The sequence below is a fragment of the Ursus arctos genome, unplaced genomic scaffold (assembly GCF_023065955.2).
Source record: "Ursus arctos isolate Adak ecotype North America unplaced genomic scaffold, UrsArc2.0 scaffold_34, whole genome shotgun sequence".
In the NCBI taxonomy this organism is placed as follows: domain Eukaryota; kingdom Metazoa; phylum Chordata; class Mammalia; order Carnivora; family Ursidae; genus Ursus; species Ursus arctos.
In genome coordinates, this window is record NW_026623030.1 from 23,028,538 (window position 1) to 24,004,127 (window position 975,590).

At 43.8% G+C, this 975,590-nt stretch overlaps 20 protein-coding genes, 4 long non-coding RNA genes, 2 other non-coding genes and 2 pseudogenes across 84 annotated transcripts; 18 read left to right on the forward strand and 10 right to left on the reverse strand.

Moving 5' to 3' along the window:
* The first annotated feature begins 8,372 nt into the window (after positions 1-8,372).
* Positions 8,373-33,093, forward strand: LOC123001932 (uncharacterized). Its single transcript, XR_006411250.3, has 3 exons — positions 8,373-8,525; positions 29,265-29,412; positions 32,754-33,093. It is a non-coding gene; the product is annotated as an uncharacterized LOC123001932 (long non-coding RNA).
* A 9,490-nt stretch (positions 33,094-42,583) lies between these two features.
* Positions 42,584-62,309, forward strand: PPP1CC (protein phosphatase 1 catalytic subunit gamma). Its single transcript, XM_026514878.4, has 8 exons — positions 42,584-42,831; positions 52,977-53,108; positions 54,071-54,301; positions 58,100-58,204; positions 59,391-59,614; positions 59,823-59,957; positions 60,962-61,022; positions 61,916-62,309. Exons 1-8 carry the CDS (start codon positions 42,777-42,779, stop codon positions 61,984-61,986), a joined length of 1,014 nt encoding a protein of 337 aa, XP_026370663.1. The 5' UTR covers positions 42,584-42,776; the 3' UTR covers positions 61,987-62,309.
* Positions 62,310-86,962: 24,653 nt separating this feature from the next.
* On the forward strand, positions 86,963-121,765 carry HVCN1 (hydrogen voltage gated channel 1). Of its 14 annotated transcripts, XM_057305721.1 has the most exons (9): positions 87,094-87,189; positions 87,775-87,854; positions 92,094-92,133; positions 109,845-109,893; positions 110,217-110,495; positions 114,886-114,990; positions 117,319-117,550; positions 119,575-119,687; positions 119,979-121,765. In XM_057305721.1, exons 4-9 carry the CDS (start codon positions 109,864-109,866, stop codon positions 120,042-120,044), a joined length of 825 nt encoding a protein of 274 aa, XP_057161704.1. In that variant the 5' UTR covers positions 87,094-87,189; positions 87,775-87,854; positions 92,094-92,133; positions 109,845-109,863; the 3' UTR covers positions 120,045-121,765. The 14 variants fall into 14 exon arrangements, with proteins under 14 accessions (XP_048077302.1, XP_048077301.1, XP_057161705.1 ...); XM_048221345.2 differs by lacking the exons at positions 87,094-87,189; positions 109,845-109,893 and adding an exon at positions 86,963-87,064; XM_048221344.2 differs by lacking the exon at positions 109,845-109,893 and having other exon boundaries at positions 86,975-87,159.
* TCTN1 (tectonic family member 1) lies at positions 120,352-148,102 on the reverse strand. Of its 2 annotated transcripts, XM_057305713.1 has the most exons (15): positions 147,808-148,102; positions 144,037-144,157; positions 138,835-138,965; positions 136,904-137,055; positions 134,506-134,593; positions 132,873-132,982; positions 131,325-131,351; positions 127,216-127,350; positions 126,570-126,695; positions 126,100-126,187; positions 125,416-125,554; positions 124,171-124,333; positions 121,820-121,945; positions 121,271-121,415; positions 120,352-120,433 (listed from the first exon to the last, which is right to left on the reverse strand). In XM_057305713.1, exons 1-14 carry the CDS (start codon positions 148,100-148,102, stop codon positions 121,272-121,274), a joined length of 1,845 nt encoding a protein of 614 aa, XP_057161696.1. In that variant the 3' UTR covers positions 120,352-120,433; position 121,271. The 2 variants fall into 2 exon arrangements, with proteins under 2 accessions (XP_057161696.1, XP_057161697.1); XM_057305714.1 differs by having other exon boundaries at positions 120,352-121,415.
* Positions 148,103-163,527: 15,425 nt separating this feature from the next.
* Positions 163,528-166,664, forward strand: LOC123001922 (uncharacterized). The gene is made up of 3 exons (XR_006411235.3): positions 163,528-163,683; positions 165,295-165,864; positions 166,489-166,664. It is a non-coding gene; the product is annotated as an uncharacterized LOC123001922 (long non-coding RNA).
* Positions 166,665-168,237: 1,573 nt separating this feature from the next.
* On the forward strand, positions 168,238-207,583 carry PPTC7 (protein phosphatase targeting COQ7). Its single transcript, XM_026514867.4, has 6 exons — positions 168,238-168,758; positions 191,393-191,572; positions 197,424-197,622; positions 200,737-200,860; positions 202,465-202,594; positions 203,692-207,583. Exons 1-6 carry the CDS (start codon positions 168,536-168,538, stop codon positions 203,748-203,750), a joined length of 915 nt encoding a protein of 304 aa, XP_026370652.1. The 5' UTR covers positions 168,238-168,535; the 3' UTR covers positions 203,751-207,583.
* Positions 169,915-170,056, reverse strand: LOC113267132 (U2 spliceosomal RNA; annotated as a pseudogene).
* Positions 207,584-209,467: 1,884 nt separating the features above from the next.
* On the reverse strand, positions 209,468-245,696 carry RAD9B (RAD9 checkpoint clamp component B). Its single transcript, XM_026514864.4, has 11 exons — positions 245,571-245,696; positions 243,399-243,469; positions 242,448-242,600; positions 241,242-241,356; positions 233,349-233,448; positions 230,003-230,109; positions 226,588-226,694; positions 226,441-226,505; positions 225,718-225,840; positions 222,860-223,109; positions 209,468-209,662 (listed from the first exon to the last, which is right to left on the reverse strand). Exons 1-11 carry the CDS (start codon positions 245,605-245,607, stop codon positions 209,534-209,536), a joined length of 1,257 nt encoding a protein of 418 aa, XP_026370649.1. The 5' UTR covers positions 245,608-245,696; the 3' UTR covers positions 209,468-209,533.
* A 125-nt stretch (positions 245,697-245,821) lies between these two features.
* Positions 245,822-254,497, forward strand: VPS29 (VPS29 retromer complex component). 2 transcript variants are annotated; one of them, XM_026514871.4, is made up of 5 exons: positions 245,845-245,908; positions 247,974-247,985; positions 250,221-250,412; positions 252,475-252,710; positions 252,951-254,497. In XM_026514871.4, the coding sequence occupies exons 1-5, from the start codon at positions 245,906-245,908 to the stop codon at positions 253,066-253,068; spliced, it is 561 nt and encodes a 186-aa protein (XP_026370656.1). In that variant the 5' UTR covers positions 245,845-245,905; the 3' UTR covers positions 253,069-254,497. The 2 variants fall into 2 exon arrangements, with proteins under 2 accessions (XP_026370658.1, XP_026370656.1); XM_026514873.4 differs by lacking the exon at positions 247,974-247,985 and having other exon boundaries at positions 245,822-245,908.
* Positions 251,618-263,216, reverse strand: FAM216A (family with sequence similarity 216 member A). 2 transcript variants are annotated; one of them, XM_057305985.1, is made up of 7 exons: positions 262,661-263,216; positions 260,899-260,933; positions 257,613-257,734; positions 256,488-256,614; positions 256,225-256,408; positions 255,606-255,688; positions 251,618-254,452 (listed from the first exon to the last, which is right to left on the reverse strand). In XM_057305985.1, exons 1-7 carry the CDS (start codon positions 262,750-262,752, stop codon positions 254,340-254,342), a joined length of 756 nt encoding a protein of 251 aa, XP_057161968.1. In that variant the 5' UTR covers positions 262,753-263,216; the 3' UTR covers positions 251,618-254,339. The 2 variants fall into 2 exon arrangements, with proteins under 2 accessions (XP_057161968.1, XP_026370653.1); XM_026514868.4 differs by having other exon boundaries at positions 260,893-260,933; positions 262,661-263,214.
* Positions 263,217-263,403: 187 nt separating this feature from the next.
* GPN3 (GPN-loop GTPase 3) lies at positions 263,404-275,552 on the forward strand. Of its 2 annotated transcripts, XM_026514865.4 has the most exons (9): positions 263,448-263,589; positions 264,229-264,301; positions 265,815-265,923; positions 270,960-271,127; positions 272,434-272,558; positions 273,420-273,535; positions 273,662-273,758; positions 274,264-274,392; positions 274,949-275,552. In XM_026514865.4, the coding sequence occupies exons 1-9, from the start codon at positions 263,552-263,554 to the stop codon at positions 275,009-275,011; spliced, it is 918 nt and encodes a 305-aa protein (XP_026370650.1). In that variant the 5' UTR covers positions 263,448-263,551; the 3' UTR covers positions 275,012-275,552. The 2 variants fall into 2 exon arrangements, with proteins under 2 accessions (XP_026370651.1, XP_026370650.1); XM_026514866.4 differs by lacking the exon at positions 264,229-264,301 and having other exon boundaries at positions 263,404-263,589.
* Positions 275,553-278,592: 3,040 nt separating this feature from the next.
* Positions 278,593-288,400, forward strand: ARPC3 (actin related protein 2/3 complex subunit 3). 2 transcript variants are annotated; one of them, XM_026514874.4, is made up of 7 exons: positions 278,593-278,695; positions 281,411-281,510; positions 284,034-284,110; positions 285,695-285,763; positions 287,022-287,148; positions 287,499-287,593; positions 288,075-288,400. In XM_026514874.4, exons 1-7 carry the CDS (start codon positions 278,690-278,692, stop codon positions 288,135-288,137), a joined length of 537 nt encoding a protein of 178 aa, XP_026370659.1. In that variant the 5' UTR covers positions 278,593-278,689; the 3' UTR covers positions 288,138-288,400. The 2 variants fall into 2 exon arrangements, with proteins under 2 accessions (XP_026370659.1, XP_057162040.1); XM_057306057.1 differs by lacking the exon at positions 285,695-285,763.
* Positions 288,401-301,476: 13,076 nt separating this feature from the next.
* Positions 301,477-322,965, forward strand: ANAPC7 (anaphase promoting complex subunit 7). Of its 5 annotated transcripts, none has more exons than XM_026514862.4 (11): positions 301,477-301,686; positions 305,697-305,883; positions 308,923-309,042; positions 312,259-312,370; positions 312,795-312,948; positions 313,679-313,821; positions 315,722-315,839; positions 316,387-316,583; positions 319,414-319,638; positions 320,320-320,470; positions 322,098-322,965. In XM_026514862.4, exons 1-11 carry the CDS (start codon positions 301,586-301,588, stop codon positions 322,285-322,287), a joined length of 1,698 nt encoding a protein of 565 aa, XP_026370647.1. In that variant the 5' UTR covers positions 301,477-301,585; the 3' UTR covers positions 322,288-322,965. The 5 variants fall into 5 exon arrangements, with proteins under 5 accessions (XP_026370647.1, XP_057161807.1, XP_044245792.2 ...); XM_057305824.1 differs by having other exon boundaries at positions 301,620-301,686; positions 305,672-305,883; XM_044389857.3 differs by lacking the exon at positions 301,477-301,686 and adding an exon at positions 308,620-308,750 and having other exon boundaries at positions 305,816-305,883.
* A 3,250-nt stretch (positions 322,966-326,215) lies between these two features.
* Positions 326,216-342,858, forward strand: LOC125283047 (uncharacterized). Of its 3 annotated transcripts, none has more exons than XR_008956994.1 (5): positions 331,120-331,280; positions 332,884-332,990; positions 333,534-333,723; positions 334,666-335,086; positions 336,848-342,858. It is a non-coding gene; the product is annotated as an uncharacterized LOC125283047 (long non-coding RNA). The 3 variants fall into 3 exon arrangements; XR_008956992.1 differs by having other exon boundaries at positions 331,120-332,793; positions 334,877-335,086; positions 336,848-341,014; XR_008956993.1 differs by lacking the exon at positions 331,120-331,280 and adding an exon at positions 326,216-331,095 and having other exon boundaries at positions 333,534-335,086; positions 336,848-341,014.
* On the reverse strand, positions 338,396-395,726 carry ATP2A2 (ATPase sarcoplasmic/endoplasmic reticulum Ca2+ transporting 2). Of its 3 annotated transcripts, XM_044389855.3 has the most exons (21): positions 394,357-395,058; positions 393,636-393,653; positions 393,467-393,549; positions 386,614-386,718; positions 382,478-382,616; positions 362,396-362,476; positions 360,458-360,543; positions 358,840-359,304; positions 354,399-354,487; positions 353,823-353,925; positions 352,895-353,026; positions 349,840-349,962; positions 349,521-349,739; positions 348,181-348,516; positions 346,709-346,929; positions 346,069-346,271; positions 344,521-344,606; positions 344,120-344,253; positions 343,380-343,497; positions 343,172-343,292; positions 338,396-339,196 (listed from the first exon to the last, which is right to left on the reverse strand). In XM_044389855.3, exons 1-21 carry the CDS (start codon positions 394,472-394,474, stop codon positions 339,183-339,185), a joined length of 2,994 nt encoding a protein of 997 aa, XP_044245790.1. In that variant the 5' UTR covers positions 394,475-395,058; the 3' UTR covers positions 338,396-339,182. The 3 variants fall into 3 exon arrangements, with proteins under 3 accessions (XP_044245790.1, XP_044245791.1, XP_026370644.1); XM_044389856.3 differs by lacking the exon at positions 394,357-395,058 and adding an exon at positions 395,307-395,726 and having other exon boundaries at positions 338,396-343,292; XM_026514859.4 differs by having other exon boundaries at positions 338,396-343,292; positions 394,357-395,060.
* A 17,787-nt stretch (positions 395,727-413,513) lies between these two features.
* On the reverse strand, positions 413,514-619,356 carry IFT81 (intraflagellar transport 81). 9 transcript variants are annotated; one of them, XM_057305813.1, is made up of 24 exons: positions 619,139-619,242; positions 618,429-618,517; positions 578,624-578,729; positions 526,500-526,776; positions 523,777-523,935; positions 523,169-523,272; positions 522,412-522,592; positions 519,500-519,589; positions 516,400-516,465; positions 515,976-516,086; positions 514,498-514,582; positions 502,514-502,677; positions 501,074-501,169; positions 493,777-493,923; positions 473,426-473,575; positions 462,906-463,034; positions 461,047-461,136; positions 451,201-451,287; positions 450,122-450,193; positions 449,952-450,037; positions 444,922-444,967; positions 439,323-439,466; positions 425,105-425,163; positions 413,514-422,623 (listed from the first exon to the last, which is right to left on the reverse strand). In XM_057305813.1, exons 5-24 carry the CDS (start codon positions 523,918-523,920, stop codon positions 422,620-422,622), a joined length of 2,055 nt encoding a protein of 684 aa, XP_057161796.1. In that variant the 5' UTR covers positions 523,921-523,935; positions 526,500-526,776; positions 578,624-578,729; positions 618,429-618,517; positions 619,139-619,242; the 3' UTR covers positions 413,514-422,619. The 9 variants fall into 9 exon arrangements, with proteins under 9 accessions (XP_057161796.1, XP_057161795.1, XP_057161801.1 ...); XM_057305818.1 differs by lacking the exons at positions 413,514-422,623; positions 425,105-425,163 and adding an exon at positions 429,165-436,372 and having other exon boundaries at positions 619,004-619,169; XM_057305814.1 differs by lacking the exons at positions 413,514-422,623; positions 425,105-425,163 and adding an exon at positions 438,745-438,924.
* On the forward strand, positions 421,612-421,716 carry LOC113267124 (U6 spliceosomal RNA). Its single transcript, XR_003320601.1, has one exon. It is a non-coding gene; the product is annotated as a U6 spliceosomal RNA (small nuclear RNA).
* Positions 451,442-453,012, forward strand: LOC113267104 (60S ribosomal protein L37a-like; annotated as a pseudogene).
* On the forward strand, positions 452,586-452,687 carry LOC113267120 (U6 spliceosomal RNA). Its single transcript, XR_003320598.1, has one exon. It is a non-coding gene; the product is annotated as a U6 spliceosomal RNA (small nuclear RNA).
* P2RX7 (purinergic receptor P2X 7) lies at positions 558,710-597,138 on the forward strand. Its single transcript, XM_026514848.3, has 13 exons — positions 558,710-558,953; positions 569,368-569,536; positions 570,893-570,961; positions 571,923-571,995; positions 573,186-573,282; positions 576,647-576,727; positions 577,365-577,494; positions 579,511-579,647; positions 587,359-587,449; positions 588,753-588,818; positions 588,906-589,055; positions 590,762-590,863; positions 593,740-597,138. The coding sequence occupies exons 1-13, from the start codon at positions 558,829-558,831 to the stop codon at positions 594,250-594,252; spliced, it is 1,803 nt and encodes a 600-aa protein (XP_026370633.1). The 5' UTR covers positions 558,710-558,828; the 3' UTR covers positions 594,253-597,138.
* P2RX4 (purinergic receptor P2X 4) lies at positions 619,260-635,416 on the forward strand. The gene is made up of 12 exons (XM_026514857.4): positions 619,260-619,455; positions 622,902-623,049; positions 626,123-626,194; positions 626,295-626,367; positions 626,812-626,908; positions 630,638-630,718; positions 630,821-630,962; positions 631,064-631,200; positions 633,465-633,558; positions 633,700-633,765; positions 634,104-634,199; positions 634,888-635,416. Exons 1-12 carry the CDS (start codon positions 619,322-619,324, stop codon positions 634,912-634,914), a joined length of 1,167 nt encoding a protein of 388 aa, XP_026370642.1. The 5' UTR covers positions 619,260-619,321; the 3' UTR covers positions 634,915-635,416.
* A 2,071-nt stretch (positions 635,417-637,487) lies between these two features.
* Positions 637,488-683,407, reverse strand: CAMKK2 (calcium/calmodulin dependent protein kinase kinase 2). 12 transcript variants are annotated; one of them, XM_057305823.1, is made up of 18 exons: positions 668,430-668,516; positions 666,289-666,353; positions 665,985-666,104; positions 664,681-664,728; positions 663,945-663,998; positions 663,155-663,206; positions 662,662-662,795; positions 659,522-659,558; positions 654,430-654,451; positions 654,192-654,280; positions 652,874-653,073; positions 652,187-652,240; positions 649,863-649,936; positions 649,680-649,767; positions 648,390-648,518; positions 643,909-644,009; positions 643,353-643,395; positions 637,488-640,592 (listed from the first exon to the last, which is right to left on the reverse strand). In XM_057305823.1, exons 2-18 carry the CDS (start codon positions 666,307-666,309, stop codon positions 640,428-640,430), a joined length of 1,431 nt encoding a protein of 476 aa, XP_057161806.1. In that variant the 5' UTR covers positions 666,310-666,353; positions 668,430-668,516; the 3' UTR covers positions 637,488-640,427. The 12 variants fall into 12 exon arrangements, with proteins under 12 accessions (XP_057161806.1, XP_026370635.1, XP_044245789.1 ...); XM_048221615.2 differs by lacking the exons at positions 665,985-666,104; positions 666,289-666,353 and adding exons at positions 642,896-642,942; positions 683,303-683,407 and having other exon boundaries at positions 640,571-640,592; positions 668,430-668,923; XM_026514850.4 differs by lacking the exons at positions 665,985-666,104; positions 666,289-666,353 and adding an exon at positions 683,303-683,407 and having other exon boundaries at positions 668,430-668,923.
* Positions 683,408-690,514: 7,107 nt separating this feature from the next.
* ANAPC5 (anaphase promoting complex subunit 5) lies at positions 690,515-729,945 on the reverse strand. Of its 3 annotated transcripts, XM_026514842.4 has the most exons (17): positions 729,607-729,945; positions 726,275-726,354; positions 725,704-725,813; positions 724,618-724,810; positions 717,122-717,188; positions 713,925-714,026; positions 712,761-712,951; positions 709,483-709,564; positions 708,750-708,839; positions 706,145-706,326; positions 704,958-705,093; positions 701,657-701,731; positions 698,995-699,116; positions 698,444-698,551; positions 698,213-698,360; positions 691,243-691,405; positions 690,515-690,846 (listed from the first exon to the last, which is right to left on the reverse strand). In XM_026514842.4, the coding sequence occupies exons 1-17, from the start codon at positions 729,811-729,813 to the stop codon at positions 690,635-690,637; spliced, it is 2,268 nt and encodes a 755-aa protein (XP_026370627.1). In that variant the 5' UTR covers positions 729,814-729,945; the 3' UTR covers positions 690,515-690,634. The 3 variants fall into 3 exon arrangements, with proteins under 3 accessions (XP_026370627.1, XP_026370628.1, XP_044245787.1); XM_026514843.4 differs by lacking the exon at positions 691,243-691,405 and having other exon boundaries at positions 729,607-729,935; XM_044389852.3 differs by lacking the exons at positions 725,704-725,813; positions 729,607-729,945 and having other exon boundaries at positions 726,275-726,357.
* Positions 729,946-758,286: 28,341 nt separating this feature from the next.
* On the forward strand, positions 758,287-777,408 carry RNF34 (ring finger protein 34). Its single transcript, XM_026514840.4, has 6 exons — positions 758,287-758,428; positions 769,927-770,145; positions 771,759-772,166; positions 773,623-773,727; positions 774,002-774,203; positions 776,444-777,408. Exons 1-6 carry the CDS (start codon positions 758,423-758,425, stop codon positions 776,632-776,634), a joined length of 1,131 nt encoding a protein of 376 aa, XP_026370625.1. The 5' UTR covers positions 758,287-758,422; the 3' UTR covers positions 776,635-777,408.
* Positions 777,409-781,317: 3,909 nt separating this feature from the next.
* Positions 781,318-901,692, reverse strand: KDM2B (lysine demethylase 2B). 4 transcript variants are annotated; one of them, XM_048221406.2, is made up of 23 exons: positions 896,474-901,692; positions 895,088-895,232; positions 892,061-892,139; positions 890,739-890,785; positions 870,287-870,465; positions 869,954-870,060; positions 858,604-858,697; positions 857,458-857,611; positions 849,686-849,801; positions 843,853-843,979; positions 841,291-841,781; positions 826,636-826,722; positions 800,422-800,646; positions 794,863-795,006; positions 793,601-793,687; positions 793,169-793,429; positions 792,846-792,959; positions 792,144-792,182; positions 791,319-791,998; positions 790,438-790,601; positions 790,195-790,356; positions 789,272-789,490; positions 781,318-782,436 (listed from the first exon to the last, which is right to left on the reverse strand). In XM_048221406.2, exons 1-23 carry the CDS (start codon positions 896,822-896,824, stop codon positions 782,255-782,257), a joined length of 4,254 nt encoding a protein of 1,417 aa, XP_048077363.2. In that variant the 5' UTR covers positions 896,825-901,692; the 3' UTR covers positions 781,318-782,254. The 4 variants fall into 4 exon arrangements, with proteins under 4 accessions (XP_048077363.2, XP_026370621.3, XP_057161793.1 ...); XM_026514836.4 differs by having other exon boundaries at positions 896,292-896,618; XM_057305810.1 differs by lacking the exon at positions 896,474-901,692 and adding an exon at positions 895,898-895,968.
* A 19,830-nt stretch (positions 901,693-921,522) lies between these two features.
* On the forward strand, positions 921,523-940,809 carry ORAI1 (ORAI calcium release-activated calcium modulator 1). Its single transcript, XM_026514835.4, has 2 exons — positions 921,523-922,066; positions 933,666-940,809. Exons 1-2 carry the CDS (start codon positions 921,761-921,763, stop codon positions 934,275-934,277), a joined length of 918 nt encoding a protein of 305 aa, XP_026370620.1. The 5' UTR covers positions 921,523-921,760; the 3' UTR covers positions 934,278-940,809.
* MORN3 (MORN repeat containing 3) lies at positions 937,178-950,701 on the reverse strand. 8 transcript variants are annotated; one of them, XM_057305994.1, is made up of 6 exons: positions 950,567-950,701; positions 949,198-949,353; positions 944,450-944,607; positions 942,798-942,957; positions 939,691-939,875; positions 937,178-939,435 (listed from the first exon to the last, which is right to left on the reverse strand). In XM_057305994.1, exons 2-6 carry the CDS (start codon positions 949,340-949,342, stop codon positions 939,358-939,360), a joined length of 726 nt encoding a protein of 241 aa, XP_057161977.1. In that variant the 5' UTR covers positions 949,343-949,353; positions 950,567-950,701; the 3' UTR covers positions 937,178-939,357. The 8 variants fall into 8 exon arrangements, with proteins under 8 accessions (XP_057161977.1, XP_057161976.1, XP_057161975.1 ...); XM_057305993.1 differs by having other exon boundaries at positions 949,198-949,371; XM_057305992.1 differs by having other exon boundaries at positions 937,178-939,875.
* An 8,602-nt stretch (positions 950,702-959,303) lies between these two features.
* LOC130542479 (uncharacterized) lies at positions 959,304-970,216 on the forward strand. 2 transcript variants are annotated; one of them, XR_008957053.1, is made up of 3 exons: positions 959,304-959,749; positions 964,824-964,980; positions 968,661-970,216. It is a non-coding gene; the product is annotated as an uncharacterized LOC130542479 (long non-coding RNA). The 2 variants fall into 2 exon arrangements; XR_008957052.1 differs by lacking the exon at positions 968,661-970,216 and having other exon boundaries at positions 964,824-967,109.
* The last annotated feature ends 5,374 nt before the right edge of the window (positions 970,217-975,590 follow it).

A 975,590-nucleotide genomic window follows, 5' to 3' on the forward strand; every position in this document is an offset into this window, starting at 1 on the left:
ATAAGTAAACAAACAAACAAAATAACAGGCTAATAATCCTAGATTTCAATATCTGATAAGCAATGTAAAGAGATGTATCACGCTTCATGCCTTTCAAACCTAGATCTACATATGTTCAAACCAAAGGGTAACATGAATCATTTAATATTTCAAAATGATCTTCCATTGCTGTGTTAGTTATATGCTGTTGTATAACAAATTACCATAAATTTAGCAATTTAAAGCAAGCCAGATTTCCTCTCTCACAGTTTCTGTGGTCAAGAATCCAGACATGGTTTAGCTGAACCCTCTGCTTCAGAGTCTCTTGTAGGGCTGCAGTCAAGACGCGGGCCACAGGGACGCCTGGGTGGCTCGGTCAATTAAGCATCTGCCTTCAGCTCAGGTCATGATCCCAGGGTCCTGGGATCGAGCCCCACGGCGGGCTTCTTCCTCAGTGGGGAGCCTGCTTCTCCCTCTGCCTGCTGCTCCCCCTGCTTATGCACAAGTGTGCATGCTCTCTCTCTCATAAATAAATAAAAATCTTAAAAAAAAAAAAAAGATGTGGGCCAAGGCTGGGCTCTCATCAGACATTCAATAGCTCAGGAAGGACCTGCTTCCAGGTAGTAGGCTAGGATTCAATTCTTCATGGGCTGGCTGACTCCAGAGCCTCAGCTCCTTGCTGGCTATTGACTGGAGGCTGCCCTCAGCATCCTCCCCCCACCACGTGGGGCTCTCCATATTGCGGCTTACTTCATCAAAGCTAGCAAAGGGGAGCACCACTGCGGGAGAATCTGCTAGCAAGGCAGTAGTTACATCTGATGCAAGGTAATTACAGACGTCAATCCCGTCACTGGTGGTGTATTTTCTTGGTTAAAAGCAAGTCACAGGCCCTATCCACACTCCAGGGGAGAAGACGACATAGGAGTATGAATTCCAGAAGGTGAGAATTATGTGGGACATTTGAGAATCTGCTCTCTACAGATGCTGTGTGCAGTTTTTACAAAAATCTCACTAATGTGTGTACACCTCCAGAACCACAAAATGGAATGCAAACCACAGCCTGCGTTCCTTCTGCCTTTCTGCTGGCAGAGAGGAGGGATCTTGCAAGTCCATTCATTTGTCTTTGCTCTTATCTAAGTGCTTGCAACTCTCAATTATCCCTGCACTAGAGCCAGCACTAGAATGCACGTCTCCAGTTTGGCAGCCACACAACCCACGACACCGCGCTCAGACACAACTGTTATTTTGAGCTCATGACCTAAGAGATGTGGAGAAGTTTTTCCCCGGGACCCAAATGGCATCCATCGGGAGAGTGGATGTTTAGGATGACAAAGTGGTTCTGTGAGAGCTCTGCATGCCAGAGTTTGAGTGACGGAAGCCCCACGTGTTTTTGATAAACTCTTCCTTTGTGTGCGTAGGTGTGTGATGCTCAGGGCTGCTTGAGCACCCTCATGCCATGGTGGCTATATTCCCCCAGAAGAGGTCATCCGAGAGAGAGCGTGAACGGGAAGCCACAGTGTCTTCTATGAACTAGTCTTGGAGCTCACACACCATCGTGTCTGTGATATCATTCTGGTCACGACACAGGTCAATCCTATTCAAGTGGGAGCATCCCGCACAAAGGTATTGTAGCAGCAGAGTTCTAGAATAGCCCCCAAGCCTCCTGCCCCCTGGCATACGTGCACGCTGTGGGATCTCCTCCCCTTGAGTGTGAGTGGGACCTGTGAATACAATGGATGTCACTCGTGATTATATTGGGTTATAGGGCAGAAGAGATTTTTGCAGATGTAATTAAGGTCCCTAATCAGTGGGTTTTGAGTTAATCAAAGGGGAAATACCCTGGGGGAGGTGCTGACCTAATCAGGTGAGGTCTTCAAAGAGATCAGACTAATTCTTGGAGAAGCAAATAGCTATGTTTGAACTGCCTATGAAGGAGGCCATGGGGCCAGGCTCCAAGAAGAGCCTCTGGGAGCTGAGACTGTTGCCTTGTGGATAACTAGCCAGAAAACAGGGCCCTCCATCCCACAGCCAGAGGGAAAGGAACACTGCCAACCACCCAGGTTCTTTGAAGAGATCTCTGAGACTCAGAGGAGATCACAATCCCCACTGACACCTTGATTTCGGCCATGGGAGACCCTGAGAATAAACAAGTGTTATTTTAAGCTGCTCAATTTATGGCAATTTGTTACACAGCAGTAGAAAACTGTATCAGTGTGACTATCAGGAGGTGAGAATTATTGGGGGCTGTCCTGAGAACGGAATACCAAAGCTCGATATTGTCAGACCTTTGAATTTTTGCCTGTCTTGTTGGTGTCCATCCACTTTTCTTCCCTCTCTTTCCTATGTACGACCTTCTTTACACTGCACTCAGTCACTCAACCACTCTTGTCTTGATTCATTCATTCCACAAACAACTCCGGGTCCCCTACTCTGTTCACACCCAGTACGGGTTGATGGGGACACAGAATTGAGTTGTGCATGTTCCCTGACCTCCAGGAGATCCAGTCTGGAGCAGGAAGCATTCCGTGGTCTTCCTCGGCCCCCTTAAGACTCCTCCCAACATAACTCACATGTGGTTCAGACCCCAGGGCCTTTCAGAGACCCGTTTCAGCACATTGTTGCACCCCCAAACCATAAATTCAGCACTATGTACAACAGATTTTGCTCAAATTCGAAGGCGAGACCAAAAACAATATTATATTACATGTTAGAAACCAAATGTTACCAAACTTCTATATTAAACTTCTCTCTCCTCAAGCTCTATTATTCGGGAAGTCTTCTCCCACTCCACCGCAGCTAAACATCTTAATTATTCTTGGAAGTTCTATTTTATTTTCATATCCCCCTTGGCAAAGGAGAAGCCCTGTGAGAAACCAAACCAAGGTGGAGGAGGGTGGATAAGGGGGTTTGCCTCCATGGTTCTGCAGGCAGCTCCACCCCTGTGACCTTGAATGAGGTACTTGCTGTCCCAGTTTCCTGGCCTGCATTTTGCCAAAAGCCCTAAAGGAAGAACAGCAACTCTCTGGGGACCCCAGCCAGGCTTTTGAAGTTTTTGGAAGAAGGCGTTAGGTAAACAGCAAATCCGGGTAATGCCGTCTGAGGGACTTCAGAATGAGGGCTTTGGAGCATAAGGTCAAAGGCCCTGTGGACGGCATCTGACCTCTACTTCCGGAACACCACTGCAGCCACCCCAGCCAGAGCCCCTCAGGGCCCCTCTGGGTTTGAGGCTGAACTGCTTACTGTGTGTCCCACCACCATTCTAGAAGAAGCTGGTCCATCTTCTGCCCTCCCCCCACCCCGGCTTCCTCCCCCTGTGATGTGCATCATCACCCTCTTGTCTCTTGAAGAGGGATCTGTCTTCACTCACTCCCACACAATCTCATCCAGTCTTGTGGCTTTTAATACCATCAACGTGATGACTCATCAGTCTCCTGCCCTGCCTTCCCCCCTGAGTCCCAGACTCATTATCCAGCTGCTAACCAATATGTCCACTGGGATGTCTAATGGTCAGAGCACACTTCCTGGGTCCAAAGTGGAATTCCATTTCCTCCTCCTCTCTCCCCAACCACCCCCACCGAAACCTACTTATCCCCATCCTCCCATCTCAATAAATGGCTCCAGTCACCATCACCAAGCTGCTGGATTCATAAACCAAGGAGTCATCCTTGATTCTTCTTTTTCTCTCATCACCCACCTATAATTCATCAGGAAGCTTTGTCAGTTCTCCTTTCAAAATGCATCCCCATTCTGTTTGTTTCCAGGTCACCACCCTCTCAGGACTCCTCGATATGCCACCTGCTTCCTCTCTTGCCACCGCATGGTCTAGTCTCCACATAGCAACCTGAGAAAATATTATTCCCCTACTTAAACCCTCCAAGACTTTACGTGGTTGGCAAGACCCAGTGCGATCTGGCCCCTGTCTGCATGTTGAATTTCACCTCTGACCACTATCCTTGTATTCTGCTCTAGCCACACAGTGTTCCCTAAACACACCAAGCTTGACCAAACCTCTGGGCCTTTGCATATACTGTTCTTTCTGCCTGGAATCCTCTCCTCCCTACCACGTATTTGTGTACCTCACTCCTTCTTGCTATTCAGATTTAGTCCAAAGGTCACTTCCTTACAGACCCTGTCTCTATCTAAAGTTGACCCGCCCACCTTCACTTGCACCCCCACAGCCACCGCCTAGTATCTCATATTTCTTCCACAATTCCTATTACTATCTAATTATCTTATCGTTGGTTGTTTGCCTGCTTATTTGTTTAGATTGTCTTCCCCACTAGAATTTCAGCTCCGAGAAGGCTGTCTGGTTCACTGCTCAATCCTTAGCCCCTAGACCAATGCCTGACATATAGGACCTGCTCAGGAAACATCTCTCAAATTCACTCATTCATTCAGTCAGCACAGATACACCAAGTGCTTAATGTGTCACCAAAGATAACCAAGGATAACCAAGATGTCTGGCATCAGTGCATTCAAATTCAGGCTGCACCATTACCCGGCTCTGGTCTTCCCTATCAGAGACTCTGTTTCCTCATCCATAAAATGGGAATGACAGTGCCTATTTGGCATGATTGCTATGAGAATAAACGTGTAAAAGGCTACCAGACAGACTGGCATATAGTAGGTGCTCATTAAATGAGTACTTTCATCCATGACCAAGGGTGATCTTGTCTGCCAGAATATGTGGGTATAGGCCAGGGGGCTCCGAGACACCCAAAGAACAGCTGGATGCTCACGTGGGAAGGAGACCAACGTGGGCAAGGGGACATAAAGGTCAAGTGGTGCCCCACTTAGACACAGGAACAAGGGGGAAAGGACTATAAATGAGCCAGGGAAGCTTCCTGAAATAACAGAGAGTGGGAACAGCCTCTGGGCCAGTGAATGTCTCCCAGGGGCCTTCTGGCCTCAGCCTCCTTGACTCCCCAGTCAGGCCAAGGAATATTTCCAGTTCTCAGAGCCCTGCTTCCCACCCAGCCCACCTAGGTGTGTGTCAGCTGGGGGCAGAGAGACGTCTGGCAAGGAGTAAAAGATACCAGGCTTCTGGGCAAGGTTTGAAAATAGAAGTTGTCCTTCCACTCAATAGAAAATTGTGCAGCCATCAAAAGCATGAGGATGTTTTGTAGGTTTTTTTTAAGCTTTTTTTTTTTAAGATTTATTTATTTATTTGGCAGAGATAGAGACAGCCAATGAGAGAGGGAACACAAGCAGGGGGAGTGGAGAGGGAGAAGCAGGCTTCCAGCAGAGCAGGGAGCCCGACGCAGGGCTCGATCCCATGACTCTGGGATCACGCCCTGAGCCGAAGGCAGACGCTTAACAGCTGAGCCACCCAGGCGCCCCTTTTAAGCTTTATTTTTTTAAAGTAATCTCGACACCCAACGTAGGGTTTGAACTCAGAACCCCGAGATCAAAAGTCAGATACTCTACCAACTGAGCCAGCTTGGCACCCTAGGGGGATACTCTTTATGCGCTGATATGAGTGATCTCAAAGAGGCGTTGTCTAATAGGAAAAGACAAATTTTAAAAGGACTACAAAATATAACATATACATATGTTTGCTTATGTACTCCTTCACTATCTCTGCAAGAACGCATAAGAAAGTTAGTGATGGCAGCTGTCTGTTGGAGCAGAAATGAGTGGTCGGGGCATAGGACGGAAGGAAGACTTTGCACTAAATGCCCCTTCATGTCTTTTGAATGTTGAATCCCCTGAATGTAACACTTATTCAAAAATACTTAAAATTTGAAAAGAAAAATGCAGTTGCCACCCACGCTGGGGAGTTGCTTTATCCCTCCTCTCTCACTCATGGGATTGAGGGAGAGCATAGTTCCAGAATGATCTATCTAAAAAGGAAAACTGGTTCTATCATTCCTCTTTATGTCGCTCCTCTGGTTAAAGTCCTTTAATGACACACAGCTGGGTATATTGTATAATGAGTAAATAAATGAACCAATCACCTTTCATCTCTTAATTTTTATGTATTGACATGGAAAAAAATCCATGTTAAGTGAAAAAAGAATATTGCAGAATATTGTCAAGGATGATTCCATTTTTGAAAAATAAGATAATTACATATACATAAAATTATATTGCATATTAGTATACTCATGTATATACTAACATATATTAGCATATACGTGTACATGATTATTGGTCTAGAAAAAGAAAAAAATCTAGAAAGAACCGAAACTTGCTGGTTCTCTGTCTTGATCTTAGTGATAATTACATGAGTATAAATGTGGGTAAAAATTAATCCATCTGTACTTAACAATCGGATATCTTCCTATATATATAGTTATAGCTCAATTTTTAAAAAGAAAAAAAAGATATACCCCCAAATATTATTAGATGCCATCTTCTGGGCCAGTTGGGGTGATGAAATTTTGATTTCCAATGTACAGCTGAATATTTTACAACAAGCACATAAATACGAATCCTTTCAAAATATATACCTTTTAACTCATGTTTTATTTCAGATTCTTTAGCTTAGTATGCAAAGCCTTCTACTGCCTCCACTACCTCCATCCTTCATTCCAACCACATCAAACTATTCACCTTTCCAAATGTGTCAATGTGTTTCTTACCTCCAGGTCTTTACCTATGCCACTCTCTTTTCCTGAGACATCCTCTCCCACTTCCTTGACTCCTCCCACCTACCTAACCTTTTCTAGTCACTTGAGTCTCAACTGAAATGTCACCTCCTTCAGGAAGCCTCCCTTTACCCCACCACACTAGGTCAAATGCTCTAGAAACACCTCAGAGTTGACTCTGTCACAACACCTGACTCACTTGTCCACCTCACCATCCAACCGTGAGCCTCTTCAGGCAGAGATTAGAGTGATGGGGCCACAAGCCACAAACCGTCTGGAGCCACCAGAAGCTGGAAGAGGTAGGGAAGGATCCTGCCCTAGAGCCTCCAGAGGGACTGCACTCCCCCTCATACCTCGATTTCAGCCTGATGACGCTGATGTGAGACTTCTGGCTCCCAGAATAAAAGAATAAATTTCTGTTATTTTAAGCCACCAAGATTGTGGAAATTTGTTACAACAGCCTTAGGAAACAAACATAATTGATACCTCCTTTCTAGAAAACAGTTTGGCAAAACCAAATTATAAACTTGGTTATGTGCATAACGATGAGCCAGCAACTTTACTCGGGATAAACTCTGAAGAAACATTTGTCCACATCCCCCAGAAGACTTATGTAAGAACATTCCTTGCAGCATTGTTTATACGGACAAAACCTGGAGACAAGTTACATGCTCCTCCACAGGAGAATGAATCAACTGTGGCATATCCACATCACGGAATAGTATGCAGCAGGAAAATGAACACGCTGCAGCCATTTGCAACAACAAGCAAAAATTTCACATACCCAAAGCTAAGTGGAAGAAACAAGTCACACAAAAAAATATGAACAGTATGATTCTGTTTACGCAAAGCTCAAAAACAGGTAAAACTAAACAATACATTGTTTTGGTGTTTAAACTATAAAGAAAAGAGGGGAATCATTAAAGCAAATTTCCAGACAGTGTTATTGGAGGGAAGGAAGGGTCTGCGGTGGGGGAACACACAGGAGGCTTCTGGGTAAGGTGACCATGTATTTTGTTGATTAACTGGCATACTTTGGGGGATGAAAATGAAGGTGCTAGTCATAATTATGGCAGAAAACAGGTACAGGGGCGCCTCCGTGGCTCAGTTGGTTAAGTGTCTGCCTTGGGCTCAGGTTATGATCCCAGGGTCCTCGGATCCAGCCCTCCATGGGGCTCCCTGCTCAGCGGAGAGCCTGCTTGTCCCTCTCCCTCTGCCTGCCGCTCCCCCTGCGTGTGCTCACTCTCTCTCTCTCTCTCTGGCAAATAAATAAATAAAATCTTAAAAAATAAAACAAAACAAAAAGCAGGTACAAACCCAACTGTCCCAAACAAACCAGAACGTAAGATCATCCTACTTCTGAGACATAGATTTTCTTTTAGGGCCTTGTTGGTGTAGATATGGGTATTTGTTTTTACTAGTGCTTTTCAGACTGGACAAATACATTTTCTATATACAACTTATTCCAGAATCATTTCTTTTTTCAACCAAATAAATGAATAAGGTGGGTTCCAGAATCAGTTCAGTTTTTAGTAGCAATTCGAAATACAGAAACAGTCTCTTGACTAAATTCAGCAGAAAGGGAATTTACTACAGGGAGAGCACTGAGCTCACACAATTGCCAGAAAGGCTGGAGAAAGAGGTCAGAAAACGCACAAACAGAAGGCAGGCGCACAGCAGGGCCCACGGCCAGAAGCTGGCCCGGACCAGACTGCTGAGGACACGCAGCTCCGCCCACTGCGGCTGGCGCTGCCCACCCAGCCAGGCCGGGCCAAGGAACGCTCCTGCCAGCCTCCCTGCTACTGCCATCCCTGGAGCCCAGATGGTGTTGCCGCTTCCACACCACCCGCAGTCCCCTAAATTTTTCCTCGTCCCTGCTGCTTTGCCGACTCCATGGTCGAAGCCCTCAGTGGGTGCATCAGACTGGTCGAGCCAGCTGCCAGGGACGCTAAGAAAGTGAGTACTGGCCCACTTCCGCTTCTTTGGGAGCGGGCGCTGACGAGAACCATTACCTGAGGAAGTCCCAAATTCAGGGTGAGGGTGCAAAGGCCCAGCGGCTGAAAAATGGAAAGCCCACGACGTTTGCGAGGTGCGTCAGAGACCAGGAACAACGCCAAAATGGATCCAAAAGGATCTAGGGGATCTTAAAGGTGGCCGAGTTCTAGAATTTTAGAATTCCCCTCACTAGCTGGGCTCTGGTTAAGACTTCGAGTGAGGTTTCTATAGTTAACACCTAGGTCGGTGTTAGGGTTATGGTTAAGAGAAGCGGCCACATGTATGGAAAACAAACAGCGCTTGGCCAAACTGCCCCCCGCCCCTACCCTGGACCCTGGTTCTAGACCAACTGGATCACTGATTGGATCAGCAAGGCCACCTGATCCAAAGCTAGTCAACCCATTGGCTAGACAGTAACCAATTAGATATTGTGTCTCCGGCAGGTGCTCCCAAGCTTCCTCAGTGGGCGCTGTGGCTCTTGTTTCTGTCCTGTTTTTGTTTTTGTTTTTCATAACAGCCCTAGGCGAAAAGAAAAACGTAACAGTTCCGTTTATTAAGTAGCTAGCTCCAAACAACTTAGTCAGTCATTATGGCCTAATAACTTAGACTTTGAAAAGATGAAAGAAAAATTTTTTATTTCATTCTTAAATAACCACAATTGCTGTCTAATGGGATGGGTGTGCCTGTTGAGGCGCTGCACGAATTCTCAAACCTTGGAAACAGATTGGGCTACACCTTCTTTCCTGTTCCAGGTTGATTTTCAGGTAGTAATTGCTTTTTATTACGACATCCACGGAAAATCCACCTTGCAAAGATATGACATCATGGAAAGGAATGTCATGGAATCTAATGCTGAAACTAGCTTGAGCTACCCTGAACTAGTAGTTCAAGATGCATCGGGGAGATGTCAACTATCATAGTATGTGCCTTGAAAATGTAAAATACGACGTGGTGCCCCTGTAAGTTTGCTGCAGAGCCTCTGGGTGCCTTGGCACACAATTTGAAAATTGCTGCTCTAAAGCATAAACTAAGAAAGGCAGGAGCTGGTCAAATCAGGGTAGGGTCAGATGTTTTCATGCTGACAAATAATCAGAGAAAACTTATTTGCAAAGAGAAGAGGAAGAATCAAAATATAGACAAGCCAATAGGCCACAGAAGGAGCAAAAAAGAAAGGGCAGTCATCTGATGCACTACTACCTGCGAGATCATAGATTGCATGATCTCACCCCAGCATCCATGTCTGACCTTGAGCTCCTGATCTGTTGCCGTAAACTAGCTCCTCCCACCATCTTTCTAAGACTCACAGAGTGGTGGCAGCTCCATCCTTTCAATGGCTCAAGCCAAAATTTTGAATCATCCTGACTCTCTTGTCCTCTTTGGACCATCCTTAATTCTCTTATTTTCTCACATCCTACACCCAATCCAATCCGTTAGCAAATCCCATCTTCACTTGCCTTCAACATAAATCCAGAATCTGACCACTTCTCCCCATCTCTGTGCTGTTGACTCAGCCACCATCACCTCTCATCTGGAAAGGCTGTGACCTCCTCACTGCTTCTACCTGGTCTACTCTCAGCCCAACAGCCAGAGGGATCCTCTTTTTTTTTTTATTACAAAATTTTTTAAATTTCCTGTTTCATCATAATCATATAGGTTAATTTTACATTCTATTTCATAATATATATGCCTTTATTTTACTATTAAAGTAATACTTTTTAAAAGTTAACAATAGAAAATTTATATGTATAAGTATATATATATAAACAGAAAATTCATATATATTACTTACAATCAATATTGCTTACTTGATATTTGGGGGGTTTTTAGTTTTTTTACAATTTAAATTCAATTAATTAATTAATTAATATATTATTAGTTTCAGAGGTAGAGTTCAGTGACTCATCAGTCTTATATAATACCCAGTGCTCATTACATCACATGCCCTCCCTAATGCCCATCACAGAGTGATGATCCCCCCAACCCCTCCCCTCCAGCAACTCTCAGTTTGTTTCCTATGATTGAGTCTCTTATGGTTTGACTCCCTCTCTGATTTCGTTTTATTTTTCCCTCTGTTCCCCTATGATCCTCTGCCTTGTTTCTTAAATTCCACATACAAGTGAGATCATATGATAATTGTCTTTCTCTGTCTGACTTATTTCGCTTAGCATAATACCCTCTAGTTCCATCCATGTCATTGCAAATGGCAAGATTTCATTTTTCTTTTGATGGCTGAGTAGTATTCCATTGTATATATATACCACATCTTTATCCATTCATCTGTCAATGGATACCTGGGCTCTTTCCATAGTTTGGCTATTGTGGACATTGCTGCTATAAACATTGGGGTACAGGTACCCCTTCAGATCACTACATTTGTATCTTTGGGGTAAATTCCTAGTAGCGCAATTGCTGGGTTGTATGGTAGCTCTATTTTCAACTTTTTGAGGAACCTCCATAATGGTTTCCAGAGTGGCTGCACCAGTCTGCATTCCCACCAGCAGCATAAGAGGATTCCCCTTTCTCCGCATCCTCACCAACATCTATTGTTTCCTGACTTGTTAATTTTAACCATTCTGACTGATGTGAGGTGGTATATCATTGTGGTTTTGATTTGTATTTCCCTGATGCCAAGTGATGTGGAGCATTTTTTCAAGTCTGTTGGCCATTTGTATTTCTTCTTTGGAGAAATGTCCGTTCGTGTCTTCTGCCCATTTCTTAATTGGATTATTTGTTCCTTGGGTGTTGGATTTGATAAATTCTTTATAGATTTTGGATGCTAGTCCTTTATCTTTTGTAAATATCTTCTTCCATTCTGTTGGTTGTCTTTTGGTTTTGTCAGCTGTTTCCTTTGCTGTGCAAAAACTTTTTATCTTGATGAAGTTCCAGTAGTTCATTTTTTGCCTTTGTTTCCCTTGCCTTTGGAGACATGTCTGGCAAGAAGTTGCTGTGGCCGAGGTCACAGAAGTTGCTCCCTGTGTTCTCCTCTAGGATTTTGATGGATTCCTGTTTCATATTTGGTCTTTTCCATTTTGAGTCTATTTTTGTGTATGGTGTAAGAAAATTATCCAATTTCATTCTTCTGCATGTGGCTGTCCAATTTTCCCAACACTATTTGTTGAAGAGACTATCTTTTTTCCATTGGATATTCTTTCCTGCTTTGTTGAAGATTAGTTGCCCATAGAGTTGAGGGTCCATTTCTGGGTTCTCTATTCTGTTCCATTGAACTATGTGTCTGTTTTTGTGCCAGTACCATGCTGTCTTGATGATTACAGCTTTGTAATAGAGCTTGAAGTCCAGAATTGTGATTCTACCACTTTGGTTTTCTTTTACAACATTCCTTTGGCAAACTGGGGTCTTTTCTGTTTCCATACAAATTTTTAGTATTACTCATTCCAGCTCTGTGAAAAAAGTTGCTGGTATTTTGATAGGGATTGCAATGAATGTATGGATTGCTCTAGGGAGCATCAACATTTTAACAATATTTGTTCTTCCAATCCATGGGCATGGAATGTTTTTCCATTTCTTTGTGTCTTCCTCAATTTCTTTCATGAGCATTCTATAGTTTTCTGAGTACAGATCCTTTGCCCCTTTGGTTAAGTTTATTCCCTGGTATCTTACGGGTTTGGGTGCAATTGTAAATGGGATCAACTCCTTAATTTCTCTTTTTTTCTCTCTCATTGTTAGTGTACAGAAATGCAACTGATTTCTGTGCATTGATTATATCCTGCCACTTAGTAAATTCTTATGTGAGTTCTACAATTTTGGGGTGGAGTCTTTTGGGTTTTCCACATAGAATATCATGTCATCTGTGAAGAGTAAGTTTAACTTCTTCTTTGCTGATTCGAATGCCTTTTATTTCTTTTTGTTGTCTGATTGCTGAAGCTAGGATTTTCTAGTACTATGTTGAACAATAGTGGTGATAGTGGACATCTCTGTCATGTTCCTGACCTTAGGGGACAAACTCTGTTTTTCCCCATTGAGAATGATATTCACTGTGGGCTTCTTGTATATGGCTTTTATGATACTGAAGTATGTTCCCTCTATCCCTACACTGTGAAGAGTTTTAACCAAGAAAGGATGTTGTACTTTGTCAAATACTTTTACTGCATCTACTGAGAGGATCATATGGTTCTTGTCCTTTCTTTTATTTATGTAGTGTATCACATTGATTGATTTGCAGATGTTGAACCACCCTTGCAGTCCAGGAATAAATCCCACTTGGTCTTGGTGAATAATCCTTTTAATGGACTGTTGGACCCTATTGGCTAGTATCTTGGTGAGTATTTTGGCATCCATGTTCATCAGAAATATTGGTCTATAATTCTCCTTTTTGATGGGGTCTTTTCTGGTTTGGGGATCAAGGTAATGCTGGCTTCATAGAAAGCGTTTAGAAGTTTTCCTTTCATTTCAATTTTTTGAAACAGCTTCAGAAGACTAGGTATTTATTCTTTAAATGTGTGGTAAAATTCCCCTGGGAAGTCATCCGGCCCTCTTCTTTGTTGGGAGATTTTTGATTACTGCTTCAATTGCCTTGCTGGTTATGGGTCTGTTCAGGTTTTCCATTTCTTCCTGTTTCAGTTTTGGTAGTTTATACGTCTCTAGGAATGAATCCATTTCTTCCAGCTTGCCTAATTTGTTGGCATATAGTTGCTCATAATATGCTCTCATAATTGCTTGTCTTTCTTCGGTGTTGGTTGTGATCTCTTTTCTTTCATTCATGATTTTATTTATTTGGGTCCTTTCTCTTTTCTTTTTGATAAGTCTGGCCAGGGGTTTATCGATCTTATTAATTCTTTCAGAGAACAAGCTCCTAGTTTCATTGATCTGTTCTACTGTTCTTTTGGTTTCTATTTCATTGATTTCTGCTCTAATCTTTATTAATTCTCTTCACCTGCTGGGTTTAGGCTTTATTTGCTGTTGTTTCTCCAGCTCCTTTAGGTGTAAGGTTAGGTTGTATTTTTGAGAACTTTCTCGTTTCTTGAGAAAGGCTTGTATTACTATATACTTCCCTTTTAGGGCTGCCTTTGTTGTATCCCAAAGGTGAACAGTTGTGTTTTCATTTTCATTTGTTTCCATGAATTTTTAAAATTCTGCTTTAATTTCCTGGTTGACCCATTCATTCTTTAGTAGGATGCCCTTTAGCCACCATGTATTTGAGTTCTTTCCAAATTTCCTCTTGTGATTGAGTTCCAGTTGCAAAGCATTGTGGTCTGAAAATATGCAGGGAATGATCTCAATCTTTTGGTACCAGTTGAGACCTGATTTGTGACCCAGTATGTGATCTATTCTGGAGAATGTTCCATGTGTACTTGAGAAGAATGTGTATTCTGTTGCTTTAGGATGGAATGTTCTGAATATATCTGTGAAGTCCATCTGGTCCAGTGTGTCATTCAAAGCCCTTGTTTCATTATTGATCTTCTGCTTTGATGATCCATCCATTGCAGTGAATGTGGTATTAAAGTCCCGTACTATTATTGTATTATTATCAATGTGTTTCTTTAATTTTGTTATTAATTGGTTTATATAATTGACTGCTCCTATGTTAGGGGCATGAATATTTATAGTTGTTAGATCTTCTTGTTGGATAGACCCTTTAATTATGATATAGTGTTCTTCTTCATCTTTTATTACAGCCTTTGGTTTAAAATCTAATTTGTCAGGGTGCCTGGGTGGCGCAGTCGTTAAGCATCTGCCTTCGGCTCAGGGCGTGATCCTGGCGTTATGGAATCGAGCCCCGCATCAGGCTCCTCCGCTGGGAGCCTGCTTCTTCCTCTCCTACTCCCCCTGCTTGTGTTCCCTCTCTCCCTGGCTGTCTCTCTCTCTGTGTCAAATAAATAAATAAATAAATAAATAAATAAATAAATAAATATTTTTAAAAAAAATAAAATCTAATTTGTCTGATATAAGGATTGCTACCCTAGCTTTCTTTTGATGTCCATTAGCATGATAAATGATTTTGCACCCCTCACTTTCAATCTGGAGGTGTCTTTGAATCTAAAATAAGTCTCTTGCAGACAGTATATTGATGGGTCTCACTTTTTTATACAATCTGATACTCTGTGTCTTTTAATTGGGGCATTTAGCCCACTTACATTCAGAGTAACTATCGAAAGATATGAATTTAATGCCATTGTATTACCTGTAAAGTCACCGTTTCTGTATATTGTCTCTGTTCCTTTCTGGTCTAAGTTACTCTTGGGCTCTCTCTTCACTTAAAGGATCCCCTTTAATATTTCTTGCAGGGCTGGTTTGGTGATGACAAATTCTTATTTTCTGTTTGTCTGGGAAGCTTTTTATCTCTCCTTCTACTTTGAATGACAACCTAGCTGGATAAAATATTCTTTGCTGCGTATTTTTCTCATTTAGCACCATGAGTATATTATGCCAGTCCTTTCTGGCCTTCCTGGTCTCTGTGGAAAGGTCTGTTGCCTGTCCAATGTTTCTACCCTTGTAGGTTACAGACCTCTTGTCCCGAGCTGCTTTCAGGATTTTCTCTTTGTCTCTGAGATTTGCAAGTTTCTCATTATTATATGTCAGGGTGTTGACCTATTTTTATTGATTTGGTGGGGGGGGGGGTTCTCTGTGCCTCCTGGACTTGAAATCCTCTTTCCTTCCCTAGATTAAGGAAATTCTCTGCTAGAATTTGTGCCAATATACCTTCTGACAGAGGGATCCTCTTAAGATGGAAGTCAATTCTAGGCTCTGAACCCTTTGATGGCCCCCATCTTGCTCAGAGTCAAAGCCAAAGCCCTTAACGTGGCCATGCAGCCCTACAGGAGTTAGTCTCAGGCACCTCTCACAATAGCATCTGCTGCTCTGGCTCTCAGTTCATTCCAGCCATCCCAGCCTCCTTGCCATTCTTCAAACATGTCGGGCACAGTCCTCCTCAGGGCCTTTGCACTGGCTGTTTTCACTGCCTGGAACATCATTTCCCAGATACCCTCACGGCTTACTCCCTCACTTCCCTTAGTCTTGGCTCAAATGTCACTTTGCCAGTGAGTCCTCTGCTGACCTTGTGTATGAAACAAAAAGAACACCTCCCCCTCCTCACAGCACTCCCTGGCCACTCAATTTTAGGAGGGATCACTTGAGTTGTAGGAACTGACAGACTCAAATGAACTCATGTACAAAGAAGTATATTTAAATAATTCATTTTTTTTAAAACAAATACATATTGTGCAATCTATGTGCCAGACATTAAGCCAGGCATTGAGGGTAAATTGGCTGCTTCAGTTCAAAGGTGGCCGTCTCAAATTGTGGCCAACACAATCAGTGTCTTGGACCATGTTCCCCAGATAACTATCCTCCCCTATTCAGAAAATACACTAGGAGGTGCTTAGAACTGCCTGGGAAGTCTGAGTTGGATTGTCTGGGTGAAGCCCCATTCCAATCACCATTCTAGGCCTAGAAACTGCATTCATCCTGCCCTGCCCTGCATGTCCAGCTGCCATTCAGGACTGTGGTAGTGAGGCTGGCCCAGGGAAGTGCTCAACTCCTTTAGTCTGTGGGCTGGCAGGGAAATCCCAGGGGTGAGCCGCCACGGACATGAGTAAGAACACAGTCCAGGCCATGGGTGCAACTTGATTTTAACTTGTAATATATTTAGACATATGGTATGTGGGTCTCCATTTGTACTCTTATTCGAATAGGATCTAGATTCTGGTACAGGAATGGCAAATTATGGCCACCATGACTGTCCCCTCCCAGACCATGGCAGACATCAATAATGGATCACAGCATTCCTTCTCCTTGAGATGTGGTCTCAGAATTCCTTCGCACATAGCACTCTGGGAAGCCACTACTAATCATCCATCAGTATGAGAGTTGCAAGGGGAGTTCATTCCCTGTTCTAGCACATTCTACATGGCAGTCTGCTCCGTGCCCCCACAGTCTGTATCAAGAAGTCTCATTCTTGTCCAGAAACTTTTTTTCTCCTGAGAAAAAGAAACCGCTGATGCTAGATGTTTGTGGAAAGTAGATAAACACTCAAATGCTGTCTTTGGTTGCTCCTCAGACGGTCCTGATATTCTACGGAGAAAAGAAAAAAAATGAATAAAATAATTTCCCATTTGGGGAGCAATTACTTACATCAAAACCATTTTTTAAAGCCCACTCTTTCCTCTGGAGAGACTAATGTTTTGCATTAAGGCCTAACACAACACATTCTGACTCCCAAGATTTTTTGGCAGAAATGAAAATCCTGATGGCTCTTTTTGTTTGGTTTATTTGCTTCTCCTTGTGGATCTGTTTCTTTGCCTTTTTTCTCTGTTTGTCTCATTCTCTCTTTCTAGTCTCTGCTCTTCATGTGTATTTGTCTCTCCCCATCTCAATCTCTCTGTCCCTCTCCACCTCTGTCCCTCTCTTCCTTGGTGGACGGGCAGCCAATCTCTCAATGTGAATCTGTCACTTGAAGTATGTATGTGTGTCTGTGTTTCTTTGTTTCGGTCTCTGCACGTGGGTCTCTCCGCTCCCAATCTTTGTCTCTTTCTCTCTCTCTGTCCAGTCGTGTCTGACTTTCTCTGCATTAGTCTCTCCATCTCATTTTTCTGTCTCTTCCTGTGTTTATATCTCTGTCTCTATGTGAATTTCTCTATCTCTTTCAGTGTTTATCTCTCTCCATCGTGCTGCTTGTGTCTCCTCTCCCTCATTCTTTTTCTCCCTCTTCCCCCCACCTCCCATCTGCTTCCCTCCCTTTGTCTTTCTATCCATCTCTGTATGCTTGTGTCTGTCTCTCTCTCTGAGTATCTCCATCTGTCAGTCTTTCTCTCTCTGCCTTTTAATCTCTTTCTCTCTGCTTTTCCTCCTCCCCCTTGCCTCCAATCTACCCATGTTTCTCTTTTTATATTTCCCTTTTTTATCCACTAGAGCACTAAGGTTGAGTCCAGATAGCAAAACAGTGACTGTAAAGTGAAAAGTCACCCAGAGGTTTCCAGGCCACCAGATGTGCAGCATATTTAGACTGAACAGCTGGATAATTAAACAACTTCCTTGTCCCCCCACCCCCACCGGAATGTCAGCCGCCAGGGCGTCTCAGACAGCCTGTCTATGTGAGGACATACGCGTGTATGTGCCGGAGTGTTCCCTCCTGAGATTCTGTGCAAAAGTCACCGTTCTCTCGAAAACCCCATGCGTATTCTTTAATGTGATCAGATTCATATTTCCTTTCCCACAACCTCCTTCTTTTTCCTCCTCCTGGATAGTCTGGCTTAGAAGCCTGGTGCTGTTTGTTGAAGCATCTCAAAGACCTTCCACCTATGTCCTGTGATCTTCATCGTGATCTCATGAGTGAGGTGTTGGGGACGATAAAATAAAAAGAGGTAACAAAGGTCTAAAGGAAGCCGTAGAGAAAGCTGGCAAGAAAACCCTTAAAGGCAGGGCACTGCCTTATTCTTGGCACTCTTTTACTGATGGCGAAACTGACAGGCAAACTCTGGGGTCCAGAATCTCAACAGAATTAGTGCACAAAACCAGAACGCTCAGCTCCCAGCATGCAACTCACCTCCCAGCACCACAGACCAGCAAAACTGGGTAAGACCTGCAGATGGGACATTGTGGGACAGCGGGCATCACCTCAGCCTCTTGCATCCAGCAGATGGCCCTGAGCTCAAATCCCCCCTCTGGGACTTAGAAGCTCTGTGGTCTTGGGCAAGCCTCTGTTTCCTCACTTGTAGAAGGGAGATGATAATAGCATCTGCCTCGGAGGGATGTTGTGAGGATCCAGTGAAACAAAACGTGGGAAGTTTCTGGATGATAGCAAATACTCAAATATGTATGTTGCTATTGTTAATATTAGAATTCGCATTCGTATAAAACTAATGCCCAAGTTCACACAGACCAGTTAACCGCAGATCCAGACTCAGCATCGAGATCCCCGAGCTCTGACATCAGTGTATCTGCATCAAGAGAGTTTCCTGCCACCTTCTCCGAACAAAGAAGCACAAAAACATTTTTTGAGCACTTTCTCTGTCCCAGACACGATCACAACACCATACACATGTTCACTTCATTTAATCCTCAAAACAACCCAGTGACATACGTCCCCTTATCGTCCCCACTTTATTAAGAAACTGAGGCCCAGAGAGCATAAGAAACTTGTCCCAGAACACACAGCTGGTAGGTGGCAGGGCTGGCTGGCACCAGAGTCTGCCTTGTACTCCCCACACCTGCCCTGTTTTCTGCTCAAATTCTTAGAGATTTACCCCAAATTATGGTTACGTTCCTTTAGCTTTCTCTTTCTCGCTCACCTTTTGCTTATATAAGTAACACGTGAATACGTTCTCAATGGAAAAAATTGGGGGCATTACTGCAAAGTGTGCTTTGATGTTACCCCTAAGTTCCACTCTTTAACAACTTGGTAAGAATCCCTCCAGACTCTCTCCTGTACATTTGCATACGCACTTACTGCCGTTTGTCAGGCCCTTTTTGCTGGGCCTCTAGAAAACAGTAGTTGAGGTAGCGACCCTGTGATTGAAGGAAGGTGGTGGGGCCTGAAGATAGTCTCACTTTCTGTTTCCTAGAAATCGGTTACCTATAAATATTCTGAAAGCTTCCGGCAGGTTGACTTGGCCAAGGTCCCAGTGATTTGGATGCATAATAACTTTTCTTGGCTCTACACAGAGACAGAACCAGAGAAGGATGCATTTATCTTGGTCATACAGCAGCCACTCCCCACATACGGTTCTGAGCCCTCGAATGTGGCTGGTCCAAACAGACGTGCTGTCAGTGTAACATACACTTCAGATTTTGAAGCCTCGTGTGTTAAAAAAGAGGATAAAATATTTCATGAATACTTTTCTTTAGACTGATGACATGTTGAAATATTTTGGATATATTGGGTTAAATAAAATATAATAGTAAAACTAATTTACTTGTTCTTGGGGCACCTGCCTGGCTCAGTCAGAAGAGGATGGGACTCTTGATCTCGGGGTTGTGAGTTTGAGCCCCACATTGGGTGTGCAGATTACTTAAATGAATAAATAAATAAAAACTTAAAAAAATAATTTAAAAATTAATTTCACTTGTTCTTTTCACCTTTTTAGTGTAGCTACTGGAAAACTTCATATTCCACATATGCTTCACATTCTATTTCTAATGGGTGGTACTGTTCTAAACAGTTGCTCAAGGAGACACTCTATCTTTTTTAAAGATTTATTTATTTATTCCGGGGTGGGGGGGGGGAGGCAGAGGGAGAGGGAGCAAGAGTCTCACGACCCTGAGATCATAACCCGATCTGAAACCAAGAGTGAGCTGCTTGACCCACTGCACCACCCAGGTGCCCCCAGATACTCTATTTAAAAAAAAATCACTGAAAAAAGTAATAATAGTTAAATTGTGTTGAGTGCTCAGGGCCAAATAGCAGGCTAAACACTTCCCATCGGTCATCTCATCCATCCCCTCACATAGCTGTATGAGGTAAGCACTATTGTGAGCTTCATTTTACAGGGGGAAAAACTGAAGCTCAGAGAAGTGAAGTTATTTGCCCAAAGTCACACAGCCAGCAAGCAGTAGAGCAGCAATTTGAACACATCACTCATGGGATTAACTCTGCACAGCGACAGATCAAGAAAGCCGTTCATGGGGACTCACCTCAGAGTCAAGTGTGGCCAGAGGAGGCCTTTGAAAAGTTTGCTGGCATTGGGTAAAAGGCAGAAGTCCCAAGAGAAATGCAAGCCCATCTCACTGACAGGCTTGGTGAGATCTTCCTTAGAAAGTTTTCTCTAATATTTGTGCTTCCTTCTTCCTTTAGTAATAAAACCACACAAGGCCATCCAGATTAGAGATTACACTTCATCATAGCTCCACTGCAGCAAGATATAACCACATGATTACCTTCCAGCCAATGGGATGTAAATAAATGTATGTATAAGTTCTAGAAAGTATCCTTAAAAGTAGGAGACACACCCTTCATTTCCCCCTTTACAAGCTCTCCATGGTTGGAATGCAGATGTGATGGCAGGTGCTATAGCAGCCATATTCTATCACAAGAGGGGAGGTACATACTGGGAATAGACGAAAAACAAGATGGAAGTAGCCTGGGTACCTGTTGATTATAGAGCTGCTGTTTAGCCCAAGGCTGCCTAGTTGTACCTTTACATGAAAGAGAAATACGTTTCTGTATTATTTCAGTAACTACTAGTTGGATCTCATTATTAAAGCAACTGAACTTGTATTAAAACTAATACAGAGCCACTGCTCAGAGTGACAAGTTGTAGACTGAATGGAGTGGAGAAGAAAAGATCAGTGGAGAGCTTGGTGGGAGTGTTAGACTGCTTCAGATGGCACTGAAGGCATTAGAAGGGAGATGGCGGCTATAGAAATTAAAGGGTTAATGTCTCAGGACCGTAAAGCACCATGCAGAATAAGCAGGAAGGAGTTATCCAAATGGTCAAGTGAGTGATTCTGTAAATTGGGGTTAAGCTCTCTAAGCCTCAGTCTTCATATCTGTAAAATAAGTTGATAATGCTAATGCATTGGATAAAATCATAAAAAAGTATTGTTGTGGGGATAAAATAAGACACAGTTCTTAACATGATGCCTGGCCCATAGGAAGTGTACAATATATGGTGGTGGTGGTGGTGGTGGTGGTGGTGGTGGTGGTTGGTACTTCTTTCTATAACTGGGCTGGCTGGTCTTCTAGCTCTCCTGCTACTGAAATGCCTTTCTACTGGTTGCCCAACAGGAGGCTGAAATGGTGACAGCCTATTCGTTCCTTGGGGAGGGGGTTAGGGTGGTATTTTAAGTGCTGATGGGAAAGAGCTTAATATTTGTGACCAAAAGGGCAGACGTAGTAGACTGTATTATTGTTCTCAATTTTTCACTCCTTCCTCCTTTCCCTATAAAAGGATTGTATGTCACCACCCCCACTTGGCCATATGACATGCTTTGGTCAATAGGATTTGAGGGGGAGTGAGGCACATCACATCCAAGAGAGAGTTTTAAGGGGGTTTAAGGGGAAGTCTTCTGCCACAAGAATGGGCATGTTCCTCAGGCACAGAATGAGAAGGTACACTGAGCAGAGCCCAGCAGAAGCACAGACATCAACGAGAGCAAGAAATGTGTGTGTGTTGTAAACCATTGAAATCTTAGGGTTCTTTGTTATGCAGCAAAGCTGATTGACACATTCACCCCCAGATTCTGAGAAGGTTTGAGTGCTTTGGAGAAAGGCAGACCTTGGTTCAAATTCCAGCTCTGCCAAGTATCCAGTGTTGGGTGCCATTGAGCAAATAAGTCACTTCACTTCTTGGGGCTGCATTGTCCTCATCCGTGATATGGAAATGATAAGAGTGCTCCTACATCATAGGTTACGGTGAGGATTAGATCATGTACACAAGGGGCGTGGTGTTGAGAAAGGGCTCTGTTCAGAGGAAAGAGAAAAGTCTGAGGCACGGTCTTTTCTCTTAGGTGGAAGGACCAGTTCAGCTGACATTTCCGATCCCAGGCCTGACCGACGCCTGATCCTGGGCCTCAAACTGGGATTCTCTGAGTCAGGCTCTGGCAAAGCACCCCTAAATAATCTGGAAAAAATAATTTAGGACAAGAACCCCACAACAGCGTCTAGTTTAAGCTACATCGGCTTCCTTCCTCCACCTTCCTCTTCCCAGCCTTGGGTCTCTGAAAGAAACCCTCCCCCTCAAAACCCACAAGAACAGAAAACCCACAGCTGGAGGTTGCCTGGCTTGAACTCTGAAAACTCATAACAAATGGCAATTCGTTTGTGCTGATCTTATCAATAGATGTCCTTCCTGTTAGGCTGTTTGAAAAGAGAAATTGGTCCCTAGTCAAAGTTTGCCTGCTCTTGGCTGGACTGGATGACCTTGAAGTTTCAGGCAAGTTTTTATGACGTGGAAGTGGCCCATCTAAGAGGTCTGTGAAGACACGTTACACTCGTGTGCACATTCACACACGTATACATGACAACATATACACTCGCACTTGAGAACTTTCCTTGGCAACCTGCAGATAACACATTTCTCTCCCCACATCATGCCCAGAGCATAAAAAATAATTTAAAAAAATACAAAGCAGGATGTATACCATATATTGATTTTGATTCAGCCAGTTCCCTGCTTAGGTGACCTCTAGGTTTTTTTCTAAGTTGCTTGTTTTGTTTGCACTTACAAACAACGTTGATCTGTATAGGCAGTTAGTGGTTAGGACTTTGGACTCTTAGTTTGAGTTTCCCCTAAAGAGACTCAGAGACAAGGATTCTACTGCAAATTACTTGAGAGGTGATTCCAGGAAATATCAAGAAGGGAGTAGGAAAGGAAGGAAGTTAGTAAGAGTACACTTCACCAAACAAATTACCACTATGGGCAGCTGGGACTCATTCCTGCTGGGGAGCACTGGGAACCATAGAACATGCCTCAGAGTTATCCCAGAGGCGAGGGGGCTGGGGTATTTATCCTCCAGAGCAAGAACTCCTGTCAGTCATTGGCTGAGGGATGCTCCCACGCTAACTCCCTGGCACTTCTCATTGGCCCCCACACTTGCTGAGCCAGCCCTGGTGGACAGAGTCAAGTCCAAGTGCTGGCAGTTAGGAGGTCTGAGACCTGAGGGAGCCAGGTGAGGTGCCTGGGTTGCAAAATCTAAGGAGGTACTCACTTTTGGGTTGTGCAAGCGTGGGGCGGGAGGTTTGAAGCATCAGATGGGCTTGCACGGAAAGGTGATTACTGGAAGGAGGTCAGGGAGGCGCTGACGGTGTCTGCTCCAGGCTCTGCAGCCAGGCAACCTGGGTTTGAATCCTAGCTCAGCCACTCAAGGGCTACTTACTTAACTCCCCTGTGACTCAGCTTCCACATCTGTAAACTGGGATAATCATAGTCCTTACCTCATAAGACTGTTTGGGAGGGTTATACAGGATAGTTCACATAAAACACTTAGAACAGAGCTGGGCACAAAATAAGTCTCCCGTAAGTGTTAGCTCTGATAACATTGCCATGAATATTACAGCACACATTTCCTGACACAGATTTTGAGAATTAAGGAAGCAAGATCACCTAATAGTTAAGAAAAGGACCTTTTGAGTCAAGCAAATGAGAGTTCAAGTTCCTGATCCACCACTTACTGTGTGACCCTAGACTAGTCACTTAACCTCTCTGGGCCTCAGATCCCTGATGTTTAAAATCATTACTAAATAATAACACACTTTACCACAACTAAAAATTTTTTTTCTAGTAAATAAAAAGGTGCACGCAAGGTGCTTCTGTAAGCATTGTGCCTGACTTGAAGTAAAGTGTGCAATAAATCTTAGCTGTGACTATTGCGTGTTCAATTTTCCATCCAAGCAGGAAGTTGCTGCTGTGTTGGAGGAGGCAGGAAGATATAATTCACTCAGCAATATTTACTGCACACCTGCAAGTTGCAAGATGCTAAGATGGAAAGTGAGGGCTATTAGAAAGAAGTGTTAACACTCCATCTTGGCCCTTGTAGTGCACTGGAGTATTTTTGTTCCTACTTTAATAAAATCACACATTCAGCCCTTTGCTTTGCTCCTCCCTGGAGTGGGCAGAGTAAACTTTCCAGCAGCCCTGAGATCCAAAGCCAATTCAAAAGAAGGCAGAAAAAAAAGCTAGAAAAGCTTGGTCTCTGATGACTTTGCGGATCCCCCACGCAAACCGTGAGCTGCCCACCCATGAACCTGTTTTCATATGAGAGAAAAACAGAGTAACATGTGCTTGAGTGTCTGTTATATGCAGCCGAAATTAATCCTACGGTATACATCTCTGTCTTTTATTTTCTTATTTTTTATGCTCTGGGTATGGCATGGGGGGAGAACAGTGTTACCTGGAGGTTACCAGGGAAAGTTCTCAAGCCTGGCAAGGAGGAAACAGTTTCTAGGCTGACTCCGGCAGAGTTTTGCTGCCCTGCCTGGCCTCTGGAGTCCAGCCCTCCTCTTAATCTCTTATTCCGGTCAGAGGCCTCCAACCCCTCTTCTGCCATAACCCCGGGTGCCTCCTGCTTTCTCTAAAGACATGCAGCAAACACATCCATCTTTTCAGATCACGCCTGAGGCTGGAGAGGATGAAGAGCGGTTGGAGCTGCCCCCCACCAGCTCAGCCTTCTTCCCTCTCCTCTCTTTCCTGTCCTCACCGGGCACCGGTTCTACTCACAACACACCTGTCCATCTTCCTGCCAGGCCCATTAATAGAGCAGCTGGGCCTTTATATCCTGACTGATACATTTTTTTTTCTTGTGTCAGGAGATGTCAGAACTGCTGGACAATTTTCTGGCTCAGCCTAGGACAGCAGGGTTAGAAATTTGGAGAAAGGAGGCCAACCACTATCTTCAAATTCAGCAGCCATTTACTGATCACCTATTCTGTTTCTCTACCCACCCACCCCCATCTTCTTACCTTCTTCAAGGAAAAACACCTTGATTTTCCTCAGGGCACCCCCCTCCCCCACAACCAATGGTTCACTTTTTCTGCCTGAAGGCAACTCCACTTCCAGTGCCCAGGATGATCATGTGACCTGGCCCTGGCCAATCAGAGTCTCACATGCCCCTGGCCTCAGATTGCCAATCCACTTTGGACCACTGAAGAGTCAGATCAGGACTTCTGTTCCGTCTGTTAGCCACGAGTTGGCTCCCTTCTCATCTGGTCTTGGAGTTGTGAGAATAGGGAGCTGCTAGCATCCATCTTTCTACCCACAGGGCAGCATCTAATGAGGAGAGTGGAGTTAGCACAAAAGGAAGCTAAACTGAGTGGAGAAATGAGAGACATAGAGTGAGGCCAGCCCTGTTAGCATCATTTGAGCTCCTGGATCAAGCTACACCTGAATGTTTCTTAAATTATGCATGCATTCTTCATTCATATAAGCAATTAACTTCTTCACTTAAGCCACCTGGACTTCAGTTTTCTGATTCTTGCAATTAAAATTCCCAATTTTCTATCTCCTTTCCCTCATTACATCACCCTACAACATTCTATATAGTTCACTTATTTATCCTGTCTATTGTCCCCAACATTCCCCCAAGTGCTGCGTAAGGTCAGTAATTTTTATCTTTTTGGAATGGAGGAGAGGGATTCTGTTTTGCTTACTGCCATAGTCCTAGAACACAAAATAGTGCTTGGCACCTAGGAGATGCTCAATAAATATTTTTTAATAGAAAAATGGAGTCCTGAATAGTCCTGATAGGAGAGATAGATAGATAGATAGATAGAAAACCTCATTTGGACTTTGTTCCCATTTTGCAGATAAGGAAAACTAAGGCTGAGAAGTTTAATGTGTCCAGAGTGACTGGCCTAATTAATGGGCAATCTGACATTTACACCAAATCTTTCTGGCTCAAAGTCCGCTGGTTTTACATTACATTGCACTAAGGTTCCCTTTATCATTCTGAAACAACATAGTCACAATGTCACCATGACAACTACCATTTACTGAACTCTTGCGGCTGCCAGGAAGACTCTCAGCCCTCTGCATGAATTGCCTTATTGAATCTTAACTCTCTGCTCCGCACCAAAGTAGATGCCACGAATTATCCCAGTTTACAGAGAAAGACATCGAGGTTCATAAATGGGATCAGTGCTCTTATAAGAGAGCCCACAGAGCTCTGTCAACCCTTCTGCTATGTGAGGACACAGCAAGGAAACAGCTCTCTATGAACCAGGAAGCAAGCTCTCACCAGAGACCCATTCTGTTGACACCTTGCTCTTGGACTTCTGGACTCCAGATCTGTGTGAAATACATATTTGTTGTCTCTAAGTCACTCAGTCTATGATAGGTTTGTTATAGCAGCCCAAAGGGACTAAGACATATGTATTACTTAGTCAGAAAAGTAAAGCAAAAGACAGAAACTTAAAGGTAAAAAATAAAATAAAAGTACCAGGTATTCCAAAGGCCAGTGTTTTTCAAATTTCTTCACAACATTTGCCATATCTTTATGCCCTCTGTATTATTACATATTGAACATACTTAATCAACTTATAATTCTTGTACTTAAAATCTATTTAAAAAAGAAAATTTTCATAAGTGGAAATTCAGTGTCACTTGCCATAAATAGAAGACAACTGTACCTACATAAACTTTGAAGACAAAACAATGTCCTTAAATTCTAACTGGATGTTTTCTCACCTAAAGACTGGACCTGAGGTCTAATCTCGCTTTATTAAAAAGAGGTTATCAGGGTTAGGACACTGTTAAAGACTTAGCAGCACCAACTGAGACTTTCTTCTTAAGAGCATCTTTTCTAATTAAAATATTAAATTAAAATTTAAAAGTAACTCACTGCTCCAAACATGGGGTTGTCAGTGGAGACCCATGGGTCTGGCACATGTTTTTGTAAATAAAGTTTTATTGGCTCACAGCCACACTTATCCATTTACATATCGCCTGAGACTGCTTTTGTTACAGTGGCAGGGTTGAGTAATTGCAACAGAGACTGGCCCAGAAAGTCAAAAATATTTACTATCTAGCCGTTTATTGAGAAAGTTTGACAACCCCTACTCTAAATCAGGTAATTCAAATTCTGTGGTGTGGATTTTTTTTTTTTAAAGATTTTATTTATTTATTTGACAGAGATAGAGACAGCTAGCGAGAGAGGGAACACAAGCAGGGGGAGTGGGAGAGGAAGAAGCAGGCTCATAGTGGAGGAGCCTGATGTGGGGCTCGATCCCAGAACGCCAGGATCACGCCCTGAGCCGAAGGCAGACGCTTAACCGCTGTGCCACCCAGGCGCCCCTGTGGTGTGGATTTTTATCACCTTCTAGGAGAAGTGTCTCCTTTTAACCAAAAACTCATTGCAGTCTGAAAATGTCAAATGCCAACATCAAATGCCATCCAGTTTGTGTTGAAAGAGGCTCTTTATTTATTTATTTATTTTTAGATTTTTAGATTTTACTTATTTATTTGAGAGAGAGTGAGAGAGAGAGAGCGTGTGTGTGTGTTTACTTGCAGGGTGAGTGGCAGAAGGACAGGGAGAAGTAGACTCCCCGCTGAGCAGAGAGCCTGATGAGGGGCCTGATTCCAGGACCCTGGATCAGGACCTGAGCCAAGGCAGCACTGAGCCATCCAGGCACCCTGCCCTGAAAGAGGCTCTTTAAATGCAAAATTCCTCCCAACTTTCTGAAGGCAACAGGCCAGAAATGCCTCCCCCATCCTGAGTGAGGAGGTAAGAAGAGTGGTCAGAGCCCCTTGTTTCCCGTGGGTAGGTTTGCTAGGGGTAGAATTGTGTGCGACTTTATTCTTTCCATTTCTCTATATTTTCCAAATATTTAACATATTGAATTACTTTGCTTAGGCTACCTTAACAAAGTACCACGGACTGGGTGGCTTAAACAACAAACGTTCACTTTCTCACAGTTCTGAGGCCAGAAGACCAAGATCAAGGTGTCAGTGGGGTTGGTGTCTTCTGAGATTTCTCTCCTTGGCTTGTAGATGGCTGTCTTCTCCCTATGTCTTCCTTCTCTACCCATCTGTATCCAAATCTCCTCTTTTTATTAGGACCCCAGTCATGTTAGTTTAGGGTTTGCCCTAATTACATCATTTTTACTTTAAGTACCTCTTTAAAGACCCTATTTCCAAATGCAGCCACATTGCAGTACTTGGGATTGGGACTTCAATATATGAGTTTTAGAGAGACATAATTCAGCCTGTAGCACACGTATTATTTGCATTCTTTAAAAATGGACAGTAAATTGCTAAGTATTTTTAAAATGTACACTAACAATTGTAGCAAACATTTTAACCTGAAATTTTTGTTATGTGAGTAATGTGGGTCTAATACTTTAAAAACTCAAAATAGTGCAGAAGGGTGACAAGAGGAATATAGACACCTACCTACACTCAATCCCACTCCTCCCTGTTGACAGTTTCTTGATATTTTCCAGGAATTTTCTCTACTGAACAAGGATATACAATATCTTCATAATTTTATTTTACAAACGTGGGATTATGTTTTATATATATGCTCTACAATTTGCCTTTTTACACTGAACAATAAATAAATTATTGTGTATTTTCCAAGCAGTACGTACATCTTGCACCCCAAACTCCACCTCAACACTTGCTTTGAGAAAACCCAACTTGCAAAGGGGTTACTTGGAAACAAATCCCAGACATCATGTCATTTCACCTATAAACATTTCAGTAGTTATCACTAAAAGATCAGTAAAAGATTTTATTTTTAAGTGTAACTACAAAATAAAACCAGAGGAAGAATATGGGTGGTGGTTTGGGGAAAGGAGGATGATGATTCTTTTAATTTCTATTTCTGTTACTGATATTGCAACACTGATTCGGGGCTTTGGAATATAAAATCAGTAAGGAGCCATTTGTTCCCTACTTCCATTCCCACCACCAAAATAGACAAAGTTTCATAAGCCCCAAATATCGTTCTGGTTTTCAACCTTCCTTAACCTGTAAAGCAGCGAGGCCAAAGAGAGTATCCCAGGCCCCAGGGGCTGCTTTCTTACCTTGCAGTGATGGACATTCCATGGGAAGGCAGAGGCCTGCTTTGCCCCATGGGATGCCCCACAGATGGCCACTGCTCCCCACTGTCCCCACATGCTGTCCTGTAGGCCTCAGCCAGACCTGTGACAAGAGGTTAAGTAGCAACCTTACAATGCATGCCTCCCCAGAGCCGAGTGCTCTGTTAAGCATTACCTAGATCATTGACTCCTGCCCCCAACTATTATTGTCCCCATTTTGCAACTATACTATTAATAGCTTCCATTCATTCGTTTATTCAACATATTTTTAGTGAGCATCTTGTATGTGCCAGCCACTGGGAAAACAGCCGTGAACCAAGCAGACAAAACCCCTGCCCACACAGTACAGAAAATGGGCACACAAAGACATCATACAATGGCAGAGGATGAAGAGTGACCTGGAGAGACAAATAGAGTAAGGTAAGGGGAGAGAGCATGATGGAAGGGCTGGGGAAGGAGGCTATTTTAGGCAGAGTGATCAGTGAAGTCCTCTCTGACAGCTGAGGGTGATGGCTGAGTAGAGACTCAAATGGAGCAATGGAACAATTATCTAGAGGAAAAAGCATTTCTGTCTAAGGCATGCTCTAGGACGGGAATATAGTTGAGATGTTTAAGGCATAGCAAGGAGGCCAGGGTGTCTGCCAGTGGCAAGCAAGGGAGAAGGTGGTGGGGACCTAGGCTGGAGACGTGATGCAGAGCCTGTCCAAAGCAGTTCATACCAACTCCCAAGAGCTGGGGGACATTGCATTGGTAGCTTGAAATTGACCATGGTGAGAATATTTACACCACGAAAGTTGGCCAACAGTGTATGTAAATCAGGGCTTTTTTTTTTTTCTTGGAGAGGGACTTACCAGCACACCACTGTTTGTAGGCCACAATTTGGAGTTTAGATTTCACTCCAAGTTTGAGAGGAATCCATGAGAGTCTTTGGAAGCAGAGAAGGCCATGATCATATTTCCGTTTCTAAGACCTGGTTCCTGCCTGCCAGGTGGAGAAGAGGCGGCAGGAAGGCAAGAGTAGAAATAGTTGACTTGGAAACGTATTCCCAGAGCACAGTGCAGTGGAAAGATCAGTGTGTCGCACTGGAGACCTACGGCCTTCCCGCCTCCGCAGACGGCTAGCCGTGTAGTCTTCACCAGTTTGAACGGTTCACATCCACAAAGTGATGACGGGACCCTTCTAAGAGCTGTAACTACATCAAAGTAAAGTTCGGTGAGGCATATGGAAGCCACAGGAGTTAATATATACAATGATGAAAAGTTAGTTTATGTGTTTTGCTGAGATTGGAAGTGTATCCTCATCTCCTTTACAATGGGGACTTCTGTTTCTGTCGTTCAACCAGTAATGCTCTTGCTGAGGTTCCCCCTCCCCACCCCCCAAAAAAGAAATTGTTACCTTTGGTCCTGCAGGCAAGAGATGACAGTGGCTTGGACTTGAAGGGGCTGAGTCTGGGATGCGTTGCATTTGCTGATGGATGGGCAGTGTGAAGTGTGAGCAAGAGAGCAGTGAGGTTTATTGTGACTGTTTGTGTGTTCTGGTTATCTATTGCTGCATAACAAAACACCCTGAAACATAGTGGCTCAAAACAATCACCATCATTTATCCAGCTCGCAAATCCGCAATTTGGGCAGGGCTCCGTGGGGACCCCTCATCTCTGCTCTACTTGGCATCAGCCGGGCCGGGTGGGGGTGGGGGGCTCAGGGGACTCCATGGATGCTGGACTCATCTGAAAACCCTTCACTCTCATTGTGATGGTTGGTGCCGGCTGTTAACTGGGCCCTCACCTGCAGCCAGAACATCCACATGGGCCTTCTGCACGTGGCCTGGCTTCCTCACAGCACAGTGGCAGTTTTCCCAGAGCGAGTGGCCCGAGAAAAAGAGAGAGTCAGGGGAAGCTGTGCTACCTTTCTTTCCCCCAGCTTGACTGACATATTATTGATATTTAACATACATAAGTTGGGGTGCCTGGGTGGCTCAGTCGTTAAGTGTCTGCCTTTGGCCCAGGGCGTGATCCCAAGGTCTGAGAATCGAGCCCCGCATCGGGCTCCCTGCTCTGCTGGGAGCCTGCTTCTTCCTCTCCCACTCCCCCTGCTTGTGTTCCCTCTCTCTCTGGCTGTCTCTCTCTCTGTCAAATAAATAAATAAAAACTTTAAAAAAAATACATAAGTTTAACATGTAGAAGTGATGATTCAGTACATGTATATATTGCAAAATGATGACCACAATTAGGTTAGTTACCACCTCTGTCAAATAATTATGAATGTAGGGGTGTGTGTGTGTGTGTGTAGTGATAATATTTAAGACCCACTCTCTTAACAACTTTCAAGGATACAATACAGCACCATTAACTATACTCACCATGCTGTGTGTTCGATGCCCAGATCCGATTTATCTTACAGCTGGGAGTTTGTACCCTTTGACCAACATTTCCCCATTTCCCCCACTTCCCCCAGACCTTGGTAATCACCATTTTACTCTCTCTGAGTTCAGCATTTTTAGATACAGCATATAAATGAGAACATAACGTCTTTGTCTTTCTCTGTCTGACTTATCTCAGGCTAGGAGAGAATGGGATGGCCTATCCTACTTCTGAGACACAGCCTCGGAAGCCATGTAGTGACTTCTGAGCTAGGCATGGTCCCACCCAGTCTCAAGGGTCAGGAACCTGGATTCCACCTCTTGGTAGGGGCGTGGTACGGTTCTAAAAGAGCAAGTGGAACTGGAAATATTGTCATGGCCAATTTTGGAAATGCCGTCCATTATGTTGTGTTTTAGGTACCCTGTGAAGCAGCCCATATACGTGGTCTCATTCAATCTTGCACTATTTTCACCTCATAGATGATACAACTGAGACTCGGAGATGTCACCTGCCTGAGGCCACCCAGCTACTAAGGGGACAGACAGGGGGTTAGGTCCAGGTAATAGGCAAGCACCAGCCAAGCTGACTTGGAAGTGGCAGAGAATGGCCTTTGGAGGGGAAGTCAGAGACAGGGTAGCCAATATTGGGGAACTGGCTGCTCCCACTCCCTCACAGCCCCTCTGGCCTGCCCGGGGTTAGCCTTTGTTTCCCAAATGGCTCTGAGACCACAGTGTTCCACTAACTACCAGGCTGTGAAGAGGAGATAAGCTTTGAACATCCATAGGCAGAAAAGACAATTTGCCCTGGGGCAGGCCCTGGGAGCCTGCTCTGGCTTAGCTCTGGAGGGCCCCGAGATCTGGACAGAACTTCCTGGCCAGGCTGGGTGTGGGCCAGTGTGTGGGCAGATGGAAAGGCTAGTGGAAAGCACTTACTCCAGAAATCATCAATATGTGGCTCCGCTTCTCAGCAGGGGTGCTGGAGGGCCAGGCATTCCAGGCCGCACAAATTCGAGATCCACAGAAGGCTTTCTAAGCTAAGCCAGCAGCCCCTTCACTGCAGTCGATACTTCCTAGGAGAAGAGGCCAGGTCAGTACAGAAACCAAGGTGGTCTCTAGGGAGCACTGGTTTCTCTGCCCCTTTGCCCCATCATCAGCTTCCGCAGTGGGCAGCACTCAGTGGTTTTCCAGCATGCTGGCAAGGAAACATTGGCTTGTTGCTGGCAAGGAGGCACTGGCTTGGGGTTTGACACCAGAAAAAATTGCCAGAATAATATGGGGAGAGGGGATGTCACAGAGTTTATTTTTATTTTTGTTCTTTGTGTTTCCTTTTTTCTTTTTATTTTTGTAAAGCTATCTCAAACTGTATATTAGTTAATTAATTATTCTTTTATTTTTTTATTTAGTAGGCTCCGCATCCAGCGTGGAGCCCAACACAAGGCTTGAACTCACGACCCTGAGACTGAGACCCGAGCTGAGATCAAGAATCGGTTGCTCAACCAACTGAGCCACCCACGTGCCCCTGAATAATTATTTTTTAATAAACCATCTCAGGTATTTACAAAATGATATCAAGTCCCCAAACTGGAAACAACCCACGTGCCTCCCAATAGGTGAATGGATAAACATATTCTTATCTATCCATTCTATGAATACTTGACAGAAATAAAAAGATATGTTCTATCGACACACATAACGTGTATAATCTTAAGACCCTTGGTGCTGAGTGAAGGAAACCAGCCATAGAAAGAGCTCACGCTGTGTGATCCCATTTATCTGAAACGCTAAAAAAGATAAATCTAATCTGTCATGGTAAAAAGCAAATCAGCTGTTGCCAGGAAATGGGTGGAGGCAGACTGACTACAAAGGGCATGGAGAAAATTTTGTGGGCGACGGAAATATTCTGTATCTTACTGGGTGGTGGTTCCATGGTTGTATTCACTGGTCAAAATTCATTGAACTGTACAACTAAAATGGGTGCATTTTATCATACCTAAGTTGTACCTAAATGAAGTTGATTTTTTAAAAGATTTTATTTATTTGACACGCACACACAGAGAGAGAGAGAGAGCATACGCAGGGGGAGCAGCAGGCAAAGGGAGAAGCAGGCTCCCCACCAAGCTGAGAGCCTGACGCAGGGCTCGATCCCAGGACTCCAGGGATCATGACCTAAGGCGAAGGCAGATGCTTAACTGACTGAGCCACCCAGGTGCCCCAATAAAGTTGATTTTAAACACAGTAATATAACAGGCTCCCACATAACCCACCTTCCCATTTAGAAAATAAAACATTAGAAAGGAAATTGCACTCAGTGTGTACCCATCCCCAATTCCTTCCTTTCTCCTTTCTTTCTAAATATGTTGTGGTCTTTATATTTTTATTGCAGGGAAGCACTTTCCTGAATATGATATGTATTTTTCTCATGTGTCTTTGTGCCTTTACTGCATCGGGTATATTCCTAAACCAGTATTTTTCAAACCACAGATTGCAACCCTTTAGTAGATTGTAAAATCAGTTTAGAGGGTCACACCAGCGTTTTATTTCATTTGGTAAAGATTCATTTATTTATTTGAGAGAGAGAGAGAGAGAATGGGGAGAGGGGCAGAGGGAGAGGGAGAGAGAGAAACCCAAGCAGAATCCCTCCTGAGCGTGGAGCCTGACACACGGGACTGGATGCAGGGCTTGATCTCACAATACTGAGATCATGATCTGAGATGAAACCAAGAGTTGGAAGCTCAACCATCTGAACCACCCAGGCACCCCACACAACCATCATTTTAAAAATTAGAGGGGTGCCTGGGTGGCTGTCCATTAAGCATCTGCCTTTGGCTCAGGTCATGATTCCAGGATCCTGGGATCCAGCCCTGCTCAGTGGGAAGTCTGCTTCTCCCTCTCCCCCTGCCTGGCACTCCCCTTGCTGTGCACTCTCTCCCTCTCTCTCTCTCTCTTTCTATCAAGTAAATAAATAAATAAACTCTTTTAAAAAATTAGGATAGACTAGGGTAAGATAGGACTAAAAAATAAGAAGAGTGTATCCCATGTAGTAGGGTCAGTATTGTCTTCTGAAACTTTTGCCCCAGTTTTACGTCTGTGTGTATGTGTACTGGATTGGGACATACGATATCTTTCTTACAGCACCACGTGCCCCCCCCCAAAAGTTTGAAAAACTCTGTCCTAAATATACAGTACTGTTGTGTCATTTATGTAAATAGTCTCCTGCAGAGCTAATCCTTCCCCAACTGGGTTTTGCAGACTTGACATTAGCTTACAGATATATCCATATTGCTCCATGCAGCTTGCTTTCATTCGTTTCCACCACTGCAAAAACATGCCTGAGTTATTTCTCCACCCTCCCATTATTGGATTTTTTTCTTTTGCCAAATGGGGCATTCGGAAAAAAAAATAGCTGTCACTAACGCCACCATTTCATACTGGGAAGGCCATTTTAATATAAATAAAGCTGGAAAGCCTTTACCCTCAGAATCAAAGGCAATCTTTTAAATGGAATAAATCTGGCTTTATAAAAATGCATTCCATTTGCCCCTGGGAGTTAAGATTGTTGTTTTTCTTCCTTGTTGATCGTTAGCTTGTTTGCATGTTGTTGTAAACTGGGAAAAAACATAGTCACCCACATACACAACAATCTTGGGCTACCTACTTCTGGGGAAGGGAGAAGAACTGAGTAGAATAGAGCAAGGGTTCCAAAGGAGTCTCAGCTATAATGTTTCATTTCTTTTGTTACCTAAAAACAAGTCTAAGTCAAACGTGACCAAATGTTAACATTTGTTAATTCTGGAGCATGAACAGGGTCATCCAAGCTTTGATCTAAGCTTTGAATAGTTCACCAAAAAAAAATGTTTTTAATAAAAAATTAAGAAATAGAAAAAAATAAATCAACAAATTGTACTCGCTCTAAGTTTTAAATAATTAATTAAAAATATTTCATCATCAGGGTGCCTGGTTGGCTTAGTCAGTTAAGTATCTGACTCTTGATTTTGGCTCAGGTCATGATTTCTGGGTCATGGGATCAGTCCCACGGTGGGCTCCGCACTGGGCATGTAGCCTGCTGCTTCTGCAGTTTGGGATTCTCTCTCTCCCTCTCCCTTTACCCCTACCCCCAACCCCCTGCTCATGCTCTCTTTCAAAAAAAAAAAAAAAAAACCACAAAACAACTTGTCACCAACCAGAGTTAGGAAATGTCCATTACAAGTAAAACAGGTAAAAGAGAGTTCGGTCTTCATAATTTAAAATCCAGACCTGCCAGCTTGTCTGTTTACTCTGTGATCTTGGGAAAGTCATTTAACATTCCTGGGCCTCGTGTCCCTCATCTGACAACCCAAATGTCCATCCACAGATGCATGGATAAACAAAAGGTGGCATATCCATACAATGGAATATTATTCAGTCAGAAAAAGGAATGAAGTACTGTCACCTGCTAATGTCAATGAACCCCAGAAACATCCTGCTCAGTGAAAGAAGTCAGACACGAAAGGTCACATAGTACTGAATTCCACTTAGATGAAATGTCCATGATAGGCAAATACAGGGAGATAGGAAAAAGACTGGTGGGGGCCAGGAGTTGGGAGGAAGGAGGACTAAGGAGTGACTGCTAATAGGTATGGGGTTTCTTTTGGGGGTGATGGAAATGTTTTGGAACTAGATAGAGGTGATGATTGTACAAAAAGCCACTGAATTGTACATTTTATTTTTTTAAAGATTTTGTTTATTTATTTTGAGAAAGAGAGGGGGAACACCTGCAAGAGCACAGTGGGGAGGGACAGAGGCAGAGAGAGAGGGAGAGAGAGAATCTCCAGCAGACTCCGAGCTGAGTGTGGAGCCTGATGCGGGGCTCGATCTCATGACCCTGAGATCAAGACCTGAACTGAAATCAAGAGTTGGTTGTTTAACCAACTGAGCCACCCAGGTGCCCCTGAATTACACACTTTAAAATGGTTCATTTTATGCGAACTTCGTCTCAATTTTAAAAAGGGGGAGGGCTGTGCCTTCTAGTGTTACTGAGGATGAAAGCAAACATGAATCCATATGCAAGGTCCCAGCACTGTCTGGCTGGGAGGCACCATTATTGCTCAAAGGGCCATCTCTCCCATGTGGGGGAAGGTGGGGCTGGGCTTATGTTTCACCTACGAAGTCAAGCTAGTGACTTGCCCAAAGCCACCCAGTGAATCCCCTGTGGACTTTGCACTAGAATTTGGCTTTTCCAGTCTGAGTCCAGAACAAGTTTGCTCCATTCTCCTTCTCCGACTTGATACCAGAATGGCATTTTACTGCTTATAAAATACTTTTCCCCTGGTGATTTTCTAACAGTTTGTCTTCAGAGGCTCAGCATGCCAGAATGGTGAGAGATTACGACCCTGAAGTCAGACAAATCTGGGTTCAAATCCAGGCTCTGTCACTTCTTAGCTGTGTGTCTTTGGGTGAGTCATTGAACCTCCCTGACCCTTGATTTCTCCATGTATAAAATGGAAATAATGACTTATTCTATGTATTAAGTGGGACTGAAACCAGAAGATATATATAAAGCAAGAGTTAGGTCAATGCCTAACACATTGTAAATTATCAAGAAATGATGGCTGTTAGTAGTCAAAGAAGCTACACGGGCAACGCACTTAACACATAGGGTTAAAAGTGACCGAAGAACAAAACAATTTCAAAGCCACTTTGTCACAGGCCCCAGATGCTTGAAAGCAGTGGTCTGCAACAGGGGGCATGGGAGAGGGAGTGATTTTGACTTTGCCGGGGACATACAGTGGTACTTGGAGACATCACTGAATGTCACTATTGGGGAGGGGGCATAGTTATGGCATCTAACAGGTAAAGGTCAGGGATGCTGCTAAACGTCCTACAGTACACAGGGCAGCGCCCCCCCCCCCCCGCCAGCAGACAATGATCTGGCCCAAAATGTCAACAGTGCCCAGCTTGTGAGACTCTGCACTAAAGTGAGCCTCCCATTGCTGGACTTAGTTCCAAATGACAGCGCGAGCCACTCTCCAGCTACTGGGAGAGCTTGCACAGTGAGTCACTTTGGGAAGCCAAGCAACTTTTAGCAAGGTGATAATCATCCTCATTTCTCTGTTGAGTAAGTCCAGATGGAAGTACATTTGAGGCCTTCTCAAAGGGACACACCCAACATCAACATAAACTCCATGAGGGCCGATGATGGTTCAAGAGATTTTGAAAGACCCATGGAAATCCTCCTCGTCAGACGCTTGCGGGAGCATCCCAAAGATTCTGCTCTCCCTAATCATGCCTGGAAGGCCGTGAGGACAGAGACTGGCACACAGTAAGCGCTCAATAAATGCTAGCTATTATTATCATTGTCTTCATTGCCACCTTGTTACTATTATCTCCCCAAGTACATTGGAAGTTATGTTCTCACAACCACCTTCGGAGATATGTGATATCGTCCCCATTTTGCAGATGAGGAAACAGAGACTCAGAGTAGTGATGCTGCATTTTTCATCAGCCCCCTCCCTGATCTCTAGCTGCCACTCTTACCCACAAGTCCCTTATCCCGACAGACACCAAAGGGATCTTCTTCTTTTTCTTTTCTTTTTTTTTTTTAAGATTTATTTTTTTATTTTAGAGGAAGAGAGAGTATGGGGTGGGGAGGCAGAGAGGGAGAGAGCGAATGCCAAGCAGACTCCCTGTTGAGCAAGGAGCCCAATGCCAGGGCTTGACCTCATAACCCCAAGAACGTGACCCGAACTGAAATCAAGAGTCAGATGTTCAACCGACTGAGCCACCCAGGCCAAAAGGGATCTTTTTCAAATGAAATCAGATCTTGGTTTTTTTTTTAAGATTTTAGTTATTTATTTGACAGAGAGAGAGGGGGGGCACAAGCAGGGCGAGCGGCAGGCAGAGGGAGAAGCAGACTCCCTGCTGAGCAGAGAGCCCGATGCAGGATCAATTCCAGGCCCCTGGGGTCATGACCTGAGCTGATGCTTAACTGACTGAGCTACCCAGGCATCCTGAAATCAGCTCTTATTTGGGAGAAAATGCTCTCTGGGTAATAATGTACCTACTTTTTTAAAATTTTTATTTTTAAATAATCTCTATACCCAATGTGGGGCTTGAACTTACAGCCCCAAGATCAAAAGTCATATACCAACTGAGCCAGGCCAGGCAGCCCTGTTTGTAATATTTTCTGATCCAGTGTTTCTTTATGATTCAGGTGTCTTAAAAAATGAGGAGCAATGCCATGTTAGATGTTAACATTAAAGGGAAACTGAGTGAACATTATACAGGAACTCTTTGTACCATCTTTGCAACTCTCAGTAAATCCCAAATTATTTAAAAATTAAAGGCTTGTTTTAAAAAAAGAATCAGATCATGTTACTTCTCTGACTAAAACAATACAGTGATTTCCCACTAGTCTTAGAATAAAATCTGAATGTCTTCTCATGGCTTCCTAGGCCCTAGTGGTCTGGCCTTTGGCCGTTTCTTTATCCTCCCCTCCCAACACTTGCCCCTCACACTATCCTCCAGACACTTTGGCCTTCTTTCAATCTACCAACACTGGAAGATTGCTCCTGCCTCAGGGCCTTTGCACCTGCTCTTCCCTCTGTTAAGAAAGCTCTTCCTCTATGTAGTTCTTCCCATGACTCTCTTTCTTATCCTTCAGATCTTGATTCAAATGTTAAATCCTCAGAGTCCCTCTCCCATGTAGTCATGTGACCCCTTCTAATTCTCTCACAAAATTCACCACTCTCTGAAATTACCTTCTTTGACTGGCTTCTCTGTTCCTGTCTGTCTCCTCCAATAGACTGGGAGTTCCATGAGGGCAGAGGCTATGTTGGTTTGCTTACTGCTGTGTCCCCAGCTTCTTACATGGGGCCCGACACAGAGTAAGGCCTCAATGAACATTTGCCAGAAAGAATACCAGTGTCTGCTAGTAATACTACAGGACATTGAAACAAAGCTGTGGACCTTGTCAAAGGCTTTCACCCATATTTTTTCCTATGGTTCTCTACTTTGTACAAAACCTCCAGAATACTCAGGCACGTCCAGATTTGCTGGCAAACCTCATCAACATCATTTCTTTTATCATTTAACAATAATCCTAATGCTCATTAAATTGAGATAAGGGAGAGAGAAGAGTTCACCCCCAACTTTCCAGAACAGAGTTCCAAATTATTGGTTAAGGGCCAGATGTAGCCCAGATATGTCTTGTCAGTCTCTATAGCATTTTAGAAGAATTTGAGTTCATGACCAGCCAGTTTAAAAATTGGAACTTTTAACATAAAAACCCACATGTCCAAGTTCTACTGAAAACTCGGAGGATCTGGCCACACTGCGCCTATTTCTCACATGCCCTCAATGGATTGGAACCGGAAGTGGCTAGCTCCTTAGGCGGATGGGGTGTGGGCTCTCCAGCTCACCGCAGTCTCTATCCACTTGGCTTAATTCTTTCCTGGTGACTGAATCCTCCTCAAAGCTGAAGTACCCCTAGAAATACTACTGAGTTTCCAAATATTTTGGCCACAGCCCCTCTTACATGGAAGCTCACCATATAAAACAGATCACAGTAGTGGTAGTTAATATTAAGTGCCCACTGTGTACCATGGCACTGCTCTGGTTGACGCAAGGGATGGGGGACCAGAACCAAATCCGTTCCCCGTCATCTCCAGCAGCCCCCTAAGAAAGCTCTGTGGATCCAAGGAAGAGCATTCCAAAAGCACATTTTAATCCACTGTCCTCATTATCTAAATAGGCAAAGTGAGGCGTAGAGAAGGGAACGGACACGCCACCTATTAGGCAATAGCCTTTCAGGAAAATACTTGTCTGCTATTCCTTAGGGAGGCCATTAGTATTGATAATGGGGGAAAAAGGCCGATAGGGGACCAGTTCTCTCTTCCAAGAGCTGTTTGCTGGTTTCTGGGAGCCATTCAGGCCTACTCTGTGAGTCCAAGCCATGCTCAGGCTCTCAGCCAGCTAATTCATGTAGTCATATGCCAGCAAAACTGGACTCAAGGGGAGTTGTCCAAGGAAGAACTGTTTGTGGATAGAGGCCCTCCCTATCCCCAGTCCAGTCTGAAGTCCTCCTCCAGCCCTGATGATGTCAACGGATATTTCCTGCCATATTGTGTGTGGGAAATCATGGCACTCTTTGCGGTAGAGACGTGTTTAGATCACCCCATTGGGTTCCACATTTATGTATCAGGGTTGTGCTAGGTGTAGGGGATTCACAATGGTGGTTTGTTAAATATGAACAAGGGGTTGGTTTCCAGCTGTTCTATGCATCAGCCCTGGCTCTGCAACTTCCTAGGTGTGTGACCTTCAGAAGACAACCTAGCCTCTCTCTATCTCACTTTCTTCATCTGTAAAATGGGGATAATAGGAATAGCACATAATTCCTAGGATTGTCTTAGGGATTTGATGAGATAATTTTTGGCACATACTAAGAAAACAATTTTAGTGTTTCTTTGTTTTTTCTCCACTGCACTTATCAGAAGCTGATATTTTTATTTGCATCTTTGTTTATTGTCTGGCTTACTAGATGACTCTCCATGAGAAGGGCCTTGTCTGTCTTACTCACCCCTGCTTTCCAGTCTAGAACAATGCCTGGCACAGAGTAGGTGCTCCATAAATATTTGTCTGCTGAATGAATCGCTGTCTTTCATATTCCTGCTCTAATTGCCATTGCGATGATGCACCGTGCCCTGGAGGAGCCCAAAGTCTCATGGAAACCAGCGAGAGCCACCCTGACCTCAACAGCCAGCTGTTCACAAGTGCTGGGCATCGACTCTGAATGTCACCAACTGGGCCCTGTGCCCTAGGCTGACAAACGACACTTGTGTATCTTCTGGTGGACAGAGCTACAGCACGGGAGAATGAATTTAAAAGGGGAAAGTGGAGTTAGAAGCTCAGCCAAGGCGGGGGGAGCCCTGAACCTCAACACTCCACCCCAACTCCCCCTGCCAGCAGCAAGGGAAGCAAGTCCGAGCAAGGAGCCGCCCGGGGAAAGCACCCTGCGGAGGATGGATGCCTGGGTGGTACAATCACCTCGGTGGCATTTGGGGATGGAACATGCATCCTGCGTGCCTTGAGAAACAAAATTAATTTCTCAGCGGTTGGGAAAGGGTTTTGCAAACTAAAACGCTGCAGGAGAAAACAGGCAAATGTAAAGGTCAGGAAAGAGAGCATTTGCTGAATGCGGGTCGCACTTCCAAACCCAGCTAAAGGCAACGCGCAGTAACACCCCCACCCCCGCCGCCGGAGGTGGCATATTTTGGGGGCTTCTTGGAGAGAGGTGCACTTGGAGTGACAGGGAAGCCAAGGGGAACGGGCCAAAGTCTCCTAGACAATGTCTACAGAAGCCAGGGCCGCCTGCACTACCCGCACTGCCCGCCCCTACAAACTCGCTCCTCTCTTCCGGCCTCGAGCTCCGACGCGCGAAATCTGCAAATTTTCCCTTTATCTGCTTGCACACGCTTGTTCTGTTCACCTTCGTCCTGGCTGGAATCAGGGTAATCGTTCCGGTGATTATATAACTTGCCGAGTTCAAGAAAGATAATCCAAAGATAGGAATGATGAAAAATTTCTGAGCGGATTAAAAAAAATTTCCCCCAAATGTAAAAGTTTCAGAAGGCACACACACACACACACACACACACACACAAATATACAAATACGCATAATCCCACCACTCAGAATGATAACTGTTAACCTCTTGATTTATCTGGGAGACGACTTTTTAAATTAGTGACCAAATAAACCTTTCCCTTCCCCCGACTCCAAGCAAATTTGATTCCAAAATAAGTCAACCTACTTCTCTTTCATACTCTGTCTCCACCTCTACCCCAGATTTATCTTAGGGGGTAAATTACAGGACCCCCGAATTCCCCCGGTGGGCTTTCACATGGCCAAGTCTGCAAACGCCTGGCCTAACGAACAGAATCTGGCGGAGGCTGCAATCCTAAGAGCGCACAGCTGCATCCTCCCCTTCATCTCCAACTCCCGCGTGCAACTTTGCAGCTCCCGCTCCCGCCAGGGGGCCTATTTGCTCGGCCCGTTTGGCGGAGGGATCCCGCGCGCGATCGCAATTTTGCTCAACCGTCTCCCTCTAATTCCCGCGCTCTGGCCCCGCCCCCTCCCCTCGCTCTGGTCCCGCCCCCTCCCGCGCGCCCTACGGCCCATAAAGAAGTCCCGGCCGGGCCGCTGCACTCCCCCGCGCGCATCCGTGCGCCGACCGAGACTGGCTAAGGAGTCGGCGGCCATTTTGTTCTTCTCGTGGTTCCAGTGGGGAGAGAAGGAGGAAGCAGGGAGCGGGGCGGTTGGGGGGGACCCGCCGCGGCTGCTGCCACCGCCGCCACCACCGCCTCTGTGCTCGTGGCGTGGGAAAGGAGGTGTGAGTCCCGGGCGCAAGCCGGCGGCGGCGCCGCTGCGGGAGGGTCGGCGGTGGGAAGGCGATGGCGGATATAGATAAACTCAACATCGACAGCATCATCCAACGGCTGCTGGAAGGTGAAGGGGTCGGCGGACGGGCTGAGGGGAGGTGGGCGGCCCCGGGGGCTCGCGGGGGAGGAGGGAGTTGGGAGGCCGGTTGGGCTTGCAGCGCGGAGGGGAGTGAGCCCCGGGAGTTGGTTCGTGGGGCCAAGGGCTGCAGCTGGAGGGAGGCCGGCTGGGGTCCCGCACTTGGCCCAACCCGCGGACCCTACCGGCTCCGCTCATTCATTGCTCGGAGGTGCAGCTTTCCTCCCGGAGATTTGAAAACTCCGCTCCCCACCCCCACGTTTCCGGTCCGTACCCCCTTGCGCCCCGCCAGCGGGATCAGCCTTTGGAGGAGAGAGGGCTGGGGGCCCCGGTTCGCCCTACAGGGCGGCGTGTTCCTTACTTTCTGGTACTCGTCTTCTCGGAAAGCAATTTGATGGGGCTGTGGATTCCACCGGCTTTGGGGGGCTTTCCTGTCTTATTTTTTGTGTGTGGGGCTGGGGTCGGACTGCCCATTTCTTGTTACTTGGTGACGAACATTCATACCTTCTGAGGATGTCGGAACCCATTCCCTCCTGCCTTCCCAAATACTCTTAAGTTATCCTTATCTTGAAGAGGTCTCCGCGCTCTTTTCTGAACGTGCCACTGAACATGAAACCAGCGATGGTGACAGTTTCGTTATCTTTCCAGTGTGCCAGGTTCTGTATTAAGCGCTTTGCGTTCATCTCATAATTACATTCATAGCAATACACAGCGTTTCTAAAGCGCTTACTATGTGTCAGACATTATTAGAGCAGTTTACACACATTTCATTATTTCTCCCAGCAATCTTAAGAGGTGGGTGCTATTTTTTTTTTTAAACCTGTTTTTCAGAAGAAACTAAGACCCGGAGAGGTTAAGTCACTTGACCAAGGTCGCACATTAGTGACAGGTTTCAAAGCCATCGGGAGCTAGAACTTCCTACATTCAACCCACCTTATGTTTGAAGGAAGGAGGTTAAGCAGAGGTTAAAAGAAAGCTTTAATTTTGGCTGACCTAAGACTCCGGAGGTGCCTGACAATTGATTCATATTGATGTGGGAGACAGATGAAGTTTGGATTTTAGAGAAGGTCGTTGAAGTGAGCTTTCCCCCACCCGAATTCCCAAGCCTGTCAACTAATGCTAATGTCTTTTTCTGAGACTTCGGAAGAATTCAAATCTCTTGATTTGGGCGCTAGTTAATGAGGATTTGGCTGAGTTTTAGCTGCTTTTTGCCTTTACACTGTCCTCCTAAAATACTGTATTGTAAGTGCTTGAGAGATGGAGTCCAGAGCAAGAACAGTTGGGGCAGCTCTGGTACTAGAATTTGCAGATCTTTTAAATTAAGTCATTAAAATGAAATTTCTGAAAATATCGTAATCCATCCTGGGTTTTTTTCACTTTTATATTTTCTTAAAATAAATGTGTCTGTAAAGTGCCCTGAAATGCTCTTGAGATGTCAGTGGTATTTGTGGGTGAGACCCTTGTCACTCATTCAGTACTTGGCATTTATTGTAAGAACTATGTTTTTCATCTGTTTTCATGCTAGTTAATACAGTCCTTTGATTTCTCTGAGGCCACAGTCAACCAGAAACCAGTTAAAACAGTTTTTTCTGTTTAAATACTTTCATTTTAGATCTTTAACTTTTGGATATCTGTGCAGGGTTATGTTTGGGTAGATAGGATGGGCTGTATTTCACTGAGGAAACAAAAAATTGGAATCTATGTTGATTAGAATCATCAGAACTTTAAAACCATTTAAGTCTTGTTAACTTAAGACCTATGTTGCTTATAACTCTATTCACATAACAGATTTGTTCATTTTAGTCTTGTTTTTAAAATCATGCTAAAAAATTTATGATAAACTTGGATCATCTAAAATGAGATCAATCATTTCTTAATAGTTCCTCTTTACATGCTATGGTGCACTTGAAAACCAGATTTTTTTTAATAGATCATTTTTCATTGAAATTAATAAAGCATTGCATTTTAATGTCTCTGAATGGGCACCGTATACTTCAGATTTGCTTTTTTCTTATCAGTGTTAATTTAGCAGAGAAATAGTTGAAGATGATCCATTGAGGATACAGATATACGTACACGCACACACACCCATGTTAGAAGATGTTGATAATAAATTTTGTGATTTTTTTTTTCTAATGTCCCCGAAACCTTTTTCCGTAAGATTTTTAATTAAGATGTAAGTATATCTGAAAACGGCATGAGTTTTGTGATCTTTTTTATATGTTCAGAATTGTCTTTTAAGACTGTGCAAGCTGAGTTGAGAGGTGGCTCAGTAATAGTACTAAAAAGGCAACTCAAAGTGAGGTCGTCTTTAAGAAAACCAGCATGTTGATTTGGACTACAGCTTTGCAATTCTTTTCTAGTCTAAACTTGAAGTAGTTTTTCCTTAAGTGAGGCAACACTTAGGTGACCCACCTTGGAAGCTTTGTCCAAGCTCTGCCTTGCTGATAATAAAACTTGAGACTAAAATTTGAAACTCCTTAGCTTAACTTATGTTTAGTTGTTTAAATAAGTGTACAGTAAAACTTGGGAGATTTAGAGAGAAAATAAGCCAGCTGTTGGTTTGGTCTGGTATTCCTACCATGTTGGAGAAAAGTGAGAGGGCAGAGTTTTTCTTTGTAAGTGACTTGGTTTGGGGAGCAGAGATGGCTAGTACTTTTCTTACATAGCAAGCCATGTAACTTATTTCTCATCCTGATTTGCAAAATGCATCTTTGCTCCGAAGATGACCATTGTCAAACTGCAAGACCTTGTCCGGCTGTGCATAATTGTCCTACTTACTTTAGTGATTTAAATACGACTTCTGCCCTGGCCCTCAGAAAGCATCTATTACTTTAATCCTCTGATGTGTAGGAGTTCATCTGAAAGTAGGGAGTGCTCAGATACTCTGAAACTATAAAATTAAGTCACCCATGTATTTAGCTTTTTGATGTAATATGAAACATGTTTATATTCTTTTTTTTTAAGATTTTATTTATTTATTCGACAGAGATAGAGACAGCCAGTGAGAGAGGGAACACAAGTAGGGGGAGTGGGAGAGGAAGAAGCAGGCTCATAGCGGAGGAGCCTGATGTGGGGCTCGATCCCATAACGCCGGGATCACGCCCTGAGCCGAAGGCAGACACTTAACCGCTGTGCCACCCAGGCGCCCCGAAACATGTTTATATTCTAATGTTAAAAAGGCAGCAGTGCTTGGTCTTCAAGATCATACAAAGGACAAAAAAAAGTTCTTAAAATTCTGATCAAAGAAAACAAAAGTAATCTTTTCTAATGAAACCTCTGCAATTATTATTTTTAATAGGTCAGATAATTTTAACAATTAAGAGGCTTTTCTTGGAAGCAGTTTTCATAGGGCACTTTGTTGATAAAGACGGTAATATCAAAGCTTGTGTTGCTAATTCCCTAATTTACATTTACAAGAAGTCTGTGTTTTGAGGCCCCCTGCCCTTCCCTCCCCTTGCAGCATGTTAGTAGTAGGCCTCATCCTCTCCCATGAGGTAGGAGAGGAAGGATCTCTTGGAGACCTGATCTGCAGCTTGCAGCAGTCCTAAACCACAACATGGAGAGGATTACTCTCCCTATGCCTGAAGTGTCCGCATGTTTGTCAGTAGTAGGGGGCATCAGTGAAATCTAACAGGATGGTGTGTGTCATGATGTGCTTGAGGGAATGTCAGCCACAAGAGCAGAGGCCAGGGTTTCCTTCTCCCCAGCTGGTGAAATGGAGGCGGTGCTGGGCCACCCATTAGTAATTCGTTGTCAAAGGTAGAGGTTGGTTGGTGAGATTGTTTTATGTCTTTGATACTGTAGTCCTGTAATCTTTGATCTGTTCTGCAAATTATGTGCCTGTGCCAGTCAGTTTACTTGAGGTAGGTGAGGATTACTGATCCTGAAGCAGGGCAGTGATTGATAATGATTTTGTACCAGCTTGACCGTTTCACTTCATTTACAATCAGGGCAATTAGAAGACCTTAAAGATTGAAATATGAAGGGGACAATATTCTGATGTGAATTGCTTTAAAACTGGGTCTTATTCAAGACGAATGAGGAAAGATTTCATATTTTTGGAGTTTATGGAATTCTGGGACAAATTATTAAGGTTTAGCATCAGACCCCTGTATCCAAGCATGTAAGAACAGATACTTACTTACAGGTCTTGATTTTTTTACCTGAAACCTCCAGTGTCTCCACTATTCTAGGGTTTGCTGGCACCCAGAGTGGGTGTCACTGATACTAAGCCTTACGAAAATTACTCATAAATTGTAGGGTCAGACCTCAAGTCTAATTAGTGGTATTTTATCAAAATGGGTTGTTAGACTGAAAAGGTAAACATTTTTCAGTAAACCGGTTTCACAGTAGTAGTAGAAAACTCAAGATACTTTGAGACCAGTAGTGTTTTCCAGCTATATCCTGAGTATTTGTCTTGAGAAAATTGATATCACCTCTAAATGTCCAAAGTATATACTGTGGTAGCATTGTGTGTCACCTGTACCTCAATAAAAAAAATTAATGCACAAAGTATAACAGCAGCAGTTAGGAAAGTCAAGAATGAGGGTGTGTGTGGTGCAGAAACAATTCAGGGAGTCCGAAAGTGGGAAGTCTTCCTGCTGGTGACTGCAATGAAACCAAATGATTCTTGATAACATTTTCGTGGTTTATGTTTTTTGCAGGAAAGAAATCAGTTGTTGGTGGGAAAGTTTTAATGTTGCAGATGTTCACGGTTGTTTGTCTTGGTTTGAGGTCTTCCTTTCCTAAATCTGTCATATTGTGTGAGGTTACTGATTCTGTCACCGAAATGAATATGATGTGCAGTAGTCTTAAGATTACCACCTACTTTAATAAGATTATCTTAAAACAGCAAAATCTGCCTCAGCTTATTTTTATGCTGGTTGTGCCATTCTTAGATTCTAAATCTTCATTATAATTCATCTGGAGCTTTTCTTTTTGTGCATGCTGTTCCTTTTAATAAGACTTACTCTTAACAAGGGACGTTTAATTAAAGAGCAAGAAGAATACTTTTTTATTATTCATAAATAATCCTAAAGTAGTCGTAAATTTCCTTGCATAGTTTTCATCTCTCCTTTGCTTGTAGCCAGGCTGTCAGAAAAGTTAGTGTTGCTTGTGAGAAAAAGCTGGCATTGCAGATAATCTCCGATAACATTCTTTTATTATTTCAAGTTTTTGTCAGTTTGTTTTTGATAAGATTGCATGGAAGTTTTTATCATACGCACGTGTTAGTGATTTGCCAGATAAATAGATAAGTTTCTTCAAACAGCTTTTGCTGTTGACAGCCATAATGCATTTTTCTGACTCTAGCCAGATGAAGAAAGGTTTTTACTCAAAAGTCATAGGTTTAAGGTCTAAATTGGTATATTAATGTATTGATCACTAACCTACACGTTTACAATGCCTACTGATTTCCATGCAATGCCTAGCATCTGGATTTATGAGAAACAGTCCCATCTGGAAAATGTAATTCTTATTTGTTGGAATATTTTGGATTCCTTTGGCAATTGTTGAAATAACTTGATATTTACTATTTGAACTACTTAGGAAGGTAACATGGGACACTCTTGAATTTCCTACCAAGGGTCTCCTTTTTGTGCATGTTTCTCCCATTGCACACAGACCACAGGGAGGCTTTAAACCTCAAGGTAAGTATTGGCTGATGTTTATTAAGTAGAGCTGCACTGTTTGTAATTAGAGATGTTTCTGTTTAAAATAGAGATGTTTTTATTTAAAAAGCCTTTTTTTAAATGGTATTGAAGATACTATCCTTAAGGTGAACTTTTAGTTTTATCTTTATGAAGGGATAGTTCTAGTCATAGCATTTATAACAAGCTGCAGTTACCTAGTCTTATTTTCTGTGTCCTCCACAAGAGAAAGGACGAGGTTCTTGTCCATCCTATTTACCAGAGTATCCCCAGCATCCATCAGAGGGTCTGGCACATAGTAGATACTCTGCAACTATTCTGTTGAATGTTTGAAGCGTGGTTAATAAATATTGATAGTCTTAACAAACAGTTTGCCTAATTTAGTTCTGATTTAATGCTTCTCATTTGTAAGAATGCTTTATGATTTTATATCCTGTCTCAGAATTTTCTTAGGAAGCAATGACCATATATTAGGGTTTGGGTAGTTTGTCCTATAAAAACTCCTTGGTTTGGAAGTTAAAGAACAAATCCTTAGTGGGGAGGGTAGTAGTGTGGTGGCAGCACCACTAGACCTAGAGTTCATAGGGGCCTGGTGTCCTTATAAGCTCTGTGACCTTGGACCAAGTCACTGAAGCTCTCCCAGACTGTAACAGAAGTAACAGAGTTAACTTCATAGGATTGTTGTGAGGATTAAGTGGCAACGTAAAGCCCTCTAGGGCATTGCCCAGCACATGATGAGTGCTCGGTAAATGTTAGCTGCAACTAGTAAGTAATTGTTATTTGGTGGATCTTGAAAATAGTGAAGGAGATTTATGCACTATTGGCCGATATTGCCATTTTTAAGAAATACCTGGTGTTTATTTGGACTGCTAAAACCCATTTTGAAATCTTTATCATCTAATTGTTAGACAAATCATCTTCAACATGAAATTTAAGAGTAATTCTAAATTTTTGAAACTAGAAAAAGATTCTATTAAAGGCTGATAGGAAAATGACACTATTGCTTTTTAAATTTTAAAACACAGACACAGGTTTTTTGCTAATCAAAAGTATGTAGTCTGGAATGCATGTTTACTTCTAATATCCCATGTCATCAGTACTTAGAGATTTATCCAGATTTCGTTCACACAACAGATTTTGAGCGCCTGCCACATCTGGCCGTGGGCATGTACACTGCAGAGCCAATCGTGTGGTCTTGGGGTTTACAGTCTACCAGAGGGTCCAGATGAATAGGTGGAAGCAAAATGGCATTTACGGTACAAAGTGTGATGTGTGCTGAGTGGTATCCAAGTGTTGTGAGAGCGTTTCAGAAAGTGTAAACTAGGCTTCGGAGAGGAGAGGAGGTGGATATGAGAGGCTCTCCGGGGCAAGGTAATATATAAGCAGTCTTGAAGGATGAGCAGTTATTTGCCAATTGGTAGATGATGGTTTTGGCAGAGTTTCTATTTTCATAATTTTATTGCTTGAGCTAATTGTAGGGAATTTAAGAAGCTTTGGGACCATGTTGTTTTTAATGAGCACTGTTCTTCAGATATAAAATCTTGATTTGTTCTGGAAAAACTGCATTTAATCCTTATTGCACATTAAGAATAAATTTTAAATTGTTAGCAATATTGCTTTTTACTTATCTGTACCCTCCACTCAGAGGACAAACAGGAAAACAGAATAAGAAAACTATCATAAACTATGTCTAAAGGTGGTAGTGGGAAGCCTCCATAACCAGTAAAATTTATATTAGCAACATTGGCTTAATCTGGTGGCATTGACTTAATGATAGCATTCATATTAAAAGTACAGCCTTCTTCCATATAGGTGTAGATTAATTATTGCACACTCTCTTGAAAGACTTAAAGTAGACCATTCATTCACAAGTGTGGGGCTCTGCTGAAAAAGATTGAGGTTGAAAACCAGAAGCTTCTAGGAGTCCCCTCCTAGCCAACAATAAAAGTTTCCTGCTGGGCAGTGTGCCCAAGCTTCTGGCTGACTTGTGGTATAATTGCTAATGATTGGGGTTTTCTGGCCAGTGAAGCAGGAATCCCACCGTCTTTCCATCAGGAGTGTTGCTTGAGTTCTTTACTGTGTGTGTCAGGAGAGAAAACTACTGTGGCTCTGGAAAAACCATTTTTTATTGCTCAGTTGCTATAGTATTATAAATATGTCTGTTTCATATCTTCCCTTGAAAATTATCATTACTGCGCTTTCCTCTTCGTTGCTTCTCGTTTCATAGTATTTTTATCAGAAGGAGACTGGCAGTAGTTTACTTCAGTTACATATTTTGGGGTGCAAACTAGTGATTTGCTCAAGGCTGTAGAACCAATACAGAAACTTGGGGCTGGCTCCCAGTGACTGCTCTCTCAGCATTTTCTTTTCATTGTGTGCTTCAAGAGTTTGGCCCTTCCCTCTTGTCATCTTTTCTTGTGTACTGTCTTTCATTGAAAAAGTAAAACCCCTTGACACAGTTTTGGGTTTCTGCTCAAAACTTTTTTCTTCAGAGAACTCAGGGTTTCAGTGGCTATTCAGGCTGAAGAATGGCTTTGCCTAGGACAGTATTTCTCAAACTTGGACCCAGCCATTTTTGATGGAAAAAAATTCTCAACAGACATCAGGTTTTTTACCTGTAGTTTTTATCACTTTGTGACATTAGGTATTTACAGAACAAAGCTAGATACAAACCAGTTAAACTTACTGCTTTTATTCACTTATTAGGCTGAACTGCTTTTATTCACTTATTAGGCTGAATGATTTTGTAAGTTGAATATAAAGTCTCCAAAACTGATAAAATTTAAATTAGCAACAATAATCTGATGGATTTTGTGGTTTTGCTAAAACTAAATCACTTTATATTGGGTTTAATGGTGGAAGGATGTAACCTAGCATTCGATATTTAATCTTTTCCTGTGATTTTGGTTCAGTTCTAATTCATAGAAAGCCTGCTTTCATAAATTTTTTGTACGAAACAAGTATTAAGACTGATTGCAAGTTGAGAATAATCAGTCCCTGTATTTAACTGTACCCTACCAGCAAGCAGGCCACTTTATAACTGTAAGGTTAAGGTAAAATTAGCAATTCAGTGCTATTTAATCTGTATTTAGTGACGGTCTAATTTGCTATAACCGGAATCAAAACAGAAAATTTCATTTCCTGCCTACCTGCTGATAAATCAACTGTTAAAGGGCTGGAGTGCTTTACTTTGATAGTGAGTAGAACTCGAGGGTGCTCGGATGTGGCACCACGCAGTGTCGTACCAATAGTTCTTTCTCCCTTTTCTTGTTTTGTATCTGTTCATATTACTAGGAAACCTTCCTTACGGCACTCACTGACATCCTTTGCCCTGTAAGGGCATAATTGTATTCACAGATGCAGTCCCAGAGATTGCACAGCAAAATATGTACAATAAGCCTAAAGTCTGTTTCAATGAAACGCAGACTGACACTTAAATTTTTTCAGAGAACTCTTAAGGAAATACCAATCATCCTCTGAAAAACACTGATGGGAGGAGGGTTCTGAGCATTTCCAGTCTCACCTTTTTTTAATTTTTTACTTATTTCTGAAAAATATTTAGAGAGAGGGGTGCCTGGGTGGCTCAGTCATTAAGCTTCTGCCTTCAGCTCATGGCGTGTTTCCAGGGTCCTGGCATCAAGCCCCACATCAGGCTCCTCCGCTGGGAGCCTGCTTCTTCCTCTCCCACTCCCCCTGCTTGTGTTCCCTCTCTCGCTGGCTGTCTCTCTCTCAGTCAAATAAATAAATAAAATCTTCACACACACACACACACAAATTTAGAGAGAGCATGTGCATGCAAAGGGGTGTGGGGGGGGCAGAGGGAGAGGAAGAGAATCTCAAGCAGACTCTCCGACACAGGACTCGATCTCATGACCCCGAGATAACAACCTGAGTCAAAATGAAGAGTTGGACGCTTAACCAATTGAGCCACCCAGGTGCCCCTCCAGTCTCACATTTTAAAACAAGATCCTTAGAACCAACTCAGTAACATGACTGTCTCTGAAATCTTCTGCTATACAAATACTAATTCATGTATAAGGCTGGAGAAGAGAAGACAAGACTGGAGGCAGAAAGAGATGGCCTGGTGGGCAGGCTGTAGGTGAACAAGGCCATTTTGTGGCTTGGATGCAAAACTGAGGCCTTGGGCTATGCCACAGCAAGTCTGATTTCAGCAAGTAGCAAAAGGAATACTTTTCTAACAATATTCATACAAAGAGTGTGGCCCCTTGTTCAGGATACTGTAACAAAGCCTTCGTATAGAAGATGCAACTAAATACTGAATGAAATCCTCAGATTTTACAGTTATAATTATGCATTAAAACCATGTTCTTTAGAAGTGTTATGAAAATAAAGTCAGCCAGAAAGCCAGTTAAACTGTTTTCGCCTCCTCCTTATTAAAACTTCTGCGTTTTCAAATATTTTTAATTTGTATGTTAAATTGTATTTTGATTTCATTTGACTAACTGGAGTTTTTCTCCCCTATAGTGAGAGGGTCCAAGCCTGGTAAGAATGTCCAGCTACAGGAGAATGAAATCCGAGGACTGTGCTTAAAGTCCCGAGAGATTTTTCTCAGTCAGCCTATCCTACTAGAACTTGAAGCACCACTCAAAATATGTGGTAGGTTTGGGCACATGAACAGTTGCCTTTAATTATGCTATTGATTAAGTGACTCGAGGATATATAGATGCCCTTGTATTAGCCAGCAGAATCGTTTGCTATTTATGAATAACCTGGAACTACTTAAAATTAAATAATTTTAGCTTTAGAATTAATACCTTTAATGGACTCAGTTTACTTAGGTGTGCTTCAGATTTTCTAAAAATTATTTCACTAAAGGAATATAAACATTGGAGCAGAAAGGAAAGAAATGATACCAAATGGAGATCTAAGAAAAGGTCTGAACTATATGAATATATAGGAATTACATTTAAGCTTAAAGCAAGACTGGTTATGCTTAAAAATAGACTTTTCTTGATGCCATTTTGTAATCTCTTTCTACATGAAAGATGCAGATAATCTGTATCAAAACTGAAGTTTATCTGAGTAATGCTAAATATTCTATCATATATATTTGACTACATTGGTAAAGCTTATATGTATGTTTTTAAAGTAAAATGCTCTTTGGCATTAACTAGCAGGGAGAAATTGAGAGCTGAATGAATTGGTGGGGGTGGCGTGTGTGTACCTTCATTTGCGCAGGTCTGGGGCTCTCTAGCAGCCCAGCAGTTCTGCGGACACAGTAACCCGCAGGCCGAGCTGCCGGAGATCTGATAGTGGTCTGCCGACCTGAAAGGAAAGCCATGTTACTTAACAAGAAGGCCTGCCTGGTCGTTAATAATCCTTTCCACAAAATTAATTCTTAATTAGTTGAGTTTCGTGTGAGATTCTGGACATAAACATATGCTTAAACTAAAATATGATACAAGATTGGAAATTAGTGTTAGCTGTCAAATTTAACTCTAATTTTTAGAGGTCAATCCTATTATGCAATGCATGTTTAAAGAATGTCTCTCCAAAACTTTGTTAGTGGATTGAACAATAAGTATGAGGGCACTGTATAACAAAATTCTTACTTCTAGGTGATATCCATGGGCAATACTATGATTTGCTTCGACTTTTCGAGTATGGTGGTTTCCCGCCAGAAAGCAACTACCTGTTTCTTGGGGACTATGTGGACAGGGGGAAGCAGTCATTGGAGACTATCTGCCTCTTACTGGCTTACAAAATCAAATATCCCGAGAATTTTTTTCTTCTCAGAGGAAACCATGAATGTGCCAGCATCAATAGAATTTATGGATTTTATGATGAATGTAAGTACTTTGTACATCTGAGGAAGACTTACTTAAACTGAGATACTTGGTCATAAACTGCATGTATTTCTGTTAGGATTTGTGAGCATTTAAATGAAATGTTCTAATCTCTCATTTTCTATTTCATGAGCTTGTTCTTTCTTAGTTTTTTCTTAAGGTAAAAAAGTAACACTGCCACTGCAGTATAATAATGCCTTTGATTCTATTATGTTGTGACTATTAGATTAAGAAGTAATGGTTGCAGTGGTGGCTTCTTTAAGATCATTGTTGAACTTAATTCTTAGTACAACTCTGAAAACCTGTCCAAATAGATAGTTTTGTTTTTAACAACTTTATTGAGATACAATTTATTTCCATAAAATCTGTCTGTTGTTAAGTATACAGTTCAGTGATTTTTAGTAAATTTATGGGATTGTGTAACTATTACCACCGCCCCAGGCAAAGCACTAATCTGCTTTCTTTCTGTGTAGATTTGCCTTTTCTAGTTATTTCACATCAGTGGTATCTTGAAATGTGCAAATAATTGCTTTTTGAATTTTGTGATGTTGTATTTTTTTTTTTCTTCTGGCACATATGCAGCCAGGACAAACAGCCATTATCCTAAAATGTGCTGGAAGGAGAAAGGGAAGTTAAAAACAAACAAAAAAAAAATTATTTGAATAACATTTTATACATATTATGACCCATTTTGGATTGTTCAGTTGAAGGTACACTTTGAGTTGGTTATTGACAAAAAAGATTCTTAAAGCCTTAAAAATTGCCAGTTTGGTGGAATTTTTGTTGTAGCGTTGTTTAATAAGTATAAAATGTTAAGGCGGGGGTTGAGTCCTTACCCCCATCCTCCTTTTGTGCTTATCATTTCTGCTAGGAGAGGCTTCAGGCAGGGAGGAGAGAAGTAGTTAAGGTATTTGAGTTACTACATTTGCCAGTGATAATAACAAGACCAGTAAAGAATTGTCCCTGTGGCCCTCCCCTAGACTATAGTCCTAACCTGTAATGTGGTGTTTTTCCATGTCAGTTCCACATAGATATGTTCAGCTAGCTCATTTGTTAAAAGTGCATTGCTAGAAAGATGGTATTTCTAGACTTAGCTTTCCTACTCTCATCCTTTCCCATAATTGTATGTTTGCCTGGTCTGAGGCCCTGCAACCCAGCTGGTAAGATGAGGTGGGGAGGGATCACCAAAGAAAAATCTTATGGGTTCTGAACTAAGTAGGGCAACTGAGTCTGTGGCCAGAAAGGTGGTGGTGGTGGTGGTGGTTTTTAAGTTATCTCTACACACAACATGGGGCTTGAACGCACCACTCCAAGATCAAGAGTCAGATGTTCTATCAACTGAGCCAGCCAGATGCCCCAAGAAAGATACTTGATTTTGACAGTGGGTCTATTAGAGAAGTACTAGTTAAAGCAGTTATTACTCCTAAGGTAGTGAGATGAGAGGCAGCAAATTTTATAAATTGTGTTTCAGATATTTGTTACAGGTGCTACTTTTTAGAACAGGTTAAGGAAAGATTCCTTTTATACACTGTTCAGCAAGTACTTTGATGTTTTCATGGATGAAGTTCAAATCCAGATAATCTCTTTGTTGTGATACATATCCAAGTGTGAGGATATTGCGACATCGTTTTCAGTTTCTGTTTAATGCAGAAGACTTTAAACATTATTTTAGATGGTCAGCATTGGTTGATTGTTGTTTGGTCATCAAGATTTATTAACCTTGTGCTCAAGCTCCCCTCACACCCCCCATCAGGCAGGTATAACTTGCCATCCAATCTACTTGTGGGCAGAAAAGTGTCCTTGACATAGGTGGCTTTCGATTGATGGTTTGCAGACTTTTAAAAAACTGTTGACAATTTTATTAAAATTTTAAAGTTGTAATGAAAAGTTTTATTGAAATGTAGATTTTCATGGAACAATTTAAAACCACTGCTTTAAGTGATAGGCTTATTTCACAAGTATAACAAGCACTCTTGTGTACTACCATTTCCCCCTCTGACCCCCACCCCAACTTTTTTATAAAGAGTGTAGTCCTGGAAAAGCTGGCATATCTGTTGTCAGATAAAATGTGAATGTGTGGTTATCCTTTTCTGATACCAGAGCTGTCTGATCTGTAGTAATAGGAAGCTGCATTAGGGGTTCTGGCTCATATTCCGTGGATTTGGAAGCTTGAAGAGACCTTGGCAGTTATCCAGGCTAAACCTTTCTGGAGACAGATGTTCTGAAGTGGCCTTAGGGAGGAAATGTAGAGAGAACAGAAAGCAGGGTCCTCGGACTTAGTTAAGATGCTCAGAGGCAGCAGGAGGAAGAATCTTAATTTTTGTTGAAGGAGCCAGCAAAGATAGCAAAGGAATCTGCAAGACAAGCTGGAGTGTATTGCATGAATAAAGAATCGGGGAGCAAAGCAGACTTCAATAAGAAAGAGGATTCGTCGGCACTGGCAAATGCAGCATGTGGGCAAAGGAGAAATCCAAGCGAACCATTGGATGCTCTTTCAGAGATAGGCTTCAGTGGAAAATAGGAGACAGAACCAAATCACTTTTATGAATAGAGGTTAGGACCAGCCCAGCCTTGTTCTTCTGTTATTTTATCATTATTAGAAGTTAGAGGTGGTGATTGGGACAGGTTCCCTTTCAGCCTTTTGTAGAGTGGAATTCTGTTTGGCTTCCAGAACTCTTCAGTGAAGGAAGATAAGGGATAGGGAATTAGTGACCTCCAAAGAAATGCAGAACAGGGTGAACCATGGTGAGAATTATACCCAGTCATAGAAAAACATAAACTCTTAGGAGGAAAGGCGACAGTTGTGTGTGGGGGGAGAAGTCAAGTATTTGTTGAATTTCCATTACATTCCAAGCCCTGTGCTAAATTCCATACCTGACTTGATTTGCAGTAGAGTGGAAGGTGTGGTTCAGGAACCTGCTGCTTGGGCCAGTCTAACTTTCCAAAAAGGTTCAGCTTTAAACCTGTAAATGTCCCTAGAATAAGAAAGGAGAGGAGAAGAAAGACAAGCCTGGCTTTAGGAATGAAGATTGTGCTTTGATCTTTGGGTTTTCTGGTATAGAGGTACAGGAGACAAGGTATCCCACAATTGGGCCATTCTCAACCCAGTTCAGACAGATTTGTGCTTCCAGAATTTGTGAGTAGGTTTTTAACTCAGAACATAATTTGCTTGCAGGAGCAGTGCCTTAAAGTCATGCTTATGTCCAAATCACACTTGACTCCAGAATGCAGGGGATACAGGGGCTGGTGAGGGGAATATAACCACCCTGTAACTTCATTTCTGTGGGGAACGTTCTGAGCATTTGTGGCAATGTCAGGAACAGTTATCCTGGAGTGCCTGCAGTAAGCAATCTATATTCCCCTGTACTTGTTTGTGCCTGCTACTAGAGTATGTAGGGCTGGGAGTTATCTGGTACCAGTAAGCTCTTGGTGATAGTAGGAGATGGGATGGGTGTTAACTCTCAGAAGCATCCTCAGAAGGAAGATGGTAATGGCACATGTGTAAGCAGTTCATAATTGCCTGTGGGTTGAGATTGGACAAAACAGACTAGATTCCAAACAATTATTGGGGATTAATGAAAATCCTTAATCATTACATCTGGGATTCTGATTTCAAACTTTCATGGGATTTTAAAGTATCTCTAGTTCCGCTAAACCTATCCTCCAGGGAATTTTTAATAAAAGCATAGTTCTTGTTTACTTAAAAAGTAATTACCACCTTACTTTGGGAGAAATTGTCCTGAGAGAATGAACCTACAGAACATTAGTCTCTTTTTAACCTAGATCCTAAAATTTTCACAGGCAAAAGAAGATATAACATTAAACTATGGAAAACTTTCACAGACTGCTTTAACTGTTTACCGATAGCAGCCATCGTGGATGAGAAGATATTCTGCTGTCATGGAGGTATGTGGGCTAATTTTAGTTGCAAATAGATTTTGTTCCCTTCTGAAGGGGGTACACTTTGATATTTGAGTTGTCGTTGGGATGACTTCTCTGTCAGGTGACTCTGTTTATTGATGTGTTACACCATGGGTCCACTCTGGCACATCCAGGATCATTTGGATAGAAATCTAAAGTAAGAAATTGATTTGTTACAGGGAATTCTAGGCTCTGTAACAGTTTGACTTGAAAATAGAGCAGAAAGTGTTTTTAGATATAAAATGAAGAGTGATTAATATGCTGTATCATAGGTCCTCCAGAATACTGAAAATGTGAGTAGACTTTCCTTGGTCTGTTTTTGATCCTCTCCTTTTAGAAATTTTTCTGACTTGGATTTTAAAAGCAATTTTATTTTTCTCCGTGGTTGTGCTTTGTATAACATAATTAAAATAGTAATTGCAAAAAGGATTTCTTTTCACCCGTGGTCAGAAATTAAACAACTGTCAAAGAGCCAACACAATGTATTTTAATAAAGCCATTATCCCTGCCCTCCTGTACTTAAACTGGTTTTGGTAGAGCTGGGCGTGTGATTTTTAAAGTTTTTTTTTATTTTATTTTTTTAAGTAAACTCTACCCCTAGCATGGGGCTTGAACTCACAATCCCGAGATCAGGAGTTGGATGCTCCACCCACCAGCCAGGTGCCCCTGGGCATGTGATTTTAAACTCAGATGAAAGTCAACTACATCTGAGCTGGTCTGATAGATTAGATAGTCCTTGGACAGCACAGATTTCCTGGAAGGCTACATCATACTTGAGTGTCTGCATCCTCCACACCCAGGCATTACAAATGGTCAGTAATAAAATCTAGAATGTGCATGGTTCATTATTATCAAAGGAGTTGAGTGGTTGTCTATAAATCACTGGATTTTAGTTTTATAGGGCTCTGTATGTTGAGGTAACTGATTCCATATACCATTTAGACATACTGTGTCTCGCAGATAAGTGCATATAATAAATTCTAGTGTTTTTTCAGTTGAGTTGTTTTTTTCTTTTTTGACCAAAGCTAAATAAAAAACATAGCCATAAAAATAAATCATAGCCATTGCTTTAATTTAAGCCTTCCATGTTAGAGTCATTGAGTCTCTCTGTAAGCACATGGAACTGTTAAAGAGAAGTTCTATTTTCTTCAAATTTTTTTTCATTTACTAGGTTTATCACCAGATCTTCAATCTATGGAGCAGATTCGGCGAATTATGCGACCAACTGATGTACCAGATCAAGGTCTTCTTTGTGATCTTTTGTGGTCTGACCCCGATAAAGATGTCTTAGGCTGGGGTGAAAATGACAGAGGAGTGTCCTTCACATTTGGTGCAGAAGTGGTTGCAAAATTTCTCCATAAGCATGATTTGGATCTTATATGTAGAGCCCACCAGGTATTGATTTTGAATTTTACATGTACACTTACGAGCATGTGTGTGAGCACAGATTCTCCTTGTTGATTTTAGTGGGTAGGTATTGCTTATTCATACAAAATGTCTCTGCAAATGACCTGTAGGATATCAGGCTCAATGGGAAACTGAAAAGTGGTTTTACTCATCTGCAATTTACAACTACTTATACTAAAAACATTTTCTCTCCAAGGTGGTTGAAGATGGATATGAATTTTTTGCAAAGAGGCAGTTGGTCACTCTGTTTTCTGCACCCAATTATTGTGGAGAGTTTGACAATGCAGGTGCCATGATGAGTGTGGACGAAACTCTAATGTGTTCTTTTCAGGTAGAGGATGTTTTCAACATTGTTTCCTACTGTTATGTCTGAATTTTACCGATTTTTTAAAAAATTGCTATTTTTTGCCTGCTGTTCATTTATGTTGAGTAGACTAAATTTTTATTTTCCCATACAAGTATTTGTCCTAATTCAGTATCGGTGGACCCCTTTGAAGGGGAAAAAATTGTCAGAGAACCTTTCCTGCCTTGTTGAATTTAGCTGTTTTTACATTATAAATGAGGTAAAAAACCAATTTATTGGCTCCTTATGCTTATTCCTTTACTGTAAATCTAAAACTTATGTCAGTGTAATGTTCAGCTAAAATTAAATCCCTGCTTGTATGTGAGAGTAGAACTAACTGCCATGTGCCAGATGTGCTCTGTGATTACTCCCTTCTCCCACCACTTTTCTCTAATTTCCACAAGACTGATTCACCATGACATCATTTGGCCTTTGCTTGGCAAAAAAGTATCATTTACATGTAAAGTCTGAGTCTTTTTCTTGTTCTCTTATTACGATTAAACTTGTACAGTTTCAAGCTAGCCCAGTCACAGTCATAAATAAAGCCACTTAAGTCAAGTGGCAGTCATCAGTTAAATGTTGTTTTAGCAACTGTCTGGGGGAACTTGCAGCTCCCAGTGATGACGAGAGGGCCCCCTGTGGGTTTGAGAAACACTGCTCTAGAGAACTCTCCACTCCACCCCACCCCCCTGTCAGGGGATAGCCTGGAGATACTACAAGATCTGACTTGAGAATATTGTCATTTTATCCAGAGGCAAAATAATTTGTCCCTGTATTTCATCTGTTCATCATAGCATTTATTACCAAAATGCTCACATGTTAACATATTAACATGGTTTATGTTAATGTGTTAGTGGGACTTTCAGAGTTGTTGGGTCAGTTTTAAATGGTCAGAAACCTTTCTGAACAAAAGATTTGAGTGAGATTTAAGAAATCTTAAGATTTGGAATTGAAAATATTTCCTAAAATGCGCTGCCTTTGAATCTTTGCAGATTTTAAAGCCTGCAGAGAAAAAGAAGCCGAATGCCACGAGACCTGTAACACCTCCAAGGGGTATGATCACAAAGCAAGCAAAGAAATAGATGTCATTTTGACACTGCCTAGTTGGGACTTGTAACATAGAGTATATAACCTTCATTTTTAAAACTGTAATGTGTATTGGTCAGCTTGCTCAAATAGTGTGTTTGTGGGGCCCCCCTTCCATTTTTTGAGTTAATGAATGGCATTTGCTGGTTATAACAGCAAATGAAAGATTCTCCTCTCCCAAGAAAAAATGTTTTGTTTTTTTAATTCTGTACTCCTTTTGCAAACAACTTTAATGATGGTGTTAAAGCTGTATACCCCAGAACAGTTTATCCTGTCTGGGTAAGTGTACAATTGATCTTTTTAAAATTCATTTCAACCATGAATAATGTAAATGCTCGTTTTCTTTAGGATATAAAGAGAGCCCTAGGGTGCTCAATCTGTACATGTTATTGTCATAAAATGCATACTGTTGATAACAGACCACTGTGAACATATTTTTTTTTTAATTTTGTTTCAAAGGGATTGCTTTTTTCTCTCATTGTCTTGTCATGTACAAACTAGTTTTTATAGCTATCAACATTAGGATTAACTCAACCTTGCCAGCATCACTGGTATGGTGTATATTTAATTAAAGCACACTTTCCCCTACCGTATACTCAAGATGACGATTAAAGCCATTATTTTAAATGTTTGTGACTCTTTCCTAAAGCCAAAGTTTCTGTTGAAATATGTATTGACACACCCCTAAGCACAAGGTGGCATGGTTGTGTACGCGTGCCACCTTCGTGGGGATTCAAAAACAGGTTTTTGGTTTTGAATAGCAATTAGTAACATAGTGCTGTTTAAGCTATTAATGATTAAAGTTAATAACATTTTGTATAATTTCCATATAGTCTATTCATTAAGTAATCTTTTTACAGTTACATCAGGCCTGAACTCGTCCATTCAGAAAGCTTCAAATTATAGAAACAATACTGTTCTATACGAGTGACCGATTATGCTTTCTTTGGCCTACATTCTTTATTCTGCGGTGAAGTTGAGGCTTATAAGTCAAAACAAAGGAACTAACTTAATATCCACCAGTTTATACAGAACTCACAGTATCTATGACTTTTTTTAAACTAAGATCTGTTAAAAAGAAATCTGTTTCAACAGATGACCGTGTACAATACCATGTGGTGAAAATGAATTCAGACTTATTAAACGACGAACTTGTTAAATCCTCTCAGTGTCTATTTATCAGCACAATACACACAGGAGAACTGTTGATGGCATATTGAATAGATTTTAATGAATAAATTGCTCTGGAAACCACACAGTTTCAATTTGGATTTGTTTTCCTTCAAATAGTCTGTTTTCCAAAGATAGATTATAATATGGATGCTCATGTTTGTGGAGTTCTAACCCGGATGTAACTACGTTTCTGAAGTAGGGTGATGCGATTGAGCTCTCCTCCCCTGCTGTTTGGGAGGTGTGGGGCTTGATGAGCTGCGATGTCACCTGCGGCCATAGTTGTTTCTTGGTCTGGGTTCAGTTGAACAACTGCTTTCTTTTTTTGGACTCAACTACCAGTGTTTGCATTCATAGTTCTTTGCTTGCTTCTCACTTCCCTGATTCGTGTGGAACGCAGTGTTGTGTCATATTACATGTGTCACAAGTGTGTCAAGTAGATATCCATTTCTGAAAGTACATTAAAAGTGAGTGGAGAGCATGTCTTTTGCAAAGCACTTTCTTCTCTCAAAAATTGGCTTCCCTCAGGGAGTTGGAGGAGAGCCTCCTAGTAAGCGACTGTTTGAGCCAGTGATGGCCTGTGGAGGGAAAAGCACAGGGCTGCTGGGGTCCATTGTCCTGTCCGCAGTAACAGTCTCTGGTCCTAAGGCATTGGCCACGTCGTCCCCCCTTCACATGCTCCCCTGTCAGGGAGGGAGGTTGGACCTCCTGACCTCTTGTGCCTTCTTATTCCAAATTCTTTGACAAATCCAAACTTGTATTATTTTACTTTCTTGTCATATTCTCCCAGACCTCTTCAACTATAGGAAGAAAGATGAGCAGTAATTGATTATGTCAAAGGCAAACTTCATGTGTCATTAATCTGTGCCCTGGACATTATCAATTGTGTCACTTTTAGGATTTCAAAATTCTGTAGTTATAAAATTGGGCTACTCTCCTCAGGTGATACAGCAGGGAGTATGGTAGCTTGATTAAAATTCTTTCAGAACACATAGCACCAGGTAAGTAGGGAACAAAATCAGTCTTTGTTTTAGGACATGAGATCTTAGGAGAGGCTCATAATTTGAAACTAGTATGTGACAATAGAACTTGAGGCCTTGCCTTAAAAATCCCAGTCTGCACCAACCTTACTTTCTCATTTGTTATTTCTCTAAATGCGCATCTGAATCACATCTGCCTTTGTAAACCATTGGTTACATTCCCGTCCAGGTCCTGGCTTGTTTCCTACCTGTGTGATTTGAGTGAGCGACTTAAATGCTGAGCCATAGTGTCTCTTATAAAACAGGGACCATACCTGCTTCATTGTCATTGTGAATCTTGAATGAAATGATGTGATATGCTTAGAGTAATGCTTGACTCATAATAGTATTATTCACTATTTTTTGCTTTATAATTAAACTCAGTTGTTTGATGTGGTTGAAAACTCAGCTGGCCGGGTTCTAAATAGCACCTGCCTATTCTATATAGCCCTATAATGACCTGGTACTAAGCCATGGACAACCAAGCAGTTGTGAGCTCTGACTGCACATAAAATACCTATATTTTCAGCAAATACAAAAGAAACAACCAGGAAACGTGAAGTTGTTGCAATTATTAGTGTAATATTTTAAATTCTGGTTTTCTTAGGTGTGATTTTTTTGAAGTATTCTTGCTCTGCAAGATGAAAGATGACTGCAACAGTACACCATTCAGAAAGGTGATGGCTATCCTTATGTAGCTAAATAGTCTGTATAATATCGTCGAAACCCATCTTTTGAAATCACTGGTTTGTACCTGCTTGACTAGGCCTGCCCATGTCTAGCTGCAGTGAACACAGCTGCTGACATGGCATACTTTTCAAGTCACGGATACGTAAATGGAATATGGGACATGGGAACTAGGAACAAACGATTGAGTGTTGAGTCATGAAGAAGGCACAGAATTCAGAGTGAGGGAAGGAAGAGAAATCACCTGAGTTCTCTTTGGGACCATGATGGGAGGTTGAAAGGAAACTGCTGGGAAGTGAAGATAAAATAATAGCTGGCAAACGGAGGCAGAGTGGGCAAGAGCTCTTTCAAAAAAGTAGGTTAAAAGGTTTGAAGTTCTACATGCCCATTTCCCCACCTCCTACGAAAAGATAGACCCAAAGTTCATTCAGCTTTGCAAACCAGCCAGCTGGAATCTGCACGAATCATGATTCGCTTCTTGCAGCTCTATAAATCAGATGTACACCTCAGCCTAGAGCAGAAGAATAGGACACCCCAGGTTTTCCTTTCCTCATATGTAAGATAACCAGAATGCTGAGGGGTTGTGAAGATTGAAAACCCACAAAAAGTGCCTAGTACTTTGCTTACACATAATGAGCATTCAGTAAGCAGCTATAAGACACCAAAGAATGTTTCTAAGATTTACATGAACGGCAAAAAAAAAAAAAACTTGGGAAAACTTGTCCAGGCATAGGCAAAAATCAATTTTCATTCATCCATGCTGGATTGTGTATGTGAGCTTCAGATGAAGAGTAAAAATCAAGACCTGCTATCAATGCTTTCAACCTCATCCCAAGACCAATGGAATGAATACTCAAGAGTTCCTGGCATCCCCGAATTAGTGCATGAATAACCATTGTGATCACGGAGAAGACTGCTGTCTATCTGATCAGCACAATAGCTTCAGTAGCTCGAACAGGCATGGCATTTGGATTTATTGCATATATCAGTAATTTCAAATACAGGTAAGCATTTTAGTTGTGCAGATTATGTCATTTTTTGTCATTTATGTTATAGGATGAAAGCACTTGAGTTAATTTTGAATACTCCTGTAATAAAACTAAGAAGGAGTAAATAGGAAAATAGATGTTACCTAACTAAGTTTAGGAAGATCTTCATATTTAAGCTAACAAAATTTTTTCAGAATTTTTAAATGAGGCATGCAAGCAATTGGAAATTGATCAGTATGGCAAAAATCCTAAGTGCTTCTGAAGGTACTCAGAAAGCATCTTGCCGTGCACGAAGCTTGAGATGGAGGGATTGTGTACAATTAAATCATTGTCATCAACCAGATTTTTTAAGTCCGGGAACTGAGGAAGACACGTAAGTCATTATCTTACAATTATTAGGACACAACACTCAGTTTGGTGGTAGGGCCAGCCACAAGACAACTTGCTCTTCCACCAACCTCAGGTAAAAGTGAGCATGTACTAAGTGTTACAAATGTACAGATAACTACAGGAGCAATAAAGCAACTAACTGATGATGCTAAGAAAGTTTTGTTCCTGCCTAATGTCAAACTTGGGAAAATTCTGACTGTTCAAATAAAATACTTTTTCTGGCTAGATTTCATGTTCATTCTTGTGTCCCAAACAATCCCTAATAGTGATATTTTGCTGTGACCAAATTCGGAATTTATTTAATAATCATTCAGCCAAGATGTATATATGGTGCAGCTGTAGGAAAAATCCTAAGGAGCCATTTTAAAATGTATTCTTTTTTTCTTCTAGCCACCCAATTAGCACAGTATCAAATACCATGTCTCCCAGTGAGGACCAGCCCACACACCAGTTGCTCAGGGCTGGTGTACGAGAGAACAGTAACCAGTCATTATGTTCTGGGACAGACTGGCTGCTTGACCTTTCCAGCAAAACCCTGGCAAGTTAGGTAGGTGTGGCAGGAGAGCGGGTGGGATAAAGATGTTTCTGCTGAGCTTGGCAGTTCATTTGCTATCTGCTGGAGATTCGCTCCATCCACCGACTCCAGGAGCCTTTAGAGGAGTCAAATTCAATACCTGTTAGTTACCAAAATGAAATCACATCTTTCCAAGTTTTGATGACCCACCCACAAACACCAATGTCTTCCTTTTCTTGCTTAGCGTTAACCCTAATGATTGAGGGATAGCTGGAGTTGACTCAATCTCTTAGTTGTGAGGCCGTGCAATGTAAATGGTAAGATGCATGGGTCAGTGTGGATCGGGGGTTGGCTGGATTTTCTTCACCAACTGGGCTCAGATTGATTTCAAGTCTGCCTCCCGTGTCTGCTGTTCTTCTAGGGCCATGAGGTGTTTCTCAAGACAGTGGAATAAGGACAAAAGAGGAAAGAAAGCCAACTATCTTTTAAGATTTGCTGCAGTGCAAATTGCTTATTGGGTGCACATTTTGGTCACCTCTGCTTTTACATTTATACAGAGTTGAGAAAGGTGATCTGCATTCTTTTCCCAATCTCAGAAAGCTAGGATTCCTCTAAGACAATGCTGTCCGTACTCTCTTGACAGGTGGAACCCTTTACACAAAATCAGATCAAAGTCATCTGTAAAGTGAATAAAATCAGAATGGCTCTAAAAGCAGAGGCTGGGGGCTCGTTTTCCCCACCAGCTTGAGTCCCCAAGGCTTGAAACCACTACTTTAAGAGAATTGCTTACAGGCCTGAGTTTGTAGACCAGCTTCGGTAAGATGCCAGTACAACCTTAAACTGTTAGAGCTTTCTCAGCTTTGTGATGCCTTGTCCAATAGCTAACTAGCTAAGAAATTTAATCCACGTACTCTCCCGATAGAAAAACAGGTAATCACTTCTGGGTTATTTAGCTGGCTTTCCCTTCTTAGCATTTCATCATGGGACACATCGGGAAAGCATTCTGTAGATCTGAACCCGACATCCATAGGAGGCCAGGGTTTTTCATTGAGGGGGTTCCAGGGCCACTTCCTTTGTTTCTTGATTGTGTGTGTGTATAATTTCATTAAATGTATTTCACTGTGTGTATATCAAGATACATTATCATTTTATGTGTTAACGTATTTCATATGCTGTATTTTTTTTAGCATCTATTTTTTTGTGAAGTATCTGAATATAAAAATATATGTATGTGTAAAACACCCACGTACCCACTACCTGGGTTAAGAAATAGAATGTTACCCATATCTGAGGAGCCCCCTGGGTGTACCTCCCCAATTACACATACTCCCTCCAGAATTAACCACGATCTTGAATTTAAGATTAGTCATTTCCTTGCTTTTTATTGTGTGTGTCCCTAAACAATATACTGTTAAATTTTGCCAATTTTTGAATGTTTTATATGCTGTATTTTGTGAATGGCTTCTTTCAACATTTTCTTTAAATTTAAATTTCTTCTAATTTTAATGTTTTATTTTAAGTAATCTCTATACCCAACCTGAGGCTCAAACTCACAACCCCAAAATCAAGAGTCGCATGCTCTTCTGACTGAGCCAGCCAATTGCCCCTCAGTATTTTTTTAGAGATTGATCCATGTTGACATGCTCAATTCCCATTTTATGTTTTTTGGGGTATGGTGGGGGGTTCCCCTCTTTTCTTGTCCTTTTTTTCCTCTACTTTTTTCTATTTGTTTGAAGTTACATTTTTTATGACTGTTCTTTTAGTGGTTACTCTAGTAGTTTTAATACACATTATTAGCTTTAGATGTTACTATCTTTGCAATTCACCCTCTCTGTCCTTCGGGACTGATGATAAGACACGTGTTAGACCCCATTCTTCCGTTTCCCTGTAACCTTGCTCTGTCTTCCATCTCTGTCCCTGTGAGCTACATTCTCAATAATATCTTCAGCTATAGCTTCTAGTTTACTAATTTTCTCCTCACTTGTGCCTAATCTAATCCAGCCACTGAATTTTTTTATTTTAATTACTGTATTTTATTTCAAGTTCTGTTTCGGTTTTTTGTTTTTCAAAAACCTGCTTGGTCATTCTTTGTTGTCATTTTTTCCCTGCTAATCTTTTTAAACTTCTATTCCTCTAAGTATAATAACCATGGTTATTTTATATTCCATGTGATTATTCCAATATCTGAAGTCTCTGGGGGTCTGTTTCTCTCATTTGTTACTCCTACTGGCTTTTCATTGTTTCCATGTGTTTTGTGACCTCTGAGTGGGAGTTGTCCATTTTTCCTTGCATCTTTGCCCGTGGGCAGTCGCTGTGGCCTGGATGGAGGTTGAATTTTGTCAGTCAAGATTGAGTTTACCTCCATAGGTAGACTGGCACAGTGATAATACAGAAACTGTAAATTCCTCACTTGAAGTTTTTCAGATCATACAGGTATCATGAAATTAGGCCTCAAACCTATACGTCCTAGTTGTGAATTCTCAGGAGAAAGCTTTTTATTTCCCTCCACTGAGTGCCAGGGTCAAGACGCAAGTTTCTTTACTATCTCCTTATGTGTGGCAGGGTTATTCTTTATCTTATGCCATATTCCCAACTGTATTCAGGGTCCTCCATAATTAGGTTGAACCATGTGATGCCTACAAAATTCAGCAGTGTCCTAAAGTTTGGGGCAAAAAAAAAAATGGCAACTTTCTAATAGACCTTGAGTAGGTCCTGGCCTTCATCCTCTTCCCCAGGAGCCCTAGAAAGCCATAAAAACTGAAGCAGAAGGTCTCTGGGGTTTTATAGAAGCCTTGAAGATAGAATTCATTTTGGTGCTCCCCTGCCTCAAAAAGCTCAAGGTTCCCATTTCCGCTTTGTTTAGGGATCAGTCTGTTAATCCCTTTAATGCCAGCCCTGTAGTTTATTTTTTAAATACAGACTTCTTATGGGGCACTTGGGTGGCTCAGTCGGTTAAGCGCCTGCCTTCATCTCCGGTCATGATCCCAGGGTTGTGGGATCGAGTCCCACATCGGGCTCCCTTCTCAGTGGGGAGCCTGCTTCTCTGTTTCTCTCTCTCAAATAAATAAAATCTTTTTTTTTTTTAAATACATTTTATATTTGATTTAACATTTTAGTGGTTTTAATCAGGAGGGTCTCTCAGGGTCTTTCTCCACACTTTGGTCTCTCCAAGTCTCTTAGCTCATTTCTATTTCAATAGTTGATCTCATTAAGTTGAATCTTTGGCATTGTTTTTATTGCTGTTCTACGTATTCAAACGGACCACCACATAAACCCAGAGACTTAGAATCCAGGTGCCTCTCAGATTTCTCTTTAATAGTTTCATCCTTTGATCCAGGATCTCACTTCAAATGGGAATTATTTTTTACCTTATACTTAAATTGTTTGAAGTTGCCACCTGCAAATCCTTTTAAAGTCAGAGTGTGATATAGAAAACAGTTTACTGGGCAGGTGTATTGCTACCGTTATTTTAAAAACTGTTGATTTGCCATGCAGTTTTCCTCCTTAAGAATTTATTAGACCACTTGACTTCCACATCAGGAAGTGAAGCTGCTGTCGTGGAGAGATTAATTAGCAGGACTGATGGACGCCAGACAGGCCAGACGGCGGAGGCTCTTCACCCCACAGTTCCACAGGTCAGCTCCGGGGTTACTGGCGTGGGCCCGTGAGCTCCCTGAAATTGTATGCAGTGTATTACCTGTGAGTGCATATGTGAATCTTTCTAAGGAAAGGATTTCTAGTTTCATCAAGTTTGCATAATTAGAGAGCGTAAGTGGTGGTTTAAAATGAGTGAGTGGGCTGGGGTCCTACCTCAAACTTCATTTGACTTGAAAGTGGCTATTCTCATAATTACTATAATTCTAGAGTTTCTAAAATAGAAGAATAAATTCTCAGGCCTAGAATTTAATTCTCTCTCTCCCCCCCCCCTTTGGTCTCATGTTTTAAAATGATATTTATGCACTCTTCATAATTATCGCACTCGTGGTTCCTTTGCCAAGAGTAACGGAGATCCCATCGGCAATAACTAGTAGTTACATTGTGCACGTTTGTGTTCATTTTGATGAATAAATAGTAGAAGCATCCACCTTCCAGCCATGAAGGAACTTTCTGAGTTGTTAATAGTTTCTCAACGATGTAGACGGCTGAGATTCAGTTTAAGCTTTCTATTCCTTTAGGAATCATTTGTTAGAAGTAGGAACACAAATTCCGTATTATAAGGTTTTCTGCAAAGTATGCTGCTTGAGCTAGTTCCTACATAAACAGAGAGGTACCCGTTTCTGTAGTGAGTTTATGGATCCATGTGGCTTGGGGCTGGCTACACTAGCTCCCGAGTCTACGGAAGCCCACGTGGGCAGCAGTCCCTCCTTCGGAGGGCCATGCTGGGCAGTGGTTAGAACACCAGTTCTGTAGCCTTGGGCCTGGGTGGGGATCATCACTGCCACTTCTGGTTGTGTGGTCTTGGGTGAGTCATTTAGCCCCCGAGTGCTTCCCTTGGATAAAACAGGGATGATAACATCTACGTCAGTGAATGCTGTGAGATTAAACGTAGAAGCTGATACATGGAAAGAGCTGAGACCCAGACCCATTACAGCTGTGCAATGAATATGAGTCATTATTATTGTGCCCATTTCCTGCCACCAAATCTAGGTAGCATTAAATGAACGACAGTGTAAAACAGTTACAAGTGAAAACAAAAAAACCAGGGGCGCCTGGGTGGTTCAGTCAGTTAAGCATCTGACTTGATTTCAGCTCAGGTCGTGATCTCGGGGTCGTGGGATCAAGCCCCACATTGGGCTCTGCGCTCAGCACGGACCCTGCTTGTCCCTCTCCTTCTGCTCCTCCCCTTGCTTTCGGGTGTTTGCATTCTCTTTCTCTCAAATAAATAAGTGAAATCTTTAAGGAAAAGGCTTTAGATAGATTTTAAAAATACATACACACACACATACACACGTGTACACACACCACTAAGCTGCTTTCATACTTGAAGGAGAATTGTTTTAAAATCATGAAAATAAAAATTTAAAGAACTTCATTTCCTTACCATCAAGTACTTGATAACGAAAAGTAGAATTTGTGAAAAGCACTTTTACAAAATCCTACTCAATGAAGATCCACAGGCTTTCTGTAAGGAACACCAAGCTAACCAGGAAACTGAAAGAAAAGTCATTTTATACAGTCTCAACAAAGAGTTATAAATTAATATTAATATCTTCAGCATTTTTTTTTAAGATTTTATTTATTTATTTGACAGCGAGAGAGGGAACACAAGCAGGGGGAGTGGGAGAGGAAGAAGCAGGCTCCCAGTGGAGGAGCCTGATGTGGGGCTCGATCCCAGAACACTGGGATCACGCCCTGAGCCGAAGGCAGACGCTTAACCACTGCGCTACCCAGGCACCCCTATCTTTAGCATTTTTAATCTTCTAAATGAATTTATTTTGGGGGGTATAATATATGTAAATGATTTTCCAGAGCTGCAGACAGTGTTAAAGTAAATCTTCCCTTCACCGCAACCCCCCAGATGAAGCTGTGCCCCCACATGACTCCCCAGATGAGGCTGTTCCTGTTTTTCTGTGCACCTTTCAGGGACATGCCGTGCATGCACCAGCATGTGTGAGTATGCGTCCTACTTCAGCTTTTTTTTTTTTAACATAAAAGGTACTGAAACATTGTTTTCACTCCTTAACTATATATTGCAGACATCCCATATTAGCATATTACAGAACTAACTCATTCATCTCCACCCCTGATTCTAATTTTTCAAAAAGCTTATTTAAAAAACATTCTTCCTTTGTTGAAAGTAGGGAATTGTGAAGTCAGAAGTACAATAGAAAAAGGGGGGGGCTTATCATGATCCAACACAGGGACCCGCTCTGCGCCAGCAGAACTGTCAGTATTTACCTAGAAACGTTTGTTCTCAGAATAAGCCATGTTCCCAGCCCTGGTTCCTCAAGTGCAGATTGAGGAGTACCTGCTGAATTGTTGCCAAAAGAGGGAAATGAGCTCAGTGGGCCCTCACACAGCTTTATGATTGTGCCAGAAGGAAGCGGCAGGGGCCACAGCCCCGAAATGAAGCAAGGGCTGGACCTCAAGGGGCCTAGTGGACCTACCAGGGCCAGCTGCTCGCTCAGAGTAGCTTTAGCTGCTCTGGTGTTCATGGAATCTGGGCGCTAGGGCTAGGGCGGGTGTTTATCACTGTTTCTCTATAGTAGCTAGTGGTCATGCATGTGATTATAAAGTTGTTTTCAAGGGTAAGAAAGGAAAGGCAGTGGGAGGTCTCCTGAGCCTCAGTTTTCTTCCTCAGAGACAAGCAATCCCTAATTCTGTACATTTATAAGGATACATTGATCCTTTTTTCCTTGCTAATTTTTTGCACACTTGTACATCTTGCTTTACGTAAGTCTACTAACCTACACTACAAATCTTGGGGATCCTCCTATATTATGCGTACATACTCATGCCTTATTCTTTTCAGAGCTGCCCAGTATTCCTTTACATAGCTTTTCTGTTACGTATTAGCTGCGTATGGATGGATTTTCAGGTTACTTGCTGCTGTAAATCATGCTGGAAATAAGATTGTTGCCCATACTGAGGTGTGCGCGTGTTCAGTACAGGTGCTAGGTGTTGAATGAATTCCATGAAGTCAAGTTGTGAATCAAAAGGGAGGTCGATTTTTTTTTTTTAACTCTGGAAAAATGTCAAATCTACACGCCAGTAGACATAAGAGTCCAGAAGCCCCCTGCAGTGCCACTCAGCCTCGGCCATCACCAGCTCGGGGCCAAGCGTGTGTCCTCTCCATCCCCCTGCAACACGATCGTCGTGGAAAATGCCCGAGCTAGCACTGTACCTATAGATACTTGAGTTTGTACTTCTAAAAAATGATTTTTAAAACCGTAAGTGTAATATCATTATCATACCCGATATCCACTCAGCAAAATACTGAAATCCATGAGTTCATGACGCGAAAATACTAGGGATTGCACCATGTCCATCCCCTGAGTCCGTCCCGCCCTCTTCATTCGTTCCCTAGAATATGTCTCTGCAGAGAAATTTCCCTTGTCCTGCTACTTGACCACCCTGAATTATATAATATTGGTAGTCATATTGTTAATATTCATATTATTGGGGCGCCTGGGTGGTTCATTTGGCGGAGTGTTCATGCATGATCTTGGAGTCCTGGAATCAAGCCCCGTGTGCCTGAGTGTCTGACTCTGGCTTAGTGGGTTATCTGCTTCCCTGCTCCCTCCCCTCCTTGTGCACTCTCTCTCTCTAAAATAAATAAATAAATCTTTTAAAAACCACAAAATAGGGGCACCCGGATGGCTCATTTGGTTAAGCACCTGCGTTTGGCTCAGGTCATGATCCCAGAGACCTGGGATTGAGCCCCACATCCGGCTCCCTGCGCAGCAGGAAGCCTGCTTCTCTCTGCCTCTGCCTGCTGCTCATCCTGCTTGTGCTTTCTCTGTCCGTGTCAAAAAAATAAAGTCTTAAAAAAAAAAAAAGAAAGAAAAATCTTTAAAAAAACCACAAAATAATATTCATATTATTATTCTGAAACCATTATATATACTATAGGATGAAGCAAATAATTATGTTACTATTGCTAGGACCTAAGATTTTCGCTAAGAGAAGAGATATAACTGTAATATCAAAGAAGTAAAAATTGTATAGTCCTAAATCTGGACTGGAAATAATCAGCATAATTTATTTAAAAAATTTTGAGGGGGGAGGGGCAGAGGGAGAGGGGAAGCAGACTCCGTGCTGAGTGAGGAGCCAGACACACCACACTCACACCGGGGCTTGATCCCAGGACCCCGAGATCATGACCTGAGCTGAAATCAAGAGTTGAACACTCAACCAACTGAGCCACCCACGTGCCCCAATAATATGAATATTATTAACAATATGACTACTAGTTTTTCTTTTTACAGTTCTTTTTGTCCTTAGATTCATTTCTAGTCCTTCTGGGATGCACCAGTTACTGTTTTAAAGTCACCTGAGACGATTCTTTTTAAGTTATGTTTATTTAATTTGGCTTTTGTCCTTAAGGATAAAATAATTACATGGTCCCAAAGTCAAGTACACAAAGCAGGATATGTTCAAAGAAGTCTAGCTTCTCCCCCCGCCCTCTCTACCCTGTCCTTACCTCACCTTGTTCATCCTCCTAAGTGTGCGTGCACGTGTGTGTGCACATGTGCGTGTTTAATAGAAGTAAATACATCTGTGTATTCCTCGGCCCCCCGTTTCTTGGAGAATGGAAGGATATCACGCACTTGATTGCACCTTGCATTTTTCCTTAACAGTTTCTCTTGGAGCCCATCTCATGGCAGTATTTGAGCTCCTCTTGCCCTTTTCCAGTTCCGTGATCTTCCAGGGTGAGATGTACATACTTTATTCAACTAGTTCTCTGCCAGTGGACACGGGCAGTTCCCAGCCTGTGCTCTCACGGTGGTGCAGTGGTAAGCCACGGGCACATTCATCTTTCCAAGTTGCTGGCCCAGTGTCTTTGAGATAGGTCCACAGAAGTGGTATTGCTGGCTCCAAGGGTAAATCTATGTGCTTTTTGTTAAGTTTGATACATCAATTTGCCAACCTGCCTTCCAGCAACAGTGTTTGAGAGTAGATTGGTTCATTCGAGATGCGCATTTGCAAGACTGGCACCCAATTTGGTGTCCCTGTGTGTTACAGATGTCTTTGCTTGACCCTTGGGCCCCTGGTTAGTAGCTGATCATAGGAGCCTGACCTCACTGACCAGGCACAGACAAGGAAGGAAGCGATGGAACTATGCTGAGTCAGAACCAGGAACCGGGACCATTTTGATGCCAGGTCTCCCTTGGTCTTTCATTTCTTCTGTATTCTTCTAGGTCATTTCTTTGAATTTATGAGCACGTATCTGTATTTGTGAGTGTGTACATGTCTAGACGTGTCAGACATTAAGTTGCAATAACCTATCAGTAACCTATCTGATTACAGGTCAACATACCCTCCGTTCCTTCCTTCAAAGACAAATATTTATTGAGTGGCTGATATGTCCTAAGTGGACATTAGAGGTGTCAGAACAGTCTCTTCACCCTTCTGGGCTTCAGGGTTATTTCTACGAGGGTGAAACTCAGTACTGAGTGTGGAACTCAACGTGGGGCTCCATCTCACGACCCTGAGATCATGACCTGAGCCAAAATCAAGAGTTGGACATTTAACCGACGGAGGCACCCAAGTGCCCTGATATTCCCCAACTGTTTAGACAGTACGGTTGCCTCTCTAACTTGCTCCCCATCCTCTCCTGGTATATAGAAGCAAAAGTTGGGTGGATTTAAGTCACTACTCCTTGGCAGAGACAGTGGTTTAGGAATGGTCAGCCCAGCCTGAGCCACCTAGCACACAGTGTTCCCCTGGTCAGAGTGTGTTCAGAGGTGGAAAGACAATCCAGATTGGTCTAATCAAAACAGAAGGAAGCCCAGGACCATCCTTTGATTGGGGAGTGGGGGCAGCACCAAGAAGTCCCCTCTTCTCTAGAAGTTATGATACGCCAGTGTGAACCTTAGAACTGCTACATTTTGCAGCAAGGGAGGAAACTAGTCTGAGGAGAAAACCAGCCCAAGGAAAGTAGCAGGGTCAAGAGAACAGCAGAGGAACAGCCAGTCTTGATCAGATCATACCTGACACCTATCCTACTACTGGACTAGTTCAGTAAAGAGACAAATTTCCCTTATTATATAGGTCAGTTTGAATGACTTTTCTGTTAGTTGTAGCCAAAATGGGCTTCTTATGTTTTCCATCGACTTACTGAGTGAGTGATAGGAAAAAAAGCAGCTTCTCAATAAAATGGTTTAAAATTACTATCAAATATCAACTGTTATATTATTCAAGTACCTATATCTTTGTGTTTCCCAGGAAAAATCTTCACAGATCACCTTTGTGGTCCAGCCCAGTCCACACCTTCTGGTGGCCAATGGGGTGGAATTGTACGAGAGGTTGTTTCAGTGTGCTCCTTTCCCCCCCGCTTCCTTCTCTGACAGCAGAGGAGTGAATTTCCCCACGTAGATAGGAAGGCATTGAGCACCTTCCAGTGCTTCTGTAATCCCTCTGAATGAGCAGTCATAGCCTAAAGTTGGAGGGTAGGAGGAAACGGGGCCGCCAGCACAAACTGGTGTGGCTCAAGAAACTGGACATTGCTGGCCAGAGCCCAAGAAAAGACCCAGCATGAGATGGGTGATGCGTGCAAAACCCGCTGCCTGTTGGCCGCCATCCCTCCCGCCTCACTGTGAGTGCCCGGCTCTGTGCTGAGCCCTAGCACAAGGTAGGTACTCCGATCCCCGCTTTACTGAATAATGAGGAAACTGAGGCAGATCATTATTACTAAGGCAAACGATACATTTTTAAAATGAAATGTTAGCCCAGCACAGTAGGCACTCCATAAATGTGCACCAAGTGAATGAATGTTGCCTATTATACTGGGGTTGCGAAAGCTGGAAACTCGTTAATACCTTTCTTCATTCAGGGACTATTTATAGCAGCTACTCTGCACCAGGCCTGGGGAGACAGAGGTCCTGCCCTCATGCAATTCAGTCTGGTGGGAGACATGGGCAGTGAGCCAAGAACTGAGTGTTGTGGGTAGGTGTGCATGGGGCAGGCACCTGAAGCGGCCTGGTCTGGGGGTGTTGGGAGACCATCCTAAAGGAAAAGCCATTGTGACAGAGCCAAGCATGAGAAGGAACAGCTGGACCCAGCTGGCGTGCACAGCATTTCAGAAGGAGGAACAGCAGGTGCGCCAGCCCTGAAGGAGGAACCTGTGGTATGAGAGAACATCAAGGCCGGCAGAGCAGGAGCGGAGTAAAGGGCTGTGAGCAGGGTGTAGAGAAGCAGGGGCCAGATAGGCAGGGCCTCCTGCGCTTTAATCCCAAGAGCAAGGGGAAGCCAGGGAAGGTTCCTGAGCTTTGTGATTCAAGAAATAAGCACTTTATTCCTTAACCTGGTGGTAAAGACATGTTTTTATAGTATTCTGCATAATTATTTGAATGTCTGTGATATTTCCTAACAAAGAGATGAGATTGTGTCAAAATTACTCTCATACAGTGTGGAGAGCAGGTCTGAGGAAGACTAGAGTGAACACAGACTATTACAAGCAAGAGACAGTGGTGACATAGCATGGGGTAGTTGCAGTGAAGACAGGAGAGGATGTACCCCAGCGACATCGGGAGGCAGAATTGTTAAGTCTTCACGTGAGTCATGGGGGGTGGGTAGGGAAGAATCAAGATCCTTTTTTTTTTTTTTAAAGATTTTATTTATTTATTTGACAGAGAGAGAGGACGCGAGCACAACAAGCAGGGGGAGCTGCAGGCAGAGGGAGAGGGAGAAGCAGGCTCCCCGCTAAGCAGGGAGCCCAGCGCAGGGCTCAGTCCCAGAACCTGGGGATCACAACCTGAGCTGAAGGCAGACGCTTAACTGCTTAGCTGCTTAACCGATGGAGCCACCCAGGGCCCCCTCAAGATCCTTTTCTAAGATGAAAAGCCTTGTGCCTAACAAGAAGTTCTATTTCCATTGGAAAGACAATAGGCACTAAAGCGCCGTGCTGACTAGTGGCGACTCTGGGACAGACAGAACTGGTTTCAGGTTCACCAGCAGTGACATGAGGCAAGTCAGGCAGCCTCTCAGAGCCTCCATTTCTTTCCTTAAAGATGTTCAGTTGTTGCGGGATTGCATAAGGGCGTGCACATAAAGCGTTTCCTCACACACACAGTGCCAGGCACACGGGGAACAACCAGTCAGTGGAAGGGCTCTGTTCTCTTGTTACTGAAAATCTAGAGAGACTTTTTAACATCCAAGTTGGCGGCAGGATTTGGGTTGGATCCCAGGTCACCCAGTTCAGCCACTGGTTCTCAGATTGGGTGCCATGAGACTCCCCTGCAGTGCTTGACAGAAATACAGAGTTCCAGCCTTGTCTCCGGAGGGTCTGATTTGGAAGTTGGGGCCCAGGAATGTGTGCTTTATCGAGTTCAGTCCCAGAGTGATGCAGGTACTGGAGTCTGCAGGGCCCTACTATAATAAAACACACAATACTCTCCCACCCTCCCCCACGACCACCCCTGCCCGGGTGGTGGTAAAAAGAGGCCCGACGTCTCTACCTCTGTTAGTTACTCTTCTGGTGGCAGTGACAGGAACACCCATCAAACTGGCTGCAGCAGAAAGGGAATTTATTGGCTTGTGCAGCTCACCTGTGCAGGGCAGCTCTGAGCACAGCAGGATGCAGCCTCCCTTTCGCCATGAGATGCCTCTGCTCCTGCCTGTGTTGGCCTGACCCCCACGCACGCCTTCTCCACATGCTGCCCCCTAGGCCCAGGCTCACCCATCCTTGCAAGTGGCAGTCCCAGCCGAGGAATTGTCCGCAAAGGGTCCCAGCCAGAGGCTCCCATGGAGCCTGGTTGGGTCAGCCACTCTCGAACCACTGGGGCTGAAATTAGGGGCAGCTGACCTCCCCAGAAGAAGGGGGACAAGTGTTGAGCAGGAAAAACCTGAAGATGGCCACCCCACTCCAAAGGAGCTCCGATGAGAAATAGCCTTATAAACAGTGAGTTCTCCCAGGCGTGAGCCCCCAGTGGCCAGAGAGCACTTGGTAAGTCTCTGCCCCCAGAAAGGAAGCTTTCTTCCAAATGGTTCTCAAGCCTCCAGACCTCAGCTCCTAGAATGTCCTTCTTCTGCCTTTTCCTAACCCAGGAGACCCAGCGGCACTCTCACTTTCCCCGAGAAGCCTCCTGCCCCAGCTGCCCTGTGGCTTTGCCGCCTTCTGTGTGACTGTAACCATAGCTCCCGGGGGCAGCGTGGGGTCGGGTCCTGCCCTACCCCTTCATAGCTGGGCGACCTTGGACAAAGGACTTCATTCTCTGAGCCCTGTTTCTCTCATCTGTCTAGTACCTGGCCACTTCCCGAAGCACTCTCTGCACTTCCTCAACCATCATAGACTTTTAGCTGGGCACACAATGCCCTGAACAGAAGGCACATTTCTCATGTTCCCTTGCAGCTAGGTGTCCCGGGACCGAGGGCTCCCCATGGGGTGGGAGCAGCAGAGTCAGAGGTTGGCCTGAGGGGATGGCTGGTGTGCATCCGTTGTCTCTTGCTGGCTCACGCCCTCTGCCCTGCTGCCCGAGATGCACACGCTGCCACCTTTGGCCAGCAGGAAGGCCCCAGGAGCAGCAGAGCCGTGACCCGGAAGCTGCTCTGTAGAACGGAGCTGCCTTACCCACCCTGCAAGCCAGGCCTCCAGCCTTTGGCATGAGAAGTAACTTCTGGTGTGTTTAAGCCATGATAATTTGGGGCCCTCTTTTACAGCAGAACGTCACCCGAACTCAGAGTCCCTACCTCCCGTGGGTGGTTGTGGAGATAAATGAGAGGATGTGGTCAAGATGCCCGGCGCAGGGCCTGATGCACAGTAGGCACTCCCCCCAGCAGGTGACTGTTCTCTCCTCCCAGTTCCTATTCTAACTGTCCTTGTCATTGTGCCTCACGTACGGAGCGGGTTGTTGGCCTCCTGCGCGGGCGTGCGCCTTCACACCAGGGGCTTTGTCTTCTTTCTCTCTCTCCCTCAGCTCTGGCCTGGGTTCCTTGGATGCCAACGATGGAAACCAGCTCTGGCTGATTATTGGAAGACTGCAAGGCACCCACGGGATGGCAGGGGAGGCCGAGACCCAGGCTCGGCACCGACGGGCACCACCAGCCACAGCTGCTGCGCTGCAGATCCTGCCCTGATGTGAGCGGATGCCAACCGTTGGCTGTCTCCCCTCGTCGCTCCCCCGGCCCCGTGTGGGTCCCATGCCCACCTCTCGGAAGAGCGGACACCTTGGTGAACACTTCCACCGGACCAGACCCAACAGGGGTAAGTTCGTTCCCCAAACGCAAAGTGAAATGTCCCAAGTATGGACCGGGCCTGGGTGCTCCTGGAAGTGAGTAACAAAGACCCTGACCCAAACAAGAGTGAAATGTAGCACCTCTCAAAAACGCACGTCGGCATGTGGCTGCTCAGGTGAGTGGATCAGTAAATCGGCAGCAGCAACATCACCGGGGCCCAGGTACTTCCCACCCCTGGCTCCGCCCTCAGGCTGTGAGCAGGAGCTCCAGACCTGAGGAGGAAGAAGAGAGGAAGGCCCCTCCTGCGCCACTCCTGGGAAGAGGACACTTCTCAGTGGCCCCAGCAGACATTTCCCCAGGTCTCACTGGCCAGAGCACTGCGTCACATGCCGTTTCTGGAAACATAATGGCAAGGACGGATGGAATCACCAAAATGGGTTTGGACTAATCTCCTGAGATTAGTTGGGGGGTCAGTCCTGGGTCTGCTTCTGGGCAGAGGTGGGACCCATCTGGTTGGACCTTCTCCAGCTGGCCAGGAAGGCTGAACCACATTGTTGGGTATTTTCCATGAGTAACCAGCAGGTGGAACAAGGCAGTGCTGCTCAATCCTTTAGTTTGAGGTTCTGATCACCAACATGAGAGTCAGAAAATACTCCCAGGGTCCTCTGCCCCATCTTCCCAATGTTAAGCCTCACCCACATCAATAGGCAGGAAAGATTCCAGAGAACTGAAGAACTCGGCTCACAAACATTAGCACCCACTGCTCCTGCCACAGGCAAGTGAGGAGTCCACTGAGAACCCCGCCTTGGAGCAGACTTCCTGCTCCAGCTCTGCCGCTCACCAGCTGTGTGACCTTGTACTTAACTTTCAGAGTCTCCGTCTTCTCCATGAAGCGGGGACAAGATGCTCAGTACAGCTTAGCCCGACATTCTTCTGTTCTAGGAACCACCTAGCCTGGGGGGCTCTGTGTAGGCCCTGCCAGTCCTCCCGCTGTTGTCCCCTCTCTCGGCTCCCTTCGGTGAGCCCCCATTGTTCCCACTGGTTCCTGTGTCTCTTCTCCATGTCCCTCCTTCTCTGCACTGTCCCTCCCTGGCAGCCCACTCCCCTCAGCTTCTGACATGCTCACATTTCTGTCCTCCCGGACCACTGGGCCTCCTGGCCTCCAGGACCCACACACCTTTGGCTCTTCCTTCTACCTCCGGTTACTCTTTGTGGTCCCTCTGCAGGCTCGTCCCTACCTGCTCAACTTCTAGCTCAGCGCTGGGCCCTTTGTCCACACCCCTGGAGGGGGCCTCTCAGCCTGGTTCAGGGTTTTCAATACCAGCTCTGTGCTGATGACCCCCTCAAAGAAAAGCTTCATGTGTTTCTCCACGTTCCATACTTTTGCTTCAACAAATGTGTGGGTTTTCCACACCCAGGAGTTCCAATGCTAACTGCCTGGAGTTAGTGCAGACCCCACAGGTTAAGTGCTGTCCCACAAGACCCTGCACCCCCCCCCCACCTGCCACTTCAGACACCATTTGAAAGTCCAGGTTGTCACCTGTGCCTCTTTTATAAATCAGACATTCCCCTGACCCTCCTCAGTTTCGATAACTTGCTAGGATGGCTCACAGGAAACTCAGGAAAACTGTTGACCTATAATCAAGGATTTATTCTAGGACACAACCCTCAAACAGCCAGATGGAAGGGGTGCACAGGGCAAGGTCTTGCGGGGCGGCATGCAGAGCTTCCAGGCCCTCTCCAGCCGTGTCACCTTGCCAGCACTTCCACCTATTCGCCAGCCAGGAAACCCTCTCAACTCTTCCACTCAGAGTTTTGAATGGAGACCCCATTGTGCACTCACAGTTGATTCAATCACTGGCCACCGATGACTCCCACAGCCTCCAGCCCCTCTCCCCCTCCCCCAGAGCCTGGGTGGGGGTGGGAAGAAGGCCGGGTAGAGATGGGACTGAAAGTTCCAGCCCCTGGCAACCAGCCCCCCATCCTTGGGAGGCTTTCCAAAAGTCACCTCATTCACACACACTCAGGTGTGTTGGAAAGGGGCTTGTTACAAATAACAACGGATGCTCCTTTCATCTTTATGACCCTGGAGATTTTTCAGGAGCTGGGGACAAGATATTATAAGATGCTGCTTGTGCTCTTATCACTTAGGAAATTACAAGGGCTTTAAGCGCTCTGGTCAGGAGCCATGGGCGAAGACCAAAATACCTATTTCTTCTGTCACAACATCACACCCCGAACCCTTCTGCCAAGTTCCAGCCTCAAATCCTACTGCCCACATGACCCCCTCCACTTCAGCAATTCAAATGTGATCACAAACACCTGGGATGTCCCCCCCTCCCCCACCAGGCTTTTCCGTCCCAGCGATGGCTCCACTGCACACTCGGGCGCCCCTGCCCCCCACCCCCCTTTATGTCCAGTCCCCACGTGGTCCCGGTCCCATATCTGTTCTGCCTCCTGAATCCACGCTCATTTCTCTGTTCCTACTCCCAGCACACTAGTCCCAGCCATCGTCTGTCCTGCACTCCCACTTCGGCCTTCCCTGAGATCTACTCCCTAGCCAGCCACCAGAGATACCTCAGGAAAAGCCAGCTGTATCAATGGAGGAGAGAATGTATGAACTATGGCACAGCCACACAATGGAACATTCAGCCAGGGCAGGAATGAAGTACTGATCCACGCCACCACATGCAGGAACCTCAAAAACACACTGAGTGAAAGAAGCCAGTCACAAAAGGCCTCGTAGTGTATGACTCTGTGTAGAAATGTCCAGAACGGGCAGATCCATAAAGACAGAAAGCAGGTCGGTGGGTGCTTTGGCCTGGAGGGGAGTGGGAAAGGAGACCGACGATTTAATGGGTACCAGGTGGCCTTTTGAGATAACAGAAAAGTTCTGGAACTGAGTAGTGGTGAGTGTTGTCCAACACTGTGAATGTACCGAATGCCACTGACTGTATACTTTATAATGGTTAAAGTGGTAAAGTTTATGTTATGTGTATTTTACCACAATAATTAAAAAATCAAACTGTGTCCCTCCCCTGCTTAAAATTCCCATGGAGTCTTGCACTTCACGTGAACTCCAGTGCTTCCTGTTGGCCTCTGCTCTCCTCTCTGATCTACTTCTCGCCACTCTCTGCCCCTCCTACCATGTTGGGATAATTCTGGCCTCCTTTTGGTTTCCACCAAGCCAGGCTCTTTCCCACCTCAGGCCCTTTGCACATACTGTTCCCTCTGCTTAGAGAGCTTTCCTCTCCCTTCATGACTGGCTCTACCTCAGTTTTCAGTGTTAATTTAAATGACACAGAGAGGCCTTCCCCAACCATCCTCCCTCAGTGGGACCTCCTCTCTCCCCACCACTGTAATTCTCCACCATAACCCCCTGGTCATTTCTTCCATAATACCACCATTGGGTCTTTGTGTGCCTCCCTACAGAGAGTGAGTTCCATGAGAGGAGGTGGGCTCTGTCTGTCTCATTCACCTCTAACACATAGTTGGCGCGCAGACACTATTTGCTCAATTAAGGAACGGTCACCCAGCTAGCAAGGGAAGGGATGGAAGCAGGATTTAAAGCCGAGTCTTTTTGATGCCAACTCTTCTGTTCTTTCTATTCCTCCATGTGATTCTGAACTATGTATGAAGGAGAAGCTTGAACCAAGTATCAGAGAAGGGGGTCAGAGTTAGCCATGACCTTTTTTTTTTTTAAAGATTTTATTTATTTATTTGACACAGAGACAGCCAGTGAGAGAGAGACAAGCAGGGGGAGTGGGAGAGGAAGAAGCAGGCTCCCAGCGGAGGAGCCCGATGTGGGGCTCGATCCCAGAGTGCCGGGATCACGCCCCGAGCCGAAGGCAGACACCTAACGACTGAGCCACCCAGGCGCCCCAGCCATGACCTTTTAATGTAGCTACATCATCACGTACAGGTACGCCAGCCTTGTGTGGCTGTCACCTGCTCTAGATGAATCACGTCTGCTGGCAAAGCAGCCTCTGGACCCAGACGGCAGACGTAACTCTGGGAAATCCAAACAGGGCCTCAGCTGACATCTCATGGACTTCTCTCTCCTTTCTGTTTCCTCGCTTTCTCCTAGAGCCAGGACCAGGGTTGTGCCCTAGAAAGGGAAGTAGTCAACTGCAGCAGCTGAAAACACTGGCCTGGAGGAACCAAAACCAGCAAAGGCAGCCCTCTCTCTTCCATTGGGTCAAGCCAGAATGGGCCCATGTCCTGGCCCGGTGGCAGCTCTCCTGGGGTACAAGTGGCCGTGCTCTGCCCTTCTCAGAATGCTCCATGACCATCACAAGGTGGGCATCTAGAAAGCTCCTGGGACAGTGACGGACTCATCCTCGAGCAAGCTGGGCTTACTGCTTGATAAGAAATGTGCAGTGAGGGGCAGGGACTCCCTTGTGCAAGAGAACTGTGTTGGCATTGCTCAAACCAGAGAACAAGTCCTTCCTCTAAAGCAGGAGTTCCTAGTCCTTTTTTGTAACATGAGTCCTCTTCTCTGGAGTAATGTTTTTAAATGCATAATATAGAATGCCTTGCATTACAAAAGACCCATTATCTTGAAATGCAGTTATTGAATTATTTTTTAAATTATGATAAATATGAGAATAACAGCTGGTTTAGTAACTACAGTAGTTTTGAAGCAGTGGTGAGTATAAGCTATATTTTAAGATATCTGCAATAACTGTCTTGTGATCTGTAGACATCTGTGATCTCGACTGATGACAAAGCCGTGGGTACTGCTGACACAAGTGGGGGCTGTTACCTGCATTCATCATGGAAGGAAATGCTCAATTTCAGTTAATGAAAATAATTTTTTCTCATCCTAAATGACTAGCCTCTTAGACTCTCTGGCCCGTAGAGGAACGTGCCTGAGCCTCGCTTCCCCAACTCACATGGGCGCTCTCTGAGGACGGACATGCTCCTTCATCTTATATTAAGTGTCTGGAAAGAGCCTGCCTACCACACGGCAGGCATCCAACACGACTCTGTTGAGTCTCTTGGATCGTCTAGGCAAATAATCACATAGATTGCAGACGAGAGATTTTCTCTTTTCAGTCCTTGTCCTTCTCACTTCCTTTCTTGTCTCACTGCATTAGTTGGGGTGTTCCGTACAATGTTGAACAGAAGCAGTGTCGGTGGGCACCCTTATCTTATGCTCCATATTCACTTATTAATTTATGCAGTAGAGATGTGCCAGATGTGACAAAATTGAGATCTTTTCCTGTCCAACTGAGAAGACTGAGCAGTAGAGGCTTTCTGCGGACAGAAATATTGAGACCATTACTAAATTCTCCCCATTTGGTAACCTGCTCTCTTAGGATCCTGATTCCTTAAAAGTATGGAAATAGGTTGCTGCTGGTGGTCCCAGTCTCCAGGGCAAGGTTGGCATCTGTGGCCTCCCCAGGACCACGGCAGGGCGGGGCAAGGAGGCAGCACACGGGAAGGATGATGAGAGCTGCCTCTGGCAGGGGTCAGCCCGTAGATCAAGCCAGGGGCACTGTCTGAGCCTTGCTTTCTCAGGCCTGTTGATGCCACCACCTGTCTGCACTAAGCTTGTAACTGCCGGCAGACGCAATTGTTAAAGTCCACAGAAAGGGGGTTGCAGCTGTGGGGTGGGCAATTAGGTGAGGAGATATCTGATACCTGTTCTCTCCACCTGTTCCCATTCCTGAGGGAGTGAATGCAGAGACCAGACCAGTGCACACATCCTCTCCACTCTGTCCAGCCAGCACTGGTAGGGGAGGGATGTTTTTGATTAAACATAAGGTTGACATTTAAACTGGACCAGACTAGGTGCGCCTGGGTGGCGAAGTCGGATAAGCGTCCAACTCTTGGTTTAGGCTCAGGTCTTGATCTCAGGGTTGTGAGATTGAGAGTCTGCTCGAGACTCCCTCTCCTTCTGCCTTTCTGCCCCCCCCCCAATAAATAAATATTTAAAACAATAAAATGGACCAGACTGTGGCTTAAGGACTGGAATAGGAATGTTGCAATAACAAAATGTGACTGAGAAGTCAGATGAGACTGAGATGTTATTTTTTTTTTAAAGAGTGGGAGAGAGAGCCTGGGGGATGGGGGGAGGCAGAGGGAGAGAGAGAATCCTCAAGCAGACGCCCCACTGAGTGCAGAGCCTGACTCAGGGCTTGATCCCAGGACCCTGAGATCATGACCTGAGCCAAAATCGAGAGTCCAATGCACAACCGAGCCACCCAGGCTCCCCCAGAATGAGATGTTTTTAAGAAAGCCTACTGCCCTGCAGGAGGTAGGGAGGCAGGACTGGGAAAAGCAGACTCTGTGGAAACCAATGGAAACAATACTGCTGTGATAGGCAGACCACAGACCCCCCAGAGATGTCCCCATCCTACCCCCCAAGACCTGTGAATATGCTACCATACCTGGCTGAAAGGACTTTGCAGGTGTGATTAAGTCAAGGATGTAGAGAGGGGGAGAGGAGCCTGGATTATCCCGGTGGGCCCAATGTCATCACAAGGGTCTTTGCAGGAGGGACGGACAAGGGTCAGATCTAGAGGAGCTGGGCTGATGAAAGCAGAGGTCAGAGGGAAGCCACCAGCAGCGGAGGAAGGCAGGCCACCTCTAGCAGCTCCAAAAGGCAAGGACCCCCTAGAGCCTCCAGAAGGAACACAGCCCTGCCAACACCTTGATTTTAGTCCTGTAAGACCATTTGCCCAGTTGACCTCTGGAGCCCTAAGATCACAAATTTGTGTTGTTTTAAGCCACTGGGTTTGTGGTAACCTGTAACCAGGTTACCTCTCCAAGGATTTAGACTCCTCCGGCCCCCAACTAAAACAGAAGCAGGGAGGTGTGTAGGAGAGGGCCTCCACCCTGAGGTTTGGGACAAATGGTCTTTTTAGGAAGACGGAGTCGAAGGGAAACTGATCCCAGGACAGTGCCAGAAATGAAGTGTGAGCACAGTGCTGGGGAAGCCGTGGGAGGAGAGGGACATGGAAGCTGGGCTTGGAAGATAAGGAGGAGTCAGCCTGAGCAAGGGGGCTCAGCCTCCAGGCAGGAAGGCTCCTTCCTCCTGCGGACAGACCTCGCATTCAGGGGAGGCCTGCCGGCTTCAACGCTGGCCATCCCTTTAGGACACTCTGCCCACTCTCCAACCTCTGCATGGCAGATACAGCGCAGGGGACAAGCAAAGCCACTCAGAGCCACCCCTAAGTAAACAGGACAGGGGTGCCGCCAGGCGTCAGGCCCAGCTTCCCCGAGTGTGTGTGGTGGGGAGGGGACTGGATCCGCCCCCACTGCATCCCGCAGGAGGAAGGAAGTGGTTCCCTCCTCCCACCCCTTCCCTCAGGCTAGCCTGGGACAGGATTCTCGTGATTCGCGATTGGCTCCCACCGGCGGGACCTTTGTCCGTCTGCGGGAGCGCAGGAGGCCCAGGCCAGGCCCGGGCCTGCGGAGCGGGAGGGGTCGGGGGAGGGGGCCAGCCCGAGACCAACGGGGAGACAGGCCAGGGCAAGGGGACTGAGACCCAGGCAAGAGCCAGGGACCACGGCCCGAGCCGGGTTAGAAGCGGGCGGGGGAGGGGAGGGGGCCGAGAGGAGGGGCGGGGAGGAAGGGGCGGGGCGGGGTAGCCGGGAGAGTGCTGAGCTCGCAGTTGCTGCGGTAGCCGCGGGCGGGAGGGGCGCAGGGTAAGTGCTCCCAGGCTGGGACGGGGGCGCGCCGGCTGTTGGCGCGCAGCCCCTATCCCAAGCCCTCCCAGCCAGGGCCCTCCGAGGCGCCGACCCTCACCCCCGCCTCGGCCCCCCCCCCCAATCCCCCGCTGGCGTACCTGGGACCCCCGCCCCCAGTTGCCCTCTGTTCTGCGTTTAACAGCGCCGGCCAACGCGGGCGGACTGGGACTTCCCCGGAGACCCCCTGCCCTGCCCAGGGCGTACCAGAGTCAGGTGGAGGGGCAGGACAGGAGACCGCGTGCCACAGGACCTGGGAGAGAAGCCCCCCTCTTGGCATCGGTTACCTCCCCCTTGAAAACGGGAGCATTGATAAGCATTGACAAGCATTTGCAGGTTAAGCCTAGAGACAGGTGCCTTCATCACCCGCTGAGCGCCGCAAGAGGTAAGGTAAGTACCATCCTTGTCTTCCCCTTACAGGTGAAGAAACCGAACCTCGGGCCAAGCCACTTGCCTTGGGTCACCTAGCCAGAGGAGGCAGAGCCAGAACTTACACCCAGGTCTGTGTGAACCCCTAAATCCTTTTATTCATCATCCCTGCCCCTCCCTGCCCGCCCCCCCCCTCCCCTCCGTGGGGAGACTGCAGGGAGAGAAGTAAGGATAAAGGTAGTACTGGGTATCCCAGGTGGAGGCTGAAATGAGCGAATCTCCAGGGCAGCAAATCCTTCACCTGGGAGTACTTTTAAACACTCACCTCTTGGGACAAGGTGTGCTGAGGATTAGAATGGTGGGTTGGGGACAGGTTAAACTCCAGGACACAGAGGTGCAGCCGTCCCCCCTCCCCCCGGAACTTACAGACCTCTACCCAGCACCTCTGCTGGGTGCAGGGCTTTTGCAGGCTTAGCCATGGGACTTCACCTCTCCATACCTCCGTTCCCTTGACTGTCCCATGGGGTTAAGCATGGTACTTACAGCATTGCCGAGATGAAGTGAGATGCTTGGTATAACGGCTTAGCCCAGCAGCTGGCCCAAGGTTACTATGGAGCTGTGCCCCCCCCCACCCCCAGCTCCATCCCCATCCCTCTGAAAACACTCCTCTGTCCCAGGACACCTTTAACCACAGGTCAGTCAGGACTATCTGAGATCTGCAGTATTTCCGGACAGCCCCACCAGCAGCTGGAAGCTTCTTGAGTAAGACCAAGGTTGGCAGCTGCAACTTCTCACACTCTTGAGTCCCTGGGGGAAAGACTAGTAGGTGCAGCATTTTGAAAATCTTTGGGCTGAGGCTTGCACAATTCCAGAACCACTCTGAGGTCTCCAAGCCCTCCGCAATCACTGGTTTAGCAAGAAAGAGGAAGCCCAGACTCTTATTGCCCCAAAACCTGCTCATCTCACCACCCACATCTAAGCCTCCAGCAGGTTCTACTCCTCAGCATGTTCTGAATCTGGCCATTCCTCTGCATCCCCATCATCTTTTGCCTCCTCTTGGCCTCCAGCCACCGCCCTTGACCCCCCAGATCATCAGCATTGCCTCCCAAGCCCTCTGCAAGATCAGACTCTTGTCTCCTGCTATCGTTCTCTCACTGCATGCTCCCTGCAGACACACTGACCTCCTCTTTCTTCCTTGGACTTGCTGAGGTTTGGGGAGGGGGGAGGGCCCCTTCTCCTTCTCCAGGGAATGGTCTTCCCGGCCATCTTCTTGTGACTTACCTCTTTGCAATTCAGGGACCTCTGTCCGTGTCGCCTCCTCAAGTCTTGCCTGACCACTACACCAGCAGGAGCCACACTCGCCTACTCTCTTACTGCATTGCTGTCTTTCTTCCCATGCCTAGCCTCGGGGAATGTTACCTTGCTTATGTGTTTCCCTGGTTCCTTGTCTGTCTACCCAGTTAAAGTATCCATCTGCCGGGGCCCTGACCTTTTCCTTCGCCACTTTGGGTTCCCCCAGAACCCAGCACAGTGCCTGGCACATAGTAAGTGTTCCAGTTATGTTGTACTTGCCAGTGGTGTGCACAACCGTCAGGGTTCTACTTGTCATTGCTTAACAGCGTTCTTTCTGTATTTCTACATAGACCTCGAACTGTCATTCCTTCTAACGGCCCACTGCTTTCCTCAGCTGTTCTCTAAAGTGGGGCTCGTGGGGTCTTTCCAGGTTCTAGCCATCGTATCCAAATTAGCTTGTCCACATTTCACCTGTGTTTTGCTACCAAATGATTTGAGATGATGGCTCCCAAACTGATGTGTTCAAGTCCAGAGTACGATTATTTTGAAGGCACTTGCCACTTAGCAGCAGAAGGCTGCTGAGGAAAAACTATGCCTGGCAGTGTGTGCAACTTTCCCTACAGCCCCACAAGCACTGAGTTTTATTACTTTTGTGTTGTCTAGTTTAATGGAAAAGTCACGTATGTATCTTTAAATTTTCTTTTGCTTGAATTAGTGAAGCTGGGTGTTTTTCTATAAATGTGCTTGTTCTATTTCCTGTCTTGTGAAGGAAGGAAATCTCCAGGGCACCTTAATTGCTCCCTTCACCTTTGCTTGTGCTAAAGGTTCCACTTGAGCCTGTCTCATGAGAGCAGGGTGAGGGCCCCCAGGGGTTAGAACAGGAACACACCGAGCTGAACTCTGCTGGTTGCAGAAGCTGTTCTGCCAGTCAACCAGCAAGAAACCCTTTGAGAGTCCCTTGTGCCCGCAGCATGGTACTGAGGAGAGAAAGAACTTTTTTTTTATGTCTTTATGAATAGTTTTTTCAAAATGGTAATTTTTTCTTAAATTATAAAAGCACACAGTGTGCAGGGTTATTCATTGGAACACTGGGGCAGCAGAAGATTGGGAAATAATCTAAATTCTGATCACTAGCGGGACTACACACCTTCCTTCAGGGAACTCTTGTGGAATCGTTCCAAGGAGAGCACTTGGTCTAGCACGCTCTGGTCTAGAACAGTCGGAAATACTAGGTTTCTAATGGCTGCTGTAACAATCTACCACAAATTGGATGGCTTGAAACAACATAGACTTACTACCTTACAGTGCTGGGGGTCAGACAGGCAAAATCAGTCTCGGTGGGCCAACATCAGGGTGTTGACAGGGCTTCATTCCTTTTGGAGGTTGTAGGGGAGAATCGTTTCCTTTCCACCTTTCAGAGGCTGTCCACATTCCTTGGATTGTAATCCTTTCCCTCCATCTTCAACACCAGTAACATAACATCTTCAAATCTAGGACTCCAACTTCCGCTTCTGTGCTCACATGTCCTTCTGTCTCTGATTCTCCTGCTCTACTCATAAAGCCCCTTCTGATTACACTGGGCCCACCTGGATAATCCCCATCTTGGGATACTTAATTGAATCACATCTACAAAGTCCCTTTTGCCATGGAAACTGACATATTCACAGGTTCTGGGGATTAGGACAGGTGCACCTTTGTGGGAGGGGGCGGTCATTAAGGAGCCTACCAGCACCCTAAAGGGAAGTAAGCAAGGTTCAGAGCAGAATGTGTGGGCTCACATTTGTTGAACTTTAAAAAAAAGAGAGAAAGAGTCAATATGGATGTGCTTGTGAAGGCATAGAATACCCCTGAAGGCCACATAGGAAACCAGTAAGAGTGGCTACTTCTGGGAAGAATGGGTAGAAAGGAATCTTTCTAGTCATAGTATATCTTTTTGAATTGTTTCAGTTTTTTAGTACATGCCTATGTCACCCACATTAAAAATAAATTTTAAGAAGTAACACATACTCATTGTAAAAGTTCAGACCTTCCAGAAGTGAAGAAAAATACCTACAAAAGTCAGTCCCCCAGATCACTCCCTTTTGTCCAGCAATAATCACTGTAAATCCTTACAGACTTATTTTTAAAAATGCATATGTAATTTTTCACGTAGTTGGGGTCATACTGTATATATTATTCTATAATGTGAATTTTTCTTTGTTTTACTATATCGTTCACCTCTTTCCTCACCCACATATGAAGAAGATTTAGCAACACTAGAGTTTCTCACTGCTCAGATGCACCTAAACTGACTTAACCAGACCCTCGTTGGTGGACATACAGATACTTTGCTATTTTCCAGAGCATTCCCGTCACTGTAACGTAGGTCTGTGTGTCTTTTTCTTTTTAAGTTTAAACTGGAGTGAAATTCACATAACATGAGATTAACCATTTTACAACTCCGTGAACATTTAGTGAATAGTTCAGTGGCATTTACTGCCTTCCCAACGTCACGTAACCACCACCTATATCCAGCTCCAGAACATTTTTATCAAACCAAAAGGAAACCCTGCAACCATTAAGCAGTCTCTCCCCTGCCCCCACCTCCCAGTCCCTGCAACCGCCAATCCGCATTCTGTCTCTGGATTTGCATATTCTGGGTATTACATATCAGTGGAATCACGTAATATGTGAAGTTTTGTGTGTGGCTTCTTCGATTTAGTGTCATGTTCTAGGGGCTCATTCATGCTGTAGCATGGATCAGGACTTTGTTTCTTTTTATGGCTGGATAACATTCCATTGTATGGATAGAACATCTTTTATTTATCCATTCATCCGCTAATGGACACTTGGGTTATTTCCGCCTTTTGGCTATGAGTAGTTGTGTATATGTATTTGTCTTGAGTGCCTGTTTTAATTCTTTTGGATATATACCAAGGGTGTGCCTCCTTCCTCATACACTTCAAGCTTTATGCTATTTTCAGACACTGTTAATGTAAGCAAGTTAAAAATAATTTGTAACAAAGTGTTGCAGAGCACATACTAAGCTAAATGATAGCAGGATGTCAGATCTCGACAAATGTTTTCTTATTTTCCAGATCCAGAGAGCACAGGAAAATGGCCACCTGGGATGAAAAGGTAAATTAATTCTGGTGGACCAGCAGCGTTAAAGGACTTCCCCAGGCTTGAAGACAATTCTGTCTGGTGTTTCAAACAGGATAAAGGGAAAACACCTGTTTGGGATGTTTCTGCCATACCCAAGTGTTTAGTCACAAAGGTGAAAACTGTAGCAGGAATTCACAAACCTCAGGATAGCCTAATAATCTGAATCAGATCCTTCAAATCCCACCTCTGCATTTTAATAACCATGTGTCATGAGGCCCAGACCTTCACCTCCCTGAGACCTCTGTCTCCTTATCTGGAAAAGGGAGAGAAAATTACCTTTGTTCCTGAAGGCTTGTTAGGAAGAGTTGAGGAGACCATGATCTCAGAATGCTAGGCTGATACTGAGGCCATAAGTGGTTTTTCCCTACTGCCCGTTTTACAGATGAAGACACTTGCTCAAGATTACACAGGTAGAAGTGGCAGAAACAGGAGTTCACCCTGGCCTGACTCCAGAGCAAATTCTTTGCCTCCTGTATCATGCGATCATCCCAAGCAGAACTATTAAACTCTGTCCTTGGTATCTGGGGTGCAGGTTTGTTGGGTTTGGGGGGACATCCGTCGTGAAGGGTGAGGGCAAGGTAGAAAGGAAATGCTAGCTTCCATTTCTGCTGTTCCCTGGGAGGTTCTGTGGGGCCTGGCAGGTAGAGCTGGGGCTCAGGTAGCAGCAGGGCGATCAGGGACGGTTCAGAAAGCCGAATCATGGGATGATAATGATGACCCCTTTAACTGTAAGAGTCATTTGGATTTTACGGCTTTTTACAGTGTGGCAGGGGAAAATGGCCCATGCTAGATGCTACCAATTCTGATTTCAGAAATGTCAGAATCTGGGGAAAATGCTCGTCTTTGAATTAAATGAAATATTGTAGCAGAAGCAGTAGCAATAATAACGTGAACGACATCTACTGAGCACTCTCTCCGTGCCAGGCACGTGCTCAGGGCTTTCTATATATTTGGTTTTTTAATCCTCACAACAACCCTGTGCATTTGGTACTATTATTTCCTTCCCCAGTTTTACAGCTAGGGAAATTGAAGCACACAGCAAGGCTTAGCAGTTTGCCCAAGGCCACACAGCTGGCGAGAGGTTCAGACCCATGCTGCCTGGCTTCCATGCCCTAATTACTGACTAGTGGTTGTGCCCTGTATGCTTCTGAAACACAATCTTTCCCAAAGATAGGAAAGTTCTCCAGGGTGAAGGGCTCACCCCTGGCAGGAAGGGAGCAGGGAATGGGGATCACAGAGGCAGCAAGGGCTCGCTGGAGAGGATTCCCTCCCTCGGTCATTTGTTCACCTAACAAATGTTTATCAGCACCAGCTGTGTTCTGGCACCAACCACACCTGTCAGGCTGTAGCAGCAAAGCGGCAGACGCTGGTCCCTGCCTGCACGTGGCTTCCTCTCTGGCTGAGCGACACAGCCCTGTCAAGTCACGAAACGGAATATGTGAAGGTGCACATGGGCAGAGCCGTAAAGGAGAGGCCTTGGTTCATGTGGGCCCCTCACGGGAGCCACTGAGATCAGAAGGGACTCCAGACCTTCTGATCAGATCAGAGGCCTCTCTGACCTGACACCTGGAAGGCCAGAGCAGGTAACCAGGTACAGGGGGAAGACAGAGACCGTGTCTTGGCAGAGGAAGCAGCCTATGCAGAGGCCAGAAGGCAGATGGAAGGAGGCCTGAAGGAGGCCAGGGTAGGGCAACGTGGTGGGGGGCCAGAAGGTGCTGAGTCTGGAGAGGCAAGGCCAGGCAGAGCCCAGGGGACACAGAAGGTTCTGGGGGTAGTGCTAAGAACAGTGGGCAGGCAGGGCAGCGACCAGTCAGGCCTGAACTTGGAAAAGTTTCTCTCGTGTCCTGTGGAAGTGGGTGGAAATGCCAGCGAGGACAGGGAGGGCCTGCAAGGCAGGTCGGGAGCAGGGGCACGGCACCGGCACTGGGGAGAAGGAGTGCATTGGGAGGGATTTGTGAATGAAGTGCCCAGACTCTGGGGCGACAATGGCAATGGCGCAGAATGTGGGGCTGATGTTCAGAGGTTGTCCCCTTTCCTTCAGAGGGTCATGGACAGTTCTGCAGAAGAGGCAGCCTTTGAGCTGGGCCTTGGGATTTGGACTCATGGGGTCCAAGGAAAGGGCGTTTCCGGCGGCAGTGGGAATAGCATGGACAAAGGCCTGACAGCAGGCTTGGGGAGAGTTCCACAGAGCAGAGGGGGGTCGGTGGGGGCAGTGATGGAGGAGGTCCCCCAGTGGCCAGCTGAGGAGCCTGCTCTTTCCTCACGGAGAATCCTAGTCCTGGGGCAGACTTCCTGCCAATCTGGGAGACGCTGGCATCCTACCTGTTGCTCTGTGGCTCCAGGGGGTGAGCCGCAGTGAGAGCAGCTTGGAGCCAGACGGCCTGGGTTCAAATCCTGCCTCTGCCCCTGGTGGGCTGTGCGACCTCAGATCAGTTTCCGAACCTCCCTGAGCCTCCGTGTCCGAGGTCGACAGTCCTCGCCATGTACTTGTGACCGTTCCTGGTAAGGCATTGGACACACAGTGGCTGCCACTCAGAGCGAGGAGCTCCGGGAGTTCCAGCGATTGTTCTTAATCAAAGGCAAATGGAAACAATTCCTACTTTGTAGTTGTAGTTCCCTATGAAATCAGACAAACCCAAAAAGCCAAAATGCTCGATGCTGGTTATTCTGTGGTGAAACCAGCTTATACCTAGTGAGGGGCTGGATCAACCCAAAAATTCAATAGTGTGTATCCAGAATCATGAAAATGTTCATAATCAAACCTGGTCATCTCCCTTAAAAGGAAATAACCCATAAAAAGGAAACTAATTGCTAGCACCGTATTTCATAGCCCATTGGGCACCACTGATAGTAGATGTGCCATTATTTTCTCCGTAGAAGAAATGTACTGCCATTTACTGTGACATGATGTGACCTAAGGCTGAAACTGGTCAATTGTGAGACATGCAGATTTCGGGAACGATAAACCATGAGAAGATGTGGTCTTCGAATTGGTGATAAAGGTGCTAAAAATGAGGTGCAATCAGTAGATGCAGTCGTGAGAGCATTAACTTCTTGGTGAAGTTTCTCGGCCGTTAAAAAGGCATAAATCTGATCGCATAACTAGTGGGAAAAATAAGATACAAAGTTGCCTGCCGTCTTTGATTATAATTAGAGACCTTAGGTGGACAAGAAGTCTGGTGTTTTGGGATTATCGTGAATTTCTTTTCTTTTGCTGGTGTTTTCACAATGCTAGAAGAGATAGATGTAGGGTAAAAGTCTGCTTATTGGGGTGAATGACAGCAGGTAAAGCTGAGGATGGGGGCTGGGCAGGGGTTCTGAATGAAGCCAGGGTGCTGGTGGGGTGGGGGAGGGGTTGAAGGCACAGAAGGAGCAGAAGCACAGAATGGGGATGTAGAACCAAGGAGGGCCTCCCCCCACACAATTGCGGGGAGGCGCACAGGAGCCTTTTTGTCCTGACACAGACGTCAGAACAAGGAGCTGGCAAGAGCTGGGGAATACTGGGCCAGAACCACCTGTAGCAACTGCGCCTCTATTGATTCAAAGGACAAGTTCTTTTAGTAATTTACCCTTATGGAGTTAATTGTGTTTTTAAAAAATTGTTTTAACTGAATTGCTTTTAGGAGCTTTTGAATTGTCTGGCGGCCCTAGTGTTTGAGGGGAAAATAATGGTGTCATAGGAGAAACTGGCGGGGTTTTTCAGACCTGTCTTGTGCGTAGCCAGCTCTGCGGAGCCCATATCCCTGCGCCTCAGAGTTCCTCTTCTGTGAAATGGGAACAATGATACTCCCTCTAGGGTTGTAGGGATCAAAGCAGCTCAGCTCGTGCTTGGGAAGCCCTCACTGAGACAGGGCCAGGCCGCAGCAAAGACAGCCTGTTTGCTGGGTCATGAGGACGGGCTGGGTTCTTAGCCATCAGCTGACCTCTTCCTCCTCTTGGGTGATCGCGTGTCACCAGTCACATCTGGGGAACTTGGGAGCCAGTGTGCTTAGAAATCGCGGTAGCCCTTTGCTCATTGCTCATGAGGCATGCTGAGGCTTCAGGTTTATTTAGAGTGCTGGTACTCAACTTTGGCTGCACATGGGAGATCCCAACACCCAGGCTACCCCCAGACCAACTGAATCACAATCTTGGGGCCTGGGACCCAGGCCTTGGGTTTTTTAAAAGCTTACAGGTGGTTCCAAAGTGCAGCCAGGGCTGAGAGGCACTGGTTAGACTGTGGTTGGGTAGGGCCGCTCTCCGTGGGCTGCTTCACAGTGAGGCAGGCGAGAGGGGTGTCCTGAATTCTGCTCGTCCCATCTTTCCCCGGCCAAAGCATTGCTAAAGACACTGGGGCTGGGAGTTGCCTGGATGATTCAGTCACACTGGTGATAGGTCTTAATTTCTGGCCAAATAACTGTTATTTTTTCTTGCTATTTTTTCCTTTTCTTTATGCTTTCATAATAAAATAACATGATTATGCTTCCCAGTTAACATGGCTGATGTCATACTTTGGACACGGCCGTCTCCTCTCTGACGATCGCTTCCCATTTCCCAGGGAAATAGGCTGGGCACATCCTCCCCATCCCTGTGTCTTTCAAACTCAACTCATTGGTGACTCCTGAAATCCATTAATGGGCTGCTATCAGTCATTTAAGCAATGAAACAGAATGAAGTGGATACCACAAGAGTGCTCGCACTTAGAAACTTAAGTGTTGGTTGTAGAGCACACGTACGTCAGTGTGTATTAAAAGGCAGGATTAAAATGTGTTTTTCTCATGGAGTTAACACTGGGCTGAGCTCCCTGCACAGCGCTGAGCTCCTCACAGCTGGTAGCCAGTTCCCTCCAGGGTGGTGTTCAGAGCGGTCCTTGCAAGAGGGAGGGGGCTTGGGGCCAGGCAGCCTGCCTCTGAATTCTCACTGGCTGTGTGCCCTGGGGCCCGTTGTTTGGCCTCTCCGTTGGAAATGTTTCAGTCTCCTCCCAGTGAGGTTGTTGTGCTGTGTTATCAGAGGGCTTTGTACGAGCTCAGAAATGACAGGTGCTGGGGTGGGGGGAGTTAATGCTACGGCTCCTGCTCCTGGATATTCCTTCCCCCATTATCTCCACCCAGCCTCGCCATCGTCTTGCCAGGTTGGCAGACGACTCTATCAAGACAGGAGGGATCCTGACCCCACAGGAAAAGGAGAGGAATGTTGCAGCATCTCTAGGGGTACCTGGACCGCTGGTTGGGCTCAGCCCGTAAGCAGCAGCCCCCACAAGCTGGTCAGCCACCAGCCGTGGTTGTTTGTGTCAGCCTCAGACTTCCTCCCCACCCTAGAGAAGGAAAAGCTGCCACGCTTATTTAAAGACTTCCCTGATTTTAAAAATAGGCATTCCTCAGAACACAAATCCCCTGGGGGCTGGGCCCCCCACCCCTACCCCCGCACTGGGGTAGGTCACCTTGCTGCTGGAAGTCTTCCTGCCTCCCCACAGAGGAGAGGTTTGCTCAGGGGGATTCGTTCCACCATCCACGTTACGTTCAGCAGGAAACTGCAGGCTGCCAGGCATGAAGGGCCCTGATGGTGGGTGACAGTCTCAAACACAGGACTCACCCAGTTCCTCCAGGAGCGAGTGGTGACTGTGTGGGTCAAGCGTCCACTGTGAAGCCTGCGAGAGACGCAGTGCCCGCAGTTTCTGCTGGGGGCTGGTCACAGGGGTACCTTCTGTCCAGCACTTGCAAAATTCCAGACTCCCCGAAGGAAAGCCAGTGCTCAACATAAGCCCCATTGTGTACACATTCTAGGCCCTGTGAGCTGTTCATATCAGTGAATGGTGGAAACCCCCCCCTCCCCCCGCTGCCAGCCAAGGGCCAAGCAGGCCTTTCGAAGGACAGCAGCCTCAAGCCTGTTCTGCACAGAGAGTGACAGGATTATGTTTTGAGAAGTGCTCGCTGGTGTGAGAGGTGGAGGTGACCCTGGGGTGGTGGCAGAGGATGGGAGAAGTAGGCAGCTCCAGGCTTTGTGATGAGTAGGCCCAGGGTGGGGGAGGGAGAGGGAAAATGTCTCGGAGTATGTTTTAAGTGCCCTGGACTGGAAGACAGGAGACCCAGGCACATGTCCAGGACTGTCTGCTGACTGGAGGCATTTACCTTGTTGTAGGGCCTCAGTTTCCCCATCTGCTCAGGGAGGGAAGATTGCTCCTCAGAACCTTGATTCTACCTCTCGCAAAACCTTCTGTTGCTTCAAAAGATCAGCTTTTCTGCCATATCTCCGCCTCATTCGCAGAGCGTTTTAGAAAGAACAAAGCTGGTAGATGTGCGTTCATACGCTGGCTTTACCGCTTACGTTTCTTTGTATTTAGGTGTTTGTTCTGTACCCTTGTTTTGGTTTTCTTATCCAGGGATTCCAGTAATGTATATATTGGTTCATTCTCCTTCCTGCCTGACCCCCAAATACTTCATTCACCATTCAATTCTCTGTAGGCAGGATCTCCCTCCAAAAATGGCTATTTCTCATGCTTAAATCTAATAGAATAAAATTTGAAAGTTTCTCTTCACCTTCCAACCCCACTCCCTTCCCAGAGGGAACCGTTTGCTTTGGGTTGTTGATTTTGTCTGTGTGTGTGGTTTTTTAAAAATATTTTATTTATTTTAGAGAGAGGACGGGGGAGGAGCAGAGGAGAGGGAGAGAGAAAGAGAATCTCCAGCAGATTCCGAGCCGATCGCAGCGCCTGACATGGGGCTCGATCCCAGGCGCCCCGATTTTGCCTGTTGTTAACAAAGATGTCATGATATGACGCAATCTGGTCCGTGCAGTGCTGGTTTTCACATAGAGTTCGTACAGATCAAGGACACCTTTCTCTGTCCGTCCCTCCAGGTACACCGGCTGACTGCCTCTGAACAGTGCCTGTATTCTCTAGTGTGGGGCTGCCACAGTGTATTTAATGATGGGCTTTGAGGTCAATTCCAGGTCTGGGCTGTTGTACCAGCCCTCTAGGGAGCACCCATGTGCTTATGTGTGAGTCCCTTGTCAGGTCAAATGATAGGAACATTTTACATTTTGATAGAAACTGGTTAAGGCTGATCCCCTTCTTCGCTCCCATGCCTGGCACATTGGAGGAACTCAAACATTTTTCTTCTTCTTTTTTTTTTTTTAATATTTTGTTTATTTATTTGACAGAGCATGTGCACAAGCGGGGGGGGGGGAGTGGCAGGGAGAGGGAGAAGCAGGCTCCCCACTGAGCAGGGAGCCCAATGCAGGACTCCATCCCAGGACCCCAGGAGCATGACCTGAGCCCCGAAGGCAGATGCTTAACTGACTGAGCCACCCAAGCACCCCCAAACATTTTTTCTTTCTTTTTTTAAAAGATTTTATTTATTTATTGGACAGAGAGAGATACAGCGAGAGACGGAACACCAGCAGGGGGAGTGGGAGAGGGAGAAGCAGGCTTCCCGCCAATCAGGGAGCTCGATGTGGGGCTCCATCCCAGGACCCTGGGATCATGACCCGAGCCGAAGGCAGATGCTTAACAACTCAGCCACCCTGGCGGCCCCCCCCCGCCCAAACATTTTTTTCTAAAGATGAGAGAAACTGTCCCATTGCCTTCCTAAGAGGAATATACCCATTTACCTACCCCCTTCCCTAGCCTCTCTCATCCTGCCACACCATGTGACTTTGGGCAGTTGGTCTCCCCTCCCTGCACCTCAGTTTCCCCTTCTGTGGAGCGGAGATCCTGCCCTGCCTACCTCTCTGGATTGTTACAAGCATCAGGCGAGAGCAGAAGTGGGTGGTGGTGGTCTGTAAGCTGTGAGCAGAAGGAAGCAGTTGCTGCCAGGATTGGTGGCAGAAACGGGCTTCTTCCAATGGTTTTGTGACCTCTGAAGGAGCCTGCTTTCTCCTCGGAGCTGGGATGGATGTGTGGCCTGAGAAGACAAAGGGCGGGAGCACGGCGCCCATGGCCACCCGTCACAGGCTGGCTCGGGTGCATACTCTCTGCCTTAGCTTCCTGGAGCTTCTATCATAAATAACCACAAACCAGGTGGGTTAAAACAACAGAAATGAATTCTGTCAGCTCTGAAGGCTCGAAGTCTCCAGTCAAGGTTTTGGCAGGGTTAGTTCCTTCTGGAAGCTTTGGGGGAGCTTCTGCTCTGTGCGTTTCTCCCCGCCTGTGGTCATTGCTGGCAATCTTTGGCATCCCATGGCTTCTGGATGCAGCACTCCAGTCTCTGCCTGCATCCGCACATGGTCCCCTCCTCTTCTTAGAAGGACATCAGTCATTGGATTTAGGGCCCACCCTAAATGATTTCATCTCAAGACCTTTTAACTAGTGACACCTGCAAAGACCCATATTCCATGTAAGGTCGTATTCCGGACAGGAATTTGGGGGCAGCCACAGTTCAACCAGCCCACAATACTGCCCTGGAAGGCGGATCTCCAGTCCCCGGCTGTGTGGCTTTTTCTCAGCCCTGTGTTCTGAAGCATGAGCTCCAAGTCCTAGCAGCCCAGGAGCAGATCTTGGCTCCGCCATTTTCCAAGTGCATGACTTGGGACATGCCACCTGCCTCACCAAGACCCAAAATGATGGCCTCAACCTCAGGGGGTTGTTAGGAATAAAATTAAATCATGCGTTTAAGGGACTTTAGTGGTATGGTAATACAATAAAACAAAGAACCGAATAAATAATTAGTAATAATAGATGTCACTACTACTGTGTCCTACTGGAGTTTTGAGGCAGGAGATGTTGAATGATAAGCAAATCAGGTCCCCAGAAGGAGGCTCTGGGCGGGAGCAGGGAAACAGGGACTTAAGGGACATCAGGAGTCTGCCGAATTTCTTTAAAAGTACTGTTTTCTGTGATTGTTGGATGACCACAAAATAGGGACATTTCCCCTCCTACAGATGGCAGCTTCTAACCGAGCCTGTAAAAATAGACGTGCATAAGAACATTTTTCCTCTCTCTTCTAGGTCTGTTTTTCTCTCCCAGGTAGTAATCTTTCTGGTATGATACTTGTCACGTGTAAAAGAGAAATAGGCGATCCATTTACCTTTGAGGGGTAGCTCTTGCAGTTTGCTGTGAATTCGCTTATTAAATAGTTACCGAACCCCTCCATGTGACTGAGGGAGGAAGAGTCCCTGCCCTCCTGGGGTTCACAGACCAGGGCAGGAGACAGACAGTACTGAGACGCCACAGCAGTCCTTAGTAAGTGGCAGGACAGGGAAATAGAGGAAGGAGGCTCACCCAGCAGGTGGCGGCTAAGGAAGGCCTCCCCGGGGAGGCAGAATCTAGATGTCTGTAAGATCTGGAAGAGCAATAGCGTGCAAAAGGCAAAAGATCTATCAGCCAGTGGGCACAGGTGTGCGGAGTCCTAGAGCAAGAGGGAGTGAGGTTTATTCTAGAACCATGAGGCACTGGGTGTGGCTGGGGTGTGGCAGAAGCAGAGGGGGCCTGGGGAGGAGACCAGGGCCTGGGGAGACCAAGAGAGCTTTGCCTTTGTCCTGAAGGCAGCAGTTGGCAGGGGCCGGGGTGGGAGGCTAAAGGTCCTGGGGGAAGGGGCAGGTGAGAGCAGGGACACAGCCCTGTTGTCACTGCAGAAAGGGGACCCTGGCCCCTGCTGTGTGGAGAAAGGACCAGGAAGGAGGCCAGTGCAGGCATCCAGGCAAGAGGTGCTGGCCGTAGGAGAGGGTAAGAGAGAGAAGAGAAGGGGAAGTGGGAGCAGCCGTGTTTAGGAGGTTAAACTGACAAGCCTTGAGGGAGAGAGAGGAGCCCAAGATGATCTTTGGCTCTTGGCTTGGGTGGCAGGGTGCACGTGATGATGTGCCCTAGGGAAACACGGAAGGAAGAGTGGATATGGGGAGGGATGCGTGGGTGGCTCAGTCGGTTAAGCATCTGCCTTCGGCTTGGGTCATGATCCCAGGCTCCTGAGATCAAGTCCCACACCAGGCTCCTTGCTCAGCAGGGAGCCTGCTTCTCTCTCACACACATAAATAAATAAAATCTTAAAAAAAAAAAGAGTGGATATGGGGAAGAGATAAGAAATTGATTCAGTTTGGGTCCTAGACAAACTAATGACCTGGCAGGATACCAGACATCAGGCTGGAGACTGATTTGCACATGAGACTGATTTGCACATGTTCTCAGTGTTGAGAACACAGGTGTGCTGAGACCACCAAAGTGGGGGAGTTGCCCTGCATGAGCACAGGGTCAGGATTGGGGTCCAGGGGACTTCCAGTGGCGTGGGGGCAGGGACACGGAGGCCCAGGAGGGTGGCTGGAGATGGGAGAGAAATGAAGAGGCGAGATGGTCAAACAGAACCAAGCCAACAGTGAGAGGAAGCAGGACAGTCAGGGTGGGAACCCCATTATGGGCTTTGATACAGAAAGGTGATCCTGGAGAGAGTGGTGTTGGGATGTAATGTGACAGCGAAGGTTAATGCAGGGGACATGGAGATGGGGGCTGTCCAGTCCAAGGGACTCTACTGGTCTCTATTCTTGGGGTTGCAAGTGACAGAAACAACTCCTCAATCTAGTTTGAGCCACAAAGGGACTCTATCAGTTTGTGTGACTGAAGAGTTGGGAGGTTGCAGGGGCAGGCAGCGGGCGGTAAGCAGAGTGAAACGTCCACGGACGGTGATGAAGTCGGAGGAGTGGAAATGAGAGTTTGTGTCGCTGAAGAACAGCGGGCCCTTATGGGGGGGCACCAGGTCAGGCTCCAAAGCTGGTGCTCCGTGTAGCTCCGTGTAGCTCCCTGAGTCAGTCCTTCCACCGCCCAGGCAGGGTGGGAGGAACCCGAGAGCCCAAGGTGGGTGGTGAGGTTGCCGAGGCCCACAACATTTTCATGATCAGCTATATCTTTGACCTTTTCTGAAACTTCTCTGCTCTTGGTATGTCATATTCTTGACTTAAAACCAGAGTTGTTTTCTGCTCTGCTGGGTGCCATAAATATTTTCATCCCAGATTACTGAAAGTTGCTTTTTACTGGTCGCACGGTTTCAGAAAGAAAAATTTCCTCTCCTGTAAAATATAAATGTGGTTTTTGCAAAGCACCCCAAGGCTCCCACCGTGCTGAGAACTAGCACCGGAAGTTTCCATCTGCCAGATAAAGGGTTTTAAGGGGAAAATTATGGCCAGGAGAAGCCAGAGGGCTTCAGGATAGCTGCACACCTGGCCCTTGGTCAACCTGGGAGCCTAGCAGTGGAGGGTCCAGCCTGAGACAAGCTGCTGCCCAGCGTGGGAGACAGGGTACCACTGCCCTCAGCCAACGGATGCTTGATGGGCTCCTGCTCTCGGGTGTCCCATGAGACTCTGGGGACACAGGCCTTGCTTTCATGGAGCTTGCTAGTGTGGAAAGAGGACTAATAAATAAATGGCTACACACACAAATTCTGATTAGAAACTAAAAAAATACAAAGAGAGGTTATAAAATTGAGAAGGGGACTGATTTAGATTTTAGGGGTCAAGGAGGGCCTCTCTGAGGAAGGGCCATGTCAGCTGAGGCTTCAATCATGAGTAAGAGTGAGCCAAGCTCAGAGTTGGAAGAAGAGTAGTCCAGGTGGAGGGAAGAGCTTGTGTGAATACTGGGCCTGGGGAGAATGCAGAGCTTGGAGGGACAGAAGAGCAAGCAGTGTGGCTGGAGTGTGGTGAGCAGGTCATGGGGAAGGAGATAAGGCCAAATCCCACAGGGCCATGTACATCATAGGAAGGATCTTGGATTCTTTTTTTTAAAGATTTTATTTATTTAAGAGAGAGAGAGAGAACCAGCAGTGGGGAGGGGCAGAGGCAGAAGGAGAAGCAGACTCCCCGCTGAGCAAGGAACCTGATGCAGGGCTCGATCCCAGGACCCTGGGATCATGACCCGAGCCAAAGTCAGACACTTAACCAACCGACTGAGCCACCAGGATCTTGGATTTTTATCCAAAAATCAGGGGGCCGTGATATGATCAGGTGCTGAGATCAGGGGTGAGGGTTTATTAGGCCTGCTTGGGCTACTGGTTGGAGAATGCACTGGAAGAACTGGGTCCAGGGAGAGAAGTCCACAAGAAGGCTGTTGCAGTCTTTTTTTTTTTTTTAATAAAGATTTTATTTATTTACTTGGGAGAGAGAGAGCACACAAAGAGGGGGAGCGGGAGAGGGTGAAGCAGTCTCCCCACTGAGCAGGAAGCCCGGTGTGGGGCTCGACCCCAGGACCCTGGGATTGTGACCTGAGCCAAAGGCAGCCACTTAACTAACCGAGCCACCCAGGTGCCCCAAGGCTATTGCAGGCTTTGGGGTGATAGGATGAAGGCTTGGACTGGGGTGGTAGAAGAGGAAGAATGAATAACATATATGGGGAGAGGAAAGCCAGACAGGCTCCAGGATCATGGATGTGGAAAGAACCAGAAGGTTCACTCTCAGGAGGTTATGCAGTGGTCATAAGGTCTCCTTGGACCTCTTAGTATCTGAGGGAGCCTCGAATTGGGACCATACAGAAAGCCAGACAGAGGAGGCCGTCTGGAATCCAAACCATGGGATTCCTGGATGGAGCCTTTGAAGCACCACCCTCTCTGCACTCATCACCCCCAACCTCACCCAGCAGTCTTTGGAGCAGGGACTTCCCCAGGGCACTTAGCAAGAACACGTTGGGGTTCTGGGAGGCTTCTGAAAGAGCTGATGTCCCTTGTCCAAATTGGGAGCTTGGAAATGTACAAGGCATCATAGACGAAAGGACAGTGGACTGAGGGCAAAAGAGCTTGAGTTCTCTACTCCTAAGTGCACTGAGACCTTGAGCAAGCCCTGGCTGCCCATGTCTGAAGTGCTCCCATCTCTGAAAGAGTGGGGAGATCAGACCAGGTAATCTCTTTGGACTCTAACCTTTCCTGAGCTCACGAAACCTATTATGGAAAAAAAAAACCTGAGTATGCATCAAAGGTGTATTGTTGGAGAGAGATCATTTTGTTTTACTTTGAAAAGTGTAAAAATATAAAAGAATACAAATACTGGGGCGCCTGGGTGGCTCTGTCAGTTGAGCATCTGCCTTTGGCTCGGGTCATGATCTCGGGGTCCTGGGATTGAGCCCCATGTTGGGCTCCTTGCTCAGCAGCGAGTCTGCTTCTCCCTCCCTTTTCTCTCCCTCTGCCCCTACCTTCTTGTGCTCTCTCTCTCTAAAATAAATAGAATCTTTAAAAAAAGAATATAAATATTATCAACTACTTATATAATCATCATCCTAAATTGACAGCTATTAACATTTTGTCCTATTTTCCTCAAATTTTTTCAGATAGCATTCAAGTGCTTTTTGGCTCCTTCTGCTTTTAGCCCTTGCCCCTCCCTAAGGGCAACCAGCATCATGAATTTGGTGTCTCCTTCCAGTACATTCTTCTCTACGTTTGTCCTCCCTGGTGTTCATTGAGCTTCTTGGATCTACATGCTTACATTTTTCCATCAAATTTTGAAATTTTTTCAGCCTGTTATTTCTCCAAATTTTTTCCTGTCCCAATTTCTCTTCTATCTTTTGATGTACCCTAGGTACACGTATATTAGATTGTTTGCTATTGTCCCTAAGGCTCTGGGTTTTTTCCCCTGCCTTTTTTCTCACCAGGTTTCAACTTGGTATTTTCTATTGCTCTATCTTTAAGTTCACTGTTTTTTGTTTTTTTGTTTTTTTTTTTTTTTTAGATTTTATTTATTTATTTGACAGAGAGAGAGGGAACACAGGCAGGGGGAGTGGGAGAGGAAGAAACAGGCTCCCAGCGGAGGAGCCTGATGTGGGACTTGATCCCAGGACCCTGGGATCACGCCCTGAGCCGAAGGCAGACACTTAACGACTGAGCTACCCAGGCGCCCCTAAGTTCACTGATTTTTTGTCCTACTGTATCTAATCAGCTTTGAGCCCATTTGGATTTTTTTTTTTACAGTTTCTGTTTCTATATCAAGATTCTCTATTTGTTCCCTCATTAAGCTCATATTTTCTTTGAAATACTTGAACGTATTTATAATACCTATTTACAAGTCTTTGTTGGCCAATTCTATTATCTCTGTCCATTTTGGTAAGCTAGTGTTTCTATAGGTTATAGGCCATGTTTTTCTGCTTTATCTGTCTAGTAATTTTTTATTGTATGCTGTGCATTTCTAAATGCTATGACTGTTGAGTGATTTTGTTGTCCTCCCTAGTGGAATATGAGTTTTGTTCCAACAGGCAATGAATTCACCTGGGGATCTGCTTGATCTTTTCAAGGTTTCTTTTTACGTGTATTTGGGACAGGTGTAAGGTAGTTCCTACTATAGGGCTAGGTTATGCCTACTAATAAGGTATGACTTTTCCGGAATTTCTACTGAATGCTCAGGGTATTCAACAAGATATCTCTACTCTGGATGTTTGGAACTCACACATCTCCCAACCCAGCCTTGTGTCGTCTCTGGCAGTGTCTCAGCTGTTCAGAGTTCAGCCAAAGTTGGATTTTTGGAGCTCCTTCTCTGTAGAGCTTCCTTTCTCCGGTACTTTGCCTCGCAAATTCTTGAGAGAGGGAGGGAGGCTCAGTAGCCTTGCTGCCATAGTCCAGAAAGTACCTCTAGGTAGAAAGCCAGGGTCAGTGTGGGGGCTCACCTCATCTGTTCCTCTTCTCTCAGGGACCACAGTAAATTTCATCCATTTTATCCAGTTTTATAGTTTTTTACGGCAAGAGGCCTAATCTGCTACCAGTTACTCTATCATGACCAGAAGCAGAAATCCCCTTCTTTTGTATGTTTACATTTCCATTTTACACATTCCCAGAACCACATATAGTAATATTCTGCATGTATTTTTAAATTTTTACTTACATGGTATTATATTCATAGTCTTCTATATCTTCCTTTTAAACTCAACATATATATTTTTTTGAGAGAGAGAGAGAGGGTGGGATAGGGGCAGAGGGAGAGAGAGAGAATATTAAGCAGGCTCCACGCCCTGCAAAGACCCCGAGGTGGGGCTCAGTCTCACAACCCTAAGATCACGACCTGAGCCAAAATCAAGAGTCGGACGCTCAACCGACTGAACCACCCAGGTGCCCCCCAATATATTTGTAAAGACCTATCCACATTTATGTATTCATTCAGTCACTTAAATATTTGGGTGTTTTTGAGTGTGTATGAAGTGCAAGACACTGGTAGGCCATTTGCACAAGATGGAGAAAGTTCCACTCTCATGGACCTTAGAGTCTGGGTGGGGGGAGTGTAGGCAGATAATAAACAGATAAACAATTCATATATAATGTCACCAATAAGTGCAATAAAGAAAAATGAGGGGCCCCCGGCTGGCTCAGTCAGTAGGGTATGAGCCTCTTAATCTCAGGGTTGTGAGTTCGAGCCTCATATTGGGTGTAGAGAGTACTTACAATCTTAGAAAAGAAAAGAAAAATGAAGCAGGGTAAGTGGATGCAGTGTGACTGGGGAAGGGTGACTAGACCAGGTCTCAGCAGAGGCAATGTTTGAGCAGAAGGCTGACCCAAGTGAAGGTGTGAACCATGCAGATGTCTGAGGGAAGACATTTCCAGGAAGAAGACCTGAGTGTGCTGGAAAGAAAAAAAAAAAAAAACCACATGTGAAAGTTTTAAGGAAGGGCATGACGTGATCTTATTTATATTTGAGAAAGTTCTTTCGAGTTGCTGGATGGAGAACAGATACTGGGAGGAGGTGGGAGGCTGCTCTTGTAATCTAGCCAAGAGATAGCGAGAAATAATGGGGAGAAGTGGTCTTACTTGGAAAGTAATTTACGGGCAGGGCCAACAAAATTTACTGTTAGGTCAGTATTGAATGAGGAGAAAGACATTTAAAGAATGATGCCAAAGTTATTGGCCCAAGGAACTAGACAAACGAAATGCCCTAAACTGAGATAGAGATATTTTGGGTGGCAAATGAATAATTCTGCTTTGAACATGCTAGGTATTAGATAACCTTTAGATAACTAAGGTGAGATTGGGATTGGACATAGTGTTTCTGTATAATCCATGTACAGATGGCTTTTAAAGCTATGTTGCTGAATGAGAACCCCTAGGAACTGAGTATGGAGAAGAGACACCTGAGCCCTGGGCATGTCAATACTTAAATGTAAGGTCTTCCTCTTATGGAATACAGGGAAAGAGACTGGTAAGAAGTAACCATCGAGGTGGGAGGAAAACCAGGAGAGTATGGAATCCCAGAAGCCAGTGAGGGCAGGAGTGACCTACTGTATTCAGTGCTGCCACGTGGGTACTTGGGGTGTCATCAGTGACATATAGTAATGCAGTTCATTCATTTTAACTGCTGTAGAGCATTCCGTCATATGAAGAGAGAAGGCTTATTCCTCTATCTCCCACCACTTAGGTGAACATTTGCAGTGCTCATTCTTTTTTTCTTTTTTTAAGATTTTATTTATTTATTTGGCAAAGAGATAGCACAAGCAGGCAGAGGGAGAGGGAGAAGCAGGCTCTCCACTGAGCAGGGAGCCTGATGCGGGGCTTGATCCCAGGATCCTGGGATCATGACGTGAGCCAAAGGCAGCCGCTTAACTGACTGAGCCACCCAGGCGCCCCTGCAGTGATCATTCTTGAACAAACCACTGATTTGAGCACATGTGGGGGTGTTTCTCTTTGGAGCCTTTCTAGGGATGGAATCACTAGATTATTAAGAAAGATATACACAACTTCTACTTGACAAAACAGTGCCAGATTGTTTCCCAAAATGGTGGTGCCAGTGTCAATTCCTATGTTCAGTGTTCAAGAGTCCCCGTTGCTTCACATCTTTGCCAACATTTGCTATTGCAGACTTTAGAATTCTTGCCATTCACATTTTCCTGAGCCCTAGTGAGGTTGTGTCTCTGCCATTTGGGTTTCCTTTTAGGTGACCTACTTATTAATATCCATTGCCCAGTCTTCAATGGCGTTGTCTTCTTTTTTTTAATTTGTATGATTTCTTTATGTATTCTGGACACTAAACTAAACAATGTCTATTAAGTACATTGCAAGTATGTCTGTGTCACACCCAGTCTGTGGTGTATCTTTCTAGGGTTGTGTGGGGTGTGTGTGTGTGTGTGTGTGTGTGTGTGTGTGAGAGAGAGAGAGAGAGAGAGAGAGAGAGAGAAATATAAAAGCTTTTAGTTTTGATGAATCAAGTCTATCCATTTGTTTTGTGTTTTATTTAAGCAAACTTTCCCTATTTGAAGGGCATGAAGATACTTATGTTTTATTTTAATTTAAAATTTTTTTAATTTATAAATGTTAAGGTTAATGCATCTGAAATTTATTCTGTGTAGAGTGTGAGGTAGGGATCTTTTATGGTTTTTGTTTGTTTCCTTTCGTGAAAGCCAGGCGTCCTGATCTCTCCAGCCTTTTCCCATTGATCTGTACTGCCACCACCATCACATCCAGTTCCCTACTGGGGTATGGGTCTGGTTGGGCTCATTTTTCCGGTTCCACTGATCATATTGCCCATTCTTGGACCCATACCCCAAAGTTTTCACTATTGAACTTTATAGGAAATTTAATATCTGGTAGGGTCAGTTGGGCAAAGGGAGGATTATTTGCTTTTTGCTTTGAAGTCCTTGTCTGTAAACAACTGCCCATCATGTACTTAAAATAACACTGGCTGAACCTAGGAAAATCTATTTGCCACTCACATTTCAAGAGCTGATCTGTGGCACGAAGGGGGTGACCCTCACTTTTCTGTGAAACTGTGGGTACTTTTACTTTTGGCTTTCCACACCCCTGCCCTGCCAACTCTCACCTCCGGTTTTTCAGGTTGTGATGTCTCTGAACCATGGGGCCACTCTTCCGGTATTTACACGTGGTGGGTATTTTGTGACTGGGCTGTGGTACCAATTTCATTGGTTATTGCCAACCAGACCATAGTGACAGGCCTGATGGGTTCTGGGGTTTCCTGTTGCCTCGCCGGCACTGAGACCCTGGATTCCAAAAATAAAAGCACAAGAAACCACCGTGACCTCACGGTTTTGCTTGCATGGTGCTCTGAGGGCCAGGACTGTTTTCACCCCTGCGGCCTGGCCCAGCCTGGGCCCTGCTCCCCGCCAGAGCAACGTGAGGTCCGAGTGGTCTGGACGGGCTCCAGGGGCCTCCCTGCCTGAGCACGGGCTCTCTCTCCCCTCCCTTCAGGCCAGCTCCCGCAGGGCCAAAGTGGCTCCAGCCAAGAGGATGAGCAAGTTCTTGAAGCACTTCACTGTCGTTGGGGACGATTACCATGCCTGGAACATCAACTACAAGAAATGGGAGAATGAGGAGGACGACGAGGAGGAGGAGCAGACACCACAAGCACCTGCCTCTGGCGAGGAGGGCAGAGGCCCCGACCCAGTGGCGGACCCTGTCCCCGTGCCCCGGCCCCCCCTTGACTTCAGGGCCACATTGAGGAAGCTCTTCAGCTCCCACAGGTTTCAGGTAGGTGGGCAGAGGCCCAGGATGCCTGGGGTGGGGCAGCGCCGTCACCAAGAGTCACGAGGCCGGGGTGGGGGCCTATCTCTGCCAACGCCCTGTTTGTTCGATGTCTGTCTACTGATACTAACCCTGTGTCAGGTGCCCTGTACAGCGCTGGGCACAACCTATGCTGTCAGGGATAAAATACGTCAGTCCGAAGTCAGTGCAAGGTCTGTCACCTGACGAGTGAATAAACCACGTGTATGTAGGCTGTCCATACTCGGCCATGAAGGGGAATGAAGCAGTGACACCTGCTATGAGTGGATGAACGTTGACAAGGTGACGCTCAGTGAGAGAAGCCAGACATGAAAGACCACATGTTGTCTGAGTCCATTTATGCGAAATGTGCACTGTAGGCAAGTCCATAGACACAGACAGCAGACTGGTGGTTCCAAGCTGGAGGGAGGGCAGAATGGCAGGGGACTGCTTAATGGATACAGGTTTCCATGTGGGGTCATCAGGACGTTCCAGAACTATGTAGTGGTGATGCTTGCACCACCTTGTGAAGGTGCTTGATGCCCCTGAACCACATGCCAACTTCAAAATGGTTCACATTTTGTTATGGTAGATTTTACGTTCTGTGGATTTTACTATCCCTACACAATAAGTAAACGGAAGGGTAGACACTGGAGGCAGAGAAAACGTTCCTGCATTCATTCAGCAAACACTGAGTGCCTGTCCTGAGCTGAACAAGGCCAAGAGGGTCCTGTGTCTCCCAGACTTATCACCATGGGGGCTTCAGTCTCTCACTCTGTGGAGCGATCCTTCTCTGGTAGCCCACCACTGACCTCTGGGTGCGCTTGGGGGAGAACATGAGAGGGACACGCGGACTTCAAAGAACAGTGAAGGGTTCAGTGCCTGTCTGCATCTTCTGACTTGGAAGGACAAATGCAGGTTGAGTCTGGAGGGCCCTGTCTCAGCCCCTAGCCCTGAAGTGTGCAGGCAGGTGTCTGGAAACCTGTTTTGAGGAGAATGCAGGAGGCCCAGGACATTAGGGGAGCATGCAGCCCCTCGTCAGCCCAGGTCCCATAATGGAGCCATTCTGGGGACCCTGTGGCAAGTGTCCTCCTAAACTGAAATAAACCAGTGCCTCCCTAGAGCTGACTTCCCTTCTGGAAGCAGAAACAGCCCTTGCCTCTCCCATCACTGACTTTGTTCCAGGGTAAGATAGAAAAAAAAATTATTTTGGTCTTTTTCTCGCTTTCGTGTAGCTTAGAGAAATGAAACAGGCCAAACAGCCCAGCAGGCCTCGCAGCTCCGTGCGTTTCTCTGCGGCTGTGACAGGAAAGGAAACGTGGTATTAAGTTGTTGGGGTTGAAATCCCAAACCCTCAATTTCAGAAGCAGAAGGAGGGAGCCAGTTTCCCTCCAGCTGCAAGGGGAACCCTGGGCCTCCCTGCTCCGGGAGGCCCTTCACCTCCCAACTGGGCCACAGGGCTGCCCGCTGAGCCCAGACCTCTAAGGACACTCCTACTGAGAAGCAGCAGCCTGACCCTTGAAACGTAAGCAGAGATGCTTAGTCATTCACTGGACAGTCACTTCTTGAGCAGTGACTTCTGTGTGCGGGGGACAGAGCAGCAAGTGTGGCAGGTACCCCCCATCCTTACTCTCAGAGGACCGATGGTCTGTGGAGAGGCAGGCACTCCAGGAACCATCACCCTGACTGATGCTGGTTGCAAGTGAAGAGAAGCCCTCTGTAGGGAGACAGAAGGGGGCTCTGACAGATCCTGGGGGTAGGAAGACACCTGACCCTAGGATTGGGTGTCAGAGGACGTGTGGTGGCAGAGGCAACATTTCATCTGACACCTGAAGGTTGGGCAGGGGTGAGCTCTGTGAATGGGGAGGGGAGGAACCTTCCAGAGAGAGAGACTGTGTTTGCAAAGGGCCCAAGATAGGAAAGGATCTGCCGCATTCCTGGAATTGAGAAGGGTCCATATGGCTTACGTGCAGCAAGTAGAGGGATAACTTGGCGAGAGAGGAGGTGCTAGAAGGTCATTTGTGGGCAGTGGGCGGCCACAGAAAATCTAAATGTATGGGTGGGAGGTAGTGACACGACGAGATTTGTAGAGGGGCTTAGGGAGACCAGCATGGAGTGGGGATACCAGTTCAGGGGTTTGATCTCAGTCAGTAGAATCAGCATGTAAGAGGATTCTGGAATCCCTTTCTCGGATGTATTATCTACCTGTTCCCATGGTTTGAAGCAGTCTAGATGACCTGATACATAGTTAATTGCCATCACTTCTCCCACAGGATGATACAAGCCAGGGAGAGAACACAGGAGGTGTTGGGCCTCTGTGGAATCCATGCGTGGACAGGGGAGCTGAGCCAGGGGAGGATAGTCATGAAGGTCAAGGAGCTTCGCTTCATTACCTGCTCACTGTGGCGGGGCTCTGTACTAAGCACCCTTCATGCGTTACCTCATGTCATGCTCCCACTGTCAATCTAGGGTGGAAAATGTGGTCAACCCCATTTTCTCCAAGAGGACGCTGAAGCTTAGAGTTAACACCGGAGGCTCATCGGTCTTGAGAGACGTGCCCAGGGTCGAGGCTAATGTGGGGCTGGCCCAGGGCTGGCGGCCCCGTAGCCGGCGCTCACACCACTGCATCCTCCTGCTGGGCCTGGCCCTGTTTGCCCCGTCTGGATGTGGAATTAACCAGCTTCCCTCAATTCTCGGCATTTCTCTTTGTGACATGACTCCCCGCAGAAATAGCACTGCCTTGGGAAGTGGCAAATTCAGGGTCTGGGGATTAGTTAACAGAGGCCAGGAGTGGGACCCAGGCATTGTAGTTTTGTGACCTTGGGTTGGTCTGTCTTGGTCTTAATTGAGGAGGAATTCACGTGAAGTTGATCATTGTCAAGTGAGTAATTCAGTGGCACTTATGTAGCATTTTCACATGCTGAGCAACCACCACCGTCTCGTTCGAAACTGCTTCCGTCACCCCAAAAGGAGCTCCGGTACCCATCACACAATAGGTCCCCAGCCCCTGATAACCGCTGATCCGCTGTGTGTGTGGATTCGCCTGCTCCAGACTCTTCATACAAGTGGAATCAGGCGACGGGCGGTCTCTCCGCGTGTGGCTGCTCTTCGCAGCATCGTGGCTTCTCCGGGCGTTCCCGTGTGGCGTGTGTCAGGGCTTCATAGTCACTCTGTTTCTAATGTCTCTGTGCCTTGGTTTTAGACCAGATGAGCTCTCATGTCCCCTTAGCTCTAAAATAAAACCAAGGATGAAGAAAGCAAAAGGAAAAATCACCCGCCAGAGGCTTGAATCTCTATTGAGCTACTGAACTCGGATATGTGTGAAAAGTTCATTACAAAGCACTTTGCCGTGCAATCTTCACAGTAAACCAAGTCTTCAAACGCTTTAATTACTGAAGTATTAGCTACGGCCTGAAACGGTCAGAAGGTTTACTAGTCCATTTTTACCCAGGCCTGCTCAGTTTCAGCCTCAAAGTGCTGGCACTGCGAGAAAATGGCACATGGACTTGCAGAATCTCCCTGAGCGTGTCAGACGTAGGAAGCAGGGCCTGAGCGAGGCAGTGGGGGGTCCAGAATTCCCAAGGGAAGACAGGGGTCACACAGTGTCTGTTGGGGTTCCTCCCATTGCTGCCGTTTCCACCACCGAACACCATCACCCCCACCCTGCCATTGGAGCCCCACCAGCGTCTCCACCACCTCTGTCACCGTGGGCCCCCCATCGTCGGCGGGAGCCCACACGCCTGGCACCCTGGTCCCCACCGTCCTCCTCCACCAGCAGGTCACAGAGCCGCCGAGATGGTCTTTCTCACACGTCTCCTCAGTCCCCAGGAAACCTTGGACTCCATCTGCCCGTCACCCCGACGAGCCTGCCTGAGCTGGGCCGCTATTGACGGCCCCAGCCAGAAGCTACGCTATGCGTACGGTGGACATCACTTAATCCGGTTGCCTCAAGGAAGGCAGTCCCTGGAGGGACTTCCGTGACTCAGATCTCTGAGGCGGATCTTTTTAATTATCTATTGAGCATCTGTTCTGGGTATACCCTGGCAAGAAAGTCTCCAGAAATAGAAAAATTAAAATTTCAGAAAAAATTTTTTTTGCCATCTAGGAATTAGCAGTTTGGCTTGAGAGATGCTGAGAAACAGCGAATGAACACAGACCAGTGGTGACTGTCACTCAGTGAGCCAGGCAGAGCAGCTCTAGCAGAACAGGCACTGCCTGGGGGTCTGACAGTTCTGGAAGGTGTGTGGCTGTGGGCAGTGGCCTCCCATCCTTGGCATCTTCACCCAGTGGTTTCCCCTAGATGTTTCTGGCCCTTAAAGATGGAAGGAGGGTCAATTTTCAGGTCTCATGGTTTCTCGATCCTTCCCTTGGTCTGCAGGTTATCATCATTTGCTTGGTCATTCTGGATGCCCTCCTGGTGCTTGCCGAGCTCATTCTGGACCTGAAGATCATCGAGCTTGACAAGAACGACTATGCCGCCATGGTAGGGTGCCGGCAGCCCTTTAATACCCTTCATTTCTGTCCTTCCTGAGGTGGGCAGAGGGGGGCAGATGGCACCCTCCTGGGAGTAGCAAGTCCTTAACAGACTAAGTTGACTGGGTGCTTTTAACCAAAGAGCAGGGGAAATGTCTTCTTTCCAAATTATAGACAGGCATTTACTATAAGCAGGAAACCTCATTTCACTTGATGGCTTGAATTTCGAATAGTGCTAGACCGCTGAGCTGAGGCATGTCACTGCTTCTAGAGGAAGGATCTGACCAAGAGAGTGATACTGTCCCATCTATAGTAGCAGACGAGCTATGTCTTGGCCTGTCAACATTCTGACATGGTCCCTATGTTTGTTCCCCAATTCCCAGCTGCTGCCTGAGCCCATCCCAGACATTTGTCTAGCCTTCCCAAGGCAGCTGCTAGCTTTTCTTCTGTGGCCAGTCCAGGTCCTTCCACAGATGGATGAGTATTTTTCCTCTCCCTCTACTTTTAACACGATCAGTGACATACCTGCTGTACCGTCTAAGATACTTTTTTTATTAGAGCTTGCGCATGTGCGTGTGCACAAGAAGGGGGAGGGGCAGAGGGAGAAGCAGACTCCCCACTGAGCAGGGAGCCCCATGCGGGGCTTGATCCCAGGACCCTGAGATCATGACCTGAGCCGAAGGCAGATGCTTAACTGACTGAGCCACCCAGGCGCCCGTCACTGTCTTGTGCTTTTTTCCTCAACTTTTTACTATGAAAAATGGCAAATATACTTTTGCTACATTTGCTTTATCTCAATATATATCCATGAACACATCCATGTATTTTCGACCATTTGAAAGTAAGTTAGACATCAGGACACAAATACTTCACTATGCCTAAGAATGAGATCTTTTTCCTACAAAACTGTAATCACGTTATCACACCTAAAAAATTGTAATTCCATAATAACCAGTTTATATTCAAATTTCCTCATTTGTCCCAAGAATATCTGTTATAATGCCCTCCCTTTTATTTCCCCCAAACTAGGATCCAGACTTCTAATATGATACTTGGTTATAGCTCCTCAGGCTCTTCTGATCTGGAAGAGTTCTCCCGCCCACTCCCAAGTCCAGCCAGTCATCTTGTAGGATGTCCCATGTTCTGGATTTGTCTGTTTCCCCAGAGGTCATTCAACTTGTTCTCTTATTCCCTGCACACCAGAGGTTAGGTCCAGAGGCTCAATTAGCGAGAGTGCTTGGCTGGTGGGCTGTTTTCTTTATAGCATGGCACATCGCTATCAGGGATACTCACTGGGATCACTACAGGTAGTAAATGCCGAGCTGTTCCACTGTCCAGGGGCAGTTATAAATAATCTGCACAGTGACACTGTGCAAAGACTACCATGCAAAGATCCTCTTCCCCACTTAGCACCCACCTGATGGCCACTGCCCGAGTCGGTGAATACACTGGGGGATGCAAACTGAGATTTCTATCATTCATTTTACATCTGGTAGGTGGTTTTTTTGTTGGTTTTTATAGAGAGAGAAAGAGAAGAGCTTTCCTTTTTTCCCCAAATGTGGATGTATCACTAAGGACTCATGGATTTTTTTTTTTTTAATTCAGTGTATTACAATCAGTCATTCTGTTCAGGGTCCAAATTGTCCTACTAAATTTGGTCACCATCTCTTCAGGCTGACTGCTATATGCTTTTAACACGACTCCACAGTCTTTGAGCATTTCCTTGCTTTCTGGCCCAAGATAATGTCCCAGCTCACTTTGTACTTTCCCTGTCCTAGGATGGCAGTGGTTACTTTAATGAAAACTGGTATTTACAAATCAAGATCTGGCAACCCTCTTCAATTACCATCTACCTTGGTGACCATTTTTAGTCAATACATAGGAGCCAGCCCTGGTCTTTAACAATTGCACAGTGCTCCGTATGGAGGTACCGTGATGCATTTGACAAGTGCCCTCCACTAGATATTTCTATTCTACAACGTAGAAAATCTCTTGTCTGCAAATGATGCTGCAGCAAATATCCCTGCAACATGCCTGTGTGCACGTGTGAGCATAGCCGTGGGATAAAATCCTAGCGTTGGGATTACTGGGCCAAAGGGCATGGGGGAGATTTTCAATCCTGCCATTGCCCAACTGCCCTTCAGAGGGCAGAGCAGAGCCCTCCTCTGTGGTGTCCCCGGCCGTAGCCCTGCCGGCGGAGTTTGGGAGGGGTCAAATGAACGCATTCACTCTCCGGCGCCCAGGCAGGTGCACTCCAGGCCAGCTCGTGTGTGTCCCCTGCCCCAGCCTGTGGCCAGCCCTGGATCTGTTCTCACTGCGCCTTCTCTGTCCTCTCCAGGTGTTCCACTACATGAGCTTTGCCATCTTGACCTTTTTTATGATGGAGATTTTTTTTAAATTATTTGTCTTCCGCATGGAGTTCTTTCACCACAAGTTTGAAATCCTGGACGCCATTGTGGTGGTGGTATCCTTCATCCTTGACTTTGTCCTCCTGTTCCGAAAGCACCAGTTTGAGGCTCTCGGCCTGCTGATTCTGCTCCGGCTGTGGCGGGTGGCCCGGATCATCAACGGTATGTCCCCGGTACTCCCAGGCTGCAGGGGGATAGCTGGGGGCCACAGCCTGGGAGTGGACGCAGAGGTCGTGGTTCCTCCTCCTCCTAGCTAGTGTTTTGTAGAGAAAAATGTAGTGGTCTGATTTGGTGTCCCACCAATGCCTCTGTGGCTACAGATTGACACCAAGTTACATATGTTCTAAGAGGAACCACCTTTCTCCGTTAGGCCTTATTTTCATGATTATTAGAAGGTATTTATAGAAAGGGTCAGACTAATCTTTAAGTCCCTCCAGCTGGGTTCCCAGAGCTCCTTTGTTTTTAATTTGGTGTTTCCTGAAGAATGTTCTACCCTGGGAGGGGCACCATCCAGAAGGGGTGTGAGTAAGCTGAGAAATGTTCTACACTAGATTCTGCCCCTTCAAGGAAGTCACAGCACTTGTTGGCATGAGGCGGACTGAGAACTCGGGAGTTCCCCAAATTGACCAAGTGGACACTTTTGGGGAAATAACACCCGTTAACATGTCGTAGACTTTGGCTCTAGAGAACACACTTGGGGAAATAATGTCTACCGTACTTGAGGTAAAGATCCTATTCCTCACACACACCCTAGTGATGCAGGGAGGCTCCGTTTCTGAGAAGCCATGTTTCTGCTGTTAACTGTTCGGCTGTCAGTGAACTCTAGTCACTGGATCTGTGAACCCACCACATCAGAATCACCTCCAGTGCTTCTGGAAGTCTGAGGTAGACCCTCACAGGGTGTCTGTTTTTGAAGCACTACCAGGTGATTTGGGTGTCTAGCCAGGTTTGGGAATCCCTAGACGAGGGCCCAGCACGAGGCTCTCAGTCACTGCCAGGGGAGTGAGTGACGCAGGCCTGTCCTCTGACATGGAGCTCCTTCGCTCGGCAGCACAGTGAGTCCTATCCCAGCCTCCCCTGCTGGCAGGTAAAGTGTCACGTGTCTGATGCAGGGCTGTGTGAGGGGGTTCTGCCTGTGGGCACTGTGGGCTCCCCCTGGCTTTAGGAGCCAGTTTAGATCTACTGATGAAAGCCCATTAAAAATATTCATTTGGGCTCTGTCAAAGGAAATAAGGAAGCTTTTCACTTACTATTGAATATGCTAATTGATTATTCATCGAACAGGAAAATACTCTGCAAAGGTTATGTACCACGGAGGTAGATGAACCATTCCATTGAATGACTCATGAACATGGTTACTGCCGTTTACTCTCGTATCACACCATGGTGAGATTTGCTTTTGCAGATAAAACCAAATGCCTGAGATTTGTTCATTTTCTTTGTCTGAATGGTAGCAGGCCACAGGACTGCCTAATGCCCACTGCTGCGCTGCTATCGATTTAGTGGCCGGACATGAGAAGTCTGAAAAAGCAACACACGCTTCAACTGGACTGACAGCCAAGAATGCCGGGGACAAGGGGCCAGTGCTCCTGGGCCTCGCGGCCACCAAGTCCAGACATGGTCACTCTTGGAAGGCACAGAGCATCCCCAGTTGCTGCACAGTCTTTTGAGGCCATGTCCCCGCTGTGGTGTAGACATTTGGGAACCATCAGATGAGGCTGATGACCCCTCTGTCGGCCAAGACTTAGTTGATCGCCTGTCAGCTGAACTGGCCGTAGGTGTGGGAGGCAGAAAACTGGGAAACTGACAATCCCAAGGCTAAGTGTAAGCATTTCCAGTCTCGCACTTTTGTGTCTTTTATGTACAGTGCACCGTGGTGAACAAGCTCTGTATGGAGGAGCGATAACACTCATCTGGTCACGTGACTATAAAGGATTTCTTAGCCCACACGAGCTGAAGGGAAATAGTTCACAACTGGTTAGTCAGTAGCTCAGAAATTTAAAAAAAAAAAAAAAAAAAAATCTGACCTTCCTGGTTCCAATGCCTTTAAGCGATGGACTGTTTTGTCTGCCACCATTCTTTTTTTTGTCTGCCACCAACTGTTTACACTTAGAAGGAATACAGAGTTTTTCTTCCAAGGGGTTAAATAGCAACCTGTATCACTAAGACCCTCAATTATTTTACAGGAATAATCATCTCAGTTAAGACACGTTCAGAACGGCAACTGCTGAGGTTAAAACAGATGAATATACAGTTGGCCGCCAAGATCCAACACCTTGAATTCAGCTGCTCTGAGAAGGTAAGAAGACACTTTAGGAAATGCCATCTGTCTGCCTTCAGTCCGGTGCTTCTCCCCGCCAGGCCCTCACTTGGACACTGCCCTTGGCTCGGCTTTCCTTGTCCTTTCAGATTAGGCATCGCCTCCTTCCCCAGAGCTATGCCAGGTCCCTCCACAGGCTACGTTGGCAGACTCCACCAGGAGCGTTGTGTTCATTCAGCTTTGCGTTCTTGGGGCCTACTGAATAATTGCCACATCCCTGGTGAGGCACAGAAGGTAAACTGAGTTATCTGTCTGCTTTTGTAATGACAGGAACGAGAAATTGAAAGACTGAACAAGCTATTGAGACAGCACGGACTTCTCGCTGAGGTCAACTAGACACGTGCCTGCTCCATCCCAAAGAGAAGACCCTTGCCTCACAGGCTTGTGCCTCTGATGAGAAAGCCAGCTGCCCGCCCTGGGGCCGTTTGGGGGAGAGGTTTGGTTTGATGCCTTTGCCTCAGCCCCACCCAACTTGGATTCGGGGGGCTGGGGGGAAAGTCTATGGGAAGGCTCGCTCTCTCTTGGCGTGACCAAGAGCTTCCCATCCCATACTCACCCCATATCACAATGTATCACAAACTATATTTTCTCATGTTGACCACTCGACTCTTGCTTGAAAATGAAGGCAAAGCTGGACTACTAGTTGTATATAAAATTTAATCTCATCAAATATACTTCTCACATTTCGCATGTATGAGAAACCAGTGTACCCTTTCATGAGCATTCTGAAAGACAAAAGAAAAAAGGAAGCGACCTTAGTTACCAGCCCATTCTAGAAAAGTCTTGTCTTCTCAAGCTGTTTTAAACAGTTCCTCTTCACGCATGTTCCCCCAGAGGTGGTTCTTAGCTCCTCTGCAGCCTCCAGCTTCTAACTGGCTCTACCTTGTTCTGCCACCTGACAACGTTTTTCTCAATTACTGTACGATTAACGTATAAAAGAAACTCCTTCCCTCGGGCCCTCCTACTCTATTCTTTCCAGCATCAACTGTGTGGAACTGCTCTGTGGCATCCCAAACAGCCCACCAGATGGAGAGCTCCAGTGCCTGCCACCGAAACAGCAGTTAGACCCAAGACTGTGTGGAAGGAAGATGACACTGGGGGAAAGATCCCCTCATGTGGCCGAGTACTCTACTCGCATGATTTTATATACAATATTTTGCTATTTTTGTATTCCTCTCCATGGGACCTGAAAAGGAAAGAAAACCTGAACTATAAATAATGAGTATTTTAAAAATAACTCACATTGAAGCAGAGGATGCGTAAACTGGATAAACCCTCAACACCTGCACTACTTCCGGGTCTGTCCCCTTTACCATCTTCCCAAAGATGCAGTTTGGTTTCCGCACATGACCTACGTGCTGACTGGAAATCACCAAGACCAGATGGTGCCCCATTCTAAGGTCAAACCAAGGAGAATAAAATTTCCAAAAGGAGGGGAGTGAGTGGAGAGGGGAAGTGTGTGGTCTGAGGGCAACCCCACAGGTCAGAGGGAGAATACCGGGATGTCTCCCAGGGAGCCCAGGCCCCACAGCACTCGCTTCTAGAGGCGATGAACAACTTACGTCAAACAAACGGAAAGAAGAAATTAAACGGCAGCTTGGCATTGATGGTTGGCCGAGCTCTGAAGCCTGCCTCCGCAGGTGCAGACGCGTCCACGAAAGCAACCGCAGTGGAAATGAGAACCGTCCGCTCATTTCCTGAGTTGGTCTGTAACACAGAGAGAGTTGCAAGCCCTGCCTTCCAGGGTGCGCGCGTGTGCTCGGGATAACAAAGCTGGGACAGGTGTGTTCCCTTCCTCTCGCGACCACGGTCAGTGCACGTCCTGCGCATGAGGAGGGCTCCTCAGCCACTCAACCGGGAGAGTTTCTACCTAGGTTGTCCTAACCCACCAATGTCAGTCCCAACCCCATTTTCAAAGAATTTTAAAGATCAAATCTAAACAAGAATGCTAGTGTCAATTCAACTGTTGTCAGTGAAAATGCTGAACTGTTTTAAGAACTCAGATTAAATTTCAATAATAATCTTTTTCACAAAATAAATTTCACTATCACACTTGAGTTTTGTCTGGACTTACGTCTTAACCCACACCTTGAAACCCAAGTTAGACCTACCTCAGGAAAGGAGGATGAAAGGAGACTTGCAGTTACGTTTACTATCTTAGCCTGTGGGTTCAGTAAGGACCCGTATTTAGTCCACTTCACTTCTATAACCAAAGCCACCGGGAGCTGGCAAGAATCCTGCACAATGAAATGCCATTAATCAGTCCAAACATTACACAACCTCATGTCAAACTTACTCTGCAGTTCAGAGTTTTAATTATAAAATGTTTCACATATTACAAAATGTTCTGAACAAGAGAGTGAAGAGACTCTAGAAGTTCAGATAAAGACAGCTGAGAGCACATATTTTAAAGTACTCGATGCTCCAAAAATATTTTAACACCTAAAGTATCATTTTTCCATCCGCTCCTGTTTCTAAAGAGGCCAGCATTACTTGGAAGCTGTGGAGATTCCCAACACCGAACCATGGGACCTTGGGCCTTAACTGCCCCAACTCCATCCAACTCAGAGATTCTTGAGGGGAGAAGCTGGCATTGGGTGGGGAGGAGAGAGAGCATGGCATTAGTCATAGAAATTAAGCCTAATGGCGTCTTCATGTTAAAATGCACCTAGAGGAAATGTAAATGCTTTCTTTTATTTAATTTCATCACTTGACAAGTTGTTACACGGCGGGGGGCGGGGGGGATACAGTTAAGTCTGTAAGTTGTCAAAGATACTAACTCTTGGGGCACCTGGGTGGCGCAGTCGTTAAGCGTCTGCCTTCGGCTCAGGGCGTGATCCCGGCATTCTGGGATCGAGCCCCACATCAGGCTCCTCCACTAAGAGCCTGCTTCTTCCTCTCCCACTCCCCCTGCTTGTGTTCCCTCTCTCGCTGGCTGTCTCTATCTCTGTCGAATAAATAAATAAAATCTTTAAAAAAAAAGATACTAACTCTCCATGTGAACCGAGAGCAGCGCTGCCACAAGCCAGAGTGCAGGCCAGAGACCTGGGAGCGGGCCTGAGGCCTCTGCCCCAGGGAAGAGTGGCCAAGTGGGCCTTCCCAATCCTTTTCCTGCCTTTACACCATGTTTGTTGGCAAATGTGATAACCGCTGAAACTGCATGACAGGTAGAAGGAATTCCATTGTAATAGTCGACTTCTGTGTATGTTTGAAGTTTTCCCACAATAACAAGTTTTTAAAAATATGCCTCTTCAGGGCATGAAAGGCTAGCAAGCCTGCTAAATTTGGTGCCTGCCAAAAAGGCACTGGTGGAACTCCTTAGCTGGGAACTGCCTCTTAGGAAGGTCACAGGCTGAAAAAGCCTGTGAGTATCTGTTATTAGGAGAAGAGGCAACACGCAGCCAGTCGAAGCTGGGCCTGGCACATGCGCTCGGGTCTGCTGCCAACTGAGTTTCCTGCAAGGTGGATACAAAACCCGCTCCAGGACCTCTGAGCTCCCTGCACCAGCACAGACCCCGAAAATGCGAATGTCTGCACTGCCTCTCCTCCCAACCTGTCTTCCCTTCTGAGGGGGTAGTAACAATGTCTTAACCCACCTCTGAGAAGCCAGAAGCAACGTGCCTGGTTCACCGAGGCGGCAGAGCTGAGCCCAGACTGAGCAGCTGAAGAGCAGGGACTGAGTAATCATGGGTCTCTGCTGGGGACTCAGGAGGAGGGCCAGATCAGAGCTGGAGAACTAGTGCTCACCCCCACTGGCCCCCTGCTATTAATATGCTAAGCAGATAATGAGAGGCCTGAGAAGCTGCGACAAGCAAAAGCTGGGCGATTAAAGGATAAGATGGAAAGCACGCCTCCAGTGACGGGACCAGCCCACACTCTGACGGCTGAGACAAAAGAAAAAGGTGGGCAGAGGAGTCACGTGTGATCAGGAACGTCTTCGTGGGATGTCAACTTCCATAAACTCTTTCAGGAACTTTGGAATTGAAAGCTCTCACAGGTGGGCTGCCTTTATAGACCAGGGGACAATGGCTGGGACGGTGACGTGGACAGGAGGAGTCTCACTTTTTGCCACAGTCCTCACACTCCTCGGCCCTATCACGATGCCTCACGCCACACCACAATGATCGTAGGAATAGTCTCCTACATCCTTGGTGATGTGCGGAGTGACCACCAGGCCCCACAAATGTTACCTCATTTACCTCAACAGGCCCAGGAGGCTGATACTATAGCCCACTCCGTATTCACAGGTGAGAAGACAGGCTCAAACCCTCAAAGGCAAGCGGGGTAACAAAAGGCAAAATCCGTTTTCAAGACCCAGGCCCGTCGGATAAAAAAGCCCAAGTTCCTACCCAGGCCGTCCCTCTGCCTCAACAGGTGCCCCCCGCCCCCTCTACCTCCCCACAGGGCGGAGCAGTGCGAGTGGGAGAGAGCACTCGCACGTGGCCTTCAACTTCCCCTTTACCTTCATGGGGGATGCCTGGGTGATGAAGTGGATGGGTACCCAGTCCAGCACATCCTGGGCCTGGGAATCTCCAAAAGGCGCCACATAGTCTGGGAAGCCTTGGCCCTTCAGGAGGCTCTTCACTTTCTGCACTGCGAGCTGACATGTGATGGCTTTGGGCAGTCTTTTGGGAAGGAAAAAGAGGTCAACGGAATGGGGTTGTTGTTCATTCCAACAGTTCTCACAGGCCTCAACAACACGCAAGCCATCTCCGGTTGCTTTATTTTCTCTCTCTCCAAACGGATTATTTGACAGAAGCCCAAGTGTCTCTAACTCTGAGAAATCTTGGTTGGCCAGGGAGAAACGAAACTGCATCCCACTGAGATACTCTGTACAAGAAGAGTTCTGTAGCCAAAAGTTTGGGAAATATCGCATGCCCATGTCCCTCCTGGAGCACACTGGCATATTAAAGGCTCTGAGAAGTCCTTACAGCAAGGAAGCATGTTTTTAATTTGGTTTTCCTCAAACATTAATTGGACCACAGACATACCCCTACTGACTCCTTGGAAATGTAATCCAAGGAACACCCTCTGAGAAATACTGGTCTAAAGGGATCAGAACCAATAATGTAAATGGTGTGTGTTGGTCTAAAAACCACAATAAAACCAAAGTATCAGAAATAGTATTACTCATACGTTATTGACAGATTTGGGAGTAAATTTCCAAACAATCAGCTACAGGAGCTGCAAGTGACCGTGTGCAGTGTGGGGGAAATGAAGTACGAGCTGGCGTCTTTATAATAAAGCCACGCAGGGCTCTTTGACATTTTCCACTATATATACACGTTTGATGCTAAAAAGATAAAAACAGAGATCACATTCAGGCTTCTTCTCACTGGGGCTGCTGCACTATGTATATTAAAATTCAGAAATACAGGAAGGACTTTCAAGCAAAGTATTTTTACTGTGAACTTTAAGTGCTGTGCAACCTTCAAACCCACAGAAGCCTTGGGATTTTTACCCTGCCACATCTGATAAGAAAAGTGATTGCAACAGTTTTCCTCTGAATCACGACAAATGGTTTACGGTTGTGAAAATTAAAATTAGAAAACCAAAGTACTGTCACTAGTGCTAACCGGTCACACCGTGGCTCTCCCATGCGCTCACTGGCTGATGCAGAGGTTCGATTAGAACGGGGAAGAACAGGAATGCTTTGTTTTCTGATCAACACAGACAAGGTTCCAAGAGAAGCAAGTTCCTCTCTTACCTTAGTTTACAGCCAGACTGCATATCATAACCAAACAATACTGGGGTCCGGATCCCCTCAACTGCTAAGCAGTCTTGCTCAGCTGTGCTACGAAGAACAGTAAGTTGTCCGAACCTGTTCATGGTCTGAATAATCCCAGATATTCATAGAAAGTTAAGGGACAATCACTCAGTACTGCTTAGCAGTCTGATTCTCAGGACACGGTGACACGTGTGACATGAAACATGACTGAAACCCAAATATCCCTTCTCCAGGCCGCTGTGATCTTGACAGTTATTTCCCAGGGCAGAGCAAAATATAGCTCTATTTTCCTTGAGTAGTAGATTCTCAGAAGAAAAATCCTCAGAAACTGTTCCTCCAAAATCATTCCAAATTTTCAAAATTACTAAATTTAAGAGTTTCTGCTTGAATATGTAATTAAATATATCTAAAAGTCTGTCAACTTTTCTGTCCTAAGATTTTCGTCATAAAACCCATGTTCCTGGGCCCTGCTATTCCACCCCCAACCACCGATGTCCACACAGCCCCATTTGCTGTGTAGCAGACCCACCACCCACCAGAGCCACCCAGGCGAAGTCCGGGCCAAAACTAACCTCCAGCCCACAGGACCCTGAGCAATAAAGAGAAGAGCAACACACACACGTAGACAGGGAAATCAGCCTTCTCCACAGAATCAAAAAGGATATCCCTTCTGAGGCTGAAATCCAGCAGCTAATGGGAGCCCCACAACATAACCAGGGTTTCCACTGAGAGGAACGGGCTTTGTATTTTGCTGAAAGACAATGCAGAAATGCCCCCAAATAATTCTCATTTTAATAAGGAAATAGGGTGAAAATAAAACACTTTTCACAGTAAAAATCAGGGATTTCCAACCAATAAAAGAATTTCTCCCCCTACTCAGAACTATAAATATATCTGCTGAGTGTAGGAGTACATCATTCTATAAAAGAACAAGCTCGCGTGGAAGAGAATCTTATTCCGGGAAAGGAAAAAGATACAAGGACTCTGCCTGATTTCGTAGCGAACAAATGCTACATAAAGCCCTTTGTTTCATACAAGTGGATTGACAGTAAGACTTCTAAAATGAGACTTTTTTCCACTAAGAAGCTGTATTACTTGCAATTAAATACGTGAACAGAATTCATCCAGCTTACCTGAATGAAATGAATTTCGAACTTCTGCTCGAGTGGAACCACTGCCCTGCTCACCGTCCCCAGAAGGAGAGCGAGGCCGGCCTGCGTTATCTCACCTGCATCCGTGTACGTGACGCTGTACTTCGCCTGAAAACAAAACGGTACTCCACACACACCTGTGCCCGCGGCACTCGGCAGCTGCATCAAGGACTCAAAATACACACAGGAGGCAAATCCCTCCCCATTGCTCCACTTGTAGAGGCTTCTCTCTCCTGTCCCATCAGATTTCAGGAGGTAAGGCCTCAGCACCACCCCCAGCTGACAGGGTCACCTGCGCCTCTCCGTACCTAGTTACCTGAGTTCCAAATCAGCAGGTTTGAGCCAATGGGATTGATCTCTGCAGAGGCAATGTGTTAAAATAATAGCAACAAAACCAAATTCTGACATATTCTTGAAAGTCACTAGGTTTGTGGAGAAAAATCACACGTGATTATTCCAGAGACCTTACTTAAAGCAGCACCCTCCGAAGACACAGCGTACCCGCAAGCAGGAGAGCAAGCCAAGAACGCCGACACCTTGGGGCGGGCGTCCGGCTACCCCCTCAGGACCATGCAGCTTGAGTCCGCCACACACAGACTCAGCTTTCCAAGCCAAATCGGGTACCCACCTCAAGAACGACGTTAGTGCAGATTTTAAAGTCCCCAGCCTCAACAAGAGTCTGGTTCAATACGGCCACGTCCTCCAGTCGGGTTAGTGTTTTATTCAGAGACTGAATGAAGATGGACAGAACAGTGATGGGGATCTGCAAAGTAAAGGAGACCTGGCTCACTAAGGACACTGTCCAACAGAGATGAACGGGTCCCAGTGACGAGAACCTGGAGACAAACCTCTGCGGATACACTGCCAAGCAGGGAAAAGCACTCACCAGAACAACAGGCGTACTCTAACTGCACACCCGCAAAAATGCAGATATTTATACGTACATGGCTTTACATAGAAAATACTAGAGAATATAACCAAAACTTTAAAAGTGGTTCTCTCTGAAAACCTACGTTCACACAAAAACTGTACACAAATGTTCACAGCAGCATTCATAACAGCCAGAAACTGAAAACAACACAAATGTCCATCAACTGATAAACGGAAAAATATAGTATATCCATATAAAAGAATATTATTCTTCCATAAAATGGAATAAAGTGCTGATTCATTCCACCACATAGATGACTCTAGAAAACATGCTAAGTGAAAGAAGCCAGACACAAAAGGTCACATATTACATGATCCCATTTATAGGAAAGGTCTAGAACAGGCAAATCCACAGAGACAGAAAGTAGACTCGTGGTTGCCCGGGGCTGAGGGAGAGGATTGGAGAAGAATGAGGAGTGCCTGCTGATGAGCACAGGCGTTCTTTCTGAGGTGACGGAAAATATTCTGGAATTAGGTAGTGGTGATGGTTGCACAACCTTGTGAATACACTAGAAACCACCGAAATGTACACTTAAAAATGGTTTTCTGGTATGTGAACTATATCTCATTCACATGCACTCACCACTCCATCACGCCACCCAACGTGTATACACTCCCCTCCACAGCACAGCTACCGACCAATGCGCTCGCTCTGCACACACAGGTGCCCGTGCTCCATAGTCCTAGGGCACATCCCCTCATCCCCACACCCTCCCTGAACATATGCTCGACCCGATTCATGCACAACTTCTACACACACCCTTACACATGCACACTAGGTGGTGGGATCGTGGGAAGAGAAAACAGAGACAAATCTTTAAGCAGAATCAGGAAGCCCTGAATAACCCAATGCTATTAGAGGACATATTTCATTTATGGCCACTGGCAGCACAGTGACAAGCAGCAAGCAATCCTTTAAATGGCTCAACCCTCTAGGGAGTTGGGCCTCTTCATACTGTGTGACAAATCTGACGTTTGCGCTAAAGGTCAGCACTTAGAAACCACTGTTTAGGAAGGAATCTACCTTGTATCTAGTTGTTTATATTGCTTTGAACTTTACCCTCAATTGTGTACCATGCTGTTTATAATTCAAAATTACTAAGTATTTAAGCTGTCATTTTATAAACAGTTCTTACTATTCATGACCAAGAAGACCTGTGACTGTCCTTGTAAGTCAAACCTCTAAGGACGTGACATGGTTCAGAGGCAAAGACAAGCCGTCATGTGACAAGAGTGGCAGAAGGGCAGTACCAACCACCACGACACCCTCTGCGTAACAAGCCCTCCGGCTCGGTGTAAGCGTTACAGAGGGAGTCCCTTGCTATGAGTCCGTGAGCTCTTCAGTGTACGTCCTCAAAGACAACGCTGGATTATCTGGACCTACTGATCCCTGATTCAGCAATAATACGGGGTTCCAAGAAAATGCACACCCTTCCACACCAGCCTCTGACAGAGCTGTTCCAGTGGGATGTGGGCGTGGTTGGCAGAAACCAAAGGTCCAGGTTAGACAAGCTTTGGAAAGACGGATGGATGAATGTAGGTGGCAAGAGCTGCACTGGTCTATCAACAGCCACTGGAATGGTCACAGAATGAAAATGGTAGGGCTACTATGGTTTCCTGAATGTCCTATTCGGTCATATCCCATTCCCATACTACCTGTGGCAAAGAACTAAAGGATACTTAACAATGAAATTATAGGAGCCATAACTTCCTCTTTCCTAGATGGTTCAATAGATATTGATTCCAGGCAATCCTAACAGGCTGCACTTAATGGGGAGCCTGGATCCAATTTTTATATTCATCTTCTAACAAATCTTGGAAGTTCTTTTTAAAAAAACTTTAAGCAACTCTCTGATATGAGTTGACATGTTTGTCCATTAGAGCACACGCTCTGGCGTCACACAGATCTGAGTTAAAAGCCCCGGTCCACCACTTCCTGACTGCATGGCCACAGGGTGCAAAGAAAGAATATGTATGAAGCTTGTAACCCGGGGCCTGGCACACAGCACCACTCGTCCAGTGTCGTGGTTGAGAGTAAGGTGTTTGGGGATTCCTGTCCCAACTCTACCACTTCCCCACTGGGTAGCCTTGAGCAAGCTAATTCATTGCTCTGTAATTCATGTGCCAGCGAGTGACAACAACAGGACCTACCTCCTAGGCTTCCTGAGACAACTAACGGACTTCAAACATGCACAGGACTTACAGTGTATGGCACACAGTACATGCCTTTCCATAACATCCCATCGTCCTCACGATAGGTCTTCCCTGCTTGATTGAACCGATCCCCTAGGCATTCACTCAATCAACACATCACCCACTGAGTGCCCAATACATACTAGGCACCCCCTTAGCACTACGTATGTATCACGAACAAGGCAGATAGGGGTTGCTGCCCCCACAGAGAGTTCAAGTTTTGAATGGTAGAATCAAAGCACTTTCTAGAGGTTGGAGGTATCTGAGAGCTAGTCTATTATATGGTTTTCAAACTGGGTTCCCGGGAGCCATAAGACTCCTCAGAAGGACCAAAAAGGAGAGAGATGGGAAAGCCGGGCAAGTGGAGGGCTCTGGGCCAGCTCTAACCAGGGGCTTTGGATTCAATCCAAGTTACACACTAGGGCGAGTTCTGCTTGAGATCACATTTGAAAAAACTCTCTAACTAAAACAAGTTTGAAAACATCTTCACAGATGAGGAAATCCAGGCCCACACACAGAAGTGTGTCATATGACTGTTTCCTTCCAAGTGTCCACCCCAAACACATGTTTGTGTCTCGAGACTTAATGAAACCAGTTACAGCAGGTATCACGGTCCCAAGTGCTGCCTGGGTGCCAGACGCTGCAGCGCACGTCATGTGCGTTCTCCCACCCGAACTTCACGTCGGCCTCTGGGGCGGACACTTACCATCTGCTGGACAACTGGGGGGCGTGAAGCACATGTCACATGAGAAAATAATGGCAAAGCTGAATTTTGAACCAAGGCCAGCCAATCCCATGAGCTCTGGGAGACCGTGACAAGGCCAACGCCTTGGGCCTCCTTGGGGACTGTATTCACAGACCCAAAAATAAGGGTTAGTAGATCCATGTTCCTTTGCTCTGACATATCCACAGAAGGACTTGGCCCCCCTGAGCTGGGGTCCAGCAGAACCTACACCCACACCTCAAGCCCTGAAGCTACACCAGGAGCGTTCCGGCCCTACACAGCTGTAGGCATTCACGGGGCAAGATGTTTCTATCTTCCACCAGACAGACAGCATCTTGGAGGCTCGCCAGCTCTCTGGACAACAGACCAAGAAGATCTCAAGGGATGCTGGGAAAGCGCAGAAGCCAACCACACCCACTGTCCGTTAACACAGCTATGCCATTTAAATATGAAAAAGTGCTAACTGGGGCGCCTGGGTGGCTCAGTCGTTAAGCGTCTGCCTTCGGCTCAGGGCCTGATCCCAGGGTTCTGGGATCGAGGCTCACATCGGGCTCCATGCTCTTCTGGGAGCCTGCTTCTTCCTCTCCCACTCCCCCTGCTTGTGCTCCCTCTCTCGCTGGCTGTCTCTCTCTCTGTCAAATAAAAAAATAAAATCTTTTAAAAAAAAAAGGTGCTAACTGTGAAAACAGGGAATTTGAAAATCTGCTCCTTTTGTAATTACAAAAGGGTCGGCTACAGAGCCTCCCTATTTCATCAGTGCTTGCCTTTTGGCAAATGTTGTTACTGGCAGTAAGGTATCCTTGTAATCCTAAGTGTATTCATTTCAAAAGCCTTCGAAATAAGACCACTTACTATAAACTATCTTACTTTCCATCAAGAAATACTCTTACCTCTCCCTTTGTTCCTAAACCAGGCACCTAAACAAAAAGAAACAAAAAAATTTGTTAAGTACAATGGAAAGAAACATTTTTATTGCTTTTTCAGACCACAGGTTAAAGGGCATAATTATCTTATTAAAGACTTCATAAAGAGAAAAACAGAATTTCCTTAATCAAGACTTGCCACCTACATATTTTCATATCTATGTCATAATCAAAGAGGTAACTTTGTCTTCCTTCTATTTCATTTCCTTCAGATTAGAAGCTTAATAGAATAGAGCAGGCCCACGGAGCTGGTCTCAGGAAGCCTCCATGCTTCAGTGTAATCATTCAGTACTTTCCACATGGTCACCAGTGACACAGTGCTGTGGGGGAAGACGTGGCTCCTGGCTGCCTGGTCACCCTCCAGTGCCTGTCCACACTGGAAGGCCACTATCGCTGGCCCAGGTGATTTCCAATGCCTCCTATCTGCTTTTCCCGCCTCTGCCCAAACCCCTCAATGGTGAGCTCCTGCCTCCCCAACACAGCCAAGCACTCCTTCCGAAGGCCTCGACCTCCCTTCACTTCTCATCCCCGTCTCCCCCAGCCTCACTTCTCATCACAAGACACCCTACAGGGCCAAAGGGAGCTTTGGCGAGGGGGCTAAGTAGACATGTTTGGGGAGGCCTGTACAGACAGAGTTGCACCTGCACACCTGACAGGCTACTTCCAGGACCACCATGAGAAGTCAAACAACTAGAAGAATTCACAGGCTTACGTAGCTGACTTACGAGAAGAGGGGAAGAGGGAATGGGAAGGGAGAGGAAAATCTTCAACTAGATTCTGAAGACTACAGTCTGGATGAATACTGATGTCATGGACCACCCTACTCCCTTCCTGTTCCCCCCAAAATAAGGAAATCAGATGGTGAGGGTTCACAATAATCATATGGTTTTTCATCATTGAAAAAAATCTTCACATCTTGCAACCCTTCAAGCCATCCACCAAACGGGCCAGTGGCCTCTCTTATCCCTTCAGGCTTCAGTCACTGCAACCAGACAGAAGGGCCCTCTATACTGCCATGACCTCCCGTGACCTCTTCTCCTTCTCCAGCAATCCTATTTCCTGCCTGTTCTTTCCTGCTGATTTCATCTGCCAACCACAAAGTGGATTTTCTATTCTTTTCGGGCCTGCCTCTCAGAGAAGTATCTTTTTGGTGCTAATGTGATCATTTCTGTCACAGACATTAAGATGTTTTTATAATTTCTAAAGTTTTCAATTCTTAAAGTCTTTTTTTTTTTATTCAGGAGAAAGACATTATTGGTTACCATCAAAATGAATGAAAGCCAAAAAACAAAACAATGAATAAAAGCAAAATATGAACTATATAAAAATAAAAATTATTTTAAGTGATTTTTTCAATATCTTTGGTATCAGTACACCAAAGAACTAGAGAAGAAAAATTTAAACTTGAGTTGTCAATCACGTACTGAAATTATTCTATACTTGTCATACTTCAAAAGGGTGCAAAGAATAAAAAACAAACCTGACAAATAAGTTTCACTTCAAAATAATTCTTACCCTCAAAATTTTAGGGCTGCTGTAATAAGCCATGCTCAGGGCTTCAAGTTCTTCACACTGTTCCAAATTTATCCTTCTGGTGCACTTGACAGCTTGGTTCACCAGAAATGCTGGAAATCATAACATTCCCAAGGGAAAAAAAAAAAAAAGAGAAGAAAATTTTCAACTGTCCAATGGTAACTAAAAAACTGTAGTCTAAGTAAAACCATAAAATAGTTACAACACAGATACACAACATGCTTAAAATGGGGCTTAAAAAGTATAGTTTTAATAGGTAATACACTCACATGACTCAAAATTCAAAATGCACAGAAAGATACTGAGAGAGTCTCCCTCCAACACTTGTCCCCTCTCACTCATCCTCCCAGCCACCACCAGAGACAACTGCTTGTCCCTAGGGAGAATCAGCATCAAGTTTGTTGTGTATCTTTCTGGAAATATTCTATGCAAATAAAAGCATATGTGTACATATATTTTTAGTATTTCTTTCCCCTCTTGGAAACAAACACATGCTATATATTCTACCCTTCGCTTTTTTTTACTGAACAACGTATCTTGGAGTTCAGGCTATCTTAGAACATGAAGAGCTTCCTCCTCCTCCTCTTTTTTTTTTTTTTAAGGGATAATTAGTATTCTATTATAGATATGCCATAATTTATTCAAGTTCCACATTAACAGACACTTGAGTTGTCTCTAGCTTTGCCATCACAATGCTGCAATCTACTGTTTTGCAAGCCGGCCAGATTCTGTAGGACCAACTCCTAGAGGCAGAACAATGGATCAAAGGGCATATTCATCTGCAATGTTAACACCTATTGCTAAATTGCTCTTCACAGAGGTTGTACCAATTTGTAGTCCCACCAGAAATGCAGAGGAGTGCCTACTTCTCCAGAGCCTGAAATTTCTTCAGCTTTGCCAATCCATTAGATGGAAATGGGATCTCAGTTTGGTTTTTAATTTACACTGTTCCTATTGTGAGCAAGGTGGAGTCTTTTCAACAGAATCCACTTCTGTTCCTATACGAAATGTTTCATTAGGCCACATGGCACCACACACCACTTAGCTAGCTTCTTCCAGTGGTGCTGCCTTAAGGACTGGAGAGCCAGGCCTGCCGCCCCTCACAGTAACTCCACAGATTCTATGACGCTCTTGAAAGAAGCAGGTCCCATGGGAGGCGGCTGTGTGGGCTGCATCCCAGCTCCACCACTGCCTGAGTGAGCCTGAGCAAGAGACAATGTTTCTCAGTTTCATCATCTAAAAAATGAATAACCTGGCCTTCAGGGATTACTGTGACAACCAAATGGAAAAACACATTCAAGCACACACTGAGTGCTTAATAAATACTAGTTACTGACAAACTTTAGCCCCAGTAGAGAAAGAACTTTCCAAAAAGGGTTAAACAACTGAGCAGGCTGGTTTCAGGTAGTGAGTTCCCCATCACTACAAGTGCTCAAGCAGTGACTGCATACGGCAGCAAAGATGTGGTTGGGAATCTGACCTGCATAACCTTTGAGGCCTCCTTCAGCTCTAAGACTGTTTGCAGTTGTGAAGCCTGTTTAATTATGACTACTATAAATTTAAACTAAGAGCAAACTCTGTTTATAGAGAGAAAGAAAAATACCCACAGTCTTACCTGCGGGGTTATCATCAGTGCACAGAGATGATGTAAGGGGAGAGGGAAATCTCAAGAATGAATCTGAAGTCTGCAGACGAGCCCCATACTGCAAAGAGACCAACCAACAGCTATTACGGTGCTATGAAAGCACCCATGCAACACACACCGGACACCTACCATGTGCCAGGCAGCATTACGGGCATCAGAAACACAGCGATGAGCAAAAAAAAACAGAGGTGGTCCTTGCCTGCGTGGAGCTTACACCCAGCTGCCCTACCCCTTTCTTTCAAGGATATGTGTTTCTGTATGTGCATGGTTTTTATTTGCAGGATTTTTTTTTTTTTTAAGATTCATTTATTTATTCGAGAGAGAGAGAGAGACTGTGTGTGTGCGAGTGCACGCATGCCAGCAGGGAGAGGGGCAGAGGGAGACAGAATCTCGAGCAGACTCCCGGCGGAGTGTGGAACCCTACATGGGGCTCAATCTCACAACCCTGAGATCATGACCTGAGCTGAAATCAAGAGTCGGATCCTTAAAGGACTGAGCCACCCAGGTGCCCCTGCAGGCTTTTTTATACCGGAAAGGTATATAAGAAGCTGACATAGTGTCTGCCTCTGCAGACAGGGACTGGGTGGCCAGGAACAGGGGTGAGAGAGGTAATTATTTTTAAAAAGATTTTATTTATTTATTTGACAGAGAGAGCACACACAAGCAGGGGGATCGGCAGAGGCAGAGGGAGAAGCAGGCTCCCTGCTGAGCAGCGAGCCCATGGGGCTCGATCCCAGGCCCCCAGGATCATGACCTGAGCAGAAGGCAGATGGCCAACCAACTGAGCCACCCAGGTGCCCTACGGTAATTATTTTTTACTAGCAGTAATTATTTAAATAACAGATACAGTACACATTAAAATCATAACACTGATGGGCCTTCGTTCCCAAAACCAAACCACATGAAACCTTTCCCCAATATTCGAAACAAAATTTACAGCTATTGTGCATATAACCAATTTTCTTGAATTTAAAAGTATCCAAATGCTTTGGTGCCAACAAGGATATGGGGAAATAAATCCTCTCCTTCACTGGACCTGCGAGTTTAAACTCCTGTAATCTTTCTAGAGGGCAATCTGATATGGATATTTTAAGTTTCCATTCATTTTGACCAAGTTAATCCAGTTACAGGAAGGTATCCTAAGAATTTAATTACAGATATAAGGATCTATAAGAATGTGCACTGTGGATTATTTATAATAGCAAAAACTGGAAACAAATGTCTGTTAATAGTGGAATGGCTCAATAATGAAAACTGATACATCCACAGAAGGGATACTTTGTATCACTAAAATGTAGCTCCAACAGTAGCTCTTGACAAGTTACCTGCCTATATGGAAGTTGTTCTTATCAGTTAAATGGGGACAATGATGTATCCCTTTTAGGATCATATGAAGTAATGTCTGGAAAGCTCTGCAAGAAATGGTAACTTTTATACTGATACGGGAAGATGTGTAAGATTTATCACTGAATAAGGAAGCTTACAGAACAATGTAGATAACTATATCCTGCTTCTGTACAATATTATATGTATATTTTTATAGATACATTTTAAAAATCAGGAATATAAACCAATGTGTTAACAGTGATTTGCAATATGCATTTTAGTGGACACAGAGCCCTTCCGATCCTATGTACTTCTATACTTCTAACTTTTAGAATTAGCACAGGATGCTTTTGTACTTCTCTTTAAAGATGCTTCCAAAAAAATCTGAAGCTTATTCAAAGTTAATGCACATGACATTTACAGGTTTACTAATGAACAGACATAAAACAGCACACATCCTCCTAAAGTCTGTAAAACTAAATACAGCTTTGAGAAGAGGACCAGGCGCCCCACCAGTCCACTCCGTGTCCCCAGCAGCATGACTCAAGCACTCCGCTGCATCTTTTGAGGTGGAGAAGCACAAAGAATTCTGCAGACAAACGCAGGCTTACTAATGAATAAAAAACTTTACACCCTATGTTAGAACTACTCATTTTTAGGGGCGCCTGGGTGGCTCAGTCGTTAAGCGTCTGCCTTCGGCTCAGGGCGTGATCCCGGAGTTCTGGGATCGAGCCCCACATCAGGCTTCTCCGCTGGGAGCCTGCTTCTTCCTCTCCCACTCCCCCTGCTTGTGTTCCCTCTCTCGCTGGCTGTCTCTATCTCTGTCAAATAAATAAATAAAATCTTAAAAAAAAAAAAAAGAACTACTCATTTTTAATATTTGTGATCTTTGATTTCTAGGCACAGACATGAAGTTTTTCCCTCTATAATGTGAATTCTGTCCCAGGGAAGCCAGTTTTGCTGAGAACATACTGAAAAATTAACTTACAAGGATAGGATACTTGCAACAAGATGAGTGGACTTAATGAAGTTCTTGGCTCACCTTGTATTTACCAGTATCTGGAGAGTCCGACTGGGTTGTGAAAGAAATCTCTGATTCTGAATGCAAGGAAAAACCATCAGATGTTTTCATCAATTTATCAAAATTATTTTCATCAGGCACTTCTGGATTAATAAAGAATAACGCGGGTTCATCTGTTTTAAAAAAAAGTATTTTAAATCAGCATACAATATGTACATTATACATATAACATATTTTGGAAATAGTTTTTAGTAGCATTAAGGCTGATGTGAAAAAAAATAGTGTCTCTTTCCGTATTTACTTTACCCAAAATTTCTTGAGTCTTATTAAATAAACAGTATCCGCAGACTCGGCCTGCTTCTCTAACAGTGTGGAAGTAATAGTTTCTAAAGTAATGGTTCCTGCAGGCAAACAGCACAACAGAAGCCACTAACAACCAATCTTTCTCCAGCCCATGGACTGAGGAGCCTGCTGCATTAACCTCTAAGGCAAAGCTTTCTGCAGATGGCCACAGGGACAAAGATTTTTTTTCTACCCTCACACAGCCACCTCCAAACCAAAGCCCATGAGAATAATGTGCTGCATATAGAACAGCTCAGGAAAGAAGGAAATGGGCTGGTATGTTCACTTGCCTGGTGTTATGTCATAGAACTTGACAATGAATGACCAGTCATCACTTTAGATTACAAATCCCAGAGCACTGGGCCACCTGGGTGGCTCAGTCAGTTAAGTGTCTGACTCTTGATTTATCTCCGGTCATGATCTCAGGATTATGAAACTGAGCTCCGTGTCCATCCTGGGTGTGGAACCTGCTTAAGATTCTCTCTTTCTCTTGGGGTGCCTGGGTGGCACAGTGGTTAAGCGTCTGCCTTCGGCTCAGGGCGTGATCCCGGCGTTATGGGATCGAGCCCCACATCAGGCTCCTCCGCTATGAGCCTGCTTCCTCCTCTCCCACTCCCCCTGCTTGTGTTCCCTCTCTCGCTGGCTGTCTCTGTCTCTGTCGAATAAATAAATAAAATCTTAAAAAAAAAAAAAAAAAGATTCTCTCTTTCTCCTTCTGCCCCTCCCCGCTCCTCTCTCCCCCATCTAAAAAAAAAAAAAAAATCACAGAGCTTTTGCCTAGTTTTCAACTGCAAGGGAACAAATTCAAAATACAAAAATATTCTGAAAAGATGATGAAACTTAATTGATAGAACCATAAATACATCTCTGATCCTAGGTATGTTGTTAACATTTTACACTTACATGTACTTTGGATCTAGACACCTATTTGAGCTAAATGCTCAGATAAAAATAAAGATCCTGTTTTCATGCAAATATTCTTAGTAAAAATAAAAGAGAAAAAAGAAAACTGAAACCAAAGCTGAACCTGATTTTCAACCATTAAACCAGTATGAAATTAAAACACACACACACACACACACACACACACACGTAACCTAAATAAACCGAGATTCCTACGTGTGTCTACATATTATAAACACCAGTGAAATAGGTATGAGATTTCAAAAGACAACTACATGAGCACATTAGTTTTAAAGAAAATGCTCATGCCCACAGGTCTATAAATTTACTTGCAGTGGCCTGGGAAACGGCCGCAGAAGATGCACCTTAGCCAAACCAAAGTAAAATTATTGCTTTAAATCTATCTGAATGAGACATTTTTCCATAAAAGAACTTTTTATTTTTTAATCTTTTTTAAAAAGATTTTATTTATTTGACAGTGAGATAGAGAGAGAACACAAGCAGGCAGAGTGGCAGGCAGAGGGAGAGGGAGAAGCAGGCCCTCTGCTGAGCAGGGAGCCCAACACGGGGCATGATCCCCGGGATCATAACCTGAGCTGAAGGCAGACGCTTAACTGACTGAGCCACCCAGGCGCCCCTCCATAAAAGAACTTTTTAGAGAAAAAATTTCCAGGGCTTCTCAAAGCATATCGCCATCCAATACTTACAGTTTGTAATATGAATGCAGAAAATAGATGGATTAGTCTGGTCGACAAGTTTAAATATCCTTTGAGGTGGATTTGCTGTAAAATTCAATGAGTAGATGGCTGCTTTTTGACTACAAAACTGACTATCTCCCCTGAAAATTAAAAAATACAAAATTTTAAGGCATAGGCGCACAATCTTAGCTAGATTATTTTAAAACTGTCAGATGCCTGTACCGTACTACGTTAACAACGGCATGGAAGATACTTACGAAAGCGTGATGTTAGAACCCAATCCATTTTTACTTAGTTTATTCAGTGTTAAAGTGTTTGGCATTTGAAACTCTTTCCTCTAACAGGGAAAATATTAAGACAAGTAGAATAACCTTTAAGGAAACCTTGTCAAGTATGGAATACAGATCAGGGTATAATTTTGATGTAAATGAACCCTGTAAACTCTGACACAATCATAGAGAATTTTGCAGAACTTCAGATTGTTTGTAAGTACCCAAAATGGATCCAAAATTCTTTGTCTTTAGAATAAAGCGGTCTTCAAAGGTCTGTGAAAATCAGAAAATGTGAAGTCATCTGGAAGTTTGGGGGCTTAGAAGTTAGGGTACACTTAAGACTTCAACCACTCCCAGACTTGACAAACTCTAATCAATCGGATACAGATATGGTGCGGAGACAGAGATGTAACAAAACAGGGGCCATAATCTACCTGCTGCTTTAAAGCCTTTTCTCAATACGCACTGCCCCCCAATATTTCCCATGTCATCAATATGTTTGCAATATTATACGAAATGGCTTCATTGTATACCAACTTACTAAGATACCCCAATTTTTTTTTTTTGCCAGTTCTCTGCTGTTGGTTTGGACTATTTCTAGTTTTCCCCAATTACATATAATGCTATAACATCATCCTTGCACATATATATTTATGAAGGTCTCCAGCTATTTTCTTGGGCTATGTTCCCTGAAGCGGAATTGCGGGGTCAAAAGGTAGGTGTGTTGTTCAAGGCTTCTGAGACATACTGCCACATCTCCCTCCAGAAAGGACAATGCATGTTCACCAATACTACAGTAAGAGCGCCTAGGTCCCTGTACTCGTGCCAAGAATAGACACTATCCAGTTTCCACCCTTTGCCAATTTCATAGGGAAAAATCTGTTATATCGTTTTAATTTGAATTTTCTCATTTACTAGGGAGCGTAAACATTTTTCCATATGGTTATTGCTCATTGGTATTTCTTCTTCAGTAAGGCGCTTCTTCATATCTATTGACCATTTTTTATTAAATTGTTTGTCTTCTCAAAAAAAAAATAGAATGTCTTCTCGTTGGTTTGTGAGAATCATATCTTTAAGAATCTCCTTTGAGTATCTTGTGTTGTAAATATTTTTTCCGTTTTGCTACCTTTCAATTTTACAGTGTTTTTTGTCATACAGAATCATTTTGACACATTATCCATCCCCTATCTGACTGGAATTACACTTATAAATTAGGTTTTTATAAGTTAGTCTACATGTTTACATGATTCTTCCTATCCCACTACATAAACTACTTCTTCATTTATTCAAATGTTCTGTCTCTCACAATATTTCAGGTTTTCTTCACATAAATTCTGAGTACTTAAGTTTTTTTCTTTTTAACGATTTTATTTATTTATTTGTCAGAGAGAGAGAGCACAAACAGGGGGAGCAGCAGGCAGAGGGAGAAGCAGGCTCCCCACTGAGCAAGGAGCCTGATGCGGGACTCGATCCCAGGACCCTGGGATCACGACCTGATCTGAAGGCAGGCGCTTAACTAACTAAGCGACCCAGGCATCCCTTAAGTTTTTTCTTATGTGACATTTCTATTAGGTTTTATGAATAGGATCCATTTCCATTATATTTTTTGATGGTTACTGCTGAAGTATAAGGAAGCTATCAATTTATTTTATAAGGCCACTTTTCCAAAAGCGCTATATAGTTCTAATGGTATATCAGTCATTACTGTGGGCATAAGGAATATTTTTGAAAAAATATAAATAGTATTTATGAGAAAACATCTAGCACTGAAAAATTTACGAGGCCTACTGGGTCTTAAAGGATGATCAGGGGTCAGACAGAGAAAGAATGGCTAATCCAAGTGCTAGAATGGCAATGGCCAAGGATGGGTAATGTACTGGTGAGGTCTAGAAAACTCTGCGTACCAAAGTTAGGCTGCATGGAGGATTCAAGATGGGGGTTAGTAGGAAATAGGATCTGAAAGAGTTTGGCGATGGATGTGAATCCAGACTAAGGAGTCTGTAGGTAGTGAGAGCTTCTGAAAGCTTTTTGGCAAGTGAGCGACAAGACGAGGCGTGAGCTTATACAGAGGGGGGAGGAACGGACAGACACAAGGGCTAGCATGAAGGAACGCAGCAGAATGGGACTCCTTACTCTTCCCTTCCAGTCTGTCCACTCTCAAATCCCGCACAGCGGATCAGCATCAGTTCTACATACTTCTCTAGTCGTGACCTTCAGCGTGGGGAGGAGGGGACCTACTCATCTGTATCCGCAGCAGCTTCTTACTCAGTTCCCTGCCACCAGCCTTAGCCCTTGGGACCCATCATCCATGTTGCCAGAGAACTGCTTAAGATGGGAATCTAATCCCCTCACTCCCTGGTGCCCTGCAGAATTCAGGACAAAATCCAAACCCCTCAGCATACAAATAAGGTCCCTCAAGATCGGACCCCTGTCACTGCGGCACACTCTTCTCAGCCCCTTCCTCCAGCCACACTGAGCTACCAGCAGTTAAGGCAACAGCCATACTCCTTCACCTCCAAGACTCCGCCATCCGGCTCCCTCGACCTAGAATGCCTTCCACTGATTCCATGCTGGCCAATGTCCACCTGTCCTTCAGAACCCAGCTCAGGTCGTCTTTTCTAGAAAGCCTTCCCTAGTCCAACTGCATAGGTTAGATTGCTACTCCTCTGAGTTGTCCCAGCGCCTGGGGCAGAACTGCCACCCCCTCCTCTATCTCCCTTACTCAGTGAGCTCCTTGAGGGCAGGGCCGCATCCAGCTCACCTTACATCCCTGGCGCTCATGAAAAGTAAGGTGTGGTGTGAAAAAGGGCTAGATGTGAGAAGGCAGAGGGGAGGCGGGATGTCAGGGTAGCCTCCAGGTTCTGGCCTAGGTCTGCCTGAGAGAACAATGGTAGAGAAGTCAAGAGAATACTAGAGGGTTGGTTAGGGGTGGAGGGAAGAAATTCATTCATTGATTCAACTCACTTCTAATGAGGACCAACTATGTGGCAGGAGTTGTGCTAGGCACTAGTGGCATAAGGGATATTATTCTTGCTCTCATAAAGTTTACATCTAGTGAGGAAAACACATTAATCCAATAATCTTAATCATGAATTTATAAATCATTAGATGATAGGATTAGCTGTTGACAGTTTAGCAGATGTGAACAAACCTTTGTTGAATTAGAACCTACATAATGAGAATAAGCAATTGGTATTACCAATTTTGATTTCATTATTTCTACACTTCTTATTTAGGAGAAAGTCATAAGCAAAACTAACTCAAAAAAATTCTGAAGTCCTTACCGGAGGGCACTACGGATTCAGCTCTAACTTCTATACCAGGGGTCCACAAACCACACCTAATTTTGTCAATGAAAATTTACTGAAACGTAGTCATGCCCATTTACTTACATGGCTGCTTTTGCTCATCAGCAGTAGAGGTGAGGAAGTTGCAACAGAGACCACTGGCCTCTGAGCTTAAATATTTACCATATGGCCTTTTACAGAAAAACTTGCTAACCACACTCTTTTTTTTTTTTTTTAAAGATTTTATTTATTTATTTGACACAGAGAGAGACAGCCAGCGAGAGAGGGAACACAAGCAGGGGGAGCGGGAGAGGAAGAAGCAGGCTTCCAGCAGAGGAGCCTGATATGGGGCTCGATCCCAGGACCCCGGGATCACGCCCTGAGCAGAAGGCAGATGCTTAACGACTGGGCCACCCATGCGCCCCTGCTGACCACATTCTAAATAGTCTACATCTAAAATTCAGTATTGAGTAATAAAAGAAAAAATGACATTCTAAATTATGATCTCGAATAGAGCCAAAATCTCACTCTCAGGCTTTTGATACTTATTAAGACAGAAAAGCAGAATGATTTCTAATGACGACTGAACCATGCTGAAGTCTAGATACCCAGAAAAATAATCTGACTACAACATATCATTCTCCAAACATTTTTACAATATTACAAGCAGATTCAATTTCCCATTGGTCAGTAATATAGTTTCTCATGAGGGGCACCTGGGTGGCTCAGTCAGTTAAGTGTCTGACCCTTGATTTCAGCTCAGCTCATGATCTCATGGGTCGTGAGATGGAGCCCCACGGCTGGCATGGAGTCCGCTTGAGATTCTCTCTTCCTCTGCCCTCCCCACCCCCTTGTGCTGTGTGTGCACTCTCTCTCAAATTAATTAAAATCTTAAAAAAAGAAAAAAAAGGAAAGATAGTTTCTCGTGGGAAAAACACACTGTATTTCTAAAAAGCATTCAATCTATCAAGTATCAATTGCTACAATTTGCTACAAGACTGAATTTAAGTTAGCTATCTCTGAATAATAATTGATCTCATCCCGAATAAATCAACCTCTTTTAAGTGCTGTATTTTTCAAAGACCTTTGAAGTCTGAACTAGGAGAAACAAATCATTCACAAGAGATTGTTTCTTTACCTTGTAATCGACTGGGAATATCATTTTCCATTGTTCTCCTATACAATGTGAACTGTGAGAATTCCTGGTAGAGTTATATATCAGAACAGTATAAACAAAGCTTTCCTGTCTAATTTTTTGTTACAAGTACTATGTCCACAACAAAAGCTCTAAAATCCAACTGCACTTTCCACCCTAGACTATATACATGAGACTATTTCACTTATACAAAAATATGCACATTATCTGTTTACGAATGAGAGTAAAATGTAATTCAACCTCTGAATACAAAGATTTCCTTATACTCTTAACAAAGTACACTCTCTCTTGTCTTTTGCCTGCACTATCATCCGGTGGGATGCAAATAAGGGAGAGATACTCTTCTACATATTGGTTTGGACAGCATGGCTTCTGAATGATGCAAAATTCAGAAACCCAGGTTTGGGTTTTTCAGCCTGGAAGATTTTTCACTTTCTGTACCTAGATTTTATAATCTTGGTCCAATTTCACCAAAACTGCACGTGTCACAACTTACATGACAACTGGAACTGAGCAGGCAGAAAAGACACTGAAATCCATGGAGCTGCAATCAGGATCACAACAGCAGTTGACGTCACACTGTGCTGGAGTCAGGTCACAGACACACAGAGCAGCAACTACAGAAACAAAAGAGGCAGGATGCAGAACTTCACCAACAGCAGGGTGTGACTGCCCCCTGCACTGCAAAGTACCAAAAGTCCATTTCATACAAAAGGTCCATTCTATTTTTCCTATTGCACTTTTGGGGTGATCTGTGAAGTGAAAATTAGTCAGTTTGAATACTTCTCAACCAAAGGTTTCCCCAAAGTAGCTAATCATCTGACTCACTTGGAAAGTTCTGTTTGTGCTCTACCTACAAAGACTCTGATTTGGTAAGCTATGAAACCCAGGCATTTGTGTTTTTCAAAAATTATCCAGGTGATGCTGATAATTAAAACAGGTTTAACAACCAGCAAGCTAAACCACTTCTCTGCCCATTAGAACCACCAGTTGGTAAGCTAGATGTCTGACTCTCAAAAACTTCCCAGGTGATGCTGATAATCGGAGAACCAGACTGCTGAATCACTTGCCGGACCATAAGCAGCACTGGTGTAAAGTACAGGTTCCCAAACCCCTCCTCTGGAGATTCTGACTCAGAGGGAGAGCCCAATGATGGCCACCAGGAATCAGGGTTCTCAAACTTGTTTCTCTCTTCAGATGTCACCTGTGGCTTTGAAGCTGAGCCCATATTCACAAACTATTGACCAAGAATCAAACTGGCTCAGGTGCTTCATACTTGGGGTTCTAGAAATATCTTTGGCAATTTTTAAGATTTTATTTATTTGAGAGAGAGCACAAGTGAGGTGAGGGGCAGAGGGAGAAGCAGATTCCCGCTGAGCAGGGAGCCTTGATCTTGGGACTCCGGGACCATGACCTGAGCCGAAGGGAGACGCTTAACTGACTGAGCCACCCAGGTGCCCCTATCTTTGGTAATTTACACAATAAAGCATGAGGGGAATAGAAATCCCCCCACTTTGCAACATTTAATTTTTCTTTTAGAGAGCGAGCACGTGAGGAGGGACAGGGAGGAAGGGGCCGAGGGCGAGAAAGAATCTTAAGCAGACTCCACGCCCAGCAAGGAGTCTCCTGGTGGGGCTCGATCTTACAACCCTGAGATCATGACCTGAGCCCAAACCAAGAGTTGGAAGGTTAACATACTGAACCACCCAGGTACCCCAACAACATTTGATTTTTAACAATAACGACTCTCTGGACTTTTAATTACGTATTTTATTCTGTCAAACAGAGGAGGCAGAAGATGGCAGAGCCCAAGAATGATAAACACTGAATTCATGGTAGTAATTATTGCTGGGCAGGGGAGAATAAGATCACACTTGTCTTGCCTATAATGTTTCCTTTTTCAAAAAAAATCTCATGCAAAACAAACAAGGATCTCAAGCAAATGGTGGTAGAGTCCCTACAACATTCTGATTTGCATGTATGAACTAGTTCACAACAAAAATGAGCTCTAGAAAAATACAGCTCAAAAAAGGTAAAACAACATACTCTGGAAAGAAGTGTATGAATAAGAGGAAGATTTCGCCAATAAATACACAATCCTTTCTTAATCTGAGACACAGAAGTCTTCCTCCGTAAGCTTACATACTTCCCTCTAGCCAAGAACTCTTCCATGTGCTTAGTAAAATGAAAATGCAACTCGTGCATGTTAATATTTTTTTAAGATTTTATTTATTTATTTGACAGAAAGAGACAGCCAGCGAGAGAGGGAACACAAGCAGGGGAAGCGGGAGAGGAAGAAGCAGGCTCTCAGCAGAGGAGCCTGACGTAAGGCTCGATCCCAAGACCCTGGGATCATGCCCTGAGCCGAAGGCAGACGCTTAACGACTGAGCCACCCAGGCGCCCCTCGTGCATGTTAATATTAAAAAATAAGTGTTCAGACTCCCTGCCTTATGTGTTTAAAATTACAAACTTGATTTTTTTTCAGAACTCAAAATCCTTGTCAGTAGCTATAAGACTAGTAAGGACAAAGCAATAGTGTTTAATAACTCCGCTGGGGGGTGGGGGAAGGTCTCCATCCAGGATGTGAGTGTACTTAATCAGCCAACGAGTATCTGCTGAGCACTCCCACGGTCCGAGTAGCTCTCAGCTGCTCTTCTACACCTCTTAACATCGACATGCCTGGCTCTAAAGCAAGACACTAAGGAACGGAACTCAGATCAAGATGAAAGTTACCACTTTCGTCTTCTACCTGTAACTCATCCTGAACATGGTGTCCAGTCTCCACTCAGAGTCAGCCCCTGCTCCAACACTTGCCATGGGTGTGACCTCAAATCAGACAAGTAATTCACCTACCTGAAAAACGGGGATAACCCACATCATAGGGGATTAAATGAGATACATCACTCACAAAAATCTTAGCACAGGGCCTGCTACACAGTAAGCAGGGAATAAATGCCAGCTGTCATCTATTATCATTAAAGTGTGCCCTTCAAGCAGATGAAGTGCAAACTCATCCCCCCATGCTGGAAAAACAGCCCTAAACACATGCCCTAATAATGATAGTTCAAGAATAGCTTCATTTAGGGGAGAAATCACATAAACAGATGGAATACTTAGATGGACAAAAGACAACAATCTGGATATTGAATACTATGCTGTAGCCTGTCCCCATTTATCACTTATTTACCTCCCCTACTAATTCATTAAATCAACAGTTTCAATATAAAAGCTTTATACTAAAATAGAAAATGTATTTCTCTGTACTTTTCCTTACTCGTTTATACTTTTATTTATACGTTTATACTGATTCCTTACTAATTTATAAAGGAGGCCCTTTGGAGAAATGATGATTCAGGAACTGAAGTCCTGCAGTACAAGATAGCACCCAAGGATGAGTTTTCTATTTACTAATACTGAGCCTTACTCAAGATCTTTTTCTCTTACGAAGGGGGGGGGGGGGGGGATACTGCATATATATTGGGGTTACAGTCAGAGGACTTAAAGAGGTGTTTTTTTTTTTTTTGAGATCACAAACCCCTTTCAGAAACTGCTCACTGCTAAGAACCCTCACCAAGAAAAATGCATATTCAGAAATATGCATTCACAAAGCATCTCAGGGTCACATCCCCTTAAATCCATATCAAATCAGATTATAAAATATTCAATAATGTTTAAGTCCAGAATTAGACCACTTTCTGAGAAATATGTTAATTATCCCTAATGATGAATCCTAAGAAGTGGGTATAACCTTTCACCCCGTAGCTTCCCACCTCCAACTCAACACGGGAGGAATTCTGGGGTTTCATAATTCAAGTCAACAGACAAGGGCCTAGTCATATTTAGTAAACTGGACTTCTGGCGTTTCTTTTTGATAAATGAAAAGTTCAACACATCCTATGCCTTCAGTTTCCACAACTGCCCAGCAACTTTGGATTTACGAAATGTCATCGCTGGCTGCAAAAGAGCAACGACTCGTTCATTATTACATTCAGCGTGAGTATTGTCCAGGACCACTGCAAGTACTTTCAAAGATTTTATACTGTCCCACTTACGCTCCCTGAGCCTGGGTTTTCTCTTCTGTCGGAGAGGGACAGTAAGGTCTGCCCTTCGGGCTGCTGAGACAATTAACGCCTATGAAATACTCAGCAATGCCTGCACACAGGAAGTGTTCAATAAACCTTTGCTATCATGATGACAGCCTCACCCGGGCTACCCGCTCCAGGCTGGATCACTCTGGATCCCCAGGAACTGCCACTTGGTACCCACCGTCCGTGACCGGGGTGGGCCTGGGGCCAGAGGTGGGCACGGGGGCCTTGGGGGTTCCATGGGGCCTAGGAGACAAGGCGGGTCGGAGAGTCGTCCGGACTGCCTCCGTAGAGTTGAGGCCCTCGGTCGTCACAGGCGGAGTGGCCCTAGTCTGGGCGCTCACGGAGGCCCAGCAATCCAGGAGCATAAGCAGGAGCGGCGGGAGGCCCTCCGGCCCCATGGCCGCGCGGAACCCCACGCGCCGGCTGCGGGACCGCGCGTTACCTGGCAACCCCGGCGGCTCCGCGCGGGGCATTACGGGAAGGGTCCCGCGAGGCCGCACGAGACCGCGGGGGCGGAGGGCGGGGCCTGGGCAAGGCGGGCCACGGTGTGTGGAGGCGGGACGAGGGACGCGGATTTAGGGCTGTGTGAGGCTAGCGGGAGCAAGGAGCTTGTGAATCCCGGCGGTGGTTTCCAAGCGGATTGCGGTGCTTGTTTAAAAAAATGCGTATTTCCAAGTTCTGTCCCGAGATTCAGACTCAGTAGGTCTAGGGCAGTGTCCAGGAATCAGTATTTTTAACAAATGTCTTGACGTAACCAGGGAGGGAACGGAAATTTGGGATCCTATCTCCTAAAGCTACTAAACATCGAAGGAGCACAGAGACCACTTCATCGTCCTTGAACTTTTTGTGTCACACGCCCTGTCAACACTAGCTTTGTCTTTTTTGTTTTAGATGGCCGGATCTAAGGAGGTGGGCCAGATAATTTATATTCACCCCGCTGTAATAAGGGGGACAAATGAACACTTCACTTTTTTACAAACAAAAAAATTTGACAAAAATTAAATAGGAAGATGTGTAAGTTTTAAATGAAAAACAAAAAAACAATAAAAACAAATCTGTATATAACTCTACCAAATGACATGGAGATCACAAGACTTACTTAGGAAAGCCCCTCCAACCTAAACTGGCTTATTTATAAAGATACCCAAGCCCAGTGATGTGGGCTATATCGTTAACACTTAATTTCCCTACAATTCAGAAGTAAATGTCAAATTAAAATGTCATGGTATTTACTCAAGAAACACATTTACCAATCAGGAAAAAATTCCAGAACAGTACATATACCTAGTTTATTAAATTAATATAGCAAAGCTAAATCATCAAAGTGGCACCTTGAGCACCTTTCTCGACATACCAGAGAAAGTGTAGAAAAATATAATTAGATCAAAGGTGTACTACAGATATTTTCCTTCTTTCTTTCTTTCTTTCTTTCTTTCTTTCTTTCTCTTTTTTCTACAAAGGATTGCTTTAACATCTGACTGAAATTCTGGACCATTTTTAACAACTGATGTAATGCTTCCCTTTAAAAAAAACGAAACTGTGTTTTCCAAACCTTTATTTCATAACTTCGAAATCCAGGACTTGTTTTTTTAAACCTTCTCTTAACTTCCAGGTACTACTTTCTTTTCTATTCCTTAATATCTGTGAATCACTTTGTCTTGTTTTCTGTTTTGAAATTTTAGGCTGCTGGGTTAAACTTGGATGAAGAGTCCTTTGGCTATAACATTTTCATTTAATGGTTTGGGAAATCATCTCACCACCCCTTTTTGTCCAATCTCAAATACTTGGTACGTTGCCCAAAGGTAACTTTATGACATCGTGCAAAGTTGAAATGAGGGCTACATCAACTCAGATCCATTTTGCAAATCTTGGGAACATTGAAACTTCATTTCAGAGGTGACCCATTTCTGCCAGGCTTTTTTCATCCTTCCCCTTCCTTCTCCCCTGCCCCTGGCAGGTTCCCTCATTAGGATGGAAGGACACAATGAAGGCCAAGATCAATTTCTGTATTTTATCCAAAACTGCATCATTTGGGTTGTGCATAAACGTTTGTGATTTAAAATGTCCATCTGTTTCTCTAGGATTATTGGCGTTCTCGGTTCCTTATAGTCTGTGCCAACATTGGGAGGAATCAAGACAATTCAGCTTTTTGGAATTCTGCATTTGGAAGCTGCCTTATATGAGGAGCCTGAAAAGCCAAAGACAGGCGTGGCTAGGTGGAAAAACACTGTGTCTCGGTCTTTGGCGTAGTTTGGGGTGAACTGGTTTCTAACCTAAAATTAGGTATCCGGTTTTTCCTATCTTTATTCAACTTAGCCAAATATCTTACAGATAGGGAGGCAGAACCATCAAGTTTTATAAAGGAATTGCTTAGCACTACAAGGAGATCAAGGCTGTGTGAGGACAAAGGAGTGACCCTACTACTTTGAAGTGAGCAGTCTCGTTGATTTCTAAATCAACACCCAGAAGAAAATAACCCTCAACTTCTCTCCTCCTCCCATTCTTCACATGCCCAGTCAACCACCAGGCATTATTCTTGTTCTGAAACATTATGGGGACTGGACTATTCGAGCAGACTTCACATCCTTGGAAATTCCCAATTTTATAAGTATGACTTTTTCTGAAAATGAAGTAATAAATATGGTCACAGACATACACTCACAGGAATGAAATACGAATTCCCTGTTTACCAAACAACTTTTTTTCTTTTTTTTTTTTTTTTAAGATTTTTATTTATTTGACAGAGAGACAGCAAGAGAGAGAACAAAAGCAGGGGGAGTGGGAGAGGAGAAGCAGGCTTCCCACTGAGCAGGGAGCCCAATGTGGGGCTCCCAGGACCCTGGGATCATGACCTGAGCTGAAGGCAGACGCTTAACGACTGAGCCACCCAGGCGCCCCTACCAAACAACTTTAAACTTGCATCCTATCAATGGACCATACTGCAGTTCGAATAAACTAGTTGGGTTTTTAAGAATCATTTTGGGGGGCGCCTGGGTGGCTCAGTCATTAAGCGTCTGCCTTCTGCCCAGGGTGTGATCCCAGGGTTCTGGGATTGAGCCCCGCATCAGGCTCCCTGCTCCGCTGGGAGCCTGCTTCTTCCTCACCCGCTCCCCTTTCTTGTGTTCCCTCTCTCGCTGTCTGTCTCTCTCTCTGTCAAATAAATAAAATCTTAAAAAAATAAGAAGAATCATTTTTGGTTTTATTATTTGCATACTGAAACACTTCAGTCACAATGAAAGTCACAAAAAGAACACCACTGCACTGTGATCAGATTTGACATTTTGCCATATTTACTCCATATTTGTGTTTAGTCATTTTCATGAGGGGTAATTTATATACAGTATAAATTTCTTTGTGTACAGTTTTTCCTGTAGAGGTTTTTCTCGTGTTGATGTACAGGGTTTTTTGGGTATAGTTTTATGAGTTTTAACAAACACATACAGCCATGTAACCACAATTACAGTCAAGATATAGAACAATTTTACCACCCCAGACCCCTCCCACTGGCCCAGCTCTTTAGGACAGTGATCTATTTTCTGTCCCTAAGGTTTTCCCTTCTCCAGAATGTCACATCAATGGAATCATACAGTATGCAGCCATTTGAGCCTGGCTTTTCACTTAGCTTAATGCCTTTGAGATTTGTCCATGTTGTTTCTGTCAACAATCCGTTCCTTTTATTATAATAATAACAAAATCGAGTAAAAAACACATGACATTAAACTTACCATCATAATAATTTTTAAGTGTACAGTTCAGTAGTGTTGAGTGTTTTCACACTGTTGTGCAATAGATCTCTAGAACTTTTTCATCTGAACAACACTGAAACTCTCCCCACTAAATACTAATTCCCCTGCCCCTCCCGCGGCTCTTCATGACCACCTTTCTATTTTCTGTTGTTGTGATTCTACTTTAGATGCTTCGTATCAGTGGAACCATCCAGTGGTTCCTTTTGTGACTGGCTTATTACACTCAGCATAATATCCTTGAGGCTCTTTTTAAGGCTGCATAATATTTCACTGTATATGTATGTATACCACATTTCTTTTTTTAAAAAAATGTATCTGACTGTAGTTGACACCCAATGTTACATTAGTTTCAGGTGTACAACATAGTGTTTCGATAAGTTTATATATGATGCTACGCTCCCCACAGATGTGGCTACCATCTGTCACTATGTAACACTATTATAATATCATTGTGTAGCCTTGGCACCCTTGTTGAAAATCATTTAGCCATATATTCAAGGGTTTATTTCAGTCCACTCGTTTTTATTGCTGACAAGTATTCCATGATGGATATACCGCAATTTCTTCATTCACCAGTTGAAGTTATTTGGGTTTTTCCAGTTTTGGGAAATTACAAATAAAGTCACTATAAACATTCATATACAGATTTTATATGAACATATATTTTCATTTCTCTTGGGAGTATATACCTAGGAGTAAGATTTCTGTGTTGTATGGTGAGTGTCTGTTTAATTTTACAAGAAACTGCCCAACCTTTTTTCCAAAGTGACTGTACACTTTGGATTCCCACCAACAAGGTAAGAGATTTCTAGTTGCTCTTCGTGCTCATAAAAACTTGGTATGGTCAGTTTTGTTTTCATTTTCATTTTTAGCTACTCTAATTAGCATCTCATTGTGGCTTTATTAGTTGGCTTTTAATAAATGCGGTCATCTTGTGACGGCACACTTATACTGCGTTTTAATCTTGGGGTGCCAAAAGCATTTGTTAAATATCAAATGAAGAAATGAATTCTTCGTTTTTCTGTAGACAAAGAGCCTCGAAAAAATGGAAGTGAGTTGGCCTCCGGGTGCCACTGAGGGGCACTGCTCTCCCCTCCCCCGCTGCTATTTCTATTTCTCTGTGGTAAACATGTTTTCATCATTGTCCTCAGGACGTGCAGGTAGTTCTGCTTTTATTCACCCCTTACTGGAAGCCTGTTAGTGAATTCTTCTTGAGGCCTGAACCTGCTTCATTTTGCCCTGTCATGGAGCCAGTCAGTTCTATTACAGCTTGTTTCAAAGCATATATCTAACCTAAATCTGTTGGAAAGAACGTGGAGACCAAAGAAGAGCAAACACAAGATTGGGGAAGCCTGTGTCAAAAGCCTCAGCCTCACACTGTTGAAACATGTTTTCCTTACCCCAAATCAGGACCCATGATCTGACAAGTCTTCGTGTCGTTATGAAGACGGTGAAAAAAATTGGAATGTCCTGGAAACTTCAGAGTTATCGTGGCCATGGTTATGGAAAATCTGGATGGAATCAATGCTAATTCCAAACTCCAGAATCCCCATCTCCACATCATTGTCAATCTATGGGGGGGGGAGGGAGGGATGGCCTGATGAGAAAAGATTTATTTTATCTAGGTCTGTTTGGACAAAGACACAAACTGATATCTCTTTTTTATTGAGATATTTGTGAATTCCTTTAAAGAAAGAATGTCCTTCTGATCTGAATCCAGCTACAAATTCTCCCTCAAAGGCAGCTTCTTACTATATGGGATAATAAAATATCAGTTATATTTTAACTTCTAGCCCCTCCAACACGAATCATGAACAGGCCTAAAAGTTTCCTTTAAAAATACTCTCTTCAAGGTATAAGAAGCTGGTAATGGTAACGGTTTCTGGGGAGGAGGAAGGAAAGCGAGTCACTCTTCCATCTATTGTGCCTGTATTACTTTTCAGTTAAAATCAAATTGGTTTTTCTTGAGGTTTTTCTTGAGGTGCCTGGCTGGCTCAGTCCATGGAGCATGTGACTCCTGATCTCAGGGTTGAGTTTGAGCCCCATGTTGGACATAGAACTTACTTAAAAAATAAAATAAAATTGACTTTTAAATCAAACGAACACAAAAACAAAATAAACTTTTAAGACATATGTTCCTCATCTTTTTTTTTAAAGATTTTATTTATTTATTTGAGAGATGAGGCAGGGGGAGGGGGAAGGGAGAAGCAGACTCCCTACTCAGTGGGGAGCCCAACTTGGGGCTTGATCCCAGGACCCCAGGATCATGACCTGAGCCGAAGGCAGATGCTTAACTGACTGAGCCACCCAGTCACCCCTATGTTTCCCCTCTTAATCATCATCCTTATATTCCATTAGAGAGAACAATTGGAAAATAAGGCAAAAATCCTTCCTTCCTCCCAGCTTTGCTCAATCTCTACTGCTTACACTAGACTTGAAAGCAAATTTTAAAGATTGTGAACATTTTCAAGTCTAAAAAAAATTAGACTCAAGCAAATACTGTAGGCTTCTATGATTGTACCATAAGAGGTGTTTACTTTCAGGGATTATCAAAAATATATGTCACTCTTAAACATTTGTTTGAGGGATGGCACGGAGGGAGACCATTTTGCTGCCTGGGTGGGTAACTTCTGTTGGTCACTGGTCACCAGGATTTGCAGGCTGGCTCTCCATTTTGACATTTCAGAAACAAAATCTTTCCAGATCATCCAGCATTACTGGGTCATGATAAGCGATCTTCCAGAGATCAGGAGAAGAGATGTCCATTTATTGCTCCTACTTAGCCTTCTGATTTCACCTCCTCCAGGAGGCCCTCTAGCCCTGACCCACCAAGGAGGCAGACTCTCACAAATTTCATAGCAAGACCAGTCTGGGTTAATCTAGTTCCATCTCTTATTAACTGGGTACTTAGCTTTTCTGATAAAATCTACCATACTGATGGTTCCAATTAAAATCAAGACTATGGGGCACCCAGTTGGCTCAGTCAGTGGCGCCTGCAACTCTCGATCTCAGGGTTGTGAGTTCAAGCCCCATGTTGAGTAACGAGATTACTTAAAAATAAAATCTTTAAAAATAAATAAATAAAAATAAATAAAATCAAGGCCAGAGTTTTTTTTTTTTTAAGATTTTATTTATTTGATATAGAGAGAGAGCACAAGTGGGGAGGAGGGTCAGAGGGAGAGGGAGAAACAGACTCCCTGCAGAGCAAGCAGCCCGATGCAGGGCTCCATCCCAGGATCCTGAGATCATGACTCGGAGATCATGACCTGAGCAGGGAGCCCGATGCGGGGCTCCATCCCCAGGACCCTGAGATCATGACCCGAGCTCAAGGCAGACACTTAACTGACTGGGCCAACCAGGCGTCCCAAGACTAGCAGAGGTTTTATTTAAACATATTGATCTTGCATATGTATTTCTTTTCTCCCACACCATAAACGTTGGTTTCGGTAATTCCAACATAATTTATTACTTGATTTACCCCAAAATACACACTTAGCACAGGGCTAAGTCTCAGAATTATGATGCCAATACTATCACCAAATACATGGGTATTTAAAAAACAGGAGATTTCTTTTCAGCTGCACACTTTCATTTAATCCCTCTGTTTTTATCCCATTGCCTCCACTCTTTTCTCTGAATGCTGTCTCTGAACTTAGAGCTGTTCTGGTTGATGTTCTCTAAAGAATAAACACCTAATCTTCTGAAGGATCAAGGCAAGGCGTCACAGGAGGGGAATCTGAGGTTATGTTATTGGAATCCTAGTATATGTTACTGGTACAATTAATGGTCTGCTTTGACTACCACCTCCTCCCACCCCACCCCCAGATACCTGGGACATTCAACCCCTGAGCCCTTCTGGGGCTCCGCAGCTGCAACAGGCTTGCTCCTTGCTGGCAACTCCTGCAAGACCTAGGGCTTCTCCACTCAGCTAAATCATCCATCCGCTTTCTAGCCTCCGAAAAGGATTTGACATCGCTCAGGAGCGGTCATCATCTCTTGAGTTCTGTATGGGTTTAGACCTTCTTGCTTCCTCTTCCATCATGTTAGAAGTGTTTCAGGAAAGCGCAGAGATAAGCACACGGGTCCTTTCCACCATGTTTCTCTATGTTTCATGTAAATGTTTTCCTTATCAGGAGTACAGAGGTAGTGGAGTGAATGATGGAAAGTACACCCACGGTGTTTGGGTCCAGGTCCCTGCTTCTGCTACTTGCGAGCTGTGTAATCTTGGACATGCTTTCTGTGCTCACATTCCTCTTTTATAAAATGGGGATAATAGTGGGACCGGTCACAAAATTGTGTGAGTGTGTGGCGTGGTACTGGACACTTATTAAGCACTCCGAAGGTTTAAAAATGTTATTAAACAAAGGGTACAGGGTTCCTTAACTGGAAAGGACGAAATGGAGTCCCTGGTGGGCTCAGTCAGTAAAGCATGCTGATGCAGGAAACAAAGGCAGAAGAAAAATTATTAAATTTCCTTACTACCTAGAGCCCACTGACAAGTGGGCTTGAAACAGACAGAGTGACAGACCTCTAGGGACTCAATTGCCTCGATGTTGACACTTTGCTAAGGGCAAAAGGCAATCCTAGCCTGGCCAACCCCCCTCCCGCCCAGGATCCTGTAAATCTATTTTAACATATAAAAATTCCTTTAGAAATTTCCTTTATCTCTAAACCCCCAAGATACGTGTTGGCAATCATCCCCCAAGCATATGGCCCACGGATATATATCTGAAAGGTCTCATGACTCAGGTTTTATTAGCCGGTAATAAATGACCTTTTCTCAGTAATAGCTAGCCCCCTCAACGTCCTGGAAACCTTGCTTCCAAAATTCCTTAGAGACTTACGCTATCTCTAACCCCCTCCTAACTTGAGAGTATATAATGTGCCACTCCTCAGGACCCCACTGCAGCTCTTTCTGCTCACAGTTCCTGCCCCTGTGCTTTAATAAGACCACCTTTTTGCACCAAAGACATCTCAAAAATTCTTTCTTGGCCGTAGTCTTCGACCCCTAATGTTCTTTCCTACCTCACATGCGACTCCTGATCTCTGGATCATGAGTTCAAGCCCCATGTTTGGCATAGAGCTTACTTTAAAAAACAAAAAAGGAAAGGACAAAGTGATGTTGATTAATTCTGCCAAAAGCTAAGGGTAAACTGTTGATTCTCTGATCATCTTGTCCTGAAGTTGACTGTATTCTCAAGGCTTTAGCAGCTTTGAACCTTGCAGTTTCGTATTTGTCCTGCAGGTGGCAACCTTTGTCACCAAAACTTTGTTCCTCAGCCGGAGCTCATCCTGAGGGGAAAACATACCCTCTATCTCTAGTCTTCCATTGGTTTAATCATTTACTCAGTATTTACTGAGTACCTACTGTGTGCCAGGAACCATGGAAACAACAGTGGTCAAGTACACACCGCCACTGCCTTCTCAGAACTTAAGAGTTCACAACAGCTCTGGAATTTAATTCAAAGAGGCCGAGAGGACCCTTTTTGCCCCCACATTCTTCCTCCAGAAAAACCTTCCACATGACTGTGCAGGTATGAGGCACAAACCCTAACTGGAGTCCTACTAAGAAATAGAATTTCCTCTTGAGCGAAAATGATGCTATAAAGGACATTACTTATCTCCAATAATTTTTCAGGCCTACTTGTACTTAAAGATTTTCGTTTAAGTTCCACCCTCCAAGGACAGGGTTGGGAGGCTAACGGGCATCGAGATAGTCACCAATGCAGAAAGGGGTCTTGGGGTGTTGGAGTGGGTGAATGGGAGGATTTAGGAATTATAGACCAGAGATGACAACTCTCAAATGTCCCCCCAATTTTTAAGCCATACATCTCCTTTTGAAGAAAAATTATCCAGAATTTGAAAATAAGACCAAGACAGGGCAGCATAGTTCCTTGACATTGTTGAACAAGCCCACCCAAGGAGGAATTCTCTAGCAGGGGTCTGGAAACTTTTCCTGTAAAGGTCCGTGTAGTAAAATATTTCAGGCTTTCAGGCTATATGCTCAACTGTTCAACTCTGTTGTCTTAGCACTCTCTCTTGCTGCAGAGCAAAGGCAGCCATAGACAATGTGTAAACAAATGGCCGTGACTGTGTTCCAATAAAACTTTATTACAAATGTAAGCAGCAGGGCCAGATTTGGCCCCCAGCCAAGGAATGTACTTTTATTTGCCTAGCTATTTACTATTGGTTAAAAACTCAGGTTTTTTGTCTGGGAGAGTTTCAAATCATTTCTATCCAGTACAAAAAAAAAAAAGAAGAAGAAGAAGAAGAACCCTGAAACATATAGCTTTTATTACCTTGTGGAGATTAATCAGTTTTGTATTTAAGTTTCCTACTTCTCAAAACACTCTCTGACCCAGCTGTTTCCTCTTTAACAAGTGGAATAAATTTTTCACATGTGTTTATCCTCTTTGAATGAGTCATGTTGTAACTTTTGACATTGTTGTTTGTTATACTTTTGTTGTTCCCCAGTAATTAGTAAAATCCATTACCTTAGAGCTCTGTGTTATCATGGAGGGTACTAAAGAAAGAACTTAGGAATTGCATTCTAATCTGTTGTCAAACTCAGAGGAGAGAAACCCTCTGGTAGGGACAGAGATTTTATGACTTTGGCAAGGAATTTTTTTTAAAGCCCGTATCATTCCTCCCCCCGATTCCCCTTGGCACGAATAAGGTACAATTCTTTATATTTCCAAACAATAGATTATGGGAGGATTCATTCTATCTTACCCAGTCTCAAGCAATCTCTAGGATCTCACTTCCACATTTTAGTCCTGAAATCCTGGCCTCCTCAAATCCATTTTTTTAAAAACAAGTTCCTCACCAAGCTGTTATGAACTGAATGATGACATCCCTCAAAATTCATATGTTAAAGCCCTAATCCCCAATGTGACTGTAATTAGAGATAGGGTTTTTAAGAGATAATTAAAGTTAAATGAGGTCATAAGGATGGGGATTATGGATGAGGTCATAGGCAAGCCAGAAAGAGAGGCCTCAGAAGAACCCAACCACCCTAGCACCCTGATCTCAGACTTCCAGAACTGTGAGAAAATAATTGTCTGTTGTTTAAGCTACCCACTTTATGGTATTTTGTTATGACAGCCCAAGCTAAGACCTGGCCAAACCTATTCCCACCCCAGGACATTTGCACTGGCTCTTCCCTGTGCCTGGAATGCCCTTCCTCCAGAACTATGAATGGTTGGCTGTTTTTTCTCAACTTTTTATTTAGATTTCAGATCAAATGACACCTTTCAGAGTGGCCTTCTCTGCCCACCCTAATGGAGCCTCCCCACTGGAGTCATTTACCTGATCACTAGTGAGATCAGTTATCTCTTCACATGTCTATTGGACAATTGGGTTTTGTCTTCAGAAATGCCCTTGTTAAAAGATAAACTGAGGCATGTCAAAAATTTTAGGAGTTTACTTAAGCACAAATCCATCTGAGGGAGTGCCAAATCAGAAGTGGCTAGGAGTATTCTACCAATAGGAGCTAGGAGCAGGACTTCCAGAGAAGACCAGGAAGCAAAGGAAGGAAATAACTTGACTGGCTGTACCTTAAGTGATTGCCTTATGTGAGAGAGCCCAGTTGACTGTTTGTGACAGGTTGTCCTCAGGTTTGAATTTCTTAACCTTGAGGCATTTACAGGCTTAGCTTTGGGTTTGCTTATGTAGGCTGTTAGGGCACTAAGCCACCTCACTCCAACAGCCTCTATGTTTCATTAATTTAACACCCTGTTGGTCATTTTTCATATTTTTCTACTTTTCTATTGAGTTCCTTTTCTTTATCAGTGTGAAGAAGTTCTTTATTCTGGATACTAATCCTTTTTGACTTTATGCATTGCAAATATCTTCTCTCAGTCTGTGGCTTATCTTTTTTCAAAAAAATATTTTAGGGGCGCCTGGGTGGCACAGCGGTTAAGCGTCTGCCTTCTGCTCAGGGCGTGATCCTGGCGTTCTGGGATTGAGCCCCACATCAGGCTCCTCTGCTGGGAGCCTGCTTCTTCCTCTCCCACTCCCCCTGCCTGTGTTCCCTCTCTCGCTGTTCCCTCTGTCTCTGTCAAATAAATAAATAAAAAATCTTTTAAAAAAATATTTTAATGATGCCTTTTGTTGTGCAGAAGCTTTTTAAAATGTTATCTGTGGTAAAATACGCATAACATAAATTTTAAGATGCCCTTTTTAAGAGTAAGGTCAGTGGTGTTGACTACAATCAAATTGTTCTATTGCCATCACCACCGTCCATCTCTAGAACTCATTTCATCTTGCAAAACTGAAACTCCATATACATGAAAAGATAACTCTCCATTCCCTCTACGCTTCAGTCCACAGCAACCACCATTCTACCTTCTGTCTCCATAAATGTGACTATTCTACGTATCTAAGTGGGATCCTATTATATTTACCTTTTTGTGTCTGGCTTATTCCACTTAGCATAATGTCTTCAAAATTCATCCATGTTTGAGGAGACATCAGAATATCCTTCCTTTCTAAGGCTGACTAATATTTCATTGCATGGCTAGACCACACTTTGTGTATCTGTTCATCCGTGGCTGAACACTTGGGTTGTTCCTCCTTTTGGCTATTATGAATAATACAGCGATGAACATGGATGTACAGATAACTGTTCAAGTTCCAGCTTTCAGTTCTTTGGGGTATATGCCCAGAAGTGGAATTGCGGGACCATATGGTAATTCTGTGTTTAATTTCCGAGGAACCGTCATACTGATTTCCACAGCAGGTACACCAGTTTACATTCCCACCAACAGTGCACAAGGGTTCCAAATTCTCCACCTCCTTGGTAACATTTGTTATTTTCTGATTTATATTATTATTACTATAATAAAAACTTATTATTATTTTATAGTAACCATCCTAATGTGTGTGAGGTGCTGTCTCTGTGGTTTGGATTTTCATATCCCTCATGATTAGTGATGTTGAGCATCTTTGCCTGTGCTTATTGGCCATTTGTGTATCTTCTTTGAAATTTCTATTCAAGTCCTTTGCCCATTTTTTATCCTCTTTTTTTTTTTCTGTTGTTGTTGAGTTGTGAGAGGTTTTTTTTTTTATATATTCTGGATACTAACTCCTTATCAGATCTATCACTTGCATATATTTTCTCCCATTCTATGATTGCCTTTTCACTCTGTTGATTACGATCTTTGATGAACAGAAGTTTTAAATTTTGATTTAGTCTGATTTATCTATTTTTTCTTCTGTTGCCTGTGCTTTTGGAGTCATAGCCAAAAATCACTGCCAAATCCAATGTCATGAAGCTTCTCCTCTATATTTTCTTCTAAGGGTTTTATAGTTTTAGTTCTCGTGTATAGGCCTTTGATTCATTTTGAGGAACTTTTAACATTTAACACAATCAAACTGATCAAAATTTTTCTTAACAATGTGTACATTTTTATTACTATTGAAGCCATCATTTCTTATCCCACTATTCTGTATTTCTTTCTAAAAGCTTTAAAGATTTGCTTTTGACCCCTGGAATTTACTCTTGTATATTGTGTGAGTTAGGGGTCCAGTTAAGTTTTTCCTCCCCAGAGGGATAACCAATGTCCTCACACCATTTAAAAATATTTTTATTTTTTATATAAATAAATAAATAAATAAATAAATAAATAAATAAATAACTTTCCCCCCAGGGCTCCTGGCTGGCTAGGTCAGTGGAGTGTGTGACTCTTGATCTCAGGGTTGTGGGTTCAAGTCCCATGTTGGGTGTAGAGATTACTTAAAAATAAAATCTTTTAAGATAATAATAATAGAGGCACATGGATGTCTCAGTCGGTTGAGCAGCGAACTCTTGGTTTCAGCTTGGGTCGCGGTCTTGGGGTCATTGGATGGAGCCCTGCATGGGGCTCTGCACTCAGTTCGGAGTCTCTGCTCCTCTCCTGCTTACACTCTCCCTCTCTCTATTTCTTTCTCTACAATGAATGAATAAATCTTTAAAAAATCATCATCATCATCATAATTTTTCACATTAATCTGTAATATTACCTTGGCTTCCTCTCAAGTTTCCATAGATACGTGAGTCTCTTCTCCCTCTTAATATCTGCCTAGCTGAGCCTTCAAAAACTCATTTTCCTTTCATATCTGTCTGGTCGGTCTACTAAGATCATGGTTCTAGCCTTAAAAAAAAAAATCCCAGACTTCCCCCACCCGGTTTAGTGAGCCAATCCCTTATGTGTCTTTCATTCTTCCCCTATTTCCGTTCTGCAGCACGACAGAAGCATATTTAAAAACAACAACAACAACAACCTCACCCCTCCCTGATTTCCTCAGCAAACCTGTTTCCCAGAGACAAAGTCTTCTGGGCATAAGCTTCATTAACTGCCTTCTTAGCTGTTAGGTTTTCGTTAGCTTTCTTTACCTCAACCCATAAAGAAACATTATCTCCTGTTTAATAAGGGTCCTATTCTTTTCATTTGTTTTCATTAATAAAATACACCCCCATTCTGTGGGTAAAGTCAGAGTCTGAGCTCTCTAAAACCAAGGCCATTATCAAGGTTTATGCAATTAACAAATCGAAGCCATCCTGGGATCACAGTGGTGAAATAAGCCTTTCCAGCGTGTGACAAACCAAATGTTAAGAAGTCAGCCCCTCCATGGGTCTGGCTCATGGCCCCAAAGGAAGCTCACAATAACTTACAGAAGAACGGATTTGAGGTTGTTGACTTTGTGGCATCCACCTACACCCTGTGTTTGTGCTGCAGGGAGGCTACAATCTCACAAAGAGCTCTGCGGACCCTGTATAATTTGGCTGCCTTTGCTATTTTAAAGTCTAGCCTAAAGTTTTGCTGAAAGATGTACTACGAGAAGCAAAAACCTGTCCACCAGAGCCAACAGTTTGGAGGCTAAAGTTCTGCCTTCTTTAAGGTAAGCCTTTCCCAGGACAAAAAGATTTTTTTCCCCAGTGACCTAATCCCTGTCCCTGCCACCTGCTGAGGTCAAAGCTGTGCTCACACGGCTTAGGTCAAGGCCTGCCCAAGAAGCCCTTGTACTTAGGCCCCTGCCAAACAACTGTAGCTGTCACAAAATACCCAGGTCAAAACCCACTTGACCCACAATTACCTTTGAGCCTAGAGCCCTGACTGCATCAGAAACTTGATCTCCGTGTGCTATTTTAGCCCCCAAATGTCAGTCCTCATGCCTGCCTCTCAAAGCTTTCTGAAGAGAAAATGAACACGTTGGCAGTAAATGTATAGGGTGATCATTAATTAGACCCTTCTCAGCCTTTCCAAATTCTAAACCCACTGAGAAGTAGATGTATGAATCAGGCAGCCCGGGCTCAAAAGTATCAGCTTTATGGATAAGACTGATTGGAGATCATGGCTTCTGTGTGCACTCAGTTCCCCCTCTGGATTACATTGATTCACCTGATTACCGGCTGGATTACTGCAAGCCTCCTCCATAGGGACAAGCCTTCCAAGTTGGAGGAGGAAACATGAGTTCCCCAAGGTCAGACCACAGAAAGAAAGAAAAAAGAGAAAGGGACTGGGCCGCACGCTCAGCATCTTCCCCCAAACCCACTAATCAGACAAAGCACTCCTCATCTCCTCATCCCACGGAGGTTCAGAAGGAAGAGCTCAGAAGTTTGCCTTCACTAGTTTTTCTAATGAGGACTGGGAACGCCTCCTCCTCTATGTGAATAAGCAGAGGATAAGTTCCCTTCTCACAGCTGCCTTTGGTTTGGGGACTTATTCTTGGTTCAATAAATGTAACCATGGTACCTGGGTCACATGATGTGCTTGTCAGGATTCACAGTATTGCAAGCCAAACTCAAGACTGAAGCAAAACAGGGAAATAATAGGAGCTCAGGGACTATTACTTTTTCAAGTAAAGCTGGATTCAGGGGGGTGCTCAATGTCACCAGGCCTCTGTTTCTTACCATCTGTAGGCTCTGCATCTCTTTGCTTTGCCTTTCTTCTCAGGCTAGCTCCTCCTAAGTAGTGGCAAAATGGCCATCAGCAGCTCCAGGCTTGCGTTCCACCAGCTTACAAACTAATCCTGGTGAGAATTTCTCCTTCGTAACACTTCCCCAAAATTGCATAGTGGAATTTCATTGGCCTATCTTGGGTCATGTGCCTTCATGCTGGACCAATCACTGTGACCAAGAGAATGCAGTGCTCTGATTGGTCAGACCTGGGTCATGTGTCCTCCTCTGGTCCAGTTCCACCCCGTCTACCTAAACCAAGGGGTGCTGGATTATACCTCCAAGGAAAATCAAAATACTATTATCAGAGAATGGGGGGAATGGATTCTAGATGGGAAAAACATGACCATCACACACGAGGCAAAGCAAGGTAAGTTCAATGAAAAGAACAGCCTATGGCTAATTCTATCAAAAGGGCTTTACAGGGCAGTCACCAAGAGTTTCCTGAATGCCTCTCTAGTTCAGCCCAGCTCCATCCATTAGCTTCATGTGGGATGAACATGTTACTTGCTCCCTTTCTTCAGCTGTAGAATAAGTTGTGTGTTCTATGTGATCTCTAAAGTTCTTTTATTCAACAACATCCCCTTACTAGATTTATTTAGGACCTGTACTTCCCTGGCACTGTTCTGGAGACTTGAGATAAAGTAGTGAATAAAATGGACAAAATGCCCTGCTCTGGGAGAACTTACATTTTAGTCAGGGAGGAGCCAAACAGTTAACAAAATAAGTCCTACATGCTATGGAAGAAACAGCAGGTGAGACTGTTGGGTAGTCACATGATGCGGTAGTCAGAGCAGATGATACAGGTAAAGCACATGGCAAGAACTCAGCCTATGGTGTCTCTTGCTCTCACTCTCATTCATCATCTTCTCATCACTGTTGTTTATTATTTTATTATAATTGTATTATTTATTACTTTATTATTGTCACTGGCATATTAAAAGCATTTGGTGACCCCTTGGTATTTCCAGCTTAATGCATGCAAGCTTAGCATATAAGGCCCTCTGCAATAGTTCCTAAACTGTTTTTTAATTTGAGATGTAATTCGCATACTATAATTTTTGCCCTTTCAAGTGTACGGTTCAATGCTTTTTGTATATTTATAAGGTTGTGCAACCATCACTGCTATCTAATTCCAGAACATTTTCATTACCCCAAAAAGAAACTCCACACCCATTAACAGTCGCTTCCCATTCCCCCAGCCTCTGGCAACCACTAATCCACTTTCTGTCTCCATGGGTTTGCCTATTCCAGACATTTCATCTAAATAGAAGCGCACAACATGCGGTCTTGGGGGGACTGGTTTCCTTAATCGGGCGTCGTGTTTTCAGGCGTAATCCATGTTGAGGCCTGTGTCACTGCTTCACTCCCTTTTATGGCCGAATAGTTCCTAGACTACTTTCCAACCCTGTTTCTCATTATTCTTCATTCAAATTCTAAGGTGGGGCTACGCTGGACTCCTTATTCCTCTCCAATCACACTCTGCATTTGTTTAGTTTCTATTCCTTCCTCTCGGACTGGCCATCCCCCTGTCCCCTCTCCTCAGACCTCTCTTTGTGCATTCAGGCCTTTCACAAATGTCACGCCTCTCACAAATGTCACATCTTCATGAAGTGCCCTGAGTGTTCTCCCACCCCAACAGGTCCCATTTCTCCTCCCTATGCTCCTTTTTTATTTCAACAGATGATGCCTGTTTTATATATATATATATTCCTACAGTCCTAACTAGGGGGTGAGGTGTGCTATGGGCATCTAGTAGGCAGAGCCCAAGGATGCTGCGAAGCCCCCTCCAATGCACAGGACAGCCCCTCACGATAAAAAATTATCTGGCCTCGAATGTCAGTAGTGCCAAGGTTGAGGAACATCGCTGTAAACTAATTAGTGCTCCTTTTGAATAGGTTAGCAAAAAGAAATTAGGAGAGATCAGTGCACCACTCTGGCAGAAAATCATATTAGGGAATTTTTTTTTTTCTTTTTTTAGGAGCTGGGGGTGACTCCAGCGCAAAACTCTTTCCTAATGCCACAGAGGTGCCCTGGGAGCACAGAGGGTATTTTCACCACTTGTTCGCCTTTGAGAGTGACAGCTGACCTCCCAGGAATCTTTGAAGTGCTAGGAATGTAATTCTGTTAAGGAAGAAAACTCTTAGGGCTTTTAAAATCTATCAAAATGTCAAAACGGAATTGTGTTTCTGGGGGAGGGCAGGGAAAGGTGTTTTTTTGAAAGTACCCTCTTCTGACTTCCCCACGATGGCAAAACTTTTCAGATCTGTCTCTGGAATAAATGATTCAAGGGAACCTGAGGCCCTGTTTTTCCTCTCCTTTCCAAAAACTGCAAAGGAGCTTTAAGAAAGGGTTCTGTTCACATTGTGCTCCGGTGAACAACTCGTTTGCGGGAAACTCAAGGCACCGGTATCATTTAACTGAAAACAGCAGCCCCATCAGAGCAGAGGTTACCAGCTTCAGAGTCACATCTTATGTTCCTGTTCATCTCATCCGACCGGTTCTTGTGAGTGACACGAAAATTAGATAATATATGCCCTGAAAATGAAAGGTAAGAGCAGTCTGACGAAGTTTGATGAGGCAAGGAATAGGGGTTGACATGCTATTTTAAAAAGTTTGTCCTTGGGGTAGAATTACCTGACAGCCTGGCTGGGATTTGGTAGTGGTGTGTGTGCTTGAAAGAACAACCTTTAGCACAACTGGCATAGACATAAATGCCAAGCGGAGGATCCGCAAGGCTCCACCCCCTCTTCTGGGCACTTGCCAATTCTTGTGGGTCATAAAAAACAGCAAGGTGTGACTGCGATCTTGGAATCGCCTTATCTTTTATCCAGTAAATGAACTTTTTCTTAGTCTACATATTTGACAAAATGCCACTCACTATGCAAAGTGATTTATTCAGTCCAATTTTTATGAAAACCTTTAAGGATAGAAACATGTAGAGCACTTGGCGCACGGTCGAACACAGAAGTGTTTAATGATGGTGGTAATTAGGATAAGGGAACAATGCACTTCGACTGAATGTTTGGCAGGACTTTAGATATGTCAAGAAAGGTATAAAAAAGAATCATTTAAAGAATGAAATGGGAATCCCCAGAGTAACTACACTTCTGTGAAAAGTGAACTGGAGGGCGCCTGGGTGGCTCAGTTGGTTAAGCAACTGCCTTTGGCTCAGGTCATGATCCTGGAGTCCTGGAATCCCGCATCGCATCTGGCTCCCTGCTCAGCGGAAAGTCTGCTTCTCCCTCTGACCCTCCCCCCTCTCGTGCTCTTTCTCTCTCTCTCTCTCAAATAAATAAATAAAATCTTTTTTTTTAATAAAGTGAACTGGAAAAGGACCAATACATCTGGGTTATAAATATTTGTTTTAATAAAACTAAAGATTATTCTAAATTGGATTACTTGTCTCAAATCTCAGTTTTCTTTTATTTGTAGCTAGTCTTCATTCACTCATTCTTTTATTCAACAAATATGACTTTTTATATTATTTATGGTTCCTATTCAGTTATTCCTTCTTTTATTCAACATGCATTTACAAACTGCCTTACTATGTGCTAGGCAGTACACTGGATTCTAAAAATACAATGGCAAATGATTCTTGCTCTTGGAGAGTTTAGGATCTAGTGAACTATTCATTCATTCTTTCATTCATTTACTAAAGTATCTACTGTGTGCCATATGTTCTGGGCATACAGCAACAAAAGACATAGGACCCTGAGATAACAAAATTACATTCTAGTGAGTAGAAGGAAGAGCAAGAGCATAGGCCCTGAAGCATCTGTGAGCATGGCTAGAGCCCACTTAGTGAACGGGACATGGCACCAAATGAGATGGAGAGGTATGCAGGGGCTAGATTATGTATAGACCCAGAGGCATGGTATGTAATCTGTACATTCATACATGCATACAAACAAATTACACATATTTGGTGAGCTAATCTTTCCATTAGATTACAAACTCCCTGTTAAATTTAGTTATTTAACCTAAATAATTTCAGAGAAAGTGTGTTAATAATCATACTCAAAATCTGGAGAAGGCTACTGTGATGTCTTTGTTAGGGATGGGCTGAGTGCTTAACACAAAAAAGTAGAGGAACTGCCTTGCTTGCCAGGGGCTGTCCTTCTGAAGAGAAGAGGTGTCAGTGTGGAAGGAGAGAGCAAGGGGCCTCGTCTTTGGCACTGCGTGACCTGTCTGGGCACCCAAGCCACAGGTCAGAAAACCTGCTTAGACAGGTGGACCCTCAAGAAATTTAAGATTTGGGGCAAAGAAATTTGGGGCCTGGAATTGTTTATCCCTAAATTGGCAGAACCATTTGCAAAGTCTGAAACACTTCCATATGGTATATCTATAATGGCCATTTCTGTATCTCCATCACTATCCCCCTGTTCACCCCACCCCCGCCATCTAATAGAGACAGTAATATCTCCTCGAATTTTCCTAAATATGTAAAACGGCTCTTCTTTCCAGATTGCTGCCTCGTAGCCCTTCCAGTATATAAATTCTGGAGATGTCACTCGAGTTCTGTACTTCATTTTCTTAATGTATGTACTGCAGAGTAATACTACATGACCTGACCCTAGTTTCTTTTGAGTTTTTCTTTGAAGGGATGGTGGCGTTATTTAAAACAATAGCCTTTAAAATATATGGTTAAAACAGGGAGGAAACTTTCAAGCCGCCCATCTGTAATTTTCGATAACTTAATTCAGGTCCCGCATGTGGGGGATATCCTCCTAGGTCCTAGAAGCTAAACCGTGAAGTAAACAGAGACTACAGCTCCCAGGAGACATTGCGTCCACACCCTCTGCGCACGCTCGACCTCGGAGACTGCAGAAGGCAAGGAGCCCGAGGGGGCGTGGCTTGGGCCTGAGCTGCGAGCTGTGGGCGGGGCTACAGGCGGGGCCATGGGGGGGGCGGCGCTGCCGGCGCGGCCCGGAACACGCTAGTGGAGCGGAAGATGGCGGCGGCAGCGGTGGCTGCCGCCGGGACCCCACTTGGGCTGAGGCGGAGGAGCCGCCGGCTCTGACCTCGCTCTGGCTCCGGTCCGCGCAGTGGAGCGTGTGCGAGGCCCCGCGCGTCGGGCAGGGGCGGCGGCGGCGATTGTGCGCCGCCCTGAGGAGCGCCCCGGCGGCGGCGCTGCTGCGGCTGAGGAGAGAGCCGGCTCCGGGCCTCCGCGTCCTCCTGCTCCCCGGGCCCCCCGCCTCCTCGGGGGGGCGGCGGCGGCAATGTTCTCGGTCCTCTCGTACGGGCGGCTGGTGGCCCGCGCCGTTCTCGGCGGCCTCTCGCAGACCGACCCCAGGGCCGGTGGCGGCGGCGGCGGTGACTACGGGCTGGTGACGGCCGGCTGCGGCTTCGGCAAAGACTTCCGTAAGGGCCTTCTCAAGAAGGGCGCGTGCTACGGGGACGACGCGTGCTTCGTGGCCCGGCACCGTTCGGCAGACGTGCTCGGTGAGTCCCCGGCCTGGGTCCCCCGCCCCAGCCCCGGATCCGCCTCCTGGTGACTCCGCTGGTTGGGGCTTCCCCAGTTCTTCCCCCAGTTCCTCCGGGCGGTGAGAGGAGCCCGAGAGCCAGTAGTAGCTGTAGGGAGGGAGCACTTACTATGTGCCAGGCGCCGTGCCAAGCGCTCCAAGGTGCGTTTTCCATTGAAACAACCCCCATTTTAGAGATGAGGAAACTGAGCCGCAGAGCGGTCTAGCTCTGTGCTCAAGGTCACACAGCCTGACAATGTGACCAGTTTGTCCGAGTCCAAAACCGCACTGTTAGTCACTTGGCTGTGCCAGTCCCGACGACCTCGTCCCTTCCCCCGAGACACCTGCAGACTCCTAACCTCGCTCTTGTTCCCTCCCCGCCTCCTCCCTCTGCGTGCCCCGGAGATCTCTGATTCTTCGCGTGCTCCTGACACCACAGCCTGGTCACAGGCTGCGGGATCCAGAGCGGACTGACCGTAGTGAGCCCCAGACAGCCCAGCCGCATTCTTTCGCCGCCTCGATGGTGACCAGATCTCCATCCTTTTCGGAGTCTCGCAGGCGGTGGCGCTGGCCTGGTGAAAAAACCCTCGCAGTGCATTCTCCCAAACTGCTCTTGCCCACTTGAGGTCACTTGGGGTGGAAGAGAGTCTCCTTGACCCAAAATAGAATGGTTGAACCTTCTTCAAACTGCAGCGAAGAAAGCCTTGAGAATTGGTGAAAGCATTTTCAGGCCACAGGTGCTTCCAAAGGCCTATTCCAGTAACACCTTTGGGGCTGAGAGACTAGCGTAAGAGCTTATAGAAAAGACTAAATATAATTCACAAGCAATCAGAAAGTTTACCATAATGTACCTCTTTGGAGATAATGTGTATGCCATAGAATCATATGCCATTAAATCTCCTTTAATGAGTAAAGCACTTCCTTTGAAATTGAAGGACATGCTGTCATTGAACTTGGGTTCAAATGTCACTTTGGTTTCACTTCTCAGGTGAGGTAGAGTTTTTGACTACTTTAAATTTCATATGCTGAGGCACAGTTTGGCATTGGAACAAATGGTCCTGTAACTTTTTATGACAATAATTATTTTTTAATTTGATCTCAGAATAACTGCCTATTATCTTTGTTTCTACTACATGTAGTGTTTGTGAACATGGTTACTGGAAAGGTTGTTCTCAGTTTAATTTATGAATAACCCCATTACCTGTGTTGAAAAAATCATTTAGTGTTTAGGCAACACTCTTACTACACTTGATCTTAGCCAAAAGGCCAAGAAGTGATTTTAGGCAACACTCTTGATGTTAACTTTAAGAGGGTCCGGGAGGATTTGGTAGTTGAAGGAACTTGTAGACAGAAATCCTACAAATTCACTTTGAAGTCAGCTTGACCCTGACTCAGTATCTTTTTTAAAGGGCTATCAGTAGCTGTCTTTTCCCATTACATTTAGAAGCTTCATTTAATGAGCTTCTGATCTGTGCTGCTTTTTCAAATTGGAGTCAGTGCAACAGGATAGGTGATAATGAGCCACTAACGTTCCCCCTTACAAATCTGCGTGCTGGCTTTTGTGAAAGGTTTGCAATTTGATTAATGATTTGGGGACATTTTAATGAGTCAAGTCCCTATGCTTAAGCTTGATTTAAAAATTTTTGAAGGCGGGGCGCCTGGGTGGCACAGTGGTTAAGCGCCTGCCTTCGGCTCAGGGCGTGATCTCGGCGTTATGGGATCGAGCCCCACATCAGGCTCTTCAGCTATGAGCCTGCTTCTTCTCTCCCACTCCCCCTGCTTGTGTTCCCTCTCTCGCTGGCTGTCTCTATCTCTGTCAAATAAATAAATAAAATCTTTAAAAAAAAAATAAAAGTTCCCCCTTACAAATCTGCGGCTGGCTTTTGGGAAAGGTTTGCAATTTGATTAATGATTTGGAGACATTTTAATGAGTCAAGTCCCTATGCTTAAGCTTGATTTAAAAATTTTTGAAGGCGGGGCGCCTGGGTGGCACAGTGGTTAAGCGTCTACCTTCGGCTCAGGGCGTGATCCTGGCGTTATGGGATCGAGCCCCACATCAGGCTCCTCCGCTATGAGCCTGCTTCTTCCTCTCCCACTCCCCCTGCTTGTGTTCCCTCTCTCGCTGGCTGTCTCTATCTCTGTCAAATAAATAAATAAAATCTTTAAAAAATAAAAATAAAAATAAAAATTTTTGAAGGCTACCTTCTTAATGAAGTGGGGTATTTATAAGGATATGGGGCATTTTGGTCAAATCCATTTTGAAAAAAGTATAAACCTACCATCTTGGCAGAAACCCTGCCAGATTTGGTGCTCAGCTTTGCCAGCCTGGCTCTGTGATATGTGGTTTTGGGCAAGAGCCTCTCAGCTAATTTTCCTCATCTAGACAGAGGATGAAGGGAATGGACTACCTGTCCTTAGGGACTTCTGACCATCAGATCATTTTTTCTTTTTGTTTTGAAAAAACCTCATCCTTTGTTATTTTGCATCTCAAGTAACAGCCATTACTTCCTATCGTATTCACATGGGTACCTTCAGTATATTTCTCCTGTTTTATATATGGCGCTAAACCAGTGGTTCTTTTCTTTCCTTGGTTCATGGCCTCAGGACTTCTGACTGCCCAAGGGCTCTCTCCCTGGAAAAATGTGCATGAAGACAAAATTTTTCATAGACATTCAGGCACTTCACTGACCTCACGAAGTCCATCTGTGTACCAGTTAAAGGTCCATCCACAGGGACTAGATTAAGAACCACAGCTCTGTAACCCCTCCAAAGGGAATGCTGCCAGGCATAACCATACAGGTGTTGCTTATGTGACCTAGGGGTGGTCTTTGGCCATATTTGACAAAGAGCCGTTTTGAAAGAGAAGGAATAAGAATGTGTGTGTGTTTGGTGTACAAATCAGGGTAGACAGGTTCTCTAGGACTGTCCTATTTGGAGGAGCTCTTCCAGAAAGCCATCTTGGGGGCCACCTCAAACAACTTCTGAGTGGGCCTCATTTGATCTTTGGCTTCCACAAACCAGTTTGTGTGATGGTGACTTCTATTTTATTGACACTATCCCATCACAGGCAGGTCTGATTATTTCTTGCTGTGAAAGAGGTGAGGCATCTCAGCAGGTCCTTAGTAATGCTTTTTCTCTGGAAGTTGGAATTGTAAACTGAAAAGCATTAAAGGACTATGTTGAATAATGTTATGTTGAAACTCAATGCTTTGAACCTTCTAGTTCTACAGATAATTCATTTTCTTTGGGTTGACACTGTGTTGCTAAATATATATACAACTCCCTGTGCTCATCTACAACTCCTTGACTCTTTGGAATTAAAGCTGTTTATTTCTTTTTGTATTAGAGAAAACTGTTTTATTTCTTTAATTTAGAATTGAGCTGTTCTGTTAGTAGGCAGTGACTAAAAGTACTTGGTGCTTTACAGCATTTTTGTGGAATCCCCACTGGATTTCTTTTAGGAAAAACCAACTATGGTGGGTGTGGTGAGACATAGGAACCACTCCTATCCCCTGGAAAATTGGCAAAGGTGCTTTCTCTTTATTAGGTCCAACAGGAGTAAACCAATACCAGCAGGAGCTAGGTACACTTTTTTCTTCTTCATTGTGGCTAATCCTGAGTTCTCTCATTACTCTATATGGCATGGATGTCTAAGTACACAAAAATATGAGAGCTGCCTAGTGTGTAATTGCTAGGCCTCCCACAGCTCTAAGCTGCTTAACAATAGAATCAAAGACTGTGAGAGTTTTAAGACTTAGAAACCTTGGCGTCCAGTGAGAAAATGGAGGCCTACAGAGGGTCAAGTGATTTCGCTAATGTTATTCCACTAGTTAATGGCAGAACTAGGACAAGCACCAAGACTGCCCATTACAATCCACTTTCCGTTGCATCACTAGTTAAGTTTTCTTGATAACACGGGTGAATTCAAAACCAGCCTCTTCAAGTACTGTTTGTCCTTATAATGCTTTTCCTGCTTAAGGGTGTGTATGTGAATATTTACAACTTCTGTATTCACACTATGACTCATAACTAAAATGCAACAAAAGCTCTGCATACTAAACCACAGTTTACTGAAACCACTTCTTTGAGAAATGGCAGCATGATCTATCCCATGTAAAATCTGACCTCTCAATAGAGTTGAAAAGTAATTCTTATAAAACTGCCAGATGTTTATTGAAGCTTGATTTAACTTAAAACCTTAAAGAGAAATGAAAATTTCATATTCTAGCCTTTGGGTATGATTTTGTTTGTGGCCAGGATTTTTGAAGTGTTTTTCTGAGTAATGAAATCTTAAAAGTAGTTGTCTTAAGGTATAAGGATTATGTGAACAATATAAGGATCAAAAGTATATTTAGGAAGTAAATAGATTAAGTAGAATTTTTTGTTTTCCAACAGTCTTGATAATTTTAATGTATTTGGTAGAACCTCGGTATCTGAGGGGCACCTGGGTAGCGCAGTCGTTAGGCATCTGCCTTCGGCTCAGGGCGTGATCCCGGCGCTCCGGGATCGAGTCCCACATCGGGCTCCTCGGCTGGGAGCCTGCTTCTTCCTCTCCCACTCCCCCTGCTTGTGTTCTCTCTCTCGCTGGCTGTCTATCTCTGTCAAATAAATAAAAAAATAAAAAATCTTAAAAAAAAAAAGAACCTCGGTATCTGAAAGTGAGTTATCCTTTTAATAACAAAGTAGTCACATTTTGAGAGGGTGCATGTGTTTAGCATGTTTAGCCTTTGAAGAAGTCATCTTTGGAATTTCCCTCAGTAGATTTTAAGCTGTGTCAGGAAACTAGTCTCATTATTATATAGTCATAATTTTCTGAAAGTCAGATTTTAGCCTGATCTACCTCTTGATAGCAGACATGACCCTGGTTGAATTTTTAAAAATCGAGATATAGAATTCATCTGTCATAACATTTACCTTTTATTTTATTTATTTATTTTTTTTTTTAAGATTTTTTTTTTTTTTATTATTTATTTATTCGACAGAGATAGAGACAGCCAGCGAGAGAGGGAACACAAGCAGGGGGAGTGAGAGAGGAGGAAGCAGGCTCATAGCGGAAGAGCCTGATGTGGGGCTCGATCCCGTAACGCCGGGATCATGCCCTGAGCCGAAGGCAGACGCCCAACCGCTGTGCCACCCAGGCGTCCCAACATTTACCTTTTAAAGTAAAAAAAAAAAAAAAAAAAAAATTTGGTGGCATTTAGTACATCCACAGGGTTGTGCAACCACCACCACTGACTAGTTCCAGAGCATATTCATCACCACAAAAGAAACCCCTATGCATTAGCATTCAACCCCTGCAAAAAAGTATATACTGACTATAGATTTGCCTGTTTTTGGACATTTCATATAAATGGAATCATACAAACTGCAGCCTTTTGTATCTGGCTTTTTTCACTTAGTATATTTTAAGGTCCACCCACATTGTAGTTTGTATCAGTGCTTTTTTCCTTTTTAGGGCCGAATAATATTCCATTGTATGGATATACCATATTTTGTTTATCCATTCATCTATTAATGGACATTGGGTTGTTTCCACTTTTTAGCTTTTGTGAATAGTGCTGCTGTGACACATCCATGTACAGGCTTTTGTGTGAACATATATTTTTCATTCCCTTGGGTATATATCTAAAAATGGAATTGTTGGGTTTTATTATAACTATAACTTTATGAGGAATAGTTTTTTATATAATTATTTTTATATACTTATAATTATTTTATCCAAGTAAAAATATTTTTTAAAAGGCAACAATCAAATGTAAGTTCTAAGATTAATCAGTACTTTATTTATTTTTACTTTTTAAAGATTTTATTTATTTGTCAGAAAACAAGAGAGCGAGCAAGCGAGCACAAGCAAGGGGAGCGGTGGGCAGAGTGAGAAGCAGGCTCCCTGCTGAGCAAGGAGCCGTGTGCTTGACTTGATCCCAGAACCCTGGGATCATGACCGGAGCCGAAGGCAGATGCTTAACTGACTGAGCCATCCAGGTCCCTAGTCAGTACTTTAACTATGCCTGATTTCATAATCTACATGCTTTCAAGAGAAAATTGTGGAATATTAAGGAAATGGAGAGTTGTGGGTTCAGTAAAAGAGCTTTCTAGGACTCATAGAAACAGCCAGGCTTAAGAAGCCGCTGACCAAAAAAAAAAGAATGAGAAAAAAGCCACAGATTTGACTAGTTGCTGTCTGACTTTTCTGAGTGTTCTGTCTTGTGTAATAAATAAGATTACAAGGTTGATGGATAGAGGAATTTTGTCGTTTTTTAAACTCTTGCTCCCTGATATTTTTCTCATTTTGCTCTACAGATATATTGTACTTTTCATAAGGTTCTTATAAGGCACATTATTTTTAAGTCATTTCCTCATTTGTTATACTGTCAGAACTACTTTTCCTTTGTTCAGTCTTTAGAGATTCACAAGCTTAGATTTAAACTTTCCTAACTTTCACCTTCTCTCAATGTGTTAATCTTTTTAAAGGATTTTGGATGAATCTTTTTTATAGAGCAAGTAACTGAATTTTGAAAGCTTGACTGTTTATACTTTTTCAAAAATACATCTTTGTTAAAAGGTTTTAAATTGTAGCAGAAGGTAAGATGCATGTGTTAGTTGGTTGTGGTGGGGTTTTTTGGGGGGGAAGGGGCTGGATCAGAGGAGACTGTTCCCTGAACTTTAGCACTGCTTTATGAAACTGGGCAACTTGAATAGTTGCAACAGTATCCAAATGGAGTTTGTACTCATGTGTGACTCAAGAAGCACTATACCCAGGCCACAGTATTTGACTTACAGCCATGTCCTTTGAGTAAACGCTTATGTCAAGTTCAAGCTAAGTGTCAAATGCATTTTATGTAGATTCCCCATGCCTTTTAGAGAGGGCTTACATGAGCCTTTAGGTTCAGAATTTCCAGGAAGATACTTTAGAAAAGTAAGTTAACAGTTATTTCCTTCCTGAAGAAATTTGACTTTTCAAACAAGAAGTTCTAGTTAGTTGAAAACAGTGTGCCTTGTGAGTTTGCCTTTCAAAATTAGTTTTAACTTTTGGTCTCATTTTAAGAAGTGGTGGCCTGGATCCTAATTTTTGTCAGTACTAATAAAATTTAGTGATCTGTCTTGTTTGGGAGTTGTCAGATATTTTAAATATATAATAGTTTATCTCCTTGGGAGCTAAAATCATTTGTTTCCTATTATTAAACAATACACACAATTTATAGAATTGCATCATAAATCAAGACTTTTTGCAAAAGCTGACTCACTGCAGAGAGCATTGGGCTGTAACACATACTTAATCATTTAAACTTGATTTGGCAAGTAGCATAGCTCTTTCAGTTTAAAATTTTGAGGAAAAAAAGATGCTCAGTTCTTTTGAATAAGATCCCAAATAAGATTTTGGGTGAATTAAGGGGTAGGGGTACAAAGCTTTTCCTTGAAGAGTCAAAGTACTTCACTCTATTTTTCCTAAGCATTTATTCAGTATCTTTATCTTGACACAAAATATGATTCATCTTATTAGTGCTTTATATATAGTGATTTAGATGTAACAGTGTGTTTTACGTTAATCTTTCAACTATGAATAGCCGCTCTCATCTCCACTTAATCTGTATCTGTTTCCTTATCTATAAAGTTGACTCATCAATAAGGTCAACAGTACAGCTAGCATCAGAGCTGGGACTTGGACCTAAGTTTCCTGCTTCTGTGTCTAATGCTTTTAAATAAATGCTTTTGTTTCGTGCTTATAAAAATAACACATGTTCAGAAAAGCACAATATAAAACACCTGTAACTCATAACTGAGCTATAGTCAGTGTGGTTTCCTCCAGCTTTTGTGTATATACAATTGTATGTATACATACTATTAAGTAAAATTGAGTTAATATATATATATCCTCCTTTGTAATGTTATTTTTATGTGATGTGAACTGCGTGTATTTCCATGCGTAACTGCATCATATTTTTCTGCACATATAGCCCATAATTTAATAACCAGTCCTCTATTTTTAGTTAGATTATTTCCAGTTTTCTTTTTTTTTAAGATTTTAGTTTAAGTCTTACTTATTTATATCTACACCCAACGTGGAGCTCACACTCACAACCCCAAGATCAAGAATCTCATGCTTTACTGGCTGAGCCAGCCAGGTGCCCCAATTTCCAGTTTTCTGTTTTGAGTAACTATTAGAGTGAATGAGTATCTCTGCATCTGAACAGTTCCTTAGAATAAATTCCTTGAAGAGTTCTTGAGTGAAAGGCTATGAACATTTGCAAGGCCTCTGATATGAATATTAGCATGGGTGCCTCCAGAAAGGTTATGCTAATTTATATGTATCCAATTGTTATGAAATTACTCTCATCAATAAGCTTATTGTTATCTTGAGTCTGTCACATTTAATAATTTATAAATTTACTAGGTTCTTAAATAGTTATTTTTGTGGTGAATAAGTTTGGTGAATAGTTCTAGAATTGATTTGATTGTTGGTATGAATCCCACGGACTACAAAATGACTGCAAAAACTTTGCCAGAGACTACAAAAGTGACTTACTACAAAGAGTGCTTTCTCATGAAAGACCCAGTATTATTTTGACTCAGGCCAATTCCAACACATTTTTGTACCGATTTTTCTTTTACTCATTAACAGACTATTTTGAAAAGAAAGGGAATTTCTTTGTGTGTGTGTATGTATGCTGCTTTGACTGTACATTTTGATCTTTCAAGAATGCTATCATCCAGGAAGTTTTTTTGACTTATCAGAATTAGTCTATGCTGTCATTTGATGTAGATGAAAAAGATTAGCTGTGCTCAATGAAACAAAAAGTGCTTCTGTTTTCACATCAATGTTTGGATAGCAGTTTGGGATAAGAAAATAGATGTGAGCTATTTGCATAAGAGCTAGAAAACTGTTCATGGCCTCTAAGTTAACCACTAATTGGTAATATGGTCATCAATGTTTCTATGAAATGAAGTGTAAACAAGGATGTCTTATGCATACATTTTTAAAAAAGATTTCATTTATTTGACAGAGCACAAGCAGGGAGAGTGGCAGGCAGAGGAAGAGGGGAGCCTGATGTGGAGCTTGATCCCAGGACCCTGGAGGTCCCTGGGATCATGACCTGAGCTGAAGGCAGATGCTTAACCGACTAAGCCACCCCGGAGCCCCTGCATACATTGTTTTTAAGAATTCACTTCTCTTGGTTCTTGAGCAGCAACTTGGATCTTATCATTGCTTTTCTTGTTCATATACGATAAATTCACTGAACAGTCAATGGTCTTTGGATAACAAAGTGTGTTTTGTGAATATGTTCCGCATACACATATTTATTTACAGATCATCTGAATTCAGTGAATTAATACTAATCCACAACTATCATTTATTCTTTTATCAGAATTTCAAATTGAAAAATGGCTGGACTTTGTGTTAGTTAGGCTTAGTTTAATTAGACTTTTGTTAGTTGGGCTTAAAGAAGAAGCATATTCTCCAACATTTTAGGTGGTTAAAACCAAAGTAAAAGGACATGGGGCAGTTATTTTTACTCTCTGAATCATTATTGAAACTTCTCTGAAAACATACATGAAAACATGTAATAAGGAGAAAGGAAAATTTGGGAAGGCTAAAATGGAGCCTTTGCTTCAACTAGTTCATGTAATAATTGTAATGTTGTATGTGAAAAATAAAGTATAGCTGTATATTAAGCTTTATTTTATAGTTTCTAAAACAGGTTCCCTTTTCTTGCAGTAAGACTTAGAATCCCAGAATCTTAGATCTTAGAAAAAGGAACTCTTGAGAGAATTTGTCCTCCTGACCCTTATTTCACAGATGAGAAAACTAAAGCTAAGAGAAGTGATTTGGCCAGTGTCCTACAACCAGTTAGTGGCAAAGTAAGCTGGGAGTGGTGTTATCCCCTGACTTCTTTTCAGGGTTCTTTCCATCAAACTTTCTTACAACGGTCTGTGAGAGGAGCATCTTGTAGCTAGCGTCACAACATCTTGTGCAACTCTAGGATGAAATCTTGGGTTCATTCTCTTTTTGGAATTCTCAGATGAAAGTTTGTACACCAGAGTGTTGGTATTCTAACTTTTCAGTACAGTCAACTGAATTCATTGTTTACTGGTTGTTTCCCAATCCCCGACAGGTGCTGTGAAGAAGACAAAGAACAAGAGAGACTTCAGCTCTGAAGTCTGGCAGGGAGGGCCACAGGAACAGTATAAAGAATACACACAAATGAGGTGTTGTGGAATCAAGCAGTCAGGTCTTGATAGATGAGTTTTTCAGTAATTGAGGCAAGTGAGAAGAATGGTAAATCTCTCCAGATTGTGGGATCAGCAGACACAGAAGATTCTTCAAACTATGGCAGTTTTGTGGCAAGAGAGTAGTTTGGGCTGGCCGAGCGGGGTTGGGAGGGTGGTTGAGAATTGTTAGGAAACAGGTTGAAACCAAACTGTTGAAGGTCACAATGGTCATGTAAATAACTGGGTTTCATTTTTTGCTTTTTTTGTTAGGAAGCTATAGAAGATGTTTCTTGCCTTTGTTTTGCGTTTGGTTTGGTGGTTTTTGAAGAGGCACCACATTCAAATGGTATAAAATTCAAAAGGTGTTCTAAGTTTAAAAGGGTGCTGAGTGAAAAGTCTCTTTCACTCTAGTCCTCTAGCTGCAAAGTTCCTCTCCCAGAATGAACTAATGTTATCAGTTTCTTGTGTATCCTTCCAGAGGATTTTTTTTTAAGATTGTGTTTATTTATTTGACAGAGCACAGGCAGGGGGAGCAGCAGGCAGAGGGAGAAAGAGAAGCAGGCTCCCTGCTGAGCAGAGAGCCTGATATGGGGCTTGATCCCAGGACCCCAGGGTCATGACTTCAGCTGAAGGCAGACATTTAACCAACTGAGACGCTCACATGCCCCCCCAGACAATGTTTTTACATATACAAGTAGAAAGTTGTATATACGTGGAAGATATTTGACCAGAAGAGTAACATGGACATAGCAATCTTAGAAAAAGCAAAAAAGAAAGAAAAGAAAATGATACAGAGTGTAATGGGAAGATAGGAAAGCAAAAGACCAGTTAAGAAGCTTCTGAAATAGTCTGAGCTAGAAAAGGCTTTAACTAGGGCAGTTCAAAGTAGTCAGGCTTCAGAAACATTGCAGACATAGAATCAATAGGACGTAGTGATAATTGGACGAAGAGGATGAAGGAGAAAAGAGATATTGAAGTTGATGTTGAGGTTTTGCATCTGGAAGCCTCCTAAAGTTTCTGGCCTGCAAGTGTGGGTTGGTTGGGCTGCCATTAATCAAGTTAGGATATACAAGAGAAGGATCACATTTGGGAATGGAAAACAGGATTTCTTGGTGGGAGAGGCGCTTCAGAGGTGGAATCATCTGGCTCCTGAAATAGTGAGTGCTTCAGTCCAGTTGGCCTTTACTGAGTTCTGAGTGTTCCAGCAGTGATTCTCCTTAGAATCACCTGTGCAGTTTGGTTTTCATACTTTACTTAGGAGGCCCAGGCCCACCCTGGACAAACTGACTCAGGAGGTGGGGCTTGGGTAATCTCAATGTGCAGCAAGAATTGAGAACTTTTGTGCCAGGTACTAGGCCAGCACCCAGAGATGAAAGAGATGGTTGGTTAGCAATGTGAAAGAGACTCGGCCCTGAAGGGGAGTCACAGTATAGAGAGGAAGAAAGGAGATGGGAAAGTTGTGATAGAGGTGCTGCAATTATTATAATTACCTAAGGAAATGGTTTAGGCCAATTTATGTATCACTAGTGTTATAAGATTTTCCATTTAAAATAAGGAATATCTAAGTCTGAACCCTGGCACATAGTAGGCAGCAGGCACTTAAGAGATATTTGTTAAATAAGGTTATTTCAGAGTCACTTCTGGAAAAAGAGAACTGATTTCTTCAAAGTGTAGGTGGATCTATTTTTCCTTATGTATTTTTTAGAGATATAAGTTTGTTTCTTAGTTACTGTTAAATGTTTAATGAGATATTGAATGGTAGTGGATGTGTGATGGGAAAAGCTGAATGGATCAACTCATCTCTTATACATTATTTGTGAGTAGGAATTGTCTTTTGGTTGTGACCACAGAACAGTGTTTGTAGACTACAAACACTAATCAAAGATTGTTTTTTCTGGTTGCTACAGACTAGACTGTTCTATATGCTGTTATTTAGTCTTTCTTAAAGAGAGGCATAACTGTTTTATTGCATGTTGACTGGGAGCTGAGCATTGTGGCAAGTACTCTTTAACACATTATCCCCGTTCTCACATCAGCCCTGTGATATCCATTATTATACCCATTTACAGGTGAAAATACTAAGGCTCAGAGAGCTACCCAAGGGCACTCTTGCTACACTTAACTCTAGTCCTGGACCTGCAGTTTGAACCCAGATCTGACTCCAAAGCCTATGCTCTTGGCTAGTGTGTACACACTGCTTTTCAAGTCAAATGATCTTTTAAAACTTTGTTTTTACTGAAGTGATCTTTGCTGAGTCTGAATAGTACTTTGATATTAGCTATTCATAGGCTAACAGTTGAGCAAAGCCCCTTCATTAAAGCAAATAAAGGCCTCAGTTGAACTAGTTCGGTGGGCCACAGGGACTTGGGTGGCTTCAGGCCAGCCCTTTCCTTCTGGGGCCGCCTTTATGCTGCAGTGCATTGTTTGGGCTGATTGCTGGTCAGAGGTTCCTGGCAGGAATGTAATAGACATTTATTTACCTGGAGGTCAGGTTTCTCTGCTGTTAGAGCTCTAAGCTTACCTTTATTACTGCGCTTTATCCATATTAGTCAGAATCTTAAGGAAATGCCCAAATTGCTTTGCTCTATCCTCAACCTCCTCCCTATGACTCACATTCTCATCCTTCAAGGCTCGTATCAGGCACTTCTTTTCTCCATGAATACTTTTCCTGATTCCTTTAGCTAGATGTAATCTGATCTTCTTGCTTTAGTTTTTATTGGTGCATATTTATTTTGTTAGAGCCATTTATCATAAACCTCTCCAAACCCCTCTCCCCTGCCATAGTCACTACTACTTGATTTTAAGCTTCGTGGGCAGGAAATCTTTTATTATATGTAAATCCCTTTAGCTGCTTTTCACTACAGTGTCATGTATATAGAAAAGGTTCAATAAACTGTATTGAATAACTTTAATATTGAGTGTAAGTGTAAAATATAGCTCTGACTGGATTTATATAGTTTTTGTAATCCCTCCCATAATATATATACTCATTATTGGAAAATGTGGAAAATTAAAAGTAGAAAAAACAATTACTGGTCCTACCACCCAAAGATCATTACTTAATTAAACAGCATGTAGGAAAAAATATAATTATTGTTTAGAAATTAAGGGACAGTTCTCTACTTGGCAGGCTTATTCAGAGGAATTATGTTCTCAAAAAGAGTGTTTGTGCCAGGGCTACGTAACTCTTGACCTCTCCCAGAGGGTGGTATTTCAGTAAAGGCCAGCTCTTATTTTTATAGAGGGGTGAGAAAACCAAGGAGGTAAATAGTAACCTCTTTGGGGTTAGGTCAAGGATATATAGGTAAATTTGTCATAAATATTAGGTTAACCTTTAAGACCAGAATTCTAGATCTAATCTTATAAATTATAAATAGAAGGAAAAATTCTCCCTTAGCCTAAAGGGCCAGTACAGGTAGGCACACATCAGATAGCTAGACTTTAATTGCTGTTATTTTCTTACTAAAACATTAAGTTGTTGGGTGTTATATAATATTTTCTAATATCTAGAAACTAACAGGAGTCTCAGCTTTAATAGAAGTCCTTAATTCTGTAACACACTAAGGGCCCTGCCCATACTGTCCATAGTTCACAATAAGTGTGAGCCTGTGATTTGCCTGTTACTTTCTTCTGTTCAGAAAGCATTGCTAACAGCATTTAGCATTTGGGGAAGATACTGTTGCAGCTCAGAAAGGAGTGAAGTGACCTTTTCTGTGACTTCACCTTCAACTCTTCAGTTTGTGTGGTGAGAAGGTAGTGATTCCTACCCAAGTCTATAAGATAGCCAAGGTCCCCAGGCCACATTGAGCCAAATGTTCCACATTAAGCGTTTCGTATTTAAACAGAAGAGCTGAAGTTAGAGGAAGAACATTTTATTTTTAAAAGGTTGGCTTTGGGGACACCTGGGTGGCTCAGTTGGTTAAGTGTCTGACTCTTGGTTTTGGCTCAGGTCAAGACCTTGGGGTCATGAGATTGAGCCCCGCATTGGGCTCCGTGCTTAGCACAGAGTCTGCTTGGGATTCCTTACCCCTTCCCTCTCTTCTCCTTTCCCTGCTCATTCTTGCTCACTCTCTCTCTCTATCTCTCTAAAATAAAATAAAATCTTAAAAAAAGAAAAGTTGACTTTTTTTTTTTAAGATTTTATTTATTTATGTGACAGAGAGACAGCCAGTGAGAGAGGGAACACAAGCAGGGGGAGTGGGAGAGGAAGAAGCAGGCTCCCAGCCGAGGAGCTCGATGTGGGACTCGATGCTGGAACGCCAGGATCACGCCCTGAGCCGAAGGCAGACGCTTAACGACTGCGCTACCCAGGCGCCCCAGAAAAGTTGACTTTGAGTTTCTTTGCCTTCACACTATCATTTCCTTAACCTCTTTTCAGCATTTTTCACAGGTTTTTTAAGGCTAAAGCAATTGCCCAGAATAGTCTGGAGTTACCATCTCTAGATAATGAAGTATTCTGGGCAGTAGGTATATGTGTATGTATGTGTGTACATTTTAATTTGATTAAGTATGAAGTAACTTTGTGTTCACTAAATAGGAAGGAATAGCTATCTTGTTTGGAATTCTAAAACATAAAATAGACCATTTATTCCTGCGTTGGATCCTTATTTGAGTTTTGCTTATAGGTTCCACTTTCGCACATTACGGGGTTGAACCTTTCTTCCTTTGCATTCTTTCAGCTTCGTTGCCTCAGCTTTTGAGTTAGCTGTTCTGCTTAGAGATCTTGAGTTCTTGACGTAGACTTGGTCTCTGGAGAATCAGAAGAAGCAGGTTTCATTGTGATTAATGCAGAGTGGTTGCTTTGGGGAAACTTTTTGCAAAGGGAATATATCACTTGCTTGTTAAACAGGAAGAACATCATAATCTATATAATTTCACCTCTAGAGAACTGAAAGGACTGTTAGTCAAAGCAAATTGTACTTTTCTGAATAACTCAACTGTTGAACTTTTTTTCCCAGTAATCCTGCTTTTTGTTCCCTTTGGGATAATTATTTGCAGATACAACATTTCACAGTCCTGAATCACAGGGGAGTGTTCTTAATGCCCAAATAGTTGAGGCTTCAGCAATGTTGATACAAACATGATCTGTTCTATTTGATAGATATTGAATTTATACCCTGATCTCATTTTTCTTTAGTTATAATGCTTCATGTTGTGATGTCTCTAGACAAATAAGGTTGGCTCTGAGAACACTAGATTATAGTATTTGAAGAAGAACCTCTTCATCTGAAAAGAAGCTGGCTGTAGCACTGCAATAAATACCGCCTAGCCAGGGCCTCATTAGATGAATACTTGCTGCAGAAAGTGTAAAACCAAATAGCTTTATCCCTCCTTATTCAACTCTTGTGACCCAGCCAGATTCTTACTCAGTTTCTCTTCTGGAATTTCAGTTCACTATCAAGTACCCATCCTGGTAGATAGGAGATAGGAGATGTTTCACTGATGGAAAAACAATCCCTGTAAAACTGTCTTGCTTCATTAGAGTGTGAGGCTCAATGTAAAATGCCTCAAGATCATCAAAGATGCAAGGAATAAAGCTATTACCTTTGGGTACTATTTAATATTTGAAATTTTGGTAGTCTATTTTTGGATAAAATAAAATTGCCAGGTTTTTTTTTCACTGATACTTATATTAAAATTGAAATTTAGTATTTATACTCTAGGCATCACTATCTTCTGGTAAATGTTTGCTTTGTAACTAATTGCATGTCAGTCTGAAGATGGTTGTAGTAGAAGGGCTTTAGAATGGCAGCCGCATGGCTCATTAAGGTTAATGGAGGAAAATGCTAGAGAGACACAGCTTAGTTCAAAGTCTTTTTCAGGGTGAGCCTTTTGCAGCTACACAGTTAAGGTGACCATAAGTAATTGGAAAGATGGGATTTTTAAGCTTCCACAATTTCAGCTTACCAGATCTTTTTTCCTTCACCTTTTGGCATAGAACAAAGCTATTAAGTAAAATTCTGAGTTTAATGAAAAGCTAAATGATTTTTAAAGTACAGCAAAATTTTGTTTCTGGGTGAGTATAACTAAAGCAAAACCAAAAATGTGTTAATTAGAAAAGTGAAAACTGGTTGTTACTTTAAAATTTTTCTTTTTATAAAAAGATAGATTTAAATGATGGGAAACACACCAGAATTACCCTTTCTCTTTTTCTTTTAACTCTTCACTTTAGAAAAACAGTCTCTGGGAAACTTAACCAAAATATTATGTGAAAAATTGTAATTATATATTTTTTTGATTATCTCCCACTTCACAAAACTGATATTTCCATGCAAATAGTACAACTAAAGGAATTACCTGTACTCTATAGTCTCTTCTCAGCTTTTTGCTTGGCTATTTCAGATATGTAACCATTATCTTAATCTAATAATGGTTTTAACTGGATTTTTGGGTCAAGGGAAACACTTAAGCTAGACATATGCTGACAGTGTTATTAGTGGAGACATAAGATGATTACAATGAATTAAAGGAAATAGCTTCTATATTCAGTGTAAACTCTCTCTTGGCATTCAAAGCCTTCCCAGTTATTAATTCAGCCTACTTTTCAGCTTCACCTTTTTTCACCTCTAAAAAAATTATATCATTCTGCCAAACTGGATACTTCCTTAAACTTAATCAGCTATCATATCTGTGATTGTCATTTGATGCCTAGAGTAAGATGCAATTCACAAATGAGCTATTTGGCCAGGACTTCTCATTCTTAATAAGATCCCCACTTGAATTTATTACGCTCTGTGCTCTCTCTGAGCATGTCATCCACCGCTAATGGTGTCAATTCCCGATCTTTGTTAAAGATCTGGCTCTGATGGCCTTCCCAGCTGCAGACTCATAGTTCCTGACTTCATACAGAACATTTCCCTAAAAATGTCCTCCTGGCACCTAAAACTGCACATACCTCTGAGAAAGAGTTCAATATCTTCTAAAGGCATTTCCACTCCTTTCCCAACTGGGGAATCATCTAATCAGTACTCATTCCTGAAGTCTGGAAATCTTTTGAGATAAAATACATTGATATCAAGTCTAGGTGTCTTTCTGTATTCGTTCCTTTTTATTTCCAGTGATTATTTTACTTTTCTCGTTACCTCTAACCTAAAATCTTGCAGCTGATGCTTGACCTCCAACCTCTTCCCAACCCATTCTCTCCCATCACTATCAGGATTATTTTTCTAAAGTAGAGATTGGAGGGGCGCCTGGGTGGCTCAGTTGGTTGAGTGTCGGACTCTTGATTTCTGCTCAAGTCATGATCTCATGACATGGGGCTCTGCTGGGTGGGGAGTCTGCTTGGGGATTCTGTCCCTCTGCCCCTTGCTCCCCCCCCCCACACGATGTCTCTGTCTCCCTCTAAAATAAATAAATAAATCTTTTTAACAATAAAAAAAATTAAGAAATAGATTGGATTGTATCACTTCCACCCAGAAACCTTGATGACTTTTTGTCTATAGCAGGTGCTGTCCAGTAGAAATATACTGTAAACTACATATGTAATCTTAAATTTTCTGGTAGCCATATTTAAAAGCGTAAAATGAAATAGATTCAGTTAATTTCAATTAATATATGTATTTAACCCACTATATATAAAATATATCAATCTAGTCAGTATAAAACTATCACTAAAATATTTTACCATTTTTTTGTACTACAATTTTGGAATCCAGTGCGTTATTTTACAGTTTTACATATTAACGTACTTTACATAATTACATACAGCACATCTCAATCCAAACTAGCCACATTTCAAACAGTAGCCACATGTGTCTATTGACTCCCATATCAGACAGCACAGGCCTATAGCATAAAGTTTAAAGTTCTTGGATCACAGGGAGCCTGGGTGGCTCAGTTGGTTAAGTGCCTGACTCTTGATTTTGGTTCAGTTCATGATCCCAGGGCCTGGGATTGAGCCCCAGAGTTGGGCTCACGTGCTCAGCGGGGAGTCTGCTTGAGGATTTCCCTCTCCCTCTGCTCCTCCCTCTTTTCATGCTCTCTTTCTCTAAAATAAGTAAATCTTTTTTTAAAAAAAAAATTAAGTTCTGGGGCGCCTGGGTGGCACAGCGGTTAAGCGTCTGCCTTCGGCTCAGGGCGTGATCCTGGCGTTATGGGATCGAGCCCCACATCAGGCTCCTCCGGTATGAGCCTGCTTCTTCCTCTCCCACTCCCCCTGCTTGTGTTCCCTCTCTCGCTGACTGTCTCTATCTCTGTCGAATAAATAATTAAAAAAAAAAAATCTTAAAAAAAAAAAAAAAAAAAAGATTTAAAAAAAAAAAAAAAATTAAGTTCTTAGATAACAGTTCTTGGCCCTCCACAACTTCAGCTCCTCCTGTCCTGCATTTTTCAACTTCTCAGCACTTACCCAAACCCCAGCCACACCTAATTGCCCTCCGTTCTTTTCCTGTTACTACTGTCCCTTGCCTGTGGAAATCTGACTTACCTTCCAGGGCCTAATGTGAATACTGTTTCCTAAGCAGAGGATTGCGCCATTCCCACAGTGCCCCATGAGCATTAACCATTTGCTCTTAACCCCCCTATAGCAGCATTTATGGGAGCTGTTTGTCTAGTTCCTGTGTGAGTGAGTAGTCACTGCACACTAAAAGGTGAGCTGCTCATAGGCAGGATGTGTCTCCCTCAGTTCTCTACTTCCTAGTATTTACTATGGCCTCCATTTGCTCTTAGAGATGTTCTTATTCTTTGCTCTTTCATGTCTTTGGTATATTAAGCAATCTCTCCTTTAACAGTTGTTTTCTTTACCTTTGAAATGTATTCTGAGTGGAATTTCTCTTCATATCTGGATTAATTCCACTGTTTAAAAGGTGTTCTGCCTTTGTGGATGGAAGGTTTTGCTTGTGCATGCGAGGAAATGCTCATTTCCTTGTAGAAATAACTGCCTGATATTAATTAAACTAGGTTTCAAATGTACCTGTGGTAGGTTATTCTGGTTTTAGCCTGATTCTAATCCCAGATATGACTCTTCCTCTTTTATAACTTGTTCTTTGTAAGTAAATTATTTATGTGTACTAAGGCCTTTTTTCCCACAGCTTTATTGAACAATTTGTATGCTTTTTGAATCTCTTTTTTCCCCTAAAGAGATTTCACCAGTGGAGCTTTGCCTGGTATCTTTTTCCCATAGAAAAGCAAACAGGTGCTTGAAAGGTTACACTCTATTCTGGGCGAAATCTGATTAATGTTGAAGGGCTGTGTCAGGTCAGACTCTATAACCTGCTGACAGATTATTTAGTGAGTGCCAGGATCAACTCTCAACGTTATCTCAGATTTTAATGGTTTTCTTGTGAAGGGTATTTGTAGATGAAACCACTTTGTATTTAAAATTAATTGTGGCTCTTAGATCAGAGACTGGTTAAAGAGAAATTCTTTCCTCAAGCAGGCAGTAATTTGAAAAGAATGAATGATTGATTCATCAGATGGAATTGCAAGGATTATAATTGCATTCTATATTTTAACACAAATTGTTGCATTTAAAATAATGATGAGGGCAAGTTGCTTGGCTGGCTCAGTTGGTGGAGCATGTGGCTCTTGGTTGTGAGTTCAAGCCCCACGGTGAGTATAGAAATTACTTAAAAATTAAATCTTCAGGGGCGCCTGGGGGACGAAGTTGTTAAGCATCTGCCTTTGGCTCAGGGCGTGATCCCAGCGTTCTGGGATCAAGCCCCACATCAGGCTTCTCTGCTAGGAGACTGCTTCTTCCTTTCCCACTCCCCCTGTTTGTGTTCCCTCTCTCGCTGGCTGTCTCTCTCTGTCAAATAAATAAATAAATTTTTTTAAAAAAATATTAAATCTTTAAAAAATAAAATAAGTAAAATAATGATGAAATCTTACCCCTAATAAAATTTTTCAAAAGAAGTTCCTATTTAATTATCTTAAATTCTCTTAAGAATTTCCAGATACCCTCGGGGCACTGGGTGGCTCAGATCGTTAAGCGTCCGCCTTCGACTCAGGTCATGGTCTCTGGGTCTTGGGATTGAGCCCCACATCGGTCTCCCAGCTCGGCAGGGAGTCTACTTCTTCCTCTGCCACTACCCCTGCTTGTGCTCTCTCTCTCTCAAATGAATAAATCTTAAAAAAAAGAGAATTTCCATATATCCTCAAAACTGTTTGAGAAACAGAGAAAAGTAATTACTTCTTCCTGGTAGAGTAGACCTCAGTCATCCTTTATACTTCTCTCTCCCCACCACTGCTATACCCCTATCCAGTATACTGGTAAATCCTTCTGTTTCACTGGATCTCAAATCCCTGCATTCTGACAGCACTGCCACCATTTCATGACCAAGCTACTAAGATAGACTCCTGACTCATCCCCTTTTCCTGCTCTTGCTTTCCACACAGCCAGCAGAAGAATCTTTTTTCTTTCTTATTAATTATCATTAGTTCTGTTTAAACTTTGTGTAATGGAAAATTTCAAGTATGTATCAAAGCAGAGAGGTGAGAGTACTTCTCATTCTACTTCAATTATCCATTCATGGCCACTCTTGTTTCATCCATTCCTCCATCACTTCTCCCCCCTATTATTTTGAAATAAATCCCAGACATCATATCATTTTTTAAAAAGATTTATTTATTTTAGAGCGAGAGCGCAAGTGCACAGTGGCGGGGGGCGAGGCGGTGGAGTGTTGCAGAGGGAGAGGGAGAAAAATCTTAAGCAGATTCCATGCTGCACACAGAGCTCCACTCAGGGCCCAGTTTCACGACCCTGAGATGATGACCTGAGCTGAAACCAAGAGCGGGGTGCTTAACCGACTGTGCCACCCAGGCGCCACCAGACATCATATCATTTAATCAACTGATTTGGGACTGCCCCATAGTGAAATTTTGCTTACTGGTTGGTCTCAAAAGTTAGGGAAGTTGCTGCCCCAATACTGATGTTGTTTGTCACCTTCTTTATACTCTCTTCCAATTATGTTTCCTCTCATGTTTTTCAGGACATATTGCATTTCTGTTGAGAAATGCCATCACCAGAAAAGTTTCATGTGTTCATTTCATGTTAAGCCAGTTTTTTTCTGGGATGCGTTATATAGGCACTCTCCTACTTTCGTACCAAACAGGTTCTTTAAAATGTGTGAAAAAAGTTTTTAAAAATAAAATGTGTTGTGAAAGTTGAACGTATGAAAAAGGTAAATATGTATGTGGGGAGGATGTCTAATGCTCAGCAAGCCATAAAAATGATAAAATTCCTAAATATTTTTTGTTATGAAATCAATACATGATCATTATAAAATTGATTTCAAACAATACAGAACAGTATGAGGTAAAAAAGCTATAAAATCTCCCCCATTTGTTCACTGGTCACTTGCAGTCTCTTATTTCCAAAACTATTAATACTTCTTATAGATCCTTCCAGAAAGGTTCATATATAGTTACTTAAATCCTTTATAATGTAATACCTGATCTTTTAGTTCCCTCAGTTTGTTTGAATTTAGTAGACAGAAATTGATTTTAATGTTGAACAATTAGCTTAGTGTTTTGCAAGGGGTTGAATAGGCAATAGTATGATGTAGACTTTGATGTCTTATTGACTTTCTTGAACACTGGTTTCCTCTTGATAAAGGAGTCTTGTGCAAACTCTGAACTCAGCAGCAGCTCTAGGAACCCATGAAAATCTCTATACCATTGCTGTCCAATAGAAATAAAATATGAACCACACATGTCATTTTAAATTTCCTAGTATTTGCATTAGTTAAAAATAGAAGTAGTTGAAATTAACTTTAATCTTTAGCATATTATATCCAATATATTTTTTACCAAGTTTTCAAAATCCAGTGTGTGTTTTATACTTTGAGGACTTCTTAATTTGAATCAATACCATTTCAAAGCCTCAGTAGTCACGTTTGGTTGTGGCTATTGTATTAGACAATGCAGGCTTGTACAGAAAGGATAGTGGTTGTCTCTGAGGGAGGAGGAAAGAGGATGAGGTATGTTGTTAATTTTTTTTCTTTATTTCACAGTTACTGACCAAAATTTGAAGTTGAAGTTTGCTGTGGTTGATATTCTGAATGATTGCCAGCTCTGACTCAGTTGTATTATCACTAGTTTCAGCACATTTTTAAAAAATGAATTTTCATTCTTATAAGATAGAACAAAGATGAATAACATAAATACTTCCATACAAAGATGATAATCCTGCTGAAATTGAACTCTTGGCTAGTACGCAATGCCACCCTGTGGTAGCTCACATATTTAGTCATCAATATATGAAAGATCAGATTCTAAGTAGAAAATGTGGATTAAGAGTACTAGTGTATAATGCATTAAATTTGAGTACTTTTCATTCTGAATTTCAGGGTAAATGTATGTACTAGTATGTAGTAAAATTAACTGTTAAGAGGAGACGGGGATAAGAATTTGAGAAGTCAGTAAATACATCCTTTCAATGTAATTTTTGTTCTGTTTTGCTTTTAGGGGTTGCAGATGGGGTAGGAGGATGGAGAGACTATGGAGTTGATCCATCCCAGTTCTCAGGGACTTTAATGCGGACGTGTGAACGGTTAGTAAAAGAAGGACGGTTTGTCCCAAGTAATCCCATTGGAATCCTCACCACAAGCTACTGTGAGTTGCTGCAAAACAAAGTACCTTTGCTTGGTAAGTAGATATACTATGTTTTCCTCTGTAAAGCAGCTCAGGAGATGGTTAATAACAAAACCAAGAAAATCACTTAGCAGCCCAGCTTTTTTTTTGAAGCTCTTTATTAAGCAGAGTTTGATAGAGAAGATATGAGCTCACCAGAATACATACTACTTCTTAGAAAGAATGTAAATAGATATGGCCACTTTGAAAAACCATTTGGATTTATGGAATAAAGTTAAATGTAAACAGATAGTATGCCCTAGCAATTTCACTTCTAAGTCTATACCTTAGGTTAGAGAAACTCTTAAGCATCTGTGTATTAAGAGATAGGTAAAAGAGGGGCGCCTGGGTGGCACAGCGGTTATGCGTCTGCCTTCGGCTCAGGGTGTGATCCCGGTGTTATGGGATCGAGCCCCACATCAGGCTCTTCCGCTATGAGCCTGCTTCTTCCTCTCCCACTCCCCCTGCTTGTATTCCCTCTCTCGCTGGCTGTCTCTATCTCTGTCAAATAAATAAATAAAATCTTAAAGAAAAAAAAAAAAAGAGATAGGTAAAAGAATGTTCATAGTAACATTGCTTATAAGAGCAGAAAACCGGGAACAACCTAAAAAGTCCATTTATTGTAGAAAAACGCATTTTGAAAAGGAACAACTTGGGGTGCCTTGTGGCTCAGTCAAGTGTCTGTCTTCTGGTCAGGTCATGATCTCAGGGTCCTGGGATTGAGCCCCCCAAGGCGGGCTCCCTGCTCAGTGTGGAATCTGCTTCTCTTTCTCCCTCTGCTCCTCCCCCCCCCAGCTCGTGTTCTCTCTCTCTCTCTCAAATTTAATACAGAAAGAAAAGGGATAACTTAAAGCTGCATGCAATACTCAGGAACATGTTGTTGAGGGAGAATAGAACATTGCAGAATACCACCTAACAGTCTGATTCCATATTTCAAATTCAAAAACATAAAAAAGTAAAACCATATTGTTCAGAGACTCCAAAATAGGATAAAAGAAGAAAGAAAAGTGAGTGGTTTTATAATTCAGGATAGTGGTTCTCTCCAGGGGAGGAAGAAAGGGAATGGGATCTGGTATGTAAAATTAAGCTGGGAAGTTCAAGTTGCAGATAGACACCCCACACTGCTAGCAGGTAGCTGATTAGTCTGTGAAATAGCGTGGTACAAAATAGATCCCCGTTAATCTTGTATTAGAAAACTTCCAAATATCTAGTGTGTGTTTATGTGGTATGCTCATGGAGCATCTTTTGGCCAAACTTCTACATTTGTTCTGAGCAAGCTCTCAGAGGGTGTTATTAAGTTTCTGCTAGTTGCCAGCATCTTTCTGGTTACTAGAAGTAGCCTCCCCCCAAGTCACCATCCATATTAAAAATCAGCCTCTGTTCAGTGTTAATGGAGTTCTCCACATTGTACAATTTTGCCTTCAATTTAAATCTTTTATAAGAAGGGGTTCTTTTTGTCACGGTGCCATCTTTTTTGTGCTGTGACTAATCAGCTTGTTTTCCTTCTAACTGAAGAGAAACCTTGTCTTGAGGTTTCAATATACCGCTTTGTCTTAATCCGCTATTTTGGACATGCAATCTGGAGCTTGCCTGGCACAGTGAAACATCCTAGATTCTATTCTAGCACCTCTCTGTCAACTTGTCCTATGACTTTGGGCAAACTACTTGACCTCTGACCCGCCTTGCTTCATTTGTTAAATGGAGAGATCTTTTTTTGTGAAAAGGAACGACTCAAAGCTTCATGTAACACTCAGAAACATGTTGAGGGAAAGAGGACATTGCAGAATACTATCTAATAGTCTGACATCTAACAAAGAGCCTATACATACTGATTCCAGGTCCCAACTCCTGCATGTTCCCTTGAGTCCTCTGCTGACACCCTCCTATCCATTTACTGTGACTTGGAATAAGCACTTGCAAAACACCTATCCTGATTTTGCAATTTGAAGATTCGTTTTTTTGCTGTTTTTCTTCCTTATCCCTCCTACTTTCCTATTTACCCTCATGTAGTTCAGAATCTTAAAATAAATTTAAGGACATATTAGAAGTTTTCTTAACACTGAATGTTATAATCACTTTTTTTCTCCTAAAGGACATGTTGAAATAATCCTTCATTACTATGTTTGACATGTAGACACTTCTCTCACCTAATCTACACACATACCTCTAAGCTCTTTGTAACTAAATGCAAGCATTTCTTGGCAAAGACGGCCTACTCAGTATTACTGAACCTCAGATATAATTGCAAATAATGATAACTTTACAAGACTAGGTAATCCTGGGGCACCTGGTGGCTCAGTCGTTAAGTGTCTGCCTTCAGCTCAGGGCGTGATCCCAGAGTCCTGGGATCGAGCCCCACATCAGGCTCCTCTGCTGGGAGCCTGCTTCTTCCTCTCCCACTCCCCCTGCCTGTGTTCCCTCTCTCGCTGGCTGGCTCTCTCTCTGTCAAAAAAAAAAAAAAAAAAAAAGATTAGGTAATCCTTTTTTTCTTTTTAATCTTTTTTTTAAGATTTTATTTATTTATTTGACAGAGAGACAGGGAAGAGAGGGAACACAAGCAGGGGGAATGGGAAAGGAAGAAGCAGGCTTCCTGCTGATTAGGGAGCCCAATGCAGGGATCCATCCCAGGACTCTGAGCCGAAGGCAGACATTTAACAACTGAGCCACCCAGGCGCCCCAGTCCTTTTTTTTTTTTAATCCAATTGCTAAAAAGTCTATAACACAATTCCAATATAAAGGTCAACTACGTATTTTTTGAGAATTTCTAGCTGCTTTTAGATCTGGGTTGGCATCACAGGCTAATTGTTAATATACATTTCCTCAGAAATTCTTAAGTGGAGTTAAGTCTTATGGAGCCAATGTATCTTAAGAATTTGAGGTGTAGGGGCGCCTGGGTGGCACAGTCGTTAAGCGTCTGCCTTCGGCTCAGGGCGTGATCCTAGTGTTCTGGGATCAAGCCCCACATCAGGCTCCTCCGCTAGGAGCCTGCTTCTTCCTCTCCCACACCCCCTGCTTGTGTTCCCTCTCTGGCTCTCTCTGTCAAATAAATAAATAAAATCTTAAAAAAAAAAAAGAATTTGAGGTGTCGATACTAATACAGTTTGTTCTTTCCTTGCTGCACAGAAGGTTTCATAGTAGTTTACAAAATTAGGGGCCAGTGATTAAAAAAAAAAAAAATTCCATTTTAGTGTGAGTGGTTTGCTTGGGTGCCTGTCTTGATTTGTCAGTGGTCTGAACATCTGATGCTCTTGTTCTCAGCACTTCTTTTCTTCTTTTCTTGCTTGTTCCTATGTAAGAATAATGAGCTCTTCTCCCAGTATTAGGCTCTTAGGGCCTGAGGCATGTTCACGCATCAGTTATATGAAGAGGCAGAGGAGGAGTATACACTCTAAGCTTACATGATTCTGTGAGGCTGGACTTGCCTTCATTGTGCTGCTTTGCATATTAAAACCGGCATTCTCAGGATTGTTTTGACTCTAACTCAGCGAGGGGGTGATGGTGACAGCCACTGGGGTGGCAAAATGATAGCCTGGGTTTGTCAGTGAGTAATAATGAGTCAACACAAGTCCTTCCTGCCCCAGGATTTTCAAGGCTGTGCTACTCATCTGTCATTTTTCCTCCTCAGATTAATCCCATCAGCTTTCAGAAGATCTTTTGTGTGGGGATTCTATTAATGAAAAATGATTGGAGTTTTTGTGCATTGAGTTAAGAAGGAAGGGTAATTGGTGATCTTAACTCTAACATAAGCTAAGCAGTAGGTTATCTGGCAGCACTGTCAGTTAGTTACAGTACTGTGTTTTTCTCTGATGTTTGGTGGGTAGAGACTAGATAGCTTAGCATTAGGGTGTCAGGTTAGATAACAAAGAAATGGAATTTCTGAACATTATGAGATAAATGCTTAAATTTAAGTGTTTTTATATTTAGTTATACATTTTCATCATACATCCTTCATCAAGGAAAAATAACAGAAATTAAATGATCCATAATCCCACCAAGAAAACTATTAATATTTTAGTGATTATGCTCCCTGATTTTTCTTTTGTGTATGTTTGTGCACAGAAAAATGGTAATAGGAATTGTGAATATACTGTGTGCTTACAGCAGCCCCATGAGGTAGGTTCTTTTGCTTTTATTTCCTGTTTTGTTAGGAAAAAACTGTGGCCTAGAGAGAATAAGTGACTTGCCCACAGTCATACAGCTAGATAACAATGGAGCCGTGGGACTTAACACAGCTGGTTCCACAGCCTGCTTCTTTTATTTTGCTTTTAACAGTCATCTTAACAGTTTAGCTTTTGCCTACTGTTGGTTTATTTTTTTTAATTACATTAAATTTTACTTTTTTTGATATACAATATAAGTTTGATAACACTTTTTATTTAAGGAAACTTTAATATTAGCTTGAAATTACTTGTTTCACTTATCTTTCATTTTCAAATGGAATTTGAAACAATTTTAGTGGCTTCCAAATAGCTTAACACTTATTATGTGTTATAAGTGTTTGGTATGATTTAACTGATTTTATCCCAACAACACTAAGAGGTAGTTATGGTCTCTCCCTATTTTGTAAATGAGGAAAGAGGGTAAGTAATTTGCCCTGGGTCACAGAGCTAGTAAGTAACATAGCCAGCATTCAGATGCAGGCAGGCTGACTCCACAGTCTGTACTCCTAAGTATTATGTGACAGTGGGTAGCCTTCTACTGTATGGATGTACTGTAATTTATTTCACCAATCCCTTAATTTTAGACGTTGAGGTTGTTTCCAGTTCTTCTTGATCTTAAGCAGTGATTTTGTACTTGTTTTGTTTACATCTCTAGTTGTTTCTTAGGAATGGCTAAATCAAAGGATATGCACATTTTTCAAGGTTATGCTGCCCTTTAGAAAGGTGGAGTAGCTTTACTCTCTTGCCATCAGGGAGTAAGAGTGACCATGTTCCCTGCACTCTTGCCATTACCATGCAGTATCTTTCTTTTTTTTTTTTTTTTTTAACTCTTGTTAAACTAATAGGCAAATGGCTACTAGTGTGATGATGATTTTTTCATATATTTACAGACCATTTACATTTACTTCTTGGTGAACTGTTTATTTTTCTATTTTGCCTTTTTTTTTTTTTTTCTGTAGGTATAGGTTTAAATTTTAGTACTTGAAAGCAGTCTTACTGGTTGTACATCAGCTTTTCAATCTGGGGAAAGTCATGTGAGCTGTGGGCTGCAAAGGTACACAGAAGCTTTTTGCGCTCTGCTTGGAATGTGGTCTCTTTCCTCTGAACATTAGTAGTCTCTGTAAAGTGAACAGGATGATTCCACAGGCTACCTGGAAAAATTGGTCTTGTCAGTTCATAGTGAGTCACTCCAGTGAAGGTTCTTCATGACCTCAACAGATGGAAATCTGGTTAAAAATTGTAGTTATGTGCCCTGTCTTAAATTTTAGTGAATTTCATGGAGAAGGCTTCCTGCCAATGACTAATGAGAAATGTCAGGAAAATATAACATTCTTATTCTGGCATTTAAGTATTAAAACTTAGTATCTCAACAACATGCTTTTGAGCATTTGGCATGGATTATAGTACTACTGAAATGAAATAGTGTGATTAAGTACCAGCCATTTTTGTTGTTTCTTATCTCTGCAAATGGGAGAATTCAGATTTCAGGGGCCTGCTTACTGTATATAATATAAATCCCTTTTTCTTTCCCCATCATGTTGACCCTGATCAGGTTATTGTTGCTATTTGTTGGAGCTAGGAGCACGACTAAGATAGGCAAAGGAGGTTCCAATGTGGTATGTTGCTTTTTGGGGTGATGGGATTAAAATACGGATGCAAAGATAGCCCAGGAAGAGAAAATAAATGGAGATCATTTTTGTTTCTAGGTAGCAGTACTGCCTGCATCGTGGTGCTGGACAGAACTAGCCACCGCTTACACACAGCAAACCTGGGTGATTCGGGCTTTCTGGTTGTCAGGGGTGGGGAAGTTGTGCACCGATCAGATGAGCAGCAGCATTACTTCAACACTCCATTCCAGCTCTCAATTGCACCACCTGAAGCCGAAGGAGTCGTCCTGAGTGACAGGTAATCTCTCCCTTTGGTCATTAAGAGTGAGCAGGGCATGGCTGCTCCTCCTCCTGTCCTCCTTAACTACAATGGAGATAGGCATTTTCAGTTGTCACGTGCGATAAGAAGGTACAACGAGAATATTCTCATCAAAGGGACCTTTTAGTTTGACTTCAAAAGATATTTTGCTGGCTACTGCAGCCAAGTTGAATTCAAATAAAAACCCAATAATTTGACAAGACTGAAAATACTCTTCAAGCTTATAGAATATCAGTTTTTCATACCGAGACCGACATGGTACATACGGTTATATTTGTTAAATTGTGCTGGAGAAATGAGTCATTGTCCATGCCACTGCCTGTACAAGATTTTGCATATGTTGTTAGGGAAGAGTTCAAACAGACATCTGCTTTATTTATCAGAATAACTTCCTGATTCTCAGGGCCTTCTATTATTTGCATCAAATAGAACTTTTAAATTGTCAAGATCTTTCCAAGACAATAACTACTTTTTTGAATCAACTTTTACAGTTTATCTTTTCTAAGATGAGAATACAGAGTGAGGCTATGACAGTCTCAGATTCTTCTGCCTTTAACAACTTTATAGGACCTGGCACAGACTTTGCTGGTGATTCATAAATGTTGTTAAATGGGTAATGAACCTTTTGTAAAAATAGAAATAGTCTTGCAAGTGTCTATTATCTCTACTTAATAGTTCTGATTAAGCCAGATCTTGAGTACAAACTAAGATAAAATGATTATTGCTGCCATTTTAAAAACTGAAGTAAGTATATTATATAATTAGGTATTGAGGATTGTCCATCTGAAGTCTATTGCTGACTCTTAGAGGGGAAAGCATTTTTTACTGTCAGATTAAGGTACGTTACCATAATTGGAACAATATTTCATTATACGCCCTTCTTCAGTTGGCTGTAATATGTATATTCCTATTAGCCATATTGGAGTGGGGAGAAAGCAGAACCCCAACGGCTTGGTAGATACCAAGCTCAGCTAACAGTTACAGAGAGCAGTGTTTTAATTTTCCTTTATTTGGTTCTTGTTTTGGCTTCTGAGTGCTAGAGCTGCCCTGCCATATCTCACACCCTCTCTTTGGGACTGTGTGGTTAGGGCAGCACTCTGCCTGGTCTGCCAGCGAGGTGGAGGTTGCTTCCCCTGGAGCCCACGGACAGTTTGCTAGCATGTGACTTCAGCTCGTGTTTCAGTGCAGTCAAAAGTTTCCAGCGGCACAGTATGTTCAATCGAAATGGGCAAAACTGCAGCTGGCAGAACACCAAGCTCATGGGTGGGAGTGTTGGGAGAAGAGGACGAACCGTCCAATGGTAGCAAGTCTCGCACAGGCAGGATAGCAAAGGACACTCCTGGGGAAGAAAAACCTCAGCATAAAATAGAGCTTCGCTGCCAACCTGGTCATTAATCTAAACTTCTAGAATCTGATTTGTTTCCAAAGCCTGAGCAACTGTGAAGTGTCTTGTATTGTTTTTCTTTATTCCACAGAGGGAATCGACCCGGTTTCTACCAGTTTTAGTCTTTTTTCCCCTGCTGCATGAAAGCATTTACTTCCTTTTTTACTTAGTTCCTCTTATCTATACAATATAATTTTAACCTTAATTTGCAGGTTTTCCTTTAGTAGCTGTTTGTTTACAAAGTGTTCGTGGTATAAATGTGTAAGTGAAAGTTCCTTGCCAAAGCCCATCACAGAACTTTAAACGTGCCCCTTCTTTCTCCTCAGTCAAGAGAGGATGTACCTGAAATTTTCTCAGTGTACTTTGTGTAAATCCCCAGCAGGCATTGGTGGGTCGTTTTTATGTTTTTTCTTCACATATTTTACATATTTTATAACATGTCAGTTACACAGTTTTGGGGTCTGTCAAGCTTAGTGTGCTTTGATTCTGGCTCTTCCTTTCTGGGTCAGTGTGTAAATTTTTTCTTTGCACTTGTTTCCTAATTACAGGTTAAGGCAGACTATTAGATATTTCACCTTTCCCTCACCTTGGAGGCTTGGATTCAGTGAAGCTGGCCTCTGGAAATGGCTGAGAACCAGCCTTTGAGAGGGCCACTAACACTTTGAATATATGATCTTTTCTCTTCTCCCCACTGGGTGTCCCTCCCCCACCCCCAATTCTTTTATGTTTTCATCAGGTGTTATCAGAGAAAAAAAAACCCTTCTATCTTTTTTTAAAGTTTTATACAAAAAGATGTAGAGAAAAATCTACCTCCTATGCCATCCCCAGCCACACATTTTCTCTGCTCAGAGGCAGCCACAATTACCTGTTTCTTTGCGCCCTTCCAGATTTATTCTCTGCATATAGGAGCATCTGTATCTATGGATCTTCCCCCTGCCACACACACATACACACACATACTGTCTGTATGTTCCTCTCTTCATTAACAATATATTAAGGAGTTTCCCCCCCCTCAGTTTGGAGGGTTAGTTACTTTATTTCTTCATTTATTAGATATTTCTTGAAGACCTACTATGTGCTGGGCACACTAATAATTAATTACTTATCCGTGGTGAGCACTCTTTAAGCCCTGGGAGACACGCAGTCCTTACTCTGCCTTACTAGTCCATACTAGTAATAATAATACTAATGATAATATTAATAAATACCATTGTAGGTATATCATGTGAATTAATTCTTATGGGATTTGCATGTTCTTTTCCATAGTGCTCTGTTGTTCCACTATACTGCAGCCTCCTGAGAGCCAGAGTCAAGCCTGCAGGGAAACCGATGAATAGAAAATGAGTAAGAGAGGATGGAATTTGGCTTTAAAGAATTAGGAAATAAAGACTCATTTCTACCAGGATTTTAGAGGCATGTTAGTTCTGACTCAGAAAAGAACTCTTCTTCCTTTTAAGCCATATGTGACTAATCATCAAACTCAGTTCTACTTGGTAGTTTCACTTAAGCTTTTGAAATATTTATATCAGATTTTACAATTAATTTTTTTCAAGGTTAGGAATTTCAAAATGACTGGCTTTTATTATTAATTCTGTTATTATATTTTTTCTTAAAATCTCATTCCATTGTAACATAGTGCCTGTTGAAAACTTTGAACCTTATCTCTGAAGGCCTCTCATAACTTTGCCCCTACCCTGTCCTTGTCACAGCCCGGATGCTGCTGATAGCACATCTTTTGATGTCCAGTTAGGAGACATTATCCTGACGGCAACAGATGGACTTTTTGACAACATGCCTGATTATATGATCCTTCAGGAGCTAAAAAAATTAAAGGTAATTGACTCAAAGGTTGGTTGATGGAAACCATGGCCCTCTCTGGGCAGCTAAGTTTTATCGGTCCAATTGTATTATCTCTTTTTGTAGTTTTGGAAAAGGCTGTTTAGTGAATTTAGGAAAATAATGGTTCTGGTCTTTCAAGCAATTGTAAATGGAAATATTCACAATTGGAGAACTTGAGGGAAAAAGAGATTTCTTACCCACCCCATTAGTAAAGTGGTAAAGATAGGAAAGCCCAGATGAGAATTTCTTATATTTTTAATGGTGTTAGCTCCTGGTTGTCTTTTTCTCCTCTTATTCTTTTAACAAACCCAGCAGGTGTTGAGGTTGAGAAAGACAGGAAATCGCCATACCAGAGCCAGCCAAGGGCAGCAGGCAGCTAGGGGCCTTGACGTGATCTGAGCTGTCACCAGTAATGAAACAGTTCAGACTTGGCCCATACAGAAAGTGGAAGGAAGTGAAAACCAGTTTTTCCATATTTTCCTGGCTTTGTAAAAGTACTAACTCTGGGGGAAATTAGTCTTTTCCTATGTTCTTAACACTAAGCAGTATGCCTATGAGTAAGTTTCCAAACTTTTTAAGCAGTATTTTCCTCACCTTTAAAATGGGAGTACCAGAGGTCCTATTTTATAGAATTGTGGTGAAGATTAACTAAGACCATGTGTACAGAATCCTTAGTGCCATGCCCCATCTGTGGGATGCAGTAAAGGTCAGAGGCTTTCATGATGCTGGCACTGTGCTCTCTGTGGTGACGGGGTGGTAAGGAGAAACGTCACATTCTCTTCCCAAATGGAGCTTATATTTCTAGTGGAGGAAGACAGACAATACAGAAAAAGAAATACATGATAAATGTTGGTGGTAAATAAGAAGAAAAATAAAGCAGGATAAAGGAATAGAGAATAAAGAGGGCTGCTGTTTTAGAAAGATTGGTCAGAGAAGGCCTCTTTGAGGAGGTGACATTGAAGCAGAGACCTTTCGTTATTTATCCTGAAACTATTCTGAATCTTAGAATGGGAGAGCTAAAATGGACCTTGTTTCCCATCCCCATTTTACAGATGAGGAAGTTGAAGCAGCAAGGATAAGGGTATGACTCAAGATTACACAGCTAAACAAGAATCTTTCATCATGATATAAAATTCTAAAGGTATTTTCAGTAGGACAACTGGCAGCTCTTACTTAGAGAGCAAACTGTGGTTGGCCAGGGTTGCATTCCTAAGCAAGGAAACTTTTGAGGTCATCCCTGAAGTGCTATCAAAATCTGCCTTTTCAGTCCCATCCAGTTTTAGCAAGAATGCCTTAAGAATTCCAAATGGGAAAAAAAGCAAAAATGAAAATCCAGACTTTAGGACCCAAGGCCACCCTAGCAAAGGGCGACATCTGATTGACATCTTGTGCAGGCAGCACTCACTGGTGGTCTTGTTCATTTTACTGAAGATGTAATGTTGTCATGTCTTCTCTTACTGTAATAAAACTTAAGTGGTGTAAACTGTGGTTAGATAAATGTTTCTTCTCAAAAAGTGATATTTGCAAGAAGTATACTTGAATGCAGAAATCATGTGAGGCATTACAGTAAAAATAACTCCCTCATCCTTTCATCTTAGAATTCAAATTATGAAAGTATACAACAGACGGCAAGAAGTATTGCTGAGCAAGCCCATGAGCTGGCCTATGACCCAAATTATATGTCACCTTTTGCACAGTTTGCATGTGACAACGGATTGAATGTGAGAGGTAAGCATTCTTTAGGAAGGTCATAGGGACTAACTGGGGACATAGTGGGATGCGAGCATTCTTGGCTGTGGAGTGAGGTAAACTAGAGCAGTGGGGTGAGACTGGTGAGGTGTCCTCTTCCAGCTGTGAGCCCGTGGCTTTGAGCAAGGTCAGCGGGCCCTAATACTGGGGCACAAGAGCAAGTGCATGTCATCATGTCTTCCCCACAGAGGATGCCCTCCAAAACTGAAGTTCATTGGCTGTAGAGGCAGGCAGAACCTGAAGCCCTTTATTGCCACCACTCCACTGCTTGGACCTGAGCCCAAAAGGCCTCCAAGTCTGCCTGGAGGCCCTGGACATTCCTAACAGTTTAACATTCTGCCCTTCACGGGTCTGACATTTCACTTCTCCCTTTGCTCTGGCTTTGTGGGACTCGTTGACAATATTTGCCTGCCAAATTACCACAGCAGATTTTGAAGAGGGAAGCAATGTTAAACTGTCCTTGCCTAAAGAGTCCTTCTATCTACTGAACGATATGTAACTTTGGGAGCAGGCCAGTAGCTCAGTCTTAGAGCTGGGATGACATGTTGGTGCTATCATATCAGAACTCACAGAGTTGGTCAGTTTTTTGCTGATACAATATTATGACATGTAAAGCGTTTCTTAGCCCTCCAGGAAGTATTAAAATAGAAAAAAGCACATGCCATAGCTGTTTGGCAGATTAGAATACAAGACTATTCCTAGTTTCAAAACATTAGATATGTTTATCCAAATTAGGATTGCGAGTAGAAGCATGTAACTTTCTCGTCAGGCAGAATTTATCTTAACCAGATTTTGTCTTTGCTGTGATTGCTATAAACAGAGGATGTGGTGGCCATTTTAATAGAGCGCCTGTTATAAAGAAGCAATGAAGGTTTAAAAAAAAATTTAAAAAAAAACTTGTTAAGTTACATGTAATTTTAAAAACTATTTCTCTTTATCAAATATTTTCTTTTTTCTACTAGAGCACAAACCAAACCTGCCTGAATTGCAAGCATTTGTCTTTTAGTACTTTCTTAGGCTTACATTTTTAATTGAGTTTTCATTTGAAGACATTTTCATTTTCATTTTCATTTTAGGTGGAAAGCCAGATGACATCACTGTCCTTCTTTCAATAGTGGCTGAGTATACAGACTGACTCGCCTAGGTGTCAACTCCAGCCTTTCCTTCCATCTTCCCAAATTCTCCCTTGTCATGTGTGCTGATCCTGCTGGCAGGACTGTGTTTCTTTGCCACTGATCTCAATGGCCAGTGATGTAAGCCTTTGCCTGTCTTTTTGAGACCTGGTTGAGATCTTTGTGGAGAACCACTACTGTCATTTACTAGCTCATATCTGCCAGCAACTTGGAAGAGAATCAAGATTTGAAGATTGACCTTCACTTCTTACTGTCCTTTCTGTGATAGAATGGAGGTTTTCAATGCCAAAATGGCTATTATGTTTCAAAAAATGGTTTAAGTATTGAAAATGAGTGGTGTTGGTAAAGTGAATTCAAAATTACAATGTGTAAAAGGGATTTTAAAAGTCTAACACAAATTGTATGTTATGGTACATCTACTAGAAACATACATTATCATCAAAAGAAATGTTACATGTGTACTATACAGTCTTTGTTATGATGATTGGTGTGGCTTTATGTTTTCATTATAAACTCCTATTTTTCAGGGGCTTATAATTCTGCTCTAAAACATTGCTCTGGATTATGAAATCTTCATCCCAGGAGCTTTTTTGTTACAAATTGGAAGAAAAATTTAGTTCTATGGATGCACATGTTTTTTGGTTTTTAAAAGATGCTTAATTGTGCTCCTGTGAGGAAAGTTCCAGCAGTTTATTGATTAGTCCAAATTATAGGCTGGTGGCCTGATTGGCAGGAGGCATTGGGGAGACTCCCTACCAAATTTTTTCAATGGAAAAATTACTCAAGATTATAAAACACCTCAAAGCCTAGAAATTTAATGTTATGGCTGAAATTCCTCCCAGCTTTCTGATACGATATCCCTGTGTGGGAGCTCTAGGCCCACAGGCCAAATGGGTTGAGAACGGACAGCTGTAACTTTGAATTTTGTTGGGTTTTGATGGTCATGCTACTCCTAGTCTCCCTCTCAGAACTTTCATTACTAGCCTTGCTTTCCGTAGAGCATGCACCAAATTCAGGGAGTCCGTGTGAAAAGAGCACCGTGGGCAGTGGCAACAGCACAAGAGTCCACGAGGAAAACTCCTGGTGATGATCTGACATTTGCATTTGCCCTACACAGAAATTTAGGGGTTTCTGAATCAAGCTTAATGTTTACAGTTTCTGAATAGCCATCTTGCAGTGTATAGTTTCCTTATAAAACTACCCCGCATTCAGTTTTCCCTTTATCTGCAAGCTCAAACTTATTTTTAAGGTTTGTGTACAAGTTGACTGCTGTAAAGATATATATTTTTGGGTCAGTTTTTTTTCCTTCATTAACTTGGTGGTAGAAAAATATATATACTTAGAAATCCTTAAATTAAAGCCATGTTTTATATATAAGTCAGGTAACATTGGTGTATAGATGAGGATGCAATTAAACCTGATGAGGATCTACTGGAGGAGAATACAGAAAGTGTCTTTCTCTAAAGGAGATACTTATTCCCTGGTTTATTGCATTAAAACTTATGTTTGAGGTTACCTCAACTTGTTTTAAAAGATTTTGTTTTGTGAAATTGTACTGTATATTTGAGTAACTGTCAAGCTTTTGTTTTATTTAAAATTGTTTAACATGTACCATGTACATGTCATTACTATATTTCAATGCATCATGCTTGTAACAGGCATTTCATTTATAATAAGAATGAGTTATTCATTTGTAAGCCGTTCAGTAATTTATCTACTATTCCTAAATTGGCATAATGTTAGATATCTATTTTGAATCACCTTTAATTACTTGTCAGAATGCCTTAACTACCCTAACTTGACAAAACAGAATTCTTTGGTAGAGGAGATAGGGGACAGGGCCGGGAGGGGTGGGTGGAGGAATATTCTGTTTAAATAATGAGTACCCATCGTGCTATGATAAAACATGGCAGCGTGAGTGGCAAGTGGCAGGGTATTTATTTTGCACAAACTGTTTGCAGTCTCTGTGTATTTAAAAAGTAAAGAAAGTTGCATCCAGAAGGGTTTTGTTAGAAGGAATACATTTATATTTGGACTGACAATTTTAGTTCTTTTGTTTGGGTTTTTAATTATTTCTGGTCAGAGGTATGTAGCCTTATGATCTGGATATATTTTGCATTAATTTTCCAATGCCTACATTTAATTTCTTGTAAGAGCGGTGCTGGTCAAATCACTGGCTTTTTTCTCTGCTCTCATTTAACCCATCAGACACAATCTTTATAAGGCTAGATTGGTGGTGTTTTACACGACTCATTTAATCAACTTGGTCTTTTTTGAGAAATGACTGTTAGAATCAACAATGTGTTTGTGTCCGTGATATTGAAAATAGTGGGACAAGAATTTGAGTTTCACAATGGAACTGACTTTGGACCTGGCCTGTGGATTAGTGACACAGAATATTTTTTCTATTTTCTTTTTGCCCTGTCCTTTGCGTGTTACACAATTAATTTTATGACTGCCAGGGGCGGGGAGGGGGTGGTGGTGATCAGTTGGAGTGCTGCTTAACAAGTAACTCTCCTTCCATTCCCAGTAGTCACTAGCGGCTCTGCTGGACCCATACTGGAATTTTCCAGGTCACAGAACCCAAGTCTCTGTGGGGTGTGACTGAGATATACCACTTGGTGGGTCTGATTCTGAACTTGATGTGTGTTAATTGTATTTTAAATCAAGCAGTATAAAACACACACACATTTGCCTCATGTAATGGACTTTTATAACAAAAGAGAATTTGGATTTCTAATTTACAAATGGCAAATTATTTATCCCTCTCTGGATGCACCAAAGACCAGTAAAGTTTATAGCTTTTCCATCTATATTTATAAAGCAATACTGTATTATAAAAATCAATATTTTTATCACATGCTTGAAATTTTTATTTTATTCTGTTTTAAAATGTGCACTCTAAACATATCAGAACCTTATTTCTTCCTGTGAACTTAAGCTGCCTGCGCACAAAAAAAATTTTACTGAATGGATAATGCAGTAGAGTCCATAGGCTCTTAAAAACTGAAAGAAGAAATGGGGGTGGGGGAAACAAGTTATTTGTCCTGAATTACTGTACTGGCTTAACATGGTTGATAGGTACTAAATCACAAAAGAATCCATTCCAGGTATGCATGTCTGGGGGGTGGGCTATGTCTAGAGTAGAAACTAGATTTCAAGCTTTGCATGATAGGAGAGTGTCCTCTTCTATCAGCTGAATTTGTTCTGCATAGAACAGTAGCCTTCAGTACCACCTTCAGTACCACCAACCTACCACATCAAGTAACAAGGCAGGAATTGTGGGAATTCACTGAGTCAGTTTTGAGCATTTTGGAGATTGTAAACAAGATTGGCTAGAACTGTAAATGTTTGTACTTTTGAATAAGTTCATAGTTCCTTGTCACCTTATACCAGCTATCTTTGTTAGAAGCTACAGCATCCAATTTCCCTGGAAACTGTCACATTTTTGCAGTTAACAAATTTTACAGTATGAAAAAAAATCCCCAAAATCTGCTTATAAAATTAAAAATATGAAGCAGAAAGCATTTGGATCCTATCTGTTAAAAAAAAATTCTTTGCAAAATTGAACTTCTCAACTAAAAAGCAACTGTGTCCATGTCAAAATTTTAAATGTTAGCAGGTAGTTTGTGGCAAAGATGGCTAAATACTGAAGCAAATTTGAATTTGTGTATACTAATGAGCTGCTTTTTTCTGTTGAGACTATCATTATTTGTCTTACCCAAGAGGCAATGACCTGAATTGGATGTCTGAAATATAACTTATGCAGGAATAGTTCTGTAAATACATTTAAATAAACTGTAAAGATATTTAATAAATATAGTATTTATACTAATCTGTGTAACTCCTCTTAATTTGAACTGTAACTGAGTAAGACACCAGCTCTTGGCATTTTGTTGGTCTCTATATCAAGCCCTCATTTCCAAGCCTCTTACTCATTCTAGCAGGGACTCCTTACTTTGTAGCTGTCATTTTCTGTCTTTTACTAGTTTATCTCCCTTAGCTCTTTTTCACCAGCTGGTTTAATATATCAGTTGAGCTGCCTCAGAAATTCCATCAAAATGGACTGATAATTGAATGTAAAATATAGATGTTTTCCCAACTAAGAAGGCTTTTGCATCTTCCAAATGGTATGGAATGAAGCCACAAAAAAATCTGGTGTCCTTTAAACTTAACATTCTGTATACAAATTCGAAAACCTAAATTATATATAATTTAATAGTGTAACTATCTTTTCCAGGCTGGTGCTGTATCCAGGCAATTACTGATGATGGTGTCTTCACAACCTACACCCCTCTGCCTGTTTCAGTGAGTGAACCAGAAACTTCACCCTCTGCAAGGAGACCTACAGTTACTCGGGTATAAATGCTCTCTTTGTCGTCATCTGCCTCTGTCAGAAATATGTGAAATTCAGTGTTAATCATCAGTGTAAGCATAAGATATGTAAATCTTTAGCCTACAGTATGAAAGGACTTGAAATTATGTGGGCATTGCCAGTTTCCACAAAAAGCTTGGTGAAGGCCCATTTTCATTCATTGAGGAATATTTTGGGACGAACTTGAGTTTTTATTAGGTAATTGTGGGTAGCTCTGACTCATTACTAAGCTACAAGAGCCAAATTCATTCTGGTTTTAGTTAGAACTCTGTTCACAGTTCTAAAGTTTACTAATTCTACTGTATGGTGACTAACATAATATAATAAAAAATCATTAAAAAAAATAATAAAGTTTACTAATTCACTCAGCCACCTTTATGTATGAATTCCTCATAAAATGTAATGTACAACTGCTTGCCAGTTAACATTTCCTTGTGATTTGTTGGTTTCACAAAGACTTCACAGTAAGATCTTACAGAAGTCTAGAGTTTGTCAGGTTATAATTGACTATAAACAGTTTTGAGGGAGGGAGAGGCATGCATCATATTATGTAATAATGGTTTTGTGCCAGATTTTTTAGTCTGTTCAGGTAAGAAGCTAATTCTTAAAGGGGCAAAGAACAGAAACATTCATCATCTACCTCATTTTACTCCAAACCTAGGCTCTTGCAGTGGAGGTTACTGCTCTATGTCATAATACAGAAATAATTTTTTGGCACCAGTTCCATTAAATTCTGTTCTGCATCCCACTGCAAAATGTAAAAATCACATCTGAAAATCAGAACAATTTAAGGCTATGAAATAAAATTTTACAATATATAAAAAGACTCCAAAGTGAGGAGGGTAGCTATCTATTATTATTCTTGACCTTTTTTTCAGGGATTATTTTTACTTAAAATCTTAACAAAACATAAAAAGCAATGGACAAAAAAGTCATGGCATTACATGGGAAAAGACTGCATAGCTTTTTACTATGTCTGAAAGCACCAAAACTCAAATGTCTGCAATCAAATACAAAAGCTACCTACTAGTCACAGAACGACAAGCCGTATTGATGCACTCCAAATGGCTGCTGAAAAAAGTCTAAATACCTTTATAAAACTGGCAAAGAAAATGCTAAAAGCTCTAGTGTGAACGTGCATTGAAGAAATCTAATGAGCTTTTTCCCTGCACAGAAGACTCCTCTGCCTCCAAGTAGCATAATGGATTTAAAGCAAATATGTACACTTAACAAGCAGCTATTTCTAGATATGGCTGTCATACAAGATGATGATGTTTAGCAAAGCAGAAGCCCATCCTCCCATTTCAAGGAAGTCCAAGAAGGTATCTTTATAGACTAAACGTGAAAACATATTTGAGGTGCAAGTGAGCTAGCAAATGGGCTGGGGGCCAATTCAGCCAACATTAAGTGTTAGAATGTGGAAGAACTGCCATTATTCATGTCCTCTTCACTGTCACTTGCTATTGCCAGACTGTCAAATGGGTGGTCGAAGTGTTCTTGCTGGTCAGAAGAAACTGCTCCAAAGAACATGCAAGAAAACTGGAGGGAAAAAAGTAACTCCACTGTTTATTTGAGCGGAAGTTACTGCTCAGTAGATGTTCCAGGTAACAGCCCCTTTTCAGAAACTTGGCCCACATGGTCTCCCTAGCTTTGATGGTGATGGTTCATGGAACACCCAAACCTTCATGACTGGTACAGCACATCCCCAAACAAAACCCTTCCCTGACTGAAAGGAACAGTTTGGGATCAGTGATCTTCGGACTCCTCTGCCATTAAAACTCACACCAAGGAACGAGAGACAGACTGAGGGACCCTCTGCAGGCAATCCTGCTTGACTAATCCATCTTCTCCCCTTTCCCTCCTGCTGCAGCTGAAGCTACCACTCCCAGCTGAAGCCAGTCGTTCCCTCCCTGTCACTGCCTCCCAGGCCCTCCCATGCCACTTCTCTTTTGAATAGGAATATCAGCACTTTAATCAAATGTCTCTCATTTTTAAAATACAAAATAGCCTTATCCCATCCCACCCCCTGCGTCAACTATTGCCTCACCTCTGCTGTCAAGCTGTCTACATTCACTGTCTCCATGTTCTCATTCTCCTATTCCTCAGTCCATTCTGAAAAAGCTGCTGACCCCCCCCCCCCCACTTTACAAACTGTTCTTATGGTCACCAAAAATCACCACATCCTTAAGCCAGTGGCCATTTTCAGTCTTCATCCCACTTGATACTCACTCTGACACTTTCTTCTTGTACCTTCCTCATGCCACACTCTCCTGGTTGCCTTAGACTTTTTCAGCTGGCTGGCCCTCTTCTACCCACCCTTTGAATTAGGGTTTTTCTATGCCAGCACTACTGCCATTTTGGGTCTGATGAGTTTTCATCATGGGGGCTGTGCTGTGCCGCAGAGGATGCTGCAGCATCCCTGGCTTCTGCCCACTAGATGTCAGTAGCAGCTCCCTTACCAAACAGCAACATCCAAAAATGTCCCCAGACATTGCTCCATGTCCCCTGGGGAGCATAATTGCCCCAGGTTAAGAACCATTGCTTTCTATGATGGCAGTCCTCTCCTCTGTGTCCTCTGCAGGAGATTTCGTTCACATCCCTGGCTGAAATGACCACCTGTATATGCCAGGGAGTCTCAGTTAAAATTTGAACTTCAGTCCATACATCCTACTACCTACTTGATTTCTGCAACTTAACATATCCAAAACTGACTTTGTGATCTTAGTGAGCAGTGAACCTGTTTCTCCAAACCTAAGTCTTTCTGAAACCTCCTTTTCCTTTAACCTCCATAACCAATCCATTACCAAATCCTGTTATTTTTACCTCCTCAGTTAGTTGTCATCTTTGACCACGTCCCTTCCTCTCTAAGGAATCACCATCTCAGATGCTACAGCTGAGCTTCCATCCTTGCCTCACGGTACCCCATTCTTCACACAGTAGCTGCTTTGGCTGCTCTGCAGTTAACTTTTAAAAATTAAGCTCTGTATAATGCACCCAAAATAATGAGATACCTAGGAATAAACCTAACCAAAGAGGTGAAAGACCTGTTCTCTGAAAACTATAAAAAAACTAATGAAAGAAATTGAAGATGACACAAAGAAATGGAAAGACATTCCATGCTCATGGATTAGAAGAACAAATATTGTTAAAATATCTTTACTACCCAAAGCAATCTACTCATTTAATGCAATCCTTATCAAAATACCAATGGCATTTTTACGGAACTACAACAAACAATCCTAAAATCTGTATGGAAAAACAAAAGACCCCAAATAGCCAAAGCAATCTTGAAAAAGAAAAGCAAAGGCTGGAGACATCACAATTCCAGACTTGACGTTATATTACAAAGCTGTAGTCATCAAAACAGTATCGTACCAGCACAAAAATAGACACATAGATCAATGGAACAGAGTAGAAAATCCAGAAATAAACCCATAATTATATGGTCAGTTAATCTTTAACAAAGCAAGAAAGAATATCCGATGGGAAAAAGAATGTCTCATCAACAAATGGAGTTGGGAAAACTGGACAACAACATGCAAAGAATGAAACGACCACGTTTTACACCATACACAAAAATAGATTAAAAATGGATTAAAGACCTAAATGTGAGACCTGAAACCATAAAAATCCTAGAAAAAAGCACAGGCAGTAACTTCTTAGACATTGGCTGTAGCAACTTCTTTCTAGGTATATCTCCGGAGGCAAGGGAAACAAAAGCAAAAATAAACTACTGGGACTACATCAAAATAAAAAGCTGCTGCACAGCGAAGAAAACAATCAACAAACTGAAAGGCAACCTACAGAATGGGAGAAGATATTTGCAAAAGACATAGCCAATAAAGGGTTAGTATCCAAAATATATAAAGAACTTATAAAAACCCAACACCCATAAAACAAACAATCCAATTTAAAAAATGGACAGAAGGGGCGCCTGGTGGCTCAAGTTGGTTAAGCATCCAATTCATGATTTCAGCTCAGGTCATGATCTCAGGGTCATGAGAGCAAGCCCCATGTCAGGCTCCGCACAGAGTCTGCTTGTCCCTCTCCCTCTGCTCCTCCCCCCATGCACTGTGCTCTCTCTTTCTCAAAAATAAAATCTTAAAAAAAAAATGGACAGAAGACATGAACAGATATTTCTCCAAAGAGGACTTACAGATGGCCAACAGACACATGAAGATGCTCATCATCACTTGGAAGTGCAAATCAAAACTATAGTATCACCTCACACCTGTCAGAATGGCTAAAATCAACATAAGAAATAGGTGTTGACGAGGATGTGGAGAAAAAGGAACCCTTGTGCACTGTTGGTGGGAATGCAGACTGGTGCAGCCACTGTAGAAGATAGTATGGAGGTTCCTCAAAAAGTTAAAATAGAACTACCTTATGATCCAGCAATGGCACTACTGGGTATTTACCCAAAGAATATAAGAATGCTAATTCAAAGTGATACAAGCACCTCTATGTTTATAGCAGCATTATTTGCAATAGCCAAAATATGGAAGCAGCCCAAGTGTCTATCAATTGATGAATGGATAAAGAAGATGTATTATATATACAACAGAGTATTACTCGGCCATAACAATGAAATCTTGCTATTTGCAACAACATGGATAGATCTAGAGAGTATAGCTTATTAGCGAAGTAAGTCAGAGAAAGACAAATACCATATGATTTCACTCATGTGGAATTTAAGAAAACAAAGGAGAAAAATAAGGGAGAGAAACAAATAAAAAACAGACTCAGGGCATCTGAGTGGCTCAGTTGGTTAAGAGTCCGCCTTTGGCTGAGGTCATGATCCCAGGGTCCTGGGATCAAGCACCACATTGGGCTCCCTGCTCAGTCTGCTTCTCCCTCTCCCTCTGCTTCTCTCTGCCCAACTCATTCTCTCCCTCTCAAATAAAATCTGTAAAAACAAAAAAACAAAAAAACAAAAACAAAAACCAGACTCTTAACTACAGAGAACAAACTGATGGTTACCAGAAGGGAGGGGGACAGGGATTAAGGAGCATACTTGTCAGTGATGAGCACAGTGATGATGTATGAAATGTTGAATCATTACATTGTATACCTAAAACTAATACAACACTGTAAACAAATGAATTAAAACCAAAAAAAAAAGAGGTAGAAGGCAAAGCCTCACTGCAAAACTAAAACTAAGTAAGGGTAAAAAATATTAAAACATTTAACAAACACTAAAAAAATTAAAATTTTAATAAAATAGGGCATCTGGGTGACTCAGTCAGTTAAGCATCTGCCTTCAGCTCAGGTCATGATCCCAGGGTCCTGGGATCAAGGTCCACATCCCTCTTGCTCAGTGGGGAGTCTGCTTCTCCCTCTCCCTCTGCCTGCCTGTCCCCCTGCTTGTGCCCTCTCTCTCTCTGTCAAATAAATAAAATCTTTTTTAAAAATTTTTTTATTAAAATAAAAATTCAACTTTGTCAGCCCTCCCTGTTAAAATTCTTCAAAAACTTTAAATGCCAAGGTACTTAAATGGCCATTTACATGGTTTCCAGGACTCTCGAGGCATGATCTGGTACTCAACAACTGCTCTAACTTCACCCCATGCCACTGTTTCCCCTTGGCTATCTGCTCTCTGACCACACTGGCCAGCCTTCACTTCCTTAAAACCACCACACTCCCTCCAACACAGGGCCTTTGCACATGCCATATATTCACCCAGCTCTACTACCTTAACCTTTCTAGCTCAGCCCAATCACCAGTTTCAAGGAGAAGGTTTGCTTGCTTTTTTTTTTTTTTTAAGATTTTATTTATTTATTTGACAGAGAAAGAGACAGCCAGTGAGAGAGGGAATACAAGCAGGGGGAGTGGGAGAGAAAGAAGCAGGCTCCCAGGGGAGCAGGGAGCCTGATGAGGGGCTCGATCCCAGAACCCTGGGATCATGCCCTGAGCCAAAGGCAGACGCTTAACGACTGAGCCACCCAGGCACCCCCAAGGAGAAGGCTTTCTGACCTACATTAGGCCAGTCACATCTTAAATCCTCTCAAAGCATCTTGAACTTTTCTTTTATTGAACTTATCATGGTTTTTTAAAATTGGCATATATTTAGTCATGTGACTATTTGTTTAATGTGTATCTCCCCCCAGTCAATAATCAAGTTTAAGAATCTTTCTTGTTTATTCTGCTCTTCATTGTATTCCCTACATCTAAAACACATGACCCTTTTTTTTTTTAATGTTTTTTTTATTATATTATGTTAGTCACCACACAGTACATCCCTGGTTTCTGATGTAAAGTTCGATGATTCATTAGTTGCGTATAACACCCAGTGCACCATGCAATACGTGCCCTCCTTACTACCCATCACCAGTCTATCCCATTCCCCCACCCCCCCTCCCCTCTGAAGCCCTCAGTTTTAAAACACATGACCCTTAACCGATACTTGTGGGAATTGCATGGTAGTTGCATGAACGAATAAATGAATGAGCCCTGTTCTTGGCTCATCCTCACACATCAGAAGGAGAAGATGCCCTCTGCATAGTGGCAGTCTGACAGCAGCTATGGAATTCTTGCTTCAGATGGAACACCCCAAATTAGCTGTGATAGAATGCCCCCCCAAAGATGTACACATCTTAATCCCAAGAACCTGTGAATAGGTTACATCATGTGGAAGAGGGAAATTAAGTTGCTAATCAGCTGATTTGGACCATCTAGGTGGGTCCAATGGAATTACAAGAATCCTTAAATGTGAAGGAGAGAGAGGAAGAATTAAGGTCATAGTAAAGTGATGTGAAAAAGACTTGACCAGCCATTGCTGTTTTTCTTTTTAATTTTATGAATATATTTCATAATTTTATTAAACTTTTTTAAAAAGATTTTATTTATTTGAGCATGAGCAGGGGAGAGGGGCAGAGGGAGAAAGAGAAGCAGGCTCCCTGCTGAGCAGGAAGCCTGATGTGGGGCTCCGTCCCAGGACGCCAGGATCATGACCTGAGCCAAAGGCAGACGCTTAACCAACTGAGCCACCCAGGTGCCCCCACTGCTGGTTTTGAAGATGGAAGAGAACTACAAACCAAAGAATGCAGTTAACCTCAAGAAACTAGGAAAGGCAAGAAAACAGATTGTTCCCTAGAGTCTCCAGAAAGGAACACACCCCTGCTGACACCTAGATTTTAGCCCAGTAAGACCTATTTTGGACTTCTGACTTCCAGAACCATAAGACAATAAACTGGTGGTGTTTTAAGGCTCTAGATTTGTGGTTATTTGTTATAGCCATAATAGGAAATTAATACAGTACTGAGAGGCATAGTCTCAGTTGCCTCTGAAGAATCTAGTTTTGACCAAGGTCAAGATCCTAAAGCTGGAAATGACCTAAAGAGAGCACCTGTGTTTGTACAATGTATAATATCAAATGCACACAACTCTTCATAATGTTTATGGTGCTATACAATAGACTAGAAACTTAGATTTACTTTGGTTTTTGAAAATTGCCCTAAATTTGTTATTAGGGTAAATGCTCTTTGCTACCCTCTCTGTTCCCACCTACTCTTCAGCCTTTAAATCTTGAATGAGTGAATGAGTGAGCCCTTTCCTGATGTCTAACAGTCTTCTAATGGAAAATGCTTGTGAACAGCCATGCAACTGGGAATTAACCTCAAGTCCAATATGAACTGGGTAAAAAGATAGGTTATTATAAAATCTTCTTTTAATAATCTACGTATTTCCCCCATTTTGGTGCTCTGAGAACTGTGGAAAACTTGTTTAAACTTATTGAAAATCCACAATGGAAAAAAAACACTTGCCATTGTTTAGAACATAGAAATACTCTGTCATAATTTAATTTTGAAAATCCCCTTTCCCAAAGTAATATACTATCATATATTATTTTAAAGTGAACTGAAATTGATTTCATTTTGGAATTTTGTGATGCTACTTGAAAGGATTTTAAAAACTTTCCTAGGCTATCCCAAACCAGTACTGAAGGTTTGCCAACCACTGGCAGTGCACTAGGATACAGATAAGTAAGACTCAGGCTTGTTCTTGATAAACTGACAGTCTACCCAATGGATTAACAAACATGTATGTTAAATTATTATGTGACTGTGACAGTGAATAGGATGCACAAGTGCTTTGAGCAGAATGAGAAGACTTCAAAATGAGAAGTATCGTTTGAGCTGGGCCTTGAAGGATGGGTAGGAGTTTGAAAGGTGGAAAAGAAAGAACTGCTATCATCCTAGGCTGTAGGAACAATAGCATGAGCAAAAGTAGAAGACAAACCTTACCACTAAGATTAGGAACTAAGCAAGGATGCCCACTCTCCACTGCTACTCAACATTGTGCTAGAGATTATAAGCTAATGCAGCTGAACAAAAAGATCAGTTTGGAGGCATTAAAGAGGAAGTAAAACTATCTATAAAGATGATAGTATGTCTGGAAAACCTGAGAGAATCAATGATAAAACTAATGTTAACAAAATAATTCAGCAAGGTAATAGGATATAAAATTAACACAAGAAGACAATTGCCTTCATATACATATAATAAGCAGTTGGAGAATATAATGGCAGAGGGAACTCCATTTGCAATAGCATCATAAAAGGTTAATTGCTTAGGAATAAATGTAATAAATGTATAGAACCTATATGAGGAAAATTTTAAAACACCCCTGAAAGACACAAAAGTAGACCTGTACAAGTGGAAATATATTGCCTGTTTTGGGACAGAATGACTCAACATGATAAATATGTCAGTTTTCCTCAACTTAATAGAAATTTAAGGAAATCCCAATAAAAAATGACAACAGACTTTTATGGATCTAGATAAGTTGATATTAAAGTTCAACATTCAGGAATAGCCAGGAAAAACTGACAAAATCTACAAAGGGATACAGACTATTGAACATTCAGACATACTCTGAAGCCTCTATGATGAAAAACGTGGTTCTGACAAATGAACAGATCAGCAGAATAGAAAAGGAAGTCTAGAAATAGATCCCAAAACATACATAAATGTAGTATATGACAAAGGGAGCACCTCAAATCAGTAGGGCAAATGTAGACCTTAAAAGAAGGGGTTCTGGAATGGCTGGGTAGCCCTTTTGAAAAAATAAATTGGACCCCTACCTCAAACCATACACAAGATGAGAAACTCCCAGTGGTTCAGGATGTAAATCTAAAAAGATGAGATCAGGGGCATCTGGGTGGTGCTGTCGGTTAAGTGTCCAAATCTTGATTTCAGCTCAGGGTTGTGAGATGGAGCTCTGTGTTGGGTTCTGTGCTGGGCGTGGAAACTGCTTGGGATTCTCTCTCCTACTTTCTCTGCCCTGCCCCTCCCCAAATCCCCCACTTGATCCCTCCCTCCCTGCTCATGCACTCTTTCTCTAAAAGAGAAAAAGAAAAAAAAAAGATGAAACCATACAAGTTCTAGAAGGAAACGTGGGTGAGTTTCTCTTTTAACTTCCACACGAGGAAAGGCTTTCTTTCTAATTAATGACTCAAAATCCAATGACAATTTTTTAAAAAATAAGTTTGACTACATAAAATGAAAAAATTTTGCATGGAAAAAAAAAAACCTTAAAAATTTGACAGCTGATAAACTGAGAGAAAATATTTGCACCATGTATCACAGATAAATAAATGGCTAATATCCATATATATATATATATCTTAAAAATTGAAGGACAAAGAAATAGAAAAATGAGAAGAGATAATAAAGTCACAAAAGTTTTAAAAGTTTTTAAAGATTTGTTTATTTGAGAGAGAGCACGAGAGTGGGGAGGGGCAGAGAGAGAGAATATCCAAGCAGACTTCCGCTGAGTGTGGCGTTCAAGTCAGTGTGCAATCCCACGACCCATGAGATCAGAACCTGAGCTGAAACCAAGAGTCAGATGCCTAACCAACTGAGCCACCAGGCGCCCCAATATTACAAATGTTTTTAAACACATGAAATGATGTTCAACCTCACAATCAGAGAAATGCAAATTACAACTACACTGAGATACCGTTTCTCAACTATCAGTATGACATACATGCTCTTTGGCAAGCTGGAGAAAACGGGCCCTCCCCTCTACTGCAGGAGGGACTGCAAACTGGTACAACCTTTCGGAGAAGAATCTGGCAGCACCTAACAACTACATACGTTTTTGTTTTTGTTTTTTTAACATATGCACTTTTAAACCAACACACTTTCAGGAATTTGCCTTGAAGATACATTTCAGACAATATGAAAACCTTTACATGTGTAAAAGGTTTCACTGCAGCTTTGTAATTGTAAAATATAAGAGGGGATCTAAATGCCCACATATAAGAGAATGGTTGAATTAGCTATATGGTACATCACACGTGAAATACTATGCAGTTATTGAGGGGAAAAATAAAAGTGATATGGAGTGATTTCCAGTACTGCTAGGTGCAAAAAGCAAAGTGGAAAAGAGCATTTATAAAAAAGAAGAAGAAATAAGATATATATGTATCTGTTCATTTGTGCAAAAAGAAACATAAATGACAAATGAAAAACTAATGAGATTTATTTTCTACAAAGGGTGCGAAGAAGGGAATGAGTGACACTGCTCTGCTACACCCTTTGTATAGTTCTGAGTTCTGGTGCTGTTCATAGGTCAGCACTCAAAAACCCAAATCAACAAGGATTTCGGAGAACCAAAATGGAAGACAAGCAAACAAAGCTACCTGCATTAAAGATGATTTATATAATCATACTGAAATATGAAGGAGGGAAGAAAACTAACCTGAGTAACTTTGAAGAACAGTATTCTTTTAAAGATTTTTTTATTCATTTCAGAGAGAGAGCACAATCAGGAGGGGCAGAGGGAGTAAGAACCTCAAGCATACTCTGTGCCAAGCATGGAGTCTGATGTGGGGGCTCGATCTCCCGACCATGAGATCATGACCCAAGCCAAAACCAAGAGTTGGATGCTTAACCGACTGTACCACCCAGGTGCCCTGAGAAACAGTATTTTGAATATATACTTAATAGCTGAAGACAAAATAATATTCACAAATATTGTACCTCTGTTAGCAGATTCATTTTTTCCAGGGGTGTGGATTAGCAATTCTGAAATTATTTGCTCTTAGATTGAACAATAAGTAAACAGGCTGTGAGGAAAAACAGCCAAGTTTTTCACTGTCAGACAAAGGAGTTATAAAGAAACAGGGGAGGGGCGCCCAGGTGGCTCAGTCCATTAAGCGTCTGCCTTTTTGGCTCAGGTCATGATCTCAGGGTCCTGCAATCGAGTCCCACACTGGACTCCCTGCTCAGCAGGAAGCTTGTTTCTCCCTCTCCCTCTGACCCTCCCCCTGCTCATGTTCTCTCTTTCTCTCTCTCAAATAAATAAATGAAATATTTAAAATAATAATAATAATAAAATAAAGAAATGGGGGAGGCCAGTATGAACCCTGTGGTGTTGGACTGGAACTGGAGGTATCAGTATGATTTCATGGGTTTTAATGTACATATATATGTATGTATACAAATAGATATAAAAATTGATCAGTGTGTGTGTGTGTGTGTGTGTGTGTGTGTGTGTGAATAAATGCATACGTTTCCTAGCTTTGAGGTCTGCTGAGGGCCTAGAAGCAAGGAAATCCCAGTACAAAAGAGCACACCTACCACCTAGAAGTTGTTTCTGTCTACCATCTCTGATCAAAGGAACCAGGAATCTTGGGAGAAATGGCTGATCCCATTTGGGTTGGAGTTGGGAAATACAAGTTAAGCCTAGAATACTATTAAGTTTCCAAAAAGTAAGGAAGTGCTCAAAAAACACTGGAGATATGTCAAAGAGACAGAGGCTCCCAGTATAAATGATAGTAATGGATTATAACCCCCCAAATAAAATTAATATCCAAGAGTATTTTATGACATAAATAATTGAATAACATAAATGGAGAGAAGGAAAGTTGTTAAAGTGGAGTTGCATCTGAAGATAGAAAAATTACTATTTGTCAAGCATTACAGTAATAACTATTTTAGACAAAAAAACATCAGTGGATGCTAAAATTAGTGGGCAAAAAGTATGAAGAGAAACAGGATATTTACAGAGTTTCAAAGTATCACCCACCAAGCCACTTTCAATTACTAACAGAAAACAGTAGGATCACCAAAAATTAGGATCACCAAGAAGACGACAAATCTCCATCATGTGCTTCCAGATAAGATGTATGAGAAGAACACAGCATCGTTCTGTTGCACTCTTACTAAAAATGCACAGCTGAAATTTAATCACGAATAAATCAGAAAAATTCAAATTCAGGGACATTCTACTAAAGTGTCAAGGTAAAGAAAGACAAAACATGATTTAGAAAATGTTCCTGACTAAAGGAGACCCTGTTAATATTTCGGGAATCTGGGCGAACAGTATATGGGAATTCTTTATACTACTTCTGCAAGTGAGTCTGAATTTATTTCAAATATTTAAAAAAATGTGATGTGTATGTGTGCAAGCATGTGTGTGTATATGTGCATGGAAAAAGTCCTAACAGTAATAATAGAAGTGTTTGTAGTGATTATCTCAGATAATCTCTTATTTGTATTTTCTGATTTTTCTCTGGTGAAATGATAATTGTACTATTATAAATGTTAACATTTGGAGAGTCTGGGAGAAGGGTATGTAGGAATTCTTTGTATTATTTTTGCAACTTTTTTTTTAAAGGTTTTATTTATTTATTTGAAAGAGAGAGAGAGAGCGAGCACACTCGCGAGCACCAGCAAGGAGAGAGAGAAGCACCTGACACAGGCCTCAATCCCAGGACCCTGGAATCATGACTTGAGCTGAAGGAAGACACTTAACCAACTGAGCCATCCAGGTGCCCCAGTTTTTGCAACTTTTTAAAAGTGAAATTATCTTAAAATGAAAAATTAAAAACAAACAAGCAAACAAATAGGATGGGCCATATTATTATCAGATTCTTACTAGCACCATAATGGCTATAGCTCGGGTCTGGTTCGCAGGTGGTGGCCCTCCTGTGTGCATGGCAAACACTGCTCATCAACTACAGATAGAGCTTTAGTCACGCTCAGTTCAGTCTGCCCAACCAGTGACTGGTGGTGTCACTAAAGAGGAAACCTATCTGTCATTCCCGGCATAGACTATGTTTTGTATGGAAGCAGGAAGGAGGAAAGGGGGAGGCCTAGTGAAGGGCATAATAAATACCCTAGGGATAGTCCCTGAATGCCATTCCAAGGAGTTTAGTTGTAATCCTATGGGACAAGGGAAATGATCCAAGAGAGTGATGTATAACAATAACTAACATTTAATGAGCATTAGCCATGTTCCATATATTAGTTCAATTAATTTCCACAGTTCTATTTAATGGGTAGTACTATTATTATCCCCATTTTACTGATAATAAAACCAAGGCAAAGAGGAGTAACTTGTCCAAGTCACACAACTAATAAGTGGCAAACAGGGATGTGAACCTAGGAATTCTAAATCTGGAGCCAGCACTCTAAACCTCTGTACTTCACCATAAATGTAAGGTTTGGACAAAATCTTCTATACATTGGAGGAGAACCAGAGTAGAGGGGAACAGAGTCATGGAGGCCAATGGGAAGGCTCACAATAGTTTGGGTGGAAGATGATAAGGATCTAAATAACAACCATATTGTAATTTCAGTTTTGCAGGAGTTTGCCACATTAAGGCAAATAATACCCTTTAAAATAGAACTTTGTTTTTAGAATTCAAGTGACATGATGGGAAATTTGAAGAAGAGTCCTGTAATGGTGCTCATGGAGCTTATAGTTCTTTATAAATGTCACTTTCCCTAGTGAGGAAATGGGCAATCTTAATGTGAATTTCAGGGAAGTGAAGTGGCCAGAAAATGTTTTTGTGTTGTTACCTTTGAAAAAGTAAGCACAATATGTGTGACAAAAAAAAAAAAAAAAACAGTAAGGGAAAATGTTTCTGTATAATGAAAGACAAATTTCAGTTTTCACCTTATGCCAAGCTAGTAATACACAAGAGAAAATTGCTGTAACTGCTAGGCATATAATAGGTATTCAATAAGCAGCATCAGACTGAATAATGAATGGAGTTTACTACCCAATTTTACTGCCCTTAGTCTTTTATACAGCATAAGATAGTGACTTTTAGAAATACTATTTCTCCCTTCAAATTTCTAAGAAACTCATATTTCCAAACCAATAATAATAGCAACAGTAAATCAAGCTTGAATAAAACATTAATGTAAAGATGTTAAATTGGGACTTATTATTTGAGATACTTCAGTTTCTAATAAATCATATTTATCTTCAGTTCAATAGATATCTAAGGTTTAACACAATACCATTCTGTAAAGCTTATCATCCAGCTAGTAAAACGTGGTTATACAATAGGTTATTAACAGGGACTCCACAAAAAATAACTGGTGATATTTGTTGGGATGAAATTCATATTTGTACTACAATGAGTAAAGGATTTCCCAACCCAATTTGAAAAATAAAATGAGGACACTTATCTTAGAAAGTAAATTATATGATGTCAGCATACTATTTGTATTCAAAGATTATCCTGTAAGCAATCATAATTTATTCTTTAATACAAGTGACCCAAATATCTACTTGAATATACTTTATTGCTCAATGAGCAATTTAAACTCTTTTGTACTGACAGTATATAAGTCAGTCTTTGCTCCATCTCAGACTGATTTCACCTCTCCCCTATCAAAAAGTAAGGAAACTATTTTCAGGACACTGGGGTGGGCTTGGGCAGGAAGACTGTGAAAGGAGACAGACGATGAGAATTCTTCAACATTTTCCCTTTACCTTCCTCAGATGTGAAGACCCTGGCACCTCCTCCGTGTTGCTGACACTGCTTTCTGGCACTGCGCTAATGTCTCCATTCACTCTTTTCATTATAGGGCTGCCACAGTTTTCCAATGTAGGGATGTCTGTTTGAGTCTCATTAGGATAAAGCCTTTTGGGTGCTGCTTTTCTCAAGATACATCCGGGGGCCTTGCTGGTTACATTTTTACCAGTCTTTGAATTGTTGTTTGTTGAACACATCAGATCTGACCTGAGGTATTAAAGGATTAAATGAATGAACTGTTTGCCTGGAAATGTATATTTTTATATACCTAATGAAGCAATATGGGATGACAATGATAACACTAGTTTAGAGAATATATTGAAACAACATAGAACTGATTGTTGAAAGTTTAAAATTTACCTCAGAAAGTTAAAAATAGAACTACCCTATGATCCAGCAATTGCACTACTAGGTATTAACCCAAGGATACAAAAATATTTGTATTTGAAGGGGCACATGCACCCCTATGTTTACAGCAGCATTAGCAACAATAGCCAAACTATGAAAAGAGCTCAAATGCCCACCGACTGATGCATGGATAAAGATGTGAGATTAGGATGGATAGATAGATAGATAGATAGATAGATCGATCGATCATGGAATATTACTCAGCCATCAAAAAGAATGAAATCCTGCCATTTGCAGCAATGTGGATAGAACTAGAGTGTATTATGCTAAGCAAAATAAGACAAATGCCATATGATTTCACTCTTCTGTGGAATTTAAGAAACAAAACAGAAGATCATATGGGAGGGGGAGAAAACAGAGAGAGAGAGAGGGAAACAAACCATAAGAAACTTCACCATTGTTAACATATAATGTAGTATTTGTTTCAGGGATACAGGTCTGTGATTCATCAGTCTTACACAACACACAGCACTCACAACATAGAACCTCCCCAATGTCCATCACCAAGCCTCCCTATCCCCCCAACCCCCTCTCCTCCAGCAACCCTCAGTTAGTTTCCTGAGATTAAGAGTCTCTTATAGGTTGTCTCCCTCTCTGGTTTCATCTTGTTTCATTTTTTCCTCTCCTCCCCTATGATCCTCTGCCTTGTTTCTTAAATTCCACATATCAGTGAGATCATATGATAACTGTCTTTCTCTGATTGACTTATTTTGCTTAGCATAATGCCCTCTAGTTCCATCCACATTGTTGCAAATGGCAAGATTTCATTTTTTGATGGCTGCATAATATTCCATTGTGTCTATATACATATGTATGTATGTACATGGATAAAGAAGATGTGATATGTGTATATATATATATATATATATATATTCATCTGTTGATGGACATCTGGGCTCTTTCCATAGTTTGGCTATTGTGGACATTGCTGCTATAAACATTGGGGTGCAGGTGCCCCTTCAGATCACTACATTTGTATCTTTGGGGTAAATACCCAATAGTGCAATTGCTGGGTCATAGGGTAGCTCTATTTTCAACTTTTTGAGGAACCTCCATACTGTTTTCCACAGTGGCTGCACCAGCTTCCATTTCCAACAACAGTGTGGGAGGGTTCCCTTTTCTCTTCATCCTCACCAATATCTGTTGTTTCCTGAGTTGTTAATTTTAGCCATTCTGACTGGTGTGAGGTGGTATCTCATTGTGGTTTTGATTTGTATTTCCCTGAGGGCTAGTGATGTTGAGCACTTTTTCATGTGTCTGTTGGCCATCTGGATGTCTTCTTTGCAGAAATGTCTGTTCAAGTCTTCTGCCCAAACCATAAGAGACTTAATGACAGAGAACAAACTGAGGCTTGATGGAGAGAGGTGTGTGGGGGATGGGCAGATGGGTGGTGGGCATTAAGAAGAGCACTTGTTATGATGAGCACTGGGTATTGTATGTAAGTGATGAATCACTGAATTCTACTCCTAAAACCAATATTGCACTGTATGTTACCTAACTAGAATTTAAATAATTTTTTTAAAAGAAAGCTAAAATTTACATATATGATTAATTAGAATTCTCTCTACACATTCAAATTCTTCAGTAAAGCAACCCAATGTGCATGAGACAAACTTGTGATATAGCAACAGGGCCTGAGTTAGGAAAAAAATTCAAATTCTTATACATCTGTATGAAAAAATTCCACACAGTCATTAAAAATCATGTTTCTAAGTCATAATCAGTGATATTGGAACACGTTCACAATATATTTTGGGGGGGGACAAACAGGATAGAAAACTACATATCCTATATGATCCTGATCTTATTTTAAAACATCTTATGCAAAATAAAAAGTTTGAAAGAAAAGTCAGTGAGCCAGATGTTAACCGTGGCTATCTCCAGGTGGTGCAATTTATCTTCTTTGTACTTTTCTCTATTTTCCAAATTTCCCACAGTACCTTAAAGTTACTTTTACAGTGAAGTACCCTGCACCAAAAAAAAAAAAAAAAAAAAAAAAAAAAAAGTTACTGAGACAAAAGAAGAAAAGAAAAACAAAAGCTATCCCTATGTCCAAGAAAGGGAGTTCTAGGCAGTGAACAGAAACTTACCTATGAACCTTAACATACACCCTCCTAAAAAATGACTGCCAAAACTGAAAATAAGGGGCTTGGGTAATAACAAAGATAAACCAGACAGTCCTGTCAAATTCTGATTAGAAGAGAAAAAGCAAATGTCTAGTGCATGATTGGTGATATTTCTATGCTAGTTAGGTCCTACTGTAGCTCTTACTGATTCAGTCAATATTTCTGATCTTCCAATGTCTTACTCCTTGATTGTTTCCTAAATGAATGCCAATGAATTATTTCAGAATAAGATTGCAATGGCTTTTTCCCAACCAATAAAGATGTTAAAACGTTGGTCTTACCTTTTTTGTTTTTGTGAAAGACACTGTGATTGTGGAGAAGATGCTCTACTTGGCTCATCAGCTAATGTAGCCAAAATAAAGTTAGCTTCCAATAACATATCATCGATACTTAAAGCCATAGGTCTAAAAAAAGGCAAAGTCAGAGCAAGCATCATACACATTTTCTGATGGGCATTAGGAAAATTAGAAAATGACACTTCAGAAGTAAAAAGAGACAGTAAAAGTAGAAGTCCTATTTGTCTTTTCACAAATTAACAGTCCTAAGAGCTGAAAAGGTCCTTAGACATCATCAGATCCAATTTCAAAAAGCACATCTATCTTAACCCAATCTCTGAAAATTTAGTTCTGAAATACCATATGAAATACCATCGTTTCATAGAAATTAGACTTGTTTAAGCCATGTATAATTTTCTATTTAGGCAATTAATTTAGCACCATGCCAAATTTATAATGTTTCACTCTGTAGAATATATCTTTTTCAATTACCAATTTAAAAATGCCATATATGGCATCCTTCAAAATTTTAGTTTGGTAAGTATTGCTAGTAAAGTTAAGGAATTCTTGAGGTATGAATTAATTTCAAAGTGATCCAAAGGGTTTTATTATTGATATACAACAAAAGGAAGGAAGGAAGGAAGGAAGGAAGGAAGGAAGGAAGGAAGGAAGGAAGGAAGGAAAGGGAAGGAGGGAGGGAGGGAGAGAGAAAAGTTCCCAAGGACTTACTTCCCAGGAAAATCAAAATGAATGGCTATAGGAGCATGTGTAGCTTCTGAAAATGTCAGCATTCCCTGAAAGAGAAAAAGAAGAAAAATAGTTGAAATCTTTATTTAAAAAACTACCAGTGAAATTTTGATACAAATTTTTGTTTACCTTCAATTCTTTGAAGCAGAATGTTATTTCAGTATCAACTCCAATTTGAAAGAAGTCAAACTCATCTGGGCCAACAAACATTTCACTGTACACAGAATTGGTCAAATCTGTTCAATATTATAGGAAAAGAAAAAATAGAATTAGTTCCAGGGGTACTTGTTAAATTTTAATATGAAAATATAACTGTAAGTGGTAGATTAAAAATAGCCACAAATCCTTTGACACTCCTTCACTGAGAGATGGGGTGTATGTCTATGTCCCCTCCCCTCAAATTTGGGTAGTTGGGCTCTCTGACTGCTAAGACCAATAGGATATGGTGCTCTAGATGAAATGACCTGGTGCTGGTTTCTGAGCCCAGACCTTAAGAGACTGGCAACTTTCACTTCCTCTATCCTCCATCCACTTCCTCTATCCTAAAACAATTACTCTTGGAACTTGGCCACCATGCCGAGTTCATGCTATATGAAGGCCAAGTTAATGGAGAGGCCATATGTGTGCAGTCACTCTGGTTAACAGTCCAGCTGTTCTTCCAGCATCAATCACCAGCCATGTCAGTGTGCCATCTTGGATGGATTTAGATGATTCTAGACCCAGCCACCATCTAACTACAATTGCATAAGACCCCAAGTACAAGCTGTCTAGCTGAGCCCATCAACCCACAGAAACATAAAAAAATAAATTATTCTTTTTCACTACAAAAACGTTTGATATACATGCTCAGAAAATCATACACACACGCACACACACACACACGAGTACCTTTTCTTTTTCTTTTCTTTTTTTTCTAATTGAATTGTAGCTAACATACAGTGTTATATTATTTTCAGTTATACAATATAAAAATTCAACAGTTCTATATATTTCTCAGTATTCCTCAAGATAAATTGCTCTTAATCCCCTTTATCGATTTCTCTCATCCCCCTTCTGCCAACCAGTAGTTTGTTCTCTGTATTTTTGTCTTTTTCTTTCATTTGTTTCTTCAATTTCACATGAGTGAAATCATATGGTATCTGTTTTTCTCTGATTGACTTATTGCATTTAGCATTATATTCTTTTAAAAGATTTTATTTATTTATTTGAGAGAGAAAGAGAGGGCACGCATGCACGAGCAGGGGGAGGGGCAGAGGAAGATGGACAAGCTGACTCCCCATTGATCAAGGAGACTGACACAGGCTCTATCCCAGGACCCTGAGATCATGACCTGAGCCAAAGTCAGATACTTAACTGACTGAGTCACCCAGTCACCCCTAGCATTATATTCTTTAGGTCCATCCATGTTGTTGCAAATGGCAAGATTTCATTCTTTTTTATGACTGAGTAATACTACATTATGTATACACCACATCTTCTTTATCTACCTTTGTCTATGATAGATTTGGGTCACTTCCATATCCTGGCTATTGTAAATAATACTGCAGTGAGCACAGAGGTGCATATATCTTTTCAAATCAGTGTTTTCATTTTCTCTGGGTAAACACCATATTGGATCATATGATATTTCTAAGTTTTTGAGGAACCCCTATACTGACACTACAGTGGCTGCACCAATTTACATTCCCACCAACAGTGCACAAGGGTTCCTTTTTCCCCACATCCTCGCCAACATTTATTTCTTGTGTTTTTGATTTTAGCCACTCTGACAGGTATCAGATATCTCATTGTGGTGTTTTTTTTCTCTTTAAGGAAAGGCAGACTGCCACATGCAGTGCCTCATTTGGATGTGTCTGGAGTCTTGGGAGCTTGACTACCCTACATTCTCCTGCAAATGGACCTTGAGAGCTTGTTTGAAGGCTCTAGCAGGGAAGCACAGCTATTCGTATACCCTTGACCAAAGAACAGTCCTCGTCTATTGGGAAGGTTGTCCTCTTTGAGCACGCAGCTTTGGGAGGGACACACATGGAGCGGTAAGGGAGGACAGGACACCCGCCCAGCAGCCAGATCAGCTGAATCAATCCTGTCGATCAATGGGGTGACAGATGTTTCAGCCACATTTCCCTCACATCTTCATTGTGGTTTAGATTTGCATTTCCCTGCTGATGAGTGATGTTGAGCATCTTTTCATGTGTCTGTGGCCACCTGTATACATTCTTTGGAAAAATGAGTGTTCAGGTACTCTGCCCATTTTTTAAAAAAGATTTATTTTTTTATTTGAGAGAGAGAGAGAGTGCAGGAGGCAGGGGGAGAGAGAATCTTAAGCGGACTCCACACTGAGGGCCTGACATGGATTCGATCCCACGGCCCTGAGATCACAACCTGAGCCAAAATCAAGAGTAGATGCTTAACTGACTGCGCCACCCAGGTGTCCCAATCTGCCCATTTTTTACTGGATTACTTTTCATAGCTTCACAGTATTTCATAATCTTTACTCAACCAATCTTCTGATATTAGATCTGAAGTATAGAAGGAGATGTATCAAACTATTTAAAGTGGTTATCTCTGGGTAGTGGAATTTCAGGTGACTTTTTTTAGTAGTGCTTATTTTGTGCTTTTTCTTTTCTTCAATGAACATGAATTAATCTATGTGTAAGAACAAAGGATAAATAGTATATATTTTTTAAAAGGACCAAACACTACCCTGGAAATAATTCCTATCAAACAAGAAGGCTCATGTCACTTTCCAGTGTACTAGCATAGAGTAAGTTCAATAATAAACAACTGGATCCCCAGTCAACCATAACTATAACTACTCATTAGAAAGCTGCTCACAAGGGACAATGTCTCCTGGTTACTAAATGCCCATCTTTATTCAGAGATGGCATTATGGAATACAAACAGACCCTTTCACTAGTGAAGCATATATTTCCCAGAACATGAGCTTCTGAGTGTCAAAAAACAATGCTAGATAAGACTAAAAAGAAGCAATAACACATTTTCTGCCACGTGTATTTGCCATCTGGACTCTCATATCTCTCGTTCAAAGCTACTTTTTCTTCTTATGTCATTAAAGATAATCTCAATTGAATTGCTGGCCTCTTAATTTTCCTTAATGCTAACCACAAGGGTGATAAAAGATGAAAAACAGGGGTGCCTGGCTGGCTCAGTTGGAACAGCATGCATCTCTTGATCTTGGGGTCATGAGTTCGAGCCCCATGGTGGGTGTATAGATTACTTAAAATAAATAAAAAACTTTAAAAAAAAAGATGGAAACCAGACCTTAAAAATCTTAACTGAAAATATACTTTTCTCAGTAACCATTCTCCTAATTTTAAAACAACCTGAATTTCAAAGCCAAATATTTTAATTATTGATCGTGTTCCATTTCCTGGATCTCTTAAAATTTTAATGATCTTTCTACATCTTACTGCTCTTTAGACAAGAATAAATGTTATGCCACCAATGTTTACTGTATGGTCGGTCATCAAGAAACCCAGGAAGTGACATTCCATCCAACCACCACGACAGATGTGGTCCTTACCCATTGGTTCGTCACTGGAACTCTTCAGGCAAACACTGAGTGGGGTAACAGCAAGAGTAACTTCTTCCTGACTTGATGTAAAAAGAACTACTGCCTCAGCAAGCACTCTACAAAATGTGATAAAAAGTATTATGTTACATGAAAAAGAAGAAGAAAGAATCTTATTAAATGGGACTCAAATCTTTAATCTGGAAATAAACAGTCAGCCTAGATTTTTAAAAACTTACCAAAAAACCTATCTTCTTTTTTCTATGTGAGCTGAATATTCTTAGTATATTTTAAAATTCATTGTTAGGCCAAGAGAAGAGTAAAATATATTCTTAGTAAGACATGTGAAAGGGGCAGAATAAATGAGACACTGGAAGAAATGTCTTTAATTCTATAGTTTTATATACCCAATATATGTTTTTAATGGCCTGCAATCATACTCCTCAGGGAGGTACTAGAAAACATAGCTATTCAGATAGAACCTGGCAGAACTATGCTGGAGATCTGGGTGAGTCGTAGAGGTTTACGAGGAGACTGCTACTTATATTCTCTTTCCCTTTGTTACTTGTCCTAGATTATTACCTATTACTTTCAAGGTTGTCTTGACAACCCAAATGCCCTTTTATCCTGGGATCCCTTTTTAAAAATAGCTTTATTGATACAGAATTCACATACTGTATAATTCACAGATTTAAAGTTTTTTAATTTGTATTTCCCTAACTACTAATGATGTTGAGGACCTTTTCATGTGCTTTTCAACCATTTGTATATCTTCTTTGGCAAAATATCTATTCAAATCCTTTGCCCATTTTTAATTATTTTTTTATTATTGGATTACAAGATCTGACTGCTTTTGAAATCAAGGTGCTGTCAGATAGAAATGAGATTCTTAGAATGTATGTAATGTTGATGTTAACCCAATGTTAGATGTTAGCTCAGCAGTGTTTCTTGATGCCAAAATGTGAGGAACCCCTTCCAAATTCATCTAGGAAATTCTCCAGTGTTACAAGGGAGGTGTTCTATAAGATATCAAATAACTCAATACAAAAAAATGACAACATAGGGGCGCCTGGGTGGCACAGTCCTTAAGCGTCTGCCTTCGGCTCAGGGCGTGATCCCAGTGTTCTGGGATTGAGCCCCACATCAGGCTTCTCCGCTGGGAGCCTGCTTCTTCCTCTCCCACTTCCCCTGCTTGTGTTCCCTCTCTCGCTGGCTGTCTCTCTCTCTGTCAGGTAAATAAATGAAATCTTTTTTTAAAAAAATGACAACATAAACGTGCAATTCAAAAAGAAAGAAAAATACAACTGCTAATAAATATATGAAAAGATGTCCAAACTCCCAAGCAATCGACACAACAAAAAAGAACATCTAATAATACAATTTTCTACCTATCCGGTTGGCAAAATTTTTAAAGATTGATCATATCTGTTACTTGAAAGAATTCCCCTACACTTCTGGTGGGAATATAAATTGCCACACTGTTTAAGACAGCAATCTGATAGTCAGTATATGCATGCAAATTTAAAATTTGGTGAGCCTTTGACCCAGCAATTTCATTTCTAGGACTCTGTCTGTGTTAAGCAGCCTATAAGACGACCACCATCTACCCCTACTTCCTGGTATTCATGCCCTCATATAATCCCCTGACCCTGAGTGTGGGCTTAATTTACAGTCACTTCTAACAAAGAAAATGGCAGAAGTGATGAAATGTGAGTCTGAGATTAGGTTATAAAAATACTTTGGCTTCCGTTTGTGAATTCTCGCTCTCAATCAGTCATCTCAATCAACTCTCTCTCTTTCTGATTACCAGTGGCCATGTTGTGAGGACAATCAGATAGTCCACAGAGAGGCCTGTGTGGTGAGGAACTGAGGCCTACCAGCAACCAGACGAGTGAGTTTGGAAGTCGATCTTCTGAGTCCTCCCCACAGCCATGTCCGTGAGCTTGGGAGTGAATCCCCCCCAAGTCCAGCCTTCAGATGCGACTGCAGCCCTGGCTGACAGCTTGACTCCAACTTCATGAGACACCTTGAGCCAGATGCACCCAGGTAAGCCACACTTATAACTATGAAGTAATCAGTGTCTGGTTTCTTAAAGCTCTGAGTTTGTTCCACAGAAATAGGCAACCAATACAATTTTTGAGTATGGCAAAAAGCTGGAAACAACCTACTTTTTCACTAATAGGATAATGGGTAACTAAATTATGGTTCAATCATACAGTGAAAAATTATGTAATCATTAAAAACAGTAAGATTGATTTAAGTGAACTGACACAGAAACTTTAAAAGGCAAGTTGCCAAACAATAATTGTAGGACATTTTCTTTGAAAAAAATATTTATAAGTATGTGTCTAGTAAGTAATATAAATGTGAGAGGGGGGAAGAAGGAAGAGAGAGAAAGAAAGTATCCATAGCTATAGGGAGAGGGTGAGTTACAGAGAGATTGGCTATATAGAGAAGAAGATCTACAAGGATATACACCGAATTGTTGATTGATGTTATCTCTGCCAAGTGGGATAGAGGGACAGGTAGAGGAGAAAAACTTTTCATTTTTTATCTTTGCACTCCTCTATAAATTATAGATGTATTACAAGGAATGTGTATTGCTTGCATAATTTAAAAAACAATAAGGATAAAATATCTTTTGGCTCACAAAGTAATTAATGTTTAATGTTTAGTGCTACAGCTTAACCAAAAAATTGGGTGCACTTTTACTGACAAATGCATCTAACTCATTCTCTAAAGAAAAAATGCAAGCACTTGGGATAAAATCAGTTTACATAAAAAATGTTAATGTTTCCTTGTGTGTTTTAAGACTCAGACAGAAGGCAATATATAAATGCAAAGTATTATTAAGTGATATATTTTTCTCTTGATATCACTTGATATAGAAAGCCACTAATGGATAGGGCGCCTGGGTGGCTCAGTTGTTAAGTGTCTGCCTTTGACTCAGGATGTGATCCCAGGGTCCTGGGATCGAGCCCCACATCAGGCTCCTCCACTGGGAGCCTGCTTCTTCCTCTCCCACTCCCCCTGCCTGTGTTCCCTCTCTCGCTGGCTGTCTCTCTCTCTCTCTGTCAAATAAATAAATAAAATCTTTAAAAAAAAAAAAGCCACTAATGGGATATTTCCAGAACTTTCTTGCCACTAAATTATTATTGCCACCATTAAGCAATTTTATTATCTACTATTATCTTTCTCATGGTTTCCTCTTGACCTTGTAAGGGGATTTCTCCAAGTCAAATGTTAGCTTTTTAAAAAAATGTAACTGGTTTCAAATTTTAATTAAGGGCATTAATTCTTTACTCTGTGCCCACATTATATTCAGAAAAAGAAAAATAAACACCAGCGAACTCATTACCTTGGCTGAATAATTAGTGTATTAGAACACATATTCTTTTCAAAAATAACTTGCAAGGGCTGACTTTCTTGAAAACACACATTATGAGTTCTTCTAATACCTTAAAAAGAATAAAGCAATCTGTTAATAATTTTATTGCAACATGAACTATTTAAAAAGTCTAAGTTTCACAGCCACGTTAAAATAATAAAATTAAAGAAACATTTCCTATCTGGCAGGTGCATGTAGCTTGAAGGAGCACTACTCCTTTATGAAATGTGTTTATCGCCTCCTAGTGGACTCCATGCAACATGCCGTATCCTCGGACCAATCAGGCAGTACAGCTCCCAAGTTCTTTTGAAATGCAGGTTATTTCTTAAATTGTGTGTAAAATAGTGATTGCCCACTATAGTTCATGTACCCATCATTCCCTCTCACTACCTTTCACAAGTATGATATTTCTGGATTTCTGGGAATTTTGGACGTCAGATATGAACATCTGGCCTGTAAATTCTTTTTCTCTGAGAGGAAGAAGAGGGGAAGGGTGTGTAGCCATAACTGCTATGGCTCTATGTGCCAGCAACTATAGTGCACATTTTACATACATTACCTATGATCTTCACAATATCCCTATGAGGTAGGCACTTAGTCTCAGAACAGGAACCTGTAGCTCGGTGACTTTTCAAGGTGATGCTATTTTAACAAGTATAGGTAGAATTTGAATCTAAGTTTGAACATAGAGCCCATGTAATAAAATCCAAGTGGACTATAACTTCCCACAGCATAATAATGTTGTGGTGAGAATCAAAAGGAGTCACTAGATTATTGGGGCGCCTGGGTGGCTCAGTCGTTAAGCGTCTGCCTTCGGCTCAGGGCATGATCCCGGCGTTCTGGGATCGAGCCCCACATCAGGCTCTTCTGCTGGGAGCCTGCTTCTTCCTCTCCCACTCCCCCTGCTTGTGTTCCCTCTCTCACTGGCTATCTCTATCTCTGTCAAATAAATAAATAAAATCTTTAAAAAAAAAAAAAAGGAGTCACTAGAAACAACATTTCTCATCTAACTTGGATTTTTTTTCTTTTGGGGAGGAGGGGGAGAAGAAGAGAGAGAATCCCAAGCAGGCTCCATGCCCAGTGCATGAGCCCGACACAAGGAGCGATTCCACGACCCCAAGATCATGACCTGAGCTGAAATCAAGAGTCAGACACCTAACCAACTGAGCCACCCAGGTGCCGCTGGATTTTTTTTATACAAAATTAGTAATGGCAACATTTATTAATTTCATAAGTATTTACTGACCACCTACTATGCACAAAGCTGCATTAGTTAGCTTTTGCTGGAAAACAAGCCACTTCAAACCTCAGTGGCTCAAAATAACAAACATTTGTTATTTCTCACAATTCAGCTGAGTAGTTCTGGTTTAAGCTGGCTTAGCTGTGGCTGGACATGTTGGATGGCTTCACTTTCACGTCTAGGGCCTCCGTGGGACAACTGGCACAGCTGAGACTGCTGGGATGGCTGAGGCCTCCCACCACATGGTCTTAATCCTCCAAAGTCTACCTTGCAGCACTTGCTCTCATTCAGAGGGAAAGGTTCCTGCTTTAACAGAGGAAGCTCCCAGGCCTCTTAAGGCCTGGGCTTGGAACTCACACAATATCACTTCTATTTAATTGATAAAGCAAGCCCAAGGCTAGCCAAGATTCCAGCTGGTGAAACAGACTCCAGCTTTCGAAGGGTGGGGAGCAGCAAATAAGTTGTGAGCACTTTTTTGGTAATCTACTACACAGGAACAATTTAAGGAGCTAGAGATTAGCAAAGCACAAATTAGACGAAAATCTCTATCCTCACAGAGCTTACCTTCTAGGGAGGGGAGACAGACAATAATAAAATAAATAAGTAAAATAATTGATAGGTCACATCGTGGTAAGGGCCACAGGAAAAAGGCAAAGCAGAAAGGGCATTAGGGGGTGCCAGTCATGGTAGATAGCAATTTTAAATAGGGAAGTCAAGGAAGAGCTCATAGGAAACGAAGCCATCTGAGTAAAGACTTGGAGGAGGAGAAAGAGCAAACAACATGCTAGCTGGAGAAGGAGCTTGCTAGGCAGAGGGCTTCCAACCCACGTAGCACCTTACTGGCCATTGTAAGATCTCTGGCTTTCACCCTGGGTAAATGGGGGAGGGTTTGGGGGGAGGCGCTGAGAGAATTTTGAGCACTGGAGTGACATATTCAACCTATTTCATCTTTGCATTCATCCATACATCTTAGATGTACTACAAAGAGCATGGCACTGCGAGGAATTACTGTGATGTCTATTTCAGGAAGACACAAAGCTCAAAAGTTGGCATAATTTACCCTATTTTAAACACTATTTCCAAGTTGCTTTTGGAGCAACAGGTATTAGACGCTTATGGTCTAAAGTTCAAAAGATACCAAAAAATAGACAGTGAAAAGTAAGTCAACCCCAACCCCTGGCTCCTGCCACCCCCATACCCTCCACAGAGGGAACCGCTTTTACCAGTTTCTTACGTATTCTTCAGAAACAGCCTTGGCATATACAGCACGATCGTACCTCTAGAACATACCTCTAAATATTTCACTCAAGTAAATACTGGCATTGCCAAAGACATCCAAGCAGAGAAATGTCTAATTTCTTTGTCATTCCTGATGCTCCTTTTCTTGCCACTTGCTTCCTTCTCCTTTTTCCTTATCTACAAGTGCTAAACTTTCAACCTATACCTTTGCTCACACTGTTCCCTCCTGCTCCCTCCTCACAGAATGCCTTCCCATTTCCACCTACTGGAAACTCACCTAGTTACTCACCTAGCCACTTACCACAAAGCCTTTCCTCTTCACCTTTCTCTCCTTTGAATCTCTGACCCAAACAGCATCCACTGTACCCTTGTTATTTTATCTTTTTAGGTAGGCTCCACGCTGGGCATGGAGCTCACATGAGGCTTAAACTCACAATCCTGAGATCAAGACCTGAGCTCAGATCAACGGTCAGACACTTAACCGACTGAGCCACCCAGGTGCCCCCCACTGTACTTTATTTCAAGCATGTACCTCTTCACTGCGGTTTTTCTAGTCTTCTGGTTTAATAACAATTTTCCTTGATAGGATACAAATGGGATAAACATTTAGAAGTCCTGTTTTCTCCCTGGGTCATTTATTAACTTTATCTTGTGCTGCACAAAGTAATGGACTGTAATGAGATAAGGAGTTTTGCATTAAAATGGACTTCCTTCATTGAGAAAATCTTACTATTAACAACTGGGGCTTTTCGGTGGCTCAGTCGGTTAAGCATCCAACTAGATCTCAGCTCCCATCTTGATCTCAAGGTTGTGAGTTCAAACCCCGCCCTGGGCTCCACGCTAGGAGTGGAGCCTACTTAAGAAGAAAAATAAAGGGGCACCTGGGTGGCTCAGTCACTAAGCATCTGCCTTCGGCTCAGGGCGTGATCCCAGGGTCCTGGGATCGAGTCTGGCATCGGGCTCCCTCCTCTGCTAGGAGCCTGCTTCTTCCTCTCCACTCCCCCTGCTTGTGTTCCCTCTCTCGCTAGCTGTCTCTCTCTGTCAAATAAATAAATAAAATCTTTAAAAAAAAAAGATAGGGGCGCCTGGGTGGCATAGCGGTTAGGCGTCTGCCTTCGGCTCAGGGCGTGATCCTGGCGTTATGGGATCGAGCCCCACATCAGGCTCCTCTGCTATGAGCCTGCTTCTTCCTCTCCCACTCCCCCTGCTTGTGTTCCCTCTCTCGCTGGCTGTCTCTATCTCTGTCAAATAAATAAATAAAATCTTTAAAAAAAATAAAAAATAAAAAAATAAAAATAAAAAAAAAAGATAAAGACAACAACAACAGCTGAACTAAAGCAAATGCTTAGTCATATGTTTGACTTAAATTCTGGCATAAGCTCCTTATTGTCTCACAGACTGGTAACCACAGTGTGGGGCCCAGCAGCCAGGACAAGGATCATTCTGAGTAGTAGTGTTTCATAAGATCTGCTCCTGGCCATGGGATTCCTGATGCTAGGAGAGAATTCTACTTGCCATTTCATAAGCTCAATTTGGAACTCCCCTCAGTGGGTCCAGAGAACTCTTTCAAACCTGAAGGGGTACAGCTAAGGAACAACCATTAGTTTGGAGATGTTACATTTGTAAAGTTTAGAATTTCAGAGGTGAGTGATACTTCAAAAATCTTTTAAGTTATTCAAATAAGACCCGATAACTATACGCTCACTGTTAATTGAGTTTAAAGTCATTAGCACATCTGTAGAACGCCCTTTGACAAAAACTCAAAACTTGAAGTGGGAGGCCAGCATTTCTTGACATCACTTCATTAATACACGAGTATGTATCAAAGTTTTATTTTCACTCGGTATCCCAGTGCACTCCTCTTCTCTTATGGAAACCCTTCTCTGCTGGAGTCCTGTCTCCTTGAGCCAGGACAGAATACATTAGCATGTGATGTATATCAGAGAGTGTTCCTCAGGAATTCAGGGACTCATTTTTAGCAACTCTAGGGCCGCTGCAAAGAAAGTATGGAGAATTGGTGGAATTATTAATAAGATAAATATTTCAGATAAATCTTGGTTCTCGATGATACAAATCCTTGTTTCCTATTAGCAGATGCTAAATAATTAAAGAAATCACTTTCTGGAAACTTTTCATGGTTAGATTTAGAGAAGTTAGTCTTTTTTAGTAGCTCATGTTTTTCGATTGTTTGCTATCAGTGAAGAGAGCCAAATTTACATCACTGTCCTTAATTCCTTCCCAAATCCCAACATGTATTTCTAGAAGCTTATGGGCTATCTCCACCCAGGTCATTTTTTCTCAACTAAATTTGAACAGTGTTTCCCCACCGGATTATAGATATAAAATTGCAAGCATAATTTTCTGTGTGCATACAGTTTTGGAAACTATAACTACTCCAATTACATAGTAGCATCCATGTCCTCCAGTCCCCTTCCTTCCTGAGCTGGCCCTTCCCCATTTCACAGCCATGAGTTTCGAGGGATGGGGGAGACTGACTCTACTTCCTGCATCACTGATAGGCCCTCACTGGTACAAATCAATTGGTGTAATCTTATCCCCCCTGCAATTAAATTTGGACCAGATATGGCACTTATAGATGGGAATGCCCTGGCCACTAGGATTAATTTACGTTGGTCCAGTTAGAGCAAAGTCAAGCACTTTTGTTCACTGGATACGTGAGGTAAGGCTTTCACTCCCACTGATGTGAAAGAGGAAACATGTAGCCCTGGCTGCTGCTGCAAGCCACCTGGTCATTGAAAATTTGTAAGAGAAGCTGGCCTTAGGATAAATCACATGGAGGAAAGTAGAGCTGAGTGAATTTAAAAAAGAAAAGGAAAGGGGCGCCTCAGTGGCTCAGTCAGTTAAGCATCTCCCTTTGGCTCAGGTCATGATCCCAGGGTCCTGGGATTGAGTCCCGTATCAGGCTCCCCACTCAGTGGGGAGTCTGCTTCTCCCTCTGCCCCTCTGCCTACTTGTGTTCTCTCTCTCTCTCTCTCTCAAATAAATAAGATATTTTAAAAAAAGAAAAGAAAAGGAAGGAGGAAAAGAAGCAGCAGCTGCTGCAGCCTGGACCAAACCACGCCTATGACCTAATTTTGAACTTTTCGTTTACAAGAGCCAATATTCCTCCTTATTATTAAAGGCTTTTTTCTATTACTTGCAACTTAAAGCATCCTAACTCATACAGCTTTCCTACAAAAGCTATTAAAAATCAACCAATAACAAATATGTATTAAACATTACTCTAATCAAACTACTTGAGAGACTTTTAAGAAACTGAAGGGGCGCCTGGGTGGCTGAGTTGGTTAAGCAGCTGCCTTCGGCTCGGGTCATGATCCCAGGGTCCTGGGATTGAGCCCCACATCAGGCTCTCTGCTCAGCGAGGAGCCTGCTTCTCCCTCTCCCTCTGCCTGCGGCTCCCCCTACTTGTGCTCTCTCTCTCTGTCAAATAATTAAATTTTTTTAAAAAAGAAACTGAAAAGTTGGTTGTTTAAAGTCCAGCTGGAAATAAGGGATGAGGGCAATTGTAATAATAGCAATCATCGACTACGTCAGACACCACACTATATGCTTCACACTGGTGATCCTGCTTCACACTCACAACTCTGGAATGTGAGGGTAGGTAAGATTATCCCTATTTACGGAAAAGAAAATGACAGTTCAGAGAACTGACGAGAGAAAAACTCTAAAGGCCTGATATACAAGGTAGGCCATCTTAGATTTCTTTCTAAGTTCACATGATGTACGTAAACTTTGTTCAGACCAAAAGCCTGATTTTTGGCCTGCCACACATGCAATGTACATCTGCTTTGTGAATGAGTAGCATAAAGGAAAACCATCTTGTCCTTGAGGCATCTCAATCAATGCTCCTGCTCCCTGCATTCCTTCACAATGAAACTCATGATGCCTGCCTACATGCTAATCTATAATCTTTTCAGCTTTTACATGATGTAAAAATGTATATAACCCTGCAAAAACTGTTCATTCTCTGGAGCACTTTCTTCCCTGGGAAAAGTGTGTTTCCTGGGCAGTTGTCCTAACTTGGGCTCGAATAAAACTCTCTTTCTTACTTTCTAAGATTCTAAAAAGTTTGTTCAATTTGCATTGACAAAGCTTAAGTACTTTCACAAAGCTAATAAGAAGTATAGAAGAATCCACACCCAAGTCTGTGATGTCAAGGCCTGCTGTGCTTTTAATCATGCTCTTTACGTGATTCTGCTATTATGTGAACTGAAATTCAAAGAATGGGGAAAATCATGTTAAATCATGGATATTTTGCAGGGAAAAAATTTAAAAATATAACACGAATATGAGTTTAAGATATTAAGATAAATCTCAGGCAAAGTAACAGATATAAGATAATTGTAATACTATCATAACCTTCCAGAAGACCATTCCACTACAAAACAAGATTTGGACTAATATCACAAGCATGAGTTTTTTAAAGCATGCAATTCTACCTGCTAACTTCAAATAAAATAGCAGCAATCATAAAAATTATAACTAGAGCTAACACTTAGAGAATGTACCAGGCATTCTTTTAAACACTGTAGAACCATAACTTCCTATAACTCATTGAAGCCTCACAAAAACCCAAGAATGCTAGGACTAACATGATCCCCATTTTATATTTGGGGCAAATGAGGCACACAGATGTAAAATAATTTGCCCAAAGTATCAGCAAGGAAAGTGCAGAGCAGGATTCCGTCCCAGACCTTGTGGCCTCCACAATCCATGCTCTGAATCACTGTGTTAGACATACTTAAGCATGTAAATGTCCTGTGAGTAAAACATTTGAATATCTACCATGCAAGGCTGTGAGGCAGGAAATCTGTTTTATAGCTTGGTGTGACAGAGAGAATGTATGGTTTCAGCTCCTACTACTGTGAGGCTTGACTCAAAGCCAGGCTCTGCGACTTACTGGTTTTGTGACCTTGGGCCCATTACCACACTTCTTTCGGTCCCAGATACAGTACTATCTGCCACCCAGAGGACTTTCAATACAGGTTGGCATTATTCCTTTCTGTTCTTACCAAAGAACACTGTTACCAAGGCACTCTTACAGAATATCATCAGGCAGACAGTTAATTTTAGAACCACCTATTGTTTGACTTCAAGTGGACATTTAAAAAAAATGGTTTGTATGCAAGCAAAGCTTGTGCTGCTGACAAGTTGAAAAAGGAAAAATTTAATACCAATCACTTCATAATACTTCTACAGAGACAAGATAATACTTTTCAAGTACTTACAACAGCTCTACCATAAAACCAAATTCTAAGCAGTAATGCAATGAGAAGTCTTAATATGCAGTTTGAATATTCTAAACATAAAAAATATTAACAAAAAAACACACAATACTTTAAACTAGTTTTAATGATACGTACCATGTCTGCAGAAGAACTGAATGACAACTTTGCACTGATCAGATCTGGTGAATATTTTGCACTTCTCTACATTTCTTTCGAGGGAACTCAGACATCTAAAGATGGGCAGAATTGACTGTAACACAAATACATTATCAAATAGCACATACTTAATATGGTTGTTTGATTAGTTTAAATGAACTAACAAAAGAAGAGTATGTATATTCACAAATGAATAGATTTGGCTTGCATGCCTTTTTTAAAAGTATTTTTAAATTTTTATTTCTGTTTTGAGCTATGTAACTATGTAATGTCAACCTTAAAAATAAAATAGCCAATATTCATTTTTTTTCTGGGTTGAAAATGTATTTTCCCCTCCTTTTAACACTTTTTTTCTCTTTTTAAAATTTAAATTCAATTAATTAACATGTAGTGTAATATTAGTCTCAGAGATAGAGTTTAGTGATTCATCAGTTGCATATAACACTCAGTGCTCATTACATCAAGTGACCTCCTTAATGTCCATCACCCAGTTACCCCATCCCCCCAGCCACCTCCCCTCCAGCAACCTTCAGTTTGTTTCCTATATTAAGAGTCTCCTGGGGTGCCTAGGTGGCTCAGTCGGTTGAGTGTCTGCCTTCGGCTCAGGTCATGATCCCGGAGTCCTGGGATAGAGCCCCATGTTGGGCTCCCCGCTCAGCGGTAAGTCTGCTTCTCCCTCTGCCCCTTACCCCACTTGTGCTCTCTCTCTCTCTCTCAAATAAATAAAATCTTAAAAAAAAGAGTCCCTTATGGTTTGTCTCCCTCTCTGTTTCATCTTCTTTTATTTTTCCCTCCCTTCCCCTGTGATCCTCTTTTGTTAAGTTCTTAACAATTTAAGAATTTAAATTCCACATATGAGTGAAATCAAATGATAATTGTCTTTCTCTGACTTATTTCATGTAGCATAATACCTTCTAGTTCCATCCATGTCATTGCAAAAAGATTTCATTTTTGACGGCTGAGTAATATTCCATTGTATATATACATCACATCTTCTTTACCCATTCATCTGTCAGTGGACATCTGGGCTCTTTCCATAGTTCAGCTATTGTGGACACTGCTGCTATAAACATGGGGATGTTCTGCATGCCTTTTAAACCATGTATTAAATGCAGAATAGATGTCATGTTCTATGTAATAAATATTTCTACAATACAAGAGAAAACCAGGGCCACTTATATTTACCTTCATTCCCAATTTGCAATTTAAATTTGATGTTGTCGAATCATTCTCATTTACTTTCACTGAAGTTGACCACTGATAATGTTGAAAAAACACAGGAGAGAAGAGGACATATCCATATGCTGACCGACAAGAATTCACAGATCTTAAAGCAAGCTGAAAAATAAGAGGTATTAAGGAAAAAATCAACTTTCTCTAAACGATTAATTCAAAAAATTCTATTATATTTAACACTGCAATTAGTTCAAATAAGGCTATGGGATGGTAACTGCATTATATGGACATTATACATATTAATTATTATAGATATTAAATGGGTTGCGTCATAAACTGTATATTGAATTTGCACACATATACATAAATGGATACACATCTGTAATGAATACATATAGGTTTAACTCTAAAATCTTGCATGCTGAAATTGTAAAGTTGCAAATGCCTTTAACTTTAATGCACGAAGTGGCAGAAGGCAATGTAAATGGGGGTAAAAAGATGGCAGCAAAATGGCAATCTCTTGCCTCATCTAAAGTGAGAAACTGTCGGTCAGTGCCAGCCAACTACTTCCACCTGGTAATGCTGGCCCCAAACTGTCAGACCATCTAAGTTTTTAAGAGAAGCAAGAAACTCACATCTTTGTGTAGACTCTCCCAATTTTTAAGTTTAGAAAATTATTTCATTAAAAAAAAAAACGAACAGTTCGGTCCCAGAAAATACCTCTGCAAGCCATACCTAGCCTCTTGACCACCAGTTCACAATTTCTAATTTAAATCTCTTGTGTTTTTCTGCATGATTTTTATAATATGCTCTCAATGTATTCACATATATAAAATAAAGATGAACAGTGAAAGGGATAATTACAATTTCTGGGTTTCCTAGTTAACATTCAATCTGGACTGGGATGTTTAAACATCTTTTGCCTTAATCGATGGTATATTGGTTAATTTTCTTACTTACACCTTTTTCAGATGGGTCTAGCCACAGCTCGTCACTGATTCGTGATAGAGCTTGAATTGCTTTCCCAAATACTACAGAGAAAAAGAAAGGTACTGCTTACATTCTTTCCTCAAACAATAAATACAAATCATAGGACTACTTCAGCATTCACAGGACTCAAGTTTTAATGCATAAAGAACAGTGTTTTATACACTAATGCTAAAAATTGCTTTAAATATATAATAGTACTCATGACAAAATGAGAGGCACATAGTAAGAGCTCAATAAATTTACAGAATGTGCAAAATGATAAAATGCACCCTCTTCCTTTATGTTTGCATGGAGCTACTGTGGCAAGTCAATTTCCATACTACTGTATCTTTAGACTTGGTTTAAATAAATATATTACCTGCCCCCTCCCCCCCCAAAAAAACAAGAGTGAAAACAGAGCATGGAGGGATTTGAAGGGGTTTAATAACTTCAAAACAAGTCATGAGAGAGAAATTAGAGGCATTCAAGATGCATCTCTGATATTTGAGGGAAGCATGCAAGATGCGAGATCTTCCCACCAAATACACTCAGTGCCCTGTAAGGAAGAGAGGCTAGGCTGGGTGACATATTTGTCTAATCTGATATGAGACTGTTAATATTCTTAAGAATTATGAATAAGTACAAAATGCAGCAGAGAATACTATGTGAGCTCCACATTGGGCTACATGTTCAGCCTGACCTCTGCCTCTCTCTCTCTCTCCCTTCCCCGACTCGTACTCTCTCTCTCAAATAAGTAAATAAAATGGATGGCCAAATTAATCCTCAGAACAGTAGAAAAAAAAGAAGAAGAAAAAATTCCAGAACATAAAATCAGCTTATAATAATGCTTAAGAATCAGAAGTTTGTGAATTGGGGGTACCAGCGTGAACCCGAGATGGGATGACCAGGGGGGTAATAAAAAAGGATAGAGGCGGGGCGCCTGGGTGGCACAGCGGTTAAGCGTATGCCTTTGGCTCAGGGCGTGATCCTGGTGTTATGGGATCGAGCCCCACATCAGGCTCTTCTGCTATGAGCCTGCTTCTTCCTCTCCCACTCCCCCTGCTTGTGTTCCCTCTCTTGCTGGCTGTCTCTATCTCTGTCAAAAGAATAAATAAAATCTTTAAAAAAAAAAAAAAGGATAGAGGCATTTCTCCCTTTTTACCACTTCACATTCAACACTTTTTCCTGGAGTTGCCTGATGCAGACCTTTCACTCATCCAATGAATGGTTTTGGAACACCCACTATGTTCCGAGTACAGCCCACTCCGATGGGGTAGAACAATGAACAGGACAGGAACGGTTCCTGCCCTCACAGCGCATGGCGTACAGTACAGGAGGAAAAGCAAAACAATCATACAAATAGTTGTTTATTGAGAACTGAGCTATAAACTGCAAGAGAACTTCTAGAACTCTAAGAACCTGGAACAGCTGGGAGTTTGGGCTTCCCTTTCCTGTTCATTACTACCGTTCCATGGATGGCCTCAACCCAGGGGAAGCTAACCATGACACAAGACGCCATTCTAGGATCACTTCCAGGTTACAATCTGTAGGAAACCGTTCTTCTCTTAAATAGAGATTTTCTGGAGTAACTTACATTTAAGTACTATTTATAACATATTCATCTACATTCCCATCTATCATTGAGCTCTTTACCTGCATCTGTTTCATTCCTACAACAAGCCCTGTGACGAATATGCTCTTATTCTTCTTTTACCGATGAGGAAACTGAGCCCCACAGTGATTCAGTGGTTTGCCCCAGGTCATACATCAAAAAGTGGTAGAATCTGGGGTAAAAACCAGGTTGATGCTTTCCTCATGGCACTAAAATACTTTAACGGCCTAAGCATCATTTTTCCCCCAACTCCTCCTCACGCAGTCCTTATTCCGAGTTTGATGCCCGCATTCCCAATCTCTGTTCCAATGGTTTAGTTCCATATCATGGACACTGAAGACAATAAATACTATGCATAAATAAAAGCAGATGGGCCCTCTTCCTCCCCTCGAAAGCTACTAGGAGCCTGGGTGGGTGGCGGCTGTTCGTGGCCAGGCCTTGTGTCGCCAGCCCCTGAACATAAAGGACAAAGGGGAAATCGCCCCCCATGAAGCTTACTCTCTCTCTAACTTTCCCTTTTCTACATAGGAAAGCAAGAAAAGTCGCTCCACCTTTCACCTGACTGCCGCTCATCCCGCACTTCAGCATGGCCGCGAGCCCTAACAAGCCGCGCTCCAAGGAGCGCCTCTGCTCGACGGCCCCAGGTGCCCGGATGTCGCCCGCTCTTTTCGAAGCTTCGAGATCTTACCCCTCCCGCCCCCACGCCACAATGTCCCAAAGTGCAGCTGTGTTTCACGGCGGGGAAGGGCCTCTGCGGGCCTCCGTAGGCCGTCTCCTGCCGACATCATCTGTCATTGGCTGAGAGCGAGGTGGGCGGGTCACCGAGCAGCCCGAGGAAGAAGGCGGCGGTGGTGGTGGTGGTGACTGAGCGGAGCCCAGTGACAGGATGGTGAGGACGGCAGATGCGGCGACCGAGGCCTAGCTCTCGGCCGCGGTGCTGCGTCGTTGGGAGCAGCCGGGAGTCTCTAGACGAGGGCATGGACCATTCCGGGGGCCGTGGAGGGTGCAGCCCAGGGCCAGGCCTGGAGAAGGCCCGGGGGAGGGCAGGGGAGGATAAGGAGCAGCCACCTCTGGGTGCGGCAGGCTCTGGCCTCGCACCCCCGCCCCAGGGGCCAGAGGACGTCCGAGGGGGAAAGGGCCCTTTTCAGCGGCTCGTCCTGTCACGAGAGCCGCACGCCCGAGCCGGGAAAGGCCTTTGAGCTTGTGCCTCCAGCGTCCCCGAGAAAGGGGCATGGTCCCCTCCGTTTCCAGACGTTTCCCTACACCTTTCCCTTAAAAGGCACCTCCCGCTGGTTGGGGCATACCGTTTGCCAACCGCCTGTGTTGAAAGCTGGCTTTTCGAATGCAAAACGGGAAGTAACGAGCAGAATCCCCTATCCATTTTAGTTTGCCATCAGGGGAAAAGGGGTACAAACTATCCCCTTCTCCCCTGAAATAAAGTGCAGCTGCCATTGAAATGTGGTAGTGAGTCCTCAAGGGACTGGATTTGGCTCTTAGAATGGCTGGAACTATTGTTTCCTAAATGGTTTATGAGCTCCTCGAAATTGGAAAATTTTGTGAATATGTATGTTTTTCCAGGTAAGGAGCCAGTGTTGGCTCCAAGGGATACTTTGGGGAGTTTCAACTCAGTCGTTCACCAGATTGCCCAGCCAGCTTCAAGCCCGGCCCCCCACCCACTGGCCTCCAGTAGGTTTCTGCCCTTAAGACCGTCCTACGTAAAAACTCAGGAGCTGCTACTGGAGAGGGCTCGTAGCTGTAATCAGACTTTAAGAGGTGCCCTTCACCCCCTAAGAAGTTAAGAACGTGTTCAAAAGGAGCTCTTATTATCTTGCTATTTGTGTTGATGAGGGTAACTGTAAAGGGACTTCTCTTTCTGATGAGCATCCATTGCATTTTTAAGATTATCAGGGTTCGGTGACAAGCATAGCCGTTGAGGTAGTTTATAGATGTGACAGCCAGAGATTTGTGGTATGTGCTTCTTTAGTGTCTCTGTATATGTGAAAGGCTTTAATCCCATTTTTGATTTTTGCTCCTAAGTAGACTCCAATTTAGAGTGATCCGGTTTACAGTAATTTTGAGACAGCTTTGAGAAGATGACATATGATTCCATACTCATGTTTCTAAAGTTTTGTTTTTTGTTTTTTTTTTTTTGAAAGATGAACACTTTTTTAGGGTAGTTATACTGGAACATAGCTTGTTACCTGAGATAGAACTGGGTAAAATTTAGGATTAGCTGATTCTTTCATGATTAAAAATCTTTCATCTGGCAGAGTAGACTAGAAATGTTCAACACTCAGTAGTGTAGAGTCTATGGGCAGCAAATTCCAGGTGTGGAGAAGGTCCAGTTTTAGCTGGAGGAATGTGTTTGGTTTTTTATCTTTAGTTGGTGACTTCACCATCTGATAATGTATTCAGAGTGCTGTGTTAGATCTTCTATACAAAATAATGATCTAGCTGCAGCATAAATTTCCAGCTACTAGAACTTTGAGCATAAGAGAATTAAAATCAGTATACTTGAGGAATAATTAGTCCTTAATTTTATATACATTGTTACTGATAAATTTTCCAAATTGTCTTATAAAATTCTAAACAGAACAGGAAACAAAAGGGAAGGGAGTTTATATAGAGAATAAGACTAGAAGTAGAAAATATTGACAAGGCAAAAAAAATTTTTTTTTTTTTTTTTTTTTTTTGCTGTGTGTGTGTGTGTGTGTGTCATGTTTGAAAATACAGCAAGTGGTTCTTTTGGTATTGTTTTGAGCAAAGCCAGTTTTTAACATTTTCTTTCATAACACTCAGAAATCATTAACAATTGTTTGCATATTCATTTGATATGAGTTTTTTGTTGCTCTATTTTCGGTTTGTTTCTTTTCGTTGCTTTCTTTTAACATTGGTCATGTTTCACCCTTTTTTTTCATTCCCCTGTCTGCAATCAACTTCTTCATTCCACTAAGGCTGGGCACAGAGTAAGTTTCTTCTCTTAGCTCGTACTAACAATGGTGGTTGGGTGGCTGATTACTGGGATTTTCACCCTTTTACAGTCTATCCAGTAGGAAGTGGCCAAATGCCTATGCTTTGATTGGTTTGGTTCTTTATTTGAATTTAACAAGACTGCCATTTCCAGGATCTTTTGCTGTCTCAAAAGACTATAAACTTTGTCTAACCTGAACTGTCAAAAGTGTGGAATTTGGGCAAGTACACTCCTCAAAGTATGACATTTGTTATGTGACATTATTTCCCAATAACTTAGTCATCTACATGAAACAAGAGTCTTAGTAAGAATCTTTACTAATTTGAAATAATTTTTGTTTGCTCATTTATATAGTTATATTTTTAAGCTGCTAATAATCTGGGTACACTTGGGCGTAATCCATAATACATGATAGAATTGAGGTCATCGATCATTATAAAGTATCATGTCATACTAATATTCTTTGTAGCACATTTAGATTGAACAGCCCATTCATTATCAGTCTCAAAGATTTTCATCCTGCAATACACATATACCGTTTATGAGTTTCAGGTTCTTTTTTTTTTTTTTTTAATAGAAATCTATGTTTTACCTTTTTCTCAAATGCCAGCTTCCCACATTAATTATGTACTTCAATCCATATCTGAAGGGATCCCCCTCTAAAGATGAAGATTGTTCTCTCTCCAGGTACTTTTGCATTGATTACCGATGAGGATGGAAACTTCATAGTGGTTTTTAGTTTTACAGTAAGATGTTTTATCCACTAAGATCTGGATTGAAACAATTAAGTCATTGAACAAATACCAGCTGAAACTACTCTTTAAAAAGAAGAAACTTATTTAACAATTTCTTTTTAAAGTGTGCTAATTTTTTAACCTTGTGTTACTTCAGTTACTCTGTGTCCTGAGTTCTTTTCCTTTGTAATCATGTTGATATTTGTTGCAAAATGAATTGTTTGTTTTAGTAATAATTTTAGTTTCACACATTTTGTTTTGATTAATTTCAGTTTACAAAGTCTGTGGTGGCAAAACTATTTTCTGTTTTTATTCTACTTTAGATATGTTTTCTTGGATGATATTAAGGAATAGTCATGCCTTCTTTAAAAGCAGTTAAAGGGCATGTACATTTATGGATGGGATGTCTGTATGGGAAGACATCCTGTTACAGAATGGTGTTTATACTAATCAACATGAAGAAATTGATTGTTGTTCAAAATGACGTTTTGACAATATTCCATTAAATGACTGAATTAAGTAATGTTTATATGTCAATTTTTGAAATTATAAAATTAAAATTTTACAGGATTGAGGTTTTTTATTCTGTTATACTTAAGTGAAAAAATTATTTTTGTCATCTGAGACTGTATTGCAACTCTAAACTACCTCCTGCTAAATTCATCACTTATTTAGCTGACCTCTTTCTCTCTCTCTCTCTCTTTTTTTTTTTTTTTTTAATGCTCTAATGCACATGAAAGACCGTGATAATGTTATTTTAAGTTTGGGAACCAAACTGAGGGTACATAGGCCATTTAATCCAGACAGTAGAAGTATGACAGGATTTCTAATAAGGAAAGAGGAGAGAACAGAGATCATAATTCAAAAGCACGTGTTTGTCCTATTGAGACTCTTTGAAACGTAGGCTGTTTTTCTTCCTTTGTACTATATGGCTAATAGTTTTTGGTAACAAATATTGTAAATTTTGTTTACTTTTCTCCAAATTATTTAGTAAACATAAGTTATAGAATTAAGTTTTTTTTCTATCACTACATTTTTAACAATTGTCTTTATTAATGTTCCTGGAACATAGGAACCTGTACATTATGTTTTACATTATAGCTGCAGAAATAGGAATTACCATATCACTCAAAAATGCCAAACTCCATAGGACCCCATAGTATATTTCATTTTGCAGTTTTTAAAACTCAGTGTCATTTATAGGTCTCTAAATGAATTGCTTTAGAAAGCCTGATTTTATTCTTGGTAAATAGAATGATGCCCTGTATTGTGTATGCACACTGTTATGACCAAAATAAAATAAGGCTGATTAGAACAGAATATGTTACCGTATGTGTCTTTGTTTAAATGGTCATAAGAACAGTATGGATAACTTCTGCTCCTTTGGGTTCTGGAATCTCTGCTTAGTTAGTTTAAAAGGGGAGTTAAGAGAGGAGAACATCTTGTTTTGACGTCATGTTTGACATTACACCTTGTCTCACCTTGACACTTTAAAGTTGGTGTTGGTATTAGGAGACCTGCACATCCCACACCGGTGCAACAGTTTGCCAGCTAAATTCAAAAAACTGCTGGTGCCAGGAAAGATTCAGCATATTCTCTGTACTGGAAACCTTTGCACCAAAGAGAGTTATGACTATCTCAAGACTCTGGCCGGTGATGTTCATATTGTGAGAGGAGACTTCGATGAGGTGATGTATTATTTCTTTCCATTCACAAATATTTCTTTTCTTGATTCTTACATATATAAGCTTTATCCTTTACACCTGAGTTTCTCAGCTGTCGCGGTCTTTTTCTTGTGGTTGTTAACTTCCCAAATACAAATTTACTACACATACTTGTCCCTGACTACTCAGTAAACATATTAAATACTTGTTCTAAACTAAATTGATATGGAATAAAAGTGATTTTGTCACTATTTTTGTAGTACTGTCATTTAGTTTATAAAATTTTTATTACAGACTTCTCACCACCACCTCTACTGCCCTGTTCCAAGCCACCATATCACTTTCCTGTATTCCAACTTCCTCGTTCTACCCTTCCTCCATAACTTTGTTCTCCAGGTGGCAACCAGTGTGATCCTTTTTAGGTGAAGTAAGATCACATCACCATTATGCTGAAAGCCCTGCTGTGGCTCTCTAACTCCAGGGTTAACTACAAAGGGGCATGAGGAAGTGGGAGGATGTGATAAAACTGTTCTGGGTCTTGATTGTGGCAGAGCTTACATAACTGTATGCGTTTGTCAAAACCCCTTGAATTAAAAAGAGTAATTTTACTCTGTGTGAATTATACCTCAATAAATCTGACTTTAAAGAACAAAGTTAGAAGTTCTGGGATTGCAGCTTTGCCCACTAGTTAATAATGAGATTTTAGGCAAATTGCATCCTCTTTCTGGCCTCAGTTTCCTCTATGTAAATATGATTGGAATAGATGATTTTTAAGACCCCAACCCATACTAATGTTATATGATTTAGCATGATAAATCTGATGTGTGAAGAATTCCCTTTGTGTTTCTGGGAATATAAGCTTTGTCAAAATCATTTAACTTCATTGGTGATGTTTACTGGTTCTCCTTTATATGAAACTGAATAAGCATCATGTCTTTTTTTTTTTTTTTTTTTTTTTTAGTGGATTTTAAAAAAGAATTCAGATAACCTTTCACCTGGGGGCAAAAGACAGGGAGATGAGAAGGGAAGGGGCAGATTTCTTGTCAATAAATACAATATAGGTTTGGTTTGTTAAAAACATATTTGGGGTTCTGTTTGTGTTGTACTAAAGACAGTTTCAACATCAAGAATTAAATTTTTTTGCTTCTGATTTGCTAAATTCACAGACCCTGGAACCATACTACCAGGGTTTGGATCTTGGCTCAACCACTTACTAACGTGTGGGCAAGTTATTTTAACCTCTCTCTGCTTTGGTTTCCTCATCCATAAAATGGGGGTCATAAGAGAAGCTACCTCATAGGATTGTATTAAATAGGTTGATATTTAGAAAGCCCTTAGAGCCTGCTTCATACTAAGTGCTATATGAGTATTAACTATCATTATTAATTGAAGCCATCTATATAATTATTAAAGTCTGGGATATAATTTGAACACACCTAACTTATAGGTCATATCCCTAGGATTCTTAGGTAGAAGAAACTCACAAATTTGAGAATAATTATTCTCTACAGCATTCCCCAAAGAACCGATAGTCTGTTAAAAAAAAAAAAAAAAAAGATAAACACGAGGCAGGGATTGCATGATAAATTCCAGTTTACCTGGAATAAGTTTTTTTTTTTTTTTTCCTAGAAACAAGTTAACCTTCACGATGGGGGAAGTTTGTCGTATAACTCCACAGCAACATGCCATAAAGGCAGCTGTTTCTTTTTTTTTTTTTAAGATTTTATTTATATATTTGACAGAGATAGAGACAGCCAGCGAGAGAGGGAACACAAGCAGGGGGAGTGGGAGAGGCAGAAGCAGGCTCATAGTGGAGGAGCCTGATGTGGGGCTCGATCCCAGAATGCCGGGATCACGCCCTGAGCCCAAGGCAGACGCTTAACAACTACATCATCCAGGCACCCCAAGTTATGTTTTGAACATAGTTGTAGCCTTAGAGACTGAGGAAAAATCAAATATTTAATAAATGTGTTGGTTGTGGAGCACTGTATCAAAATATCCACAGGGGATTAAATATTGAACCAGGTTGTTTTTAAACATCAATATCTCTAAAAATATATATATTTATGTCTGTTTCTTATTTTAGAATCTGAATTATCCAGAACAGAAAGTTGTGACTGTTGGGCAGTTCAAAATTGGTTTGATCCATGGGCATCAAGTTATTCCATGGGGAGATATGGCCAGCTTAGCCCTGTTGCAGAGGCAGTTTGATGTAGACATTCTTATCTCGGGACACACACACAAATTTGAAGCATTTGAGCATGAAAATAAATTCTACATTAACCCAGGTTCTGCCACCGGAGCATATAATGCCTTGGAAACGTGAGTAGTAATTTGGGGATTTGGGGATTTTTAAAAATTATTAGTTGCATGTGTGTCATTTCATAAAGGAGAAATGCAACCATTTCAATAATTATAGCCTTTTGGGCAATCTTCTTTTGGTGATTATTTTCAATATATAACAACTAGAATTCTCTGTGAATCCAAATTGTTGTAAATTGAAATTTTTAGTGCTGGTGCTTTTTAGTACAAAACACTGACATTATTTATATTTTCTTCCAGAAACATTATTCCTTCATTTGTGTTGATGGACATCCAGGCTTCTACAGTTGTCACTTACGTGTATCAACTAATTGGAGATGATGTGAAAGTAGAACGAATTGAATACAAAAAATCTTAAAAGCCAGGCCTGTCTTGCTGGGTGGTTGTTTTTTTTCATTCCCCTGTTCAAATCAAGTAATTAAACATTTATGAGGCACAAAATTGTATCACTTTTATAATATTTTGCAGTAAAATATATCGTCTAGTGTTAATACAATGTTCTAAGCTTCTTGTAAACTATAAGAATATATTCCGTTTCCATATATGATTTCTATGAAAAAAAGTCCATCACACAGTAAATGGTCATGTGTTAAGAAAAATTTATCCTTGTAAATATCTTCAAAGTTGATATCTGGAACTTTATTACAGAAGTAGTGCATGAGGAAGAAAAATCTAGACTTTCTTGTATACACTTTTCTCTCCAGTAATAAACAGTTACCTTTCATTTATACTTTCTTGATAAACTGTGTTTTAATTTTTAAAAATCATAAAAATGAGAGACCGTATGAAACTGCACCAGAGCATTAAAGTGATGAGGTAGATGGGTTGACCTTTCAGGGCTCTCTCATTTCTTAAAATGTTCTGGGTCAAAATGTTGGACTCAGATTTTATTTTCTAAAGAATATACTACACTCACATATTAGCAATAATTTCTCAAAAACTGTTGGTTTAAATTGCCCTGTTCCTATATTTCAAGTTTTAACTGTGTGTGTGTGTATGTATTTTTTATTTTTAATTGTTTAGAAAGGAAGCATGGTAGAGTGAATATATAACGTAAAGAATCTTCTCGGTACAGTTACTCCCAACTTACTCTAGTTTGACAGCCCAAGTGTTTGGCAATTTTCATAAAGTAGGGCAAATTGATACTTCCACTTTTAAGTTGTATTCAAGGAGTAAATATTTATTAAGCACCTTTTTTGCAAGTCTATCAAATGCTATTCTGTATCAGACTATTTCAGAGTTTTCCTTAGCCCAATCAAGAAAATACTTGTAGGGGATTCTCATATTTTTGTTTTAGGACTTAATGTAAGCAGAAAAAGAATTATACAAATATTTGACAGATATAAAGAAAAATAATTCAATTTTAAGCGACAAGAAAAATTTTAATTGTGTCTAGCTAGAAACACAAGCATATATTGCACGTAACTTTTATTACACAGATATCATTAGTACATGGAACTACATCAAACCAGTTAATTACACTGTTGTAAATGTTTCTGAACAAACTAAAATTACCTAATGACTTCATGGTGAATAACAATACTATCCTTAATGTAGAAAGAGGACACAATTCACAACCCTTCCCCCCCCTTTGGCACCTCATCAATTCACAAGACAAGACTGTCAAGTTCACATCAGATGTTCTCCTTGTTCTTCAATTGACATCGACTGCATACACTTATTTAGTAAATCTTCTTCCTTTTTTTCTTCATTCATGTATGATTCAGAATCATTTGTAGAAACTGAAAGAAAAATAAAGAGTTTATAATGTCTGTTTTGGAAACAAAGGTGTATTTCGTCCTGAGTATTGAGATTTGTATTTAAGAACAACCTTCAAAATGACTACCTTAGTAATAAGCCTTTCACAAAAACAAATGGCCTGCAATTATCAAAACTTAACCACTTCCCGCTTCCTCCAAATCTCTTACTTTTTAAAATAAGATACCCAGTAAGTATTCAAGCCATGTTATTGTATAGCAAATTTTCTGTTACTAAGTCCTATTTTGTCTTCACTTGTCAAAATCTTTTGGTTATAGCTTCAGCTTTCTCCTCTCATAGTTTCAGCATTGTCCTCTCCTTAAGCATTAAGTTCCGACTCCACTCTTCTCTCAGGGACCACAGGGACTTCCCCCCTACCTGGGGTTCCTCCAACTATTATCTTTGAACCCAGACTTACTTTTTCCCCTGCTGTTTCCCTCATTTCTTGAACTGTCACCCAGCAATGGGATAGGAGTTCAGAAGGCCTAACTTCCCTACTTCCTGTTTACTTCCCTACTCATTATAGGAACAACTATGAAATTGTTTAACTTCCACTTAATCCTCTCCACTTTATCAATTCTGAGGCATACTTCTGAGCATTCTGTCTTCCCCTTTTGCCCTTTTCATTTTGTAGTATTCTGCACTTGTAGGATCCTTTATACTGATAACTTACCAACTCTGGATTTATCTGAGTTGCTCCGCAAAATTTTGATACAACTTGGTTGGCTTGCTTCCACTGGTTTGTTGAATATTAAAATTATATAGGTGATACAGCCCTTCATAAACTATGATGCCATACAAAATATGTTGTTCATCCAAAAATGGCACTATCTCATAAAAGTGCTATGGCTTGAAAAAGTCACGTTTGTGGTTCTGGGTTCTAACAAATTCATTCTGTTAAAGTCTCTGACCTTGATATTATACCTTTGCTTAGAACGACCTTGAATTTTACTCCCCTGAGCAGTATGTTCTCTTAAATGAAAGCAGAAACTATATTTCATACTCATTTGGAGAATTAAAGGCAAATTACATTCTAAATTTTTAATATCTTCTGTGATAGAAATGAAATTATTGGGTTTAATATTTTTTAAGCATAAGATCTTACAAAAATGCGTATTTTTAAAATTCCACATTTACCTGATTGCATGAACAGTTTGCTTGGTTTTCTAAAAATCTTCAGTGACTTACATCTTGTTTTAGATGCATATCCAGTTTTTAAACTGTAAGAAAGAGAAGCATCTTCTCAACAGCTGTCTAATGCATGTGGAGGACCATACGAATTCTTTTTATTAAGCTGCCAGCATCACCAAAAAGACTCTCAGTCTCCTATGACTTAATAACCCTGAAATGCAAAGCTAAATATTGTAGTGCAGGTTGAATAATCAGGCCTCTTATTCTTTTCCTTAATTCCTTTTTTTGTTTATAGTAATCTCCTGTGCAGAAGCAACCATATGCTCCTTTTGGAAGTGTTTGTGTTATTTCGAATTTGAGTGGTAATTACTGAAAAGGGCAGTCTTGCAGATCTCTAGCTGTTCAAGAAATTTTTACAATTCCACAAGATGTGTTCTAAAACGAGTGGCATATCCCAGTCAGATCAGTAAAGAGACCATAAGATAAGATCCTTTAGTGCTTTTTGTCTAACAAATTCTGAATTTAGCCCAATGAACATATCAGGAAACAAGCTTTAATCTCATTTAGCTACCCTTCAAATAAAATTGGGGTATATTTTCCTCCTTTTAAACAATAAGAAACAGACCCTTCTTTGTTTCTCACTGGTCGCCAAAGGGAATGCTGTAGGATCATTTCAGGTGCGGGTGCAGCTGCCATGTTAGGAGGCCCTGAGTCCACTCTCTCCAGTTGGTGTCGCCATGTGGTGCAGGGGTAATGCTGCTTCTGTGAGTAACGAGAACTGAGGCGGCTCCTGTGATGAGTGAGGATACCTGTCATACAGATCACCTCAGTTAGAAAACCCTCTGCTTTCTTGTGAGAACTAGTGAGAAACTAACGAGGTGCACCTGCCTGGCTTTTGCGTGTGCTGGATCACGTGCATGTACTGCCTCTTCATTAGCGTCCGCAGGTAGTTGGCATTGTAGATCTTAGCAATGCCGCACAGATAACGCTTCTGGCCTGTGGTGAGGTCCGGATGCTAAAAGACAAACAAGATTTATAGGCACTGTAGAACAAGAGGTTGGCAGTATTCCTTATCTGAAAAGATGAATGTTCAGGAGAGCTGTACCATCTTACATTTTGCTTATTCAAATTCAGTTATGCTAATAGGGCCACGAAGAGAAAGAAATGGCCATTTAAACAGCACAAGTGACTCCGCCTGCTGTTTCCACTCAAGTGATTCAGATGCGTCTGCGGTGTGAGAACCACTGCCCTAGAAGAATAAGGAGAGTAGGGATATGCTGTTCTGTCAGTGAGTCTTAGTTCCTGGGTGCCTCTCAGTGAGCGTAGGCATCTTGCCTTCTAAATACAATTTTTGAGGTATCCTGTGGTATCTAAAAGCAACTCAACCACTCTACTTAGTCTTAACTAAAGAAACAGTCTTTTCTAGCACCAGAAGAATAACTGTGTTGTACAGACTAAGGGATAGTCTATTGGTCTTTGGTAAAGTAATTTTAACTAAGATTTTTACTTGCTGATTTTAGAAGGTAACACTCATTTGAAATGCAAGACTCCACTGTACATGTATGTGGGTATACACACACAGGATTTACTGTGACATCCAGAGAAAACTCAAACATTTTGGTCAAAAAATTGACCAATTTACACAGATCTGTTATAACCTTCATTTGCATTGCTCTCACAAGGATACTTCTGGCAGTTATGACCCTTAATGGGTAATAGAGGTTCAAGAGTTGTAAAATGCTTACTGCCATTTTCTTTACTTTCTTGCTTCTAATTTTGCAGACCTTCAGTGGAATCTATGAGTTTGAGTTTCTGTCTCTAGAATGTAACTTTCCTTAGGGGTGTTGAGCTTCCGGAGTAAAGGTACATTAGATCTCAAGTATCATAAAGCCCTGAAAGGGCTTGTCTTCTGAAGTGCCTTACCCTCTAAGTAGCTTATCTTCAATAAAAAGTTCATCTCTGAATACAAAGAATTTGGTACTTACACAAAGTATTGGTATTTAGTTAGCATACCTTTAGAAAGGACGCATCTGTCATTGATTTAGGGATGTGAATTGCTTGAATTTGAGGAGTTTTCCACAACTCTTGCAGCTTGGCTATGTGTGTGTTCACTTTGTGTCCATCTTTGATTCTGTCTGTAGGCAAGGACATTATTTGAATTTCATGAGCAAACATCAGCTCAACAAATTGAGTATTAATATCTATATATTTATTGTGTCTAATTATCCTGGAGTAGTAGTATGAGTCATTCTGTTAAATTTGAAGAGACTGATATGGCCATTTGGTTTTAGAGCATAAAAAACTCTAAGTTATTTATAAATATTTACTATATATATATATCATTATATATATAGACTACATTATTTGGAACTCAGCTGAGATGCAAACTGTTGATGGTAGTTTATTTTTGTTAGCTAATTGTATGTCAGACCACATTAAACAGGAATATACAGTATTACAAGATTTACAACAATATTTTATCATTCATTTGCCTTTAGCATATAGTATTAAACAAGATAGAATAACACAAATTTTATATCTTTAATGAGGCAGTGTTAAAAGGAAGGGCTTTACAGAATTTTACTAAAACTTATTTTTACACAATTTCAGTTATTTTAATGTTTTTAATATTGATGTGGGTAGATTAAAAGAACAGTCATTTAATAAAGATAAAAGTTGACATATATCTAGAAGAATGAAATTGGTTTTCAGTTTCAGACATTATTGAAATCAGTAACTTAATTTAGGGTATAAACTTCAGTAGCAGTTTGGGGAAAAACATCTGGGAAAATTTAACCAGTATATAACTCTTTGTAACACTACCCTTCTTCCCACACACTCCCTCCCTCCAGACAACTTTCCATCACTACCGTTAGTATCACTGTAGATCAGTTTGCATTTTCTTGAGTCTGATATAAATGGAAACATACATATATTCTGTTTGTGTCTGGCTTCTTTCACTCAACATAATTATACTGAAATCCATCAGTGTGTGATGTGTAACAATAGTTCATTCCTTTTTATTGTTGGGTTACATTCCAGTATATGTATATACACACACACACATACACACACACACACATATACATATATGTGATATATATAGATATATATCACAATTTGATTATCCATCCACCTGTTGATGGACATCTGGGTTGTTTCCAGTTTTAGGCTAGCACAAATAAAGCTGGAAGAACAGATTTTTAAGTTAAAAGTTTATATATTTAGTAAGTTGAATTAAATAAGCACAATTTTGTTTCAGTATTGACAACAAAGGCCACTAAGATTTTACATATTAAACTTTAGTTATTTATTTCTTCAAGATTTTGACAAATTGGAGAGTTAATTCAGATAAGTAAGTGTTATATTTGCCTTGCTGAAAGACTAACTGGTTTGCCAACAAATGGAAAATCATCTGGAAATTATGTTATTACGACCCTTAAAATATAATCTGGAATCTGTAATAATAAAAGTTTATTTTTTAAAAAATCCTTCAAGTCATAAATGTGGGCTAATTATGTAAGAATATATTTTTTGTGTCCCTGCTAATCAGTATTTCTGAAATGCGTATTATAGCCTGGACTAAAATTTAACTTCTCAAAACTTGATAGTATTTCTTTACAGAAAATGAAACATTTAGGGGCGCCTGGGTGGCACAGCGGTTGAGCGTCTGCCTTCGGCTCAGGGCGTGATCCTGGGGTTCTGGGATCGAGCCCCACATCAGGCTCTTCCGCTAGGAGCCTGCTTCTTCCTCTCCCACTCCCCCTGCTTGTGTTCCCTCTCTCACTGGCTGTCTCTATCTCTGTCGAATAAATAAATAAAATCTTTAAAAAAAAAGAAAATGAAACATTTAAAAATAATAGTTAGGGGTTCCTGGGTGGCTCAGTCAGTTAAGCAGCTGACTCTGGCTCCATGCTCAGTGGGGAGCCTGCTTGAGATTTCTCTCCCTCTGCCCCACCCCCGCTCAAATAAATAAATCTTTTTTAAAAATAATAGTTCAACTCAAAAAGAAACACCCAACTGAAAAATGGGCAAAGGACTTGACTAAACTTTGGATGGCTCCAAGGAAGATATATAAATGGCCAATAAACACATGAAAAGATGCTCACTATCACTACTCATTAGGGAAATAGAAATAAAAATAACAATGAAGTACCATTCCATACTCCTAAGGATAACTATCATTTAAAAAAATGAAAACAGGGGCGCCTGGGTGGCACAGCGGTTAAGCGTCTGCCTTCGGCTCAGGGCGTGATCCCGGCGTTATGGGATCGAGCCCCACATCAGGCTCCTCTGCTGTGAGCCTGCTTCTTCCTCTCCCACTCCCCCTGCTTGTGTTCCCTCTCTCGCTGGCTGTCTCTATCCTGTCGAATAAATAAATAAAATCTTTAAAAAAAAAATGAAAACAAGTGTTAGCTAGCATGTGGAGAAACTCGGACTGTGTCCGTTGCTGGTGAGAATGTAAAATGGTGCAGCTGCTGGGGAAACAGTGTGGTGGTTCCTCAAAATATTAAACAGAATAATCACCATATGATCCAGCAATTCCATTTAAAAACAACCACATTATTTATATGTATATATGCATTTTTATGCATGTATATACAAATAGGTATGTGTCTTTGTATTTTTCTCAAGTAACTGTAAGGACTATACATTTTCCAAGGAAAAGTAAAGTGAATCCAGGTTTATGTATCATTGAATTGAAATTGCTCCCCCCCCCACAAAAAAAATTTAGTGAGATGCCTTTGGGGGTTTGTCTTACTCTCTCAATTCCAGCAGCTTTATCCTTTATTTCAAGTGAGAGGAAAAATAGCAGCATTGAGAAATATTTTATGTTCTTTAAAGTTGTTCAAGTTAGAATTTTTCCCTTCAATTTATGTATAAACCCAAGGCCATACTCTGTGCTTTTCAAACATCAGTTATAAACACAGTTCTTTTCAGACTTGTTGCTATTTTGAAGTACTCTTTTTAAAATGCTTGATGTGAAGTATCTTAATAAGAGAAAAAGAACCTGCTGGATTGTTCTTTGAAAATCTTAAAGACTAAGTTCACCAGGATGCTAATAATGTCTATTTTAAAAACTCCATTATATTTGTAGTTATAGCAATATTAGCATCTCTGAACCATGTTATTTATAGGTTATTTATAACCATGTAGTTATAGCAATATTAGCATCTCTGAACCATGTTATATTTATATTTATAAAACTCCATTATATTTGTAGTTATAGCAATATTAGCATCTCTGAACCATGTTATTTATAGGTGTTATCTACTTTATATGCTCTACTTACCAATACCTTTGGAATTCTGATAATAAGAATGTCCAGCTGATCTGTTGGGGGAAAAAAAGGATTTAAATAATATGCAATAATTGAGAGTTTTATAAGCATTAAAGAAAGTATTTTAAATGAAAAAAGGACAGTACTGCATATGCTTCTTACTTTTCATGTTTCCATCAGATGGAATATTCTGCAATTTTTCTACTGTAATCCTGGTTATATCCTAATGGCTCCAGGCTTTTTCAAAGTGAGTTATCTGAGGTTTTTACCATACTAGAAAGGATTTACCTTAAGCCAGATTTGGTCTTACTTTTAAGGCCTCTTAATCTAATTCCTACATTGAGCTCAATAAAGTAGTTTGCGCTTCTGTGTTATCTGTGGTATTTCTTTGCTCTCTTTATTTTTAATAAAGTAACTTTGATATGGAAAAGACTATCTTGTTCTTTACTGTATGTAATTAAAGTATACTGGAACTGATAAACTGGTCTGGAATGTTTCTTTTTTCTTTTTTTTAAGATTTTATTTATTTACTTGTCAGAGAGAGAGAGAGAGAGAGCACACAAGCAGGGGTAATGGCCGGCAGAAGCAGGCTCCCTCCAGAAGAAGCCCCATATGGGACTCGATCCCAGGACCCTGCAGATGCTTAACCAGCTGAGCCACCCAGACATCCCAGGTCCAGAATGTTTCTATTTTTGTGCAAGTTCTTTTTTCTTTTTCAAATTAAGACAAAACACCCTTCCTTCCTGCTTCCTTCAATTTATTCAATGACCAAGTGTTCATCGATCTCCTGATATATTAGGATCCAGCACTTAGTCAAGCACTATAATGAACAGAAAAGAAAGACAAGACTCCATCTTTAACAGTCTTCCAGGGGCGCCTGGGTGCCTCAGTTGGTTAAGCAGCTCACTCTTGATTTGGGATGATCTTGGGCGTCCTCACTCCGTGGAAAGTCGGCTTGAGGATTTGCTCTCTCCCTCCGACCCTCCCCGTCCCGCGCGCGTCCGCTCTCTCTCAAATAAATAAATCTTTTTAAGAAAGTCTTCGATCCACTATATATATATATACGTATATATATACGTATATATATAGTCATGGGTGCAGCAGGAGCCATGACTGTGTGCTTTTGGAGAGGAACACCCTTGCAGCTCTCACTTTTAGGGAACAAACTGATGGAAGGGATGAGAAGGTACTAAATACTAATTGTCTTCAGCATCCAGGGCATAATAGTAAAAAACCTGCTCAAAATAAAATGGATTTATGAAGAAAAATTTCAGTAGGAAGAAAATGTCAAGATCAAGGTGCCTCTAATATTCATAATTATCTGTCTCATTGGCATTTATGAATCCCCTGGACATAAAGGTGGCTAATGTCGCACATACGGAATGATTTATTGACTTGGAAACCCTCCTTTGAGCCTCTGTTTCTGCTGGGCCCTCAACCCCCTCTTTTTGCAGAGATCCTGAGGGGGAGACGGCGTATTTTCCAGCAGGTTTCGCAGCGCCCCCTCGGGGCAGAAAAATGCACCCAGGCAATTGTCGCAGTCACCGCGTTTAGTCACTGCACCAACACTCAACCTTACCTCACAAGCCCTTCCCCTAAACAGTGAGTCGGCTTCCATCTGTCCCACCCCAATCACAACAAAGGTTCTCCCCTCCTCCCACTTCAGTCCACCCCAGACCAGTCCATTGGAGCAGCCAGCTCCCACCCCCTCCTCCACAGGGGATCACGACCCGGAGCCGGTCGTCGTCCTCCCTAACCCCTCAGGGCCCCTCAGCCTCACCCGCCGCCGCCACCCTCGGTCCTGGCCACTGCGGGAGGCTCTGCGGAAGAGCTGCATTCTGTCCAGTCGGACACCGGACCCTGGCCGGGCATCTCCTCCCCGGTGCCCGGACCTCGAGCGGTGTGCGGAAGCGGCTTTGCCCTCTCCCCTCCCCCGTCAGCACGCGTGCGTCAGGCCGGACGATATTGGGGGTGAAGAGGCGGACGCCGTATTCTAGCCCCCTCCGATGCGCTCCGGACACTGCCCGAATAGCTTCGGGAGAGCGGGGAGGGCAGATGCACGACACTGGAATTAAATTGGGGGAGGGGCAGGAGTTCTTTAGCTGATTGAGCGTTTGCACGGTTTGTGGAAGGGATTAGTCACGGGAAGGAAATATACATGCCCTCTAAAACAGGAGATGCCTTCCCCCTTAGTATTCCAGACCCTTTACAAATTTGCAAATCTTGAGTGTCACCATATAGGTCAAACATCAGGACGCAAACCAAGGACCAAAGTCCCCGGCGCAGGGATGCAGGGTTAGCCGTTATCCGTTATCACCAAGGCAACCAGGCGTCTCTACTATCCCAACCGCCAATTTCCGCCAACTACTTCTGCGCACACGCAAACCGCCCTCCCTCCCCACTCTGCTCCACGCCCCGCCTCTCTCCCGTCCTCCCACCTCCGTCGAAGTTTCCTGAGAACGCGTTTCACACGAAATTTGACCTGCGGGACGCTCCGTAGTCTGGGATGTACTAGAACAGAAGGCACAAAAGGATTTTGGATTGCGATTGGTTCGCACGTGGTGTTCCCGGAACTCAGTGAGCGCCGCGCGAAGGCTGAAGGGAGCGGGGCGGTCGGATTCCGCCGTGCCGCGGGCAGCACCCGCTACCGGGAGCGCCGACATGCCTCGGTATGCGCAGCTGGTCATGGGCCCGGCAGGCAGCGGGAAGGTGAGGATTTGGCGGGAGAAGAGGAGAAAAGTCGGAGCTCGTGGGAGGCAGAGACGTGCTGGTCTTGATGGGGGGACCGGCGGGTGCGTGCACTGGGGACCCTTGGGCAGCTCGCTTCTGCAGTCTGGGCTTCAGTGCTCTTTGTTGGGGTTTTGAAAGTGGAGTAACTAACGATGGTGCTAACGTTTATATTATACTTATGCTCCAGATATTGCGTTTGAACTCCTAATTTATTTCCAGAACAACGCTGTGAGATAAGTCCTGTTTTTCTCATTTTTGCAGATGGGAATTTTACAGAAAATGAGACACAGAAAGGTTAAGTTCTTTGCCCAGGATCCCACAGCTGCTAAGTGAAGGCTGGAATTTGAATCCACTTTTGTGTAATTCCAGAATCCGGCCCTGTCTCGCTCGTAGAAAGTTCAAATGAGGTCTCATTAAATCACTGTTTCTTAGACCTTGAAACGTGGACTTCTGGTACATAGAGGCGATTTTAGGAGGTACATTAGGAGGGCCTAACCTTAATGAACATTGAATCATATATTGAGAAAGTTACTCCCTTTTCAATCCTCTTTCGGTTTGCATTGAAGTGAAATTGTCAGTTTGATGCTTGTATATCTTTAATACTTTTTTAATCCCCAGATCTCTTCAGAGATCAGATCTTAGAGCTTTTGACAGACATTTATCTTTCGCTGGAACAAAAAGAGCTTTAAGGGTATTTAATTTTATAATTACCTTCACGTTATGATAAATATAACTGGTTTTCTATTTACAATAGAGGTATAATTTTTTTCTTGTAAATAAGTATGCGCGGAATAATAGGAGAGGCATTCAAATACAGAAATGGGTGAAGGTATTAGTCAAATAACAGGAGCGTGAGAAGCACTGGAGTCTGTGGAGGTGTTGTCTGGCTTCAGTCTTGAGCACATTGTTCTAAAGCTTGACCTATTCTGGGTGTAGGAGATCAGCATGTGACTGTAATCCAGCCCTTGCCTACCCAGAGTCTATAGTCTATTTGGGAAGACTGATAGATGCCTTGCCAATTAAAATACAGTGTGATGCACGGAGAGGGCCTCCTCTTTGGCAGAGATAATAGTATGTGAAAAGTCACTGAGCATGATAGAAGTTATTTTCTATATTCCAGATGAATTTTCAGACTGATTGTGTTAGACAAGTACCTTCCTACAGATTTTTGATGCCTACTGTTTGAAGTACTCACTGAGTGTGTTCTCTGTGCTAGGCACTGTTCTGGGCCCTGGAGATTGTGTAATGAACAAAACACATACACACATGCACACAAATCTCTGCTCTTGTAGAGTTTATATCAAACATATTAAGTGAATTAGAAATAATTATCAAGCATTTATTATGTACTAGGTACTGTGCTAGTCCCTAGGCTTATAAAACTGAGTAAAAGGCATCCCTGCCTTTAAATAGAAAGTGGAAAAGACAGACAAGTAGCCTAGAGACTTTAACATAGTATGTTAAGGACTACATGGGGGATAAGGAATTCTCTAAACTAAAGTGCAAACTGATAGCCCATCTCTAGACTATTTATTGACCTTTGTGTGCTCTCATTTTGAAATTCTCTCCCTGGCTCAGCAAGCACATTCATATTCCTTGGCTCAAACATACCTCCACCCCACCCGAAACATCCATGACTACCCTACTTAAAGCTTTGTTTGGACTGTAATCATCTTGGTGGAGACATAGGGTGTTAGGTGCCGCATGGTATGATCAGAAGTCTTCCCTTTAAATTCCGCTTGCCGCATGTTAGAGCAGCAAGGAGCCTTAGTGATCGTGGAGGCCATCCCAATTAGAGACAAGAAAACTTGGTGGGGTGCCTGGCTGGTTCATTTGGTGGCACATGCAACTCTTGATCTTGGGGTTAAGCTTGAGACCCACATTGGGTGTAGAGATTACTTAAAAATAAAATCTTTAAACAAAAAAAAGAAAGAAAGAGGAAACTGAGGGGCAAAGTAGAGAAGCACTTTCGCTAAAGTTACCCACGAATCCCAGCCAGGTCTAGACCTGCATGCAGCCCAGTCAGATGTCCTGACTCCCAGTCCGGTAACTTTCCTGTTTTCATTCAGCTTCTTGGTCAGTGAAGGCATGGTTTTGGCCTTAGTGGATACTGACCAAGTGATATAGGGTGTCCTTCTGGGGGTGCAGGGGGTAGCACTACACTGCCTGTTGCTTTGACCCCCTTGTGCCTTGTGACATTACAGAGCACCTACTGTGCCACCATGGTCCAGCACTGTGAAGCCCTCAATCGGTCTGTCCAAGTTGTGAACCTGGATCCTGCAGCAGAACACTTCAACTACTCCGTGATGGCTGGTGAGTCCTGAGCAGAGCTTTCCCTCTCCTTCAGGAAAAATAAGGGGGTGGAGAGGCCATGAGTGCTGGCTGCTTGGCACAGAAGCTGAAAACTCAATTATTACAGTCTGCGCCCCTATTTCATGGTGAACAACATGAGGCTGAATGTCATTTGGTGACATCCACTCATAGTGACATGTATCTTTCTTGGTCTTTAGTTTAGGTATTAAGTGAGTAGTCTCCTCCATCACACTTCCCTTCTGTCCCCTTCATGCTTAGTTCTGCTGTGGTGAATCGGGTTTACTGCAGATCATGGTATAAGTGAGCAGTGTAACTGTTTTGTTTTTTAAAATTCTTTTAGGGGCTCCTCCTGCTCTCTCTCTCTAAAAAAATATATTTATTTATTTATTTATTTATTTATTTATTTATAATTTTTTTAGAGGGGGAGAGAGGCAGGGGAGGGGCTGAGGGAGAGGGAGAGAAAAAATCTTAAGCAGACTCCCACACCCAGTGTGGAGCCCAGGCCGTTCTTGGTCTCACAGTCATGTCCTGAGCCAAATTCAAGAGTTAGATGCTTAACCAACTGAGCACCCCGGTGCCCCCAAATAAAATTCATTTAATTTATTCATTCAGATGTCTTTTGAACACCCACTTTATGCCATACACCAGGGTTCTAGCAGAGAACAAGGCTGACGTCCTTGCCTTCATGAACCTTTTAGCAGGGAGATGAGCAAAATGATAAACATTGCAGATTGTGATAAGAACTTTGCAAATAGGCTGATGAGAAGGAATAACTTGCTTTAGGAAGGGTGGTTCGGAAGAAGTCTCAGGAGGGGAGATTTGGGCCCAGACCCAAAGATAATTCTGTTCTCACCAAGCTGGGGAGAGGCCTTCCAAGATGAGGGAACATCAGGTCAATAAATAGCCTAGAGATAGGAAGGGGTTTGGTATATTTCAGAAAAAACAAAGATGTCGATGAGCTGGAGCATAAGGAGTGAAGGAAAGAAGTTGTAGGTGCTAGTAGGACATGAGAAGTTGGGTTCTATCCTGTTTTCTTGGTCCATTTGAGCTTCCTTAACAAAATACCACAGACAGGGCAGCTTATAAACAGAAATGTATTTTTCATGGTTCTGGGGGTTGGAAGCCCAAGATCGGGGTGCCAGCATCGTCGGGTTCTGGTGAAGGTCCTCTTCTAGGTGGCAGACTGCCAACTCCCCACTGTGTCCACACATGAGGGGAGGGGCAGGGGATATCTCTGGGGCCTCTTTTGTTAAAGCACTAATCCCATTCATGAGGTACCACTCTCATGATCTCATTGCCTCCCAAAGGCCCCACCTCCTAATATTATCACCTTGGGCATTAGGTTTTCAACATAGGAATTTTGAGGAGACACATTCAATCTGCAGCATCTGTCAGCAGTGGAATGCCATTGGAAGGTTTAAAGCAGGGGAGAGGATTGATATCTGATATACATTTTTAAAGATAACTGGCTCTCAGATGAAAAATGGACTCAAGGGGGTCAAGAGTAGAAGCAGGGACGAGTAGGATGGCTATTACAGATGTCTAAGCGGCTTGGACTAGGTGGTCATGGTGGAGATATAAAGAAGCAGATGGATTCAGTATCTACTTTGCAAGTAGAATTAGCAGCACTTTGTGGGAGAGTGAACCAGAAGGGTATACGAAAGGGAGGACTCATCAAGGGTGACTCTTAGATATCTGACTTGAACTGCTTGAATTGCTGAAGAGAGCATGTGATACCATTTATTGGGAAGGAAGGCAAATCCGTTTAGGTTTGGGGCAGTTCTCTTTGCACTTAACCAAGCTTGAAATACCTGATAGATATCTAAGAAGTGATATCAAGGAACCAACTGGATACAATAGTCTGGGACTCAGGGACAAGGTCTGGTTTGGAGGTATAAATTTGCGAGTCAGCGTATAGACCATAAAGTTCCAGGACTGGATGAGATCATTGGGGTGGGGGGGGGGGGAAGTGTGGTGAGAGAAGAGAACCCAAGACCAAGCCTTGAAGTTGTCTAATCTTCAGAGGCCTAGAGGTGGCGTCAGTAAGATCGGAGGAAAGCCAGGAAAATGTACCATCACAGAAGCCAGGAGAGACTGTTTGAAGAATACGCTTGTGTGCATGGTGTGTCAGGTACGGCTGTGAAGTTGTATGAGGACGGAGAAGTGGCTGTGAGATGGGGGGACGTGGAGATGGAGGTGACTGTGCCCAGCAGTTTCAGTGGAGTGATTGGAAGAGTGGCCTGAAGGTGATGCAGTGTCAGCAGAGGAGACGAGGAAGTTTCACTATGAAAGGAGCAGAAAAGTGGAGTGAGAACTGGAGAGGGTAGGAGGGCCAAGGGAGGTTGTGTTTTAACATTGGAGATGCTAACCGGAATGGACTTGATTGCTGAACAGAAAGATCCGGTAGACTGCGGCGCCTGGGTGGCGCAGTCGTTAAGCGTCTGCCTTCGGCTCAGGGCGTGATCCTGGTGCTCTGGGATCGAGCCCCACATCAGGCTCCTCCGCTAGGAGCCTGCTTCTTCCTCTCCCACTCCCCCTGCTTGTGTTCCCTCTCTCGCTGGCTGTCTCTATCTCTGTCGAATAAATAAATAAAATCTTTAAAAAAAAAAAAAAAAAAGAAAGAAAGATCCGGTAGACAAAGAGAAACTGAAAATGCCAGACAATGGGAATAACTTCAAGAGCAAGAAGGGGGAGGGGGATCCCAAACACGTGGGGAGTTTTGCCTTCACTAGGAGCGGGGTGCTTTTTTCTTTTTGCTTTAAGATTTTATTTTTAAGTAATCTCTATACCCAGCATGGGGCTTGAACTCACAACCTGAAGATCAAGAGTCACATGCTCCACCATCTGAGCCGCCAGGTGCCCCAGGAGTGGGATGCTTCTTCTGTTGTAACCAAAGGGAAGGCAGGGTGGAAGACACCATGCAATACTGGTAGTGGGAATATGGGAAATTCTCTTTTGTTGGCTTCTGATTTCTGTTAATGACACGTGTGCCGTCAGATACTACACTTGATCTTAGCCAAAAGCCCGAGAAGCGATGACATGTGTGCCATCAGGACATGAGAGTGGCTGGAAGTGGGTAAAAATGGGGTTGGGAGGCAGGGGTTGAATGAAGAGGCGGAGGTATGAAATAGTCATCCTCCATAGGAAAAGGGATTGCAGGAGCGCCTGGGTGGCTCAGTCAGTTAATCATCCAACTGGATTTTGGGTCAGGTCATGATCTTAGGGCTGTGAGATCGAGCCTCGTGCTGGGCTCCGCACCAGGTGTAGAGCCTGCTTAAGATTTCTCTCTCTTCCTTTTCCTCTGCCCCTCAAGAAACAAAACAAAACAAAATAAAAAGGCTTTGCATATCTTTGGGATCATTTGGTTGCACCCAGCAGAAATCACTGAAGCCATCTTATGTAAAAGGAGGATTTGTTTTTTAGAAGGAATCAGGGGATCTCTCACAAAACCCAAGAGCAAGGCTTAATGAGAGACTAGAACCCAAAACAAAAACTAACAGACCGAAGCTGGCTTTCTTTCTGTCTCTGCCTTTTTCCCCCTCTTACAGACCAGCTTTCTCAGCTTCAGGGGGCCCAGCAACGTGCCACCAACTTCAGCTTCTCATCACTTTCTGGTCCAGATGTCTTAATGACTGACTTGTGTCCTTGAGTCATCCTTTTAGAAGACCCAGTTTCATTGACCCAACTTAGTCAGGTGTTTACCCCTTGGATAGAGAGAGGAAGTGCATAGGAAGGTATTATCCACATAAACGTGGCTATGAGTGAGTCAGTGCTCTGTGGACAGATTGTAGGTTTGTGCACAAACATAAAAAAACCTATGGGAGAAGGTTATAAATACATACAGATTTCCAAAATTGGTAGTAGAGGAGAACTATGAATATGCTAGAATTTTTAAGCCCCTGCTGTAGGTGATTTAGCTACATTACCTCATAGAATCTTCATCCTTGTACCCCAGGAATATGATTTGTCCCCCATTTTATAAATAAGGTGTGGAGAGATTAAGTAGCTTCCCCAAGGTCATGTTATGAAACACCAGGGGACGCCTGGGTGGCTCAGTCGGTTAAGCGTCTGCCTTCAGCTCAGGTCATGATCCCGGGGTCCTGAGATCGAGCCCAGGACCTGGCACAGGCTCCCTGCTCAGTGGGAAGTCTGCTACTCCCTCTGCCTCTTCCACTCTCCCTGCTTGTGCACGCGTGTGTTCTGCCTCTCTGACAAATAAATAAAATCTTTAAAAAAAAACAAAAAACAGCAATTGGTTTTTTTGGTTTGATTTTGTTTTAATCATTTTAGAATAGGTAGTATATATTGACTTCGGTTTAAAATGCAAAAGGTACAGAAGAGTAAGTATACAGTAAAATGTCTCCCTCCCAGGTCTGTGTCCCAGTAATTGGTTCCCCTCCCTGGAGGCAGGCAGTGTTGCCAGTTTCTAGGGTGTCTTTCCATAGAGAGGCTATGGATATAAAATCAGATATATGTATTATTATATATGTGTAGTGCATTTTTGTCTTGTTGTTGTTGTTGTTAACACAATGATGGCATTTTTACACAGAGTTTTGCACCTCGCATTTTTCACTTAAAAGTGTACCTGGGATGGGGTACCTGGGTGGCTCAGTCAGTTAAGCATCTGACTCTTGGCTTTAGCTCAGGTCATGATCTCAGGGTCGTGAGCTCGAATCCTGGGTCGGGCTCCATGCTCAGTGCGGAGTCTGCTTTAGATTCGCTGCCTCTCCTGCTGCCCTTCCCGCATGTGTGTGCACGCACACGCTCTTTCTCAGTTAATTAATTAATTTTAAAAAGTATACTTGGCGGATTATATCACATCCATATTTAAAGAACTTCTCCTTTTAATGGCTATGTAGGATTCTGTTGTCTGGCTGTACGGTAATTTAACTGGTTCCCACGAACACTGCTATAGTGAATAATCATGTACAGAAATAGCTTTACGCATGTGAGTTTTTATATAACTGTTAACTGTTGCTAACAAGGATTACAATTTTTGAATGGACATTCTTATATTCTGAGCCCTATCTTTGCAGACATCCGGGAACTGATTGAGGTGGATGATGTCATGGAGGATGACTCTCTGCGGTTTGGTCCCAATGGAGGATTGGTGTTTTGCATGGAGTACTTCGCCAATAATTTTGACTGGCTAGAGAACTGTCTTGGCCACGTGGAGGACGACTATATCCTTTTTGACTGTCCAGGTAAGTCAACAATTTGAATGTGACATTTTCCTGGAAATTGTGCTAATTCTGTCCCCAGTGAGAGAAAGTGGACTGAGCCTTCCTGGCTTTTAGCTATAGTGCAGTGAGGCACAAAGCTCTTGTTTATTGGCTCTAACTCGTTCATTGAATTTACTGAGTGCTTAGTTTGTATGGTGGGAATACCATAGAGACCCCGGCAGCCATAGTCTTTGCCCTCATGGAGCTCACAGTCAAGTGGGAGTGCTAGACAGAATGAACAGAGTCACCTGGATTATCATTTAACATTAATTTGTGACAGGTGCTCCGCAGGAGTCGCACAGACCATCGCATAGCAATAAGATTGGGAGGCTTCTGATCAAGTGGTCCGTAAGCTGGGCTGGGGGGTGAAGGTGAGGGAGGCTATGGTCCAGGCAGAGGCACAGCATTCCAGAAACCTTGAGGCAGGAAGGAGTGAGGTGGATTTGGGGTACCAAGAAGGGTAGGGGGGCTGGAGTACTGAAAACCCAGGGAAATGTCATAAGGTGAGGCTGGCGGGGAATAGATAGCACAACTTCTTAAGCCAGATCATGGGTTTTGGACTTGAGGCTAACCTAGCTCTGATCATTTGTGGCTCTCACTTTATTTTCCCTTGCTTTTATTTTATTTTATTTTATTTTATTTTATTTTATTTTATTTTACTTTATTTTTTTAAAGATTTTATTTATTTGACAGAGAGAGAGACAGTCAGCAAGAGAGAGAACACAAGCAGGGGGAGTGAGAGAGGAAGAAGCAGGCTCCCAGCAGAGGAGCCTGATGTGGGGCTCGATCCCAGGACCCTGGGATCACGCCCTGAGCCAAAGGCAGACGCTTAACGACTGAGCCACCCAGGCGCCCCTTTACTTTATTTTTTATTTTTGTATTTTTAGGGAGAGAGCATGTGTGCACAAGGATTGGGGGGGGGAGAGAGAGAATCTTCAGCAGGCTCCATTCCTAGTGTGGAGCCCAACGTGGGGCTCGATCTCACAACCCTGAGATCAAGACCTGAGCCAAAATCAAGAGTTGAACACTTAACCGACTTAACCACCCAGGCGCCCCCTGCCCTTTTTTTAGAAAGAGAGAGGGTATTTCCCCTTGTTTTTAATTGAACCCACAGAAAAGCACGTACATCCGAACCATGCAGCTTGATGAGTATTCCCAAAAACACACACCGTTGTGGCACTTGCTTTTCACTCCCTTTTTAACCATCTTATGGGAAATTTTTTTTTCCGTGTAGTTTGATGACTACATATTTCCTGTTTGTATTAGTCTTGTCATGTTCTTCGTGTAGGTCAGATTGAGTTGTATACGCACCTGCCCGTGATGAAACAGCTGGTCCAACAGCTGGAACAGTGGGAGTTCCGAGTCTGTGGAGTTTTTCTCGTTGATTCCCAGTTCATGGTGGAGTCGTTCAAGGTTTGAAGATCAGTCTTTCGATTTTTTTAGTTGGGGGTACAAGCAGATGACAGTCTCCTTTAAGGAATCTGTGATTTCAGCACTCTGGATATTTCAGAAACTATATTCCAGAATAATTTAGTATCCTTTCTTACTCATTTATTGTAATGACATATTTTTAACTCAAAAATGATGTTATGATATCATATAGATTTGGGGAAACTACTTACCAAGAAAAATGAGGCAGATGCATATTTTATAAGTATTTTTAATTCTCTGAGAGCCTTTTGTCTAGTTTATGAACTATATTTCCCATTAATCGCCCTTAAGGAATATTCAGTGGGAAAAGATACCATCTAAATTGAGATTTGTGATCACTAATTTTTTTTTTTTTCGAGTGAGGGGAGAGGCAGAGGGAAGGGGAGAGAGAGAATCTTAAGCCCAGCGTGGAGCCCAATGTGGGGCTCCATCCCACAACTCTGAGATCATGACCTGAGCTGAAATCAAGAGTTGGACACTTAACCAACTGAACCAGCCAGGCGCTTCTCCCACCCCCCATTAAAAGATTTTATTTTTAGTAATTTCTACACCCAGCATGGGGCTCAAACTTACAACCCAGAGATCAAGAGTCACATGCTCTGCCAACTGAGCCAGTCCGGTGCCCCATGATCACTGCAAATTAAATCTACCTCTTCCCTCCTTATTCTCACCTTTGGAAGCCAAGGGTCAACTGTCTGATTAGTGGACTGTCTTTTCGTTAGGAACATTTCTTTTACTTGGGCCAGTTTTGTTCCTGTAAGGAGCAAAAGCTTCTCTTTTCTGTGGAGACAGCGATTTTTGTTGGCAACAGTTCCATCTTCTCTTTTCTGTTCCCTCCTTCAGTTTATTTCTGGCATCTTGGCAGCTCTGAGTGCTATGATCTCTCTAGAAATTCCACAAGTTAACATCATGACAAAAATGGATCTGCTGAGCAAGAAAGCTAAAAAGGAAATTGAAAAGTGAGTTCACTTCTTCCATTATCATCAGATCTTAATTGCAGAGATGTGAGGTTTTATTAGTCTACAAGTCTGGTTTCCTGATTTATTCTTCCTTTCATTCATCAGTCTTCTTTTTCACTTTCGAAGGTTTCTAGACCCAGACATGTATTCTTTATTAGATGATTCTGCAAGTGACTTAAGAAGCAAAAAATTCAAAAAATTGACTAAAGCTATATGTGGACTGGTAAGTTTTTCATGTTTTTTAAATGACCTGGTCATCTGTTTACCTGTAGCCAGGCAGTGGCCACCGTTACGGAAAGCACACTCCAATCCTATTACCTTGGAAAGGGGAGGCGGGTGGGGCAGGCTGTGGGCTGGCCAGTCAGTAGTTTAATTTAGAAGTAGTTATTGGTGGTAGCTGATAAGGTAACTGACTTGTCTATTATTCCAAACCATTTGGGGAGTTCAGAACTGTACCCTTCTGAAATTTCTGATGGTTGTTGAATTCAGATAAATATCTATGAAACAGTAAGTGTCTAGTTAAGTAATAAGTTAATGAGTGTTCTGGGAGGTCAGAGGTCAGAAAAATCGATGATTTGCTTTTGTTCAGGCTCCCTCCTCCCCGCTCCTTCCACACATCGAATGTTTTTAATCAGAAGTATAACTGGTTATAAACTTAAAATGTAAATTGAAAATTAAGTATTTTGTACAGCTTCAGAATGACCCTTTATGAAATTCTCAACTTGTAGATTGATGACTACAGCATGGTTCGATTTTTGCCTTACGATCAGTCAGATGAAGAAAGCATGAACATTGTGTTACAGCATATTGATTTTGCCATTCAGTATGGAGAAGACTTAGAATTCAAAGAACCAAAGGTAATTTTTGATCACTGGCTTTTGGTAACCATGTTTGCCAGCACTCACTGGCCCTTCCATAAGCCCAGCAACTCCTCAGATTGTCTTAGCAGCAGCAGTAAACTGGGCTTGTCAAGGGGACATCTGAAATTGACATCTGTGCTCAACAAGGTGTATCAGTTTTACTCTCCCTGTTATTGAGGCACTGTTACCAGGTTTCTTTGTCCTCAGGGCTTGGGGGGGTGTGCAAAGAGGAGATAAAATTCAGTTGAACTTGGGCCGCCCTCACATTTGTCAGTAGGAAGCCTGATGGTAGTTGTCGTAGGCCACTATCTCAGCAAATGAGCCGAGAGTCAGCAACCGTAAACTCAAGTAAAAAATGCTTCCAGTGAGATATAAGTACTTTAATTTAGCTGGAAAAATCCTATCAGTCATGCCTTTTGCTGCTATAAAAGACACCTAAAATGCAGCTGGGCATCATCTCCTGGTAGAGCATGGCCTGAAAAATAGGTAAGCACATACTAGGTCTCACTTGGGGGAAATGAATATTTTCTGTTTTGTGTTTCCTTTGTGTCAGGAACATGAAGATGAATCTTCTTCTATGTTTGATGAATATTTTCAAGGACACCAGAGTGAGTGAAGAATTTATCAGAGTAACTATATATGCCAAAGCAGCAAGACATTCTTCTCTTCAAAGGATGCAACAATACTAGAAGGCTACTTATTTTAATGAAAAATGCAATACTTGGCTCTTTATCAGCAGCATGCCTGAATCAAGTTCTAGTTATTCTGAAATGGCTGGCATTTCAAGTGGAATCTTTTAGTATTATTTTAACAGCATCAATTTAAGATTTTAAATGTTGAAATTGACATCAGTGCACAGACTTGTATATAGTATAAATGAGCATCTGTGGTACAGTTAGGACCCAGTCTACCTTTATTTTTACTATTTGATTTTTATTATTTAAGAAGGTTTTTTGAAGAGGCAGGAATTATTGTAACAAAACATACACATCTGTGTCCAAAGGAAAAAAATCTGGAAGGATATAGTTAAGACTATTGCTTATCTGTATGTCTGAGTTTTCTTAACACTGAAAATGTATCATCTGTGTAATTAAAAAATGAAAAGTGTTTTAAAAAATATATATATGTATGTATATAAATAAAAGAAATAGAAAGTGCTAACCTTTCATTACTCTCCTGTTTTCCAGTCAGAATTTGAAATATTCAGCCAGGGCAAATTTTTGAATGAATAAATTTGCCCAACTGTCAAAATATAGTCCATGATTTCTTAAAAAATGCAGTTTGTAGTCGCTGAGCATTTAAAAATTTATACTTTCCTGGAATAATAACAGATGCACACAAAAATGCAAAAGACATGATTTTTTCCTTTTTAATGTACACATTGAATTATTTTCAGTGTTTTTAAGTTCAGTAGCGTTGGGTGTAAAAGCTTACAAAGTGGCTAGTCAGTCAACAGATATTTCTCTAGCATCTACCATGGGCCAGGCCCTGCTAAAGCAAAACAGAATCAAACTTAATGAGTTCTGCCAGACCTTATGCTAAGAAACATTTTATGTAATCTCTTTCATTTAGTCCTCATAACGGACCAAGCTTCATTGGCCATTTGGCCCTGGATCATCCAGCTGATACAAATTAAGCACTTACAGAAACCACAGTTCAGGTTGAATTTTTAATCATTCTTGGGCTAGATAGCAGGAGTACACCTGCAGTGTCACGTTTGATCCATTTTAACTAAAGACGTGCCAAGTGTGAGGAACCATAGCTATCTATGATTAGCTATCAGTGGTAACTTGTGTCTGGGGGCCTAGGCTAGGGGCAAAAGTCAGGTATTTGCATCATGGTCCATTGGTGTGAGCTATTGGGGGGGGGGGCAATCAGGAGAGAACGTGAATGGGCATCATGGGAATGTGCTGTCCCACTTGGGTCTCTCCCTATGGCCCTGAGTATGAGCGGGTAAAAACACCCTGATCTCCCAGTGTTGCTAATTCTTAAAAATTTTATTGTTATGGAAGAAAGGAGAGGCAATTTCATTTGCCCTCTTTGCTCCTTGAGCATTTCTTCCCTGGTTCAGCTTCTGGAGAGTCCAGTATGTGCCTTGGAGCAAGAAGTGAAGGGCCAGATTGAATTTCCTTCCCCTCTGGACACAGGTTTCAAAGATGAGTATGTCCATTCCAGTCCTCAAGGATTTCATTATCTTGGTAGAGAGCCTGACATGATTCTTTGGAAAAATTTACTGGTGGGTGCCAGGCACTGAGGATAAAATGGGAGCACTCAGAGCAGACAAGGCCTTACTCTCATGGAGCCGACATGCAGGGCCCTTGAGACCATAAACAAGAAAGACTTGATAAGGAATAGGAAGAAACGAAAACAGTAACGAAACGGAGAGTGACTAACGGACTCCTTTGGGCTCATAAGGCTCCTGAATGGTACTATTTGGCCAGAAACCTGAATGAGAAATCATTTGTGGGAACATGGAGCAGAGTATTCCAGTCTGAGGGACGGACGGGAGAAATAGTCTGAGGCAGCAATGAACTTAGCACTGAAGGAAGGTGATGTTGGAGAAGATAATCAAGAGGATGTGACCACTGGTTGACCCTTGAACTGGGCCCAGGCAATGGGAGGTTCTTCACCCCTCTCACCCTTCACTGTGGGAGATGTTCCAAGGACACAGTCTGGAGAGAATAAGGTGTTGAGACCATTGGATGTGACTGAACCCAGTTAAGGCCTCCATATAAACTTAGAAGATTCTGTCAGGTAGGTGGGTGCCTCGCCAGAGATAATGTTAGGAGTTAGTTGGACAGTTAGGTAGTCAGGGCCAGGGTCCCCAACAAGAAAATATCAGGTCAGGACAACTAAAATAAAACAAGACTGGCATCCTCTTTGCAGCTTAGACGGGACTGCACCAACATTCTGCTTTGCAGCCTTTGCAGAAATGACTTCTGCAAAACGTCCTAAAATAAGACAATCACAAAGCATTTGTCAATATCACAGGCAAGAGGCAAGTAAGACATAAGCCCCAGATGTCAGCAAAAAAAAAAAAAAAAAAAAGACCTGTCAGCACGTGGACACTAACCTAATAGGTGGATAGACACAAAAGAGCTCATAAAATCCCCTAAACTTAGAAACTCTGAGGGCAACCCACTCGCGTCCCCCTCCCTCTCCAGGAGCTTTGTACTCCTGCTCAAGAAACTTTGCTTTGCTGCCCACCACTCTTCGTCTGGTCTACCTCTTCATTCTTCAAAGTAGCATGACCAAGAACTGCAGGCACTAAGGGGACACAAAAGCCTTTAACGATAAGCCTCACAAGTAAGTTCCCTCGCTTATTAAAACCATCACCTGTATACATCCGGATTTGTCTGCCTCTTCAGTCTGTCCTTACACTGTGTACAAGGGCCAGTTTACAAACTAACACATGAAGTGCTTTCCAGTAATAGGTACAAAAACTGCACTTTCAGGATGTTCCAGGCATGTGAGTTTTAAGCATTTTACATGTAATTCATTTCACCCTCAGGAAACAATGAGGTAAGTACTATTATCTCCATTTTCAGGAAACAGAGGCATAGAGAGGTTAATTAACTTGCTCAGAATTACACTGCTAGTAAATATCGGAGCTGGGATTCAAATCCAGAGTCCACTTTCTCAATTTTTACACACAAAAATTGAACTACAGTGTAATACATAAAGCCCTTTGCAGAGCACTCCCCTTTACCCATTGTTAAATCCAGAACGAACCAGTTGGGTTCATTCATTCACTCATCAGATCTTTATTGATGCTTACTACGTACATCACCATTACAGGCGCTGGGGATGCAGTAGTGTCCCAAACGGACAAAATGCCAGCCTTTTTGACGTTCACATAGATAAAGAAACAAATACCAAAAGCTAAATAATAAGAGTCCTAACTAAGGAAAAAAGAGGGAAAAAAGGATGACGCAGGGGAGTGGAGTGGGGTTGAATTTAAAATAGTGTGATCCAGGGAATGCTTCACTGAAAAGATGAACTCTGAGGAAAAACCAATGATTCTGTAACCCAAGATGTAGCCCCAGTTCGCGCACACTTTACGCATGCGCAGCACTCACAGCCCCTGCCTAGTGCTCGGGCGCCCTCTGGTGTCCCTTCGACCGTGCGCAGCCGCAGCAGCCTGCGGCGGGACAGCAAGACCGGAAGTGCCGCGTCTTCCCCTCACCCTCCCCTTCCGTCTAACTTCCGCCTACCCCGCCCGGGCCGCCGGACCGGAAGCGCCGCGCTCGAGCCCCAACCTCCTCGTCTAGCTTGAAACCCGGGGCCCGCCAGGATGCCGGTAGGGGGGCCAATTCGCGGTGTGGGGGGATGACGAGAGCTAGAGGGGTAGCGGCGAGAAATCGTGCGTGAACTGAGAGAAGCGGGCCGAGGAGGGCAGAGAAGAAGCGGAGCCTGAGAAGGCGAGAAGCGAGGAAAGGGGGCCGGTAGCTGTAGGATTGGGTCGGCCCGGGGGTGTCGGCCAGGAGGGGACGGGGCCGCGGCAGAGTGGGCCAGAGACCCTGAGCGTGCAGAGGAGGCTGCCGGCCCCTCTCGCCCCCTTAGCTCCAGTGCCGACCCCATCTCTCGCTCTTTCTGTACTCCTCGACTCCGTCAGGATCCCCAAAGATTCACTAGAGCCGAGAAGCCAAGGGCTGTGCTTTTTATTTTTCATTTCTCAAGTCTAGGGTCCGGCTTCTCCCCCCCCCCCCCCCCCGCCCGCAGGCCCACTTCCTCCTCAGCCCCAGGGCCCTCCCGCTGCTTGTCACTGTCAGACTCCACTTCCCGGACTCCTCCTCTGTCGCCCGGGCACTGGTGGCCACCCTTATGTGCTGGGCGTAGGGCCGCCAGAGCAGACGCAAATGTCTGTTTCTGTTTTCATATGCATCAGAGTAGGAGTAAAATTGATTGTAGTCTGGTTGTCCTTTATTTCTGACAGCCAGTCTGGTGGGGTGAATTTATCGCCATCATGGTCTCCATTTTGCAGATGAGCAAAAGGAGGTTCAATAATGCTATTACTCACACAAAAAACATTACCGAGCACCTGCTGCATGCCAAGAACTGTTACAGCAGCGAATAAGGCTAACAAATCCCTACACTCAAGGAGTTTACCTTCTAAAGGGGAGAGAGACAAACATGTAAATGTAAATAAAGAAAAAAAAAGATAGTTTTAAAGATTTTTTTTGAGAGAGAGAAAGTGCGAGCAGGCTGGGGGGGGGGAGCAGAGGGAGAGGGACAAGCAGACTCTGACGCTGAGTGCAGAGCCTGGAGCCCCCTGAGGGGCTCTATCCCGCCACCCTGAGATCGTGACCTGAGCCTAAATCAAGAGTCTGTGGCTTAACCGACTGAGCCACCCGGGCACCCCTAAGATAGTTTTAGGTAGTGACAAATGCCATGAAGTTTTGTGACAAAAAGGAGCAAGCCATAGTTAGAAATACTTAATGCATCCCGTTGGTACCATTCCACTCCTGACGTGTGCCAGACAGGCCCTGAGCTACACACTGTGTGTATATTATCCCATTTAATCCTCACAGTGACCCTGGAAAGTAGATACTTACTGTTCCCATTTTGCAGAGGAGGAAATTGAGGCTCAGAATAGTATAGTAACTTACCCAAGGTTGAAGTACTAGAGGTAAAGCCAGATTTTAAGCTAGGACTTTAAAGTCCTGTGCTCATTCCTGGACTTCCCTATGATTACTTATTTAATATCTGCCTCTTCCATTAAGCTTGAAGTTTCTTCAAGGGCAGAGAGCGTGCTGGCCTTGCATACCATTTTATCACCATGTCTTGCACAGAGAAAGTGCTTGATAATCATTTGGTGGGTGAATGAATATGTGAATATATGCGTACGAATATATGAATGAAACACAGGTATGCTTCTTGTGTTACTAAAAGCCAAACATCTTGTAAAAAGCAGAACTAGGAATCAGCATACAAATTGCTCTCATAATAAGTGTGATTTCCTCTGCTCCTTTAACTCACACCTACCCACTGAGGACAGTAGATAACTCTTCATTTTATAAATTTGGAAACAGGCTAAGAGAAGAAAAGTGATGTCTTGGTCAAACACACCAGGAAGTGGCAGAACTGAAAAGCCAGTGCTTGGGTTCTGGTTTAATTATAGCTGGGGGGGGGGGGGGTCCACCCCTGATTTGTATAATGTCTGCCTATTTTTATAGCATAAATACTCCCACCGGTTACCAATGTGATGTCGTTGAACATGGAATTGGAAGATGTGCAGTAGCACACACATTACATAGTATTTCTGCCACAAAGATACAAAAGCTATAAATAACCTTAAGATCATAGGCAATAGTAAAATAATTTTTTAAAATAAGAGTAATGAATTTTGAGTATTTATTACCTTTGTTTTTTATATAATTTTTTTAGTTGCAAATTTATGTAATTTAATTTTTAGTAATGGCTGTGTTTAACAACAGCTTGCCTCAAAATTTGTAAAAATTCCTCAAAATTCAGGCGTGCCTGGCTGGCTCAGTCAGAAAAGCATGCAACTCTTGATCTCAGGGTTGTGAGTTCAAGCCCCACGTGGGGTGTAGAGATTACTTAAATAAATAAAAATTTTTAAAATTGCTCAAGGGGTGCCTGGGTGGCTCAGTCGATTAGGTGTCTGCCTTCAGCTCCAGTCATGATTTCGGGGTCCTGGGATCGAGCCCCACATTGGGCTCCCTGTTTGGTGAAGATCCTGCTTCACAGTCTCCCTCTGCTGCTCCCCCACCTGCTTGTGCTCTCTCACTCTCACTCTCTCTCAAATAAATAAAGTCTTAAAAAAAATTAAAATAAAATACATAAAAATTCAAAAATTGCTCAAAATTTAACATTCAATTTTCATGAGCAGGTAAGAGCGAGCTTCAGCATATCGCTGCTACCATCCCTTTTCCTCCTCTCCTAGTTAGTCTTGGGTGGGTTCCTCTTTTATCCTCTGGAGAAATGTTACTTGTCTTCCCTGCTGACATTTGCTCTCTTTATCTCCATATTCGTACCTGGCTTGCCACTACAGGCTTACCACTCTTCTCTCATGGACCCTGACACCAAACTCATTGGAAACATGGCACTGTTGCCCATCAGAAGTCAGTTCAAAGGACCTGCCCCTAGAGAGAGTAAGTTGAAACTTCTTTCCATTATTTTCAGATTTTAGTAGGAAACATCTAGCAACTCTCTGACATTATCAAATCAGCAAATTCTTAGCTCAGTCCTTTGTCTCAGACTGCTCTTGTATTTTCTGTTTGCTTGGTAGATAGCATTCTAGACCTTTCAAGATCATGAGCATATGTTATATCTAGTAAGAAAGTGTATTATTGCTGCTGAGTTATGGATATTTTGTTGAGAGGGAAGAGGAAATATGCTTAATTCTTGACACTGTTCTGTCGTCACTCTCAGATCTTACAAAGGGATCTAATGCTGTTACTTCTATAGAATACCGTGTCCCCATCCTTTTTCTGTCGTAAGACTGGTGGAAAAAAACAAAACATTTTGACCCCTTCCCTCATCTGTATCTACTTCCTTTATTCATTCTTCAAGATCTTCATTTTCAGCAGTACCCCTATCTTAAATCTTAAGTGTCCTATATAACATTATACATTCTTTCTCTTGCTTTTCTTTTCCTTTTTTTTTTTTAAGATTTTATTTTATTTATTTGACAGAGATAGAGACAGGCAGCGAGAGAGGGAACATAAGCAGGGGGAGTGGGAGAGGAAGAAGCAGGCTCACAGCAGAGGAGCCTGATGTGGGGCTCGATCCCAGAACACCGGGATCACGCCCTGAGCCGAAGGCAGACGCTTAACGACTGCGCCACCCAGGCGCCCCTCTCTTGCTTAATTTTGTATCTTTGCTTTCTTTTTTGATACTCACTTTCTCTTTTTTCGAACCATTTCTTACTGTTTAGAAAGCCCCATTCTTTTTAGTCTCTTCTGACACATTCTGAGATGTTCTGCCAGCAGTATAATTTGTATTAAATTAGACATCATTTCCCTGCACCCAGAAAGCATTTGCACTGAGTTCCATTCAAGGTTTTTAAGACTGTGGTTTTTATTGCCAATTTTGTACTGACCCCATCTTCATTCCTTTACCAGACTATTTGACGTGACCTCTTTTTAATTTTGTTTTTAACATCAGTTGAAAGCTCAGTAAATTAAATAAATTTGGTGAGTCACCACAGTTTTTGCTTGATTCCAAGATGAAGGAAAAGGAACAGATGGGGACCAAAAAAAAAAAAAAGACCAAAGAAGAAAAATAATCTAAAAGAATTACAGTGCAAAAAAATAAAAAATCAATGTTGGCCCAGATTTTTTGAGAAGAACCTTTCTCAGATCTTTACAGAATACCATGTAGCATATCGGAAGATACAGTTGACCAAGGATGGAGTCTATCTAATTACCACCTTTGCAACAATTCATGGGCCCTTGAGGGAGAACAGGACCCTAAGAAACCAGATCTTCATGGTTTCTGTAGACAGGGAATGACCTGTTACTCTTTCCCAGGGAACAGGATTAGAACTAAACTGGAATCATAAAGGAGTACAAGCCTATGCTGTGAGCTAAATAACTGTTAGCATTAATCAAATTCATTTATTTACATTCACAGACACCTTTTTAACACCTTTATGTGCCAAACACCCTTCTAGGTTCCAAAGATTATAGCCTACCCCTCACCCCGACAATGTTACATTTAGAAGAACTAGCTGGGTTTGTAGACATTGAATCCTCTGAGGACACTTCCTTTCTGCAGATAAGAAAATTGCAAGAACAGGAGTCTAGAGTTAGAATTCTGTTGAAATTCTTTAGCAGGGGAACAAGCAGGGTTAAAGACAGCTGAATCACAGAGTACTAAACCTCCAGGATTACTTTGCATTTCTGCTGTGTGAGAGGAATAGCAGTCATGGACAAGAAATATAAATAACTCGGGGGAGGGGGGGGGGACTGTCTCTGCGTTGCTGCAACCGCCTGCCGGATATCAAGACCCTGGGATTTTGACCTTTTTAAAATAAGAAAAGGGAAACAAAAAACTCCCGAAGAAATTGTATAATAAGATCTGTCTTTGTCACAGCAGTATTTCTGGCTTTTCTCAGTCTCTAGCCACCTAGAACAGCTTGTACCAAGTATATTTTAAGTCACAGTTTTCATAAAAAGAGACGTATGTGTGAACCCAGTGTGTTCCTAAATGACAATTGAGATCTTTTCCCCCGAAATTGCAGTATGGTAATTCATATAAAATTACATTGAATACTTTTTATTTTTAAACAGCATTTTATCAAAGTTAGTCTGTCTCAGTCTATTTTTATAAATGTGTTGAGAGATGTCTGAAATGATGTTCACCAAATGTTAATAGTAGTTATTTTTAGGTAGTGAGATTTAAGGTGAGAATAAAATATTTTTCTGTACTGATTAATTTGTTTCTAATGAGTATATTTTTTTATAAAAACAATATAGCTATCAGACTAAACCATGTGCTTATTTTTCTAGAAATTGTTTCTAAAGACCTTACGTTTCAGTGGCCTCATTTTATTTTACTCAACTCCAAGACTTTTGACCATGGAACTGGCGTTTTTTCTCTATAGCTTCGTTAAATATTATTTTTACATTTAGCTAATGTTCTCTGCCTTTCCCCCCTTGTGTCCTGTTTAGCAAAAGATACAGATATTGTGGATGAAGCCATCTATTACTTCAAGGCCAATGTCTTCTTCAAAAACTATGAAATTAAGGTAAAGTATAGAGCTTTTAATATTTAATTTAGTTTTCTGATGGGGATAATAATCTACCTGGCGATCAGGGTTGTTCTGAGAAGTAAATAAAATTGAATGAGTTTGTATAACCTTAAAAACTCAGAATAGGGCTTAATATTAGATGCTGTATCAATATTAGTTTCTTACTTTTCCTCCAAAGTCTGTACCAGAGGTCAGCAAACTATAGCCTGAGGGCCAAATCTGGCCCACTGCCTCTTTTTCTAAATAAAGTTTTATTGGAACACAGCCACATTCATTTTTTAATATATTCTCTATAGCTGCTTTCATGCCACAGCAGCTGGGTTGAACAGTTGTGACAAAGACTATTTGGCCCACAAAACCTAAAATATTTAATGTTTGGTCTTTTATAGAGGAAGTTTGCCAACCCATGATCTAGACATTTTTTATTCATTCAACATTAATAAAGCACCTACTATGCACCAGTCCAAAACCAAAAATTCTACATTGTAGCTGTGTTATTTTTATATACTTTTGTGTCCTGGACCTGAGATGGAGAAATAAAGTTCAGTGATCCTGACCCTTCCCTCAACTACCCTTTTTTCTTTTCTGCTCTTAGTTCTTGTGAGGAATGAGGTCAAAAGGAAGTTTAGAAAGTGTGTGGCAGAAAAGGAGAGGGGAAGTGGAAAAAAGAACTTTTCTGAGTTCTTCCTATGAGCAAGGTACAAGAATGTCAACAACTTTTCTTGATAATATTCTAGAATATGGAACTTCATCCTCTCCTTGCCAAACTTTGACCTTGTGGAGTCAAACAGGGTGTGAAATTTTTGTTTGCAGGCTCTTGGTCTACAAGTTGTAGTCTAAACATCCTATGATATTCACAGTGTTTTTTGTATTTAATGCTTGGTCTAAGTGTGATGTTTGTAGTAGGTGTAAATAAATATAATTCTGCCACATTTCGTTCTCTTCTGAATGTCATATGCTCTTAAAAATAGGGGCAGGTGTAGTTTGTTTGTTTTTTTAACTGTAAATCTGTGTAAAATCTGACCTGAAGTACATGCCACTTCTGCTCAACATCCAGTCTTCACATTTTCCTTTTGGTTAGATCAAGAGGTGGGCTCTTAGAGCTCTTCAAGAACAAGACACACGTGAAATAGTTGTTTCCTGCTTTAGAGTCGGGAATGCTTTTGTTCTCGGCAGAGATCCTGAAGTGAAAGGGTTTTAACAGTTAGCCGGCCATATGGTGCACCTCAGGTTCTCCGGGCGGCTCTGTTGAACTCTCCTTCCTACACGGAGAGGGGGGCTGTTGGCACAGCTCCCTGGGACCCAGAGGCAGGGTAGCCGAGGTGAACAGGAGCAGCCCCACAGCTCAGGATGGCAGGAGGTGGCTCCCTCCCCCAGAGCGGACAGAAGTTGGCTGGGGAGGACTGCATGTGGTGAGTGGGAACTGTTGATGCTGTAGGAACTATGCCTGAGCAGTTTTCAGGTGATACTCAAGAGACAAAGCTTGAATTCATTTATTGCATGTGATAGTTATGTTTTGATCAGGACTGTTTTTAACTTCTGTTCCTCCCTCCCTGACCCCCCCACCCCACGCCCCTGCAGAATGAAGCTGATAGAACCTTGATATATATAACTCTCTACATTTCTGAGTGTCTAAAGAAACTCCAGAAGGTAATTAAACTGGGATGATTGTCTCTCAGAAAAACACAGTACTAATACATGTTCACTCTCCTAGCTGTTTGGACTCGTTGAGACTTTAAGGACAAGTAGACAATACTTCCTCCCACTTAGAGCATGGACCTAAGAGAAAAATCTGAATGTGGATTCTAAACTTGTAGTTTAGTCGACTAATGAGAAGATATGGGGCTGGCGTTTTAAGGCTTTGCATGTATTTTCCCAAGACAGAAATCTTAACCCCAGGTTAAGAACCTCTGAGCCAAGGATATAACTCAAGGGTTCGTGAGCTTGAGTGGGAAAAGACTACGTCTCTCTTTTCACTACCTTGTAACTGAGATTTAGCATTTACTTTAGTTATTAATGTAGGCAACAACCCACAGTAGCATTAGCCATACCTGTGACTTTTTCTCCATTAGAAATCACAGCATTTTCCTTTTTTTTTTTTTTTAAGATTTTATTTATTCATTTGACAGAGAGAGAGAGAGAGAAAGAGTGGGAGCACAAGCAGGGGGAGTGGGAGAGGGAGAAGCAGCCTCGCTGCTTGCAGGGAACCCGATCTGCGGCTGGATCCCAGGACCCTGGGTCACGACCTAAGCCGAAGGCAGACGCTTAATTTACTGAGCTACCCAGGTTCCCCCACAGCATTTTCATATTACATTTAGAGTTGAAGATATTTGAAAATTTTATTTTCATGCCTTACTACTTCAAATTTTGGTTCTTAGGCCCATTGCCTGGATCTTGTCATTTTGTGCATTAATAAAGAAGCACATGTATGAGTGTGTCATAAATATGGCTTTTTAATATTGTAATTATTGTGTTTGATTATAATTGATTTCTTTTGTAATTTTGTGTATTTTATTGTATTCATTTAAAACATTATTCTGGGGATGCCTGGGTGGCTCAGTCAGTTAAGCATCTGCCTTCGGCTCAGATCATGATCCCAGCGTCCTGGGATCGAGCCCCACATCAGGCTCCTTGGCAGGGAGCCTGCTTCTCCCTCTGTCTGCCGCTCCCTCTGCTTACACTCGCTTACTCTCTCTGACAAATAAATGAATAAAATTTTTAAAATAAATAAATAAAACAAATAAATGAATAAAACATTATTCTGAGGCGTCCACAGCCTTCCCTGGATTGCAGAAGGGTACCCAAAAACATTAGTAATCCCAAGCATATCTACTTAGACTAAAAAAATTACAAATTGGATGTTGTTATCCTTTTCTCTGTAAAGTGCGTGTGTGTAATTTTTTTTTAGTGCAATTCCAAAAGCCAAGGCGAAAAAGAAATGTACACGCTGGGAATCACTAATTTTCCCATTCCTGGAGAGCCTGGTTTTCCACTTAATGCAATTTATGCCAAACCTGCAAACAAACAGGAAGATGGTAAGAACAGGGTTTCTACCTCCCTCTCTATGGCACAAGATTTCCTCCATTTGGCTTTTTACCCCCGTCCTTTCCTTGTCTTGATTGGTGTACAGGTTGAGAGTGGAATTATTAGCATGGATGTTATCTTACCAGTCACTCTCACAAAAGATTCTTGGCAACAAATATAACACATAGAGAATCTTTTGAACCAAAATAGTTATAAAACCATTGGGGCTGTCATTTCTGTTGCTTCCTCCTGTTTGAATGTGCAGAAGTGTATCACCCACATCATTGTACAGACCAGCGACCAGCACAGGAGGGAGGTGTTCTCAGGGTTCTTTTATTGTTCTGCCTGCTCCTTATTTTAGAGGTGATGAGGGCCTACTTACAGCAGCTGAGACAAGAGACTGGACTGAGACTTTGTGAGAAAGTTTTTGACCCTCAGAATGATAAACCTAGCAAGGTAAGATCCTCTTCTTTACCTATTTAGTTCATAAATAACCTTTTATCATGTAGCTACCATTAAACAAACTAAGGTTTTCTATGGCGAGAATACTTCCAGTTTCTGCATTGCAGTGTTGCTTAACTCCGAGTATGTGCCTAGTACACAGTAGGGATTCAGTGAGTCACGCTGCATAATGAATTGCAGGTAATAAACAGTTTTATTTGCATGCTCTTATGTTAGGGCATTGTAAACCCATAGGGGAGATTTTTTGTGTGAGATATCTTGACCGTATTACATTTTTTTTGGTCATAATTTTGACTGATGTGATAAAAACAAACAAACACCACTTTTTACATGTGTTTTCAAGAAGTTTATAACATAAGGGATGACAGGCCAAAATTAAATTTTGTTGTTATATAAATTCCTACCCTGACCTTACCTTGAACTTGCATTGTGATTTGACCACCACTGTTCATTCTGTTTTATCCCCTCTTGTTAGTGGTGGACTTGCTTTGTGAAGAGACAGTTCATGAACAAGAGTCTTTCAGGACCTGGACAGTGAAAGGAGCCTGGGCAGACACTTTCTAAGCTGTGGGCAGCATTTTACAGCAAGATGTACACAGTTCTTTGCCTTTATTTGATAAAGTTTTATACAGAAGAGAGAAGAGATCATGTCTTCACTTGAAGAGCTCTTTATCAAGAATTTGGGTGGGGGAGGGAAGAATGGGTTGTCAGAGGGTGATTTGAAATTTTCTGCAGTATTAAGCTGGTGCTTAATAAGAATAAGTAAGAATAAAGAAATTTCTAACATTCCATGTCAAAAAACTTTATTGCTTATCTTTGACATTCACTTAAAGTTTTTAGAGATAATATTCACCCTTTTAAAGTGTACAATACTGGGGTACCTGGGTGGCTCAGTCGGTCGAGCATCTGACTTTTTTTCTTTTTTCTTTTTTAAAGATTTTATTTATTTATTTGGCAGAGAGAGAGACAGCCAGCGAGAGTGGGAACACAAGCAGGGGGAGTGGGAGAGGAAGAAGCAGGCTCCCAGCAGAGCAAGGAGCCTGATGTGGGGCTCGACCCCAGGACCCTGGGATCACGCCCTGAGCTGAAGGCAGATGCTTAGCGACTGAGCCACCTAGGTGCCCTCTGACTCTTGATCTCAACTCAGGTCTTGATCTCAGGATCGTGAGTTCAAGCCCCTCATTGGGCTCCATGCTGGGTGTGGAGCCTACCTAAATAAATAAATAAAGAACAAAGTATACAATTCAGTGGCAATCACCACCCCATTCTTTTCCTCTCCCGACCACCCCCACCTCCATCAGCCCCAGCGACCTCTGATCTACTTTCTGTCTCTATGGATTTGCCTCTTGTGGACATTTCCCATAATGGGATCATATAACATGTGGCCTTTTGTGTCTGGTCTCTTTCACTTAGAATAATGTTTTCAAGGTTCATCCATGTTACTGACATTAATAGTTCTCCATTCCTTTCCTTTTTTCTTTTTCTTTATTGTGGTTAAAACATACATAACATTACCATTTTAACCATTTTTAAGTGTGTAGTTCGCTGGTATTAATTACATTCACAGTGCTGTGCAGCCATCAGCACTATGCATTTCCAAAACTTTCTCAGTACCCCAAACAGAAACTAACCATTCAACACTGGTGACTATAACCCCCAGCCCCTGGTAATCTCTACTTTCAATCTCTGAATTTGCCTATTATGACACCTCATATAAATGCAATCCAACATTTGTCCGTTCATATCTGGCTTCTTTTACTTAGCATAATGTCTTCAGGATTCATCCATGTTTCAGCCTGTACCAATACTTCATTCCTTTCTGTGGCTGAATAATATTCCATTGTATAACCAGTGTGTATATGTGTGTGTGTGTGCATATATATGTATCCCGTACATGTATATATCCCATTTTGTTTATCCATGCATCAGTTTATGGACATCTGGGTGGTTTCTACTTTTGGGCTGTTATGAACAATGTTGCCAGGGACATTGCTGTACAAATTTTTGTGTGTACATATGTGTTTCCATTTCTCTTGGTTCTGTACCTACCAGTGGAATCCCTGAATCATACCGTAACACTTAACTTTTTTCTTTCCCCAAAGATTTTATTTGTTTATTAGAGAGAAAGAGCACAGCAAGGGGAGGGGCAGAGGGAGAGGGAGAAGCGGACTCCTCACTGAGCAGGCAGCCCAATGAAGGGCTCCATCCCAGGAGACCTGAGGCGAAGGCAGATGCTTAACCGTCTGAGCCACCCAGGCGCCCCTGTGTTTAACTTTCTGAAGAACTGGCAAATTTTTCCCACAGTGGCTGCACCATCTTACATTTCTTCTTTTTTTTTTTTTTTTTAAAGATTTTATTTATTTGACAGAGACAGCCAGCGAGAGAGGGAACACAAGCAGGGGTAGTGGGAGAGGAAGAAGCAAGCTCCCAGCGGAGGAGCCCGATGTGGGGCTCGATCCCAGAACGCCGGGATCACGCCCTGAGCTGAAGGCAGACGCTTAACGACTGTGCCACCCAGGCGCCCCATTTTACATTTCTAACAGCAAGCAATACGGGTTCTAATTTCTCCATGTCCTCACCAACAGTTGTAACTTAGAGCTATCTGGGTGGGCACAAAGCAGTATCTCATTGTGGTTTTGATTTGTACTCCTCTAACTATGTTGAGTATCTTTTCATGTGGATATTGGCCATTTGTATATTTTCTTTGGGGAAATGTTTATTCAAATTATTTGACCTTTTTTTTACTTGAATTATTTATCTTTTGTTGAGTTGTGGGAGTTCTTTATATGTCTTCTGAATACTAGGCCCTTATCAGATACACGAATTGCAGAAATTTTCCCCCATTTATGTAAGGTTTTTTCACTTTCTTCTGTCCTTTAAAACACAGAGGTTTTTTGTTTGTTTTTAAAGATTTCATTTATTTATTTGAGAGAGAGAGCACAGGCGGAGAGGAGGGGCAGAGAGAGAAGGAAAAGGAGAACCAGACTCCACCATGAGCAGGGAACCTGAGGCGGGGCCTGATCCCAGGACGCCAAGATCATGATGGGAGCTGAAGGCAGATGCCCAACTGACTGAGCCACCCAGGTGCCCCAGCACAGAGGTTTTTAATTTTGGTGAATTATCATTTGTCTCCTTTTAATTTGGTCACTTGTGCTTTTGGTGTTATGTTTAAAAAACCATCGTGTGGGCATCTTGGGGCCCTGGGATCGAGCCCCACATCAGGCTCCCTGCTCAGGGGGAGACTGCTTCTCCCTCTCCCACTCCCCTTGCTTGTGTTCCCTCTCTTGCTATCAAATGAATAGATGAAATCTTTTTAAAAAATTAATTAAAAAAATAAAAAACCATCATGTATCCAAAGCATCAATTGACACCTAAGTATTTATTTCCTAAGTGTTTTATACTTTCACCTCTTACATTTGGGTTTTTTGATCCATTTTGAGTTACCTTTTATATATGATGTGAGGTAGAGGTCCAGCTTTATTCTTTTGGGCACAGCTATCCATTCTTTGCAGTACCATTTGTTGAAAAGACTATCCTTTCTCTTTTGAATTGAATCGGCTCCCTTGTCAAAATCCAGGTGACCATAAATGTGTGGGTTTCTTTCTGGACTCTATTGTCTGTCCTTATGTGACATTCACTTTTATATTTGGCCAGTTCTTAGCATTTAAGAGGTTTTCATTATTTGACTGACAGAGTAGCTATTATGTAAGTTGTTCCAAATACTTACGGGACCATGTTTCCTGGTATGTTAAGGTTATAAATTAGATAATTCAGAAAGTGCCTTGAGTCCTTTAGATACAAAGTTACTGCACTGTCATCTCTGTCAAACCTATATGTGTTTGGCTTTTATTTTAAGAGGCAGTTGTTTCTGTATCTACATTGGGATTATATTTGGCCCCAAGCACAATTTGCAGTGCGTTGGGGGTCTTGTTTTTCTTTTGTTTCTGGAAATAGTCCCTGAATGGGGCAGCCATTTAAAGATGTCATGGGAGGGGCGCCTGGGCGGCTCAGTCAGTTAAGCGTCTGCCTTTGGCTCAGGTCATGTTCCCAGGGTCCTGGTTTGAGCCCCATATGGGGCTCCCTGCTCAGTGGGAAGTCTGCTTCTCCCTCTCGCTCTGCCCTGCTCCTGCTCTCTCTTGCTGGCTCTCTCTCAAATAAATAAATAAAATCTTTAAAAAAATAAATAAAAACTTAAAAAAAAAATAAAGATGTCATTGGAGATCCAGGCTCCTCCAATTAATCTCCTTGCTCTACCTTCCTTAACATGCCGCATGTCGAGCGTCTCTGGATGCTCCGGCTCCTCTGGGCTCGGCAGGAGGACATGGGGAGAGTGCGAGGACTGAAGGGCACACCAGCTGAGTGCCACCTTAACCATCCTTCCCAGAAAACCTGTTCAGCAACTTGCACTGTGTCTCCTTTTCCTCTAGCTACAAAGGAGTCTGGAAAGAAGAAAATTTTAGCAGAGCGCATTGCTACCCTTATTATTTGTGTTGTGCTACTAAGGACAAAGGGAAGGTCATACAGAAGCAGAACTAAGTTTCAGATCGTATTAAAACTGGAGCTTGATGGTGTTACTTGATGTAGAATAGAGTTGACCCTAAACAACATGGGTTTGAACTCCTTGGGGCCACTTACATGCAGATTTTTTACAAGTACAATACGGTAAATGTTATTTTCTCTTCCTTGTGATTTTCTTTAAAACATTTTATTTTCTCTAGCTTACTTTATTACAAGAATATAGTATAAAAGACATACACAAAATACATCTTAATTGACTGTTTATGGTATCGGTAAGGTTTCCAGTCCACAGTAGGCTATGAGTAGTTCAGTTTTTCGGGAGTCAAAAGTTATACAGATTTTTGACTGGGGAGTAGGGGTCAGTGCCCCTAACCCCCATGTTGTTCAAGGGTCAACTGTATTTCCATTTTGGTTTTATGGCTTACTATATAATTGTAATGCATGAGTTAAATCTACTTGAACCATCTTGTTCACTGAAGAACTGAGTTACGGACTAAGTACCAATTTCACATACCCAGGACTATGGGTATGTAAAAACATACTCCACAGACGCATGAAAGCTCAGTCTTAAAGCCAAAAGAGTGTTTTTATTGCGTCGTGTTTTTGTTTTATAATTAAAATTGTTATCTAAAGTCAGATTCTAGGGGCACCTGCATGGCTCAGTGGTTAAGCATCTGCCTTCGGCTCAGGTCATGATTCCAAGGTCCTGGGATCAAGCCCCACATTGGGCTCCCCTGCTCAGCAGGGGAGTCTGCTTCTCCCTCTCCCTCTGTCCCTGCTCTTGTTCTCACTCTCTCGCTCACTCTCTCTCTCTCAAATAAATAAAATCTTAAATAAGATCAGATTCTGTGTGTTTGGGTTTAAACTTCTATTACAAACTCAGACACATGTCAGAAAGAAAAGAAAGAAAGCCACAGTGATTCATATCAAGATTATTCATATCAAGGTTTATTTATAACAGATGAGTTTTTGTTTGTTTGGGTTTTTTGGTTTTTTTGTTTTTTTATTGTGGAAGGCTTGTGATAGCAACTGCTCACTCTGATGCCTGTTCCATTAGTGTTGGCAGGGGAATTGCAGACAATAAGAGCTAAAACCTGGCTTCTAAAGCCTTTCCATTGGTGCTATATTGTAGTAGGAGTTGTTGTTGTTGTTGTTTTTTTTTAATGCACCTGAGAGAATAGTCTCCAAAGAATCCAGAATAAATTATACATGAAGTGTAGCATGGTGAGTTATAAAATACAGCTTTCATCAAAAGGCAAAGCCAGCATGAAAAGAAGTTTGTTACACAGTATGCATGGCTCTTTAGGGAAGGCAATTTTGTAATAATTATATTTTTTTGTTTCTTTTTAAAATTGTATCAGAGTTTTAGATTCTTTGTGATCCAGCAACTCAACTTCGAGCATTGTTGAATGCTGAAACACACACACACACACACACACACACACACCTGGAGTCATCTTTTCATAGAGAATTGGTTAAATTGTGGTACCTCCATAAAATGAAATATGCAGCCATTAAAAATAATAAAAGATTCTATCTATCCTGTCATGGGAAGATATCTTGGTATACTTCGTTGAGTCAAAAAAAAAAAAAGAGGAAAGTATTATAATGTGATTCCATCTTTATTGATTTAATTGTATGTACTCCAGGAAATGCTATGGGAAAACATACACCAAACCGTTAACAGTGATTATCTTGGGGCAGAAGCAAAATTACAAAGACCTGCCCCTTCCAAGTCATACATACTATAATTCAGTCACATATGTGTCACCTTAATAACCAGGGTGGGGACTACTTTTTAAAAAAAGATTGATAAAAAATGAAATATTAGAAAAAATTAACAGCCAAAAACAGGCTAAGGACAACAGTCACCTTGTCTTTTCTTAAGCATCCGGTTTACATTTATCATTTTAGTATGCTACTAATTACTATCATGAGTAGAAAGATTACATGAGAATACTTGAACAAGATTTATGAGAATTATTTTTTTTTTGCATTTTCCTTTTCTCCAAAATTATCAGTGCTGAAGACCTTAATGAGTTCAGGGCTATGTCCAGAAAGGGATGTGATACTATTACACCAAAAGCCATTTGGTTTGTTTCTCCCTTCACTTTGTTTATAGAAATTTGGAAGAGCATTCCATTAGCAGAGTATAATTTTAGGGCTACATCTGTTCTGTGTTGATTTTGAGGTAAATCATCAGTCATGATTTCCCTCTTTGCTTTTTACACTGCAGCTTCAATTTACAGGTAATCTGGCAGTGTGTTAAACACTTTACATTTTAAAATCCTGTTTAACCCTTGCAAGAACCGTTGTGGCAGATACAAGTACTCTCCCCTTTTCCAGGTGAAGAAGCTGAAGTGTACAGAAATTCAATTACTTGACCAAACTCACACACCTGAAAGTTGGCAATAATGGCCATTAAACCCAAGTCCTTTTGAACCCAGGGCTGTCCCTCTTGGCCATTATAAGGTGGTTACTATGCTACACTGCAACTTTTAGTAATGCATTCTGGCAACAAGATCGGGAGACTGCTGTATCCCTTCGGCTGTGCCCGCTACTGAAAGTATGTACAAGAAATGTAAATATGAACTCTCCTCTCCAAGACCTTAACCATCTGATGAGAAATGTGTATAACAAGATGGAACCAAGAAACACAGAGATTGGCAAGACTGCCTAGCCCTAGAGGCTCAGAGAAAGAACAGGCTGTTATTGCTAAGGTCAGTTGGAGAAGATTTCATGTAGACGCAAGCCTCCTGTGAAGGAAACCTTCGGGTGAAGAATATGGTAGGGAAGCAGCTGTCTCGCATTTTTGAGAGCCAGGGTCAAGCTTAGACCTTTAACCTTTATTCTATTAGCAAGACAACAGGACAGATTCTCCACACCAGGGCACCATTTTGCTTTTATCTACCACCATGAGAACCATTTGCCTGAGCAACCATCACTTTTCCTACTCTTGTTTCCTTTCCAAACCATTCCACGGTTTCTGCACTTGACTCTCAGGTGCTCTTATTTTTTTATTTTATTTTATTTTATTTATTTATTTATTTATTTATTTATTTATTTATTTATTTATTTTTGAGGGAGAATGTTGATCTATTTTTCAACTCTCAGCCCCTCTCAAGCGCTTTTTTAAAAAGATTGATTGATTTGACAGAGAGAGAGAGAGCGCGAGCTCGGGTGGGGGCAGGGGGGCAAAGGGAGAGGGAGAGAAGAGAGTCCCAAGCCTGGAACTCGACGCAGGGCTCGATCTCATGACCCTGAGATCATGATCAGAGTGGAAAACAAAAGACTTGGAGGCTTAACTGACTGTACTACCCAGGTGCCCCTCAAGTGCTTTTTCAAAAACAGTTTTATTGAAATATAATTTAAATTTCATATAATTCACCCACTTGAAATACACAATTCAATGGTTTTTACCATGTTACATTAATTTTTATATATAACATAAAATCTTCCATTTTAGCCATTGTTAGAGAGTCATTTGGGGGCACCTGGGTGGCTCAGACGCTTAAGTGTCTGCCTTTGGCTCAGGTCATGATCCCAGAGTCCTGGGATCGAGCCCCAGGTCGGGCTCCCTGCTCCTCAGAGAGCCTGCTTCTCCCTCTCCCTCCACCTGCCACTCCCCCTGCTTGTGCTCCCTCTCCCTGTGAAATAAATAAAAATCTTAAAAAAAAAAAAGAGTGTAGTTTGGTGGCATTAATTACACTAATAATGTACAACCATCCCCACTATTTCCAAAACCCTGTACCCATTAAACAATAACTCCCTGTTCCCCTTCCTCTCAACCCCTGGTAACCTCTTATCTACTTTCTGTCTCTGAATTTGGTTATTGTAGATATTTCATACAAGGGGAATCATACAATATTTGTCCTTTTATGTCTGGGTTCTTTTACTTATCTTGATGATTTAGGGGTTCATCTGTATTGTAACATGTATCAGAACTCAATCTCTTTATGGCTGAATAATAATTCATTGTATGGATGGACCACATTTTGTTTACCCATTCATCTGTTGGTGAGTTGTCTCTACCTTTTCGCCATTATGAATAAAGCTGTAATGAACATCAGTGTGTAGGTTTCTCTTCAAGTTCCTGTTTCTTAGGGTGCTTTAAAAAAAAAACACCCGTTTGCCATTTCATCACATGTCCCCTTAAAACTTCTCTCTAAGCCATTATCTGACTGTCTTATATTGCTATTGAAGCTCTTTTACATGGCCATGGGCCATGCCTATCATCACTATGCTCCAATGCCTACAAAGGTGAGGTGCATACAGTAGGCACTCAAATATATATTGAATGAATGAAGCTTTTTGAGAGCCAATACTGACTGCTTCTCACATAGTAAATACCATAAATATTCATTGAATTGTTACGTTTAGATTTTCAAGCAGAGTGGCGAGAGGATAAAATCAGGATTTTTATAAGATTGAGTTAGTTACATTATACTAGATGGATTGGAGGGTGGGAATATGGGAGAGAGAGAGATACCAGGGAGTAAGAAGCTTTATTAATGGTTCCGATGTAAGGTTTTAGCGGGTGTTACTGGGAATGCAAGAATAAGGGGAGATTTGAGGGACATTCTAAAAGAGGATTTGACTACCTTGAATTTAGCAGCTAAAGGTTAGGTTGAAGTTTTGAGTCTAGTTGACTTGAAGAATAGCAGTGCCTTTCATGAAAATAGGTTGAGTGACAATATAATTTGTCATCCAAACTCTTGGGTGTAAAAGAGCACGCTATGGTTAATTCTTTTGGGAAAGGGGACATAAACTGGGATTGTCCCGAGGACTTGGGCTTGGAGTCCTTTGGAAGGGACGTGGGAGATGAGTTTAATACTGAGCACACTGAGTTTGAGGGGGCAGCTGATGGCCTGGGTGAAATCCAGCAGCAAGTGCAAATATATGTGAAAGATCAGGAATAGAAACAAAGACTTCTAGTGGAATTGGGAAATAGAATCTGATCCCTGAGACAAATCAGCAGTTATGAATCAGGAAGATGGAAGGAATTAGCAGAGAATCAGTCTAAGGTTAGTCAGAATGAAACGTTGATCAATAAAGCATAGGAGTCATAGGTGTTTCTTGGAGGGGGTTGCTAATAGTATTAAAATCTACAGAAAACTTTATTTTATGGCAGTTGAACACTGACTGGGGCAAGCTTTCTTGAGTTTGCATTTGTGTTTGAATGAGTTAGTTGTTCTAGCCTTACTTATCTGACCATTTTGTAAATAAAATGGACACCTTAGAACCTCAGAATATTCCCTTGCCAGCCACTTTTACTGAAAAGGGGAGGGGCGCCTGGGTGGCACAGTGGTTAAGCGTCTGCCTTCGGCTCAGGGCATGATCCCGGCGTGATGGGCGGCGTTATGGGATCGAGTCCCACATCAGGCTCCTCCACTGGGAGCCTGCTTCTTCCTCTCCCACTCCCCCTGCTTGTGTTCCCTCTCTCGCTGGCTGTCTCTATCTCTGTCGAATAAATGAATAAAATCCTTAAAAAAAAAAATCCAAAAAAAAAAAAAAAAAAGAAAGAAAGAAAAGGGGAAAACGTCCTTTGGAAAGATGGCCCTAAGTATTCCCTCCAAATTCTTTGACCTGAAGTTACTTTTCCACTTGAAAGGAAGGCTGTCACTGCCAGGAGACACTTTAAGGGATGTTAAGTAATGTTTCCCTTAGAGCAATTTACAAGTGTTGTGTTTTTCCCCTTGTACAAAAGACAGATCTAAGAAAAATGTCTAATGCAGCTGGGAAAGATTTTCATTCTTAGGAGGCTGCTGAACATTTGGAAATGAACTTAAGCGGAGCAGAACATTTGCATTTATAAATTGTCCCTCTAATGTATTTGATTCAACACTCCACAGTATCCGTGGTATCCACATCATTCAGTATGTAAGTGGCTTATTTAAATGTTCAGGGCCAGCTGTATAACTGTTCACATCAACCCACCCCAGAGCCTCAGTTTCCTCACCAATAAAATGGAGGTTAAAAGTGAGATGACTTCTAAAGTCCCCTCCAGTTCCAAAATTATCATTTTAGAAGATGATTCCATAAGAGGAGGCCTGGTCCCCTTGGGTATATCTCCCGAGTGTCCCAAGTGAGTTTAACATTGTACATGTCCTTTAGATAATATTAAAATCAGTACGATCTAACTCTTTTTTTAAAAAGAGCGCACACAAGGGGGGGGGGCAGAAGGAGAGGGAGAGACTGCACCATTCAGGTGCCCCAGTATGATCTGACTTTTCTTAGGTTGATGGAACTTGATCATGAATCTATCTTACTTTGGGTTGATTTTATTTTATTTTTATTTTTTTTTTAAAGATTTTATTTATTTATTCGACAGAGATAGACAGCCAGCGAGAGAGGGAACACAAGCAGGGGGAGTGGGAGAGGAAGAAGCAGGCTCATAGCAGAGGAGCCTGATGTGGGGCTCGATCCCAGAACGCCGGGATCACTCCCTGAGCCGAAGGCAAACGCTTAACGACAGCCACCCAAGCGCCCCTGAAGCCAGTTATGTTTTAAGAAATTGTTGTGTTTAAGGAATTGTACCAGATTGTTAGACCATTGGCATCTTACAATTGGCCATAGTAAAAAAGTATCTACACCATGAAAATTGGCAAAAGCTACAAGTTATGGCTTCCACCTCACCGGTTACTAAACGTTTACCTGTTTATCAACAGCTCAGTCTTCAAACCTCTTTTCTAACTGCACTCATCCTCTTAATGATCTTATCCAGTTTCATGGGTTTAAACACCAGCTTCATTCTTCAAGAAATAAAATGCAAGGGGGAAAAAGAAAGAGAGGAGGAGGGCTGCCTGGGTGGCTCAGTCGGTTATACGTCTGCCTTCAGCTCAAGTCATGATTTCAGGGTCCTGGGATTGAGCCCCACATCAGGCTCCCTGCTCAGCAGGGAGTCTGCTTCTCCCTCTGCCTGCCACTCCCCCAACTCGTGCTCTCTTTCTCTCTCTAGAATAAATGACTAATATCTTTAAAAAAGAGAGAGAGGAGGAACTTAGAATTTAAGAGACACACAACCACTTGCAAGAATTGATCTTTCTTAGATCCAGATAGGAAAAAACCAACAGTAAAACAATTAACCAACCTAAAATGGAGGCAGAAATTATGTAATTTTTTCTGTCTGTCTTCTTTCATCTTGCATGATTTTATTTTTAGCATAATATTTTTGAGATTCATCCATGTTGTTACTAGTAGTTTGTTCTTTTTATTTTTAATATTTTTCTGAATAGGATCACACTGTACGGATATACCACATTTAGTTTACATAGTCATCAGTTGGTGAACATCTGAATTTTCTCCACTTCTTAGCAATTATTAGATGTGGTTTTAATTATGAAATATTTCGAGTGTAGAGAAGAGTATAACAGCAGGCATTTATATAGTGCTTGCTGTGTGCTAGCCATTGTTCTAAGCATGTTAGACACAGTGGTGTACCTAGCTTGTTTGACACCCAGAACAGGTCAATTTTTACATCCTCTCCACTTCTTTCTTCTTTTGTTTGGTAAACTTTTTTTTTTTTTAGAGCAGTTTTAGTTTCAGAGCAAAATTGAATGGGATATACAGAGTTCTCATATACCCTCTATCCCCCATGGGCATAGCCTCCCACACTATCTACATCCCACAGCAGCATGGTACATTATTACAACTGATGTACCTACATTGACACATCATTATGACCTGAAGTCCATAGTTTACTGTTAGGTTTCTCTGACTATTGTACATTCTGAGTTTTGACATATGTGTAATGACATATCTGCCATTATAGTATCATATGGAAGTTTCACCACCCTAAAAATTCCCTGTGCTCCACCTATTCCTCCCCACCCTCCCAACCTCTGGCAACCAATGATCTTTTCATCATCCCCAGTCTCATCTTTTCCAGAATGTCATGTAGTTGGAATCATAGTATGTAGCTTTTTCAGATTGGCTTTTTTCACTTAATAGTATGAATTTATATTTTCTCCATGTTTTTTCATGGTTGTGTTCCAGCAATTGACAAATCTGTTTATACTGCTTATGGAAAACAAATATGCAAGATGATCAGTTTTGACAGCCATTGGGAAATTTGCAGAAACTGTATCATTCATTTCTTTGCTAATCCAATATGTAGGATAGAAGCTTTTAAAATACATTTTTGTAATTTAAAAAGTATTAATCTTTCACCCTTTGTACTGTAATAGTGGCTTTATTTTTAATTTAAAAATTTACTGTCATCTTTGTTTTTTTCAATGGACCACAAACTAGCATCATATTTAGATAAAGTTTAAAGTTTAATAAGATAATATTTTCATTGTTTCCTTTCTGGCCATTACTAGTCATTTCATTTCAGGATTATTAGTGAAAGTAATTTTTTCCTAATGGAGAGGGGGTGGTCAAGAGAATGAGAAGACAAATCACAGACTGGGAGAAAATATTTATAAAAGATGTATCTGATAAAGGATTATTATCCAAGATATACAAAGACCCTTAAAACTCAAGGATAAGAAAACAAACAACCCAGGGGCACCTGGCTGACTTAGAAGAGCATGGGGCTCTCGACTCTCAGTAGGGGTTGTGAGTTTGAGCCCCACGTGGGATATACAGATTACGTGAATAAAACTTTTTTAAAATAGGAAACAACAACAACAACCCATGAAGAACCCAAACTTAAAAAATGGGCTAAAGGTTTGAACAGATATCTCACCAAAGAAGATCTACAGATAGCAAATACGATGCTCAACGTCATATATCATTAGGGAACTGCAAATTAAAACAGCAAGTTACCACTACACAGATATTAGGATGGCTAAAATTCAACCTAGCCTTTATTCACTCTGAGCTAGTGAGTCATTTTAAAGGGTAAAAATATACCCTTTTGCACTCAAGGATGCTATCCAAATGGTGAAGACTGATTCCTACAGAACACATAATACCTGAGAGAAGGGGGCGTGGTGCCTTCAGCCTAGTGCGCAAGCCCGACTGCGCAAGCAGTTAGGACTGCCCCTAGCGCCTGATTAAAATATTTAACTCCAGCTGTTGGAGATTCCTCCAACTCTACTGTATTAACCTATTTATGGTAAGTCACCATACATTTTTATTAATTTTTGAGACACAAATTTCTCTCCGAGTCATCTTATTTCAATTGAGCATGTATTCATACTGAAGTGCCGTTTGTCACTAGAGCATTGAAAGACCTCAATTAAGTTTGCAGCTTAGAATGACGTAACTTTTGCTAAAACAAAACTAAATAAAACAAAAACAACCCAAAAACCGAATCATCCCACTTCATAGAGTGCCTGAGGAAGGAACAGAGGTTTTTTTTTTTCCCCTCAGGCACTTCAGTAGTTGCCTATTTTCCTGGGGGCGGTGCCGCTTGTGGACCCCACGGACCCCGGCGAGGCCGCCATTTTGGAGTCTTCCCTAAGGAGCGTCTACCGGCTTTTCGCGCTGCTGCCGCCGCTGCCCGCGGCCTTGCCGGGCAGGATGAATGTGATAGACCACGTGCGAGACATGGCGGCCGCGGGGCTGCACTCTAACGTGCGGCTCCTCAGCAGCTTGTTACTTACAATGAGTAATAACAACCCGTGAGTTGAGGCGGGGAGCGGCCTGGGGCTGAGGAGAAAGCGGCGCCGGTTTGGGAACGGGGGTTGGGGGGGCCTGGGAACTGGCGGGAAGGAGCGACCGCGGGCCTCAGCTGAGGCTTCGGGGTCAGCGACGGCATCGTCGGGCCGAGCCGATCTAGGAACGCGAGTTCAGTTAACTCGGTCTCTGCGCTGTCCCGGACGCTGGGATGAGCTCCCTGAGGGAAGAGGTGGCGAGCGGCGGCTTCGAGAAATGGAAGGCGGAGGCCCTGAGGGCGAGCCTGGCTAGGGTTTCTCGAAAGTTGTGAGCGGAGGGTTTCCTGAGGCACCTGTCGCCATGCACAGCGACTGTCACTTCGCTAGGCCGACTCCTCTCTTCCCGGCTCTTTCCCGAAGAATGTTTTCTCGCTCGCCGCTGCTCCAACAGGCCCACCCAGTCTTACGCCTTCGTCCCTCATCTAAGATTGATTTTTCCCCTAGAGTGTGTCAGAAGGGTCCACGTTCTGGCCTCCAAAACCCCTGAAAACGGGAAACTCCTTTTATGGGTGGGAGTGGCGCCCTATTAAGGACACGCGGTGCCCCTTTCTTGTTTTCTGAGCCGCCGTTTGTTAAGTCTAATGACGGATGCAGCACAGGGCTGTTTCCAGCCTTGAGTGCGCGTTGCTCCCCTGCTTATTATATTCCTCCATTGTACTTAAATTAAAATTCTTTCCCATGGCCTCGGAGGCCAAACATTTTTCTCCCTGACCTCATTTCATGCCCTCGGCTTACTGTACTTCAGCCTTGCAGGCAGTTCCTTCTGTTACTTGAACCCACCAGCCTCGCTCTTAACTCAGGGCTTTGCGTTTGCTGTTTAGCTCGGAGTCCTCACGTCGGCGATCTGTATCCTGAGTCAGGTTTCAGCTCAGATAGCCCCTCGTAGGGAACAGCTTCTGTAACTGTCAGAATTACCCCTTACCCTCACTATTCCATCCCTTTGCCCTGGTCCATATTCTGCATCACTCTTTTTAAATTGAGATATAATTGACATATTTCAGGTGTGCAACGTAATGACTTAATTGTATTGGTATGCTGTGAAATGATCACCACAGTAAGTCTAGTTAACATCCATCCATCACCACATGGTTAAATTTCTTTTTTTCTTGTGAGAACTTCTAAAGATTTTATTTTCGTTTATTTGAGAGAGTGTAGGGAGGAGTGAAGGGAGAGGGACAGGCAGACTCCACACTGAGTGGAGAGTACAACTCGGCTGATTTCACAATCCTGAGATATGACCAAGGTGGAAATCCAGAGTCTGATGCCCAACCAGTTTAGCCACCCAGGTGGCTGAGAACTTTTTTAAGCTCTGTGTTCTGCTTCATTCTTAACACCTAAGGAGGTCAGCACAATGCCTTTGTGCAGTGAGCACTCACATGTTTTATTGAATGTGCTAAGGAAGTATGTACAAACTTAGGTAAAACTGTCCAAATTGACACATTTAGTAAGTGGAGGAGCCACGATGTCTGGGCTTTGGTCCTTCTGATTCTGAAATCTTAGACTGATCCACCACAGTCTGCTACTTCTAAGTGGCATAATTGAATTTTCTACTCAGGGTGGATCCATTTGCATTTGGTCTGCTCTAGAAGCTGTCTAGGTCAGAAAGGAAAAACCCCTTAAGTGCCTGTAATGCAGCTGCTGCTATTTTATTTCCATTAGTGTGCTTCTAGATCTCGCTATGTGAGACCCATCATTTCACCACCATCCACTTAGTGTTGACAGTGAGGAGCCCTGGTCTCTTTCAGCCTTCTGTGTTTATTCTGGAGCGTTTCAGTTGGTTTTGAGTGATTGGTCAAGGCACACTTTCCATCACTGGGAATTTGTGCACCAGTTAGTCATTTTTCTTGGTTCTTGAAGATGTTACAGGATAAAAGCCGTTTAATCCTCTGACTTGGCTTAGCCCGTATTTCTTTCTGTTAGGTTAAACTGGCAGTTTCCTAGATTCAGGGAGGTCAATTTAAATTCCGACCTTTACCATGTATTATTAAATGTCCTTATTGAATTGACACTATACACAGTAAGAAAAATTGAAACAGTACAGAAGAGGTATGCAGATAAGTGTCTGTCCCTGAGTCTTGAACCTCACCCCACCATTTTTCTCCAGAGGCAACAACCAGTAACAGTTTCCCCTGTATCACTCCAAAGATAATTTATGGGTGAATAAGTAGGCATGTGTTAAAATACATAAATATCTGAATTCTTTCTCTGAGTGTAGTAATATTTTCTGTCAAATCTTCCCAGTAAATATGTAGAATCTCAGAGTTGGAAGAGATCTTAAGTATTTTGAACTATACCTTTAGTCCTTAAATTTCCTTTATGATTTTATATCCAGTGTTCAGCCTAGCTATCCTTTTTTTTTTTTTTTAAGATTAAAAAAAATCAGGATAAAATGACAAACGTACCATTAGATTTCGTCCTTTTAAAGAACACATTTCTCTGGTTTGGGGTATATTCACAGAGTTGTACAACCATCACCACTATCTATTACAAACATTTTCATTATCCCCAAAAGAAACCCCATATCTGTTACTAAGCATCCCTAATCTCACTTCCTCTAGCCCCTGGCAGCCACTAACTCTGGTACTTATTCTTGAGTATCCTTCATTTGTTGACAGATTAATTATTTACAGAATTGATTGTGACAGTTCTTTCCTTTTAAGTGACTATAGCTTTTACCTGTCAAAGAAAAATGTATAAATTCCTCCTAATTTGGCAGGAGTTAGGGCGGTGGGGGGTGGGGTGGAATTAAATAAAAAATGTATGCCTTTCCCATTAAGAATGGTGGTCAGCCTGGAGGCAGTTATAATGCTTGTGAGCAATGTTCAACATTAATGAAAAAGTTTTGAAACATTGTTTTACACTTAAACCCCTAAGACTCAGGGAGATAACAATTCTTTTAGTGTTAATAAAGTTTACTTTTGGGGTGCCTGGGTGGCTCAGCTGGTTGGGCATTTGCCTTTGGCTTGGGTCATGATCTTGGGGTCCTGGGATCGGGCCCCCTGTTGGGCTCCCTGCTCAGCAGGGAGTCTGCTTCTCCCTCTCACTCTCCCTCTCCCTCTGTGGTCTCACTCTCAAATAAATAAATAAGAAATCTTTTAAAAGTTTAAAAAAATGGTTTACTTTTGTATGTAAAATTAAAAAAAAACTTTCATCAAATAAGGCTAATCCTCTTTCTATCCCACTCTATCCCATTGGCTTATCCTGTTCTATTCCCATCTTCAGTATTTGAAGAATTTTCAGTTCCTTTGAAACCTCTTTTTGTTTAGCACTTTACTTAAAAAGTTTCAAAGCAGTGAGGTTTCACTTTTCCAGATTCTTCAACCCTTTGGTAGTATTAGTTAAATCATTGTGATTTCTCTCCTTTGTCTACATTAAGCTAAAAATTCATGCTAATATAAGAAAGTATGGATATATGTCATACTATTAAATTAAGAGGCCATTGGGGGGGCACCTGGGTGGCTCAGTTGATTAAGTGTCCAACTCTGTATTTCGGGTCATGTCATGATCTCATGGTTGTGAGATTGAGCCCTGAAGCAGGCTCCATGCTCTAAGATTCTCTCCCTCTCTTTCTCCTTACCCACTCCACTTGTGCATGCTCTCGTGCTATCTCTCTCTTTAAAAAAAAAAAATAAAGAGGATTTGGGCTAAAGAAGGGGAGGAGAAGATGTATAACGTTTCTCTTTGTATATCTGTGTATTACTGAATTTGATTTAGAGGTATCATTACTTTTATAGTAAATAAAGGAGAAAAGCATATTAAAACAGTAATTTAAAGCAGTTGCCTGTATGTGTTGACCATATTAGCATAGAGTACAACTCTCATGCCTCTCATTTTAGGGACTAGCACTTAAGGTACAATGACTTTTGTGGACTGTCATTACACAAGGCTTTTTATGCTAGACTTATGTGGGTACTAAGGAGGATGTTCTAACATTGCAAAATAACCCATGTAGGGGGTATATTTTCTTTGTTTTCTAGTGAGTTATTCTCCCCATCTCAGAAGTACCAGCTTTTGGTGTATCATGCAGATTCTCTCTTTCATGATAAGGAATATCGGAATGCTGTGAGTAAGTATACCATGGCGTTACAGCAGAAGAAAGCCCTAAGTAAAACTTCAAAGGTGAGACCGTCAACTGGTAATTCTGCATCTACTCCACAAAGTCAGGTAAATGGAGATTGATGTGTGATTTTTTTTTTTTTTTTGAGAGTGAGAGAGACTGAAGGAATTTACAAGACTGCTGATTAGATGTAGAAGATGGAAAAATAAGTAATTTTAAAGGGGAGCTGACTGAACAAACAAAGATGAAAAATCACTTAGATGCAAGAATGCAGAATTCACTCTGGATGAATCTAAAAATGGAGTTAAACCTGAATTATGTGGGTTCACTGAAGTTCTGCATTGTTCCTCCCTTTTATACCAACAATTCAAAATCTAAAGTGTTTTTATAATTTTAATTAAAGTACAACTTTTAAAATGTAACTCAATTATTAGGGTTGTTAGTGCCTAGGGAAATTTATGGGAAATATTCTAAGAGTTTCTGCAGTTTCAGTAGCTTGATAATTAAATGAAGGGGAAATTGTAATTTCACAGAGTCTTCCAATTTGACAGAGTCATCCAGTTGCTAGAAATTAACCCTAATAGACTCATGGAAGGTTTACAGGGTGTATGATAGAACCAAGGCTGCTTATTGCAGTGGTTTGAAATGGTAAGAAACTAGAAGCAAAAGTTATCATCAGTAGGGTCTAGTTAAATTAGAGCATAGCCATAAGATGGAATGTGATGGAACTGTTACTTAAATGAAAAATGAGATAGAGGTGCACATGCTGATTTGGAAAGAACTATATGTATTAGTAAGGAAAATGAGGTTTGAAGAAATGTTTCAATGCTTTTTGTTTAAAGGGGATAGTTTATAGATATATAAATATATCCTGGTATATACCATATATATATATATATGCCATATAGAGAGAGAGAGAGAGAGAGAGAGACATACACACACGGGTAATATGCATGAAAGATTTTGTGTGTTTGAAGGAAAGGAATTTAACTGTGGGAAAGCTTTAGGGAGAGGGAAACTACCTTGCAATTTGACCCTGTCTTTGTTTAAATTATATGTGCAACTTGTATTTAAAAGGAATGTCAGTAAAAATACATACATACTTACATACATTAGAAGGAATGTCAGTAGAATGACCTGGGAGTGAAATTATAAGTTATGTTTTTTTCTACTTTGTATTTTTCCATATTTTGAAAAAAGACAAATTAATGTAGTTGCTCTATTTTTAAAGCCTCTAGATTTTCATCTTCTTGTTTCTTTATGTAAAACCTTTGTTTTTTGTTATTAAAGAGCTGATTACCAGGATCTTCTCTGTTTTCTTTCCCTTTTTTAAAAAAAATTTATTTTATTTTTGTTTATAAGATTTATTTATTTGGGAAAGAAAGAAAGAGAGTGGGGGGAGGGACAGAGGGAGACAAGCAGACTCCCTGCTGAGCAGCAGGCTTGGTGCTGGGCTCTCTCCCAGGACCCTGAGGTCATGACCAGAGTCAAAATCAAGAGTCAGACCCTTAGCCGACTGAGCCACCCAGGCGCCCCTATTTTATTTTTTTAAAGTAATCTCTATTCCCAGTGTGGGGCTCAGACTCAACCCCAAGATCAAGAGTTGGATGCTCCACTGACTGAGCCAGCCAGGCACCCCAGGATTTTCTGTTTTCTGGCACTGAGTGGAAGTCATGTATCTTATCCACATAGGGTCATTCCTAGAAGTAGCTAACTTTTTGAGTATTGAGTATGCCAAGCACCATGCTAAGCCTTTCATGTTAATTAAATACATTTAATCTTTAAAAAGTTCTTTTGACCTCACATTTTTAATTTTTTTTTAAGTTTTTGTTTTAATTCCAGTTAGTTACCATTACAGTGTCATATTAGTTTCAGGTATACAATGTAGTAATTCAACACTTGCATACATCACCCTGTGCTCATCACAACTAGTGCACTCCTTAATGCTCATTGCTTATTTAACCCATCCCCTCACCTCCTCCCCTCTGGTAACTGTCAGTTCTCTATAATTAAGCTCTAAGGAATTTTTTTTTTAATTAAGATATAATGTCATAAAATTAACAATTCAGTAGGTTTTAGTATGTTCATAAAATTGCACAACTGTCACCACTGTTTAATTCCAGAACATTTTTATCACCCTAGAAAATTCCCATGCCTGTTACCTCCTCAGGCTCTGGGAATCACTAACCCCTCTGTCTCTGGATTTGCCTCTTCTGGGTATTTCATGTGAATGGAATCATACAATATGTGACCTTTTGTGTCTGGCTTTTACTTTAGCATAATGTTTTCAAGTTTGATCTATGTTATAGCATGAATCAGTTCTTCGTTCTTTTTATCGCTAAATAATATTCCATTGTATGGGGGCACCTGGGTGGCTCAGTCAGATAAGCATCCACCTTTGGCGCAGGTCATGATCTCAGGGTCCTGGGATGGAGCCTCGAGTTGGACTTCCTACTCAGTGGGGCGTCTGCTTCTCCCTTTCCTTCTGCCCCTCCCCCCATTTGTGCTCACTCTCTTGCTCTCTCAAATAAATCTTAAAAAAAATATTCCAGGGGCTCCTGGGTGGCTCAGTCAGTTGAGTGTCTGCCTTTGGCTCAGGTCACGATCTCAGGGTCCTGGGATCGAGCCCCATGTCGGGTTGCCCACTCACTAGGAAGCCTGTTTCTCCTTCTGCCTGCCACTCCCCCTACTTGTGCTCTCTCTCTCTGACAGATAAATAAAATCTTAAAAAATATATATTCCGTTGTATGGATGTGCCATATTTTATGTATTCATTAGTTGATGGACATTACTTCTACTTTTTGTCTATCATTAATAATGTTGGTATGGACATTTGTCTGCAGGTTTTTTGTTTTGTTTTCAAGTAGGCTCCATGCTGTGGATGGAGCCCAACGTGGGGCTTGAGCTCATGACCCTGAGATCAAGACCTGAGCGGAAATCAAGAGTTGGACACTTAACTGACTCAGCCACCCAGGTGCCCCAACATTTGTGTGTAGGTTTTTGTGCAGACATAGGTTTTCAGTTCTCTTGGCTGTATGTGCAGGAGCATAATGCTGTGTCATATGGTAACTCTATGTATAAACATTTTAAAGAACTGCCATTCTGTTGAAGTAGTGTTTTGAAGAGATGTTTTCATTACCTCTTAGTGTCTTCCATCTGAAATTGAAGTGAAATACAAAATGGCTGAATGTTATACGATGCTAAAACAAGATAAAGATGCCATTGCTATACTTGATGGGATCCCTTCAAGACAAAGGACTCCCAAAGTAAGTTGAATTAACAATTTGTTACATAATATTCTCCTACCCGGTCCTTCCAACCCACTTCCTCCATGTTTTCTCCATGCCTTAGGGAGTCCATCCGAACATTTTACTCTTCAGTTACTTTGTTCCCCTGTTAATGGAGTGGATGAGGTTCAGAGAGATTGAAGAATTACTTTCTTATGAAACGCTGAAAATTCAGCTGATGAAAATGATAGCTGGAGAATACTACAAGTGCTCATTCTTTGGTATTTCTTACCATAGGAAATAATAATTTGCAAATTCTTCCAGGTGGCAGTGGTACTTTTTTTAGAACCTCATGTTTTGCATGCTGTAGGTGCCCCCATTTGATAATGTAAGTGAGCTTATTAGTCCCTTTGTTTTAAAAATCCAAGATTACAAGATCTTTATGTACTTATTTGTATGTGGGATATATATATTTGTGTTTGATGTGGCAACATATTGTATAATCAATAGAACACCTTCAGCTGAAATCAAGAGATCTCGTATCTTGTCTGAGTTTAGGGCATACAAGCTATGAACTGTGTAGTTGAACTTGGGCAAGTTACCAATCTGAACTTTACTTTTTTTTTTAATTTATAAAATGAGGTTAATAAAACTTTTCTCTGCTGACCTTTGGAAAAATAAATAAGTTCATATGTGAAAGAATACTTTTTTAAAATACTATTTTGTAAGGAGTATTATATTGGGTATCTTTGATTATAGTTTGAGTCCAGTTTAGAAGAACAATGAGAATCCTTGCTCTTAGGGTTGAATTCACATCAGTAGTTAATATTCTAACATATGCTCTCATGTCACCTGCCTTCCTCACTTCATTGAAGAACCGTTCGGTGCAACTTGTGCTTAACAGTGAGGAATTTTATATGTAAGATGTCTGTGTACATCCTCCTGCCCTTAAAAGAAGAGGAATCTAAGCAGTGGTATATTTAGTGTTTTTTCACTTAAGTGTTGCTGAGTTTTAAAAGTAACCGATCCAACTTGATGACAATGTGTTTAAGCATCTCCTTATATGGAGGATCTATTTACTATTTTCTGCGTATTTTAAAAGCTAAGCTATTTCCTCAGTTTATTTTATGCTATTAACATTCGGAAGCATATTACAGACTAACCTGTCTCAATAAGCTTGGATGCTATGTACTGTTTTCTGATACACTATGAAAGACTTATCCCAAGTATAGTTTTTTTGCATATGTGAAGAGTGTCTTCCTTTTGGAAGATGCCATTTTGATTATAAACTTGAATGATGCCTTTTCCTTATCTTATTGGAAATGTACCACAATTTCCTCAATGACTTGAGGGTGGGGACATTTTTTTGAAAATGAGTAATGGCAAATATGCTCAGTTTGTGGTATCCAACGCTTTGGTGTTTAAAGCCATCACTTTAAGAGGGACTAGAGGAGTCCACATTTGTTAGGCGTACATATCCTTCATTCTGTAGAGCTGTTGTAGCCAGGAACAAACAAAGATGTGTGCCTCAAACATAAACCTTATAATATTTACAGTTTTTCTTTCTTGTCCGTTAGGGAGTTAACTGGCTTCTCAGTCTGTGTAAAGGACAAGGAAGTGAGTCAAAATACGTCTAAATGAACGTCTGTTAATGTATGGTAAACACCACCACACATTTCTTCACATTTTAAAGGAAAATTCCAGTGTGAGATTATTATATCTTGGTAAATCTTCAACTTTTAAGAGTAAACCTATCAACATACAATTTCTCACTCAGTTTTAAGAAAAAGATGACTGCTTGTGTTTATAACTGGTGGAATGTGACTTTGTGATGTTCCCAAGTAAGGATCTGTTTTATAAAGAATTGACTTTCTCATAGGTAGTACTCAAAACTCATTCTTTTGACGTGATAGGTAGTTTAAAGGGAATTTTAATATTTGTTGAGACAGATGGTCTGTCGGTCATAGTTTGTTAATAACAAGCAGTCAAGAAAGGATCTTAAATTTAATCTTTTATTCTTTTCAAGTATTGACACTAATACTGGAGTTTTCCTTTAAGTATTTTCTTTTGCATTTTCAACATAGCCTAAAATGGAAAAGGTGAGGCCAAATAAAGTTTTATTTCTGATATTTCATTATTTCATTATTTGAATCATCAGTATGGATTAATGCCATACTAGATTGTTTTATATACTGTAAGTCATAATTGGAGCAGATGTTCTTCATCCTCAGAGCCACTCTTTTGAGTAAATATCTGGTGTACCAGGCTACAGATAACCGAAGAGATTGGGGATTGGCTTTTTTTGTGTGTCCTCATGTTGACTGCTTCCTTAGGTTAGTGATCTGGCAAACACTAGTGCTATGTTTAAGATCTTAATTTTAAATTGGAATGTTCTTTTCTCTCTCTCTCTCTCTGTACTATTAAGATCACTTACTTTTCCCTGTAACTTCTACGTTCTTTGGAACTTGTAGGTTTTCTCAAATTTTCCTTGTTGTGTTTTTAGAAAGGGTTATTTTAAAAGAGCTCTACTGAGTTACAAATTTGAATTGTGCTAAAAGTGCATTTACTGGATTTAAGTGATGTAGCTACTCTCTGGATCATTGTACCTCCAGAGGTCAGTCACAGTTTGATTTTTGTAGCATCACTTGATGAGTCAGGTAGTACTTGTGGGTCCATGCTGTCAGTGTTAGAAAGGCTAGAGTCTAGCTGCTAGAATAATTGTCAGAGAGAAGCCAAGTATTTAACTCTGTATCTTGTCATTTTCTTTTTGGGGAAAATTCATTTGATCTTTCTTAACAAGCTATGTTAAGAATTCCTCATTTTCCTATGTCTTGATATTAATTGCATTTAAAATATGTAAACTTGAGCACTCTAGGGTAGTTCATCTTCTGTCTTAAGATCAAGAAAGAATCAAGGTAATTAGAATTCTGTAACATTTCTCAAATAAATATTACTCCCATTTCCAGAGGCAGCATCTTTGGTCCAGATAGTACGGGGCCTTTTGGTTGGGTAAGTGAGAGGAATTTGACTTCCGTCTTAGAAATGGGAGGACATAGGAAAAGCGAAGGTAGTAATTTCCTCTTTGGTTTGAAAAATGGGATTGGTCTTTATTAATTTCCACAGGGCTGTGGGTAGGTTTTCCAGTAAAAAGTAGAATAGTAGCTGGTAATAAAAAATGAGGACTTAATTGGTGGTGAGATATTTTCTTTGCAATATATGCTTATCTTACTGTCTTTTTGTTTTTGTTTATTACAGATAAACATGATGCTGGCAAACCTGTACAAGAAGGCTGGTCAGGAGCGCCCTTCAGTCACCAGCTACAAGGAAGTGCTGAGGCAGTGCCCGTTAGCCCTTGATGCCATACTAGGTACAGATCATTCTCAGCCTATTTCTCTGGATTGTTTACTCTCTGAGATGGTAGTTCTTACTCATAGCTGTACATTAGAATCTGTACACGGGGCACATGGCTGGCTCAGTTGGAAGAGCTTGCGACTCTTGATCTTGAGGCATAAGTTCAAACCCCATGTTGGGTTTAGAGATTACTGAAAGAGTAAATTAAAAAAAAATTTGCCCATGCCTAACTTCCAGAGAGTGATTCAGTAGATTACTGTTGTCATGTATTTTTCACAGATCAAGAAATGTTAAATTATGGTTGTTTTGTCATCTGCATCTCGCTTAGAATAGGGAAAGGGTTACCTTGTAGCCAATGGAAAGAGTAGCCTAATGCTTCTTTGATTGTGGAAGAGGAATGCTATGCTTCACCTTATTTCTCCTGTTTTCTGTTGGATTAGGTTTGCTTTCCCTTTCTGTAAAAGGCGCAGAGGTGGCATCGATGACAATGAACGTGATCCAGACTGTGCCTAACTTGGATTGGCTGTCTGTGTGGATCAAAGCATATGCTTTTGTGCACACTGGTGACAACTCGAGGGCAATCAATACTATCTGGTGAGAGCCACAAAGTTAATTCAGTGTTCTTGAGGCCCTTTCCTTTATGGAGGTCTGGTGTAAAATAGAAATTAGCAAAATAGAAATATGAGATGCTTATTTCTTGGTGTTGCAGCCTGTTGTCCTCAGGCTTGCTTTAGTCTCTTAATGTACTTAATAGTCCTAAGGGTAATAATCTCTGCCTTGAGGACCTGTTAAATGTAAACTTTGACTGAGTTCAGCTCTGTTATTTGTAAAAGTGGTAACCCTTCCACAGCTGGCTGTCATAGTTGTCATGCTTGAACTTGGAAGAACATCTTTTTGGATGTCCCAGAGCATAGATTGCAGCATCTGACTTGGGTTGCCTCTTTCAGACTGTGATTTTCTTTCTAGTCAGGTAAAGTCCAAGGATAAGAAACTGGGTTTTGTGTTATGCGAAGTCACTTTTGAATGACATTGCATTTAGCTCCATGTTGTCCTCTGAAAACCTGCAATCAGAAAGTTCTTTCTAGGTAATGAGAGAGATTTCTGCTTCATTCTGTATATTGGCTTTCTTATCATGTATAACTTTCTTTAAATCATAAGCTCAGAGTAAGAAAATCTAGTGTATATGATTTGTTTGAAAAGCTTTTTATTATGAAAAATGTTATATATACACAAAAGAAAATAGTGCTTATGTGCCTGTCACCCAGATTCAGAAACTAAGAGGATTCATAATAAATGTTAAGGGTCAATGTTTAATATTTTGAAGTTCACTAGAGAAAAAGTCCTTATTGCGAGATAACGTGGACCTGCTGGGAAGCTTAGCAGATCTGTACTTCAGAGCTGGAGACAATAAAAACTCTGTCCTCAAGTTTGAACAGGCACAGATGTTGGATCCTTATTTGATAAAAGGTAGGTTATTCTTGAGCCCTGGTGGAAGTGGCTGCAGAGGGAGGGATCAGAAAAGAAAGGGAGACAATGTAGCATAATATTCTGATGCCATTTTTCATAGAAATATTTTGTGAAACTTATTCTAGTAGTGTTTCACTTTTTTTTTTTTTTTTCCAGGTCTGATACATGTTTCTAACACTTGAGTAATTCCATCTTGAGCATTTGTTTTTGCTCGAATTCAAGTGTCATCTCCAGGCAGATCATTATTTGGCTCTTTTTCTTTTGGGAGGGGTGGTAGCCCTTCCTTATGATTTATAAATTTATGGTGTGCCTTACTAAGAATTTGGATGGCATCCCCCAAACCATAATATCCTTTTAGGGGATACTTAGTATACTTAAAAGGGAGTAAGTGAACAGGCATTAAGAAAGGAATGAGATGATTAAAGGAAGTAATTAGGAATGAACAATAACAAAAAATCATTGATCTCAAAGATTATAGCTGAAGGGGTGAGCCATAGGGACTTCCAGAGGATGAATGTGCATTGACTGGCAGTGAGTGATGGGCAGTGGGAAATAAGTCTGATAGATAGGCTGAAATTTGCTTATGAAGTCCCAAAAGAGGCCATCAGAAAAATATGGCCTTGTGACAGTAGTTAGTCCTGTAGACTCTTAAGCCATGAGAACTACAGAGCAGGGAGATGAGGGAACAGATCCAGAAAGATGAAATTGTTTGCCCAAGGTCTCCCTCCTGCCCAGTGCTTATTTCTCTTCTCTGAGTTGCTTGTGCCCATGATGAAAATGGTGTGTTAGAAATACTAGTCTGGCAGTAGTTGGCAGCTTGAAGTTGGAAGCTCAGGCCCAAGTTTGGGGGCCAGCAGGGAGTATTGCAGTGATCTTGGCAAGAGAGACATTTTGCTGGGCGTCTGAAGGGATAACAAGGAATGAAGGGGATGGTGGTAAGAGATGGGTGACAGCAAGCATGGGACCCTTTTAATAGAATACGAGTGAGAATAAGCAGGGAGTGGGTGATCTTAAATCAGCTGGACTCCAAAAAGAACTAGATGCTTTATCTGGAATAGGCTACTTTTTCTGAGACTAACCAGCATATTTAAGTGTATACTCTGGACTGTGCCTAGGCTTCTTGAAGAAAAGAAATTACTTGATGCCTTTTTGGGCCTTTTCTGGTTATGAGTTAGGATAACTGTATATCATGTCACAGATTGTAGGGACGAACAGTTCCCAAAAATAATTGGCTTTCAAATTGTGAGTTGTAGATCTTTCTACTCCTTTGCTTTTTAAACTTTTTGGATGTGTTTTGTCTTTTTAATAGTCATTTTTTTGGGACATCTGGGTGGCTCAGTCAGTTAAGTGTCTGCCTTCGGCTCAGATCATGATCCCAGCCTCCTGGAATCAAGTCCCACATCAGGCTTCTTGCTAGTGAGGAGTCTGCTTCTCCCTCTGCCTGCCGCTCTCCCTGCTTGTGTGCGCTCTCTCTGATAAATAAATAAAATCTTTAAAAAAAATTTTTTTTTAATTTAAGATTTATCTATTTATTTTAAAGAGAGAGGGAGAGAGAGCTCACAAGCCATAGTGAGGGGAAGGGCGGAGGGAAAATCTCAGGCAGACTCCCTGCTGAGCACAGAGCCTCAAGTGGGGCTTAATCTCACGGTCCTGAGATCGTGACCGGAGCTGAAATCAACAGTCAGACTCCCACCTGATTCCCACCTGATTGAGTCAATCAGGTGCCCCTTATTAAGTCATATTGTAGGAAAGTGGGAATGCTGGTGGGAGGAGCTCATGATGGTGGAAAGGGCTCAGACCATGCTGGAGCTGGGGCTTGAGTGGGGGCTCTGATGAAGGCTGTTGCTCTTTAATAAAGGACACCTGCTGCTGCTTTTTAAAAAAGCCTCTTCCTTTCCAGGAATGGATGTATATGGCTACCTCCTGGCAAGAGAAGGGCGGCTAGAGGATGTGGAGAATCTTGGCTGCCGCCTTTTCAATATTTCTGATCAGCATGCAGAACCCTGGGTGGTCTCTGGGTATGTTTATCTATTCCCTTCTCTCCAGATTTCAGTACATTCTTTGGCAAATTGTGGTTCCTCCCAAATAGCATATAGGTTGGAGACGTAGGTTTAAGAGATAATCAGACTTAGATTCAGATCAAGGTCTTTGACTTTGGACACATTAGTTACCTCACTGAGTCTTTTCTCAGACTTTCTTGGGGTAGGTATCCGCTGAGCTAGTACATCGTGCTCAGCACTGGAGGCCATCGGTGAATAGGCCAGAAGGTGCTGCTTTGTTATTTACCATGGCTTTACAGATTATCTGAATATCTCTCACTTGATAATATATTCAGATATCAGGTTCTTTCCCATAATTTTTCCCTTCCATATCAGTATTTCCCTTTAAAAATATTTAGTTTTTTTTTGTTTTTGTCTCCCCCCGCCCTCTAACATCTCAGGTTAAAGCTGTAAGTGTGCTTTGTAATAAGGCTCATGTAGAGGACCTTCTGTTTGGTTTTGAATGAAGTTTCTTTACCATTTTCTTTCTGGTAATGTTGCATTATTATTTTTTTTTTTTCTCCAGGTGTCATAGCTTTTATAGCAAACGCTACTCTCGGGCCCTCTATTTAGGAGCCAAGGCCATTCAGCTGAACAGTAATAGTGTTCAAGCTTTGCTACTTAAGGGAGCAGCACTTAGAAACATGGGCAGAGTCCAAGAAGCAATAATCCACTTTCGGGAGGCTATACGGCTTGCACCTTGTCGCTTAGATTGTTATGAAGGTAAGATGAAAAATAGAGATGAATAGTGTGAATCTGTAGGTAATGTAGCATTAGCACTCTTAATTTTTGTTTTTTTGAGAGAGAGAGCACATGTGCTCACGACTTGGGGGTGGGGGAGAGGCAGAGGGAGATAGAGAATTGTAAGCAGGCCTCACACCCAGCATGGGGACTTGATCTCACGACACTGAGATTATGACCTGAGCTGATATCAAGAGTTGGGATGCTTAACTGACTGAGCCACCCAGGCACCCCCAGATGGAAGGTTTTGTTAGGCCAGTAGTTCCCAGACTCTCTTGCATGTTAGAGTACTCTGGGGGTACTTTTAAAAATCCTTATGCCAGGTCACTCCAATACTATCGAAATCAGAATATTGCTGTTGGGAGATGGGCACCAGTATTTTTTTGAAGACCCCAGGTAATGTCAGTGTGTGGACAAGTTTGGGAATCACTGCATTAGGCATTTAAAAAATCATTTTGGGGTGCCCGGGTGGCACAGCGGTTGGGCGTCTGCCTTCGGCTCGGGGCGTGATCCCGGCGTTATGGGATCGAGCCCTACATCAGGCTCCTCCGCTAGGAGCCTGCTTCTTCCTCTCCCACTCCCCCTGCTTGTGTTCCCTCTCTCCTGGCTGTCTCTATCTCTGTCGAATAAATAAATAAAATCTTAAAAAAAAAAAAAATCATTTTGGGCTTTCACTGGACCTTCAGAATATATTTTTTTCATTCTCTTTTCCTGGTTTTTGGTGGGGGAGTAGCTGGGGATGGTTTTTTGTCCTATTTTTATTTCTCAAACATGGCTCACTCCTTAATGTGAATCTGTGCTGGCACTGTGCTGGAACGCGGCATCGCTTGGTTATGTCTTTATTTATTTTTTTTAAGATTTATTTATTTATTTATTAGAGAGAGACAGCCAGCGAGAGAGGGAACACAAGCAGGGGGAGTGGGAGAGGAAGAAGCAGGCTCCTAGTGGAGAAGCCTGATGTGGGGCTCGATCCCGGAACGCCATGATCACGCCCTGAGCCGAAGGCAGACGCTTAGCGACTGAGCCACCCAGGCGCCCCTGGTTATGTCTTTATTTTTTAAAAGTTGTTTTACCTTGGGGCAGAAATATTACTCATAGGGTAACTTCATACCCATATGACAGTGTTGGTTGTGGGAACTAGTCATTTCATTGTGACCTCCTGAGTGGGCACGATCAGGGTCAAACTTTGTTTTGTTACATCCTATTTTAAGTTCATGTGAACTGACCCTAGGAGTTCAAAGGAGTGTGCCAGCTTCAGCAACATTTGGTGACTCAGTCACAGATGTTAAAATAGATCTTATAAGATGCAGTTCCTCCAAAGCATATTTTTATAAGAATTTAAAAATAAACCCAGGAGTCTAGGAGTGGCTTGCTCTTAACAGGAAGATGAGTTCAGATTTGAGAAAATTTGGAAGTTGGGGTAAAGAACAAATCTGCTTAGATAGAGAACTCTGTGTATTGTGGATTTGTTCTTAAAGTATCCCCAGCACACCAAGTTTTTGGTTCTGGATTAAATTTTTAATCCTGAAACTAACTTCCTAGCCTCTCAGCTGCTTTTATCACGCTAGTTCCTTTCTGCTGCGTGCCTGTTTCACAAGAGCCCAGGAATGCAGTTGAATAATGAACCCCCCACAGTGCTTGGAAAGAGGATGGTTAGAGTCATTGGGGGCAGAGGACCTTCTCCAGGCCAGTGAGGCTTCATGGGTTGCTGGCACTCAAACCACCATTTGAAGTTTTGAAGCAGGGTAACTGATTATGCTCTCTGGTACTTCTTGCAACCTCCAGCCGAGCTTCCTTTATGGGTGGAGGCAAAGGAGTAGTGAAGAGCATTCTTTCCATTTCCTTCTGAAGTTCCAGGAGGGGCTTTAGCAGGGAAATAAAACTGCTCAATAAGTAGTTACAAACAGCCATATTCTGAATCCAGCACATTGCCCTGAAGAGTTAGGTAATTTCTGATTAAGTAACCATAGTGTGTGGTAGAATGTGCACAAATATTATAAATGCTGCTAGGGTGGAGGAGTACGCAGAGAAAATCTGCCAGGGATGCGTGGGTTTGGGGTTTAAGCTGTTTTTCTGTTTTGATGAGAGCTTTGTGTCAAAAAGTACTTCCTCTGTTCTCAAGTTCTTGGCAAGAAGAGTTGAGAGTTGTCTCTGCTTGAAGAGTCCCCATAGGGCATCTTGTTGTGGGTGTGGTAAGACGCAGGAGCTGCCAATCTTGGTGTATTTAGTCCATCTGCTAAGCATTTTCTATCTAGGTTAGGGAAACCCTCAGCAAATGTCTTTTGAGATAACTTTTATGTTTCAAATGAAAAGTTGTCCTTCTTCTTAGGTTGCTCCTTAGGTCCATTAGTAGAAATTACACAACTAGTTTTATAGAACTGGACATTCACTTGGAACTGTAAAGCTCTCCCACGTGAGCCTAGGACTAAAGATGACCGAATTAATAGCTTGTTAAGAGGCAGTGGAACCTTGCGCTTTGTTGTCAACATCATCTCTATTTCAAGTAATGATTAGGGTCGTGTTTGTTCCTCTTAACATTCAGCTGGGCTGCCTACCTGCTTCATTTTACTTATGCCTGTTTCCTTTGCTCACTAAAGGTGCCTTTGCAGTGCATCAGCCTTTTTCTACATCCCTGAAGTGCTTTGGGGAAGAGCACTTCTTATTCCATCAACATACTCTCTAATGTCATCAGAGTTTTCCCCTGGCCTGCCCTTTGTCTGAAGCTTTGAAGGTTTGCAGTTTGGAAGGGTGTCAGGGTGAAAGCATTGCTTAGAATGATAATGTGGTTGAACTTTCTGTTTTATTTTTTCAGGTCTCATTGAATGTTACTTGGCTTCCAACAGTATTCGTGAGGCAATGGTAATGGCTAACAATGTTTACAAAACTCTAGGAGCAAATGCACAGACCCTTACCCTTTTAGCCACTGTTTGTCTTGAAGACCCAGTAACACAGGAGAAAGCCAAAACTTTATTAGATAAAGCTCTGACCCAAAGGCCGGATTACATTAAGGCTGTGGTGAAAAAAGCAGAACTACTTAGTAAGTGTATCTTATTTACTTCCCTTTTGTTGTTAATTGTATAAAACCTGATCTCATTTGGATTTCCTGGTCCCAGCTGGTTACAGATGACCAGACAGGTGTGTGCCTTTTGTAGTAGGTTTGAGCGCATGTGAATTGGTTTATATTTAGCACAACCAAATGTAGATGGCTTAGACTAGTTTGGATTGGCAGTGACTGACTTTTTGAGTGGCTCAAACCAGCTATACTTGGTTGGTACCTGTTCAGCTCACTTTGATTTGGTTTGGGTTGTCCTGAACTACTTTGGGCTGAATAGAACTGGTCTTAGCCAGCTTGAACTATTTCGACCCATCTGGGTTTGCTTATGACTTTCCTTTTAGCTTTGGTTTTTTTAGTCCTGATTGATGATGAATCCTGGGTTTGGGCTGGTTTGGTAAATAAAATGCATTTTGGCTTTTATTTGAACTCAGGTTTAAGAGTAAAATTTAAAAAATCAGAACTCAAGCTCCCCATTTCTTAACGGAATAGGAATTCGTATGAGCTTGTTCTTATTTCTTGCCATACCACTCTTCTCTTAAAGATATCTACAAAGAGATTATTGAATTGTGATCACTGTTGTGATTTTGTATATATGATTTGAGAGGGGAGTATATTTTCAAAATGTTGTGTAAAGTAGGAAAATGAGGATCTTTTTCTTTTCAGGCAGAGAACAGAAATACGAAGATGGAATTGCTTTGCTGAGGAATGCACTAGCTAATCAGAGTGACTGTGTCCTGCATCGGATCCTAGGAGATTTCCTTGTAGCTGTCAATGAGTATCAGGAGGCAATGGACCAATATAGTATAGCACTAAGGTAGGCACTTAGCCTCCCATGGGGGGAAGGTCAATGAGGGGAAGAGGAGGCAGGGAACTATGTAATAGGAGTTCCGGAAACCCACACGCTTTTGTGCCCATGGTTGAAAACAGAGTAATAATAGTAATGGTAGAAGAGGTATTTGTGAGTTCATAACTTCTAAAAAAAATATTCGTAAAGTATATCACAAGCAACATTAAAGAACTGTTTCACTCATAAGCAGCCCATATCACTATATCACCTGTTTTCATTTGTATAGATCATCTTCTTGGCCTTGCCCACACATAAACATATTTTTATAGGGTATATGTAGTATATATTTTATATTCTGCTTTTTCAAATCAAAGTATTGTAAGTACTTTCTCATGTTTCTACCTACTGTAGTAAAGAACTTAAGCTCTGAAGTTTGAATATTACCTTCACCTGTTATCTTGGGCAAGTTACTAATAGATTTGTCTATATCTACCTTATTAGGTATTAAGTGATTAAATGAGGATTAAATTATTATTCCATGTAAAGCTCTTAGTGCTGTGCCTGGTACATAGTAAATACTAAATAAATAGTGGTATTCTTACTGTTTAATACAGAAGTGATTTATTTGAGGGTTGTCTGTGTGTCTGTAAGGTTATGGTGAAGGCCTGTCTTTAATCGAGTCTGATCACATCCATTTATTTGTTCAGCAGTTGGATACCTGGCATCTCAGTAACCACTGGGTATGCTGTGATTCTGGGAGCTCTCAGTCTCAGGCATAGACTGATCGATGCCACGTGCTAAGTGCTTTCATAGCAATCTCTAGAAGGCAAGGTGGGAGTCCCAAGGGTGGGGAGCCCTGGGTGGTGTGGGTGAGAGCTGTATGGAGGGTTTCAGAGAAGAGGTTAAAAATCAATCTACAGTTATAGAATTAGAGGTGGAATTTGCTAGAGATTGGACACCTCCTGGCCTTGGTGATAATCACAAAGGTTAGAGGAAGAATTGCTTAGAAGCCAAGTAAATAAATGTTCTGAAGCCTCTGAACTTTGGGGATTTTGGCATGTGTAATGATTTTTAGCCGCTAAACTTGTGTGCCCGGGTAGAGGTAGATTTGGGTCCTGGAGTCTAACCTAGGAGTTGACAAATGTGTTCCATGGTAAGCATGATAATTTTGGTTGACTACTGAAATGCCGAAATGGTTAATCACATCATAAGAACATGAAACAACTTCACTCACAGAAAAATAAGGTGGTTTTGTTTTTTTTTTTTTTTTTGTAATTTTGTAGCTTAAAATCTGATACTGTTAAGAAATTACATTTGAAATTTTCTGTTAATGGTTGTTTGCTGCTTTTTCATTTGTGTTATCTAGTATCTTCCTCTAGCAGAATGCTGGGTAATAAGTGTGAAAATGTAAGAAATACGTGGAGAAAAACTCAAATTGAGAATTCTAAAAATTAGGAGAAGACATCTTTTTTCACTTCTAGTGGTGGACTCCCTCGATCTCGCCTGTGGAACCAGAGTTGTTTGGAGAGGCCAGGCGTTAGCAGTTTCTCTGTGACTGGGTGGTCATTTCACTGCCGTGCCAGGGAGATGACACATCAGCCAGCAAGAAGCAAGGCAGAGATTCAGGCCTCTCCTTTGTTTTGTTGTCCCCTAGTTTGGACCCCAATGACCAGAAGTCTCTAGAGGGGATGCAGAAGATGGAGAAGGAGGAGAGTCCCACGGATGCCACTCAGGAGGAGGATGTGGACGACATGGAAGGGAGTGGGGAAGAAGGGGACCTGGAGGGCAGCGACAGTGAGGCGGCCCAGTGGGCTGACCAGGAGCAGTGGTTCGGCATGCAGTGAGGCAGGCGTCAGCTCTGTGGCCACACTGGCCTGCCCTGCTCTGAGCACTTCCGTGGACTGAAGGAGCCCGGAGGAGCCCGCTCTCTGGGAGGACAATGATTCCGCATGTAATTGCAGCAGGGGTCTCTACCCCTTGCTCCATATTTCTAGTAGTGAATTCATTTTTAAAAACTGAGCCTGACTGACCTTCCATATATCTCTATCCTCCCCTGCTCCAGTCAGGGAGGATCGAGTGAGCTCTCTGGGAGGCTGCAGATGTGCCAGGGCTTCTGGGACAGAGTGCTTTTTATATAACTAATTTCTAAATCTGAAAGCTTGAGGAGTAGACAGTGTTTTGTCTGTGACATTGTGGGTGAGTTTAAAGGAGTGACCTATCACCCAGAGCAAGAGTGTCCTCTCCCATGTCAGACACCAGCATGGGCTGGCCCTTTCAGAGAGGGTTTCCTGTTCCGGAAATCATCTTGAGCTGTCCAAACGTCCCTAGTAATCTTGCTTCTTTCTGCAATGTTAGTAATGCCTTAAGCTGACAGTTGCTATTTTGCAGAACAGTTTTCCTATTTGCTAATCTGGTAACTTGCCTATGAGCCTGGGCCGGATCTGAGAAACGGGTGTGACCTAAAGCATGAACAGAGGCACACCTGCGGTAATTAACTAATAAAACTGTTTTTTGTACAGTAATGGTCTTGGGTTGATCAGAATGGAAGCCCTTTATAGATTCTTTTTTTTATTTTGGGTCTCTGATTTTACAGTGCATTGATTCAACCCCAGAATTATTTGCCATAAATACACTCCCTTTCTTCCCAGACTGTTGGGAGCCAGGAAGATTGGGGCTTTGGGTAACACTGAGCTGGTTCATTTATTTGTATTTTTGATTGGTTAAATTCCCCTGGGGGAGAGAGTCTTTGGCCTGATTGTAGCTGTTTCTGCCCAGTTCTGTCCAGGGTACTAACCAAGTAGGTGTCTAATTACAGCATTCTGTCACAGGGTCAGCAGGGGGCGCATTCCCTGGGCTTGGTGCTGGGAGATTTCACCTACCCTCTTGTTTCTTAAGATGCCACGCTTTTCACTGTATCCTTAACTTGGAGGTGAAGGTCGGGAGAATGGCACAGTTAACCTCAAATTCTCACTAAAACAAAATTAGAGGTGGTACAAAATGTGATTTTGATATAAATGGAAAGTTCTGTTCTAAAGTGTAAAAACAGTGGAAGTGTGCAGTAGTTTAGGAGCTCAGAACATGGTAACTGCAACTTCAAATGGGCAAAAATGTTATTGTTCGAGTATCTTTCAGTATGAGACTCAAAGCCTGGGCAGCACCATTTGATCAAGCAGTTTTTAAAGAGACCAGCTGGCAGTTGGTTTCGTTCCAGGTGAGCATGCTGCCGGGAGAAGACACTGCTCATTGGCCTCGGTGCTTGCTCTGGATGTAGCTTCATGACCTCCAGCTTCCTCTTAGTAGCCGTCACCAGTCAGTGCATTGGGGAAAAAAGGTGAAACCTCTGCCATTTCCCTGGCTTGGGGAAGAAGCCCAGCCACACCCAGCCTACGTGTTGCCGCATGCTAGGCTTGTCACTATTACCTCTGAGATTCCTATGGGGTCAGGATGTGCCCTGGAGCCCAGGCCCTGTGTATTATTACCTTCCTTCAGCACCAGCATGTTCCTCCCCTTCCCTGGGCTGGCCCTTAGCTCTGCTGCTAGCCCCTGGATCATCCCAGCCCTCTCCATCCCAGCAACACCCTCGGCTGGATCTCTCTGACCCCTCCCACCCACAGGTCCAGCATTTCTATCCTGACCAACATTTTAGGGTCAAAGCCGGGTTGGAAGAGGAAGCTGAAGCTACATTTTTAGCACACCTGATGTAGGATTGAAGACATTCTTGGTCCACATCAAAGAATTGTAGGAGTGTGACTTGAAGGGTGCTGAAGATCTCACCTGGCATTGCTGCTATCACTTGGTCTCACAAAAAAAACCTCATGAGAGCAGGGAGCCCCAGGAAGCAGGGACAGAATCAGGCTGCCAGCTCTGTGGCTGTCTCATTGAGCCACCTTCCAGGAGACGAAGCATCTTGACAAGGAATGGGCTCTCAAGTGCCTGTAGTCACCACAGGTACCCTCTGGTGTCTGGAGTTCCACACACCATTAAGGAAGGGGATATTTTAACTAATCCTGTCCTTTCCCGCCAGTCGCTTCCAGCTTGTTCATAGCACCAATTTGGAATCAGGCTAGGTTCTTGAAGTCCCTGCTCTCCCACTGTCAGAGCTGTGGGTCAGGGGCTGGGTAGTTTGCTTCCGTGGCCTGAGCTCCCACAGCTTCTGGGCTGAGGACGGAATAAGCCCACAAGGAGGTCAGTATGGTGCCCATTGTGTATCTCATTACCATGACCAGGGTAAATGCCAGGCTGCCAGTCTTTCCCTCAGGAATTGAGGATTGGTGGTGTCACTGAAGCCTTGTCTTTTTTCCTCCTGAAGGTCCCTCAGCTAAGCAGGGAGGCAGGGTCCTAAGGAAGGGTGCTCCCTGCCCCCGTCTTGGGCATTCACACTCTGAACCCTTGCTGTGTGCCAGGGACCTGGCAGATACGGCCCCTACAGGGTTGATGTCAGGAGAGCTCTCCTTCCCAGCCTTAGTTTGGGAGCCATGCTCCTGCCAATGAGTTCTTCCTCAGAGAGTGAGACCAGCTTTTGCCAAAGTCTGTAATTCTCAAATTGATGAGGCAGACTGTCAGGTACAGCATCAAACCTGAGTCCAGATCTAGGACCCAGGCCCCGGAGTCTGCATCTTCAGTCACTCCCACCTGGATTTCCTATTCTGAGGCAGGCATTTTCTGGTCCAAATATTGAGAAACCTGGGGGAGGGGATTTGAGGGTCCCAGAAGCTGTAGGCTTGACCTCAGAAGGCCCGTGGGGGCCTCACTGTACAACTGTCTGACCAGGTCTTTGGAGGCCATGCCCAGACCTGCTTGGCCAGCCCTGAGGCCACAGGCACTGCCTGCTGCATGGTGACTGCATTCTCTGTTGGCTACAGGCAGTGAGGCCTGACTCGACAAGCACTTCACCGTGGCCTCCGGGGACCATGGCCTTAGCCAGGCCAGCCAGGAATCCCTGGCACTGGGAAGGCCCATTGAGGTAAGTGCCTCACTAAGGCTTTCCACTTCTCTCTGGAGCCTCTCCACCCTGGGGCAGTGGATGGGTGGGTGGTGCACCAGCTCCCACTTTCCCTCTTGGGGCACAAAATGGCAGGCTTCTGTTGTCTAGGAGCTTCTGAGCTGCTCGGGCTGCACCGCTAGACGGGGCCAGGGTGTGTGGGGTTTTTCCAGATTACTGTGGAGGATGTCGGGTGTTGGCAACACAGAACATGTCACTTCACAAATCACACAGTATCAGCAACACCAGGAACAAGCCAGAAGCCAAGTCGGTCTCCTTAGCAGCCATTAAAACAGTTTAAAAATAAGAGTACCCTCATGCATTGTTGGTGGGAAAGTAAAATGATAGAGCCATTGTGGGGAAAACAGTCTGGCAGTTATTCAAAAGTTGAAACAATTACAGTATGATCCAGCAATTTCACTTCTGGGTACATAGCCAAAAGAATTGAAGCAGGATCTTCAACAGATACTTGCACACCCTTGTTCATAGCAACATTATTCACAACACTGAAAAGGTGGAAATAACCCAAGTGTTATATTGTTGCATGAATGGATGAACAAAATGCAGCATATACACACACACAATGGAATACAGTCCAGCCTTAAAAAGGAAGTCCTATCACATGGCACAACATGGATGAACCTTGAGGACATGCTAAGTGTAACAAGCCAGTCACAAAAGAAGAAATACTGTATGCTTCCACTTAAATGATCCCTGGAAAAGCCAAAATTTATAGAGACAAAGTAGAATGTGGGCGGGGGGGGGGGGGCAGGGAGCAGGGATGGGGAATTAGTGTTTAACAGGGAAAGGTTTCCATTTAGAATGTTGAAAAGGTTCTGGAGATGGATGGTGGTGATGGTTGTACAACATGAATGTACTTAATCCCCTGAACTGAAAAATGGTCAAGATGGTAAGTTTTGTTTATATATATATATATATATATATATATAGAGAGAGAGAGAGAGAGAGAGAGAGAGAGAGAGAGAGAGAGTTATATACACAGGCACACACATGCATATATATGCAATTATGTATATATACAAACTATATATACACTTTATAACTAAAACCAGTAAAGAAATAACCTATAGTTCTGTCATCCAGACAGCCCCATTAACACATGTATTTGTAATTATGTGTTATATAAATGTACACATAATTTAAAAAATTCGAAGAAAGGTATATAATTAAAAATCTACCCGCTTCCCAATCTCTACTGAATCCCAGTGTCTCTCTACAAAATAAATGTTCTGGTTCTAGCTTTAGAAAGATAGTTTTGAGTTTTTACTTAATGATCTGTATATGAAAGTTACACTAAAGCAGTCATGCTGTCACTCAGAAATTCCTGCCAGATGCTGTCTGTGTGCTCTTCCTTGTTTGACAGTTCCACAGAATTCCATTCTGTGGATGGAACAGTTTCTGTAATCCTTCTGCTGTTGGTGGACACTTGTTTCCAGTTTTGTATATAATTATTACAGTCTGCACTGTCGTGAACATATTTTGGCATTATCTAAAGACACACAGGTCAAGTTCTTCGTAGTGTAATTTCTGGGTCTCAGACTATGTCCATTTAAGGCTTTGATGGATGCTCTCCGATTGCTCTCCAATAGCTTGTTCCCTGCGGTCTCATCGATAACCAGTGTCAAGGGTTGGGGTGTTTTTTCTTACCAGTTTTAGATGTGATAAATATTCCATCATTTTTATTTGCTTGAGCTACTATTTGAGCGATCATCTGGGCCAGGCCACAAGGCAAGCCCTTTGCTTATGTTATCACATCTTAACATACCCCTGAGGCATAAAGAGAAAATGAGGACTAAGGTCCTCAGCCCTGCCTTATTTACACATCGCCGGCCAGACTGTCAAGGGCGACATCAGCACGAGGCAGCTCTCATTTGTCACTTAAATCTTCCAGTGTCTGTCTATAAACAACCCTCTGGTGACCTCTTGTGCTCACAGCTTTTTCCTTCTTTGGGCAAATTCCCAGGAGGGGGATTTCAGAGTGATAGTGCCATAATCTTTTTTGGAATGTTTAAGGGGTCTGGTTGGCTGGTCCTCTGTTCAGTGAATCTGTAAGCCAAGGCTGGCCCTGTGGCCTCCCCTTCTGTCGATGTGGCTTCCCCTGGCCATCCCAGTCTATCCAGGGAGTAAGTCCATTTATTGGCTTCAGGTTAGGGGTGAACCAGGAGCTCCCTAGTCTCTGAAACTCCCACTTGCTTCCCTCAGTGGAGTTGAGAGCTTCTGGTGGACTCTAGGGATGTCTGCCAAGGCATCTGCCTTTGCTTTCTTGGGTCTTTGAGGTTTGGGGCCCCTTTTCCCATAGGACAACCCTTCCTGGCTCTAGGTTGGGGAATGTTTTCTGGATCGAGATCAGACCTCGTTTATTCTAGGGTGGAGGAAGACTATGCTTGAGGTTTATGGTGTGTGGGGGTGTTTGCTGGCTACTTGTGTTCTGAGTCCCTATCTTCTTTCAATGCCCCATTGAAGGAATCCCACTCTCCCCAACAGGAGGGCTGAGCCTGTCAAGGGGAGGGCCTCTCCATCACAAGGTGGAAGCCAGAGGTCCATGGCCTGTCACTGGCTGTGTGGTCATGGGTAACTCTCAGCCTCTCTGTGCCTCCATGTTCCTTTGGAAGAGAACTCAAGAGAGTCTGGTTCTGTCTCCCTGTTGTTGGGTGTGGGGGACTTTGTGGCAGGGATGTCAGTGTTCAACACTTGGGTGGAACGTGTGGGAGGGAAGCAGCCTCCCAGGGCTAAACTGGGGATCAGTGACCTACGGGCTGGACCCCTTTTGCCACTGGATCCACAGATTTGCCCTGACCCCATTCAGTGACAGATTTAGTTTTGCACGCTCTGTGGCCCAGAGATCATCTTTCATCCATGACCTCAGCCTACTCTGCCCCCTGGCCCCTCTCTCTTATCAGTCCCCTGGGGCAGTGGGAATTTTTGTCCCGCAATTGAGTGGGAGTGGCAGCAAGCAGCCATCTGTCCTGAGAGAGGCCTGTGCCCTCCAGCCTGGGTGGTGCCCAGACTGAAGCCTCATCTTGGACTGGCTGAAAAAGGTGACCCCCGATATCCAACAGGCCCAGCTGCTTCCCACTCCTGTGCTGTTGCTTTGCTGAGCCTGGTGGTATATGACAGGAAGGGACAGAGATGACCCCCTAAGCACAGCCCCCATCTGGAGCTTTTTCTGGAATGGTGAGCATATACTCAAGCCAGGCATGCACTGACAAGGAAGACAGCTTCCCTCAGCTTAGGGGAATCCAAGGGGAGCTACCTTGGAGGTCAGGGCCATGTGGAGACCCTAAGGAGGTCCAGGAGAGCAGCCTCCTATATAAAATAATTCTGCCAGTGCATCAGGGCCCATAGCCTGCCCAGGGGCCAGACAAGTACTTCTTTTCTTTTTAAATAAAAACGTAAATCTGTGAAGTATAGCACACATACAGAAGTATATGAAAACATGTAGTGTTTAAAGAACCACAGATAGAACACACATGTACACTCTGCCCGGGACAAGAAATGGAATGCTTTACAATCCCAGAAGCCCCCCTCCCCCGGGTGCTTAGACCTGATCACAGCCCTTTCCCTCCCTCCTTTCACCGTCCACCCCTCTCCCCTTGCCAGAGGCAACCACTATTCTCAATTTTGTTTTTACACTACCTTTATTTTCTGACCCTGGAAGATCTTATGAACCTTGGGCAAGTGGTGAGCTAATTTTCCTCACTTGTACCGTAATACTGTTACTCAGCTGTTGTAGTTTCACTGTGTCTTACCCTAACCAACACATTCACTTGTTCTTGAACTTAATGTAAGTGGAGTCATGTCTGTTTTTTCCAAGGTGTCTTTTGCTTAATGTTATTTTTAAAATTGACCCATGTTACTGCTGCTATAACTCATTCATGTTTTAATTAATAGACATTTAAGATTTTATTTGAGAGAGAGCATGAGTGGGAGTGGGGGCTAGAGGGTAAGGGAAAGAGAGGACCCCAAGCAGACTCCTTGCTGAGTATGGAGTCCCACACGGGGCTTAATCTCACAACCCTGAGATCATGACCTGATCCAAAACCAAGAGTTGGATACCCAACCGCCTGAGCCACCCAGGTACCCTAATTAATAGACATTTTTAGAACAGTTTTAGATTTACAGAAAAATTGAGTAGTACATAGAGTTTCCAATTACCTCGCACAGTCTCCTTATATCAATATGGTACATTGATTACCATTAATGAACCAAGATTGATACATTATTATTTTTTAAGATTTTATTAGAGAGCAAGAGAGTGAGTGAGAGAGAGCATGAGTGTGTGGGGAGAGGGTGGATGGGGCAGAGGAAGAGGGAGAAGCAGACTCTCCAATGAGCAGGGAGCCCAACCCTGGGCTTGATCCCAGAACCCGGGACGATAACCTGAGCCGAAGGCAGATGCTTAACCAATTGAGCCACCCTGGCCTCCCGATACATTATTGTTAATAAAAGCCCATCGTTTATTTACATGTTCTTAGTTTTTACCTGATGTCCTTTTTCTGTTTCAGGACCCCCACGATCGTACATCACATGTAGTTATCACGTCTCCTTAGGCTCCTCTTGGCTGTGAAAGTTTCTCAGACTTGATTTGCTTTCGATGACCTTGACGATTTTGAGGAGGACTGGTCAGAGATTTTGTAGGATACCTCATTCATTTTTTATTGCAATGTGATGTAATTTCATTGCTATATAATAATGTATAATATTCTAGTGTATAATGTATGGTTTTAACACTCACACCTTACTAATTCTTCCATCAGTGGACATTTCAGTTCCTGATTTTTTATTTCAAACAGTGCTGCTGTATATACTTTTGTATGTGTCTTTTAGTGCACATAAGCACACCTTTCTATAGAGTTATACCCAGAGGTGGAATTGGTGGGTACAGGGCATGGGTATGTTCAGTTTTACCAGTTGTTGTCAAACTGTTTTCCAAAGAAGTTGTATAAATTTACAGGTACAACTGCAGTCCTTTGGGGCGCCTGGGTGGCTCAGTTGGTTAAGTGTCTACCTTCGGCTCAGGTCATGATTTCAGGGTCCTCAGTTTGGGCTCCCTGCTCAGTGAGGAGTCTGCTTCTCCCTCTCCCTCTGATCCTCATCCCCACTTGTGCTCTCTCTGTCTCAAATAAATAAATCTTAAAAAAAAAAAGACAACTGCAGTTCTTTGTCTCACTTCCTCACTAGAATTTGATATTATCAATCCTTAATTGTTTGCAACAGAGTAGATGTGAGATGATACAGTGATTTTAATTTACATTTTCTGTTATATAACAAGATCAAATATCATTTCATATGTTTAGGAACTGTGTTTCCTCTTCTGTAAAATCGCCCCCCCATTCTTCTGTTGGGTCGTTTATTTTTCTCTTTTTCATTCACAGAAGTTCTTTATATATTCTAGATATAATTCAGAATGGGAGTGGCAAAAATCTTCCAGTTTATGGCTTGACTTTTCATTCTCTTTATAATAGCTTTTTTTTTTTTTAAGAGTTTTATTTATTTATTTGTCAGAGAGCACAAGCAGGGGGAGAGGCAGGCAGAGGGAAAAGCAGGCTCCCCGCCGAGAAGGGAGCCCGATGCGGGGCTCAACCCCAGGACCCCAGGATCATGACCTGAGCCAAAGGCAGACTCTTTACCGACTGAGCCACCCAGGCAGGTAGGGATCCAATTTTATTCTTTTTTTTTTTTTTTTAAGATTTAGTTGTTTATCAGAAAGAAAGCACAAGCAGAGAGAGAAGCAGGCTTCCTGCTGAGCAAGGAGCCCGATGTGGGACTTGATCCCAGGACCCTGAGATTATGACCTGAGCTGAAGGCAGATGCTTAACCGACTGAGCCACCCAGGTGTCCCTTTATTGATTTTTTTTCATTTATATTTAAACATGCATCACCACCAATTATTGCAAAACTGCTTCTCTCACTGACCTATGAAGCCAGCTGTGTCCTAAGTCAGGTGTTCCCAGATAAGCGCATCTGTCTCTGCACACTCCCTTCCCTACTGTCAGTCCATTTTCTGTCCTAGCACCTGCACTGTGCTGTCTTAATTACTACCACTTTATAAAAATTGTCGGTATTTGGAAAAGCAAGACCCTCTGACATCATTCTTAGCAGTGCTTTGGGTATTTTTAGCTGTCTTACCATAAAATTGTTAGTTTCAGAGGGTCAAATATATATATATATATATATTTTAAAGATTTTATTTATTTATTCGACAGAGATAGAGACAGCCAGCGAGAGAGGGAACACAAGCAGGTGGAGTGGGAGAGGAAGAAGCAGGCTTATAGCGGAGGAGCCTGATGTGGGGCTCGATCCCATAACGCCGGGATCATGCCCTGAGCCGAAGGCAGACGCTTAACCGCTGTGCCACCCAGGCGCCCCCAAATATATTTTTTAATTTAGATTCACAATTTTCGAAAGGGCATATGGTAAAATTTCCTTAGTGTGCCTTTCTTCTCCCAGTTCCCTCCTCTAGAAGTGACTATAGTTAGTTTTCTGTGTATTTCTCTAGAACTAATCTGAAGTTGCCCAAGTTTGTGTGTGCATACCACCCCACTTCTTGCAGCTGCAGAGTTCACCAGCAGTTTATTTAAAAAGCAAACTCTTAATTTTTTTTTAAGACTTTGTTTATTTGAGAGAGAGAGAGAGAGCACGCACAAGTAGGGGGAGGGCAAAGGGAGAGGGAGAAGCAGCTCCCAGCTGAGCAAGGAGCCAACATGCAGCTTGATCCCAGGACCCCAAGATCATGACCTGAGCTGAAGGCAGACCCTTAACTGAGCTACCCAGGTACCCCCGAACTCTTAATTTTCAATGAAAACTGTTTCTTAGCAAATCCTGATTTATACATATTGAAGAGATATAAATGTTAAACTTTATATATACTTAGTCCTAAATCAAGTCATTTTGAGTAGTTTCTGAAATTACAAAATATACTTTATAATTTCTACTCATTTTGTTGGAAAAGCAATCAGTATTGCTTCCCCAACAGTTCGTAGCGGACTGCTGGACACATTTGTGTCTCTTCCTGCTTCAGGGAATCACATTAGTGGCATGGATTGTTTTTCAGAACAGGAACGTCTGGGTCATGCTGAAATCTTTCAGAGATAGCGCAACGGGAATAACAAATTTAGTATGTTCTTAGAGTGTTACTATTAATTATATTTGGGGTTGCCTGTCAGCTTCTGTTATCCTATTTGCTCTTTCATTTTTTCTGTTGATTTGATAGTGTTGCCCGTCTGTCTTCTGCTTGCAGTGTGTCTGCATCTGTGGCCGACCGGTAGCTTTACTGTGCTTCTGGACGACACAGGCCCCAGGCCACTTAGAGCAGTGACCTCTGTGCCCATCTAGAGTTTCCCTTAGTGTGAGTCTGTTGGTGAAGAACTCTGTTCTTGTTTGTCTGAAAATATCTTTATTTTACCTTGATTCTTCAAATACTGTATGTTTTTTCCAGGTTTAGAATTCTAGGTTGCCAGTAATTCCTTTCAGCCCATGAAGCCACCATTCTGGTTTTCCAGCCTCCACTGATCCTGTGAAGCCAGCAGTGTCACTCCCGTAGAGGTAAAGGGAATGGCATTTTTACTTTTTCCCCATCTGCTGCTTTTAAGATTTTCTCTTTGCCTTTGGTTTTCTGCAGTTCACTGTACCTTGTCTACTGCAGGATTTCTTTTTATTTATCCTGTTTGGGGTTTGTTGGGATTCGTGCATCTGTGGATTGCTGTCTTCTCTCACTCCTAGGAAATTCTCAGTCATTATCTCTTCAAATAATACCCTTCTCATACTCTTGTCATCTGAAACCACGATGAGATGTATGTTTGTCACCTTTCTCAGTCTGTCTTCCAGGTATTTTCATCTTTCTTCCATATTTTCCAGCTTTCTTTCTCCGCTGCTTTCTGGTTAACTTCTTAACTGTCTTCCACTTCATTTGTTATTTTGCTGTGTCCACTCTGATGCCACATCAGTCTACCCAGTTTTTAATTTTGGTGATTGGGCTTTTTATTTCTAGGATTCTATTTGATTTTCCTATCTGCTCTATATGTTCACTTATAATTTCCTGTCTCCTGCAGATTTTCAAGTATGTTTCTTTCTTTTTTTTTTTTTAAGATTTTTATTTATTTGAGATAGAGCGAGAGAGAGAGTGAGAGAGCACCAGCAAGGGGAGCGGCAGGCAGAGGGAGAAGCAGGCTCCCCACTGAGCGGGGAGTCCAATGCTGGGCTTGATCCCAGGACCCGGGATCATGACCTGATCCAATGGCAGACATCTAACCAACTGAGCCACCCAGGCATCCCTCAAGTATGTTTGTTTTTCTTTCTTTATTTTTTTAAGATTTTATTTATTTAGTTGAGAGAGAGAACGGGTAGTGGGGACAGGCAGAGACGGGGGGTGGGGGTGGGAGAGAGAGAGAGAGAGAGAGGCAGGCAGACTCCCTGCTGAGCAGGAAGCCTGATGTGGGGCTGGATCCCAGGACCTGGAGATCATGACCTGGGCTGAAGGCTGATGCTCAACTGACTGAGCCCCCCAGGCGCCCTGTTTATTTTTCTTTAAACAAAGTAAGCCAGGGTGTTTTTTGATATATATCTCATACTTCTAATATGTGAAGTCTAGATGGATCTGTAATGTTTATTTCTGCTGCGTCTCACTCATGGTGCCTTATTTTCTTGTGTACTTGTTTAGCTTTTACTGTAGGCTGTTTTGTAAAATAATTGTGTAGATCTCCTAAGACATAAAATGGAGGTGCCTTCCTCTAGGGAGGACTGGCATTTATTTCTGCCTGGGGCTTAGGAGTGCTGCCTGTGACTTTAAATTCATAGACTACCCCTAAGATACAGTTTGGGCTGCATATCCTCGAGAGCCAGTGCTGCCTACAGCCCTTTGAGTTTTTGGGAAGGAGGGCAGCTTCATTTCTGGTTTGCCTTTATCCTGAGGTGTTAGCCCTTTGGGATCACAGCTTAATGTCCTATGAGGCTTCTAACTTTTGGTGGGCCCTGGATTTGACTTTGCCTTTTTCACTCCGTGAGCTCCCCAAACCCCTGCTCATGTTTTCAGAGCTTAGCTTATTTGGAGAGGTAGATGCCACAAGGGGAAAAGCAACCTTGGAGATTCTGATGATCTCTCCTTGCCGCTTCTTAGATTTTGGCCTGGAAGTTCTGTACTGTCTTGTGGTTTTTCGATGCTTCTATGCGGATTAAAAAAAAATATTTATCCCAGCATTTTAAAATAAACTTTTTATTTTAGAATATTTATAAACATATGGAAAAATGAGCACATGGCGTGGAAGGTTCTTATGTTCCACAGACCCAACTTCCCCTAACTTTAACATTTCACAATAATATGGTACGTTCGTCACAGTACTTACACATTATTATAAACCAGTATTTATATGTTGTTAACAATTAAAGTTCATAGTTCATTCAGACTTCTTTGGTTTTGCCTCTTTCTGTTCCAGGATCCCATCCAGGATCCCATATTACGTTTCGTTGTCATGCATCCTTAGGCTCCTTGTGGCTGTGATAGTTTCTCAGATTTTCCTTGTTTTCGATGACCTCTGCAGTTTTAAGGAGGACCAGTCACGTATTTGGAGAATGTCTTAGGGATTTGTCAGATGTTTCCTCTTCGATTAGACTGACGTTATGTGCTTTGGGGAGGAAGACCACAGGTAAAATGCTACTCTCATCACTTCATATCAAGGGTACATGCTCTCAAAATGACCTCATTTGGCTGAGGTAGTGTCTGCAGGTTTCTCCACTGTGGGTAACTTTCCCCAACCACACTGCCATGTACTCTAGGGGAGGTCACTGGGCACCACTGCTACTTACGGAACGGGAGTTATGGTTCACGTCCATGAGGACAGAGTTATCTACAGAAAATTCTTCTGCATGGGAGATTTCTAATCTCTCCTATTTATATCAGGATAGACTCATGGATATTTATTTTAAACTTTGGATTATAAGCCAGTACACCATTATTTTGTGCTTAAATTTAGTTTTGGCCATTCAGAGCTTTTTCGTTTGGCTCCTCTGTCCCTTTGACATAACCCCATCTTTGATCATTGGCTTTTTGTTTGTTAAGTACTTCTGTACTTCATGACACTACAGTGTTCTCCAGGCGTGTGTTGTACATTTTCTGCCCTGGCCCTGGAATCTGCCATTTCTCTAAGATTTGATTCCTTTCATTGGAGAATGGTTATGAGAAACCTGAAACTAAGTATGCTCATTGCTACTGCAGTGCCCTTGCTTCCTGGCCCCTCAGTTGATGGTGCAAGGAAGTGCACAGACACATACACCTAACTAGAAATATTTCTCTTTTTTTTTAATATTTTATTTATATTTTGACAGCGCAAGCAGGGGGAGCGGCAGAGGGAGAGGGAGAAGCAGACTCCCAGCTGAGCAGGGAGCCTGATATGGGGCTCGATCCCAGGACCCTGGGATCATGATCTGAGCTGAAGGCAGCCACTTAACCGAGCCCCCCAGGCGCCCCTAGAAATATTTCTATATAGGATCATCTATATCAGTATTAAATGAAATATTAATTTATGCTGGTATCTCCAACCGTAATTCATTACGTGAGTCATTCTAGCCTTCTCCCCTTGCTTATCTGTAACCTCCCGCTCCAACAGTGAGAACACTGGCTCCCACCATCCGCCATCTGTATCACAGTATCATCAGTTACTCTGTGACCATCATTATCGGGAAACTTAACTTCCTCCTGTTTTTAAAAAATGAATGATAGAATATTGTACACACTGTCCTGCACTTGAATGTTTCACTGGCAGCCATCATCGACTGGGTATCATTCCTTGCTGGTTCACACAGATCGACCTTGTATTTTTGAAGGTTGCATAACGTCCATGGTATTAATGTCCTTAGTTTATTCAACATCTTTCCTATCGATGGGCATCTGGACTATTTCGTTTTTTGTACATAATCCTACCGCAGGATTACGTTGCTTCTGTGAACATGTGGGAGGTTTTCACTAAAGGGAAGTGCTTGATCAAAGGGTGTGGATGTTTAAAAACCTCAGTGATTTGTGCAGTTGCCCTCCAAAGCCTGGGCCAGTTGATACGCTCACCATCAGCATGAATACAGTTTTCTGATGCCAGCTGCAAGGCAGAGATCAGTACCCGTCAACCTGTGGTTTTTGCCAATCACGTGAAGGGAATTTGCTCGTTGTCATAGGCACAGCAAATGCCTATGACAAACTAACTCTAACTCTAGATAGGTGTATTTTGGTCCAAATTTTTAACTTTTTACAGTCAATTTATCCCTTTTCTCCTGGGATTTTGCATCCTGCTTGGAAAGCCTTGTCATCTTCCATGATCTTAGTACTTTTATGGTTTTCTTAAAAAACCCCAGATATGTAAATAGGCATAACGAACACCCGCATATCTAACACGTGTGTTTTTTTTTTTTTTTTTCAGATTTTGAACTTTGTATACACCACACTTGGTTTCCACTGTGCCGAGGGATTTCTGTCGATATCTGCAGTTCTAGTTTACTCATTTTCACTGCTGCCGAGTCCTCTAAACCCGTCTCAAAGGCACGTACCTGTTTCCCTGCTGCTGTTGGTCACTTCGGTGGTTCTGATGCTTTTATACACATGCTGGTGTGACTCTTCCAGGACGCGTGAGGACTCTCTAAGGTGGTGCAGGAGTGGGCCCGCCAGGCTGTATGGTGAGGGCGTACAGAGAGCTGCCAGAGCACTTGTTCTGCGGCGTAGAGGGTGGTTCTCCACCTCCTTGGTGTCACACGGCCCGTTTGTCAGCTGCTGGGCACGAATGCTGTCTCACAGGGAATTGGCTGGTAGGGCTGTACATCTCTTATTTAGAAGCCATTCACATACTCTTTCGTCTGGGTCATTTAGCGCTTTTTTCCTTTTAGGGGTATAGTTTCATTTTTCAAAAATTTTTTTTGATGCATTTGCAATTGATTCGGTATAAGGGGGATACAGCTGTTTTTTTCAAGATGACCAACAACATAGCCAATATTCCGACTTTCACCTACTAAAATGAAATGCCACCTTTCTCACACTGTGCATTTAACCTGGAGCCTTATATCTGAGGGGTTTGCTACACTTCCTTGCTATTCTTTTTCTTTGTTCTTGTTTGACTAAAATGTCTGCTGGTATTTTCATTTATCATTAATATATGAATTACATATTACCTCAAGATGTCAATTCCCCCTGAATTATTAAACTTCCCTAAGAACAAGATATTATCGATCTTAATAAGACTCCTGGGGCTTTTTGTTCCCTTGTAGGCATTGTCCCATCTGTTGCCTGACTGCAGACTGTCGACAGTGCTGAGTAGTGGGCTCTAGTGTACGGTGAGTGGAATTCTGGTTGTATCAATACTTGTGGTTTTTCAGTAGGTTATAAAATGGGAATTATGGATACTGCTTTTTTCATGTCAAGAATGGATGTTAGTTTATCAAATATTTTTCCATCTCGTAGTCGCTAGGACTTGTGTTTTTTGTTATTAGGTTTATAGAATCATTTATCCTTGCCTTTTTTTTTTTAAATGATACAACAGTCAGTGTATTTGGAAAATAGGGAAATCCCTCACCCCAAACCCATGCCTGGTAAATAAGCACTAAATAACCATCAAACGGCTGAATTCTGCTACCTGCTGCAGCCGCTCCAGTTCGCTCTTATCTATTCACAGTAGGAGTGTAGAATTTTACATTTTCTGTCTGAATAGTATGAGAAGCATCTCTCCATTGGTACAATCTCCAAGCTACTGACAACTTATAAAATCATCTGATTATCTCTGAAAACCCAATGACAAGACACTCAGCTTTCCCCGTACTTGAGTCATGTGACACACGAACAGACCTCCTCCCCAGAAAGTCAAGTCTAAGACCTTCCCCACCAGAAGGTAAAAACCCTTCGGGGTGCAAGGCTGGAGGCCCTCAGTGCCCATCACCCAGCCCTCCCACTGGAGAACAGTCAGCACCACACTGTGAACTTATCTTAGAATAGATTTATTTACCTGAAACCATGTCTGTGCAATGCTTGTTACCAGCACAGAAATAGACAACTGATCTCTATTTACAGTCTAAAGTCAAACATGCGTTGTGATAAATTGACATTTAGCATTTTATTAAGATAAATGCATCACAATATTCGTATTGCACCAACATCTGTCTACTGCTTCTGATTTCATTAAATAAGTTACATTTAATACAGTGCAAAATAGCTGCACACTCAAAAAAATAACTGAAGCTATGAACTGGAGGCCTACATTCTAACCTTTCCACGCCTGTAGTGTTTTCAATAAATTTATAAATAAGCAAACTGTACAGGGCCAATTAAAAAGTAGCACGTTTAAATGACACCATAGAGAAAATCTGGCTACTTACAACTGAAGGCATGCATTACAATTGAATATTGTACATTTATATAAGCCATGACATTTTGCACAGAGAAACATGGAGCCTTGGCTGATGGCTTCTAAGTTCTTAGATAAGGTTTCAGAACCTCATTCTTCTTGCAGCAAAGAAACCAAAGTTCTCTGGAGAGGCTTTCTGATTCATTAAGCTAAATTGTACATTTGTAATTATTATTTTGATTTAAAAGCTAAACCCCGTTGGTAATACACATTTCCTCCACATAACACACAATGAGTTGGGGACTTTTTTCTACTTTTCTTTTTCCCCCAACATCAATCATGCAGAGGGCTGGTAGATGTGTTGCTAAAAACGCACATGCACGCAACCGAACACCCTTATATTTCTGCAAAATGGTTTAGGAAGCGGTTACTCCAGTATTGCTGAAAAGGAAAGAGAGAGGAAATCAGCTTTAGAAATATGGGGAAGAAATGTTAGACTAACTACTTAAGATTAATAAGTGACAAGGAATAGTGAGAAGGAATATTCAGTTTGACCTTTTAAGATTTCAAGACTGGCATTTCTGATTAACTGTCCCTTAGGGGCTGCCTACACAGGGTAGCAGCTAGAAGCACCGGCTTGACAACACGGGCCCTTCATGTCGTTTGGCTAAAGAGCAAAGGCCACCCTGGCTCACAGAAGAACCCCACCAGGCAGACATATAGTCGCTTCAGATGTAACGGAAGGGAGATGGGCAAGAGGAGGGAAAGTTCTCGGTTAGCAATGCAAATGGTAAGGAAGGTGAAGCAGAGGTGAGCAGGGTGGCAGTGTGTGAAGCCTCTGGCTCCTCCCTTTCCTTTCCCTTCCTCCCAGGGTAGCCCTGCCCAGTCCTAGAAGGGGAGCTGCGGTCCTCACCCTCTCTTTGAAGAAGGCAGGCTGGGGATGCTGCACGGTGGTGGCTTTGACAAAATTGGTGGTTACGTTAAAAAGGCTGCCTTAGCTCATGGGCACTGCAGACTGCTCCGGTGGTGGGTCGCTGCTTTACAGACACCGAGCTAATGCTTGTGGGTCTCCTATTCCTGAGGTCTGCCACCTCAAAGACACTCGGGGCCGAGGCCCAGTTTGAGGGTGGCGTGGTAGCAGCTGCTCGTGGGGGAGGCTGGCACTGGCCCTGCTTGTCTGGGAGCTCGTGCAGCTCGCTCTGCACAATGTGTCACTTGCACTGTGCAGATGAAGAATGAGCCGCTGGAGTGGGATCCCAGCTGGGGGACATGTGAGATGGCCATCTTTTAGGCAAAGCCCTAGCAAAGAAGCTGTGCAAGGCCTACCTGCCCATCGGTGAGAACATGGACACATTTTGGTGAGTCTGAAAATGACACTGCCCTGTCTAGTCCTGATGGTGGCAAAAGCAGAGGCCGCCTGTGCCTTCCTGCGGGTGCTGGGTGAGGCTGGGTCTGCGCACCTGCCCCTCAGTGTAGGAGGCCTGAGGCCAGGGATGCGCCCACGACAGTACAGTGGCTGAAGAGAGGGGCTCACGTGGGCCTGTTTCTCAGCAGCAAAGCCTGAAGCAGAGCTGATAAGGGGATGCTCCCAGCGGCCCGGGCTGAGGGAAGTGGGTCCCTTAACCACCTCTGTGGCTGGACAGGCCTGAAGCTGAGAAACCACAAGACGAGCCGGGCCCAGGCCCATCTGGGGTGTGCAGGTCTCCGACAGAAGCAAACCACATCCAACTTCTTTTGTAAAGGCCGCTACATCAAGGAACCAGATCAGGAAAAGCTGACTGGTAAGTCTGGTTTCCACTGAATAGCACACCACCAAGCTCAGACATCCTGTCTTGGTTTGCAGCCAAGGTGCACTCATTGCATTTCGTCACTCAGCCGGCTTCTTTTTACGCCAAAATCGGCAAAACCTACCCTATGTCCTCTGTCATACAAACCAATCTCCCTTCCTCAGAGGCCTCAGTGAGTCAGGCCGGGACTTCCATCCCCTTATACTTGGACCTGGGAAGTTGGCAGCACCTTGCCCTGCTTAATAATATCCATTAGGGGCGCCTGGGTGGCACAGCGGTTAAGCGTCTGCCTTCGGCTCAGGGCGTGATCCTGGCGTTATGGGATCAAGCCCCACATCAAGCTCCTCTGCTATGAGCCTGCTTCTTCCTCTCCCACTCCCCCTGCTTGTGTGTGTTCCCTCTCTCACTGGCTGTCTCTATCTCTGTCGAATAAATAAATAAATAAAATCTTAAAAAAAAAAAAATCCATTAACTTTTCCCCAAACACTGAGCCTTCATATCACATCTTGGGGCTGGCCCCAGTACCTTCACTAGAACAGTCAGGGCCCCACAGGGAGGGAGCTGCTGCCTAGGCCTCCTTCACCCCGGCTCATGGTTGGTTGCTAGCAGAGCCGTGCCCTAATAACTGTGCTTTCTCGTACCCTGGAGAAAGAGAAGACAAATCTCAGCTGCAAAGGATATGACCCAGAAGGTGAAAAAAGGTGGCCACCTATTTGAGACAAACCTACGGATATGTGAATTCACTGGTTCAATTATTTCCTTTCACTAGGTTTTTACTTGTTAATGAACAAGTAGCAAGACCCTGGGATGAGTCCTTGCAGCTAGCAGACACCAGAGAACCATGAGTTTTTGAGAATCCTCATCTTGGCATTAACAAAGGCAGCGTTCCCTCAGCCTGTCCCTTGGACCAAAGCAAAACGAGTTTCTCTCCCACCAGGCCCTCCTCAAACATCCGGCTGAGCCACTGTCCAAGGCCGTGCATGGAGTCTACATCACACCTCGGGTCGGCTAACCCACCCCACGTGTGCACAGGTCCCACGCACCGTTCACTTGCTACTCTTGGAGACATAGAGCACAGCAGTACATGACACAAGGGATATTTTCGTTAGTGTCACAGCTAGCTCACTCGGTGGCAGTCACCTTTAGGCTAAAGCATCAGGATTCCAGGGAATACTCACGTTAGTTGATGGATGTTGGAAGGCATTGGAGGAAAACACCATAGTTAGGACAGTTAATGACCTACACACGGTTGGTAAGACTGATCTCGAACATGCGCAAACATTTATCCTAGTAACCATGGTGCTGGTTAGTGCCACGTTCAAATAAAAATAGTTCTATACAATATGTTCATTTGGTCATGTGCTATTTACAGATTTTTACAAAAACACACACACATATACACACATACACACACTCCCCCTTATGTTCTCTACACCAGGCTAAAACAGGCCAGCAGAAACTTGCAAACAAGTATCATGGGTGACAACCGGTGCCTGTGTATTAATTCCTACAGCTACCTATGCAGCAGAACACGATCCTTCTCCTCGAACACAGTACAACTCAAGTTCTGAGCTAAGAACTTCAGAGAAAATTGGACACCTCTGTTAGTTCAAGCTAAGCCACTTAAAAGTTAAAAACAAGACAGTTATTTTTCTGTCCATTTAAAATGTTTTATTTTCCTTTTTAAACTAGATTGTGAAGTGCCACTGAAATAGGCAATGTTGGCAGAACAATGTCTGTTACAATAAAATACATTAGACATTTAAATAAATAACCTTAAAAACTACGTGGGGGGACATGAACCCAGTCAATTGAATCTGGAACAATGTTTTCTGCACAAGCGAGAACAGGCATACCTCTTGTTAAGACTGATGTAAACAGAACCATCGGAACCCTACAGGAGAAGCAGCCGAGCGGGGCCGGGAGTGGGGGTGGGAGTGAACGGGGGCTGGGGGGTGAGGGGAGTGGCAAACCAAAAAATACTGACTGAGGTAGCAGTACTCTGCTCAGTGCAGAAAAATTGGCTTATGAATAATAATTAGACTGTGATCTCAGATTAAATCCAGATGATCATGCAAAAGACAATACATGCTATTTAGTTTTAGAAAAAAACCACACACATTCATTTCCTAAAATCTGCTGCCAATTAATTTGCTGACAATGTCTGCTGGCTCAACTATTTTTTTTATACAAGGATGAGTATTAAACAGAACACTGTACATGCTTTTTCATCTACAAAAAAATATTTGCATAAAATAGTGTTAGTTCTCTGTACATGTCAATGGACACTTTAATTATGTGTATAAAAAAGGAAAATCTTGCCCCACTGGAGTCAGAAAAGCAAAACAAAATCTAGAGTATGAAATCTCCTTCACCAGCCAATATGTTCATGTGAAAATTCATCAGAAATAGACAGTTGCTTTAAACAATAAAAAAATTAATTGATTAAGTTAAACATCTTCTTTATGTAAAACTGTCAGTCAAGACCAAAACATATCACTAAAGTTAGTGTCTGTGCTATAGACCCAGATCACCAGGGGCATTATGAGCAGCACAAACGGCCAGGAAATCCCATCGGTGCATGCCGAGAACGAGCAGGATTTGGTGGCAGGCTGCACACACTCTTTACCAGGTTCCAGGTAGTTGCGGGCCACAAACTTGAGTGTCTCGTCCATTAGAATCACAGGCAAGGAGATTTTCAGCACCATCAGCCACTGGGTCAAATTCAGCGGTGTGATCTGGAAAATAAGCTGAAACACAAAGAAACTGTCAAGCTCCCAGACCTGTGGGACAGGCAGCAAGGTCCCAGCCTCGGTCCTGGTCCCACCAGCGCTTACTGGCAACGGTTCCACGTAGAGGATGAGGAAGTGGAGCGACATGGACAGGCAGATGGAGCCCACGAGCCAGATGTTCTCCCAGGGGGGCATCCTCAGCAGGGACTGGTTTTCAGACAAGCTGCAGAACAATGAGAGGTACGTGAACTATGCCCGCCCAAAAGGCAAAAAAGGCCTTTGTAACAACCAGTGCCCAAGGCCGTTCGGAGCTATGCTTCAGTAAGGCAGCAGCTAACCTGGCCTTGCCCACTGACCTAATTCTACTGAGTGAAGTTTCTACTGTGGCAAAGTTAAAGGAAGAATGTTCAGATGTAGGACAAACTTCCAATTTTAAATCTAGGCTTCGGCACAGCAGACTCCCTTTCAATGGACTCAAAGCCGCTCTCAATTACTCTTGATATTGACGCTATTTCGAAATTTCCTTTTTTGTCACTGGCTTAATTGGATGATACCATTTGTCTCGCTGCTAAAGGGCAAGAGTGCCTTCCCTGTGGGCACGGGCAAACAGGGGTACGGAGGGCCCTATTTTTGGCCCCCACTGTCTCCTAAGGAACATGTGGTTAAGCACTCCCACTACTTCCTGGAGGTGATGACGACTGAAGCTTTTAAAACCGGTGCTGCTTGTTCTCCTTTCTTTCTGGGAGGGTGGAGCTTTCCTGCAATCCTCTAGCAACCACGACACCCAGGTCCCCGCTGCGCTGGCTGGCGGGGCTCTTGCCCCAGCTTGTCGAGGACTCACTGACCTGTTGAGGGCGTTACACATCTCTATGGTTACAAGAACAGACAGCGCCATTGTCATCGGGTACGGGGACTCGAAGATTGCACAATCCACTCCTTCAAAATCCGGGTTGTCATCTTTACACTGTAGGAAGTGGCTCTGCAACAAATGCCCAATCAAGTTCCTGATCAGCCAAGTACATTTCCAAGGTCCATGGCCCTGCTCCACAGGAAGCCCAGTGCACAGACCCACACAGGATCTCACCCCATCTCCCAGAGAAGCCCTGGGTCCTCAAAATCATCTTAGATGCAACTGCTTATTTTTTGAATGTTAAAATGATCTGATAGGCACCCAAACCACAAAACGCTCAAGTACAACCTTATAACGCTTTGCCTCTAAGGCAGAGGAAAAAAGGCAGATACGTACCAGCTGGTAGAAGGACACTCTTGGACCTCCATCGGCAGCAATGAACCACCAGGCAGCAGCACCCACCGTAGCAGCGCCAACGTAACCTGGGAACAGACACAGGCGGGGTTTGCAGCCCACGGCTCTCACTGCATGTCCTGCCTCGTGGGCCAGTGTCCAGCAGAGAGGAGACAGGGTATGACGATGGTACAGGAGAACCTGTGCAGCCACTAGCAACTGCTCACTCCCATCAGCCAAAGCATCTAGACGGAGGGTTTCTGCAAGGAGAGGGGGTCTGCGGTACAGAAAAACTAGGCAACTTTTCTTCCAGAGTTTGTGAGGAGGAGTACCTACTGGAATTGGCTGGACCTTTACGCTAGCCATGCCCCTCTCTCACTGGAGGCTAATGCTTTACGGCTGCAGGTGCATCATCTCCACACAGTGCCTCACTTCTGCTGGAGGACCAGATCACACGCCCCTTGACTTTCAGGGAAACTGATGCTCCCAGTTAAGACACTTACTTGCTCCATCAAAGGCCTGGCAGAACTGCTACAGGGAAATGCCGCCAGAGCACTTAGTGCAGAACCAAGCAACATGGCAAAGCCCAAAGCCGATTTTGAGACCACCTCCCCTACCCCCCATCCCCAAGCAAATAGTTTTGAACTGAGCAAACTGATTACAAAGCAACGGGGTAGTAGAGAACACGGGGACACCATGAAGATGGTCCCAGTGCAGCAGCATCTACCAGAAGATACAAGCTCACACTCCCTCTAACCCGGCAATTATGGAACAGGAGGCAGCTGGTGGACAGGGCAGCCATACCCGTAATGACGTGGCAATTCCCAACAAATAGGGAGAAATACAGGGTTCAGCACACGTGTGTACAGGACACCAACCCTCAGGAAAATATATGCACAGGATAGATCTATCTGCTAGAATATTTCTGGAGGGCACAAGAGAAAATCACTATTGGAGGGGAACTGACTGGCTGAGAACCTTCTCACTTTATGCCACAGTGTGCTTTTTGAATTTTAAATCATGTGAACATACTAAAAACAAAAAACCACCTTCCTATAGAACCCCAGGGCAGTTATTATTTTAACTCTCTGGGCCTCACTTTCCGAAGCTCTAAAGTGAGGATAAGAACCAGCAGCCGGGCAGGGGCAGGAGGGCCATAGAGACAACGTATGAGGATCCTGACCTGTGGCCGGGGCTCCTGTGTTTCCCAAGTGCTGCAAATGAATGCACAGCTCCGTTCTCTAAAACGTAGGGGGTGGGGCTTCGTTTCATAGCTTGGTGACGAAAGGCCTGACCCTAACTCACCCCTGTATCCTTTTGGCCTTAGGTTAAATCTGAAAACTTCATTCACAAAGGCCTAAGGAATGACGGGATAACTAAAACAAGGGACTAACTTTCCTGTGAACTGGGTATACAGTTTATTAAACTCCATTTTTTGTTATACCCTAATACAAGGATAGAAAAAAAATGTGCTTTTAAGGGATGGATTTACAAAAATTTTGGCTCATGAACATTTTGTTTAAAAGTCAACGATATAAAAACTGTACTCACAGCCAATGGCCAGGTAACGGAAAAAGAGCCATCCGCTGATCAGGGGTTCCTTCGGGTTCCGGGGTGGTTTATTCATGATGTCCAGATCAGGAGGGTTAAACCCCAGGGCGGTGGCAGGCAGGCCGTCTGTCACCAGATTGACCCAGAGGAGCTGGACAGGAATTAAAGCCTCAGGAAATCCAAGAGCTGCCGTCAGGAAGATACTGTTTCCACCCGAAGAAAGAGAAAGACCCCAAATTATTTTGGCCACTACTTTACATACCATCAGTACCCTCTCCTCCTCCATGAAATCAATGGACAGTAACAATGACTGCTTGAAATAACTTTTTGGCCACCATAAAACATTTGTTATACCTAGCGTCGATTTAAAGTACAATGTTAGAAGGCCAAGAATTTTGTGTTACTTTATATAGTTAAACTCATTTCTATGTTCAAGGGCATCCTTTACACATGAGGGCAGCCGCAGGACAGCCCTGCCGAGAACCGGAAGAACCTCTAGCTTCCTCCTCTTGCCTGGCCCTCCCTCCTGACTCATGCACGAGGACCAAAGCTGCTGCCATATGAACAAATCTGGAAAGCTGGTCATCCCAGGCCCTGATTTTAGACAAAGGACTACAAGTGATCTTTCACAGGGACCCACCAGACAACTTCCCCCACATTTGATGAGATGAGGTAGCGGATGAACTGCTTCATATTGTTGTAGATTGCCCGCCCCTCCTCGACAGCGGCCACGATGGTGGAGAAGTTGTCATCGGCCAGGACCATCTCAGAGGCGGTTTTAGCCACTGCCGTGCCGGAGCCCATGGCGATGCCGATCTCCGATTTCTTCAGGGCAGGAGCGTCATTCACGCCATCCCCAGTCTGAAAGGGAACGCGATGGCTGGTTTGTGCACACCTGCCACCACCTCACACACACATCCCTGACAACACTCAGCCACCCTGAAGCAAGGGGGACGAATGGAGCCGTGGGCCTCTGGGCACAGACATAGGGAATTTTTCATTTTTACAAGGTGGCATCACAAAACACACTTCACCTGTGAAACGCAAAATTGTCAAATGAGTCGAAGAGACTTCAGAGGGAAGTGGAACAAAGAGGACTTCAAAATTCATCTGTATTATTATTATTATTTTTTTTACCAAACCAAACAAAACCAAAACCACCCACATGGCAGTTAAGATGTAGTACTTGTATCCACACAGAGAAATCTCAAGTAGAACAGGTGCAGACTGCAAAAAGATGGAAACCGTAATATGCCACTTACAAAGGTCACAAACGTGCAAAAAGACTAAATATTGTCTACAGATACAAAGCTATCACTCCCATGGGAGTTTTTTAAATTTCTACTGAACACCCAACATTGAATTCAGAACAGTGGTTCCCTCTGGGAGAGGAGGAGAGGAAGGAAGGAGGAAGGGAGTATACCTATAATATCTGCTTTCAAATAACACTTTTTCTTAAAGTTTTACAGACAAGCAACAGAAAGCAAATATTACACAATGTGAATGTGTCTGGGTGAAGATTCACACTAGGGGAAGAATACTGGAAATGCCTCGCACACGGGCAGCTCTTAATGCTTGACCAGTACATCTAATTTCAGGTAGGGTTATATAATACAAAGAAGTTACATCCTGAACAAATTTTTAGAAAACCTGAGATAGAAACATGTACACTTCTGGGGCACCTGGGTGGCTCAGTTAAGTGTCTGTCTTCGGCTCAGGTCATGATCCCAGGGTCCTGGAATCGAGCCGCTCCCTGCTCAGTGGGGAGCCTGCTTCTCCCTCTCCCTCTCCCTCTCCCCCTCCTCCTGGCTCATTTTCTCTCTCTCAAATAAATAAAACCTTAAAACAGAAGAAACATGTACCCTTTAACCAAGATAAAGACTAGATGTCACCAGGTATTTCCCCACAACTGATTCAGAAGGTATTCTTCTACTTCTTAAGCTGCTCTAGAATCCTCCCTGCAGGTAACATACAACATGCCAACTATGGGCCAACAGAACCCTACAGAAACAGCCCTGATCTGGATATGCTAAATTTGGGAACTATTATTAAACATTTAATAGTCAAAATTACAACCTGCTGTATGCGCAGTATGAGTCCAAAGGTACTCACCATAGCTGTAATCTCATCAAAAGACTGAAGAAATTCTACAATTTTTGACTTGTGGGAAGGTTCAACTCGAGCAAAACAGCGGGCATTCAAACAGGCATCTCTCTGGGCTGAAGGATTGAGCTCATCAAACTCCCGACCCGTAAAAGCCTTTGATGTCACATCCTCGTCCTGCCCGAAGATTCCAATGCGCCGACAGATGGCCACAGCAGTGCCCTTGTTGTCCCCTGTGATCATGATGACCCGGATGCCTGCTTGCCGGCATAGCTTCACAGAAGAGGCCACTTCAATTCTTGGAGGGTCCAGCATGCCCACGCAGCCAACAAAAGTCAGATTGGTCTACAGCAAAAGAATCACCTTACGTTCAAACAGGAAATTCTAGTTTCTCCCCTGGTGTAGACAAGGGCCAGTTATACATTAAGAGCAAAGGTTTCTGGGGCGCCTGGGTGGCACAGCGGTTAAGCGTCTGCCTTTGGCTCAGGGCGTGATCCCGGTGCTCTGGGATTGAGCCCCACATCAGGCTCCTCTGCTATGAGCCTGCTTCTTCCTCTCCCACTCCCCCTGCTTGTGTTTCCTCTCTCGCTGGCTGTCTCTATCTCTGTCGGATAAATAAATAAAATCTTTAAAAAAAAAAAAAAAAAAAGAGCAAAGGTTTCTGCATTTTCCTATAATAAATTCTGTAACTGTGACTCTTATCTAAGATAAATATACATAGAGCTATAAATCCATTGAGGAATAGTACTAATTACAATTAACTGGAAAGGATGAAAAATAGCACTACATTCTTAATAACTAAATCATCCTTTAACTTTCATGATGATAATCCTTTGAAATGAGGAAAAACACATACCAAGGAAGAAGAGCATTTTGATACTGGCCACTCTTGTGGCCCATAGTACCAAAGTTATTCCTTATTCCTTTCAGGCAGTGCTTCGGGAAGTCACATACCTGGTAAGAAGGAATTCTATAAGCAGACAAGTGGAAGGAATCCCTCAACTTGGATATTTTGACCTTTAATAACTCATGAATGTTTAAGAAACATTCCCAATTTTTAAAAAATCTTAATTTACAGAGGAGTTGCAAAATAGGCTTTACAAGTGTATTTAGCTCAAGTCTATTAACTATTCTACCTTGAAAGTAACAGACTTGCATTAAACTGTTAACTACATAGGTTGGAAGCAGCAAGCTAAATTGGAATGGTGATGCATTTGGCCTAGAGAAAAACAAATAACCACACCCCTTTCTTGGCAAAAGCAAGACTCATTTGACCTTTTACTGAAGGAGTACTGTTTGAACACAATGAATGTGCAGGGTGTGGGGGAAGAAACTTTTCATTAGCTAACCTCATATTTAATAAAGTTGGCAGAGTCCTCAAGGTTCATTTCTTCTCTTCTCAGTGGGTTGTCGTGAGTGGCCAGAGCCAGGCACCGCAGTGTGTCGCTGCCGCTACCCCATTCCCGAATGACAGACATGACCTTCTGTTTGACTCCCGGGGTCATAGGCACTTTAGTACTTCCAACTCGAATGTGGGTGCACCTGTCAATGACACCTTCAGGAGCACCCTGGAAATGTTACAGATTTAGATCAACAATTTTATTTACTGGGAGCACCCAGGATGCTAATCCCGGTAAGAACGTCTCAACTGCAATGTGCCGTACTTGCCTTCACAAACATTTTGCTCATTGATGTCCGGCTAGGTTTGTTTGGTGTACAATAAACTGACATCGATTTTCTATCACGTGAAAACTCCAGAGTGAATTCCTTTTTCATCAACTGCTTAATGACCTATAGGAGAACACACATAGAATATTATTGGATGACAATTTTGGTTTATTTTTCACTTGTTCAACAAACACTCACTAAGCACCTATTATGTGACAGGCACTGGGCATTTAGCAATGGACGATGAACAAAACAAGTAAGTTCTCCCCCTCATGAAGCTTAAACTTGCCCTCTGGTTTGGGAAAGACACACTGGAATGTAAACAAAGTGCTATGGAGAAAAAAATTTTAGGTAAGGCAGGGAAGGGGGATGGAGAATTTGTGTACGTTCAGATCGTAACTTTACATAAAACGGTCAGAAGGCAACATTTGAGTAAAAATGTGAAGGATGTGTGAGCTGGGAGTGCAGAAGCTCAGGCTAGCATGACATGGCACGTTTAAGGGGCAGCTGGAAAATCTTGCAAGAGAAAGAGATGAGAAACAGGTTGTAGGATGTTAAAAATGACTTTAAGGCATTTATAACAAGTGAAAATGGATGACAAGGGAGGGTTTCAAAGTCTGGCAGTTGTGTTAAGAATGAGCTGAAGGGGAACAAGGAACACCAGTTAGTATAAATAATCCAAGAGACCATGGCAACTGTGGGCAGAAATAGGTGGTCCAGAACACTGCTGCCTCACAGAAGCTCCTACTGTGGTGGGAATGTTCTAGCAGAGCTGCTCATGTAGCTGTCCAGTGTGGCTACTAAGCACCCGAAGAACCACTGTTTTTATTCTAAAGAGCTTCTGAGAGCCAGTGGCCACTGTATTACACTCCAGCACAGTGACCAGGAGACCCCATGGGGGTAACTGCAAACAGGAAAGGTTGAGGATTGGGCCCTCGGGGCTCCCCGCCTGGTGGGAGGTGGAAGATCCACCAAAGGTGTTGGCAGAGGGCCAGGAGCGAGGAGAACAAGTGAAGGAATGTTTCAAGGAGGGAGAGACTAACAGCTCAGGTGAATGAGGACTGAAAATTACCCTTCAGATTTATAAGCTGTTGAATCTGGATCGTATATACAACCCAATTACCTACAATGTATACTGTGTCCTTTTTGATTTTTCTTGCTGTATTGCATGGACTGGGGCTGCCAGTACCACCCTGAATAGAAACGTGGAAGGCAGAACTTCTGTTGCTAGGAATAGGACATTACTACAGGCTCTGTGTAAACGCACCGTTAGCTTGGAGGTAAAGTTTGCTGAGTTTTTATCACGAACAAATTTTATCAGATGCCTTTTCTGTATCCACTTAAATAATCTTATGGTTTCTGCCTTGATTTGGATTACCCTGATCCTCCCCTACCCCCTACTCAGACACAAAGCTAATGATAATTACAGAAATCCCCAAGAAGCTCAATGTCCAATGTGGGCAGTGATGAGTAGACTGGTGCCTGTGGGTTCTCCTCCAGGCTGGGTGGTCTACAGCCACCCTCCTAGCCAGAGCTGCCACAAGCAGAAAAAAGACCATCACTGAATTCTGCATTCCCTGACTCATTTCTTATGTGTTTAGTTTCCATCAAGCACTGGTAACCAAATGCTCTAGAAGACTGACAGAACGTGTGGTGATTCTGACTAAGGTGTGGACCTAGGCACCAGATACAGCCGGGGGTGAGTGGTAGTTATTTCCAAATCCACTCGGCATTAAAAAGCTGGGTCCTGCCCACTTCACCTCCAAACTACAACAGGTTCCTCCTTTCTGGGTGCTGGGGATTGGCATGAGTTTGGATCTGAGAATTTTCAGTGAAGGAGCCCCATGACAGTCATTTCTGACCCCCCTCAGCTGCGGACAAAAAAATGAGGCAAAGGCAGCCACGGAGCAAGAAAATGCTTAGTCTGCAGAGGAGAGAACAGATGGCTGTGCCCTTTATTGTGGTCATCGTGAGAGTTAACACACCACTTTTAAGCTCCATGATACTACTTGTTTCCCTTCATCAACTAATTATAGGTCTAGAATCACACAATTCTAACCCTCAGTCTCCGTGAAGCTATGTCTTCAGGTTGCCTCTGAGGGGCTTAGTCACACCAACTAATGTGTTGTGGCTTTGCAAGGACCAGCACCACCCCCTACCCTTGCCGCCAGTCAGGGAGTGAGCTCTCTACAATGGAGACAAGGGGCCTGGACTTCTCCCATTTTATGGAAGCCACATATGTCGGGGTAGGATGCCATAGGATGTGCCCAAGACCCTCGGGACGAGGAGACTGCTCGCTGTGAGGTATGAGTCGGTACACTTCAGCGGAGATCTATATCCTTAAATTGTACTGTGAGTTTTGCTTCCTCAAATGATGCAAAGAAAGGGTGCAGGAGCAGGAGTCCAGTTCTGCCTCACCCTATGAAACTATGCTAAGTCACCAAAGGCCTCAGTTTCCCTGCCTGTAAGTGCCAGACTGGACTGGATGGCCTTGAAGCCCCTTTCACAGCCTGAGATTTGGTGCGCTCACCAAAATGCTTAACTAGCTCGTGTGGAGTGGATTTGAGAAAACAGGAAAAGTGAAACAAGAGAAAACAGTAAAACGGCTGCTTTGAGGAATTTTACTAGAAAAGAAGCAGGGCGCTAAAGGGGGAAATAAAGTCCAAAGAAAGTTTTAAGATAAAAACCATACTATTTGTCCTATGTTGATAAAGATCTGGTGGAGACGAGATGGAAAAGTGATAATGCTGGAGAGCAGGTGGGGCTTGCGACCGCGAGGAGCAGCTGAGCAGCTGGGCTCTGCCGGGAGCTAGGACAGTGCACTCACGGTGCCAGGGGCTCTAAGAAGATAGACCTTGGGGGCACAATGACTGTGTGTGGAAAGTATCTAGTGATACCTATGTTCTTGGTCAGATAGCCGTATCATTTGACCTAAGAGCAAATGTGGGGAAGGAGATGCCGCAAGTTTGAGAAGATAAGGTACATATACCTTAGCTGTCTACGAGCGGAGGGAGCAAAGGGTAGCATGGACAATACACCAAGCTCAAATACTGACCGAGTTGCAGGCATTTGCTCGCTCTATTTTAGAAAGACCCTTCAATTCGGTATCAAATACATTCATCTTCTCTACTAGGCAAGTGAGAGCAGTCTCTGTAGCTTCTCCAACTTTTTCATATACACCCTTCGCCTGTATTGGTTAAAAGCACAGAAAGTGCAAAAGTAGTAAATAAGTTTTTCATTAATAAAGACTTTCCATCGGAGGACAACTTCTTCACATCATTCTTCTAGAGGCCATTTTTACCTGACTCTGGAGCACATGACGCAGATAATTAAAAATATACTCAAATCATGTTATCTTATTCTATTAACTACGTTTTTTATTTCCTTTAACTATGAGAACCCACTAGTCACAGTATTAATTCAAACAGAGCTTGCAAAAAGCATAAGTCACTGTGTGGTGTTATCATTCTACAGAGTTCACACATTGGGGACTGGCTTATCTAATTTTAGATAGAAACTAGAGGATTACTATGTAAGTAAAAAGGGAAGGAAAAAAGGATTTTTGTTGGTTAAATTTTGTATCATCATCATCATCAAAACAACCCTCTAACCCTGAGCCTGTCGAGGATGTAACAGTCCCCATCTTTAAAAAAAAAAAAAAAAAAAAAAAAATCAATACCCTATACTTTCAGGAAAACATGCCCTGTTCTAGGTTGTCCTCAGTATAACAGCTGCACCACAGCAGAGGAGCACGCCACATACACTCTGACTCTTAGCGAAGTGACTGCAGTGCTCAGGGGACATAGGAAAGGCTCTCCGCTTTCCTGGCTAGGTCACGCTGACTCGGATAAAATGGAAAGAGGAAATAAAATCAGGAACCCTTACTTTCCAAAGGGAGGAAGGAAGGCTGGATTTTCATTCCACCCACCCCACCCTTGAACTAGAACAGCCAGGTCTACTTTCTCATTTATGAGGAGCCTTACCTCATTGTAATCCAATGCGGAATCATTACAAAGAGCACAAATTGTTGCCAATTCCACAAGACCATCATATTGATGACATTTCACTGGTTTATCATCTTTATGCCTATCAAAAGAAAACACTTTTAGAGCACAGTGTGGTCATTTCTATTGATTTTTACTTAATTATACAATATAATTTTGTGGACAAAGTCTGGCAAGTATTCAAAAGAATTTGAGTGATGGCTCTTAGAAATCTGATGCTGGAGACAATAAAAAAGAATGTGACTTTGATATCAGGAATCAATCAGTAAAGACCAGATGTTCTTAGTTAATGAAATTCGTCCACCACAGGTATCAATACAGAACAGAAACCCCACTTGAAAAATAGGGATCCAAAGAGGAGCTAAATAAAGATGAAAAAAGTCTGACTTATCACCTGTGTTTTCTCTTTCAAAGTGTGCATCAGAAGAAAAAAAAAATTACTACTCCAGTAACTAGTATGAGCCACATTCAGAAAACTTTTTAGATACATTGCAAATCTATCCAAGTACGAAATTGCCCAATGGATCCTTTAAATAATAAGGCAGGTTTACTCACACTTCTCCAATAGGTGCGTATGTTGATCCAGTAATGGTAAACTCATGAAGGGAACAACTATCACCTTCAACTCTGTCCAGAATGAACATCTACAGAAAAGAGGCACCAATTTTAAAAGGTATAAAAATATGCCGGAAAAAATAATCTTTGCTAAGACAAAAAGCACTTCTCATTTAAGAAAACAATTTTAGGGGCGCCTGGGTGGCTCATTCGTTAAGCGTCTGCCTTCGGCTCAGGGCGAGATCCCAGGGTTCTGGGATCGAGGCCTGCACCGGACTCCCTACTCCGCTGGGAGTCTGCTTCTTCCTCTCCCACTCCCCCTGCTTGTGTTCCCTCTCTCACTGGCTGTCTCCTTCTGTGTCAAATAAATAAATAAAATCTTGAAAACAAAAAACAATTTTAATTAAACTTATAAACTGAAGCACAGCATCAGAAGTTCTGTCCCTTGGGGCGCCTGGGTGGCTCAGTCACTGGGCATCTGCCTTTGGCTCGGGTCATGATCCCAGCGTTCTGGGATCGAGTCCCGCATCGGGCTCCCTGCTCAGCGGGAAGCCTGCTTCTCCTCTCCCACTCCCCCTGCTTGTGTTTCCTCTCTTGCTGCCTCTCTGTCAAATGAATAAATAAAATCTTAAAAAAAAAAAAAAAAAGTTCTGTCCTTTATTCCAACCAGACGCTATTTAATATCACCTCCCCCATCCATCCAAGAGTCTGAGAAACAGCATCACTGAGGTGCTGAGTAAATAAGCAGCAGCAGGGGCACCAAAGACACAGGAGACAACCCACATGACACAAGAGTTATGAGGACTCCCGGTCAGTCAATCCCACAGACACAACAGTACTCTTCAGAGTGCTCAGAATTCCAAATTTCAAATGGCTGGCTGAGAAAGTAATATTAGGTAGTCCTGCCTCAGAGCTAATAGTAAAAGCCTGGGAAGAATAAACTCACATTCAGAGCTGCATAAACACTCCCTGAGTAAAATAAGACAAATTACTTCTCTCCTCCTTCCCACTTATTTTTATTGTGGCAATAGCTCACTTTCTATGAAGCTCCATAACGCCATGTATACAGTATGGAGGCTGCAGAGCTGAATGAACTCATGTTACCAAGACAATACACACAGAAGCACATTTAGGAAAGGACTCTTCAATTTATACAATAAAGTGACATGAGCTAGTTTCTTAAAACGAGGGGTTTTTTTTTCCTCTTGGTTTTCTTTTCAATCATAATTCAGGCCAGTTTAGAAGACTCAGATTTAAATGTGTGTTTTCATGCAAACTGAAACTATAAAACCTTATCATAAAACACAAAAACCCAAAGTGCTATTTCAACTATACTTTTGTCACACCAAAATCCCTCTCAAATATGAACAAGAATATGATCAAACCATTCTATAATTTTAAAAATATTAAATTCAAGTTATAAAAAGCCATGTAATGTTTTAAAAATTTAAAACATCTTTTCAAAGCATCCCAACTCCTATTCAGTAAAAAAAAATTAGTTCATCTTAATTTTTTTTTTTTTTTTGCTTCACAAGATTTGCTTGTTATATAGCACTAACTTTTAAATTCCAAAAGCTTCATTTACTTTTTTTAAGAGGCAGGCGCGAGGGTAGGGTGGGCTGAGGTGGGGGGGAGGGGAAGAGGGGCAGAGTGGAGCCTGACATGGAGTTTGGATCTCACAATCCTGAGATCATGACCAGAACCCAAATCAAGAGTCGGGAGCTTAACTGACTGAGCCACCCAGATGCCCCCAAAAGCCTCAATTTCGTTTTTTTTTTTTTTTTTAAGTAATATCTGTGGGACACCAGGGTGGCGCAGCCAGTTAAGTGTCTACCTTTGGCTCAGGTCATGATCCCAGGGTTTTGGGGTTGAGCCCCACATGGAGCTCCCTGCTCTCGGGGAGCCTGCTTCTCCCTCTCCTTCCCACTCGTGCTCTTTCTCTAATAAATAAATCTTTAAAAAAAAAAAAAGTAATCTCTGCACCCTACGTGGGGCTTGAACTCACAGCCCTTGTCAAGAGTTGCATGCTCTGAGCCAGCCAGTTGCCCAAAAAGCTTCATTTCAGAAGTATACTTATATATAAATCAACCTTGGAACGCAACTAAAGCCATGAGCAAGATATACAAAATGTCTTTTAAAAAAAGTATATAATGGGATTTAAAACTGACTCCTGATAAAAAAGGTTCCAGTTCAAACATAACACAACCAGTGTCAAATGAGGAAAAGATTCACGTCCAAGGTCACACGCAGCAAGATCAGAGACACTTACATTTTTTTCTAACAGATACAACACCTAAAAAAGGAAGCTTGTCAAATGGCTCCTTCCAAAGATGTTTGACGTTTTACAGAAGAGGAACAAAGGACCAGAGAGGTTAAAGCACGTGATCAAGGTTATATAATTATTAAGTGGAAGAGAGAGGGCTGGGTTTAACTACCAATCTCTCCTATAAGAAAATCCAACTTCACCCTTTTATTAGAAGTTGTGTGACCCTCAGATGTTACTTAACTTCTCAGGGCCTTAGTTTTTAAACCTCTTGAGCAGGATTACCATATGATTCAAGTAAGTCACATGTGAGAAAACAAGTTAACTGCACTAAGCAATATCAAAGCAAGTTAGCATTATTACTACGCACCATGTCATTTCTTTAATGATACGGTTTATAAAAAGTGAAACTCTCTGGGTTTCTACCGAAATCCAAAATATTCTAAGATATTCAGAATTCTAATCCACAGTACATAAATCTGAACGCACGGGGTCATTTTAGATTGCAAGAAGTAAACCATTTAGGAACTGCATGATGAAAGTATCCCTAAGTCAAGGGCAGTTACGCAAGCCACTGCAAGAAACCTCCTGGAGAACACTGATTAGCATCAGCTTTCTGTCATAGAGGGAGAACAGAACAAAGAGGCAGGCAAGGCTGTTTCTTTAACAGAAGAAAATATCTTAAACCAGGTAAGGAAAAATATTAAAATAAAAATTTTTTACTATGGACTCTGTTTTACTCTATGTTTGAAATTTGATTTGCTGCCCCAATTTGAAATTAGTTGCTAACTAGCTATTAGCTAATTTATGCAACCTTTTCTGATTCCAAGGAATGAAAACTTAGGTAGCCGAGTCAAACCCTGCACTTCTGGTGAAACCCAGGACAGACTAGGAGCTTACCACTTAAGAGACAAAACACCTGTCTGTTCATTCTAAGTCGGGATCTGGACTACGCAGAGTTTGGCTGGGCTGGACGGGGAGGCACGGGGGACGGGACAGGGACAGATGATGACTGTGTATCTAAAAATCATCATGAGTTTAAATTTGGCAAGATAAAGATTCAGAGGGTTTAACTGTATTAAAAACAATTTCTAATGTGAAAAAATATTATCTAATTTAAAAAAATATTATCCAAAACCTGGAGCTAAGGCCAAGAGGATGTCCACATGTCCCTTCAATGTCATTCAGAAGCGTTCCTTTAACAGGCGCACTCAAAGATGTAGTATTCTAGAAAAATGTAACACTATTCCACTGTGCTACTTATTATTAAGAGCTCATGTTATATGAAGTTGTGGATTTGTGTCCTGTAGGAAAGATAACCTGTAGCTTTACTGCCCTAATGGATATTAACCAGTTTTTACAATCTAACATATAGCAATTCTATGCTATTATTGAATACTTCCTCAAATGCTCTTGTAACCCATTTTACTGATTCCCTCATTATTTAACAAGCTAAACAGAATTTTTGACCGGTGTCCACTCACTATTTTTATGAGTTGTGTACCTTCTGGAAAATTATACTTTGAAAAGGCTTGTACAAAGTTGTTTAAATAAAACCTAGGAAAGAAGTCATTTAGCTGTATCAGTGTTTCTATAGTTACTACTTTTCTAAGGGCAAGTTTAAACAGTTTCTTATTTTACCCCCCCCCCCCCCCGCCGTGATGGTCAAAACAATCTAAGAAACAAAGGATGAACACATATAACAAAGCAAGCTGAAGGCAATTATTTACCTTTCAAGAAAGCATGCCTCATTCAATGTGTTATGGAAATACCAGTTAGAAGTTTAGGCAGATAGGGAGGGAATTAACTGCTTTATAGAATTCTCTTCCTTTAAGGCTGGTCCAGTAACACACATGCATTCAGAGACAGAGGAGTAGGAATACAAACAGAACACAGGCACCTAACACATTTACAGACTGCCTATAGTCATCTTCCCCAGTACAAGAATATCAACCATGCAGATACCCTTTATTTCATGAATTAATTTTAGGAATTAGATGACTAATTCCTCTAGGCCATCAGATTACCTTGGGCTCTGGCTACACACACAACCCATTTGTTTAAAGCACTGAGAAGGTATCAAATTACAAATGTAAGGTTTTGATGGCATGAGGGCATATTCCTAGGATGAACCAATAACCACCAACCAGCAAAGAGTCTTAAATCACTCCCACTTACCCTGCACACAGACATCTGGTTTGTTGTCAGTGTACCAGTCTTGTCTGAGCAGATAACAGAAGTACAACCAAGGGTTTCCACAGAAGGGAGGCTTCGAACAATAGCATTTTTCTTTGCCATTCTGCGAGTTCCAAGAGCCAGGCAGGTGGTGATGACAGCAGGCAGACCTTCAGGAATGGCTGCCACAGCCAGAGCCACTGCAATTTTGAAGTAGTAAATAGCGCCCCTGATCCAGGAGCCTCCATGAACTGGGTCATTGAAGTGCCCAATGTTTATGATCCAGACTGCAATGCAAATCAGGGAGATGACTTTCGAAAGCTGTTCACCAAACTCGTCTAGTTTCTGCTGGAGGGGGGTTCTCTCCTGCTCTGTTGCCACCATTTCATCCCGGATCTTGCCAATTTCTGTGTTCACTCCAGTTGCCACCACCACTCCCATGGCTTTGCCAGCAGCAATGTTTGTACCCTATGACAGAAACAGAGGAAACTGGTTGTAAGATTAACACCGCACCCAATTTAAACACTGACTAGCAAACTCAGACTGGTGTGGGTTTTGACTAGCGCACCCAGACTCTTTCATATTCTACTGGGCCTTCTAGGGGCTGCTCTTCAGAGAACCAGCCATCCAACCTTGATAACGCAGGTGGTGTGGTACAGCTCTCCTTGATTCTCATTTCATGTGGTCCCCACTCGCCCAGAACAGCTCCACCCTGACCCCCCTGGAATCTCTCTTCACCATACCAAACCTGGCTTGCAGACTAGCTTTGGGCTTGAACGGTGCTCTAACCCCTCTGCGTTCCCAATTTTTCGAACTCCATACAGCCCTCAACCCTAAGCATTCTCCACTGCTGGCTCTAATAGTCCAACCTCCCCTACGATAAGCAGGGCAACCGGCACCATGAGCTACCTCGAGGATCTCCACTCAAGACTGGCATTCAAAAAGAATCAATGAAATCAAGTACAGCACTCTGTCCCCACCCCACTTTAATCCCTAGTGCTGACATGATACAACTTCATTATTTCCATTGTAATTCTACCGCACTTTACTTACTGTGAGTGGTTAGGCTCCCATCCTAACCCACAAAAACCTACCACTTGAAATAGCTCTTAAAATACCAAACAAGCACAATCTACACATTTCTCAACTTTTTATTTCAAAATAATTCAACAGAAAAACTGTAGTACAATGAACATCCATTTTACTTTTCATCCAGACACACCAATTATTAATGGTTTGCCACATTTGCTCTCTCTCTAAACACACACCTTTTTATTGTGAACTACATACAGGAATCATCCACATCATTTAAAAAATATGTTTTATAGACTAATAAGCCTTTCTAACACAAATCTACTTCTCTAGGTTTACAGATAAAGAATTTAAAGATGTCTGACCTGATCTTTTACTCACCCCTCAAAAACTAGCTAACTAAAACAGACGACATTGGAAAGCCTGGCTGGCTTAGTCAGAACAGCATGCGCCTCTTGATCTTGGGGTCTTGAGTTCAAGCCCCACACTGAGCGTAAGAGTTTACTTAAAAATTAGCAAACTTAAAACCCTGCAGATTTTAAACTCTGAGAATGTCTCCAAATAAAAATGTGTTTAATAAAGTACTTACAGAAAAGAGCATGTTCTTTTTATCTTGATTGACAGCCCGTGGGTCCGGGACAGGGTCAGTGTGCTTGATGACAGACACAGACTCACCTAAGCACGTTGCAAGAAGGGATAGTTAGGTCTGTGCAATTTATACCTAGAACGTGGGCCCTCATCCACTCATGCTACTACCACTCTCAGGAAAGGAGAGAAAAGACCCAATTTGCTTGAAGGAGGAAAACTAGTAAAATTTAGAAATAGAATCCCAGTCAATTGCCTGTATTTCCTGGAGAAACTATTCAAATCTAGTTTATTTTCAGGTATCAACTTTATACTCTAATACTGTGAATATGTATTTATATTTGTTGTAAACTTACGTATACACACTAATACTTCATAAAAAGGTCAAAGTACATTTATTCTTAACACAATGAATATACTAGATACATTATACGTATAATGAGGAGCATCTACTGGGAAGCCTGTTATTGTTCATTAAGTCAGACATGAGAAATAAAAACATTGTTTCAGAAATATCTGCATTAGTAATGAGTGATCAAATCAGCACTAAAAACATCACATGGTATATAAAGGACTACTTCGTAGAACTTTTACAATGTCTTGTTGAATTTGGTTTCAACCTTACTTAACATCACTTATGAAATATGTAACGGGTTGGTCTGAGTAATGTGAAATATGGCTCCAGTTTTTCATTTAAATTTCAGGTAACCAACTTCACTCTTGATATCTGAACAAACCTGGTTCCTCAATCTAGCCTGAAACTACACTATTTTTGTTTTTTTTTTTTTAAAGATTTTTAAAACTTATTTGACAGAGAGACAACACAAGCAGGGGGAGTGGGAGAGGAAGAAGCAGGCTCCCAGGGAGGAGCCCGATGCGGGGCTTGATCCCAGAACGCTGGTATAACGCCCTGAGCCGGCCCTGAGCCAAAGGCAGACGCTTAATGACTGAGCCACCCAGGCACCCTGAAACTACAGTATGATTAACAAAAAACACTGAAGCAATTTTATGAGAAGTTTTAAAAGGTAATTATTTCTGTAGGCATACTATGAAAATCTTATATGCATCACCTAATCAGTTTTCCAACATTTTATGGCTCAATCGGCTTTCAGTTTGTTGCTGCTAATGGGAGTTTTAGTAACTAAGCTATTCATAGAGAAACAATAAAAGAGCCCAGGTTACTCACAGCACTACCTCCTAGGACTTCAGCTGCTTTTCAAAACTGATAATCAGATAAATCTTGATTACCTTCGGATTTTCTATTTACTCTACTAAATTGAGGTTAGCATTGTGCTTAAGTTAATCTTCTGACCACCTTACTTCCAGTTAATAAGAACCCTCCACCCTAGACTGTGCCTTCGTCAAACAAAAATGGAAAAATGTTCTAAACAATCTCAAATCCAAGCGTGCAAACTTTAGGCAGTAAAACAGTCACCATTTTTGGGGGGTGCTAACTTTTGTTAATTGTACATCTGATCTTTGCAAAGTATGTTAGATGCAAGATTAGCATTACTCCAATGAAAAAAATTACAGCTCTGGAACCTTTCTCTCCTGCCTGGGAAAAGAACACTAAGTAATTCATTTTCCATAAAACAGAGAGACAACACTTCAACCTTAAGATTATTACCTCTGCTAATGTAGGAATTTGTAACTTCTTTTTTTAGAAAGTAAAAACAAAAGATTTTTGGTGAAAGCTAATTTTTGATAAAATTAAAAGACAAATAGAGGTCTTATGAGATGAAAGCCAAATTTCTTTTTAAATACCTTTAAACTCGATACATTGGCAAAAAAGCCTGATTTCTAAAGCATTAAGAAGTAAGTATCTTGGAGAGGATTAATATGAAACCCCAAAAAGGGACAGGAGGGGCAGGAGCCAACTCATTCAGTATGGGGTCTGAGCAGGACTTCAACATTCAGCGACCTTCCAACGTGTAATGCTTACCTGTGAGAATGGACTGGTCAACCCTTAGAGTAGTAGATTTGATGGAAGTTAATCTTATATCTGCAGGAACTTTGTCACCAACTAATTGGAGAGAAAAAAGGCAGCTAAAATAAGCAATTTTGCAATTTATGTTTCATAGAGATCAATCTGTCTCCAAATAAAATACATCTTAAAGAAAATACATAGCCCATATACAGCACAAATACATAAAAATCTGTTAAATTAAGCAAGATAATTAACTTCTCCTTAGGGTATAAAAACCCTTGCTAGATCCTGGATTTGAATTACACAGGAAGAGAATAATGCTTGGGGAAACCTCTAAAGACACATTATTTACACACTTACATACACACATGGCATGGTGAGGGGGATCAAGCTGTACATGCCATGGTTTAACCCATCAGAAGAGATAAAATGTGAGTACGTATCAAACAGCTAAAAGATGCTCAGTAAATCTCACTCATAAGAGGAATGCAAAATAAAACTACAGAGACATCAATTTAAAACAAACTGACAAACAAGAGTTGAGAAAACGCTCCAAGTTTACAAAGACGTATAGAAATAGGGATTCTTATTACAGGGGGACTATAAAATCTGGAAATTCTAGTGTAAATAGGGGGAAAATAATCAGAGTCCTAAATCACTTAGAGGCAAGTGCCTGAGCAGAGATCAATGCAATTCTGTGTTAGTGCACGGTTAATAAGGACAAATTACATGCAATAGATTACATGTTCTATGTAAAAGTAACAGTTCATTCAGTGTTTATAATTCAACTCTGCTTCCAGACTTTATGACCACCCTTACTCACATGCCACTGAGTACTAAGAAAAAAATGTTACAAAATCTCTGGAGGGCAGTTTGACAATATATATCAAAACTACAAAGCACAATCTTTTTACCCCACATAATCCACTACAAGGAATTTACTCTTGCTCAGCAGAATATGTTTAGTCACAGCACAGTTTCTTATTAACAGAAGAAAGATGAAACAACTCCATTCATACTAAAGTGAAAATCTCCTCTAAGATATACTATATATTAAGGGTGAAAATACAAGTGTGAAGCATCACCTATATGGACTACGATTCATACAAGGAAATACCTCTGGGAAGGTATTACAAAATCTTAATGCTGGATAACTGGGTATGGAGCAGAGGGAGACTTTTCACTTTGTACCCTTTGGTACCTTTTTAAATTTGATTTATCAACTAAATGAATAAACCTCTTGAATCACCTCATCAAGAGGATCTGTAAGTCAACTAAGTCTTCTTCCCTGTGCCAAAGAGCTCCTTGAACAGCTCTTAAAAAGGTCCATATCTCGAGTTTGAAAAGAGCAAATGCCACAGTGCAGATGCAGGAACAGATAAAACCGATTTTTTTAAAAGATTTTATTTATTTATATGACAGAGAGAGAGCCAGCCAGCGAGAGAGGGAACACAGCAGGGGGAGTGGGAGAGGAAGAAGCAGGCTCCCAGGGGAGGAGCCCGATGAGGGGCTCGATCCCAGGACTCTGGGATCATATCCTGAGCCGAAGGCAGACGCTTAATGACTGAGCCACCCAGGTGCCCCTAAGCCAATGTTTTAAATGGTCTTGAGAACAGCATCCAGCACACTGTAGGCATTCAAATATTGTTGAACACATACATATCAGTACCAAACCAAGTGGACATTAAAATAAGTGCACAACAGCTTTCCCTGACTTTCTGAAAGGTAACTATGATAGTTTTGCAAGTCTGATACAAGGGAGAGCTAAAAATTAGAACAAGTACAGTCTCCTCTAGAATTACACAGTTTTGGGGTGCCTGGGTGGCGCAGTCGTTAAGCGTCTGCCTTCGGCTCAGGGCGTGATCCCAGCGTTCTGGGATCGAGCCCCACATCGGGCTCCTCCGTTGGGAGCCTGCCTCTTCCTCTCCCACTCCCCCTTGCTTGTGTTCCCTCTCTCGCTGGCTGTCTCTATCTCTGTCAAATAAATAAATAAAATCTTAAAAAAAAAAAAAAAGAATTACACAGTTTTGTTTTTGTTTTTTTTAAAGAGGGAGTGGGGGGGGTGGGAGAGGGAGAGAGAGAAACTTAAGCAGGCTCCATGCCCAGCATGGAGTCCAATGCGGGGCTCAATGTCCCAACCCTGAGATTATGACCTCAGCCGAAATCAAGAGTCAGATGCTTAAACAACTGAGCCACCCATGCACCTCTACATATAGTATTTTTAAGTCAAATGTTCATTTTCCATAATTACTCTACATACTGAAATTTTAACTGCCACTGGTTATATATAAATTGGCAAAATAGCCATTCTGTCCAAGTAGATTCAGTTCATTTGTTAAGCCTTCAATTTAGCTCTGATTCTTCTGCATTCCGGAGCTTTGAAGTTCAGGAAGAGTATGATTTGCTTTTTGAGCTCCAGTTCATTAAATAGCCCTATAGCCTAACCAGGAAATGTGGTCACAAAGCAGCCCAGAAACAGACTGTCAGTATATAATCTCAAGAGGCAAAGATCATCCTTGCATTTGACTGCAGGGACACATTAGGTTAAGGTGAAATTCCTGCTGGAAATGCTTATGCAACGAACAGCAATACTCCCTGACTAAATAAACGAGAACCTTTCACTTTAATTCTGCTCCTACTACCATAAACCATATACGAAACTTCAGTGACCTACAAGCAGCTAAAATGTCCTATCAAGATGAAAATTTGAAACCATTTAATTTTTTTTACTGTATTATTTCTGGATGTCATAATTAATTTGATTGCGCATGATCTGGAAGATGAAAAGAATATAAGGTTCAACAATGAACCTATGACCCTAAATGGAAAATTTACTTGAGAATGTTTCTTGCTGTCACAGGTAATTTATGCCACAGGAGCAAAAAACTTCTAACATGGCACAGAGGTCCCCACAATCTTTAAGTACTATGACATTTCTGCACTCCAACAGCTTGCTCATATCCCAGCAATTTAAAAGCAAACATTTGGGATGCCTGGGTGGTTTAGTCGGTTAAGCGTCTCCCTTCAGCTCAGGTCATGATTGCAGGGTCCTGGGATTGAGCCCCACATTGGGCTCTCTGCTCCAGCAGGAGCCTGCCTCTCCCTCTCTCTGCTGCTCCCCCTGCTTGTGCTGTCTGACAAATAAATAAAATCTTAAAAAAAAAAAAAAGTGGAACATTTCATTATAAAAAATTTTATTTGCGAGAGAGAGAGAGAGAGAGCAAGAGCATGCTCACACATGAGCAGGGGGAGGAGGCAGAGGCAGAGGGAGAAGCAGACTCCCCATTGAGCAGGAAGCTCGATGTGGGGCTCGATCCCGGGACCCTGAGATCATGACCTGAGCTGAAGGCAGACGCTTAACTGACTGAGCCACCCAGGTGCCCAGAACATTTCATTCTATATATTGAAAGTTGAATCCTGTTTTTCTAGTTCAACAATTTTATATTTAAGCCCTAGCTTGTACTCTCATACACCTATCACATCTAAAGCCAGTTAATCTAATACTCAAATTGAGGATAAACTACAAGAAGTTCAAAAGAAGTATCTTGGCATTTATTCTGCTGTGTTTCACTGGAAGCTCAGAGGATTTAAAATAGGTGGAACATATCTTTGAGGCAGTAAGTACCAAGGTTAAATTTCTTTCCTGGGTAACACAGTCAACATATTAGCTATTAATTTAAGGCAGTATCAATTACTATATATATACATACACATACACACACACGTTTATCTATCTATATATGCAGCATTAAAAATTATCCTGGTGTTATAAAAAAACCAGCTACTTTCCCCCTAAAGGTGTTGTGGTTTTTTTAAGATTTTATTTTTTTAAAAGATTTTATTTATTAATTTGACAGAGAGAGACAGCCAGAGAGGGAACACAAGCAGGGGGAGTGGGAGAGGAAGTAGCAGGCTCCCAGCGGAGAAGCCCGATGTGGGGCTCGATCCCAGAACGCTCAGGATCACGCCCTGAGCCGAAGGCAGACGCTTAACGACTGCGCCACCCAGGCACCCCTAAGATTTTATTTTTAAGCAATATCTATGCCCAACGTGGGGCTTGAACTCACAACCCTGACATCAAGAGTTGCATGCTCTACTGATTGAGCCAGCCAGGCCCCAAAGGTCTGTTTTAAATATATGAAATATTTTAAATAATTTCTTTGCTGTACAGAAATGGTATGGATACACATTTAATTGTTGGCCAAATATTTAGGAATGACTCAAATGTCAAATGCTAGCAGAACAAATGACCTGGGAAGCCCTTGAAAATTGACCTCAAGCTTTTACCAACTTTCCGTCCATCTGATGACAGCCATTCTAACTGGGAGGCAAAGAAATATGTAGGAGTTAAAAGAAAAAAATCACCTGAGAGGTGCTTATAAACTGTACAATCTCAGGACCTGCTCTTTAAGAATCTGGTTCAATGCATTTCGGGGGGGGGGGGGGCAGGAATCCATCTTTTAAAAAGTTCTCCAAACACAAAAAATAATACAACCACCACCAAGCATAATAACAGGTTATAGATCCCATCCATGAAGGGCTTGTTCAGAACAGCCCGTTTACTTTGTGCTGTTTCTCATGTGCGAAGTATGCCAGCTCTAGGCCAAGAAGACCTTAAGTCCTCCAACGCCCGAGAAATTTATTATCTTAAAGTTTTACATTGGGGGGCACGTGGGTGGCTCAGTTGATTAAGCATCCTGACTCTTGATTTCAGCTCAGGTCGTGATCTCAGGGTCGTCGGATTGAGCCCCATGTCGGGCTCTGCGCTCAGCACGGTATTGGCCTGAGATTCTCTCCCGTTCTCTTGCTTACTTGCAAAGGTGCGAGCCCTCTCTCAACGTTTTACGTTTAATCTGTTTCCATTTGAAACGGATCTCTGTGGGAAAGTAGCATAAATCCATAAAGCAGCATCAATCCAAACTGGTCTTAAAAAACCTGCTATGTTTTAGTATTCTCTTAGCTAGAAAAACCCTCACCTCATCCTGATCAACCCATGTCCTCATTTTAGTTAGGAAACTAAAGCTCGAAGTAAAAGGGGTCTTGACTAAGGAACTTCAGTTAAGTAAAGACTTCTTTTAACCTGCTGTGTGACTCTGTTTTGTGCTTTTTGTTTCTAAGAGTCAATTTAGGATTGAATGTACTAGGAGGCACACTCTAAGGAAGCAAAAGATTTGTAAGATTCAATGGATACTTTTCAAGCTAAGACATAATTTTCCTTTGTCTGCAGGCTTCTATGAATTTCAGACAGAGGATTTTGGGAGTGAGGAGCAGGCAGTGCTGTTCCTGATGATCACACCCAGTAGTATTTCCCTGATGGGGCATGTCAGTGCCCTCCAGGCAAGTGGTAGTGGAAAATTCTTACTCTAGCCAAGGGGATGCTCTGCAATTTTTTCCTCTGAAATTTTTTCCCCCTGTCTCTTGGGTTCTGGTGGTGTAATAAAAGAATAAACTATTATAAATATCTTTCATTTGTTTAACATCTGACACTTTCCAAATTCAGCTCTTGGCTTCATAAGTCCATAAGCTCTTTAACCTGCTACCACAACAGGGATTTCCACTCTGAACAAAATCCTCAACATATACCTCATGCTAGGTCACCAAAAATGCAAGTAAAAGTCGAAGGAAATTACTCTGCCACATTTTAGAAATGAACACAAGCTTTATCTTAAAATCTGGGAAAGAATGTTTGTAAGCCATGGTACTTAAACGATGTTACATCTTTATGTCAAAAATAAATACTGATTGGGGCACCTGGCTGGCTTAGTCGGTACAGAGTATGGTTCTTGATCTCGGGGTTGTGAGTTCAAACCCCTGCTGGGGGTAGAGATTACTAACAACAACAACAACAAAATTAATAAACTTAAAAATAAACGAACGAATGAATGAATACTGATGCTTAAAATCAGCATTACTCAGAAAAGGCCTTAAAAAATATTTATTTTAGAGAGCACACATGCATGCAGGGAGTGGGGGAGGGAAGAAGGGGCAGAGGAAGAAAGAATCTTAAGCAGACTTCACGCTAAGCTCAGAGCCTGACCCAGGACTCGATCTCACAACCCTGAGATCAAGACCTGAAATGAAACCAAGAGCCGGATGCTTACCCAACTCCGCTACCCTGGTGCCCCACAGAAAAGGCCCTTCTATGAACTCGTTATATGTAGGGGGGAAAAAATCTTTATTGTGACAAATTCTACCAGCTATTCAAGGCTTTTCTAAGGAAAAACTATATATAAGATCAGAAATTACCTCCTTAAATATCACTATTGTTTTTGAGTTTAAATGGCTCCTAGAAAAGCAAGTTGTAATAGAATTAACCTAAATTACTTAAACATTTAACTATGACTCAAACATTTTCATTATGGTTCCGATTTGAGTCATAGATTTTTATAGTCAGGCAGAGTGAATGAAATTCCTCACTTGAGAAGCCCACTTGCCTGCTTTCTCCAGGCCTCAGAGGGAGCAGAGAAGGAACATCACAAATCGCCATACTACACTGAGTTTCCTTCCAGTCCATGTTTTGGGAGTATTACCCATGAGAAGACTCATCTTTCAAAAATGCAAATGTTAAAAAAAAAAAAAAAGCAAATATAATACTCTTATTTAAAATGTTTCAATAGCTTCTTCCTCCCAGAATTGAGATCAAGTTAGTATCTTCATCGTGGTTTATATGACCTCCCAGGACCCAGCTGCTGCTTGCTTCTTACCACAATCCCCTTCCTCTAACACAACACAACGGTTTCCAATTCCTCAAAGTTCTGAGTCTTCACACACCCTCTTTTCCTTTACCCCACTAGCAAGGCTTTCTGCGAAGTCCCACTTTAGGTTGCTATCCCTTTTGACGTGCCCGTAGAGAGCTGTCCTTTCCTTTCCCAAGGCTCTCACACCACGTGCTCGGTAAGTCTTCCCACTCAGTCACCTCTTATTTCCTAGCCCCGAGCACTACGCGAGTGCACAGTGGGCACCAGATAAAATACCTGTCAAGGAACGAAGTACTTGCACACATTACTTCCTTTAATAAACAAGCATCAGAGACTTATGATTATCAAGCTGAAGAACGTCACAAAGCGAAGAACAATGAAGAGAGTCAGGACCAAAGAGATCTCAGACTTGGTTGAGCTGAATGAGGCAACAGTGATCATTACTTAAATTCTGCATTTAGATTATCAACAACAACAAAAACCCACATCTGCTAGCAGAGACTGGAGGTGTAGCGGAAAGAGCACATGTGAGAGCAGGGCTTTAGCTGCTAAGGCAATGAAGGCTGACAAAGAAGTGTCCTTAGACTGTAAAAGCAGAAGAGTGTCTAGAATATCAACCAAACTCCATTTACATAATGGCGTTTAAGTCTGGGCACCAAAGAAAACCATCAAGATGGTAAAGCATTTGAAAATAATTACATGAAAATAATTACATGAACAGCTGAAAGAGCTAAAACTAACTTGGAAATTAAAATTTTAGCATACGCCACACTGTTAGCACTCAAACCACCCCGCCCCCTTCCACCCCAACTGCCTGTGCGACTGGACACGCAACAGCAGCTCTGAGTTCTAGTCATTTTAAGTTCCCTTCCGGTTCTAAAAGGGCCATGAATTAACCTTCACCTACCTAACAGGCTATCGTGGGAGGAGGAATTAAACTTCTGTGTGACTAAAAAGTAAAAAACTAACGTACAGAACAGATGATTGTATTTTAGCTCGTAATAAGGAATATTTTATAATAAAACAGACTAAAAATGGCATAGCTGGTCCTAAAGAGCCAACTTTCCAGTGACTGGAGGTGTAAGGTAACGGCTCATGAGACGCTGAAGGAGCAGCCCATCACTAAGCAAGCTTACAGTACACACAGTATCCGGCATACTCACCAACAGTTTTCTCCTTATTACAAGAGTAAAGCCTGCTTTTAAAAGGTGAAAACCCAGGATGCCTGGGTGGCTCAGTCAGTTAAGCATCTGCCTTCGGCTCAGGTCATGATCCCAGGGTCCTGAGATCAAGTCGTGTGTTGGGCTCCCTGCTCAGCAGGGAGCCTGCTCTGCCTACAGCCCCCCTCCCCCCGCTTGTGCTCTTGTGCTCTGACAAATAAATAAATCTTAAAAAAAAAAAAAGGTGAAAACCTGTTCCTCAGTCTCCTCATCCAAATAGATACCAGCTGTATCTATTTTCTCTCCTAGGCATTTCTCTATGGATAACTTATTAAAACTTTATTAAAATAGAAATCACAAACCTTTTACATTAATATATACTTATCTGTCTCATGCTTTTTTAATGGCTTCATAGTGATAACACCCACTAAAATTTGGGGAATGCTTGCTTATTGCATACCAAGCACTGCCATAAGGGCTTTATGGGTTACTAACAACCTTCACAATTCTAAGGAATGTGTGATTATCTTCATTCCCAGTTTACAGATGAGGAAAATGAGGCACACAAAGCGAACTTGCTCAATGTCACACAGCATTTATAGCCATACTACGTACTAAATCAGTCACCAGTTTCATGGCCATCTAGGCATTTCTTATTTTTCCTGTTACACTGTTATATGCTGAACATCTCTGTGCATGGAGATTACTTCTGGAGGACAGATTCATAGAAGCAGAATTTTCCCACAAACATATACTCCCACCAAATTTAATTCCTGTCATTTCTTCATTCTCAATCTTGTATTTTTCTGAGCACTGGTAACACTATACAACATGGTTTCTTTTAATTTTTCCAAAATCTTAATCAGAGTGACATGGATGGAGATGGTACTTACTGGTACTGTGACTACCTCTGAGTCATGGGGAATGGGGAGGAGGTAATTACAGGAAATCAGGAAATGCCAGCTCCAAGAGATTTAGATGAGGCTTCAAGATCAACTAGTCCATCGTGATCTGATGGTCAGGGGAGATCTTCCTGAGTTCCTTGTTTCCTTAAAGTCTTAGCTACCCTGACTGATGAATGAAGGGCCCTAGGTCTCAAAACTCTCTGCTTCTAATACACCTGGACTGATTTCTGTAAGACTATTTGTTCTGCTTCCATACAAGTTCTTAAGATTAAGAACTTAACATCTCCGATTGTGAAACAGGACTTACAGGAACAACTAGGATAATGATTTTTACACTATCTGGATGCAGAGGCTCAAACCTACACCTCTAGCTAGCCCCGTTCTCCTATCCTTCTCACTGCAAAACAACTCCATATGGGGGAAAAGGGAAGAGAGCAAACCTGCTCCCCACCTTATTTGGTCATACATTTTTGCTTCCACTTCTCTGACCCATGTTTATCATTTTAGAGCATTTGGGTTTGTTTTTTTGTTTTTTTTTTTTGTAAGTAATCTCTACTCCCAACATGGGGCTTAAACTCATTATCTCAAGATCAAGAGTCTCATGCTCTATTGAATGAGCCAGTCAGGCACCCCATATTTACCATTTTAGAAACAGGTGAAAGCTATTTAACGATGTCCCAGCAATACTATGTATATTGCTTAACAATATTTTACTTAACTATACCACTTAATTGTACTTCTCCCCGCCCCCAGTTTTACTGAGATCAACATATAACACTGTATAAGCTTAAGGTATACAACATAATGATTTGATATGTGTAAATTGCAAAATGATTACTAGAATTACTTAACATCCATCAGTTCATAGTTGCAATTTTTTCCTTGTGATAAGAGCTTTTAGCAACTTTCAAATATACAATATAGTACTGTTAACTGTAGTCACCATGCTTGACATTACATCCCCTGAACATCTGTCTTATAACTGGAGTTTTGTACCTTTTGGCCACCTTCACCCAATTCCCTAACCTGGATGTCCCTGGCAAACACCAATGTGATCTCTGTTTCTAGGAGTTTTGGGCTTTTTGTTTTTTTTTAAATTCTACATATAAGTGAGATCACTCAATATGTGCCTTTCTCTGCCTTATTTCACTTAGCATAACACCCTCAAGGTCCACCTGTGTTGTTGCAAATGGTATGATTTCCTTCTTTTTTATGGCTGAGTGAAATTCCACTGCACACATATAATACACTTCTTATCCACTCATCCATCCGAAGACGGTTAGGTTGTTTCCATGTCCTGCCTATTGTAAACAGCACTACAAGTAACATGGGGGTAGAGATATTTCCTTGGGATAGTTATTTCTTTTCCTTCAGATATATGCCCAGAAATGGAATTGCTGGGATCATATGAAGTATGTACTTTTAAAAACCAAACAGCCAGATCCTGAGGTAGACTTCTAAGAAGAAGGACAAATGAACCCCCCTGAAATTGCATGCAAGATTCTGAATGTGTCTTCGGGGAGGGAGATTTCATCAATTCTCAAAGGGACTGTGATCTAGAAATGATTAAGAACCACTGCACTAGAGCTCTGTTTCTCAAAGTGTGGTCCACCTGGGAGTCTGGTGGAGGCGCTGAACAATCAGACCCCATTTCAGACCTACAGAATTTAATCTGGACTGTAACAAAATCCTCATGCACGTGAAATTAGAGAAACATTGCTCTAAGCAGCTAGTCAAATCTGAAGGCCTGTTTTTGTCTGTTTTAAAAAGAGCCCTCAATGGAGCACCTGGGTGGCTCAGCCAGTTAAGCGTCTGACTGTTGATTTTGACTCAGGTCATGATCTCAGGGTGGTGAGATGGAGCCCCAAGTCACGCTCTGCAATCAGCATGGAGTCTGCTTGAGATTCTCTCCCTCTCCCAGCCCCCCTGCTCAAGTGGGTGCACACACATGCGCGCGTTCTCTCAAATAAATAAATAAAATCTTCAAAAGAGCCCACAAGAATTATTTTTACACTGGGAAAGGCTTAATTTAAAAAATATATGCTTTTCTATGACTGTCTGGGGCCCACACAGCCCCAAATATTTACTAAAAGTCTCTGTACCCCCACCCCCCAAAAAGCTTGCAAACCGCTCTGCTCTACAGCACTGAATTGATGTCTTGGGTAGTGTTAGGGGTTAGGGAGCTTGGCAGTTATGGACTGAAGTGTTTGCTGATGGTTCAGACTGCTCCAATCCTTTTTTTCCTAAAAGCAAAAGTACACCTGGACTCATGGCCCCAGTTAACAAAAAAGGCCACATTATCAGAATCAAGTATCTTTTTTTTTTTTTCCAAGATTTTATTTATTTATGTGACAGCCAGCCAGCGAGAGAGGGAATACAGCAGGGCAGTGGGAGAGGAAGAAGCAGGCTCCCAGCGGAGGAGCCTGATGTGGGACTCGATACCGGAACACCGGGATCACGCCCTGAGCCGAAGGCAGACGCGTAATGACTGCGCTACCCAGGTGCCCCAAAAGAATCAAGTATCTTTTAGAACCCGAAAGCTCCTGGGGCGCCTGGGTGGCTCAGTTGTTAAGCGTCTGCCTTAGGCTCAGGGCGTGATCCCGGCATTCTGGGATGGAGCCCCACATCGGGCTCCTCCGCTGGGAGCCTGCCTCTTCCTCTCCCACTCCCCCTGCTTGTGTTCCCTCTCTCGCTGTCTCTCTCTCTCTGTCAAATAAATAAATAAATCTAAAAAAAGAACCAGAAAGCTCCTTTAAAAAGTCTACTCCAATTACCCAATTCTGTGGAGGTTAATCTGTCCAGTGTCATGCAGAATTAGAATAATAATCCGGGTTCTTCTGTCAATCAGTCATCTTTGTATTTTACAACTTTGTCTTTCCTTTCCCTCAACTGCTTGGAAACACTGCTTCACAGGTTACTAATTTCCATTACTGCAAGATGACTATCCAAAGTGAAACTTTTCTTCCCTTAAAGAGTTACCAAGTTTAAGAATTCATTTTTTTATTGACTAAGTTCCAAAACTGCTGGCACTACTTATTGAACATTTACTTTTCATTTTAGGAAATAAAAAAAAATCAATCTCTTTAGAAGCTAAAGCAAATGCAATTTTATGTTAAGACTCATTTCTGTCACTTACGTAATCTTAAGATATGATTTGCTCTAAAGCATACTTCCTATAGGACAGAAATCATTTAAGGATACTTATATCTTTGTATTATTCACCAACTCCAGGTTACTAACACACATAAAGTTTGTTTTAAACAATCCTGAAAACAATGGCCTTGAGAGTAAATAAATAACCCCCCAGGCATACAACGGAACCCCCAATTCTGAAGTGAAGACTTTTATGCCTACCATAGCTTGACTCACTTTGATAAAATTAGCAGATAATCTAGAAAGCTTAAAAATATGTTCATTTCTCACAAAATTATACCCGATTTTACTAATTTTGGTTTCCATCCATCCAACTATTTTCCTGGAATTAAGATAATACAAAACTACTGCAGCTTCAGAAGATGAAAATGTAGGTAACTATTTCCGTATTTTTACTTGCCAAAGCAATTTTATTTGGCTCCTATATTCTAGATACTTCTAAGGTTTACATAGCATTTGCTATGCATGCTTACACAATGTCTCCTTGGAAAGGTCATTAGCTGGTATAACAAGATCTGAAATTTAACTTCCTCAATCCCTACATCTCCCCCCCAAAAACCCTCCTGGTCCAGCCTAGCCTTCCAAAAGTTCAGCAAAACTACTCTACAGTCATCCAAAAGCTAGCAAGAAGAACTTTATCACCTGAATTTAGGAGATGAACCCTATATCCAAAAAAAATGGCTACAAAAAGATCTCTCTTTCTGCAAGCATCAAAATAGTAACTCCATACTTGCTGTCATTTCCAAAATAGTTCACAATATTCTCCAGTTTTCAATTCAAAGAAACCCTCAAACTTAATTTCATAATTTAAATGAAAATATAAAAGTTACCATGTCTAAAAGGACAGATCGTGCCATTTATCCCTTCATGCTATGTAGGGTAAGACTGACTGCCAAGAAATAATTTAGATCTACACTTAAAATTTAAGTTCATTTCTATCATTCACAGAACCGAATTATTGGGCTAAATGCCAAATGACAGAGTCAACCAGATTACTAATCCTAATAAAAGCAGAAGTTAAAAAGCCTCAACATGTATAGTTTTAATGTTTTAATAAATAAACACTTATTTATCTGGCTCAGGTTAAGCAGTCACAGAATGTTTTTCCTATATGTTCCATATATCATTGTATGTGTTTTAGGATTACGTGTTACCCAATTCGATGACCCACTGGTTCTAGTAATTCAGCAAAACTATCATTTCTAATTTGGATAGAAATATACAACCACCATGAGAAGTCACCAAACAGACCAAACAACAATAGACTGACAACTTAAAAATTAAATTGTGACCTGGCTTCAACATGATAAGGGCCATTTACAAAAGTCACAGCTAACATCAGACTTCATGACAGAAGACTATGCTTACCCTCTATGATCAGGAACAAGACAAGGATGTCTGCTCTTGCCACTTCCATTCAATATTCTATACTGGGGTTCTATCTAGGGCAATTAAACAAGAAAAAGGAACAAAAGGCACCCAGATGGGAAAGACACAGAAATATTTGCTTGCAGATGACATGATCTTATATATATAGAAAATCTTAAGGACTCTTGAAAAACTAATAAGATTCCAGCAAGACTGCAAGGTTTAAGATCAACAGACAAAATTCAACTGTATTTCTATACACTAGCAAAGAATAATATAAAAATGAAATAGAGAAAACAATCCCAATTACACACAGCTTCCAAATAAAAAAAACATAAAATACTTACAGATAAACAAGAGAAGTACAAGACTTGTACACTGTAAACAACAGAATGCTAAATAAAAGACCTAAATAAATGGAAAAGACACACTACATCCTCACCCAAGTGGCATCTGATGTTCTTGCACTGAAGATTTAATGTTATTCCCCAAAATGATCTATACAATCAACATTAACTCATCAAGATTCCAGGTTTCTGTTTTGTTTTTGGAGAAATTAGCAAGCTGATCTTAAAACTTTTATGGAAATGCAAGGGACCCAGTATACTCCAAACCATAAAGAAAAAAAAAGTAGTGAGGACACAAACTCAATGATGTCAAAACTTACTACACAAAGCTACAGTAACCAAGACAGTGTGGTGCTGGCATAAGGATAGACACACAGATCAATGGAATAATAGTCCATTTGTAGTGGAAAATGTGGTCAACTGATTTTTCACAAGGGTGCCAGACAATTTAATGAATAAGTCCTTTCGGTGCTCAGACAACTGGATATCCAAATGCCAAAGAAGGAAGCTGGACCCCTACACACCTCACACCATATATTAAACCTCTGTGACCTTAGATTAGGCAACAGTACCTTAGGACACCAAAAGTACAAGCAACAAAAGAAAAAAACTAACAAAATGCAACTTTATCAAAACTGAAATGTTTATGCTACAAAGGACACCAAGAAAGTAAAAAGAAAACCTACAGAATGGGAAAAATTCTTGTAAACCATATCTGGTAAGACAGGATTTTTAAAAACAAAAACACAACACCTTACAGATCACTAAAAAGACAAATAACCCAATTTAAATGGATAAGGATTTGAAAAGACATTTCTCCAAAGACAACATACTAACAGAAAATAAACACAGGACAAGATGCTCAACATCATTAGGAAATTAGGGAAGATACCACTTCATAGCTAAAATTAAAAAATAAATAAATGAAAGACAGTAACAAGTGTTGGTGGAGAATGTGGAGAGACCGGAACTTAAAAGTTGTTGGTGGGGAATGGAAAATAATACAACCACTTCAGGTAACTGAAGTGGAAAATAAGACAACCACTTCAGTTTGGAAGCTGCTCACAATGTTAAACATAGAGTAGTCAGTCATATGCCCCAGCAATTCCATGGCTAAGGGTGTACCTAAGAGAGTGAAAGCATACGTTCACACACGTACACGAATATTCACAGTAGCATTATTCATAAAAGCCAAAAAGGGGAAACAACCCAAATGTCGGTGAACTGATGAATGGATAAATAAAATGTAGTACACCCAAACAATGGGATATTCAGCCATAAAAAGCAATGAGATACATTATACACATGAATGAAAAATGTGACCCATGCTACATGGATGAATTCTCAAAAACAATATGCCAGGTGAAAGAGGCAGTCTCAAAAGGCCATATCTTGTATGGTCCCATTTATACTCAATATCCAGAGTAAACTGTGGCTGCTGGGTTCTAGGGGCAAGGGGCAGAAGTGACTGCTAATGCATATGGGCTTTCTTTTTTAGGGGATGAAAATGTTCTGAAATTAGATAGTGATAATGACCACCCAACTCTGAATATACTAAAAACCACTCAAATGTACACTTCAAAAGAGTGACTGTTAAGATGTGTGAATTGTATCTCAATAAACCAGCTTAAAAAGAATTGTGACCTAGGCCTCTAACAAATCAAAATATGACTGATATACCTGTTGTGTGTACACTAAGTATACAGTATATTCTCTAGCACATGAGCTACAGTTGAAGACAGAAGCAAGAAATCACGAAAAGATTCAGTTTCCTCACCTGTAGAGTGTGAACAACTGTACGTATCTACAGAGTGTACTCTGGTGAAGAGCCAAACACTTGCAACCAAGTTGCACACTCGAAGTTTAGCTACTACTGAATGTGTGCATACAGACTTCCAATTATCTGCTCGGTACAGAAGCTGCACAATAACCATGTTTCTATTAGCTGAACCTACCACATACTTCTTTCATTTATTATTCACTGAGACTGTCACATGCTCAGCAAGAAGATTACGATGGTCAGTGTGACAGTTCTGCCCTCACTGCCTCGTGATATGACAACAGCACTTAATAAAATGTTTGCACCTATCTAAAACTAGATACCATCTCTGTTCTGCATCCTTAGAATGGCCAAAATTCAAGAAGAGTAGCATACAAGAGCCCAATGTTCAAGCACTGCACATGCTTTTTAGCAATTCATGTACAGTGGGGAAAAGAGTAGGAAGGAAAAAGTGTAAAACTATCAGAACTGCTTGCACTCCTCACAAAGGTTTCAGAAAGGTGAAAGCAGAATGGATTTAAATGTGTGTATTATTTAGAATAATTACTAGTAAGTCTATTCACCTAAGATGAGGAATTTAAACTCATCTTTTAATATTAAATGGACTGTTTTTTGAATATTAAGAGAAAGGGAGTAGTTGCCAGAAGCTGGAGAAGGGGGTAAAGGGAAGTAACTGTTCAACGAGAACAGAGGGTCAGTTTGAGAAAATGAAAAAGTTCTGAAGATGGATGGATGATGGTCTGGAGATGGTTGCACAACAATGTGAATGTGCTTAATGCCACAGAACTGTGCATTTACAGACAGTTAAAATGGTAAACTTTACATTATGTGTATTTTACCACAACATATGCAAATAAGGGTACTCCAGGCAGACTGGAAATCTTAGGTCACACACACTGAGTCAATCACTATTTGTCCTTCCTAAACCATCAAACACAGCATACAAACCACTACATTTTAGGAAACAGAATTTCACAGTGGACAAGGAAAGTCAGGTAGATTGGGGCTATAACCAAAGTTTTGTCACTATGAGATCTGTGCACTGGGCAAATTAATAAGTTATATAAAGTTTGCTTAACTTCCCAAAAAAGGCCAGGAAAGTTCAGTGGTACTGAAAACTGAAAATAGAGGCCTATATGGCTAGAGCATAGGGAGAGGCATGAGATGAAATCACAGAAGCAAGCAGGAGCCATACAATGCAAGGTCTTTTAGGTGAAAAAGCATTTTATATTTCAGGTCCAATCGGGAAGCCACTGAAGGATTTTAGCAGGTGATCTTTAGGAAACTGCTCTGGCTGCTACATGGAGTAAGGACTGGAAGAAGGTGACAAAGGAAGCCAGAGCCCAGTAAGGACACAAGGAAAGTCCCAGTGCGAGTTAGTGAATGAGGAAACAAATTCACAAATTTGGGTTTGTTTTAGAGAGAATCAAATGGTCTTAAAGACAGATAATGAGAAGGAAGGACCAAGATGACTTCCAAGCTTCTCTCAGCTAATTAGTCGGTCAGAATGACGTACTGAGACTGGGAAGCCTGGAGAGCAACCAGACTGAGAAGAAAAGTCAAAAGAGTAGCTGGCCTTTATCTCTTCAAAAGGAAAGATGCCTTGAGGGTCAAGGTTACAGCTCCCTCTGACGCTATTTACCATTGCCATCTACTGATGCAAACTCAGGATAAACGCTTTGGTGGTAATTTCTCTAACTTTTCATATAGACTCAATATACTGAAATAGCCTAACTAGCATAAAAAATTCTTAAAATATTTTTAATGTGAGAGGCTGAAGAGTATATGAGTATATTATCAGATTAAGCTGGAGAAATGGAAAACACACAAAGCCAAGCGGAATCTCATACACAAATTTAGGTGACATTATCAGCAACTGCACCTTGCACGAAGGTACTTCTGGAAAGACAAACCATCTTCCTCTGAGGTCTCCTTCCTCAATTACCAGCACCACCACCACCCAGTCACCTAAACCAGAAATCCTGCCAGTGCCACTGATTCTACATCCCAAGCCCAGTCAGTTCCATACACCCATCTGGTTATTAAAACCTGTCATTTTGCATTGAAATCTGAGACTCACTTGTCAAACTACAGTGGACGTAATTTCATGCCCAAGGGAGATTGAGTTATTTTGGGACGGGACCTGGTAAAACTTTACAGAGCACCCCCAGATGATTCTCATGCGCACCTCTGCCAAGAACCACTATTCATAAACTCAAAATCTTTCCTCGTTATTTTTTTTTTTTTAAGATTTTTTTTTTAAAGATTTTATTTTATTTATTTGACACAGAGAGAGACAGCCAGTGAGAGAGGGAACACAAGCAGGGGGAGTGGGAGAGGAAGAAGCAGGTTCCCAGCGGAGGAGCCTGATGTGGGGCTCGATCCCAGGACTCTGGGATCACGCCCTGAGCCGAAGGCAGACGCTCAACGACTAAGCCACCCAGGCGCCCCCATTTTTTTTTTTAAAGATTTTATTTGTCAGAGAGAGACAGCCAGCGAGAGAGGGAACACAAGCAGGGGGAGTGGGAGAGGAAGAAGCAGGCTCCCAGCGGAGGAGCCCGATGTGGGGCTTGATCCCAGAACGTCAGGATCACGCCCTGAGCCGAAGGCAGACACCCAACCAGTGAGCCACCCAGGTGCCCCTTTTCCTCGTTATTCTTAATGCTACTGCTCTCATCATCTCTTGCCTCATCACCTCTGGCCTAGACTATCAAATAGCCTATCTCCAGCCTTCCCCATTCTGACCTATTTTCTATATCACAGCCAGAATTCCCTCTCCAATTCTTATTTTTGTTATAAAATCCACTGTGACAAATGGTAAAAACTGAATGAGGTTTGTCAATCAGACAAGTTTTGTATCGATTTCCTGGTTTTGATAATTGTACTGAACTTATACTAAGAGAATGCCCTTGGTTTTATAAACACTCAAGTATTTAGGATTAAGGAGGCATCATGCCTGCGATGTACTCTCAAACAGTTCAGACAAAAATGTGTGAATGTACAGATATCGACTGAAAGAGGATAATGCACATGTGATAAAACGTTAACACTTGGAGAATATGGGTAAAGGATATGTGGGAACTGTTACTATTCTTAAAATATTCTATGTCAAAATAAGTTTAAAAAATGATTTAAAAAAGATACAATCCTGTAAATGTATTTTTTAAAGATTTTATTTATTTGACAGAGAGAAAAAGCACAAGCAGGAGGAGAGGGAGGAGCAGGCTCCCCACGGAGCCGGGACCCCAAGAGGGGCTCAATCCCAGGACCCTGCGATCATGACCTGAGCTGAAGGCAGATACTTAACCCACTGAGCCACCCAGGCACCCCTGTATTTTCCCTTATGATTTTCTTAGTAACATTTTCTTTTCTCTAGCTTACTTTAAGAATACAGTATATAAAACATAAAAACATACAGAAAACAATGTTCTGTATAAGGCCAACAATAGTCTACTAGTAGTAAGTTTTTGGGAAGTCAAAAGTTATACACGGATTCCTGAGTGCCCCAACTCCTACGCTGTTCGAGGGTCAACTGGTAAAAAGTATTCAGAGCTCAGCAGGGTGTGAAAAACCATGACAGGGGCGCCTGGGTGGCACAGTTGTTAAGCGTCTGCTTTCGGCTCAGGGCGTGATCCCGGCGTTCTGGGATCAAGCCCCACATCAGGCTCCTCTGCTGGGAGCCTGCTTCTTCCTCTCCCTCTCCCCCTGCCTGTGTTCCCTCTCTCGCTGGCTGTCTCTCTCTGTCAAATAAATAAAATCTTAAAAAAAAAAAAAAACCATGAAAATGTGAATAATCCAATATGATAACTCTCCAGCAAAAAGACTAGACTGTTCTGATTGGTTCTGGGCATTCAGGGCTGCCTAAAAACATGGCACTGATCTTGAGCAATGACGGTAACAAACTCCTTTAAGATCTGTGGAGAGCTCTGGCCTTGCACTGGATTCACAAACTGTTTAAAGGTCTTTGAAGCTGAGACATGCCCCCCCCCCCCGTGTTATGTAGAAGTATTTTAAAGCAGAGCTTTTTTAGAGCCAGGAAATTACCCTTAACCATCTACTTAGTTTGATAGTTACAAGTATGACAAAACATTTGTGTCAGGAATCAAAGCAGGAAAAGCTAATGTAGCCCTAAGCTAGTATTCTAAATTGCTCAGTACAATAACTGTCAAATCGAGATTAAGTTCATTATTTCACTAGTGCTAGTGTTCTACCATGGACCAAAAGTAGTAAGTACAACAGTTCAAAACACTTTGTTTAAAACAAACACATTTTAGGGGCGCCTGGGTGGCATAGCGGTTAAGCGTCTGCCTTCGGCTCAGGGCGTGATCCCGGCGTTATGGGATCGAGCCCCACATCAGGCTCCTCTGCTATGAGCCTGCTTCTTCCTCTCCCGCTCCCCCTGCTTGTGTTCCCTCTCTCCCTGGCTGTCTCTATCTCTGTCAAATAAATAAATAAAATCTTTAAAAAAAAAAAAAAAAAAACACATTTTATCAACACGAGGGGAGGTGCCAAACACCTAGAAATAAATATACAGAAAACTTGATTTGTTTGGAAGACACCAAAACCTGTTGATATAATTGATACATAGGAGCATAATTTTTAAAACACATAATTATGAGCCTTGAGAAAAGGACTGCATTCAGATACATAATCTAGAATAAATCAAAAATGACAAACTCAACTCACCAGCAATTTCTACAATATCACCAGGAACTATGTCTTTAGCTTTAATCCGCTGGACACTCTTTCTGTCCTGTCGATATACTTTGCCCATTTCAGGCTCATATTCCTTAAGGGCTTCGATTGCATTCTCAGCATTTCTTTCCTATAAAAAAGATAAAAGTAGTAAAGACATACTTGCCATTGCAAATTAGTATTTTAGCCCAAGGAATCAAATTTTAGATTTCTAAACTTTAGAAAAAAGATACAAGAGATGCACATTAATGATACTTGTAAACAATTCACATAAGATGATAAACACTAGGCTCTTATAATTTTGTGCTAAAAAATGAAGAATTAAGTACCATAACAGGCCTAAACAGGGAATAAAATCCTAAAAAGGGAAAAGCAGTTACAGAATCTGTTGTCCCCAAGACCACTGTACTGTGTAACATGGCCCTAACCTCCAGCCACAGCCACACCAATGAAACTGATCCCATCTCACATGAAAGGTGATGGTCTGGGGCTGGACTGCCTAGGTTCACTCCAGGCTTTTCCCCCTAACAGCTATGTGACTGTGCACGAGTCACACAACACACAGGTGTGGTGCCTACAAAATCTGGACACCAATGCTACTACCTCAAGGGCTGTGAGGATTTACAAACTATTTAGACTTTTGGCACACAGTACATGCTATGAGTGATGAATTAAGAAAATCAAGTTACATCTCACAAATTCTAGGAAATCTCTCTGCAGTAGTCAAGACCAATAAATGGCTGGAATCTCATCACAGAACTGTCAGTCCTGGGATACCTGGGTGGCTCAGTCGTTTGTGTCCAACTTTTTTTTTTTTGAGAGTGAGCGAGGGAGCGAGCATGACCGTGCATGGGTGGCAGAGGCAGACAGAGAGGGAGAGAGAATCTTAAGCAGACTCCACGCGGAGTGCAGAGCCCGAGGTGGGGCTCAAACTCATGACCCTGAGATCACAACCTGAGCCGAAGCCAAGAGTCAAGACAGTTAACTGAGCCACCCAGGCTCCCCAAGAAGCTGACCCTTGATTTTGGCTCAGGTCATGATCTCAGGGTTGTGAAATCAGGCCCTGTTGGGCTCCGAGCTGGGCATGGAGCCTGATTAGGTTTTCCTCTACCCCTCCCGCCTCCCCCTAAAAAACCCCAAACTGCCAGTCCCATAAATATATACCATATTTACTGTAATACTGTATATAAACATATCAAACCTTAGCCACACACAGCTTTTCTTTCCAAATTTTGAGATGCAGAAATCAAAATATGTATTAAAAAAAAAAAAACTATAGGAAAGTTTTAAGGAGGGGAAAAAAAAAGAGAGAAAAACACATGTGTCAAATTTGTTTTCTCTCCTTTTGGAGAGTAAGCAATTAGAAATCAAGGAGCAAATCTACACAGTGCATGCCCAGGTGAGGCTACTCAATGCACAAAGGAAAGGATTCATTTCTCTCACTTTTTGCCTTCTGATATAAAGCTCAATTTAATCTTTACCTGGTAGAATTTATGCACAATACTATGTGATTTCAATTTTTAAAGAAGATTTTATTTATTTGAGATAGAGCAAGAGAGAGAGCACAAGTGGGGCAGAGGGGCAGAGGGAGAAGCAGACTCCCCGCTGAGTAGGGAGTCTAGCTCAAGGCTCCATCCTAGGTCCTGGAGATCACGACCTGAGCCGAAGGCAGACGCTTAACTGACTGAGCCACCTAAGTGCCCCTGTGGTCTCATTTTTTTACCTTAATGTAAGAAGTATGGTCTGCTGCAAAAAAAAAAATCCCAAAACTTGCTTAAAGTGAATTTAGAGGACTCAAAACTGAAAGCTAATGGCATGAGTCTCACTTTAAATATTTAGATCCCTGAAAAAGTATAGAATATGTTAAATCTGGGAACCCCATGACAAAAATAATTTCAACCCCATATCAGATCTGCTTAGATAATATTATCTGCATCACCTCATAATTAACAGAAATACCTGATTGTTTAATTCTAATTGTCATTGCTATAAGGTCCTTAAGTTCAAATGCTACTGACATTGTAAAAGAATAAATTCTCAGCACCGTTGCTATTCAATTAGTCAAATTTGAAATCACTTTTTTTCACAGTACTACCTCTCCCATTTGTAAACTGTGGCAGTTTTAATTCCTTTTCTCTGTCTTCAAGGTCATGTCAGATAAGAGTTTAACTAGATTCCTCAAGGTTAAGAAATGTCCCAGGAGCACTGTATTTTACTTCTACTCAAAATTAGCAAAGTGCATTTAAATTAGAAGCATGAAAGATAAATTATCTCAGACCCCAAGGACAAAAATGCCAATTAAAATTACTTTAAAAGCCTTCCCTTCAACTCAAATGACCAAAAGGAGTATTTACAATGTAGGGGTGGGAAAGGGAAACGATCACAGATTCAAATAGGTTATACCAAGTGCTCAATTCGGCGGCAGCAGCACATACACTAAAATTGGAACAAATCTCGGTTTCTCTGTAGTTCCCAATCACTTGTCACCTTCTTTAAAAAAAGCCTTCTGAGAACACTGGTCAGCATAATGTGCCCCCCACCCTGCAACCTCCCAATACTACCTTACACTACACTTATAATTTCCCTTACTTCCAGAAGGTAAGAACTCTTCAGTATTGCTCATACCATTCTGTATACTATGTAAATGAGATGAAGACCTAAGAATGTTATTTTTTAAACTAAGATAAATAGAAAAGTCCTACGTAAACTGCTGCAAAATTTTACTTCAGAATTTGGATCAGCCTGGGCTTGGATTCAAATCCCAGATACTCTGTACTACCTGTATGGCCTTTAAGAAGTCACTTAAGCACTCTGAACCTCAATGTCACATCTGTCAAATGCGAGTATCATTTGCCTTTTAAGATCACTGCAACAATGACATGGGAATGTATGTGAAGTATCTACCTTGTAACTGGCATAAATTATTTAATAGGAAAATATATATTACTAGCTTGAGAAGGACAATCTAATGCTGTATATTGTTTCTTTTGCTTATATTGTTTACAAGGGGATCATTTTCACTTAAATATAAACAATTTTAGAAAAAATTAAAATAAGAGAAATATAGCACAATAAAATTTTCTTTTAAGTAGACCATCTTTCTATACGAGCCCACTACATAAAGGCCTTCTTCATGTTTATTAATAAGATCAGAAGTTTACAATTTTTTAAAACAGATTTACTTATTTTAGAGAGGATAAGTGTGTGTGGGGTGGGGAGGGGCAGAGGAGAGGGAGAACCTTAAGCAGATTCCCTGCTGAGCGGGGAGCCTGACATGGGGATGGATCTTACAACCCTGAGATCATGACCTAGGCCAAGATCAAGAGTTGGCTGCTCAAGCGACTGAGCCACTCAGGAGCCCCAGAAGTTTACAATTCTAATAGGACTAATTATGCTTATAAAAGGTTTCCACTGTATGAATGTAGATGCACTCTACCTGAGTTCCTCAAAGGGGTGATTATACTCATATTTAAATATCAATACTCAAAATGAATTTGAAGTATTAGTCTCAGTCAGTTAAAATATATTAAGAAAAAAAAAAATCAAACAGATCAACAGTCCTAGGAAAGTTAAAGTCCTCTAAATTAGATATATACAGAACAGCAATTACACGAAGGGGGGGTGGGCAGGAATCCCATTATGTTTCTGTAAACTGGCTTCCATTCTGTGAGTCAGAAAGGCCTGAGCAACTGAGGGAAAAGAGCCAGGACTATGCTCTGAAGGGAAAATCATTTTTATAGCTAAATACAAAAAAAAACCAAAAAACAAACAAACAAAAACCAAGGAGAATAAAAAGGACATTGAATTTATGAAACTTTTCATAGGAAGCAGCTAGGAAATATAAAGACAGATATTGATTCTCAAATTTCCTGGTTTTCCTCAAATAGCTTCTCTCACCCATTATTCTTAACTCCATGCTACCATGAAGGATGAGCAATTTTAACAGTACATTCACATGCAGGAGAGGTCTAAAATGTTGTCATTAAATAAACAGACAAAAGAAAAAACACAATGTAGATTTTCCAGAGATATCTTTAAGCAATACATCAGGGGGAAAAAACAGATTCATACAGTTTAAATCACTTATATAAACTGTTAAACTCTAGCACTGCAGAATTTTTGCTTACCTGCCATACACCCACAATTGCATTGGCTACTAATATAAGTAAAATTACAAAGGGTTCTACAAAGGCTGTAATTGTTTCTTCACCTTCTTCAAACCAAGCCAAAACCTAAAAGAGAAATGGCATGTGTTAGAACTGTAATGTGTTTTTTAGGCTTAGTGCCGCTTGACAACAAACGTGGCTGGTACTAAAGGAACTGCAATATACAAAATCTCTCTTCTTACGGTCCCTAGAAATAAATGGTGGCAAAATGTAATGACAGCAACAACCAGTTTATGTCCCCTGCTCAGAGTAATTCTTGAGAATCAAAACCACAACTTCTTAATATTCTTCAAAAGCTGATTTAATTTTTCACATAATAATTGTTTTAAAATCCAAATAAAATACTTTCTGGGAAATAAATCCCATTCATTTTACATTGATATATTCAGAAAAAATAAAACCTGAATTCTCCATTTTGTTAACATAAAAGGCAATCACCTACAACTTTGCTGATTTGCTTAATACTCCTACCAAATAACATCGATAGACATAAATTCATTGTAAAAATCACTTGCTCATGGACTCAAAATCATAGAGTACTGAGAGCATCCTGGTTATTTTCAATGGTATCACCCACTATAGGTCATCTCAGGATTACTCAAGGTTGTTCTGCGATCAGGAATCTATTTTGAAGGTCAACTTCCATATGACATCTACTACAGCAACACAGCACTTCAGAGAGGACAGAAGTCCACACGTGTTATTTATAATGGTACAGAACACTGCCCCCAAGGAAAACGAGCAGAAAATTAATTTCGAGCTCACACAACCATAACCTTTGTCAGGACGTAAAAGCTACGAGTTAAGAGAGCCACTTCATAATTCAGCAAACTTAAGGTGCTAAGAGAACCCAAGATATGAATCTTAAGAATGATAAAGAACATGGTAAAAGAGACATCTAAATAGTTAAAAACTAATTTTTGTGAAAAACTGCCAATCCAGAAAGGATGTCAAACATATCTAATGATTCAATCTGGGAGTAAGATTTGCCTTTATTTTTTAGCATTGCTTAAAATGTCTGCATATTTCACAAAAAAATCTTTTCTTTAAAAGACCTATTTAGTAAACAACAAAAGCACTGGTTTTGATACTTTTTAATACAGTCAGATATGACTCATGGCAAGAATGAAACCATCTATGTTTATAACTCAGTGGAACAGTATAAAGTGAGCTTTTACACAAATACTAAACAACCAGAGAGGTGAATAAGACAAAGCCTAACATGAATTCTGCAAGTAAGATAAGGGAATGATGAACAAGAAATTTCAACCTGAGCAGGGAAAAAACCGGGAGACACCAGGACCGGGTCCTGATAGGTACCAATGACCACTGACAGCTAGTGAACTAGGGCAGGCAGAAAACCAGAATGAATATAAATGTTGCCGCAAGCTTTCAACAGGGCATTCCTGGTGTTAAGGCCAGGCCTAGTGCCAAAATGAAAACTTCTCTAGGAAGTTATAAATTTTGATAGATGCAATATCACAGCTGCTTTCATACTAGCCTTTCATGCATTTGCCAAGGAGAGCATATCAGAAATAAGAAACTTAATTAGCTCTTGGGGGAGAAAAATCACTCAACTTGATGCATAACTAGGACCTTTCCAAAAGGTCAGTGAGGCATTAGCAACTGCAAGATAAGCTTCACACCTTGTTAAAAGAGGGTATGAACTTCCCTCTTGGCAGCTGGGCCTAAGGAACAAACTTAAAGTAATATCCCCTAACAGCTGGAGCAAAGGAAGACTACAGCAAATAGTGACACGACTATCAGAGCAAATTTCTACTTTTCAAAATATGTGTGGTTCCTCTGCAGAAGTAGAATTTATCAGTCATGTAAAAATCCTAATCTGTACAATACAGTAACCTTTTCTTCCACTATAGGATTTCAAATGTTTATGTGTAAGAAACCCAAGCATTCATAATTATTTGAAGGTTCCACAAGTATATTAATCACTGCTTGATGAGAAACTAGTGGGCAAATCTCTCAGGGTGGAAGGCTGGTGCTGAATCTATTTAAAATCAACAACCATCAATTTCCTGAATACTTCTTAAAATGTCTATTTTGAAACCACAAATTGCTCAAATAATTAAATGCCACAGCCCAAAGTGAAGATCAACCCATATTTCATTACTGGTAAGAACCAAACCAACTGATCACGTTCAGATCATATTATGCAGTCCTTCATGGTTCCTATTGAAAGGAAACCTAGTTTACGTAGGATGATGATGGCTGACAAATGAAAAATCCCAGGAGATGAGAGAGTGAAGAGGAGTGTGTGACACATTATTACCAAAATGAACAATGCCTTATTAACATTATAGTATAGTCAGTTCATAATTATGACTTATCAAGTTATACAAAATATATTCACATGGGGATAAATGTTCTAAAAATCTTCACTAAAATACGTTGAACATAAATGATTACCTATTTGTATTGCCTTTTGTTCACTACTGTATCCCCAGGGGCCTAGAAGTGTCTCTGGTACACAGATGATGCTCACTATTTATTGTACAGTGGCATGAATGAATGATAACTTATAAGGTACAAGACCGTGAGGGCGGTATTTGAACTTAAACATCTAGAACAAGAAGTAACCAACTTCATCAACACCATCAAAGGAAAGTGGAAGAAAAAGCTACTGCAGTTAATTTTAGGCACAGTGTTTCTTCTTTGCTTTGAACTATTAATACAGTAACAATACTTGTCTTCTGGGGTTTATATAATCCAGCAAAGTTTCAAATTTGCCAAACCTATTCAAGGTAACCACTTACTAATGAGTACTCAACTATAACTTAGACTGCTTCAATAGGGTGGGACAGGCTATCTTCTAATTATCCGTAATACTGATCTCTGCACAACACAGTAACATCTGACGGGACAATCAGAAGATGCTGGAGAGCAGAGTTTAATAAATAAAAGCACACTTTAATCCAAGGTAAAAAAGTGTGTTTCAGTGGAAGACAGTTATGTTTCTATAACTCTATTATCTTAGCTACATGTTGGGATAATGTATGAGCTCTCAATGAGATCCAAAAAAAGAACATGAGAGAGATCATAAGCACATTTTTAAGACTGAGGGCACCTGTCTATATTCCTCTTTGTATCCTTAGAAACTTGCAAGGACACTGGGTACTCAAATACTTGTTCAATGAATGAAGAAATTTACATTAAAAAAAGTTTTAATAAAGAGGAAACCAAACACTTCACAAGAAAGAAAATGTATCCCCAGTAAATGTTATGACAATTTTCTGGGGGTGGGAAACAAAAATTCTTTTAGTCATTAACAAAAAAGAAAAAAGAAAAAGGTATGAACTAGACTACATTCTCTTCTGATCCACATATAAAACTTATTTAAAAATACTGGCTTTAGATTTGAGAATACAATCTTCTTAAACATACACACACATTCACCTTTCAAAACATTTTAAAGAAAGGCTCTAAATAAATTAGTTAAACCAATCAGTGAACTACCCATTTTATCTTTTCTTGAAAAAAATAAAACACAGAAGAGTAAAATCATTACATAATATAAACTACTTCTTGACTATATTGTTTTAAGAAAACCAAAGAAACCAGACCTCATTTATTTTGAAAATACTACTAACACACGCTCACTCAGATATCCGTTTTATCAAAATCACTAACCCAGGCTCTAAAAGAAATGAAGAATCCCCTTTAAAGGGTCCAGTAAGAAGGAAAGACACTATTCAAATACAAGTGACAAGCTAAGAAGTGCCCTGGTCTAAGCAAGTTTTAGCAGCATTTTAGGGTCACTCCAAGTAGCTGTGGTGGGGAAATGGGGATAGAGGGTAGAGCAACTTTTGCAAACTATGTTACCACAGAGGACTTCATGGATTCTGACGATGCAAATATGGCCCTCCCGCTCATCTCCTTCAGGTCTTTACTCTAAAGTCACCTTCTTGGAGGACTTTCCTGACCACCCGATGTGAAAACTATAACCCCCTCCTCATACTCTTTCCCCCCTGCTTTATTTTTCTCCATAGCACTATCACTGTGAAACAGACTACACATTTTACTTGTTTACTACCTGTCTCCACTAGAATGTCAGCTCCAGGTTAAGAGCCCTTGTCTATTTCATTCAAATGCTGTATCCCCAGTGTCTGTGCCATGTCCCAGGTGTTCAATAAATACTTACTGAAGCAGTGAAAAAACACAAAAACCGGTATTCCAGTAAGCAACCATATGAAGTATTAAATGAAGGGCAAAATTGTGACCAAGGAGGATGTAAAGACAAAGTGAAAGGATAGCAGGTCATGAATGTCAAAGAATTTCTAATGTTACTTCATATGTAGTGGGAGAGATCATAGTTCACTTCTTCCAATCCAAGTAAACTTAATACCATTTCTATCTGGCGAATATTGCAATTAAACTTTATCCCTACAGGTCATGAGTATAAAACATTAATGCAGCTTCCTACAGTTAACAGTTTACTTAGTCTGATATCTGAAATAAATCACTAAAGCCTAATATTTCTTTTTAACTTGAACAGAACCTGATGATATATCATGTACATGTTATAGGAACTGTCTATTCAATTCTCCAAAAGAATATGAATATTCTACCATGACTTTCCTGTCAATTAGGAGTAAACAGACTACCACAAAAAAGACTCCGTGATCTTTTGAAAGATAAATGAGGAATGAAAAGGTCAAGAACAATATAGTAATAGCGCCAATTCCACATGAAGAAAATCAACAAAACAGGTCTGATATCCCAAATGTCTTGTTCAAACAAGTCAGAGCAAACTAACAGTATTTCCTAAACGTTTATTATTTTTGTTTAGCAACCCATGAAATAAAAATGTCACACAGTTCATTTCCTGAGCATTAACTCCAAGTTGTTACCAAAAAGGTAATTCAAATTTCAATTCCAAAACATAGTTCGATAAAGCTATAAAAACCCAACATCCTACCCTATGATAAATTAGAGCAATTCTTTTAAAACCCATTTGAAAATGCTTAGAAACTACAAACTTCTTACTTCAAAATAAAAGCCACATACCTCACTAATTCAAAATGTTAATATGAAGTCATTCAAACTGGCAACTCAAGAGATCCTATACAACCCAAATATTCAATAGCTTGTTTATTGGAAATAATGCTGATGTTACAACACTGCCTTAAGTTACACACACAGAACTCAATAAAAATTTTTTTTATCTCTGCCTTGTATTCACCAGGTGATTTACTTCTAAGATGTCCCTTATAACCTTATTGAACCTCAGTATTTTAAGTACCAAAGCTGAGGCTACTTCAGAATTATGCAGGTAGCTTAAACATACATAAACATTACACTACCCCAAATGTATTATTTGTTTTGCTCCACGACAATGTACTGAAACTGGTAATCAAACAGCTCTACCCCTTTATCTTAATCTGTAAAGCAGCAGCCATTTAGGAGGGATGGGGGAGGGTGGAGGAGCGGGTGGTGGTGAATTAATCAAGGACAGACAGACCTGTAAGAGGTATGGAGTAATTCAGGACACTGAATGCTTTGCTATGACACTCTCAATTTTATTCAATGAAAACCGCAGAAAAGATTCGTGAGGACTGAATTATTATTAATAGCTACATATCACTTAGCCAACATGGCATGATAGATTTATTAAAGTCTCATGTCAGAATCAGTATACAGTATTACTCCAAAGGCTCACCTTTTGCCAATTTCCCCCCCTCACCTAAAGAAGTGCCCGCTGCTTCCTTTTGATTTAGTTCTCGAAGCAGCCTACTATGATATCGTTGTCATAAAGACTGAGGTAGATTCCTGGGGCCTGCATATGTACAAACATACAAAAATGAAACCTTGAAGCTGTGTCAATTTTGTGAAGCCTGAAAAAGTATTGCACTGGGTGAATTTCACTTCCCATCATGGTTATAATAAGAATAAAATACTGTAATTTAAGAACAAAAGTCATCTCATGCTGTTAGGATTAGGAACATCTGTATCCTATTCATGACCATTTTTAGGAAAACTACCAAGAAGTCCATTGCCCAAGAAAAAAAGGCAGTAAAAAATTAATACTGAACAGGAAAAAAAATGTTAATAACCTAGAATACCCTCACCAACCCATCACCCCTTTTCTACTGTAGTTTTTGCATTTCACCAGTTTCTTAGCAACCATACAGGACTCAAGTCGGTAACCACACAGAGAACAAGAAAAAAAAAAAAAAAACCAGGTTGGTTTTTTTTTTTTTTCCTTTTAAAATATAGAACCAGTTGTACCGAACCTAGTTCTCTCTACCTAGGAGTCACTGAAGACAGGGGTCCAATTTAGATAAATATACCACCCTAAAGGTCAGTGACCAAATTTGGTCAACAGTGGTGCCATCACTGCCGTCATCATTCTTGTCACTGTCAGAAACAACTGTCACCTTGCCATTACCAGGAAGGGAAAGCAACTGGAATATTCCTTTTGTAAGTTCTATTTACAGACTACAAAGGGCCCAACATCATCTTAGTATCTTACACAATGGAAGAACCCAAAACAGAAAAGACCTTCTGACAAAGAACTTTTTGATATTAAGATGTGATAAACCACAAAAATTTATAAGACCCCGCCTCATTTAGGAACAATTTCTAACTGCACTGTAATGCCAGGCATTAATTTTCCGCACACAAATGGCTTCAAGTGCTTGTTTATAATTTTAAAATACCCAGATTTTAAAAAAATGAAGACACTGCTGAAATCTCTAAATATAATGTTCTCACCCAACAGTCAGCATTTGTTTCTTGGTTTTTCACCTCTGTAACAGTCTCTACTTTTTGGAAAGAAATTAAGTTTCTTTATACTTACAAAAGATATACAAGCTGCCAGCAATAAAATTCTAACTAGTAAGTCTTCAAACTGCTCGATCACAAGTTCCAGCAAGGTTTTTCCTGTTAGAAACAAACATTTGTTGTAAATGTCATCTTAACATCAGCACACAAAGGAAGTAAAAAAAGAACATGTTAAGATTACTCACCTTCTTCAGCCGGTAACTCTGCAGAATGTAGAAATTCGCCAGGCAACGTGTCAAGAAGAGGAAAAAAATTAGCATTGTCTTTATAAAGTGAACTGCTAAAACTATCAGTCTTCGAAAGACCTACCTAGATATATGAACCTTCAACCATTTTTAATGGAAACCATACCAAATGGTATCTCAAGAAAATATGCAATATTTGTTGTAACCAGTACCTTAGGTCTATCCGAAGCGTAAAATCTCATCGCTACCCACTAAACAGGGCTCCCGAAACAAGGTGTCATTTCAGCTATGTCATGACTTCTGCCAGATGTGTAACTTCGGGTAGTACAAGAACGGTTAGAGGCTTTCTCAACTGTAACGACGCCTCATTAACTGGCAGGGGACAAGAAAATGTCTCGCAGGGTTCAACCCAGTTGCATGAGACTCGTCCCTCCCTCCAGCGGGGCCGGCTGCTGCGGGTGAGAAGCTGCCGAACTAACTGCGTGCGGGGAAGGTCAAGGGCTCGAGGCGCGGGGTCCAGGAGGTAGAAGCACGACTCCGGAGCCCTCGCCTGCAGTCCCTCTCCCGCGGGACCGGCGCGCGGGCTCGACCCGCCGCCTGCAGCCCTCGGCGGGCGCGGAGCCCAGACCCACGAGGTGGAGCCCGGTCAGCCATCTTCCCTGGCTCTCGGGCCCGCGCCGGGCCGCGCGGGGCCCCTGCAGTCCCAGCGCCGGGCACCTACCGTTAGAGCCCCATCTCTCCTTGAGCTTCTTGACCTGCTCCAGGCTCAGCCCCGTGCTCTCGTTGACGCCGAAGTGGCCCAGCACCTCCTCCACCGTCTTTGTGTGCGCGTTCTCCATGGCTGCGGGGGCCCGGCCGGCCTCGCCTCCAGTCCCCGAGGCCTCCTCACCTCCGCCTCGCACTCGGGCCGCGGGCTCGTGCCACCCCGGGCGCCCAGGCGCGGACTGGCCTCTCCCCCTCTTCCTCCTCCTCCTGCGGCCGCTTCCGCCTCTCCGGGCGCTGAATCACCCCGCGCCCCCTCCCCCAGACAACCGCCCCTCTCGCAGCCCGGCCCTCGCCGGCGCACGCCCCGGGCTCAGCTGGGCGGTGGGGGGCTCCTGACCCTCCCTCCCCTCGTCAGAAGGGAGGGCCTCCTTTGCCCTCAACCGCCCGCCGGGAGCGCAGGCCGCGGCCCCCGAACCCCCTCCCCGCTCTCCTGAGGTGATTCGCGGCCCCGCCCGAGCCGGAGGAGGGGGCGCCCGGCCGACCCCTAAGGGGAGAACGGAGCGAGGGCGGCGAGCCGGCGGGGTGGTGCGCGGTGCACTCGCCCTGTTCCCTCAGCTCCGCACCCCCGACAGCGGCGGAGGAAACTGCGGCGAAGGAGAAGGAGGTGGCGTCGGGGACGGCTCCGCGGCGGCTGCTCTAATAGCATTTATCCGCCGCTGCCTCCCCTCTCGCCGCCGCCGCGGCATGTGGACGCCGCTCATTGGCCGAGAGGGCCCAGCGCGGCGCGGGCGGCACGGCCCCGCCCCCTCCCCTCGACCCTCCCTCCCGCGCGACTCGCGCCCACGCCGCCGCGCAGGCCCCGCCCCCTCCCGCGCACCGCCCCCAGGAACCCGGATAGAGGCCGGCGCGCGCGGTGCCGCGCCCGCGCAGTGTGCGCCCTGGCCCGCGGGTCGGTGTAGAGCTAACCTTAAGCTGAGCTTGGGCTCCGGCGGTCTTCTATCTCCGCCCGCCCACGGACACAGAGCCAAGAGAGGTGGAGGGTTCGCGGTGGGCTCCCTGCACTCGCTGCCCCGAGGTTAACCGCCTGCCCTTCGGGGTCGGCCTGGGACCGGGGTGGGTGTCTGGGAAGGCGAGGCCGAGGAACCTGGGAAGTCGGTCCGCACTGGGCCTCCCGAAGCGTGCTCGGCTTGGTGTCCTTGGCTCGCCCACCCCCTCGCCCTCTACCTTGCGGGCCGCATTCTGCATCCTAATCTGTCTCCTTTAGAGCCCCCTTCAGGAATCGAGGGGAGGAATTCCGCAGTTCATTTCCCACACGGCCCGAATCCCTCATCTGTCGCCTCAGGAACACGGCATCCCACAACCCCAGCCGAGCGCTCCTCCGCACACCAATGTCAGCCCTTCCCCGGCGGGGTCTGTGCTCTGACCGAAGGAATCCCACCCCAGGGAGGAGGGAGGAGGTTTTAATTTGAATAGCCCACACAGTCACACAGTACATGTCTGCCTAAAAGTCACAGGCTTTGCCACCGTAGCTGCCAAAGAACGAGAATTGTGCTGGGAGGTGCTTCACTTGGGCATTAAGACCAAGGCTATTTTCTGGATTCCACTTTCCCCAATAGGAGAAAGAAGGACTTTAATCCAAAACCTATTCTTAAACCAGAGTTGACTTGCTCCAGAAGTCTGTACAAAACCTAGGTGACAGCAAAATAAAGGGCATTTTGCTTATGTAAAGTTAGATTACTTAATAGGCGAAGGGACCTTTGCGTTGAATTCATGAACAAAAGGTGAACATATTCGCATCACAAAGAGCAGCCTTGTTAAGGGAGTATGTCGCAGAATGAAGCATTAAGTCTACTTTTGTGTTTGGCAATAGTGTACCATCCGCATGAGCCAAAGCAGAGAAAAAAAACACCTCAGTTATCCCAGATGGCTCAGTCTCAGGACTTCAGATGAATTCCTTCAGCAGATGCAAATCACAGTATATTACCCAGCTGAAAAAATCAGGCACGTCATTTCATTTAATTATTTCCAAGGAGTGGAGGCTGGCATGCAGTTTTGATTGATACTTGGAAAAGGACCAACAAAACCCTACACGAAACAAACAAAATTCTAGTGTATGGCAATGCGCTAAGAGAAGCAAGGTGGAAACTGGTTAGGTCACAGGATGGGAGCCTCCTCCAGGAGGGACACGTGATCTCATGGTGGGGGTGTGGTAATGGAGGGCTGGTGGTTCTTTTCCCTCTGAGACCAGGTCTGCACCATTGCTTCTGCCTCACCTCATCTCTTTCAGCAACAATAGCAACACTACAGGCAGGAGGATTGCTATCTATCTTAGCCTGGAAATTATCTTGGCCATTTGACTTTTGGACATGGGAACAGAGGTTCCATGGCTCTGTGGATGCTTGGGTTTGTAAGCGCCTCTGTGATTATGAGCTTTTAAGGGGTTCCCGACATTGGCTTTTGTACTCACTGGTCTTCTCGGGATTGTCACGTGCCTAGATCCATCTTATCATTCAGATCTCACCTTGAGAGAGAACGTCATCTCCTCCTAGATGTCTTGGCTGACTACTTAAAGTGGCTACCTTCCCTGGTCACCCTTGCTATCGCATTGTTTTATTTTCTTCACGGCATTTATCTGTGATATGGTGTTTTTCTTTAGCTGCTCACTGTGCCTCTCCTTACTAGAGTACAAGCTCCATGAGAATATGGGCTTGTCTGTCTTGTCTATCCTCAGGATGTGGAATGGTCCCTGGTATACTGTCATCATTTATTGAACACCTACTGTTGTGATGAATGAGTCCCGCCATCCCATATCTATCAGTGACTTGCAAAGGGCCTCCCTATGGGAGGAACCTCAACAAATTTTTGCTGAACCCAAGTTCATTGATTTCCAATTTGTGAAATAAACAGGAGGGCCTCCGAACTACTTCCCTCATGGGAATGGCTGTGAAGGTTAGTCAGGTTTAACAAATACAAAATGAGGCAGCATTAAAGGCTTCTTAGGAGTGATGTGTAAGTTCACATTGGTGCTGTTACCACATTGTCATCACCTCCTAGACTGTTCTTTGCAAGTCTGCTATCTACTGGAGGTTGGAATACTCCTTTAAACCGAAACTGTGATTTTTAGCCTGGAGTTGGCCCCTTTTATGTCAAATACCATTTATGTACTTGGTTCCTCAACCTGTGGGTGTCTCTGAAACTTTTCGTTTATAGGTTGCCAAAATTTAGCATAAACCCAGCCTCCCAAGGGCAGAAAGGTCAAGTTTCTCTTATGTAGAAATAAACTTATGTTCAATTTATTTTGCTCATTGAACTGCACGTGCTTCTCATGAACAAGGTTAAAAAAAAGTATGGGTTTTGGAAGTACTCTATTGTTTACCAAAGATTGCTGCTATTTTCAATCAATTGAGGACAGGGAGAGGAAAAAGAAGAGAAACAGTGATTCAGAATGATGGATCATTTGATCAAAGAACCTCAAAGGAATTAATAAAGGAGGACATTAGCTAGTACTAGCCAGGCTAGTTTCAAAAGCTAGGCAGACAGAAAAGCCCCAGTAAAAAAGAGTAACCTGGAAAGGAGGCCCCAGCCAAGTTCCCAACCCTCTACAGCCCTCCTATAGAGCAATGGAGATTGCAAAAGGCGGTCTGTTCCCTATTTGGACAGCTTTAACAATTAAAGCAGGTTCATTCTAGGTTGCATCCACATCCCCTAACTAACTTCTTCTGTATATTGGTTCTTGTTTAGCCCCCTGGAACAACTCTGAATAAATTTAATCCCTCCTCTGTGTGAGATCCCTTTGAGTATTTCAAAATATCTATGGTGCCTTATAAAGTCTCTTTTCTCAGCTGAAAGGAACAGCTCGGTCCCTGAGCTGTTCTTCCTATAGCAGGAGTCTGAAGCCCTTCAGCATCCTCATTGTCCAGTCTTGGAGACACCCTACACCGAACACAAAAGTCTAGGCATAGTCTTGGAGCAAGGACCTAGCCGAGCTACCACTGTCCTCCCTTGTTCTGATGCTTTCCCCTGCACACTGTTGATTTGTCTTAATCAACTCAAAACTGAGTCCTGTCTACATAAACTGCAGTCTTGTTAAATCTTCCCATCATGTACGCGCACTGTTGATTCTTTTTAACCCAGGCACTGAACTCTGACTATAACGGAATGTTCTCATGTTCATTTTGGTCCTTGCAGTCTGCTGTGGGTTTTTTTGAGTTTTCATCTTCAAGACATATTTTATCTCTACATCCCAGCTTGGGTTATGCATAAATCTGGAAAGCATAACTTATGACTTCTATGTCTTTCTCCAATAGAATGTCCAGGTGTTCATTCCAGATTAGAAAATAATCAAAATCAACTGGATTTCGTTGTTCAACAGTTATAAAATCAACTTGGCTACATGTTCCAAAGTCAGGAAAGTGAAAATCTTGCAAGGTACCCTCCTGCCTCTCTGTCTCCCATGCCCTCTGTTATACAGTGTTGGAACAGACCATTCTTTCGGTTGGGCACCTGATGTAGTCAACTTGACTTAAGGATCATGTTATGTGAAAAGTACACATTTCCATGTTAGACTCAGAACAGTAAGGTGCTCACACTGAGAGGCGGGTGGGAGCGAAGGCTGACCAAGTCAGTAGTCACATCTGGCATCTCTTTACTGACTCTGGAACATATGAGTGTTGAATGAAAGAGTGGGCAGAATTGCTGCAATATTAAAATGCTTTGTTATGTAAATTAAAGTCTCTTCAGGTAACCATGGGATGTGAGTCCACTGCATTATTATCTCGCCCACATTTCTTGACTTGCCCATAAGAACTTAGAGGACTCGTCGAATGTATTGCTGAGCTCTAGATGCGTTATCTACAACAGACTCAAAGTCCGTGTTCTTGTGAACAGTCTCCAAGTCACATTCTAGTGAATTTTCGCAGAAATGGGTCTGGTTTGGCAGGGCTTGTGTTTTGTTTTGTTTTTTTGCTGGCTTGTGTTTTTAACACATGCCAGTGCCTAGTGACCACCGTTTTTTCTACATGTTCACGAACTATAACTTTAACATCTGAGAATTTGCCGAACTTAACAGAATGCGTTTTCCAGAATTTGCCTCCCTGCCTCCATTGGGAAGTATTCTTTGGATGGCTTAGTGCCCAAAAGCCAACTGACTAGCTTATGTTTATAGTAAAGGGACTTATTGGGAGTAGACTCTAAATTCAGAACAACTTGATCCAGGTGCTCAAATAAAGTCACTGAGAATCTCTTTCTATCCCTTGGATCTGCTGCTTTCCTTTGCCTTTGGCTTTGATGTAGGCTCTCTCCAGGTGATAGCAGACATGGCCCCCAGCATCTCTGGTTTAAAATCCACCAAGTTTGGAAATTTCATGGAGGGAAAGGCCTAATATTTTCTGAGGGTCCTGTGCCCCACCTGAAACAGGGACTGTGATCAGCCCCACCTGAATTACATGCACTGGGAGTAGCGAAGAAGTGGTTCCCCGAAGCAGTGGTTTCCAAATGTTGGCATGCAGCAACATCACCTGGAGGGCTTGTGAACAAACTTCTGGGCCCTACCTCCAGAATTCTCACTCAGTAGGTCTGGGATGGAGTCCAACAATGTGCATTTCTTTTTTTTTTTTTTAAAGATTTTATTTATTCATTCAACAGAGAGAGAGACAGCCAGCGAGAGAGGAAACACAAGCAGGGGGAGTGGGAGAGGAAGAAGCAGGCTCATAGCGGAAGAGCCTGATGTGGGGCTCGATCCCATAACGCCAGGATCACGCCCTGAGCTGAAGGCAGACGCTTAACCGCTGTGCCACCCAGGCGCCCCCAACAATGTGCATTTCTAACAAGTTCCCAGGTGATGTTGATGCTGCTAGTTCGGGACCCACACTCTGGAAAACAATGCCCCTAAGGAAAATCAAATCAAGGAAGGGAATGAATGGTGGGTTGACTAAACAAAAGATGTCCCCTTCATTGAGGAAAGTCGAAGAGCTTAACTCCTTTTGGAGGAAGCAGAAGTAACTGGCATGGGACACTGGGAAGCCTGGTTGGGAATGGACCGAGAATCTTCCACTGCAGTTTTCAGTTTCATCTGCCATATATCTACCACAGCCTCTCCTCCAATTCTAAGCTCCTGCCATAATGGACTATTATCTGTTCCAGGAACAGCCTGCTGCTTGGATCTGTCTGGCAAACCCCTAATCCTCCTTCCAAGATGAAGGCTAAATCCCACCCCATCTTGGAACCCTTCTCTGACAGTAGTCTTCACTTCTCCATCATTTCCATTCTCACCACCCCAGAAATTAGCTGCTCCTTGTTCTACGTCCCACATGGCACTTTTTTTTTTTTTTTAAGGTGGTTTTATTAAAGCACGGGAACAGGACCCCGGGCTTATCCTTGTCAGCCTTCTTTTTATGTGCTTCCCATCTTCTTCTCAACCTGAAATGTGGAGTGTCCCAGGACTTTGGATGTGGGACATTCTTCCTTACCCACAATTTTTCCTTAGGTCCACTGCTTTAAATTCCACCTAAATACTGATGACATACACATTTGTATATTCAGACTCCTGTACCCAGCTGTCCACCTGATCTCGTGAGCTAACTGGGACATGGACTCACATGGGAGAGTGACGGGGTGGGGGGGGGGTGGTGGGATGGTCACCTCCCTCCGAGCAGTGAGCCATGAATAATATATAGCCATGTGCACAGTCAGAGCTGAGAAGAACAGCATTTGGAACAGAAGGACCAGCAAACTGGCAAATGTACATATCTTTCTTTCATCCTGACTTAGCAACTAAGTCACTTGTTTAGCATCTGTGTTCTTCCACCAAATTATAAGGTCCAGGAGAACAGGGATCACATGAACTTAGAAGGTGCACAGTAATGAATGAATGCATGATAATGATCTGTTTTGAGGTCTTTGAGTGCCTCCTTCTTTACTTTGTGTCCCCCGTGCCCAGCACAGGGTAGGTCATGTAGCAGGTGCTCAGTACATAGCTACCAAACTAATTCATGAAGCCCTTCACTTCCTTTGCAATTACTGCTCTGGGAAAAAAAAAAATGCTGCCATTAAAAAAAAAATTAAAGAATAGAAACCCATGCATCAGTGCCAAACAAAGTACTGTGGAATGGTTTTCAAAACCATAGCTCCCTGATGGGATAATGTAGTTTAAATATAGCTGCTATTTTCCCCTCCAGTTGGTTTGTTCTTTGATTTTTGTGGAAAGATTTCAAAAGTTCTTGTCCACTGCCCTCCTTTCTCACCCCCCAAGGTGCTTAGACCTTAAACAGCGAAATGTTTAAAATGAAGAGATGACAGGACCTCCTGAGCCTGGTAGAGAAATGAACAGTGATTAAATACGAGTTTAATTTTAAATGATGAGCTACTCAGAGTCTCCCTTCCGTGCCCGGTGCCAGGGTGCTGCTCTGGCAGTGGTGGGGGCATAGCGAGCAGGTAGAGTTTCCATCGGGCAGAAATCCAAGGCTTGCGAATGTGCCGGATGGGGTTGCAGCGGACAAATTCCTAGAATAGGATCTTTGTTCCCAAGCTCATGAGCTCGCTCCCTTGATGTCCCACAATAGAAAAAAAAAAAAGGGGGTGGTGGTGGTGGTGGAGGCATGTTTAGGTCTCCTATTGTGATCCTGCTGTCGTTACCTGATAGTTCACAAAAGATCCCAGGAGGCTGGCTGCCCTCCCAAGTCACCTTGTGATTCTCTCCTGATTTCAGAGAGGGGGAAGGGGGGGGACACTGTGTATCCTGAGGGAAGCATGTCTGACAAGGCTGATCCGTTCCATCTGCGAGGATGTATCATGAGCCCCATCTGGCTCCAGCAGTCTGCCGAGGCTGAGGCGATGGTCCTCTCCTGCACACCCCCGCCTGCTCCGGTCCCTCTCCAGCCCGCTCAGCCTTCATCCTCCCCTGAAAGCTGCAACTCCAGGCTTCTCCCAGTTGCAAGGTTTCCCCTCTCTTCCTAGCCCTTGCCTTCTTTTCTGCAATCCCCTTTGCTCCTTTCTCCCACCCGAGGCTTCTCTCAATCTCCTAACCCTCTGAAGACGTGTGGTTGACTTGAAGTGTGCACGCCCCTTGGGACAGCCCTGCACATTCACTCAGTCCTCCTGCACCACCCAGATCACGTCCTGATTTGGAGACAGATACACCCAATGTAAGGTCCCGTCCTGCCTCTCACATGTTGGAATCCAGATACAAGGGTACTGCCTTCCCTTCTCTTAGCAGCTTTCCATCTCAAATGGTGGTAGAACACAGCCTCTGCTTTAGCCTTCAAGCTTAACATTTGATTCTTCTCAGGTGGGTTCAATCTGCACAGATGGGGGGATGGGTGGAGTACAAGAAAGCAAAGGCTTGGCTGGGGATGTTTGCAAACATTAGACGTTTCTCTTCCATGACTCATCGGAGGAGAGCAGAGTCCTCCCTCTTCCTGGAATGCAGCAAACCCATGGCCAATTCCTACCCCCACCCTACCCCCAAAATAAAACAACCCACACATAGAGCCTTGTCCTGAAAAATCAGATTTCCCCCAAAGATCTGACATGGCAACTTGGGGAGGGGAGCATTTTAAGGCCTCAGAAGAACAGCCTCTACGAGGATTCTCTGACCTGGAGATAAAGGGGGCTGCAGAAACAGCCCATCATTTGCAAGCAAAGAAAGTGAGGGTGTTGGTAGATGGGGTCCCTTGAAGAAAAGTGCCTTCTTCAACCCCTACCTCCTCCACTTGCCCCAAACTTTCTATTTAGTAGCTTCCTAATATAAAACCTAGGGATAGACAAACTTTGGGTCATTGTGGAGAGTCTTGACTTCAGTGGTACATAAAAGGGCTCTAGAAAAAAAAATAGGCAGATGCACATAAAAAGGAAGGAAAGGAGACAAAAAGGAAGATAACATTTGTTACAAACAATTGGCTGTGCATGCAACATGCCAGGAACTTCTCACGTGTTGTCTTACCCCATCCTTGGGACAAGCCTGTCCGGTAGGTATCATTATCATTCCTATTTCTCCAGATACTGAAAGCTGACTCTCTGACAGGTTTAAGTCATTTGCTGAAGTCACACAATTAGAAATCGCTATTCAGTAAACATTGTTAAGAATACAAGATTATTTGTACGGGGGAAGAAATGGTTAGAATCATTCCTCACACCATGAAATGCAATTTCACAGGGGAAAGAGTTAAACACTAGAAAAAAACCCGTAAAAACAATTAAAAGCATCAACAAAAGCATAGATGGGTGGAAGGGAGATGAATTTCTAAGTACCTCAGATAAGGAAACATTTTAATTTGCATAACAAAACGTTGCAAAACAAATGGAGGGACTATATGCATAGAGAGTTGGAAAGAAACTACACCATTCCTGAAAAATGTTTTAACGCGAGGAGTCTTGATTCTATGACTCCGTAAACGCACTCAGAGAAAGACACGTGCATACAGATCTCGACTGTAGCAAGTATCTCAGTGGCTGGTTCTGGGAGCAGGTTAGTTTCCTGGCCCCTAAGCCCACTGTGGTAAGAGGCGGGGTCAAGCTGAGTTCTGCGAAACTGTAGTCCCCGCGGGTGGGGGAGGGACAGCTGTTTAATTCGCTGCACACGGAGCTGAGAAAGACACAAAGAAGAAAGTGACATCCACTGAAAACCGCATGAGGCGGCTTCCGCCAGCAGAATGCAGTGACCTGAACTGGAATTCTGCCAGGACAGTGGGATTAACTTCCCAAGCGCGGGCCAAAACGGGCCCCGGGATTTTTATTTTTATTCGTTTTCCATTACAACTGCACAGCAACGCAAACAAGCCCCAAAACAACGAGAGCCACTGAGAGTCCTTTTCCCTTGCGGGTGCGGGGTGCCATCTCAGTATCACACATCTTGCTGACCTTATCTTACCGAAGTGTACAATCAAGAGTTTGATTACTCACTTCCCCACCAACGTTAATGGGAGAGTGGCATAACGATTGCCCAATTAAAGCAGTACGCACACACACACACACGCAAAGGGGAAGTAAGGCAAGATGCGCCCACGGAGCCAGGAAAAATAACTTGAGAAGTCAGTGGGCCTCAGAAAAGCTGGATCTAGCTCTCCCAGTCCCCCGAGATCAGGAGCCTGTAGGCACTGGGATTGAAAGAGATCTGACTGCCAGCAACTAAATGTCAATTAAAGAGATTCCTGGGTTAGGATGGAATGGAAGGGCTTAGTGCCTTAGACCCGCACTTCGGGCTAATGATGCTCTCCGCGGGTACTTTCTAAAGGGCAGACATTAGGTATGATTTAGCTTGTGATTTGCTCTGTTCTTCCATATACATGATTCAACATTATCACAGGTCTTCAGAATACTGCCTTTTGGAAATTGTAGGGAAACAAATTCAGGGAATTGCAGCCACCTGGTAAGGAACATATGTTCTTGGGCAAACTACTTAACCCGTGCCCCCAGTTCCTATTTGGTGAAATGTGGAAAAGAGAGCTGACCTCACGTAGCTTTCATGAAGTGGTGTGTGTATAGCACAGCCCTTGGAGAAGAGCTGGTAGAGAGACACACCTTTGTCTTAGGCTCATCTTAAGATCCAGCCTTCTTAAATCATTTGGTTCAATCTCATAATAAACACATCCATTAACATTATTGAGTATGTAGAGGCTTCATACTTTTCATTTTTCCCCTTTTTTAAAGTAAGAAATATGCCAGGCATATAAAAAAGTACAGTAATTATATAATAAGCACTCATATGCGCCCCCCCCCATCCAGTTTAAGAAATTCAACATGCTTGGTACAATGGGAGTCTTCATGACCTCCATGAATTCCTCTTCCTATCTTTCCCAGTGGTGACGTCTATCCTGAACTTGAAGTTTGTCATCCTCATACACATTTTTATATTTTTACTATATATATATATTATATATATATATAGATGTTGATCCATAAGCAATTTTGCAAACCGTACTGTTTTGCATTTTCTGGGTCGTACATATAGACCTCACCAATGCTGTACATATCCTGCCTCTTGCTTTTTTTACTCACAATTACGGATTTTTTTTTTTTAAGGTTTAGCTATATCTCTATCTACATCTATAGTTACTTCATTTTTCTTGCTAATTACATGTATTTTTAAAATAAATAAGTAAAAAAACACAGAGAAAGCCGAAATCCCCATTGTTCCCCTTCCTCTGTAGTCCATATTATTAGTGTACAATGTTGGGTTTCTCAGATGAAAATTGAAGATGAGAATTTCACTTTCTCTCTCTTCCCTAAAACACTTAGCTCTGTTTTTTCCCCCTGCTTCCAAAATTGATGAGACTTCATTTAGGGCTGCCAAATTTTGCACTGCTGGTGCCTGTAAATAGACTGGTTTGCACTGTAGAGAACTCATATTCATGTGATAGGTCCCACCTCCTCGTTCAGACTGTGAAGGCTGCTCCTACCTTGAAGAAAGCCGAAGCCAGAATTGCCATGGGGTTCTGGCACTGCGGGGGTATTGGCCGATGACAATTTCTCAATTGCGAGACTTTTGATTGAGCCTTAATATCAAAAGGGAATCAAGTAAAGCCTGCAGGTCAGCATGAATATTTCCCTCACCAGCCACCCTCCCTTCCGCATAGTTATGAATGCCCAGACATCTGCATATAAACTTTCCTTTTGTTCTTTCCTCTGAGCTACTACAATAATTCAAACATTAGTTGGCCTGAGAACTACTGTATGGGAGGGTTGTTTACCCTCAATCATATATATATCGTACTTTGTTGGCAATTTAAGACGCTCTCAGGGATTGGTTTGACTATAGATAATTTTCACCTTATATATAACATAATTCCTTTCTTGTAAGTTTTCCATAAATGCTAGTTATTAACTATTATTACTGGAGAGGAGAAGTATTTCACTGATTTGTAAAAATACTGGAGGAACAAAATCAGCTGGGGGTATCGTGGAAAATGGCCCATCTGTATGAAGCTGATGCTTTGGGTCTTCCAGATAATGTGTTCTGGGTGGACCAGGTGGCTTGGTCCCCACACAGCAGACAGGCTTCCACCTCAAGATTCATTATGGAGCCAACTATGCAATTATGCATATGCATAATTGGATTTTATGGCACTCCACCTCCTTTTTTTTAATGCGGTCGAAAATATAACATAAAATTTGCCATCATCACTATTTTTTTTTTAAAGTAGGCTCCACGCCCAGCATGGAGCCCAACACAGGGCTCGAACTCACCACCCTGGGATCAAGACCTGAACTGAGATCGAGTCGCACTCCCAACTGAACCAACCAGGGGCGCCGCCATCTTCACTATTTTTAAGTTACAGTACAGTAGCAGTAACTACATACACATTGTTGTGCAACAGATCTCTAGAACTTTTTCATCTTGCAAAACGGAAACTCTATGCCAATTGAACAGCAACTCCCCTTCTCTCCCCAGCCTCCCAGTCCCTGGCAACTACCATTCTACTTTCTGTTTCTAAGAGTTCGACTATTTTAGATGCCTCATATAAGTGGAATCATGTGGTCTTTGTCTTTTTTTGATTAGCTTATTTCATTTAGCAGAATGTCCTCAAGGTTCATCCACATTGTAGCATACGACAGGATTTCCTTATTTTTTTTTAAGGCTGAATGATACTCCGTTGCATGTACACCACCTCTTTTTTATCCATTCATCTGTTGGTGAACATGTAGGTGGCTTCCATCTCTTGGCTATTGTGAACATGCGGCAGTGAACCCGGTGCGCAAATATCTCTTCAAGCTCTGTTTTCAGTTCTTTTGGATATACACCCAAAGTGGAATTGCTGGATCATATGGTAGTTCTATTTTTAATTTTTTGAGGAGTCTCCATATTGTTTTTCATAGCAGCTGCTCCATCTTACATTCCTCCCAGCCGTGGTGCCCCACCTCATTCTGATCCTTGCTATACTGTCCTGCTTTGCCCCACCAGTTTGGTAAGCCCACCTTTTCACCCCTGCTCTCTATCCTGCTGATTCAAGTGTAGCTACCCTAAGTGCTCCAGCCTCTGGCAGCTCCACCCTGTTCTACCCCCTAGGTTAGGTCTCCTAGAGTGATTCCAGATGGAGCAGGGCTCCGGCACAGGACCCAAGATCCCAGTGACCAAACCATCTCAGATTCCATATCGGCTATTTTTTGCTTTCTAAATCTGGGAAGCATTGCCACTTGTTTCTTATTTTCTCCTTTTTCTTCCAGGAAGGGAGATGTAACTGTCAAAAGGAGTTTATCGGCCTCATTCTGTCATTTTTCTGCTCTTGAGGCTACTGCGGTGGATGGAATGAGCTCTCAGAAGCCCAGGTACACAAATCTAAACTTTTAGTGGAAGCTTCCTCCCAGTTGTTCCTCAGGATCACCTGTGGCTCTGAGGGTTGTCTAGCTCCGAGCTCTTAAAGGGCAAGGCCCAGAGTCACACATGATTCAATTCAAGTCACAGAAGGATGGAGTCCTCCCTCATATCTTCCACATCAGCTCCATATCAGACCAGAAAGTTATAGTCTATTTCTTTTCCTGGACGACCACCCCACTAATGGGCAAGCTGCCTCATTGCTAGTCCTGAGCTGGTGAATCCTGAATCATCTAACCGGGGACAGCTTCCCACCTGTCCCTGATTCCTTTGGCTTCAGCTGTAGATTTGACCTGTTGGTGTTCAGAGGTCCACCTCTTCTTTTGGAGAAGGGTGGCGGGTATAAAAGGAGACACAAATACCTTCAAACATTATTATTGCCCTCTGGAACCTCACTCGTAGTGACGGATATACTGGAAGAGAGAGGAGAGAGAAAACTTCAAAACGGTCTTCCTCCTTAACCCATAAATTCTCAGGCCAAGGGCTTATTGGTGCTATGTCTGCTAGGAACATGGGTAGGCTGGAACCTTACATATTAACTGACCATCTGATTTAGCCTTGGGAAAATGATGCTTTAGCTCTAAAAAGGGATCATGATGAACCTAATTTCCCTCTAGATCCTAAGGTACCACTGAAGAGTTACCCGGTTGGAGAATTTGGGACCTAGGGAAAGATAATGGAAATCTGACTTCATGGGGAGGAAATGATAAATTTACTCATGTATGTGAGTCTCAGGCTTTGAAAAACCACCTTGACCTCATTCTCTTTTCATTCTCATTTCTGATTGCTACCGGTGATTGTCACTTTTATGTGTGAACTTGCCTGGACTATAGTCCCCTGTTATTCAATCAAATCTAGTTGTTGCTGTGAAGGTATTTCGTAGATGTGATTGACATTCATAATCAGTTGTCTTGATGTGGGCATCATATTTCCTGATTTCAAACTATATTACAAAGCTAAAGTCATCAACACAGTATTGTATTGGCATGAAAACAGACACACTGATCAAATGGAATAGAATAGAGAGCCCAGAAATAAATCCATGCATATATGGCCTATTAATTTACAACAAAGGTGCCAAGAATATACAATCAGGAAAGGATAATCTCTTTAATAAATGATGTTGGGAAAACTGGACATTCACATGCAAAAGAATGAAACTGGACCCCTGTGTCACACCATATATAAAAATCAACTCAAAATGGATTAAAGGCTTAAATTTAAGACCTGAAGCGATAAAACTAGAAGAAACATAAGGGGTGAGTTCCTGACATCAATCTTGACAAAGGCAACAAAACCAAAAATAAACAAGTGGAACTACAGCAAACTAAAGAGCTTCTGCACAGCAAAGGAAACCATCAACAAGATGAAAAGCAACCTACGGAATAGGAGAAACTATTTGCAAACCATGTATCTGATAAAGGGTTAATATCCACATATATAAAGAACTCATACAACTCAATAGCAAAACCCCAAACAATCCAGTTAAAAAATGGGCAGAGGAACTGAGCAGACCTTTTTTAAAAGAAGACATACAATGGCCAACAGGTACATGAAAATGTGCTAAAAATCACTAATCATCAGGGAAATGCAAATCAAAACCATAATGAAATATCACCTCACATCTGTTAGAATGGCTGTCATAAAAAAACACAAGAGATAAGTGTTTGCAAGGATGTGGAGGAAAGGGAACCCTTGTGCACTGCTGGTGGGAATGTAAATTGGTGCAGACACTGTGGAAAACAGTGTGGAGGTTTCTGAAAAAATTAAAAATAGAACTAACTACCATATGATCCAGCAATCCTGTTTTGAGCATATATTCAAAGGAAATGAAAATAGGATATTGAGATATCTGCACTCCCATGTTCATTGCAGCATTATTCATAACAGCCAAGGCATGGAAGCAAACTAAGTGTCCATCAGTAGGTGAATGTGAGACATTTGGAATGATAAGGGAATGGTAATGGAATGTTATTGGATCATTTTATTGGATAATATTATTGGTAATGGTATTGGAATGATAATGGAATATTATCCAGCCACGAGAAAGAAGGAAACCTGCCATTTGCAACAATATGGATGGGACTTGAGGGCATTATGCTAAGTGAAATAAGCCAGATAAAGAAAGACAAATACTGCATGATCTCACTTATATGTGGAATCTAAAAAAAAAGTCAAACTCAAGGAAACCTCAGAGAATAAGAAGCTGAGGGTAGGACAAATAGGGAAAGGTTGATAAAAGGGTACACAGTTTTCAACTATAGGATGAATAATGCCAGGGGCGCCTGGGCGGCTTGGTTGGTTAAGCATCTGCCTTCGGCTCCTGGAGTCCCGTGTCAGGCCCCCTGCTCAGCAGGGAGTCTTCTTCTGCCTTTACCCTTCTTCCCCCTTGCTTGTAATCTCTCTCTCTCACCCTCTCTCTCAAATAGATAAATAAAGAAAATCTTTATTTTAAGATTTTTTTTTTAAAGATTTTATTTATTTATGTGACAGAGAGACAGCCAGCGAGAGAGGGAACACAGCAGGGGAGAGGGAGAGGAAGAAGCAGGCTCCCAGCCGAGGAGCCCGATTTGGGACTCGATCCCGGAACGCCAGGATCACGCCCTGAGCCGAAGGCAGACGCTTAACGACTGCGCTACCCAGGCGCCCCTATTTTAAGATTTTATTTATTTATTTGACAGAGAGAGCGAGCACAAGCAGAGGGAGAAGCAGGATCTCCATGGAGCAGGGAGCCCGATGAAAGGCTCGATCCCAGGACCCTGAGATCATGACCTGAGCCAAAGGCAGACGCTTAACTGACTGAGCCACCCAGGCGCCCCATAAATAAAATGTTTTTAAAAAAAGATGAATAATGCCGATCTGAGAATATAACGCATAACATGGTGATTATAGTCGATAACACTACTGTGTCATTGACATTTGCTGAGAGCATAAGTTAAACGTATGATGTGAGGTGTGTGGTGACGGATGTGTTAATTAACTAGATGGGAGAAACCCTTCCACAATGTACACATAAATCAAATCAGCATGATGTACAATTTAAATATCTTAAAATTTTATTTGTCAATTATACCTCAATAAAACTGAAAAAGAACATCTGTTGACTTTCAATAAATTTGTTCTGGATCATCCGATCCAGGCAGCTGAAGGACCTTCCGAGTGAGCCAAGTCTTCCTTGGTGAAGCAGAAATCCTGCCCGTGGACAGCAGTTTCTGTTCCTGCTAAGGAGTTTCCTGCCAGCCTGCCCTTCCTGGTGGCCGGCGCTATGGGTTTCACATTTTCCTGGCCAGCCCCTACAATCACATAAGCCAGTTCTTAGTATGTATCTCCTACTGGTTCTGCTTCTCTGGGAGCCCTGACTGATGCAGAGCCCCTCTCGTGTGTCCTGGAGCTGCTAGAACGATCTTGCGATTTCCAAATGTGCCGGCTGCATTTCCACCTGTGAGTCTTAGCTTGTTGCCTACACCCCTCCTTGGGATGTCCTCCTTCAGGGGGCCACTTGTCAAGTCTTACGTCTTGCCTTCAAGGTCCAGCCTGGAGAGCTGCCTTTGTGAAGGCTTCCTGGCTGCCTCGGCTGTCAGTGCTCCCTCCTGTGAATTCATATAGCACTGTGGGTGACCACGCATCTGGCCTGCAGGCCAACTTAATCTTAGATGACCCCGTAAGGGTCAGAGGCATGACTTCTATGTCTTTGTTTCCCTAATCCTAACTGCAGCTCTACCCAAAGGATATACTCAGACGTTTGCTGATGACGCTCTTGAAGCTCTCCCAGCACACGCAGAGTGCCATCTTTAGCTTTCTGATGCATTTCATAATTCCTGTCGCTTCAGAAGTGCCAACATTTTCACGGTGTGGAGCACCCTCACCCGTATTCTGGGGTTCGGATATGCTGGAATAACAGAAGAGGGGCTTTGGAAACATGACTCAAAATAGGGAATAGGGCCAAAGACAAGATTTTGCTGTGAACACACATAGCAGTTACATGTCAAGAGTCTGAAGAAAGGTCTCACTGTCCAGGCCTCAGGCCAGATTCCCACTTTTTTTTTTTTTTTTTTTACCTTCCCCTACCTGCAGGGATTTGAAACCTGTGGCTCCATGCAGGGAAAACCTGAAGGAACTGAACATCCACCAACCTGAGCCAAAGATCCTACGTGGAGGTGAGGAGGAGGGAAATGAGAGCGGAACACTGGCGCCTGGCAGAGGAGGGAGTCCCCAGAAGGGAGATTCCTGAGTTCTTCAATGACAGTCGGAGGACAGCCCACAGTGAACACTGGAGGAAGTGTTAGGTGATCCTGGAGCAGCCGGCAGGTGAACACACTGTCACTGGCATTTCAGGCTCAGGTGAGGAACTCGAGCAAATCCCTCTGGGCTCTGAGGGTGCACGTGACTAACCAGCCAGCACCCGCCTGTCCTCAATGCCTGTGGCACCCTCTGTCATGCTGATCCTCCAAGCGGAGGAAAGGGATTACACAACCTATCGGAGGTGATGATGCATTCATTCCTGTCTAAGTCAGAGGACTGCAGGCTCTTCAAAGACCGGGGTCCCTGTCAGAAAGCTCAGGAGGGGGGCACTCACGCAGCAGCCTGGGCCCGGGGGCTCACGAGAGAAGGCGAATTTCTTCTCCGGGCCCTCCTCCCTTTCTCACCTCCCCTGAGAACAAAAAGAATTGAAACTCCTCGGGGAAAAGAAAGCAGGGTGCATGGGCCCTCTGGCTGTGGCTCAGCTACTTCCTGAAAAAAACTATGCTATTTCCAGAACGGTCTGAACTTGCAGATTGAGTTTCAGTTAAGGGCAATCTTAACTCTGACCTTTCTTCTGAGGTGGGGCAGTTGTGAGGGAGCCACACAGTGTGGCAGGGGCTGAGGTGAGGGGTCAAAATGCGGACACAGGTCCTCATGAAGAACAAAGTTCTACGGGATATGTTGAATAGGAGGCAATTTTCCTCGCCGATGCAACCCTAAATTATCTGGGTCCGGACTGAACGCAAAATCAGCAGTGACCGGGAGTGAGAGCGAGAAAGAAGTGCCAGCAGGGGGGCGCCTGGGTGGCACAGCGGTTAAGCGTCTGCCTTCGGCTCAGGGCGTGATCCTGGGGTTCTGGGATCGAGCCCCACATCAGGCTCCTCCGCTATGAGCCTGCTTCTTCCTCTCCCACTCCCCCTGCCTGTGTTCCCTTTCTCGCTGGCTGTCTCTATCTCTGTCAAATAAATAAATAAAATCTTTAAAAAAAAAAAAAAAGAAGTGCCAGCAGGAGTGACGAGCAGCTCTCGGTGACAATTACTCATGGGTCTGCCACCAATCAATGTGTGAGAGATAAGTGCAACCTCACTAGTGATCACGGAGATACAAATCCAGGGACCACACTGCACGGCTCCTTGAGAGGATCTTCGCTTAGACGCGCCGGGAGTGCCCGCTGGCTTTCCAGAAAGGCGCTGGGTAATAAGTAACAAGACTTGAAAAAGGATGACTCAGTAACGTCACTTCTAGGAAATGAGTCTAAAGAAATAACAGGAGATGTGAACAAAGATGATTTCATGCGAAGATGATCATTGCTAAAAAACTACAAAGCCAAACCCTTAAACGTCCAACAAAAGGGAATGGTTAATCACCGCAAGTACACATTAAAGAGCATTATGTAGGCATTAAGTAAGGCCACTGGTGTAGACGGTTTGATGAAACAGTGCGTGTGAAATCCCTTTGCTGGTGAGGAGGAGCTCCTTCACCTGAGGCCTCTCTCCCTTCTCCGTAAAATGACTTTGTCAGCATCTACCAGGGAGAGTTGCTGTGAGAATTAAACATGATCGTGAGTGTAAGGTGCTGAGCAGGGTCCCCAGCCTTAAAAGACTCAATCAATGTGAACAGCGATCATTTCGAAATGGGCATGTCTTCTTTTTTCAATAAGGAAAAAAAATCCAAATTCGTGCTATTTTAAAGTAATATGTCAGAAGAATTTCTGATGAAGTGGGACACAAAAAACATTCAAAATAAAAGCTGAATACAAACAATAGGTGTGAATACGGTTCCTCTTGCACAAATGCACCCACACATATGCAAATACATGGGTGCAATTCAGAAACGCTTCAAAGAGCTACCTCAAGATATCGCCAGGAATTAAGTTGTGGACTGTGGATGACTCTTGATCTCCCCTTGAGACGTTAGTATGTTTTCAAAAGTTTCTACAATTGGCGCTTTACAGTTTTTAAAAAAGTAAAAACGCTCAGGAGATTCCGGATCTGGGGGGGGGGGGGGTTGTGGAACACAGAAGGGAAAACTGTGACCTCCAGCCGTGAGCGGCCCCTCTGTTGGTGTCATGCCCCACAGAAGGCCGAGTCACCCCTGTGGGGCCAGGGTGTCCTGTGAGATATATAGACCAGGGTCAGACCGGCTCGTGAGGCACGATGGCCTCGGCAGACCTTTCTGGGGAGTGGGCACTCTGCCACCAGGCCTGTATCGTAATGAGATAATGTTTGTGAAAGCACTTTGCCAGAGAGAAAACTCCACCCAGATAGGTGATTCCGGGGCTTATTCGAGAGAAAGGAGGCTCTCAGAGCACATTCCGTTAAGGAATTTCACACTCGCCTCCTCCCCCAGCTCTTCCTTTTTTCTCCCTCCCCTGAACAGAAGTATATTTAGTAACGCTATCTAAACGCTCTTCTTTCCCTTAATTTGATTAAGGGGCTAGGGGAACAAGGGATGAAGTGGGGGCTGCGGAGAGGGGGAGATGGGGCTGTAGGGAGAGATTAGAGCAGCTGAATGGCTATCTCGGGCCGAGTGGTGCCTGAGTGTGGACAGGACGAGGGCCTCCAGGTACTTAGTACAGAAGCACAGAGGACAGAGGGAGGGAACACTTGATCACGGAGCACGCCTCTCTGGGGGAATGAGAACCGAATCAGGGAGGGTCAAGCCTTGAGGATTAACTGGGAGAACGGGGACATTTCCTAAGGGAGGAGCTAGCTTCTCTCCGAGTCCCTTCTAGCTTCCTGGAGCTTTAGGGTCTTCAGATCTGAAGAAGTCCCGAGAGGCTAACACGTGGCGAACTCCTGCTCTGTATTAGGTACTTTCACATACATCAGCCGACTTATTTGGATTAAGTAAATTATTATCAGCCATGAAGATGATGCTCAGAAGAGCCATTTCTGCCTGCAAGATGGGGATCTAACCCAGCCTGCCCTGCTTCTACCACTCCCCCGGCACACGTTACCTTCAGGAGGAAAATAATAACAGTCAGTATGTATTTAGCTCTATGTGCCTTAAATAGAAGTGGTTCTATTTAATCCTCACAATGTCTCTATGAGATAGATACCATTAATGACCCCACTCTACAGATGAGCAACCTGAGGCTTAGGGGAAACATGAAGCTGAAGTCACGGGGCTGATAAATGGCAGAGAGCAGGGCTGTCCAGAGCCTGGAGAGGTAGAGGAGTGCTGGGTCTGAGGCATTCCAAATGAGAGAGGCCCATAGCATGTGTCTCCTCTGATAGTCTGGTTGCTCTTTAAGGACAGGGACCTTACCTTGTTTATCCTGTATTCCCAGCCCCGAACACAATGCCTGGAACAAAGGGAACGTTTGCTGCAAGAACTAGTGGTACTTGATAAGTTTGGCCAAACGAGTCTCCACTGGGGGCCAGCTTGGTGAGGATTAAGTGAGACATATTTGCCTAGGGATTTCCAAGTCTAAAAAGTCACAGTGCTGGGCCTCAGCAAAAGGCTCTGTTGGCAATGGGGATCCCTGCAGGAGGCTTTAAAGGTGACCAGGACCTTGACAATAGGCAGTTCCAGGGAGAAGGGTCCAGCTCCCTTGTGGGTTTGATTCAGACCAGAGTGACAATAAGGGGGGGTGTCTGACACTCCCCACTAGTTCCTTTCACAGGGACATCTCAAGGACTTCTCCAAACTCCAGGGAATAAAATATAGTACAGGAGGTGGGGGGTAGTTGGTGGGAAGAGTGCCATCTGGGCAGCTCAGAAAGACAGGAGAGAGGGAAGTGGATGATTAGTACTTTAATTAACAGGGACCTAGGACCCTTCTAGAAATAGGCTTGAAAGGACAAAGGGCAGAAATTTATTCTCTTCTAGAGAGGACGAGAATCCTCCAGGAAGGGACCTCAGGCTTCAGCAAGAGTCTCTCATTGATTAATGAATACCTCATGGCCTCATGGTCCACCCCAGCTCTAGATGAGGCATTCAGGCTTCTCTTCCTTCCGTAACCCGTGAGGAAGGCTACCAAAGGGCAGAGAACAGAAGCAGCCACCAAGTTCCTGGGCCAAGTCCAGGGCTTCCTGGCCTGTATTCAGAGAACCTCAGCCTTTCTCCCCCTCTTGCAACAGCCCTTGGTGTCTTTATGTGAGCTGCTTATTAACCAGGGGATATCAGGACACTGGGAGGGGATTGCCGGTGCCGCTTGCCAGTTGCCAGAGAGGGTAATTCAGAATCGCAGAGTGGAGCAAAGCTGATGTATGTCGTCTGTGTGACAGAGGTAGCCGGGCGGGATGGAACCAAAGTCTTGCTGGAGCATCAGGTTGGAGGGTCCTGTGACCTGCGGGTGGCCAGGAGGCCCCAGGGGTTCACTACCCACATTGCCCATCCATAGCAGAATTCAGCCAGGACAAAGGGTGATGGATGGCTCTCAAGGCAGGAGCAGGAATCCTAGTTGTGGGGGGCAGGGCATGGCACTGGATCACCGCTCCCCTCCGAGCAACCAATGGGCTCTTTCAGTGTTATAGGAACTCCTCTACCACCTTCCATTTCCAAAGAGACTACTTTTCAAGAAGAGGCCCCAAATTCAACAAGCAAATCCTGGGCACCCTCCCCCCTCTCTTCCAGTAAACTGCTGCTGACAGTCCCAGTCTATAGGATTGTTACTGACCGGCTGCAGCAGCCAGCTGACCTCCTGAGGTCCAACCGTGGAAGCAGAGCCCCCCTGAGCCCAGAGGTGGTTCTTGATACAAGAGCAGGGAATGGCTTCCTGCTGGGTCTAAAGACATGCGGCTTAGCCAGGCTTCAGTTGGGCCACAGTGTGACAGGTCTTAGGTTTCAAGTTGGGATCAGCTGCACTGAGGGAAATGGTTGGGGAAACTCTCCCTCTTGGCTTCTTTCCTCATGGAGGATGGCTAAAGGAAGAGAAAGCTTAGAGCTGCTCAGCTGGTGTTGGTGCCTTAAAAATAATGATATAAACACAGCCCAGAAGTCGGCCTGTGGATTCCCTGATGGGGACCAGACAAGAAACACTGTCCTGACTTACCCTTCAGCCTACACTCTGCCCTCATCTATCACCTCAGAAACTAAACAACTTCCTCAGATGGCCCCATGGAACATAAATCACAAGGGCCCTAGCTTCTAAGAAACCTGTCCACAACTGCAGCCCTCAGAAATACTTGTCCTCCTGTTTCTTCTTCGTCAGTGCTCAGAATAGGGTCTAGCAAGTCAGGTTCGCCGATGACTGTAGCAGGTCACTGCAAGTATGCTGCTCAACTCCTCTGGGCCTTGGTCCTCACCTACAGGTTGGGGATCGGTCATGTCTCCCTCACAGGTGTGAGGTGGAAGTGAAATGAGATAATTCAGGTAGAGTGCTTAGCACAGCACCCCGATGAACTTTAGATGCCGCGTCGTCATTCCATTGGCTGAAGACGATTCCCAGGTATGGAGAAGGAAAACAAGCAAACACCACTTCTAATTCTAATCCCAAACAAGAAGGGCTGTGGGCTGGAGCCGCGATGATTTCATAAAGCACCAAGCTTCCTTCCCTGCTCGCTCTCACGCCAAATCTGGGCCAGACTGGTTTACGCTTGGCAACCTCGGTGACCTCCAACGTGTTTAGATTCTCACAGGGGAGCCCAACGGATACCTAGACCCGGCGGGAGCAGAGACAAATTCAAACGCTCTGCGGTGGCAGTGAAATAAGAGTATAAGAAATCATCACGAAGAACGTTTGTTCTAATTCTGAGTGTTTGAAGAGCTGCGGTTCACTCAGAGAGCCCCCTTTCCCAAGACAGGCAGGAGAGCTAGCTTATAAATTCTTCCTTTCACACATATTTCCACGATGGCATCATAACGTGTAACACGTTTGGCTCTCCACTGAACAGGTAAAGACACGACAGCATTTCTGTCTCAGAGCTGTTGAATGCCAAAGCCTTTGCTTCTGCTCAGGTGTCCTCACCTTCCCTGCCTGGGAATTGGATCTGGGGTAATGGGTGACCCAGCAGGCACAGAGATGACGGATTCCTGCATCATGTAGCAACGAAGGGGACAACCTGGGGCATCTGGCCTGGCTGGGAGAGGCAGCCTTAAGTACACCGACCTTTGTCCCTGTTTGCTCTTGGAGAGGGCAGGCCCTGCCAATCCTGTCCTCCTCTTCTCCGTGTGTGCTTGGGACTCCTGGCTAATCAGAATGTTCCCGGGAACCTGAGAAGGCCTGACCCTGGTGGGTGGCAAGCAGAGACCTCTTGAGGCAGTCAAAGGGCACTCTGAAACTTGTTCAAGACACGGCAGGGATGGGGCTCTGAGGCGTGTGCGCGCTCCTGCCCCCAGGAGAGATCTCATCCCTTCTGGCTTTTTCCCAGCTAGAAGGTTTATAATTAATTAGCCATCTGCCCCTCCAGAAAACTCTGTCTACTCCGGGACACTACTTTCTTCAAACCCCTAAGAGGCCCAAGGGAACTATTCGAGGACAGTAGCCCCCTGAACCTGAGCTCAGCAGGGTCGCCTTCCTCGTTAAGGGCTCATCCTCTGATGGGGGGGCTACACTCCTGTGTCTGCCATGCTCCCTGCCAACTAAGTGGTCGGCCTGAGGAACCAGCATGGCCTTTCTTCCGGGAAGGTTCCCCAGTCCTCTGGTTCCCCAGCTTGGACACAAGGAGGGTGCCGCACGCGCGATTGGCGGGAGAGGTAGGGGCACTCTCTGGCCCTTTCGTGGTGAATCTGCTTTGTTATTTTTTTCTTTCTTTCCTGATTTCCCTGAGTGATGCTGCTGGGGCTTGAGGAAAGTTGAGCCAGAAAAGCAACTTTTCTTGAGAAAAGTCTGAGGGTTTTCTCTTCTAAGTGGGAAGTTAGGCCCTGGTTCCCTATCCCCTTCACCTTATGGAGGGCACTATGCCTGCCATTCCCTTCCAGCTGGCAGGGGAGCCCACGGTCAGAGAGAAGCATCCTTCTCTTTCACAAATAAACAAATCCAATCCATGTGCTAGAGGACTTAGGGTATATTAATAGCCAGATATTTTGTTTTCCTATTCTGGTGCTTATCCCCTTCCACTAGTATGAAAGATAAGAGAACACAAAATGTTCTCCACAAGCCACCCTTTCCCCCTCCCCCAGGGACAGGCAAGCCAGGGGGCGTGAGTTCTTCTGTTTAAAGCCATCGCTGATGTACGAACTCTGAGAAAATAGACTTAAAAGTTTATATTCGGTCTCTCTTGGCTACTGTTGCTGCTCAGCAAAGAAACTCTATATTGTTTAAACCCTCCAGGCAAACGGGTTGCAAGGCAACCTTCAAACAATAGAAAATACCCCAAACTAAAAATAAAGGCCTTAAAGGATGGAAAACATGGTGGTGCTCTGGTGAAGTATTTCCAAAATCCGGGTAAAGGAGAATGTCGTCAATGAGGCTGCGCTTATGTGGCGTCGACCCCTTTGCCTGCTTCCACCCTTCCTAAACGAGCTTCTTATAATTAGACATATTGGGTCCCTCTTCTTTTTATTCCCGGACTCTTAGTTCTTCCCACCGTCGTGGTCATCGACACCTTTGACGGGGAGGGGGCTCAACGGGCCAGTAATGTCGGGCTGCCTCCTGCCCTAAAGAAAGTTCCACAGACTCTAATCAATGCACTTCCCCACTGGCTCCACCCCGAGGTCCTGAGAAACCCAGGAAAGCAGAGGGTGGGGCTCAGCTTGATCACCAGGGTCCTTGGCCCCTGAAGGCAGAAGGATCTGCTAGAGAGAAGTGTGACAGAAGCTGGGGCGGCCCACCTGGAAGACAGACAGAGAAGGGGCTGTGAGCCAAGGAGCACGGTGGCCTCTAGAAGCTGGAGAAGGCACCGAGTTGGATTCTCCCCTGGAGCCTCCTGAAGGAAGACAGCTTCCTGACTTGTGCCCTCCCAAAATGAAGAAAATACATTTGTGTTGTTTTAAGTTTGTGGTAATTTGTTGCAGCAACAAGAGGAGGCTGGGACAGCAGCTTGAGAACCTGAGGCTCTTGCACAAGAACGAGAAGCCTAAGGTTAGTTCTTGGGCACCGTACTCGATCTAGAACTGCAGACCATGGTGTTTCCTTCCAGACGCACCTTTACCGCAGATGCCCAGGCCATCAGAGGGCACGGAATCAGCTGGGCGGATTAAATGAACAATCAAATAAACACACATCAATAAAAAGGCTGTCCTTTTTTTACCCACTGACAAGGCAGGCTGATCAATGTTTCACCCCATAGACAGACTTGAGCAGCTGGGCATTGTTTTCTACCATAACCTACACCTGACCAGTGTCACTCAAAGAGACATCAGGCCAGAAAGGGAAACTGGAAGAAAGAAAAAAAAGCACCTCTATCCCCCACTCGAGGTTGTTGGCTAGAAACTACCGAAGAATCTCCTGGACTTCTGTCTGGAAGGAAACATTTAAGGGACTTCAAGGCTCTTCTTTCATGAGCAGGTTTGCTTTTTTTTTTTTCCAGTCTTACTCTCTGATTAAATGTCTTCTAAGGGCTTGCATAAGAGAGCCCAGGATACCCTAACTCAACAACAACAACAACAACAACAACAGAGAGAGAGGGAGAGAGAGAAAACACAGGTTTTCCCTGATTTCTCGACTCCTAGAAGCATAAGCACTTGGAGGACCATAGTTTACTCTGTCTTGTGCCATTTCCATGAGACAAGAACCATCAGTCCCATTTTATTATTTGGAACCCTGAATTACAGAGAGGGCAAGCAACATGCATGCAGTCACATAGCAAGTCAGAGTGATTCACCCAAACCAGAGACAGGTCTCCGGATCCTCGATCTGCACTGCCCCTGTGTTCCCGTGCGGAGTCTCAGGCCCTGGCTAACCAGGTCAGTAGGGTGTGGCCTCTGGGTAGGTGGTCTCAGTGGAATGCAGAGATATAAAACCATTAAACCTGTCATCACAAAGCAACCAACGGACACCCCGTGGAAAGATTTTCCAGACCAAAGCTTTGAATTGCTTTGTGTGTCTCGGGTGTGTGTGTGTGTGTGTGTGTGTGTGTGTGTGTGTGTGTGTGAGAGAGAGAGAGAGAGAGAGAGAGAGAGAGAGAGTTTGGAAGGTAGTCAGGGGTGCGAACAACGGCCAGGTCAAGATATTTGCACTCTACCTTGCAGAAGTAAACCCACAAACAGCTTTCTTTTTTTTCTAGCATCAGTACAAATCTTTTTCCAGCTTCTCTCTCATTCATCCCTCCCCTTCTCTCTCCCTCTACCATTCTTCTGAGACAGCATGGAATCTAACTTTAGGGGCAAAGCTAAGAGATTCCCGAAGCTCACTGCGAGGGGACTGAGCTGACTTACACCAAACATGTGCTGCGGCTTCGGGGCCAGAATAGTGAAGTCCATAGCTCCGTGTGAATGCCACCAAATGAGGCATACTTTACCACTTCTACTGTCCTTTCACACCCGGGGATCTGCGCGGTTGCCCTCCTTCCTTGCCACCCACTTTTTGTGATTCTCAAAGACTATGAAAGGGGGACCCCTCTCCTTTCTTTAAGACAAAAAGAGAGAGAGAGAGAGAGAGAGAGAGAGAGAGAATGGAGTGATTTGGTTTTAGCATTTTCGAAGTGTAATGGACTCCTAATGAGGTTGTCCTGTTCAAGTGGATGTAGAAATTAAAGCTGATGTTGCTCAGTGCCCTCCCTGGCAGCCCAGCGTGGGCAGAGCCACGATGTGAAACCTGTGTCATGTCAGGCAGGGGACAGAAAACGGCAGCTGACAAAGGCAAAGTCAAGTGACCCTCAACATCTGAATGGAGGGTACTCGCTTCGGTAGAGCATTTACTAAAATTGAAATGATGCACAGAAGGTCAGCGTGGGCCTTGCCCGAGAATGGCAAGCAAATTCACCTGGCGTTCCATGTTTGAAAAAAAAAATCGGGATGGAGGCAGGTGATAAAACAACACTGTGGGGGTCCAAAGATGTCAAGACAAGTGAAAGGAAGGACTGGCAAAACGTGGCATTTGAAAAGACTTGGTGAATGCTTTTTAAAATCTGAGCTATCCATGGGTTCAGGTTTGGGTTTGGTTGGCCATGCTTCAATCTTATGCTAGTCCTAAACGAAAAATCACCAAGGCCCCCAGGTCTCCTTCCCTTGTGCTGGAGATGTGTACACACAGGCACGGCAGAAAGCAGAAATGGGTTTTACTGGTGAGGAGAAGTGGGAAAGGAAGACAGGGGCCCAGGGCGAAGGATCAGGTAGGAGAGGCCCCCAGAGGCTCTCCATAAGGTTAATTTCTGAGAAGAAGACTAGCAAGAATCCAACAATAGTAAGGTCTGCCACTTAAAGGCAGATAGGTCATGAGAGATGTGTAGCTGGGGTGACTGTGAACTTCCAGTTAGGGGCTGACCCCTACCCACCCTCTGGTCTTCTTGTACGTGGCAGCTGGGGCCTCCCCACCATGGACAACCCAAGGAAGCTACACTCACTCAGCTACCCTCTACTTAGACTCCATCAGGTGTACCAACAAACAGAGGGATGGCCTGAGGGTATTGCGAAAGGAGACCCCTCCACAACAGAGATTTGGTAGTATTTATATGGCATTAGGGAGGTGAGGACAGGGACACGGTCTCCTGGTCAGTTTCCCGGCCGCCGCAGAGCTGTACGTACATAATCAGAAGTAAAAACATCTCAGGCCTCTGCAGCTACTTTCCAGGCTCCCCGTAAGAGCTTCTGATTATCAATGGGGTGTCTCAGATCTTTCGATAACAGGAAAAGAGGTATCTTAGGGGCTAGATGGAAACATTCCAGGCCCTGGGATCTGGTTTCTCTATCTGCAAAACATTTTAATAGTCGTGAAATATGCATAACATAAAATGTACCATTTTAACCATTTTTAAGTCCAAGTTTATTATCACTGTTGTACAACCATCACTACCATTCTAGATCTGCAAAAAAAAAAAAATTTAAAGATTTTATTTTTATTTATTTGACAGAGAGAGCAAAGAGCACAAGCACGGGGAGAGGCAGAGGGAGAGGGAAAAGCAGACTCCCCGCTGAGCAGGGAGCCCTACCTGGGGCTCGATCCCAGGACCATGGGATCATGACCTGAGCCGAAGGCAGACACTTAACTGACTAAGCCACCCAGATGCCCTTACATCTGCAAAATTTTAAATCAGACTCTGTAACATGATGATCACAGCAAGGTGTTGATTTCCCTGGAAAGGCCCTTCCTGACCTTCCTTTGTGACATCTTTCTCTCTTAAACTCTAATAGCCCCCAAAAGATATCAAAAATCCTTTTGAGCTGGAAGAGCTGGAAATGCCACAGTGGAGTAGTAGTAGCAGAGCCTCCGGTGTGCTATAGTGACTCTCCATTCTCCATTCCACTTTCTTTTCAGGCTCCACCATCCCTACCACCTAGCAATGATTTCTGGGCCCATCCAAATCTGAACCAGCTTCTGTTTCCAAAGTTCCCTTCCCCCAAACTGACTCATACCTTCTGGTGTCCCTGGATGATTGCATATTTAATATGTAAGTGAAAAGGAAGAACTGAAAGGTTGAGGGGTAAAGGTTTTCAACCTTGCTGTAGGCAGTTCCATAAATGGAAAGGCTTCCAGAGAATAACAACATGGGGAAATCTCTCTGGTCTGGAGCACCTAGGAAGCTGTAAGAAAATAACTTGAGAAAAGACAGCATAGAGGGATGGAGGAACAGATGGGAAGGGTGATGAGACCTACATGCTCTTGAGTCTCACATCTTTATTTATCTCAAGCTCTAACCTCTCCTTGGAATACCAGAATCCTACAAGAAGCTCCTACTGGACAGTTCCTCTTGTGTGTCCAATAGGCACCTCAAACTCACACAGACAAAGCAGAACTCTTCATTTGACCCACCTTCCTTAAACTGATCTTTCCTGACTCAGTACATGACAAAAATCTGAAAGTCATCCTTTCAGAATGGCCGAAACAAGCTTGAAAAGGAAAACCAAAGTTAGAAGATTCAAAGCTCTTGATTTCAAAACTCACTCCATAAGTCACGGTAATCAAAACAGTGTGGTACTGGCATGAAGATATATATAGACAGATCAATGGAATAGAATTGAAAATCCAGAAATGAACTCTCACAATTATGGTCAATTGATTTTCAACAAGGGTGCTAAAACAATTCAATGACGGGAGTGGGGAATGAATGGTCTTTGGTGCTGGGACAAATGGGTACACACATGCAGAATACTGAGGTTGGATCTCTTCCTTACATCATATATATATGCTTTATATAAAAATTAACCAAAAATGAATCATAGACCTAAATATAAGAGCTGAAACTACTAAAGGCTCTTAGAAGAAAACAGGAGTAAATCTCTGTACTTTTTTTCCCCTAAGTTTATTTATGTTTTTTTTTTTAATAATCTCTAACAACAACATGGGGCTCGAACTCACAACCCCGCGGTCAAGACTCACATCCTCTTCCAACTAAGCCAGCCAGGCGCTCCAATCTTCATGCCTTTGGGTTAGGCAAAACCTTCTTAGACACAATACCAAAAATACAAGTGTCAAAAAAAGAAACAGATAATTGGACTTCATTGAAATTAAAATCCTTCAAAGGACACCATGAAGAAAGTGAAAAAGGCCACCCACAGAATCAGAGAAGATATTTGTTAGTCATACGTCTGACAAGGGACTTGTAGTCAGAATACATAAATAACTCTTACAACTCAACAATGGACAAAGGATCTGAACAGACATTGATCCAAAGAAGTATGGCCAATAAACACATGAAAATTAGCCCCCGGGGAAATGCCAACAAAACCACAATGAGATACTACTTCACACTTACTAGGTTGACTCTAATAAGAAGGTGGGCAATAACAACGTCCTTTTCTCCAGCATCCTGGGTGAGGATGTGGAGAAGCTGGAACCTCCATACTTTGCTGGTGTAAAATGATGCAGCTGATATGAGAAAGTTCCTCAGTTCCACAAAATGTTAAACACAGAGTTTGCCATGTGACTCAGACATTCTACTTCAAGGTATGTGCCCAAGAGAGCTGAAACATGTCTATACAAAAACTTGTCTATGAATGTTTACAATAGCATTTTTCATAACAACCCAAAAGTGGAAACAACCCAAATGCCCATCAACTGATGAATGGATAAACAAAACGTAGTATATCTATACAAGGGAATATTACTCAGTCATAAAAAGGAATGAAGCAGGAAGGAAGTTCTGACATACGAATGACAAGGTTTTTGAGGCTATCATGCTAAACGGAACAAACCAACAAACCAGGCTCAAATACTGTATAATTCCACTTACATGAGGTACCTGGAGTAGTCGAATTCAGAGAGACAAAGTAGAATCGTGGTTGCCAGAGGCTGAGAAAAAGGGAGAATGGAAAACTGTTGTTTAATGGGAATAAAGTTTAGTTTTACAAGATGAAGAGAGTTCTGGAGATTGGTTGCACAACAATGAGAAGGTACTTAAAATACTGAAATGTACACTTAAAAATGATTATGGCAGTAAATTTTAAATTATGTGTATTTTTCCATAATTAAAAAAAGGGGGGATAAAGTAATGATATGTTCTATAACATGGATGACCTTGAAAACATTATGCTAAGAAGCCAGACCACATACTGTACGGTTCCATTTATATGAAATTTCAGAATAGGCAAATCTGTAGAGAGTAGATTGGCAGTTGCTGGGGGCTGGGGGATCTGGGGGGAATGGGGAGTGACTGCTAATGGGTACAGGCTTTCCTTTGGGAGTAGTGAAATGTTCTCAAAGTGAATGTGGGGATGGTTGTGCAACTCGGGGAATATGCTAAAAACCACTGAATTTTTAAATTGCGAATTGTATGGTATGTGAATTATAGCTCAACAAAGCTGTTAAAAAACTAAGGTAGGAAGACTGGAAGTGAATGAGCTCTGCTTCTTTTTAAAACTTACTCCTGTTAGGTTCTGTGACCTAACAATATCTACAGTTGGCAATTTCCTTCTCTTAACTGTGGAACATGAGGCTGTCGCTACGACAGAAGAGGAGAGGAGGGTTATTCACAAACAGGAACACAGCTAACTCAACCTGAAGAAGTTGGAGAGAATGTCTGCAGGCTTGAAGGAAAAAAATTACCCAGGAGCAGAGATAGATTAGCAGGGACTTCCAAAAAAAGTTGTAACTGGTCAAATGCATTTTTAGAAAAAACAACTAAAAACCTTCAATACAAAGGGCTTGCAAAAAGGTCTTTAGAGTCATGACCGCTAATTGAGCATCAAACAGTTTTTCTCATTCTGAGAAAGTTCTACAGTGTGTAATCACTATATAACCTCGTCTGATTTTTTGACAGGAGAATTCGGAAGGTCAAATGTGCATTTCGCCTTGCTTCTCATCATTCTGTATTTAGTCATGTTCTGGAACATTAAAACAGACGATAACTGCAAAGATGTTTAAGGGTAGAATAGACTGTACCATAAAAATGATATTAAAAAGGACAGTGTTCAGTCTTGAAGGAAATCCTGTCACATGCTACAGTGTGGGTGAACCTTGAGGACATCGTGATTGGTGAAATAAACCAGTCACAAAAAGATAAATACTCTATGATTCCACTTATATGAGGAACCTAGAGTACTCAAACTCACAGACAAAGTGGAATGGTGGTTGCCGGAGGGGGGAAGGGGAATGGAGAGTTGTTTAATGGATACAGTTTCAGTTTTGCAACATTAACACATTATGGAGGTCTACCGTACCCCAGTGTGAATATACATAACACTATTGAGCTCTTAAATATGGTTAATATGGTAAATTTTAGGTTATATGTTTTTTACCACAATTAAAAAAATTTTAAGACTGTGTTGAGTTAGAAGTCTTAATAAAAATTTCATTTTTATTCTGCTATTAAGGAATGACTGACAAGGAAAGAATTTTCAAATTTGATAAAGGAACTTGCTAGCCATGTTTATCTTCACTTCTTACTCCTGCTGGAGTAATGAAAACAGATCACTTGGTTTAATTTTGTGATTATTTTTACTTCCTGGTTCCTGCCTGATTATGCAATGCTTTTGGTTACAAATAGAAAAAAAGGAAAGTTTATGTGCTACTCTTTTATTTTTATGGCATTTCATTAAAGAGGACTGGACTGAGAAATATTTCTATTTATATCAAGTTTTTATAAAAACTTATTTCTAAATAAATTGGAATTTTAGGCCTGGGCCATTAGTTATCTTCCCTAAGGGCTATGAGCTGATGCTATTTTATATTTCCAAGTTTATTCTTATTTTAACTGGTTTTACAACACACTAGCTTCCTCTTTCAACAAACTTAAAAGGTCATACACTCTATCTCGAGTAAATCACAAAATGTTCATAGAATTTTTAAAATTTCTTTACATTAACTCTGAAATGTAATCATTGCTTGGACCGGCCTCTGACAATTTGATACAAGAGAAGCCATAAAGGACAGGCGTTCATTTACAATCACGTATAATAGGTCAACTCTGAGAATAGCTACCAACTATTCTAAACCTGTACGGTGTGCCTTCCTGAGTTATCTTCTCTGCTTTTAAACAATCATCATACGGATGCAATTCTAAGCGTGCTAAATGTTCTATAACTTTACCCAAAGCCTGATGGGAGTTCTAGTATTAGATTTACATTAAATACCCTTAAATACTGAGAATGAGGCAGTGGTGAAGATGGCAAAGTATCCAGGTCCTACTGGCAATTATTTCTAATTATAGAGCTGCATTGTATTTACTTGGTTCTCCGTCTGGTTAACCAAGATGACGATACCTGGGCAGTTGCTACAGTAGGGCCTCCTTGAGCAGGGCCTGAATGGCAACTGTATCTAGCTCTGTAAAAATAAAGAGGAGACAGTCAGCTTGGAGGGGACTGCCAGTCTCAGCCACCACCTTCAAACATTACCTTATTTCATCCTTTCGATAATTCTTTGAAGCTGTCAGAGAAAGAAACTGAGGTCCAAAGCAATTAATGATTTATTCAAGGTCACAGTCTTTCACTTCTATTCATTCATTCTTCACTGATCAAAGTTGCCTGTGTACTTAACTAGGCACAGGGAATATAACTGTGAACAGAAACCCATCCCTTATTCCATGCTCTTCCAGTCCAAAGAAGAATCAGGTAAGGAAACATATGATTACCATACAGGACTTGTATCTCTGAATGGCTGACCTTGTATGCTAATCATTTCACTGTTCCCCAGGTGTCCAGCACTCTTTCTGCATGTTCCTATCCTGGCTCACTGATCTCATCTCATCTTGTTTTATGTGTGTGAGTGAGAAAAATGATTATATATGTGGACCCATATATAAACATGCATTATAAAATGTGTGTTTGTTTTTTAAAGTACAGGATTCCTTTATCTTCCATGCCATTAAAGGATCGTAGAGCTCCGTCTCCTTTACTAAGAGACCTGTTGGCTCCCAGGAAATCTCATCCAGTTTGAGCCCTGGTAGTGACAGTACAGTGTCAAGGAAGGAATGCTAATGAGTTTTCCACTAGCTGATCCCAAAACCTTGGCACAGGGGAGCTCAGTCCACTGAATATTTATATAGCACCTTGATTAAAAGAGCTCAAAGCAATACTCTAAGTAGCTGAATTATAACCTCCTTTTGTAAATTGTGTATTTTAAATATGAAAATAAGCTCCTCTACCAACCCTCATTATTTGCTTAAAAAAAAAAAAACACCACAAGATAAATTTCACAGAAAGAAGACTAGAAGTAAAATTGTAAATGGTGATAATCTCTGGGTGGTGGGTTATAGATGATTTTAATTATTCAAAATTTCTACAGTTAACATTATGGACTTTTCAGTTAGAAAAAAATATCACATTATCACTTAAAATAAGCCACAAAAAACTAACCTCACTCATATTTTTTTTCACTCATAATTTTAAAAATACAAATTAAAATAATTCTTGAGACCTATCATAATGACAAAGATGTTATAAAGCTAGTACATCTAGCTTTATACACCTATAAAGGTGTATAAGCTTTATATACACCTATAAAGTTGTACTAGCTTTATAAGGGAACAACAAACTATGCTCTGTCATACACAACTGACGGGATTACAAATTATCACCAGCTTTTTGGAGAGTAATTTGGCAGTACCTATCTAGGAAAATTTTAAATGCACATACCTCTGAATACAATAATGCTACTTCTAAGGTGTTTTGTTTTGCTTTTTTTCTTTCTGACAGATATACTTGCATAAGAGTGCAAAGACTGTCAGGTGCAAAAAGCAAGTTGCAGAACAGTGAATATAACTCCCTTCGTGTACAATGAAAACTTCTGGAAGAATATTCCAAAAGTTAACTTTGGAAATGCCTCAGAGAAGTGAGAAGAGTGGGGTTGCTGAGGGCTTTTTATTTTTTTAAAACTAATACTGATTGATATTATTTGACTTCTTCTTTTTTTTTTTTTTTTAAAGATTTTATTTATTTATTCGACAGAGATAGAGACAGACAGCGAGAGAGGGAACACAAGCAGGGGGAGTGGAATAGGAAGAAGCAGGCTCATAGCGGAGGAGCCTGATGTGGGGCTCGATCCCAGAACGCCGGGATCACGCCCTGAGCCGAAGGCAGACGCTTAACCGCTGTGCCACCCAGGCGCCCCGATATTATTTGACTTCTGTTGCATTGAACTATATTTTTATTTTTAGCGGTTTTATTGGGGGCATAATTCACATACCACACAGTTGACGAATTTAAAGTGGTTTTAGTGTATTCACACATTCAGTGTTTCTTAATACATTCACAGAGCTGTACCATCATCACAGAGATGTATAATCATCAGTGTACACAGATGATTAATTATAATGTTGTTCACTTGGAATTCATACAATGTCATATACCAAATTTGCCTCAATAAAAAAAAATTGGAAGATGATCCAAAAGTGAACTTATTAGTGGCAAGAGAATGTGTGAGATACAATCAGAGAAAGTTTAAGTAGTAATGGAATGATACACATAAGAAGAAAAAAATATGAGAACAAAAAAAGTTGGAGAGGGTCAGGGACAGAAAAAAAGAAAGATGCTAAAATGAGTTTGAACCAGGAACATATTAGATCTGCCTTTGTTAAATAAACATATCTGGATTTTGTAACAAAAAGATCAAGGTAAGATATCTGGGCATGATAAGGAAATAAAGAAACTCTTGATTTGATGGTACTGCAAATATTTGGATAAACCAGATTCTATATAAATCTGCTGACGGCTGAATATGAATTCCATCTATGGAAGACACAGATAAAAAGAGTTTAGAGAAATATATTCACTTTGTAGTTGCTAGAAATCTCTCCTGTGTTAGGAAGGCTGACAGCGAGATACTAATTCCCAAGCAATGAACACTTAACTGAACATCAGTAATGCTCTGATTTGGTGAAGAGTATCGGAGACTATAAGGAGAGCTGGGTAGAGAGAAAAGGGCCCCTGAAACATCCTGACAAACTTAATCAGCACAAACCATGCAGGAATATTCTTTTTGGCTCAAAGTTTTGTATATGTTTTTAGAGGGAGGATGAGAAAACATACATTTGAAAGTAATGTTTTATAAAAACATTCCACAAAACTCACATTTAATCTCTGTTATTACTTAAAATAAAACTACCTTTTCTTTGAGACTTTTCCCTCATTAAAATCTTCTTTGAGCACTGCAGATCTTGGGAATGTTTTGTAGGTATCATCTTATTTTCCTTTTTCATATCTCTAAAAAGCATGGTTCAAAAGTTGTGCGGTTGGAGGAGTTTCTGACAACAGTAAGAGCAAGCTTTACTGCTTATCCTATAAAATCTATTAGTTTGGGTACTATTAACTGTTATTTACTTAATTAGGGCTATGCAGAGACGACAGCAATTACTCTAGCTCAACATCAATAAAATAATGGAAATGTACACAAGATAGGCACGCCCATGGAAAATCTGTTTTTATAAAGGAGTAAATGTCAGATTAAAAATAAAAGTCACCAGGTTTTGAATTAGGAAACTGCAAAGCAAGGCTGGGGCAATAATTTGTAACAATTAAAAATTTAAGATCAGACTGTTATCTGATGGGATGGATCATCTTTAAAAGTATCTTAAGTGGTGATAGTTTTAAGAATCTGTTGACTATTCAAAATCACTTACCTTGTAGCTAACAGTTGATGTCATTGATTTGATTCTAAATCAAGCAACAAGGAATCCTTGAGAATAAGCTATCCTTTCAAGTATTATAATATGGTGTTTTCTGTGTCTGCATGTGCACGTGCATGTGTGTGCGTGCGCGTGTCTAACACATTTTACTGGGAATTAATGTACTGCGTATGCTGGAGATTGTTGCTGACAATGTAATCAGCTCTAATGGGCTATAACATCTTAGTAAACCATAGGAAAATAGAAAATGTTACTATCTCTGGTAATATGCTGTGCAGGACAATGATCAGACTCCAATTCTTAATTACTTACTTGCTTAAAAGTAAAATTGCTTTATCAAACAGGTTACCTAAGTCTTGTCCTGTGACTGTGACAACAAATTAAAAATGGAACTGTTTAAACCTCCAAAATATGCATAATGGTAACTGAAAGAACGTCACTTTAATGACAGTTAAAACCATCCATCTCCGTGGGCTAAATGTAGATACAACTGGAAGCTAACCTTGGCTTTCAGGCTTGAGGTTAGACTAGCAGGACTTGTATTGTCATCTGGACAGGTGGCAATAACCTTAGCCGGGGATGTCAGAGCCTCCCCAGTCTTCTTTTAGATCTTACATCAAGCTACAATGAACCTTGGCTTCGGAACACATTTTGAATGCCAGAAAGCAAAGGCGAAGGGTTAACCGCTCCTTATTTTTTATTTCTCAGATGCTAAAATATTTTAAAAAGCAAGGACAGCTCAATTTAGATTACAAAAAGGCGCTCTGATGAAAAGCAAATGTGTTCCTAAATGTATTTTGAAATAGATGGTTAGAAAGCTAACATAGAGTTTGTGGTCTAAATATATCATTCTTTTAGAGGCAGAACATATTGCTGGGGGGAAAAATCCTCCATCATAGGACTTATGGCATATAGTAACTAAAATGTTTTTCCATCCTTTTAATTTTCAATGTTGGGAAATATTATTCAGTAGACCCAGAGAGAAGTCCTAAATTGGAAAAGCAGCTGCATCCAAGGTCATCTCTCTTGTTTCCAAATATATCTTGAAACAAATGCAAGAAGGGCACTTTGCTGAGTGTTATCTGGACATATATAGTTTCAATCAAATTCTTCAAGAAGTGTCAGAATAAAAGTTGAACATTTGTTTGACACTGCCAGGTCACTAGCAAGTGGGTCTCTTCAAGCGTGGAGGCTCTCCTTGGCGACTTGGCAATTAACTACAACAAAAAGGAGTTCTTTTTCCTACTCTCAAGAAAAAGAAATCAAGCATAAACACCAGCTCTGAATTTTTTCTCACATTTTTTAATATATAGAAAATCATATAAACTTATAAAAATGTCTCTCAACAGAAGTATAACTCTTAAATACGCTGTTTCTAAGCTCAATTCCTTGGAATTATCAAATCTTTTTCATGCATCTGAAAATGTTACATAGAATGAAAAAGTGGTGGTGATAGAGATGACACAGAGTTGTAACCTGAATCAAATAATAAAAAGCTGAATCTTTTGAGTTAGTGTTAAAAAAAAAAAATCCCCCTAAATGCAAAGCAATAAATAACTGGCTTATTGCCTCTCCTCTGTCATGAAAAAAACAAACTTAGTCCATGATAACAGTCTCCTGTGGCAGTGATCATCTGTCATTCTCTACAATGTAGTGAGTCTCTGATTTCATAAAGTGTCCAAGGAGAAGCAGGGATATTAACAACTCCCGATTATCACACACCAAATGGACATGACTTGCAATTGCACTACCTCAAAACCTTCAGCAATTTGGTTTCCATCTCCAAATTATTCCCAATTCCCTCCAGTCTTGCCTGGTTAGTCCTTGAGGGCATTCCTTTCTCAGGGCTCCCTCTTCCCCGTGGAGCTCTTGCTTCCTCCCTGAGCCACATTCTGCCCTTGTGTCCAGAAGGGTTTTAACTTGTACCTGCATCTCCAGCCTGCCCAAATTGCTTCAGCCCAAAGTGTTTTTTCCTTTTGCCCTTAGATCTGTTAACTCTTGATCCCATTCCAAAAAGCTGCATTGAAACTTTTAGAGATCCTAAACCCTGAGAAGAGTATAAGGAAGTCTAATAGTTCTGATTTTTCTTTTTTTCTTTTCTCTTTTTTTAAGATTTTATTTATTTATTTGAAAGAGAAAGTGAGAGAGCACAAGCAGGGGGAGGGGCAGAGGGAGAGAGAGAAGCAGGCTCCCCACTGAGCAGGGAGCCCCACGCAGGGCTCCATTCCAGGACCCTGCGATCATGATCTGAGCTGAAGACAGATGCTTAACAGACTGAGTCACCCAGGCACCCCTAGTTATGATTTTTCTAATGAAAACTTCTTTGATCTCTGAAATATCAAACACTTTCAGAAAATTCAGAGTTTATCAGTTTGCCTACTGGATAATCCAGTGCTGAAAACTGCTTCAATTATTGGTTACATTTCTCATCTTGGTAACTAAGATTTCAAGTTCCCTGAAAGGGGAGGCCATGGCTTTTCCTGCTTGATGTGCTTGATATGGAGCTGGATGCAGGAAAGGACCAATGAGCACCTGCTGGTTTCATCCCTGAGGCCCTCTCATGCTCTCCCATTCACCTGTCCAAATCCTCATCTTTCCAGGCCCCGATCATTCCTCCCTCTTGGACAAGACCTCCTGGACTCCACTTTGAGCCTTTTGTCTTCTCTAGATCTCTGTCGTGATTGAACTTTGATAGTACCACCATGGAATTTCGCACTTGATTATTAGGTTTTAATATGTTTACTACTGTTTAATTTATTGTTAGTCCTGTTAATGATGGGGCCATGTCTTATACACTTACTGTACCTTTTCACAGAGTTTAGCTGAGTGCCTAGCACATCAAATTACAGAGCACAAGGGTTTGGCACATGATAGGAGCTCCTTCTTCTCTCTCATGTATTTGGGTAATTTCGTGTTCTCAAATGCCTTAATGTCTTCCTCCTTTCCCATGGCTATCAAAATCTGAACTCCTTGTTACAAACCCAGCTTGAGTCCTACCTCTTTCATTAGCCTTTCCTCAGTCCCCCATGTCAGAATTAATTGCTTCTTCCTCTGAGCTCCTAGTTCTTTTTATACATAAAAGAACTTCAATTTTTGCTACATATTAGAGTATTCTAGATTGTGAGCTCTTTGAAAGCCAAAACCAGGTCGTATTCACTTTATATTTTAGCACTTAGCACAATGTCAGGCACACAGAAGATACTCAATAAATATTTGCAAATAAATAAATGAATGAATTTACAATTTCATTCTCTAATTAATTAAGTAATATCTTGCTAACTTCTTTGGTTTAGCCTTGGCATTTTCATAAAGGAAGGCAAGAAACATCTATAAAACGATTCAATGGATTCTGGATTTGACCAAATTAAATAAACTTGGTGGTTTTACTTAATATTGTACTGTATTTCAATTCTTAAGTTCCATTGCAGCATTGTTCATAAAAAACTGGAATCTATATGTCCAGCAACAGAAGACATATATGATTTTAACACTTTTACAGAGAAAGATTTAAATTATAACCCATAAAGCTTCCATTTGTTCTGTGTCCAAAACTATTACTTCTTTCTTTTATGCATTTACTTGACATTCATTTTTAGCATAATTCCCACATCTGGACAGTAGAGTTTATTTTTACTCATTTACTAAAGTTTTTTTTCCCCCTTAGGTATATAGTAAGTGAACACGTTTTAAAAAAAGAACTGTAATTTCGCACATATTATAGTTCATTAACTGGACATCAGCCTGTCTGCATATATACAACCAGTATATACATGGGTCACACTGTAGTTCATACAGCACAGGACTGAAGAGCACAGTCTTTGGGCCCTGGCTCTGCCCACAGCTATCAGCTGTGTAATACCGTGGAAGCCTATCTGTGCCTGTTTCCTCATCTATTAAGTGGGGATAACAGTATTTACCTCCTGGGGTTATTGTGAGAGTTACATCAGTTCAGACACACGAAGCACTTAGGACAGTATCTGGTCCATACTAAGTACTCAATCATGATTATGATTACAAAGCTTCAGGGAGTAAAATTGGTTCACTCTCGCTCTGCCTAACTGGTGTTTCTAAAAAAACGTCCTCCCTCTATAAGTTTGCTTCATTTTTAGAACCCAGAAAGTAATCAGGCGGTGCTCTTTAACAATGAAACAGGCTCCCTCGTGAGGAGTGAGCCGCATTGCGGTTACTCCACTGAGGCTGGAAAGTGATTCGCTATGAGCAGCACGGTGCTGATTTCTGCACTGTTGAGAGGGTGAAAGAGAGCTCTCAAAGGTCCCAATTTAATAAATGATTACCCAAATCATTCCAAGGTTCCTTTCAAGCTCCAAAATGCTATGGCTATTTACCAGGTTACCGCGTGCAGGGCAATGCAGCAGCCCTGCCAGGACCCTGCTGTGACACTCTGAACTGAGGTGGAAACAATACTTTTCCTGAAAAACAGAAATCTTTAATTTCCTCGTGTGTTCTGTCTGAATAGTGAATTTCCATAGCAGTAAACCAAGTTTGGTGACTCAAGTCTCTCGGCAATTCTAGAGAGGAAATTGTGAAATTATGTTTGCCGAGAAAGTACTTCCAATTTGCCAAAAGAGGGAGCATGGGAGCAGAAAGCATATGTTTGTCCAAGTCTTCTAGAAAATACTTGATTGGATACTGTGTTTTAGTTTTTGATTTCTTTTGCAAGGATGGGATGGGACTGAATGACAGTTACAGCCAACTTTCTCTTTTTTTATTGTCTTGAGAGAGCCAAAGATTGAAAATATACAGATAACTTCGAAAGACCTCTCTCTATCGTTTCTGGACAAAATGCTCACCTCATGCCTAGCTGCCATCTACTAAACAGCTCTAATTAAACTGTTCTCATTAAAAGGAAAGGGAGGAGGAGCCAAGCCAGTAGCTCCTTCTGGGTAGAGAAACAATTACATATTTAATAAAAGTACAACTTTTTAAAAAAAATCTCCTGGCTGCCACAGATTGTTTAAAAAAGAAGGATTCGTTGTATACACAATCTAGATCTTACTTTCACTACAACAATGGATAAGTTATTGAAATAACGGGGTTTAATGGAAGTTAATCATCAGGCTGCTTACTTACCCACTCCCTAGGGCTAAACACTCCTTCACGCCAAGCAAGAGGAATGATGTAAGCGCCTAGAACCATTTGTAGAAACAAGCCTTTGATTCATGCTCATTAGTCACTAATGTAGGGTAAATGCCTGTGTATGACAAGGAGGTTTCTCTAAGACACACATCTCCATAGGAAGTCATTTTTCAATACAAACTGGATTTTGCCTTTGTAAAGGCAGCTTTGGCAAGTTATCCATTTGTGCATATTTTCAAACTGGATTCAGAAGAATTCAGCAAATTTATACATTTTTAGTTGAGCAACAAATTCAGTCTCTTCTTTTTACTCCAATTACCAAAAGGTGCTCTGGATCATGTTAGCCTAAAAAGTTAAGAAATAATCATATTTGGAAAATGCACAGAGCTTAAAAGTTTCCAGAAAATTTATATATGTTATATAAACTAATAAGGCAGAATGATACATTTGGATTTGATAGTTTAATAAAATGGCTTCTTTTACTATTGCTGCCTACTGAACTAAAGCAAAATGACAGAAAGTATTAATCTAAAGAAGAAAGTTAAGTGTTCTATAATTTCCTAAGATCTGGTTTGATTTCCACAAGCCTTTGACAATGTCCTAAGACCCTTCTGGTATTCCCTGGACCAGAAAAATACATGATCTTGGATTTAGATGTTAATAGACTTATAACAGAAAAGACATTATCCTATTACAAGATTGCTCTTAAAGGACAACCTTTAAAGTTGGATTATTTCCTGAACTAATATAGAAAACAAGATAAGTAGTGGCCTTTTGAAATTTACAGTTAATACAGTCAGTCCCATGCAACAGTTGGCAACACCGAATCCTAGGAGGAGCAAATCCATGAACGCAAAAGCAGATTTCACAGGCTACATTTTTCTTCTTTATTTGGGCCATCATGTGGAAGATAGATTATTTTCCAAAATGATTAAGTACTCTCATCAATTAGCCAGCTAGAGTATCAATCCTGAAGGAAAAATGTAATAAGCTCTTCTCTAAGTGCCAGCTGTCTAAAACTGTCAGAGTTAGTCAAAGCTTTTTAATGTTCCAATCAAATCACAAAATGAGTGGAAAGTCACTTTATAAAACCCATTAAGATGCATTACTAAATGTCCAATGTTACATAAAAACTATAAATAACTTTGTACTTTAGGGTGGCTTTTTTTTTCAATTTGCTTTTCTTGAAGTAATAATGATGTTCTGCTTCAGTTAATAAAGTAATTTTGGAGCTGCCTAGTGTTTAATCCACATATTCCTTCTGTGTGGAATAAAGATGGCAAGCAATAATCAAATCAGAATTATAAGCATTCCTTGGAGTATCTGTCCTTAACAAATTTTAAAATTAAGAGAAGAGCATCAAGGATAGTAAGGGCTAAAAAAAATTAATCACCAAGTTTTATAATCTTACAAGCTGACTTTCCTTAGGGGGATAAAAAGCTGTTTCATTTCTGTGAGGGACATCTAGTCTTTTCCAAAAATTTGCAAAGGAATTCATACTCTGGTTAAAGGAACATCACTTGCCACTGGCTTAAAAATAACAAGCCAGTAGCCAACAGTGAACAAATACATCTACTTCAATGTTCAAAAACTGATTTATTGAATTAAGAAAGGTTTGTTTCCATACTGAAACACAGCCTTTCCTCGTTTAGTATCTGGTATATCTCGTTGTTGATCTAAAGGCACAAATGAGAATTCTGGTGGCTGATACTTGCCCAAATAAGAGGCTAAAGTAAGCTAAGGCCCAGATTGAAACCACATAACAATAATATTAAAATGCTTCTTTTTTTTTCTTGAAATTTATTAAAAGAAGTTTCTTTCCATACTTTCTTGGTAAGTTCTTCCTTGCACTGATGGATCCCATCTTTTCTTGCGATAGCAGTTACCAATAGTCTCCCTATTGGTAAGTTTATCTGATTGCCAAGAAGAAGCTTTCAAACAAAAGTAAGAGAAGAACACACTTGGAAACAAAGAGATCCAAAGCCATAATCAAGTTTGCATGTTTTGCACAGGGTAGAAACAACTTTCTTCATTGAAATGTTCTTTGCCTCTCACTGCCATCCCCAGGCTACCTACAGAGAACTAACCCAGGATGGACATGCTGATAATTTGAAATCTGAGTTTTCAAATCTAAAGGGAAGACATTTTATTTTTTTAAAAGATTTATTTATTTATTTTAGAGAGAGAGAGAAAGCGAGAGCAGGGCAGAGGGGCAGAGGGAGAGGAAGTCTCAAGAAGACTCTGCACTGAGCGTGGAGCCTGATGTGGGGCTCAGGACCCTGAGGTCGTGACCTGAGCCGAAACCAAGAATCAGACACTTAACACACTGCACCAACTAGGCACCCCTAAAAGAAGACATTTTAAAAAGTATAATGAAACTGAAGTGAAGTAAAGGGTAGCATATGAATTTAGTATCTTTCTTCAAGGAAAAATCAAAGAAATCTTCAAGTACCCTATCCAAATGAAGCAGAAATTAGAAGCACTTTGGACCCTTGAATTTCACTTGGAATCCTACAGTAGCTTTTTAGCACATGATAATTTCTATATTCTGTGACTACTTATTATATTTAAAATAAAAGTACCCAAGACCTAAATACTATATTAGATTTCGGGTAAAAATAAGTAATAATCTGTAAATTTAATACAATTCTATAACACAAATAGTTAAAAAATAATAATTTGGCACAGCTATATAATTCAAAAGTAAATAGTCATCATATGTGCACCAAGTTTTATTCGCCTTTAAATAATACAGACAGAACAAATATGTTATTCAAAATAGCAAATTTTCTTGAATTTTACAGAAGAAAGAGAAACTGAAGTGAAACTGTAGGAATTGCTGAACTTCAGATAAATGTTTCTTCAAAACAAGAGATATTAGTTCCTAAAAGATTCCTCTAGAGTTAAAAAAAGATTAAGAACATTAAGCCACTGGGTTATTACATTTTTAAAAAAACTACATGCTTCTTAATGGACACATGTTTACATTTACAGAGAGTAAACTTAGTCTCCTGTCTCATAAAACTCCTAAGACACCACTGCTCTCTAAACTAAGCCAAACAATAAAAGCCGTTTGTCATATTAAAAAACTTTAAAACCTAAATCTACCTGAACATCATCTTCCAAGGAAACTTACTAGGGAATGGCTAACCTGAAAGCAAAATGTACAAATCACTTTCCAGAAAAGAAATGCATTACGGGATTGTGCTTACATCTAGAAGTATCAGCTGAAAACTCCGAATGATGGCACGGGGATTCAGAGCACCAACCGGTCCTCCCCGCCCTCCCGAATTACCTGACCCATGGGAGTTTGGCTTTGTTGTTTCAGAAAGCACTGTTTCTTACATTCCATCAACTGCTCAAAATCACGCCACATTTTCGCTTGTTTCATATTTGGACCATGACTTTCTCGTACAGCTTTTTGTTTTTCTCGGAGTTTCTACCATAAAAAAAAAAAAATCAAGAATGACTGAGTTTCAGTTTCAGGGATTTACTTCTATTACTATCAACAGAAGAACATGGTCTGCTTTTTGTACATCTGATGAATAACAGTTAACTAAACCAGGTTCTTCTGAGATGTATGAAAACTAAGATGATAAAAGTTAATTAAATTGATGACAGATGTAGGAAGCTTGAAGTTAAAAAGAATAGAAAAATATAAAAGAAAGGGAGTGAAAAAATAAAGGGAATCAGGAAAATGAAACAGTACCATGATGTAGAAAAAAGTGCAGATTTTGGAAGTCAGAAGACTTTGGTTTCAAACTTGGCTTTGTCACAAGCTATAAGAAAGACAATTTTTGTGGACCTCACTTCTCTCAACTGTCAGTTAAGGCTGATAAAAGGGGATAATTATAAAATTATCTGCCTTATAAGATTATTTTTTTTAAGATTTTATTTATTTATTCGAGAGAGAGCGTGGGTGAGAGTGAGAGAGAGCATGAGCAGGGGGGTAGGGCAGAGGGAGAAGCAGACTCCCTGCTGAGCAAGGAGCCTGACTTGAGGCTCAAACCCAGGACCCCTGAGCTGAAGGCAGACACTCAACCAACTGAGCCCCCCAGGCACTCCATAAGATTATTTTTTCACATGACAAAGTAGATCTAGAAATACTTGAGAAACTATCATATGTTATATATTATTATTTTATTATTATTATTATTATTAAATATTCTATTCTTTCCTGAATCTGTGTGTGTTCTATGTGTGCCCAAATAAATCAAATTGTATGCATATATTCCTCAGGAAGAAGGTTTTGTGATTTTTTAAAAAGTACACTATTAAATAAGCCATATCTTTATCAGAATTGTTTTTATTTTTATTTATTTTTAAGTAGGCTCCTTGCCCAGCATGGGGCTTGAACTCACAACACTGAGATTCAGAGTCTCATGCTCTACCAACTAAGTCAGCCAGGTGCCCCCAGACTTGTTTTTGTTACTAATAGCCTATATGATTCCATCTGTCAAAACTGTTCTACTCACAGACTCTAAAATTATAAACAGGAATAAGAAAATGTTCCAATAAATTGTAAAAATATACTTTGGTTTTGTATTAGGGCAAATCCAGAAAGGATGACTGAAAGGAGGCATAGCAGAAAGTCAGAGAAAATGAGAGGAAGGAAGGAAGAGGGAAAGAAAGGAAGGCAGGTAGGCAGAGGAAAACAGAGATCATGACAGCGCACACATCAGGAAACACAGCGTGACAGAAATGTACACAGTGACACTGAGTGTGAGGAATAACCAAGGACAGAAAAAGAAGCAAAGACGGAAACAGGTAACACAGAACCATCCCCATCCTTTCCTCTCTTGGTATATGGTTGATCTAATAGTTGATCTAAGGACACAAATGAGAAGCCTCGTCATAATTTAGCCCAAACAAGAGGCTAAACTAAGCTGAGGCCTGGATTCAAAACACTTTACTGAAGACTGCCCTTCCCAGCTATGGCTAATGAAAGCAAAATTAACAGCAAATAGCAACGGGAAACAAAGCAGAATTAACAGAATTTAGGGGTGCCTGGGTGGCTCAGTTAGCTTTTGCCTTCAGCTCGGGTTGTGATCCCAGGGTCCTAGTGATCCCGGGGATCCTGGGTCGAGCCCACTCATAGGGCTCCCTACTCAGCGGGGAGTCTGCTTTTGCCTCTCCCCTCTGCTTGTGCTTGTGCATGCTCTCTCTCTAAAAAAATAGCAAAAGCAAATAGCAAATTTTTGACACAGTACCTGGAATGCAAATACATCTATTTAAGTCTATTTACAAAAAAAGGAGAGAGAGGGAGAGAGAGAGAGAGAGGTAAACCAAGAAACAGACTCTGAACTGTAGAGAATAAATTGATGGTTACCAGAAGGGAGGTGGGTGGGAGGATGGGCTGAATAGTTGATGTGATGGGGATTAAGGAGGGCACTTATGATGAGCACCATGTATAGAAGTATGGAATCACTATATTGTCCACCTGAAACTAGAATTACACTGTATGTTAACTAACTGGAATTTAAATAAAAACTTAAAGTAAATAAATTATTTTACACCAAATATTTTTATCCTCAAGAACTAAAACAAAAGTAGTAAGTCAGATCAAGAATTTTAACAGTTCTTAGAATGATTTTAAGATTAAGGTACTACTTAACTATACATTTTCTTATATTATTGGAATAACTTCCTTGTCAGAAATCCTAACCACCTATAAGTTATTTAAAGAAACTGACGACAGTATGTGGGCACTGTCTGTGTCAGAAATATTAAATTTAATGTGCTTCATAACCATGTGTGTTTGAAACCTTTAACTTTATGAATACAACTACCTTAGTATATAATTTATTTTTAATGTTACTGTCACTTGATACAGTAACGCCACATTTATTTTGTTGATAGTTGTAATGTACAAGAATACTTTTCACAGATTTCATTGTTCTTTAAAGGGGAGGTGATATAGTGGGGCTGAGGGGAGTTATAACTTTCAGTACAGTATTCCATAGTTCTTGGTAAGGCAAATTCTAGTATATGGTAGTGTGAATTGTAGCACTATAGGTTGGTTTAATTCCAGAAACCCAGCTGGCCTGAGGAGGGCTGCGGATGTCCAGTCTATGCTGGTTTGGAAGGCTTAGGCTATCATCACTTTGAAAGGCTAGGTTTGGTGTTTTCCTTAAAAATTTAGATCTACTCTATCTTACTGATATGTGGAATTTAAGAAACAAAACAGAGGATCATAGGGGAAAAGAGGAAAAAATAAAAGAAGGCGAAACCAGAGAGGGAGCCAAACCATAAGAGACTCTTAATCATAGGAAACAAACTGCGGGTTGCTGGAGTGGAGAGGGGTGGGAGTGTGGGGTAACTGGGTGATAGACATTAAGGAGGGCATGTGATGTAATGAGCACCGGGTATTATGTAAGACTGATGAATCGCTGACCTCCACCTCTGAAACCAGTAATACATTATATGTTAATTGAATTTAAAATTTAAAAAATGAAAAAAAATGAAAGAGCATTTGGAAAGAAAAAAAATTTAGATCTACTCTAGCAATGAGAGGATTGAGGAACTTTGTTTCTTAAATGATACAGACTGACAATTGGGGGCTGAGCTAATCAGTGGTTCCTTTTGCTGAAATACACTTGTCATACTGCTACTACCAGTTTTTGCAAAGATCCTGCAATAAAACACCACACTGGAAGGGGAAAGAATAATCTTTATTCAGATTTAGCAATTACATTTGGATCTTTGAAAGGATTCAGGTTTGATAAATATTTCTCTACACAAAGCATCCATCCACATACTTTTCAAAACAAAAGAAATAGAGGAATGTTTTCATATGAAAAAATACATTATGTAATATATGAAATGTTTGGATGAAAGCTAATTATCGACAATCATTCTAAATCCTAAAACCCAAAAGCCTCTAGTGAATGTTTACAACTTGATTCAAATATATGCTTTCAAACATGAAATTATTTCTTTTTTTCCTTTTGAGTATGGCATGTCATCCCATAAATGGAAGAAAGTGCACAGAATTCAAAATTTCTCTGACAAAATGGAGGAATCAGCTTTAAGGTTTCCTTTAATTTTTTTTAAAAAGATTTTATTTATTTATTTATTTATTTGATAGAGAGAGAGAGCACAAGCCAGAGTAGGGGCAGAGGGAGGGGTAGGAGCAGGCTCCCTGCTGAGCAGGGAGCCCAATGTGCGGTTCGATCTCAGGATGCTGCGCTCATGACCTGAGCTGAAGGCAGATACTTACCTGACTGGTCATGAGTTTAATTACTGAAGATGGGTGATGGTTACACATGAATTCATTACATTATTTCCTCTACTTTTTATATAGGCTTGAAATTTTCCATAAAAAATGTCTCTTATACGTTTTTTAGTTTTTAAGAGTCTTTTTCAAAAGACTTTACAAAAGTTTACTTAATAATTATGCCATTGTTGGGTGCCTGGGTGGCCCAGTCAGTTAAGTGTCTGCCTTCGGCTCAGGTCATGATCCCAGGGTCCTCAGACTGAGTTCCACATCAGGCGCCCTGCTCAGGAGGGAGTCTGTTTCTCTCTCTCTGCCTCTCCCCCTGCTCTTGCTCTCTCTCTAGCTCTCTCAAATAAATAAAATCTTTGGAAAAAAAATAATTATGCCGTTTTTCTCCATACCATTTTTTCCCTGGAGTTTAACTTTAGAATATTACTTACAAGTTTATGGGAGCTAATTCAGCACTTATGTAAAAGCATAGATACATGTACGTTTTTTAAAATAATTCAAACTAGTAAATGTAAATAAAGGGGCGCCTGGGTGGCGCAGTCAGTTGGGCAACCAACTCTTGGTTTTGGCTCAGGCTGTGATCTCAGGGTCATGAGATTGAGCCCCGCGTGGGGCTCTGTAGTCAGTGCAGAGTCTGTTTTAAGACTCTCTCCCCCTCTCCCTCTGCCCCTCTGCCACCAAAATAAATAAATAAATCTTAAAAGAAGAGAGAGAAAAAAAAAGAGGAGTGCCTGGGTGGCTTTGTTGGTTGAGCCTCCAGCTCTTGATTTTGGCTCAGGTTGTGATCTCAGGGTCATGAGATGGAGCCCCACACTGGGCTCTGTGCTGAACCTGGAGCCTGCTTAAGATTCTCTCTCTCTCCCTCTCCCTCTGCCCCTCCCCCTGCTGTTTGCACTCTTTGTCTCTCAAAAAAAAAAAAAAAAAAAAAAGAAAGAAAATATAAATAAGGACACCAGTCTTGAGTTGCTGCTAAATATAGATCTTAAAAAAAAAAACACGACAGAGCTGGTGTCTTTAAAATTACTGTCAAAATGTGTTGCTTTATGAAGCCAATCAAAATAATCAATGAATTGGGTCACTTAAGCCCCAGTGGTCAAGGCCTTTACTATCTTCCACCTCTTCTACTAGGAGTGGTTTGGAGAACTGAGAAAATAAGACCTAATTATGTACTCCTGCTTTCATAAGACTGGCAGGGAAGGAGTTGAATATGACAAGGAAGGTTTTTTGATTATTTGTGTTAAATGAATCAATGTTTGTAAAGGGCATGGAACAGTGTCTGGATTACAGTAATGAGCTTTGTGTTTATTAAATAAATAAATTTATACTTATCTCATAAAGAGATACCTGAGAATTATTTGAAAACTTGTAGTTCATTACAAGTGGCAGTTTTGTTTCTTATCCAGAACCTTCTCATAAACTCCTTGTTAAATAAAACCAGATTTTTCTCCAAAAATCCACATGCCTTCACTTTTGTATACACACACATACACACACACACACACACACACACATAAATTCCTAGAGTCTTCATCTTTGCAAGAGATTAAGAAAGATCCAATTTCCCTTTGAAAACTGTACTATAACCTTTTAAAAAGAATGACAATATCAAAACCATGTACTGAAACCCTAAATTAAGACACACTGAAAAAAATAAATAATACATTCTTACCTTTCCAAGGTTTTCCTGTTCAGCAATATTTTTTGTATACTGTTCCCTAGGGGATCAACATAATGATTTAGTTTCAATTTACTTCAATTGATTTGATCATACAACTAAATTATAAATTAACTTATCAATCTAAATATAGTAGAAAATACAGACAGTTTAGAGTATTGGAATCAGAATGAAAACCATTACACTCTCTTTCCCCATCTTTAGTCTGTTCTTCTAGTAAACAGTAATTTATGGAGAAAAACCCACAAACCACTGCATAAGAAATTAAGAGAATTAAAATGTTAAGTACTATTTCTGGTTAATTTACACTTAAAACAATGGTAATGCATTTTTGCTTAAGGCACACTCTATTTTTTTATTATATTTTTAAGTTGTAATTTATTTAAGTAATCTCTACACCCAACGTGGGGCTCAAACTCACAACCCAGAGATCAAGAGTCGGATTCTTTTCCGAGTAAGCCAACCAGGCACCCTAGTGACACTTTATTTTTGAAGAGGTTTGTAGAAAGGAGAAAGGATATACATTTTAAATAAACATTAAATAACATCTAACCCTGCAATTTTATTTCTAGGAAGTCATCTTACAAGAAAAACTCTGGTAACTTAAGATGAATGTAAAGACTATTTAATTCACCATTGCTTATAACAGTGAAAATCTGCAAACAAACTAGATGTTAATAGATGGGGAAATATTTAAATAAATTATGGTACATCCATTCAAAGGAATAATATAGAGTTGTAAAAGGGAGGGGATAGATCTATAAATACCGAAATAGAGAGAATTTTAGGTATATAATTAAGAGAAAAACTGAATATGTAGTTTAACCTGATTTTTGTATACATACACATAAAATTTCCCCATGCATTTGCTAACACACACACACACACACACATCAGCAAATGCATGGGAAAAGAATATGGAGTAATTATACACCAAAATATTTTTATTTATTTTTATTTTTAAAAAATATTTTTAAAATTTATTTATTTGAGAGAGAGAGAGAGTGCAAGTGGGGGTAGAAGCAGAGGGAGAGGGACAAGCAGACTCTGTCTGTCCTGAGCCTGGAGCCCGACACGGGGCTCAATCTCACAACCCTGAGATCATGACCTGAGCCAAAATCAAGAGTCGGATGCTCAACTGACTGAGTCACCCAGGTGCCCCTACACCAAAATATTAACAATAGGTATTTCTGAGGCATGACAATGTGGGCAACATTCAGTTTTTGTGTACTGTACTTCACAATGGTTACTATTGTTTTGATAAGCATATCTTTTGTAAACTAAAAAAAACCCTGTAGTTTTCAAGTAAAAATTAAAAAATACAAATAACATTGTATTGAGTTTTTAAACAAAAGTATAATTATACAGATATATATTTTAAGATTTAAAATTTTTTAAAGTAATCTACACACAACATGGGGCTTGAACCTATAACCCCAAGATCGAGACTCGCACACTCTACCAACTGAGCCAGCCAGAAGCCCCAAAAGTATAATTATATTGTAATACTCCATAAGACAAAAAGTGATATTTAAAGTGTTAAGGACAAAGATCGAAGGAGAGGACAAAGGAACCAATGACAAAGAAGATAAAAGAGACTTTGGACCTCAAATTTACACAGAGAAAGTATTTCTGTGTAAAGCTACACTGTAGTAAGAAGTTAAACAGCACAAAACTGGAAATCTAAGAAATCATAAACCACAAAGAGAAATTCTAGCAGCTTAAATGAAGGACGATCCACATTCATGCAAAAAGGGAGGTAAATATGACTAGACTGGAGAGAATGGGAATAAAAAGTACTCGTAGTCCTTGGAGCGCCTGGGTGCCTCAGCTGGTTCAGCGCCTGACTCTTGGTTTTGGCTGAAGTCATGATATCAGGGTCCTGGGATCCACCCCTGTGAGGGGTTTCGGGCTCAGTGTGGAGTCTGCTTGAGACTTTCTCTCCCTCTCCCTCTGCCCCTCCCCGTGTTCCCACTCTCTCTCTCTCTCTCAAATAAATAAATAAATCTTAAAGAAAAAAAGTACTCAAAGTCCTTATAGAGCTGGATTGAAGGCAGAATTTAGACATGGAAATGAGGGTGGAAGGGAACAAATACAATTTTGATGAACCTTTATTTTGACCTTAAAATTTATGAGACACTAAGTCAAACTGTTTATCTTTCCAGCTCTCCAGTGAAAAACAGCTAGGAGAATATAAATGATTTACTCCTTAAAAAGAACTTATTGATATAGTTCGGATTGATTGATTGATTGATTGGGGGAGAGACTGGTTGGATGGGGGAGAGATTGATTGATTAGATGGAGAGAGAGAATCTTAAGCAGGCTCCATGCCTAGTGTGGAGCCTGACACAGGGCTTGATCTCACAACCCTGAGGATCATGACCTGAACCGAAATCAAAAGTCGGCAGCTTAACTGAGCCACCCAGGTACCCCAAGTTTGGATAGCTCTAAATAATTCATTTATTACCCTAGGACTGAGAAATGTCCAAACTGTTTTAGAATTTCCATTTATATTTAATCAAGAAATCAAAGGCTCATGCTCTTTTACCATACAACACTAATATGTAATTTTTAAATTTATTTGATGAATTTATTCAAGAAATAATTATGGAGCACCTGTTATATACCAAGCATACCCTGGGGTTTCAGGAAGAAAACAAGACAGAGTCCTTGTCCTCCAGGAGCTCATACTACATAATTTCTAAAACACTGCTACATGCATTATATTTAACTTGATCTTTGATGGTATAAATTGTTCTCCTTATTTTATAGATGAGGAAATGATTTGCCTAAGGTCACAAAACTCAGAATTGGAAAAACCAGGTTAGAAAGAAATTTTATGAGTCCCTCTTTAGTATTTCAAAATAAAACATCCTGACTCTAAATAAAACTAAAATTTGCAGATAATTTTTCAAAACCATGCTAATTCCTTAGACCTTTGGTCTTATTCAAAAGTATCATAAAAGTAGAAAATGGGATAACAATAAAAATATTGTGTCAATAAAAATGATAATAATAATAACAATATTTTAAACATGTATCTGTGAATTTAGAGTACAATTAACTCCATTTTATTCATAATATTCTTCTGTAGGGGCGCCTGGGTGGCTCAGTTGGTTAAGCAGCTGCCTTCGGCTCAGGTCATGATCCCAGGGTCCTGGGATCGAGCCCCGCATCGGGCTCCCTGCTCAGCAAAGAGCCTGCTTTTCCCTCTCCCTCTGCCTGTCGCTCTGCTTACTTGCACTCTCTAGTTCTCTGTCAAATAAATAAATAAAATCTTTAAAAAATATATTAAAAAAATAATATTCCTCTGTATTACTCTAGCCAGGGAAAAATATTTTTTCTATAGGAAAACAAAGGAATGGTAAAGGTTTAGGATGTATTTTAAAATGATGAAGAAGACTACCTGGCCAGAAAACCAATAGTTCAGGGGCAATATTTCCTTCTTTACTATTTATATTGTAACTTTGGAAGAAATGGAACTTAATTTCTAAAACTTTTCTGTCAAGGATAAAAGTAACTTCTCACATTTGTAAGATATTACCATTGACCATACAGATTTATTTCAGCAAAGGTTATATTCAGTGAAAGAATGTGAATAAGTACATTAAATATGTGTAACATGTCAGAGTATTAGAAGAAATACTCTTCTATTTATAGGACATGTTCAGTCTGGCTTGCATTCCAGGGCATTATATATTTAAAAAATTAGACTCTGCAACATTCCATTTATTAGATTTCCTTTTTGTAACATTAATATAAATGCCACTAAAAATCTCAAGTGCAATCTAGAATAAACGTGAATCCTTATTTTGAGTTCTTACTGGATGGTAAAAATGAAATATCTGAACTGTGGTAAGGGGCAAAGAAAGATTATCTTGTTCAATTACTGCATTTTGTCACAGCTAGCAATTCAACCATAAATGCATTTTTTTTTCCAGGCAGCATTTGATTTATTACAGTATGCTGCAAGCTTGGATTACCAAAAAAATCACCATATAAGGACTAGTGGTATTTACACACCCTTCCTTGTTTTGAAGGCTGGCACACTGCAAACACACAGCTTCTAGCTGAAATACATGCATACACTACACAATGAGCAGGCAGATGACTACAGTCTGGGCCATGTGGTTGTTTAAAAATAGACCAATCTTAGTGCTTATAAAAAAGGAACCATGAAATTATATGTATTCCTGGGGAGGGGAGAATGTGGAGTTATTGTTTAATGATTACAAGAGTTTCTGCTTGGAGTGATGACAAAGGGTTGGTATTATATACTAGTGATCATTGCACAACATTGTGAATGTGATCAATGCAACTGAATTATACACTTAAAACTGGCAAAAATGGCTAATTTTATGTTATATGTTTTTTTTGCCATGATAAAAAAAAAAAAGTAAGCAAGCCAGCAAGAAAATTATGGGTTTTCTACTTAGTTACTAGGGCTGGACTATCAGGAAGATGTTTAACAAGATTTAATCCTAAATAATATCTTAGTATCTGCTTATTTAAGTACTCCCAATCTTAGTAATTTAGTAATTCCATTTTGTTTATAAAACTTCTATAGGCGACAGCCATAAAATAGAATGAAATCTTGCCATTTGCAACAACATAGATGGAGGTGGAGAGTATAATGCTAACTGAAATAAGCCAGTCAGAGAAAGACAAATACCGTATGATTTCACTAATATGTTGAATTTAAGGAACAAAACAAATGAAAAAAGGCAAAAAAAGAGGGAGAGAGACAAACCAAGAAACAGACTCTTAACTATTGAGAACACATAGATGGTTACCAGAGGGGAAGCAGGTGGGGGATGGGTGAAATAGGTAATGGGGATTAAGAGTACACCTATCATGATGAGTACCAAGTAATGTATAAAAATTTTGAATCACTACATTGCATACCTGAAACTATAGAACACTGTAAGTTAACTATTCTGGAATTTAAATAAAAAATTTAGTTGAAAAAAAAAACTTCTATAGGTGAAAACATTAAGTAACTCAAAAACAACAAAATTACTTGCCTAATTGCCTTTCTTTTTTCTTGTTGATCAGAAGAGACATATGCCTTCATCTCATCAGTAGCTCGACGAAGTTGTATTTCTAGGTTCTAAGTGGAAAGACCAAGTTATAGGTTAAGTCCTTGAAACAGAAAAATCTCAGAAAGGTTTTTGATCCATTTTCTTTGCTTTACCTTAATCATACAATTTGTGTAATGGTATCTACTTTCTTCTTGAAGACATTCTTCACGGAGTCCCCTGACTTCCTACAATATATAATTTTAAACGGGCAACATTATTGAAAGAATAATAATCAAATACTGTTTAAACATACAACAAAATACCATCAGTGTAATCTCTTCTTTTGTGATTACAATTTTGTTTACCATAATAGACTACGCTGAAATCTTTTCTAGAGACTACTCATATCACTCTAAAACCTACAGGTTCAGTTATTCACTTATTAAGTACCTACTGTGTGCCCCACTCTGTGCTAGGTGCTGGGGACACAGCAGTGAACAAGACTATAGATTCCTGCCCTCATTCAAGTAGAGGAAACAGACATAAACAAGGAGACACGTAATGAAGGTAGTTTCAGATGGGAATAAGTACTATGAAGAAAAGTCAGCAGTAGAATGTGATAGGGTGACCAAATGGGCAATATTAGGTAGGGTGATCAGAGAAGACCTCTAGGAGGAGGTAGCATTTAGGCTGAGACCTGATGATGAAAAGGAGAGATGGAGGCAGAGTGTCCCAGAGAGAGGAGGATAAGCAAAAGCCGTGAGGTGAAAACAAGCTTGGCCTGTTTGATGTGCAGGAAGGCGGCAAGTATGACTGTGGCCCTGTGGATGAGGAGCAGAGCACATGGACATGAAGTTCATGAGGCGGGGGGCCTTGCAGACCATAGTTTGGAAGTTAGATTTTAAGTGCAATGGGAAGACAGTGGAAGGTGGCTTAAGTTTTCTACAGGTTTCTTTGGCTCTCTATGGAGAAAAAACTTTAGGAAGGCGAGGGTGGAGGTGGAAGAGCACGTCTGGGTTACTGTGGCAGGCTAGGAGATGCATGATGAGGGCCCGGACTTTGGTGGTTGTGGTACAGATGGAGAATTCAGTATGTACGCATCAAGTCTGAAGAAATAAAGATCTTTGGAACTTAGGAAACTGGCTCAGGGGCTAAGGATAAAGATTTGGAAATCTTTTGATGTTGGTGTAATGAAAACATGCATGCACAGGCAGTTTCTGCTAAATTGTTAAAATAAAAATTTTCTTCTTACCTGTTCTAATTTGGATCGATTGCTTTCGAGGCCTGCTGCACAGCTATCATACTGAGATTTCTTTTCATCACACTCCTGGGTTAGTTCCTAATATGAAAGGATAAATGATTGAATAGGTGGAAAACAAAGGCCTAAAATGTGGCTCTGAAACAATGCATGCCCTTGTCGGTCTTGTAACTTAACTCTAAGCTTCTTGGCATACTTAAGAGTTATTTATACAACAATCAGACATTTGAGAATTATGACAGATGAAGGTGCTGATAAAAATAATAGCTACCATGTATTGAGCTGTGTGCCAGGCTCTTTATTAGGAGCTGGGGATACAACAGTGAGCAAAACAGCCAAAATCCTTCCCCTAAAGTATGTTCAGACAAGTAAACAGCTATCATGGGCAAATATAAGTGTTATAGGAGAACGCGGGGCTCTCATAGGACCTAACCCAGGCTTGGAGATCGGCAGGGATAGAGAAACTGATATCTAAGTTGAGGGATGAAGGATTAGTATAATAGTTAGGGGCGAGGGTGCACAAGGGAGGAGAATGTTCAGGAAAAAAGAACACTATGTATGAAAGCTTGGGAGGCAGAAAGAAGAATAATTTAAGACGAACAAGTAGTTCATTATATTGGAGTATGTCTGGGAAGTGGGAGAAGATGCTGAAATCTTTGGCAGGGACTTGGTCAGAAATTTGGACACCATGGTAGAGCCTCTGAGCTTTACCCTTGTCAGTGATTCAATCTCACCACAACCCCTTGAGGTAGGTATTAATATCACCAACACCATGCTGAGAGAAAGTTCGTGGAGGCCAAGGACCTTGCCAAAGATTATACTGCTGAAAAGGGGTATCAGAATTTGAATTCAGGCTGTTCGAGTAGTTTCAAAGTTTCTTCAAATATAATATTTTGGGTTAGATAACTTGAAAATCTTCTATAAATACTTAGAAATGTTAAAAATATCTGCATATACTTGATAAGGTGGAGTAAACATCTTTTCAAATCCAGAGTGGAAACGAACTTCTCAAGGAAGTAAGAGGAATTACCAGGGACAGAAACAAAGGATGGCACCCTGAGCCTGCCCTTGGTGAAGGAAGCTGGGAGCAGTCAATCTTGGTAACGGAGGGATTCTAATATTCAGGCAGGGCAGAAGACAGAGTGGAAAGTTAGAATGGAGAACCCCACAGAATCCAAGCTTTTTTTCAGCGTGGGTGTAAAGGGTTAACACCAGGCCTGGACTGAAGCAAGCCAGCCTCAGAATGACCTTGGTTTCACATAGCAGTTTCTGTGGGAACAGGAGAGTTAACACAAATGGGTAATGTTGTGTGTGCTTCCTTTGTTGTGTGGGACTGCATCTGGTTTGGGGTAACTAGCACAGTAGAAAAAAATGGTGGGGTGCTTGCTGTGGAGAACATACACTGAAACTGGAATGACAGAAGATTAGCATGGCTCCTGCACAAGGATGACACGCAAATTCGTGAAGCGTTCCATACTAAAAAAGAAAAAACAAAAACAAAACTGGTGGGAGCTCTTTCCTGGGCCCAGACTTAGTTTGTGGCGACAAGGCTAAACACACCAAGAAGGTCAGAATCATCGGTAAATATGGGACCTGTTATGGTGTCTCCCTCAGGAAATTGATGAAGACGGAAATAAGCCAGCACGAGAAGTACTTGATCCTTCTGTGGCAAAACCAAGATGAAAAGAAAAGCAGTAGGGATCTGGCACTGTGGTTCCTGCGTGAAAACTGTAGTGGGTGGGGCCCGGACCTACAGCACCACTTTTGCCCTCACAGGAACGTCTGAAGGAATTGAAAGACCGGTAGAAGCTCTACCATTTGAAACACTGCTGGTCTATGACAAATGGGCTAACTTATGCATCAAAATTACTTTGGTTTGCTGTTAAATTTGTTAATTAGATGTTCTGATTTTCATTGCATTAATTTTGCTTTCTCAAAAGAGGCTTGGAAATGAAAATCCTAATTTTTATTGGAAAAAGGAAACTGGTAGTAAAAAGGAGCTGTGACTTTTCTGTATCAAAGGGACCTACAGATACCTAAGGCTCTCATGGGTGACAGTCATACACACCCTAAATGGGAGAAGGGGCAACAGAGGCTGTGGCTGCTGGGCCTCTCAATGAGATGAAGATACTATAGAAGATGACAGCCTTTTTTTTTTTTTTTTTTTTTTGCTCTGTAAGTCTGATGGCTAAACTAACCAGTAAATGCACCTGTGCTGCTGCAGCGGCAACTGGAGGAAAGGGACCTGTCATCAGGCAGGTCTGGGTTTGAATTTACCCTTACCTACATGAACTGCTAAGCTGAGATATTAATTCAAAATTAGCTCTAAGCTGGTGATATTCCTAAAACACCTGGCAGAGCCAACTACAAAGCCACTCTGGAGGGACACACCCTCCATCCTAGCTGCTGGGATTCAAAAGACAAAACCCTACTAAAGATAAGCTCACAAACCAAAAGTATAAACATACACGGAAACAAGACAGAAACAATCAATCCTTATGAGTGAAGATGAGAAGATCTAAAAAACAAACAAACAAACAAAACACAGCCCCTCCAGGAACTTTGGATAGTAGAAATAAACCTATTAAATAAATATGCTTGAAATAAAGTTATAAAGGAGGAACTGAAAACAAAAGATTTAAAAAAAAGTACAGTGAGTAAAAATAGACAAACATGAAAAAAAGTCGTTGAAATTAAAAATTAAATGGCATAAATATAAGACTAGACATGGCTCAGAAGATAAAAAGAAAGATGAAGAAGTTATTTAAAATTCATTGCAGAGACACAAAAAGATAAAAATATGAAGGCGAAGTCATGCAACAGGGGACAGACACCCCCTGTTATCCCCATAGGGACGTGATAAGTATGCCTAACATGCATCTAATAGCAGTCCCTGGAGAACAGACTAAAAAGAACAGGGAGAGAATATTTGAAGATATCATGTGGAATTTTCCTGGAATTAATGGAAGACAAAAAGTACAAATTCCAGCAGAGCAAATAAAACTAAATCTGTATTTAGATCGTGGTAGTGACATTGGACAACACCAAAGACAAAGAAAAAAATATTACAACCAATTATAGGGAAGACATTACCAGTATCTTTAATGATAATTAAACTGAGAGCAGACCTTTCAACACAAGAGAAACCAGAAAGCAATAAGCAAGCCACTATTTAAGGGGAAAAAAAAGATGGTTTACTTATGGTAATGATTCTTTATGGAGAGAACTACTACAAGAAAACAAAACAAGGAAATTTATCAGGAAGAAGAAAACAGAATCCAGTAGAAAGGATCAACATACAAGCGGCAATGGTGAGAACTGTTAAATATGTGGGTAAATCTAAACAGGAAATGACTGTATAAAATAGTAATTGTAAGCAATGACCACCATGACAACTGCTTTTAGAGACGAAGAAATAAAATGGAAACAACCTACCAGAGGATAACAACACACATGTAAGGCAGGAGAGGGTGTTAAATTACTCTAAGGTCCCTGGATCATTTGGGAGATGCTGATTAAATTTAGACTGTTAAGTCAGGAAAACAGACGTTAAACATTTAAGAGTAAACAATATCAGAATACAAGACAGAAAAGGAATAAAGGGAATAAAGAAGATAAAAAGAAAGAGTGGTGCGATGAATGGCAGGAAAGAAGCAGCACGGTAAACAGGATGCACGAAAGGGAAATAGATCCCAATGTATCAATAATAAAAGTAAATGTAAATGAGATTAAAGTCACCAATTCAAAAGACAGTTTCAAACTGAATGAAGAAACCACCCACACAAGATCCAGCTATATGCCGTTTATAAGACAAGTGACAAAAGTAAGGGCACAGAAAGCTGAAAGAAAACAAATAAAAAGATATACCAAGCAATCTTAATCATAAGAAAGCTGGCGTACTTACGTTAATAGCAGACAAAAAGCATCAGCAGGAATAAACAGAGTAAAAAATAATGATAAAATAAATAATTTACAAGGAAGGTTTTTCTTTTAAAACCAGGAATCTTTTTCTTAATTGTTGCAAAATAACATAAAACATACCATCTTAACCATATTTCAATGTACAGGTAAGTACTGAGTACACTCACATTGTTGTGCAACCGACCTCCAGAACTTTTCATCTTGCAAAACTGAAACTCTATACACATAAACAACTACCTATTCACCAGGAAGTTTTAAATGATACATTTGAGAAGCTTGATCTGATGAACGCATAGAGAACCCAGTACTCAACAACTGGAAAAGACATACTCTTTTTAAGATAAAGGCACTAAAAAAATTAGGTTGGCCTCCTATCTCTTCATGGCCACACTTAACCTAGAAGATTGTAGAGTTATACTTGGAAAATTCTCAAAGAAAAAAAGCACGATGTAAAGATTTTATGTTCAAATCAAGCTGTTTTTTTAAATATATAAGGCAAGAAATTCTAGAACATGCAAGAACTCATCAGGGAATATTGTTCTTGTGAGTTTTTTTTGAGGATTCTCCTAGCGGACAAATCACAGACAATAGAAATTAGGAAAAAGGGCAGTGAAAGTATTGGTAATGAGTACTGAATCTAATAATTACAGGTTGAACCCTGAAAACAAAAGTGGGAACCAGGGAAATAGAACTGAATGTAAATGTTACATGCCTTAGCAATGTAGAAATGATACAACAAAACCTGCAGGGAAAGGAAAGGTAAAAGAAGGTGGAAGGTAGAACAAATATGCTGGTTTCCTCAGTTCTTAATTGCTGGGGATGGGTGGGAGAATATCAAAGGATATAATTTAAAGCTGATGAATCAAGTCATAATATAAGTATATTAAAAGTATAAAGGCTAACAGTAAGAGAGACAATAAAATTGACTAAAATCAGATGCTAATAAAGGAGAGAGAAGGGAGGGAGAAGGAAGAGGAAATACACTAATTTTGTCACTGCTCACAGTGGGGATTAATAGATACTACCTACAGAAATGGATGATTAATGGTGGAGTTACAAATATAACCACCAGAACAAAACCACAAGCCAGAAACACACACAGGGAGGGAGAGGGAGAGGGAGAGAGAGAATGAGAGGACAAACAGGATTTTTTAATAGGCCTTAAAATCAAGAGCTACCCATAAAATGTACTACGATCAAATACGTCTGCATATCAAATAGATATAAATGGGCTAAACTTACTAATTAAAACAAACCCTTCAGATTATATCACATACATAAATCCAATTCAAGACCTATTTAGAGACACACCTAAAACATGATAACTTTCAAAAAACTAAAAGCAAAAGATGGGCAAAAGTAGGCAAATGCAAATAAAAGGAAGCAGAAATTTTGTTCTTAAAATCAGAAATGAATTTTGTCTCCTACCACCAAAAAAGGTCTTTGTCCTTTTAGAGAGTAGAATAAAGGTATAGAGAACAAACTTTAGGCAGCCAATAAATAAGTATCCATTCATTAATTCTCAGAAAATTTCTAGAAAACACATAAGGACCGTTTTACTCCTGGGGAGGGTAGAGAAAGAAATAATTTCTATTCTTTCCTTAAACAATTCTTCGTAGTTTGAATTCTTACCCAGCACATGTATTTACTTTTATAAGAAAAAGTGATCAATAAGAAATATTTCAGTGAAATCAATAATTGTATTGTATACTCTGAGTATTTTAGCTTTTCTCATAGATTAGCAATTATATGTACTATGACATTTAATTACATACAATTTATAGAACTACTCCTAAGAAAACAAACATGAAACTTTTCAAGATCCTATTCTACTTCTAGGGGACTATAAAAGATTTAGATAAATGTAAATTATACATCTGAGTTACGATACCCTACTTTTCAGACCATTGTTAATATTCAAATTTAGAACATGCAAGTACAACAGAAAGGAAATGTATAACACTTCACTAAAAAATTTCCTAAATATCTGAGTTGCCCATTAAAGCAAGAAGTATATATTTTCTTAGTATAATATATTTTTAAATGGTCCTGCACTTTACCAATATATCTATGTAGTTTTGAGTGGTAAGTACACTCAAACAAGTTAAAAATAATGTTCCAAGTAGAGAACAATTAAGAATTTCAGTTAATATTTGCAAAGAGCTTATAATCAATGACGTGGCTAGCCTTTTTTTTTCAGTATACTTTTTATCACAAAAGGTTTCTGGATAAAAGTAGAACTATACATGGATGCAGGAGATGGACATATGAAGATAAGCAAAATGAACATCAGGCACTCACCAAACACACTGACCTCAAATATTAAAAAAAAAAAACAACAACAACAGTTAATGCAAATATAGACAAGTCCTGCACTTTTTTTTTTAAGATTTTATTTATTTAATTGAGAGAGTGAGAGAGAGCACAAGCAGGGGGAGCAGCAGAGGGAGAAACAGGCTCCCTGCTGAGCAGGGAGCCCAATGTGGGGCTCTATCCCAGGACCCTGGGATCATGATCTGAGTCAAAGGCAGATGCCCAACTGATTGAGCCACCCAGGCACCCGCCCACCTCCTACTCTTTTTAAAAGATTTTTTTTTAGGGGATCCCTGGTGGCTCAGTCAGTTGAGCATTCAACTCTTGGTTTCAGCTCAGGTTGTGATCTTGGGGCCATGAGATTGAGCCCCACATTGGGCTCCACGCTCACTGGGGAGTCTGCTTAAGATTCTCTCTCTCCCTCTCCCCCTCACCCCACTTGTGCTTTCTCTAAATAAATAAATAATCTTCAAAAAAAGATTTTTTTATTGTGGTAAAACATACATAAAATAAAAATTACCACTTAAACCATTTTTTAAGTGTCCGGTTCAGTGGCATTAAGCACATTCACATTGTTGTGCAGCTGTCTCCACCATCCATCCATCTCCAGATCTCTCTTCATCTTCCCAAATCAAACCCCTGCCCCATTAAACACTTAACTTTCCATTCCCCCATCCCCCACAACCACCATTCCACTTTGTATCTGTGAATGTGACTACTTTAGTCAAATTTATGTAAGTGGAATCATACAGTGTTTGCCCTTAGCAGTGTGAGTTTTCAACATGGCAGAAGACAGAGATGAAAATGTTGACATGGCTTAGGTACTCTCTCTGACTTGATGATAAGGGGTATGAAAAGAACTGGAGAGTTGCATTATTTGGGAATGGTGGTAAGATAGCTACATCTCTCTGTGATGAGAGATGTAGGCAGTGCTTCATATACAGAGAAATCTAGTTAAATCACATGAAAATGAGTTTCAGGTTTGGTTAGATTAATATAATAAATGACTTTACAGAACTTAAGATATGGTATATGGTTTACTTAGAAAACAATTTGGTTGAAAGGCAATAATATCTCTTCTTTTAAAACTATCTTTAATAATTATAATGATACTTTTTAAAAAGTTCTTATGTATTTGCCATTGTTGCAAAGTGCCTTGTATGTGTTATTTCATTCAATCTTTACAACCACCCTATAAGAAGAGACTAGTTTACAGATGAGGAAACTTAAGTTTATAGGGATGAAGTCATTTACCCAAGGTTATCTATAGTCCATGTTCTTAATCATTCTATCTACGTTGTCTGAATAGAACCTTAAAGTAACTAGCAGTATGTACTAAAATTCCAACCATGTAAAAAAGTATATATGAGAGGACAAAGCTAAAATGCAAAGATGAACATTGTTCAGCTGTTACTAATAGGAAAACAGGTGGTACACTAAAGATGTCAGTTAAAGTCCCTGACATACCTATAGCTTCTCCAGAAGGAAAATTCTCTAGGCAGCCATACTTGGTACCATATCACTCTCCTTTCTTCTCATCCTGTCCTTACCCATGAACATAGCTGGTTAGGTTAAGGATGGACCCCTGACCTGACCTGAGGATAGACCATTGTCTGTGAGATAGTTGGGCATGAAAATCTGCCCCCCAAACAGAAGAGCTGCACCAGGAATTTTAAATACAAAATGCAGAGAAAATAGGGCAGCTAGCTGTGAAAACTTCAACACAAAATATATAGAGAAAAAGGTCATAGAGTGTGATATGAACAATGCTTGGAACATAGAAAGCACTTAATAAATGTTTTTACTATTGCATTCATCATCATTATCCACAAGCTCCCACTGCTAGCATTCCTGAAACTTCCCTGACCCAAAAATGCTCTCTGGTTATAGTACCTCTACCTGTTCCAGACAGATTATGGTTCTGATCCTTGGAATTCCATGACAGCACATTTCCTTTACTGTCTTAAATATCCTTTCAATGAAACTCATTTAAAATATAAATGAATTTTATAAAAGAAATATTTACAAATAGATTTCTCAGCTTACTCTTAGGAAGAAATTTTTTCATCACTAGAAATACATATAACCAGTCCCTTTTATTTCCAAGTTGCCTACTCAAGAAAAGCATTAAGTAAATCAATGGATTAGAATGTAACAACGAAAACAACTCTTGATGTCCTTAATCTCAAAACCTTGCTCAAAAATTCCGTTTCTGAAACTGTTCCTTCCTAACAATCACATCACTTGCTTCCTCTTTCCTTATCAGTTAAGTGTATGATTCTGATTACACTTTTTTCTTTCTTTCCTTCCTTCCTTCCTTCCTTCCTTCCTTCCTTCCTTCCTTCCTTCCTTCCTTCCTTCCTTCTTAGTAAGCTCTATGCCCAACATGGGAACATGGGGCTCAAATTCACTACACCAAGATTAAAGTCACATGCTGTACCAAGGGAGCCAGCCAGGTGCCCCTTTTCTATATATATATATTTTAAGATGTTATTTATTTTTATTTGAGAGAGAGAGCACAAGCGGTGGCGGTGGGAGGGGGGCACAGGGAGAGGGAGAAGCAGGCTCCCCACTAAGCAGGAGATCACAACCCGAACTGAAGGCAGACACTTAACTGTTTAACCAGCTGAGCCACCTAGGCACCCCATCTATATTGTTCTTAAGTTGGGTTATCTTTTGTCTTTCTTGAATTTTGTCTCATCTCACCTATGAGTGTATGGACTCCAGAGAACAGGGACTTGTCTCTTCCATTTCTTTTGTGATGACAGTGTGGTGTGTAATGGAATGAGCAGGAGATGTGAAATAAGATAATACAGATGCTGGAGTCAAGCTGTAACTCTCTCACTGCCTACTTGTCTATTTGGATAAGTCACTAAACCTGTTTCAGACCCCATGACATTTTCTATAAAAAGGAAATGATATGATTTTCACTTTGCTCCCTTGACTGATGGATGGCATTCGTGAAGAATTTTATAGTTCCATACTCAGGCACATGCAGTACAACCCACATTCAAACCTAAATTACTACACGGAGAGTGATAAAATAACAACTGCTAATGTCAGATGGCGGAGGCCATCTGATCTGGATTTGTGGAGGGCATTTACCTTCTAACAGTTTAGCTTCAAAGCGGCAGTTAGCATCAGCTTCCAGGCAACGGTATTTCATCACTTATCATAAGCTTTCGTAGTTTGCCCCTGGCCCTGCTCCCCAGTGAAGCAAGTCCATTAATCTAAAGTTAACTTGTCACCACTCATTGGCAGACTCTGAGCTTTTACCTGGCCACAGAAGAATGTGACTTCATATTTATAGCTCTGACATACATCAGATTTAAAGCAAAAATCTAATCTAGCTCCACTTGTAATCTCAGCTTAAACTCCTCCTTCTCCTTCTCTCTTTCCCCTGATAATTTGACAAAACAAACAGCATAAATTAAACAAAAAACTTCATAGGTCACATTACTACTCTTTTGTGGAATCATATCAAAATAATAACAACAACAATAATAATTTGCTTTCCATAAATTACCCAAGTAAAATATTCAGGATTCTAACTAGTACATCTGAACAAGATAGGATGCAAAAGTATAGCAAATCAAATTTACTTACTTGACATTTCTGACGCAACTGTCGTAGTTCTTTTATAACTGGGGCTAGAGCTGACTTCTTCTCAGATACCAGTGAATTCAGTTTTTTTACCTGTCATTTAAACAAAATACATGAGCTCTAAAAAAATAATTCAAAAAAGCAAAAATACTACATGCATAAATATATTTATTAAAGTGTTATATAAAAGAGTAAAACTGTAAATTACTTCCAAACCAAACAATGGGGAAATGATTTAGTAAATGTTGTTTCAGTTAGATGGAATAGCATTTAACTATTCAAAAGGTCAGTTATTAAGACTGCAAACCATATGGGAAAATATTTGTAATCTAACATTGAATGATGAAAACAAATTAGAAAGTTGCCTGAATACAACTACAATCATGTTGTATTATTAAAAAATACGTAATTATGTAGATTATACAATATATACATAACATGATGGAGCGATACTCAAAATACATAATAACCCAAAGGATATAAGTAATGACCAATCAAAATGGGCACCAGCCATAGAGACTAATGGGGTCTTGAAGTCCTCTGCTTTTTTTTTTTTTTTTAAAGATTTTATTTATTTATTCGACAGAGATAGAGACTGCCAGCGAGAGAGGGAACACAAGCAGGGGGAGTGGGAGAGGAAGAGAGACTGCCAGCGAGAGAGGGAACACAAGCAGGGGGAGTGGGAGAGGAAGAAGCAGGCTCATAGCGGAAGAGCCTGATGTGGGGCTCGATCCCAGATCGCCAGGATCACGCCCTGAGCCAAAGGCAGACGCTTAACCGCTGTACCACCCAGGCACCCCTGAAGTCCTCTGCTTTTTAAGAGTCAGATTGTAGTGAGATCCAGAGGGTTCTGGGGAAATGACCAATGTGGAAAAGACAGGTGGAAGTGGGTACTCTGAAGTCTGAGGCAGCAGCTATTTATCAATAAGGAAGGAAAGATTTCAACATTTTAATGTCTGATGAAGCTGCACCAGTGCATTCAGTCTGAACAGCAGCTCCAAATACAGAAAGATACTAAGGACACAAAAATGAAGTAATTTTATTAGTTAGAGTGGTATGATTTGGGAAAACTTATTTTCAATCTTAAATATTTCTTTAATGTTCTTTAAAATTTTCTTTAATGTAACTTTTACACACTTCAAAAACCGCAAAGATAAGGTAGGCATTTCAATACATATTTCTATAGGGTATTTAATAAGCCCATCGTGTTTCCTTGGAAAAAGAGCCCTGAAAAATGCATAAATTATGACAAGTCAAACAACTTACTAGAACGGAAACATTCAGAAGAGACTGCTAAAGATAGATGAAAGAATATAAAGTAAACAATGTGCAGAAATGAAAATTTGAGTGTTTCACAAAACAAAACACAAAAACATCTGCCTCTAGCTACATAATTTTAAAAAACTATTAAAAAAAAGTGTAATCGGGGCGCCTGGGTGGCTCAGTTGGTTAAGCGTCTGCCTTTGGCTCAGGTATGATCTCAGGGTCCTGGGATTGAGCCCCGCATAGGGTTCCCTGCTCAGCGAGGAGTCTGCTTCTCCCTCTCCCTCTGCTTCTCCCCACCCGGCTCTTACTTTCTTTCTCAAATAAATAAATAGAGTCTTTGAGGAAAAAAATCAAGCGGATGCTTGGGTGGCTCAGTCGGTTAAGCGTCTGCCTTTGGCTCAAGTCATGATCCCAGGTCCTTGGCATCAAGTCCTGTGTTGGGCTCCTTCCTCTGTAGGGAACCTGCTTCTCCCTCTGCCTGCCCTGCCTGCCACTCCCCCTGCTTGTGCTCTCTCTCTCTGACAAATAAATGAATAAATAATCTAAAAAAAAAAAAAAGGAAAGAAAGAAAGAAAAAAAAAATCAAGCGTAATCACCATTTCAGACATGTTGTCGAGTGTTCGGCCTTTCATCTCATCAACCTCAGTCTTCAGTGCAGATACCCGTTCTAGCTCTTCCTGGGTGTAACTATATCCAGATATACCCTTTTTCTCTTCAATAGTTTGCTGAAAGTAAAGAATAAAAGTAGGTGTCAAAAATGGGGTCCACAAAATGGGTGTCTAAACCTCGATGATTCCATAAGAGGTGTACAGATTTAAAACATAACAATAAAGTTATAAATAAATTAGCTTAGAATCATAAATAATAAATTTTATTGACAATAATTACATACCTTTATATGTTATAAACTTGCACTAAATTTTACTTTGGTATCCTTGGGTGCATAGTATTTCTAATTTTAGCACTCAATAAATATTTGGTGACTAAATGAATTCTCAAGTGATCAATATATTTGCATTCACTCACCCATCCAATATTTATTATATACCTAAATATGCTGAGCATAGGTCTAAGCACCAGATATACAGCAGTGAACAAAACAGGGAAAGAAAAAAAACCCTCCCTCACAGAGCTTACTTCTAGTGAGAAAGTAAACAAGCAATATGTAGACAAATAAAATACATAACGTGTGAGATGAGAGTGGGGTTGGAATCTTAAATAACAGGGTGGTTAGAGAAGGTCTTTCTGAGAAGATGACATCTGAGCAAAGCCCGAATGAAGTGAGGGAGCAAGTCATACAGATCTCCACATGATCAGCAAGTGCAAAAGACATGTTCTTTCCAAGAAATAGCTAAGATACTGATGGAGCCGAAAACAGAGCGAGAATGAGGTTGGCGGGAGGGATAATACAGGACTCAGATGATTTGCTGGAACAGTCTCAGTTAATGCCTATCGTCCTTCGCATTTTCAAAAGTGTTCTACTTTAGATGATGAATTATATGGTTACTTTATTTTTAGGCCAATGAAAGAGCTTGGGCTTATTTTAAATGAGATGGGAGACTTGTTGGGTGGTTCAGAGTAAAGGAATTTTAAAATGGCCACTTTAACATCTGTGCTGAGATCAAACTATAGAGGGACAAAGGAAGCCAATTAGAAGACTACTCCAATAATTCAGGTTAGAGATAATGGCAGCATGAACCAGATGGTGGTGGTAGAGGTAATGAGAAGTGGTTGTGTATCTATTTTAAAGGTAGATGCAACAATATATTATGACAGATTAGATGTAGGGTGTGAGGGAAAATGAGGGGTAAAGAATGATTAAAGTTTCTGGCCTGCAGAACTGAGGGGATGGAGCTACCATTTGTTGAAATGAGAAAGACTCAGTAAGACCAGGTTTGAGGGAGTAATGAAGATCGGAAATTTAGTTTGGGACATTTAAAAATTTTGAAATGTCTAGTAGATATTCAGTAAGAGGTCAAGATGTTATAAGACTGGAATTCGAGGAGAAATCTAGGCTAGAGATATAGAGTTGGGAGTTGTCTGCATAGAGAAGGTCTTTAAAGCTATGAGACAGGATAAGATCACCAAGGGAGTAAAAGAAGAGAAGAGATCCAAGGGCTAAGCCTGAGGAACTCCAATTTTTAGACCTTGGAGAAATGAGAAGAAATCAGCCACGGAGTAGGTATAGGAGTGATAGTAAGGGAGAAAAACAAGGAGAGTGTAGTTTACTAGAAGATAAGTAAAGGAAGAGGAAGTAGAGTGATCTATGTCAAACACTGCTAATAGGCCAAGTAGGAAAAGGACTAAGAATTGCTCACTGGATTTAGCAGTGTGAGGCACTGGTGATCTTGATAAGAGAAATTTTAGCACAATGACCTGATTGGAGAGGGTTCAAAACAGGATGGAAGAACCAAAAGGAAACAAAGAAAAGGAGAGAGGGAATGGAAGAAGAGTTGGAATTTGGGGCTGCCAATAAAATTAAGACTCCTTAGAAAGGAGTAGAGAGAACTATAGAGTATTAGCTCAGAATTCTGTATGCAATTTCCTCTTTGGGCGTTACCAAATCCTAAGCTGTGCACAAGGAGGGTAAGGCTCCTAGTAACCAAGTGGAAATCAGTAGATGGGTGACTAAAAAACTGGGCAAAGACTTCAGTATCTCATAGTGCTAGGGAGACAGAGGTAGGAGTTCAAGACTAGTCAAAGTATGTTGCTCCAGACTATCAGCTGAAATCCCAGAAAGACTACTCCTAAGGAGTAAGGGTCATAACCCAAGAGTAAGGGTTAGGCTCAAGAATTAAGGACTACTTCCTGGGAGTAGAGTTTCTGCCTCAGGTATAAGGGCTGCATCTTAGGAGTAAGAGAAAAATATCAGCTTTAGTAAAACTGGGCCAAGATGATCTATGAGGAAAAAAATCAAATGTTCTTTTAAGGAAGGAAGTGTTTCCAGAGCCTGACATTCAATAAAAAAGTACTAGGTAAGCAAAGTAACAGGAACAAATGTCTGAAAATCAAGGGGAAAAAATACAGATAATAGAAACAGACACCCAGATGAATTTATCAGGTAGAACATTTAAAATAGCTATGATTATTATATTCAAGACAATAAATGAAAAGTTGGAGAATGTTACAGATAACTGGAATCTATAAAATAAAATAAAATGGAAATTCTAGAACTGAGAATGGTAATAAGTGATATTCAGAATTCAATACATAGATTACATAGCAGATTAGACACAAAAGATTAATGAATTAGAAGATGGCACAGCAGAAAAAAATTCATATTAAGTCACCAAGAGCAAAAATAATGGAAAATGGTGGGGGGGAGGGCAAAACAGGGGCACCTGGGTATCTTACTCCACCAGGCAGCCAACTCTTGATTTTGGCTCAGGTCATGATCTCAGGGTTTTGGAATTGAGCCCCATCATGGGCTCAGTGTGGAGCCTGCTTAAGATTCTCTTTCTCCCTCTCTCTCTGCCCCTCCCCCTGCTCATGTTCTCTCTCTAAAAATAACCAAATTAAAAAAAAAAAAAAAGCAAAACACAAAACCCATAATATACATGGTAAATAGTGAAAAAGCCTAACATATATGTAACTTTAACTGTAGCTCAGGGAAGGGAGAGAAGAGGATGAGATTATAATATTTAAAGAAATACTGGCTGAGAACTTTTCAGAAACTGACAAAAGACATTAAGACCACAGCTTTAAGAAGCTTCACAGACCCCACCAGATAAATAAAGAAAAACCTAGGAAAATCATAGTAAAATTGTTGAAAAACCAAAGACAGGAAAAAAAAAATCTTAGCAACCAGAGAATAACATACTACCTTAAAAAACAACAAGTAATAATCAAAGCCAGAAGCCAATGGAATTAAGTCTTTAAAGAAGTGCTGAAAGAAAATAACTGCCACCCAAAAATTCTATATTCAGTGAAAATGTGCTTCAAAATGAAGGTACAATAAAGATATTTTAAGAGTGGGCCCTAGGAAGGCCTGCAGGCCAGCTGTGGGCTAATAAAGAGGGCAGTTGTTCTCAAAAGAAAAAAAAAAGATGTTTTAAGAAAAACAAAAATTGAGAGGATTTATCACCAGCAGACCTCTACTGAATGAAATACTGAATATGAGATCCCAGTAGAATAATGATGCAGGAAGGAAAGAGCCATGAAACAGATAGATAAATCTAGAATAATATTAAATATAATAATATCATGTGGATTCAAGTTATATATAGAACTTAAAAATATATATCCACAATAGCACAAAACATGAGAAAGAGGTATATGGAGTTAAAGTGTTTTAAGTTTCTTGAGTTGCCCAGGATATAGTAAAATAGGAAAGACTGTAATCAGTCAAAAGTGCATGTTATAGTTTCTGGCATAAGCACTAAAAAATAAGAGATAATAAAAGGAAGCTATAACTAGTAAGCTAAAAGAGGGGAAACATGGAAGATAAAAATACTTGAGTAATGCAAACATCAAGGGGAAGAAAGGAGAAAAAGGAATGAAGAACGGATGGAACAAATAGAAAACTTTGAAAAATCAGTAATTACGTTAAAGTTAAAGAAATTAAGTACTTCAGTGAATAGACAAAGACTGCCAGATGGAACCAGAGTGCATAATGCTAAGCAAAATAAGTCAATCACAGAAAGGCAAATACCATATGATTTTGCTCATGTGTGGAATTTAAGAAACAAAACAGTTGAACATAGGGGAAGGGAAGGAAAAATAAAATAAGATATAAACACAGAGGGAGGCAAACCATAAGAGACTCTTAACAATAGGGAACAAACAGGGTTGCTAGAGGGGAGGTGGGTGAGGAAATGGGGTAAATGAGTGATGGGCATTAAGGAGGGTTCTTGCAATGAGCACTGGGTGTTATATGCAAGTGATGAATCACTAAATTTTATCCCTGAAACGAATACTACACTGTATGTTAACTAACTACAACTTAAATAAAATCTTGGGAGAAAAAAAAAGACAAAGATTGCCACACTGTATAAAAATATAAAGCTAACTAACTATTTATATATATATATATATATATATATATATATATATATATATATATATATTTTTTTTTTTTTTTTTAAAGATTTTATTGATTTATTTGAGAGAGAGGGAGAGAGAGAGCGTGCACACACAAGCAGGGGGGAGAGGAAGAAGCAGGTTCCCGGCTGAGCTGGGAGCCTGACACGGGGCTAGATCCCAGGACCCTGGGACCATGACCTGAGCTGAAGGTAGACACCCAACGGACTGAGCCACCCAGGTGCCTCTATAAAGCTAACTATATATTTCTTACAAAATATATACAATATTTATAAAGATGGAGAAAGGTTGAAAGGATGCAAAAGATATATGTCTTTTAAATATTAACTAGAAGAAAGTTTGTGAGGCTGTGTTAATAACAGATAAGTATATTTTAAGGCAAAAGGTATTATGAGATAAAAAAAAGTATATTTCCTAATTATCAAAGGGCCAATTTAACAGGAAGGTAACGAATAGCAGCACTGTCCACAATAGCCAGATTGTGCAAGGAGCTGAGATGCCCTTCAACAGATGACTGGATTAAGAAGATGTGGTCCATATATACAATGGAATATTACTCAGCCATCAAAAAGAATGATTTCACAACATTTGCAGCAACATGGACGGGACTAGAGGAGATAATGCTAAGCGAAATAAGTCAAGCAGTGAAAGACAATTATCATATGGTTTCACTAATTTATGGAACATAAGAAGTAGAAAGATCAGCAGGAGAAGAAAGGGAAGAAGGAAGGGGGGGTAAACAGAAGAGGGAATGAACCATGAGAGACTATGGACTCTGGGAAACAAACTGAGGGCTTTAAAGGGGAGGGGGGTGGGGGGTTGGGATAGGCCGGTGATGGGTATCAAGGAGGGCACGTATTGCATGGTGCACTGGGTGTTATATGCAAGTAATGAATCATGGAACTTTACATCAAAAACTTGGGATGTACTGTATTGTGACTAACATAATAAAATATTATTATAAAAAAACAGGAAGGTAACGATACTAGATTTGTATGGACTAATAACATAATCTCAGGATATTTGCAGTGGATATTGTGGGTGCCCTGTCCTGATCTGCTTACTGGGCCAGTGTACCTATCCCTTAGCTGTTGTGAGAATTGGCTATTAATGGCTTACAGCCACCCCTTCTTTAAAGTGTGCCCTTGGCTGAATAGGAACTGTATCACACCACTTCCTGGGTCGTAGTAAGGGTCCACAGCACATGACTGAGAGTGGGGGACAAAAAGGCAATTTTCTTGCCTAAAGATGAGACTAATTTTGTGATGAAATTTGTGTTCTAGAGCTCCTCATGGGATCAGACTGAAACTAGACTCCAGATGAATCCACTTTTCCTCACTACTTCATTCTGGTTCCTTCACTTCCTTTCTCCTAAGACCACTCTCTGACTTAATCATATGAAGAATAAGAATTCTTGTTTCAGGGGCGCCTGGGTGGCTCAGTTGGTTAAGCAGCTGCCTTCGGCTCAGGTCATGATCCCAGCATCCTGGGATCGAGCCCCACATCAGGCAGTCTCCTTGTTCAGTGGAGAGCCTGCTTCTCCCTCTCCCTCTGCCAGCCACTCTGCCTACTTGTGCTCTCTCTCTCTCTGTCAAATAAATAAATAAAAATCTTAAAAAAAAAAAAAAAGATTTCTTATTTCAGGTTCTGCTTCCAGAGAACCTGACCAAACTATAAAAATGGGCTTCTAGAGTGGGATTACTCGCTGAATGAATGGAACTGAAGGGTCCATCACTGGTGGCAGGGTGAATATTGTTAGTTCCATGCATGTTATGGCAGTGCAATTGCTGAGACTTGTGGTGAACTGAGGCGGAGTATAAGTGGAAGGTGACTGTAGTGGTCATGAGAATGGACTGCTCAGGTCTCTTCGGGAGAGCCTGCTGAAACGGACTTGACTGATAGACAAAACTGCTGCCCCCCTGTATCCACTGTCATGTTCCTACCAAGCCCATGCTTCTCCCAGGCTGCTCCTAGCATGACTGAGCATGGCAATCGTACTAGTGCTGGCCTGTTCCTGCCTGACAGGGGACGCCTCTAGTGGGTGACTAGCTCAGGCACTCCCCCCATCCTGACCAAAACTTTCGTAAAACTGTGCTGCAGTCTGAGGTTCTTCCTACACAATCCTCCTTCTTTTTCTCTCCCGTCACGGGTGTCAGACCTACATTAGGGCCTAATGGTTTTCCCTGCCTCGTTTTGCTCCCTTCCCTTTATCTTTCACAATATTTCCCCCAGCAAATCTCTTGTACATCTAATCCCACCTTGGTGTCTGCTTCTTGAACTGTCACACGGATGCACTAGCTGGTACAATGTTGCTGGTATTTGGGAAGTATGCAGAAATAATAACTAAAGGGACAATGGAACTGGGGTGGCTGTTGCAATGCTCCATTTCTAGTTGAAGAGATAAAGTGACAGGCTCAAATATATTAATCATTAATTTAAAGCAAAGTGATAAAGTCAGAGAACCTTCTTAGGAGCTTTAAAGAAACCCTCATTTCCTATGGCTGAAGGGCAGAGAAAGCTGAAAACCAGGCACACAACTTAATTGTCAGCAGGGCAAAACTTCAGAGAAGGCTGAATATATTCTATGACAAAGTCAGGGCTCTAAGAAAGGGTACTACTGAGTCTAGGATGGAATACCTGCATAGACTTGCTTGAGAACCCTGAACCCCCCCCTAGATTATCTTATATCCTCTGGGCAGTGGCAAGTGGCTTAGCTTGTTGGTCAGGGGCCTGGGAGAATTAGGTACCAGGATTGGAAGAATGGGGACACAGAGGTCTGGGAAAGAGGCATGCAGATAGATCTACGGGAATAACACACTAAGTGTAAAGATCTTTTCTTTTCATCATATGCTAATGGCCACTACAGAACATCCAAAGCAGAGGAGAGCACTAAACAACCAGTGGAAAGGATGATTTGGCCAGTAGATGTCAGGCACCCTCTGTCATTGGCCACCCAGTGCTTGGACAATGGGCTCATGAACAGAATGGCTATGCTGGCAAGGATGGAGGCTAAGCAAGGGCCAAATAGCATGCGTTCTCTCTCGCCAATGCCCACCTAGCTATTCCCACTGCCAAATGTCTGACCTGGCAACAATAGAGAGACCAATACTGAGCTCTAGATATGGAATCACACCTTGAGGAAACCAATCATCTTTCTGCCTTGAAAAGGGCAACATTTCATTCTGACCTGGACTGACCCATATTCTGGGTAAGTATTTGCTTTTCTTGCCCACAGTACTTCAGCCAGCATCACTATCCAAGAGCTCAGAGTATCTGGTCTACTGATGTGGAATTCTGTATAATACCACTCAGACCATGGGATTACTTTATGGCAAAGGAGATATGGGGATGGACGCATGACCATCAGATTCAGTCACTGTACCACATAACACACCATCAAGGAAGCTAATACCCTGACAGACTGGTAGAAGGGCCTTGTGAAGGTACAACCAAGGTACAGCTTAAAGTCGATGGCCTGTGAGGATGAGTTCTATTCTTCAGGATGGGTGGAGTGTACATTTTAAACCAATGCCCACCATTTGGTGCTGTGTTGCAAACAGAAAGAATACATGGGTCTTGGAACTACAGAATATGAGTGTCACCACTCACTAGGATGCCCACTCATCCACTTAGGGAATTGTGTTTCCCTTCCTGACACCTTTAGGCTCTGTAGGTGTAGATGTTCTGGTTTCCAGAGCGGGCATGCTTTCACCAGAAGGCACATTAAAAGGCCTTTAAACTTAATGCTCTGGCTACCATCTTGTACTTGGGCTCCTTATGCCTGTAGAACAGCAGGCAAAGAAAAGAGTTATTATAGTGACAGGACATCATGCTATACAAATGCTGCTGTATAGTAAGGGCAGATAGGAATATGTTTGGCACTCAGGTGATCCATTAGGGCATATCTTGGTACTCCCATGCCCCGTTTTAACAGTAAATGAGTAATTACAGCAACACAGCCTGCTAAGGTCATGGTTCCTAGAGTCTCACACCTCTTAAAGATGAGAGACTGGGTCATCCCACCAGGAAAGTTATTTAGACCAGTGAAGGTGCTAGCCAAACATGAGGGAAATCTAGAGTGGATGGCAAAGGAAGATGTCGAGTATTACTATATGTCCTTGGGACTAAATGTAGCAATGAGAGTTTTCATTTGTCCTATTAACCCTCCTCCTACAAATTTTCCTAGAAATTGTGACCAACCGGATTCCTGTAGAAGCTATACCGAAACAGAGTCAGTTTAACATGAGAAACAGGTAGATATCAGCATTGCAAGGGCTAGATTTTAATGGATGTTGTTGGTGCCTCACTCAGACCTCATCTGCAACCTGCCATGAGAGTTGTTAATTGCTAAAGGTTCACAGTTGCCCCCTTTTCCAGAGGATGTCTTCCCATTGGGCTAGGAGGTTACACTCTGCCACAGCCACTGACTAACTGATACGGGAGTAAGAAGGGCCAGCCCCTTTGCCTCAAGATGGAATCAACTTCATACTGCAATTTGACCTCCAAAGTTCCTCAAAGAAACAAAATGAAGCTGTCTAGTCAGAACTACATCCTTGCTTGGCTCTTTTCTGCTGCCCTATCTTCTTCCCTCGCTCCCCTTCTTCTGAAGGCACTCCCTCCCTCAATAAGTCACTTGTACAAAATACTCCCCTCTCAGGCTCTGCTTCTAGGGAATCCAACTTAAGAAAAAATGTAAAGAAAAAACTGATGGAACAAAAAAAGAAGCAGACAAAGCAATAATCATACAGATTTTAACACACCTCTCTCAATAACGAATGGAACAAGCAGACAAAAATCTCAATAGGAATATGGAAGATTTGAAATCATGGTTAACACACTTGACTGAATTGACATATAGAGAACACCATCCCCAACACCTGCAGAATACACATTCTTCTCAACTGTGCTGGGACAATTACCAAAATAGACCATTTGCTGGATCATAATGCAATACTTAACAAATTTCAAAGGACTAAAATTACACTGAATGTTCTCTGGTCACAGTGGAAATAAGGTAGAAGTCAATAACAGAAAGGTAACTAGAACATGTTTGGTTTTAAGCAACATTTGGTTTTAAGCAATAATCCATAGATCAAAGAAATCATAATGGAAATTAGAAAATATTTTTGAAGTGAACAATAACACAATTACTACCTATCAATTTTGAAAGTAGTGCCATTATGCATAGTAAATTTTCTATCTTAAGCTCCCTAGAAGCAAACAATATTCAACAGCATGAGACAGAAAGTTCATATTGCCAGCTAACCACAACTGGTTGAAACTTCATTCACATCCACCATATTAATGCTAACTGGTAAATCAACATCGTGATGAAATAATTTTCCCGTGGGTGAAAGGAACAAAAATCCAAATCAAGAAAATTCTGAGGAACTGTGTCCACAATGAGAGATTTTGCTGTCAGAGTGACCACTCTGGGCTTAACTCTTTCCTGACAACTAAGGCACAAATACATAAGGAATAAGCCTGCAGGCAAACTTCCATATGGTACCTTTCCTAGACATTTCTTTCCAGAACTCCACAGAAGTAGTTGATTAGAAATTTCTGCCCAGCAGGCCATGATAAATATTTTATAGTCACTTTCTTGGTATGATAATTTTTCTCATATTAACTATCTAACCAAAGAAAAATCTACTTGGAATTCAACTTCTATTAATTACCCCAAAGTCAGCACACATGAAAAAGCTAGTATTTACTGCTACATTAAAAAATAAATGAATCAGGGTGCACCTGGGTGGCTCAGTTCGTTAAGCATTTGACCCTTGGTTTCGACTCAGGTGACTCAGGTCAGAGCAGAGTCTGCTTGAGATTCTCTCCCTCTCCCTCTGCCCCACCCCTGCTCACACACATGCACATGCTCTCTCTCTAAAATAAAAAAAATAAAATCTTTAAAATAAGTAAATAAATAAATAGGCTTATACGATAGCTCTGTAATTAATCAGAGAACATTAATAATTTTACGGTGTTTTCAGTAAAAACAATGACCTCACTATACAGCTATAACCCATAAACCTCCTGGCATTTATATTTCTAGCACTCCAAGATAATATCGCATTACCAGTTGATGTTGAATATTTTCATGACGTTGCTTAAGAAGTTCTTCTGTCCTCTGCAAGAGACCGAATTCAGCTTTAAATTCAGCTATTATTTGATGCTTCTTTTTGAAAACTGTACTCTTGCTTCGAAGTTTACTGACATATCGTTTGAACTATAAAAGAATAAAACATACAACCTCATGAGTAGAAAAGTCATTGTTAAACATATATAACCTCAGTGTATTAGAAAAACTTTACTGTCTCCTGTCCAACATGGGTATCACAAGTATATAATAATAACTTACTTTTTTTTAATAATTTTTATTTTGTTATATTAGTGACCATACAGTACATCCCCAGTTTTTGATGCAGTGTTCCATGATTCATTATTTGCGTATAACACCCAGTGCACCATGCAATATGTGCCCTCCTACTACCCATCACCAGCCTATCCCAATCCCCCACCCCCCTCCCCTCTGAAGCCCTCAGTTTGTTTCCCAGAGTCCACAGTCTCTCATGGTTCATTCCCCCTTCTGTTTACCCCTCCTTCATTCTTCCCTTCCTTCTCCTACCGATCTTCCTGTATGATTGATTGATTGATTGATTGATGTTTTTTTTATTACATTATGTTAGTCACCATACAGTACATCCCTGGTTTCTGATGCAAGGTTTGATGATTCATTAGTTGCGTATAACACCCAGTGCACCATGCAATATGTGCCTGTGCCTTCCTTACTACCCATCACCAGTCTATCCATTCCCCCACCCCCCTCCCCTCTGAAGCCCTCAGTTTGTTTCTCAGAGTCCATAGTCTCCCATGCTTCACTCTGATTACCCTTCTGATTACCCCCCTTTCTATATCCCTTTCTTCCCCTACCGATCTTCCTAGTTCTTATGTTCCATAGATGAGAGAAATCATATGATAATTGTCTTTCTCTGCTTGACTTATTTCACTTAGCATTATCTCCTCCAGTGCCGTCCATGTTGCAGCAAATGTTGAGAACTCGTTCTTTCTGATAGCTGAGTAATATTCCATTGTATATATGGACCACATCGGAAAACTTGGAAAGACTAACTGCTCAATTAAAATATTTTGTGTGATTTTAATTTTTGGACCCATCTAAATATCGTAAATGCCTTCATAAAAGCTATCTGTTTTAGGCTTTACAAATAAAAATTTTAAAAACCAGAAACTCAACCCTATAAAAGTAAAAAGCTTAAAAAATAAGGAGAAGAAGGAGAAGGAGGAGAAGAAGAAAAAGAAAAAGTAGGAAACCAACTCTGGCTGTGATCTTCTATCTCTTGCATATTGTACTATTTTGGTAGCACTGCATCTACTGAGATTAATATAGTCAACCAGAATAGTTAACACTTGTAGCTACTGTTTATCATTTAAGAAATGTACTGTGACCATATACACTAAAAAGCATCTAAGACGTTGGGATGAAACTCATCCCAAACCTTAAAAAGCTAAGAATATTCCAAGTTAGTGGGAGCTGACTGTTGCTTAATTCAGCTATTTACCTACTAATGATAAAAGTTATAACTACTCTAATGGAAAGACCCCACTATTAAGTAATACCAACTATAGTTTGGAAAGGCAAATGAAATGAACAGGAATTAAAGGAATTCATTTGATAAACAGTACTTACTAACTATTATGTACTAGGCACTGTGCCAGACACGGAGAATACAACTCTAAACAAGATACTCAGAAATCCTGCCCTCACCAAGCTTAAGGAAATAGTGGCAAAAACAAACATCGAACTGATGTTTACAACCACCATGAACATTATGAAGAAGTAAAGTGGTCCTGAGAATAAATGACAGGAGTTTAACATATGTTGGGATGAAGGCAGGAAAGGTGGGTCTTGGGATTTAGGGGAGGTGGATTATGGCAAGCTTCTCAAAATAATTATATTTAAGCCAAAATGAAGAAGTAAGAGTGTGTACTGGAGGTAGGAGGAAGAGGCAAAGAAGAACATTCCAGGTAGAGGAAACAGAAGGTATAAAGATCCTGGCTCATTAAAAGTATTGCTTGATTTAAGAAGCAAATGCCAAAAGCAAATGTGAGAAATTTCTGGTATTTCTGAAACAGAACATAATACTTAAAAAAAAAAATCCTTCCTCTTACATACCATATTACTAATAATTTTCAGATCTTTTTTACTACATAAAATAAATCTTCCTGCTCTATCCTTTTATTAACTACATTATAAAGAAAATTTCTAAGTAAGAATTTGGCCTGTTATATTTAAGCACATCACTTCAAAACAAAATAAGTTTCCATTTTACCTAATACAAGGTAATTCTTTTTTTGGAAATTTTTATTTTATTTTTTTAAAAGATTTTATTTATTTATTTTAGAGACAGAAAGTGTGAGCAGGGGGAGGATAAAAGGAGGAGGGAGAGGGAGAGAGAATCTCAAGCAGACTCTGTGCTGAGCATGGAGCCCGATGTGGGGCTTGACCTCATGACCCCAAAATCATGACCTGAGCCAAAGTCTAGAGTCAGATGCTTAACCAACTGAGCCACCCAGGCGCCCCATTACTTTTATTATTTATAAAATTACTTATAACTCTTCTCAAGTTAGCCTTTGAAATGATTGGGTATTAAAAAGGCTAAGATTCTCAAAGAATTACCTTGTAGGAGAATGTGGGTGGCTCAATAGGTTAAGCATCCAACGCCTGATTTCGGCTTAGCTCACGATCTCAGGTATTGAGCACCACAACAGGCTCTTTGCCAGGCATGGAGCCTGCTTAAGATTCTCTCACTATTCCTCTGCTCCTCCCCCTATAAATAATAATAATAATAATAGTAATAATAATGAAAGTAATTAACATATTACTGAAATTTTGGAAAACAGAAAAAGAGGAAAAAATCACTCAAAGCCACTATTCCAATGCAAGTTCCACTACCATGTTGCTATTTTTCCTTCTAATTTTTAAGGCTAAACATAAGGGCAATAATTCTAAATTGTAAGGTAGTAAAATAAGAAGCACAGCATTTCTAAAATTTAGGTGATATTTTTCCTTAAAGACTTGATTTTTCAGTACACAAAGAAAGTCCTCAACAATAGTAAGATTAAAAATTTTTCACATAAAAATAACTGTCTAATTCCTAGTTTAGACATTTTTTAAAACTTGACTTAAACTTTGAAAGAAATGAAGAACCCACTGTGTTTTAGAAGAAAGTTCAAAATATTTTTCTGTGATTAAGTTAGTTTTAATAGTAAGGAATCCAGCCCACACACAGCAAATTATTAATGGCTGGATTACAGGAATGGTTTAAAAATTTAAGTCATACCAATGTACCTAGAGTCCAATAACTTGCAATTTTTCCTTTTAAAGAATAAATGTGTAAGCCTGACATAACCACAGACTCAGAATCCCTAGAGCAACTATATGTTCTATTAAAAGTGTCCTGGGCAAAGTGCCCAAAATAAAATCAACCCTGTTCATCTGCTATCTTCTGTATTATCTAAGCCAATTTCCCCCTTCTTTATCTTGCTGTGCTCCAGAATTATTTTTAAAAGCTAAAACTTATAAATATTTTTGGTGGAAAAATAAGCCCACTAATTACTCAATATGCTCTATGCTAATTGGTTATTATTTGACATTCACAGGACAAACTACCTAAAGGAAGGGTAGTCAGGGCCAAATTAATGATGGTTATGTACAATTAAGCAATAGGTGGCCATCAAAGCACTCTAAGGGATCCACTACCCTGGATGAATTAGAGAAAAGAAAACACATTATCAATGTTTTTCCTCCACTGGAAGTTTCTTCTCACTATCATTTGGATTTTAGGTTATTTCTGAATTTTCAAGTTATTAAAAAAAACCATGATGAATATATTGAAGCTAAAACTTCAGAAACATTCTTATCAATTTCTATAGGACATACTTCCTGAAATGGTCAGAAGGAAATTAGGTTTTCTTTTCTTTCTTTCTTTCTTTTTTTTTGGATTTATTTATTTATTTATTTATTTATTTATTTATTTATATTATGATGTGTTAGTCACCATACAGCACATCATTAGTTTTTGATGTACTGTTCCATGATTTGTTGTTTGCATATAACATCCAGTGTTCCATGAAATACGTGCCCTCCTTAATACCCATCACTGGGTTAGCCCATCCCCCTCTGAAACCCTCAGTTTGTTTCCCAGAGTCCATAGTCTCTTGTGGTTCATTTCCCCTTCTATTTACTCCCCCTTCATTATTCCCTTCCTTCTCCTACCCATCTCCCTGCTGTTCCTTATGTTCCACAAATGAGTGAAACCATATAATTGTCCTTCTCTGCTTGACTTACTTCACTTAGCATAATCTCCTCCAGTCCCATCCATGTCGATGCAAATGTTGGGTAATCGTTCTTTCTGATGGCTGAGTAATATTCCATTGTATATATGGACCACATCTTCTTTATCCATTCGTCTGTTGAAGGGCATCTCGGCTCCTTCCACAGTTTGGCTATTGTGGACAATGCTGCTATGAACGTTGGGGAGCATATGGCCCTTCTCTTCCCTATGTCTGTATCTTTGGGGTAAACACCCAGTAGTGCAATTTCTGGGTCATAGGGCAGCTCTATTTTTAACTTTTTGAGGGACCTCCACACTGTTTTCCAGAATGGCTGTACCAACTTGCATTCCCACCAACAGTGTAAGAGGGTTCCCCTTTCCCCACACCCTCTCCAACAGGAAATAAGGTTTTCTATATTTTGTCAAACTGCCCTTCAAAAGCTATCTATAGTACTTTTAATAATTGTCAACATGATAATTAAAATAGTATTTTACTTTTTATTTGCATTTCTTTAATAAGGAAATTCACTTTTTTGTCATGTTCATTATTCATCTGGGGGAATTTTTTTAAGTGATTTGCCTGTCTTTGGCCCACTTTTTTATTGGAGCTTTTAATTTTCCTGTGTATCTGCAACAGTGATTCTCAAACATTTTGGCCTCAGGAACCCTTTTTGTATTTTTAAAATTATTAAAGTTCTCAAATTGTTTTTGTTTTTGTTTTTTTAAGATTTTATTTATTTATTTGACAGAGAGAGACAGCAAGCAAGAAAGGGAACACAAGCAGGGGGTGTGGGAGAGGAAGAAGGAGGCTCCTAGCAGAGAAGCCTGATGTGGGGCTCGATCTCAGAATGCTGGGATCACGCCCTGAGCCGAAGGCAGACGCTTAACGACTGCACCACCCAGGTGCCCCTCAAAGGGATTTTGTTTATGTAGACTACTGCTGTGGCAAATTTTGAGGGAAAAGAACATAATTTCAATTAATGGACCCCTTACTTCATAATATATAAAAATCAATTCCAACTGGATTACAAACTTAAATGTGAAAGATAAAACTAAACATCTTTTAGAATATAGGAAAATATCACCATACCTTTGAGATAGGAAAGGATTTCTTAAACAAGACACAAAGAGCACAAACTGAAAATAGATGATCAGTAAACTTGGCTAAAATCAAGTGGTAAAATCAAGAACTTTTGTTCATCAAAATAGATACTAAGAGATTAGGAAAATAAATCACAAATTGGGAGAGCATATTTGTAACACATTAAACCAATAAAGGATTTGTATCCAAAATACATAAATTAAACCTATAAATCAATAAATGAAAGACAAATAATCCAATAGAAAAATGGATAAAATACTCAAATAGTCATTTCGCAGAAGAGAAATCCAAGATGGCCAATAAACATACTAAAAGATGCTCAACCTTATTAGTAATCAGTAATACAAATTAAAACCACAGTAAGATACTATTTTAACATCCATCCAATTAGCAAAAAGAAGTCCTTCAATACTAAGTGTTGGTGAAGATATGGAGGAAGTGGAACACCTGTATACCACTGGGAGTGGAGGATTTATAATTTAGAACAACAGTTTGGAAAACACTTCATATCTACTTCAGTTGACATTGTGTTCACCCTATGCCCCATCAACTCCACTCCAATGAATAGCAGGGCTTCTCAAACTTACCTATGGTGATGGGGCAGTTTTTAAAATTTCTAATCATTTCTAGAGTGGATACTTAAATAAAACAATAAAAATATTTAGGAAACATCACGTTACTATAAATGTTTCTAAATGCTTCTGCTCAGTTTATATGGTCATGGATTAGTAACTAACAGTTTGTGGGCTAGAACAGGACTTCAGACAACTCTTTGAATAAAACTGCTACAGAGCAGAGCTTTGTAAATGCAGTATGCTCCAGTGTACTCAGGTGGTGCAAATATTAAGTGCATGCCAAGATATTAATCCACTAAGACTCTGCAGCAGTTGGGCAAGATATTATAAAGAACTCCCAAGCCAGTCACCCTCAGCTATAAGCAGCTCTGTCCTTTTACCTCAGTATGCTAAACAATGATCAATTTTTTTTTAAGTGTCATATTGTGAAAAAAGGTAGACCCTGCTCTGGGGAAATTCTGTTCATAGTCACATACATAAGAATGTTGACAGAAACACTGCAATAGCAAAAGACTGGAAAACGAGCCACAACAAATTGTTATATATTCAACTACATGTATACAGTGAAAGTAAATAATTTTAAGTTCAAGAAATAATGTAGAGCAAAACAAGTTACAGAATATATGGAGTGTGCTTCCATTAGTATTGCTTGGGAAAATTAAACAACATATTATTTAGGGATACAAATGTGTGATCAAACAGTAAATAAGAGTCAGAAAATACCTAACTTGAGATGGTGGTTACCTCGGAGAGGGATAGAAATCAAACAGGATAAAGGAGAGGCACACAGAGAACCTCAAAGATTCTTTTTTTAAGCTGAGTGCGAAGTATATATATGTTCATGATCTCATTGTTCTTTAACTCTTCTCATATAATACACACACACACACACACACACACACACACACACACACATTGTCACCTAACTTTACTTAACACCTACATTTTGAAAAGTAAATAAACATAAAAGAATCAATATAGAAGTTCCCAAATCTAACCAATGAGTTCCAGAAGAAGAGAATTTTTTCAAAAAGATTTTATTTATTTGACACAGAGAAAGAAAGAGCACAAAAGCAGGGGGAGCGGCAGGCAGAGGGAGAGGGAGAAGCAGGCTCCCTGTTGAGCGGAGAGCCGGACTCAGGGCTCAATCCCAGGACTCTGGGATCATGACCTGAATTGAAGGCAGACGCTTAACCAACTGAGCCACCCAGGCACCCCCAGAATTTTTTTTAAATTTAGAAATACAAGAAAATCTCCCAGGGGCCCCTGGTTGGCTCAGTCATTAAGCGTCTGCCTTTGGCTCAGGGCGTAATCCCGGGGTCCTGGGATCGAGCCCCGCATCAGGCTCCTCCGCTGGGAGCCTGCCTCTTCCTCTCCCACTCCCCCTGCTTGTGTTCCCTCTCTTGCTGGCTGTCTTTCTCTCTGTCAAATAAATAAATAAAAATCTTAAAAAAAAAAAAAAAAAGAAGAAGAAGAAAAGAAAATCTCCCAAAACTGAAGGGTATAAAATAAGATTCTAAATTGAAAGGACCAATAGAATTCCCAGCTCAGTGAAAGAAGAAAAGATTATTTAAGCCCATAACCTTAAAAATTTAGAAAATCAGAGGTAAAGAGAGAATCCCAAAAGTTTCAAGAAGAGGTTTACCTCAAGAAGAGGTCACATCAAAGGACTGGGAATTATAACAGCCTCAGACAGCAACAATGAATACTAGAAGACAACAGAACAATGTCTTCAAACTTCTCAGGAAAAAAGATTTTCAACCAGAATTCATCATTCAGTCAAACTATCAATCATGTATGGAATGGAGTAAAGACAAGATGGAATAAAGACAGATGGAATAAAGACAGTTTCACATAAGCAAGATTCTCAGAAATTTACCTTCCAAATCCCTCTTTTTCAAGAACATTCTCTAGTACAACAAGGAAATAAACCAAGAAAGAGAAGCCTTGGGATGTAGAAAGCAGGGGACCCAAAACAGGAGAATGGTTAAAGAAATTTCCAGGATGATGACTGTGAAGCCCTAGATTACAGTTCACAGCAAGCCTACAGTTCACAGCAAGTCTAGATATAAATCTTCTGACTGAGGGGCGCCTGGGTGACACAGCGGTTAAGCGTCTGCCTTTGGCTCAGGGCATGATCCCGGCGTTATGGGATCGAGCCCCACATCAGGCTCCTCCGGTATGAGCCTGCTTCTTCCTCTCCCACTCCCCCTGCTTGTGTTCCCTCTCTTGCTGGCTGTCTCTATCTCTGTCAAATAAATAAATAAAATCTTAAAAAAAAAAATCTTCTGACCGGAACAGAAGAATGAGAGGGACTCTAAAAAGAATACACTTAAGGTTTACAAAATATAATTAATAGATTACTGTGTATGAACATATGCCATATTAAGATAAATTGTACAGTTCTATCAGAGGTCTGGAGCTGAGTGGGTGATAAGTACGTGAAAAAACTAACCAAACAAAAACAAAAAAAAATGAGGTCAGTATTAATTTTTTTAAAAGTGTACAAGAAAGGATATGTAACCATAGTATACTACATGGCTCAGTTGTAAACTGTGTTTCTACAATTATCATAGTGAATATAATAATGATTTAACCAAAAATTATAGTTGCATTGGGAGGCTCTAATGAATGGAAAGATAGGTATGGGGGTAGACAGGGAATGAGAAGTGTAGGGCTAAATCTTCATTTCCCATGATAGTATATCCAAAATGGAAAAAAAAATTTTAAGTTTCAGCACAAACATGCTATTTAGATATGTAGAAGTAGATTCTAGAAGAAACAACCAAAGACATTAAGAGTGGTAGCTTCAAGGAAGCATGACTTGGGAATGTGAAAGGGGATCATTATTTTCATTATAAGCGTTGTAGTACTGTTTTACTTTTTAAACTACATATTTGAATCAATCTAAAAAAAGTGTAATTAAAAGTACAACCCACCTCAAAGAAAGCCCATCACCAACAAACACCTAACAGCTGATAGATTTTATTTTGAATAGACTTTGAGTACTAAAAATTAAATTCACTCATAATCCCATGTTGTAACAATTTATATGAGCAAAAAGTCACAAATAATTTCATTTAGAACTTAATCATTAAGGTCCTAAGAGCAGTAAAACAAAGTCACAGAAGCAGTTCAGAGAGGTGTTAAGATCATGGGCTTTGGAGTCAGAGAAATGTAATTTCACATACAGGCTCCACTACTTAAAGTGACCTTAGGCAATTACTGTTTTGTCCTTATATATCAATTCAACTGTAATTTAAAAAAAAAAAAAGGAGGTAACAATACTTATCTCACAGTGATATGAAAATGTAAGGCAATTAGCACAATGCCTTGTGTAGCATTGAATAAAAAGGAGCTATCATTGTTATGATTAATTAAGCCACAATGGTTTAATAAAGCAAATTCTTGACCTAAACATCTACAATTATTAATAACCATAATTGCCACCATATACCAGCCAATTCTTAAAAATACTTTATTACAGTATAAAGGGTAACCTCTGAGGATCAAATCATACAATGTTACCATTATAAAATGAATGATTATTTGTCTAAAATAAAACTAGGTAGTTTTTAAATAAAATCTATAAAATATACTAAAAGTCTATAAAAATTGAATAATGGATAATGATTAATAATGTCTGTCATTCTGTTTGAATGTAGTTAAGGAGTACCTAGAAAGTAAGAGATGATTACTGTTTCTTCTAATTAGTGAAGAAATAAAGAAACGTCAAGTAATTAGACTAAGCAGAAAAGTAAAAATCTAGGTGTTATGGATGCTCTTTAGAACTAAAACAGAATAATTACTACTACGAGCAATTATAAATTTATACACTCTGAGTACAACTGTGTAAAAATTTTGTGTATATATATATATATTTATAAGCCAAGATTGGGAGAGAATTAAGAAATAAAATTAGCTGTTGTATAGGGCAGATAGAGTTATGAGTGAATTTTTTGGGATTTATTTTTTAAATACTTAATTTAAAAAATATTTTAAAAATAATTTTTAAAGGAACTCTGAGATAAGAGATAAGCAACAAATTCTTGGACCATTAAGGAAAAGCTTTCTATAGTGCACTATAGCAGGTTAATAAAGCAAATTTGTCATTAAAGTGAACTACAAAGCTTGCCACTGTGCAGGAAGGTCCATTATAGCAGCTACTACTAATCATTTGGACCAATATACATTTGTAACCTAAATTTGTCATTTATGAAAGAACAGCCATCATTTTAAATGCTGAGATCAATAAGATTAAAGCTTTATAGAGCTAGCTTCTAGCTTCAGGACTAATTTTACACATTCCTTTGTGATCAAAATGGAATTTGCCAGATGTTCTTTCTCTTTTTATCCATTTAATATGTTTTAGAATCTTTTTTTTCCTAAAGATTTTATTTATTTATTTGACAGAGATAGAGACAGCCAGCGAGAGAGGGAACACAAGCAGGGGGAGTGGGAGAGGAAGAAGCAGGCTCCCAGCGGAGGAGCCTGAGGTGGGACTCAATCTCGAAACACCGGGATCACGCCCTGAGCCGAAGGCAGGCGCTTAACCGCTGTGCCACCCAGGCGCCCCATGTTTTAGAATTTTTAATAGTAATGATCAAAATCTAGGCTAGCTTTTTAAATGGACAAAGCAGCTTATTTCCTTAAGTATGTAACCATTTACAAATGCTTTTCAAGCTTATCTGGAACTTAAAAGCATTATTAGATTCCAGGCATCATTCTGGATATTTATGCGGAAACAAGCACCTCTGCTCCTGCTGCAAATTTTCCACCTCAGTATCTGGCATGAAAATTATTTCCACAGTAATTAGCTGTGAGGACCTTACAAGACAACCATATAATAAATACTCTATGTTGTCCAGAACCACAAAAATCTATTGTTTTTTTCCCTTTTACAGAGAAGGAAACCTACAGAGAAATTAATACAACTCACCGAATTTTAGCAAGTTGGGAAACCTGGAATAGAATGAGTACTTTTGTCCTCAAATCTTAATAGTCCAATATGCATGCTATTTTCCATTTCTTAATTACATCACATCTTTGTCAGTTACTCCATCAGATGATTTTTTTTTAAAGATTTTATTTATTTATTTGACAGAGAGACAGCGAGCGGGAGAGGGAACACAGTAGGGGAGTGGGAGAGGAAGAAGCAGGCTCCCAGCGGAGGAGCCCGATGCGGGACTCGATTCCGTAACTTCGGGATCACGCCCTGAGCCGAAGGCAGACGCTTAACGACTGCGCCACCCAGGCGCCACCCAGGCGCCCCCCATCAAATGATTTTTAAGCATGGAAAACTACAGAAAAAGGCCCAAGAGAGTTAGGTGTCACATGAGATAACACCAACTGTTCAAGAGTAGCATGAATATGCCCAATGACCACGATTTGTTCGCCCATTTGTCAGTGTCTTCTTTTCTGTCTGAATTCGGACTTGTAGAAAACCTGAAGAGGCTGTATTTTCATGTTATGCTCCAATAAATCATTTGGACTCCCTGAAGTCTGGTTTCAGATATTTGTACTAAGGCAAGAAAAAATGTTTCAAAGCAACCTTTGTTTTCTGTTAAAATGACAGTCTTTTCAAATCACCCATCATAACTAGTGCCAACGTAGACACACATACAAATACTATTCTAAACTTTTGGAACCTGTTAGTATTAGGTTTTTAACTTTAAATTAGAAAATTCTGGGGCACCTGGGTGGCTCAGTCGGTTAAGCATCTGACTCTTGATTTTGGCTCAGGTCATGATCTCAGGGTCCTGGGATCAAGCCCCCCAGCGGGCTCCACACTCACTGTGGAGTCTGCTTGAAATTCTCTCTCCCTCTGCCCCTCCCCCCATGCTCACTCGCACTCTCTGTCTCAAATACATAAATAGATCTTTAAAAAATATTTAAAAATAAATTAGAAAATTTTACCAATCTAAGCATAAGCAATGTAATTACCTATAAATGGTAGTGGATAGTTAACTGCTAATTCTTTTGAGACAGTATAATAAGCAATAGGATATATGCTGGTAGAAATCTGTCTTAAATGAAACTTGGGGCACAGGAACATCCATCTGTGAAACACAGTTAATCATACCAGTCTCTATGCTTCTATTATAAATCAAATCACCACCACACAGCTGTTACTATATTAGAGATAATGGATTTTTCAACTGCTGTCCAAGCAGTTAACTCTCAAAACATTTTGCTATGAAAAGTTTTCAAATTTTGGGTTGCAACTGTGGCTTTACCTAGATTGCATGCATAATACACTACTTCTATTACAGTGAATTGAGACAAATTTCTTTGATTCTGTTTTGTTCCATCTCTTGGGAAATTTTAGGGGCTTCGGGTCCTGCTATGAACTCTAAAGAGTGTAATGTGATTTGAAAGGTTCTAAAAATATCACAGGTTTGCCTGGGCTCACTTAGAAGGGTGGATGATTCAATTACAAGTGTCAAAATTTGATTCCTAAATTTTCGGGATCTGACAGCTGCAGCAAACCTTGCCAGGATTCCCTTATCTTCACTGTGCTTCTCTTTGAAGTATTTAAAGAAGATTTCATAATCTTTGCAATTTAGCTCTAGGATTTCTATCGGTAGCTGTAGAATGAATTGGTGGGATCTTTCTAAAGCTTCTTATAAACATTACTTGACCAAGCACATTTTTAAAGCAGTCATAACTGCAAAACAGGTGAACTTCTTGTAATGGTTAGGGGACAAAACACAATGGACTCTATACTCATACATGATTAACCAGGAGTGACCTTTCAATGCATGAAGTGCCAAAAGAACCTTAACCAGAGGTTCACTTGTTGCTATAAAAAAGTTCAGACCCTGGGGCGCCTGGGCGGCTCAGTCAGTTGAGTGACTGACTCTTGGTTTTGGATCAGTTCATGACCTCATGGGTGATAGGATCGAGCCCTGCTTCAGGCTCCACACTCGGCAGGGAGTCTACTTGAGATTTTTCTCCCTCTGCCCCTCCCCCAGTCCCTCTAAAATAAATAAATAAATCTTAAAAAAAGACGGTTCAGAACCAAAAGGCATGCATTCATTTGAACAACAACAACACAGTACCAGCACTACATCATCGGGGCTGATTTTTTTGTTTGCTTTTTCAAATAATTAAAGCTGAGATTCAGAGATATCAAGATGACTAAGATGGGAAAGGTCAGTAGCTATGTGGGACTACTACAAGAGGCAGTCTCTCTTCTTTGCTCTTCCATTAAGACAGATAGTCATCACACTCAGATTGCCGCCTATGAAATAGCAAAATTTGTAGTTACTAAAGAAGTAATGGAGGTTAACAGATTAAATGGCAAATTTAGGTTTGTTGTCAGGTATCTAAAAATAACTTTATCTGGGATGGGATGCCTGGGTGGCTCAGGCAGTTAAGCGTCTGCCTTCAGCTCAGGTCATGATCCCAGGGTCCTGGGATCAAGTCCTGAATTGGGCTCCTGGCTCAGTGGGGAGTCTGCTTCTCCCTCTGCCTGCCGTGCACTCTCTCTCTAAAACAAATACATAAAATCTTAAAAAAAATAAAAAAATAAAAAATAAAAATAACTTTATATAATGAAATATACAACTATGGCTAAGACAAACAGTTAATATACATAATTTTTCCTATTAACTGAAGCCTACAAAGAAGTGCCAAGACATTTTTAATATTATCACTTTTCTGATGAAAAACATACATATATCTAGATTACATTATATACTTTCAGATTTCCACACATTTACTAAGTGCCTGTTACATTCCAGGTATTAAGTAAATGATGGTGAAAAAGAGATAAGCCCCTGCCACCGTGGAGCTTACTGCTTTCTTAGGGGAAGCAGAAACTGACAAGTGATCTTAAGTGTATTGCATGTTACAACACACAGGAATGGAGGGCTATGGGAGTACATTTCAGGGTCATGGGGTGTGAGCTGGGGAAACAATAACAGGGTATTATTCTGGAAGACATGCTCCTTAGTTAAATTCATTACATTATCTTAAAAAAATCGTACTGACTACAGCAATCTTTTATTAACAACTCAGAGTCAAATATATCACCATCAACTATTACACTTTGTTATAATACTGTTTTTTTGTCTCTTCTCACACTGACTCCTGCATAAAGTTAGATAATTCTATGTAAACATTTTTAAAGCACTCCAAATTACGGAAAACTAAGGTCACTTAGTTTAATACTTAAAATCCTGTCCAAACAATTCTAGTTATCATAACTTAGAATAACTGCAACAATTTGCATTTAGAAAGTCTTAAGAGAAAACCACATGAGGATTCCAACCTACGAGGGGAGTTTTTGGGTCATATGATAATTCTGTGTTTGACTCTTGAAGAATTGTCATACCGTTTTCCACAGCAGTTACACCACTTTATAGACAAAGAAACTGAGGCACAGAGGAGTTCGCTAACACGTTGAGGCTGAAGAGCTGACAGGTGGCACAGCAGAAATCTACACACAGGTATTCTGGCTCCAGAGCTGATTCTTTTAACCTCTACAGAATTCTCTTAACCTCCTCATTTACTGACATGGAAAAAATCTCCAGGACATTTTATTAAAAGCAACTTGTACAATACACACAGTATAAAACCATTTATATTTTTAAAAACCCACAAAACAGTATTATCTATGTCTATCTGTAGAGAAAGAACTGAAAGGACACACAGACTTGAAGCAGCGGTTTCTCTCTGGTAAAGGGCCGGAGAGACTCGGATTGGGGGTGGGAGGAAGTCAAGGAAGACTTTAATTTTGTGTGTGTTGTTCGATTTTCATGTCACAAGAACATATTCATGTACTACTTGTATAATCAGATTTTTTAAGATTAAAAAAACTCCCCAACATTGATCCAGTCCAATCTTTTTTTCTACTAACTGCACACATTACTTCTAAAATGTCCCTCATTCAGCTTCTGTCATAATATTTTAAATGGTGGAGCACTCTACTTCACCAAAGCAGCCTGCTTCACTACTGAGGAAAGCTTAAGTTGTAGAAATTTCTCCTTATAGCCAATCAAATATTTCTTTCTCTCCATTGGTCCTAATTCTGCCTTCTGTCAAACAAACAAGATGAATACTAATCCATCTGTGTCAGGGGTCCCCAAGACCTTCCCCAGGTTCAATGATTTGCTAGGAGGACTCAGAACTCAGCGTATAGTCCTACTCTTGGCAACGCTTTATTACAGTGAAAACATAAAAGCAAAACCGGGAAAGGGAAAAGGCACATGAGGTGAAATCCAGAGGAAACCAGGGGCAAGCTTCCAAGAGTCTTCTCCCTTAATTGCCCAGCAATGAGTTATAACAATGTGTGAAATGCTGCCAACCAGGTAAGTTCATTAGAGACTCAGCATCCAGGCATTTAGTCTGGTCACGGAGGCACATTCTCTGCCTAGCCCTTACCAAAAGTTCAGGCTCTGAGAAGGAAAGCAGGTGTTCAACATAAACCACATTCTTTGTATATACAGTTTAGGCACAGTGAGCAATTCTTATCAGGGAATGGTGGGAATCCTTCTAAATTCAAGTTCCTAGATGCCAGCCAAGGGCCAACCGTGCGAACAAGATTTTCTAAGAATAGCAGTTTCAGGCCTGCTATGTTAACTCTTTTTATGCACACCATCCTTTCCGTATCCTTTTGAAATTTAAATGCAATTCTATTATGCCTTTGTTTTTTTGTTCTCAGTTAATACATAATCATTTCTTTCTATGAAAATTGCCAGACTTTTCATCCATTTTGGTCACCTTCATCTGGACTCTGCCTTAACTATGTCCTTCTTAAAACATATGCCAAAAAATGTAAAATAGTATTCCAGGCATAATTTCACCATAAATAGGATATTACATTTTTATTAATGGAGTATAATAATTTGTTTTCTAATGCTGCATTACTCATGGTTGGTATGTTGAGATGACAAACAAACTCAAACTCTACAACACTGTGTTCATAATCCTGTTGATGGCATTGTTTGTTTCAGCACAATCCTCCGGCCTCCTGAGATGACTCTGAACCCTAATTCCATCATCTCTCTCAGGCTGACTATTCCTTCTAGCTTCCTGTCATGCGAAAATTATTAAAGGTTCTGGAGGGAGACCACCTCAATTTAAATCAAAGTACTACCACTTACTAGCCATGTGATCTTGGGTAAGTTAGCACAAATCCTCCGTGTGCCTCAGGTCCCATATCTGTAAAAACTAGGAATAATGATCATAACTATCTCTTAGAGTTGTTCAATGAAATAAATAAGCCTAGGATGGTGTCTGGCACATTGTAACTGCATAATAAACATTAACTATTAATTAATCTAAATTATTGGTAAGAATAATAAACAGATTGATATCAAGGATGTTCCATAGCATTTTTGGGTAACTTCTCTCAGAGATGACAGCGTTCACAATTCTTTGAGAATATCAATTCAACTAGATTTATACTTGGGTTTTTTTTTAAATTAATTAATTATTTTACTAGACAGAGGGAGAGACAAGGAGCACAAGCAGGGGGAGCAGCAGAGAGAGAGGGAGAAGCAGGCTCCCCTCCCTGAGCAGGGAGCCCAAGGCGGGGCTCAATCCTGGGCTTCATCCCAGGACCCTGGGATCATGATCTGAGCTGAAGGCAGTTACTTAACTGACTGAGCCACCCAGGCGCCCCTATCCTTAGTTATTACATATGAAAATCCAATATAAAAACCTCAAGATATAAAAAACAGACATTATCATCAATTTTTAGTTATGTTAAGAGACTATAGTCTCTAAATTTAACCTTCTTATCACCTACCAAATACTGGTGTGAAGAGAAAGAAATCAAGATAGACTAGACTGGTAAGAAAACCTCTACCACTGAGAAGATAATTTCAATAGTTCAAGAAATTCCTACCCATGTCAGAAGTCTGGCACAATAAGAGATAAACACATTCCTGTGCCTACTGCCATAATCAAGCAAGGCAATACCATGAAAATAAAATGTTCAAGTGATAACCAAAGTACAATGAAAAAGAGGAGCATTTTTAGACACTTCATCTTTTATTAATAAGAAACATCCAGGGAATACTAATGAAAAAGTCTAGTGAGGAACAAATGCCTGCAGCACTTGTCATTTGCAAACAGAAGAGCTAAAATTCTCAGACGAAATATAACATCTGGAATATTAACTTTAACGGCAGTGGGAAGCATCAGAATGCATACTTCAATACCGAACTTTAAAAACTGCTAGCTGACCTCTAAAAAGAAAATGACAAAGGAATATAAATTACTGTACGTATAGTATTTGTTACATTTATCCTTATTAACAGTCACATTCCTAAATTTTTCCAAGAAAAGATTAATCAAACAACCACACATGGATAATCAAGGAACGAAGGTTTACATCCAAACAAATGGCTGTCATCCAGTTTCTAGCAAGCTAACAGTTAGTGACTGTCAGACCTGAGTTCAAATCCTTACTCTGCAACTCAATTTACTGTGTGACTTTAGGCAAGTTACTTAAAATTCTCTAAGCCTGTTTCCCCAGTTATAAAATAGAGATAATAATTACCTCACAGGTTTTTTTGAGAGGATGAATTAGGATATATTGCATGTGTATTTTATTGTGGTTAAACACAGATAGTATACAATTTATCCTTTTAACCATTTTTAAGTGTACAGTTCTGTGGCATTAAGTGTACAGTTCTGTGGCATTAAGTGTATTCACATCATTGTGCAACCGTCATCAAGGATATGTTTTTAAAGGTTGAGCACATGGTAACTGCTCAGTGAATAGCAGCTAAAATGACTTTCATTAGTGTTATCCTATTCTGAGTCTATGCAAATTATTTATCCGTAAGCAAAAACTATTTCATATTTACTTCTACTGAATTGCACCCAGTTTAGGAAATACCAATTTCAAGTATTCAGCTGTAAAAATATTCTTAGCTTTCAAATTCTTCATTCAAGGGACTGACAAAAATATAAAAATATCAAGAGCTAACACGTACTGAGTACTCAGCATGTGCTCATGCTATTCTAAGCACTTTTCAGGTATTAACTCATTTAATCTGTACAATAATAATTCTAAGAAGTATATAGTGATGATAGTCACATTTTCAGCTGAGTACAAAGAGGTTACAGAAGCTGCCCAAGGTTACCCATCTGGTAAGCTGACAAAAACAGGATTTGCACTCAAACAACCAAATTCTAGAGCCCATGCCCTTAACCATTCCACTACACTGCCTTTCACACATGTAGTAACATGAGGCCCATAGGAATGATGACTTCCAGATGCCAGATGTTATATTTTGACTGAGCCTTCCAGTTTTTTGGAAGCTCTGACCTCCATTATTTCATGTGTTCTTCGTAATGACAGTGAAGAGCAATCACCCCCATTTTATAGATGGAGAAGTGATTTGCTCAAGGTCAATGGGAACGTGTGAGAAAGACCTGGATCCCAAGCTGGCCACTTATTACCTATAAGTGCATCTAAAATCTCCCTGAGCTTCACTCAATTGTAAAACGTAAATAACAGTAACAAGAATATAAGAAATAAAGAAGTGTGTGTTTGCAAAGCATCTAGCACAGAACCTTGTATAAAAAGTGCTCAATTAATGTTAGCCCCCCCTTCCTCATTCTCCTATTTGTGACTGCTGGTATAGTTATTCTTTCTAAATGCCATGATACTACTCGATACCCTCTCACCAACTGTGTTAACAGATGGGTGGCAAAAAACATGATTTTTTGGTGATTACCATGTGATACCAAATGAAACCTCACTGAAGTCCAGCTATATTACATAATTTTAAGTATAACAAGCTTCCTCCCTTTTGTCCATATGGTCTATCACTTTATCAAAGTAGAAAATAAAACTGGTCTACCAAGATTTGTTCTTTACAAAATTACGCTTAATGTTCCCCAATACCTTCTGTTCTTTTAGGTAACTGCCAAATGATTTCCTTGATTTGTTCTCGTTTCTGACCAGATACTGTTTAAAAAATTAAGTTGACCTTATCATTTCCAAAGTTATCTCTTTCCCCTTAAAGAAAGTATGCTATTTCTGTCATCAGACACTTCTCCTATTCACTATAATTTATCAAAAATAAAACCTAATAGGTTGGCACTATGTTCTATTCCCTCACATTTGCATAGAAGGAATATCTAATGCTGAATTTATAAGCACTATTCATGCCAAATGTGGCCACGGCAATTAGTATTTCTTGTCAATTGGGCAGCATTTTCTTAAGAGAAGACAAAAATGGTAGGAAGTAGCAGGGTCTCTTACAATTAACCCCCCCCCCCCCCCCCCGCCGCACGCCCTGGATTGTAAGGATGTCACTCAGCACACTGTGTTGGCTTCCAAGTAACATTTTAAATAGTCTCTTAAAGCAATCTGGAAGTGTATGTTAAAAGCCAAAGTAAGTTTTCAGTCACACGCTGAATGCTGAAATCTACTACTTCCCAGAAAGTTAACAGCATACTGGGAGACCACAATCAGAAACACCACAGAGAAAAGTGGTACTGTGGGAATAACTCACTTGTGTGTGTCATAGTGAAGGTTCACTGCCAATTTGTAACAGTATGAATTTGGTAACTATTCAAAGCCAAAAATGAAGTTTGGATGTGAGCAGCTTTTTGAAGTAGCTTTTGCTGAGTCCTGGCAGCTACGTAGCTAATATAAAATAAATGAGCTATAACCAGTGGTAAAGTACAGGCGATGACTGGGAATTAAAATAACACCTATCACTTGATTTGCTTAAAAAAAAACCACTGTGCTAAAGACAAGATATTTTGCTTCATTTATTCATTCTTTCTTGAGCTAATTTTATGAAAATGAGATGGGGTTATATTTTTGGTGCTTAAGTTTAGCCATATATACAAATGACAGTATTACTTGTCCTACTACTCTCAGGAGTCTGACAGAAGAATAAATGAAATAACAGCTGTTAAAACATATTTCAAAAATTTAAGTATACAGCAACACGAGACAGAGTTGTATTTTTAAATTTACAAGCATCTACAATGAAGTAATTTAAATGGTGCCAGTCCCAGTGGCCAAATACACATTACTGACAAAGTAACTTAGTGATATTATTTTCTCAGCCCTTTCTGGAATGACATCTATCAATGAATATGAATTTTTGTCTTATCTGTTAGTTCCTACTAATTTTGCCTTACTTTTATAACTTAATATTTATAATTCATAAATCCAATATAAATTTGCTTAATTAAAAAAGTAAAAATTTGGAACCTTATCTCATAAAATCACTAAGATCTATGTCATTATAAGCAAGATTATCTTAATATTATTGCAAAGACTTTTCAGTTTTAAATACATAGGTTTTATAAAATAAACTTTCCATTAGTGATATTCAAACCAAAAAAGTCAAAAACATGAATGTTTTCAAACAAAAACAATACTCATATACTTGTCCCATTAGACGCTTCAACTTACTTCATCTCCCTTCAAAACTTCAGTGCCATCAAATTCACGGGTCTGATTTGTCTTCACTGATACCTCTCTCTCTAGGTTGGCTAATTTCTCCTTTGCTTCCTGAAGTTCCTCAGCTTTGGCTTCTTTTTTACGAGAAATGATGGATGCCTAATTGAGCATTAAATATAAATGTAAAATTAGACACACAATCAACTTTCTATTATCTTATGAAATTATCAATTTTTTAGATTTTTCCAAGCAAAATTTTCAATATCAGGTTGGCTTCCCCTAACCAATACCCTTTGCCCTACTACCTATCATCACCACTTATCTGTTTAATAGGAGTATGCAATGTATACTAAATACCAACCCCAAAACATTTGGAAGACAAAAGCCGTGAAAATATAGGCTATATCAGCAGAGAAACAAAATACAGTAGTAAAAAAAAATATTAAAATATTCCCAAGTAACACTCAAATGTTAATGAAGGTACTTTCTAGGTAAGTAAATAGAAGTTCTCCTTAAGTCTTTTATTTTTCTGCATGGTAGGTTTCCTTTCATGGAAAGAAAACAAGAATGTTTTATTCTCAAAACTACAACACAGATTATCCTACCTAAATTCAATATCCATACTTTGAAAATGAAATGTTAAAACATCTATTATATTTGGGGCATTCTAATAAATAAAGAGCAGGTTTAAAATCAAACATGTGACTCACCAGAATTAGGCAAATGTTTACACAATCCAAATGGCTGCTCTTAGCCATGAATGCAGCACTTTATATTACTTAGCAACTCTTGGGGGATTTCCTTAAATGAACCATGGCTGTACTAGTTTAAGGAAAACATTAGCCAAACTGTCCTCTTAAGTGAAATAGTACAAATATTTTCTTCACACAAATTTGACAGGGGAGGGGAAATCTCTAATGCAAACCCTTTTTATTTTATTTTATTTTATTTTATTTTATTTTATTTTATTTTATTTTATTTTTTTAAAAGATTTTAAAAATTTATTTGACAGAGAGAGAGACAGACAGCGAGAGAGGAAACACAAGCAGGGGGAGTGGGAGAGGAAGAAGCAGGCTTCCAGCAGAGGAGCCTGATGTGGGGCTCGATCCCAGAACCCTGGAAACACGCCCTGAGCTGAAGGCAGATGCTTAACGACTGAGCCACACAGGCGCCCCAATAATGCAAACCCTTTAAACAAGTCTATTCTCTCTGTTTAAAAAATGAAAGAGAGATGATGAAGGAATGTTTCTCTCTACGGAATTATTCCAGCAGAGAGAGAGAGAGAGAGAGAGAGAAAGAAGGAATAATAAGAGTACCAGAACCATATAGGAATCAATGGTATACTTCCTTAAAATGATAAAATAAATAAATATAAAACTCAGCCCAAACCAGGATCTTATTTAATAGAGAAACATGAGAGCATTCCTACTAAATCTGGAACAAGGTATGCCCACTATCTCCACTATAATTTAATATTGTGTTGAAGGTATTTGCTCATACCATTAGACAAGAGAAAGTAATTCGAAGCATAAGAATTTGACAGGAAAAGTTGGAATTTTCACAGTATATGATTTTATACCTAAAAAACCCAAGAGAATCTATGGGAAAACAATAGTAAACAAATCAATAGCACTACAGACAAATAAGGAAGAAGACATAAGGAAAGAAAAGCCCTCAATTATAAGAGCAAAACACAAAATAAAACATGTAAGCAGAAGTTCTAAAATTTGGAGGAAAACAAATACTCCCAAAAGACCAAAGAATAAACTTGAACAAATGGAGACACATAACATGTTCCTAGATGGAAAGACTCAAATATCATAAAGATGTAAGTTCTGAGGCAAGTGATAAATATTAAGCAAACCCAATAATTTAAAAATTACATTTTTTTAAAGAGCTGGACAAGTTGATAGTAAAGCTTACTGAAAGAACATACAAAGAAGAATTGTAAGGAAAACCCTGAAAAAGTATAGCAACTGGGGGTGAAGGTGGCTACTTTTATCAGTTATTTGAACTTGATTATAAAGCTTCTGTAAATAAGTTAATATGAGTATCTGAACAGAAGGCCAATAGAAAAATTGAAAATACAGAAATAAATTCAAAAGCATTTTTAAATTAGAACAAACAGAATCTCAAATCCAGAGGGGGAAAGATGGACTTTTTACTAACTGGTATTGGGAAAATTAGATAATTGGGTAGCTATATACAATCAATAGCATACACCAGAAAAAGAATTCTAAATAGACTGGAGACTTGAATACAAAAAATTAAAACAGAGAAGTCCAAAAAGAAAACTTGAGTAAATTTCTCTATAACTTACAAGAGGGAAAAATGTTCCTAAATATGCCTCAAAACCTGAAATAATAAGAGAAAAAGCTATTAAATTTGATTTCATAAAAATAAAGAAATTTTCCATGGTGACATAACCCTGTAAACAATGTAAAAAGGCAAATACCAAACTGGGGAAAATGTTACAATTATAAGCAAGACAAAGAGTAAATATTTCTTTTCTTCTTCTTTTTTTTTTTAAAGTAGGTTCCACACCCAGCACAGAGCCCAACACGGGGCTTGAATTCATGACCCTGGCATCAAGACGTGAGCTGAGACCAAGAGGCGGATGCTTAACTGACTGAGCCACCCAGGTGCCCCAAGAGTAAATATTTCTAATATAATAAATAAAAAAGGGCCAACAACTCTAGAGAAAAATGGGGACACAGACATGAAGGGACAATCACAGAAAAAGAAATTAAGATGACTATTATTCATGTGAGAAGATGCTCAACCTTGTTTAAAATAAGATAACCAAAAATTAAAGCTATCACAGGATATGATTTCTCATCTACAAGGATGGCAAAACTCTAAAGGTTCAACAACACACTCTACTGGGAGGCAGCAAGGAAACAGGCACTCTCCCACACTGCAGGTGGGAACATGAAATGCTGAAACCTCTATGGAGAGGAATTCGGCAATATCTAGCAAATTTACATATGCATTTACCCTTTGATGTAGCAATCTCACCTCTGGGACTATATCCTGAAGGTAACACTGACAAAAATATGCAAAGACATAAATAAAAAGCTATTTATTGAAGCATGATTTGTAATAGCAAAAGAATGGCAACAACCCAAATGTCCAACTGGTGACTGGCTGCATGAACTGCGGTATAACCACTCAGTGGGGTACTATGTGACTGTGAAGAGGAATAAGCATACCAACTAAGACGGCTATATTTAAAAAAAAAACAGATAATAACAAGAGTTGGCGAGGATGTGGAGAAATCAAAACCTTCATACACTGTTGGTGGGACTGGTTTGGAAAGAGTCTGGCATTTCCTCAAAATGTTAAACACAGAATTATCATATGAAACAGCAATTCCACTCCTAGGAATACACTCAAGAGAAAAGAAAACATATTTTCACACAAACGCTTACATAACAATATTCATAGCAGCATTGTTCATAACAGTCAAAAGGTAGAAATAACCCAAATGCCCATTAATGGATGAATGGATAAACAAAATATGATCTATCCATACAATGGAATATTATTCAATAACAAAAAGAAGGAAATACTGACTCATGCTACAGCATGGATGAACTTTAAAAACTATGTTAAATGAAAGAAGCCAGTCACAAAGGACCACATATTGTATGATTTCATTCGTATGAAGTGTCCATTATAGGCAATTCTATAGAGACAGTTTGGTTCCCTAGGGCTAAGGGTTGGGAAGGAAATGGAAGTGACAGCTAATGGGTTATTTTAAATATAAAAATAAACATAAAAGCATTCTTTTATCATCTTTTTGAGATGATAAAAATGTTCTCAAATTGATAGTGGTGATGGTTGCACAACTCTAAATACACTAAAAATCACGGAATTGTGCATTTTATATAGGTGAATTGTATGGTATGTGAATTGTATCTCAATAAAGTTGTAAAAAAAAGGAACAAAGATTATTTTACTATTCATCAGCATATATCATTTTTTTAAAAAGATTTTATTTCTTTATTTGACAGAGAGAGAGACAGCCAGCGAGAGAGGGAACACAAGCAGGGGGAGTGGGAGAGGAAGAAGCAGGCTCCCAGTGGAGGAGCCTGATGCGGAGCTCGATCCCAGAATGCCGGGATTACGCCCTGAGCCGAAGGCAGATGCTTAACGACTGAGCCACCCAGGCACCCCAGCATGTATCATTAAGAATTTTAAAAAGCGGGGCACCTGGTGGCTCAGTCAGTTAAGCGTCTGCCTTCAGCTCAGGTCATAATCCCAGGGTCCTGGGATCAAGCCCCACATCAGGCTCCTTGCCCAGCAGGGAGCCTGCTTCTCCCCTGCCTGCCCCTGCTTGTGCTTGCTCTCTCCCTCTCTCTCTTTCTGTGTCAAATAAATAAATAAAACCTTAAAAAAAAGATTTTTAAAAAGCACGGAATATGAAAGTATGTATAATATGCTCTTCCTTCTCTAATAAGGAAGATGTATGAATCTATGTATATATACTATTATTTTTAATGGAATAATAAAGCACATAAATTTTTAAAAATTATCTACGAGGGAAGGAAAGATTAGCATGGATAGCACCAGAGTAGATGTTTGAAACTTCTTTGAATATTTCTTGTTTTTTAGATTTGACTTAGGATCATATAAATATTTTAAATAATTATAAAACAAATTATTCCCTAAAAAGTAATCCCTAGGGGTGCCTGGGTGGCTCAGTTGGTTAATTGGCCAACTCTGGATTTCAGCTCAGGTCATGATCTTAGGGTCCTGGGATGGAGTCCTGCGTTGGACTCTGTACTCAGTGGGGAATCTGCTTGAGGATCTCTCTCTCCCTCTCCCTCTACCCCTTGCCCCATTTGGGTGCACATGCTCCCTCTCTAAAATAAATAAATAAATAAATAAATAAATAAATAAATGAAAGTACTCCACAAAAGTAAAAATAAACATATATATGTATCCAGTTTAATTTGTGGAATAACCATATAGAAGAACTAGTCTAAATGACTTTAAACCAGTAATTTGTCTATCCCTAGTGGGATATAGCCTAAGGACAAAACGACTGAAAAATAATTTTCAGCAGCGATCATATTTTTGGTGGTAGTATTATTACTTTTATTTTGAAACGGTTGTGTATAAAGTGTGGATTAAAGCAAATAATGAATTAAATTATGTTAGTGTTACTGAGAACCAGAATTTTCCATGTGGGATAAGGAGAAAGATGTGAGACTGATGAGGCTAAATAGAAGCCCAGTAGCCTTGAACCTGACCTGGAAGGGTAAGTATGAACTCATGGTGTATGTTAGGAAGACAGTAAGAGATGGGGTGCCTAGGTGGTGCAGTTGTTAAGTGTCTGCCTTCAGCTCAGGGCGTGATCCCTGCGTTCTGGGATTAAGCCCCACATCAGGCTCCTCCGCTAGGAGCCTGCTTCTTCCTCTCCCACTCCCCCTGCTTGTGTTCCCTCTCTCGCTGGCTGTCTCTCTCTGTCAAATTAATAAATAAAATCTTAAAAAAAAAAAAAAAGGAAGAGAGTAAGAGGAAAAACTATTTCTTAGCTTTTTCCACGGAAAAGACCTAAAAATAATCACCACCCAGGAGCAATAAGAAGTCCTAATACCCAGATTTCAGTCTCTAAATATTATTTCCTACTAAAGCAAATCAGACTCATAGAAGAAAGCCTAATTCCAAGCCTAGGATAAGAAATATAAAAGATGAGCACAGAAATATCTTAATCACACCAGAGAGCAAGGACATTATCAAAGACAAACAGAATCTTAAAAAGGAATCAGAAGTTACTTGAAAAGCTTCCTAGTAGCCAAAAATGGGACAATTTGAGCATCATTAAGGAAAATGTTTTAAATTTACCAAATATAATTATATCAATGATTCATAATGACATTAAGTAAACAAGCAACTAAAAAATGAAAAACTACCTTAGTTGATGGAGAATGAAAATGAGCTGGAGGAAACCAATTCTTTTTGAAAACTGATAAAGAATCAAGCATGTAGCCTGCCTTTCCTACATGAATGCAGCTCAGTTTAATCAAATTGTTGATGAGAGGAGGTTTCTTTTATAGAGGCAATCCAGCTAACAAATGAAGAAGCAATCAAGAGTATGAATAGGCCACTGTTACAGGATAAACAAGTTTTTTCAATAAATTAACTGCAAGAAAATTATTAAATAGATAAATAAGTGGCCAAGAGACTCTACATATTAAAAGAGACTTAAACATATCAATCAAATGCAGTGTATGAATCCTATAAGGATCCCAATTAAAACAAAGCAACTAGAAGAAGAAGAAGAAGAAGAAGAAGAAGAAGAAGAAGAAGAAGAAGAAAAAGAAAGAAAGAAAGAAAGAAAGAAAGAAAGAGAAAATGAAAATCCAGGAAATGTGAACACTGACTGGATATTTGCCAATATCAAGGAATTATGACATTTTTCAGATGTAGTATGTTGCAAAGTTTTTTTAAGCCTTTATTTTTTAGACATACATTCTGAAATGTTTATAGATGAAATGATATCAAGTCAAAGATTTGCTTTAAAATAATCCAGTTAGGTCTGGGTAGGTATAGTGAAACAAGAATGGCTGTGATTGTTATAGCCTGGGACACATGAGGGTTTATTGAATTATTTTCTCTACCTTTGTATATGGTTGAAATTCTCCAGTATAAAAAGTTTTTAAAAATTTTAGCATCTAAAAAAAATTTTAGCATCTGTGAAAACTGCTTTGTTACGTAGCTCAATATTTTCTGAGGTTACAGAGTGCTCATCACACTAAACTCCTCCTGACTGGGTTCTTTTTAGATAATCCATGGCTTTCATTTGAACCTTTTGTCTAGAAATACAGAACAACATTTATACCCTCACAATCTAATAGTTGTGGATAAAATGATAAATGCCTTAGCACTGAAATTTAACTTATGCTATACTTGCAAACTAACTTTAAACCTGAAAAGGTATATTTTTAATTAATTAAAGATTATATTTTGATTTTATACCACTTAAGGTAAGCTTTCATTTAAAAAAATCAAGTTTCACAGTCAACAGATATAAACACAAACAGCTCTATAACCACAGTTGGCAGACAATAAGGAAACTAAGCATCATCAGGTGTATTGAATTTCAAACTTGAACATGCATCTTTTGTGGCTTTTCCACAAATTCTTTGTTATAATCTGGAGATTAGCAATAACAGAAGAATATTTATTCTTTACTTCCTTCTTACTTTAAGACTATGCACAACACAGCCTGGGGTTTTTATAGAGACGTTTACCAATAAGATGAAAGATCTAAATATGAGGGCCAAAAGAGTGGTCTCACCTGTTGCTTATATAGTGAGAGTTTGCCTTCAATTGGCTCATTTCTCATCATTTTCTTTTCAATCAGCTGATTGATCTGTGTGTTTACTTCATTTATCTAAAACAGTATGAAAATAAAGAAGGTTAAAACTCTTCCTGTGATTACACAAACTAAGGGACATCTGGGCAAACCAAGCTTTGAATTTACTGTTCTTATCATCAGTGATTTCATGGGAGGAACAGGTTCATTAATGTTATAAGTGGGTTGTTATCATTATTTTTAGAAACAATTTACATTTCATAGTTCATGATATATATTTACACGTTTTGATGACTTACATAACCATCCATGTTTAAATTATACTAAAAGTATTCTATGTGAAATACTTATGCATTTTTATCAGAAAGACAATTTCTACAAATCTAAAGTTACCCCTCACCTAGCTTGTGACTTTCAAGTCATTGCAAGTGATAAAGCAAATCCAGACTAACATTCCCCAGGGATTTAGTGCAAGGAATTCATGAACCCAACTGACAGTTGACATGGATGACATCTAAAAACTCTTCTTGTTCTAATGATCTGTGATTTGATGATAGCTGCCATTTAGCCTACTCATTAATCCTTTAGCAAATGTAATAAAAGTGAATAAAGCTAATAGAAGCATATAGTCCCTCAAGTAATAAAAAAAAATTATATGGCTTTCAGTATATCTACCCTCTGAAAAGACTAGAATTCTCCTGTTAATTCTATGACATTAAATTTGAGCCAAATCTCACTTGGACATGTAATTTCTATAAGTAAATTAAAAGAATAAAGTGGTCAGAATTACATATTTAATTATAGTGGCTATTAAGCACATATTAAGCACATTAAAAGATTAGCAAATCAAAATCTTTCAATCAATTGTTATAATATTTGTTATTTTTTAAGATCTGTTATTTGTTAAGATTTGTTATTTTTTACATCTGATTGGTGCTTTATTTCTATGGAACAAAAATGTTATAACATAAAACCAGGTTTCAATAAGCATTATAAGGAAGTTAGTAATTCCAAAGCAGGCATAAAAGGCTAATACAAATATTTTAGCTTTAAATATAAAATTACTATAATATTATTTTTGGAAATAAAAATTAATGATATGCAAAATATTTTAAAATTTACCACCTAAATGATTATATTATGAATACATAAACCAATGAGTCAATCATGTGCATTAATTTACATATTTAAACTACTTAGTTTCCTAATCAGTTGACTAAGTCTTTATAACATCACGTGGATTAAGTAACAGCGTTACATGTTACAATTTCTCACAAAGAACTCCTCATAAAAGCTGTCAACTCAGCACAGGTTAACTTAAGAGTCAAGAGTAGGACACTAGAGAAAGCAGTTCACATAATTTTCCCAGGACCAGGATGAGAGAAAATTGGGAGCTATAAAAAGAAGATGATTGTCACTTACTTTAGATTCAAGCTCAAGAAGATCAGAATGGCCCATGGCAGGCTCTGAAACCACTTTTTGTAAAAAATGCAATTCTTTTTTCTTGCTCTCTAATTCTTTAGGAAATTTTTCAGTTACCATATAAAAATTAAATTTTATCTCTTCCTCTAGCCTCTTCATGAAACCTTTAAAAATAAAATGAATATTCAGCTCAAGAGAGTAGACATAGTGATACTTTGTGCACTTTAAAATGGAAGACCTGAATAATAGGCATATCTATCGAAAGCAATATGTATAATAAAAAATTGACCATTGAAATTTTTTTCCAATTTTTAATGTTTTTTTTTATTATGTTATGTTAGTCACCATACAGTACATCCCTGGTTTCTGATGCAAGGTTCGATGATTCACTAGTTGCGTATAACACCCAGTGCACCATACAATATGTGCCTGTGCCTTCCTTACTACCCATCACCAGTCTATCCCATTCCCCCACCCCCCCTCCCCTCTGAAGCCCTCAGTTTGTTTCTCAGAGTCCATAGTCTCCCATGCTTCACTCACCCTTCTGATTACCCCCCTTTCTTTATCCCTTTTTTCCCCTACCGATCTTCCTAGTTCTTATGTTCCATAGATGAGAGAAATCATATGATAATTGTCTTTCTCTGCTTGACTTATTTCACTTAGCATTATCTCCTCCAGTGCCGTCCATGTTGCAGCAAATGTTGAGAACTCGTTCTTTCTGATATCTGAGTAATATTCCATTGTATATATGGACCACAACTTCTTAATCCAGTCATCTGTTGAAGGGCATCTCGGTTCCTTCCACGATTTAGCTATTGTGGACAATGCTGCTATGAACATTGGGGTGCATATGGCTCTTCTCTTCACTACATCTGTATCTTTGGGGTAAATACCCAGTAGTGCAATGGCTGGGTCATAGGGTAGCTCAATTTTTAACTTTTTAATGGACCTCCACACTGTTTTCCAGAGTGGCTGTACCAACTTGCATTCCCACCAACAATGTAGGAGGGATCCCCTTTCTCCACATCCTCTCCAGCAATTGTTGTTTCTTGCCTTGTCAATTTTTGCCATTCTAACTGGCATAAGGTGGTATCTTACTGTGGTTTTGATTTGAATTTCCCTGATGGCTAATGATTTTGAACATTTTTTCATGTGTCTGTTAGCCATTTGTATGTCATCATTGGAAAAGTGTCTGTTCATATCTTCTGTGCATTTTATGATTTATTTGCTTCTCACGTATTGAGTTTGAGAAGTTCTTTGTAGATCTTGGATACCAGTCTTTTATCTGTAGCATCATTTGCAAATATATTCTCCCATTCCGTGGGCTGCCTCTTAGTTTTTTTTGACTGTTTCCTTGGCTGTGCAGAAGCTTTTTATCGCGATGTAGTCCCACAAGTTCATTTTATCTTTTGTTTCTCCTGTCTTTGGAGATGTGTCATGAAAAAGGTTGCTTTGGCCGATGTTGTAGAGGTTGCTGCCTATGTTCTCCTCTAGGATTTTGATGGATTCCTGTCTCACATCAAGGTCTTTCATCCATTTGGAGTTTATCTTTGTGTATGGTATGAGAGAGTGGTCAAGTTTCATTCTTTTGCGTGTAGCTGTCCAATTTTCCCAGCACCATTTATTGAAGAGACTGTCTTTTTTCCACCAGATGTTTTTTCCTGCTTTATCAAAGATTAGTTGCCCAAAGAGCCAACAGTCCATTTCTGGGTTCTCTATTCTGTTCCATTGGTCTATGTGTCTGTTTTTGTGCCAGTACCCATGCTGTCTTTGTGATCACAACTTTGTAATACAGCTCGAAATCTGGCATTGTGATGCCCCCAGCTTTGTTCTTCCTTTTCAACAGTTCCTTGGCGATTCGGGGCCTTTTCTGGTTCCATACAAATTTAAGGACTATTTGTTCCAGTTCTTTGAGAAATGTCCTCGGTATTTTGATAGGGATAGCATTGAAAGTGTAGATTGCTCTGGGTAGCATGGACATTTTAACTATGTTAATTCTTCCGATCCATGAGCATGGAATATTTTTCCATCTTTTTGTGTCTTCCTCAATGTCTTTCAAGAGTGATTTATAGTTTCTAGAATATAGATCCTTTATGTCTCTGGTTAAGTTAATTCCAAGGTAACGTATGGTTTTTGGTGCTATTGTAAATGGGATGGATTCCCTAGTTTCTCTTTCTTCAGTCTCATTATTCGTGTATAGAAATGCAACTGATTTCTGAGCATTGATTTTGTATCCCGCCACATTACTGAATTGCTCTATAACTTCTAATAGTTTGGGAGTGGCTTCTTTTGGGTTTTCCATATAGAGTATCATGTCATCTGTGAAGAGAGACATTTTGACTTCTTCTTTGCCGATTTGGATACCTTTTATCCCTTTTTGTTGTCTGATTGCTGTTGCAAGGACTTCTAGTACTATGTTGAATAGTGGCGAGAGTGGGCATCCTTGTCGTGTTCCTGATCTTAAGGGAAAGGCTTCCAGCTTTTCCCCATTGAGAATGATATTTGCTGTAGGCTTTTCATAGATGGTTTTTATGAGATTGAGGAATGTACCCTCTATCCCTACACTCTGAAGGGTTTTAATCAGGAAAGGATGCTGTATTTTGTCAAATGCTTTTTCTGCATCTATTGAGAGAATCATATGATTTTTGAATTTTTCTTTCTGGATAAAATCTAAGACACCGATCGATTTGCGAATGTTGAACCACCCCTGCATCCCAGGGATGAATCCCACTTGGTCATGATGGATAATCCTTTTAATGTACTTTGGATTCTATTAGCGAGGATCTTGTTGAGGATTTTGGCATCCATGTTCATTAGGAAAATCGGTCTGTAATTCTCCTTTTTGATGGGGTGTTTGCCTGGTTTGGGGATCAAGGTAATATTGGCCTCATAGAATGCGTTTGGTAGCTTTCCTTCTGTTTCTATTTTTTGAAATAGCTTTAGGAGAGTAGGTATTATTTCTTCTTTGAATGTTTGGTAGAATTCCCCAGGAAAACCATCCGGGCCTGGAGTTTTGTTTTTTGGAAGGTTGTTTATCACAGATTCAATCTCTTCATAATTAATTGGCCTGTTTAAAAAATTAATTTCTTCCTGTTTCAGTCTTGGTAGTTTATAGGTTTCCAGGAAGGCCTCCATCTCTTCCAGATTGCTTAATTTATTGGCATAAAGCTGTTGATAAAAGTTTCTAATAATCCTTCCAATTTCATTGGTGTTGGTTGTGACCTCTCCTTTTTCATTCATAATTTTATTAATTTGGGTCCTTTCTCTATTCTTTTGGATAAGCCTTGCCAGCGGTCTGTCAATTTTATTGATTCTCTCAAAGAACCAGCTTCTAGTTCTGTTGATCTGCTCTACTGTACTCCTGGTTTCTAATTCATTGATTTCTGCTCTAATCTTGGTCAACTGCTTCCTCGTGTGTGGATTAGGTCTGTCCCTTTGTTGCTGTTCCAGCTTCTTGAGGTGAGAATATAAAAACTGCATTTTAGATTTTTCTATTCTTTTGAGTGAGGCTTGGATGGCTATGTATTTTCCCCTTAGGACTGCCTTTGCAGTATCCCATAGGTTTTGGACCATTGTGTTTTCATTCTCATTGGTGTCCACAAATTGTTTAAATTGATTTTTGATTTCCTGGTTTATTGAATCATTCCTGAGCAGGATGGTTCTTAGTCTCCAAGTGTTTGAGTTTCTTCCAAATTTTTCCTTGTGGTTGAGTTCCAATTTCAAAGCATTGTGGTCTGAGAATATGCGGGGGATAATTTCAGTTTTTTGGTATCGGTTGAGACCTGTTTTGTGTCCCAGAACATGGTCTATTCTTGAGAATGTTCCATGGGCATTAGAATAGAATGAGTATTCTTTGGTTCTGGGGTGTAGTGTTCTATATATATCTATGAGGTCCAATTCGTCGAGTATGGCATTCAAAGCCCTTGTTTCTTTGTCGATTTTTTGCATGGGTGTTCTATTTCTGATAGTGGAGTGTTGAAGTCCCCTACTATTAACATATTTTTATCTATATATCTCTTTATTCTGGTTAAGAGTTGGCTTGTGTATCTTGCTGCTCCCCTGTTGGGGGCATATATATTTATAATTGTCATATCCACTTGTTGGATACATCCTTTAAGAATAACATAGTGCCCTTCTGTGTTTCTAACTATAGTCTTTAGTTTAAAATCCAATCTGATATGAGAATTGCTACCCCAGCTTTCTTTTGAGGTCCATTGGCGTGAAAGATGGTATTCCATCCCTTTACTTTCAGTCTGAATGTATCTTTAGGTTCAAAATGAGTCTCTTGTAGACAGCAAATGGATGGGTCATGTCTTTTTATCCAATCTGCAATGCTGTGGCGTTTTATGGGAGCATTTAGGCCATTTACATTGAGACTGAATATTGAGAGATATGATTTTAATGATGCCATGTTGCCAGTAAAGTCTTTGTTTCTATAGATTGTGACTTTCTGTTCTGTATCACTCTTGGGGCCTTTTTACCTTTATAGAACCCCCCTTAATATCTTCTGTAGGGCTGGTTTCGTGGTTACAAAATTGGTCAATGACTGGCGATTCTGGAGGGTCTTTATTTCTCCATCAATTTTGAATGACAGCCTTGCTGGATAAAGGATCCTTGGCTGCATGCTTTTCTCTGAAAGAGCTTTAAAAATGCCCCCCCCCCAACCCTTTCTCTCATTCTAGGTCTGTGTAGACAGGTCTGACGTAATTCTGATACCTTTGCCTTGGTATGTGAGAAATTTCTTTGTCCTGGCCGCTTTCAATACTGTATCCTTGGATCTAATATTTGCGAATTGCACTATGACGTGACATGGCATAGGTTTGTCATGGTTGAGCTTGGGAGGGGTCCTCTCTGCCTCTTGGACACGGATGTTTGTTTCCCTTGCTAGGTTAGGGAAGTTTCAGCTACAATTTGTTCAAATATCTCTTCTAGACCTCTGTTTTTCTCCACCCCCTCGGGGATGCCGATGATTCTGACATTGGAACGTTTCATTGAGTCAGTAATCTCCCGTAACCTACATTCATGAGCGTGGATTTTTTAAAGTCCAGATTCTATTTTAGTTTTCTCTTCTACTAACCCATCCTCCAATTCGCTGATACGTTCTTCTCATTCACCATGGCTGTCAGAGCCTCTAGTTTTTTTTTTTTTTTTAAAGATTTTATTTATTTATTCGACAGAGATAGAGACAGCCAGCGAGAGAGGGAACACAAGCAGGGGGAGTGGGAGAGGAAGAAGCAGGCTCACAGCAGAAGAGCCTGACGTGGGGCTCGATCCCACAATGCCGGGACCACGCCCTGAGCCGAAGGCAGACGCTCAACCGCTGTGCCACCCAGGCGCCCCAGAGCCTCTAGTTTTGACTGCATTTGGCTCATAGAATTTTTAATTTCTGCCAGATTTGCTCTCATTTCTGCCCTTAGAGATTCTATATTCTCATTAACATTTTCGTTAATACTTTTTCCAAGTCTACACATCATCTTGACCATTGTTACTCTGAATTCCATTTCTGATAATTTGGTTATATCCATATCCATTAGTTCTGTGGCAGAGGCCACAGACTCATTGTCTTTTCTTTGCTGGGGGGGGATTTCTTCTTCTCGTCATTCTGATGAGGAGAGGTTGCAGGGTTGTCCAGAGCCCAAATTATTGACCGGGACCCAGGCCGTATGCCCTTGTTTTATAGGGATCTTAGGGATGTGGGCTTCTTGATTTTTCAGCCTGCCTTCCGGGGGAGGGGCCTGTCGTGCCGATACTCAGGCAACCCTGCTTAGGTAGAGTCTCCATGTCCCCTGCGAGGGGGGATGGGGATGGGCACACTGTGAGCCGGTATTTCCAGGCTTTTGTTCTCTGGCGGCTTTCCCTGGCGGTTTGCTGTGCCTCTTCTGAGAGTCAGAGCAGCAGTGGCCGAATCTCAGCCTCTGTCTCAGAACAGAGGGATCACAGACCGTTCTCCACTGATGTTCTGGCCACTTTAACTCTGTTTCTGTTGGTGCTGCTCAACCCTGCAGCGTCCCAGGATGTGCACCCCACACCTGGCATCCCAGCCCTCACTTCCAGGGCCAGTGCGTCTCTGTCCTTTGTGTTTCTAACAGCGCCAGCCGCCAGCTGCCCCCATACGCTCCCGGAGCTCCCGGTCTCAGTCTGGTTCCAGTGAGCACACCGGAGCTCCGTTTCAGCCTGGTGGCGCACGTTCCCCGGCTCATGGTCTCAGTCTGTTCTCTCGCGGGTGCCGGTCTCCCCCGTGCAGGTGGCTACCACTTCCCGGCTCCCGAACACGGCAGCTCCCTTCCCCTTCCGTTTATCTTCCGATATCTGTGCGCGGTTTCACGGCTCCCCACTTTGTACCTCAATACTCAGCGCTGGAGATGTTCATTTGTAGAGATCCAGATGTATCTTCCTGTGTCTCATGCTGATTCCATGGATGTTCAGGCTCGTCTGGTACCTACTCAACTTGACTCAGGGGACCGGCTGAAAAAGGGGTCCCCTACTCCTCCGCCATCTTAACTCCCTCTCTTTTTTCCCCCAATTTTTAAAAAGTAATCTCTACACCCAATGTGGGGCTCAAACTCACAACCCCAAGATCAAGAGTCGTACAATCTTCTGACTAAGTCAGCAGGAGCCCCAACCATTGAAATCTTTTGATGTTAATTAGAATGATAATGAAGGACAATTTACACAGAACATTAATATAATTATAGAAAAAATAATACTATGATATTTCCAAATTACTACCTAATTCTTTTTATACTTCACAACATACAAAAATAACATCTGCAGAGCCAGATATCTTTCAGGTCATATTTTGCCTTCTAAGTATATAAGCAGTCCACAACACAAATGAAATCTCACCCAGATTCTTTCTTCTATAAGTGGTCATTTACTCCTCTTCTTTCACAATACTTCTGGTGCAACTTACATTTCTATTCTAATACTTCATAAATGGTAATATATTACTCTTTGTCAGCTTCAAACCAATGAAAACATTACTAAAAGTACAACTTAAAATGCAAAAAAAAGAAATTATCTACATTCATAAACATTTTTGGCTTTCCATGTTTGGTAGTTTCGATATTGTAAAGTATTAGCTTACAGTAAGTAGTAATTTAAATCATACTTCAAATATTCAGTAAGTTTCCTTATTTTGGTAGAGCACACAAATATACACACACAGAGATTTTCAATGAATAATGGTTTTGTTATAAATTCCCAGCCTAGAGAGCTTCAAAAAGTTTACTTCAGATCTTTCCATTACACATTTACAAATTCTGGCTTGACTTTTTAAAAACACTGGATTTCCGGTTTAAGTAATCTACGTAGGTAGATTGCAAAAGTTTGGCCTGAAGCCCTAACATTATTTTTAGTTCTGTTGTGCTAACCATATATTAACATGTAAAAATTTATTAATGGCAAAATCACAAGTTTTCCATTCATCCCTACAATTTACCCCCCTTTTTAGGGACTGGAGAAAGGGAGGGAAGAGAAAGTGTTTAATGAATCAGACTGTAATTAGGCAGTCATTCCTATGTGCTTTCCGATTAAAGCTACATTCTGGCTTCTTGGCTATTAGGTGACTAGTTTTTCCATCTTCAAGTTCTTAAACTACATGTAATCAGAGATGTAAAGAATCAAATCTAAAATGTTTTTAAAGATTAAGAAGTCTTAAATATTATTTTCCCTAAAAAGAAAGATTTGGGGCACCTGGGTGGCTTAGTCGGTTGAACATTCGACTCTTGATTTCGGCTCAGGTCATGATCTCAGGGTGGTGAGATCAAGCCTGTGGTCAGGCTCCACACTCAGCGGGGAGTCTGCTTCTCTCCTTCTCCTTCTCCCTCCCCCACCCCTCATGCTCTTGCAAGCTCTAATAAATAAATAAATCTTAAAAAACGAGAGAGATTCAAATTTTAGAAAATACAAATTCATCTATAGTGACAGAAAGCAGATTAGTGGTTGCCTGGGAATAGATAGAGGGACAGAAAGGGACAAAAATGAGCTATTACAAAGGACACAAGAAAACATTTGGGGGTGATGGATATATTTGTTATCTTGATTAAGGTTGATGGATTCACCAGTCTGTGCATTATGTCAAAGCTTATTAAGTGTATACCTCAAATATGTGCTGTTTATTATATGTCCATTTTACCTCAATACAACTGTTAAAAAAAACATAAAAATAGGGTTTCTGTCACATTTTAAATTCTTCCCTTAAAAGTTTTAACTTAAGACCTTGAAAAGTAGTCATATGTTCTATGCAGCTTTTAAAAAATTATCTTTCAAAATCCTTGTGAAATTAAATATAAGGTCACTAAGATCTCAGCAAACATTTTGATTAAAAACCCTCTGGAAACGTCTTACTGGCCTTACTATAGTTTAATGAGTAGCTTCTTTTATACAATAAATCTCACGAAAGTGTAGCGTATAAAGATGAATTAACTTCTGTGAATGTTTTATAATACGGCTGTTACTCTGAAAAAATACAAAGCACATTCCTATACTAAAAATGCTTTTTATGTTATTTATGTAAATGGAAACTTTCCATAAGTCATTTTTTGTTACTTAAAGAGTTTAGATAGACCTTTTTAAAGGAAATACCTGGATCAATTAAATATATTTCATCTACTCTTTTCCCAGACTGCTGAATACAACCCTTGAGACTGTGTTCCAGAAAGATGTCAACAAAGCAAGAACTCTTTAACTTGCTGCTCCCCACCCCCTGTCCACCCCCAAAGAACATAAATTGCACACATAATATCTTATTTTTATGTTTTCAGCCTTTTTTTTCTTACTTAACTCCCCTCCTATCTGTGGAAATGATCATTTTCTTCCTGTCCAGGGATTTGGTCTCTACTCCTACCTCCTAACTACTTAAGAGAATATTTACTGAAGGCCTGTTGTGTGTAATTTAGCATGCTAGGGCCTAGAAATAGAAAGACCAATTATGACTCTGACTAGTCTGGAGCTGAGCTGAGTCAGATTCAGATAATGCCAACAATTAACATACTGTGGTAATTGCTGCAGAACATTCAGTGCACTGTACCCAGGAAAGGCTGCTATCACTTCTCACCTTTTCCTCCTGGATCTTCAATCTCCATTTGTCTGGCTGACTCTCTTCTGCAGCACGCAATCACCCGACACTACTAACCTCTCACAGTCTAAGCGCAGTACTGTCTTCCTCATTCACTTGCACATCCCCTCCCTCTCTGGCCTCCTTTTCAAAGACAAGCAGTCAGAAGAAGCCTACCCTTGTATCTCTCCTTCATCTATTGTACTTATGTTCTTTCAGGTCACTGTGCCCTGGCACGGAATGTCTTCTACTCCTTCACCTTTCCAACTTGAACTTAACTCAGGTGCCACCTCATCCAGGAAGCCATTTGATTCTGTGATAGGGTTTGGTGCTTTGCCTCTTTGTTCTCAAGAAGCCTTGTGCTGAGCTTCATTAGCAAATTTGTAAAGCTGCGTGATTGCTGTTCACTGCCTGTTGTTCTTGTATTCGACTGTAAGACCCTAAATATCTTCTCTTTCTATTCCTAGCACCCAGCACAGTTCCTGACATGTAGTAGATGTTCAACAAATACTGAATTAATGCACTGTAGGTTTGAGCCAATTATTTCTATTACTACTTAACAGTGCAATTGATTTTATCATTTAGCAGGATCTACTAACATGTTACTTAAATTAATATTTTATACCAACATCTCAAGAGATGCATAAAACGCAATTTCATTACAAGGTGAATAATTATGTATTTCCTGGCCCAAACAATTTCTCTTTGGGCTAGAAAGCCAAAGCAAAATAAAGACTATCAATTCAAATAAAAAATGAAATATTGCTAAAGCTATAAATATCTTTAGATATTCTGTTTAGTGGTCTGGATTAAAACATAACAGCAAGAAATATTTAACCTAATGAGATTGAGGACAACAGACAATAGAGAAGCACATTTTCAGGCGAACATTTTAAATTGTATTAAACTGAACTGATCAACTAATTTTTTTTGCATACCAAATCTTTCAATTCTTACCTTCATTTTAAAAAAACTCACTATTAATGGTAAATTCTAATACTTTCTTAGTAAGAGTAGGCCTATACAAATTACTTATTGATGTTAATTTTTAAATGACTATATTTAATGGGTTTCTTTTGAAAATTTATCTTACCTTTTTGCAGTAAATTGTGAAGGAACCTACATCAAATCCAAAGAACATACGCTAAAAAGATATAAATTATACTAAGGAGAAAGAAAATCATAAAAAATGATTTTCTTTCTCCTGAAAATTAATATTCTCCTAAAAAGTGAAAACTTAGTGAATGAAGAATGAAATGACCCGAACAACTAAATGCCTGGCAACTTCCAGGTATTGCCTGAATCTGAATTTACAAGACTAAGAGGAGTAAGAGAGTCTAATTAATATGTATTTACCATATATTTTGTAGGCAACACTATACTGGTTTTTCAAATATTAATTAAATATACCATATTTCCTTGATTCTGAGATGCCCTCAATTAAGTAACAAATATCATGGTAAATGTACATATAAAATGTAAGATATATCCCAATGGCAAAAACAATTAAAATGGGAAAGAATATGTGTCCAGAATTAAGGAAATACTTTATTATCTCTTTTAAGAGTTTTACTGAGATATAATTTACATGCCATAAAATTCATCCATTTAAACTGTATATAATTCAATGGTTTTTAGTAAATTAACCACAATCAATTTTAGAACATTTTCATCGGCTCTGAAAGAAGCTCTAATTAGCAGTCCCTTCCTCCCCACACCACACACAGACAGCTGTCCTCTCCTACAATCCCTAGCCCTAGGCAATCAGTAGTTTGATTTTATCTCTCTAGATTTGCTTATTCTGGACATTTCATACAGATGGAATCATAAAATATGTGGTCTTTTGTGACTAGTTTCTTTCACTTAACATGTTTTTGAGGTTCATACACGTTATAGTATGTATCAATAATTCATTCCTTTGCATTCCACTGCATGGATATACCACATTTTATTTATTCACTCATCAGTTTAGGAACATTTGGGTCGTTTTCACTTTTTGGCTACTATGAATAAGGCTGCTGTGAATGTTTGCGTACAAATTTTTGTGTGGACATAGGTTTTCAATTCCCTTGGGTAGATACCTAGGAATGAAACTGTCGGGTCATGGTAACTCTGTGTTTAACATTCAGAGGAACACCAATATGTCCTTCAAAGCAGTCACACCATTTTATATTCCCATCAGCAACACATGAGAGTTCCATTTTCTCCACAATGTCACTAACACTTGTCATTGACCATCTTTTTTATTCTATGACTTATGGCTTAGAGTATAATATTTCATATAATACTACAGAAGATGAATTAACCCTTGAACAGCTAGATTTTTACACTGGAATATTTCTCCAGTACCAATGACAGCTTTTCACTGCTCTTTCAGTTTCCATGGTCTCCCTTCTGATGAGAAAAAGGAGCTTTAAAAATGCCTAGCATGGGTTTGGTGGTGTAATCTGGAAATATCACAACAATTTATCTTCTAAGTAAGGCTAATGTGACAACAGAGCCAGGGATACCCATGTCATTAGCACAACCCAATATATGAAAAAACACTCAGCTTTAAGGGTCCAACATTTTACTCCATTTCTTTATAGCCCAGGCTCTATAACAATTATTCACATCTTCTCCATCCATCTTTTTCATAACATACATCCTAAGTATTTTATATGCTCACACACCAGAGAGCCTCCCTCCATGGTGGTTTTCACTCCCTTCACTCTCTGACCAAACAGTGAATGGGAATTATAAAACCCCAGGTAAAAACTTAAGGATGTCTTCAACAGGGCTCTCATTCATTAACTAGGAAATGACACTCTAAAATGCTTAGCTATCACTAGACAATAATCGATTTCTATGAGTTGACTGCTTTAAGGAAAACTGACTTAAGCTAATATTCTCTGATCATCTGTATCATATAATAGTTTCCACTTACTTTCAGGCTTTGCATCTGCTGCTGCATGGCGCATACTTTTCAGCTGATTTTGTACTCTTTGCAGTCTCTGCACTGCATGAAATAGCTTTAAAATACAAATAGATCCATTATTTGCTTAGTCTATTGAAACCTACCACTCACATAGACAAGCAAAGAAAAATACAAGTTCCAGATAATTCTTGCGATGTAAAAAGAACAAATAATAAGAACTAAGAAAATTACTATGTTGAGCCCAAAATGTAACTGGTTTTCTCAATAGCTTTTCATGTAAAGCTTTTTTAAAAAAAAGCTTTCAGAAAGTTTATCTTTAGTTATTGGTTGTACTTAGCAATCAAGGAAAAATACTTGGTAAAGAAATATACACACCAGGCTTTTCTTCTTATAACATGATTTTCTTTTCTTTTTTTTTTTCCTTTTCCTTTTTTTATTTTTAAGTAATCTGTATACTCAATGTGCAGCTTGAACTCACAACCCCGAGATCAAAAGCTGCACACTCCACCAACTGAGCTAGCCAGACGCCCCTAACATGGTTTTCTTAATTCCAAGAAACATTAGTATTCTCACAAATGATGTCTTAGAATCAGACACTGATGCTAACTAACCATTCAGGGCCCAAGCAATGCAGCTTACTGGTGCAGCGGAACTACCACGATGCCAAATCAAGTTCCAAGAGTCAAACATCTCATTGAGTAGGAAATGGAGCTGATTTGAAGTATATTTTTAATGTATAAGTCTACTCAGTTTTAAGATAGATTTTTAATAAAATAAAAGTAATCCTTTCTAGTCAAATTATTTTTTCTTTAAGGCAAAGTCTAAAAATGTGGAGTATGGGTGATTTTGAGCCTTTTTATGATTTGCTTACTTGCCATGGGAATAAATTGTAGTGGATACTGTGATCAGTAGAATAAAAATGGATATTCTCATAGCCCCAGAATCTCAGGACACTCTTTAGAGATTCTACAAGGTTTTTTGTTTTTTGTTTTAAGATTTTATTTATTCATTTGACAGATAGAGAGAGAGCAAGCACAAGCAGGGGGAGCAGCAGAGGGAGAGAGAGAAGCAGGCTCTCCACCAAGCAGGGAGTCCGATGTGGGGCTCGATCCCAGGCCCCTGAGATTATGACCTGAGCCGAAGGCAGACGCTTAACTGACTTAGCCACCCCAGGCGCCCCAGAGATTCTGCAAGTTTTACCAGCAGTTAATCTTAATGCTTAATATTATAATGAATGCTCTGTAATGTTGGGTCAACATGAGTTAAGCATAGGCCAAAAGGTAGTACATAAATACATACTGGGTACAGAACCCAAAAAAGTAGTATTATTGCTGTTGGTGCCACAAAATCCTCTTAAGAGTATTCCATTATGTTAACAAAAGGAAACATGAACTTCTACAATTGTAGGATTCTTTTTTCTTTAACATTTGGATGATCAAAAGGAACTATTTCTTTCATCATGAGAATATAAACTTTTATGAGGATACCTGATTCTTTTGTTCCTGTTTCTGTTGTGCAAGAAATTCTTCTCTCTCTTTTTCAACTCGAAGTTGCCTTGCTATTTTAAGCATCCGTTGATGATTCTGAACTGTCTCCACCTACAGTAAGGGAATAAGTAGTACATGTTACTGTCAAGTTTAAGAAAGAAATTAGCTCGTCATGTGACTCAGACATCCACTTATCATTTCTTTTTGGCAAACAGTACTCCCTAGAGATGACAGTAAAGTTCCAGACTCCAGGTCCTTAAAAGTTCTGGGCTACTGCCTAAGGAGATTCCCTTTCTGTCAATGTTATTTGAGTCCATCCTCAGATGTACACCCATGCCTTGCTTAATCCTTATTTCCATTCCTAAATCTCTGCAAGTCCTTGGGACTTGGGGCCAAAGTCTTACAGGGCTAATTCTTGCCTTACCCTTTTCTTCAAACGTTCAACTCTCTTAATGAGCTGATCCTTTTCTTCCTCCATTGCACTGATATCCTAAAAAATAGTCAAGGATACATTATAAGAAAACGCATTCTTTGTAGATTCAAATAAAGTTTTCATATGACTATGCATCGACCATTTTCCTACTTATAACCAGAGCATTAAGAAACAAAGATCCTCTTTTGGATAAAGGGTATTTTTATTTCCCCCTAGGGTTCTTTATGCAGGATAATTTATTGGCAGCTTCATGTTCACTTAGAAAAGCAACCAAAACAGGTTATAACGTAGCAAGGTAAAGCTGCCAACCAGCACATTTGTGTTCTGATTCCAAATATGGGCACACGATTTTTCAAAAGTCTTCTATAATGGAAAGTGTACAGGTCTAAAACCATGAACAACAGCTGCTGACATCCCATCTGCTCTGTTAAATATCAAACTATATATTCTGCTAATTTCCATCAAAATTATTTTAGGCTATGGTATTTTCAAGACATAAATTAGTGTCTGGTTTTGTCAATTAACCAATTCCCTTCCTAAAAATAAAGACTTCAGAAATAAACCCCTTTCCTTTTAACCAGCTCCATAATATTTTCTAGTGAAAACAAACAAAAAATCTTTCCTAAACTTAAAAAACTAATAGCCTAACTATCACAGTAATACTAAAGAGAAAAATATACATAGTCAGTATTGATAGGATCTGAGGAAGTCAGCACTCTTACTCACCACTGGTGGCATGGTATTGAAGAACAATGTCAAAAGTCTTAAACATATTTACCATCTAGCCTGGTAATTCCACCTCTGGGAATTTGTCCTAATAAAATATACATGGAAGGTCAAAGCCTTCTCTCTGAGGAGTCTCACAGATACTAGTCATATCTAAAATGTGTAAATTACCTAATGTCTGAGAATTATTAAATAAACTATGGCACAGGGGCGCCTGGGTGGCACAGCGGTTAAGCGTCTGCCTTCGGCTCAGGGCATGATCCCGGCGTTATGGGATCGAGCCCCACATCAGGCTCCTCCGCTATGAGCCTGCTTCTTCCTCTCCCACTCCCCCTGCTTGTGTTCCCTCTCTCGCTGGCTGTCTCTATCTCTGTCAAATAAATAAATAAAATCTTAAAATAAATAAATAAATAAATAAATAAATAAACAAACAAACAAACAAACTATGGCACAATACAATGAAAGCCATTAAAAATTATGCAGAATATTTAATGACAGCAAAACTCATGATATGACATTACCTGAAAGAAGCAGATTAAAACACTTATACATATAGTACAATACAAAGAAAAAGATTTAAAAACATTCACTAAAATGTCAATAGTACTTATCTCTACAGTGTGAGATTATGAGTGAATTATTTTCTATTTTTGCTTATCATATTTTCTTTAAAAAATATGTTCAAGAATACTTTGGCAATAATGAAAATAAAATGACAGACTCTCAGTTTACTCACATGACATAACAGAGTAACAGTGCATGAATGTCCATCACTCATCCTTCATACTGTAAATATCCTATTTATGGGTCTTTCTCCCCCACTAAATGTGAGCTCATCTTTCATTCCTAATACACTCAACAAACTCTCATTGAGAACCTACCATGTGCGGGGTGCTGTGATAGACACTAGGGATACAGTGACGAACAAGACAGACAGACATGGCCCTTGCCCTCATAGGGTATAAAGATAGTTGGGAAGACAGACATTAAAGTAATTATAAGTGTGATGAGTATTATAAAAGAAGAATTGGGGGAACTAATCTATCTAGAGAATCAGGGAAGGCCTCCCTGAGGAAGCAACTTCTATTGTTTCCTGATTAAGAAGATAAAGATGGCATGGAATAACTCAGGAATTCTAAAAATACAAAATTTATGAAAGTGGAATTAGGACGTGTTTAGAGAAAGAGGTTATATGCCTGGTGAAAATGTTAAATTTTTTTGGAGACCATTAAGTAACATGTGTCAAAAGTCCTAAAACTTCTCCTATGCTTTAATATTTCTATAAATTTATCCTAAGGAAACAATTATAGATACCTCAAAATAAATTTATGTATATGATAATCATAATCATAGCATTACCTATAATAGCAAAGAATAAAATAAAAAACCAAAAATGGTTAAACTGTCCATACTATAGAAAATTATTTACTCATTAAAAATCATACATAGGGGTTCCTGGATGGCTCAGCTGCTTCAGCAGCTGACTTTTGATTTCAACTCAGGTCATAATCTCAGGGTCATGAGACTGAACCCCACATTAGGCTCTGTGCTCAGCGGGGAGTCTGTTTGAGATTCTCTCCCTTCTTCTTCCTCTGCCTCACCTTCCCCAAATTAAAAAAATCATTTTTAGGGGGTGCCTAGGTGGCTCAGTTGGTATAAAACATTCAACTCTTGATTTTGGCTCAGGTCATGATCTCAGGGTCGTGAGCTCAAGCCCCATGCTGGGCTCCGAGCTAGGCATGGAGCCTACTTAAGATTCTCTCTCCCCCTCTCCCTCTGCCCCTGCCCCCAGTCCCTCTCAAAAAAAAAAATCATATTTAGAAAGATAACAATGTGAATATATTCACAATGCAATTATTAAAAAAGCAAGATACAAGTAACTATGTATATAGTATGATCCCAAATACCCACCAACACAAATATACACATAAAGCCTGAAAGGGTAGCAATTGGATTTTTTTTTCTTCTTTGTTCTCATCTCTATTTTCTATTATATATTAGATATATTATATATTTTTAGTATATATGATATATACTTTATACTTGATATAATATATATTCTTTACTATATATATATATAGAGAGAGAGAGAGTGAGAAAGAGAGAGAGAGGGAGAGAGGAAGACCCAAAATATAATCTATTTAATCCATGGTAGTAGTCTACATAGTACGTAAGAACACATTATTAATTTACCTTAGTATCATTAATTTCTTCAGTAAAGAACTAGCAAAGGTTCAACAAAAGAAAAGCTGCCACTTGCTATCACTAGCTTAAGACTCATACTGAATTAACTAAAAACAAAAATGGGAAAACTAATATTCAAATCTAAAAAAAATATATTGTTCTTATATTTTCTTTTCTTTACCCTTCTTATTTCTGCTGTAGAAAATCCAGATGTCTTGAGTTGCTCACATTCTTTATGCAAAGTTTTAAAGGCTTCCATTAGCTCTTCATACTAAAAGACAAATTAAAAAATTATAAACTCATGACTAGATCCAGTAGATTTTTCTTCATCAGGTTACCAATTAACTTAGAGTGATTACTTAAATCATTATATAACAGCATTAAAAATACATCCTTAAACATTTATATAAGACACAAAAAAAGTAGGTGTGTATAATCTGGTCACTAAGTACTCTCCAGCCTCCACTCTGGTTACTTCCCTAACTCACATTCTATACCCCACTATAGTGATCTTTCAATCCTTGGAATACTCTATGCTCTCACCTCCAGTTTACAAAGCCTATTCTCTCTGAGAATACTCTTTGACTTCCTCACTCCTTACCTGGATAAATTCAGTTCATCTGTCAGGTATCAGCATAGATATCACCATCCTCAGAGAAGACTTCTCTAGCCCTATACCTATTCTAGATCAGACTGTAATGATATCAGAATAAAAATCATGTAAAATTATAATTGCCTAGTTACTTGTCTGTCTTCCTCCATTAGACAGCAAAAGTCAAGAGGACAAGAATCCTATTATCCTGTACAATTTAGTATCCGTGGGGCCTAGCATGATGCATAACTGATAGAGATATTCGATAAAAAGTTGTTGAATGAATGAAAAAAATCACAACTCTTACCAAAATTGTTTAAAAATTAGTATTTTTTTGTGAGCAATGACAGGAAATTAATATATTTCTTGACTAATCATATCCTACAAATCTGGAAATCATTTACTCTAAAACTCCTCATTGAGAAAGACAACGTACATTTTTTTTAAATTAGGTTCTGTGCTAAATGACAGGCTAAATGTTTAAGTCATATTAGATATACACCTCAGATATGTTTCAAGAATAAACATGTCTTTATCATTAATTCTTCCATTAATTATCTGGGCATATTTAGTAAAAGCTATTAATAAACTTCCTCTAGAGGAATTAGTTTTTATCAAGTTTATTGATGGGGGAGTGTAAGAAGGAGAAAGTATTTCATATTTACACTTCTCTATTTCCTACATTATGTAAAGCCTTCAAATGTAGGAGCAGGGGTAGTCTCATCCTGCTGTACTTCTCCCATGACATCTACTATAACATTTGATATGATTATTTACATAGATCTTTCAACACCCAAAATGTCTTAAGAGATCAATATTGACTATTTTGAGTGACTGCCATGGCTATCCAAAATAACAAAATATATGGATGAAAAACATGTAGTTTTGATTGTTCTGATCCAATCCCAATTTTGAGCACATACTGTACAGCAACAACTCTTACAAAACCCTGGAGGAAAACAGATGGATAAGACACAATACCTGTCTTCACAGAACTCATAATCTATTGGGAGAGTGACAAACTATTCACAACAAACTGCACAAATCAGTCTATGTATATAGCATAGAATAAAAGTACACAGGGCTAAACAGAGGCACTTTTTTTTTTCTTAAAGATTTTATTTATTTTTTTGACAGAGAGAGACAGCCAGCGAGAGAGGGAACACAAGCAGGGCGAGTGGGAGAGGAAGAAGCAGGCTCTTAGTGGAGGAGCCTGATGTGGGGCTCGAACCCAGAACGCCAGGATCACGCCCTGAGCTGAAGGCAGATGCTTAACCACTGCGCTACCCAGGCGCCCCCAAAGGCACTTTTTTTAAATCAAAGTCCTTTGAAATCTTAAACCTGAATCCCCTCTTTCCATTGTCTTTTTTTTTTTTTTAAGATTTTATTTATTTATTTGACAGAGAGAGACAGCCAGAGAGAGAGGGAACACAAGCAGGGGGAGCGGGAGAGGAAGAAGCAGGCTCCCAGCAAAGCAGCCTGATGTGGGGCTCGATCCCAGAATGCCAGAACATGGGATCACGCCCTGAGCCGAAGGCAGATGCTTAACGACTGAGCCACCCAGGTGCCCCCCTCTTTCCATAGTCTTTGATCAGCAATGTGCTTTGAAATCCCAGGACCAAGATCCAGACCAGCCAGAATCCTCAGTAGTCAAGAACTTTTTTTTTTAAGCTTCTTTTTTTGGGGGGAGGGGGCAAGTTTTTATTTATTTATTTATTTGGGGGAAAGGGAGAGAGCATACACACTTGTGGGGGGGGGGAGCAGAGGAGGAGGGAGAGGGAAAGGGAGAGAATCCCAAGCAGACTCTGGGCTGAGTGCAAGCCTGACCTCAGGACACTGAGATCATGACCTGAGCCAAACCAAGAGTTGGACACTTAACTGACTGAGCCACCAAGGTGCCCCAAAAGTAGTCAAGAGCTTTAAGACTATAAGGTCAGAACCCAATACCATCCTAAAACTCTAGGAGGAAACTACACTGAAATTTCAAACTCCTGGCCCTTTCTCTACTTTCTGCCTGATTGGGAAGTCCTTTGAGATCTCAAGCCTAGCTTCTTTGCCTGTATAAAATCCTCTCAGGTGCTCACAGGTCCTGCTTTGTCCAGGATAGTGTCAATTTATACCTTTTCCTTCATGTAATTATTATGATAGTCCCTTTCTCTCTGATTTGGATGACAAATTGTACAATCATCTAACTGATTAGGAAAGTGCTCTGCAGTCCCAAACCCAAATCCTATCTACCCACAATTCTTAAATAATAAATTATTCTAAAATCCTAATCTCAGGATTTTTTTCTATCTATATACCCCTATCACTGAAATGGTATTTGTGTACAAAAGTCAGTATTTTCATGTGACTACGGTTGAACATTAATTTTTACCTTTAGATGCCACCTGGAAATACAGAGAAGCAAATCAGCTAAAGAGAGATTAACAGGTATTTGAACATGTGCACCTTGATATCCATAACAGATAGTTTAAAAATACCATTTGTGTATTTTATACCTGTTTATTGGTATCAGCCACAGTTTCATCCTGAAGAAACTCACTTGGTACCTCGAGTTTTATTAAAAAACGAGCTAAATATGCTCTTTTCTTCAGTTCATTAGTCCTCTGAAGAAGCCAGTGAAGCACTGGGTAAATTACAGGTTTACTTCCAATCACCAGACCCTGACGAAAGGTACTCCTATAAAAAGAAAAGAAACACGTGCAGATGATCACTGACCCCCCCCCTCCCGGCTTATAACAAATAAACCTTGAAAAGAGTTAAAAGCTCAAACCTTAATTTGCAATTTCTTGATGACTTTCCATGACTATTCCAAAAAAAAAAAAAGATAAAACCAAGGCTATTCTAAAGTCATTCTGTGTAGCAACAACAGACATAAAATTCGGCACACAATATATAACTGGACTATATGGGGAGGTTCTATTGGAACCATTAATTGGTACAGTCTCCCTTAATACTTCATTGACTGGGCAAATCTAAGTGATTGTTTTTATCTAGGATAGCAGATAAATGATAAATGATAAAATGGAATAGTGGGATTTGCCTGACTTTTTTGATTAGGGGGGAAAACCGACCCACTTAAGACTTCTACATGACAAAATAATATTAAAAGTTCAAGATTATTTCTAAACTCAGTGATGTTCTAAAGCCATTGACAGAGAGACCAGGTATTGCCTAGAAAGACTGATTGTAGCCCATAAAAGTTTAGATATTCAAACATAGCTTTAAGAAAGCAACATGTGATCAAATTCTTACATGTCTGTGGCATTTCCTGGAGGCTTATATTTAAGGATACCAAGAAGGCTCAACATCCTTTTGGCTGTTTGCTCTGGCATCTCCTCTCTGATATCAACAACTTGCTAACAGATAAAGAAATTGAAAAAATATGTTATTGTTGTATACCTAACAAAGAACAATATTTAAACTCACTGACAAAATTGTTGTACTAGAACATAACAGGCACAATGGTCTCTTCATAAAACAGATTGAGTACAGAGGCCCCCAGATTCCAAGTGAGGGTACATACAAGTCAGATCAGGATTTGTATTAAGAACGTCAAGCTTAAAAAGTATCCAGTGGAAAAGACCAGTGTATAAGAGACATGACCTAACTTGCAATACAATAAAACCTTTTATAAAAGCATTTTCATTCCAGGACCAAATCAATTTGTGTTTGGAGTAGAGAAATAATTTCTAAATAAGGTACAAGCAGATAATTTAATTTTTAAGCTAGTAGAGAAACCTTAAAGATCATTTATTATTACTTTACAGGCATGGAAAATAAGGCCCAAGACTCACAGATATTTACAGGCAGAAACTGGCTTTCCTGCTACCCTTTTCATCACAAGAAAAGAAAGCTCTTACCTTCGGGTCAATCTCAGCCAGAACATCATTGAGAACTTGCAATAGTTGCATTGGCTCCAGGGAATCAAATGTGATTAAATTATAGTTCTTCCTAAAAGGCTCCTTATTGAGATTGTCCACAATGAATTTGATTTGATCACTCATAATTGGGTCTTATAACTAAAAATAGAGATAAAATTCCTCAATACTGATAACAAACATTCTGGAAAAAAATCAGTATTAAGTTTATAGGAAGTAGGAATGAAGAGTATAAATCTCCATGGCACACAAAATGCTGTGAAAAGGGTTATTTTGTTGAAAGAAATCAGAATACGAAGACTTTATTATGAATGTTACAGTATATACTGCTAATATTGAATACCAAATGGTGTGTATATATGTCTGGTAAGAGAGCAATCATCTGAATTAACACTGAATTCATATGGACAAATGAATAATAAATCCCACCTACATCAACATCTCTCCCATTCAGCTCCACAATTACCCAGGGGTAAAAATCTCTTAGGCTACAGACATGCTTCTAATTTTTATTTTTAATTAGCAGCCCATGTTTTAAAAGTGGGACCTTTTTTTACATTAAAATCCAGACGTCCAGTTTCTCTTCAAAATCAGATCTGGCCACCCTGGGCACACATTTGTGCACAGCCATACCCAAATGAAGCTGAGCGGAGGCTGCAAGCTTTAGTCTGGGTGTGCATTCTTTGGTTTTGTTCTGGTTTCCTCCACCAAGCACTCTTCACCCATTATGGACGGGGTGTTATGGACTATAGGCATTAAATCTGCCACCGTCGAGTAATTCAGGCCTGTTTCCCTGTGCCTTCAATGAGGTAACAGCCTCGAGTTTTCTGGCCCCTGCCTCTCCTATTTCAAATCATTTGTATGATTCTCATTGCCCACAAAATAAAGTCCAAACTTCTTGGATTTTGATTTTTCGGATCTAGCTCAATTTAACTTTCCCACCTTTATTTCCAACTTGTTACCTTTCACTCTTTTAAATTTCACCCGACTGAAAGTTACTGCTCCCTAGTTTTTCCACCTGTGCCTTCAGTTAATGCTGTTTTGTTGCCTAGACTGTTCCTTGCCTGCTCTTCACAAGTACAAATCCTAACCGTCTTTCAGGGTCTGCCCTCCAAATGCACGTTCCTCCAGGAGGTCATTCTCAAGCTATCACCCACAGACTCCATCAGAATAACAGCAGCAGCACCTGCCCTCCAAGTTAACCACACTTTATCTGCACTGCTCTCCTAGAGTTACTTTTCTGTTTTGTACTAGTGACTAATGTACATTTTCTCTTTTCTACTAAAATGTAAATTCCATGAGGACCTATCTGTGCCTAATTCTATCTGTGACTACTCACTGCATCGAAACAGTGACTTCTTCCACAGACTGGATAAATGTGTTCACAGGCCCAAGGCCAGAAAAAGAAAGATAAACCTAAGTAGGTTGGTGCTGATCATAACTTTTTAAAAAATTAAATATCTGATTATTTAACTGCTGAAGCAGCTTTACCAAGGTTCCTAGTGTTTCCTGCATGAAGGTATCAAATCGTTTAGTATGGAAGAAGTGGTAGAAATTTTGCAGGCCGGCAATTTTTTAAACTAGCAATTTAAAAAAGGAATTAAAAAATGAACTGCTAAAAAAAGAAATAAAGAAAAAATTACTTCAGTGTTCCCTAATAGTTTTTAACTAAGAAATGAATAGATGCTATTGGGGCTGTATGCATTTTGCTCTGAAACAGATTTTTTTTAATTGGGTGGATGGAGCTGGATATTTGGAAAACATTAAATGTAAAATTATGAATAAGTGATTATTATTGTTTAAAAAAATAAGGCAAAAGACAGCAGAAAGGATAACCAATGTGCTTTAAATTTTTGAGGTTTCCTTTAATCTACAAAAGGAAAACTTCTACATAAATTAAATAAAAATCCACATTGGAGATGCAAGTTTTTCACTGGTAAAAATATCTTAAGTAAAAATCCACGTCATAACCTTACATATGTAGGTTCAATGATTTAGAAATTAAATGTACATAATATATAACATATATATACTTTTTTTCCCTTTCAAAAACAAGAACAAAACACTTCCATAAACGAGTTAAACGTTACCAGGAAAGGAAAAGAAACTAGTTGGGTTCCCCTTAGGTGCCCACCAGCTTTCAGATGGTCACCCGCTAAGGACAAAGATGTACTGAACAGGTAGGTTGTCTATGCCCAGTGGGCTCTGAGCTCTAAAATTAGCAAAAGCAATTACTCTCCCTCTGCCAGCGGAAAGTCGCCACACTAATTCTCGATCACTTACCCACGTAAGAGCCCAAGGGGGTGGGGGGAAGAATTAAAACCAGGACGTGCGTTTATCTGGCACAACTCGGGACAGAAACGACGCTGCCCTGGTCCCAGGCCGGCACGAGCGCTGGACCAGCAGCCTCTTAGATTCCCAAAAATAGTGTTCCCCCTGTCCCCGGGGCTCGGGACATGGGACAGGGAACCCCACGTCCCACCCAGACACCTCGCGGGGGGTAATCTGGTCTCCCCGACCGCTCAACCCTCGGGGGAGCGGCCTGGATCCCCGCGAGGCCGGGCAGGCACCGACCCCGGCGCAGGGCGCTTAAACGCCGCGACCCTCCACTGGCGAAGGTGCTGCACTGGGAAAGGGAGGAGGAGGGAGTTCTTTCCTTCTGGGGGGCCTCGGGGGAGTTTCCGAGCGCGTGTTGGCGAGGTTACCTCAAATTCTCCTCAAGAAACCACTTTTCCCCCCCGCAGGAGGCATCGAGGATCTACTGGGTTCCTAGAGACGAGCTCCTTGGCAACGGTTGCTAGGCCGTGGCATTACGTCACTTCCGGCGGGTGGGCCGGGGCGTTTCCGTGGGGCCCGCGGGGGCGTGAACTGGGGCCGAGGTCCCTGGCTGGGAAAAGCGAGGTGCCGGGCCCACGTGCAAAGTGCGTTCACGAGTCCTGAGCCACGGTGAGGACCGGAGACCACTGTACTTCGTGATGTCAGCTGACAAGGAAAATATGAGAAGAAAAAAATGAAATTCCTCATGCCCTGAAAACTTAGTTGCCTGTTCAAACATCTTGGAAGAAACCAACTACAGATTTAGCATCAGTCTTAGAGCAAAATAAAACAAACAAAAAAAGGAAACAAATTCCATATGAGGCATCTCCTATTTGCCTTGCCCTGTGCTGGCTGCTGGGGATGCAAAGGAAGCCAGGAATTACTACAGGGCTCCTGGTCTCAAGGAGCAGAGTCTAATGCGGATAAAGAGATGATTGAAAGGCAACTCCAATACGATCATAAAATGGCCCAATAATGGGGAAGCCCAGATGAAGTATCCCGAGTTTATTTAGGGCTGAAAGGGCCCTACTGTCAGGAAAGGTTCTATCAGATAAAGTGATGTTTAAGGATCAGTGAAAATTAGCCACACGGGATTTTTTTTTCAGGCAGAGGGAACAGAACATTGCAAGATGAATCCATTGCTGGCTGCCTTCTGACTATTGAACTATCAAGCAGAGGCATCCTGCGGGCGCTTGGAGGAAAACGACAACCCACCCCAGCTCACAGATGCTCCTGATGAGTTGGAGGAGGCAACACTTAAAACCTTGAAAAGTTAAATAATTTAAATAACTTTGGGAGAAACAATAAAGGATTCATATAAGGAACTGCATAATTAATTGATCCTGGTGGCCCTATTAGGAGATTCTCTGGGCCACCTGGATTTGAAACCTGGGTCTGCCATTTTGCAGCCTCACCTCTCTGAGCTTTCCTGATCTCCTCTGTAAAGTGTGGCTATAATAATACTTTCCTCAAAAGGCTGATGTGAGGACTAAGAGTGTCAATACAGGTAAAGTGGTTAGAACAGTGCCTGACACTGGAAGAGCTAAGGACATTTTACCTTTTTTCCCCCTACTTTTTAAAAAACAAGATGGTTAGATTTGCTCCTTCTACAGAGTCTACAGATGTAGGCTACAGAAAGATAAGAGTGGTTTATCCGGTAGTTTTTAGTTCCTCCTCTGCCTGCTGAAGCTATTATAGAAACACTACAATTTTCAGTTATGAGAATGCAATCCTGTGTAAATTGGAGTAAGCAATGGAATCCACTCTTTGCACTCAAACTTGAATGGATTTTATGCTTAATGTGGTTGTCCTGGAACGCAAGGAAGAATTTGAGGCCAGTCAGCATGCTTCTTGGGATCCAAATATAAGCTTATATTCCAACTTGAGCCAAAAAAAGAGAGACATAAAGAAGCCTGCTCATATTAGGTCTCTGACTATTTATAGGGCCCAGATACAGGCCAAAGGAAGACTTACCACCCCCTGATTCATTTAAGATAAAACCTTGAATGGGTTCATGAAGAGTCCAAGAAGAACTTCTCAGCAATAATTCCACAACACTGAAGGCTGATTACATCCCAAGTCAAGCCACCCACATAAAGACTTTTTTTTCCCTCTTAGATGCTATGTTGAGTCTTGCTTGTAAACCCCAAAGAAGTCTCTTGACAGAACTGTACTTGACATTTTTAATAGCTGAAGAGAAGTCCAGTTATATGAGATAGTCTTTCTGAAAGATTCCCATCCCTATCCTGACTCTATTTTTTAAAAAAAAGTTTCATTAAGGTATAATTCACATACATACAATTCACCCCTTTAAAGTATATCATTTACGCTAATTCAAAAAGATATATGCATCCCTGTGTTTATTGCAGCATTATTTACAATAGCCAAGGTATAGAAGTAACCTGTGTTCATCGATAAACAAATGGATTAAGAAGATACACACACACACACACACACACACACACACAGGAATATCACACACACACAGGAATATCACAGCTGTGAAAAAGGATGAGATCTTGCCATTTGGGACAACAAGGATGAACCCAAAGGATATAGTGCTAAGTGAAGTAAGTCAGACTCAAAAAGACAAATACCATATGATTTCACTCATATGTGGAATCTAAGAAACAAAACAAATGGACAAACAAAAAGCCAAATCATACCTATAAATACAGAGAACAAAGTGGTGGTTGCCAGAGAGAAGGGGGGGTTGGGGGTGGTTAGACAAAATAATTGAAAGGGGGTGGGAGAAAAAGGCTTCCAGTTAAGTAATGAATAAGTCATGGGTATAAAAGGCATAGCATAGAAAGTATAGTCAATGATACTGGAATAGTGATGTATGGTGTCAGAAGGTAGCTATGCTTGTGGTGAGCATAACATAACATAGAGAGAAATTGAAGCATTATGTTGTACACCTGAAACCAATGTAACAATGTGTGTCGACACTACTCAAACTTTTAAAAAATTATTATAAAAATAAACAATTTGGTGGCTTTTAGCATATTTGCAAAGTTGTGCAAACATCACCACTATCTAATCACAGAACACCTTCATCACCCCAAAAAGAAAGCCCATTTCCTTTAGCCATCATCTCCTAGGTCCCAATTTTTTAAAAAACCTGCCACCTCACAGCTCCTGGAAACCAGGATCTGTTTTCCTTCTCTATGACTATACCTCTTCTGGACATTTCATATAAAAGGAATCATAAAGTACATGGCTCTTTGTGTCTGGCTTCTTTCACTTAGTATAATGTTTTCAAGGTTCATCCATGTTGTAGCATGTATCAGTACCTCATTCCATTTTGTGGCAGAATAATACTCCATTGTTCATCCATTCCTCAGATGATGGACATTTGGATTGTTTCTACTTTTTGGCTATACTGAACAATGTGCTATGAACATCGGTGTACATACCTCCATGTCTTATGGATAAAGCACTTCCACTGGCTAAATCAGATGAGCAGGGGCATGGGTAAGTGGGAGGTGGGGGGCCATTCATTCTTGGGTTTGTCTTTTCCTTTGAATTCTTGTTAATTTTAGCCTCTTGGGTGCTCATGGCTGTAGAACACAGAACCAAAGATGTGGATTTCCTAGCAGTTTTTGGTTGTAACAACAAACTGTTGTTGAAACCCACTTGTCCCTTGCTACTAAAACACTAAAATACCCAATCTGCTTCTCACCTAAAGCTCTCTGATAAGAAGATGCTGTTTCATGGAAGTGTGCTTTAAAAGTTTGCCAGCCTCTAGTGGAGAAGAGGGAGGGGACAGGTGTGGAGGAGGTGAGAGAAACTAGAAGCTGCCCCTTACAACTCCCTTATTTAACCTTGTAGATACTGCAAGGCCATCCACGGTTGTGAACCTCTGCTCTGGTTATTCAGAGGAGGAAAGAAAAATCACTCCTGGTCAACTGTATTTTTCAAGACCCCGTTTAGTACAAAATTAAAATAAGGAGGGGGTCGTTATTTCATGCAATCATGAAGTCCAAGTATACCTTCAGGTATGGCTTGATCTAGGTCACCTTGACATTCTTTCTCCCCCTATTTCTCTCTTATCTCCACTTTCCTCTGAATGGGCTGCTAGTAGCAAGAGGTTTACATTCTTTCAGCCTAGCAACCTCACTAAAAGTAGAATCTTTTCTCCAATAGTTCTAGCAAGTTCCCAGGGTCAGCTCTCACTGGTCTCAAGTGTGTCAGGCCATTCTTGAATCAATTGCTATGACTCTGATAGATGAGCCCAGGGAGGGCTGCTCCCAAAAACGAAGAACTGGATTCTGCTACCAGAGGTAGAGATGCAGTGCAAACAAGAACAAATGTCTCCTACAGTAGTTAGGGAAGGTGGTTAAATCTTAAAAGCTGGGTAGGCAAAACCAGAAGAGGAAGAAATGAGCCTATACTTATTCTGGGGAGTATCTGTATCAGTGCAAAACTTCTCCCCGATTTCCTCCCAACAAATCATCTTTCTTCACTGCAGGTTTCCATCATGGGCCAAGTGAGGTCTTGAGATATAGGTGGACTCCCCAGGTATCCACAAAAATCTGAGGATGCTGTGAACATAATGCCTCTAGCCCCTTCTCATTTCAGAACTTCCAAACAAGAACTTTCCTGTGCAGAGTATGGGGAAGCCAAGCCAATTTTCTGTTTTTGGTATTAAATTTAGACCTTTCATCCTGACCATATTTCTGGATTCTGCATGAGTATTCAGAGAATGCCAGTTTTCAAGATGCTATCCCATCTGGGGCTACTCTGCACACTGCCCACTTTATCTCATTCTTTTAAAACTGAGAAAAATGACCCAGACACAGGAACAAATTCGGAAGTGGGTTATTCTGCTATTCATTAATTGTCTCTTAATGCCATTGCCATCTAGGTTACTTGGTGAGGAAAGAAATTGAATTTAAACGGAAACCTGAATTGAGTTTCACATATATCCTAAATTGCCTTGGCTCTGGCAATTTAATCTTGTGGGTATGTTTAGTAGCAGAATGTGCTTTCCTAAAAGGTAAAAAGATAAATAATATGTGAAACATTCAACTGGATGGATGAGATTCCAGAGGTTTTGTTAAATGCGTGCCTGGTACTACATTTTTGTAAAAGAGTTTTTTAGTGGATTTCGTGAGATTAATGGGCAATGTAGAGGGGTCAAAATAGTGTGCAATTCATATGAAGTCCTTGGGTACAAGAATGGATTGAAATATAGGATGCACCTAACATTTCTACTGGGCTCAAATAATAATCACAGCATCACTTACTGAGTGCTTACTGTATGTCAGGAACTCCGTTAAGTACTTCACATATGTGTCAGAATTTATTAAAATATTAATTTATGTGTGTGCTCCTTCTGTTTTTCCTCCTCTGGAAACAATTTGCATTGCCTTGAGATTTGCTGGCTGAAATCAGAAGTTGTACTTCCTGTCTTTTGTAAAGGTCTGAAGTCTTTGGGGGAGATTATACCAATTGTCCTCAAGGGGGAAGCGGAGAGAGGAGTTCCTTCCAAAGTAAGGAGAGAAAAGAGAGATGCTAAGAAGAATGAGAAAGGATCATAGGTTGATCATTCTGGGGCAATTCCTAAGAAGGGAAGAAGATGAGGAAGCCACATCGTGAATCCAGTAGCTTCTGATGTGGCCAAAACTCTTTGTCCCAGGCCTGACAGGGAAGCATTGACAATATTGAACCTGAAAGGACAGGGCAGTCTGGGATGATGGGTGGGTGATCAAGGAGTCACCAGGATGGGCCAGTGACAGAAGATTGACAGCAAGTGACTCTCTGAAACTTTGCCCCTGCAGAAGAGAGCCCAGGGACTTGGCAACCCCCAGGATGTGTGTGAGAAGGAAATGCCCAATAACGACAGGATGGGATCTCAGACTTGGATTTCAATTGATTATAAAATAATGTCCTTCCTCTTGCAAATCTGAGTGGTGGACTAAAATGGCTAATCTCTGTATCTGTCAGCTTCCTAGCAGGATAAAGATGGCACAGTCTCTGCAGTTGAGGAGAGCTTAATAAAGGACCATTTATAAACGTACGGGGAGGGTTTAGGAAAACTAACGCAAGAAACAGCAACGAAAGCAGGCATTGCTGCCCTAAGGCTGACAGAGCAACGGAAGGGAACACGTACCAGAAGCCCGACAGAGTCAGTAGTCGTACGGAGAAGGTTGCCGAACAGGACCCATTAGATGCAGCCAGTCTTTACCTCACTCTCCTTCAACTCTCTGATCTCCCGCCTAGCATCTCACTGGCTAAACCCAATAGGGTGCCAAAGGGGGTAAGCAGAGCCCTTGAGGGCATCGGTGCAGACTGAGCTCCCAGGACACAGAGCCAGGAAGAAAATGGCAGCGTGCGGATCTGGGGGGCAGGCTGAGTGAATTCCAAATTGAGTTATATATTGAATTATACAATTCAAGTGATGGGCAGAAAGGCCTGGTGAGGTCAACCAAACTACCCCACATCTCCAAGCTCCCTTGGCTCTCTAGCTGAAGTTCCAGGCATCGCGTAGAGTTGGGCCTAATCTCATTTCGGCGCTCTGCCCACACCCATATCATCTCATTTAATCTTCACAGCAAGTCTGCAAGGACAATATTGTTTTTTCTATTTTATAATTAAGGAAATTGAGGCCTGGAGAGTTACTAGAGGGCCCAAGGTCACGTACCTGGTAGCTGGCTGAGCCAAGATTCAGACAGGGTGGGCCTGATCCCAAAGCCATTTTCACCAACCTACTAAACTGGCTCGAAACTGGCTCAGCAGAGTCTGAAAGAAGGACCGTAAATCAGGCCACTGAAGCAGGAGGCAAAGGGATTTTCTGTGTGGGAGGGCCAGTGTTAACATGCTGTCTGGCTTTCTCTGCCTACAAGGGCTTTGCCAAGGAAAGTCTTCTCTGATCCAGGTAGGACTAATGGTTTAAAATCCAAGTGCTTACCCTGGAATCACAGAGGGGGAGGACAGAGAAAACACTTGGCCCATGATGGGAAAAAAGTATATTTTCATTTCAAATGCCTTTCAAGTTCTTTTTTTCCCAGCTGAGTGTTGGTGTATTTATAGAATTCAGGGGGAGTATTTAAGGGTAACCAGCAGTGGAGCTGCATTTTGGGCCATCAGGAAGCTCCGAATCACGCAGGAAAAGGTTGATGGGAGGGGACAAGTAAAGGCCAAGATCAGCAGGGCACAAACTGGTCTTCTCCTTCATGTTGCCAAGAACTTTTCCCCCTTCTGGGCTGATGACGTCAAATCCAAGTCTATAAGAGTGCTATAGATGGAATCACAGAGCCAAAAAGATGGGCAAACAGATGAATGGCTAAACAAATTGTGGTATAAATATACAGCACAATATTATTCAATCATAAAAAGAAAGAAGTATGGACCCATGCTACAACGTTGATGAACCTTGAAAACACTTTGTTACGTGAAAGAAGCCAGACATAAAAGTCCACATACCGTGTGAATCATTATTGGAAATATCTAGAAGAGGCAAATCCATAAAGACAGAATGCAGACTGGTGATTGCCAGAGGCTGAGAGGAGGGTCAATGTGGAGCACCTGCTTAATGGGTACAGAATTTCCTTCTAGGGTGATGGAAATCTTCTGGAGAAAGAGGTGGTGGTTGCACAGTATTGTGAGTGTACTTGATGTCACCGAATTGTTCCCTTTAAGAAGGTTAATTTTATACAATGTGAATCTCACTTCAGTTAGAAATTAAGGGTGGGCAGTCAGGGCCTCGGGAGGTCAACCATCCACCCTAAGTCTCCCAGGTTGTCTTTGTTCCTTTCAGCTCATGGCATGAGGCCTAATTTCATTCCAGGCTTTCCTTCTCTCTCTAGTCCCCAACCGCCAGCCTCCCTTCTGTGGCTCGCACACACCAAACCCATCCCAGCCTCAAGATCTTGGCACTGCTGTTCCTTCTGCTGGGCTGTTCTTCACCCCAACCTTCCCCCAGCCTGCCTCCACCTCCTCATTCAGGAGGAGGAAATGAAGTGGAATAGAAAATATCACACAGAATAAGGTAAACATTACTGTGTCAGAAATATTTTTGCTGTGTCACAAACCACTCCAAATGTATTAGCTCAAAAACAACACGGATTTTCTTCTCCATAAGGCTGCGGGTTAGCCGGGCTCAGCTGGCCAGTTCTTCTGCTCCACGCAGTTATGTGCTGGAGTCAGCCGATGGCCGAATTCAGCTGGGGGCTCATGGGGGGCTAGAACATCCAAGAGAGCTCCCCTCCCTCCCCTCCTTTCTAGGGCCTCGGCGCCAGCTGCTGTTCCTCCTTCATGCGGATGCTCTTTCTCCTTGGGGTCTCTCGTCAAGGCAGTGATCTGACCTGGGCTTCATTACATGGCAGCAGGGTACCAACGGCATGAAAGTGAGAGCCACCAGGCCTCTTAAAGCGGAGTCCCGGGACAAGCAGTGTCATTTCCTTTGCATTCTGTTGGTCAGAGCAAGTTGTAAGGCCTTCCCTGATTCAAGGAAAGAAGAAACAGACTCCACCTCTGGACCAGGGAGCGGCATGTGCGTACTAGGAATGATGTTTACTAAACTGTTGGCAGACATCTTTGCAGACACTCTACCACGATTGTTTTGTGAAGGTTTTATCTCAATTTAATAAAAATGCGTGTGTGTTCTTTGGGTCACACAATAAACATATTTCTTGCTGTGAGTCACAGTCAAAAGGTTCAAAAAACACACTTCTTCCACATCCCTTTATAAATTTCTTCCATAGCACTTAGTCCTCTCTGAACTTAATTTACTTGGCTGTATATCTCTCCCATTAGAACACAGGCTCTCTGAGGGCAAGGACCTTGTTCACTGCTATGTCCCCAGCACCTGACAGGGCCCAGCACTTAATAGCTGCCTAATAAATATCTGTTGCTGTTAAATAGGTAGAAACAGTTATCAGATAGTGGGTGCTGAGCACATAAAAGCATTGTCTCATTTAACTCAGTCAACACATATTTGAGCACCAACTTTGTGCCAGGCATTATTCTAGGTGCTGGAGAAACAACAGTGAACATAATTGACAATAATCCCTGCCCTTGCCGAGTTTACATTTCATTATGATACTAGAATAGTATCGAGTAGATTTGTTGATCCTATTTTGACAGATAAGGAAACTGAGAGCAGGGAGGTCAGGCAACCTGCCTGTGTGAACTTCAGGTCACACAGCTAATAATTTCAGCCTGACTTGGCTCGACTCCACTCTACTGCAAACGTTGGGTTTTGCCCAGAGCTGTGTCTAAGAGGTCACAGATCTCAGTTCTTGCAATTGCTTCTCTGAAGGATCAAACTCGTCTTTCTGGGAATCAGGCACAGACAGTGGGAAAAGGTGAGTTCCATGACCTCGAAGTCCCTGCCCTCCCCCGCCCCCCCACTTCGTGACGATGGCTCACACCTGGGGTGTTACAGATTTGAGCCACAGTTCTCAGTCACCCCCACTGTCTTATCAGCATGTGACATCCCCAAGTGGCTGGGGCCTGCAGGCCTGGTAAAGAATGCAGCCGGAACGAAAATAAACCTGCCACATTCCTTGGCAGCCCCCTGCCCCTTCCCACTCTCCAGCCATCCATCCTCACAGCAGAGCCTGCCAGGGAAGGCCAAGAGAGGGAGAGCAGGGTGGAGGAAGCCAGTGCTGCTGCCGGCCAACCCCTGGAAAGAGAGGGAGAGGGGAAGAGAGGAAGAGAAAGAGAGAGAGAGAGAGATCACCTTATATGGGAACGTGCGCAGACAATGTGTGGCAATGCCTTCGAGTGCAGCAGAGGTCAGATACCAGACAGATGGAAGAAATTAAACATGGGACAGAGCGTGTTCCTGGGCCCTGAAAACAGCTCTTGTTTCACAGCGAGTTCGCACAAAGCCTGGCCCGTTTTCCTTTTTTGCCTAAGCCGAGCAAGATGTGCGTCCTAAACTCCACTTGACTTTGACTCGGGCCCCCTGACTCCGGCTTGGCAGAGGTCTCATCCTTTAAAGTCATTTCTTTGACGAACAAAACGCCTCTCTGCAAATGAAAAGGGAAAGACTGGGCCTCTTTCCCAAGACTTTCCAATATCTCTCCAAAGTACATAAATTAGTGGTTAATGAGTAAATATGCCTTCATTTCTCACTTATTCATTCATTCATTCATTCATTCTTTCATTCATTCATTCAACAAATATAGAGGACCAATTATGCCCCAGGCACTGAGCCAGGTGCTGGGAAGATACTGTTGATGATGATGATGACAACGACAATAGTGACCATTTGTTGATTTGCACTCATCTTATAAACATTTCAATTCATAATAATTTACTCAGCACTTCCATATTCTAGTCATTGGTGATACAGAACATGGCTCTAGAATCATCTGGTCCCTGCCCTGTATAGTGTTTGCAGGGGAGTGGGGGGAAGCAGAAATGTCAGTTAATGAACACATGATTCCAGAGGCACCTCATGACAGCATTTTGAATTAGCTACCATTACCATTTCCATTTACCCCAGGGTTTTTCCACCCCAGCACTATGGACATTCTGGGCTGGATCATTCTTTGGGGGGGGTGTGTGTGTGTGTGTGCACACGTGCACGCACGCACGTGCGTGGGGAGGTGGGAGGTGCTGCTCTGTGCATTACAGGATATTCAGCAACGTCCCTGGCCTCTAGCCACATGGTATCAGAAGCAATAACCCCCTCTCCCTCTAGTTCCTCCAGGTGTGACAGCCAATACATGTGTCCAGACACTGCCAAAAATCCCCGGGGTGGGGGGCGGGGAGAAAATTGCTCCTGGTTGAGAATCACTGATTCAACAGAGGAGGAAGTACAGACTCAGGGTGGGTTAAGGAACTTCCTAACCGTCAGACCACTGGCCAACAGGGCTCGCACCCTGATCATTCTGACTCCAAGGCCCCTGGGCATCAACGTTACAGTGTGAACCCCCCTATTTCCTTGATAGCAGATAAACTGTAAGTTTGGATGGTCATAGACTTCTTTAGCTCCTTCCACAAAATAGAAGTCATCTGTGTTCATTCAGATTCTCCAAGAAGCAGATGCCAGGACCAGTCCAAACCTGCACAAGATTTACTGAGGATTTACTTATTTAGGCCCATGGAAGATACAAGGGAAGGGAACTAGAGTAGGCAGGAGAGTCTTCAGCCTGCAGTGCTAGCCTACCACCGGTGAAAGGTGAGGCAGAAGGAGAACTGGGCTGGAAGAGCCTCAGACAGCAGTGCAGTTTGAAGAACGTTCCGGCCATGCTGATGGGGAGTTCTAAGCCAGAGGACACTGTAAGAGGAGTCCCAGGCCAGGCAGCAGTAGGACAGCACTAGCACTCCCACTGTGCTCGGTCGTTGGCTGGGAGCAGCTGGGGGGAAATTGGTGGAGCCAGAGGGGCAGGACCCAAGACTGTCAGTCAAACATGTTCTTCAAAGCAGACTCTCCTGATGGAGCTCTGAATGGTGCACGCCCGTGGCTGCCACATCATCAGAGGCTGCCCTGTGCTTAATTTCATTTTAAGGCAAAGAGATCAGAAAGGCACTGGAGATACAGCGGATTACAAAGCCAGGTTGGCATCATTTAAGCCAAAGGGTCCATTTTCCTTGGAATGTCTTGAGCTTCTTAGTGAACTTCAAAGTCAGCTCCGACTTGGGTACCACCAGCGAGGAGGTAAGGAGTGCTGCCTTGAGGAGCTACTTTGTAGCCTGTGGATGTGGGCACTCCGAGACCCGGTTCCTGCACAATGGGATCGACCTGCCTTCTCTGTAGGGTTGGTGTGAGGACTGAATGAATATTTATGGCGTTGCTCTTCAGGAGAAGATGGAGGTCCTCCTGCATGAACTTTCTGCCTACCCCTTGGTTTTGTACTGATATCTCCCTGCTAACCACCCTCTCTCATCCTTCCAACTGAGATTCATGTTGGCACCTCCACAAGAGACAACGAACTAGCATTCCCAGGGCTCAGTTTCACAGATAGACAAACTGTGTTTGGCTCACAGAGTGCTAAACAAACAAACCAATAGAAGGAACCAACCTTTGAAAATTGAGATATTTCTAGATGAGGCAGCCAATCAAAACCAGTGCATCTCAATTCCATTTGTTTGGGCCGTGTGGATTTCTGGGTTCCCTTGAAAATGTGGGAAAGCTGGATATGCTGTGTGGCAGACTGGCTAAAGTTGAGAAGAGGTTGCCTGCTTCAGATGAGACTTGAACTGACCAGGTTTCCAGTCCCCACACTCCCACCATCTGTGATCCTGAAGCTAGCGTCAGTTGCCAATTAGCATCATGTTTGTGCTGCCATTTTTCTTAAAATAATATTCCTTTGGCTCATGTATTTACCAAAGGGGAAAAGGCAGACCAGGGGAGCTATGGTCTTCCTGTACCTGGTCCCACTTCACTTAGATCACCACCTGGCACTTACTGGCAGCATCCAAGTTTACCTTTAGACTTGTGGCCTTTAAGCCCTTCTGGAATTTCCTTCCTCAAATTATCCCTGCAATTTCATAAGAATCCTCTACGTTTTTATTTCCCTTTAGTTCACAAAGCACTGCCATTCACCCAAGAGGCACATATTATTTCCTTCATTTTAGAGAGGAGTTGAGTCCTGGAGGGATGACATGGTTTGCCCAAGGACACAGCTGGTTAGTGGCAAAGCAAAGTCCTACTGACCCTAAGTCTGATACTTTTTCCATTACTCTAGGCTGCAAAGTGAATTAGAACTTTCATTTGCAAAAGACAGAAAATTAATTGAAACTGGCTTAAGCAAAAAAGGCAACTTATTAGCTCACATAACTGGACAATCCAAAGGAGCCACAGGCTTCAAGTACAACTGGATCTAGGAGCTCAGATACTATCCTCAGGACTCCGTTAATCCTTTTCTCTTGGTTCTACTCCGTATTCTGTCAGCTTTATTTTCATGTAGCCTCTCCACTCACGATGGCAAGCCATCTACCAGCAACATTAAGCCTTATCCTATTAGCTTCAAATCCAGATGGTCCCAACAAATGGAATTGAGTCTCATTGGTCTTGATTAGCGTGGTCTCATCCCTGAGCCAATCACCGCTGGAGGGATATGGTGTTCTGATTGGCCAGACTCGGTCATGTGACCACCTCCAAACAAAGGGGATGGGATTAGCTACACCCAGAGAAGACCTGAGGGTTGACAGTGGAGGAGTGACTCCCAAAAAGGAAAACTGAGTGTTGTTTTCAGAAATGGGGATGAATGCTGGACCGGCATATCCACCACACCTGTACTCTTCCCTACCACGGACTCCTTCCCTCTGGTGTCCCAATATGCACCAGTCTTCTCCCCTACCGCTACCTTTGTTCATGCGACATTCCCCTCCTCTCATTGGAGGGCCATCCTTATACACTCTTCCCTCATTCAAATGGACTTCAAGACCCACGTGAAGCCTCCCTTATTCAACCATTGCGGGCTGCAATGAAATTTTTCCTCTGTACAGTGAGAATCTGAACCACACGCACCAGCACCCAGCTCCATTGCTGTTGAATGTATGAATGAGGAGATAATTTGCACGAAATGCAACAATTAGAAAACAGGGCCTAGATTAGAAGAAAATAAACAAAAATGTTAGCGGTAGCTATCTTGATGGGTTATGGGCAATTCTGGCTTTCCTTGATTCCATTCAGTATTTTCTACGATTTAAAAAACCAACAAATGATAATAGTAAAAAGGAAGTAATACAAGTCTGGTTTCAACAGCTGCACTATAAGCGAGATGAGGGCGAGGGCCAAGTATTTGTTCTCTTACATCTCCCCTAACTCCCAGCCGTGGGATGCACTCAATGTAAGAGTCAGTTCAAGCTCCTTGAGAGCTAAATTAACAGCATCAGGATTTATAACAGACTGTCGATTTCCTTCGCAAAAGCCAACCCTCCTTTCCTCTTGCAGACTCTCCAACCCCAATTGTGTGTGGGGTCCTCTCACCTCCTCGTCACTGCCATGTGCTTCATTGAGGCAGACCCCAGCCCCCGCCCCTGCTCTAGAGGCTGAATTCTGCCTGGTCTAATTCAAGGTTTCTTAACCCTAGCACTATTGCCATTCTGGGGTAGGATAATTCTACTGATTTGTTGAGTTACTTCATGAGCCACCTTGGAGATTCCTTGTTATATGAAGTAAAAATTGTCCTTACTGCTTTAAGTGTTTAAGCTAATTTGAGTTGTATCTTTCTGTGACAGCATCTTAACCAACCCAAGGGTCTATTAAAGACATTGCAAAACACACAAGTAAACCATCCATCAAAAACAGGGATTCTCTCAGTGCTCAGGGGGTGGATATCAGAATCTGGAGTTGGGGACAGATTATCACTTGATAGTCCCTATTGAGTAAAACTAGTGATCTACAGCTACTCCAGTTCCACAGGGCATTGCTAGTCATCCGTGCTGAGACAGGGAGAGGGGCTGAGTTCCTTTTGCAAAACAAAAAGCAACATTTGGACTAGAACCCATCACTTAAAAATTGCTGCAAAACAGCGAGTTCTGTACTTTTTAAGCTAATATTTCTGGGAGTCTACCCAACAACCTCTAAAATGGAGCTGATTAAGGAATTGCTAAGCCAAATGGCATAACCCCTAGAAGCCTCTGTTTGCTCATCTGTAAACTGGGGAGAACGAGATGAGAATCTCTGATATTAGGAATCAGAAAATACTTCATGACCTGTAAAGCAGATAATGGATTATCTATACTAAGCAGACTAGACATACTGCAACGCATTCCCAGGATTGGAACGGTCTGAACTGGGGATGTGGTGTGACCAAAATCATCAGTCAGTTGTTTATATGTGGCCTGGTTAAATTTTTGTATGCTTCTGAGCTCTGTTTCCTCATCTATATGCTGTGGCAAGACCTCATTCTACTGTGCACCAAGGCTAAAATAAGACTGTTTGAAAAAAGAGAAACATACCACTATTATTATTCCATCACAGTTTTCTTGTCCGAGTCAGACAATAGCAACAGAGCAAACAAAACTAGACTTGGAGGCCCATACTCCACAGTGAATGTTGGGGCATCGCTGCCCTCTGCTGGTCAGCAGCGGTACCACAGTGGTTACAGAGAGGAGCAGGGAGGGTCCCTGAGGAAAGAGCCCTGGGAAACTGAGGTGCACAGAGATGAAGGGACTTGCTGGAGGGCACGGAGCTAGCTTTAGATAGAGCAGCTGGGACTCCTGACTCTTAGCTCCTCTTAGAGGGAGAAGAAGAGGACTGGAAATTCATCCTTTGTGGTTTCACTCCTGCTACATTCTAAACTTTCCTAGATAATCTGATTGGGATTTTTCTCTCTTATTCTTCCTTTACCACCCAAACTGCATGGACTTCCTTTACCTTTTCAAGGTAGCCACCATTGGCCCCGAGGTGCTGGGTGCTTTACAGAAATGATCTGGATCCTTACAACTGCTTTTTGGAAGATGGACTAGGAGACTAAAGCTCAGAGAGGTTAAGACACAGGCCCAAGGTCCAACGGCCAGGAAGCACAGGAGCTGGGATTTGAACTCTCACCTGAGACCCCAAAGCCCACATTCTAACTGCCAAACAAAACAAGGCAAAACAACACGGTAACTTGTGAAGACGTGATTAAAGGTAACTTTGTTTTTTGAATGCCCAAAATGGTATTTGCTGGGAAGACACATGATGAAACCATAAGAGAGGGAAATTTTTTGAGCATTTTACCATATGCTGGTGACATTCACACACAACATCTGTTAAATCTCCTGTTGACATGTATATGATCTTGGATCCTGTCCACTATATTGAGGCACAAATGAAGAAACTATGTTCAAAGCAGTTGAGAAATTTACCTAATGTCACTCGGTCAGACTCTAATCCCCCTAATTAATGTGAGAGTATAAATAAATTATGCTGTTAAAAACACAAACGGAGGAGGTGTCTGGGTGGTGCAGTTGGTTAAGTCTGAATCTTGATTTCGGCTCAGATCGTGATCTCAGGGTTGTGAGATCGAGCCCCATGTCAGGCTTGGCAGGGAGTCTGCTTGAGATTCTCTCTCTCTTTCCTCCTCTGCCCCTCTCTCCACTCGTGCTCTCTCTCTCACTCTCAAATAAATAAATAAATAAATAAAATCTTTAAATAAACAAACACAAACAGAGGAAAGTGCATGGTAGCCTGGGTCAGGCTGGCCTGTAGGCTTCCCAGTCACGAAATCCCTCAGACTCTCCTTTAAACCATTTCCTTTCTTGTGGCCTCAGGATTTGAAGTCCTCCTGATCTGGGTTCAAACCCCACATTTCTGAGCACTACTATGTGCCAGGTCAGGGCTGGGTATATTATTTCATTTAATTCTTTGTGAGAACACAGTGAGATAGATAATGATGACCACACTGAAGCTGTGAGAAGTTATGTATCTTGCCCAAGTGTGTGGGTGAGTCCGGGTGTTGATAATTTGTTAATTTTCTATGTGATACTGTCTTCACAGTCTTATTCTTGCCCATCCGCAGACCAGGAAACAGATAAAGACAAGTGAAAATGATTTGCCTCAGGGCCTTTGCACTTGCCATTCCCTCTGCCTGCAATGCTTTTCTCAGACATTCTGGAGGTTCAGTCCCTCAGCCTCTTTAGGTTTTCACTTAAAAGTCATCTTCTCAGGGAGGCCTTTTCCAACCACCTTATTGAGAAGTTCAACTCCCACTCTTAATGACTCAATGACAAAAAGACAACCCAATGCAAATGTGGGCAAAGGACTTAAACAGACATCTCTTTAAGAAGATATACAAATGGCCAATGAACACATGAAGAAATGCTTGACACCTAATGACTTGCATTAGGGAAATGCAAATCAAAACCCCACTGGATACCAGGACTTGCCACTCAGATGGCTGTTATTTACTAAATGGAAAATAACAAGGGTTGGCAAGGATGTGGAGAAATTGGGAGCCCCCATATACTGCAGGTGGGAATGGAAAATGGCCTGTTCCCTGTGGGAAGCAGTTTGGTGATTCTAATCTTAGGTTTTTACCCAAAAGAATTGAAAACAGGAATGCAATTATTTGTACCAGAAAGTTCATGGTGACACTATTCACCATACCCAAAGGTGGAAACAACCCCAATGTCCATCAGCTGATGAATGGATATATCAAATGTGATCTATGCATACAACAGAATATTACTCAGCCATAAAAAGGAATGAACTGATATATGGTAAGACGTGCGTGACCCTTGAAAACAGGACACTACATGAAAGGAGCCGGTCACAACAGACCACCCAGTTTATGATTCCATTTAACATGAAAGGTCCAGAATAGGTAAATCCACAGAGACAGCAAGCAGACTTGTGGCTGCCAGGAGCTGCAGGGGCAAAAGAAGGGAATAGGGAGTGATGGGTGTGGGGTCTTCTTTCTGGTGATGAAAATGTTTGGGAACTAGATAGAAGTGGTGTTTGCACAGCATCGTGAATGTACTAAATGCCACTGAATTGTTCACTTTGAAATGGTTAGTTTTACATTATGTGAATTTCACCTCAATGTAACCAACAAGTTCAACCCCAAACAACCTTATTTTCCTTCCCTGCTTGGTTTTTCTCCATCAGGCACATGGCCCTCTCACACACTATATATCTAACTTACTTATCAATTGTCCATCCTGTTTCTTTAGAATATAAGTTCCAAGAGGATGGGGATTTGGGTCTCTTTTATTAACTCACATATCCTTAAAGAGTCACTGGCACTCAGTAAATATTTGTTATATAAATGAATTAGGAAGGATGTGGCACAGTCGGTTAAGCATCAGACTCCTAGTTTCAGCTCAGCTTATGATCTCAGAGTCATGAGATGGAGCCCACGTCGGACTCCGTGCTCAGTGTGGAGTCTGCTTGAGACTCTGTCCCTCTCCCTGCTTCTCTCTCTCTCTCTCAAATAAATAAATCTTTAAAAGGAAGGAAGGAAGGAAGGAAGGAAGGAAGGAAGGAAGGGAGGGAGGGAGGGAGGGAGGGAGGGAGGGAGGGAGGGAGGGAGAGAGGGAGGGAGGGAGGAAGAAAGACACAGTGAAGAGTCCTGCCCCTCAAGATCCACCCCACCTCCGATTCTAATGGGCTCTTGATCCTCAAATACGTTAACGTCACCCTCAGTCTGGGCTCATTTTTTCCCTCCCTTTCCTGAGGAGGTGAATTCGCAGGCTCTCACTCCTCTGAGCCCTTTAAACCTTCTCTGCTGACAGTTTGAAAGAAGAGGGACAGGAGAGGAGACAATGAATCCATCACAATGTAGAGAAAAACCGTCTGCTCCTCTGCTCTGTGGCTTCCCACAGCAGTTTATGGGAACCCCAGACCGCAGCTATGAAGCCATCCTGTCCCTCAGCCAGGAAGACATCATCCCCAGCTGTGCACAAGTGGCTCTTTGGCAGGGGTGAGGTGGGGGGGTGGATATTTACAGGAACAAGTCAATAACCATTTACGGAAGAGCTACTCTGACACAGCCCTGTACCAGGCACTCGGCCAAATTACAAATGAAAGATATCATTCATTCATTCATGTGGTGAACAAACATTCACTGAGCACCTACTATGTGCCTTATTCTCTGGTCCTTGATTTCACAGTTTACAGTTGAATTTACAGCTTAGAAGCCAACACTGTATAGACCAGGGTTTCTCAGCTCAGCACTATGGGCATTTTGGATCCAACAACTCATTGTCATGGGGGGTTGATCTAGGTATTGTGGGATGTTTAACAGGATTCCCAGACCCTCACACATAGTAAGTGCTCAGTAAACACTTGTTGAAGAAAAGAATGGGGAAAGGATTGTGAGAAAGGCCTGGAGAAGCATAGGCTGCTACTTCAGGGCCTGATGTTCAGGAGGGATGTGTATTATCTTCCTTCTTTCATTACCTATCCATCCAACGATCCATCCACTCATTCACCAAGCATTCCCCAGACATCTGGGTTATGCTTGGAACCTAGGAGACCCTAGTTTCAAGAACTCACAGTCGACCAGGAGACATGAGATGTGCTCAGAAATAACTTCAACACCAGATACAGAGTGACAACCCACGGTATGAGGGCACACAGAGATGGCGTATGGTCAAGACAGAGACAATGAGGGGCGCCTGGGTAGCGCAGTCGTTAAGGCGTCTGCCTTCGGCTCAGGGCGTGATCCCGGCGTTCCGGGATCGAGTCCCACATCGGGCTCCTCTGCTGGGAGCCTCCTTCTTCCTCTCTCACTCGCCTGCTGTGTTCCCTCTCTCACTGGCTGTCTCTCTGTCACATAAATAAATAAAATCTTAAAAAAAAAAAAAAGACAGAGACAATGGGTACTCTGTGCCCAGGTTCAATAACCCAATATTTAAATATTTAATTATAGCAGAGATCAACAGGTTTTTCTGCCATGCCCGACTCCTCCTTCTAACTCAACCTGAAATCAGCAGACCTTCATAGACCCACCCATGGCTGATTGGATGAGGATGGCCATCTGCCAAGGTGAGCTAGACCACTGGCCAATTGTCTTTGTCTTCTCAGAGCTATATCCTTTTCTTAGTATTGTTACTATTATGAATAACACATCATTTTTTAAAAGATTTTATTTGTTTGTTTATTTTTTATTTGTGAGAGAGAGAGAGCATACACGCACACAAGCAGGGGCTGGAGCAGAGGGAGAGGGAGAGAGAGAGCCCCAAGCAGACTCTGTGCTGAGCATGGAGCCTGATGCAGGGCTTGATCCCATGACCCTGAGATCATGACCTGAGCCAAAATCAAGAGTCAGATGCTTAACAGACTGAGCCACGCAGGTGCCCCAATAACGTATCATTATTAATTAATAGCTGCAATTTACTGAACATTATTATGTACCAGGCATGGTGCTATTAATGAATAATCTGATTTAATTCCCTTAAAGAAAATCAGTCAATCAGAGACCTTTCATTATGTATGGCAACCCCAGGGGCATTTGGGATTTAAGTGATGCACTTTGAAGATAGAAGTACGATTATTCAACTTCCACTTAATCAGAGAAACTAAGTGGTAGGTGGCATTGTAGAGGAAGGCAAGGCACTGGGCAGGCAGATGCTAAGTGGGAGACTGTTCCAGGCATAAGGGAAATGGGGGTGGGTATGAAAAGAAAAAAAAAGCAAGAGTGAGAGCCAAGGGAATTAGCCTTGACTGGATAAAATGGACAGTGAGAATTTTGATAAAAGCAATGGAATGGGCAGGGAGAAGTACAGAGATCTTCAAATCATAGACTCCACCACCATCCCCTCCCTGTTCTAGTTGGTGAGCAGAACTATGGTGCTCTTCTTACCCCTTCTCCCTGGGGCCTCTGGCCTGCCCCTCAGCTCTAGCCCTCACTTTCTGTTTGCTGTACCCATTCTATCTCATGTCACCATCTCCATGCTTCGGGCTCAGTCTGGTGACCTGGCCCCAGGTCCTCTCCATTCCATTGACTTCTCTGTGTAACTTGGTACTCTTGAGCTGGACTGAGATTACCCTAATGAGTGCCATGTAACTGGCTCAACAAAAAGGGTCAAAGCAAGTCAACATCTTTAACATGAGGTACTGTCAGTTTGACGGGGCCAAGAGAATGAGACTGTGCTTTAGTTAAGTTTGATTGTGAGGAATAAATACTTAGTCACACTACATCACTGTGGCATAATAAGTAATACATATTTGGTCTCTGCTCCGATTCCTGACATGAGGCTCCTAAAACCCTTGTAATTTCCTGAGTAAGAGGGGTGCTAAGAGCGTCTTTTGTTTTAATATTTGGTCTTTGAGCATGGTTCCTGACACAGAGCTCCTAAATCCCTTGATATTTTCTAGGTGATAAAAGGGTCTTTTGTCCTAGTGAGGTGACTCTTGGTGGGCTCCTGGGGAGCTTCAGGATGGGGGACAGTCACCAGAAAGACCAAGCCATGACTAGGAGCCTAGAACTTTTGGCCTTGCCCCCATCTTCTGGGGAGAGGAGGAGCTAGAGATTAAGTTAATAATTGACCGTGCCTACATAATGAAGCCTCCATAAAAATCCCTAAACTATGGAGTTTGGAGAGTTTCCAGGTTGGTGAACACCTCCACATGCTGAGACAGTGGTGCACCCCAACTTACAGAAGCTTCTATACTCAGAACCCTTCCAGCCAGATGTACCTCTTCATCTGGATGTTCATCTGTATCCTTTATTATATCCTTCATAATAAACTAGTAAATGTGTTCTCCTGCATTCTGTGAGCCACCATATCAAATTACCAAATTACCTGAGGAAGGGGTTATAGGAACCCCCAATTCATAGCCAAGTCAGTCACCTGGGGACCCATTGCTTGTGATTGCCATCAGAAGTGGGGGCAACCTTAGGGGACTGAGCCCCTCATTTGTGGGGTCTACACTAACTCCAGGTAGTTAGTGTCAGAACTGAATTGTAGGACACGCAGTCAGTGTCCAGAAAGAGTTGGAGAACTGGTTAGTGTGGAAAATCCACACATTTGGTGTCAGAAGTGGTGTGAGTGTAGAGACAGAGGTTTTTCCTTTTATTCACATAACAAGGGCTTACCACGCACATGCTCAGATAGAAGTATGGAAGATGGGATTTCATGAAAGGAAAAAAAAAAAACCCAAAACCCAAGAAGAGAAATTGTAATTGGGTCAGGCCTCTTGGGAGTCCAGAACCAGGGAGGAATTCTCTATTCTGGATCACTCTAGAGACCCATGGTGCTGGTGGGTCTTCATGCTGGAGGCCTGCCCTCAGCTCCTCTCTGCCCTCCCTCTGTCTCTCTGCTCCTGCTTTTTGTTTCATGTCCTAAATTTCCACCTTCTCAGCACTTTATTCTCTTTTCCTCCTCTATTCTCTGTATCTGAATGCCTTGCTGTAATTAAACAAATGTTTTTATCTCTGCTTTAATGACAGAGGTGGTGACTCACTAATACAGGAAGGCGTATTGGAATACATCCCTTCCAAAGGTGATGTATTCAGTTTTTTAAAAATATTTTATTTTTTTAGTAATCTCTACACCCAACGTGGGGCTCGAACTCACAACCCAGAGATCAAGAGTTGCACACTCCACCAACTGAGCCAGCCATGCAGCCCAGTATTCAGCTTTTGAGCTAAAAAGGAGAAACTGTCAATCACATGTGGCTATCTTGGTACGTAAAATAATTTTTTAAAATAAGTAAGCGAATAAATAAACTTGGTTCCTCAAAGTATTAAATAGAATTACAATATGATCCATCAACTCCACTTCTGGCTATATACCCCCAAAGAACTGAAAACAGGGATGTGAACAGAAATTTGTGCAACAGTGTTTGTAGCTGCATTATTCACAATAGCCAAAAAGGTGGAAACAACCTAAGTGTCCATCGATGAATGAATGGATAAACACAATGTGCGCTCTCCACACAATAAAATATTATTCAGCCTTAAAAAGGAAGGAAATCCTGACACATGCTACAATATGGATGAACCTGGAAGACATCATGCCAAATGAAATAACCCAGACACAAAAGGACAAATATTGCATGACTCCCAATTATATGAGGGACCTAGAGTAGTCAAGTTCATAGAGACAGAAAGTGGTTTCCAGGGGCTGGGAGGAGAGAATGAGGAGTCAGTGTTTAATGAGGACAGAGCTTCAGTTTGAGGTGATGAAAGGGTAGGAGACAAATGGTGGTGATGGGTGCACAAATATGTGAATGTACTTAATGCCACAGAACTGTAAACTTAAAAAATGGTTAAAACAGTAAAAATTTATGTTATTTTACCATAATCTTAAAAAAAAGTTTTTGGGTTTTGGAAAGTTAGAGATAGTCAACCCATCCATGATTTGAGTGAGAGCATCTCTTGTGGTGGTTGGACTAAAACAGAAGCTGGCAGAACTCACAGGGAATGAGAAAAGGGAAGGAAATAGAGGCTTCGGGTATACAAGGCAGCAGGTACCTGAGCCAAATCCAATAGCATAGTCCATGATCCGTTAACATGACACCAAGGGAAAGATGGGCAAGGACACCAAGGGAAAGATGACAGATGAGGTGGCCTGCCAGGGTGATGCACCTAAGACACGTCCCAGCACCCAGGAATGTCTGCCTCTTGGCATTTGGGTCCTTGCTTGTCTCTGGACTTCAGGGATGCTGTCTACTGTGATACCAATGAGTTGTATGTCTGCCTGTTTATGGGTTTTAGAGATGTTGTCTGCAAGCCTCCCAGTGAACTTCACAAGGGTTCCCCAGCAATGCTTCTTAAATCGGAATGCTTTGGGCATGAGTTAAAGAAAGCCCAGTTAAAATGACTTAAGCAATATACGTTAAAAAAGAAGTCCCAGGTAGGGTGGCTCCAGACGTAGTTAACCAAGTGGCTCTGACCAAGTTGTTTCCATTGTTTGTCCTGCCATTCTAAGCATGTCACACTGGAAACACCATTTCTTCTCACATCTCTTTCTTTCTTTTTTAAAGATTTTATTTATTTATTCGACAGAGATAGAGACAGCCAGCAAGAGAGGGAACACAAGGAGGGGGAGTGGGAGAGGAAGAAGCAGGCTCATAGCGGAAGAGCCTGATGTGGGACTCGATCCCATAACGCCGGGATCACGCCCTGAGCCGAAGGCAGACGCTTAACCGCTGTGCCACCCAGGCGCCCCTCTCACATCTTTCTTAGGAATGACCTCCTTCTTCAGAAGATCCCTAAAAAACTTTACCTCATGTTTCAGTGGCTATAATAGGATTTTGTACCCACTTCTACAGGTAGAATGGGATTAACGTGATACCCCTGAGTTGGGAATAGGGTTATCTTTTCTGAGGGTTTGAAACCTGAACAAAATCATTAACAAAGAAAAAGAGAATAGATTTTGAGTGGACAGTTGAGTGTCTGCTAAATCCTCAGATACTGATCTGGGGATTAACTGACACTTGCAAAGAGTTATTTTGGACTTGCTTCTGTATTGACTAGCGGGTGAGAAGTATGATTTCGGATACTCTGGGTCAAAGATGGCTCACCTCCAGGTTTCATTCCAGCCTGTGAGAAGGGAAAGAGAAGAGTGGAGGGCATGCTCTTTTCTTTTTTTATGTCATGACCTCAGCGCACAGAATCCCTTCTACTTCCTGCCCCAAGTATAACCTGGCACCCCGCTGAGAGTCCCAGAAGCCCTCCCCAGAGGATGCTCATCCTTTCCCCACTCTCCCGGTGTCCTCCATGCTCCCTACCTCTAGTTCCAGATCAGTGATTGTCCATCTTGAGTACACTCTGAGGCTCACGGCACCTGGCTGAACCACTTTAATGCCTTTTCATTGCTGATGTCTACTAATCAATCAATCAATCAATCAATCAATCAATCAATCCTTATTCTTAGGAGACTTTGGCATCTAGCTCATCCTTCCTCCCCACTCCAGTTCCTACCACTCTGTTGATGACTTTAATGATTGTAAGATGACCCAAGACCTGGTTAACCTCCTGGCCCCTTGGCTCTTGTCCCTCCTCATTCCAATGATCTTCACCTTCACTCTACTCTAGCCACCACATCCTCTGACCATGTCCTAAACATCAGTTTCTCCTGAAACGAATCTTCCTCTAAAGTCTTCAATTTCTCTGGCCACAAGGTGTTCTTTCAATTATTTCAGGCTTAGCAGTTCTTTGAACTCCAGGATCCCTTGACTCTTCTACTTTCTCCTTCTCAGGACCCTCCTTCCTTCACTTCCTTCCTTAACCAGCAGAGATTCCCTGGTCCTCATTTTATTTTATTTTCAGATTGATTTATTTATTTTAGAAGGAGAGAGAAGAGATTACCTGCAAGTGGGGTGGGAGAGAGGCACAGTGAGAGGGAGAGAATCTCCAGGAGACTCCCCACTGAATGAGGAGCCCAGCCCGGGGCTCAGTCCCACGATGCTGAGATCATGACCTAAGCTGAAATCAAGAGTCAGACGCTCAACCGACTGAGCCACTCAGGCACCCCGCCACCCCCGGTCCTCATTTTAGCCACTTTCTTGCCAGTGCTTGAGTAGTAGACATTGTGGGTGACTGTCCAACATCCACTCCAACCCAGATAATGGATCCAAGCTGGTCATGGTCATTTCTGCTCTCTTTCCAGGGGAGCATCAGGTGTGTGACTCACTTCTAGCACTAGAGAGTAGAGTGAGGTGAGGAGAAAGGGACTCGGGGAAAGATTTTCCCATCAAAGAGACAGAAGAATTGATTATCTTTCTTTCTGAGGACCAACCAACAACAAGACAGGGCAGACAGATAGAAAAGAACCTGGATCCTTGGTGCTGTTTTCAAGCCACTAAATCAAATCCTTCTAAATTTTGTCTTCCCTATATATGAGACAATAATTTCTTTTATATTTAAGCCAGTTTGAGTCTGGTATTCTGTTACCTTCCAACGAAATCACCCTTAATAACATTATTCTCAACTTCCAGCAAAAGCTCAGCCCTGGATCAATGTAAATTTCCTTCTATTCTACTTTCATATGTGTCCTGCTAAGACTAATAGAGACAGCAATGGGTTCTTGGTCCTCTAGAATCCTCAGACACCTCTTTACCATCCACTATTAGAAGGAAATCCCCAGTTTTCCCCACCCATCCCCAGCCTCTGTGTTTAGGGTTGAAGAAGACCTAGTTATTACCTGAAGTGACCAGCTGTCTTGATCAGGAAATAGGTTTTTAAAGTTCCAAGGAGGGTGTGTGTATTGGGCTTGGATGGAGTGGAGGGAAGGGGAGATCCTGGGATTAAAAGAAATCCAGGGGCGCCTGGGTGGCGCAGCTGTTAAGCATCTGCCTTCGGCTCAGTTCATGATCCCAGGGTCCTGAGATCAAGCCCCGCATCGGGCTCCCTGCTCGGTGGGAAGTCTGCTTCTCCCTCTCACACTCCCCTTGCTTGTGTTCCCTCTCTCACTGTCTCTCTCTGTCAAATAAATAAATAAATAAAATCTTAAAAAAAATAAAAATAAAAGAAATCCAGCATTCATGAGAAGTATAGAGCAAGTTTACCCAGAATACATTGAGTGAGCCAGTCATTCCCAGTGCCTGGGTTGAGCTGGGAGGCAAAGAAAAGCTTTCTGCTCTGTGTTGTGGGGCTGGCAAGGAAGAGGAGCCCCAGGGAAGTGTGACTTAGGGGGAAGAAGAGGCAGAGATGTAGTTTCACTCACACTGTTTCAGGAACAAATGTAAAAGACCAAAATAGATATGGTAGATGACAATGATTACAAATTCTAAAACTATTTGAACCACTTGGCAAGACCTGATGGGTCCCGGATGTGGAGGTGGGAGGTGGATCGTATAGGTGGGAAGGCCCCAGGCCCCTATTATGATCTCAGTCACGTAGATGTTGCAAAAACCACTTCATGGTTTTTAATTCTCAATGCCATGCTGGAATTCCTGCTTTCCCTGTTGGCTCTTCTCCTGTTCACCATAGCAACTGTTTTGATTCTTCTTCCCTCTCATCGAACTTCCCACCCCTCTGCTTTGTCTTTCTCTCTCCTCAGGCACATCTGCCTCTTATTTCACACAGAAAATGGATGCCATCTGAATGGGCCAGCCCTCACCTTCCTCACTTACCTGCAACTGTACTCACCTTTTGCTCTATCCCACAGATTTAGTCAGCAGGGCTATCCAATAGAACTTTCTACAATGGTGTACATGTTCTTATCTTCACTGTCCACTACAGCAGAAGCCACATGTGGCTACTGAGCACTTGAAATATGGTGAGTACAAATGAAGAACTGAATTTTAAATTTCATTCAATTTTAAGCAATTTAAATTTATATGGCCACATGTGGTTAGTGTCTACCCTATTAGGCAGCATTGGTTTAGTTTAATTCAAAGAAAAACTGTTTTGAATATCAGGGCACTGGAATCTCTCCTAACTCGGTGACATCCCGAAGCAGTAGACTCTTGACCAACTTCTTATAAGAATTCTGAATTAGATGATGAGAGGGAAGGAAGAGAGGGTCAGAAAGGCAGGTTCACGAGAAATTGCCATGGAGAAATACAGAGAGGGATAAAAAGCACTTGACATGCTTTATTTTAGTAGCTCCAGTTGCCAAGAAAGAAACCACAGTGAATTCCTGGCTCAAACACTGTACTCCTGAAGGAGAGTAAGAGGCTCCTATCATAGTATCTTTACAGAAAATCCACAGTAATACTGACACCAACAGAGTTTGGAGGAAGAACCAAACACCAACCAGGTGAGAGTGTGGTGTCAGCTGAGTTATTTCAAAGGGCATCCAGGGGCACCATGTGGCTCAGTTGTTTAAGTGACCAACTCTTGGTTTCAGCTCATGTCATGACCTCAGGGCCATGAGACTGAGCAGGGCTATGGTGGGCTCCTCACTCAGCTGGGAGTCCGTTTGAGATTCTCTTCCTCTGCCCCTCCCACATGCACTCTCTTTCTCTCCCTAAAATAAATAAATAAATCTTTCTTGAAAAAGAAGGGGGGGGGCATCCAGTTATCTTTGTTTGGATTCTTTACCAAAATGCAAAATGTGCACAGCACAAACACAAACAGAACGGTGACTTGCATGTCTCTTTGTGTAGCTGATTTTGCTCACCTTTGATCATTCTATCACATTTCAAACAGTTACACATCTTTGAAATACAAAAAGTTAGAATACCACATCCTCCTGCCTCCACCGACCTCCTCTAAATGGCTAGCCAATTGCTCTGAGATCATATCTTGAGTAATTTTTCTCCCTTGATTTTAAATGCTTTTGTCATTTGCTAAGTACTCACCTATACTGCGTTCAACACTTGACTCCATCGTGTTCCATTAACTTATCTGTCAGTTTCCTTATATCGCTCTATTTCCTGTCATCACTGGCTTATTCAGGAACCGCTTTCCGTTGGCTCCTGGGTACACACTACTTCCTCATTTTCCTCTCCTTCCCTGATGCCTCTTAGTCCCTTGGTGTTGGATGCTTCAGAGATTCACCCTCAGCGCCCCCTCCATGTCACTATACCCTCTCCCTGGACAGATCCCCTCCCTGCCTCCTCTCTTGCCCCTTCTATCCACTTTCCAGGGTGCAGCGCGAGTGATTTTACTAAAGTGTAAATGACGTCATGCCAGGACTCTGCTTACAGATCCATCTACTGGTCTCAGGATAAATCACTGACTCCTTAACAGCAGCCACAGGGGGTTGAAATAGACTGTTTCCCCAAAGTGGACCCTGAGACAAGGATTCAGGTGCAAGTAGTTCATATAGGAGGTGAGGCCAGAAAGGGCAGTGGGGAAGTGACACAGGGAGGGAAGGCAGCCAGTGCAGGAAGCACTGAAGAACAGGTCACTGCTGTAGGCATCCGGGACTCAATCCCACCGGGGACCTCTGGGAAACTGCCTAGACCGCCTCAGCGTTGTCCCACCTGAGAGCAGAGTATTTAACCTGAGTCTCTATACTCTGAGAGTCGCACTTCTTTCTCCTCCTTCTTATTTTCTTTCCTTCCAGCCCTTTCTTCCCCTTCCCCCTCTACGCCTTCCCCCTCCACCCCCTCCACTCCTCTCACCCTCCACACCTCCTTCTACCCCCTTCTACCCCCCCTCCCCAATAGGCCCCCCACAACATGTTTCTTCTGTGACCCCGCCCATAGCCTTAGGTGATTGGACCAGAGATAGACAGCTAGACCAATCAGATTCACTCTTCTGGGACTCTGGAATTAAGCAGTAGGCCTGGAGTCTCCTGTGAACTGTGGCCACCTGATGTGGATGCCATGATGGCCTTGTTTGGTGACGTGCCCGCAGAGGAGCAGAGAAGTCCCGTGTTTAGGGAGATGCACAGTGGGTGCAGAGAGAGACAGGCCGAGGCGGGACCACACAGCTTCAGACAAACCGAAAGTGCAACCTCAGCTAGGGACATTTTAGTTTCCCTATTAATAAGTTCTCACGTTTCCTGCACTTGAGTTCTGTAAGACAGCAGTGTTTCCTCAACAACAACAGCAACAAAAAAACCCCCTACCTTTTCTGCTAAAGGAAGTCACTTGATTTTCTGACCTGTAACCAGAAACACACACACCCTTGACGAAGAGAAAATCACCCAAGCCTCCAAGCCCCATTCCACTCATGACGTTAATTCCTACTTTACAAAGAAACAGAAACCACCATTCTTGACATTCCACTTTGAACAGCTCAAATATTTCCATCTTAACTACCCCTTCCCCCAATCTTCCCTTGACACTATACCCCTATTAAAAACCACCCTTACCCTCAAGCTGAGCTTAAAGGAAAGGTAGTCCTCATCCGTGTCTCTACTCTCTCCCTCAAATCAGTCCCTACATGAAGTATTGTTTTGTGGGGAAGTGTGCTACTCTGAAGATGTGATTTTAAGTGTCTATGGGACTTTTAGGTCTGGAGGTTCATAGACTGTACAGGTGTGGAGCTCAGAAGGCAGATTTGGTCTGTGATAGAGATTTTTTTTTTTTTTTAAGATTTTTTTTATTTATTTAACAGAGACAGCCAGCGAGAGAGGGAACACAAGCAGGGGGAGTGGGAGAGGAAGAAGCAGGCTCATAGTGGAGGAGTCTGATGTGGGGCTCGATCCCAGAACGCTGGGATCACGCCCTGGGCCGAAGGCAGGCGCTTAACCGCTGTGCCACCCAGGCGCCCCTGTGATAGAGATTTTTTAAATCTACCAGTGATTTTTAAAAAGTAATGCATGAGTATGGTAGAAAAACTTCATAGAAAGGTGATAAATAAGTCGCTTGACAAACACTGACAAATCCCGCAGTTCCCTCCCCAAAGACCATCTTCTATATCCTTCCAGACACAGCTAGCTTCATGGACATGGGACCTGTGTAGGTACATAAGGACGCACATGTAGCAGGGACCTGAGCTTGCTTTAATGCTCTGCTGTTGCCATCTTGAAATTCTTAATCTTGACTAAGGGACCCCACATTTTCTTTCTTGTTTTTTTTTTTTTAAGATTTTATTTATTTATTTGGCAGACAGAGACAGTGAGAGAGGGAACACAAGCAAGGGGAGTGTGAGAGGGAGAAGCAGGCTTCCTGCCAAGCAGGGAGCCCAATGCGGGGCTCAATCCCAGGACCCTGGGATCATGACCTGAGCTTAAGGCAGAGGCTTAACGGCTGAGCCACCCAGGTGCCGGGACCCCACATTTTCATTTTGCACTGGGCCCCCAAATTATGTAGTAGGCCCTATTTCCAGCTATATGCCATGCATAGTTAAACACATGATATACACATGCACCCCTCTTTCCATCCCCTTTTCTTTTAGCATTTGGTGATTCTTAAAAGAATGGGTGTGGATGAAATTTCCCAGGGAGAAGACGCAAAAGTTATTAGTGCAATTTACCAAATATGTCTGCTTCTTCTGTTTCTTGGTACAGAGGGGGATATATGGTGAGATTGCATTTCCTGGTTCCCTGGTTGTTAGATGGGGCCAAGTGACTAGTTTTGACCAATGAGTTAGGGGCAAAAGGGAGTACGTCATTTCTAGATCAGAGTTTTTTTTTTTCAAAGATTTATTTATTTTAAAGAGAGAGAGTGCACAAGTGCCCACGTATGCATTGAGGAGGGGGAGGGGCAGAGGAAGAGGGAGAAGGATAGAATCTCCAGTAGACTCCTGGCTGAGCACAGAGCCCCACTGGGGGCTCTATCCCAGGAGCGAGAGATCATGACCTGAACTGAAACCAAGAGTTGAACGCATAACCACCTGAGCCACCCAGGTGCCCCAAGGTCAGAGCATTTAAATGCCACTGTAAGACCTGCCAGATTTCTCATTCAAGAGTTCAAGATAGTGGCTGTTCTATTAGTTTTGTTTTCTGAGTGACTACAATGAACAGAGCCTCCTGGGTGATCCATGATAAATATATATTGTGGATGAGAAATAAAATGACATTTTGTTTTTAAGCCATGAGATTTGGGGGGCTGTTTGATATTGCAACATAACCTGTCTTAACATGACTGATAGAAATATAAAAAATGCTGAGATAGAATTTGCTGGAACTGACACATAAAAGGAGAAGAGTCATAGAAAGATAAGACAAAGAGTCACAGAGGTAAAGATGAGAAACTAGGGGCGCCTAGGTGGCTCAGTTGGTTAAGCATCCGTCTTTGGCTCAGGTCATGATCCTGGGTCCTGGGATCCAGCCCTGCGACCATTGGGCTCCCTCCCTCCCTCTGCCCTTCCCCCCCAACTTGTGCTATCTCTCGAGCTCATGCCCTCTGTCTCCCTCTCTCAAATAAATAAATAAAATCCTAAAAGAAAAAAAAAAAGATGAGAAACTAGAAGAAGGGACCCAGGGGAGTCACGGAAATCAAGGGAAGAAATTGCTCAAGAGGTAGAGAGTGGTTATTAAGAACAGTATCCTTGAAGTGGTGGTGGGAGAAATAGTAGACAGAGGGCTGAGGAAGCAGAGGGAAGAGCATGAGGGATCAGTCTACGAGTTCAGCAGAAAGACCAGGAGCCCTGCTGCGTGCACTGCAAGAAGGGCCAAGAAAATTTACATTCAATCTCACCTTCTTCCTGCTCTCCAGTGTCCTGAACCGAGAGCCAGGAGGTAAGGTACTCTAAAATCATAGGCTATCAGAAAACTTGCTATTGGAAATTGCATCAGTAAGAATGAAATATTCCACTTTCGCCTGGAGGATCTAAGTCACCTTGCCACAGAGAAGCAGCCTCAATTTGCACCTTCGTTGCAGAGCTTCTGATAAAGGGTTTCTAGACGCAACATTCAACACTTGTCTTAGCTTTATTACTTCCAATCCGGATCTGAGGTTGACCGTTTTATACAAACCTGCTTTGCTTTGAGCCTATCAAAATCTGCTTTCAGGGGCGCCTGGGTGGCTCAGTCGTTAAGCGTCTGCCTTCGGCTCAGGTCATGATCCCAGCGTTCTGGGATCGAGGCCCGCATCAGGCCCCCTGCTCAGAGGGAAGCCTGCTTCTCCCTCTCCCACTCCCCCTACTTGTGTTCCCTCTCTCGCTGCCTCTCTCTCTGTCAAATAAATAAAATCTTTTTTTTTTTTTTAAATCTGCTTTCATTTAAATTTAATCTAGACTCCACCATCGCCCATAAGCCTATGATAACTCTGTCCCTTTGATGATGGCGGTACCTCCTCCGGCACAAGCTCTTTCTCACTGAATGAGTCAGTAAACCTAATTTTGCTGAAAGGCAAGTTTGTTTCTGATGGTCTTAGGCTGATTGGCCTAGTCATGGGCATAACTCCAGGGGCAGGTCAGACAGCAGATCTCAGTGGATCTCAACAGTCACGCAGAAATATCCAACTTAGAAATAAAGTCTTTCTCCCCTCCCAGCCCCAGCAATTCTGACTCCCCCCACCATCTACAAACCAGAGCGCTGTAGAGGAAGTGTGGAGAGGGAGAAGAGGGAGACCTTCATTCACCCAGCGTTCATAGGCATCTGTGGCTGAACAAAGGGTTGTAGAAATGAATCAGTCAGTCTATGAGTGGGCCTTGAGGCAACAGAAAGATCTAGGCCCTTCATTAAGACACAATGGAAGCACTAGGTCTCCTGACATTTGAAGGGCTGCCCCTTTCCCCCAACTGAAAGGAGTCCAAAAAAGTGAAAGGAAAAGGGGGATAAGGGAGAATGCTAAAAATGCCCTTCCTTTGAACACCATCTTTGTGCAGGCATCTGGGGGAGGCCAGCTGGAGCAGGGTCATCTGCCAGCCAGGCCTGTAGGACTTCGCTTCTCTTGTTTATCCCCAGCCACATCTGGGGCAGCTGCCAGGGCCCGCCCCCACTCTGTCGTCATTGGAGGAACTCAAACTTAAAGGCTCCTGCGAAGAATCAGTACGTTTCATTTTCCTGTTACTGGTGGACTTGCTGCGGCTGGTCTAGAAGGGTTGAGCCTTCCTCCAGAGCCTAGTGGAGACTGAGCCTCTCACCATGCCAGCCTGCTGCAGCTGGAAAGATGTTTTCCAGTATGAGACAAACAAAGTCCTCCAGATCCAGAGCACAAATTATGGCACCATTAAGTGGATCTTCCACGTGCTGGTCTTTTCCTACATCAGGTAAGCGGGGTGTGGGGATGACCCCAAATGTCTGCAGTGGTTGACAGCACAAAAATCCTCAAGGTGCAGCTTCTGGTGCACATCCTGAATTCCACGTGGTTTTAAATTTGAGACTTTTTTCCTCATAGCAAGCTGGGGCTGGGGGGGGGGGGCAGGGAGAAGGGGGACAGGGGGGAGGGGGGATGCAGCTGCAGGCAGGAGGAAACAAAGCAGTCTGCTGCGGAAAGAAGCCACAAGAGGCAAAGCCACACTTCGGGTTCTATCCCAGACCAGCCTGGGTGAGCTGGGCAGGGCACGCCTGGGGGAAGTGGGAAACAGGGCAACACCCTGGATTTCAAGGGAGGAGGCAAGGATTAGGGCACACCTGGTGATAATCCTGGCATCTGTCTGAGTCATCACCCTTAGGGGAGGAATAGGACCAAACTTGTCAATGTAACTTTAAGTCCTCTCTAGTATCTGGAAGGTCCCCCTTGCTCTTTTTTGTTTCCGTTTCTTAACAGTTTATTGAGATATAATTCACACAGCTATACAACTCACTCGTTTAAAGCGTACAATTTAGAGGCGCCTGGGTGGCTCAGTTGGTTAAGCATCTGACTCTTGATTTTGGCTCAGGTCATGATCTCAGGGTCATGGGATTAAGCTCCACATTAGCCCCGTACTCAGCGTGGAGTCTGCTTGAGATTCTCCCTCTCCTCCTCCCTTTGCCCCTCCCCCTGCTCACAAGCTCTCTCTCCTTCTCAAATAAATCTTTAAAAAAATAAAGTGTACAATTTAGTGAATTTTAGTATATTCAGAGTTGTGCAGCCATCACCACAATCAATTCTAGAACATTTTCATCACCTCAAAAAGAAACTCCACAGCCCTGAGCCATCACTCCCAATCCTTCTGCTTCCCTGTAGCTCTGGTGACCCACTGATCTACTCTCTGTCTCTGGGATTTGCCTATATTGGGCATGTCATAGAAATGGAACCATGCACTATGTGGTCCTTTGTGTCTGGCTTCTTCCACTCATCATGTTTGCAAGGTGCATTCATGTCGAAACATGTATCTCTACTTCATTCCTCTGTATGGCCAAGTAATATTTCATTGCCTGGATAAACCTTTTTTTGGGGGGGGTAGACATTTGGGTTGTTTCCAGTTTGGGGCTATTATGGATAACGGATAATGCTGCTAGGAATATGGGTGTATGCGTGTTTGCATGAACATGTTGTCAGTTTTCTTGGGTATTGCACCTACCCACTGAATGAAAGATCATTCAGTAGCTTTATTTTTGACATTTTAAGGAACCACCGCTTTCAGAATGGCTGCACCATTTCATATTCCCACCACAATGTATGTTTCCATTTCTCCACATCCTTACCAAACACTTGCTCTTGTCTGGTTTTTTTGGATTATGGGCATCCTAGTCAATGGTTCTCATTGTGGTTTTGATTCACAGTTCCTTAATGGCTAATGTCCCATTGCTCTTTGTGATGATGGTGATGATGATGAAGAAAATTTGCATCTCTAAGGTCAGACAATGTAGTTTACCAGCTAAGAGTTAGAGCAACCTATTTTATAATCCTGGCTAAGTTTTCTTGGCCAGGTCACTTAACCTCTCTGAGCCTCCCTTTCTGCATCTGTTCATAGAGGTGTCATAATTAAACAAGAAAAGGCATGGCAAATACTTCTCAATGTCTGGCAGAGGGTAAAAGCTCCACAAATAGCAGCTATCTTTAAAAATAACCTTTTTGACTTAAAAATAGAATTATCATATGATCCAGTAATTCCACTACTGCGTAGTACTTACCCAAAGAAAATGAAAATACTGCTTGGAAAAGATACATGCATCCCTATGTCTGTTGCAGCATTATTTACAATAGCCAAGATCAAGATATGGAAGCAACCCAGGTACCCACTGACAGAGGAATGGATAAAGAAGATGTAGTACATATACAGTGGAATATTGCTCAGTCATAAAAAAGACTGAAATCTTGCCATTTGCAACACCATGGATGGACCTAGAGGGTATAGTGCTAAGTGAAATAAGTCAGTCAGAGAAAGACAAATACAGTATGATTTTACTCCTATGTGTAAACAAATGAACAAAGAAAAAAAGGATGCAAACAAACTCTTAAATACAGAGAACAAACTGGTGGCTGTCAAAGGGGAGGAGGATGGGGGTTGGGTGAAGTAGATAAAAGAGATTAAGAGTACACTTATCTTGATGAGCACTGAGAAATGTATAGAATTGTTGAATCATTATATCGTACACCTGAAACTAATACAACACTATGTTAATTATACTTGAATTTAAAAAAATCAAAAAATTATCTTTTTGAATATAATAGGCACTTTCATATACATTCTCTCCTTTGACTGTCAAAGTAACCATGTCCACACCTGGGATTTGAGATCTGGAAATGTGGATTCAATAATCTTTCACTGCTCTGAGCCTTGGTTTCCTCATCCGTAAAATGAGGACAAAGGCTGTTGTAAGAATTAGTTGCTTGAAAAATACCTGGTGTATGGCAAGCCCTCACCAAGTGTTAATTCTTCTTATTAATAAGAATTTGATTTGATTCATATGTTTACTATACAAGCACTAAATAATAAACACATATATTAAATTCTAAAATAAGACACGTTACTTGAGCCAGACATCATAGAACTGATGATGAAGCGCACAGTTAGTAAATGCTCCTTTATGCACCAGTACATAGATCATGCGTCACGATTCCATGTGACAGGTGACGTGATTTCCTGATATTCTTGGCACACAATTTCTTAAAAGCAGATTATTGTATATAGGAACAGCTTATTATGAGAGCACCTTGTAATGATAAATATTTTTCTCTCATATGGTGGAACCTTATCTTCCATGCATTTAACTCCCTCAAATCCAGTTACGCATGTCCATGGGAGAGACAGCGCAATTTCAACAGTGCAATGATCAAGTGAATGGGTGCCCCAGTTCAGGCATGAGATGGGGTGCCTGACTTGGGGATCCCTGTCAGTCTGTTCTCACATGTTTTCAGTAGAATGACCATCTTGCTACTGAATGGAGTCCCATAGACCACAGCTTGGGAAATGCTGCCTTAAGTTGTACTGTGGGGCCTCAAGTTGATAAAACTGCAACTCGGCCATTTGTGAAATGGGTAGACCCATGGTGCCTAGGGATTAGGGGTGGTAGTCTGCATCAAATAGGATGGGTATGGACCACAGGTTGGAAGTCCAGACAGGTCAGGTAATACTCAAGATATGTAGCAGCATGTGGTGGGTTCTAGCCATGGAGTCCTAGGTTCAGAGCCTGTCCATACTAGGGTTGCAAAGGCAAAGAGCCAGGATAATGAAGTAAGACAGGGCTTCAGTTATTGAGACTGGGGTACAAGGAAGGGGCTGTCAATAAAAGAAATAATACAAAAGGCTGGCTAGCTTTTCATAGTCCCTCAAAACCAAGTTCAGATTGGAATCAAAGGCAGGGGCTGCAGCTATTGGCAGGCTCAAGTGGCTCCAGCTTCCAGGGTTACAGGAGTGTGTAGTCAGCGTGCTGAGTAGGCCTGTGCTAGTCCAAAGTGTTTGGATAGTAAGTGACAGAGACCTAACTCAAGTTAGGCACCAAACCACACAGTGGAAGAGATGGAGCTGCCCTCAGACATGGCTGGTTATAAAAGCTCAAACTATGTCATCGGGTTGGGTCGCTCTTCCCACATTGTGGCTCTATTTGGCTTTGTTCTTGATTCGGCTCTCTATGTGGCATGATGCCACACTCATATCCTCAGTAACTCCAGAGGAACAGGCAAGTCTTCCTGATAGCTGTGGCATGAAAGTCCCAGGAAAGTCTCTGGTTGCTACAGCTTGAATTACACAACCACCCCTGAACCAATCCTGAGGCTAGGAGCATGGTGTCGCCTGATTGGCCAATCCTGGGTCATGTGCTCACTCCTGTGGCAGGAAATAGGGAGAGGGTGCAGGGCTCAAGGCGCCCAATCTGAACCACATCCAGTAACTTTACCTTAGGAAAGAAGAACACTATTGCCGGAAGACATGGGAAAAGAAAGGGGGGTGGGGCAAAGGAAAAACAACCATTACATGGTTTTTCCAAAAGTGAGAAATTTCAGAGACTTCTGAAGTCTACTGCTCTATCCTTGGCTTGTCTCAGCCCTGCACCTGGAGACTCTGCCCCAGGTTATTGCCAGGGCAGGGCCCTTGGTATTCTCAACAGAGATTTCCTCTGAGAATAAGCTTCTGGAATTCCGCAGGGTTTTCCAACCCATGGTTCTTTTTTGTCCTCTGGCCTCAATGAGGTGGGAAGAATAGGATAATGATGATTATACTCCCAGGAAAACTAATTGAAAAAACCTGCATGACAATAAAAATAACTTCCTTATACAGCTGGATTTATTTATATCATCTCAATTGATATGCTAGGACATAGGTATTCTTTTCATTATTGCACAGATAAGGAAAGAAAAGCTGTGAAAGATGGAGTTAATTTCTAAAAGATCATCCGGGTAGAAAGTGGGTTTCAAAAAGGATTCAAATCCAAAACCAATCCAATGCTCTTAACCCAGAAAGCACCCTACTGAAGTGGTTTACCCAGCAGACTGCGAAAGCCTGAGTACTAGGCCTTCTCAATCTTTGGCCAATCAATCATTCTTCCTTCTTCACCACGATCTCTGTCTTTCTGGGTTGGCCTGGGCAAGTGCAGGAGAAGGAGGGAGGCTGGAATGAGGATCCCATAAGTTTACCCTTTTCTATAATTCATTCATTCCCCCAAATAAATTTTAGACTATCTACTATGAGTCAGACACTATTCATGGCTCTAGAGACTATTACAGTGAGCAAAACAAAGTTCTTACAACTCATGGGGTTGCATGCCAGTGGAGGAGAGAGATATGATACCAAAAAAAGCAAAAAAAGAAATAATAAAATATGTGATGTTGACAGATGCTATGAAGGGTAATAAAGCAGAGAAGAGAACAGAGAGTGATAATGGGCAAATGTGAGTGCGTGTGGGATAGAGACATTTGGGCTGAGATCTGCACGAAGGGAGGAAACAAGACATGAAATATTTAGGAAAAGAATGTTTCTGGTGGAGGGAACAGCAAGTACAAAGGCCCTGAGGTAGAGACTTGATAGGGTGTTCAAGGAAAAGCAAGCAGGTCAGTGTGGCTGGAGCAGAGGAAACAAGTTAGTGAATGATAAGAAGTGCGTGAACTGGAGAGAGAACACTGGTGGGGGAGGAAGGGCAGATCATTCAGGGCCTTGGAAGCTACTCTGCGTTCTTTGGATTTTATTCTGAGTGAGTTGAGAAGCTGTAGGAGGATTTTAAGCAGAGAAGTAAAAGATGTTTTCATTTTCTTGGGAAGATTTCCCTCTTCCCTGGAGACTAGCCCTCTCAGAAGCTTTTCCAGTGAATACAGAAGAGTAGGGAAGATTGAGAGAAAAACAGAACAAACTTCACTCAAACTGCTTCTTCTCCCTTACCCAGTCAACCTCTACTCAGGCTGACAGAAAGCACAATATTGTCCTGCGCAGCCTCAGGCTGTCTGTCACCATGGAGATGGTGCTGTTGAGCTAGTTTGTGGCTGGCTGCCTGTTTCATGGGAGCGTTGCCACACACCTACCTGTGAGGCTGGGCCTTTTTCAACTGAGTGGAAGTGAGTCCACCACGGAGATGGGAGGGGACACCAGAAGCCGGGGAGGGGCAAATCCAACCCAGGCATGGCCCCTATGGCTCCTGCCACTTGAGGGCAACAGAAACATGAAGTGATTTGCCACATTCTCATCCTACCCTGAACCCCTGGGTGATGTGATAGACATGGGGGGTCCGGAGAAAACCCACTTCAGGAGGAGACTGCCTCTAGGAAGAGGAGAATCCAGCCAACTGACTCAAGGGACCGAAAGAACAGTGAATGCACATATCTGAAAGCAAAAAAGAGAAGCAGCCAGGACAGCATGTTCCAGAAGCTGGTGAGAGAGGAGGGAGGACCAGGCGCTGAGGGCAGAGAGGTAGGCAAGGGCCAGACTGCGTGAAGAGTTGGAATTTCTTCCTTAGGGCCATGGGAAGCTGCTCACAGGGTTGAGAGGGGGGAGTGAAACCATTTGATTCCTGTTTCTAAAGTGCTCTTGGGCCTCTGTGTAGAAGGCAGATCGTGGGGGGCAAGAGCGACAGTAGGAGGGCAGTGAAAAGGGCGCCAGAGTCAACCAGATGAGAGAGGTGGCAACTCAGATGATAACAGGACAGCACAGGTGGACAGAAGTGGGCAAAGCAGGGATAAGTTTTGGAGGCAGAACTGACAGATTTGCTAGGAGGTGGAAGATGATTCTGGGTTCCCAGGTGAATGAGGATGCCTTTACTAACAGGAGGAAGACTGAGGGGCAGCAAGCTTATTGACGAACAGCATTGTTAGCGATGTCAAGCAAGCAAACAACTACTACCATCTATCGGCTTCCCTCCATAAATGTCTAAACTAAACCATTAAGAAAGCTAGAAGCACACAGTCTACAAAAATGGTCCTTTCAAATGAATAAATTTAGCTTTATGGAGAGCTTGCCTTGTTGTCCTGGTTTTCTCATTTCACCCTGGAAACCGAGGCTTCTCTGTGGACCAGCTTTCCACACACCCACAGGCTTCTGGGCACCACCACTCCAGCCCAGCCTCCCACCCAAGGCAGGAACCTCTCAACCCTCCTGGGTTTTTAGCACAGTGCTAAAAAGAGGAACGATGGATTATTCACAGAGCAGCATGCGTCAGCTGGCTGACGTGCAAGATGCCAAGAAGGGGAGGCAAAGGTGGGACTGGAGAAGCCAAAAAGGATCATATTATGAACAGCCTTGAACTTCATTCTGAGGACACTGAGAAAGCATGGAGAGTCTTCCCCACCCTTCCACCAACATTTCATTATGAAAAATTTCAACCATATAGATTTGCGTTTTCTAGACAATATTTCTTCTCAAACTCAGCAGAGCGGATTCTGTTTAGAACCAGATACTCTGCCCAATGTAATACTAACATCTCCTTATTACAGAAGAAGAAATAATGACCCAGAAAGGTTAAGTAACTTACACACGGCCATGTAGCTAGTAAGTGGTAGAGCCAAGACTGAACCCAGGCTTCTCACTCCAGAGCCCAAGCTTTTACTACTAGATCATGTAGAATATGGAGGAGACAGGAGCACATATGGAGGCAGGGAGATCATTCAGGAGGCTACTGGGAGGTCTAGGTGAGAGGTGACGGTGACTTGGACTAAGGAGGTGACAGCGGTAGAGGAGAGAAGTAGATGAATAGCATTAGGAAGATAAAATAGGATTTGACAATTGAATGGTTGAAGGGTAATGAGGGAAAGGATGCTAAGGAATGTTTCTAGATTGGGCAACTGATATGTGGTGGGAGAACTTATTGGGATAGGAAATGTGGGGGGGGGAAGCCCATCTGGGGTGGAAGATGAGTTCAGAACTGAAGGCACTGAGTTTTTCATGTATATGGGACATACAAATTTGGATCCTTAGTAGATAGAGAGATATGTGAATCTGGAACTAGAGATAGATATTTTTATATCACCAGCATATAGACGTAACTAGAACGATGGAAGTAGCTACAACTGACCAGCAAGAGCAGATGTAAATGAGAAGACAAGAGGGCTTAGAACAGACCCCTGAGAAATGCTAACATTTAAGTGATGGGGAGCACAGACGTCCCTGAAGGATTCTCAGATGGGTGGCCATGGAGATCCAAAGAAAGTCAGGAGAATGTGGATTCCAGGAAGCTAAGGGAAGAAGGGGAAGGAGGTGTTGCATGGTCATGGGGGGTCAAATGCTGCTGAGAATTTTAGGAAGATCAAATCTATAGTATGTTTATCAGATATAGCAAGGATGACGTTGCTCTTTACTTGGCAAGAGAGGATTTAGAGAAGTGGTGGAGTGGGAGCCAGACTGGAGTGGGCAGAGGAGTGAATGGAGATGCAGAAATGGATGTGGTGACTCACTCTTTCAAGGGACTTGGCTACAAAGGAGCAGAGAGGCATTGAGTGGTGGTGGTAGGAGAAGAATGTGGGATCGAGAGAAGGTTTATTTTTAGGGTGGGAAATGATGTCAGAATGCAGATGAAAGGAGACCAGAGAAAGGGAGATGATGAGATAAATGAAGATCATCATCATCATCATCATCATCATCATCATCATCATCATCACTGTCACCAACTAGCAACCACAAAGAAAGCTTATTCTTTTCTGGGACTAACCATTAGACGTTTCTTCCTTACACTGAGCCCAAATCAGTCTCCCTGTCATTCTCCCCTTTAGTTAGAGTTCTGTCCTGTGATCCCTCTTCTAGTTGACACTCTCCAAATGGCATACCATGCTAATATATTTTTCCTTTACTTTAAAATAATGACCTCAATCCCTCTGGCCATATGCCCTCAATATGGTATCCAGATTCTTTACTATCTCAGCCAAGCCCACACAACTACACTGTTGATTTGTTAAGGCCCTCTTAAAAGTGGTGCATACACTCTGCTTTGCTGGTGGGAGCATAAAAGGGCTCCACTTTTTGTGGTTTGGCAAAATGAACTGAAATATAAAATGTATGCATCCTTTAACCCAGAAATTTATCTTAGGGTGTGAATTTATCTTTGGTGTGAAAAGATTCTTTTGCAAGTACATGCCTGGTGACATGAGAGAGGAGAGTGGAGAGGCAATGAAGCATAGTGCTGAAGAGAACAGACAGTCTCCATGGTGAAAGACTAGATGCTTACTCCCCAAAGATCAGGAACAAGACAAGGATGCTTGTTTTCACTGCTGCTATTCAACACTGTACTGGAAGTTATAGCCAGAGCAATTAGGCAAGAAAAAGAAATACAAGCCATCCAAATTGGAAAGGAAGAAGTAAAACACCACTCAGATCATATGATCCAATATATGGAGAATCCAAAAGAAGCCACAAAAAGCTACTAAAATTAATAAACCAATTCAGTAAAGTTTCGAGGTATGAGATCAACACATAAAAATCAGTTGTTTCTGTACACCAGCAAGGGGAAATTTAAAAAGAAAATTAAGAAAATAATTGCATTTATAATAGCATCCAAAAGAGCATAAACTGTGGGGTCAGCGCTGCTACTCTGTGCCTTAGTCTGTTGGGGCCGCTGTAACAAAATACCATAGATCGAGAGGCTTAGAAACGACAGAAACGTACTTCTCAGACTTCTGGAGGCTGGGAATTCTAAGATCAAGGTGCCGGCAGATAAGGTGTCTGGTGAGAACGCACTTCCTGGTTCACAGACAGCCATTGTTTTACTGTGCCCTCACATGGTAGAAGGGGCAAGGAGTTTCTGGAAACTCTTTTATAAGGGCATTAATCCCTTCAGCCCTCATGACCTAATTACTTCCCAAAGGCCTCACCTCCTAATGCCATCACACTAGGGATTAGGTTTCAACATTTGAATTTTGGGGGGTTACATTCAATCTATAGCACTATTTGAACTTACGCTTGTTTTGTCCATACCACAGTTTGCTCAGATATAAGGTGGGGATAATACTAGGACCTTCCCTACAGGGTTCTTCTGGGGGTGGTGAGGACTGAAAGAGTTAATATACTATTATTAACATATGCTTAAAACAGTGCTTGGCACACAGTAAGATATATATCAGGGTTACCAAAAAAAAAATGTTTACAATTGGAAAAACTGAGCAAAACTTCCAGTTAAATATCCACCAGGAAGAGACTGGCGGCAAATTATCACAAATTGCCTCTTAGGTTGAACTATATGGAATCGCCAACATCTACTCCTTTGGTCTACAAAATAAGCAATTTTATATGTTCCAATCTAAACCCTAGAATGCTCTATAACCATTCAAAATGATTCTATACCATAGATCTATCTTTATCATATGCTTATCATTACTGTTGTGGAAATTTTTAATAATATATTATTGAGTAAAAATAGCAAGTTACATAAAGCATGTAGAGCATGGCCATATTTGGGTGTCATCGTACGGGAGACCACATTTTGTTGGACACATGCTTAGGTGTTGATGTGTTGCTCAGCCCCAGGACAAAGCTGATGGACAGTCTGCAGCTGGACTCTGGTATTTGAGAAGTTGCCCTGTAAATCAGGGTTTATATCAGGTAATACTGGAGACTGACATTGGGGGCCATCGTTTCCATGCGGTGAGTGCTCACAGCGTGCGGGTACGATGCTGAGGAGTCTGCACGTATACCTCATTTCATCCTCACAACCACCCCTGAGGTAGGGATGATTCTTCCCACTTTACAGATAAGGAAAATGAGTCACAGAGAAGGCAGGTAGCCTGTCCAAAGTCACGCAGCAAAGCTAGGAGGTGAATGGAGGCAGCCTTCGGAACCTGCATCCAACACCACTGCACTGGGCCTCCCTTGAGAAAACCACTGATGCTTTTCTGTGTCTGCCATTTAGCTTTGCTTTGATCAGTGACAAGCGGTACCAAAAGAAAGAGCCTCTAATCAGTTCCGTGCACACCAAGGTGAAAGGGATAGCAGAGGTGAAGGCAGAGATATTGGAGAATGGAATGAAGAAGATGGTGTCTGGGGTCTTTGACACCGCGGATTACACCTTCCCTTTGCAGGTGAGCTCTTGTCAGCAACTCCCAAGGACTCCTCCCTGGTCACTGTCACCAGGGCCCCTGCCTCCCTCCTCTGGGACCCAGAGCCTCATGCCAGAAAAACACCAGCCCTATTTTAAAAAGCTCTGTGAAAATCCCAACCGAGAAAACCTAAAAATTGCAAAATTGGGTCAGATCCAGCAGCTCAAAGATGATACTTTGCTTTATCAAGTCCTACGGGGTTTCTCAAAATAGCAGTGTGTCCTGGTGCATTTAAAGCACGATTTGATTCACTCACACTTGATTTATACGCAGCTTTTTAGAAGCAGGGCCATCAAGTCAGCAAGGTCTGCCTAGATCCAGAAGGACAAAGAACTTCCTGCCTAGACAGGACTGGCCCTTCTAAATTGTGCGGAGTTTTATCAACAAAAATGTCCAGAAAAAAACCACTCACTCAGATACATTTTTGCACAAGGGAAAGGAAATAGCTGACAAAGAGAGGAAGGGTGTGGATTGCAGGGAGAGGCTTTGTGACTGCTTCAGTTTGCAAGAAGAGGAAATAAGGGGCTCCTGGGTGGCACAGTTCTTAAGCGTCTGCCTTCGGCTCAGGGTGTGATCCCGGCGTTCTGGGATCGAGTCCCGCATCGGGCTCCTCCGCTGGGAGCCTGCTTCTTCCTCTCCCACTCCCCCTGCTTGTGTTCCCTCTCTCGCTGGCTGTCTCTCTCTGTCAAATAAATAAATAAAATCTTAAAAAAAAAAAAAAAAAAGAAGAGGAAATAAAAGTAGAATAGTCAAAAAGGAGAGACCAAAGTAGGAATGAGAACACCAAAGAACAGATAGGGAGGCTGGAGGGACAAAAGGGCACTTTTGCAGTCTCTGGGAGCTGGAGTGCTTTGCAAAACCGTAAAACCAAGGCCACTATCTGTTTGTTTCTAATGGGGGGTCAGTAAGAACTCCAGCTATTTCCTGGGTTGTTGGCTGCCTTTTGCCCCTTAATTAAAATCCTGGATAATCTTAACAGCATTCTGATGAAGCCAACACCTCCATCGCCCTACCCCCCTCCCCAGGTTACTTAAGTTTCAATTTAATGGGATTTTATTGTGTCCAAAAAATGACAAGGCTGCTTTTAAGGCTGGAATGGAAAATGAATACCTGATCAGTTTGAATGTCCCTTTGCTCTCCTTCAGCTCAGCAGGGCAGCTCATCTAGCTTTGATATTAAGCCCTCAGCGCAGTCCAAGTTGCTCCCGGACCTGATTTCTAGAGTATAGTTTAGAAAGTGGAAGGTTCACCCCCAGGCACTGAGCAGGCTGGATTATTATGATTAAGTAGTTCTGCTCTCCAAGACCTAGCATTTGCCTCCTCTCCTCTTTCTCTGCAGGGGAACTCCTTCTTCGTGATGACAAACTTTATCAAGACAGAAGGCCAACAGCAGGGGTTATGTCCTGATGTAAGGAGGGGACCTGGAGTGGTCGGGCGGGAGAGAAGAGTTGCTGGAGGGGACACGGGTCAGAGGAAGATGATGGGCAGAGGCCATTTTCACACTACAGTCAGGCTCTGGCTCCCCTAATACCGGCCATTAAACCTGCTCCCTAGAAAACAGAAAGCCAAATGTGCGTAAACTGGTCATCTCATTTTTCTTTTCCTTCTGTCCTCAGGCCTGAGACCTAGCTGACCTCATTTTCTGAGGCCAGGAGAAAGTGCTGGCTGGCACCCCTTCCTTCCCATTTCCTGCTGAGCCTTCGTGCTGCTTGGACCAGGCCCCCTGCTCTCCAGCGGGAGCTTTCCTGAAAGTGGTACCTGGCTGCCATGGCATCTGCTTTTTAGATTCTTATTTTTCTTTTTTATTGACATATAACTCCTGTGCCATAAAGCCCTCCATTTTAAAGTGTAGAAATGAGTGGTTTTTCATATTTTCACAATGTTGAAAATACTACACCACTACACCACTACCTAATTCTAGGACATTTTCATCACCCCCAAAAGAAGTCCTGTACCCATTAGCAGTCACTCCCCATCCCCCTCTCCCCTCAGCCTCTGGCAAGCACTGATCTACTTTCTGTCTCTGTGGATTTGCCTATTCCGGGTATTTCATATCGCTGAGATCATACAATATGTGGCCTTTGGGGGCTGGCTTCTTTCACTCGGCATCACGTTTTGAAGGGTCATCATGTTGTAGCAGGTGTCGGTGCTTCCTTCCTTTTTATGGCCAAATCATATCCACTGTATGAATGCACTACGCTTTATGTGTCCTGATGAATTTTCGGGTTGTTTCTACTTTTCGGCTACTGTGAATGGTGCTGCTGTGGACATTCATGTACAAGTTTTGGTGTGGACAGAGGCATCTGCTTTTCTGTATCTTAAGAGACACACGTTGCTTACTCCCCACTATCCTGTCTTTCTCCCTGCAGTTTCCCACCCGCAGGACGATCTGTTCCTCTGACAGGGGTTGTAAAAAGGGACGGACGGACCCGCAGAGCAAAGGTAAGTTCTGTTTCTTTTCTGGGATCCTGGGGGGTGGGTGGTCTGGTATCTTGGTGACATTCACAATGCCCTAAAGTTCAAATCTTTAGCCTCTGGCTCTCAGCTGCCTTCTTCCACCCTCACCAGGCGGTGGGAGGGCCTGTGTCTGTCCCATGCCTCTGCTCTGTCTGCAGAGGACTGGCTGCTGACTAGCAATGTGATCTAATTCCCCAGTGACCGCAGCTCCTGAAAACCTCCAGAGTTAGCATCTTCAGGGTGCTCATTGGCAGGAAAATCCAATGGCCCACAGTGCCATCTGCGTATGCTGAGCTTTCCCTCTTGAATTTCCCCAAAGGTTGAGCAGTACGAATTATAGCCCCAGGGCGCCTGGGGACGTGCCACTACTAACCTACAGAATTTCTTTATCTCTTGTTTTAACTTAAAGAGGCACATGACAGGGGCGCCCGGGTGTCTCAGTCGGTTAAGCAGCTGCCTTCAGCTAAGGTCATGATCTTGGCGTCCTGGAATCGATCCCCGCATCGGGTTCCCTACCCAGTGGGGAGCCTGCTTCTCCCTCTCCCTCTGCCTGCTGCTCTGCCTACTTGTGCTCTCTCGCTCTCTCTGTCAAATAAATAAAATCTTAAAAAAAAAAAAAGAGGCACATGACAATAATAAAAAAAAAAAGACCACAAAAAAGATAAAACCATCAGTGGTTATAACACACATGCATACACAAAAATAGGCCTATTTAACTTGTCCCTTGGGAATCTGCTAGTGACATTAACACTCCAGGAAGATATGCCATGTTCATTCTGTGGCTTTGCACATCCCTGGTCCATGCTGCACACCGCTTACTCCAGTGCCTACCTAGACGCCCAGTTCTAGTCCACATATGCCAGGTGAGAACACACCCTGCTCAGCTTCTCGCTCAGCATCTTTTCTTGCAAAGAAACCAAAAAAGGCAACAGCATCCATGGTCTCTCTGTCTTCTCTCCAAATCTTTTTTAAAAAAAGCTTGTTGTCCGATGTGTTTCTTGCTTGAGTTTCCTTATGTAAGTTTGTGGTTCAAATGGGGTCTCGTGGAAACTGAAATTGCTTGGGTTGAAAAGCATAAATAAATAGTCTCTTGCTTGGGTTGAGTTCATGATGCGCCCACGGTTTTCACACCTGTGCTTCTCTGGCCCCTTAACCCCACCCCCACCCCCCACCAGGGATCCAGACCGGAAGGTGTGTAGTATATAAAGAGAGGCTGAAGACCTGTGAAGTCTCTGCCTGGTGTCCCATCGAGGAAGTGGAAGACGCCCCCCGGTGAGCTGCGGGGGAGGGGGGGTAAGATGGGATGGCCCTGACCAGTGAGCAGATGAAAAGTCGTGAAAAGTCCTGGGTCCTACTGACTTGGTGACCCTCCATCCCAGGCACACCAGTGATCTCTGAGAAGGCCATGGTAATTGTTAAAATGTTGCAATAATTCTGTACCGGCTGGCATATAACTACTACCCTGAGCACCCTTGAGTGCCTCTGGGCCCCTGGCTGTCCCAGCACCTTACAGAGCACCTCTGGAGCCCTCCTCGAGCACTACAGCACGTCCCATTCTGACTGGTCGGTGTCCATACTGAGCGATTAAGGATGGAGAGGTAGCAGGAAGGGTGGGAGGAAAGGAAAAAGGAAGAAAGGGGAAGGGGAGAATAAGGAGGAGGAAAGAGGGAGGGAGAGAAGAGAAGTTTTCTTAAATTAAGTGGTCACAGTGACATACAGATTTATTGATCTTCTCTTTAACACACAAGATCAGTCCCAGAAAGCAGAACTGGTTGTTAAATCTCAGAAACCACAGAGATTGGTACATTTCAGCAGAATAGAGAGACCTGGATTCAAATTCTGACTCTAACCCTTCCTTGCTGTGTGACCTTGAGCAACCGGCTTAACCTCCCTGAGCTTCATTTTCCTTATTTGTAAAATGAGGATAATAGTTGCCCCTACCTCATGGGGCTGTTGTGAGAATTAAATGAGATGACACTTGTACCTCAAAAGCAAAGTGAGCCCCATGCCTGGCTTACAGTAAGTGCTGAATAATGCACACACATGCATGCACACGCACACGTGCACATGGACACACATGCATAGACACACACAAATGATCTGCCCCTAGAAGTGTGGTGGTTCTAGACCAGCACTGTCCAATGGAACTTTCTGCAATGATGAAAATGTTCTGTACCTGTACTGTCCAATATGGTAGCCACTAGGTACATGTGGCCACTGGGCACTCTAAAATGTAGCTGCTGCAACTGAGCAACTGAATTTTTAATTTAATTTAAATTCAATTTTAATAGCCACACATGCCTAGAGGATACTCTATGGGAGAAGCTCTAGCTTCTAGACGAATATGACTCAAGACCACACCATCAGCATCTTTGGAGCAAAGAGAAGATTTCCCCAAGCTGACTTTTTAGAAGGTCCAGGCAAAGGCTTCCCATATCAGTGCGGGAAGCACTCGGCAGAGTCAGCCTGTCCGGCCCTCAATCATTAATGGTACCACCCAGGTTTATTTCTAGGTCAGAGAAGTTTCTTTTTCACAGAAAGAATCGCCCAGGGCCTGAGTAAGAAATCAGCTAACACTCAAGTAGTCCCTGGTTCAAGGCAAGAGGTCTCTTGATTGCCTGTGGTTTTCAGTCACCAACTTATTCATCAGATAAATATTGGACATCTCCAATATGCAGATCCTGGGACTGCAATTTTACGTAACCTTGGGCAAGCAACCCCCTGAACTTCAGTTTCCTCGTATGTTATACAAAGGGATTACTAGAATGATTCATTTAATCATTCAGTCAACACATCCAATACCACGTAGGAAGTATTAGATATTTATTTTACATGTAACTATGCACAAGAGACTGTGCTAAAAATATAAGCAGACCCAGACAGCGAGCAGGTCCCAAGCCTCTTGCAGCTAATCAGAGGTAAGACATGTGTACAGAGAGCTGTAATTCAAGACAGAAAGTTAAGAGTGTCATAAGAGAGGAATAAAGGGCTTTGATCCTTCAAGTTTCAAGTGCTCTTATTCTTAGAATGTTGCCCAGGAAGCATGGGATTTAGGGTGTTCTAAAGGTAAATGGTCTGGCATGTAGTAGGCATTTGTTGTAAGATTTTTTATGCAAATGTAAGAAATACAACTTAAACTGGCTTCAGGAAAAAAAGACAATGTTATCATTTTTTTAAATTCCTGTAAATGAGGAGTCCAGAAGGCCTAGCTTCAGGAAAGGCTTGATCCAGGCTTCAAATAAAAATGATGTCATTAAGATTCTCTTTTTCTTTCTGTCTCTTCCAACCCCCATCCTCACCCCCACCCTCACCCCCAGTTATTCTTTCTTCTGTTTTGGTTCTCCTCACACTGTGGTCCAGGGAATTCCAGGTTTACATTGTCTTTACTACTGGCAATCCTAAAGAAAATGAGTTCTTCTTTTTCCAGTATTTCCTACAAAAGCCCTAGAATGTTTTCATTGGCCTAAGTCATACAACAATCTATGAACCAACACTATAGCCAAGAGGATTGGATTATTCTGTTTAGCCAGCTCTGGATCACTTGCCCACACTGGGAGCTGGTAAGGATGGGCAGGAGAGGGACTCCTCCCCACCCAACCCTCTGGGCTGAGAGTGGAAGAGACCAGGCTATCCCCAAGGGAGAAAATTGAGGTGCTTCTAACAGAAGGGGAATGGATACTGGGCAGGCAAAAACTATAGTGTTCTCTATAGTTATATCCTAAATAGAGGTAAAGTTGGGCTCTGGCAATTCTGGAATAAAAAGTAGATCATTCTTGGTGCCTCCTTCCAAATACCTCCATCCTTTCCTGGTGCTATTCCCATTATATATATCTGCCCCCCACTCAGACCTGCCAACGATAAGGTACCAGCTGTATCTCTTTATCCACAGCCAATTCTCTCCATCTTTAGCAGACTGTCAACTGCATAAGGACAAAAAACCTTGACTGTCTTGTTCATCACTGTATTCCCAATGCCCAGCCCCATGCCCAGCAGAATAAATATTTGTCTAATGAATGAATTGATGGGTTGTGGGTGGACCTTCCTAAAGTCTAGGATTTGGGCTCCTTTAACTCATGGAGAATTTATGCTACTCAGAGCCTATCGACCTATGACTGATAGAGCCAACTATATGTGTGTGGCCCTGTGTTAAAGGCCGGGGATGTCAAGATTAAAAAAAAAAAAAAAGTCCAAGCCTATTGGGAAAAATACAAACAGGGGTGTGCTGGAGCTGGCTTATACTGACTCTGAGCCAATTACGCTCATCCTTTCCCAACTCCAAGTCCAGTGATCCCCACTAGTGGCTTGAGATCAGCCATGGTGGGAGTACTTACACCCCAGTAGTCAGTAAATGGTACATATCAGAGCTTTTCTTCCCCACTGGGGGAAAGAAATGTTAAACATTTACCAGCACATCACCACACATACCTAAACATACAATTACATCAGAGTGTGAGAAGAGTTATAGTAAATGCCATGGGGTCTCAGGAAGAGAGAAATTCTTCCTCTTTTTTAGATTTTTAGCAAGGTTTTGACCACTAGACTATATTTCTCTTCACTCATTGCAATGACCCAAGCCAGAAACCAGAAGCCCGTGGTCCCATTGGCCCCACACTGATCCCCGTTTCGCCTCTCTCAGGCCCGCACTCTTGAACAGTGCTGAAAACTTCACTGTGCTCATCAAGAATAACGTCGACTTCCCTGGCCACAACTACACCACGTAAGTGCCCGGAATGTCTGGCCATTAGCTATCTCCTGCTGTGTAACGGATTACACCAAAATTTAGAAGCTTAACAACCCACGTTTATTATCTCACGCAGTTTCTGTGGGTAAGGAATGTGGGGATGACTTCATTGGGTGGTTCTGATTCAGGGTCTCTCAGGTTGCAGTCAAGCTGTCAGTGGGGACTGCAGTCATCTCTGGCTTGACTGGGGCTGAGAATCCTCTACCAAGCTCACTCACTTGGTTGTCAGCAGGAGGTTCAGTTCCTCATCATATGGACCTCCCTGTAGGACTGCTTGGGTGCCCTTGGGAATGGTGTCTGGCTTCCCCCAGAGCAAGTGATCCAAGAGGGACAGAGAGCAAACCAGCAAAAAGAGTAAACAAGATGGAAGCCACAGGCTTTTATGACTTAAGCTCGGAAGTGACACATCATCATTTTTGCTACATGCTAGCGTCACAAAGACCAACCCAGCACAGGGTGGGAGGGGACTACCCAAGGGCGTGAATCCCAGGGGCTGAGGATCCCCGGGGCCCCTCATGGAACCCAGCTACCAACTGGCTCACTCCTATGAAAGAGATGGGTCTCTGTTTTCAAACACATGTTTGCTTGCTTGCTTGCTTCTTGTCGTGTGCAGGAGAAACATCTTGCCGGGTGTAAACATCACTTGTACCTTTCACAAGACTCAGAATCCGCAGTGTCCCATTTTCCGACTAGGAGATATCTTCCAAGAAACAGGAGATAATTTTTCAGATGTGGCAATTCAGGTTAGTGGGGTCTCTGGACAGCAAGGGTGTGTGTCGGGGGATGTAAGATGTCAAATGGCCAAGAGGCCAGGCCCCTGGGTCTTGTTATAGGGCTCCCTTTATTGAGCATTCAGTAAATCCCTGCCCAGTGCCAAGGGCTTTCCCTGAACTACCCCATCTAATCCCACGACAACCCTGTGAGTGACATCCCTGGGGCAGTAGTTCCCGTGGTTGCTGTAACGAGCCATCGTGATCTCGGTGGCTTAAAACAACACACATTTCTTTTACACTTCTGGAGGTCAGAAGTCCAAAATCAGTTTCACCGGACCAAAATCAGCAGGGCCATGCACCCTCCAGAGGCTCCACAGGAGAATCCATTCCTTGCCATTTCCACCTTCTGGAGCTAGAAGTTCGTAGCCCCTTCTCCCAGCTTCGAAACCGGCTGCATAGTATCTTGCCTCAGTGGTCACCCTGACTTATTCTGTGCCAAATCTCCGCCTGTCTCCCTCTTATAAAGATAGTGGTCTTCTTCAGAGAAAGCATTTATAAAAGGAAACATGTAGGGCCCCCCAGGTAATCCAAGATAATCTCCCCATCTCAAGATCCTTAATTTCATCGCATCTGCAGTCTCTTTTACCGTATAAGATAACATAGCTGAAGATTCCGAGGGTTGGGACCTGGAATAGGAATACCTTTGGGAGCCATTATTCAGACCAGCACACCTGGATTAGTCAGGATTCTTCCAGTTGCACCTTATAGACATCCAACTCAACTGATTCAAGCAAAGAATCAATTAAAAAGCAGTTTGGGGGCAAAAAGAAAACCAAACTCAATTGGCTTAAGCGAAAAAAGAACCACGTATTATTAACTCATGTGAAGACACCAGGGCAAATGGACCTTCTAGTACACCCAAGGCATTTTCATACCTCAGGAGTTTTCTTTTCTTTTTAAAGATTTTATGTATTTGTTTATTTTAGAGAGGGAGCACCCCACCTTGGGAATTTTCTTCTGCTTTTCCCCTCTGCCTGGGAACAGTCTAGCCCCAGACATAGCATTAGCTGTCTCCCTCACCTGCATCCTATATTTGCTCAAATATAAGCTCAGTGAAGCTTTCCCTTACCACTACCTTTAAAATGACAATTTAGGGCACCTGGTGGCTCAGTCAGTTGGGCATCCGGCTCTTGATCTCAGCTCAGGTCTTGATCTCAGGGTTGTGCATTCAGGCCCCACATTGGGCTCCACACTGGGCGTGGAGTCTACTTAAAAAAATAAATAAAAATAAAAGTATTATGCTAAGTAAAAGAAGTCAATCACAAAAGATCACATATTATATGATTTCACTCATATGAAAATTCAGAATAAGGAACTCTATAGAGACAGAAAGTAAATTAGTGGTTGCTTAGGGCTGAGAGGAGGGGTGGGAGGGGGTGTTGACTAAAAGTTTAGGGGTTTCTTTTGGAGGCAATAAAACCTATAAAATTTATTATGGTGACAGTCACACATATACATGAATATACTAAAAACTGTTGAATTATACATTTTTATACACTTGCACAAATTGTATGGGAACTATATCTTAATAAAGCTATTAAAAAAAAGAAATGAAAATGCCAATTGTGTTTAGGGGAGAGAGTAGACAGTGTGAAATAAGAGCTTTCTCCAGGGGAGTGTTGGGAGGTAAAGCAGAAAAGATATGTGATGGGGTTTCCTGAATTCCAATGTAACAAGCATCAATTTAATCTTTAATGGGGGGGGCACCATTCAAGGTGTTAGATTATGGAAGAGATTTACTGAAAGCTGTATTTTAGGAAAATCAATCTAAGGTTGTGTCCAGATGGGAGGAGGAGCAGGGAGATGCTTTTGCAGCCTCTTGTGTGTGTTAGATGGGGCTGTGCTCGTGGCTCTGAAACTTCAATCTGTTGTGTCTCTCTAAAAAGAAAACTTTCCCTCAGTGATCATCTCTGTGCAGGGAGAGGTCTGGCGGCTGCATCCCAAGTGCAGCAGGACTTAGAGGCTGTATCTCCTTGTCTTCCCCAGGGAGGGATCATGGGCATTGAGATCTACTGGGACTGCAACTTGGACGGCTGGTTCCATCACTGCCGTCCAAAATACAGTTTCCGTCGCCTTGACGACAAGACCACCAATGAGTCCTTGTACCCTGGCTACAACTTCAGGTAACAGCGCCCGGAAACATCCAGGCCCCGCTGAATTGCATCCCCAGCAATCAGTGAGAAATAATTTTGGTTCCCAAGGCAACAAGATGAATGCAGAAGGCTTCCTCTAAGAACTGGGGGTGACAGGATTTCTGTATGAATCTTTTTTTCTTTTTAATTATTAAAGTGATACACACTCTTTGTAAAACGGAAACAAGACTGGGGAAACAGAGAAGAGTGTAGACAGGAGGATATAAATCACCCATAATTCCTCAACACTGAGATAATCAAAGATAACTGGTGAATTTTCCTTCCTTTAACTGATTGTTTCATGAGGCTTCCATGAGAGCAGATCATATTTATAACCGGGTTTTCTGTTTGTGTGTTTGTTTTGCCATTCCCTGAGTCACTCAGAATTCCTTGCGACCATCACATTAACAATCCCATGGTGTGAGCATAATGATAACAAGAGGCACAACTTAGGGTGGGCCTTTTATATACCAGGCCCTCGACGTCATCATTTCTCCACCTTACGTCAATCCTGGAAGGTGGATATTGTGTTCCCAGGTAGAGCTGAGAAAGGCGAAATGATTTGCCCAGGACCCACAGCTAACAGTAGCCCCATAACCTTAACTAACCTAGGTCACTCTGACCCCCAAACCCACACGCTTTTCCTCCCATCACATGGTTTTCTTGCCTGTTCCTCTATTACTGGACATTTGGGGTACCTCCAGTTTTTCCATTATAAATAATTCTACACTACACATTTTTGTACATAAATCTTTGAACTCCGGATTGTCTCCTTAGGATAAATTTCTAGAAGTAGAATTATTGGATCAAAGGTGATTAACATTTTCTCATATGCTTTCAGGTTTTTAATCTTTTTCCTATGCCTATATTTTTCATTTCTCAGATTTATATTCAGTTCTTTCTCAAAGCCATCTATTAGTGTTTCAGTGAGGTCCATTCTGACCTTATGGATCCTATTCCTTCTGTTCTACTGTATAACCCCTCTCACACTGACCTATTATCTGTAGTAACTTGTGTGAGATTTCCTCTTCCGAGGCTTTGAAGCAATTGCTGGTGACTTCCAGCAGGAAAGGTCTTGTGCGAAGTTCTGTGTGTGCCATGGGACACAGAGGCATTCTTCTGGGGTGATTATGTAATTTTCTAGTCTGCAGGACTATGTGGCATCTATCAATTATCAACCAGTTTTTGGCTTAATTTCTGGGTGCTGGATGTCTTCACTCTGCTAGAAGTATCCTATCCCTGCTGCCTCCCTGGGTAGGGCTCCTGCAGCCTCAGCTCCCTTCCCAAGAAGTATAAGACTCGAGCTCCTCAGCTACAGATCTGGTTGGGATACTGCTACGGGACACACTCCAGACCCCAGACAGGGCTCCAGTTCCCACTCCCCACTCATCTCTAACACCTAAAACACAACTTTCCTTGTTTTGAGCTCAGTAATACATTGATAGGACTTTTAAAAATATATTTTATCTTGCTTTTTTTTTTGCTGGATCATATGGTAGTTTTATTATTTTTTGAAGAACATGCATACTGTTTTTCATAGTGGTTGTACTAATTTGCACTCCCACCAGCAGTGCACTAGAGTTATTTTTTCCCCATATACTTGCCAACACTTATCTCTTGTCATTTTATTTTATTTTTTTATTTTTTTAATTTACCACGTTGAACTTTTTAAAAAAAATTATATTCTAATATGAGTGGGTTTAATAGTAAAAATATATGAGTCAGTTAAAGGTTTAAAAATTTTATGAATAAATCAATCAAGAGGTATTTAATACATTTTAGTACTTCCTAAATAAAAGCCCTCATAAAATAGAAGACAATTTTTTTAACACAATCGAGGATATCAATCTTTTGTGTGTGTGTGTGTGTGTGTTTCCTCCTTTTTTAAATCTTTTTATTTTTTTATTTTTTGATGTAAAGTTCGATGATTCATTAGTTGCGTATAACACCCAGTGCACCATGCAATACGTGCCCTCCTTACTACCCATCACCAGCCTATCCCATTCCCCCACCCGCCTCCCCTCTGAAGCCCTCAGTTTGTTTCTCAGAGTCCATAGTCTCTCATGCTTCATCTTTGTGTGCGGTGGGAGGTGGTGGGCGTATTGTACTGGTGCTCAGGCTGCCACCTTGATTGGAAGTCCTTTTGGTAAGAACATCTTCAAGAGTCCTGATACCACCTGCTGCCCCACCTGCAGTCTTGTCTGACTTCTAACGTTCTTTGTAGCACACCTTGTATGCTTCTTACTTCTGGACTTCAATCCTGTAGGAGCTGACTAGACTCCTGGTTCATTTTCACCACTGAAACTGGCTGGTGCTGGTTTGGTGCTGACCTGCTCTTGTTTTGACCCTCTGCGGAGTTGACGCCTCTGCTCCTGACATTTCCCCAGTAGTGATCCTGTGCCATCCTAACTTCGATTCCGTGTTACCTCCTATGTCTGGGTCCTTTCTTCAGCCTGTTGCTACAACTCTGCCCCAGCACCAACTTGGCCCTTAAGTTTGAGCTCCCATGACCTCTCGTTGCTTGCGGATACAAGGCAGGTTTCAGCAATTGTAATTACGGCTGATCCTTTTGTGCCATTTGGTTCCAGACACAATGTAGGCTTGTGCTGTTCCCTTTTCAAAAAGAGTTGCCAACTACATCCCTGGAATAAAGGCTATAAAATCATTTTGCCTATGAAGCCGGTAGGAAATTGGTATTCGCACACCTTATTTATTCATTCATCAAATATATAGCAAAGAAAAAAATATTGTTGTCCGAATTGGTATGTACTGGTAAACAAAATAAAGTTACTACTTAGCTTATATTCTCGTAGGACATGAATATAAGTCATTATAACATATAAAACAAAAATATAAGTAAATTAAGAACAACAACAAGGAAACATCATTAGTCACTAGGGAAATGCAAATTTAAACCACAAGGAGAAACACCTACATATACCCCCGCCCCCAAGAATAGGTAAAATTTTTTAAAAGGCTGGCAGTTCCAAATGCTGACAAGGAGGAGAAGCAACTGGAACTTCTTTATTTCCCTGGTGGGAGTGTAAGATGGTACAACCACATTAGAGAACTGTTGGGCAGTTTCTTATAAAGTTAAACATACATCTATCCTCTAATCCAGAAACCCCACTCTTAGTAAAGAAAGGAAACATAGGTCCACACAAAGATTTGTACATGAATGTTTACGACAGCCTTCGTCATCATTACCAAAGCCCGAAACAACCCAAATGTCCAACAGGTGATCGGAGAAATAAATTGTGGTATATTTATACAATAAAGTACTAGTTAGTATAAATGAAGAAGGAACAAACTGCCTGCACATGCAACAACATAGAGGAGTCCCACCAACATTATGATGAGTGAAAGGAGCTAGACTGAAACGAGCCATAGTGTATGATGCCATTTATATGAAGTACAAGAATAGGCAAAACAACTTTTCTATGATGATAAAAGACAACAGTGGGTGCTGCTCTGGAGAGTGGGGGATAGGGGAGGCAAAACGGGAACTGACTGGAAAGGAGCACAGAAGAGTTTTCTGAAGCAATGGAATGTTCTAGATCTTGATAGGGGTATAGGTTATACACTGTATTCACTTGTCAAAACTCATTGAACTCAACTCCTAGGAATTGTGTGCCTTATTATATGTAAACTATACCTCAATAGAGCAAACAACTCCAATAAGACCACTTCAGATGATGATAAAGCTGGGAAGAAAATCAAACAAGATACTGCATTGCAGGGCTGGAGTGGAGCGGGCGGTGGGGGTGGGGGAAGTGACCAGAGAAGGCCTCTCCAAGCACAGGGTAGGACCCCTGCAGATATCACTTGTTTTCCTGAGGCTTGTCCTTTCCTAGTTAGGAAGAGCGACTGCACAGACAGGAGCCCATGTTAGGGGACTCGCCTTGCAAAACTTTGTAGCTTCTCTGAATACCTTTAATATTAACAGTGTAGACCAGTGGTTCTCAAAGTGCAACGCCCAGCATCAGGATCACGTGTTGGGAACATGTCAGAAATGCAAATTTGCAGGCTCTGCTCTGGACCTACTGAATCAGACACCGTGGGGATAGTCTTCACAAGCCCTCCAGGTGAGAGCCTCTCAGGTGTGAGAACCACTGATCTAGAACCTCCATACTCAAAGTGTAGTCCTGGTACCAGCAGCATGGCCTCACCTGGGAGCTTGTTATAATGCAGAATCTCAGACCCCACTCTTGATTAACTTAATCTAAATCTGCATAACAAGATTCCCAGAAGATTCATGTGCACATTGAAGTTTGAGAAGCACTAGTCTAGACTAGATCACCTAGCACCCCAAACATACTTTCTTCATAGAGGTTTCACCTGACTACATTTTGTCTCTACAACCAGATTGCCAATTTCCTGGGGGAGTGAATAAAACAAGGCATCTACTTAATCTGTACATGGAAGTGTAGGCAAAAGTGCACATGTGCGTGCACACACACATTCACTGCTTCCTAACACTTCTGCTCGCATTCCTACTGACTTCTGGAGGGGTCTGCTTAAGCAAATGGGTCTCTTTACATTTTACCTAAGGCAGCATCATAAACTGGCAGGCAGCCTTCAACTATGTCTTTATTTTTGTTTACTTGTTTTTTTGCCTATACAACGTTTTGAAAGTTGAGACATTCTACATAAAAATCTGGACTTCCTACTTTTCTTGAAAAATTTAACTATTTGGGGAAAAAAAACAACTAAACCATTTGACAACTCTGGGTTCATATCTCACACAGCAGCACTCCACTGGAGGTGAGTGTCAGTGGTTCCCTTTAGAAAGGGCATGTGGGGTTTTTTTGTTGTTTATTACAGTCCCCACCACTCCCTATTGCCTAATACCTGGCCTGCATCACTCATTTCTGTCACCTGCCTAGCCCCTGTAGGCATTTGAGTTTGAGACCCTTGACTAAAGACCAGCTGAGATCAAGACACAAGATGCTTTTCACCTCTTCTGGGTCAGTGGAGTTTCTTCCAAGGCCCTGAAAGTAGCTCCTAGTTTAGGTAATGCTTTGATATCCCCTGCTGCTCTACTGAACAGGCTTACAGCCGTTGGCAAGAAGAGACAATTGGATCTGTCGTCCCCTGACTTTGTTGTTGTTGTTGTTGTTGTTGTTTAAGCAGTCTGCAAAAGCATGCAGGGCAATGCTCCAAACAGATGTTAGCAAATGTCCTTTGAGTTGCTGAGGTAAGCCTAAGAACATCAGCTCCCGGAGAGATCTGAGCTTTCTGAAGAATCAAGGCAGTTATGATGTTAATGTTCTCTTAGAACAACAAGTTAGAGCATTTGTTGTCTGGAAGAGTGAGCACCAGAAGAAATCTCTGGCCAGAAATAAATTGTCAAGTTCTGATGGATAACTGGACAGGTTATTTTCAAACAGCCACAACAAAAAGAGAAGGGAATTAGGGATTACATGAGTTTTATGAAAAAAACAGAACTTCCTGAAACATAGGAAGTTGAAGAAGTTGATCACATTACGGAATTTTGTCCTTTACCAAAGATCCACGGCAAACGGTCCTTATTTGGTAAACATGTGATTTAGTTTATTTACAGCATGTATAAAGCAGGGCAGGCCCACGCGGCATGCCTGATGCACTTCTCTGGTTCAGAGTGGGCCTATGCCTGTGTGAGTTTCCTCTCCCCTCCGTAACAAAGGACCGCAAACTTGGTGGCTTAAAACAACAGGACTGTGTTCTCTCACAGTTCTCGAGGCCAGAAGTCTAAAATCAAGGCATCAGCAGGGACACACTCTCTGAAGTCTCTAGGGGAGGATCCTTCCTTGCCTCTCCCGGCTTCCCGGGGCTCCCCGTGCTCCTTGACTTGAGGCTGCATCACTCCAATATCTGCCTCCATCTTTATGTGGGCTTCTCCTCCATGTTTCTGATTCAACTCTCTTCTCCTTTCTCTTATAAAGACACCAGTTATTGGATCCACCCTAAATCCAGGATGATCCCATCTTGAGATCCTTCATCATTTCTGCAAAGACCCTATTTCAAATAAGGTCACATTCACAGGTACAGGGGTTGGGCACTTGGACCTACTTATTGGGGGTCCATTATTCAAACAATTACAGCATGCAAAAAACATTCTGCTCAGGGCCTAGTGTTTCTCAGAGTATAGACCACTGGCCATGTGCACCAGATCCACCTGGCACCTTTCCAGAAACATCTCAGACTTTCTGAAACCACCCTCTTGGGGGGTGAGGCCTAGGAATCTATCTCTGAACACACAAGTGATTCTTATCCTTAGTTCAAGAACCACTGTCCCAAGACCCTTTGCTTTGTGTATTAAAAAATAAATCACTCAGTAGAGCAGCAGAACAAAGAACTGTCACGGAATGAGAACAATCAGAGGCAAAGTAATCGAAACCCTCTGGCCAGAAACAGGTGTTGGAGCACCTAAGAATATCTAACTGATCTCAACATCATATTTTGAGAGTTAAAAAAAAAATAGGAGCTTCAAATGCTCCATACTGTATTCTGGCAGAGCACCTGTCTTCTGTTTTCTTCTCTCTCCACACCTGTAAATAGATTGTGAATTAGTCAGAAAGAAAATATCTTACCTAAAAACAACCTCCAAAAGGTGGTCAGGGGGAGGGACAGATTTAAAAGTTTTGCGAGGTATGTGGTTTAAGACTTCTTAATTATCCATGAAAATAAAACATCCCACTTTTCCTGACTGTAACACTGGTGAGAGCTGCGTGTTTGGGGTGACTGTGATTTGTGCCCGAGTCTTAATTTATAAAGGTGGCTGAGTAACGACACGGAGAGGTCACTGCTGCTGAAAGAACTTTCTTACTTACATTTCCCAAGAGGAGGGGCACACCACACCACACAGGGCCACAGGGAGAGCACAGGGTTTGGTCAGGAGGTGGAAGGATCAAGGAGAAAGCATGGCCCAGAACCTTCACTGTGTTTTCCACGGGACAGGCAAGGCAGGGCAGGGCAACAGCCTAGGATTGGCCTCTTGGGTAATATGGGCAGGCTCTGGGCTACAGGTACGGTCTCTCACTGTGGGCACCTGGCCCTGGGCAACTTGGCCCTGGGTGACCTGGCGCAGGGGAAATACTGGCTCGGTGTGTGAGGACTAGAGAGAGGAGGTGGTTGGGGATATGGATTCAGGATTGGTCAGAGGGTCTGTAACATGATTTTCAGGCACTCGCAAAAGCTGGATCACAGGGAAGATGTAAACAATTGTGCCTGTTAGTTTGGCCCTGGGATAACAGATGCAAATAGACAAATACAGAATCCAAGAAAATGCAATTAGAACAGATTGCTGAGAGGCACGTAGCCCCAATCCAGCAATTAGTTTCTAGGATCCCCACCCCACTTTGTTCTAGAAGCCAAACTCCCTTAAGAAATAATCAGATTTGCTTGAAACTGTTTTTCTTTTTTTAATTTGGTTGTTGTTAATACTGTATTGGTTAAAAATTGTTCATTTTAATTTTAAATGGAAAGCAGATTTTGTATCACTCTGTAATGGTGGAAGAAAAGGAGGCAACGTGGGAAGTGGTGCTTCGGTTCCAAGAGAGTAATTTGTGGGTTTGGATTACGTTCTCCCCTCTGCCAACCGCAGCAGAGCTAGAAGATGAACAAGGAAGACTAACTCGGCTCCTGTTTTGGGTTTTCCTTTCATGAAATGCCAGCATGTTCAGACAGATCTTTATAAACATGGACCCCTCTCCTCCTACAGATACGCCAAGTACTACAAGGAAAACAACGTTGAAAAACGGACTCTGATAAAAGTCTTTGGAATCCGTTTTGACATTCTGGTTTTTGGCACCGTAAGTCTCTGCTCCCAACCACTGGCACCTCCATTCCTGTGACTGTGTCCTAATTATTCCTGTAATGCCTCAAGGGGTGAATGTTTCGGTCCTAGTCATTAGCTGGCATTGTGCATCTCGCATGTGGGATAAGAGGGGGAAGAAATGTCCTTGGGGTCCTGTCCATGATGAAGTCATCTGATGAGTACAAGAGTGGGATTGGGAGAAAAACTGAATATTCAACTTTAAAAATACTCTGATGCTTAAAAAGAGAGAGGGAAAGAAAGAAATCTGTTTGCAAAATACTTTATAAGTAACAGAATCCAACTCAAATTGGCTTAGGGGAAAAAAATTTTTTTTTTTTTTTTATCTCATATAGGTGAAAAATCCAGGGGCAGTTTTCAAGCTTCAGGCATGGCTGGCTCCAGATGTTCAAACAACATCCTTAGGAATCTGCCTCCCACCATTTCTTACATCTGTTCTCCTCTGTTTTGGCATTATCCTCAGTTGGCCATGTCTACATAGTGGTTTCAGGCAGCTCCTTATATCTTACCGACCCAGCAATCTCAATTAAAAAGAGAACATCTCTTTGCTAAAAGATTTGGCAAAGGATTCAGGCAAATGCCATTGGCTCTGACTGGCCCAATATAGGCCATATGCCCTGTGCTGAACTAACCATTATGTTTAGGTCACACCATACTCTCAATGGCCGGTCTTGGACCTCCCCTGAACCAGCCCCTTCCCCTCAAACTACATGGACCAAGTATGGACAGAGATGGTTCTCCAAAGGAAAACTGGGGTGTTGTCTCCACAAGAAGGAGGGAGGGGATGCTGGGCATGCAAAAATCCATAGATGCGCACAACGTCTTACCAAAACTGTATTATTTATGTTATATGTTATGTCACATGGTGGTAAGCAACACAACAGTCAATGAGATAGAAGCTGAGAGGATGGAAAGATCATTGAGAAGAAAAACCACAAGGACACTTAAGGGAAGAGTGTGCAGACATTCCTTCCCTCTGCTTCCAAGGTAATCTCAAACCACTTTTAGGGAAAACTTGTCTGAAACCTTGTATGGAAAAACAACAAACTCAGTGTGTGAGTTCCAGTGCTTCTTTGTTTCGAGTGCACCCCAGAAGGCAGAAACAGGATGAATGGGAATCCTATTTTCAGTCTGCAGTCTCTGTTGCCGTGAACACCTTGGATGCATCTATCGAAATCACGGCCATAGACTCCCTCCTCTGCTGGAGCTGACAATTACATGGTAGAGTCAAAGAGCATTGCTCTGAATGTCAACCAAGTCACCTTCCCATTTGTTTTCAGGGAGGAAAATTTAACGTTATCCAGTTGGCCGTGTACATTGGCTCAGTCGTCTCCTACTTTGGTTTGGTAAGGGATTCTCTTTCCCGCACTTTAGGAAAGCGATTTGGCAAACAGAAATCTCACTAACACGGCACTGATCTGGGTTTTTCCCAGGCCACTGTGTTCATCGACATTCTCATCACCACTTACTCAAGTAAATGTTGTCGATCCCGCATTTATCCCAGTTTCAAGTGCTGTGAATACTGCACGGTCAACGAATACTACTACAGGAAGAAGGGTGAGCCCATTGTGGAGCCAAAGCCGGTAAGGCTCACTGCATCAGCAGGTGCCAAAATACCCAGGCAGTCATCAGATCACTGAGAAACATGCAAAAATAAGGCCCAAATCACAGGTGTACTCCCACGGTGGATAAGTCTCTGGACTCTACCCTGATCCACCATCTGTCAAATGAATCCTTTGGTCTTAGGGAAGAATAGAAACAAAAATGAAGAGGCAAGATAGAGGGAGAATAAATGTTTATGTTCTAGGACTTGTCAATTTTGTCAGATTTATTAAATTGGTACAGCCAAAAAAAAACAGTATAGTGGCTTTGGAGAACAATTTGGCAGTATCTAATAACATTTAGGTGGGACATACTTTATAGCCTGGCATTCCCACTTCTCCATAACTACCCTCAAGAAAGAACAACCACCCAAACGTCCAACAGGTAGATGGTGAAACTATGACCAGTCCATAGCAAGGAGCGCCAGGCACCGGTTTAAAACAATACATGGATAATAGTAAGAACAAACATTTATATAGTACTTCCAAGTGCTTTATATATATTAATTCATTGAATCTTCACAACAACCCTATAAACAGGTGCTACTGTCATCTTTCTAAAGATGAGGAAATTGAAGCGCAGGAGGGTTAAATAATTTGCCCAAAGTCATACAGCTAGTAGGTTGGGGAGCTGGAATTCCAACTCAGGCAGGCTGGTTTCAGAATTCATCTTCATAACCACTATGTTACAGGTACTGGCATGAGCAAATATCCAAAACGTGTTGTTGAAAGGAAAAAAACAAACTATAGAACAATATATATGGTATGATATATAGGTTAAAAGACAACCACACATAAGAACTCATCCCATGTATTTTGTACATGTATATTACATGTATACCTATATATACATACAAATACACACATATATTCTATATATTTTATATATGTTCTATATAGTTCCTACAATTATTATACACATGGATGAATGTGTGTAGGGAGGCTAATACATGTATACAAAAAGGTACTGGACACACATAAAAGTGACAACAGTGATTCCTTCTGCAAAGGAGCCTAAGATGGGGGACTAGTCAAATGGAATTTGAGCTCATCTGTATTGTTTTGATTTGTTTAATTTGGTTTCTTCTAAGCAGGTCCCCTACACTTGATTCCATGATTTCCCCTAATCAAGGAGAAATCTCCAGTACTTAGAAAAACAAAGAGGGTTTCTTTGTCTTTCCCTCATAAGAACGTTACTGTCCTTTCCCAGCAGCTGAATGCATGATTCACTGGCCATTGTACATGTATTATACAATTTGAAATGAAAGTTCGTTTTTGCAACTAAAACTAATTACCATTTCATGGCCCCAGACAGGATGAAAGCCAACAAAAATATAAATAATTAAGTTGCAACAGTAACATTTTCAGGAGATATTCAATCTAGAGTAACTGAAACTGAGGGAACACAACAAAGGACTTCTACATAGCATGTGGGAGACCTAAAATCATCAGGCAGTAAGCTATGGAGACTCTGAGTCCACATCTTAAGGTGCATAGGGTTCCACCACTGCTGATTTACCTTTGGACTCAGAAATTATTCATTCTTGGCTAGCAAGAGTTTTTGGTCAGCTTCTAACAGTTTGTCATTTGGTAAATAGGAATAACACTTGCCTTTAGATATGTTCAGGTATGTGATTGTTGATAATTCTGTACAAAAATGGATAAAATTTTTAACCCTCTTTTCCTAGACATTAAAATACGTGTCCTTTGTGGATGAAACCCATATTAGGATGGTGGACCAGCAGCTACTTGGGAAAAGTCTGCAAAATGTCAAAGGTGAAAAAGTCCAAGTAAGTTAAAAGATTAAGTCTTTTTTTTTTTTTTTTAAGAAATGTTACTATCAAATAAAAATACAGCAGGGCGCCTGGGTGGCTCAGTTGGTTAAGCATCTGCCTTCGGCTCAGGTCATGATCCCAGGGTCCTGGGATGGAGTCCCACGTCAGGCTCCCTGCTCAGCGTGGAGTCTGCTTCTCCCTCTCTTTCTGCTCCCCAGCCCACTCGTGCACTCTCTTTGTCTCTCTCAAATGGATAAATAAAATCTTTAAAATAAATAAATAAATAAAATACAGCTATAAATTTGTGTAAATCACAACTGAATTTTAACAAAGTACATGTAATCTAGAATATTATTAGCTGAAGCCCTTTTCACCCCTCCACCCAATCACTACCTCCCCTTAAACGTCATCATTATTCTGTACCCAAAGGTTAGTTTTAACTCTTCCAGGATTTTATAAAATTGGAATCCTGTATGTACTCAGTATATACTCTGTGGAGTGTCTGACTTCTTTCACTCAATATTGTTTTTGCGAGTCATCCATGACACTGCATATAGCAAGAGTTCATTCTCATTGTTGTATAATTTCCATTTTATGAACATCCACTTTATTTATCCCTTCTATTGTTGATGGACATTTGGGTAGTGTCCAGTTTGGAGCTCATGCAGAAATGCTGCCATGGTAAACATATGGTGCCTACAAGTGGACCTGCTGGGTCAGAAGCTGGCATAGGATACTATCAAACCATTCCCTAAAGGGGGTGTTTTAATTCCTGCTCTCCTCAGCGGCCCTGATTGCCGGACACCTTCACTAACTGTATAATTTCTACAGCTGCCATAATAAATCACCACAAACTAAGTAGCCGAAACAACAGCAATTCATTCTCTCACTATTCTGGAGGCTGGCAGTCTGAAATCAAGGTTGTTGGTAGGGCTTCTGAAGGCCCTAAAGGAGGATCCTTCTTTGCCTCTTCCAGCTCCTGTTCATTACACCTGCTAGGACCTCCGGTACACTGCTGACTAGAAGTGGTAATAGCTAACATCTTTTTGTCTCATTCCCTATCTCAGGAAAAAAGCTTTTCGTATTTCACTATAGTATTTGCTGTAGGATTTTAAAGAATGCTTTACGGGATTAAGAACAGTCCCCTCTGTTCCTAGTTTGCTAAGAATCTTTACCATAAATTAATACTGAATTTTAAAATAATGTTTTTATCTGCTTTTTAAAAAATGATCAATGAGTCTTCTTTTTTCTGTTGTGTGGTGAATTACAGAAATTTATTTTCAAATATTAAGCCAAACTTGCATTCCTGCAATAAAATCAATTTGAAGGTAACATATTATTCTTTGTATTTATTGCTGGATTTGACTCACTAATATTTAAGATTTTTATTCTCTTATTGAGAGAGACTGGCCAAAATTTTTCCATTCTTATAATGTCCTTACTGGGTTTGGATATAACATGAACTCAGGGGTGGGGAGGGAGAATACACATAAAATTTACCATTTTAACCACTGTAAAGTGTACAGTTCAGTGACATTTAAAATTGAAAATTCAAAAGTTTACCCACAATGCTTTGCAACCATTACACTATCTAGTTCCAGAACTTTTTCATCAACCCCAAAGGAAACCCTGTACCCATTCAGCAGCCACTCCTCATACCCACTTCCCCCTAGTCCCTGGAAATTTTTTTTTATTGAGAGAGAGAGAGAGTGAGAGAATGAGTGGGGAGAGGCAGAGGGAGAGGGAGAAGCAGACTCCCCACTGAGCAGGGAGCCTGACTCGGGGCTCAATCCCAGTACCCTGAGATCATGACCTGAGCCAAAGGCAGACGCTTGACCGCTGAGACCCCAGGTGCCCCTGGCAATCATTAATCTGCTTTCTGTCAGCATGGATTTGCCTATTTTGGATATTTCATATAAATGAAATCATACAGTATTTGCCTTTTTGTGACTGGCTTCTTTCACTTTTCATAATGGCTTCAAGTTTCATCTATGTTGCAGCATGTGTCAATACACTGTTCCTTTCTTTGGCTGAATAATACTCCACTGTATGGACATATTTTTAACAAACTATAGAAATGATCCCTGAAAGTATAGGTTTTGGACCTAACATTTTTATACATTCATCTGTTGATTAATATTTCGGTTGTTTCTGCCCTTTGGCTATTATAAATAGTGCTGCCGTAAGTGCTCATGCATAGGAACTATTTAATTTCAATGTACTGACTCATTAAACGGTGAATGAAGGTATATGTTACAAAGAACAGATATAAATGATGTCAATTATGGCAACTTCTCTTGGAGGATAACATGGATTTGCTAGAGGAGGGAGGCTGGTGGAAAAGGAGACAGTAGAGCAAAGTCAACAAATATTTACTGTCTACTATGTGCTGGGTACTGTCCTAGGCATTGGGGATACAGAAGTAACAAAGCAGACAGGGCCCCCCGCTTTCATGTGGAAGAAGAACCATCAAGAGAACATACCAATGAGTAGGATCATTTCAGATAGTGATAAGTACTATGAAGAACACGGAATCTCATGATGTGCTAAGACAGTGACCTTGGGTGGGGGGGAACTACCTAGATCGGGGGGTCAGGACAAGAAGGTCTCCATGAACGGGCGATACCTGTCTTGAGGCATGGCTTGTCTGAATTTCACTTTCCAAATCTATAAAATGGAGAGAAGGACATATATCTCATGAGGTTCTTCAAAGACTAAATGGAGCAAGTTTATAAAACACTGGTATAGTCTTGATACATACATTTAATAAATGATAGCTACTGGTATTAATGTGATATTAAGTGTAACTTTTTAAGTTAATAACAAAATTAAAGCACCTAGAACCCTAGGGATTGTCACTGCTGATGGGTTTGGAAACTTGACTTTTTCAGAGGCCCTCAGTGGACTTCACAGACTTGTCCAGGCTGTCCCTGTCTCTCTGTGACCCATCCCCTATCCCTGGACAACCAGAGGAGATGCAGCTGTTCAGTGAAGAAGTGACTCCTAGATCCAGCAACAGCCCAGACTGGTGCCAGTGTGGACACTGCCTCCCGTCCCAACTCCCCGAGAGCCACAGATGCCTGGAAGAGCTGTGCTGTCGGAAAAAGGCTGGTGCCTGCATCACTACCTCAGAGCCCTTCAGGAAGCTCGTCTTGTCCCGACAGGTCCTGCAGTTCCTCCTGCTCTACCAGGAGCCCTTGCTGGTGCTGGATGAAAACTCCAGCAGCCGGCTTCGGCACTGTGCCTACAGGTGCTACACCACCTGGCGCTTCGGCTCCCCAGACCTCGCCGACTTTGCCATCCTGCCCAGCTGCTGCCGCTGGAGAATCCGGAGAGAGTTTCCCAAGAGTGAAGGCCAGTACACCGGCTTCCAGAGTCCTTACAGGGCTGAGCACGTGTGTTAACGTTTCCTTTGTTTGCACCCTGAGCTTGACCTGCAAAGCTCTGCGGCCAAATGTTCAACCAAAGGGAAATGTGTTTTCCGCTCCTGCAGCTCTAGATATGTCAGAGAGCAGACTGAACAAACAAACAAATAAACCAGAATCCCTCTGCATGGACTGAGAGTCGAGAGATTCAGATCTGTGCCTCAGTTCTGTCCCTAGGAAGTTGTATGATCCTAGGCTTTTAACTTTGTGCTTCAGTTGCCTTCCTACCCAACCTGCTACCCCACAGAGATGTCAGGAGGACAAACTGAGAGAGTGTATATGAACTTTCTTGTTAATGCACAAAGAGCTACATGAATGAGAAGCAGCTCCTTATGAGGCCAGACTGGGATAAGGTACAACTATGAACAAACCCTTTGGGTGCTGGCTGGAGAGTGTGGAGGATTAATGGTGGCCACAAATTCTTTGGCACTTGACCCTCAGGACCTAAGGGTTATGTCTCCTCCCCTTGCATGTGGGCAGCTCTGACTGCTTTATCCAATAGTGGAAGTGACTCTGTGTTGGCTTTGGGGTCTTGGTCTTGAGGCTGGAAGCTTCCACTTCCCGTGCTGCCCCACGTCTGCTGTAAAGGAAGCTAACCCCCATACAAAAGTCTGACTCTCCTCAGACCACCCTACTGTGAGGAAGCTCCAGAAGCCACATGGAGAACAGAGATGCCTGACCAGTTCCCTGCTTCCAAGCCAACCACACGTAGTCACTGGACACGGGACAGAAGCCTTCAGATGATTCCACACCTTGCTAACATTGGACTGCCACTGCATGAGACGCCTCCCAGGGCACCCACAGAACAAAACTATTGTTTTAAGCCACTAAATTTTCGGTCGTTTGTTACGCAGCAACAGATGACTGGGACAGAGAGCAAGCCTGACTCACTGGAACACAGACTCAGCCCCACTTTCCGTGATTCTAGGGTTCTTAGGGAGCATGGACCTCCCCTGAAGCCCCACCAGGGCTTAGGTCTCTGTTCGGCAGTCCTGTCAGGGCTGCAGACCAAATCAGGTAACCCACCAGACCAGCCCTGGAATCCATCCAATCTCACTGCTGAACTACCCAGAACAGTCTAACCCACATCCTATTACTATGACTGGAAGTAGTTACTGCTGTTAAAACTGGAAAAGGCCACCTTTATGCTTTTAACATCCTGTACTTTGCAGCCAGTTAGAATGGGCGCAGTCTGGATGCTACTTAAAAAGCAGCTCACACCCAAATCTTGACCATTTCTGTACATCACCACTGAGAATATGAAAACGGATAGTCAGAGGGTTTAGGGTCCTCCTTTGGATTCCCTTTTCATGGTTTTGGTACTAGAATTGATTATTTCTAAACAACTCTTTTAAAGAATAAATAGAGACCACTTTTCAACACTGTAACTGATGAAGGATCTATGAGTTTTCTTAATACATATTCTAAAATGTGCCATTTTGATACTTTTTAAAAACTAGATGCTTTCTACTGTATTCATGTAAAGTAAATATGAGCAAAACACTTCTTTTTTTGACCCAGGATTTTATCTGGCTTTAAACTCAGGAATAAATTAGGCCAGACTGAACTCTCATTTTTACTACATTTCAGAGATAGATCATATATGACTTCTTATATGTATGATAAGTATTTGAAAAGTGGATTATATATGACTTCTTCAGAATTTAAATTTTTACTTCTAGAATTCTATGTATGAACTACAAATTTCCATTCTGATAAACCTCTGAAACTTTATACCTTTATTTTATTTTTTGGTGCCTTATCCCTAGTGTGTTTCTATAACCTCTAGAGGCCCCAAATGGAGTCAGAATTTGGAATGACAATTAGTCACTGGATCCACCTACTATCCTCCTTCACCTTCCCCACCGATGCTTTAGGTGAGAGGGTGATGTGTTATGTCAACGTGTAAAACGTCTGACACTTCCTACAATAACATGCACCATATTTGTATCTTGTTTTTAGTCTACTGCATAAAATAATGTCATCAGCAAAGGCATCCCAAGGAGAATCACACTTTGTAGGACCTGTTTTCTTGTACTTAAATCCATTATTCTATATAGTAATTTCCCAGTATTCACTACTTCATGTCTATGTATTACAGATCTGCTTTCTTGTAATACTAGCTGGTTTCATGGAGAATTGGTAATGAATTTGCATTTCTCTCTTCAGAGGGCATCAGTTTTTAAACACTTCTAATTCTAGTTTGGCAATGTACATGTCTTAACTAGATAATATATTTTGATAATAAAAATATTATCAATGTTTTGAATGTAAAAAATAATGTATAATTTATGATTACTGAAGTGTTCCTTTTACTTCCTTTTCTCAGAAGATCCCCAAATCACAGTTCATTCATTGACACTTTCATTCAATATATATTCATTGAGGAACTATGACATAATAAGACACATATTTGGTCTCTGCTCCCAATTCCTGACACAGAGCTCCTAAATCCCTTAGAATCTGCTGGGTGATAAGAGTGTCTTGTGTTCTAACAAGACAACTCTTGGTGGGCTCCTAACTTCAGGATGGGGGCTGGCTGCCAGAAAGACCAAGCCATGATCAGAAGCTTAGAACTTGGAGCCCCATTCTCATCCTCCAGAGTGGAGAGGGATTGGAAACTGAGTTTAACAATTGATTGTACCCATGTGATGAAGCCCCCATAAAAAATGTCTAAATTATGAGATTTGGAGAGCTTCTGAATAGATGAACACACCTACATGGTGGGAGAGTGGCACCCCTCAACTCTACAGGGACAGAAGCATCTGTGCTCAGGACCCTTCTGGACCTTGCCCTATGTACCTCTTCATCTGGTTGTTCATCTGTATCATTACATCCTTTATAATAAACCAGTAAATACAAACCAAGGTTTCCCTGAGTTCTATGAACCATTATAACAAATGACTGAACCTGAGAAGGGGATTAGGGGAACCCCCAATTTACAGCCAGTTGGTCTGACGTACAGGGGAAAGCCTGGGACTTGTGACTGACATCTGAAGTGGAGGACAATCTTGTGGGATTGAGGCCTCAACCGATGGGGTCTATGCTAACTCCAGTAGTTAATAACATAATTGATTGTAGGACGCTCAGTTGGTGTCTGGAGAGTTGGAGAACTGGTTGGTGTGGGAAATCTTCACAAACATTTGGTGCCAGAAGTATTACAAGTACAGAATAGGAAAACGAATTTTCTTTTAGGCACTCACTAGAGACCAATGATAGATAAGGTTGCTGCTGTCATGGAGATGTGAGGAGATGATCATTAATTAAATAATTCAAATGTAAATTTGTGTCTTGTGAAGAGGATCATGATGAAGAAGAAAAATGATGTTCTGAGAGCCTAAAATAAGGGAATTTGACCATTTTGGGGGAGATCAGAGAGGCCCTCCTTGAGGGTGCAGCCCTTTAGCTAAAACCTGAAGGGTAAGTACAAAATAAGTAGGTGAAGAGGGTAGGAAAGAGCGTTCTAGGCAGAAAGACTAGCATGTGTGAAGGCCCTGGGGCAGAAAATGCATAGCAGGTTTACGGGACTTACAGGCGATCTGGATGCCTATTCTATAGATAGTAAGGGGGAAGTCAAGCATGAGGTAAGACTGGACAGGCAGGCAGCGGCTGCACTGCATAGAGCCTTGCGGGCCATGGCAAGGAGTTTTGTTTTTTTTTTTTGTATTAATAATGATTTTTTATTATATTATGTTAGTCACCATACAGTACATCCCCGGTTTTCAATGTAAGGCTCGATGATTCATTAGTTGTGTATAACACCCAGTGCAGCATGCAATATGTGCCCTCCTTACTACCCATCACCGGTCTATCCCATTCCCCCACCCCCCTCCCCTCTGTAGCCCTCAGTTTGTTTCTCATAGTCCATAGTCTCTCATGTTTCATTCCCCCTTCTGATTACCCCCCCTTTCTTTATCCCTTTCTTCCCCTACTGATCATTCTAGTTCTTATGTTCCATAGATGAGAGAAATCATATGATAGTTGTCTTTCTCTGCTTGACTTATTTCACTAAGCATTATCTCCTCCAGCATGGCAAGGAGTTTTGTCTTTATTTTAAGTCTTAAGCATTTTCAATAGCAGCCTAGTAAGATTATATTTGGTTTTTAAAAGATCATTCTGATCGCTGCATGGAGAATGAACAAAAGGTGGTGGTAGGTAGTTTTAATTTTTACTTCAGTCTTTCCCTACTCCCTGAAATGTTTGCCCCAAATATGCAGTGAAATGAATTGATTCTCTTTTCTCTCCTCCTCTTCATCCTGGGAAGTCACAGAAAGATCAGCCACAAGAAATAAAGGAGGAAAAGCTTTAGCGTGCCTTGGTTTTTAGAGTATTTCCTGTCCCAAGCTGGTCGGGAGACCACTTTTTGGTCTCACCAGGTCAGGCAGAGGAATGTGCCAAATCTAGAGACAAAGGGCAGTCAGCAGAGCTGCTGATGTATCTCACCCTGTAGTGTATGGCCTAAAATTGAGGTCTAATTGTGCATGCCGGCTTGACATATGATGAAATCAGGAGGGTCTAGAATGGCTTAACTGCAAGTTTCTCTCCCCAACCTACTCCCACGGAAAAGGTTGCCTAGACAAGTACCTTCTTTAGCAAATGGAGCAGAGACACTTGCTACTGACCCCTGAGTAATGGGTTTAAGTTCTTTACCATCCATGGAATTATCCAAAAGTCAATCATGTCCTCCTGTGGGAACCACAGGGCACCTCACCCTTTTGATACTGCAAAGCACACCTGCCTCCCACCTGAGCCAAAATCCCACCACCTCTGGTTGTTCACTCTGTTCCCAAATGCAACCCCCCCGAATCTATGATGTGACTAATAAACTGCTGCCAATTTCACTTGTCTAGTGTTGGGTGTCATGCATTTGGCCATCTCCATGACCTTAGGGTGGGAATCCTTCCCTCACCAATTGGGTAAAGAGGAGGTGATTAAAGGACCCCTAATTCCAGGCCAACCAGCCACCCTGAAAAATTACAGGCTTGGCCTGGCTTCTGTAGTTATTGTCTGCACAAAGCCCTGCCTCCTAGAGCCCATGAGAAACTGGATCACTACACCCTTTTATTCAAATTAGCCACTGGGTACACTGGATGTGGTTTCACTTCCTGCTGCTTGTATATTTCTTAACACATATTCTAATCCCACGCAGTTACCATTCTGGGAATCCCAAGTACCCCCTGACTCACTCCTGCTCTCTTTTGAAGAAATCTAGACATCACAATCTTCTTTGGCTTTTACTGTGACCTTTCAGTTTCCTCTTTTCCAGTCAGGTTATAAATTATGTTTCCCAAAAAAATGATGATTCATGGAGAGGATTTTGCATTCCTAACATCCTTAGCTCCTCTTGTCAAGGTCACATGAGACTGAGGCTTCTGGAATCAGTGGAGGAGATACCCAATACTGACTGGCCATTTGAACCAAATAATTGCCATACTTGACAGGCTTGGATGAGTGTTTGATGCAAGCCTGTTGAGTATAGTAAATTACGAGTTATATTTTATTTCCCCAAGCAAAAAACAAGCTCCTCAAAGGCAAAGGACTCATCTTGGTTTTGGATCCACTACATGCCTATTCCAGCATGGTGGTGCAGTGGTAAAGAGCCTCTGGAAACTGACCACCTAGAGTCAAATCCTGAGTCAGTAATTAGCTAAGTGGCCTCAGGCAGCCGATCTAATGCTTAGAATCCTCAGTTGCATCTTTGTGTCCAAGGGTTGTTTTAAGTCTTAAATATTGTAAGTGTAAATGTATGTAGAGTACTTTGCTCACTGCCTGTTAACAGAGTAAGCACTCAATAAATGGTAGCTATTGGGGGTGCCTGGGTGGTACAGTTGGTTAAGTGTCTGACTCTTGATTTTGGCTCAGGTCATGATCTCAGGGTCATGAGATTGAGCCCCTGTCAGGCTGCAGGCTCAGCTCAGAGTCTGCTTAAGATTCTCCCTCGGGGCACCTGGGTGGCTCAGTAGATTAAGCGCCTCCCTCGGGGCACCTGGGTGGCTCAGTAGGTTAAGCGCCTGCCCTGATCTCAGGGTCCTGGGATCAAGCCCACATCAGGCTCCCTGCTCAGTGGGGAGTTGGCTTCCCTCTCTGCCCCTCCCCCCTGCTTGTGTGTGTTCTCTCTCCCTCACAAATAAAATCTTTTTAAAATTAAAAAAAAAAAGATTCTCTCTCTGTGCCCCTCCCACTTGTGCTCTCTCTAAAATAAATAAATCTTTAAAAAATGTTAGCTATTACCGTTATTTGGATGGTGCCTTAGCATCACTCCTAAACTGCAGGCTCATATATTTAACCACCTCTAAATATTCCACTTAAATAGTTCAGAGGCAAGTCAAATGAGTACAAAGCAGAAATCCCTACCTCTGCTCTCTCCACCTCACCCACAGGTGCTCCTCCAGAAATCCCAAGCTCAGTTAGTAGTAGCACCACCAGCTCAATCTCCCAAACCAGAAATCCAAGTGACAGTCTAAACATCCTCTGTCCCCCTTCTCCATCCCCGTTCCATCCAATCTCATTCATGCACTCAGCAAACATTTACTAAGCGTCCTGGCACTGTGCAGGTGCTGGGGATAAATAGGTAAACAAGCCAGGCTCTCCAGGAGGTTAGGTGCAGTGGGGAAAGTGGGCGAGCAATGTAGAAAGAGATGAGATGAGAACAGCTTGGGGTAAAGGGTGTAAGAAAAACAAGCAGCATGCCATGACAGAAACAATGGGGTTACTTCTGATAGGGGTCAAGGACGGCCTCTCTGAGGAAGTGACATTTAAGCTAGACCTGAATATCAGGAAGAAGCTGGCTTCTTGGGAGGAATGGAGGGACAGCAAGTGCAAACACTGAAGTCGGAAAAAAAAGTGAGTGTGTTCCAAGAACTGTCAGATGGCCAGTGTGACAGGGACATTTACAACACAGTCCTTGTCTTCTAAGTCTATCCAGGGAGGGACAAAGCCTTGTTTTCTTACTGCTTCATGAACTGTGTGGGCCCATCTCATTGAACCGAAAGCGCAAAGAAAGGCAAAATCGATATAGGCGAGAGTAACCACAGGGGGTTTTATGAAGCTCTCGAGACACAAGCTGACCCTCCCTAGATGAAGAGGCCAGAAACATTGTCTGGTGGGAAGAGAAGAGGCACTCTTGAGAGCAACAGCAGCACAAGCCAGGCCCAGAAAGAAATGAGGATGGTGTGTGCTCAAATTACTGGCAGACCTGGCTGGCTCCCCAGAATGGGAAGAAAGTAGATGAAGATGAAAAGAGACTGACGTGCAGAAAATCTTGAAAAAAAAAAAAAGGCGGAAGTGTTTGGACCAATTGCAAAGTCAAGATGGAGCCATTCTTGGGCTGACAGGGGACACAAAGAAAACAGTGACTTAAGAACATCCTTTGTGCAGGGATACCTCGGTGGCTCAGTCGGTTAAATGTCTACCTTTGGCTCACGTCATGATCGCAGGGTCATGGGATCGAGTCCAACATCAGGCTCCTTGCTCAGCAGGGAGCCTGCTTCTTCCTCCAACTGCAGCCCCCCCCGCTTGCGCACGTTCTCTCTCTCTCTGACAAATAAATAAAATCTTAAAAAAAAAAAAAAAGAACATCCTTCAGGCAGCCATGAGGATGTTGGCTGGGGGTAAACCCTGGGAGGGAGATTACTTAAGTCGGCTGGGATCTAGAGGAGGGATTCCTGGACTACTAATTTGGTGGTGGTGATAGGAAGAAAAGAAAGAATCCGAGAAAGAATTTTATTAAATTCCTTTAGCTCCAACAAAAGAGGGCTGGTAAAATAAATTACAACACATTCACATAACAGAGCTGCATGCAGCAACTTAAAATGATGCCAAAGAAGGGGAGCAAATGATATTGAGAGATGTTCAAGACAGAACACATCTGCATGACATTTTTCCTTAAGGAGAATGTGAGCCTTTAATTAGAACTCTCTTTTTTTTTTTTTTCCAGCAAAGATAGTATTTGTTAAAAACCTTTAATCCTAAATGTACATTTAAGAAAACAAAGAAGGGGCACCTGGGTGGCTCAGATGGTTAAGTGTCTGACTCTTGGTCTTGGCTCAGGTCTTGATCTCAGGGTTGTGAGATGGAGCCCCACATCAGGCTTTGTGCTCAGTGTGGGGAGTGTGCCTGAGATTCTCTCTCCCTATGCCCTTCCCCCCAACACTCAACGCACGTTTTTTCTCTCTCTCTCAAATAATAAATATCTTTTTTTAAAGATATTTATTTATTTATTTGTCAAAGAGAGAGAGCGAGCACAAGCAGGGGGAGCGGCAGGCAGAGGGAGAAGCAGGCTCCCTGCTGAGCAAGGAGCCCAATGTGGGACTTGATCCCGGGACCCTGGGATCATGAACTGAGCCAAAGGCAGATGCTTAACCAACGGAGCCACCTAGGTGTCCCTAATAAATAAAAATCTTAAAAAATATATAAAAAAGAAGAAGACAAAGAAGGGCCACCTCATTCCTCATTGGAATATGCCATGGATAATGACAAATCAATTGAGAGATATCGGAAAAGGTCGATGGCATTTCCTGAAATACAAAAATCAAGATTATTTCCTCTACCATGGTTTGTTTGGGGAACTCAGTGAAGAGTTGGCCTGTGGCTGGCTCTCTGCCCGCTGTTAGGGGCTGAATTTTGCCTCCCCCACTGATCCATATGTTGAAGTCCTAACCCCCGTTATCTCAGAACATGACTGGATTTGGGGATGTAGTCTTCAACGAGGTAATTAAGATAAAATGAGCTCTAATCCAAATTGACTGGCGTCCTTCTAAAAGAGGAGATTAGAACACTGGTGAAGGTATGGGAGCAGACAAGGAGAGAAGCTGACACCTAGATCTCGGACTTTCAGCCTCCAGAATTGTGAGGAAACGGATTTCTCTTGCTTAAACCACCCTGTCTGTGGTGCTTCGTTATGACAGCACTACCTGAAACACCTCCCTTCTTTTTATTTTTTTTAAGATTTTATTTATTTATTTGAGAGAGAGAGAGCATGAGCAGGGGGGAGGGTCAAAGGGAGAAGCAGACACCCTGCTAAGCAAAGAACCTGACGTGGGGCTCGATCCCAGCATCCCAGGATCATGAACTGAGTTGAAGGCAGACGCTTAACTGACCGAGCCACCCAGGAGCCCCTCCCTTCTTTCTTTTCAATTGTGACGAATATATTTTGAATATAAAACATAATGCGTGGGCTTGGCAGTTCCTCAAATACTTAAATACGAAATTTCCATATGATCCAGTTATTCCACTTTCAGGTATATACCCAAAAGAACTGACAGCAGGGACTCAAATAGATACCTATACACAAATGTCCACTAACAATTGCCAAAAGATGGTAACAACCCAGTGTCCACTAATAGATGAGTGGATAAACAAAATGGGATATATCTATATGATACTTTCTTTGGCCATAAAATGGGATGAAGTTCTGATACATTCTACATGGATGAACCTTGAAAACATGATGCTAAGTGAAATAAGTCAGACATAAAAAGCCGCATACTGTGTCATTCCATTTATATGAAATATCCAGAATGGGCAAATCCATAGAGACAGAAACCAGAATAAAGGTTACCAGACACTAGCAGAAGAGGAAAATAGAAAGTGTTTAATCGGTATAGAGCTTCTATTTGAGATGATGAAAAAGTTCTAGAGTTGGATGGTGATGAAGGTTGCCCAACAGTGTAAATATACTTAATGCCACTGAAACGTACAACTAAAAATGGTTAAAATAAAATTTATGTATATTTGCCACAATTTTTTAAATTGCCAAAAACAAAAAATAATGCACAGGCAACTGTGCGATTTTTATATTTTGTGGATATTTCTTTATAGCATTAAACATACATACTTTCTTTGCAGCATCTAGACATTCTTTTCGTCTGAGTCTCAAATGAAGGCTGAGGCCAGCTTGTTGTTCAGATTTCCTCATACCCTCCAAAAGCATATAATACGTGTCTTGTAAGAAAATACTCCAGTGGAGATCCCCAGCAGGGCCAACAAGCCAGAAGAACAGCATTTGCAAGGATTTGCAAGGAAGAAGGGATAAACTGGTGGTTGGTGGATGGATATAAATCTCACCTTTGGCTTTCTTAGGGTGGAATTCAAGCACTGACCTTGCCTGAGGCATTGACTTTGCCATCCACCATCAGGAAAAAAAAATGTCTACTTTTCTGATGGGAATAGCTCTGCCTTCAACTTCAGATAAAGCACTGCAGGACAAGGTTCACAACGGCGCTTGCTGACCCCTGTGCTGAGTCAGGCTCACAGGCCGGCAGGCATCGAATGTGCACAGTGGCCATTCAGGGTGAGGACTGCCTGGCGCAGCACCTGGATTTGGCTTTGCTTGCTCAGGGTACATCCACATTTGCTCCTGTGTCACCAGGAGAGCAAAGTGGCTTGGCCTCCAAGGAGGGTGAGGTGGAAAAACCTGCATACAGCCAGGCCATGCCAGCAGGTAATTACTGAGTGTCTCTGCGACAGGGAGGCTTTTGAATGTGCCCCTGAGGCCTCATCAAAATAGGACTGGGGTAGGTCATCCTGGAAATGAAGGTGGTCCCCGGGAGAATAAAGGGCGGTGAAGCTGCTGCCTCACAGAAGCACATTCAAATGTCAGCCGGAAGCAGAGGGGTAAAATTAGAGGGAGCAGAATGTTTTAGGAGAGGAAGGAGTCCCTGTGGGACACTTACTTGAAATAAATCCGATCAATAAAAATCTAGATGTACAAAATGAGCACATAGTATGTCTGGGTGAAAGTGATTTTTGTTTTACAGAGGGGTTCCTAACAAGGTAAGATTCCTTTCAATAACATTTCAATGAAATTATATAAAAATGGAGTCCTCATTTTTAGGAGCTTATCTATCAAAGGGACGGGGATGTCCAGAGCCTGGGCTGCAAACCAACTAGCTGTGAGAACCCTCAAGACTTCATCTCAGTTTTCTTATTTACAAAAGGAAAGGACAGTGCTAAATATGATCACTAAGGTACTTTTAATATCAAAATGATTCCTCCATTGTATAAAATGAGATCAGGGATGCCCGGGTGGCTCAGTCGGCTAAGTGTCTGCCTTCAGCTCAGGTCATGATCTCAGGGTCCTGGGATCAAGTCCCATATCGGGTTCTTTGCTCAGCAGGTAGCCTGCCTCTCCCCCTGCTTGTGCTCTCTCTCTGACAAATAAATAAAATCTTTTTAAAAAATAAAAAAAATAAAATGAGAGCTATTTGTACTTGACATTCAGCTTATATAAAGTGCTTAGCACAGCACCTGGTGAGTGGTCAATGAATGTACTGTGTTGGTTAAAATCAAAAGTCCATGGGGCATCTGGGTGGCTCAGCTGATTGAGCATCCAACTCTTGGTTTTGGCTCAGGTCATGATCTCAGGGTCATGAGATCAAGCCCCATACTGGGCTCCACACTCAGCAAGGAGTCTGCTTGGGATTCTCTCTCACTTTGCCCCTTTCCCTCACCGCCCCCCATGTGTGCTCTTTCTCTCTCAAATAAATACATCTTTTAAAAAATTAAAATAAAACAAAATAAAATAAAAGTCCATACCATGGCCTCTGAGGCCCTACTTGATCTGGCCCCTGACTTCCTTTCAGGATCCTAGCTCACTTTACTCTCTTCCTTGCCCACTACATTCCATTCATACTGCTCTCTTCCTACTCCTGAGACATACCAAGATTGTTCATACCTCAGGGCTTTTACACTTGCTATCTCCTCTGCCTGGGATCCTTTCTTCCCAGATTTTCAGAGAGTTGGCTCCTTCTTGACATTCAGATCTCAGCTCAAACGTACTTCCTTAGAGAGGGCCTCCCCTGAGCTAACAAATATAAAGAGAATTCAACACCCAGCCCTGAATGCACATTCTTTTAAGGTGCGCATGGAGCATGTACAAAAGCAGACATGGATTGCTTCAACGATCAGTATGATACAGACTAGGCTCTCCAACTACATTTCAACGAAAAGAGAAATTCATTTTTTTAAAGATGGATTTTAAAAGGATATGGAAACCAAATAACATATTGCTAAATGACTTTTGGAAATGTGTAAAACTGAGTGATAATGAAAACGGCACATGTCCAAACTGGTGGGACACAGCAAAAGCACTACTTTAAAGGGAAATGTATAGCTTTATATACATTTATCAGGAAACAAGGAAGGTTAAAAAAGACAGGAGCCAAGCATTCAACCTGAAACACTGGAAAAGGAGCAGCAGAATCAACTGAAAGAAACAAGAAGGAAATAATAACTATTAGGGCAGAAATCAATGAAATACCAAACAACTGAGACAACTAACAGAACTAAAACCTGGTTCTGTAAAAAAGTAAAAAGGCAGAAGTCTTGTCAGAGATTTATGTCTAAGAAAAAGAAGCAAACAAACTACAGAAAAAGTAGAACATAATGACAGTCCCAACAGAATTTTTTAAAAATATCAAGACAATCATAAACAACCACGGGCTAATAAATTTGCTTGGCTTTCTCTGACTGTCCCTACTTACTATTTTTATTGTATGTTGCCTGTCTCTTGACACTGGAAGGTAAGCTTCTTCAGGCAGAGATTTTTGCCTGTTTGGTTCCAGATAAACACCACATGCTGAGTAACTATCCGATGAATGCACAGATAAATGTCCCCACTAAGCCAGGACAGCTGAGGTCAGGCAAGTTCTTCCCAACACAAATGTTTTGGGTTGTCCTCAGCAGATTTGCCCAGGTACAAGGACAACTGCAAAGGAATCCTGGCAAAGGTCTCTGGGATCTGATCATGCCAGTGACACGGTATTACCACACCTTGGTTATTTTGGGAGCCACTCAAAGAAACTATGAATTTCTGGCTCAGCAGGCCACAATTGTGCACAAATCCTGGATATGAAGAATAAAAGGGGGGAAGTCAGTTTGGTGGTCCCACAAGAAGCTAAACACAGAATTACCACATGACCCAGCAAGTCCCCTCCTAGGTGTATACCGCAAAATCAAAAACAGGGACTGAGACTAATACTTGTACGTAGGTGTTCATTGCAGCACTATTCACACTAGCCGACAGGTGAAAGCAACCCCAATGTCCATCAACTGATGAGTAGATCAACAAATATGATATATCCATACAACAGAATATTATTCAGCCATAAAAAGGACTGAAATATTGATGCATGCTATCGTGTGGCTGAACCTCAAAAACATGATGCCAAATGAAAGAAGCCAGACATAAAACGTCACAGTTGCAGGACTCCATTTACATGAAATATGCAGACTAAGTGAATCCATAGAGACAGAGAACAGATTGGCAATTGCCAGGAGCTGGGAGGGAGGGGAAAATGGGGAACTACTACTTAATGGGTGTGGGGTCTCCTTTTTGGGGGTACAAGTGATCTGGACCTAGATAAAGGTAGGGGATGCACAACATTATGTGTGTATTAAATGCCACTGAATTGTTCACTTTAAAATAGTTAATTTTAGGGGAGCCTGGGTGGCAGTCAGTTAAGCATCCAACTTTTGGTTTCAGCTCAGGTCGTCATCTCAGGTTGTGAGATCAAGCCTGGTGTCAGGCTCCATGCTCAGCATAAAGTCTGCTTAAGACTCTCCCTCCCTCTCTGTCTGCCCCTTCCCCGGACGCTCATGCTCTTTCTCTCTAAAATAAATAAATCTTTCAAAAAAGTTAATTTTAGGGGCGCCTGGGTGGCTCAGCCCTTAAGCATCTGCCTTCGGCTCAGGTCATGATCCCAGGGTCCTGGGATCGAGCCCCGCATCGGGCTCCCTCCCTCTCCCACTCCCCCTGCTGGTGTTCCCTCCCTCGCTGTGTCTCTCTCTGTCAAATAAATAAATAAAATCTTTTTTTAAAAAAAGTTAATTTTATGTTATGTGAATACACATACATACCATACACAATACACACCAAAAACACATTTGGCCAGATGGCTGAGTGTTAAAATCAATAACCGCAGCCCAATATCACTGCCATTAAGTACAAGAATAAATCTGAAGATTTTCCAAAGGTTTATTTCAATTTTATTATTATATTTTACTAATCAATTTTGAAGCTTGATTTTTATAATATATGAACATCAATTTCTTAGCATTGTCCCTGTGATTGGTCCACTGAACATTTGGGTATTGATTAGATGTTCACTTTAAATGGTTCAAAGGTAGAGCTAAGATACTTTTGGCTGCTTTGCCAGAATAGGGCACTGTTGACCATGATGTTGCCATCAAATTATCAAAATTTCCTTCATTCTAGATATTATATCATCATAGTAAAGACATGTCCTCCTCAACTTCTGTACTTGAAAACTGGGTTGATGATGATGATGTAATTTCAGGGAAATGATCCCATAAACTAAAGCTCTGCATACTGCTTGAAGATATTTTCTGAATATCTTTAAGAGTAAGTTACAGATTTTCTTCACTCATATTTTAAATTTCTAATATCTTTAGGCCTTTATTCTCTTTTTTAAAAATTACATTTATGTATTTTAGAGAGAGAAAGAGAGGTGGTGGAGGGGCAGAGGGAGAGGGAGAGAATCTCAAGCAGGATGCCCACTGAGTGTGGAGCCCGACACAGGCCTTGATTCCACAACCCTGAGATCATGACCTGAGCTGAAATCAAGAGTCGGGCTCAACCAACTGAGCCACCCAGGCACCCCTAGGCCTTGATTCTCATTCAAATTATTACCTAGTCACCAAAAATCTATAAAAGTCTGTCCATCATTTTTTTTTAATTAAACTATTTGAGAGTTCTTAGTTATTATTTTGGAAAACAAAATTGTTTCAATCATTATTTCACTTTAGTTATAAATCTAAATGTGTATTTAAACTACCAATAGAATTTCAACGTATAAAGAACCTAAGGAGACATTTTCATTCCAGTTACAACTAGAATGCTCACCTACATTCAAAAGTGAATATTAATGTATTAACAACATTGCAATAACAAGCCTCATTCATACTGCTGACATTGATACTCTGATTGGAGACAATGGTTACTTATGCAATCCCACATTCATGATGGTGTACAAGTTCAGAGAGGCCAGAAATGATGTTGAAGTAGTCATATGACTACTTGGGTTTCCAGAGGCTGAGACCAAAGCCAGAGCCAAATGGCAGATTCGGGCCAAACAGAAGGCTGAGGCCAATGGGTCCCACCCTAATAAAGAGATTAAATGCAAGGAACAGGAGATAAGCCTTCTGGATAATTCTCAGGGCAGGAAAGAGGCAACATTTACCCTCAGCTGACTCAAAGAAAATGACTGCAGTTTATCACCCCACTTCCCATTTAATTTCCTGACAGAGAATTGATAAAACCAGAAAAGGGGAAGCAACTCAAGAGATAAGATGGCACCCTCCACAAACACCTCCTCTTGGTTGAGCTAACCCACAGGGCACACCACACACCTCACATGTCTCAGCACGGCTCATGGCACACACACCTAACACTTGAGAGTTATCAAACTACTCAGACGCGCAGTTGTCAGGGGCCACATTTAAGGATAGAAAAGACCTAGGAACATCCCAAAAGAAGGCTTTGTGGTTTGCTTACATGAACTTAGAGGTTATTGTTATCTGTATCCAGACAACAGAAATTCAGAATGTTATTATCAGGTTGATGTTTGTGGAGTCTGACGAGTCCTTGCCTCTATACTTTGGCTCCCTCTTAGCCACCAATTATTACCAACTCTCTTATGACAGACGGGCATAATAACAAGAAAAAAGCAACATTTCCAGAGTGTTTTATCAAACACTAATGAGACTGAGCTTTTACTCAACTGTAAAATAGGATTCTGAGTCTCACTCACATGTAGGTGGTTTTTGGAATAGAAAGTATCATATTTCTTTTGCCAAAGAAACCTGGATTCCATTGTGTTGGATTTGGATCTGCTAGAGACGGTTCATTGGCTAATAAAATACAGTAATCGTTGGGGGCAAGGAGAGATTAACACACAGTCTGTGTATTCAGAAAACTGTCTTCACTAGAGCACAAAGTAGATGGGTTTCCATTACGAGACAAGTCACACAAAAAGAACACCCTTGACACTTTTTGTTGTTGCTATTGTTTTCTTTTCTTTCATTTTTATTCAGACTTCCAGGTAAGCTTGAAGTTGCTTGATGTAAAATCAGGGAAAGTCAGGCTTAGAGGCTACATTTCTTGGAAAGTATCCCCACTTCTTGCAGTAGCCCCTTCTGTTTTTTAACAGATTTAATTCAAGTTTAACCAGTACAAGTCTCTTAAGAGTGAAGCTTGGGGTAGACCGGGGCGGGGAGGGGGGGTGCAGTAAGCGGTGTCAGTGGCCAGTGGGGGCCTGGCTCAGAATCCACGCTATCATGAGCCTTCTTGAAGCTAGCTGACTCAGTCCTTCCGAGGGTCACCAACTCATCCTGTTTGCCAGGGGACTCCCCCACTTTTAGCACTGAAAAATCCGTCTCAGTCCCAGGCAAACCGGGATGGTTATCATCTAAGGATTTACCTCCCTGGCTTTAAGCTGTACCATACACATCCTGAGAGGAGTTCAAATCACTGTAAACTTTTCGAGTTAAACCTATGTGCTCTGCAGCCTTTGTCTGTTTACATCACCTACCACAGTATCTTTTTCTACCACCAAGTAGGATTCCCACCTAGTTACCACAAAATCATTAAATGAGGCAAACGTCTCTACTCCATTAAACATCTTTATTTTTCCACTTATTTTTTAAGAGGAAAAAAAATCCAAATTCACACAAATGGTCTTGAATTTTTTTAAAGCTCTCATTTTGTTTGGGTGAGAGATTTTTTTTTCTGTGCTTATAAAACTTATTTTGTGGGGGGATAATCATTTATCAAATTGAGTTAGCTTTGTACTTCTCCCTCAGGCTCTGGTCCCCTGCCACGTATTTGAATGTACACAGAAAAACATACACCAAAATCTTCCCAGAAAGAAAGAAATCAAACTGTCCCAAGATTACTGACTAAAGTCATTAATAGTAAATAAAATTTTTTGTAGCTTAATCTGAATTAAGAATCTTATGTTCATATTTCTATGGAGTTAGTAACTGTATTAGGTTCCTACTGATGCTGTAACAAACTGCCACAAAGGTAGTGGCTTAAAACAACACAGATATATTATTTTATAGTTCTGGAGGTCAGAAATCCAAAACGGGTCTTGTGGGTTAAAATCAAGGCATTGGCAGGGCTGCATTCCTTCTGGAGGCTCTGGAAGGAATTCACCTGTTGTCTTTTCCAGCCTCATTCCTTGCCTCATGGAATTCCTTGCCTCATTCCATGCCTCCAGCTAGTAATATCGTCACTCTGACCTGTGCTGCTGTTGTCACAAACCTCTTCTAATGGATGCTTCCACAAGTCCTGTCCATTTTTTTAAGGACCCCTGTGAATAAGCTCACCTGGATAATCCAGGACAATCTCCCCATCTCAAAATCCTCAACTTAATCACATCGGCAAAGTCCCTTTTGCCATATAAGGTAACACAGTCACAAGTTTCCGGGTTTAGGACAGTCACCTGGAGTGGGGGGCATTATTCTCCCTCCCACAGTCATTAAGACACCATCTTAGAAAGTTATCATATTTGACACTAATGGGACCGTATCTTTGGGTCTTATTTTCCTGAGTCTGTTGCATAATCCTTCCAAATATTTAGAATCTAATAGTTTGTAAGTAAATTTGAAAAGATATTTGGTGGGGCACCTGGGTGGCTCAGTCGGCTGAGCATCTACCTTCAGTTCAGGTCATGATCCCAGGATCCTGGGATGAAGTCCCACTTCGGGCTCCCTGTTCAGCTGGGAATCTACTTCTCCCTCTCCCTCTCCCCCTCCCCCCTGCTCGTGCTCTCTCTCTCTCTTGTTCTCTCTCTCAAATAACTAAAATTATTTTTTAAAAATCTACTTGGTTACATTGTATGCTAATGTTAGGAAACAAGACAAAACATATGGGGTTCCAATAACTATCATCTCTACAAGCAAGATTACTCCTGTTTCAAGTTGACCCCCACAATCCTTATTATCCCTTACTGTTGGGACAGCAGGCAACAGAACCATAAAAACAATCCCATATAACATTACACAATGATTTAGAGCAAACAAAATGACTTCACAGCATTTAAAGGCCACATAATGAAATAGTTAAGAGCAAAGATTCTGAAATCAGACAAACATGGACTCAAATTCTGACTCTACTGCTGGTATGGGCTCTCAAAGTCTGTTGTACTCCTCAGTGCCTACCTCATGCTTTGTGGGAGACTGATGAAATGAAATCTAGAAAGCATTTAACAGTGTCTTGGCTGTTGCTATTACCATCATAAAGATAATATCATACTTGACACAATAACATTGATCCCCATTTGACATATATAAAAAAAAAAAACACTGCCAAAAAGGTACTAGCTCTAAGGATGCACAACCAGTAAATAATCATATCCCAGCGTCTGGCACACAGGATCCATTCCCAAATACCTTGTTTTCAGTGACAGCAGACCCAGTCCCTACAGGTCAATCTCACAACTGCCCCGAAACCTCTTGAGCTCACAGCTCTTTCCCTTATCCATCCCCTACTCTCTGTTGTCCTCCAAAGGGTGTGGTCTCCTTGGTCTTTTTTATGTCTGAGACCAAATATCAAATGCGCTGGGATTTCAAAACAGTTACAGAAATAGATCCAGTTCATCTGCAAGAATATCATACTTCCCATTTTCTCCATTTCAATACTGTCATCCACCCCCACACTAAATGCGAGAAGACATTTGCAGAGCATATAACTGATAAGGAATTATATCTAGAATACATAAAGAACTCTTAAAATTTAGAGAGGCAAATCACTCAATTAAAAAATGGGTAAAGGACCTGAACAGACATTTCTCCAAAGAAGTACAGATTGGCCAATAAGCACATGAAAAACTCAGTATCATTAATTATGAAAATGCAAACCAAATATATACACAAACATTCATGTGTATATACATATTTAAGTGTGGATAGATTACAGTGCATATTAATTTCTTTCAAGGCTCCTAATGAGATTTTAGGATTTCTTGCTAAAGGGACACTGGGTCGTATAGGATTGAGATCCACTGATCTAGCATGGAGGATTATCTGTGATTGGCACATGGCCTATTACAGAAGAGTCAGGTTGTTTTTCTTCTATATTCTATAACAGCTTCGGTCTCAAGGACTCCACGGGGAAAGAAACAGAAAAATTATAAAATAATTTATTCCTCACTTTTGCTACCAACTTGTTCTTTATTTAGGGGATATGCTGTTTCTGGAGGTATATATAATTATACATTTGGACTAAATGTATCTGTCATTGTTATACAATGATGTATTTCACAATGTCTATGTGCCAGATAAGCGAATCTTACATCTTTAAATGCCTGAACATTTCATTTAAACATTTTTTTCCATTAAAGATATTCCTGAACAAAGAACACAGCTTCATCTGATGAGCCTTTTGTGGCTCACGACCATTGTAACAAACACCATTCTCACTGTGTAATAACCAAACAGTGCCCTCAGGTGCACCGAGGTCAGCCACTGAAAGCCTCTCAAATAAATGGTCCCAGGCTGGTGAGCTTTTTGGAGTTCTTGACTCTGCCTTTCACAGGGACTTGTTTTTATGGGCTATTAATTTATTAGTGCTCTTCCTGTTGGTGGCTTCAGGCAGTGCCTCCCACCTTTAATTCGCTGCATTCACACAAACATTTAATGCCCACATTACCAGTGACGGAACATTTTTCACCTCTTGGAACCTAGCACTAAGGCCAGTCTTTTCAATTCCAAGTTTCAAAGCCTACTAGCTTAAGGGGGGGAGATAGGGGATAATGAACATTTATTATCAGGCTGTGGGGACAAAAGCGAACCAAGGAGGCAGAAGCAGGAAACAGAAATTCAGCAGAAACCAAAGAGGCTATTTTCTTAGTCACTCTCACCTCCGTGTCCCTTTGCCCACCTGTTTCATTCTTTTGTTTCTGAAGACTCCCCTGCTGGGCTTCTCCATGGACATGACTGCTACAACCAGAGGGTAAGATCAACTCAGTTCTAGTCATTTGCAGAGAACAAAGGGCTGCTTCTCTCCCAGTGCCACAGTACCAGAGGAGAGAATCTGATTGGCCCTTTTGGGTTAGGTTCCTTGTGTAGCCCGATCGATAAGGTCACATAGTATAAACATGGCCGCTGGGGCCACCTCTATGAGGGAGAGCAGTTTTTCGAGGAAGAGTGTTGTGATAAACTGGCTTAGTGTACAACGAAGGAACCAGATGATCCAGATGTTAGAACTTAATCTAAATTAAAAATAAGCTCTGTGAGGGCACCTGGGTGGTACAGTTGGTTAAGCACCCTACTCTTGGTTTCAGCTCTGGATGTGATCTCAGGGTCATGAGATCAAGCCCTGTGTCAACTCCACGCCCAGCACGGAGTCTGCTTGAGATTCTCTCTCCTTCTCCTTCTGCCCCTCCCACTCGTGTCCACTCACTCTCTCTAAAATAAATGAATAAATCTCAAAAAGAAGGAAGGAAGGAAGGAAGGAAGGAAGGAAGGAAGGAAGGAAGGAAGGAAGGAAGGAGAAAGGGAGAAAGAAAGAAAAGTTCAGCTCTGTGTAAGTGTCTGAGGTGCTCCCCTCTGAAGAAAGAACATGAGGTTTGGCCCCATTATTGTGTACACATATTGTTTTTTTCTGAGGCCTTGATTATCTACTCCATTTTTCTTTTTCTTTTTTAATTTGATACAATTCACACACCATAAAAGCCATCCTTTTGAAATGTACGGGTCGGTGAGATTTAGGATAGTCACAAGGATTCTGCAACTATCACCATTATGTAATTTCCAGAACATTTCCTCACCCCAGACAGAAACCTCGTACTCATTAGTAGTCAATCCCCCAGCCCTAGGCAACAACTAACCGACTTTCTGTCTCTATGGATTTTCCTATTCTGGACATTTCATATAAACAGAATTATATAATATGTGGCCTTTTGTACCCGGCTTCTTTTGCTTAGCATCATGTTCTCAAGATTTGTGCACACTGCAGTATGTATCCGTGTTTCCTGCCGTTTTATGGCTGAGTAATATTCCATTGTCTGGACATACCACATTTGTTTTTCCATTCATCAGCTGATAGACATTTAGGTGATCTCCATGTGTTGGCTATTATGAACGATGTTGTGAACATTCACACACAAGTTTTTGCATGAACACAGCTTTTCAATTCTCTTGGGCGTATGGTACACCCAGGAATGGAATTGCTAGGTCACATGGGGATTGTTTAACATTTCGAGGAACTGCCAAACTGTTTTCCGAAGGGGCTGCACCATCTTACTTTCCCAGCAGTGTAAGAGTCTCCCAGTTTCTCCACAGTCTTGCCATCTTTTTGACTGTCCTTTGTTTTCATCATAGCCGCGCTAGCAGATGAAGGGGTATCTCACCGTGACCTTGGTGCACGTCGCCCTAGAGAGTGATACTGAACATCTTTTTATGCTCTTATTGACCATTTGTGTATCTTCTTTGAAGAAATGCTATTCAAATCTTTTGCCCATTTTAAATGGGGTTGTCATTTTACTGATTAGTTAGAAGAGTTAAAGAACTCTTTGTGCACCCAGCTGGCTCAGCTGGTAGAGCATGCGACTCTCAATCTCAGGGTCATGAGTTCAAGCCCCACATTGGGTGCAGAGCCTACTTAAAAACAATAAAATAAAAAGACTTAAAGACTCTTACTTAGGGTATTTAAGATACTAAACCCTTACCAGATACATGATTTGTAAGTATTTTTCACATACTGTGGATCGCCTTTTCATTTTCTTGATGAAGCACAGAAGTTTTAAATTTTATCTATTTTTCGTTTTGTCACCCACCCGTGCTTTTGATATCATGTCTAAAAAACCACTGCCTAATCCAAAGTCACAACGATTTACACTTATGTTTTCATCTGAGTCTTACAGTTTTGCTCTTACACTTGGGTGTTCGATCCATTTTGAGTTAATTTTTATATACGGTAAGACACAGGGGTCCAACTTCATCATATGCATGTGGATATCCAGTTGTTTCAACCCCATTTATTGAAAAGACTATTCTTTCCTCATTGAATTATCTCGGCACCTTTACTGAAAATCTCATTTTTTAAAAACTACATTCCCATGGTTGTTCAGTAACTGACTACACTCAGTCAAGCATATGACAAATATGCAACTGAATGTGATTAAGATGGAGGTATATGGGGTAACAGGGTGACGGGTATTTAAGAGGGCACGTGTGGTGATGGGCACTGGGTGTTATATGCAACTAACGAATTACTGAACACTACATCAAAAACTAATGATGTATTGTATGTTGACTAATGAACATAATGAAAAAAATCCATACAGCAGCTTTTTAAGATAAAAAATAATAAAATAAAGATTTTATTTATTTATTTGAGAGAGAACACATGAGCATGAGCAGGGAGAATGGCAGAGGGAGAGGGAGAAGCAGGCTCCCCGCTGAGCAGGGAGCCCAGAGTGGGGCTCCATCCCAGGACCCCAAGATCATGACTTGAGCTGAAAGCAGACACTTAATCGCCTGAACCACCCAGATGCCCCTAAAGGAAATTATTCAGTGAGTATAACAAAAATCAGAAATAACAAAAAATAATTGGCAGCAATTTTTCTTCCTTAATGGGACTTAAAGTAGGGAAGCTAACTCTGTAGGGAAAGTCTGGGACTCCCACTTTTTGCTTTATCCAGTTCTGTATTGCTTGAATTTGTTACAAAGAACCTGTTTTACTTTACTAATTAAGATGGTCTTTTAATCTTTATAAACAATTGTTTAACTTAAAAAAAAAAAAGATGTAGGTATATGAAAAGTCCTAGCTGTAATCAGCATTTACTTTCACTTTACACAAACTAAGATTATTCTGGCTAGTACCTGGATATATTCACATCTTGACTGTGGTGATGGTTCCACGGCCATGTGTGTATATATGTATATGTCAAACTTGTAAAATTGTACACTTTAAATATGTGCAGTTTTTTTATATGTCAATTATACCTTAAGAAAGCTGTTTTTAAAAACAGATAAAGTAAGGGCAAGAATACAAAATGAAATAACTTTCTTTTCCTAACCATTTTTCAAAATCGGCTTCTCTCATTGGTCCTAAGGATATAATATCATCTAGTAACTTAGGTAAACTTACACATTATACGTAAACTTATACATACAAACACCCACCTTGTTCCAAAACACAAGCAACCCATTTTTTTAAAGATTTTATTTTTAAGTAATCTCTACACTCAACATGGGACTTGAACTGACAACCCCAAGATCCAGAGTCGCATGCTTACCGACTGAGCCAGCCAAGTGCCCCTAAAACACACGCAAATCATTTAAATTCAAGACTTGTAAGGCTGGGACCATCTCATTACTGTAAGATAAATATTAACAAGAGCTGGAACTGAGTTTGGCTCTGAAGGAAGCATTTTTAAATCCCTTTCCAATGAGAATTTAGCAGCTATATATTCCTTTTCCACACAGAATTTAAGCCCTCCCAACTGCACCAAGCTCAATTTTGGCTGAGACTTCACCTGCCTGTTCACCCTCCTATCTCTAGCATCGAGAATACTGCCAAGCACACAACAGGCACTCTGTCAAATGAATGAATAAAATCCCACTTAAACTTAATCACCACCTTTTCCTAGGACCATTTTGGACTGAAGCAGGTGGCAGCTCTATTCTTCCTTTTAACTCAACAATTCCATCTCTAGAGATAGATGCTGTCTATTTCCTTCAAATTTTCTTATTATTCACTTTTTTTATCTGGAAAAACAATGTGGTGTGGCTTAGGAACCTCACATCCAGGAAATGAACTAAAATATTTTATCAAAGATTATGCATAGGATCCACAAACTAGAAGCAATCAGATGAGAACGGTTAGGAAAATCATGGCATACCCTCTGGAAGAAACAGTCCATTTATTAAAAATGATCATTATGACAAGTCTGCAATAACATAGAAAACACGAGGAGTATGAACCAGGGGGGGGAAAATCATCATTGCCTGTGATTTACAAACTAAAATTTTATACACATCTACCTGTGAGAATTTATACTCCATGAAGGCAGGCTCTCTGGGCTTGTTCTGTTCACTGAACAGTGCCTGGCATATTGATGGTGCTTATTAATACTTGTTGAATGCATTAATGAAACTTAATATAAAATATATCTTTGAAAACATACCTGAAAGGGAATGAACAAACGTGGAAAATTACGTTCGAGGAGTGGAATTGTGGGTGTGTCCTCCACTTCTCTTTATTTTCCAATTCTCCCTGAAGTTGTGATAAAACTTTCTCAGTTAAAAGGATGGCCACAGAACACCCTCCCCCCCCCCCCCCCCCCGCTCTGGTTCAGTATGTTTCTTCCCTCGTCCCGTAACTAAGGAAGCATATGAATTGGAGTAGGGGTGTGGCCTGGCTTCAATTCCAAGAGCGCCACGGTATAGGGTGTGTGACTCCAGCCAAGGGCTCCTAGGGTACCTGACATTTAGGTTCTTCCTCCAGAGGTTGAGAAAGCACAAGTTGGGACCTCCCGAGGGGCTGCTCTTTCTCCTAATCTGCCCCCGTCCCCCACAGGTCAGTCGTACCTCCCAGACCACCTAAAGGAGGAGCTCAGTAGCACCCCCCACCTCAGCCCCCCGATGGGTAACTCATTCCCAAGGGAGAGGTTACTCTCCACGACGGCTCTATCTCCACTAAGACGGTCATTCGTTCTCCCCGGCCCTTCAGAGGGTCATTCGTTCCCAGAGAGGAGCTCACCCCTTCCTGGTAGAGCCAATGCCACTTTGCGGGGCTCGCTCGTTCTCCCCAGCCCTACTGGCAGGGTCACCTGTCCTCAAGGGAGAGCTCACCCCCTCCCCACGGGTCCCACTCTCCCGACAGAGCCGCCCGTACCCGACGGGAACTCCGCCGTCGCCCGGCCCCCGACCCGAGGCTCAGCGCCGCCTCCTTCCGGGCCCTCCCACGCGAGTAGCTGCGCCGCGGGCCGCCTGGGCGGGGCTCCCGGGGGCGTACCAGGCGGCGGGACGGGCGGCCGGGCGCAGAGCGCGGAGCTGGGCGGCGCGGCGGCAGTGGGCCATGGCGGGCTGCTGCGCGGCGCTGGCCGCCTTCCTGTTCGAGTACGACACGCCGCGCATCGTGCTCATCCGCAGCCGTAAAGTGGGGCTCATGAACCGGGCCGTGCAGCTGCTAATCCTGGCCTACGTCATCGGGTGAGCGCGGCCGCGGGCGCTGTCCCCGAGGGGTTCGGGGGTCCGGAGTGTCGCGACGGCCGGGAACTCCCTTTCTGGATCCCGGCCGTGCACCTGCTGCTCCTGCCCAGGTCACCGGGCGAGCCCCGCGGGCGGCCCCCAGGCGCAGTCCCAGGAGCGGCGACCCGAGGCGGGTGACATACGCCTCCCGGGATCCTGGCTCCCGGAGGGCCGGGCGGTGGGCCGGGCTCTGGGGCAGGAGACTGCCTTGTGTACTGTGTTTTTTCAGGGCAAAGCCTGGCTAGACCTTCATCCTCACCCTTCGTGCTTCTTGTTCCCTGAGTTGCTCTTTGCTGTCCTTTGGCTGTGGGGGGGCTTTGCCCTTAACGTTTCAAAATTTGCACTTCACTTCCCATTCTGATGATCTGCTGACAGAAACCAAGGCTTGGACTTGCCATTTGGCCAGTGGCTTCCTGTCCTTTCTTTTAAGTATCATGTGGCAACCCAAGATGATGAAGAGGTCACACTCTAAAAAGCATTTACAGTTTACTTCGTTTTGTGGAGTTGTTAGGGTTTTTTGTGTAGGTACCTTCCTTCGCTTCATCATTCCCCATGCTGCCCTCTTACACGTCTATATGTCCTGCCACCTTCTGTCCCCTCACCAAGTGCTTAATTTTAATTGAGTGCACCCGTTACAATTGAGTGACACTCAAGAGAAGAGATAGAAATTAACTGGGCCCATTTTCAAGGTCCACCTGGGGTGTTAAAGGTGTCTACAGCTGCTGAGCTGACAGATGTTATCTGCTCTGGCATTCCTTTTCTTAAAAGGCCTAATGCTGTGGTCCCTAGCTGCACATTAGAACCTTGGGGAATCTTTTAAAAATACTGATTGCAGACTCCCAGCCCCAGACCTTCCGATCTAATTACTATGGAGTATGACTGACTCCCCAAGTGATTCTGATGGGGAGCAGTTTGAGAACCAGTGTCCTAGTGTTTCCTAAACCTCCATGATCATCAAAGACTCACCTGAGGAATTGTATAAAAGTAACAAATCCTCCACCCTAGGGTGGGGCTTGGACTGTTAACACTGTCCACGGGAATTCACATGATCAGGCAGGTATGGCCTCTAACAGCTATCAGCAGTGAGTTCTGACAGGATTCAGTGAAATAGCTTCCCACATATGGGCTGTCCATCAGAACCACCTGGCCCACTCCCAGGTTTGGATTTAGTGAGTCTCATTAAGTACCACCACCAACTCCTTGCCCTCCAGTGATTGTGATGCACCCTTAAATTTTGAGACCTGCTACTAGCTGGTTAACAACTCACATTGCTGGATTGGACCAGAAGCATTTAGAATGAAGAGCTCTCAACTTTTTCCTCTTGGCTTTTGATACTAGGGGGAGGATTAGTTTAACTCTAACTTAGGGTATCTGTAAAGTTCTAGACTACGGGAAGGGTCTATAGCTGCACTGTATGATATAGTAACCACCAGTCACCTGTGGCCATTGAGCTCTTGAAATGTACCTACCCCAAATCAAGATGTGTGCTATCACCATAACATACACACTGGATTTCAAAAACATAGTGCAAAACAACCAAAAAAGTAAAATATCACATTAATACATCTTGCATTGATAACATGTTAAAATATTTTAGACATACTGGTTAACATAAAATCTATCACTAAAATTAATTTTACCTATTTTTCTTTTCACTTTTTAACATGACTACCAGAAAGTACATTACATAAGTGGCTTGTGTTACATTTCCGCTGGGCAGCACAGCTTTCTAGGGTTCCTGGAGTGTTTGCTACCTTGATCATAAGAATCTCTAAAGCAGTAAATGCTTTGCTTTTATCCATCTTCCTGTGATCAAAACTGACTCAAGATCTGAACTAAGGGCTCTTTCTTCCTCTTTCTTTCGCTTGCTTGCTTGCTTGCTTTCTAACTCATCTCTTAGCTTCCTGATCCAGTTCATCTTAGACTAAACATGCATTTCTCAATTATCTAATTTTGTTATCTGTCATATGATGAGGAAATAGTTAACCATATAGTGATTCCTGTAAAACCATGTGTCTCTGCTTTAGCAACACACCGTACACTATGGTAAAATAATAGTAACCTTCCTTCCCTAAGTTTCTGTGTGCCTGAATAGAATTAAATCAAAGCTTATATTGCAGCTAAATTCCTAGAACCCCTGAAGAAAAGGACTTATTTGGGGAAAAGCCTGTCTTTAGAATAGACAGTGAATATGGGGACTGCTCAGACCAGACAAACCCATAAATAACCAAAACCAGTGATTTTTTTTTTAAGTCTCAGCAGCTAGGGCTTATAAGGAGAGGAGAAGGATGCTAGCATTCCTTGTTTCTAGAAATAATAACAATGACAATAGTCAGTGGTAGGTGTTTAATAACAGTTCTGGCGGGAAGGAGTTCTGATTTGTAGCATTGGCCAATTTCCGTGGTGTAAATACTCCCATCATGGCCAATTTCAGCCTATGATGGCAACACAAACATTGTTCTAAACATCTGATATGCAAAACTCATTTAACCTCGCAACTATCCTGTGAAATCCTATTATCATTCCCATCTTATTGATGGGAAAAACTGAGGTATAGAGAAGTTAAGCAACTTGGCCAAAGTTATGCCTGATGAATGGTGCAGCTGAGAAATGAACCGTGATCGCTGGCTTCAGTTTGTGTTCCAGTGTTCTAACCACTATGCGCTAATGCCTTTAGATTTTTAATTTTTCAGACTGGTTGTAATGCCCCCAATTCTTCCCAGAGAAGAGAAGCATACATGTGACCTGAATTCTTGGAGAAAAAGTAAGAAACTAGTATAAAAAGTTCCTTGAACAGAGATTCTCTTTTCTAGAGGGAGTAAAGCATACAAGGCAAGAAAAGAGGCTTCAGAGGCAAAAAAGACTTGAGTTCAAATTCTGACTTTGTCATTCACTAGCTGTGTGACCTTGGGCAAGTGACTTAACCTCTCTGTGTCTCAGTTTCCGCCTCTGTAAAACTAGAGAATAATAATGATATCCGCCTTATAAAGTGGTCAGGATTAAATTCGTTAATATAGAGAGAGAGCTTAGAGCAGTACCTGGCACCTGAAAACACTCAAATGGTAACTATTATAATTTTTATCATCTCTGAGTAATTCTGCAGGTCATAGTGCGTTGAAAGTGCTCAAATATCTATTAAAGACAGCATTCATTGAGTACTTTGTGCTGATCACTATGCTAAGCGCTTTACCTGCGTCATCTCATTTATCTCCCACAAATCACCCTGTGGTTTAGGTTATACACCCATTTTGCAGAAGTGGAAATGGAGCCCCCCCCCAAGCAGTTTTGCAAAGTCATGTAATTAGTGAATGTTATACTGTCAGCCTTTGGCTATCAGAACCTCCCAAGCATCAGTTCAAATTCACCGAATCCTAATGGCAATTTAAGGGGCCTGTTTTATTTTGTAGGTGGGTGTTTGTGTGGGAAAAAGGCTACCAGGAAACCGATTCTGTGGTCAGCTCAGTTACTACCAAAGCCAAAGGCGTGACTGTAACCAACACTTCTACACTTGGATTCCGGGTCTGGGATGTGGCAGATTATGTGATTCCAGCTCAGGTATGCCTCCCACCATGGCTTCTAACACCAAAAGCTTCTGATTTGCTGCTTCCCCTTTACTGACTTTGCATTCTTGATTCACGATTGGCAGAGTTCTAACATCACCGAGGCCCAGATTAATTTTCTTAGTCCAAGAAAGCAGTGCAGAAGGATTTCTTTCTGCCTTAAGATCTAATAAACAATATTCAACCAGCCATGGTCCTTCAGCTTTAAATCATGGATGACTTAAACACCGACAAGTCTGTCTCAAGCCCCGATAGGTGGAAAAGCAAGTATTTTAAATCTTGGGAAAAATTCAGGTGGAAATATTGCCTTTCCATATTTTGTATGTGCTTTATTGTTCTAAACCCACAAGGTGAATCTTTTCAGATAGTGTAAAAAGTTGATCAGTAATTGGAGACCAAAGCCAAACCGGAAGGTAACAGACATACCTGCATAGGATTTTATCAGGAACAAAGGAGAAGGGAAGAAAGTGTGTGATACAGCATCCTAGTATCCAGGCTGTTAATCCACGAAGCTCCAAGTTAAATATCGACTCTCTTTAGCCATGGTAACGGCTGTGGTCCACATATCCCTCCAAATGGCTTCTGTGCTGGGGTAGCTAAATCTCTCTCAGCTCAGAGCTTGGCTGGGGAAAAACCAGGACTTCAGAAACTCTGTCTTTCTTCAAGTATGTTTGTTTTCCCTCTGCCTTCTCAAGAGAAGGAAGAGAAGGGTTTTGCGGGGTGCCTAGAGGGAAGACTGAGTGAATGAGCAATGAAGGTCAAATGGAACAGGGGATTCATAGTTTGCTGGAGGTGGCTGGTCCTGTTGGCACACACCTGTGTCAACAGAGAGACCACCGCTTCCTGTGAAGCCATGGCCTTGTCCTGGCAAGCTCCGGAGCCATCACACTCAGCCTGTTCCCTGGGACCAAGGAAAAGTGTGGGCCCACTGCTTCTGCCCGTCAGTGGAAAGGACCAGGCAGCAGGTCTGCCTTCCAGCTCAGCTCCCGCCTGGGGCCTTCGTGAGCTCCATAGGGTTCCCTTCATGAGCTTTCACAATGGCCTCCTGCTTCTCCACAAGTGGAACTCAAACATCTGTTTGCACCACTTCCACTTGGCTCATCTCCAGACTGAAGTTTCCCTAAGCTTAAAATAGAGATGAAATAGGAAACAAAAAGTAAACCCTATTGAATTGTTCACACCTATCTCGGGAGCCGCAGGAGCAGCCATCTGTAACACCACGTGAGCCGCATGTCTCTGTAGGAGCACTGAGGACCCTGACAGGGGTGCCAGGAGAGACTCAGGCATCGTGCCACATCCTCAGGCCTCCTTTTGGGGTCATTTCCTTGTCTCCCAACATGGCTTGTTCTAGGCCTTTCTCTGGAAGATGCCAGCTATTCCCAGATCTTCCACCACCTCGTCAGACGGGGGGGTGGAGGTGTCTACAGACACTTTGATCCCTGAGTTACCCTGATCCCCCAGATGGCTCCCAGTGCTGACTCCACTCTTCCTGGGAGTCTGAAATGCTGAGAGAAAGCTTCTGGCATTTCATTTTAGAATGCCAGTGCTCAGTGAGGGGGAGGTCCAGCTAGAATTTGGGGGCATCTTTGTCTTTTACTCCTGATCTTGGAAGGTCCTTAGCAACCAATTCTTTGTCTCATCCCCAGTGAATTGCCCTCCAGAAACTTTAAATCAACCATTTGGCACCTTCCTAGGAGGAGAAAACAGAACATTCTCAAAGGGAGAAGCATCAGTTACTGACCCTGACTGGGTCTTCTCTAGAATGTTTTATTAATTTAATAGCAGTTAGGAAAGAAAACCAGCCAAATTTGGGACTTTGGTGGCCTTGTGTTTTCGTACCTCTGAGGTAACCTGGTTGGCGCAGGATGTTTTGCACACCCGTTGGCTCTTTTCCCTCAATAAGCCGAGCTTTATTAAGGAAACGCCTCAGGTGATAGACATTTCTTTTTCCACTGAGGTGAAATTCATATGTCATAATATTAACTATTTCAGATTGAAAAATTCCGTGGCATTTAGTACATTCACGATATTATGCAATGATCACCTCCTCCTAGTTCCAGAACATTTTCATTACCCTAAGAGGAAACCCCATACTCATTAGGCAGTCGCTCCTCATCCCACCCTCTGGCTCACCCCCACCTCCAGGGCAACCACTCATCCACTTTCTGTCTCTATGGAAACTTCATAACCACAGAATCATGCGATATGTGGCCTTTTGCGTCTGGCTTCTTCGACTTAGCGTCATATTTTTGAGGTTCGTCCATGTTGCAACGTGTGTTAGGGCTCCACTCCTTTTTATGGCTGGGTCATATTCCATTGTAAGTACACACACAGGTATAGACAAACACAATCTGTTTATCCATTCATGTGTCAATAGACATTTGGGTTGTTTCCACCTTTGGGTCACTATCAATAATGCCGCCATGAACGTATGCAAACAGCAGGCCCCGCCCCACCCCGTAGCCACAGTTTCAGTTACCCGTGGCCAACTGCAGTCCAGAAATAGATGATCCTCCTCCTGACATATCCTCAGATCAGTAGTAGCCCAACGCTACGTCACAATGCTCACATCCCTTGCCTCCCTTCACCTCATCACATAGGCATTTTATCATCACATGAAGAAGGGGGAGCACAGCACAATAAGGTATTTGGAGAGAGAGAGGCTACATTCACATAACCATTATGGCATATTATTATAATTGTTCTATTTTGGCATCAGTTATTGTTGTTAATCTCCTACTGTGTCTAATTTGTAATTTAACTTTATCACAGGTATGTACGTCTCAGAAAAGACATAGTGTCTATAGGGTCGGGTACTATCTGCAGTTTCAAGCATCCCCTGGAGATAAGGGGGAACTATGGTACAAGTATTTATTTGAATCCTGTCTTCAGTTAGGTTATACACTCTCAGAGAACAAGAGATCAAAAGATCATTTTTTAAATTGTTTTCTGCCTGGCATATGGGAAAAGCGAAAGGTATTGTCCTATTAAAAGAATGACTGGCATTCTTCGTGGCTTGGCTTGATTCCTCTGACGGTAACAGGGCGATGCCGTCTCCCCCTCTGCAGGAGGAAAACTCCCTCTTCATCATGACCAACATGATCATCACCATGAACCAGACCCAGGGCTTCTGTCCTGAGGTAGGCAGCTTCTTGGGGAAGAGCCTTGGGCTTCAGGCCCCTCTCGTCGGCACTTGACTGATCACATGGAATTCGTTTTCACTCTTTCTTCTTTTTCCAGCTTCCAGATAAGACCACTGTGTGTAAATCAGACGCCAACTGTGTTGCTGGCTCTTCAGGCACCCACAGCAACGGTATGAGCGTGTGGCTGTGACCCCACGGTAGACACTGAGCCTGGGGGAGGGCAGCCCCTGACCAGATTGCCTCCCCTGTGGGACGTCTCTCATAGAGAAATCTTCAGGACAGAGAAATCCCCCACATTCCCCAATTCTTTCACGTGACCCTGAGTGAGCCTGCTGTTCAGAGTAGGGTCCTGGGATCTTCTTGACATTCAGCTGTCACCTGTGCCCCAGAAGCCATCCCAGATCTTGCCCTCTGTTGTGGCTTGGCATCGCCCTAACCCTGCTCTTGGACTCAGGAAACTATTTTCCTCTCATTTCTGGAAACTGTATAAATCCCAGAATTGGAATAGGTCAGGATTGATTGCACAGGACGCTGTGATGTTTCTTCCGCTCTCTACCTTGCAAAAGTAGAAAATAAGAGACCCCTGCAGACCTGGGTCCCCCTTGCCCCCACAGGAATTGCAACAGGAAGATGCGTGCTATTCAATGGGACTGTAAAGACGTGCGAGGTGGCAGCCTGGTGCCCAGTGGAGGATGACACACACGTGCCCAAGTGAGTACTGCCCGAGGAAAGATGGCAGGGGAGTTAAGCCTGGTGTGTTGTGCTCTTGGTGTCTGTGTGGAGTGAGGCCACCCCAGGGCGGGGACCACAGGCAATCATCAGAGGCAAGGTGGGCCACAGCATTTGTCACTTGTGATAGGAGTACAGATGGTTTATTTCTATGTCTGGACTCTGTCAGTTGCAGGTAACTCCAGGAAGCAGTTCTCAGTGCCGTGCCCAGGACACACACATAGCAGGGGCTGTTTATTGTTCCACTAACTATGAAGAGCCTAGCACAACTAGGCCTGGGGCTCAAAGGACAGCTTCAGAGTCTCCACATTTTGACTCTGCTTCCGCCCATAATGGCTTCGTTTGCAGGACCCATGGTTTAGGGCCAGGAGGCAGCTCCCGGCTTACATTTCCCCCAAGGCTTCCAGCCCAGTTGTCCATAGAGGTTCTAGATCTGTCCATCATCACATCTTCAGCCACATCCCTCAGCCCATCACTGTAGCTGGGGCATGTATTTTGCTTATCAGCTCAGGCCTGGGTCCCCTGCCCACTTCTGGAGCTAGGGTGGCGTCAGTCCCGCCCAAAGAACACAGCCGGAGAGTAGGGAGGTATGGCTTCCAAAGGAAATTGGGGGTTCTGTTACCAGAAAAGAAGGGAACAGAGGCTGGGCCAGAAAGTAATTAATGTCCACTGAAGTGTGTTATATAAAGTAGAGCAGGCTCAGGGTCGCCTGAGAATAACATTCTTCCCAGTAGTAATTTCTCTGCTAGACTGGGTGGGGTTAGAAGTAATGCTCTCAGAATTGCTTGCAACTCCAGCGTTCCTTACCCAGAGTTCAGACTGAGGCCTGGATGAGGCCAGGGGCGCAGGGAGCCACATGAACCCCATCTCAGGTGTGCTGCAACAGAATGGATGAGAACCTCTGGTTTCAAGATTGCTGAGGGCAGCCGCTCAAGCTAGGGAAGGAAACACTAAAAGAAAAGGAATCTAGCATTTTTGAGGTGGAAAGGGTCTTACAGAGCTATGTGCCCTAACATCAGTGCCACTGGCCATGGGTGGCTATTGATCACTCGAAATGTGTCTGGATCCAAAGAAAATGCTCTGTGTAAAATGCACCCCATGTCCAAAGACATTATGGGGATGGGGCTATATATATATATATATATACATATATAATATTATATTATATTTATATTATATTTACCTGGTGAAGTAATATTTCAGATATATTGGGTTATTATGCAAAAGTTAATTTCACTTGTTTCTTTTCGCTTTTTTTTTTTTTTTTTTGAGGGAGAGCGAGAGCAGGAGGGAGGGGGAGGGGCCACACTGAGCAGGGACCCCAACTCAGGGCTGGATCCCAGGACCTTGGGATCATGACCTCAGCTGAAGCCAGACACTTAACTGACTGAGCCACCCAGGAGCCCCTTCTTTTTATTTTTTAATGTGACTACTAGCAACTTGGAATTACAAGGTGGTTTGTATTTATGTCTCAGTATATTTTCATTGGACAGCACAGTTATAGATTTAATCCAGTGGAAAGTTATTTTTTTTTTTAAGATTTACTTGTTTACTTTAGACAGAGAGAGCACAGGGGGAAGGGGCAGAGGGAGAGGGAAAGAGTGTCCCAAGCAGACTCTGCTTTGGGCTCCATCTCACAACCCCGAGATCATGACCTGAGCTGAAATCAAGAGTTGGATGCTTAACCAACTGTGCCACCCAGGCGCCCCCAGTGGAAGGTGATTTTTAAGGGTACAGCGATACATAAAATAACATGAGTCACATGGAAAGGTAGTCCCATGTCCGTTCATATTCAGCTTCTAAGCTTATTTATACCAAGGAGGAAATCCTGGTTTGGGGTGTCTCTTGTCACATGCGGATTTCCATTTCTCACAAAGAATAATCCCCAGATTCAGCACCTTGGGCAAACAGTAATATTAACTACAATGTTTAGTAATATTGTTTTGATTTGATTATATTTATTTGAACAGTGACCTCTGACTGGGGGCCAATGATATCTCCTATGGTCATGATGGAAAGTTTCATTTCAAAATGAATGTCAGTTTGAAAAATGAATTGATCCTAAAAGGGGAAACAACCCAAATGTCCATCAACAGAGAAAAACAGATTTCAGTGCATCCACACAAGGGAATGTGACTCAGGCATAAATAAAGAATGAAGTGTTACACACTATCACATGGATGGACCTGGAAAACGGGGTGCTAAGTGAAAGAGGACAGACACAAAAGGCCACATACTGTATGATTCCATTTATCTGAAAGGTCCAGAATAGACAAATCTGGAGAAACAAAAGTAGATGCGTGGTTCCCAAAGGCTGGGGGGGAAGGGAGAATAGATAGCTACTGTTAAATGGGCACAAAGTTTCCTTTGGGGATGATGGAAATATTCTAGAACCAGGTGGTGGAGATGGTCGCACATCCTGAATGTGTTTAATGGCCCTGAATTATACACTTTAAAATGGTTAATTTTATGTTATGTGAATTCACCTTTTTTTTAAAACGGTGAGTCAGTCTTGAAAGTATTGCATATGAGGGTCACCTGGCTGGCTCAGGGGGTAGAGCGTGCAACTCTTGATCTCAGAGTTATGAGTTTGAGCCCCACATTGGGTAGTAGAGATTACTTTAAAACAAAATCTTTTTTAAGGGCCGCTGGGTGGCTCAGTCGGTTGGGCACCTGCCTTCGGCTCGGGTCGTGGTCCCAAGGTCCTGGGATGGAGCCCTGCATTGGGCTTCCTGTTCATCGGGGAGCCTGCTTCTCCCTCTCCCCCTGCTTGTGCTCTCTCTCTCTCTCAAATAAATAAAATTTAGAAAAAAAATAAAATCTTTTTTAAAAAAAGTTTTGCATATGAGGTAGACAGATGTGGGGGGGAAGTTATAGGGAATGACAGTAGTTCGAAAAACCCTAATATAATGCATCCCTCCGGATACAGGGATGAGGGGATCTGAAGCCCCGGGAAAAGTGCCTTCGTCAAGGCCTTTCTTGTCATCAGCAGTGACAGGTTCGTCTCTCTTTGCTGTGTGGCCTTGCTTCTGTCTCAGGGTCGAGAAGGCTGTTCATACTGTTTATAAACTCAAAAGATTCCACCTGGATCAGGGGAGCTCCCCCCCCCACACACACACAGAGGGGTCTGCCTACAGCACTGGATTCTCCTGTAGAAACCCACCAAAAAAAAGTGGGGGTCCCCTGGGAGACAGATTCGACTTGTACTATCAGCCCAGAGCTGACGTGGCACCTCAGACTGGAGGCTGTGCGCCAATAGCCAACAGACACGTGATTTTTATGTACTTTGGAGATGAGGTCAGGATCCACCCTGTGGGTGAATTTACCTTTGCTTTGACTTGTAAAACCAGATCTGTTGAGCATTCCCCTGAGAACGCCTGAGGGAGGCGAGCTCTGAAACCCCACAGCTTCAGGCTGAATAATTTCCGGGGCAGCCGCTAGGCCTTGCCCCTGCTTAGCTATTCCTCCAGCTCTTAAATTCCCACAGCTTCGGCAAGAGGCAGCAGAGGAAGAAATGGAAAGGCTTCATTTCCTCTGCTGACCTCGTGTTTATGCAGAGGAGAGTAGAAAATGCTTGGGATGTTTCACATTTTTTCTTGACAAAATGACATTGTAAGACACATGTGCACGTGCTTTTTAAAAATATTACCTAAAGATGTGAATATAGGTGTACGTGTACTTTTATTAACAATACGTTACGATTTTTTTCAGACCTGCTTTTTTAAAGGCTGCGGAAAACTTCACTCTTTTGGTTAAGAACAACATCTGGTACCCCAAATTTAATTTCAGCAAGTAAGTGGTGGCCAGCCATGTGAGTTCCCCAGCGTTCTAGAACGACTTCTGGCTCTTCTTTGAGGTCTTCCTCGCTTCATTTCTGCCTCCTCCTGATTTTAGGAGGAATATTCTTCCCAACATCACCACTACCTACCTCAAATCGTGCATTTATGATGCTGTAACAGATCCCTTCTGCCCCATATTCCGTCTTGGCAAAATAGTGGAGAGAGCAGGGCACAGCTTCCAGGACATGGCCATCGAGGTAGGCACGGGCCCCTGGCTTCTCTGACACAGTCTTCAACACACCACATTCTAGAAGGGGCCCCGAGGAAAGCTTGCTCTGTCTCTGCTCACAACCCACAGGGAGGCATTATGGGCATCCAGATCAACTGGGACTGCAACCTGGACAGAACCTCCTCCCTCTGCCTGCCCAGGTATTCCTTCCGCCGCCTGGATACCCGGGATGTGGACCACAATGTGTCCCCCGGCTACAATTTCAGGTAGGTGTGAGCTTGGGCCCCGGTTCTCTTGTGTGGGGGTGGGGGCGGCGGTGGCTGGATCACTCCCCAGTGGGGGCATCCCTGCCCATTAAAGACCAGCACTTGCTCAACCCCCCAAGGGCAGGTGGGAAGGCTATGTGCCAGGGATGTGTTCAAGCAGATCTTTGTACCTGTGGTATCTTGGCCCTTGAGAGCCTCCTGTGCCCCTTCTTACTTTCAGAAATCATGTTGAGACAATTTGCAGCGCAGCCAAGAGAGGCTGGCTGCTTGAGTTCCCTGGGGCCAGCCTCACCTAGGACCTCTGCCCACTGATTTTGAGGAGTGGGTGAGCTTGTGATCCTCTGGTCCAAAAACTTCTGGGGCCTGACCCAGGAATTAGTTTCTCAAAGACCAGGTCTGCCCCTGGAATCTCCAGCGTACAGGGGATACAGGTTTAAGCGTCAGGAAAGGCTTTCACTATTTCGCTGCTAGAAGTACCATATATTAGTGTCCTGGGGCTGCCGTAACTAATTACCACAAAGTGGGTGGCTTTAAACAACAGGAAGTTACTCTCTCACAGATCTGGAAGCCAGAGGCCTAAAATCAAGGTGTCAGCAAGGCCAGCCACCTTCTTTGCCTCTTCCAGGTTCTGGTGGCTCCCAGTGATGCTCGGCGTTCCTTGGCTTATAGACCCATCGCTCCCGTCTCTGCCACCCTTGTCACATGGCCTTCTTCCCTTTGGACACATCTCTGTGTGTCCCCTCCTTAGAGGACACCAGTCATATGGAATCCGCGCCCACACTAACCCAGTACGAGCTCATCTTAACTCGTTCTGTCTGCAAAAACCCTGTTTCCCTACTTCCATTTCGCATTCACAGGTTCCAGGTGGCTACAAATCTTGGGTGACATGTTCAACCCAGGAGAGCCAGTCATCTGGGAAGGACCAAGGGACCAGGGTCAGGTTTGCCACTTCCTTGAGGCAGCTAAACCTTAGCTAGGTACATTTTCGTGGGTGCTCTGTGGTCTCTTACACGCGTTCTGCCACTCTTAAACAAAGCAGCCCTACCGGGGCCCTGCAAGGAAGTCTGAGATGCTTTTGCGTTGCACTTGTCTCCCTCTAGTGGTGACGTGTAACAATCAAAGACACGTGGGATCATAGAACTGTCCGGAATTGCAGTCGGCTATCATTTTGAACCATCTGGCACAGTGATACCAGGGCAGATATTTGAATTTTTTTCCTAGGAAAGAAATTAGATTTGTGTTGCTCGATCTTTACTGTTACACAGTTCTAGAAACCACTGTGGAAAACCTCAAGCTTGGCTCAGAACCTCGGGACAGAGAGAAGCTGATGGTAGCCCTCACCGGAAGGACACCCATCCCCCTGACCTCCACTAGCATCAGGCCCCACCCGAATTCCCCAGATCTGACCAGGACATGGGGGTTGTGGGCCAGACCGCTCATGGACCAAGAGTTCAGGCTTCTATGAACCAATGTCTATATAACACAAGCAGATTGGATCATGTTTAGTCTAGTCATGAAGTTGTAGGACTACCACAATTTTAGAACATTTTCATCACCTCAGTGAGAAACCCCATACCCTTCAGCTATCACCTCTGTCCTCCCATCTACCTCAGTCCCCGCCAACAACCATCTACTTCCTGTCTCTCTGGACTTGCATATAAATGGAATCACACACTGTGTGGTCTTCTGTGACTGGCTTCTTTCACTCAATATCGTGGGTTTTTTTGAGGTTCATCCATATTGTAGCATTTATCGTTACTTTATCTCATCACGGCCAAGTAGTATTCCATTGTGTGGATATACCACATTTTATGTATTCATTTATCTGTCAGTGAGTCAGTGGTTCTTTAAAAAAATGTCCAATGCTGATTCTGTGAGCTTTGTGGAATTTCATGGCCGGCTCCATGCCCCTCCCACAAGGCTAGGGTTTTCTGCTGGCTGGCCACATTCTTTTAGTGTCCAGGATCTCCTTGAGGCAGGCAGGTGACTCAGCTGTGATACAGAGCATATCCAGAGTGAGAGGTTCCGGCTCAGCCATAGGAGGCAACAGTTCTTCTGGTGCCCCGTGGGCCCTGGCACCCTCCTGTCCGCAGCCCAGCCCTCATGCTGTGTGACCCACAATGGCCGGGAGAGGTCTCGAGACGCTCAGGTGCCGTCCATCCAGCAGGCAGTGTAATCCTCCCACCCAGGACCCAGAGAGTGGATCTGGCATCTGTCTGTCCCTGCCCTGTGCCTTCTGCCTCTCACCTGTCCTCCTTCCCTAGGTTTGCCAAGTACTTCAGTGACCTGACTGGTGCTGAGCGCCGCACGCTCATCAAGGCCTATGGCATCCGCTTCGACATCATAGTATTTGGAAAGGTAGCCTGGCCGCCCACTCCTCTCAGGGCTCTGGTTCAGACCCAGGCTTCTGGGTTGGCCAGAGACAAGGGGCCCTCTCCCCACCTTTTATCTGCTCGTGCCCTCTACTGCAGTTTTTTCTTTTTCCCCTGTCATTTGTAGGCTGGGAAATTTGACATCATCCCCACCATGATCAACATCGGCTCCGGGCTGGCGCTCTTAGGGGTGGTGAGTGACTTAGACTGCTCCTTCACCCCCGGGCCTGGGGCCCTCCTCCGCAGTAGTTAGCACAGCGAGGTGAGATCCTCCATTGGCACCTTGGTTCTTCCCCTTGACCCTAACTGGTTTCTAGAATCGACCCTCTAGGCTTGTTGCCCTTGCCCCCAGCCCCACCTCACCTTCCCTTCTCCAAGACCACAGCCCTTGGGGCCTTGCCTTCTCCAGCAAGGTGGAGACTTTCCTTGCCTTTCCTTGAAAGATTCCAGGCTTTGTGGGAAGGGGCATGCACAGAATAACAGGGCCTAAAGCACCCTGGCTCATTCTCTCTCACCCTGTGCCACACTCAGGCGACAGTGCTATGTGATGTCATAGTCCTCTACTGCATGAAGAAAAGATACTACTACCGGGAGAAGAAATACAAGTACGTGGAGGATTATGAGCAGGTAGGCCACCTCCTGAACTCCAGAAGGCGGCAAGGTCCAAGCACCTTGCGTCCTGCACCTCTTTCTTGTACCAGTGGTGAGCACCCGGAGTACGGGGCCGTCCGGGGAAGGCCCTAGTGCAAAGGTGGTGCTACTTGGGCACGTGGTCAACCCAGGCGGTCGCGCACCGCTCCTTCTCTGCTCCACTTCTAGACCATCACTCTTTAAAATCTAGCCTCGGGACACCTGGGTGGCTCAGTTGGTTAAGCATCTGCCTCCAGCTCAGGTCACGATCTCAGGGTGCTGGGATTGAGCCCCGCATCGGGCTCTCTGCTCAGCGGGGGTGGGGAGGTCTGCTCTCCCTCTCCCCCTGCTTGTGCACGTGCATGCTCTCGCTCTCAAATAAACAAAATCTTAAAAAAAAAATCTAGCCTCATTTTAATTAGTGACATCTCAGGTTAGTTACGATGATGAGTATTAGGACAAAACCCCACGCTACTCAAACTTGCCTCACATAGCAAGAGGGGTTGGGTGCCATGCTTTAAGGCCCCCTGCATGAGGACTAACCTGAGTATGTTCAGTTGTGAAGGGCTGCCCAGAAGGCCCGACTCTCACCCACCCCAAATGGACCAGACTTACCTGTGGGCAGCACGTGGTGCGTGTAGTTTCTCCATAAGCATATCAACGATAAGCGTATCATTCTTTGCAGGGTCTTGGCGGTGAGATGGACCAGTGATGCTTCCTCCACACCTGGGCTCCCCATGGCCCTCATCAGAGCACAGCCAAGAGGGAGAAAAGGCTGCCATGTCACTTCAGAGAAGGTTCGATTCTGACTCCATCTCCACCGCACAAGAACTTCATGGTCGCCCAGCTGCTTTGTGTAGGATGGGCATAGTAAACCACCCTGCAGCTTGGGGGTGTTGGGGCAACCTCTGGCCCAAGGGCGCTGGTGCTCCTGCCACTGCAGGCCTGGCGCCTCGTCCAGGGCCGGCCTTCCTCAGGGGCTCCCAGCTCCAGCTCCCTGTGAGACAGGCCCAGCTGAGGCCCCGCAGCTCTGGTCAAGCACTTTATGAGGGACGGGCGGACAGCTGGGCGTGATCGCCGGACCTTTAGCACGTGGGGCTGCACCTGGGCTGCGGTTTCTCTTCCCCATCCGTGCTGCCACGAGACAGCGTGTGTCCTTTGAGAAGAGGCATGTTGAGGTGGTCAAGGACCAAACATTAAAACAATTTGCTCCATCTTTGTGTGGTTTCATAGCACGAACTAGAACTTTCCTCCCTTCCCTTTTACTTCGACCACTAAACCCATTTGTTGTCCCAGCTAACTGTGCTCAAAAAAAAAAAAAAAAATTTCCCGAAGCAGTCTGCTGTTGGAGCTTAGGCGTTTTCCCCCTGCTTCGACCTTCTCTTGAAGGCCTAAGAATTTTGATCTTTGTTAGGTTGGGTTCCTACAGAATTTAAAAGATTTTGTCCTGTAGTGACTACTTGTCTTACCCGTGCATGTGTTGGGTTTCTTTTTTCACCTAAAATCATGGTACTACACTATGGAGGACACAATTTTAGGTAATGTGAACATGGCTTACCCTTCTCCCCTCCCCATTTGCTCTTCAGAAGTCTCCAGCCACAAGCCACACCATCTACACCGACTTTGTTTGAAATGTTAATGAAGTTATTTCTAGCTGTGCCTTCACACTGACTTAATTCTGCAACAAGTCTTCAGGATCTCCTTAAAGAAAGCTGCTTGCACCCCCCCCCCCCATCGCGAATTCATTTCCAAGTACTGAAGGGAACATTTATTTTAGAAGTGCCTGCTTCTGCTGGATAAAACCTGGGCTTTTCTTGCTTTGAGGGGCGGGAAACGTTTACTGAACCCCTTTGAAAAAGCTCTGGTTCGTGCTGCCTCTTAGGAGAAAAAAAAAAATGCCTGCTTGAACACGTGAATCAAGTGGAGCTGGAATTTTTTAGGGACAGCTTTTCATCTTGCAGACTAAGACCTGATAGTTACTGGAGTGGGGGAGACTTTTCACCTCCCTTTTTCTCAGATGGAAGTCTGAGACCAGCTGGGGTGAAGGATAGGGGAAGGGCGGCTTACTTTACTCACCAGGCATTCAGCTATATTCCCACTTGCTGGCACTCCCTGGCGCTGCTGCTTAAGTACGGGTCCTTCACCTTTGCACCCATGGAGGGCCTTCCGGGAGCCTCTGGAACTCCTAAAACTCTGCAAAGCGATGCACCTGTGTGCGTTTCTTTCGGCTTTCATTAGATTCTCAGGGCGGGGGGTGTCTTTTTTTTTTTTTTTTAAGATTTTGTTTATTTATTTGACAGAAACAGCCAGCGAGAGAGGGAACACAAGCAGGGGGAGTGGGAGAGGAAGAAGCAGGCTCATAGCAGAAGAGCCTGACGTGGGGCTCGATCCCAGATCGCCGGGATCACGCCCTGAGCTGAAGGCAGACACCCAACGACTACGCCACCCAGGCGCCCCTCAGAGGGGGTCTTTGAATAGGAACACCTGCTCTTGACTCTTAAAGACCAGTATTCCAATGTTGTATTTCTGTGACAATGGAACGTGGAGCTTTCATACTTCATCTGCTGTCCCTTCATAACAGAAAACCGAGGTTCAAAGCCAGTAAAGCAAAGCCATGGGCTAGATTCAGAAGCACAGGGATCACTGGAGTACAGGGAACCCCCCAGGCTCTAGCCTGGAGGAAGCATCAGTTCTAAAACAGTCTCCAAATGCCATGAAAACCGGCAACTGTCCAAGCTCTGTAGAACACCGCGCTTGCTGACAAAGTTGGAGCCCTTGGACAACTGACTTAACTTTTCTGAGCCTCAGTTTACAGGGGATGATCCATAAAATGGGATAAACACCTACCTTGTGGGGTATGTGTCCTACAACATGCCTGCTCACAGGATGTGTTTCACGTGTAATTAATACTGCTCTCAGAGCTGCTCACCTAATTGGTCTTCAACAGAAGAATCTGGCAATTACCTGCCTGCTAAAGCAGTGCTTTTCAGACTTCTGTGGGCGCATGAGTCACCTGGGAATCTTGTTTAAATGGGGCCTGGGAATTTGCATTTCCAACCCACTCCCAGGAGATGCTGATGCTCTCGGTCCAGGGACCACGCTTTTAGTAGCGGGATACTAGGACACGGTTACGCTGACATGAATAATGTAATGCTGAATACATTAGCTCTGACTTGGGCATCTGATCTCACAGTCAGCCTAAGGAAGAAAAACAGACATAAGGACGGATGGCCTATAGACATCTGTAAACAATGACCGACAGAAATATCTCCAAAAGGCCCAGGCTTTGCACCATTTTGCTGTCTGTTTATTTCAAGTTTACAGAGAAGCTTAAACATCTGTGGAAAAACACCAAAGGCTTATTTTTCTTAAATTCATGTACTTTTAAGTGATAAATACACAGTATTTAACTTTGTACACCTGATAAAAGGAAAATGCATAGTAGAAAGGATCAGGAATAAAACAGAAGCATCGGGCATTAAATCAGACACAGAATAGAAAAGTCAGCAGTCCCGCGAAACTCGGCCCATAAAGCTGCAAAGAGGATGGGAACTGACGACCTTCAAACCTTCTCTAGCACCTTGGATGCAAGTGGAGGTCGTGGTTCTTCCCCCCAGCAATGCAAAGCTCCCCTTTGGAAGATGAGTGAGAGCAAAAGGTTGAGCCCAGGCATCTAAATACTCGGGTATTCGCCTCCTCGTTCCGGAAAGGCTTTAAGGATGGGAGCCCTAACTCTCGGGAAAGGCCAGACTCCTGGGGAGATGGCCTCTCCAGCCCCCAGAGCCAACAAGGGGCTAGCTAAGGCTTTCTGGGAGCCCCCAGTCAGCCTGTGGAAGAGATGGGGGAAGTGGAGCAGGGCAGAGGAAGATGGGGCAAGAACTTGTGCAGGCCCCAGGTTGCTTACACCAAATTGGTCCCACAGATGAGCCAGCAATGGAAGAAACTGATAGGGCATTCTTTTTGCGCACCTGGAAAAGCTGCCCATGATGGCTTCTCCCCTTTCCTGACAGAGCCAGCTTCTGAAAAACCAATGTTTGTGCTCCAAGAGAATGGGAACCCTACGGCTTTACGGTACAGCCCTCTGCTTGTACTTTCTGCGGGAAGCGGTTCCTTCACACAGCTTTCTTTGGTGTTTCTTTGGGGAAAAAAAAAAGTTATGACCGCACCCGCATGAATAGCCAGCGTTCCACGTATGAAATCTTCCGTGGGGAGTTCTGTGGTGGAAGAAATGGTCTTGCCCGATGTGGCTGTGTAAACGGGTTCTGTAGAAGCTCCTCGTGCTGCCCGCCCGCCCCGGGCGAGCCACTCAGCCAGGCTAGAGTCCACACAGACAGGCTGGGACTAAGGACAGGTTAACTTGAACTACTGCAAGGTGCTTATTGCAAACTAACCAGACCCCATCTGCTCCCAGAAGGGGTGGTCCATAAATACAGACAAGCGCAGGAACGCAAGGGGAAGTACCAGGTTACAAAAAGAAAGCAAGCAGGCCAGACAACCCTTCATCTGACGGTCATCCTTTGCTCTTGGAAACCAGCATTCCCTAATTCTGTACTGTTTATAAGACAGCAAGAAAAGTCTGGCTAAATGACAGTCAAGAGCTTACGAAGGTCTGTGGAAGCCAAGAACACCCAGGTTCTATGAAATGCGCTGGGCAGCAGGGGCACGAGGCCTTGCTCCCCCGTGTCTCTGCAAAAAGTCCTCCTACCAGCAATGATCAGACAGAAACTACAGGAAAGCATGTCCTCTGAGCCCAGTTACCAAAACCATTTCCCCCAAGCCAGAGTCCACAAAGCACTGGGAATCTCCCAGGGCAAAGGCCTTCCTGTTTTCCTCCCCCTTGAACTTCACACTCAGCCGTGTGTGGCTCTGGAAGAAGTCACGTGGGGACTGCAGTGAGAATTCTCAGTAGGAGTTGGAACCCAAAAAGATAAACCTTTTCTGTCTGGACTTTTGGCTTACAAAACAGAACTCCCTGTGCCAAGCCCTGGTCCTCTTGCACCCTGAGGACCGCTCTGGGTTTCAATGATCTTCTCTAAAAGGGTGCCCCAAAGTTCTTGTGTAGGTGCTAACAGAGCTATATACGTCAGGATGATCATTTGTGTTTCTGTTGAATCAGAGTATTTCCTCACAGGCCCTCCAGAAACTAAGTGATTCACTGACTACCACAATCAGCCAGTATTTGAGAAAACAAAACCTTGGCGGTCTCTAGAATACACAGGTCACACACAGGCCAAGCTGCTAATATACAGGCACAGACTTCATTGGCTCTAACTCCGCTCACATGCCTGAAGCCGTGGAACGTATCCTGGAAGCTCTAAATGATCCCTGAACTACTCTAGAGTTCAGTCTCGTTAGAGAATTGAAATTATTTTGTTTACTCATAAGCCATGTAATGTACATGGAAGTGTAGGATTTCACCCTGAAGTTATTGTCATTTAACAAGAGATTGACCAGAGCTCAGTTAATATTTCAGAAACCCACTGTGAGTGGCTATCGGTCCTTTAGGTGAAACCTCTCCTCCCCCCGCCCCAAACAATCACACAACGCCCTTCGAGGGGTGGAAAATCCCCTCTGCGAAGCAATTCAGCTTCAAGCCCTTTCCCTTTTCCTGACTACAACTCTACTCATAAAAAAATTTAAAGTCCTTCTTACAAATAAGGTGCATCAAAGCTCCCTGCAGCTAACTGAGGGCTAGCCCTGTCCCGACCCCATGAGTCCACAGTCCTGGAAGGTGCCACAGCTTGGAGTCTGGGGCTTTCGGGATTTGCAGGAAGAGTCACACCCCCTCTTCTTCTCCCTTCCAAACACAGCAACTAACTCTGTGGTCTCACCCACACCGCCAGAGTTTTCTGCCAGTTTTTCATCATTTTCAAACCCCACACACATTCACTTGGTATATCTGACATGGTTCTGAGTTCACAATGAAGGATTTTTGGCATAAAAACGTTTTAAAAAGCAATTGTCCCAAAATGCATGTGGCTTTGGGTCTGCAACTCCTCACACCTGCCCGTTCAGCCAGCCAGCGGCCAAGGTCGATGTCATGGAGTCAAGTCTTTTTTTTTTTTGTCCCCTTTAAAACAATAAAGGAAGAAAAAACAAAACAAAACAAAACAAAACACACCAGAGATGACGGTCAAGGCTCTACACGCGTGCTGGGTTTCCGTAGGACATGCTGCTATGGAAACGCAGGGTGCAGCCTGCATGCGAGGTCGCGCGTCCGGGCAGCTACTCCATCGCCTCGTCGGGCCGCAGAGGATGCATGCGAGCGCGGGGGCCGGGGGCCGGGGCCCCCCAACTCTCGGCGCGGGGACCGCCTTTCACAAGAGCACTTCCTCCTCCCCCACGGGGGGCGGGTCGGGGCCCCGGAGGCTGTCTTCGCTGCCTTGCTTCCTGCTCACCGAACAGAAAACCCGCGTTAAGGCAAGGCTGCCACCGCGTGAACCGGCGCCTCCCGCGTTCCCACACCACCTGGAACGTCACTCACTTCGCTTTTCTTGCCTATATAAGAGTTTCAAAGGAGACTTTGTATCCCCCTCTGTAAATGGAAAAGCAGCATCATTTGCCAAAAATAGAAAGGAACTACAAAAATAGATGCGAACCTATCTGTGGAACACCTAAAATCATCCCATGTGAGTGGTGTGCAGCCAGCGTGGGGGCCTGTTCCCGGAGGTTTTTAGGTTCCTGATGTGTCTCCCCGCCCCCAACCCCAAGCTTCCTTCTTCAGGCTAAGGTTGAAGATTCTTCAGTCACCTGAAGGTGAGCTTCCTGGGGACAGCAAGCAGGACCACCTCGGTCTGGTCAGGCACAGAGCCAGCCTTTTGGAAATGGTGGTCAAGAGGAATGTCCCCAGCACACGGGCCCACGGGACACCTTGGATGGAGAGAAGGGCCCACCTCTTGGCGATGTGAGTGATCAGAGCAGAAGAGACCAATGAAGTGGGAGGGAAGGTGTCCTCGTGTCCCTGAAAGGTCATATCCTGAAGTGCCCCCAGCTAGACCTGCCTGGGGGGACAGACACAGGCTGAACTGGGGAGCTGGGAAGGAAAATCCCTGAGAAGAAGCCAAAATGCCTTGCCGCCATCCAGCAACGATGGCCCCTTCTAAGGGAAGCCACTGGGCTTGCCACACCAAACTAATGTCTGCTGTGTGTCCCTGTCCAGAAGGGAAACTCTGTCCCGGCACAAGGGAAGAGAAAGTCTGATGTCTGTACACTCCTAGGAAGAAATCCCTCTCTGTTCCAAGAGCAGGCTCACTGGCTTTAATGTTTCTGCCAAAAAAGAGGGGGTCAAATGTCCCAGGGAGGAGAGCTGTAACTCGATGTCAAATCTGGTCAATTTCTGCCCTAGAAGTGCCCGCTTGTACCAGCTGGGTGTTGTTGCAGACAGGCCCGAGGCCTCCAACACCTGAATAAGTCTTCGGAACTCCAGAGTGCTGGGTCATTGGGACAATCAAGCATCCCACCAGCAGCCTGAGAGCAAGAGCGGCTGATCTCCAGGTCTTGCTGGGACTGCGGTGAGGGAATAAAGGGGTAGTAAAGCCTTTTGGGCCAATCTCTTGGTATCTTGCGATTTTGGAGCTCACTGAAAATAAGAAACAGATGATAGACTTGCACACAGACAGGAGGCAAACCCTAACACCTGAGATTGAGAAGAAAAACGCCAGCGCATTAGGCTTCCACTCCCTGTCACCCTGGGAGGCTCAAAGAGCAGGCAGCAGAGAACTTGGGAACTACCTGGCAGGGAGGAGGCGGCCTTCTCCGGCTGCCGACAACTGGCCCAGTTGCTCACTGCCGCTTTCCCTGATCCTGAACTGTCCGCTACAGGACTGTACGGGCCCCCGACTCCCGCGCTACGGGCGCCACTTCATCTCACAAATCAACTCCCAACACACAGAAATGTCCGCCTGTTCATGGCAGCAGGGATTCATGACAGCCAAAGTGGAAACAATGTCCGTCCCCTAAGGAATGGAGGAATAAAATGTGGTCTACCCATACAATGAAATATAATCTGGCCAGAAAAAGGAAAGAAGCGTTGACATCTGCAACACCGTGGATGAACCCTGGAACGTGATGCTGAGTGAGAGAAGCCAGTCACAAAAGCTCACACGTTGTACGGTTCCATTGGTATGATGGGTCTAGAGTAGGCAACTCTACAGAGACTGACAGCAGATTAGTGGCAGCTGGGAATGGGGAGTTGGTGGTGATAGCTGAGGGTATGGGGTTTCTTCTGGGGCTAACAAAAATGTTCTAAAATTGATTGTGGTCTTAATTGTTCAAGTCTGTGAAGATATTAAAAACCATTGAATCATACCCTCCAAATGGGTGAAACGTATAATATGTGAATTATACTTCAATAAAGCTGCTCTTAAAACATAGAAATGGCTTTCCAATTATAAAATGTTAAATATTAAAAAAAAATACTAAAAAATACATAGGAATGACTGCCTGGAGCTCCCAGTTGAGGATGAGGTAGTGAGTTGAGCCCAATGGAAGGAATCCTAGAATTTCTATCTTGCCATAGGCATAGGGGGATGAGAGGCGGCAGGGGTGTGAAGGGTTTATCATCTTAGTCCACAGGGACAAAAATTCCCATCTGTCCTGGGAGATGCTGGTAATGCTGACAAGGCTATGTGTTGAGAAGAGGGATGGCCAAAGGGAAAAAGTTCAGATCCACCCTGGGGACAGAGGACTCTTACGCTAATTTGCAGCACGCTGGAAGGGAACTTGTTTTCTAGGTCTTCGCCTATCAGAGAAGAAAGGGTTGGATGCTGGAGAGCCCCAGAACACTGCATGCCTGATCTGTGCTCTGACCACATGGACCCAGGACAGGGGCAGCCACAGGACACTGTGACACACTGACGTGCCCTGAGCATATGTGGGTACCAGACTGGGTCATGAGACCTGGGTGAATTCACAGGCATTCCGGGTGGAGCGCCATGCACCCGCAGCCCCAGCCCACATGCACAACCCGCCGTGGGGTCCAAGCCCCTGGATGACCCTTGTTTTATCCTAGGTCCAGAGGCCCGAGGGGAGCCTGGGCACAGCAGCCCAAGCTGGGAGGAGCCTCCGCCCGGGTGGGGATGCCCCGTGCTCTGCAGCTGCCCCCGCCCCCAGGCTCCGGCAGAGGCTACAGCGCAGGCAGGCAGGCATTACCTTGGGCTCGGACAGGGGTTCACACTCCCTGGTTGGTTTTTTGCTGGAATGGCCAGAGGGGAGGGAAAAGGGAAGTGAGAAGGGACACTTGGGATCTATGAGATGCCTGTCCCCCACCCCAGAGACACTCAGACCCCCAGCACCAGCTTCACAAAGCTGTTGCCAGGGGGATTTTGAGCAGGGCACCTCTGCTGTGACACATAGGGTCACATGGGTGAGACAGGCCTTGCTGATCCATCACAGGACTGATAATCCCACCATCAAGCACATATGCTTCTGGGACACAAAAATACTTTCTGACTGTCAAGAGGTCCCCCAGTTAAAGCACAAGTCTCCCTGAGAAAGGTAAAACTCCAGCACGGGTTAGCTGTCCACAAAAGGAGGCGGGCTGAGCCCGGGGAGGGGCGAAACCAAAGCCCTACCGAGCCCGGGAGACCTGGTCCGAGTGGCTCCAGACGCTTCACCGGGGATGGATCCAGGCAGAGTGCGCTGGGCAGGGCTGCCCTGTGTTCAGCCTCTAGCTCCCCACCCCGGAGGAAGGCAGGTGGACACTCACGTGAGCAGGTTTCCAGGCGCTGACAATGACCGCTCCTCCCGCCGGCTGCCCTCAAACGGGTTCCCGAAGGAGCGTTTCCGTATCATGGTCTTCACCAGGATCTGAAGGACAGAAGAGGAAGCTGGGCCCCCTGGGGGAGACTCCCGGCAACATCCTCCCCTGCGTCAGTCTACAAGTGCCATCTCCCTCTTCCTTTCTCTTCCAGCCCCCTGCCGCTCCCACGGCTTGTGGCTGGTGACAGGCCTTTGAGAGATCCTGGGCAGCATCCCACCCACTGAGGACACAAAAGCCAAAGCCATTACCACATCTGACTGGTCCGTATCCAAAACCAGCCATGCCTCCCTGACTGCCAATAAGATAAGGTCCAAACCCCTTGGTCTGACATTTTCCTGTCTTGGTCTACCCTTGGACCCCGTGCTCCAGGAGAGCTGGCCAGCACTGTCCCTCCAGTACACCTGGCACCACTTGTCTCACCCAAGCCATCGCTACACCTGCCCTCTTGGCCCATCAACCTGTCTCATCTTCAAATATGGGCCTTTATTTTCAGTGAAAACTATCTGACCACCCCAAGAAGAAACCAACCATTCTTCTCCAGGCCAAATTCAGGGGCTGCACTTCTTTTTAAGTTGAAATGTAAGTCCCACAGGAGAACATTCACCATCTTCAAGTGTACAGTTCAGTGGTTTCTAGTACATTCACATCACCACTATCTAACTTCAGAACATTTCCATCACCCCAAAAAGAAACCCAGTACTCACACCCCATTTCCCCTCCCCCCAGGCCCTGGCAACCACCGATTTGTGTTCTGTTTCCGTGGATTCAGCTATTGTGGACATTTCATATAAACGGAATCACACGGTATGAGGCTTTTTGTGTCTGGCTTCCTGCACTGAGCGCCATGTTCTCAAGGCTCCTACGGCTGCAGGGGGGTCAGCGCTTCCTTCCTCTCCATGGCCAAATAATAGCCCTTTGTACGGATATGCCACATTTTGTTTACCCGTTCCTGCACTCGTGAACACGTGGGCTGTTTCCACTGTTTGGCTATCGTGAATAATGCTGCTACGAACAGGTGTAGCACATGTTTTGTGTGTGGACATGTTTTCCACACAAAATGTTTTCATTTCTCTTGGGTCTATACCCGGGAGTGGAATTCTTGGATCACATGGCGATCACGTTTAACGTTCTGAGGAAGTGCCAGACTGTCTGCTACCGTGGTCACACCACACGAGGGTGCCGCATTTTAGTGGAGGATGGGAAACACCAGACCAGGTGTAAGGAGCTGAGGAAACATCCCAGGACACGGGGGGTGGCCAGCCCACCGGCTGCTGTGGTGTGAGGGAGAGGGGGCTGAGAGGTCCCAAAGGTCCGTCCAAGTCTGAGAGGCGCTGGGGGCCAGCTGGTCCACCTCCAGTAGTGGGAACTTGTTCGTGTGCCCCCTCCCCCACTCTAACACTGGGGACAGGGTCCCCAGCATGGTTATCAGACACCTGCCTGAGGAGTGGATCCCTTGGGAAAGGGTACTAGTCCCTCACCCCATCCTGTGGCCCCTCAGCTTCCTTCCTCTGCCTCCCAGTCTTCCGCCTCACCCCTACTGATCTGACCTATCCTCTCCAAAGCCCAGATCTGATTCCCTCACTCCCCGACTTGTATCTTTCACGCATAGGGCTTTGGAACTTATCCTGCTGCTGGCCAGAGGGCCAAAGACGATTCTGGAGCAAAGGACTGAATGAGTTACTTTTGGTTATATTTTGGCTGCTGTACCCTCTGAAGGAATTTTCAAGGAAAAGACCCCAGCTTGAAAGGCGCTGGCCCCCACGCCCTCAAGCTGAGTCAGGTGCCTCTTAAGCTGTTTTGTGTGTGTGCTACTAAGAAGAAATCCAAGTATTTTAAAAAAAAAGCACAGATGGCGGTGCCTGGGTGGCTCAGTCGGTTAAACGTCTACCTTCGGCTCAGGTCATGATCTCAGGGTCCGATCATCTGAAAAATTGCTAAACAAAATGTGGCCTAGCCATACAACAGCGTATTTTCAGCCATGAAAAGGAATGGCATGCTACAACATGGGGGAACGTCAAAAACACGACGCCGAGGAAAAGAGGTCCAACACAGGAGAGCACATCCTGCAGGAGCGCACTGATGGGAAATGCCCAGGAGAGGCAAATCCAGAGACACAGAAAACCAACCAGGGGTCGCCAGGGTCTAGGGCGGGAGGAACAGGATGACTGTTACCGGGTACAGGGCTTCTTGCGGGGGGAGGATGGACATGTTTCAGAATCACAGAGGTGATGGTTGCACAATATCATAAATGTAATAAATGCCACTGTGTTGTTCACTTTAAAATGGGTAGTTTTATGATACACGAATTCTATGTCATTAAAAAAGAAAAACACTGACTTAGACCCCCCGGCAAGCACTCACCGTCCCTCCCTGGCCAGGGCTGGTGTTCTGTGGTTCCTGGTACACACCAGCCCTTTCCTCCTCCGTGCCTCTGGGGCGTGATTCGCCACCCACCGCCTCTCCCTGCCACTCCCCCGGCAAGACCACCTGCCCTGTCCCTCCCTGGCCCTCACCCAGCAGAAGCTCCTCCTCTGTGAAGCCTCCGCTCTTGTTCCTCTGAGCTGGCCTGTCACTGTGTGATGGCACAGGACGGTGATTTTTTTCCACTCCATCTTTCTTATGAGGCCAGGAACCCTTCTCATCTCTGTAACCTTGTGCCTGGCACACACTGGGTGCCAGGAGGGGACCTGGACCTCCCCACTCCAGCCCCCGCGCTCGGATGGCTGCAGTAGCGCCCACGTCCCTCCTGGTGCCCACATTGCATTTTCCATGTGGGATCTTTCCAAGGCCAACTCTGTGGTGCTACTCTTCTGACTCAAACCCTGCAGATGCTCCCCACACCTCCTGGGGCCAAGATTTAAATCTCTGCTGTGGCCTCAGGTCCTGGGTGGTCTGGCCCCACCTCCTGCCCAGACTCATGTCACTTCCCCCCCCTCCACCTTCCTTGCCCTGCTTCAGTGGCCCTGGCTTTCTCGAAGCTTCTTGTGGGCTGAGCTTCCTCCCAGCAGAGGATCATGTTTGCTCTCCCCTCTGCCCAATACCGCCTCGGCCCAATAAACACTCTGCCATCCATCCACTCAGTATATATCTGCTTCTTCCAGGAGGCCTTCTCCAACCTATCACCTTGGCCACATGCCCCTCTTAGGGATCCACGGCCCCCCTTAGGAGTACACCTTGCAGGCCCTCTGTTTTGTTCGTTGTTTGCCCAGCATCCGCCTCTCCAAGACGGCAGGCACACCATGTTGGTTTTACTCATCACTGTAACCCCTGCTCCCAGACCTCTAGGATCAGAGACCTTCTCCTAAGAACATCCTGAGCCTGGCAGAGAATAACCCGTAGTGGGCGCCTGGGTCCGACACCAGCTGCCTCCCCCACATGGGTGTGGGACATGGGTGCAGGGTGTGGATGAGAAAGAGTGAGTGAGTGTGGGTGAGTTTTAACAGTGAAGGTCATGCATAGGCCCCAGGTGGGGGAGGAGAAGGAAGATGTGAATGGATGCCCCATCCCAGGGGCTCAGGTTTTGGAAGAGAGAGAAAGTGTGTGGGGAAGCAGGAAGGAGAAGTGCAAAGCTGGGAGAGGAGCCAGTATTTGGGCTCCTGAAGGGGCAGTCACTTGAGGCCAGACACTGTGTCTTTGTGCAAAGTCTCACCACTTCCTTCCTGAGCCCAGGGCCCTGCCTGCCTGCTGGAGCCAGAACTAGCCAAACACACCCCAGGGCTTTCATGGCAGCCTTAGTGGGGTGGCCAGCTGGATTCTGCCCCTGGGACTGCTGCTTGGACCCCAGGCCCTTGAAAATCCTAGTCTCCCTCCTGGAGCCAGATGTCCTCCTGGGCAGAGGACTGCCAAGTAAGTGATTCCCAGAGTCTCCAAGGTTAAGTCTGAGGACTCCACATTCTGGATCCTTTTTCCTGGGTCAGGACCCAAACGTAAGGCCATAAAAGCACATGAACTGAGAGCCCCCGCCCCTAGCCCTCAGAGCTGCCCACAGGGCAGATGTGAGACAAGCTAAGCCATCTACTCTGGAGACCAAAGATCCAGACAGGTGGGAAATCCGTCTTAGAGACCTCAGCTCCAGCTCTCACCCCGGGCACCTGCCCTGGTCCTTCTCCTCCCCCTGCCATGCTCTGAAAGCAGGAATTCCAGAAAGAGCAGTAGGATCTTTGGAGAGGAGCTACCCCTCCCTATAGTCACACAGAATCTGACCGTAGACGGAACTAAAGCCTCAAGGTGCAGGGGCCTCCTGCACACGTTCCTGATGTGTGGCCAAAGCTCAGAGCCTGGTGGCTGTGAGTCAGGGACAGACCCAACCATTCCCTGACTCTCGGGCCCAATGTCTGCTTCTTAGCTGCCCGCCTGTGCCCCAGCCTGTCCTCGCCGGCCCGCCTCAGGCTGTCCCTGTTCTCGGTCACTGGTTCATCCCGCCTTACCACGGTTGCCAGGCTGGGAATGTGTTTGACCGAATTCTCGACCTCCTCTTCGGTCACCTCGACCAGCGTGCAGTTCTCGTCCTCCGATGGCAACGGCTCCGCCCCGTGCCTCGTGACCCAGGGGTGCAGCTTCAACGAATGATAGGAGGGGTGAGGGGCAGGCAACTGGCTCCCAGAGGCCGGAGAGCAACACCAAGGCCCTACCAGCGAGCGGAGCCAGAGAGGGAATGCAGGAGGGCAGAGGTGGTGGCCTGAGGTCAGGCATGCAAGAGAGCTGGCAAGCCAGGCAGAAGGGTGGGGGGTGAGGGAGATGCAACGAAACGTGGAGAAGACAGAGAGACAGAGAATGGGAAGGAGCCACCAGGCAGGGATGTGCACCAGACCGCATTCTCCATCTGGCCCAGGTCTTGGCAGAAGTGACCAGAATTTGGCATCTGCCTTGTATGGTTGCCCAAGGAGCACCCATCACCCCTGAGCAACTTTCCCTGATGCCCCCAGAAGGCTCTGCTCAGAGCAAGCAGACCCTCCCCATTTCACAGAAGGGGAAAGAGAGGCTTGGGGAGTCACAGTGAGACCAGTTAGAAGGACACAGTCAGGAGAGGACCCAGGGAGGGATCTGCCTCACCCCACTAACACCCCTCGGGTCCAAGTCCTTATCTGTAACCATTTGGCCTCCCTCTTCTCAAATGCTAGTTAGCTAGATGCTTAGAAGTTCCTGAAGCAAACCTCTAGATTTCTTAAAGAGTCAGATATGTGCATGTGGCATTGGTCAGGGTGTAGGGGGTGCACAGGGATCTCTCCTAACAGTGCTTTCTGCAAAAGGATGGAATTCAGCAGGCCGGGGAGAGGGAGTCAAACTGCTCACTAATTTCCTCCCACCCCATTAAGATTTCTCAAAGGGATGGGCAGGGTCAAGGAAAGGATCCGGGACTTCAGCAGCCAGTGTGTGGAGTACACGGAGACCCCAGTCTGGTCTGGTCCAGGAAGGATGGATGCCATCAGCCCAAGCCATTCGGAGAGAGCACTAGCTGCCCCAGTGGCGACAGATCCCACTTCCACAATCACAATTAACACAAGTCCAAATCCTCCTCCCCACCACCATCACCACCAGTCCCCAGCAGCCCAGAGCCCCAGGGCATGGGAGGGTAACGGTGCCAAGAAGGGCACAGCGCTGTGGACAGAGGGGCATGGGGCCTGGCCGAGGCAGGGTTGAGCCAAACAATTCCAAGCAGAGGACACAGGCCTGGCCCGTGGTGCACACCCCATGGCAGAGCTGTGGCCCCCAGGTACCTTGATTTCCGGCACAACGATCCTTGATTCCGGGTTCTTGTCCAACATACGGGTGATCAGGTCCTTCAAGTCCTCAGCTATGTCAGGCCTGGGGGTGGAAGACACATCAAGGGTGGGAAACACACACAGGACCACCAAGCACTTGGACAGGAAGGTGATTTGGGACAGATAGGCAATACTCACTGATCTGGAAATTCCAGGGCCTGACTCTTGATCTTACTGTGTAAACACATGATCCGCTCGTCCATGAACGGGCACTGTGAAGAGAGGCCGGGGACAGAGTGGCCGTCAATGGCTGCCACACCAGTCCTGCAAGGGCTGCCCTGTGCTGGCGTCACACCACGTGGATAACAGCAGAGGAATAAATCCCTGGGAGCCCAATCTAGCGAGGCAGGAGTTCCCAGCCCACCAGTCTAGAAGAACCAAGGATGTCCTTCTAGAAGGGCTAGAGCCCTTCCCAACCACACTGTGGCTTTCTTCTGTAGCTGTGCTTTAATTTACCTACCTATACAAAAGCAAAGACTCCTCTTCACCCACCTGCTGGGTGAACACTAATAATACCAAGAACAATACCTAAGATGTAGGAGCAACAGCAGTAATTCGTGAGGGCTGAAGCTGGGCCAGGCTCTGGACTGAGGCTGTTCCATCTGCCTGGAATGTTCTTCCAACCAACATCTGCATGGCTCATTTTCTCCCATCATTCAGGTATCTGATCAAGGCTCACCTTCTCAGGGAGGCCTTCCTGAGCTCCTGTCTAAAGCAGACCCCTCCCATGTGATTTCCCTTCAGAGAGCCTATCCCTGACATTATGTTATGTTTGTATTCCTTTACTGTTTAGCTCCTCCAGGGAACATCAGCTCTAAGAGGGTAGGAATTGTTGCCTGTCTTGCTTCCTGCCCTTTCTCCAGTGCCTAGGAACATCCCCAGTGCAAAGCAGGGGTTTGATAAATACCTGTTGAATTAATGAATGCTTGAACTATTTCTGGTGATCCTCTCAGAGCCTTAAGAAATCATAAATATTCTTCTCATTTTACAGAAGAGAAAAACAGAAACTCAGAGAGGTGACATGTCCTGGGAAGTATAAAGCTGGGATTTAGCCCAGATTGGGCTGACTTGGAAGCCCATTCACACACCACCTCCCAGGTGACAAATCAGTGCTCTCACTCAGTAGAACTGAGCCGGGAGGAGCTCAGGTACTGTGCTGGAAAAAGGAACCTTTATGTGGGGTGCTCAAAAGATTGGAGAAAGTCACAGAATGTGACCTGGTCCTCTCCTATCCAAGGAAAATTCTTTCATTAAGAGCAGCAACTTGCGGGGCGCCTGGGTGGCTCAGCTGCTTACGCGTCTGCCTTTGGCTCAGGTCATGATCCCAGGGTCCTGGGATCGAGCCCCACATTGGGCTCCCTGCTCAGCGGGGAATCTACTTTCCCTCTGTGCCCTACCCCCATACTCAGGCTCTCTCTCTCAAATAACTAAATAAAACTTAAAAAAAAAAAAAAAGAGCAATAACTTGAGCTTGGATTGCACAGGTGTATCCACTTGACAGAACTCATTAACCAGTACCCTTCAGATCTACACACTTCATTGCACGTCAATTTTACCCCAAAAGAAAAAAAAGAAGAAAAAGAACCACAAACAAATAGTGAGCTCTAGCTAATGACTATATTCTGAAGCATGTGGAAGAAAGTGTAGAGATGTTAGCTACTTACTCTAGAAGTGTAAAAAAAATAAGGTTGAAGATGGAGAGACCTGTGATAAAGCAAATACGGTGAAATGTTTATGGCAGAAACAGGTGGTGGCTGCGTGGGTCTTTCCCGTAGTTATTTCGACTTTGCTGTATGACCAAAAATTGCATCATATATTGGTGGGGAGGACATTATAAGCCACGAGACCAGTGTCTTAAGCTTTCCTCCATAAAAACACCAGCTCACGAAAAGAAAAAATCCATGCTTTTATTGCTCACATAATTAATCTGAACTTCAGAGTTAAAAACTGAAGTTCCTAAATATCGATAATAAAAAACAACAACAGAACGACAAAGAAAGAAGACAGCACTCTCTAGATCAATAATGCCAGATGGATTTTCACTTCCGTTCCAATTCTGTCCCCTCAAACAGCTTCTGGGAACACACTCTGCTGAGAAGAACATCAGAGCAGCACTGGGCTCAGGAAGAAAGGGTGCCAGCGGCTATTGATTTGTGATGTCTGTCTGGGGCGCAGGAGTGGGGAGAGAGGTAGCACATTTGTTGTCCTTGCCCTAAACCCATCAACTATTCACAACCTCTAGAGCCTCTGCCAATCCTTCTCTGTTAACAGATCATTTTTCACAGCTAGGACTATTCTATACGGTATGTACATTGGAAAGGCATCTTTTTTTCCCATTCAGGTCTAACTGTGGCAATAAAATGACAAACTCAATGAATAAGTGCTGTCCCCTGCAAGGGTGACTATTAATCCCAGAGAGCTGCCCAGCAACACCCAGCAGACAGGACACCCCACCCCGTTACCTGGCCGAACACAAAGCAGTACAGCGTTACACCCATGGCCCAAACATCCAAAGCCTACGAGAAAAAGAGAGCTTCGTGTAAGGGTACGCAGCGAGCAGTGTCTATTGCTTCTGCCTGTCCAAAAATCAAATCCTCTGGCTTTCCTCTGAGGAACCACCCCTTCCTGACTCCAGATCCATGGACTGATTTGGCTCCTGGCCTCTCCATGAGCACATGACCCAGGCCTGGCCAATAAGAGCTTCATTTCCACCCATAGCGATTGGTTTAACAATAGGCACATGACCCAAGCCTGGCCAATGAGAGCACCACTTTCCCCCAGCCACAATGATTGGTTCAAGGATGGGCACATGACCCAAGCTGGGCCAATCAGAGCCAACCCCGAGATTTTTGCAAGGGCTCTTCAGAAAGAGGAACTCTTTCTACTGAGGTTGGTAAGCCGATAGGAAGGAGCCTGGAATTGCTGGGGGTACCCAACCACCTGGACAGGAAACTGATTCAAGAAAACAGCTGAAAGATGGAGAACTGGATTCCTGTTTGAATCCTGGTATCTACCCAGGCCGGAAGCCGCTCTTCATCATGATCCAATGGATTCATTGGTGAAGCCAGTTTGGGTTGGATTGTTGCCACTTCAACGGAAAGGACCCTAACACAGGCAGAACTCAGCATCTCGGACAGGTCCACACCTACCTTCCCAGAGAAGATCTTCCGGGTCTCCGAGAGCGACTCTGGCGCCATGAAGGCAGGTGTGCCCACAGTGTTAGAGAGGAGCGCGTCGCTGCCCTTGAACTCGTTGCTCACACCGAAGTCGGCAATCTTGATGTGCCCATCTTCTCCCACCAGCAGGTTGGAAGGTTTGATGTCCCGGTGGATGATCTTCTGGTAGTGTACTGGGGGTGTGGTGAGAGGGGGCAGAAAAACCATGTGAGGAGCTCTGCCTAGCCCCCAGAGCCCAGAAACACAGACATGGACCCTAGTGCTCTCACACGGCCCCCAGGCCCTTCCCAAACTTACCCTCCCAAACCTACTGGACACCCCCAGCTTTGAAAGATAAGGGGGAAAGAGTATGCTTAAGGAAGTTACTCCATCTTCAAAAATGAAGAGTGAAACATGGACTGACAATAATAGTAACCACCTGCTCTAGTCTAAGTCGTGGGTGACCACGGTCCCTGGAGAGTTTCTGTTGAGCCTGGCTGGCTTCCAGCTAGAAGTCTCACAACTTGTGACAGTCAAACGTACTTTCATTTACTAATGCCAATACTCAACCTGTTCACCACACCAACAATGACTGGAGCAGGTCGAACAGAAGTGTGGACCACAAAGTAGGGCTGGGGACTTGCTTAACTTGTTCCTGCCCGATGTCAACCCATGGGAGAGGACATGGTGTGTCTCCCTCAGTCTGGAAGACTCAACTGCATTTCTTTGCTGGTGTGGTGACAACAATGATGATACCAGGGATAGGGGCAGTAGCTCCGGGCCTAGCACTGTGGTAAGTGCTTTCCATTTTCCCCATTTAAATCTCCCTACAATCCTATGTGATGGGCAAGGGGAAGAAACAAATGTTTAACAACAAGAAGCAGAAAGGACACCTGTCAGTCAGAACTAAAATGATAGGTACTGGCTGATTTCCACCCTGGTGAGAGACACTTTATTCCCATTTTACAGATGAGAAAACTAAGGTTCCAGGAGGTTAACAGGATCCCCATTTCAGGGTTTCTGGGAATAAGAGACAATGCAAATACAGCCCCTAACAGAGCCTGGTACACACAGAAAGTGCTAGGGGAAACAGTCATTATCAATATGGCTCTTAATTTTTGTGGCAGAAAGAAGGGTTTCTGCTCATCAGGAGCGTGGCTTTCTGCAGCTGTCCAAGACTGCATCTCAGACAATTCTGTTTCCCACCCACCTGCTTGCACTCCAGTGGGAAATTCCACTTTCCCACTTGCCATCCGCTAGCTAGGATGCTAACCACCCCTGGGTAAGAATCCTCCCACAGGCGCCCACTTACGGTACTCTATGCCTTTGATCAGGTCCTGGAAGTAGAAACGGGCCTGGTCTTCAGAGAGTGGTTTGAGGGTGGGCACTTCCATCACAGGCCTGGAAGGTCGACACACGCATGAAAAGCAAACCAGACACACTGGCCTTCACCCTCTCACACCAGCAGAACCAAGCACCACCTCGCTCGAGAAGCTCTGCAGCTTGAGAAGCTTCAGGCATCATCCCTGCCAGGAAAACGGGACACTCACCCTTGGTTGACCAGTTCAAACACTGTAGGGAAGAGAAGGGGGTGAACTGTTACATCGGGAAACTGGGAATCCATCTTCCTCCTCCTTCTCCAACTTCCCAATCACCCATAGAAACACCAAAAAGCACAGAAACCAGTATCAGGGCTGGGAACAATCCACTGAGCCAAAGCTGGTCAAGGTCCTGCTCAGGAGGCTAGGGGTCAGAGATTTCTGATCTCCCTGAGACCCCGGTCTGGCTGTACTTCTAGACCTCAAAACAGCCAAGGACCCCCTGGCCAGGGAAAACAAAGCAAGGGGACAGGAGACAGGCGGGGATGGCTCTGGGCTCCTTTCTTCTCTCCACTCATACCTGGGAGATTCCAGGGATACGAATGATACTAAACTATGTCCTTTTAGTCACACCCAGGTCCTGAGCCACCTTATGCCAAAGAACAGGTCTAAGGGGACACAACCCGACATCTCTTTACTTAGGCACAAAGAAGTAGCCCTAGAACCCTAGGAAAGTTTTGATTCAAGAAACAACAAGAACATGTTTCAACAATCCCTCCCACATCCTCCACCCTCCCAGGCTGTGTCAGGCCACAGACCAAGAATGCTTATAGATTCTTCCAACTCCTCAATGCTGTGTGGTCAGCTGGACCTCAGACTCTTTCCCGTGACTCTCAACCCAAAACAAGACTTGAAGCGAGAGGTGGGGGTGGAGATTTCCTCATCCCCTCAAAGGCCAATTCATCCCACTGCTCCTAAACAGGGCCTTTCCTGACTCACGTTCATGCACGACATGCAGATGCCTCCCACCATGCCAGCTCCTTCCCAGTCCTGTATGTGCAGGGAATCCCGGCTCCAAGCCACCAAGTGGTAGATTAGCTGTGTCCAGGGAATGCACAGGTTTGTTGTTGTTGTTGGGGTTTTTTTGTTTTGTCCTTCGCATTTTTAAAAATTGAGGTGAAATTTTCCTAACATAAAATTAACTATTTAAAAATCTACAATTCAGTGGCATTTAGTATGTGCGATGCTGTGCGACTATTGCCTCTACCTAGTTCCAGAAAATTTTCACCCCCTCAAAAAGAAACCCCGTGCCTGTTAGCAGTCAGTCCCCTCCCTCCAGGCCCCTGGCAACCACTAATCTGATTTCTCTTCCTATGGATTTGCCTATTCTTCACATTTCACATCTATGGAATCATACATTTCTGTGACCTTCTGTGACTGGCTTTTTCACTTAGCACCATATTTTCAAGGTTCATTCATGTCAAAGCATCAATCAGTACTTCACTCCTTTTTATGGCTGAATACTCTTCCACTGTGTGGACAGGCCACATTCTGAGCATCCAGTCATTAGCTAATGAACATTTGGGTTGTTTCCACGTTTTGGCTATTGTGAACAATGCTGCCACGAACATTCACGTACAAGCATTCTTGTACAAGTACTTGTGTGGATATCTATTTTCAGTTTGGGGGGGGTATACCTAAGAGTAGAATTACTGGGTCATGTTGCATAGTTATTTTAATTTTGTCCTACTTGGACAAACATAACTGGGAACACGAAGCTATCCTTTTTTTTTAATATTTTTTTATTATATTATGTTAGTCATCATACAGTACATCCCTAGTTTTTGATATAAAGTTCCATGATTCATTACTTGCGTGTAACACCCCGAAGCTATCCTTTAGAAGTGAAAAATGCACACAGTGAATTTCAAAATCAAGTGGAGAATAACTCTGGAACTGTCTGTTGTTCTAGAATTATCTACCCATATTAGAGTTTCTTACCGAAGAAACCAAAAAGTTGTTTCAAAGATCTCTAAGGGCTAAGGTGGCTGAGGGACAAGAGGCCGCCTCCTCAGATAAAAAGACCAGAAAAGGAGCTTAACTACCTCGGGCCCCTCCTTGTCTTCAGGTTCATCAGCCAGTGTTGGGCAAACCCAAGTTAGGGCAGATCCGTGGCTTTAGGCTGTGGTTAGAAGCAAAAAACAATGGCACCGAAGGTAAGGTTTCCATAGACAGGAGCGCTGGTCCTTTCAGCTCCGGCCTATCCCACCTTCATCTGGAAGACTCAACTTTCAAGAGCTGCTTCACGAATTTGTGTGCTTCCTCTCAAGCACAGTAACGTGGTTGGCCTGGAGGAAGCTAGCGTGTTGAAACAGGTCTGTTTTCAGTCACTAATAGTTTAACCCCCTCCTGGGTTTGAGCGGGGGTGGGAAGTTTTTAGCCTCGAGAAATACTGGGTGTTCTATGCTCTTTGGGGGTGAGGCCTGCAGTTGTGGGACCCTTGCTAATACCTGCTACCCAGCCCCAGGCACTACCCTGTCTGTCCTCGACACACATCCATGGCTGGAAACTAAAATATAACCCTGTCAGGATTTTCAAAACCGCTAGAATCACATACCAAACATCGGGCTGGCTCCCTTCGACAATGCTGCCTCAAAACGAGAAAAACTCTGTCCAAGAAGCTGCCTCTCAATGGCTCCCCTCTTGCTCACAGTAAAAGGCAGAGTCTTACAATGGGGTAAAATGTTCTCTCCCATTTGGTCCCCACTGTCCTGCACAAATGTCACCTCAGGGAGGCACCTCAAGGAGCCACTCTATCTCCCAATCCCCCAAACTGGAAATTCTGGCTCCCCTGACCCTGCTCAGGTTTGCTTTTTTCCCTATGGTGTTGTCACCTTCGAAAGCTAAGCATAATACTTAGGTACCGAGGGTGTCCGTCTGTCCTTATTGGAGGGATAAAGGGCCCTGAGGGCAGGGTGTTCTTTTTGTTTCCTAATAAACCTAGAACAGGGCCTGACAAACTATAATGTTTGTTGAATGAACAACCAACCTCCTCAGAAATAGCCCAAAGCCATGGAGAGTCAGGTCAGGAGCCCCAGGTGGGCAAATTACGCTGGGAATGCCATTCTGGGCTAAAAATTATCTTTTACAGTTTATGATTTCTGCTACAGTTCCCCCAAACTTCCCTCATTTGCCTACCATGTTTATCATCTGGCCATATCTATATGCCACATAAACTATTATTTACTTCATATTTTTCTTTAAATTGACTCAGTTTTTACATTTTTAGCCTTATGCTAGGTAATGACATCCATGAAATCATGAATTTAATGTGCTGCTTTAGTTTTTCCTATACAATGATAAATTAAATCTAAAAAAAATTTTTAAATGTCTATCCATGTACCACCTAAAATCATTGCATATATTTGAAGAGGTGATGGTACCACATTTTGAGAAATATTACAAGTCTGTATTGTTCACATTTTTATAATGTTTCTTTCTTACATAATTTTTTAAAGTTAACCTATCTAGGGGCACCTGGGTAGCTCAGTCAGTTAAGCGTCTGCCTTTAGCTCAGGTCATGATCCCGGGGTCCTGAGATCGAGACCCACTTCCGGCTCTCTGATCAGCAGGGAGTCTGCTTCTCCCTCTCCCTCTGTCCCTCCCCCTGCTCATGCTCTCTCTCAGATAAATAAGTAAAATCCTAAAAAAAAAAAAAAAAAAAAAAATTAACATATCTGATGTTATTTACTCTGTTGCTTCTAAATTATTTCTATAGGAAGATTTTATAATTTCTAAAATTTATAAACAAACTGGCAAAAAAATTAAAAAATGAGAGTTCTAAAATTTGAACATGGACTAGGCATTAGATGCTCTTAGGGAACTTGCATTAACTTTTTCAGATGTAATAATGGTATTGTGACCACACAGGAGAATGTCCCTACATGAGATGTACACTGAAGTATTCAGGGGCTGAAGTGTCAAGATGTCTGCTACTTTACATTCTGGATAGTTCAGCAAAAAAAATACAGAAATGGTTAGGTGGGTGGCTAGGCTGATAAAGCAAATCTGACAAAAAAATTATTAACTGTTGAATCTGGGTGGTAGGTATACAGTATTCATTGTACTATTCTTTCAACTTTTCTGTAGGCTTAACATTTGTCATAATAAAAACCTGGGACAGGGAAGAGGAGGGGGAATGAAAAATAAAATGTCCTAAGCTACAACACTTCCTCAGAACTGAACCACAGCAACTATGTGAGAAGAAAATGAGCTCTGGGCTGTTTTCAAACCAGACCCATTCGAGCCCAAACCCACATAATCACTTCCTGTGCAACAAAGGATCATCCCTGTGCTCATCCAGGAGACTTCTGGATCCCAGGCTGAGCTCGTGCCCACTCCCCTCACCTCCTGGATACCCCTCCCGGCTCTCACCTATACCCACTTGAAGTGCACAGGCTCGTTTAAATGCCCATCCAAGCCATATTGCAAGGACACGTGACCTGTCATGCATTCCTGGGCCCAACAGTCTGCTATCCAGTTTTGAATTAGTCCTGCCCTTCCTTCCTTCATCAGTACCTATGCTCAGAGCTGACAGAGGGCTATCCCATGTCCTCACCAGTTTTTAAAAATCAAGTCTCTGAGGACATGCCTGCGTCCTTCCATTTCTTTGTGCAGTGCCCTCCAGGCTCCCAATGCCCCAGCGTGGCCTCAGGCTCTCCATCCTCATCCCCATCCCTTCTCCCCGGTTTACCCTGTAACAGCCACATTTTTCTCAACACACGCAAAACTCTCACCAGCCTCAGGGCCTCTGCACCTGCTGTTCCCTTTGCCCGGAATGCTCTTACCCACATGTAACAGGGCTGTGTCTTTGACATTCAGGTGCCAAATCATCACCTCATATGTGAAGTGGCCCCTCAATCCCTCTCTCTCAGGTCACCCTGTTTAACCTTCTTCAGAGGATCTATCAGAAGTTAACTGGCTTATGTAGGTGTGGACTGTCTTCCCTGACTAGACTGTCAGACAAGAGCGGGAGCCTCATCTTTCTCACTCACCACTGCATCCTTAGTGCCTACAACATGCCCAGCATTAGCAGGTGCTCAGTAAACATTTACAAATGAATGAATAGGACCTCCAGATAAAGCCCCAGTAAGCACTCCCTTCCACCTCCTGCTTCAAAGCAGGGCTGCAGCCTCACGTGTGGCTCACTGGGGGGCCCAGCTTTGGCAGGAGATGCCAGGGACAGGGTACACTCGAAAGACCCCTGGGCTTTGGCAGGTGCAGCTGCCTCAGCAAGGGCAGCGGATGGCAAGGGCTCTCTTACCCATGTACAGATGGTCCTCATTGGGGTCATCCAGGACCTGTTGGCACAGCCACATGGAACAGGCCGGAGATGAGGAGCAGGGGAGAGGAAGAGAGAGAAATGATATGAGCAGGGAGGAAGCACCATCCACACGACTGCATTTGCCAGCGGGAGGGCTGTGCTTTCCACTGGTTTTCCTGGTTAAGATGAAGGGCACAGGAAAAAACCCAGAGTGTGCGATCCAAACGGCCATCTGGAAAACAGGCACCTTCTAGCCCAATCCTCAAGGGTCCAAAACACCTAGAAAAGAGGTTACAAAAGGGAGGGGCAAATTCCTCCCCTGGAAAATGGGGGCGCCCGGCTGCCTCAGTGAGTCGAAAAAGCAACTCTTGATCTCAGGGTTGTGAGTTTGAGCCCCATGTTGAGAGTAAAGATTACTTAAGAAAAAAAAAATTTGGGGGCGCCTGGGTAGCGCAGTGGTTAAGCATCTGCCTTCGGCTCAGGGCGTAATCCCGGTGTTATGGGATCGAGCCCCACATTAGGCTCCTCCACTAAGAGCCTGCTTCTTCCTCTCCCACTCCCCCTGCTTGTGTTCCCTCTCTCGCTGGCTGTCTCTATCAAATAAATAAATAAAATCTTTAAAAAAAAAAAAAAAGAAAAGAAAAAAAAATTTTTTTTTAAAATTCCTCCCCGGGGAAATGTCTCAGCTTCAATAAGAATCCCACCTGTCTCCTAGGAGACAGTGGACTGATGCTCAGGGTGGAAATTCAAATCCTGTCTAGGCTCCTCCGACTCCCCCATGAAACACCCCCTGACCTCCTGCCCCCTGTAAGAGAAGACATCCTCCTGCCTGGAACCGCCGTGGCTTGTCCTCGCTCTCCTCTTACGGCCATCCTGCTTTCAGCTCGTCACTTATTTCTATCTTGTCCCTCTCTGCAAACAGCAGTTGCCTCCGTGGTGCCCTGTACAGGACAAGGCTCATAGTCGGTGCTCAGGAAAGGCCTGATGAATGTCCATGTCCATCTGATAAATGTCTGAGGTTTGCCCAATAGGCAGGCTGGCCAGCAGTCTTGATGGGTAGACAGGTCAGACACCACAGGGCAGTGGGGACCAGGGAGATCCCACCAGGACCCAGAGCCACTCGCTAACCATGTGTCCTTGAGCTTCCTCTAAGATGGCTGACTCCAGCATCAGCAAATTGAGACTGTGAAACTCAGTGTGACAGGTGGAGACAGCCTGCAGCCACCATCCCTCTCCTTTGGGAAGAAACAAAGGCAGGCTCCTTGGCTAGACTGGTCCTCCTGCCTCTTCCCACATCATCCTCACCTTCCCCAGTCAACCAAGATCCACAGGACAAGAGCCCTGAGAGAGGGATGGAGCCCTAAGCCCTAGAGCCCTGCTCTGTGGGGGGAGTCAGACCCAGGGCATGGCTTACATTGAGCCCACACCTGACAAGCCCCAGGAGGGCATGGCTGCTAACCCTCACACCCACTAAAGGCAGGAGTGTACCCCGAGAGGACACCGGCCCTTTGCACATGCTGTTCCTTCCTCTGGGATGACCTTCCCTGTCTTTTCCCTGTTATCTCCATCCAGGGAACAACCAGAGTCATCTCAAACATCTGCTCCCCTGAGAAGCCTTCCTCAGTGGTTTGGGCTGGCTGGCTGTTCTCACTCCATGCTCCTGCAGCACCGCGAACACCCGTCCAATTACATACTTTATCACATGCCATTTACAAGTCCTGTCATCCAGACCAGAGATGCTCCAAATGTGGTTCGGGGACTTCTAGGGATCCCCAAGATGCTTTCAGGGAGTTCATGAGGTGAAAACAATTTTCACACTAAAACTAAGGAGCGCCTGGGTGGCTCAGTCGTTTAAGCGTCTGCCTATGGCTCAGGTCACGATCCCAGGGTCCTGGGATCAAGCCCTGCACTGGGCTCCCTGCTTAGTGGGGAGCCTGCTTCTCCCTCTCCACCATCTTCTCCCTGCTCGTGCTCTATCTCTGTCTCTCTCTCTCAAGTTAAAAAAAAATATTATTATATAAAATAAAATAAGAAAATATTTGCCCTTTCTACTCTCATTCTCTACCAGTAGAGAAACGAGAAACCACATGGCATGCAAAGTCACCACAGGCTGAACACAAGAGGAGATACGAGAATCCAGCTATCTTCTATTAAGCCAGATGTTAACAACAACAGAAATTTGCAAAAATGTAAAATGCCAGGGCGCCTGGGTGGCGCAGTCCGTTAAGTGTCTGACTCCTGGTTTCAGCTCAGGTTGTGATCTCGGGACCCTGGGATCGAGCTCTGTGTCGGGCTCCATGCTCTGCGCAGCGTCTGCCTGGGACTATGTCTCCCTCTCCCTCTGCTCCTCCCCACCACGCTCTCTCTCTCTCTCTCTCTCAAATAAATAAATAAATATTTTTTAAAAAATAAAATGTAAAACACCACTCTTCTTAAATTTTTTTCAGAAAGGATACTTATTTTTCATAAAACATATTGTTATATAATAGGATTGTTATTGTTTTTAAATGAATTAATAAATAACTTTTAAACTTCTCAGTTTTCAATCTTAATATGGCAAATAATAAATACAACCCACATAAGCAAAACCTTTTTGGGGTCTTCAATAATTCCGAAGGCCATAAAGGAATACTGAGACCAAAAAGTGTGGAAACTGCTGATCTAGAACAGTGGATGGCAAATATAGCATGCAAGCCAAATCTGGCCCTCTGCCTATTTTTTGCAAATAAAGTTTTATTAGAACACAGCCATGCCCATTTGTTTACATGCATATGGCTGCTTTTGTGCTAAAACCATATATATATATATATATATATATATATATATATATATATATATATGAGAAAGAGAACCAGCTCCAAAGACAAAAATGGGTGAAGGGCCAGTCTCAGTGTCCCTCTGACCTTCAGTGTCTTTATCTGTAAAATGGGAATAATAAATAGTCTTAGGGAAGGGTGAGGATAACATGAAAGGACAGGGGTGAAGGAACTTGGAGCAATAACTACTACTAAGCCCTGCAACAGCTATTTAACATGGTGTGGCTCTCCCTAAAAACTAGTGGTGCAGCGTTTGGGTAATAACAGAGCTGTGCCTGGACGATCACCATTCTTGTCTTCCTCCTCCCTGTCCCCACAGCTCACCTCCACCAGCTTCACCACATTGGGGTGGTCTAGCTTCTTGAGGATGGCGATTTCCTGGTACACCTGCTCAATGGGGCCCCTAGGCTGGATGCAGCCTCCAGGGGCTGGCCGTGTGCCTCGGGGTGGGGGACGACCTGAAGGAGACACAGACCATCCCAGGGTCAGGGCAAAGAGCTTTTCCTCTGCAAATGGGGGCAACCCAAGTGAGGGGGTCTTGGCAGGGCTGAAGTAGTAGCTGATGTCACCAGGGGCCATAAGTAGCCTGCTCCTCTCATCTGTCTCCTCTGCTGCTGGAAATCAGTGAGGCTGGAGACCCAGCCCCCTTGCTCTGCTTTCTGTCCCCTCCTTCCCATGCCATACCCCAGGCCATAGTGACAGGAGTCTTTGGGGCCTCTACCCGGGCACTCTCTGCAGGGGACACCATTCAATGGGATCTTCTCTGTTGTGCCCCAGCCCTGCCCGCAGGAACAGAGGCCTGGCCCACCAAACTCACGTGGAAAGCCCGCCTGTCGGATCAGCTTCTTTTTGGACAGCACCTTCATCGCCTGCGGGAGGAAAGACCCCGCGTCTCAGTTAAAATGGAGAGGAAGGGAGAGGGAGAGTTCCCTCCACGCCTAGGCCTGCCAAAGCTCTCGGTGCCCTGGAAGCCTCGGGACAATGTAGTGAGCGCTTCGTCATCGGAGTGGGTCAAGCAGCAGCAGGGGGCCTGGAGGCTAGACTGCCAGGGTCCTCCCAGCCCTGACGGTGCATCTGAGGTTCCAGGTCAGCTCTCCTAGCTGGGACCACACGCCCTGGGACTTGCTACAACTGAATCAAGACACTAGTGAGCTGCAGTGATGGATGAGGGACTGGCTGTTTTACACATGGGAAAACTGAGGCTCAGGTGTTACGTCACTTGGCCAAGGACACACAGGTGGCAGATGGGAGAGCCAGCATTTGAACCCATACTGGACTGACCCCAAAGCTTCAGCTACAAGGGCAATCTGTCTCACTACCACCTGGTTCTTGGTGCTATGAAGGATGTAGAAATGGTAGCCCGGAGTAAGGATAGGAGACATTTGCTGAATTTATCCATTTTCTTTCTGAGCCAATCACATTGCCTCCCATTTCCACATCTGTATAGTGGGAACACTACATCCTTCCTAATGCACAAAATGGAGTGACCTAAGAATAAAATGAGACAACAGCAAAGAAAATCTTCCAGGAAACCAAGTTCTGGAAAGACAGCTTTTGCTTTGGACAAACGGTGAGGGCGGGGGGTGGGGGGTCAAGTGGATACTTACATAATAGGTATTGTCATTTTCATTGTAGGCCAACTTGACCACGCCATAGGAGCCCTGGATAAAGGGAGATGCCCATGACATACTATCCAGAAGTTACAATCTGCAAAATGAGGACCCTAATACAGGGGTTGCAAACCAGCAGCCAAATGGCCAAATCTGCTCTGCAATTACATTTTTGGTGCATCTGCAGTTTTTAGGAAGTTTGAATAAGTTGCCAACATTTAAAAACAGAAAGATCAGATATAAAAATCTAAATTCTCAGCTCCTTTTGAAAAAAATCAGAAGATCTGGCCATACAGACCCATAATCATTTCCCATGTTAACAGTTTGCCACAGTCCTCACCACTCCCTACTGCCTTAGACCTAGCATGCTTTGCTCATTTATATCACTCACTTGCTTTCTGTTGGCATTTGAGTTTTTGACCCCTGCAATGATACTGCCCATTGGCTGAAATAAAAGCAAAAACAGATGTGACAGTACCTTAGAGAGAAAAAAAAAAAACACTAATATTGGTGATATGGAATTCCCTCGAAGCTGTCTGAGCTTTTGTGGAAACACACTAATATTATGAAGCAGAAAGAAAATAAACCAGATGGACCGTTGATGACAAAACCCTCCCTCACAATCTCTCCTCCAAGGGCTTCTACCCACTCCCAGCTCTAGCGGGTTCCCTCCACTGTAACTGAGACATTCTTGGTAGATGTAGAAAACCAGCCTGGTTCCTGGGCTATTTACCTTTCCAATTTCATCCTTCAGTGTATACTGATTCAGTTGTACACAATCCTGGAAAGTTAAGTAGAAACACACAGAATATGAATTGTAAGTTTGCAGCTCAATACCTCTTTCATAAAACAAACACATGAACCAGGACCCAAATCAGGAAAGAGAATTCTCCCAGCCCCCCAGAAGCATCTCCCAGACACTGGCCCCTCTGCAGGATGACCACTACCCTGACTTCTAACAGGATAGTTTTTGTACATTGTAAAAAGGTGATCATACAGTATGTACTCTTTTTAATACCCATTTTTAAGAGGTGTTCCCAAAATGTTGATTTTAAATTAAACAATCCGATCTAAGGACTATGCTGTCCTAGAAAAACGTAAAGTAACATAAAGTGGAGAATATCTGAGTGACCGTGAGGCAGACAATGGTTTCCTAACGGTTTCTCAAAGGTTCTTTTTGTACAAAAAGTACAAGATATAAAAGGAAACAAGTGATAAACTGGATTTCATCAAAATTAAAACCTTTGCTCTTTGAGGGGAAAAAAAAAAACAAAAAAACCTTCACTCTTTGAGACACTCACTATTAAGGAACCAAAAGGCAAGCCACAGCCTGAGAGAAGCTATTTGCAACACATCAGACTGGCATCCAGATAGATAAAGAACTCTTATAACTCATTAATAACAACACCCTCATTTTTAAAAAGAAGATATACAAATTACCAGTAAGCACATGAAAAGAAGTTCCAAAAGAAAAAAAAAAAAGGAGGCTCAACATCATGACTTATGGGGGAAATATAAATTAAAACCACACCCATTAGATTGGCTAATATCCAAGACTGACCATACCAAGTGTTGTCAGAATAATGTAGGGCAGGGACAAGCTTTGCACACCGCTGGTAGGAATTTAAAACGGCACAGCCTCTTCGGAAAACAGGTGAGCAGTTTCTTAACAAACGCCTCCTCTAGGATATAGCCATTCTGCTCTAGTTGTTCATCTAAGAGGTGTGAAAACTGGTGTCCGTGCAAAGGCTTACAGACAAATGTTCGAAACAGCTCCATGTGTAATAGTCAAACACTGGAAACAACTCAAACGCCCACTGACAGGTAAATGGATAAACTAACAGTGGTCCATTGCAGACAATGGAATGCTAGTTAGCCATAAAAAGGAAGCATGTGACAACACGGACAAATCTTGAAATCATCATGCCATCAAAGAAGCTAAGCCCAAAAAAGAGTACATACTAGATGATTCCACTTACAGAAAGTTCTTGAACTTGCAGACTAACCTATAATGCTAAAAAGCAGGTCAGCAGTTACCTGGGAAAGGGGAAGAAGGGGGAGGGATGTGTCATCGGGTGTGCGGGGAAGCTCTGTGATCTTGACTGGGGTGATGGTTTCACGGATGTATGCATATATCAGCACTGATCGTACTGGACACTTGAAACAATGTGCACTTTGTTTTACTTCAATTATACCTCAACATAGTTAGGGAGGAATGTTAGGTGATACAAGAAGTAAAACTGGGAAAAGAAACATGATAGAAAATAACACTTCCAGTGTTACAGATAAGCCCAACACTTCCCTTGAAACCCCCACCCCAATTCTAACCCTTTCCCCGAACCTTGACATCAGTTTGGTGCATAAACTTCCAGGCCTTTCTCTATGTAAATACACGCATACATGCACCTGTTGAAAATACAGAGCATCGTTTTGGGATGGGGTTTGGGGAGGCAAAAAGGATGTCACACTAGATCATTTCTCACTCAACAACGTCACTGGAGACAGTTCCATGTCAGAGTGTTCACACAGACCTGTGTCTTTTGACCTGCTGTATAGTACTCCTCGGCTCACAGAGCCCTCCCTTCACCAGGGGACATTTTAGGTTGCTTCCACTGTTTCTTTCCAGTGTTGATTTCATTCCCTTGAGTCCTAGAGGGATGTGACGGGCAGAAGTGGGGCCCTGCAGAGCTGTCCTAAGGGGTCTCGCTGCCCCTAATCTAAGCCCTAAATGCTGCTGAACTCATCTTCCAGATTCCACTCTGGTCCCATCAGGCCCTGATGCTTCCAGGGTCAAGTCCTGACTCCACTCCTCTGACCTTGGCACAGTTGCCTAGTTGCCAACCAAATACGAGGCTCCCCTTTCTTCCTTATAAATGGATAGCTGGGTGGCAATGTCCCAGGCTGGAAAACCATTTCCCAGCCTCTCTTACAGCTAGTGGCCACATTGTCTATGTTCTGGGCAGCAGGAGTAGGCAGAAGTTGTTGGGTAGAGTTTCCAGGAAAAAGGACTAACTTAGAAGGCAGATGACTTTTAATCTTCTTCCCTCTTCCTTCTTCCTGTCTGGAATGAAGCTGTGAGGGCTACAGTCACAGCAGCCATCTTGAGACCATGACGTTTTAAGGACAACAATAACAGGACCACCACACAGGTTCCCAAATGTCTACCTCCAGATTTATTTTATATGATAAATAAGCCCTATTGTGTTAAAGCCACTACTGTGGCTCTAGGCTGACTCAATTCTAACTGAAATAAATCCAAACTCTCCCTCTAGCCCTGTTGCCGTGGTGCTCCCTATGTGGGCCCTATTCTTCAGCTAACTGAACCCCTGACTGCCCTTTCCCCCACATCCTGTCTTCTACCTCTGGGCCTTTGCTCATGCTGTGCATTCCCCTGCAGTGAACTCTGTGTGTACCCATCTCCAATTATGAAAATCCTACCTAGCCCTCAAAATATAAATATCGGCCCCTTTAGAAAGCCATTCTTGGTGTCCATGCTTTTCCCAATTAAATTCACTCAGTCCTTCAACAATTTCTGTGCTCCTACTATGTGCGAGTACTGTGCTAGGCACTGGGGACATGATGGTGGACAGGATTTTTCCTTCTACATTCTTACATTCTAGCTCCTTACAACCATTCAACAGACACACAGATAATCAGATGGTGATGAGTGTCACGTCAACAGGGTGACAGGGAAGAGGGGCTGGGAGCTGAGGCTGCTTATAGAGGGTGGTCAGAGAGGCCTTTCAGAGAAGGAGACATTTGAGTTGAAAAGTGTCTGTCAGAGGGAGATGGCCCTGCAAAGACTGGCTGGGGGGGGGGTGTTTCTGAGCAGACAGGACAGCAGGGATAAAGGCCTAATGGAGGGAATGAGCATGGATATCTGAGGAATACAAAGAACGCAATGTGGATGGAGCCCTGTGAGTCAATAGCAGAAAGACAGGAGATGGGGCGGGAGAGGGGGCAGGGGCAGATCACTCAGGGCCGGGTGAGCCCTAGTGGGGCTCTGAGTTCTAAAGACACGTACAGTGCTGACAGCAGTGCCTGGTGCCCTGCTGCTAGGCCAGGAGGCTTCTCACTGACCCCCATCCCCAGCACAACTCCATCCACCAGTGCCTGCATCTCAGCTGGACGCTCTCTTTGGCCCCAGAGCGGCTGTGCCCACTCTCAGGGCAGGTCACCTGCCCCCAGCAGCCCTCCCCAGCAACTGCCAGGAGCTGGTATGAACAGCCCAGCTCCCTTGGTCCTCAGGCAGGATAACTCTGAGGTACAGAACTTTCTACACTGTCAAACAGGATTCCCCAGAGATGGAGCCCCAGTTGGGCATGGTGGCAACCAGTTTCCTCATGCGCCCTTTGTTAACCTCCTTCTCTTCCACCCTCGCTTCCCACCCCCACCTGGGTTTCCCGGGGTCACCTCCCAAATCGACGTTCTGGGGGAGCGTCAGCTAACAGAGGACCCCGCGGGCTCGGCCAGCTCACACACCTGCATGCCGGTGATGGAGACGTGGTGGGACTCCACCGTGGGCCTCCGGGGCAGCCGCGGCGAGGACTGCGGGGAGCCCACGGGAGAGTGGGCCAGGGCCGGGTGGCCGCAGCGTCCGTTCGCGTCCAGCTGGGACCGCTCCTGCAGAGAGAGCTTGCGACTGCACAGCTGGGGCCGCGCCTGGGGCCCGGAGGCCGAGGCGTCGAGGGGCACCTCTCGGCCATCGGCCTCCAGGGGCCGGTCCCGGGCCAGGCCGCGGTCCACCGCGCAGCCCGGCTCACACTCGGTGACCACGATGAAGGACTCCATGCCCAGGCGGATGCTCAGGGACGAGAGGCCCTGCAGGGCCTCACAGGGCTTCTGGCCTTCGCTGCCGCTGCCGCCACCGCCCCCCAGCTCATCCTGGAGGGCGGCCGGGTCGCTGCTGGGCTGGCTAGAGACGCATGATGACATGGTGCGAGTGCCCGGCCACTCCCATCCGGCAGCAGCGCCACCTGCGGAGAGAGGAAGGGTCAGCCGCCCGCTGCGCGCAGGGCAGGGGAAGCCGGCTGCTCCTGGGCGCGGTGCTCCGGGGACCTCACTCCCGCCTCCAGCTGACATCCCGAAAAAATCTTGCAAAACATGATGTGATGTGATCTTAAGTCTATACAGAAGAGCCTACTCCACATTTCCTTATTTGAAAAGCCCCTCCACACACAGACGAATTCCAAACTCCATCTCTGTAGGAACCAAGTATGAGAAAACCCCAAAATAGAGGTACGCCTGCCCCCTACAGAGGCGGCAGCTACTTCCAGCCCAAGCCGATTGTTGCTAAACTGGGATTTGGGCCTAGAATTGCCTGTTTCCCCACCACCACCACTTTTTTTTTTTTCATATTTATTATTTAACGTTTTCCTAGTTCGGCACCCTAGTTGGTGCTTGCCAGGTGTAAGGCAAACAGGAAGTGAAAAGATTGACATCTGAGCACCTGGCTGGCTCCATCGGTAGAGCATGCAACTCTTGATCTCAGGGTCATGAGTTCAAGCCCCACAACAGGAGTATAGGGAAAAAAAAAAAAGACATCAAATACTTTTTGAGGCAGTTCCTCACAAAACCTAAATGGAGAATGACCACATGACCCAGCAATTCTGTTTCTAGGTATACACCCGAATAGCACTATTCACGATAGCATGTATAACTCTCTTCATTTGAAATTTCTAGAATAGGCAAATCCATAGAAACGGAAAGTAGATTAGCGGTTGCCTAGAACTGAGGAGGTGTTGGGGAGAATGGAGCGACTTGCTCATGGGTACAGGGTCTCCTGGGGTGATGACCATGTCCTGGAATTAAACAGATGTGGTGATGGCACAAAACCGTCAGTGTACTAAGTGGCACTGAAGTGTTCATTTTTAAGTGAAGTTCCTGTTATGCGAATTAAAAAAAAAAAAAAAAGTTGACACTTCCTTAGACCGGCAATTTCTTCCATCCCTGGGACAGATTATTAACCTTTGGTTCATGTGTTTGACAAATTCTGCTGGACAAATGTCACAGGTGCCACAAGGATTCAGGGAGTACATCCACGGATGCTAATGGTGGCGGCTCCAGACGGATCACCCCCATCACGAAGGTGCCAGGCAGACAGTGGTGCTGAGGAGAGAGATTTTATGAATGAATAAAAGGATATCTCTTGATGACACTGTGTGGCAGTGAGGGGATAGAGAGGAAGGTGAGCAGATGGGAGCAGAAAGCCAGTGCTTCCTGGAGGAGTTGGGTGAGGGGCAGAGAAATGCCACTTGCCTTCTTAGGATAGTCTCGTAAGAGGTAATTACGGAACAGCTTCTGTGTCCAGCAATCCGGACAGTAATGTAGTGGGTGGGGTCCCTGCTCTTGTGGAGGAGGGAAAGACCAGTGGGAAAAGCATTAGCAAAATCACTGCAGTGTCCTAGCCCGGACATAGGTACAATTTACAAACACAGAGTTCACAGTAAAAGAGCGACAAAGAACCCCATCGTGTGACAAGATGCTCAGCCTTAGTTACAGTAAGAAAAGTGCAAATTAAAACTACAGTGAAATGGTCTGGTGGGTCCTCAAAAAGTTAATTGCAGAAAGACCATGGGATCCAGCAATTCCCCTCCCAGGTATGTACCCAAAAGAATTAAATAGGGATCCAAACAGATCCATATACACCCTTGCTCCTGACAGCACTATTCATAGTCGAAATGGGGAAACAACCCAAGTGGCCATCAACTGTGAATGGATAAAAGAATGTGTTCTATCCTGGGGAGCCTGGGTGGCTCAGTGGTTAAGTGTCTGCCTTCGGCTCAGGTCATGATCCCAGGGTCCTGGGATCACCCCGCATCCAGCTCCCAGCTCGGCAGGAAGCCTGCTTCTCCCTCCCCCACTCCCCCTGTTTGTGTTTCCTCTCTCACCGTCTCTCTCTCTGTCAAATAAATAAATGAATATGTTCTATCCATACAATGTAATATTATTCAGCCATAAAAAGGAATAAAGTTCCAACACATGCTACACCATGGATGAACTCTGAAAACATGCTAAGTGAAACAAGCCAGATAGGAGAAGGCAAATATTGTATGACTGCAATTCAATGAGGGACCTAGGATAGACAACATTATACAGACAGAAGAAAGAGGGTACCTCTCCCCTGAGGAGAGAGGGACAGGAAGTCATTGTTTAAGGGGTACAGAGTTCAGTTTAGAGTGATGAAAAAGTCCTGGAAACAGATAATGGTGATGGTTGAACAACACTGTGAACATCATTAATGCCAGTGAGCTGTACATCTAAAAATGGTGAAAGTGGTAAATTTTGTGTTATGTATATTTTACAAAAATTAAGAAAATAATGATAATAAAACTATAAGGAATTACTACTTTTTCAACTATCAGATTGGCAACGACAAAAAGTATCATCACAGCACTATTTTGGTGAGGCTACGGGGAGTATGACTTGCTACCATCCTCACGAAAGGAAATTCACCAATTTCTAACAAAATTCCAAATGCACATACCTTTGACTTAGCAATTCCACACCTCAGTATTTATCCTACAGACACCCTCACACATGTAAAAAATGATGTATTTTGATAGCGTGGTTTGAAATGACCATCCACAGGGGACTGAGTAAATAAGATTAGGTACACGTATCCCAGGAGAAAAACATGCATTTATTTTAAAAGCGGTGACTCTACACAGCCGATATAAATTAGCTCGAAGACACACTGCTATGTGGAAAAAACCAGAGCATTAGCATGCTGCTGTTTTGGCGTAGGGGGAAAAGGCCATACGTGTGAAAATAATTGTATATGCAACAGCATATTTCCAAAAAGGTATAAAAGAAAATTGGGGCGCCTGGGTGGCACAGCGGTTAAGCGTCTGCCTTCGGCTCAGGGCATGATCCCGGCGTTATGGGATCGAGCCCCACGTCAGGCTCCTCCGCTATGAGCCTGCTTCTTCCTCTCCCACTCCCCCTGCTTGTGTTCCCTCTCTCGCTGGCTGTCTCTATCTCTGTCGAATAAATAAATAAAATCTTTAAAAAAAAAAAAAAAAAAGAAAATGGTTAACAGTGGCCTCCAGAGAAAACAAATGGTTTGCAGAAGTAGGAGGACAGGGTGGGAAGAACTAACTTTCCACTGGTTACCATGAATTCTTTTTTTTTTTTTTTTTTTTAAGATTTTATTTTTGGGGCACCTGGGTGGCTCAGTCAGTTAAGCATCCCTCAGGAAAGGAAAAGCAGGGCCCTTGAAGCTCCATTGCTTGGACTGGCCACATACAAATGACTTAGCCTCCCTCAGCCTCAGTTTTCTTATCTATAAAATGGGCAGTCACCCAACAGTCATGAGGATTAAATGAGCTAAGCACGCAGTATCGTGTCCGGTACACGATTACATGCTCAAAAAGCTAATTCTTTCAACAATTACCTATTGAATGCCTACTACCTGCCAGGCTGGGTTCCAGAATGTCCCTATGAGGTACTGATGTCCAAGCCAGCCAACCTGCTCTCGTGTGGGTTCCATCGCTCTGGCCAGAGGGGACTGCCACCCTCAGGGCAGGGGGGCATCTCCAGTGGCCTGCCCTCCCTCCCAGAGCCACCTCTGACAGGGCCGTAGAGTTCCTGAAAAGAAAACTAGTCTGGCAGCACCTGAGAAAGTCAATGGAGAACTTTTTTTCTTGCCAAGAGAAAAACAATTCCTTATCGATCCTCACTCCAGGCCAAGGACACCAAGCCATCTGCCCCCAGCAAAGCTGCTTTTAATCAGTCTCCTTGACAAGCTGGCATCTGGCCAGGGCCTTGGCCCTTGAGGTCTGGAGGAGGCAGGAGAGGAGGTCTGGATGAGGCAGGACGGAGATGAGGCCTCTATGCTGGAGGGGCAAAGGTGTCCAGGTCTCAGGAAAGAGGGCCCAGACCTCGGTGCCTTGAGACCACTTGGAGCCCCTGGTTCCAGTGAGGCCTGACAGGCAAGCCGGCCATTCAGCCTGAGGAGGGCGATCTTCCCCCACTAACCCCTACAGAGTCCAAGCCAGGGTTCTGATTGACCCTACAAGGTCTCCATAAGAATCTGATGAAACCTATCAACACTCTGCCCAGGAGGAAAAAAAATCATACAAAGACAATGGTTTGCATAACAACAGCAATAGCTAAAAACCAACCGAGCCCTTACCGTGCACCAAGTATGGCTAACCATTCCGCCTGTGTCATTTGATCCCCACAGGCCTTTGCAAGGCAAGGCCAGCTAAGCAGGCCATTGGGGGGTGGGGAGGCCCTTTCTGCAAAACTGCTTGGGTTTGACAAAATGCCAAGAGCCCTCTACCCAGAGCCTCCTGCCTGAAACCTGTGTCCTCTCTCTGCCCCTGAAGGCTTCCCCACCCCCCCAGGGCTGGCAGCCCCAAGCTCCCCCACCTCTCACTGGCTGGCTCAGCACAGCAACCAGACCCTTCCTGAAGCAGATGGACCAGGCTCCGGGCCAGGATGAAGGGAAGCGCTCCTTCCTCTGCCAGGAAGCCAAGTGGCACAGACCTCTAGGAAGCACGTTCCCATTTCCTGGGGGCTGTTTCCAACCTGTGCCTGCTTACCAAATGCAGAGACACCATAGGAGCCCAGCCAGCAAGTAGCCAGCATGTATGCCAGGGACATGCCCCAACCCGAGACACACTCTGCAAGGGGTTCCCTGAGGGCCCGGGCACCATGGGATAACAAAGGAGCCCCAGATAGCGGTGAGGACGCTGCCAAGGCCAGGGACGATGTCCTCCCTGGGATAACAGGCTTGGCCAGACACATCCTCTCTTATGTGGGGAAACTGAGACCCAGGGAGGTCCTAAAGGAAATTCACTCACCCATTTGTTCTTTCAAGTAACTGCTGAGGACCTACTATGCGGCGGATAAACAAAACAGATGTGATTTCTTAAAAGTCGGTACACAGGGTACCTGGGTGGCTTAGTCAGTTGAGCGTCTGACTCTTGGTTTCCGTTCGGGTCATAAGCTCAGGGTCGTGCGATCGAACCCTTCAACGGCTCTGTGCTCAGTGTAGAGCCTGCTTGAGATTCTTTCCCTCTCATTTTGTCCCTCTCCCTGCTTATGCTCACATATGCTCTCTCTCTCTCTCTCTCTTGCTCTCTCCCTCTCTCTAAAATAAAAAAATAAATAAAATCTTAAAAAAAAAAAAAAGTAGGTACACGAATGACTCTATTAAGTACAAATGAGGAGAAACCAGGACAAGATAAAAGAGAAGATAGGGGGAATGTGGCTCAGTTGGTTAAGCAGCCAAGTCTTGATTTTGACCCAGTTCATGATCTCAGGGTCCTGGGACTGAGCCCCACATCAGGCTCCGTGCTCAGTGGGGACTCTGCTCGAAGATTCTCTCTCCCTCTCCCTCTGCCCGTCTCCCTGCTCATACTCTCTCTCTCTAAAATAAATAAATAAATCTTTTTTAAAAAGAGAGAGAGAACAAAGGGACCCACTTTAGATCGGAATGGGGGGCAGGTCAAGGAAGGCCTCACTTGAGGAAATTATATTTAGGCTGAGACCTACAGGGTGAGTAGGTGCTGAGGGGGCAGGAACTTGTTCCAGGAGGAGTGAACTTCTGAGAAGGCCCCAAGGCAGGAAAGACGTGGGAGAGTGGAAGGAACAGAAAGAAGCACCACTCCCTGCTCCCCAGACTGGAGGCGTGTGAGCGTGAGGGCACGGAGGATGTGTGGAAAGGAAGCTGGAGGGGCTGAAGCACAAGAGCTTTGTAGGAAGTTGATGGAGAACACAAAAAGCAACCCAGGGCAGAGTCCCAGGGACCCCACTAGGCACCTGTTATAGATTGAATTGTGCCTCCCCCCCAAAAAAAGATATGCTGGGGTCGTAAACCTGGAACCCGAGAATGTAACCTGATTTGGAAGACAGGGTCTTTACAGAAGTGATCAAGTTAAAATGAGGTCACTAGGGTGGGTCCTACTCGAATATGACTGGTGTCCTTACAAAAACGGGAAAATCTGGACCCAGAGACAGACCCTCACAGGGAAGAACACATGAGAACATGGAAGCCAAGATCTGGTGAGGCCCTGTCGAGCCAAGGAGGGCCAAAGCTTGCCGGCAAGCCAGCAGAAGCCGGGAAAGATGGAACAGAGTCTCCCTCCCAGCGCCTAATCAAGGGCTTCTGGCCCCCACGACTGTGGGACAAACAGTTCTGTCGTTGAAGACCCCCAGTTTGTGGTATGTGGTCACAGCAGCCCTAGCAAACTAACACAGCTCCGCCCACCCAGAGAAGCCACTGCCTCGGCGGCCACAGATTCAGAGGTGTTTCCCAGCACAGGAGCGGGAGACCTGGGGAGCTCGGCAGGACTGGCCCACACCATGCTAAGGTTTGATGCCAGCAGGAACACTCCAGATTCCTGCCTTGGCCCAGCCAAACAATCTTATCAATTCAGTGACACCAACCCTTACGACTGTCCCTCCTCGAGCGCTCTTTAGCTTGGAGGCACAGAAACGGACTGTCTCCCCAGAGACAAATGCCCCCCCTTGTCAGACGGCAGGAGGGATAATGCCGGTTTCAGCTTAGTGTGCACAGACCCCGTCCCCATCACAGTCCCTAGAGCAAAAGGGTGGCAAATGGTGACTCTCAGGTGACAACTGGCCACCAACATATTTTGCTTGGCCTACCCTGTGTCTTAAACTAGTTGAATGAGGTGTCAACATCTCAAAGCCGGGAAATTTCAGATAAAAGGCAAAATTTCCAGAGTCTCTTGAAGCACCAGACACCCCAACAGCACTGGGTCCGTATTCTCTCCCAGCAGCAGCTCACTGTGGCTTTGGACAGGAGATACAGCTGCCCGCGTGCCACAGTCCTCACTGCCCCCCCTTGCCTCCCCAACACTGAGGACAGGCTGAGTGCAGGTCACACGTCCGCCCCCTTTATCCACAGCTCCTGTCCTATCTCACCCCTACGGGCCCTGCTTGGAGATGCATCAGACTTGAGTGCTAAATAGCGCACACATCGGGGGTCACCGGCTCCAGCCATTTCAATTCACCAGCGAGAAAATGAATGTTCAGGAAGATTTACTGATTTGCCCCAAGTTAAGCAGTGGTTCCAGGAAAAGCTAAAATTGGTCTGAGTTTTTCGAGAAGGGGCTAAAAATTACAAGTACAGTCTTGAAATGTCCATGTATTGCATCCTAAATAAAGTCCAGGCTGAGCAAAATCTCTAACGAAGGGAAGCATACAGCTCATTCCTCTGACTTCCTAAGACCTCAACCTGCTTGAGAGGGGCGTATGAAGACATGGGGTCTTAGGGTGGTCAGAAAAGAAATGCATAGGATTTGGGAGTGCAGACATTAGCCTGACTTAACTTGTGACAGACGTGGCTTTGCCTTTCTTGTTTACTGATCAACTCCAGGACCTAGAACTTTCCAGAACACTGCTGGCACTCAGTAAATATTGGCTAGAGGCTGTTGTTTATATCACTCATCCCAAGGCTGCTCAGAAGTTTTCTTTAGTTGGCTTAGAATCTATGTTCCTTTAGTCTAATAACAGCAGCTTGATTTACATTTAGGAAATCATTCTTTCTTGTGAGAGGTGACTCCACAAAGCTGTCTGTACCATCAACTTCAGGGATTCCCATATGACTTAAGCCTGGCCAATGAGGCATGAATTGCTCTGGTCAAGAGATCTGATTCAAGAGTAGGTGTATGACTCAAGTCAGACCACCAAGTCTCATTCTAGGATTTGGCAGAAGTATTGAGAATGTATCTTTCTGTGAAACTTGGAGCAATAAGGATGTATTTCTAGAGTTATCAGGGGCTGGGAAGAACCCTGCCTTAGAATGAAGTCGACAGAGGGAGAAGGGAGGCAACAGAGAAGAACTGAAGCCAGAGACACTGTTTCAGTACCTGGATCCAGCCACGCCTGAAGCCCATATACACCAGAAGCTTTTAACTACATGAGCCCATTTTTTGCTTAAGTTAGTCTGTGATTGGTTTTTGTCACTTACAGCCAAGGGTCCTGACTGACAGAAGACACAGAGCTGAATGACAGAAAAGCTTCTCCCACTAAGCTCCCTGCCAGATCAACAGTTTCCTACACCATAAGGCTCTCAACCAGGCCAAACTGCCAGGCAGCTGCAGGTCCCCTGGTAACCCAGACAGCCCTCACCTTGATAGTCAGGCAGAAACCAGAACTTCCAAAGTCATTTTTTTTTCCCTCTTTCATCTTAAAGAAAAAAAAAATCAAGAATGGGGAAAGGAAAGGCCAATGAACAGGACAGAGTGAAGGAAAGAGAGACCAGCACCTTCAATACAAGAAATGCATCAGTGTAGCAGTGGCCATGGTGGCATTAGATGGCAGCCAGCCCTCTGGAGCTCTTGCCAAGTGCCAGGCACTATTCTGAGCACTTCGCATGTATCATCTCATTTAACTGTCAGAACAACTTCATGCGTCAGGTATGCTCACCATGCTTATTTCACTGGTGAGGAAACTGAGGCAGAGAGTCCCAGTGACTTGCCCACAATCACACAGCGCTTTGAGAAAGCACAGGTGTAAACCAAAGGCTCCTGGAGAGGTGGGACACGGTGATCAAGAGCGCGTCCCTTCTCCTGCACACAGCACATGCTCCCTGAACATGGGCTGTTGCCAAGAAAGCACTTCCACGGCTAGCAAGTTCAAACCCCTCAACTGGCTTGAATTTATACCAAAACAAACATTTTTATCTCTAATCCCTCCATGCTAACGTTAGTTACTCTTTTCATCTTCCCCTCTAAGTCTTGTCCACATGCATCACTTTTCACAAGCTATAAATCAAAGTGTGCATAGAACTTCACGTCCTAGCTTACATGTGTCAGAAGAATCAGTGCACACGCCCGAGGCTTTCATTGCTGGCGCAGGGCTGCAGATGGAGTCACTGAGACCCAGGGAGGTGAGGTGACCTCCGCAAGGGACCCCAGCAGGTCCGGGGGTAGGCCAGGATGAGAACCAGGGGTCCTGACCCCCTGGGGGCCAGGGCACAGACAGAGCATGAAGCGCAGGTGTCTTCCTTGGAGGATATTGTTGGGTCAGTAAGGAAGTATGGAGAGCCCCCCCATTCATGCAGCCAAACATCTAAAGCCAGGTGTGCCCCATGGCCCCTGCCTTCAAGAGGAGGAAGTGTGAGTGGGTGGGTGTGGAGCAGGTGTGGGGGCTATCTGGAAGGGGAGGTAGGAACCATCTTACTTCTTTCCCCCTCTCCCACTCAATCTTTCACTGAACCAAAGGAAGAGGCAGGGAAACAACTGGAAAAGAAATAACAATTGAAACAAGTGAAAGAAATAACTCGGACTCCAACACTCTGCAGCCTGACAAGTCAGAGGTAGAGGGGGCCAGCCTCGAATCCACAGGCACCCCTGCCTTGCCCACCCACGGCCCTTCACCCGCCCTCTTCTCTGCAGTTTGGAGGTGATGCTAAATCCAGTTCCCTCCCTCCGCAGTCTTCCAGCACAAAGCAACCCCAGCCAGGGGCAAGGAGGAGCTGGGAGCTTGCTCTGCCTCTGGGGGACCAACCCCCCACACCTGGACACAGAAACTGGGAGAACCATCTGAGATGAATCTAAATAAAATCTCTTTCCATCCAGAAGCTTCCAAAGCAAAATCCTAATGCACTTGTAAAAACCCATGAGGGAGGTGTTCTTCCTTCCATACCCCGCCCCCACCCAAACCACTGGTTCCCCATTTAAACTTCTCCAGCAGAGGCTTATCTCAGACACCAGCCAGATGCCCCTTCCCCCATCCACTCACCTCCTACCTCTCACCCCTGTGGGCAGTGGGGCCAGACCTTGGCCTAGGCCCAAGGGAGGGCAGAGGGGCATCTCCTTGCGGGACCATCCCCTCTCCTCTCCAGGTTGGGATTAACATTTTTATCTCTGCAACTGCCATCTCTCAACTATTTACAGAAGCAAATGGGATAAAAAGAGACAACATAAAAATAGTTGCTCAGCAGCTTTCAGGATGGGGTGGGGGTGGGGGTACAACAGACTCTTGGAATTTTCTTTCTCTCCTTTTCAAAGGGGAAAATTCTAGAATTGTTTATCTTTTCCAAAGCACTCCCCAAGAGTTCACAGACCATTCACGTGGGAGCTCTGCGGGGACGGGGACCACATCCCAGTGTCCCTCAGCTCCCAGGACGGGGCTTGTCACCAGTCCCCCAAAAAGTGTGGGTCCAGTTTAGTGACATATCGTCAGGGTTCCAGAGCCAGTGCTAAGAGAAACACAGTGCCTAGTTCTGCCCTGTTTCCATCCGGCCTTCCAAAAAACATGAGCCAGTCAAAAAAACAAAACAAAACTTGGCTTTTCTCTATGCTTAAAATGTTTCATAATTGAAGAAAAAAGTTCAGCAGCATAACTACCAACACGACAGAAACAGAAAACACGAGCAGCTGAAATCACTCCTTCCCCATTTCGGTCATGAACTTTCCCCCGGCAGGGAATGCCAAAGCCAGAGGTCCTCCCCATAAGCAACAGCACTCAACTCCTTTGAAATAGGAAGGGAAGAAAGAAAAAAATAATCACCTAAAATCATTTTTTCAGACAGCAAAACCCTACCCTCCTGGAGAAGAGGGATTCTATTCTATAAGAAAATGGGCGTCATCTGCCAACATATGGAGGCCGAGGGAGACCAGAGAGCTCAGGATTAGAAGGTATGCCAGGATACTAGACAGTCCCAGGGGCCTGGGCCTTGATTTTCTCATCTGTAAAATGGAGCCACTGTGGCCTACCTGGAAGGTAGCTGTGGAGTCCATCTTCTATATGAAAGTCTGCTCACAGTAAATGCTCCCGAAGACCCTGTTCTCCCCTCCTCTCTGCATCCCACCTACTCAGCTGTCAAACAGAAGGGGCTGAGGGGCTGCTCTTTTCTGGGCTTCCTCCCAGCTCGGTGTTTGCTAGACTTCTGACTTCCTCCGTGGTAGGCATTTCTAGCTAAGCTGTGGGGAGACTGCGCTGACTCCACGCCAGGCCACAGGGTTAGGGCTCCATCTGTCTGGGGAGGCTTTCTCTACATTGTGGATTTACTTACCTGGAGGAAGTCTCACAAAATACATGCCAAAAGATGACAGGAGGACCTACATTTAATAGATCATCATGACTGAAGAAATGGAACCGAATGAAATCCACACTCTCCCTGAAAAATCACACATGTCACACCTGTGCACGGACCCTAGAGGCACTGGGCTTTGGAAGGAAACAGGATTCTTGCGGCGGAGCGGCAGGGGCTGAGATGGAGGGAGTCCTGAAAACCTGCTCCTGGGAACTGTTCCCCAACTGATTTCAGAGATCCTTCCTTCCACCACCTTCTCTCTGCAAACAGAGTGACAAAATAATGTCTTATGCCCAAAGGCTTATTAACTGGGCACTGAGGAGGCAGAGGAATGCATAAAGTGGCCTTAAGAAACCCTCCTGGTGGAAACAACCCAGTGTCCACCAACTGATGAATGGATAAACAAAATGGGTCTATCCATACAAGGGAATACTAAGCCATAGAAGAGAAGCTCTGATACATTCTACAGCATGGATGAACCTTGGAAACATTTATGCTCCAAGAAAGAGAAGCCAGACACGAAAGGTCACATATTAACAGGTCAATAAGGGAACAAGCACAATCTGAAAGAAGAAAAGGCCATTCCAAAAGTGGAAAGCAATTTCCTTCACTTCCAAGAAAGAAGGCACAGAAATGAGGGAGAAGGCCAAGGCAGCACCCTGGAGCCAGGCGTGCCTGAACCCCATGCCCAGGTCCTGTAACCCAAAGGGGAGGAGCTAACTGGGAGAGCAAAACATCCAGGGAAAAATAGCAACACAAGGCCCTCTGACCCAAAAGACAATCTGAAATAGCATTTGCCCCAAATCTCCAGGAAAGGAAAGGAAATGAGAACTCTCTGCTTCCCACAGCTACCAGAAGGTGGCATGCTGAGAGGAAGGTTGCGAGCGACCCTAACCAAGTTATAGTACTTTGCCTCTCTGAGCCCTTCTATTAAATGAGCTCATAATGGGATGAGGATGACTCTGAAACCCACGTTAAAATCTGAGCCAAAATGCCTTGAAAATAGGCTTGGCCTGCCCCACCCAGTTCCTCTTGAGAGAGGTGTCTCCCCACCCAGCAGCCCATCTTGGATCCAGGTTGAGGTTCTCAAGGAGGGAACTCTGGGTTACTGCAGAAAGTTCCCCCTGGTAGGTCAGACCCTTCCCCTCCTACTCCCAGCCAATCTCCTTTTTTTTTTTTTCTTTCCTAAGCCCATCACTCAAGGCTGAGCACAAAGGACACCTCTTTCTGGGAGCCTCCTGGATTCATACCAGCCAAGAGATTTCTCCAGAACTCCACCGCCCTCTGCTCCCTTCAATTCCAGCAAACTGATGCCTCCTGGTGTTTTTCAACAGGGGCATTCCTGGCATTCAGGGCAGGACAATTCTTCATGCCTGACATGGATCTGGCCTGCTTGCCGGACATTTGGCATCCTTGGCTCCTGCCCACCGAAGCCAGAAGTGCTTAGCATCGCTTTGACAACCAAAAGTCACCAGACACTTTTCCAAACGCTTGCCAGGAAGGTGGGACTGCCCCTGACGAGTTACTGCAGAGTTATTGGTGAATATGTTTGGCTACTAGCCCACTAACAACCTGGGAGCAAAGACAAGTCAACAGCATCAGTACCATGCCTGCTTAGATCTGTGTCCTCTTAAACTGGCTGAGTAAACAATTCTGGGCCCCTCAAAAAGCTGAGGGCAGCCTTGCAAGGCACCCTGCTCTAGGAGAGGTGGTAAAGTGCACAGGATCAAGGGCCTGACATGCCTGTGTTGGCTGTGTGACCCTGGGCGAGCTGCTTCACCTCTCTGATCCCTCTATAGAAGGAGACTAATTCCTAGCAACACTGCAGGATTGTTTCCACCCTTGACCTCCTTATCTCTACTATGGGAATAAAAATCTCTGCCTCTAGGATGTTGGTAGGCATTAAATGAGATAATCAACACATAGCACAGTGTTTGGGGGCTCATCAAATGATGGCTACTACTTTTTACTACAAAAATTCACTGTGCTCTCACTAGGAATAGCTGCTTTCTATATAGGAAGGGTTTATGATGAGCAATCTGGAAGGAGGTGCCAGGGCTCACCTCAAAGCTGCATTTGCATAGCATGAACACCGTTTATTCTTAACTTGCATGTTTTTGTGGGGTGGTTTGGGAGGAGGGGGCTCACTCCCCCAAAGCCCTCCCCTTGTTGCTGCCCTACCTCCCCCTGAGAACGTGGGAGCCTATGGGGACAGAGAGCTATCCTCTCCTCCCCTGGGGGCAGAGCTAGGAGAGGGGGTGTGGTAAATGACAGTACCACTCTAGGGTACATGAAGTTTCTATCTCTAGGACTGTAGGGACTTGCACATTGGGGAAGGTTAAAGTTACCTTTAAGGAAGTGGACCCTCCACGTCCCACCCCAGGCGGGCGAGCCTCTCTCTTACTGAGGGCACTGAGTTCCCCGCCCCCTCCCCAACGGCATCCCTCCGCCCCAACCTTCTGAGGGAGACAGGAGAGGCTAAAGTGCAACCTCCCCAGGGCCAAGTGAGAGCAGCAGGGCGGCTGGCAGAGCTGTGAAAACACCCCGCTTCCCAAACTGGGCAGTGCAGAGAGTGGGGGGAGCCAGGAAGAGCTCGAGGCTAGATAGGGTGGCATTCTAGGCACCAAGACCTAATGCTTAACGGGGCTGGGCCCAGACTCCCCGCATCCCCAAGAGTCAAGCAGAGGGTGCCGGTGACGGCACCTCTCTACACTCACTGAGTGCTGCGGACCGGAGGTAAATTTAGGTCAAAAAGACCAGCCAGCGAGGTTCCAGAGGGCGGAGGCAGAGGGCCAAATAGGAGAGGCAAAGGTCCCCAAGCCCCGCAACTGCTGATCCAGGGTCCTGCCCCCTGGTGTTGGTCCAACACACCGGGGCCCGGGTTTGCCCCCAAGACAAGCGGGGTGCGGGGGTGAGGTGCTCAGAGTCCAGTGGCCTCCTCCTTTCCTGCACTCGGGAGCTTTCCCCACCTGTCATACGCGAGAAGGTGGGCCTAGGCCGCCTCCAAGATCCTTGACTGCCCCGGCCCGGGTGACATCGGTTCCAAACTCCGGGACCGCCCCCGCCACCCCCCGGGCCGGGCGCGGCCCAGCCACGGAGGCCACCCCAAGGCCCCAGGCGCTCCGAGAACGCGGGGGAAGGGGCGCCGGGGGACCGGGTCCCCCACGTGGCGGAGCGTGGGGCGGCGCACGTGGGGTCCCCTCGGTGGAGGGAACCTGGGGCCGGCCTCAGGGCTTTGTCTGCAATCCCGGCAGCGGTCCCCCGCCCCGAGAGGGCGAGGGCGCCCGGGGCTGCGGCGCTGCGTCCCCGGCCCTCGGCCCCGCTCCAGTCAGCTCACCTGGGCTCCGCGCCGCCGTCGCCGCCTCCCGCGCTCTGCGCCCCCGTCTCGGCTCCGCTCGGCTCGGCGCGGTCGCGCGCTCCTCTCCGCGGCCCCGGCGGGCGCGCGGGGGGCGGGAGGAGCCGCCCGGTCTCGGCTGGGGCGTGACGCCGCCGCGGGCTGCGCGGGGATTGGCCGCGGTCGCTAGAAACCCGGGCGCGGAGCCGCCCTCGGCGCGCCCCCGCCGGCTCGGCCCCGCGCCGGGGAGGGAGGGGAGGCGGTAGCCGGCGGAGACGAAAGTAGCGGCGAGGCGGGGGTGGGGGGGAAAGGAGAAGAAAGGGGAGGAGGCGGAGGCGAGGGGAAGTGAGGCGGGGCCGGGAGCGGTCGGAGGAGGCCGCCGACCCGCGAGAAGGGGAGAGACCCGGCGGGCGCCGGAGCGCGGGATGCTGCGCGGCAACTTTGCCCCCGCCCGCGGCGCGCACCTGCCCCGGTTCTCCCCGCGGCGGCTGCGGCACCCTCGGGCAGGCCGGACGCGCCGGCTTCGCTCGCTTTGTTTGGCCAAACGCGGGGACTGCAGGGCGGCGGCTGAGTCGCGGAAAGTTCCCCAAGCCCGCGGGACAGCCGGGGCCCCGCCTAGCGGCCCGGCTTCCGTCCCGGGCTGCTCCCTCTGTACCGGGCGCCGGGCGGTGGATGCGGCCTGGATTTCGGGTCGCCACCCATTCGGGGAAACCCCTTTACTCACCCGCCTCCCCACTGACCGCTGCTAAGTGCCCGCCCTGAAGGCTGGGCAACGGTGTTCCTTTCCCACCCCCCACTCCACCCGGATGTTCCAAACTACACGAAACCCAATGAAGTTCTGGCTTTTCCCCAAGACTACTTAGATGCTTTTTGTGGAATACATCATCTTCACAAACATTCTACCCCTTTGGGGGCCCTCCTTTGCTGGAGCCTTAAGAGTCTGTTTAGTCCCCCAGCTGGGTAACGGCACTGCAGGGGGAGGGAGAGAGGAGACCTCAAAGGCTGCCTGACCCGCCGACCTTAGACGGTTTCGCAACCCAGTCCTGACCCAAAAGGTACCTAGGGGATGTCTCGCTGACCCTGCCAAGGAGCCAAAAGGGAATCAAGAGTCCAGAGGGGAGTCAGGGGCCAAAGTAATTAAAAGTTCGAAGTCCTCTTGTACTGGGTGGATTTCCAGTCCCCTTCAGTTTAGTATTTCCATGCTGCAGGGGTTCTCACAGACAATTCAGAACTTTCAGCCAGATGACCACCATTTCTGATGTGACTCACCACGCACGCTTTTTCTGATAATAGTAAAAGCCTGGAAACAACCTTCCTAAATGTTCGTGGGGGGAATGGATAAGCCGAAACATGTTATGGCCACTTGATGGAATACTATGCAATAGTTCAGAGGGGTACAATAGCTCTATTTGTACACACGCGGGAAGATCCCCAAACCAGAACGCTGAGTAAAGGAGCAAGTTGCAGAGTACAAATGCACAATTTGTATTGTAAAACCCCCACATAGTCTATCCTGTTCATGGACACATGCTTACACAGTCTTTTTTAAAAAGGTCAGTGGGGATTGAGCATAAATTAAATTTATGACAACCTGCCACAAAGACGGAAGTAGGGGCAGAGAATAAGGACAGGGAGCATAAGGAATGTTGGATAGTGTTATGCCTTTTACTTATAAATGAATTCAAAGCAAATGCTGAAATGTTAAGTCAATTCTGAATGGTGGATGCATAGTTCTGTATTTTTCTATATTTTACTATTTTCTCCTCCAAAACATATATTGGGGCTGATGGGGAACATTTTGAACATTTCTGACTCTATGTCAGGGGTCAGCAAACTTTTTCTGTAAAGGGCCAGACAGTAAATATTTTAGACTTTGAAGCCATGTGGTTGCAACTTCTCAGCTCTGCCATTCTAGCAGCCACAGACAAATGAATGGGTGTGGCTGTGTTCCAATAAAACTCTTATTTGCAGACACTGAAAGTTAAATTTCATATAATTTTCACATGTCACAAAATATTATTGTTTTGATTTCTCTTCAACTATTTAAAAATGCATAAACCATTCTTAGCTAGCAGGACATATAAAAACAGGTGGCATGCCAGATTCAACCCATGTGAGCAATAGTTTGGCAACCCCTGCTTTACTAAAGAAACCAAAATAGATATTGGTTGATGTCTCTTCCTGTTACTTGTTAAAATATACCATTCTGTATGTTTAAATCATGTTACTAAATTGTCGATGTTTTATTAGAACGCTATAGCTAGCAGGCGGAAACTTAAGTATACACACGTACAGCTGTGTAAAGTTAGAAGCCAATTATGTGAGAAAGGCAAGAAAGTACCCATTCAAATCCAAACTCTAGCCCAAGATCCGCTTCTTTCCGGAAGAATTTCCTGAAATGTTATGACCCAGGCCCTCCTTGACCTCTCCCCTCTCTGACCTCCTATAGCAAGGACTGTACCACGTATTTGATGCTCAACCACCAGGCTGTCTGTGTTCTTTCCTTTTCACTAATGGGTTCTGACTTGCCAGTAGAGCTATAAATTCCTGGAGTATAGATAAGTACCACGTCTGAAACAACTGTTTACCGCCAGTGCTGTGGTTGAAAGCAGTGACATTGGAGTCAAGATAGGGCAAATCCCAGCTTCGCTCATTACCAGGTCTGTGGCCTTGGCCTTGGATAGGGACTCTGGTTTCATCAGCTGTCAAATGAAGATAACCAATCTAGCTCACAGGTTCAGTGAGGTTTAAATACAATAATGTGTGTAAAGTTAATAGCTCTGTACGTGGCACATAAGTGCTCAGAGGTGCTATTAATATACTTAGTACAGAGCTAAAAACGCCATCGATTATGTGCCTTATTAAAGTGAATTAGAACAAAGCAGAGGACATCATAATTATCTTTCTTTGACATTTGGCGTTCCTTATGATAGGAATCATCCCACTGAAGAAAACCATTTTCTTGAGATATGAAAATAAGAATGGGCTTTGCTTTTTGGGTTTTCTCATCTAAGAACACTAGAAAAACCTATTCTAGGCAAACCGATCTTGTTGTCTTGACAACCCAGACTGCCAAGAAAATAAGTAAACAAAGCATCTGAATCTTATTTTTAAGAAAACTTGGACAGTACAAGGGTGGGGCTAAAAAGTAAGACTTAAAAAGTATCTTACCCTCTAGGAAAGCATCATAAGCTTCTACCAAGGCTTTGTCTTTTTCTGTAGGAACTGTTCCATGTTCAACTCATGGTGTTCACTGGAATATTCCACTTTCCAAACCTTGAACATCTAGGTAGAGACAGCAGGATTAATCACATTGATATACTTTATTAATTGAATTCCTTCCCATTCAACAGGAAAGTAGAAAGACACTGGCCAAGAAAAAAAAAAAGAGCCTGAGAAGTTTCCCTTTAATGGGCAGTGAGATTAAAATGTTTGTTAGTCCCAAACATAAACAACAGCAAAAAAGGAGAAGTCAGCGGGGACATAGATGAAGAAGCTCTTCATTTGTCTTAGATGTACTATGAGAAAGAAAACTTCAGTGTAACCATCCCAAAACATCAGGGCAAAATATAAAACATCTGAACAAGTAGGAGTACTCAGTAGGTCAACATGAAGGTGCTCCAGTGTTGAGAGCGGGAAACCGGTCACACCTGGGCTGAATGCCCACCAATCCTTACTAGTGAGGGGGCTGGGTCAGGCCAAATTTCTGAGGCTGTTTCCTCAACTGTAAAATGGTATTTGGCTTACAAGCATTAGGGATGGTATGTGTGGAAGAACCTAGCACAGTGTCTGGCCTATACTGGGCACTAGATAAATGACGCCTGGTATTACCAGTTATGTGTTCAACAAACTAGAAAAGAATGTTCACAAAAACATTACAGTACTTTTCAAAACTCGAAACAGGGAGCTCTAGGGTAACGCAGCAACTGGGTTGGATTCCCATTTCTGCAACCTACCAGCTGTGTGAACTTGGATGAGTGAATTAACCTCCTTATGCCTCAGTTTCTAGATCTGTTAAAAGGGATGAATGCTATTGCCTACTGGGGTGTCTGGGTGGCTCAGTCGGTTAAGTGTCTGCCTTTAGCTCAGGCCATGATCACAGGGTCCTGGGATCGAGCCCCACATAGGGCTCCCTGTTCAGTGGAGAGCCTGCTTCTCCCTCTCCCTCTGCCCCTCTTCCCCCACCCCTGCTCATGGGCGCTCTCTCTCTTCCTCTCTCAAATAATAAAATCTTTTTTAAAAAATGCTATTGCCTCTGTCTTAGGATTGTTGTAAAGATTAAATGTGTTAACATACATAAATTACAAACACAGAGGGCACTCTGTGAGTGTTAAGATATTTGTACTCACCTGCCCCAGGGCTGGAAACACTCAATAGCAAGTCTGCTGGTAGAGATCCCACCATGCTGGCCACTGACTCGGGTCACACCTTTCTTCTCTGTAAGGTCTCTCATAGAGACCCGAATGCCCACTGGCTATACAGCTTCAATTTCCTCCTCACCAAACCCTTTCCCCATTTAACCAAATCAGTTACAGTTCCATGTTAAACCACCCATAATTACACCATTATGACCCTTCCCTCCCCAGATGCTCCACCAGGAAAAAAGCCAATTAGCTGTAACCCAGACATTGGGGGGGGGGGTGTCACTGTGATGTTTCCAACTTTCCATTTAACCCACTATTCCTTCCTGGAGGAAAGAGGCCTCAGCCAAAAAATCTAAGTCACAGGTGGCAGCAGGCCACAGACTATATTAGCTTTGGATTCAGTTCTGCAAGGGTGAACGTGCTGGCTGGGAGCAGGGTCAGGCAGGCTGGCTTCACGGCTGTGTAAACTGTGCCCCTTACTTGGTTCAGTGCTTTATTTAATACAGGCTTTGTATTTTTACTTTGCACTGGCCCTACAAATTATGTAGCCAGTCCTGGTCAGGTCTGATTTCTGGTTTTTAATGTTGATACATGAGAGGTCGGCTGAGCAAACTTGCCCCATCTCTTGCACCTTCTTCTGCTGAGGCAGAGTAATTAAGATCACTTCTTAGACTGGTGAGACCATAGTTTAAATACACGGACAAAAACGTATCAGATGAGAATATATTTGGAATAAAAAAACTGATAATAATGGTTACTTCCTGGGAGGAAGAATTACTTTTTACTTTATACCCCTTAAGAATATTTAATTTTTACCATCTACATATATAACCTTTCAAATTAAGATTTTTCAACAGCAACACACCAATTACTGTTTCTGTCTCTACACTGTGAGCCTCTTGTTTCCAGAGCAGCTGTCTTTAGCCAACAAACGCACCCCATGAGTGGGAGTTGTTTTACACTGTTTCAAAGAGCTCTAGAGATAAATTATTTCCCATCAGAAGGTTTAAATTTAACGGAGAAAGAGCCAATGATAGAAACTGCAAAATTTGGTTGGTTCCTTGTTGCTGTTTTGGACTTGAAACACGGTGATCTTCCTGTGAACAAACACCGAGGGATAAGATAAATTCATGGACAAAGCAATAACTGGTTCTGCTTAATTTCAGGGTTGAGATACATAAATTAGATACACTATATATTTGAGTGATAGCACCCACACACCTCTGAGCTTCAGACCCCCCCCCTTTTTTAAGATTTTATTTATTTATTTGACAGAGAGATAGCGCACAGATAGGCAGAGCAGCAGGCAGAGGGAGAGGGAGAAGCAGCCTCTCCGCTGAGTGGGAAGCCTGATGTGGGGCTCGATCCAATGACCCTGGGATCATGACCTGAACCAAAGGCAGCCGCTTAACTGACTGAACCACCCAGGCGCTCCTTCAGACCCTTTCTTAATTCATAATCACCTTATTCATGATGAATTCCTAGACTTATTATCATCATCCCTCATTTATATAGTTAGAGAAGAAATTGCTAATGCAAAAGATGTAAGAAAGCAAATACCCAGGCAGTGACTGAAATAGGTTTCTTGTTGTTGGTCCAAAAACCGTAAAAAGATCTTCTCCTTCTAGGGCACCTGGGTGGCTCAGTTAAGCATCCGCCTTCGGCTCAGGTGGTGATCCCAGGGTTCCAGGATCGAGCCCCACATTGGGCTCCCTGCTCAGGGGGAGCCTGCTTCTCCCTCTTCCTCCCCCCCGCTTGTGGTCTGTCAAATAAGAAGATAGAATCTTTTTTTTTTTTTTAAAGATTTATTTATTTATTTATTTATTTATTTATTTATTTATTCGACAGAGATAGAGACAGCCAGAGAGAGAGGGAACACAAGCAGGGGGAGTGGGAGAGGAAGAAGCAGGCTCCCAGTGGAGGAGCCCGACGTGGGGCTTGATCCCAGAACGCTGGGATCACGCCCTGAGCTGAAGGCAGACGCTTAACCGCTGTGCCACCCAGGAGCCCCAGAAGATAGAATCTTAAAAAAAAAAAACAAAAAAAAAAAACTTTTCCTTCTTAATCGCCAGTCAAGGACCAACATGTGCTTGCGAGCACACAAAGGCATACCACAAGCCCCAGCTCAGTCCAACAAAGCAAGGAAGCTTCAGAAGGAAAATCCAAGCCTCAGAAAAACCTGTACTGACCCCCTAGAGAGATCTACCAATACTCAAAAGAGCTGATGTCTGAGCATAGATGCTAAATGAATTCATGTGCTGATGGAGAGTATGCACAGATTCTAATAAGATATTGGCAACTTTGCTCAGAGAGAACATAATCTTTAACACTGCACTAACTTATTAATAAAACAGCTGTTTATCAAAAAGAGTACCTTTTGCTATCATAAAGAAAAGGGAGGGATGCCTGGGTGGTTCAGTTGGTTAAGCATCTGCCTTTGGTGCAGGTCGTGATCCTGGAGTCCTGGGATCAAGCCACACACTGGGCTCCCTGCTCATCAGGGAATCTGATTCTCCCTCTCCCTCTGCCCCTCCCCATTTGTGTTCTTTCTCTCTTGCTCACTCTCTCTCTCAAATAAATAAAATATATTTTTAGAAGATTTTATTTACTTGACAGAGAGAGAGAGACAGAGAGCACAAGCAGGGGGAGCAGCAGGCAGAGGGGGAGGGAGAAGCAGACTCCCCACTGAGCAGTAAGCCCGATGTAGGATTTGATCCCAGGACCCTGGGATCATGACCTGACCCAAAGGCAGACACTTAACCAACTGAGCTACCCAGGCTCCCCTAAATAAAATCTTAAAAAAAAGGGGGGGGGAATAAATATGTATATTCTAGCAACAAAATAAGACAACTAATTAGAATGCAGTTTATTGATCAGACAGACATCAAATACATCATTTACATGGAGGGAGGGGATATAAACAAGTCCAAAATCTTCTAGTCTGTATAGTGGCTCAGCAGGGATGCTCTCACTAGAGATGATTTATCAAGGGTACCCCATGAGAGGGCAGCTCCTGATGCAGCTGCCGGAAGAGCATCGCACATCGGTTCCTCTCCTGGGTCTTCCCCAGTGTGTGATAGAGTCTGGCCTGGAAGTAAACAACATCTCTGATTTGCTCTTTGCAGTCAACCTTTGCAAAATAGTTCTTGGCTTCATTGAGATTCTCAATGGCTGCCTCCAGAGCTGAAAGTGGGAAAATACCACACATTTAACTCAACATTCCACACATAATTTTCAAAACTTAACATCTACTTTTATTGCTTTAACATGTACCAGATGGTTTTGTATTCTACTCTTCGAGAAGAAAAAAAAATACACTAGGGTGAGGTTTTGAAAAAGGTCTTTGGTCCTGATTTCCAGCCTGGGACCTGGTTCTGTAGGTTAAAATAATGATTCACTTGCCCTCAAACTTCATACCAAGCATACAATGTCAAAGTACTTTAAATACAGCATGAAATTTTAATATATATTTGAGAACTTAAATACTGTCCCAGATTTAATGTCTTCCTTCCTCTGGGTCCTAAATTTAATTTTTCCCCCACAGGAGTATTGCCTAGCAATCTCTGAATGGCTCCCTACCTTCTGCTTTCTTCAGTGGATCATAAGAAGCTGCTGAAGCCACCTGGCACTTGGCCACCAAGAACATGGCTCGGCCTTTGTCCAGGACTGCCCCGTCAGCCAAGATGGGCTCAATGGCCATGTGGAGAAGACTTAAGGCCTGTTCTGGGATCCCAAGAATGAGCTGAAAAAGAAACACCGTGGTACTATATACATCCACATCCACTGCCCAGAAAAGGCTTAATTTCTGGCTCTTCTTTCCTGAAGAGCCATGTCTGGCTTATGCTCTCCCTGCCACGTACTACATTTAATATGCACCACGCTCCTAGAAAACAATGTGTGACAATCTGATTTCAAATTATGATGGATACAGTACGTAGTAGTTATTGACACTATAGAAAGGTTTTTGCCTTTACAAAAAGATTTAGAATCAATATCCTTTAGACTGGTGATTCCAAAGGGTCAAAACGTCGTTCTGCTATGTAAGAATCATTGGGAGAAGAGAAACCACTAAGAAAATAACTCAAAAGTATATAGTAAAATAAAACAAGAAACATCCATTTAACACAAAAGAAACAGTAATGGAGGAACTGAGGAACAAAAAGATGTAAGACATACTGAAAAAAACAACAAAATAAAGTCCTTTCAAAACCATAATTACATTAAATATAAATGAATTAAACTTTAATTAAAAGGAAGAGATTAGCACAGCAGATTTGAAAAAAATATGATCCAACTATATCCTATCTAAAGGAAACTCACTTTAGGTTAAAAGACATAAATAGGCTAAAAGTAAAAGGAAAGAAAAGAGGTATTCCATGCAAACAGTAACCAAAAGAGAGCTGGAGTGACTATTCTTAATCAGATAAAACAGACTTTAAATAAAAAACTGTTACAAAAGGGGCACCTGGGTGGCTCAATTCATTAAGCATCCAAATCTTGGTTTCACTCAGGTCATGATCTCACAGTTATGGGATCAAGCCTCACATAGGGCTCCACGCTTAGTGCAGAGTCTGCTTCAGAGTCTTTCTCCCTCCCCCTCTGTCCCTCCCTGCTTGCACTCTCACATGTTCTCTCTCTAAAATAAATAAAATCTTAAAAAAAAACAACTGTTACAAAGCTAAAAGACATTACTCACAGATAAAGGGTGAATTCATCAAGAAGATACAAATATAAACACATATACACCAAACAATGGAACCCCAAAATAAGTGAAGCAAAAACTGACAAAACTGAAGGGAGAAATAGATAGTTTAACAGTAATAGTTGAAGAGTTCCATTACTCCACTTTCACTAAGGGATAGGACAACTACACAGAAGATCAGCAAGGAAATAGAAGACCCGAACAACACTATGAACCAACTAGCCCTAACAGTCACTTGTTAGGGAGCACACTCTACCCAACAACAGCAGAATGCGCATTCTTCTCAAGTGCACATGGAACACCTTCCAGATAGATCATGTGTTATGTCAAAAAGTAACACTCCTAATTTTAAAAGACTGAAATCATACTAAGTATCTTCTCTGATCACATGAAATAAAATTAGAAATCAATAATAGAAGGGAATCTAGAAGATTCATAAATATATAGAAGTTAAAAAACACATCTTTAAATAAACAACAGGTAAAAGAAGAAATTACAAGGGAAATTAGAAAATACTTTGAGATGAAGACACATACAACATGCCAAACTTACAGGATGTAGTACTCAAAATTATAGCTGTAAAGGCATAAATTAAAAAAGAAAAAATATCTCAAATCAGTAAGTTGAACTTCCACCTTAAGAAACTAAATAAAAGGGGCACCTGGGTGGCTCAGTAGGTTAAGCATCTGCCTTCAGCTCAGGTCATGATGGGATTGAGCCCTGCATCAGGCTCCCTGCTCAGCGGGTAGTCGGCCTCTCCCTCTCCCCCCTCCCTTCCCCACCCCCCTTGTACGCTTTTCTCTCCCCTCTCTCACAAATAAAATCTTGAAAAAAAAAAAAAAGAAACAAACAAAAAAGAGCAAACTACATCCAAAGCTAACAGAGGCAAGGAAATAATAAAGATTAGAGTGAAAATGAATAAAACAGGGGGTGGAGGGATGGGGTAACTGGGTGACGGACATTAAGGAGGGCATGTGATATAATGAGCACTGGGTATTATATAAGACTGATGAATCACTGACCTCTACCTCTGAAACTAATAATATATTATATGTTAATTAACTGAATTTAAATTAAAAAATAAAAAAAAATGTTGACACATAAAAAAAAAGAAAATGAACAAAACAGAGAAAAGAAAAACAGGATCAATTAAACTAAAAGCTGGTTCTTGGAAAACATCAAGAAAATTAACAAACTGTTAGCTAGACTGACCCCTCCCCCCCCCCAAAAAAAGAGAGAGAAGACTCAAATGACAAAAATCAAGAATGAAAGCAGGGAGTTAACTAACAACCTTACAGAAATAAACAGGATTATATAAGAATACGATGAACAATTGTATGCCAACAAATTAGATATAATGGACAAATTTCTAGAAAGATACAAATTACCAAAACTAAAGAAGAAATAGAAAATCTGAATGGGGGGCACCTGGGTGGCTCAGTCGGTTGAGCATCTGAGTCTTGGTCTCAGTGCAGGTCTTGATCTCAGGGTCCTGAGGTCAAGCGCTGCACTGGGTGCCCTACTTAAAAAAAAAAAAAAAAATCTGAATGGACCCATAACAAGTAAAGACAATGAATCAGTAACCAAAAAAACTTCCAAAAAAAAAAGCGACCAGGACCACATGGCTTCAATGGCAAATTCTACCAAACATTTAAAGAAGAATTAACACCAATCCTTCTCATTCTTCCAAAAAATAGAAGAGGAGGGAACATTTCTTAACTTGCTTTATGAGGCCACTATTGCCCTAATATCAAAGAAAGATGAAGATATCACAAGAAAACTACAGGCCAATATCCCTTATGAATACAGATGCAAAATACTAGCAAACCAAATCCAACAGCATATTAAAAGGATCATACACCATAACCAAGTAGGATTTATCCCAAGGATGCAACAGTTCAATATGCAAAAATCAATGTAAAACACTATATTAATAAAATAAAGGGGAAAAAAACACACAATCTACTCAATTGAAACAGAAAAAACAGGGGCACCGGGGTGACTTGGTCGGTTAAGTGTCTGCCTTCAGTTCAGGTCATGATCCCAGGGTCCTCGGATCAAGTCCCGCATCAGGCTCCTTGCTCAGCAGGGAGCCTGCTTCTCCCTCCACCTGCCTCTCCCCCCGCTTGTGCATGTGTGCTCTTGCTCTCTCTCTCTGACAAATAAATAATTAAATCTTAAAAAAAAAGAAAAAGGAACACAGAAAAAACATTTCACAAAAACCCAACACCTATTCATGATAAAAACATTCAGAAGTTGAAGGGAACTTCCTCAACCTAATACTGATGCATCAATGAAAAACCCACAGCTAACATCATGTTTAGCAATGAAAGACTAAAATCATCCCCCTAAGATCAGGACCAAAAACAAGGGTGTACATCTTGCCACTTCTATTCAGCACTGTTCTGGAAGTTCTACACAGAGCAATTAGGCAAGAAAAAGAAATGAAAGACATTCAACTTGGAATGAAAGTAACACTCTCTATATTTGCAGATGACATGATCTTATACACAGAAAACTCTAAAGAATTCCTAAAAACCTGTAACAGTTATTAAACCAGTTCAGCAAAGTTGCAGGATATAAGATCAATATACATTAGCAATAAATAATCCAAACATGAAATTTAATTTTTTTGTAAGTTTTAAAAAATATTTTATTTATTTATTCAAGGCAAGGGAGGAGCAGAGGGAGAGGGACAAGCAGACTCTGCGCTGAGCACGGAGCCCAATGCAGGGCCCAATCCCTGGACCCCGAGATCACTACCTGAGTCAAAACCAAGAGTCAAACACTTAGCTGACTGAGACACCCAGGTGCCCCATGAAATTAATTTTTTAAATTCCATTTATGATAGCATCAAAAAAGAATAAAATACTTAGGAATAAGTTTAACTAAGAAACTCACTGAAAACTAGAAGTCACTGTTAGAGAAATTAAAGAAGACCTAGATAAAAGACATCCTTTAAATGGAGTGGAAGACTTAATATTGTGAAGATGGCAACACTCTACAAATGAATCTACAGGTTCAACACAATCCTTCCCAAAATTCCAAATGCCATTTTTGCTGAAACGGACAAGCTATTCTAAAATGCATATGGAGGGGCGCCTGGGTGGCGCAGTCATTAAGTGTCTGCCTTCGGCTCAGGGCGTGATCCTGGCGTTCTGGGATCGAGCCCCACATCAGGCTCCTCCGCTAGGAACCTGCTTCTTCCTCTCCCACTCCCCTGGCTTGTGTTCCCTCTCTCACTGCCTGTCTCTGTCAAATAAATAAATAAAATCTTTAATAAATAAATAAGAAAAATAATAAAATGCATATGGAATTGCAAAGGAACACCAATAGCCAAAATAATTTTGAAAAAGAACAAAGTTGGAGGCCTCTTACTTCCTGATTTGATTAACTGATTTACTTTAGAGAGAGAGAAAGCATGAACGGGAGGTGGGGAGGAAGAGAGAGTCTCAACCAGACTCCCTGCTGAACAGGAGCCCAACGCAGGGCTCTAGCTCATGACCCCAAGATCACGACCTGAGCAGAAACCAACCGTGCCACCCAGGAGCCCCTCTTACTTCCTGATTTTAAATTTAATACAAAGATACAGTAATCAAAACAGTGTGGTACTGGCATAAAGACATATATAGATCAATGAAATAGAATTGAGAATGCAGAAATAAACCCATATGTCCATGATCAATATTTCTGACAAGGGTGCCAAGACCATTCAATGGGAAAAGAACAGTCTTTTCAACAAGTGGTGCTAGGACACAGGGATATCCACACGTGAAAGAATAAAGCTGGACTCCTACCTCACACCATTTAAACTCAAAATGGATCAAAGACCTAAATATAAGACCTAGGACTATTAAAAGAAGGAAATGCAGGTATAAATCTTCATGAACTTGGATTAAGCAACAGCTTATTAAGTAGAATACCAAAAGCATGAGCAACAAAAGAAAAAAAGGATGAATTGGATTTCATCAAAATTAAAAACTTCAGTGCATCAAAGGTCATGATCGAGAAAGTAAAATACAACCCAGAGAACAGGAGAACATATTTGCAAATCAGATATCTGATAATGGTCTAGTATTCAGAATATACAAAACAATCTTATAACCGAACATCAGAAAGACAATAACCCAACTGAAAAATGGGTAAAGGACTTAGATGTCTCCAAACGACATATACGAATGGCCAACAAGCACATGAAAAGGTGCTCAATGTCATTAGTTATTAGAGAAATGCAAATCAAAACCACAATGAGACAGAACTTTATACTAGGTGGGGCATAATAAAAAATGGGAAATAACAAGTGCTGGCAAGGATGTGGAGAAACCAGCATCTTCTTACATTGCTAGTGAGAATATAAGATGGTGCAATCACCGTGGAAAACGGTTTGGTGGTTCCACAAAAAGTTACACACAGAATTATCATATGACCCAGCAGTTCTACGTTTAAGTATATCCAAGAGAACTAAAACCATATATCCACACAAAAACTGACACACGAATATTAAAAGCAGCCACATATAATAGCTGACCCAAATGCCCATCAAGTGACGAACGGATAAATGAAATGTAGTCTATTATTCAGCCACTAAAAGGCATGAAGCGCTGACACCTGCTACAACATGAATGAATCCTGAAAACATTACACGAAGTGAAGAAGCCAGACTACACGAGGCAGATATTGTATGATTCCATTTATGTGAAATATACAGAATACGCAAACCCACAGAGGCAGAAAGTAGATTGAAAGTAGGTTTCCAGGGGTTCACAGGGAGGGGGAAACTGGGGTGACTACTTAATGGGCACAAGGTTCCTCTCTGGAGTGATGAAAATATTCTGGAATGAAATGGTGTTGATGATTGTGAAACACTGTAAATATTCTTAAAACCACTGAATTGTGCCCTTTAAAATGATCAAAATGGTGAATTTTTTATGTGAATTTTATCTTAATTAAGAAAAAAATCACTAGAGGGCCGCATGGGTGGCTCAGTCGGTTAAGCTTCTGCCTTTGGCTCAGGTCATGATCCCAGGGTCCTGGGATCGAGTCCCACATTAAGCTCCCTGCTCAACAGGGAGCCTGCTTCTCCCTCTCCCACTGCTTGTGCTCTCTCTCAAATAAATAAATAAAATCTTTAAAAAAAAGAAAAGAAAAAAATTACTAGAGAAGCTGGAAAGGAAGACATTAGATTCCTGTGCTCCTTCCCTAGAGATTCTGACTCCATGCATTTAAGGCAAGGCCAGCTATATAGGTATTTTTTAAATCTTCCCAATGAATTCTAACACATGGGTTGGGGAATCTCTGCTTTAGTGAGTAAATTCCTCTAGTGCCAGTGAGTTCAAAATTCATTCATTCACTAAATATTTATTAAAAGCCTACTATGTGTACGTCTTACTAGGTACCAGAGACCACAGCAGGGAGAAAACAAAGTCCCCTTCTCACGGCCTTTACATTCCTCATGGGGAGGCAGAAAACAAACATAAAATACAATTTAATTTCCAAAAGCTTTCAATGAACACACAACTTCCTCACTTCTTTATTTATCCCCTTATTAATCAAGCACAGCTCTGGGCCAGCTAAATCATTAATATGATACAAGTGTCCTCAATGAAGAGGTGCATCCCCTTTATTAAATACACAGCTCAGTAGAGCCAGTGCCACTGGGAGGGGTCAGCTTGTCATGGAGTCCGCAACTTCAGACTGTCACGGAGGGCTTGACAATGAGACTACATTCCCAGACTTCAATATTAAGAAGTCAAAGCTCATTATTATCCTTTTCAAAACCAAAAAGCAGTAACAGACCCACCAGTTCTTGAGCACAAATATGCGCTATAAAAACAGAGATCAGCTTACCTGAGCAAAAGCCAAGTTCAGCACCGTTTCGGAGGCCAAGTACTGTAACCGGTACTCCTTGGAGAGGGCCAGAGCCTGCAGGAGCACAGGCAGCGCGATGGTGGGGGAGGAAGATCGCCAGTACAGCTCTGCCACAGACAGCAGGACACTGCCCACAAAGAGGAAGACATGGGATGAGACTATCCGGCACAAAGGACAAGCTACAGCAGATGCTAGAGAGACCTCCCTTACCTGATCACCATTTCTGTATTCCTGATTTTCTGACAATGAATCAACAATTTTTGTAAAAGCTTGTGCGCCTCTGACATTTGGTTCTGAGCCTGTAGTACAATCGCTTTCCTGACACAGAAACAAAATAAACACAAATGGTTACACTGATGTTTTACAAGTCAAGTTGCTTTCAGAGTTAGAGTCTCTATTTCCTCAATTAGACTGTGAACCTCCAACGGGGAAGAACTTTGCCTGATAAGATTTTTGTTAAAAGAGGAAAAAAAGTGTGTGTGTGTAAGCACATGTGTATACACCTACCCATACACACACATGCAAGAACAAAAAAAGTCTGGGATTATTGATATCAGAACATTAGTGATTATCTCTGGATGATACTTATTTTGTCCATTTTACTCATCTGTTTTATTTTCTAATTTCCCGGAATAGGTAATAAATAGGAAAAAAAGTTTTTTCCTAAGCTAAAATTAATAAATTAATTTTAATTAAGCAAGTAAGAATAAAGGCATTTGAGAATTACTTCATCCTGGGTTGGAGTTTTCAAAGTCTCTTACCTGTACACGCCCTCTATGCTATTAAGAGCTGTGATTCCTGTAACGAGTGAATCAGCCAAATGGTACTTGCCATCATTCATTGCTCTGTCAAACTGTATTTTTTGATCACATAGCATCCATAACTAATAAGAAAAAAAAAAAAAACAAGAACAAAATAGCAAGGGTTCACCTCATTATTCAACAAAAATATAAAAATATTTCGGCTTGCTTAGTAAATATCCTTACAATTCATACACATTTTTTTGAGATTTAAAAAACTTTTTATAAATATTTCAAGGATGTGAAAAGCACTAAAATAAAAAAACACATGTGTGCCAACCACCAACTTTGTCAAATCACAACAATTCTGCTTTATTTGCTTCAGATACGATCACATACTATTGAAGTTCTTTGCAAATTCTATTCCCCTTTGTCCAGAGAAAGCACCTGATTTAATGTTTATCACTCCCATTCCTGTTTTTATACTTTTACAGCATATATTCTTTCCCTTTAACAATATATAGTATGACCCTGTATTTTTTTTTCCAATAAAAATTGAAAGGATTTTTGATTTCCAAGCTTTTTGAGAAAGCAAAGTCATTGCAACACAGCAGGACGTTAATAAATTTACAACAAGCCAAAGTAATTTTGTTACATAAATTAACCCATTTATTACAGGCTAGCAGTGTTTCAAATGGCAGAGCTTCTACCTGGTCTTTCATTTTCAATTCCTTCAGATGTTCCTGTGAGGGCAGAAGTGGTGCTATAGGTCCCGGCCACCACCACCTCCCCCCACACACCACCCCACCCCCGCCCCCCCCCCACCCCCGCCTGTGGTTTTCATGCAGGAACCACAGTGTCAGATCCCCACAGCTCGTCTTTTCATCTTGGTTTTGCCACACAAGGAGCAAGCGTACTTGGCGTGCTGGCTTATACCAGTCTTGTTCACCATTTTCCTGAGGGAGGCACCATAACGGGGTCCGGTGTTTACCGATGACTCCAACCTTGGTGCATTTAGCCATGTCGCCACAAACTAGGTCTGAGCCCAGAGAGCAATCTTGCACATTTTAAAATTTTGTATAAATACTATCATACCGTATGTATCCTTTGACAACTTGCTTTTAAGCTCAACATTATTTTTCTGGGACTTACACATGTTCATACAAGTAGCTCTAGTTTATCCTTTTCACTGATGAATAGTTTTCAATTACATGAATATGTGATAACTTATCTATTCGAGGTAGGATCACTTTTTCACTCTTCTGAACAATGCTGCAATCAACATTCTCATACATCTCTTCCGGTGCAAGGGTTTATCTCAGGTCTACAGCAAGCAGTGGGAACGTGGTTGTAGGATATATGCACCTTTATTTTTTTTTTTTTTTTTAAGATTTTACTTATTTATTTGACAGAGAGAGACAGCGAGAAGGGAACACAAGCAAGGGGAGTGTGAGAGGGAGAAGCAGGCTTCCAGCCGAGCAGGAAGCCCGATGTGGGACTCGATCCCAGGACCCTGGGATCACGCCCTGAGCTGAAGGCAGACGCTTAAAGGCTGAGCCACCCAGGCGCCCCTATGCACCTTCATTTTAATGTAGTGCCCATTCGTTCTCCCAACAGGTTATAACCGATTCCCACTCCCCCTTCCCAGGAGCACATGACATTACTTGTCAGTCCTCATCCTTACCAGCACTTGGTGCTGTCAGGTGTTTTACCTTTGGCCAATCTGATGGATATGAAATATCTCATTATTGTTTTCACTTGTATTTCCCTGATTGCCAGTCAAGCCGAGCATCTTCTTATGCATCTATTGGTCATATATGTTTCTTCTGGGAACTGTGAATTCTTTTTTTTTTTTAAACAGCTAGAACTATAACCAAAACTGTTCCATCGCATTAGCACTGCCACAGAACCACACTTAATTCTTTCTTCCCACATCACCCATAGGTGTTATCCCCTATCTTCTATTTTGTTTGCATACCACCTTTGCAGCTGGGACTCTGAGTTCAGATCACAGCCTGATGAAAGCGGCTGAGACCCCAGCACACTTTCAGTGGAGCCAACAACCATGGGAGTGGCAGCCTCAGGGACCAGCAGGAGGAGATTCCCAGGCCATGGTCTCTTATGATTTCAAATTCTCTAATCCATTAAAGACTAAACCTGGTAAGGGAAGGAACAATAAGGGACCCGGGTAACAGCTTTCTCAGCCCCATCAGAGACAGACATCAGTGCAATAAGGAACAGGGGGTCTGGGAGTGCTTTGTAAAATTAAATTCCTTCTGGGGACATCTTCCCAAAAGGTGATTTAATTCTGGGAGGAAAAGATTAGAGTTGCCAAATAAGGGACACAACACCAGACTGAGACCTAATTCTTCATCTATCCACGGACATGGATGATCCATACAGTTAGAGATATAAGGAATACTACCTTAAAACCAAGACAGGAAGAAAAAAAGTTCCCTAAATAAATCTTTAAATCTTTTATCAGAGTTTATTTCTCTGCCCTCTTGAACAGAGCTTACAGAGTCCTGTACGTACCTATATTCACCTCAATGCAGAGATGACACAGAAAGGAACCAAGACACAAGAAACTGAGGGGAGACCCTAAAATATTCTGCTTTGACAACAATACAGTAAAAACGGTCTCTGTGGAAATAAATCCAATGCCATGCAAAAAGCAGATTACCTGGGCATGCTGACTATTAGGCGGGAATCGCTCCTTCAAGTGCTTTAACACTTCCGAAGCTGCAGCAAAACAGCCCTAAGTAGAAACACACGATTTAATGAGCACACCTGTGTTGAAACCACACCTGGTACACCACTCACAGGATGTCACTATGATTCACCTGTTCGTGGTGCTGTACCCTGGAAGGCATGAGCCACAAACTGTCACACATCAAGGGGTCATTTTTTTTTTAGGTTCTAGCGTATTTTATGTTCATTAAAAATTTTTTTTAATTACACATGTAATGCATGTTCACTCTAGGAAAAAAACTTACAAAATAAATGTAAACAATAAGAAAAGACCAATTCCAATCTCACCAAAGATAATCACAGGAATGTTTTGGCACATATCCTTCTAAACTTCTCTTATGCACATAAATAAAAACATACATGTTTTCTAAAAACGGGTATACATGCTATTTCTGTAAATTGCCTATAACACTGTGTACTACATGGTAGGAACTCAATAATATTTTTTGAATGAATCAATCTTTCCAGTGCTCACAAATACAAAGCTATATCATCACAGTATGTCATTAGGTAAATAAACTATGACACATCAAAATAACCTCCTGGTGTGGGATAGTTTGTTTCTAATTTTGCCCATTTTAAGAAGGCTACGGTGAATATCTTGGTGCAGATACCTTTGCATAGTTGTCCACTTGTCCAATCATTTCCTCAGGATAAGACCTCTGAAGTAAAACTGGCTGGTCAAATTGCAGGCACTCCGAAGCCCTCTGATATAAATTACTAAATTACCCTCCGGAGATGTGCCGAGAACTTTCATACCAGCACTCTATGCCTTTCTTCCACCACAATATTTAAGGACTGCCTATTTGACTGGTGAAACTAGTATTTCACTGCATTAATTTGAATTTCTTGAATGACTAGATTGAAAATTTTTTCACGTTTTTGGGTCATTTATGTTTTTTATGTGAATATACGTTCATGTCTTTTTTTATACCCTTATGTCGTTGGAATGTTTCTTACTGACTCCAAAAGCTTTTTAATTTGTCCCAATCCTTTGATTAGGTGAAATGTCTTCTACCTATATAGAAGTTCAATTAGACTGCAAGTGGACTTTTATTTGAAGTGAATTAAGTGGAAATTACATTGAATTATAATAAAAGGTCAATAATCTTTTTATTCTTATGAATTTTAACTGGCCAACCTTCCCAATTATTTTCACGACTGCCACAGTGAGTTGGGCATGTGGACCCAGATGGGTTGTCAACCCTTTAGGACAAGTAGAGAGACACACACTGCAGTACTCCCCAAACATTCCCACTGTGACCTGCCCCTCCTGAGGCTGGGAGAGGAATGATACCAGATGGTCTAGAATTACACATAAAGAACAAGGGGGTTCACTGTCTTAGTGCTCCCTCTGGGTTTCAGAAGGAAGGTCAGACACAGAAATTCAGACCTTACTACTTCTTTGTAGGTTCACCCACACCCCAAGTTACTGCCACACCAAAGTGCAGCACCCAGTTTATTTGGAGATCAATTTCAGAACACAATCCGAAGCACACACAAAGGAAATAAAGGAGCAAATGACGATGCATGATAAAGCTGCCTTCTCCACCGTTGGCCAACCTTAATTTCCCAAGGGCCTATCTAACCTGTACAATTAAAAATGTGACAATCATCAGCCCTGTGGGTACAGCTACCTGGTTGATGTTCTAGCACTAGAAAGGTCTTGCGAAGGCAGGTTAAAGAAAGGGGGAGAAGGGACTGAATTGAAACCAAGAGGCCACTGCCTATCTCTTCACAGTGCAATTCTATGGCTTCCCAACACATCCTGGCCACTGGAGCCAGGCAACGATGTGGTCAGCAGCTTCTTCAATGAGCTCGGGGATATAAGGGAGGTGGAGACGGATATACTAATACAGGTCCAAAAAGCAGGACATATCTCCCAGGAAAAATCAGAGAACTCTAATAACTGGCGGTGGAGAAAGTTTCAAGGACTGAGTATCGAGCCAAGACCAAGATTTTTATAAAGTAGCTTTTCAGTCGAACAGGGAAAAAAAAGATCATTTCTACCCTACGCAACTCAAAGAGAACTGAAAGGAAGTTATCCACTTTAAGGTTGGGGTCAGTGGGGAGAATCTGACTTCAAAAAGCCACATGGGGAAACTTAAAGTGAATTGTACAGCATGTGAATTTTATCTCAATAAAGTTGTTGGGGGGAGAAAAGTCGCACGAAGCTCACACCAAATACCTAACTGAAGGTTCACGGACTCATCCATTACCAAATGTTCCACTTAACCACAGTACCAGGAAAGGAAAAGAGGAGACGTTAGAGGTTCCAGTGCCAATAAAAGGGAAAAAAAAAACCAAGAAAGTGATGAGCGTGCAGATTCCTGGGGGAAAGCAAACAGCGAGTGCAGCTGGCTGCTGTTCTGACGTCAGGAAGCGTGGGCGATGCTTCCCAGGTGCAGGAAGAGGGCAGCTGATGAAGGTGCATGTGGAACCCAGCCAGAGCCCATCCATCCCCTTTGTCTCCACAGATACCTAAAGGATTGTCAAATGCTAAAATAAAGTACATTTAGGAGAGGGAAGTATTTATAGACTTCTGAAAGGGGTGGACACCAGCCAAAGAGCTTCAGGCTGCAGATCAGGGGATACTGAGTGCCATGATACAACCTAACAGTAATCTAACAGTAATGGACACCACAGAGAAGTGGAGGAAAGCTATATGATCAGGGAAATGCACTTACAGCCAAGGCAGGGTTTAGTGAGCTAGAGGGCTCGGGTAAGGTTTCCCTGACTTCTTTTCTATGAAAGAAGATATTTTGGAGCAAAGGAGAAAGAAAGCCTAGAACAGCATAAGAGACCCTTTAATCAATCTCCTACAAAGAGAATCATGTAAAATTACTCGGGCTGTAAGTCAAGGTTACATCCAACTCCCACGGTCCCTTTTTAGAGTCAATCAGACTTGTGTTGGAGACTTAACATTAACTGGTGTGGCCTTCCCGTATCCTATAAGCATACACAGCTCTACTAGCTTGAATTGCAAAGACTCCTTTTTATTCCATTTGCTACATGGAAATAGCTGACCTCTTATTCCCTCTGTCAATGCAAAGAGATCCCAAGTTCAATAAATTTTATAGACTCCACACCCCGCCCATTTACACCAATGGGATTTCACCCTTTCAGCGCCCCCTGCATCCAACCAGGCCTGTCCAAGACACAGCCAGGGCTTTTCTCAAGCAGCAGAGGGAGGACATGGCTCCCAAAGCGCGCAGGCCCAGCTACCTGCCTACCTGCTCTGCGTGCAGCTCTGCGAGATGGCAGAGGGCGACGGCAAACGACTCCGTGTTGTTCTGCTGCACGCCCGCGTTCACGGACTCCAGGCTGTTCATGCTCAGCAACATCTGGGCCTGCTGCAGTGCCATAGTGCTGGGTGAGGAGATGGACAGGAATTCCCTTCAGTCAAGAGACCCAGGCTGCCCCTCAGCCACACCCCACAACTCTCTTGACTGGAAATGGAAGGAAATAAAGTCCCTCTGCAGGCTCTGGCTTAGCGGGAGCGGCTGTGTCCCACTGTCAGCTCTCCCACCCTCAGCACAAGGAAAGCAGAAACGCACCCTGGGTGTGCAGCCCCGAAGGAAACATGTGGTGATTATGGCACAACCGGGAGCTCCAAGCTCCAGACCCCTTGACTGCCTCTAATTTCCCTGTGGTCACAGTGTGTTAATTCGTTTTCATGGATAAATTCAGACCTGATGCCATCCTGGCACCAGCTGCCCTGGCCATGTAAGCAGCCGCCAGTGTCTGCAGCTGTCTCAGAGCGCATTATGCCAAAAAATGATCTCAAGTATACACAAGACCGGTAAAGTAGGCACTTCCTTTCATTACTGAATTCCTAGAATAGCAGATTATCTAGGTAGAAGGTGGAGCAGTGACAGGGCTCCAGGTTCAGAAGGGTACTTCCAAGCTAAAGGAGGCCAAATGGAAAATTAAACTTGAGACCAGAGATACTCCAGAGAACACACCCTGGTTAACAGGGAAGCTCACCCTGAGCAACTGTGGCCCCAGCCTGCCGTGGACAGGAAGAGAGATCCCGATCTTGGATCACAGGGGCATAGTGCTTGGAGTCACAGGACCCGGGTTTGAGTCTTGGCTCTATCACCTGCTAACGACATTAGTGATCTTGGGTGTGAACCTTGGTTTTCACATCCTGGAATGGAGCCCGCCCACCAGTTACCTCACAGGGTATTTGGGAGGAGCAAGTACGAATGAGCATTGGAAAGAACTTTACAAAGTCTGTGCGAAGTACAAAGTGTTCTAAAACTATAAGCATTTCCTTTAATCCCCTGCAGGAACAACTTTCATCAAAGGGCAAAATGACTTGTCTGTTTGGCCTTTCATAGAACCAGTTTGCTAGCTTCTGTTCATCTCTGGAAGGATTCATGCCCTTACGGCCTTGAAAGTCGGCTTGAAGACCCACCTGCGGCCATAGAGTCTCCAGATGGCCGTTTTCTGTGCAATGCTGATATCGATGAGCTCTGACAGGCTGTGTTTCCAGTGTAGGAGGTCAGAGTCCTTTAGGGCATCCATCAGTTTGTTTGCTGTCTTCCCAGCAAAAGCCCTCTGCTGAACTAAGGACTGTATTCCCAGAGAGGCGAGGTACTAAGGGGACAGACATACATACCCATGACTCAAGGTATAGATTACATGACGGAATTGTTCACTCTTCAGAAATTTGGCATATTTCGCATTTTAGCACACGCAAACCGACAGCATTATTTAAAAGGAAAGTACCTACAGCCTGACTCTAACCCATGTGGAATGTGTTCCTGAAAAACTGGGCCTGGCAGAAAGGCAGAGGGTATGCTGAGAAGAGCCAGGGCCCTGACATAAAATGCGCCTGGACTTAAACACTGTCTCTGCCACTTGTTCTGTGAGTCAAGGCCAGTTAGCTTCCTAACCAAGCCTCTAACTTCCTCATCTGTAAAATGGGCATCAACTCTATCATAAAGAATTATTGTAAGAATTAAAATAACAGTATGTGGGGCAGTTGGTTGGCTCAGTTGGTTAAACATCTGCCTTCAGCTCAGGTCATGATCTCAGAATCCTGGGATGGAGTCCCGTGCTGGGCTCTGTGCTCGGTGGCAGGGAGTTCGCTTCTTCCTCTCCCTCTGCCCCTCCCCCTGCTCATGTGAGAGAGCTCTCTCCCAAATAAATAAATAAAATCTTAAATAAATAAATACAAAACAAAACAGTATGTGTCAAACAGTGCTGGACACATTATGGAGTAGGAGATTTTTTATTTCCCTTTTTAATTTTTTTTTTAAGATTTTATTTTTAAGTAATCTCTACACCCAATGTGGGGCTCAAAATTACAATCCTAAAATCAAGAGTCACATGTTCTACCAACTGAGCCAGCCAGGCGCCCCTGGAGTAGGAAACTTTTTAAGGGATGACTATTATGAGCATAATTATCTTTTCATTAACTTCTGATATAATTTTCAAAGGCGAAAGCACAACTTAAAAAAGTCAGCTTAGGGGCGCGTGGGTGACTCAGTCCATTAAATGTCTGATTCTTGGTTTCAGCTCAGGTAGTGATCTCAGGATCGTGATCTCAGGGTCGTAAGATCCAAGCCCTGTGTCAGGCTCCACACTCGGTGGGGAGTCTGCTGAAGGATTCTCTCTCTCTCTCTCCCCTCAGCCTCTCTCCCCCACTAAAATAAATAAATAAATCTTTAAAAAAAAAAGCTTAAATCCAAAATAAAAATTGTACTTACGAAATCATTTATTTTAAGGGAAAACTTACTTTGTCATTATGATCAATTCTGTACATGTAAGTGTCCTTTCCCAAAAATGAATCAAACAATTTACAGACTTTAAAAAGCATATACAATGTGACAACAATGTGTCAATGTGTCAACTCAATTTTTTTTTTTTAAGTAGGCTCCCCACCCAGTGTGGAGCCCAGCGTGGGGCTTGAACTTAAGACCCTCAGATCAAGATCTGAGCTGAGATCGAGGCAGATGCTAAACCGACTGAGCGACCCAGGCGCCCCTTCCATTTTTAAAAAGCATACACAATAAGTTATTTCACATATTACTTTCAGTTTTCCTGGACCTTGCCGTAAACTTTATGAGACAGAATATTTAAGCAGTCCCACTGCCTATGGTGCAGTTTTCAGCAGATGTTTTTGAGACAGAATAAGGTTCTGTGAGCAACAGTAATCTAGATTCTGATAGTCATTACTACTACATACGAGAAGACTAAGCCCTCTCACTGCCCCTCAGTATTTGTCACCAAGGACTATAATTCAGGTCCTTCCCTGTCACTTAAAGTAAGAAAAGACAAATATACCTGTCAGGTTTACTGATTCCTGGTTTTGTTTACTTTTAAAACACGGATCAGACTGGTTCTGTAAAGGGCCAGGTAGTAAATAATTTGTTTTGCAGACCACATTTGGTCTCCGTCACATATTCTTCTTTGTTGTTTTTTCCCCCCAACTACTTAAAAATGTAAAACCCATTCTTAGCTTTAGGGCCATATATAAGCAGGCAGCAAGCCAGATTCGGCCCATGGGCTATAGTCTGCCAGTCCCTGGTTTAAAAATAAGCCTTTCCTGGGGCGCCTGGGTGGCACAGCGGTTAAGCCTCTGCCTTCGGCTCAGGGCGTGATCCCGGAGTTCTGGGATCGAGCCCCACGTCAGGCTCTTCTGCTATGAGCCTGCTTCTTCCTCTCCCACTCCCCCTGCTTGTATTCCCTCTCTCGCTGGCTGTCTCTCTCTCTGTCGAATAAATAAATAAAATCTTTAAAAAAAAAAAAAATAAAATAAAAAAAAAAATAAAAATAAGCCTTTCCTGAAATTTTTCTAAGTAAATATGTGGAAGTCAATGTTGATCAATGAACTAAACTAGGATCTCATCAAATTGATCAATGGAACTTTTATAGATGTTATTAAGATAAAGGGAGCAGAGAGAAATCTATCAAACAGAACTTCGTGGTTTGATTAACAGTAAAGGTCATATGAAACCATCAAGAATGAAACCACACCATTTACTTAAATAATCTCACAGGAAGATGAGCCTTACCGGTAACCCAAAATGTACTGCCTTCTTCACAGAGTGTTCTAGCAGAACATAGCTGTCGGATCTCTTCTGCCCCAGCACATAAAGCCAGCTCTGGTAAGAGAAATCATCAAAATATATCCTAACGATGATAACGGTTAATGTTCTATTGAAATATCAGCACGGTTGTAAGAAAGACTTAACAAGAGACAAGATAAATCCTCTAAAGTCCTCTTTCACGAAGTATGAACCTACATGAAAACCAGTGAACGCATTAAAAATGTGTTAAGACTAAGCTAAACAGCCATTGGTCTTCACCTCTGACAGCAGTGAGTGGCAAGTATCCCCTAAAAAAACATGAAGCTCCCATATGGCCTTTAGTTGAGAAATCGAGATTCTCAGGGAATGTTAAATAAATTCTGTGTTCTACTTGTGCTTGGTGTTTATGCTTTCACGGGATGATGTCTCATCCCATTACTAACTGTTGCATATACCTTTTTGTTAATGCCAATATTTAATGTGGTAGTTTTGGATTAAAATTTGTAGCCAAAAAATGCCCCCCAAAGCAAAACAGAGATCATGAATTAAGAAATATAATAACAATGGATTGTCTTTCCTGAATTCCTATAACCACCTAACTAGTTTCCCTTCACTGCTAAGGGCCTTCCAACTGCAAAAAGACCCAATTTGAACAGGGCCTTTCAAAGGCCAACTCAACCCAGGGGCAGAACTCCTGAGACAGGAGGAGGCGGCTCACCAAGCAATGCTGGAGACACACATGATCGTTGGACTCCTGGGCAATCCTAATCGCCTCCTGCAGGGCGAGCTCTGCCTGCTGACTAGAGACAGACCGAACATTAATAACACATTAACAATCACAAACATGTCCAAGCAACGTAACAGGAAGGCATCTGTACAGTAATTCATCTGCGTAGAGGCCTCTGGATTGGAAGTCATTAACAATGAGTTTATTCCGTCCTCCAGCAGCAAGAAACATTAGCAGTAGAGACACAGAACAGGTCCTTTCTAAGGTGATTTCTACTAAAAAGGGCAAGAAGGCATGGCTCTTCTTGATCTCTGCTCCTAAGATTTTTATTTTAGTTGTCTACCCCTGGGAGGAGGGGCAAGTATAGGATACATTTCACTTTTCACTGCATTCCCTTCCCCATTATGTGAATTGTTTTTTTTTTACAATGGCGTTTGATACTTTTGTATTTTTCAAAACTAGTTTTAAAAGGTATTTTGAGGATACTCACTTCTGAGATTGTTTTTCTGCTGACTCGGCTCCCTCCATCTGGGATGTCTCCCTTAATCTCAAATTCTGCGGAAATTGAGCCAATATCCTTGGCCCCACTCAGCTCTCACCTCTAAAAACACCCACAGAAATGCTATCTGTAACCTACCTTGCAGTGCTTAATTAAATACTACTGTGTATCACCTTCTACTTATTTAATCTGTGTTAATTTTATTTCTTCAAATAGTTTATAAGCCTGTGGAGGGTGAGCTCTTAAATTTTGGGTTTCCCAGTGCCAAGTCACAGAAAGAAGTGCAGGGTTACAGAAGACCTCAAAATCAAATCAGAAATTCTATGGGTATCACTTATTTAGGAGAAATTTACATAAAGAATTTTCTTTAAAATAGCGTTAGACTCAAAATAAAAAGGGGGGGGGCGCCTGTGCAGCTCAGTCCGTTAAGCGTCTGCCTTCGGCTCAGGTCATGATCCCGGAGTCCTCAGATCAAACCCTGCATCGGGCTCCCTGCTCAGCGGAGAGCCTGCTTCTCCCTCTGTCTGCTGCTCTGCCACACTCGTGCACTCGCTCTCTGTCTCTGTCAAATAAATAAAATCTTAAAAAAAAAAATTAGCATTAGCCTCACACGATCCATTTTAACTGGGGAGAGCTGGATTGTCCCTCGATAACCGCTGATTTGAATAAAGAAGTCAGATACATTTTTACCTATTTTACATTTCTTTTAAATTCCTTTCAATGCTAAGATGCAATAGGACATAAGTTACTTGAGGACAGGAAGCATATCATCACACACAGGCCTTCAACAAATATCAGTTGGTTTAACTTTATTGAATATCTGAAGACCAAATAAATAATGTTAAGTTTAAAAAAAAAAAAAAAGGCTTTGGGGGGAACTGTATAGATAGTATGCTGAAAGTAAAGAGAGATTACTTTTCCCAGGGAGGAGGAAAAGTTAGATCTACCAAATGGTAGGTTCCCAGGCAGATTAAGACTGCTTTAAATCTCTATTCAAATATCAAGTTAGTAGAGGTTAGGGAGGGCTGACTTGCTACCTTATTATTTAAACAGAAGCTCACAAATTGAAGGAGTGATCTGTGCATATATCTGGAGGAGTGTCCCTTATGAAAACAAAGCACTCCCCAACCCTCTATCCTCATCTATCACCTTTATGTATTATGTTTAGTGTTGTTTACTGTCTATCTCCTCCACTGTAAGCTCCATGAGAACAGAGGGTTTTTCCCTCTTTTTTTACTGCTGTACCCTCAGCGCCTAACACAGTGCCTAGTACACAGCAGGTGCTCAATAAACAACTACACTAACTTTCAAGAAATCTTCACAATCCCATAAGCTACGTGACCAAGACTTATACAGGCCACAGCTCCAGGACTAGAATCAAAGAAGCATGGACCTGAGTAAATTAATTAGCAATTAATGTGATGCAGTTAGCTGCCTCTCCTATTATAAATATACAAATTCTATACATCAACAGATTATTTGTATTTAGAAGCCTGGATACAAATTTCTAAACCCTAGGAAAAGCTGTTTTGAACACAGAAATCAGTTAGTGGTAAATACTACAAATGATATTGCTATTTATGAGAATATAAAAAAACGAAAGGTTCTGATTAAGAGGTCGTTACAGCTGGGCAGACAAAAAGAAGCTGACGATCAAAAGATAACATGGAATCTCATAAAATCATGGAGTTTGGAGTAGACCTGAACCTGAGTCCAACTATCAATCTGATGCTTGAATGCCCTTACTTACACCTGATCTAGGCTTGAGTACCTCGTTGACCCTTCCTTAGAGGTTCCATGTGGGACCACCTTCCTTATCATTGGCAAAAGCACAGCCCTTCCCTTGCACTTCCCTGCTCTTGTTCTTCGCCAGGAATTACACCCTCGGTCACCTAGGTAAGCTTTCTTCACATGACCTTTACAATGTGAAGATGCCAAACACGTGCTTGGTGAAATCATTTTCTCTCTAGGCTCACCATTCTCATCTCCTTCCCACACTGTTTATATGACATGGCTTTGAATGCCTACAAGGAGACTGTTCCCCACACAAGCTCCAGCCTGTCTATGTCCCTTTTAAAATGTGACAATCAGAAATCCATTAACACACCCTACAGTCTCTATTCAAAAATGCCTGTAGCAGACACCACATTTCTCTCAAAGGGGGAAAAGCCACAGATGGGTGGGGGGAGACCCTTTCAATTAATAATCCTCTACCCTTTCACCCTTATTCACATTATTTCATTGTTTCCAAAACAGCCTCCATGTTTTAAGTTTTTATCCACATACCTCTATTTACTAATTAATAATTGGGCAATTTTCCTATTTTTATTCATTAAAATCATAAGCATAACTTAGCAATGGCATAAGCCAGTGTCACCCCACTGAACTGCCTGAATTCTTTCCAAAAGCAAACATGTGGCTTTTTGTAAGCCCTACAGTGTTTTATCCAGTAAAAGTACGACTTCCTTTTGGCTTTTTGAAAGACTGAAAATAGCTTTTGTATCCCCATTATTACCTCCGAAAAATCCTTTTGGGAATCTCTGGCCTAATGACCTAATTTCCTTTTAACTCAATGGCTGTTGTTCTTAGAAGTATCGAAAGAGGCCACGCACTTAAGATAGTAATATTCAACGGTGACACTAGGGGGCAGACTGCTTAAGCAGAAGATTTTTGTTAACTTCTGTCCAGGAAAAGAGCTTCCTTCTTCGCAAGTTAACGTTTGAGAGTTGATCTCTTCAGTCTCTGCGGAGACAAAAACCTATGGACTCACTAGTGACCGAAGCGGCAGTGCAGGGCGGCCAGGTTCAGCGCGGCGTATCTCAGGCTCCGACCGTAGCCCTCCTCCCCGTTACTTTTGCTTTCCGCCCCAGTGAGAATCAGGCGATCGAAATAATGAAGGAGACTGTGTGTTGAACTGAAAACATCTTGGACCCGGAGGTTGTTTAAGTAGCTGAGATAGTGCTGAAACAAGAAACAATCCACGCATTTTAAATGTTCCTTCCTCCCGCGTGAGACTAATTCAGAGCGTCCCGCTGGCTGAAAACACCGGTGTACCCCCAACCCTCCTAGCAAGACGTCTTAGCGTAACCTTTCCTGCATAGGCAGGATAAAACAAGTTTAGGACACAGTGGTTTGTTTCCTCCTTAGGGAGTCCCCAAATGAAACATGGGAGCCCCATTAGGATTTGTATCAGAGTTTTATCCTAAATATACGTCCACTATGCCACTGGTTATATTAGAGCCCATGGGTGACGGGGTGGGGGACACTCACCTAGCTCAGGTATTAAGGAATACTGTGAACTCAAAAATGAAGATTTTAATTCCTGAATTCATATAAAAATTATAAAATTAATTTCTGTAAATGTCCAAGTCATAATACAGTGAGTCTTTAACTAGTTTACTAAGTTTATTATCTTGCAATTATTTTGACACTATTTTCGTTTTGTTTGATTCACTGAATTAAACTTCCCTCCAACAGGCGGATCCCATTTACTATGGAGCAAAACAGATCTATTTCTGCATGGGAATAAAAACGTCAAATCCAGATACCACTAAGAAAGTTAAAAAAAAAAAAGTTTTCAGGGTAAAAATCCAGTAATGAAAGGAATTATTTGAATTTGGAAAAAAAAAAAAAAACTAACAAAAGAAAAGGAAGGAAAAGAATTTTTAGCCCCAAAACTTGAAAAAAAAAATCAGTCTACTCCATCATCTGTCCATAATTCGGAGCCTCAGAGAGACGATGCATGAACAAGAACAGCAACAGACTGAAGAAAGCCCTAATGGCCTGGGTGTGAGAAGTTCGAGGGGAAGCTTTGCGACTTAGGCTTGTTGACTCGCCAACATTTCCTTCCAAGAAACAGGGCCAATGGGCCAGTCCTCATGTGCATGGCTCGTCAATATAAAGAGTAGCCTCGTCATCCAATTCAAAGACTCACCGCTTCAGCAAAATCAGGATTAAATTTCAACAAGTTGTTCAGTTCCTTCTGCAAAGATGCTGGAGTGAGGGCTTTCGTCTCATCGTTCTTTAACAAAGAAGCCTGAAATTTAAAAATGACAATTCAGTGGAAAGAAATGGCCAATAAACATATGGCAATAAACATATGGCAATATATACTAACCAGCATCCCCTATGTTCTTTTCCACAGCTACTCTCTTTTTTTTTTTTTTTTTAAGATTTTATTTATTTATTTGACAAAGAGAGACAGTCAACGAGAGAGGGAACACAAGCAAGGGGAGTGGGAGAGGAAGAAGCAGGCTCCAATCTTGACCACACAAAACACTGTTCCCTCTTCCTGAAACACAAAGCCTCCCAACTACCTCTGCCCAGTCACACGCTCCTCACAGGCCTTGCGAACTCCCGCTCCTCCTTCGGGCCCCAGTTTAGACTTCGGCCACTTGCTTGTATCACTTCCTAGACTAGGTAAGGTCCTGTAAGTCCCTACATGTGCCCATAAGCAGCCTGTACTAACCCTTCCTGCAGTACTTATCACACTACATGAAAAGTACCAGTGTGACCCACCCCGGACTGTGACCACCTTCAGGACTGGTGGTGAATACCTCCATCCAGCACTGCAAGGGGTCTCAGGGCACTCAGGCGCCCCAGTCCTGGTTATCTATCTCATTAGATGGTACCAGCAATGATGATATAAAATATGTAGAAAACTAGTTCTAAATTAACTATCAGTAATTAACTTTGTTACAGACACTTCAATTTTACCTAGACAAATTCTTATTGGTAAGTAATAATTTCTAATTCCATTTGAATTCATTATATCATTGTAGAAGATTCCAAAAACATGGAAAGACACACAGAGGAAACCAAAATCATCTGTAACCCCTCCACCCAGAAATAACACTACTAATGTCAGTGTCCTATTCCAGTCTTTTTTCGACGTGTGTGGGATATATATGTGATGCATACATTAACACCTATGCCATATTTTTAACAAAATTAGAACATGGTATATCAATTTACTTCCTGCTCTTTTCATTAGTAATATATTATAAAGTTTGTCTCATCTTCAGTCTTTGAAAATATGACTTTTAAAGCAAAAGTATTAACCCTGTGACCGTCATATTTATTGCAAATACTTTTTCCCTTTTTATCATTTGCCTTTTAGTTTTATTAGAATGTGTTCTGGCATGCAGACGTTTTTAATTTTTATGCTGAAAAATCAAATGATCTTCTCCTATGTGTTTTCTCATAGCTTTTATGTTTAGAAAGTCTTTCCCCACCTAGAGATCAGTTAAAAGTTAATATGTAGTTCCTCCTGGTCTAATTACAGCTTTACATATTCACATTTACCCTTTAATCCATCTGTAATGTACTGAAGTATGAGGCTGAGGTAAAGATCTAGCTATATGTTCTCTTCCATACTTAGCCAATTGTCTAGATGGGTTTTTCTAATCTGTTTGAAACTCATCTGCAGGGTCATCCTATCACTTTTCATCTAGACCTAAATATTACATCTTTCTGCAGAACGAAAATTAATAACAAAATTAAGGAAAATTAGAAAAGTAGAGCAAAAAATCAAAATCCTATACTTGAAAATAACATGGGAGAAAAATACCCAGCTTCTGTTACCAAGCAAATGAAAAAGTATGGCTCAAAAGCACTAGCAAGAAATGTCTGGGGTGAAATGTACTGATGTCTGCAACCTGAAATGCATCAAAAAATGAAAGATGAAATGGTGGCTGGATAAGGGATGTGTAGGTATATGATAAGAAAGCGAAATAGTTCATTGTGGCATCTAGGTGACAGGTATATGGGTATTCACTACACAATGCTTTTCAACTTTTCTTTCTGTTTGAAAATGTCCATAATAAAATGTTGGGGGAAGTCAAGTCTTCCAAATCAGGTTTTTGGGCTGTGTTAATCACACACTATTATAAAAGGAACAAGCATTGTACTTTAAGAAAAATAAAAACAGGGGCACCTGGGTGGCACAGCGGTTAAGCGTCTGCCTTCGGCTCAGGCCGTGATCCCGGCATTATGGGATCGAGCCCCACATCGGGCTCCTCCGCTATGAGCCTGCTTCTTCCTCTCCCACTTCCCCTGCTTGTGTACCCTCTCTCGCTGGCTGTCTCTCTCTCTGTCAAATAAATAAAATCTTTAAAATAAAATAAAATAAAATAAAATCAAATCAAATCAAATCAAATCATGGGGCACTTGGCTGGCTCAATCAGTAGAGCATACGACTCTTGATCTTGGGGTTTTAAGTTCGAGCCCCACACTGGGTATAAAGATTACTTAAAAATAAAATCTTAAAAAAAAAAATACAGGAAAAAAATCCCCCACAAAATCATAAAGAACACATAACCACCATGTATTGTTAGTGAAGAAAAGAGGACTGAGAATAAGGAATAATGCAGACTCACTAATAAACCTACTAACAAGACAGGCACATGTGATCACATGTAATGCCACAGGACTTGTTTTTACTTATTAAAGATTTTATTTACTTATTTATTTGAGAGAGAGAGGGAGCGAGAGAGAGAAGTGGGAGGAGGAAGGGGAGAGGGAGAGAGAGATTCTCCAGCAGACTTCCTACTGAGCGTGGAGCCAGACATGGGGCTTGATCCCATTACCCCAAGATCATGACCAAAGCCGAAATCAAGAGTCGTATGCTTGGGGCGCCTGGGTGGCACAGTGGTTAAGCGTTTGCCTTCGGCTCAGGGTGTGATCCTGGCGTTATGGGATCGAGCCCCACATCAGGCTCCTCCGCTATGAGCCTGCTTCTTCCTCTCCCACTCCCCTGCTTGTGTTCCCTCTCTCACTGGCTGTCTCTATCTCTGTTAAATAAATAAATAAAATCTTTAAAAAAAAAAAAAAAGAGTCGTATGCTTAACCAACTGAGCCACCCAGGCACCCCTCCACAGGATTTGTTTTTAAAAGTTTGTGATAGGGACGCCTGGGTGGCTCAGTTGGTTAAGCATCTGCCTTCGGCTCAGGTCATGATCCCGGGGTCCTGGGATCGAGACCCGTGTCAGGCTCCCTGCTCAGTGGGGAGCCTGCTTCTCCCGCTGCATGCTGCTCCCCCTGCTTGTGCTCACTCACTCTCTCACTCTAATAAAATCTTTTTAAAAAATAAAAATAAATAAAAGTTTGTGATAAGTAACAGAATTAACATACCTGTTGAGAAAGGAAAAATTCTGCTTGTTTTTGGGAGAGAGGTCCACTGCAAGATACCTCCTCTTCTCTGGAAAAAATAAAACAAAACTACTAAGGAATTACACCACAGGGATGGGTGAACTAGGTGATGGGGACCAAAGAGTGCACCTGTCATGAGGAGCACCGGGTGTCCTATGAAGTGCTGAATCACTGTACTGTACACCTGAAACTAATATGACACTGTATGGTAACTCACTGGAATTAAAATAAAAACTTAAAAAGTCAAACAAGCAAACAAAAAGAATTACACAACAGCAAGAATGGTAAGGCTAACAAAGTCAAACAACTTCATCAGAAGAGCCCAAAAACCTTTACAATTAATTCTCTCCTCTCAGGAATAGGAAAAACATCCATAAAAAGTGATGTTGAATGACCTGCCTAAGTTCACACAACATAATTATGGACAGTTATACTCCTAGGTTCCAGATGGTGTGATCTTCCCACCATGCACATCTCTCGTGGTACCCTGATTTAAAGCCCTTCAGTGGTACCTCCTCAAGTTCCAGAATAAAGTCCACTCTGCTCAGCAGGGCATGCGCAATGCTCTAGGAGTGGTTCTAGCCACTACCTCTCCTTTGCCTTTTCTTTCTCACCCACACCTCCGGCCTGACGACCTCCTCACAGATCTCCTATCGCGCCAAGATGCCCCTGTTGCTTCCCTGGCCTGCAGGGCCATTGTCCCACCCACTGTTGGCCTGCAGTACACCATCCATCATTCCCGACTCAAGCATCCTGTCCTCCAAGAATCTCTGCTGACGTCTCTCCCTGGAGGTGCCACTGTCTCCTAGAGACGCAGAGCACAGCACCTATGCACTGCCACACCTGCCTGCTCTTACTTGCAACTGGATGCCAATACCCAGCACTATGCCTAGGAACAAAACAGGTGCTCAGAGTTGGGGAAATGAATGAACGAAGAATTTCTAACTCCTTGCTACAGATACAAATGTGGTGTACTCAGAAGCAGGAAAAAGTGGCTTCTCCTATGAGATATTTGTCTAGAAATTTACATTATGCAGAATTAACAGACAAGGAATATAGGGATATAAACCTAGGCTTGAAAAATCTACACATGCACAACAGAAAAGTCTTATTTTGAGAGCAAAGTATGAGTAATACCATTTTGCCACAAGACTCTGAAGAAATGGACTTCTGTATAGGATGATGGGAAGTATAAAAATCAATATTTACTCATAAATAATGCTTTTATAAGCACTCTGCATCTAATATAGCAGTTCTCCAACTTTTATGTAAAAGATACATGAATGGATATTCTGAAAGAAAAGAAAATTCTTCTGAGGTTACAGAATTTGGGGAAGTTACACTATCTTGCTTGAAGATTCATGACACCCATGAGAGAAATCCAACAGAAAGAAACTTTATTTACTTTTGTTTAATGTACCATTTACCAAACTCATTGAGTAAAGAATCCTTTCCTTACATCTTTCAAGAAGCACTAGTGTTCCACAGAAAACACTTTGGGAGGTGCTGCTCTAATATTCTCTTGGCTTCATTTCTGATAAATATTACCTAATAATCCCTAAGGCAGTGTATCATATTCTGCAACCATAGGAGCTGCCAAGAACCAGCCCCAACCCAGGTCTAACAAAGATCAGTGACACAATAGTGACCTGGAGGGAAATGGAAAACAAATTCGCAGGCCAAGTTCTCAAATGGAAAACACTTAAGTATCTGGGCAGTAAGGAGCCCTTTTCTCTTAACACACCTCATAACCAAGGTAAACCCAAGGCTTGGAATAAACATGGCTGCACACAAAAAGCCTAGGGACAGGTAAGAATGAATGAATGAATGAATGAATGAACAAATGAATGAATGAATGAATTCATCTGAATGAAACTGGATACACACAAATCTGGTCCCATTTGGCTCTAAAGTCCACAACGGTCAGGACACCTGGCCAGCTCAGTCGGTAGAGCATAGAGAAAATCAGCACCATGCAAACTGATTCTATAAAGAAGGGAAGTACAATCCCCATAAATGAAGATCGAATTTGGTTCTGGCCTCCACAGTGGCAATCATGGCTGACATGAACCAGCTTGGGAAGAGCAAGTAAAAACACCATGGCCCAAACCATCCTTCACTGACTCCTGTTTCCTCGGGGCCTCACAAATACATGCAGAAGAAAGTAACTCATGAGAAGCCACAGAGGTATTCAATTTAGGAAAAGGGCTACCCATCTGAGAAAAGGGTTCAAGTATACCTTGCTTATAAATCCAATTATTAGCTGAGAGAGAATTTTAGACCTTACTAGTACTATACATCAAGGGCACTTAAGCTGGATCCATGGATGGGCTTTAAGTCCATGAACCTTATAAAACTGCACGCAAAAAAAAAAAAAGATGTGCATTTCTAATACGAACCTAGTACATGGCACTTGTGAGATTCTCAGGAGTCTGGAAATTCCTCTAAAGGTCTTAACTCTACCAGTCATTGAAATTTTAAAAATATGGTATTAATCAATCAACAAAGGTTTTATTTTTTGTTTTTGAATACTTGCAATGCACAAAACACCAGTCTAGGTCCTGGAGCACACAGAATATGTTAATAGGCTTACAGTCCTGGGGAAAGCTAAGACCAGCCCAGGTGAGAAGATGGCAGTAAGTGATACATGCCAAACGTGAATACGAACTCTGTACTGAGAAATGGGGGGAATCACTTGCAAGTTGGGAAGGAGCAGAGAAAATGATGAGGAAGGAAGAAGGCATTCCAGGAAAGGGAAACAAAAGACAAGAGCCTGGCCCGGGCCAGGACAAAGGATCCAAGCTGAGAAACTGAAAGTAAGGTCAGAAAGGTCAACTGTGGAAGGCCTCCAACACCAGGTGGAGAGACTGTAGAATCCTTGGAAGTTTTTTTGTTTTGTTTTGTTTTTTTAAAGATTTTATTCATTTATTTGACAGAGAGAGAGACAGCCAGCGAGAGAAGGAACACAGGCAGGGGCAGTGGGAGAGGAAGAAGCAGCTTCCCAGCAGAGGAGCCTGATGCGGGGCTCCATCCCAACGCTGGAATCACGCCCTAAGCCGAAGGCAGACGCTTAATGACTAAGCCACCAAGGCGCCCCCCTTGGAAGTTTCTGAGCAGGATATCGACAGAAGCAGGGGAGATGAGGGACTGGGACAGGAAGTTATTAAACATTCAAGGAGGAAGCAAGGGCCTCACCCTTCTGAGGTGTGTGACCAGAGGGCATGATGCAGCCTCTCTCCCCGAGCCTCACTGTCCTCCATCTGTGCCTCCAATATGCCGGCTTGTCCTGTCTTGGAAGCTGTGTGTGTGTGTGTGCTCTGGCAATCCTGGCTCCTTCATCACCTGGCTCCCTGTCCGAGGGGCCCCTCCCCAACTGAACCCCCAGTTACTTCCTCTCCACCCTCTACCCGAGGGTCCCATTTCCTCTCGGTCACACTGCCTCGCTCTGAAACTACATTACTTATCAGTTGCCTCTCTATCATCTGACCCTCCCCACATGACTCCACGAGGACAGGGCCCTCTCTTCTTGGCTAATAACACAGCACCTTAACACGGGGTCTGGTACACAGGAAGCACTCAGAATTTGGGAGATTTATATTAAATCACTGGCAAGCAAGGAATTACCAAAGAATTTCTACTTCTATTAGCTCCTTTTAGGAGCACAGAGAAGCTGTTAATTCCAGCAGCTTGCAGACTAGTAGCCTCCACGGCAGACGCTCCTGGGCTAATCCTATCAGTCTGCTCCTGACTGCAGGCACTTGGCAACTGCCAGCAAACGCAACACAGGCTCAATTTCAGTGTGCCCTCTCTTCGGCGATGGGATTTTTCTTAATGATAAACATTTGTTGACTGAATATTTATTTCCTCCCTTCTAAATTAACAGTGGGGGGAAAATCAATTTATTAATTAACAGTCAGGTTTCTCTTTTCAGACAGGAATAATTTCACTGTGGGATGGGAGATTTGCGAGCTATGCGGTATTCCTTTCCCCTAATTTTATTTTATTATTTATTTATTTTACATAGGCACCACACCCACCCAGCGTGGAGCCAAGCTGGGCTTGAACTCATGACCCTGAGATCAAGACCTGAGCTGAGATCAAGAGTCGGACATTTAACGGACTGAGCCACCCAGAGACCCCACTCCTTTCTAATTTTAATACAAATTTCTAGGGCAATAAAAATAACTTTCCTGAAGAAAAGAGAGTGGAAAACACTCCAATAACTGAAAAAAAGGAAGGAAGGAAGGAAGGAAGGAAGGAAGGAAGGAAGGAAAACAAAGAGAAAGGAAGAACAAAAGCTAAATTAAGAAGCTTTTCATAATGCAATAAAACATTAGAAAAGATCACAAAAAATGAAATTTTCCTCTTTAAAAGAACCAAGAAATGAATGTAAATATATTCTTTCTTTTTTTATTTTTATTTATTTATTTTTTTAAAGATTTATTTATTTATTTATTTGACAGAGATAGAGACAGCCAGCGAGAGAGGCAACACAGCAGGGGAGAGGGAGAGGAAGAAGCAGGCTCACAGCGGAGGAGCCTGATGTGGGACTCGATCCCGGAACGCCAGGATCACACCCTGAGCCGAAGGCAGATGCTTTAACGACTGCGCTACCCAGGCGCCCCCTATTCTTTCTTTTTTTAACGTAAATATAGTCTATAAAAGAAATCTTATTACAAGTAAAACCATTTCTTTGTTGACAAAAAATTGTGATATTTAATTAGAAAATATTTAAATAGTGTATCTCTTTAATTTTGGCGACAAAATTCAGTTACTATATGTACACTATCTTCTGGAACTATACACATACCTTTTTTTTTTGATACAGAAATGTCACGTACTGGAAAATTATGAAATTTACATTGGCGTACATTTTTTAACCACTGCAGAGCATTCTGCACATTGTACATTTTAAATGAAAAAACATTCCTGTTTTATCGTTGAAGATATAAAATTGTAATATATATGCAATTCGATTCTCAGTTCTTATGATTTCAAATTCTTCACGCCCACTTTTTAAAAAAAGTTTTTATACATTGTAATTCACTATAGACTTTTTTCCTTTTTTTTTTTTTTAGTATAGTGCGCACAATGTAACATTAGTTTCAGGTGTACAACATCGTGATTTGACATGAAATGATACACCTTCATAGTAAATACACTGGGTCACACGCATGAGTTCTTAGATAAAACAAAACGATGCAGCTAGACGTAATTACATCGGATTCACTTAGGAGACAGCCAAACCAAAATAAGTCTGAATTGTAACGTTTCACAAGAAGTGACACTCTGCTACTTGAAGTAGATAAAGTAGCCAGAATAAGGCTACGCTGCACCCCAGACAGATGCACTCCTGAGGCAGCTGAGCTAAAAGCAAAACTGGAGAACAAGAACAGCCAGTATTTGCTGGACGTTTACTACACACCAGGCACAGTTCCAAACACTTACATGGACCACTTATTTAATCCTCACAACACCCGTCTAAGGAGGGGACCTGATGCCCCCTTTTGCAGATGAGGACACTTAAGCACAGAGAGGGTGAGTAACTGGCCCAGAGTCACACAGGGAATAAGGGGGGGAGCTGGAACCCTAAGCCAGCAGTCTGTCACCAGAACCAGACTCAAGCCCACACAGTCCTGCCTCTCCACTAGAAGAGAGGCATTTGTCAGCAACTCCGAGGAAGCGAGGTTTTGGAAGTATTTAGTGGTACTATAATCTCTCGCGCCCCGTGCGTGCTAAATCAAACAAAGGCCGCTGTCAGGAACCAGCCATCCCCCACAGCAGTCAGCCAGCCTACTCAGTCAGGGCAGGCGAGGCTTACCTCACTCAGAGCTCTGAGCACGCTGCAGTGTAATGATCTGTGACGTCAGTCTTCCTCGCCACACTGTGGGCTCCTTGATATCAGGGGATACGGCATATACTATACATGTACACACACACGTGGGTGTTTTTCCCTCCCAACAGCAGTAGTTTACTTGGGAGGTGATCCCAGGTAACAGTTGGGGTGAGGGGAAGTGAGATAGCAAAGTGAAAGAAGTCAACAAAAAGTGCTTTACGGGACCACTCGCCAGAGTGGGTGACAGGCTGCGTATGGTGATTTTCCGCATTCACTCATCCAGCACGTGTTCACAGACACATTCTACGAAGCAGGCACCACACTAAGCACTGGTAAACATGCGATGAAGCAAGACAGAGAAGAGTCTTCGATCTGAAGGGGGGCCAAGGCAGAAGACACAGATCCAAAGGAGAAAGCAAATAAATGGAAATAGTTTCTCCGTGAGGAGAGCAATGAAGGAACTAAAGAAACCAGAAGTATTTGGGATGGAGATTACTTCAGATATGTGGTCAGGGAGGGCCTGTGTGACAACACTGGAGCTGAAATCAGAAGCCGAAGTCAGCGTGGAGTATTTACGAAGCCGAAAGCAAGCCCAAGCAGCTGAATTGCAGAGAGTGAAGGGGAGAGTAAGGAGCAAGAGGCAGGGAGGATGACCGGGCCAGATCACACAGGCACTGAGGCCATGATAAGCTCGGATTCTAGTCTAAATTCCAAAAGCAGTTGTGAAGGTCTGGGGCAGAACGGTGCCATGATGTGATTTACATTCACAGGGGTTCCCTTGGAAGCTGCATGAAAAACAGATTGCAGGGAGACAAGAGCGGAGGCAAGGAGGCCAGTGAGGAGGCTAGAGAAGTCTATTAGTGGAGTTGTAGTGCTGGGGCTGCTGGGGCTGCAGGGGCAGCAGTGGTTGAGGGAGACAAGTGAACTAAGCCCAAACTATCATGGAGGAACAACTGACTGGGCCGAGGACTGGTTGTCAGGGTGACAGAGAGGGAGGAACCAAGGACACTCCTAGGTTTCGAGCTTGAACAACTAGGTGAGCAGTGGCACCACGTCCCCCGTGCTTAAACTTTAATAGGCACTCCCTACATTTTCACTGAATTAATCAACTGTTAACTCACTCTGACATGAGGAACACTATCAGCCAGGGAGGGTCCCAGCAGGAAACAAATGGCACATTCAAATGGGGTGATTTGAGAAGAATTTAATAAAGGACCACTTATAAAACTTGGGGCAGGAGACAGAGAAGCCGTAAGGGACCATATGGTGCCTAGGACTGGGAACAGTGGGGCACCTTACACCCCAAGCCTGGGAAATCTTCCGAGTTCCCAGACCCCAGAAGAATGCAGAGAGGACCACCTGATAGAAGCTGTGACCCCACAGCCAGTCCACCATGACCCTGAAGGAAGGGAGCCAGTGGATCCACAGCCTGACCGCACTCTCCCTGGCCCACTACTGCCTCCCAATCAGAAGTCGGAAGGCAAGGAGCCCACTGATGCAGCCCATATGGATCAACTTCTTGGATCTGGAGGGGCAAAAAGATAGCGGGCAGCACACGAGCGCAGGATGAATGAGGATTTACTATGCCTGTAATTATACTATTTCACAGGAAAGGAATGCCTACCCGAAAAACCCCAATTACCTTATAGACACATCAAGTTCTTCTTTTTCCATTTTTCTTTCGCCCTCCTCTCTGTTGGTCAGTTCCATATCAGCATCCTCCACTGTCTTCTTCTCACCATTCTGGAAGTACTGCTGAAGGGCGGTGTACAGTTTAAACACTTGACTGAAAGAAAGCTTACTGTAGGCCAAGATCATATGGCGCAGAAATAAACCTACAAAAAATGACATACACAGGTGAAGGCATTAACTGAAATCCAGGCTACAAAAGGTGATTAATATTTCTTGCAATTCTTCCTTCAAAAGAATCAAAAAGAGACACTTTGAGTTGCTGTTCCCTCCACCTAGAATGTTCTGCCCCCATCTTTTACAAAACTGGTTTCCTCTTCTTATTTAAGGCTCAGGCCCCACCCCACCCCCTTACCCCCACATTCCATCACCTTTATCCATCCAATATGTTTTTTTTCGTGGCTGTTGGAACTATCCGAAATTATTTTTTATTTATTTATTTATTTATTTATTTATTTATTTATTTTTCACCATCTGGCTCCACCCTACCACTATGTGATCTCCATAAGAGGAAGGTCCCCATCTAACTTATAAGTCCAGAGTCTGGCACACAGGAGAGCCATATAATAGCTGATGTTGAATAATATAAAAACTGCCATGCAAAAAAGCCAAATGGATGGAGTATGGATATAAACCTAACAGAAAAGCCTCAAGAAATTTCACATATGCCCTCACCTTATAAACTACAGCAATGATATATTCTTACTTACCTCTTTTTATAAAAGTTTAGTTGGCGACCCTGACTTAGAGTCATACAATGCAGACAAGGAATCCAGAAAACTGAGAGAAAGAGCTCTGAAACCCTAAAAGCCCCAGGTCCAGGCTAATAGTTGGGACTATTACAGACAAAACAGAAGATGGTTTTCCACAAGACAGTTACTTAAACATAGGACAAAATGGCAAGGCAGCAAATACAAACTAAAACATGTCCGACACCCCACTGAGTTTGTTCAGATAGAGCAGTCATGATAGGTGGCATTTAGAAAGCTGATCACTTCAATGAAAAACATTCTCTGCTCTCCTTAGAAGAGCATCATACCTACTACACTCGTTTTGTGAACCTCTGGTTCAGTTCCAGAAAAAGAATCTGAAAGGTCATCAAAAAACTGTTCCATATCCTTCAATTCGCCTTCAGCCATCAGTTTGATTCTGAATGAGAAAATTGAGGTGCGTATTTTAGGAAGTCCCTCTGAACATCTTCTCATGTTTCACATTCCACAATTATCTCCAATAAATCTACTTTAAAAGCAATTCAGAGATTCATATAAAATGGTGGCACATAAAACAAACTTGACAATTCAAAATGTCACTCTCATTATTCTAAAAAGCATCGCTGCTCATGCTTTCTTCATCATAAAATGTGTCAAAGTAACACATCAGCCAGCAAAAATGGAATTCTCTGCAATGACTAAAAAGAACAGGTAGATCCATACAGAAGAATATGTTTTGAAACAGTACGTTTAATGTTGACCACTTTTCAAAAAAAGAAGTACTTAGGAAAATCGAGAGTAACAAAGATATATTTTTAGAGAATTCATTACCATGTGCATTTTTCTAATTTTCATCTACATAAACATATTTTCCCATATACAGAAGGAAAGGAAGCTTACCTGATCTGTACTGAATTTGCCAGCTGGGGACAAGATTCTTCAATTAACTTGTATAGTTTAGACAGTGTAATATCTGGGCCCTGGATAAAGACGACAGGGAGATTACGGATAAATTTTAAGGAGCTGGAGAATGATAAACAGTAAACATGAATTCATTTATCAACTCCTCTGCTTTAACAATTATTTCAAATGTGAAATTCTCCAATCATGAAGAGAAAACCACCAATCTAAAACACTAAAGGAATGTTTCACATTTGCAAAGCACTCTTAGTTAGTTGGAGGAAAGGTTTAAAACGGAAACAAAGCAGACTCTCTGTAGTCCAAGGACCTGCCCTTCCTTCCTTTTTATTTTGTAATCATGGCAAAGCTAGTTTCCTTCAACAGTAAAATGCAGATAATCATAACCACCTCCCTTGTTTGTGACAAAGAAACGGTAAGAAAAGGCAAAGTGCTTTGTAAACTGGAAAAACATTATTCAAACACAGGTGTCCTATTTTTCACAAATATAATCTCATTTGATCCTTCCCAAAACCTTGTAAAGTAGGCAGACATACTCTGTGCCCAAGTCCATAAAAGGTACCAGCAGAGACAAAGAGTACACAACCTTGGCTGTCAAGAAGATTATGATCTCACTGAGGTTTAAATCTAAACACTGAATCTTTTTTGGAGAGTTAGTTGACACTATATATGCCAATTCTAGATGTGGAAAGCAATTCCACTTCTGGGGAAGGTATGTTCAGCCAGCATTGTTTGACATGTAGAAAAACTAAAAAGAACCTGTAAGTTCATCAATAGTTAATCTATAACTTGTAATAAGTTATAAATTTATTTTAATATTAAAATTAGGAGTTCTGTTTCTTCCTTTATTGGGGAATACAATGCTGTTAAAAAGAATGAGGTGGGGGCGCCTGGGTGGCAGAGCGGTTGAGCATCTGCCTTCGGCTCAGGGCGTGATCCCAGCAATCTGGGATGGAGCCCCACATCGGGCTCTTCCACTATGAGCCTGCTTCTTCCTCTCCCACTCCCCCCGCTTGTGTTCCCTCTTTCGCTGGCTGTCTCTATCTCTGTCGAATAAATAAATAAAATCTTAAAAAAAAAAAAAAAAAAAGAATGAGGTGGCTCTATTCAAATGTGGTGACATGGAAAGATCTCCAAGACTGGTTAAGTGAAAGGAGCAAGCTGTAGAACAGAATTTTACTTATGTAAATTTTTTTTAAAATTCAAGCAAAATTAAAAGGATACATACATATCCTTACAATCATATGCATCTACCTATTTATATACACATGGATTTTGCAAAAGGTCTAGAAAGATCTATTCTGACCTGTGACTCCATAAATAGTTGAAAGAATGAACATTAACAGTGATAATATCTGAGAGGGAAAAGGATTGGATGACAGAATCATAACCTTTCACTCCATTAATTTTAGTATCAGCTGAAGTTTTTACAATAAATTTTTGCCTATAAGTAATTAAAAATTAATTAATATTTTAAAATTAACTAATGTTTAAAACCAAATGTCAAACAAAGGCATTGGGGAGTCTGGTTGGAACGTTACTAGATCACATAGTATTTTACCAAAGAACCACAAAGGATAATTTAAGACAGAAAAAAACAGCATAAGCAAAGGCAGAAAGATGTGAGTTAAAACACAAGTACTGGGGCGCCTGGGTGGCACAGCGGTTAAGCGTCTGCCTTTGGCTCAGGGCGTGATCCCGGTGTTATGGGATCGAGCCCCACATCAGGCTCCTCCGCTGTGAGCCTGCTTCTTCCTCTCCCACTCCCCCTGCTTGTGTTCCTCTCTGGCTGGCTGTCTCTATCTCTGTCAAATAAATAAATAAAATCTTAAAAAAAAAAAAAAACCACAAGTACTGTTTTGTTTCTTTTCTCTATTACTAAATCTTTCAGTATTATGACTTTTATTTCAATAATGGGGAAAACACATGCAATAATAGTAATGTGGCCAGGACTGGGAGCTACAAGTGATGGAGCTCCATTCCTTGTATTCAACCAACGGGGTAAGCCACTTAACCTCTGTGTCCTCAGTACCCCTTCTCTCCCTCAACTAACACTGGTGATATATTTTTAAAAAGCCCTTTAGGGGCGCCTGGGCGGCTCAATCAGTTAAGTGGCGGACTGTTGACCTCAGCTCGGGTCATGATCTCAGGGTCCTGAGATGGAGCCCTGCATTGGGCTCTCTGCTCAGCAGGGAGTCTGCTTGAGTCTTTCCCTCTCCCTCTGCACCTCCACCTGCATGAGTGCACATGTTCTCTCTCTATCAAATAAATAAATATTTTTTAAAAAGCCCTTTATCAAGTATATTGATAATATGGGGCCCCAGGACCCCAGATCGTTGTTTCTGCCACCACTGCTCAAAGACAACTGTTCATCCTTCAAGTTCCAGCTAACACTCCACATCCTGAGTCCTCCCCTTGCACCTAAGTACACCCATCTGCCACAAGAGGGTATATCCCATTTCTCTTATTCCACACTTTTATTTAGGCGCTCTACTAAGCTTTGCGGATACAAGAGTGAACAAAAGCAGGACAAAACACAGCCCTTATAGTAGTCTAGTAGGGGAGAGTCATTAATCATAAAATCACACAAATAAATGAGAAAAACCACAACTGATATAAAAGAAGGTACATACCCTATAAGAATACATTAAAATTGCTAACGCTGAGCATTTTACTATATGCCACAAACTGTGAAGTAGTGTCCACGGATCTTCTCATTTATTGCAACCCTCCCAAAACATAGTTTCTTTTATTGTCCCCATTTTACAGAGAGAAACCAGAGACCCAAGTAGGTTATGGAACTTGCCCCAGTCGCACCGCTAGTAAGCGGTGAAGCTCTAACCTGAGTCTGGAAAATGAAAGAAAACATGTAAAGTGCTTAACAGTTAAGTTTCAAGGTCCGCTGTTATTTGTAGGTCATTATTACTATTTACTGCGGTCCTCCGGGAGCCTGTACGATTCACCTGTCTCCAACGCTCAAGACTACGTGTAGCCCCTTTCTACAGAAGACGGAGGATCTGAGAAAAGAGTTCTTCCCCCTGTCACTCAGCTAAGAAATGCTGGAGCCAAACATGAACCTGCAAAAAAATGCATGTAAAGCGACTGGACGATGGATAGTTAAGTACTCATTATTAGCGGGTGGTATTAACTCTCTCTCTCTCGCTCGCTCTCTTTTTTTTTTTTTTTTTTTTTTTTTTGAGGTCCTCCAGGGCTTAAAGAGCATTGGATGAACACACTCGTGCCCCCAGGCCCAGGGAGGTGTCCGGGGCAGTAAAGGTTTGCTGAATGAGCGGGAGCCGGTGGGGGCCGCTCACCTGCAACAGCGGCAGGAGCAGCTGGTTAAGCCTCCGCCGCTCCATGAGGCTGACAGCGCCCTCGCCCGTGCGGCCCATCTCGTTCAGCAGCACCAACACCGCGATCTTATACGGCGTCACCCAGTCCTTGATGCCGAACACGTTGGCGTGCACCACCCCATTGGTCATCATGGGGTTGAAGTAGAGGCTCTCGTGGACGCTGGCCATGGCGCCCCGGGACTAAGTCCAGGAGCCCGGCCGCCCTCCCGCCAGACCCGGGTTCCTGCTCGAAGCAGTCCACAACCCTCCCTACGCCTCTGCCGGCCCGCGCTGTAGCCCAGGAAACGCGTATCCTCGCCCGCGGCAAGCCGTCTGCCAATCAGAGAAGCCAAACCAGAGCACATGGGAGGGACACAGCCAATCAGAATATCCAGGGGTCCTGTGCAGGGTGGGGCAAAGACGGTGCACTTCAAGACTGAGTCCCAACAGAAACTCGAGCGGGAGAAGTAGGTTCCCGGACTGACTTGGGGTGGGACCGTGAAAGGGACGTGGTGCTTGGGGACCGGGGCTGAAAGTCCCGGGTTGGGGTGGTTGGCGGAGCTGCCCATTTGTTCAATTCGAAAACAGTGAAAATTGAATTTTGAAACGATTCTGTTTAAAAGCAACGAAATTAAATTTGTACCTTTAAAATTCGTATTTGTTTTATTATGTTAATTTCTAAACTCAGAGTTTGAGAGTTTCATTTAGCTCTTTAAGACGTGATGAAACTTTTTTTCTCAGTATTTCACAAATGCTATTTGAGGACAGGATGCAAGTGACCTTGCATCCTTCCTTGAGAGAGAAGGTGATACGACTTTGTTTCCTACCTAATAAACTACAAGATCCCTAGTCTGCCATTCGCAGCCCCGCAAAATCAATCCCTAGACAATATTTTCAAACCGATTTTTTACAATCCCCCTTCCATTCATGACGCTTCTCTATGCCTGAATTACTATTAATAATGACTTGTGTTCCGTGGTTGTCTCAATGACCCTTGAAAGAAAAACTATGTACTATCCAACTTTGGCTACACACACACTATGCCTAATGCCTTGTTCTTGTGTCTCAATCGCTATTTGTTAAATAGAATAATGAATGAATATGTGTTCTTAGTTCACAAAAACAGAAAAGGAGGCAGATATATATAGACTAAATTACTGTGCCCGAAAAGAAGTTATTGGTAGCTTGGAATAGAAAACCTTAATTCCATATCTTGAGAGCTCTGTACACTTCAGACATACAATCACATATATTTTGGACGTACAATGCTGTACATTTTACCACATACAATATCTATGTAACTATCTCTTATTTGTAAAAGGGGAAACTGACTTTTTGCAGGAAATTTAATACATAAATAATTTCTTCTTTTTTTAAGATTTTATTTATTTATTTACTTGAGAGAGAGAGCACGAGGAGGGGCAGAGGGAGAGGTGAGAAACAGACTCCCGCCGAGCAGGGAGCCCCACTTGTGGCCGGATCCCCGGACCCCAAGATCATGACCTGAGCTGAAGGCAGATGTTTAATAAACTGAGCCACCCAGGTGCTGCTACATAAATAATTTCTTTCTTGGCCTCAGTTTATTTTTTAATGAAAAAACATATTTACAATTTCAAAGCTCCCTCAGAATCTCTTTCGCATAGTGGGTATGGCATAGAATAAAGGTTGGCAAAGGATATTTGTTGAATAAACTTTTATTCAACCTTAAAATCCTGAATAGAAACACGTTACTGAATGTAAAGAGGAAAGTGTTATAAAATCCTAAAAAACAATTTTACTCTAAATTGATAAGAATTTCAAGTCATTTATTTATTTATTTATTTACTCAATAAATATATGCCGAGCTTCTATTATATTCAAGGCCCTGTTCAAAGTGCTGGAGAGAAAAAGTGGTGAACCTCTAGACAGCTACAAACTGGTAACCCTTGAACCAAATGTGGCCCATTAGATATGTTTTATTTGCCTTGTATAATGTTTGCCAACACTTAGAAATTAAGAAATTTCAGCCCCCTGGAAAAATCTACATTTCCAGCTTCAATTGAAAAATGAGAATATTTGGCAATGTGGTTTTTTCCTGCAGAGTAATATTTGACTGGATATAAGCAGCAAGAGCTACCTTTATTCAGGGCCTGACATCCCCAAATCACTACAGTCCTGGCCATTCATTATTGTCTCTTAAAAGGCAGTTTGTGTCACCCATTTACCCTACTTTACCCACTGATGCAGCTTCACCTGACGGCATTTGGGTTAGAAACTCCTGTTTCCATCTGTATATATTTGATTTTAAGAATATGATTAGGGACACCTGAGTGGCTCAGTTGGTTAGACGTCCGCCTTCGACTCAGGTCATGATCCCAGGGTCCTGGGATGGAGTCCCGCATGGGGTTCTTTGCTCGGCGGGGAGCCTGCTTCTCCCTCTGCCTTCTGCTCTCCCTGCTTGTGCTCTCTCTCTCTCTGACAAATAAATAAATAAAATCTTTAAAAAAAAAAGAATATGGTTAAATGTTATCAAAATTCTGAAAACACTTTTTTCTTTTTTAAGATTTTATTTATTTATTTGACAGAGAGAGAGAACAAGCAGGGGGAGTGGCAGGCAGAACGAGAAGTAGGCTCCCAGCAGAGCAAGGAGCCTGATGTGGAACTCAATCCCAGGACCCTGAGATCATGACCTAAGCTGACGGCAGATGCTTAACTGACTAAACCACCCAGCCACCACCGAAAACACTTTAACTCTTAGAGATATACTGTACCATCATCTCCTCCGAGGCTGTGTAACCATTTTCATAGTACTTTGTTCAAGCCTCATTTATTATACATATGGTTGTTGTTGTGGGTTTTTGTTTTTTTTCCCCCAATGGTTTGCATAAGTAGCTCCCTCTGATGGACTGTGTGAGTGTCTCAAAGGCAGGCACCAGGTTTTGTTTTTTTCAATCTCTGCAGTCTCGAGTTCTGACATAGGCACCCGGCATCTGGTATGTGCTCGTTTTTGCCAAGATCCCTTTGAGTCAGCTGTGCTTCAAATCCTTAAAATTCACTCCACAAATATTTCTGAGTACCTATTATGTGCCAGACATTGTGCTAAGTCCTGGGGATACAGGAGTGAATATACAAAATAGTTATTTGACCTCATAGAGATAAAAAAATAGCATCACGAGTAGGTCACAAGTCAAAAATCCCTGATGAGTCAGTCTCTGTCCCCAGGAGACTAGGAAGGTCGTGCTGTGATAGATGTGTGGTTGACCTCCCTTACTTTATGAAAACTGAATGCTGATTTTCTTCCCCTTTCACATTTCAAAGCAGCCCTCCAAGTCAATAAAAGAAGCAAGGATTTATAACTTGTAGTAGAGTTTGGTTTATTTATTTTGTCTGTTGAGCATTCTCTACTATCATCCCCCAAAATGTGTTGTCTTTGATTTGAACAAAGTTACAGAACATCCCCTCTGAATATGGGGAGGGGCATATGGCCCTAGCAGAGCCAATCAGATCCTTCCCCGGGTTTCCTGTATAGACTATGGAGAAAAAAGATCCCTCTTTCTCTTGGGGTTGCCAGGTAGGGCTGTTGATGCCATATTCTCTCTCTCTCTCTCTCTCTCTCACACACACACACACACACACACACACACACACACAAAGCCTACGTGTAGGAAGAGAAAACAGGGTGGCTCAGATGGTTAAGTGTCTGCCTTTGGCTCAGGTCATGATCTCCAGGTCCTGGGATCGAGCCCCATGTTGGAATTCTGGTTCAGAGGGGAGTCTGCTTCTCCCTCTGCCTCTCCCCGCTGCTCATTCTCTCTCCCCCCGCAAATGAATGAATAAAATCTTAAAAAAAAAAAAAAAAAGGAAGAGAGATCAAGGCCAATTTGTAAAGAGAAACAGAACCAAGCAGAATTGAGGTAGGTGGGAGAGGAGAAAAAAATAGCTATGGTCCGTTCACTTCTGTTTCTACCTTGAGATCCTAGCTCTTCAGCTCATTCTTCAACAATATCAGCTTTCCTAGTAGATAATCACCCAGCCACAAAAATTAGCAAATGTTTGTCAGTTTGGTTTGGGACTTCTGCTTTGTTTATTTTTTGCTTTAGCTTGACTGAGGAAGGTTTTTGGCTCTCGAAACCAAAATCATCTTTATTAATACATAGTTGAAAATACTAAAAGCCAGGGCGCCTGGGTGGCACAGCGGTTTAGCGTCTGCCTTCGGCTCAGGGCGTGATCCCAGAGTTATGGGATCGAGCCCCACATCAGGCTCCTCCGCTATGAGCCTGCTTCTTCCTCTCCCACTCCCCCTGCTGTGTTCCCTCTCTCGCTGGCTGTCTCTATCTCTGTCAATAAATAAATAAAAATCTTTAAAAAAAAAAAAAAAGAAAATACTAAAAGCCATTTATCCTACCAGACCTGTTTAGTCTTCAGAAAAACCTTCAGGCTCCTTGATTTGTCCCTACATAAGCTTTTATCTCATCTTGTGTGGTATTTAGTGACTGTCTCGCTTACTTCCCCAGCCACCAAATACTCTCTGGCCCATCAGAGAAAACGTGATTCAAATGTGGTCACGATGGCTAAAACAAGAAGAAAGTTGGTCTGGGAATCAGACCCCCCAGGATCTAGTCTTGGCCTTGAAAACTAACTAGCTCTGTGATTCAGGCAGCCTGTCTTCCCTAGAATTTGGGCTAGTCACATTAACAAATGAAAGCTTTGGATTGAATAGGAAAAGAATCTACAAGCACCTAATTCCAGAATATCTAATTCCAGAATATTTTAATGACCCCTAAATGAAACCCCAGACCCATTAACAATCACTCCCTGTTCCCCCTCTCCCCAGCACCTGGCAACCACTAATCTTCTCTCTGTCTTTATAGATTTGTGTACTCTGGACACTTCATATAAATGAAATCATACAATCTACGGCCATTTGTGTTGGCTTCTTTCATTTAGCCTAAGGTTTCTGAGGTTCCTCCATGTCAGTATTTCATTCCTTTTCACCGCTGAATAATACTCCATTGTAAAGATAGACTGCATTGTATTTACCTGTTCATCTGTCAATGGACATTTGGGCTGTTTTCACCACTTGGCTATCGTGAATCATGCTGCTGTGAGCATTCATGGACACATTTTTGTGTGAACAGATGTCTTCAATTCTGGGTCGTATGGTAACTCTGTGTTTAACTTTTTTAGGAACTGCCAAACTCTTTTCCACAGTGGCTGCACCACTTCAAACTCCCACCAGCAATGAACGAGGGTGACCTCTGCATCTTAATGAGCACCAGGAATTCAGCTCATTATTTAATCAGGAGGCATGATTAGCAATGTCATGAGTTATTTTGAATAAATGGATGACTGTACTCATGATTTTCTGTATCTCTGAACACTGTACACCCCCAGGTAGCCGGGTGCCAAGTAGAACCAATGTTCCCCGTTGCTCATTAGACAGGAGCTCTCCAGCAGCTAAGTGCCGGCACGTCATCTCAGCTCCCACGACAGATGGGAAAGCCAGCAGTGTCACAGAACACATGCTTTACCTGCTGATCAGTTCCAGAACTTCTGAAAATGACAACCCCTAATCATGGTTGTTGTGCAGTTCTAAGACATCTTGTTAGAGGAAACAGATAATTGCTCTGATTGCCCTGAGCAAGGAAAATGTAATGTGTGAACCAGGTCTCCTGTGTACATGCATAAACAATCTCTTTTTTGATAATCCAAGAAAATCCAGCTGCGAAGGAAGAAAGTATCTCCTGTTAAATAAAATGAGCCCCAACTTTGAGAGAGTCATGTCGAGTCTCAGGGCTCAATTAATACAGAAAGTTCTGGGTAATTAACTGAGCTGCTGGGGAAACTTGATCGCTAGCCTGACAAGCATCAGTAAGTATTTCCAGACGCAAGGTAACATTCCAGTTTCTCAAAGCTCATGACCTGAATTGACCTCACTCTCTGGGGACAGAAACTCTAGTTGCTGTTTCTGGACCTCTTACTTCATCCAAAGGAAACATCACCATCTGCGACGGGAAGGATCAATAAACAAATGAATTAGCTGGGGGTGAGTTTACACTTCTCCTGTCAACTGTCTTCATTTGTTTGCTTGAACCCACTTCATGTATCTCTTAGTGCAAATAAGCGAAAGATACATTATGTAATTTTCATAAGTATATGAATACATTTTACACTCATCCTTTTCATTTCTTTGAGGATACCCTGACTCACTCTCAATACTTGACTAAATGGCAGTTTCCAGTAGAAGGGGTTGCTTTCAGTAATAGAAACAGAAACTATATTTGTTCATTGCTTTTCCTTCTTCGCAGGATGTTAATTCCTCGGTTTGTAAAAATTGCATGCATTTTTAGTTTGCAAGAGTTTCTGGATCTCTGATGTTTGATGAACATCCAGTGCCAAATAGTGGTGGTGTATAGTTCCCTACTTCAACAACAATGCTGTGTAACAACGGTAAAACGTTGTTTTACGTTCTCCAACGTAGAATGAGAAGCGTGGTTTGCTCACACATCTGAGGAGGCAGGCTGGGGAGCTCTGCTAATCTTGCTGGAGATCTCAGGGCTGTGACTGGGACACCTGGAGTGGCTCTATGTGTCTCGCTTCCTCCAGCAGGCTACCCCAGAGAACGTTCTCATGTGTGCCAGAAAGTAGAGACAAGTACGCCCAAGAGTTCTCAGCTCAGTGGTGGCACACGTCAGTACTCCAGCCACATTCTATTAGCTGAAGCATTAGGCTAGCTCAAGTTAGGACACAGGCTCTGCTTCTTTAGAAAGAGGAGCTGCAAAATCACATGGTGACAAGTGATGATACAGGGAAAGATCAAGAATTTGGGCCAAAGTGCTATCTACTAGAAGCAGTCCCTTCTCACCCCCTTGGAGTTCATTCTTAGACCTCAATTTCTTTAGGCAAAGAAAAAACTGGGTCCGAGAGGAATAGATCTGACTGATTTCTGTGTTTTTGATCTTACCAAACAATTATATAAATAGATGTACAAGCTATCTTAGTTTGCTCAGGTTGCCCTAACCAAATGCCATAGACAAGGTGGCTTTAACAACAGGAATTTTTTTTCGGAGTTCTGGAGGTTGGGAAGCCCAGGATCAAGGTGCTAGCTGATTCAGTTTCTGGTGAGAGTTCTCTTCTTGGCTCACAGATGGCCACCTTCTCAGTGTGTCCTCACATGGCAGAAGTAGAACTCTCTTCTGGTGTCTCCTTTTATAAGGATCATATCCTAGCATGAGAGCCTCACCCTCATGACCTCACCTAACCTTAATTACCTCCAGATACTTTCACGTGGGGCGTTAGAGCATCAACAGGTGAATTTGGGGGTCACACAATTTAGTCCATCGCATGACTTCATACTGTGACCAGCTGTGAGCAAAACTTCCTAATACCAGAAATCAAAGTCAGAACTTCACTTTGGAGTCTCAGAGATTGATCGGAATGAACTGGAAACATATCCATATAATGTCTTATTTAGTGTTGTTTCTCCTTGAGTTCAGGATATAGTGTGTACTTGATCTAAAGCTTCACGTGAGCTAAAGCTTGAGCGAATGATTAACTGATCCTTGTCAAGCCAAGTTTATTGGGAAACTCAAAGGAGTTTCATGCTTCCCAGCCAAAGCACTGGATGTCATCTTTCCCATAAGCTTCCGGAACTTCTGAGCATTACTCATTCAATCTTAAAAACTACATGATTCTTCCACTCTTTACTTTTAGCCTCTTAATGGCCTTGAACCGCAAAAGCAATTAAGTTGCCAGAGAAAGTTTCTAATATCCTGTTCATCTTAAGTTCTTTGAGCAGATATTTTATTCGCTGTGTGTGTAAGGAGAGAAGGGAAGGAAACACTCCTTCAGCGTTTTCATTTTGTCAATGAATGAGTAAAAGAATGAACATCTTTAAGGAGAGAGAAAGGTTTCAGAGAAGAAAGCCATCATCTCAGAGAAATGATGAGATTAATCTGTTCAGAGAGTGTATTAAAGGTAGACTGATGGGGCGCCTGGGTGGCACAGCGGTTAAGCGTCTGCCTTTGGCTCAGGGCGTGATCCCGGCGTTATGGGATCGAGCCCCACATCAGGCTCTTCCGCTGTGAGCCTGCTTCTTCCTCTCCCACTCCCCCTGCTTGTGTTCCCTCTCTCGCTGGCTGTCTCTCTCTCTGTCGAATCAATAAATAAAATCTTAAAAAAAAAAATAAAGGTAGACTGATCTATGTGATGTGTTTACACCCTGGATACCCACCCTCCGGCCCTGGCGAGGTGTAGCCCTTGGGACAGGCATTCAGGAAAGCTGTTGTTCAACCCATCAATATCTCACAGACAAGAGTATTATTGATAAGTCTTCAATCAGCAAAAGAAAATTTAGAATTCTCCCAAAACCAATATTAACATCAGTATAAGGAATTTACGAAATGAAAACTAGATTTGGGAACTTTAACACTTTTAACATCACTCCCTTTATTAACTTCTTTATGTTTACCCATGTTTCTGACCAGCCCTGAAAAAACTTACGAATGCCAGAGGAGATATCTAGGAAGACTAGGACATAAGTAACGGTGGCTATCGATCCTTTTATTCACCACATAGTCCACTCTCATCTAGCACATGCTGGCACTTTGCCAGATACTGGTAAAAGGGTGACGAGTGGGACAAATTCAGTTCAGGTCCTCACGGAAGTCACAGTCTCGTTCAGACGAGCCATAAATAGGGACAACCACAATGAGACTCCACTTCACACCCACTAGGAGGGCTATAACCAAAAAGACAGACAATAACAAATGTTGGCAAGGATGTGGAGAAATTGGAACACTCATGCGTGACTGCTGGGAATGGAAAAGTCTGGCAGTTCCTCAAAAAGCTAAACATAGAGTTACCATATGGCAAAGCAATTTCACTCCTAGGTAGACACCCAAGAGAATTAAAACACACGTTCCTGCAAAACTTGTACATGGATACAATGTTCACAGCAGCACCATTCACAAGAGCCAAAAGACACTTACAGTCCAAATGTCCGACACCTGGTGAATGGATGAACAGGATGCGGTCTGTCCATGCGATGGAATGTTAGTCATCCACAAAAAGGAATGAAGCACCGATACAGACGTGTTACCACATGGAGGAGCCCTGAAAACATGATGCTAAGTCGCAGAAGCAAACAAATGATTCCGTTTGTATGAAATGTCCAGAATAGGCAAATCCACAGAGATGAAAGCAGAGTGGTTTTTTCCAGGGGCTGGAGGCAGGGAGAAAGGGGACGGACTGCTTAGTGGGTTCAAGGTCTCTTTTTGGGGGGGATGAAAATATTTTGGAACTGGACAGAGGTGGCGGTTGCACAACATGGTAAGTGTGCTAAATGCCATTGAATTGTACATTTTTAAATAGTGAATTCTGTTATGTGTATTTTACCTCAATTTAAAAAAATTGATTGAAATGTACACTTCAGAGTGCCTGAGTGGCTCAGTTGGTTAAGTGTCTGCCTTCGGCTCAGGTCATGATCTCAGGGTCCTGGGACCTCAGGGCTCCCCCCCCCCCCGCTTCCCCCCTCTCTCATCTCTCCCTGCTCATGCTCTCTCTCTCTCTTGCTCTCTCTCAAATAAATAAATAAATATCTTTAAAAAACCACAAATATACACTTAGGATCATACATTGTACTCTGAGTTATAAAGAGATTTTTTTAAATCACTGGATTTTAATTTTTCAGAAGCATATCTTATTTCATTTTGCAATCATTTTGACTGCATACGTGTGTATTTATACATATGCAGTGTTATTGCAAACTAAGCAGGCAAGCTTCCATAACGCACACATGAAAAATCTGTCTCCAGTTCCTTGCTGCATGCACTGGAAAGAGCCATAAGGTCAATTTCCACTTTTAATTGTTTTATCAGGTATATATTAATACTTAACCTTGTTATCCTGATCAGGATATAAGTACTTAAGTAGTTTCTCTCTCTTTTTTTAAAGATTTTATTTATCTATTCGACAAAAAGAGAGACAGCAAGAGAGGGAACACAGGCAGGGGGAGTGGGATAGAGAGAAGCTGGCTCCCCACTGAGCAGGGAGCCCCATGCAGGGCTCCATCCCAGGACCCTGGGACAATGACCTGAGCCAAAGGCAGATGCTTAACGACTGAGCCACCCAGGCACCCTGTACTTAAATAGTTTTTCGATAGAAAAACAGTTATAAGGGCACCTGGGTGGCTCAGTCGGTTAAGTGACTCTTGATTTCGGCTCAGGTCATGATCTTGGGGGTCGTGAGATGGAGCCCAGTGTAGGGCTCCACGCTTGATGGGTAATCAGTTTGAGATTCTCTCCCTCTCCCCCTTCTCTCTCTCTTTAAAATAAATACAATCTTTAAAAAAAAAAAAGGAAAAACTAATAAAAACATAATGGTTTAATAGCTTTAAACATCACTTATCCCACCTTCAAATTAAACTGATGTTGAATGGACATGACGCTGGACTTACTTAAAATATATTTACATAGGGGCGCCTGGGTGGCTCAGTTGTTAAGCATCTGCCTTCAGCTCAGGGCGTGATCCCAGGGTCCTGGGATCGAGCCCCGCATCAGGCTCCCTGCTCTGCTGGGAGCCTGCTTCTTCCTCTCCCACTCCCCCTGCTTGTGTTCCCTCTCTCACTGGCTGTCTCCCTCTCTGTCAAATAAATAAATAAATAAATAATCTTAAAAAAATATTTACATAACTATGTATTTTTTTCAGATCATAAAAATAATATATGATTGTACAAAACTTGACAAATATAGGAAGGAAAAAACAGAAAAAATAAAATTGACTATCATATCACAACCCGGAGGTAACTTCTATGTCACTTTGTTATATTTCCCTTATTTTGTTCCCTGCTGCATAGCGGCATCTTGCATGTAATTGGCATAGGATAAATATTTGTCAAATATATTAATGATTGGGTCTTTGTTGACAGTAAGTTAAATCAAATACATTTTACCATAAAATTAGAAGAATATAGGTGTCGTTATGTTAACTTTTATCTTTTGATTTTCTTTTTTTTAAGATTTTATTTATTTATTTGAGAGAGAGAGAGCAGGGATAGTGACTGAGAGCAAGAGGGGGGAGGAGAGGGAGAAGCAGGCTCCCCGCAGAGCAGGGAGCCTGATGTGGGACTCAATCCCAGGAGCCCGGGACCATGACTGAGCTGAAGGTAGACGCTTAATCTACTGAACCACCCAGGTGCCCTATCTTCTGATTTTCAAGTTTAGAATACTGATCAAGTGCTATAGACAGATCCAAATCACAGAGAAGAGGCGAGGTACTCCAGGCCTCTTTAAAACCGCCCGATTAGAATTCACTTCCAAAGCAGCGCTCTGAAACTTGTCATTCCTTGAATATACGCGGCCACATCTCACGTACTAAGACGATCTCCCTTGCTGATTTGGAAGCTACACTAACTTTTTCTAGCCCCTGGTTGGTGATTTGGATTGTCAAGACTTAATTCTTTCCCCAAAGCTGAGTTCATCAAAAGTAATGGGTGAGTCTTTTGATGGTGGGTAAATTTTCCAATGCCTTCGGGGGAGAATGCTAATGAAAAGCTGCTGGGAGCTAGTTCAGCAAGTAATCACTGCTGCGTTGTGTCTCTGGGAGAAAAGTCCAATTACGTCTATTGGCTTGCCAAATGTGGGATAGCCTGAACCCCCTCAGTGTTCCAGCAGCAGCGCTTCTCAAATTTTAAGGTTCATCCGAATGACCTGAAAAGCTCAGTAAAATACAGATTCTGATTCAGGTGGTTGGGTGCAGTGCAGGATTCTGAAAGACCACCAAGCTCCCAGGGGAGGCTGAGGCTGCTGGTCCTCTGACCGCACTTGGAGAAGCAAGGTCCCATCACACAAAGCTGATGAATGACCTGACTGGTCTCCACTATTAAAATCTAAGGGTCCAGTGTGGTAGATGCAACAGGGGCATCAGGCTGGGTCTCATGTAGACTTTATCCCATTAATTCATCTAATCTAACCCATCTCTGTCTACATTTGAAGTGCTTTGCCACTGACTGGACAAGACTACATTTAATTTCTCTCTCTTTTTTAAAAAAATTGGGGTGAAATTCACATCGCATGAAATTAACCATTTTTGGAAGATTTCATTTATTTGAGAGAGAGAGAGCATGAGTAGAGGAGGAACGGAAGGAGAGGGACCAGCAGACTCCCTGCTGAGGGTCAGGAGCCGGCCATGGGGCTTGATCTTACAACCCTGAGATCACTACCTAAGCCTAAATCAAGAGTCAGACCCCCAACTGACTGAGCCACCCTGAAATTAACCATTTTAAGTGAAGAGTTCAGTGACATTTTCATCACCCCAAAAGGAAACCCTGTGCCCATCAAGCAGTCACTCATCCGCCCTACCCCCAGCCCCTGACAACCACTAATCTATCTTCTATTTCTATGGATTTAGCTGTTCTGGATATTTTATATCCAGAGGAAAATGTTCTATAATCAGATAGTGCTGACAGTCACCCAACATTGTGAATATACTAAGTGTTGATGGATTGTACACTTTAAAATGGTAAAAATGGTAAATTTTAGGTTACGTGAATTTTACAATAAAAAACATATGGACTCTGCAATTTTCTAACAAAAGCTGCTTGCTGGTGATCTTCTCAAAATTAACTTGAGGCCTAGAGGTTGAGGCAAAGGAGGCCTGGAGGTCACTCGGTTATTTGGTGGCAGAAAACAGCCCAGATTCTTTATGTCTTATTTCCTACCTTGTTCGCTCTCAGTCAATGGGGTAAAAAACAATTTTAAACAGAGCACTATATTGGATGGCAAGAAACCAGACATTAAGATCTGTACCTCGACATTTGCAATCTAACTGGGGAAACAAAATTGTCACATGAGTGCAAGTGACTTATCAGAAAGGCAGAATATTACACACAGAGCACAAACAACATTAACAAATGTTGTTTAAACAAATGTTTAACCATGGATCCTGCATTTATTTGGACAATCAGTACTGAGGATTCTTCTCTTACCGCATGGGAAGCAATTCTAGGTAAATGAACCATGCAAACCAGGCCATAGTAGGTTCCTTCTAACCTATTTGAAATACAACATCTCTGCCCTTCTGAAATATCTGTTATGAGCTGACTACTTTTCAGGGCCTGGTTAGAAGTGTGGGCCCTGTAAGTAGACAACCTGGGTTTGAACCCGGCCCCACCACTTACTGTCATGAGACTTTGGGCAAGTTACTGAACCTTCTGTGCCTCAGTTTTCTTGTCCATAAAATGGAAATAAAAACAGTACAAACCTCAGGAGTTATTATAAGCATTAAATAAGAAGATACATGTACAGTGCTTAGAATAGTGCCTAGGACTTAGTAAACCATAATAAATTTTTAGCTGTTATTGCATTTAAAACACTGATAAGCTGGGTGACTTTTGACTGTTCAAGTCAGTCACTAGCCTTCCTATTTCCTCTATAATGGAGAATATAATACCTGCCTCCCCTACTTCTGAGACTGAGGATCAAAATAAATAATAAAGGTAAAGCATTTTGGAAACAATAAAGAACTATACAAACATAAACTTGTTATTGAATGCAAAGGAAATCATACTAATCTGTTCACAAAAGCAAGTTTCCAAGAATTTCAATTTTCCTGAATTTTGTTTGGCTTTCTCAGTTATTACATAGATTTGAATGTGCTAAAATCACATCTCTTTCAAATTATCATAATTCAGACGGTGCCTGGGTAGCTCAGTCGGTAAAGCATCTGACTCTTGATTTCAGCTCGGGTCATGATCTCAGGGTCATAATCTCAGCTAGGGTGGTGGGATCAGGCCCCACATCAGGCTCCACACTCAGCAGGGAATCTGCTTGAGATTCTCCCTCTCCCTCTGCCCCTCTGTACCTCCCCGACTTGTGCTCTCTCTAAAAAATAATTAATTAATTAACTGATTATTTAATTAATTGAAATAAATGTCATAATTCAGACTTTTCACTAATTCAGTCATTTTCCTAATCAACACAAATTGTTGCAATTTTATTTTGTTGTTATTTTTGGTTTTTTGAAGATTTATTTATTTATTTGACACAGAGAGAGAGAGCACAAGCAGGGGGAGCAGCAGGCAGAGGGAGAAGCAGGCTCCCCACGGAGCAGGGAGCCCGATGTGGGACTCAAACCCAGGACCCTGTGATCATGCAGATGCTTAACCAACTGAGCTACTCAGGTGTCCCTGCAATTTTATTTTAAAGCAATAAATACTAGTGTGGATTTATGCTCTTGTAGGGATTTGAACAAGAAGATTTCTGACTTTATGCTAAAGGAATCCAGACAAGAAAGCCCTTGAGTATAGGCAAGTTGGGTGAATTTGATCAAGGAGAACATTTTAAGCCCATTAAGAGAGCTGTAATTTGGGAAGAAGGGGAAAGCATGAGAGGGCAAGTACCCAAGACTACAAAGATAGTTGTTGGACAAGAAAGAAAAAGAAAATCTGGAAAGAAATGATGTTACCAATTATCTTTTTGGTTAAAAGATTCTGGAATAATACCAATCTTCTTCTTACATGTTGTACTAGCTCTGGCCGCCATAACAAAATACCATAAACTCAATGGCTTAAATAATAGAAATTTATTTTCTCACAATTCTGGACACTGGCAAGTCCAAGATCAAGGTGCCAGCCAATTCAGTCTCCAGCGAAAGCACTCTTCCTGGCTGGCAGACGGCTGCCTTCTTGCTGTCCTCACATAGCCAGGGATGGGGATGGGGGTATCTCTCCTCCTCACATATATATATATTCTTCCAAGTTTCCACAAACAGCAGTCAGTATTTGTATTATTTGTTTTTAAGAGACAGAAATGGAGGGGCACCTCAGTGGCTCAGTTGGTTACGCGTCTGACTATGATTTCAGCTCAGGTCCTGTCTGATCTCAGAGTCATGAGGTCGCCCGAGTCAGGCTCCACGCTGAGCATGGGGTCTCCTTGGGATTCTCTCTCTCCTTTTCTATCTCTGCCCCCGCCCATCACTTGCGCACGTGCTCGCTCTTTAAAAAAAAAAAAAAAAAGACAAATGGAAAGAAAGGGGGATCTGAAGATATTTTGAAGAATCCAGCATAGCTTGTCCCTGAGCTACTTGCCAAGGGTGCCTGTTTTCTGGAAGAAGCAAATGCCATTAGCAGGGTAGAAGAATTCTATTTACTAAGAACGGGAGTCTGATATAGTCATCAGACAATTAAAAGAAAAATACTCTTAAGAGATGTACATATATTTTAGAAGATATTTGAAAATATGGTTATTCAAGATTTGACAGTTATAGAAGCTACCTTTTCATACTCAAGAGTTAGTTCTGGGGCACCTGGCCGGCTCAGTTGGAAGAGCATTGGACTCTTGATCTTGCGGCTGTGAGTTTGAGGCCCCTGTTAGTCGCAGAGATTACTAAAATAATAATAATAATAATAATAATAATAATAATAATAATAATAATAAATAAAAAATTGTTAAGAGTCAGTTTCAAATCACTCAAGGTTAAAGACCTGTTTATCCACTACAAGATTCAGGCACCCTTCAAATATATAGTCACTAAAATATTTGGCTTGATGAAAAAATGTTCAATTCTACTAAAAATAAAAGAAATACAGTCAAAACATGAAAGGTGCCATCATGTAGGTATGATATTGACCAAGACTGAAATAAACTGGTAAGTAACTGCTCATAAAGATGCAGGAAATCAGGGCTTTTCTTTACAAGACTGCTCAGAATGCAAACTAATACAAGTTTTCCCTGGACAAATTTAACAATGCATATAATTCCTTAAACACAAAGTTTATATTCTTTGACTCCATTATTCTCTTCCTGAGTATTTAACCTTTGAGGATATCCATGAATTTCATGATGATTTATAAATATGTGATTCACCATAGTATTATTATAACCAAAAATTGAGAGCTACCTAAAGCCCATCAATAGGGAATTAGACATAAGTTATGGTTCATGCCTAGGAAGAACACAGGTGCAGCCAAATTGGTTTTTTGGGGGTAGAAAATATTTAATGACTTGGAATAATGTCCAAGATATCTATTTTTTTAAGATTTTATTTATTTATTTGACAGAGATAGAGACAGCCAGCGAGAGAGGGAACACAAGCAGGGGGAGTGGGAGAGGAAGAAGCAGGCTCCTAGCGGAAGAGCCTGATGTGGGGCTCGATCCCATAACGCTGGGATCACGCCCTGAGCTGAAGGCAGACACTTAACGACTGCGCTACCCAGGCGCCCCCATGATATATTTTTATTTATATTTTTTTATAATGATTTTTTATTATATTATGTTAGTCACCATCCCATGATATATTTTTAAATAAAAAATAATATGCACACTGCAATACCAAATTAAAAAAGAAAGAGATCTATGGCATTAAAAAGTCAGGTTCCTTCCTCTATAAAATGGGGACAATAATAGCATGCCCTTCATGGAATGGTTATAAGGATGAAATTTTTTTTTAAGATTTATATATTTGAGAGAGCACACAGAGGAAGAGGGAGAACCAAAATCCCCACTGAGCAGGGAGTGTACCATGGGTCTCCATCCCAGGACCCCAGTGTCATGACCTGAGCAGAAGGCAGACACCTAACCCACCAAGCCACCCAGGTGACCAAGGATGAAATTTAATTAGAACATCCATGTCCCAATGCATAGCATCATGCCTAGCATATTTGAAGAAATCAGTAAATGTTAATTATTGCTATTGTAGTTGTCAAAGGATATACATAAAATGTTAGTAGTTATTCCCCAGTAGTGGAATTGTGAGTGATCTTGATTTTCCTTTTTATGTTTCTCCGTATTTTCCACAACTAATGTGTTTTTGCTTTATAAGCAGGAAAGAAAAAGAAAGGAAATATTAAAAGAAAAAAGCATTGACTCTCTCCAAGCAAGATAATTCTGCTCAAGATAATTCTCATTTCCCTGCCAAAGTGATTCCACAGTGAAGGTAGATTATGATATTTTCCAAAGGTATCCTAATCTTTGCTACCTTCTCTTCTGTGTAGAGGTACAGACAACCAAAACATGCTTCCTATCAGTCAGCTCTCCAGGATATTTCTTTTCTTTTTATTTATTTTTTCTCCAGGATATTTCTATTCTTAGATAAGATTTAGAGAGCAGTTCTTTAGAAGTTGGGCAAGAATTTTGAAAAACCAGGGGTTACAACATATCTGGCCTCTTTTTTTCTTATTAAGTACCACAAACTAGAAAAACTCAATGATGGGTCACTCTTTACATAAACAAATGAAAAAACTTGGATTATATCATTTACCTGCTAACATTTTTTAAAACATTTTATTTACTTATTTGACAGAGAGACAGAGAGGGAACACAAGCAGGGGGAGTGAGAGAGGGAGAGGGAGAAGCAGGCTTCCCGCAGAGCAGGGAGCCTGATGCAGGGGCTGGATGCCGGGCTCTATCCCAGAACACTGGCATCACAACCTGAGCCCAAGGCAGCCGCCTAACGATTGAGCCACCCAGGCACTCCTTAAGATTTTATTTTTAGGTAATCTCTACACCCAACCTGGGGCTCGATTTTACAACCCTGAGACAGAGAGTAGCATGCTCCACCGACTCAGCCAGCCAGCCAGCCCCTACCTACCTGCTAACATTTTTGAGAGCACTGCTTTGCCTAACTTAGAAACTACACGTTTCTCACTCAGCCAGGCACTTAAGCCATCTCAAAGATAATTTTTAGGATGACTTGAAATGTGTCTTCTGTTTTGTTTTGTGTTTTTTTGTCTTCTCAAATCTAAGGTTTGGAGTTTCCAGCTTTGGGACTTTAAATTCACCCCACAGATTAAAGTGTCAAGAGCAAATTCCAAGAAGTCTGTTCTTTGGGTGTCACTACAATATATGTAGTTGAAACGGATACTAAGGAAGGTGTCAAGGGAGCATCCGTGTATTTAACAGTCTTCAGATGTGGCGGGAAATTTCCGGCCATGTGATTGGGTGGAGTCAGTCCCAGTTTTAGCCAATGGACTGCTCCTATTCTCGGGCCACAGTGATTGGTTTAGCCATGGGCACAAGACCCAGGTTAGACCCATCAGACTCAGTCCTGGATATTTGTTTAAACTGTTTCCCACTAACCAGGGAAGGTAGACGATGCGGCTTCAGAGCTCGAGGGTGCTATCTGCTATGTCCACCTCTAAGGGAAAACGGGCTTGAAAATGGAGCCCACGTGGGGAATGTGGAGCTGAGAAATGGCAAGAAATAAACTGTGCCCTGGTGCTAGTGTGAGAGCGAGATTAAGTTTGGCTCAAGCAGTTTTGCTGGATTCGCCTGTTCAGTCGAGTTCATATCGTCCATCCTCTGTTTTTCTGACTCATGCATATTTGGGTGGGTTACTTGCAACTAAAGGATCTTGATACAGGATCTTGATACAGGTTACTTGCAACTAAAGGATCTTGATACAAAAGAAGCAAGATCTTCACAATAATTTTTAAAAAGATTTTATTTGTTTAATCTCTAGATGCAACATAGGGCTGGAATTTACAACCCCCAGATGAAGAGTCCCATGCTCTACCTACTGAGCCAGCTAGGTGCCCCAAGATCTTAATGGTAATTAGTAAAAAATACATTAGATTGTAAGTACGGGTGGTCCTGATTTACAATGGTTTGACTTAGGATTTTTGAACTTTAGGATGATGCAAAGAGATAACGTATTTAGTAGAAACGTACTTTGAATTTTGGATTTGGAACTTATCCCTGGCTAGTGATCTACCCGCAGTGCCTGGGATCCTCTCTTGATGTTGGGCAGCTGCAGCTCAGGGTCCACCACACCAAGACGAGAGTCAACAACTTACACACTGACAGCCAGTCTGCACCATACAACCCCTATGTTTGTCACTTTCAGAACAATATTCAGTAAATTACTGAGATAGTCAACACTTTATTGTAAAACAGGCTTTGTGTTCAGTGATTTTGCCCAACTGTAGGCTACTGTAAGTGTTCCGAGCATGTTTAAGGTAGGCTATGCTAAGCTATGATGTTCACTAAAGTGGTGTATTAAGAGCATTTTCGACTTACAGTGTTTTCTTTTTCTTTTCTTTCTTTTCTTCCCCCTCGATGTTTTCAGTTTATGGTGGGTTTAACCCCATTGTAAGTGGAAGAAGATCTACAATTTAAAATCAAACACAACTGTTTGGCTCCTTGGTCATGTGGCACACTGGCGCGTTTTTTAGCTGTGGCTCATTGGACGAGATGCTGTGTCTCTAAGACTAATATTCCTCTCTTAAATCTATCCTTCTGCCCTGTTTAAACTTAACCTAGGATTCGTCCTATTTCACAGAAAGTGTTTTTTCAAATGTCAAATGATGAAATAATTAACAATTCAAATAAAAGAGGCCATTTTAAACGGTGAGTTACCTTGAGTTAGAATAGATAAGAATTAAATAGAATTGAGTTCGTTGAGAAACAAAAAATCTTCAGTGCGACGTCTGAAGAGCTCTGTTTTGGAAATCTTTCCAACAATGTTCAAAAGAAAAAGCCTATTTTATTTTAGCAAATGCAGTCCGATGTATGTTTAGAAATATCATTCCAAATCATGGTCTATACAAAATTGTTGCAAGCACCGTGACTCTAGAAGGTGTAAGGGTTTAGAATAAGGACGGACAAAATATTGACATTTTAGGGAATAATTACGAAGCACGTATATTCTTACGTGGCAAATGAATGTGGTGATGGAGACGAGAGAAATGTTTATCTTGTTGATTTATGAGTTGACTTAACGTTTACATTCCATTGTGTCTGTCCAATTTGCCTGTAAATATGAATGTGCATCAGCCTGTCTGCCTTGGATTGTAAACTGTTGAGATGAAGCAAGGTTTAGTTAATTCTCTCTGTGAATCATTTAGCATGGCATAGCACCACACACAATTAGAGATTTAATGAAAATGTTTATTATGACCTTAGGAGAGAGGCTTAGACCTGCCATCACTTCTTAAGAGGATGGGAAAAGTTGACTTGATCTATTTTTCATGTATTGTTAGCCTGGGAGCATATGCTGAATGTGATAGCCAAGGCCTATCAGGGATGTCTACTGGTAAATGTCTGCGTGGCACAATAAGAAATATGTTTGGTCTTCGTCCCTGGTTCCTGGCACAGAGCTAAAACCAGTGGAATTTCCTGATAGGAATGTCTTTGTTATTCTTAAGGGGCCCCTTCTGAGCACCTCTGAGTTTCTGCTAATGAATGACTTAGGTGGGGCCCCTACATCACCCAGTGATGGAGTTGGTCACCATAAAGCCCAAGGTTGGTCATCTTTTTTTTTTAACTGATTTTCTAGTTTAATTCCACCGACACTGTATGATTGCTATTCTTTAAATTTGTTAAGGTGTGTTTTATGGCCCAGAACGTGATCTGTCTTGTTGAATGTTCCGTGTGAGCTTGAGAAAAATGTATATTCTGCTATTGTTGGATAAAGTCGTCTATAGATGTCAGTTATATCCCATTGACTAACAATGCTGTTGAGTTCAACTATGTTCTTACTGATTTTCTGCCTGCTGGATCTGTCCGTTTCTGAGAGAGGGGTGTTGAAATCTCTAACTGTAACAGTCGATTTCTCTCTCCAGGTCACAGTGATGAAAAGGAGAGGATGTTTCTGGAGAACAGAGATGGAGAAACTTTTTGTTTTCAAGATGTTATTTATTTATTTATTTATTTATTTGAGAGAGAGACTGAGAGAGGGAGAGTGCACACAAGGGAGCAGGAAAGGGGCAGAGGGAAAGGGAGAGAATCTCCAGCAGACTCCAGGCTGAGCACAGAGCCTGACACGGGGCTTGATCCCACAACCCCAAGGTCATAACCCAAGCCAAAACCAAGAGTCAGAAGCTTAACCAACTGAGTTACTCAGGCACCCCGATTTTTTTTTTTAACTAGAAAAGACATTTGTAACAACATGGATGGACCTTGAGGATATTATGCTAAGTGAGGTAAGTGAGACAGAGAAAGACAAATAGTGTATGCTATCTCTTATATGTGGAATCTTTAAAAAAATTATAAAAGCAGAAAAAAAATGAGGGTTAACAGGGGCTGGGGGAGTGGAGGAATGGGAGAGATGTTCTGTTTTTTTAAAGATTTTATTTATTTATTTAAGAGAGTGAGAGAGAAAAAGAGAGAGAGTAAGAGAGAGAGAGCATGAGGCAGAGAAAGAGGGAGAAGCAGACTCCCCACTGAGCAGGGAGCCTGACATGAGGCTCAATCCCTGGACCCTGAGATCATGACCTGGGCTGAAGGCAGACACTTAACCGGTTGAACCACCCAGGTGCCCCAAGATGCTGTTTTAATGTATATACTTGCAAGTAGGTCCAGGAGACCTAAAACACAACACTTTCATTATAGACAATGACTGTATTATAAATAGTAAACTTGGGGGCGCCTGGGTAGCTCAGTTGGTTAAGTGTCTGACTCTTGATCTCAGCTCCGGTCTTGATCTCAGGGTCGTGAGTTCAAGCCCCACATTGGGCTCCATGTACAACATTGAGCCTACTTTAAACAAGCAAACAAACAAACATTAAACTTGGTAAGAGACTAGATCTTAATTGTTTACAACACTAGAAATGTTGATTATTTAACAGGATAGAGGTGTTAGCTAATGCTTCAATGACAATCATATTGCAATATAAATGTATCAAATCAATGCAGTACACCTTAAACTTACAAAATGTTATATGTCAAATATATCTCAATAAAAAAAGATAAATATACTAGTGTACTTTAACACAGGCATGATAAATAAAATTCTTCAATTGTGTAGAATTTTGTCCTAAAACTAGAGAATGAGAAGGTAGAATACTGAATATACATTTTTCTTTCCTCGGAAGTCTTGCCACGTGTAGTGGGTTGAATGGTGGCCTCCAAGAGAGGTACCTATCCAGAATCCGGGAGTGTGACCTTATTTGGGAAAAGGGTCTTTACAATTAAGTTAGGGATCTCAAGGTGAAATTGTCCTGGATTATATGGGTGGGCACTAAATCCAATGACTGCTGTCCTTCTTTTTTTTAATTAAAGTATAATTAACATACAACATCATGTTACCTTCAGGTATACAACATAATTTGGTATTTGCGTATATTGCAAAATGATCACCACAATAAATCTAGTCAACATCCATCACCCCATAATTACAGATTCTTTTTCTTGTGATGGGAAACTTTTTTTAAAGATTTTTATTTTTTTTAAGATTTTATTTATTTATGAGAGAGAGAGAGAGCACGAGGGGGGGAAGGGGGAGAGGGAGAGGGAGAAGCAGGCTCCCCACTGAGCAGGGAGCCCAATGCCCGGCTCGATCCCAGGACCCCAGGATCATGACCTGAGCCGAAGGCCGACGCTTAACTGACCGAGCCACCCAGGCAACCCCTTAAGATTTATTTTTAAGTAATCTCTACACCCAGTGTAGGGTTTGAACTTATTACATGCTTCACCGACTGAGCCAGCCGGCACTTCAGTGATGGGGAATTTCCAAGGTTTATTCTCTTAGCAACTTCCAGATGTGCAATATCGTGTTTTTAACCATAGTTGCCACGCTATATATTATATCTCCATGACTTATTTATTTTATGATTGGAAGTTTGTACCTTTTGGCCACCTTCACCCATTTCGCCCATCCGCCTCCCCAATGATCAGTGTCCTTAGAAGAAGAAAGATGTTGTACACATAAAACCAATACAACGTTATAGGTCAATTGTATCTCAATGAAATTGGAGGAGGGGGAGGAAGAAAGAAAAGAATGTACACAAAGGGCCGTATGAAGACAGGGGCAGAGCCCGGAGGGTGCGGCCAGGCGAGAAGGTCTGCAGCTACCAGAAGCTGGAAGGGGCAGGGAAGGATTCTCCCTTAGATGCTTTGGTGGAAGCTCAAACCTGCCAACACCTGAGTTTAGGACTTCTGGTCTCCAAAGCTGTGAGAAAATTAATTCTGTTGTTTAAAGCCACCAAGTTTGTGGTTGTTTGACACGGTAGCCCCCGGAAGACAATATGTCACTTCTTCTTTTCTTTTTAATTATATGTATTTTCTTTTCTTTTTTCTTTCTTTTTTTTTTTTTTTTTTGAGAGAGAGAGTGTGTTTGTGTATGTGTGCAAGGGGGGGCGGGCAGGGTGAGCCGAAGGAGAGAGTCTTAAGCAGGCTCCATGCCCCGCGTGGAGTAGGGAGCAGGGCTCTGCACAGGGCTTGATCTCACAATCCTGAGATTGTGACCTGAGGCGAAATCTAGAGTCAGACGCTTAACTGCCTGGGCCACCCAGGTGCCCCACCAATACACCACTTCTGACATTTCATTTTATCATGACCGTTTATTTAAGCTCCATGAGGAGAGGGGATACGTCCCTCTTTTTGGTGCTTAGCACCACATGGTGGGTGCTTAGTATCATCAAATGTTATGAGATACCAAGATGAGGGGGAAATTGTACCAACTCCACATTTCAGTGGTAGACGAATTATTTTCCCAATGCTTATAACATCTACAATAGCCCCAGAGGCTATATGTGAACGTGGGTCTAAGGTACAAGAATTAACTAGTTTCACAAGGTCTGTGTCTTTGTTAGAAGAGTAGTAATACAGGTGAGCATAAGAGTGGGCTGGAGATGGAAGATTTGGCACCTATGCCCATTTTCATCACTGCCTCACTAAGCCTCAGGCATCAAGCTCACTTCTGTGGCTCAGTTTCCCAAGCCTTGAAAAGAAAACTCTGTCCCCTTTCTGCCTACGCAGGGGAACTAAGGGGGAGGAGGAAAGCCTGTAAAGGGCTCCAGCTTACTTTAGAGAAATATGAAATGGACCTTCATTATTTATTTATTTCCCTCTCTAGAAAACAGTTTAAAGTTCTGCTTCTGTTTCAAGTATGGTATCAGGATTCTCCTACCATTCAGCAAAGTGTAAGACATAAGCTGGTAGTTAATAACCATTAGCTCCATTTTACAGATGGAGATACTTAAGGTAGAAGAGGGTTATATGTTCAAGCTGGCAAAGTAATTCCCCAGCAGATTTCCAAAAAGAGTCTAAGTCCAAAACAAAATGATTCTGTGCAACCATCTGTTCTCCAGCTGCACAGACAGTTAGTTCCCTAAAACGCAGTAAGTATTGGTGAAACTATTTTTACTGTAGCAGAAGTCAATCAGACAGCTGAGATTCAGATAAGACCTGGCTTAAGCATTTCAGCAACGAGATGCTTTTTCATTCTACCGGCTGGTGGATTTTATGCCCTATCTGCATCTTCGGTATTTGCAAATGCAAGTTAGTTGAGGATAGTTAGAGAATCCCTTCGGTTTTGTAAGTCATGAAATTTAAGCAATGGCCACAAAGAAGATGGATTACATTGACTGGATAAAATAGTTACATTTGTGAAGGTGACAAGGATAAACACAACAAACAAACCAGATCCAAGTCTCTGATACTTTTATTTGGCTCATATCTAGGCAACCAGAGTCAGGCACTAATCTAATGAGGTGACTTAACTCTGATGGGGGTGGGTGGGGCGTGGGTGGAGAGAAGCAAGTACTGGATATCAGACAATGGCAGAAGGTAGAGAATTGTGAAAACTGGGTGATGGATACAGGGGAGTTCATCACACTCTTCTATTTACTTCACATATGTTTGAAATTTTCCAAAATAAGAAACGGCTTGGGGTGCCTGGGTGGCTCAGTGGTTAGGCGTCTACCTTCGGCTCAGGTCATGATTTTGGGGCCCTGGGGTGGAGCCCTACATGGAATTCCCTGCTTGGTGGGAAGCCTGCTTCTCCCTCTCCCACTCCCCCTGCTTGTGTTCCCTCTCTCACTCTCTGTCAAATGAATAAATAAGATCTTAAAAAAATAAATAAAAATAACCAAAATAAGAAATAGCTTGGTGTAGCAAGTTGGTAACCAACTTTGCAAAAAGACTCACATGGTCTTCCATGACTTTTTATCTTTTAAGTCTTTTTTTTTTTAAGATTTATTTACTTATTTGATAGAGAGAGAGATCAAGAGCAGGGAGAGGGGCAGAGGGAGACAGGGAAACTTAGGCCGACTCGGTGCTGAGCGCGGAGCCTGGTCCCATGACCCTGAGATCGTGACCTGAGCTGAAATTAAGAGTCCGATGCTTAACTGACTGCACTACACAGGCATCCCATGACTTTTTATCTTTGCTTAAATCTATTGCTAGAATAAAAATAGCTAGCTTTCTACCCCATTGTCTTATGAATACATGTAATGTTGAAATAAATAGATTATTCAGGAGCTTCAAAAAATGTAGATAATGAAATGTTTATTGCTTCTTGAATTTGAGAGGTTTTGAAATTATTTAATTGACTTACAGCATACTGTGAATTCAATAAAATATTTTTTGAGGGATTAAAAACACCCAACTCAGATAACAGTCCAATTACATCCTAAGCAAGTAGTTGAGCTGCAATAAATTATCCCATGTGTCTTGGTAATACATGGTAATTTTTGACCCTGAAATACAAAGTATTAGGCTGTTATGATGATGTTAGCAAACAGACCACACTTTCCTGAATCACAATTGGTACGAGTACACAATTGAAAGAAAGGTGTCATATAAAGTTTGAAACAAAGAAAAAAATTTCGATCATATAATGTATCTTTTTAATTGGAAAAGTATGATGTTGAAGCACAAAATGTCTCAAGATTCAGGAGGTCCCGTGAAAGATTATGAACTCACGTGTGCCTTATTTACTCCCTTATGATTTTTTTTCAGATTTTATTTACTTATTTATTTTCAGAGAGAGAGAAGGCGAGCATGAGTTGGGGGAGGGGCCAAAGGAAGGGGGAGAGAGAGAGAATCCTAAGCAGACTCCGTTCTGAATATCTTACAGAATAAGGTAAGTCTTCCTCAAGAATTGCAGTTTTAAAATGGTCTCTAATACTTAAATCTCTCTCTACCCCTGGGTGTTGCTGTTGTTTCATTTATTTCTAATTCCAGTATAGTTACCATGCAGTCTTCTATTTGTTTCAGGTGTACCCTTATTTGTTTTAATTGCCTTCCTCTGACTACTCTCCAGTTGCAACAATTCTTTTTTGGGTGTGTGTTTTTCTCAATATCTTTATTATTATTAAAGCTTCATTGAGGCTTAATTCATGTACCATATGATTTACTCGTTTAAATAATACAATTTAGGGGCACTTGGCTGGCTGAGTCGGTAGAGCATGCAGCTCTTGATCTCAGGGTTGTGAGTTCAAGCCCCATGTTGAGATCGGAATATTCTTAACAATTTTTTTAAAAGATTTCATTTATTTATTTGAGAGAGAGAGAAACACACAGCAGAGAGAGGGAACACAAGCAGGAGAAGTGGGAGAGGGGGAAGCAGGCTTCCCACAGAGCACAGAGCCCGATGCAGGACTCGATTCCCAGACCTTGGGATCACTACCTGAGCTGAAGGCGGGCGCTTAATGACTGAGTCACCCAGGTGCCCCTACGCTAAACAATTTTTTAAAAATAGTACAATTTAATAGTTTTTAGTATATTTACAGAGCTGTGCAACTATCACCATGGATAATTTTATTAAGTTTTTGTTTGTTTTTGTTTTTAATGTAAGCTCTGTGTTCAATGTGGGGCTTGAACACAACCTGGAGATCAAGAGTTTCATGATTCACTGACTGAGCCAGACAGGCACCCCCACCACAGTTACTTTAAAATTTTTTTCATTACCCCAAATAGAAACTGCCCACTAGCAGCCACTTCATTTCTCCCTAACTCTGGCGACTACTACTCTACTTCCTGTCTCTGTGTATTGCCTATTCTGGACATTTCATACAAGTGGAATCATACAATATGTGACCGTTTGTGACTGGCTTCCTTCACTTAGCATCATTTTTTTTGAAGGTACATCTCATGTCGTAGCATGTGTCAGTACTTCATTCCTATTTTGGCTAAATAATCCATTGTATGGATAAACCACATATTTAAAAAAGATTTTATTTATTTGAGAAAGAGACAGAGCATGAGGGGGAGGAGGAACAGAGGGAATGGGAAAGGGACAAGCAGACTCCCTGCTGAGCGTGGAGCCCAGTGCGGGCTGAATCCCAGAACCCCAAGATCATGACCTGAGCTTGATTAATCCAGGTGCCCCTGGATTAATCACGTTTTTAATCCATTCATGAAATAATAGACATTTACATTTTTTCACTTTTTGGCTATTATGATTACAGTGCTATGAACATTCACGAGATAAGGGTTTTTTTTTTAATTGTTGTTTTGTTTTGTTTTATTTTTATGGCATGTTTTTTATCTCTCCTGGGTTTATACATAGGACTGGAATTGCTGGGTCATATGGTAACTCTATGTTTAACATTTTGAGGAATTGCCAGATTGTTTTCCAAAGCAGCCGCACCATTTTGCAGTCCCATCAGCAATATACTAAGGTTCCAATCTCTCCACATCCTCGAAACACTATTATCTCTTTGATTTTAGCCATCCCAGTGGGTGTGAAATGGTATCTCTTGGTGGTTTTGATTTGTATTTCCCTAATGGCTAATGAAGTTGAGTATCTTTTCATGTGCTTATTCGTTAACTTTGAGGTAGGCCTGCCAGTTTTCTTTTTTAGGAGGGAGAATTATGGCTTTGTACTAACAGCAAGTTTTTATTGAGTTTCTTTGTGTCTAGATCATTAGAAGAATAGAAGAATAAATTAATACTCTTTTTTCCAGTGAAGCTCAGCTACTGCGCCAACATGGTGAAGGAAAGGCTTTCTTTGCATTTTTTTTTTCCAAAGAAGAAAATTCAGGACTATACTGGGTAAGAAGTTAAACATTAAGTACGCTAAAACAGAACCAAAAAAAAAAAAAAAAAGTATTCTTGCAGCCTAAGGAGCGGCGTGCCTCTGTTTTATTTAATCTGACATAGTGCATATAAGCAAATCTATTTAAAAGAAATAGAACAGTCAGAGGTCCTATGAGAGGTGAGTAATTTGACATCTTCATGCTTGTTTCTTTAAATACTGGTGGACTTAAGAGGGGAGAGGAAGTATAGAAAAACCAACAAGAGTCATCCAGTCGGGTTGAAGAAATCGATACTTTATTTTACAACCTCAATTTCCTACTTACATAAATTCAATTCCAAGGGCTCATCCGAATCCCCTCGTTGTGTTAAGATTAGGATTTGGTTGTTTTGAACATCACTCTAAAAGAGCAGCTGGGATTTGAGAACCGTGGTTTACGTGTTTTCAATAAAACCTTGTTATTAAAGCCGCGTCTTAGAGTGCGCAGCTTGCCGCTGCTCACCCGACCCTCCAGAGAGGAGACCTAAGGTCATTACCGAGTGTGAGCGGCTTGAACATCTCGGGAGGAAATCCGAGGCCCTGTTCGGACGACTATTAAAAAATAAAAAAGAGAGAGAAGCCTTCAAACCAACCGGCGTTTTCAAATTTACCACGCCCCTCCCTGCCTTCACTGCCCTGGAAACTCGACCACCTAGCCCCAAAGCTAAATCTCTACCGTGCAGGTTCCTCAGGGAACGCTGACTGCCATCTCAGGGACCCCCACCAAGAAATCAGTCCCTGGGTACCCCTCCCGCCACGCCCAGACCCGCCCATCTCGGCTCTGGAAGGAGCGGAGTCTTCCTCCGCCTACCCGGCAGGCCAAAGGCCCCGCCCCATTCCCGCTACTTCATTGGCTCTGGTGACCAGCCCCCAGAGCGTTGGCTTCGGATTGGCCGCCGCGGCCGCCGCTCGGCTCTCTTCCCGGGGGCGCGAGGCGGGCGTGACTACGCCTCTACGTCGGGACGCTCGGTCGCCGCGGGAGGCGCCGTAATCGCCGCCCAGAAGGCAGGAGGGCGGTTGTGCGAGGAGCTGCTATGGTGCTTAGTTCCTCGGCAGAGCCGACCGAGACGCGGCGGTCGCGGCCATGAAGGTGAGGGGCCGGTGGGGCCGGGCAGTTCCTCCTCGCCTCTCCTAACTGGCCGGGGCGCCTGAAGTGCCTTCCTTTAGCCTCAGCGGTTCACCCCGCTGGCACCTCGGAGAGCTCCGCTGGGGGACGTCCCGGGCCGGCGTCCGGGCCCTGACCGGCCCAAAGCGGAGATCCTGGGCTCTGGGACCTTTCCAGCTCCCACAGCGCCTCCCTTCAGCGAGCCTGAGGAGGGGGGAGAGGCCGGGCGCTCCCCGCGCTCAAGCCTGGTGGGGCCGTCTTTGCTCCTGGCCCTGTCCGCTTCCTTGGGGGCCTGAGGCAGACCCCCTAGATCCCGCCTCAGCCCTCCATGTCTTTGCCCACAGCGTGCCCTCTCCCGCCCCGAGTCCTTGAACTAACCCAAATGTCGGGAACACTACGGAACTGTCGCAGGACGGAGTCTGCAGGACGAAGGGAAGAAGAGTAGTGCGGGGAGTCGTGAGGCTGGGGCTAGGCTAACAGGTTAGAAATGCCTCCGGGCGGGGATCCCACCCTGCTGAAGGATTTCTTCGTAGGCTTATTAGTGGGGCCGTGACCTAGAGCGCTAGCAAACTAGAAGTGTCTCCATCGCCACTAGGTACGCAGCAAGTAATTTGACAGCTTGAGTTCTTCAAGGTGGGTGTGAGAGCGTGGGAGCATCAGTGAGTGAGAAGTTTTAAAAAAGGGGGAAGGGGGAGATTCTGGCCTACTTTTGGGAGCTGATTTTCTCAACTTGATCTCTGAGAGTTCTAAAGAGCTCTGTGTACGACAATCAATTCAGGTATTGATTCATTTGCTGAACTCAAACCAAGTGGGTGAGTCATAAGGTGATACTCTTTCAGACCTAGACGATTTCATTAATCCCTATGAAGAGGCATGCTTGTTGTGGGTAAGGGAAATAACAGAGTGAACTGTACCCTCACAAAGCCTCCAGAATTTGTTGCGGAAGATTGATAGTGTCAGGTGGCTAGAGAAATTCAGCAAATATTTTCTTGAATGTTTTCTGTGTGTTAGTAAGAGGGAGACTTGCTGGGTTGGAGTAATTGAAAATACGATCCCACCTTTTAGGAGTTTGCCAATCAAGAGAAAAGACGTTCTCAGGTAACCACATTACAAAGCAGAATATGATGTAAGGTATCAAAAACAAAACGCTCAGGAGCAAGAAAGGATATTTATGGCCTCAGGAAACAAGATTTTTGGAAATAGGAAACTTCTTGAACTGTGTGTTAAAGTATGGAGATATTAGATATTAAAATATCTAAAACTAGCTTTCTTTGCTGCAAACCGTCATCTTGCTGTGTCAAGATTCAGAAACAAAACAGGGATCTTTATATACATATATGTGTACACACACACACACACACACACATATATATGGATATAGCCTCAAAGAATGTCAGTATCTTGATTAGTATTAAATTTGTGACCTGTCAATGAACTAGATGTAGAAGGAGAGAAGCAGGGACAGGTCCAGTGTTGAAATTTTTTTTTATAAAAAATTTTTTAAGGATTTTATTTGTCAGAGAGAGTGAGAGCACAAGCAGGGGGAGCAGCTGGCAGAGGGAGAAGCAGGCTCCCCGCTGAGCAAGGAGCCCAATGCGGGACTCCATCCCAGGATCCTGGAATCATGACCTGAGCCTAAGGCAGAGGCAAAACCAACTCAGCCACCCAAGCATCCCCAGTGTTGAAATTTTTAATGAAGTTCTTTAAAATCAGTTTAAGTGGGAAGACACTGCTTTCTGAGTTGACATTTTAGAAACAAAGTTTGGTGGTAGTTGAAAATGGAGAAAAGATACATACTTTATGAAGCAAAAAGGCAGACCTAAATAGACATCATTCTGTGCAAGGGGACTGTTATGTAGATAGCTGCTTTTCATTTATGTTTTCATGGAAAGTGGATTCCTGAAATACAGGATTTGGGCTATTGTTTATTATTTAACTTTGTTTAAAATTAAAATTAGTTGTAAACTACCATGCTCATCTGGGCAGGGTCAGTGATTCCTGATGCCATGGAATCCTAACATGTGAATGTTCATTGAAGCAAGTACTTCTTTTAGGGGAATTAAAATTACTTTTGAGAGTTAAACAATCAGAAAATTACATCTTCACTCAAACCCAGGAGTAGCTGATTTTAGTATGTGTAGAATGGGTATTTACTTTCTTCCTTTAACTTGTTTGTTTAGAAACTGATGTTTTGAAGTAAGTTTTACCTCTCAAAGACTCAAGTAACTGTTTAACCTTAGAGTAGCACCTAATTAATTCCCTCTAAGGGGTTTTAAAATCCAAATTGGTGTCCTATTTTGATTTAATCCTCCTTCCTGTTTTTCCATATTTATATTGATCTCACCCCTGATTGTAGTAAACATGTTCATTCTTTCAAGCTCAAAATGAGAAATTAAGGAGAAAGTAATGTGTTGGATATAATTTCCTTTTTGTTTTTTTCTCCTCTTAAAAGGTGGGGGAGTGGTGCTAAGAACCAAGTGTACTATTTAAAAAAAAAAAAAAGAAGAAGAAAGAAAAAGAAAACAAAACAAAACCCACATATGAGGAAGGTAACATTTATGATCTCCAGAACACCTTACTATAAAAATCCATCCATCAATTTGGCCAAATTTCTTACCTAAAAATATGCATTTTTTTAAAAAAATATTTATTTGACAGAGCTCACAAGAGAGGGAACACAAGCAGGGGGAGTGGGAGAGGCAGAAGCAGGTTTCCCACTGAGCAGGGAGCCCGATGCAGGGCTCAATCCCAGGACCCTAGGATCATGACCTGAGCAGAAGGCAGTCGCTTAATGACTGAGGCACCCAGGAGCCCCTAAAAATATGCATTTTTAAGATCAGAATTTGTTTTTGCAGTCTGTTTAGTGTCCAGATTGTATGAGAGAAAGCATTTAGGATGTAGAATTTCCTCTTTTGTGATATATGGTCTGATTATTTGGTAATTTAAAAGTAGAGTTTCAAAAAAAAAAAATAAATAAAAGTATAGAGTTTCTTGCAAATTTTATTTCAGTTGAAGCAGCAGTTTCAATAAGAAATTCTTCCACATTTTAAGGAGCATATGCTTCTCAAGTGGCTCTAAATAGGTTAAAGATTTTTGATAATTATCTCAACTTCTCAACTGTTTTTTTCTGCTTTGCTTTGTTTCTTCTGGTAGTCCTAAATTCTCTAGGAAAGTTTAATTGAAATTTAAACTGTAAAACTTACTCTTTTACATCACTGGTGCTAAGGTTTGAAACCTCTTTTCATGTTGTTTAACACAAGGACATTGAGTTTTAGCAAACACAGTTGTTTGGAGTTGAAAATAACACCTATGATGAGTGAATTCTCCAAGGAAGCTTTCATTAGTGGAAGAACTGAATTCCTGCCTAGTCCTAGTAGCTTCATGAAACATCCAAGACAATATTCTTGAATTTGAAATTTGGAGGTTTTTCTTTAATATAACTGTATACAGTATTATATTTAATTTAGAGTTATGGCAAGTAACTCTTATGTGGCATTATTATTATTGCTCTTTACCTGTTTTAATCAAAGGAAATGATATGGGGGCACCTAGCTGGCTCAGTTGGTAGAGCATGTGACTCTTATCTCAGAGTCATGAGTTCAAACCCCTGTTGAGTGTAGAGCTTACTTTAAAAAACACACACACACACAAATGATTTAGAATATGATCATTAGTTTTCTACTGTTTTCAAATTCATCAACTTTCTCATTGTCATTTAATCTTCATGGAAACAAGCATGGGTTTTTTTTTTTTTTAAAGATTTTATTTATCCATTTTTGAGTGAGACTGTGCACACAAGCGCACAAATGGGGGCAGTGGCAGGGAGAGGGAGAGGGAGAAGCAGGCTCCCCGCTGAGCAGAAAGCCCAACGTGAGGCTCCATCCCAGGACCCTGGGATCATGACCTGAACCAAAGGCAGACACTTAACCAACTGACTGAGCCACCAGGTGCCCCAGCATGGCTTTTCTTATTATCCATTCTAGTTTACCTGGTTACTATAATATTTGGTGGAATCATTAAAAGGGATCACATACTGATGTGGTTTAGGATAGGATTCAAAATTTGTGGCAAACTTTTTTTAATTGAGCATTTTGGAATTATTCCCCACCCCCGACAGGGATTCTAAAGGTATATTAGATCTCACACATGCAAAGATGATAGAACCTTGAGGCCATTTGAAAACTGGCACTGTGCCAGAATGATTGTGGCGGGGAGTGAAGCTTTTGTTGACTGAAATGGTGATTCAGAGTGGACTTACGTTGTGTGAATCTGACTGAGGAATCTGAGAGCGTGCTTGTAATATTGGTGGTGTATCATAGAAATAAATGTCATAGCAGTGGAAACTCAGTCCCACTCGCACGCAAATTCTTTAGGTTTGTGAATACACTCCCCTTCCCTCCTTTATATTCCTATGGAGGGGAGAGCCTTTATAGTTCATCCTCTAGGAAGAAACAATATAGTACAAACACTTTCAGCCTTTATGCTACAAGAGAAAGAAGAGGAACTTTCATGTTGGTGAATTTTAGCACAGGAGCCAAACAGCACTTTCTGGGACCTTCTCAGATCTGTCTTCCTATGGGGTGATAGCATTCTTTTTTTTTTTTTTTAATGATTTTTTATTATGTTAGTCACCATACAGTACATCCCCGGTTTCCGATGTAAGGCTCGATGATTCATTAGTTGTGTATAACACCCAGTGCACCATGCAATACGTGCCCTCCTTACTACCCAGGGGTGATAGCATTCTAGTCAACTAGATGGTAAGCTGCTGTTGGTCATTTTTGCTATGACTGGTCTGTTATCAAGACTGATGGGCTGCAGAGCTAAAGGCATGCTTTCAAATTGGTATGAGTAAAAAAGCAAACACTTAAATTACTGTTTGTATTATTTCTTAATTAGTTTCAAATTGGGAATAGAAAAAAAGGTAGTTACTGCCCCCCTAAAATCTTGGTGTACTGGCTTTGGAAAAAAAACACAAGAACTGGCATTGGATACCAGAATAACATGAGGAGATCTAGGTGTCTGGGCCAGTCCGGACAGGAGGCTTTAGAATTTGATTTCTTACCGTGGGCCATGTATGTGTTTAATGTGATACCTTGTTCTTAGCTAATGCAAGCCAGGCAGACCATCTCCCATGATTATTCAGGAGCAATTTTGGCCTAAGGTGCTATGTAGGAAAGGGATTAGGTTATTATGAAAATCACTTATTTTCACGAGTCATTGGTGGATAGAAAATAAACTGCAGGGGCACCTGGGTGGCACAGTGGTTAAGTGTCTGCCTTCGGCTCAGGGCGTGATCCTGGCGTTATGGGATCGAGCCCCACATCAGGCTCCTCTGCTATGAGCCTGCTTCTTCCTCTCCCACTCCCCTTGCTTGTGTTCCCTCTCTTGCTGGCTGTCTCTATCTCTGTCAAATAAATAAATAAAATCTTAAAAAAAAAAAAAGAAAGAAAAGAAACTGCAAAAACAGCTAAATTACCTGAGTCAGTTTTGTGCCAGGCATAGGTAGATAGTTGCCTTATTCAGTTTTTCTCCATTTTGAACTACATTTATGGTCAAGGTAGGAAATGCAGTCATCTTTACAGATTGTTCCTTCCAACCTCTTAGATTCATGTGGTTTAGCCTGTAGAGTCCTGCTACAGGCTCAGCATGGTCCCAAGTAGGATTTAGAATTGTTAGTCACATAAGCCCAGATCATAGCTATAGTTTTCAGAGATCCAGACTTTGGCCTTACTCATGGAAGGGTAGCTTTTTTTTTTTTTTTTTTTTTTTAATACGCCAGAGTCACCATTCATCTTGTGCTTGGAATCAGGCTAGAGCAACAACTCAATTTACTGTGAATTTAGAAGCCAAATGGCTGTGCCTTGTGTACTGTCTAGGAATTAGGTCTGCTCAGAAAATCTAGGAGGAAATGGAGTAGTTTGGAAAATGTTTCAATCTCACCACCAAAAGGTGAACAGAGAGTGAGTAAAATACAAAGAAGGGAATGCAGGCTGCTTAAACTGGTGGGAGATCTTAAAGGATAGGGAGGACAGAGGAAAAGAACATGAACCTGGGTCTCTAAAGCTTTTAAAAGAAAAATGCAAAAGGGGGGGAAGCTTTTTGGCTATTACCTTACAAGATAACGGTAGCTGGGCTCCAAGGAAATAGAGGCAGAGTCAAGAGCTCAGAGGATCAGCTGGCATGTTCTCTCCACACCCCTTCAAGAGCCATATTCAGTAAACTGTTGGGACAGTGCTCTCTGAAATAGTTCCCCAATTGCTTTTATAGATTCTGTCACTTGAAAATTGGGACTGTCATGTCAAGTAGTAACAATTTGGACAGAGTAGAGAGGGGAAAGATTGGTATAGGACACTTCAAGCATTATTAAGTGAATGTCAGGGTGATGATTGTGAGGTAGGGATGCCTGTGCCCTGAGGGGATATGCAGAAAAAATTTAGGAAATTGGGACTTTACAGGAAAATGCTGGAAGATGAAACCTACTAAAGGGGAGGCAAGGAGATGGAGCTCAACCAGGCCTGGGGAGATTGATCTTCTGAGTGGATTCTTCAACTTGAAGATGAAGGACAAATATAATTTGAACGATGGTGGTTTTTGTCCCAGAAATCGCTGTCTTTCTCCTAGTATTGGAGATTTCACACAAAACACGTAGAGGAGTAAGTTAGGAAATAAAAAGGGCCAGAAAGCAAAGAGTAAATAAAATGAGGGAATAAATTAAAAATGAAGGAAGGAACCAATTTCAGCAAAAGTTCCAGGCCAATAAGTGGAAAGGAACTAATTTAAGAATCAGATGATTTTATTAAAAACTCAGCCAAGCCTTCCTGAAGGGATTAGGGAAGACCATAGAGAGAGAAGAAACACTAGAGGCATGACCCACTCCTGTAGGGAAAAATTGTCGATAAGTTGTGAGGAGTGTTTGGCCAACGTCTTGGTCCTGGAACTCTGTAGAGGCACAGGCTTCAGAAGTAACCCCAGCCCCTTCTCATCAGCACTCTGCTGAGTGGTTTTCCAGCTAAAAACATGTAGGCAGGAAGAAGAGAGCACCTAAACTGAGCAGTTGTTAACCTTTTAACCTCCACTGTAATTCAAATCACGTGGGGAACTTAAAAAAATATTCTGTGGGCACCTGGCTGGCTCAGTCAGTGGAACATGTGACTCTTGGTCTCTGGGTCATAAGTTTGAGCCCCACATTGGGGGTGAAGATTACTTAAAAAAATAAAATCTTAAAAAAAAAAAAAATTCTGGTGCCTCAGGTTATATCCCAGACCAGGTAAGTCAGAATCTCTGGAGTGGGACCCAGGCATCAGGATTTTTTAAGGCTCCCTCGTTGAGTCCAACCACAACTTTCTGGGCCACTTCACAGTCCTGTGCGATTTCCTGCCAAGAGACCTTGGGGGCAGCCGCTGTGGTACAGGACTGAAAATACCTGCTCCCAAGAAGTCGGGAGGTCGAATCACTAAAGAAATCACATTCATTTCAGCACTGGTGTGCCAGAAAACATGGGGCTCAAGGGGGAAATGGAAATTAATTTTGAAAAATATGCTGGATGTGAAAGAAAGGTACTTCAAATCAAACTAGTGACTGGGGCTTCCACGATTTCAAATTTCTGAACTTTGAAGAAGGCTGGAGTATTGCAAATGCTATCGTTAGAGGGTAACAGTATACATACGTAGGTTTACCCTGGAGTGTGATGTTAAGAAGTATTCTCTTATTGGGAGATTTGTCTAAGTTCACAGATCTTATGAGGCTGAGACGTAGATCTTTTCGGTATTTTCTCTTACCGTCTGCTATGGTCTTTGGCTGGGTTATGCCATATATTAGGTTGTAGCAACATATTTTTGCCTGGGACAACACTTCGGAGGTTGGCTTGAGCTTTGTGTTTTATTTTGTAATGAGATGGCCAAAAGAAGATAGGAGTGTTCTTTTCATTGTTTTCCCTTCTGGGAAATGAAGAGGAAATTCCCACCCCTTTATAGAAACAAGGAATGGGATGAAATTGTTACTCTCCAATATTGATGCCTGTATAGAGCTTCTGCCTGTTTTCCCAAAATAAAGCCTTCTTTTCCCTTCACTAGAGCTGTGAATATTTTCGGCCTAGAATTTTAATGATTATGCTCATTAGTAGAGTTTGAAATGTGTATTCTTCCTTAACTCTCATTGTAAAACTGCTTTCTGGTAGACCGAACTGTGACAGCGGTGCTTTTAAGAGGGAGTATCATTTGAGATACTCCTAGGTGTATGCCTCCTAGGTCAGAATCCTTTTTACCTTGAATACTTTCTCAACTAGTCACAATTGGGTCTTTCTAGGTAGCACACAAAATTTGATTGTACGTTGCCTGTAAAGAGGTAACATAAAGCTGTTACACAGTTCTTTTCTTATCAGTCATGGTAGTGGAGCTAGGTGCTGTAGAAGAAGGGAGTTATGTTCGCAAGGAACTTACATTTTGTTGCGGAGGCAGCATCACTGGGAATCAGAAAGGGGATAAAAGCCAACACAGCTGTTTAACTAACTGTTCAGTACCTAGGTCAGCAGGAAGCTGAAGCCCACCAAAAGCTACTACTTTAAACTCCTGGAATGAAGAAGAGTTTATCCCAGTGGTACTTTCTACAGTTGAGGTATTTTGCCCCTGAAAATGATACGTACAAGTTGAATTTTTCCCCCAACAGCAAACTTAAAAACCTTTTGTTTTATTTATTTTTAATTCCAGTATAATTAACAGTGTTATATTAGTTTCAGGTGTACTGAAAATTGAATTTTTATTTTATTCTTTAGAGATTTTTTTTATTTGAGAGAGAGAGTGCAAGCACAAGTGGGGGGAGGGGCAGAGGGAGAGGGAGAAGCAGACTCCTGGCTGAGCAGGGAGTCTGATGTGGGGCTCAATCCCAGGGCCCCCCTCCCCCCATCATGACCTGAGCCAAAGGCAGATGCTTAACTGACTGAGCTACCAGGCACCCCACAAATTGAATTTTTAAAAACATTTTCAGTTTTAAGAGCTCATGGGGATTTTGTTTTGTGTTTCGTTTTGTTTTATTCTTAAAGTAATCTCTACTCCAGGGGCGCCTGGGTGGCGCAGTCGTTAAGCGTCTGCCTTCGGCTCAGGGCGTGATCCCGGCGATCTGGGATCGAGTCCCACATCAGGCTCTTCCGCTAGGATCCTAGCCTGCTTCCTCCTCTCCCACTCCCCCTGCTGTGTTCCCTCTCTCGCTGGCTATCTCTCTGTCAAATAAATAAATAAAATCTTTAAAAAAAAAAAAAAGTAATCTCTACTCCAACGTGGGGCTCGAACTTATGACCCTGAGATCCAGAGTCACATGCTCCATTGACTGAGTCAGCCATGCCCTCCAAGAGCTTATTGTTTAAAGCTCTGAGGATGAATCTTTTGCTGAAAGAACACATTTTTAAAAATTAATTTAAAAAAATTTTCTTGAAGTATAGTTGACATACAATGTTATGTCAGCTTCAGGTGTATAATATAATGCCTTGACACCTCTATACGTTATGCTGTGCTCACCACAAAAAAATGCTCACTTTAAATGAACTTAATCTGGATTTTCATGCTTTTATGTTTAAACATATCGTGGCTCTAGAGGCCTAGGTGTATATTTATTTAAAGGTATGAACTATTAATTATAATTTAACCTGACTTTTAAAGGCATCACTGTTTCTCCAGAATTATAGGGTGTGAAGCTGTGTAATACTCAAGTCAGTGACCCTGATACTTGAGACTGTTTGAACCCTGTGTTGTGGTTTCTTATTGCTTTACCTTCTTCTTTCCCTGTATTTAATATAGCATATTATGTGTGGGAAGTAGCAAGAAGAGCCTGATTCTTCTATAGCATTCTAAATAGCCTTTTAAGGTGGTTTTAAAAAAAATTTTTAAAGAGCTTGTGGGACAAATAGTAAATGTTTGATAGAGTTAGATAATAAAATATGTTACCATTTTTACTAATCACATCTCACCTACCTGGACTCCCATTACCTATCACATTATCTAGAGTCTAGAATGTGCTTAACAATTAGGACAAGGGGTAAAAGCTCATTCGTTCCAAATACTATAGCTTTTATGTCTTTGCATGAGAAAGTACCTTGAGTACTCATTGAAAATATATTTTCATCTATACCTCTGACCAGTTTGGTTATGCGGTTTCTGAGTCTGCAGTAAAAAAGGAGACGTTGGCATTTTGATGTTTTCCCAGTCGTTTTTTTCAAAAGAAAATTTATATATGCCATAGTTTATTATGGACGGCTACAAATTAGAGAACAGAAGTTTAATGAAATTAAGTAATTTGAATTTATATTCTTTTTGCTAAATGATAGCTGGAAAAATCTGCCTTAACCTGTAAAACTGTGCTGTCTAGTACAGTGGTCACCAGTTGAAGGTTGCCAGGTAGAAGACAGGGTGCTCAGTCAAGTTTGAATTTCAGATAAGCAACAAACAGCTGTTTTGGTTTAAGCATATCCCATGTGTTGCGTAGACTGGACCCTTCGATCCAGGCATTTTTCTCTGTGTACATGCACATATATCTCTGTTTCAGTGTATGTGGATTTTTTTTTTTTTTTACAAAATTGTGTTCATATTGTATCTTTTCCTTTTGTTTAATGATGTCACCAGTTTCCCCATTGCCAAATACTCTCTGAAAATACAGAATATTATCTCTAGCCAAAGAGCTTAAAATTTTGATGCTTCAAAGAATAATCTCTCAAAACCACAGTGAGATGTCCTCTCACACCTATTAGAATGGCTGTTATAAAAAAAGACAAGAAATAATATGTGTTGGCGAGGTTGTGGAGGAAAGGGAACCCTTGTACGCCGTTGGTGGGAATGTAAATTAGTACAGCCATTGTGAAAAACAATATGAAGGATCTCTGAAAACTTAAAAGTGGAACTACCATAATCTAGCTATTCCCCTTTGGGTATTTATTTGAAGAATGTGAAAACACTAATTCAGAAAGATCTATGCATCCCCTATGTTCACTGCAACATTATTCACAATAACCAAGATATGAAAACCTAAGTGTCCCTTAGTGGATGAATGGAAGAAGAGGTGGTAGGTACATATAATGGAATACTGCCCAACCATCAAAAAGGAAATCTTGCCATTTGTAACAACATAGATGGACCTTGAGGGAATTATGCTAAGTGAAATAAGTCAGGCAAAGAGAGACAAATACTATATGATCTTACTTATATGTGGAATTTAAAAAACAAAACAAATGAACAAACTCCTAGAATAGATTGCTGATTACTAGAGGGGAAAGGGATAAGAGGAGGGGTGAAATGGGTGAAGGGGCTCAATTGTATGGTGATAGATGGGAACTAGACTTGTGATCACACCTAAAATTCATTGTATATCAATTTTACCTCAGAATAATCTCAAAGTTATTTAGGGCAAACGTACTTCTCCAGAATGGCATTTCCTGAAGTTTCCAGAGAGCCCAGGTTCCACTTAGCTTTAAACTGTGGTCTTGTGTTCCTTTCCAGGCGGGTGCCACGTCTATGTGGGCTTCATGCTGTGGGCTGCTGAATGAAGTCATGGGAACTGGAGCTGTCAGGGGCCAGCAGTCAGGATTTGCAGGAGGCACCGGTCCATTCAGATTTGCACCAAACACTGATTTTTCCACTTACCCACCAGCACCTACGGAAGGGCCTAATATAGTTTGCAAAGCCTGTGGACTTTCATTTTCAGTCTTTAGAAAGAAGGTGAGTTGGATGAAATGTTATATACAGAAGACACATTTCTTGATTCTGTGTTGAATGCTAATGAATCATTTCTTTTTATTAAAATTACCAAATATTCTTTTTTTAAAAAAGGTTTTATTTATTTGACAGAGAGATCACAAGTAGGCAGAGTGGCAGGCAGAGGGAGAGGGAGATGCAGGCTCCCCGCTGATCAGGGAGCCCAATGTGGGCCTCGATCCCAGGACCCTGGGGATCGTGACCTGAGCCGAAGGCAGACAGATGCTCAACCCACTAAGCCACCCAGGCGCCCCAAATTGCCAAAAATTCTTATTAACCATTGCCCGTTTAGAAGAGTACTGAGCTCGGGGCGCCTGGGTGGCACAGTGGTTAAGCGTCTGCCTTCGGCTCAGGGCGTGATCCCGGTGTTCTGGGATCGAGCCCCACATCAGGCTCCTCTGCTGTGAGCCTGCTTCTTCCTCTCCCACTCCCCCTGCTTGTGTTCCCTCTCTCGCTGGCTGTCTCTATCTCTGTCAAATAAATAAATAAAATTAAAAAAAAAAAAAAAAGAAGAGTACTCAGCTCATTTTCTCTCTCTCTCGAATAAATAAATAAAATCTTTAAGAAAAAGAAAAAAAAAAGTACTCAGTTGAAGGGACCGTCTTACTGCTCAAGTTTTCTGGCGCGGTGGTGTTCTCACATTGCTTGGGCATCTTGTCTTCTGAGCTCCGTCTGCTTTGATTCTTCCTGATGATGCTTCTGTTACGGAACAAGAGATTGAATTAGTCTGCAGTTTTGTTCAGAGATGATTTACTATAACTGACCTCAAGTTTCAGAAAATATATCCCTACCCACGTTCTTAACCCAAGTGAAGAAACTAGTGTAAGATAACCCACCACTGTGTAGAGATTCAGCATAAAACACTTGGGCTAAAATAGTTATTTTCTCTAAGAGTCATTTCTTCTGAGAACCATTCATATTGTGAGGCCATCTCATGGTCTTTGGTCATCAGTTCAGTCCTCCGAAATACGTAAGGAACAAGGTGTTCGCTTGTGGGAATAGTGCAGCCAGCAGAAAGGACCACGTCTTAGTGTCGTCTTTAAGCTTTGCTAGTGCAGTGGCTTTGCATGTGATTAAGGCTCAGTAGGATACAGATTACTGTAATAGTGAGATCCTCTATTTGCTTTGAATGACCTTGAGAGATAATTTGCCTTTCTCTTGCCCTTTCCCTCTCTGTGTTCTCCCCCTACCCCTCAACTTCTCTTTAAATGGGGAAATTGTTTACAAAGGAAAAGAGTAGGAAGAGTTTGTGGTTGTGCTTTCTGCTCCACGTGGTTCAAGTCCTCTCTGTTCTGCTAATTACATGTTTGCACCAAGGGGTGGAAAGGTTTTAATTCATTAACACAAGAGTATATGTTTTTCTTAAAGGGCTGTATTTGAACTTCTGTGAATCCAAACTGCCTCAGCAGTGAGTGTTTTGATTTTCTTGGCTTTTGGAACATGAAAGTGGCTATGAGAGTAGCCAGGTGCCATGGGAGACTTCAGAAGAACTATAATTGAATTTTAATAGAAGGCAAAAAGAACGCTAGTGGTTTCACAATGGCCTCTATCTGCTTCTTTTCTTCCTGTTTCTTCAGCATGTGTGTTGTGACTGCAAGAAGGATTTTTGCTCCGTTTGTTCGGTCTTACAAGAGAATCTCCGCAGATGCTCCACGTGTCACTTATTACAGGAGACGGCCTTTCGGCGCCCTCAGTTAATGCGACTAAAAGTCAAGGATCTTCGGCAGTATCTCATTCTTCGAAACATCCCGATCGATACCTGTCGAGAGAAAGAAGACTTGGTAGATTTGGTACTCTGCCACCATGGGCTGGGCGCTGAGGATGACCTGGACACGAGCAGCCTGAATTCTTCACGATCCCAGAATTCTAGTTTTTTTACACATTCTTTTTTTTCAAACTATACAGCCCCTTCTGCTACCATGTCTTCATTTCAGGGAGACCTTCTGGGTGGAGACCGGACCTTAGGATCTGGGGCGCTGGCACAGGTACGAGGGTATAATTACACCAAGGGCCTGGCACCACTAGTTGGCCTTATAGGGTGGGGCTTTGGGGCTCCAGGACCCCCTCTGGGAGCAGAGGTTCCACACGCTGCTGAACTCTGTGCAGGCTTTCCTGCTGTGAGTCTCTGAGCCTCGGTGCTGGGTAGCCCCCACGTCAACTGTCTGAAGCTCATCAGGCTCTCGACTTTAGTTACTTCCGTTTTCTTATAGGTTAAGTACTAACTGTTGAGGTAATGACTGTGAAAAGTAGTGTATAAATGTTTGCAGGACTATTTATCAGTGACCGTGGACATAATAGTGTAAGCTAACCTAATGCCCAGTTGCCTTGCTACAGTAAAATTGTTCTAATTTAGATAATGGGAAAAAGCCATCTGAATTAATCAAAGAATGTGATTATCTACTAATTTCAAAGAAATGCCAGGGCAGAATATTGTCCCAGTGAGGTCCTTGGGCATCCTGATTGAATAACATGCAAGGGCTTGTAATTAATAATTCAGTTTATATGTATGAATGATACCGAAATGCTGAATGGATTGTTTTGAACAATTCTCTCCACATTTAATTCTCTTCCCTGAAGAAAGCAGTTAAAAGCAGAGGGAAATCTGGTCTAGTTGCCTTCTAAATAGTCATAAATTAGAGAAGTCCAACCTAGGAGTTCTATTGTTTTCCCAGATAAGAGCCGGCATAACAATGATACAAGACACATCTGCTTTTGTGCCACTTTTGGGTAAATGACCATTCTTGGAAGGTGTTGGTCTTTGGATGCTTGTGAACCAGTGGGGTGGAATATTTGAGATTGGGAACTGACCTAGACTATCGTAGAGCTGTGGTCAGAATCTGAAGAGAAAGATGCGGAAGAAGGTACATAACCCAAGTTGAAAGTCTTTCTGTTCTTGGTAGAGAAGAGTACCTCTGATCGTTGAGGAATTTCTGAAAACTAGAACTAGCATCAGCTGTGAGTGAAGAAGTCTAGAAAGCATTCTTTGGACTCAGTCTAGGTACGGTGTAGTAGGATTGGCGTCTTTCACATCAGCTGGGCTGCACTTAGAGCTTTAGCTTCTGTGTGTATCTTCGAGGCTCTGGGTAGAGGTCCTTTGATGGCGAAGCAGAGAGGTTGCGTACACTGACGGCTGTGGCATTTCATGATGGGACCTTTCTGAGGGAGTTAATACTCAGGTTTTACGAATTCACACACACGTAGGAATTTGGCTTTTGAGATAGCTTAATGGAAGGTAAGCTGTCTATGAAATCATGGAGGACCCAGCTCTTTGGGAAGGGCAGCAGCACTCCAGGTCTGAGGTCATTGTGGAATATGCCAGGTGCTGGGGTCATGCTTGGGGAGGTTATATGGAAGGGTTTTCTCCAGTGTTAAATATTGACAAACAGGGCTGATACTGTTGGGAGAATAGGATCCCTGACCTAATCAGATCGGTGTGTGTAGGTACAAAGTGAAATAGCTTCAGCAAACACAGAAGAGGAGGATGATGAAGATGATGATGATGATGACGACGACGATGACGATGATGAAGAAAATTTGGAGGAGCGGGTGAGTGCTTCTGTAAAACTGGCTTTCCTCGACGTGCCAGCCTGGCAGGCAGGGCAAGCGCCTCTGTGGACTTGTTTTGCTAGATTAGCACAGGATGTTTCTTCCGGTGTGAATGTAGCGTAATGTACAAAACATTTCCAGACCGGAGGAGAAGTCTGGGAAGAATATCCAGGGCCAGTAGTGATTAGAGGGCAAGGGGAGTGTGCAATTGTCCTTGCTGTGGGAGGCCTGCCTTTGCAGGAACAGAGCTAATGGAAGCCCTCTGTGATCGCAGACGCCTGGCCTCTCTAAGAAGCGAGTAAGAGCTTCGCTGTCCGACCTGTCAAGCCTTGAAGATGTGGAAGGAATGAGTGTGCGCCAGCTGAAGGAGATCCTGGCTCGCAATTTTGTCAACTATTCGGGCTGTTGTGAAAAATGGGAGCTGGTAGAGAAAGTAAACCGGTTATACAAAGAGAACGAAGAAAACCAAAAGTCATGTAGGTTTCCTTTTTCTTTCTTCCCCCTATACTATCCTTCTTTGGCTTTTAAAATTGGGCTGTTTCTATCACAGTGAAGTCAAATTTTTTGAGAAAATTATGTATCCTTTTATTGAATGGATTAGATATAGGAATCTGTTGATCTGTTAAGTAGTATGTTTATTATGTGATGTTGGCTGTGAGACTGCCATTGCCAAGTGAGTTAGGTCATCATTTGTTCAGTCTGGTTTTCTTTGCCATAATTTGTTAGAACTCTAATGAAATTCCTTGTCTCTATAAAAATGCACGTTTTCTCACTAACCCTTCTGGCAGGCCAATACTTTGGTTATCTCAATTGTAGCTTTTAAATCCTCACTGGAAAAAAAAAATTCCCTAGAGCCAAGAAGTTAAGTAGTTCTTAGCATCAAGTATTAGGTTTCTGTGTAAATTGGGAAGAGCTGAGGTTAAGAATTCCCAATCTATTGATGAGGCATGGGGCAGAAATCCTTAGTCGGTAACAGGGCCAAATCACAGAGCATTTATAGACAAGAAAAAAGATTTCAGTGGTGTTCAGACAAATATGTTCCTATCTATTTTTTTTTTTATTTGTTTTGAGAGAGAGAGAGAGAGAAGGAACAGGGGGAGGGGTAGAGGGAGAGGGAAAAGCAGACTCCCCACTGAGCAGGAAGCCCCATGCGGGTCCATCCCAGGACTCCAGGATCACGACCTGAGCCAAAGGCAGACACTCAACCGACTGAGCCGCCCAGGTGCCCTATTATGTTCTTATCTAAATGGTCCTCCTGTCTTTAACTTTTATCACCTTGAGTTTTTTTTCTTTAAATCTGGTTATAATACAGCAATTATTGATACAGTTTTATGTCCAGAATATGCAGGAAGTATTTTGGCATACCTATTTCTAAGATGATGCCACAAGGGTAGACACAGGAATCTTGACCCTCAGAGCCTTCAGAGGTGCCAGGCTGTGGCTGGGAAATGGTGTTCTGGCAGCGAGGGGAGAAGTCTGTTTGCTTAGAGTGTAGAGCGTGTACAACTGTGTACAGCGTGCACTGGTTGTGCATAGCCATTCCCACCCTCCTGGGGTTTATGGTAGAGGAGGCCGAGACATGCACGTTTGCCAAAGTGCCTTTTTCAGTTAACTCACTGCTTACTCTATCCCTGGTCCAATCTCCAGGCTCGTGGAATACTTCTTTTGTTTTGAGCAGAGCTGGAGTCTTCCCTAGTTTGACTGGCTTCAGTCCCTTATGTTAAGATTCACCCCAGTAGCCTTACGTAATAGCCTTGACAGACCCTGGCTCCTCCGCTTCATGCTCAGAACTTGTAAGAGTTGAAAGGAAACTTCCGTGCAGGAGAGGGGACCACAGCCTAGACTCTGGTTTACTCAGGAGCCCTCTAGTGTCTTCTCCACTGGCTCATCCATTGTCTTATCCCATGAATCCTTTCTCCCCAGTCCCTGGTTTACAAGAATCTCTTGACATGGCATTGTCATTTCTTTTAAATCCAGAGGCTGTTGGCCCTTCAGGGTTGAATTCCTGCTCTTTCTGACTGTATTCATGATATATTCCCATCTGTTCCCTCTACGACCTGTGAAAAGGGAAGCCTCAATGTCTATAGCTCTAGGGCCAAATCTTAGGCTGAGATGAACTTTTTAAACTCATTTATCACCTTTCTTATTCAGAGCTTGGATCTTCTCAGAACCTAAATCTGGGCCACAGAGCCAGAATGGCCCATCTGTTTACAGTTAGACAGACTCCAACTGGTTTTTCAGAGATACTTCTAAACTTTCCCACAAGTACGGGCTACTTGATGTACGACTCTTCATAACTTTTAAAGCTCTTCCTACCGAGATGAAGCTCTGGAGACTAACTTTTCCCAAGGCCACACAGTTGGGTTGGAAATTCCAGTCATGTGCTCTGAGGCCCATGTATAGGACAACCTTGGGTTTCTTCATTTTCACTAACAGAAGTAATCTATCCTTATCACGTAAACTTTGAATTACAGCTATAAAATAGAAATAAGTAACATTTGTTGGGCCTTCATACCTGGCCCTAAGCTAACCATTTTTCATTTTTTTCTTCACAAAACTCTACAAAGTGTAGGCATTGTTATTACTGCTATTTCTAGTGGAGGGAACCGAGGTGCAGAGAAGCTGGATTATTTCTCTTACGACACCGGGCTCATCCGGGGCCCAGCCCCGTCAGGCAGCGCTGTGCCCGCAGCCCCAGCTCTCTGTTGCCTTTCAGATGGCGAGCGGCTGCAGCTGCAGGATGAGGAAGATGACCGCCTGTGCCGTATCTGCATGGACGCCATCATCGACTGTGTCCTGCTCGAGTGCGGGCACATGGTCACCTGCACCAAGTGTGGCAAGCGCATGAGCGAGTGTCCCATCTGCCGGCAGTACGTGGTGCGCGCCGTGCATGTGTTCAAGTCCTGAAGCCCAGGCTCCTCCTGACGGCACACTCGCCCCCAAGCTCGATCCCAGACATTTCAGTGTACAGAAGCGACTGGAAACTTACTGTTCAAAGGCTGAAACTATTTTTAGAAATTATTTTCACTACTAACGGGACAGAAAGATTCCTCCTACGTGGTGGTGACGTTGGCCTGTGCCATGCGCCTGCCAGCCCGTGGATGTGCCGATTCCCAGGTCCTGCGGGGCTTCATCCCATGTCCGTGATCACTAATCGCTGATGAAGTCAGACTGCTTACAGCATCAGCTACTGTTCTCTTTGGAGAACATTTATCCTGTTCTCTTATTTCTCCTTCATCCTATTTTTAACTTAAACTACGCAGATGTTTGAAACTTCTGTTGTCTTTGGATGAGATCACTGTCCACAAGTGGCCGACATGGTGCACACTGAGCAGTGGCCCCTCTGAATGTTCACTTTATTAGTCATGTAGATTTTCAATGCTACTATTTGATGAATGTAAGTTACCACATTGTTGCTATTTCTGCGTTTAAACATAATTGGGAACAGCCGACATTCTGCAGTCAACTTGCCAGGGCCTTAGACTCAACATGTCCATTTCTGTTCAGGTACAGCCTTTTAGAGCAAGAGCTGCATCTAGCTTCTTTCGTTAGAGAAGTGTGTGTGTTAAATTCTTTATTAATGTGTAATCAGTTTACACTGTTTTGTATAGTGAAAGTGTATTTTTAGCGCTACCGCTAGCTAATTTGAACCTTAGGAATAAAATTAGATTTTAAGAACTGCTTTTGCTTACATTGTCCTAGTCAGTTCCTAATTCACTTGGGTACAGCACGAATGGGTATCTGTGCCTGGCCTGGCCACCTTCTACACAAGAGTCGGGAGCACCTTCAAAGATTGCAGTGATCTACCTTGGCTGCTGACCTGCCAGTAAGCTTAACGATGGACTTGCTCTTTCCTGTGACCAGGTATTGTGCTGGGTGCTTTCTAGTTCTCTCCAACATTCTGAAATCGCTGTTGCCTTGCTTTACAGATGGTGAACCTCTGAGAAATTAAAGAACTTGTCTAAAATCTTAGAAAGTCGCTGGGACACTTGGCTGCCTCAGTCGTAAGGGCATACGACTCTTGATTTCAGGATCGTGAGTTCGAGCCCCACGTTGGGGGTAGAGATTACTTAAAAAGTGGGTGAATTATTTGGTATGTGACGGTCTCTTAATAGAGCTGTTACCAAAAAAAGCGATAATAAAATATTTGATACAAGGAAGTGGCTAACGTCAGAATGTGAACCTGGCTCTGACGCTAATGTTTTCTTAACTCTTCCACTACCACCCAGTAAATGAAAAACCTGCCATGGGCTTATGCAGAACGGTTCCTAGAACATGAATGATCTGAAATCGCTTTACTTTCACATCTCACTCCAACGAGCATGGTGTTTTGGTTGAAACCCACTGTGGACTCATTCCCACTGGTAGTGGGCAGGTATGTTTTTAAGAAATGTCCAACTTCTCCACTGAGCCCTGTTGGGTTTTATTTTTTGAGTCTGCAGTGAATAGCACACACGTCTTTAAGTGCTCAGGATCCAGAAGTCAGCCAGTAAATCTTTAGATTTTAGCAAGGGAGGCAGATAGTCTGCCCCTGGCTGTAGCGGAGAAAGTTTGCCCTTGTTGTGAAGAAAAGCATGCCTTCCCGTGTCTTCCGGTTTTGAGGGTCAAAGCATGCAAACCCAGGCCTAGTGGATATTTCAAAGAACCTTCTCTCCTGTTTGCCTACAGAGCCCAGGGTGGGTGTTGGCCACAGTTCATGGTAAGCGGCCTGAGCAGATCATTACCACAGAAGCACTAAAACCCAACCCCTGCTGAAGCCGTAGGAGCGCTCACCCTGGCTGTACCTCTCGTGAGACCGTGAACTCCAGAAATTCAACCTTGCCCACAAATAGCTAATTTGGTGGAAAGAAGTCTTCAAATCCAGGCCAGCAGGTGATCGTAAACACACCAAAGTAAAGCTGAGCAGCAGTGGCTGGTTTGTCTGAAGTTAGAAAATTGAGATTCATTTTTACGTGGCCTCAGCTTCAAACAGCTTGTTTGGTGTTTCCTCCGGGATTATAGAAGTTGTCTCAGGTACTTGTTTTTAGCAAGAGAACAAAAGCTCTTAATGGCGGGGTTTTTTGTGTTTCTTATTAAGATTTTATTTGTCAGAAAGAGCGAGAACACAAGCAGGGGGAGAGCAGCAGGCAGAGGGAGAAGCAGGCTCCCTGCTGAGCAAGGAGCCCGACCCATGGCTGGATCCCAGGACCCCAGAACCCTGGGATCATGACCTGAGGTAAAGGCGGACACCTAACTGACTGAGCCACCCAGGTGCCCCTTAATGGTGGATATTTTTAAGGTAGTGTTTTGAAGTAATCTTGGTTTAGTGAGTAGCCAACAGAAATTTTTAGCCTAACAGGATTGACAACTCACAAGGTACTGGCTGACTGATTTGGCAGAGGGCAAACTCTTCTGCCTGCAATGGGATGCTCTGTCTCTTTAATTTTTTGAACAGGTAATATGTGGATAAAAGTCTGAAGGTCTACAGTGAATACAGTGCTGTCCCCTTGCTCCTATCCTCACGATACGGAAGGACAGCATTTGATGCTTAGGACATGCCCTGGTGTTCCTCCTTTGTAAACCTCAGGTTCCCTAGAGGAAGCAGGGGTGGAGTGGAGCCTCTTTTCTGGATTAGGAAGCTGTGATCTAATCCACAAAGCACTGCCTCTGGCTTACGGTCCTTTTTTTGCTTCATCAGTTATGGTCCGTGGACTCAGAGCAATTATTTGCAAGCATTTAGCTCAGGCTGGCCTCATCAAAAGCTCATTTTTTATTTTAATTTTTTTAAAGGTTTTATGTACTCATGAGAGACAAGCAGAGGCAGAAGCAGGCTCCCCGTGGAGCAGGGAGCCCAATGTGGGACTTGATCCCACGATCCTGGGATCATGACCTGAGCCGAAGGCAGACACTTAACCAACTGAGCCACCCAGGTGCCCCTTCTTAAAAATTTTTATTTTCTTTAAAGATTTTATTTATTTGACAGTGGGAGAAAGCACGAGCAGGAGGAGCGGCAAGGAGAGGGAGATGCAGGCTCCCCGCAGAGCAGAGCCTGACACAGGGCTCCATCCCAGAACCCTGGGATCATGACTGAGCCACCCAGGTATCCCTAAAGCTCATTTTTAAAAATAGCAGGTCTGTACAGGAACTGTACTGGTAAAACCTTGACTGGTTTGTTCAGTACACCCAGGGGAGCTCCATTTGCGACCACTGCAGGATGGTGGCCTGCCTCAAGCCTGGAGAGACCAGTGTCTTGGTTCTGAGGCCCTGGCAGCCCTCTCTGCCTCCTCTTGGCAGACCCGTATACTCCTGGAAACATTACAGGAGAAACAGGGCCCTCCGGCCCCAATGACTGTTCACCTGGAGGACACTCATCCTTAAAGCAATTCCCGAAGAAGAGGAGGCCTTTACTGGACATCAGGGTAGCGCTTATTCGGAAGTTTGGAGAACTCAGGCTGGCGTCTGTGGGGGTGCTCCATGATGAACGAACAGGCTTGCAAAGGTAAGCCACATTTTTATAAATAAACCATAGCGTTGGGGTCCCTGAGTCGCTCGGTTAGGTATCTGCCTTCGGCTCACGTCATCATCTCAGGGTTCTGGGTTGTGAGCCCCATGGTGGACTCCCTGCTCAGCGGGGAGTCTCCCTCTCCCTCTGCCCCTACCCCCGGCTTGTGCTCTAATATTAAAAAAAAAAAAAAAAAATGTTAAACTAATCTTACCTCTGTAAAAGTGCATCTCCTGAGTTAAATTCTGGGGTGTAACAGCTGCAGAGGTCCTTGAGTCAAAGGATCTCTGGGTTTAAACTAACGGGAGGTGTGAGACTGGGTGGGATCTGAAACCATTTCGTGGCAAAAAAAAAAAAAAAGGGTGGAGAGCAACAAACTACTGAAGAAGGAAGGTGGGTTATCTTCTCCATTTTCAGATTCACTGAAACAGGCCTTTATGGCAGTGGAAGGTTGCAGGACCCTATTGTTAAAAAAAATTCTGTGTTCTAAAAGGACTTCTCCCTGGTTTCTGTTGTCAGCTGGAGACGTCCCCTCACAGCCAAGTGCCTCCAGCCACCCTGGCCCAAGACTCGCAAGCGCAGTGTGTGGCCTCCGTGAGTTGCCTCCAGGGAGAGGTCGAGGAGATGGACAGCCCCCGCCCGCTCCCGTGGTGCAGTTATTTCATACAGGGGGATCAGAGGCCCCCACACAGGTAAGCCACCCGCCCCTTGAGGCGGTCTGTACCGAATCCCTACTCGTGGCCACTGGGGCAGCGCCCTTGTCTCCCACTGCCTTCCACAGCCCAAAACTCCGAAGACGGGAACCCGTGCACACTGTGGGGCCGCTGCGTTTCTCTAAGAGAGTTGTTTATACCGATGTCGAGACGCAGCCTCTGGACTTCTCAGATTTCTAGTCCACTCCTTCAACAGAAACTCTCCAAGGCCAAGAGTGCTTTTTTGTACAATTGTTTATACAAATTCAACAAAGGTAAAACCGCATCAGGGAAGGTCTAGGAAAACAACACAACAATGGCACTTATGAAGGCATAACTTTACAACTAGGAAATAGCCATGTTATAAACCTTGAACGAGAACTCAACTCACTTCAAAGGAGAGAAAACAGGAAAAGAAAGGCTATGTTGGATCATTTATTCTACTTCTTGACCCACTGTATAAATTAGATCTGGGTAGAGTACAAGAGCTCATGCTGGCGCAAAACCCTCCTGAGTGCAAAGGCTGAAGTCTGAATTTTAAAATTTTGAGAAATGGGTGAATTCTATACAGAGGAAACTTGGCAAGGTGTCTTACTTCGACTATAATTAACATATATCCACATGCTTATGTAATTCTTGACGTACAAAGCAGGCTCTCAACTTCCAGTTAAACATGCTTTTAATTGGAAGGTCTTCACCTGCTTTGCCAAATCTGGGCACGTGTGTAGCTGGATTACTGGTGTCGATGAAGTACAGGTTAAGTTCTCTCCTACCTTAGGGAAACAAGGAAACTTGGCAATCTCAAAACAATAAAAACACAAGTATGCATTCAAACCTTGCATAAATAACTTTTAAACAATTTGTACAAAAATAGTTCTGCATAATGTAAGATGTAACAAAACCAAACAAAAAAATGTCACGACGGCAGCAGATGTGGTGTGTGGTCCACTTTACGTCGACACTGACCCCCGGAGCTGCAAGGAATGAGGTGTCCGAAACAAAACACCACCACCAACACAAACTCCCAAGCTCCTGCTTCAGTAAGAGAATTTCTTCAGCGTCCATCCTCCTCTCCAGCGGGAATGTCTTCTTGGTAAAGGCCGCCTTTAGAAATGGTCCAGAAAGCAGTGCAGTTACAATTCAGATAGACCAGAGCAAAGTGTCCGGTTCACTCATCGCCCGAATAGGTGGTGGAACGGCTTCTCCCTCAGCAAGACTTGCAAAACGGAATCGTGTGGTCTGTTGTTTCAAGTTCCAAATTGAAAATAAAAGCCCTAGTTTCTGTAAAGTTTTTTCCCCTCCCCTGCCATTTCCCTTTCCCCCCCCAACCCTTATTTACATACTTGTCCTTGGACTAACTCAGTTTCTGCAGGAGTTTTTCTTCCACTTGCCCAAACTGGACACTCACAGACATTTCAGCTATGAACTGTTCACAGCCTTCCTTGGTAACCTGCTTGCAGTACCTCAGGTCAATATGACAGATATTTCCACAGCGTTTGAAGAAGGACAGGCACTGGTCAGTAACCTTATTGCAGTCTGCAGGGAAGAGGAGACAACGTGAGGTGGAGGAACTGCAGAGGCCGAAGGCCCCTCCCGCCACCCAAACCCCAGCACTGAGCCATGAAACAGGACAGAGCCCTTGAGCATGGTCCAGCCCCTGGTGCCCTAGGGAAAACTGCACTTGCTGGAAAGCGCTCATTAAATGGGGAATGGTTCCATCTACCAATTATAAAGGTTAATGTATCTTGAAAAGCATCCAGACTTCCAAGTGAAACCACTTAGCAGCTTACCATAGCCTCTTTACATGTATATATTCTCACCTGAACAGGTCTCCTCTCTATGCTGTTTAACAAAGACAGGACCACACAATATATTAAACAGCTCGCTTTCCCCATCTAATTGTCGATAAATACCTATCTACGTTATTGTGCACTTATCTGCTTATTCCCTTCAGAGCAGTTGCGGGGGGGAGCAAAGGGTGAGAGTGAGAACATCTGTATGGTCATCTTGGGATCCTTTGCCCTCATGGGGGCACCAGTGCTTTCAGAAAGCGAGGCACAGCGGGCTTCTGAGCCCCTTACTAAGTGTTTACTGGAAACCCATGCAGAAAACCACGGTGCTACAAGGAGCTGGCGAGATTCTGTTGACAGTGAGCAAACCCAGAATTCAGAAGCTTTCATCATGCTCTCACTTAGACACACTCTTCTACCCATACTCTCTCAATTTATACTTTGCTTTTACCACCCTCTTGTGTTTTAGAACTGAATCCATAGTCTATCGGCTTCAATGCCCCTTAGCAAATCTGAGGCTCAGAGTCCCCCTCTGAGCCAGATAAATCCCTTCATCTCAGTGGTGTTCAGCTTGAAGTCTCTGACACCACTAGTGTCTGCACTTTCCTTTTTCCATTCAGGTGAGTGGGGTGAAAATAGTCAGGCCAACTGTAAAAAATAATACAGCCTTAGTGCCGGCCTCATGCTTATCAAAGACCCAGGTTTGGAGGTGACGTAAAGAAGTAAGAAGCTCAGCCAAGTTGCAGGATACGAAATGAACACACAAAAATCAGCTGCATTTTTATACACTAGCAACGAACAACCAGAAAATTAACTCCATTATAGTAGCATCAAAAAGAATAAAAAAATACTTAGGAATAAATTTAACCAACGAACTGAACGACTTTGTACACTGAAAACTAAAAAAGTGCTGCAAGAATTTAAATGGAGAGCTACCCCATGTTCACAGGAAGACCTAATATTGTTAAAATGTCAACACTACTCAAAGCAATCTACAGATTCAATGAAGTTGGTATAAAATACCAGGAGCATTTTTTTTTGAAGAACTAGAAAAATCTATCCTAAAATTCATGTAGAAGCGTAAGGGATCCTGAATTGCCAAAGCAGTCTAGAAAGCAAAATTGGAGGACTCACACTTCCTGATGTCAAAACTCACTACAAAGCCACAGCATGTATTACTGGCATTAAAGTCATGTAGACGAAGAGACCAGGAACTGACAGCCCAGAAATTAAACCTTTGAATCTTCAACGATTTTTGACAAGGTGCCACAACCACTTAGTGGATAAAAGACAAACTTTTCAACACATGCTGCTGGGAAAATTGGATATCTATATACAAATGAAGCTGGACATTCTACCTCACACCGTATACAAAATTAACTCAAAATTTAGAACTAAACATGAGAGCTAGACTATATGACTTTGAATTTGTCAATGGTTTCTTTTTTCTTAGAGAGCATGGGGGGAGGGGCAGAGGGAGAAGCAGTCTCCCCCACTAAGCCAGGGCTTGATCTCAGGACCCTGGGATCATGACTGGAGCCGAAGGCAAACACTTAACTGAGCCACCCAGGCGCCCCTGAATTTGTCAACGGTTTAACACCACACCAAAAGCACAAACAAAAAGAGATTGAACTAAAAAACGTTTGTGCGAAAGACATTACAAGAAAGTGAAAAGACAACACACAAAATGGGCAAAAGTATTTGCAAATCATGTATCTGATACGGGATTAATATCCAGAGCATATATTAAAGAACTCCTACGACTCGGGGCGCCTGGGTGGCTCAGTTGGTTGGGCGTCCAACTCTTGATTTCGGCTCAGGTCATGCTCTCAGGGTTGTGGGTTGGGGCCCTGTGTTGGGCTCTGTGCTGAGCGTGGAGCCTGCTTGGGATACTCTGCTTCTGCCCACCCCCCACTCCCCGGCTTGTGTATGTGCTCGCTCGCTCACTCAAAAACAAAAAAAACTCCTACAACTCAACAACAAAAAAATCCATAAGCTAGCTCATTAAAAAAAGAAAAAGGACATGAACAGACATTTCCCAAAGATGATATACAAAGAGCAAATAAATGAAAAGCTGCCCAACATCACTAATCACTAGGGAAACGCAGGTCAAAACCACATTGAGGGACACCTGGCTGGCTCACTTGGTAGAGCCTGCGACTCTTGATCTTGGGGTTATGAGACTGAGCCCCGAGCTGGGTGTAGAGATTACTTAAAATAATACATATTTCAAAACCACATTGAGGTATCACTTCATACCCACTAGAACGGCTATAAATAAAAAATGATTAGCAAAGATGTGGAGAAAATGGGACCCTTGTGCACTATGAGTAGGAATGTAAAATTGTGCAGCTGCTATGGAAAACAATATGGTAGGTTCCTCAAAAAAATTAAACCTACAATTACCATATGATCCAGCAGTCCACTTCTGGTTTATACCCAAAAGAACTGAAAGCAGGGACTTGAACAGATTTTGTACACCCATGTTCTCCTAGCAGCATTATTCATGACAGCCAAAAGGTAGAAGCAAGCCAACTGTCCGCTGATGAACGAACAGATAAAATTTGGGATATACACACAATGGAATACTATTCAGCTTCAAAAAGGAAGGAAATTCTGACACACGATACCACGTGGAGGAACCTTGATGACATTATGCTAATTAAAATAAGCCAGTCAACAAAACACTATAAGCTATTACCTAACTCCACTTTCATAAGGTCCCTAAAAAAGTCAAGTTCACACAGAATGCGGACTGTGAGGGGCGGAGAGAAGGAGGAACGGGGAGTGAGTGGGTACAGAGCTTCCGATGGGGTGAAGAAAAAGTTCTGGAGATGGTGGTGGTGGTTACGCAACGATGTAAATGAACTTAAATGCTAGTGAACTGTATACTTAAATGGTAAATTTTATGTTATGTATTTTACCAAAATCTTTTTTAACTCTGGAAGCTGGAGAAGAGCTAACAGTTTGGTAGATTCGAGAAAGCTTAACCTAAACTGGCTGAAGGGAAAGCAGAGAAGCAGATTTATTCTATAAACAGCCAAAGGTTCTGGTAGTGGAAGCAACAAGCACAGGAAATGGAGCTAAAGAAGGGTTAGATTCCCTCCCCAGCTGCAAAAGAGCGGAGTTTCAGTCTCTGAGGGTAACAGAGAAAGTCTCTGGTTTGGGCACCACCTGGCACAGCAGGATGGGGCATCCAGTCAAAATCAGGGTCTACAGGGAAACTCACCCGCTGACTGTTGAGATCCCCCAGCCTCCTCCCCTCGCCAGGCCCTAGGACACTGGGCAGCCTAGTTTGCACCCTCCCACTGGGAGGTCAAGAAGAATCCTTTTGGCAGCCCTGACCAGCTCAAGAGAAAAGTCTGAAAGATCTCACATCTGGGTTTCCCCAAAGAAACAACCCATGCTGACCACAAAATGACTGACGTCTGCAGCCTCCGATCACCCCAGAGTGGACAACCACACACCGACACTAAATCCGAGAAGGATCTCTTATGAGGGCCACTGACCATGTCTGAAGGAAAAAGTATATGCAGGGAGAAGAAACTAAAACTATCAATATCCTCAGGGTGGAACTAAGAAACAGGAATAGGCCTCTCTACAGAAGTAAAAACAACAGGTGAGGGGAAAGGATGGGAGGATGTGGAGGGGAGGGTGTGAGTTCAAAGAATAAAATAAAGCTATAAAATTTAAAATACAGGTTGAACCACATGAAACTGCCCATGTTTTGACTGTTCTTGACCTAGAGAAACAGCAGCAATAAAAACCAGGGCGCCCGGGGGGCTCAGTCGGTTAGGTGTCCGACTCCTGGTTCTGGCTCAGGTGATGATCTCAGGGTCGTGGGATCGAGCCCTGCACTGGGCTGTGCTCTTTGGGGAGTCTGCCTGTCCCTTTCCCTCTGCTCCTCCCCCGACTCGCTCTCTAAAATAAATAAAATCATTAAAAAAAAAAAACAAACCTGCATGAATTGTGTGTTAAAGTGGAAGAAAACTCCCAGAAAAGCAAGGAAAAAGACACAAAGGTGGGAAACAGGAGGAAAAAAAAATATATATCAGAGCAATAGTTAATAAAGAGATAACAGAAGAAAAGGAAATTAAGAAATAATTCAAGGAAATTTCCCAGAACTGAAGGACATTTGTTTCTAGATTGAAAGGGCTCATGAGTGTGGTGGATGAAAAGACTGAAACCAAGGCTCATCATCAAAAATTACAGAAAACCAGGGGCTCCCGGGTAGCTCAATCTATTAAGCATCTGCGTCCAGCTCAGGTCATGATCCCGGAGTCCCTGGATTGAGCCCCGCATCGGGCTCCCTGCTCAGCGGGGAGTCGGCTTCTCCCTCTCGCTCTGCCCCCCCCCACCGCTCCTCTTTCTCTCTCAAATCTTAAAAAAACAAAAAAAAACAGAAGAAGAGCAATAAAGCAAATGTCCTAACAAACTTCCGATTAGAGAAAATATTCACTGAAGGATGAAGTATCAAATGGTTCCGGATTGGACTCTGGAAGGCAAAGAAAAAGGAGCAATGCCTCCCACTTTCTGTAACAACATGGTTCCCAGATCCAGCTAAGCTATCAATTAAATACGAGGGAATAATAAAAACATTTTGGACAAAGTCTAAATGTCCTCCATGAAATCAGAGAGGCCAAGAAAAAATGTGGGATCAAGGAAAGTAGGGACCCTGCACAACACACAGACCAAGATAATTTCTAGGATGGCAGTAGGACACAGTCGGCAGGCAGGAGTTGGGAGAGAGGAAGTCCAGAAGGGAGAGCTCCTGCAAAAACTGGTCGGGGCCAGACAGAACAGTATTCGAGTCTGGTGCAGAGTCTGTGTAGAGACTAAACAAAAAAGAAGCAATTATTATTAACTCCAGGAAATAAAAAAATTGTGCAAGGCGGGAAATGTACTTATAATACACTATTTAGCTCAACAGCGGACAGTACTTATGTGGCCATAAAAGAAAAAATTGAGACGTAACTGTGAACTGGAAAGATTAAGGGGGGAGAAGATGTAAGAGCGGTCCTTGTGTTCTGCACGGCAGGCTCATGGATACAGAAGGCCCGAGTGGAAAAAGAAAATCAAGAAATAGCAACATAGGTTTGCTGCGTGGAAGTATGGAGACACACTGGAAGAAAGAATTTAGGGTGAGTGTGTGTGAGGGGGGTGGTGAGAATCGGGAAGAGAAGGGAGGGGCCTGCCTTGCGCACCCACATAAATATTCTGTGGTAAAATTCAGCCTGCACAACAGCAGCTAGACAGCCGTAATTTCACCGTCACTAGAGCAGATCCTTCAAGTTCATGGATCCTGAAGCACGCTCACAGCCATCTATGTTATGCCGCAGACTTATTTTTATCATTAGTTAGTTGATGGCAAGGGAAAACTTTTTAAAAAGCAATGCATCTAAAAGAGACTGGGTATGGAGGTTTGCCTCCAGTACGGCACAGCTCCTAACCCGAACAGAGATCTCTCTGTACTGAGACGAAGGGAGGACCTGCGTGGAAAGACAAATGCCAAAGCGGGTTTCCACGTGCACAAGCGCGGCCAGGCCAGCGCTGCAGGGGAGGGGGACTGACGCCGGGATCTCTGCTACAGGCACGGAACTCCTAGTCACTAGAGAGTCACCACAATACCCAGCCCTGCTCGGGGCTGGAACAAGAGCCACCTAGGCCCTTCTCCAGAGGGCAGCTCCGGCATCCATGCAAGACCACGAGGGGAGCCTTGAGCTGGGATACTCAGCCCTGTAGGGCTCGCTCTTCTTTGCCTCCACAGGGAGGGACAACCCTTGCCACCAAAACTCCCCGACGAGGAGGAATGGCTTCCTAGGTAGAGAATGCTCTCGCACCATTCCTCCTCCAACGTGGCACAGCTGACGGGAAGGTACGGATCTACCAAGCATGAAGTGAAGGTGTCCTTTATTAGTTCCTAATTTCTGGAGGAAAAAAGTGGTTTTTTAGGTCTTATGTAAATCTTACATACACAATCTGACACCCTAAGCGATGAGACCAGAACTGGGTGACCTGGGTGGAGACGGGCCACGCTCTCTGTCCACCTCGCCATCAGTCACACCCCAGGGCCTTGCGAACTGACTCCAGCCCCATCAGCAAGGAGACAGGATCCCGCGGACGCAGAACCCCAGCAGCACCAGCTGTAGAGTCTTCTCGCCCCTGACGGCCCCTGATAGCAGGGTTAGGCAAGGGGCACCTAAGCGTGGACAACCAAGCTACTTCATCGGCCCGAGCCTGCCCGGCCTCACCGCCCGCTGCTGCCCTGCTCCCCTCTGCTTGTCTATACCACCTGGGAGAAGTTCCTCAAGCCGGTATTTTGGGTCAGGAACCATGGCTCTGTGTTTTGGCTGCTACCAGCACCATTTTTTGGCAGCAAGTATTACCAACCCAGCAGTAACTGCTGTGTTTCATGCTCCTCCTCTAGTCCAGGCCGCGTGTCTGTACTGTCACAGATCTGTCCTCGCCCTAACACCGCGACCCTCTAAGAGCAGGCACACAAAGTACTTCGCCCCAAATGTGAAGGTCCCAGCCCGTCCCCCAGGGTCCCAGGCAGACTTCGCTGGGTGCCCCCGACTGACCTGATAGGTTGATTTCGGTTAAGGAGTCTCGGGTGGTGGTGCCCACAGCAGTGAGCAGGTTGATGGACTGGTCGGTAACGTGGTTACAGTAACTAAGGTGGAGCTTGGAGAGCAGGGGCATGTGGCGTATGATGAGCCGCAGGGAGGCGTCTGTGATGTCCAGGCCTGCTAGACGCAGCTCCACGATGTTCCGGAGCTTGCTCCGATTGTCCATCTGACCTGAAGGGGGCAGGAAGGAGAGGGGCAGCATGTCGACCCGACCAGGGAGATCTAGTCACATTGACATAGCAGAAGGCCGAACAGCCACATGTCACACTTGGGTTTCAAATGGCCATTGAGTGTTTCCCCAAATTAGTTCTTTCACTTAAAAATCCAAAAGATTCCACAGCAAATCTCACACGTCTGGAGTGTTGACAAATCAGAACATTTAGAAACACAGCCCCCATTCTACCCAGCAGTACTCAGCTGGTTGGAGCAAGACAGCACAGCCTCTCTGGATCACCACGCTTTCCTCACGTAAGCCACAGGCGGGGAGCAATGACCTTTGCAACCCGGCCCAGGAAGGCTCCCTCTTGGGAGCCCATCCCTAACTACACTGACCCCCGTGTTTATGGAGGCTTAAAGCCAACAAAGGACAAATAAATGGAGAAGCAGTCAGATGCATGCGAAGACCCCACAGTGGAGTCTTGGGTGCGCAAAGAAGCCTCTGCTCTCACGCATCGCTTCTATGCCTGAAGGTGCCCGAGAACATGTCAGCTGGGACAACCTCTGCATCTTCTGGAAAAGGGCTAAGACCAGAGAAGGCTTGAGAACATATGTACCAGGTGGGGCCTGTGGGGAAAACCAGATCCAACGGCACAGCCTGGTCACACCGCCTCCAAGCTGACCCCCTTGAGCACACACACCTGGGCCTGGCCACTCACCTGGCCTGTTATCTGTGGGTGGGGACAGGAGATCCCGCATCTGGGCATCCTTTAGTCCTTCTACCCACTGGACATCCAGGGTCCGGAGCAACGGACAGCTAGAGCTACAGAGAGCTGAGACCGCGATCCACGAGCAGCCCGACAGCACCAAGTCTCGGAGCCCTGGGGGACAGAGGTGGCAGGTCAAGAGACGCGACCCAGCACCCACCACTGCACCTCTGCGGTCCCTGGCCCAGTGCTCACCAGGCAACCGGTTGATGAGCCAGCTCAGCTGTTTCTTGGAGATATTGGTCCAGCTGAGGTCCAGGGAGACAGGCTGCCGCCGGATGATGCCACTCAGCATCAGGGGTGTGATGGACTTGCAGTGGTTCAGGTCGATGCGGGTCCATAACCGCTTATCGCAGCACCTGGGGGCCAGGCCCAGCAGAGGGGGCGTCAAACTTAGGGGCTTACGTGGGGAGCCCCCTGCATGGCTGTGGCAACTCCCCCACTACCAAGTTTGGGGGTGGGGGGCTCCCCAGCTCCACCCTCTGGATCCTTCGTTTAACACCTGTCCTGCCCACACCTGGGCACCTTTGCTCTGATTGCCACAGGCCCCCACAGAAGGTGCCAGTACCAGTTCTCCATTAAGTATTGACCGGGGGCTTCACTACTCCCCCTACAGGCCACTTCTCACAACAGCGCTCTAGGCAGACACCCTATAACGTACGCCCTTCCATGGGTGAAGGTAAGTGACCTGGCAAAGGCCACAAAGCTACGAAGTATCAGAGCTGAAGTTGAGATCGGTAACTGGAACCCTTGCTTTTAACCTGGGCTGCCTTCTTAAGGACAAGGGTTCCACCTGGTCCTTAGCTCATCTTCCAAGGCCGAATCAGGCAATCAACTAGGGTTCACCTCTTCTGACAACTCCAGCGTGACCAGATTGCTGGAGCCACCTGGAACTCTTTTGAGAAGAATTACGCTGGACTGAGCTTAGAAGGAAAGAAAGATCATCACGAGGGACTAAAGTGGGCACACATACCACGCATGCGCCATCCCTGGTCTAGTCTAAGCCTGAGCCTGGAGCCCGACACCGGGCCAGTCCCTCGCTGCCTCCCCATCCAAGCTCAGCCAGCACCCCTCACCAGCGGTTCCAGGTCCTGCAGACCCGCATGCAGACACACAAGTCTTGGTGGCTGAGGTAGCTGAAGACGGCCATCCACACCTCCCTGTGCATGACGTGGGCTGCCCCATCATCCAGGGGCAGCGAGTCAGGCGGGGGGCTGATGGGGGGCGGCCGAATCACGTGTCGCTCCATCTGGATGCACTTGGGCGGGGACACAGAGGGAGGGGGCCGGGAGATGACACGGGGTGGGCTGCGCAGGCCAGGCCCCAGCTGGTGCCGCAGCTCCCGGGGGGTGCCGGTGAGCCCCTTGCTGAAGCGGTGGGGGCGCTCGCAGAGGCCCAGGGGCCGCTTGGGCTCCTCGCTCTCACTCTCGGGCTCTGACTTGATGGGCTGGTGGTTCTCGTTGGCCAGGCTGTTCTCTGTCTTCTGGATCTCTTGGTTCAGCTCCTTGCTTAGTTCCTTGCTCAGCTCCTTGGTGGGAAGCCGCCTCTTCCTGCGTATCTTTACCTTTTTCTTCTCCTCGGGGCCCTCTGCCCCCTCCGTGCTGGGTCCAGCGGTAGGGGAGCTGGAGCGGGAGTGGTCGCTTTCCCGGGCTTTGGGGGGCGCCTCGGGCAGGTCATCCTCCGGCTCCTGCTTGAAGCGTCGGAGAGGCTTGTTGGCAAGAGCCATCCGGTCCTCGGCGTTCTTCCAAGACCGCCGCTGAGGGAGGAGGGGGAGCGAGGGCAGCTAAGCCCCTAGGCTCAGGGACTGCACCCACCCAGGCCTCTCCACCCTCTGACGTGGGACCCACTGACCCAGGGGCAGGCGTGAGGGGAGAGGAAGACAGGAGAATGGAAAACAGTACCTTTTTCCTGAAAAGCTTATCTTCTTTGCCAGGTTTTAGCTGTCACAGGGAAAAAAAAGGATGCAGAGCTTGCTCCCAGGGTTCATGGGATTTGGTCCCCTCTACCCCCAACCCCACCACGAGTCCACAGTCTCTAGAGTGGGGGCTGGAGGGTCACCTTTCCCACAAATCCCACCTCTACTGTTACTGAAAGACAGTGGGCCCTGCCTGCTGCTTTTAAGAGAGAAGCTGGAAGGGGAGAAGTGTGGCCGAACTGTTCCCACCCAACTGACCTCCCACCCTCGGACAGACCCTGAGATGTGCACTGGCCCACTGAGGTCGGACTTGGCCCTGGGAGCCAGTCCTGGAGGCAGGGGCTGCGGGGTTCCCAGCGGAGCCTTAATGGCTGGAGCTGGGCAGACAACCAGGCGCCACCTCGTGGCCAAAGCGGGAAGGGCCGGTGGGCGGAGCGGGGCCGCCAGGATCCTCCGAGGTTCCCAGATCCACAGGGCTTCCGCGCGGCAGCTTCAGCTTCCCAGGCCCCACGCCAGAACCTCGAGCCAGCGATCCGCGACTGGGGCCTGGGAAGCTGCGGCGCACAGATGCCTCGGAGCGGGTGCGGCAATGGGCTGGAGAACCCGGGGAGGGGTGGCGAGGGGGCGGGGGCAGCCCGGGACTCGCAAGTGCCCAGGGCCTCGGGAGGGCGGGGCGACGTGGGAGCACCTGCTGCTGGAAGTAAGTGAGACTGGATCTCCACCAGGGGCTGAGGCTGCTGCCTAGAGGGGGCCTCGGCGAGAGGTGAGAGGAGGAACCGGGGGACGTTTGAAGCGTCGAGGCCTAAAGGGGTGGGAAGAGGAGTGACTCGCTGGTTTTCCCCTCCTTTCTTTTGGGCCGGGCTCTCAGGACTTATGTGACCTGCTCAGGGCAGCCAGAGGCCAGGACCCCGAGTTCTCCCCCTGCCCATCTCCGCCCCCGCCCCCGCCCCCGCGCCCCACACCCGGGACCAGCCAGGCCACCCCTCACTGCCCGCTCCTCCCAGTCCGTACTCGCTTGCGTCCACTCAGCTCTTGGGGCTTCTCGTATTTCCGCTTCCTCCTCAGGTGCACGTCGTCCGACTTTCGGCGCAGGATGCCGTCCGGGGGCACCTTCTTGGGGTGTTCGTCTGACCTGCGCCGAGGCACTTCCTCACACTCACTCCTCCGCTTGGCAGGCTCCTGCCCTTCCTTGTTGTCCCGGTTCATCTTCTGCTCCTTGAGCAGGGAGCCAGGCAGGTTGGAGGCATACTTAAAGCCAGGGCCACGCTTTTGCTTGTAGGCCAAAAAGAGAGAAGGAACAAACCAACTGTATATCTTTGGACTTGCCCCCCGCCCAGAACCCACAGCAACCACTGGCCGACAAGGCAGGGACAGGCTGCATCTGGCAAGACCAAGGTCCGCCCCTCCCAGGCTGACCCCTGGGACTTGGAGCCCGACACTCACTTTCCCGGTCTTGCCGGCGTGGTTACACTTTGGACACTCCCAGCAGTTTGGAAGCTCATCGTTCACCACGCCCTCTGACTCCTTAATCTGCAAAGGACACACACCAGTCAGCAAGCAGGGAGGGGGCAGAAGATGCCACACCTGCCGGGAACATCAACTACCCCCTCCCAGGTGTCATTTCCAGCCCATCCCTGACCAAGAGAAAACAAAGGTGGTTAAGACGGGTGGCTCTGGATTCTGGCCAGGGGTCAAATCCTAACTTTGCCTCTTACTAGCTCAGCGCTCATGGGCAAATCACTCCCAGCTCCGTGGGCCAGTGCCCCCCATCGTGAAATGGAACATACCTGTCTCACCGCCGTTCTGCAACAGGGAGATAACCTAGGTAAAGCGATTGCTCAGGGCCTGGCACCCAGAAAGGACCCCACCAATTGTTCAGCCATTGAGTAGCACTGTCCTGGGTGCTAAGTGTGAGCAGCTCCCAGGGGCTGTCTCTGATCTGGGAGACAAAGTCACCAGGCAACTAAAACGTGGAGGTCTGACTTCCAAAGGCAGGAGAAAACCGCAGTGCCCCCTTCAGAGTGGGAGGTGTGTGTAGGACGCTGAGCCTTAAGACAAACCCCCTGCCACCACCACAGAGGAACGGAGACACTCCAGAGCTGAGGTCACATCTGGGGCAGGCAGACCTCAATCTTGCTAAAACACACAGATACACATAGGCTGACACCTGGGATGATGGGGAGGTGCCAGGCATGATGACATTCTCTGGGGACAGCCCAGAGCAGTCTCTTCCCTTCAGCGGTGGAACGTGTTGCCTAAGACAGGCAGGCCCAGCGCGGCGGTCCCCGTGAGAAAGCAGCCCTGCCCCGGGCACACGGAGGGAGCAGGCTCTTGGCATACAGCAACACTAACGCAACCACCTGTCGTTACGGGACCCGCCCTCCCCTGGCCCAGGCCTTGTTCTCCCAGAAGCCCGGAGCCAGGATTCCAGCAAGCGACACAAGCACCAAGTCTCTCCCTCTGGTCTGGGTGCACGACTCTGGGAACTGTCTATGGTTCTGAGGTATTGGGGGGGTATGTGTTCATTCCCTCAAAGACACGGGTGGGGACAGTCTGAACTACTCCAGACCCTTCGTGGCCTCACCCAGAACCTCGCAGACTTGGCCTCTGAGGAAGGAAGCTCACAGGCCCCCCAGCATCAGCACCCCCGGAGGCCCACTGTGGGGGTGCCGAACAGCACAGCCAGAGCCCCCGGGACTGCTCACCTTAAGGCATCCAGGGTGGATGATTTCATTGCAGATGGAGCACTCCATGAGCATGAGGTTAAACTTTCCTTCTTCCTCTTCCACGGTGTCTTCCTTCCCGGCCTCGCCACACACCAGGCACACGGCAGTGTGGGGCAGCACTGGCTGAAGAGCCGGAGAGAGCGCAGCCGTGTCAGCAGGGGCCAGGACCCACGGGGGACAGGTCACAGGCCAGGAGTCAGCGAGAACTGGCTCCAGCCCTGCCCGTCGTTCATTCGCTCATTCAGTCCAATATCCATCAGGCTACTCTGTGCGTGCCAGATACTCAGGGCTGGAAGAGCACCGAGCAAGACAAACAGAAATCTCGGCCGCCCTGAGCCTACACTTCAGCGGAGGGAGGCAGACAAGTGAAGAACAACAGTGTATGTTGGGACAAGGGATATGGAGACACGTACAGCAAGGAGGCCGAGGGGTGAGGGGGGCAGGGGGGGCTCCCTGGAAACATGGAGGCCAGGGCCAGCATCATGAGCAAGGAAGGATCTGAAGGCGGGGGCAGGGCATGAACTGCGCCCAGACCCGCGGGGGGCCGAGGCCACGCGTCACCAGCCCTATCACAGCACCGTCCCCACCACCTTTCCAGGGAGGTCTGCAGGGTCAAAACCATCGTCAGAGTAACACTAAGATGTTATCTGCCTTTTCCAACTATGTTGACATTTGCTCCGGTGAGTGAAACTCTGGCACTTGTCAGGGCGGCACTGAGTTTGTCACTGCCACGCGCTCATTACAAAGATCACCAGGTTTCTCTGAAGGGCTTTGATGAGGCAGAAAAAGCTACTGTTATTAAAACCCTGACCCTTGAATACGTAACCTTTTTTTAAAAAATATTTTTTATTATTTGAGTACCTATCTTTTTAATGTTCTGTATGACAAAATAGGAAGTATACATAAAGCACTAGGGCTGCATACCAAAGGACGATGCTTATCGAAAGGAAAGGCCCTCGTGACTAAGCTGTGACCTGACTTGGTCATTTTCTCCATGGAACATCATTCTACTTGACAGAATAACTGATTAAAAAAAAAAAAAAAAGTACTGGCAGATTTCTCAAAGATGAAATGAACTGGTCGCTTCCAGAAAAACAAATTTGTAGCATTTGTTACAAAGGATAAAATTCAAATTTTAAAACCAAAATTTGAATTTTGGAAAACTTACATTAGCCACCATGAACTGGACAGCTTCCCAATACTTAAAAGACTTCGTTCTACGGAGATTGGTGGTGGTGGTAACAAATGTGATTACTTTGTTTTTTACATTGTATAACACTGTGTGCCCCTATTTGGACAATCTGTATAACTCAGGAAGCCAGTGTTTTCCAAATAACCGTGATGTTGTAACATCATGCATGAGCAAATGAGCTTTTCCAGGGGCAAGAAAGACTAATGAATTTTAATGTAACAGTATGAAAAGTTCATTGATACAGTTTCAGATTCCACATTGCAACTAACCTTTAAGAAACTACCACCTGTTGAGTCCCTGCACAGTCTCAGAGATACCCACCGCTACGAAAAGACTATGGAAATTACTCCTCTCCCTTTTCCAACTACAGATGTGCGTGAGGCCCCATTTCCCTCACATGGTTCCTCCAAAACAACATACTGGGATAGAACGAAGACAGACACATGTGTGAAAATGCAGGTATTGTCTAATGAACCAAACATAAAAGAAGAGATTTACGAAAACATAAAACAATGCCATTCTTCCTAATCATTTTTGTTTTGGAAGATGGAGTTATTTCTTGTAAAAATGTTATTTACAAAAAAAATGTTCTTTATAATAACATGTAGTAAGTCTGTTCTTTTCAAATGAATTCAAAGTATTTTTTTAAACTTCCCTGTTTTAATTTTGAATACAATAATAATAATAAATAACCCACATCAACAAAGCTCTTTGGGGTCCCCATAGTTTTCAAGAATTCCCAAGACCACATTTGAGAACTGCTGTACTGGGCTATAAAACCCCCTGCGGGCGGGCCAGCACTCACACACACCCACCTCCCAGTACCTGGGATCCAGAGGAAACACACAATTTTATTACACTGAGTTAAAAGAGCTTCAAATAAGCTCGGATATATGCTCCACTAAATGAAAAGTCTATAAGATGGCACAAACATCTGAGTTCAAATGAATAGAATACTGAAGGCAAAAGAACCATCATTTGTTCAACAAATACTTAATCAACATCTGCTAAAGCCTGAAGCAAGCAACCAAAAGGGGAACAGTAATGAGGAAGGCAGCTGTTCCCTCGAGCTGTCCGGGAGACAGAGCACGCTAAAATCCCAGGAAAACATGGGAAAGGCACGTGCCTGTGCCACAGGAAGCAGCAAGCAGCTGATGTTGGGAGGACACCCAGGATGGGGAATTTGGGCTCCTACAGGCAGAGAAAAGTGGGGAGCAAGAAAAGCAAAAGGCACCTCCAACCCACATGAGAGGGACAGAGAAGCAAGAGCCAGATGCGTGCAGCAACAGCGGGGAGGGCAGGCCAGCCACGGGAGCGCAGACAGCCCAAAGCTGGGCGTGCTGGGTGGGGACTGACGCGGAAATCAGCAGGTGGAACCACAGGCAAAGCCACCTCAGAGACTCAGGAGGGGAACCCAGGCCCAAGTCAGCAGGGCGACAGAGCTGGACAGCGTGAAGGGATGAAGTCTCACAAGGAAGAGCAAAGGGAAGGCTGGTCATGGGCAGAGAGAGACTCTGACACATCAAGAGAGAGGAGTCTGGAAAGGGAAGAGAGGTGGCTTGCATGTGTCAGAGGTGGGTAAACCATGGCAGAAAGAGTCTCTATAAAGTAGAAAGGTTGGAAGAAGAGTAAGGAGGACGCCCAGGGTCAGGCCAAGACTACATTTACTATTAGTTCCAGAAGCCCCATCAGGTTGGACAGACACACAAAAGTGAGGTTTCCTTCAACACTCACTGAGCCAAGTGCCGGGCTAGACACCAGAACTGCAAAGCATATGTGACAGCAGAGACAGGTCCCATAACTGCCTGGAACACGGGGCGGGGGCGGGCAAGGCTCAAGAGGAAGACACAGTGCTGGGTCATGGCCCATGTGCCGAGTTTTAGGCGACAATGTTCTCAAAACCAACAATCCCTACAGACAAACTCTCTTAAATTCTGATAGAATGCGACAGGTCACATGGACCCTCACTCCAGAAAAATGTATACATAGGCATGCAGAGACAAAAAGCTGTATTTAATTTCAAGGGCACTCCCAAATTTCCTGAAATCCACTGAAATGACCTGGGTACAGGTAACAAAAACCCAAGCAATGAAACAAAACTGTATGGCAAAGGAAACAATCCACAGAGTGAAAAGGCAACCTATGGAATGGGAGCAAATATTTAGAAACCCTGCATGTGATGAGGAGTTAACATGCAGAACACATTAAGAACCCCAACTCAACAACCAAAAAAAATCCAATTTAAAAATGGGCAAAGGACTTAACCAGGCATTTCTCCAAAGAAGCTTCGGCCAACACACAAAGATGCTCAACGTCACCCATCACCAGGGAAATGCAGGTCAAAACCATTCGGGTAACCACTACCGGAACAGCAAGTCACAAGTGTGGGCGAGGGTACAGAGAAAGCGGGACCCGTGTGCACCGCTGGGGGGAAGGGAAGGTGGAGCAGCCTCTGTGGAGAACAGCATGGCGGTCCCCAAAACAATTAAAAATACAGCTACTGGGGTGCCGGGTGATTCGGTTGGGTTAAGCATCTGACTCTTGATTTTGGCTTGGGTCATGATCTCAGAGTCATGGAATCAGCCCCAGGATGGGCTCCGTGCTCATTGTGGAGCCTGCTTGAGATTCTCTCCCTCGCCTATTCCCCTCTGCCCCTCCCCCGACTCAGGCGCACATGTGCCTACGCATTCTCTCTCTCTCTCAAATAAATAAACAAAATCTTAGGAAAAAAACCCACAGAGCTACCATATGATCCAACAATCTTACTTCTGGGTATATACTCAAAAGAATTCAAAACAGGATCTCAAAGACATACAGGGCACCCCCATGTTCACAGCAGCATTATTCACAAGAGCCAAGAGGTGGAAGCAACTTAAACATCCATCAACAGAGGAACAGGTAAAGAAAATGCAGCCTATACAAACGGTGGAGTGTTATTCAGTCTTTAAAAAGGAGGAGGTCCAGACTGGCTCAGTTGGTAGAGCATTCAACTCTTGATCTTGGGATCCTGAGTTCAAGCCCCATGTTGGGCACAGAATTTACCTACTTAAAAAAAAAAAAAAAAGAGGAAATCCTGATCCATGCAACAATATAGATGAACCTTGAGGACTTTATGCTCACTGAACTAACCAGCTGCAGAAGGAGGAGCACCAGTCATATGAGGTATCTAAAGCAGTCACACTCAGAAGGTAGAAAGGTGGTTGCCGGGAGCTGGCGGAGGGGAAACGGAGTTGTTCAACGGATATAGGGTTTCCCTTTGGCAAGATGAAAAGGTTCCAGAGATCAGCTTGCACAACGAGTATAAAGGTAATATGACTGCACTGAACACTTAAAAATGGTTAAAATAGTAAATTCTGTTCTGTGTTTTGACCATAGGAAAAAAGGAAACAAAAAACCACTAAACTAAAACAAAAACACACACAGTATGTGTGGAGGGAGAAGGCGAAGGTGCCCCTGGGCTCGGAGGGGCAGCCGCAGCCAGAGAGAAAGGCGCACCCAATGCCAGGCTGGACCTTCGGAGCTCACCCAGGAATCCTGTCCCTCCTGCTGAGCCTGCTTTCCCACAGGAGCAGAAAGATCACTGTTCCCACAGGGAGGACCCCGAGGCCTTGGGAGCAGCGCCCTGCGGAAGGCAGAGTGTGTATGTGCTGGACGGCTGCACGGACAGATGCCGGGACTGTGCCAAGTTGCCAGAGTCTCTGTCTACCACCCTGTCCTGGAGCAAGGCTGGGGGCAGTGAGATAGTCTGCAGGAGCTGGCCAGGCTCTCCGGCAGCCCAGCTCCTGGGCACCATAAATCAGTCCTCTTTATCTGGGGCAGCCCCCTCAGGAAGGGGCACTGACCTTTCACCTAGACCTCTGACTTTGAAGGCAGGACAGGAAGGAAGGGAGGGCGGGCCTAGAACCGTCATGAACTGGACCATAAATGTTGGCAATGGGGTCACAGACAGGACAGGCTGACATCTTTAATGGCAGAGACTTCAAAGTACGTGGTCATCTAGGGAAGGAAGGAGTTCTAAGACCATCAGCGTATGAAGAAAAAGCAGCTCAGCACCATAAGTCTGCCCCTCCCACCCCATTCCTGCAATGTGGAATCTGAAACAGCACTGGTCGGAGCCCCCTTTCTTCCCACAGGGAGCACCTCTGAGGGGTTTCTGCAGCTGGAACATTCTCTTTAAGGGAGAGACTAGAAAGACCAACAAGCAGAAGCACAAGCCGGGGAGGCGGGGTCTGGATGCAGAGGAGGGCGCGGAGGGCCAGGGTGCTCCTGAGGACGGCAGGGCCGCCAGCTCTGCTCTGCCCCCGGGCGTCTCTGGGAGACGGGGCGCCCGCCGCACTCGCACTCACCGCGATGCACTGCCGCATGATGCAGCTCTGCTTCATCCGCCCGGGGCCCCCGAACTTCTTCATGTCCTTGCAGAAGTGGCACTCTCCGCACTCGGTCCGCAGGCAGGCCTCGCACTTGCGGCATCGCGTCCGGCGCCGGCGAGCTCCCGCCGTTGTCCGGTTGGCGGCCAACTTCACGGCGGAGGCCGGGCCCAGCTTCCCCTTGGGCCGACCTACCGCCCGGTTCTGCGGGAGAGCACAGAGGACCGTGAGATGGGCCACAGGGCCGGCCTGACCCCCACGGCAGGGCGTCTGGTCCCAACCCCAGAACCTCAGACGGCGGAGCTTATTTAGAAACAGGGCCTTTACAGAGGTGATCCAATTAAAATAAGGTCATTAGGGTGGGCCCTAATCCAATAGGACTGGCGTCTTTATGTAAGGGGCAATTTGCACACAAGCACAGAGGGAGTGCTGTGGAGACACAGGAAGAAGATGGCCATGTGACTGGAGGGGTCTATAAGCCCAGGAAGCCGGCAGCCCCCAGACGCTGGAAGAGACAAGGCGGATCCTCCCCTAGAGTCTTCAGAGGGAGCATGGTCCTGCCAGCACCTTGATTTCAGACTTCTGGCTTCCGAACTGTGAGAGAGGAAGCTTCTGTTGTTTTAAGCACCCCCATATTGGGTACTTCATTATAGCAGCCCCAGAAAGTGACTAGAGGACACCCTGCTTCTGAGAGCATATCCTGGTTCAAGACCCTTCCGCGGCTGCCACGTCTCAGCACAGGCCCCTGCCTGCCTCCGGCCAGGTTCTGCTTCCCCCAAGAGGCTGCACACGGCCACACGGAAGGCCTCTGTCCCCTCGGCCAGGAACACAAACCCCTCCCTACTCCAGTTGGGTAAGACCTACCCATTCTGCAGGCCCCAGTCTACACACTGCTTTCTTCTGACAGCCCTCCCTGCCCTCCCCGCCCTGTGTTCAGCACGCCTCCTACGGGCTCTGTTCTCAGGGGCCTTCCCTTTGAGACAGAAGAGCTCAGGAAGGCAGTTATCAAGAGTGTCTTGTCACCACTGTCCTTTGACAAGATGGCCTGGCACACACGGTGTGCTCAATGGACTGAACAAAGCCTGGTAGAATGCGACAGTAACCTTAAGGAGCCTTGACTTCTGAGCTCTTCTCTAAACAGGCACCAAATGCTTCTTTCCCCGCCACTCAGAAGAAAACAGAGAAACAGATGAACAGAAGAATGGTGCAGCAATGCAGAACAGTGAACCAGCCAGCCACAGGTCCTGCTCAGAGTCCTGCTGTTGGGGCTGGCAGCTGCAGAGCCCCTTGCCAGCCAGGATCCATGAGGGGGCTCCCAGGCCAGCTGCCAGAGGACACCGTCTGCTGAGGTCCCCTGTGCACCTGGGACTAGAAGCGGGAGGGACCAAGGCCAGTAGTGTGTGTTATCTGAAACACCTTTCCAAGTAGCAGGAGTCTGCTAAAAATGGTTCATCGGTCAGGGAGACACACTCCTTATCCCAAAACTATCTGATCAAATTGATCTGATGCTTACAACAGCCCCTTCGCGGCCAACTAATCTCAAATTCGGTACCAGCCTTTTAGTTTTACTTGCTTGCCACACCTGGGTCCCTCACAAAAGCCCCTCCTCTTGTCAGCTCCCAGGCCCAGAAGTATGGTCACTATGTATCACAACAGTGCAAAGGGTCCTCTTTCCAGAGACCCCTCCCCACACCACCAACCGGGGCTATCTAGAAAGCTATAACCACATCAGGAAGAATTTCTCTGTGAGTAAAGCCTCGCCATCATCCACTTCTTCCGCAGTGCAGTGGTCCCTGCAGAGAGGTGAAAATCTCACACTTCCCCCAACCCCCTCTGGTACTGACACTAGGTGGATCCTTCCCTCCAATTTTTTTCCTAGCAGCCTGCAACATTCCAGGGAGCCCTGCTACTCTGGATCTTTATCCCACTCAACATTCTCTGAACTCTGAAGAGGAAAGGGAGACACAAGACGTGGCTCCAGTGGCCCATCGGTCTTCATCGACTCCACCCTGACCCCACTGCTCCCACAGAGCCACTCCACACTCAGGCCCCCCCTCAGCTGCAGGGTGACGCGGCCAGTGGCCCTGTCACCAGGGAGGCCCACTGTGGAAGGGGCGGCTCCCACACGAGCTACTTGGTCTTCCATCAGTGAAGGTCTCGCAGTCTCCTCCCACCAGTCCTTACACTGTACCCCAGTGAGGTCTGGGGTGCCCCTTGTCACACACAGGAGGAGCTTAGCAGCCCTAACACCAGAAGAGGGACAAATCGGCCTACATATCACACACGTCCATTCAGGTCAGGTACTGCTACCAAAGGAGTAGTTAAAAAAAAAAAATTTTTTTTTCCAGAGCCTTTGGAGTTGAGAATGGTACACAGGGGCCATGGATCTGAACACTAAGCAGCTGACCAAAGAGCAGCACGTGTGCCAGGCGGAGGCAGCCGTAAGGATGGTGACAGCAGATACTTGCTGACTGCCTGCTCCTGTGATCCTTTTACGTATGACAGGACCTTATTTTCCCAATAAGAACCCCACGAGAGATGCCATTTCTCAGACGAGGAGACTGGAGGCAGAGGTAAAGTGACTTGTCCAAGGTGACGGAGCCAGCAGGAGATGAGCACGCGCCCCACCTGAGCCCCGCGGACCAGAGCAGATGAGCAGGTGCAGCAGGGCGCGAGCCCACCGGACGGGAGCCCACACCCCTGGAATGGGCCCCCGGTTAGTGCCTTCACACCCATAGCAGACAGGTGCCAAAAAGAGGTACGGAGAAGCACATTCACTTCCAGAGAAAAGGAAACCAGGAAGGTTTCTCCCTCTCTTCACAGCTCGCCAGAATCAGATTCCACCCCTATAAAGAGCACATGTCCCAGAAGCAACTCACTCATCTAATCCCTGAAACGCGGGCAACGAGGCGGACGATTCTGAGCCCCAAGTCGGGTACAGAGAGAGCAGTGCAGTCCGACCTCCAAGGACAAACCAAGGGTGAAGGGCTGAAACTCTGACCCCCAGAGCAGGCGAGTCTAAGGACTAGCTGCTTTGGTGAAGGACTGAAAACAATTCCCAGAGTCCAAACACCGCTCTCTCCTCCCACTCAGGAACGCCAGGTATAAATAGCCACTGGGCGCCTCTGGCCTTACTGGCCGCGGGGACAGTGTTCCTCTGAAGTAAAACGTCGCGCCAGTGTCACAGAGCTCATATGTGACTGTGAAACAAGCCTACCTTCCCGTGCTTTCCAAAGCACATTCTCATCCAGAGAGGCACTTTTCCAACCCGTGGAAAAAACAAATCCTCCTGGATCCCAATGGCGGCTGAGACATCCTGGAAAATGACAGAGCAAATGACAGACAACGTCCTGAAAAAGATGTGAGGAGGCCCTGTTTTCCAAAGACCTCGACTCAGCCCGTCTCTAACCGGCTGCCAAGTCAAGCTAGAGAAGTTGCTGCTGCCTGCAGCTTCGTGGCCAGCTTTTGTGGGAAGTGGGAGCCAGCTGGCTCATCAGGAGTTGATTAGGCAACACCTGAAATGCAGGATCCTAAGACTGACCACCCAGAAAATCAACAGGTGAGAAAGACACTGGAGGGTCTCTATGAAGGAAGGTAAACAAGCCAAAGCCCTGTCATTCTGGCGTGAAGCTTCTGTCCTAAGCTCTTCTGCATGGTATCTAAAGGTTCACAACCCAATTCTAAATTCCACTCTACCCTACCTTTGCCTCTATTTGTTCAAGTAACCCAGAATGCATCTTTGTTAATTTCAGCATAAACTGGTCTTCTCAGCAAAAGGGAACGATGGTATCCACTGACCTTCACTTACAAACCAGCCTTCTCAATCCCAAGGCCACTTGTTGATTTTATCAACCCAGCTCCACCTGTTAAGGAAATCTGCAGTCCCACACGCGCCCCCCACCCCCACAAATCATAATATTCCAACACCTCTGCTCCACCAGCTACTCCTAAGCATCTTCCTTAAAGGGAACACTATTACAGTAGTTCTTTCATGCGTTCCACAAATATTTGCAGAGCCCCTACTATCCATCAGATCCTCTTCTGAATATTCATGGCCAGAACCTCTTTAATCTCTCATCTCTAAAACGCTGGGATTAAAATTACTTGGAATAACCTAAGTTAATGAAAAGACATCCCATGTTCATGGATTGAAAGACAATATTGTCAGGATGGCAATACTCCCCAAAGTGATCAACAGATTCAATGTAATCCTTATTAAAGTCCCAGCTGGTTTTTTGCAGAAATTGACAAGCAGATCCTAAAATGCATGTGGAAATGCCAGGGACCTGGAAAGGCCACAAGGATCTTGAAAATGAAGAATAAAGTTGGAGGATTAATACTTCCTGACTTCAAAGCTTACTATAAAGCTACAGTAAACAAGACCACGTGGTGCTGGCAGAAGGGCATACGGATCAATGGAATTGAGACTCCAGAAATAAACACTTACAATATTTATGACCAAACAATTTTCAATGACCAACTGATTTTCAACAAGTGTGTCAACACAATTTAGTGGGGGGAGGAATAATCTTTTCAACAAATGGTTCAGGGACATGCAAAAAAGAATGAAGCTGGAGCCCTCCCTCACACTATATGAAAATTTCCTCAAACATGGATCAAAGACCTAAATGCAAGAGCTAAAATGGTAAAACTCTTAAAAGAAAACATAAGGGTAAATCTTCATGACCTTGAATTAGGCAATGATTTCTTGGCTATGACACCAAAAGCACAGGCAACAAAAGACAACAGATAAATTGGATTTCAAAACTAAAGACTTTTGTGCTTAAAAGGGGCACAATCAAGTGAAAAAGTCCAGAGAATGAGAGAACATATTGCAAATAATACATCTGGTAAGGGACTAATACTTAGAATATATAAAGAACTCTAACAACTCAACAATAAAAAGACAAGCATCCCAATTTGAAAATGGGCAAAGGATTTAAATAGGAATTTCTTCAAAAACATATATATAGGGGTGCCTGGGTGGCTTAGTTGGTGAAGCTTCTGACCCTTGATTTCGGCTCAGGTCTTGATCTCAGGGTTGTGACACTGAGCCTCATGGCAGGCTTCGCACTGGGTATGGAGCCTGCTTAAGATTCTCTCTCTTCCTCTACGCAACCCCCCCCCCGCTCTCTAAAATAAAACAAACCCCCAAAATCCATATATACAAATAGGGAATAAGCACATGAAAAGATGCTGAACATCGCTAGCCAACAGAGCATGTAATCTGCGCTGGAGATTCATTCATTAATGAGTCACACATTCACCCACCTGCCTACCCAAGTTTTTTCTGGCTGAGAATTATGTACCAGATTCAGTGCTAGGTGCTGGGACTACAGAGATGAGTAGATGTGCTCCATACTCTCAAAGGCATTACAGTCCACGGGGAGAAAGACAACCATGTAAATGCAATGCAATGTGATAGTGATGATGAGATGATGATATTAAAAGTAACACTGATTGAAGTAATCCCTCTTTTCAATATTTGCCATCAGTAATCTATGAGATAGAAATTATCTCCACTCAGAAGTGAGGAAACTGAGGCACAGCAGAGTCAAGTCATCTGCCTAATGTCATGGGGCCAATGAAGGAGAAGCTGAGGCAGGAGGCTGGACAGGGGCTCTAAAGCCTGGACCCTGGCATGCTGACCCAGAAGAAATGCCTCATCTCACTAGAGAGGGAGGATGGGAAAGAGGGTCACAGACATAGGAGGTGGTGACTAAGGGTCTTAAGGGAGAACAGGCCTCTGCACTGGGATAGGGGTAGAGAGTAGATATTCTAGGCAGAAGGAAGAGTAATAAGATGGAGAGGTGAAGCTACGCAGCACATTCAGTAGCCTGATATGGCTACTGGAAAACAGCCTTGAGATGGCAGGAGCCTAATCCTGCAGGTCCTCATAGGACACAGAGAAATGGTGTCCCCTATAAGAGCAGTTAAAGGACTTTACATTCAGGAGCAACATGATCACATTCTGGCAAGTGTGTGATATTTTTTTGCATGGTGAGCAAGATGAAAGGCAGGGAGAAGAGATGAGGGTACCACAGTAGCCCAGGCTGAGGATGAGGAAGACCTGAACAGAAGCCACACATGGGTTGAGAGAGGGGATGATTCAGGAGATGTTTTAGAAGCAGACCCATGAAGCTGCCTGAACATGGGGTATGCAGGCAGGAAGAGTCCTGAAAAGCTCTGAGGTTTCTGGCTTGAGCAACAGGAGAACAAAGGGCTTAGGAGAGGGAGGAGAGATCAATGACTCCAACACGGACACGCAGACTCTCAGGGGCCAAGGGGGCATTCAAGGAAGGTGGCCACAGGCAGGAGGGACCAGAGCCAATACACAACTGGAAGTCAGCATCACATACTGTCAAACTAGTTAAGTCCATGAGGTTGTCCAGGGAGAAAAGGCAGAGTGAAAAGAGGGCCCTGGACACTACGTTCAAGACTACAAACATTCAAAGGCCAATGCAAAAGACCGCCCTGTAGAGGAATGGCCGGAAAGCCAGGCAAAGCAGCAGGAGGCTGTGTCACCACTGAAGCAGGGAAGTTTCAAGAAGGGATGACTGTCGAGGAGTCAGTGAGAAAAACAGTGAAATGTGGCTGTGTGTTTTTACAATTAAGACAGTTCTGTGTTTCCCACCAAGCTACTCCCAACAGCAGCACACTGACACGTAGCCCCACAAGGGGTAGCCACAGGCCCCCAAACAGTATGGATTCCTTTGTCATGCTAATGTCGTATTCTGCGTAACACAGATTCATCTCAACATATGTCTGCTCCCAAACCTTCGTACATAATGGACATTCCAGGAAAAGCTGGATTTTAGCAGCATCGTGGGGTCCCTTAACACACACCTGTAGACTCCAGGGAGGGCTTTGGTTTGTTTATATACTAAGGGTAAGGAGCAAGAGAATAAAAACACAAGAGCCACCAGAAACCCAGGGGATGAGAGAACCTCTGGAGAATCTGAGGAAAGCTAAGGATCTTTTCCCAGAAAAATTCACACAAAGTCAAAACCTTTGCATAAAATTTCAGGAAGGTTCAGGGATTCCAGTCCTAAAATTTCACTAAGAAGCTATAATGAGTAACACATTAGTGTTACTTCTGAGAGAGTTTCCTCTTCATAATTTTCTAATTGTTACTTTTATTTTTTTTTAAACAGACAACAATCACTTTTATTATTTTTTTTAAAGTAGACTCCACACGCAGCATGGAGCCCAACACAGGGCTGAGCTGATATCAAGAGTTGCATGCTTTACAGACTGAGCCATCCAGGTGCCCCAACAACCACTTTTAGTTTGAAATAAGGAACAAAGCTATTTTCACTTCAAGGGTTAAAAAAAACAACAAACAAAAAAACAAGATAGAACAAGAATTTTCATCAACAGCCCTTCTTTAAGGGGCATCTCTTCAAACTCAAAACAGCTAAAGAATTTTCTGACACATTCTGCACTGGAGAAGCAAATGAAGTCCATGGGAGAAGGCCCAAACAAGAGTTTGAGCACTGGCAAAGGGCATGCCAAGGGGTCTCCTCCCATCTACCATCACCCCCTCGCTCCTGTCCCACACTGGGAGCAGGGGCAATGGCTGCTGTGGGAAGGAGTGGGGCAGATAGGCCTAATGAAGCCTGATGCCACCCAGGTGGGGACAAGAAACATGCACAACATTTCAAGATGGAACAGGCAAAATTCTGATGCTGAGGGGTGGTAGTGGAGGGCTAGGCGCAGCTGCTGGAGGTAACTGGGCAATAGTAACTTTGCAATAGGGCCTCTACTGGTCTCTTCACACAGCAGGTGGTGAGTGTACCCGCGTGCCCAAACTCCAAGCCTTCACCCCTCCTTGAGGGACACTTTCCAGAAGAGTGGGGGTCTAGAGCCCAGAGACTCACTCTCCTGTGGAAGACACTAATGCTTTTGAGATCCTTAGAGGAAACCACCGTTCTCAGGCCCAAGAAATCCCGAGGCTGGGAAAACTTGTGAGGAAGGGAAGGAGGCGGCAAGGAGCCCTGAGCCACAGCCTGGAGCTTCCACAAACGCAGGGTCCTTCGCTGACAACCATCTTCTGTTGGGAATATGGGAAAAACCTGCTGCCCATTGACCTGGCTTAGGGGTCATCTCAATACACCTGAGTGGAACAAGTCATCTTAAAGTGAACCTCGAGAACTCTGCTGACAGCTCCAGAAGTGCCACACAGGGATGACTGATGTGTGGAGGAGGAAAGTGATCTCGCTACAGGGAGCACTGGTCCTTTCCTGATGGAAGTCTGTCTCAGGAGTGGCAGACCTGAAAACGTGTTTTTTAGCCCAGAGACATATGAAGTCTTGTCTCATACACTGTCAAAGATTGTATCTACCATAGGCCACAGGGTGTGGCCAAATTAAAAAACCAAAACAAAGCAGGTAACAGGAACCTCAATTCTGAAACACCAAAGCAGTGTCAATGCTGAATACAAGTGTCTTCTTATGAATGAGCAGATGCAGAAAGGGTAAACTGTTGTCAGGAATTAGGCAGATCCAAACTGAACTGAAAAATTTTCAAACCAAGATTTGGTGTGAACCAAGAAGCAAGAACTGAGAACCATTCCCACACTGTGCTACTGGCTTGACAAAAGTTCCAAGACAAAACCACTTGGATTGTCTCTGGGTTAATCCAAACGGTTAAGACCAGCCAGATTCCGGAACACCATAAGGTGCATGTGCCTGAAAAATATCCAGCAAAACTCAGAAAACAATAAAATGTAACTAAACAATAAAATTTAACTTGGTTTGTTAGATAAAACCACTTAATGACATGTGCGATACAATTTAAGCCCAGCATATACAGCGCTTCCTCAATCACCCCTAATGGAAGAGAAAAACGTTTCTACATCTCGGCCTGAACATTCCAAAACATCTTTATTCCACTGAGGAAATGCACCCAGGATTATAAATAAGCATCTTATTCACCTGGTCCCGTGCCCACATGATAACTCAACCCACCCCATGCTTAATTCCTCGGACGTGTCTACCTAGCCTGTGCCCTGTTGCAAATATTGTGCAGATTATACTCCGTAAATTCTCAACTTTCTTCCCCCGCTTCCTAAACACTTATCTTCCCGTAGTAAATTCACGCCATAAACACACCCAGGGCTTTGTTTTATACACAGATTTCTCCCCCCAGGTCCCAAGAGAGGTTGCTTTCCCTTCTAAATCCAACTGAGGCCAAATACTGCCATCTGGGGTCACGGCTTCCTCCCGCCCCGCCGCGGCGGAGCGCACTCGCCGGGTTCCGGATTCCCCGCGCCGGCCCGAGGCTCGCACCCCTTCCTGTCTCCGTCTGCCCACGGCGGGCGGCGGGCGCGAGGCGCCCAGACAAAAGCTCGGGCCGTCGGGCCCACGGGCCCCGGGCCGCGGCGTCCTCCAGCCCAGAGGCCGAGGGTCCCGGTGCAACTTCGCAAACAGAAAGGAAGGAGGCGCCGGCGGCCGCAGGTCCGGGTGCGCCCGGGGCGGCCGGCACGCGCGTGGGCCGCGGGCGAGGGCGCGAGGGGAGGGCGAGGCGCGCCCTGGCCGCCAGCGCCGGCGCCCGCAACTTGCCCGCGGGCCATAGCCCGCGCCCGGCAGGGCCCGCCCGACGGCGAGGCCCACATTGTCCCCGCGGCACGGCCGGCCACCCTCGCGCACCGCCGCTCGCACACGCCCCCTGCCCGGGCCGGCTGCGGGGCCCGCGGCGCCCCGGCGGCCGCCGGCCTGCCGCGCTCCTCCACGCCCCGCTCGGGCCCGGCCCTGGCGGCCCCGCCGGCGGCGGCTGCAAAACTTTCTCCTCATCGCGGCGGCGGCGGCGTCGCGGCCGCCCCGGGCGCGTCAGTCGGTCGGTCGGGAGGTCGGCGGGCGGGCGGGCGGCCGGTCCCTCCCTCAGCCCCACCCCGGGCCGCCGACCTGGTCCGGCTCCGATTCATAGTCGTCGTCCTCGGCGCTCACGGACATGGCCATGGCTCATGGTGGGCCCAGGCTCGCGCGCGCTGACATGGCTGGAGCGGCGCCGCCGCCGCCGCCCGCCCGGAGCAGGCTCGGCTCGCCCTGGCTCGGGCTCGGGCTCGGGCTCGGGCTCGGGCGCCTGCTGCCGCGAGGAGGGAGCCGCGCCGCGCGCCTCGCACGCCCGCGCGGGAGGGGGCGGGGAGGGGCCGGCGGGGGGAGGGCCGGGGCGCTCATGCATATGCATGAAGCGAGCCAGGAAGGGGCTGGCCCCCCGGGCCGGCGGGCCAATGGCGCGGCCGCGGCGCTCGGGCCGCACACAAAGGGAGCCCGGCCTGCGGTGACATGGGGGCGGGCCCGCCGAGGGCGGCCCCTCGCGGCCGGCGCGCGGGGACTGGGACTGCGTGGGGGCGTGCCCCACGGCCCGCCCGGCCCGCGCGCCACGGGATGCACATGGGTGGCTGCACGCCGCCGCCGCTCTAACAGGAAATGCACGCCCGACCTGGGGTGGGGTCTTTTGTGTGGTCCTGCGGGGCGTCTCGCGGGAGCCCCGGGGCGCACAGTCCACGGGGGGTGGCCCTGCACGCGACATAAGAGTCCCTGTGCACCCGGCAGCGGGCACACGGGCTCCCGGGTTTGCACATGCTCTGGGACCAAGACCTGATGCCCGCGAACCCGGGAGTCCCGTACCCGGAGCTTGCAGGCCCGCTGGCCTGGATGGGTTCGGGGGCCCAGTTCCCCCGGAAGAGGGCAGTTGGGTTGGGCCGGTCCCCTGACGCTGCCCTTTCTGCCCTCAGGTTTGCCGTAACACATCACCGTGAAACGTACGGTGATGCTGGTGGGAGTTCCCCTAGAGCTCCCTGACTTGGAGGTTACCAGAGAGAACGCCCTGAATGCACTCTGCCCCAAGGTGGGGGTGCCCCACCCTCTTGGACAGGAACCCTCCTTCCGGTGGTGTCCTGGAGGCGGTGTGCGCTGGAGGCGATCTCAGAACGGGTACAGAGCTGCAGGCCTGAACCCAGTTCTCCTAGGAGATTGGCAGCTCCCCGAGGCTGGCCCAGAAGGTGTAGGTTTCTAAATTCTTTAAACTGTAAAGGTTCCTCTTAATGCTTAATCTAAAAGCAGACACTCGCAGAAAACTGTTAGTGGAAATCCAGACTGAGATTCATTTAAAAAAAAAAAGTCTATGGGGCACTTATGCCCACAGCCCTCACGCCAAAGGAGGAGCTCTGACCATTAGCTAGAGTGATCAATGCTGTTACAAGCATCAAAACCACAGCTAAGCTCAAGACAAGGAGTGGGATGACTTAGCTGGGCAGATGGCACACGTATCATCTAACTACGAATGTTTAATATGACACTAAACATGCATATCTGTACCCGCTCAGTCCCTTCATCTGTAAAATGGGAAGGCTTGCCCAACGGAAAGATGAGCATCCTTCTGCAAAGAGATCAAAGGCTTTCCCAAGAAAAAGCGCATTAGCTGTGAAATCTGGTGATCAACTCTGCACTGTTGTCCAACTGTTCTTCATGCCCAGGCCACTGGCCATGAAATCCACTCTGAGAACAGAAGGGACCCACAGGCAGGTCGTGGCCTGGGCTTTCAAGGAAGGCAGAATATGTGTGGCAGTGACCTTGTAAATAAAACTCAGGAGGCTTCTAGCTGGGAGTCGGCAGGAGTGAGTAAACAGGGAAGTCAGTTTTACTGAGTGGATTCTGAAGTCTGTACGAAATTTATACACCCACTGACACTATGGGAAGAAATCCCAGGAGACTTGCTCTTTACTGAAACGTATCTGTTCTGAGTTTCCTTCCTCCCTTCTTACAGTTTTCACAATCCACTCAAGGTTAACAAAAAGAAAAAGCAAAAGAATATCCCCCTCCTCCACATCACTCCATCCCCCAAAATCTCAGCTTTTAAAAAGCTATCATGATGAACCAAAGTCTGTATGTGATGACCTCTTAGGAGCCATTCTACCTGGTGGGAAGCCCCTTAAAATAAAGGGGAGGGGCTGATAAAATGCTAATCATGCTTTCATTTCATTGTCATTCACTGTGGTCAGAACTGCAAAGGTACAAAGATACCCAAATACCATCATACATCAAGAGAGAGAGGTAAGGAAGTGGGACTGTCTTTACCGTCTCTCCCATTGCTTATGAGGAGTGCAAGATTACCTAGACTTGTCTTTGGGCCAATTTCTTTTGAACTCTCAAAAGCTCTTTTCCGTATTTAAGGAAGTAAAAAGGCACGGTTCTCATTTACCATGGCGCAAAGAAGAGAATGGGAAAATGTTGATTAAACAGAAGGGGCAGCTAGCACAAACTTCCTTCCACCATATCATTTCTGAACTAGAAGGGGCCTCAACCGACCCCCTCACTTCACAAGTGAGGAAATGGAGACCCAAAGAAAACTAGGAAGTGGCTCTCAAGCCCAGGGTCCCTTATATAATAACACCACCCAGAGACACCCCCCACCACCACCTTCCAGGGGTCCAGGCAGTAATAGCAGCTAATATTCACTAACCATGGTTGAAGGGCTAGAGCCAGTGCTGAGTGTTCTGTAGACATTATCTCATTTATCCCTTTACGCAGTCCCATCAGGTATGTACCACTGCTCACCCATTTTATAGAAGAGGAAACTTAGGCATATTGCTGCTCAGAAATGAAAGGACCTGGATCTGAACCCGCAGGCAGCTGGAGCCTGGAGCCTGGAGCCTGGAGCCTGGAGCCTGGGCTGTTAATCACACCACTCCAATGCCCCATGCCAGAGACAAAAGAAGAGGATGCCAAATGAGACCGATGTAAGAATCCAAGTGAAAAACTCAGACTTAATGTAGAATTAAATTAACTGTCCCTTATTAAATTTTGCAAATGCTGTATTCTTGGTTCAAATTCAATTTCAAGGCAGATAGGTATGGTTTTGGTAACCTTTGGTAACCAAACTGCTGTCTGATCATCCGTCTGGGCCAACTCTGGAAGTAGGAAACCAGGATTAAGACACAATAATGCAGTGGGTTCTCTCCAAACATTAAGAAGGCTCCTGCCAGCCACTATCCTAACACCTCTTAAAAATTCCTCCTCTGACACTTGCAAAGAACTTCTTACTCCTCTGCTTCCCTCGATCAAGTTTCCTTTAGCTAACTGGCACACACAATTATCCAACATTTGTTTTGTATTAATAGCAAGCTGGGCTGTATATAAAATACATTATGTTAGCCTTGGCCCAGTAGAATTGCCATCTGAAAATTTAGTGTTTACATTGTGCTTTAGGCTTGTCCTTTCTCCCTCTTGACCTCATCTTTGAGTGACCCTAAGAGCTGAACACTCTCCTGGCTCCACTTAGCCAAGGCTTATGTTCTTAGAAAGAGCTTCCCAAAGCTGATGCCGCCCCGGGCAGTTGGTGCTTGCCCTGAGCCAGGAGGATCCAGAACTTTTACCAAGTGGTCAGGAAATAAATAAAAACAGATGGGAGCAGAATCAGCCCTGGTCACGGTGGGCACCCACTTCCCCAATTTCTCTCCAAGTGTCATTTAATTTTCTGGTCTGCCTATCAGACCATGAGACACCAGGAATGACCCCTGTTTGCCGACTGTGCCCAGAATTAGCCACGCTGTCTCCAGTGCAGGCACAGGCGGTGAGCTTAGGTTAAAGGAGGGAAGCCATCCTCTCCATCCCCATTCCCGGGGACAAGGGACAAGCTGCTCCCCTGGACTCTGGACTTCCCTAGGACAAGGGTCTCTCCTGCAGGTGGCCTCTTTCCTTGAGCCCATGTCGAAAAGGGCATGGCTAAAGCTTGGGAACGTTATTGCCCAGAGGATCGGGGCAGGGAAAGAGAATGAATTCTCTGTGTCCAGACCTGTCACTGGCGGGCATTCTCCTAAACCAATGGACCCCATTTGTAAACATGCCCCTAAGGAGGGAACAGAAATGACAGAACAGGCACACGAAGGGTAGCTTCCTAGTGCAAGCAATAATTTATACTTAACAAGCAACAGAGAATGCGTGCTTCAGCTATTTCACTGTATTTTCCCATTTGTCTCTCTTTCAATAGGGGTTTTCCCCCTTAATGGCGAAAAGAGGTCTCTTGGAGATTTACTTTTCTAATAAAATGTAAATAAGAGGAATTTTTACATTGTGTCATATAGCAACTTAGGACTGATTCCAGGGTTGCCTGGATTATGGTTCAAAGAGTGTCTGTATGACAGACCAAGGGCTGCAGTGATTTCTGTTGAGGAAATTACTAATGTTATTTAATTGCTTTCTATTTTCCCCCTGGAGAGTCATTCCACAAGCATCTAAAAACCACGCATATTTGTCATATGGGTCCTTTAAACAGACTGAGCTTTCTGTTAAATGGGGTTCCTCTCCTAATAATGTCTCTTTAATGTTACCAAAATCAACCAACAAATATTTACATTCACTGGAAGATTTGTGACAGGGCACAGGATTTTTTTTTTTTTTTTTTAAAGATTAACTAATTTAACAGGTGACCGGCATTGATCTGAGAAATGTTTTCCCGCCATCCACCCCATTTCCAGTTCATTCGCTGACCTTAGGAAGTTACTTCCCTTCCATACTCATTGCCCTACAAAAATCCAGGCTAAGGCTGAGCACTCAATTCAGACGAAATAAATGAGTTCACTTTACAAACCCCTCTCCCCTGGAGCTCCAGGGGGACTAGGAGGGGCTAAAAATATATAAAATGCAGCATAAATCTGGCCTACAACCAAGACTTCTGTAACTTAAAAATATTTTTCTTAACAAGACCAAATCTCCCCTCACTTGATTTCCTTCCCAACCAGACACCTATCCCATTATCGGTCTCACCATCCTCCAGAGAAGCACCTCAGAGAATCGGGATAAAAAATTCTGTGTTTTCAAAGGAAAAGACTAAATCCAAAGACCACTCAAGACGGGATGATAAAGTAGACAGACAAGAGGCTAAACAGGAGTAAAACTGTGTTCATCATTGACGGGCAGCTCTGTTCCCGACAGCCAAACTGTGGGAACAACCCAAATTCCATCCACTGATGAATGGGTGAACAAAATGCGGCATCGCCATACAATGGGATACATACAGATATATTTGTTATCCGCCACCACTTAAGGGTGATCATAAGTTCCTATTCCTGAAAGGTAACCTGGCTAGGAAATGTAGGTCCTAAACCCTGGGGTATGTTGAAACTAACCAGACCTGAGAGTTGAATCACTTCTTAAATGAACAGCTAACAGGCACGGTGGTGGGCTGATGGGCTGATGGGCTCCGATGGTGCTCTAATGCCTTTCTTTTAGGGAAGCCTGACAAACGCAAATGTACTGTGGCTGGTGTGGCTGGGAGTAGGGATGGGGGATCTCTCTCTCTCTCTCTCTCTCTCTCTCTCTCTCTCACACACACACACACACACACACACTTTGACTACAGCCATAGGCCCTCTCTTCATTTACCATGCTTGCTTTCCTTGAAAAATGGCTCATCTCCAGCAGGCCAATTTGCCTGGAAAAGCCCCCCGGATCTATGAAAACCCATGAGTTTATCATGACATTCAATGCAGAAAAAGCCTGACAAGCTCATCTGTCACCATTTGAGGCAGCCATCATACCAACTTCTTACTTTGAAAACTGGTATTTAAACAGGAAAGAATTGAGCATGCATACTGTCTTTTCAGGAGGAACTGTGTTTAAGGGTGGCTGCAACGGACGAGGGAAAACCCTGCCCCCCCCCCAAAAAAATCCAACTCAGTGATGTAAGCCAATTATTTCTCAATAATACCGGGGGGTGAGGGGGAATGCCAGCTAATTCACAAGGGAGGGATGATAGACTTTAAAGTTTCATTTTCATCTCCTGATAAAATTATCGATACAGGAAAAAATGATCAACGGGTACTGAAACCATCGGTTAATGATGGAGGGAAGCAGGGGGCCAACGTTTCCCCTTCGAGATTATTCTCTGGAGGAAAGAAGGACAAAGCTAACTGAATAATGGGGTATCAAACTACCATCACCTTAATCCACAATCTATGATACTGAACTTTAACCAAGCCTTCAGATCTAGTTTCCAGTTTACAGAAATTACAAGAGATAGCAGGAAAGCCACATGACACAAGGAAGCGATCAGACAAATGCATATGAGTGGAATATTCTGCAGGACACATGGTTCTGTCTTCTCTACAAATCAATGTCCTGAGAAAGGTCTGGATTGAAAGAGAATTGAAAACAGATTCAATGTACAGTCCTGGATGGGAGCCTGGTTTGGATAAAGCATCTGCAAAGAATAATTTGGAAAATCTCAATATGACCAGACATTAGGTGGTATTAAGGAACTGTAAATTCTGGTAGGTGTAATCACATGATTTTAGCTGTGTAGAAAAATATTATTCTTTGCAGAGATGCAAGCCAAGTATTAACCATATAGGGGCAGAATATCATGATGCCCATAACTTTCTAAAGAATACTTCCTCATAAAAAAAATAAAGTGAGTTCAAAAGAAGTAACACCCACCCCTTCACACCCATTAGGATGGCTATTATCAAAACCAGAAAGTCACAAGTGTCTGCAAGGATGTGGAGACACTGGAGCCCTTGTGTGCTCCTGGTGAGAATATAAAATGACGCAGCCACTATGGAAAATGGTACCGCAGCTCCTCAAAAAAATTGAACATATAATTACCGTATGACCCAACAATTCCAGTTCTGGGTGTACATCTAAAAGAATTGAAAATAAGGACTCAAAAAGATGTGTATACACCCATGTTCATAGCAGCCTTATTCACAGTCGCCAAAGGTGGAAACAACCCAGTGTCCATGGGTAGAATAAATAAACAAAACATGGTCTATCCAGACATTGGAATCCTGCTCAGCTTGAAAGGGAAAGGGGACTCCGACACCTGCTACGACCTGGATGAGCCTCGAGGACATTATGCTGAGTGAAATAAGCCAGTCACAAAAGGACTAATACATATGATTCCACTAACATCAGGTACCTAGAATTCAAAGAAACAGTAAGTAGAAGGGGAGCTGCCAGGGGCTGAGGGAGGAGGAACGGGGACTTAGTGTTTACGGGGTCTAGAGTTTTACTTGCATATGACCAAAAAAAAAGCTCTGGCAATGGACGGGAATGATGGCTGCATAACAACTGAGCTATACACCTAAAAACGGTTCAAACAGTCAATTTTATGTTATATATTTTTCCCCACAATTAAAAAATACATAATAAACATCAAAGAAAAGAAATAAAGAACACCCTCCCCAGAAGAACAGATCAATCAGTAGGGAACACTCAATCCTGTCCCATAAACATTAACCAAGACAGAAATGAATCTTAATGATCTCAACTCCCTTCAAAGTGTTTTGCTGTTTCGTTAGTTACATGCATTGGTGGAGAAGGTCAGCGGTTTACAGCAGGTTTACTACAGCTTTCACTTCTCACCTACCTTCCCCATGTATAACTAAAGTTCTCATCTCAACAAATGCACTTCCCTTGTCACCTTGAGAACAAGAAGCCAAGTGAAACAATGCAAATATTTCACCTCTGTTCCCCTCCGCATGCCCTGATTTTCCCTAGATCACCTGAATTTGGAGAACACATTACCTGACAACATCATCATTTGGTAGTACACACATCCGTCCTTCTAACAAAGCCAAATTAGAGAGTGGGGGGCAGGGGGAATAACAGAACATGAACGTGACAACTTATTCCCCAGGTCAATGATCAAGTATCCTCCTTTAAAAACAGGAAATATATGATGACATTCGACAAAAAGAAAAGTCTGAAGGATAGGCCATTGTTCCAGAAATAAAACCATGATAATGGCAGGCAATCACTTACGGTGCCTGCCTGGCTTTCTAATTACCCCACCAAAGGCAGGAGCCCGCAATATTTCAATTGCTTTCCAAGAATTTGTCTTTGGCATTATTAACACAGACAGCTGAGCAGGTTATCAGACTAAGAAAGAAATCCTCTGCTGCAGACTTTAATTACAGGTTATTTCAGCGGAATGCTGACTTAAAGTTCCAATAAAGCGGTTCTAAAATGACACAGATGTTGGCTGAGACATTCCAGGTGATTTCTAAGTCCGGCGGGATAAAGAAGGATGCTTAAATCTGAGGGACAAAAGGGTCCAAGAGTACCAAGGGGCACTGAACATTCTATTTAGCATTCTTTCAACAGTTGGCTGGGACTGGGACATAAAAGTTACAGTAAGGAGCGATCCACATCCTCACCAAGGAGACGCAGGAAAAGGAAAGAGAGCCAAGAGCCTGAAACGGATTGAGTCCAATTTCATCTTTGAGGAGTGCTGGGAAAACCCTGTGATCCAGTTCATTCATTCAACAAACATTTCCTGGGCCCTTGCTATCTGGGAGCAATTATGCATGACGGGAGACAAAAATGGAGAAGGAAAAAATTAATAAGAGGAACTCCAGTCTCAAGAAGCTGGTGGAGGCCACAAAATGCAGAGTAGAATATAGACGTCCAGTGGAAAGAGAGACTGGGGAAGTACAGCCATCGGGATCTTGGCAGGAAATGGATGGCACCTTGGCAGCCTCACACTGGGTCATGGAGGAGAGTTTAACAGAGACTCGATTTACACAGTGTAAGTAGAGTTAGGGAAACCTACAAGGTGTGGTGTTACACCCTGAGCCTAGCGACAGCCACAAGCCATTACCTCCCTTTGGCTGATGGGCCACGGGAGGGACCAGTTACTGGACATGCAGAAAGAAAAGCTGGAGAAGGCCACAAAATAGGAATTGTGGCTTTCAGAAGAAGGAAAGAGCCAACCTGCTATGATCCCATGGGGAGGAAGCTGGGGGAATAAATACCCCAACCTCTTTCTCCTCCCACATTCCCATCTCCTGCTGGTACCTCCCATTGGCTGAGCCCAACCAGAAGCCGGAGAGGCAAGAAAGCCCTTTGATGCAACCCACAGAACAGGCCAGAGAAGGCTGGAGAAGGCTGGAGATGGGGGCTCTGGAGATACAACCAAAAAACATGTGGCCCAGGAAGCTTCCTGGTGAAGAAGGGGTTCAGCTGGGCTTAGAGGTGGAAATTTTGTACATGGGGAAGTAAGAAGGGCATTCCCAGAAGGGAAGTAGCAGGACCAAAGACCAAGTAAATGGAAAATACGGAGTAATTCAGTTCCCCTGCAATGCTGAGCAGATGAGAGAAAATCTTGAGGTTCTAAGGCAGAACCACAACTGAGGACTTGGGGGCTCCAGGCCGGGTCAAGGATTTGGGATGTGATTTAAAGAAGAGGGAGACTCACTGAAGGCTTGACAAGTTTTATAGGCTGAATCGTATCTGCCCCAAAATTCATATGCTGAGGTCCTACCCCCCAGGACCTCAGAATGTGACACAGGGTCTTTACAGAAGTGATTTAGTTACAATTAGGCTCTTAGGGCCCTAATTCAGTATGACTGGTGTCCTTACAGAAAGGAAATTTGGACACAGACACATATATGACAGAGAAACAATGTGAACACACAGGGAGAAGACACAACTCTTACCTACAAAAAGCCAAGGTAAACCACAGTTCTGTCCTGCCTACACTCATGTGTGGTGTTTCTCTAGAAACTTCTACCATCTGGCTTGGGTTCACTCCACCAAAAAGAGAGGGCTCTGATGGGATCCTTGTCATCTGGCTCACCAGCAGGGACCACATCACATGGGTTCAGCCACCAACAAATCGGGAATTGGAGCTGGTCCACACACGGGGGTTCCAGCTTCCCCCTTCACCATCGATGAATTTCTTCCAGTTGGATTTTTCTGCTTGTTGATGTTGTATGCAACACTCCTCAGAGTGAGCGGGCCATGTTTGTGGGTATCCGTTCATCACAGGTTTTTGCTGCCCTCCTGGGAACGTACTGGACTTCACAGATGACTCAGCTGTCACTGAGGAAAACCCTGGGGATTCCAGACGAGGGCCCCAGATTGTTTTTCATTTGGTTCCCCTCACTGTGTCCTCCCCGCCCTCCACTTGTTCTCTCTCTTGCCTTCCTTTGCTCTGCTGGTGCTGGAGCTCCCACTGCCGGCCCCCTCCTGCCCGTGAGCATCACACAACGTGCTCTCGGAGGCTGCTCTCCCCTGGACTTTCCCAGCTCTCAGGAAGCTGGAAGGACTGGACGCCCCCTCCTTCTACCTTGAGCCTGTGGCCTCAGCAGCTTCAAACCCTCGGGGGCACAGTCTAAGGTAACAGTCCCCCACAGTGCCTAGGACTTCTCCCTTCAGGGGAGTGAGGAAGGGACACAGGAGGAGAAGCACTTTCTCAAACCAGCCATTTCAGTGGAGCCCCATGACTCCTTTGGGGAGATGAAGCCACTAGGATCTTTGCTTGAGATGAAGTTTTTGCAGCAGCCAATAGTCACCGAAGGATGGGAACTGTCTCTAAACGATTCACCCCTTCCCCTGCTGTCACTGGCTGACGGCCTACTATTGAGGTATTTTACAGACAGCATCTCACAGCAACTCTGCAGGAAAGGCATCATTAGCCCATTTTACAGACAAGTAAACTGAGGCTTGGACTTGTCCACAACCACACAGCTAGTTTGTGGCAAAGCCAGGGTTTAATCCCCAGATGCATCTGACCCCAGAGCCCACCTGGTCCTGCATGAGAATTACCTGCCAAGCATCAAGAAAGTGTAAACTCCCAGGCCCCAACCCAGACCTACTACATCTCAGTGTCCCAGGCCAGGCCCAGGAAGCTGGGGTTTTTGCTTTGTTTTGTTTTTTTAAGTTCCCCAGGTAAAGCTGATGCCCCTAGCTGGAGGATTGGCTCTCATTAGACCACGATGCCTTTCTGGGAAACTACCTGGCCCCGAGTAGGCAACAAGAAAACGCCTTCATTATCGTCATCCTCCTCCTCAACTCAATTACTCCAGGGGTGATAGGAATTGAGAGCGGGGCAGAGAAAGAACAGGAAGTACACAGGGCCTCCTTTTACTGAACTATGGGCCTCTCTTCAGGTGGAGGCTGCGTGTCACTCCAGAGGGACCCCACACTTCTCAGGCCTCCCAGAGCTCAATGACCAAATACAGAGGAAGGGGAAGAGAAACAAAGTACAACCAAGGGTAACACAGATATTTGGTGCGTGCATGCGTGTGTGTGTGTGTGTGTGTGTGTGTGTGTGTGTGTGTGGCTTCCTGCCATGGTTCCTGTGTGGCCCCATAATGTCCCCGTTAGGAAGCCGATCCCTTAACTGAAAAGGGCTGTCCCACGTCCCCTATCAGGGTACTTGTTCATACCTACTCTAGCCTCTGCTCCTACACTCCAGAAAAATTGCCAATAATTGAAATTCAAGTGGCAGCCCAGCCTGGCCACTCGAGATAAGCAGCAGGATGCATCACCAGGCTCACTCTCCAGGGGCAGCTGAGGCTCCATCTCCCCTCTTTCCTCAGTTTCCCTCCCTGTGAATGACCCAGCAAGCTGGCTGGGTAGAGGTGTCTGGCTGGTGAGCAGAAGGTCAACTTGCTAATAAGGCTGAGGTCAAAGGTCGGGCCTCAAACGGGCTCAGTTCCCTTGGCTTGGCTCTAAGGTCACAGACAGGCCCCCAAAATCCCGCCACCTGGTCATAAAAGAAGTGTAGACGGATCCAAACACATCCATCACCGCTGGTGGAAACAGCCAATCGGGTAAATGATGACGGATGGCGGTTCAGTAGCATCTTTGATTTGAAAGAGGGCGGCATCAGAAATGACCTCCCGGCGCCTAATCCGTTCCAGAAAAGGACTTTGTTCTCCGGGAGGCAAGGTGGGAGATCAAAGCATTTCTTGCTAATCATCATTTAGCATTAATTACTTGTTAAGTAACCTGACCCAGACCCAATACTGCTCCCTACGTCGCATCCTGACAGCCTCAACGAGCACCCTTGATCTTTCAACCCAACCTGAACCGACCTGGGAGCAAGCTGACTGCGAACCTGGGAACAGAGAGACCCCAGGCAGCCCAGGCAGTCAGTCGTTCACTTACTTCTCCTTTTCCTGTTAACTTTTTAACCCCACCAGCTAGGAAATGCAGACCTAGGGCGCTGTGCCTCCCCTCCCCCTCCCCTCTGCCACATTTCACTGAGTTCCTCAGATCTGGGGACTAACACCTCACGATTCCCGAGCTGCGTGGCCCAAGGCATACCACCGTCTGTCTCTGAGTCCCCAGTCTCAACTGCACCCACGGAGGTAACACGACCCACACCTCCTAGCCTCACTGCGAGGACCAAATATGATGTAAAAAAGACATCTAAAGACGGGTGCATAGATTGAGGAGGAATACCCAGGGGGGTTTGGGCTGTACTGGCAATAATTTATTTCTAGAGCTGAGTGGGGGGCCATGGTATTCATTATTATATTACTGACATCTTTTTGCAGCTCTGAAATAACGTATGACAAGTGCCATGAGTTGAATGGGGTTCCCTACCACCACCACCCCCAGCCCCAGCACACCACCAAATTCTCACATGGAAGCCCTAACCCCCGGGACGGGGGAATGTGAGTACCTGCAGATAAAGTCTTTCAAGAAGTAATGAAGTTCAACTTAGGGTGGGTCCTAATGCAGGAGGACTGGTGTCTTCTAAGAGATTAGCACACAGACGCACAGAGGTCAGACCATGTGACCCTACAGAGTGACAATGCTATCGACAAGCCCAGGAGACAGTCCCCAGAAGACATATATCCTGCCAACTGACATCTTGTTCTCAGACTTCTGGCCTCCAACACTGGGAGAAAATGAATTTCCGTCCTCTGAGCCACGCACACAGCGTGGGGCACTTCGTTATGGCAGCTTTTGCAAAATCCTACGATAAACTGCAAATGAGTTCGAGAAATCATAAAGTAAATTAAAAAGACGGTGCTGGTATGGCTCTAACCAAAAGGACAGGTAATATGCGTTGGCAACACTCTGGGTAAACTGAAAGTCTCGTATGTAGCTGGTGGAAATGAAAAAGGGTGCAGCCGCTCTGGAAAACAGTCCGGCGGTGCCTCAAAAAGTTAAACACAGCGCTACCATGTGACCAGTCCATCCCCCTCCCAGGCGCCGACCCAAGAGAAACGAAAACACGTGTCCGTGTAAAAACTTGTGCACGCATGTTCATGGCACCGTTATTCACAACAGCCAAAAGGCAGGCACAGCCCAAATGTCCCTCAACCGGTGAGCGGATAAACAAGGCGTGGTATAGACACACGATGGAATATTATTCAGCCATAAACAGGAATGAAATACTGACAGATGCTACAATGGGGATGAAGCCTAAAAATATTATACTAAGTGAAAGAAGCCAGTCACAAAAGGTCAAGTATTGGCTAATTCCATTTACATGAAATGTCCAGAGCAGGCAAATCCATAGAGATAGAGAGATTAGTGGTTGCCAGGGGCTGGGGGAAGGGAAGACTTAGAGGTGAGGGTGGGGGTACTGACAGATGATAGGATTTCTTTCAGAGGGTATGAAAATGTTCTAAAATTAGACTGTGGGATAGTTGTATAACTCTTTGAATATACTAAAGAGTGAGTTGTACACTTTAAGTGGGAGCACTGTATGGTAAGCACATTATATTTGTTTTATTATAAGGTGTTAAAAAAAAAAAAAACAACCCACTCTGGTACCTCCCCCAAAGTACTGTTAAATAGCGAATGCTCTCTTTTTTTTTTTTTTTAAAGATTTTATTTATTTATTTGACAGAGAGAGACAGCGAGAGAGGGAACACAAGCAAGGGGAGTGGGAGAGGAAGAAGCAGGCTTCCCGCCTAGCAGGGAGCCCGATGCCAGGCTTGATCCCAGGACCCTGGGATCATGACCTAAGCCAAAGGCAGATGCTTAACAGCTGAGCCACCCAGGCGCCCCCGAATGCTCTCTCTTTACCCTTCACCAGCCTAAGGGCTCCAGTGTCTCCCCCCACCTCTCCAGATTTGATGACACCAGCCACACAACCTCGTGTATAGACCAGCGCTTAGACACCAATCCTCCACAAAAAATCTTAGGTAAGGGCTACTCCCCCCCAGAAGCCGTTTCCAGCCCTCTGGAGGAAAGGGGGCAGAGGCATGATGTTTTCTGTTTTTTTTTTTTTTTTTGCCCGTAAGCCTCTCAGGAGTAAACTGGAGGGTCTCAGGCACAGAGGACAGTCCACATTAGTAGTCCTGAAGTGATTTTCCCCAGACAAGCTCATCTGGACCCCTCCAATAATTCTGGGATTACACTGGGTAGTGGCAAGTTTGTTTTTGAAAGCCCATGTTCTGCAAACCCTAATCCCTCCCGCCCCCCACCAGCCCCGGAGTAATTCCTCAGCTGGGAGGGAAGCAGGCAGTGAGGCAAAGCCACGGTTTCCTTTTTGGGTTCAGAGCAGCCGTGGGGCCTGGCTGCGTTGTTGCAAGGTGCTATGTCTGCAAGTATAGTTTGTGGTCTCAGAAATGGCAGTCATATTTATTGCCCATGTAGGGGAAAGTGAACATTAAAACCCCATACACTTCCACAGATCGGGAAACTAAAGGCAAGAGCTATGAAGGCGAATCCTTTTTCATTTCTCCCATCACCTAAAGTCCTACTAAGCTTCAAAGAGAATTAGAATTTACCCATAAGTAACAGGGACCCTTTTCCCCAGCAAATCCACATTTAGGAATATACCCTAAGAAGATAATCAAACAAAGGTGGAAAGAATAACCCAGAACATCACTGTCCAACAGAAATATAAAGTCAGCCATGCATGTACTTTTACACTTTTTTGTAGCCACGTTTAAAGAGGCAAAAAGAAAAAGGTGAAATACTAATAATCTATTTTGCCTAACCAATAGATCCAAAATATGATCACTTCCACTAGAGTTGCCAGATGTAGCAAATAAAAATGCAGGACACCCAGTGGAATTTCAGATGAACAATGAATAATCATTTCCAGCATAAGTATATACCATGAGCTATGTGGGCTATACTTACACTTAAAGTTTTATTTGTTGTTTACCCAAAACTTCACATTTAAATGGGTATCCTTTTTAAAATCTGGCAACTTTAATTTTAAATCCAATCAATATAAAAAATAAATTAATAAGTAATTTTACAGTGTTCTTTGCACTGAGTCTTTGAAATCTGTTGTGTATTTTATACTTACAGCACATCTCAATTTGGGCTTGCCATATTTCAAGTGCTCAGCAGCCATATAGCTAACAACTACCATTTTGGACAGCACAGATCTAGAACGTTCCTCTAAATGTCTCTTACAACAGAAAAAAAAAAATCAGAAAAAATACCCATTATTGAAGAGGCTGCTTAAGTCACAACTAATGTTTAAAGAGCACTAACTACTGGTCAGTCCTGTCCTCAGAACTTTGCATGCATTGCTCTATTTTTTTTTTCTTTATAGTTAACCAGAAACAAATTCAACAATGCTTTATCTCATCTAGTCGTCCCAACAACCATTCCAAGTAGGTGCTGGTACAACCCCTGTTAACAAACGAAGAAAGCAAGGTTCAGGGAGTTTCTAGAACTTGCTCAAGAAAGTGGTGAGGCTGAGTGTGGACAGATAGGTGGATGCATACATGTCCCACCCCAGCACGGACTTTGGAAGAAGACACACCAAGACGTTACTGGTTTTCTCTGGACTTTGAGGTGGGCACTGGTTAACAGTGTGGTCTCTGCTGTCACACAGGCTGATCGTCCCACCCCCGGCTCTGACAAGTGCCCTCACAAGTGACTTGACCTCTGTAAGCCTCAGTTTCCTCATCTGTAAAATGGGAGTCCCAAGTGTCTGCCCCACAGGGTTGCTGGAGTCTAAAGAAGGTAAGGGATGCAGATGACCAGGCAAAGCAACCTGCTCCTGGTAGGTCCTCAGCAACATTACTACCGTTCTCCCTAGGGTCTTCGCCCTTTCCTATTTGATTAGACTTCTCCAAGGTGAGCATCAATCCGTTTTAAGAGAGAAAAAAGTTACTTTCAAAGGAGAGGAAACAGGCCTTGAAGCATCTGGAGGAAAAAGAGAGGGAAAGAAAAAAAAGAAAGGAGAGAAGGAAGAAGGGAAAGAAGTCACCTAAGTATAGGGAAAGGTGAAGCATCACTCCCCCGCAGTTTTCTGAATGACCACCAGGGGGCACTGCCTGCAGTTTCCACAGCTAGGGAAAATGATCACTTTCAACAAACAAAAACTTAGAATAGACAGATCACCAAAACCATTCATCTTAACTGAGGTACCCTCTGCCAGAAGTCCTCAAGGAAAAGCTGCCAACATTCATATTACAGGAGATGTGAAAGGCAATGAGAATGGTCTCCCAGCTGCAGACGATCTGCATCTTACCTTTGGAGTCTTCTTTGGCCAAGTGACTACAGGGACCCCAGTGATGGCCAGACTGGGGTCGTCATCCGCATGCTCCTTCAGGACATTCTGTGGCCAAACAAAGGAGCCATATTAGCCCAGAATAGAGGAGAGGTCCCTGAAGGGGACTCTTGCAATATTCCCCTTCCCAAAAAAATTTTTAAAATGCAAATCACACACCTCCCTATGACTTCCATGAACGTATCACTCACTGATCATATTTATGATTCCAAACGTTTGTCTAGAGCGCCATGGACTCTCACACACACAATCTCATTCAATTCTTACCAAGTACCCTTACCAAGGCCAGTGCACCGGGGTGCTCGAATGTACACAACTCAACTACATATGCAGAGAAACAAAAAACAAAACCAACCACGAGGTCTTGACACCTGTGAGACCTCTTTTCTTCCATCGGCCAGCAAGCTATGTGTATTCTAATCCTGGGGTGTAAAGACATGTCATTGTTTATTACAACATGGGCCATAAACACAAGTAGATCCTTAATCTGGTTTGACCAGGGATGGAGTCATCTGACCAAATGCTGGCAGAAAAGTGGGCTGTGACAGACATCCTCCCGGGCTGTGCAAGGGTCTCCCGCATGGTGCAGTGTTCACACCTTTGTGGGTGGTCTGCAGGCTTTTCAAAAATCTACCAGATTTTGGCCTTATGTGGAGGCTCATTTTCGATGAGATCGGGCACATTCAGGGTGGTACAGCCGTAGACTGGAGGCTCATTTTAGAACCTCATCCAGATATAAGATGCTACTTCACTGAATTATCGCTAAGTTAGAAGTGAGGCAGTCAAGGCTCAGACAGACTCAAAGGACTTGGATGCTGCCCCAGACCAGAAGGGCAGAGCCCCCAAACCCCACTCTCCAGCACCAGACTTCCCACCCCATGACCACTTCACCCATGGGTTTTTTGGTTGCATCCACAGTGTGCCATGAAAAAGCACTGAGGGACACACAGATCTGCCACTGGCCTATTCTGACCTTGACCGTTACATTTTGGATTGTACAAAAACATTCCTGCAGGGACATTTTAAACAGAGAAAGTTTCACAGTAGAACTTAACAGGAGGAGGAGAAGAGCTCAAATGAGAAATACAAGTGAGGATTACTTTAACTCACTTTCCCTCATCTAGTCACCGGAAATGAATCCAACTCACTTCTAATTTGTTCCATTGTCTTAGTCTTCTCATCATCCTGTGGTTGCCAGATTTTTCAAGATGTGTCTGTCTACTATGCCAAATCCACCTGCGGAACCCTCCTCCACCCACGGGAGGTGGCAAACAGGACGGTGACCAAGGGTCAAGTTCGGGGCCGGTCTGGGTTCAATTCTCAGCCCATACAGCTCTCTCCAAGTCCAGCATCAATGTCACCGATTTATAAATGCTGTTTATAAATGTCTTGGTTCACTGCTCTATCCCTAGCTTCGCACAATGACTAACCTCCAGTAAGCCAGCAGTAAATAACTTTAAAAAAATAAATAAAGCCACAAATCCCCAAAGAGGGACTTTCTACAAAATCCCTGACCAGTACACCTCAAATCTGTCAAGGTCAACAAAACCAAAAAAAAAAAAAAAAAAAAAAAATCTGAGAAACGGTCACAGCCAAGAGGAGCCTAAGGAGACAGACAAATACAGAGATAGTACTATCCTGGGTGGGTTCCTGAAATACATCTACGACACTTGGTTAAAAACTGAATAAACTCTAGACTACAGTTAGTAATAATGTATCAGTGTTGGCTTAATTGTAACCAAGGTACTCCACTAATACACCATGTTAATCCTAGGGGAAACTGGCCGTTGGGGGGGGGGGTGTTATGTGGAAACTCTGCAGTATCTTCCGTAGTATCTGCAGAATTTTTCTGTCAATCTAACACCATTCTGAAACATAAAGTCCTATCATAAAAAGCAATTTTTTTAAAGTAGGCTCCACGCCCAGCATGGAGCTCAACGTGGGGCTTGAACTCACGATCCCAAGATGAAGAACTAAGCTGAGATCAAGAGTCAGATGATCAACCAACTGAGCCACCCAAGCGCCCCCAAAACACCAGTCAGACAGGAGCAACAGCTACCATAAAGGAAAATGGGATTATTAGGCTGCCAATTTTTCTAACATGTATGCAGCATATTTAACAAGAAATAGGACAGGAGGGAACCAAGAATACAAGCATGATTCAGCTCCGGCATGGATTCACATGGGGCATGAAAGAGGTTACCGAAGTTGGGGGCAGCAGGAACAATCCATGCCCAGGGGGAGAAGTGTTTCATCACTGACATTATTTAGAACTGCCAGTTCTCAATGATGATAAAAAGCAGACCGATTTTTTTTTTTAAATCAGTTTTGGTTTTGAATTAAATGGACCCCAGACATTGCACCATTAGTACATGCACCTGAGTGGGTCATTCCCACTCAGTCCACGGCTTTGAGCGGGCGGGACTGGCGAGGCGAGGGGCGAAATGGAGCCATCAGGAGCAGGCACCACCTATTTGGTTGAATGAATCTACAAGAGTAGGACGTATCGAGGGTTTGCTCGGGGCTGGGCACCGTAACAAATATACCGCATCCACTCTCTCATCCAACCCTCTTGCCCACACTGTGAGATGGACCACCATCATTTCCAGATGAGAACAGCAGAGCTTAGGCAATGAGGGAACTGTCCAAGACCACTCGGCCAGGAAGGGGTAGAGACCCCTCCACACCACGACCTGTGCTCTAACCATGGTAGTACTCGACCTATCCTTCAAGAGGGGAGGGGGCCACGTTCCTAGCAGCATGACTCCCAACAGCCAAAGGACACTTGGAAACAACCCGAGTGTCCATCAGTGGATGGACGGATAAATAAAATGTGGTTTCCCCACACAATAGAATATTATTCAGCCTGAAAAAGGAAGGAAATCATGACACTGCTGTTAATGTGGATGAACCTGGAGGACATTCTGTGGAGTGAAATAAGCCGGACACAAAAGGCCAAATAGTGCAGGATTCCACGTACATGAGGTGCCTCAAGGAATCAGATTCCTACAAGCATTAAACAGAGCGGTGGCTGCCGGGGCTCAGGGAGGGAGAAGCGGGGAGTCGTTTAATGCGCAGTGCTGACGGCTGCAGAACAGTGGGAATGTACGCGTTGCCCCTGAACAGGACATTTAAAAAATGGTTAAAATGATAAATTTTACGTGATGTATGATTTACCACAATTTTTTATTTTTATTTTCCTAGTGTTTTATTTTTATTTAAGTCATCTCTACGCCCAACATGAGCTGGCACTCATGACCCCGAGATCAAGAGTCTCAGGCTCTTCCGACTGAGCCAGCCAGGCGCTCCGCCCCTGCCACAATTTTTTTAAAAGGGAGAAGAGAGTGGGGCAAAGCAGTCCCTCCCTAAGGACTGGACTTGGGGTTCTAGAAAGTACACACAGGAGACCTAATATGTCACAGTTAAGCTATTACTGTTATGCCTATGGCAGCACTGGTTCTAGAGTCAGAAGACCTACAACTTGCAGACTATATGACCTTGAGGAAGCCACAGCTTAGAACAGTGATATCTAACCCTGACTTTATGAAGTGAGATGTGATTTTACTACCATTCTTAGGAGCATTTGTTGAATGCTTGCTCTGGACTAATCCTCTCTGTGGGATAGGGCTGATTCTCCCCATTTCACAAAAGCAGAAAACTAAAGTTCAGAGGGGCTAAGTGACTTGCCCAAGGTCACACAGCTGGGAGGTGACGGAACCAACCTGACACTGACCAGGTCCATCTAACTACAAGCCCAGGTGGTAACACTGGGTGATAAACCCTCAGGAAACCATTCCAGCAACCCCTGGAGCTGATCTATACCCCATTATTGAAAAATACAACTACAGGAGACAATCCGGACTCACATTTACCATCCAATTAACAAATACAGAAGTGAGTCACCCTCGCCTATTCCTTGCAAGACAGAGAACTCATTCAGCCGCTAACTCCTCTACAAAGCATTTCTCAAACTTTGCCCCAATCCCAGAAGGAAGACACACATGTGCCCAAAGTGGGTCCACACAGGCACAAGATTCTGTGGACATTTCACGGTTCTTAACAGTCCATATGAATTTCACACCCTCTTCTACAATACACCAGGGTTTTCTTTTGTTGTTTTTTTAAAAATAAGGTCTTCCTACCCCAAAAACAGCATTAAAAAATATATATGTAAATATATATATATATATTTTTTTTTTTCCCAGGAAGATGCTCTGTGTTTAGGCAAAACCTTTCAATTCACATATATCTATACGTAGATATCTCATACAGGTACAGCTAGATCTATCTCACCATACGGTGGGAGCAGGGGAGCCCATCACTTCCATGGGACTTCCTGCCCCCTTACCCTAATCTCACACTCCAGGTTGGCGTGACAAACTCGAATGCTCCCAGGAGCTAAGCAGATACAATACAAGTTATCCACAGACTAGAGTCCCAAAGAGTGGTGTGGCCTAAGGCACACCGGAGGCCATAGGCCCCGTTAAGAGAAGGCAAATGCTACTCCGTTCCAAACTACTAACCTCTCATGGGAATAAAAGCCCCACTTGATCTCTGATTTTTTTTCAGAAGAAATCAAAGATCCAGCGTTTTATTTGAAATTGCTTAAACGCTGGCAACTGATTGAAAAATTAAAAAACAAAAACAAAGACAAAAACAAAAAAAACCCAAAAACGAAAATGAAAACACAACTGTGAGCCAAACAGTATCTGTGGGCCAGTCTGGGCCATGGGCCACCAGTATACAAACGCTACTCTGCGTAAGATTGAAAATAATGTCCACTCGCCTTGGTTTTCCTGGAGTTTCTCAACTGTCTCAAGATTTCCTGTCATTTCAATATCAGAGCTGGAGTCCATCACTCACAAGCAAGGTGAGGCCTCTGTCTGGTTACAAAAAGCTATTACCGAAGGTGTAAGTATTACCAATAATAAATACATCAGCGATGATAATAATTAAAAATTAATAGAGGGGGCGCCGGGTGGCTCAGTCGGTTAAGAGTCCCACTCTTGGGGCGCCTGGGTGGCACAGCGGTTAAGCACCTGCCTTCGGCTCAGGGCGTGATCCCGGCGTTATGGGATCGAGCCCCACATCAGGCTCCTCTGCTGGGAGCCTGCTCTTCCTCTCCCACTCCCCCTGCTTGTGTTCCCTCTCTCGCTGGCTGCCTCTATCTCTGTCAAATAAATAAATAAAATCTTTAAAAAAAAAAAAAAAGAGTCCCACTCTTGATCTCAGTTCAGGTCATGATCTCAGGGTCATGAGTTCAAGCCTCGCTCCAAGCTGGGCGTGGAGCCTACTTAAAAAAAAAGTCATCAAAAAGTCATTTAAAAAATAAATAAATAAAAAAGAAAATTAATAGAGACCTCCCCAAGGACCCTGGAGTGGGGTATCTCTCTCTCTCTCTCTTTCTCTCTCTCTCTCTCTCTCTCTCACACACACACACACACACACACACACTCTCTCTCTCTCTGTAGGAAACAGTTCCCCGCCATGGCCCTCAGTGGCCACCAGGAGGCGCTCAGGGTTCTTTCCCTCAGGGAAGTATTTTCACTTGTTAGTGAAAGGCTACAGGAAGAGATTATTCTAATTGGGGATTGTCTCTCTGAGAAATAAATTGTGCTGAAGAGAATCACGTCACTGGCATCCCTAGGCTCTGCCAGAATTTATACACTCCCTGGGGCTCTTGGAAGCAGAGACTACGAAGCCTGGGCACCAGGACCAGCCCAGAGCTCTCCAGGTTACACCCTATAAACCTTCTGAGTAGGAGAGCCCGGGGCAGGCTTTCTAAAAAAGAAAGATTGGGGCCACCAGGCTCTTTCTGCTGAAACTGCCCTGTTTTTGACCCAACAAGATCACCACAGACAGCGGATGTGCTGGGCCTCTGCTCCCTGTTACGCCAACTCTCTCTGGGCTTAATTGGCCAACAATGGGTTGAGGCCCCACTGCTTCGTAGGGTGGGTATTAATAACTGATGATGATAAAGCAGAGGCAGGCATCAAGAATCAGTAACCAGCAACCAAACCAACAGGTAAAGGGAGGGTAACAAGGCATGGAGCAGCTCAGACCGCTGCTCTGGGGTACCCAGCAGACGGAGGGGTTCTCCCCTTGCCACCGGTGGCTGGGTGTCAATGCACCTCAGGCCTCCCAAGATCCCTGCCTCCGCCCCAGCCCAACCATCTTGTTCCCGCCTGTAAAAACCCATCTGTACTGGGTTGAACTGTATCTCTCAAGCAGGTATGTACCCTGGTACCTGTGAATGTGACCTTACTTGGAAAAAGGTTCTTTATAGATACAACTAAAGATACCCAGATGAATTTATCCTGGATTTAGGGTGCGCCCCAAATCCAGTGACCGGTGTCTTTTTTTTTTTCTTTTTTTTTTTTGAAGATTTATTTATAGGACAGAGAGAGTGCTTGCATAGCCGGGAGCTCAGGGGAGGAGGGAGAGGAAGACAGATTCCCAAGCAGACTCTGCACTCAGCCCAGAGCCCAAGGCAGGCTCAATCTCATAACCCTGAAATCACAACCTGAGCCGAAACCAAGAGTCAGATGCTTAACTGACCACGCCACTCAGGTGCCTCATGACTGATGTCTTTATGACAGAAAGAAGAGGGGGATTTGAACAGAGACACAACGACGAAGGCCTCGAGAGGGCAGAGACAGAGACCACAGTGACACAGCCACAAGCCAAGAAACACCAGGAATCACGAGAAGCTGGAAGAGCAAGGAAGAATTCCGTCCTTGGAGCCTTCCCCGGGGGCGGACCAGACTGGAAGAGAGTAAGTTGCTGTTGTTTCAAGCCACCAACTTTGTAGTCATCTGTCATGGCGGCCACAGGCAACCAACACCCTACCCTAGCCATAGCGCGCTGTGGTTAGAAACCTATTAGCTACATGATCTGGGAAAGGCACCGCAACTCCTAAGTCTCAGTTTCTCCATCTAAGAAATGGGATGATGACAGTCCCCACCTTGTCAGCTTGTGGCAAGGATCATAACGCACGGAAGGCACTTGTTACGCGGTAAACACTCAACCACTGTTGGCCAATCTCTTTGGCTTCTTTTCTATTTCCCACTGGACTACCTTGCCCCTGTCCTCTGTTTGCAGAATTCAACCACTTCAGAAGTTCTAAGCACAGGGAAATGTAACGGTTATTTAGTTGGAAGGGCAGTCTAAAAGCTGATTTAGCTACATAACAAGAAGGGACAATGACGTGATTCAGGAGCCCACAACTTAATCCTGCAAAGGATTGACCTACCCATGTTTCAGGTGTAGGTGTGCCCAGATGTCTGGAACTCTGGTATCCGGCCCTTTGCTGTTCTTCGTTCCCCTGAGGCGGTACAGGCAGAGAACTGGGAGTACCATGGCTTGTTCTACCATCACACTGGGAGCTTGTTAGGTGAGAGGCCTGTCTCGTTCATCATTGTGTCAGTCCTCTATCCCCTCACCACCCAACCAAAATACCAGACACAGGGCTCAGTATGACACCCAGCCCCCCGCAGGACAACCTGAGCAACTCTTGAAGGCCAGACCCCCAGCCCGGCTGAATCTGATTATGCCGTTCTCTGGGCTCTGGGTCATCTTTCGGGTGGGAGCAAGCCAGGCTTCCTGCTTCTTGGCTCCTCTGAAACAGGTGTGTGCGGGGGAGGGGCGGGAGCAATTAAGCCAACTGTGCCCGAGGTCTGGGCCCCACACCTTACTATTTTGCAAAACAGCAAGGCAGGGGTGCTTAAACAAGCAGGTGTGTTCCGGGGTCGGGACTGATGACCCCAAGAGAGTAAAGCTGTACACACACCTTCCACAGTCATGGGTTTCACAGACTCTCACACTTGACCCTAAATGGGCCTGTTTTCATTCCTCAGTGTCTGAAATAATAGTAATAATAATCATATTAATGACAACAACAATAACAACAACAACAACAACAACAATAATAATAATCAGCTCTAGGTTACACGCACTTAAAGGCCCTGTGCTAAGTAAGGCATTATGCATGCCGCCTTGCTGAATTTGATGAGCCAAGTGCTCTTTCTCCACTTTATCACTTTCCCCAAGAGCATTCGGGTGCTTAATGGATGGCGCCTGGGAATCAGCCTGACTCCAGAAACTTTGGTCTTAAAAGATAATACCTGTTTGGATGATGTATTCTTCATTTAGGATTATTTTCTTTCCTCTTATTTTTGGGTTTTGATGAAAGAGCAATATAACTGGTTTCTTTCTTTAATGTCAAAATATATATATATGTATATATATATATCACCTGAAAACAATGGCCCTCAATGCCTCTTCCAGCCCCCTAATTCCAGAGAGTCCCACAATTCTGTGCAATAAGAAAAGGGGCTGTCTGCTGTGAGCTGGCATTTTCATCCCAAGCTGACATTGTGCCAGCCAGGGGGACATGGCATTGTGGGAAAGAGGGCCTGGCATTATTTTAATGCACAATGACCAATGCAGAATCACCTTGCAGGGTTTCTGACAAAGACTCTCCTACCGCCAACCTCAGTGGTCACAACCCACTTAGACCCAAACGCTTCACAACCTTGCCAGGCATTTTCAAGTCATCTATAGTCAATAGGAGGAGCAGGCCTGCCCCCAATAGTCACATGCATTCCTTTCCTCCTATCAGGAGCCACAGCTCTCTCCCTGAGTTCTAGTAGAAAGCACAGATTCTTCTAGAAGGAACAGTATGTGGGCAACTCCCATCTTACTGTTGCCAATCCAAGATGGAAGGGGAAAAAGACGATGATGCCTTGTGTTGAATAGTGTGCCCCTCAAGATTCATGGGCAAAACCTCAGAGTGTGACCTTATTGGGAAACGGGGTCTTTGCAGCTGCAATCACGTTAGGACCCAATCACAGAGGATTAGGGTGGGGCCTCATCCAATGACGGCTGTCCTTATGAAGAGAAGGTGACACACATAGAGGGCGAACAACCGCGTGAACGTGGAGGCAGAGACTGAAGTGACGTAGCCACAAGCCAAGGGAAGCCCAAGACTGCAGGCAACTGCAAGAATCTGGAAAAGACAAGGAGCCTTCAGAGTAAGCACAGCCTTGATTTCAGACTTGCAGTCTCCAAAACGGTGAGAAAATAAGTTTCTGTTGTTTTAAGCCAGTCTGTGGCTCTCTACTATGGTGGCCCTAAGAAACTTACACCCAAGGTGATCACTAACCTGGAAGACGGATGGGGGAACTGAGAAGTGGGGGCAGAGCTTGGCAAGGTGGGGGGGGAGCCGGCCAAAGCCAGCCTGGCTCTCCTTTGACTATTTACCTAAGAATATCTAATTTTTCTCCAAGGGTTTACTAGGAGTGCTGGGTGTTCATGACCTCACTGCCCCTCAAAATAATCCAATGACACAGATCCCTGTTATTATCCCCATTTACCAGGAAGATACTCGGGTTTCAATCGGTTAAGCACTTCAGTACCGCCAAGGGCCTATAGAATCTGGTCTCAAGAAAGATAAAGCACAGCTAGTCCAACACCCTTGTTTTATCTGCAGATAAGCAGAAAGGGAGAGTGACTTGACCACACGGCAAGCAGCGAACAGAAGCCAAAACTGAACTCAAGGGTCTCGTGTCCTGTTTCTTATTCTTCCCATTAGATACAGGCCAATGTCCTGCACCCGAAGTACAAGAAGTGAGTTGAAAGAAGGAAGTCACTGAGGTAACTCCTGCCAAATCCCAAGGGTTTCACAGAGACAGGGAAAGGAAGTGGCTGGCTTTCTTTTTCTTTTCTTTTTTTTTTTTCTTTCTTTCTTTGTTTCTTTCTTTCTTTCTTTCTTTCTTTCTTTCTTTCTTTCTTTCTTTCAAGATTTAATTTCTTTATTAAGAGAGGGAGCACGACTGAGCGGGGGGGAGGGGCCTAAGGAGAAGTAGAGAGAGAATCCCAAGCAGACTCTGTCCTGAGTGTGGAGCCAGACGTGGGGCTCAACCTCACCACCCTGAGCCAAAATCAAGGGCCAGATGTTTAACCAACCGAGCCACCCAGGCGCCCCGGAAATGACTTTCTTGGTTGGATTTTTACAAGATGCTGGAATCTCCCTGCTTTTCACAAAGTAAATTAAGTAGGGTGGTCCTTTTGGTTTGAATCTAAATCCAGACCCCCGAAGGCAAGTTTTCAAGGTACAGATGAGCTCTCTCGGACCTGCTGAAACCACAGGGTCACGGGAAAGACAAACTCAACTTTCAGAAGTTCTGCCCACAAAAAGGGTAAGCTAGACTTAAAGGAAGACACAAAAAAGAAAGCTTTAAGGGACAGAAGCAAGTTGCAAAACAGGCCCATCTAATTTTTTAAAAATTATGTATAGGTGGGGGTGAGGGGAAAGCTCCAGAATTATGTTCAATAGATGAGTAGCAGGGTCACCTCCGGGGGGAGAACTGAGGAGGGGGACATTTTCTAGCCTCTAGTCTCTAGCCTCTAATGTTTAATTTTTCTTACATCGATCATGTAACATCGTAACACTTGGAACTTTTACAGAGAAGAAATACCCAAAGTGGATAAACTTATAAAGACAGAAAGCCGGGGCACCTGGGTGGCTCAGTCATTAAGTGTCTGCCTTTAGCTCAGGTCATGATCTCACGGTCCTGGGATCGAACCCACATCGGGTTCCCTGCTCAGCAGGGAGCCTGCTTCTCTCTCTCTCTCTGCCACTTCCCCTACTTGTGCTCTCTTTCTCTCTCTGACAAATAAATAAAATAAAATCTTAAAAAAAAAAAAAAGAGACAGAAAGCAGATGGCTGGGGGTGGGGGGCAGGAATGGGGAGTGACCACTAGTGGGGACAGGGTTCTGACTGGGGTGATGAAAATGTTCTGAACCACACAGAGGTGATGGTTGCACAATACTGTGAATGTACTTAAAGTCACTAAACTGTGAGCTTTAAGATTGGGGTGCCTGGTTGGCTCATGCGGCAGGCCATGTGACTCAATCTCGGGGGTTGTAAGGTTAAGCCCCACAGTGGGGGTGGAGATTACTTAAAAAAAAAAATCTCAAAAAAATTTTTTTCAATAAAATAAAATGGTTAAAACGTAAGTTCTTGAAGACTCTTAAAGATTCTAAAGTGGTTATCTAGTAAGTTAAAAAAAATTTTTAAGGCAAAATGGTGTTATGTGCATTTTACCACAAATTTTAAAAATACATTACAAATGAAAGAAAAAATGGGTTTTTGATAAAAGCCAAGCTAAAACCTAGCCATCTGGAGACTGAGCTGTTTTGGGGACTGTCTTCAATCCGGGGGGCTCTGGTTACCAGGAGCCGCCCCAGAAGCAGCAGACCAAAGATCATACTGGTCAGTCACCAAGAGGGAACCACCACTGGCCAGAAACAGAAATCACTCAACAGTAGTGACATCACTAGAAGATTTCTGCTCTGGACCCACATTCCTAAGCGGTGTGTTATTTCTCAGACAGTGCAAACAAAACCCCAATATCTGAGGAGACACAGCCAAGGCGCCGAAGTGCAGCCAGGAAGAAGCTACTCGTCCTCTGTGACAACACCCTCACTCTGAAGGTCAGTCTTGGGTTCAACCTCTCTTCTGGGTCTCTGGGGGACTATGAGGGGCTGATGGCCAGGCTGGACAGCCGAGAACCCTCCTGTTCCGGAGCTGACATTTGGCCCACGTCCCCCATACAGGCTCCTGGCCACACAGCATGTAGAGACACGAGCAGATGCTCCAGTTCTCCTGGGTCTCTAAGGAGCCCTGTCTACCCAATTCACAAGCTCTCGAAGATACAAAAGACCTCCCCAGACAAAGCGCAAGAACAGAAATATTTCTAAAAATAGGCGAATTGGAGCTCACTTGGCCTTAGCGCCATCTTCTGGAAACCTCCCCGCCATGACAGCCAAGGGGAGGAAGAGGGGAATGCGCAGGCTGAAGCGAAAAACGATGAGATGGCGGTTTAAGTAAAGCGCTAGCCTGTGCACCCACAGAAGCTCAGGAGCAGACTGAAGGAAAGCCAGAGGCCAGGGACGCAGTATAAACTGCTGGGCTGCATGCCTACTTTCTAGAACTAGATTCAGTGGATCTAGAACATCCAACCACCATCTGATCATGACCACCGCTGAAAGACCCGCCTTGCTCATACCACAAAATAGCCCCTTTTGGCCCTTTGCCCTGGATCTGTGACTTTCAGGACTAATTCTGTTTTCTTTCGTGGCTGAATATAACACATGTACAATAAATCATCTCTTCTGGTGTCTTACAGAAAAAAAAATGTAAGTTCAATAAGTGAGCTAAGTGGCTAGAGTATATGAAAAAGAGATGTGTGAGTCTAATAAAAAATACACACGCAGGGAGGCAGTAGGGAGTGGTGGGGACTGGGGTGTATGAGGTCAGCTGCTACTCACTTCCTGCTGCTTGTAGCCAGGCAAGAACATGAGCCAGGATAGCTAGGATACTTTTTTTATGGCTCTCATGATATTTTAATGTTGGCAAGTAATTACAAAAATATGTTTAATACTGTGCAGGCCAAACACAGAGGCTGGATTTGGCCAGGGACTGCCAATTTACAACCTCGATTCCAAGCCAGATCCAGTGCTTATTCTATAAAGAAAGCCAAAGCAATCCCCTTACTACCTTCTCCCTAAATGTAGGATGGCCTCTGAGAAGGGAGAAAATGTGTCTACAGCAGCCAAACAAGGCCGTACGGTGCAGGAGGTGAGCACAAGGACGCCCCCATTGAGCAGCACGTGTGGCCTTAACCTATCTGTACCTCAATTTTCTCATCTGCAAAATGAGGATAATAAAAGTACTACAAGGGTTGTTGGGAGGTTTAAATGAGTTTCTACATGACAAAACCTGTACGAGCACATAGCAATTGAGATGTATGTTCACAGCCTGCCCCTGAGCCCCACAGTGAGGACAGGAGGGAGGAGGCTGCGCTCCTTGAAATGTACCTAAACCCTGACCCCAGCGCTCCCCCACACCGTCAACGCGCCCAGGCTGAATCCAGTCTCAGAGGCCCGTCAGGTGGGTACAGGTGACAGACAGGAGAGGCCAAGTCCCAAATCTAGAAAGAAATCTGACCAAAAAAGAAAAAAAAGGAAAGAAAGACATCTGACCAAGCAGGAACCAGGAACACTACTCACGAACAGATCAGAGACACAAAGATACTTCTAAAGGAAAAAGGAGCTTTCCACAGCACAGAACACCACTTCCTCAGAAGATGAATGTGTTTTTCACTCATTTACAACATTTTGGGTCCCCAATACTGTTGATGGTTTTATTATTAAAGAAAATTCCTTATTTTTACTTTAAAAGACCTCAGAAGAAAAAAGGAGCCTCGTGACAAATTCTAAGGTTTCCTTTAGGAAACCTAACATACAAAACTCCATGCCACGAGATTAGGGATTCTTAACCTGGGGTCCAGGAACAGGCTCGGGAGCCCAGGACCCCCGACACAGCATGCAAAATTCTGTGTGTATAAGCACATTCTCATAAACCCTCAAGAGAGGTCAACGGCCTCCAAAAATGTCAAGAGTCAATGAAAAAGACCCAGAGCAAGTAAAGATTTGCTTTATAGAGATGGTCACCATAGAGTTCTTTTACCTGGCAATTTCCCCCAGTTACAAGATTGTCACTTCCCAGCACCTGGAGGGGCACACCTTCTACATAAAGTGAAATATCTCTGGATTAAGGATTTTGTACGATGGCTCCCTCTGTTGGTGGCACCTGTCAGGCTGCCTGGTGGGGGATGGGGGGAACGGGTCCTCATCCCAGTTCCCCGCATTTACCTGTTCTGTCACCTCAGGCATATCCTTTACCCTTTCTGAACCTACTGCCACGTCGGTTAAGCGCAGATAACTCAGGTACCTTGCCTAGCGCTGGTACCTGACAGGTAGTGAGTTTTCAACAAATGTTATGATGATGATTACTAGAGGGGAAGGCGTCTCAGTGTATGTCCTGGGAAATACACACACTGCATGTGTGCGCTCTGCCTGTAACAGCCTTCTCCATCCGGAGAACTCCTACGCAGCCTCCAAAGCCCAAACCAAATGCCCTCTGCATACCTGTCCCAGAGCCCTGGCACCTGGTGTGGCTGAGGAGTGTCCTTCACCCCGCTAACTGGTGAGATGCCTGAGGGCAGTGACTGTGCCTTCCTGCTTTCTTTTCCCCCAGTGGCCAGCCCAGATGGTGCTCGATGAACCTTTGCTCAATAATCAGGTTCTACGTAGAGACCTCTGAACCCCAGGTGGCTATGTGGCCCACCTTAGCTGGCCACCTAGAGGACCACCCAGAGGAACAACCTGGTCGTATGAAGCAGGTGCATGCCCCGGGGGAAGCCAGCCCAGAACAGCAAGTCTTCCTGACCAGGATGGAGGGGTCTGTCCCCAGACCCAACAATGGCACTGTGGGCACACCCATAATGCCTGCTGCTAGCAAAGCCTCAGATTTTCAACAAGTGCTGAGAAAGAACTCCTTATCAACCACAGAGGCAGCTTCCCCTTTAGCTCTCAATGGTGGCCTCGGCTCAGAAGCCCTAGGCAGGCTTGCTTGGACCAGAAGTCCCTCTCCATGCATAGATATACCCCCGGGACAGTTTGCACTGAGCTGCCCTGAGCTGAGCTGCCCCTGGGAACCCACCCGGCCCTTCTCAGCTGCCCGGGCCCAGATGCGACCCCCTGCCCACCTTCACGCCCTCCAGGAGTGCCTGGGGGTCCTCGATGCCCTCAGGGACACACTTCTTGTTCTCTGGGAGGGATTCCAGTTTCTCCACCAGCGCTTTCAGGCCCTTCAGCTCAAACTCAGTGAGGTGGGTCCACTTGGCGGAAACCCCCGTGGCAGGGGAGCCCGTGGGCGTCTTGGGGTAGTCTGTGGGCACCGTCGTGGACTTCACACTTTCCTCCGACTCGTTAGACAAAGTCCTTTGGAGGAACCGCATGGCAGGTGCTTTGGGCTTCTTCCCAGAGGCTTCCTGGTCCTCTGAGGGGGTGCTGGTAGGCGACGGAGGGCCATCAGTGGGGGGCTTGGGCCCCTTATCTGCACCCTCCTCTTCCTCTTCCTCCTCCTCTTCTTCCTCCTCCTTCTCCTCCTCTTGAGGCTGCTGCTCACAGGACTCCTCCTCCATCTCCAGCCAGGAATCAGATGAGAAGCCGTCTATGCTGGGCTTTCTAGGCGCATCTACAGGGAACAGGAGGGTCACAAGAAAGACTGAGATGAGTCTTGCAAACTCCCTGCTGGAAATCCCTGGAACCTCACTTGCTATGCGCCCCCCCCCTTTACTCTGGATATCAAGCTTTTTTTGACAATTCTAATGGTCTATGCCTCCCTCCAGCTCTAGAAAGGCTGGGGTCAGTCAGACATAGGATCAAATCCCAGCTCTGTTTCTTCCCAGCTGTGTGTACTCAGACAGGTTGCTTCACCTCTCTGCATACACCTGGCATTTTATTTTTCAACATATAAAAATAACGCCAAAAATGCATATAGTATATAACGATTCCATTCATATGAAATGTCCAGAACAGGGGGAAATATATAAAGACAGAAAGTAGATTAGTGGGTGCCTAGGCTGGGCGCGGGGGAGATAAGGAGATAACACAAGGGTACAGGTTTCTTTCTGGGGTAAAGAAAACAACCCCAAATAGACTGGTGATGGCTGCACAGCTCTGGGAATATGGGAAAAACTGAGTTTTACACATTAAATTGTCTGATGTGGGGACAATATCCCAATAATGCTGTTTTTAAAAATATAAGGCAAAAAATGCTTCCTCTGAACGCTTGCGGTGAGGACCCGCTAAGGAATCACTGAGCACGGGTCCTGGCACACAGCTAGCATTTGATACACGAGGCCTCTCCCTGATGTCTCCTCTTTATCTTGGCAGGAGGAGCAGTGAGGCGGGGGGAAACAGAGGCAAGAAATTTCAATGACCCAAATGCTGCCTCAAGCTTTCTTCTTGTGCCTGCGAATGGAATCGGGAACGTTCTTCTACAGCCCTAAATATCCGAATGAGAGAAGTGACTCTCTGTTTCCTGGTCCTGAGGACTGCCACAAAATCAAGCCTCTGGTCCCCACAGGAACGTGTAAGCTACTACAACCACAGGGGTCGCCCCATTATTTCAGACTAATTTCCCATTTCCTACCAGGCTGGGAGCTTCCAGAGAGCAGGTTATGGGGTTTCAGGACTTTTCACCACCTGAATATTGCATCATCTGACATGTAGGAGACTCACAAGAGACTCCCCAGGCAAAACTGAATTTCTAGGAGGGAAATAAGCACTCCCCGATAAAGACCTCAGCAGACACATGTGTTCTCCATCATATGCCCAGTCTCAAACCCCCAAAAGTCACCAAGGATGACAGTCAGGGGAAAGAGGGAAGAAGGCTTTTTACAGTGAGGGAAAAAAAGAATCTAAAAATCCTGGGGATTGCAGGAGAAACCGTGCAGACCCTAACGGAGACAGACCGATCGTATTTTTCTATCCCGTGATGAGAAACAAGCAGCGAATGAGTCTGTCTCAGCAGACTGTGAATCCAGGAAAGCCCTCAGCAGTAACAGCTCAGAGGCAGAGGGGGAGACCCGTGTTCTTCCAGATTGCTCCTCGGGGCTCACTGTCACACCTAGAGACAACCTCAGGCGGGCGCCTAGGAGTGGAGATTCAAGGACTGAGCCATTTGGGGGGTGATGTCCCTTTAAGTAAAGGCAGTAAGGCAGGGTTCCGCAGCTGCAGCTCTAAACGCTCTCTCCTGCCTCTGTCAGAACCACCCACTGCTCTGCCAGAGCTGTGTCTCCAGCCCTGGTCACCCCTCCCGCTGGCTCAAAGCTGGCCTCAGATTTTGGGGATTGGCTGCACCTCAAGGGCCTGCTCCTATATGGACAAAAACCCAACCCGTCGGTGCAGGGGAGGGCTGCAGATGGGGGGACCAGCTGGAGGCCACAGAGGAATAAAACCACCAGGATTCTCTGCTCCGTAGGGGACCCTGTTTCAGCAACCACGCCTGGGACCGGTTCCTCAGCGAGACCTGGAGGCCACCAAGGTGATTCTGTCAGGGTCAAAGTTTCATTTTCTTGGACTCTGTATTCCAGATGGGAAGTTGACAAGGATGGCTTCCCCTCCTAAGGGGTCTCTAGGAATCTGCCCCACACTTTGTTTCAAAAGAATTCCAGAAACCCAGGGACTCTCAAGGGCCACACGGAAAACATTCTTCCTGCCCAGCTGAGCAGGGGAGGCGGCCGGGCCCACGTTTCACTCACCAATAAGCATTGATTCTCTCTGGTATTCCTGAGTGAGGTAGGACCGCTGGGTCACACAGTACACGTATCTTTCCAAGACATACCAGCACATCTCATAGTAGAAGGGGTAACGAAATTTGGGCTGCACCTGAAAGCAAAGACCCAGGGGTGGAAGTCAGTTTCTGGAGGGCAAAGGAGAACCAAGGGAGAAAAATGGGGGGAGGGGGTTTCTGCAGGTGGGAGTTATTTTCACCATCTTAACAAGAGCACAAATGGTGTGAGGGAAAAATGGGGGAGGCGGGCTGGAAGGCAGGAGAGAGGCGCTGGAAGGGGCAAGATACCAGTAGCATGCACAAATGAGGAGGAAGAGGGGAGAAAGGTCTATGTGAGAGCATCATTTCAAAGCTCCCTGAGCTGCAGGCCGCCAGGGGAAGGCGGATGGGGTCCGCTTTGTGCTTCTGTGAGATGCAGAGAAACAGAGTTGTCCCCTGACCTGCTGACGGAGGGTGCGGGTACCTGCGGATGTGAGCCTGATGCCAGCTACAACAAACACAGGCTCCTCCTCGTTCTCAAAAATTCTTGCACACACTCTGCTATCCCTCCCTGCCCCTTGAAAGACAGAAAACGACCCCCAAACCTTACCCATTTGCAGACGGGCTATCAAGCATCTCCTGCACTCTGGGAGGGAGGCAACACCGGGTGGACCAATGAGGAGGGAGGGGGTGTGGCCTCTCCTACCTCCAGGGGCGGGGCCTCAGAGGGTCCCACCTCCTGCACCTCCTGCTCCTCCCTGACAACCACCTGGCACTGCCCAGTCTGTATTCCCAGAGGATTCCCTCGGACCCAAGTCCCCAGGTGACCTGGGATGCTCTAACACCAGGAGACACACGCCCGGGTCTGGAGCAGGAGTCCAGATGGGGCTCCCCTTTGGGCCATTTCTTATAGGGGAGGAACTGTAGGTGCAGATAGCTTTGTCTATCAGAGCTGTGAAAAGGCCTGAGCTCCAGGAGGATTCTGATGGGTGAAAGCGCGGGGTCTGTATGGACGAGATGGCAGAGAAAGATGGCAAGGAAGCAATTCCACTGACGGCCCTGCACAGATGAACCTTCCAGAAACTTCATCCTGAGCGGGTAACTGAGGAATGAGGGCAGTGAGTGGGTGGTCCCTGTCTCCCCCAGGGACTGAGCCCTCTTTTCCAAGGCTGCGCGTAGATCTGCACAGGTCCACACTCACTCCGGACCTGCTCTCTTGCCCTCTCGCCAAGGGTGTGTCCACCTCCAGAGACCTCTGCAGGTGCCAGAGACCCCTCTTCACCTCTTCTATCTTCCAGAAACCCAGGGAGTTGAATGTTAAGCAAGGACACTCTCCCACCTTTCTCTGCAACAGTCTACAGGCAACATTCTACGTGTGGGATGAAGGCAAAGACAAGCAGACCTCGGTCCTCCATTTGCCCTAAAATACCACTTTCCTGCCTCTCCCCAGTGCCCACCTGGAGAAGGCCCTAACTCTGCCCTCTCTGAGAGTCCCAGCTCAGTCCCCTGGCTACCCCAGGCCCCACTGACTCAGTGTTCAACCGTGAGGCACTTGAGGGGTTTCACTTCTCCCAACTGCTTATTGGGTCCATTTGACCTCCCCACGTCTGGTGGATGGTATGTGCTGGAATGAGATCCTGGCCGCCGCATGCTTTTGAGCTCCTCTGGGGGATGCATGGAGTTGGGAACATCTAGCGGTTTCCTTGGCTCCAGCTACTTTCCTGAGAACCCTGCTTTGAATGCTGGGATAGCAGTAAACCTTTTTCGCTGTCACTGAATCAGTGTCCTTCCGAGTTTAAAAAGGAGAGGGGCACTTCAGACTGAGACAAACCCTGACCTCCTGTAAAGAGGGGTCCAGGAGCCTCAGCCCTACCCGCGCTCCAGAGCAAGGACCAAGCGACTTTGAAACCAATTGCCAATACCTACAGAGCAGGCTGAGGACAGGCAGGCCCGCCTCTTCTCGGACCCTCACTCACATCTCCTAACTTCAGATTCGATTGGTAAGACTCTGAAGTTGCTTTTGACCTTTCAAATTTTGGGAAACCGTGCAAGCCGCTCTGCATTGAAGGGCACCATGGCGCCTGAGAATCTTTCTAGATCAGGAAAAAAATATATTTTTTGGCTGTATATCAGGAGAGGAAGAGAAGTCTCCCCTCATTGTTGCTGAACCCAAGGGAAACCAGCTGGGTGAAAACAAATGCTGATGAAGGAATTCGAATTTTTTCATTTTATTTTTATTTTTTTTTTCCAAGAGAGCACGGCAGGAAACAAAATTTGCAAAGAATTGACTTACAAACGGGTTGTCGCCTTCCACCCTTCGCCTTCAAAAGGTTTCAGCCACATGCCTGGGAACATTAAACACACGATTGCTCAACATTATTTGTTGACAAATTCGGAGCCTCACCAAATTGAGTTGTTCAACCGAAAAGGCAAGGCAGTCAGAAAGCATATGCAGCGCTCCCAGCCTGGGGGGTAATCAGTCTATCAGCGGATCTCAAGGGGTAGCTTTGAGTTCCCAAAGGCCCATGCAAGTAGCACTTGGCCTTGGCCCTTCCTCTTACAGCTGAGTGACCTCAGGAGATCAAAACCAAAGGTGTTTTGGTGCGTCTAAAACTCCCAGGTCTCAAGGGACTTGAAAAACTAAAATATGAGGGTGGGTGGAAGTGTCTTAAAATTTGTTTTTCTCCTGGAAAAAAAAAAAAAAAGTCAATGGGAAAAAAAAATCCAATGGTAGAGGAAAAGAGGAGAGGAAGGGAAAATTATTTGCAATTTCCAAATAGATTCACTGGCTGAAAGGGGATGGAGCGTGCGGCGTTACCTTTCCTGAGAAAGCTGCCTTCACTAGAGCCATTAGGGAAAAAAAAAAAAAAAGATAAACATAAGAGAGACGGCAGTTTAATGAATGATCAACTGGACCATCCCTGTCCCTTATCAAACTAACTGGAGTTAAAAATATGTAGTGATAGTTGTTGAGACGTTATCTTCACATAATAAACATGCAACACACCCGGTCCTTGGTATAGTTCCTCCCCGTCTTGCATCTTTACCATGAGAGGATTTACTCTGCACAGGGGCGGGACATACGTGGGTTTCTACACATTGGAAACTACCAGGCCCTGGCAGGGCAGGGCCTCAGCGGCAGCAAGGTAAAGACCCCTACCATCTGACCCCCCCAAAATTAAAATCCTAGCGAGCAAGATGCGGCTTCCTAAACATAGGAGACCGCTGGGGTTCCCCTGGTCTGGACGGGAGGGGGGTTCCCCACCTTGGGCCACAAAGGCAAATTCTTTTTCTAAGACAAATCCACACCACGGGGCTGGCTTAAAGACTGACAGTTTCCTGTCCCACCCCCTGCCTTTGGTTTCCAAGCAAAGCCCTGTTTTAGGGACTCTTGAAAAACTATTTTTAAATGGCCATAACCTTCTTAAGAAAGCTCGCAGGGATGTAAGGAATTAAGCTGTAGCGAGCTGACAAGGAGCCCTGGCATTTTATCTGGCTTCCAGTGCTCTCTCCCCAGCATCTTTTGTCTGCCTTGGCTCCTAAGACATAAACAATTGGGCCTTGTAGCCAAGCCCTCTCCAAAGACCAGAAATCAAAGCAGATTAAACAGCCTGCCGCTGCTTCCCGCCCAGCCTGCCCACCAGCCCCCCGCCCATCAACCTGCTTCAGGGAAACCAGATGGGGCGCCCACTCAGACGACAGGGACAGTGGGCCTTGGGGGAGGGGACCCTGCCGCGCTCATCTCAACGTGGGCCTCAGAGTCCCCGGGTGCTCACTGTGACGCCGAGGGTTCCACACTATTACCCTCCCTCCCGCCTCCCACCGAGCAGGGGAGGGGAGCTGGACTCCTGATGGAAGGATGGGGTCCAAATCCACTAAGATGTATAATCCGGATTCCCTGGGGGAGGGGGACAGCTGCCAAGCAAGTTGCCAAAGCCTTTAGAAATCCCAGCCTGATTCCGGCTTTCGGGAATTGGCTGGAAAGTCGTGGGCCTCACTTTTTCTAGATTTCTCCTTTTTTACCCCACACCTCCCTAGTCTGCTCACACGCAAACTGGCCCATTCTTCAGGGCTGGCCAAAAAACAGTTGGCCGGAGCCCGAGACAGCACTTGACCCAGACTATGAGATGACTGCTCACACCCACAGGTGCCTTTCTCCAGCACAGCACAGGGTGGCTTCCACCAGACCAGGGCTGACCGGGAAAGGGACGGTAGGCGGGCAACAGAGAAAAGAGGAGCGAAAATCCACAAAACAAGACCCAGTCTCTGCAGATCCGGGCATCCCAGCAGCAAACCCATCATTCTGAAGATGCACAGTTGCTCCCTGAAGCACACCTGACCACTGAATACAGCTCAAAGTTGTTCCCAGGAATCCCCAGGACAAGGTCCCTCAACATCGGGACTGTTGGAGAAGTCAGATACACACACAGTAGTGAAGACTTCTGGTTCATGTATGTGATTCTGTGCAAATCAGGGCCTAGAAACAAGACCAAGAAAGGCGGGGACCCTGGGCCCAGGGCATCTGCCTCGATGGGATGCTTCTGCAGAGTCCCGGCACGACAATACCTCTCTGGGGCAAAAAAGTCACTTCTGACGCAAAACCCAAGAAGATGTGGTGTGGTCTGTCCATACAATGGAATATGACTCAGCCATAAAAAGGAATGAAGCAATGACATCTGCTACACCGTGGGTGAGCCCCGAAGACACCATGACAAGTGACAGAAGCTAATCACAAAAGGACACCGTTAGAGCATTACATTGCTATGAAATGTTCCGATAACAGGCAAATCCGCAGAATCAGAGAGTGATCATTGGTTGCCACAGGCTTGGGGTGGGGAACGGGGTTTATGGAAGGTGACCGCTAATGAGTAGGGGGTTTCTTTCTGGGGTGATGAAAATGTCCTTGAATTGGAGTGCACAACGCTATGAAAACGCTAAATGCCACTGAGTCGAGCACCATAACTGGTCACCTGGATGGTACGCAGATTATAGCTCAATAGGAAAAAGAGATGAATGTTTGAACGACTGTAAGAAAAAAGAAGACAGAAGGGGCCCTCTTGGCCCCAGTTTCCCACCCTCAGACCTGTCTCTCCACTGCCCTGGGACACTTGGTCAAGCTGCACAATGGGAAAGAGGGTCAGACGCAAGCAGCCTGTGCTCTCCAGAGGAAGCTCGTGGAGTAGAGCAGAGCAGAGGACACACGTCAGGTGTCTAAGCCTCGGGCCCCGGTCCTGGGGTGTGGGGGTGGGGGAGACCCTATGTCTGAGAAGCTGTTACTGTCACAGTCAAGAGGAAAGCCCCCCATTCCCACCCCTACCGCAAGCAGACACTGAGACAGAGCTCAGAGACAATACTGAGGGACTCACAGATACCGGCTTCCTCAGGGCGCTACCACATTTGGGGTCCCTGGGCGGAGGAGACAAGTGGCCAAGAGCTGATCCTTCCAAGGACCCAGCCCCCGCTCCAAACCACAGCAATAACAACCACAAAATCCCCCCCAGCTCCCGCGCATCCCTCTCTACACATAAGAAGAAAGAGGCAGGGTTCCTGGTATCTCCCAGCGCTTTCTCCATAGCCACTTCCTCTTCGACGAGGGGGTTTTGGCTGCCACGGGCCCGGAGATGAACAGAAACTCCAGGGGCTCTGTCTGGGTGGGCTTTTGCAGACAGCCCTCCGCAAGGACCAAGGCCCCACTGGAGGCAGGGAACAGGAGGGAGGGAGGACCACGGAGGACTCTGGAACGACTCGTCCCACACACCCCGAGCGCCAGGCAGAGCTCAGGGGCCGGGCAATCCCACGAGGAGAGGAGGAAGCCACCTTACCCGCGTTCTGTCCTCAATCTCGTAGATCCGCAGCTGCATGGGCACGTTAAAGCTATGCAGGATGTTTCCGCCAAACACCAGAGAGTCTACCGGGGTGTAGACTGCATGGATCCAACCTGGGGTGGGGAGGCCACAGAGAGGGTCAGCCACTGGCCCCTGGACCACTGGGAGGGTCATGGATGAAAGCACGTAGAAGGGCCCAGGAGACCCCGGTGAGCACCCAGGGCCAGAATTGAGGATGCCTGGGCTGCCTGATGCAGAAGGTAAGGTTCCGGACTGGCCGACAGGACTCAGACACACAGCCCCAGCCTCTGACCCTTGGCTGGCTCGAGCCAGCGGTGGGCAGCTGGAGGCCCTCGACAAAGGCTTCCTCGTGTTGTTTCAGGCCCGGCCACAGCAGCAGCAGAAGCAGGCCCTGTCCCCCTCCCAAGCTGGCCAGGGAGCCGGACATCTCTCAGTCACCTGCTCATCCGTCCCTGAGCCTCGTCCCCCGCATCCCAGAGACCACCCGTCTCAGGAGGAGTCACAAAGGATTGCTTGGGGCCACAACTAAGGAGTGAAACTGCTAGAACTGCAAAACCCAGACATTTTCCTGCCTGAGGCACAGGACAGTGAAGTCACCTATAAGGACTGGAACCCAGCGCATCGGCCTCGCTTGGTCCATGAAGGCTAGACTAACCAAGCCACCCGAATCCTTTGCCAAGTGACTAATACATGTTTCCAGGGCTCAACAGACCCACATGCGCTCCCTCCTACAGTAACAGCACGGAGCGGGGGGACAAGCAGCATTATAATCCACTCCCATTTACAGATGCTGAAACCAAGGCTGAGAGAAGGCAAGTCAGGTGCTGAATGGAGTCACCGCGCCTCCGCTCTGACCCCCCACGCTGCACGGCTGCACAGGCTCAGTGACCAGGCCTGCAGGTCCCAGGAACATGCCAGGGAGGCAAAGAGAGACACGCAGAGGGAAACAAGAGAGGCAGAGGCACGACAGGACAGACAGAGGCAGAGAGACTCACGGTGAAAGATAGAATCAGTAGAGGAGAAAGGGGACAGACGGGGCCACCCAAACCCCGAGATCCCGAGCCCCGGTGTCCACATCTTCTCTGACCCCTCTTCTCTGACCTGTGTGCATAATTTGTTTGCTTGGAGGACGATTACAGAGTCCCCACCCCACACCCCAAAACATGCCAGCCCTGGGTCACAAGCAGTCACAGGTGGCCGTGGCTGCCAGGCGCATAGGTGCGAGGCCACTGCTGCCCTCTGTGGGACACTTGGGGCGCTGGTCCTGCCCTACTGGGCAGGGAGTGGGATGAGCTGGCGGTCCTGGGGGAGAACGGTCCTGGGGGAGGGTGGGGAAAAGCACCAGCCCAGAGCACAGGAACGAAGGCTCTGTGTAAGCTGGTCCCGCCGTCAGCTCCCCACACCTCTGGCTCTGCCTGGTGGGTGTGCTCTTGTCCAGTCACCTGGGCGCCTTCCCGCCACCTTCACACTTCCGTGCAGGACAAGTACGGCTGCCACCTTGGCTTCCACACCTGCTTTGGCCTCTCCATCTCAGCTGCGTGCCAGCCAATTTTCTCGGCCGTACGTTTTTCTATCTTTGCTGAGCAGAGCTACACTGTCTATTACCGTTCCTGTTACCAACATCGACATGACTTAAGCAACATTTCCTGAACTGGGACCCAGGACTGCCAGGGTCAAGCAGACGCACATGGTGGGGTGAAGCCTGAATGAGGCAAAGATTCCTGGGTCCCGTTCCTATGCTCCTCACATGCCCACACAGGGCCCTACAGAAAGCCCCAGCCCCTTGGGTCTGGGCTGGAAACTGTCCCATGGCCGACTCACCATGCGATAGGGGGCGCTTGACCACCCCCTCTCCTGGCCTCCATCTGCCTGTGTGAAATGAGGGCGATCACTACTCCCTTGCGGGGAACCTGGTGAGCAAGAACTCAGTCCGTGTAAGGTGTAAGCAACTGCCACTGGTATCTGTGGTTGTCTCATCCATCTTGAATGCTTTGCAAAGAGTGGTGCCCACGTAAACCTGCATTTATCAGCCCTGGACTCTCCCTTCTGTCCTATCAAGTGAAAACACAGACACACCTGACTTACACCTGTTACGCTGCTGGGTGAGCAAAAAGGGAAACAGAAGAGAGGTTCTGCTTCAAGTGGAGTGGCAGGGAATCTATACCCCCTGGCATTTCAAGGGGTTCTAGAAGCTTCTACCCACTCTCCTCTAGTCCCCAAGCCAGGGCCTCACGGTGGGTCAGGCAGCCTCAAATGGATTACTCACTGCCAAGTTCCTCCCCCTACCCTTCCTCAGATCTGCTCTATGACTTTAACACTTCCCTCAGGAAGAACCAGGGAGGGGAAACAATAGTGTTCATGGGCTCCATCCATCCCCACCCTCCTGACGGTGTCTCCTTGGCTGCGCCCCAGGAAGCATGAGTGAGCAGGTGTCCCAGGCTGGGACAGGGCTGGGGAGGCTAGCATCTGCCTCTTGCTTCCAGGCCAGAGTCATCAACAACATGAAGGCAATAACAGAGGTGATTCAGGCCAAGCGACAAGGGACAGATCCAATCATGGAAGGAAAGCAGGCAACCCACAAAACCTGCTGACAGGTGTTCTCTGGGACCTGAGGGACAGTGGAGCACATTAGTCTCTCTTGCCCACAACCGAGACGCTCGGGATTCAGAAACCAACCTTCCCCCCCCAATCCACTTTTGTCTGTCTTTGTGGCAGTTGTAGGGGTAAACCCAAAAGTCATAGAACTCAGGGGCGCCTCACAAAGGGCCACGACCTGCTTCCTTCATGAAGTCCCTGAGCTGGGCCAGGCCCTGGGCTGGGCAGCCCAGCTGCCAAGGCACAGCCTCTCCTCTCTAGGACCTCCTAGCTGGTACCAGGGACCCAAACTGGCAGGCCACAGGCTGCATCAGACTCAGGAGCGTGTTTAGTTTGACCCACCTGTGTTACGAAAATGGGGAAATTGTACAAGACTATCTGAATTGCTTTCTTCTTTAGAAAAACAGGAAAATGGGCCCACCAGGCCATTCTCCTCTGGCTTTAACTGGCTGGAGATGCGTAGCAACTGTCCAGTTTCCCAGACCCCACCCACCCTCTGCCTCCCATCCAGCCTGCTTCACTGCCACCTTCTCCCTGCTCTGTACCCATTTTACAGGTGGGTCATCTGAGGCCCAAGCCACATTACACTATTAAATAGCTTGAGGTTATTTTTCCTCAGACTGGCCCAAGTCTAAGAAACACCTAGGGCTACCCATGAATTTTGGGTCATGGGTGATCCTTTTTTTTTTTTTTTTTTTTAAGATTTATTTATTTATTTATTTATTTATTTATTTTAGAGGGAAAGAGCGAGCGAGCAAGGAGAGCAGAGGGAGAAGGAGTGGGAGAGAATCCCCACTGAGCCCAGAGCCCAACAAGGGACTCGATGTGGGACTCAGTCCCATGATCTGAGCCAAAATCAGGAGTCGGATGCTGAGCCACCCAGGTGCCCCTGGGTCATGGGTGATTCCTACTACAAACCAAGGATGGGAAATACTTTCAGGCCAGTCTAAGCCACTGACCCCAGGGTCCTTCCCAGGTCCCTATACTGGGCTCCCCATCCTGGCTGCTACCTGGCTGGACATGCATTCAGGACAGAGAGAATCTGCCTTATGGCTTCCCTACGACCTTCCTCACTGCCAAGTGGGCCCTTAGGGAAGTTTGTTAAATGAGCACATAATTCTCCCAAAGTCATATGGCTGAGAAGGAAGACCAGATCGTAAGTCTGCTGACTCCCAGGCTAACGGGGAACCAGGTCAACTCTGAAACTAGACGCACTTGTGCTCTTGCCCTGCTCTGTTGCTTATTAATTGTGTGAACTTGAACTAGTTTGTTCACCTCTCTGGGCCTCAGGAAACTTCTTTAAGATTTTTTTTTTTTAATTTTTTAAAGTAATCTCTACACCCAATGTGGGGCTCAAACTCACGACCCCAAGATCAAGAGTCATGTGCTTTACCAACTGAGCCAGGCAGGCGCCCCCACGAACCTTCTTTATTTAAAAAAAAGGCAGGGGGGACATAAGTGTCTCCCCACATGCTTATGAAGAAGGTAAGTAATGTATGTAAAATGTTCGTTGCTCAGTAATGCAAGTTACTATTACCATTAGCCACAGTTCACCTAAGCTGGTGCGGCCAGCGGGGAGGCTGAGCCCATCCACGTGGTCAGGGCATTGGGCACAGGCATCACATGAAGGAAAAAGATGTCACCGGGTCCATCTGACTTCCGATTCCTTGGGGATGACTTCCACCTCCAGCTTTCCATACACCTCACAATCAGGCTGAAGCTGGGTAACCTGCCAGCCACTCCTGACCCTGACTGTGTGCCTGTCGAGGCCACTGTATTCCCACTGCCTCTGCCTCATCAGCAGGACAAACCCAGGCCCCTTTCTCCAGATCATGACGCCCCCTCAGCCACCTTCAAGTCTTCCTCTTCCAGGCAGCTTTCCCAGACCACCCAGGAATGAGGCCTGAGAACCACTACCCCTGCAGCACCGCCAGTCCCCAAACCCTTCACCCCAGACGTAAGAAGAGTGAAACCACATGTCACAAAGACACGCCAACATTTAAAAACCCTCCCAACCCAGCAGCCTCCCGGGTAGCTTTCAGAGTTGAAGATCTGCTGAATGACCCACAGGGAGACGTGAGGCCAGCATGAGAGAGGAGGATACCTCTGTAAGGTCGCCCTGTGGGGACTAAAACCCAAGTCAGAAGTGAGAAATGCCAGAATTAGATTCTCTGCTCCTGATACAGAAAAACCCACATGCAGGGGTGCCTGGGGGGCTCAGGTCGTGATCCCAGGGTCCTGGGATCGAGCCCCGCATGAGGCTCCCTCCTCAGTGGGGAGCCTGCTTCTCCCTCTGCCTGCCACTCCCCCTGCTTGTGCTCTCTCTCTCTCTCTCTCTCTCACTATGTCTCTCTCTGTCGAATAAATAAATAAAATCTTAAAAAAAAGAAAAGAAAAGAAAAGAAAAACCTACATGCAGAGAGCCTTGTTCCCCCAGGCGGGCTCTCCATCTCCACCCAAAGCCACACTCCAACGCCCCCCAACCCTCAGCTGTGTGTCTGCCCACAGCTCAGGGCGTGTGGATGCGGGAAAGAATCCCCAGGTGCCCAACTACTTCTGTGACTGCGAAACTCTAGTCCTTCTGTTTTCACTGGCAACAGAATGAGGAAAATGAAGACAGCACAGACTGTCATAAACTCAAAACTATCAAATTTAAAGAACTGTCCTTTATTCTGAAATTACGGACTTCCAACTTTTTAGTGTCAGAATCATCTTCCATTTGTCAAAGTCAGCAACAGTAGATGCCGGCTTGCTTTTTTTTTTTTTTTTTTTTTTTAATTAACGCCCATCTTTAGCAAAACTACAAGTTTGTAACTACAAGCTCCCAACTTTTTTTTTTTTTCCCATTTCATTGTTCCCTGCAGAAATCAAGGCTTGGTAATCACATGCACCCCCTGCCTCTGAGAAGGTGACAAATTCTAACTGTCCCTTTCTCACTTCCCGAACATCCTGATGTCTTGCTCACAACCCTCAGGGCCAGGAGTCTTTGCTGGGGTCTAACTTAACCTGCTAGCTGCAGTTCAAATCCTCCTCTTGCCTTCAGCAGACAGTCACACCCCTGCTGGGGCTCAGACGCCGCTTCTCAAGACCTTTTCCAACTTGCTAAGTCACCAAAATGAACACCGCTCCCATCCCAGACTGAGGGAGAGCAAAGAACCACCTCTCAGCTCTGCAGAAGGCCCTGAGAAAAGACGGTCTGTCCTCCCAGGGAGATCAGGAGGCCTGCACTCTGCAGGACCAGGATGGGAAGGACCTGGAGGGTTCCACAGTTCAGCTCCACCCCACTCCCACTGTGGAGATGGGATAGTTGAGGCACAAACAGAGGAAGAGACCAGCCCAAGGTCACAAGGAGAGTCAGCAGCAAGGCCGAGGGCATTATAGAGTTCCCTTGCATCCACCACGGCCAATCCTCCAACACCTAAAGAGTGGCCGGAACAGACTTGAGAGGTCTCCCTGCCACATCTGCCACGGTACACACCACAAACGCTGCCCATTGACTGCAACCCATTCCTGTCCCAAGCAGGGGTCCCCACCACTCCCCAAGTCTGAGGATGGACCTGGGGCCATCGTAACAAAGTCACCCCCACTAAACCCTGCCACTTCCAAATCCCCAATTTCCCTAATAGTGAAATCTCTACCTTCTGCCCAACTTTCTAGAACAGCTCAAGTGTGCAGGCCCCATCCCCTCGGTGGGAGATGCTACGGTAACAGCCCCCTCTTCATGTGACACTATGTCCAGACTCTAGGCCAGCTTCCAACCCAACTCTCAGAAACCTAAGTGTGACTGGCTTCTCCATCCAATGGATCTTAGTTGCTTCAAAAGATACTCCTAAGGTTCAAGCCCCCACTCAGTGGCAAATTCCCTGCAGGCTCCTTCACACAGTCATATATAAAGCCTCTACTTGTATACATCCAGTGACGGGGAGCTCACTACCTAGAAGAGCAAGTCATTCCAATACCACTTGGCTGTACCTCTTCTTCCAGGAGACGATCTTTCAACTAGCTGACTGCTGTTCCCATACACCTTCACTTCCCTGGGTAAAACCACCCTTCTTCCTTCAAATTCATCTCACCTGATGTGACATCCAGACTCCTATCTCCAGGTTGACTCACTCTCCAAAGTATAGTGACCAAAAGGAGTACAACCTCCTATATGGGACCTGACCCCCTTACTCTATACAGTGGGACTGTCACCTCCCTTATCCTGGATAAAATGTTACTGTTAATGCAGCCCAAGACTGCACTCGCTGACCCCTAGGGCATCTGTCATACTCACTGGTGCCTCAGCCTGTAAGTGCCCAAAAGCCCTCAGTCCATGACCAAAGAGCTGTAGGCATGTAGGTCTCAGCTCACTCAGTCCTCACTACCACCCAGGGAACTCTCACTCCCATTTTACAGACAAGAACACTGAGGCACAGAGAGCTTAACTCACTCCTGTGAAGTCATAGCTCGTAAGCACCAGAGCTGAAATTCAAACTAAGGCCGTGCAGTCTGGCTCCAGGGCCAGAGCTCTCAATTACTGCCCTCTACTATACTCGCAGCCTTAATTTCTTTTTCTCTTTTCTTCTTAATTTTTTGGCGGGGGGGTGGGGGGGTAAGTCCAAGTACAAGAGCTGACATTGACCTTGACTATATTTCGCCTTGTTCTGCAGGAAGGAAGCTACCACACTGGGTCCTTCCCCAAAGCTACATTCCCCTCTGCCCATTCCCTAGGCTTTCAGGCATGCCTGTAAGACCCCCCCCACCCTGGGGTCCACCCTTCCCCACAACCTGCCTGGAACCGCCATTACCATGCGTTGCATTCCTTGGGTAAACCAACTTAATTCCTCCTTCAAGAGAGTAAACCCACCCCCCTCACCACAGTACCACTGTCATCCCCTCACACAGTAATCTCCACAGGACGTCCTGGGGAAGCCATTCACGCTTCCCCTGAGGGAGGGCCCTAGGCTTTACCCCAGGAGTGAATTCTAGCCCACAGGCAGGGAGACACAGGTTAGATGTGCTCTCAGAGACTGCCAATGGCCACGCAGCCCACAGAACCCCGTCACTTGGCCCGAAACCCTGGCTGAGGCCACAGGGATGCGGGAGTCTTCTCCCAGTGCTGGGAGAGCCAGGCCGAGGGAGAGCCCGACGCCAGGCTCGCCGGAACCTACCGGAAGGGATGAAAAACGTGTAGCCCTGTTTCAGCTCAATTCTTTGGCATCGCTCCACGCGGTCTCCCAGGAAGATGTCACTCTGTTTGCCTGACAGCACCCACTCCTCGTACAGTGCCAAATTGTGCAGGGTTGGAGGAATCAGCCAAAAGATCTTGGGAGGAAAAGGAGGCAATCAGCTGAAGATCCGGGCCAAAGTCCTGGATTCCTTCCAGGCTGTGCCACAACCCAAGGAGACAGCCCCACCTGCCTGGGAGCGGGGAGGACAGAGGAGCGCCTCCAGGACCAGGCCCAAAGGGTCTCTGGGCTGGCGGGGAGGCTGCGTCGCCCTTCTGGGACACCCTCTGCCTGCCTTTAGGGAATCTCCATTCCTGCCGAAACATCAGGGTGGCTAGAGTTCCTGGACTGCGTGGAACATTCTTTCTCCTGAGCCGCAGGCTTGGTGGGGAGGTAAGGGAAGGAGACGAAGGGAATTTCCTAAGTTGTATGATAAAATGGTCCAATAAATAAACCCGGCCTGTACTCACTATGGAGAGGGAGGAAAAACATCTGGAACCAAGCAGGATGACTTCCTACCCAGGATTTCTTCCAACATGTTTGGTTAAAACAAACGTACACGCAAACCCAGACAAGCAGGGCGGCACGTGTCCGCTCAAGGAGCACCCACATCCGCACGGGGCGCTCAGAAGCGAACGCACCAGCAGCATCCTGAACGCACGCATCACCTCCTCTCTCTGGGGGACGTCTGTCCCTCAGATAAAATGTTCTTGGAGGCAGGTGGTGCCGACAACTAGACTTTTAAGTTAAACGGTCTCAGTGCTGGGGCTGGAAACCACAGCGGGCAAAGTGAATGCCGGGAGTTCTTGGGAACCAAGGCTAGAGTTTTAATCTGGCCTGAGGTGCTTAGAACACTGGACTAGGTGAGCAGGTATGAACAGGTAACCAGGTGTGATGCAGAACAGCTGACCTGGATCGTTCCCTCCAGGCGAAGACGGAGAGTGGGAGGTGGTCCTGAAAGTGGGCAGGGCAGGAGCTGGCTGGGCTGGGGGGGGGGGGGGAGGCGGGGGCGGGGGTTAGGCGAGCAAGCCCCTCCATGAAGAAACAGCTAGGAATGTACGGAAGTTGAAGAGATTTGGCTCAACTCACCTTCCCACCCCGGAAAACATGGTACCAAACGGAAGTGCCTCCAAAGTCGATGTGGAAGTCAGTGAAACAGCCTTTCACGCTCATCAGACAGTACCTGTGGCACAGAAGCGGGGGAGCAGGAACAGTAATTCAGTGCCTGAATCACAGGAGGTGCACGACAGCTTCCGAAGGGCCCGACCTGCTGTCCTTTTATAAATGCTAACACCGGGGAATTTTCTTTTCTTTTTAAACCCAATTCTAATCGGAGTTCCCCGTGGGGGAAGCCCCTGTGATCAGATGACGAATCTCAAGCACTGGCCACCTGCCCCCAAGGCTGGGGGAGGCATCTGGGTTTTCAGGTCCCCAGGAGAGAGCTGGCAACCCACAGGCCACTTGGTTCCTTCCTCACAGACAGCTTCTGCTCTTGCCCCACCCCCACCCCCACCCCAGGGAGAGGCTTCCTTTCTGCTCCCTCCCAGCGCCTGTACCTGCCGTTCTCCCAAAACGCCTGTCCCCTCCGCAGCAGCTGGGCCCCTGGAATTCCACTGTAAACCACCTGCAAAGCTTGCCAGTTACCAGTTCCCATTCATCTCTTCTTTCACTCGACAAGCGTTTGCTGAGAGCCAACCAACGGTCCAGCCCAGAGCTGGCATGGCCCTCAGAGAAATGTGTCAGCATGCATCAGCCCCCTGCCCTTCAGGATGGGACATTCTTAACGGAGCACTGCACGGGGAAAGTGAAACAGCAATGCAACTGACTGAGAAGTGAGCAATGCGGCTCCAAGTACAGGGGTACCAGCCACAAAAGATCACCGTGTAGGATTCCACGGATATGAAACGGTCCGAGTAGGCAAACCTACAGAGACAGAGTAGATGAGGGGTGGCCAGGGCTTGAGGGCGGGGGGTAGGGGGGGTAGGGAGGGATGGGGAGTGACTGCTAATGGGTACAGGGTTTCATTCTAGGGTGATAAAAATGTTCTGAATTTGACTGTGAATGCACAACTCTGTAAACATACGGAACCACTGAATTGTACACTTTAAATGAATGAATGGTATGTGAATTCTATCTCCATATAACTGCTAAAAAAAAGTGAAGGGATTAAGAGAGGACACTGGGGGTGGGGTGGTAGATGGGCAGAGAGGAGAACCTGGGCCTCAGAGGCTTGGGCAAGGAGGTGCAGTCAGGAGAAGGAACCCGCCAGCAGCCCCCCTTCTAAGCTCTAGCAGCAGCCAGATAACCCACCCTTCCTTACAGGAACTCACCAGTCTCCTCCCTCCTCCCTTGACATGCTGCCCTCCTAGGGGTGGGCAGAGCTTAAAGGGGGCGGGGGGGGGTGGTGACAGAGCAGGCTTCCAAGTCCAGGCCTGGCAGACAGGGTTGCCAGGGTCCCCTCTTTCCCTCCCACCCCTTCCCACAAGAGCCACCAGCAGCACGGGTGGGGCAGCCTCCCCACGGCTCATGCACCTTGGCACCTCCAGAGGCCCACACACACATGCTTACCCCACTGACCTCTTTTCCCCGCTGCACTTTGCTTTTCCATGGTTTGGGGAAGAGGGGAGGAATGGGGCAGGGACAGACAGGGAGGAGGCAGCAGCAAGCCCCAGTGGAGATAATGGGGGGCGTGGGGCTGAGCTGGTTAGGAGGCTGGTGGGCTCCAGGTGCCCCCTCCCTCTAGCTGCCTTTTGCACCTCACATTCAGGTGGACCCGGGGCTCGGCAGTATGCAGGCAGCGTGCCCCGCGTCCCTCCTCCGGATAGGCTGGAAGGAGCCTTAACCATGTGTCTGCAGGAGGCTGACAAATCAGAAGGCCTTCCCCCACATCAGAGCCCCGCTGCCTAGCAACCCCATCGGAGGGGTGTAGTTGACAGCACAGGACGCAGCCCTGTCACGAAGACAGGCGCGGGCTGCGAGGCTGGCGCTGGGGTTGTTAAAGTCCCAGGTCAGGCTGGGGCTCTGCACCCTTCCGCCTCCAGCCAGGAGGCCCAGCCAGGTCCCTACTCTGAAGACCCGAGTGACCCTCTTCTCTCCAAGGAACTGGGGGTGGGGAGTGGGGGTGAAGCCCTAACCCACCCCACCCCCACGGACCACACCGGCCTCCTCTCCAAGCACCACTTCAAAATATTAGTCCTCATTTTCCTAAAACCACCTCTTCGTCTGGATTTTTTTTCTTTTCTTTTTTTAATCTAACCTTGGTTTCCACCCCCTTCAGGCCTCAGCAGAAAACAGTCTAGGGAAAACAATTTAAGTGTTTGTGGGGTGGAGCAAGGAGATGTGCTCCCTTTGGTCTGCAGCTTGATAACCACCCAGGTGCCCGCAGCAGAGAGGAGAGGAGCTTGGCTCTTGGGCTCCAGGCCCCAGGCTGGCCTGGCCACACGGGTCACCACCCCCCAACCTCCTGTCCCCCAGCCCCAACCTCCCCAGCAGGCGTGCACCAAATCACTAGGAGCTGCGGCAGCTATGTGCAAGGAAAGTTCTCCAAGTTGTGCTTGCGTCTGATCTGCCCTCCCAGTCACCCTCCAGCATCCTCTGAGGCCCTTCGGAGCTTGGGGGCGCCACTTCCAGCCCCGCCTCTCCCACAGAGGCCCCTCCTCCCATGTCCCTCATTTCCTGGCGGCGAGGCCGGGCCGCCCCTCCCGCCGGGCAACTACATGCGTTGGAGCAGCCAGGGTGGCTGTGACAGGGCGGCTTTGTCCGGGCCCCTGCAGCCGCCACCCCCGCCCTCGCGCCCGCCCCGCGCTCATTCCGGGTCTCCCCCCTCACTCCTGGTCCCGCTCGCTCTGGCGTGACGCCTTTGCACTGACCTCTACAGCTTCCTCTTCCAAAGCACACCGCAGTCACATGGGCACCCCGGCTCGGTGCCACGGCCGCTAAGCTCTCCCAGCCGGCCAGCCAGCCTGGCTTCCGCCTCGGCTGCCCCTTGCCCGGAAAGCCGCGCCCCTCGACAGACACCCCCCACCCACCTCCGGGGTGGCTTCCGTGCAGGAGTGCACCCTCCAAGTTGGGGGATGAGAATCAGGAGCCCCCGAACTAAGCCTCTGGGTGGTTCCCGCCTCCCAAGGCCCGGGCTGGCTGGGGAGGAGCGTGGTAGGAGGGGGCGCTGCACCTGCAGCACCAACTTTGGGGCGCTGCCTGGGGTCTGGGGAAGCCGGGCGGCCCCACCCCGCCCTTTTCCCTCCAACTTAGCGAAACTCCCCCGGCAGCTCAGGCAGCATCCCCTGGGGCAAAGGTCTTGGCGGGGGTAACCTGGGGAAAACTGGCACCGGGTGACGGGGCTGAAGGCGCCGAGCGCGCGCGCACACACACTACACACTTACACGCAGCCCCGGGAGACACAAAGAGCTGCTCCGCGACGCCGGCTGCGCAGCCCGCGGGCGGGAGGTGACCCACACCCCGCCCTGGCGCACCCCATTGGAGCGGGGGCTCCCGGGCAGCCCCGGGCCCGCGGGGCGCAGCGCAGGGACGCCCGCCCGGCCCCGCCCGGCGCGCCCGCGGTTACCCTCGGCGGCAGCGGCAGCGCGGCTCCCGGGCGTCCCCTTCGGCAGCGCAGGATCGACGCGCGCCCAGCCCCGGCGACCCGAGCTGAGCCCCCTCCACGGCGCTGGCAGGCCCCGGCCGAGGACCGTGCAGCCCTCTCTCTCTTCCTTCCTTCCTCGGGGAGCCGGGCGCAGGCTGCGCTCATCCCCGCGCTGAAACTGAACACCCGCGCGGCGCGGCGGCCGCCAGGAAGGAGGAGGGAGGCCGCGGCGGCGACAGGGAAGCTTGCCGGCCAGCGCCAGGGGACGCCGCCGCCGCCCACGGCCGCCCCCTCGCCCCGGCTGGGTGGGGGCACGAGGGTAGCTCTACAGGCGGGAACTCAGGAACACCCGCGCCCCCGTTTTCAGAGAGTGTGGGCGCCGTCCTGCAACTGGAGGTGTCGACCCAGCAAAGCCACCTTCCTTAAATGTGTCCTTCGGGGCACGGCTAGGGTTTGGAGGGAGGGTCAAATCCCAGGTATGGCAGCTCGGGGAGAGCAGGGATGCTGCTCTGGCCCTAAAACAGACTATCTGTGTGACCTTGGGCAACTTACTTCCCCTCCCTGAGCCGGTTTTCTCATCCTAATGGCAGGGAAGTGACCTGAAGTTCAACTCTGCATTCTAAGATGCTCCTTTGCTGCCCCTTCCCCTATCCAACCCTTAGTAGCTATGCAAACCTACATCACAGAATAACTGTGGGAACTCACTGAGATACATACATGTTAACACAGTACCTGGACCTATGAGACTGTGATTAATAAATCCAATTTTCACAACCCTCCGAGGTCACTCCCAGGATTGTCCCCGTTTTACAGATGAGAAAGCAGAGGCTCGGAGGTCGTGACTCACCCAGGTCACTACTTCAGTCAGTGATGGTGCTTACCCAAGCAGCCTGGCTCAGAGTTTCTCAGCCCTTCTCCCACTCTCCCTGGCAAATCCCAAGACTCTCAGAGCAGCAATGTCTGCAGGTCACAGCCAAGCTCAACCGCTGACTTCCGGCTGCACGAGATGGTCCAGCTCAAATCAGAAGTCCTCCAGGGCATGCTCACCAGGGCCACAGCCCTCCTCCCATTCTGTCCCCACACCCTTTCCCTAAACCGCAAGGGGGCAGGAGACAGTGGTATACCCTCTGTAGGAGCAGAAGTTCAGCTTCTCCATTCTTTGCCAAACCCCATCCACTGGGGCTATCCACCAATATTAACTAATAGGCTCTAATTATCAAGTGCTAATAATAATAATTGTTTACATGCATGAAATCATTTCACCTTTAAAACAACCCTATAATCCCCATTTTAGGGAAGTGAACATTGAAGCCATTTCAAGGTGGTCAATGCCCTGGGTCAGGGAGCCTCTTCCCAGTGTCATTTACAGAATGGCCCAGCCAGCCATTAGTACCTCTCCAACGGCCTGCTATGAGACCGCACTGTGACCTTTTTAGAACTGGTTGATTTTTTTCACCATATATATGTTCGCCTATTTACGAGAAAAAATTACAATTACAAAAAACATCTCCCATCTTGGATTTGAGCACTAGTCATTTGGTGGGTGTTCTTCAGAGAAAGGTTTTTTTAAGCACTTTTTCTGTTTTGTTTTTTGAGAGAGGAAGTGGGGAGGAGCAAAAAGAGAGGGAGAGAGAGAAGCCCAGCCAGGCTCCACGCCCAGCACAGAGCCAATGTGGGGCTCGATCTCACCACCCTGAAATGATGACCTGAGCTGAAATCAAGAGCTGGATGCTTAACAGACTGAGCCACCCAGGTGCCCCCGAGCAAGGTTTTTAACACACACAAAATATATACAGAGCTAAATGAGCTAAGAGAAGGCCCTGACAGCTGAACCGGGCCATCCACATGGGAAAATTATTACTTTTTTGGTCACAAATGCCTCAGCTCAAGCGCCAGCAGGGATCACATCAGATGCATCTGTGTTAAGTATAGCACCGGCAATACAGCCCTATAATTATTCTGATCAACTGTGTGACATTGGACTAAATCCTTCCCCCTCCTGGAACTCAGCATCCCCATTTGGTGAGCTAGTCAGGGGCCTCTAACTGGTGGCCCTCAAGGGGTCAAACCAGGCCGTAGATGTGCTTGGTTTGACCAGCACTGGGTTTTGTTTTGTTTTTCTTTTTTTTTAAAGAAGAATTTTTGAAATCATCCGCAGCCATAGCAGCCCCTACTGTCTTACATTCAAGTGCTACACCTGTTACCCGCATTGAAGCACTATGAACTGCAGTTTCCTTGCCTGTAAAATGAGAATAGGAACACCTACTTCCAGGACTGCTGAGATATGCGTGCTAAGTGTCTAGCACAGTGTCTGTGTCTATACACGCAGCACAGAAAAGGCGGGCTCTCTCTGTTCCTCTTGTACGGAAGCAGAGAGGAAAAGCCAGGAATCCAGAGGCCTGGGGTGTGCTGCCTGGCCCTCAGCTCTGTCCCTGTGCGACATCAGCAGCCTCTCTAGGTCCATGTCCCAGTGTGATATACCACACAGAGATGATCATTTCTAGTACCAGCAAACATGGTTGGGAAGAGCTGAAAGTAAATAAGCGTTGTCGAGATAAAAGCCCAATGCAGGGGCGCCTGGACGCCTCAGTCAGTTAAGCGTCTGCCTTTGGCTCAGGTCATGATCCCAGGGTCCTGGGATTGAGCCCCTCACAGGTCTCCGTGCTTGGCAGGGAGTCTGCTTCTCCTCTCCCTCTGCCCCTTCCCTCCCCACTGCTTGTGCTCTCTCTCTCACTCTCTCTCTCAAATAAATAAAAAAACTTAAAAAAAAAAAAAAAAGCCCAATGCAAATGTGAGGGAGAATAGATTGAAAAGCCAAGGATTCCGATGGCAGTTGGAGACCTTGTGTCTACAAGAGGCCACACAGACAAACATCTTGTCCTACCCACATCTTACATCCACCATAGGCTCCATTTCCCTACAGCACGGTTGGGAGGTGGGGAAGGGATGACAGGATCCGCACTTTGTAGAAGGGGAAACTGAGTCCCTAAGAGGCGATCAAAGACTTCCTGTGGCCACCAGACTGCCAGGGGCAGCCTTGAAACTTGCTCATCCCAGCACCCATTTTTATCCTGTCTGGGTTTCAGCTTTGCACCTCCCAATTTTTTCCCACTTCCTCCTGCCACCCCCAGAAAGTACACAGTGAAAAATGCAGCTAACTCCCAATTATTTGGGGGCCAAACATATGCTTTATGTAGGGTCCCCTTCCTTTCCCTGCCTGTCAGTTCACAGCTTGTCTCCATTAAGCCTCAAGGCTCATTTCTGCAAGCAACATGTGAGGACAGAAGAGACTTGCTAATTTCCTTCTGGAATGCATCATAATACCCAGCGGTACTAAGTGAGGAAGGTATGCCCATGTCATAGACCTAGGAGATTATGCTTTAAGACATGTCCACAGAAGTCTGTGAGGCTCCCCCTTTCAGAGATAGAGTCAAATTCCCCTCCCCTTGAGTGTGGATAGACCAAGTGCCTCACTTTTAATTAAAAGAAGATGGCAGAAGTAAACAGCATATGACTTTCAAAACTGGGTCATCATAGGCACTGTGACTTCTTCCTTGCTCTCTCTCCAACCATTTGGGGGCAGGGGGGACCAGCTGCCACGTCACAGGACATTCAGGCAGCCCTACGGAGAGGTCCATGTGCTGAAGAATGATGCCCTCTAGCCAACAGCCATGGGAGAACACCATCTGGGAAGTGGGCCCTCCAGCCCCAGTCAAGCCTTCGAGTGACTGCAGCCTAGGCCTAAGTCTTGAGACAAGCTCACTAGTGACTCTGAGCCAGAACTAGCCAGGTAAGCCACTCCCAGATTCCTGACCTACAGAAACTGGGAGGCAATGTTTGTTGCTTTAAGCTGCCAAGATTTCTTTTTTTTTTTGTAAGCTATAAAATTTTAGGGTAATATTATGCATCAATAAACAACTAACACAGGAGCACTCCCAAATAGCTATCACTGTTTATCCGATTATAAGGAATTTTCCAAGATAATTAATTCTGGACAGGCAAAAACATTCCTGCAGGGTAGAGATGGAGAGAAGGCAACGGCAGAAATGACCAGGGCAGCTGATATTCATTCAGCCTGCCCTGTCATCCTCTTTTCCCTTATCTTGCTTTTTTAAAAAAACTAATCTCTACACCCAACATGGGACTCGAACTCACGACCCCAAGATCAAGAGTCAACCCCACGATGAAGAGTCAGCCAGGTGCCACCCCCCTTTATCTTGCTTTATGTTTCTTCCCAACGCTTATCACCTCCTTAATTATGACTCACTTGTTTGCTTGCTCATCTCTTTTCCCCACCCAAACATAAGCCCCCCGAGCATGGGGACTTTGCTTTTTTCACTGTAGCCTACCAACTACTCAGAATAGGGTCTTGCATTTATGGGCCCTTGGTAAAGGCAGAAACAGATAACTAATATGCTAATAAGGGGCACCTGGGTGGCTCAGCTGTTAAGCGTCTGCCTTCGGCTCAGGTCATGATCCCAGGGTCCTGGGATCAAGCCCCGCATCGGGCTCCCTGCTTGGCGGGAAGCCTGCTTCTCCCTCTCCCACCCCCCTTGCTTGTGTTCCCTCTCGCTGTCTCTCTCTGTCAAATAAATAAATAAAACCTTAAAAAAAAAAAACTTAATACGCTAATGTAACTTTTACATCTTTGTCTCCCACAAGGTTACAGCTAACCTCTTGACAAATGCTCGCACCCCTAGCTTTAAGTATCTCAACCAAAACCCATTAAAATTTTGAACCCCTCGCCATGATCAAACTGCACAAATCCTACAGCCAGAGAGAAGGCAATAATGGGTCTAAAACATTCCTCTCTTCCCTCTTGCAAACCTCAATTCAGGTGGCCTGTCAGCATGGAATCTCTGACTTCTAGAAACAGTGTCATTTCAATTAAATTTCACAGAACCACTCTACGGTCCCAGAGGACTTCGTCGTGGGATTTTTACCTTGCTGATTAACTGAAATCAGCATTCTTTTCAGCCAAACCAATGGACTATTTCCAAGGTGACAACCTCCTAACAAGGTTCAAATCCTATCACAAGTTCCCACAGCCACTGACGGGGTTTGTAAACGTATCTGCCACACAATCCAACCAATGTGTTGAAGACGTGTGGTTCTAGAAAATTGTACGTGAGCCCATTTTTGGTAAGTAGATAGGATTCTCAATGTATTAACAGAATTAAACTATTCAGAGGAATTTTTCAATAAAGCGAAGAATGTATCAAACATCTAAAGGAGGCAAAGTAATTGAAATCGGCGTCCCCCAGCGCTATCTATTTTACCTTCCTAGATACACGTCCTATTTTCCCCCTGCTCCCTCCTGCCCCGTCATTTGCCCTCGTAGACATGATGCACCGGTTTCTGCTATCACTCCACTCCCACCTCCTGCAAGCCACACAGCAACAGAACTTGCAGAAAGTAAATCTGAACATATCCTTTTCTGCTTAAAATCTCACAGAGATAGGCGCATTGAGTGACTGGCTCTTGATTTCAGCTCGGGTCGTGATCTCAAGGGTCTTAGGATCAAGCCTCACATCAGCCTCCATGCTCAGCAGGAGTCTACTTGAGATTCTCTTTCTCCCTCTCCTTCTTCCCCTCCTCCCCTGCTCGAGCATGCCCTCTCTCTCTCTCTCTCTCATAAATAAATAAATCTTTAAAAAAAAAATCTCAGAGTGCCTGGGTGGCTCAGTCAGATGAGCACCTGCCTTTGGCTCAGGTCATGATCCCGGGGCCCTGGGATCGAGCCCCACATCAGGCTCTTGCTCAGCTGGGAGCCTGCTTCCCCCTCTCCCTATGCTGTTCCCCCTACTTGTTCTCTCTCTCTCCCTTTCTTGCTCTGTCAAATAAATAAATAAAATCTTAAAAAAAAAAAATCAGAGTTTCTGACTGCTCTGAGGAGAAACCCAGAAACCCTTCACTATGGCATGTCGGGCCCTGATCAGTCTGGCCCACCCACCATCCTGCACCCACTGCCCCTTTCCCTTGCTCTGCTCCAGCCTCACTACGTTCCTTCCGCAGGTCTACGTGTCCCCCTCTCCCCGCCCCTCCTAACCTTCCCACCAGGCTCTCTGCACGCAGCCAGGAAAGCTCTTCCCAGGCCTCTTCTCCTATGTAACGCCCATCTTGGGGACACCTGCCCTGCCCTCCCTGACCACGAGTACCCTACACGCACCTGCAGTGTGTGGATCTCTGCCATGTGGGCCCAACACAGCTGTAAATTTCCATCTGCTTCTCTGATTGTTGGATGAACGTCTCTCTCCTGAGACCATAAGCTCCATCAGGCCAGGGAGCTCATCTGGTTTTCTCCTCACAGTATGTCCAGTGCCCAGCACCAACCAGATGGTTAATACATACGCTGAATGAACTAATCAATCAATCACCCAATCAATCAATGAGAGCTGTGCTCTGCCCCTAACTAACCTCTGAGTCCCACACTCTTTCCTCCAGCTCTCCCCTCATGATTCCTTCAAGGCCCTCGGCACTTCACTATCCCCGTCCCTCCCCACATCCCTCCCATCTCCTCTATCTTTTAAAGCCCATGTCCAATGTCGCCTCCAAGAGGACTTCCAATGCCACCGGCCAAAAAGGGTTCCTCCTCTCCCTGTTCCCCTGCCGGGAGCCTGTCTCCCTCTACCTGCGATGAGTCGCACCTCATGCCGTGTGTTTTATGATGCATTTTCCAGAGGGTAAGGGCTCCTAGTCTTGCTCATCTTTTACTTCCCCATGCCAGGGGCTCTGGAAATTTTACTGTGATCGAATGGGAAAGGAACAGAACTGAAAACACTCCCACCCAACCCACCCTGAGCCCACTCTTTGTGTTTGATGTAGCCCAGATCCAAGGGATGTAAGGAGCTTCAGCTTCAAGGGGAAGAAAAATGCCTGAGAAGTAATTAAAGAAAGAGAGAGCTTGAAAGCAAAGCCTTGAGAAGCTAGGGCCAGCACGCTGGCCTCCCTTACAAAGCCTGGCACCGAGTCTGCATTCACTCCGCCCTCAATGAAGGGTGGAGTGAATGAACAGCTCACAGCCTTCAAGCTCCTGGGGGCGCTCCTGGCAGCAGGGCCGAGCAGAGAGACGCTAATGGATTCTGAGCCACCAGGGCCAACTCTTCTAGGAAGACCAGAGCAGCAATCCTGCCCAGGACAGCCAGCAAGCACCTTCTTCCCGTTCTGGAGACAGAAACACAGACAGCCTGAGATGGTGAGAGCCCTAAGGTAGCCCCAAGGGTCCCAAGGGTCCGTTACTGAAATTCTAGAAAGTGGAGGGGAACATAGGTGCCTCTGCCCAAGTTAAACAACGGGTCTCAGGACTTACTGGTCACATGTAGTGATGTCCCTGCAATTAGACGCGGCCACCTTCCCAGCCCAGAGCCCACCTGCCACGTGGAGACATCATCTACGGAGTGTTTGATGAGTAAGTAGGCCTTGCACTTTGTTTGGGAAAAGCCCTGGGTCTCAAGAGCAAGGAGCAAAAGAACACCAGACCCCTCCCCAGCCCTCAGCAAAAGCAAAGTATCCACGATGAGCGGGTCTCTCTGAAGATACCCGCTCCCAGGCCATGCTGTCCCTTGGCGGGAGGAGATTAAGGTATGACAAGCACGTACACCCACACCGAGATGGTCCTGTCATTCTTTGTCTCCCCCTCAGATCACATGCCCCTGGGGAGAGCTGGCAGGGAGGCCGAAGGGCCATCTGGATGGGGAAGGCAGAGCTCCTGCGTTCCAAGGCCGTAAGATATCAGGCTCCTCATGCCAAGGACCCCCGTATCCCTCACATCCCAGCAGGACCCCGCAGGGCTGAGACACACACCTCCACCCCCCGCCCGCCCCCAACCAGCTCCCACCACCAGCCAGCCAGTCTTACTTCTTCACTTTCGGGTACTTCATCTCGGCGATGGCATTCGTGGCTTCTGTCTGCTTGTCCTTCAGATGCTGGGGCCACATGTTGTCCACCCAATCCACCAGATCCACCTGGAAGCCAGACTGCCGTCAGCACTTCCTGTCTGGGGGTGCCCTTCCGCCGGGCTCCCTCACCACCTGACCCCCTCCCTCACCACCTGCGCCCCCACCACCTGACCCCCTCCCTCACCACCTGTGCCCCCCACCTGCCCTTCCCTGGGGCCGGCCTGGGCTGAGAAGCCAGGCAAGGAGAGAAGGGGGCAGGTGTCGGGCAGGGGACCGCGGCCGGGGGCCCTACCACAGTTGGACGCTTGACCAGGTGCTCCAGCTTGGTGTGGCTGAACTCCAGGCTGATGACATTGTACAGCTTGTCCCGCTGGGCCTCAGGCGTCTCGTAGTACCGCACAAACTGGGACATGCTCATCTCCGTGCCCTTCTGCGTGTTCACATCCATCACGTCCACCAGCCGCCGGCTACCTAGGGGCGGAGTCCACACGCTGCTGGCTCCTGGCGGCTCAGGAGCCGCATCCCACTTGGGATCCCCATCAACGAACCCCGCCCTCACCCGTAGGCCACGTCTGCTCTATCACCTGGTCCGGCTGGCTTTCCTTACTGAATCTCTCTCCAGTCCACCTGCTTCCCTCCACCACCACGGCCTCCACGCCGGTCCAGTCCACCCTTACTACTCTACGCTCCAAGACGCCCTCCAGAACTTCCTACGGGGTCCCCAGGCTCCCCCCTCCTATCCATCCTCCACAGTGCTACCAGCGTGTTTCTGAAACAGAGACCTGACCACGGACACTCTCTCTCTGCTTCAAACCTTCAATGTTCCCCAATGCCTACTGAAGATTCTCTTGGCATGGCCCTCAAGGCCTTTCTGTTTACTCACAGCTCTAGGATAGTCCTTATTTCCAGAGAAAATTAGCTATTTGGTAGTCTCCCTCCCTAGTCTACGGGGCCAGGAAAATTACTTGGGCTTCTCTGAACCTCTGTGTCTTCATCCTGCCATCTCCTTTCATAGGCTAGCTGTGAGGATTAAATCAGATGCCGGTCACAGATTAAACCCGATGATGCTCACAGAACTCCTTGGCCCAGCGTCTGGTGCATAAATGCATGGGTCCCCCCATTACTTCTTGGCACTAATCACAATTCCTAAATATGTTTGCTTTGTTGTCTTTCTTCCCTACCATTCTGTTATTGTCACCAGGGCAGAAGTCCTGTCTGTCTTGCTCACCACTTTGCCCCAAGTATCTACGCAGAGCCTGGCACATAGTAGGAGATCAGTACCTATTTACGGAACAAATACATGAATGTTGGCTCTCCTGTACAGTATGCGACACACGACTTCTCATATGAACGACCACTGGACTAAAAGGAGTGAGTTGCGTGCCTCCCTCTGCTTCCCGGAGAGAAGGAGACAAGCTCGGCACTGGGGGACGGGAGCGTTCGGTGCTAGCCCCAGGACCCCAGCAACTAATGAAGCTTCAAGGTGGGCCGCCTGGGGGGCTCCCTCATTTGGGCATCCGACTCTTGATTTCAGCTCGGGTCACGATCTCAGGGTCATGAGATCAAGCCCTGCTTCGGGCTCTACGTTGGGCATACAGTCTGCTTAAGATTTTCTCTCTCCCTCTCCCCTTGACCCTCCCCTCCCCACACCTCGCTCTCTTCCTCTCTCTCAGAAACAAAAACAAACAAACAAAAAACAAGGCTTCAAGGAAATCACGACCCTTCCGGGACTCTGCTTCCCCATTTGTAAGATGAGATTAAGAGCTCCAGAACTTCAGCCAATGTCGAAGGGACAACCAAAGCTCCGAGGAAGGGTTGTGAAAGGAGAGAAGACAGACACAGAGCAGATTGCCAAATCCATGGTGATTTATGATGAAAACTGCCTCCTCCTGCCTGTCAGGACACAAAATAAGCATCATGACTGGGATGAGAAGCCTGCCATCTGGTAAGGAAAGACCTCAATTCTCCATTAGCTCAATGACAAATATATGGTCCATGGAAACTTAGAAATGTGTAAACCAGGGGCCCCTGGGTGGCTCTGTTGGTTGAGCATCTGACTCTTGATCTCAGCTCAGGTCTTGATCTCAGGGTCATGAGTTCAAGCCCCGTGTGGGCTTCCATGAAGCCTACTTAAAAAAAGAAGAAGGAGGGGCGCCTGGGTGGCACAGCGGTTAAGCGCCTGCCTTCAGCTCAGGGCGTGATCCCAGCGTTCTGGGATCGAGCCCCACATCAGGCTCCTCTGCTATGAGCCTGCTTCTTCCTCTCCCACTCCCCCTGCTTGTGTTCCCTCTCTCGCTGGCTGTCTCTATCTCTGTCAAATAAATAAAATCTTAAAAAAAAAAAAAAAAAAAAAAAAAAAAAAAAAGAAGAAGGAGAAGAAGGAGAAATGTGTAAGCCAGAGGAAAGAAATAGAGAGAAGAACCAGAAACAAGTGATCCCCTTGTTCAAAGCTACTCCAAGAACAAAGAGCAAACTAAGCAAACAGGGGCCAGCAAGGGATGGCCCGGAGGGCAAATCTGGCCCACCACCTATTTTTGTACCGCCCTTGAGCTGCAGATGGTTTTTATGTGTTGCTTGTTTTGTTTTTTAATCTGACAGAGAGAGCAAGAGAGCACAAGCAGGGGGAGCAGGAGAGGGAAAGGAAGAAGCAGACTCCCTGCTGAGCAGAGAGCTTGACGTGGGGCTCGATCCCAGGACCCCAAGATCATTAAGCTGAAGGCAGACGCTTAACCAAGGGGCAACCCAGGTGCCCCAGCTTTTACATTTTTAAGTGGTGGAGGATGGGGAAAAAGTAAAAAAAAGACTACTTTGTGATATGAAAATGATACAAAACTCAAACCTCTGGGCTCACATATAAAGTTTTATTAGCACGCAGCCACACTCTGGTTCACATAACGTCTCTGGCTGCTTCCACGCTCCATCAGCTGAGCTGCGTAGCCGACAGGAGATGGCACGGCCGGCAAAACCCAAAATACTTACTCTCTAGATCTTTACAGAGAAAGTTTGCCAACCCCTGAACTAGACGAAATCCTCATGGAACTTACATGCTGATGTGAGTAATATTCCCGTCTGGTTCAGTGCGAGATACCCAGCTCTGTGCACAGAGCCTGCCCTGTAATAGGCCCTGGGTCAATATTTGTTGAACAAACACACAGCGCCTTCCACATCGCAGGAACTGCGTAGTAAAAGTAACCCCTTATGCACGTACGAGAACCTCGCTGTTACTATCTTTTGGATTCATTATCTAATTCTTTACAACAACCCCAGAAGTAAGGTAGGACTGTCCCTGTCTTAGGAAAGAGGAAACCAATGCCCTAGAGATGATGGGCTTGGCTCAAGTCCTCCAGAACATACTCTACCATTTAGAAGAGCTAATGTTTACACAGCACAGGCAAGCTGTCTACGCAGGTTAACTTAAGCTAACCGTGGTTCTGTGCGGTAGAACTTCACTTATACTCATTTGATGGATGAGAAACTGAGGCTTAGACAACTAACTACACCCAAAATGCCCAGTGAACGAGTAACAGAACTAGAACTTGAAGCCAATTCAATCTAATCCACAGCCCAGGTTCCTAACCCCCCAACCCCTGCCCCTGCCCAATGCAATACTGACTCTAGATCACATGCTAGGGTGGAAAAAAAGATCCCCACCCTCCGTGACTGGCTCCTGACCACGCAGATCCTGGGAAGACATGGAGAACGGCTCTGTTTTTGCGTCGGGATCGCAGATCCACCAGGGGGCATCCCTGAACTTTGTTGGAAATTCAGGCCAGCTCTGGACAGCACTGGCTCCTTCCTAACCAGGGCTCCTGGAACAGGTGGGCTCTACGCAGCTTTTCTGGGAAGCCCAGTTGTCAGAGAACCTGCTATGACAGGGGGGGAGGTGAGAGGCGAACAGGTACCCAAACCCTCGCTCCTCTCTGGCCAGGTTCCCACCTTCCCCTGCCTCTCCTCCCTAACCCGGCACAAGGTCCCATCTGCAAAGCCCCTGCACAAGGACTGCCGGGCAGGGAGATGGCAATCACAGCCCTAGAGGCTCATGCAAGTCAGTGTTGAAAAGTGAAGCCCAGGTGCCCCTATCAGTACAACAAAGTGAAGGTAAAACTTTATGGTTCAAATGCCAGCTGGGCCCGAGGCCTTTTAGCTTCTCTGAGTATCAGTTTCCCCATCTGTGACATGGGGACAAAAGTAGTAGCTAGCCCATGGGGTTGATCTGAGCCTTAAATGAGATCATGGACATGAAACACTTCCATTAAATGCCCGCAGGCAGGTAGTGTTACCAAACGGGCCAATCTGATCTATAATTACAGGTGGAGAAAGTGAAGCAGTAGAAAGAAAGTCAGAGCCACTTAAATCTCTGCCGGCCAGTCCAATGGACTGCTACTTAAGATCCTAAAACATGATAAGGATGGCTACTGGGTGTGGTTTTATGGGGGAGGAGGGTGATAAAGATGTCCTAAAATTGACTGGGGCGATGTCTGCACAACTCTGTGGACAGATGAAAAACCACTGAATCAGACATTTTATTTTATTTATTTTTAAAGATTTTATTTATTTATTTATTTGACAGAGAGAGACAGCGAGACGGAACACAAGCAGGGGAAGTGGGAGAGGGAGAAGCAGGCTCCCCACTGAGCAGGGAGCCCGACATGGGGCTCGATTCCAGGACCCTGGATCATGACCTGAGCCAAAGGCAGATGCTTAACAACTGAGCCCCCCAGGCGCCCCCACTGAACAAGACATTTTAAATAGTTGAATTATACGGTATATGAATTATACCTCAATAAAGATGTTATTAAACACAAATTCAGGCACTAAATGACCAACAAAGTTCGTTTTTCTAAAAGTAGCTTTCTCTTTCAGGAGTCTCAACTGGGGGTACCTGGCTGGCTCAGTCAGCAGAGTGCAACTCTTGATCTCGGGGTCGTGAGTTCGAGTCCCACCTTGGGTGCAGAGATTACTTAAAAAAAAAAGTTTCCTATCAACTTAAAAAACAAACATTAAAAAATGTAAATTATATTGAATTACTACATTGTACACCTGAGGCTAATATAACACTGCATGTTAATTGGAATTAAAATAATAACTTTAAAAAAATGTAAATGGGGGCGCCTGGGTGGCTCAGTCAGTAAAGTGTCTGCCTTCGGCTCAGGTCATGATCCCAGGGTCCTGGGACCGAGCCCCACGTGGGGCTCCCTGCTCAGCTGAGAGCCTGCTTCTCCCTCTCCCTAGGTCTTCCACTCCCCCTGCTTGTGCTCTCTCTTTCTCTGACAAATAAATAAATAAAATATTTTAAAAATAAATAAATAAATAAATGTAAATTATTCAGCCATAAAAAGGAATGGAGTACTGATCCACGATACGATATGGATGGACCTAAAAACATGATGCCAAGTGAAAGAAGCCAGTCACCCATGGTCACGTGCTGCATGAAGCCATTTACAGAACATGTCCGGAATCGGTAAATCCATAGAGACTAGAAGTAGATTAGTGGGTGCCAGGGGCTGGGGGACAGGAACTGAGGAGTGCTAAGGGGTAGGGGTTTCCTTTCGGGTGATGAGAATGTTTCAGAGCCAACAGAGAAGTAATGGTTGCACAACACTGTGAAAGCACTAAATGCCACTGAATCATATACCTTAAAATGATTAATTTTATGCTATGTGAATTTCACCTCAATAAATTATTTTTCTGGGGCGCCTGGGTGGCTCTTGATTTTGGCTCAGGTCCTGATCTCAGCGTCATGCGGTCGGGCTCCAAGCTCAGCGAGGAGTCGGCTGGAGATTCTCTCTCTCCCTCTCCCCACCCCTGCCACGCACATGCTCTCCCTCTCAAATAAATACATAAATCTTCAAAAATAAATAAATATATAATTTTTCAAAGCCATGGAAGACATGACTTTTAATCTTATATACTTCCTCTAATCTGACAAGAACATGAACTTCATTTCTTACGAACTCTCTCTCCTTTTACCTAATTGTTTGTGTGAGAATCTCTCCCTTCCTCGTGGATCAGGAGCTTGGGCCACGGACTGTTCAGCTCCTCTCTCCACAAAGCCTTCACAAACTGCCCCACAGTGCCCTTCCCTCCCCGTAGGGAGGTTTTCGGTGCTAGGTGTGTGCATGGGCTCAGTTCTTCACAACTTAGTTAGGGCTTGGGGATGCAGGTGGGAAACGCTAAAGAGAGCCGGGGAAATAAACACAATTCTGGAACGTAGCGGGATGGTGACCCACCAAAAGATTTACCCAGAACCTTAGTATAGGACCTTATTTGGGAAAAGGGTCTTTATAGAGGTAATTAATGTAAGGATCTCAAGATGAGATCATCCTGGACCGAGGGTGGGCCCTAAATCCAATCACTAGTGTCCTTAGAAGAAGGTCAAGGTCAAGTGAAAATCGGAAGCAAAGAGTGCCTACAAGCCGTTGAAATGCCTGAAGTCACTGAAAGCTGGAAGAGGCAAGGCAGGAGTTTCCTTCAGAGCCTCCAGAAGGAAGGAACTCAGGCAGTCACCGCCTCTGTTTTGGACTTCGGCTTCTGAAACTGAAAGACGTTCTGTAGTTTTAAGCTACTCAGTTTGTGGTACCATGTTATGGCAGCCCCAGAAACCAATACAAGACCACAGAGGGTCACACGGGAACCTGGTGGCAGACGCTCACTTTATAATTCTTCTTTAAACTTCTCAGCATATATAATACATTCCACGTACAAAAGTGGATCAGAGGACTCCTGTTTCAGATTCTGGTCTTTCTCCATAGCGTAAGATCTTTAGGCAAAGTACTCCAACGTCCTCATTGGCAACACAGAGATAAGACCATCTACCTCAAAACACAGTTGTGAAAAAAAAAATACCCAAAACATTTCTTTTCATTTAAAAAATTATTTTCAATATTCAGACAATTAATGCTAGAGGCAAATGAAAGGTTTTTAAGGGTACCAAACATGCCGTGGCATCTCGGTGCACAGAAGTTAAAGATTTGCAAGCAAGCCACAGCTTCCTGGCCCTACCGATCTAAAACGACAAGACTGTAGGGGCGCCTGGGGGGCTCAGTCGGTTAGGCATCTGCCTTTAGCTCAGGTCATGATCTCAGGGTCCTGGGATTGAGCCCCAATGTCGGGCTCCCTGCTCAGCGGGGAGACTGCTTCTCCTTCTCCCTCTGCCCCTCTACCCAGCTCTTGCTGGCTCTCTCGCTTGCTCTCTCTCTCAAGTAAATAAATAAAATCTTTAAAATGACAAGATTGTCTATATAAACCCCTTCTCTTTCAGAATATTTCTGACTCATTAACCTGATTACCAAACTTACACAATGAAACTAATGTATAATAAATGTACAAATTTGGAGCACCTGAGGGGTTCAGGTGGTTAAGCTTCTGCCTTCAGCTCAGGTCCTGATCCCAGGGTCCTAGGATACAGCCCCATGTTGGGCTCCCTGCTCAGCAGTGAGTCCGCGTCTCCCTCTCCAGAGCTCTGTGATATCTCTCGCTCTCGCTCTCTCTCAAATAATAAATAAAATCTTTAAAATATAAATAAAAATAAATTAACAAATGTACAATGTTGACAACCCTAAAATGGTAGGTCATCACATCTGTTCTATAAAGTTGGTTTTATGTGATGCCAGCTTATATACAACCCAAATCAAAGACTATAAAAAAAAGATTAAAACAAAAAACAAAAAAATAGCCCAAATCTAGTTCTAAAAAATCCCCTTAAAACTGGGTAAATTTGGGGCCCCTGGGTGGCTCAGTCGATTAAGCATCTGCCTTTGGCTCAGGTCATGATCTCAGGGTCCTGGGATCGAGCCCCATGTTGGGATCCCTGCTCAGTGGGGAGTCTGCTTCTCCCTCTGCCCCTCCCCCGCTTGTGCTCTCCCTCTCTACATAAATAAATCTTGAAAAAAAAAAAGATAAAATCAAAAACAAACAAAGGAACCAAAACTATGGAGTCAACTGAGGTGACCCATATAAAATGTTTGGAGGCATAGACGGCACAGCTCGTACTGGCTCCCTCCTCTCCAGGGCCTAACTTTACTTCCCTCTATTCCACTAATAGGCTTACCTTGAGGGCTCTTGTGGTTGAACTGTGTCCCCCAAAAGAGACGCTCAAGTCCTAACCCCAAACACCTATGAAAAGGTCCTATCTGGAAATAGGGTCTTTGCAGTAGTGATCAAGCTAAAATGGGGTCAGTGGATGAAGGTGGGGCCCTTCGCCAATGCCGGTGTCCTTATAAGACAAGGGAACACGGACAGAGAGACACGCAGGGAACACAGCCACGTGAAGATGGTGGCAAACAATGGAACCATGAAGCCAGAAGCCAACAGACATCAGAGAAGCCAGCAGCTACCAGAAGCTGGAGGAGGCTCCGAGGAATTCTCACCTCGAGCCTTCCGAGGGAGCCCAGCCCTGCCAACACCTTGATTTCAGACTTGCAGACTCCAGAGCTGTGAGAGAATACATTTCTACAGCTCGAAGCCACATGGGTTGTGGTGCTGTGGCAGCCCTGGCAAACAAGAAGGCTGGCTGAACAGAACATGACTGGGTAACCCCACGGGGCTCCATAAATATCCCTGAAGGCAGAGAAGGGCTACCCCACCCCTGGCCTCCCCCACCGGGCCTAGTACAAGGTGTTACAGGACAGACACGCTGTATAACTAAACCGTGCGGTGAACAGGAAGCTTCGCCAAGAGAAAATGACATCCACAGGTGACATCATACCACTTCATCCTAGATCTTTGTCAGCTTTTTTCTCGTCTCTCCCCCCTACTACACTGTAAGCATCGTGAGGGCAAGAGTCTTGTCTGTCTTGCTCACTACTCTAATCCATGGATCTAGAACAGAGAGCCTGGCACATAGCAGGAGCTCAGTAAATATTTGTGGAATGAATAAATAACGTTGGGTGTTTTTCGATCATATGTTCTTCTTAGCATGTGACATATGACCTCACATATAAATGACAGTTGAACTGGAGAAACGACCTGGGGGGTGCCTGGAGGTGGATATGTACAACCCTCTCCACGCTAGGGAAGATGAAGCCCCCAACCTGGAAAGAAAGCATCTGGAAATCCTGAGCAGTCAGGAGCCCCACCGGTGGGACAACTATTGCTGAACACAGAAGGATGTGGGTGAGAGAGGCCTGTTCTTTCTTTTTTGAACACAAACCAGGCTTCCAGCACAATCTCCAGGGCTCTCGACGCACCCTCGTTTCCCTCCACTCTTAGCCAGGTGCACATCCCCAGACGACCCCACCTCAGCCTGCCCAGTGCCCAGATGAAAAGGGAAATCAAGGTCTGGAGTGGTCAGAGGGGTGAGGAACAGCTGGGGCTGACAGGGGAGTAAGGGTGTGCAGGGAAGAGGCCCGAGGGGGGAGAGACTGAGTGACTATATCTGAAGCAGAAGGCTGAGACACTTGGTTCTAAGAATAGCTTTCTTGGTGCGCAGGGAGTTCCGTCCAGCTCCCCAGGTGTCCTGGAAGCCACAGTCTATGGGAGGATGGAAGCGGGAAGAAAGGGAAGGGGACGGGAAGTCAGATCTTTTAGATGCCTGGGCTCCATAAACATAAACCCCCAAGAAAACACAAACGTACCAGAACCCGGAAAATTAAACTCTGCTGGGTTCCAGCCCCCAGGTGGCAGCGAGAGGTGCAGAAATGAGAACACACTTCCTAGGGAGGCAGAATGAGGTTGGTCGACGTGACCACTGGTTTAGGAGTCTGAGAGAAGCGCCAGCCCTGAAACAAACAGCAGATGGGGGGAGTGTCTCTCCAGGTGTATTCCAGCCAACGAATGACAAAGGACGGTCGAATGAGACCACCGCCACTTTGCAGCCCCTAACGCAATAAGGAAGCTACACATTAAACATCAATACCTGCTAACATCAGACAGACAGACAGACAGAGATGACCTGACATTACGTGCCTCCTGATGGAAGAACAGAACATCATCTATGAAGTAGTCTTGCTAGGAAGAATGAATGAATGAATGAATGAATGAATGAATGCATTTTTATACGGAGAGAAAGATAGTCTCTGAATCTGATCAAGCATCTACATTCAACTGCCAACTTACAGAAACTACAGAGGACAGAGGAACACAAACCACCCCAAGGGAGCACTACTGGCAAAATCCAGACAATGGGGAAACCTACAGGTCAAAGAATCCAGCTTCAGATTGGCTGGAGATGGTGGGAGGGCCCAGAGATTATAAGAGACTTAAAAGTCATCACAACCAATCACAGCGTAAGGAAGGTATTTACATTCTGACTCACAGAACTGGCAAAAGAAAAGAAAAAAGAAGTAACATGTATGCTAACGTGAAATTGGACATTTGCACAGTATATGTGGATATTTACTCACTTCATTTATTTAAAAATTTTTTTTCTTTTTTAAGTAAGTTCCACGCTCAGCATGGGGCTTGAACTCACAACCCCAAGATCAAGAGTTGCATGCTCTACCAACTGAGCCAGCCAGGCACCCCTGATATTGACTCTTTTTTTTTTTTTTAAGATTTTATTTATTATTTGACAGACAGAGAGACAGCCAGCAAGAGAGGGAACACAAGCAGGGGGAGTGGGAGAGGAAGAAGCAGGCTCCCAGCAGAGCAGGGAGCCTGATGCGGGGCTCAATCCCAGAACCATGGGATCACGCCCTAAGCCGAAGGCAGATGCCTAATGACTGAGCCACCCAGGTGCCCCTGTGATATTTACTCATTTTAAGGAATTATTGATTTTAAAAGATTAGGTGTGATAACACTATTGTGACTATGGTTTTAAAAATCCTGGGCACCTGGGTGGCTCAGTTGGTTAAGTGACTGCCTTCAGCCAGGTCACGATCCTGGGGTCCAAGGATCGAGTCCTGCATCAGGATCCCTTGCACAGCGGGGAGTCTGCTTTTCCCTGACCCTCACCCCTCTCATGCTCTCTTTTACTCTGTCAAATAAATAAATAAAATCTTCTTTAAAAAATCCCTTCTCATTCAGAACTATATACCGAAAACTTTGCGGATGAAATGGTATGATGCCTAGATATGCCTGAAACATCACAGGAGGATAGGAAGTAGATGGAGGTGTGGAAGGGGTAGGTGTTGGGGCTGGGTGATGGGTTCATGGGAATTCACTATTATTCTGTCTACTCATTATTTTTTAAACTTCTCTTCAGCAAAAAGTATTTTTATAAATACGTGGCTTCAGAGGCCTCATTTACCCTTTCTAGATTTGGAGGGTGTTTATTTGCCCCCTGTTGATGCAAGAAAGCCCAACACAATGCCTGGCACGTGGTAGGGTCTGCAACACGCTTCACCACCAGCCACTGAGCTGGTCTGGGAAATGAGGAGGTGTCCCAACCAGACAGACAGGGAAAGGGAGCTCTTTCGCCTGGCCCGTAGGTGTTCTCAGGCACTTTGAGTTTAACCCTGAAGACACAGCCCCACAACGGGGTCTTTCATTCTCACTGGAAGAACCACACTGGTGCCTGGCTTGTTTGTTCCTTGGTCAGTGACGGCCCACAGGAGGCCACTCAATGAGCAGTGGGTGCCTCCGGGGCACCCAGGACAGTGCCAAGAGCCCTGGACTGAGTTCCAGTCCCAGCAACCCTCATTGACCCTGCTCCAGGCCTCAGTTGCCTCGTGTGCAAAGCCAGGAAGAACTGACCTTTATACTTCTGTTTTTACCTCCATAGAACTCTTTCATCAAACAGAAGCTTTGACAAGAGCCAAAGGCATAAATAAAAACAGGCAGCTCAGGCTGAAGCAGGACGGGGGGAGGGGAGGTGGAGCTCAGAACCCAGATCCGGATTCCAGGGGATTTCCCTTTGAAAACCACTGGGTTAGGTCTTTTTCCTAAAAAAAGACCTCTTCCAGGAGGTCTCCTAAAAAAAGTCTTCTTCCACGACTGACACACTGATTTTTAGCCTAGTTCTCAAATACTCCGATCAGATCCCTTAAATGTGAACTGGGAAGAAGTCAGTGGGGGAGGAGACCCAGAGACTTGCCCCCAGGGGTCACTGGGGACACTGGGGCCTGCCAGTCCTTTTCAGTCTGAGCTGGGAGATTAAGAATCAGCCCTCCATCTTCTCAGGTTCCCAGTCTGGTCTGCCACTGATGGCAAAGGCGAGCTGGGCGTAAGTGCCAGGTGTCTGAGCAGGAAGCTCAGGGAGGAGGCATGTGCCCCCAAGGGACAGAAGGGACAGATCGGAGCTAAGAATGGAATGCGGCCCTCCACGCTCTGGGGAGCAGCCATCCCTGGAGCAGGTGACAGGGACAAGCTGCCCTTTGGATCCTGCAAGGGACCCAGAGCCCTGGAACTCTCAGGCTCCTGAAGTCAATGGGTTACAGGAGAAATTTTCCACATTGAGCAGTGCCCGGCATTCCTAAGTAGGCCAGCAGCTCAGCCCCCCTCCTTCCTCTTGCCCCCCCAGCTCACTGGTTCTCTGGGCTCACAGGCTCCACACATCCAACAAATTCCAGCTGCAGAAATTAATCCGTGGCCCCATGGCCCTTGCTTTGAAGGCCCCATCCGTCAGCTCCAAGAACCATGGGCTCGGCACCGGGAGGAGGCTGCTGAAAGTCACCTTGAACGCTAATATAAAGCACACGCGGGTGCTGACCCCGAACTCCGCCTGAACCCGCTCTTCAGAGAGTGGCCACCACTGTCCCTCTCTAACGTCCTCAAGTTTCTGGATTGGTTTTTTATTCCACACCTTGAAAGCATCTCCTTACCCATTTCACAGAGGTGGTGTTTATTCGCAAAAGCACTGGCCACGGTTCAAAGCTCACTCTGCTCTCTCCTAGCAGTGAGGCCTTGGGTAGCACAGCCCTGAAGTGTTCTGGGTCTCCGCTTCCTCATCTGTAAGGTGGAGATAATAGGGCCTGCCCATACAACAACCGAAAGTACCTTGTACACTAGATGCAGGGGTCCCATCGAGGATGTTGTCCGGCACCAAAGGTGCGAGGGAGAGAGGGGAAGGCCCAGGGCGGAGAGTCTCCACACCACTTTTCCCGGGTCTAGCCCTCAGTTTCCTCACTGAGAAATAACATGCTTGCTAAGGTCCCCAGGCTCTCCCTAAGCACTGTTATCTCCTAGCTCCTCACTTTTGACCCTTCAAAAAATTATCCCCAGCAAACATCCAGTGCCAGGATGTCCTCTGTGCCCTGGGTTCAAGACCCTGCCTGACCCTCACAGACGGATGAACAGAAGAAGATACAAACCCAGACTAACAAAGCAGGGTTAAACCCAATCAGCCAAGAAAACCCAAAAAGACACCTGAGCCAAAAACAACAAAGAGGTCTGGATTACAGGACACTGAGAGCCACCCACAGTTCTGTGCAGAAGTTACGAGAACAGCTCCTTGGTCAAACAGATACGGGCATAAATCTCAGCAATTCCACACGCTAGCTGTTTTGACTGTGGACAAGTCACTCTGAGCCTCAATGTGACATCAATGGAATGGGGATAGTGGGCAATGCAGTTTTACATGGATCAGACAAAATAATACGGGAGAGGTCCCTGGCTTATAATAAGATCTCGGGAAGCAGCAGCTAAGGCTACTAGCTCCAGCCTAAGGAGCTACCCCACAGGGGAGTGGTTCCTGTCAGGCAAACAGGGGGCAGAAGCAAGTTTAGCTCCCCAAGACCCACACACAGTCAAGATTTTGATTTCGGAACACTGGCTTTGCAGGAAAAGGGAACTAGGACAAAAAAAACCAGTGAGCTGGGTGTTGATCTTAAAGAGAAAAAAAAAAAAAAGGAAACACAACTGAACCCCTCTGCAACCCTCCTTCCTTAGGGCTCAGGAGCCTCAGCCCTCTTGACTTCCTGCACCTCCCCCTGCGGGCATCTCTACCTGTTCCACCGGGTGGATGCTTCCTGGCCCGTCTGTCCAACCTGGATTTCTCTCCTGAGCTCCATTCAGCGTGGCCAGAACGGAGCCCATCCACACCCCCAATGCAAGTCTACTTTTCCTCTGGAAACCCAGAGGAAATGCTTGCGTTACAAGCATCACCTTCTCCCGACCACTGAAATTCAAACCCACGTTTGAATCTGATGTGCCATCTGCTGTCTGGGCAACTCGCAAGGCACTGCTCTCCAGGCCTCAGTTTTCCCCACCTGTGAAAGGGGAAGGCAAGACTAGAGGAATTCTAAGAACTCTTCCAGGGTTTACAATGGAAAATGTCTCTGATTTTAAGCCAACTTTAAAAAAAAAAAAAAAGGTCTGGAAGCAAATGGTTGATTTCTAAGGAGTGAGAATTTACTAAGCACAGCCCGTCAAGGGCACGCGCATGTCTGGTGAGTCTCCTCCACCAGACACAACACGGACATGAGGGAGGAGAAAGTCAAGAAGCAGAAGCGGGAGGAAACGCCCAGAGCCGGGCTCAGATCTGACCTCGACCGCCTGTCCACAGCCCGTGTGGGTTGCTCCCTCTGAGCCTCGGAGCCCCCATCGGAAAGTGAACAGTAACACTTAATTTATATGATTATTGGTGAGGACAAAATGAGGTCATACAGTAAACATACAGTACAAGTTAAGTGATTATTACCATAATTGGATGAATAAATGAATAGTGAATGAGGCGATTTGTCGTGAATTTTTCAAGGAAAGGCGTTAAAGAAAACATCAGTTAGCTTGGGTATCCTCGTTAGAGAGAAATACAATACAGAGGGGCGCCTGGGAGGTTCAGTCAGTTAAACGTTTGCCTTCGGCTCCGGTCATGATCTCGGGGTCCGGGGATCGAGTTCCACATCAGGGAGCCTGCTTCTCTCTCTCCCTCCACCCCTCCCCACAGTTCAAGCTCTCCCGCTCGCTCTTTCTCAAGTAAATAAATAAAAATATTTTTAAAAAAAACAATGAAGAGATAACATGCAGGACCCCATAGCCGTGAGCCCTCAGTGACATAATGGTGGAGAGTGAGTGGGCGCCCAGCACTTTATGGATAGGTTTTCTCAGAAGGTTTAAAGCATCTTCAGAGGCAACTAGAGTTCTTTCCCAGTCTCCCTATCCCCCCAACTCCCAGCCCACAGATGGGAAAATATCCCAATCTTCTTAAATGAACGATGTGGGATTGAGAACACTGGTTGTGGGATGGGGGGGGCTGCTCACATTAGGGCATCCAGGAACACACCCACACAAATGCAGTCACCTGATTTATGACAACGACAATATTTCAGTGCCGTGGGAGAGGGTGTTTTTTCAATAACGGTACTGGGATCAACTGGGTATCCATAAAGGAAAAAAGGAATTTTGACCCCTACCTCGTGCCAAACACAAAAGTCAATTCCAGATAAACTATAGATCTCAGTGTGAAAGTTCAAACAATAAAGCTTTTTTGAAAAAAACATATGAACATCTTCCAACTCAGGAGTGTGCAAACGTTTCTTAAACAAGATATAAAACAAGTACAAAAAAAGACCTAAATGCTCTATGTTAAAGGAAAGAATGTCTGTTCATTCAAAGATACCTTTAGGAGTGTGAAAAGGCAACCAACACACAAAGTACGAGGTGATTTGGGAATGCATAATCGTATCCAGAATATATCAAGAAACTTTATGTTATGAGCTGAATTGTGTCCCCTGAAATTTCTACGTTGAGGTCCTAACCCCTAGGACCTCAAAATGTAATTATATTTGAGAACAGTCTTTAAAGAGGTAATTAAGTTAAAATAAGGTCTTTAGGGTAAGCCCTAATCCGTCAAGACTGATGTCATTATACGAAGAGATTAGGTCACAGAAAGTGAAAGGGAAGACCACGTGAAGACATAGGGAGAAGACAGCCATCTACGAGCCCAGGAGAGAGGACTGTGGAGAAACCAACCCTACAGGACCTCGATCTTGGACTTCTAGCTCCAGAATTGTGAGCAAATAAATTTCTGCTGTTTAAATCATCCAGTCTGTGGTATTTCGTTGCAGCGGCCCTAGCAAATAATGCATCTTACACTCAATACGAGACAACCCTTCAAAAGAATGGAGGGAAGACTTGATCAGAAAGTTCACAAAAGAGTATACCCAACTAGAGAACAAACATATGAACAACGGAGCTCAATTTCATTAGTCAGGAAAGAAAGGTAAACCAAGGGGCGCCTGGGTGGCACAGCGGTTAAGCGTCTGCCTTCGGCTCAGGGCATGATCCCGGCGTTCTGGGATCGAGCCCCACATCAGGCTCTTCTGCTATGAGCCTGCTTCTTCCTCTCCCACTCCCCCTGCTTGTGTTCCCTCTCTCGCTGGCTGTCTCTATCTCTGTCAAATAAATAAATAAAATCTTTAAAAAAAAAAAAAAAAGAAAGGTAAACCAAAACCACCACATAATAAACCAACACAGCAACGTGACTAAAATGAGAAGGATGGAAACACGAACTCTTGGTGAAGATGTGGCACAATCGGAACCCTGTGGGCAACGACTTGACGGTGTCTCCTAAAATGAACATACACGCATCCCCTGTGACCCAAGCAATTCCACTCTCAGGTATACGCCCCCCAGAAATGCAGCCCTCTGTTCACCAAAAGTCATGTTCTAGAGTGTTCGTAACAACACGAGACACAGAGCCTTAAACCGGCAGCTACCCGAGAGCCCATTATTAACAGAACGAATAAACACGTTGTGAAATAGTCACATAACAGAAAAGCGTAGCAATGAAAATAAACCATCGACAAGTACACACAACAATCTGGATGTCTTAAAACACCAAGCTGAGCCAAAGCAACAGAAATGACAAGAGGACACCTGCCTGGTTCTGCTGCCATCAAGTATGAACGCACGCAAAATTCATCCACGCTGTTAGAAGTCAGGGCGACAGTGGAGGGCAGGGACGGCATGGGAACACGGGGGCGGATTCTGGGGTGTCAGGTACCGTAATATGTTCAATTTGTTGAAATTAATCAAGCTGTATGGTCTCCATTTGTGCACTTTTCTATATGTAAATTCTACTTCAATAAAAAGCTTTTATTTTAAGGGTACGGTGTCCTAAAAATGGAAAGTGCTTTTTTTTGTTTTTAAAGGCGAGGAGCTAAGAACAGAGACCAGGTGCCTGAATTCCCAGAAGGCATATAAATAGGGCTGATCGAGAAAAGCCCGATTTTAGGGCATTAGAGAAGACTCCGTAGCCCCAACTTGCAGCCTCAATAGCTGGCCCCTTCTCGAACAGCTGCCTCCCAAGATTCGAGGCCTGGGGCGGGGGGGCAAGAGTCTGGAAGACAGAGGCAGAGATCCCACACTGACTGAGGGTTTGCCCAGCCTTCCACATACACCGCCCTCCAAGGCAGAACCCCCATTTCCGTTAGGGACATGTTTATGCTGTCCAGCAATCCTGGAGCATCGTCACCCCTTCCCCACTCCCAGTTCACTTGCCAGTGCTGCAGTGGACCGGGGGTGTGCTAAACCTGCCCCAGCCAATCCAGAGACACTTGATGGAATCACAGCTGGGCGGCGAGGGAGGACCTGAGCTGGCAGGATAGAAGCGGGGAGCTGCTGGCTCCCCATCTTTGCCACCCCATGGGGAGAAGCTTGCCCAAGAACGAAGCAGAAAGGAAAAACAAGCGTCAACCTCTCGAGATCTTCTTGGAACACCTAGACCAAGAGGTATCTGAAGGCCACACCCTAAACTTAGCATGTAAGCCAGTGAGTTCTGTTTTGCTTAGGCCAGCTTGAGCTACATTTGCCATTTACGCCACTAGGAAGTCTGTGCCCTTTCGCTGCTCCCCAGAAGCCTGTGTGTACTCTCAGAGACTAGAATGGGCATAATAATGCCCCATGCTAACTGCATCCCTCCAGATACCAGAACACACTGTAGCTTTACAAACCACTTCAATACCCATCAATTCATTTGATCATCACAGAAATGCCAAGAGAGATAGGGCGCAGGTATTACGATCCCCACTTTCTTTGCCATCCCACACTTTTTGAGAGCTTGTGAGGATGTCGGGACCACCAATTGGTGGTCCACCAAGAGGTCCACCACCTCTTGCTTCAACAACCAGAAAAATGAGGCACAAGGAACGGAGGAGGCATAGGACTAGAGCAAAGGGCTTTTAAGTTCCTCAAAAGGGCCAAGAGCATCATTATGAAGACTCTGATGTTGCCTGAACCTCAGACTTGAGGGTCTGGCTTTCATCCTTACTCATAAAGAGAATCTCATCAGATCCACGTCCTGCCATTATGACAAATAACATGAGGGACCATTCACCAAGCACCCGTCAGCCAACATAATGCTAAGCCTTCATTCATGCTCTTATAGACTCCTCTTTTGAGGCAGATTTTGCTACTAGCCCCATTTTGCAGATGTGAAAACTGAGGCATTGATTAAGCGGCTTGCCCCAGATCAGTCAACTGGCAGAGCTGGCCCTCAAACTCAGGTTGTCCAGCAGCAAAGGCGCTGGGGCAGGGCTGAGGCACTGGAATGGATCGTTGTGCCAAGACTTAATTTTGGGAGTCCATCGTCCCATCTTCTGCACACTGTTGGAAAGTCTGCCTTCTGCTCTGATGTTCGCCTCCTTCAGCATTTCTAGGATCCAGCTTAAAAAAAAATGTATCTCCTGAGCAAGTCCTCGCCAATTAACTGAGATTCCCTACCTATCATCAGCACCATCTCCTTGTAGCCAATGGGTCCTCCCTTCTGAGTAGCTGTTCACACACTTTGGGGTCAATTATTCTGGCTGGAATATCTCACACAACCACGGGTCAGCTGTCTCCATCCACACAGCCACCAAAGTCGGCTTTGATGACGCTTAAATCTATCACACCACTTCAGGCCCACGAGGACGGAGATCGTCAAAAAGACAGGCAGTAACGAGTTCTGGCGAGGATGTGGAGAAATGGGAGCCCCCGTACATCGCTAATGGGAATACAAAATGGCCGGCTGCTTTGAAGAAGTCTGGCAGTTCCTCAGGTTAAATATAGTTACCATATGACCCAGTTACCTAGGTATAGACCCAAGAGAAATGAAAACGTATATCACAAAAACTCATACATCAGTACTCACGGCAGCATTATTTTTAACAGATGACGAACAGCAACAACCGAAACGTCCATCACCTGACGAACGGATAAACAAGATGTGGTCTGTGCACGTCCAGTGGAATCTTATTCATCCATAGCAGAAAATAAGGCACAGGCCCCGGTTTTAACACGGATGAACTTCAAAAACAGGATGCTGAGTGACAGGAGCCAGTCACAAAGCCACCTGGCATGTGAGTCCACTTACACGAAACGTACAGAATAGACAAACCCACAGTCGCAAAGATCACATCCCTGGTGGTCAGGGGTTGACCTTGCAGGTGATCCACGTTCTGAAACTACATCACGCTGACGGCTGCACTGCACTGTGAATGTACTCAAAGCATGGGACTGTACACGTGAAAATGGCTAAGTAGTGAGTTGTATGGTGTATGAATTTTAAGTCAATTAACCAAAATATTTTTCACCCTCTCCCAAAGAAAATGATCACCATAGCTACCCTCTTTGCCCTACTTTAAAACTCCCCAGTGGTTTCCCATCACACTAGGAGTCAAACCCAAACTCCCTGCCAGGGCCTATAAGGCCCTACCTGGCCCTGGCCCTGTGACCTCTCCCCTCTCCTTCTTCATTCCCCCTTACTCCTTCTACTCCTCCCCTACCTCCTGGCCTTTGACCTGGCCTGTCCCTCAATCTGGCATGTTCTTTCCCACAGCTGGCTTCTCATCAGTCAAGTCTCTGTCCAAACGTACACACACACACACACACACACACACACATACCCCAGGCCCTCTCTGACCCCCCCATCTAAGATACAGTTCCCAGGGGTGCCTGGGTGCCTGGGTGCCTCAGTCGGTATCCTGTTAAGCATCTACTCCTGATTTTGGCTCAGGTCATGATCTCAGGGTAATGAGATAGAGCCCTGAGTAGGGCTCTGCCCTGGCCGTGGAGCGTGCTTAAGAGTCTCTCTCTCCCTCTCCCTCTGCCCCTCCCCCACCATTGTGTGTGCACACACACACCCCCGTGCCCCCCCAAAATAAATAAATAAATAATAAAAAATAAAATAAATACAGCTCCCATCACACTCCATCCCAATATCCTGCTTTATTTCTTCATAGGCCTAATCACCTTCCAAAAAGATACAGATTTTTAAAAACTGTTTACTTCTTTATTGTGTGTCATTCCAAGCAAGAGGAGGGGGATCTTGTCTGTCCTGTTCACAGCTCTGAACTTGCCCGCCACATAGGAGCTAACCGAGAAACACCTCTGGGAAGAATGGATTTATTGAAGGACTTCCGTAACATCTGAAATGCCACCTGCTACCTGGTCAGGTGTCTGGAGCATGAAGTGATCAGCTATGCTCTGCGTTGCTCAGTGAGTTAATAAGCATTTGCTGGGCACTCAGTAGCAAACCCCACCCTAGACCTGTCTAGAACCCTGAGGAAGCAGGAAGAATGATCCCTCCCCTCGGAAGTCTAAAAGTCTTTGAGGGGTCACAAAGCACCCAGTGTTTACCCAGCAACCCACAAACAAACGCAAAGGAGAGATCTTAGACTGTGTTGCTCATGGAGGCTAGGGTCCAAGTCGGCCTCATAAAACTGAGCGCTGGCAAACACCCTTACCTACAGCTTCTAATGACTCTGCAATCTGACCTGTTCTGCAGAATGAGACGGTTGCAGCTCACACCTGCTCCTGCCTCTTCCCACTGGTACTTTCTTTTCAGAGGCAGTTAAAAATCTAAACAGGTGGGTGGTGAAGACCTCCTGCCCCTTGTCCTCCCTACTTTTGGCATCTCTGAGCTGCACACACAGCAAGCAACTTACCCACCAGTAGTTTGACATCTCGGACTGTGAAATCAGGGTCAGGCATCCTGGAAAAAGAGGAGTACAGGCATTTGCTGAGAAGCCAGAATCAACAGAATGTGACCCAACTCTGGGGGCAGGGGAGGACCATTTTTCTAAGAGGGTTCCTTTGCTCTCAGTTTGGGAACCCAAAATGAGATAATCCAGAGGGAGAGTGATAGACCCATCAATGCCCCAAGGGAGGGTCCCTCTCCAACCACTGAGCCCTTTCCTCACCCCAGTAGGCAAACCAACCCCCTCACTCTCCCCAATATGAACTCAGCACTGCTGCAGGAAAGATGGGACACCCACTATCCACCCCAATTTTCAGGGGAAGACTGAATCGTGGTGTTGAGGGTAAGTCCCAGCTGGGCATTTGAACACCTGCTTTCTTTTAGGGTAGACAGCTCTCTCTTTGTCTCTTCCTCTAGCAAATACTCTCCATAAAAGGAGTTGTATGGAGGGTTGCAGGGATCCCTTTAAGTTCCAAGGGGAAAAAAAAGACACACATCATTCCAATTCCAGGGATTTGGTAACACCAACCGTAATGACTGTGGTGACCTACACTATTAATTAACAGTGATGTCAAAGGTTTGATTTCTACCCCAGGAATGAGACTCTTGAGCAAGCCTGGCAGTAGAGGCTGGAGACAGGCAAGCTGGGATGATACCAGCAGCCTCCTCTCCACCCCTGCCCAAGGGGCGGAAACCTGTTCTTCCAGCCTTCCTCCCGGATCTCTCCCCCACCCCACCTGGAGCTCTGACAGATCTCTAAGAGAATGTAAACCAAACAAGACACAGTGGGGGAGGCAGGTGCTGGGGCAGGCAAAGAAAGAGAAGACTTGGAGGCTAGCATCCTAGGAAATATGCCCTCCACAGAAAAGAGCCAATTTCCCACACAGTGGGAGTCTGAGTAGAAAAATATGTATCTAGGTGCCCTGCTTCTGGGCTTAGAGACGGGCCAATCCCTTCACAGCTCAGGCCCTGCCTCAGTTTCCTAAGTTGGGAGGGGTGCACAACTCTCCTTAGGAAGTCATTGCACCAAACTGGGGTGGGTCAGGGAAAGAAATCAACACTGTTCTAGTACCCTCTGTCCTCTCTGCCCAAATTCTCTGAGAAAGACCAATCTTTCGAGAGTTCTTCCCCTTTGTCAGGCCTTGAACAAAGAGATATTATCCCTGGATAAGGAAGAAAGATCCTTCTCTGTGATGAGAGGTGGGGAAAGGGTAGAAGCAATCTATCCCAAACTGTCAACTACGTTAGGGAGAGAGGCATGGGAAGAAGCAATTCGTTTCGGCAACTTACTTAATCCCCAGTCCATCCTTTTCTCGAAATATCAGGGGAACCCTGAGAGCTTCTCTCTGCACGTACTCATAGTTGAAATCTGTTTGGATATTGGAATTCAAACAGGTCAGTTAAGTCATGAAGGAGCAGATGCGCCACGATCCATCGGTCGGAGGAGAGCGCACAGTTATACCAGATGCAGGCCCCAGCTCCAGAGCAAGAGCTCCCTGTCCAATGACAAGGAAATGCAGCAGGCCAAGTCCGTGCCGACTATCAGCTCCTCTGCCCACTCAGTCATTCCCTGCATGCCCCACGGGTCAGAACTTGTCAATGAACAGCCCAAGGCCAGGGAGGGTGGGGAGGGAGACTCATGAAAGAGCCCAGCACAGAAAAGGCCCCAGCCACGGCTGAGAAAGAGGGACAGAGAAACGCACCCCAAGCTGAGCTCAGAAAGTAAAGGCAGTGCAGAACTGAAGAATACCACCTGGGAGGATCTGAAGCCCCAGAGAGGAGGCTGGGAGGAGGGTTCTCATTGTAGCTGAGCATCGGGGAAGATCTTATTGTAATATCCTGCATAGTGAAGGGGAGGGGGGAAAAAGCTGGTTTCCCTGGAAACTGTGTATTTGGTGCCAAAATAACTAGAGAACTGGGCACAGCTTTGTTGTCTTACTAGTGTAATTCTGCTCCAGCGACTGCCATCCTCATTTCCCCTGGATAACTGACCGGGACGCTCCCACCTCCCCCAGGTGAAGGCAGTGTGAAGGGGGCACAGTGAGGCCCAAAGCAAATTCACAAGGTAGTGCTCCATCTCGGGTTTGTCTAGTGTAGACCCCCAAACCCCTTCTCGAAAGCACTGGAGAATGAAAGAGGCCTTCGTTTCTATGTTCCTCGAGTTCCAAAACCAGGGGATCTGACCCAACCTTACCCCTAAATATGGAGTTGAGGGAGGCTGAGATAAACCATCACATCCCCAAATCTTCAGGTGAGCCAAAGCAATCCACAAGGCCACAAGCCCTCCCTGGCCAGCCGGAGGAGAGATAAGAGGGACCACAGGCCCAGGCAAACAGTTCACCAGGGCAGCTTGGTGGGGGAGGAGGCCAGGCAACTTTGCTCAGAGCAGAGGAAGAGAACAAAACCAGAGCTGGGGAAAGCCCTGACCTTAGCAGCTCAGATCCCCAGGGGCTCACAGTGAATGGGGATTCCTAAGGATTTAAAGGCAGAGAAGTTTAAGAAGCTTCTATTTTGAATCCAGGCTCAGGGCTCCTTCTGTTTCTCAGCTCCTCCCTCGAAGTTTTGGGGCCAGATCTGAATTAACTACCAAATCGCTAGGACCCTCTCCTTTGAAAAGAGCCCAGACAGCAGATTTAAGGGCTCTCCCTAGCTGGAATCCACCCCCTATACACCCACACCCACACCCACACCCCTAGCCTGCCCCCCACCCCCACTCTCCCCAGCTTCAACTTCCTCAAATGAGCTTGAGAAAACACTCAGATCTTGGGCTGGGAATTCCTCACAAATGACTAGGAAGGGGTTTCATGTTGTTTTCTCATAGGATCCACCAAACTCAGGAAAATGGGAAAGAAACGAACGGAATTAAAATCCCATTAGTGCTAAGGAAATTTAAATGTAGTTGAGACTAACCCCCCAGACTATCTGCCTGCAGACAGTGCAATGCTCTTAAGACCTGGCAGGCTGGAAGAAATTTCTTCTTCCCTCCCCCAACAACTACCCCCTACCACTGAAGCCCAACACTCCAGGAAGCAGTGGGCACAAAAGACTAGCTTCAAAAATGCAAAAACAGGACTGTCTCTTCTGGGAGCTAACCTACAGCCCCAGCCACTCAACCAGAACCTGGAGGGGAAGGCACTGCCCCTGTTATCAGCTCACTGAGGGATGGAACGTTTTCCAAGGGGAACATGGGGAGTCAACGAAATGAAAACGGTGTATTATAAAGGATACTTGAATATCTAAGAGGGAAAAAACCAACTTAGAAACCCCAGAGAGCACAGGGAAATACCTAGTAGGCAGGGGCATCTCCAAAACCCCAAACCCATAGGCAGAACCACAGGTCACACAGGGCCTCTGGAGGCCTCAGACCCAAGCTAGAACATCACCCCACTGTCGGCAGGACACCACCAGACACCTTCCTAATACTAGGGGCAGGGAGAAACTCAGGGCCTGAAGGTCTCAGACTGGGATGGCACCCCAAAACCCCAGAGGCTTCTCCAACTTCTCTAAACTGGCAGCGCCTACAAGGGACAGAGCTCTCAAGGTCTCAGGCTGAGAAGAGACTTTGTTCCCCAGAAGGGTATCCTACAACTTCACTTCAAACTACAAGGGTCAGGGATCTCAGCCTGAAGCCTCAGGGTGCAAAACTCTCTTACCCCCAGTCCCTACTTCAAACTGTCAAAGCTGAAGGGCCAGAGGCCTCTGGCATAAGTGGGGGCTCCATCCAACAGCTCTGAATTCATCCAGCCCCTGCTCAAATCTGGCAGAGACCAGAAGGTTATGGGGTTCCGCAGACCCCAAGGGCTGAGAAGGCATCATTCAGTAACCCGAGCATCCCCAGCACCAGCTCCTAACTGGCAGGGCCCGAAATGGGACAGGGTTTGGGAGGCTTCTGGCCTACGGGGGTCCTCATCCCAATGCCCCAGGGGCACCCCAGCCCCTCTCCCAGTCACGCAGCCGCACCTCAAGCAGCACAAGGAGCTGGGCTGGCTCTGGGAGGGGTAGAATGCCGCGCACCCGCCCTCCCTCGGTCCACCCGTCAGTCCCCAGGTCCCTCAGACCTCCGGTCCCCTGGCTCTGCCCACCCTGGGGCCGGCTGTGGGCGCGGGCCGGGTCTAGGCCCACGCCCGGCCCCCGTTCCCGCCTGCCCTCCTCCTTCGCCACCCCACCCCACCCCCCCAGTGCTCGGCCTCGTTTCGTCACCGGATCCCCTGGAATGGGGGACGCGGGCGCGAAATACGAACCCAGCCACCGGCAGCTCCCTCCCCACGTGCGCTCGGCCCGCGGCGCGGAGGGCGGCCCGAGGAGGGGGCGCCTCACCTTTGCCCTCCATGGCGTGCACGAAGTCCCCCTGGTACAGCTGACTGCGCAGCTTCTCCTCCAGGCTGAAGCCGCGGACGCTGACGATCTCCTCCACGTCCGACAAGTCCTCGTTCTCGTCGTATCTCTGGCGGTCAATCGGACGCTGCGGGGACCCAAACCAGAGAGCCCGAGGCATTATTGGGGGAACTGGGGGTCGCCTTTTACCCTAGGCCCAGCTCAAGCAGGTGCAGGAGTCGCGCGCCCACCGCACCCCACCATTGCGACCCGAGGAACTTTGCGCAAATGCCAAAGATGCTGAAAATCGGGATAACGAGAGGGGCCCGCACCCTCGGGGTCCGGCTGTGCCCTACACAGGACACTCCCCTCCTGCATCTTTGGAGGCCGTGGAAAGGACATCGGGGGGGCTCTCCCTTGCCCCCCACCCCCGACAGGTATTGAGTTTTGCCCACTCGGCCGGGAGCCTGGTTATGTAACCCGCGAAGGGGGCTCCGCGCACGGGCTGGCGGGGCATTTGTAGGCCCCGGGAGGAGCCGCCGCAGCGCCCTGCTCGGCGCTAACAGCAGCCCGGGCGGCCGCGGCGGCAGAGCTGGGAAGCCGGAACCGGGGGCCGGCGGCATTTCTAAGACTGGAGCCGCCCCCGAGCTACTCGGGAAGCTGGAAAGCTGAAATGGAAGGGCTGAGACCCCAGCCGCCCCCGCCGACCGCCCGCCAATGCTAGAAGAAGAGGTGGAGGGGGAGGTCGGGGCTTGGGAGGGGGAGAGGCAGACGGCCCGCCACAAAGCTCCCATCGGAGACCCCAAAACGCACCAGCAGCTGCCTCATCTCCCCACAAGCGCGCGCGCACACTCACTTCCTAAGGAGACTCCCCCACCACTCCCCGCATCCCCTGCCTCCTCCCTCAACCGCCCAGCGCCGGGCCCTGCAGCCCCCCAGATTCCGGGCGAACCCCGAGCCCGCTCAGCCTCTCTCCACGCCTTTCCCCGCTACCACCTCCCCACTTAAGTGTCTGAGACTCTGAGCCTCACAAGGGACTGGAGGAGTAAGCTGCTTGCTTCCTTTTGCATGCAATTTATTATATTTTTTCCGGTCCTCTTGCAAAATACAGAAAAGGAAAGAAAAGGCAGCAAGAAACAACAACAACAAAAAAAATAGATCTATCATTACCAGATACAGATTTGGAAAAAAAAAAAAAGCTACACACCAATCTTCTTCCAGAGTCTTTCTCTGCCTCCATTTTTTTAGGAGAGTTCACCAATTAATTGTCAACACTCCTGCCCCCTGCATTTTGGCGGAGGGGGGAAGGAGGGAAGACCAAAGAAAACAAACCAAAAAATAAATAAATAAAGCAAGCCACAGCCGAGATCTACAAAGTTTTGCACCAACACTTAAGCAGATCCGTTTGCAAAGTCCTAGGAAACCATTTTCAGCAGTTGTGGGGGGGGAGGCGTCGACGTCATAATCCCCGGAACGTAAACATTGTTGCCGATCGCGCTCTGAGCCCGCGGCCCGGCTAGTGGAGGGGGCACTCGGCCCGGGATGGGGGGGGCGGGGGCGGCTGCCCGAGGAGGTGTGGGGCGGGGAGGGCGCCCGGGAGGGACCGGGCGCCGTTAGCGCCCTGGCATCGCTGTTTTGTTGTTGGGTCACGAGTGCGCCTTGCACGCAGGCGCCGCCGCCGCCCGGGAGTTGTGCGCAGAGCTGACTTTTGGAGGGCTGAGTTGCAGGCGGCGGGCGCATCCCGGAGATGGCGGGGCAGGGAGGGAGGGAAGGAGGAGGGGGCGGGGAGGGAGGTGCAGATTTGCACGGCTGGCCTCAGCGGGAGGCGCGGAAATGCAAGCCGAGCTTGCTGGCTAGAAAGCCCCCGAGGCCTGGCACCCCCAAAAACGACCCCCCACCTCAATCCCTGCCCCCATTGCCCACGGGCCACCCCTCTTCCTCTTCCTTCATCCACCCCACCCCATTACCTACGTGGCCGACCCAAATTCAAAGCGCTTTGTATATATAATTTTTTTTTTATTTTCTGCTGCATGTCTTGTTTTTTTTGGGGGGGGGGCAATACTCTCCAGACCCCCATATGAGGACCTGCCAAATGGAGGAGGCATTTGGGGGCTCAGGAAGAAATTAGCGCAGCTCCATACCTGTACGGACTGCATAACTTTCAAACTCCCGGACTCAAAGATATGGACCCACACACGCAGGTACAGGAAATACAGCCAGACCAGAGCCTTTTCAGACCAGAGCCTTTTCAGACCCGAGCTGACCGGAAGACGTTGCCTTTCATTCATTCATCCTGCCGGCGTCTGTGGAGTCCTTTACTAGGCGACGAGCCCTGGAACAGAAGTTGGACAGTTTTTAAAGGTCCCTGCGCTCGCCAAGAGAACGAAATAGATGCTCAGGAGTGAAATACCGAGAGAATCGGATCTGGCGCCTCCTAACGCAGCTGGCAAGCAGGCGAAGGGTAAGCCCTTATTGGCCGTTTATAGGAGAAAAGTCGGTGGAAAGGTGCAAGGCGCTCTGGGATGGGGCTCGGGGCACTTTGATGGCGCCCCTTGATGAGTCTTGGAGGAATTTTTGACAGAAGCGCAGGCTCTCTCTTGCTTTCCCTCAGTGTACCTGGTCGGCTGTGACCACCCCCAGAAGTGGAATCCTAAAGGTGCCGTCCTGTAATTCCATCATGAACAACAGTCAGGTCAACTTTGATTATGGGAAAAGCTGGCCCTGAACATTTCCTCCAGTCCAACTGGGCCTGCTCTTTGGGGTAACGATCAGGAGGGGATGAGACAGGACACAGCTCCAGTAAAGGAACATAGATGCTCAGAGCAGTCTTCGCCAAAAAAAACTTAACATATTTTTATTTCTGCCATCAAACGTGTAGGATAGTTGAGGCGGGTCGTGTTGCGGATAGAGAAACCGAGGCTTAGAGACATGATCAGTCGGGGTGATTCCTCTGCACCAAGCCAATATCCTCCCTAGGCAACACTCCACTCAGACGGGTGGAGAAGAAGTGGCTTCCCCATCAGAGATCAGATATGAACCATCAGCTCTGTAATGGTCACCCTAAGAGACAGCTTCCCCCTCACTCACCTTCAAGTTTCCTGTCCTGTCCTTCTGTATTCTTTTCTACCCACCCCTAAAAACTGTTCTTTGAAGTTTGTTTTAACCCCAGTCCACTAGATGGCAAATATCAAAATTTATTTCCAAACTGAAATAGCCCAGGTTAGCTTGGTGGGAATGAGAAGGGTTTTGCCCTCAGCTTCTGTCAAGAACCGGGGGCCAACTTATTTGCTCCTCTCTCTTCTCAGAAGACCCCTTGAAGGGTAATAGTCTTGTTATTCCTCATGTTACAAATAAGGAAACTGAGTCTCAGAAAGGCAAAGCCATTCACCCAAGGCCACAAGCTTGTAAGTGTAGTTGCCAGGGCTCAAACTGGAGCCTGGTTCCGCCATCACAGGCCTTTCTGGATACTGACCACCTTCCTTGTTCCCGCATAATGAAATGAACATATTCAAAGGAGGGTGTCTGGGCTGGAAGGGTCATGAAAAGAAAGTTAAGTGCAATAAGGCAAAACCAAAATAGAATGCTTGATCCTAATTCTCCTTTCCTCCCAGAGACCCTCTCTCCCCCATGTGGCCTCACAGTGTCCCCAAAGGCTGGTGTCAGGAAAAGATCTGATGGCAAGAACCTCAGTGCAAAACGAGTTAAGTCCATATATCACCCCAATGGTGAGTTCCTGGCCTGTCAGAGTGGGAAGGGGTTGTGTAGTCACCTAATTTAATCCCTTCCCTTTACAAACAGTGAGGAAACAACAGACCAGAGAGAAGAATGGGCCAAACCGGGGGGGGGGGGGGGGGGGGAGTTTGTTCCCCTCAGTCTCCCCCAGAATGCCTACCCTACCGCCTGGTCCTAACTGGTCACTCAATAAATGTTGGGCCCTTGATGGATCACCTTCCCCAGCGATATTTGCATTTTCCCTTTATCAGTAATTGGCAGATGAAAGGCTTTGTCCTCCTGTTGAAAGAATTCCAGGCATTTGCTCAAAGTGGGGGGAGGAGGTTATTTTGGGCCAAAGGGGGAAGGGCCAAGACCCTTGAGCTCCTAGTATTGGCTAATTGTCCCAGAGGAGTGGGCAGTAGGTGAGAGAGGGGAGGGAGGATTAAGGTGCTTCTCCAAGAGGGGTACTATTTCTTGTAGGAAAAAAAAAATATCAGGCCAGTAGTATTTGAAACTTAGTAATAATGACTTCCAGGACCCCTCCTTCTCATTCTTACAAAAGACCAGTCAAATCCTGGCTGTGTTGGCCCCATTCATTCATTTCTTCATTCATCAAAGGTTGATTGAGTAGCTCTGTGCTTTAAGACAGAGGGGATACAGAAGAACCAGCTCTGATTGTAGACATACTCCAGCCTGGACAGGGAGTGGACAGACAACTCCCAAGGGTGTTAGGAATCCCCAAGATTTTAAAAACTGTTAGAAACTGAAGCTGTTCTCATACTCATACATAATTATAAGAGCTCCTGATTTTTTTAGTGCTTACTATGTCTTTAAGCAAAGCTACTTAATGTTTGTTATTTCCTGGAATCTTCCCCAAAGCCCTAAGGAGGGAGGGTCTATAATTCCCCACCTCTGTGGCTTATCATGCTCAAAGAGAGGTCACGTTACTTTACTATTTTACAGCTGTAAAATAACAGAGACAGGATTTGCACCCAGGGCTTGTAGGAATCCGGAGCTCACGGGCTTTACCACTCACTGTGCCTCCCTGTGGGGAGCTCTCCCCTAGGACACGGTCATGGAAGTATCCTATGTCCCCGCTGTCCACATGTGGCTGTTGAGCACTTGAAATGTGGGTAGTGAGATCAAGGAAATGAATGTTAAATTTTATTTAATTTTAATTAAAATTTAAATAGGTGTATGTTAGTGTCTAGGTTATTGGACAGTGGAACCTTACAGGGTTTTCCAGAATTTGTCTTAACTTACCTACCAGACTACATATATCTCAGAGTCTGATTTGGCACTGTGTCTCTATAATCAACCTTGTGGAAATATTTGTGGAATGAACGAAGAGACCCTGAGAAAATGAAGTATTGGAATGATGAGCGGGGGAAGGGGACAGGGATTGTCTGCAAAGGTTTCCTTGAAGGGCCATCTGGTAGTACAATGTGAATGTTTGGAGTGTTAGTCCTTAAACCACTTACTCTGAGTGCCTGCCAAGAGCATAGCCCTGTAGGGACCTGGGGATACCGGTTAGATGTAAGACTGTCCCAGCTGCCCAGATCTGACAAATACACTTCTCAAGGACAGATAATTGGTGATGGGGCAGGAAGCCTTAGAAATGGGTAACCACTTCCTGATATATATCCTGCTGATAGACACAAAAACTGAGATGCAATCCATTGTAGCCCTGTTTGCAAGAGAAAAAGACTGAAACGATCCAAAAGTTGGGGAACTGATTACATAATTCTTGGACCATTTGTCCATTGAAATGTTACCAAATCATCAAGAAGCATAAGGTAGTTCTGTATATACTGACAGGATGATTTCATGATACCCTTAAGTTAACACAAAACAGGGGCACCTGGGTGACTCAGTCAGTTAAGCGTCTGCCTTCAGTTCCGGTCATGATCTCGGGGTCCTGGGACTGAGCCCCGCATCCAGCTCCCTGTTCAGCCGGGAGTCTGCTTCTCCCTCTGTGCCTCCCTCTGCTTATGCTCTCTCTCTCCCAAATAAATAAATAAAATCTAAAAAAACAAAACAAAAAAAAAAAACCACAACACAGAACAAGGTGTGGAATACTTATACTAAATTGTGCTGATCACTTAATCAACCAAAGGGGACAAATTTATATCTGCATTTATTCCTTTGTACGTACAGGATTTTCTTTGGAAAGAAATAGAATCAAAATATGGGGAAAAGAACCAGGAAAAGAAGCAAATGTATTCTTTGGTATGGTGTGACATTTTTTAACACACGTATGCATTAGAGTTGCCTGACTGTGGGACATTATAGACTTAATTTCATTTTCTAAGGTGTAGTACCTTTTGAATTTTGTACTGTGTACCTGTATTACCCTAGCCAAACAGGAATTTCATTTTATTCATCCTTTTTAAGGCTATAAAGTTCAAAATCAGGCAAATCTAAACCAACTAAGTACTGTTTAGGTATATATACATAAGAAGTAAGGCATAAATAAAAGCAAAAGAGTGATTAGCACAACGTGCAGACAGAAGTGACTCCATGCTGAGTCAGAGAATGTGAACAGAGAAAGGTGCTGGTGATTTTTTGTCTCTTAATCTAGATGGTGGGCACCTGAATGTAATTCTTTAAAATGTACTTTAAAATTCTACAAATTCTATTGTACTTACGAAATATTCCACAACTGAAAAATTGTTTTAAAATTGCTTCAGGGGCGCCTGGGTGGCGCAGCGGTTAAGCGTCTGCCTTCGGCTCAGGGCGTGATCCTGGCGTTCTGGGATCGAGTCCCACATCGGGTTCCTGGGCTGGGAGCCTGCTTCTTCCTCTCCCTCTCCCCTGCTGTGTTCCCTCTCGCTGGCTGTCTCTCTGTCACATAAATAAATAAAATCTTAAAAAAAAATAAAAAATAAAAAAAATAAAATTGCTTCAGGTCTCAGGACTCCGTCGGTAGAGCTCGCAACTCTTGATCTCCAGGTTATTAGTTCGAGCCTCACACTGGGTGTAGAGATGATTTAAAAATAAAATCTTAAAAGAAAAAATTGGCTTAAGTCTTTCTTCCCCATTCCTGTCCACCTGCCCAGTTTCTCTCCTTCACACTCCCAACCACAGAAAACTTGTTAGCATGTCTCTTGGGTATCCTCTCAGACATAGTTATGCATTTACACACGTCTATATATTTTCTATTATGATTATGTCACACAGATATACTCACTGTCCTTTCCTTTTTCACTTAATCTGATCTTGGAGATTTTTCCATATACTATCTGTAGAACTGCTTTATTCTAAAATATTAGGTAAGGATGAGATAAATCTGAAAGTCATGATTCAGAAAGAAGTTCAAGATTGGTTAAGAAACAAAAAAGTCAGAATAATGTATATGTTGTGATCCCATTTAAGTGAAGGAGGAGGAGGAGGAGAAAGAGCTTCAGTGGACCAGCAAACCATTATGTTTGATCACTTCTGAGGAGGGAGAAAATTTTGAGGAGGTTATATAGAGACCGTCTCAGGTATTATTTGCCCTTTTAAACTTAACAAATATTTCAAGCATAAAGAAAGGCATCGAAAGTAAATATACCAAATATACGAAGGACTTGTATATTGACCTCCTAGCTTTGCCAAATCCTAGATTTTTTGTCATATTTTGTATTACGTTTGCAATTTAAAAAATACTTTGAGGAACAACAGACCATGCTTTTTTCTGTTAAAGTGATTCGAGTTCCCAAAGACCTTTCTTTTTTTCTTCTTTCTTTTTTTTTTTTTTTAATTTTAATATTTTACTGGTCCGGTGTAGATGGAAGTATCAGAGTTCGAAAGTGCAGCTTACATACAGCCTGTCTGGCTTCAGGCATTTGGGGAAGACTTTGGGTCTAAAGTTCTGCATCTTCCCGTGCTGGGATCCGAAGGAAACTTGGAAATAACAGGTGAGTTAATTAAGGGGTTAACTCCAGGAGGAGAGTCATAAAAGTTCAAAGATACTTTCAAAACTTGCATCTTTCGATTGATGGACAAGTGTACGAGCCAATGGAAATCAAAACCCAGGCATTACTTCATCATGCTAAATTGTCATTGGCTGCTGGTCCTTGAGGGCCGGACAGCAGGGCTGGCAGTTAACCCTTTCAGGAACGATTTTGCCCTTAACAATTTTATTTTGAAAGATGAGGTAGGAACAGATGAAAAGCCTGAAAGGTCCTCAGACCTTCAAGCGTCACCTTTGGATCTCACCCCAGCACGTAGAGTTTCGCCGCACAAAGGAACACCCCAGAGACAAATTTCCTGGAGAAAAAGTTTTGAACTTTTAAAATGGGGAATCAGCCGACGTTGCTTAGTGAGAGGGGAGGGGAGGGGAGAAGTTTGATTCACTTTTTGTGCTGTCAGAACAGAGACCAGTGTTGGAGCCGATTCCATTAATCTTGCAAAGCAATCAGTCACTGAGAGGATTGAATTGCATTTCCTGCCCCAAAGATGTAGAGACCGATGACCTTTGCAGCAGCCCTCAGACCCCCAGTTCACAGCTGGAGAGAGGATGTGTCAGCATTTACTTTCGGGTCTCACCCTGCCCTTTGTTCAAAATTCAAACCTTTTGTGTTGAGGCTGCTGCGGGCCTTTTTGTCGTTGTTGATGCTGCCGATTTTTTTTTTTAAACCTCCCACGTCTTGCAACTTCTGAGAATCAAACTCTCTATGTAGTAGAAGATAATATCTGGAAGCACCCCCCCTCCCCCCAGAGGGAACCAGAATAGACACGAGGGAGTTTTAAGGGAGGCCACTGGGCCTTTTGGCTTTCATTACTGCCCCTGCCTGGGCTCCCTGCGTGCTACAGGCTGAACTGGAGGGAGCCAGACGCTCTGCCAGAGTTAACAATGATGCCTCGTGTGGACATGGCTCTGTTACCAAAAAGCTTTCACACGCAGTACCACAGGTAAAAAGGAACTGCTAGAACACAGGCATCTACGTAAAGGAACATTCTTAATTCCCAGATCTGGTGAGCTCTCCGACCTTGGACAAGGTGCCCACACTGAGCCTCAGTTAATCCCATCTGTAAAATGGGGGCCATCATGTCAAACATCTAAGAGTTCTATGAGGATGGAATGAACCAGTGTTCTATAACAGGGTGGTTGGTAAATGCTGTGTGTTGCGTAAAATGAAGTCGACATCCTGGACTTCATAACCTTAACTAGTTCCAGATCTGGGAAATGTTTTCCTCCAAGGGGAAGGCTGCCTAACGGTGGAATATCCCTGCTCTTCTCTCCAACATCGGTTCTCTCCCCAACAACCCTTCAAAGTCTGACGGCGCTCAACTATTTTGAGTTCTTTGAATAAACCTGCTTTCTCTCCTCCAGACTTTTGCATATGCTGATCCTTCCACCCAGAGCAGTGTCTCCTCCCAGCCCTCCTTCTCCATAGCTCTCACCCCCTTGGAATCAGCTTTGATGTCTTCTCTTTCCTACCCCCCTCATAATGCTTATCACATTATCTTATTGCTGCCTGTGCTCTTAGCGCACCAGGAGCCCTGGGAGCGTAGGGACCCTGTGTGCCTCATGGATGTATTTCCTACCTAGCACAGTGCCAGCACCCAGTTTAAAAGTACATGTCTAATGGTACCTGGTGGGCTCAGTCAGCAGACCATGTGACTCTTGATCTCAGGGTGGTGAGTTCAAGCCCTACATTGGGTATGGAGACCACTTAAAAAAAAAAAAATTACCTGTCTAATGAAAGTCCCACATCCCTACTGTGCCTCCCTTGGTCCCCAAATTCCTCACCGTTCCAGAGATCTAGGAGTAACAGTACTGAGATTTTCTCTTTTCCTAGCTAGCCATTATAACATCCTTTGCAGATGGAATCAGTGGCTTTTTAACCCTGGTTGAAATAACCTTCATTAATTGACCAGTTACATATTGAGTGCCTCCTAGATTTATACACAGGACAGCCTTTGTAGGAAAGCCTTCTCTTCACCCCATAACATTTATTCATGGCCATGACTAGACCTTTCCCCCTGGTGAGGCTAGGATATTCTGAAGCGGGATGGATGGTTGGCTTTTACCACTGCCCAAGGAGAGAAATCTCTGAGACCACCCCTTACAAATTGAGAGCAGGTGAGCTTGCCCAGTTTACCCTAGTGCAAAACTCTTTCTCATTCAGAATACTTCTCACAGCTATAATAAAATATTCAAATGTTAACAGTCTATTATCTGGCTCTCTCTTTAAAAGGAAAAGTCCCTGGGGCACCTGGCTAGCTCAGTCAGTAGAGCATGGGACGCTTGATCTCAGGGTCAGGAGTTCGAGCCCCACTTTGGGCTTAGAGATTCCTTAAAAAAAAAAAAAATTAAAGAAATAAAAGGAAAAGTCCCTGAGGAAACTGACCTTGGGCTTGTTCACTGCTTATGCTCAGCCCCTGGGGCCTGGCTCATAAAATACACTCAACAAACATTTGTCGAATGAATGAATTCCTCAAACTCCCAAATATGTGTATTTTCAGTGTACCTCTCTGGAGAAGATGCAAAGATTCTAAGAGGCCTTCTTAAAGTGCAACAGACAGTGTGATGTGCCTGGGGGAGGTGGTGCTCTACACCTTTCTAGCTCCAAAGCCCAGGCTCTTCCCTACTCTTTCCCAGACTGCATCCCCAGTCCACGAGATCTGCTGGGCAGAAATTGAGTCACCGGGAGGCAGCCAGCTGTCATCGCCCGCAGCTGAGGCCTGTAACCGCGCACGGTGCGTTCTCGCCGCAGATCCCCTTGTCTGGGAGGCCCCTATCTGCATGTGAGCTTGGCTTCCCCAGGGCGAGGCAGGGGCTTATCACTGGCCACTTGGGCTCGCAGCTTAATGGCCAGGAGTCCCAAGACCCAGGGCGGAAGGGGGCGGGGCACAGAGCAGGCTGTGGGGGCAGGGCAGGGGCTGGTAGGCCTCTGAGTCAACAGCAGCCCCAGAATGACCTAGCCTGCCTTAGACTTCTGCTCCCGAACTCTGGAATCCATTCGTCAGCCTGAGCCTTGGCATCAGCCTCTGCATCCGCACCTGCCGCAGGGGATCATGCTTAATGTCTGCCCTGGGCAGGGCAAGGACAGGAAAGCATAATTTTGTGAGTCCGCCACTCACCTGGGTCAACTTACCCGCCTGCCCGATCGGAAACTCTTCGAAGAAAGTTGGATGCTCCTTTTGTTTACCACAATCCTAGGCACTCAGGAGGCGCACCGCAAGAATAGGAGCCTCAGCCCTTCCAGAGCCCTGACTTCTCAGCCTAGGAGCTGTGCGCCTGTGGGTCAGTGACTTCACCAAGTGAATCTCATTATCATTTCTATGATGGGAAAATAATAGATGTCTGGGAGAAGGAAATGAGACCACAGAAACCCCAGTCATTACGTGCCATAGTTCCCTTTTCTGCTTTCATTTTCTCTGTAGCACCGGTAGCATCTATCATATATTTTATTTATTTATTGTTGTTGTTCTCCTCCCACTAGGATGACAACTCCACCGAGCAGCAATTTTAATCTTTTTTGTCCACCTCTGTAACCCCACACATGTCAAATAGAGCTTGGCCCACGAGGCTCTCAATAAATATTTGTTGAATAAAGGAATGGATGGATGTAAAGTGATTGGAGCTCAGTAAGTGTCCCATAATGGTAGATATTGCTAATTTATTACTATGATTAAGTACTCCGTCTCTGGACTCTAACTGAAAGCAGTATAATTGGGGCAGGAGAAATTTAGCATCATGGTAGGATGTTGGCAGTCTGGCTGAGAAATCCTCTCTGCACCACTTACTAGCTGTGTGATCTGGAACCAGTGAGTTCACTTTTCTAAGGCTGTTTCCTCACCTGTAAAATGGAGGTAACAATAGTGCCTCCCTGGTAGGATGTGAGGCTAGGATAAGATGGTAACTCTAAAGCATTTAGTAGAGTGTCTGACACGTAATAAATGTTCAATGAACAATGATCATCATTACTCATCATAGTAGTACACGAGAGGTGACGTCTAAGTCAATGAAACCATTGCTAAGCACTCAGATATGTCTAGGACCAGCAGGATCAATAAATATTTATTGACCTTCCTCTGTGAGCTCCTTAAGGAAAGAGATTGTGTTTTACATTGTCATGATTTTGGCCTGCAGTGGGTACACTGAGACATGATGGAAAATTCACATTCTGGACTCAAATGTAAGTGAGAGCATGGAAGAGCTACGAGCATATTAATGCCAATGGCCTACTATGTGCCAGGCACAGTTTTGGATGCTGGAGATGCGGCAATAAGCTTAAACAAGCATGGTGGCTACTCCTTTCAGGCTAGTGAAACTCAGCAGAGTTGACAGACTTTGTGCCAGTAGTTGCACAGATAGATGGAACATTGCAGCTAATAAGTGTATCACAACATAGAGGTATATGAGACTCTGGGATGTATAATGTGGGCATGGAGAGGATGGGGTTGATCTGGTCTGGGCTTGAGGAGGAAGTCAGGGAGCGGCTCTCAGCATAGAGCTGAGCACTGCGGAAAGAACAGGTCTTAGCTAGGCTGAGGGTAGGGGAAGTGTTCTCAGCAGAAAAAATAGCAGATGCAAAGGTCTCGTGATGGGGGAGCATATGTGCTAAAGGAACTGAAAGAAGGCCTGGATGACCCCAGTACAGCGAGCTGAGGGCGGGGGCCAAGGGAGAAATAAACTGGAAAAGTAAGTCGGCACTTTGAAAATAAAGTGGGCAATATATGGTGAAGATGAAGGAGTGTGCAACCTGTGATCCCCCAGTTCCAGTTCTAGGAACATTCTAGAGAAACAGCCATGAGTGCACTGGGAGGCATGAACGAGGATGTCAGCTCTCCCTGCATTGTATGCAATCTCAAAAAACGTGAAACAACCCAACTGTTCATCAACAGGAGAATGGAAAAATTGCAGAATATGTTTTCCTCAGAAAACAGTCTGAATCAAAAGTTAGCGTAGTACTGGGACCCCTGGTTAACCGTTTGCCTTCAGCTGGGGACGTGATCTCAGGGATGGAGCCCCACATTGGACTCCCTGCTCAGCGGGGAGCCTGCTTCTCCCTCTCCCTCTGCTCATGTGCCGGCTCTCTCTCTCTCAAATAAATAAAAATAAAACTTAAAAAAAAAAATAAAAAATAAGACAACCTTGTCAGGACCCCTCTCACTCTTGAGAGCTTTTTCTGTATCTTCACTTAATAAACTTCTATCGCTTTGCTCACAAAATAAATTAATTAAAAATAAATAAATAAATAAATAAAGAGCTCTTCACAATTGCAGCAAATACATATAGCATGGATATATCATTTAAATCGTCTTTTTAAGATTTTTTTAAAAAGATTTTATTTATTTACTTGACAGACAGCAAGAGAGGGAACACAAGCAGGGGCAGAGGGAGAGGGAGAAGCAGGCTTCCCACTGAGCAGGGAGCCTGATGCGGGGCTCCATCCCAGGCCCCTGGGATCATGACCTGAGCCGAAGGCAGATGCTTAACGACTGAGCCATCCAGGCGCCCCTAAGATTTTGTGTATTCATTTTAGAGAGGGAGAGAGAGCACGTATGCACGGGGGCAGGGGGCAGCTGGAGAGGGAGAGAGAGAATCTTAAGCAGGCTCTATGCCCAGCACAGAGCCCAATGCAGGGCTCAATCTCACCACCCTGAGCCAAAATCAAGAGTGGGATGGATGCTTAACCAACTGAGCCACCCAGGTGCTGTAAAGATTTTATTTTTAAGTAATCCCTACACACAGCATGGGGCTTGAACCCACAGCCCTGAGATCAAGAGTCTCACACTCTACTGACCAAGCCAGGCAGGCGCCCCCATTTAAATCATTTTTAAGGGTACAGTTCAGTGGCGTTAGGTGCAATCACATTCACGTTGTTAGGCAACCATCACCACCATCCAACTCTAGAAACTTCCCCTCATCCCAGTCTTAATTAGCTTGGGCTACTATAACAAAATACGTACACAGGGTGGCTTAACCACCAGGCATTTATTTATTACACTTCTGGAAGCTAGGAAGTTTAAGGTCAAGGTGCCGGCAGATTTGGTGTCCCGTGAGGGTCCTCTTCCTCATAGATGGTCATCTCCTCACTGTAACCTCACATGAGGGATGGGAGCTTTATAAGGGCACTAATCCCATCAAGAGGGTTCCACTCTCCTGACCTCTAATGGGTTTTGTTTTTGTTTTTTTTTAATTTCAGAGAGAGAGAGAGAGAGAGAGAACGAGAAGGGGAGGGGCAGAAGGAGAAGCAGACTCCCCACTGAGCAGGGAGTCCCAGGATCATGACCTGAGCGGAAGGCAGATGCTTAACTGACTGAGCCTCCTAGGCGCCCTTCCTGACCTCTAATGTAAACCTAATCACCTCCCAAAGGTTCCGCCTCCAAACACCATTATGGCTTCACCATAAGAGTTGTTTTTGGGAAAACATATCCAGCCTATACCAATCCCAGACAGAAACCCTGCACCTAATGAGTAAACAACTCCCCCAAATTCCCTCTCCAGCTGGCCCTTGGCATCCACTTTTTTATTTTCCACCTCCATGAATATGCTACTCCAGGGATTTCATATAAGTGGAATAATACCATAATTGTCCTTTTGTGCCTGGCCTCTCTCACTTCGCATAATGTCTTCAGTGTTCTTTCATAGTATAGCGTGGGTCAGAATTTCCTTCCTTTTAAGGCTAAATTATTATTTAGTATACATCCATAGTATGTATATAGCACGTTTTGTTTTTCCATTCATCTGCTGATTGATATTTGGGTTGTTTCTACCTTTTGGCTATTGTGAATAAAGCTGCTATAAAGGTGAAGTTTTGTTCCTTAAGTCGAACATGATAATATATAATTATTTTTAAATTATATATATATGTTTATTTCCTATTTTTAAAGCTTAGGACTGCATAATATTCTTTATTATTAAACTTGCTCACAGTGGCACTCTCTTTATTACTTTGCGTGACCGTAACTCCAAAAAGTAATTTAAAGACTCGGTTTTACTATGACAAACGCTGTATTTGCCATTTCTCACCAAAATAATTAGTACATTATTAAAGTTATGTTTGTAAATGTTCTAAACAAACTGATTATTAAATATAAGACCCAAATAGGGGCGCCTGGATGGCTCAGTCAGTTGAGCATCCAACTCTTGGTTTCTGCTTGGGTCATGACCTTGGGGTCATGAGATTGAGCCCCACGTGGGGGGTAAAGATTACTTAAAAAAACAAAAGGATGGGGCGCCTCGGTGGCTCAGTCAGTTAGGCATCTGCCTTTGGCTCAGGTCATGATCCCAGGGTCCTGGGTTCAAGTCCCGTATCGGGCTCCCTGCTCAGCAGGGAGTCTGCTTCTCCCTCTGCCTGCAGCTCCCTCTGCTTGACTCTCTCACTCTCTCTGTCAAATAAATAAATAAAATCTTAAAACAAAAATAAAAAGGGAAGGATGGTAGTGATGGCTGCATAACAGCGTGAATGTACTTAATGCCCTTGAACTATACACTTTAAAATAGTAAAGAAGGTGGGGGGGCGCCTGACTGGCTCAGTCATTAGAGCGTGCAACTCTTGATCTCAGAGTCAGTTCAATCCCCACGTTTGGCGTACAGTCTACTTAAAAACTAAAATAATAAAGGGGCACCTGGGTGGCTCAGTCAGTTAAGCATCTGACTCTTGATTTCGGCTTGGGTCATGATCTCAGGGTCATGGAATCAAGCCCTGTGTCAGGCTCACGCTGGGTGTGGAGCCTTCTTGAGATTCTCCCTCTCCGTCTCTGCGCTTCGCCCCCTTCCCTCTCTCCCTCTCTAAATAAATCAAATAATAAAATAAAATAATAAATAAAATAATCAAAATTGTAATTTTATGTTGTATGTATCTTAAAACCAAAAAGAAGTGTCGGATCAGGGGGCGCCTGGGTGGCACAGCGATTGAGCATCTGCCTTCGGCTCAGGGCGTGATCCCGGCGTTACGGGATCGAGCCCCGCATCGGGCTCCTCTGCTATGAGCCTGCTTCTTCCTCTCCCACTCCCCCTGCTTGTGTTCCCTCTCTCGCTGGCTGTCTCTATCTCTGTCAAATAAATAAATAAAATCTTAAAAAAAAAAAAAAAGAAGTGTCGGATCAGGCAAAGCCTCCTGACTGTGGTGAACTGGAGTCTTTAACAATTTCTATCCATTGCCTGAATTTTTATAAGAATAGATTCCATAGAAGTTCAGTTAAAGGGTTATACCAAGGGAGGAGGACCAAATCCTTCATTTAAAGCTGGAATCATCAGGCCAGATGGAGAGTGGGCAGCCTGTCGGAGGCTCCCAGCTCCCGGCTCCCGGCCAGCAGCGCGAGCGCTGAGACCCAGCTGTTGCCCTCTTGCCTGGCGCGTGAATGAAGGAACAACTGTCCGTAGGGGGAAGCGCAGGAATCAGATAACAGGCGCTGACTGAGCGTGTGCTGCCGGCCAGGTCCTTCCCAGGTGCCCAGTGGATGGAGAGGCAGGTGAGTGACGGGCGAGTCTACCCCTGACCTTCAAAGAGCTGGTTCCCAGCTAAGGAGATAAGACTGAGAAAGGTACCCGCCAGTACAAGGTGATAAGGGGCCGCTCTGCATTCTGAACACACCCACATTATTGCCTTATCTTCGTGTGTTAGAGTTATTTATTTACAGGCCTTTTTAGCAGGAAGACTAGGGGCTCCTTGAGGACATTCATTGATTCGAGTATTTATTGAACTTCTGTGTACCCAAGCACTGATTTCAGACAGCTGGTATACAATAGATGTTTGATAAATGTACATTGCCTAGCATTCAGTAGACACTCAGTAAATGCTCCTTGACTTAAATAAATAATGTGTGAATAAATAATTTGCACCAGGTCCGGCACACAGCAGGTGTTCAATAAATGTTGAATTGCATGAAGGAAGGACTAGCACAGGGCCTGGCACACAGGAAGTATGCACTAAACGTTGCACCTTCCCTGCCTGTCTGACCTACCTCCATCCTGAGCCTGAATCCTGGACACTGAAGCTCAGAGACCAAATTGGATGCCCAGACCATCATTCCTCCATTCATCCATTCAACAAGCATTTATCAAGGATCTACTGAACACCAGTCACTGGGGATACAGCAGTGAACAAAGAAAGGAAGTGTTTTTCTCTCATTTGCTCATTTTCTGATGGGAGAGAAAGACAGTAAGTTGATAAATAAATTTAAAAATAAATAATAAATTTCAAAAAAAAACGGGTAATAATAAGTAAATCCAGGTGACATTAAGTAAACCCAAGGGACCTGAGAGACTGCAGGGAGGAATGGGTGAGACAGATTAATCAGGCAGAGAACTCTCTGAGAGGGTAACATTGGAGCTGACATCTGAAGGAACAAAGCAGCCAGCCCTGTGAAGATCTGGAGAAAGAGCATTTAGGCAGAGGGCACAGCATGTGCAGAGGCCTTGTGGCAAGAATGGACTTGGCCTGTGGAAAGAACAGTAAGAAGCAAGTGAGCCCAGGGGAGGGTGGGGAGAAATAGGAAGGGGCTAGATCAGATAAGGAGTTCCCATGAAGGGTAAGGAGTTTGGGTTTTATTCTAACTCAGATGCAAAGCCATTGGAGGGCTTTAAGCATTGTGGTAGCCTGAATAATGAACCTCCAAAGATGTCCACATCCTGATCCCTGGAATTTATGACTATGACACTGCATATGGCAGAAGGGGCTTCGCAGATGTGATCAAGTCTGGAGTCTGGAGATGGGGACATTACCCTAAATGATCCAGATAGACACAATGTAAACACAGGAGTCCTGATCAGAGGCAGACAGGAGGGTCAGAGAGAAAAGGAGTGGTGGCAACAGAAGAGATTGGACAAATGGTACTTTGAAGAAGGAGGAAGGCACCACAAGCCAAGGAATCCAGGCAGCCACTAGATGCTGGAAAAGGCAGGGAAATGCACTTCCCCTCAGAGCTTCCAGAAGGAACCAGCACCCTGCCAGCACCTAATCTCAGCCCCTTCCGATTCATTTTGGACTTCCGACCTCCAGAACTGGGAGAGAATAAATTTGTATGGTTTTAAGCCACGAGATTTGTGGTAACTTGCTGCAGTGGGAAACTAATCAACCAGACAAGGGACAGGATCAGATTTGTTTTAGAAAGATTTTTTCTGGTTGCTGTTACAGAACGGCTTTGGGAGGATCAAGAATAGAAACAGAGACACCAGGCGGCAGGTTCCCGCAGACTTTTAAGCCAGTGATGGTGGGGGCCTGGGAAGGATGAAAGGGACGCCCCTGCACAGGAGAGCTCAGGTTTTAAGATGAAGGGCTATGGTCCACTGGGTTTTCTGATGGATTAGATGTGGTGGGGGAAGGGCACAGTGAAGGAAAGCAAGGACTCATCAGCCCCCAACTTCCCCACTCTCCCTGGGGCCTCACAGAACCACATTGCACTTGACAGGCTGTTCCTGGGATGCTGGGCATTTTTACATGATTAGGCTGGAACACTTCTCTGGGAAATAAATGCCTTCAGTCTAAAAGGCTTTTACAAGCCAGGGCAGGGGATTAAAGGCGGTCAGGCTGAGGAGAAATCCCAGGGTCAGGAGACAGCTGAGCATGGAGACTTTTAATCTAAACCTCAAACATTTTTATTTTTCACTCCCTGAACCCTGGGTGTCACTTTAAATACATGTTTGGCAACATCGGCTGTTCTATTTTTCTTTTTAATTATACAAAGAGAGATCCTGGAGATGGCTCAGCCCTGGACTGGGGGAGGGCAGGAGGGTTTGGCAGCAGTTGGAGGCAGAGACATCAGCTAGAAGTCAAGAGGATTTGAAATCCTTTTGAAGGAGTGTGGAGACCAAACTCCCAACTCCCCTGAACTCGGTGTGGTCAGCCCTGACTCAGGGTTTCTAAAAGAAGACTGACAGAGTCACCAGCTTAGAATGGAGAGGGGACAGATGGGCACGTGTCTGAGATAAAAATACCACCAGCACCCGGATTGCTCCTGTACCTTGAATTTATTCCCAGGCCTCTGTCCTCTTCCCTCCTGCCATCGTCTGAGCAGAAAACGGCTAGCCAGTCTGTTCTTCACATTTATATGGTATTCCCTACTATGTACCAGGCACTGGGCTCAACTGTTAACTCGTGTGATCTTACTGTATGCACTCAACTAGTCTGTGCATAAATACTACCATTATCCCCACTTTCTAGAAGGGGAATCAGGCTCCCCGAAATGAAACGTAAGCCCCGCTGCCTGGTGCTGCGCCGGGGCCTGTCTGCCCTCAACTCCATTCCTTGCCCTTCTTCCGCTTTGCCAACACCAGCAAGCTGCCACATCAACTGAGTTCCAGATTGGCCAGCGGGAGGCAGCGAGAGGAGCCAAGTGGGTGGGAGGAAGGAGCAGCCAGGGTATTTCTCCTGCTCTCTCTCGGCCTCAGGTAGTATCTCCAACAGCAGCTGCACTTCACATGTCTCCTCTCCCACTGCCATAGATTCCCCTCCTCCGGCGTCTGTTTTTCCCAGCTGGATTCTCACTGATATTCTGCCTTTCATCAATACTCACAGATTAGCCAATTCATTGGATTTGCGATGAGACGATCCCCTCCCATCGAAAACAGCACATCCCACAAGAGGAAAAATAGTAACCACAGTTTACCGAGCGTCATGCTAACTGCCAGACAAAGGGTCTTTCGTGGAACAACGCTCTCTGCCAAGTCCCATTGCTATTCCCATTTGACAGACGGGACTCAGAGAGGTCGGGGTGCTTGCCCAAAGTGCATTGCACAGTCATAAACTGACGAAGCTGGGGTTCAGATCCAGGTGTCCTCTAGCTCTAACCTCTCTTGACATCTTGAACACACTTGCAGCCCCCTGACAAACCCATCGGAACTCAACGACCTTGGCTGACTAGAAACCCCACCTCAGTTCACTCCAGGGTACTTATGTTAGGTTCCTAGGGTGTTGTGACTAAGTACTGTGTCCTGGATGACTGAGAACAACAGAAATGTGTTGCGTCCCAGGTCTGAGGGCGTCAGAAGGGCATGTTCTCTCTGAAGACTCTACGGAAGGTTCTGTTCCAGGCCTTTCTCCTAGCTTCTGGTTACCTCAGGCATTCCTTGACTTACAGATGGCCGTCTTCTCCCTGCATCTCTCCACATCATCTTACCCCCTTCTGTGTGTGTCCTAATTTCCCCATTTTATAAGGATACCAGTCATATTGGATTAGGACCTCATTTTAACTTGATTACCTCTGTAAAGACCCTATCTCCAAATAAGATCACATTCTGTGGTACTGGGAGTTAGGACTGCAACATATCTTTTTTTCTTTCTTTCTTCTTTTTTTTGGGGGGCAACATATATTTTTGCAGGAACATAATTCACTCCTAACAGTCCCCCTGATCTTCAGGTGCTCGCTCAGTCTCTAGAGCGTGGCCTGGTTGGTCCTGTTTTCCTAACAGAGGATGTTAGGTCATACAAGAAGATGTTTAATCCTGCTGACACCCTGCCCATTTAAGAGATGCAGTGAGTCCCAAATCATGTATGCACTTACAAATTTATCCCATTTTACTCCAAAATATATTGAGATATAAAGCACCTCATGTCGCCACACCAGTTTTGAAAAAGGAAAACAAAGTCGAAAGACTTAATTTACTTGACTTCAAGGCTTACTTTATTTGGACATCTGGGAGGCTCAGTCAGGTAAGCATCCCACTCTTTTTTTGTTTGTTTGTTTGTTTGTTTTTGGTAAGATTTATTTATTTGAGAGAGAGAGAGCACGCATATGAGCAGGGAGAGGGGCAGAGAGAGGCAGACAAGTAAAACTCCCTGCTGAGCAGGGAGTCCAACTTGGAGCTGGATCCCAGGACCCTGAGATCATGACCTGAGCAGAAACCGAGTCAGAGGCTTAACCAACTCAGCCACCGAGGTGCCCCAGCAACCCAGTCTTGATCTCAGCTCAGGTCTTGATCTCAGAGTCATTAAGTTCCAGTCCCATATTGGGCTCCACACTCGGCATGGAGCCTAAAAGAAAGGAAGGAAGGAAGGAAGGAAGGAAGGAAGGAAGGAAGGAAGGAAGGAAGAAGAAGAAGAAGAAGAAGAAGAAGAAGAAGAAGAAGAAGAAGAAGAAGAAGAAGAAGAAGGGAGGGAGGAAGGAAGGAAGGAAGGGAAAAGAAAAGAAAAGAAAAGAAAAGAAAAAGGAAAAAAAAAAGAAAAAGTCTTTCTTTTTTGGACTCCCAGTGTAGAGTCCAATGTGAGGCTGGAACTTACAACCCTGAGACCAAGACCTGAGCTGAGATCAAGAGTGGGGTGCTTGTGGTGCCTGGGTGGCTCACCGGGTTAAGCAGCTGCCTTCGGCTCAGGTCATAATCTTGGGGTCCTGGGATCGAGCCCCGCATCCTGCTCTCTGCTCAGCAGCAAGTCTGCCTCTCCCTCTCCTTCTGTGATTTCTCTCACTCTCTCTCAAATAAATAAAATCTTAAAAACAAAAACAAAAAAAAAGAGTGGGACACTTACCCGACTGAGCCACCCAGACGCCCCTCAAGACTTATTTTAAAGCTAGAATAATCAAGACAGGATATACTGGCATAAGAACAGACAAAGAGAGTGATGGGATAGAAGTGGAGGGCCAGAAACAGAACTTCACGTGTAGTTACTTGGTTTTCAACAAATCTGTTCATGCATTTTTTTTTTAAGACTTTATTTATTTGAGAGACAGAGAGAGCGTGTGCACAGGCACGCATGCAAGTTGGGGGAGGGAGAGGGACAAGCAAACTCCACTCCCGAGTCCAGAGCCCGATGGAGGGCTCTATCTCGTGACCCAGAGATCATGACCTAAGCTGAAATCAAGAGTGGGCACTCAACCCACGGAGTCACCCAGGTGCCTGCATCCGTGTATTTTAATAGGGAAACCTTACTTCCCTCAAAAATCAGCTTGAGATGGACCATGTACCTAAACATACAACAAAACCTCTACATCTTTTTAAAAATCTGTGTCTTATAACTTTTTATTTTTAAGATTTATTTACTTATGTTTTAAAGTTTTAAAACATAGGTAAATATCTTCATGACCTTGGGGTTGGCAATGATTTCTTAGCCCGGACATAAAAAGCACTACCCATAAAAGGCATAGGCACAAACACATGGACCCAGCAATGACTTCTGACCAGGGAGAAGAGTGAGCCCCACAAGCCCAGGAACTGGGGACCAGGAAGGCAGAGCAGGGACTCCCCAATACAGCCTCTGAGCTCCAGGCTCAGAGAATTATTTGGAGATCAACACCGGAGTCCACAAATCCTAATTCTGAGTTGTGCAACCTGTTCGCTGACAGTTACCTAACTTTGTTTTCAGCTTCCTTCACCCAGTTCTTCGATTCTGAAAGCCTTCGGGATCATTCACGGAAGCTGCCTTCCAGATGTCTTGCAGAGCCGGATCGGGGCTCGGCAGCAGAGGGATCTCACCCATTCTGTGGCACATAGTGGGAGCCACAGGGAGGACTATACTGGCTCCAGCTCCATACAAGGAAAACTTTTGAACTGTTAAAAATAACCAGTACAGAAATTCATGGCTTCTAGAAGGAGTAAGCTTCCCATTATCAGAGGTATTCAAGCACTGCTCTGTAGAGGCATGAGCTCAAGAAATGGGGGCTGTTTTTATTTTTAATTTAGGGTGGGTTTTTTTTTTTTAGTTTATTTATTTTTTGTAATCTCTACAGCCAGTGTGCGGCTCCAACTCAGGACCCCTGGATTAAGAGACACATCCTCTCCTGACTGAGCCTTCCAGGTGCCCCTAATTTAGGGTTTTTTTTTTTTTTAAAGATTTTATTTATTTATTTGACAGAGATAGAGACAGCCAGCGAGAGAGGGAACACAAGCAGGGGAAGTGGGAAAGGAAGAAGCAGGCTCATAGCAGAGGAGCCTGATGTGGGGCTCGATCCCATAACGCCGGGATCACGCCCTGAGCTGAAGGCAGACGCTTTAACCACTGTGCCACCCAGGCGCCCCCCCTAATTTAGGGGTTTTAAGTCTTAGATCAGTCAGAGGGGGAGGCATAGATGAGAGAAGGAAGTGAACAGAAGCAAGTGACCATGAGGGGCCCCAATAAAGTATTCTCTTTTTAAAACGAAATACGAAGTGCCTGTCTGGCTCAGCTGGTAGAGCATGTGACCCTCAATCTCAGGGTTGTGAGTTCTGGCCCCACAGTGGACATGGAGCCTACTTAATAAATAAATAAAGAAACTGAAATGAAAGTGGACAATTCTTTGAGGGCTTATTAGACAAGAAGGGGCAGGAGGGCTCCTCTCCAGCTGGACATCTCATTTATCCCTCAAAAATCTGCCTGTGGAAAGTGACTAGGTGTCCAAATTCAGGGTCCATGAATAGCTATTTGTAATATCTCCATTTTTGCTAAGACGACTGGGGGCTCAGAGAGGTTAAGTAATTTGCCTGAGGTCACACTGCAACTGAGTGACCAAGTAACATCGGTAAAACCAATTGTAAAGACTAAAAGTACTTAAAAACTAAGACCCATCTAGTTCAGTGGTTCTCAAACTTTGCCTGAAGAACTTGCTAAAACTAAATTGCTTGGATGGGTTTTAGTAACTTGCATTTTAACAAAATACCTCCGGAGATGCAGGGGCAGGTGTGACTTTGGTGGTGGTTAAGCCCCAGATTCTGGAGACTCACCAACTGGGTTTAATGTCCTGTAGTACTACTTACTGGTTTTCTGCACGTTTCCATCTGTAAAAAGGTGGTATTAATACCATGGGTTGTTGTAAGAAATTCCAGAGTTGAATATAATATATTCAATATAATAAAATCTCCCCCTGCTTGTGCTTGTGTGCTCTCTCTCTAGTTTAAAAAAAAAAAAAAATTTATTTATTTATTTATTTATTTATTTATTTATTTATTTATTTATTTGACAGAGAGAGAGAGCAGGAGCACAAGCAGGCAGGGTGGAAGGCAGAGGGAGAAGCAGACTCCCCACTGAACAGGGAACCCAATGTGGGGCTCTATCCCAGGACCCTGGGATCATGACCCTAGCCGAAGGCAGACACTTCACCAACTGAGCCCCCCAGGGACCCCTGGTAAGTACTACTTAAGTGTCAACTTTTTTTCACCCTATGTTATGGAGAGCTTGCAACCAATCTCCAAAGGCAGCTCAGGCCATCTTTGGTCAGCCCTGGGCTGTGCCTATTAGGCACAGTGATGGGGCGGGTTGCAGCAACCAACCCTTTCAGTTGGATCTGTATACACTCATGCACAGAATTCACTGAAAAATTCTATTTGGCTTTTTTGGATATAACCCCCAAAGGCCGAGAGCACACCTCCCTGGCCACTAGAGGGAGCCGTACATGGTGTTTGGAGCACTGCAGGGATGGGCAGCTGGGGTTCCAAAACTGACTCTCCACTAAGGTTAGCTTGGGATGGAGTTGGTGCATCTCAGGTCCCAGCTGGTTCTAACAAGGGTGGGAAAAGGTTACTAACCATAGGCCCTTTCCGGCTCTAGGACTTAGGGCCGGAAGCAGGAATTGCCCAGATGCCTCCCCTCCAAGTCTGGATAATATTTTGATTTTTTCTGCTCTGTGCATATGGTAGGATTCAAACCCCAGAGAATTAGAAGGGGGGGAGGGGCATGATGGAGGAGTTGGAGAAAGGAAACTTGGCTGCTTCCCAGCCCCAAAGCCCCCTGCTGAGCTGCCACTCCCGGATCCCATTGTTCCTTCTAAATCAGCAAATCTCTCCTTCCAGCTTCCAAACTTTACCCCTTTCAGACCTGGTCTCCCTCAGTCCCCATCAGCTTCCAAATGTTGTGTGCGCCCAATTCTTGGACCCAAACACATCTCATTATCTTATTCATTGAACATGCTTTTTTGGGGAGTGTCCGGTGTGCCCAACCCCATGAGAGTCCATGGGTTGTTGAAGAAAGGATGTAAAAGGATACGAACTTGCTCTCATCGGCTGGGGTGGGGGGTCATGGACAAACAAGTCAATACATAAATAAATTAGGTGATTTCAGATACTGTAGTAATCAGAATTACAAAAGAAACAAAATAGGGTGAGGTGATAGAACATGAAATGGGGGACACTTTAGACAGAAAGGGAAGGTCTTTGGAGGTGGTATTTGAACACAGTTGGTTAAGTAGAAGGAGTAACAAGTACAAAGGCCATCCAAGAAACAAGCCCAATGAAGGGAGATTGGAAATTCCAACTTTTCCTAGATTTCATGAAAACTCCTGGAAAGGCCTCTGAAGAATCCCAGGGACTTTGGGGAGGAGGGGGCCTTCAGGTTTATCCCATAATGTGGGGGAGTGAAGGGGCGCTCTCTAGTGGTAACAAGAGTTAATAAATTTCTCCGTGGCTGACCTGGAATGCCTCATGCTTGTGATGTGACTGGGCTAATTATGAGCTTCACTCATTCCCGTCTCTCCCACACTTATTCATTCAACAGATGCTTACTGAAAGCCGCCTATGTGCCAAGCGCTATTCAAGATACTGGTAGAGTTGTGAAACCGACAGTAAATATCCCTGCCCCCGTGGAGCTCACATCCTAAGGGACAGTCCTAAGCCTAGTACTCTAACCCCACCTCTCCTCTGCCCTCCACTGTTGCCCACCTAAGTTGCCGTCCTAATGCTCCAGAAGCCAGATATTGCTACTTCAGGGTCTCTGCACTTACCGTTTCCTTCCCCTGGAAGGCAGATTCCTGGCTCTTTGCATCGCTGGTTCAGGTCTCATCTCAGATGTGAGCAAGTCAGAAAAATGTAAACTTATTTATTTATTGCCTATTGTCCCCACTAAAATATAAGAGTCCATGAAGGTTACCATTTTCCCCGAATCCCTTAGCCTCGCACTTAATGGGTGCTCAGTAAACACTTGCTGAATGGGTTTGAGCATTCGTTCATTCAAATATTGGGTGCCAACCGGGCTATTACACACCAGACGCTGGTGAACCATTTAGTGAACAATTTGAACAAAACAGACAAAAAAATCCCTGCCCAGAGCACTCTAAAATTAAAATTACAACCCCCACGGGGCCCCTGGGTGGCCTAGTCCGTTAGGCATCTGACTCTTCGTTTCCATAGGGTGGTGAACTCAGGGTCGTGAGATCGAGGCCCCTGTCAGGCTCCACGCTCAGCTCAGAGTCTGCTTGGGACTCCCTCTCTCTCTCAGACAAATAAATCTTTACAAATTGCAACCCCTGCACTACTCACCCCCTCTACCCTGTTTTATTTTCTCTATACATTTATCACCTAAACCATTATAATTTACTCCTTGGTGTTTGTGTGTCTCCCCTCTCGAATGTAAGCTCCACGAAAGCAGGGGATTTTGTCCTGGGGATCTTGATCACCACGCCCCCCTCAGCGATCAGAACAGTGTTGGCACCAGGTAGTTGCTCAGTAAGTACAGACTGAAGGAACTCTAGATCTCAGCCTGCTTTTTCCCCCCAGATCTTGCGCCACACAGTTCTAAGGGGGAATGGCGCTCAGAAGGCGCCAAGAGGTGACCTCAGGCGTCCCGACCCAGGAGCCCGAGCTCCGGGCGAAGGGCCATCATCAGAGCAGCTGAGGAGACGGGAGGCGCGGGCAGCAGGAGTGCGGCGAGGCCCTAGGGTCCTGGAGAGCTTCCAGGGAGAGGCGCGAGCGTTCACAGAGCGTCGCCAGAGACGGTGGGCGGTGCCGTCCGAGGATATGAGTCACATGACTCGCTCCTACACCGCCCATCTCCTCGTGGGCGGGGTGTCAGGAATGGGCCGGGCCGCATGCTAATCGACCCGAGGCGGCGGCCAATCGTGGCCCGCGCGGAGAGTCCGGGCCAGGGATCTTGGACGCTGGCTAGCGCGCAGGCTCGCGTCGGGGCGGCCCCGGGGTTTTGCAAGCGGCGCGGCGGGCCTGCGAGCTGGGGCTGCAGCGGCTTCCTCGACCTCCTTCTCGTCCTCGGCGGCCGGCCGGGTAAGGCCCGGCCCGCGCGGGGGGCAGGCGGCGGCTGCCTCAGGCGGAGGCGGAGGTGCGGCGGAGGGTGGGGGCCACTGCCTTCGCAGGAGCCCGGGCCGGCCCGCGCATTTGCACCGTGCTCCATGCATCCGGAGCCCGCCCCGCCCCCGAACAGCAACAGCCCGGAGCTTCCCCTCAGCGGCGGCAGCACCAACAGCGGCAGCCGCCGGAGCTGCCGCCGCAGCGGGGACGGGGAGCCCCCGGGGTCGCCGCCGCCGCCACCGCCAGCCGCCGTCACCTACCCGGACTGGATCGGGCAGAGTTACTCCGAGGTGATGAGCCTCAACGAGCACTCGATGCAGGCGCTGTCCTGGCGCAAGCTCTACTTGAGCCGCGCCAAGCTCAAAGCCTCCAGCCGGACCTCTGCTCTGCTCTCCGGCTTCGCAATGGTGAGCTCGGGCCTCCCTACCCTGCCCTCTCTCCTGTCCTCCTGACACTCCCGTCCACAGCCCCGACGGGGCCTACCGGGAGCAGGCTAGGCAGGCCGGGCGGGTAGGGGGTTCGGGGAAAATCTGGGAGAAAGGTGTCGTGGACGATGGAGGGGGCCAGACGTACTGGCTCTGAGCAGAGGTGGGCGACAAGTGACATCTGGTGTGGGAGATTGGGTGTCAGACAAATGTCCAGGGGTGAGGGGCTCAGGTGCCTTCAGATGGGTAACTTTGGTGCATGCAGCAAGTGGAGAGAAACAGGATCTTCGAAGTGGGTCTCTAAGAAGACAGTCCCACATTTGTTCAGGGGCAAAGGAAGGACATAAAGGGTCTGATCTCCGTGGGAGCAGGTGTCAGGAGGTGGGGAGGAGGAGTGGGACCCCTGAGCTGTCTTTCTTGTGACCCCACACTTGAGGCCAAAAGGTATTGGCCATGTCCTTTTATCACCTGGTAGAGGGGATTTCCTGACACTCTTTCTTCCACTGCATTTTCCGAGAGCCTCAGCCTAGCGTTTTGATAACCGTTCTCCACCCTCAGTTTCTTCTCCAGAAACTTGTCACTGAGTCACTGGGTGTGAGGGAGGAGGGTGGTACATGTTCCTCTTGATTGGGCTTTTAGTTGATTTGGGGGCTTAGGCATCGTTTCATCTTCCTATGCCAGGCTGGGCTGGAGTGAGAAGGGGTTGGGTGCATGAGGCTGCAGGTTAGGCCGAGAAGTGGTCCTAAGGGTGCCCTCAGGCCTGGAGTCTCCCACAGCAGGGCCTGCAGAACAATTTGTGGTGATCACAGTGTGACATCAGCCTGTGTGAGTGGGGTCTGCCCTCCTCTTCCAACGTCTCTAGCCCAGGGCACTTCTGCCTCCCCAGTAAGTGAGCTAAGCCCTTGGCCTTGAGGGAGGGAGTGGCTGCACCCTCGTGTTTTCTTGGGAGTGTGTCTGGTACTCTCCCTGTGTTCCACAAACAAGTGGGCCGACGCAGTGGAGTCTGAACTTTTAGAAGCGCTGAGCGGGCCCAGAGCACACTGGGCCTCAGTGAAAAAGCCAGGTGATTGGGGGTGGGGAAGAGCCCTCCTAGCTCACCCCTTGCTGCCTGTGTGACCTCAGATACATTTTTCTCTCTGGGTCTTAATTTCTGAATCAGTAAATGAAGGCTGCTACTTAGAAGTATCTCTGACTTTAAGAATTAAATTGAGGAAGCCCTTGAGAGGGGATGAGAGAATGTGTGTGTGTTTGTGTAAGGGAGTGGCACACTAGTTTTGGTTTAGGTCATATGATGGAATTCTGTTCTGTCAGTCCCAAATCCTTAGAGACCAGTCTGCCTTTGCCTGAAGAAGCTCTAAGACTAGCTGACCGTTTACCAATCACTCACCCTGTACTAGGCATTGTTTAGGTTCCCTAAACTTCCACACTAACTCCTCAACCACCCTCTGAGGTGGTTTTGCCACAGGACTTTCTGCTAGAGCAGGATTTAAACCTGAGTTTGCCGGCATCCAGAACTGTCTTGGGCACTTACGCCTTTTGTGGTGTGGAGTTCTGGTCAGTGTCCAGCCAGGGACATGTTGGGACCAGGTCTCCTAGGAAATGAGAGAGCAGGAAAGTTAAGCAGAATAAAATGTTGCAGTTTGGGGGCAGGGACTGACACCATTAGCTTTTCACAGCTGTGCTCTGGGTTTAAGATGGTGGCACACCTGTTCCCCTTTTTCTTGGGGTCATAAATTCATAGCTGCCCAGGCCCCTTCCCACTCCCGGAGAAGTGAAGATCTGATGGGTTGCACTTTCCTGCCCTCTGGAGTCCTCTTTGTCCTCGAGAAGCCAGCCTCCTAATCAGATGGCACCTTCCTCTTCCTCCTGCTAGAAACACTGCAGGAAGTCAGGAGGCAGGTGGCATTGGGTGGGCCTTGGCTCACCCAGAGTGTATCTTGGGGACCTTTATTTTCCCTGGTCAGGGTGGAGAAGGCTTCCTGGCTCCTCAGATGAACTCCCCAAAGTTCCTGTGGCAGGGAGGAGCTGAACCCCATCACAGCCTCCGTTCTGGGGAAGCAGTTACAAGAGGGTAACTGTCTTTGCTGTGAGTCTGTAAATCTATGGGAGAACTAGAGTTGGGGTGAAGATAGATCCGAGAGGCAGGCAGCTCTGCCTTTGCCCCACCCCCCACTACATACACTCAGCTTGGTGAGTGAGCCTCTGAGAGAAAGGGGTGCCACAGGACCGAGCACCATGGAAACAGAGTGAGCGAGTTTTCTGGACTACTCTCCCTTGGCCCGTGAGTCAGCACTACCAACTTCCTGCCCCCAGAGGGCTTCCTTCCTAGAGACCTGGAAAACCAGAGAGGCACTGTGTGACCTCTGATCTCCAAGAGTAGGAGAGTTGGCAAGGCTGCCAGGCTCACCTGTTCAGCAGGTGAGATTGAGGGAGGGTCTCCCAAGAGCCTGGAGGGGATGGAGAGACTCCCGTTCATGGGCGTTCATGGGCGGAAAGGCCTGGCCGGATGCCCTGATGTGCTGGGGAGATAGGCTGTGGGCTCTCAGTGGGCTCTCGGACAGGTGGCTCTATGCCCTGGAGCCAGTTTCCTTATGTGGACAAAGGGGAGACATATCCTGCTGTGCCATGGACTTGGGTGAGGATTCGTTATGAGTCCCGCCTGGGCACACAAGAGGTGGAGGAATTTTCAGGATCTGATCATATAAACATCTTAGCTGGACCCCGTCTAGTCTGCAGACAAGAGTCCCACTCCTGACAGCATTTCTAGAAACAACAGGGCTTTGCTGCGCTCAGCATCCAGACTCCACAACCAGGGGCCCTGGATGTAGCCCATGATTCGCATCCTGCAGGTGCTTCTTGAGCTGAGGGTACCCTCGTGGGCTGTGACCGGGGTCATCTGTGCCTCAGTTTATCTCCGTGAGAGCCAGCCCCCTCGGCCCGACCCTGTGTCCTGCCGGACTATGGTGAGCCCACTGGCAGTCTTGGTTTGCTGGGGAGGGCAGGCTGTAACGTTAGCCTAAGCAGAAGATAATTGGGAAGGTCAGCCTGCTGCCGTAAACAAAATGCTTTCCACGACCTGGGATCAATTATTTTTGGATTATCTGCCTCCTCAAGTTCTCTGCCCGCCAGCACCCTTTTGTTCCCAGGTTCCAGAGCGGGTTCAGAAGTTGGCTTGGAATTTCTGTGAAAATGACTTGGAGGGAAGAGCTGAAATCCTGAGACACTGAGCCTCTGGGGATATGTTCAGAGTTCAAGGGGCATGGAAATGAGTGAGAAATTGCTGTTACTCCTCACAGTGCTAATTACGAATAGTGATCATTGTTTGTGTTGCTCGGGCTCTTGCTATAGGCCAGACGTTGTGCTAAGTGTTTTACTTGACCATCTGTTGTATCTTCACACAACCTGGTGAGGGTGGGGGTTTGTCCCAAGTGAATAACTTGCCCAAGGTTACTTGGCTGGTTAGCTGCAGAGACTGTGACCCTGGGGTAGCCCCGCTGCTGTGGAAGAGGACTTACCAGAGTGGTAGGGAGGACAGAGCTGGGAGGCTCCAGTATGACCGAGCAAATTAAGAACAAGGACTCGAGCCGGACAACTTGGTTCAAATTCCGGCTCTACTACTTACAACCAACCGTGAGATCCTGGGAAGGTTATTTAAATGTCTCTGGGCCTTCCTTACCTGTAAAATGGGGATAATAGTAGTACCTACCTCATAGGGTTGGAGTGAGGATTCTTTGAGTTAGTATTTGCAAAGCACTTAGAATGCCCCTGGTCCAGGTTTTCAGGAATCCCGCTCACCCTTGTTCTCATGGGACTGCTTTAAAAGGGTTAACTGATTTAGAAGAATATGATTCCAGCTAAACCTTGAGCTGGTAGAGTTAGGGCTTGGGGAAGAGCCCTCTGATCAGAGGAAGTGTTGGGAATAAAGTTAGAAAGATGAGAAATTTAGGGTCTCAAGGAAAGGCAGCGGGGCTGATGTAGCTGGAGTTAAAGGTGTGGAAGGAGTTGTTGAGGAAGGTGAATCTAGTCAGGGAAGATGTTACAGGGAGGGCCTTGACTGACTGTTTCAAAAGTCTGAACTCTTATGTAGGCAGTAGGGAGCAGTGCAAGTTATGTGATGAATTCTAGAATAATCTTGATGATGTTACTATTTACTAACTTCCAGGCATGAGCCTGGGCCCTTTTCTTCATTCTTATTTAATCCTCAGATCAACTCTTAAAGGTATGTACTATAGATAGAAAATCTAAGGTTGGGGGCACCTGGGTGGCTCAGTCGGTTAAGCGTCAACTTCAGCTCAGGTCATGATCTGGGGAGATGGGGGTGCTCTGCGCTCAGCGGGGAATCTGCTTCTCCCTCTCCCTCCACACCTCCTCCCTCTCATGCTCTCTCTGTCTCTCTTTCTTTCTTTCTTTCTTTTTTTTTTTAAAGATTTTTTATTTATTCGACAGAGATAGAGACAGCCAGCGAGAGAGGGAACACAAGCAGGGGGAGTGGGAGAGGAAGAAGCAGGCTCCTAGCGGAGAAGCCTGATGTGGGGCTCGATCCCATAACCCTGGGATCACGCCCTGAGCCGAAGGCAGAGGCTTAACCACTGTGCCACCCAGGCGCCCCATCTGTCTCTCTTTCAAATAAATAAATAAAATCTTTAAAAACAAAACCAAAAGCTAAGGGGCTCCTGGGTGGTGCAGTTGGGTGAGCGTCTGCCTTCAGCTCGGGTCGTGATCCTGGGGTCCTGGGATTGAGCCCAAATAGGGCTTCCTGCTCATTGGAGAGTCTGCTTATCCCTCTCCCTCTCCCTCTGCCTGCCACTCACCCTGCTTATGCTCTCTCTCTGGCAAATAAATAAGATCTTTAAAACAAAACAAAACAAAAAACAAAAGCTAAAAATACCTAAGTCTCATAGAAACATGGAGGTTAAGATATCCGGCTAGTAGACTTCAAGGACTGGTAGGTCTGACTTGGCGCCATTTCTACTTAACCATCCTCTGGCTGCTGTAGCTGGTTGATAGCTGGGCCTTTGAATCCTTCCAGATGTGGGGTTTTGCACGCCAGGCTGTTTATAGATGGAATTTGTCGAATGCCCCAAGGGGAGGGAGCTCCCTGCCAGCTGAGAAACTTTTTGTAAAACTTCACAAGTGCCTTTCATGAATTTCTGAAATTTTCAGCTGGGAACCCTGTTGAGTTCTGCTGGTTGTTGGGTTCAGGGCTGGCAAAGGAGAACTCTAGGGTTTCCCAAGGTGGCATGATGGAAATCAGTGTTTGGAGTTGGGGTGGGGTCTCTTGGAGAAGTAGAACTGAGAAGGTTCTAAGCAGAAGCCAGCAGGTTTCTCTGTAATGGGTCTTCTGGGTAGGCTTTCATAAACTTTATTTTTAAGTAATTTCTATACCCAACTTGGGGCTCGAACCCACAACCCTGAGATCAAGAGTCATACGTTCTACTGACTGAGCCCGCCAGGCCCCTTAGGTAGCCTTTAATATACTCCCCAGAAGGAATGTCAGAGACTGGTAGGACCACAGACTCTTCTTCAGAGGAGAATCTTGTGGGACTGGGATTTGACAGCCAGCCCTCTTTGGTTTTTGAGCATTGGTCTAATCCAGAAATCAGCCACCTTTTTCTATAAAGGGCCAGATAGTAAATATTGTCAGCTTTACAGGCCACATAGTCTTGGTGGTAAACTACTCAATTCTGCCATTTATTTTTAATTTTTTTTTTTTAAGATTTTATTTATTTGTCAGATAGCGAGAGAGCACAAGCAGGGGGAGCAGCAGAGGGAGAAGCAGGCTCCCTGCTAAGCAAGGAGCCCGATGTGGGACTCCATCCCAGGACCCTGGGATCACGACCTGAGCCAAAGGCAGATGCTTAACTGACTGAGCCACCCAGGTGCCCCTCAGTTCATCCATTTTAGCTCAAAAACAGCCACAGAGGATAGGGAAATGAATGGGTTTGGTTGTGTGCCAATAAAACTTTATTTACAAAAACTGCAGTCTAGAGGCCACAGTTTGCCAAACCCTGGTCTAAGCAGCATCCACATTTTTGAGTGCATACCCCTCGAAAAAAATGTTCGTGGTAGCTTCAGTATCAGTATCCTTATGAATGCGATATGCCTTAATATGATACGTGTGTTATGAACACATAAAAATACAAAATTAAAAAGCTGAAAGGAGGAGCTAAATAATAAGTGAATGTCGTTGGAAGTTCTAGTGTGGCCTCCGCAGTGGATCGCCGAGGATGGTCCACCAGAGATGTCAGAGACAGGGTCTCACCTTCATTTATCTCTTCAGCGGTGTTTGACCCCTGGAGGGACAAGTACTAAACGCTGGGGAAACAGAGGGAAATAAGAGTAGAGGGAAGGGAACAAGTCTTCGGGTAATTCTGCCTTTAGGACATGTTTGGTAAGTGCAGTGGTGGGGGGAGCGTGGATGGAAGGACACTTGTCACAGTCTGAAAATACTTATTTGCCTAAATGTTCAGGGCCTGCCACCTCCTCCCTGGGCAGAGATTTTGCCCTCCTCCTTCCCGCGCTCTCCAAGATCGTCCAGGCCCATAGTAAGCTCTCAATACCTATTTCCCACCACTGGGTGAGTGGCCCCAGCCTCACCCGGGAGGCCCCAGAGCGGGGCTGACTTGGAAGGTAAAACCTGAGGGAGTTGGAATTAGCTAGACACCCAGAAAGCCTAGGCCTCTCCTCCCCAGAACCTACAGGGTCAAACTGTTTGGCTTATGACATAAATTTAGTGAATTGCAACCAGCTTTTTTTTTTTTTTTTTAATGAAATTAGAACTAAAGAGCAGCGTGCATTGCTTGTTGTAAGGATAGGCTCTATCAGCGTCCTTTAAGAAGTATTGTTTGGGGAAACTTTTGTTTCTGTTATAAATGTGTATCTATTTATAGAAACATTTGGAGTACTGGACTGTAGTGGTCAGAAGAGTTTGTAAACCACTAGACTAGGCCTCGATCCTCTCTTAATAGATGGTTTGCATTTGAGGTAGGGCCGGCAGGCTCAGACAGCTCTGGGTGACCCCAGGTGACTGCTTGGCGGCCCTTGTGTTCCGGGCTATGGCCACCTACCCTCCTGAAAGAGTGAACAATGAAACCCAGGCTTGGAAAAGGACAGTTGGGTCTCCCAACTGTGGCCGTTGGGGGCGGGCCAGGCATGGGAGGGCTGCCTCGGAAGGGCCTGGACTTCCAGGTGGCAGGGGTCTCCATGGAGCCCAGCAGGAGTGAGGAGAGCTAGTTGGCATTCGGCATAGCAGGCAAATGCCTGGCAAGGCCAGCCAGGCCCCACCCTTTGCAGAATCACGTGGTCCTCTTCTATGCTTAAAAATTGGTGTCCTAGTGGCCCCTGTGCGGGGTCCATGGACCAGTGTGCGGTGGGGCTGGCAATCTCTTGTCCTTCCTATCCCTTTAGGCCCCATGTGGCCAGGTTCAAGCAGGCCCTTGGCTGGCTGGGAGCTGTTTATTTTGGGTTAATGGGCCCAGCATTCTGGCTATATTTACCTTGCGAAGCTGCTTGCAATCTGATCTGATCTGATCTCTCTGGGACTCAGCTGGGGCCCTGGGAGTCGCCTGCCAGATTCCGCAAGGCCCCCTTGACTTTACTCTGTGGGGGGATTTCCGAAGAGGGAAGCATTCTGGAAAAAACAGTGCCTTGTATTCCTGTGAATGGTTTTTTATCCATTATCCAGGATCCAAGATGTGTGCCATCTGTTGCTTCTCCACATTATTCCTTTCCGCAGCCCCATGGCACTGAACTTGGTCCCTGGTGTACATACAGCCGGCCCATATGGTCAAAGTCCCAGGAATTGTTGGGGCTGGTGAGGGTGATGGAGTTTCTTCCAGAGCTTGGCAGGAAGGCCTTTCCTCTTCCTTGGAGTGCCCGGCGTTTCAGGCTTTGCTGTGCCCAGCCTTTCCCCAGCTCAAGACCTCAGGGAGGGCTCGTGGGTTCTGGTGTCCCCAAGCCAGGTATGTCCCAGTAGCTGTGATTTCTGGTCCTGGATCCTGTGAGTGTGACAAATGGTATGAAAGGGTCGTCTCTGTCCAGCCGAGGTACCCATCGGGCCCTGTGTGGTTTGGGGCACACCTTCTCCTTATGCCCCAGGTTCGGAGCTGGGGCAGATGAGGGCCAGAGTGGGGATCCAGCTTCCTTACCCACCCCAGAGGGCAGAACCTTGGCTCATGGGGTCAGTTCTCTCCAGCCTGAGCTGATGGTACCCAGGGGCTGTTCTTCTTTTTCTTTTTTAAAATTTTATTTATTTAAGCAATTTCTACACACATCATAGGTCTCGAACTCACAACCCCAAAGTTAAGAGCCTCATTTTCTACCAGCTGAGCCAGCCAGACACCCCTGGGCTATTTCTCTTCTGCCTCGAGCCCCCTGCTTTTCTTATCAACTAAAATTGATTGAGCACCTCCTGTGGTCTGGCCCTGTGTTAAATGCTTACATGTCAAGACCTCATCCATTGGTCCCCTCAGCGGCTGTCTTAGTCCATCTGGGCTGTTGCAACAGAATGACAGACGGGGTGGCTTATAAACAGCAGACATTTATTTCCTCACACTTTTGGAGGCTGGAAGTCCAAGATCAAGGTGTCGGCAGATTCAGAATCTTTTGAGGGACTGGCTTCCTGACTCCCAGCTGCTGTCTACTCAACTGTGCCCTCCCATCCCAGGAGGGGCAGGGGGCTCTCTGGGCTCTTTTTTTAAGGGCACTAATCCTGCTCAGAGGGCTCCACCCTCGTGTTCTAATCACCTCCCAAGGCCCCACCTCCGTCACATTGGGGGTTGGGATTCCAGGGTGTGGATTTAGAGAGAACTGTCGTAGCACCCACGTGAGAAAAGTGCTCTTATGATCCCCTTTGCACACGGGCTTTAGAGCCAAGTAGACTGGAATTCAGAGCTCCCACTTAGTACCAGTTACAACCTCTGGGACAGCTGACCTCACGTCTCTGAGACCGTTTCCTCATTTGTAAAAGAAGAATAATGATGTTGCTCATAGTCGTTGACACTTTATTAAGCTTACTATATGCCAGGTCCTGTTCTAGGCGCTTTATGTTCTTTAGCTCATTGAATGCTTATAACAACCATAAATGGGCCCCTGTTTTATAGATGTGGCACAGAGAGCTTGATATACTTGTCCGGGGTCACCTACCAGCTTTGTAAATGGAGGAACCAGTTCATTCTTCACGGCTGTATAGATGGGGCGACACCATCTGCTCTGTAAGGGAACAGATTAGTTACCTGTGTACGTCCCCCGAGTGCTCAGCTCAGGGCCCGATGTACCTGATAGGTCTGGACATTTCCAGTGAGTGAGTAAATTTAGCCAGTGGACCTGGGGCAGCCAAGCAGCGGGCTCTCCTGCTTGTCCCCTCTCTGGTTTCAGGTTCCGGGGCAGCAGGCCAAAACAGGAAGAGGAAGTGCTGGGGGTGGGGAGGTGGTGGCAGGAGGCATGCATTGCTGGAGGGTGCCCTCCTTTTCCAGTGTGGGCAGCACCCTGTGGTGACAGAGACCAGGGGGCCTTGGGATGTGTCCCTTAACTCGTGCCCTGGTGGCCTGCCCTCACCCATGTGTACTAAGAATTCTCAGGATTGGCATTAGGCCACCAGTGATCTTAAAAAACAGCCAAAATCCTGGTGGCACTGCCCCAGATTTATAGGAGTTTGAAACATTCTGTAAACTCCTGGGCTGAACTGTTCATATGGTCATCCGTTGTGGCAAGTGAGGGTAAGAGTCTGTGAATCTCATTGAAATTGTCTGAAAAGTCCTGTGAATACATCTACCTGGATGTTCTAAGGAGGGTGTAGCCATTATTTTCACCAGATTCTCAAAGGTGTCAGACCCCCACATCAGCTCTAGCCTGTGACCTTCATCTCCCCGTGTGCCCTCCTTTTACAAACAAGAGGGGAGGGTTTCGACCCAGGTCAAACAAGGAGACAAGGCTGGTTCTGGAGCCAGGACTCAGGTCCCCCAGTTTGGCCTTGCTGTTCTGTCATCCAGAGTGTACCTCTCCAGCAGGAGGGTAGAAACCCCAGAGGATTCCACGTAGAGGTAGTGGGTTTGAGATGAAGTTTCTAAGCTGAAAAATAATACAGCTCACTTTTATTGAGTGTTTACTCTGTGCCAGGCACTAAGTATTTTACATGGACCTAAGTATCTTACAAACGACTTAGTCCTCACAACAGTCCTCTGACCATGTACCATTATTTCCATTTTACAGTTAAGGAAACTGAGGCCCAGAAAGTTGAAGGAGCTTGCCAGAGCCATATAGCCAAAGAGAGGGCAGAGGAGTCTAGGTTCAAAGCCAGGCAGCATGGCCCTAAAGCCTGTGCTCCCAACCACTGCCCCACACTGTCTTTCTAGGCCAAAGGAAGGGTACAGAGGTACAAGAAATGAAAGCAAACAGGGCCAGGCATTTGGGCAGAAGGAGAGCTAGTGGGGTAAGAAAGAGCCCACCTCCTCCCCAGGAGTAAGGAGGGGTCAGGGTAGGTTGGTGTAGGGCCAGTGGATACATCTCAGCCTTGGACCTTCCCCACCCAGAACCTGGTACACACATAGCAAACACTTTATGAAGGGTCACTGTGCATAATGGTACTGTCATTGGCGCTTGCTGCCTCAGTCCCTCCAGCCCAGGCAGGCAGATCCTGGCACGGTGCCCACTGCCCGCTGTTCCCAGCCCAGATCTGATGAGCTGGCTCCTTCAGATGGGGGTGATTTGCAAGGCCTAGGTGAGAAGCAGCAGGTGGCAGGCCCAGAAGGTGTCCCTGGTGACCCTGGGTCTACAGGTCTCCAGGAACTGGGAAGCAGCTAGTGCGTCAGCTGTGGGGCCCAGAGTGGGGGCTAGGGGGGCTAGGGGAGGAGATGGCCCCAGGGCTTGCCAACCACACATCAGCAGCACTGGGCTCTGTCTTCTAGGAAGCTTCTGCGTTCCTTGTTGGTTGGTGCACTGTGTTCTCAGAAAGGGCCTGAGCCTGACCTGGGAGGGCCTTCATCTCTACCCCACCCCTCTCTGTCCCGGGAGCAGGGCATGAAGGGGAAGCCTGTGCTTGGGAACGGATGTGGGGCCAGCAGAGAGAGTGGTTAGTGGTTGCTGCAGCTGCTGCTTTTTTTTTTTTTTTCAATGAAACTGTATCGTAGTAAAATATACAGCAAACTTGTTTGTGGTGGTAGGTTTTGAATACCTAGCTGGGTGTTAGGAGCAGTGGTGACTATTTGGGAGATGTTTACCATGTACCAGGGACTCTCACTTAATTGTTGAAATAATCCTATGAACTACTGTGATATCTTGGTTTTACAAATAAAGAAGTAAGGTTCAGTGACTTTCCCAAGGACATGTGGCTAGCAAGTAGCAGAACTGGGATTCAAATCCAGGCAGCCTGGGCTCTAAACCTGCTATCTTCGCTAGTACCTCTTCAACCCTAAGTGAGTGGGTCCTATTATCCGCACTATATAGATAAGGAGACTGAGGCTCAGAGAGGCCAGGTAACCTGCCCAGGGTTCAGGAGCTTGGTGGGAGGGGAGCCAGGATTTGAGTACGGCTCTGTGGGCCGGGAGGGTCCCGGCACTCAGCCCGCCTCTCCCCTACCCCCCAGGTGGCGATGGTGGAGGTGCAGCTGGACGCCGACCATGACTACCCGCCAGGGCTGCTCATCGCCTTCAGCGCCTGCACCACAGTCCTCGTGGCCGTGCACCTGTTTGCCCTCATGATCAGCACCTGCATCCTGCCCAACATCGAGGCCGTGAGCAACGTGCACAACCTCAACTCAGTCAAGGAGTCACCCCACGAGCGCATGCACCGCCACATCGAGCTAGCCTGGGCCTTCTCCACCGTCATCGGCACGCTGCTCTTCCTGGCCGAGGTTGTGCTGCTTTGCTGGGTCAAGTTCTTGCCCCTCAAGAAGCAGCCGGGGCAGCCCCGGCCCACCAGCAAGCCCACGGCTGGTGGCGCAGTGGCCAGCGTCAACGGCAGCAGCGCGGGCGGCATCACCCCGGGCCAGGCCGCCGCCATCGCCTCCACCACCATCATGGTCCCCTTCGGCCTGGTCTTTATCGTCTTTGCCGTCCACTTCTACCGCTCACTGGTCAGCCATAAGACGGACCGACAGTTCCAGGAGCTCAACGAGCTGGCCGAGTTTGCCCGCCTGCAGGACCAGCTGGACCACAGAGGGGATCACCCCCTGACGCCCGCCGGTCACTACGCGTAAGCCCTTCTGGGCCCGGGCACTTCAGATCTCTGGCCTTACGCCGCTCCCCACGACCTCGTCCTGCCCCAGCCTCAAGGACAGCCAGCTCAGGGGACTGGGCTTTTGTCAGGGGGCAGAGAGTGGAGGGAAGAGGCTTTTTTTTTTTTTTTTTTTTTTTTTTTTTAAGAGAAACGACTGCACTTTGAAACTTTCCTCTGAGAGAATAAGCACTTCCTGTTCTTCCAGCTTCAGGTTCACCTCCTGGTAGGAGGCCACCGGCGGGAGCCAGAGTGGGGACAAATGCTCCCTTTGTCCCTCCTCCTCCCGTGTGCCTGTGCCACTTGGATGCTTCTTGTCTTTTCTGTCTTGACCCCCCCTTCCCGTTCAGTGTTGTGTGTGTGTGTGTGTGTGTGTGCGCATATGTACACGTGTATGTGCGCACACATAAATATACTCATAAGGGACACCTCTTGAGTGTGTATTTGTTGGGTCTGGACTGCCTGGTATTATTTCTGCTGGTGCCCCAATCCGGTGAGGCTCTAAGCAAAAAAATTTTTTAACGTTTGATTTTGAAAATTTTCAAACCTATGAAAAAGTTACATGAATAGTAATTGAAATACCCAGACAGTCAATTCTTGTTATTCACGGCAGTGGTGTTCTATGAATCAGTGGGTATCGAACTCCTGTGGGGTTAGGTTCCTACGAGCGTTTGGTCAGGATATTCTGCCAGGCGTTCAGTAGGTAACCTTGTTTTACGTGTTTCTGTTTTTGTTTTAATTTTTAAGTAGTCTCTGCACACAGCGTGGGGCTCAGACTCACACCCCTGAGATTGAGAGCTGCGTGCTCTACCGACTGAGCCAGCCAGGCACCCGTATGTGCGTTTCTGTTTAAAGACACCTTATTTAACACACGTTGTTGGTTCATGAGCGATGAACTCAACTCATGGCTGACAGCACAATAACTTGTACCTAAATGAATTTTTTCCAAAAGGCATTTTCTCTGTAAGGCACATCACTGCCTTCTTTTTAAATATTTTATTTTTTTAAAGTAATTTCTGCACCCAGTGTGGGGTCGAACTCACAACCCTGAGACCAAGAGTCACACGCTCCACGGACTGACCCAGCCTGGTGCCCCGCTGCCTTCTTTTATAGCAAAATCCCTGGGGTGCCTGGCTGGCTCAGTCCGTGGAGCGTGCGACTCTTGGTCTCGGAGTCGTAGTTCAAGCCCCATGTTGGGCATGGAGCCTCCTTAAAATAAAAATTAAAAATAAATTAAAAAACAAAACAAAAGTAAAATCACCAACAGAAAGCACCAAATGTGAAAAACATGGCCCTGAATAGAAGGTGAAAGGACACGTGCTTAGGAAAGCTGAGACAAGAGGGCAGAGTGGGGCCTGTTTGACCTCAGCAAGGAAGAGATTTGCAAATACTAAAGCTGTGAACGAGGAGGATGAGCTGTACGTTTCTTTTCCGAGGCACGTGCGTTAGTTGCAGATATCATCCTTCATGCCTAACTACTTCCTCCTAAAGCCAAGGACATTCTTCTCCCTAACCTCAATTCACTGATCAGATTCAGGGAATTTGACATTGACGCAGTACTGTTTAATAGGGCGTTCATGTTCAGTTCTCCCCTTGTCCTGATCATGTCCTTTCTAGCCTTCAGGGTCATGTGTTGCGTTCACTTGTCACGTCTCTTTAGTTGCTTTAAATTTGGAGCCGTCTTTTCTTGCCTTTCTCACATTGACATTTTTGGAGTCCAGGCCTGTGGTTTTGTAGAATGCCACCTCGGTCCGGTTTCCCCGATACTTTCCCACTATTACAATCAGGATGTGTGTCTTGGCAGGAATATTTATCTCTGTTTTGCAGACGGCAAAAATTGATGCCCAAAGAGGTTAAGTAATTGGCCAGAATTCGAACCTGGAAAGTCTGGCTCAGAGCCCAGGCTCTCACAAAAATCTTATATGCCGATTCTGTCTTTGCTTAAGAAATTGGAAGATCCAGCAGCAGCAGCACGGGTCCCCCCTTCTCACAGAGCAGCAGGGAGGAGGAGCAGAGTTGCAGCCACCCTCTTCCCCAGGAGATGTGTTTGCTACAGTCCCCACCACTCCCTCTTGTCTCACACCAGGCCAGCTTTGTTTGTTACTTGCCTGGCCCCCCACGGTCCCAGGAGGCCAGTACAGAATGTGGTTTTATAAAAAACAAAGTCCTTTGACTGAAGTGAAAGTTTCTTGGGGGAAAGTGTGGCCTTAAGTTCTTGTCCTTCTATGCAAACTCAGACATGCTAATAGCAGCTTTGTGGGCTGAGTGGGGCAGAGGACCCTCCTTTTTCCTATTGTAGCTTTTTGCCTCTATCCTGCATCACATGCACTAGGAGCCACCCTTCCCAGTCCCTGGACAGCCCAGGACTGGGACTGAGTAATGTGGAGCAGGGGCCCCTGTGTGAAATCTCCATTGCTCCCCAGAGAAGACCTGGCCATCTTCCATGCATTCCCCTCCCCCGCTCCCCTCCCTGCTTCTGCAGAGACCTGGGGGCTGGCTGCGATAATATCCGGACTGCGACTCTAGTCAAGTGCTCCTTCCTAAACTTGCCCAGAGTCGAGAGTCACCAGATTGGCTTGTGAAATGTAGATTTCCAAGCCTTTCCCCTGGAAAGTTGGTCTGGGTAGATCTAGAATCTGTATTTTTTTTTTTAGGTGGGGAGGGGCAGAGGGAGAGAGAAAATCTTAAGCAGGCTCCACGTTCAGCGCGGAGCTCGATGAGGGGCTCAATCTCAGGACCCTGAGATCATGACCTGAGCCAAAATCAAGAGTCAGACGCTCAACTGACTGAGCCACCCAGGTGCCCCTAGAATCTGTATTTTTAACACCCCGGGTGCTCAAACCCAGGCAGCTCGGGGAAACACAGTAGTTAAAGGACAGTCTCTCTTTAATTTCAGTTTTATTTGTATTTCAGACACAAATAGATTCACAGGTTCCAAATAAAACAGAGAAAAGTCGCCCGCCCTCCCCTGTTCCCAGGTTCCCGGTTCTCTCCGGCGGCATCCGTTGTTGCCAGTGTATTGTGTTCCCATCTAGAGAGATTTCATACATAAACAAGACCACACCCTACTTTTTCTGGGGGGAAAAAGAAAAAAGGTAGCCTTCTCTACGCGCTGCCACTGTTCTGTAACCCGAGCAGATAAAGTTGAAGTACAGTTACTTTCTAGCTTTGTGACCTGTGAGCCTCCCTGAACCTGCTTCCTCCTCTACAACGGCAGCAATAATAGCAGGACACCCTCAGAAGTTGTGGGCTCGGGGGGGGGGGGAGGGGAGGAGACAGATGGAGCTGTCAGCTTAAGGCCTGGCACCGAGTGAATGTTCTGTGTCCCCCGAGTGGGCCAGGCTCAGCTTCCTGATGGGAGAGGTCTAGACAGAACCATACCTTGGGGTCGGGCCACCCTGCTCATGATTTAGAAGGCAGAAAGGAAACCGTGTCGGTGTTTATGGAGTTTCTCCTGTGTGCCAGGCGCTTGCTGAGGCCTTAGTGAACATCACGGAGTTACAGGGTTACACTTCGGACATGGGGCTGAAAAATTCTGTAGAATGTTTACATTATAGTGTGTTTAGCAGGGCCCTCAACTGCCAACGACTAGTTGCCAGTAATATCTTTCCCTGCCAGTTGTGACAACCAGAAACATCTCCAGACACCGCCAAATGTCCCCAGGGACGGAGAGGAGACAAAATCACTCTTGGATTAGAAGCACGCCTTATTTCATCCTCATGTTAACCACAGTAACCTGGTGGCAAGGACCATGATTGCCCTGTATTTGAGGGGAGGAAACCTCCCCTCAAATACAGAGAACAGAGAGGTTGGGTGCCTTATCTGAGAACACACAGCTCCTACATCATGTCTGGGATTCACACCCAGGCGGTCTGACTGCTGAGCTCATGTTCCTACCCATTATGTAAGAGTCCCTTTTATCTTGAAGAATGTTGCCTAGAATTATGCAAAGCTCTTCCCAGATCTCTGCTTCACAATTAACCTCGATACATGTTATTTGTTAATGTCTGTTAGCAAACCCTCAAAAACATCCCTGTGAGATCTCCTAAGTGCCATTTTACAGATGGGGCAACTGAGGTCACTTGCTTAGGGTCACAAGGCCAGTACGTCAGGGGTTCTGGCCCCAGCTGCACATTAGAATCGTCTGGGGAACTTTCTGAAGGCCCAGGCCTCACCCCAGACAGATGGGAGTCTGGGCGTGAAGCCTGGGTGTTTAAAAGCCTAGCTTTTAAAGCTCCCACAGGATCCCAAGGTCGAGCACTCCTGTGTTAGGTTGAGAAGCCAGGTCAGGTCTCAAACCCAAATCTCAGTGGCCAATGTGACTAGACACAGGCTCTTCTCCCTAGAGTACCTCAGAGGTTAGAGACCTAGAGACGCCTCTTCTTTCTCCCCCAGGGTAAAACCATGCAGCCTATGGGAATGTCTTCCCTCCACCCGAAGTCCCTCCCAGGGCTGCACACCCTCCGTCCCAGTCACACAAGCCCTGGGCCGATGCCACTAGGTTCTCCTCTATACTCTTGCTTCAGGAATGGTGACCGAGAATGAAGGCTGTAACAAGAGGGTCCCCAAAGCCAGCTGAGGAGAGGACAATCCAGTGCTGGGAGGAGTGAGGTGCCCTCTGAGGGTGCCAAGGGTGTGCCCAGAGTCACCACTCACTCGTACAGAAGCCACACCGGTTTGAGCAGTTGGGTGACGGGCTTGAATTTCTCCAGAAGCTCTGGTGTGCTCTCTGCGGGGGCAAGGGGCTGGTGGGAGCTGGCGGCTCCGAGATGCCGTACCAGCGCCCCCTCCTCAAACCCCACTTACACCCACACCTGGAGGGGCTAGGACAGATGTGCAGGTGTACGCCTGGGGCAAACCACCTTACTCACGGGCGTTCAGGAGCGAAATGGTCTTCAAGGAAATGAGTTTTGAAGGGGAGGAACCAAAAAGAACCAACTGGATTCCAGGAGGCAAGAAACCTACCCTCTGCTCCTGCCCCTGAGTTCCTTGGCCAAAGGAGACCCCAGGAGCTGCCTCAACCACATCAGAGGCTGGAAAGCATGCCTGCCCTCCACCTGGCATCAATCTTCTTCTGCCTCTGTCTTCTTGAACATGGCCAAGGCTTCCTCCAGCACGCCATCAGGGTCTAGAATTTGGATCTGGAAGGAAGCAGGGGTTGAATTGGGGAGCATGGAAGGCCCAGGCTGCCAGTCTTCGGGGTGCTGCCTACTTTGGAGGTGCTCTCTGCCTTGTGGGATGCTGCCAGTCTCTGCGGGGATGCCCTGACTGAAAACAAAACCCTGTCTGTTCCCTGGCGGGTCTGGGCTAGGCCTGGCCAGGCTGGATGTGGCTGCGGGGGTGCTGTTTTCTGTCTCTCTGGGTGTGGCCACAGGGCCCTGGTGGGTGCTGCCCACCTTAGGAATGGGGAACTGGGTGGGCTCAGGGGCCTCATCGCGTCCAAAGTCAATCATCGTGCCACACTTGGCCACGTCGTCCACCCAGAGGCCTTCAAACAGCTGACCGTGGTCCAGGTGGAAAAAACGGCCCGACCCATTCTTCATACCTCTCTGCCAGTAGCCCTCGTAGCGGTTCCCGTTCTCTGGGGGAAAGGACAGGATCACGTGGGTGCTGGGCACGCCTAACCAGACCAGACTGCCAGGCTGGCCCCTCCAGATGCCCAGGTCAACACTGTGCCCATGGGGAAGCCAGTTGACTAGAGTGCCTGGGCTGGGCTGGCTGGGGTCTGGGAGGACTGACCTATAGCCATTCAAGCCCCGGGGGGGGGGGGGGGTCAGTGACTTCCGGAATCAGACCCCGTCCACGTCTCGCCTCCATGACTTACCTGAACTTGGGTGAACAACGTCATTTCCTATTTGTAAAAAAACATAGCTAATAATATGAATAGGCAATGTTTGTCCAGCACTCACTTTGTGCCTGGTTCTTTGCTATGTTTCTGACCTCACTCACTCCTAAAAACAGTTCTATGAAGGATAACCGACTCCATTTTTACGGATGGAACTTGAAAAGCTCAGGGAGTCTGATTGACTTGCTCAAGGTCACAGAGCTAGGACGTGGCAGAGACAAGATTTGAAGCCAAGGTCTGTTCATCCCAGGAGCCCATGCTCTTATGAATTCACCGTCTTGCTTGGCTGATAGTGGTGGTGGCATAAAAGGAATACTAATAAAGCTAACGCTTCTCAGCTCAGACCCTTACAGCCATGTGATCTTGGGCAAGTCACTTAGCCATTTTGTCTCATTTCCTCATTTGTAAAATGGGGGTAACAGAGGCACCTACCTCATAGAATTGTTGTGGAGATTAATAAATCGATACATGGAAAGGACTTAGAAGAGTACTGGATAAACTCTAGATGAGAGGTCAGCAAATTTTTTCTGTAAAGGGTCAGACAGTATTTTCGGCTTTGTGGGGTACAGGGTCTCTGTCACAACTCTGCCATTGCAGTGTGAAAGCAGCCTGGACAATATGTAAATGGATGAGCAAGTCTGGTGTGCCAATAAAACTTTACTTACAATAACGTATGTTGAGCAGCATTTGGGTTTGGTCCAAGGATCGTAGTTTGCTAACACCTGCTACATACAAGTATGAGCTAATAATATTGTTGAGCCTTACTATCACGTGTCAGGCACCATGATCAGCGCTTTACAAACTTCATTTAACCTTCTCAATAACCTGTTCAGTTGTATTTTTATCCTTACTTTACAGATGAGAAAACCAAAGCACAGAGAGTTTAAGCAAATTGCCTCAATTTCATGTAGCTAGTAAGAGCTTGATCCAGGATTCGAACCCAGGCAGGCTGGCTCCAGTGTCCAGGCCACTAGAAATGATGCACTTAGAGCCCTTACACTATGTGTGGCCACAGCAGGTGCTCGCTAAGGGCAGGCTGTTACTAGGAGATGCTCACTGAAAGCAGCCACAGAGCTGGGTGCATGGGGGATTGAGAATGACAGACAGGAGTGGCTGGCTTAAACCCTTCTCAGCTGATCTAATGCCTCAGTTTGGCCAAATCTCATTGGAAGTTGGAGTCTTGAGTTGTCAGGAGACTGGGCTCAGGTTTGTGATCTCACCAAGAGCACCTACTATGTGCCAGGCTCTGGGGAAACAATGGGGAACAAAATAGATATGCAGTCCAGGTCACAGTCTGGAGAGACAATGACACTATCTTTATAGATAGCCTACTATGTGCCAGACCCTGTTCATAGTACCTACAAAGTGGGTACTACTATTATTCCCATTTTACAGGTGAGGTGACTGAGGCACAGAGAGGAGGAAGCTTGCCCAAGGTTACACACCTAGTGCTAAAAAGGAAAGGAAGCAGGTGCTGAGTCTAATGGGCAGAATGTGCATTAGTGGAATGAACAGGGAAGGCCTCTCCGAGGAGGAGACAGTGCAAAAATCTGGAGGATCCTCTTTCTACTGCAGGAAGAGAGAACAGCAGTTCAAGGGCCCGAAGGCAAAAAGTGTGGGAGGAACTGAAAGAAAATGAGTAAGGCTGAAACTGAGGGATTCTCAGGGGAAGGGAGTGGGAGGCACTACTACAGGACTGCAGACCCTGCAGACCACAGTAAGGGCTCCGAACTCTGAGGGTAGGAGGGAGCTATGGAAAGGTTGCAAGCAGGTTAGCCATAGGGTCCAATCTGTAAAAAGTTCATGCTGATTGCTATGCAGAGAATGGATTAAGTCCGGACGCTAAGACTGTTTACTCATGACTCTTTGCTCTGTCTAGGAATGTTCTTCCCTAGCTCAGTGCTTATCAGGCCCCTTCTCTTCCTTCAGGTCTTCTGTTCAAATGTCACTTCTTCAGGGAGACATTCTCTGACCCTAAGTCAGTCTAAATAGCCCCCTGTCCCCAACTCCTTTGTCATTCTCCAACACAGCTTCCTATTTTAAAGGCATATTCCTTAGCATTTTTTTTTTTTAAGATTTATTTATTTGACAGAGATGGAGACAGCCAGCGAGAGAGGGAACACAAGCAGAGGGAGTGGGAGAGGAAGAAGCAGGCTTCCAGTGGAGGAGCCTGATGTGGGGCTCGATCCCATAACGCCAGGATCACGCCCTGAGCCGAAGGCAGACGCTTAACGACTGAGCCACCCAGGCGCCCCTCCTTAGCACTTCTGACGTCACAATGAACAGGCTATGTTGATCTTGAGCGAGGGACTTCACCTCTCCGTGCCTCAGTTCATTTGTGAAGTGGGGATGGTCAGAGTACCATTTTACAGAACTGTAGTGAGGATTAAATGAGCTCAGTGCTGTGTAAGTGTAGGCTGGGATTATTATGACCGTAAGAAAATGTCTTAATTGTTGATGTGTCTTGTTAGGCTCCCCCTTTAGATTAGAAACCCCCTAAGGGCAGGGATCTGGTCCTGTCATTCCCCAAAACCGAAGCTGGTGGGAGGCTGGGCGGGGCCAGGAGGGGGCGTGGCCACGCAGGACCAACCGGGGGTTGCCCTCAAGGCGTGGCCAGGAGGCCATTGGGGCGGGGCTGGATGGGGGCGGGGCACTTACTTTGGCGCAACATGCCCTCCCCGTGCGGCTTGTCATTCAACCACTGGCCCTCGTAGGTGTCGCCGTTGCTGTAGTACATACGGCCCCATCCGCTGCGCTGGTTGCCACACCACTCACCCTCGTAATACTCCTTGGGTCCGAAAAACTGAATCCCATAGCCCTGAAAGCACGAAGATGTCCCGGTTCACGGTGCCCCCACCGCTAGGAAAGCCACCCCTATCTCCCCTGGCACCCAAGCCACACACTTGGACTACTTCCCTGCTTTCTCCCTCAGCTCTACATCCCAAACTGATGGTCGTGCATTGAAAAAGCTCCCCAGGCTGTCCATTCCCCTCCACCCCTTTGCTACTACCTTCGTGCAGCCCGCCACCATTTCTCCCCTCCTCACTGGTCCCCCTCCTCCACGCTCCCATCCTCCCCTCCACACGCATCTTCAGGGAAGCAGCTAGAAGGATCTTTACATCGCTCATCTGATCACGTTTGCCCCTTCTCCTCAGTTCTGATTTGACCCTCTTAGAAGTCGCAGATGCCTCTGGGAACCAGATCAAAGTCATGGATTTTCTCCATAAAAATGAACACCACACTCAGTGTCCAACCACCGAGAATCATGGACTCCCTGCAGATCACACCTTAAGGAAGTTGGGTTAAGCAGCCCAAGTCTACCCCTCAAAATCCTGATTCCCTCGGGTAACTTTTAAGGCCCCCGTCTACCCCTCCCCTCACTCCCTCCCCTGTGGGCACACACACCTTGCTGTTTGACATATTCTTTGCTACTTCTGACTACTTTGCTACTTCCCCTTCTCCTTTTTTTCCTCCCAGATCAACTCTTTGCACTTTTTGGTATTCCTACAAGAAGCTTGCCCTGAATTTTCAGTTGCTCTGGGCTCCCTGGGGAAACCTCTATCCTAACACATACAATAGTATGTGAATTGTTTATTTTGGGATCTCTCTCCCCACTGGCCAATAAACAATTTGAGCGAAGAGATCACGAAATCTTGAGCTCTACCACTTGCCAGCAGCGTGTGACCTCAAGCAAGGCACTTCACCCCTCGGGGATTTTTTCCTTATCAATAAAATGAGAATGATGATGACGATGACTTTGTGAGTTGGTTGAAGCCCCATATGCGACAATCTGGGATACAGGGAGGGTTCAGGCATTTCTGGGTTGAGGACATGCCTCTAGCTGGCTTCTACCTCCCAGGCCTTCCCCTCTTGTCCTGTGGCCAAGGGTGTGGCCTCTGCTATCTTGCTCCCACTTTTCCTATCTGCTTTGTGTGCTGGTCCAACAAAAGGGGGATTCTCAGAAAGGAATGCCCAGGGAAAAGAAAGCCAGGAAATGAGTGGGGCAGATGGGGGAGGAGACTTGGCCCCCACACAGCCTGGCTGGTTTCTTGTGCCACAGGGCTTCATGGGCTCCTCCCCAGGCCCTCTCCTCCTGCTTCCTGTTTCCTGGGTTTTGTTCTGAGAAGCCTAGATGATTTCCCACCCCTTCCTTCTCCCATGCACACAGTACTCTTGTCCTCCCTCCTCAACCCTCCTCCCTTTTCTCCCAGGCCTCTCTGACTGCTCCCCCATACACCCCCCCCCCACACACACACACAGAGCCTGCTTTCAGCCTGGCCCACACGCAGGACATGACTGGAACCACTTACCGATTTTTTATCGTCTTTCCACCAGCCAGAGTATACTTTCCTGTGCTTTCCCATCTCTTGGTCAGGAAAACTGAGGGTGCCATAGCCATCTCGCTTCCCAAACTTCCAGTCTCCCTCATAGATGGCTCCTTTCTTCTTCCAGATCTGTGTTCCTTTTCCTGATGACACACAGATGGGCCGACACTGCAGACATGGCAGCCATGGGGCTGCAGGGGCATCTGCCTTGGCCTCAGGGGCCCCTAGAAGACTTGATGAACTTCTCAAGGGCTGGGCCAGGGTCTGTGCCTCATCCCTAGACCCCCTGCACCAGTGAAATCCCCAAGAAAGTTCCATTTCTACAAAGAGCAGTTCTCCAGCCCTTTGCCCTGAAGCCATATTGACACAGCAACCCCCAAGCAGAAATCTGCCCCTTCTTCTTAATAGTAATGAGCTTCATCTCTTAATAATACTGAAAGGTTACACCAGATGGCCAGAATTTCTAGAAAATGTTCTGCATATTTCTTCAGTTCTCAGAAACACACATGGAGACCTATATCCTGCCACTCCAGCCTCACTGTGTCTTCCATTCCCAACTTCCAGACTGCCCTCCAACCTGTATGGCCTCCATGCTGTTCCTGGAACCTACCAGATATGCTTCTGCCTCAGGGCCTTTGTACCTGCTTGTCCTTCAGCCTGGAATGCTCTTTTCCAAATATTCAGTCACTCCCTACCTCCTGCAAGTCTCTGTTCAAATCTATTTTCTCAATGAGGCCTGCCCTGACCATCCCATATAAAATCACAAGCCTAGCCTACCCCCTTACCCTGTGCTGTTTCTTTCCATAACACTATCAACTCCTAACATATCAGACAATTCACTTATTTATCATTCATTGTCTATTGTCTAGCTCTCCATGAGAATGTTCACTCCATGAGGACACAAACTTGGTCTGTTTCGTTCACCGCTCTATTCCCAGCACCGAAGAACAGTGCCTGGCAAGCTGCAGGTAACCAATACATGCTGAACAAAGACGTTTGTTGAACAGAGGGATGAATAAAATATTTGTGGAGTACCTATACGGGCTAATTCATGTCTTGGTCCTTAATAGCTCAGGAACAAATCCAACGTTGTCCCTGTGAGCTTTTTAAATCTTGGGCAAGTAATTTAACTCCCTGGGCCTCGGGCTCCTCATCTGTAAAACGGGGATGAGACTAGCTCACGGTGTTGTTCTGATCACTAAATTCATTAATATCAGGAAAACACTTAGAACAGTGCCTGCCAATACGAAAGATGTTACCAACTATTTGTGCCATTGAGGGAGAGCCCTCGCCCAGTTTTTCTACCTGTTATTCTTTTAGTTTTATTTCTTTTGGGGAACCAGCCCCTCGTGAGCTCTCAATCCCTCAGGTTTGCACGGATCTGGCTCCTCCCTCTGGCTACTCTAGCGAACCAGCTCGGGCCACTGTGATTGGTTCAGTGAAGGGCACGTGATCCGAGTTGGTCCAATGAGACTGTTTGCCTCTGGGAAAAGGCAAATTTACCACCTCTTACAGAGCTCTGGATGGTCGGACCCCCTGGTGTGCCCGCTCTCTCCTCTCACTCTTTCTGCTCTGGGCACACTGGCTTCTAGTCTGTTCCTTGAGCAAGACTTAATACCGTCCCCCCAACCCTTCCATTCTGATGCCCTTCTGCGGGGCTAATCCTTATCCTTGTGCTCTCAGCTCAAACATCACCTCTCTCTGTTCTCATGGCCACTTTCATGTCTCCTCTCTGATCCCCTTCATATCCTGATGCCACCACTTTTATTTTTATTTTTTTTTGAAGTAAAATAGCCTTGTTTTATTATGTGGAGACTATATATAAACAAACCACCCACTCTGAAAACAGCAGGTTATGGCTTTTCCCAGGGCCCTCAGAAACCTCTGGGAGACAGTTCCTTCCCCAGAGTGTGTGTGTGTGTGTGTGGTGTGTGTGTGTGTGTGTGTGTGTGTGTGTGTGTGTGTGTGTGTGGTGTGTGTGTGTGTGTGGTGTGTGCGTGTGGTGTGTGTGTGTGTTTGTGTGTGTGTGTTTCATCTAGCCACATGCTCCTCCTTGCCTAAAACCTTAAACCCTGTCTCCAGCTTCTCTGGTCCAGGAGGAGGCATAAGCCAGTCACTCAATCTCCGTCTTATTCCTCTGCAAGGAATCAAGGAAGGCTTGCCACTCTGCTGGGTAAAAACACTTATAGACGTTGGTCTTATTCCGAGTCGGTTTCAGGATATCTTGACCGTAATTCTCCTCATCCCTGGCCATAGCTTTATAGTCCTCCCCCTGGTTCTCCATCACGTAGTGTATATAGGCAGTGAGGTCTCGAGACAGCATGTTTGCTTTGTTTTCTGGGAGGCTGGCTTCTGCCTCTGGGTCATTTAGGATGTATAGACTGATGCCATCACTTTCAGCCATGTGACCCTCAGTAAGTCATTTCCTCTCTCTGAGCCCCAGTTTTCTCATCTGTAAAATGGGATATTACTTATTGTGCAGGTTCTCTGCGAGACTGGAGCTCCCTGAGGGTTGGCATCATGCCAGATGCCCAGTACAGGGCCTGGCATAGACTAGGAGTGCCATAGGGGTTAGCAGTCCAGGGAACCACTGACCACCTGAAGCTTGCCCTCCGTGACGATGACTCTTTTGAACGCTTCCAGTCTGCTTATACCACAGCAACTCTCGTCAGCTTGTTCAAAGGCATGTCTTGAAGAGAGGGGAGTCTGGGACTGGATTCTCCCACAGCTCTATTTTCTATAGCCTCACCCCCAATCAGCTCTGTGCCTCCAGGGTCCTAGGGGAGGCAGTACTCACACCGAAGGAGGGCTCAGAGAGCCATGTCAACCCACAAGTTCATATCACAGGTGGGGCAGCTGAGATCCAGAGAATGGGAGATGGCTTACCCAAAGTCACACACTAGGAGGGGCCAGCTTTGGAGTGCTTCTAGACGAGGATAGTTCTGAGTAGTGGTGATCCCCGCAATGCCCAGGCCTCAAAGAACACTCACAGACCCTTCTGCACACACCCTGCACTACGCACTTGTAGATGTCATCTCTTATCTTTACCAATAGGCATTTTCCCATTTTACAGAATGGGACACTGAGGCTCAGAGTGTGGTAATTAGTCATTCAAGGTCATAGTTGGTGAAGCTGAGATTCTGACCCAGGTTTCTGGACTCCAAAGTACTTAACTCAGGAAGGCAGGAAAGAAAAGTGGTTAATAGCATAGAGTCTGCATTGCAAGACAGGAATAAGAGGTCATGCCATCTTTTTTTAATAAAAACTTGTTTTTCTCGGGGCACTTGGCTGGCTCATTCAGAAGAGCACGTGACTCTTGATCCCAGGGTCATGAGTTCAAACTCCATGTTGGGTGTAGAAATTACTTAAATAAATAAAACTTTTTTTTAAGATTTTATTTTTAAGGGGCGCCTGGATGGCAGAGTTGGTTAAGCGTCCAACTCTTGATTTTGGCTCAGGTCATGATCTCAGGGCCGTGAGCCCCAGCCCCACATCAGCCTCCATGCTCAGCACGGAGTCCACTTGAGATTCTCTCTCCCTCTCCTTCTGCCCCTCTCACTCATGCTCTCTCTCTCTGAAATAAATCTTTAAAAAAAAAGATTTTTATTTTTAAATAATCTCTATACCCAATATGGGGCTCAAACTTACAACCCCGAGATCAAGAGTCATATGCTCTACTGACTGAGCCTGCCAGGAGCCCCTAAATAAATACAACTAAAAAAAACCAACAACACTTGTTTTTCTTCAGCGTTTAGTTTGTGTCACAAGGAACCCTGTGCCACTTGCCGGTTAAAGTTGCAGTTAAAGTGGGGTGCCTGGGGGGCTCAGTCGGTTGAGCGTCTGCCTTCGGCTCAGGTCATGATCCTGGAGTCCCAGGATCAAGCCCCACTTCGGGCTTCCTGCTCAGTGGGGAGTCTGCTTCTCCCTCTCCCTCTGCCCCTCATCCTGCTCGTGCGCTCTCTCTTGCTCTCTCTCAGATAAATAAATAAAATCTTAAAAAAGAAGTTGCAGTTAGGGGCACCTGGGTGGCACAGCGGTTAAGCGTCTGCCTTCGGCTCAGGGCGTGATCCCGGTGTTATGGGATCAAGCCCCACATCAGGCTCCTCCGCTGGGAGCCTGCTTCTTCCTCTCCCACTCCCCCTGCTTGTGTTCCCTCTCTCGCTGGCTGTCTCTATCTCTGTCGAATAAATAAAAAAAATAAAAATAAAAAAAATCTTAAAAAAAAAAAAAAAGAAGTTAAAGTTAAAGCCCCAGCTAGTCCTGTGTGTGTGTGTGTGTGTGTGTGTGTGTGTGTCCCTAACCCCCTGCTGGTCAGACCCCCACATCAGAGCTGTTTGAATCCCCACTGTGAGCTGGTTTGGGGGGGCACCTTTTCCTCCTGCTAGCCAGCCCCATGTTTAGCCCAGGTGTCAGAGGGTAGGGACTGGCCTGGAGTCCCTAGAACCCTGGCCGTGGTTATGTTTGGTATTTAAAGACCACTTTGACCCCTGCTGGTCCCTGAGGTCTTTGCTCATCTGAAGTCAGGGCTGAGTTTAGCTCCAGAGCCCCAGCGTGTGGAGACCCCTGGCTGGCCCAGGTCAATGGCATTCACCCTTTGAGGGAGCGTGGGGGAACATCTTATGTCCCCAGTGAGCTCTGCCAGTGACTTCCTTGGCCCCAGTCAGGTCCTAGTCACCCACCATGGCCCAGTCTCCACACTAGTCCCCCTGGGCCCCTGAAAGTCTCCCACTCACCATGCTTCATGTTGTCCTTCCACTCGCCCACGTAGCAATCACCATTGACAGCGTACACCTGATGCCTCAGTCCGTTCTTTTGGGCCTTCCGGTCCCACCCCTTCCACAGGGGCTCCGACTTTTGCAAGCACTTGGAGATAGGCATGTTGGCTGCTCCTGTAGGGCCAGGGGGTGCTGGCAAAGGGTTAGGGATATCAGGGGCTCGGTGTGCCCCTAGTAGTGCCAGGATCCTGGGGCTTCCTGGGGAGGTGCTTGTCTGAGCCCAAATGACATGAGTCATGTGTTTCTGAGTCCCCAGGCAGATGAGCAAGCAGTCCCTTAGGGGTGACCCTTCCGTGCTGGACTGACCCTTGTCTGTCACCTCCTTTGCATCTCTAGGGCCCCGCTGAGTTGGGTCTGATGACACAATTGCTTGGGAACCCAGGGAAACCAGTAGGGGAGGGGGGTTTGTGATGGCATCAGGAAGAAGCTGCCCCCCCAAGTGGTTGACAGTCACATATTTAATAACCAGTATGACCAATCAGAGTGGGTGCTGGTCCTAAGGCTAGAGCTTGGCCTGGAGGCCCCAGTGCTGAGCACTGTTCCACTGCAGGAGCGGTGCAGGCTGACCAACCACACTGGCTGCCACCTATTTTGACAATCACGCCCAGGAACAGGGTAAGGCACTCCTGGCAAAGAAAAGAGCAGGGGCAAAAGCTGGGAGGAAGGAAACAGTTTCAGGTCCTAAATTAACGTTTTTCTTTTTTCTCCCATTTCCTAGTACCACCTATACAATGATGACTCTTTATACGTAAATTAATTCACTTAAAAAAAATCAATATATTTATCCAAGAAAGAGACTACATATCATTACTATAAATGGAAAACCAGTATCAGATACCCTAAGGGGAAGGCACTGTAAAAATAAAAATACTATAAAGAAATCACCTTAAGTCTTAGCTAGATATCGTGGCTTACAGTTGAGATTGGCAAATGTTCAGAAGGGTGTTAATGCCCCAAACTGACACTTTCTCCTTGGTTTATTCAGAAGTGTAAGAGAACCTAGAACCTAATAACTTTTTTATGATGTCACTGGGTGTTACTTAATGCCTCATCGGTGTAATTTAAAATCAACCTCTGTCCCACTCTTTCTTGGGAGCAAGGGTTCTGCTCTAGAGGAGGCTGCGGTCTTAACACGCGAGCTACAGACAGGAAGAGAAAGCCTTGTGAGGCTGGGAGGCCGGGGGTGGCGGGGAGTCGGGGCGGACTCTGCCCGGTTGTTTTGATTCTAAATAACAATAAATTAACCACAATGGAAGGTGGAGAGGCGGAGCCCAGACGGCTGGGGGGCCATCCCGAGCCCCCACCCCACGCGCCTGCGCCAGCTCACCTGCGCCCGCTCACCTGCGGGGCGGCACCTGGATCCGCAGCCCCGTGGACCCGAGCGATGGGGTCGCAACCTCCTGCCTGAATAACGGAGCGCAGCGCCTGCTCCTGCGTCCCCCGCCCGGCTGGGGTCACTATGGCAACGAGGGGCCCCAGCAAAGCCAGCGGCAGAGCCCGCCCCTTCCTGCGGAGACCGTCTGTTTGCTGCGCTGCGGGAAGGGTGCAGCATCGCTAGCGTGGGGAAGGACGTCTTCGGGCCTGTGGAGGTCGAGTGCCGCCTGGTACATCGGCCTGGTGACCAAAAGGCTTGTAGGCGAGCCCGAAGAGCCGATATCCGCGGAGGGGGGCCCCGGTGTGCCCGGGGGGGGGGGGGCTACTGCCCTCCCCATCTGTGGGTCCCCAGGGCAAATACAGCATCTCAAGCAGACAGGGAGGGGTTAAAGGCTTCTCTGCCGTGTTTCGAAGACAAAGCAAGATTTGAAGGGAAAACCAACATCACTCTGGTTCTTAGTCTTGTGTGGGGTCTACTAGACAACTTTAAGAACCTGAGAGAAGCTCTACAAACCCTCCACCCCTTGAAGATGCTTGCATTTTACAGACGCACAAGTCAGCCCACGTCACTCCTCACTCCTCGGTTCACATCCTTACAGTGGCTCCCCTGTCACTCAGAGTAAAAGCTACAGCCCCCACAGTGGCCCTCAAAGTTACCGTCACCTGCCCCCTCCCTTCCCTTTCCTCTATGACCTTGTCGCCTACTTCTGGCACCCAGTCTCACTCTACTCCAACCACACACTGGCTTCCTTATTGTTCCTGGAAAATGCTGGGCACGTTCCTGCCTCAGGGCCTTTGTATCTTCTGTGCCTCCTGCCAGGACGTCTCTTCCTACAGACAGCAGTCTAGATCATTCCTTCCTCTTCTTCAAGGTTTTATTCAAACATCATCATCTCAGTAAGGAGTTTCTGGACCACTTTTTTTTTTTTTTTTTTTAAGTAATCTCTACGCCCAATTTGGGGCCTGAACTTGACTGGGATATCAAGAGGCACATGCTCTACCAACTGAGCCATCAGGTGACCCGAACCACCCTATTTAAAACTGAAATCTCCATATATACTTCACAACCCATTTTCCTGTTTCCTGTTTTCTCAGCCTCATTCCTGTGTCATGGGGTGTAACACTGTCGTCTATGTGTGTGTGTACATACACATTTATTGTCTGTCTTTTTGAAGGCAAAGATTTTTCTTCTTCCAACTTTTAAGTGAAAAATTTCAAACACCCAGAAAAGCATAATAATAGTACAATGAACACCTGTTACAACCGCTATAGTTGACACTTATTGATATGTTGCCGTATTTGAAGTCAGACAAGTTTTTGTGTTTTTTCACTGCCGTCTCCCTAGGACGGAGGTGAAATGCCCAGCACCTAGTAGTTGCTCAACAAGTATTTGTCAAATGAATGATTGGATGACGTGCTCTCAGAGACTCTTGCTCCAGGAGGCTTCAGGTTAAGGATTCCCACTAGAGACAAAGCAGAATCTCTAGGGCTATTTGTGGAAATAGTATCCTGCCCAGGATTACGAAGCTTGCCCCGGCTGCTAGCCAGGCTGTGTGCCCAAGGGGCTGGGTATTACCCCCAATACCTAGTACAGTCCTGGCACATAGCGTGCACTTAGGATGTATTTACTGAATAGAAATGTACTGAATGGTACATGTGCTAGTCATTGGCTGCTTTGTCCTCGGCTCCATTCTTCCCTTCTCCCCTGCTCTGCTCTGTTTAGCAGAGGGCTGCATCCTGCCAGCTTCGTGTCTCATAGGTCTCTGGTCAGTTCACTTCTGGCTGCCTTCAGCCAGCAGGAGACACGTGCGGGAGACTGAGAGGTGGACAGGAGGGAGGGAGAAGTTGGAGTATTACTTCCTATTTCTCTCTGCCTCAGATGGTGTCTCTGTGGCAGAGCGTGCATCTGGCTGTATCTCCTGCCACACAGGGCCGGCCCCTGGGCTCTGTCACCACCTCCTCCCTTTGTCCCTTCAGTCCTACGTACAGTAGTGGCTTTCCTCCACTGCTCATATTGGGACTGTCTTCTTTTCCTCTAGTGCCCTTTCAGTGCATTCCACAACTTTGTAACAACTTCCCTCCCATTAAATTCCCTTTGTCGAACTACCTGGCATGGAGTTTGGTTTTCTACCTGGACTCCGACGGATTGATAGAGTAGTGTGGTCAGGTGACCGATAATACTGAAAATATGTAACTTGCTCACCAGCAGGTGCAGGTGACCGAGACTGGGTATAGCAGACCCTGTGGGGGCCAGCCCGAGCCTTTCAGAGCTCTCTTACTGGGTGTGTGTGCGCATGCCCTAGGTTCTATGCGCTCGGCTTCCTCCGGCTCAGGCTCTTCTGAGGACTGTCCTTGAGCTACTGGGGCCACTTCACTGGGCAGAGAACTGGAAAAGCCTGGGTACTGATGCCCCCTCCAGGGTGGCCTGTAGATAATGATGGATACTGGAGCGTGAAGACCCCGGCCTTCAAGACTGAACCAAAGCAGGTGTAATTTTTTTCTTTTTTGTGTGTGTATGATTTTTTGTTTATTGTGGTAACACAAATGTAACATAAAAGTTGTCATTGAACCATTTCTGAGTGTACAGTTCAGTGGCATTAGGACATTCACAGTATTGCCCAACCACCACCTATCCACCAACCATCTATCCATTTCTAGAACTTTTTCATCATCCCAAACTAAAATTCTATACCCATTGCATAATAACTCCCCATTCCCTCTTCTCCAGCCCCTCGTAACCTCTATTCTACTCTCTGTCTCTATGAATTTGCCTATTCTGGGTACCCCATGCAAGTGGACTCATAAAATATTTGTTGAAGTGATTTCTGTGCTAGACGTCCCCATGGGATCGGCCTGCACTCACTTGGCTTCTTTTTTACCCTCCTTCCCCCATCTATTTTTTTTTTTTAAGATTTTATTTATTTATTTGACAGAGAGAGACAGCCAGCGAGAGAGGGAACACAAGTAGGGGGAGTGGGAGAGGAAGAAGCAGGCTCTCAGTGGAGGAGCCTGATGTGGGACTCGATCCCAGAACGCCGGGATCACGCCCTGAGCTGAAGGCAGATGCTTAACCGCTGCGCCACCCGGGCCCCCCCCCCCCATCTATTAACCAGTTTCTCTGCAGAGCACTTCCTTAACAAATCATATAAATATTATTATATCTGGTTTTTTTTCTTTTTTACAAAACCGGGGTCAACTTGTGACCATAGAAAAAACACCACTAACCCAAAGAATGGCAGAATTTTTTCCATGTTGAAACACATTTGAGAACACCATTTTAACATCTGAGTAGTATTTCGTTCACCAACCTCTTGTTGATGGGCATTAAATATATTGCCAATTTTCTCCATTATAAAAAATGATCTGATTAATGTTCTCCCACATAAATGTGAGTGCACGTTGCTGCTTGTTTCCTTAGGACAGATTTCTAGAGGCAGAATTATGGGTCAAAATACATGAGCACTTTGAGTTTGTTTTTTTAAGATTTTATTTCTTTAGTTGACAGAGAGAAAGAAATAGAGAGCACACAAGCAGGGGCAGAGGGAATGGGAGAGCAGGATCCCCACTGAGCAGGGAGCCTGATGTGGGACTCCATCCCAGGACCCCAGGATCATGACCTGAACTGAAGGCAGACGGCTAACCAACTGAGCCACCCAGGTGCCCAGCACTTTTAAGTTCTTAATATATAACACCAAATTCCCCTCCAAAATGATTGTATTAATTCCATCCACAGAATAGGAGCGTCTGTTTTTTCTCCCACTTCGGCTTTTGCTCACATTGAGTATTACTGTTTTTGTTTTTTTTAAATATTTATTTATTTAAGAAAGAGAGAGAGAGAGAGAGAGAGAGTGCATCAGCGGGAGGGGCAGAGGGAGAGGGAGAGAGAATCCCAAGCAGACTTCAACTGAGTGCGGAGCCTGATGCGGGGCTCGATCTCGCGACTCTGAGATCACAACCTGAGCCAAAACCAAGAGTCAGACGCCTAACTGACTTTGCCACTCAGGTGCTCCAAATATTACTGTTTTTAAATCTCTTTAGCAATCTCAGAAGAAACTTGTTTTGATGGGCTTTTCTTTGATTACCAGTGGTCCCTTCTTCATTGCTTTGTTCTCCATTTCCATTGGAATGGGACTTTTGTTTTTTGTTTTTTTGTTTTTGGAATGGGACTTTGCTCTGATTTCCACATTCATTGCATCATTTATAGTTAATTTGTTGGGTATGTCTCTCCCTCAGCAGAGGGTAATTGATGGACACAGAACGTGCCTTATGTAAATTCTTTCTCACCCAAATTTCTTTTGGTTGCAACCAGAGACACCATCTTGTACTACCTAGTAAAGGAAATGTCTTAAGGATACAAAAGTGTTGGAAAGCTGCCAACAGCAAAGCCATTCTCTTTCTCTCTCTTGATCTCTCCCTCTCTCAGTGTCTCTCCTTCATTCAGCTTTCTCCTGCTCGCGGTGGAAAATGGCTGCCCCTTATATCACCTCAGTTATATAACCACTCACAGAAATTAATTAGCTCTTTCTGAATTCCAATCCCAAATTCATGAGTGGCCCAGCTAGTGTCTGGAGTCCCTCTGTGGCCAGTCATGCTACTAATGGCTGTGGTTCTCCCACAATATTCTCCTCTCCTTCTCAGATGCCTGGCCAGCAGTCCCAGCAGGCTGTATCCTAGGACATACTGTCCCTTGGCTTGTGGCTTTACCCAGAACCACCCTGCCACCTGCTGAGAGGTGCCTCATGGTCTAGAATTTCCTCTCTCCCTAGGTCAGGCTAAGACACAGTCTGAGCCCCAGTCCCACCAATTCAAGGAGCCCTTTCACAGTTCCTAATCAGATCCTGGCTCAGGGAAGTTAGAATTGTCCCCTGGAGAAGAATGTGGAGCAGGTTAAGGTTTACCTGCATCTGCAGGCCAGCTGGATGGGCAGGTTACAAATCTATGAGATTATTCTCCCTATGGGGCCAGGATCTGGTAGCATTATTCTCAAACTTCTGAGTAGGAGCTATGGACTGGCCACTCCCCAACACTGAGGCACCAAGAGCATCAAGCTTGAGTGCTCCTGTTCCAAATACCCTTCTGATAATTACTTGCCAGACTCGAACGGCTAGAATTTAGCTGGGCTCCTCTCAAGGATTTTTTGTAAAGCATGGGGTGAAGAGAGCTCTCCTGCGTGGTCTGAGGTCTCCAGACCACGTATGTATGGTCTCCTCCATACACCCTCAGATAAACATCCCCTTGGGGAGGCGTGGTCCTATGTACACGTTCCTGGGCACAAAGCTTTGGCTGAAAGCCTGGAGGCTCTGCCCTCTCAAGAAATCCTTGCAGATTTCATCCAACAGTTGCTGAGTTGTCAACTCTGGGGGGGGCCATTCACTCTGCAGTCCACTCCTGAGAGCACCATCTAAATAAAATGAGAGTGGGGTCTTCTGGAGTTGAGTAACCTGGGTCTCTGTCTTCCTAGAAGTGGCAGGAAGGACCCACCTGCCAGTTCCGGCAAAATTCTCCAGAACACATAACAGACAAAAGTTTGAGACAACTGAAATGTCCATCAAAAGATGAATGGATAAGCAAAATGTCATCTATCCATATAATGGAGTATTATTCAGCCATAAAAAGGAAAGAAACACTGAGACACGCTGCAGCCTGGGTGAACCTTGAAAACATTGTGCTAAGTGGAAGAAGTCAGACACAAAAGGTCGTATGAACAGAAATATCCAGAATAAGCAAATCTACAGAGACAGAAAGTAGATTAGTGGTTACTTGGGAGGGAAGACGAGGAGTTAGGAGGTGATAGTTAAGGGCAGGGGCTTTCTTTCAGGGGTGATGAAAATATTCTAAAACTGTGATGATGGCTGCACAACCCTGTGAACATACTAAAAACCACAGAATCGTACGCTTTAAATGGGTGAATTGTATGATTCCTGAGTTCTCTCAGTGAAGTGTTTTTTAAAATGTCTCCGGTGCAGGATGAGCGCCCTCTAGGGGCTCTCACATGTCCACAGTGAGTCACAGGCCACCTTCCGATGCTTTTCATTTTTCATTTTGCCAAATTAAAAATCAGAGGGAGAAACGCCCAAAGAGGGCAGCACAAAGTGCAGCAAATGTTGTTTAACTTTTTATTGAAGTGTAAAATACATATAGAAAACATGGATAGATTTTTGCTTGATAGATTTTTGCAAACCGAACACACCCTTCTTGTCAAGACTGGTAGTCTCTGGGACTGTCTCTCTCAGGAACAATGCCAGAAGTCCAATTTGAGTCCCTTCATATTTAAAAAAATTTTTTTTAAATTTTTAAAATATTTTTATTTATTTATTTTGACAGAAAGAGAGAGAGAGCGAGCGAGCCCGCTCACGAACAGGGGGAGGGGCAAAGAGAGAGGGAGAAGCAGGCTCCCCGCTGAGCAAGGAGCTGGATACAAGACTTGATCCCAGGACCCCAGGATCATGACCTGAGCTAAAGGCAGACGCTCAACCAACTGAGCCACCCAGGCGTCCCCCCTTCATATTTTTTAAGAAAGAGATTTATTTAGGGGCGCCCATATTGGGCTCCCTGCTCAGCGGGGAGCCTGCTTCTCCCTCTTCCTCTGATCCTCCACCACGCTTGTGCTATCTCAAATAAATAAATACATAAATAAAATCTTAAAAAAGAGTTATGTATGTATGTATGTATTTATTATTATTATTTTTTAAAGATTTATTTATTTATTTGACAGAGATAGAGACAGCCAGCGAGAGAGGGAACACAAGCAGGGGGAGTGGGAGAGGAAGAAGCAGGCTCCCAGCGGAGGAGCCTGATGTGGGGCTCGATCCCATAACGCCGGGATCACGCCCTGAGCCGAAGGCAGACGCTTAACCGCTGTGCCACCCAGGCGCCCCATATTTTTAAGTAATCTCTACACCCAACTTGGGGCTCCAACTTTACCAGCTGGGCCAGCCAGGCACCCTGAGTCCCTTCACGTAAATGAGACCACTTCTGAGAGACTCTGTAGGGCTCCCCTTTTCCCTTTCTTTCTCTCCTTCTTTCCTAGTCTCTAGGGTTACTCTATCAAGGAGGTGGCTATTTATATGGAAATTTAAGTTTAATAAAAATAAAAATTCCTCAGTCACACTAGTCGTATTCCAAGTATTTAGTAGGCACATGTGGCAACTGGCTACCACATGGGACGTTGCAGATACAGAACATTTCCTTTATCATAGAAAGTTCTGCAGGACAATGCTGCCTTGGAAATGAGCTCTCGTCTCTTGTCACTGTCCCTTCCTTGGAAAGTTTTATTTCTCTCTGTCAAATCCTTTTTTTCTTCCTTTTTTTTTTTTAATTGATCAGCAAAATTCTCTGTCAGAACCTAACAAAATGTCTTCAGGGTTAAGCCGGTGGAAATTACAGGGTTTGAAAATACTTGTTTGGCAAACAAACACAGCTAATAAATCATCCCAAAGAAAAATGCACTGCCTCACTAGCAATTAAAGAAATGAAAGTTAAAATAACCCTGCCATACCATTACATACTGTCTAGACTAGGAAAAATGTGTAAAAATGATGGTCTGTGATATTGGCAGCACTGTGGGGAAAGCCGCACCATTACACACTGCTAGCCATCCAGGCAATTAGGTAAATCCTCTTGAAAAACCGTCTGGAACTATGTTATGGAAACTATAAAACTATTTTCTAACTGAATTAATTCCACTTAATGCCTACTATTTATTTATTTAACATATAGCTGGTGTGAGGCATAGTACTTGGTACTTTACAGTCTTTATTTTAAAATTTTTATTATTTTTAAAAATTTTATATATTTGACAGAGAGAACACAAGCAGGGGGGTGGCAGCGGGAGAGAGAGAAGCAGGCTCCCCGCTGAACAAGGACCCTGAGATCATGACCTGAGGCATAGGCAGAGGCTTAACCCACTGAGCCACCCAGGCGTCCCCATTCTTCTTCTTTTTTAAAGTACTTTTCACAACAATCCTATGAGATAGGAATCCTTACCCTCATTTAAAAAAGTCAGCAACCTCAGGTTCACAGAAATTAGATAACCTATCCAGAGTAAAAGACCAAGGAAGTGGCCGAGCCAGGATTCAATCTCAGACCCCTTAACCTGCCCAGAACGTCACATTGACTCTCATTTCAGAGAATTGCCTCCAAAGTAATTGTACACTTGGGGCAAGGGAAGAAATTTATGAAAAATATAAATACTAACGTAACTTCTACAAAAGGAAAAACTGGAAGATGCACACAGGAGGCAACATAAGTTGGGCCCGGCACGTACTAAACTCTCCATAAGTGCTTAATTTTTTAAAAAGCAATTGAGCGGAAAAAAAGCTCTAGCCCTTTAAACATCGGAGGCAGGTTAAGACGGAAAGGAGGCAGCAGACGAAGCTGACGTGAAAAGCTTCAGGCCCCATTTAAATGAGCATGCGTAAAAGCTCGTTCTCGTTCCCTCGCCACGTTCCTGTACTCAAGTGCGCATGCGCTGCCTGAACCTGGAGGGGGCAGTCGGCTCCGCCCACCTAAATAGGCGGGCGGAGATAGTCGCGTGAGTTCGGCGGGCCTACATTCTCCCGCGCTATTAACCAGCCCGCCCCTTTTTGCACATGCGCGTACATCAGCACAGAAACGAGGGTTGTTGAGTGGCTCCTGGAGTTGCGCCTGCGCTGTGGACGCCCCTGCCGGAAGTGGGCGGGTCGTATTACAGAGCCTGGAGGGCGGAGGGAGAAAACGCGGCAAATGCCACTGTTGCTGAATGGGAAGCAGAGTTGGGGCACTGTCTCAGATGCCCTGCTACAGAACTAGTGAACTTAGAAATGCAAAGACCGGAGTGTGATCACAGAGAACTTACTTGTCGATTTAAAAAATTTTTTACAAGATTATTCTGTTTACATGTGTGTTAAATGAAGGTTTTAGGGAAGGGGAGAATTTTCCCTACGGTTCCTTTTTTCCCCCATGAATTCCTACATTTCTAGAAGGCTTCAGGACTCAGGGAGATTTGAATGCCTCCTGTGTGCCCAGTTTGAAAACAAGTATTATGACAAAAAAATAAAGAGGACATATTCTCGCCCACAGAAACTTTCGTCCTCGGAGTCAGGAAACCGTCTGCAAGACACGTTCAGTAAGAGTCGGAAAAGAAGTCTGCATCGAGGTAAGTGATTTTGTGTCGTTAAAATTGTAAATGCTTTGGAAGTCCCTTGTGTCAGCTCATCAGCTTTATTCCATGAACATTTGTGGAAAGCATATTGTGTTTTATACGTGTGCACCTTACTGGATATTGGAGGTTCAAAGATGAATATAATTCAGCCCCTGCCCCTGAAAAGTTTACACCGTGGGGCTCAGGGGAACGACTAGCCTGGGCAAGGTCTTGGACTAGGGATGATAGTGTAAAGTGGCTCTGGAGACTGTCTTGACTGAAACGGGAGGGGTGCCCTCAAAGAACATGGGAGATGGTGTCCTATGAACGTAGTGAAAGGAAAGGAAAAGTGATTCTTGAGTATTCTGAAGAAGTTACTCAGACATTATGTGGGGCTAGGGAAAAACAATTTTCCCTTTTGTGTTTGTTTGTTTTGAAGATTTATTTATTTGAGAGAGAGTGGCGCCTGTGGCTCCTGCAGCCACGTGAGGGGGCAGTGCAGCAGAGGGAGTAGAATCTGAAAGCAGACTCAACACTGAGTGAGGATCTGAGGTGGGCTTCCATCGCAGGACCCCGAGATCATGACCTGAGCTGAAATCAAAGAGTCGGGTGCTCAACCAATTGAGCCCCCCAGGATTCTCAAGATTTTCCCTTTTGGATATCCACCATCTCCTTAAACTATTTTCTCCTTGAGAGATTGGATCTTAGAAGGGAACTGCTTCATAGGTGCCTTCCAAGGAACACAGGAAAGTAGTGAAAAACCAAACAAGGACACTTTAAATGGACTTACAATACACCCATTAGTACCATTTTCCCCATAGAGAAGTCACACAGGCCTCATGCTAAAAAGGGCCTTGTGCTTGGCTTAATGCTCTGCTGTCATCATTTTGAAATTCTTAATTTTTTTTTAAAGATTTTATTTATTTATTTGACAGAGGGAGACAGCGAGAGAGGGAACACAAGCAGGGGGAGTGTGAGAGGGAGAAGCAGGCTTCCTGCCAAGCAGGGAGCCCGATGTGGGGCTCGATCCCAGGACCCTGGGATCATGACCTGAGCCGAAGGCAGACGCTTAACGGCTGAGTCACCCAGGCGCCCCTGAAATTCTTAATTTTTTTTTAAAAAGATTTTATTTATTTATTTGACAGAGAGACAGCCAGCGAGAGAGGGAACACAAGCAGGGGAAGTGGGAGAGGAAGAAGCAGGCTCCCAGCGGAAGAGCCTGATGTGGGGCTCGATCCCAGAACTCCAGGATCATGCCCTGAGCCAAAGGCAGATGCTTAATGACTGAGCCACCCAGGCACCCCTGAAATTCTTAATTTTTTAACAAGGAATCCCACGTTGTCATTTTGCACTGGGCCCCACAAATTATGTACTTGGTCCTGCCTCCCTCCTCCAGCGTTTCTCTTTTTCTCTCTTTTGTAGTCTGTTTTCTTCTCTTCCCCTCTCCTATTTTTCTCTCTTCGAATTTCCTTCCTTTGCTTCTTCCCACTCCTTTAAGGCTGAGGTTAAGGATGCTGTGGCCTTGGGGATGCCTGGGTGGCTCAGTCAGTTAAGCATCTGCCTTCAGCTCAGGTCGGGATCCCAGAGTCCTGGGATGGAGCCCTGCATTGGCTCCCTGCTCAGTGGGGAGTCTGCGTCTCCCTCTCCATCTGCCTCTCCCCCCAGCTCATGCTGTCTCTCACTCTCTCTTGCTTTCTCTCTCAAATAAATAAAATCTTCAAAAAAAAAAAAAAAAAAAAAGGGGGATGCTGTGGCCTTGTAAGCCTCAAAACATGTTCCTGTCATGGGTTGAATTGTGTTTCCCCCAAAGACATTGAAATCCTAATCCCCAGTTCCTGTGAATGTGATTTTATTTGGAAAGAGGGTCTGTGCAGATGATCAAGTTAAGATGAGGTCATTAGGATAGGGACCTTCGGATAGGTTTCCAAAAGAGAAAATATGGACAGAGACAGACACAAGCAGAATGCCAAGTAAGATTGGACAGATGCTGCCACAAGGCTAAGGAATACCAAAGATGGCAGGAACACCATCAGAAGCTGGAATAGGAACATGGAACAGATTCTCAGAGCTTCCAGAAGGAACCATCCCTGCGGACACCTTGATTTCAGATTTCTGGCCTCCAGAGCCGTGAGACAATACATTTCTGTTGTTAAAGCCCCCCAGTTTGTGGTACTTTGTTATGACAGCCCTAGGAAATGAATACAGTTCTCCATAGGTCCTTAATAAATATTTGAATAAACGGATGGATGTATGAAGTATAATTGTATTGTCTCTGGCTCTTTAAATGATGACAAAAGACCTATTAAGATAATAATTATCGGTCCTTTCTTTTCTTTCTTTTCTTTTTTTTTTAAATAGGCTCCACACCCAATGTGGGGCTTGAACTCATAACCCTGAGATCAGGAGTCACATGTTCTGCTGACTGAGCCAGCCAGGCGCCCCACCTGTCAGTCCTTTCAACCCTAGCGAATGGTTGAAAAACTGGCCCTTTCCCAAACCTCCTTCTTTTTCTGCCATGATATAATCACTGTATTTGATACAGACTTTGTCCCGTGTCTCGCACATGTCCTGGGCCGTGATAATATGGGCAGGTAGAGTGGGTGGGTGGCTGTGGTGGACACTCTTGGTTGCTACTGAAATTCAATGCCCTTTCCTCCTTGATGGCAGATCTCCAAATGTATGAGCTTCCCTTTGGTCCAGGGAAAGTGACCCCCACCTCCCAGAGCCAGAGGGCAAATTATCATTGGACAAGTCTTCTGTAAAGATAATAAATACTTTTTGACTTTGAAGGCCAAATATTTTCATGTGTATATATGGCAACAGTATATATAGCTACACTTTTAAGTATTGATGAATGAAATTGAAATTGTGTTGCAAATAATATGGACCTCATTCATTACTAAAAAACGTTAGGCTCTGCCTTAGTTCCTTCAGGCTCCTGTAACAAAATACCACAAGGCTGGGTGGCTTATAAACAATAGAATTTTGTTTCTCACAGTTTGGAGGCTGAAAGTCCAAAATAAGGGTGTCAGCAAGGTCAGTGAAGTGTCCTCTTCTGGGTTGTAGACTTCTTGTATCCTCACGTGGTGGGAGGGGCCAGGGAACTCTGTGGGCATCTTTTATAAAGACACTAAATCCAAGGGCACCTGGGTGGCTCAGTTAAGCATCTGCCTTAGGCTCAGTCATGATCTCAGGGTCCTGGGATCAAGCCCCACATCAGGCTCTCTGCTCAGGGGGGATGTCTCCTTCTCCCTCTGTGCTCTCCCTCTCTCTCTCTCTCAAATGAATAAGTAAAATCTTAAAAAAATAAGGACACTAATCCCACTTACGAAGGTTCCGCTCTCATGGCCTAATCACTTCCCAAAGGCCCCACTTCCTAATACCATCACATTGGGTGTTGGGGTTCCAACACGTGAATTTAGGGGGATACAGCATTAGGCCATAGCATGCCCTAAGTATAAATCATTAATAAGAAAATCTCATGGGCGCCTGGATGACTCAGTTGTTAAGCGTCTGCCTTCGGCTCAGGTCATGATCCCAGGGTCCTGGGATCGAGACCCACATTCGGCTCCCTGCTCAGCGGGAAGCCTGTTTCTCCCTTTACCACTCCCCCTGCTTGTGTTCCCTCTCTCACTGGCTCTCTCTCTGTCAAATAAATAAAATCTTTAAAAAAAAAAAATCTCACGATGTTAGGTTACCATTCCAAAGAAGAGTTCTGTATCACAAATCCATTCCCATATCCCAGATTGTATCATTTAGCTTTTGTAATAAAACAAACAGCAACCCATTCTGAGTGGCATACAGCAATAAACATTTCTGTAGCTCATTCATTTTCAGGTGGCTGATCTAGGCTGGCCTTGGTTAAGGTGGCCAAGTGTTTCTCATCCTCCCTCTGTAATCAGTGGGTAAGTCAGCAATGGTCTAATTGCAATGGCAGGAGGGTAAGAGAGCAAGTCTGTTTGTTCAAGTGCTTTTTAAGTCTTTGGTAATGTTGAACAAAACAAGCAACAGGACCAAATCCTAAATGAAGTAGTAGGAAGTACACTCTGCCTAGAGAGTATGCCGTGCCCTGTTAATCTGGTTACAGTGAGTCAGTCCTTTACAACAAAATTTTCTATTCAACGAGATACTATCTCAGGTTCCTAGCTATGGTGTGATAAAAAAAAAACTGAGGAACAGTCCCCTGCACTGTAATTTACTGGATAATCTGGACAGCTATCAGTCTGAATCTGTTTCCTCATCCCTAAAATACACAATAATAACTTTTACTTCTCAGGATTGTTATGAGGATTAAATAAAATAATGTTTGTGAAAGTACGCTGTAAACAGTTAACAGCTGTTCACATTGAAGGTGCGTGGAAAATAAAAATGGTGATGTTTGCCCTGTTGTCAACCAGAGTGGAGAGCTGGGAGGTGCTGAGCAGTTGGTAAATTCTTTGCTTTTTCTAGCAGGTGGCACTTATCTCCCCATTTCACATAGCTTTCGTGAAAATGCACTTAGATTTTTTGTAAACCATCAACCAAATGAAATACACTTTTCAAAGGTACTTCAAAAAGGCAGACACTTTGGTAGGATCTGGTGCAGTTAAAGATAAGAGTAATCTTGCCTCTGGTGATGGACTCCTAGCTGTGTGCCAGGATAAATAGACGTGAAGCCCATTGTAGCATTGTTCTGCAAATCCCAAACAGGAAGTGACCCGTTTATCAGTGATAGCAAGGTAAACCACTTGTGTACTATTCAAACACTAGAATATCATAGCAGTGAAAACAAACAAGTTACAGTCGCGTGCAACATAGATGAGTCTTAAACATACTACTGCATGCAAGAAGACAGGCATAAAAATAAACAATAAAAAGAAAACGAAGTATAATTTCATTTAGAAAACTTCGAAACTAGGAAAAACAAATCTATGTTATCTAGGGATGCAAAGATAAGTAGTAAAACCTACAAGGAAAAGCAAAGGAATTAGGATTGTGGTCACCTCTGGGGTAAAGAAGGGGATTGTGTGTCAGCATGGGCAAGTCTTTGGGGGTTGTCAATGTTCTACTTCTTTTTTTTTTTTTAAGATTTTATTTATTTATTTGACAGAGAGAGACAGCCAGCGAGAGAGGGAACACAAGCAGGGGGAGCAGGAGAGGAAGAAGCAGGCTCCAGCGGAGCAGGGAGCCTGATGCAGGGCTCGATCCCAGGACCCTTGGATCACGCCCTGAGCCAGAGGCAGACGCTTAACAACTGAGCCACCCAGGTGCCCCTCTATTTCTTTTTTTTAACTGAAATATAATTGACATACAAAATCCTATTCAGGTGTACCTCCTAGTGATTCAGTATTTTTATACAAAATGATCCCCATGATAAGTTTAGCTACCATTGGTCACCCTACAAAGTTATTACAATATTATTATTTTTTTAATGGTGGTTTTTTTATTTTTTTTAAAAATTTAAATTTTTGTTTATTTATCTAAAATTTTAAAATTTTAAAAAAGATTTGATTTATTTATTTGATAGAGAACACAAGGAGGGGGAGTGGCAGGCAGAGGGAGAGGGAGAAGCAGGCTCCCGGCCTCTCACTTAGCGTAATGCTTTCAAGGTTCTTCCATGTGGTAGCATGTATTAGAACTTCATTCCGTTTTGGTTTGTTTTTAATTTTTTTATTAAGTGATCTCTGTGCTCAGCATGGGGCTTAAACTGTCAACCCTAAGATCAAGAGTTGCACGCTTCAGGGACTGAGCCAGCCAGTCCCACACCATCGTTTTATAGCAGAATAATGTTGCATCAAATGGTATATCACATTTTGTTCATTCATCAGTTGACAGACATCTGGGCTGTTTGTGCTTTTTGGCTACTTTGACTAATGCCACCATGAACATCTGTGTACAAGTTTTTAAGTAGGCATATGTTTTCTCTCAGTAATACACTTAGGAATGGAATTACTGGGTCAGATGATAATCCATGTGTAACTTTTTTTTTTTAAGTTTTTATTATTTTTTAAAAGTAATCTTTACACCCAACATAGGGCTCAAACTCACAACCCCGAGATTAAGAGTTACACACTCTACCAGCTGAGCCAGCCAGGTGCCCCTCCATGTGTAACTTTTTGAGGAACTGCCAACTGACTGTTTTCCAAAGTGGCTGCACCAGTTTACATTCCCACAAGTAACATGTGAGGGTTTTAATTTCTCTATACCTTTGTCAGCATTTGGTATTGTCTTTTTAGAATAATTTTTAAAATATTTTATTTTTATTTATTTGAGAGAAAGAGAGCACATGAGCAGGGGGAGGGATAGAGGGAGAAGCAGACTCCCTGCTGAGCAGGGAGCCCGATGCAAGGCTTCATCCCAGGACCCTGAGATCATGACCTGAGCCGAAGGCAGCCGCTTAACCAACTGAGCCACCCAGGCACCCCTAAAATTAATTTTTAAAAATTTAAAAAAATTTAAGTAATCTCCACACCTAAAGTGGGGCTCAAACTCACAACCCTGCGAGTAAGAGTCACATGCTCTACTGACTGAGCCAGCCAGGTGACCCCAGTACTGTATCGTCTGTCTTTTTTTTTTTTTTAAAGATTTATTTATTTTAGTGAGAGAGAGATTGAGAGACTCTCCAGCAGACTCCCCACTGAGCACAAAGCCCCACGCGTGGCTTGATCTCACAACCCTGAGATCATGACGTGAGCCGAAAACCAAGAGTCAGAGGCTTAATCAACTGCACCACCCAGGCGCCCCAGTTGTCTCTTTTTAACTTTTGCCATTCTAGTGGGTGTGAAATGATATCTCATTATTTGATTTTTATTCCCTAATGACTATAATAATGAACTCAATAGATATTTGTCAAATGCAGGCATAATCATGTAAGTTTCCAGATTAAATAGCTGCACCAAATTTTTACACCATTTTTTAAAAAGATTTTATTCATTTACTTGAGAGAGAGAGAGTGAGTGGGGGACAGGGACAGAGGGAGAAGCAGACTTCCTGCTGAGCAGGGCGCCCAACTCAGGGCTGGATCCCAGGACCCCAAGATCATGACCTGAGCCAAAGACAGAAGCTCAACTGACTGAGCCGCCCAGGTGCCCCAATTTTTAAACTATTTTAAAAAATTAATACTTCAGTTTTCTGGTTTTACAAATTGTACATGCTGAAATGACTCTCACAAAATCAAGGTAATGGTTACCTCTGGGTGGAGGGAGGGAGAAAGTTATGATCAGGGAAGAGGGACACGGGGTTATCTAGAGTGATGGCGATCTTATTCTTGTTGTGGGTCCTAGTTATACAGATTTCTTTATAATTATTATTTAAACTATATATAAAAATTGTATGTACTTTGTCTGTGTTCTCTGTGTTCACAATAAAAAGTTTATCACTGTTGGAAATTTGGAAATCAAGTGTTTTGTTTTATTAAAGATGAAGAGCACTGAAACATTTCTACCAGCCAAGCTCTGTGAATGGTAGCATTTTAGGTGGGAGAAAAAAGAATATTTGTTAATGAATCTTCGTTGAACAAGCCTTTTGCCTTTTGTTGGAAGAAACAAATTCTGAGAAGTGGCCAGCAGGTGGTGCAATGAGACAAGACTTAATCTTGGAGCCTAAAAAGCAAACGAAAACAAAAACATAAAAAGCAGCCAACACTCCCCCGAGTCATTGGAAAACATTTTTGTGAATTTCCTATTATCCACAGTCTTCCTCCAATATCTTCCATCACACAAAAGAATCTGGTACATACGCTTTCACTGGGGAACTGTCAGACTTCATTCTTCAGATGCATCGAACAAAGAGAAAAACACAAACACTCGATGTTTTCTCCCTTCCGTTTCACAGAAGGCCTTCAAAATAGTAGGAATGGCTGGAACTCATGATATAGGGCTTTTTGCGTCTGCAACAAAAGAGGACAATAAAGGCGTCTCCTAATACAGTCCTCGTGTATTCTGAGATGGCATTTGGCTTTCGAGGTGAATTAGGAAGTGTTCAGTTTCTAAACCTTTATCAAGCACTTCCTTCCACGCATCTCTGGCCACTGGAGGTTGGGGGACTTTTCACTAGAAAGTTAATAGAAAGGATAAAAAAAAAAAATTTAAATCTGGAGACTAAGCCAAAAAAGGGATCACCATGCTCATCATCCCTTTCATCCAAATACATCCCTTTGGGGCAAGGTGGGCAGAGGAGTGGGAGGGGATGATGGTGGTAATGGGAGATTGGTTACAGATGAGGAAAGACCGGATAAGTAACTACGCTAAGGACAGTGGGAGCTAGGTTTCTCACTGTTGGAAAAGGGAGTTGGGAATATGGAAAAGGGAGAAAGCTAGAATGAATCCTATGGAGTGGAATTGGATATTGGTGTGAGGCCGCGGTTTTCCATATTAAAGGTAGAGTTCTAAATAACGGTGCAAATATGTACGAATATGTGTGTACACACACACATGTGATCCCTAAAGCTGTCCTTGGAGAGCTGGCAGTAGTGACATCCCATAGTGGTGAACGCCTAGTACCTAGAACATCCCATACTGATGAACATCTAGTACCTGGAACTTGGTTTCTAGATTCCGTTCTCCACTAAAAGGAGCCAAGAATGGTTGGAGAAATGGCTAATTCCAGAGTGGGAACAAGGAAAGTGTAAGTTGTGCTTGGAACATTTTTTTTTTAAGATTTTATTTTTAAGTAATCTCTACCCCCAATGTGGGGCTTGAACTCACAGCCCCTAGATCAACAGTCTTATGCTCTACCGACTGAGCCAGCCAGGCGCCCCTGGAACATCTTTTTGTGTCAAAATACTAAAGAAGTACTCATTGTGGGGACCTATGGCAAGGACACAAAAGACAGCTAAGGAAGGAGAGTAACTTTACAGTGGAGAAGCTGGGAAAACATTACCTTAATCACGCGAAGTGAACCTCATTTCTAGCGGAACACTACAAAATAACCATCCTGTCTTCTTCAGAAATACCAGGATGAGGAAGACAAAGGAAGATTGAGGAAGTGTTCCCTATGAAAGGAGACTCCAGAGGCATGGCAGCCAAACACAGCAGGTATTTGGGTCTTGCTCTAAAGGGCACTGTCGGCACATTGGAAAACTTGAATGGGGTCTGAGGATCAGAGGGCAGTGACGTATCAGTCTTAATGTCTTGATTTTGATGATTGTGCTTTGGCTGATGAGGAGAATGTTCCTGATTGTAGGAAATGCTCACTAAAGGATTCAGGAGTGATGGGGCAAAGTAGACCAGCAGTCTACACCCAAATGGGTCTGAAAAATCAATTCTTCGTACTGTACTTGCAGCTTTTCCTTAAGTTTGAGATTGTTAAATAAGTCAAAAAATTTTATATGTATGTATGATCGACTCACAGAAAGGGAGAAAATATTTGCAATGGTGTATATGATAAGGCATTTGTATCCAGAATTTATAAAGAACCCTTACAACTCAACAATAAAAAACGGAAATAGTCCCATTTAAAAACGAGCAAAAGATTGGAATAGACATTTCCCCAAAAGAAGATATACAAATGGTCAGTAAACACATGAAAAGACACTCAACAGTTTTAGTGATTAGGAAAACACAAAATTAAAACCACAATGGGATATACTCCACACAAACTGTAAGGATGGCTAAAATAAAAAACACAGACAACAAAAAGTGTTGACATGGATGTGGAGAAATTGGAGCCTTCATGCATTGCTAGTGAGGGTGTGAAATGGTGCAGCCACTTTGGAAAATAGTTTGGCAGTGCCTCAAAATGTTAAACACGGGCACCTGGGTGGCTCGGTCGGTTAAGTGTCTGACTTCGGTTCAGATCGTGATCTCAGGGTCCTGGGACTGAGCCTGGCATCAGGCTCTGTGCTCAGCAGGGAGTCTGCTTGTCTCTTTCCCTCTCCCTCTGCCCCCCCAATCCTCCCTGACTCGTTCTCTCTCTCTCAAATGGATAAATAAAAATCTTAAAAAAAAAAAAATGCTAACCAGATTACTCAGCGATCCCGCTCCTAAGTGTAATAATACCAAGAGAAAAGAGAAAACATATCCACACAAAGACTTGTGCACAAATGTCATAGCAGTGTTATTCATAATAGCCAAAAAGTGGAAACAACCTGAATTGCCCTCAACTGATGAATAGATAGGCAAAATGTGTACTTCCAGTCTGAGTCTGAAGGCCTGAGAACCCGGAGAACTGACGGTAAAAGTTCTAGCCCAAGTCCAAAGGTCTGAGAAACCAGGAGAGTTAAAACAACAACAACAAAAAACCCCAGGCGAGTTGATGGTGTAAATCCCAGTCTGAGGGCAGGAGAAGACCCATGTCCCCGCTAAAGTGGCCAGGCAGAGAGAGAGAGAGAGACAGAGAGAATTCTCTCTCCACCTTTTTTTCTATTCAGACCCTCAACTGATTGGATGAGCCACCCCCCCCCATATAAGGGAAGAAGACAATCTGTTTTACTCAGTCTACCAATTCAAATAATCTCTTCCAGAAACACCCTCGCAGACACACCAAGAATAACATTTAACCAGACATCTGAGCATTGTATGGCCTAGTCAAGTTGAGATATAAAATTAACCATCACAATATCTCGATAAAGCTATTATTAATACAGTACATAGGGGCGTCTGGCTGGCTCAGTCAGTAGGGCATGCGACTCGATCTCAGGGTCGTGAGTTCAAGCCCCATGTTGGGCATAGACTTTACTTAAAACAACAACAGCAACAATATATATTACCCTTCAAAACTGTCAAGGTCATGAAAACCAAGGCAACACTGAGATACTATCACAGAGCAGAGGAGGCTATTAAAGACAGGAAGCCTAAATGCCACGTCAGGTTGAATTCTGGAACAGAAAAAGGACATCGTTGGAAAAACTGGAAAAATCTGAATGAAGTCTGGAGTTTTGTTTGTAGTAATATGCCTGTGTTAATCTCTTGGGGGTTTTTTGGAGATTTTATTTATTTATTTGTTTGTTTTTTAAAGATTTTATTTATTTATTTGACGGAGAGAGAGGCAGTGAGAGAAGGAACACAAGCAGGGGGAGTGGGAGAGGGAGAGGCAGGCTTCCCACTGAGCAGGGAGCCCGATGTGGGGCTCATCCCAGAACGCTGGGATCATGACCTGAGCCAAAGGCAGAAGCCTAACGACTGAGCCACCCAGGCGCCCCTATTTATTTATTTTTGAGAGAGAGAGAGAGAGAGAGCAGGAGCAGGGGGAGGGGCGGAGGGAGAAGCAGACTCCTGGCTGAGCAGGGAGCTGGGTGAGGGACTCAATCCCAGGACCCTGGGATCATGACCTGAGCCGAAGACAGATGCTTAACTGACTGAGCCTCCCAGGCGCCAAATTTCTTGGTTTTGATAAAGGTGTCGTGGTTACGTAAATTGTCAGCATGAGAGAAAACTGAGTCAACAGTATGTGGGAACTCTCTGTACTCTCTTTGTGGCTTTGTAAATCTAAAATTATCCCAAAATAAAATGTTTATTTTTTAAAAAACCCAAATATATCGTCAGTGCTTTCTGGTACTTACATCGTGTTGGGCACTTAATCTACATCAGTGCATTCATCCTACAACAATACTACGAGAGCAACCCCCAGCTTACAAAGAAGACGAATAATGGACTCAGGGTAATGCATCTGGCAGGTCGGAGGGCTGAGATTTGAACTTGGGTTTGGCTGGGCCAAAGAAATCACACGCCTTTCCAGCCAGGACTTACAGCCCCACGTAGGTCCAATAATGCAAATAACTGAACAAGGACAGAAAGGGCATTTTGATACCTGAAGAGTAAACATTAAATAAATGAAATTTAATGATAATGCTTGCTGTTTACATTAGAAACCTGTGAACTGGGGTGTCTGGCTGACTCAGTTGGAAGAGCATGTGTGACTCTTGATCTCGGGGTTGTAAGTTCAAGCTCCAGGTTGGGAGTAGAGATTACTTAAATAAATAAAACTTTTTAAAAAAAGTCATGAACAGAAAGTTAGGGGTTTACAATTTCTATCAAACACCTTAAAAACATTTCAGGAAAAAAATTCCATCAATTTATGTGATGGACTATTTCTTTTCTTTTCTTTTTTAAGATTTTATTTAGGAGCGCCTGGGTGGCTCAGTCGTTAAGCATCTGCCTTCGGCTCAGGGCATGATCCCAGGGTTCGGGGATCAAGCCCCACATCAGGCTCCTCCGCTGGGAGCCTGCTTCTTCCTCTCCCACTCCCCTTGCTTATGTTCCCTCTCTTGCTGACTGTCTCTATCTCTGTCAAAATAAATAAATAAGATCTTGGGATCACGCCCTGAGCCGAAGGCAGATGCTTAACGACTGAGCCACCCAGGCGCCCTGGACTATTTCTGTTATACTAAATTCAACCAGTCTTTTTCAGGGTGCAGGAATGACCATGTGCCTTTAATCAGTATATACACAATATTTTGGGCTGTACTTTGTTACTTAACACTATTTAATATAACTGTTTACAGGCATCCATTTAGTTCCCATTGTGATCATTTTAACAGCCATGTAGTATTATATGAAATAGACTACAGCTTACTTCACTGTTTCCCTGTTGTGGGGCATTTGGGATGTTTCCAGTGCGTGGCTGATCTAAAAAGTGCTGCTATAAACATCTTTGCCCAAATTGCTTGTTAAAATTTTTGGGGACTATTTTGAGCAAGGGCATTTGTGGGAAGCAGATGAAGGAAAAGTCCCTGGAATCTTCAGTTCTCCTCGGACAGATGCTCTTTTTTTAGAATTAGCTCTTGGCATCTTATAATGCGTAAGTAACACGGCTACCAGTAGCTGGATGATCTTGGATAAGTTACTTCACCTTTCAGCAACTTGGACTCTCACTGTGTAAAATGTGGTCCTCGGACCAATGTGATTGGCTGGGAGCTTGTAGAATTACAGGATTGCTGGCCCTTCCTAGAACCTACTGAATCAGAATCTGCATTTAACGAGATCTTCAGAAGGTAGTTCCCGACCACATTAAAAGTTGGAGAAACTATGCCTTAAAATATTCATCTGTCAAACAGGGAGAATAGAGGTCTTTCCTCAAGGCTGTTGAAGATTTAATGCATCAATATGTATACATAAAGTATATACAAGAGCACCAGACACATAATGAGCACTATGTGTTTGCTCTTCTTATGACTCTTCCCTGCTGGTCGTACAAAGTCTCAGATTGACAGATTCCTAAGTAGAGTGCCTTAAAGAGAACAAATAGGGGAGATTTCCCCCTGGTGGTGTGGGCAGGGGGTGAGAAGGATAACCCACTTTCTCACCCCTCGTGATCAAAGTCCTTAAGCAGAGCTAGATCCAGTCCCAGGCAGCTGAGTGAATCTGAAAGCACTTTGGGAAGGAACCGGGACAGGATGGCCGCCAGGTAAGATCTGATACTTCTGGCACCTGATGGGTTATGCCAATAGGGTGAGCCTCTGCCATCTGCAGAAGGTCTCATGAATAATGCATACCAAGTCCTGGGCCCACAGAGAGAACAGTCCCTTAGATTTGCAGCCTGACTGCTGGCCAGCCTGCAGATAAGGCGCCCCTGTCCGATCTCCCCGGGGGGCAGGCCCAGGCTCTCCTGCCCACAGGCAGCCTGGGGCAGGTGGACCTGCTTGGATTGAGTAGCTGCCAGCAGAGGTGGAGGGACATCTTTCCAAATCCTCTGCTTGGTGTAGCGCTTTACTCACCCTTCAAGGCCCTGTGTTTCCTTTTTGTTTCCACTAACCCCAGTGAAATAAACCCATTTCTGGGGCACCTGGGTGGCTCAGTTGGTTACGCGTCTGCCTTCAGCTCAGGTCATGATCCCAGGGTCCTGGGATCGAGCCCTGCATCGGGTTCCCTGCTCAGCAAGGAGCCTGCTTCTCCCTCTCCGTCTGCCTGCCACCCCCTTGCTTGTGTGCTCTCTTTTGCTCTCTGTCAAATAAATAGTCTTTAAAAATAAATAAATAAATAAACCTGTTTCTGTTTTTTCACCATTTGAGTGGTCCATATGGTTTTGTAATCTTCATGACATGGTATATTGGGAATCTCAAATTCAAGTGGCTCCAAAGACTACAGTTTACATAAATACGTGAAGTAGTCTGTGGTAAGACAGTTGCGCATGGGGAGGATTGTGGCAAGTAGCAAGCCCATTGTGAAGGATATTTTTACTCTCTTCCAGCTCATTGCCATGCAGGAATGTGAGCCCAGTGTGATCAGATCTTCCCATTTTTCAAAAGAAAGTAAAAGTTTGGATTTTAGGTGTGCATGGCTGGCTCAGTTGGTAGAGCCTGAAACTCTTGATCATGGGGTTGTAAGTTCAAGCCCCAAGTAGGGTGTAGAGATTACTTTAAAAAAATTGAAGTTTGGATTTTAATGTATAATTGTCCTTTTTGTAATTAAAAAATTTACATAAATGTTTATAGTGGCTTTATTCATAATCAGCCCAAACTGGAAACAACGCAAAGGTCCCTCAACTGGTGAATGGATAAAGAACGGAGAAGCAAATTGGTCATACAATGAAATATACTCAGAAGAAAAAAAGAAATGAACCGTTGATGTCCATGGATCCCAAATGCATTAGGCTGACTTCTGCTTCTGGCCAAGATATAGTAACATGGACCGGATTTACCTTCTCATCTGAAACAACCACAAGATGGGGAAATTATACATGAAATTATGTTTTTCATTCAAGACGCTGGACATCAGTAAACAGAGGATCGGGTCACTGAGAAACAGGAAACAAATTGTAGAGGTTATTCTAATGTTGCCCCACTTACTGTCTTGAGACAGTTTCTAGGTGATGCTGCAAGGAGGGGGATCCCAGGTGAAGCCTGGCAGACCCCCAGAGTTGATAGAGCTGAGAGTCCAGGGAGACCAAGGAGGTTAGAACTGTAGAGAGTAAACAGCTCCACACAGAGAATCCAGAAGCCCACCGAACCCCCTCTAGCAGTCAGCTGAGCGCTGGTCAACATGTAGGCAAGAACAACTACCTGAGGCCAGGGAAAGAACCACCCGAAATGATTAGAAGTAAGAGTGTATAGCACTCACACTGGCCCAGGAATAGTGCCGCGTCCCACCAGCCAGACTGGAAAACTTCATGATGTATTGGTCTCGCCTCACGTAGTGGGGAAAAATCAGCTCTAGACTGAGCACTGTTTTAGTTCCAGATAAATGTTAAAAGCAAGACTTGAAAGGATAAAATTGTTTCCAAGTAACTGCGTCTAATGTAAAGCTCAAGAATATTTTTAGGGAAACTGAAATACAAAAGAAGGAGGGGGAGGGAGGAGGTGAGGAGGAAGAGAAGAAAAAGGGGTGGAGGAAGGGAACCAATCAACAAGGTAAAATTTACAATGCCTGATATCCAATCAGCAATGACCGGGCATGCAAACAAGCCTTGCTTTGCTTATATTGAGAGGTATTGTTATGAGTTGAATTGTGTCTCCCAAAGACATGTTGAAATTCCAACCTCCAAGGATGAGAATCATAATTCAAAGTCAGTCATTAATTAGCTGGGAATCTTGAGTAAGTCAGTTTTCTTCAGGCATCAGTTAGGAATTCCAAATATTTCTCTGTGTGCTTATGTGTATATCCCCCATTCAGAGATTTTAGAGTGGTGTATGAACCCCAAAAGTGGAAAACCTCTGCAGTAGATGATCTTTCATGTTTATTCCTTCAACAAATATTAAGGGCCTACTATGTGCCAAGCTCTGGGGATGCAATGATGACCAAGACAGAGATCTCATGCAGATTATACACCCATGGAGGGATTCATACAGCCAACATGGAGACAAACACTTTCACACAATGGTAACATGAAGGAAATAAGACAGGTGACATATAAGTGACTTGGAGGAGGCATGAAGCTCTGGGTATTCAGGAAAGTTCTTTTTTTTCCAGAGGTATTGTTACCATTTGAATTGTGTCCCCCA

What these genes read in the sequence shown, in the direction of transcription:
- PPP1CC (XM_026514878.4), top strand. Translation starts at nt 42,777, where the DNA reads ATGGCGGATATAGATAAACTCAACATCGACAGCATCATCCAACGGCTG. An exon ending in TTATGGATTTTATGATGAAT is followed by an intron (nt 54,302 to 58,099) that starts GTAAGTACTTTG and finishes AAATTTTCACAG; the next exon opens with GCAAAAGAAGATATAACATT. An exon ending in CTCTAATGTGTTCTTTTCAG is followed by an intron (nt 59,958 to 60,961) that starts GTAGAGGATGTT and finishes GAATCTTTGCAG; the next exon opens with ATTTTAAAGCCTGCAGAGAA.
- HVCN1 (XM_057305715.1), top strand. Translation starts at nt 109,864, where the DNA reads ATGGGGCCACTCTTCCGGTATTTACACGTG. An exon ending in TCAGCTCCCACAGGTTTCAG is followed by an intron (nt 110,496 to 114,885) that starts GTAGGTGGGCAG and finishes CTTGGTCTGCAG; the next exon opens with GTTATCATCATTTGCTTGGT. An exon ending in GGTGGCCCGGATCATCAACG is followed by an intron (nt 117,551 to 119,574) that starts GTATGTCCCCGG and finishes ATTATTTTACAG; the next exon opens with GAATAATCATCTCAGTTAAG.
- TCTN1 (XM_057305713.1), bottom strand. Translation starts at nt 148,102, where the DNA reads ATGCCCCGCGCGGAGCCGCCGGGGTTGCCAGGTAACGCGCGGTCCCGC. An exon ending in GCAGCCCTAAAATTTTGAGG is followed by an intron (nt 131,352 to 132,872) that starts GTAAGAATTATT and finishes CTTTTTGTTTAG; the next exon opens with GTGCCTGGTTTAGGAACAAA. An exon ending in GTTTAGGAACAAAGGGAGAG is followed by an intron (nt 127,351 to 131,324) that starts GTAAGAGTATTT and finishes TTTACTTTGCAG; the next exon opens with ATCCCCATCACTGTTCTGTC.
- PPTC7 (XM_026514867.4), top strand. Translation starts at nt 168,536, where the DNA reads ATGTTCTCGGTCCTCTCGTACGGGCGGCTGGTGGCCCGCGCCGTTCTC. An exon ending in CCGTTCGGCAGACGTGCTCG is followed by an intron (nt 168,759 to 191,392) that starts GTGAGTCCCCGG and finishes TTTTGCTTTTAG; the next exon opens with GGGTTGCAGATGGGGTAGGA. An exon ending in AAACAAAGTACCTTTGCTTG is followed by an intron (nt 191,573 to 197,423) that starts GTAAGTAGATAT and finishes TTTTGTTTCTAG; the next exon opens with GTAGCAGTACTGCCTGCATC.
- RAD9B (XM_026514864.4), bottom strand. Translation starts at nt 245,607, where the DNA reads ATGCTGAAGTGCGGGATGAGCGGCAGTCAGGTGAAAG. An exon ending in ATTGCAAATTGGGAATGAAG is followed by an intron (nt 241,357 to 242,447) that starts GTAAATATAAGT and finishes TTTGTGTTACAG; the next exon opens with TCAATTCTGCCCATCTTTAG. An exon ending in CTTTCACAAAAACAAAAAAG is followed by an intron (nt 223,110 to 225,717) that starts GTAAGACCAACG and finishes TTAATACCTCAG; the next exon opens with GTCAGATCTGATGTGTTCAA.
- VPS29 (XM_026514871.4), top strand. An exon ending in TGAGAGGAGACTTCGATGAG is followed by an intron (nt 250,413 to 252,474) that starts GTGATGTATTAT and finishes TTCTTATTTTAG; the next exon opens with AATCTGAATTATCCAGAACA. An exon ending in GCATATAATGCCTTGGAAAC is followed by an intron (nt 252,711 to 252,950) that starts GTGAGTAGTAAT and finishes ATTTTCTTCCAG; the next exon opens with AAACATTATTCCTTCATTTG.
- FAM216A (XM_026514868.4), bottom strand. Translation starts at nt 262,752, where the DNA reads ATGCCCGGCCAGGGTCCGGTGTCCGACTGGACAGAATGCAGCTCTTCC. An exon ending in CCAGCACACGCAAAAGCCAG is followed by an intron (nt 256,409 to 256,487) that starts GCAGGTGCACCT and finishes TCTGTATGACAG; the next exon opens with GTATCCTCACTCATCACAGG. An exon ending in CCAGTGAGAAACAAAGAAGG is followed by an intron (nt 255,689 to 256,224) that starts GTCTGTTTCTTA and finishes TCTTTCTTACAG; the next exon opens with TTTAAAAACTGGATATGCAT.
- GPN3 (XM_026514865.4), top strand. Translation starts at nt 263,552, where the DNA reads ATGCGCAGCTGGTCATGGGCCCGGCAGGCAGCGGGAAG. An exon ending in GCCCGGCAGGCAGCGGGAAG is followed by an intron (nt 263,590 to 264,228) that starts GTGAGGATTTGG and finishes TTTAATCCCCAG; the next exon opens with ATCTCTTCAGAGATCAGATC. An exon ending in CAACTACTCCGTGATGGCTG is followed by an intron (nt 265,924 to 270,959) that starts GTGAGTCCTGAG and finishes CTATCTTTGCAG; the next exon opens with ACATCCGGGAACTGATTGAG.
- ARPC3 (XM_026514874.4), top strand. An exon ending in TCAAAAACTATGAAATTAAG is followed by an intron (nt 284,111 to 285,694) that starts GTAAAGTATAGA and finishes ACGCCCCTGCAG; the next exon opens with AATGAAGCTGATAGAACCTT. An exon ending in AGAATGATAAACCTAGCAAG is followed by an intron (nt 287,594 to 288,074) that starts GTAAGATCCTCT and finishes CCCTCTTGTTAG; the next exon opens with TGGTGGACTTGCTTTGTGAA.
- ANAPC7 (XM_026514862.4), top strand. Translation starts at nt 301,586, where the DNA reads ATGAATGTGATAGACCACGTGCGAGACATGGCGGCCGCGGGGCTGCAC. An exon ending in AGGGCAATCAATACTATCTG is followed by an intron (nt 312,949 to 313,678) that starts GTGAGAGCCACA and finishes AATATTTTGAAG; the next exon opens with TTCACTAGAGAAAAAGTCCT. An exon ending in CAATATAGTATAGCACTAAG is followed by an intron (nt 320,471 to 322,097) that starts GTAGGCACTTAG and finishes GTTGTCCCCTAG; the next exon opens with TTTGGACCCCAATGACCAGA.
- ATP2A2 (XM_026514859.4), bottom strand. Translation starts at nt 394,474, where the DNA reads ATGGAGAACGCGCACACAAAGACGGTGGAGGAGGTGCTGGGCCACTTC. An exon ending in TGGCAGCTTGTATATCTTTT is followed by an intron (nt 386,719 to 393,466) that starts GTAAGTATAAAG and finishes TTTCTCTTTTAG; the next exon opens with GTTTTGGCTTGGTTTGAAGA. An exon ending in TTGATGAGATTACAGCTATG is followed by an intron (nt 346,930 to 348,180) that starts GTGAGTACCTTT and finishes GTTCCCTTTCAG; the next exon opens with ACTGGGGATGGCGTGAATGA.
- IFT81 (XM_057305812.1), bottom strand. Translation starts at nt 523,920, where the DNA reads ATGAGTGATCAAATCAAATTCATTGTGGACAATCTCAATAAGGAGCCT. An exon ending in TGGCTGATACCAATAAACAG is followed by an intron (nt 519,590 to 522,411) that starts GTATAAAATACA and finishes TTTGTCTTTTAG; the next exon opens with TATGAAGAGCTAATGGAAGC. An exon ending in ACACAAATTGTATGATTAAG is followed by an intron (nt 450,038 to 450,121) that starts GTAAAGCAAAGA and finishes CTTTCCACTTAG; the next exon opens with AACCTAGAAATACAACTTCG.
- P2RX7 (XM_026514848.3), top strand. Translation starts at nt 558,829, where the DNA reads ATGCCAGCCTGCTGCAGCTGGAAAGATGTTTTCCAGTATGAGACAAAC. An exon ending in AGCAGGGGTTATGTCCTGAT is followed by an intron (nt 570,962 to 571,922) that starts GTAAGGAGGGGA and finishes TTCTCCCTGCAG; the next exon opens with TTTCCCACCCGCAGGACGAT. An exon ending in TTTCAGATGTGGCAATTCAG is followed by an intron (nt 577,495 to 579,510) that starts GTTAGTGGGGTC and finishes TGTCTTCCCCAG; the next exon opens with GGAGGGATCATGGGCATTGA.
- P2RX4 (XM_026514857.4), top strand. Translation starts at nt 619,322, where the DNA reads ATGGCGGGCTGCTGCGCGGCGCTGGCCGCCTTCCTGTTCGAGTACGAC. An exon ending in ATTATGTGATTCCAGCTCAG is followed by an intron (nt 623,050 to 626,122) that starts GTATGCCTCCCA and finishes CCCCCTCTGCAG; the next exon opens with GAGGAAAACTCCCTCTTCAT. An exon ending in TCCAGGACATGGCCATCGAG is followed by an intron (nt 630,963 to 631,063) that starts GTAGGCACGGGC and finishes CACAACCCACAG; the next exon opens with GGAGGCATTATGGGCATCCA.
- CAMKK2 (XM_026514850.4), bottom strand. Translation starts at nt 668,882, where the DNA reads ATGTCATCATGCGTCTCTAGCCAGCCCAGCAGCGACCCGGCCGCCCTC. An exon ending in GCCCTGGAATTTCCAGATCA is followed by an intron (nt 649,768 to 649,862) that starts GTGAGTATTGCC and finishes TTCCACCCCCAG; the next exon opens with GCCTGACATAGCTGAGGACT. An exon ending in GCGCCTGGAAACCTGCTCAC is followed by an intron (nt 643,396 to 643,908) that starts GTGAGTGTCCAC and finishes TGGCCATTCCAG; the next exon opens with CAAAAAACCAACCAGGGAGT.
- ANAPC5 (XM_026514842.4), bottom strand. Translation starts at nt 729,813, where the DNA reads ATGGCCAGCGTCCACGAGAGCCTCTACTTCAACCCCATGATGACCAAT. An exon ending in TGTGTCTCCAGCATTGCTTG is followed by an intron (nt 708,840 to 709,482) that starts GTGAGCCGCCTC and finishes TTCTCTTACCAG; the next exon opens with AGCTGGCTTTATGTGCTGGG. An exon ending in TGGAGACTCTATGGCCGCAG is followed by an intron (nt 705,094 to 706,144) that starts GTGGGTCTTCAA and finishes CTCCTCACCCAG; the next exon opens with CACTATGGCACTGCAGCAGG.
- RNF34 (XM_026514840.4), top strand. An exon ending in TTTCAGTCTTTAGAAAGAAG is followed by an intron (nt 770,146 to 771,758) that starts GTGAGTTGGATG and finishes CTGTTTCTTCAG; the next exon opens with CATGTGTGTTGTGACTGCAA. An exon ending in GATCTGGGGCGCTGGCACAG is followed by an intron (nt 772,167 to 773,622) that starts GTACGAGGGTAT and finishes CGGTGTGTGTAG; the next exon opens with GTACAAAGTGAAATAGCTTC.
- KDM2B (XM_048221406.2), bottom strand. Translation starts at nt 896,824, where the DNA reads ATGCGCCCGCCGCCTGCAACTCAGCCCTCCAAAAGTCAGCTCTGCGCA. An exon ending in GCACGCCATGGAGGGCAAAG is followed by an intron (nt 892,140 to 895,087) that starts GTGAGGCGCCCC and finishes ATATCCAAACAG; the next exon opens with ATTTCAACTATGAGTACGTG. An exon ending in TCCACCCTGGATGCCTTAAG is followed by an intron (nt 793,688 to 794,862) that starts GTGAGCAGTCCC and finishes TGTCCTTTGCAG; the next exon opens with ATTAAGGAGTCAGAGGGCGT.
- ORAI1 (XM_026514835.4), top strand. Translation starts at nt 921,761, where the DNA reads ATGCATCCGGAGCCCGCCCCGCCCCCGAACAGCAACAGCCCGGAGCTT. An exon ending in TGCTCTCCGGCTTCGCAATG is followed by an intron (nt 922,067 to 933,665) that starts GTGAGCTCGGGC and finishes CCTACCCCCCAG; the next exon opens with GTGGCGATGGTGGAGGTGCA.
- MORN3 (XM_057305990.1), bottom strand. Translation starts at nt 949,477, where the DNA reads ATGACTCATGTCATTTGGGCTCAGACAAGCACCTCCCCAGGAAGCCCC. An exon ending in GAAGGACAACATGAAGCATG is followed by an intron (nt 944,608 to 949,197) that starts GTGAGTGGGAGA and finishes GTGTGTCATCAG; the next exon opens with GAAAAGGAACACAGATCTGG. An exon ending in GGAAAGACGATAAAAAATCG is followed by an intron (nt 942,958 to 944,449) that starts GTAAGTGGTTCC and finishes TCGTGCTTTCAG; the next exon opens with GGCTATGGGATTCAGTTTTT.